We start from the raw sequence: 1,153,433 nt of genomic DNA on the forward strand, positions 1-1,153,433 counted from the left end.
GGCTCTGTATTTTCGCGCTCGCATATGTTCCCATGCCAAGAACGCGTACAGCTTCAGTCACCAGCGGAGGGAACAGCGGGGCCCCGCGCTCCCCAGCACAGCAGACACCGACAGCGTCACTGCGGCGCCCCTCACTGCTCGGGCCTCTCCTAAGCCCCTTTTGTGCCGCCAGCTCCCGCCCCGCCTCCTCACAGCCCAACGGCGGGAACCGAACCGCGGCGCCTCAGAGCGCAACGTCCCTTCCGGAGCTGCCCGGGCCCGCGGGCCCCGCCTGCCGGCACCGCGCCGCGGCCCGCCCTGACCACGCGGCCGGCCCGGCGGGAGGCGGGCGGTGCAGCGGGCGCCGCGGTCCCGCCCGCCCAGCCGGCGCCTGCGCGGCAGCGGCGGCCGGGCCCTGTCACCGCGCCCGGGGCTGCTCGCGCTGCTCACGCCCCGGCCGTGGCCGGCGAGCGCCTGCGGTGGGCGGGCTGCGGACGGCAGCGGAGCGCTTCGCTATCGCCGGTGAGTCCCCCCGGGCCTTAGCTAGCCGGGCGCTGCCGCCCTCGGGCCCCGCGGGGCGGACGGGAAAGTGGCCGGGGCCGCGCGCGGGCCGCGGGGCCCCACGGCGGGACGCGGCTGCGGGAGCGGGGCGGGCCGGGCCGGGCGGCGGGGCAGGTGCGGGCCGGGGCGGTTGGGACCAGGCCGGGCGTCGCCGCTGGGCAGCCGCGGGGCACGGAGGGCTCCGGCCGCCGCCCCTCCGCCGCCGGGCCGCGCCCGCCGCTCCCTCCGCCCCTCAGCGCGGCGGGCCCGGGGAGCCGAGCCCCGCCGGGGGAGCACGGGGCGGCGGCGAGCGCTGGGGCGGGCGGGGTGTCCTCACGGGCACGGCCTGAGCGCGCGGCAGTGCCCCGGCAGCGGCCACAGCCCGCGCCAAGCGTCCGGGCGCTTCTGCCCAGCCGGCCCGGCGGCACCGGGGGCACCGGGCAGTGCGGAGCTGCCCCCGGGCCGGGCTGCCCTGCCTGGCGGTACCGGGCAGAGCGGAGCTGCCCCCGGGCCGGGCTGCCCTGCCTGGCGGTACCGGGCAGAGCGGAGCTGCCCCCGGGCCGGGCTGCCCTGCCTGGCGGTACCGGGCAGTGCGGAGCTGCCCCCGGGCTGCCCTGCCTGGCGGTACCGGGCAGAGCGGAGCTGCCCCCGGGCCGGGCTGCCCTGCCTGGCGGTACCGGGCAGAGCGGAGCTGCCCCCGGGCTGCCCTGCCTGGCGGTACCGGGCAGAGCGGAGCTGCCCCCGGGCCGGGCTGCCCTGCCTGGCGGTACCGGGCCGCGCTCCACGTCACCCGCGGGAGTACCCAGCAGCTGACGGCGCGAGTTGGCTCTCATGACCACGCACAGGGGTGAAAGAGTGCCGTGATTTCAGATCAAAGTACAGCGCTTTGGCTGCTGGCTCTTAGATGATACAAAACAAAACAACCTCCGTGGAAATACATACATAGTTCAGTAGAAAGGAGGAGTTTCCGAATTCTTTTTTCCCTGCTGGAGATGGAGATAAATCTTGACTATAGAAATCTCGAAGAACTGTGATCATACATCTTTTCTAATTTCTTGTGTTGCAGGTTGAAGCAAGTCACTGCTCCAGATGTGTGACATGTGCCGTTGCGTGGCTGTGTCTTAACTGAAGACATCTTCGTTTCGATGTCCCCTTCTGAATGTGGTAGGATATAGCTAGGGAAATATTTGATCATGCCTCACCTCCTGAGATAGGTAAACAATGCAATGTATTTTGAGCTGTTTGGCTGTTTTGGTTCGGTGTTGCTTTTGGATTTCTTATGCGGTCACAAAAATAAGTGTCTTGTTTACTGCGTTTTGACTTTTGCAGAGGAAAATAGTTTATCCTGTTGTGCTGGCAAGAACTCTGCCCTTTGGTGTATGGAACACTTAGATGTTAAGTGTTGGCTTGCTTCTTTGAGCAGTTTGAGATTTAGGTAGTTTATACATGTTATCACCCTGCAGAATGTCTTCTAAATAATGGTCACAGATGAAAATTTATAGTAATTTCCCGTTAGATTACATTGACTTTTAAATTGCTCTGAAAATCCAGGGAAACCTACTATCATGGAGATGTGGTGTAAATAGTGAAAACATTGTCACGAATTCTCTGTCATATGCACTACTGCAAATGAAAGAGAAGGGCAGCTTTGAATCCTTTCCAAAAAGGTACAGAGTCTGTCAGCACAAATCCTGGTAATTGTAATTTAGGGATTAGGAGTGTGGGCTTGCTTGGGGCAGCTGGTAACTGAAGCTGTAGCTGGTGTTGATTGCAGTGCAAGACTGGGGACTCGAGTTTCAGCTATTTATTTTCTTTTCAATCGTAAGTTCAGTTGTTTAGATGTAGTGACGGTATTGCATAACTGGATTGATCAGAGCTAACCAATTTTTTCCAAGCTATGAGTCAAGTGTTGTTTTTGGTGATGATCTTGAGGCCCTACACGGTGCTTGATGAAGTCATGCAAGTAAAGAAAGTAGCATGTACTGTCTCCTTGGAAGATGTTTGAGGTCATTTCCACTGTCTGGAGTTGGTTGCTACGGCAAGTTTGTATAAATTTGGATTAGGGATTAAAGAAGTTTTACGAAGAATGATATTTTGAGTTTCTGAAACCAAGTTATGTAAAACCACTGACCTGCACATCTTGAAAGTTGTAACTGAAATGGGAAAGAAAGCATTTTACTGCAGAGTTAATGCAAATCCTGTCCAAGAAAGCAAGTCACACTCCTAAAAATTGTTCAGGGTCTTAATACATTGGTATAGAGAAAGTGAGCTCATGGATTACATGCTGTATAGAAGGTAATGTAAATGTTGGGGACAATACTGAAAAGCGTACATTTTCCTTTTTTCTTGACAGCTGCACAGAAGGAATATTCTAGAAAAGTGAAGTTGGAAGATCTCTGATACAAAGAAGTGTAAACATGTTGTGCTGGGGCAATGCATCTTTTGGACAGCTTGGATTGGGTGGAATTGATGAAGAGATTGTTTTAGAACCCAGAAAAAGTGACTTTTTCCTCAACAAAAGGGTCAGAGATGTAGGATGTGGACTGAGACATACTGTTTTTGTCCTGGATGATGGGACTGTTTATACATGTGGATGCAATGATCTAGGACAACTAGGGCATGAAAAAGCCAGGAAAAGACCCGGTAAGTCTAGAAGTGATGAATTGTGGAGATTCTGTATGGTGGTGTGTGTGGTTTTTGTTCTATTGTGCTTCATCAAAGCCAAGATTGCCAGTGTCTGTGCATGTGGCAAATTCACGTGCAGCAGTTCTTCCAAGAGTGGACACATTTTTAACTGGAAAAGCATTGCTTTGCTGGGATGGGTTCTTGTCACAGTTGGAAACAAACAGCAATGAAACATGGCAGTCCCCCCATATCTTTGCATGCTCTGCAGCTGGACACTGCCACTGTTTTTTATTTCAAGCATTGCCTGGGAGACTGGGTGACTTTTTAATCTCAAGGGGAGCTGACCTGCTGCAATACAGGGGTTGGTATTGTGCTTCATGTATGGGTTTGGCTGGTGGAATATGGTGGAAGGGAGTATTTGGCATATCACAGCAGAGAAACATGCAGTATGTTTTTAGTTGTCTAATACGTGATGCACAGCAGGTCTGATTAGAGCAATGTTCTCTTTTTTTAAGAGCTAAAAATAAAACTTTTGATAAAAGACTTATCAGCATATGCAGCACTACGGGGAGAGGATTTGGAAAAGCTTAAAGGATGCTGTGTAACACTTCTTTGGGCTTCTTTCCTTCCCACCTATGTTCTGTGTGTGTTTCTGCTCCCTCCTAGTGCAGTTCTGGAGCAGAAGTGGGTAAACATCTCGCAGGGACTGCAGAGGAGTGTGCACATGGGCTCCCTTCAGAGCCTGCCTGTGAGTCATAGCTGGTGCTGGGAGCCAGGGAACAGTGCTGCTCACTCTGCCTACAGCACAGCGTAACAAACTGGAAAGGCTTACTGAGACTTCATCCTCATCACTCCTAGAGCACTTTCACAACTTGCTTGGCTCAGTATTTGCCACAAATTTTTCAAGTGGAAACGTGGTGTCATGAGGTATTTTAGTAGTTCTCCTTTATGGAGAGCTTCGGGTTTGGTGCCAGTTAGATTTTGGTTGGTTGGTTTTACTTTTGCTTTTGCTTTTTGCTTTGTTTTTGAGATGTAACTTTTTTAAAGGAATGTGGACTTTTATTGGGAAACAGTATGTGGATATGAAAACTGATAAATTTTAATTCTGTGCAAACATCTGCTTCATGAAGATGAAGAAAAACTCAGTGTGTGAAACTTACCCTGACCACTTTGAAAATTATGCTGAATTGTATTTTAAATCCAAAGGTTACAACAAAAATATCTGACTTTTAAATTGTACAACCTTCCATATGTAATGGACCTGCTATAATTTTTTTTAACATGCTCAGACACTTCAGGATTGTAATGTCCTCCCTAATTTTCCTTTCACCCAGAGGTTACTGATAATACTGCTGAGTGTTGTATGAAGTCAGAGCTTTGGGGTAACTTCAGTTGCACAGTCCAAAGAGGCTTGGTATCTTTACAGAAGGGTGGATTCTCTCTTTTGAATGTGTTTCTGCTAACTGGAGATAATTTGTTGCTGACTGTGTGTCTGTGCTACCTCCTTGTCCTCACTGCCGTTCCCCTTTCCTCCTCCTAGAGCTCTACTTGCCATGGGGACTGCGTGCCTGCTCCTTAATCCATTTTAGGCAGAGTGAGGCTGGCTGGTTCAGCAGCTGGGGGAGATCCTGAGCTAATCTGTGTTCTGCTGCCCGAGCTGGAGAGTGCTTCCACGACCTCTCCCACTGGCAGAGCTGTGGGAGGAGGCTCTGATGGGTGAATTGGGGTGGCAACCTCTTTAGTCAGACCAGCTGGATGTAATAAAAAGAACTTATATCTGCTGCCTGTGTTAGTTTATTTTGGAAGCTGAGTGCCTGTCATGCTGCAGATAATGTGAGCTACTGTTTTGAAGTTGACTTGGGCTGTGCTAGGCTGTGTTCAGAGTGCCTGTAACACTGATGATACACAGGCTTTTTCAGCAGTGTGCCGTTCTTAGGCTAGACTAGAATTTGTGTTTGAAACCTGGGAGTAAAATGCCCGAGCAGTCCCTTATTTAAGGGAGCTGTTAAAAAGTCTAGCCTTAATGACAGCCCTGATGATATTTCTCCGCTTTACTTATTGCTAAAGTGGAAATGTTAGACTTCTGATCACAAATCATAAGCCCAAAACCAAGCTCTGAGTGTTTCCAAATGCATTGGTGCAGGCTACTGGAAAAAAAATCACAGATGTTTTAGTGTGTGCTTTTCAGAGGCATGCAGTGTATGTCTAGAAAAATTACTCTTTAGGATCTGTTTCCACAGTATTTTGCATTATAAAGAAGACATTGTGTAGCTCATTGCAAAATCAGTAGCTTTAGTCTGTAATTTGCCCTGCCTTGTTTTGCAGGCTCTTTCTTAATCATGAATAGGTGAATTAATTTGCTGGGGTGGAATGTTTTCCTCTTACATAATGTCTACACATGTAGTCATTTGACAATAATCTATTTGACCTTACTGTTAATTGAGTTTCTGCACTCATTTTCAGGTGGCCTCAAGAGTAGAGGGAGCCGTTAAGATCAAGCTGCAGGTTTCATGCACTCTGTGTATTGTTTCAGAAGCAGTCATTATTTGGTTACTTTGGGGTGTCAGATTTAACTTAGTTCTCCTAGAATCTCATGTTTATCATTTTAAATCCGGGGTGTTTCGGCAGAACTTACGGGCTTAGTTGAATGTCACGCCAGTTGATGTCTTAGTACTGTGTAAGCTGTTTGGAACAAGCCTAGCTTGTCAGTAGGTTTTTGGGGTTTTTTTTAACCAACTGATTTTATTTATTTCTTTTTTTAGAGCATGTTGGTGCACTGGATGCCCAAAATATTGTAGCTGTGTCATGTGGAGAAGCCCACACTCTTGCATTAAATGACAAAGGTCAGGTATATGCTTGGGGCCTGGCTACTGATGGACAGCTTGGCTTGCCAGGAACAGAGGAATGCGTCAGAGTGCCCAGGTTAAAAATAGTGCATAATAAGTTGCCTTTTTTTAATATAATGTACTTAAATCACATTGGTTAAGCTATTCTGCTGTTACAGGTAAAGCCATATAAATATAGAAAATGTGTATTAGCTGTGATGCTTGAATGGCGTGTGTGGACAGTTTCCTGTCTCAAAAAGTCATGTGAGAAATGTGTCACAGGTGTGCTTGGTTTGGTTTGGTGCTTTTTGGGGTGTTTTTGTTTGTTGATTTTTTAATAGTCCTCCACTAACAATGAGACTTATATTGGAAAAGTAGGATGGGTATTTTAAGAGTATGAATGCCATTAAAGAGAAGTAAGGTGTTAAACTTTCAATTTGAAGAAGGTGCATTTGCTGTCCCATCTTTGTACTTCAGGTTTCACCCCAAAGCTTCTCAGCTGTACTTGAATAATACACCTTCTAGTTAAAAAAATTCATCTTGGCCAGGGTCACGGGCTTGTTTTCAGAATGCCATAAGCTTTCCAGCTACCTGAAACCCACACATAAAAGTAACAATTCCTTGGAACCTTAGTAATTCATGACTGTAATAATAATCTGCATGAAATTTCAAAGCCCACAGGCCCTTTAGAAACTTTTTCTTGTCCAAAGTTGAAAGCATTATTAGTTTTAGTGCACATGTGGGTGTATTTGCAACTGCTTTATAATACTGTGCAATATGTATTAGCACTGTAAACTGAAGTTTTGGAAATTAGAAAGTAAGAATGAGTTTCTTCTTGTATTCTGTATTCATTCCTCCATTCAGCTGTGTGAGATTGCCTTCCCAGCACATGAACCTCCCTAATTCTTCATTGTGGACTTTTACAGACTTTATCTATTTGAAAATAAGACAGAACCTGACCTTAAAAGGTTTAGAAAAGACACAATTTTGACTTCAGATTTTACTAAATGGTGACTAATTAAAGTTGGGATATTTAATGTACTTCTAGAAAAGGATTCGCATTTTTTATATTACCCTTTATTTCATACCATGATCTGGTAGCTTAATTCTTTCTCTGTTTTCTTACCTCAATAGAAATATTAAAAGCTTGTCAGAGATCCAGATTGTTCAAGTTGCTTGTGGTTATTATCACTCTCTAGCACTCTCAAAAGGTAAGCCAAATTCTCCTGAAGTTTTGTGTCATTTCCTACCAGGGAATTCAAAAGTTTTCAATTTTTATTTTATCTTTTTGGGTTTTTTTTAAGGAAATGTGTTTATTAAACTTGCTACCACTTAGCACAGATGGGATTTCAGATTGGTAGGGGCTGTGTAAGTTACTGAGGCTTGCAGGAGTGACTTCCTTGTGTGCTTTATTATGGCAAAGCCTCTCGGTTTTGGTGCTTCTGTAGTTAAAATGCTACATCACATACAAGCCACCTTTTGAAACTTTAAATACCTGTCTTCAAATTTTTGCTGGGGCTGTGAGCACTTATTTAGTTGGCCTCACTTGTACCACATGTCTGGTTAGTGCAGCTCTCCAGAAATGGAAATTAATTTCAATTTTTGTTGCTGATCTCATCATGACATAGGAAAATTGTGGCCAAAACTTCCACTTGGAAGAAGTGGCTGCTGAAGAGGGTTAATGGCAATTTACCAGTCAAAACAAAATTGCAGAAAGATTGTAGTTTGTCAGTATTTCTTAACAACGTGTATTTAAAATATGAACCAAATTAACTGTGGGGAGGCAGGTGTTCATTGTATGCTGAATGATTTTTTTTTCTTTAAATGCAGTAGTTCTGAATATGAGTTTTCCTCGTATTGAGCATTTCCTGTGCCATTATGTATTCCCAGGTGCAATTATCATGCTAAGCCAAAGAGATGCCTTTGTTTTCAGGGCAGGCAGAGCTTTAGGAGTAACCCTTTGCCTGAGTGAGGATCCGCAGTAGAAGGCAGGGAGTAGCAGAGTTGTGTTGTTAAGTGTTCTGTTGGTCAGAGATGCAAGAATGTCACCGGAATTTGTGATTTAAAATTTCCTCAGTGTTTAAATAGTTACAGGCTTCAAGTACAGCATCACTATTTTATTGCCAGTTCGAGGATTTGCAGCTCTGTTTCTGTTGCTGAAGTGCACTGTAGGGTTTTCTGGGTTTAATTGTTAATATAAATAAATAAAATCTGAGAAACCAGTACTCCAGGGGATGGTTTCATTGTTTCCCCATCTGGATAAAACTGTTACTGGAAAGGTGGAGATGGGAGAGACATAGGGATCATTTTGAAGGTTGCATTGCTCTTGAAAACATTCACCTCAGCAAAAGTAAATTATTTTGTGTCTGGGTGTTAATGTTTAGGATAGTAAATACCTTGGCAAAACATTGGTTGTTCAAGGCAACAATTTATTTTAGAAGCAGTCTTAACATAAATACATCTTTGATTGTCATTCTTCAAAATATTTTTTTCTTTGTAAGGTATCAGATGGCATTATAAACCTTGTGCTTCATTGATTGTATAATGAAGAAAATATTTTAAAATATACGGCTCTGAAATCGTTTGTGAAAATTTAAGTAGCTTACGTTAGAAAACCTTAAATGAGACTTTTGATTGGAAATCAGAAAATTTTCCACGTCCAGGGTGCAGCTTTAGCAGATCTGAGCAGTAGTGAAACTTGCCATGGAGCAGTGTCTTGCTTCATAATAACCAAACTAGGTTGATCTGGCACTGATGAAACAGGAATGTTAAGAGCCGTTTTGAGGGTTTGAATGCGATTTAAATACTTCCAGTCTGATTAAATGCTGGAGTTGAATGCCTGCAAATTACACAAGAGTGCTTAGCTTCAGAGGTCAGTAATTTGTATGCGTTTTCAAACTCAAAAATATTTGAAGAGTGACAGTCTAACTTTTAGCTTTTCTTACAGTGGATAAACACTGTGTTATTAAACTGTATTAATTGTATTTCTTGGTTGTTTATTTTTTTCCTTCAAACAGGAAGTGAAGTGTTTTCCTGGGGACAAAACAAATATGGCCAGCTGGGCTTAGGTTATGAGTATAAAAAACAAACCTCACCACAAATGATTAAATCTCTGCTGGGAATCCCTTTTGCACAGATTGCAGCAGGAGGAGCTCACAGTTTTGTACTAACTCTTTCTGGAGCCATCTTTGGATGGGGACGCAACAAATTTGGGCAGCTGGGTGTTAATGATGATAATGGTGAGTAAGCATTGCTTCAGGGGAGTCCATGCTGGGGGGTTTGGGTTGTGAATTCAAAGAGAGCAGTGTTCCTAAGAAAGGAGCAGACCACAAACCTTGGTCAGTGTTGGCAGAGTGTGCCAATGCCAATTGAGATTCCATGAAGATGACACAGAGGAGTTTTCTCCTTGGCTGTTTTGTAGTGAGAATGGTAGTGTTACGTTGAAATTCTTGCCTGCTTCACTTGTATTCTTCCCCTGTTCTGCCTCTTCCCGTGACTTAATGGGATTGAATTAAAATACTGTGCAGTAGTTACAGTTTGAATTGAGTTTTATGTGGATGAAATTGCTTGGCAAAAGCAGTAATCTGTCAAAACTAATTGGTTGTCCTTAGGAGTCACATTTAGGCAGTCTTCATTTTTTACTGCCATTTACTTTTTCTTTCCTTTCTCAAGCCGCTTTTGATAATCATTCACAGTCTTTGGCTAACCATTTCCAAAATTTACTCTGCTAGGTGAATGACACTTAATGAGTTTTAGCAAATGGTTAGGTTAAACAAAAATTTGTTTCTTTGTTTATTGTATTGTGTTACATGCACAGTGTCTGCTCACAGGGCTCCAGGATGGCAGTGTTTGCTGTCAGGGTCCTGTAATACACAATTTAGTCATGGATAATCAACCTATAGGTTGTTTCATGAGTTCACATTTTCTTACTGGTTCATTATTGTCAACACCATTCAAAATAGGAAAAATGGTCTGTAAATGAAATGCCCATCTGAATGCCTTAAAAATTGTCACATTCATGTAGTAAGAAAATTACAGTTATTTTTCAGAAATCATGGGAGACTTGCTTCTACATACCCTTTGGAATGTGTGTAACCCCAGATTTTTATGTAGCATCACTTCTCAATAAAATCCCTTTAGAATGTCTTCATAGGGTTTCTTGCAGACATGTTAGCATGCCTGACAGGTTTGAAGACAGTAACATTTTAAAAAAGTGCCTCTGTGCAAAGTTGCCTTGTCCTAGCGATGGAGGGAAGTTGGGTTTGCTTCCTGTTTGCTCAGTGCTCCATTCTGTCATGCAGTTAGTAACATTAAACTGTGTGTGTAAATACACTTCCCAAAGAAGCCAAACCGATGCTGATGCTAGGATGGTTTTTTTGCCTCTTCTTTTATATACCTTTTACATACCTGTTATGTATCCTCAGTACTCTTAGTGTGCATACTTGTAATTCCTTAAGGCCGATAATTTAGCATAATCCTGGCATTCTCTTAGGCCAGAGACCAGACATCCTGGGGACTGGAAAACCCTACATTATCTTGGAAAGCAGGGAGCATGTGGACCATATCCTGTAAACTAGAGATTTGGCTCATCCAGGAGGGAATCCCACAGGATGGGAGGATGTCACCCTGTTCCTTCAAGCCTCTCATTGGGGCATCTTTGTTAGAAATGCTCATTTGTAAGGTCTGTACAGTTGTGTGTGTGCATTGTGGCACATTCACCCTGTTCCTTCAAGCCTCTCATTGGGGCATCTTTGTTAGAAATGCTCATTTGTAAGGTCTGTACAGTTGTGTGTGTGCATTGTGGCACATTCCACCTCGGTGAAGTAGTGCACCGTAAGGATCCTCACTAAATACTGAGTAAAAACCCTTTTATCCCTTAACTGTCTGGCCCTTAGTTTTTAGGACCAAGGAAAAGGCATCAATACCAGCTTACAGGAACATTTTAAAGACATGAAACACATGAACAATTCAAAACAAGGGTCATTTCTTTTCCTTTCTCATGGCCAGTGCCAGGTCTAGTGTAATGTTCCATATTTAGTGGTCTGTGTATTTACATATGATCCTGTGCTAGTGAAAATGAGAGCGTGGGCTACAAACTTTTTCAGAGTAGTAGTTCCTGTTTTTTTCTGTAGCAACACTTCCATCCCCAAGATGCACTAACTCAGTCACAGTGATTGCATTACACCAACAAGTTGAAAGTGCTTGCTTGATTAGGACCAGATTAGAATAAGTGAGCAAAACTATTTGGGGTTTGATTTGTATCATCAAAGTAAGTGACCTCTGTTTATTAAATCTTTCAGACAGGTATGTTCCTACACTGCTGAAGTCCCTGAGAAGTCAGAAGGTTGTTCATATATGTTGTGGAGAAGATCATACTGCTGCCCTTACGAAGGTACAGAACTTAAAGATACAGTTTAATGCTCCAATTTTTTTGATGTTTCCAGGAGAAGATGCTGGACAGGAAATAATAAACTAATTTCTGAATAATGTTTCTTCTAAATTCATGGGATTAAGTTGAGGAAAGATTGGAAGAATGGTTAAATATTTGAAAAAAATTACCGAATACAAGAAGTCCTGCATTCTATATGCTCGTTTTCCTTTTTCATGCATAGAAGTGAACTTCAAACTTGCTTTAAAAGCTGATGGGCTGGGTTGAGATACTGAATGTCCTGTGAATATTTGTAGTTTGTCACCCAGGTGTATGGCTCTGTTATTGCCTGCAGAGGCAGGGGTTGGTACACCTTTTGTAGGCAGTACTGTGTGTCTTTGTGAGCATTCTCCAAGGCCTTGTGAAGTTCAGAAAAACCTGGCACTGTTTGCTGTCCTGACCCAGTGACTGAGGCTGTTGGGTGTTCTCAGTGGATGCTGCAGTTTTGGTGATGGTTTCCAGCCGAGGGCCTGGCTGGTGCAGAGTGGAGTTGAAAGAAACAGATTTACAATTTCAAAGCATTTGAAAATGGCAAGTTTCAAAGTTGTTGTGAGGTAAGATGCACAGCCTCTGAAAATGTTTCTGGTTTAAACATTGAAGGTGTTGGTTAATTTCTTGATTAATCAAAAACATTTTAAAAATCACATGCCTTTCAACAACGTTGAAATTTTTGGTTTCTTATGCTTTCAAATAACGAGGCTGTTTCATAGTGTGTCATACATGTATCATCTGCTGAGCAGGGCAGCTTCCTGTTTGCTAATGACTTCAAAATTTGTATTCAGAGTTTCAAGGGCAAAGTATACTTTTTAATAGTGTGAGTTTGTAGATGGATGAAGTTCATCAAGAAAACTGGAAAAGAGGAAAAATGAGGATTAGGATCTATAAATGACAAGTTAATGGCAGGAGTGTTGTATGATAATAAGGAAATTAGATGAGTGTCATTGACACAAGTAAGGTTATAGTTCATAGCTGTGCCACGTTTTCATAACTCCAATTAACTTGTGACTCTTTGTCTGAGGACCTTGTTGTGCCCTGTATATTTTCTGTCCTTTCCCTGCAATGCCAAGATCATCAGGCAAGATTTATTAAACCCCTGTTTCTGTGAAGTTTCTTGTTCTGAGGTATATGATCATCTTAATGTCAAAATTTTATTTGTTTAGGAAGGTGGGGTTTTTACATTTGGAGCTGGAGGCTATGGTCAGTTGGGTCATAACTCCACCAGCCATGAGATAAATCCAAGGAAAGTTTTTGAGCTTATGGGGAGCGTTGTCACACAAATCACCTGTGGCAGGTAAGGTCTATTCTGTGCTAGCCCTATGTATCTTACAGATAACTTGTTTTGTAGAAAACTTTATATCTGTTGCAATATGAAGTGGATGGTTTTTTACCCTTTATAGTCAGGGGAGACAAAATGACCCCTAACAAAAGAAATTTAGGGCTGTTTTGGGGATTCTAAAAGCATTCATAGAAGAGCTAAAGGAAGTTTTTATTTGAGAGGCTGTGATTTACTAAACTGGCAGTGTGAGCAATAGTGTGAGGTATGAAAGTATTTGTTGCTGTCCCTTCATTTCCTCTTGAAGAACAAGCGTGTTTGGGAAAGTACAAAATAGTTTACACGAATTCCCAACTGGTTCTTCACAGGCTGTGATAGGAGAGGGGGCATCTGGAGTTGAGCAGGTTGGGAAGGGAAAGGAGATGCAGGCAGTCTCTGGACATCCATTTCTGATACGCTCCAGAGGTCAGACAGGGGCTAAGCACTGGCAGCTCCATTCTGGGAACCTTTCCATAGAAAAGGAGGATTGCATTGGAGTATAAATGGAATGTTGCCAGTGGCGGGGCATTGCAGGAGAGCAGTGGAGTGTTGGATATGGCAGGACCTTTAACACACAATTCCTGGCCAGGCCTGCACAAAACATGTTCCAGTGCTTAGGTGTGTGTTACTGAATTCTCTTTGCCCTAGGCAGCACACCACTGCATTCGTCCCTTCTTCTGGAAGAATTTACTCCTTTGGACTCGGAGGCAATGGGCAGTTAGGTACAGGGACCACCAGTAACAGGAAAAGTCCCTTCACAGTGAAAGGAAGCTGGATCCCCTATAGTACCCAGAGCCCCATGAGCACAGGTAAGCACCAGCTGATGGAGTTACTTCTTGATTACCTGTTCCTTTATAGTGGCTTAAGATTTAAATGAAATATAGGCTGTCATGATTTTTTCCAAACAGTTTGATTCTGCTGTGCTCTCTGTTCCTGCTGTAGGAATTACATGCCTCTGTCTGGTGCATGAGGTCCTCTGGTAGCACCAGACCTGGAATTTACCTCAAGGAAAGATGGTCTTAACTATTGTATCAGTGAGGTTCTACCACAAGGGAACCTTTGGAACCGAGTGTGGATTGCAGCATCTTAATCATTTTCAATCTCACGTTTTCACAGTGGCCTGTTTTTTATTCCTATTGCAGACAGTGAGGAGTGCTACTGTGTAAAGAGAATTTTCTCCGGCGGGGACCAAAGTTTTGCACACTACTTTTATCCACAGGTAACAGATTAAGGTTAATTTGCTTCCAAAGCTTGTGAAAGTTGGATTTTAGGGTTTTTTTAACCATTTTAAAGGATTTTGATGTTGAAGGTGCATGTGACTATATTGTAAAGTTTGTTAGAGCAGTGTGGAAGCAAAAGGCTCTAAGTCATGGTAGCAGCTGGAGGACTCGGATCCAGTGTCAGCTGTCAGGAAGCTCTTGAGACTTTTTGGCAGAAGTTTTCGTCTTGATGAATGAATGCACTTCTTTTCATATCATAAGGGAAGAATTGATTGAATATTTGAGCTCTTTGCTCCTTGCCCAGTCCTCCTCATAGCTCCTGACAGCAGCGGCTTGGGTGTCCTCTGCTCTGCAGCCATTTTAAAGTACCACAGTGGTAAGGAAACAAATGGAGCTTTTTGCCAAAAATTACTTGTGGTGACGTAGTTTATGTCACAGTTTTATCATAAAGCTTAAGTTCTAAAGTACACAAGAATTGATCTGTTTAAATTCTAGTACGTATAAGAGTCTAGAAGGACTTTACAGTAAAAACGACAGTGTGGAAGTGTGATGGAAAGAAAATGCCATTGGAGGGTGAGTTGGGAGATAAAATAAAAACAAGGTGAAGATTGATGGGACTGTTTCCAGTACAGCCCAGCTGATAGTAGACCATGGGGATTGATGAAGCATCAAGAGTTGAGTATGTAGGATGAAAACTAATTTGGGCACAAGGGAAAATGGATTTTAGTGGGGAAGCATATTTGTGAGGAAAACTGAGTACACGTCAGACTTGCAGCAGTGCTTTGTGCTCAGAGCCTGTTCTGGTTCTACAGAGTCAGCAGTTTTGCTAGGATTGATTTGTTGGATTCTTTTTCTAAGTTCAAATCATTGCCATATTTGAAAGAAACTTGCTTAGCAGGTGTAAAGTGGAAAATTGCTTATAACAGACTCAAAACTTGTCTATTAAAACTTCCTTAAAAACTTTATCTGCAATTTTCATAATTACTGGAGTACTTTCTAACTGACTAAATTGAGGTGAACTGGAGACTGTATGAATGCAGTTATTGTGACTTGTTCTGTACAAAAAGTATTAGCAATAGATGAACTTTGATGCTGCAGAAGTATCCCTTTTAGTACTCTTTAGTTTGGTAATTTGTGTTGAATTCTTCCAAAGTTCTGTGTGTGCTGTACCCCTGGGGGTTGTGTGTCCCTGCCAGTTAAGGGGACCTAGCCAAAATCAGTTTTCTCAAATCAGTTTTTGGGCAGCTCAGTTCCCTGAGCTGTTTTCTTTGGCTGGACAGAAGGGAAATGGCAGAACTGTTCCTTGCCCTGATGCTGCAGGATGGGATCAGAAGTGCTGACTTGTGGCAGCAGATAGTCACTGTCACACTCACTCAGCTCAGTGTTGTCAGATGGCACCCTCAGGAGGAATGTTTGCTCTTGATAGTTTCATCTCATTTTCGGTGCTATTTGCCATCTGTTTTTGAACCAATGCTCCTGCTGAAAACAATGACCTTGCTTCTTCTCCTCCTCTTTACTATTACAGCTCTTAGTGGAATTCATTTGATATGAGCAGCACTTCCAAATGCAGCTCCTGTGATAATGCAGGGCATGCTCACGGAAGCATGGTTCATTCCCAGAGGAGCCTGATGGAAGTGGGGTGGAAGAACATCTGTGTGAGAAATGGACTGGCTCCTTTTCTGTGTGCTCACAGCTTGGCAGGGAGCTCAGGGCTCCTGGTGGCTGCAGGGGAGATGCTTGCTGCTCACATCTAGAGCTGGGTTAGTTCATCACACAGACTAGCGATGTTTAGGAAGTTGGCCATTAAGCAAGGTGTGTGAATTAACACCTAATTGAGATGGGTTTAGTGTATGCTCTGCAAGAATGCAGAACTGTTAAACACAGAGTATTTCACAGCGGTAGTCTGGGTACAGGAATTGTCAGCTAACTCAGCTCAGCCAGAGGGCTGATTTTTCTGGAAACGAATTTTGTGTGCCTGATTCTTTATGCTTTCTTTAAACTTTGTTTAGAACATGGTGCCGCCAGATGATTTTAGGTATCCTGACCTTTTGAAGCAGATCTGGACTGTGAATGAAACGTTTATTCAAAGATTGCTGAGTTTCCCATCTGGAAGACTTCCTGTAGAGATAGCTGAGTAAGTGATGTCAGGGGAAGGAGGAGTCTTTGGTGATTGTGCTCCTGAGCATGAGTGGGGCTTTGGGCACGAACAGCAGAGCCATCTTTAGTCACTGATTTTGTGACGTGCAGAGCTCTTGCTGTGCTTTCACTGACATGCTTGGTGAGTAGTTTAGAACCTTGAGACTGTGTCATCTCTGCTCCACTTCAGATGAGTGTCCAAGATGAAATTAAGTGTCTAATTGCACACTGGAAAAAAGCAATACATGTAAAGGGCTGTGAGAACAACTCAAAGATTATTGCTTCTATTTTAATAAAAGAGTATGCAAAGCAATTAAATTGCAAGGCTGGCTGTGATTTGAGCTGTCTTAAGTGTTGAGTCTTGAATGGAGGTTTTATCTAGTATTGTTTTGTCACATTTCAGTCAGAGTCCCATCCTTTGCACAATGTAATTTATCAGGGATTAAATACAGGCTTTTTTATTGCAAGTGCTGACTTTTAAAAGGAAAACCAAACGTAACATTTCATGTGACCAATTTCAGTGAAATTGATGGAACGTTCTCCTCTGCTGGGTGCCTGAACGGGAGCTTTCTGGCATTGAGGTAAGTGGGTGGGTTTTGAACAAGTGCTCCTGTGGACAGCGTTAGTGGTGGCTGCCTTCCCAGTGTCCCTTGTGTCACCTGGGACCCCTTCCCAGGGTTTCCTCGCCTCACTGGTGCTCTGGTACCCTCAGCTGAAACTCCTGCCCCTTCCCTGCCCTGTGTTCTGGCAGCTGCCCCAGTGAGAACGGCTCCTGCCTGTCTTGGCTGCTGCCATGTGAGCCAGCAAAGTTCATCGCATTTGTCAACCACAGGTTGTTTGTAATTCAGGGGGAGTTCATTGTGTGAGCTGTTTTACATCCTAGTCTTTTTGCATGATTTTCTTGAAGTTAGAGAAGCTTTTTTTCAGTTGTTTCTAAGGTAATGTAAAAAATGGAAGTCTGATATATTTTAAATCCGTAGTCAGTAGGTCTGAAATTCAAGGAGGAAAAATCTTGAGTTGCTGAGAACACAGGATTCAGTCTTTGTTTTTTCTTTTTTTTCCTTCCTGCAGCAATGATGATCATTACAAAACCAGCACTAGATTCTCAGGGGTTGATATGAATGCTGCTAGATTACTCTTTCACAAACTCATACAGCCTGAGCATACTCACATATCCCAACAGGTTTGTGCTGGGTATTCTCCTTACATTTGGGATTGTCTTTCTGGGTTACAGCTCTCCAGAAATACTAGTTATGCTTGGTGCAACCCTGTAAATAGATTTATTTACTCAATAATATATTGACTGCAAATATGTAAAACTGTATTTTGTTGTGACAATTAGGTGACACATCAGCATATTCTATTTTCATATTTACTGTCATTTTCTAAGTGTATAATAGTTTTCACTGAAGCTCTTAATTACTGTTTTCTAGATTAGATACACATGGGCATTTGTTTTAAATCTCAATTATCTTAAAATAAACAGAATTTTCTGATGTGCTGTAGGTGGCAGCTAGTTTGGAAAAGAACCTTATTCCCAAACTGACCAGCTCCTTACCAGATGTTGAAGCTTTGAGGCTGTATCTCACTCTGCCAGAGTGCCCACTGATGAGTGATGAAAACAATTTCACAACATTAGCTATTCCTTTTGGAGCAGCTATTCTGAACCTAGAAAAAGCTCCTCTGAAAGTTCTTGGTAAGAAACTGAATTTTTACTCTTAAAACTAAGGATCTGCAGATGAAAATGTACAAAAATTCCATCTGTGAAGCCCTGGCCTTGGCAGCACCTGCTGTGTATTTACAGCTCTGTACAATTCCCCAGTGAGAAAGTTAAGGCTCAGCATTGCTTGGTGTAAGAAAACACTTATTCTGTTGCTTCAGGGTGAGTTAACAGGCCATCCCTGTGAAATCATCTGGCATTGTAGTTCTTGGATTGATGCCATTGGGGAGGAATTAAACCGTGCAGTTCAGTGTAATTGATACGTGTCTTTGCTCTTTAAAGTGAAAATTATGTGGTCAGACAGCTAACAAGCTCTAAGCAATTTACAGAAGTGTTGCAGAGCAGATGTTAAATTGTCTTGGTTGTGACTACAGCACCTGTTCTGAGCTTCTGAGGCAGTAGATCTTTTCTCACTAGTGCCAGGATGTAGTCTTCAGATGTGCAGCTGAGAATGACTATGGCTTTTTAACTCTGCTTCTTTACACTTTTTTGTTGTGACTCCTGTCAGCTGAAATTCAGCTGAAAGAATTGTTTTCAGAATATTTTGCTTTTAATTGGTTTATTTTTGTGAGGCTACTTTCATTTTCCTCAGTTATGCTTTGCTTTGAATCTCTCTGTGGTTTTTTCAGTAGTTTTTGGTGAGAGTGAAGAAAAGCAAACTGATCATTTTTTGAACTCTAGACCCTTTTCCATCATTTTCTATTGCTCTCACTACTGTTTACTTAAAGATTTCAGGTTTTGAGCCGTCTGTTTTTATTAAATGTTACACTGTGATACTGTTGTTTGTCTGGATGAACAGACTTGGAAGGACTTAGATTTGATGTGTAACAATAGAGCATTTGTTGTGTTACACCTTATTTTTCAGAGTCTGTAGTAAGTGGTGCTTATGCTTTCTAGCCAAACACGTTTCTTAGTAAAAGGATGACATGACAGTGTGGCAGTGACAAGCACTAAATTTACATGTTCACCATGTGTTGACAGAAAATTGGTGGTCTGTACTTGAACCTCCCTTGTTCCTCAAGATAGTGGAACTCTACAAGGATGTCGTAGTGCACCTTTTGAAGCTGTGCAAGATGGGCCTTCCACCTTCTGACAGAAGAATACTCACCAATTTCCTACACACAGCCTTCAGAGTTCTGGAAATACTGCACAGAGTACGTTTGGGGCATTTCTAAGCAGTTCCTGGCTGCCTGGCTGTGTCAGCATCTCTGTGCTGGGGAGCTGGTAGAAGCTAAGTCACTGATCAGTTTGAAAGATCAGAATTGCATCTGCAGAAATACTTGTAGTTGTTCCATCCAGACCTATGAATCATTTGGGTTCTGGGTTCCAGTCTGACACGATGATTGAATTAACTGCTTTTGGGGAACACAGAGTGACCCAGTCATGTGCATCTGTGAGGGTATGGGTTACAGTGAGAGGGGAAAAATGGGGTGACAGCTCTGGGGTATTTCACAGATTGAGTATCTGGTCGTTTGGAGGGGGTGTGGGAGTTATTTGTGAAAAATAGGCTTAGATTATCTGGTTATAAAGGCAGGGTCTTTAGAACTATCTCGGTGCTTTGCCAGTCAGCAGGGCTTAGCAGTCCTTGGGAAAAGAAGTGTGTATTAGGAAAATGTGGATACTTCTGGATTAAAATTATACTGTAGAGACAAGCCTGTGTATAAAGTTACTTTTCCCACATCTCTCTTTTTTTTAAGCTTGATGTTTTTAAATGGAAACTGTTCCTCTGCTCACAGGTAATAGTGTTCATACTATAGCTGAGACTAGAGTTATTGAATCATAGCTCCTAAATCTGTGCAAATACAGGAACAAGTATTTATTCCACCATGTACATGAATATGTGTATTATCACTGTTCCTGTGAGGTCATATGATGTTTCAAAGTGGCAGTCCTGTAATGCAATACTGTATGCAGTTAACTGTATTTTCCTTCACTCTTTGATGGGATTTTGAATAGTCCATGTACCCATGTCTGTAACGTTGTTTTTTGCTTTCTTGTAGGCACTGTTGTTTTTCTAGAGTTTTTTTAGTAGCTGGGTATCTGTGGCTGACGTATCAGATGCTTGAAAAACGTGGAAAATATCCCTTTGAAAGCTAATAAAAAAAATAAATTGCACTTCCTTAGGTAAATGAAAGAGGACAAGTTATACAGTATGACAGATTTTACATTCATGAGATACAAGATTTGATAGATATCAGAAATGACTATGCCAACTGGTTCCAGCAGCAGGTATTGGGAATGGTAAGTCATGTTGATTTTTATTTGGGTTTTTATGGGTGTTTTCCTCCCGTGTATTGTTTGTTTCATCCCTTTAAAGAAATCCATAGATCCTCTGAGTCTGGGCTCTTTTTTTCCCAAAAATACCCTCACAGGTGGCCAGTGCTGAACAGCCTCGTGTCAGGTACTGGCTGAGCAAGAGTTGTTAAGAGGGTGTGTTTCTTCTAGGGTGTCATTTTAGGACTGACACTGCTCAATATTTGAATCTGTCTGTTAAAGAATGATTTAGAATGCTGTCACTGGAGACTTGCCATGTCAAAAAAGTTGGGAATGTGATAATCCACAACAGGAGATAACCTGAATAAATAGAATAACCTGAGTTGCTGCATTAGCTAGGTTGCATTTAGTCAATGCAGAGGCTGCAGCTGCCTTGGGTAATGAGGCAGGAAGTGCAGCAGGGAGCTGCTGGTGGGGTTTTCTGCTTGGAGTTTAGCAGCCACAGAGATAATGAATTCCTGCATCTGTAATCAGAAGAGTGATAAGTGGGAGTAAATTAAGGACTGTGCAGAGCATTAGTGACTTGGAGAGGTTTTTGCCACTGTTCCTTGACCTTAGCTTTGAAAGAATATTGTAAGTCATTTAAGAAGTTTTCTCTAGCAACCCATATTTTATTCTTTTGCAACAGTACCAGCAGATGTCATTAATTAATGTGTGGAAGTGAACATTTTAAGTGTGTAATTTTTTGCATCCAAGCAAACATGATACTTTAGCAGCCCTGTTTTAAAGACTGATAAACAGGGTGTTGAAAGACAAGCTTGTATTTAATAAATGAATTAGAATGTTTATGGTTAATGTTTATTTCTCAGTAAACATTCTCTTGGGGGGAAGCAGTAAATAAATATTTTTTAAATTCTACATCAGAGATGAGTAATTAATGCAGACACTAATGCTGCTTTTTCATCTTAATTGTTGCTACCTTTGTGCAAATGCTGTCATAGGATGTCAACCATGGATTAACTGAGGTAAGATTGGTTGCAATCTGATTTCTTTTGAAGAATGTAAGGAAATCAGAAATGTGAATGTCAAGGATTGTCTGCTGTGTTCTGTTGGGAGTAAAGCTTCAAATCATCCATGGCTGTAGTCTGAAAAAAAACCCCCTTTGTGGTGCAAAAATATGTAATTGTCTGTATTGCAAATTCGGAACACCAGTTGGAAAAAAAGGGCTACTTTTATCCCCACTAGCTGCAATAAGAGTTCTGAAATGAAAATGTGCTAAGTGAGAGTGTTGTTTGTGTCTGGCTTGATTTGGTTTGGCTTGATTGAGTTTTGATGGGGTTTTCTTGTTTGTTTTTGGCTGAAGTACTAAACAATTAAAAATCTACTTAATGTTCCTAAGATGCTTTGGTTCTGCATTGATAATAAATCAAGGTTGAGTTCTCTTACCAGTAAAATAAATATATTAAATGAGTGCTGCTGCAAAGGCTTTTTTAACCGCAACTGTGGCTTTTGAATAAGCTGAGCTATGACACGGTTCTTTTCATTCCAGTTAACAGATATTCCTGTTATAATTTGCACGTACCCATTTGTATTTGATGCCCAGGCAAAGACAACTCTCTTGCAAACAGATGCAATCATACAGATGCAGGTAGGAGGCTCAGTTTTCAATGTTACAAATTCAGTATTTTTTTCTCTGGTTGGGGACCTTGGGGGTTCCTGTTGTTTTTTGTTGTTGTTTGGCTGGTTGGTTTATTTTGCTTTTTTGTTTGCTTGATTGTTTGGGGTTTCAACTCTGTGTAATCTCTCCTCCATAAAAATCAAGGATCCAGAGTTAATCTCAGGGTTATGTACATAGTAGAGGGTAGTGGGTTTGAGTTCACATTGAAATGAGACTGTTTTGTAATTGCATACATTTCCAAGGAACTTCTTTTTCTTTCCTCAGTACTGAGGTGGCTTCATTATGTGTTAACAACCCAGAGTACAGGTACAAAAACCAAAACAAATAGCAATAAAGAACCCCAAACCCCAACCCAGACAAACAAACATAAATCCCACAACCAAAGAATAACCCCACCTCCCAAATGAGCAGACTTGGAGTTTTACCTAGGTCATTGATCTGAGTCTGCAGATAACCAGATGTTGTAATCCATGCTCAAGTAATGGGCTCGTGCAGGAAAATACCACCTTCTTCTTGTGATTAATAATAAATGTCATTTCATGTGCCTTTAAAAATGTACAGGCACAGTCAATACCAACATTTGATGGATCCAGGGAAATGTTCACATTAAATGTTTCTATTAACAACGTTAAATTGTATTAAAACACACAAACTCCCAAGAGTTCTCTGCCATATTCAGAACATTTGCAACAGCATTTTCTTTTTCAAACAATTTTAATACAGAAGTTAGCATGCAAGTTAAATAAATGACTTTTCATGCTGTGAATTAGTTTTTAACGTATGTTTGTGTTCATGCCTGATTTATATTAAACAACTTAGTCTTCATTAGATAAAATGCAGGATCTTTTTGCTTCCTTTTGTTATCCAAGGTATTTTGACTGGAATGTCAAAACTTGGGTTCTTATACTTCCCTGAGCATTAGCATTGGTGAGAGCAACGGGTAAAGGAACAATATTCCCTGGAATCAAATACTTGCTGAGATAAAAGGAATACAAAGAAAACTTGGGCAAATTCACTAGCTCTTGTAGAAGTTATTCCCACCTGCACTTTTGCAGACGAGGCTGCTGACAGTGACTGCTGGCAGGGGTTTTTGGTGCCTCCTGACACTCTCACCCTGTTTTCCTGCAGATGGCTGTGGATCAGGCCCACAGGCAGAATCTGTCTTCCCTCTTCCTGCCCGTGTTTGAGTCTGTCAACCCCTGCCTGATCCTGATGGTCCGGAGGGACAACATTGTAGGGGATGCTGTGGAGGTGCTCAGGAAAACGAAGAATGTGGACTACAAGAAGCCACTGAAGGTATTGGAGCACAGCCTGCTCCGGTGATGGAGGGTGGGTTTGGAGCAGGCCTGCTGTGCAGTGTCTGTGCAGCTCAGCTCACTGAGTTGTGTGTTTCAGGTCATTTTTGTAGGGGAGGAGGCTGTCGATGCTGGAGGCGTTCGCAAAGAATTTTTTTTGCTCATCATGAGGGAGTTGCTAGATCCCAAATATGGAATGTTTAGATATTATGAGGAGTCCAGGCTGATCTGGTTCTCTGATAAGGTAGGCTGTGATCTGTGATCTATATTCTATATTCGATATTTCAATTTACAGTATTTATATTAATATATATGAACATTGTAGTTTGTGGTTGTTTCATTTCAAGAGTAGGAGCTGAAGCAGGTATTCTCAAAACAAGATTTTTTTGTCATTGTTAGGTCAAAACTTGCCCCCATTCCTGACTGTTTCACTTTTGATTTCCCCATTCCTTGTTTACTCCTTACTGGTTGACCCCAAGCCAGCCAGGATTTTTAAGAAGTAGCCAGAACAAACTGATTCCAAGGTCAGGATCAGGAAATCAAGGTGGCAGAGACAAATTGTGGAAGTGGCCTGCTGAACAGGTCTGTGTGCAGCTGCATTTGTGGGTGATAGGTGATCAGGGAGTTGTACCTTCTCGGGAGGTTCGATCCCTGACTTTTCAGCCTCCTTCAGAGAACACTGACTGGGGTGGCTGGATCCCAAGTACCTGAATATTTACATTGCCACAGGTGTGCTTAAAGCCTTGGTGATTAATTCTGAGGGTGTCAATAGTGAACTCTTCCCTCTTCCTCCCTAAAATAATTTATCATTATTAATTATTTATTAATTATATATTAATTAGTTATTATAATATAATAAATATTATCATATTTAAATATAATTTAAAATCTGACATCTTTAATCACTGACTAGTGCAATAGGTAGTCACTGACAGAACCAGAATCCTAGGGCAGTATGAACCGCCTGTAACACAGAATCTGTTGCAGCTCAGCCTTTTCTAATTTTAAATAGAAAGGATTCTGTTCCCTTGGATTTCAGTCTCAGCTGGTTAAACTTCATCCTGTTTTCCTTGGTACTTACAGATACATATGTATTTAAAGAAAATATTAATTAAATTCACTCAGATTATACTGTAATGTACACTTCTTCCTGGACTCTGCAAGGTTAAAATAACTTCTTTATTTTAAACCATCTTGTCTGTTTTCTGTTCTTAGACCTTTGAAGACAGTGACTTGTTTCATTTGATTGGTGTTGTCTGTGGGCTAGCAATATATAATTTTACTATTGTAGACCTTCATTTTCCTCTGGCTTTGTACAAAAAGCTATTGAATAAGAAACCATCCCTGGATGACTTAAAAGAGTTGATGCCAGATGTTGGCAGGTAAGCAAGAAAGAAAAGTGGGTGTTGCTAGAAATTAATTTTGAAATCCACATTTTCCTCTAAGAACATAACATTTCTTTTGCACAGTATCTGAGTAAACAGCTCAGTGTCATTTGATACTTTTGACACTTACTGTTGTTACCTGCATCTCAGTGCTTGGTGTTAGTAATGATTGTCCCTTCTGTTTCATGATCCTACAAGAATTTTAGGGGGAAATAAAACTTGAAATTCAAACCCCTTGGGTTTTAGCCATTATTTTTATAACCCTAAATGTGAACATAGTTTCAGTTCTGAATTAAATCCATCAAGAAAATATTTTTGTTTATTTCAGGAACAAATACATAAATATTTACTTTTGACTAGGGATTTGAATAGTACAAGCAGCAGGTGGGAGGCTCAAATGAGCAGAAAAGGATGCCTGATTGCCTCAGTGTTGTGGATGCCAAAGTTTTCATGGATTGAAGGAGAAATCAGATGTTAATAATGGAAGAGCCAGTCAGTGGTTTCTAAGTACCAACTGCCTCTGCTTTGGGAACTCCTTAGCTGAAGTCTTAAGATAAAGAGTGTTCTCTCTTCACCCCATGAGATAATCAAAAGGAAATGATTGCTTGGGATTTCCCAGCACTACCCAAGGTGCAAGTCAATAAGATAATAAATGAAATAGCACTAGAAAGATACTTCTTAAATTTGCATTATCAAAGCATAAAGAATACTTCAGGAAAATGAATTCATCTTTCTTTCCCCTGGTGCAAATATTTTGTAACTTATTTTGCAGGGGAATGCAACAACTACTGGACTATCCAGAGGATGACATAGAAGAAGCATTTTGTCTTAATTTTACTGTAAGTTTTATGTAGTGTTTGAAGTATGTCTTGCCAAGCTCACGCCATCTGTTTTAATTGCCTCTGATGGAGTGTTTGAACAAAAGCATCAGCAGCTGATTCCCAGGAGTTTTAGCTCCTGTCTCTCCATTCATGTTGCTGTTAACTAAGTGGTGGGAAGAAGTACTTTATGCAATAAATAAGATGTATACTGTTTTTGTTTGTTTCAAATAGATCACTGTGGAAAATTTTGGTACAACAGAAATTAAGGAGCTTGTTCCTAAAGGTGCTGACATTCCTGTAGTCAAACAAAATAGGTGAGTTCTGTGGGTTCCAGGGTAGCTCGGTGTTGCTGTCTGCCTTGGGAGTGTTGCTGGGCTGCTGTAAATACCCGTTGCCAGGCTCTGACAGTGCTGTTGGAGGCAGAACTACTTTGGCTGTTTTCCCAAGCTCTTCTCACACGTGCTGTTAAAATAGCTGCCTTGTATTGACACAGACAAGCTGTGGCTGCCCCATCCCTGGCAGTGCTCAGGGCTGGGTTGGACACGGCTTGGAGCAGCCTGGTCTGGTTGAAGATGTGGCAGGAGGTTGGAGTAGATCTTCAGAGGTCCCCTCCAACCCCAGTCATAAGTGTTTTATAAGATTAAAAACGTTTAATCTTACAAAAACATCTGTAAGATTAAAAACATTCTGCTGATGCCTTAGAGTGGCTACCTAGGACAGAGCTAGACAAAATTAAGAGAATAATGTGAGTATTTATTAAAGGCCTTCAATAGATACACCCTGGGCACCCAAAAGCCTCCCAGAGGCTACGCCCAGGAGGGACAGTGATGACAGTTGTTCAGACAGATAAAAGTTTGGTCTGTTTGCATATCAGTGGTTAATATTAGCTCGAATTACAGCTTCAGATAATGAAGTCATTTGCCCCCAGTTTGCTCCCCCCCCCCCCGATTCACTGCTGTTTATACTTCTCAGGGCCTGAGGCTGTAGGGTGTCCTTGGATCTCAGGATTTGGATCCCAGAGGGATTGTTTTATCTAACTCAAATGTGAAGAGAGTTAACTAAAACTTTATGTGGAGTTTAGAGCTATGCACTAATGCAGTATAGGATTTGAAAAATACAAAAGCCAAAGTCTGAAGGCATCACTGCAGGAAGGGACATATCATTGAAATTCAGTGAGTAATGATAAGAACTTGAACTTTAGGGCTATTCTTACAACTACTCATTCATACATGAATGTCATTTCAGTGAAGTCTTCCCTTTGTAGAGTGGATACCATTAGATAAATGAATCCAGTGTTAATGTCAGAAGAGTGTGACGGGAGGGTTTTTTTCCTCAGTCAAGGATTCTGTAACTTTTATTTACAAAACCAGCCTTTCCTGCCCTTGGTTCCCTTTCTGCTCCTGGAGGATAGGCAGAACCATACCTGATGGTGCTTTTGTCCCCTTTGCAGAATTTTCCAGTCTGTTCTTTAATCTTTATGAATTCTCTGTGCTTGTACTCTCCCAGGGTAAAGGGAGAATTGAATGGAAAGAGCCCACTCTGTGAGAACTGAATGCACATGGAAAACACTGTAGCTTTGCAGTTCTCTGGTGTAGGTTTGATGTTCTGTCACTTAGTGACTGTAAAATTGGAGTTGAACTATGGGGAAAGTTTCAAGGTGCCTATGGAATGGCTGCTGCATTGTTACCACACGTTGTCTTGCAGCAATGCAGAGTTCCTCTTTCTCAAGCTCTGAATATTCCATGATGCTTCAATTAATTTTTTAATATGGATTAATCACTGTGACTTCTCCCTGGAGCAGCCTTGCAGTGTTAGTGTTACACAAGCTGCCTGCCCCTCTGTAATTACACAGCGTGGATAAGAGGGAGATCTCACGGAGTGCTGAAGAGGAGGAGTGTGGATCACCCCTTTGGTCATCTCCAGCACTTTCAGTGCAACAGCTTTAATAAATGTATCATCTGAATGTGTGGATAGGATTCTGTCAGTTACTGGTGATTTACTCAGGGGCTGGGGGTGGTGTTGGAATGCATCCTCTCTTTCCAGCGACCATGGATAGCTGTAATGTACAGCTGAGGTCACTGCCAGTGCAGAACCTAAATAGTGTTCAGTGGGATTGATTTCAGAAAAATTATCATAAATACTGTATCACATCAAGAAATTTTAGATCTCCCTTAAGTGCTGCCAAAGATGTTTCCAGCAGGATCCAAGAACTCCTTGTACCACAGCACAGATAACAGGCCATCTGTTTCTCTGTGTCCCAGCTCCTTGGCACTGGTTTTTTTACTGTGTAAGACTCAAATGTCCTTCTGAAGTTGATTTTTAGTGCAAATATGGTAATCTTTTTAATGAAATAAGTTTGATTAGTGGCTTTCAAGACACTCCCTGGAATTCAGGCCTTTCAGCTCGTTGCCAGTGAGTCCAGTTTGGTGCAATGCACAAAGAAGGGAGATGTTTGTAGTGCCTGGAGTATGTAACATTAAATGTTCCTGCTTTTCTGTTGCAGGCTCTGCCTTCAGGGTGTGGTGGGGAGATACATTGATGTGCCATTTTATCTTCACTATGCTTGTAACATAAAGCAGACAATACAGTATATTAGGCTCCTTGTTGCTTCATTTTCTATGCTCTGTTCTATACAAAAATAGCTGCTGGTTTATTGGTAGAAGGATGACAAGTGCTGCTTCCTCTTTATTACCTCAACAGAATTCTTTCTTTCTCTTTGTACAGGCAAGATTTTGTAGATGCATATGTGGATTACATCTTCAATAGATCTGTGGCTTCCTTATACAGTGCATTCCATGAGGGCTTCCACAAAGTATGTGGAGGTAAAGTTCTTCAGCTCTTCCAGCCCAGCGAGTTGCAGGCAATGGTGATTGGGAACACAAATTATGACTGGAAAGAGCTGGAGAAGGTAAGAGCCATAGTTAACTATTGCTTCTATATAATTCTAATTTCAGACTGCAAAAGCAACTAGGTGTCCTCTTGAGCTCTGTTTTAATAAATGTGATACCTGTTATTTATTGACATCTTAAAACATCAGTGAATGAAGATCCTAAAATACTGTTTACCTTCCTGCTTTAACTCTTTCCATCTAATTTCTGAAGGAAATGAGGCTTAAAAGAGAGGCAGAAAAATCCACGGAACTCAGAGGCAGCTATACAATCTTCCATGTTAGACATGAGGAAGTGATTGCATGCAGTTATTAAAAGTAAATCTTCTCGATTGCCAGAGCTCAGTGAGACTTGGTTGGGATTGGAAATGCTTAGTAGAGGCCTCTGTGCCTGTGTTGAATTCAGACTGAACAGCTGAAGAAAATGGAGTGAGGAAAGTGTTAGTGTGTCACTTGCTGTGTCCCTTGACACAGACTGCATCCATTCTGCTGCAGTGTCAGCTTATCCAACTGTTCTGTGAGCAAGCAATAACTCCATCTCCTGCTGCTTTTAGAATACAGAGTACAAAGGAGAATACTGGGCAGACCATCCTACAATTAAAATATTCTGGGAGGTTTTTCACGAGTTGTCTTTGGAGAAGAAAAAGCAGTTTTTGTGTAAGTATTTGAAATTATTTCACAGCAGTTTCTAACTGAACAGGATCACTGGGATTTCAGGCTCTTGCTGTAAGAGGGCAGATGTAAGTATTTGTCTGTAATGGTGTGATTAACTACTTGGGGAAAAAAAGTCATAGTAAGAAATGGATTGTAAGCTTGATTTTCTTGGGGTGTCCTGAGTCGTTCTGGGGGATGGGTGGTTACAAATCACAGTAGCTCAGAGCAGTATTAAAAAAAAAAGAAAAGCCAACCCCCCCAAAACACCAACAACCTAATCTGCTGGTGACCTTTATTTGGTAACTAGGTGGGTTTTTTTCCTGTGCTGTAACATATAATCATATGCTCCAGGTTTTTCACTGCACAGAGATAGAAATTTGGAGTTGTAACTGATTGTAAATATGCCAAGGTACTGATAGAAGTGGAAAGGTACAGATGATAATGTAATCAATGCCTGCTGTGAGTGAGGATTTGCTCAGAATAGATCACAGATTAGTTTCCAGTTCAGATAAATTACTTATTGAACAAACTGATTCTGTTTTTACAAGATTCCTAGAAATGCTAGTGAAGATACAGCCAATAGATTTTAAGTTAGAAGGTTCTGTTGCACGAAAAACTTCATAGTATTTTTTTAAGGACTGTTTGGTTTCATATGCTAAAATGAAATACTTTCCTTTATGGATCCCTTGTTGTATTACAGTCATGAGCTCACATGTGGAAGGTAGAGACTGGGTTAAGTCATTATTCCCTGTTCTCCAAACTTCACAGAACTTCAGTGTGAGAAGCTGCTCATTGCTGGAACGATTAAAAAAGGCCAGCAGTGATCAAAACTGCGTTATGTGGCACAGTGTTAGCCTTCAGTAAGTTACAGGCCTTTGTTTTTTCTTTCCAGTGTTTCTGACAGGCAGTGATCGGATCCCAATCCTTGGGATGAAGTGTCTGAAGCTGGTCATCCAGCCCACAGGAGGAGGAGAGGATTACCTGCCCGTAGCTCACACTTGCTTTAATCTTCTTGATCTTCCAAAATACACAGATAAAGAAACCCTGAAATCTAAGTTGATCCAGGCTATAGACCACTATGAAGGTTTCAGTTTAGTATAAGTTGAGAAATGAAAGTTCTGTGTAACGTGGGATCATTGAGTTTTTGTGTCTTTTTGTGGTGGTACATTCAGTGGATTAAGTGATGCAGTTGATAATATAACTGATTATTTGCAAAAAATGTTCAGTGGTATGGATATTCATGGGAGCCAAAAAAACCATTTCCAAACCTGAGGAACTGTCTTAATTCATACCTTCCTGTACAGAGCCATGTGGATTTTGCCATCTTACAATAAAAACGAGAGTATTGTGAATGGGAGTCAAGTTTCACTAACAAGAATTAACATTTCACCTTATGCAGACAATTTGGCGTGTGAGTGCATGAGAGACTTGCTTCAGTTTTTCAAACCACTTAGTAAGAACATTTAACTTTTTCCCTGATGAATACACTTGGTAACTTTTCATTTTGTAAATAATAAATTTTTTGTGATAAAATAGTTCTGTTCCAATAGCAGTATGGTTTCTATTGCTTGTAATTGAATATGAGCTTATTTTATGGCTTTTAACAAAAGAAGTGACTACTCTGATTTCTGAAGATATCTATTTTTCTGGTTTGTTTTAAGAACCTTAATAATGGAAGTGATTGTTTCAGAGACATTCATCCTCACCATGTACAATCCATGAAGCAGTCACTTAGTGCCGATACAAAACCGCATCCAATGGCATTTTTAATGTGTGGATGGACGAGCCGACTTAAGACACTGCTTTATTTTAAAGGACTGATTCTGTAATTAGGTGGACACAGTTACAAAAGAGGTTAATTTATCATTTGAAACCTCAGCAGTCATGTGTCGAGAACACAGCTGAAAAGAAAAAGATGCACCAGCCAGTTGTTGCTGTCAAGAGGTTAAACATTTATTTTTAAATGCTGAAAGCGTAGTTTATGGTTTCTAATAGAATTTTCACTTTTTTCCAGATAAATGCATTTGAAATAACCTTTAACACCCCTCTCCCTTTTTCTTAAGATTTTATTTTTAGTATAATTGCCCTGAGACGATTGTGCTTAGCTGGACACTTTCGGATTTGACTTTTCCTTCTCTGGTTAAATTCCAGATTTTGTGGTGTTAATGCATATGTGACTTGCAGCTGTGAAACAAATATTTATTTTTTTTAGATTTTTAAATGCAGTGAAAAAATTCAAGCTATAATAAAAGACTTGAATGAAAACCTTTGTTGGTTGATGTGTACAGATGCTTGCAGCATGCAGAGTTCTTCAAGTGGAGAGCAACTTTCAGTGCATTAAACTGGAGAGTACAACTAGGAAAAGCAGGGAAATGCAGTCATTGGAATAAAGCATATAATGTCCACTTTCTGTGCTGGCAGTACATATTAATATAGTACAAAAATAAAAAGGCCAGTACAGTTAAAATCAGCCTTTTCCCTTAGCACTGTTTTTACAGCTTTCTCACGCAGTGTAACCCGTTAGTAATTTCTTTGGATGCAGCCCATATTCCATCTTTTCCAACATTTGTTTCCTGGCTCAGAAATTCTCCCTCTTGCGAAAAACAAGAAACCAACAAATACTAAAGCAGCTTAATCTTATTGTATGTGGAAGAAAGAAAAGGAGAAAAGAAAAAGGGGAAAAAAGGTATTATGCAGTCATTTTACCAGGTAATAATAAGCACCATTTTTAATTATGAAACACCAAGATTGCAAAGGTAGATATTCAAAAATTAGGAAGTGGCTAATGTGAAACTATTTTCTTCCTTCTTCCCTTGTGCATTATTGCATGTCCAAGTGCTGGCTCTTTTCCCATGGGAGTCTTGTTTCATTTGATGCACACAGTTGGTATTTAGTGAATAAGAGGGGCTTTATTGCAGTTGTGCAGAGCCAGGTGTGGTTTAGTGCATATCATCCAAATCCAGTGGTACATGTGTGTATTTCATTTCCCTGTGAGATGCTCTCTGGTTGTTGCTGTGTTGGATTTTTAGTCCGTGTCAATATTAACCTGAAGGGTGACTAAGGAGCCTCATTCTGTGGATGAGGGCTCAGAGGCAGAGTTCAAACCATAATTCACTTGCCCATTTTTGGTGCCCAATTTAGGATGCAGTAGAGGTGATAGATGTCCATTTTTGAACTGCAGTTCTTGCTGACTAAACTGCTGTGGCAAGTGCTTCATTGGTGCAGCAGTTCCTCCAGCACTAGGCAGACACATTTCATCCTCTCTTGGAACATGAGTGGACATGGATAAGCATTGGGAGGAGGCTGGTGGTGCTGAGGGTTGGTTTAACGTCACCTTAAGGGCCCACTGGCAGAGCAGGGCTGGAGCCACTCCTCAGGACAGCATTCACCGGAGAATTCTCTCTGCAGCTCTGGCCTTGGTTTTACTCACTTCTTCAGGAAATGGGTCCTGCAGTGCTGAATGCTCCTCATTATCTTACAGGTAACCGCTGTACCTAACAAGGTAAAGGACTGCTTTGTAGTACCAGAACAATTAATAGTCGTGGCAATACTCGTGTCAAGCAGTTCAAGGCTTTCTGCAGTGCTTGTGTTGCCCTTAGTTCATCTGACAGTCACAAGAGCTCTGGGAAGCAGCTTTGCTGAAGTTGTGCCCTTAAGCTGCCTCGCCTGGAAAAGGTGAGCAGCAGGAAAGGAAGTGCTTTCTCTTGCTTGGGTCAAGTATCATTTTGCATACAATATTTGATGCTGTGCAGCATGTAAGAAATGGGGGAAAAAAACCATTTTATGTGTAGCTGAAATAGCCATGGTATTAGTGAAGAAAGCCTAGAGGCTGCTTTTTCCTCAAACCTTGGGGTATTCAGGAAAGCTTGGATACCACTGTTTAAAAGGATAATGAACACAACTGGAGAATGGCAGTACTTTGAGCTTCAGTGGGAGCATCTTACAATAATTAGTTAAGTATATGTGTTTGCTAATTAGATTAGCATTTGATAAAGCTTCAGAATTCTCACTGGAAGAGACCAGTTGCATGTCACACTTGTATCTGTGTCTCCATCGTGACTCCTGGAGGAGACTTGCTGTTGCCAGAGCAGTGAGTCCTGGACTGTAGTCGTGGGTTAGTTGCACGTGTCACCTTAGTGCAGGGGTGAAGGTGGAATTTGCATGGCAGAACTGCCCAGGCCTCCTGAGCTGCAGCAGATGTTTGTCCCTCATGTTCCAGGGCAAAGCGAAGAACACGGTGTAGAACTGTTAAAGCAGTGAGCCCTGCTTGAGCATGGTTTGCCTCCTTTGGCACTTCGTGGGAGTTGCTGTTAGTGAGGTTGTTACTCATCATAGTTAGAGCTTCAAGCCATGGTATTCCCTTTAAGAATGTTTATAAACTACTCTGAAGAGGGTTTTAATTCATAGCTGCTCTCTTCTGCAGTAAACTTGATTTATCAGTAATAAATGAAGCTTAATGTAATCAAATGTAAATAACTATAAAAGAATGCTCCTTAAAGGCACGTGAAGTTCTGCAGTTAAGATAAATGCAGATAGAAGCTCTCATTTAATAGTAGTTTTCAGCACTGGTAGAGTGTTGAACCTCTCAAGAGTGGCTGTGTTGACTTCCTGTGTGCAACCAGAACTGTGTACTTGTATGAACTATGAGGAATTGCCTTACTCAGTTTTTGAAGGGGAGGAAAAATGAAGAGGAAAAACGAAGTATTTGCTTTCCCTGACAAGTGACAGGGTCCCATTGCTTACCAAGAGGATATTTCTAACTTGCCAGGTCAGAGTGGGGTTTGGGTGCACCAATTATCACCCTACTGTTTTGGACCTTCAGTCTTGCAGTTCGTGTTTGTGTTGGTCCAGTCTACAGCAATGGCTTCAAAAACCTTAGCTAGGCCTTGAGAGGTGCAGAGCATCTCCTGTCACCTGCCATCACCAGGTAAACACAGCACCCCAGAGCCCCAGGAAATGCCCTTGGCTGTTTGCCTGCTCTGTGTGCACAATTGATCAGTGCAGTAACTCCACCAGCCATCAGTTCTGTACACTTGAGTTCCCTGAGCGTGTCACTGAGTCCTCAGGCTTTTTATTTCCTTGGGGAAGGGAGCCTGTTTGTGCCTAGACACAGAATTTTCTCTGTGCTGCTGCCTCTTACTCTGATTTCCTTTCTGTGAGTGTGCTAAGACTTTGCAACTGTAAGACTTTGCAACTGTGAGCCTTTGCCTGCCCATTTCTGCAGAAGTGGTGAATGAGAAAGATTTGTTACCACATAACCACAAGGCAGCTGGGGTGGGGGAGGAAGCACCTAATCTGGCACTAACAGCACACTAGAACTGTGCTGAAATACCCTGTCTACAGCCCTGCTGGTCTGAACAGTCTGAGTTCCTGCACATCCCCTGGGTTTGAACTATTTGCTTTACAAAACAACAGAATAAGGTGTGGCAGGTGCCATGAGTGTCAGCTGTGTCCTTACATTAGCTAGGACAGCACTTGGCATTGTTATTTTTCTCCAGCCAAAGGCACATCTGCTTCAGATTAGGAAAATGAGGTTTGGGACTCACGTTGTGCATAGGAACCACCCTGTTAGTAATTTCAGCATCGCTGGTGTGTACAGTGCTGGTGGGGATCTTTATCTCACCAGTGCTCCAGGCTGCTCTTACCAGCAGGTCGTGAATCCTCACCTGTGCAGTCAATGTCTGCAGGTGTTCCCTGCTGCCTTCCCTGTGCCTGTTTACATGAGGAAACAAAAGATTAATGTTACACAAAGACTTCAGTTTGAGTGGAGTGCAGAATCAAGTTTCCTTCTCTTTTTCGAGCAAACCCAGCAGCGTGTCTGGGAGAAGGAACAGAGTTGGCAGACTGGAGCCGAACACCAGCTTCCCCTGGAGATTGTATCTGCCGTGTCTTTGAAGAATTTCAAAGGTAAAGCCAATGTCATTTTCTGTGGCCTGATCCTGCACAAAGGCTCTGTGGGTGCACCTGTAGCAGCAGTGTTCCACTGCTCCGGGGTGCAGCATCTCCAGGAGTCCGAAGCTGTCCCTGGCAAGGTATCCAAACGAGGTGCCAGGGTTACCTTAGGAGCAAGCAAAGGGGGAGGGAAATTGAGATAAGGAACATCAGCAGGATCTTTAGATGAGGAAGCAGCTGGAATAGCCCGACAGGCTGAGGCGTTAATGCAGAGGCGGGGCCCTGCAGGGATTTCTGTCAGTGCCCAGTAGGGATGCTCAGAGTTCTGGAGTGTGGAGCAGGAGGGTGGTGATGCTCCACAGGGACTGAGGCCAATCCTCCCCTGCATTCAGCATTACTGGGGTGGTCTCTGTGGACCCCAGTGTCAGGAGCTTCTGTGGGATCCAGGGCTCCCTGTGAGGCACCCACCTGCTGGGAGATGGAGGATCCCCCTCAGCTAAGGCTTGGACTTGGGAGCAGGGCTCTGCCATCGGAAAGGGTATTGAGTATAATTGTACAGAGTTAAAAACCCATGGCCAAACAACAAAATGCCACTGAAAGGTGCTTGTGTTGTGTTTCTAAGGACTTCCAGTTTGTGTTTCTTTGTGGGTTTCAAAATAACTGAATTTGTAGTTTGTTTGCTTTGTCCGGGGTGCCCGTTCTGGGTGATCCTGCTGCAGGAGCTGCTCACAGGGAGCCTGGGCTGTCACTCCAGGGCACGTGGGAGTGGGGTTTGCAGGAAAACAAGAGTTTCTCTTACTCTGTGAGAGTAGAAATAACAGTCCCATGGTGAGAGCACTTGGGGTTGTGTCCCTTAAGAAACAGTCCTTTGAAGACCTGTGGTGCTGTACCTGCTTGCACCATCCCCAGGGCAGGACAGAGGCTCTGGGTGTGCCTGGCTGGAGTTTCTGGGCTGTTCTTTCCAGGGTTGCTGTGAACAGAGACAGCTCAGCTCCTGGAGCTGCTCTGACTGCGCTGCACCTGAGAACTGCTGGGCTGCCTTCATCTGAGGCACAAACCACCCATAGCTAGCCCAGGTGCTTCCAGAAGGGAATGAGAGGGAGATGGGCCTCCAGGAGCCTGGGAGCCCTGTCCCACCTGACTTTGCCCAGCTCCCCTCCAAGGTCCCATGGCAGAGCTGCACAGTCGGTGAGTGGTGCTTCACTTCAGTGCCTCTGCTTTTCTGAGCCTTGGGCCTCATGCTGGGGGAATAAGCAACAACTCTTTTCCCTTGGTGCACCATTATTGGGATTATTGTTGCTATTATTTTCCTACTGAGTCCTAACAGTCTGTGTCTTCTTGAAAGTGCCTAGCAAAGAGTAACTCGGGGTGCAACTCCATGACTTCTCAAGGATTTATAGCTAGCTTACAACCCATTGTTACCTAGACATGGCCAGTTGTTTTACTCTGAAATTCAGCATTTTGCACTGGGTTTATTCTCAGTCACTTTGTAGATAAGTCTGTCATGCAAACAAATGCAATTGCTTTTCAATTTGATTGTTCTGGTTCAGTATTTAAGCATAGATTATTACTGAGCTTGAGGTACTCCCTGTGTACCTTTTCTCCCTTTTTGAGTTTGATTCTGAATGCTGATTTCATTAGAGTTTTGTGCTCCTATAGCCCTCCTAACTGGATATTGTCTGTCCCTTTGTTGTCGTGCATTTAAAAATATAATTTTCCATAATCAGAAACACTAATTAAAAACGTACTGAACTCAAGCCAGATCCATAGAAAATGGATGGCCATTAAGAAGAAATTATAACAAGATGTTTAAATATGTGCTTCTTTAAATACTCTTGCAAGGTCATTATTGTGGCTAGTGTACCAGAATAGGCTGGAAGGTGGCTGGGGAATGGCAAACAAATGCTTGTATTTTGCTCTTTTGTTCAGTGCATCTATTCAATATAAATACTGAGGGCTAAGATATTTTCATAGGGTAGTTATGTAAATTATCAGAAAAATAAGTGATCTCCTTTTTTGAGATTGTACAAATTACAGCTGGACCTGAACATGCTCTGCCTTACTTCCAGACAAATTTCATGCGAGGTGCTGAGTACTTTGGAATAACAAAAAACTGTGATAGCAAAGGTTTCCTCATGCCCATCATTTGCTTCATCATTGTGCTAAATACTCTTGAAAGTGGGGAAAGGGCAGTGTGTGAAATGGAGAAGCAAGAGAGTTTGGGGTTCTTCTGTTCAAATAATATCAAAGACACAAGAAAGAACAAAATGCTGAACTTCTTCATCTGAGTGCAGAAGAAGGTGCAGCTGTTCTGTTCAAGAGGAAGAGTGTTTTCAGGTGATTCAAAGTAATAGACAGGAAAACATCTGTGTGTGTTGAGTCTGTTTTCAATGCTTTGTGCCTCGAGCCGTGAGTTTTCCCATCTCTTTTTTTCTCTTCCAATACAAATCAATCCCTGTTTGAGAGGTGGTGGTTCAGGAGTGCAGTGGAAGGTGTTCCCTACTGGGAACACATTAAACTGGGCCCTGGCCCTTGAGGGCCACAGGAGGGATTTGCTGCAGCCTGGGCTGGGCTCAGCAGAGCTGCAGCCCCCAGGGAGCCACGGGAGAAGCCCAGAACAATCCGGGGCAGCTTCACTCAGGCTTTGCCAGGGGCAGGTGCAAAAGAGCCATTTCCTATGCAATGCCTTCCATTAGCCAGGGTAGTCCTTGACTTTATGGGGCATCTTTGGCAAGTTTGTAAGGTACAGCTAGAAATTAACAGAAACCGGAAATCAAATGACAGTTTTAATAGACTTTAGAACAGAGTGTACGAGTATAAAACACTGGTTTTGTATTTCAAAAGTTGCAGGAAGATAGCCAGTCATTTTAAACAGTCTTCTACAAAACATATGCCAGTAGATTACATAAAAGACACTATATACAATATAAAAGAGCAGAAAACAATCCTCACTGTAAAAATAATTTAAAACAAAGTATTTCAATTTAAAATATCTCCTATAGCACAAACTAATACATTGTGACATGCAAGTGAAAACTAAACATATTGCATTCTTTAATGTAGCCAAATAAGAGCTGTATTAAATTTGGACAATGAGACAACATGCCAACATTTCCCGATGAATACAGGAGGCTGTTCTTAAATATTTTTTAACTGCTGTATTATGTTCAAAAAACAGCTACTATACATCTTCCAAAATGTAATAAATATTAAAGCAAAGTATATGAATAATCTACATCGTAGAGTTCATTTGGGCCAATGTTGAAAAAGTGGTTTATAGAAAAATGCTGTTTCACTGACTACTGCACTGTGCAATTGTACAAAATAGTTCTAAAGGCTTGGAAACAATCTGCACTTGAGCATTTGCAACATCCAGATTTAAGGCAGCCTAGCGCTTGGGACGGCAGGGTGGGAGGAGCCGCTTTGCTTTTGGTGTCCAAGGTGGAGCTGGCAGCTGGAGGAGCTTTCCCAGCTGAGGGAGGAGCTCAGGGCAGCAGGTCCCTGATCTGCAGTCAGAGGCTCCCAGCTCTGGAGTCAGTCTCTCGTGGGCTTGGTGCATCAGTGAGCACAAAGGAAGAGCTTCATTGCTGCGTGGGGGGAACATTCTTCTGACTCTGCTTCCACACTGGAGCCTTGGCCATTCCTCAAACGCCAGTGACAAAGCAAGCTGCTCTAGATGTGACTGCTGGATACGGCGTGACAGACTCCCACTGGGGGAACTTTCCTGTTTCAAATGGACTCTTAACTGCTAAGGAGCCAATGCCAACAGCGCTTCATGTCCACTCAGTCATACACTCAGCAACCTAAGCATTTTCACAGCACTTCCTGATCAAGCTAAAAACCATTGGATTCCTCAAGTGCCGCTGTCTTGTTTCCACCTCGCTATCTGCTCGCAATTATGTATGTCTCAAACATACAAAGGAACTGTTAAAGCAAAAAAAATTAGCTGCCACAGTAGGTCTTAGAAAATGCCAGTGTTTAATGACAGACTAGGTGTGAATGAAAGGTTTAGCAGAAGCTTAATATTTAAATCAACCAAAATGTTACAAAGCAAGAGGTGTGAAAATACCATTCTTTGGTCTAAATTAGCTGTTCCCTTTATATTAGTTTAACATTCCAATGGCTTTTTCAAAACTGTTTAAAAATAATATAAGCTGAGATTTATTAAGCAAAAATATGTATTATATACATGGACGCCTGATCAGACAGATGAACTTAAAAGTGAACATAGTGACAGTTGTTGAGATAATCCTAGTACCTTAAAAAAAAAAGATGAGTTAGTGTTGAGTGCGCAGTAATAGATTTTTATTGAAAAAGGTAAAAAACTAAGCATGAAAATCTGTTTTAGTTATTTATAAACACTACGTCCATATGGTTTCGTTGCTCTAACTTCAGACGTAAACATTCCTCCTGACACGCCAAAGCTCCTGATGCTGGTGGAAGTTCCTGTCAGCAGTCAGCCCTCACTTCACAGCGCGGCGCTCGGGTGCTCCGGCCCTGCAGCCTCGTTGGTCTCCACTTCCTCAGCTGCCAGCTCCTCCTGTTCGTCTCCATCCGCCCCGAAGGCGGGCTCCTCCTCCCGCTCGGGAGCATCCTCGTCCTCTATGCCATTGTAAAACTCCTCCATCTCGCTCTCGTCCTCCACATCTAAGCTGTGGCTGCGGCACGAGCCGCTCTCGCTGCTGCTGCAGGAGCTGGAAGATAGGATATCGTCTTCAGAGTCCGAGTACACCTCGGCCCCGTGGAAGATGTAGCGATTGGGCGGCACAAACAGATACTGAGTACCTGCAACAGAATTCAACAGTCAGGACGTGCTGCAGGAGGGCACTGAGGCAACATCTGGCAGGCTCGGGGTTGGAAGGTACCTGCGGAGATCTGTTCAGCAGGGACTCTTCACTGACAAATCAGATTACATGAAAATGCATTTATGTCCATGTGTGTGCATTTATTGTGAAGGACAGAAGAAGTGCTTCACTGGAAAGCTCAGTGTTCCTCCGCCCCCTCCCTCTGACACCCAAGAGAATTTATGCTGATTGCTCAGCAGTTTTGTGGGAACACATTCCCAGCTAGATTTCCTCTACCTGTGACAGAATGGGAGCCCCTGCATGGAGTATCAGACAAAGTCTAAACCCAGCCTTTCCTTTGGAAAACTGCACTTTCATTCCTGACTCCTTACAAGACTGCACACTGGAGGGCTTCCTTGGAAAGTCTAAGCTTTCCTTAAAAACATGCCTCAATCCTCACAAATCTCACAGCTGTGAGATATTTAAGACTTTTAAGTCCTGTCATGACTTTGTTTTCCAGCTCTGCTGCAATACCAAATCATGCTCTACTGTGACCAGCTTCTGAACACCTCAGGATCAAACGAGCTTTTCGGAAAATTCATTTGAAAATGTTACAAAGGGATTTATTTTTTGATACCTACCTTCAGCCTCCTAAACTTTGATCTTTTAGGTGAGGATGTAATCACTGATTTTAAAACCTATTACAAAATACAAAAAATATTTTCTACTGGCTTCTCCAAAAGAAGTAAATTGTTCAAGGAGAATTATGTGGAGACTTGCCTGAACAAAAATAGCCACTGAAACCCACTCAATGCCTCAAGAGTAACTTATTTATCACTTTGAAGTAAGTCTAGCATAAATGTACCAGCCAAAAGAAAGCAAAATACTGAAAAGCATGAACACTTACCATCCAGCCTTTTGCTAATCTGTTCTTTTGCAGATCTGTTTACCCAACACTTCTTCAGTATTTCACTCTTTTCTTTATATTCTCCATCGTTAGATCCATTTTCCTTCATTGTTTCAGAGTTCATTAGCTCACTAGCAGGATTTTCAGCGTTTTCTGATGACCCCTGTGTGTCCTGGGGTGTCTCCTCTGAGCAGGTCCCTTTAGTTTCTGGGGCAGGCTCACAGTTTTCTCCCTTACATTCAGGTGGGTGTTGTGACACCAGCGCAGGCTCAGGGGGGCTCATCCTTTCTGGTGAACTGGAGCCTTCTGAAATGTTCAGAGGGGTTGGTGGGAGCTCAGCCGAGAGCACTTCGAGCTCCTTGTGCGGCCGTGGAGGCTTCTCTGTGATCTCGGAAAGTTTTACCGGGTTGGAGCAAAGTTTTGTGTATTCACTGCCCAACCTCTGGCATAATTCATTGATGATAACATCACAGTCTCCGAGAAGCTCCACGTCAAAGTGTAGATGAGGCAAAGGTTCCCTATTAATTAAGATCTGAGGCACTTCATGGGGGATGGAACCTGGAGATGGAAAAGAGAATCCAAAGGTAATCCAAAACTTGGGTTTTACTTCCAGCAGAGACCTACTCAGAAAGCTCAGGCTTCTCTTCACTTGCAACAAGACAAAAGCAGCCAGGTCAGGAGGAAGGCAAGCCAGTCCCAAATTTACCAATGGCAGTTTGAGGTGCTGTGCCTACTGTAGCCTGGTTAGATGGGCTTTTACCATCATTTTTTCATTAAAAACTTTCCTCAATCACTGAGAAACACACGCACAAAGATACTGGCTACAGTAATATTAAAAAGATAAAAATTAGTACTATAATCTCTTCAAATTATGTTGATTTTGTGCATTTGTTTTATGTGCTTAAGTGCACATGAGGAATATACTGCTTTTGAGATGTTTCCTTTATAAGCATATTGCAAGTAGGGAGAGAAATTAATCTTAGAATAAAGTCATTCAGGTTTTAAGAGTAGTTTTGCAGATAATCATTTAATTACCTTGAGATCTACCTGGAATGTAGAAGGAGCACTTAGAATTTGTTACTTTCTCGATTTTGCATTTCAGCTTTACATAGGCAAGCAGCTTTCATCTTAAAAAAGGTGGTGCTCACTGACTTGAGCCAAGGGTGATTCTAAGAGCTCGAGTTTCTTAACTGAGAATTGCACTTCTGGTCCAAATTTTTAAAAGAAAGTATTACCAGAGACAGTCACTTACTTGGGATCAATGCTACTGGTCTTACTTTGAGCGAAGACCCAATGACGATGAGGAGATCCACCTCGTTCTTGTCGTACTTCATGGCGCGGTGGAACTGCTCGGGCAGGTTCTCCCCGAAGAACACGATGTCCGGCTTCATGATGGCCAGCGGCTCCTCGGGGGGACAGCGGGGACAGCGCGGCACCACCTGCACACAGCACACGCTGTCACCCCTGCACAAAACACTGCAGGCTCACTGGCACCTCTTCTGCACACACACGGACGCCTCTGGGACATTTCCTCACTGCACTGGTCTGTGGATGTACCAACAACTACACTTCCTACTCCTGCCTGCAGCAGCTGCTGGGGAGGTAAAGCTGCAGCAGGAATAAAGAGGGAGAAACCAGGCAGGTCTACACCACAAGCCAAAGCCCAGCAGTCATGCTCAACACCAACGGAGCACGCCTCCCATCTGACAGGAATGGATTCTTAGTTTAATTGAGTAAATATTCAGATTTCACCGTCAGGTTCCCATTGAGGATCTGATACAAACCCTGTCCTATCCAAGAGTCTTTTGTAGAGTTTTGCCTGGAGTTTCTCCTCTCCTCCAAAAAGTTCCATGTGTTACACACACAAAGATACAGGGCACTGTGGCAGGCAGCTGGCTAAGAGATACAGGACTAGAACAGAGGCCAGAACTTGCTTGGTCTCCATTTTAAACTTTCCTAATTCCTCCAGAAATAGAGGAGAATGGAGACCAAGCAAGTTCTGGCCTCTGTTCTTGTCCTGTTTGTAGAGAAGTAGATTCCCTTTTCTCCTGAGCCAGGGAGTTTTCTGATCTTTGGGAAAGATCTTTCAACTCTTTCCTATCTAAAGACTTTTTAAGAGAGAACAAAAGCAAGAAGATGAGTGATCGAATTACAGACAATACTGACCAATTTCCTTCTCATAGTTCAAATGTTTTTGGCTAGTGTTAAAATATAACACTTCACAATAAATCCAAGGAGCTGCCATCATACAGAAACCATCACAAGCTACAAATTAGAGCTGTAAAGGTGTGAAGATATGTATATTACCTATTGCAATAGAAAAATACCTGAAAACTGACATTTAAATGCATAACAAGTCCCTACTATACAGAGAACAGCTGCAGAAAAAAATAATATAGCATGTTGAAAGTTTAAATGAAAGAATTAGTTTTGTAGATGCCTGCAGTGGGACAGAAGACACTCTCCAAATTAGAAAATATCACAAGTAGAAGGCCTTCCTCTAGTGTCAAATGATCTTTCCCAAAAATTAAAGTCTTTGAACAAAGAAAAACCTTGTGGGATGGATGCCTTGTGGGATAAGAAGCAATCTGGCACAAGAGCTAGGAGCTGCTGTGGTGGAAACCTTCACCCTGCTCCGGAGCAAGAGAGAACCCAATAATCCCACAGCCAAAAGAAACCAACCAAAGGATTCCCCAAAAAGGAGCAGATGGCTAAAATGAATCTTGAACTTCTTCCTCAGATCTTTATGTATTAGAAAGAGAAAATCTAACTCCAGCCAGCTGGCTCTGGAGCTAAAGGAACAAAAAATATCTGTAGGATGTTCTTAAAACTAATATTCTTAAGCGCAAAGTAAACCAAATTTCACATTCAGTATTTCAGTGTTACAAGGCTTCAGGCTTGTGAGATTCACATTTCTTAAAGCTTTAACTCAAACATCTCTTCTGAAAGGCTTTCACTGACTTCACTGCCGGAAGGATTTCCATCCCTTCCATGTTTCTCACCTAAAGCTGCAACTGTGGACTCTGAAGCATTTTTAAAAAATCCCAAGGAGCATGCAGAGAGTCCCCTTTCATTTGCATAAACAAGATCTTTTTGATCACAGAACCATCACCCCTGTTCCTTCAAAAGAAGGGGAAGAAGGGCACAGGCAGAGAGGGTCTCTCCAAGTCAAAGGTGGATCTGCTCTGACAGAGCAGAACCAGCTCCTGCCATGGTCCCGGGTCACTTGACACCCAGACATGGAGAGTTTGGAACATGGAATAGCTCAGGAGTCCTGGGAAGCAACACCAACACCCCATTTGATCTTGCTCAGAGCCTGGCTAGCAATTCCTCCATGTATCAGCTGCTGTTTGAAACACATTTTTAATACAGGTAAATACTCAAAGAGCAGCCAATGCTATAGAAGGCTAAGAATGCTTTCTCAGTGTGACTCTAAATTCAGATTATTAAATTATTCAGATTATTAAATTCAGATTTCCACTTACCATTTAAACTCTACTTTTTATCAGAGGAGCCAATAAAAAGTGACTCTTAAGGTTTTGGTCTGATTTTTGCCATTACCTAATTTTCGCAGTGCAGTATTTGAGTATACTTTTAAATACCAGAGGAAATGCTAAAATACAGAGAGGCACTTTTATGAAACACATGCAGAGATACGGAGGCTCTGAAAAGCAGATCTTATAAGCAATCCCAGTCTGATGGTTCAGGGTTTGGTTATTAGAAAGCTGCAATGAGTCAAAGCAGATTTTTTACCTGATTGAAAATATCTCCTCGAACAACTTCACAATCAACTTTGTATTTACAGATCAGGCAGGAAGCTGTTGCAAAAGAACCTGAGGGGAAAAACCCACATGGTAGCATCAGGATTTTCAGTCATTCAGATTTGATCTTATGCCCAAGCTGTGTTGACAAAAAGGCTGTTAGGTTATAGTGCTACAGAAATCAGGCATTAAAAAAGGCAATGTAAAATTAAGAAGAGATCCTGTAATACTAGAAGTTGTAGTTCTTCTGGGTGTTAGTGAGCAGAAATCTTGTTTTAGGAGTAGCCATATACCACATGCATGTCAACAGGAATGGTTCTGTGTCCTGTCATTCCCCTGACCTGTGCAAGCACAGACAAGGAGCAGAGAACAGGAACTGCCCTTCTCATTGCACAGCTGGTGCTGCAAACAGCAGCAGGAGCACACAGCAACTCCAAAACTGTAGCACAGAACTAAGAAAATGCTTTAGTAAAGACAATATGCTTTCAGGGTATTGTATCTGGGTAAGACAAAGAGTGAAAGCACAGAAAAACCTGGAGCACATCATTTGTGAGCAACTGGCAGCTCAGGCCTGCTGGTCACTGCAGGCCTGCAAACTGCACAGCTTCTGAAACCCTGCTCAGCACTGCAATCCCCCAGCAGAACCCCCAGAGGGATTCCAAGGCCTGTGGGGGGTATGACAGTTATTTGCTCATTGTGATTAGCTGATAGTAATAACTGAGAGCTCCATAGAGCACCTTAAGGACACGTCTGTCAGGCACCTGCTGCTACCTCCCTGCAGCCCCATTCTGTGAATTATTTTTCACCATCAGAAGTTTGGTGCCCGTGCAAGAGCCATGGCCACAGCCTCTGCTCACTCAGCTCCAGCAGTGGCAAGGAGTACAGTCTGACTCCAGATGCACTGGCTGAATGCAAGAGCCATTTTAAATACAGCAGAGTGCATCTCAGACACTGCAGTTTTCACAGGAGGAACTCTACTGCAGGTCTGCAGTGACAGATGGGTCTGAAGGTTCACATAAGAACTCCCCCAATCACTGCAAGGTTCTTTGTTAACTGCTCATGATTAACGTGCCATTTGCCCCAGCCAGAGGAAAAAGTAGAATAAATACATCAGTGTGAACGGAAGAACTCTTCAGAACTCTTCAGCCACCACCATTAGGCAACAACCATCTGGTAAAGAGCAGTAGCTGTAGGCCAGACAAAACTTAATGTGCTCAAAACCACCTTTGCTAATTTCCAAAGGCCTCAAAATCTCCAGGTGCATGTTTTTACAGAATCTGTTTCATTCAGAATCACCTTGTACACGACATACACTAAAGATGATCCCATCCCTGGAGTGCAGCTGGAAAAATGGGGAGCTGGAGCACAGCAGTGACGTGCAAAGAGCCAGCCACGTAAGAGGTTTGTGATAAATGCCTCATCTGGAATGCCAAATGAAAGAAAATGTGACACACTAGGCACAGACAGAAACCAGCCCTGGGGCTGGGGAGCTGACAGGAGATGCTGCTGGTGCTGCTTGGGCCCCATTCACAGCACTGTGCTTGCTGTGCCTGGAGCATCAAACCTCACAGATCTGGCACTGAGCTAAGCTTTGAAGGTGTGGAGACCATGGGAGCTGGGCCCCTGGCAAAGGTGCAATTAGATGGAGGGGCCTTACAAACATGCCAGTGCTGCTTTCAGATGATTTATTTGCCTGAAGTTTACTAAATGATCCAAACATGCATTTAAGAACTAATTTTCCACATGCTTCTCTTGAAAATTAATCCTTGGACTCTCAGCTTGACATATGCAAGTCCTTGGAAATGGAAAGCATTTCAAGCAATTCCACTTAATTAGGCCTCATAATTACAGAATGTGTATGACACTGAAGGTGTAACAAGACGATCTTCAGTTCAACTGAACTGGTGATTAATCCTCAATGTTTTATACATGAGGTGAAATCACTGAAGTGTCAGGGTATTTTAAGATTTCAGTGGAATATGACCTAAATAAAGAGTCAGATAGCACGCAGACTCCCATTCCATTGATGGGCAGTGAGAAGGACCCATGGCAAGACTGATTTCCATGTTATGTTCTCACACAGATCAAGAAGCACCAAATGCATTTTAAAGTTACAGTCTAAGCTTGTGCCAACAGGGTGTGGATCTTCACTGATACACTCCATCAAGCTCAATTGCTGAAAGGAGTTATTTCTACTTGAAACACTTCTGATTTAAATATGTACCTGTCTAAAACAAAATGTCGACATTTAAAAATCAGAATATTCATTGGCAAGAGACAGGAATTCAAGCAAAGAAAACCTAATTCCAACAGCAATTACCTTGTCACATGCACCAGTAAGAATTCCCCAGGGAAAATAAGTGAAACCAAACCCCCTTACCATGACACTGTATTATCCTCTGGATTCCTGCAACCTGTTCCAGTGTGTCTATGTTCTGAGTGTAGTTGCGAAGCAGTTTTCCCTCTCTGTCCATCAAAGCAATGAACTTGTGACACAGAGATGGCTGGAACTGTCCCGGGTAGATTTCCTACGGAATTCAGAAGCGCGTCAGGCGGTGGCAGTGGATGCAGAGCCCTCACCTGGGCTGGCCACTGTCCCCAGCCATCCTGGAGCCTGTCCCCAGCCATCCCACAGCCTGTCCCCAGCCACCCCTGAGCCTGTCCCCAGCCATCCCACAGCCTGTCCCCAGCCATCCCCCAGCCTGTCCCCAGCCATCCCACAGCCTGTCCCCAGCCATCCCAGCGCCTGTCCCCAGCCATCCTGGAGCCTGTCCCCAGCCATCCCACAGCCTGTCCCCAGCCACCCCTGAGCCTGTCCCCAGCCATCCCACAGCCTGTCCCCAGCCATCCCACAGCCTGTCCCCAGCCATCCCAGAGCCTGTCCCCAGCCATCCCACAGCCTGTCCCCAGCCATCCCACAGCCTGTCCCCAGCCATCCCAGTGCCTGTCCCCAGCCATCCCAGCGCCTGTCCCCAGCCATCCCACAGCCTGTCCCCAGCCATCCCAGAGCCTGTCCCCAGCCATCCCAGTGCCTGTCCCCAGCCATCACGGAGCCTGTCCCCAGCCATCCCACAGCCTGTCCCCAGCCATCCCCCAGCCTGTCCCCAGCCATCCCTCCCTGTGCCCCACGCTCCCCTCCCTGCTGGCAGCAGCAGCGGTTTGTCCTGCGCACAGCACAGAGCAATGCCTACATCTCCTCTGGTCTTGAGAACTAGGAAAGCTTTCCTAGAGAACTAGGAAAGCTTTCCCTCCTTTGTAAGTGTCAAGTGACCTCAGTATTTGTTACCAGAAACATGTATTCAGATGGACAGAAAAGAAGGAGGAGGAGTGAAAACGCAAAAAATTAAGAAGTATCAGCTAAATTGGATTTGGACTTTTCTGGTAAAACCTGTGTATAGACAGGCTGCAACTAAGTTCATTTTTTTGTTTGCTTGCTGTGGTGGTTTTTGGTTTGGGGTGGGTTTTTGTTTGTGGGGGGTGGTTTTTTTTAATATTAAAACCCAAAGGAACCGAGTATACTAACAACCATCAAAATCTGTTAGTATCGGGACAGGAGGCATTCAGAGAAAGCCAAGGAGAAAAAGAATGTGTTGGGTTTTCTTCTCCAATCTGTGTAACATGACAGACCAGGAGTATGAATTGTGAGCAAATGGGAGAAAGAATGAGCACAACCACTGGTGACTGATTTTTACAAGTCCTTACTGGTCCTGTAGAAATTCTTATGTCTTGGGTTTGATTTGTTTTTGGTCCCAAGGAAACTGAAGACTAAATGCAGCTGGGTTTTTTGTTTGTTTGTTTCTCCACGTGTCTACAGTTTACAATTCCCTCTTGTCTAAGAGATGTAATCACTGCTTTTGAAACTGTTTAATATCACTGAGATCTTTTCAGCCATGTGAAATGGTTTTGCCTATCATGAACTTACAACAAGAACAGTAAAATAAGTCTTAAAAAGAGTCAGAATGTTGTGGAACATTTCTGGGTTTTATCTGAGTTATGCATTTTAATATAGTCATCTGTCTTTACTGACCAAGACAAGAACTGTTGGAAAACCATACCTTTGAAAACTTAAAAAACGGCCTGGGATCCTTTCTGAAGTATTCTATATCAAACATTGCTTGAGGATCTGGAAGGTCTGGGAAGTCTATGGCAAGGCGTGCATAGATGCCATCTCTGGATCTAAAGTCAGGTATTCCACAAGACACTGACACCTGAAATACATTTTTGCAATCTGAAATAAGAGGAACTACATATTGGACTATAAAGCATTGCTCTTGGAAACCACATTTCTGTATCCTCAGTGTTCAGAAACATTACGAACAAAACCAGTCTGGGTTCTCTGCATTTCTTTTTTCTTTTCTTTCTTTCTCTCTCTCTCTTTTTTTTTTTTTTTTTTTTTTTTTTTTTGGGTCCAATATAACAATTCCCAAATTCCATCAGGAGAAATGGCACAGAAACAAAATTTGACAAGTGGACAAAAACCCCTTTAGTACAGCGTGCACAGGTAGACTGTACAGGATACCAGAACTTGCTTTTACCACTGGAAGTTTTGTCAAATGTGAACAAAAATTTACAGCATTATTGCGTTAAATTTAATTAATAAGTGTTCACTGATCTGCCAACTCAGGCTTAGATACGGTGGTTGATATTTTAAATGTTTTTGACATGCTAACACAGTAACAGTATAGTCTTGCTTTTGAAAAACACATTCTTACTTTTGAAGAATAAAGCCCTTTTGATAAAAGTTGTTTATTGATAAACATTCCTTACCAAAGCATTGTAGTAGTCAATAAGGACTGAAATAATTGTCTCAGACTACCCCAAAATAGCATGGGAAGAGAAGGAGAAACAGGTGTATTGGAAGTATGGAGAGAGCAAGATTGGAGTAGCAGTGCTCTTCCAAAAGCTCGTTAGAATTACTCATCTGCTCTGAATTGTGTCACACCATCTGTGTGTGAACCACAGAAGCAAGAAATGATCTGGTGCACAGGTACAGAGCTGCCAATGTGCAGCAGTTCAGAAATGTCCCTCAGTAAAACAGTGAGTAGCTTTATCACCATCACAGAGCAGTAACATTCAGTCTGCTGAAATCTGATCAAACTGTCCTTATGATAATTCTCCTCCTCTGTCCCCCAACTCTTTTCAAATCCTATTCCTCTAGTCCCTCAAGCTCCATCTGGGATTTTAAGAGATCCACTGAGATTTTGTTTAAAAAATCTCCTTTGTCTGAAGACTAGGACAGAAAATGTTCTGGACAGGTGATGTGTTCTTATTCCATAAGTATTTTGCATGAAAGCAGCTGTTTACAAGTTTCTGTGTCTAAGAATACTTTGTTCTGAGGAGAGAGATGGTGTAATTTCCAAAGGGAGCTGCAGTCCTTGCAGTGGACTGGACTCTTCCCCCAGCACAGTGAGCTGCCCCCGTCCCTGCATGCTGTCCTGAAGTACTGAACCAGCCTGTCTCCACATTTGCACACTGTCCCTGCAGCAGTACCTACCCCGGCTCCAGTCAGGACCATGATCTTCTTGCATTCCTGCAGAAGTTTCACAGCATCATCAATGGTGTTAATATCTTTCCTCTTCTTCCTTTTTGGTGGCTCTGAAAGGATGTTTATCACGATTTGCCACAGGGTCATGTCATCCAGTTCAGGTGGGGGGATCGTTTCTGGCAGCAGGTCCTTCAGGATCGTCCGTGGGTCTGTGCCTAACATGAGGTGCTGCTGAACAAAAGTGTAGGGACCTAAGGAAATTTAAAAACAGATATTTAAACCAGAGTCAGGTACTGCAGATGATCATGGTCATTGTTCCATTTATTAATGCTTGCTAGGACAGTTTCATGAACCCAGTTTAATGCTCAGTTCATCAAATCCCCTGTATTTTGGTCTAAACTCTGAAGTGAGTGCTGGGCATTTATTTATTTATCATTATTTTATGTTAAACCATGAAGGATTTCATAGAAAGTCAGTCAAGTAGAAATCCCACTTCACAGCAAACTTAAACTCTTTAAGAGGTGCAACAGGATTTTCACAATGTGTCTCCATCATTTAGTATTTACGGGAATAAGCTGAAAAGACAACAAACACATATACTTTCCAGAGGTATTATAAACCATCACTCTAAACAGACACAAAGAGCCCAGCAATCCACGGATTTCTGTTGTCTTTTTGGTCATCTAACATGAATTATTTCAGACACGACATCCTCAGGCCATTAAATCAGCCTTTCCAGAAACACTCGAGATGAGGGCTCCCTGCCCTAAAATCAGGGCAGGGATCATCTTGTTCCTTTAAGAGTTAACACTAAGTAGGCAGGCTATAGAAATATGCCATAAACTAATTTAATTTTGTGAGTCTCTGTGTATGCTTTTAACAGGGATCATGGCAGGATTTCTATTCAAGAAAAAAAGAAGACATTGACAATTTTAATCAAAATACAGCAAGTTTCAAGGGGCTCCTTTTTTTAAACTCCTTAAATAACATACACAATAGAGCCAACACCTCTGAGCTGTTCAGAAGCACTAATTGCCAATATTTTTGCAACAGGAAGAATGATTTGAATACTGGGGAGGATTAAGTGACAGTTCAAAGGCAAAGAGCATCTAAGAACAAGCTCCAGGCTTCTACCTATTCGTGGTCTTGGGGTCCAGTCACTGGAACTCGCATGTGAGGCTCTGTCCTCTTCGTCACTGTCACAGGAGTGAAAGCCATTGGCTATGATCTCATCGCTGAGGAGGAAGTTATCTGCAAGACAGCATGACCAGGGGTTACACTCCAGCCCACGGGCACAGCACACTTCAAACAGAGCACAAAAACCAAAATCACGTGCTCAATGCGCAGTTTTGTCACTTAGGCACAGAACACGTCTATTTTTCTTCCCATTTAAAGATACGCTTTCAAGCTGCCGGTAGATTTACTGCAGGGTTTGCTGCCTTCATGCTGGGCTCCAGGGGGCTGGATTCTGACCTTGGTGAAACCTCATTCTCTGAAGTGCTGGGCATTATGGATACTTCACCACAGGAAAAAATCCAAATGTTTTAAACGTACAACTAAAAATGTCTTTCCCTTACAATTCTCACTGCATTCACCTCATTAAAAATCTGGGTAAAATGACAACACGTCACCATTGCAGACAGATTTCTGACTAGGTTTTAAGAGCAGTTTTACAGCATTTTGAAAGAAACCCTCAAGTGCACGTTTGCTGCAACAAATTCACAGGCTTTTGTCAGGGTGCTACCTTGCAGCTGAGTTAGTGTTGCTGACCACATACACAATTTGATATTTCAGCTGTGACACAGAACAAGCTCCCTTGGCCCACCTTCACTAAGCTTCTCTCGTCCATGTGCCCCTGCAGCTGGGCTCGGCTCAGAGTGCCAGAGTCACCTTGGCTCAGGCCGTGCCCTTCAGCCGGGGTAACTCGATCTCACTTCACCTCGCTGAACGAGCCCAGGGCACGGCAAGGCACCGGTGTTACTGAGCTCACACCGAAGGGGAAATCCAAATTCCAACCTGAGCACCTTCTCAGAACTATTCAGCTTTCTAAATTGGCTTTATTAGAGATAGCCTCAGCACCTGTAGCTTAATTTGTTGAAAACCTAAGATATGATCAAAGAACAAATCTCAGCCCTGTTCGCTAAAGCAAAAAATCATTACAGGAGTTCTTAGTCCCTGTCTGAAGAACTGAAGAACCCCCTGCACTATTTTAGCAGTTATTCCACTTGATTCTCAAACAAAGACCACCACAAAACACCATAATTTTTTATTCAGAGGTTGTGTTGTCCTTTTCCTTGTTGACACAAATACTTTATTTTTGATTAGAACAGAAAGAGGTCAGTGACAGGAATCTGTTGTTGGTTCTTGCTATCTTGTTCTTCTGAAGCCACAGGTGCTCATGGACATCGCTATTTCCTACTATCTACATATTTACAGCATTTCAGCTCCACCTCATTGTGCATGAAGTCAGTGAACAGACTGAGAATTTTGGAGAAGGGAATTAATAAGGATCAGCAACTGAGGTGCAGGTTTAACTTCAGTGACCTTTATGGCTTCTGTATCAAGAACCAAAGCTTACATTGTGAAAGACTCCTCACATACCGGTCACAGTGCCCAGGATTTAAGAAACAGCGACAGATACAACAGGATAAAGTAACAGTTTAAACTGGAACACTCCCTGTGTGTTCCTCAAAGGACCAGAGGGGGTAATGCTGGGCAGAAGGAAGCCAGCCACTGCAAAACACGCCTGAGGCTCGGACGGATCTGAGCAAAAGGCTCCGTGTAAGGCACTGGTAAGAGTTCATCAGCTTCGCTCTGAGCTGTTCCAATGGAGTTTTTAAATTCCGAGGCTGTTCCAGGTTTATCATATACCTCTGTTCCTTTCGCGTTGCTTTTGCAGACAGAATTTTTCTGCAGGGTTTTACTATAGAGTTAATGACAAAAGATCTTTAACTGCATCCCAGGATAAAATGTAAAGACTGTACTGGCAGAATGTAGTGTCTGACACATTTCAATAAATCTTTCCAAAGCACTGCTTTAAAAAATGGCCAAAATTAACAACTCTTTCTGAAAGAAACTTTTTAGAAAGATTATAGTTTAGTTTTGTGCTGCGGTCACTGAAACCTTAGCCAAGACCGTCACTTGCAGTTCTTTAAGGAACTGGTCAAAACTCCTGCTCCTGAGCTTATGTGCAAGTTTCTAAGGATCAGAAATAAAATAATTAACACGGCAGAGATTACGAAAAGGAAACTGGGGTTATGATTTTTTCATTTTTAATAACTTGTTGCCAGCAACACAGCAGAATAAATGTTTTCAGGGCTGAGAGCGGAGCCGCCGACCCTGCGCGGCGCCCGGCGCAAGAGGCCTTGACCGGGCGGGCTCGGGGCTGCCCGGGCCGGCGGGGCCGCCCCGGATCGCGGCCGCAGCGCCCGGGGCTCGCTCGCTGGGCGGGGCCGTGGGGGCGCAGCGCCGCTCAGCGCGGCCGGGCCGTGCCCCGCGCCCCGTGCGACACCCGGGGCCGGCGCCGCGCGGGGAGGAGGGACCGCGGGAAGGGGAGGGAGGGGAGAAGGGAGGGGTCGGTCCTCACCGGGGTGCGGGGCCGGCGCCGCGGCCGCCCCGTTCGAACACTGCGCCCGCCCGCAGCCCGGGGCCGCCTCCGCCGCGTCTTCGCCGGGCGCCGCCTCCGCGCCCTCCCCCTGGTCCCGCCGCGGAGGCGGCTCCGCCCGGGGCAGGCCCCGCAGCCCGGCCCCGGCGTCCGCGCCGCTCCGCGCCGCCGCCGCCTGGCCGCCGTCCTCCCGCTCCGCCCGGCCGCCATCGGCCGCCGCGGCCGCCGCCTCCCCCGGCTGCTCCGCGGGCGCGGCGGCGGCGGGCGCGGGCGGCGGCGCCGCGGCGCGGTCGGGGCGCGGCGCGGGCGCGGCGCTCCCCGATCCGCGGCGGTGCCGCTTGGCCGCGGGCTCGGCGCCGTCGCTGCCGGGGCCGGCGGGGCCGCGCGGGCGGAGCGGCGCAGCGTCCCCGTCCGCCATCTTGGCGCCGCCGCAGCCACCGCCCCCCTCGCGCCCGGCCCCCCCGCCCGCCGCCGGCAGCGCCGCCGCACGTGACCGCGGCACGTGACCGCGGCACAACAAACCGGGACACGTGACCGCGGGCGCTGCGGCCCGAGATCAGGTCACGTGGCGCTCGTGCCGCCTCGCGCCCCCTCCCTCAGCCGGCCCTGCCATGGCGGCGCCAAGAGCCTGAGGGAGCGCCGAGGGACGTGACCGGCCCGGCCCCCAGTGCCCTCCCTTCCCTGCCCGTCCCTGCCCGTCCCTGCCGTGTGGTGCTCACAGCCCGCCCGCTGCCCAGCACTGACCGCGCCGTTCCTCTGCCCTCCCCGGTCGGCGGCTCCCGGCAAATGGCGGCTCCGCTGTTCGCTCCTCGCCAGCCGCGTGAGAAACCCTCAGGGCTCGCTCTCCGTCAGGGTATCGCACAGACAGTGCCCCTTGCCCGGAGCGAGCTCCCCGCCGCAGAGCCCTTTGCTGGGCTGTGCGGCGCCCGGCCAGGGGGAACGGCCCCGCCAGGGCTGCTCCTGAGGCCGTTCCCAGGCGCAGAGCGGGGCCGGGCTCGGAGCGTTCTCTGTGAGCACACTGAACTCAGGGTGAGCGTGGTCACAGGGCACGGCCCAGCCTGCCCGCTAAGGGAGCGCACCGGCACCGCGGGCTCTTGGCAGGGATGCTGTAAGGTATTGCCCCTTATCCTCTGGGATAACACCCTCGCCCCACCTGGGATTCTGCAGCGCGGTGCTTGAGCTCCCGGGATGCAGGAGCTTTTTTGAGAGGGTCAGCACCTGTGTAAACCACTGCTGCTTTAGGAATGGAGCCTGCCGGTGTAGGAGAGACATGATGGTAAGCGGCGAGAGCTGGGATTTGTCCGAATGACGGCCCCGAATTCACTGTGTGTCCCGTGCTCTGCAGGGTGTGCGCGGTTGGCCTCCCTGCTTCTCTCGCTGTGTGGAGTGTGGCAGCAGTCCTTAGCGCCTCACCCGGGCGCTGCAGCGGGACCATCCCTGCACAGCCAGTAGCCACGCACGGACTTTCCCTGGCGTAGTTTCTTTCCAGAAAGTTTGGACTGGATAGATCTAGGCCTTTTTCCCAGGACTGCCACCAACAAAGAATTTTGATCCAAACTTCGTGGATAGAAATCTAAATAGTGGTTTGTTGTTACTATTCAACATCACGAGCTATTTGCAGAATAGTAGTAGTGGATTTAATACAACAGAATTCCTAAATTCAGTGGCAAGACCCAAGTTAGACAGGTAGAATTTCCATCTTGCAGGCCTTGATAGCGAACAGCTTTAAAAAAAACCTTGGGGTTAAAATTTTTGATACATATGGCTTCAAAAGGGATTACTTTATGGATAATCAACTTTATAGGTGGTCTTTGTAGGGGGAGCAAGGTTTGGGCTTTTTTTTCTGGTTCATTCCAGAATTAACAATCCTGAAAAATATGTACATACTGTTTTTCACACTGCCTGCTTCTCAAAACAAGCTGCAGAGCTGCAGAGATCAGGGATTTTTTATTATTCTGTGCAACTTTTTATGCAAGCATTCTTTTTCCTTCTTGCCTCTGGAAGCTGAGGCAAGATTCGTGTTTCTTGAAAAGCACATGCAAGGGGCTTTTGTCAGCATATAAAGGGGAGGGGGAGCTTTAAGATTGGTGATTATTTATGTGAACACAGTTCTGAGGAAGAAATAATCCAAGTGATGCAGGTGTAGGATCTGAGCCTTTCCGTGAAGGTATCGGTGAGGGAGTGGCTCAGGTATCCTCACGCCTCCTCTGATACCACAGACATTTCTCCACGTTAGCAGTGGCACTGCAGGAGTTACCCTTCCTGTGGGAATCAGTTTGGCAGTGCTTGGGTCCTCCTCTGTGTCTGCAGCTCTGAGCTCGTGTGAGGACAAGGATGGAGCACACCATGCAAAACTCTGAGGAGTTATAGTGAGCCTTGGACTTCTCATAAATGTGCTCGCTGTCCTCAGGAAGCAAAACCCCTGAAGTCAGTTGAGAAGAACTGGTCCTGGAAGATTTGATGTATTTTACAGGAATAAATTCAAATAGAGATTGCCAGACCTTACTGTTTTATTTAAAGGGCTATTTACAGCTTTTACAAGTTGTTGGTAAATAAATGTTACACTGAAGCAGAGCTTAGATTTGCTCTGGGCTCTGAACAAACAGAATTGTCAATGTGTGTTGGGACTGAGAGACACCTTTTGTTGGTGCCTGGGTACAGGGAACAAATAAGAGATTTCCTCACCTCCAGAACAGGCTGTACATCCTGAGCAGCACTCACCACGGCACATGTAGGTAATAGTCTGTGCCATTCCCTTTTACGTGAACTTTGTGTCCTGGGACCGATTTTTGTAATTTTTTTGTGTAATACGTATGGCTGCTCTTGCTCTCCTTTTTGCCGATGCCTTGGGAGTTGCCCCTCAGGAGTCACTAGGAGCGGTAAAAGGTGAGGCATTGTTCAGTGTATTTTGTGTTCTCCAGAGTTGCTCCTCAGCAGTCACTAGGAGCGGTAAAAGGTGAGGCATTGTTCAGTGTATTTTGTGTTCTCCAGAGTTGCTCCTCAGCAGTCACTAGGAGCAGTAAAAGGTGAGGCATTGTTCAGTGTATTTTGTGTTCTCCAGACACCAGGCTGCAGCTATGCTGTGGCACCTTTGTGCCCCAAGCACCGGGTTTGGAGGGGCAGGGGCAGAGTGCAGGCACTGCTGCGCTGTGGGTCAGAGCCCGGGGTGTGCCTGGCCACAGGAGCACAGCAGGGGCTGAGGCTGTGGGGAGCACATTCCCTGGGGACACAGCTCCCAGCTTTGTCCCTGGAGCGCAGCCTGTGGGCCTGCAGCTGCTGGCAGCACAAACAGCCCCTGAAAGCTGGGGGGGAAGAGGGTTAAAGAGCTTCCCTTTCACCCTACGCAAATACGCAAGGAATACTTGGAAAAGAAAGGAACATCAGGAATGCTGTTGGGAGGAGGGACAGCTGTTTGTTTTTTGTCCTCCCACAGAGTACAACCTATTTAAATATTTACATGTTCTGTTATTAAAATACTTTCCTTTCTTTCCTGTACTTTTCTGGTTATTAAGTTATGAATGGTAGAGATGGGAAGATTTGTAATTGCTAGTTCTTGCACTTGTAGTGACATTGAAAAGAAATTTCCATTATTTTATTTACTCTGGGAAATATGTTGGTAGAGCTTTCTAGCAGATTTAAATGCTTTCACCAAGGATTATGTTTTTTCTTTTAATATTATTGCTTTTAGTTGCTTTGTATATTTTATAATCTTAGTAGGCTGTCTGAATATGCAGTAAAAGTAGAAAATTTCAGACAAGGCAACTTTGAAGAGAAAATGGTGGAAGATTCGTATTAAATGTCATTGCAGAACATTATTAATGCAGATATTAAAGCACTTGTGGATGCAAAAGTTATTTATTTAATTAATTATTCATAAATAGCTCTGAATGATCACTGGGTCCTTCATTGATTCACACATGGCCTGTTCCAGCCTTGGTCACATCCTGGGGGTCTGTTCTCCTACAAGGTCACTGCATCTAGGACTGTATAACTACTCACAGCATCTACTTGTGAGTGTTAAGGGAACATCAGGGTTTAATGACATTAAACATCTTGGGTTGCAGAGCTCTTGCAGGGGTGGGAAGTATAAAACCAGAACTCCTAAGGCTCCAGGGCAAAGACTTCAGCATGTGGTTATATTACACTTAGGAAGTGATCTTGTGAAATCAACAGATCGTGGGTGACACCAAAGGTGTCCAGAGTCTCTGTTGGGCTGAGGCCTTGGTCATTAATCATACTTTAAAATTAAGGTATTTCACCTCATTGTAAAATGAGTTTCACAAGGAACACGTTTTGCACACAGTGCAGACCTTCAATGCACAGTCTGAAGGTAATTCAGCACGAGAAAGAGTATTTCATTCACTAGTGGACAGTGAGTGTTTCATGTGCTCGGGTAGCTTTAATTTGTTGGACACAGGACTGATGTACAGCTGCTGTTTGTTTTGAGGAGTAGTGTCTGTACCCAAGGAAGCCTTCAGAGAATGCGGGTTGCCCCCTTCTTGTTGAGCTGGCTGGCAGACCTCTGACAGCCTTGGCAAGGCTGGTGCTTTGTTCTCCAAAGTTTGCACCCTGTAATTGTTGTTTTGGAGTAATCCTCACTCTTTTCTATAATTACACATCTAGTCATCTGGTCAAAGATGGTGGCAAAAGGTGCAAATAGAAACTGAACAGAAGATGGCTCGGGTCCGGGGCAGCCTCTCGGTGCGTGCCTGGTTTGCAGTGGCTGCACAGGTGATGGCAGGAGAGGAACTCTGCCGGTTTGAGTGTCCAGAACCCTGCGGGCTGGACGGGAGGCGCAGTTTGAGGCTGGAGTGACGCCGGCACTACAAATCCCAGGGAGCAGTGCCGAGAGCGGCTCGGTGCGGGCGGGCTGGCAGCGTGCGGGGCCAATGGCAGCGGGGAGCTCGGCAGCCCGTGCGTGTCAGCTGGCGGCGTTCGAAAGCGCCCGGCGGAGCGCCCTCCGCACTGGGAGCTGCCTGTCGCCCTGGGCTCTGCCTGGCTCCTGCCTGGGCTCTGACTCCACGCTCTGGTCCGCAGCCTCCGTGCCGCTGGAAAAAGCCCGTCGGACCAGTGCCGATGGATGCGATCCTGAACTGCAACCCGGAGGAGCTGGAGGACTACTACAACTTGCTGGGATGCGATGAGCTATCCACGGTAAGAGCCTCTTCCGTCCTCGCCAGCTTATTCACAGTTTGAACGTGCTCGGTGTCTGCAGGGAATGCGCAGCTGTGTCTCTGCGGGCAGGAATATTTGAAATGCCTTGTGCACCTTCTTTCTTGCCACTTGTAGCATCTCCCTTGGAAAGCTCAATTTTCTCTCCTGTGTTTTCTCTGACAATAGGAGCCTGGAGTAAGGCTTGGGTTGAAAAGAGAGCTTGGGTTGCTGTGTAGAGCAGGACTGGATTATGGAGAGAGCCAGCTGCATGTGTTTGACAGCATCTAAAAATAATAGTTCAGAATATATCTTATTGGTTTTGAGCACTGAAAAGGAGCTATTTGTGTACAAGTAATACAATGAAAGTTTGTTGCTTTAGTGCACCAATAATGCTGCTGAGTTTCTCGGGCTTTATACATATTACAATATTTTTCAAATTGTATTCACCAGTTAAGATGAAAACAAAATCTCTATCTTTTACCATATTAATGTTTTTAAGTGCTGTTTTTAATTACATTCAAATACTTGTTCTACTAAATTGTTTTGGTAGCAGATACGTGCTTTATAATGATATTTAGCTAAGCTATTTTTTAATGATTTGCTGCTACATAAAGTGTGCATCGTGTTAAAGGTGTCCATACAACTTTTGTTTTGCTAGTCTACTATGGGTTTGTTGTTTTTGGGGTTTTTTTTTGTTTGTTTGTTTGTTTGTTTTTTTAATAAATGTAGCTGTTATATGAACTGGAATTGTGTTTCTGATTTGGAGATTTGGAAAAGGAGTTTCGATTACTCTGCTGTAATGAGGGATGCATTCAGTGGAGATAAAAGCTGTCTTTTGCTCAGTACAATTAGTCGGATGCTCTCACCTGTGCAGGTTGGTGTGAGGTATAAAGATGAGGAGGGACCCTCCTCGGTGTGCAGAGGGAGCTTAAAGCTTTCCCTGCGGACACTCCTGGCGCTGGTCCCAGCAGAGGGCAGTGCTCGGCTCTCCAGCAGCCCTGTTACGCACATGCGGTTTCTCGGTTTCTACCTCACGCTGATTCCTCAAGGGCTTAGCAATTAATGAACACTTCAGGCACATGTGATAATGATTTTTCATTTTGGGTAAAAATGAAATTTAAAAGCTGGAATAAATGCTAATGGGTCCTGAAAAACCAGCTGTCAGGTACTATTTGTTGGGAGAAGCAGCAGATGTTGCCGCACTGTTTTTGACACGGGAGAAAGGACTTGGAGATCCCAGGCTGACGGAGCCCCAGGGTGGCCTCCCCTGAGGGCCGTGCACAGCTCCTCTGGGGGCTCACAGAAATTCGGAGCACTACAGGGATTTTTGAGTCCCACAGCTCTGTGCAGGAGTCAAGCATTTGGCACAGGCTGCTGTGGGCACACACAGCACAGTCCCAGCTGCGGCACTGTCATCTGAGCTGCTGAATATCCTGTCTTGGTGGACCTGGTTACAGTTAAGCTGAAACGCTCTCAGTTTCTACAGATTTTTTGTTCTATTCAAGTCAACACAAACCAAGTTCACTCTTGGCTTCTGGTAGACTTGAGCTCACAATCACCTCCTCCATCTTCAGATGTGACAGGAAGAGGGGAGATTTAATCTCCATCCTTCAAGAACAATGCTATTTGTGTATAATGGGTATTGGATATCTTTCTTGGTAAAACACCTCATATGTATTTTATATTAATTTCATGCGTGTTGTATAAATTTCCTATAAACTTTTCTTTCTACTGCTTTTTTTTAAGCCGGAGGCTTCCATGCTACCCTTCTGCTACATTTTAACCACCTGTACACATTTTACTGTAGAGTTCCCCTTTAAGTAACTATGTTTTTGAGATGGTAGCTGGCTATACAGTAACCAGTCTCACCAAATTCTCTGTACACTGTATGTGGTATAAAGTATCTTTCTGACTGCAGATACACTGTATTACATCTGTCTCCCTGGAACGAGCTACCCAGCAGAGTGAAAAGTGTAGAATTCTTAAGATACCACCATAGACCACATTTTTTCCCAGAATATGCCAGCAAGATTTGTCCAGCTACTTGAGTGAACTGTAATTTTATATTTAATTAAAAAATGTTATGAGACCTAATTTTGAAGTAAATAATTTAAATTGTATGTGGCTGTCATGGTTTTACAAATGAGGAATATGTGTAAACAGCCTTTGTAGTATGGGAAAGAATGGTAATTATTTAATGCCTTAGGGCAAATTGTGAAAGCTTAAGCTGAACTGGAATGATATAAAAAAGTTTTGGTTTTTGAATTATAAGAACCAGCAGGATACTTGGAAAAGCACTAAACATTTGAAAATCTAAGCTGATGCCCACTCCAGTGGCTTCCTGTGGTATTGTAACTGTTAACATGTCTTAGTTTTTCCAGTGGTTGTAATACTATCTGGTACAGCAAACTGTGGGAATTTGAAATTAACTGATAAATGAATACATGCCAATATTCTAATGATGATTACAAATCTATTCTACTCCAAGCCAACCTTTTTGCATGGGAAGTTGACTTGAAGAAAGAATGTGAACTCCTGGTTATCGAGCAGGTTACCTTGGGGTATCCAGGGTGGGAACCTCATGGGGTGCTGGCTGGATTTCCTATGAAGAGGATGTGGAGGAAGCCACCCAAACCCACAAATTGATCTTCAGCAATCCAGAGAGCCTTTGATTCCTGCTATGAGAAAGTTAGAGTTCCTGCTGTGCTGAAAGTTAGAGGTGATCAAACAAAACAAGGAGCAACTGAAGTGATGCATTTTGTCTCGGGTCAAATGTCTGCACATTTTTCAAGAGCCATATTGGATGACTGAGCCTCACAAAAACAAGACTAGGGATGAGTGCACGAAAATGAGATTAAATGAGCAGTGTCACAGGCAGATGGTTGTTGTTGCCTACTTTACTTGCACTAAAGCTTGTAAAATTGAATAGGACAAAGTCTTTCAGCATTGTTTGTTCTTCCTCCCAGCCTCTTTCAAAGAGAAAATTTGCATATCTTTTCTGTTTTTACTCACTTTGTCTCAATATTTTGTTTAGGTTGAACAGATTCTTGCCGAATATAAGATTAAAGCCCTTGAATGTCATCCTGACAAGCATCCTGGAAACCCCAAAGCAGGTACAATCTATTTTTTTCTTCTATTGGCATGGCCAAGATACTACATTCAGCCTTAAAACTTTATTTCCTCTCAATATATTTTAATTATCATGTGCATTGAGCACATTCTATTTAAATAGCAAGCTTGTGATATTCTTTTCAAGACTTGCACACTCCTTCGTGATAGAGCAGGAAGACACTTTTTTGATTTCTAGGACCTTGATTTTTTTTTCTTTCTAGAGCAGATAATTTTTTAATACAGAATTTATTTCTGGAGTGTGTCCCCTCCCAGACCTATGGATTTGGTGCAGTTCCACACACAGTGGCCTTCAAGTGCCACACATGTGTCAATCAGTAATTCACTGCCAGGAACGAGCCCGTGAGGAACACACAGAAGGTGCTTTAATGGTTTCTTTTAATGGAGTTCAGTGGCTGGGAGTGCAGAGAAGGCAGCCCGAGAGGAGCCTCTGTTTGCAGAACAGCAGCTGAGGTGGTGTGTGGATGGCAGGGGCAGCTCCTCAGAGCTGGAGCCATTTGGAGCCAATCTTCACCCATTTATAACCACAGACAGCCCTGGGCAGGGATCACCAAGACTGAGCTATGAAAAGGAGCAGCCAAGCGCCAAATATCAGAGCAGCTTTCCTTATCACAAAAAAATGCTGTATTCTCTCTTTACCTGAACATACCTTATTTACTTTAAATACCTTTTTACAGTACCAGGGAGAGTTTACCTTATGGTTTTTGTTTCATCAGCTTAAAGCTTAATAAAGAGTAATGAAAGTAGACCTTTAATTGTTGAAAACTAGTAACACTAGAATAAGAAAACCTAGTGCAATTGTTGTCTCTTGTTTGATTTATAGTTACCAAATTTGATTGGTGTTTGGGTGCTGTGTATTTCAAAAGAACTCTCTCTAATTTGTAAACTGGAATAAATGAATAATAATAATAATAGATCACTGTAACATAGGTGAGTCATAGATAAAGTCTAAATCTTTATAACCCTTCCACAAATAGTAACATGCAGCTGCATCCTTAGTAACCATTCCATGAAAAATTACCCTGTAGGGAAAAATGAGAGTTCTCATTCATGCATGTTTGCATATGTAGAAAATTCACCTAATAAAATGCACAAGTTAATTAATCTGAACTATGTTTAGATTATTGTTCTTGTTTGTCAGTTCCTGCTCATCTTTTTTCTCTCTGCTCATGGTTCTTGTTGCTGTGCTCTGCTCTGACTGCTGTGCTGCTGTAGGATCTCAGTGTTTTCCTTCTAAGCAGCGTTGCTGGAATTTCTCTTTTTAAGACGGTCTGCAGGGGCTGTACTCTGTAAGTTTCTTTCAGCTGAAGTTTAGGAGCTGTTGAAGCTGGTAGACAAAGGAACATTTCAGTCTTGGTTTGCAAGGGTGTCAGTCCACCCAAGGTGCCGTGACCCTAAAGCCAGCCAGAACTGTGCAAGGTGGAGCCTGAGCCACATCCCTTGGCCACCTGCTTCTCCTGCCTCCTTCTCCGCTGTGCTCTGGGCCGTTGCTGGCAGGTCCCCTTGTGCATCTGAACTCATTTCTGCCAGCAAACGTTGTCTTTCGTGTCCTTTTGGTCCGTGTCCTAGTGGAGAATTTCCAGAGGCTGCAGCAAGCCAAGGAGACTCTGACGAACGAGGAGAGCCGTGCGCGTTACGATCACTGGCGCCGGAGCAAGGTCACTGTCCCGTTCCGGCAGTGGGAGGCGCTGAGCAGCTCGGTGAGAACGGTCCGTGGTGCTGGGGCTGCGGAGCGGGGGAGTGGGGCCGGCCCCACACAAACTGCAGTGGGGGCAGGACCTACACTTGGGAGTTCTGCTGCAGTGCCAGGGTCTGCGGGTGGGAATAAGGCACAGGGACTGCTGCACTATTGCTAAGGAAATTCCGGAAAAATTGGAGGGCTTCACAAGCCCATCCACAGAAGGGCGTTAGGCCAGTAGTTTTAGAGTGAATTTATCGAGCTGCTGCTTTTATAGGCAGTTTGAATCACTTAAGGGCTGTTTTCAAATGCTTCAGCTCACTTTGCTTTTGTAGGAAACTTTTATTTATTTTCAAAGTTAAGTTAAAGCTGGGACCTTTTTATAATATATTCTCCTCTTGGTCTATTGCTTATCAGATAGGTTTTCATGCTGTTTGATTAAATAAAGATCTCATTGAAAAAATCCAGAAGATAGTTCCTTCGAACCCTGGGCTTCCCACAGAGCTTTGGAGGGGCCCTGCTAGGCTGCTGGGGTGACCTGGGACAGAGGCAGGAGTTTATTGGGTGATTTCCCTCCTGATTTTGCTATTGAAAAGGTTTGGTAGCGTGCCCCTAGCAGAGCTCAATTCCATAATCTTGGATTATTTTTTTCCTGCCTTATTAGAGCGAATGATAGTTAAAGAGCTGCGTGGTTGTATTTTAAGGCAGGTGAATAAAAGTTTCCTATGTCAATTCTGCCCATCTCAATTCTGCTTCGGAGAGAAGTTTGAGACACTCCAACTACAGCATTATGGCTGAGCTTGAATGTTTGCTGGAAGTATCCAATTAAGCTTAGTTCAGTTACAAACAGATGTTATTCCACAGACTTTAATATTAAATCTTTTCAAACGGCCTTGCCTTCAAAGGGTACTTTGAAGTAAAAGACAGCTTTGAAAATGAACATTTTTGAAGTCACTCAAGCCCTCTTAAAAAATGTCCAATTCATGAGAGAAGCAACTGGAAAAAAGGCCCTTAAAATTCTGTTCTACTTGTACATTTTGTTCTTCACCCCCACCTGACATAAAGTGCCCTCTCCAATGCTGTTTGTGATATGTAACCATGTAACATGTAACATGTTGTGACATGTGACATGTAACCATGCTTTCCCCTACCCTGTTGACCTGCAGGCTTCTCAATGTGCTTTGTTTAACCATATAACTTTGTTATATGGTTATATACATATATGGTGACATATTTAACCAAAAAACTTTGTTAATTTATTACACCAATATAAGAAAGAAAAAGTAATTAAAAGCCCATCACAGTCTAGGGCTTAGTTCTTTGTTGTGTTTGCATTCCTTTAGTCAATGCACTGGGCTGTCCAAGGTAAGAAGGACCAAATGCTGGAAGCTCCTGACTTTGGGAATATCAACAACACAACTAAGGAGATGTGGATGGGAAACAATGGAGATGGGCCGTTGGAAGGGAGCAGGGAGCAAGAAGATGTTGCAATTCCAGATGTGAAACCACAGTCTGCAGAGGATCCAGACTCCCCAAGTAAGTGAAAACAGCAGTTACAGAAATTGGCAGTATCCAGGGATTGACCTGAAATGGGGGGCTTTCAGTCAGGAGCAAGCCTTCCCCAGAACAGTGTGTTTAACTTGTAGCTTTCTAAATGTGGTTTTGGGTTGGGATTTTGCTTTGGGTTTTATGCTTTTGATTATTTATTTCATTTGAAGTTTTCAGATGCTCCTTCCTCCCTATCCCAATTTTCCTGCTTTGTGTGCTAGTAAAACCAGAAACTGGAGAGGAAGAAGAAGGAGAAAAAAGCTTCAACCAAAATGTGGGTTTTTTTCTCATGGATGAAATTGCAAAGTAAAAAGAGAAGGCAGTTATTTTCAGTGACTTTTTTAAAAATAAATTTTAAAACTGTTAAGTATAATATTTAGGTTTGGGGTTTTTTTATTCATTATGCAGTACTTTTGCACAGTTTGCATCCGATGAGTTAATGAGGTCTAAAATTTGAGACTTGAAGGCTTCTTTTGTGTTCAAACAGGTTTGTTTTTTTCTAGATAGTGTATGCACTTGTGGAATACAGAAAATAGATAAGAAAATTCTACAGAGAAATGTATGCCAGGCCCAACTGAAAACTTGTTTTGAAAAGTTATGCTCTGTAACTTCACACTATTTGCTCTTTTTTTTTCCCTTGGTAATTAAATCATCACTGTATCCTTTGTAGAACAGTAAAATTTTGAAGTAATGTAATGGTGAATTGTCTTTTCAGGCATCTTCTTTGTCTATTTTTTCTTTTGAGTTTTAATTTAATTTCCAGATATCTGAATGGGAAAAACATCAAACTCATCAGGTGCCTACTTCATTTATCCAGTGGCGTATGTTTACATTAATGAATGCTAATATTACAATACATTTGACAGGCCATGTATGCACTTCAGTGTTTATACCTGATGTTAGGATGTTGATAATGGTTTTGTTTTGGTCCAGCAAAAATTTATATCTTGGGTTCCACTTTGGAACTGTGGCATTGTCTGTTCCTGTCTGCTGGCCTGGATGAATGCTGGACTGCCACCTACATGGGTATTTCAGCTCAAACACAAGATTTGAACACTAATTCTGCTCATAGGATTCACTTTGCTGTAAAAGAAGTTGGCATTTGAGTGTTCAAAGGCCCCAGATCACGTACTTGCAGATTTATCACATCACCATCTCCATCCCCTTCCTTAGACCAAGCCCCTGCAGTTTGTTCAGTTTTCCTTTGTGAGTCCTCTTTAGGGACTGCCAGGGTCCTGCCAGGGTCCTGCCAGGGTCCTGCCAGGGTCCTGCCAGGGTCCTGCCAGGGTCCTGCCTGTTCTCCTTGCTCCCTTCCCGGCTGATCCTGCTCTGGGGGTTGGTGTTGGAGTTCTTGTTCCAATGTGCCAGGAGCTCAGTGCTCCTATTTGTCAGTGCTAGTCAAGAGCACTGGAAGGGACCACTCTTCTGCTTACTTTTTTTTTGGAGGAAGACTATCAAGTATTATTTCAGAGAATTTAATTTTATGCATGTTTATAATAATGTAGTTGTCTTTCTCTTGTTTTTTTCCTTCAGGATTTTCAGAGGGGAATTACTGGCACTTGCGTTTCCGCTGGTCAGGCGATGCTCCATCAGACCTTCTGAGGAAATTCAGAAACTATGAGATCTAAAATGAGAAACACACAGGAGCATGAGATCTTCTGTTCAACAGTTCAGTTGGGTTTTTTTGCCAGCAGTTATAAGTTATTGGTGTTTTGTATTCTTTGATTGTAATGTGTTATTCCAGTCGATGTCCAAATACTGATTTATCACACATGCTGTGAGTGTTACAGATGGAGGTTTTTCTGTTCAATAAGCAAAGCCCTTTTCAGTATTAACATAAAGTGATTTTGTGAAGTTATCCAACATCTTATACATAGTTTCTTGTATTCTCAAATATTGTGTAGTGATTAAGATTTCTCTCAATAGTGTGATGTTATCAAAACCATACTCCCAGTAGAACCCTGGGCTCCAGGGTGTCGTACTCAGCGAGGATCTTCCAAAAGCTCTGAGACAATGAACTGTAAACAGAACTGTGCTTGTCTCTCACCTCTGTGCTCTGCTTCACTTCTCCTTTGCACTCTACTCACTGCAGTGATTGTCATGTACTCATTACAACTTAGCTTGTAGGAGATCTTGTTATAGATGAAAGAAGAAGGTTCTTGTTATCCAAGGTCTCTGACGGATCAAACACTCCTAAAAATCACTGGTCTGCTACCTTAACAAGAACACTTTTTGCACCAGCTATTTGTTTTGGAAGGCAGTTCCAGAACTTTACTTCTCCAGATAGCAATTTTTGTCTGAAGATGTATTGGTGGAAAACTGATCCCCTGAGTGTGTGTGCCAGCATTGTCCAGTGGCTTCACAGCAATTGCCCTCCCTGCTCAGGTGTGCTAGACATGGTTTCATCAGGGCTTTGTACAGCAAGGCATGAAAAATCAGACTAGTCAGCACTCGTGTACAAAATCTCACATGAAAAGTTTTTGGTACTTTGGGCAACTTTTCAAATTCTACGTTGTTGTTTATTTATTTTGTTTGTTTTCTTCACAAACATGGCTAACATGTTGATGTGGTTTTGTGCAGGCAGATAATTCCATCGGCATCAAATAAAACTTCATGCATACACAAATGGGGTTGCTTTAATGTTTTTAATTAAATCCTCCACCCACCACAGAGATTCCTTTCGAATTCCTTGTTATTCATCATCTCAGTGGGTAAAAGCTTAGAGAGTCCAGTCCTGAACCCTGGGCAGTGCAATGGAAAATGTAACCTGGCAAGTCCAGTGTTGTCCCTGCGTGGGAACAGCGTTGTGTCTGTCTCTCCCTGGAGCGAGCAGTGTGGCTGGGCCCTGCTGTGCTGCCTCAGTTCCTGTGCCCTCCTGGCTGGGGCCTGTTTGCCACAGACTGACCCCAGTGCTGTTACTGGAGCCCAGCCACGGGTGTGTCTTACTGACCTCGTGGGCATCTGTACCCCGAGCCAGCCTGCTCCCCTGGAGCTGTGCTGGTGCAGTTTGTGAAAGCTCACAGGGGCTGCTGTCACTGGTGCTGCTGTGCTGGTCCCAGTCTGTGAAAGCTCACAGGGGCTGCTGTCACTGGTGATGCTGTGCTGGTGCAGTCTGTGAAAGCTCACAGGGGCTGCTGTCACTGGTGATGCTGTGCTGGTCCCAGTCTGTGAAAGCTCACAGGGGCTGCTGTCACTGGTGCTGCTGTGCTGGTCCCAGTCTGTGAAAGCTCACAGGGGCTGCTGTCACTGGTGATGCTGTGCTGGTGCAGTCTGTGAAAGCTCACAGGGGCTGCTGTCACTGGTGATGCTGTGCTGGTCCCAGTCTGTGAAAGCTCACAGGGGCTGCTGTCACTGGTGCTGCTGTGCTGGTCCCAGTCTGTGAAAGCTCACAGGGGCTGCTGTCACTGGTGCTGCTGTGCTGGTGCAGTTTGTGAAAGCTCTCAGGGGCTGCTGTCACTGGTGATGCTGTGCTGGTCCCAGTCTGTGAAAGCTCAGAGCACTGGTGGTGTGCTGATACAGCCACGCTGACCCTAGAGTGGATGGCATTGGTACCAAGAGCCAGTTTTATAGCACATCATCTTTCATTTTACTTGCTTTTCCCTGGCATATTTTGCGGCTGAAAACATTATAGAGGTGAGATTCATAATTCTCTGTAACATTTGGTCAATGTGACCAGTTTGGTTTTTTCTAGTGCATTTGCTGCTTTACTTCATACAAAGGTATTTGCTCAAGACCATTTCCATTTTACATAGAGGGACTGTAAACAATATCAAACAGTAGTAAGAGAAGAAACTCTTTCTGTATGTGAAGGAATCTAAATAATAGGGAACAATATTCCCTCTAAGGAAAGGGTGGGAATGCAGCCAGCTGGAGCACTTTGGATCGGACAGCAGCCCAGATTCTCCTCTGCCCATTCCCCTTGCCGGTACAGGTGAAAGGGGGTATTTGGATGGATGATTTAGCACCTAATGAGCTGGTTTCCCTTGAGAAGTGAACATACAATAGACCTTTGAACAGCAAACTAATAGTTTGTGTCATTACAACTGATGTCATTATTAGCCAATTATTGCGTGGTTGGTTTTGGCAAAGAACCTTTGGATGTTTGTTCTGGATGAATAATTGCAGTTATTTGGAAGGCTCTTAGCCCAGCAAAAGCTATGGCAAAACTTGTGTTTTGCAACAACCTGCTCAAGATCAGTCCTGTCATTTGTATTTGCCCTCACGAAGAGGGCAGGTTCTGACTGGTGCTCCAGTACACCAATGCCACCAATACAGACTTTATTTTCCTATTTCTGTGCATGTTAAACTTGAAATGGTCCATTTTTCTGTATTGCTGAGTTAAATTATTCTGTGCCTAGCAGAGCAAGCCCAGATGTATTGGAAAACAAGAGGAGCCTGTGCAGCCTTGTTCTGCTTCTTATTCCCCCAAACCAGGTGGGACCTGACCTGCTGGCCAGGAACAACAGTGAACTGGAATGAGTGGGCAGCCCAGTTCTCCCTCATGTTAGAAAGTAAAGGAACAAGCACCTGGGAAATCATTCAGGGTCCACACCCCAAGCATAAGCTGCTTCTCTGTTTCTTTAAATATATAGTACTTTTAGAAGTCTTTTGCTAGTAGCATGAAAGATCCAGTGAATGTCCCACCTGACATTCCATCAGCAATAACGCAGTGCTTTGGCCCCTGCACTGGTGAGCACCAGACATAATTCACATTATCTCAGGCTCTATGAAGGTGTGATTAAAGCAACAGAGCCAGGCATTTGTGGTTTTCAGGGGCCCACTGAGATTTTTAATTCTCTTTGCAAAGTGGAAACAGCGGCAAAGGGTTGTCTGTGAGGGTGTGGAACAACAGCAGCAAACCCAGACACTATTTATTAGATTAGGGCCTGGGAGATTCAGGGTGGAGGAGGGCAGCTCTCTACAAGACATGGTAAGCTCCTATTTTCCTCTTTAGCTCCCCTCATGAGTTGTTTGGATGGGCAGTAAAGGGTCTGGAATGTTTTGGGTACATGAGGCCTGATTTATTGTGCTGTGTTATAGCTCTGAATGATTTGGTATGAAAATAAACGGAGTTGTGAGGTGAGCCCAGACCCTCTGGAGTCCAGTCCAAAGCGTTGATAGAACCTGGCCATTACTGGAGTTGTGAAGGCTGAGGAGTTTTCATCTGGAAGTTACGAGACAGCAGATGGGCTGCAGGTGTGTGCTGGTAGTGATGACAAAATACAGAGAATAGGGCACGCTGTTCAATGCTGTGTTTCGAGGTCTTTGAAACTATTTCAAACAGAAATTAAGCAACTGTTTAGCCAGTTATTTACAGCGAAACTGAACAGCATGGGGCATTCTGGAATTATATATATTATTTTGTCTTTATTTGCTGCTGTTGTACCTGTGCAAGTGCAGAATATATAAGATTGCCAAGAACTAAAACATTCTCAGCCTTTTTGTTTTACCAGTATTTGCCAAGTTGCTTTGCCAAGATTTGCCAAGTGACAACGTAAGAGTTAGTTAGGATGATGATGAATACTGACAGTATATGACTTAAAATCTCAGGCTGAGTAATGCTGAGTGATAGGTAAGGTCATTTCTTGATTATTTGTTTTCCTCTTTAAATGAGATTTTTTTAAAAGGCAGTTTATATGTTCTACTGTAGAAGCAAGTATCCTGATTATTAAAAGAGATACTGAGTATCTTTAATTTCCTGAGCACGAACATTGCTATCCTACCTTCCCAGCAGGCTCATCTCTCATTTCAGGATATGAAAGTGTAAGCAGTGAGGCTGTTGTAAAGCTGATGAAATTACTCAGCACAAGATAAAGGCCCTCGGTCGGCTGTTGGGCTGTGTCACTGTCGATGGGCAGACGATTATCAGTTTGTTCATGCCGGGTGTTTTTCTTGCAGCCCGGTGCACACCCCCCCGCTGTTGGCAGAGGTGCCAGGTGCCCTCCCCGCCGTGCTGGCGGGCACAGGGTGTGTTTGTGCTTTTCCCTTTGCCGGATCAATCTCATCTCCCTCTCCTGTTAATGAAGGTTGGGCTCTGCAAGTGCTCTGTCTGTCCCAGCTCTGAAGGGCCTGGCTGAGTCACTGCAGCGGTGCACTGGTTAAACTGGGAGCTCTTTATGGCTGTGAGCTGCCACACCCGATGGATGCTGGAGAAAATGAATTTTCTTTCCTCCATTCCATCTTCACAGTGGCCTGCTCTCTCTCCTTCCTTCTGGCAGAGCACTAAAGGGAGAGGGGTTCCTTCTAGAAAATGAAGTTTGCTGACAACACTCAAAAACTTTCCAGTCTTGACATGTGTTCTCAACATTTTCAGCAAAACGATTTGCTTGCTGCTTTGTCAAAAGTGCTTCTCTTGGCACCAAGGACGGACCGCTCTTCTAAGGAGATGCACTTTGACTCCGGGCATCAGTCCTTACACAGATGTTTGTGTTGGCTTCGTTAGGATGGTCAGAGCTGCTCATTTGCTAGCTGAGAATTTCTACAGAGCCCTCAGATTTTTGCTGGGTAGAGGACTGTGAGCTCCTCCTCCTCCTCACAGATTTTGTGTGATTGATATCCATGGGCAGAGGAGGGCAGGAGGATGAGCAGGAATGGCCAGAGGAGTAAGAGCTGGTTGGGTCTGAGTGCCTTTGGTGCCTTCTGCTGCTCGAGGTCCTCACTTCCAAGGGATCTGAGCCTCCCCCAGGACCCCCACGTCCATCCTTGGCCATGCCAAGGTACTTGCCTGTGCCCTAGCAGAAACAAACACCCAAGCCTGAAATCCCTGGGAGCCTCGCTAGGGAGCACTTTGAAATGTTCATGTGGCTGCCAGCTTAAATAACTTCTGTTTGTTCCCTCTTTCTTTATTGCTCCTCTTCTTTCCCTGCCTCTGTTTCTTGATTAAATTAAGTTGCACTAGCAAAATATGCTAGAGGAAATGGGTTTGCATATATTTATGTTGGGTTTTTCTGTTGTCTTTAAGAGAGAGAGGAGTGAAAACTGTTCATGCTCTGGCCACTGTTTTGGAAAACAGTGTCTGTGGAAATGGCTTTTTTCATATTTCCAGCTTCTTGTTTCTTGGCTTTGCACATTTTTCAGCCCTTTACCAGTGCTGGGGCCAGGCATAGGAGAAGACTCACACATCTGAGTGGTGAAGGCTTGGTTTAAGTCAATCAGAGACAATTGGGGAATGCTGCCTTGTTTTGTTTTTCCTGGTTATTAATGGTGTAATAACTTCTGTGAGATTTTCCCCCTCATCACCATATTCTGTGTGTATGTGCATCATGCATGTGCAGAAGCTCATAAAAGGCGGGAAAAGAGAAGGGGTTCTCCCCACTGGAGGTCCAGGAGGAATTAGACCAGCTTCCTTCAGGAACGGCAAAGTTTGATGGAGCAAGTCTATTCCTTACAGAGAAGCCTTCTGCTGCTAAGATTTAATTCATTTTGTATTGGCTGTAGGAGGTGGAGGCAGAACAGTAGACCTTTGGGTGGATCAGGGCACTGTTTGTGTGTAAGCTGTTGGAGGAATCCTGAGCTCTGGAGCTGGACACTGCCTGTCCTGTCTGCAGGGCCTGCAAGGTGAGCTGTGGACAGAGCAGCAAACCCCAGGTGCCTTCTGTCTCTGCTTGTAGACGCAATGCCAGAAACCTGCCCTGGCACCCGCTGCAGCTTTGGTCCCACTGCTCTTTCTGCCAGGGCTAGGGCAGGAGCAGGCAGGCACGGCCTGATGAGCTGCAGTAGGATAAATATCACAGGGCAACAAAGACGATGGAGGGACTGGATTGTCTCTTGTGAGGAAAGGCTGAGGAAGCGGGGTCTGTCCAATGTCACAAAGAGATGGCTGAGGGCACCTCTTTAATGAGTATAAATATCCAAAGGGGGTGTCAAGAGGGTGGAACCAGGCTCTGCCGGTGGTGCCCAGCAATGGGACAAGAGGCAGTGGCCAGACACTGCTGCACAGGAACCTCCACCTGAACATGAGGAGCTGCTCCCCTGTGCAGTGCCCGAGCACCGGAACGGCTCCGCAGGGAGGCTGTGGAGGGGTGGGTACTGCAGAGCCGGCCGGATGGGGCAGTGCCGTGTGCTCCGGGATCAGGCACCCCGCACAAGGGGACAACCCGCCGTGTCCCGCCCAGCCTGCCCCGCCGTGCGCCAGCCCCGACAACCGCTCCGCTTGTGCAGCGGTCTTCAGGCGAGAGAGGCCGCGGGGAGTAAAACTTCCACACCGGGAGCAGGAGAGGGACGGCAAAGAACAAAAAAAACGCAAGCCCGTCCGGGCCGCAGCGAGCAGGGTTCGAACCTGCGCGGGGAGACCCCATTGGATTTCAAGTCCAACGCCTTAACCACTCGGCCATCGCTGCTGATGCTGCTCATTCTCCCCGGCTGCAGCCTTATAGGGCGTTCCGCCCGCCGCCGGCCCCGCCCCGAGCCCGCTCAGCCAATGGGTGTCCCCAGCTTCGGCCCCGCCCCCGCAGCAATGGCGGCCGCGGCTCCGCAGGAGAAATAATCCGAGCTCCGGTTTGGGAGATTGTCAGCCTGAAACAAACACAGAGACACCCGAAACACCCGAAACACCCGAGTCTGACAGGGAGGAGGCAGCCAGGAACTGCTACGGCACACAGCAGCCATTAGGTGTTGCATTAGCTTTCAGTGGAGTGGCATGAACATTTTTCCTGGTTTTACTATTTCTTTCAATTCTTACAAAATGTTTCTATCAGAGGACCTTCATATGTAATTTAATTCCCTGTAGATAATTTATTTTTATGCTAGCAACAGTTAATTGTGCCAGCAGTAGTACAATGGAAGTTAAATTTCGCATGACTTTCTAACTGTGTTGCAATGGGTAAAAATAACAATTTTACCTGATTTTTCATTCCTGTAGTCAGAGCTTTTGTTCTATTATTTTACGGAGCTGGAGTGATATTGGTGACTGTGCTTCCCATCCTCCTTGTTTTTGCTTTTTTTTTGTACGAGTTATTGATCAAGAAGCATTCTTAATAACTGTTTTACCTTGCCTCAGCACCGAAGATATTGCTGGATTAGTGTTGGGTTTGATGTAGGCTTACGAGAATCAGCAGTTCGGACAGTCTGTGCGCCCTGCCCGGGGGCTGTAGAGGCCCGCAGGCGTTGCAGAGCCGCGGGTGTTCGCTGCTCTCGGCGCTGTAGCCGGGGCTGTGGAGGCCGGCGGGGCGGGCGGGCCGAGGGATCTGCCCGGGGCGCTCCGCAGCCCGTCCTGCGGACACAGTGCCGTGAGGAGCCCCGGCCCCGGGGCGCTCCGCAGCCCGTCCTGCGGACACAGTGCCGTGAGCAGCCCCGGCCCGGGGGCGCTCCGCAGCCCGTTCTGCGGACACAGTGCCGTGAGCAGCCCCGACCCCGGGGCGCTCCGCGGCCCGTCCTGCGGACACAGTTCTGTGTGGAGCCCCGGCCCCGGGACCCGTCGGACCTGCCCGCCTGGGTACCCCGCACGGCTGGCATCTCCCCGGAGCAGCCCCTCCGCTGGCACCGCGCGGGGCTGGCATCTGCAGCCCGGGGGAGCGCTCCAGCCCGGCTTTGTCCATCGGACCTTGCCCGAAGGTGAAAGCTGAGAGCCCAACCATTCCAGTCCCAGCCGTTCCAGCTTGTGCCAGGCTGCAGTGAGCACATAGGAACCACACACGCAACATCCTGAGCGCTGAAGCCTGGAAACAGACTCAGTGCCCCTTCTGTCTCACAATTTGCAGTGTCTGATTTCAATGGTCTGAATTTATTTCCTAGCAGAACGAGGGAAAAGACATACTTGGTTTTTATGGGTTTGTTTTTGTTTTTGTTTTTTTGTTTGTTTTGTTTAAACAACCACTGCTTTGTGTCCCCGTACAGCACTCGAGGTGAAATGTGCAATTCCAGTAAAACACAGGTGCCGAGGCGGCTGAGAGCGGTTCAGGCACACGGTGAGTGGTGTTTATCCAGCTCCGCCGGCCGGCGGGAAGGGAAGCTCGCTGTGTCCCTGCACCGAGCGCGGCTGCAGCGGTGCTGGGGGGACCTCCAGTGTTCCCAGCGCAAGCTGCAGGCGCGGAGCCGGGAGCGCGCAGGGACAGCGCCTTTCAGCTCTGCGGTGCCCATCCCTGCCCGGGAGCAGCGGCTGAAGGGCGGAGGGACTCATGCAGAGGGCCACCGGAATAAGCGTAGTTTGAAAATGAGTTTATCTCCCAAAGGAATCTCAGAAGTTTCACTTCTTAATCACTTAAAAGTAACAAGATCTTGACATTGGAACAGGTAACAGATAAAAAGTCTGGATTAGGGCTGTTATATAAAATAATGGTGCTAGGATAGAATTGCCTCTATTTTTAAATGATTTTAATTTCTTCAAGTAAAGAGGACAGATACTGAAAAATATTCAACAGCACATGGACAGATTAATCAACCAGTATAAAAAATGCACGAGTGATTTCTTTAGAAATACAGGGACTGAGCCCCAAGCACTTCAATCCTTCAGGTTCTTGTCTTTGACCTTAAGTGCAATGTCAACTTTGTAATGCTTGTTCCACCCCTTCTCTACCATCTGCTCGGTGGCCTTTTATTTAATTAATCTCTATCAGCTTTACAAATTCAATAGTTTGATAATTTCTTCCTATTAGAAATCTATGATGCCTGCAACAGAAAAAATAGATTCTCCCTAAGCTAACAAGTATTTACAGCAATGCCGGCAGAACAGCAACTTTGTGCTTATGTGTAACTTTGAATATTCAAGAGTAAATTTTACATCTGCCTTGAAGAATGTGAGCGAAGTAATGACTCCAACATAAATTGTTTTACAACAGATAATGCTTGCACCACAAGACTGCAGAATTTTGTTTTCTCCCTGAAGAAACTAATAACAATAGGAAAATTAATACTGCACACTGAAGAATATTTCTCCTGTATTCCTTCTGCTCTGTTAGCATTGTAGATCACTTAACAAAGCTGAAACCATACAGACAACAAAAATAAGAATTTACCGTGGAAAATTCTATATGGCTAAAATTTCACATCCTGTGAATGCCTAAAAATGGATCTGGGGACAAGTTTCAGGTAGAGAATAAAAAGTGGCTTCGTTCCTTTACTTAGGACATGTGAAACCTTTCCGTGTTTGTTTTGATGACAAAATTTGTTGTGATATGATGGCTGCTGGGCAGCTTCCATGGAATTGGTTGCTATCCCATGGTATTTTTTATAAAGGTTATCTAGAAGAACAATGAAAAATTTCTGCTAATTAGGTAAACCAAAGTGTTCTGCTGCTGGTCCTTTCTGCTCAGATTTGAGGCAAGGCTCAGATTTGAGAAAGTGCTGATGCTTCTGGCTGGCGTGTTCAGTAAAGGCAAAGTGAGCTGCAGCTTCCTCTGCATGTCTGGCTCTGCTTGCAGATGCTTAATCACCTTACTTACAGCAACATTTTAAATGAAGGCAGCATGACATCTGTCACTGCAAGTGTGTGAATAAACATGGACAGTTTGCTAACCCTGCTTATGCAGCTAAATATTAATTAAGGTGTCAAAACATCCATGCGTATGCAAAAAGAGGCGTACAGTTTTATCCTAAAGCTTTCATTTTACTACGGAAAATGTGGCTCTTAAAGTTGACAGACTGTGGAATCTGCTTTTGCTTCTAATCCTCTCTTATGTTCAGTAACAGATTGTTTTTGGAAAAATGCTATTAGTTCTACTTAAATTTTAATGAAATTACAGGCTCAGTGTTACAAGATTATCAAATTATATCACTGAACGTTGTTGTAGGTGTCAATGCTGCCAGATGTTTTGTCGCATTCTTATTTTTAACAAATAATCTTAGCAAATTTGGGCATGTGTGTGCAACTTTTTGGAACCTTTTTCCTTAATACATCTTTACCAGATTTACTGGGTTTTAAACAAAAAGCATGTTCCTATTTGCAACTGGTTTATCCATACATTTCCTACATTTTTATGAAAACAGGTAACTGGATATGCTTTCAAAATCTGACTGTTCTGAATATCATAGGAAAATGCCACTCTGGGGCAACAACACCCTCATGGTAGGTTTATTAATGAGACTTGGCTTTCATGATGCCTCTGCAGCACCATAAAGAGTAACATTCTTCCCACCTGTGTGGAAGTGAAATAGGTTTCTGGCTCCCATTCTGTATGGCTTCACTTCTGTCCCCATTTTGAGCACAGATGTTGGTATGGAGACACTGATCTACTCACCTTTGTATGCTTCAAATCTTAAAACACATGACTTTTTGCTTATTTTTTGTTTAATCATTATTTTCCAGTTGGTTGGAGGTTTTTTCCCCCATAAAAACAACATCTGCAGTCTGTTTTAAATAGTTGTGATTAAACCCTGTTATTTTGCTGAGTTTTACAGGCTCTGTTTTACATTTTCACCACAGTGAGGGATTATGATAGTGGGTGGTACCAGCAGGTGCACCTTGTGTTGGTACCTCCAGCTTAGCAGGAGCTTTAGAAACAAAATCAGATAGTGGTCAGTTATGAAAAACCCCTTCATCAGAAAATCTTCCTCTCGGTTAGTGCTTGGCTTAACCATGTTTGTGCCTAAAATTTAAACCTGTTTGTAGTATTGGCTGCTTCCAGCTATCCTGGGTAAATGAGCACTTTAATTCCTATTATGTCTCAGAGACAGATCACAGCAATAAACCTTCCCAATTCTTCAAAATCAAATACTTTGTACATTTTGAATTGCAAGACCTTGAATGAAGGAAAGCTAAAACTCAGTAACAAATGGAATAAAACCAACTTTAATTATGCTTTAGAGGCAATTTACTGTGGATCCTTCAGCTCAATGTCCCATTTTTTCAAATCAAGCTACTACAGATAGGTTATTTTACCCTACTAAAGATGTACTAATTACACCCCTCCTGTTAGCCTTGTACTTGTGCAGAAAAATGTGGTGTACAGTATTAGCACCCATGGTTGAAAGTTTGATTTTTATAGGTCTATATTGCTGCATGTGGAGAAATACAGTGATAATGTGCTTTTGCTGAGTTGTCTGAGAACCTTGGGATCTTCACGAAGAATACTTTTTAGTCTTTGTGTATTCTCACCTGACTAGCCTACATTTCCTACGCAAGAAAAATATTCCTGGTGAAAATTCCAAAAGATAGTTTGAAGAAACAAAACTTGAGCAGTGGAGGTCAGGAATTTCAGTCATTGCTATTTGATTTCTGATACTTAACAGTGATGTGATTAATTTTGCAATTTAAACTCTCAAATTTCATACTGCATGGTTTCTCAGTGGGAATGGGAATTAGTGCCTTGTAAGCAGGCTGTTTTTCAAGAGTCATCTCTTTAGATAGTATTATTTATTGTTTGTATAAGATTATGTGTTAGGGATTCAACATCATTCTGACAAGGTTGATTAAATAGTAATGTACAAATATGAATTATATTAACTCAATGCTTCCATTAGAAGTAAATAGGTGCATAAACAACTGAAAATAGAAAGAAATTACTAACTACTGGACTGACAGATAATAGCTGAAGGCAAATGGAGAGTCAGAATACTGGAATGTGCTCTCTCTAAAAAAATATATTTATTTCTGAACTGTTTCAAGTGACACCTAACATCAAAAGTTACTGCAGGACTGTGAAATTCTGTTAAAGAATCTGATTATAAAATTGTCTTTGGCCTAGCTGAATCTAAATAATTTTAGAACATAAGATGACATCTATACTGGTGGGCACAGGGTTGTGTCTGGTCAGACAGTCTGTGTGTGTCCTGCTGCCATTCTGGGGGTACATTTAGCCACTCAGCAGTGAGAAATTTTTAATTTGCCTTCTGTGGGAATGAAGTCCGGGTACAGGAGATGCAGAAACGTGAATCAGCCAGCTTCCTTACCTGGATTATCACTTGCCAAGACTGGGATTTTCTTTTCTTCAGTGCACATACAAACACTATATTTGATTTAAAAATAGCTTTGTTTTCATGGGTTCCTTATAGGATTAAGTTTTCAACGTGTTTGCTAGAAGAGCAATGTCTCGATAAGTCTAGCTCTCATTCACAGCTGTGAAATCCTACCCAGAGTCTTAGAGAAGATGAAAAAGCAGAACCTTGTCTGGTGAATCAAACTGGAGCTGGAATCATAGGAGACTAAACAACCTGAAAAAATAGCGTGTGTCAGAAGGGAGGATACGTGAGCACTGACATAAAATGATTTCAAATCAACCCCAACAAATATGCTTAGTGCACAGGTTCCCTCTGTGAACTAACTACCTACCTGTCACGGGGTGAAGGAAGAGCGGTGGGACCGTGCCCGGGACGTGGGGCAGGAGCAGGAGAAGGGGCAGGGGCAGGGACAGGGCAGGAGAAGGGGCAGGGACAGGAGAAGGGGCAGGGGCAGAAACAGGAGTAGAGGCAGGAACAGGACAAGGGGCAGGGGCAGGAGCAGGAGCAGGAGAAAGGGCAGGGGCAGGGCAGGAGAAGGGGCAGGAACAGAAACAGGAGTAGGGGCAGGAACAGAAACAGGAGTAGGGGCAGGAACAGGAGAAGGGGCAGGGGCAGGGGCAGGAGAAGGGGCAGGAGCAGGAGAAAGAGCAGAGGCAGGGGCAGGGGCAGGGGCAGGAACAGGAGCAGGAGCAGGGGCAGGAACAGGGGCAGCGGCAGGAGCAGGGGCAGGGGCAGGAACAGGAGCAGGAGCAGGGGCAGGAACAGGGGCAGCGGCAGGAGCAGGGGCAGGGCAGGAGCAGGGGCAGGGCAGGAGCAGGAGGTGGCCCCTCAGATCCGAGCCCTCCCGTCGAGTCAGATCCCCTGTAGTTCTCTCGGGCTCCCCGCTCCGTTCGCGCCCTCAGCCTGGGGTCAAACGCTCCCCCCGGGTTCGCGCCCTTTTCCCCTCAGGGCGGCCCCTGGCCCGGGTGTGTTGCCGCGCCCGCCTGGAGGAGCGAGGGAAGAGCGAGCACCTGTGTCCTGTGGGAGAAGGGGCAAAGGGAACTGGAAACACGGAGCTGGGCATGTTGGAAAGCAGGTGCAAGTGTCTTCTGGAGGCTGATGAGGCAGACGGCCCCTTGAAAGAAAAAAAAAAAACCAAAAAAAACAACCCCCCCAAAACTGGGGAAGATTTCGGGCCAAAAAAGCATATGAATGTCCCCCCTTACTGAGGAGAGAATGCGGCTCAGAGAGGTGTTTCTGGATATTGTGGTGTATCCTGGACCTGGTTGCCTTATGCTCAGAGCTTTGAGCATTTCGGACTGACTTCTGTGGCATGAATGGTATGAGCATGCAAGTAGGCAAAATATATTTTATACAGAGGTTTGGGGAGGTCTCTTTCAGGATAGTGGCTTCTGCTTTGTCCATCTTGCCGGGCAAATGAATACAGTTGCCCGTGCTGCCCCATTTTTGGCATATTAGTACAAACACTCCTCTCAGCCTTGCTGGCAGCTGCCTCAGCAATATTTGAAAATGCTTTCAGGGTCTTTTGTAAGAAGGCACTTATTCTTATTGGTCTGGGATGGCAAGAACCTTGTCCAAACCCTGCCAATTCTGACTGCTGCCCTGAAGTTACCACAGCTTTTGAAGTAATCCCTCTTAATAAGCAGCAGGAATTGAAAACAGTTCCCTCTCTGGTTGTGAGAGGTGTCTGAATGTAGGTGTCTAGCACCATTTTACACACTTTTGGCCTTTTGAAGCATCCCCACATCCAGCCCTGGCAGATGTGGTTGAAGTCTGTGGGAAACCTGGGGTGTCCAAGAAGCTTTTCTGATAGATCCTGCAGTATCTAAAATGGTTCTAGGTGCTTGCCTTTAGAACCTGAGTCCCATTCCTCATTTAATAACTCAAAATGATGGGTCAAAAAACTTCAAATAAAATGAACATTTTTTCATACCTCTCATTTTTGATTCTATCAAAATAAAGAGGGTTGCTGTTCACCTCTAGAGTAATTTGCTTCATAAATAAGATACTGAGGCAGTTACAAAGATATAATGATTTAAAAAGTGTAATAGGGATCATTTACATGAATACACTTGTCTATATTGACCTTTGCAGTGAAGTGAATTGCATTTTTGTTCCTAACCTTTAAATAACATTCATGAGGTAAATGAGAGAACTTAAGAAATGCTGAGAAATACTAACTGCAGGTGGTGAGATTTATTCTTGAATTGCATGATATAGTTCTAATACAGTACTCAGAAAATTAAATCTTACTCCAGCAGCTCTCTTATCTGTTGTTGTTCATGTCTTCTAAATTCATGAGTTGCAGGTGAGAAAAGAATGATTTTTTTCATGGTTTAAGCTTCAAATATGAACTTGAGAAGACTGTATTATGAATAAAATTGTAAACTTAATGTGGCAATACCAAGTACATTTCCCCGTAATGAATTATTATATAATCTAGGAAAGTCTGCTTAGTTTATCTGAATAATATTTGATGCTTTTGCATCCATAATCCTTTTTGCTGCATTCCTTCTATGCATCTCTAAGTGCAGAAGACATTTTTGAAATCAGCTGGCCATTGCATGGCAGAGCTTAAATGTGATTGATTTTTTTTCCTTCGGTTCCTTGCAACCGTTTCAGTACTGTCTCCTATGTATGTCCAAGTCATCTTTTTTTTTTTTTTTTTTTTTTTCCCTCCTTCTCTCTTCTGTGGAGTCACAATATGTGCTCCTTCTTTAGGTAGCGTCAGGTTACTCAACCTTGAGGCTGTCTGTGCCCTTTTTACCTCCAAATCAACTAAAAATAGCCAAACTGCTCTGGTTGAAATTTTCCAAAATGAAAATTCAGCCTGACACGTGGACCTAGTACAAATTTTCAGACTGAATAATTCAAGACCTCCAGTGTCTAGCAAAATAGATGCAAATATTAAAATACTGAGCAGCTGCTACCTTTGGGGTTTTAAGGAGGGTTTTCTTGATCTATGTGTATTGTAAACTGCACTTCAGGATACTCTTAATTTGCTATGTTAGCAGATTAGCAAAACTTCACTCATATCCACTTTTTAAATGGCTGCCTTGGTGGAAAATCTTACAAATGGGGGATTATAATCTGGAAGTGTGTTTTGAGGGTTTTGTGAAGGTGAATGAAGGAGATGTACATTGCACCTGTATTTGATTGTGGATTTACAGTAATGGCCTTTGCTTTCCTTCTTTCCCTTTCCCTTCCCATGTTCAGCCTAAACCTCCTGGATTTTTGAGGGGGCTTTGCCACTGCCTTCCCCGGTGTGTGATTAAGGTTGTAGAAGCCCTGTGTCAAAGCCGGTTCCCAAGGCCAGGAGTGAGTTGGGTGTCTCCGGGTGGTGTTTCCAGAGCGGGCTGTCGGGCAGTCAGGCGCTGCCATTTCGGGAGGAGCTCCAGCGGAGTGCGGCCCTCCCATTTTGTGTCTTAGGAGCTGGCAGCGCCCATTTGCAGCCCCGCCGTCGGTGCCCGTGGGGTCCAGCTGCGCCGAGGTCTGCACAGAGCTGCTTCTAGGAGCTCCTTTCCTTGCAGTCTTGATTCCAAAGGTACGATTGAGGAAGAATGTAGGCAATGTTCCTCTTCGTGGAAGGGCATGAAGCTATAAATGGAACTATAGCTGCCTAATAAAATAATCACTACAAAAGTTTAAAAAAGTTAGAAGGCTGGATTTCTTAGCCAGCTTTCTAAAAAATAAACTTTTTAACAGGATTAAAAAATCCTGAATATTAAAAGAAATTCCGAATATTCTAAATATTTTAATGGTCATGGTCTTACCACTTCAAGCCAGTGGCTGAAGTTGTGCAGAGTGTTTGCATATTTTCCAAATACTAGAAGCCATTTTGCAATGTTGGAAAAGGAAGAATAAAATGTTGTATGGATGCTATTTAAAAAAGTTTCACTTGCCTCCTGGTATTTTGCTAGATGTTGCACCTAATTGAAGGAAGGTTTGTGTAAGTGTATGTTTATCACACTTCAGTGTGAAAATAATGACTTACTGCGCAATTTTATACCGTTTTTTAAAAAATTCAAAGTCTAAAAAAGCACTTATTATAATAGAGGGTTAAAGGAGGGCTGTTATATTCAGTGTGACATTGTGCATATTTCAAAACCCTTACGTGCACACTTTTCTGTTAGGTAAAATTGAAGACAGGAGCTGTGTTCAGACCTAGTGGAGCTCCAGAGAGATCCAACAGCAAAGAATTAGGCCTCGTCGTGACAGGCATTTAAGAAGAAAGCATCATGAATTCTTACTGTTTCTCCTAGTTTAAATCCGTTGATCAATATTGGGAAGTTAATTTACCTTGGAAGGAAGTTTGGTTGTTTTTTTCCTTTATGGCTCCTCTGCAGCCAGATGGTTTTGAGTTGAACTGTGGGCAGAGGTCAGAAGGGGCTGGAATGTCCTTGGGCTTTATTTCTGAAGCTGTTTCACCTGAAGTGCTCTATCAGCTTTGTAGAGGTTTTCTGCTGAGCCCTGGTATGATTTGAAACTGGTTGAAAGAGATGATAAAGGAAATAGGGTTCTGTGCAGCAGTTGGAACCCACCCCATGGAAAGAGTTAATCTGCATGTTGAGGTCTGTCCATGTTTGCAGGCCTGGCATGGAGGGATTGTGGCTTTGCATAAATGCTGTTTTCTGTCCCTTTTCATTAGACTCTGCGTTTGTAGGTACTAGGGAGCTGCTTGCAGGCATCCGAAGTGAGGAGGTTTGTAAGAAAAATTTCACTCTTATTTTTATGCGTATCTCAGAGTCAATATGTGTTATATATATATATATATATATAAAGTATCCATCACGTTTCCTACCATTCATTTTGGGGTTATTTTGGGCATGTCTGTAAGCAGTGGGGGAAAATAATACAATTCTAGAATACTAAAACACTACTTTGGTCACTGGGCAAAATAAAAAATGCAAACCTTTTTATCAGTTAGAAAATGATTACATAAAATGGTACGTGATGGTGAAGTATCCTGGGGTAGGAAACAACCAAATCTGCTGGCAAAATCAGTAGCAGCTGTACAAAGAGAAGAAATCCTGTTTTTTTACCTCTTTGCAGTTGAGACACATTTTTTAAGCAAAACAGCAGAGTGTAATGTTGTAACAGATAACTGACAGCAAATAGCAATAAGGGGAAATGGGGAATTGTATTTAAAATAAACAAAAGTTGAAACCTTTTAGTAGTACCTCATGGAATTTCTATTGTCTATTATTTTAATGAGTTGAACAATATCCTATTTTTAGTGGAAGGTCCACTTGAACTTTATTTGAACAGGGTATCTGGCTCTGAACACAGATAGGAACACTTTAAATGTGATAACAAAAGGGAGGGCTTGGAGCCAGACCTCCTTAACCTATCGTTAGGAGCTCAGATAGCCATCCATGCAAGAGCTGTGTGCCACTTAAATAGACAGGAGTCCTTGTTCTGGGCTCAAACTGCAGGCAGTGAAAATAGCTCTGAGACTCATGTGGAAGGATTTAAGAATTTAAAATAGGTCCAAAAATATTATTGATTTTTTTAATGAAATGCTGCCATCTGATGTCACACCAGCTTCTTTTGTGTGGTTTGTTTTGAGTAAATGCTTTTTCAGTTCCTTAAATATTAGAACTCTAGTTTTCAGACCAAAACCACCAGTACCTGTAAAAATGTGCATGGAAGAAATGTTACAAACATTAGATAATGAAAGTATTTCTAGCCTTAGCAGTATTATTTAATTCTTCTGTCACCAACAGTGGTGCATATCCAGTGGAACTTCACTGATGAGTGAAATTATTTAGTTTACTGGTAGGGAGTTACTGTCAGGTTCCCAAGTTTCCATGTATACTTCACTGGGAATGTTTTTCTTGCAGTGGCTGTAGGCTCAGGGCAGTAACACACTTTTGGATCGCTGTTGGTTGAGAAGCAGTGCAGAGTGCCAGTCCAGAGCCAAAGGCTGTGGAGCTGCTCAGGCTGCAGGATTCACACTTGTGCTGGAACATCTCCTGGAATTTGCTGGTGTCGCAGCTGGCTGAAGTGCATGCATTCACCAGAGAAAGGATTCTGAGAGGATGTTTAAGGGAGAGGAGTTCTGACCTTCCTGGGAATAAGCAGTACTGGTATCAGGGTAACCTTAACATAGGAGTGTGGAAGAGAGATTCTATAGATTTACAGTGTAAATTGTTTCTGAACATGTTTTACTCTCCTCAGCCTGCTTTTAGGCCTCAATGAAAGAAAGTGTGGGTAAGGTGCTTCAGTGTTACTATGGTTTTATTCCAGTACTCTGCCACTGGCGTTCTCTCTGATCTTGAGTAAATAATTTCTCCTCTGTGATTCCGTTTCCTTATGTGGTACAGGAACACAACCTCTGCTTGAAACAGTGCTTTGATAGAAAGCACTGTAGGAAAAGTAAACGTGATTACTAAACAAGGAGAAGAGAGCTTGTTCTAAATGTTATAAACCTGAGAAAAATCTTAAATGTTTATCTCAGTAGATATAAGAAAGTTTTCATGAGATAAGATCATTGAGGTGTGATGCTTTATCCCACCTCAAAAGTTGTTTGTTTTGTTTTTTTTATAAACCTTAATTAAATCTTTTAATGCCCCTAGGTCAATCATGAATCATTGCTTGCCATGGGGATTCTCCAATGTCCATAAAGAACTAGGCTTAGGCTGTGTTCTTTTCCTTGGTAGATTGATTGTAAGGTATGATGTATCACATTATATTCATTTATGCTGAGAACTGTGTTGAAGAACTTGGTGGAAATCTTATGTTCTTGTGAATTTTAAGTGCTCCTCAGATGTGGACTGAAAAAGTGCTCTAGGGAGAAAGTAAACATAGAATTGAAAGGAAATGTAAAAAGAGCTGCTGTGGATATTTTGTTTTAATTTTTTGGGGCTAAGATTAAAAAAATCTTCCAGTTTCGTCATTGCCAGCCGACACATAAATGCAAAGCCTGTTTGAATACAGTAGCAATAAATGTTTTTAATGAATCTTGCCACCCTCTCTTGCTCTCCTTTTTGGTGTCTGTAGACATGTTTCTTGTTGCTAGTGGTAAGAAATGATTGAAGGCTGAGATGGTTAGAGAGTAGCCTGACAGGTTGTCTGGAAATTTAAATAATTTAGCAGGTGCTTTATGTGGTGCTAAATGGGACAGATCCTTCCCAGGTGTTGGAGATACAGCTCCATTGCAGAGTATGGTCTGGCCTATGGAGTACAAGAGATCCTCTCTTTGCAATAGGGTGGGCTTTCTTTGCCCAAACTAGAAGATTTTAGCATCCTGGATAAGTTGCTTCATGTGTCAGCTAGAGGATTAAAGGTAAATGCAGTAAACGTTTTTGTGGCTTCTATAGTCTGATTTGAACTTGCTGTACTGACTGTAGCAAAAAGGCTAGCAAGTTTCATTCCCAGAGTACTGTTGGTAACAATTAATAAAGCTATACAGGAAATACCGAAATTAAAATCAACTAGAAAAAATTTCTGTTATGTATTCTCAGCAATGTTTCATATCTTGGAAATCCTCAGGTGCCCTGTCCATTACCTTATCTTGGTAAAAAATACAAATCCTGACTACTTTGTTTTTACTTTTCTTCATTTTTGAGATGGCAATAGGCCTTTGTATTTTCTGAAATTGCTAGGATAATATATTGTGTGTCATGGTAGAGTACCATACAATAGAAAAAAACAACAGAGAAAACAAATTTGGTGCCAAGTTCCTGGCTGAGAGCTTTATGAATCCCTTTGTGTCCAGTTCAGGAGTCTGAGAGTGAGTCATTGCCTCCAGACTGAAGTTGGCATACAGTCAGAATGCATGGCAGAACACTTGCTGTGCTGAAAATTCCGGGAATAATCACTGGACGTGTAAGTAATTTCATGCTTTGTGTTGTCTAATTGTCAAAACCTTTTCAACTCTAGGCTTTTTTGCCTTGCTTCTGCTCTACTGTGTATCTTTAAGGATCCCATCCCCCTGCCAGGCCTGGAGCAGCCGCTGTGTCCCGTCACTCATCCTGAAATACACTGGGAGCCTGTCAGGCAGTCCCCTGCAGATGCCTCGGCAGCCCAATAGTGACCGAGGCAGTGGCACTGAGGTTCCCAACACAAGGAAATCACATAGACAGTTGCTTTAGTGCTGAATATGGACCATGTGTTTTCTAGGATAGGTGAGTGATACACTGTTGGCTTTCTAACAATCTAGCAGCAAATGGATTCTAAAGTAGAGGTTTTCGAATTTATGCAGAATGTCTTTGGCTCTGCTTTCTGACACTTATTAGTTTATGTCTGTATAAAGTGTACTTAGAGATTCTAAAAAAAAGCTGCAGGTGCTGTGTTCACGTTGCATTGCAGATGGATATAGACTTTGGCTGGTTTTCCAGTGTCTTTTTCTTCTTACACCAAAAGACTCAATAGTTTTGACATCTGATGAGAAGACAAAATTTTCATTGTCTTGAGGTTGGTAGCACTTGGTAGGAGCGTGCAGGTGGTTGCCTTTCTGGCTGTTCTGGGACACAACTGTGTCCTGTAACACATGCTTAACATCCTAAGTGTTGTAAGAACTGCTGGTGTACAGGGCTGAGATTGACTCCTGTAAAGGTTAATCTGAGTGTGAGGTTATACAGCCTTTTACCGAAATATCTTGCAGTTAAGGCCCCTGCTGTAGTTAGGGGAATGTTATATTGGAGTAGACAAATGCATTTAAAAATGGAAGGTGGAATGTTGGTTTTCATTTTTTTCCTGAGGCAAACATCAGATTTGGTCATCTTAATGAATACAATCTGAAGGGACAGAGTTCACTTAGTAAGTGGAAATGCCAGAGAAAATCCCAGATGATCTTTACTGGTTGTGTATTTTTCTTTCTATCTCATCTTATCCTTGCCTTAATTAAAAAAAAAATTAAACAGTCCAATTTAAATACTGATTAGCTGGTATGGTATATAAAGTAAGGAGAGTCTGGTAAGCTAAAAATATGTAGTCAGATTATCAAAATAATTTAAGATCTTGTAGTTTTTGCTGCATTGGCTTGCAAAGCTGTTTATATCTTTCTGCTTTAAGGAACTTTCAGGAAGCATTTGGATTGTACTTAAAAAATATTGCTGGAATCAGCAAGTGAGCCCTTAAGTGAGTTATTTATATTTTAGAATATAATTGAAATTTTCAGAGACAATAGTTTTTGCAATTGACTTTCAGTTGATGATTTGTTATGGGTCTGAGTCAAGGCTAAAAGCTTTTATTGGCTTAACTGGCTTTTGAACTCAGGGCTCAAGCAAAGAATAAAAATGCTGATGTTAGACAGTATGCTAAGGGTAAGAAACAAACAAACAAGCAAAAACCAGACAACAACCCAGAAAAGGCATAGTCACGATGCATGGATTCACATTTTTTCTGACCTGCAAAAATGGGGTTGGATTTGTAATACTTCCCAAGTTTGAGAGTGCTCTGTGGTGGGATTCTGGAGCCCAGTGATCTCTAGTAACAGGAATTGACTTTAATTACAGCTACGTTTATCTGCCAAAATTTAGAAAAGACCTGATTATTGCAGATGACATGTAGCAGAGGAGATTGTGCCATGAGGATGGAGAGCAAGCAGCAAAAAGGTTTAATTTCTCCATTTTGAGTAAAGCAGGTGCTGATACCCTTCTGTCAGGGAATTGCAGGGAAGCCACTGCAGGGTTGAAGCATGAGTGTACCTGAAGGAAAATAACCCGAGTCAGCTCGTGGTTCCTTTAGGTCTCAGTAGAAGCACGAGGTGCCGTCCCCATCCCGTTAACCTGTCCCCTTGTACCTGAGGTACCTGAGGTACGTTTGAACAGAATAAAACTCACAGCGAGTCGATACCGTCTGTTTGCAGTTGTTGTGATGGATTTCAAGAAGTGCCCGTATTTTGGTGAAAATATCCAAGATAGGGGTTGGTAACCAGCACCATCATAAAGAGTTATATTTTTCTAATGTGACTAAAAAGCACACTCACAGAAATATTGGCCAAAGATTTAGAAAACCAGTGAATTGCAGATGGCCAAACAGGACCTATCTATGTGGTTTGGTGCAATTCCAGTGAAGCTGGAGGGCAGCATCTTGTTGAATTGAAAGGCTTTTTGAATCAGGGGTGGGCACCACAAGAGCAGGAGCCTCCTTGCCGGTGTTCGGGGCTGCAGGGGAGGGCACAGCCGGAGGCTGTCAGACAGCAGCGCTGCGGGACTGCGGCTCAGGGGGACAGGCACTGGTGGCATTCAGAGAAACGTATTGGTATTGGACAGAAAGAGAGCCTCAGGCAATCCCAACTTTGGGAGTCTCAAATTTTATGTCCTTGGTGCTTGTTAAAAGTGTATAAATGTTATACGTGTGAAATATGGGCAGATAATTTGCTTTGATATTTCAAGAGTTCTCTTTCCATTTGGATCTGTGCAAGGAAAAGTGGTTTTTTTTTCTGATCTCAGGTTTCTTTTTTCTTTGTCTTTTGGCCCTGAATTAAAACTGAAAAATCAGTTCATTCTGTATGCTGTCACCTGGCTGGATGCAGCTGAACTTGTGGGAACTTAGGTCTGCCACTATAGTATAGTTTGTAATAAAAGAAAAATACCACTTTTGTTACCTTTAGTAGGAATGGCAAAACCCTAAATTGCTTTATAGCTTAATTCTTTAATTATTGCTCATATTGTCTTTGCTTGTAAGTGAAATGTGGCTAACTCTGCAGATCCATTTCTACACCACTTGCTATAGAAACTCTGAACCTACTGTGTTGTATTAAATCAGAGCTAGGTTCATGGGAAGGTGACAATTTATCTCTTCAGCCTGCACAGTGGCAGTACCTTATTACTTTATTATATGGCAGACGTGGTTGTAATAAGTCTTGCTTAAAAAGGACAGATATCCATTATTTGTGTATTTGAAGTCTTTATTGGCTAAAAAGGCTGTGTTTTATGGAAGTTAAGTTACTGCAGAATTTAAAATGTCTTTTATTTTGGGACAATAATCGGTTGCAATCCAGCTAAAGCAGTTATAATTCTTTGTTGACACACACACATTTCAGGCTAATGGCCTGAGCCATGGCCCAGTGAACTTGGTGAAAACTATTAATTCACATCAGTAGATTCTGCATTAAGTTCCTAATGAATGATTTATTCCCTTTAAAGACCTTACTTAGCTTTACTTCCATCTTATTGACTTCAGTAATAGGCTTTCTCAACTTAATCTGTCTTGACACTTAAAAAATATTTGTTATTGCAGGGTATAAAATAACAAAATGCTTCACTTTTTCCCACTGTTAATTTCCAGAGATTTTGAGGCTGCTGTATATGCTTTTTGTTCTTAAAGTGTTATTATAACCCCTGTAATTTGGCACATGGAAGAAGATGCAGATATTGTGCACATAGCATTAATGTTTTTGTTTTTTGATAAATTCAGCAATGGAATTTAATATTTCTGGTTTAAAGCTCATTTTTAGACTAGTAGAGGACTTTTATTCAATGGTATTCTAATTCAATTGCCTTGTATTTTTTTAACATGTGGTCAATGTAGAAATCTGTGAGTGAATATAAGGAGTTCTATGTACTTTAAGTCTATGACTTTACAGTTTATGTAAGCATCAGCATTTTTTTTCACAATTTAGAAATGGGGAATTGGAAAAATAGATTGTATTTCTCGAAATCCTAAATCTGTTATGAAACAAGTTCATATTCACATAAGAAGTCTCTGGTCTCTGACAGAAGGCAGTGAGGCTTGTAGTCATGGTCAGTATTGGCTCATTGCACTTCTCTTGTTTTGTACCCAGGTGAAATGTCAACAAAAGTGCCAAACATTAAACTGAAAATTGATCCTCGGAATCTGCAGATCCAGACGTTTACAGTGGAGAAATTACTGGAACCCCTGATAATTCAGGTATTTTGGAGTTGCAGAAAGTAAGCTGGATAACCATAGAGGGAAGGGAGTAAGGCTGAGGAACTCGGCCTAAGGACATTATTCTGACAGTCACACCCACAGCTCTTCTGCACTTGCACTTCACTGTGGCTCAGGAGCTCTCCAGGGGTCTGCCTTGCACATTTGGTCACTCTTTTGGTCACTTCCAACTTTGCCACCCAGTCTGTCATAGTGAACGCTGCATGTTCTAGCTGGTCTCCTGCACAGTGTTACCTAGGAGATGCTTAAATGTAAAATACACAGCAAATGGATTTCCAATGCATGAAACAAGTAATTCTTTAAAAATAAAGTTGTATTTTCCCCATTTGAAGCTTTGCTTCTTCCCATCTCATCCAATTTGTTTTCTTTTGTTAATTATTCATTGTCATATTTGATTTTTTTTTCTTTGGTCTTTTCCTCCCTTACTCATTTTTCCCTTCTGGAGATTTACTTTCCTCAGAAAGTAACCTTTTATTTTCTATCATGAGTTCATTTCCAGCTACTATTAACTGAGCTGTCTCTCTCATTTTGTCTGCCTTTGTTTATTTATTTTTGCCTGGATGTGATTGACGGTGTAAAAACTCTCCGTTAACAGGTCAGGGGTTTGTGGAAGTAGTCAAGGACATGTGTATGGGTTATAGAATTAGTTTCAAAGTAGTAAGAATAGAGGTCTTGATAGACTGAATTAAAAAACTTCTTGTAGACCAGGAGGTCAGACTGTGCTCAGGCAGCTGCAACACTGCATGTTTTTAGAGGAGGTAAAGGAAAGCAAAGTTTGATTTGTGTTTTGCAGGATCAAAGAAACCTAACAAAACAAAGAAAGCGCAGTTCCAGAATAAAACAAAGAAACCATCTAAGTTTTGGGTTTTTTTTCCTCCCAGCACTTCTCCACCATTGAAAATCTTGAGGCTGTTCAAATTGGAAATGCTTTGGTTCTAAGAGAATATTTTGACTGTCTTTTCCCTCTCTTAAGTTCAATACTTTGCTTGTTTCAGACCTGTGGAAGGAAAAGTTATGTTTTGAGTGGATTCTTTGAAAGAAAATGTTAAAAGTATGAAAATAAGGATTAAAGCTCATACTCAATGTAGGGTGATTGAGAGGCTGGAAAGATAAAAAATGAAAATAAATCTGTGATTAGAAAGAGAATCAGACCAGTCACAGATAAAAATTATGTTCTTGCCAGATTCACTTTAGCAACTGCTGCTTGGAACAGAATTTAACTTTATTTTGAGATTTCTGTTGTAATTTATTTATTTAGCAGTCCTGTAATGCTGTGGCAGGAAAGAAACAATGGAAGTGCTTGAGGTTCTCTGAAGTCTGTCCTAACCAGTTATGTGAAGTGTTAGGGCAGTCATTAGATTACAGCATCAATATAGGAAAAAATCGAGGCAAAACCAGCCTGGGAAGTAACTGGGAAGTATTTGTGGAAATAGCTGCAAATCACTTGCTGAATTGACTCTCTTCCCTGCAATTTGCAATTGGTAGTGGTGATTACTATGAAACTCTGAAAATAGAATAGCAACTGTTTTGTGTAAAACCCTCTGTGAGTTGGCAGCTTCTCCATCCTTGGAATAAGACAATGTGCCTAATTGCCCTGGGGGTTTCTCTCTGTCTGTGGTCTTTATTTTATTCCAGGTGATTTGATATGTTAGTTTTGAAAGGAAGGCTTCTCGGTCTAGTTCTCAATCAATGCATCTGGCATACTAAAAAAGATGGTTGTCAAAGTTAGCATGGCTCAGCTGACAAAATGTGTACAAAAATCGCTGTGTGTTGGAGTCCCTTGGATCACTGATGAAAACCAGGCGGGTTGAAAGGCTTTATTCCCACCTGTCATGCACCCCACAGATGTTTGCTCACAGGGAAAACACACACTGTTGGTTTTAGTTCTAGATATGGTGAGCTGACCTTGAGCTCACTGGGTGGGATAAGTCAGTGTTTATTTGTATGGGCAATACTTTGGATTTGAAACCATGGCCAGGGGTTCTGCTGGTGTCATTAGGTCACTGAGTTATGTCCTGTTTTTCTTAAATGTCTAGGGACTGACACCTACTTACACTGAACTACGTTGTCACAAAAAAGGATGTTTTGTGATTGATGCTTAAAAATACTTTTTATATTAAGATAAAGGTGAACCAAATATTATGATACTCCAGGTGTGAGGACATTGCTTCCTGAACCACTGCAGTATTAAGATGAAGTGCTGCCAGTAACTGAATATAACACTGGAAGAACTGCTTCAGAGTTTCCTAGAAACTTGGTATTTGGCATGACCGTGACCCCACAAGAAACCCCAGTCCTTCAGCCTAATAAGAAATGGCAATAACAGGCAACAGTGGTGTGATTCAGCTTTGTAAATGTGGTGGCACATGGCTGTAGTTGGGAGCAGATAAAGATCGGGGACTAGAGAAACGAGGGTCCAGCCAACATGGTTATATCACACGTTCTCCTCTTTATTCCTTGAGAAGGCGGGTTAAATACAGACAGAATAGTTTACAAGAACAGGTGCATTCTGATAGGCAGTGAGAGTAAAGAAATAGGCAAACAATCTGGAGTTAAGGCAGCTACAGAGTTTCAGTGTAATTACTCTATTCTGTGGATAGATATACCTTAACACAATTCCCAGTGCAAAACAACCTTATCTATTTCTACGTAGGGCAAACGTCCGAGGCCTAGCAGGCCCAGGTCTAAGGCCTAGTCTGAGGCCCAGTTTGGGATAGCTCTACAAGTCATCTTGCTCCTGCTATACGTGGCCTAGAGAATGACTTAAACCCCTTTGTGCTTTTAGCACAACTGTGTTGCTCCTACCAGAGCTGGGCTGGGGGACTTCCCCTGTGCATGGCAACAAGAAGGTGTTCATAATGGGGAAATCCATGAGCAGGGTTAATGGGGATATGTTTTTCTTTTCTCTTATAATGATAGCAGTGACTGTGTGTTCTGCCACTGCAGTACAGGCACTGTTGACAACAGCACGCTCTGGTAGTCTGTGGTTCAGTTCTTCCTGTGCAGGATTGTATAAAGTTGTTACATTCCTCACCACGGTTCTGTGTTAGAGAATTCAGAGTAGTTTTTCTATTTTCCATCATCTCCATGAGCAAAGAGCTATCTAACAAATTTTGACTTATATATGAGATCAGCTGCTGCCTCCAATATTTCCTGACAGTGATGCTGAAGATGCAGGGTCTTACATTCAAGAGTTTTCACACACAGGAATGTTTATTTTTTTAATACTTTTTCATTTCTTTTATTTCCTTTCCTCCTCAACATATCAATGAACATTAGATAGAATGATATTTTACATAAAAAAAAATACAGTGAAAACCTGTGAAGGAGAATACCTTATTTTCTAGTGAAATAGTTATTAAGTACCTAAAATTTTAAAAAATACCTTTTATTTGATAGTTTTTTTGGGCTGGTTCTCCTTTTTGATGGTGTTTTCTAATTGGAAATATCAGCCTGTAATCTCTAACTCATTCTTAAAGATGCGGTCATTGAGAATGCCTTAAATGTTCTAAAACCGACATTAGAGGGTTTGTAAAAATAAAAGATTTTTATTCCTGGTGCATTCTCTACCAGCTGGCTGATTTATGTGCAATAAATAATTCCATTTTCTTCCTTTGAGCAACAGTCAGAAAAATACCCAAGCCTTCTTCAGCAGTCTGAGCCAGAGTTATTTGTGTTGTCTCTCCCTTGTGACATGCCAAAGCAGTTGGTGTCAGGTGGATGGTCCTTTTCCCCCCCAGACTGCACATGAATGGTACAGGGGTCAGGGCTTTATGTTCATAGATGTGTTTATAGAAGTGTTACCCCGAGGCTGTTGGGCAGTTGTGTTCAGAAGTCACAATTCATGAAAAACACTCAAGTGCATTAATTGATGGACAAGATCTGAAGGTGAGCTAAGGCACTGTACTGGCCATGTTCTGGCAGAGAGAACAGGATAAAAAATTAAAAAGCATCAGTGAACTTCATGAAAATAAGGTGTGCTTTAAAATATCTGTATAACACTTAAGAAGAAGTGTTATACAGTGTTTGGGAGTCTTTCCTTAGTGTTACAGCTCAAGCCAATGCCTTAGAGAATAGTCTTTCAGAAACATTCTGTTGGAGTGTGGAGGCTGTATTCAGATGATGAGGAATGTGGAGTGGGCTGGTCTATAAAAACAAGTTCTTTATGAATGTTGAAGTGCATTGCTAAAAATACAATTTGGACTAAGATGCAGTAAATCTCAATTCTGGGCCAATTGATGTGCAATTTTAATGTTGAGAGCACCCTGAAGAATTGGAGGTGCTGAGCTCTGGCCACTGGGATACCCTTTTGGTAAGAAGAGAAGGCATTTTGAAAGGTGTCTGTAGTTTTGGGTGTTTGTTCTGGGGTACCTTGCAAGTCTTATGCTGGAAGCATGGGAAGACCCAGCACTTCTAGGGAGAAGGAACCCGGGGGTGCTGGCTGACAGCAGCTGAACACGAACCAGCGCGTGCCTGGGTGGCTGAGAAGGCCAGAGGGAGCCTGGCTTGGATCACGAGTGGTGTGGGCAGCAGGAGCAGGACAGTGATTGTGCAGTGGTGATGCCACACCCTGAACACACACCCTGTTCACTTTTGGGCCCCTCATGACAAGAAGGACATTGAGGTGCTGCAGCCTGTCTAGAGAAGGGCAGAGGAGCTGGGGAAAGGCCTGGAGCACACGTCTTAGGAGAGGGAGCTGAGGGAGCTCAGCCTGGAGAAAAGGAGGCTCCAGGGGTACCTTCTCACTCTGTACAGCTCCCTGACAGGAGCCTGTGCCCGGGTGGGGTCGGTCTCTTCTCCCAGGTAACACATGCTGGAAGAAGAGGAAATGGCTGCAAGTTGCACCAAGGAAAGTTTAGATTGGATATTAAGAAAAATTCTTTCCCTGAAAGGAGTGTCAGGCATTGGAATGGACTGCCAAGGGCCACTGTGGAGTCACTCTCCTTGGAAGCATTCAAAATGCACACGCATGTGGTGATTTTAGGGACATGGTTTAGTGGTGCACTTGGCAGTGTTAGCTTGACAGCTGGACTTGCTATTTGGAGGTATTTTCCTACCTTAATGGTTCCATGATTCTTGCCTTGCTGAAACTTCCTCAGATAGCACTGAGGTATATTTTTATTTTATTATGAGCAGGTTTTAAAACAAGCAGTGTCAGGAGTTGGCATCAGGGTTAATAGAACAATGACATTTCTGTTGACTTTGATCCTACAGAGGGAAGAACACAGAGATGATACATATTGAGTAAAATTGTGTCAGATTGAATTCACTACTTTTGCCCATTCTTGATGTTTGTGCTGATCTTCCCTGTCTGTCTCTAAAGCAGAGGGAATCTCTTTACTTATTCCTAATTGTATTTTTTTTTAGTTTTAAGAACTGTATAAATTCACTTGTAGAACTTAAGCCACTATTGTCTCTTTTGTTTCTTTTAAATGTAGGTTACCACATTAGTGAACTGTCCACAGAATCCTTCCAGTAAGAAAAAGGGCCGTTCCAAAAGAGCTCGTGTCTTGCTTGCTTCTGTGGAAGAAGCCACTTGGAATCTGTTGGACAAGGGAGAAAAAATTGCTAAGGAAGCAGTTGTGTTTCAAGAGGAACTTCATGCAGCTCTTGCTGATGTGCGGAAAGAGAGTAAGTACATAGCAAACAATTCAGGCACCACGAGGGATTGGTTTAACCGTGCCTGGTGTCAAAGTGAAGCTGGGATATCTCTGAGAAATGTTGTGATGTGCAAATGTCTGAATTTGGAGTTGTCTAATTGTAGATTCTGGGATACCACCTATAGGGAGGTAAAGTGTGCAAGCTGGGCCCCATTGGGAACAAATACATATATCAGTTTTGCTGTTTGGAATGTGTTTTTTTTTCTTTTCATGAGGACAGGATGTCTCTTGATCATGTTAGTGGCTGTTAAGCATGACTAAAAGTTAATGTATATTTTAACTTCTGGAATAGACCTGTTTACCTGAATCCCAGATTAAGGCCTCTTAGTTAAAATTTTAAAACATAAAATCTTCCCTTTTAGATTAGAAATGATTTAATTTGGGAAGGTATAATAGTCCAGGGTGAAGGTATGTTTTGAGAGTAGGAGGAAGATGGATCCTTTAACCTACCAAGAGAATTATATCCTCCTGATAGAACAGCTCTTTTCAGGTGTCATATTCTGTGCACTCCTGACTTAATCTCTCAGTTTTGAACCTGATTCCCAGAACTGGGTAGTTTTTGTGACCTGCAGAGAATGTTGTAGCCATTCTCTTTCAAGCTCTTTCTTGTTTTCTGGAGTTTTACTTTTCCCCATGGAAACTGGGAATATTTGGGTGAGCACGAAGGCCATGAGCCACATGAGCAACATCCTAAAAGTGTTCCAGCCAAACACTTAATCACAAGTTAAAGTTCATGTATGTTTTAATTATATCATCTTGCCCTTACTACAGATGGAACCTTATCAGTTTTTTCTTGACATTTAAATTTATTTTATTTTATTTGAGTGTCTTGCACATGCAGCTGGGCTGGTTTCTGACTCTCTGCTGTTGTTCAGGGCAGTGATTACTTGCTTTTGGCTTCCTCTGAACCCAGAGATGGCTGTGGTTTAGAGTTTGATCTATGCATGTGGTGTCTGAGATACCTTAAGGTCCTTTGTGATTAAAAGCATTATGACCAGCAAGTATCACTGTTATCTGTCACACTGAGCAGCTGAGGTTCTCGCAAAATCATTCATTTTGGAGTACTCTTAAAATGTTAGCCCATCCATTACAGACTGATAACACAAGGTAAGAATAAAATATATAGCTTTACATTGATTTTTATACATAGAGAAATTGAAAAAGTGAAATATTTTTATATTACTTATTGATTCTCAGCCAAGACCAGAGGTAACTACAAAAATAAATAATACATAAAGTAGATTATATATACCTCATACATTTTAAAAGGGAGTTAAGTCCATGTTATCAGCTATCATTATTCAATGATGAAGTGAGTGGTTGCCCCATCTCCCTTCAAGGATTTGCCAAACTGCACAGAGCTTTAAGAAACTGCTGAAACAATTGTAAAAAGGTAGCAGTTTCTTAATTTTGCAGATACTTTTACCTTTGAAGCTGTGTGCTTTGTTTAATTTGTGGTATGCCACATCTATGTAACTTTATTGCCTGTTATTCAGGCCACATTCTGCTGCTGTTAAATGTCTCTTGTTATTTACTTGAAGCTCTTTGAAGGGATGTGGCTCAGCAGCCATGGTTGCATGCAGTCACCTGCCATGCATGTCATAGCATGCAGTATTTAATTTTCTGTGGTGACTGGCAGGTACTTCTGTTAATACAATCTTAAATTAATTAGGAAGCTTTGCGCATGGCTACAGTTTGTATTTCCTAGATAATGGAATTTTGAAGAAATGCTTTAGATAATTTCACTCACACCAACCAAACTCAGATTTGCCCACTGAGATCTGGAAAGAATAAACACTATCTCACCTCCTCCTGTGTTTTACCTTGTGTCACATGCTGAACTTGCTCAGTTGGGGATGCAACAGGAGCATTAAACACTCACTCCTTTTGAATGTTAATTACCAGTGTGAAAATGCTCCTTTGTTACCTTTGTTACTTTTGGAGCTCATTCATTTGGTACTCCTTTTAAAGGAGTGATAGACTATTTCAGTCTGCCTCTGATAATCCTATTCATAATAATTTTGGAGAATAGAGCAAATGAATGGGATAAAAATGAAGAGTGGGGGTAATGTTTGGTGCATTTAATTAATCTGGGTGTGATTCATGGTCTTCAGAAATCACAACATGGGTATGGCTTCACTGACTAGAGCTTGCTTTGGCACTGTCAGTACATGAGAGTTTGGAGTCTCAAATTCAGTTGAATTCTGTCAGTGACCTCTGAAAAAGGTGTTGCTATAATGGATGACAGACATGTTACCTGGATAAATACAGTGTCTGCTTCCTTTGACATCTGCAAAGTTTTACCAAAGATTTATAAGCTTGGAGCTAATCATTTTAATAGAGGTTCTCTGCACTTTTCTTTGTTTCCTCTCAAGAAAGTACTTTTTAAGGCCTGCCTGCATCTTGATAACATCTTCTGGAACTCTGCTAAATGGGTCAGCAGGAAGGTGTGTGGGTGGTGGACTGTATGCATCATCCAGGAATCCACTGGCCTAGAACTGAAGAACTACCATGATTTCCTGTTGATCTGATTTGGTGAAGCTTTGTTAGAGGTTACTTATGTCCACAGATTTATTCTAAAATAGTGTAGTAAACCCCAAAGTAAGCATATTGAAAATCTCTCACTGAGATTTTGTGTGCATGCAGCATTTCAAAAGATTGTCTTCTAATTCAGTGTTCTGTGGAATAGCTTACCCCTGTGCAAAGGGTGTAAAGAGCATTGTTCAACCCTGAATGCTTCTGACACTGAATATCAGCTGAAAGTTATGTCCTGATTCTGAGATATAATCAATTTTAAGGCAAAGCAGTGATGCTGTTCATGTGGTGAAATGTTGTTGTAGAAATCTGAAGTCTAACGCTATCCTTAGGATGATGAGTTTTTGCATTTATGTCAAGATGTGATGGCTTACAGTTCTCAAACAGTTGCACAGGCATAACTGAAATGTTTGGTATTTACTGCCATTGCTGACTGACTATATATAGTCAGAAACACAACAGTTGTTGTCTGCCTTGTTTCTATCTATTGCACTGTCTGTGTTTCTTTTGTTTAGCTGTTATCATGCTCAAGTGTGTTCCCAGATAAGCTTGTCATCACACAGAGCAGTGAATGGAAAGTGAGTTCCTTGCTGGAGTTACATTTTGAGCCTTACATTACTCTTTAAAAGGAAATCCTAACAAATACTTTGATGTTTTGAATGGCCATATTTAATGTCTTTTGATATTAAACAGAGGAGGCAAGAGTTTGATGGCATGGAAAACACTACCATTTACTGGCAAGAAATAGAGAGCTTACTTAAAAGGGAATTTACTAAAGGAAGGATGTAGGGATCTTCTGTATTCTTATTCTGTGTTCTTATTTGTCCCTCCCCTCATCTTAAAAGTAAACTTAAATTTCTCATCCTACATGAAGAGGTACATGTGTGTATTCTGCATCTAAGGGACTTCCATTCTGGGAGGCAGAACTTAAATGGCTTTAAATAATCTGTGCTGTACACTCCTTTCATCAAACCAAGAAGAGATCTCCTGGAGAATAGCTTTTGACATCAGCAGCACTGGATCAGGGCCCCTGAGTGGGAAAGGGAGAATGAAGAGGTGGGCGTGAGGCATGATGGGGATGTGTAGTGGCTCTGATTACACAGTAGGAAGAACGGGATGAGATGTGGAAGTGGAACTTCCTGATAGGCAGTGGTGAAATAGTTGCAATGCAACAGAATCCAGTGGTATCTGAGTAAGAGGCTGTGTGGCAGGAGAGAAATGTCCTGTAACAGCTCCAGAAAGCTATTGTGAGAGTCTGAGTTATCACAGTGTTGAATATTAGGAACATGCAGGAGGTATTGATCTGCTGTGCCCTGACACTGATAGTGTCACTTCAGCTGGCTGGCTGAAGCAGAATCCTTTTATTTGCTGTAGCAGATGGAGATGGAATTTGTAGGAACAGAACAGGTGATGGTACTGGTGGCTTGTATTGTTTAATCTGGTCTTTAGAAAGGGTAGGTGGTTCTGTGCTGCAATGTGACCTTGACTCCCAACCTGCTCTGGTACTTACTCTGCTTAATGTGTTAGTTCATGCCTGCAGGATTCGAGGCTGCATATGCTGTAGTGTAAGTAAGAGCTAGTAAGTGTTCTGTCATTGGTGAGACTCCATGTGGAATACTGTATTCAGCTCTGGGGCCCTCAGCATGAGAGGGACGTGGACCTGTGGAGCCAGTGCAGAGGAGGCCTCAAAGGTGATCACTGGAATTGAGCTGTTAAGACAGGTTGAGAGAGCTGGGCTTGTTCAGCCTGCGGAGAAGGCTCTGGGGAGACATCACCAGAGCCTCTCAGAACCCAAGGGGGTCCTACAAGGGGTCTGGAGAGGGACTTTCTACAAGTGGGAAAGGCTTTAAGCTGACGGAGGGTGTTTTAGATTAGATACGAGGAAGAAATTCTTCACTGTGAAAATGCTGAGGCACTGGCACAGGGTGCACAGAGGAGCCGTGGCTGCCCCATCCCTGGAAGTGTCCAAGGCCAGGTTGGATGGGCTTGGAGCAACCTGGGATAGTGTAAAGTGTCCCTGCCCATGGCAGAGGGATTGGAACTACAGGATTTTGAGGTCCCTTCCAACCCAAAGCATTCTAGGATTCTGTATTATAAACCATTGTGTTTTTTTTCTTGTTTGTTTGTATTTCTGTTCTCTCAAGTCTGAGACTGAAATGTTGGAAATTCTTTCTACTCTACTTTGGTATGTCTGTCCCCCTTTATGTCAACTGTGTTTCTCTGGAACTGTAAAGCCATCAGCTCTAATAGTGCAGTTCAGGAGTGGGTGACAGAACTTTCTTGGCAACAGTACCTCCTTGTGGGAAGGACACAAGAATGGCATAAAATTCACTGCATTCCATGTGCATTTCACACTGCTGCAGTTAAAATGAAAAAATGAGAGGAGAAAGCCAGCTGTGAAAACAAATACAAGAGAGAAAAATGTGATGCTTGGATGGGATTTCAAAAGGAGAAGGAAAATCTGTTCAAAGAAATAGAAGGAGGAAGCATAATTTTGTTGGTCTTTCCTAAACCAGTGCAGAGCATTTGGCTGTCAGTGTTACGCTGAGTGCTGTCTCTGAGGGGCGCTCACTGCCTGTGGTTGCTGGCCCTGTTGCAGCCTCTGTACAGACACAGCCTGGCACGAGCTGTCAGCTGATCACCAACAGGCTCACAGTTCCCTTGTTTTTAAAGGGATTTTCATGTAACTTTTTGGTGGTGGATAAAGTGTAAGAATCTTCTAACTTTTTAAAAAATTACTTGTGGCTGGACAGTGTTTTTACATTTCCCTGTGCCTGAGCAGATTTTTGTAGGCACATACAAGTAACAGTCATTTGACAAGGCAGTAGCTGTCAGTAGGTGATCAGCTGATGGTAGTGCCACATTTACTTTGGGAGTCATCTATCTGGGTGTGTTGAACAGAGTCTTGGGAATATCTGCCTGACTGTAATTGTGTAGTTATGATAGATCCTGGCTCTGGTTCTTTGAATTGCTTTTTGTTTGATTGTCTAAAATAACTGAAATACTACGAATGCTGCTGTCTGTCTGAATTCTTACTTGTGCCACTTAAAGGGCATATTTTGTGTTTCATTGTTTGTGACAAATGTAATTATGGAGAATACCCACTTGATGGGAATTAAAATAAAAATAGATTAAATTGCATCAGACTGTCATGCTGTCTACTGCAATTTAAGAAAGATTTAACATCATGTTGTTGGAGCTGTCATTTTCTGCTGTTTATACTTGTAGCTCCTATCTGTCTAGCCTGCATCTCATGGCTCTATTTTAGGGTTATGATTTTATGTGTTCATCTGGCCATCCCAGCTTATGCTACACTCATTTCTAAGGGCTTGGTCATATTCTGACATATTCAGACCCTTCTGACTTGTGTTTGCTCACAGAATTGCAGAATGTGGAGGGGTGCAAGGGACCTCTGAGGGTTGTCTGGTCCAATGCCTCAAGTGAGGCAGGGCCAGCGGTCTGCCCAGGACCATGTGCAGTCAGGCGTTTAACATCTCCTGGATGGAGGTTCCACAGCCTTCCTGGCTGGCCTGTGCCACTGCTGAGTCTCTCTGGCAGTGAGAAAACATCTTCTGATGCTTACGTGGAATCTCCTGTGTGTCACTTTGTGCCTGTTGCTTCTCCCTCTGTTGCTGGGCCCCACTGAGAACAGTCTGGCTCTATCTCCTTTCCCCCCGCTTCAGGTATTTATGGCGTTGGTGACTGTTGTCTGTTTTGTTGAATTTCATTTACCAAACTTCACATTGGAGAGCAGTGTATTGTTGTCTGCTGGCAGTCACTACCTCCGTGGCACAGATTTCACTTTATGTCAGTCAGATGTTTGAGTGTATGAGGTTTTTATTCCATTAACTTATATTTGTAGTGAGAAGAGCAATATTTGGTTCCCTTCTGTGACCAGGAATTATTTAATAGCAAGGACACCAAAGTACATAGTAATAATATAGTAAGCAGCAGCTAGAAAAATTTAACAAAGCCCCTGGCTTTGTTGTGTGCAGTTAAGAGTAACAGTGTGAAGGCCAAGGAAATGATTTCAGACCTAAATGATGCTGTAGAACAGAAAGGGAACATCATGGAAGATGTGGAACATTACCCTGCACGATGTGTAATAATTGACCTTCATTTCAAGGTGTGAGGGCAACAAAAGAGATGCCAGATTTATTGGCAGTACTCGTGACTTGGCAAACAGCTGACGGAACTTCAGTGGCTTCCTTTCCTGTGGGCGTTGCGGTCCAGCCTGAGGACACTGGTGTTTCTTTTGCAGGTGAGGCCTTGCGGGTGTCGGCAGAGGCGTTCACCAGTGACCCCTGCTCGCTGCCCAGGCGGCAGGCTGTTGTCCCCGCCGCGCGCTCGCTGCTGGCCGCCGTCACCAGGCTGCTCGTGCTGGCCGACGTGGTGGACGTGGCGTGTCTGCTGCAGCACCTGGCCGTGGTGAGTAACGCCCTGCCCGCCCTGGGCTCCTGTTAGCCACTCCGGGTCTGCTCAGGGCTCCTGGCCACGGGCAGCTTTCTGTGCTCGAGCCTTGCTGCTGTCCTGCCCGTAACACCTGGGCAGCTGGGGCAGCTGTAGATTCTAGGTGAGATTTGTAAAGGACCAAAGAAACTCGTCTGCTTGCAGCTCAGCATACTTGCACTATTTTTGGTTCCTTTTTTTCTCACCAATACTTTCGGTAATTTAAAAGAGACTGATAAAAACACGAATTTCTGTTGACTTCCTAATATTTCGGGGCAGAGGTGAGTAATCAGTGCTACCTCTCATAATGCTTCATGCCACAAGAGAACACAGTGACTTGGAGGACCATGTTGAAGCAAGTTCAGTTTAGTGAGGCTGAGAATGAAAAGTTGGCCCCAGTTCAGAGTAGAAAAGTATTTCATAATAAAACAATGTTGTGTGGGTTTCAATACTGGGCTTGAAAGATCTGCCACTGACAACTGCCAGAGATGCACCACAGGCTAAATTAACACTGACTTGCAGAAGCTTCTCTGTTATTCTATATGTTTAAATTTGTCAGCTGTGATAGGAATGGCCTATGTATTTTGTACTCTTCATGGAAAATTTTCTTAAATTATGATATTTATCGTGGTAATCTATTACATTTCTAATATTTGTTTTCATAATCCTAGATGCTCTCTTCTGAGATGTATTGAGTATGTTTTACGTGAGAGAACTAAAATTAGGTGGTTTTCTTTGCTAGAGTTTCAGTACTTCTGAGCATCTGTCTAAATGACTTCATGTTTTCCTTCTGAAAATGAAAACAAAAAAAACCCCCTGAAAACAATGAAGGAGTACAATGTCATTCAGGAAAAGCTCCAGCACTGAAAAGAGTGCCATTAAATTGTCATTCTCTTCTATACTTCCTCTTAATAGGAGGGAGAGAGGGAGAGCTGAATTTGTAAATGACCCCTCAGAATAAATGAGTGTGGTATAACACTCTCAGCAATGCCAGTGCAAAAGGACTCACCGTGGTTCTTAGAGGAGAGTGTTACATTTCGCATATTTATTTAGTCTCTGCCCTGGCTGTTGAACTTGCCAACAGTGGTATTAGCTGTAATGGTGTCTTTTAATGTTGACATCCAATTAGGAAATCGACCTAATGTAATTTCAACATATGCTATTGAACATCCCTCAGTTTCTAACAACTTTTGGTCACAGCTAACTGAGCCAGATTTAAATGCAATTAAATATTTTAATTAATTTCAACTTGGCTCTATTCTAAGTGTTTAACTGAAATCATTATACTTAAAAACTCCTTTAGGAATTCAGTTTTTCTTCAACATGGACTTGCTCCCACAAAAAGACATTGTATTCACATAGTGTCAAAATAGACCTTGTCTTTGCTGTATCAGCTCTAATATTCTTGGGTTTTGCATGTTCATATGCCTTGATAATCAACTCCTTAAAAGTCATTAGCTATTTTTCTTTGCACTAGTTCTAAAACCTTAATACTTCTACCATATTATCCTCTTCTTCAGGCATGGGTATTACAGCTGTTATCATTTAAGAGAGGGGAAATTTCATTGCTCTTTATTTCCATGTCTCTGGGCACTATCATTTTCATGGGGTAGAATGAAGACATTAGAAAGGACTAAGCCAAAATTAATTTGAAAAATTAAAAAAGTAATAGTAGAATAAAAGACATAAAAATTCTAATCAAGGACCTTTATTTGCATGTGTAAAATGGAGGAAGTTGTTTCAGCATCGTCAAAGAACTCTGTACAGTATTAGTGAGATCTTGCTCAATATAGAAGTACTTAATGGGGAATTACCTATTCAAATATCTAACATTTTTCAAACTCATTTAGCAAAGAGTGCTGCAAGTTTTTAGTCTTGATTACTGACTGAAATTAGTGAATTCCAACACTGACATTTAAAACTATACCTTTTTCTACTGACAGAATACAGTCTGGAGGTTTAAACTTTAATTGCCTCAGTAGCCTGGGAATGAAAAAGAAAACAAAGAGAATGTGTTTGGGTGTCATAGAAAGCCTCATCCACGGTTACCTGTCACATCTGCCTGTGGATGTGTATCTAGGAAAAAAAGGGTGAACCTCAGCTATCTCCTTCCAGTTTATGTAGTCTCGAACAATATTGTTTTCTCTACATTTTGCTTAGGCTTAGGAGAGTTTTTGAATTCTGTATAATGAAGTCTTTGTATTAAACAGTGTGTAATGCTGAAAATACTGAATATTTTTTGTCTCAAAAATACTGAAATACGATTTTCAAAAGTAGAAATAACAGGTTGAGTTTGAAAGGATTTGATAATCCTCTCAGGAATTTCAAACCAAATGTTCAAAAAACCTAGCTTTGGGAACAGGAAATCAGCTTTTTTAGAAGTTTTGCTAATCAAGTGGAGAGAATTTTGGCTGTTTAATGAATTCTATCAGATCTTCACCAAGCAAAGAGTGAATAAATGTGTGTGTAAATAATAAGGCATACTAGATGCCGGTACAAACTCTCTGTGACTGATCACATTCTGGCACAGTACGCTTCTGGCCACTTATGGAATTCACAGTCCTGTAAGACTGTGAGGGTGCAGTCTAAACAAGAAGATCCTTTTAGAGTTCACTGAAAAAATAAAGTACATCACACCAAAAAGACAGGTTTTCCTTCTTTAAATAACTTTTTTTTTTTTCCAGTGAAGAGTTTAAATAAGTAGCTATCTCTGTCTGAGTTTCCATGCTTAAAGAGTTTGAAGTCTCTAAAGAAACAATTGAGTTCTGGAAAAGTGTGGCCAGACAAAGGGCTGTCTTGTGTATTGCACTCTCTGATTCAGACCTTGGTTAGCAGCTCATCCATTATGGTTAGTAATGCTCGATATTGTTTAATTAAGTGAATTAACAGACTAATGGAATTGCTTAAATTTATTGATCACAAGAGACCAGCAGGAAAGTAACAGGTTTGGAGAATTCCATTCAAAGAGCATTGGCAGTCTGTCTTTCTCACATCGGTTTCAGATCATGCTGAGCCAACATGTTTTATCTGCCTTTTTCCCCTCCCTGTCATGCTTGTAGATTTACTGTGTAAGTCTTCATATTTTTCATGAATGCTGCAGACAGCATGATCTTTACAAAATGCTTGCTTAGAGTTATTTAAAACTCCTGCCAGAGTGAAAAAAAGAGACTGGCTAGAGATAAGAAGCAACTTGTGGATTTGCGCCCTTTGAGCGTAGTGCTACTGCCTATTCCTCCCTTTCCTGCAGAGTATTCATCAGCATTAAAAATGCAGGAAATCAGTAGGGTTACATGGAATGAAAGAGCAAAGTATCTTGGGATGCCCTGTGCTTCAGATTTAGGGGCTTGGTTGAACTCCCAGGACTGGGCGTAATTGATCCAGATCCCTGTGTGGAGCCTTCGGACCCTCCAGGAAATCACTCTGGCACGTGGACCTGTGTGAGTCTTAGATGGTGTAGCTGGTCACTAAACATTTCATTTTGGCAATGGGGGGGGTTCATTCTGCTCCCCCTTCCTGTGCCAAACTTCAGAGCATTGGGTACCTGGAAGACAGCTGGTCCTGCTACTAAAGACCGAGACAGAGAAGTACCTCAGACTTGTCCTCTTTGTTTGTCACTGTTTTTTCCTCTGCATCCAGTAAAGGATGGAGATTGTCCTTAGCCCTCCATTTGTTCCTAATGTGTTCATAGAGACCTTGTTTCTTACAGCAGTAGCCAGATTGAATTTGAGCTTCTTGCCACTTTCCTTGCTTGGGTGTGAGTCACTCCCATGGCAGGGGAACTTCTGGAGCATAAGGAGTATTAGGAAGGTGACAGGAGTCTTCGAGAGAAGATTTGGCTTCTCCTTTGGTTCATACTCCTGTTTATTTTCTCATCAGAGATTCCTGCTACCAGTGCGAGATTTGTCTGTGCTATGTGGGATGCAGTTGTTTGGAATCAGGGCTACTGTGTTTGTCATCACACTCTGCAATTTCTGTGGCACTCTGTGATGTGCAGTAAATAACAGAGGAAAAGCAGCTTCCAAAGAATTGCTTTTAAGAGCTGTCTTTTTCAAAGTGAGCGTCCTTATGAATGCAGCAGGAATCTGGACCCATTTCTGTGCTTGCTAGAGGAGCCTCTTGACTGCTCCTTTGTAACTTGTAAAAATAAATAATTATCAAGCTGTGAGTTGATAAATTCTGACTGGAATGTTAAGTTGTAAACATAAAGCTTGGGGAGATTTGTAACATAAAGGTGGCTTGTAGCAGAGGTTCATACAATGATTGAAGTCCTCAGAAGTACAACTGAGTGAGAAATCCATATTGTGTCTGGTGATGAAGTTGGGAGGTGGGATGTTAGAGAAGCAGAGGCCTGTTTGAAATAATTGTTTGGAGTGTGCAGATGTCTGCATGCTCCAGTCAGTGACCAGGGCTCCGTTGCAGTCGACTCTCGTGGAACCTGTCAGGGAAAGAACATTGCTAAAGGCTTCCCTTGGGAGTGTCTGGTCCTGTGTTTGGCCTCTACAGCAGCACACACCACTGAAGTGCTGTGCTTATAGGGAGTAATATGGAAGTGATGATCTGAAATTTCCTTCTCTAGAGTGCTAATGTGGGAAGGCAAATCCTAGGTTGGGAAAATAATCTTGGGAATTTATCTTCTCCTGGCACATTATTTATTGGTAGTGTAGTAACAAAGTTGGTGTAATGTAGAATGGCTTGTCTAATCAACAGTTCAAGTGTGCAGAGATCATTCTGATCTAGAGAAATTTGTTTTGTAACTCATTTATGCTTTCAGAGGCAGGAGGAAATGCATGCAAAACAAACAGTCTCTACTTTATCATCAGAGTGTATGTCTTCAGACCTTCTTAAAATCTCAGCAAAATCATCTGATATTTTCTGAATGAAAAAGCTGTGAGCTGCTCTCTGTAAACGTCTCCAAAGGAGGCACATTGCCCATTCAATTACAGCAAAATATGAGAAGAGCAGCTTTTTTCTCATAAGTATGTGTGTTCAGTAATTGGAATTTAAGAGAGGTTGTCAATGGTTTTCTTCCAACCATATCTCTGGGTAATTTAAATAGTATATTTAGTATAATTTAGGCTTTTAAAGAACCAGTACCTTGTCAAAACAGGAAGATATATTTTTTCAATGGACAGCTTCCTTATGTCAAAATGAAGTTAAATTTGCTTCTTGTCCTTAATTCAACTCATACTAATCTATATGAAAATAAAGAGAAATATTTCACCAATGGAAAAAATAGTTCAGTGCTATTCTACTGCCCTGTGCAGTGGAAGATGATAATATTGATACTCTGAAATACAATTACTCCTGGACTTGAGAAGCTCTAGACTAACAAAGAGCCATTTCTCCTAATCCCTGAATACCAGAGTGGCTTTTTGCAGCACTGGCCCTAAATCTGGACCAGATGTGTAGAAGGAAACTGTGTAAAGGAAGTGCAGCAGGCCCTTTGATTACATCCTCCTGGTAGAGCTGGACTCTCAGGCCAGTGACATTACCAGGAATATAGCTTTGTACTCTCTGTTTGATGATGTCGCTTCCCACCTTTCTGAATTAGAAGCAATGAAGTACTTTGCACTGCATGTTTATAATCTCATAATTTTGTGTCCTGGCCTCCTCTTTAGCTGGTAAGCCTTTAATTTTCATGGCTCTTGTTGAAGATGAAATGTAATAAATTTTGGCTTAAGCAGTATCAAAATTTTAGTATGATTAGTTAGTTTAATATGATTTCCTTTTGAAATGTGCAGCCACTCTGTCTCAGCCTCTTTTCTTTGATCTCATTGCCTCATTTTCATTACATGTGACAGCAGAGCAGAATTTCCAAAGTTCCTGAATGCAGGTAGAAGGATAGTGGAGAAAACCCTCAAAAATGCTGTGTCAGGAACTCATAAAGACAGCAGAGGATTCTCAGCTGTTAATCTGCTTTACTGTGGGAGAAACTTCAGTCACCGCTCACCTTTCATCTTTGACATTGCGGTGTATAAGATGTGGGAGCACAGGACTTTCAGTCCTGATGCTTACAGTCATACTAATTAGATAAACCGTGGTCAGTGTCTGAGAGGAGACTGCAGGACATTACCTTACACTAATCAGGAACATCATACTTCCAGGCAGGCTGTGTTGTAACACTCTTCTGGCCCGTCCACATTTGTGATGGTCATCCCTTTCAGAGTTCTGATGGTATTTATTGCTTTGTGATAGCTGGAGTGGGACAGTGAGAGTTGCTTCGCTGGGTTGAAGCGTTCACTGTGTGCTGGTTTCCAGTGAGATGAGCACGGAGCCTTCATTCGGCCGTGTGTCGATGGTGCCTGCTGGGGACCTGGGGGCTGCTGGGTTATCCACCTTGCATTGTAGGGCACTGGCCTCTGGGGCTGCATTTGGTGGGTCTGGGGTTCCTGTGGAAGGAATGCTGTGGTGTTGGTGAGTATAAGGTCATGCTCTTCTCTTTAAGGTACGAGGTTGTCTGTGCACTGTCTGTGCTGTGGAGATATCTGTGGTAACTTGGCAAACAGAAGCAGCTCTGATAAAATCGTAGATACACAATTTCATCATGGAGGGAAAATCAGTCCAGGTAGCTACCTAGTAGTGCCACTGAGAGCAAAATAGGAAAGGAATGCTACTTCTCAGCTTCCAGAAACCAATCAAAGCACTTTGAAAATGTGACAGGCGGAAAAGAGCCTCTGTGAATCTCTTATGATTATTTATATTTGGTTATTGGTAAGAGCAAAAACAGGAATTCTAATATTTCTTTTTACTTCTAGACAGAAGAGATGAGAGAGGTTTTCTACCATTCACCCCCAAATGCTGGTTCACGCTGATAGAAGTATGATGCTGAAAGATCCAGATATAGTTTTAACACATATGCTGATAACCTTTGTATGTCCAAGGCACAGTTTTCTGATTTCCTGCTGATGGCAGTGGAAAGAACATATCCATGTTTTCTTAAAATTGTTTGGTTGATTTTTTATTTACTTCTGAGTTAAATTTTTAAAAAGTGTTTCTCCCTTGCATCTAAAGACAGATGGGGATGTTCTGGCAGTTACCCATCAATTTTGTTGAAGCATGTTGCCCTTATACATTTGGTTTGTATTTCCTCATGCTCTCATGCTGCTTCTTATATCTCTCTCCAGAGAGCCAAATGCATTATTAATGTTCTGGTTGCTGCAGGACATGAGGAAGTGAGTGATCTTGCTAGCAGAGCTCCTGCTAATGAAGAATTGAAGCTGTGGGATTAAGTACATCCTTAAAAGGATGACAATGATACAACTGTATTGTAGTTTAACATGTTGATGATTATCTAAAAGAAAAATGACACCTCAAGGAAAGACTGTACCTTATGTTTATTTAGCGAGTTTGGGAATCAGTGGAAATCTTATTCCTGTGTTATTCAATCCTACAACAGAGTGCAACAGCTTTGGGCTAAATTCTGGAGAAATATGTCATGGTTTGAAGCAGAAGGTGCATGATGAACTTGCCCTTATGTGCTGTTTCTCACACACTTGAGAAAAAGCAAGGACTATGGAGTGCTTTTGGTCACCTTATCAACTTGTTTGCAAATGTTGTAATTAAGTTGCTTCCAGCTTAGGAGTTAGCCAGGAGTGGGAATTCATGAAAGCAAACGTTGCAAATGGAAGGCTTTCAGAGCAGCTCTGGAGCAGAGATAAAATCTGAAAACAACAAATTATACAAAAATTGGAAGATAATGAAATCAAACAGAAAAGAATACAGAGTATTGCAGTTTTGTCTTAGCATGTGTATTCTGTCAGCCATCTCAGCCATTCTGAGTACAGAATTCAGGAACATATACTTTGGGTAAGAAAGTTTTATTTTATTTTTTGGTAGTAAACACTTTAAATGCAGCTAGAAAGTCTCCAGTTAACCTCTGATAGTGCTGAATGAGGTAGAGTAAGATAAATTAGAAACAGATAAAAACACTGCCTTAACTTGCCTGTTGGTTCGGAGAGCAGTGAGACTGAAATAAAGGCTGGAGAGGGGCAAACAAGAGGTGCTAACTTGCCTGGAGATTCCAGGGAACTTGTAAATTGCCAGTGGAAATCCACTGCAGCTGCTTATTATCCCTAAGGAGAAGTACCTGGGGCTGTTCAGCATCAGGTACAGTATGCTCAGGACTGAGGGGCTCTGGAGCACTCCACATCCATGATCAGCACTGGCTGTCAGTTATGTTGCCAGCTTCTTAAAGGACAGAAGATGAGTGGAGGTTTGGCTTTGGTTTTTTTTCCCCTTTATGCTCCTGTGGTTTATAATTTCGATTGAGTGGCTGTAGTTTAAGCAAAGGTATAGAGAAATGTGGGCTGTAGTGACTACAGAAGTGCTTGATTTTCCAGACCTGACTGGAATGCAGTCCCTTGCCTCATCCCCTAGGCACAGGTAGCAAGGTGAGCATCACCCACAGGCCCTGAACTGCAGTAGGCTCAGTCAATATTTTGGAAGGATTTACAAGTGTGTAGTTGCTCCTGATTATATCAGTGTAAATACAGGTTTACACACTTGCTTCTGATGGTAATCACAGTGATAACAAAATACTACTGAGCTACCTGCAGCTTTGCAGCTGTCACATGCTCTTGAGGTGAGGAAGAGTATTTCCAGCTGGGAAAACACCAAGTCAGAGGAGAAGGCTCATGATTTCCTGAGGGTAGCAAGGAAGCTGGACCTCCAGTTCTCCTCTGACACAAACCTTCATCTTTCTGTTACAGTTCCTACAGCTGGGCTGGTGTTGTGCATCTCTGAAAAATACCAGTCCTATTTTTAATAATAGTGTATGCATGAAAGAAGTTTTAAATTTAAAAGGAAGGTCTGTAATGAAGTATAATGGGAGTTGTCACAGTTTTCATGCAGAATGTGAGCACATTGCCCACATTATGCAGTCTTAAATTACTCTTAAGTAAATTAACTTGATAAGAAGCACCCTGTGGTTTCTAAGTTCTACTGTTAATGCTTGATAGAATGAGTTCATGGCCTGTATAAAGTTGCATACACTTTTCTTAGTGGAAAAGAAAGTATTTAAATGTAAGTGAATGTATTACTTCCTGGAACTTGGCATAGGAAAAGAACTCACCTTTAGAGATTGGTTGTTTGTGTTTTATCTAACCTATGGAGTTAGATGATTTCATTTAATTGAGGAGGGCATATGTGCAATGCTTTGAATTCTGTGATTGGTTTCAAAACAAAACTGTGGAAGGTTAGATGTGGCAAAGCTCAATAGCCTTAGCATGTAGTAGAAAATAACTGTGATACAGAGTGAAACACAGCAACTGTATGAATGTTAATTTTTTCTTGGTTTTGTTTTGTTTTTGTTTTTTTTTTTTTTGTTTTCCCTCACAGTTTCAAAGAACATTTGAATCTTTAAGAAATGTATCCAGTAAGTCTGACTTACAGAAAACCTACCAAAAGTTTCAGAAAGATCTGGAAAAGCTTGATTACTTGGCATACAAACGTCAGCAGGTAAGACCATGGAAGCGTGTGAGACTGCTGGGCACAAACAGGGTGGGTGGTGAAAAGGCTGTGTCTGATGGAGGGACTGCTCTGTCAGTTTTGTGCTTTGTGCAGTGTCAGGTGAGGCAGCACGAGGGGGCCAAGTCTACTTAATGCATATGGTGCTGCACTGCCTGGGCTTTGGCTTCTCTACACAGGGGATCACAGGCAAAACAAGTAAGTGAGACTTAGCAGACATTAAAAGTTGCGTTAACGTGTAATTTTCTAAATGGAAGTGCATGGAAGTAGTATTTGCAATCTTTTATGTGAAAAATTAACCAAATTCACATAAGTTAATGGAATCCAATACTTCCTGTGCATGCAAACTACTAATTTTTTCTTCTTTAGAAATTAATCTATGAGGTTATTATACATCAAACTTTGAAGTGTACATGGTCTTTGACTTGTGCTTGCAAGATCAAAGTTAAATTGAATTGTTAACATGTGCTTAATGTTGGATATTCTGTCAGTTATACATAGCTTATGCGAAAATACCAGCTCTCATTATGGGTACTCACTAATTTTTTCCCTTGGTGATAAAATATGACTTTACCTCTTCCAGAGCATAAAGGTAAAAGCTGTAACATTTCTGTGTGGGTGTCGTGGTTTGTGTTTTTCTGAATTCTGTCACTTGGTGTCAGTGTTGTCAAACAGTTCCTGCACTTGGGGCAGATCACTTGCAGCTATTTATATCAGGTAATTGATTAGATTACCTGTGTCTTAGTTAATTTGCATTGTTTATCTCAGCAGTAGTTACGTGGCTATGGTGAGGAGTGTTTTATCTGCTTGTTGATGCTGAGATTTTCGTTTCAATAGAACCTGCTGGACAATCTGCAGTGAGGGATTTGAAAAGTGCATGTATGTATGTATTTAGTGTAGAAGATGCTTTGAATTTTGTCCTCCATAAAAAGAAAGTAGTCATTTTGTGAAAAGATAGAGAATTTGTTGTATTAATGTGCAAAAATCACTGACCTGGTTTGGGACTGAGGCTGTTGTGAGTTTGGGACATGTTTGTGGAGTGTTCACTTTTAACTGATAACAATTTATATGCACTTGTATTATGTTAAAGGTATATTCATAGTCCCTCTGGCAAAGTGCAGTGTAACTGCATCTTTTTGGAGACAAACGTTTGGATATGATCTGAGTGTGAATCCATTGGTGGTAAAACAAGTGGCTTATATGCTGAAAGCAATGAGTGTTGCTTTTGAAAGAAATGCACTCATCTGCTTCTATACCTTTTCTTCAGACATGAGCCATGAAGTGTGATACAGCAAGGTACTTCCTCAGTGGGAAATCAAAGCTGTGCTTTTTAAAGGATGTTCAAAATGTCCCACATCGACTCTGATTAATAAATATAGATCAAACTTCTATGAGTGGTAGCAGTGTACAAGTGGCAGACTTGTTTGGGGTGATGGTTGGGCTGCATCCACTAGAGAAATCCCTTTGGGTTGAGAATATCTGTTTATAGCCAGGCTGCTGTTTTGAAATGTGCCAGGAGATACCTGTGTCTGAGAAATGCAGATTTTCTTTCTTGTCCAGGAGAGACTCTGGCAATCCTTTGAATTAAAACAAGCTTTTGATTTCCTTGATACTGAAATTACAGAGTCTCATCTCTGAAATTTGACTAAAAAGAACAGCTACATGCCACAATGAGTACTAGAACTTGTTCTCTTGTTCTGTGACTTCCTGGAATGTTTCCAATAAAAACTAAGTAAAGCTTACATTGGTTTGCATCAACCTAAATATTAACACCTTTGCAATATGAATGTTTTCAGGGGAAATGAGAGAACAAAATGGTAAAGCACTTGGGGATAAGATGGGAGTCAGTGACAGGTCCCAGCTGTGCCCTTGGGATGCTGCAGTAGGTGCATGCTTCCTTTTCTCTTACATGGGTCTTTGTTGCTGTTGAGGGGAAGTTGTCCATATATCCTTCTGCTGGAATGGCACTAGTTTAAGGCTGTGTATTATAAATATCTTGCTGTAAGGTCACAGAAGGAGTGTTGGGCAATGGCTGCAATAAAAATGGACTTATAATGAAGTTCAGTGGTATTTAGCACCTGTCAAGCTGAAAAATTGCCACCGCTGCTGCTGATCTTAGAGCTAACAGTGCCTTTAGGATGCCCGTAGCAGTGCTGGCTGTAATCCAAAGACACTCAGGTTCTGACTAGAAGCCTCCAGCCATCATCTTACAGTTGACAGCAGGACTTCAGTATGTGCACCCACACAAAAGCAGTATCCTGTTGTAAAGTATTCTGATTTAAGGTTTGCTTGTTTGCTGTTGATTGTATGCCCTCGAGGAAATTGTGTAGTAAAAGACTGAATCTATGAGAAATAATTTTGGTTAATCCATTAAATTTTTCTTTTTTTACAATTTTTTTCTAATGTTTGCTATGTTTAGAAATGTTTTTAGAAGTTGTATTGGAAACTGAAGGAGTTAAGGGCTGTATCAAAGATATTTAAGGAGCACACAGTATTTTACTTAGCTCCTGGGAAATAGTTCTTCCAGAAGGTGGAGCAGAGCCATTTGCTGTTCTGTTTCACACAGTCCCTTGTTAACACTGCTGCAGCTGGCTTTATGATCATACAGGTCAAATTTACATTTTGAAAGTTTTAATTTTGAATGAAGACTTGCTTCTTCTGCAAATGGTACTTCTTTTTGTTAAAATGGATTAAATGTGCTTTTATTCTTCACCTTTGATTGTTCACTTTGGCAGGAGGGAATCAGAAGAGTGAAAGTGAGAACTTGAGGGTTGATAAAGTAATTTCAACAGCTAAAGGAAAGCTGTGCACACAAGGAAAGCAGAACAAGGAGCTGATTCCCCACTACCCATGGTTGGGTGGATGTTGATCCATCCCCAGGAGAGCAGGGCCCCGTCATGTGTGACAGTGACTTGGGAAGACAAACTCCATCACCCTGACTGTTCTCCTGCCCCAGCTCTGTGTGCTGGGCATGGCCCCACATGGTCTGGGACATCCCGTGGGTCACTTGGGCTCAGCTGTCCTGGCTGTGTCCCCCCCAGCCCCTCGCTGGTGAGGGCCAGAGGAGGCCTTGGCTCTGTGTGAGCTCTGCTCAGCACCGACCAAAACATCCCCGTGTTGGCAGCACGGCTTCAGCACAAATCCAAAGCACAGCCCAGCCTGAAGAAAATCAGCTGTACCCCAGCAAAAATCAGCACAGTATGAGACTTGTTCACTGAAGTGCTCCACTCCAGCAGCAGGAGACAAGTTTTTGAAAGAGATTCTCACTTATCAAGTGGCAGGTTTATTTTGTGGCAAACCCTATAAAAGTATGCTGGAAATTGGAGGGAGTTCAGGATGAATTACTTGCTATCAAGAAAACAAGCATGGTGATAGACCGCTGCATGACTGAGCTCCTTAAGTTATCTGGAAAAGGTTATGGCTTAGAAATGTCAGGAATAGAGGTACTTAACTAAATCTTTATTCTAGTACACAGAGATATCAGAAGAGCCAATGGATGGAAGTCAGGCAAGTTCAAACCAGAAAACAAACAATCATTTTTGACAATCAACTACTGAGAGGGCTTACTTAGGAGGTGCAGTACATCAATCACTGCTTGTAGCCTTTCTATCCATTATCCATGCCTTCTGAAAAGATGTGAAATAACTGAGATGCAAATTAAAGGGCAGGAGTTATGGATCTTTTTATGGCTCGTGCTATTGAATGAATGTGAATGAAAATTCACTTCTTTTTTCCTCCAGACTTATGAATGACAGTACATTTGGTTGTTTGTTGAAGGATAAAGATAGAATTATGTCTTTGGAATTGCCATCCTGATTAATAAATGGGTGAATTTGTTCACTTTAGTATTTACCACTCTACCACTGTCTCATCTGTTAGATTTTATGGTTGGATATGTTGAGATCTTGTTTAGGAATTTTCCAGGAAGCCTTGTACTTTACTCCAAAGTAATTTAAAGGACATATAGGCATTTGATTCCCATTAGATTTCTGAAAAAGCCTTCTTTTGTTTTCTCCTTTAATATGTAGTCACACTGTATTGATTATAAAATGAGACTATAGGTAATATTTCCAGTATTCTAGCTGCTTATCTCCCCTTGACATAAGAACAACATCTGTCATGTTGTTGTGTAATTAAAATAGTTGATTTATGAATTCATTTTTAAAAAAAGCCAACAACAAATTAGTCTTGGTAGCTAAGAGAATGAAAAATTATGCCAATGCTGTTCTCAGCACCAGACTTGTTTTAGTAATTCCGTCATTATAGCTCTGTCATTTGGTCCTTGCTTCTGTCTGTCCTGTGTATCTCTATGGCCTGCTTAAGGGCTGAAGAGGTTTACCTTTGCCCTGCTCACCTGAAAGTGCTCATACTCCCTGTGCTTACATTTTTTTATATCTGTTCAGAGTGGTAGGGGGAAGACTTTCATATCCCCCATCAGCATTGCCCAGCCTTTCCCATAGTTTGAACAGCTCCCTTGTTCAGTTGGATTTGTGTCTGTCAGTTCCAGGCTTGAATGATTTTAATTTGTCTCTCCATGTGTGTGATTTTCATCTTTGCATGGCTGCTAAACCTCTGAGCAAAAAAGTAATGCCTCCCCTTATCTTTCCAAGGCTCACACTATTGCTGTTTCTGTGCAACTGAGTTAGTTTTGGCTGTGCCCAAGATGTCTTCAGTTTGGATAAAAGATTCCAGTCTAGTCTTGTCTCTGATAAATGTAGCTGAAATGTCTTGGGAGCCAAGGATGGATGATGCTTTATGTTCAAGAAGTCCCCAGGTAATTTAACAACAAACAAACAATACAAAATTGAGTGTTACAGTGGGAAGGAAATGAGATCTTCAGCAAGAAATTAAATTACAGAGACAACGAAGTAATGTTAAAAGGGCATGACTTTAAAAGCTGTAGAGAATTTTAGTGCTTCCCCTGGGGGACTTGGAAACACCACTGATTTTGTACATGAACATTTGCTGTGGTACCATGTATGTCTCCTATATGAAATTTGATGTGTTGGGTGGTTTATCTCAGTGGTAAGTAGTGGCTAAGATTAGAACTCTCTTCTTTCAGTAGACTGGAAACCAATTTATTTTTTTCCTCCTAATGAAATAGAATGATAGTTCAGGTGATATGCTAATATGGAATAAAACCAGAATTTGGGGGTTGTAAATGGGGTCAGAGTCTAAGGAGAATGATTCTTAATGAAACAGTGATAGCTGATTTTACGACAATTGCGGTATTGTGTTAGGCAGCAGTGTCTCAAGGGAAAAAACAAAGCTGCAGTTTTATACAGCAGGAGTGAGGTGAACCTTTTCACCTTCCTGTGAAGTGTTGCCTATTTGGTTGTTTCTAATCATACCTTGTGCAGCTGACTGCTCCTGCCTACATGTGATGAGTTGTGTTTATCCTCAGTGTCTCCTGTCTGAGGGCAGCACACCTACTTAGGAACACTGCTGTGAGTTCAAATCCTGCCCTACTGTGCAGTAATGGTTCCTTGTCCTCTCTGCCTCTCAGGAAATCCCTTCCTCTTCTCTTTTCTTGTCCAAGTTACGCTCCATAGTGGGGCAACCAAAACAGACCCCTGCAGAAAATGATTTCATGCATTTCTGCAGTTGCAGAGAATCGCTGGTAACTGTTCTGAAGAGATCTCCATTGATTCCAGAGAAATTGAATCAATTTTTTCCCATTTATTTATGCAAAAGTCCTGTAACGCTGGTAGAATCTAGTCATATTCTGAGATACTTGCTGCTAATCCTGTGACTAAAAATCCAGACTAATTTGACAAGACTTGATTTGGACAAAGCTGTGGTGGCTATTGCACATTCCTGGGCTTACTTCTAGATGGTTAAAACAGTTTCTTTCATTGTTTGCTGTAGTTGTTTTCCTCGGGAATGTGAGTGTAGCTGACTGAACTAATTGCTTGGTTTCTGGCTTTGGAACAGGGCTAGTCAGGTTTGCTTCCTTTCAGGCCCCTGTTGTCATGCAGGTGTCTGTTCTGTCATGTTGGCTCTTCGGTAGCAAGGAGTGTTCAGCAGCTTTGTCATCGGCCCCTGAGTTCTCTGTCATCACGGGATGAGTTCATTCAGCCCACTCCATGTGAAACACATTGCTGTTTATTTGGCAGGTTTTTGTCACGCCTCTCCAAGAGAGCCAAGTTAAACTGCAGTGGCTTTCAGAATTTGACATAGTTCCTCCTCCTTTGTTCAAATCCAATCTTACAAATGTTATAAAACGTAACACTTCCATAATTCTGCGTGAGAAGCAATATTTATGTTGGGACGAGGTCTAAGTGCTGTCTTCATATCTCTGGAAATAATTAAGGAATGTTATTTTCAAAGACTGCTGAGTTCTTTGTCCCTCGCCTAGATCTACAGCTTTGTATGTTTTTATAGGTTGAAGTCATCACCTAGTAAAGTGATATATGATTCTTAGCAGTAATTGAAGAAGAAGATACATTCCCTAATTTTCTGGGAAGTAACGTATCTGCATATTCTACAGAAAAAGCAAGATTGAGAGAGGATTCTTCCTTTGTTGAGCACTATAAAAATGATGTATGTGCTATTTTGATTTGACATTCTTTTCTTTCCTTTTTTAGAAAATTAAATGGCTTGGAGCAGTAGGGAGGGGTGACTACAAAAAAAAAACCAACCAAACAAACAAAACAGCTGAATTGTAAAGGAAAAGAAGAGAAGTGGGAGATACATATATAAATGTCTTGTAAACATTTTCAAATTTGCTTTCTCACAGCTATCTTGTGTGACCTTGAGCAAGCCTCTTAGTACCAGATCTACTGGAGGACATCACTAAAAGCCTGCATCTGAGAGTTAAAGATTTATAGGTGTGTAAGGACTTGCCAGTAAGGTTCTGTGGATATTTGAAGTTCCTTTTGTCAGGCTATGACAGATTTATGTCAGACTGGGTAAAAAGTTCAGTCTGAGCACAACTGACATTTTTACAGGCTCAGAAGCAGTATGTAGCTTATAGTCTGAGCTACCATTTTTGTCAGGGGAGGGTTTTTTTTGTGCAATTTTTTTTCTTAGTATGAGAAAAACTACTATTTAGATGCTGAAAGGATGCAAGTTAGAAGTGCAATAACAGTTTGGAATGCAGAACTCTGATTACTAAAGAGTGGCTAATGAATGATGTTATGTCCTGGTGAAAATGACAGTAATAGTAGTTTGTGAAAGAGTTATCTGAGGAGATTGTTGCATTGTATTGATCCCAGGCTGATAGACATACACCAGCTTCTCACAGAAAAATAAATTCTCATATAAAATGTTTCTCTGCTTTGGCGCTGTAAAAATCAGATGAGATGAACTGCAAAGCCTTGCAAAATGAGTGAGCTGTGAATGGAAAATGGTTTGAGAACATAATGCTTGGGCATGATGGCCAAATCCTGCAGGAGCACCGTTCCTGACGAGTTTGCTGCAGGAGCTCGTAGCAGAAAGCAGCCAAAGCAGACCCTGCTGGCAGCAGTTGTGTCTTGCTGGCTTTGTCTGAAGGCTGAGCCTGTGGTGCTTTACTGTGGCCATAGTACTTGGGCATTCTTCAGTGCTTTAGTAGACAGAGCATTAACATAAGAAATAAAAAAATTGAATTCTGTACAGGGTGTAGGAGGTTTTTTCCTCATGTAGCAGCAGGTTAGGAGGTAGAGATGGGGATTCTGTATCTCCTGTGAAACTCAAGTTGTATAACCAGTCAGGATTATGTACCAGGAGAGCTTCTTAGCTTTTCCCTGCCTCACAACCTTGTTTCGGGGGAAGAACTTGTTAGCTCTGTTTATGAGGGTTGTGACCCTTGGGAATCATTCAGCCTTTGGATTCCAGCTGTTCAGCTAAGCTGGAACAGTGCTACACAGGGCTGAAAAAAAAACCTAAAGAGAGAAAGCTCTTTTACATACCCTGGCAAATTATTTATTACTGTCTCAAGTCTGAGTCAGTATTCCTACTTTGTAGTCTGTGTGACCTTGTCAAGTTGGCCACTGAGTCCTTCTTTTTGTGTTGTCTCTCCTGTACACATCCCTGCCCCTTGTCCTGCATCAGGTTGCATTCTGTATTTTGCATTTGCATAATCCCATGTGCGGTTTCCCTCTAAAACTCACTCTAGTCATTTAGCACTTACCTTTTTTTCTGTCATGCCACAATTTCTTATCCAGTCACTCCACATCACTTTTTGCTGACTTTGTCTCCTTCTTCCTCCGAGTTTTTGTCATCTGTCATCCACACCTCGTTTCTGTTGGTGCAGTGTAGAGGTATTGACTCATTCATTTTGCTCACAGAAAGGTGCTCACCACGTTAGATTCAAACAAACATAACAATCCCACCCCACAGACGCTGTGTCCTGTTTTCCTGTCTGTCCTGTCTGTCTCCAAATCCTGTGCTCTTGAGGACATGTTCACGTAGGGTCTGCGGGATCACCAGGGAGAGCCGGAGCGTGTGCGTGTGTGGACAGACAGGTCACAGGGACATGTGTGCGTGCAGGAGGGAGGGCAGAGGATGGGTCATGACAGAGGGCACTTATGACCTTCCTGACCTTGACTGCCTCCTTTCCATCCCTCTGGAATTCCAGGTCGTTGTCACAGCCCAGCCCAGCCCAAATGCACCTGATTGTCTGTGATATATAGGCCTGTCATCACTGGCTCTTTTTCTCATCAGGGACTCGGGAGAGCAGTCAGACCCTGGCCTTGCTTGATGGGGCTCACCAGGCCCTAATATTTTCCTTCATTTGCGATCTAGCTTTTGTTAGAACATGAGCCTGTATTGCAAGTTCTTCATGGTTTGAGAGTGCTACAGCTGGTTACTTTTCAGCTATCAGTTGGCTATTACTCAGCTGATCTATCTTGAAGTTTGCCTTCCTGTGATTTAGAGAAGTTGGGTCTTTATAGATGGTCATTATGGAACAAGATTTTCTTTGTAGGTAAGATTCTGACACTTGTAACAGTGCTTTTATAGCTCATAACAATAAATTCTGCTGGGGGTGGGATAGTGAAAGCTTTCCTACGTCCAATTTAAATTAGTTTATTTCCTTGAGTAAAAATGTTTGGGTTTTTTTCCTGCATTAATTTAACTATGGATCTAACTTTGTTAGAACAAGAGTTCGTATGTAATAAAACCTTACTTCAGTCACGATTTATATATGAAGTAACAATTATATTAATTTTAGCTGTAACTTGGTTGGTTAGCACTGGAGGAAAGATGATCCTTTTTGATTTGTGGGAGAGAGAAGTACAAACTGTACCACAGGACAATTTCATGTAGTTTATTTTAGCTAGATCACAAACAGTTGCAAAAAACCAAAAAGTGCATTTATCAACTTAGGTTATGTGCAGTTATGAAATTCAGCACTGGATTCACTAAGGAGGAAAAGGTTAAGGGACCACATATCAAAGAGTACAGTTAGGTATCTTTTCAGGTAAAGAGAACTGGAGGCTCTGATCTCTTAGTGATGATTCCTTCTTTTGTGTCTGGGGGCTTGGAAGGAGGTGTCTGAGCAGTTCCTGCAGAAGATACGTTTGAAGTGCAGAGTCTTCTTGATTGTCTTCAGAAAATACTGCAGCATTTCGCCTCTTCTGCTGCGTTCATAGAGGTCAATAAATTATTTCAGGATCTGAAAAGGTTGTGCAGCCTAATGTTAAAATTTCTTACAGATTATTAATTCGTAGACAAATAACAGATTTGCCTGGTCTCTGGGTAAAATTCCTGGCAAAAGTGACATTTTCACTAAAAGCCAGCATTCTTAGAGCAGTACTTTGTATGTCAAGGATCTGAACTTAAATGGAGAGCTAAATAGCCTGTAACTAAAATTTGGTTGCAGACCAAAATCTTGGAGATGCTGCTGATATTTTACTGCTAAATTAATAGAGATTAGAGAGCATAGGTACAGAGACAATACAAGGAGTGATACTACTGCTCTATTTCCTGCCCTCCCAATTTTACAGCTAGGTTGTATTTTTTAAAGACAAGTAAAATGCTAGCTGAGTGTCCTCCTCCATTGGAGCCTTTCCCCTGTGGGCTCCCTGAGTGTCTGTGGGAGAAGTGAACTGCGTTTCATCGTGGAGGGGTGGGCGTGTTCCCTGCTGTGCTGAGAACAGCTGGACCTGCATGGTCAGGGAAGGGAGTTAGTGAGAACAAAAACTGAAGGCATGCTAAAGAGCCCCTGACCCTGGCCTTGGCCACCTTCTTGACTTGGTGAAAATGAAACGGGAAGGTTTTTATTTGCTTTGGAAAATGGTTCATTAGAATTGCAAAGAGCTAGGTGAGAAGCTGTTAAGGATCTTGAAAAGGTTAGAACAAATGAAGATGAATTTAAAGGAGTGAGTGTACCTGTGCCTGCTTGCTGTATGAATCTTACCTAATCTTTTTCCATCACTTATTGTCAGTAATAAGGATAGTCTAGAAAGGCAATGTGCTCCTATCCTAATAGTTTAGGAGGAGAAATGACAGATGCTTCTGACATAGTTACAAAATTAAAACAGTTATCAAGGGAGGGAGAAAGGAAAACATTTTTGAAAATAAAAGATAGAAAGTAATAATGTAAAAAAAGATGTCAGCAATACTGGAGTCCTCTGAAGAAGATGCAGAAGAGAAGTATGTTAAGATAATTTAACGTAACTTGAATAAATTCTCTCTATATCCTTCATTCAGTGCCTTTAGTAGCTAATTTCTTTACTGCTTTTAGTAGTGTCGGTAGAACAGCTCCTAAAGTCTTTGTAAGTAGAGATAAGCCTTAATCCATCTTACAGAAGCCTTGCAAGGGGTGTGACTAGGAATGAGGTTCTAAAAATGTTGCTAGAGATGGCACTTGAAGCATTTCTGCAGGGAGAAATGTCACCTTTCCATGGAGTGCTGGTACCCCTTGCTCCCTGCGGGAGGCAGGGCCCGTGGAGGAGGCAGAGCTGGGGCCACCAATGCCCGCAGAGCTGTGCAGTGTGTGGTGCTGGTGAGGCAGTGTGCAGTGACCTGCAGGGTACTGCTCACACACCTGCTCCTGCAGCCTGGATCACAGATTCCCCAAGTTCTGCAGCAGCAGATACTCCCAGACCCCGTGCAGAAAGCCTGACCCTGGTGCATTCGTCACTACTCGTGGGCAGCTGTGACTGGCCTAGTCCTGCTCACGTGTGAGAGAATGGTCAGGGAATCACCGAAGGCTTTGCCTTGGAAGGGATCTGTAAAGGCCGCCCAGTCCAACTCCCCTGCAGTGAGCAGGGACATCTTCAGCTACATCAGCTTGCTCAGAGCCCTGGCCAACCTTACCGTGAGTGTTTCCAGGGATTGCCATCTGCTGCCTCTCTGGGCAACCTGTGCTGGTGTTTCACCCTCTTTGGACAAAATGTCATCTTTCTATCTACTCCTAAATTTAGCCTCTTTTAGTTTAAAACCATTACCCATTGCGTTATTAACAGGCCCTGCTAAAATGTTGATCTTTCTTGTTGGGCCTTTAAGTGTTCCATCCTTCAAAGATGCTTTATATCCATTTGGTCTCATCCATATAGGTTATTCTTTTCTTTTTCATTTATGGATATTGCATTGTGCATGTGTCCTGTGAAACTGAAGTACTCTGCCAAGATCTTGTTGTTTCCAGTCTTTTCTGATACAGATTTGACAGATGTAGGAAATCTATGTGCAAACATGACTGTGTGCTCTCAAAAAGCTGCATTGGGGATGGAACTGACCCATATTCTGCATGGTCAGGTGTAAAAACACTTACGACATCTCACACCATTTAATAAAACAAAAACAGAATCAAAATCAAAAACCCAAACCACAAAAATCATACAACAAAATACCCCTCTTCTCTGGGTCTAGGTGAATTGAGGTTAGTTTTAAATTAAACAAGGTTTCAGGTGATTGCAGCACGTTTGCTGTTCTGGTAGTAAAATTAGAGTGATGAACATAAGGAGCAAAATGAAAAGTGCTCCTAGTCAAAGAATGTAGTTTGTCTTGGAGCTTCCTTTGAGATTGAAAATGTGAGTTCTGTAGAGGCAGTGCTAGCACTGGTGGGAATTGTACTGTAAAATTCTCTGGCATATACAAAATTTATTTAGTTGGAAAATCAAAGTTAAAAGCTGAAGCATGTCCATCACTTAAATAATAAAATGCATAGTTGCCTCTTTCAAGATGTACTTAATTGTAATACGTAATCCTCTTTTTTGGAAAGAAGTAATGCTAATAAAACATAACTAGTTAAATCTTATAAAAGTTTTAAATTAGAATTTTTACCATGCACATAAATTTTACTGTGTTTATGGATACTATAAGAATGGTTTATGGACCTTCGTATAGACTTTATACCCTTGCATAATAATTTTGCTGCAATATTATTTTATATGCCACAAAAATGTCACAATGATTTATTTATGACTATCAGTTCCTTTTCTTCCTCTCTGTAATTAGAGAATTACAGAATAATTTCATTTGGAAGAGACCTCTTAAGGTTCTTGGTGCAACCTCCTGCTCAGCTTGGATCAGCTCAGGGGTCAGATGAGGTTACTCACGGCTTTATCCAGGCATGCCTTGAAATTTTCTGAGGATCAGACTGTTCAGCCCCTCTGGGCAACCTGCTCCCAAAGTGGTTGGGGTGTCCTTTCAGGGAAAAAGAATTAGCTTTTATCTCACCTGTAGCTTTCTTTTTCATTTTATGCCTGTTGTGTCTTGTTCTGCTACTGTGCAGTGCAGGCCTTGACTCTGTCTTACTGCACATTTGTTGTGTGCAAATGCTTTTAAATAAAGCACAGTGCATAGACTTTATACATTCTATTTTCTATAGGTGGTTATGGTTCAGGGCTTGTTGAAGGCAGTCTCTTCAACAAGAGTCAGTCATAAAGCTGCTTTTTGTGTTTTTTTTACCACAAAGAAGAAACTTTCTCCTGCAACCCTGTTCATTGCTTCCTTTTTGTAACGTGCAGCAGTGACAAACCAATTGACTTAAAATTCAGTAGTTTGGTAGAATCAGTTGTCAGTCCAGCCCGTACTGAGTGGAATACAGGCTTGTACTCCTGTGCTGAGTGGAAAAGGCTTTAGTCTTATTTAACAATTGCTTTGCAATTGTCTTGGAAGATGAATTATCTTCCAATATGTCTAATCCATAGGTTTTTTGAATATAGAGTAGATTAGCATAGTTTGAAAGAACTGTAGAACTCCTAGCTATGTAGTTGCAGATCTGTTCACACTGCACTAATAAATACCTTGTGGAAATGATGGAGTTGTCATAAGACAGAATTTCTGCTACCTCCACTATTAAATCTTTCAGTAGATGGTGGGTAGTGACTTGGAGAAGTTTTTTAATTGACAGGTTTTACCTGTATGGTATAATTCATTTAGACATTGATGTGAATTTCTATATGGCACAGTGGAAAAGTTATTTTTGTAATAGAAAATGTAAAATTATATTTTCATATCATGACCATTCAGCGCAATGCTGTCATGACAGGAACAGACAAATGTGGCTGCTGCACTGTAACAGAAGAGTGAATGGCAATAATCTCCCTGCTACAGAGAATCATTCACTGTTCTTATTTTAGTACAGTTTCTAAAGAAGAAATCAGGAATTTTAGGTGTGGTTTATGAACAGGATTTTGGGACTGTTCTAGCAGTCATCTCGCTTATTTTCCGTAAGCTTTGTACTCCATAAACTGAACAGTGGCTTAGTGAAATGACATTTGGGTCCATTTTTACAATTACTTCTTTGTGTGAAACAGATGCTGTGTGATATACACATGCTGTTAATTCTGAATTTACAGACAGACACAATGCAAAGAAATGCATACCTTTTCTGTTTTATCTTACACTGCCTGTCGTGTATATTTCCTATTAGATTTGGTTCTGTGCTATTGAATAGTTCTGGTCCCATAGAAAGGTCTCTTCAAATGCAAACTGTTAAAAAAAGGCTGTGTAACTGTAACTGAACCAAGTTAAGACTCTAATCTGAGGATTCCAGCCTAGCACTGGGTTGCTTCTATGAGCAGAATGCTCGTACTTGGAATCAGGTGGCCTAGGGGAGCAAGGCCCATCTTTGTCAGTCCTCCTTATGGTGAAATTGTCACTCCTGTGTTTGCTTTCATGCCTGATTCTGTTGATCTGGATATTGGTCATGCTGAGGTGGAGCTGTGTGAGTGAGTCCTGGGCCCAGCTGTTTCCAGAGGGGCTGAGGAGGCTGCAGGACCGAGGGGGGCACTCCCCTTTTCCATCAGACCAGACTTTCCTGGCTGTCTCACTCCAGCAGCCTCACTTTGCTCTTTTAATGTTGCTGAAGCGTAAAGGCTGGAAGTACAAGGGGGAGCAGTAAACCTGGTTACATTTCCTGCAGAGCCTGGTGTTTCAAAGCTCGTTGCATATACTGGGTGTCACTGTTGAAAACCAGCGTGCATATCCCCTCCCCAGCCCTACAAAAGCATTACATTGTGGTAACTTGTTGTCGAATACTGTCCATAGTTGTGATTAGATTTAGTGATACTGCATAAATACTAAGCATATACTGATCCTTTAATTTTTCATCTATTTGCCTTGTGGCACACAATATTTTAACTGTTTGCCTCTAGGGCTTTTTCCTTAACATTAGGGTCTTTCTTCACTGTGAATAGTTAGAAAATACTTAATTTTCATAGCAAACTCCTAAGCCAGATATCAGCTTTACTGAAGATAGAATGCTGTTACAAACACATTTCTATCTGGAAAAAACAAATTTTTTGTCTGGAATAATTTGAATAGGATAAACTTGGTTCAAGTGACCTTTTTATAACTTGTATTTGTTTACAATACTGGTGAAACTCATCAGAATTTACTGTGACTATTTAGCGTGTTACAAATTCTTGTAATCATATTTTAATGGTTTATATGTTCTTGGGAATTTAATTATATAGTTGGTGCTGTTGTAAGACATTCAGAAAGGAATTAAAAGATAGTGGCAGAATAAATCTCAGATGGGATGTGTGCTGTATTTTCAGATTATGTCCTCTCCATCTGGGAAAGAAGTTGTTTCAGTGGCCCCTAATTGCATTAAACAATAAAGAAAACCCCAGTGTCTCAAGGGGATGAAGTGAGCAGTTTTTCAGGTACTACAAAATCTACCATTTAAAAAAAGTTTGAGTGGCTTACAATTTTTCATCATTTGATTCTACAAAGAGTCTATTAAGGAGTTGTGGGAGAAATCAAAATGTGAAGAATCAGTACATTTTGAAGGTAAATTATGAGCAGATGCTCTGGGCAATAGGGGAGCTGCATGAGGCAGTCTGCAGGTGTACAGAGCAGCAGGAGATTTGCACAAGTCAACATTCATCTTCATTCTGAGAAATTCAGTGATGAAAACTGAAGAACTGCTCTGTTTTAACAGGGCAGTCATATTAGCACTGAGTTACAGTGCACTGGGGAAGGCTGCTGTAGTAGTGAGCTGTGGGGCTTTTAGAAAGTGGGGATGTAAATGATTTAGACTTATTTATGACAGATGTAAGATGGCCAGCTTAGAAACATGAACTGTTACTTCCATTTCTGTCTGTCTGTGGAGCCTGTGGGCTGTTAATGGTTTGCTAATTAGAGCATTACTCACACAAGCAGTCTTGCTGGGGTCCCACCTCAGCATCGTGGAGCCCTGACCTCCAAACTGACTACTTGAAGCAAGAGGTTCTTTTCATGTCCCTGTCCAAATTTGTTGGTGTTGAGTTGGAGTTTGATGGTCCTTGTGGGTCCCTTCCCACACGGGACATTCTGTTATTCCATGATAGCAAACACAAACCAAACTGGTGTAAGTACATTATAGATTGATATTGTAAATTGTTTAACCATTCTTAACAGTTGTTACTATTGCACTGAAGTCCAGTGCTTTGCTTCAGGAACGTTTGTGAAAGAACAGGCTTTGTGCTTTTACAGAGTCAGCTTGTGCTTTTGGGCACAAATATTTCTTTAGGGTCATATCCCGTGACTATGAAATTCACCCTTATGAGAGTAAAAAGACAATATTCTTATGGTTCTGTAATCCAAGCCAAAAGGCCATATGGCTTTGGTTCTGCAGTTTTTTAGTGGATAAATATCCTGTTGAGTCAAATGAGACTTCTGTGTACAGAGACTTAAAGCATCAGTCCTCATTGCCATAATCCAATAAAGCTGTTTAAATATGTAAGTAGATTCACATGCATGGAGTGGTGCAGGAGCTCTAGAAGTTTGACTTGTTCTTACCTTGAAGAAAAAACAGGAAAACAAATTTGTTTTAAAATGTATGTTTTCATTTGAAAGTAGCTTGCACAACGTTATTTTAATTTTGTTAGTCTCTGAGAAACTTTGTAAAGGGGAAAAAAAAAAGTGGGGGGGAGGAGAAGGGAAGAATTTCACCAGGTAGAATTGCTGCATTTTGATGCTTGTTGTCAAGGTAATGTTAATCAACTGCAGCAAGTTTGAAAGTTCTGTTCAGCACAGCTTACTGAACAAGACCACAGTCAGCTGTTCAAAACAAGATTCCTTCCCAAGTCCTTCCTGACAGTCACTGGGGTGCTGTGATCTTAAGTGCTCTTGATTTTTTTTTTTTTTTTTTTAGTTTATGCACTAGAAGCAGATATAGACTTACGTGGACTTCTGGATTCTCTGGGTCACTTGTGATCTGTCTTGATACATCTGCTTTGAACCAAAGGTGAACAGAAAGAATGGAGATTGTGGCACTTAAATACATGATAAATAATAAAATCACAATAATAAAAAGTAAATGCTAACAACCACGTTGACTGATCAAAAAGATAATTAGTCTGTAACATGAAAACAAGTCTAACTAACCCTTCCAAAGGTAGCAACAATTTGTTGAAGTCAGGTTCACCACACAGCTTCAGATTCTAGACCTGTTTTATTAGAACATAAAGCATTTTGGACCTTCATTTTCAACAGTGTTTTTGTTTAAAGCATCCTAATTCTTTGAGTAAAGATTAGCAGTAGAAGAAAACAGAAAAATTTCTGAATTATTTCTAGGGGATAGGACAAGAAAGAGATTTTTGAAATGCATTGCAAAAAGATATTTCTTCTTCCATGATACTTCTGGCAACAAGGAATAGTGACACAGATGATATTGTTGCATCCTCTGCCTTTTATGTGCTCTGCTCAAAGCATTTTCCTCCTCTATTAATGTCCAGCAAGTGACAAATAAACAAAATAGTGTGCCTCTTATCCCCATGTACCTGTCACTTGACAGCTGAAACCTGCTGCAAAGTTCTTCCAGTGACCCTGCCTCAAAAGACCCATCAAAGTATCTTAATTATATGGTCCTAAAGAATTCCTGTAAGACCAGTAAGTTCAGTAGGAAATTATTACTGCCACTACACGTGGCTGCACAAAATGACAACTGAGAAAATTCTTTTTAACTCTTATAATCTTCCGTTATAGGAAACAGGGAAGTATTGTGCACTTCTGTGTTTAGTCAGACAAGCAAAACCCTGGGTTGCACTTGGTTAGATGGAGTAAATAGAGGTTACAACAGCTGTTAGATCTGCTAGACTTGCTTCTACCAAATGAAAGGATGTGAGGTTGCAAGTGATAGAAATGCACCGATACTGTTAGCATTCTTTATTGTTAAAGCAAACCACTGTAGCACTAGTTCATAGTGTGTAGTGCTTGTAGGTTTTGTGCATGGTTTCTCTTTGGTGGGTTTTTTTAAGTCCATAAACTGTGACAAGTCCCTGATGTTGTTCTTTAGTGCATTTGTGGGGTTTTATCACAGGATGCCACTTTGATCTGAGCTGTCAAGCTACTCTGGAAGGGAGCTAAATTATACAGTGTGGTTCTATGAAAAATTGCTTAATTACAATGGAACAGTACACGTGTGCATTTGTCTATGGCTTCTGCATTGAGTATTCTTGCTGCAGAAGTAGAAAATTCACCAAAATAATCTCTAGTCTTAGAACTGGCATTTGGTTGGAACTTGGTCCTTTAGATGTTCACACAGTAATAAATTGCACCATAGTGCAACAGACCAGTTTAATCTGTAGGAGTTGCAGATCATTATAAAGCCAATGAATAATGAGTCAGTCAGCAGAAAAACCAAACCCCTCCAAACTTCTATCTCAAGAACCAGATTGGTTTTGTTTTGGTACCTGTAACTGTACCATGAATATGCTGAGGAGAACAACTCCCACAGAGGTGTTGGTTCTTTCTGTTTGCCTTCCTGCTCTGCTGCAAAGGGCTCTGAAAAGCCTTTGGGGACAGCGTTGATTGGGTTCAGAGGAATTCCAGAAGGTGCAGTTCTGGTCATTGGCTAGAGTCCAGCTCTGAAGTTGAGGGCTGTCTCTGAGAGAACTCTTCTTGCAAGAGGAGGTGGTCAGGGAAAGGCATTTTTTAGAAACAGAGGTGTTCCCTCCAGGCAGGGCTGCAGCAGAGGCTGTGCTCAGCACTGAACTCTGGCTGGTGTCTGAAATGGTTTTTGAAGATACAAGGTCACAGTAAAGATCTGTGTTTGATAAAATCTGTCCATGCAGTTAGTTACGTATAAATTTTTATAAGGACCAAGTGGGTTAGCACTTGTCAGTGAAAACAATGGAGCATATAGTTTACTTAAAATGCACATTGAAATTAAACATATTCCACCTTTTTTAAAATCTTCTCTTCCTGCAGATCATTCCTGAAAGTGCCTGAGCAGAAAGAGTTTCTACCATGTTTTTGGTTTTGATGTATATATTGTGCTTGTGTTTTATTTACCACCAGCAGTGACACTGAAAACATATTTAAAGAAAATACAGGAAAATTTACATAGGTTACTGTATATACTGACTTTGTAGTTGAGAAACTAAGCTTTAATTAGTCTTGGTTGGAAGGTTTTGGTTCATTTAATTGCAACATTGGAATGGGAGATAGTAATCCTAAAATGGTATAAAAAGGTTTTAACTAAATAGATAAATTATACTCTAGTTTTTTCAGTTTATTTCCTCATACAGAGTGAGCTTTCAGGCTAGAATCTTTAGAATGGAAAGTATGAGAGAAAGATTTCCTGGTCTTTTCTGGGGGTTGTTAAAAGAAAGTGCAAAACAGACAAGGATGTAACTCATTATAATTCTCTGTGGGGAGAAAAAAGCTACCTATGGGCTATTAATAATAGTTCTATAAATAAATTCAGTAATAACTGTACATATTTTTCCTTATTGCATGCAGTTTATCTAAAAGAGGTGAATTAATGTGTCCTTGATACAATTACTTAAACAAAAATATTCTATTTTCCAAAATGAGTGGCTTTTCAAGAGAATTTATTTTCAGCCACTATTTTTAGCAAGGAAAGAGCAAATTGCAGTAGTAGTAGGAGATATTTCTCCTTCAAAGCTTGCTGGTTCAAAACGCCAGTCCGTGGTCTGAGTTGAAACACTATTTTTCTTCTGGCGTTCTATTTTATATGCTCAGAGCTTTCAAAATATTCATCCTTAAGGCTGAAATTTTTCATGGATGACCTATTCTCAAAGGTGAACTTATTTTTGAATGCAGAGAAAACCACTGCCTAGTCTCTTTATTCATAAAGTGGTGGGGAAGACAGAAATTTACCCAGTCGGTGAGACTGTTAGCTTTGAGTGTGTCTCACTCAGTATGGAGTCCTGATACGTGCTTTGCTGCTTTTGGATTAAAGTTTCTTTTTAAAATGGCAGACAGTGCATACCTTACTCGGTCTGATACGATTGTAACCAATCCCTGAATTCATAAGGAACCATAACATCCCCATTCAGGCATAAATTAAGGTAACTTTTTTAAAGAATTGCCTGCTCCGATTTTTCCCTCTTGACTGATTCATGTACTGCCGGTGTTTTTATCACAGCAGCTGCTGCAGACAGGCAGATACAGTTTCCCTTTTAAATAAACTTTCCCAAAGCTCAAAAAGGGCTCATTATTTATCTTTACAACGCAGAAATGTGGAGACTCTAGTAAATGTTTGTTTGTTTTTTGAAACTGCTGGAGTCCTGAATGAGCCTATCACCTGGGTAAGTTTTTAACCACAGACAGGAATTCCAGCTGATTCCCAAATCAGGTCCTTCCCAGCTTTGCTGTTGTACACCATGTCTGCTCAAAGGAGCAGAGGGCAGGATGTGCAGAAGGAGCACAACCTGTTTTTTTTTCCTCCCCTTTCCACAGAACTGAAAGGGTGATGAAGTAAGGAGCAAAAAATCAGTGGTAGAAGAAGAACATAGCATACAGAACTTACAGCTGTGCTATGGAAGGTGGGGTTTTTTTGGAGTGGCTTTTAAAAAGCAGTGCCGAGTGATATCTGCATGGAGATAACTGTTGTAAGGAGTTATCCACGGTGCTGATTGTAATGCTTTGCTGCACGAGTTTGCAATAGGATGACTTTTCATCCTTGGGGACCTATTGTGCAGCCCTTTCTTGTGCGGAGCAGCAGCGCTGATGCTGACACCGACACGTCGTGTAGCTGGTCCGCCTACTTTTGATGTGCTGGCCTACTTGCAATTACTGAAAAATTACGGCAAGGAATCTGGATGTTTCAAATAGATGTAAATTTAAAACAGCCTGCAGGCTATAAAATCAAAAGCTTTGATTTTACATGGTTCTTTAGTTTCTGGCTTGTTAGGGAAATCAGCAGAAACTTTATTAGCAATGTTAAAGCTGCAGCAAAATGCAGTAAGTTTTGACTGACAATGAGTCTTGTGAACTGAATTTATATTTTTAATAGAGAGGGTGTTTCCTTCTGTAGAATAAAATCCAAGCATTGACTAACCATTTCTGGTTTAGACAAAAGACCATCATTCAAGTTTCAGCTTTAGCCCCTTGTGGCACTGAAAAGATACTATTCTGCAGGTCCATTGCTGTGTAGCTGTGCCAGCTTGGGTCTTGCAGTGTGCAGAAACAATTAGCTGAGACAGAGGTTTTTTTCCCTTAGATCTTACTTCTTCCATTACTTGAGTATTTCTGCCATCCAGGAGTGCAGATACTGCAGCAGCTCTCTTTAATACTGCATCACACACAACCCTCATCACTGCTGCCTGATCCTGACCTGCTACTCAGGTACCTGCTACACCAGAATCACTTCTCACCATGGTGGGGGAGGATAAGACAGCACTGAGTAGTTGTGACATTGTCCATCTGCCACTCTTTCCCAGGAGTGGTGTGGAAACAAAATGAGTGCTCACATACAAGTGAAAGAGAATTACTGAATGATCTTCCTGCAGAAGATTGTGTAGTGCCTATCTAGAGTAACTTTGTGTCTGAAAATAGCTAACAGCAGACATGGGAGAGCAGACAAGCCGCTGCAGATTCTACTTCATCACTCCCAATTAAAGAATAAACAATCAGGCGGAAATAATGCAGCTCTCCTCTGTCAGTAACTCCCTTTCCATCAACAAAATCACATCTAAATATTCCTTCAGGTGTTGTGTAACCCAAAGCTTTTGGAACAGCACACGAAATGTAAGAAGTAATCCAGAGATTTTATCTACAGATATGTTTGAAACATATGAATAAATATTTCTTTTACTTGTTACATTTTACTCAGGTAAAACTGAATGTGTTTGGTGACTTCTCTAATTATAGTAGTTTATGATTCCTAGTCTAAGTGATCATTGTCCCTTGCCACACACATTATGCTGTTCTCATTCTCCTGGATTTTTTGTTTCCTGAAACAGTAGCCAGAAGAGAATATATATGACATTTTGGTTAGCAGCCCTCCGGGGCCTTGCTAAGTCAGTATTACTGGAACAAATTTTAGAGCCACTGCCTCTGTGTGACCTCGAGACATCCAGATCTTGTGCTTCCCTGCAGCAATTGAAGCTTTCTGGGTCTGTGCTTCAGGCAGAGAGGTTTCAGCCATCCCAGTAACTACATGAGGTGTTTGTCTGATCTCTCACTGTCGGAGGAGCTGGACAGGGTTTTGCTGCAGCTCCACTCTGTAGGGTGTTCGTGTGTTCTCTGTAGGGTGAACGTGCCTCTCCTTGAAGCCTTAATTGTCTTCTTTTGTTGGTGATAGCCATTGAAGACATGAAGGCAGAAAGCTTGGCTTTCTCTAGATAAAATAGATAGAGGAGTTTAAATAATGATACTTCCACTTCACTTTTGTACTCAAAGTGTTTTATCTAGGAAAGTACTTTCGATTGAGAATCAGAGCAGCGTTCTTTCAGTGACATTTTATGTAAGTATATTTCTAAATCTGCATAAATTCTCTTCATTGTTTTTGCAACATTTCTCCAAGGGTAGGTCCTCAGCTAATGATCACAGAATCTTTGGATCACACACTGGTTTGTGTTGGAAGGGATCTTTTGCATTTAAAACAGATGTGACAGCTGGGGTCAGATTGAAATAAGATCCTAGATCTAGGAACACAGCTTCTGTTCAGTGCTAGCACTAATTGTTTTAATGGTTTGAAAGGTGTGCTGGCTTGTGACAACAGTTTTGAAGAAGAAATTGAAACTGTTCTTGCTTACAAAGGTATTTCAGAACTTCACAGGAGTTTACTCAGGAATTGTGGTAGTGCCTAGCACCCATTAATAAAGGTAAACCTGTTTGGAATAACAGAGTGTAGAAGAAGTGTGGAAAAGGGCAGGCATCTGTGATGAAAAATTTATAGCCACCTTTAGACTTCTTAAGAAAGGATTTGAATGCTTTTGGTGGTCACGTGATGATGAAAAATGAAGGGGATGGCATATCCTGGCAAGAATTCAGGAATCAGTGAAAGGAGAGTTCAGTATGGTGCTGTATTTGTTTTGGTTTAGGGCAAATTCTGGGAGGAAATTTTTGAAGTGGGTTTTTTAGAAAGCAAATTCAAGCACCCCTCCACTAACTAGTTTGGGAGGTAATTTTTTTTTTTTTTGAGAAAAGTGGAAAAAACCTGCTTATTTAACAAGCAAAGTATTCACAAGCATAAAAAATGAATAAGATTAAACAATGGAACTTTTCATTGTTCTGAAGGATGGCAAATTTAGGGAGAAAGTCCTTTTTGTGGGGTGTAGCTTGGCTCACCGAGTCTCTTATCAGTCCCTCTTGCACTGGAAAATGCCATCCTGGGCCCCAGTGGAACACAGGCCTGAGCTCCGGCTCTTTTTCTGGATTTTCAGAGCAGCCAGAGCAGGCTGATCAGTTCCAAGAAGAAGAAAAGTCATAGTTGGGGGAGCTTCTCTGCCTCAGCTAGCTGAAAACTAACTAAAAGTAAAGGAGAGCTCTCCCCTGCTGTCTGTGCTGCACATAACAGTCCATGGGAGAGAGCGAGAGCTGAGGCTCTTATCTCTGTGTTTTTGAATCCAGCAGCCTCAGACATTCCACTGCTTCCCCTCCTCCCCTCCTTTGCTCTCAGATCTAGTTTAAAACCACAGGAATCCATATCCAGCATAAGCAGAACAGACATTGGGGATTCAAGCATCATAGTCACCCTAGGAGAGATGCCAAATGCTGTAGTTACATGGTTGTCTTCTGCAAGGAGAAGAGATTCGGGAGATTTATAAACATTAATACCTTTGACCTTCCCTGAAAAACCCATTTACTGTTAAATGACTGCACGTTAAATGATGGGCTTGATAAATGCAAAAATAGGGGCACCTCTGTAACCATGGGCCTAACGCAGAATTTGAGGCTCTTAGAGAAGGCTCTGCCTGTTGGGGTTTGGATCCAACTGGGTTTAACAGGAAGTTGCAGTGTTCCTGTTTGTACTGGCCTAAATCCTCATGGACAGCATTTCAGAAGCTTGTGAAAAGAAGAGTAGGAGCATAACCCGTTCTTTCCAAAGCATTCTCAAAAAGTAAATGAAAGCCATTCAATCAATACCGATGTGCACTGGGTATAAATCTTGCAGAGCTTCAGGTGAAATCCAGGGTGAAAAAATCTGAGAGTTGAGCCACGCAGTGTCTGATTTTATGTGATGGAAATCTGACTGTTCCTGGGTGCCATGGGATGTGGCTGTCCTCCATTTTGTTACAGAGAAATTGTGTTGGCTTTCACAGTGTCTAATTTTTAAATGAATAAATTTTATCAAAATGAAACTGCTTCAGTATTGTTGCAGTAATACAGAAGTCAGTAGATTTCTGTTCATTCTAGGGTGTCAGAGAAAATGTAAGATTTTTAACATTACCCAGCTCCCTGGTGCATGAGAGGTGTTCCCTTCTAGCTCGTGACCTATTTAAAAGTGAGCTGTGTGATGTGCTTTACATATCCCTTCTGGTACAACCCCAATTAATCTTATTTTTTTTTCAATTTCAACATTTGCTGCAATAATTTTCACATGGTTGATCGTAGCAGCCATTAGGGAGGTAAGGTTATAGGATCTGGGAACAAAAAGCTAGTGAGACAACATTATACCAGGTTGTTTTCAATGGCAAACTGAAAATAAAAAGGATGATGAGCAGTGATGTTTTGAGTGTTAACGTCTTTGACCTGCAGATTCAGGTGAAGTCTAAACACTGGAAGAACAGAGCATGCTTAAAATTTTTGTTCCAAATTTATTATGTAGCTTAGTGTTTGTAGTGTTGAGGTGTATTTATAGATCTCTTTTGAGGTCACACATTTTTGCAGTTTCAGAATAATTTTCAATATCATAGATGATTTTATGAATCAAATGGAAACATGGATTTAAATTCTTGTGAATAACCTCTCAGGTTTTTCCTTGGCTTGGTGAAATAACACAAGCTCTTTTAGTGTGTTGTTGTATACATTTCTATTTCTTTTGTTAAATTAGTATGACCGTAAAAGATAATACACACTGCTGAAACCTTTTTCTGTCCTTTTTGTGTGCATAATTTATTCAGAAAAAGCAGCGCAGCTGTGCCTTTCCTAGAGTTTCTTTTACATAAGTAAATTTGGAATTTATTTATGTAAATACATAAACATTTGACTCTTAAATGCCTGATTATTTCTTCCTCTGGGACAGGAGGGGTGGGTGTCACATAGGCATCCTCCCTGGGTGCTGGTGGGCAGGGTGTGCTGACCCCGCTGCCTCCCTTCATGCTGCCTGCAGGATGCAGCCTGGGGAGCTGGGCTTAGGGGATGTGTGAACCTTCCCTTCTTCCTGTGCAGCTCTCAGCGTGACTGGAAATGAAATTGGAGGCTACAGGGCTTTGTGTGCCCTGCAGCCCCCATTCCTTTTCCAGTCCTTGGTGCAGTAGGTGGGAGATGGTGCCCGATACCTTTGGTGACTGTGGAGAGAAGGCTCAGTTGTCGTTCAGGTGAGGTTGCTGAGAGGCTCCTGGAGTTTCCCAGCTGTCACCACTGGGACTGCCAGCACTGTTCTTTGGTCCTGCAGGTGAATCTCCCCATCTCACACCAGACAAGGCAGATGCTTCCCTTTTTTCCTCCCCCTTAGAGTTGCTGAATGGTCCAGTGAGGGTAGAGGAGGAGAAAGCAGGGCTCCGGGAGAAGAAGATGGCACCTGTGCTGCACCATGCAGAAACTGTTCAGTGTGTAGGAATGGCTCTCAGGTCTCTGGGAGCATGGATCCCCAGAGAATTCTGGCATGTGTGATTTAAGGTGTTTGTAAAGGTGTAAATTCCAGAGCTGGAGTCTGCACTCCTCTTCAGCCTTCTAACTACTTCCTGAAGAATGGACATATGTGCTGATGGGGGGTGTGTTTCTGACAGAGCACTTCAGGAAGAATCCCTTCGGCAATAGTTATTTTCTTTCACTCACTGGATTTCATAAGTACTTGCTTGTCTGGATATTCAATAAGACATATTTTAACCTTAATAGTTTTATAATTGCTTAATAAAATAAAATTGCTTAGCTTTGCAGCTTATCAAAGAATGTGTATTTATTAAATAGGCCTTTCTGAACATAAATATTTATCGTAATCACCAAGTTTTCAAGGAATTAGTTTACATTTAGTAAATTAATTAGTAGGTACATTTTCCATTATTTACTGAAAGTTTTCCAAAACAACATCAGAAACCTTCTATTTCTTTTCCTCATTCTTGATCTTAGCACTCATGTTGGAATGTAGCATTTTTTCTGCTGCTGTAACATACAGATTGAAGTTTGAGGTGTATTATCAAAGTAAGGCTGTTTGAAGGACTTGAAATTGTCTTGTGTCATAATTGTAGGGTTTGGACTGAAACTGTGTGTGGGTTAACAGGAATCATTATTTTCTAGAGAGTCTTTTGATTTTATAATATTTGTAGGAGTAATTTTTAAAATTGAAATGGCAGCTCAATAGTGCTGCAGATATTTCTGCTTTTTGTTTAACTGGGCAGGCTTCACAAACGCTGGAATTTCTTTCTTGTGGGCAGGCAGAAGAAAGTGATGTTGGCCTTTTTTTTTCTTTTGCAAAATGTCCTTGTGATCAATAAGTATTTTCTTTAATAAATGACATTTGAGGTGCATTTTTTATTTAAGTCAGTGCTGAAGCTCTGATGGGGCCATGGTGCCAGCACAAGTATTTTAAATGTCTTCCTTTAAAGCTGTTCCTTATCTCTGCAGGGAGGTGTTAAGGAAATTAAAGAAATAATTTTTTTAATAATTAAAAAAAATGAAGTAAGACTGCAAGTGACAGACGGCTGAGCAGTGACTGTTGTTTATGAAATATGTAGAAATGTGTGAAGGTTTGTTCTTTCTCAGCTCAAAATCTGTATCAATTTTCACAATTACAACAATAACTTCTTTGAAGCTTTAATTTTAGGATTTTCAGCTCTCAATCTTGAGGTCATAAGGATAGAGACTATAAAAACCAAATGCATGTTGAAAATGGTTTTGGTATTGCAGCCAGTCTTGCCTTTTCTGATAAGTTCTTTCCTAATTTCTGGTAAGCTGTGGGTTGTGTGCCAAAGTGAGGAGAACTTCAGGGGCTTTATGTGACCCCTGATTTCTGTGTGGAAGGCAGGGCTGGGGTATTGAGGGCTGGGTGTTCATCAGGGCTGGGTTTGGTGTCTCTGTCTCCACAGAAGGTTTGGTAGGTGCCGCAGTGGGGCGGAGGGACACCGCAGTGAAACGTGACTGTGCCCCATGGGCAGCCACTGAGCCCGTCTCATGTGAGCTCAGGGCACATCTGCCGTGCTGCACTGGAGAGGGGAAGCTGAGAAGACAGGATTCAAATGGATGGAGAGAGGCTGTGCCGTGGAAATCTGAGCCTGGGGGGCTGCCTCCCAAACTGGGAAGGGCTATTTGAAAATACATTCGGGAATCTGAGATGTTCAAATTCAGAGCACAGCTTTTCGCATTTACCATAGGATTTATAAAATCAATTTCTGTACAACCAAATAAGGAGAAAAAGAGCAGAACAACTATTCAGATCTTAGTGCAAAAATTATGTTAGTATTTTTGTCAATTTAGTAATCTACCCAGAGTTTTCAAGAAATGGAAATGAACGGTGACTCATTCACTGTAAACATGAAATTGAAAACAAAATATATTTAGTGCTATGAGTGTTAGCCCTCTATCCTTCCACATGTAATTTTGAAAAAGCAGTAATTTTTATATTCTTATGCTGATTTATTCAGACACATCGTGACGAAATGCGTGTTAAGTGATTTAACATGCTCCCTTTTGTCTTATTTCAACCTGCTGTGATGATAGAAAATAGGAGACATACAGATTCATATGGCTTTATGGATGGTTGTGAAACTGGGGAACAGGAAGGTGCTTGAAAAATGTTGTATTTGAGTATTAGAAGGTGTCATGAATTATGACTAGGGGTATGCAAAAACTGGTTTTAAACTAAAACTGCTATAGACTGAGGTGAGTTGTTCTGTAGAGCAAAGCATGAGTCTCCAGTTCCCTTGTGTGCTGGAGTGTGAATGGAGGGAGTTGCTTTTGTGAGGGATGCTCTTTCCCTCCTCAGCCGTGAGCACTGACTGCTGGACTTGCCTGGGCTGTGCCCTGGAGGCACAGAGCTCCTGAGGTCACTCACCCTCACGGCAGGCCCTGCTCAGAGCTGCTGGCTACCAGAGGCTGAGTTTGGGTGGCTCATCAGTGTCACTAAGGCAGTTCCTGGGCCTAAACCCACATTCAGTGACTCTGCAGAAAGTAATTGTGAGAGGTCTCACAATCACTAAAAGCAAAGCTGCCCTGGGTATGATCTAAATGTGCTGTGAGAGCAGATATTTCGCGATGATTACTGGTTTGATGTTGCTAAAAAAGACCCAGGGTGGTGTAAACAGATAATAACAGATGATTGTAAACATTGTGTGTTCGAGGCTTGCAGGGAGAGAGAGGGCTGTGAGACCTGTGTTGCCCTTAGAACAGATTAGTGCAATGTCTGTAATTTGCCTGCTCACTCACAAGACCAATAAAGCAAGCAAGAAAGGGCTCTTAGATGAGGAAATTGGAGAGGAGGGATCCTGGCAGGTGATGATGGCAGAGGCTCATCAGAGGCACATCATTTTAATCAGTGAGGGAGAAAAGGCACCACTTGATGGGGATGGATGCCTGTTGAATTCTATGCAGCCTTTAACATTTAACAAAATCATTTCCCTGCTGATGTTTAACCAGGTCTCTCTGCTGCTTTTCAGTTTGTGTAGCACTAATTACAGCACTCTTGTGATGTGTAAAGATGCTGTGGATTAGTGATGTGCAAAGCTGTGCCAGGATATGCACCTAAATCGTGGAACAGTTGGAAGCAGTGTTTTCCAAGAGATTTTTCAGTTATAAGTTTTGAGATGTGTTCAGGAGTGTTTGAGAAGCTCTTAAACCTGGTAGAGTGGAGCTGAGCTTGAGAATTGTAATATTACAGATTCCAGAATATGAGTAATAGTTTTTGAACAGGTTATGTGAGAGGTTGGAAGATACATCACTAAATTATTACTATTAATAATAAAATGAATATTACTATGAGTCATGAATTATTTTTCACAGGTTCTGTGAAAAAAGAGAAATATATCTCTCAGCAAACACTGCTGCATATATTTTGGTAAAAATTCTGGAATTCATATTTCAGGGATACTAAGTGTATGGAATGGTTTTCACATGTAGGGATGAAATCAGAGATTTAACTACAATTAAACAAAGAAAGTGGTTGGCACACGCCCCAAGAGAGTGATGATTCAAGCTGTGGTCTGTGTGTAAGGTGTACAGAGGTGGTCAAGAACCCCAAAGTTGTCCAGCTGCATCAGCACTAGGCTAGCACAACTGGATTTGCTTTCCCTGCCCTGCTGATCTCGGTAAGAGCCCAGAGTGTGAATGCTCTGTGTCCACAGGGGTTGTTGTGGGCCAGCCCCTGGCACGGCACAGCGCTGTGCTCAGTGAGCTGTGGGGGATTCCTCTGCACAGAGTGTCCTTTCCCTGCCTGTGTCTGTGCTGTGGAGCTGCACTTCCCTGGGCCAGTGCCACTGCAGACACCTCTGCACTGCTGCACTGCACAGCAGGAGTGTTCAGGCTTCTCAGTAACACCTCCCAGCTGCAGTCAGAATCATTTCAGGGCTCTGTGCAATCAATTCCCATCTACTTGGTAAACAGATCTGGGATGTGAGCACCTCTGAAATGAGGATACCTAAAGCCTGGAACCAAAACACAGCACTACAATCTGTGTTACTTTGTACTGCAGTTTAGGAGCTTGCTCAGGCACAGAGAATGAAAAGAACAGGTATGTTTAGTAAGTGGTTGTTCTTAATGTCTTCTTTTTAGATTATTGTACTTCACCTGCGGTTTACTCATTAGATTAGCTAAAATTGCTGTGCTTTGTAGCATTTGATTTAGTGCTGTGTAGGTTGCTGCATTGAGCAAAACTCACCTGTGGAGTCTTGTTTAGCCCCCAAACTGTCTGTGTGTCTGCACAGCAGAGCAGAAGCACAAAGCACAGACCACGTGTGCTTCGGCTTGTTCTGACAGCATGCCTGATATTTTTACACGAGTCTGTACAAGACAGTTATTTTGGTCATGACCAAAATAACCGAGATCAGTTTACTGACCCATAATGAAAACCTCTTTATAACCTTTGTAACTCTCTTCTCTTAGTCAGACACATTTCCTTCTGTACTGGTTGTGACATCTCTCTTTGCTTCATCTGGTGAAGAGTTGTGATATTATCGTCAAAGTGTGTGTTCATAGAATCAGAAAAGTTAGGTGTGAAAGAAGCACAGGAAGTCTTCCAGAATCCATGCATCTCAAACCAGAACTAAATATATAAGAGAACAATTCCAACAGTTGGGTTTTTTCTTGTAGAATGTCTATCCCTATGTGTGCTGCAGCCTCTCAGTGCAATCTGTATTGGTATTTCACTATCCTTCTTGTTAAATAATTTCCCCTTTGTTTGTTTTTCTTCCTTTCTCCCTGCCATTTAAATATTTGTGTTTTTTATTTTCTCCTGTCCTCAGAGAACAGATGATTCAATTCTTTTTTATATACTTGAAAATGACCCGCAATTTTTGTAATTTTTTTCTTCGCAGCCTCAGTTTCCTGATTTCTCTAAATCCAGGTGCTCTTTTTTGTTGGTTCTTGTGCATGTCCAGTGCTCTCCTCCCCACTTGTTTTCGAAAGAGTTTTTGAGGGGGGCAGAGAGCAGGGTTTGTAGTGCCACGACTGCTCCACATCACTTCAGCTGTGGATTTATCATGGTTAAAGATGATGAAAGGGAACCAGATGTTTCTACAGGCTACAATCTATTAATTCACTTCTCTTCAACATTGTTTGTTTCAGGCAGAATTGGAGATGGATTTACAACAGGGCAGCTTGTTTCCATTGCATTAAGAATTCCCTGTTGTGATTCTTTTTTTGTAGGACTGCAATATAGCTGGCAGTTTGTTTCTTCCAGTTTGAGTATAGACATTTGTGTATGTTGAAATGTGTGTTTTTAAATTGCTTTTAGGTGGAGGTCTGCTTATGCTGGTTATTGAGACTATTTCAGTTTTCATCTTGCCCTTTGTAATCTTTGTTTTCTCTTTCAGCTTTCTCTCTTTTACATAACCTTGGCTGAGAATATTTAGGGTTTTTTTCAGTTGCAGAAAAAAGTTCTGATGAGCCTTAATTTAATACATACTTCTATTTGATTGTGGTTCTTCATTACCTATTCTAGGATGTTTTCGCTGATGATGTTTTTGTATAGTCCTTACACTAATTTCTTTTAGAGCATGTTCTTTAAACCTGCTTCCTGAACCTCATTTGTCAGGGGGTTGAAAGCCATGCTATAGAAATGGCATACATTATTGCCACCTCCTTTTAGTCCAACCCCCTGCTCCTGTTAGAGAAAGGAGTTTGCTTCAGCCAGCCCAAATTGGGATAACTTACTTTCAGTTTTCTTTTTCTGTGATTGCAGTGGATTTTTCTTTTAAGAGTTATAGTTAGACTTCTGTTCCATTATTCTTGTTTTCCTCTTTTTGTGGAATCCTCACTTTAGGGATGTATTATTTTTCCCTAATTACCCTCATCCAGCAGGGTCTCAGGTGAATCATTTATGGCTCTCAGGCTTGATCAGGGTAAGATGGAATGAAACTAAATAGGTTTAGGCAATTTGAAAGACACCAGGTTGTCTTAAGTATTCTTCAATGTGTTCTTTTCCAGTATTAATCTGAAATCTTGCATTCTTTTTTGTTTTTAAGTTATGATTGCAAGTGATCTTTAAAGTAATGTCTGGAAATAAAAACCAATAAACTTCTTATCTTTCAAAGAAGAATCAGACTTTAGAGATTTCACTTTAGTGCTCCAGCATTTAGTTCAACTTCCTCCTACTCTATCAATGTTTCCAGAACTTTTCTTGCAGTGTTTGGTATCCTTGGCTAATTCAGTATTTTTTTAATGTTTTGCTAGTGTTGATTTTTGTCCTTTCTGGGTTTGACTTAATCTCTTATATTTAATTTTACTGTCTGATAGAGTTTCTGTTTTGAATAGGCTACCTTCATTCTCCTGCGAAGGGAAGGAAATTTTTGATGATTAATCCGTTTGGCCTTTCTCTCAATTTCCCCTGGTGTGACTGTTTGTCATAGGTCACTCTGTGTTTGTCCAAGTCATCTTGCTTTAAGGCTATCCTTTTTATTTTGCTGAAGAAGATAACTAACCAAAACTGTACCATGGCAGAGTGAAATGTGTGAGTCCAAGGGCATCCTGTGTGCTTGTGGTGTTGCAACCTGGATGCAGAAGGCAGCAGCAGCTGTAACCCACAGGCTTTTTTGCTCCCCTGGGGCAGCTGCTAGAGTAGAATGGGGCTGCAGGAGGAGCAGCAGGCCTAGTAGGAGAAGCAGGGCTTGTCCTTTGGGGAGTGCAGACTGACCTCTCCTTGAATAGAACAGGACATATGCCTTTATTAATATTCAACTCTTTATTAAAGGGATCAGCTCATTATTTAAGTCATCAGCTGGACAGCAGCATCCGGCAGGAGTTTTCCAATTCCACGCTGCTGCAGCCATCCGAAGGAGCAGGCGCTGTCCCAGTTCATTGTTCCACTGCAAACATTCGAGGTTGAGTCCTTGTTCACATAGGAACAGCTAGGAGTTCTCTCTGGTCAACCATCAGGAGGCAGAGCGGGGAGGGGTCTGTCACTGGAGTGCAGAGTCAGCTCTTTACCCTCAGGGAAAAACCTTTGAGAGTTCCCCGTTGTCTGTCTCAGTCACTTCAGCTGGCTGGTTCCCATTCCATTCAGACTCCTCATAGGTCATGGTGAGTCTTCAAACCAGGCCAGGGGTGCGTCCACTCCTTTCTCGGCCAGGGCACCATCTAATTCTCCTCTGATGCATCTAGCTTCCCATCTTGGGGTGCAGTTCCTCTCCAAAAAGCCCTCCCAGGATTCACAGGGTCGGTTTTATTTGCATATACAAATGTATATGCATTTGTCCTGGTCATGCAGAGGTATCCCTGCTGAAAAAAGGTAGTTACAGCCAACAATGACAGGGCTATCTAGGCAGGAGCTGCTCCTTTTCACATTTTAATGAGGTAGGAGAATGCCACAGGGCAGCCTCTTCAAGGAACAGCAGCCTCACCCCAGCTGTGGAGTTTCTCTGCAAAAGAGAAAACCCCCCATTTTGCTAAAAGGCTGGGTGATGGCACAAATTGGGAGGGAGGGGGGGTTGCATTCTGAGTCCTCAGAGCTCTTTTAATATGCTAATGGGTGCTCCCTCTTTTCCTCTGGGGGGATGGTGCGGCTGTCTCGGCTGTCTCGCTATGGGGCTAGGACAGGGATAGCCCAGCCCCCTCCTGACCAGGAAACGCTGGGGGTTCCAGTGCTCCCCCCATCCACTCTGCCCAGAGCCCGGCCGTGGCTCCCCCGGCAGCGGCTGCGCCTGTCAGGGCCGCACGGCGCGGCCGTGGCTGCCCGGCGGCTGGTGCTCCAGAGACACAGCCCTGCCCCCTCCCAGGGCCACAGCAGCCAACACGGGCAGCTTCCCAAGCCCTCACACCCACTGGAAATCTGTCCATAACATCCTGATCTGCCTCTGCAGAGAGGTGGGAACGTGCTCTGGTTTGTCTGGAGGTGTTCTGGAGGTTTCACTGCAGATATCCAATGTGCAACACTCGTGCTGAGCTGAGGTGGCCCTGCAGCATTCCTGGCGGGGTTGGTTAGTGCAGACTGAACAGCTCCGAGGTGCAGCACATGCAGCTCTCGCTCTGACTGGCAGCAGGTGATGTGCATCCACTGAGAATCATTGCATGCATGCTGCATGCTGCATGCAGCTCCTCCTCGCAGCAGGGAGCAGCTCTGGGGCGTGTGCTGCTTCTGCTGCCCGGCAGCCAGCTTGTGCTTTTCAGTGCAATCCCAACACTGAACATCAGCAGCAGCATGGGAGAGTGGCAGTCTTTGTGTAACCAGGTGTTGATGTCTCCTGCATGTAGCAGCTCCATTATTTGTACTTGGCCTAACTTAAAATGGCTCTCCTCCTCCGCCCACTTAACCTGCTTCTTCATTCATGTGTGGTTTTGCTTGGCACTGAAGCTGCTGCAACAAATGAAATATTTTTGCTGACTGTGCTTAGCAAATATTTTTGGTAATGAAACTGAGAAAACAGAACTGTTCAGAAATTCTCTGGCTTAAAATGAAGATGAAATGAGTTACTGAATCTTTTTTTCAGCTTATTACCCTTTGGAGTATTTCTGAGTATAGTAAGGCTTTTTTTTTTTCTTTAATGATTTAAATATTGTGAGTAATTCATTACAACATGACTGTGCATAAAACTTCTTAATGAAGCAGTAGCATAATGTAATTTAGTCAACTATAGCTTCTCCGTCTGACCTTTACTGTGATAAAAAACTGCAAATGCAAAAGTGTAATATTCTTCAAAGCACACATCCATGTGATTTAGACTACTGCGCATGACATAGAGAAGTAGTTATGTATAGCTATTATTCTAACACTTTTATCCTCCTTTAACTGGATGTTTCACCAAGGAACTGCAAGCAAAGAGGTTTCAGAAAGGTTTACAGAGTTGGAGTGGAGTAGTGAGTCCTACAGAAGTTAATCTATTGGTGCAAATATATACAACTGTAATCCTGACAAAAAAGGTATCCCTGGCTGTAAGAACTGGAGATCCAGAGCACCCCTGTGGAAAGTGGAAAATAAGGGAGTTTAATTTTGACTATTTCTGGGTTTTTTTTATATATACAAGACAGCTGCTTTGATTTGTTTGCTGTGTTAACTACACCATATTGTGATCATCTAGTTCTTGGCTTTCTCATAACTGATATCATGAATTGTGTACTATGAAAAGTTAATGCCTTCTATTCATTTCAGCTAAATATCTGTTTTTCTTTATTGACTGGACAACAGAAAGATGATAAACTCTTACCTGTGGTATTTCTCATGAGCTGTTTGCTTTGTGGTTTGTGCAAACTATCAGTTTGAAGCCTTGCATTCCTTTAAAAAATTAAATCTTTAACAGTTTCTAAAATAGAAGAATCTGGAAAATTCTGAGAAATCCTTCTAAGTGATAGAATGAATTTTGTTTTAGGATTCATTACTGACCAGGAAGACTTTATTAGAGTATTTGATTTTTGACCTGTGGTATTTGATGAACCGTACAGTCCAAGGATTTGATGCCAGCCTATGGGGCCTTCGTTTGAAGTCCAGAGGTTCAAATTTTGCTTTTTTTGTGATGATTAGAGATGACACATAACAGTTGTTCTCTGTCCTGCTGACAGTTTGTCCATTTATTAGTCCACCAACTCCCACATCATCATTATTTTGAATTAAATGAGGTATGTCTCTAGTCCCGTGGAGCCTGGTGGTGTCACTCGTTTTCAGAGACACTTCTGCGGGCCTTTGCTGAATCAGAGCCTGAGTAAGAGAATGATCTCAGTGAGTAGGCGCAAAGCACCTCATGAATCAGGGCCCTTTGTTATCTTAAAGAAGTTACTTCTAAAAAATGCTCCTTGCAGAAAAAAAGAACAAGTTTTAATAGTTTTTGAAGAGTTTTCCCCAGTCTTAGTGGATGGATAAATAGATAGTCTGGGGGAAAATTCTGTACCTTTCTCTGGAGAGGAACTGCCAGATAAATGATTACCTAACCTAATGGTAAAGTTTGGGTCAGTTCTTTGAAGGTAAGTTAATCCTCATTTGAAGGTCATGCTGTGGCTGGTACTGTTTCCAGCTCTGTGATCAAAAGCTCAGTCACCCCTGCAGTTTCTCCTGGATTGGTGCCCTGTGTGTGGGAGCTGAGTCTGAGCCTGACAGGGACCAGCAGGCCAGGACACTGGGCTGTGTATTGATAAGGAGCTCTTACAAAGAGCAGTCACATTCATCTTTTGGGTTTGCTCTCTTTAGGAAGTGAATGACTGCATTTTTGAAGCAGGTTGGGGGGTTTTTTCACATAAAAACTAGCTAAATCTTATTTTACTGATTTATCCTCTGAAGTTCTCATTTTTTCCTGTTCTGTAACAGTGAAGAACATTGAGAAGTGGAAGCTCAGGGTAACATGGAGCTAGGCAGGCATTGTTTCTGTTCATCCTGGGCCCTCTTCTAATCAAAAAAGAAAAGATTTCAAGTGTTGGAGGTCAGAGCTCTCGCTGGTTCTCCAGCATTAACCTCATCCATGTCCCCTTGGAGCAAGCTGGAGTTCAGGGAGCTTTCATTCCATTTTCCTCGGGGGGTGGGCGAGCAACAGGAGTGTTTTAGACAGAATACAGGGCTGTTTGGAGCTGCAAGGCCTTCCAGAAGCCTCTAATCAGCCCATGGAGCTTTCACTGAGGTGCTGAGTAAGAAGGTTGCTAGCAAGGTTTTGCAACCTGTGGTGCTCTGGGGGAAGGAGGAGGAAATCTGCAATCTGGGTTGGGGAAGTTAAGCAGCCTCGTTTGGGAGTCACGATAATTGGCCCATTATTTGCCGAGGGCAGTAGGGAGTGTTGCAGTTCTTCCAAGATGACAGCAAGACTGAAGTGTCCTGCACAACCAGTGTGACCCAGAGGCTTCTCTCGCGGGGTCGCTTCCCCCAGGCAGTCTGCAGAGCCCCACACTCGTGCAGCAGTGCAGTCCATGCAGCAGTGCAGTCCATGCAGCAGTGCAGTCCATGCAGCAGCCAGTGGGGGGAAAGTGCCGAGACCCTTCAGTTGGACAGATAATAAGCTTTGTTCCCCTTATCATATAATATGTTGCTAGTTTGCTGTGTAGTTTTCTCGTGCTTATTGCCTTTTCTCTGGCATGTGGATCCACTTACACCATTCTTTTAACTTAGTGAAACTGCAAGTTTAGCCAGGTCAGATAAAACATGTATTTTGGTTTTGCTGCTTATTGTGTAATTACTGTAAGTGGTCATGAATGATCAGGAGGTTTCCTTGCAACGTAGCACCCATTGAATGCAACATCCAAGTGCTATATGGAAATAATTATGTTAGAAAAAATCATCTTGCAGAGATTGTGAATTGCTCTTTACTTGATTATCTTAGAAGACTGTAATTACCAAAATTGTTTTCCTGGGCAACTGTTATTATGTGGTTGGCTTTTTGGCAGTTTCCTATTACTGTGGCATTAACGGGCTGAATCAGCAGCCGATGTGAAAACACTTCAGTGACTTTCACAAACCTGAGTATTCAGGGCTAGCTGTTTAGTACACTGCTCAATAGAATTTCAAATGTTTTGAATTTGGGGCATTTTTCTGTGCTGAAGTGATTGATGAGACTAATTTTAAATCTAGAAGTTGTCATTCTGTGACTGCTTAACAAGGACAAATTATTTTTGTCTAAGTTGGAAGAAGAGTGTCTAAAAAGCAGAAAAGATAGTTAATAACAGACATGCCACAGCTGCTGTGTGGGTGTTGTAAGATGAGTAAGTATACAGAATGCAGGTGTATACACTCGTTAAATAGCTTTTTTGAGTGTTTTTTTTTTCTTGTTGTTGCTGTTAGTATATGACTACCAGTTTAACAGGAGAATGTTTTCCATGCTATACTTTCCTAATAAAGTTTCCAATTTGGTCATAGTTCTGTAGAGAGAACGTGTGATGAAGAACATTAAAATGTTGAAGACTCGGGCAATTTTGGAACGGAGTTCTTTGGTTTCAGAGAATGGTTCCTAAAAAACCCAAGCAACCCGACCCAAAATGACAGAAAAGCCTCAAGTAGAACAAAAAACTCTCTAAAAAAAAAAACCAGTCCAGAAAGAACCCCCAAACCCAGGAAGCATGTAGAGCCTAGAATGAGATAGGAGGAGTTTTTACTGATGTTTGCTTAGTGTGAGAAATGCTAGGAGAGAAGGATTATTTATCTTGGCAGGAGGGTGGTTGCCAGGCTGTTGTGGCAGTCTGTGTGCAGCCCCTTCCCCATGGTGTATCCCAGGCTGTGGGGTGAGCGCTCAGTGCCCCTGGGGAGCCTCCAGACAGGAGCCCAGCTGGCTGCTGTTCTCTCTGGGACACTGCTCCTTCCTGCTCCTTTAGGTGGTCCTGTGCCAGGTGCTGTTCCTCCATTTCTGTAATCCTTCCAAGGAGTGACATTTCTTTTCCTGTTACCATTACTGACATCCCGAGAATGTCACGTGTGCTTAGCAAGCCCTCCAAGGATTGCTGCAGTCCCAGCTGCTTCCTGCTTCCTCCTGGTCCATCCCTTTCTGATGGGACCTGATGGATGGTGAGCAGAGAAGGTGAACATGTGGCTGGAATGGTTCCCTCTGCTCCCATGTGTGCTCCCTCCCCCGTTTCCTTACCCGAGAAGGAAGGAGCTGATGCTGGCAGCCCGTGTCCCTGCTGCTGGGTCCCAGGGCTGTGTGCTGAGGCTCTGGTCTTGCTGCTGCTCTCAGTCCCAGCTGGAGGAGGAACATCCTCTGCCTCTGCTCTGACTCTGCAACATCAGCTCTGAGTGGGCCACAAACTTCACATCCTCTGTGGGAGGACATCCAGGAAGCTGACTTTAAAATATACAGATACACAATTCATCTCACATTCCTGCCGTAAGAAATTTGTATTAGAAGTGTTGGAACTTTCTCCCTGAACAAGAATAATGTCTTCAATACTGTGCAAAAATTGTCTATTATAATGAAATACAAAAGATTTGTTCCCTTTCAGGTGGCAGTTATGCTTCTTAGTTTTGAAGATCAGGTCTCTGAAGGATTACACTTTTTAAAAATTCTGTTCACTTTTCAGAAACGATGTTCTAATAATAATCTAAAAAGTAAATTGATTAGATAGTCATTGAGTGTGATTTATCATTTTAACAGTGAGGTATTGTCTTATGAAAAAAGTTTTACTGCTGCATTAATATGTCACAAGAATGATCTAGAAGGAAGGAAACATTTCAGAAAGGTTATTTTTATGTTAAATAAACTTTCCAAGACAAGAGAACTCTACTGCAGTTTTTGTATAAATGGAACTCACAGTCCTGAAACTATAAGATGATATGTCTCAGCAACCCAGGAAATTACAACACTCATCCAGAATTGTAAGTGAGAAGCACTACGGATACTTGTAAGCCTTGGAATTTGTGAGTGTGCTGCAAACAAAAGACTTGATCCTATTATGAGAGAAAAGTATTACATTTAAACTAACTGGGCAATACTTAGCTAGTCAATGAAAGAAATGTCTAATTCTGTTCTTAAAAGAGAGATCCAGAAATATAAAAGAAGACTCTGTTGATATTTATGTAGTGGTCATTTATTCACATTTTTTGCGAAGGCTTATGTAGTACTTCCCACTTGGTTTGAGAAGATTTTTGATCTAATCTGCATTTAATCAAATTGCAAAGGACACTGGAAAACTGTGGGGTCATTGATAATGTGGCATTCATCTCAGGAATGGCTGCCCTTGAGAAGCTCACAGCAGCACAAAGTCCTGATGCTTGAGCATCCAGCCCTTGCTGGACACATGAAACTAAGTTTCTGTGTGAAATATGGAAAAAAAGTATTTAAGTCCTGCATGTGAGAAATTATTTGGTCTTGGGAAATCTGGTACTGCACAGACTTTTTCTTAGCCTCATTTTGCTAATGGGGCCTTCCTGGATGAAATCTAAACCACAAGTTATTCTCTGGCAGTAGTTTCAGTGCTGGATGCTGACCTCTGTTCCCTCTACTGAAAGTTATTTTCTTTGACACACAGCTGGAGAGACAAAAAGAGCAGAGGGAGATGTGACAGAGGAACTGAGCTCTCTCTCTGTGTTCTGCCTTTCTCCTCCTGGTCAGGAGGGGCTGCTGTGCCTGTCAAATCCCATGCTCTGGGAAGATCTCAGAGCAAGTTAGAGAAACTTCATATTCCCTGCAACTTGGTTTGGGTGCATCTTAGGCTGTGGGAGGCTGCCATTGAATTGCTTGATTCAGCTTGTCTTAGGTGTGGGGTTTTTTAATTAGAAAAATGGAAGTACATGATTTTAAGTATTTGTAAGTATTAAAAAGAGTTACACTGTACCTGGAGTTTGACAGAAGAATGAGGACAAAGGCCATGAAGATTTGTTGCGTGTATAATGTGTGAGGAAAGAGCAAGTGGACAGACACGATGGCTGTGTGTTCTGCTCTGCCATACCTGCAGTTCCTTCTGCTTGGTGCCTTCAAGGAATCCCCTACCTTCCCTTCATTCAGCATTCCTGCTCTGTAACTTCTCATCTGTGTTCTCTTCCTCCATAGTCTCTTCTCTACAAGTATTTTCCCCTCAGTTTTTGCTTCCTCTGATGTGGTTGTGATGCAAGGTCTGACAGTCCACTCAAGAGCATGTGGAGAGGCTGTGAGGGCTGCAGAAAATCCCTTTTTTCGGCAGTGTCTGGTGAGGGTGAGGAAGCTGGTGCTGTGTGAGGTGCCCCTGTCGGTGTGAGCCTGTTCTCAGCCCAGCTCAGCAGGGAGGTGCAGTGCACGGGAGCTGCCCTGGGCTGCAGGAGGGAGCAGCTCTTGGCAGGCAGCTGATGCAGCACACCACAGCACTGGCCAGCGTTCTGCCAGAAGACTGCAAAGCATCAGGTGAGGGCTGAGAAATGTGCCTGCTGATGGTGACAGGGCTTTGGTGGATGCAGACAGAAAAAATAAAAGAGCCTACAGACAGCAAACCATCAGGCCTCCAAAGACTTAACACAGCAATTACAGAGAATTGCTTTCATTCTGTACAATTTTGCTTTAATTCTGTGTGAAATAGTCAAGCTTTGCATCGAGTGACTAATTGGAAGAATAGTATGTGATTGCTTCAATACCATGGCTTATAATTAGTAGGGAGGAATAACTTTCTTAAAGAAGAGTTTTTAAAACCAATTTAGAGAAAATTGCTTTTTCACATTGCTTTTGTGACACAGAGTTAAAGTTAAAAAGTATTCTCAGTTGGACAAAACCAATGGCGAAGAGCTGAGGATACTGTTTCTGCTCCTTCCCCTTGTGCACCCTGTCAGAGCAGTCCCCTAGGACTGTGGGTCCTGAGTTTCCTTCTCTCTGACCATTATTCTGTAGCATTTTGTGCTTTATATTTATTTTTCATATTTATATGTTTATATTTCAACTTTACGTGATATTAAAGGAAGTGATCTTAAATCAGTTGTTCCAAAAAACCTGCAAATAGTGTATTTTCTTCAGAAAATACTGCTCAGGCTTTATTAACATGGGGAAAATGCTTTCCTTGGCTTTTAACCTGAAAGAACCCATATCTTCAGTGAACAAGAAACCCCATCAAATAAGGAAAAATCAACAGCCTTCTTCAAAGATCTAATGTGAGAAGTTTTAGCCCAACCTATTAATTTGTCAAAATAAGGAACAGGTGAAAGCAAGGGTTTTATAATGGAAAATGTTATACAAGCCAGTGCAAAGTAAGCCAGGGTTTTTTTCACACTTAATTTCTCACCTGTGTTTTTTTTCTTTATGAAGTTTCTCCAAACTTAACTGGAATTTGAAGTTCTGTGTGGAGAGGGGAAGGAGGAGAGATCTATTAAAGTAATGCTATGTGAGGTAATACTTAGGAACAGGCTTCCTGGTTTGTTTTTGGTGTTGTGTGTCTGACAAAGGGGTAGGGCTGAGTTCTGACCAGTTTGAATGGCTTTCGTGTGACTGCACCTCTGATAGAGCATTCAGTTTAGGAAAATGGAAATTATTTATTAAAACTTCCGACTTTCTGCAGCAAAACTTGTAATGAAATGCTTTATTTCAGACCAGTTTACTTCAGCTGGATTTCTTCATGGGACTTAACACCTTATTTCTTACCTATTTAGAGATCAAGAAAGCAGCATTTACCAGCTTTAATACTACATAAAAAATGCACTTTGGAGAGACCTGAAAGTCATTGAGTCAATTAAACTTTAAAAGTTGGGTCAGTTCAACTATAAAATTTAAACTGGAGGCTTAAACCTCTGTTAACAGACAGTAGTCTCCCAAGGCAATAAATGTACCAGGCAATGCAGTCCCATACTGATCTCAGTGCTGGAGCTGCATGTAATGTCTTCAGCAAAACAGAATCCTTGTGGCTCCATGGATTTTGAGATTACCTGTGTTAATAAGGATGGTAGTAGAGATTGTGGGGTGTGTGTGTGTTTGTTTGCTTTAATAAAAATAGCTGTTACAGTGTCTGTTGTCTGGAAAAAGGCAGAAGTTTTTCCCCTTTGCTGATTTGCATCTGCAAGCTGATGGAAGGCACTTCTTCCTTAGGGAGAAATTCAGATGTGGTTCATCCCTTAGCAATCCCTTGTCTGGTCTCCACAAATTAGCAACCATTTATAGCTCTTGAGTGGACATGTGAATTTGGGACCCAAAACCTTGAAACGTTTCCATGAAATGAATGACATTGTGCAGTTTGTGGATTCTGGTTACAGTTTATCCCGTTTTTATAGCTACTGTTATGTATTTACAATATATTGGTCAAAGTGGGGCTGGTCACAGTGTGCTGTGAGGGAGTGTGGGACATGCTGGCTGTCAGCACTGCTGGCAGCGATGCAGCCTGGGAAAAGTCCAGCTCTTCAAACCTTGCCCCTAAGATTTGCTGCTGTGGATTTGTGTGGCACAATCCTGCTGTGTAGTATTAATTATGTCATCAGAGTACTGCCCTTCCCTCATCTTCTCAAAGCACTTGCTATGTAAAACAAGCTAATCCTTAGCTTCTTACAGGTTTATTTTATCAAACTCTTTTGCTGTTTATGCTTTTTGAATTTAGTTTAACAGTGGTAAGAATTAAATGGTGTTCTACACTGATGTGCCACCAGGGAAGATTAATCAAATTTCTAATCTAAATGGAATTTATATAAGGATAATTTCTAATTTTAATAGGAATGTTAAAAGGAAGAAATCAAGTTCTGTATTTGCAGCATTTCTTGACAGATACTGATGCTATAAATTATACAGTTGTTCTTCCTCTGTATGGATTTTTGTAGTACTCACAGCAATTTATAGGTCTAGGGTACAGCTGCTGGAAGTCATTTATTCTCAGTTCTATATTAAATCTATCACATATAATGCATTAACATTCAGTTCAGAACTCAAGGGCTTATGGCTTCTTTCTTGCTCTGAGTTTCTATCCTGGAAGTGTTTGCAAGGTATGCAGAAAACAGAATTTAAAAACCTAAATTGATATACAGGAAAAAAAAAAAGTAATTGTCTATGATAAATACTTGAAACCAGCTCATTTTGCAGTTTCAGCTGAGCAGTGAAAACAAACCCTGCTGTTAGCTTTGCTGAAATTGGTAATGCTAATAAGCTTGTTTTGATGGATTAGCACTTCAGGCCTGTTTGCTTGAGTGACGCTCTTCACACGCATCAGTCGGACGTGTCTGCAAGTTAGAGAAACGCAGTAGTCCCTGCAATCTGGTTTGGGTGCATCTTAGGCTGTAGGAGGCTGCCACTGATTTACTTGATTCAGCTTGTCTCAGGGTTAATTAGAAAAAACGGAAGTACATGATTTTAAATATTTCAGAAGTATTTATAATTAATATTAAAAAGAGTTAAACTGTACATGGAGTTTGACAGAAGAACAGGGGCAAAGGCCGTGGAAATTTGAGTATATAATCTGTGAGGAAAGAGCAGCTGGAACAGACTGCCTGATACCTGTTTATTGTTTATGTTTACTTGTTTATTGTTGATGATTTCCTCTCTTTCATAATAAGGTAATAAATCTAGGAAAACTGAACTATGTTCTGCTTGAAATGAGGAAAAACTTGTACCTGGGGGAACTTGAGCTGATTTGTTGGAGAAGAGATCCTGAACTCTTGTGGCAGATGTAATATATTCTGGCATGATCAATTCTGTGAAAACATGACTTGAACAGGCTAAATGTGAAAGAGTTTGTTGTCTGTTAAACTGTATCAGTGAAAGTGCTTGTGGATCCTGTAGGAGGTGATCTGCCAGCACTAATAATTTACTTAGGCTGTTTGTAAATAGCCTACTACTACTAATGCAGAGAATGAAACAAGTTTTCAATCCAATAAACATCCCAAATCCCTTCTAATTTTAAAACCTCAGAAAAGAAGCCAGTAAAATAATCACGTGGTACTGTGAGAGTTTAATAAAACGGTGGGCAAAAAGTAGTTATGGATGAATGCCATTCTGCTGCATTTTTCAGTGAGTCATCTTCCAGTGAAAACAGTCCAGGCCAGGACATTTCCTGAAACCTTTAACAGCTTAGTTAAAGCTTCCAGATGTGCTAAGACCTTCTGGAGGTTCCTACCTTCTGAGCCCTCTCCTTGATGAACAGTTCCTGCTCTAGTTCTAGGCATGCTCATCGGTGACAAATGTGACTGTAACTCTACTAGGTGAAAACCTTTGTGAGCTAATATATTAATTCTTACAGGGAAAAATGCTTTGCTACCTTTCCCCATCAGCTACTTCATCTAGGAGACTGCAAGTTAACAGCAGCAGGGTATTGGAGTGCAGGGACCAGATCCTGAAATAGCAGATAGAGAAATGACACCCAGGATTGCTCCATCATCAATAACTGGGCTAGAAGTTGCCGGAGCATGGGGGAGACAGAATATTGTGCAGTAGCTGGAATCTGACGCAACCAAATCATCAAAAGAAACTGCCTCCTTCCCTGTCTGAACACCAAATTCCTGGAAAACATTAGTAAATTGCAAGAGCAGGCGTGTTAACCGGTTGTGGCTTTGTGTGAGATAAGTTTGCTGCTCTGTGCTATTATATACCACCCCTGTGTGATGAATGGTGGATAGGAATCGACAGAGAGCAGCTTCAGGGGGAGCCTCAGTCCTGTGCATCCCTTCCCTGCTTGCTCTCAGTTACGGTTTTACAAGGACTGCTGAGTGCCCTAGAGACGGAGGCTATTGCTGGAGGCTGAGGCTTATGGTGACATTGACATGCATCTGTTCTGCAACACTTGATACTTTGTGTATTCATGCACGTGATGCAAACAACTCTACCTTCAGTTTTGGCCATACAGAGTCTGTATTTGTGTGTGCATGTGGTGTTTCTGTGCTCTATACGTGCTGTAGTACAGTGATACCAGGAGACACTGAGAACTGCTGATGATTTCTCAGGTCAGAAAAAGTGGGTCTAGAGGCCAGGTAAGACTTTTTTTATTAGAAAGTTCGCTTGGAATTCCTCACATACTATGCTCATGCTTGCTAAGGATAGGCTGAGTGGTTAACTCGCTGTGAATGCATATAAGGGGACCTTTGGTGGTCAGTGCAGCACAGCTCTATCATCTAGCGGTGTTCCATCTGTGCTAACAAAGCCTTTATCCTGCCTGCTGTTTTTATTTATTTGTGTCTCTTTTTTGTGTGGTTACAATGACTTGTCATGGGTTCAGATGTAGTTAAAAGCCTTACGTGGAGGAAAGAACCCACCAGGTCATGCTGTTTGCAACTGGGCAAATCGAGTATTTTTTACAGCAGGGAGGGTCATTTTTATGGTGGAGCTGATACCAGGTGGTCCCTGCTGATGGTAAATGCTTATCTGCAAAAGGTGCTGTGGGGTGCAGCCAGGGCTCCCTGCGGCACGACGTAGGCAGCAGCCGGGCGTGCCAGCTGTGCCAGGCTCAGGAGGGATTGTGGTGGTGAGGCAGCTCCGACGACAAGCTGTGGTCAGTCCTGGACCAGGGGAGAGCCCCGTGGTGTCTCAGAAGGGCCGTGGGGACGGGGCTGGATGGAGCTCAGGAGGTCAGACAGGCAGGGGCAGCTGTGGCTGAGCTGCAGCCTGGCACCCCTGTGGCACCCCTGTGGCACCCCTGTGGCACCCCTGTGGCACCCCTGTGGCACCCCTGTGGCACGCCTTGCAGAGGGACTGGAGGTCCCAGGCCGAGTGGAGCTGGGGCTGCAGGGCCTGGGTGAGTGTGGGTGCAGCCCCCAGCTGAGGCCAGGCAGAGCCTGAGGGGTGTCAGCTCTAACACCCGTGTGAACAGCGGTCCCGTGGCAGAACCGACTCAGCTGAGGGAGACCTGTCAGTGTCACCCCGGATCTTTTCACTTGCTTCTGTCGTGAGATACTTTCTTCCACTGAAAAGAATGACATGATACTTAAAAATACGCCATCTGGAGCCTTGCCCAGATGAGCAGTGCATGAATGCACTTGGAAGAGTTTGAGCTTTATTATGGTATTTGAGTCAGCAGCTACGCACGATTTGGCAGTCTCTTCTGACTGAAACCTGAATGCAAAAGCCCAGGCTTTAGCTGTGATAAAAATGAGTGCTTTTGTCCCCTATTTCTATAGTAGCATGAAGTCGTGGAGATTTGCATGCCTGTGTTTTTCCTGGTTACAGGACTCGGTTCAGTCACATCTGTCTCTGCAGAGGGCAGGCCGGGTACTGCAGTGCACTTTGAAGCCACAGCTGGTGCAAAATACAGCAGCGTGATTTGTAGCCACAGTGATCCCAGCCCCCGTGAGCTGTGCTGATGGGAAGGCTCAGTGAGCAGGAGCTGCCTTCCTGGTGTATTGAGCTGTCAAACCTTAGATGTATTATGTGGGATAAAGAACAGATTTTTTTTTCTCCTCCTTTCTTTCTCCTTATTGAAGTAGTGCAATCAAAGCTCAACAATGAAGGTAGTTCTCAAGGTCTTAAAAGTCTTCTTGTCCATTCACTGAATTTATTAGGAACAATCCAGAGCTGGGAATCTCTGATTATCCATTGGTTTTCCATTCTTGTCATGGACAACCAGATATAAGCAGACACAGCAGTATGTCCTGGAAGGACTGGGACAGCAGCCTGGGGAATTGTTACTGTAGTGGGTCACTTGGGTTGGCAGTGGTTGGAGACTGGATTATCTTTAATCTCAGCTGGTCTCACATGACATAGCTAATTTTGTGTGGAAAAGTAACATGCTAGAAGAAGAAAAAAGGCTGGAAAAAGAAGTGAGTGCTAAACCATGAAGAAAAAATTATATATCCTGAAGTGCAGTAAAGTAGCTGGGTGAACTGCAGATATTTGTAGAGACTAACTCCCTCCTTCAAAGAACTAGTTCATTATTCTGATAATCCACATATGCAGAGCTCTGATAACAAATTCCCTCAATCTTTGGGGATTTTTTTGGTTCATTTACACAAAAGATCAGACGAAGATTATCAGATGTTTCTTGTTTTTTCACACAAAAAATCTCAAGGACTAAATTCTTCCTCAATATGGGAAGGAATAATGGTTCTATGGCTTTTTTGGGGGCTCTCCAAGCTCACAGCTAAACAACAAAATAGTGATGAATTTCTAGGGTCTGAGCTTTTTTTTTTTTTTCATTTTAACATTTTACTGAACAAAACTGGGGCTCTTTGTAGGAGAATTTATCAATGCCACGACTCTGAATTTCTCTACAGTATTGAGTGAAACAAAAACCTTGACTTACTGAACCTTTCCAGATGTTGTTACTGACTGCTGTTACTGGCTTTGTGCTGCTGGCTTACTAGTTTTGGTTTTCTTATGAACATCCCAGTCCTGGTTAGACAGCACTGTTTTAGAGGGGAAAAGTAATTTTTAAAGGCTTTGGGGTTTGGTTGTTGGTGTATGATGTGGCAAAGAAATGGGTAATGATGGAAGCCAGTTAGGCTGAAGTGTTGCATTGACTTTCCATTGTATCTGTAAGTCTGTGGCTTCCCTGTAGCACAGCAGAAAAGAGGGCAGTCTGCTGTCTTGTAATAACTGCAGCAAAGATAGATTTGCTAATTAGAGCCAGAGTGAGTGTTTAAATAACACTTCTCTTCTGAACAAGTCCAGTGCACTGGACAAATTGTAGCTGCCTTACTGAGGTTGGAGATGCAGTAGTATTTGGATTTGAATAGTGGGCAGTAAAATCATTCTTACATGGTGGAGATTCATTTATATATTTTATTAAAAATTTAAGAATACTTTATATGTTAATACACTCAAGAAAACACAGTTTTCTGATTCAGATAATCAGCTGGTTAAACTAATGTCTACTCCTGCTTAAGACTACATCTGTTTCATTTTGTTTACTTTTGGGTTTTTTTGTAACTACATCCCCCAGACTTCCAAGTTAGCCTGAGGAAGTAAGATGCAATCCCATGCCCACTGCATGTCTTGAAGTAAATGAGATTTTAAAAATATAGGACTGGTTCATTTAATATCAAATGCTCTTCAGCCATAAACTTAAAAACTTCATGCAGTGAGAAGTGGGTACTGTGATGCTTTTGTAAATAATGCATGTAGAGCCTGATGCAATGCAAAGGAAAATAATTAGACTTCAGATTGCCTGTGGGCATGCTGTGAGAAGTTTTGTATGCATTTACTTGTTCATTCTTCATTGTGCCTCTTCTCATGATTTGAATCTGGTGCCACAGGCTTAGATGTGCTATTTTCCCTTTTTTATTTTCCCTCTGAATTTAACTGTCTCCTTCACCCAAGCCATTTCACAAATATCTATTAATTTTCTTTTCAAAGGGTCATGATGCAGAAGAAGCAGGGGAAAATGTTTATAATAAAACAGGATGAGGCAGGAGGCTCCGTACAGCCCGATGTCAACTGTGTGGTTGTTCCAAAGTCTGTAACTTCCAGCTGTCCAAATAACAGTGCCCACAGTTGATTCCTGGAACCAGTTCAATTGGACTGGAGGGTTCTGCCAAGCTGGGTGTCCCTGGTTTCTGCTGGTGGGAGGCTGTGGGGTGTCAAAGGGGTCTGGGTGGAGATGGGTGTTGTAAGATCCCTGGATGCTTTAAGTGTGTACACAGCAGGGACAGAGGGGAAGCAGGCAGTGGCACCTCGAGGTGGCTTCTCTCAAGCGTGCTTTCCACACCTTCCATGCTCCCCTTTCCCAGGAGTGCAGGATTGATATCCCTGACCTGCTGTTCCTTTCTGCAGTGTGCTCGAGACAGAGGCTGCTGGGGCAGGGAGGCAAACACAGGAAATTTGTTCAGATGCAACAATTACAGAATGCCTTAACTCTGTGGGCACCTCTGTCCTTCTTGATTGCCACTGAAGAAAGACGTGGCTAGGAGGAAAGACAGCTAATTTCCAGGGCAGTTTTCTCAGAGGAAAACTGGTGCTGGTTGTAAGACACAAGAAAAATTGTGGTTGTTTTACACATACTTTGTGCATTTCTCATGAGGTAATGATGGTTGGATTGTAACTGTTGTTACAGTCCATTTTCACAAACTTTGATGAATTTAACTTGATGTTTCCTTAAGCAGAGTAGAGATAGAAATGAAAAAATGTTTATACGTGTCAGTTTTGGAATGCTTTTGGAAATAAACAGCATGGTTTTTTTCTGACAGGATTTGAAATCTAGCGATCAGCGAGATGAAATTGCTGCAGCACGTGCATCCCTGAAGGAAAATTCTGCTTTCCTACATTCAATATGTTCAGCTTGTTTGGAACATTCAGATGTTGCATCCCTTACAGCCAGCAAGGATTCAATTTGCAATGAAATACAGAATGCTCTCAATGTAATTTCTAATGCTTCCCAAGGAGTTGGAAATAAAATGGAGCAACCTGCATCTCGCACAGCCACTCTTGGAAGTGCACTTGATGAGCTTGAGGTACGTGTAAACGTGTGAGATTACAATATTTTTGGAAAAAAGGTTTATTTATTTTTTGAATAACCATTGGTATCATAAATGATGAGCCTAAAAGCATTAAAGATTGTTGCTCTGCTTAGTCCTCGTTTAAATAATATCACTTGAAATGATTTCATCGAGAGGGGTCACTTTCTCCAGAGGAGTTTGGAAGGAGGGCTCTGTGTGTGTTCAGTGCTGGAGCAGAGGGCAGAGTTAGCTGCAGTTGTGTCACTGCTGCTGGGGACAGACACGTCCTGCAGTGAGGGGGCAGGGCCAGGATTGTGTTTGCTCACAGGTGATTCTCAGCTGGCAGTGCCCACTGCTGCCCTGGCTGCAGCTGAGCTGCTGCCTGCAAGCTGAGGTCCCTGTCTCCAGAATGTGTCACTGGGATCATTCTGTAATTGGTATAATCGAGCAATCCAGAAACCTCATTATATTTGCTGCTTATCATTAAATAAAGTGACATAGCCAATATGCTTTCACCTCTGCATTTCTGCTTCAATTACTGAAGCAAATACGTGGGGGAGGGCAGCACTTGCTCTATTCCTGACCTCACCCGAAGCTTTCCTGTGGAGTTTTTCCTTTTTATCATGGCTGCTCTGGCTGTCACCAGTGTCATTTTCCATTGTCCAGCCACAAATGGTAAAAGATCTCTGGTAGGTTAAGACTACAGGCCGTGATCCTCATGGGGTGTAACTGATAGAGACCCAGATTAACAAAAGGAAGGAATGTTTCTGAACACATTTGCAAATATGGGTGGTTTTGGTTGTGAATTCTTGGACTTAGCAGATCTCAGCATCCCAGTGCTAAGACTGCGATACATTTTCAGGAAAATTGATAGGACTGATGGTGGTAGATTTTTATCTAAAATTTTTAGTGAAAAATTGAAGAAATGCATTGAAATATGACACAAATTTTGTAGTGGCAGTTTAGTGATCAAAACAGACCTCTCAGTCATGCTCAAAGTCAAAATAAGACAGGTTTTTCCCCCCAAAGGAACAGGCTACAATTGCACGTTATGTACCATCCATTCTTGATTCTCACAGTGGGTTTTAAAATTACAGTTCCTAATCTATTTTCCTAATAAATGGAAGGAAAAAGAAACAGGTAAGACTAATACGTAACTTGTTACAGTGTAACTGTGAATGACAAATGAGATCCCTTATAGGAGCCCCACTATTTACCAGGATTACTTAAAAAAATTTTAAAAAAGAGATGTCAAAAGGGTTGCATTTTTTTACTGCAGGCAAATTCATCTTGACTCTATGTGGGCAGTACTGTTTAAAAATACAATAGCATTGTATTTATTATTATTGTTTATTGTTTTAAAATTTGAAATTTGTGATAATCACAAAATGGAAAAACTTGTATTTTGGATTGAATTTATTCGTTTTTACTTGGAAATGTAAGAACATAGAAGTATGACGGTTGTAAAAAGCCATTTGTTTATCAAGTTGTAAATATATTTTACCTAGGTAGCACAAATGGGAATTGAAGCTGTGTGAGTTAGATAAAGCACAATTTATAGAGCATTTAACTTCTGAAATGATTCTATGTATTAGATAGTTACACTTTTTTCACTTTACAGAAAGTTCTATTGGCTAAGGACCTGAAATAACCTTTGCTCTATCTTCTTGTTGCAAATACAGTGCCATGAAATAGATCGATGCAGTAAATAGTCTGGTGGGAACAAATCTCATTAAATGTTTATAGTGTGGAAATGTATCTCGGAGCTTACCCAACAAGCTAGTACCTAGATGTTTCTCAATATCATTCTTCCTTTGCCAGTGCTGGCACTGTAGAAGTTATTAAGGATTTATAGGTGAGGAAACCACCAGTAAAATTAAAGCAGCTAGCTCTTAAATCAGTTAATCTTAAAATTCTCAACAATTCCTCTTAAAGGCTCCCTATAAGTACCGTGTCATTTGTAAATAAACACAAAATCGTAACTTTAAAATTTAATTGCGTATTAATATCTGTGAAAAGAGTGTTTGGTTGCAGGTTATCTAATGCCTTTCCCTGGTCTTTCATCTTGTGAGTATGAAGAGATTTCTCACAGAATGATCCAGGCCCCGCATGCGTGAGTCTCTGTTGGCATGTTCAGCTGCTCTCTGGTCCTTGAGTGACCGTGGCCATCCAGCTGAGCACTTAAATCTGGGATGCCAAAAGGCTGTGAGTCACTCCAGAACCTGACCAAATACAACCAAGTTTCTGCATCCCCATGGGTCCTCTTTCTTTCCTGGATCAGACCAGTGAGGGACAAAACAAGGGTCTAATCACTCCTCTTAAATGCTCCCTCATGCTTGAGTCATTAAGCTGCTTAAGAGTAGCTGACCGTGGATTAGCCTGTTAAATCAAAGCCACCAGAGACTGCTTCTTGTGTGTCTGGTGTCTGCTCATTGACTCTTTCCTGCACAGATGTACTGATTGTGAATAAGTGGTGAAATTATTGGAAGAATTTTATCTGTGAGGTAGAGTCTGAACTCATATTTTCCTGGCTGTTACTACCTCGATTTTTTAAAAGATGAACCATAGTAGCTTTTTGGCTAGTGCTATTGGTCCATCTTGGTGTAAACTTTCTCCAAACTGTCTCCCAGAAGAGGACATTTCTGTTTGGGGTCAGCTGAGACTTGAAGGCAGTCATTTTTCCAGCTAATTGGATAATTAGCTGGAAAACTTGGCTGTGGCTGCCAAGTGTGTCTTATTCTTCCCCAGTCAATGAAGTCATGCAGCAGCACTTCAGTGTTCTGCCTGCCGGGTGTGTTTTGCATTACCGTGTGTACAGCTTGGCACTGAGGGGGCTGCTGGAGATACGGAAGCTGGAAGGGAAGCTGCTGCTGCAGTGAATAGTGGCCCTGTGGCACAGCTTGAGCAGATGGGAGGTACCCCAGAACACCTTGATTTTAAGGGCCTGTCTTGGTTTGAAAGACAGGTATCTGCTAGGAAGGGGGCAGGACCTCCCTAGAGATGGAGGATTCAAATCCCTTCTCTCCAAATTATTCTAATTTAGAAAATTAAAGGGGCTTTCAGGCAGAGGTATGGGGGGATAGGAATAACAGTTCTTTACTAGTATATATGACAAAACAACAAACAAGCAACAATTACAGCATTAATAATAAACAGAACCAGGAACCTTGAGTGCTTTCTTTCACAAGAAAGCCCAGAGCAGTTTGATCTCGGTGCCCCTGCAGGACTCTGAGAGGCTGAGCTGGAAGGGAGGAAAGTCCCGGGCCGGTGGATGAGATGAGGAGCTCTGCGCTGGTAGCTGGAGCAGCAGGGGTGTCCCGGCAGGGCTGGGCAGTGCAGGGCTACAGAGTAGCAGGGGAACCTCAAAGCTCTGAAGAAGCAGCGGCGGTGGGGGGGAAAGGCTTAAGAAATCGAGGTCAGGATTCCCGGGTACACAAGCAGATGAGGGTAGATTTCCCAGGACGAGGCAGAGGCAGAGTGATGGCTGTGAACTCTCCCTGCACCAAGGGGCAGCTTGACTGTCTCCCTCGATGCCGAAAAGCAAGAGTGAGCAACTGCCCCCCCCAGCTCTGACCTTCCCCAAAGCTCGTTATCTCTCCCCTCTGAGGGACACTCCCAGAGACTCAAAAACAATAGGTGTAGCCTTGTGCTGCGGTGTCCTTCAACTACTCCCTTTTCTTCTGGTTAAGTACTGTCATTAAGTTTTCCTAGCAACTTATGGGAAAAAATCCTGTAAGTGAAAAAGAAGCAAATCTAACCCTCAACAGGACCCTAACAGAAATGAGGCAGGCAGAGCTTCCAATCTCTAACACTTGTGGCTCAAGTCTCCTTGCCTCACTGTTAAAGCGTTCATCTTGCGGTGTTCTAATACAACGTTTTCATTTCTAGCTTAAGATAGACAGTCCCTATTAAGTGTAAATTGAAAAAAGTAATTAAAAACCTCCAGTTTGCAATTAGTCTGGCCCATACTGCATAAGTGCAGATGAGTTCTGATTTACCTAAATTCCACGTCAGGGTATCTGGCATAGCTTTCTTGTTTAATATTTCTTCTGAAAGTTGGAAACCATCTACGGATGTGATGTAAGCAGTGAAAGGGTGTATGTGGAATGTAGGTTTGGAGATCAGGACTGTAATGACAGGGTTTCAGATGTTCAGTTACATTAATAACTACTGGTTTGAATTTTTTCAAAAGCTGAAGCTCAAATATACTTACTTTCACATTTCAAGAAAATCTCATATTCTTCTTTTGTTTCTCTTTAGAATATTTGCTTGCCACACAAACGTAATTAATTGTATCATGCCAAAAGTGTTGTCTGCTTTTGTTTACCCTACCTATTGAAAAGCAAAAGGACAGTTATATTTGTGCCCTTTGGAAAAATAATCGTTAAACAAAAGCTGCAGTTTTATCTTTGCCCATATTAAGCCTGTTGAAAGGCTGAACAGTGACCTTCTGCCACAGTTCAATGAGATTAGATTGGGATTGATTAGACTGAAAGTCAGCAGAATTAGACTGCTCATGTAATCTGACTTAACTTTCTCAGCTGTGAGCTAGCACTGCTGGCTCTGAGATAAATCCAGAGGTTCTCCTGAGCTCTAAAAGGCTAACGTTTGTAGGTGTTGAACCCCTCTTTCAAACAAAGCTTAAGCTCTGGTCTGAGATTCTGAATGGCAGAGAGAACCTGGACTTGTCTGTAAATGACCTCAGTGTCTAGCCCACCAAGGAAAAGGCCATCTGCTTTGGTCAAAAGTATTTTGGATGCTTCCAGAGGAAAGGGCTAGCAGCACACCTGGGAAGCACAATGTCTCTGCAGTTCCTGCTAGTAAAATGTAAAGCAGCAGCTTCACTGAACTGACGTTTGTTACCTGCCTCCTCATTTTTTCCAGAATTTAATAGTCCTGGATCCTGTGGCAGTGAACGAAGAGAAGGCGAGGCCGTCCCTGGAGCAGCGGCTGGAGGCGATCATCAGCGGGGCGGCGCTGCTGGCCGACTCCTCGTGCACGCGGGACTCGCACCGCGAGCGCATCATCGCCGAGTGCAGCGCCATCCGCCAGGCCCTGCAGGACCTGCTGGCCGAGTACCTGCGCTCCGTGAGTAACGGGGGTCACCGAGTAACGCGCGGGGACTGAGTGAGTAACACGGGGGGCTGAGTAACACAGGGTATCTGAGTAACGCAGGCTCGCCGAGTAACGCGGGGCGGCTGAGTGAGTAACGCAGGGGATCTGAGTGAGTAACACAGGGTATCTGAGTAACGCAGGCTCGCCGAGTAACACAGGGGGACTGAGTGAGTAACATGCGGGGCTGAGTAACACAGGGTATCTGAGTAACTCGGGCTCACTGAGTAACGCGGGTAACTGAGTGAGTAACACAGGGTATCTGAGTAACTCAGGCTCACCGAGTAACACAGGGGGCTGAGTGAGTAATGCCAGGGTAACTGAGTGAGTAATGTGGGGTGACTGAGTGAGTAACACAGGGGGACTGACTGAGTAACACGGGGTCACTGAGTAACATGGGGTGACTGAGAGAGTAACACAGGGGGACTGAGTGAGTAACACAGGGGAACTGAGTAATGCGGGGCCACAGAGTAACACAGGGGAACTGAGTGAGTAACGTGGGGTGACTGAGTAACATGGGGTGACTGAGTAACGTGGGGTGACTGAGTAACAGGGGAACTGAGTGAGTAACACAGGGTAACTGAGTGATGTGGGGCCACTGAGTAACACGGGGTAACTGAGTGCTTAACACAGGGTCACTGAGTAACGTGGGGCCACTGAGTGAGTAACATGGAGCCACTGAGTAACGCGAGGCAACGGTAACGCAGGGCCCCAGGGCTGCCTTAGCGCCTCCTGCTCGGGAAGCTTAGTGTTCAACCAAGAATTAAAGTACAGTTTAACCTGCATTTCACAACGTGGGCTGTAAAAGGTTGAAAGAGAAGTTTTTCTCCAGAAACCTGAGCAAAACCTAAATACACATCCCCAGAATGAGTATGAATTGTATTACATCATGTATATAAAGTCTCTGGAAAATGCCGTACCACAGATAAAATGTACATTTTTAGGTTATTTTATGCTTGTTGCAAACTGTCACTGGTTCACAGCAGACAGTCCTTCATATGCCAGAAACAAGAATTTCTTTGTAATGCCAATTCCTAAACTTGAGTTTGAAAATGTAATCTATGTCCTGTAGAATGCAACAATATAAATAATAATTCCTTAAAAGGTAAGCAGTCTGCTAGTGATGTTTTGAAGTAGGATGTTGACACCAGAAGAAGACAACAGCACCAATTTACAAGTGTTAGAATGACTAAATTGCTGTACTGAGAAGACAGGAGTGTTGGGTAAATCCAGAAATCTGGTTGTCTGACATGCTCGTAGCTGTGAATTGTTAGAAAAGGATTGTCATTTGTGTTTTAAAAGTGATTTTTCTTTTAGATTTGAAGAATGGGTTTGACACTTGTTACATGTGGCAGGTAAATGTCTAAACAGTGGAGATTCAATACTGTTAATATGGGTACACAATGTTAATCTCATGCTTTTCATCTGTAAACATTTTCTGTAGGCATAATGTTCTTTTCTAAAGATACCTCAGGATGATTCATCAAGCACATTGAGAGAACAATTGTGTGATACAGATATTTGTTTTCTTTTTGGGAAGCCGAAATTCCTTTCTGTTCTGTAAGCCATAGCAGTTAACACAGTCTAAAGCTATTCTAATGAGACTGCTTTGTCTTCTTTTATTGTCCTTAGGATAATGTAGTGTAGGGACTAAAATAATCTATGCATACCAGATTTTTTTCATCTCACAGATATTGTACTTTTGGTTATTTCTCTTTATTTATTGGGAGTTTACAGATGCTTTATTAAAGTCAAATTGTGCTTTCAGGCCTTATACCAGAGAAAGGTACTATAAAGTTTTTACTCAAAATGCTGTTGAATGCAGCCTTGAACCTTTCTGGAAGTGCTTTATACATGGGTTAGATCATGGGATTTCTTCAGCTCTGGTTAGCTTGGAATGTAGATCTTGTTTTAGCAGATTTTTCTTGCAGTGTCTATTCTAGGATAGGTCAGGGCTTGCTGTTAAGTGGCTGAAAGTTTTTTATGGGAAGGCATCTACCTTTAGTGGTTGGACTTGGTGATCTCGATGGGCTTTTCCAGCATAAATGATTCTGTGATTCTGTCCAGAACATGTGGCAGGATGCAGATGTGGTGAACAACATCCTGTATTAGTCCAAAAGATTGGTGTGGGTTTGTCCCAAGAGTGCTTTCCTATGTATCTCTGGTGGGATATGACAAGATTTTAAATCAAATGGTCTTAAAATCTTAAACTCTAGAAACAAAATCGTGATGATCTTTTCTGCTTCAGAAATAATCATGAAGGGGTACATAATGTACAACAGGTGGAAAAGAATAATACATAACCCACCTCACTGACTTGAGAAAGTCAGAAAGCAGCTATTGAAATATGACAGTAAGGGAAAATGTCATATAATTTGCTGCAGAACAGAGTGACTGCTCAAGGTGGCAAAAACAAGGAAGCAGAAAGGAAAAAACACAAGATTTAAAGGTACGAGGTTACATAACAGGAGGGATTGAAAAGTTTTTAGTTTCTTTTAGAGCTCTTGATCTTCTTATACAATTATTACTGAATGGAAACACTCTCACTGAGAATAGTTTATGGCTATTACTGAGACTGTGATAAATAAGTTTTTCAAAGAGAAGATTATCAGATGTCAATTACTTTATTTCGCAGCTCTAACTCACCGAAGAAGAGATGATAGATCCAGGAAACAGTGCTGATTTATCAGTGTCTGTTTGGCTCTTCTATTAGTAGTTTCAGTAAGCCAGGCCTGGGAATTGAATGAGCTGTAAAGATGATGACAGCCATTTGTTACCATAGCACAGTTTGAGGTTGTGACTCCCTTGCTCTCCTTGGGAACACTGTTGTACTCCATGGGCAAGTGCTGTGTCTGTGGAATTCCTCACGGGTGTTTGTGTGCGTGCCCTCCTGGCTTGTGCCCTGTGCTGAGTGAGCCCCAGAGCCTCTGTGCCACGCTTGTACGTGGGAGTGGAACCTTCTCCTCGCCCGCGATCCGCACGGGCGCGCTTCGCTCCGGCTCTGTGCTCCCGGTGTGTGCCTCCCTGGCACGGCCTCCCCGCTGCCATTTCAGCCCTCTGCTCTCCCTCTGCGGGCTGTGCTAGTCAGCTGCTCCCAGGACTTTGTTTTTCTGGAGATGGGTCTCCTATTTCTTGCTGGCACATTGGCTTAAGGCTCACTTGCTTTAAGGCTTGTTCCTGCCAGTGGGAGCTGCGTTGTCTCAGAATCTCACGCAGTCAGTGCCGCCTGCACAGACCCTCCGGCAGTTGCTTTGCCACGAGGCTGCACTGGTGACACCCAGGGTCTCTCTGGCTCTGGTGCTGGTGGTGGATGTGCTCTGCCCAGTGAATGCTGAGCTTGAACAGGGCCATTGCCAAGGCCTCGGGTGCCTGAGTTCTGTGCAGGTTCTGCACTGTCTGTTCTGAAACGGCCTCAGCGCTTGAACTTGAAGGGAATGAGGGGATTGTCTTTACAAACAAACTGTGGGTCTGCCAGGAGGTAAAACTAGCACTGAGAGATGAAAGAAACAATGGGAAGGATTCCACTGATCGATAAATGGAATGAGAGATTTGTCTTTACAAACAAACTGTAGGTCTGCTGATAAATAAAATGGGATACTGAGAGATGAAGGAAACAATGGGAAGAGCCAGAAATTCTATAGGAATTCCACTGATTGACACAAGTAAAAGAAAAAGGGGGGTTATACATTAGAAGGGGGTCTTCAGGTATTAGACATTTTGGGAAGTCTGTACCTCTCAAGTACCTCAGCCAGTGGGGAAGAGAGGGGACAGGTGGCTGGGAAATGAGGATAAAAAGGAGACTGCATCCTCCAAAATTTTGAGAGACCCCAGGGGAAATGCTCTGTGGCCTCTCCCTTCATTCGAATAAAGTTACAGGACTCCTCTGTCTCCTTTGTGGACATAAACCCCTGGTGTTTGTGGATTAATTTTCCTGACAAACTGTACAGGAACTTAGGATTTATTAGCCCTAGCATTTGAAACAGTATAAGGAGTATAGCTTTTGTGGATTCCTAATTTTTTTTTAAATTTTCTTCAATTATTTAAAGTATCTAATAAGCCTCAAGGGCTTAAGATTGAAGATAAAGAGCCTGTTGGTCAGTGATAAATTTTTAAAAACCTTTTTTTTTTTTTTAAGAGTTTTTAATGCAAGCTGGGAGAAACATCTTTTCAGAAGATACTTGCTTTTATGTGAGTGTCTGTTTTTCACAGAGGTTTTATCACTGTGAATGGTACAATGCAAAGTGAAGCGAAATGCTCTCCACAAGAACCTCTCAAGTGTTTCTGTTCACAGAGTAATTCAGGCACATAAGAAATTGCAAATACTTTCATAATTCTTCTGAAAGACAGCAGTTTTTCTTCTGAACTGTTTCAAAAACTCTTTGAAATAATTTGTGTACTGTTGTTATCCTTTCTGTACTTTACTCATAGACATACATTGTTAGGGGATATACTTGTGTTTTACGAGATCCAATGACAGGAATTACTACTGTGGGTTTGGATATCTTACCAATGGAAGAATCATCTTGTAGCATGGATAATAATGGAATGACATCCACTGCAGCAATCTTACTGTTCTAGTAATAAGCACTTGCTTTTTACCGATGACAAGCTCTTGTCTCCTCATCTTTACAGTGAGAAGTTCCTGAACTCAGTGGACTGCAGCAATAGGAACTCCACGTTTCCTGAGCTGTGCTTTTACTCACAGTGCGGACATTCCCTTCCCTGGGGGTCAGAAGGAATAATGGAGCTGTGATTGAGCGTGAGAGGCAGTGGCTGTTGTGAGCAGCACTAAGTGCCTGCAGGTGCTGTGTCTCTGCCATCACTAAATTGGGAGGTGTGCCTGGACAGTTACTCCGCATCCTCCTCTGGCTCTCAGTAAAGATCACTCCTAAGGCCTGGTAAAGAAAGGTCAGATACACTGATAATGTGAGAGCTACTTTCTTGGACTGAAATCCCCTTCCTGTTTGAATGTTGTTTTGTGATACTTGAGCTTCGTTAGTTTGAGTTCACAGTTTCTCAGTTATTATGGCTGTAGGTTGGAGATACGTGTGTGTGTATATATATGGGGGTCAGTGTATTTTTCTGATCAGTTCTGATTTCACTTCCTTCTTGTGTATTCCAGAAATGTTTGTTTCTTAGCTGGGCTTTTATGTTATGATTACCTAAATGTTTGGGTCAGACATGGGTAATTGAGCCTGGACGTGCCTGTGGCTCTTGTGCCACAGGTGGTGGCAGCTGCTGTGTCCTGCTGTCCCACAGCTGTGCTGTGTGTGGCAGGGAGCAGAGCCAAACCAGCCCTTCTCACAGCAAGGGTGCTTCCATCTAAAAAGTGTGAGGAGAGTAAAGATACTTTGTACCTTGAGGCAGATCAGGAACAGATCAGGAAGGGAACCGAAGTTGCCCACCTTGTACCTATTTATATTCCTGCTAATCAAACCCTGGCCATCCTACAGCCTAAGGGCAGGCCAGCTGAGGCTGAGCAGGAATGTCTGTGCTCTGTGGCAGAGCTCAGGAATGATCAGGTGTGCCCTGTGTTGCATGTAGGGCATACCCGAACCTTGCTGGGAGTGCAGATCCTGGAGCTTTATGAAACTGGCTTCCCTCTGAAGCCCCATCCTTCTCCACCGACTGTATCCTCAGCTTGTGGGTATGAGACCTGTTTGGATCTGAGTGCATCAGCGAAGTGCTGGGAGGATGAGACGAGGAGCTGGGATCCCTGGGGGCAGAGGGGTAACTGGGACAGGGAGTGAGCTGGACTGGGTCAGCCCTTAAGGAAAAGGTGGGCAGTGCTGAGCCTACTGCAGCCACAGGAAAGGTCCAGTTTGGGAAAGGGGACACAGTGGATAGCTGGGACTTGGGCTGTTGGGTCTCTCTAGATTCCAGACCCTGACCGTTCACTTACTGGAACCTGAGAATTGCAGATTCAAAACCAGAAAATGGGTGGAAAACCAGGAGGTTTTATTTATTGGTGGTGTGGTTCTGGGCCTTGCTCTTTGTCTCAGCTCTGAAATTTCATTGCTGTGGAGTGCTACTGCCTTGCTCTAGCTCTGTATTGAGTACTCTTCAACAGCAGCTTAGGGTCTGACCCACTGTCTGGATGTGGAGACTGTTATCAGTAATGTTTTTTGTGGTATTTTATTGCTATTCTTACTCTTGGAGAGTGGAGGGATGCACAGATGCCTCAAGCATACTGATACCTCAGCTTGATGTTACTTGTATCTCTGTTTCCTGATGAAGACAAAATTTTAACACTTTCCTGGGTTGCCAGTGACACTTGAGGAGGTAAAAATAGGGGACTCTTTGACTTGTCCTTTGTGGTTACTTCCACTTTGTTTCACAAATAGGTAACTTGAAAAGCTCTGTGTAGCTGCTCTTTGAAGCAATGAGCCCAGACTTGGCAGACTTGACTAAGTTTGAAGAAATCCCTTGTTGAAATCTTCAAGAACAGAATGGCTGTTGGTTACTCATGGAAGGGGTTGAAAGAACTGATTTCTTGAAATCCTTGGGTTTAATTCCTTTTTTATTTCTGAACAAATAGAAACCACTTGTGTTTGTGCCTTTTTACAGAAAGAGTGGATTAGTTCTTACTTTACTGTCCTCTTCATACTTAAACATCTTAATAACACTGGTGTTCCAGAGAAGTTTGAAATTGAGGTATGTCAAAATGTAAACTAGAAGAATTTTGATGTGTAGGTGGGAAGTGTCACTCAGTTCTTTTCTTATTCATGGCTTTTTTTAGTGATTTAATAGAGTATTATGTTTTTCAAAAAAGGATGTAGTCCAGTAAAATTGGTATGCCCATATTGTATATTATGCTGGCATTTATGCAAGAAAAGATGTAGTTTCCATGATTCTGTTTTTCACGTTGCCTGAGTAGTTGATTGAGTTGACTTTGAACACTCCTACAGAGGAATTTCTTCCATTTTGTATACAACATGTGTAATTGAAAACTATTTTTCTAAATGTTAACTTTCAGTGAACATTTTGTTTTATGGGGAAATTAGATACGAATTGTTAAGGAGGAGGATCTTAAGTGTACTTAAAAGACAGAAGTAGTCTGGTGAGTCCCCCAAATAGATTTACAGCTGAAAAATAAGCTGCAGTGAAATGTACCTGATTATAGATGCTCTTACAGACTTTGCAGTAATCTGGGATCTCTGCATGTGAGCTGGAGAAGGATAATGAAAGCTTTTCTCTCCTTAAGCCTGCTTTTCATTGAGCAGTTCTGAGCTGAGCTATCTCAGGATTAATCCGATCTGGACGTGAGGCTTGCCCTGGAGTAACGTGAGGAGTGACTCGTGGCTCTGTGGAGGATGATTCACTCCAAGAGTCAGTAATTTGTATTTAGTACACCTGGCAGCACTGAAAATGTATTGGGTTGCTGAAGACTAATTTTTTTCAAGAAACCTTCAATAAAACAGCATTTGCTCTCCCCAAGATGAAATAAATCTTTGATTATGGTAATAAACGAGCATTAAAATAAGTATTTGTTAACTCAGCATCTACCTAGCTGTTCAGTTCACAAGAATTTTCCTATATTTAGAGTTTATTGAAAATGGTTTTCGATACATTAGATTATTCTCAACCAGTTTCCTGTTTCTTAAGAGGCTGTTAGACTGGTCATTTTCTCAAGTGTCAGGGTGCCATTTTGGGAAATGCTACTGAAGTCTGCTGCTTCAGATGCATTTGTCTTGGGTTTTATCCTCTGGTATAATGCAGCTGATTCTCGTGGTCCAAATACATGCCTAAATTTCATTCTGTTTCAGGTTGAAAGTTTCTTTTTGTTTATGTAACAGTTGTAATTAAAAAGATCAATCATAATTGGATGGTTCAGGGAACTCTTCGTAGAATGTGGGTGTTGTGGGCCCAAACCAGCCTGGCTGGAGTTGACTCTGCTTTAAGCAGAGTTGGACTGGATAATGTCCAACTGAACAAATTCCAATGTTTGTGCAATGTCCTGGATAACCCTGCCAGCTCCTTTTAATACACAGTAAATCCCATTATTTACTAATGGAAGATTGAAAGATATTCAGGTAATGAAGCCAGGACAAGAAATTACATAAAATAGTAAAAGGAAAGTTTCTTTCATTTGAATAATCTCTGATATCTTTCAGATGATGAAAGAAGAGTTAAATTCTGTTGTAATGGATCCCTTCTATAAAAAAAATACCTTGTAGAAGTCATTTGGGAAGTAGTTGATTAAAAGCTCTCCCTAAGAATTTCATCACATGACTGTGAGGTCTACTGCATGGCTAAAACCAAATGCTTTTCTGATAGTTACTTGGATTGAGGATATCGTACACCAGCAACCTATGAGATGCTGCACTTAATTTATAGTACCAGAAGTGACTTGTCTTTGGTAGAAATGGAGATCCCTGCATAGCTGTCAGCTGACTTTTGGACTTAATTTCTTGCCTAGCTTCTCTTGATCTTTTTTTAATGAAGAATGAACAATGGGGTTTTATGTGAAATAGCTTATGGTCACTTTTCATGAAGTCAGTACTGTATCATATTGCAGAAAAATTGTAATTCTTGGTCTTAATTGTTCAGCCAGATCTTAAAACAGTGACTTAAAGGAGATTGAGAACTTGATAAATCCCAGTTCCACATTTCTATCTTCTTTCTGAAAAGAAAACCAAAACAAGTCTTTGAAGCCAAAACAATATCTTTGTCGTTGGTCACAAGCAGCATTTATGGGCATTTCCCTTTTATTTTAACTTTCCTTTTAGTGGATTCATTTCCAGTTGTTGTTTGTTGTTTCTGTCTGACGTGCTACTCTTCTTTCGTTAATTAAGTAAAATAAAAAGGAAGAATATAATTTTGTATAATTGCATTTGTGACCAGTGTGTATGATCAGAAGGCTGGCAAGGTAAACAACTGAACAATTCCCCCCCATCATATTAATAAAAAAGATGTGCTTTAGTCCTTTCAAGATCAGCTCTTCTCAAGAACTGCTTCTTGTGGTTGTCTCCTAAGCCTGTGTTGCCAATTGGTACATTCTCTTTCTCTTTGAGTATGCAAAGAAAATTAATGCCTTGCATCAGACAGCTGTGGTGCTTAGTAGAATACATTAAATAAATGATTCTAATTGCTATATTTGCTGGAAAATCCTTGCTATCTTAGGTTATTCTAATTGTCTTTGACCATTGTTTCATTATCAGGAGAAAAAACAAAGGAAATTTATACAGAGATGGAAAGAAATGATAAGTCAGCTACTTGACTGGGAGCTTTACTCAGGAATAATCTAGGATTATCTTTTCTATCAAGGAGCAATGCTTCTAATTTTTTCTAAACCCTAATATTGTACAGAAGGAATTATCAGCCTGTAAAAGAAGATAAGTGGTGAAGGAATCCCTCCTTTCATTATCTTGAATATATTTAGCTCTTTCCAGGAGAAATGAAGACTAATAATCAATTTTTATTCCATGTAAATAAGAGAAAATAAGAAATATAATAATTACATACACCCTGGCAGCAGTTAATGGAAAAAAACTGGAGCCCAAGGTAAATCTCTTCTCTGGGAACTTGATCAGTGCTTTTTTTCTGCTTAATACAGCAGAAGAGCACTGCATTGTAAACGTGCCTTTACTGACTGTGTACGTGCACATGTGGCCAGTGCACACAGGAGAGAGCTGATGCACACAGGCCACAACCATTGTGGGTTTATAATGCTATTTCCAGTCTACTGCTGGGTAAGGAAGTGAAAGAGGGGAAAACTTTGCAGCGTTCCTTAGAAAGTGTGAACTAAAGGAGTCCAAACAGGGAATAGGTAAAGGAAACATGGAATGCCGTGTGACAGCTCGTAGCTGTTTGCCAAGGAGGTAAGGTCATGGTGGCATTTGTGATGTGTCCTACGCTTGGCAAGCAAGAGGAGGTTTTATTGCTTAGCTTTCAAGTAATCACAAAAACTTGTTTCTAATTTGAAAAACAAGAGGCCTGATGATCTTTTGGATTCTGTCAGGCACCTCCTGTGTTCAGCTGTGCAGCTGTACATTCCAGCAAGGCTCTGAAATGAAATGCACTGGGATGTCGTAGGTGATGCTGACAGGCACTGCCAGGGCTGTTGGCAGTTCCTACCTGTCCTCTCCTGAGCAGCTGGGGAACAGCTGACCAGATTGTTGAGGGGATGAATTATCCTGGATCCCGGTGGGAAAGCAGAGGGCTGTTGCATATGAGTGAGCATGCAAAGTCTGAGCAAGGCTGCCAGGTCCTGAGGCTGTTTGGCTCCTCGTTTGTTGTGGTCCTTGGAACACTGCCTCTCTCAGCTGTAAGAATGGAATTTTTGTTGAGCAAGACTGCTCAGGGACTGGTTCCTCCAAGTACTTCCCAGAAAGACTGGGAACAACAGATCTGAAACTTTCAGAGTTTGGTCCCAAGGCTGTCTCACAGAGCTGGCAGGGCATACGCCTGTGTTTTGTCAGCAGATCTGTTGTGCTTTCTCTGTTTCCATGGAAGATTCTGGTTTTGATAAATTGGCAAAATTTAATAGAAGAAAGATTCCTCTGGAGAATCTCCAGCTGTATTCCTGATTTCTGATGTTGTGCTTCAGTACTTGCTCTGTTTTCCAGTTAGTCTGTAGTGTTGCCAACGCCATTTTAAATGTAATTCTGATAGAATTAGAAGAAAATAGTAAGCCATCTTTTTCTCATTCCATGTCTGGATGAAATGTGATTGGCAAAGGTCAGATATTAAAATTACTTGCTTGGTATTTATTGAGATCTAGATCTGGTAATTTAGGTATTACGGACCTAATAGCTGTTACAATTTAAGTAAATTAGGGAGGCTGAAAAAATGACCAGGAGGAATGGGTTTAGATTTCTGTTTTGACCACTAATTAAGGAAGAAAGTTGTGGGGGTTTTTTGTCCTCTAGCTTATTCTTGTAGTGAAGAATCTGAGTATATCTGTGATCTGCCTGTAAATCTGGCATCATCCATTGCTGGCAAACAGCTGGATTATGACCCTGTCCTCCTCTTCCCTGTGGCTGAGGAAGTGAATGAGGTAGAGTAAATGAGCAGTGTCCCGGGATTGCCCTGTGTCCCGGGCGCTCCTGTGGAACTCCTGGGGAACCACTGCTGGGAATGCCTTCCCCTCAGGCCTGTGGGGCCTGGCTGCTGCACAGACACAGATTTTTTAGATGCTTTCTAGTCCAGAATGGCTCTTGGCTCCTTTGCACAAATAAGGGGTTTGTGGCTTAACAGTGGTACTGCTCACAGCTCCCAGTGCCATACGAAAACCAGAAATGAAAGGGATTAGGAAATTTTGGGCATCACAGCTTAACAAGGACTGATAAGATAACAAAATGAAGCAAGGATTTCAGATCTTATAAGTAGGAAGCAGCTGACTTAACTGAGTCTGTGTAACTCAGGAAGAGGTGGAGGAGAAGGGCAACATGCTTTTTGTATATGGGAGAGGTTTCTTTAAGGTTTATGCTGTCAAGTTACTCTCTGCATCCATTCCGAGAAAGACAAATGTAATTGGCAAAATGCAGAATTTGTGCAGTATTGGGTAAAAAACCCCAGCCATGTGTCTGAGTAAGCACTGGAGCAGTTCCTTGGGAGGCCATGGAGCACTGGCCATGCACACAGGCGAGACTGGCTGGGCTGCCCAGCACCAGGAGCGTGTGGGCTGTTTGGGAGTGCTGGGGATGCACAAGGGGCCATGAGCTCCCTCTCAACCCCACTGATTATTGGTTTACAGTTTTATAAAAGTAATATTCCCAGTCTTCATACTGCATTTTCTTACTGTGGATTGCTTTTTTCCACGGATTAGCGCAGGTTTGTAACAGTGAATGCTTTTTCTATGCAGTGATCAAAACTAGAGTGAGATTTGGTGGGGCTTTTACATTTCCAGGCCATCTACAGATAATAATTTGTCCTTTCAACAATTTTGTGTTCAAGCATCTGGGGAAGGCTGGTTAATAAAAAAACCTATTAATAGTTGTAGGTGTACTAGGAGTTTATTTTTTCATGAGCTATTTGCATGAAAATAGTACATTTAACAATGATTCAGCTTCTCCTATCAGCAGGAATTTTTGTATCCAGACAAATTTATAACTGCATTTGAAAGATGTATCTAAATTTAATATTTCAGGATCTACCTAACCATTTTGCATCCTATAATCTGTTCATAGACTGGAACTTAAGTACAAGAAATAGAAAATAGGGATTTTGCTCTACAAGATTAAAACTTCAGCAACCAAATTGCATTTGTGTAGTGTAATATGTGAGCTTTTCTCTTGCAGTAACATGTTTTTGTGAGGAGAATGAATATGCACTATAAAAACAAACCCAACCAACCAAGTCTTTCTATGATTTGGTTGTATGGCAGAAATCCCCAGTACTTTCCTGGTGTTAGAATAAAATCAGGCAAGGAAGCTGCCTGTGCTGGTTTGAAAGCGAAACCAGTGAGACTCCAAGTCAGAAATACAATTTAATAGAGCGAGAACAAACAACAAGAAAGATAAAAATAAAATAAGACAAATGCAACAGTACAAAGGAGCACTGACAGAGTCAGAATGCAAACCTGACACCCTGCTGGTCAGGGTGTTGGAAGCAGCCCGCAGTGAGTCCTCCCACAGTGACAGATGTGGCTCTGTTGGAGCAGAGATGATCCTCGAGAAAGGGTCCAGTCATCCTCTGGGAATCCAGTGGAAACAGCTCCCTTGGTGTTTGGGATTGCTGTTTTATCCCATGGAAAGGCTTTGGCTGCTCCCCCTGGGTGGAGCATCTCCCAATGGGATGAGGTGATGTTATCAGTCATGTGAGAGCCTTCAATGGCCCATTCACAGGGGATGTCCCTCAGAGGAGGATGGGTGCAGGAAGAGATAAGGAGGCTCTGCCTTATCTGGTGTTATCAGGTGTCCCATTAACAGAAGGCATCTGCCCTCTTCCCCCCCTAGAGTTACAAGAGATAAAGAACAATATCTCCCAACCAGCTTCAACAGATGAAAATAGAACACACATTTTTGGTTACATTTCTCAACCCAAGACACTGCCCCAGCATGCTGTGGCCAGGGAACACCTGGGAGGCAGGAGGCTGCCCCAGGCTGGTGTGTCCGTGGGGAGTGGGCCTTGCTAAAACTTGAAGGGAGGAAATTTTCTCAGGGTTCTGGAGGAGGCTCTCCAGGACTGATGCAAACCTGGGTGCTGCTGCAAGGTGTTGCATTGGAAGGCAAGTAACCTGCTCAGGTCAGGATAGAGATGAGGGGAATGCAGTCATTGGAGTCACTTGACCATCTGAGTTTTCTTTCTCAGAAAGTTACGTGTTCCATAATCTCCCTGTTTGAATAACGCAGCAAACCCAGCCTTAGGGATGGAGGATGCCTCTGCTGCAGATACCCGCAGGAAAAATCTGGTGCTGCGCCTCCCCAGGACCCTGTCACACCGTGTCCCAGCACAGAAATGTGCCAGTGGTGAGGGGTTTTATCACTGATTGCATTGCTCTGCTCCTCAGGAGCCTCTGCCAAACAGCAGGGAGAGCTCTTGTAGGAGAGCTCTTCACAGACGTGTGTCTGCAAAAACCAGCACCAGGCAAACTGAGCAGGGCACGGTGTGAAGCTGTGTCCCCTGACAGGGCCTTTGGCACTCATGGGTTGGTTTCACTGGCTGGAATACAAGAGCAGCCCAAAATGTGTCTTTGTAAATAGAAGACACAAGACAGCTTTGCAGTTCTTCCAGAATTTTTACTGGTGCTTTAGGTAAAAAAAATGATGGATTTGTTCTGGAATAGGTGGTAGGTTTTTTGCCTGATATAGATGAAGCAGCTTTTTTTCCTCCCTACAGTTGGGTTTGGTGGTTATAAAGGAAGAATTACTTCATTATGTATTGAATTGACTTTTTCACAATAAACTTGAGAATTTAAAAGCATACTGTCAAATGTCACTGTTTTATGTGATGTATTTCACAGTTTAAAACACAATTTTTTTCCAGAGTTGAAATTAGAATTGTTGACATTAAGGAAATGAAAATGATTGATGGAGTGGTTTTACTTGACCAGCTGCTAATGATTTCTCACTCAATATCTCGTTAGCTTGTGCTGAAGTCATACGTATGGCACCCTAGAAAATAGCCTGAAGTTCCTGAGACTACAGAGAAGAAAAATATAAGTTATTCTGGTGCTTTTGATCTATGAACTGTGATATAAAATGTGACTTTTGATGTTCTGGGATGGTGTGATCGATAGCATAATTTTTGTTATTAAATTGCTTACTCTTTACTGAATGTTACAGTGCATTATATTTTGGCTCAGAGGCAGGGAGAAAGGTCACTTAATTTCCTTGTTGCCCGCTGCAGCCCTTGCTCAGGTGGTTTTTGGGAGGAAGGGAGAAGGCATTTTCATTGGGAACAGCTGAAAATGCTTGTCTGAGAGAAACTTCTGGAGCTTCCTAAGCTGGACTGGTCTCTCTTGGAGGAGACTGAGGAGAAAGGGGAATATTTCTGTGGCTCCTGAGGGAGTTTTATAAAGTTATGGTGTCTCAGAAGCCTTGCTGAGAATTCTTAGCCTGAGAAGAGGTTTGTTGGGAAGGAAGGGTCCATGATGAGCAAGAGAGGGGTTGGCTGACCAACACTTTGGTTTTCAGTTTCTCTGTCCATCAGGACAGCTGTGTCCCTCTCAGAATTGTGTTCCAATAAAGCACAGCTCTGATTCAGTGGCCTTTTGATTCTCTCAGGGACAAGGTGGAGGAGGCTGTGGTCAAGAGGGGAGCAGTCTCTGGGGGGCTCCCAGTAGCCACTTCCCAGTGACACAGAATCTAAATCCCTAAATCACTCCATGGATGGGTTGGTTTCCTCATTGAGAGAAGGAAGGAGGAACCCTCTAATCAAATACTCTGAGTGTACAGGGAATACCTCAGAAAGCTGCAGGTGAGCATTTAATTACGAGAGCTGCCAGTGTGTTGTGGCTATTGCCTGTGTCCAGCTGTGCTGCATAAAGCTCTCATTCTTATCTCCAGTGCTGACTCCTAATTATCTCCTGTGCAAGTACAAAATTCCTAATACTTGAAAATAACAAATCCTCTAAAGCCAGTGGTGGAACTGCATCTGGCTTCCATGGAGCCAGAGCATCACCTAGTTTCAAGGAGTTAAGCTCAACTCTTGGGGCTCTTACTACGTTTTTAAAGAGTGTGATCTGTATTGAATATTTTATGCTGTTCTTTTTTTGGTTTTGTCTATATTGCCTGACACTGGTTTATTGTAGTGTCTTACAAACTTCATTTGAAAAATATGCTCAGTATTTTTGTTAAAATACAGTCCTGGTTATATCTCCCCTTTATTTTCTTTCTTTAAATGGTGCTGTGGTTTTGATGTTTCTGCTGGCATTTATGATGCAAAATGAAAGAATTTCTGCAAAGCAGGAAGAAGAAATCAAAAACATTGACCTAGTGTTGAAGCTGAGCAAATTAGCAAAAGAAAAACCGTTGATAACCAGTGAGAACTCATCTGTTTTCCCCACACATTTTTTACAAGTGTTTTGTGGCAGCTGAAATTTCTGACCAGGACTAGACTCTGTCTCTTTTGGTCTCAGACTGCATGTAATTATTCAGAGTATGCCATTTCTCCTTATAGGAAGCATTATTACCCACAGGCAGATGTGATCTATCATCTTTTCCTTCAACAATTCCCCTTTTCCCTCTACCCTGAAAGAAATCAGAAAAGATTTATAATATTCTGCAGCCCATAAAACCTGCTTCATTATCCTTAAATCACACATATCTGATTGCAAAGCTCTTACTTTTACAGAAATTTTGGGAGCAGAATATTTTGTGGAGTTTGGTGTGCTTTTACTGGAGGCAAAAAAATGCATTTTTTAAACCTAGTTTTTTGCAAGTTTTTGCTGCAAATTAAAAGCTCTTTTAGACAGAAGGAAAAGAATGGATCTCCCTTGAGATGTCCAAACAGAAGGAATATTCAAGCTGAAGTGATAACATCAGTTGGGACGGTGCTGTCCCGATGTATCAAACACCACCTTGTACAGCCCTGGCAGGTGAGGTGGGCAGCTCCTTGCATCAGATGTTTGTTCCCTCCCCTGCCCCGGGGGATTCCATTTTTCAGTCCAACCCTTGAGAAGCAGCAGCTGGATCTATGCCCTCCCGTTTTCATTCCTCCCTTTCCTTCCCTTAATCCGTTACCTTGATGAACATTTACAGTTCTGTCAAGTCTTTCTGCACTGAGTCGTTGGGATCTTCCTGTTCCATCAGCATCACCGTGGTTTTCCCACCCTTCTTTCCATTTTACACATCTATCCTGTCTCCTGCTTAGATAGAATGAATTTGTTTTCCTTCCTGGGTGTTTTTCCTAGGGATGTTTTTCAGTGAAATGCTGATTTATTGTGGGCAGCTCTAAAGGAGATTCTGGCTTTGGGTGAGAAGTAACTGTGAGGTTCCCAAGGGTTGTTACCAGGAGTTCCCCTTTTCCCCTCATGCTTCACTGCCGACGTGTTTAACGCCTTCAGCTTAGTTAATCAATGATGCTGCAGTATGTGGAATAAAGGCACCGTATTTATAATGCTTTCTTATTTTTAAAAATGATTTCCCAGTGTTACCTTTATTAGCTGATAGTCCAGAAAACTGTGATGTTAATGGAAAAATGCACCACTGAAGCAGACCAGTGATCACCCCATGATGCACAGCATTGTGTGTCTTTACTGCCCTAATTGAATTAATATTCATATGAGCAATACTTTGGTGTCTTTACATACATTATTATTTATTAATAATTCTGCCTTTGATTTACTTTTCCACTTCCCTTGGTTTCTCTGAAGTCCTCCTAGGTGAAAGAGGCCATTAGCAATGTTATTTTTAACATAAAAGCACTCGAGTGAGGGTCTAATATAGATCTGTTAGAGCTTCATTATAGTAATTTGCCTCCCTGAGCAGTTTTGCAGATCTGGGTCCTTTTTTTTTTTTTCCCCTGGGGTCAGTTACTTCTTTTAATTCATGTGTGTAAGGCCAACTTTTTTTATCCCTGTTACTGATTCACATTCAGATACTATCCTACTGATTACTGACATGTACAGGACATCCTTGGTACTAAAGAAAATGGAAATGGTTTTCACGTTGGGAAAGGTGGATCCCATTCTCAAGTGGTTTGCCTGTGTAGATCCTGTCCAGACTTAAATTTAATCCTTCTCAGCTCTGTTTCATATTGTGCCTTATTAGCCTGTACCTCCTTTTAGAAACCAGCCTTAAATACCTTCTCTTCAAGGTTCATATAAATTTTGAAAATATATATTTTTTTTTGTTCCTGCAGCATAACTTGGTTGCATCAATGGTATTTATAGCTCCTTTCTTTACATCCTCTCTCAGGAGTAATACTGAATTATTTCTACATTTAAATCTTCAAGTTTTAGCTAGCAATGTGAGTCTTTTTGGTTTTTTGTAACTATTGTATTTCTGTGGCATTAACAATGCCCCTGCATAAATTCCCCTCCTCTCTCCTCATTTTGTAAAAGAAAAACTTAGACACAAACTCTCAAAACAGGTCATTAAGGCTTATTTCTGGGAAGCAAAAAAAACCCCCTAACTTTTTTCAAAGAACAATTGTGGTTTATAATAAGATACTTGCATATTACAGGAAGAATCTTAGAATGTAATTTAACAGTATAAATTACCTGAAATCAATTCTTTATTTCAGTGGGCAATTTAATTTCTTTGCTAGCAGAGGTGGCGTCTCACAATTGCTGAGGCAGAGCAGGAGGGAAGGAGTGAAGGAGCGTGTGGGAGGGCAGGCCGGCAGCTCCTGGCCCTCGGACCGCGAGCAGAGCACGGGCACAGCGTTCTGCCCCCTGCACCCAGGGGTCTCCCGTGACACTGCAGAGCCAGGGACGTACTCAGAGGAATAAAGAAGTGGAGGAGGGTAGTATTGAAGTGACTGTTTAAGCCAGGCAGGAGACAGAATTACAAAGCAGATTTTATCACGAAATCCATTCCATTGCTGCAGATACTCCTCAGAGATTGAAGAGGTTGTAAGAAGTTAGAGAAGCACCTTGAGAGGGCCCAATCTAGTTTTTATTTATGCCTCAACATCTGTAAGACATGCGGTGAAGATTCCTGTAAAGGCTGTGCTGGTGTCTCTGTCCCCAGAGAGACTCCACGGGACAGAGGAGCCTCATCGGGCTGGAGTGCCCTGCCGGGAATGCAGCAGTGCGAGGAGCTTCAGCTACCTGCGACACGGCGGGGCCTGTCGAAGCTGCCTGCTTCGGCTAGCGTACAGGGAGCGGGGCTTTTCTTCCCGTGGCACCGCTTCCCTGCCCGCTCCTGCGGGCCGCCTCCCCGCCGCCACCGCCGCCTGCTCCGCTGCCTCTGCGGCCGAGCGGGCACCGCTGCGGCCGGACCTGCCCGGCCGTGCTTCCCGGGCCGGCCGTGCCCAGCCGTGCTTCCCGGGCCAGCCGTGCCCAGCCGTGCTGCCCGGGCCAGCCGTGCCCAGCCGTGCTGCCCGGGCCAGCCGTGCCCAGCCGTGCCCAGCCGTGCCCAGCCGTGCCCAGCCGTGCTTCCCGGGCCGGCCGTGCCCAGCCGTGCCCAGCCGTGCTGCCTGGGCTGGCCGTGCCCAGCCGTGCCCAGCCGTGCTTCCCGGGCCAGCCAGGGCCAGCCGTGCCCAGCCGTGCTGCCCGTGCCCGGCCGCGGTCCGCAGAGCTCGCTGGCCTGGCCGCAGCCGCCGCTGTGTTGGGTGCGCTGCCGCGCCGTGCCGGGGCAGTGGCCGTGGCCGCGTGTCCCGGCCCTGAGCACACGAGCTGCCCCAGGAGTGCCCGCGGCCAGGGCAGCCTGTTCCCGGCGGAAGGAGCCCGCAGCCTGCTGCTGTTCGGGAAGCGCGGCCGGCCCGCCACGGGGACACGCAGACGCACCGCGGTTCGCAGCATGCGTGCTCAGCCCGCTAGGCTGGTGCTGACAGAGCCGGCGTTCTGGTGATAACGCTGTCCCCGTCTTCTGTTTCCTTCCCACTCTCTCTTTTTCCTCTCTCTGCGCCTTTTCCTATCCCCCTTTACTAGGAACACCTACCTTTTTTATTCATAAACAGTTCTCAGATATAATATCGCCGCATTTACACTTTATTGTTGGCCGAGAAATCTATCAAGAGAGTCCTCCCCAAGTGCCACTTTTACAGTGGAACAGGACACAGTTGTTTCTGCTTTCAGATGGGGAGGGCATCATGTTCATCCCTTCCAGAAAATTATAAAGTTTCTGTTATAATCACTTGATGGAAGTGGGATTAGGGCAGTTCATACTGACATTTGTTAATCATGTCTCTTCACGGCTTTAGCATGCAAACAGATTATAAAACCACCAAAACTTTACATCACCTTGTGCAGTGGTAGAATGGAAAAAAAAAAAAAGGTTGATTTTCATTAGCATATTCTAGCATTATTATGTTTATGAATCTATATTTGCAAGAGCTAGTGACGAAGAAGAGGAGTCAGACAAGCTTCAGCATGTGTTGGTTGGCAGCAAAGATGCTCAGCTCTGGAGGTGGATACCTGAGAGGCATTTCCTCCAGGATCTCAGTCTGAGTAGTTCTGTTTCACTGCTGGCAGTCTCAGTTGTGACAGCTAAACTGGGCAGAAAGAGCTGGGCTGCAGAAGGCAAGGAGAAGGATGAACTGTGTAGGTAATGCTGAAGCAGAAGAAAAAATAAATCTTGTTCACGAATCCTATTTGCATATTTGGATACACCATTGATCGCTGTATTTTTTCCTTTCCTGACAATGAGAATAAGGCTTTTGGGCAGTGGAGGCTGGACTAATTGTGCAAGTTTACAGGTTCTTTAAAAATAAAGTTACCAACAGCAAGACATAAAAGGGAGGTGCATCATTATTACTAGAAAAATAAATCACTTTCATTATTTCTTCTGAAAGCATAAATTACAACAAACTATTCAATATGAATTGTTTAGTTAATGGCTTTCCATGCCTCATTTGTGGCACACTCTTGTATAAAACTACTGAAATTATTGAAGTGCACAGTGCTGCAGAGACACATCATTTTTTTTAATGAGCATTCTCAGCAAAAGTTGATGAGGTTTTGTTCACTAAGAAACACAGAATTAGTGTATAACAATGTTTAAATTATTGGGCTTTGAAATGTTTCATTGAAGCACTTTATGATTCAGTTGTAGATAGAACTATTGCTGAAGTGCATCTACCTTAAGAGTCTGTTTCTTAGGGAATACAAAGTGGGAAGTACTCTCTGTGAAAGCTGGAGAAAACATACCCGTGTATAACTGCACGCTGAATTCTTCTGGTGTTTATAAGGAGACCATCCATCCTGTTCATGTGCGCTGACCTAAGGCAGTTAATAAGGCAATCATCACACATTACTGTTAATCCAAAGCAATGCTGTACTAATGCAGCACTAATTAATGCTCATTTGTGTATTATTAGTGTTACGTCTTTCATGCTGTGATTTTGTAGTGTCCCCTGTCGGGAATCACACAATCACAGAATCACTGGGTTGGAAGAAACCTCCAAGATCATCGAGTCCAACCCAGCCCTAACACCTCAACTAAACCATGGCACCGAGTGCCACATCCAGTCTTTGTTCAAACACATCCAGGGATGGTGGCTCCACCACCTCCCAGGCAGGCCATTCCAGGGCTTTATCAATCTCTCTGTGAAAAACTGTTTGCAAATTTCCTGATGAAAGACTCAGTCCCCTCATCCATGTCACCAGTGAAAACAGTGAACAGAGCTGGCCCCAGCACAGAGCCCTGAGGAACAGCCCTGGTGCCTGGCTGCCAGCTGCATGCAGCACCTTCAGCACCACGCTCTGGGCCCGGCCATGCAGGCAGTTCTGAACCCAGCACAGAGCGCTCCTGTCCCAGCCGTGGGCTGCCAGCTTTTCCAGGAGTGTGCTGGGGGAGACAGTGTCCAAGGCCTTGCTGAAGTGCAAACAGACAACAGGCACAGCCTTGCCTGCATCCACCAGGCGGCTCAGCTGGGCATCAACTAGAGCAGGTTGGTCAAACACAACCAACTCCCTTTACCCCTCCTAAACCCACGCTGGCTGGGTCTGATAGCCTGGCCATCCTGTAGGTGCTGCATGATGACACTCAGTATAAACTGCTCCATTCCCTTACTGGGTACTGGGGTCAGGCTGACTGGTCTATAATTACCAGGATCCTCCTTCCCACCCTTCTTGTGAATGGGAGTCACATTGGCCAGCTTCCAGTCCTCTGGAACCTCACAGTGAGGCAGGACTGTTGGTAAATGATGGAGAGAGGCTTTGCAAACTCATCTGCCAGCACTCTCATCACTCTGGGGTGGATCCCATCTGGGCACAGAGATTTATGGATATCCAAGGGGCTCAGCAGTTCTTTGACTGCCTCCTCCTGGATAACAGGGGGACCATTCTGCTCCCTGACACCATCAACCAAGCCAAGAGGACAGTTCTCCTGAGGACAAGCCAGGTTCCCACTAAAAACTGAGGCAAAGAAGGTGTTAAGCACCTCTGCCTTCTCCTCATCTGCAGTTACTGAGTTCCCTGCTGCATGTAATAAAGAACAAAGGTTGCTCTTACCCCTCCTTTTATCATTAATATATTTGTAAAAACATTTTTTATTATCCTTTACAAAATTGACAATTTAAGTTCTAACTGAGCTTATTATTCCCTTATTTTTTTCCTACACGCCCTTGCAGCCCCCTGAAATACTTCCTGTGAGACCTGACCCTCCTTCCAAAGACAACACATCCTCTTTTTATTTCTAAGTTCCTTCAAAACCTCCATGCCCATCCAGGCTGGACGTTTGCCTTGTCAGCTCATCTTTCAGCACACAGGGACAGTCTGTTCCTGTGCCCTCAGGATCTCTCCTTTGAAGCGTATCCACTTTTCCTGAACTCCTTTGTTTTTAAGGGCTGCTTCCCAAGGAACTCTCTGAATATGTCTCCTAAACAGGCCAAAGTCTGCCCTCTGGAAGTCCAGTGTAAAAATGTTACTGATGTTCCTCCTGACTTCACCAAGAAGTTACCAAGAACTCTACAATTTCATGATCCCTGTGCCCCAAGAGGCCTCCAACCACCCCATCTCCACCAGCCCACCTCTATTTACAAACAGCAGGTCTAACATAGTCCCTCCCCTGGTGGGCTCACCCACCAGCTGTGACTAAAAGTTGTCCTCCACACACTCTAAAAACATCCTGGACTGCCTCTTTTCTGCTGTATAAGTTCCCAGCAGATGTCTGGCATGTTGAAGTCACCTGCAAGAACAAGGGCTGATGATCCTGAAACATTTTCCAGCTGCCTATAGAATAAGGTGCCCACCTCTTCTTCCTGCTTGGGTGGATGACAGCAGGCTCCCAGCAGGATGTCAGCCTTGTTGGCCTTCCCCTTAATTCCTACCCACAGGCCCTCAACTCCATCATCTGACATTAGTTCCAGTACCTGTGGCACCAGAACCCTCTCTGATGGAAAGGGGCGCCCTCCACCTCCTGTCCCTTTGCTGTCTCTTTGCAGAGCCTGCAGCCCTCCAGTGCAGCGCTCCAGCCGTGTGAGTCACCCCCGTTTCTGTGATGGGGACACATCACAGCTCTGCTGCTGCCCCACGGCCTCCAGCTCTCCCTGTTTGCCACCCACGCTGCATGCATTGGTGCACATGCACCTCTGCTAGGCTGCTGACTTCACCCAGCTCAGGCTCACCACCCTTGGGCTGCTTCCAGACAGCCCAGGGCAACCCCTTCCCCTTCAAACCTGGTTTAAAGGCCTCTCAAGGAGTTCTGCCAGTTCCTGAGCTGAAATTCCTCTGCCCCTGACAGAGATGAGCCCGTCCAGTTCCAGCAGGCCAGGTGCTGTGAGAGCTGCCCCATGGTCAAAGAACCCGAAACTCTGCTGGTGACACCGACCCTTGAGCCACTGGTTGATCATGTGGGCTCTCCTACTCCTTCCAGTGTTTATTTCTGCCACCAGAGGGACTGAGGAAAAGACCACCTGCCCTGTCAGCCGCTTGCCTCAGTGCCCTGAAGTCCCTTTTAATTGCCCTGGCACTGCTCTTTTCAGTCCCGTTCCTGCCAGCCTGGAGTACCAGCAGTGGGCAATAATCAGAGGGCTGGATCAGCCCAGGGAGTCTCTCAGGGATGTCCCACACCCGGGCCCAGGGGAGCAGCAGAGCTCCTGTGGGATGGATCTGGTGACACACGGGGCCCTCTGTTCCCTCAGAAGGGAGGCACCCACCACCACTGCCCTTCTTTTCCTCTGATGTTAGGGGTGGTGATCTGCCCTACACACAGGTGTAATTGGGAGCCCCACTGGGCAGATCATTTTCTTCTGAATCATCTGGCTGACTCTCTAGGTCCAGGAGCTCATGCCTATTCTGAAGTGACACCTGGCTAGGGGATGGAGATGGGGAGGAATTTTTATTATTTCCTCTGTGAGCAGGGCCCATTCCCACTCCCCTTCACCCACCAGATTCCTCCCATTGCCTGGCAGTGGAGGCACAGAGTCTCTGACTCCTGGTGGGCCTCCCTCAGGGATGGGAGGGCTGAGCTCCACCAATCCATTTCCCTTTCCCTGATACTCCTTAGTCTTTGAACTTCCTCCCTAAGCTCGGCCACCAGTGAAAGGAGATCACTCACCTGTTCACAGCACAGGCAGGCTTCCTCCTCAACACCCCCCGAGAACACCGAGAAGCTCAAACTCCCTGCACAGCAATGGGTCTGCACAGACCATGTATGGGAGTGTATAGGAGTTGCCAGAGGGCTGCGGGTGCTGAGCTGTGTGGCACTGGCTCGTTTGCTGTCCCCCAGCAGGCTCCTCTGTGGCTGCCATCAAGCGAGGCAGCTCTCAGAGGGGGTCATTTACATACCAAAATGATGGTGATGAAGTGGAATGGAAGCTCCGTGCCATGTGGGATTTTCACACTTGTACACACTGCACTTCAGCTTACATAAAAATTCTTGGCAAAGTTCTAGCAGTAAAATGTGTTTTCTTGGGGGATCATTAGAATAACATTAATCATGAACTCTGATTATGTTCACCTTATTCTGAAACTTTACAACTGAAATTAATCAGGTTCTGTAATTAGGTAGAACAATAAAATGGAACCTGCCCTTGTTATTTTATAACAGCTATTAATTCACTCAAATGTTAGATTTTTTTTTTGAGGAATTTAAGGAACATCTGCTTTTATGCATGGATCATTATAGTCAAATCTGTACTTATTAGAGCTTCGTAAGTATCTTTCTGTGTTGAAAAATGTTTGACAAGCGGGTTTATTGTTTGTTTACTGTTATGATGGACTTGAGAAACCTGGGAAAAAGCATTTCTCCTTTCAGGTTAGCTGAATTGTGATCATAAGATACACAGTCCTCCACTCTCCCTGAAATTTGGGGGTTTCAGGTGAAGGGTGCCCTCCACGAGAGGGTTAATGATGCTCCCTGGAAGCTGGCAGTGTGCTGTTATCAATTACGCGATAGTCGTATTTCTGTGTCGAAAATGGGAATCACTCATCACTTCCAGAGCAAGGAGAGGCAGCTTTTGTGTCAGAGCAGATGTCCTTGCTGCAGCAGTGGTGGATGTTACCGACTGCTGTGCCTTCAGAGCAGCCGTGTGCACGTTCAGAGGGGGACTGGTGTGAGGCTCGGGAGGTCCCTGACCGACAGAGAGGTGGGATCTGTGGGGGCTTCCCAGGGAAACACAGCTGTGTGCTTGCCCCAGCCTTTGGTCTTTGGTTTCATCTCTCAGCTGCTGTGCAGGGCAGATTGGCAAGGCTGGGTGTACCTCTGGAGTGAACAAGTAAGCCATTATTATACTCAGGCTTTACAGCTTAATCTGCCTTTAGGAGGCCCAGGCCCCTGAGACCTGTGCAAAACCATGGAGGTGAAAGACCTTTCCCTCAGGAGAGGAGGCTCAGGCTGCAGGACATGAGTTAAGCTGGACTTTTTCACCTGTTCAGCAGACCATTTTTGCTACCCCAGCTGGGAACTGAGTCCAGCTGCTTGTGTGTGACATTGAATGTGATCATGTCATTAATTACATTCATTATCTTTGAGGACCTTCATTGCTAGTACAGCAATATCCAGAATTTATTATAGTTCAGATTATGGTGTTGCCCTTGCTCTTCTATTTTGTTTTTTAAGCCTTCATGTTATGGGTTTTGCACAATTTCTGTTCTTGTGTCCAGTCTGAGGATTGGAAATAATAAGAGATAAAACATGCCTTGAGAGAGAAAGAGAAAGAGAGAAATGGAGGGACTCTGAGTGGAGCAAGCCTAGTACACAGCTTCTGAGGCTGGTATTTTCCATTTGTGTGTGCTGCCAAAAGAAGTCCAATATTTATGGTGTATGTCTGAAAACTGTGTATGTTTTGGGGGTTTTTATGTTATTGGTAGTTTTCAGACCCCTTGAGAATAGTTTGTACTGCAAATTTTTATAACTTTTTAACTGAAGCAGTCATTTGCTTTCTTATATAGATGGTGTTCGTTATTTTTTTATTTACCTTCTTGAGACACATGCAGGAATTTGTGAAATTGGTCATTAATCTATCTGTACACCCTCTTCCCTCGACAGGACCTCCAGTCAGATGCTTGGGCTTGCTTTGCTAATGGGTGTTTCAGCCCTGTGCTTTGCTGTACAGGCATGATCCACTGGTGGATGATGGTGGGAATTGTTGCTTGGAGCTAGATTTATTTTTAAAATTGTCTGGGGTTTTCTACTGCTAGAGGTTGTATTGTTTTCAGTCTGTATTTTGCAGGCACAGTGACTTCCCTTGCCTTTTCTTGGTAAGAGGACCTGCCAGGGTGTGGTGGTGTCACTGAACTGACACAGAGCTGGATGCCCTTGGCTGCTCCTGGTCCTGGTGTGTGGCTCTTACTGCAGAGGGAAATAATCCATGGAAGTGACCCCCCTTTAATACATATTTGAACCCCCAGACTCCCTTCTTGCTGGCTTAGCTGGGAGGCTGGGGCTTTACTGGGGATACTGTTGTGTTTAGTGCACAGAATGAAAGCGTTTCCTGTTCCTGTGCAGCCAGAATCACAGCACAGGGGGCAAGTCTGTGGGCCAGCAGGTGTACACAGGCTGATGTCAGAATCCAGGAGCGAGCCTTTTTCTGGGTTAGCCTAACCTGGCATGAGGATCTTTTAGAGAAGGTACCTACCTGCCATCTAGCTTTCCTGAAGACATCCATCTTCCTGGGAATAACAAGCTTCAGGCTGATGTAGTCCATTGGAAGAAAAGGGTATTCAGGGAATTTTTATAGGAAGGTGTGTTTTAATAGTCTGGGGTTGGGGTGAGCAGCACCCCGTGCTGCTCTGGGCCCTGATGCTGGATCCCTTCTGCAGAGCACTGGGGTGGCCTGCAGGGCTTACAGAGCGCCTGTGCCTGGGAAGTGATTGTGAGAGCATGAGGAACCCGGGAGGGGCTAATTCTGTGACTCTGCCGTTTATCCTGTGACATGTGGGTCTGGAACTGGGATCTGTGACTCATGACTGAGGAAGTGAGAAATATTGGTGTGTATGTGAATATCAACCCAGCTGTGCCTCTTCAAACAGATACGTCAAAAACCCGTTGTGTCTCTGCATAAGAAAAGATTTTCTCGTGTTCCCCAGTCTGAACTCACTAGTGTCCAACACTGGGAATGCTCAGGGTATACAGTTCTCCATAAATAGGAAATATGTGGAACCTTTAAACATCTGGGCATTTTGAGTAGCTCCATTAGTGCCAGCACCTTGTTCACACTCCATAAATACTTGAGGGCAGTGGGCTGAAGTGCAGCATAGGAAGGACTGGGTGAGAACAACCCAAACAACCTTTCAGGGGGCGGTATTTGCTCCTTCCAGCTGAGGCCTGCTCCGGTGGCCAGAATGCCAAAGCACTGAACTCCAGAGCAGCTGTGGAGGGGTTCAGGTGCTCCTTCCTGCAGCCCGCCGGGCAGGGCTCCGGAGCCACGCCTGCGTGCTTGGTGGCATGGGCAGTCAGCAAAACGCATTTCCAAACCACGGGTAGGAGAATTCCAGCACTGTGTGAGGTGACCGCGAGTTCCAGAACCAGTGTAGTGAAGAGATACGGAACTGGAGCGTGCAGGTTTAAGAGGTATCTAAGACAATTAATGTTTTGAAGAGGAAATCATTTATGCAAATTATGTTACAAAATCTAAGTGCTAATAAATAAGCAGTACAATGTATTCTCTTTTGACACTTGTTTCCACTTAACAGGTGCTGAATGCAGATTGATTTGTTACCAATTTTTGAAGCTAATTTTTATTCTATTCACCTTGTCTTCTACAAACAGTTGCCCTGTAATTTTAAAACTCAGTCTTCTGCTTTGAAGCTACATGAAAATATGGTGGGATAAAGATCCAGAAAAATAGATTTGTGGTTATATAATTTCTCTTTATTATAAAAAAGTTGTTTCACCATATGAAACTTTGTTTTCCTATATTTTGGAAGGCTCGTGTTCCCATTTTGTTTTTCACAGAGTCAGCATGATATAATGTCTTCCTAATTTCTGTAATCTTTTCTGATTACAGGGTAGTGGGTAGTGGTATAAAAAGTTATTCTCTTACAGTGTTGAGAAGTCTTGAAGATTTAAAACCAAAGAATGGGATATAAGAATGGTTCAATCCAGATATTAAATGATAGACAAATAAGCAATGTAGTAATTGTTAAAGACTTAATACTACATTAATTTTTTTTCTTTAAAAGTTTTGGGTTTTTTTCTTTGTTTGCTTTATGTTAAAGGACTGTAAGCTTTGATCATTTGTTCTGAAGTACTCCACTTTTCAGCAACTTCTGAAGGTAGTTGAAGGATGTTTCTTTTGAGTAACGTCTTACATTCTAGGAGTAGTGTAAGGGCTTGTTTCTGTTGCCACTTCTGTCAGCAGCTGCCTGTGACAGAAGTAGGTTTTGGACCCCTTTGTCTTTAAGCAGAAATACAAATGCCTGATTAGGCAGACTCTCCCAGCAGATTTTGTAGCTGCCTGTGGAAGTCTCCTGTGTTGTCTTGCAGAGCAGTGAGACTTATTAAAATATTATCAGCCTTGGCGAACAGTTGCATAACCAAGCTTTGTTGTTAAAAATCAGGCTGTATTTCAAGGCAACAGGTAAGTTTGAGGAGATTTTTTTTTTTTTAATTTTCATTTCTAGGAAAACTTGGTGATATTTTTCAGGAATTTCTTAAAAGTTTGAATAGTTAAACCCTCCCTCTGGAACCAGTAGATAAAATTCTACACGTTAAACACAGTAAAAATGGTGCATATTCTGCAAAGGACAGAATTTTAGATTAAAGTTGTCTGGGCACAAAAGCAGTAACAAAATGATCCCTACAAAACAGAGTAACTTAATAACACAAGAAGTAACTTTTGTTAATTTGAAGCTTTAGAAACGGAAGTTTGTAAAGTAAGATGTAATTAAATTATGGTACTGTACATACCAGTTGTTCTTGGTAATTGAAACTTTACAATATGAAAAATACATTACATCTGTACAGTTTATACAGGTAGGTAGGATGAGTTTTGAAAAAGATTCACTTCAAGGGTCATACTCTGAAGTCAAAAAAATACTGCACAACTGAACTAATTACAAATCGTAGACTGGAAGCAATTAATCTTTGTGATTCACTTTTAATTGGCACAGGGATCCCAGACTCCACAGAATTGTCCTCTCACTCGTGTCCCCAGCGTTACATAGGGTGGGGCCAGGCTGTGCACGAGGCCCCGGCCGGCAGCCCTAGGGCAGGTGCTGGCCGTGCTCGGTGCTCCGTGCCGAGGTGGTGATTGTGCTCAGGTCCAGCTCGGCCTCCAGGGCTGTGCCCGCCGCCTCCTCCTGCCTGCTGCCCTCCAAGGCCTTGTGCGCCAGCAGCTCGTGGTGCACCCCGCAGTAGCTCAGCGTGGGCTGGTCGTAGGCCAGGAACGTGGACACGTTCATGGACAGCGGGATCTGGAGACAAAGGGGAGGAGCAGCCAGTTACCAAACGACCTGACCAAACGGTGCTTGCCTGGTGAAAAACCAGTGTCTGCTCTCCGTGTCCCTCTGCCCACTCCTTCCACCCTAACCCTGCTCTTCACCGGGATGTTTGAACCCTGACCTCCACACCTTGGATCTTGAGCCCCAGGGCTACATTTGTGTTTGAATGTGTTTGAGAGGATTGAGATGTGATTCAAGTTAAATGATCTTTAGAATGTAATTAACCTCAGCTATAATCACTCAGTCAGGAAATACTGCAAATGAAATGTAAATGCTTTTTCAAGTGAGCGGTTTGAATTTGTCAGTGAGCGTGGTTCCTTTGATCTACTTGGAAATACAGATGAGAGGGTTCCTACTATTGAAGTGCTTGGGGAAGGAGACCTCAACCCTCCTGGCATTGTAACTAAACAGGGAACATTCCTATTTGTATCTCCTCCTTTGCAGCTTTCCTTCCTGTCTTCATTCCTTGTGGGATGTGTCTCAATAAAATTTCCAGTTATGAAGAACCTCCTGTTCTGTGAAATTAATAAATAATCTAATAACACCATAGCAATTGTAGTGGTTAGTTCTCATCTCTGACAGCCATTCTGGAGTAAAACCCACTGCAAAGTTTAATTACCAGTGATCTGTGAGCTTCATGTTGTTTGGAGTTCAGGTTCAGATGAGCATCAGAATGCCCCGGCTTATCTTAGATTTACAGTTCAGAAGCCTTAAAATTGCAGTTTCTATTCAAGGAGGCATCTGTTCTGCAAGCTGAGTTTCATTGCATGGTATTAAATTTCTGTGCACTGAGGGGGAAGTTTCAGCAACCCTCTATCTTTTCATTCAGGAAGTGTAAAGCTCTAGACTTACTGTACATAGAAAGTGCAGCTGAAAGTTCGTACTTACAAAACTGTATGGCAAACCGGAAATTTTAAAAAAATAGTTCTGTTCAGCCCTGAAAAGAATGTAGTCCAAGGTTTGGAATGTTGATTTTTTTTTTTTTTATGCATTTCTCTTTTGATCATCACTGGCAGTTGAAAAGTTACCACAGACTAAAAAGAAGGTGCCTTTTTTTTTCCTTAAAAAAAAAAGAGGCAGCTAGTTTGGGTCTGGTCTCTCTGTAGCAGTTACAGGGATCTGCAGGAAATGGGTTGTTTTCTCCAGCCTGCAGAAGTGTATTTACTTCTAACCAGACGTGAACTGGCTGGGGAGGGAAGGCTCGTAGCTCCAGGTGAATATCTTGGCAGTCAGCAAAGGTGGGAAAGATTCTTGCAAAGGCCTTACAGCATTTATTAAGCTTCTGCTGGTTGTGCCTGTGTTCTTATCTGGTTGCTTGACCTCGGCTGCGCCTTCATGAGGCACAAAATTGCATATTTTTCTGAATGTGTTGTATGTAGAATTAGAGGCAATATTTTCAGCCTAAGCATTTTGTTATTTTGTTGAATTAAATGGACTTGGGGTGTTCAGACCTCTTGGGGTGATTTCAAGACTCAGCCACAGAATCTTGAGAATGAAAACTTGGAAAATAAGGGCATAAGGGGGCAGCCACAGATCTGGAGTGGCTTGAGAATGTTATCATGGGAAATTACGGTAGGGCAATGGAATATTTTCCATGAAGATGACAGAAATAGAGCAGAAAAGCAGATGATCATGAGGGATGAAAATAAGTAAGGGGAGGGATGACATAAGTAAACCCCACTGAAACAGGAAAATAAAATGAGCTGAAGGATGAAAGCAATGGAAGTGATGGAACTGTGATGTGTCATTCTGAAAATGTGCAGAATTACAGTGTAATGACAATGTCATATACAGAATAGGCATGGGAATGTGGATATTAGCATATGGCCAACATTTGAGAATTTCATCTATTTCAGATGCAAATTTCGCAGTTACCTTCAATTAAAAACAGGAGCAGGCCCTTGTAATACATACCAGGGAACTATACAGCTTTTATGGGCTCAAATCAAAATGCAATACTTTATTTGTGGCCATGGGAAGATTCTTGTTGTTTCAGATGAACCTCAAAACAAACCTGTGCCTTCACCATCCATCAATTTGTCTCTCTTTTTTTCTTAAGGAGTCTTAGGACAGGACTATAATGTTTTGTATCTACATTTACATTTCCGGCCTCTGTCCCCCTGTGTTTAAGTTCTCCCTGTGATTTAGGCGGGTCTTGCATGTAAGAAGTCCCTTAATTTCTCTCTAGAATGCCCTAGAGCTGTCTGATAGCCAGTTATGAAAAGAAAATACCTATCTGATTATCATCTTGTCCCTTTTCTTTCATTATCTGCTTCTTCAAGCACTTATTTACTTAAAACTGCTTGCTGTGAAGCAAGGGAGATACTTAAACTTCTGTTAAAGGAACAGATAAATCTGTTACAGCAAATTTGTGATGGTCATGGTTTAGAGTTCAGATCCTTCTGGCTCCCCTACCAAGAAGAAATTCAGCTGTGGGGGTAAAGTTACCAGAAGTTACTTTTTGTGGTAATTTGCATACACTGTGAGGAGGCCACACTGTAAGGCAGTGAATGCCTGGGGTTAAATTGTTGTCCTTTGAAAGTGCTGTAAAAAGGTGGCTGCAGAAATCTCTAGTTGTTTGTAAAAACCTCCATTTTCCTTCAAACTTTTCAGTTCTTAGGTGGTTCTCTCATGTTTACATATCTCGACCTTTCCAAGCCCAAATTCTGAAGGCCTGGTGAAGGGCAGTGTGTTGTTGGATCAGCTGGTGAGAGCTTCAGCAGGAGAGTCCTGAGGACAGGTGGGGACTCAGCCAGTTTTCCTTGGCAGTGGCACGGAGGAGTTGAATGCAAAGGGAAAGATTCTTTCAGGCTTTTTCCTGCTTCACTCAAATTCATTTCCTACCAAGTTCAGGCTATAATTAAAAACCTACCAAAGTATAAGCTGCAAGAATAGCTTTCACTGAACAGCAAAATTGCTCTTCGCACAAATGTTAATGCCCTCTTGGTGAGGGAGAACTGCGCTTTCTTTTCAAAGGGCACACCTGTCCAGATGCTGGATGAATTTTCAACACTGAGGAACTCTTGCTTTTTTTCTGCTACACAGTCGTGGAATGTTTTGTGTGTCCTACCTGGCTTTGGCAATTTTTCTATTCTAACATGTTCATCTGTGGTTGACTTGGGGTCCCACGTTGTGAGAAACAATGCAGCTGAACCCAAGCAGGTGTTTTGTGCCCAACCTTCACTGCTGGGGCAGACTAAAATGCACATTCGTGGCAGAGTGAGGAAGCAAAGGGCAGGTGAGGAACCTGAAATCCTTTAAACTCTTTTAAACCATCGCTTGAGTCACTCTCAAGGGGAGGATCCATTGTCTCCATGGCAATATAAACAAAATAACCTCTTACTGAATAGCTGCTGTCTCTAGACTTCAGTGGCTGAATGCCCTAGGCTTATATTGATGCTACAGAAATCTTTACTAAATGCATGATTAGAATTATAGACCCTCTGTAATAGTAACCTTTCCTGTTCAGTGTTCAACACGACTTTTTAGTAATTTATTATGCAGCACATTCCCTGGGAAAGGGAGGATAGCGGTAAAAGAGTAAAAATCACCCTGACAAAGACCAGAACTTCTGAAGCATTGCTTTGAATGTTGGACACTTGAACAGTAACCTGCTGTTTTCTGAGGGTTGGAAGAGAGCATTCAACCACTGATAGATTCAGTGGGAAAACCAGGCCTTTGTTTGTTTGTTTGTTTTTGTTATGCCAATGTAGATTTGATATCTTAAAGCAGAAGGAACTGAAAATTTTTTTTCAGCAATTTGCACATACAAATTTTGACAGTTACTTTTACCAGTCTTTGAAATTCCAGAGTGAAGAGCTGCTAACAGCTGCTAAGCCCTTTCTTCTTTATTTTGAGAAGATGGTGAGGAGAAAGCAGAAGGAAAAGGCTTTGTATTTCACTGGTTCAGTTCACTGGGGTTCAGGATAAGACATAATGAGCTGTGGTTTCCTAGCTGCTGGCCATTTTGTCTTGCATGTTGTTAATTTTCCTAAAATTTGAACAGGGTGATATTTACCTAAGATCTTTCCTTCCTGCAAAGAATGTGACATTTATGAGATAAGAACAACTTGTGTCTTGATTAGCTCTAATTGCATGCTTGACTCGGAAAGAAGTGTGTTACATTTTTTCAGTTAGACACTTATGCTTGCTAATAATGTTAGAAAAATGAACAAGTTACAAATACTCTTCTGCCTGATGAAGGAAATATCTCTTTGCCTTTTTTTTTTAATTGGTCTATGTGGATTCCTTTGGTTGTGTCAGTTTTTATTTGTTGGTTGGTTTTGGTTTGTTTTGTTTTGAATTTGAACAACCTGCAGTTTTGGATTTTTGTTTCTTTTTAATAACGGTCCTTCAAGTTCCAATGTAGTAAAGAAAATTAAGGAAGAAGGTATGAGAGCATGTGACTAAATAATAATTAATCCATTGCTTGAAATATGGTTCATAATATTTAATAGAGGTGTACATTATCCTACAGTAACTCTGAAATGTTATTACAATTAGATCCGTATCTAACTGAGTGCTAACCTTTTTAGGCTTCTCATTTGTTTTTAATTTGTATGCAAAACTTGGTGTTTATTAGATAGGCTCTGAAGGCATAATTACTGAGGTGTCATTTAAAAACAGCAGCGCTGAACTTTGTGGGACTAAAAGTGATTCAACACAGATAAAGCTTTTACTTTAGACGCTGGATAAATGATGGACTCAAATCAAAGTATTGCCTAGCCAGCTTTTGTTGCACGTAGGAAAAGGGAGCTGTCTTTTGTCTCAGTAAGGTTTGTTGCAGCTTGGAGAACCTGAGTATCATACCGTATCTTAGTTAGCATTCTCTATTTAGCAGTCAATAGATGATCTGAAAATATGAGGGAATTGTATGAATAAGAGCACATTTAAAAAGACACCTGTGAATTTGAAGGGATGTCTCAGAGAAATGTGTGTTTACACTACACATGTAGGTAATGTGTGTATATTGTAAATGGACACTTGGTAAATCATGTGGACAGGCCCTGGAAGAGGTCAGTGCACCCCCTTCCCTTCTCCTGGTAAAGTTCTAGAATGCCAAGAAGAAAACCAGTGAAATTATTTGGATTTACATTATAGATTTGTTTTGTGGTTAGGGGAGGTCTGTTTCCCTTACATCAAACCCTCCTGTCTCACAAAGCAGAACACACAGTGAGTTAAAGTTCCTCTGAGCTTGTCCAGGCCCGGCTCTGTTGAACACCAGGGTGCCTCGTTCAGTTCAGAGCCGGGGGCTGCTCGTGCAGCTCCTCTTCCCCAAAGCCAGGGGCACAAAACTCTGCTTTGGACAGCAAGGTCTGTGCATGTACCCAGGGGGATTTCTACAGTGAGCAAAACCCACTGGAGGCTGCCAGCTGCAATATCCAATCACCTACTACACCCACTGCAGTTACCTTCACAGGTTTTTATTGATGGTTCCTGTTCTGGCTGATAGTTGAGCTTTTTGGGCTGTGGGTGGGCTCTAAGTAGAATTTTTGGTATTCCTCAGAGGTTGGGTTCGCATACCTTAGGTAGGCTTCTGTAGAGTGCGATTAATATTATCTTATTTTCTTCTCTAATTATTTTAATGTAATAGGCAATTTTCATATCCCCTAAGTACTGTAACAGGCAATCTCATTACTTTTCATCAGGCTTGTTTACAGAGAAATAAAACAGCAGCAGAATAAACAACACTGAACGAACCAGAAGTTGAAGTATTACCTACTCTGAGTGTTCAGAACCACAACTCAAACTCCACAGATCATTAGTTTACCTTAAGAAAAGGAAGATATTTTTATTGATACAATCTTTAGCTGGTTCTTTACTTTTCAGTGTGTGAACAGTTGGGAAATTGTATATATATTGTGTGTCTAATTATGAAGGCTAATTTTTAAATTTAGTGAAAGCTGAAGTTATTAAAACCCCAGTAAGAGGAGGTGTAGAAATGCTAAGAAACTTGAAAGAGTGATGATGTCAACATCTTCCTTTATGCTTTGCCCTTTCTCTCTCTTACCCTCCAACTCTTAACCTTTCTTCCCTGCTTTGTTTTATACTTTTCCCTCTATTTCTGTCTTAGGGAGGAAGAATCCTTCTTGTTACTGACCATATTAATAATTTGTGTAAGCTCTCCATTTTCCAGTTAAGTTGATGTTAGCTGCCATTAGTCTATTATCTCATTGACCTTTGCTCTTCTTTGCAATCTATGCTGTCTCCTTGGCTGCTTCTGACTGAGATGCCCTAATGCTCTCCTCCCTTAAGTGCTATATCCCAAAATAGGCTTTCAGACACTGGAGAGTCTGGTGCTGCTGAGACAAGCAGTGAAACGACACTCTGTGGTTCTGAATTTTGAGTGTTACTTGTCAGCCCTTGACCCAGTTGTGCTGCTGCCTGGCCTGTGATTGTGGTTCTGAGCTGTCCAAAGGCTGATCCTGCCAAGTGCTGCGTGAGCCTAATGGGATGAGCTGATGTGTTTGGATACACACGTGCATGTGTTTGGATAAAGAGGGCTTCCCTGGGATAGCATAAGCCAGGGCCACAAGATTGATAGATCTGAAGGGAAGAGGGGCTTGTATCGTGTCTGAGAGAAAGGAGGAGGCCTTATTTACTCTGCCAGCTTGATTTTCCCAAAATTTAGCGTGTAGAAACTGAGTTGAATACAAACTGTGTATTTCATTTGTGTCCTGTATTCTAGGTATCTTGAGATTAAAATGGGGTACCAATTAAAAAACCCACAAAAACGAACCAAAAGTTGATGTTTTTGCTGCTTTTGTCCTGGTATTTCTGGAGGACAGATTTTCCTGTCACGTCTGCAGCAGACAGAGTCCTGTCCACAGTGTTCTGGTAGCTGAGCCCCGACACTGCCTGAGCAGAGGTGTGCTGGCAGAGCCCTCCTGCAGATGCAGCCGTGGGTAATTCTGTTTGCTGGGTGTGTGTCAGGCAGGACGTTCCTCAGCTGGTGCAGGGGGCTGCAGTCACATCCTTCTGCTGCCAGTACAGCACTCCCGGCTGACTGCCAGGGGATTGGAGGCATTCAGGGGCCAGTGATACAGCACCAGGGATATTCCCATGTAAATCCCAAGTCCCAGAGCCTTGGGAAGTGTGTAAGGAGGGTTTAAAACCACACACAATCCCCCCCAATGCCCCAGTTCCCCTCTGTGGTACCTCTGTGTGCTGAGCCAAAGCACACCTCGAGCTGTGCACATCATTTCAAGGCATAACATCAAAGTGCCTCTGTGGGCACAGGAAGCTTCTCCTGAACAATGAGGATGTCAGTCATGGGCTTTCAGTCCCAGGCATGTTGCAGCAGAAATTCCTCTTTACATTTCAAACAATTTGTTTCTGTGGAGTGGGGTTGCTTTGTGCACAGCATTCTGAAATTATTTAAAAATATAACATCCACAGCCTGCACCAGCTTAAAATATGAGTAATATTAGTCCAGTGACTAATCCAGGCACACCTGCCAGAGATGGAAAGCCTGTACTGAGACTGCTTTAATCCATTTGCTGATTTTTATAGTCTCAAAGTCCCTTGAAGTACCTGACTCAAATCCAGATGTGCCCCACATGCTGAGTTTTGCATGTAAATCTTTAAATTACTTGAAGGACACAGACAGATTCCCTAGGGATTTAATAATTTACTAAAACTAAAATGGCTTGTTTATTGCAGGAAGTGTTTTCTATTTCAGGTCTATTTTGCACTGTGCAATGCAGCTGTTCTCATTGAAAATGTACTACATGCTGCACAGAATCCCAGGTTTTCTTCTTGCATCCTTCCTTCCTTTGTTCTCTGAGGTGAGTTTGTGTTGCTCAGAGAGTAGTGGATGATAATCTCTTCAAAGAATAACTAAAGTCGGGAAAAAAACAATTTTCCATCTAGCTACCATTGCACTTTGGTGGAATAACTAGCATATTGATATTTTCTAATTGTTAGAACAAGAGCATTTTCATACATCTTAAAAAACCCTTTGGATGATGCCAAACTGCTACTGCAGTTTTGGCAGAGGCTCTCCTGGCATCGAGTCCTTGTTCTTTGTTAGTGGTAGGAGAAATGAGATGTTCACCCAGAGAGAAGAGACTTCCTAATGGATTTTGGGAGAAACAGCTCAAAACACAGAAGAATTTAACACAAAACTTTCTAACTGAAAATTAAAAAACTTACAGAGAAGAATATATATAAAAGAAAAGTGAAATTTACATTTAATGTTTAAATAAAATACTGCTTTATCAGACTCACTTCTTGGACTTTACCATGAAATGAGCAGTGTTTGTTTTGTTTATTTCTGCAGAATAGTGTAATTTCATAAAGCTCTCTGAGTGAAGTATTTCCGATTACATTATTGAATAGACTGTGTAATTATTTAAGTAAATTAAAGAAAGATGTTGGTTAAAAATTGAATGATATTACAACAGAAGACTAATACCAGACACAGCCTGAAAAGCAAGAGCAGGGCTTAACATAATTTATAAATTCCATGGATGGGGAGCATGGGATATATTGATCATTCAGTTCTCAGTAAAGGTTCTTAATAAGGTTACTGTAGATACCCGACTGATAAAAAATTGCTATTTTTTTATGCTACAGAAGTAATAATAGATTGTTTATTTTCCTTAGCTGTCACATCCTGTACATACATTGTTTGATATCTATGCTAATAAAAAAATTATTCTTTCTTGACTTATTTCCCTCTTTGAGTGGCCTTCATATTATATTTTCTCACTGTGTAATTCTGGAGGGAAAAAGCTCTTTTATATTCCCAAGCAGTGTATCAGTATATGCTAGATTTTTTTATTTCTAAGATGTATTACTGTTTGCACTTGTTAAAATATTCCTATGGTGCATATTAGTTGCACTGCTGCTGTGCCATTTGCGTGGCACTCGGGCTGGCTGTTTGTGTATTGAATTGCTCAAAACGAAACAATTCCTCACTTCAGGACTACAGATTTTTCAGGGCAGGCCAGCATTGCTTGGCCAATGTAATATTAACTCCTCTAAAATCCAGGCCAGGCGTTCCAAATATGAAGTGACAGTTTCCTGGTAGCCGGGCTGTCCTTCCCACTCCTAAGTGCTGTGCTAATTAGTTACTGTGGCAGAGTTTCAGGAAAGTGATGGTAAGCAGGGGGCACAGGCAATGCAGGGTGTCAGAGGTGTGCAGGCAGGGCAGCGAGGCTGAGCAGAGATGTGTACAGCTAAAGTGCATTTCCTTTTCAGCGAAATCCTCAAGCAGTGAGGGAAGGGCAGGCTGGTTGGGGTATTTCTGTAGAGCCAGCCAGTTACACCCAGTCCCTCTGATCTTTGCTACAAGATCATACACATATGTTTATTTCCTTACTTAGCTGTGAAGAGAGCAGTCTGCTGCCCTTGCTGCGTGCTCAGCATGTTTCCTGCGGGTCAGAATGGGGCCGTGCTGCTGTGTGATAAAAGCAGCTGCTTGCAGTATCTTTGGTGCTGTGAGTAGGCAGAGATGGTTCTCTTCATGCAGCCTGAAATGTTAAACAGTATTTAACCCCCTTGTCTAGCAGGAGCTCCCAGGATTTGGGGAACACACAAAACGGGTGTGGAGCAACACTGCCAGTGCTCGCAGCTCTAGTCTGTAGAAGAGGAACGGAGTCTGACTACTTCTGAAACAAGTGATAGGAGTACAGACAGTGTGGTAAATACCTTTGGTTTGTGTCATTCTGTAGGGAAGCTTCCACAGAACTGACAAGAAGGATGTGTTTCTGTTCAGAGGGCTTATTTGCTCCTTGAAGGAGGGAGGGAGTTCTGTGGAAAGCAGGGCAGCCTCGGAGGGCTCCGGAGCGGGGCCCAGCTGTGTGCAGGGACAAAGAGGTGCAGGTGCCCTGGGTGTTCCTCAGGGTGCATGGCCCGGGCTGGTATTGCAGGGGCAAGATGGGGCAAACGGTGCTGGGAATAAAGAACTGCCCTCTGTGCTTGAGAAGGGTGAGATTATGTGTGAGCCACCCGTGTTAATGGGTCTGTGCATGTTAAAGATAATAAAACAGCGCTGCTTTGCAAAATGAGGAGCAATTTACACTCTGAGGCCTCATGCTCCACCTTCACTAGCTCTAGGCAGGTCCTGATGATGGAACATGAACTTCTTAGATGGAAATTCAAGAATCTGAGACATGTTGGTGTGAATTAGAATGAAAAAGTAAATAAGGACTTTTAACATTTTTGACATATTTTCGTTTTGAATTAGAATATTTTGTTCTAACTGGTTTTTGTCACATGCTGTCTTAGTAATTAAACCTTCAATAATATGGATTATCAAAATTGATTTTTGAAATGTTGATTAAAACTGTAAAGGGGCAATAGTGTATTAAAATCATGAGAACATTGTCCAAATGTTCCAGACTTTTTAGTGAGATATTGTGTATATATTTTTCTTTTTCTTTTTAAAATTAATTTTGTTAATTGCAATTTTCTGTTGGAAAAAATCTGTCCGTGTGTTTTTGACCAGTTCTGAGTACCTTGAGAATAGTTTGAGGGATTGGTTCCTTTGCTAAGGCCAGACCATGTCATTAGTAGGATTGTAGTCACCAAGTACCATCACATCTCATCTGAGACTTATAACACAGACAAAAAAGGACATCTAGCAACAATAGATGGAGTTACTAACAGTGCCAGTGCAGTACTTGGTGGCTGTTACTAATTAAATGACTTAATTAAGTTGTCAGGACAGAATGTAGATAATCCCTGTGTCAGTTGTTTGTTTTCATCTGGCTGCTTGGGCAGGTCAGTGTCTGGTGTGTGCCATGCATCAGGATGTGGCGTGGACCCCTTTTTTTTCCTATCAATTTCCTTAGGCATTTCTGCATTCTATCTGATTATAGCAGTCAAAAAACAGGTGCAGACTGTGACTTGTCCTGTTTGTAGGGCTCTGATGGCAGCTGTAGAGGGTCAGGAGTTTCAAGGCAAAGAAGTTGTCGTGGTTGCGGGGGAGGTGAATTTTTCCAGGGGGATGTGGGCAGTCCAATCAGTGATCAGCTTTTCTGCTGGCACCTGGATTAGTCACTCAGAGGTTTGGACACGCCTCTGAGGACACAAAGAGTTAAAAGCAGGAGTCTGGGGGATTCAGCCTCTTTTGGGTTCCGGTTTCAGCAGTGGAAACATCTGCTCTCCCCTGCTCAGCTCTGGGCTGAGTGGGGGAGGGGGAAGCCACGTGGCCAGGCTCAGGACAACCACGCGGTGGAACTAAAGTAAGCTGGGGCCCGGGGGAGAGAAGAGAATGGACAGGACTGGAACTGAGCTGCCCCGTCCAGGATGGAGGGGTGGAAAACTCTGGAAGTGCCTTCTGTGTGTGCTCACCCCCCTCCCCCCCCGGGAGAAGGTGCCCAGCCACGTGGGATTTGCCCAGCCTGGGAGTGCCTGAGCCTGCAGCCCTGCTGAGAGCTAGAGACTGTTAACCCTTGCTTGGCAGAAAGAAACGTTTCTTAGACATTGATTCTCATGACTGGTGATTTTGGAAAAAAGAGAAGGAAGCGGCCTGGGACCGAGGTGATAAAGCACGATTGAAAGGAACCTGATGGGCAAAGAATGAGAGGAGTAGCCTTCGGAGCTGGACTTTTCTTGCATAATGTCAGCCATGGACTGAACTTGGGTCTCTTTTGAACATAAACAGCATTTTTGGGTGGATACAGCTGCCCTTGCTTTTGCTACAGTGACTAGCACTTGAAGTGAGTAGCGAGCAGAGAAGAGAGGGGGAGGGTGAGGTGGCGCCCTCTGCCCTCAGGGCAGACCTGCTCCTGGAACCCCGGCCCCTGGGTAAAAAGGGGAGAGCTCGGCATGCAAGTATCCTTAAAAGAGCCCTGTATGTAGTTTTCATCCTTTGGACAGCGGTGAGAGCGCTGGACATAAGAAAAAGAGAGTGTCACCCTAGCAGACTTCTCCGGGCGGTGCTATAAGTGACATAGAAACACATAAGGGGTGGACCCGTGTTTTCTGAAGAACAGTCTGTAGTGCGAGAGAGACTCCTCTCTCCCTTGCTGAATTGAAGATTAGTTTGTTTTTGAGTAGTGATTGTTTGATCTAAAACCCAAAGGTTTGGTCTGTGAAGAGTGATGTGTGGGGAGGTAGAAACTGGGAGAAGAAATGTTCTAAGAAGTTTTTATTTCTGTCTGTGTGTGTGTCTAAGAGCATTTCTGTCCCTGTTCTTATGTAATGTAATAAAGTTTTGGTGTTTTTTTTTGTTTTCAAGATTTAAGCCTGCTCTGCTCTGTTCCTGATCACATCCCACAGTAGCTGTTAGGGAAAAAACATATATTCATGGGTGCATTAACATCTAGCCAGTGCCAACCCATGACAGAAGTGCCTCTGAGCAGTGTGGCTGTGCAGCCGTAAATGCTGTTTCAGTGTCTGGGAGCCATAAAGCACTAAAGGCCAGCCCGTGTCCCTGTGGGGAATGCTGTCCCTGCACAGGAGTGCTGCAAAGGAGCACTGACAGCCTGCTCACACATTGCTGCACCGGCATTCCCAGCTCCGGGGCTTCTGCTGAGGGCACAGCTGGATTTCCCTGTGCGGCAGGGCCAGCACAGCTGAGGGGAGCCCGGGGCTTTGGGGCACCACATCTGTGTGTGTGACTGCACTGAGAGCCAGGGGCTTTGGGGCACCACATCTGTGTGTGTGACTGCACTGAGAGCCAGGGGCTTTGGGGCACCACATCTCTGTGTGTGACTGCACTGAGAGCCAGGGGCTTTGGGGCACCACATCTCTGTGTGTGACTGCACTGAGAGCCAGGGGCTTTGGGGCACCACATCTCTGAGTGATTCCACTGAGAGCCAGGGCTTTGGGGCACCACATCTCTGTGTGTGACTGCACTGAGAGCCAGGGGCTTTGGGGCACCACATCTGTGTGACTGCACTGAGAGCCAGGGGATTTGGGGCACCACATCTCTGTGTGTGACTGCACTGAGAGCCAGGGGATTTGGGGCACCACATCTCTGTGTGTGACTGCACTGAGAGCCAGGGGATTTGGGGCACCACATCTCTGTGTGTGACTGCACTGAGAGCCAGGGGATTTGGGGCACCACATCTCTGTGTGTGACTGCACTGAGAGCCAGGGGATTTGGGGCACCACATCTCTGTGTGTGACTGCACTGAGAGCCAGGGGCTTTGGGGCACCACATCTCTGAGTGATTGCACTGAGAGCCAGGGGCTTTGGGGCACCACATCTCTGAGTGATTGCACTGAGAGCTGACTCAGGTAACCTCACCTGTCACAAACCCTTCTCCAGAGCTGTTTGCTTTGAAAACCTTTGTTCAAAACTTTGACTACAACAATTTGCATGAGAATGACTAAAGTAAAATTAATTGCTAGTACTGCTTTTCCAAAATCTGCTTCTGTTTGGTTTAATATGCACAGCAGATGGGCTGAAAACCTGACCAAATGTCACAATCAGATGTCTAACAGAGGTCACATCCAATTTACAAACCTATCTGTTAAATATTTGGGCAGAAATTCTTTAGTGGGATTCTAGAATAAGAGATAAATATTTGAGAGAATTTTATGTCACAGAGATGTTTTCTGCCTTTTTAAGGAATAGTTTACTATTTATAATTTTGTTCCTTTTGGTAATGTGCTTTGCATAGTAAAAATAGATGAACAGAGAACTATTCAGCTGAGCTACCCAAAGATGTAGGTGGCTGGTGCAGAAATCCACCAGTCTCAAATTTATATTGGAAAATTCCCGATGAAAGACTTTTTACCCCAAAGCTGGTGAAGTTAACTGGAATGAGTCATGTTTGTTTTCTAGCAATGGATTTTACAGTTGAACAGAAAAAATTTCTCCAAACTTGTGAACATTAGCAACGCATTTTGTAACTCCTACTTGGTTTTACAAGCACAAGGGTTTATAAAAGGGAGGCTTATGAAGATTCTGGTGCTGCTCACCTCTCCCATTAGGCACTGAGTCTGTGGCACTGCTCCTGAGTCAGGCAGCTGCCTTGGGGGACCCAGGAGTTTATCAGGAGACTGGGCCTCCACAGGGCTTTGTGTCCCAGCCACACAGGCTGGGCCTCACTTGGAATTCGCTTCCACAAAGTTTTTGATTGTATCTGCACTCTGCATCTGGCACTGATAGAAAATGAGTCTGGGGAAGGCCAAGAGCTGCCCAGAAAAGATTGCTTTCTCCTGGGATTATTTGAGGACTCGGTGGAAACGAGGGATTTGGCAGTGTGTTGGAAGAGAAAGGTGATAAAATAATTATTTGAGTATCATGATTTAGGAAAGATACAGCCAAATTACTCATTGTTGAAGCACTTACTTCACTTCTATGAATTTCTGTAGTAAGCGAAGGCTGGCATGAGAAGGAGGCTACTTTAAAGCAAATTGGCATGCAGATTGATGAATGCTGCAGTGGCTGCCTCAGAAAATGCTCTTGCTTCACGGTCAGCACAAAGCAGTCCTTTGTAGTTCTCCTGCCAGTTCAGCTCATGCCTTGCATTTTCTCTGGCGTTGTTTTTGCTGTTCCTGAGGTGTCAGAGACAGCAAAGGGCAAAGGTCCCGTGTGAAGGTGGTGTTGTGGCAGTGTCAGCACAGGTGGGCTCTGGGTGTCTGAGGACACTGCAAAGGCAGTCACTCCTGGCGCCTGCAGGGCAGGGCAGGGGCTCGGAGGGAGTTCCTGCTGCCTCACATCCCACTGCCCACACAGGGGCTGTGTGCAGGGCTGGCACTGCCACCCCACTGCCTCTGCATTCTCTGTTTCTGCTGTGCACAGTCTGTCAAACCTCATTGTTTAAAGATAGGTTAAAGTTGGATTATGTGGAAATAATAACTGATGGTTTAAAAGAAAGTGAAATTATGAAGAATGCTATGTTTGAAGGTAACCCTTGTCTTGATGTTACTGAGAAAAGGGATGAGAAGAATTGTCTTACGAACGACTCCAGAGATAAGGTGGCAGCTTGAGAAGACTCCAGCAAGGAAAGGAGGAATAATTAATTTTAAACTTGGGTTGTATCTGTAAGATAAACCACTAAGCATCCTAGATAGCCTAGCTTTTTGAGTACATGCCATCATTCACTTTCTGGAGTAAATGGAAAAATTGCAGTAGAGCTTTTCAAAACACTCTAATAAATTCATTTTCTGAGAAGTAGTTATGTGCTTTGAATAAATAACACACTTTGTCCTTTTTTTGTTGTTGTTGTTTGTTCAAAAAGAAAAGCTTTAAAGAGCAAAAACAAAGAGAGTAAAAGTTGTTTGCCATTCAGAGAAGCTAATGCAATTGCTTGGGCTGATGACTTGCATTGAATTGTTGATATATTCATTTCTTCCTCATTAACAAATTATCCTTTATTCTTTAAGAGCAGTACATACATCCTAATGGATTTTCAGTTTCCAAGATTCTTTATTTTCTGGTTTTTATTCAGTTAGTATGTGATGTTTTCACATATGTTGTTTGACTAAAGGAAAGTGAGGACAGACAAACAAACAAATCCTGAAAGCATTCTAGGCTCAATCCCTATTCTACCTGTCCTTTCTGTTCCTTTCCGCTCTGGAGAGATTTGACCAGCGTGTGCTGCTGTTCCCTGTCGCCTCTTGGCCTCCCTGCAGGGGTCAGAGTCTCTGGTCTGGAGGGTTTTGCTGGCCTGAGCAGCCAGCTGGGTCTTTGTGCTGCGTGGCCGTGCCTCTGAGCTGCCCCCGGCCCGGGGGGCACTGCTGGTGCCCACAGCCCAGAGCAAAGCCCCTGAGCCGAGCAGGGAGCTCCGGGCCAGGGCAGGGCAATCTCCTGCAGCTTCTTCGGGCACGTGAAGGAGGGTGAGGAAAGAGCAGCTCAGCCAAGAGATGAGAGGCGTGATGATTGCTGGGACAGGAGCTCCACTGAAAAGCAACACAAGTGCACGTGTGTAAGAAGGTTTATAAAGCTTGTCTAGGTGTCTGATTGGAAAAAACTAACGCAGTGAGAGCAGGAGTGTTTGGGAGCCTCAATGCTCGCTGTCAGAGTTGTGGGAATCTTTGCTCAAGTGTTGTTCCCATAGGCCTGGGCTCCTTTTTAATCTGCTGGTGTTGTAACCCACTGGGCTCTGTGTGCTTTTTCACTTCCTTGTCCTTTACCTGGGGTAGCCCAGCCCTGCTGCTGACGTAGGTGTGAGTGTTGATGGCTGTCTACATGTGTGTGTCAGCTCAGCACCTGCTCCTGAGAGCTCTGTTGTGCGGATGTGGTAGAATGAGGATAGACAGAGTCTTTATCTGTTTTCATTTTGTTCTGTAATCAGGAATGTGCTTGCTCAGTGGATTTTCTAACACTTAAAACACATTCAGTTCTACACTGATTTTGTGGAATCTTCTGCTTTGATGGATATAACTGTATATTGTTTTAATTTTTTTTTTTACTTCAATGTCAGGGAATTATCAATACTTCTCAGCTTAGTTTCTAAATGCTTTTCCTCAATCAGAGCCAAATCTAACTTGATGGAACAGGTGGTTGCTTAAACAGCAAATTGTTTAACGTAAAGCCCTAGCCAGGACATAGCTTCTTTTAATTAAACAACTCACAGTGCCCCTGCCAGCCGTCTTTTCCCTTGCTCAGCATTGCTCCATTGCTTTGGACAGAGGGTGCAACAGTAAAATAAAGCACATCTCCAATGTTAACCCTGTTTCATCTGGATAAACCCAAACTTTTCTTGTATGTATTGTGATGATGAGGTGCCAAAGCCTGGATGGGACCTGCTTTTCCTGGTTTTCCTACATTTCTTTTGATGATACCAGTCCCTTCTTTTCTGAGGTGGAAAAACCCCAACTCAAGCGTGTGGTTCCACCTTTCCATTTCAAAACACTGTCACTGGGGACTTCAAAGCCAGGGCATGAGGGGCTGCTTGGCTTGCACGCTCCTGAAACACCAAGTGAGGAGGTGCTGAGAGGGGCACGAGGAGAGAGGCTCTTTGTGCTGTCCCCCTTGCCTCATGTCCTGACTCCTCAAACACTGGCCGTGGAGTGGGAATGGGAATGGTCATCTGCAGGGGCAAGAGGCCCAGTGTGCACATAAAGTCCATTTTTTCCCCCAGTAATTTAGGGTGTATTGAGAACCTCTAGGATATTTCCTTCTGGCAAGTACTTGTCAAACCAGCCAGCCCAGTGGCTAATTTTTAGGAAGTTTTTGACCTGTAAGCCATTTTTGGGCTCCTGGATACTGACTGATAGTCAGTATTAGTTGCCAGTGAAGCAGGTGGACTCCTCCACCCCCTGAGCAGACAGTGCTCCAGTGCCCGGGTGATCGCCCTGTTAATCGTGCAGATGTCATAGCTACAGCTCTGGAAACTTGCTCTGTAGGCTGTATTGAAATCTCTGGTTTTGGCTCTTTCGTATTTGCAGAAGTATTTGCTGCAAGTCTAAGGTAGATGTGCCAAGAGGCACAACTGGAAGGACGGGGTCCTAGTTTTCAGGTTTGAGAAATATATAATTTCAAGTGGTTTTGGTGACCCACTTTAAAAAATGCCATACTGCTATTACCATACTGTTTATGTAGATATGACAAATCTAAAAGAAGTCTGATACGTTTATATGATAAAATACCAGCTCTGTTTTTCTGGGCAAAGTACTTTTCTTATGTATCAGTTAATAGAGTATGCAAAGAGGTTTTTCACCAGGTGTCTGAAAAGGGATCCCAAAGTGCTTTATTCACAGCAAATCTAATGTTGATTGCCACCAAAGGGGAATTGGGTCCTCCAGTAGAGTTCAGCCTTTGTAGCCTCAACTAAGGAAGTGGCAGCTTGTTGACAGATAAATCTGGACTGAATAACAGAAATTCCATTTCGTTTATGTTATCTTCTTCTCTTTTTTTAAGTGAAAATCTTGTTGCAGAAAGATTTTAGCATAAAGGTTTTCCTGCTACACTTTTTTTTTTTGTTTTGTTTTTTGGCTGAAGTTTAAACAGTTGCTTGTGCTATCTGTAGGATACACAAGTAGACTTTGGACTGAAAAGACTGTTTAGACTAGAGAACTATATACATATTTATTCTTAATGTTACTGGCTGCTTTTTGCCAAATTATCTTGCTGAAAGTATAGGATGGGGATCTTTAAACTAGTCACTATAAAACATTCCTTTTTTCTTTTAATTGGTAGTATCTTAGCAGTTTCACAGATATTTCCCTTTTTTGTGGCACCTACTTAAATGTGATACATTCTTATATCTCTGTTCAAATACATGGTAAGAACTGAAGGTTGATGTCTCATCTCTATTGTGTCTGATCTGTTACTGGCCTTTAAAGCATTATGGATACTTTGATCAAATATTGTTTTCAACTGACTCTTCAGTTAATAGTGAGAGACTGACAGATACATTCACTCTCATTGACAAAGATACTCTTAGTCCTTGGATATTCCTACAAACCCAGGCTTTGGATCATCACTCATTTATTATAAACCAGGGTGAGAAGATTTACTAAATCAAGACTGCAGAGTATTGGAAATGTATATAATGTGGTGTCCTCTCAGCGATCTCCCAATTAATTGTGACATCGGGGCTCAGCATGTGGTAGTGGGGTACCAAGTACAAAAGCTCAGTTTGATACACAGCTTTAACTGGGTTATTGTCAGGGCATTTTTAAGAGCCATGGTCAGGTTGTACCCTGCCTGTCATTTCTAACATCCATGCACAGCTGCATTTGACTCTCAGCTGCAAGTACAGCTCCTCAAGAGTGTGGTGAGTGTCTGTGGTTTGGTGTGTGTAACAGCCTGCCTGTGAAGCCATCGTTAATCAGTGGTGATGGTGTTACAAAAACATCTGCTCCTGGCATAACTGATGGCCCTTTTCGTCAAGATCAGCACTTTAGGCTGAGTCAGACATTAATTAATATAGGAATTGGTTCAGTTGTGAAAAACTTTTCCTCTGGAAAAAGTCCATTTGGCCAGGATAGCAGTACTAATGGAGATTTCAGACCTGTCCAAGTGAAAGGGCCTTACGCTTTTTCTGATTTTCAAGGAAATCCTTGGTGTTTCTGGACCTGTGGCTCAGTTCTTTTGGGATCTGCTGTTTTTCCAGGTGGGGAGTGAAACAGAAGTCTCTCTAATCCTGCCCCTGAAGAGGTGCTGTGCTGTTGCACTCTGCCATGGCAGTTCTTTAAGTCTCTTCATTGTGCATATGTATATTTTAATTTTTCGCTTCAATACACACATATGATATGACATACTTCTATTTGCTTTGGGAGCTTTAATTTCCTATTTTCTTATTTGCTTTTAAAATCAAAGTGTTTCGTTAATGCCTCTTTCTTCTGATAAGCTGGGTGTATTTTATTCTCAGCCCAGAGCTAGGACTGGTTAAAGCAATTTTCACAGCAGCTGTAGACAAATGCATGGTAAGTAAATTAGCTTTTATTATAATCACAGTGGCGCTTCTTTTCTCTTTGATTTCTGCATGTTCTTGTGTGAATCCTCAAACTTAAGTGTATTGAAATGGGAGTGAGATGATTTGAAGGGTGCCTGCATGAGCATTTCCTGCGAGGTGCCTCTGTGCTCTGAGCTGCACCCAAGAGCAGCAGGGCACAGGGAGTGCAGGGCCCTGCCCCACAGAGCCCCAGGTGTGGAGCAGAGCGTGGGGCACACTGACTGGGAACTCTGCCCGGGGCGTGTGCCACAGCACCACAGCACCCTGCTGCTTCAGGCTGCTGGTGGCACTGGTGGCACACGGGGGCAGCATCACGGCTCTCCACCTGCTAGAAGCTACAAACACCGTGGAAGAAATCTGGATGCCTGTTTTGTGTGGTTTGGAGTGTGTTTAGAAAGCAGGGGTTTGATGTGTTTGTAACACTGGCTGTCTTTGTAGCCGCTGTGTAGACCTAAATTGAAAAAGCAGTGATAAAATGGGTACTGTCCATAGACCTGTTCATGTGTGCTGATGTGGCTGCAGGACAAGGTGGCAGTGGAAGAGAGCGTGGCAGGGAGTGTGACTGGATGTTGAACTTGCTGTGTGCTGAGGTGTGGCTGGGGGCACGGGGAGGCTTTGGCAGCTGAGCTGTGTGGTTTCACTCTCAGGTTTCACTCTCAGGGAGAGCAGCCTGCAGAAACCTCTCCAAGGTGGGTGGGTCATAAGGCAGCACCTGAGTGAGCTGAGGATTGAAATTGCAGGAGGAGTCTTTGGGCATTTTGTAGGACAGAGCTAGACTTCAGATTGGCAACTGGGAGAGGTGATTTGCAAATTTGGGGTGCCTGGTTCTGCCCTCACATGGGGCTGGTCAGCTGTGCCCCCATGGTGGGGACACAGCTGGGTAAGGGGCAACTCAGCAGAGTCTGTGTAAGCACCATCAGCATGCTGATACAAAATAGATGGGGCACATGGGGTACTTCAGTGCCAGGGCATGTCTTGGAATTGTTTTACTCTGGCCAGCACTGGAGAGGTCTTGGCTGGAGAGGAATAATATCCACTATGGAGCTGTGTCATTAAAGCTGCAAAATAATTAGAGATTTCCTGAAGGACAGCATTGGGAGACATCAGAACCTAGAAGTGATGACTTAGAAGAATGGTTTGAAGTCTTCAGTCAAGACAGCATGAAGCAACATGTGATACCCTTTCAGATACCTACAGTTCTGCTGCAAAGAAGGGAAGATCTGTTCTCCATCATAGTGGTGGGTAAAACAAGAAGCAGATCTTAAATAGGATTAAATTGAATTAAACTTCTCCTATTAGGGATAATTAAGTACTGTAATAGCTGCCAGAGGAAATAGAGAAGTGTACTTCACAGGAAGCAAGCCAGAAACAGATTAGCCAGACTTCTGTCAAGAATGCACTGTGGCCATTGCTGCTGGGACAAGTGATGGAAAAGGTGATCTCCCCAACTCCTCTCAGCCTCTCTCTAAAATACAGTTTTCAAAGACACTTGGCATTGGAACCAAACTACTTCCATGATGTGTTTCTCAGATCTGATTTGGATTAAACATTTTCTCAGCTTCTAGATAGAAGGCTTTTTGTTGTTATAATTTAGCATTGACATTCCATGTCCTCTGCTCCCCAACCCTCCAAAAAAGAAAAACCCCACCTTTTAGTCTTTAAAAGTTCCTAGCTTAGTAAGTGATATTGATTGTTCCCAGAATTAGAAGGTGTAGATCAAAGAAATACACTTTTGAGAGAGGCTAGTCCTTGTAGGAGAAACAGAGCAACAAGTAGGTTAAAAGAGAATTTGGAGATATCTGTGTTTTGTGTGGGATCAGAGACATTCTTGCCAAAGTCCCATCTGTTCAGTTTTTCTTCAGCTCTGTTTTCTTCTCACCTCTCTGTTGTGCTTGCACTGTAAATGGAGACATTACTGTCTGACTGAAGTGCTGAAGTCGTGCAGTTGTCTCTCCAAATGTAGGGATCACAAAGAGCAGCTGAGTTTTAATTTTCAGAAACTGAGAGATTTCACTGGTGGTAAAATCATCAGGAATATTCTGATTCAGGAAAGCCTAAGAAACTGTCTTCAGCAAATGGGAAGCAAGTAAAGGAACGATGATGCTGTTCTGGACAGAGATAACAACCCCACTCCAGGGTTTTTGCAACTGACTGTGAAACTGTGTATTTGGGATTCTTGGCAAAGTCTGTCTGCCAGTGTGTGTTTTAATCACACCTCTGGTGTTCCTCTTTGAGTTAAACTGTGGGAAATCAGAGCTCCACCTCGACAGAGCTTAGGGGAAGAGATGAGCCTGAAAACTGAGGGCTGAATCTTCTGTTGCCAGCATGCAGCCTGCAGTGCATGGCACAGCTCTGGCAGAAGGAAACCCAGGGCAGCCTGGAGCCTGGGAATGTCTTCAGAGGCTGAGTGTGTGAGAGCTTGGAACTCTGGAAATTCTGCATTTGCACCTGACCCCAGCACCCTTGTGCGTGGCCCTGAGGAGAATTTCTGTGTATTGGTTGTTGGTGGGAGAATATTGCCTCTTGAGAGAGGCACTCCTAGTAGAAGAGGTTATTTCCCTTTTATCTTGAACTGGTTTGGATGGCAATATTTCGCTCAGAATAGATGTCTGCCATTTCTGTGTGCTCTCTGTAGAAGTTTTAATGGAGTTTCTCTCTTCCCCTATCCTTAAGAGAGAGGAGGAAAGTGGTAGCAGTAATTGGGAGAGACAGTCACATAGGATGGACAGCACAGGGGCTTGCTTTCATGGTTGAATTACAAAAGATTGGGGCTAGATGAAATCTTTTCCTCCTATCAAGCCACTTAGAATGCTATATATCACAGTTTATTTCTGGGAGAGTGGGTTAATGGATTTAATTATTCTCCAACTTTCAGTATCATAAATCAAAACTGATCTAACTGGGTTTATGCCAATAGCACAGTAGATGTAAAAGGAAATCAGGGGGTTAATCTGTTGATATATCTCATTGGGGCTTAATAACTTCACTGTAATTTCAAAGTAACTTTTGGGTAATTTGCAAAACTAAACGTGTGGCTCTAGGGCACTGAGTTGTTCCTTGGAAGCTGGGCCTCTCCTGGCTGGTGCATCTTTCAGAAACCTCAGTTCCTGCCCTGTGTTCTCGGCCAGGCCCTTTTTCTCCTGCAAGTGGCAGTGGACTCAGTGTGCTGCAGTGCTGGGGCAGGAGCAGTGCGGAGGCAGTGGAGAGCTGGCACAGGCTACTTGCTTAAGGACAAATGCAAAAAGGATTAAAAAGTTCTCGCTGTCAGATTTATTTGTAAAGAAAATGATTCGGTTGCTGGGGGATATCTGTAATTGCATATAAAGCAGTGGGGAGTGCCTGTAATTGCTGTCTATTCTGTGTACTTTCTCCTGAGAGCACAGGTCCATGCAATTGCGAAAATTCAGTTTGATATTCGGGAGCTGTTAATTGGCCTCGAGATTTATCTTCATCTCTCTGTAACGGTTTTGCCCAGGCTTTTAGAGAGCCAAGTTATTGGCAAAGACAGTGGAGTTTTATTGGGAAAGATTTATTGGTTTTTTGTAATCCAGCTAATGAAAGTAAGCAGATTCACAGTTTTGGCCTCATCAGTGTGGCTAAATGGCAGGGCACGGTGTGCAGTGAGGGTACAGCCTGTGTGCAGCACAGCCACCTTGAGCTGCCTCTCCAGGCACAAGATGTAGGAAGTTCCCATCTCTGCTTCTCTTATCAGCACCTCTCTTAGCTGAATCGGTCCTAACCTGATAGCAGTCCTGGGGACACCACACTGGGGCTTAAACGCTGGTTTGGGGGAAGGGGCATGCTTTCCTGGGCTCAGATTGCTGGGGCAAGCAGCAGCTTTGTTTGGTTTAATACTAACAGTACCAAAATGTTGGAGCAGTTTGTGTAGGGCAGGTGAGGATTTTCTATCAAGGAGACACCTTCTGGATATGCCAGAGGGATTAGGAGCAGTCTGAGGAACAGCCAGCCTCAGCTGAGGCTGAGGGCACACAGGGGACTGACAGCAGCGCCGTGTGCCGCAGCAGGAGGAGGGGTTTGCCATCTTGGCCTACGAGAGAAACAGCCCGGGGTGTGTGGTAGGGCTGTGGTTGTGTCAGGGGACAGACCTGCAGGAGTCATGCCTGTGTTCCCGGGCAGCAGCAGCAGCTCCCACAGCCCTGCAGGAGCTGTGCCCGTGTGCCTGGGCAGCAGCAGCAGCTCCCACAGCCCTGCAGGAGTCATGCCTGTGTGCCCAGGCAGCAGCAGCTCCCACAGCCCTGCAGGAGCTGTGCCTGTGTGCCCAGGCAGCAGCAGCTCCCACAGCCCTGCAGGAGCTGTGCCCGTGTGCCCGGGCAGCAGCAGCAGCTCCCACAGCCCTGCAGGAGCTGTGCCCGTGTGCCCGGGCAGCAGCAGCAGCTCCCACAGCCCTGCAGGAGCTGTGCCCGTGTGCCTGGGCAGCAGCAGCAGCTCCCACAGCCCTGCAGGAGCTGTGCCTGTGTGCCCGGGCAGCAGCAGCAGCTCCCACAGCCTGCCTGGGGCCACTCTGCCGTGCCCGTGTGCCTGCTGCCCTCAGGCACTGCCCAGCCATGTGTAGGAGTCCAGGACATCCCTCTGGCCACCCTGGAGGGTTTGGAGACCGGACAGGGGGGTCTGGGATCTGTACAAGGGGGTCAGCCAGCCTCACACAGAGCCCAGGAGGACACTGCCTCTGATCCCTGGCCATGGGAGTGAATGCCCACATTGTATGAACAATCACAAGCCAAGAGAGTTTGAAATAAGCAGTAGTTAGTTTACCATAGAGCATGAATGTAGAATCTCGGATTTTTAGTGTATGGGGTTGAAGAGGCAAGATGGAGGAATTGGGGAGTGGCCCCTGTGCTCCTTGTTCTCCTCCCCCATTTTCTGCCGAGTTGGATCACAAGGATTGGTTTAGAGTAGAAATGACAGGTTAGCATAGGTAGTAAGTATTGGTAAAATTCTGTAAATAAGAAGTTCGTTGTGGATGGTGGTTGGACCAGAAAAATGGTACAGAAGGTCTGGGACCCTCTGACCCGCCCAGTCTGCCACATGTCCTGCTCTGCTGGGGATGCCCTGCAGAGCTGAGACAGAACTGAGAGATAATGAAAGAATAAACAGCCTTGGAGGCACGGACTGGCAGACTCTGTCTTCTCTGGCTCTGGCGTGGGACCTTTCGGGCAAGAAAAGCTCGAAAACCCTCAACACCTCAGGGAACAGCAACCCTGAGAGCCATGGACTCAGCGCCCGTCCCAAGGAGCGTCCTCCCCCCACTGCCTGCCCGCGCTCTGCCATGTGAGGGGGCTTAACAAGGCTCTTCATTGCTGAGGCAGGTGATTTTCCCACAAGATCTCAGGGAGAACCAAACCGATTGTTGTACAAAACTTGGGAGATACATTGTCAGTTTTTCATATATGACAAGAATGGAGTTATTTAAAATGTTGAAATCATCTTTACTGGAGCAGAGACTACCAAAAGCTTTGTGAATAAATACTTCACTAACTCTAAACTCTATAACTTTCCCGGGGAAGCTGATCATACTTGACAAGGGAAATAGGATTCCACAGGAGGTTATATGAAATTATGAGATGTTGCAAATGGAAATATACTTTCTTAGGCAGAGGAGAGAGAACAACTTCTCCGTAATTGAGTTGCAGATAAAATTGAATTTAAAGGGTCCAGCAAGCTCGTTTGAAGTTCAAAGAAGCTGGTGCATAAATTTGGCCTGCCTGGAGTTACTGAATCTTTACACATATAGCTTGATCAAAAGAAAGGAAGAAATGGAGTAGTTCCAGAAATCCAGATTGATTAAGTCAATCTTTCTTGCCCAGTGATGGAATTCAGTAAAATATCATTTGGTCTTCTCTAAAGTATTATCCTCCTGGATCAAAGGATTTCTCTTCCAGCCTTTCTATACCAATCGTACAGTGAAAAAAATGAACATGTACAGCAAAAAGATTATGCACTTTATGATCTATTCAAGTTAGCAGTTCATGAAGGCTGCTGTCCTGCAGAGTAAGCTACAGAAATGCTAAGTCAGTAAAAATATTACTTAATGGCTTACATTTACCTTTGTGACCAACTTGGGGAAGGAAATAGTGAAATGTGGTGTGATCTGTAAAAGTCTCCCTGTTTCGTATTATGATTCGTTATTTTTTCTGTGAAGTGGAGGGCTACTATTTGTGGAACCTCTGGATGATCCTGCCAGCAGGAAGAGCTCAGGAGCAGCACAGTGTTTGTGGGCTGAGATCTGGGTACCCAAGACTGGGAGCTCTTGGTGCACAGTACAGCTGACAGGAATATAGATGCTTTTAATTAGCTAGTCTGAAAAATCTGGGTAGAGGCAAATGCCCTGGTACCATTCTTAGAATATATTGTTTCTGGAAGCCTTAATTCAAGGAATCAAGGCTTGAAAGTATAATTTAGGCCCCAGAATGGGACAGGGTTGGATGAAGATTGATGAGGATAGAGAAAATCTTTGGAACTGTGACCTTTAACGTAGCAAATCCTGTTCTGTGATCCTGATAATTTCACTGTCTTTTAAAACCTAACAGAAGCCAATGTAGGGGGAATAAGTACAAATGTTTTCCATGTATGAATTTCCATCCATGCCATATATATAGGAAGTGCAAACAAGGAAATTAGAAAATGTCCTATTTAATGAGTTTTCATCTGCTAGACACAGAGTAATTCTGGAGCGTAACTGCGTGAGAGAGGTCTCTGCAGGCCTGCTAATGTAGCAGTGGGAAGCTAATTGCAGTGTTAGAACCTGCCCTGCTTTGTGCACATGGAGCTTGCCTTCTGACCGTGCTGGTATTCAGAGCATTGCAGTGCCTCGGAAATACCCCCTGACAGCAGTTAAAATAAACATAAGGAATATATTTAGGTGAGGTAGTTTTAGTGTAACGAGTAATTTCTCCTTTCCCAGCAAGGTTTTATGCAGTTCCAAAGGCCTGGAAGAGCCTCGGAGGAAGCTGACTTTTATGGAATGTGGGAAGTGTCATAATTCATTTTAGGTATGTGTATAATAGTCCTACGTGCCCAGTACATTAAAAGCTGGCCTCTCTTTGAGGTGGCACAACTCCTTAATTCTGTTAGGCTGTTAGAAATAATACCAATCTGTTCAGGCACTGACAGCAGGTTTTTTATTGTGTGCTGATGTGGGATTATGAGTTATGAGGGAAGGTGACCTTGGTGCAGGTTTAAGTGCAGCACTTCTTGACACAGTGCAGAAGAGAACAGCACCAGTGTTAACTTGATTGTGTTGTTAAATGCACCAGGGCTGAATTGCGTGAAACAAATTAAACAAGTGGCGTTCTTATTTCATAAACAGCGTTTAATCTCATGCATGACTGTGTTTATGGTGGAGTCACAGCAATACAGTAGATTAAATATGAATAGAAGTCAAACCAGTATCTTCATAAGCAGATGTTTTGTATTTGAGCTAAAGCAGAAATAAGATAAATCTGAAGTCATTCAGGACAAGAAGATTGAAGTTTCATGCATTTTCTAAAAAAAGAAAGTAAACATTTGTTCCCTTCCTCAGTCTGAGGCACACAGAAGGCTGGCCATTGTGTCATGGAGTAAAACTACACTTCCCAGAATTTGCAATGGAATTTTGCAAAGAAATAAGTAGAGGTGATGGTGTAATCACCATCAAGGCTGCTGCCACTTACTCAGTATGGGTCTTGACATTTTGGCCACTTGCAGGAGTACAGATTGTCAGTGGTGGTAGTTGGAACACCTGATGCATAAATAAGTTGTAAATGTATGAAATTGCTACCTGTCAGTACATTTTTTTACTGTGCTTCCTGAAATCTCCCCTTAACCTTTTCTCAGCAATTCTAGCTGACTATGGGAACAGTTTGAAAAGCGAGGTTTGAGATAAGTTAGTATTGTTGATAGCCCCCCTCTTTCCCCACCTTCTTTTTTTTTTTTTTTTTTTAGTGTTTTGGGCCCCCCCTCTCCAAAAACAAAAAGGTAGATTTAAATTTTATTTGTCAAATAATTTTAGGAAATTTTTGTTACTTTTTGTGGTGAATAAGCTGTTTGGACAGAAAAATCATTTTGCTCTGCTCCTTAATAACCCTGGTGCAGAAATATACTCTTACAATATCGTAAAACTTTATGTACCCATTCACATGTGGGTGGAATTTGTAATTCAATAGTTTATCTAATGATTGCATTCCATTTTCTAGTGACAGTTTTCATTAAGACTCCATTTATTCAGAGAAAAACTAATCTAATAAGAGTAGCCTAGAGTTAAGGATTTATCACTGTCCTTTTTTAATATTTTCCATATTCTCAAATATGTATTATTCAGGCATAACAGAAAAGTTTGTTCTTCTTTAAATTGTGCCACATTTTTTCCATTTGTTAAATGTGCCTTACTTGGAGAATGTGCAGTAGGTATTTGAAAAATCACTTTTTTCAGATACTGAGGTAAGATTGAAATGATTGTAACAAAGGGAAAATAAGGGAAAGAAATAGTCAAAACTATAGTCACAAATTTAATTTGGAATTCATATGGACTTCTATAAGTTTACCTTCTGCATGGCATTTTTCATTTTTTTTTCTGTTTCAGTGTTAAAAGGAAGGTTTACATGAGGGGGGAATGGGGCTTTTCCAAGTTATTGGCTTAAACACACCATGGAAAATATTTGCTTTTATTATAAGTTAGTATTTAACGTAACTTTTTTATTGTGTCCAGCCTGGCCTCTGCTCTGGCCCTGCGCACAGGGCTGGGGCAGAGCTGGGAATGGGGTCTGAGACAAAGGCAGCAGCCCTGGCAGCAGGGGCATTTTCGTGCTGCAGCAGCCACAGTCCTCGTGCTTCCAGCAGCATCCCCTTCGTGCCCAGGAACATTTCCTCTAAGGGAGTCCTCCTTCATGTCATACAGATTTTATACAACTGCAGCTGCAAACTCATGGCTGTGGATTTCTGTTCTGAGTATGTGCACACATAAGCACAGGGTGTTAAAGATTTGGCCTTTCTGGGTTTTAAAGGACGCAAGAACCAACTCCGTGAAGTCTAACACAAAAATAAAACTGTAACAACATCTAGAAAAAACATCTTCAAATAATTACCAGATGAGATTTCAGGAGTGAAACAGGACATGCCTTTTGGGAGAAAGTGAGTTAGAAGGGCTCCAGCAGCATGAGTTATCACACATCCCTGGATAATACCTCACACCAAAATCCTGTTTGTCGAGGCTGTTGCTGTTGGCAGTTAATCTCAGGCAAGGACATGCTTACTGAGAAAGGTGAAATGGGAAAGCAGAGGGGCTGTCCATGCCTGCTCTCAGATCTGTTACAGCCTCACAGACATCCAGAGATTTCTCCTCTGTGCACTGTCTCTGTTTATGAAATCCTGTTTGGCACTTGCAAAACATCTTGGTGGTGTAGTGTTGTTAATTTCACAAATGCATAAACATTTACTTCATATTAGTATCACCAGAAGGGTTAGAAAACAAAATTTGTGCATTGTGTAAGTAAGAACAAGGTAAACCGTGACTTGAAGGGTTTTTGTATTAATTAATAATACTTTAGAAGGTAAATACAGCTGCCTAATTATCTCTTCTTTCTTTTCTTTCTTTCTTACTTCCCCTGCTCCCCATTAGATGGGTACCTGTATATTGTGGTTTCAGGAAATTCAAAGATTTAGTTAATATTAGTAGGAATAGACTTGATTTGGAAAATTTGCATCCGAATCTTAATATCTTATTTCTCAGAGTTCTGGGAGACATCATTTGTATTGTAGTTCTTAGGATCTGTATATGAGTTTGTAATTCACATGCCACCAAAAAATACGTGTTCTTGGGTTGTGCCTGTTTGTAATTGTGATGAATGCAGAATCTGTTGGTTGGGGAGATCTCTCCCAGCAGTTGTGTACCAAGTAATTTGCTCCTTCCCTTTCCCTTCTCACGCCTCATCTTCTTTGAAAGTTGCTATTTCTCATTTTGTGGCACTGGTGAGTAAGTGCTGCTGAGTCAATGCTTGATTAGTTTCCAGTGGGGCCTGTGTGAGTAATTTGCTGAGATGCCAAGCAATCCAATTAAATTTCCAGGGTGCTGTGACTTCCCTGTGACTGCGGCGTGGTGCTGTGGTCACGGTGCCGCCCCGCAGGCTGCGATGGCTGTGACTGCTCTGAGGTCACCTCCTCGGGCTGGCACTGATGCCGTGTGGCCCCAGGACAGCTCTCCCAATGGGCTCACATTGCCTTCTGCAGCAGCACCCCCATGCCTTCCACTGACACCAGCCTGCAACTATTTCCACAAGATACACTGCAGAGGGACTTTCTTCTCAGGAGCACATGAAAAGTTTCGTTTTACTGCAGGGGCAGTGTTTAAGAAAGAAAATGGCCAGTGAAATAATTCTTTTTGGAAATTTCTACAGTAGTGGTAGGTAGTCTGTGCATCTGCATATTGATGTATATTTAATTTTTGTTATAAAAAAGTCTGAAATCGATGTGACATGAAGGACAAAGCATTCCTTACTCTGTCAAAGGAAATTTTTGGAAATTGCAATTAGGTGTTATTTATGCATCTTTGTTGATGTTATGACTCAAATCATTTCATATGGTTGATTCAAGTGTCAAGTTTTACTGGAAGATTAATGTGGCCTGTTTTTTTAGTCTCTCATCCTGTGTAGTCATCACAGCTGTTGTGGAACAGGTTGAAGAATTGAAAATAGGAATGCTTATATGAAATGACCTATTGCGCACAGAGTAGTTTGAACATTTTGAGCTGTTTTGGAGGGACAGTGGCTCTGAGTTTTAGGATGGTGCCTTTTAGAGAAAACGACCTCTTTCTTTCTACTCTTTAATCTTGTTCTAGAGTCTCCTCTGCTTTACAGGAGCTTGTGATATGGTACCGGACTAAATTACTATTACTTCTATCTTTCATGAGGCAGAAGAAGATATGGCTAATTATATTATTGACTTCCCTTAGCTTCCAGTGTTCCAGATCTGCCAGAGCTACTGGGCCAGGTTCCCGGGCAGTGCTGGTGCTGCTGGGGGAGCTGTGGGGCACCGCTGGGCACTCGTGGCTTAGCCCATGCAGGGCTGGGCTCTGCTGCCGAGGGGCACAGGAGCGTCCACAGCCTGCACCAGCCCTGCCTGCTCTTGGGAGGGAGCACTGCAAGCAGCTGATCCCCTCCTGCAGGACATCCTCTGCTCCACTTGGCTGCAGAGGGAACGTCCCCTAGGCAAAGCCAGCCCAGCAGTGGAAAACTCCTGAAGTGCCTGACCTCTGGGACATGTCTATGTTCACATGGGTGAGGTGGCAGTTCCCCACCATTTACATTCTGGATTTTGTCAAGCATACTAAAATTCTTTTTCCTCAACCGGTCCAGCAGTCCACAGCCACAGTTGATGGACAATACCTCTTCGCAGGGGTAGGGTCAGCACAGATGAGAGGTGGTAGGGACAGTGTTGTTGGTAATGAATAAAGTCCATGATTCCTGTGGCTCCTGGATGGCCATTGCAGTTTTCATACGCAAGTACTTTAAGTGCCTTGAGCAATTACTATGATCTGTCTGAAGGCTAAAACACCTTCTGTAAACAAGAGAGTTTAAGTCAGTGAATTCAGGAAAGTCATCATCTTCCCTGCTTTCAGGTTTCTGTTATAATCCTGGAGTTCTCTGGAGAAGTACCAAAGCATTACAGAGTGGGATATTTGGCATTCATGTTGCTTCAGGAATATTTAAGGGCTAAGGCTTGGTATTCATCATTTCAAATCCCTGAGAATAAAACCAGATTTGATAATAGTATAACTTCTGGGACAACACAGTCAAGAAAGCCCCTGGGGCAAATTTCACCTTTAAGGGGTTCGGTAAATGAATGAAGCAGTGCCATCAAAACCTATTCTCACTCTTCTCATAATTGAGGATTCACTGTAGAAACCATAATGGTGACCTTAAGCATTCTGTGTGCAAAAGTGAATGTATAACGCGTGTTAAAAGGTGCTGCCTCACAGGAGGACTGTAACAAGTTTTCCAGGCTCTGCAGTTAGCTCTGCTCCTTTTGGTGGAAGTCCTCATTTGTGTTTGAAGGGGACCTCTTAGGGACTAGAGAAAGGTCTGTGTATCTACCAAAGATCTGATTAACTCTTGTGATGCCAAAGAGCTCAAGTTGTGAAATCTTAGGAGAGACACCTTTAAATGAGCTCAGTAAGCGTTTTTTGTGCTGTCAAAGCCCAGTTTGACACAGCCTGTCAGAGCTTGGAGGTTCCCAGAGTGCAGAGCATGTAACCAGAGATGCTGCTTGGGGTGAACATCGAGTTAGTCAGGAGAACCTAGGGAAGTAGGTTAGCCTAAAATCCTCTGTGACTAATGCAAGTGCAAGATACTGTCAGACATAACCTGGGGGAAAATGCTTTATCTGAGGACAAAGACTTGTGGAATGTCACTTTGCTGATTGTGCTTTTGATTTCCATACAAGGGGCTCTAGAACTACTTCCTACCAGCTCCTGGACCTACAGTGATAATTTCTAGGGGTTCCTTCAGCCCAGCAGTGTGTTGGAATGAGTTGGCATTCCCGAGATGTCCTCCCCATCTGCTCCCCTGTATTCCCTGCACACCGAACAGCAGCAGGTGGTGACAGAGGAGTCCCACTCCTGCCATAACCCCCGGGCCTCTGTGCAGTCCTGGCGAGGCTGTGCTGATTCAGAGCCTGGGGCTTTGGGATAAACAGAACAGAGAGCTCCTCTTTTTTTGCTGCTTTAGCTCATTCTTGGAACTCCTGTTTCTTCCTTCCCCGTTCATTTGCTAATTTTGTTGTAGGACCTCACCTTCCTGCTTTAGAAGTTCATCAGTTTCTGATTACATTGTAAGAGGGTCAGTATAAAGACATTTCACTGGCTTCCAGTTTAAACTAACCTGTCTTTTCTCTGGGGTTAATTTACTGAGATATACAGAACTTTCTCATTTGTCCTTAATTTTTTTATGATAAAAATCCAAGCTGTTAATTTCCTTTCATCCATCCTAGTGATTGTCATAAAGGTTGTTCTCTCCATCAGAAATTCATTTTGAATCCCTTTCTCAACTACAGCTGAGCAGCCTGATGTATTATCCAGGAGAAATTACTTGTGCCTCTCATAATAATGTTAACACCTCTCTTTCTTTACTGAAAATTACTCAACTGATGTGTTTAGAACCAGGTTCACCTTTTTCCAAGCCATATTGCATTACTCCTTCATATTAAGGTTGGAGTTGATGAATACATTCATATTTTTCCCTGCTGTTATCTCTAGTGAATAAGCCCATTGTTTATGGGGAAAAAAACTGTCTCTAAATGCATGACTGTATTATTTCCCATCAATTTTAATATTTTCCTTTCTACTGCACTGTTCTGTGACATCTCCCTCTTTCAGCATAATAATTCAGTGCCCCTGTGGTAATGATACTGCATAATTTCGTGTATTATCAGATTTCATTAGTATGAATTCACTTGTTTTGTTAAATTACTTCACTCCATTAATGATCTTACAGTCTCTCACCAGGCCTTTACTTTTTAATTCAAACACTGAATTTTTGCTTTTTTTTAAACTTTAAAGTTTATCTGCCATAGAATTCTCATTGCTAATTGCCATATCTTCATCAAGACCAGCAGTGTTTTAGTTTCTTGGTTTTAAAGTGGTGCATCTTTGAGGGGAGGAAGTTTCAGAGCTGGAATGCAGAATCAATGAGTAGCAGTCCTTCACAGGGTCAGGAAATAGGAGTTTGATTGTGGCACATGACAAGGCAGCAGAGAGAGCTGATGACAAGGTCAGTTTGATAGACTCAGGTGGGATTTTAGAAGAAATTATTGATGGTTATTGTATGAGTTTGGGGCAAGGGCATAATACAGAGCCTTGAAAAGGGAGGCAGCTGACACACAGGGAAGGTACTTTGCATACAAAACTGATTTCCATTTTCTTTGATTGAGGGGCCAGCATTGCATCTTTAGATTAACTGATGAAGCTGGTGATGAGCACTGCTTTGGCAATTGTACTTTGTTAAATCCTTCACTCTTAACTGATACCTCCTGTAGGAAATCAAACTGGAAGTACATTATTTATCCGAAAGTGGCAGAATTCAGGAATCAGAGCTGCCTCTTTTCTTCAAAAACGCAATGAATTTGTTGCTGCTGACTGACTTACACTGCTCCCTTGTCTGATGCTGTATTGTTAAACCAGGTTGAAGTGTTGTAACTGTATTCACTGTGAAAATGATGACTCTCTGAGTATTCGAGTAATTAGAAGTAGTTGGATTATAGCTAATATAATCTATTATATATATAATATATATAATCTATTTTATATATATATATCATATAGATTATATAATCTATAATATATTATATTAACATAGCATCAAGAAGTGATGCATCTTTTTACCCTTGAAGCTGCCCTAGTCTGGAAGCTCATGCAGTCCTCAGTCAGATCACACCTGAGTGTGGCCCTGAGCTGAGCCTGCTGCTTTTTGTCTTCTGCTCTTCTCATTCTTGCACAGGTGGTGAGAAGCTTCCATGTTGGAGGTCTGAGCTTATTCCATAGCATTTATTACAAAAATGAGTGCATGAAGCTGTAAATCTGATTACATGTATTAAACAGAGCCAGTGCAGTTTAGATGTGAACAGGATAGTAAGAATCTGAAAGAAAATGACAAGTACTGTAATTTATCCTTTCAGAAGTTCACTTTAAATGAACTTCAGTGGGAACACAGACAAGCTGTATAACATTTTGACATATCAAACCCATCCTTCCTCTGTAACTATTGAGACATTAGTGGGAAATGTGTCATAAGGCTGAGCTTTTATCACATTGTCATGTGCTAAATGAACCCTGGCTGGCTTAGCCATTCCCTTGATCCCCTGGTTTCTGTGTCCCCCACAAAAAGCGTGACTTGCAGCAGCTGGAGGAGAAGGCAGTACGCTAAGAGTGCACGGAGGGGATGAGTAAAGTCAATTTTCAAATACTCCTGATGAGTTTCTTGGCTGTCAGCTATTTCCATTAGGCAGAAACCTGGCGAGTTCCAATTTGTGCCTCCAAAAAGTGCTGAAAAGTGTCTGCTGATGCATTATTGAATTTGTAGGGCCAAATTTTCTGCCAGTGTAAAAATTCCACTGATGGCATTTAGAGCATCCAAAGATTTGGCCCATTATTAGAGAGTTCATTAGGATTAATTCCTTGTATTGGCACTATAATTTATTTGGGAGACTAAGACACCCAATTAGAGTATTTTATGTTAAGAAAACGCTGATAGATACCTATTCAATCACAGAATTATTTTAAAATCACTGAAAACTAGTGATTGGTCTGTGAGAGAAGCATTGGCAGAGAAGACAGAGGAGTGACTGGTAAAATCCAGTCAGGAACACACCAATGCTTTCAGTTCTTGTCGTGTTCTCCATAAAGTCAACAGACCAGTGGGAATGTAAAGTACTAATGGACTACTGATCCAGACAGCTTCCTAAACACCTGAAATCGAGCAGTGCTAAAAATTGTGGCATGCTGGATAAAATGGATGACACTGAGAATGATGCTAGTTCTGTTTCCAGTGTAGCAGGTAAACTTTAGGCAGCAAAGACTTTCTGTCTTTTGAGCTTCCAGCATTTCTGCCTCACAGTTTTTGCATTTAGTGGGGTCACACTGCACTTGTGTTGCAGTGGGCAAGAACTGTTTTCGGAAGGGAAAAAGCCATTACAGAAAGTGTATTTTATTTTATCATCACTTAATCTTAGAGTTTGCTGCAAAGGCTTGCTTGGCTCTAGTCAAAGATGATTTACTGGAGAGCTGGGTTGTGGAATTATCAGGTAAAGGTAGGCAGCAGCACCTTTTTATCTGTCTCTTGCTACGTTAATAAATCTAACACCTTTTAAACCTGTGATTGTCAGCAAGGCATGACTGCTTTAACTGTAGGCAGACTGGGCTGAGACCAGTAGACTCTTCCCTTTAGTGAGTCTCCAAGTGTAAAGGTTGCTTCAGCTGTTGAAACATCCTCAATTTCAGCTGCTCTTTGGGAGGGAGAAGCAGCATTGTTGCCAGATGGTACTTTTGGACTAAATGAACAGAGGTTTAATGCTCCTGACATGCACATCCTCCTGTTGGCCCTGCTATTTACTGCCCTGGAAAGGTGCTAACAAAAGTCTGGCAGCTCTGCTGGGGCTGAAATAGTTTCCTGTCATTTTCTCCCATTTTAGCTTTCCCAGGCCGGCAGCAGTCTTAAGAAACATCCTGAATAGTAAGAGTTTATTCATGGATGGTGGAACATTTCAGATCCAGTGGAGAAGTGCTCTTGGAAAGCACATGCCACGACACCAGAGCCTGGGACTCCTGAGCATTCCCTGGGCTTTATGGGAGTGTGTGAACAGACCTGCCTGGCCTTGCTCATTAGTATCAGTGCTTGACTTTTGTAAAGAACATGTTTATATCCACACTTGCTCTGCACCACAGCTGTGCTTCTACTAGGGATAGGCTTCCAGTACTGACTCCTTTAAACTCTTACTTCAAAGGTGGCATTATTGCCAATAAGCTGGTTTTGTGGTTAGTGATTGATATGACATACAATGCTATACCTACATAATCCTGAAATTTAGCCATGAAAGCTCAACTAACCAAAGAAAGCAGCAGTACAGGTGACTATTTTTAGTTGGTTATCCTGAATAGTGAACAATCTGCTTGAATTGACACGTTTCCTTTCTAACAGCATTGCCTGGGTTTACAAAGGGTCAGTAAACCTGGGGATTTCTGAGTTTTGTGCAGTGCAGAGGGTGAGGGATGCAGGAAGCCTGGCTGCTGTCACTGCCTCTGCCAATGGTTTGCCATCTGTGGGATTTCCCTTTCTGGAGCTCAGGTCGCTCATGCCTCGATTACAGCTGCTAGCACTGACCTTTGGACAGGGCTCTTTGATCACTGATGGACTGGGGCTTGTTGTCAGCTGTTAGAGGTTCATGCCCAACCACATCTTGTGAAACTGCTCTGGAGCTTGGCACTGACAGGGCTTTTGGGCTGATGTGTTCTCATGCGCTGAGACCCCGAGGCTGATGTGTCCAGCACAGGGGAAGGGCCAGGGAGGAACGTGAACACTGCTGGGAAAGAGGCACAGCAGAAGTGCAGGACGTGCTGAGGTGCTTGTCCTGCTCCAGTAAAATAAGGAGCCAGCCGGAATGAGAGCAGTTGGAAAATACTGCAAGTGCAGGTGTATCTAAGGTGGGATGTGGGAGGGTGGTGCCTGGAACCAGGCTGCCAGTGGCCAGGTTAGTGCCTGCAGTGTTTGGGTTCTGCTGTTTGTGTGCAGCACAGAGCACGCCCTGGCAGGGCAGGCTGTGCATCCAGCAGGAGCTGTGCTACTCCCGTGACAAACACACAGAGTCTCTCTTCTGGCCAAACAAGCTGCATGGGAAGGAGGGCCTGGCAGCTTTAGCCTCCCTCTATCGTGTTTGAAGGGCTTGCACTGGATACACTGGGGAACATAAAAGGTGAACGGGTACTTCACCATTCCTTCAGCAACATTTTGCTTTTTTTTGTTGGTGGAAATAAAACTTATGCTTGTCTGTGACAGGTTGAGAATTAAGTGGTTCCTCACCTTTTTTGCAGTCTTTTTTATGCTGTGTTGCTGGTTGGTTTAGAAGATATTTGATTTTTCTCGCCTCTGGAAACAAGCACAACTGAAGAAAAAAGCTTGCTAGGAATAAATTGGCACCTCTTTCTATGCAGTGTTAAATAAGATGAATAGAAAGGTTTTCTTAACCTCATGCTCTTGAGAAGTGTTTTGCGCCTTTAAGTTCTACTGGCATGATTCCATGTGTCTCTACTTTCTTACATTACTTTTCTCATGTCACCCCTAAATATGTCAAGTCACAATCAGTGTTAAATGGAAGAATTGCATCTGCTGAAGACAGAACTTCACATGTCTTTTGTGCACAGTGAAAATAATTGTGGAAATTGCTTTCTCTGGCCTTAAACTATTTTTCATTTTTAGAGATCATGTGAAAGAACTTAATCCAAATGAGATTTTCAGCTTCAGTTTTTCCAGAGTATTCTTCCCAACATCAATCATGGTGTATAAAGCAGCCTAGCACACTTCTTAATGAGCCATGCATGACAGTATTCATTTTTCTTTGGAAACAGCAAATGCAAAGTGATGTTAAGAATCAAGTTATAAAATTCATAGTAGGGATTGAGTTACTTAGGATTTCCATTGGTCCAGTGCTGGGAGAACACCAGGTCTGCAGACATCTTGTTATTCTAAATGCAGCAGAGAAAAGAATTGTCAGGGATGCCTTTTGCTTTGATTCTTTCATGAAGCTCTGGCAGTTTTTCAGAAGTGGTCAAAAGTCATGAACAGGACAGTCCAAAATCAGGGTATAAGGCTTGGAAAATGGAGATGAGGAATTTTAAAGTACTTAAATATATTTAAAAGTTATTTTTATTTTTCACCTCAGTTTTGGAGTCTTTAGTGTCTACTCATTTCAAATTTACAGTATTTTTTCCCACAGCCAAGAGAGAAAAATTTGGATTATTTTTTATGTAGTAACACATAGTTCACTTTTCTCACCACTGTGTGCTGAGAAAATATGCACACAACAAAATCTCAGGAGAGGGAGGCTCATATCTATTTTTACAAAGGTAATAGATATTGCTGAAAAATTTATAATACTCCTGCTTAGAACAAGGGCAGTCTGGATACTCCTTAGTTATGAAAAGGAAATATATTGTGTTGGGTTTGGGCATCACTGTTAGGATGTCAACACACTGGAGAAATAAGAGGCCTAGATGATAATACATACGAGGAAGGATTGAAAGGCTTGGACCTGCTAAGTCCGGAAACAATAACATGAAAAGTGAAGAAAACAGTTTTTCAGTCCACAAAATACTGCTGAACTTGCTCAGTGCCTTCTGAGGATGATATATCCTAGCAGTTTAAATGTAACCCTTGAAGTCAAAGTGCCAGACTTAAAGTCTAAAACCAAAATCTGAGAGAGACACTTTGCAGCCTTACGAGGTGAGGTAAGAAAAAACATTCTGGATTTTGTAGTTTCCTTTTTAGTGTTCTGCTCTTGAGATGCATATGACCACATTTTGAGGTTGTGAATGACAGATCCTTTTAACTGAAGGTCCTTGGTCTTGATTGTCTCATGGTGGATTCCAGAGTAATGAATGGGAGTGTGGGCACACAGGCTGCGTGTCAGGATAGCTCAAGGATGCTGATGCAGTTTTGTGAACTTCAGTGAACCTGCTGCCACTGCTCCGTAGAATGTCACTCAATATCATTTCACTTCCACCAGATCAAACCCAAAGGGCTCAAGCATCCTGCTGTGCCTAGGACAGAACTAACAGAGGGAAGCTGCTTCCTGCAAAGACTAGCAGATCAAAAGATAAAGCTGTGAAAGAAATTTCAGTGGAGTTTAATCTACAGATACCTCAGGTGTTGCTTTAGTTATTTCTTAGAGTTGAAATCACTGATATTCATGCCCTGTTTAGCAGCAGCAGAGCTCCCCTAACATCAAGGAATCTTAATTCAAACTTGCTGAGAATATTTAAACCTGCTGTGAATTGTTGGAAGTAGTCAGAAATAGTTCTTATTCTAAAGTTGCTTTTGAAGTGTCTTTTGTCTGGGCAGTTCCCTACCTGATGTGTTATGGTTCCTTCAACATAAGTTGTGTTTCTTGACTGTTTTTTTTTCCCCACAAGAGCATGCAGAGGTAATGAATTTTTCCCATGGGGAAAAGGGAATGGAGAGATGCAGCAGCACAGTGTAACACGTCTGAATTTAGGTCTGGATCCAGCTTTGCTGGTGCTGCAGGTGGTGTAGTACATCAGCACAGCTTCTCTCTGATGTGATCTGAAATCCGTGTTTTGGCATGGGGACCCTGAAATACAGCCAGCAGCTGGGAAGTTCGCCCCAGGTGCTTTATGTGCTGGCACAGGTCATCTTCAGGAACAATTCCTCTCTCAAAACATCTCCAGGATCAGTTTCTGACAGTATGTGCTCAAGCCAATACAGTCCCACTGAGGGAAGAACTGTAATACTTTTAAGTGACTCATGCAAAGTAACTTAGAGGGTGGCTGCCTACAATTTCCAGGTGCCATCAATCTCCGTGGTAAGATAATTTCCTGCCTTCATATACACGGAGGAGGAAAGGATTATACCATGAATTTCTGATGATGGGGATGATACTTAGCCTTTAGACAGTGTTTTTAGCCTTCAAGCAGATTACAAGTGAGCCTTAATGTTCATCATGTCCTTCAAAGTCGTTAAATGTTAATATTCCCTTCTTAGAGAGGGGGAAGTTGAAGGAAAGAAGTTCACTAACTTCCTCCGAACTTTGGAAAGAGTCATGGGAGTCATTCCAAGCCTGTGCCTAGGTTACTGCTCCCTTCTTCCCCTCCAAGGCTCCTGTGTTTGTGCCTCTGAGTCCCCTGTGCTGGCCCTCGCCAGCCCTGGCAGGATGCAGTGTCACTTACAGTGAGCAAGTGACTGCTCTGGGACAGCGTTGGGAAATTTGTAAGCTAAGAATTTGAAAACTTATGAAAAATGTTCCTAATGATGCTTGATGAAAACATGAGCTATTGAAGTGGTTCTGGGTGGTGTCAGGTGGTTCTGAGAGACACAAAGTCTGCAAGAAGCTTTCAGCCACCAGCATGCAGTAATGTGAGCTCGTGGGTGGAATCCTACCTGATCCCTTGCTGTTGTTTTTCATTAACTTCAGTGAACTTAAATGAAAGTCTTGGAGGTAGCACTGGTACGTTTTTTATTTTAAAATACATATTTGTTTTATTTCTGTGTCTGCCATAGCTTCTACCTGCCATATAACCTGGAACAAAAACACAGCTGAAGGCTACAGATGCACGAGGTTTCTTTTGAAGCAGTGGGGAGTCTGCCAGGGAGACAGAAGTGGAAAACATTGATATTTGTTTAGAAAACCCTGGTGTCTATCAGAAATATGTTTTATTCATAGAAGAAAACTCATAAAAGGTCAAAAAATAGGAGAAAGCTTATTTACTCCATTCAGTTAAACGGAACATTGGCACTGTGGAATAGAAGTGCCATCTAATTACATGACTCTTTTTTAATATGTTGATTTAAAAGTTATATTTTAGTCAGCATATTTTCTTTAAAAAATATTTTCATTAACATCTTTTTTCAATGCAAAAAAAAATTATAAGAATGTTTTCAAAATTGGGAAATATTGAATCATATTTTAATTTTTTTCACTTTTGGCCTGCTTCTAGTTAGCTTCTGAAATTTTCAGGGATCTAAAAAGGGTGAAATTATTTTTGCAGCTCAATTTTTGATCTATTTAGTTTCATTTCTAAGTGCTTTAATGGCAAGCATTGTAAAAATTCAAAGTTTTAAAGTTTCATGTTCATTTGCCTATCCTGTAGAACTTACAGTTTTAATGAGATAAATTGTGCCACCTTCTTTCTTTCCAAAATAGAAATCAACTGAAAGACAGAGGTCAGGGTGGGCCAGAACAGGTCAGCTGGTTAAAAGTGGCAGGAAGGGAGACAAATGGACATGGAAGGATCACTACTGAAGTGTGTGTGGGAAAAAGCATTACCAGATATTTGGTTTATGGGAACATTCCTACAGGCACTCTCTCCTATTCTGTTCACAGAATTTGTAAGAATTCTGTATATTTAGGATTTTTTCCTTCCACTGAATTAGGCCACAATAGGCTAGTTGGCTAAAAACCAGTGAGAAAGGAGACAGATGGACATCTGCAGGTAGACATGCTTGGAAAAGCGTGATTTCCAAAGGAAATCAGGCTCAAGAGATGGACTACAAGTAGCAGTAGCCTTCAGAGCCCAAGCACAGCTCTGCCCCTCTAAAGGACCTCCCCTTCCCCCTCCTTTTTTGGAAGCATTATAGGAGATGTGATAAGTAAATACAAGCTTAATATAGCTGTTTACTAAAGCTCTTGGGGAAAGTCTAGCAAAATATGCTTTCATAAATAAACCAGAGCTAATTAAGAACCACTTGAAAAGCTAGCACAGGGGAAGGGTGGGAGAAAATTACCATGTAACGCCTGTGTGGTTAGCAGAAGCATAATTCCAGCTGGGACGAGACAGAAACCTGACTGGGAGCTGGATTTATCCATTCTTGCTCATGTTGGGTAGCATCCTATTAGACAAATCATGCCGTTAAACTTGATTGAGCTACTTCACAGTAATAATGGCAGCAGAATAAGACCTTCCCTGAGTAACCTGCAGCTAAAAATCTGATGAGTGTCTGATAAAGTTAGAAAGATGGCTGCTGTGCAGTGACACGGAAGATCAGTCTTAATGCCTGTGTTTATTTTTCAAGTGCAAAGCAATGAATTGTCTGTGAAATAGAAGGGGATGGAGGTTCCCTGCAGTGCACTGGGAAGTGTTGGCCCTTTCCTGGGCTGGGACTCCTGTGGCACGGCTGGTGAAGGAAAGCAGGCCTGTCTGCAGAGTTAGTGAGGGGTGTGCGCCCTGCGCCAGGGGTGGCTCCACAGCGGGGACAGCTGTGGGTGCTGCTCCCCTCTGCTGTGGGGTTGCCTCGGGGAGGGCAGCTGGGTTGGAATCAGTCCCCAGGAGTGGCACAGCCCCTGGGGGAGGGGGTGGGCACTGTGTGTGGGCACTGGTGTCCTTGGGCTGGGCATGGCATGTTGAGGCTCGGGGTAGATACACCTATCCCAGGAAGGAGGTTTCAATCTGCACTGAAATTCCATTTGGGAGGAAGAGAGCACCTTTGGAGGCTGTGTGAGGCTGTGTGAGGCTTTCAGCATTTACAAGGGTGTGTCAGACACGGGGGAAGGGTTCCCAGGACGTTGTGTCCTCTGGTGTCCTCTTTCTGCATGTGTTCCACGCGCACGGAACCTGCCAGAGGGACAGTGCTTGGCTTTCTGTAAAATCTGTGCTGTCCTGGGTTTGGATCTGCTCACAGAGGGGCTCAACATGTTCTCAGTGCTGCAGGACTGCATACCTGCCATACCTGTCTCTCTCACCTCTTGGGAGAGACCCTGGGAACAAATGGGAACAAATGGGAAGAGAAGAGCTGCAGATACTTGGTCTCTTGCAGAAGTCCTTTGTAGCCGCTGTGCTGTGTGAACACTCATTTCTCAGACCGCTTTGGCACAGTGGCACACAGCTATTCCATCCACTGGCACTAACAAATTACCTCATGATGGGGTGGCTTCCCCTCCCCGGGGGCGTGCATCCCTCTTCCCCAGTTTGCCTCCCTCTGAGCAGAGGGAGATCACAAAGCTTGCAGCATAGCTCTTAGGAGGACTGTCCAGCACTGAGACATTCCAAAGTTCGAGCTGCTGCTCAGGTCTAAGGTTTTGATCCAAGAGCTGCTCTGGCCTGCGTTTGGGTTTGCTGCTGCTGCTGCTGCTGCTTTAATGTGCAGTGTTTTATTCAGACATGTCCTGGCTGCTCTGTCAATTTGTGCTCTGGGTGGGAAGCCTGCACAGGCACAACACCCTTCTGTGGGACGTGAGCTTTCCAGTGGCAGCTTCTCCTGGAGATTGGGCAGTCTCAGCAGCAGCTGAGCTGGGATTAGCCAGGCCTACCCTTTTCTCCTGGTTTAGGTACAGGAGAGAGACCTGCAGGACTGATAAGGGTCAGTTTTCTACTGGTCTTTATTTTATTTTTCTCTCTTACATGAAACAGTGTTTGGTTGTAGCAAGAGCTATGGCTGTTGGCTTGTGAAGTGAGAATTTAGGTAAGGACCAAGAAGCAGAACTATTCAGTTGTTGTAAATAAGATATTTATAGCAGTTTTAGTGCCTCATTGTATGGGCAAGTGGAGAACTGGAGTTCTGTTTTGATACAGGAAAACCCCAAAGTACTTGCCCTGTTCGCCAAATTGTCCCGCGAGGAACAGCTATTAGGCACTGCAGGAGCTGCATACATGTACTGCAACAAAGGGTGTTCTTCTCAGAGCATTTCTTACACCTTTGGGCTGTGGAAGAGCAACGAGGAATGCTGGAGTGACCCAAGAACTGTCAAAGTCCCCTGGATGGGAAGGGCTGTCCTGCCCATGTGCTGCAGGGCCGTGTTTGATTCAGCCAAGTATTGTCTATTCACATTTCCTTTCATCAGACAGACTTGTGGAAGTCTCCTGTTCTTGGAACCCATCTGTATTTTCTTTCACAGTTTCAATATTTCTAATCGTATTTTATATTCATGTTCTGCAACTTTTGAATTCCAAAGGGCTGTCAAGTTCCATGATTTCACCAGGACTGCCTAGGTGGCATTTCCAACCAGCTGGTAGCAGACACAGCACATGGCACAAGGGAGGAAAACTAAACTCACATAATCTGCTGCCTTTACACAGTCCGCCTGCTGAATTAATTTCACTGGCTGGCAGCAGGTGGAAGGAAGGTGAGAACATCAGAAAGGTTTTGTTAAATGGCAGGTTCAACTCCATTTTCACTGTAAGGATCAGGTTTTCGATCTGCCCATTACTTCTGGAGCCTTCTGTACACTGGGGTATGAGAGGCAAGTCTGATTTGCTTTTGGGATTTGAGGGGCTGACATGCTAAAAAGGCAAGGTTATTGTAAGTGTTAGTCCCTTCATGCAAAGGTTGTTTTGTACCTCCAGCTCCCTGACGAGTTACCCAAATTTTTTGGTTGGTTTTTTTTCCCTTTCTCTTGAACACGTGAGCTGTCAAACTGGGCTCCACAACTAAGTGCCATACACATCACTTGTCCTAAATGTTATCCTTTTGTAGCCTCCAGAAGCTAAATACCTTCCAGCTATATGTATTTACATGTGATAAAAGGTCACAGTCAACTCTGAAAACTCTTTGTGCCTAAAATACTTGGACCTATGTTCACTCACTGCTGCCCAATTCCATGCCATTCCAGCAGCCTCCTCACTGAGCTGCCTGGAAATACACCACTGCCATTTCTATAGAGAAGGATGTGCCTTGAAAAGCTGAATTTATTCCCAGTTTCAGAGACATGTAAGGAATTGGGAATCTGTGTTATCCCTTCACCAGGTTTCTTTACCCTGCAGTGAGCACCTAGACTTGATTTATCCTGAAAGGTGCTTGAGCCTGGCCTGTTGTAATTAGCCTTAGGTAGATTTTAAATGAGCTCCATGACATCATATCTGGCTACTTCTGTTTTTCCTGTATTTCTGAGGCATCGTTATTACTCACTGTGCTGAAGCTGTGATTCGTAGTTTCTATATTTAGTTGTTTAGAATCTCTCTTTACTGGAATAAGTGTTGATTTCACTGTTTGATCCAGGGGAGAGAAACTTCTAGGACGTGCTGTCATTCCTTGGTCCTGGAGCCTCATTGTTCACCTCCTCTGCTGATCTGTTGGCAGTCCCCCACTTCCCCTGAGTGTGTCATTGGGACAGCAGACTGTTTGTGTCACGTGCAGCTCTGTGTGTGGGGTTAGCCCTGGTTTTCTGCTTGCTCTGACAAATCTGTAATCCACTGCTTTGCTTTAGCCTAAGACCACTCCTTATTTTTGAAGGGCTGATGTTGGAGGTAATGAAGTGGCACAGAGCCTCGGATGAATGGCAGGGTTTATCTGTGGCTTGTAAGAAGCTTATGTATTCTTTGCCAACATCTGGCAGCTCGGAAGCTTGGGTGGAACTGGAGGAAAGTTGCTCTGAGCTGCAGATTGTGTTTGCTGCAGTGCCCTGCAGTGTACACAGGGGTCTTCCTGCACACCAGCCGGTTTTCCCTGGGGAGGCACTAGAGGCTGTTCTGGGAGAGAAGGCTGAAGAGAAAACTGCAGATGGTGTTGGAAGAAATACTTTTTGTCACCCAGCCTAATCTTGATCGTAAAGAACTGGACTTTTTCCCTTGTTCCCCATCCATTTGTTATTGATAATGTTGATTATTACTCGTTTTGCCACAGATTTTTTGTCAGGTGGGGGATTGTGTGGATTTCTGTCAGTCTTTTCTAAATGCAACTGAGTCAAAAAATATTTCTTCTAATTCTTTTCTCTAGGTTATTTTACCTCTTTATGTTCTGTAAAATGTAATATCTGCAACTGAATGCAGTGTATCAGCTCACAACAGCTGAGTGAAATAATTCTGCTCGACCTCCTGTGCTTTATATAAAATATCCTGGAGCCAATATTAATTGCTTGTCCAATTTGAAGGTAGCTCCGGTCTCTGTTCTTTCCTCTTCCAATTCCATTTTTTATATAATCATTCCCATCAGCAGTATTTTCAGGTTTTCTTAAAAACTTTTTTTTCCTGTTGTATGTAAGTATGCCAGGCTAATTAGAATGGTGGGGCAGGATTTTAAAGATGCTCCCATTCATCCACAGTTCTACTGAAATGTAATTAAGTGACAAAGATTACAATGTCTCATGCATAAAAATTTTAATGACCCATATCCATAATAGTCATGCACCGTGGATTAGGTAGTTTTGATGTCTCTAACCCTTATTCTGACCTGTTCTCAAATATTTTTTTAGTTCTTCGGGGTGAATTATTAGTGGGGATCATAGAATTTCAGAGCTGTTTGTTCTGGGACTCAGCTTCTCAGCCGGGTGTTTCCTTGGGTGACCAGAATCACTCCCCCTTTGCCCTCTGCCTTCCCTGGTGCGTTGGGAAACTCACGGCTCTGCCAGTGAACCGAGGCTCAGGCACCCTCCAGTTCCCGAGGCAAAACACTGGCAAGTCTTTTATTAACTTCCATGGGAGTCACTTCCGAGTGAGACCAGTTTCTCAGTGAAACAGCAGGAAGATTCTTTCTCTAGACTTGCAGCTTGCACTATACCCTGTGTTAGATTTCATCCAGCATTCCCACTGATGTCAGTGGTATTTACTGTAGTGTTACCAGCTCGGGGATTTTTTTCTGGTGGACAGTTTTTTCTGGTTCATGGTTAATCGGCATATTACCAATAAATACCTCTTAACATTATTGAACTTGGTAAGATTTTAAAATGAAGAAGTCTCGTTTCTTTTTGTGTGAACCAAAGGCCTGTTGCACGCTGGAGCCAAAGCACCTTTCAGACGCGTTTCCGAGTTCGTTTAGCTTGGCCCTGTGCCGGGGGTGTGAGAGCAGTGTGCGCTGCGGGCAGGGTGAGCGTGTGCCCGCCCCCGCACGCCCGGGCGCTCCCTGCCCCTCCTCGGGGGGAGGCGGCAGCGCGGGGCTCTCCGGCAGGACAGCGGAGCTGTGAGAACTGTTCACAGCGGAGCTGTGAGATCTGTTCACAGCGGAGCTGTGAGAACTGCTCACAGCGGAACCGTGCCCGTGTCTGCCCTGGGCTGGGCTGCTCGGCCCAGCAGCAGCACGGCGGTCACAGCCTCCCGGGGCTGTGTATTTGCCCCGCCGAGAGCCCTGCTGGGGAATGCGCTGCTTACGGGCACTCCGGGGCTTCTCATCCAGCCTTCCACAGGCTCTGCGGGGCTGGGCAGCTATAGATTCATGAGAATCCCACCTAAGCTGCTTTTTGGCAGAGGTTAATGGAATTAGCTGTTCTGCTTTGTTTTTGTAAATCAGACCTGAATACATCCTCATTTGCAGAGCTGTTTCCCTACTTTCCTCTTCATTTCCCAGTGAGGAAAACAATGGCTTTGTCCTCAGGGAATGAATTTTTCACTCATTTTATTCCAGTTGTCTCTTTCAACTCAGTGACATTTTAAAAGTTCTGTTTTCTAGGAACGTACTTCTATGGTATTCCATGCTGCATGTTAACTTGGGTAATGAAATGTTGCAGGAAATATGTGCTAACTGTGGTTACATTACATAAAAACACCAGAAATAAATTATCTTTTCATTTTTCATCAAGTGCAGAAGACAGTCTGGGATAAACTGAGTTTCACATTGAAAAGGCAGAGAGTTCTAATTTTAATTCATGGCTAAGTAATCATGTTAAACCAAGATCAATCATCTCACTGCGAGCTACTTTTGAACAACACTTGTTTGTTGTAAATCACTTCTGTCTATACTGTCAAGCAGATACTTAAGACTTCACAAGGTCTAGGACACACCACTAGAAAATTCTACAGTAGTGTAGAAAACTTTTCCACTTACTTCTTCCAACCATGTTTCAAGGATTCAGTGGTACCAGCCATCATTTCAGACCTATGGAGGTCAATAATTTACAGCATTAGTTTTCTTCGAGTCACTAACTTCACCTTTATTTTAATAGGAAATGAAAAGGGGAAGGATATTTCCTGGTGGTTAAGAAACATGGGAAAATACTACTTTTTTCTTCTCTTGAGAGTAATCTGATTCCACTTTGCAGTAAAGCAGCTATGTTAGGGACTGTATGGTGTCAAGCTCAAAAACTGTTTTGTTAAATGATCTCCTATAACTTTTTTGTTTGTTCTCTGTGAAGCCCAAGAAGCTGGTTTAGATGAGATTGAGATGTGCTGTAATTACTTCTGTTATTCATCATCCTACAGAAAATTGTACTGGAATTCACAAAGTGAAAAATCATCTTTTATGCAAGCCTTGTTTATAAGTGTTCTATGCCTGCAGGACAAAGTGCTTTCTCTTGCCTTCTAATAAATTGTGACACTGCGGAGGAGCCCAAGCTAGATTGGAGTGTACCTGAATAGTGTGGTATATTCATGGCAACAGTGATCCAAGAAAATGCTGAAATGTTTTCAGCTATTTCAGTGTTCTTGGCAATACAGGTAAGGTAATAAGTTGTCAGAATTATGGCTCAGGAAATGATTAGATAAACTGTGCAAAATTTAACTTGATTTCCTCAACCTTTCTCTGCAGGGGTGAGCTCTCAGTGGCACATCCATAGGGACACCTCCCACTGTCCCAGGCTGCTCCCAGTGTCCAGCCTGGCCTTGGGCACTGCCAGGGATCCTCTGGGCACCCAGTGCCAGGGCCTCCCACCCTGCAGGGAAGGGTTTCCTCCCAAAGAAGCAGAGACTTCTGAGCAGCTGAGCAAGGACAAGGGCCTGGAGAATTGCCAAAAGGCAGTTTTGGAAACGATTCAGTGTCGTAGAGAAACACCAAAGAGAAGCTTCAAGGATGGCTTGTCTGAGCAGGTGGTGATAGTAACAGACAAGTGAAGATAACAATTCTGCTTATAAAGATATTCTTACTTAGCTTTGAAATGATTACCAATTGATTTGCAGAGCTGGAGCTGCTGCCATTTGATTCCTCTTTTCATTTATCACACAGATTAATTTCTGACCATTTGTATCTGTGAAGCATGTGGTCTTGTAGCCCAAAACCACAAAGACATCCATTTTAGATCTTAGGAGTATGGAGTCTGTTCTGAACATTCACATGGAACAATGAGATAAAGAACTGAAAATAGAAAAGTGACAGATTTCTAGAAGTTGAACAGCTTTTCTCAGATTGGCTATTTATGGAATACTGATAGCCAAATGTTCTTTGCTGACGTCTTGCTAGGCTGTGTCATGTTCCTGGGAGCCTGAGGGCTGTCATCACTGCACGATGATGGGCTGGAACTGCTCATTTGCAGTTGGGTGAGCACACAGTGCCTTTCTGTCTTGTGGCCTGCTGCTGTGGGACAAACCTGAGCAGGATGGAAGTGGGAAAGATGTGCTAATAGCCACGGGGAGTTGCTGTCAAGGTGGAGGCCTGCCCAGGAGAGAGGTGTCTGTGTCTCTCTAGGTGGAGCTGAGTTCTCTGGATGGGGTTTCATACCTTGTTTTATCTAATGTTCCCTTGAGGTGCTTGGGCTGAGCCAAAGGAAGGAACTAATCCAGCCTAGCAGTAACTTGTTAAGAATTTTAAACAGCAGAAAAATTACTTTTCTGTGAGTCATGGCCCTGCGTGAAACCCCAAATATTGCTTGCTCAGTGTGCTCAGTACCAGGTCTAGCAGGGGAGAGAGAGAAAATCCAGACAGTCGCCTTCAACAGTCTGTAATTAGGTCAGCTTAAAGTAACTGTGGAGCTGCAGTCTGGAGTGGAAAAGATCAGGAAATTCTCCTCCTTGCTAAGGGTTTCTGTCTCATTATCTACTCTGCTAATTTTCCTGAAGGCCTTGGAGCCAGTACATGGGCTTTTGATTGCCTTGTGTCAGCAGCAGGGTCTGGCTGAAGGCTCACTCCTTTTTCCCTGGAGCTTGCCCCATGCCCGGGGCCTCCTGGCACTGCTGCTCCCCACTTTCCTCCCTTCCTGACCTGCAGCTCCCCTGCTGCTCCTTGCATTTCTGCCTGTCTCGCTGCTGCTGCGGTTTGCAGCCAGAAGCGTTGCTGCCGTCAGGAACCTTGGAGAGCAGCTTGGCACTACAGTGCTTTTGAAAGCCCAGGTAGTTAAAACAAAAAAGGAAACCAAAAGCACAGAGAAATGCGGTTACTTTTTGTTATACTGAAATGAAACATTTCATCAGCTGGATGAAATGAACCAAGTTATTTGGAAAAGAGGGTGGGTAACTGGGTAATTGAGACACCGTGTTGGAACAGTGGTGAGAAACTAAATCATAGCTCTACCAGCTTTGAAAAGAACAGATTTAATAAAAAACACAGCACCAAAGCCACTCAACAGTTGGTCTCTCTCTAGTTGCCTATCTCAGGCACACCCCAGGGCTGAAGAGCTGATTTGCTAAAAAATGTTTCTAGAACAATGTCCCAGGCACATGGAAAACAGCTAAATGATCTGTCTCCATCTTTTCCTAGAACAAAAAGGGCATCAAAGCCTCGCTGGTGCTTTGTCAGACTGAGGACAGATTCCCTCTGGAGAAGGGAATCATTAGCAGGGCTCACAGGTACACGACAGACCTCAGAGTGGTACCTGAGAGGAGCCTTTTGAAGTGCCAAGTCCTTGTGCATCTCCTGGGGCTCTCTGCTGTCCCAGCACAGGGGCTGCTGGTTCCCCTCGCTGAAATGCTCCTCCTTAGACTGTGTTCTCCAGGCAGGAGAGGAGACTTCAATGTGCAGGAGCTTAGTTTGTCCTAAAAGGTTATTTTTTCCTATCCTATTCCCAGTCCTCTGTGTTCTCATACTCGGACAAAGCTGTCCTTAGCTCCTGTGGACACAAGTGCTCATAGGAGTTTAAGGAAACACCACTGGTTATCATTAGCCAATGAAAATGAAGGGATCACTGTCTGGCACTGAAGCTTTTTCTTCTTTATAAAAACTTACAACACATTTGAAGGTGACATGAGCCCTGACTAACTCTAGATGTGGGAAATTTCTTCACAACAAAAAATTTGCTCTGTACTGTAATTGCTGATCTTGCAATGTTGGGAGGGAGGGTGGATTCTAACACGAAATAAATAAAATCTTAATTTGTATTACTGTTTTCAGTATTGATGATCAGTAAAATAATTGCTCTGTCTTGATGTTTAATTCCAAATTAAAAAAAAAAAAAGGGATGTTATTACATTAGTGTTATCTGGGTGAGTCATGTGGGGGACTCAAGGTTTGTGACTGCCCAAGAAGATAGCCAGTTTGACTTGCATACAGATGTAAAATGTTTTAAAAGAATAAGCTTGTGACACAGGCCAGGAAAGCATTATCACTCCTAGCTGTATGGGAAGCTCAGAGAAGAGGGGTGGTAACAAGGAATCAATTCTAAGAGGCTGTTCTGGAAGATCTGCGTGATTTGGGCAATCCTAATTGTGACAAGAAAGTGCAGATTGTGCCTGTGTGCAGAGCTCCTGTGCACCAGGTTTGTTCCTGCAGCTCTGCAAGCAGGATGGATTTCTGTTGCACTCTTGACAGGGAACAGGTACTTTGAGCTAATCTTCGTATTATGCATCCTTAAATTTACATTTGTATAATGAGGGAATATAGATCTCGTAAGCATCTTTCTGAGCAAAATTCTGCCTCAGATTTTATTTTAACTTAATGGTTTGGCTTTCTCAGAGACTCTGGACATGGGGCCCTTTGTGTAGCTGACTAATGGAACTGTCATTATTCCTTTCTGCTTTAAAGGGAACGCTGCATCATTCCTTTTTGCATTCCAAGTAATTTTTAAAGCATGAAAAAGAGATGGGTTACAGTCATCCCTGTATTTTGAAAGGCTCTTGTTTTCACATAGAAATTGCTTCCTGTTCTACGCTTGCTTCTCTGAACAGCAATGTTGGGTCACTGAATGTGTGTTTGAAAGATCATCTGCTTCTGGTTAGGAACAAGTGTCATCTATTCCAGCCCTTCTGAAGCTGAAATTCGGAGCTGCTTCTGTTTTATTTCCCTGAAGCTGACTGGAGAATCCAGCCACAGCAAGGGAATGTTTTCCCTGTGCACCACTGATACAGCAACTGTAGCTGCACTAGAGTGCTTAGTGAAGGGAGGCACTGCTGGCTTACGGGCTGTGCATTAATGCAGATAGATTAAAAGCCTTCTGAAGATGTTGGCAGAATTCTCATATTGCTAAATGAAATACAAATGAAGTTTTAATTGCTAAATCCAGATCTCTTCTGCATTATAAAGCTTTTTCTTTGCTCTTGCTGTTAGAAGAGGAGTACTAGCATAGCAAATTAATGTTTCTTCTGGAAGTCACAGTGGTAGTTTGTAAGTAGAGCTGCTCAAAAACTGTCTCGTAGAAGTTAATAGAAGAGCACACCGTACGCCTTGGAGGCATTGGGGAGGAGCTTTGGAATCAGCCTAAATCAGATTGTTTCATTTCCCCTAAGGGTCTGTTTGAGGAAATCATGATTGAGGTGAATGTGGTGGCTGTGAAGGGTTGGTTTTGGAAAGAGTGAGTGTATGACTTGTTTTCTACACTCTTGGGTTTTAGCACAGATTTAAAGATCCATTTGTAATTTCTTTTTCCTTTGAAGTGTGTGCAGGACACACCATGCGCTTTTGTTTAGATTTATAAAACTGCAGGGCTTTAGTGAGTCTCTAAGGCCTCTGTGCCTGATCTTGATGAACGCAGTGCCCTTCCCAAGGAGAAACTGCTGCAGGGCAGGAGCAGAGAACAGGCACCACGGCTGTGTCAGTGCAGTATTTCACACTGCTGTGTTCAGCTGCACTCATCTGCCTCTTCTGACTCCCCTGTGTCTCCACAAGTGCTTGGATTCCCCCTCCTCATTATCCTGCTTCTCCACTTACTCCCTGCTCTCCCCACACTCTCAGCTTCATTCCTCCCTTCACTCCTGCCTTCAGAGCTGCCAGGGCTGTACAGAGCCAGAGGTTTGCTCTGGGGCCCTGGACCTCGTGTGGGCTGATGGGGAAGCGTTCAGGGGAGCAGGAGAAGAGCAGCCTCCCAAACGGGGCACAGGCAGCTGGGCTTGGAGGCAGAGGGGCACTGAGAAACAGAGGCAGAGCTTCCGAGGGGGCTTCGGAACACGGTGTCCCCCACCCACCTCCTTCCTCCCCTGGAGAGCTCCTGCCTCAGGGGTACAGCTCACGTCCAGGCTTCCCTTCGCCTGGAAAAGGGAGAGGTCACAGACCTTCCCTTCCCTGCCTGGAGACTTCCTTTCATGTTGTACACTCCAAAAGTGCATTTGTGAGAGGGGTCTGTCATGGTGTCAGCGCTCCAATACCCGTGGGACTGCCAGAAACCAGGGCTGGAGGGGTTTGAAGGTGGGAAACAGCGATGGCAAAAGAAAAACAATGGGCCTCTCTTAAGCTTGAATAGCAACTTGGATTTTTATAATTACAGTGTTCAAGCAGAAAAGTGACACCACTCCAGGAATCAACTCTACCTTGAAATAGCAAAGTGACTTGGAGGAAGTTCTTACTGGAGTGGCTGGGGCTAATTTTGTCACAGAACCACATCAGAAAATGTTCAATTCCAGTATGTAAAGAATTACCCACTGGTGCCCAGTTCTGTTAACCTTTGAAAATCCCAGGTGAGACAGGCAGGATTGAGAGTTCAGAAAGCTGGATTTTATTCTCTGTGTGTGCCAATATTGATTTTACATTTTACAAGTCAGTCTCTCCACGGATATAATTTTAATAGGTTTCTAGATCTTCTAATTAAGTACTAGTTGTAAAGTTCGCCCAGCTGTTATTCGAGTCCTGTATATAGTTTCAATAGCTTAGTGATGTAGGAATTTTCTTTAAAAACTCTCCCAAACCCTTTATCCAGTCTAATTGACACAGCGCTTGCCCATTTGCCTGTTACTCTGGTCCTTTATTACTGCTCCTACCTAGCAGTCCACATTAGATGGATGCTATCTGTGCTGGTCCTTGTGGTAAAGGGAGCTGCCATTTCTGCTGTCTTTTGTTCTTTGGATGCTGGTGAGATTTCAGAGTATCAGAATGTATATTGCAGTGGTTAGGTCATTATTTTATCTGTGAATTGTTTTTGAATTGCTGGGTGAATTATGGCTGGTCCTAGTGAGTTCTCCCAGTTTACTATTTCAATTTATTCTGCAGTAAAATGTCAGTTCATTTTTGGTCACATTTTCAGCTGCATCACCCTTTCATCTGTGGAAACCTCCCAGCGATTTTCTGTACTAAATGTGCAAAAGGATCCATCTGGTTTTTGTACAGTCACTGTGTTTTCTGTGGATAGTCCAGCTTGATCCCACGGAGCTTGGCAGCCATCCTGCTCCTGATGTAACGATGGAGGTGTGCTAAAGATTACTGTAATGCTGCAATTTTGTCCTTAAAGTCTTCTGTGGCCTGTCCTAGTGCGTTTTTTACAGCTAACCTGCCGTAGTTTATATTCCTTTCTGTTACGTGCATATGTAGCCTGTTTTGCTAGGTATGATAAAACCAGAATGTTTTGCTGCTGTTGTTTATGAAAGCCTCTCCTGACCTGTCTTTTCAACACAATGGCCATTTGCTGGGAGCCTTTCAGCAGGGTTCTTTCAGGTGAGGGTTACATGCACACCTTTTGTATGCTGTGCTTACATAACCAGCACATACTTGCCAATACTTAGCATTTGAAATTTTGTTTATTTTAACAAGCTTTCGCATTTAGTTACGCCATCTTTTTAAAATCGAGTGGATTTTTAAAAAAACTCTTGTCTACTTTGAAGATATTGAAGATATCCTTACTGCATCAGGATCTCTCTTACAGACTGCCTTTTTGGTGGTAATATTCTGGATGAGGACCTTGACACTGCTGTGACTGTGTCACAAGGTGGTTTTTTAGTGGGTCCCCTATCTAGTCACTGCCTGAAGTACAATCTACAGATCAGATTTGTCACACAGCATGTCTGAAATAACTAAATCCTACCATTACTGCTGTTTTCCTGTGCTAGCAATCATTTCAGTTTCTCTGGGCACAACAGGGTGGCTCTTCTCAAATGACAAAGATTAGATTGTCCTTAACAATGTATTTTTCCTGTAATAGTAAAAGTCCTGTATTTGAACATGGACTTAAGAGTTTTGTAGAGATTCTGTTTTACTTGTTGGTACATTCACCAAGCTCTGATATGATTCTAAGATATTTGAGATTCCATTTCTTGACATGATTCCTGTACTGACATGAGCTATTGCATTTTTTTATCCTTTCTCTAGATACTAAAGTACCAATAATTCCCTCTTTCCTCCAAGTGTTTGATATTATTCAGACCATACTTACTGGTAGCTGTTGAGTCTACCCATCTTTTTAACCTTAGCATTTGTATAGAAACACGTGCGTATTTGGTTAGGGTTTTTTTGTGTTCTGCCTCTTTTGGAAAACACAGCTTCACCTTTGACTTTGGCCGGGGCATTTTCTACCCTTGGGCCTGCAAACAGATGAGGAAAAGGAGACAAAGTCTCCCCACGTGTGTCTCTTCCTCTGGGGGTTCTCACCTTGTTTTGCAGGTGTTAATACTCAGATGAATTTTGCAGCCAGACTGGTGAGTGTCTGTGCTTTAGTATGGATTTATGTTTTGGGAGTGGGTGACTCAAATTAATGAGTTTCGCTCAGCAGCTTTAACCTGTTCTTGAGTCAGTATTAGTTAATTTTTTCTGTGATGGATTTTGAGCTTAGCTGCAGATGCTGAGGCTGAAGACTTGCACTGAAACTTGTGAAAGGCCTGGTCCTTGTGAGGAATGCTGTTTGTTGACAGCATTTGATAAATTTTGGTACTATTCTGGTTTCACTTTAGAGATACAAGGCAAGCGACACAAGGACATCTGGGAACTGCAGTATTTTTTGCAAGCAAAGAGAATGAAGGATAGTGAAGGATAAGCCCCAAACAATTAGGGTAAAATGTTTTTCCATGCTGCTTTACTCTGGAAGCTCGTCCAAATCACTTCCCAAAATGATGGTAACTCTTACTGTTGGTTATGTATCGTGGAGTGAATAATGCAAGCAAATCTTTCGCCTTGCTTTTGCAGTGGATGCCTAAAGCTGTATAATAAAATGGGATTTTGAGCAGCAGCAGATTTTGGACTCCTATGTCAATCACATCCCCTCCTTTCTCTCCACCAAATGCTGTTTTGCAAGTATGTAACATTTATGTGCAAGAAGAGCATAGCTGATTTATTACAGAAATGAAAGAATATTAAACCTTCCACAGGGCTGTAAGGATGGCCTTAGCAGAAATACACCTAATCCTGATCTGATAATAGCAGGTAATGAACTCACAATATTCCATATTACATTAAAATTTCTGTAACCTAGTTGCAAACAGTTTTTCATTTAAATTTTGTTTGCTTAAGTTTATTACAGAAAGTAAAAATAACCCCTGCTCTGATAGCACCTGCAAGATAGATATTGCTCTATTTCTTTGTAAATAAAGGCCTGCATTTTATTACTGTGAAAATTGCTGTATTTCTGCCTTTGCACATCAGGCAATTTTCTGAAGCTTCTCTCAACAGGTATGTTGTAATGGCTTTGTTTGCTGGAAGGGTATGCCTTGTCTAAATATACATCTGCAGGTAATGAAGTCCATTAAGAATGAACGCTGTATGGAACTGTGAAGGGAAAACAGATATGAACAGTGTTCAAACCAGAGCTAAACTTCTAAACCCCTGTTCCAGCCACCTAAAAGGAAATTGCCAGTGGACACCTGAAGCTTAAAAAAAATTCCATCTAAATTTTACCTCAAGAACATCCATCACCTCACTCAGCTTGAATGGAATGGAGAAGGGCTGTTGATGGCACTGGGATGATGCTGTGTCTCATTTGTGGATTTGTGTGAGTGGGTGACAGCAGAGCCTTCATCCTTTAGTGAGGAGTTTGTTCCCATGGGGTCCGTGTGGCTGCCAGTCCCTGTCCCCCTGTCCCCCTGTGCCTCTGGAACAGCAGTGCTGGTGCTCAGCACGGGGTTTGGCAGCCCAGCTGCTGAGCACACAGGCCCCTGTCTTTTTGTGTGGAGCAGCATTCCAAACAGGTTCTGCTTGGATTGTAGTGCCAGGAAAATATCTGGGGATACCGTTTAGTGGTATTTAGTTGTTGTGGTTAATAAGCAGTGGCTCCTGGGTTTATATGTGTAGGGTGGATAAGAATATGTGTACTTAGTGTATGTAAATCTTTGCTGTATTTATTTGTGGGATGAAGAGGCCATTTGTCTTTTTAGGGGAAAATAGCTCAGCTAAGACAGTATTAATTTTCATAAGATGGTGTTTTAATAAGATAAACAAAAATGTGACAGATTTCATATGTGTTTTATAACTGAATATTTTACATGTTATTTTTCTCTTTTTGGTATACTCTGGAGGAAGTCATGCATGGATTGCTAGAATAACAGAAATTACTTGAAGTAGCTCTGTCTTTATCTGAACATTTGCTATGCTTGTAAACTTGCATGCTGTTTGTGTCTAGTATTACATGCACTTCCATTTGCCAGCTGCAAACAAACAGATTTTAATTTTTGCAATTTACACACTTTTGCATTGTACATCAATAGCACCCTAATCAAATGTAATTCTACACCCGTTACTGGATGATAGTTTTTAGCATAATAAGTCTCAATTTCTCACATTCATGTCAGTGCTTTGTGAAGGGAAAGTGGAAGAGCTGCTGAGTGCGCTCTGCCTGCTCTGACAGCTTTGTGATAAACCCTGCGTGACTGAATCCAGCAGTGTGGCTGAGGAGAACAGCTGGACCTCCACACCTGCAGAGCCTCAGTGCTCTGCAGTGTGCCTGGGTTGACAGAAGCATGGCCTGTTACAAACTAGCACCAAGCACAGTTAAGTCGGGAAACAACTCAATTTAGGATAACATTGTGGGAACTGCCTGGACTGGCCATAGGGAGAAATCCCGAACTCCTGCTGGAAGTCCAGATGTGTTTCCTGGGAGATGGCACAGCAGATGCTTTGGCTGCTGCACAAAGCTGCTGTTTATCAGACTCCTAAATGGCATTTCAAGGGGCTGTGGTAAACGGAGGGTGGCAACTGCTGCTGTCTTAGGTGCTCTGAGGTAGCAGCAGCCCAGAGAATATTCTCTGTCTAGAGCAGCTCTATCACAACAGCTAATCCGTGCTGTCTGCCAGGGTGGAGGAGAGCACATGGACAGGATTTGATGGACTCGGACAGCCTTTGCTGGCGTTCATCGTAAGAGGCTATTTGGGAAGCTAAGCATTGCTGAAGTGAAAGGAGAGCCACTCTTCTGTGGTGGGAACTGTCTGGAGACAGAAAACAGGAGGAATCAGTGTCGATTTTCCACATGGCAAAAGGTTAACAGCAGGGAGCCCTCAGCTGTTCAGGTTAGATTCATGTACTGCAAGTTGAAGTCTCTGTGAAAGGGAAAATGGCAAAATGTGCAGGTAATATAAATTGTCAAATCTAGGAATGCGAGCAGGACCTTCCAGAACTCAGCAAAGCTATGAGCACGAGCACACCGAGCAGAATCAATTCACAAATGTGAAGTATTGCCTGTTGGCAGTGCTGGGAATGATTTTAACTGTAGACATCTGCTGTTAGTATTTAAGCAGGTCTTAGCAGTGAAAAAAGAGTATGTTGTGTCCTTCTGGACACAGTTCAAAAGGCTTGTTAAGAGTACATCAATAATGCCTTTGTGTAAATATTTTACCTTTTATTCTTGGGTCTGTGGTCAATTCTCATTACCTATTATCAAGGAAGATTAGTTGAAACAGAAATGGTTTGGAGTTTGGTGAGGAAAATGTTTAGGAGCATTTGATTCAAGGGACAGGGAACTGATTTTAAAATGTCTTAATAAAATATTTTTATTTACAGTCCATAATTCATCTGTAGAAATTGCTGCCAGACCTCAGTGATGGTAAGGTATTAGTGGAAATTCTGAATAAAAAGATTTCATTTCTAAGTGTATAATGAAGACACAGGTATTTTATTTGAAGTATAATACATGATCCACATTTCTGCATGGGTATGTTAAGGGCTAGGACAGGACATAGCTTTCTAACTATTATAAGCTGTCTTTTTGTTGTTGTTGTTGTTGTTGTTGTTGTTAAGTGTTTGTTTCTACTTGTTATACACAGGTTGCTCCCAGTTAGAAAGCCTGCTAGGCATGTCTGATATGACATTTCCTACTGTGATTGTGATATCCCTGGTTCAGGAGAAAGCACAAACAGTTCAGTGCCCTGTGTATGAATTCCTTCCTTTGAGGTGTTGCAGTTGTCTGTGTTTATGCAAATACATCCTTGCAGTCAAGGTAGGCTATTGTATCATGTATCATCATGATCTGAGCTTTTTAAAGAGAGACACAACAGAATGAAAACAAGTTTCCTCTTGGCATCTGTTCTGATTTGATTCTGAGTTCTTCCAGGGCCACCTCTCATTAGTATTCCAACTCCTTTGTGATGCTAATGGGGTCCCCAGAAGTTGGGTCAGAATTTTCAAGCTGTAGAACACAGTTTGTACTCCCTCCTCACTTCCCATCATGGGGAAAAGCAGCCTTTGGCAGTCTGACCCCATCTGGGAATGCAGGAGAACTCTCCCGAGCTGCTGCTGTGGAGGGTGTGGAGTTGAGCGTGGGCTGGCACATTCCTTGGTGTAGCCCAGCTTTGGGCACATCTTGCATTCCCACGTGTGTCATTGGTGGTGCAGTGTGGTGGTGATGTGGTCGTTACCAGGTGTCATTAATGATGTGGTCGTTACCAGGTGTCATTAGTGATGTGCTCATTACCAGGGATCATTAGCGGTGCAGTGTGGTGCTGATGTCATTACCAGGTGTCATTAGTGGTGCAGTGTGGTGCTGATGTTATTACCAGATATCATTAATGATGTGGTCATTACCAGGTATCATTAATGATGTGGTCATTACCAGGTGTCATTAGTGGTGCAGTGTGGTGCTGATGTTATTACCAGATATCATTAATGATGTGGTCATTACCAGGTATCATTAATGATGTGGTCATTACCAGGTGTCATTAGTGGTGCATGGTGGTGGTGATGTGGTTGTTACCAGGTGTCATTAATGATGTGGTCATTACCAGGCGTCATTAATGATGTGGTCATTACCAGGTGTCATTAATGATGTGGTTGTTACCAGGTGTCATTAGCAGTGCAGTGTGGTGATGTGGTCGTTACCAGGTGGGTCACTGCTTATTTTCATTTCAGCTGGATTTCCTCAGATTATCTAGACAGGCATGGTCAGTGCTGCCTGCTGGTGCTGGTACAAACACCGGGATAAAGGTGGGCTGTGTTTTAAGGTTGGGTTTTTTGAATGGTTAGCACATCAATATGCTTTTGCTGAGTCATCTTGGGAAGGGCAAATATGGTTAAGCAATGAAACCAAATTTTGTCTGGCACTGTGAATATGAAGTTATTTCCTCTGACATCAATTAAAAAGCTTATTAATAATAGATTGTTAAATGAGAAGTATAAAATCTTATTTTCATCCCTATCTCAATTTTCAGAAAGAATAGACATTCCCAATAATAATTTCCCAACCTTGTGACTGTATATAAATCTCTGAGCAATCAGCTTAGGAGCCACTTCAGAAAGAACAGCCATAATTCACCAAGTGGAACAAGTCTTTTAAAACTAGTAAGATGAAACCCACTGGTTATAATGGTGGTGATGATTGCTGCTATGAATCTTGTGAGAGTCCTGGCTTGTTGATTTTGTTGGAGGTGATGGGATGCTTTTCCGTGCAGTGTTGCTCTGCTGTCAGGCATTATGTTTCCCCAAAGTTCTGCAGGCCCATTGTCTGTTTTATATTTGACACTGGTGGAGGAGAGCCTGCCAAACCACAACAGGCTTTGTGGTGATTATAAGCACTGACTAATTGTATTTTATGGCTCGACAGGCTCTAGGTTTCAAGCAACATTTGTGAAAGTGTGCTGCTATGGGATTAAAGTTATATTTAAGTTTAGGAAATTCTAATCTCTTGGAGGTGTCTGGGGCTGCTCCCTTGCTGCTGCATGGTGCTGTGCTCTCACTTCACCTGACTCATGGCTCCCAGCCCCCACTTGCTTTGTGAGTAAGAAAACAATCAGTAAAATAATGGCTGTGGGAGGCTGTGTGTGCTCCCAGTGCTGCCATGGCCTCAAAGGACCCCACGTCAGGTGTCTGCTCTGTAGGAATGGCACTGATAATGTCTTGCAAAGTGTTTTGAGACTCTCTAAAGAAAGGTGCGTGAACATTTTTGATGTTAAGCTACTTTAAGGAGTGACATTTCTTTCTAATTAGAACTAGTTAATTCTACTGTTGAAGCAGTTGAGGAGAAATGTTATAATCTTTAATTGATAGATAACTGACTTGATGAGCTGTTTATTTTCAGTTTGGAATTACTGGAGAATTACTTTTTTTTTTTTTTTCCATATTTGATACTAAAACTCCAAATAAGGAAAATATTTTCCAGTTTGATGGCTTTGATCTCTGCATTCACCAAGCAGAGCAATGACAGAGAAGAGATGTAGAATTCCTTTAGGGGATATAATTTAGAAGAAATCTTTATGTCCCTATGTAGTAAGTTCCAAGAACATAAACAATTTGAAGGTTAGCAAAGTTCACAACAGATGTTTGACTTGACTTGGACCAGTGAATAGAATTTGGTGCTTTGGTTTGGCAGAAGTGGTGTGCAGGGCCCTGCCTCAGCAGCAGCACACTGCAGCCCGTGGCAGCAGTGCCTGCATCCCGTGCCAGGCCTGGAGCAGGGGGCACGGCAGTGCCTGGCGTCCACAGCTTACAGAATTCACCGCTGGAAGCCAGCAGCCTGCAGCGCTCAGGAAACCCAGCCCTTCTGACACTGTGTGCTGCCTCAAGACTCTTTTCCCTGAGGAGAATCTGGACAAGACACCAAGTGTAAGATTATCTGTCTTTCACCTGCAGGTCAGGATGGCCTGAACTCCCTGGCCCTGATTTGTAGGAGATGTAAAGAATCAATGCCACCTTCCATTCCACTGCACAGGGGCCTGCTGGCTCTCTCCTACAGCTTTGCTGTGCAATAGGAACCAATGGCTATTATTTAATCGGTCAAGCCTTTGAAAAATAGAATGCCAGAAGGGCTGTTTATGATGAAATCATCCTTCTCTGCAGTGCTGCCTCACCTTGCACCTCGTACAGCCTTTAAATTTTATACATCTTAAGCGAAATGATTCTGTAAGTTGAATAAGAGGCCCCTGTTTCAGGAGGAGTAATGCTGCACGTCTGCTCAGTGTAATGCTGTGTGGGGGGGTGTGAGGGGAGTGCAGCTGTGTGTGTCCCTGTGCAGCTCCTCAGCAGGGGCAGCGCTGCAGCTCCTGCAGCCGGGCCCTGGTGCCCTTAGGGCAGGGTGGCTGCTGTGGGACGGGCACTCAGCTGCCCGTGCTGGGAAGAGAGGGCTGAGCTGCAAAGCTCATGCTGGGGCAGTGGATTTGTTGCAGTCAACACAAGTCACGCTTGTTTAGTGAGGAAATGGTTGAATGCTAAGGCCTCTTGTCAGCTCGACACACTGTCCTACTTTCATGGCAGTGATTTACAAACTGCAGCGTGTGGAGGTCTGTGGAGTTCAGCTCACCTTTGGGAATGCTCTGCCTTATGAACGATGGATGAAGGGTAAACTGTCTGAAACACCCCCGTGACTTCATGGTAGCCATAACCCCAAAGTCCTTGAGCCAGTGGGTTCTCACTGAGCTTTGTCTTGGGATTTTGTGCCACATTTACCCTTTGGAAAACTCAACTGTTGTCTTGAGTTTCAGTGGACCAATCTGAGTCAAAGAAAAGGGGAGCATGAGGGTACAAGAGGGATTTCCTGCTTTTTAGTAGCAATAGGATTTTCTGCTGGATTTGTATGGATGGTAGAAACAAAGACATGAATGTGCTGTCCTAGCCATCCCTCCAGCCTTGATTCATCTTGTCCTGACAAGGAATTCAGGGTTTGAAAAACAGTCAGGTGTTGCCTACTCAGTGTGACTTCTTGGGAACTTACTGAAGTGGCCACTGTCAATCCGGGAATATTTCTTTGTTACAAAAACAGAAAGCATCTCTCGTGCATTGACTTCAACTCGAGACAAAAACTATTAAATCCCTTGAAATAAATTTTACATTAGGGGTGGGAGAGGTGGCGTGGGGACTCAGGGAAAGCTCTTTTAACTTATGCTAAACATTCGCTGCTTTGCTGTATTTTACTCCAGTCTCAACTCTGCAGCCCTGAAGGCTCCAAGCCTGAAACTAAAACTCCTGAAATTATAAAAGCATAAAATCAAGTGAAGGTTAATGGTCACTGTTTTTTCCCACAGGCTCTGCAAGCTTTGGTATGTGGAACACTGATAAAATAGGAAGGCATAGGGCAGTTATATATTGTTGCTCTTGCAGTCAGTGTTAGTACTGTCAAGCAAAACAACACTTCTGAAAAACATCATACCTGCTCTGACAGTTCTCCTGGGAAAGCTGCTCTTGGAGACCCTGGGACACTGCGTTCTCCATTACACACTCTTGGACAGAATGGAACCAGCAGAAGGGGCATGTGCTGTGATTCTACACGGCCCTGCGTTGCTTCAGGGGCACACAAAGAGTGGAGAGGTGTTTGCTGGGGTTATCAGGCTGCCCTCAACACCTTTCAGTAGGGTTCTGCCAGAACCCTTCTGCAAGCTGCAAGAGGAGCTCTGATGAACTTACCCATTGGAAAGGAAAATACGGCTTTAGACAACAACTTCTTTCCAGGCATTTTGGGAGGAGGCTCATTGGACAGGTAAATCTAAAGCAGGTGAGACCTGATGTGTCACCTTTTCCAGAAGGATGCAGGAGTTGCCAGCTCACTGGAGACTTCCAGTTGTGCTTGGGAAAGATGCACAGGCCAGCCTAGTGAAGGTGTTTGACTAGAGCTCCTGGGTTAGGGGTATGAATCAGAGAATGACAGAATGGGTTGTGTGGGAAAGACCATCTCTTTCCACCCATCTGCCATGAGCAGGGACACATTCCACTGAACCAGGCTGCTCACAGCCCTGCCCACCCTGGCCTTGGAACAGAGATCAATTCAGAGTACTGTCAGAAATTATCTGGGGGAATGACCAGCTGCTCCAGAAAGGGAAGGAACTGACTCAGACACAGTCAGAGCTGAGACTGGACTGAAGGTGATTAAGTTTCAGGTGTCTGTGCACATGTTCTGCCATTATTGGCTAAATGAGCTTTGTAACTATCACAGCAATTTTTATAATGCATAACAGAAATTGGGAGGGGCTGTGTTTTCAAGTAATTTTGACTGGTTGACTTTGAGGCATTCCTTTCTTGCAGGCTGTTTTCCAAAGAGTTGAATGCCCATAGATTTTCAGAGATTTGCAACCCCCCTCTTCCCCTCACTGGCATTAGCATGCAGCACCACTGCAGTGGTAGCAAATGCTACATAGCAGGTGGATTTCCACAGGATTTCAGCCCTGCTCCGTCTGCTGCCTGGCACAGGCTTCCATCAGCTCCTGCACTTCACTGGCCGCTGTTTCCCTTCCAAGCTGGTAATTCATTCAGTAAAGTTGGACTTACAGATTTATGCTGGAAAGAACATGTGACAGTCTCCGTGTTTTGTGTTGGGGATGCAGAGAAGTGGAAGAGGAAGCATTAAATGGTATAAAATGAGCATTAAATTGAAAGAAGGTGCAGGTAAGGGGCACAGGCTACAGATACTCTGAAAGAATCTCTAAGAAAATGAGTGTTTTATTTGAAACCTTTTAAAAAGGAGAAGACTCCTTGTTCCAGGGTGTAGACTGTAAATCTTTGATTAAATCCTGAAGCAGCCTATGAAGTAGGCACGAGGTGTTCTGTGGTGCTGAGCAAAGGGATCAGGGGTTATCCAGCTGCAGTTGTCAGAGGCTGATACAAGCGTGCATTCTAATGAGCCCAGCAGCCCAAGGAGTGCTGGCTGCGTGCTGCAGCATCCCTGCCTGCCTGCCTGCAAAACTGCCTGGCCATGCACAGAGCACCTCTGTTTGCACAGGCCTCTTGGAGGTCATTTTAACAATCCATTTGGGAGAGATTAATTAATAATTAAGCTAGTGTGGAATTAATCTTAGGCAAATCTGCTTTTGCAGTGTCAGGAAGTGTCTTGTCCGTTATGTCCATATAGTGACCCAATAAAGCACTGACACCAAAAATTCAGTTCTATGTAGCTAATCAGCATCCCGTTACAGCAGGGCCATTGAGATAGCTTTTGTTTTCTCATGCATGGTAATTTTTGAAGATTATGTTAATTTTCACTAAAAGTTGATGGGATAGGGTTCCTGCAGAGGGTACAAACATTCCAGACTGCTTTAATTTTTCTTTTTTTCATAGTGTTTGAGCATGAATCACTTCCCTGTACCTCATTTTATTTACTTGATCAATGAGTCTTCTCTACCGGGGGAAGCAATTTAAAACTATTGTGAAAATGTCTCTTTGTTCCTGGAAGCTCACTTGCTGTTGGAGCTGAAGTTGTAAACAAGGCTTTACAGGGGCACACCTTGGTAGAAATTCAAGGGCACCTGGTACATTTAAATGTGGCTCTTGTATTTTCTTTTCCTTTCTGTGAAATAGCTAATCAAGAGAGGAGAGGAGCTCAGAGTGAAGGAAAGAAAGGGACTAGACTGGGAGAGAGAAATCAAAGAAGGAAATTAAAATAATGGTTTTTTTTCCTTTCAGTGAGAACTAAGCCTGATCCAGGGGTTTTCTGCAGTTGGGAAGTTCCCTTAATAATGCTCCTAAAGATTATAGGCAGAGACAGAAAATCCTGTAGTCTGTGAAAATTAAATGAAATGAAAATTCATAAATCTTGATGTTACTAAATCGAAATTAAATTTGCAAGTTTTGGATAACAGGGATATATTCCTTTAGCTCTCATGTCCTCCCCCATCCATAGTCCTGTAAATCTCTTTCCAGTGCTCTTCTGAGCTCATTCTAATAGCGGATCTATCAAAATTCATTATAAAAATACATAAGCCCAGGCATGCTGTGCAGTCAGCCATTTGTGTTCATACTGTTTGATGAATTTGAATGCCAAAAAGTTAAGCTAAAATACCATTCTGACAGTGTTCCCTACCTCAGGCCTTTTCACCAGCACTTGTGGGAGCCTCTGGCTTAGGGAAGAAGGGCATCCATCTCTCTCGGATGGCCTGTCAAGCCACACTTACGTACACGAGCATTTACAAGCAAACAAGATTATTTTGGTATCTTCTCTGTTGATACTGGGGTGTTGACACGAATGTGGGACACTTTCAGAATATGCACTGGGTGGAAGTAATGAGTGCTTGTAATAAATTCTCACTACAGAGTCTGCAGGAGCATTTTCTTTTCATCATCTCATTAACGACTTAGAGCCATTAACAGCTTAAAGTGCTGAGTAAGGATTTACATTTAATTTAAGTCTTCTGTTCTTAGCTGACAAAATGTATCTCACACACTTGATGGATGTAATTAGCGTGATGAGGCTTTAAAAGAAATTGGCTTGGTTAAATTTAGAATTTGCCATGTCAGTTTGTACATGAAGCCAAAGCATACATATCAGTAGTTCTGTAGCTTTGGAAAAATGCATTGTATTAATGTTACTGATATATAGATATTTTTAATTTATGATACTGATAACAGTCCAAATCCAACATGCTTTCAGATTTAACAGTGTGGTCCATTATGTTAATATTTCAAATTCTTTTATACTGCTCTTGCACATCAGAGCTCACCATTATGTGCTATGGCTACAGACCAACTATCCTTTGGAGGACAAGAATTGTGCTTAACTGCCTGCGTTCCTGTGCTTTACTAAACTGTCATAAAAGCAGAGCTCCATGGAAACTGCTGGACTTGAGTCCATGCAAACCGAGGGCAGCTGCACTGCACTCGCCGTCCCTGCTCCCTGCAGTGCTGCTGCTTTCTGCTCAGCCTCACTCATGCTCAGAGGTCTCATGTGCAATGTTTTCCCTCAGATTTTCTGCAATTGTTACTTGCTCACTAGAAAAACAAGACACTTGTTAGTGCTACCAGCATCACAGGGGTGGGGAGAAGATTGTGCAGAACTGTGTGCTTGAAGTAAGTCTGTTCCTGAATGAAGGACGGGTTTCTGTCTGGTAACTGGAGCTTCCAAACTCGTGTGATAATATTGCTGGCTTCTGCTGCAGGCCTGCATTTTGTGTAAGTAATGGGACCTGGGAACTGTTGTTAAGATAAATTAAAGTAGGGACAAGTGAACACTCAGTGCCCAAAGCAGAGAGCCTGCTTGTGCCAGGCACAAGCAGACTCAGGAGGAATTCCAGAGACAGTTTTCCATCCCCCCAGGAGGGGTCCTGCGTTGGGAGGAGGAGTGAGGGTGTCACACTGTGAGTCACAGCCGTGAGAGCACACGGGGTGAATTTCCAGAGTGGGAATTGCTGCGATGTGTGCTGTGGATGTGTCTGGGTAGCTCAGGGAGTTTCAGGAGGAGCTGGGTGCTCTGGAGCAGGGTGGGATGGAGCTGCACTGCTCTGAGGATGTGACTCACACCGCAGATGGCTGCAGGCTCCTGCTGCCATCTGAAAGTGTCGGATTCCAAGGAGCAGGGCACTGCTACCAAACCCGTGTGCTGGAATGGTTGTTTGATGTTACTCTTTTTTGAAGTGGAAAGGATGATCCTTTCCTCATACTTTGACTAAGTGTTTTTATATAAGATCACTATGATTGTTATTAGCAAGGACTGTGGGGAATAAACTCTGGCTGAAAAACCCCCAGATTTGAGACTCTGCAGCTGTTTTTTCAAGTGAGCCATAGCTGATTATTTTCTGAGATGAGTTCAGTGTAAGTGCATGCCAGGAGTTGGTGTCAGTGCTTTCTGCAATAGGTCAGAGGGCAGTTCCCCAGGTAACACCCTTTTCCCACACGCAGCCCCTCCCGCTGTTACTGGGGCAGCTCTGCCCTGTCTGCACCTCTCTGCACAGCTGCTCCCTTTCCCTTGCAAGAGAATTTCCCAAAATCTCTGGGGAGGTCATTTTTTAGAGTAGCTTCATGGAGCTGGCCAGAGCACTTTGAGACCCTTGAGTCTTGTTCAAATGTCCAGTTCTGGGGAGAACTGGAGAGGAGATAATGTGTCATAACAAAGGTTAAGTGCTTGACTGGTGCAACAAATGGGTGAGATTTGGGTGTTTAAATTCCCATTTGCAGGTTTGCAAACCTTTGCTACAATCTTTGCTTTGTTTTAAAATAAACAGGATAATCTACAGGAGACTGAAAAAGAGTTACAGCACACTAATTAAGCTGAAGTCTGAAGTGTTTTTGTTTGACTCCAGTCTGGTTTTTGTAAACTGTGTTCCCTTTCTCTGCTTTTATCATCTGCAGCTTTAGCACAACTCAGCACAGGCCAAATAGATGCTTTTGCAATGTTAAACAATGCATTTTAACAAAGAAAAGCAAACGAGACTGTGTGCTAGAGCATACATCATGAAGTCTGTATTTTTGGCCCAAGGAATCCGTTTATGATGGCTGTGTTTTCAGTGGATTTGTATTACTAACGTATTGCTGTTGTTTATTATCTGCACTGGAGTGCTCATCTAGAGCTGTTTGTAGCCCCGAGGGCAGCAAAGGGAGCACTGCCGGGGCTCCTGGGCTGCCCAGCTTTCATTTGAGGTCCTGCCTTGCACCGTGGAGGGCTTGGTGCACCTTTTCTCCCCTGACTTGGGCTGAACCAGGAGGGGCATGGTAATCTCATTACATTATTTTGGAGTCTACTGTGGGTTTTGCAGCCTTTATGCAACTGGAAAATATAAATGCCCAAAAAATCAGAGCCATGAATTCTGCAGTGCTAACTACTGTAGATGCTAGGTAAAGAACAGGCATGCAAACATGCAGTAAGTTGTTCCTGGCCATAAAGGGCACATGTAGGAGCCAACTGCACAACCTAGGATTTGCCATGAAGCACAAAATAAATGCCAGGAGGATATGCTCAGTTAAAATAATGTACATGTTACCTGTTAGCAGTATCTTACCATTTCTACAGGTGTTGGAAATAATCACATAAGAAACAACAAAAGTAAGATGGAATTTGTTTAGATTTTTACCAAACCCAGCTCAGTCCCACAGCTTTGGAAAGAATGTCTTACATTATGGGAAAGTATTTTCTTCCCTTCATTTAGAGAAAGTTGTTTGTTTGATGTCTAAAGATGCCCAGAAACTGACACTAGCAACTCAAAAAAAAAAAAAAAAAAAAAAGGAAAAAAGTTTAAAATACTTCCCAAGAGATGCAGAAATGTTTATTTGACATTCCATTTTTATCTGTCTATCTGTCTGTCTGTCCGTCCATCCATCCGTCCATCCATCCATCCATCCATCCATCCATCCACCCTTTTGTATCTTTTAAATCCGTTCTTTAAGTTCTGGAAAAGCTGTGTGACCGTTCCTGACTTTCACTAATGCTGTAAGCCACATGCAGTCGTTTCCCTGAGTTTGTTTCTTTTTTCAGTCTCTCACTGTGATTATGGGCATGAACATGCAGTGCTTTGTCAGAGTCAGTCCCCCACACTGTGGGACACAGTGCCAGTGTAACCCTTGGCAGGTGTGGGGTCCTGCTGGGTTTCAGGTGAGGATAACTACTGAAGGCTGGGTTCATGGTGGCAGCTCCTGCAGGCTACCACTATCCCTGCAGTTGGGTTTTTCTTTTGGCATTAAGGAACTAGGCTCCTGAGAGACTGACCTAGCTAGTTAGGGGGTTTGCTAGTTTGGGGAGGAAAAGGATTTGCACACAGGACTGTGCAGGTGATCTCCTCTCAGTGGTGTAGTGAAACACTGAACTTGTGGTGCATTTCTGTCCTGCTTTGGTGGGTAAGTAGGTGAGTAATTAAAATATTTTGTTTGTCAAATGTCCTTGCAATGTATTAATGGGTTTTGGCCATCACCAAACACTGGGAAAATTAGCAAGGGTAAAGTGTAGTTATGAAGTCATACATGGTCTCAGTGCTGGTGCTGGAAAAAGGGAAATTCAGCCTTAGGGCAGGAGTGTAAACCGTGACACATGGGCAGTGTGTTGGTCATGGACACAGGAAGGGAATGGCTTCAGTGGTGAAGATGACACGTGAGGGGATTTTGGAGGACTTTTTTCAAGATTATACCTCCAGTCATTCAATTGCTTTTTGGCAAACAAAAGAGTTTGTGGGAAACAGTAAAAACCAGAAAGAATGAAATATTTTGTTTTGTTAAAGAGTTTAGTTGATTTTAGTGATCTTGTGATTTTTCACATGAATATCTAACATTTCCTGTAATAACAGCTCAAACAGTAGGTCATTAAGCTCATTAGGAAGAAATAATAAACAGCAATTAACTAGCCTTTTGTCCCTTCTCAGTAAGCAATGCTTATTCTTACATTAGAATGCCAGTGCTGTGGTCACTATAGCATAATGGCATGAACAAGACAAGACTTGCAGGGAGATGTGATTTCTGTGATGGATTGGTTGGATAAAGAGATACTGCCTACTTGCAAATCTTTTTTCACTCTTGCTTTTCTGATGTTTGTGCTCATTCCAAATGAGATGTGCAGGTTCTCTGGCAGGTAAAATGTTGGCCATCAGCTCACAGCCAGTTGTTCCAGAGGGTCTTGGATAAAACCCTTTCTGTTACGTTATGACCTCTTTGGTGACGTTCATGGCTGTTGAGCTCAGTCACACTTACTGCTTCTGTGCCCTGCTGTGTTGTGTTGGTGGATGCCAGGGCAGAGTTTGGCTGTAACCCTGAGAATCACTCACAATCCCTTTCTGTCCCACTGCAATGACACCCACTCTGAAAAGCCTCACTAGGAATGAAAAGCAAAGCACCAGAGCATGGACTGACCTCCCAATGCACCTGAAGACATCAAAAGTTAGAATTACAGCTGTATTTCCTCCAGTGTGGAGTGAAATGAGTTCCTGTGCACCTTCTTAGGGGCATAGACTGAATCTTGTCAACAGAGCTGTACTCCTGACTGCCTTGTCTTCTCTCCTTCACTGTGGTTTGGGATCATACCAGTAACATTGGCACAGAGCTACTGAGGCCAGTGTAGTTACAGCAAAACATTCCAGAGGTTTTGCCCAAGCAGATATGCTGCAGATTTATGTCATGTTTGCCCCTGGATGACTCTGCTATTGTTTGTGAATTTGATCCTGCATTGTTCGCTTCTTGTCTCTTTGGACATTGTGTGTTTTTGAGAGGAAGTTCTTACTTTTACCTGTTCCCAGGTATTGAGTTGCCCTTCCTTTAATGTCTAATAATACCTTTCTCTCATTATTATAAAAATAAATATAAAAAATTTTTTTTTACTCTTCTGTTGTTAGGAGGTTGAATGAGTTGTTTGTGGCCTGAGTTTATTTTCTAGTCTAGTAAAGAAGTGTTTTATAAATAATAAGTTTTAAACCAATGGCCACAAACTTACAAGAGCTCCTACCCTTGCTTACTTGTATCCTCCTTGCCTTTGCTGGCAGTAGTGACTTACACACTGAGTAGACCATTTCCTGCCAGCTTTCCTCTGCTCTTACTTTCTCCATGTATTCACTACATGTAGGTTATGGCTCCTGTGCACAGACCCAGTTGAGTACTCACTATGCTGCAAGGGTTTGATGCTTCTCCTGTGTGATACAGAAGGATGCTAAGGGAAAAGGCAAACACGTCTCTGTGAATTGATTTATGGAGATACCTGTGATTAAGCTCCCTACCCACTGGATGTCACTATTGTTCCACAGAAATTCATCCATGGACTATTTATCTAGCATTGAGGGCTGACAGCAAAGACCATTTGCTTGCAGCAAACTGGAAATTTCTAACTGTATTTGCAGGAATATTGCACATGTATGTTCATTTTGCAATTGAATTTTATATTAAGGTTCACCATTTCATAGTAATAAGAAAAGAGAGCCGTGCCAAACCTTCAGCTGTGATGACTCTGGAAGTGCAGATAGTGAGTCATGAACAAGCCAGCAGAGAAGCTTGCAGTCATTATACTCAAGCCACTTGTTCTCATTATTATTCTCTTACTCTGCAGTTGCTGGAGGTGATCTCAACACAGTGAATGAACATTACCAGTCTCCTCAAATTTGCTCAGTACATCAGTTATTTTCTTTTCCCAAAGACGTGCATTCTGTGTGATGTATCACTCTGAAAAGGCCCTTGAATATTCCAAGGCTGGGTCACTGAGAGCCCAAGCAATCCACTGGCAAGGAGGATGTCTGGGAAGGCCCTGGGTTACACTCCCAGTGCTCAGCTGCTGTGTGACCCAGCAAACTGCCTCAAACCTCTCTTGTCTGTTTGCCATCTCTCTGTGTCTCACAGAGAAAGTCCTGGCTGCCCTTAAAATTCTGGGGGTGCTACAAGAAAATGAAGCAGTCTGGTGATTCCATCTAACATTTGTCTCAACATTGTCTAAATACATGTAGATGCAAACCCAATGAAAATGACAATGGACATGAAAGAATTCTGCACTTCATCTTGCAGCTTGAAAAGCCCTGGTCCTCAGTGGTAGCCCCAGAACACCATACATGTCTCAGCAAAAGGAATAGTAAATTACTAAAATCCCAAAAATGTACAGAAAAACAAGGCAAAAAAATCAACAACAACCAAAAACCCCTCAACCAACCCAAACCCCCCCAAAACATCTTCCAAACCCATTCCTGCTCTCCTAAAATTGGGACATGTAGGTGGTATCATCTCCATTAAGGAGGAGCCAGGTCACTGGAGGCACTCAGTCACATCTCCTTCCTCAGCTCAGTGCCTAAAATGCTTGTGTGAAGGCTCACAGGTTTGTGAGAGGCATCATAGCTGCCGTGGCTCTGACTTTGACACCCTCTGAGGATTGCTTGGTGTCACCCAGCAAGGTTTTAACAGTTTTGTGAGAGACTGGCACCAGATTATCCACAAACCAAGACAAAGTGGGATCAAGATTTTAGCTCCTGGAGAGAAGCAAAGGAGAAATTTCTTTGCTGGAGCCTTTGAGGCTTCAGCACTTCATTTGTATTCAGGAGAGGGGCAGGCAGCCTTTCACAGGGACTGAAAATTGCTCAGCTAAGACCAAGTCATTCCCACCACATTATTAGAATTTGTGACTCTGGTGGCCTTGCCACCCAAAACAAGTCCCTTCTGGAGGGTTTCATTTGACAGTGGTGAGGCTCAGTTTAGCTGGGTTCATGCGGGTTTTGCCCATGGGAAAACATGGAGTTCCTAATGTGTTTTAAGGTGCTGTGGAGCTGGTTTAAAATGTTTTCTAAGCCATAGGCCCTGGAGTAGAATTTAAAACCTTGGCTCGGAGGCCTTGGGCTGTGCCGGAAGGTTTAGAGAGTTACAGCAGGTGTGTTTTTTGTGTGGTCAGACAGTGGCTGCATTAGCAGTGACAGTGGCAGCAGTTACACCCTGACCTGTGTGTGTTTGGAAATTCCTGCAGCTGGAAGTGAAGGAAGCCAGCAGGGAAGGAATGAGTTGATCTGAGCATATCTGTGTATGAATACAGATGCTGGATTTCTACTGTATTTTTGTTACCCATCCATGACTAATGGCAGACTGGCCTTATTTTCTTTTTCCTGCCTCTAATTGAGTATTTTTCAAAGGGAGCTAGCGATGATTTTACAGGCATCACCTTCTGAAGAAGGTTTTGGATTGATTCCTTCTGAGTAGTTATGTTTAAAATAAGGCATTAAAGAAACACAAAAGCATATAAAGTCCAACTCAATTACAGACAACTCTCACAATCACAGTCCACTAAGAAGTATTAGAGGATATGAATATTCTTGAATAACAAAAATTCTGAAGTAATAGTATGAAATTATTTTCTGATTGCAGTTAGCACTCCTAAAACTAAATATAAAATTTTAATTCTATTTTTATATATATTTATATTTGTACACAAACACACACGTGTGTCTGTCTGTATATATGAACATCCATATATTTTGGGGCAAATCTCTTGTGTTTTGGCTGTGCCTAATGTTAGTCACCACTGCAGAGATGAAAGCCTCTGAAGTACAGGGATGGTTCTTAACATGAAGTTTATAGCAAACTCTAATGCTTCAGTACAGAGATAACCAAGATGTGCTGGTACAAATCTGAATCCTACAGTAGCTAAGGTAATTAAACCTGTATTGACTTTTTAATAGCAACTTCCAAGGCACAGCTCAGGTAAGTGTCTCAAGCATTTGCACTGTTAATGGAGTGGGGTCCTTGTACTCAGAAATGGGGCCTCTCTTGCAGGGCTCAGTACAGGCTCAGGCTTCCACCCTCAGCTATTTCCTCACCACATTCTGTGGAAATAAGAATGGTTTCATTCTGTGGAAAAAACCCCAGGCCAAACCCCTTCAAGTGTATTAGCTGTTTTAAGAGATGTTCTAGCTTTGTTTTCATGTATCGAGCATGTTTCAAGGTGATAGGCTGTGACTGGGTTTTTTCCAGTAACAATTCAGGGGAACCTTCTGTTAAGGTTTTGCTTTTTCTAATCTGCTGCAGTGAAACTGCCTTATAAAAATACTCCCTCCCAAGTGATTGAAGATGCGCAGTTTACAAAGCCAAATCAAGTCACAAAATAGAGATAATTAAATTACTGACTTTATAAAGGTGCTGCTGTATTATTTCATACCCTCCCTTCCTGATAGTCAAAATGAGAAGTATGATTTATTTGCAAATATGGGGGATGTTATATTCTTCTGCAGGTATCAGAATACATGATTTTGGGAGAAGGAAGGCAGGGAATAGCTGGATTACAAAGCTATGTTTTGGCCAAAACCACTAGTGTATGACTAGACATTAAAACTGAGTGTCTATGAATTCTGTAATGTCATTAGGGTTTTGGTAAGAGAGCAAAATGATTTGTCACTGATTTATGTAAAAGGATTTTTGGATGTGCTCCTCTCACACCAGTGAGTAACCAGTTTTCTCTGAAAGCTCTTTGCAGCTGTAGTATGTCTAAAATGCACAGTGTTTGGCATTTTAAGTGGTGAAGCTTTATTTAGATATTAGAGAGACACTGTGCAAAACATAGCACACAACCTAGCAAGCCTAGCCCAGCAAAAAAACAGAAATAGAAGAAAATGATGGATTTTAATGGTTTCCTCAGCTACATTAATGCCTTTGACAGTCTTGAAAAGAGAATTCCTAATGAGAGCTGAAACAAATGTGTGCAGGAAGTGGTCTTGCTTTTGCTGCTGCACGTTTGAGTTCCTCTAATTGCATCAATAAGGAATTTCTGCTCCTCATCTAATGAATGCCTTTTGACTGCTTTCTGAAAGGCAACTGGATGCAGGGATAAACACTGGCACCTTTTGTATGAAGTCACATAAACAGGTTTCAATTGCTAGCTATCGGCCCTAGAAACAGTCTTACAATGCAGTACAGTAAATCCCACTGTACCTTTTTATTTTTAATTTTTTATTAAGCCTAGGTTTCCCTCTGCTTTACCTCTGGTGTGATACCTCATGCCCTAAGCACGCTTTTTAGTCTTTCTTGTGCTGGGCAGCAATCAGGCATTTTTTCAGAGCTATGCCTGCACCATCTCTCTCCTCAGACAACTCAGAATTCATATGATGCTACAGTACCTGGCTCTTTACTTCATTCTGGGCTCAAAAAGTGAATTTTACAGCAAGCACTGGGGTTGGGGAGGCAGAGGGGGACACCCTGAGTTTGATTTTTAATTTCATTGTTGTAATTTTTCTCCCTAAACAGAGGCACAGTCGATGCAGGTGCAGTGGATTACTTATGAAAGAAGTTTTCTATTTAAAAACAAGAGAGACTTTAATGAAGTCAGTAGAGGGTTTGTACAATGGGTATTGTATTAAACCAGAGCTCAGGCTTCACATTGATTGCGGTATTTAAATTTCAATGAGTTGATTATGTATGAGAGTAAAATGACCAGTATTATGAATGTACAAAAAAGGGACATGGAAGAGCTGTGCCAGAAAAGTGAGAAAAACGTTCCCTTTATAGTCCCTAGAGTTCAATAAAGCACCACTATTTCCCAGCTTTTAAAAGCTCTTTTATCACAATGGTTCATACCTCGCATTCCCTGGAGCCTGATTTGTTATACGTGCAGGGTCCTGTTCCGTTCAGCAGCATCTCACTGGTTTCAGTGTTGGTGGGTTTGTAATCTACATAGAATTCCTGTGTGCTTGGAGTCATCTGCTTCAGCGACTGTCTTTTCTTTTTCCTGTGCCTTCGCATGAGCGAGCGCTGCTGCAGCTGCTTCATGCTGGCAGGGTAGCGCTTCCATGACACATAGATCACCAGCAGGATCACCAGCACAGACAGGAAAAGAGCCACGCTGCCTGCTATGATCTTATGGAAGGAGATGTGTTCGGCGTCGTGCTCGGGCTCGGAGCTCGCTGCCGTGGCTCCGATGGTTGGGGGCAGAGGGGCCTTGCTGTCGTGTTTAGGCCTGGTGAGTTTTGGTTTAAACGTTGGCTTTGGGAGAGCTCGTGCTAGTTCAAACCTTTCCGTGGTGCTCTTGCCACAGATGCTGTAGTTTTTCACTGCATCAATAACGTTCACCCCTTGCAGCTCTTTGGGGCTGGCACAAATAATTGTATTTTCCCTCAGCCCTCTGAAACTTTTAAGCCAGTTTACCAGAGAGCAAATGTTTCTGCTGCATTCCCATATATTCCCGGCAAGGCTGATGTCATTGAGAGATATCCAAGAATCCAAAATTTCTTGACCAATAAATGTGAGCTTGTTTGAATCCAGGTTGAGGCGCTGTAAATTGGGCACACACTGAAAAACACTAGGTCCACTGAAAGCTTCTATTTCATTGCCAGATAAATCAAGTCTTTGTAATGAGCTCCAGGTCCAGGACATAGTTTGTCCTATCACACTGATTTTATTCCACTGTAAATAAAGGTTCTGAAGGCTGACTAGCCTTGGAAAAAGTGCCAGGTTGAGCTTAGAAAATTGATTGTGCTCCAGATGAAGCTCTTTCAGTCTGATCATACCTGCAAAGACATTCCTTGCTAAACTTCGGATGCGATTGTAACCCAGGTCCAACAGTTCAAGGTTCCTGCAATCTTGAAATATTCGAACAGGGATGGTTCTTAGGGAATTGGAGCGCAAATGTAAACTCAGCAGCTTCCTTAAGCCCCTGAACTGTTCAGATCCCAGAGACTGCAGCTGATTGTATGACAGATCCAAATTCCGGAGGTTTGTCACAGGTCTGAAGGTATTATTAAGAAAATAGGAGATTCTGTTGGAACTCAAGATCAACTCTTTTAGTCTGCGTATTCCACTGAAAGCATTTTCGTCAATATTGCTGATGTGGTTATGGTCTAAATAGAGCCAGGTGAGTTGATTAAGACCTTTAAATTGATTGTATTTTAGTTTTTGGAGGCTGTTATAGCGAAGGGACAAACCTAAACAACCAGCAGATATACTTGAGGGAATCTCCTGCAATTTCTGAGATTCACAATATACCATTTTGCCTTCACACCTACAGCCCTTAGGGCATCCTCGTTCAGCAGAAGAAAGCATTGTCAGTAATACAGTAGGGGCTATTACCAGAGCTACAGCTGATCCGCTCAGTAGCCTAATTACATTGAAACCTGGAAATAAAAACAACTTAGAAAAGTTATCCCCCCACACATCAGTCATTTCTTTAAATCATGCTAAAATCTTTTTACTTAACAATCATTTACAAAGCCCTAGCTCGACTCGACTACTTTTCACAGTGTTTTTTGCTTGGTTTTTTTTTTACTCAGCTTTTTTTTTTCTTTTAAGAATACCTTGAATAAAAGTACTGAAAAATAGTTGGGTAAAAGGTGTAATCCCTAAGCCATTTAAGTATAACAACAAATCACATCCAGGTAAGTCTATGGAGTAATTAAAGCACAGGCTATGCAGTAACTGTGAACTATAAATTAAAAAGATAACGTGAAAAACATACCCATCCTTTGTGTTGTTCAAAGGTCGTCCTTAGGTCTTTTGTTTTTTGCTTAGTGTGCCACAAGCATGGCAGCCCCTGTCAGCTGCACTGTAGTGAGTCAGGGCTCGCTGACACCCAGGAAGAAAAATTGCACCCCTTGGGAGATGGACCGATTTTGGAACATTATTCTTTGCCAGCCGTGCAGAACACTCCAAGAATAAATCAATCCCAACACAGCATTCGCAGCAAAATGTCAAATTCTTCCTAGGTGATGGGATCTTCATGGATATTACGGTTTTGCATCTCCCTAGTTCGGAGCCCGGCTGTTAGAAGGTGGCTTTGCCGGAGGGCATGTCGCCGGCGCTGCCCAGCTCAGCTGCGGGCGCGGCCGCCGCGCCCCTCGCGGTGCCCGCGGCTGGCGGGTGCGGGGAGCCCGGCCCGGGACGCGGCTCCGGCGCTGCCGCGCTCGCATGCCGAGAGCTCCGGCCGGCTGTGGCGGGCTGGCGCCGGGCGCAGCCTTATGTAAAGCTGCCCCCAGCGGCAGCAGCACCGCGGGCATGTGCAGTGCCTGCCTTCCCTTGCAAATGAGCCGGCTCTCCGGGGGAGCGGGCGCTGCTCGCCGCGCGGTGGTCAGCTCCGTGGTGCCGGGCTGCCCTGACCCTCACTGTGATTGAGAGCCGCCCTGCATCCCTGAGCTTACGAGCTCAGCGGCAGCTCCTGAGACTCCCGTCTCAAGGGCTGACGAGACGTTTATAGGACATAGATACAAATTTTTGGTCGGAAGGATTTTTTTTTCTTACTGCATTAGATGTGTTCACACAACCTTTTTGCAATCACCCACTGTTTTCCGGTGAAGTATCAGCCCCCTCGGTGTGTCTCTTATCAAGAGCTTTAGTGTGGACACTGTTTTTTTACAACATGAAAAATGTTTTTGGGGCTGACATTTTGCCTTTTGCTTTCTTCTTCTCTGTTAAAAGGCTCAGTGCCAGGAGGTTAGAAGAGAGTACTGTGCTCATTTATTTCCCAGCTTGCTGTCACTTTGTTCCACAGCACTAACGCTTCAACCACAGGCTTCCAGAACCTTTACAACATAGCGACTAAGCAGCTTGGTGTAGTACCTTAATGAGGTGAGTTGTCCTTACAGTCACTTAGGACATGGACAGGATTTTATGTGAAGGTACAGTAATGCTGAGCTTTTTATGTGTGTGATGCTCTACAGTCCTCATATACCACCAGGAGAGCCACCTTGTCTTTCCTTAGTTTTCCCTTCCTTGCATGCTGTAGGGAAAGAACACATCCTCTCATCCTGGCAGAGCAAGGGTAAGATGGTGTTACAGCAAACACACCACGCTGGCAGTCTTCCTTCACAGAGCAATTTGTGATCATAGATGATGGTGGTCAAATGGAAAATCCTGTCTCTTTGTCATCCAAGGATGGGCAGGAGGCTGAAGAGAGGTGTACTGCTCCTTAGAAGAGTGGAGTGCAGTCCTCAAATGCAGCCAGATAGTGCTGAGAACCATGCCTTTCTGGGAGTGGATCCTTACCCTTGGAATAATGGGCTGTGGCTTTTCCCTAATTATCCACTGCTGTGAGAATAGAATAACAGAACATGAGGTGAAATGTAAAATTTTCCAGGCATTAAAATGCCACCTTTGCTAGTACTTAGGCTGTGGGTGACCTCGAGTTTACAGTGATTCCGCTAGTACTAATGCACCAAACCAGAGTCCCCCAATGAGGAGCGCAGTCATTCCTGGCTAACAGCTACGGTTGTCTTTCATGTCAGAAACATGCTCCTGCGTCATGGCACACTCTGTGAGAGTTCTCTCTTTGGGACAGACTGGTGGAGAGGGAAAGGGTTAACTGCTCCATTAATCTCTGCGGTGTCATCTCCCACTCCCTGCCACGGCTGGTTTGGGGCTCTGCAGTGTGGTCTGCAGGGTTGAGGAGCGGGCGACAGGCTGCGGAGTGCGCGGGGAGCTGCGCTGTTCTGCTGCACCAGTGTCACGTGCCAGTCTGGTGTCCTGCTCCAGGCTTTCCGTCACTGGTCACTGCCCTGGGGTGTCTCTGCTCTTGATGGAGCAGGAACAAGACAGCTCAGACCTTTGGTGAGCCAAATTGTCTTTTGGAACTGCTGCTCTTCCTCTGTTGACAGTAGATGTCTGTGAGAGGTAAACTCTTTATTGAAATGACTCTTTCAGGTTTCTAAACTTAAATGGCCTGAAATTAGGTCAGACTTGTAGCCTGGTTCAAACACAGCATGTAAAACTTCCAATTACATCCAGATTCTTTCTCCTGGAGAATTGGTGCAACTTTGTGTACAGCTGGCACTCAGCCTTCTTCCCAAACTTTGCCTGTTCTCTGGCTTTTCATGTTTTGTGTTTCTCTCCCTCCTCCACCTTGTTTATGGAGTTAACAAGTAGCTTCTTGGCCACCATGAGTCAGCAGAGCTTCAGCAGCTTTCCTAGGGTTTTAATAATTGCCAATATACTGGACTAACAAGAGGGAACAGCCACTCCTTACCAAGAGTTATTTTCGTTTTTCTGAAAGGAGTGAGACATCGAGACATGAACAGAGAGAGCATCAAATCTATGTTAATGGATTGCCAAATTGAATTTTCTTTACTGAGATCCTTTTTGAATTACACAAGCAGGAAAAGTGCCAGAGTCTGATAAACAGTTTTTTAAAACTACATTTCTGTATCTTTATACAGCAAAATAAGTTCTTCTCTGTTTGTAGAAATAAAGCTCCCAGTATGAAACAAATCCCAGTATGAAACATTTCTTACAAAATTTCAGGCCGATCTGGCCATATAAATAATGATAAATAGAAAATTAAGTTAAAGCTGTGTTTTACATAAGAAAACCTATCTTTGCCTGGTATCAGCTACACCTTGTCTATCAGTGCACCCCCACGGGGTAACCTTTCAGCTCATGGAACTGGGAAACGAGACCTTGAGGCCCAGTGGTTGGCTTCTCTTATGGGTAAGTCATGGAGAGCTTGCAGTGGAACTGACCCCACAGCCCCCGGGGGTTTCCTGGCGCCTTGGTGTGAATTTAGCTTGTGCTCTCTGTGGGTTCCTGTGCCTTCATTCTGCAGGGCAGTTGCTGCAGGCACAGGGCACTGTGAGCTGAGCTCTGTATCTCTGCCAGGCAGCCCTGCCTCTGTCCTGTCCTGTCCTGGAGCAGCAGTTCCCAGTCAGGAGCAGGAGTGAGAAGGTGCAAGTGACCCAAGCCCCAGTGACTTCATGCTGGCTGAACATTAGTGCTCAGGAACAACATCATTCCATCTGCCTGAGAGAAAACGATTTTAGCCAATTCTGTAAAGAAAAACCTCTTAAGAAAAATAGTTTATTTATTTGTGTTGTCTTCAACACAAAGTTCAAGTCTGTGTTTTGGGGTTTCAGCCGTAAACATAAACTGAGATACCACAGAATCTGAGATGCTTGTAAGTTTTGAGTTTTATGACCCCATGATCACTCTAATTTTTTTCCTGGGCCTTTTTTTGAGGGGAGAACTGCCTAGATCAGGAAATACAGTGGCAAATGTGTTACTAGATATGTCTTAGCATCCATCCAGATGAGGAGAGGTGTGTTGGGCAGAGCCTGTGATGAACACATAGTTTTCTTCATCTACACGACAGAAATTCAAAGCTGTTATGACTATGCTAAGGTAGTTGTAGGTGTAGAAGAAAGAATCACAGGTGACCTGGCCCCTGATAAGTCACAGTTGTGCCAATTACCAGAGAAGAGGAACAGCCTTGCCCTTAATGGGTTGTAGCTGTGACTGATAAAGGTAAGTGTGATAAAAGGGGTGGGTTGGGTAGTCAGAAGAGGACTTTGAAGGAGGAAAAGGAACGATCCTGAGGGAGAAGATAGTGAAGTAATAATCCAGAAGGACTAGGCAAAACAGGAGAGAGAATCATTGCTGTGAGGTCAGTCTGGGGCTGCAGTCAGAGTCTGCAAGGGAAACCTTCAGTAGGAGCTTGCTGCAGCCAGAGTCAGTGAATAGCTGGAGTCAGGATGGGTGAATTTTAACAAGGAATAAACCAGGACCCTTTTCAGGCTGTGATAAACAAGAAGTCTGTGTCTCAACTCATTTCTACCCCTAACGAGAGGTCTGCTGCCGCAGTAGTGATAGACCAGATTTTTCTTTTGGAGGTAAACTTTCAGTAGGCTTTCTAGCTGCATATTGTTCTGGATTGATTTCACTGCTATCTGATTTTGCACTAATTTGTTTCAGTTTAATTTCATATTTGGTTTCGGGGTTTCTTACATGGTTAAATTGTAGTGTGTTTTTTCTTTTTCCATTAATTCTGGCTGAGTTCTCTGTACCTAAATGAGACTTCCCTATGGAAAGCTTAGTATGAACTACAGCCAAAATAGTAAATGGTGAAACAAAAGGTGGCATTCACTGTGAGAGCCTTTTCCTCTACAGAGCTGGTTTGGAATTGAAACTTTTCACAGAGGAAAGGGGAATCAGCAAATTGTGCATTTTTTTTGGGATTATAAGAAGGTACCTGTACTAGCCAGGTACATCTGTTTACTAAGTACATTTGAAAAGGAGGGGTGACAAAATTACCAGATGACAGTAGGATGGGGGTGAGGGGGCAGGGAAAGGATGTAAACTTCCCAGAGTGTAAGACACTGGGTACTAGTGGGATCCATGCAGATCAATCAAAAGCCTTCCCCTCTTCTGTCACATCGTTCACCTTAGCCTTCCTCAGGATATTCCATGCTTACTCTTTAAAATCCGTTTAATGATGATGTTACAGAGAAGAAAAAAATTAAAATATTTCTGTTACTCCCGTGAGAAGCACTTTCAGGAACGCAGCCTGAGCTTTTCTAGACACAGGGCATTATGTTCATAGTGCACAAAGTTTGGAATTCAGACAAGGCCAGAATACAGCATTTTTCTGCTCTTGGGTCTGGGAGTGCCTTTATGTGTAAATCACATTCCTTTGGGGACCTGTAGTTAGCAAGTGTCGCACTGTGTTCTTTTTGGGTTTATGAAGTGACACCGTGTGTTGTTCCCTTGACTTTATTCCCCTATAAAGAAGGCAGGAGTCAGCTGGGCTAGCAGTAGTAGCTTGCTCTAAATGGTACTGTAGTGTGCTATCACTGTATTATTAAGAGAGATAAGTCTAATAAAATGTGTCTGCAATTTTTGCGCCAGTGATTAAATGAACCTGCTGTTCCATGAGGATCAGATTAGAGCTGGGGGCGTGTAACTCCCAGTGTAAATATCAGAGCGTGGGACGGCAGAGGGAAACTCAGGATGCAGCATTTGCTGAAGGTACACATAAGGAGAGGGAAGTGTGAGAAAGCCAGGCTCAAGGAACATGCAGGCAAGGGAAATCAAGGCAACAGAAAATGTCCTGAAGAAATAGGGAAAGGTGATTGAGACTAGGGAGGCTCTTACCCCAGGAGTTGATCTGTGCTGCCCTCAAGGACACTGGTGGTCAGTGGTAGGTGAGGGAATGGATGAATTGAAATGCTTTCTTGCTCTTCTGTTAGGAACTGTTATTTTGAAGTCTGCCCCCAGCCCCTGTGGGGGTGAAGGATCCTGTGTTGCACACGGAGGAGCTGCAGGAGCCCCGCTCCACTCTGGAGTTGGTGCTCCTGTGAGGGGGCTGGCTGAGGGGCCGGGGCGCGTCTGTCCCCGTGTGTGTCCTCAGGGCTGGCACAGGGCTGCGCGGCGATCGCGTCCCTCACGCAGTTACAGAAGCTTTTCCAGCCGCGTGCCTCTGCTGGAGCCTCAGCGCTGTGGGCAGGGCACGGGGGCCTCTGCACTGCCCTGGGGAGGCACACAAACCTTTGTCCAGGCTATCCACTGCTAGGGTTTTTCCAGACCAAACGTGTCCTTTGGCCTTAATGAGGCATTGGACACTGGATAACTGCTCCCTGACTGGCTTCTTGTCCTATGATTTTGCAGCTGTTTGAGGGTGAAAGGAATGAGGGACTTGTCTTTGCAAACTGGGTCTGCCAGTAGATAAAACTAGCACTGAGAGATAAAAGAAACAATGGGAAGGATTCCACTGATCGATAAATGGAATGAGAGATTTGTCTTTACAAACAAACTGTAGGTCTGCTGATAAATAAAACGGGATACTGAGAGATGAAGGAAACAATGGGAAGAGCCAGAAATTCTATAGGAATTCCACTGATTGACACAAGTAAAAGAAAAAGGGGGGTTATACATTAGAAGGGGGTCTTCAGGTATTAGACATTTTGGGAAGTCTGTACCTCTCAAGTACCTCAGCCAGTGGGGAAGAGAGGGGACAGGTGGCTGGGAAATGAGGATAAAAAGGAGACTGCATCCTCCAAAATTTTGAGAGACCCCAGGGGAAATGCTCTGTGGCCTCTCCCTTCATTCGAATAAAGTTACAGGACTCCTCTGTCTCCTTTGTGGACATAAACCCCTGGTGTTTGTGGATTAATTTTCCTGACAAAGGCAAGCAGCCTGTGCTTCAGTCTCATCCTTTAGAGACAGGACATGAGATGCAAAGCTATCATTTTACTTACTCTCTGAAATTGATACGACCACTTCTGTTTCAGTGGATTTAGTGTTGATCCTTTCAGGCTTATGCTCCAGCATCTTCCTGAAAAGTTAATATGAGTAGAAGCAGCAGAAGGTACTGGAGGATGAAGGATCATCACGGAAGTAAAAATTAATTACATCTTCCACATAGCGCTTCAACCTGCAGAGCATGAATGATCCCCACTGTAAGTGCCCTGGAGATGTGTAGGGGTGATATGCAAGGCTGTGTTGGTGGCCTCTGCTTGTGATTGTGCCTTCAGTCTCTGTGAAGGTGCCAGAGAGATTGGGTTAGAATAAACCAGGCTTGTTGCAAATGCTTCCCACCCTCCAAGGGCCAGGATGCCATTGCTGGAGGAATGCTTGTTGTCTGATTGTCCAGACAGCTCTGCTGGGGTTTGTGTGGCCTGAGTAGTGAGAGATCCTTAGGTATCACCATGAAGGGTGCTGGTGTGGAAAGAATGATTTGTCTCCTCTAGGTTTAAAAGACAAATATCTGCCAAGGAAGGGAGAAAACTTCCTGAAATGGAAAGATGAACCCCCTTCCTTTGACAATTTCGGCGCTTCCAGGCAAAAGTATGGGAAAAAGGAATAACAGTTCTTTACTAGAATATATCTATATATATGTAAAAAGACACAACAGCCATAAAACCGATTAAAATAATAACTCCACAGAAACCCACCACCGCCTTTTCCCGGGCGTGAAGCTCTTTCCCCTCGGCCCCGCCGGCAGGGGGCGCCTCCCTCACGGCCTCGGGCCTGAGGGGGGAGCCCCGGGCTGAGGGGGGAGCCCCGGGCTGAGGGGGGAGCCCCGGGCTGAGGGGGGAGCCATGGGCTGAGGGGGGAGTCCCGGGCTGAGGGGGGAGTCCCGGGCTGAGGGGGGAGTCCCGGGCTGAGGGGGGAGCCCCGGGCTGAGGGGGGAGCCGTGGGCTGAGGGGGGAGCCGTGGGCTGAGGGGAGCCGTGGGCTGAGGGGGGGAGCCGTGGGCTGAGGGGGGGAGCCGTGGGCTGAGGGGGGAGCCGTGGGCTGAGGGGGGAGCCCTGGGCTGAGGGGGGACCCCCGGGCTGAGGGGGGACCCCCGGGCTGAGGGGGGAGCCCCGGGCTGAGGGGGGAGCCCCGGGCTGAGGGGGGAGTCCCGGGCTGAGGGGGGAGTCCCGGGCTGAGGGGGGACCCCCGGGCTGAGGGGGGAGCCGTGGGCTGAGGGGGGAGCCCCGGGCTGAGGGGAGCCGTGGGCTTCGCCCTCCCCAGCGCTCACGTGTACGGGGTGAGTATCCTAGCGGTGGCAGCCGCCGGGTTCCGCTCAGCATCTGGTAGGTGCTCTCTCCGGAGACACGGGCCCGTTTTCCCCTGCGGCACCCGCGGAGATGGTGAGGGTCTCCCGGCAGTGGCGGGCCTGGAAGGCGCCGGTCAGACGGCGGCTGCCTGCAGCGGGCTCACGGGCAGCGAGGAGAGCTCCGAACCCCTCAGCGGGACAAGCCCCGGGCCAGAAACCGCCCGAACTGCCCCGCTCTCCGCACAGCCTGCGTGTTCCCCCTCAGCTAAGCGAGTGCCCGACCTCCTTTTCCCCTCCCTGGAAGGTTTCAGTGGAATGCTAGAATCATCGGCCAGTTCTTTTGTATCGGAGTTGCCGACAATTCATCTCCCAGGTCAACTTCCTTTCCTCACAGCGTCTTTCTCTCAGGTAACAAATGGGAGAAGATTCACTGAAAAACCCAAAGCCACAACAGTGTCCTGAGGTGCCTGATCTGACTTGTGCTTTGCTAGGGATGGCAAAGGGAATGAGCTTCCCGCACAGCCAGATTTACGTAGAGATCTCATAGAAGAGTTTTGTTCATGGGGAGGTCTGCAAGGGCTGGGACGTCAGTGTAGAGACATTGCGTGACTGAATCCAAGCAGAGCTGCAGCCTGGTCCCAGGGAAAACCAGTGGTGCTGGCAGTGTCCAGTTCTGGCCAGAGGGAAAGGAGTGAGCTCTGAGTGTGTGCTGATGTGTGGTAAGAACAGGAAGAGAAATGTTTGACTAAAGATGAGGCTGTGGTAGTGCCAGCCATGTGGCCATTTGCACAATTTTGTCTTTTACCCAACTTCAGACCTTTTCAGTGTTCCATGTGTATGTGTAGTTAAAACCCTCAGGGCTGGCTTTGCCTCCTCAGCTGTTCCTTCTGCTCTCATGCCTGTGCCTGTAGCTGCTCCTTTTATACTCCTACCTTTTTGGTACCTCTCTGAGGGATTAGTGTTTGTCATTTGCACAGCATGGAGCACACATAGATGATGCATGTTCACACATTTCTTAGGAGTTTCAGACCTGTGCCCTGCCATGCATTTAACTCTGTGGGGCTCCAGATGAAGCTGCCTTGACATCTCGCTGTGTACTGAGGCTGTAGAATTAATTATTCTGTCAGGTCAGCCCTGGAATATCTGTTGGCTGCAGTGGCTTCTCCACTGCTGGAGGAAGGCAGCTGGCAAGAACTTTCATTATAGGAAACCCGTGACATCCACATCGTATCAGAAACCATTATAAACTCGTTTTCCAAACCTGAGCTTTTATCCTAATTTTTTGGGGTCTCAGTGTCTTCACTGATGAGAGAGCAATAGTGGCATGTAGTTCTATAAGCATAGCAGCCTAATAGATGATTTGCATGACTTTTTGTCTGACACTAGTTATATTCAAACATATACCTTTTCCATCAGTTAAGCTGCCTGTTCCTTTTTGGAATTCCAGCCTAGGTTATTCTGCATCTACTGTAACTTTTATTGTGTGTTATGGGTGTCATTTATTTTGATGCCTTTTTTTGAGCTTGAGTGGCCAAATAGAATTCCATGTGAGGATGGCGTAGTTGTTAAATATAGAAACACAGACTTCTGTTTAAAATGCAGAATTACCCTCTCTCTGTGGTCAATAAGTTTGGCAATGTCTGTTCACTTACAGAACCTTTCTACTGTTACAAGAGTACCATTTTGAAAATTACTTCAGTATTTGCTGAATATTACCTTTAATTTTCCATATAAAAATTGCAACTGATGCATTTTTAGCTTCTTGAAACAAAAGGTATATATGTGGCATTTCTTAGGCTCAGACCTGAATTAGTAGGTGTTTATTGGTGTTCTTCCTAGTCTTGCTGCTCTTCAGCATAAACAGGCATACGGGGGGCAGGAGGGCAGAGTAGAATGATTTCATTTGACATCTTGAAATATTCTAAAATAATTTCCAGTTGCTCCTTTCACATGCTTATGCATGAAAACCTCCACAAAGAAAAAAAGCATTCCAGCTTTCCTCTGTTAGGACTCCTGCTTGGACCTCAGTGTGGTGTTCTGAGGCTGTGTTCCAGCCTGAGACAGACAGTGGTGTGTTATTAGGCAGCATTAGTAACATTTTGAAGAGAAAACTGAACATGACAGTTGAGCAGATTTGCAACTGAAAGATGAAAACATGAACAAAGTTAAGAAGCATATAATTGTGCTCATTCCCACTGTGACTAGCACAGAAATGATTTATTCCAAGTGGCTGCAGTTGCATGCTTAGTCACTTCCTTCCCTGGCTTCAGCCTGATGCTGTTTTCTGCCATTTTCCTGCAAAAAGAAGTTTGTTTCCCTTTTCATCAAAAGTTTCAGATTGTTTAGCTTTTAGTAATTCAGTCAAGTCTTTTTCAATTAAGCAAGCTGTGGCAGCTTGTAGATATTCCAGCTTTGGTAGCCTGGTGTTCCTGAGAAGGCTCAGAATGTTAATTATGCTGACAGTCTTACTTAACCAGCCTGTAATCAGCTGCTGCTTAGGCAAGGGTCCCCCATCCATGCCAGTAATGGTGGGCTAGAACTTTATGGTTTAAAAGAAAATAAAATACCTGCAGGTATGTTTTGACTGTTCCATTCTGTGTTTGCCATCCTTCTTTGTCTTTTCCCGTTGGGGTGTCTGGCAGACAGAGCTCTGAAGAAACCACATCTTTAAATTTAACATGACCTATTAGCTCATCTTCTCACCTCTACCCAAGATAATTGTCTTAAATGAAATGTGATTAAATAAAAAATAACTGTACAACCAAACCCCAGCATGTTTGGGTGATTTAAAAGAAGCACAACAGACTCCCATATAATCAATTAATAAAAAAGAAAAAATTCTTCTGCATTCCTGCATTTTATATTCCTGCGTATTCAGACAACAAACTCTGAAGTTTATTAAAATTAAGTGTCTTTTACCCGATGGACAGGACTGCAAAAAAATGACAAGCCAACTCAAAGTGACTCCATACATGTGTAAAACAGTAAATATCTGCAGACTATTAATTGCTGATGGACACAGTGCTGAAGGGTAGAGGAGAGGAAGCTGACATGAAGAGAAGAAATGGAGTTTTCACTCTTTCTTCTCTTTCTTGCCAGAATATTAGGGTAGGTGTGTTGTATTTTTGTGTTTTTTAAATCCTTCTATCCAGCATTCTGTATCTGGTAAGAAGGTAAGAGGCTTAAAAGCCCCTTTTCCTCTTGCAGCTTGGTTGCATACAGTAGTGGTTAGAGAGCAAGAAATGCCGCAGCTGATAGGAGACTGTGGCCAGCCCATGTGGGGGAGACACAGGAGAGCTGGGCCTGAGGGAGTCAACAGCTTCATTTTGTGTCCCTGGGTGGTGGCAGGAACTGGGAGAAAACACAAACACAAACAATGACTCGGTTTTAAAACCACTTTGCCTCCAGGCAGACAAAGCAGGGCCACCTCCATCCACGTGCTCTTACAGGGAGCCTCTTTTGCCACAGATAGGAAGATCTGTGTGTGTCACAGGGAAATGGAGTGGTCTTCCAGCATATGCTTGTGCCATCATTTATTTGTGATTTAGGCAGATTGAGCAGGTTGAAATCCAGAGCAGACATGTGCCAGTATAATGAACACAACAAAAATGCTTCCTGTGACCATTTCTGCTGCTCTGGCTTCAGCAGTTTCCTGTGTTTCTTTGTAAGACTGTAAAATTCTAGGAAACAAATGTGCTTTATTCTATCATTGCAGGACTAAAAAGAACCCAAATCTTAAGATAACTGTATACAAATCTAAGGACAGCAGTAAATAGAGTCATGCTCCAGTGTTAATTAGTTTGAAATTCGTAAGAGAAGTAGGAAAGAAGAATTTTTCAGGGAAGGCCAAATATACCTCTGTTTTTTTTCTTTGCATTACCAGTATGTCTCATTTCAGCTGTATACTTTAGTTCACACTATGGTAATTGAACCCCACAATACAGTTCTTGAGGGCCTTCTAAGGTGATGTGTCCTGGTGCAGTTCAAGTGCATAAAGAGTTCACAGGGGGTATTTAGTAAAAGGTAAAAGACATAAAAGTCTTGTGTTTCAATGTAAAAGCCAGAAAGTAACTAAAGGCTTGTAGAAAAGAAAAAACCAAGGTACTGTATGGCCACGTTACTGAGTAAGAGCTGTCTCTCAGGAAGATCTTTGCAGTTTCCTTTAAAATACCCAGGACTTGCTGCTCCAAGACAGAAAGCTGGAAGAGATCCAGTGCTCTTATCTGACATAGCAATTTCAATGTTCTCAGTGTGATTTAAAGTCAAGTAGAGATACGCTGTTGGAATTGAGATATTTGTAAACGGATAAAAGTCTTGGAGTTGTATCAGAACAGCAGTGCCTCAGAGCATTTCCAAAAATAAAAGTATAAATGTCCTTGAATGCATTTGCACCTTACATAAATACCATGGTATTTGGAATTCTGTGTCAGATACTTGCTGATCAAAAGATCAACATTTTAAAGAAGACAGTAATTCATATGTTCATGTAAAGACCAAACATAGAAACATGAGAGAAACAGTGAGTGCCAGCCTCGCCTCTGTAACAGTTGAGCTGCAGACTCTTTAATTTTGATAAAGTTTTAGCCGAATCCAGCTTTAGAAAAGCTTTCCAATAACTGTTACTACTGGGGTTATTCGCAAAATCCAAATCTGCTTGTGATGCTTTTTGTACCTTCAGTGAGAACTGTAGCAGCCTCCTGGCATTGCCCATTCCTAATGTGGTGGGAATTGCCATAGTACTGATGAACTTCAAAATTGGATCTTCTGCTTGAAAAAGGTTGTTGAAAATTATATCAGGGATGCAGAGAATGAGAGATTGTAAGGGTTTTTTCAGTCAAAAGATTTAACTGCTGACAGAATTAATTATCGTGTGAGAGTGGTTAAGTTGCAGAGTTTCACAATGGGAGGGTATTTTCTGTTAGTGTATTTTTTTTCTTTTTGAATATTAAATCTCAGACCATATCATAAACTAATGCAATATGTTACATGCAAAGATCAAGGCCTGTAGAGTTGCTGATCTTCTTAAGTATGTCAGAATTAGCCTCTTAAATGTTCAGCATCTAATTTGATAGGTGTGCCAGCAACCTTTCTTTTGTTGCTGTTCTTTTTTGCAGCTGCTGGAAGTATTTTACGAGGATTTTTCCCCCCACAATGCATCTCTAGGACATTTGTATTCTTTGCTTAGGTTGCCACTTGCCTCGTATTTTTTACTTTAGGCCACTTGCAGCAAAAATGTATGAAACGCCTTATGTCCCACTGTGCCTGGAATGTGTTTGAAAAAGAGTAAATGTTTTTAGTGCTTCACAAGTTTGCAGCCTCTGCCACATTTTGCTGGTGTTTGTCTTTTGCTTTCTGCACAATTTGCTTGGCGCCGTGCGCTGCTGCCTTGTCAGGGGCTGGCTCCAAGTGTCGTGTGTGTGTCCGCGCTGCCTTATTTTACTTGCCACAGTTCAATGCAAAAGCAGCCAGCAGCTGCAGCAAAGGAATCTGCTCTGTTTCAGTTCCCATTCTTTCCATTGTTATCGTTCAGGAGAAGCAGTAACTATGTGGGAAAGCATTCATGAATTCATTAGAGAGTCTCCCATGTTCTCAAACACAAACAAATTTAAAAATTAAGAAGAGCTTTACACATCATTATATGGAGTGGTGCACTATTTCAGCACTGTCCAGGGGTGCTGATGAACAGGAGTGGCAGTGGGTTGGCTAGAGATGTGCATGGCAGAGCAGCAGTGTCCTCCTGCACCTTGCGTATGTCTGCCACAGGAACTCACGGATCAAGTTCCATGGTTTGACATAATGGTTACTGGGCTTGTGTTGTGCTGATTTTTGTTCCTTGTGGAATTAATTACTGTCTCTGCTTCTCTCTAATTTGTACTTAACATGATTAGAACAGAGGTCAGAGGTAAATCTTCCATGTAGTTGCTTTAGTCTGGGTAGGTTTACTCCTGATAATTCAGGGTGATTCATCTATCATATTTTATACTGATTCCATTCATGCTCTTATTATTATGCTCTTGAATTTGAGCATAATAATTCTCTAAGAGCTTGTGAGTATGCATTAGACATACTTGTGTGTGCTGTAGGTAGTGTCTTTAGAAGGCTGATAAAATCTGAAATGCTAATATTCTGTTTTCTTGGAGCCTAAGACTATAGGAATTGTTGTTGGCTTTGATACAAAATGAATAAATGGGAGCTCACTATGAAGTGCTGCTGCCTCTCCTGAGTTTTGCCATTACCTTTATTTAATGGAATGGTTTTGACATCCATCAGGCAGCTGCACTGGCTTCTCATTCTCTTTACTTCCCCACGAAAGGGAATTATTTTATGTGATGAAAAAGCAGTATGACTCTTCTGTTAAGTGCAGTCTGCCTGCTGAAGTCAAGAGCCATGAAAACTCCATACAGCTGAAATGTTCTTGGCTGTGGTACCACAAGGGGTGTATGCTGTTTGGTCTAAACATACTGGCATGAAAGATGTTCTTCTCTTGTAGGTGGCTATCCTTCATGCTGTTGAATGTCTTCACGTAGGGTTAGGGAGACAGGCTCTAACATTGTGTCTCCAATGTGCATCTCAATTAACTTGGAACTGAAGCAGGTAACTTGGGTGACACTCTGAAGGGCAGCCTTTGTGTCCCGTTACTCTGGATTGGTGCTCCATGGGGAAAGAGACTGATATAGCCAGGTTATCAGCACCTTGTGAAAGTCTCCCCCACAGTGGTAAAAACTCTTGTTTGAGAGGTTCATTTCTGCAGAGTAGATGAGAATGTAGGATGGTGTGTTTCACCTTTCCCAGCCCCTTCTAGTCCCCCTTACAGGTCAGTTTAAGTTGTGTGTATTCACACATCGCACTCGTTTGTGAGCAGTTCTGTGTGTGTATCACGTGCCAGTGCCAGCCCTCAGGTTCCTCACAGCTCCAGGCAGTGCTGTCCTGGGACTGAGGTGTTTTCTTTCTCCCTGCGATGTCTGTTAGTCAATACATAAATCCAAGCTGAATCACTTCCTAATGCACAAAGAAGTAATTAAACATCCACACGATCTTTAATGCAGGAGTTTTACTATAGCTGGCAAGGGACATGTTTTGATTTTTGGAAGGTTGTTGCAAAATGTTATTGCTCTGGAAAAAGATTACAAGGGAAGTGCAATAATTCTTTTATCCAGGTCCTTGACATTCCCATTTAGTTATAGCTGGAACAATAATGGATGCTTGTGACACCAGTCCAGGGGACAGATGGGACCCACGCAGGGGTGCTGAGGGAGCTGGCAGAGGTGCTGCCCACGGCCCTTTCCAGAATCTCCCAGCAGTGCTGGCTGACTGGGGAGGTCACAGTGACTGGAGCCTGGCCAGTGGGACGCCCTCTCCGAGAAGGGCTGAGAGGAGCATCCGGGGAGCCACAGGCCTGGCAGGTGTGAGCTCAACAAGACTGAGTGCCGGGTCCTGCCCTGGCACTACAAAACCCCGCTTCCGTACCCGGGATCTCCCAGAGTTTATAATTAGGCAAACGTGTTTGGAATGAACTGAGGGGAAAAAAAGATAATAGCTTTGATTTAAGGCAGTGAATGGTTAACCTTCCTTCTCTTATTTCTTCTCTGCCAGATAAAACTCCCACCACTTCAGTGTTGCCATGCAATAAATTTGTTTTGTTGGGTTTTTTTTCCCTCCCTTGACTTGATGATTCATTGAGATCAGACATTTGTTACACTGCACTTTTAAAATTTCTGTTTATTATTTTTCTATGCCTGATATTTCGAGGGCTGCTTGAAAAAAATAACTTTTTTTTTCCCCAGGCTAATCCTAACTCATATTTTCTACAATTGATTTTATTGAAAGAAATGCAAGTTTCAGAAATTTTTTTTGTTCATTTATTTTTTGGAAGACAGCAGCCAAAGGAATGTATTTGCTATTGAGCTTGCATGGATACTCAGGACATCTACCATGCAATGCTCCTCTTCTCAGGTTTTGGTGTTTTTTTTCTGGCTTGGGTAGAGTTTTTTTAAAGCTGTTGTTTCATTCTGCTTCTCTCCATGCCTGCACCCAGACAACCTCATCCTAAGAGCCTAATTAGCTTAGTCGGGGTGAGGAACAGGCACACAGCAGGGAAAGAACAACTGGACTGAGAAGGATCAAAGGAGGGTGGCTGGCTAAAGGAGTTCTGGATTGCAGGCATTGTGGATTTAGGGTAGAAGAACGTAAATTCAGATAGTACAAAGGCAAAAGCATAGGAGAAAGGAAAGAGAAAAGAGACTGCTGGATCTAGAAGAGTGTTTTTGGAAGAAAGCAAAAGCAGGACCTCTGATAATAAAAACAGAAACCCACTTCTTCAGCATGTCATGATTGCTTTAATTGTAATCAGCTTTAATGAAAAAGCTTGGTTCTTGTACATGAGAAACTGAGGCAGTTTAGGGCAGAAGATTAGGAGAGAACTCTGTCATACAGGGCTTGCAGTATGAGGGGAAAATTCTTGCATGGATTAGAATTGTAACAACTCTGGAATAGACACCTCCAGCAAAGGATGAGAGCTATAGAGAAGGTTGTGCCATTTAATCGAAGCAAAGAATTTGTACAAAATGAATGTGTTTGGGACAAGGGACAGATCTCAGAAAAATACTGTCTGGTCAGCTTACACTGAGACCCTGTTTTCAGGTAATGACACAACAGGCTCCAGGCCATTCCTCGTTCTCACTTTATGCATGTCCACAGGATCTCTGATATTTTAATAGCACTCTCCATTTATTAGACCAGTGCCAGGATCCAGCTGGTACAAAAGTGTCAGTGCCAGATGCTATCCTTGGGACACAGTGACCCCAGGCACCAGGACAGGCCGGGGCAGAGTGGCTGGAAAGCTGCCCGGGGGGAAGGCGTTTATCCTTTGGACCTCATCACCTCTGAGGAGTAAAGCATTTACAGGCTGATGGGGACAAATAGTCACAGTAATGTGCTTACCTCATTTATTGTGAGTTAAATGTGCACTTGGGGAAGTTGTCACCTCCCAGGGAATTGGTATATGGGAGTCCTTGGATGCATTTAGCTCAGGAAATGTTATTACATCTTTGCTAAAATGAGCTGGCAACGGCTGATGTTGCACTTCTGTGCAGTCCAAATCCAGCTGTGTTCTGCTGCCAGACATTTAACCAAATCTAAAAATCTGATAGTTTAATATTCTAGTCATAATTTCCTCTGACCACCACTGTTAGTATGATTGTTGTGTAATAATTGAGGTGGATATGTTTGGTATTCTCAGATACTCACTGGTTGTTGATTAGGGTTTTTATATAACACAGACTAGAGAATAGGTTCTGGTGGCCTTTCCCTGTTGGGAGGTCATGTAATCTTTCAGTTTAATGAAACCATTTAGGTATACTGAATAAGAGAAAATCAATTTTTGAGGTATTGATTGGAACAAAATTCAAAAGGTCAAGTGTAATGCTTGATCCTGGAGTCTCTGGCTTAATACTCTGTTCAGGTAGGTATTGAGTGTTAGACTTGGCTGCTCATCATGGATCAGGATCATGAAATAGAGAATGAAATGCTGTTTAAGGCAAGAGTAGCTTGCTCTCTGTATTTTGGACTACTGAATGGGGACTGTTCAGGGATGAAATGGTTCTGGCTTATCAATCTTCAACACTTGCAAACATACCTTCAAATTATAACACAAGTTCTCTTTAGGTCTTTAGTGTATAAATTTTTTAGCTGGAGCAGAGTCATTGGACAGTATACAGAAAGGGTTAATCGCAGCCCTGCAAGTTCATGGTATCACTGAAAAAAGACATGACAGATGTAATCAAAAGATAAAACATGAAGAGTTTTATGAAACATGAACAGATACAGTACTTCTTTTCAGAACTGCTCATAGACCGACCTTCTGTACAGCTTGAGGGTTTGACATCATTGATCCGTATTGATTTCATTGGGAAGTTCAGAATCGTTGCTGCCATTATTTAATTAGTGCTTTGAAGCTATTACAGCAGACAAAAAGCACAAACAGCAGCCTCAGTGCTGCTAGAATTGTAATGCTTCAGGGGAACCTGCCAGCTCTACATGAAGGTTGGCCTTAGCACAGGTAGGAGAAGAATATTTGACAGCAGACAGACAATTAGAGGAAGAGGAAAACCTGACTGCACTTTGGATCTCAGTTCTTGATATGTTTACATCTTTGATTCAAAATATTGTCCTACATTCTGTGATGATAGAGCTATGAGAGATTTCTTTGGAATCACCAAATATTTAGAAGTGTTTTACTACTGCTTCTCTTTTCAGAGCTGTAACTATATATGGAATGAAGCGAGCATTTCTCTGTCCATCTTCACTGTTTCACTTCATAACAGTACATAAGGATGTGTACTGATAAGTATTATTTCTTGTGTTGGTATGGAATGCTCACCTCTAGGAGTGCTCATCTCACAGGGTCCTACCCTGCATCTCAGGGGTTTCTTTGCCCCTGCTTGGGGTTATGGCAGCAGACAACTTGAGACACAGAAAGGCTTCAACAAGAGAAACCGGCTGCAGTGAAACACTGGATCCTGCATGAGGGGGTTAAACTTCCGTCCTGAATCTTTAAAGCTGTGTTTATCCTGCAGCGAGAAAGGGTTCTTCTCTTTAAGGGAAGTTAAAATTGTTCAGTAGGAATAAAACTTTTATGGCAGAAATTGTTCCCTGAGGAAGAATGGAATTATAAGAACACAGACCTGCCTGCCAGTCTGGTCTCTGTGGGAATGACACCTTGTATAAACAGCATTTGTTCCTTTCTGAGTGTGTATTAAAGTGATATCTTTGGACACTTGTGATAGAACTCTCAGACCACAGCCAAATTGCCTCCCACAGTGGCAGGTATTTGAATGGAAATAATTAGAAAAGTTCTGTTAGAAACATTTTAGTCACAGGGTTTTGCTATTGCAGCAAAAGACAATTCATGACTTGGGAGTATAGAAAGGTATTTATTTTAAAATCAGTTGGAAAACTGGATTTAACTAACACCTAATAAGCACAGAATTATAAAAACTAGTGCATATACAAAACAGTCTTAACTGATGACACACATTGCATTAGCACTTCTAGATGACATTGAATTTTAAAATGTGTAATGTTTGAATACATACATCCCCTGAGATTGCAAGAAGCTCAATATTATTGCAAAATAGGACACACTGGTAATAATAAAAGAAACCACCAATTTCATTGGTTTTTTTAGATTCCAAAAATCAGAGGTGAGGAACAAGATAACTGTGTTCTGAGTAAATTCCTTATGTGCCTTAGTGTGACTGGTTTAATAACAGCTAAGTGGTTTGATGCTGAAGTGAGGGAGGATGCTATAGAAGAGGTTCTGTACTGAGAAGTTTATTTTTCTTTCAAGGAAGATGGTATTAATATAAATCACATTAAGTTACTGATGATAAAAAATACAGCCGTAAATGCCACCAGTGCTGGCATAATTTTTCAGGTTGGTTATCTGAATATAAGTGGCAGCAATCACCCCAGCACAGTCGTGTCTGCTGAGGCCCAGTTGTTAATCCAGTGTGCCTGGGGGCTGGAGAAACTCTCTTTCCCTGAAGGTATGTTGCATTTTTGGGGTATTCAAAAAGTTAATTAGGAGAAGGAGGTAAGCTGAGCTTCATGCTTTCTCTGCTGTTGTAAAACCCCGGCTCCTCCTGCAGCTGGTAAACACCAGTGAAGTTCAGAGCTGTGAACAGACTGCTCTGTTCAACTAATACAAGGGGAGAACACCAAACTAATAACTAACAAGCTAACACCAACTAATACAAGGTATATGCTGCAGTCTTTAGGTAGGCTCTAAGGAAATTAAATAATTTATGGCTTCTTCTGCTGTAATAGAAATGCATTTTTGTTCTCTGGTTTGACAAGTTTAACAGTGAGTGAGTAACTAACCCACCTGATTGCCTCTAACAGCCAGAGAAATGAAACTTTGTATTTTGTATCTTCCACATAAGCGGAGATGCTGTGAGGAATCTGTGTCGCTTCAGTGAGCTGCTTTCCTTAGATCCTCCAGGGGACAGAGGGCATTCCTGTGATCCTTTGGTGGGCCAACACAGCTCTCCAGTGCTGATTCCCCACTCAGGGCCTAAGTCAGATTTTAGTAGAAATTGTTGAAGTTCTCTACAGTGTAGGAGAGCTTAATAAGGTTTAGGATGCCAGACTTCAAGTGTCCCTCCCTTAGCCACGTCCACAGATGTTGAAACTGTATCCAGCTCGATCATTGTGTAGTGTGGAAACTTTGTTCTAAAGCAGCCGGAGTGTGGTGTGTTGTGGGGTTTTTTTTATTTTTTTGTGCGTGTGTGGTTTTTTTTTTTTTTTTTTTTTTTTTTTTTTTTTTTTTATGTGTAAATCTTACCATAGGGGCTGGAAGCTAAATGATAGGGAAAAACCTCAAACATTTAATAGAAATAAGCTTGTAATTGCATTTTGTAAAGTATTTTAAATATTTGAAAATACTAGCTTTGGTGTTTAGCATTACTTTGATGGAAAACAAACAACCCCCACAAAGGCAAAAAAAATGAAACAAACAAGGCCTCCATCCCCCCAAAATATTGCAAGTCTTCCAAATTGCCATTCCAGGGTCAAAACCTGAAATCTAAGTTGCATGAATGTTACTAAAAGTTTGATATGAGATGTTGAACTTCAGAAATAGGCTGTAAGAGTATAAAATGCTCTTTGTAGGGAGGCTTAGATTTCTGCATTCAAAAATATTTAGCAATTCTTTGATTTTTTTTCCCAGTCAGACATAGGTTTGAGACCCTATATCTGTGTGATGACTAAAATTACCTTTGTAGACGTGCATGTTTTCAAGTGAAGTCAGAGTTTTGGAATACCTGTGAGAGGTAGAAACAAAAGCAAAAGCATTGATACTTCAAGATGCCCTTGGAGACCTGTGATACTACCTGAGAATCAGGTGTTTTGGAGTGAAAGGTCGGTACTTGGGCTTGTGGATTTGTGAGCTGGGAACCACAGAGGCATGAAGGCACAAGCAGGAGGGATCAAGCTCTGAGGAGGGAGATCTGAGGAGTGGATCTGTAAGGCAGGATGGGAGACAGTGGGGACATGGAAGTATTACTTGGAGAGGACGTGTCTGTGGCATTTGGAAAGGCTGGCACTGGAGGATGACTGGACAGCTGGGGTGTGCCCCTCCTCTGCTGTCTGCAGCACAGGGCTGCTGGGTGTGGCCCTCCCTTGCTGCTCAGGGCCCTCCCAGGGCTGCTCTCCACTCCCTCATAATTCCCACATCTCCACTTGATTATAGTGCAGAGTGTAAGGCCAATATTGGCTGCACTGAGATCTTTGTCAGGAAATGCACTAAGCAGGCATGGCAAACTGCACGTGCATCTCTTCATAGGCACATCCCCTGCTTGGGTGACAGAAACATTTGGATTCACAGTTAGGTATTTCAGTTATTAATAAAAAATACACCATTTTAAGGTGTTTGTTTACACACATTTTGTAGTTGCACTTGGAAGACCAAAGAAAATGTGTTTTTCAGAGTGCCTGGCGTAATGTGGTTGGTGTGATGGCAAAGTCTTTAGCACTGGTAGATTTTGTCCCCATTGCTGTTCAAAACTGAGGAATTCTGATGTGTGAGAGGTTTTGTTATTAAACTAAGACACTTAAGTGGCATCTAGAAACACGTGCTTTCTACTGGCACTCATGAATTCACATGGCAAGGTTTGAAAATAGTGGTGTGTACAGTGAATACTTCTACAGTGGCATATGCATTTTATGAACTGTGAAGAGGATAACCTACTAAGTTTATTTTGGTGGAAAAGATCCAGAAGAATGAAAATATCTATATAATTTCTTTAGTAATTGGCATGGCTGTTGGAGGTATGCTGTCTCTCTGGCTTAATTTACTATGGATTATTTTAGTTCAATACATATTTTAGTGTGCTATGTCATTGTTTAGTTTAAAAGATGAGACTTTTGTAGGAATCTTCAGTATTTCAATATGAAATTTTCAAAGTGGTGCAAGTGATTTAGAAACCTAATTTATGGACTGTGAGGACAATTCTGGTAACTAAGGCTTGTTATCATCACAGAGTTTATTGGATTAAGGGAATAGTATTGGATCAATCCCTCCTCCCTCTTGTATTTTAATCATCTAAGAGAATATGTGACACCCTCCAACAAACAAAACCAATAAAGGGCAGTTTTTATCTTTGTTTTGAGATGAAACATTGCCCTAGCTGACCTTTTCTGTCTGGAAGTGAGACCTGGAAGCAAGAGGCACAGGCTGAAAGCATGTCAGGCTGAGTGGTGTGATATCCTGAGACAGGTGTCTGATCTCTGCGTGAGGAGGGGAATTGGATGCACTCTTACTTTCTACCAATAACCTGTGGCAGTTGTTCTTCTTTGTATCATTTTCTGAATTGTCCGCTGAGAACTGGCTGTCTTCTCCCTATGGATTGATTATAGAGGGAATGCAGAGTGCTGTCTCTAGATGGCCTCCAGTTTTATGACTGAGAAATTCACATGGCTGCCTGGATCCAGCCTGAAATTTCCAGTACAGGAGGGGGTACTGTATGTAAGGATTAATTCAGTTTTGCCTCCACTCAGTACAGATTCTCAGTTTAAACCCTCTAGCTGTTCTGAAATTTAGTTTGAAAATGCTGCAGATTGAAGGGAATTAACAAGATGTCCATGGAATTTGGGACAGACATTCAGAAGGGGCTTCCACTGTTTGGTACGTGATCAGCATCAGTGTGAGCTATCGGCAGTGTGGTTTTCAGCAGTTTCTGCTAGTCTGCTTTTCTTTCAGATAGTAGCATTGAGATGTGATTGGGAATTCCAGGAGAGACACTTGTCACTGACATGTGTTTTTGCTTCTCCTGTTAGGTAGCATCTTGCACTGGAGGGAAGGGAAAGAGGGAAAAGAGAAGCATCTTTGAAGTAGTTACAGTTCATGGAAAAAGTGGAGCTGTGATCCTGGCTGATTTCTGTTTGCCTCGTGCTGGGGGAAGTAAAGGAGTCAGAAGAGACTGAGCTCAGGCAACCTTGCAGTCTCCATCCCTTCATTCCTGATGAGGCCTGAAGGGGTGAAGAGAAGGGGAGAACACCAAAAATTAGTACCTCTCCAAGCACGGGATTTGGCCAAACGTTTTGTCACAAACAAATTAATCTGCTCAAAGCAGCATTTGTTTGTGAATCGTTCACGAGCAAGCATTCTTCTTCACTTATATATTATTAATGTTGACATAGTTTGTGAACAAATGTTAGCCCTTGGGCAGAAAGTGTTTGCTTGAATTATTTGCAGTGTATTGCTGATGGCGTGCAGTTGCTCACCTGGGTCACAGAGTATTGTTTTCATTGGAGGTTCAGTGACTGAAGAGCAATGAATTCTGTGTAGGTAGCAGTGAGACACAGCTTCATGCACTGCAGCTGTGCATTTGTACTGAGAGGTGAATGCCAGCCCTGGCTCACCGAGGCCCAAGGTCAGCAAGTTGTGCTGCACATTGCCAATAGGTGGGAGCACATTATTTGGAAATTACCTGTGTGTATTTTTTCTGTCCTACATCCTTTTCATAACATATTTGGCTTATTATTCTCAGAGACAGAATCCTGAGCAGTGGGGACCTGTGGCCTGATTTCTTACACTTGTATTTGTATGAAATCCCAAACACTTGTGTATCTTTTTTGAGTGTGATTGGGTGTTACATAGTGCTGAATTAACTGGAGCCGATCTTGTGAAGGTCTGAAAAAGCATTGCATGTGAGCACAAGCATCATACATGGGGTCATTTTATGGTTTGCTTTTGTGTCAGGTGGATTGTTCTGCTGAATTATGGCAGAGATTACTTTTTGTTCACTTTACCATTGTAAACTAAGTGAATGGTTCTTTTTGGACCTGTATGGTAGGAGAGAGATAGTCATATGAAAATTCAGTTACTTGGAAGCTTGGGAAATAAGGAATAATAATAATTTGTATTTTTTAGTATCATCTGGAGTAGCTGAATAGAAAGAAAAAACTTAGGAGCAACAACATACTAAAGATATGGCATTTATTCATTTGAATCTTTCATGTTTATTCTTGAAGATAATCCTCCCTCTTGATAAGGGCTTCCTCACATCAGTCTATTTCTGCAGTCCATTATTAATGCAGGATGTGTGTATATATATATATATATATGTATAAAATGCAGTCCTGTACACAAGTGGTAAACTTCTTTGCATGACAGTGGATTTTCTATTACTGTTTAACACTGTAAGTAAAAAGAGAGGAAAATATAGTAAAAATACAATATTATTTTAATGGCACATTGAATTTGTTTATCTATTCATACGTGTTATAAGTAATTGTTATTTTTATATGCTACTATTTGCATTTTATAGTGCATTCTTGTAGGCAATACTATTAACACAACTCTAGCACTATTATTGAGCAATGTAAAACCATATTTTAGTGGTTATATCATCAATAAAAAAGCTTTTTCAAAACCAGTTTTTCTACATCTTGAAATTTTGTTTGAGCTTCAGATGAAAGTTATATGTCTATAGATTAGAATGAATGCTACAACAACACGGTATACATTGTTTTGGTTATAAAGTATCTGTATTTAAAAACAAAATCAAGGCAAACCTTCTGAAGACAAGGAGATGAGCACAAAATCAGTGCAGGAGCTCATTAGTTCTGTCCCGCTGGATTCCAATGCTGGCTTCACTTGCTGCTGGGAGAAGGTGAGGCCAGTGTGGGGAATCTTTTTGTTGGTGTGCAAAGTTTCACTGCACTCAAACCCCCTCTACCATGCTGCTGCTTATTTGATTGGACTTCTTCACACCTAAAATTGGAAACTTATTTGATGTGTTTTCCTGGCTTGAGGCTTTTACAAAATAATTGCTATTTAGCTTGGGTTCTTAGCAAAATGGAGCTTAAATGATTACATTGCTGACTGTGGACCCCCCTTTGTTGGAGTCTAGAACATCCCTCTGGCCACCCTGGAGGGCTTGGAGACCGGACAGGGGGGTCTGGGATCTGTACAAGGGGGTCAGCCAGCCTCACACAGAGCCCAGGAGGACACTGCCTCTGATCCCTGGCCATGGGAGTGAATGCCCACATTGTATGAACAATCAAGAGCTGGGAGAATTCAAAATAAGTAGTATTTAGTTTATCATAGAATGTAAATGTAGAATCTAGGATTCTCAGTATATGGGCTTGAAGAGGCAAGATGGAGGAATTGGGGAGTGGCCCCTGTGCTTGCTCTCGTCCCCCATTTTCTGCTGAGTTGGATCTCAAGGATTGGTTTAGAGTAGAAATGACATGTTAGCATAGGGAGTAGGTATTGGTAAAATCTTTTAAATAAAAAATATGTCTCGGACAGTGGTTGGGTCAAGGGTGCCGTACATAAGGTGCGGGGCTCTCTGACCCGCCCAGTCCCCCGCGTGTCCTGCTCTGCTGGAGATGCCTCACAGAGCTGAGAAAGAACTAAGATAAGGTTCCCTGCCAGGGAGGCCTGGCAGAGTTGAAAAAGGACTGAGATAGTGAAGAATAAACAACCTTGGAAATGTGCACTGGCGGACTCAGCTTGTCGTCTCTACCTCTGGTGTGTAACACTTAGGGCAAAGAGAAGAATGAAAACCTTATTATCTCTGGGAACAGCAACCCAGAGGAAACTCCCAGGGAACAGCAACCTTGGGGGAACCCTTATTACCTTGGGGAACAGCAACCCCAAGGAGAATCTCAGGGAATCAATAACCTTGAGACCCCTTGGTATACATCCCCAGCAAGTCCCTGTTGGCAGGCTCTACTCAGTTCTCAGAGGCCTGTACAGTCTTACACATCATTCTGAGAGTCAAGATCATGTGTACTAAATATGAGTTGGTTTTACTCTTGATAGGGTTTGAATTTCACATTGTGTTGTCTCCTGGGGCCTTGTTCATATCTTACTCTATAAAATGCTATAGTAAGAAAAAAACTTCTGGAAATAATGTGAGGAACATTCTTGTAATTCTCAATCTACTATGGGTGTTCATGGAGGATCAGTAGATGAGTCTGGAGGACATTCCAGAAACTTCACAGAATACCTGTGTTCTCCCAGTGTTCAGCACTGCTGTGGTGGTGAATTGGTTTGTCTGCAGTCTACATGGGACCCTTGTCCATTAGCTGCAGCCACGTCAGAGGGTTGTCAGAACAGCAGTCAGCCCAGTTGTAGTCCCAAAGGTCAGGGCATGGGTTGGAGAGCACGCTGCACCTGGAGGAGTGTGCTGCTCTGCTCCTTTCACCTGCTCTGAATCTCTTCCTGCCACCTGCAATCCAGTGAGCAGCAGTGACATGACAGGACTGTGGTGAGGCTTGGCCGTGTTCCTTCCACTGCAGGGCTACAGCTTTTGACTTTCAAGGGAGGGGAAGTGGGGCAAGGGAGGATGGGTGTTTTTGGAGTGCTGTCTGTTCCCTAACTTGGGTGGCTTTCATGGATACAGAACTAGTAAAGCCTGATAACCTAATTGATTCTCACCCTTAATGGCATTCCAGAGGTCCATCTGAGACCACAACAATGACAGTGATGCATCTAGAATGGCTTTGCAAGAGCAGAGTTTCTCACATACCCTGAAGAGGCATTTTGGGTGACACAAAACTACTTCTGGGTTCTCCCTGAAGTCACCAACAGCATCAGGATCCCCAGATTGGTAGGGCTCATTCAGCTCCTCCACAGAGGATATACAGGCACTGCTGCAGCTGCAGACATTGTAGAATGAGGGATGAAGGCAGGACAGTGAACTTCTGTTGTCCTTTTTCACATGTGACAATCTTAAGGCAGCAGAATGGCCACAAACTGTGCTCTGAGATCTTCTGCAGTTCCTGAGATGAAGCAGTGCAAATTCACATTTAGAGGGGTAAAACCTTACATGAAAGACCTCCAGCGTGGGCTCTGGCTCTTAAAAGATACAAAGTCTGTGAACAGGGGATTAGTAATCAGAGGAATTCAGGGACAAAGAAAGCTTAGGGAAGAAATGAAAAGAGAGAATTGTGATTTCATAGCAGAAGTAATGAAGGTAGCAAGAGAGAGGCCGTGCTAAATGTAATCAGGCATTGATTCCCTTTGGGGAATGACAGAAGCGGCAGCGCTGCCGGGGCTCGGTGCCAGTTCCATCCATCGCCAAAGTACCCATGCAGCTGTTGTTTGGAGATAGCATTTCTCTGGAATGTGCCATTTTCTTCTATTCCTGGGAGGGGGAAGTGATAGCTAGTTTATTTGAAATCCATCTATGTAAAATGTATTGCAAACAAAGGCTGCACATGCTATCATGGCACGCTTTCCCCCATTTTACAGTCCCTGCATAGATAGTATACCCTCCTTCAGATTCTTCAGTGGGGGGGCTGTGCATGAGTGACTTGTGGCATACACCAGCCTCTTGCTCTGAATAATAAGCAAAATTACTTAATTGTGTTGAAAAACATGTTTTTTATGCTGCTTAGTAGGAACCAGCTCAGGCCTTAAGGGAAATGTCCTGTTGTATCTTGTTGGCCATGAACAGCTGTGTGTGTGCTGGTGATTGCTTGGTGATTGCATTTCTGCCACGCCTGAGCTCTGTGTGTCTGTGTGTCTGTCTGTCTGCAGCTCTGGGGAAAAGCCTCCCACTCCCCTGTATCCTCACACCTGCTGCAGGGGGTGCAAGTGCAGCTTCCTCTGTGATGTGAGGCGAGTACTTGGGCAGTCAGGCCGTTCTCGTGTCTCTCATTGTATCTGAAACAGCTGAAGAGCCAAATCTAGGACAGGCAAAAGAAGTTTTAGACCAGGACTTTCAGAATATAGAACCAGGCTGATTCTGAACAGTAGGGTAAATAATTAGTCATAATGTGAAGATACATTTCAATTCCATGTTTTTAATTGTAGTGAGAATCCAAACTCTTCAGCTTGTTTTGCTGGGGCAAAAACAAAAATTAGGAGCAGTGGAAACTGGGAGATGAAAATTTGGATGTATTTGCAGACACAGAGACTCAGTTTCTGCCATTCAGTGGATCAGTTAGCTCTAATCATCTAGGCCAGCTGCTCTACATTAAGCTACACTAATTGGGGTAGTGTCTACTAAAATATTAGAAGATATATTGTAGAGAATTTAGCAATAACTGTAAAAGAGAATGAACATTGAATTAGGTCTTTGAATGAATTTAACCCCAAACTTCCCTCAGTATTTTTTTTTTGCACTAAAACAGCAAAATGTTCTTCAAATGCACGCATCTAATTGATAGCTGTACATTGCCAAAATTTCTAGTTTAGACTTGGTCCAGTGTATAACACGGGCTCTTCTTTGGCTAAACAAATGCTTTTGTCTCTAAACTAATGATATGCAATACCGGAGATTTAAAGCTAGTGCATTTATGATAGAAAATAAAATTAGAATTAGCTTTGTGAACAGAATTTAAGCATTAGATGAAGCATCAGCCTCTGTCCTGTTCACCCATCATTGTTTTTTTATCAGGTAAATGTTATTTTCTGTTCTCCCTGATCTAATATTTGCTTTCTGTTGGCCTGTTCTTTCTTGGCTGAGGTTACAGACTGTACCTGTGGTCGTGTTTCTTGCTGTGGAAAGCAACTGCACACAGGGCAGCGGTGGCTGCAGCAGTGCACACACGGCCCTTTGTTGTAGGTTTGTGACTGGGATGGAAGGGCTTTCCCCTTGGGAATGAGGAGAGCACATTCCGGTCTGTGTGAGTGAGCTGGGGCCAGCGGGGCTGGGGAGGAGGGCGTGCGGAGACGAGGAGCCAGCTCAGCACTGCCCGCGTTCTCTGCTTGTAGGGAGAGACTGTGAGCTGTAGTTGTCCTTACTGAATGCACTGGAAAGAAAGGAAATGTTGGGCTTTTTGAGTGCTAACTTCAAATAGAGCTCTCCATAGCATTGTAGTACGAGCAAATCTTCCTATTTGGCTTGAATATGTTGGTGTGACTTTTATATAGGGAAAACTCAATTGTGTTTTTGCTTTAGAAATCCTCTGGAGTTTTTGAAATGAAAAACATCTCAGCAGAATGTAGTTAATTTGAGTGTATAATTCCACAAAATACATATTTTTTGAAAATAGATGTTTTACTTTCCAGTAGTTCAAAGCTTTCTTGTGAAGAAAATATTCAGTTCTGCTTCCGTTTGGACAGGTGATGGTGTTACTGCTGCCTTCTGTGGACGTAGCATTGTTTTCTGTTTTCTATCAAATTGGTGAAATATTTTTGTATGGTCTGTGTGTTTTCATCCAGCTCTCTCAACAGCCAATTTCAGATGTTTTAATTTAGTGGCTAAAGAAATTGTAAAAATTTGCCTGACTCAGCAGGCATGCCTTTTAGGGTGATTTGTGGGCTTTTTCCTTTTTTTTTCTTAAAAAAAAAAAATCCCACAAAAACCAAAACAAACAACCACCACCAACAACAAAACAACAAAAACCCCCAAAACACCAAACCAGAAAATACCCAGGCATGTAATTTACAGTTCTGCAGTGAAAAAACTTTCATGGTGACATCATCAAACCCTTCTCAGAAGTGAGGGGGCCTGTGCTTTTTTCCACGCTGAGAGTGGAACTGGTGTCACTTGAGTTTCTGTATCTGCAGTGCAGGGGTCTCCACCCAGCCCAGCCGACGAGGGTCTGATCCCAGCGCTGGGGATGAGGCAGTGGGGCCGCAGCCTGACCAGCTGTAGAGGCCAAGTTCAGTCACAGAATGGCCTCAGCTGGAGCTGGCTCCACTGCCCGTGTTGGTTCTCTCTCCACTGGCACAGAACAGGCTCAGAGCAGCTCACTCCGGTTTGGGCATCAATAGTGGAGATACCAAAAGTCAGATGGTTTGAGGTGAATGAGAGGAGTGATTTTGCTGCATTCAATATGTGACTTCTCTCATTGTTGTGTAGCCAAGCGTTGACAAATCGATGGACCCAGATATTAAAAACAGAGACTTGAAATTTAAAGTGGCAAACATTTGATACACAAGGGATTCAGATATTGACTAATGGTAACTAGAAAATAGATCAGTACTTTCAATCTGTTAGTTTTCTACTGTTATAGATCAGAGAGCTTCATCAAAATACAAGAGGCTGGAACAGAATTCAGAGGATAATTAACCTTTAAGATCAGAAGCATAAATGCCTATACATTCCTTCCTCCTCTCCTCCAGCTGCCAGACATGTCTTGTCAACATAACGCAAACAGGAAATTCTGAGATCTCATAAACTAGCTGGGGAGTAGGTGTGAGTTGTTTGAGACTATCCTAAGCAATACAGGTTGTTTTAGAAAGCTGAATTTGCAGTTCTGAATGTGATGCGAGATGTCCAGCCAGCATGTATTCCCCTTCTCTTTTACATTCAATGCAGCTTTTAAGCTGTTCAGAGGGAATTGATATTTCCAAGATCTATGACTCTATCAGTGAGCTAGACCTATTTGGGTGTTAATCCAAACACTACACAAATCACTTTGAAGTAAAAAGAAAACAAATTTAAGTTTTGTGATGGTCAAGTGAGGACTTGGGAAAGCCTGGGGTTTCCTCCTTCATCCAAATAGAAATGACTCTGTGGAGGAAAATGAATACCTGGTTAGAAACAGAACAAATAAAAGAAATAAATAACACAATGCAGCACTGTAAGATCTTAAAGGCTGAGAAAATTAAAGGGAATTTGGCTATAATAAAGGTACTGTATCATAGTGAAGTGTAATGCAATTGTAATGTTGAGTCCATTTTGTGGGAACAATAAAAAAGACCCTAAAAAGGATTTTTTTAAAAAATCCCTATTCCATGGGATATTGCAAGTAAACTATACAAATATTTCTCATTCTTAATAATTATTTACTTTGAGCAATATTGTTATGTACTTGACATGCACACCAGTAAATTCCCACTAGGCTTACATCAGTACTGAATTGGTCCTGTACTTCCTGTCAATCTGTGCAGTTTGCTAGTACTTACTTTTATATTTTCATAGCTGCTGCTTCTGGAGCAATTGATTCTGGGTGTCAAAGAAGCTTTTTTTTTTTTTTTCCAGTGCTGAAGCTAGTCAAAATCTTACCCACAGATATTTCTCTCTATGTAGCAAATAACTGTGTTCCTGTAATGGTGATGAACAGTATTTCATGTGCATGTCTCATGTAAAGAATGCAGAGGCAAAATATGAATAGCACTGAGACTGTGCCTTTCCCATTATAGGAGGCGCTACATTACAGATCATTCTGCTGAGTTATTAACAAAGGCTTGGCTGGCCATTTCATAACTGCAAAGACACTTTGCAAACTGGCTAATACTAACAGACTTTTAGTCCAGAGTATTTATCATGGCTAAATGCAGTAAAAGTTGGCTTATTATCTCTGTGATTGGAGTCCTGTGTGGCAAAGCCACTCTGGAACAGTGGAGCTGGAGAGCCGTGGAATGGCATCCCTGTTGTCAGGCCTGTAGAGCAGCTCTGGCTGTTTCTTCTGCAGTCTTGAGGTGACAGCAGGTTAGACAGCCTGCGTGCTCAGCCTCTTCCCTGGAAAAGGAGGACATAGCAGGCTCTTGGCTCCACGTCTGCATCCCCATGGCCCCCGTGACCGCAGACATTCCCTAAGCCACTATACACTCGAGGTGCAAACCCCAGTTTGGATCCTGTTGTAATGGCTTTGTGCTTTCTTTTGTGCCAGGTCATCTGCAGCAGGAGAGGAGGTGTCATTATAGGGAATATTCCACCTGATGGAATGCTTTCAGTTAGGGAAGGGGTTGACAGTGCAGTTATTAGGGATTTTTTTACTGCTTTCTGGTAGATGCAGCTTGAATCTCGAGTCATTAGTGACCAAAAAACGCCTGCTGTGTGAAGGTTCAACAGGGGTCCATGTGCAGCAATGATCATAGTTTGAAGTTCATAAAACATTGATTTGTAATCTATCCAAATTGGCTCTTGTGAAAGGTAAAAGACATGCACAAGTGGCTGCTGTCTCAGTCTGGGCTGGGTGGTTCTGGCTCTCCCATCCTTCATCTTTTGACTTGATACGGTTTTATACTTAACGTGTCCTGCGTGACTCCTCATCAGTCACTCCGAGGTACAAAGTGCCTGAGTATTCCCTGTCAGCTGTTGTATTGATGGTGTGCTGTTGATTCCTAAACCTTCTGAGAGCAGAGAGTTTTAAAGCTCTATTGTTCTCTTTTCCCCAAGAGACTACTGGGAGACCTCTGTCCTCCAGCCACGCATTTGTTATCCGTGACTGCTGTGGGTGTCAGTCCTGCCTGCTCCTGCGGGGTGGAGGCTGCTGCTGGGGCAGCCTCCAGGGACAGGCCTGTGGGGATTGCCCACCGTGGCTGATCAACCTCCTTCCTCTGTGCCACTCCATGTGGGGAGAGCTCGCAGGCTCAGAGGAGTTTGTCCTTGGCTGCGCTCTGGGAAGCATCCTTTGTCCTTTTGGACAGAGAGACATCGGCACACATGCATTTTCACACTGGAGATCCAGCAGTGCTCTGTAGAGGCACCAGAACAACAGTACCTGAGAATGTCAGGGGTAAGGAAAAGGGCTTCTGTGGTTGTGCTCTATGTTCTTGAAAGGCAGGAGGCAAACTTAAACTTCGAAACAGGCAGTTGTGTTTGTTCTGCTGAAAAAGGTCTATCAACTGCAGTCAGAAGGGCAGTGCTTACTTTTATTTACTGGCATCTTTGTTTATTATCTTAACCCCAAAAGTAAGCACTGTGTGGACATGTAAAATGAATTAATTTCACTCTTGAGAGTTATTTCCTTATGTGAGAGAAGAAGAAATGATGAGTGATAGCTTGCTGTGCTCTGACCTGCCTTTTGACTGTAGTTTCTTAGCTAAACAAAGAACTGTTCATCCAAAACACTCTCAACTGTCACTTTAGAGAACATAAATAAGATTCATCCGTCCCTAAATCCATGGAACAAAACAATAAAGCAAAGTGCTTTTTACTGCTCTAATGATGACCAAGACAGAGGGATGACACTGCCTGTAAGGTTATATGATGTACACTGAAACCTCTTGCAGGGAGTCCTTTATCTTGGAAGTGATTAATTTAAGCTTTTTCTGTAATATTTAATTTGTGTCTTTGTAATGTGCATCAGGAGTCTGGCGAGCTCGGGTTCTTTCTATAGCCCCAACTCTGTAACATTTGCAGAAGAACTTTCTGGAATTTGTAGGGATTTATTTGGGAAAATACATATAATTTCTGTGCCCTTCTTGGGGTGTGTGCTTCACAGAGTAAGATCCAGGTTAAGCAGAATAAATGGATTCTAATTGTTCTACTTTGCATGACCTGCAGATGATTTTGTTCTTCAGCAAGTTAATTTTTATCACAGTTATCCTGATATTGTCTTTTTTTTTTCTTCAAAACTTATTATTGCTGTGAGGAAATACAATAGATTTGTACTGGTTATTGTCCTCTATTGATTTTTGCCTGGAAAAACCCAGGGAAGTTGGTATTCTCATTCCTCCTAACCTTGTCTTGGGCTGATGGCTAACTTTTCCCTTGCTCAGCAAGACAGACTAGCAAAAGTAGAAGATGGACCCATGTGTTGTTTGAAGGGGAAAAACGTTTAGCAGATGAAGACACAGCTTTGTAAACACAAAAGCAGGGAGACTGAAAGGTGAAGTGATTCAGCTGTTGGCAAATGGAGGCTGTCTATCCAGCTTGCCATGGCTGCCTTGGCAGTGTAGGATCGTTAGCTGTTAATGGCAGGTGTGGCACTGCATTTCCTCACCGCAGAGAGTTCCAGTGACAGCTGCTGTCTGTGGATACTGGCTTTGTGCTGTGAAATCCTGGCTGGCATTGGGAGCCTTGTCTCAGCAAACCCAGACTATTTGCTCTAGCTTGTTGCATTGGCTGTACCCTGTGTATGTGTTCAGTTCTGTTTTCACGTGTGACCCTGTTGAGTTAAATTGCCTTTTTTAGTCTTGTTTTCTATCTCTGGCTTTGCCATTGGCCTGAAGGTGGCAATGCATAACATCACCATTCTGTGCCTCGGTTTTCTCATGGGAAAGTCAGGGAAGAGTCCTTGCTTTCCTTGAAGAACACTTTGAGAAAAGCTGAGTGGAAGAGCTGACTTCTGCTGTTGTGTTTTACAGTTCTGCAGTGGTTCCCATTGCACTGTGGATGACAGGTGACATCAACTGATCCTACTGACATTATAACCAGGTACACACACCGATGGGTCAGTGTGTGCCCCTCAAGACACAGAACAGCTTCTGGCTGTAGATCCGATTCTTTTGCAGGAAGAGGAAATAAAACAATAAAGTAGTGGACGGGTGGCTGAGTGCCGGTGTCTCTCAGGAGTGTCTCTGCATTTTGTAAATCCTGAGCTGTGGGCTCTCCTGTGCTGGATTCACTGAGAAGTTCAGGGCACTGCTCACTTGGTCTGTAAAAAGGCAAGTGCTTAAAACTGTGTCAGTTCCATGCTTAAAGGATCAGATGACACAGTTGGAGAAAAGCTACTGTGGATCTCATGCTACTGAACACCTATATATAGTGTCATTATCCTCAAGTTGATTATTTGCTTTGGAGGAGCAGGAGCAAGGTAGATAATAGGATTTTATATTTTTTTGATGTTTACAGAGGTTTTAATGAGTGAGTTTTAATAGCAACATTAAAATGTTATGTGTCTCCCTGCTGTATTTCTGAGGTGGCGTGCTGTACATTTGAGCTTGCCTTTTGGTACAGACTTCATAGCCACAGTGATTTGCTGTTACATGAGACTAAGCTGCTTTAAATTTCAGTTTGCAGGGTTCTTACAGCTGGGCAGTCATGTAGCAAGTGGTACCTGTATGTTTTGTTTTCTCTGAACAAATGTTACATTGTGTGATTTGTATCTGTCTCAAAGAGAGGTTCGTCTTTGAATAATAACATACACTTACATCTTTAATTTGTTTTGTCCTTGTAAAGAATGGCCTAGTCAAAAATCAGAAAGTTCATAGAATTCTCTCTGAATCTCAAAGTACCCAAGATTTTTGCTTTTTGCCTTTAAAATATTTTTCCTTTTCATTAATGTAACAAAATTGTCTGTAACAGATATACTTGAAAAAGCCATCGATATCTTTAAATTGAAATTAGCAGTTGCTAATTGTAACATCTTTCTATGTGTGTATATTTTTTGTTAATTATAGGTTCAATGATCAGAAATCAGAAGCAATACTCATGTTAGAAAACTTCTAAATTAGCCACTGATTGACAATTTCAACAAACAAGCCACATGATAAAAGGCTGTGAGCAGAAGCTGAATTACTCCTTCATGAGCAGCTTCCATTGGCTTCCTTTAACACAGAGTTCTTTATTGAACCGTGAACATTTGGCAGGTGATTAACGTAGAAGTGCTACAATATGAATAAGTCCCAGGAACACTTACTTTGGAAAAACTAAAAAAGGAAAAGGAAATGGAAGAGAACAGCCAATTTCAGCTTCAACATGCACAGCACACACATTTTCCACAAAGACTGCAAAAATGAAGTGCCAGCGTGGACAGGTAGAGATGTAGTATGTGAGTTTACCAGCTTTTCAGAAACAGCAAAAGTAAAAACATCTGGGGTGCTAGTGCTTGATTTGAAACAGAGGAATTAAAATAAACAAGGGAAAGAAACTAAAAAAGTCAGTCACAATTGAACTCTTCAAGATGTGGAGAAGGTTTGAGGCCCAGAGCACTTTCATAGTACCTGTCAGAGAAGACTTTGAAATAGCCTCAGAAAGCTTAAGTCACTGAACAATAGTGTGAATGTGAATACAAAATAAAAAAGTTAAATCACAGGAACTTTAAACTAAGACATGCATAAGGGCTTGCAATAATTGCATATGAGGTGAGCCAGAAATGACAAATACTTTCAAGAGTGGTCACTGAGTGGAAATTCATCTGTGTTCATTAGGAAAGTAGTTGATAGGATTCTTGCTCCCACTTCTACAGTGGACAGCAGAGGTCATCCTCATGAAGCACAGGCAAGGAAATCACAGAAAAACTGACAACATGAAAAGCAATAAATCTTCAAAGCCCTGTAATCTTCCTTCCACTGAAGGTGATTGCCAGACTACAGCTAAGCTGTGCCTGTGTACTTGAGCGCTGCTGCTGCTGTCTGTTCGTGCGGCTGCCGTGTAAACTTCTAGTGCCAGGTGATAAACAGCATCGAGACAGTCGAGATGTTTATCTGGAGAGTGTTAGTGACAATCTTGTTCACTGGTAAACGAGGATGGGAGGCACAAAACTGGCAAGCTCAATCGTCTGCATAGTGCTTTATGTGATTAGACAGTTGGACTTTTTCATGTGATGTGGCTTCAAATCCCGTTTGCTCTTTTGCCCTCAGAGACTCATGTACTATCAATATTGTTGAGACCAAATCTATGAATGCATTTGTAGTTGTATCACAACGTTATCTGCTGTCACAGGAAGCTGCTGCTGCTGTTGTTGTTGCTGTTATTATTATTGCTGCTTTTATGATTGCCGCATTTTGTTCCTGTGTTCAACAATCTGGCCCACTGAGTTTTGGCAGCCTGTCTGCTCAGTCCAACATTACCCAGTCAAGTTTGCAAGGATGTAAAAGAGCTTGCTAAATACAGTTTGAATATATAAATGTTCTATCAGTTAGCATAAAGCCACTTGTAGTGTAGCCTGTGAAACCATTTCAATGTACGGTTATGAATAAATACCTGACTGTGATGTTGAAGTGTAAATATTTCAAAGTAAGCCTAGTACTCAGGGTACAGTCTTACTCATGTTATTACAGTGTATTTGATATGTCATTAAAGAACTGCTTTTTGAAGGTATTGCAAATTGTAGATGTGCTGTTTTCTAGTCTTCGCTGTTTTCAAGTATTATAATTCTTATTTTGCAACAGACTAAAGATGAACAGGTGAGAATCTCAGAGCATTAACCACTGTGATAAAGGCTGATTAGAAGGTTGGTACCAGTCTTCCATTACTGCAATGAGTATTGTCTTCAGTGCACTTACTTATTTCCAGCAGGGACCTCATCCTGGTGCACTGTGTGTAAGACGGTGAAAAAGGAGTTTATAGTGCACCCAGGTGAGCATTAGAGACATGGTGTCATGGCATGATTAATGTGACAGCTGATCCTGTCTGACCAAAACAGCGCCGGCTCTTTGTTGCATCGACTGCGCCTCTGCTCTATCATCAGCCTTGATAATGCTCTGCAGCAAAATTTGCTTGCCACAATAGCACAGAAGCTGCAGAAGGGATGTGGGTCCTGCAGATCAAAGCAGGCTGGTGATTGCACTTGTCTGTTCTATGTTTGCCTGTGTCAGCTCCAAATTACTTCCAGTCTTTCATCTGAATGGCATTTTTTTTGTGATTGTATCTGTGGACTGACCTTGCTTTTATTTCCTGGCAGACACATTTCCCTGCCCTAGAAGTAATATTCCTTGATATCAACTGTTTTCCACCCAAGGTGAACTTGTAAAAGTCCCTCTCCATACATTGTGTTTTTCATGTGAAGATATGCCCAGTTCATCTCTGCTGGTGAATAATGTACAGGGAATCACACTTTAAAATAATTTGTTATTTTCCTTTGAATTATAGAGATGAAAATATGCTTCCCTGTTTTCTAACTGGCCAGCACACTTTGTTCAATTTCCCTTTCAAAAGAGAAGTAGTGTTTTAATCTAATAGAAAATAATTTGCAAAAATACTTACTTTAAAAGGGACAGACATTTCATAACTTTTTGAGTGATATGACACTAAGGTCAGTGGGACACTTTTTGTACTGGGGCTCTCAAATATCCTTCTCCTTTATTTCATGTAAATAGAGAGTATATGATTGATTTCTTCCTTGCTCTTATCTCTTTTTGCTGTTGCAGCTTGTGTGCTTTAAATTTCCTGCCACATGAATATTCTTTATGCTAGCTTTTTTCTTAGCTTCTTTGTGAAGATTGTTTCCCTCTTTTGATGGATATAAAGAGTGTATTATTCATATTTGAAAGTAACTGTGGGACTTAAGTAAAGAGCCCATGTAGAGGTCAGAAAGCTCCAGGTAAAATCACCTCCAAATAGTCTGTGTTGCCAATACTGGATTATCCATCAGGAGTGCCTTCTCAGGGACGATGTCCAGCTGGATTGATGGCATGCTATATTCACTCACAGGAGACAAATCAGGGAGATTGCTGCTTTCTGTAGACATTCCTGATTCTCTGGTGAAGAACATTCTGGCACTACAGATTGGTTGTGGTAATTTTTTCCATCTATATGAAAAGAGGACAATCAGAGGATGAGGCCCAGCCTGGATTCATGAGAGGCAGGTCCTGCTTGATTAACCTGATCTTCTGTGCCCGGGTGACCACCGCAGTGCTGGAGGGAAAGGCGGTGTGCTGTGTGCCTGGAGTTTGGAAACGCCCTTGGCGCGGGTTCCCGGAGCGGTTTGGTGGTGGGAGCGGTTGCTCCCGCCTCGGCACTGTTTGCCGGGCTGGGAGCCGGCTGATGGCCCTGCCCTGGCAGTGCTGAGGGAGCTGCATCCAGCTGGGGCCAGCGCCAGGGCTGCTCCCCAGGGCTCGGTGTTCACTGTCTGCAGGGGTGATCTGGGCAGGGCATCGAGGGCACCCTCACGCCCTTGGCAGAAGGCACCAAGCGGGGTAGCAGTGTCAGTCTTCCGGAGGTCAGGAAGGCTCTGCCGAGGGATCTGCACAGGCTGCATCCAAGAACAAGGGTGTGGGGTTCAACCAGGCCTGCCCTTGGGCCACAGCAACGCCCTGCAGCTCCAGGCTGGGCAGAGGGGCTGGAAGGCACCCCGGGGTGCTGGTGGCAGAGGCTGAATATGAGCCCAGGTGTGCCCAGGGGGGCAACAAGGCCAAGGGCACCTGGGCTGTCACTGTCCCTGAAGGTGTTTAGAAGACATGTATATGTGGCACTTAGGGACATGGGTTAGTGGTAGGCTTGGTAGTGCTGGTTGAATGTTTGGAATTATGATCTTCAAGGTGTTTTCCATGCTAAACGTTTTGGTGGCTCTGTATTTCTCCTGTGTCAGGCTCTAGATCTGCTTGATGCTATCTGGAACTCTGCCAGCTGCAGTCTGAGCACACCGGTGGCCCTTCTCTGGCACTGCGTGGCTTGGAGGATTCCTGGTATTGCAGAGAGAGCCTGAGAAGGATCTGTTTGCAATTCTGTGTGGCAGGAGGCAGAGCAGAGTGATTTAAGTTGGGCTTTAACTCTTTAGATGACGGTTTAGTAGTGTTTGAAGCTGGAGTTCTGGCCGGGCTGTAACAACGTGACAAAACCTATTCACAAAGCTCTTCCCGGTAAAATTATTTGCAATGCCAGTATGTGTTTGTATGCTGCGTACTGTCTTTGCTCAGTGCGTGTTCTGTTTCTGGCAACAAGCACGTTGGGGAAAATGAGAAATGGCTGTAAACAAGGAAGGGGTTTGGAGCTCATGTCCCGCCGCTCCGATCGCTAGGGGTAGCTGTTCTTCGGCGTTCCATTGCCGAGAGCTGCCTCGGCATGGCACACATAACAGGCATCGCTGCACCGCTAGGGCCATGGCAGGCGGGATATGTGTTAACGAGAGACTCGCTAATTGATGACAAGGTGTTGTTTTCAAAAGCGTCCCACTTATCCAGGTTTTGTTTAAGGTATAAAGAATAAAAGGGACAGAATCAAAACATGGTCTTGAGTAGAATCTGCAAATGTTTATAGATTTTGTACTGTTAAACTAAAGGGGACTTAGGTATTCATTAGCACAGTGTTTTGTAGTCTCCAGATAGGAAATGTATTTAAAAGTCACTGATCTTGATTTGCAATTAAATCAAGTTGTCTTTATTGAGCCTTAGGTGAATGAGACTCTTGTTAGCAAAACAAAGTAAGAAAGGTTTGGATTTTCTGGCATGTGTCCAGAACCTGAAGAGCTTTTTAGAGTGTGTTAGCAATGTGGCAAATAGTCTCAAAACTTGTGGAGGTGAGTTCTTACTGAGGTCACAGATGGTACTTAGCATCCTTTGTAGGAACCACCAGCTTTTAGGGTTTCAGTCTGAGTCTTCTGTGCTGGCTCCTGTCACTTCACAGTATACAGTGCTAAGGAGAGGAGTTAAATTAGAAGCGTTTTTCTGTTTAGCAACATGTCCTATTAGTTTAAATACAAATTTCAGTAGTGGTACTAGTGTTGTTTTTGCTCTAAATAGGTACATGTTGTTCACACCTATAATTTAGGGTATTTTTTGGCTTATTAATCCGTGCATTGAAGCAGCAATTTGTCTCATTTAAGTGTGGATTAAAAATTGAATCAATCTTTTCTTAGCCTTTACGTGTTTCAGCAGTGTATATATCATTATGCAGCAAGGAGTATGACCCATACTTCGTGGAAGCTGTGGTGTAGTGGGTGGGAGCCACAGGACACTAGTAGCTAATGAGAGAGGACTAACTATTGCTAACTGTAGAGGATGCTTGCTGCTTCTCTAACAGCAGAAACATATTTTTAACAAAGATTCTGTTTTTTGAGCTTCACTTTTTCTTCCAAAATATGGGGGGGAAACTGCTTGATAAAGCCCTGCTTTGCAAGTCCACATTGGTCTCTAATAAGGCAGCAAGTAAACCCATTTACAATTACAGATGCTGTCTTCTGAGCTTCTGTCTGAGATGCCATTCTGCCACAGCTCATTCCTGCTCAGCTCTCGCTCTTCCATTGCTAAGCTTATTCCCGAGGTGGGAAGCTGTTTGTGCTCTGCCACAGCCTCAGTCGATCCGTACCTTCAATTTATGGCTGTGTCTCTTCATAGTAGGCTTGAAATGGACAAGGCACTTGCTTCTCAGTGATGATGTGGTTTTTAATTCTCATTAGTCCTTCCAAAGTTCAGAAATGGCAGTGTTGTATGAAGCAACCTCCAAAAATTTAAAGTTATCAAGAACCAGTGGTTCCTGTTGTTCTCTGCCCCATTTTGAATGTTCATGGATGCTGGAATTGAGTTGCTTGATTTTGTTGCATCACTGAATACCATCATATATCATTTAGAGCCCCTGAGTATGCTTCTCTTTGATATTTCAATTATATATGAAAATGAAAGCAAAGTGTTTGTGCTGTTTAGAAGCTTGTTCTTATTTCCTTTTTTTTAGCTTTATCAGCAAAGTTGTGTACGGTGTATTGAGGTTTACCAGCTCTTTCAACTAATGCATTGAACCTTTCAGTTTTGTTGTCTTGCTTTTATTTAGGCTCAGGTTACAGGTAAAATTTGAGTCTATTTATCTTTCAAAATGATATTGGATGGCATTAGGTTGGATCATATTTTAGTGGATGAAATTTGTTAAAAGCATAGCACTTACTTGTATATTGTACGTTTCCCAACCTTTTGATTGCTACCAAACTGCTTTTAAAACTGTTCAGAATGCAAAATTAAAAGTGCAACATTTTCAGTAAATGCCATACTTAATCTGTAGTGTGATAAGTACTTAAATATATTTTACATAACATGGGACCTTTATTTGCTTGTCTCATGAGGACTAAGTGGCTATTATAGTGTATTTCCTTCAGCCTATTTGATCTCCCCATGCTCATATTTCTGCTGGCACTCAGGTAGTGTTGGCTGCTTGCTGCAAGAACAGCCACAAAGTGAGCAGAGCTCAAAGCATCTTTTTTTGAGCTTCTGCAGAGTATGTATGCACCCATGTGTTCTAAACAAACCCTTCAGGTTTTTGCAGGCACTCCAGTGACTTTCCCTGTGAAAATTTCTTGAAACATGGATAAGAATACCCAGAGGCTCACAGTACCCATTGCCCGTGCGTGGTCAGGGACTCCTCAGAGCACTGCTGTTGTGCTGCTTATGGTAGATTTAACAGACATCTTTGAAAAGTTGGTTTGTCCTGCTCCCTGTGGCCTCTATCTCCCAGTATGGCTTAAAATTGCACTAATTTAAGAGAGACAGTGCTTTTCTTTGTTTTACATGTTTGCAAATGCTGTGGGATTACCATGATGGTTTAATGGGAGCACATTCTGTTAGACATCTGTCAGCTTTTGGGTTTGGACTTGGCCAGTGTGGGATACATGAAGTGATCCTGTTTGACTGTGTCATGTACAACACAAAATTCCTTTCTCCTTTTTCTCAGGGTGGTGTAAATTGGACATAGCTCCAGTGCCCTGCTGCTCTGTCTGATGCTCTCCTCTTCTGATCACTCAAGGCACAAGTAGTTGTGCTGAGAGATTTGATAGGATTCCCCCAAAGCCAGAGGATCTTTTATTTGGCACCTGCTCTGCCAACACAGGCTTATTGTCTTGAGGCGAGGAGAAGTACTGGGCAGGGATCATGGCATATCCAGTTATTGCCGTCTTCTGGCCTCGGTGCTGTGGCTCTCCCTGGCTTTGTTTAGCAGGCAGAGCCCAGCTGGAGCCGGGTGTTTCTGAGCCTGCCTTAGCAGGAGGGAAGCGCTGGGGCTCGGCTGTGCTCAGCGTGGCTGAGGGACGTGCCAGGGCGGGTGAGCCTTGCCCTTTGTGGCTGCTGGGCCTGGCGTCGCTTTGCTTTCCTCAGCTCGGTACCGAGGGTTTGGGGTAACGCCGCCGAGTGCCTGCAGCGCCTCTCACCTGTCAGTGCCCACCTGAGCTTTCCTGAGTGCAGCAAAAACGGGTGATATATTTTGTTTGCTGTTGTTATGGATGCGTGTAGAAGTGTAGCAGTAACCTTAAAAAAATCATGAGCTGGAGTGACAGTCTTAAGCAAGCAAAGCTAAGCCCTGGTTCTGCAAACTCATTTCAGTTCCAAGTATCCTCCTGTCTCATGCCTTCTGAATAGGAAACGACTCTTCCATAATTCATATTTTAATTTCTTTTTTGTAATTACAGAAGAAGCCTTGCCTGGAATATTTGCTTTGCCTTTTCTGCTTAGCTTTTCCATTCTCATTCTTTTATGATTGTGCTCTTATTAATGTTCTTTGCAGACACAGTGTCACATCAGCTTCGTGCTTTAGGTAATATGGTTTACTACAGCATCCATTTTCTCTTAGGCTATAAGCACAATCTGATACAAAGCCCTTCATGCACAGTTGCTCTTGTGGGTTTTTTTGGATCCCATTAATGTGGTTTTGTTCAATGATCACTTTTACTTGTTTTTTAATATATAATATTGTCATGTGATTGAACAGTTACTTTGTCTACTTTAGAAGATGTACTCTAACTAAAAATGAACATATGGCACCCTTGAATATCCCTGAAAAACAGGAGTTTCAATGTATACTTTCCATGTCAAAATTTTAGGAAGTTAACAAAGGAGGTTTCCAGCCTTTGTTTTTAGGCAGTGCTTGTTGTGGCACTCTGGAAGCATGGCCCTCTGAAGTCTCTCACATACAGCAAGTGCATGTGAAAGTGTCTTTGTTTACAAACAAAAGATGATGCCAAATTGAAGTTACACTTTCAGCACTGGGCCTTTTAATGGGTTTTAGACTTTTGTAAACTATTAATAGTTGAAGTGATTCCACTTCTTTCTCCCCCACAAACAGACATAAAATTCTCCTTGTGATTTTAGCATAGGGAGGTCAGGATATCTTTTGGTAGAACAGGAGGGGAGGGGATGGGTTATAGAAGAGGGCTTCCATTCTGCTATGCTGTTCTAGTGTGATAGCAGGTATTTTATTCATGAAAGTCTGAAGTAAAATAAATATATATGCTAAGTGTTACATTGTCTTCATTCTCAGAATTATACTTTTATTATAGTTTTACTATATGCTACTATTATTATAGTTTTACTATATGCTAAAGTCTCTTTGCATGGAACTTACTAACAGTATTTATGTGTCAAATTAATATAAATTTGGCTTTTTAATATCTGGAATGCTTAAACATGGCTCTCAAATATGGTAAATTGAGAGGTTTGTACACTTGCTGTTTTGAGCCTCTCATCAGTTTTGGCAGCCCTTTCAGTCCAAAGTAGGTTTATAGAGTAAGCTAAATACGGTCTGACATATTAATGTGTGTTTATTTTTGCGTGAGTGTGTGAGGGTTGCGCAGTGTTCGGGGAATGTCTGTGTCGATGAAGTGCGCGGGTGCCCGCGCAGGGCAGGTGAGGCTGTGCGGGCTGTCCCGGCGGCGCTGTCCCGCAGAGTCCCCGCACAGCGCCCCGCGTTCTCCCGCCGGCTGCCCCGGGCCGCTCGCAGCGTCCCACGGCTCCCCAGAGGGCTCCACGCGTGGGGCTGAGCCTGCTGAGCCGCAGGACAGCCCCTGCGCCGGCTACAGCCTGCTCCGGAGCGCTCCCTGCGTCTGGGACTGCAGCTCCGCATGGCTGCCGGGGACACCCGCAGCTCCACGGGCACTGCCCTGAGCGCCGCGGCCCCTGCGAAGAACCGGGAGGGGGCTGCTTTTGGCAGGGTGGCATTCATCAGTAATTGCGTGAGAAGCTTCAAAACTATCTGCCAGCCAGTAAATGGAGGTGGTAACTGGCTGCCCCGCCAGGACAAACACAAGCACTTGCACGGAGTAAAGCAGACTGCCTCAGCAGTGAGGTGTTGTGGAAGCGGCGGTGGGGCTGCGCTCTGCCCGGGCTGCCCCTCGCTCCTCCCGGTCAGGCACCCATCGGGGTGGGAGTCCCTGCAGTGGCGGTGCTGCTCTCACCTGCACCGGGGGCAGCAGGGAGTGACATCCCGGAGCAGACACCCGGTGGGCTCCTAAGGAAACCGTGCAGATCTCACACACCGGCGGTACAGTGTGCCCACTCCCAGGGTATGCAGACCTTTTAGCACCTTGATTACAGCTCCACACAGCCGGAGTATTTCTTTAACATAAGTAGCTCTTATATGCATTTATATAGAAATGCAAACTAGAAATGTTTGAATTTTCATGTGCATCACAACTGGGGAACCGTATTTATGAAGATCCTACTTAACCTTTTGCTTTTAATCTTCTGGCTGTATTTTTAACATTTCTTAACTTCACATGAAATTCAGTAGCACACATTTACAGCAAGAACAGGTCACTCATTAGATTTCAGCCAAGTATTTAATTTATTTCATTGAAAGTTGAAGGATTTAGTATAAATCTTAAAGGAAAAAAAGTCTTTGAGCTCTATAATATTTTTGTTTTACCCAACCTAATTCCTAATGACTTCTCTACTGATTCTCTTATAGTTATGTCTAGGAGTCTTATGTTTCTCCTTTCCTTTTTTTGCTGTATTCTTCCATGGAGCTGATGACAATTACATGAAAATTTAGGTTCATTTATAATAAATTAATTTCTTGGCTAATTGGAGATGTGAATAGTTAAAAAAATTTAACATGAAACTTTGCATTTTTAATTTGGACAAAAATTCTCTACAACATTTAAGGTAAAAGTCCTGCAGAAAATGAACTTTCAGCATGAAGTAAGATTGCTGTATTGGAATGTCAGAAATATTGCCTGCTGAGTTTGAATGTTTCCGCAGGTATATTTGGTTTGACTGCAGAGGAGTATGTTCTGAATAGCAGACTCTCCTGATCTCATGCGGGATTCTGCAGATCCCAGCCCTGCAGGAGACTCTAATTTTCAGTTGTCTTCCCCGCATGCCATCACATACAGCCTCCCTTGTTCCATTTGGCAGCTGCTACTTTTAACAAATTGGGGCTTTTTTCTCTCCTGTAGCACAGGAACCCAGGATCTCCAGGCTTGTAATCCAACGACCCAAGTAATGCACTGATTTCTCACTCTCCAAACCCATCTGCTGAGTAGATGGCTCTGCAAGGGCCCCTTTCTGGCAGTGTCGGTGTGAAAGCATCATGCAAGTGCTCTTCTACCAATCTCTTCTGTGTTCATTCCCCCACTAGTGCTAACAACAGAAACTTTCTGAGCTAGAGCAGATCTTCTCTAGCTAACAATAGTGAATTTTTAAATAACAGTTGAGTGTTGGGCACATTTAGTCATGAGCTTCTAGGAATGGCACCTTGGAGCCGTTTCCTTGTGTTGCTGTACATAGAGGGGTGTTCGGTTCAGGGGTGACTGAATTCCCCATGAAGTGGTGGCATCACCTGCCATTTGCTGTGATGATTCCCCAGGCCTCCTGTGCTCCTCCCTCTTACCTTACAGTCCTCTGCACAGACTGGGCAAGGATCAAAGCAATTCACACAGTTGGGACTCACTATCCACACGGGATGCTGGAGAGTGTTCAGCTGAAGTATTTGGAAATTTGAGAATATAACTTACTCCTCTCTGTGAAAGCTGGACTTCCATTCACTGCACATGCTGAAAGTGCCTCCCAGCCTCCTAGATTTGCATATTGCATCACAGCGTGGCGTTAAATTAAATTAATTACTCTGGATTAGAAAGGGATTAACTAATACAATGAATACGTAATTAAATGGAATTACATTTTTTGGTCTGTTTGGGGTTTCAGCATTTAACATATATTTAGAAGTACAGTTTTGAGCAGAGCCACAGCCATAGTGTGTGTGTTATTTGAAATTATCAAGCTCTGCCCGGTTCAGAGCTGGAGTCTTGGATAAGTGGCTTTTTTCTAAGGTCTCTCTCTGTAGGCCAAGTCCTGTCATGGGTCCACCTATACTTATCTCAAGCTGCTTCCTTGTGGGAAACTCCACAGAAATGGGAAAGTTACGTGGGAGTGAAAATCAGGGAAATCAAGCGTCATTACTCGTCCAGTGTGATACAAAAGTGTGCTTGGTTTCCTGTTAAAAGAAATCTCACAGCATGTCTATTCCAGGAGTGATCATGAACAGTATCACAGAGATTTGCCCAGACTAATGAGTGTGTCAACACAGCAAACTTCTTAATTTTCCTGTTCTACCTTCCTTATCTCTCCATGGTACTCGTTGATATGGTGGAATTACAAAGAGAAAGCGTGAGGGCACAGGATGGCATGGGGTGTCTATGAGGACTTGGAAGGGGTTTTTTAGAAATAGTTAATAGTTCTTTAGTTACCCTATATATTTTAAAATATATATTATATGTATTTGTAATGCTGGTTGATTTGAGTGCTGTTACACTCCTCTTAAGTCCGCAGGAATCTATTTGTGTACCACATTGTGCATTAAAATACCACCTCAAAAACCACAGTAAGCTTGTGTTTGATTACTTGAAGAATGCAGGATGTGCCTTTGCTGTGCCTTTGGAACCTGCACTAACTCAGTCTGTCCCTAGGTATGGCAGAATGTGAGTGGCTTGGTGCTGGACATTTTTCCCTATTTATGGCTGCTGTTTAAGACAATAACTTTCAGATTTAGAGTACAGCTAAGAGTTCTAAACAATCTGGATGAGAAGGACTGTCTCAGCAACTTTTATTTTGAATTTTCTTCTCCCTCCATCCCCTTCCTCTTTCTCATAGCAGCATATAATCTCCAAGCAATTTATATCATCGTTTATCATAGGAAAGTCTTATGCTGCTGCTGTAGAACGAGATTTTCTCCAGCTAATTTTCTATTTTCCTGCTGTAAAACTGCCAGAACACTTAGGTGAAAGGTAGATGGATATTCAATTAAAAACTTCCATACTAGAAACTTAGAAAATTGCTTCTTAGTAAAAGGCAGATTAACCTCAAGTATACTTCTTGCTGTCAGTTCAATAGTATTGCTCTATTTCTAGTTGTGTTTGCCTTTCCTTCCTGCATCATCCGTGAATGACAGTAACATCTGATTAAAAGAAATTTAATGTCGTTTTTACTCCCTGCTGCTTCCTCCGATAGGCCTGGAGTTGAAATACAAACCAGAATAAAGCGCTGCTGGCTGTAAGGTTTCTCTGTTGAGTTTTAAGGCTGTCATATTTCATATATGAAGTGCCTGTGGCGTTTGGTTTTTGCATTAGAAGTAGTAAGTGATGGTTGTATTTGCTCTGCAGCACACTGGTTACATGCACTTCCCGGGGCACTGCTCCCCATCTAAGAACTGGCAAGGTATGGCTGTTTTTTCAGGATCTCCTTGGAGTCATGCTGAACTTTTCTAATATTCCCAGTGTGAAAAAGTAGGAGAAAAACTGATACAAGGAGATATTTGTCCTACACACCAGAAAGAAACAATAAAAATTTAGAGTAATGTAGATTCCTCATCTTCTCTTATGACTGGATCCCAGTCACTTTCAAGAGAATTTGTTATCCCAGGGATAAAGATCCCAGCGCTTGAGGCAAGTCCTTTGAGTCCTTTGGGGCAGTGGGCCACACTCCACACCTTCAGCTCACTGACACCGCTGTTTCAGAGAGTGGATTAAAATGTGTAGTGTTCTGCATATTCCAACAACATAATTCTTTCTGAGATTTTAGGATTAATTGGGATCTGCAGATTTCAGTGTTTCAGTGTTTTTTCTGATAATTAAAGGGTTATGCATTCTGAATTCTGGGTTTTTTAGGATGAGTGATGTGTGCTTATCTAGAATGAAATTTGAAATTTCTTTTGCATTACAAACTATAAGTAACGGAATGCCAAAAAAGCGTTGTACTGAGAAGCTTTAACTTCTAGGCTGTTCCTGTATATTGATTGGAAAAGGGTGATTGACACAGGAAGGAGAGGCCCTAGTACTCCAGCTGTAGCAGTGGAGCTTGAGGTAATTAATTTCTTATGAGGTACTTCACATCTCACAGCATTAGATCCATAGGGAGTATTCCATGAGGGCTTCAAGAGGAGGAAAATGACAATCTCATATTGAAGCTGTTGAGGAGAAACCCCTCTCTGTAATGAGAAACAGTTCCACATGAAAGAGCCCTTATTTGCTCACTTGCATATGATTTTCCTTACCTTCTTTAAAAAGAATATGCTTCCCTGTTTATCAGAGAAATAGCTTTTCTTGAGCCAGGTGTCTTGAAAAAAAATCACACTGGGGTGGGTGTGTTAGAGTGAGGAATCTGTGTCACTGAGTGGAGGTAGGCATTTTCAACTTAAAGCACTTGTGGGTTGTTCATTTGTGTTTGCCATATTAAGAAAGAAAGGTAATAAATGTACTTCTGAATTAATTTCCCTTTCCAGGCTTTTGATGTACAGTAAAAATAGGCTTTGAAATGCTGTATGAAAAGGCCTGGAAGCTTTTACCTTTTCAAAGGAAAAATGTCAGAAATGTCAGGTTCTGCCTTAACTGCCTTGTCAGAGGATTGCTTGAATAACTTCTGAAATGTTCATGTTGAAGATTTCCCAGGCAGTGGATGCTGTGTAATTGTTCATGCATGTAAATGGTTCCATGTTTCAATGAGGTTGCTTGTGCTCCAGGAGTTATTCCTGTCCACCTCCAGGATGAGGAACCAAGAAGTCTTTCAAATACTTTGTTTGAAAGCATGGGGCATCCTTGAGAAGAAGAACTGTAAACAAGGGGTCATGTCTGAGTTGCAGCCTGACACGGACCTGTCCTCTGAGCTCTGCAGCTTTGGGGAAGGTCTTTGTTCTGCTCCCGTGTATTGAACCAGGCATGGCACCTCCAACCACTAATCTTGGTTTTTACTTGGACGCTGCACTTTGAGGAACAAGCTGAACATTTGAAGGGTAAAATAATATTTAAATGAATTCTGCATTTAAGGGACAAATCCCAGGGCCTGGTGGTATCCAGACTAATACAAAGGAATACAAGGAGGTTCTGCCCTACGCTTGGTATTTCTCACATAGCCAAACAGTCCCCTGGATTCTTTTTTCTCTCTGTGTGACCTTCAAGGTGACAAATCCTTTGTCCCCTCCTAGAAAAGAATGTAGGAAGTGCGATTAGTTTATTTAGTTACTGATGGCTTAAGCAGAGTGTTAACTGATTCTGGCAGCTGGGAACCAGCTGGGATAAATGAAGACTGCAACAGGATTGAACTGGATCTTCCCTTGTAAAGGCTTAGGGGGTTCTTTGGGGCTTTTTGGAGACAGATGCTTGTAGGGGGTCTTTACTTTGTTGAGTTCCACAACAGGATATGAAAGATCAGGGTTTCTATAAGCTGTGTATGGAAAAAAAATCTTGTCATTGCACAAAAAGTGAGGTGTGGAAATGTCCCAAGTAATGACAAAATTGTTTCCTCATGCAAAAAATTGTAAAATTTCTTTTTATACAATTTTCTTATAGTCGTATGGTTTTGATTGGAATTCACAGTGACTTTATAAATCAAAAGAAGAAGCATTTATAAATTCCATATGCAAAAAAAATCATTATATGTAATATGCTAAATTGTAATAACAGACATAAAATGCTTGATGTCTCTATAGAGGCTTTCACTTTGCTTTAATGACCTACCTAAGTTGTGTGAGCATTTGTTTCTTGGGTTTTTTAAATTAAAATGCAGTGTACAGGACCCTCTAATTGCTGAGCGTGCAGTTATTTTCAGTCAACACACAGGCTGAAACAGTCAGTCATTTAATTAGAGTGCTGACATTTATTAAGTTATTATAGTATTGATCGGTGTTTACCTTTTAGCTTGGCTTCTTTTTTTAATATTTCCATAGAGAACTGATTTAGATACATGTGCTAGTCTTTTTTTAACTAAAACTGTTCCTGGGTACATAGAACCATATCAGAAGCTGTTTATCACAGAGTTGTGGAGACAATTGACAGCAGGCAGGTTTAGATCAGATTCGGGGCAGGCATTGTTCCCTGTGAGGGTGGGCAGGCCCTGGCACAGGGTGCCCAGAGCAGCTGTGGCTGCCCCTGGATCCCTGGCAGTGCCCAAGGCCAGGCTGGACAGGGCTGGGAGCAGTGGGAGGGGTCCCTGCCCATGGCAGGGGCTTGCAGTGAGATGGGCTTTAAAATCTCTTCCAACCCAAACCCTTCTGTCCTTGTGGGACAAACAAAGAAAATCATGCTAGTAGATAGGATTTTTTTTCTATTTATTGCTCCTGAGGTTGTGCAATGACTATTTGGGAACAGACACATCCCAAGAAACAAAACATGTGCTTCATTTCTGGCCACAGACCTTTAAATACTGGAATATTAGCCTGAGTACTAGAAGAGGTTAGATGATTACTTAAGTGGTTCTCCCCATATCTTCTTTATAATCTACTAATCAGTGCAACTATCAGGTAAACATTCGTGGGCCTGAAATTAAGACCCTTCTCAGAGTATCTATACAGTCCTTTGTTTAAGGTCAACTTGACAAGGTGTGGAGCTTAGGGAGTTGCTGCAGCCTGTTGCCACTGGTAACTGTTGGCAGGTACCCCCGGAGGCTGGGCTGGAGATTGTTCTGACTCCTGCAGGGCTCTGCTGGTGTCGTGGTTTGCACCTCTTCACCTTGGGGGGCAGAAGGGTCTGGAGGGGCTGGGAGGGGCACAATCCCCTGCTGCTATAAACCAACTCCATCAAAACCAGTGTCTGAACTGAGAATCTGCCCAGACATGTGTCCTGGGTTAAATGGAAATCCAGCTTTTTTGGCAATTTTCTGCACATGTGGTTTTTGAGATAGTCAACGAATGTTGTTTGCCCGTGTGTGAAATAGATGGGCCTGTATTATTTGCAGTACCCAGAATTTTCTTCAGGATATCCAGTGTTAATTAAAAATACTTATTTTAACTCAGTGGAATATTAATAACACTATGACTTAGTGCTTGTAAAATGTTTCAAATGTTAAAAATGCGTTGAAATAGGAACGGAATATTGCTTTTAGGATCTTCACAAGGGAGCCATATAGCTGTTATTACATATATTTACAGGAAAAAACAGTAGGTGAGGGCAGGATAACTGAAAGGCTCAACTGCCTGATTTTTAAAATCCACATCCAGAATAATGTACATAGTTTTCCTAGCCCTTTTCCTAATTCAGTCTCTCTGTACAAGAAGGAACTGTTTCAGGGTAGGCTTGCTTGTTTTGAAGTGCAGCAGTCACCAGAATTCAGTTGCCAAGCAGATGCAGAGTATTTCAGCTCCAGACGTGTGGGTTCATCTCTGGGGAGGAGGCAGCTGCTCTCTGCTGCATGTGGAGGTGTTCAGGTCTCGTCTGGTTTCCTGTGCCAGCGTTTCAACAGACGCTTTTGAGACATTCCATCTGCTCCTCTTTGGTTATTCAGGCCCATAATGCTCCCGTGTAGCTCGGGCTGTTGTGCTGGGTGCGAGGTGGAGGGGAATACACACTGCAGGGGAACTTAGATCCCACCTGGGGCCCGTGGGCCTTACCTGACAGAAGCAGGAGAAGGCAACTTGAGGCCACTGATGTTTGAGAGCGTTCCCACTGGAGACTTTGCAGCCAGGTGTCCCCCTGACTGGAAGAGACTGCACAGGGTTTAGAAGTTCCTAAGTCTTTGTAAGCAGGATTTATCCAAACAGGGGTGTGGGGTTTTTCATGTTTAAATTCCTTTAGGGAAGAACGAGGCTCTGCAGGTTACCTGCAGTCTGGACTTGTCCATTTTCTACAGCCTGAAGCTGCATTTACAGTGCATTGGTAGTGTATTTAGTTCTTAGGGAAAGCATGAGGTGAAGAATAACTTCACTTACAGTTAGATGTACTTTGTAGACATTGACTATTATGTTAAGAATTTGAAAATAAAGTATTTTTAACTTGTTCACTGTTCAATATTTTATGCCACTTGCTGCCTGAGGTTATTTCATATTGGCTGCTTCAAAGATTCAGGTTAGCTTAGAGCCAGTTATATCATTAGTAGCCACCTTTGAAGTTACAGATTACCAGAGAATTTGAAAAATATTCCAATATTTTACAATGATTTTGTCTTTGCAGAAAAACAGGCTCTAAATATAAAGCCTTGAAAGGATGTGCCAGTGCATTTTCCTAGTCTGAAGATGCACAGGCGTAAGCTGAGTTGTATCCAGAGAGTTTTTCCTGGCCCTGTTTACCTGGCTGTTCAGAAGGGATCATTTTGTTGTCAAGGTTGACGAGAGCTTGCAAAGCATAACAGAGGAGTCGTTATTTACTTTGGTTCCTGTGCAAGCCTTGGTACAAGGAGTGATGGCATTGCTGTGGGACAAAAGTGAGAATCCACCTCCAGGGATTCCCTGAAGGTTTTAAGGTGAAGTTCAGACCTTTCTCCAAGAGCTGGTTTTGATCATCTCTTCCCTGCAAAGACTGCAGGCAGTTTCAGAGATAGAAGGTCAGAGGAGATTTTCTAAATCTCCCTGAAAATGCAAGCTCAATTCTTAAAGCAGTTTTTCCATTCAGTTGGTAGAGAATGTGCTAATAATTTCAAGGCATTTATGACATTGCACGTTCAATTTTAATGTAAGAGTTCTTTTCCTGCCACCTCTAGTCTTTGTTTTAATATTAAGCGTATTGTCCTGTGCACTGGTTCCTTTAGTAAGGAAATAACTGATTGAAGTATGATACATAGATAACAAACTTATACTCCTGGGTGCTTTCCAAGATATTACTACTTTCATATGAATTTTAATGTTATTTATAAAATGAGACAGTCATGTTCATAATAGAGACTTCCTGGTGTTTGGTAAATGAAGTCCAAATGCTGTGGTCAGTGTACACAGCTATTACTTAGCATTTATGAGAGTCTGGTTCTTCGTGCTGTAAATGTCATGTGTGCTGACTTTGTGTAAAGCACCACTATTTGTGGTTCTTTCCTTTAGACCAGGGCAGTGAGCAATGCCCCAAGGTACTGAGCAATGATTGCTTGCTTTAGGCAAACAAAGCTTGTCAGGCGTTTTGGATTTTCATATAGTTTCTGTACTAACAGGAAAAATTTCAAACCAGCTAGTAGGCACAGAAGTATTTTGGAGATATTGTAAGGAAAAAAGGCTGAGCAGTCCAGGGAGGTGTGAAGTACACTTTTCAAATAGGTAACAGTGATAGAAACACTTTGTTTATAGATGGAAATAAAAAATAAAATAGTTTAGAAAGTAAAACTGATTCTCTTGAGACCTTTCAAATATCTCAAGAACTCAGTCTTCTAGATGGTGAGGATGAATGTGATGTGGAATGAGGAGATTGCCATTTCATGGACAGTGTTTGCATTGCAGCATCTTGGACATTTTGAAACTCGCCCATTCTGTTTTACAGATGGAAAATAATGAACACTGCAGACAAAAGCATAACCAAACAGCATTGTGGGCACCTGAATTTATGCATTGTTTGTAGAGAGAGAACATTATTTTTCACATGAATAGGGTATTAATGGATTGCCATAAATATTATTGTTGTTGTTATTACTATTATTAATCATCAGCATCATCACCATCGTCACTATCATCGTAATTCTCTTGATATTGTTGATTACACTGGGAGTATTACAGCAATTCAGAAGTTAAGAAGTGTTTATTTTGTTCCTGTATACTGCTTTTAAAGCATATGTTTTGATTCAGCAAATTATGCTTAACATCACAAATTGGCATTCTGTGAATATTGTGGTACTGGCTCTTGGAATGCATGAAAAATTTGAAGAACCCTTCAGCATGTAGGATTTCCCAAATGCTGTGATGCACTGGGGACACAGAGATTGTGCTTGCTGAGGGATCCCAGACAGCCACTGACTGTTTCCTGTCCCGCTGATTGCAGACTGACAAGGCAGAGAGGAGCAATGCCTTGAATGTTGCCATAGATGGGATGTGCAAGAAGACCAGAGACCTCCGCAGACAGGTGAGCACCTGGGCAAATGAAAGGTAGGAAAAGGTCTTGAGGGATTCTTTTCCAATTTGCTATTTTCAGTTTATGCATTTTGAAAAAAAGATTTTTTTTTCCATAATAAAAATGTCTTGAAGACAATTGCACCATTCCACAGAATATTTACATACCAGTTTTCAAAACTCTGGGAGAAAACCCTGCCAAATGATATTGGCTGAATATATATCTGTACGTATGCATGTCTAAATATATTTGCTGTAGATGTAGCTCAGTAATCTCCTCTGACCATCAAGATTTGTTTAATTTTCAATAAGCTACAGTTATTCCTGTTGTTGGAACAGACACCTTGAAGGAGCTGCTGAGTCAGTGTGTGTGGGTCTTCACCGCTGTGAGAGCTCTTAGCACACAGGAGGGTCCTTGGAATGCCCAGTCCACTGTCTACCCCCATTTTACATCCCAGTGTCCTAAAACTGGTGTGAGACGTGGACCAGAATCCACAACTTCAGCGAAGGGCAGGATGTCAGCAGTAGACATCAGCTGTGTTACATCCTTTCTCTGCAATAAATATCTTTGAGAAAAACTGCAGATTATGCTGGAAGTGTGTCATGTGCCCTTTTAAGAAAGAAAACCCCTAGAAAGTCAGTAGTTCTTTCAGCCAGGCTGCCCCAACCAAGTGCATGAAAATTTACAGCTACACAGAACATGCCTCCAGCTCGGGCTGTTTATCAGCACCCTGGTGGAAGACTGTCCCTCCCAGCTTTGTGTTCAGTCTTGCAGGCCAGCCTGTGCTTCAAGATGAGGAGTAAATTCCTTCCTGCTCCCATAATCTGCCAGGGGAAGCCTTGGAAAAATAGAATATCACATAAATACAGTGTTTGCAACTAAGTAGCAATTCAGTTTCTGCTTACATTCTGTCCAAAATGTGTTCAGTGCAGAGACATGCATCACCAGCTCAGTGTGTATAGGAACCTTTCCATTCATTTCCTTCCATGAATTAATTAAACTCCAGCTTAAAACACTTTATTGACTCTGGCGGTGGTTAAAAGCTGTTAACTAATTCAATTTGTGTCTTTCTATAAACCTTTGGAAAATGTTCAAGCTGAATGTAATCATGCCCAATTTATAGTCAGTCTAGAACCAGTCATTTTCTCTTACCCAGAATTTGCTTCTTGACATTTTTTTTCCACTGAAAAGCATTTATGAGTAATATTTTATCAATTTCCTCCACTTCTGTGTTCATACATATGAATTGCATAAGAATTGTTTTAGGAGGAATGCTTACTGCATGCCTAATTCCTGACCTGGGAGACATGAATTGGAGTTTTGTGCCTGCAGATACTGCACTAGAGTCCTACTTGCTTTCACTTACGAACATTTGTTATTCTGTCTCCCAGCAATTTTACAAGAAACATGAAAATCGTAGTTTGCTCTACTCTTACAGTTTTATTATACTTTATTTTTGATGACACTGTGTACGTTTGCTGGCGTTGCGTCAGGCGCTCTCAGTGGATTCAGGGCTGTGGTGTGCAGTGTGCTCTGCTTGCAGTCATGACTGGGACTGCCTCTGCAGAACTGGGGTGAGACATGAAACCTTAGCAAGCTGTGGTTCTCAAATCTCTTCAGTAGTACCCAATAAACCAAGCCATCAGAGGTGCTGTCCCAGCAGCAGCCTGCCTGTGGGTTATGCCACGGGCCTCTTTGGAGCACCTTTGCACACCACAGCAAGGGGAGGGAAGAAGGCTTGTGTCTGGCAAGACTGAAGGCACAAGTAGCTGTCCCCAGAACAGGGTGTTCTAGGAGCTGTAAAGTCTCTCAGGCTTTTCAACGGAACTTACTTGCACTCATTTCAGGAGCTTGGCCAGTACTTCCAGAGATTTTAGATGTTCTACTTTGCTTTGATTTTTACTTCTATTGTGCTAGAGATGTGCATGTCATTTCTGTGTGTGCAGTTTTACCTGGATCACTGCCGAGGAGAGCTGTGCAAATATTTAGGAAGGAATTGCTTATTCATTCCAATTTGTAATTATGTGAAATTACCATACTCAGTTCTTGCCTCCCAGTTCTTTCCCAGTATAGCATGAATGGACTGCACAGATGTTTCTCCTGCGGTTGTTCTGCAGTTCTGGCTGGTTAATTGTCTTAATAAATGTTATTCCTGGTGATATTCTTATATTTCTGTGTCACTCCTTTGCCATGGGTAACTGTTTCTGGACACAAAAGAGATGGCCTCCCTTTGAAAGGGGAAAGGGAGATCCCTCACTAATAACTGCCCTGAGCTCTGTCCTGGGCTTCTGCCAGGGCAGTCTAGTAAGGCAAGAGGCAAGTGGAGGCAAAGAGTCTTCTGTGCTCATCAGTACTGATGTTGAATAGAGTTGCAAACAGCTGCCATCATTTTTTTCTCTACCCTTCACTGTTTTTGATAACCTTACGCCCAATGTTTGATGAACAGTGTGTTCCTGTGTTACTTTTTATTGCATTTTGATATCAAAACAAAAATTCTCCGTGCTTCTGTAACAGTCTGCTCAAAGGGTAAGACCTTGCATCTTAATTTGTCAGACATCATCCTCCCCCTCCTTTCCCTCTTCTGGTGGTGTCTCTTTCACTTAAAAATACGAGAAAAGGTTTAATTGTAGCACAATAACTTGCCTAGCATTGCGTGCTGGCACTACTGCTGCTGTCCTTTGTTCATACGCCTCCCTTCTGGCTACTTAGCTTTTAGCATTCTGCCCTTCGGGTGGCCAGAGTCAGAAACAGACTCCCTGAGTCATGGAAGAGATGCTTGTTGGGGTTATCATGAAAAGAAATAGATATTGCCTCCGATATTCCTTTTTCTTATGTCTTTTCCTTATTTTTCTGTGTTGTATTTCTTTGTTCTTTAATGCTACACAAGCCATCCTTTGCAACTCTCAGCTTCATGTATTCCTTTGCAGAGCTGCAACATGAACATAATTTCAAACTTGTTTGTTTTCAGCAAAGACATGCCATTATCTTGTTTTTTCGAAGAAGATGTGATTTGTTGCATAATTGCAGGACAGAGCATTTCTGAGAACGAAATAGTGATAATTTCTGTGTGGAAGGTTAAGCCAAGAAAACCAGTGAAAAGCTATAGCAAAGAGTTATGCAATGAGAGCTGAAATTAGGCTGCTGGTTTGAAATTGGGTATCTCAAGCTCACCACAAACGTGACTGAGGTAACTGTAGTGATACTTACCTAAGGCTGTGGAAGTCCTGCAGTCTGCGCTGTACAGAACTCCAGAATATTTCTGTTGGACATAATGGATCATCAATGGGCCATGGATATCATGGTTCCACAACTTTTGTTATTGTTTTTTGTAAACTGAAATCTTAATTTTTAAACGGTGACTCTTTAATGTACATTCATGGTCACATTCATGTACCTAATTTTAACCAGGCAAGAATATCCATTTTCTTTAACGGGGCCTTTACAGCAGAGAAATCTTAGCAGGTGACTTGGCAGGACTGGAGATTCGACGTGTTTTATTTCTAGTAGTGAAACTTTCTAATAATTTTTTTTTTTTTTTAAATTCCAGTCTGAATAAAGCTGAGAATGTAAGAAATCCAATTTTGTGCTGGAATCCGGCAGCCTGTGTGTTTGTAAATTCCTTTGCAGAACATACGGTGTATCCAGCCAGTATATCCTGGTGTGATAGGCTAGGGTAGGTTAGGAGACAAAGAAACCATTCCAAACATAAATTACCTGTGTTTGTTTGGAAGGTTTGTCTGTCCCTCTGTGAGGCGAGGAGAGCTGACTTTAGGCAGTGAGGCTATCCAAAAGCTAGTGGTGGAATTCCTACCCAGATCTTGTCGGATAATCAGCACATTTCTCCAATATTCTTTCTGCTGTGCATGGTCACTGCCCTACTTACAAACACAGCAGCATCAAAAAGATTGTGTTTTTTTCTGTTTTTCTTGTGGTAGGAGTATTTACTGCTACTGAGTTTTCACACAGATACATTGGAGCAAAACGCCAAGTGAAAACAGTGCTTTGGCAACAGTGTGATGAGCTAAAAAACATTTAGTGTCCTTTGCTGTTCCTATCAATATCTTTTCTGTATACTGTAAAATACTGGACTGAGAGTAGGGAATTCAGTGCATTTGATAATTAAGTTGTATTTCATGTTGCAGTTGGTATGTTTGTTGTAGTGCTGCATCATCTCAATGAACAGCTCTCATGTGTAGGTAACAAGTAAAATAACCTCTTAAGTGAAGTGATGTCCCAGTGATTGGTTACAAGCTTCTGTGAAGCCTAATTTAAGACAGGTAATTTATAGCAGAATGTTATACTTCTTTAATAATTTAAGTTAGAAGCTCAAGAACAATTAATTTAAGCCGAGAAAATTGAACTCCAGCCTCATTTATAGATCTTCTTGCTCTATTAATGTATTATCAGGTGGCACAATCAGTAATCTCATTGACATAATTACCATGAAGGCTGCCATTCTGCAAACCAGACCGTGTCGGTGGGTTTCCCAGAAAGAAAATACTTAGGTAATTCTGCAATTATGAAACCATGGGATGTAGCTGTTTTGTGAGTACAAATGTGATTAAATTAATATTTTCTTTGTAAAATTAAATAGCCTTCTCCCTTGGCATCTGAATTACAAGGGAGAATACCCAAGAGATAACGAGGTCTGGGCTAACTAATTTTTCACATGTGGAATCACTTAAGTAGCCTATTCATCAAGGAAGGGGAGTATTTGTTTAGCTCCCTTGATTTCTAGAGAACCTCTATATGTTGTAGTGTTTCCTGTATCTGTTCAAACACTTACAAACAGCCGTATTTACCTAGTGGCTTATTAAAGTTGTCCTTAAAATGAAATATATCTGTGTAATAGATAAATTGTAGTGTCATAGGTTTCAGAGCTGTGGTGCAAATAATGCAGGGATGCAGCTTGTGCGTGTTTATGTTATAAACAGGAATGGACAATAATTACAGCAGACTTTAATGAATACTCCAGTTTGCAGGTACTGATGTTCTGCTTTCTTTGCAGCTCCGGAAAGCCATTATAGATCACATCTCAGACTCCTTCTTAGACACCACTGTTCCACTGCTAGTGCTCATTGAAGCTGCTAAGAATGGAAGAGAGAAAGAAATAAAGGAATATGCTGCTATATTTCGGGAACATACCAGCAGGCTTGTGGAGGTATGTTTGATGGAATTGCACTTTTTCTGGAATATATGGTGTAAGTGACCTGCCACTGAACACTCCCTTGCTGGCAGATATCAAAAAATGTTTAAGGCTGCCATTTCAGGAAAGAACAAATAAGTGGCCTTGGGTAATAGTAAATGTAGTCCATTGTGCTATAATGGTATGAAGTAAGACAGAGGGCTTTGTGCTGGTGTAGCTTTTCATTGCATAGAAATGAGGTGGTGTGGAGCTGTAATTTGAGAAATCAGTGTAAGCCTTTCCATCAGGGTGTTCAAGGGAACTTGACTGTGTGTTTCTGGGAGCGTTAGCTCGCAGTGCTGGGGATGCTGCTGCCCAAAGTACAGCAGACCCCTGTTAGTGCCAGGTGTTTGCCAGCTTTCTTCCTCCCTTGGAGAGGCTGTGACTGTGCAGTGCTCTGCTGAAGGGGAGCTGGGGCTCTGACACAGAGCCAGGAGCCCACTGGCAGAATCATGGAATATTCCACAAGAGTCACCCGGCCCAGCTCCTGCCTGTATGCTAAATGAACCCCCTGCATATGCTGGAGAATCAGTACTCATTTCTAAAGGATGAACTTCCTTACTGCTTATAAATGATACTTCTTCAGCACTAGGAGATTTGCAGATGCAGCTGGGGGGAGATTTTCATGTCTTGGACGATCAGTCCTGCAAACGTGACCAAACATGCACTGACCTAAACTCACTTGAACTGGAGCTTGGAACACGGCTGGAATACTAAAGTCAGATATTCACAGCAATATTATCTCCAGTGCCTGGAAGGAATGCATTAATAATTTTTGTGGGGTTTTTTAGCTTTTGGTGCTTTTGTGTGTAGTGATGCAAAAACGGAGGAAAAATCAATGAATTCATTCTGCAGCTGAAAATTTACTTAGAAAGACTATTTGGCTCAGAATTAATAATTAATCTTAAGTGATCTAGAGATAATGAAAGAAAAATAGGTAAAGAGCTGAAGTAAAAGTAGGATATTGGATTTACGTTTCTCTTCATGGTCATGTGATTACAGAATAAGAATAGTTGTTATTCTTTGATTTGCAAGAGTATCTGATTTTGACCATGATGCAAAATCAAGTGACCAGCTGAAGCACGAACTCAGTTGCAAGCTTTTCTGATTTTTAATACTGAAGCTAAACCATCCTGAAGTGACTTCGTTTTTGGAAAGAACAGATGATCCCTGAAGATCAAATAACTTGAATATCTGAGTCCTGCTGAAATACCCAAATCATTATTCATTTTAGAAGACATAAGCCTAAATCCCAGTATTTGTTTCCTTCCGTGGGTTTGAATTTGTGTCCCATGGGTCCCAGTGCAAGGACTAGCTGGCCGTGAGTGTGGGTGTGTGGTTAGAGAGGCTGCTGGCTGCACAGATTCACTGCCTGGAAAATCCCCAGACTGATCCTGCTGTAAGTGTGAATACACAGTGTGTGTGTACATATTTAGATTTGTGCTGTGACTCAATGTGCTGCCTACAGTGAAGAAAACTTACTTCTAAAGAGAGACTGTACACAGTGCCACCCCCTATTGTTGAATTAGTTGTTCCAAATGTCACTTTACTGGGGATTATATCATGGGCTGCTCTCAAGGTTATTGTTTCCCTGAGATTCTCCTTGGGGTTGCTGATCCCCAAGGTAATAAGGGTTCCCCCAGGGTTGCTGTTCCCTGGGAGTCTCCCCTGGGTTGCTGTTCCCAGAGATAATAAGGTTTTCATTCTTCTCTTTGCCCTAAGTGTTTCACACCAGAGGTAGAGACGACACGTTGAGTCTGCCGGTGCACATTTCCAAGGTTGTTTATTCTTCATTATCTCAGTCCTTTTTCAGCTCTGCCAGGCCTCCCTGGCAGGGAACCTTATCTTAGTTCTTTCTCAGCTCTGTGAGGCATCTCCAGCAGAGCAGGACACGCGGCAGACTGGGGCGGGTCAGAGAGCCCCACACCTTATGTACGGTACCCTTGACCCAACCACTGTCCGAGATGTATTTTTTATTTAAAAGATTTTACCAATACCTACTACCTATACTAACATGTCAGTTCTACTCTAAGCCAATCTCTAAAACCCAATTCAGCACAAGATGGGGGACGAGAGCAAGAACAAGGAGCACAGGGGCCACTCCCCAATTCCTCCAGCTTGTCTCTTAAGCCCCATATGCTAAGAATCCTAATTTCTATATTTATATTCTATAATAAACCATCCACTACTTATTTTAAATTCTTAGGATTTGTGATTCTTCCTGCATGTGAGTGTTCACTCCCATGGACAGGAATCAGAGTCAGTGTCCTCCTGGGACCTGTGTGGGTCTAACTGACCCCCTGTACAGATCCCAGACCCCCCTGTCCGGTCTCCAAACCCTCCAGGGTGGCCAGAGGGATGTTCTAGACTCCGACAGGCTGCTATTGAAAATTAACTTCAATTTTACTTTATATTATCTTTTGGAGATACAGTAGAAATAAGTGTCTTATTTAAAAGTTGCTTATTTACTGGTAAGGTTTAATGCCCTTACCACATCTCTAAATAAGAGCTTAATTGATGGCTTTTTGATAAACTGTATTTATCAAATGCCAAACTCACCAGCAAATTAATTAGGTGGTAGTTGTACTACATCCATCAGCTGTGAGCCTATCTGAGGTAAAGCAGAAAAAAAATGAAAAAATATTAGCAGCTAAGCAAGTGACCACAAAGGGCCTTTGTGGAGATAAGCAGGTTTGTCTCATTTTTAAGAAAAATTCAGTCATTTCCAACAGCATCATGTAAGAGAGAAATATGGCAGCTGTTTTGTGGAGTGTTTAATACCAATTAAATTTATGTAAATGTAATAGCTTTAAAATATATTAGAGACTTACTATAGCAGTTCCAGCTGAAGCATATTTGGGTTTTAGTGGCCTAAACCATGTTCAGCTGAGAATATATGTATTTTTAAATTGATGTAGTGGAGCACTGCACTCTTGCTTTAATTTTTCAAGGAAAATAGTATAGATGGAGTCAGGTCTGACTAGCTATGGTTTTCAGAATCATATGTACTTAAACATGCACATACTTGAGACCTGAGATGTGGCAAATACGCTTGGAGCTTAGTTTCCAGCTGAACATGGGGCCATGGATAATGCATGTGCTGTAGAAATCAGGTCTGACTAAAAGTTCTAAAGCAGGGAACCTGATTCTGCCCGAAGGGCAGGACACATCAAAAGGACATGAGGTGCCTTTGGATCCTTGCTATTTCCATTATCCCTTTATTTATCATATAATATTTATGTATTTATGCTTCTTGGTGAAAATTCTAATGTATAAACATCACTTGCCCTTTGGGAAGGTGCTCAGCCTTTAGCCAGGGGAGTGTTCCATAGCGTGGTGTTGTCTGCTTTCTGTGAGATTTCGAGTTGATGACAGGTTAGTTCGAGATCTAATCCAGTAAAACATTCCCCTAACTTAAGAGAAAGTTCCCAAGCATTACTGTGTTTTATTAGGGGGTTCTTAAATGCGAGGTATGATCTGCAAGCTTGCAGGGGAGGCCTCATGCTCTTTCCTTTGTTGTTTATTTCCTGCACTGATAAAAGAGCTAACAAATTCCCTTACAAGTTAGAGGTTATGGAGTGCAGCTCCAGAAGCCAGTTGTGTGCTGTTGCAGAAATGGGCTTTGTCTCTGCTACTGAAAATAACTAAGTATTGAAATGCCAGATCATGGGTGGCATGTACCTGGCTATGGAATACTGAGACAATAGGTGTAGTTAACATATTTTAAAAGCTAAACAACGAAAAAAAGTTGCAAAAAAAGGCAGAGGACAGTAACTCCATGGTAGGGTGTTAGATTTCTTTCTTTTTCACATACAGGGTTTTTTCCCGTAAGTTGCTAGGACGCGAACTACTGGGTACTTACTGGTACTTGAGCAAAAACCCAAGGAAGTGGCCAGAGGAGAGGAGTGCAGCACCTGGCTGCGCTTCTTCTGTCTCTGCACTTTGTGTGGGCGGGGGAAGCTGCGGCGCGTTCTGGGCAGGTAAAGGACGGGGCTGGGGCAGCCGCTCCCGCTTCGCTCCGAGCACCGCAGGGAGCGGGGCCGAGCTGCTGCTGCTGCGGGCACAGCGCAGTCCTGGGGAGCCACCAGCGCCTGCCCGTGTGCCCGGAGCTCGGGAATTGCCTTCTCCTTCCTGCCCTGCGGGAGCGGGGCCGCCGCTGGCCCGGCCCCGCCGCCCCTCCGGCGCTGCTCGGGGTCTGTGCTGCGCTGGAGCCCCCACCCTGCCCTGCCAGGACCTCCCTCAGCTCCAGCTGCCACTGCAGAGCTGCTGGTACAGCCCATCCCCAGCCCGGGATTCCTGCCCATCCCTGCCCTTCCAGCTGCCACTGCAGAGCTGCTGGTACAGCCCATCCCCAGCCCGGGATTCCTGCTGCCACTGCCCTTCCAGCTGCCACTGCAGAGCTGCTGGTACAGCCCATCCCCAGCCCGGGATTCCTGCCCATCCCTGCCCTTCCAGCTGCCGCTGCAGAGCTGCTGGTACAGCCCATCCCCAGCCCGGGATTCCTGCTGCCACTGCCCTTCCAGCTGCCACTGCAGAGCTGCTGGTACAGCCCATCCCCAGCCCGGGATTCCTGCTGCCACTGCCCTTCCAGCTCCAGCTGCCACTGCAGAGCTGCTGGTACAGCCCATCCCCAGCCCGGGATTCCTGCCCATCCCTGCCCTTCCAGCTGCCACTGCAGAGCTGCTGGTACAGCCCATCCCCAGCCCGGGATTCCTGCCCATCCCTGCCCTTCCAGTTTGGTTCTCCTCAGAGCCCTGCAGGCACCAGGATCAGACTGCCCCGGGGTTTTGTGAAGCAAAGCCTCTCCTCCATCCCTTCCTGGTTCTCTTTATTATTAATGCTGTAGTTTTTGTTGTTTGTTTGCTTGTTGTACATACTAGTAAAGAACTGTTATTCCTATCCCCATCCCTTTGCCTGAGAGCCCCTGAATTTCAAATTTATAATAATTTGGAGGGTGGGAGTTTACATTCTCCTTCCAAGGGAGGCTCTGGCTTTCCCTGACAGACACCTGTCTTTCAAACCAAGACACTGTACCAGAGAAGGCTGGTGGTGAGGGAGATGAGACGTCAGGCTTTTGAAACACGACTGTGAAAGCAGTTTTATCATCTAGGTGTAGTTGTGACATCCAGGGAGTTAGGTGGCTTGTGGGCACCAGATAATGCAGCAAAGGCTGTGATGCAAGACTGCCCATATTGGTAAAAACACAATCCCTTGTTTAACAGATTTTAAAAGGATGTTTTTTTCTTTTGTCAGCTGCAAGTAGCCTTTGTGGGGCATATGGGGCATGAGACACAATGGAGCTGTTTCAAGCTCTGAGAGGTGAAAACCAGCTCAGATGCTGGCAATCCCCAGGTTTTGTCTAGGGGAACAAAAGCTAAGGAAAAAAGCCATTTGCATTCTCAGTGTGCTTTGTTTCTGATTGTAAAGCCCTCTACGTGTGGGTCTGAGCCAACTGTAAACCTTTGACATATGGAGCATCCTCTGGTAAAGACTTTCACACCCTGCCTATGTTTTGTGTACAGAAGCGTCTGTGAAACCCCCACATATGATCTTTTCTTTTGCTGTCTCTGAATTCTGGTGTCAGAAGAGAAAATAAACACCAGTCCCTGATTTCCTTCTGCCACTTAGTCTTTCTTTTATTGCTTTAAAAGTATTTCTGATGTTTTAAATTTTTCCTTATTTGGAAGCCACAGAAGGATCAGCTTACTCTGTTCCTTGTACCTTTTCCAGCACCTTGCAGACCATGAAGTGGGAGGGCAGAACTGTGTGTGCTAATCAATACAGTCAAGATATTTCATAGAATCACAGAAACTGTTGGTTATTTCCTCACAAAATGACTTTTATTCTCTCTAGACTGAATTTCATCTTTGTACTGTTTAGTCATCTAGTACCATGACATCCTTTTGCAAATCTTCATTTGTTATTTTATTTACTGCTCTAAATAACTTGTTAAAATACGTGTAAACAAAATTTTTATAAAGAGTTAATGCAGACACCACAACCACAAGGAAATTCCTGGCTCACAGCTTTCTCCCAGTTTCCAACTGATTTGTTCCTGAGGCTGAAACAAGTAAAGCTGATCTGTCTGAATCACCCGGGAATTTACTGGTTACTCAGCCACCCTCATTCTTGGAGGAGTGTGGCATCCCCATGCCTGGATCTCCTACACAGTACAATCAGTAGTCCACATCTTCCATTCTTCCATTGCTTTCCTGTATGAAAACAGGGATGTCCATTCCTGCTTATTATAACATTGCTCTTCTAACAGATATTTATAGCATAAGGAAGATTTATGACTATTTCCTTTTCATGTTATAAAGGTAACTTGTTGCACTTGAAGATAGATGCTGTGAAATCACCTGTGTAATGAATGGTGAAGTTTAATTCTCTCCAAATTAAGGAAAAAGTGTTTTTTAAAAATTGTACGTTTTCCTGGATCCAATCATGAGTTCAGCTTCAGTGAGTCTCCTCTTCCGAAAAGCATTGTCTCAGCTCTGTCTGTCAGCCAGTGTTCCAGCTGAACATGTTCCACACTCCTGTCAGGCTTCAGAGCAGTATTCAAACTGGGCTGGTGATGTTAGTGTTGCACCAAAGCTGAGTTTGGTAGTAGTAATTTGGAAGTGAAGGCAGAATAACATGTCAAAAGAGATGATACTGCATTCTCCAAACAATCAGTGAGCAATAATTCGAATCAGCACAGTGGTATTGCCTTCTCTCATATATCCTTTTTTAATGTTGTTCTGTGGCTCAGTTATAAATATGCTGTTGCCATATTGATTAAACCATCAGTGTTTAATTTTCCTGTCACAATATTTCACTTGATTGCAGGAATGTATGAAGCAAATTTCTGAATCTGGACCAGAAAGACCTGTGTGTTTGTGTAGCCAGATCTCCAGTCACATAAGAATGGATTTTATTATTGCAGCCAGCAAGTCCAGTGGTGATAGTAATAAAGTGATTTGATGTTACATACAGGACTAGGCTGTAAGTCCATTTTTAAGTAAAACAAGCCATTCATATTTGTGTTATTTCCAGTTTAAGCGTTTCCTTACGTGCTCTGTTTAAAACCTGTACTAATAATACAGGCCTGTATGGCCCATCCATCAGTACCACTCCTCTTGGTGTTTTGCTTGTTTTTGTCTCCTTTCAAAGTTAACAAATTCAAGCAGGTATTCTAAGATTTTATTGTGTTGGTCTTTTTCCAATTTAAAACCTTATTTACCTTATTGACTCTTAACCCAAGATAAAGATTTTCCAAAGATTTCTCTTGATTGCATAAAGTGCCTGTTACTTCTTTGACTAAATGATTAGTTTAGCGTGGATGCCTAATTTTTAGACAACAGAAGTGAGATGATTTGCACCTTGAGAGCTGTTGGTCTATTTTGAGACATGCATTATGTTGCATTTTTCTATGCTTTGTATAGCAGTTTTAATCAGGCATATCCTGTATTTGAGGGCAGTTCTTGTATCTGTCTTTGACAGACCAAGGATTCTTGAAGAGTAGATTATGGAATGTTTTGTATATAAACACAATAGATTGAATTGGATATTATAAAAACAAGTTTGTCTTCTCCCAAAGGTTAATCCACCAGTGAAATTGGTATGGAAATTAGAAGTACCGTTTAAAATATCAAGAGAGATTTTTTCTGGTTTCTGTTTTAATGTGAAGAATTCTCTAATAGAAACAAGTCTTGAGAAAGAAGATACTTTTTTCTCCTCTTTGAATAGGAAATGTTCATTGAGATAAACTAAATTACTGCTACACTGACTCACTGCTCACACTAATTTCAGAAACAAACAGTATCCTCATAGGCCAGTGGCCTTTGTAGATCAGCTTGAGCAGTGAGATCTCTTACAAATCTCCCTTCTGAATTAGCATTTGAAAGTTACAGACCTTCCTTCAAAACCTAAATTAAGACACAACAAAAGAATACAATTCAGAAGCATGTGTATAAATTCAGTGAGGTACAAAACATCAGTGAGGTGGAAAGCCTGAACACCATACCAGCTCTGGGGCAATAATATTTCCAGAGGTAGTAGTAACTAAATGTCTTCCTTCTTGTGTTCTTAGCTTTTCTCTCTGCTGAGTTTATTAATACTCTGTGCTCTTAGCCTGGAGGTTCTGCCTGCTGTTAGAAGGGCCACAGGCTGGGGGTGTCAGCCCAGGAGCACCAGCTGGGGCCCTGTGGCCAGCACTGGAAGGGCTCAGACAGCAGCAAAGGGTTTGAGGTACCGTGGTTAACATCTCCACACCAATAATGGCACACCAGAGTGCTCTGTTTTAAATGTGAATACTGGGTATTCAGGTATGTGGAGGAAGCAGAACAGTCCTAGTTACATCGTTAAAAAATCCTCAAGCCACATTCAACTGCCCACTTTGGCTATGATATTGGACACTTCCCACATATGAAATAAACACTGAGCTGCTGAAGTGTTTTGATGAGCACCAAGGGTCACGTTAAACATTCTTCTGATGGAGGTTATTTTAGGTTGCAGTGCCTTATATTCCTCATATACTGCATCAAATACTTGTAAGTCTGAATATTGGTTATGTAACATTGAAAAAACCCTAGAATATATTGCAGGATGAAAAAAGATCAGGTTTAAGACTCTCTCTGTAGTCTAAGTTTTGTTTATGAGCCTTGGCTAAAAAAAATTCTTCAAAGATTTGGCTTTTTAAGAAAATGCTTGTTATTCATGGGAATTCCATATTAAAATGCAGCAATTTTGAAAAAAATACATAAAAATATGAGAATTAAGTACTTTCAGATTTGACACATTCAGGTTTTGCTTTGAAATGCCTTTTCATTTTAAATGTTGCAATTAAATTGCAAATCTAGTTGAAATATTTGATTGTATGGAAACATTTTCAAAGAATCTTCTAGGACTTTTCAAAATTATCTGTGTATATAAACACTACTTTAAATTATGAAAATTAAGGCAAAATAATAATGCAAAGCTTTAAGGGATCCAGGTGTACTTTCTAGTCCCTTGTAAGACACCACATCTGTTTTTAATGACTGGAGTGTTCTGGCCTCGGGTTCACTTCTACCAAAGGCAAAAGCAAATTCTGCCATTGAGATATCAAGTATGTAACAGTGAACAAAACCCAGGTAACAAGAAGATGAAATGTCACAGCTACACGGGGAGAAAAGAAGCCCTGTGTAGCTGGCAGTTTCTTGTTTGGGGAAGCTGACAGACTGTTCTCCTGAGCTGATCCATCACGGGGATGTAATGCTTTCTGAGAGGAGGAGTGATAGGCTGCCTGAACTTGAGATTAAAAAAGGAATGTGAAGGGAGCACGGAAGAATCCTCTGATTATCTTCTCTTTTGGCACAGATGCAAATCTCCCACTGCGGTGTTTAAAGGTCAGCTAAAGCAGAGGCAGAGAGATTTAATAGAAGTGGAGGCGATGATGAAGTGAACTTTGTGCTCTTCATCCCTTCTCTCGGTACACGAATATACCTTTTTGTCTGTCATTTGATCTAATAATACTGACTTCAGATCTGCTGAGACATAAATTTGACACTTTGACCTTTGGCCTAATTCTTGCCAGTGTGTTTTTCAGTGTTGCCCGTGTTGCAACGTGACAGTGCTGGCTTCTGGGACTGCAAACAAGGGACAGTAACAAACAGCACGTACGTTTGAGTGCATTGGTGTTGTGTTGATACAGAGCAGCAGAGGCGTGCAGGACACAGAGCGTTGCTCAAAAAACAAGTTTGCAACTTAGTACAAAGATTTCCACTGCAGAAAATGTACATCTATTGATGGTGAATTCTCCTTAAGAGAGTATTTTAAAAAATAAATTATAAGCTATAAATGAGAAAAGCCCTTGGGTTATAAAAATGCATATTGTTTCTATTTCTATAAGGAAATTGAGGTTTTAGATATACATTGATGAAAAATGATCTTTTTGTTTAATGCTATTAGAATTACAATGCCATTTTGGCGAACAATATGAAAGAACTTACCTATGGTGAAATGTTTTCAGCATTTGCAGTTCATTTGCAAAATGTTTGCAAAACTGAGGACAGTGGGAATAATAGTATCTGGTAACTAAAAATAATATTGAGAATAAATTAATAAGCATGCTCAGGAAAACTCTTCCTTTCTTCCAAAAGGCAAAACACAGCCGTAGGCTTTTGAACTAAAGCTGTCTACCTCTTCCTCTTGTGGAAAACACTTCTGCCAAAAGTCTGTTTTAACATGGAACCTGCAAAATCTAATAGGTTGCTTACTATTTCCTAGTCAAAGAGTAAACATTTCCCTTTAAGTATAATGGGAAAACTCTCACACTTCAGTTACTTTTATTGGTGTACATTTAAAAGATGATAGCTCTTATTTGCCACCTTGTCGGATTTTGTATGTAATTTGCTACATCTGTGTCAAATTTAAATAGAGCCACTCAGAAAATTGGGTTGAGAGCAACTTTCTGTAGGTCTGGAAGATGCAACAGAAACATCCTAAACAAATCCTCTCACTCTGGTGCTTTCCTGAGTGTACAACAACCAACTTTCCAGCAGCCTGTGACTGCTTTTACTTTTACCTCTGAACATCCAGCACTGAAGGACCATGTTATTTACCCTTAATCAGCTTTTCCTTGGAGGTAAGGTCCATGGAAATAAAAGTACCTGAAGTCCGGAAACCAACAGCCCCCCTGGTTTGATATCCAGTATATACTTGCATAGTTTCCTGTCAGAAAGCAGCTTAATCTAAAATGGATTTAGCAATCCTTTAATTTTGCCTTTTGTATCAAAGTACTGCATGTACAAAGTGCTGTCAATTGGAAGACTCTGATTTCTTTCTACCACCTTCAAAGACAATTGGGAATTGAGTATTCTCAGCACTACTCCTATTTCTATCAGTTTTAATCCCAGACTGGTAAACACAAAATAAAAATAACATTTTAATCCTCCATTGCCTCTTTTTTAATATTGATTTTACTGAGCTATTGAAAAACAAAACTACTTCTGACAATGGCAAAACTTCAAAACTGCATGTGTAGAGGTCAAACTGACAGATGAAAGGAACATCTTTATTAACTTCCAGAATATCAGAAGAGAGCAGAATTGTTTATCATTCTCCTTTGGAGTGTAATCAGAAGACAAGAAGCATGAATCCTGTTATGTGGAAGTTTTTAGTGTCAGGCTGTTCAATGCTAAGGGTTTTCATCCCCAGGTGTAAGAGCCGAGTCAAAGGCTTGTCGGTTTTTTGCTGTTGTTTTTGCTCTTCCTATTCTTCTTTAACCCAACATATACTTTCAGGGTATGATCACATATGTCAAAAGCAGTTGAAGACTGTAAGCTGTAGAATATATCCTCATGCCTCTTTTTGTGGTGCAGTTTGTGTGTTATTACAGACGCGTGCACAGCAGCTGTCCTGAGGATACAGGGTCCCTTAGCACAACGGGATCTGCAGGCGCACAACTCCAGTGTGGCTTTCTGCTTCAGACAGCATCCAGCTGTGGAGCAGTTGGCATATGGAGCTGTGCATGCACAACAATGGTCAGCCGTGTGGGAATGAAATGTATCTGTCAGCAGATTAGGATGTCATTTCTGTAAATTAGATAAGCTCTTCTAAGCATGATCAATATTAATGAATGGGAAGTGGATTTTCATTACATTACTAACTAATTAACCCTCCTTTCTTATCACTTTTTTTTTTCTTTTTTTTTTTTTTTTCTTTTTTTACTCTTGGTTAGTAATGCTTTGTTTTTGAGAGGAAAACCACTTAATTTTAGTTTGCTGATTTGTGTGCATCCTCAGTTTGTGTGGTTTGGAATTCCCCTTCAGGGTCCTCTTGTTGCTGACTTTTTCACTTTCAGGAGAGACCTGCATGCCAGCTCCCATTCAGGCAGGCTTTAGGTAGTGGCACACTGGGGACATATGGCCGGAGGGGGTTCCTTTCTTGTCGCTTCTTCATTGTTCAGTTATGTCCAAAGGCCTTAGTGCACCCATTTGAGTAACTTCCCTAATTTTAGCGAGCCTGTGATTAGCCCATACTGATGTAACTACAAAATAATAATATAAAAGGCACTACCTTATTTTTCTTACAGATACTTTTGTTTTCCTGCAGCTATGTAAAAATCAAACTTTCGATGTCTGAAACACAAATGCGGTGCTGGTAAGCCCAAGAGCTGGGTGTAAACGCCAGCTTTGCCATGTCAGTGAGTTTGCAGAGGCCCTCAGCAAGCTGACCTGCCTGGCAGCAGGGGTGGGCGCCCTGGGGCAGCCTCTGCTGTTGCTGGAGTTGTGGGTGTTTGCAGAGAGCCTGTGACAGGTAAAGGTGGGTTACTTAATCATGGTAATGGTATTTGAAAGGGAGGGTTGTGTGGAATTACTTGTAAAATTACATGCAGCACAGGAATGGTGCACAAATTCTTTAAATGCAAAAAAATGTATTATGTTCTAAAAGAAGCAGTCTGGCACTAGTAGTTGAGAGGTGGCAGACAGAAGGAGACCTTTAAAGACAGGTGACTTGTTCCTGTGTGTTTTGGAACTGGTAGATGGGTGCTTAATAGAGAGCTAATATGATCAGGACAGGGAATTAAGAAAATTAATTCAATAAAATTCGGTTTAAGTCAGGCATGTACTTCTGATTGTATGTAAGCTTTAAGACTTTGAACCTTGCTGTTTAGGGGCTCACAGAGTTCTAGCATTTTGCAGCAAGTCCTGAATTAATAACGCAAGGATTTTTGTACCTCTGTATAATTAATCAAATAAAATCCAACTTTCCTATTACTGATTGAACTTCAGGTGATAAGTTGTGACATTTTCATTAATCCTCTTAATCACAGCCTTTATTGCGTAAGTGTGAAATAAAGGAACGGAAGACAAACAGCCCAAAGCTGGTTCAGGCTTTGTGTGTCTGTAGGGCATGTTTCAGTAGCTGGAAATGTCAGGCACTTCGTGCAGCACGCTGGGGGTTCGGAGGGAGCTGAGGCCCCAGCAGGAAACATCTGTGGTGATGCTGGACAGAGAGCTGACACAAGTGCATTGGCACTGACTTCTTTTATTACTGCACAAACCACATTTAGAACTTCCTCAGAATATTAGAAATAGCGATAATTGTGATTCCATTATATCCCCAGAAGTATCATCATTTCGATACATTGATATGTAATGAGCCAGTCAGCTGTAAGAGAGTAATTCCAAAGGTGCCAAAAAAGGCACTCATCATCAAAATATTAACTTGATTTTACTCAAGCTTGTGCTTTTCAAATACCAAACAAGAATCTCTGTTCATTTGTTAGGGTTTGCTGGCTTGTTTTTATTTTTTTTCATGGAATATGAGTGCTGTAATAATTCTTCAAGGAGCAGGTTTATTCTTCATAGTTTTAATCTGAAAGAAGGTTAGGTTTAGATTAAGTAGGAGGAAGAAATTCTTCCCTGTAAGGGGTGGTGAGGCCCTGGCACAGGTTTCCCAGAGAAGTTGCCCTGTCCCTAGAAGTGCTCAAGGCCAGGCTGGATGGGGTCTGGAGCACCCTGCTCTGGTGGGAGGTGTCCCTGCCCATGGCAGGGGGTGGGACTGGATGATCCCTTTCAACCCAAAGCATTCTATGATTTTAGGAGTATTTTCCAGACAACTGGGTGACAATTTGTCTTGCTCAATTTAACCACTTCTGTAGGAGTCTTTCTGGTTATTTTACCATTGACAAATGGCTTTTGAACCAGTATTTTTCTGCCACTGCCTGCGTGATGCTTTCTACAAGGCTACTTTATAACCTGAATTTCTATATACATTGAAATAACTGATAAACATTTTTGTTCTGAAATGCATTTGTACACAATACCTATAGGAGCTATGTCATACCTCGTATTTGAGACAAGAAAGCAAAAGTAGGGCAAATTTCTGTAATACAGATGTAACAGCATAAATGAAATTAAAAAAACAAGAAAAAAGAGAAAGACTGGGGGGAAGGAAAGTAAGGAAATTATCAAAAAACACTGTGGGAAGCATGGACTAGAATTTCTGATTACAAGGAAGGCAAATGATCATTGTTTATCAGGGAAGCTGGATATGTTTTTGTTTATGACAGCTTGTCTGAGACCAAAGGAACCTCCTGCTAGATATTTCCCTTTGGTTTTATTTGTCTTCTGCAGAAGTTTTTTTAATGAATCTGAACATCAAACCTAAACAATATGCAATAGTGTCAGTGTAATTACTTCCAAGGAATTCACTTGGCTAACATTTTTACATCATTGTATTAAGTAGCTTTTTAATAACTCTTAGCCAAGTATTCAAATATTGAGCCCATGGCAAATTTCTAAAACCTTCTGAAAAATGCAGGTTGCTCTTGCTAGGTGTGAGGCACCTCCTGGCTAGGCTCAGCAGGACAGAACTAACCTGTGCAGACATGCTTTCTCTGTATGAGCTGTGCTCAGGCGCACTGTCACAGTCATTTGCCCAGCTGAGGCCATGGGGGGACACAGGACACTGGCAGCCATACCCCAGGGAAGTTCAGATCAGCATATTCTGAGATTTAGCTTTATTAACTAGGAGTCATTTGTAAATTAAAATTCTAGACTTCCTTGCACAGAAATGTGTTTTCTTTGAAGTGTGACTCCTGCATATCTTTTTGTTGCTATTAGACAGGTGTCTGCTGTGCGTGAGGATCATTTCTCGTCAGGGTGTTGCTTTGCAGTGAATAACAGTCAGTTCATGTGCCTCTTTTCAAGGCAGTGCACTGTAAACAAGATAGGATCTCCTAGGAGTTTTTCAGTGAACTCAGTGTGATCACATTTCTGCAGTTTAAATTCTATGCACACGCATTTGGGTGAGCCCAGACTGATGCTTCAGACTGCACTGCAATCTGCAGTTTGCAGTCTGGACCATTTTATATGTGAGTGTTCCTTGCAAGGCTAAACATTTTTACATGTTTTCTTTGTGATCAGTTTCACATTTCCTAGATCACACAGCAAAAATTAGTTGAGAGTTTCGAGAGAGAGTCGAGAGTATAAAATATTTTATGAACCTTTAAACGCCATTAACAGAAACAGACTTCCATTGCCACAGAAACATTTAATGTTAACACAGTGTTGGTTCCATATAAACTATGGTAGCTATGAGGCCTGTATCAGCTCCACTGGCAATTGGAATTGGCTGTCTATACAAGGCTTTCATGGCACCATTTACAAAAAGGAGAATAAAAATGAATAAACCTGAAAAAATTACTGATTCATATAGGGGATAAAGGGAGGATGAATGAGAAGACTGATTATATTTTTACAGGATATTTGAAATGTAGGCTATACTGAATGCATAAGAATGTACTGTGTGTGCCTGGGGATGGGGAGGAGGGGGTCCTTGCAGGGCAGGGGAAGAAGCTGTGAGAGATGGGACCCACAAACACACACACACAGAGCTGTGAGAGATGGGACCCTCACACACACACACACAGAGCTGTGAGAGATGGGACCCACAAACACACACAGAGCTGTGAGAGATGGGACCCACAAACACACACAGAGCTGTGAGAGATGGGACCCACAAACACACACAGAGCTGTGAGAGATGGGACCCACAAACACACACAGAGCTGTGAGAGATGGGACCCACAAACACACACAGAGCTGTGAGAGATGGGACCCACAAACACACACACACACACACAGAGCTGTGAGAGATGGGACCCACAAACACACACAGAGCTGTGAGAGATGGGACCCTCACACACACACACACAGAGCTGTGAGAGATGGGACCCTCACACACACACACAGAGCTGTGAGAGATGGGACCCTGACACACACACACAGAGCTGTGAGAGATGGGACCCACAAACACACACACACAGAGCTGTGAGATGAGACCCACAAACACACACACAGAGCTGTGAGAGATGGGACCCACAAACACACACACACACAGAGCTGTGAGAGATGGGACTCTCATACACACACACAGAGCTGTGAGCGATGGGACCCACAAACACACACACACACACAGAGCTGTGAGAGATGGGACCCACAAACACACACACACACAGAGCTGTGAGAGATGGGACTCACAAACACACACACACAGAGCTGTGAGAGATGGGACCCTCACACACACACACACACAGAGCTGTGAGAGATGGGACCCACAAACACACACAGACTGTGAGAGATGGGACCCACAAACACACACACACACAGAGCTGTGAGAGATGGGACCCTCACACACACACACACAGAGCTGTGAGAGATGGGACCCACAAACACACACACACAGAGCTGTGAGAGATGGGACCCACAAACACACACAGAGCTGTGAGAGATGGGACCCTCACACACACACACACACAGAGCTGTGAGAGATGGGACCCTCATAGACCCCACACACACACACAGAGCTGTGAGAGATGGGACCCTCACACACACACACAGAGCTGTGAGAGATGGGACCCTCACACACACACACACACAGAGCTGTGAGAGATGGGACCCACAAACACACACAGAGCTGTGAGAGATGGGACCCACAAACACACACACACACACACAGAGCTGTGAGAGATGGGACCCACAAACACACACAGAGCTGTGAGAGATGGGACCCTCACACACACACACAGAGCTGTGAGAGATGGGACCCTCATACACACACACACAGAGCTGTGAGAGATGGGACCCTCATACACACACACACACAGAGCTGTGAGAGATGGGACCCTCACACACACACACACACAGAGCTGTGAGAGATGGGACCCACAAACACACACAGAGCTGTGAGAGATGGGACCCACAAACACACACACACACACACAGAGCTGTGAGAGATGGGACCCACAAACACACACAGAGCTGTGAGAGATGGGACCCTCACACACACACACAGAGCTGTGAGAGATGGGACCCTCATACACACACACACAGAGCTGTGAGAGATGGGACCCTCATACACACACACACACACAGAGCTGTGAGATATGGGACCCTGACACACACACACAGAGCTATGAGAGATGGGACTCTCATACACACACACAGAGAGCTGTGAGAGATGGGACCCACAAACACACACACACAGAGCTGTGAGAGATGGGACTCTCATACACACACACAGAGAGCTGTGAGAGATGGGACCCTCACACACACACACACAGCTGTGTTGGGACCCTGACACACACAGAGCTGTGACACATGGGACCCTCACACAGACACCCCGGTGTGCGGTCAGGTCCCATCTGCACCTGCTCCCCGCCCCGCCTACTTCTGGAAGGTTCGGAGCGGGCGGCGAGTGCGGGCGCGGGCGGCTTTGGCTGCGCATTTCCGCACGGTGCTTTCAAGCTGCGTGCTGCAGGTTTCGGGGTCTGGCGGTGGAATCTCGCAGTCCCTGCCGCTGGAATTCCGCCCTTTTGTCCATCGGAATTCCACCTTTTTGTCCGCCGGAGTGCCGCCGTGGCGGCCGCCGGCGCTGAGGGGAAGCGGCGCGGGCAGGGCGGCATCATCTAAAAGCACCTACAGCCCTGAGTTTTCTGCTTTGTCAGCTACAACGAGGTGTTCTTTCTCTTTTGAAACCGGGGGCCTTAGGTGGCCTTGCTGCTTTAAAGGCGAACTTCGTGCAATCTGTGAGGCAACAACAGAAAAGAATACGTTAGGAGGATTTTTTCTGGAGGTCCATAATTTCTAGTCTCAGTTCCTGGAGACAGAGTGGCGTCCACGGGGTGAAGGAGCGCGGCTCAGCGCGGCCCGTGTGGGGTGGTGTTTGCACCGCGCTTGGGATTAGTTTGGACACGTTGGCCTGGAGTTGAAAGCGGTCTGGGGATGGAGTGTTACAGTAATCCTCTGCTTATCCCTTTTTCAAGTCGTGTTGAGTGGAAGCAGGACAACAATAGACTAAAGGTCTTTTCCAAAGGTTGGGGGGAGCCACTTGGGTTGGAGAGAGATTCTAGGATTACTGAAAGAGAGATTTGACTCCTGATGAGCTTTGGAAACGGATTGGTTTTCTTTCTGAAAAGCTGCTACTTTAAGAGAATTCTCAGAATGCGCATGGTGTGAACTTGTGTGAAGTGGGAGGGCTTGGTAGTTCTACATCACATAAGCTGCCTTGGGCTCTGACTTGCTTTCTTCAGAAAATTTTTTCTTTTAAACTGGGACATGGACTTGCATTTGTTCTGGGAAGGCTTTCAGAGTGCTGGGTTTCAGATATTGCCACTGGCAGAATGTTGAAAGCTGGATGACGTTTTTTAAATTTTTTTTCCTTCTTTTGTGAAATATTTGACTATTGAGTAATGAGAAAACATAAGGATGTGTTCACACATGTGTTTGATCCTTGCCTGTGCTTTACACATGAAAAGGGCTGAAATTTTCAGTGTTCATTTGACGGCTTGCTGTTTGTGTTGTATTTTTCTCTTTATTACTAAAGTGCAGGAAATGGAGGTTTTTGTGCAATTTTGAGAACAACTCGATCCATCCTGATCCTTACTGAGTTCCACTGGTGATAGATGTTGATCAAATCTTGCCGCTGCCAGTTAGGGGCAGTTAATTAATCTGTTTGTCAGCACTTGTGCATGCCTTGTTCCTTCACGAGCTGTGTATTCTGGCAGGGGTTGTGATTACTCCTTCTCTTGGTTGTTTTAAGGAATTGGCTAATCCTGTGCATGACTGGTGTCCTCTTGCTCCATGGGTAACTGCAGTCTTATTTGCCATGTTTTGAGGCTGAGGTAAGGAAAAGGAGAAGGTTATGTGATTACAGAATAGGGATAGCCGCTTTATCCCTTTGCAAACCCTGCTTTCTTCTGGTGTCATACACAGCACACTTCTGGAAAGCCCCTGCTGCTAACACTGCAGTGAATGGTGCTGAGGGGGAGGTTTCATCGAGCAGCTCACCGGTGGAGCTTGCACTTGTGTTTTGTTCGGCCTGTGGAAGGAGCTTTCTTCAAGGATCAGAGGCCACTTCACGGTTAATGCAGTGCATTAAGTCTGGTGCTGGTGCAGATGGGACACTTTTTGGAGGGACCATTAGTGGGACACAGATCACAACTACAGGCAGTTTCTGTTTTTACTCGAGTCTTCAGCTGGCTTTCCAGAGCACGAATATAATACAAATACAGTATTTGTTCTTGGTGTTACCAGAGCTCAGAATCTAGAGAGGGAATCCTTACCTCAGTTCTTCAACTATAACTGTGACCTAAAGCAGTGAGAGAAAGCTTAGTGGGGCTCTGCATCAGGCCTGACACCTTTATTGAAAAGAAAATGGTGTCTGGAATTTTACTGGGCAGAATTCTCCCTTAAACATGTGCTGTGTTTGTCTCAAAGTGTGCGTATTACCCATTTTCATTTTGGTTGAGGCACAGTTCACCAAGGCAATTTCCTAGATGAACTTGTATGAGATAAGGCTTGTCTGAGCACATGGAACTGAAATAAACCAGTTGCAGTTACGCTGTTAGGAAAAAGCCCCACAACAAAACTCAACAAGCCAGTGCATGGGTATTTGTATATGCTTTATTAACGACACGAGCAGAATGTTGGACGTGCTTGGTAGGACACAGTTGAAGTTACATACTGCCCCTCAGTTTGAACCATCTTAACCAGGGTTAGTAACACCTGGAGGAGGAGGGTTAAGCCTCAGGTGTAGCAGCTTGAGCCAATTTTGTCAAGGCAGCAGTGGGCTTGGCAGTGATGTAGTACTGGGTAATTCAACTGCAGAAAATGGAAGGAGAGGGAGGCAGGCATAGTTAAGAGAAGTGTGAAGGAAACCAAAAGGTGAGTGAAGAAGCTTGCAGGTGTGTAGTCCCCTACTGTATTTAGCAGATTCAAGAGTCTTTCTGAAAGAGTGGAAGGTGAAAAGCTAAAAGAGGCAGGGAAAGCAGCATAATACATGTTAAATGCATGTTTGACTAGAGTTTGTAACTCTTTCACTGTGAAAGTAAAAACTAATAAAAGGTAAGAGTGTAACTTCTGACCTGAGGTATAACTACTTGACTTATCTGGAAAGAAATTAAGCTTTATGGTAGAAAATGGATTGGAAAACAAGCAACATTGGGATATTTATTGCCCACCAGAGGTAAGTTTTTAGTCCACAGGAATGTGTTTTTTCACTATAAACAAATCCTGTAGTCTATGTGAGTTTTATTAAGCCCATAAAAATGCACATAGTAATCATAAATGCATATAAAAATGCAGCAATGACTGGAAGACATACATACATCAGTGTAGCCTTTCCCTTGAAAAAGTATAGAGTCATTATTTAATGTTGACCTTCGTAGTTTTTTCATGGCTCTTTTTTGTATGAACAGTCATTTTCCTCTAAAGACTTCTTAAGGCATCATGAATAAAGCTAGTGGTAGAAACTGAGAACACATTAAAAACCTGGAGAAGATATTTCTGAAAACCACAAAATTAGAAGCAGAAAACACATGAGTATGTTTTTTCATTTATGGTTTGAAGAGAGCAGGCTAACAGTTGTAATCAGTTTGCACAGAGTATATAATTTATATTGAAAGCCATATTGAGTGCTGTAATGCTGGAATGTGGATGTTATTCCTTAGGTAAGTATTCAATTGCTCTACTACAAATGAAATGTCTGAACTGTGATTATTCAGGATTAACCTCTACCTCAGTGGATTACTGGTTTTTTTGTCCATTTGTGAACTATGCTCCTTGGGCCTTTTTAACTCCCTGACAGTGCTAAGGAGAATCCATATACATGTTGAAGTGACACTATATCTGGTTAGTGTTCCTTAGGGGTGTGTATAAAAAGTACTTTTGCTTGTGAAAAAAAAATACTTTTGTGGAAAACCAGTAGGTTTTTGTTCTGATATTTACTGTGTTTTAGAAAAGAGGCAAAATTATAGGATCAGTACTTTAAACTTCCTAAAGACTGTGGTTGAAATCTTGTGACACACAAGTTCATTTTTTGTGAAATTTGAAGCATGCCAGTTCTTATTTTAGTAACACTTTCCCAGTGTGGTACCAAGAATTTCTGTAGGGTTATCAGTGGGTGGGATTGGGTTGCCAGAGGATTCTTCACACAAGGCTAAAAAAATCTCCACAGAACAGACTTGAGGCTTACCCTGCAGTGTAGTGAAGGACCTGGGTAACTTTGGGTTGGGCAGACCTTTGGAAGGTCTTTCCTCAGTGAAACAGTTTCTTGACAGGAGGTATTTAATATGAAGAACAAGAAATCTTCACCAAGAAGAGGAAACAGAGACTTTCATGGAATTAATGACTTAGTTCTTCTTAGTGATTTACAGTATAAGTGAGTTGGGACTTTGGATAAAATAATGAAAAGAAACTGAGTTCCTGTTGGTGGAGCAAGAGGGATCGCATCTAGGGAACACGCTGCTTCATTTTGTACAATTTATAGAAGAGGAATTTAGCTAGTTAGCAGACAATCTGTTCCTGAGCAAATACTTATTTTGGGAGTTAATGAGTGAATTTGACTGAAAAAAATCTTTAGGGGTACGTTTAATTCTTGCTTTGCAGTGTGGACAATAGATCAGCAAAGCGGTTCTCAGCTGTGAATGAAACAGGTGGTGAGGCAGTGCAGTGTTTATTTACTCCTCTACTACTTAAAAATCTCACTTTGCATTTGACTTTGCATTTTGTTCTCACCCTGGAGTTAACTCTGAACCAGGATTCATTCCTGAACCACTGTATGGCATCCTTAAGTCATGGCTGGAATGCCTCTCCCAAGATTTCTCTTCCTTTCCCGCGGCATCAGCTTAAGACCCATCACAGGGAAGCGGCAGTCTCACTTTGCACGTGAACTCCACTTGCCCCGTGGCACTTAAGGGGTTGGAACACGTCCCTTTTGTCTCCAGAAAGGATATTGGGTTCTCTCTGTTATTTCCAGCAATAGGTGGCTTCAGGGAGGTGGCTGTTGAGAATTCTCACACCTTTCTGGAAATCCACGGGGAGCAGTTTGTGGCTCTCCAAGGTGTTTCACCTATATGGGTTTTTCCTGTTTTGTGTTAATACCCAGTAAAAGCTTTGGGAAATCTGAGGTTGAGTAAAGCTTAAACCTTTCAGAGAACAACTTAAAGTCTTCATCCTCTACTTGGGGAGAGAACATTAGGGGATCCACAGTGTGAATGCACTTGTGAGCATAGGCAAGGGAAAAAGCCTGTGCCAAGGAATTTTGGACAACAGAGAGAACCTGTTCATGTATGATACATCTCCCACAGCCTCTAAGTATGTCGTTCTTTGCTTTTAAATTATTTGGTAAAGAGTAGAAACTGAAAAAATCTGGACAGACGTTTCCAGTTGTGTTCTCTCCTAGATGCACTAGTCCCATGTAAGGTATAAATCAAGCAGAGGAATATGATTTGTTGAATTATTTTTTTTAACTGAAGATATCTGCCATACACAAAGCTTACTGTTCAGCAGTTTTTAGCTTGAAAAGTTGTTGGGTCATCAGATGCTAAAGAGAGGAATCCCCTCCCCAATACAGAAAGGTAAACCCTCACCCAATAGTAAAAACACCAGTTAAAGTGCTTGTAAGAAGCTTGTTTAATAACTGCAGGAATAAAAGAAATGCACGTTGGCATATCTTCTGTGTACGGGTAATGGGCATCAAAAAAATACACTCTGGTGTCTTTACAATCTAAAAATCCATCAGGTTAATGAAATATTTTATCTACTGCCAGTACTGCACTTACATGCTCAGTTCAAAGTCTTTCTTTCCCACTGCACCTTAATTAGTGTATTAATTGATGTTGCTAAACCTCATCAAGGATGGTTTGTTCTCTGTTTTCAAGGAAAAGCTGTGTAACTGCTTTCTTAGTATCTTAAAAATGCTTGGAGAAAATGATCATGACTTCTTTTGATTTCAGTCAGACCAGCCTAGGAGAAATATTTTTCTTTGTCCTGACAAACTCGCTCCTCAGAAGGACAATTATTTTCTGACTGAGAGGAATCTTGGGTTTTCATTTTGCAGTTTTGTTTGTTTTTGAAGTTGCAGCGTGCTTGGGTTTGAAGTCCCTCTAAGGGAAGCTAGTTTCTACCAGAGAATACAAAAGAAATGTCATGTATTTTGTGTAGTTTATGCTGCTTAGGGGAGAGATTGTGGTGTAACGAGGACTTCTCAGGTTGCAAAAATCTTTTGAGACGTGTATGCCATTGATGACAGTAAGGCATTACCTGAGTTAGGCTTTGATTTTTTTCTTATGGACTGTTGACATGTACTATTGCTGAAACAGCTTGTCCTCCTTATTAGCAATATTACAGTCTCAAAAGAGACTTCAGGATGTGACATGCCCTTCCTCCTGCTTGGAAAAAGGACACACAGGTGTTTGCCGCTTTCCATGTGGTTTATTTGACTTGTGGTTTGTATTTGTGCTAAGGAGATCTCTCCCGGAGCTGGCGAGGGAAGCACCAGCAGTGAGTGTGCTGATGGCTGAGACCATGTTAGTGACTTCCAGGGACCCTGCTGGTCTTTGGGTGGAATGGCTGTGAGCCTCATTACCTGCTGCTGGGACTGGGAGCCCTTTCACTCACGCATAAGGCATGTGTGGGCAAGTGCTGCTGCAATGCCAGGAGAAGAAAATTCCACCCATTTTCTCATGGAAACAGAGTGTGATAAACACCAATCACTCGCTTTTTGAAATTTATGAATATTTAATAAAGAATAAAAATTGGTTACAAAAATATTAATACAATAATAAAAGTTTAAAAAAGTTTTCAGAGACAGGACAAATAATGAGACAACAAGAGCAAAGAAGGTAGCCCAGGCTCTTTGTCCCCCCTCCCTCCCAGACAAAGGCTAGGAAGGAGAAGGGCCCAGAACAAAGAGAAGTCTTCTTTTTTAAGCCTTCAGTTTATGACTATTCATATCTTACGTAAAACAAAAGTAATTTCAGCTGTTTCTTGTCACAAAAGCTTTCCGTTAATTAAAAGAACGCATGAGAGCATACGTCCTTGAGAAAGTTAGGTTCTGTGGATAAGAGGCCATAAGTTCTTCTTCACTAGAAGATTTAGAGGCCTCTGTAAGGTTTAGGGGCCTCTGTGAATGTTATCTCTCTGCTCAGGAATTTTTCTTCTTGAGCAAAAAAATATAACACACATACACAGCTTCTATTGTACTATAACTTATTGTTAATTACAAAACTACATTCACTACATTATTCTAATGTTAATATAGTATAACTTTTCTATCTATCAGATTACATATAGTAAATATCTGCGTAGAGCCACACATACAATATGCCTTTTTCACAAGAGGTCTTACTAACATTGATCAAAATGCAAGGCAAAGGTCTAAATTCGCTGCCTAGCACTGTAGTATGAACTCCAAATACACATCCAAAATACAAGATGGATTTATTCCAAAGTAACCAATACTACTTTGTTTAACTTCATAGGTTTTTTTTTAAGGCACCTGATGTAAATAATACAAATCTCAGTTTGTTGTTGTAAATGGCCTAACATAAGTTCTGGTGCTTATACCCTTGGTTTGGTGCTTGTGCTTTGAGAATACTATTCTGAATTGGGCCATCACCAAGGAATGCTTAGAGCTGAAGGATCAGGAGGGGAAGCATAAGATCAGAAAGTTGTTCCTCTTTATATTAAAAACCCCCTTATTGCTGTTGACTTCAAATAAATGGGAATGCTTGTGGGTTAAGAGCTGCTTCCCAACCTGATCATGCTTTGTCAAAGAAGGGCCACACTTTTTTACCCCTTTGATCTCCCAAGTGGTCTGGTACAACACACAGAGAATTTGTCCCCAGATGCTGATCTGTTACATCGAGCCATCGGCACCAATTGTTTTCAAGTTCATTCTCGTATTTTGAACAGAGGGTTGGAGTATGTGGTCTCTGGAAACCTCTTTCATCCTAATTTATTATTCTGTGACTGTGACACAATTTACATCAAGGACTGCATTTGTACTGAAGTGCTGGAGCCAGTGTAACTAGGAAACAGGGTAAAAAGTTGCTGTAAACCATCTGTGTCTGCTTTGCTCATGAGGACAGGGACAAAACTGCTTAGAGCAGTACCTCACTGATAAACAGGAGCTCTGTATCACACACGTTTGTAATGGATTCCAGGAAATGAAAGTAAAGTTTTTCTGGGAATTGCCAAGTGAATTTGAAAAATTATGTCAAAGAGGAAAAAAACTGCTGAGAGTTTTTGTCCTGGTGGAATGGGTGGCATTGCCTTTTTGTTTTACCTTTGAAATGTCACTGCTTTAGGCATAGAAGACTTCTTGGAGTCAGTAATGTTTGCATCGATCTTGTAGAATGCTTCATTTTACATAGGGGGTGTAGGAACGAAGTGTGTGTGAGCACAGATTTCAATTAAGGATGCACAGGCACCTCAGTGACTGGGGCAAAGGAATTAAATATTGAAGCCAATATGAATTAATTGTTGGGACCACTAGTGAAAACTCCCAACCTTCAATCTAAAGAAGAGCAGCTGATTTTTTTTTTCTTGAGGGGAGGGAGTAACATCTTTTAAGGTTGTATTGTGATGATATCAAGTCATCTGTGGGTAGTTCAAGCTGAAGAGTCAGGAAGGAAAGCATAGAAGCAAACCCATTTTTTTCAGATACTGCATTAAAAAACCAACCCATGGCAGTTTAATTCAAATAAAAGAGAATACAGTGTCAATGCATTGATGAAAACTGGATTTTTTTAGTCTTAATCAGTGTTTTTTATGTGGAAAAGATAATACATTACATGGGTAGGGAACCAGTGAATTGTATTGGAATAGCAGGGAAAGCTGTATGAGGTTTTTTTGTGTAGGCACAGGTATACATGGAGGGCCCTGCCTTCTAAATCTCCTCCCTTTCAGAAAGTGTTTCTTAATCTCTTCTGAATTTTCAGTAGGGAAAGTAATTAATTTGTCTATGCACTGACTAACGTCTTGTAATTACTTATAGCAATTAAGTAAGAATAATAAAAGCCTTTAGTAGTAGATCATCATTGAAGTAGTAGTGGTGTCCTAAAATGTTGACAAAGGAAGGTTTGCTGCTATTTCCCAGCAGCTGAACTGTAGAAGTTGTGTGAATTTGGGGTGACTCCAGAATAGCTGTGGCTGGCTGTGTTCATGTTGGCAGCACTGCAGAGGTCTGGTCCTCGGGCAGTTTCTGCTCTGTATTGACATCACAGTGGTTGGAGGCAGTGCAGCTACTTCAGGGAAGGCAGTGGTGGCTAACAAGTGTGGAGTAGTTTACACAAGGACTTGATATTGCCCGGAAGGATAAAAAAAACTACTGGATCCCAGTATCCCAGCCTCTCTTGGACCTTTGTCTAACCTCTCCTTCAGCCTGATGATACTCAGTTGCAGTGAAACGCTTTTTCCTTCATCCACTTAAACTTGTACAGCATTGTGGAAAAGATGTTTGCTTTAAAGGAAGCTGTATCTCTATGGTGCAGGTTATAATAGAAAATGGGTTTGTTCTTTCACAGATTTCAAGTTTCCATATACATTGTCACTGTATATGTATATGCTATATAATATGATCATTTCAGTTGAAAACCATACCACTAATTAGAAGAATGATCTGTGGATAGCTCAGGGCTGAAATCACTTTGTGTTGAATTACTACAAGTCAAGATGAATGTTATTTGAGCTTTAATGTCTTAAAAGTAAATTTAAAGGAACAGTAGAAAAGCTGGTTATGGTGTGAAGGGCTCTGAAAAATTAAAGGGCAAGATCACAAGCAATCTGCTGAAACCTTAGACTCTTGCTTTGAAATTTCCTCCTATTTTCCAAATGCACTCTGCAGCTGTTACCCATTGAGCCTAAATTGGATGAGGTCAGAAGATTTCTCATCAGTCACCTCTTTCCACAGCTCTTTTTCCCTCCTGCAGTGTTTCCTCTTTCAAAACCATTCTTTGACAAAATATTTCTCCTCAAAATGAAGCCTTTCTGGCAGAGATGTTTTCTGCCAAGTTTGATGTCTGAGCAGAAATACTTGCTTACAAGGCTGTTTGCTTATTTGTGTATTTATTTTGTTTAAGGTTGCCAATCTGGCTTGTTCGTTGTCAACAAATGAGGATGGAACGAAGATTGTCCAAGTGGCAGCCGGTCACATCGAGACGTTGTGCCCACAGGTAGGGCTGGTTCCCTTTGTCCCCACTGCAGTGCGCTCACCGTGCACTGCGCTGTGGTCACACAGGGCAGGTGTTCAGTGGTGTTCCTTCAGTCTAAGTTCACCTTCCAGCTACACAGCTCAGCGGAGCACATGGAGACCAAGTGATACATGCAAATACTTAGGTGTTCCTCTCGTTTTCTCTGTGGTTAGCATAGAAATGGTTTATCGTCTGTATGGGTTGGGAGTCCTAAAAAGCTAGAAAAACTGCAATTTAAAAAATACTCTGCTCTCCTTCTGAAATCACACCTGATTGAATGAACATGGTGGTAATGTGAAAAAATTTGGAGTAACTAACTCTTAAAAAGTAGTGCCTATTTTGACCTTTAACTTGAATGACTCACCACTTGATTTGGTTTTTGTGTAAGTGAACAGCAAAGTATGAATTCTTCTGATTATCGCCAGTTTAAAAGCTTGAACTTTCATCTTAAGGAAATGAATGGAAAAAAACCCCACAGCTACAGATACACTTTTTCTAAGATATTAAGTACCAAAAATGTGTTCACTTTGTCATGTTCAGAGTTAGAGATATAAAAACTTGTGCAGTTAGATCTTTTAGAGCACAGATTTTACAGATTCCTGTGAATCTGATCTGTGTTTCAGCCTTGAGGCTGCATAATTTCAAGATCGTTAGTTCTTTGAAGGACACTGTAGTTTACAGTGGTATAAGCATTCTTACCCTTTTGTGGTAATGTAGTTGAAATAAAAGATGAAGAGCAAATACTAATGTGCTCAATAGCAAGCTTGCAAAGTCCATTTTATGCCTGTTGAGTTAATGCAAGTCTTGGGGAAAGAAATTTCTGTCAAGTAAGTGTGGTGCTCTGAAAATGTCACAAATCAATGTTTTCTCTTGAATAATTCAGTTTCAATGTCTGTTTTTAAAACTGGAAGAGTTCTGTGTTTCACATCACATCCTATGTGATTTAATGTGTTACTGGATTTGTAAGAAGGCTTCTGACAGTTCTTTGTTTCTCCTGGGGTCAGATGCACTTTTATAATGGATTATTGTGCATCTAGATGCAGCTTTTTAATTGAAATTGAAACCTCCATATCTGATACCAGAAACTCCTAAAATCTAATTCTGACTAAAATATTGATTTTTCTTCACAGCCATTTAAGTTTCTAGGCTTTTAATTTCCTATAGCAAAATAAAAGTTTCTTGGGTTTATTTCTTTCCTTTTTGTTTAACCTCAAGGTAAACTGGGGTAAATTAGTTGATGATTATAGATCTGACTAAAAAGAGAATGTGGAATGCACATAAGATTATATTACTACTGGTGGTGTGTTCATTGTGCAGGATGTGCTGCTTTCTTAGATAAGGACCGTGCCCTGTGAAAGCAATTGGCATTTTACCTAAGGAAGAAATAGCAGATTAAGGCTCCTGCATTTTTTCAGTACATCAGATTATGCCATATCATTTAAAAACATTCCATAGGGAAAATAATTATCTCTGAAGTTCCCTGTGAGGCATATCCATTAGAGTTCAGAATGGGGAAATTCACATGCAGAACTCCCCAGTGCTCTTAAATCTTCAGAGTGAAGAGAAAGGTATTTTATATGCTTTGCAAAATATTTCATGAAGGGAAGCATGTTATGGATTGAAATCTGGCATAACAGAAATAAAATAGAGCCTCCACACTCCAAATACCCTGAAAAGTACCAACCAAAAAACCCTCTAGCACTTGGAATCTTGTGAGTTTTGCAGATTTGACAGCAAAACTTCCTGTAGAGCACAGAGGAAAAGGCATCTACAGAGTTGGCAAACATTTGAGGAAAGCCTTTTGGCTTTTGTTACATTAATCATACTCTACTGTAGGTAAAACTTAAAGAGTTGGTTCTGAGCTCTTTTTTTTTTTTGTTTTCTCAAGTGAAATTATTATCAAATATTTTGACTGTTTAACAAATGAAATAAGATGGGTATTTATATTAGAGCCAGGGCAAAACACATAATGATCCTAGAATGTTATGAATGTTTCATGAGAAATTAATTTAGTGTTAGATCAGTAATAGTAAAACAAAAAAATGAAAAGCTGGTTGCATATGATTTGGTGAAGAATTGTTTCTATTCATGGTAGAGTTTTGGTTGGGAGGATTGGGTGTAGTCAGGTAAGTAAGATCTCCAGTGTCACTTGTACTGGGAATCCATTTTACTGGTGTGCCTGCAAAATCTTGATTTCAAATGAGTGCAAGGGAAAGAACCAACAGAGGCAAATGAGCTTTGGTTTATAAAAGCAAGGCTCTAAGCCTGTATAGCTGTTTTGCTTATGCCTGTTTTGAATTTGTTACCTTGTGCTTCAGTTCAGTGGTGTTTTTAGGGAAGACTCTGGCTGCTCTAACAGTCCTCTGGAATGCCTGGTGGATGGTAAACATCAAGAGGAGAATTACCCTGTGGGAAACCAGAGATTAGCAGATGAGAATCTGGTTTTGCTATCTAAAGTCTTCATAAGTTTTTACATTTTTATGTTCTAATCAGCTTTCAAATCCTAAGCTGCTCTTTTTGAGAGGAATGACCTTGAGCCTAAATCTGAAACAGTGTCAAAGTGGAGATCAGAGGTGGGTGGTCTTTAGAGCAACAGCTGAGATGATCTTCAGTGTGTCAGAGGGCTCTGCCTAGAGCCATTTTGTTAGCATAAAGATCCCTGAAGAGTTGTAAGGAACAGGGGATTTGGGATATTTTAGAAGAACTGTATCTGAAATAGTGAATTTTAGGCTCGCTTCCTTTGAAAAAGAGCTCTCACTAGAGCTTGCTGCTGGTTACCAGAGCAGTACAGGGTAATTACTGGAACATCACGAAAGGAAGGAAAATGCAAGAAAAACACATGAATGTTCATGGTTTAGCTTAATCTTCAGATGGAGATAAAATTTTTTTGAAAGTCATTTGATCCCATGGAATATTTTACCACATATTTTAAGGAAGAGGTGTAAGCACTGATATAAGCAGAACCTTGAATCTTAGTATTTTGGTGAGCTCTGTTTTTCTTTGAAGTATTGAGAGATAGATAGAAACCATCTGGTTATAAAGTGAGGTGAAAAGCAATTCTGTCTAACTAATGAAAAGTGTGTAACACTTAGCACATTTGTGAAGGATTAATCTTTTCTTGCTGCTTAGAACTTAATATACGGCTGGTAGTTTTTACCTCTGCCTGGTACGTGATAAACCAGTAAATATAGAAAGTGATTTTTTGGCTGTGGTGGTTTTGTAAATAAATCACTTTGATAGTTGAGGTAACATGGAGAGAGGTATTGTGGTAAAGAAGATGCTGAGCTGATCAGTGGGAATATATTAATACACATCATGTTTACAGGCACTGAAATACTGATCTGACAGCTGTCTTGAACATCCTGTATTTGGCTTATCCAGCATAATTCATCTGTTTCTTCAATGCCAACATGAGAGTCTGGAACTGACTGCTGTGTTATGGAGCTGTTTCTCTATTGACACACGTGTAGCTGCAGTGAGGAAGGGCAGAAACCACCAGGCCTTGCAAGAAACCAGCTTCTGCAGCCTTCCTGTCTGTGGATGTTAATGATTTCAGCACTGCTGTGGTGGTGCTTTCTTTCCTGTCTTGCTAGCAGACACTATTAAGCCCGTCAGTGTTTGTCAGTAAATTCAGAAATACCACAGAACCAGGAGCTGAGGGATTGAGGGGTTTTTCGGAGAGCGTGTGTGTGTCTGCAGCGGGGATCCATCCAGGCAGAGCATCTCCATTCCAGTCCAGCAGCCACTTGCGTTCTCTGCTCTTCCAAGTACAGTGGGCACCTCCAGTTTGGTGCAAAGTGTCATGGAAGCATTCAGCAGCCTGACAGTGACAGCACCGTGCCCCACACACACAAAAGTCCAGCTCGAGGAGCTCTGCTTCCCAAGCAGGGCTTGTGTGCTCTCTGCTTGCTTTCTTAGAAAATGATTGTGACTTCGTTATGCTTTACCAGTTTTGATCAAGCTTTCATGTGAATGTCCTATAATTTTTTTTCTCAAAATAAAACATTGTATTTATGTTTTTCTATTATGAATATGAATGGAGGAATTTAGCTCTTCCTTTGAGCTATATGTGGATTTACACTTAAATTGTCTAGCCCTTTTTTGTTGATGCAGGCAAATGGATATTATTTCGTTCTGTATAATTTTCTAGGAAGTAGGTAATAAGACTTGATAGCTAAAAATAAGACTTGATAGCTAATCAGTGGGCAGGATCTTTTGATGTGTTGCATTTTTCAGGTATTGGAGTTTAAGTATGTATTTGATGAGGCTGTGGATTTTTGAAGCTAGCAATTTGCATTTCCTATATATTTACTCTTTCCTGAGAGAAAAATCAATCATCCATTTTGTTATTTTCTCTGGCACATTAAATAGTGTGGGACACTGAAAAGTTTTTTTCTTAGCCTCATAAAAACTCTTCACCAACGTCACTTTAATAACCACAGTTTCATCCTCTTGCTTGAACCATCTATGTGGCATCTCCTTTTATTTGTGTTAATACTATTTCCTTCAAATACTGTGCAGAAGTAATGGGGGAGAACATGGGAAATCAGTGAGTTCTCCACCATTTGCTTTAAAAGATAGAAAACAGATGTTATTATTGATAATTGCAAGTATGTATTGTGCCTCAGTAATGCTGTTTTGAAAGGAAAGTTGCTCTGGTGAAGTGCTGGTTTCTGGTAGGTTTTCACTGTGTTGTGAGGTTTGCACAGTGCTGCTGAAGATGAGGATTTTGTCATTAACCTGGGTGTCTATACTAGACCTGTAGAGTACTCCTATTTCTGGCTCCTCATACATCCTGGTTCCACAGCCTGTTGGTCTGGTTTACAGCACCACTGCTGCTGCAGACTCCCCTCCCTCCCTGCTTGCAAGCCTCATGAGCAGCAGTCACACCAACAGTGTGGATGAGGAAACGGCTGTGAATCCTTCTGGGGAGCAGGGAGGTTCAGTTCTCCTTCAGGACAGCTGCCCAGCGTGGTTTGCTGTGTGGGTGCCTGAGCAGGCTCGCCTGGCTCAAGGGAAGGGAGTGAGGGCAGTCTGGAGGAGGGCAGTCACCGCCTTTGGTGGCACTGCAGACTCACTGGCCGATGCCAGCCCGAGCTGGCAGTGGCACAGCTTTGGTGAGAGGAAGCAGTGCCCAGATGGGTGGAGAGCTGTTGTACTGGGCACCAGGAGACTGTGTGTGAGGAGTTTCTAGTCCAGTCCTCAGCTGGCACACTGAGGTGTGCCCCTGTCTGGATGGATGGTGCTCCATCCATCCATCCATGAACACCAGAGCAGTGTTCATGTGAGGGCAACCTGCACTAAAGGGGCGTGTACAAAACTGGCTGCCTGACAAGGGGTACACGGAAAAAATCTTTCTTATATCCCCTGGCATAATGTTCTGACACTACTATTTGCAGGAAATTTGCTCAGTTTATGGAAGTTGAGGCTTGTCATTTTCAAAACCTCATAGCAAGCTTATGGGGATATTATGAATCCAGAAGCTGTTGAACACCAAAATGTGTTGGAAGGCACAGTGCTTTATGCTTCTGTAAAAATAGACTTAGATGTTTGCTTTGGCTTGAACTTCTCTAATAAACAGTTTGAAGAGAGGAAACCTCCCCCCACTGTTACTCTCAGGTTGCCCTGAAAGTCTCATGCTGGCTGTGACTGCTTGGCTCTTTTATGATAGTACTTGGAGAGAGAATAATTAACTACAAAATGCCTTGAGGTTTTCAGTCTTAACTTTCATCTTCCAGCATCTGTTGTGTTAGAATAGAATCCACAACAAATTCTCACTTTGTAGTATTAAGCGAAAATACAAGCCCTGAGTAGCCTCAGCTTCTGTAGCAATACAGAAGCTGTCCTGTGTTATCCCCTTCTTGCCTCACCTGCAGTCAGTGGGCATAAGATGTGAGACTGATTGAGACTTTTAAAGTTGCTGGAGGGCATTTACTATAGATTCCTATTGCACCAAATGTTATGAATGTTTTATAAACAATTTGGTTTTCCCTTTGCCTTTAAAACTTGAAAGTATTTCTGCTAGAAGGCTGTTTCTTTTTTTATCTCTTCAACTTCACCCTTTTTTTCTGAGTTTCTGTGTTTGAGATGCTCCATTTTGTTGGTGATAGTCCTGTAGCAAAATGTCAGGAAGGGAAAGAATGGCAATGAAGTACCATTATTGGAGACTTCTTGTGGTAAAAAACCTACTGGGTCTGGGGAGGAGGGCAGGAAAGCTTAGAGCAGTACAAGGCAGCAAAATAATACCACTGTTAAGAGATGGAGTTTTTATATGGTTTTCGGAAGAGAGGGATGGACAGCAATAAAGAGCTGGAAATGCAAATAGCTGCAGCATGCACTAATAGAGAGGTGTAAATAGCATAGGCTGACAAGGGAAGTCATTGCTCTTGTTGAAATGAGGAGCTAAAATCACTGATCCGTGGATCCAGCTGACATGGCTTAGTTCTGCTTGTGCATCTCTCTTAGCAGCTTTGCACCTAACCTGGAGATGGTTTGCAGCTGGAATACTGGCAGGGTGATGGGATTCTCGTGGGTGCTCAGCACCCTGCAGTCACCTGGGGATGTAGATGAGGAACAGAGGGAAGCACTTAGGCTGGGAAGCACTTGGGGAAGTGGGTGAGGTACAGGAGCCTGCTGTAGCTGCGGTGCTGACAGGATGGGCTGCGTGGTCCACGTTCTTGTCTGTGCCTCTGTGTCCCATGAGCTGCAGCTGAGGAACAAGCTTGGTGGAGATTTCTACTGCCTTCTGCATCAGCTTGGGAAGCAAAGGCACAACAATTTCTTTTTATTCCCTGCACACTATTTCTTTGCCCTTTGTGCAGGGTCAGACTTCAGTGATCTGGGGACATTCTGGCACAGCTCTGAGGAAGGATATTCCAGGAATCATGTGGATGTGGTGCTGGCTCTGGGTGGTCCTGCCTGGGCTGGTAGTTGGACCAGACTGTCTTTTCCAGTCCCTACCATTCCATCAGTGTTAAAATGTTGGTTGAGTCATGTCTCTGAGCTTCCAGGATTTTAAAAAGAGCTTTTAAATGGTTTTATAGCAGTAGAATCAAATTCAAGGCAATGGATGATTACCCTTCCTGTGTTTTCATGATTTCTGAGTGCAAACTACAATTCTCTACTGTCATTAAATACAGCAAGGAGAGGCAGCGTGATCTGCAGGGGGATTCTGTGTTCCATTTTGCATTCATACGTGCAAAAATACCTAGCAATTTGACTGCCTGCTTTACTCAATTCCTAATTAAAAGTAATTAGGAAATGTTGCAGCAGCTTTGAAAGTAATAGTAAAGGTAGCAAGTACAGCAGCAGTTTGTTACCTTCATGTATCTCTTGGATGATTGTGCGTTGTTGTTGACATGGACGCAGAGTCTTAATTTGCTATTCTGAGTTAGAAAAGCTTTGTTTTACTTCATAAAGCTTTTGCTACTGTTGCAAATGGAGTCATTTCAGGTGATGTTTACCAAGCTTATTTTTCCCCCAGCATATCTTTATGTGATGAATTGATGGGAATTAAATTTCAGTTTTCAGATAAGGTCATGCCATAATGTGTATCATGAGATTGTAGTACTTCCAAAGTTATTCTTAGGATTTTGTAGGCTACACAGGCAACTTGATGTGTACTTGTAGATAATTTTGGATTTGTTCAGAGCTCTGTGAAAACCTTTGGTGGTGTCTGTTTTCATGTTTTTATTTTTCACACGTGCTAGTATCGTCATCCTAGCAGGAAAAGATGCGGGCAATATGTTTGGCTAGGATGCCATAACCTTGCTCTGGATTTTACCTGTCCTCCCTTTCAGTAGCTTCCTCCATATTGAACTGTTATCCCGTGTAGCTTCTGATAGCAGGAACTGAAGTGGGGCCTGGCTAACAGGATGGTGGTGGTTGTCCTGCACAGTTTGCTCTGCTTGACCTCTGGCAGTAAGAGGATGTTCGGTACAGTGTTCTGACCACATGACTGTGAAAACAGCGTCAGAACAACCACACAAGGCTTTGTCTGTGAAACCAGTGATGGAGCCCTTTTTTCCTGGGCTTGCCTGAAGATAGGAATTCCTTGTTTTCCTGTATGCATGGCTTCAGGTGTGGTGCTTAATTACTGGCCAGGGTTAAACCACAAGCACTGAATGTTCTTGCTTAACCCAAGCAAGCTCTTTCCATTGCTGGTCCTGCTGTAAGTGAAGACAAACACGTGACCTGAGTGTTGTTCTGGCACTAGTCCTGCTAGAGGAAGAATCTGCTCTGCATGGGCTGTTGGCTTATTTGTCTGTTCACAGTTGTGTTGTGTTGAGCTGGGAGAAAAGAGCAGCCCAGGAAGCTGGGAGTGTTTGTAGGCTGCAGCAAGGGAAGCCTTGGCAAGATTCTTGAAGCCTGCAGTGGGTACCAGGAGCATGGAGTGAGGCCTCAGGAAGACAGCAAAAACCTCCAGGAAAAGGGTATGATAGTGTTTGCTGCTGCTTAGATCTTTGACTGTGGCAGAAACAGGTGAAAAATTGTGGTTTGACTGCATGAGTGAGGTGGAATAAACCTGAGTTACTTGAGCCTGTGAGTTCCACTTTTTCACCATACTGCTTCTATCTGTTCTTTCCAGAGGTACATGGATTTTCAGCCTCCAAGTCCCTGTGTCTGTGTAACTTTGCTAAAGCTTTCTGCTCTCTGTCAGTTCATAACTTGGTTTTGTGTGAGGTTAAAAGCTCACTGTTGGCTTCAGCTCTTCGTTTCTTCAGCTCAGACCATGCCATAGCTTATAGATATTACAGGAGATGAAGGGCATTGGCATTTAGATAATTACTAAATTACTTTTTGTTTTGTTTGTAATGGTGATGGTTTGTTAGAAATCCCAGGAGGGAATAAGGAACTAATTAATACTAGTTCAGTAGGTAATTTATATTTTCTTGTTGCTGTTTTGGTTGGGATTTTGTATAATATACTTAAAAATGTACATGAAGCGGTAGTTGTGTCATACATGTTGAGCTCTAATGATGTCCTTCCCCCCGTTTATAAATGTAATCCATATCTGTGTTCGTCTTGGCAAATATTCAAGGACTGTTACTGTAGTGTAGTTACACTGCCATTGTTCCAGTTCCATTACAGTTTTATTTCATCTCTCTAGAGTTTGGTACGTGAATGAATAGTCCATAAGGACCTTTCTGTTTTGTATGCATTACATTATAAATTGGACTAAAGATTTACTTGGATGTAAAATCCAATAAACAGAAGGTTAATGACATAAGCTTCAGTTTTATATTGTAATTTTAGTATGCAGCTAATTTGATTGATAATTGTGAGTGTTGTATTTAGACACAGGGGCTTTTTATGCGTAACACCTTTTGAGATCAGGTCTTTAGAGTGTGTAATTCCCTGGAGGGTGTTCTTTCTGCCTGCATGTGCTGGGAGCTGTACCAGAGCTGTGGGAGTGTGGTGTGTGCTCGTGGCTGCACGGCTTGTCCCAGTTTGATCAGCAAACCCAGCTGTCCCCTGCGGGAAGAAGTTTTATCCCAATGTAGTTGCTGCTGCTGCTCTGCTGTGCTGGAGCATTTACACAGCCTAAGAAAATGCAGAAAAAGTTTACATCTCTAAAAAGCTTTGCTGTGTTAAGAGACTTTGCAAAGGAACAGAAGGGTGAATATGTTTATAGTGAACTGCAGGTAGCTGAGAGCCAGATCTGGATGAGGCACTGTTGAAGATATGACTTCCACTATGTTTTGTTTTGTTATTTTATACTCAAAACCATCATAAGAAGAACTCAGAATATTTTTTTATTTCTTCTTCCATGTGTCAGTGAGTCTTGAGGATTATTTTAACCTTCCATTTTAAGAATATGCTTATCTTGAAATGAGAATTTTGAGAATGCGTTGCTCAAGGCTTGATAAACTTGGGTGAAATGTTCTGTGGCTTTCTGAGCAGAATCTAATTGCCCTCCATGTATACAAACTGTGGCTACAAGAAAGTAATTGATTAGTTATACCATTCAAACTGCAGCTAAAATGATTTGAAGTGATTGCCCAGTGTTCTGATTTGCTGGATGCTAGGGGAGATCCTGGGTAATGGATGTATAACTACAACAAAAAATACAGTTGGAAGAGCGGTGGTTTTTTGGTTGAGTCAAAAAATGCACTTTCAGTTCTTGAAATAAACTAGGGAATTTGTGCAACCCATCCTCCTACCTTTGACTGTCCTATCCAAAACATTCCCTGGGTCACTTACAGATACTGTATTCAAAAAGGCAGAAACAGAAATGTTTATTCTCCTTACCTGAGTTTCAGTAGTGCAGAATAAAGAGAGCAGAAGTAACTGAAATTATGGTTCCACTCAAATCAGACACCTGAAATCTGACCTGCAAAAAAAGCCCAGCATATTTTGGGATCTGCTGTTTGCTTCTCTTATCAGGTCAAGTGAGTAAGTTCTGGAAGGAAAGTGCTGTTGGATGCATTCAAGAATCAGTCTGTAACAGTGTTCAGCCTATTCTGTTGTCTGTCTCCAGAAAATGGGGACTATCCACCCAAATGTAAATACTGAATATTTAACTGCATTGTCAGTTCTTTGGTGCTTTTGTGACATTTTCAACTAAAATATGGAAATTATTGTTTTGTTAACGAAAACTGTCTGCCTTTTCTGTGAAAGGGTTCCAGATTGTTTCAGAAATGTGCGTGTAGTCCCTGTGTAGAGCCAAAAGAGATGTGTACAGGGATAGGCGGAGCTTGAGAGGATTACACGGTGTGTGGCTTTGGTTTGGTTTTCTTCCTGAGGAGTGCATCATGCCTCTCAGTAGTGCTAGACTATGTTGGAAGGTTTGCTTTTGAGTGAAATGACAATTTGTTTTACTAAAATACAGAAAACTTACGTAATGTAATGATAACGTATTTCTGTGTATCACTGGCAGACACTGCCCAGACACCTGGAGACAAAGCCGTGCAGAATTTTGTCTAATTTCTTGCCTGCTGTATCACATCATCAATGTTTGTAGAATTTCTGGGTTACCCCCTTGCCCACAGTTGGCTGTTCTTGAGGGATTGCTTTATCTGTGTGCTCTTAATATAGCCACAAGTTCCTTGGCCAGTAGCTTCTAATAACCATGTAGAAGTTTAATCTTCCTTTAATTGTTGGTATCCAGAAGGTTTTTGCTAGATTTTAAGGTGAAGTAATATAACTCTTTGTTCACGGATGTTTTTTGCAGCGCTTCAAGTTGCCTCATAATCACAGAACAAGTAAACTCCTATATAACTTCTCAAACTTATTAATCCACATGTCTTGAGTGAGATCTCTCCTTCCTGCTTTTTAAACTGTGGGAAAGGAGAAGGAGTCTTAGTAAGTGCTTTAAATACTAGTTCTGCCAAAGTAGAGATTGCAAATAGGACTTTGAAATTTTATCTAGCATCATAATTTGTCTTAATTGTTTTGGCCACTGCATTTAGTATTTTAGGGATTGCTGAGTTCTTACTGCATCATTCTTTCTTGTTGGATTTTTGAGTTTCTCTCTGAAGCAGTAGGTGTGTTAATCTTGGACATAGTGTGAACCTTTATGGTTGTGTACCACCTGTACACTTATCTCCTCATAACTATCAGGACTAGATAATGCTGCTGAGGTAGCATTTTCCAGCATGTTGTGAGGAGAGGAGTGGGCTGTGGATGGAAATTCTCCATCAGAAATGGATGAAAGTTTCTTGTGGAAGTGCCATCTTGCTTTGTCTTGATATGTCACTTTTGATACAACAATTAAACCATCTCCCTTCACTCTGCATCTGCTTTCAGCTGTTTCCAGTGGGGTTTAGAGTCTACCTTTTTGAATTTACAAAACAATTCAAGTCAGTTTTATTAACAAATATAGCCGGTAATTTTTTTACTCTTGGAATACTCTTAGCCCTTGGGTAGAATGTGTCTGTATTGTCTAGAGCTGTTATCAATATGACCTGAATTTTATTTATTTATATTGACTGAAATGCATTTTATGATTAAGTATGTTGTATACAAGATATGCAACTTTCAAAGCTTTGAAATTGTTACGGATTTTTCATACCTGGGTTACTGCAATCACTGTATAGGCCAGGTGCCAAAGCAACAGTGTCCCATATCCTTGCACCTTTTTACCATTACAGTTTTTTGCTTCCAAGTTTGTTTTTTGACTTAGTAAATAGATACTCTTTTTTTGCAGAGCTTGGGTATATCTGGATATTTAAACTCCCCCACTGTGTTAAGAGAAATACAAGGCACAGCTTGACAGAAATAAGTTCCCCATGATTTTGTGTTAAAAGAACAAAAATAGCAAAGTGCCAGCATGTTTCTGTGGTTTCTTTAGTAGAACCCTTGTGACCTAGGAAATCCTGTCATGGTGTAGTCGCATTCTTTACATTTCTATTACCTTTCCTAGATTACCCTGGGGTGGTGTGTCACTCTTGCCCCAGAAGGAATTGATGCCAGTGTTTATCATATAATCAGTCTGTAACTGCATTTTAGAACAACAGTGCTTCACGTTGGAAGGGACCTAAGGATGTCTACAGCTCACAGCTATTTGTTTCAATGCTCAATTTCAAACTGAACTCTCACCTTTCTCTAAACTTTGACTGGTCAAGTGTTGAAAATCCAAGGGCAGAGGCTGCACAAACAGTTTGGGCAACTTGTTCCACAGCTTGACTACCTTGGTATGAAATTGCTCCTGTGCCATCTCTCATCAGCTCCTCCCTCTGTCTGCTGTCAGAATACTCTTCCATCACGCATGGCCCTGAAGAGCCTGTGCTGTTTTTGTGATGTCCTGCGTGTTGAATGAGGTCCTTAGTTTACTAAAAATTCACCTTCTAAAAGCTCAGAAATCACTTCTCTGTGTTTTGTTGTGTTATCCATGCATGTACCTTGATTAATCTTGTTCAGGTATGCTTAGAAACTGGTCACATTACGTAAATTAATTGGGATCAGTGTTAGATGAACAAAATAGTTTTGATTTTAAACAAAGACCTGAATTCTGATCTCGAGAAGTGGCAGACTCAGATGACACATTGATGTACTGTTCACCTTGAATATGACCATCCTGTTATACTTCCTTTAGCAATTAAATATGGAGCTACAGAGTTTCACCTTACTGTAGCAAAACTCTGGTCAAGTTGTAAGTGGTGTTACCCTGGGGCAGCTCTTTCAGCTTTGCTGTAGTAGCTTCTAGGGCAGAGCTGATTCTTCTGTTCTTGGAGGTAAATTTCTCAAGCATTTTTGAGAAATACTTGACTGACCTTGGCTCTGCTGTTACTGTGACAAGTTAATGTATTTGCCCACCTAATTTTGTTGGAAATTAATCTGCTGGATGTGCAAGTGAATGTAAAGCTGGGTGGCTAACTCCAGTTATCCAAAAAGAAAGATAATCACCAAACAAAGCCCAAGCTATTCATTCAGGTATTTTTCTTGTTTTGGTTAGAGGGACTAGCAGGTTTTGGTTAGAGGGACTGGCAGTTTTTGGTATTCAGAATATCCTTATATTTAATTTCTAACAAATTTCTGGTTTTCTTCTGCCATAGTCACTGCCATAACAGACATTTGCCATTGCTTCTTTCCGTTCTTTTTTAAATTGGAACTGTAAAAGCGTTCTCTCGTAATGTTAATCCAACCCTGCGTATACATGTTTTACTCTTGGGCTGTCTCATTTGCCTGACCTTGTGCTGTGTGATTCATCCTTCTCTAGAGGCACCTTCTCACTGAGCACTTGTCCCTGCCTGGTGTGGTGGATGGATGTCAACTGTCCCCACGTTGTTACCTCTGCAATAAAGGAGTAACTGTGCCAGTGTCCAGCTGGCTGTGCCAGTGTCCAGCTGGCTGTGCCAGTGTCCAGCTGGCTGTGCCAGTGTCCAGCTGGCTGTGCCAGTGTCCAGCTGGCTGTGCCAGTGTCCAGCTGTGGGCGTGTGGGCCTGTCGTGGTCTCGGTGTTGTGTTTTTCTGCCCCCCACATGCCCTCTTCAGCCCACTGTGCACAGGAGTCCATCCCTGAAAGCTGCGTGTCCAGTGCGCCCTCAGGGCTCATTTGAACTTACTGTGTTTTGATGCAGCACCCAGCTGCTCAGAAGTTAGAAGAAGGTAGGATTATTGTACTGCTGTCGTCATTTTGCTGTCTCCTCAAGCTTCTCTCAGCTTGTGCAATCACTGCACTGTTAAACTGCAGAGACTGGTTTGCATTTGATGAACGTATAGAGTAGGATGTGTCCTGGACTTGGTGAGGGCACATGGATATTACTGCTGTGCAGCTAATAACAGCAACGCTGTCCTCACCTCGGTTCTGCTCACAGGTGCAAGGATTTATTTGCAAACTGGTAATTTAGCCCCTAGTGAAATGCCCCAGCAGTGAGCGGGAGTAGTAGCAGCATTCTGGTAAACTGAATTGTGATATTTGTGTGCAGAAATACAGATAGTGGAAAAGTAATAATGGAATTTTAACTGCCTAATATGCTGTAATAAGGGAGACTAGGGCTATATTTAATTAGCTAGTGACAAATGTTAACCTTAATTTAGATCAGGAAGAAATGGTGAAAAAGGGACTTCTGATGAGTTTTGCTCTCGTTGTTTCTTGAGGCCAATTCAGATGATAAATCTATACCATGAATGATAGTTGGAGTGAAGTAGAAAAGCTACTAAACTTCATGAAGCCTGAGAAAGTGGCATTTTTCATTTGGTGTCTTGTTGGTGAGTCTGGGTATGACCCAGTGAAGTTTTCTTCTCCTTTTTTGTTTTTTTTTCTTCTTTTTACAGGAGAAAAAGATTTAAAGTCTCCATTTTATTTCTGTAATAATGAATATCTTCACATTTTTAGGCCAGATTGGACTGAACCATGCACTTTGGGACATTCCAGACAGAGCAAAGCTCACAGTAGGTCTGTGCTTAGCCAAGCTGCAGCAGCCTTGCTTGGCTTGTAAGTCTCATACCTTGATGTGGTTCCCAGGCAGGACAGACATGGGGTCTGTAGTGTGCTCTGCAGTTTACATATGACAGGATTTGAATTTTGTTGTTATCAGACAGAATTGTTCTGTGGTGTTTTTCTGAGAGTTGTTTCCACACTTGTGAGGTCCATGTTTATCCAAAGTGGAATTAAGTCTTTTCTCAATAGGCTATTAAAGGTTAGAGCAATGTACCGGGGACACCATAAGGAGCAGTGTCACCTTTAGTGTTTAATTCAGGAGTAGCTGCCTTTGTGTGGGACGGACCTGACTTCACTTGTAGCTGCAAGTTTCCTGAGGGAAGCCTTAGGTGAGTGCTCTGGTTTGTGCTGCTGAGGTGTTGGAGGTGATGGAAGCAGCCTCAGCCCATCACACATGCCTGTGCAGTGTCTGTGCTGTTAGAGCAGGGTGCCCACCTGCCTGGGCTGTAGTCACTGCTGGCTTTGTGATTTTATTTCCAGAGAGATCTGGACTCATCAGAATGTCTAAATGCACCCATCTGATAAAATTGGCTGTATTCTCTAACAGTTTTGGTGATCTTCCCAAGCAGTTCACCTCTATATTGCGTGTGGCAAGACAAAAGTTGGTTCTTTTTGTCTTTGCCAAGATAAAAGATGCTGGTTCTGATACTGAAACAGCCTTTTGCAGAGTCTCATTGTTACTTTTGGCAGAGCTAACCTGGTAAATCTGCCAAAACAAAGAAGAAAATGCAGTAAGAAAAAACACTTTATTGTATTTGACCAGAAATAGAGTTTGACTTTCAGCTAATATCTAATTAGAGGCTTAAACAGAAAAGTTAGAAATTACGTCTTTGGTATTTCAGTCTTAATGCACACATTTTAAAACCTAAACTAGTCAGTGTGGTAAATCAAAACAGGACCAATGTGACCTAAGAATTATTGAGGTGAAATTTTGAGCCCCTGGCTTAGAAAATTGATCCTGTGAAATTGGATCAAGCGTGATAGAAATGAAAACAGTTAAAGCCTCATCTGCTACAAATTTCTTACTTTTAAAAGTGTTAGGGAAGCTGCTGTAGAGCCAAACAGAAATGGGCTTGTATATATTGCAGTGCATGTGGAAAGTTCTGTATCTTGGGTATTGCTATTGAAATAGAAAAACTGGAGGTGATACCTTGTATGCAACTGTACAGGGCTAGGCAGTGAATTGAGGTTTGGGGTGTGTTGTGCATCCTAACAAAATGTATGATTTGGACAGAAATACACGTGCTGACTGCTTGAAACCTGCTTTCCAACATTTTCAGGTGTTTAGAGTTAGAATTGGAAAAAATGTTAATTGCAGCTTGCATCCCCACTTTTATAAAAATGCCCCCCAGTCTGAAGATGTTGCCTGTCTGATGGCAGCCTTGGTGCTGTTTGCTCCTGGCAGTATCAGAGCTTTTGCCCTTTTCCTGTAATATAACTAATGTTTGTTACCATGTCAGGAACCCAGCTGACCAAAATGGGGAAGGCAGAAGTCTCATTGTTACTGCACCAGCATATTCTAGTAAAGTATCTTGCAAAGTCTTTTTATGACTCTTGCTAGGGCTAGTGTGCAATTTGAAGGGTTTCTTCCTTTTCAGAAAGCAAAAGAGAACTTCTCCTATATTTCATTTGGGATGTTGGTTTTTTTCTTCTTTTCCTGCTGCCTTTCCTGTGCTTTTTAATTCTGTCCCATGCTCAGCAGCAAGGGTATGTTGTTTTTATTCTCCCTATGTTTTGCTTGTTGTTTGGTTGTTTTAAAATCCTTCCCCACCCTTATAAATAAGCAGTATTCAGAAGGGAAAAAAGGGAAGTGCAAGGTTAATGTTCAGCTTTTACCTGGCATGTGTGTTAGTTTAGTTTAAAAATGTTTGTGTATATAACATCAAGAAACTTCCATATTAGGGAAAAATACTCTCTAGCTAATTGACTGAAGAAGTATCTATAGAAATAAACGATTAGGATCCAGTGTTTGCATCTTCAGTTAGTCTTTTCTGAAAGAGATGTAATCGACCCTCTTCATGTGGATATAGTTTCTGGTTTTAGTCTGAACTGATTCAGCACAGCCAGTGTGCTGCTTTTATCTAGGTGCAGTATGTGTTGTATCCCGTGCTTCTGATCCTAAAAGACACCTGTTGTTCTGGAAGAACCTCCCACTTCCACATGGCAGAGGCTGATTCTCTCTCTCTCAGTGGAGGTACTCCATAAGAAGCTCTTGATGTTAAAGAGCTTAAACTCAGAACTGAAATGATGTTTGCTGTTCTGATAAGTGTGTGCCTGAAGTGTGTATGAGTAAAAACCTCCTTGAATTTGATATCTTGTGAACTGGAACGGTGTGATTTTCCAGCTAAAACCAAAATGTTGGGATTTTGCTGTCCTCTTCCGTCAGCTTCTTTATTTATGAAGCTGAAATGGAAGTTGGCCTAAGCAACATCTGACTGATATTTCTGCTTGAGAACAGAACCAAAAGCTGAGCAAAGGTTTTGTTTGGCAAACGGGAATGCTGCTTTGCTATGTTAAGTAAAACATAAGATTTGATTTCTGAAAGAATAATTATTTATTTGTTTTTGTCTATTTTTGGCACAGGTTATTAATGCTGCTTTAGCTCTTGCTGCCAGACCAAAAAGTCAAGTTGTGAAAAACAACATGGAGATGTATAGGAGTACGTGGGAGAATCACATCCGTGTTCTTACTGAAGCTGTGGATGACATAACGAGTATTGATGATTTCCTTGCTGTCTCAGGTATGGTCATTTTCAGAATCCAGTTGCTCTTTTATATGCTTTGAAAAGTTTTCATCACTTCTCGACAGGAAACTAGTGAAAGATGAGGTTGTATGAGGATTTGTGAAACCATTGCTGCTGTTTGAAATGTCCCCACCCAGAGGATATTCCTGCTGTGCACAGTGTAGAGCTGGGCAGAAGTCCCTGGGGCTGACCAGCTGGGTGTTGCAGGGGAACATTCATCCATCCCACAGCTTCCTTTACCTCTGCAGTTTCAGCTCCTCTCTGCAGTTGTGAGAAGTCTCTGAGGAAAGGAAGTGCATATCCCTGTGCATGTATCTTGAACAGCAGGTTCTTGTGATAGCCTGTGTTCCAGTTACTGTGGAATGCACAGTAGAATTTCTGGAATTTTCTGGAATGTTCAGTGTCACAGATATTTGTCACACAGAGTGTACTTTTACAGATCTCTTCAGTGGAGAGGCCTTGGGTAGTAAACTATTTACTGAAGCACTGAGTGTCTTCAGCATTGAAAAAGAAGACAGAAAACAGTTGTTTCACTTTGTGCAGTTTAAAGATTGCGGTTCTGAAGAAAGGTTCTGCCCTCACTGAGGAAAAGTATTTAACAAAAGCCTTTTACTTGCACCATACCTGTTTTTTGTGTTGCTCCTGCTAAAGTGTATCGTCATATGCATAGTTAGACATCTTTGTATTGTGAAGCACATGTAAATTTCTATAATTCTATGTTTTTGATTTCTCTTAAAGTAGCATAACATGGAAAGGAAGGAAAGGTTTGTCTCATCTGCCTTAGATGTGGTTTAATTTCTGTGTGTCCATGGCCAGTGGCCCTCTGCTTGCCCATTTCTCTTTGGGCATGTCCTTTGGGCTTAGTTCCATTAGTTAGGACTGTTTGGTTTATGCAGCAGTATGAAACATGAGCTGTTCTGCACATGTAAGTAGTTTAAAACCCTTGTAAAAGTGAAGTCACAACTAAATTCACGTTCCCAAGTTCTGCTTTGCTCATTAAACATGAGGGTAGACTCTTGCTGAAAGGGAGCAGAGTTTGAGTTTTCATTGCTCTCAAGCTCCTTTGGTATGGCCACTGGCACTGGAAGCTGCTGGAGAGCAGTCCCAGTAACTGAGTGGTGTTTGTTTCTTGTGATCGGGGTGTGGCTATTACAGTGCAAACAGCATGAGCACAGATGGTTGTTCAGGCCCTTCGTGGCTCTGCTGATGTGGGATACAGAGGTTTCCTCAGGGCAGGGAGATTCTCCTTGCTTTACAAGGCCAGCTGGTGTACCTGGCAAGTGACTCAGGTCTGAGTGTAGAAGTGTGCCTTAGTTATTCATAGGAACTCTCCTGTGTGCATCTCAGCATCTTAGCATGGAGAAACACAACCTGAGAATTATTTTCTCCCTTGTAAGTTGGCCTTTGATGGAAGCACTTCGTGAACGTGCCTCTTGCTTGTAGTGCAAATCTTCCTTGTTTCTGAAATTTCCTGCAATTTATGCAGGTGTTGATAAAGCTGTTAATAAAGAGATGAAACAAGTCAATTGTTAATGAATAAAATACATGGATCTCTTTAAAACTCAGAAGATTTCACAATAGGTTAAAAATATTCTGTCAGATTCATTGAGCTAAGTGATTACTTTCATCTATACAGCTATGATTCATTGAAATGGCACATTTCAGTTTTTGGGTTTTTTCTCAAATTTTCTTGGACTTGAATAAAAAGAAGCATTCCAATAATAAGTGTGTAAAAGAAAAATCTGTCATTGGGCTGCTGCTCATTTCAGGGAAGGCTCCTGGCTTTTTGGTGTATTTACATTCTTTGGTTGAACACACTTGAATGATTGACAATAGTTCATAGTAAGCAAAAGCAGAAACTAATCCAGGTAGCACTGATGTGTAGGCCTACATGCCATGAAGTCCAAGAAAGGTGAACATTGCTGTATTTGCTTTAAACTGTGTGTAGAACATCTTCTGTCAGCTTTGGTAGAACCCTTTGGCAGATGTTAATTTAATTTGTTTAAACTTCAAGTGTCATGCTTGTTCTTAAGTGCTCTGTTGAAAAGATGTTTCTCTATGGCAGTGTCACCTTTTTGCTTTGGGAAGATTTTTTTTTCCTCGTTCACGCACAAAGAAGTAAATATTAGGAGTATTTGTGATGAACAGTGCATGTCACTCTTGGTTTACTCCGTAGGATATTAGCACCAATACTGTGTTCTGAGGAATTAAATCATTCATATATTGCTCTGTCTGAATAGAAAGGTTAGAAGTGTAATAGAAGATGGTATCTGCCCTTCTTTGGAAATTACTCTGTGATTAGGAAAGATAACGTGCTTGGAGGATTTTGCATGTTGTTTGAAAGGAAAGGAATTCCAGAACTGGTATTTAATGGCCCTGTTTTTTCTACAGAAATTAGTATTGTACCTCTCATGCCAACATGATCATTCTGGGAAAGAAATACCTTAAATAAGATTCTTTCAGTACAGGTTCTGTGCTGTGTCAGTCTGTGAGCTCCTCACGTGCGAGTTGGAGTTGCTGAGTTTGCAGGTGGTGAGGGAAATGATGAATCCTTGAGTGTCAGAATTGCATTCAGATTTACAGGACACTCTTTAGGAAATACAGTAAACACACCTTCCCTAGTGGTTCTGGTGCTTCAGAACTCTGCATCATGCAAGAGAATTGCCTACTTCAAAGTTGATTTAAAATTTCTTCTCTGACTGATTGAGAGGTCTGTTATTTCTGACAGTCCTGCCTGTCCCACTGGCACTCAGGAAAGGAGAATTGTAAGCAGTGGGAAGGTTGGTTGTTTTCTCTTTGTTTGATTTTTTGTTTTGGGTTTTTTTTGCTGTTTTTAATGTTCTCATAAATGACATATAATAATAAACAAAACAGTGTTCTTTTTCTAAGTGTATTGGTCTTTACTTTTCAGATTCATACATCTTCTTGAAATTGTGGGATTTTTGTTTCAGTTGTGTATTATTCTTGCTATTTATAGGTGATTCTGTATTCAAAGGAAAACAGCACTGCAGAAAAAAAGGATGAAATCAGGTCTTTACAACTGAAGAAGAGGTCTGATTGCAAAGAGTTGAAGTAGGGGTCTGTTCTGTATAAAGGAAAGCAAGAGTTAATGACTTGTGTAAAAGAAGTATTTGTAATTATGAAACATTATAAATGATGATGCTGTTGTTCATAGACTTGTTACATCTTGTAGGTACAGAGAATCAGTCTCAGCCTATTGGTTTTGGATAGTTAATTTATGCAAGGAGGAATGTGGGTGTTAATCTTTACAACCCACTGACATTAAGTTTAAAAATTACTGTCATCCGTTTATCATGATGTGAAGTCTACAGATTCATAAATTAAAGTGTGCTGTTGCATATGATGCATGAATTTCCAGGAAACCAGTTTTGTTGTGCTTGTAATGGCATTCATGTTGGTAAGCCTGAAGCTTTATGCTCAACTCTCTGCTCTTGTAAACTGACTCTTTAGTGTCTTCTCCTCATACAATTAGCCTGGAACAGAGTTGGAGGCTTGTTTCCTCATGTTGATTCTTCTGTGTTATTTTAATACTCTTGTATTCAAAATTGCCTTAGCAGACCTAGTGGGTGTAGGTGGAAAATCTGAAATGTCAGCATTTCCTTCCTTTTTATGTATGTTTTCTGCTCCTGATGATGGTGTGTCATTGCAATGCCAGACTAATTGCAATTAATAAGTATTTCAATTTTGTTGTGTTTTAGAAAACCAGTAACAAAATACTTGGATCCTTTAGTCCCAGAATTAGCTCAGCTTTTTCAAGGACCATATAGATAAGCTCTGAAGTGTGTTTATATATACAGAATTCTCAGCACCTGTGATTTTTTTTTCCCCTTTTTCTGTTGTCTTCTTGAAGAGCTTGCATGGTGATCCCTCCACTGCTTCTGTGTCCTTCTCTTAATGCCTTTACCCAAACTAAGATTATTTCATCAGCCCTCCCCTATGCTGTCTTGAGTTTTGCTCTGTCATATTTATAATATCACAATGCTCAAATTCCTTTAATAGTAGCTGCTCTTTTGCCAAAGTTTTCCTTCTGGTAGGGAAACAACAAACTGAACATCAGACAAAACCATCTCAGTGTCTAATGACTTATTACCCATTATTTGGAATGCATTTACCTTAAAAAAATTAATTAAAAGTGCTGATGCAATTACAAGGGATAGAATGCACTTTAGACAAAATGTATTTTAAGAAGGTGTATAAAAGGGTGGAGATCACAGACTTCATGTTACACAGAAAAGGCTCTGTGTCATTTGTGGACTGTACTTGAAGAACACAGATTTACTCATACATGAAGAGAATGAGAAAAGAGATGAACAAGGAAATGTTTTTATGAAAACATGGAAAAAGAGACTGCCCTCCCTAAAAGAACTGATGAAAAACTATTTTAGAGGTAATAAACTAACCTAAGTTCTAAATTTTGTCTCTTCATGTTGTCAGTGAGAAAGAGAAGAAGCTTGTTGGGGGGAGGAAAAGTATTTTGAAAGTTTTATTCTGATTCTTATTAACTTTCTCCCTCTTGTAGTTTTGTTAATAAAGCTTTCTTTATACCCTTTAAGTTTTGAGCCTGCTTTGCTCTTCTCCTAATCCTATCTCACAGCAGAAAAAGAGTAAATAATTCTAGTGGGTGCCCAGCCCACCACATTAATTGGTGCCTTGTCTGAGAAATGGAAATGTGGCGAGCCGAATCCACTGCAGTGTTCTTTGTAGGCTTGATGTTAATGTCTGTTTGTGACTGATGGCATAGAACACCTGCATGGAGTTCGTGCAGTTCTTGGCTCATGTTCCCCTGGGCTGGGGTGCCATGGAGTGCACTGAGCAGGGGTCAGTCTTACCAGACTTTATCCTGAAGAGACCGTAAGTCAGACAGTTGCAGGCTTTTCATATAATTGTCTCTGCGTTAGTATCAAGCCAGTGTTTGTTACAAATCACGACTTTTTAAAGAAAAGTAGTTCTTAAATAGGTGATTTTTTTTCAAGTCTGGTGAACTTTTCCTCCTCCATCTCCAGCTGAATACTTTTCTAAGCTTAGTCTTCTGTGTTTTTCTTCAGTACTCAGTAGACAGACAGGTTCATTTTGGGAGAGTCACTGCTTGTTCTGGATGATGCAGTCATTCTCTCCTAAATACAGAAAACACTTGCTGAGATTAGACTAATAGAAAATGTTATTAATTCTCCCCTTGATCTTCCAGTCTGATGTATTTCCTGTTGGTAGCTAGGTTTTTTTCAAATGTGTAGCAGATCTGTAGCATTATCCGATTCTGCACAATAGAGGCAGACCTTTCCTCTATTTCCTCGAAATTACTTTGCATCAGTCATTTAAAAAAGAAACCTCGTGTCCGTTCAGTTCCTCTGCCTTTTCACATCCCTAAATGCAATTACATGCAAGTACTCTTCCAGGTTTTATAATGTTCTCTGAATATTACACAGCCTTCCTTATCTCGACCCTGTGGTGGTTACTCTGCTGTTGAAGGGTTCTTCATTATCCAGTGTCACACTCTGTATAAAGGGGTTCTAAGAAATAACTTCCTTGGTGCTGCCTGTCCTGTTAATGGCATCATATTCATTTTTCCGTGATTGTGTCATAGTCTACCCAGTGCTGGGTGGTTTTTATTCCCTCAGATAATCTGAAAGGAATAATTTATAGTTGTCATAGGGGAGGGAGGCAGGCGGGATGGAAACAGGCCAAGATATGAAGAGGGTGTTAACATCTTTTTGTTACAATTGAAAGGAGGAGAAAGCTCTGGGGTTTTAGTATAAAACCCTTTTTTTTTTTGTTTGCAACAAAACCAGCAAACTTCAAGCTAAAAATAGCTTAATTTAACTTAATTTCTGGCGTTTTGAGAGAGGAGGGTGTAGAGCAGCAGAGGTGGTTAACATCTTCTCGTCTGTTCATTGTGTCTGCTAAGCAGTGGTCCTGCTTCTCTCAGGATCTGTGATGATTCCCATGAATAACACAGCAGCACACTGCATCCAAACTAAAGTGGTAGTTACTCTGGAAAAGTCTGTCGATCCCTACTAAATCTTCTCATATTCTATTGGAAGTTTTTGATGTGCTTAGAGATTTATTTAATGCCAACTGCTGAAATTCAGGTTAAAAGGTCTGAAAGGTTGTATCCAGCGTTGCAGCATTTTGAAGTCTAGAAACCATTTTGCAAGTGATTTCTCTTCATTTTATTCCTAAATTTGCTCGGTTCTTTAGTAGTGTGTGTTTCCATTGAAAATTTCTCATTTCCTCCTTCTCCCACCCCAAAATCTTCTCATTTCTTTCCTTTGAAGTTTATATTCTAAAGCTTCCAGTGTCCTTCCTTCCTCCTTTTATCATTAAAACCAAATGATAAAGCTTTCTGCAAGATGCTACATGTGGTACGTGTGGGTAAGGCTGTAAAACTTCAATGCTTTGTCTGCTAATTTCGGGGAGCCACTTGCAGACAGTGTGTGACATCTCTGCCTTTTTCTTGTGCTGTGGTTTTATTCAGTGATTCAAGAACACGTGTTAGCTCATCGTGCTCAGCAGCTGCACTGAGCCTGCATCGTGGAAGGTGGGAGTCTGAGGTTACTGCAGTTCTGCAGCTCTACTGGCACAGCTTTATGGGTTGTACTGGTCACTTCATTTTTGTCAAAATACACAGGTCTGCTCGAGTCAGGTACACAGTGTTGGGTGTAATGTGGGCTCATCCCATTAGATAATGTAATAATGCAGTAATTTTCATCTTTGTGGATACTGAAGTGCTCTTAGTCTGGACTCTGAGATGGGGAGATCTAAGGTGCTCCCCAGCAGGGCTTGTTCGTAGAGCCAAGATGACCCTTCTTTTAACTTTGTGACCTTGTTCCCTCTTTTATGGTGTTAAAGAGCCAGCACTTGACGAGGAGCACTTCTGTGTATGGTAAGGCCAGCTCTCAGCACGGAAGTATTACTAGCATTAAGTTTTAGATTTTGACCAGGCTCTGTTTCACGTCAGTTTGGACAGTTGTAGTCATGAAGATGGCAATCTAGACAGTTAAGCCACTCAAACTACAAAACACACTGTAAATACTTGGGCAGGGAGCAAGAGAATGATTCAGATTTCTGTCCTGCTTATCTCTCTTGATATAGTTCATTTTCTGTCAATGATTTTGAGTTCTGGTTCACTTTATTACCTCTTTTCCAGTCCATGTAGCATGTTTACAGATGAATACATCACAAAAATTGCCAATTACACATTTGCCCTCAGCAGAGCTATGGAGATGGTGAGGAAGAAGCTCAAACCAACAAGATGCTATTCAGAGACTTAAGATTAAATTTGATGTTTTCATGCTGGCCTTCCGGCACCTGCAATAGCAAAATACCATGTCTTGCTTTTTGTAGGAGAATAAACATAGGAATCTAAGTAGAGATGTATGCACTTCACTACAGGTCCAACAGGAAGCTAAATTACACTGTGGATTTCAATCACTTTTATGTCAAGTTTGTTCAGCCTGACTGTAATGTGCTCCAGGATAAATATGAATTGGCTAAACCTAAGATGGTCAAGCTCCCTCTTCATTGTTCTCACCTGGCTTGTAAGAAAATGGCCTTGAATTTTCCCTGTTTTATCAAGACTAAGAGCTGGATCTGTGTGTCACTGAGCATGCAAAGGTTGTTTCTCCTGATGCAGCTCTTAGCCATTAATGACCCACCTGGAAATTCTGTCAAAACCATCATACTGCTTTACCCTCACTGGGAATACCTTCCAATTTTCCCTACTCTTTCTTTTCAACTCTTCTTTCATAACATTATAATAGCTGTCGTTTCAACAATGTAGGGATGTGTCTTGTGGAGGAGTAGGAGGTTTAGTTGTGCTCCTTACTAAAATGGGTATTTTTAAGTGGAAATAAGGACAAGAACTATTTGCAGCATCTTAGATATGTCTTCACTACCAGGTATTCTTTGGAAAATAGCAGCATTATTTGCCTTTAATTACTGTTGAGCTAGTGTGCTTCCAGTGTTTTCTTGATTGACTTCAAAAGTTTCTGTGCTCAACCGTAGTGACCAATTTATAGGTCAATATTTTGTGTAGGCTTAGGGTTTTTTCACTACACATTTGAGTTCATTGACATTGAACTGGTTTGTTTAATTCACTGATCACTAGGTGCTGTGGTACCATCTTCAGTTCTTTGTTGTCAGCTTTGACTGGCAGGAATGAGAAAAGACAAGAAACATTTCCTCCTTTATTACTTCAATAGTTGCCTTTTACATTACTTTTGAAAGCATTGAGTTGCATTATTTCAGAGCCAAACCCTGTAGAAATGCTGGCTTACGGAGCTGTCTGCTTGTTTCTGCCCCTTGTTTTGTCTTTTGTAAGAAGTAGCACCAGTAAATCTGTCATTTATCCTGTGCCATCTCAGAGCTCTCCAGGAATAGCAGCTGAAAGCATTTTGGAAATCCAGTGTACAGTTACCAGCACTGGTGCCTTCACTTCGTGACACACAGCTTTCTACTCTGCAGAGCTACTTGGACTTTTCTTAATTATGTGGTATTTCTGTCTCTCTCTGTTCGCTTTTATACAGTAGTTTAAACCGCTTTGCCAGCAAAAGTACTACATACAGCTTTCTGATTGCCCTGATTCCTCCCAACTGCCTCAGAAATTGCCACCACAGTCATCCATTTTTCTTACTCTGTCATTAAGATAAATGGCACTTGATATGCTGCGTGTCACAGTAGTTCAAGGAGTCCTTTTCAGTTTTCTTTAGAGGAATGTCTTCTTCCTGGAGATTTGTTGATGTCATGGTATCCATTTTGTTTTAACTGGGAATCATACATCGACTCCTGCCTCTCTTGGATATCCATGTCCCGTATCCTTGCTTCAGAAGTAGCTTACAGTCCTGAGATACTGATTTAAGCACAAATTGCTCTTGCAACGCTCCTGGCTTAGACTCCAAGGCAGACATTCTAGTGTGTAACACCTGTTAAGGCAGTGGGTGTGTTTTTAGGGACTGCTTGGTTAGCTGTGCCATGGCCTGGACACTGCATCTGACCGTGCGTCACAGGCTGATCTTGGCCATTCTGGCAGGCACTGTCCTGTGAAAACCTGCTATTTGAAATCAGTATTTTCTAAATCAGGTTTTCTGCACTTGTTAGTGAGGTTATGGGAACATTTTAGTGGTGAACCTTTGGACAGCTGTAGAGGGTAAGAGTGAATGGATGCGTGAAGTCACTGAGCAAGTAGGCAGGACTAAGGACCTGGGTAGTGCAGTTCAGCACTGGACTTGGCATTTCGATGACTTGAGGTCTCCATTCAGAAATTGAAATTTCGTGTTGAATTCCTGCTCTGTTCTTACTGAATTTCAGGAAGTTGTTGCTGAGACTTTGTTAGCTGTGAGATTTGTTTCTCATCACAAGCTTTGCAAACAGTTGGCATCTTCCTCAGAAGTTTTGAAGACTGATGCATTTGGAATTCACTTTGTATGGGATTTGGCAGCCTTTGAAGCATGGTCTAAGATGCATGGGTGTGATGTAGATTTGGATTAATTTTTTGTGTGTTTATTTCCTAACAGGCTGCTTGCTAGTGGCTTTCCAGCTGCAGTTGTGGCAGTAGCTTTTAATGGTTTTGTGCAGCTTTGCAGGAATTGATTTATTTGGTTTTTGTAATGAGGCCTACTGGAAACATATACACGTGTTCCCAAAAACTGGTATGAAACTAAGCACAACTAAATGGTAAGGGAAGATTCTGGCCAATGGCATTAAGAGTTAAGGGTGACAGTACTACTGTGGTGCAGAATGTGGGACTCTGTTTCAAGGATAAGATACAAAATCTTTATCTGGGACAGCAGGTTCCAGTTGTGTTGTAGTCCTGAAACTGGAGTGTGCTTTTATTACTGAAAGCAGCATGTCAAATCTGTCTGTCCTTTCAAAATGACACATGAGAAAACAGACTTGCATATGAGCACAGGATGAGCAGAAGCTGATTGTGGAATGTGATATGTTCCCTGAGGTTCCCCTCTTGTGAACCTCTTATCAAGCACCTCTATACCAATGAGGTTTTCTTGATAATCCAAAGGCAGCCTGCCTTTGGCAGCTGCAGCAGCTGGGTAGGACATGTGCTTGTCTTCTACACAGCTGGGAGCCCTTAGCACTTGGGGGAGAAAAAAGGAGTGTGAAATTAGAGAGTCTCATTGAGTAAGCGGGATGCACAAAGCCTGACTTATGCCCTGACTTCTGTTGCCTGTAACTTTAGCAGATACCTCAGGTTTGGTCCCAGAAATTTGGTGGATGGTAGTGTAATAAAACTTCAAACCAAACACATCTCCCAAACTTAGGTCTTGCAAAACCCAAACAAGTTGAAAACCAACCAGCAGCACTCCTGTCTTCCACCAAGAGCAAAAACTGGTACCAGCTTAGATTCGGTGAAAAACTGATCTAATGAAGAGCAGCTTTTCTCTGCAAGTGAGAGGTAACTTTTTAACAGCAAACAACAATTAACAGCAGTTTGCACAGGAGTATCCACCAGGAAAACTGACAAGTTTTTCCCAGCTTAGAAGTTACCATTTCTGTCGGGAGACTTGGGAGTTTCTTACCTCAGTTGTCTCTTGGCAATGAAATGTTTTCTGTCTGTTAACACTTGCCCCTCCCTGCATTGGTTGTTGTGGCAGAAAGTGTTCCTAGATGTTGATCACATGCTTACTACAGCAGGTAGGAGGCTGTTACCATCAAGTCAGTATTTTCACCTGAGCAATCCTTGAAGAGTGGCAGATGGCTATTATCTTTTAACAATATGTTGTAGACCAATGAAATAGCCCCCATTTAACATGAGTCTGCTTTGTAACACAACACAGACTGTGAAACAGGTAACACAGAGCTCTCCAATTTTACACCCCTGATCTTGCAGAAGGAAATAGATATATTATCACATTTGTTAATTCTCCCCTCTCCCCACCTGAGGAAATGAAATCTTTTGAATGTGACAAATTGTCCAAACCTTCCAGCTGATGCAGAGAGACACTGAATATTCTCTAGTAATTGCAAATTTCATCTTCTGCTGATTGGTCCAAACTGGGAAGACTGCCAGCTCTTCATTCTGTGGCATCTGCCCTGAAATTATGAACTAGGTTATCAGCTGTGCATTGGTTTGTAAGATAGGTGCTATGAACTATTTCCACGTAATCTGGCTAGTTATTTCCCTGTTCCAAAAACTTCTCATTTACAGTGAGATAAGTCTCAGTGTAATTCCTGGCATAAACTAATTCCTTCAGATAATCCCTTACCCAGAGAACATTGCTTTTGCCATTTTAGACTTAAAGGTTTATGATTTATCAAGGCCTTTCTGAGTTTTTAAGAGAGATTTTCATGAAGTTAGGCAATATTTTAGCTAGATTTGGATTCTGAATGCAGAATTTAGAAAGCAACAATAAATTTTCCATTTCCCAGCCACAGAAGGGCAGAAAACAAATTTATTTATGCCCTGTTTAGGGCCAGCTCATATTTCACCTAGGGCAATAAAAGTGCAGACGTCAGTTCTTCTCTTTTGGCAGAGCAAATGATATGGAAAATTGAATCTCAACTTTCATAGCATTGAGAATACACCTTTGTTTTTCTTTTTTTTTTTGGTAGCTTCTATCTGCTTTAATTAGTGGGGTGTTTAAGCAACTCTGCATTGAAACCAGGCAGGCATGTGAGGCACAAAAGACCAAGCAGAGGCTTGTGGAGCATTTTTTATGGGACACAGCCCTCTGATTATATGAAGAGAATTCTCTCCTGTAGTTCAGCACTCTCCTGTAGACAGTTCCAGCAGGCTGCTGCAAAAATAATGGCAACGAAGAAACAAAGGAGCAAATTGCCAGGAAAAGTCTCTCTCCTTCTGTAGTTCATCTTCTGGAAAAAGAAGCCTCCCAGAATTTTTACCTGAGGTTTATAAAAGTGACAGAAAGGGAAAAACTGTCTTTTGTATTTTTTGAGAGGAAATGTTCTGAGGAGAATAATGAATGCTCTGGCTGTGCAGTGTGGAAATGAAGAGAACGGGCCCAGACTGGGTATAAAGAAAATGGTTATCCTGTGTAGTTTCTGAGCTGGCTGCCATATACTAAGGGAAAATGTGACAGGATTTTTTAAGGCAAATAATTCTCCATTTATCCAGGAGCTAAAATGAAGAGTGAAAAGTAATTACTATGTCTAAGATAAGAAGCTGAAAGGAAAAGTCTAAGTTACGGCTGCCTGTCTGTGGCAAATGTTCTGAACAATTGTATGTCAGAGTCTGTAAAAGGCCTTGCTGATGTGGAAGAGGCGTGTTCCAGTCATTTGGAGAGCCTGGTATGCCCATACTCCTTGGCTGCCAGCTGTTACTGTTCTTCCCTCTCTATCACATTGTGGTTGGAGGGGATGTGGAGGTCTAGTCCGTCCTGCTGCTCACAGCTGGCTCTGTGTTGCATTCAGACCGAGAACAGCCTCTTCGGAGTTCTTTGTTCTGGTGAATCCCATTATCCTTGCGGTGATTTCCTATCTCCTGCCCCAGTCCTCAGCAGCTTCATTGTGACTGCTACTGCTCATTTGGCAGCCTCCCCCTGAAGAAGTGAAAAAAGTCAATTAACCTGTTAATGCAGAATTAAGATTACATGGCAATGTTTGTCTACTATTCTGCGTTCACTAGAATTTAAATACCTAAAAAGCATTGTCAGAGGAGAAGGATGTCTGCTGATTGCCTCATGGCTTCTTGGATCTGTCTGGAAGCACTGTAAATTTTTATTTACACCTAACACAGTATTAGCTACTTTTGGGAGCAGTTTAGCAAAGCTGGGTGTATAAAGCAGGTTAGTTGAAGTAGAACTTGCTGTGGAAGAGGAAGTGGGGACTTTTTGTCAGTCCCCATATTTGTGAGCAGATTTAGGAGATCATGGAATTTTAGAGTGGTCTGCACTGGAAGGGACCTTGAAACCCATCTGGTTCCAGACCCCTGCCTCGGGCAGGGATGCCATCAGCTAGTCCAGGTTGCACATGTAGCATGAGGATTCTAATGTAAATAACTGCACATTGAAGTAGCAGTCTCCCTGCTGTAGTTGAGACAGAAAAAGGTTTCCTAGTCTAGTTTTGCTAGGAAAAGGTTTGCTGCTCATGTTGGCCAAATGGTGTTCTGGTCACTGTTGTCAGGGGTTCGTGTGGTCAGATTAAGGTTGAAGGGGTGTATTCCATTGTATTTCAAGAAGCTGAAGTTGCTGAATTTGTTAAGAAGATAAATTACCCTCTTGCAAGAAATTCACTGGTTTTGGTTATAACTACTTTGGTGAAGAGAATGTTCTTCTATGAGAGAATTGTTGTTAACATCATGATTACCTGGGTTATCAACATAACAATTACTGAGGTTCATAGCTGAGACATGGCTAATCTGAGTAAAATTTGCTGTGTTCATTTTGGAATTTAGTAGTAGTTGAAAAGGGGTGGGAGAGTATATTGCAAACACAGTTGGTGGTTACAGTGATTTCTAAGGATTAAACAGAATGCTCTATTTCACTTAGTCTCCATTGTCTCCTCTTTCCTGCTACCATTTCCAATTCCTTGTTTTCCCTTCTGGTCCTACAGACTCAGCAGCATGTTGCAGAAAATTAATACATTAAAAATTCTATGTTGCTTCTGTACATTGTCGAGGGGGAGTATGAACCATCTCCTGTAAGTTTAGAATAAAAACTGAGCTAAGCGTTCTTGGGTGATTGTGGCCAGAGAAGAGAAGTGGGTGCCTCTGGGGCCCAGGTCCTTGCAGATCTGTACAGGTATATGTGGAGGAGGAGGTGGATTGTCAGAATCAGTCATTTCTTCAGCCCACTAGAGCAGGGTATGGTTAAGGGGACTGGGCCGAGGGAAGGGGCTGGGGCACAGCTCCCTGAGTGCATCACCCTGGCAATGCTGCTGGGGGAAGGAAGGGCTTCCTTGGCCTTGCAGCCCAGGGGACAGCTGAAGGCTGGAGATGGAGAAGTGACCACTGGCCAGCTGGGTATGTGGGCATTTTTGCTTTTTGTGGCTTCCCTTTGTCTCTGTCCTATCCCAGTGTTCATGCTTGTAGCCTGCTTCTTGTCTGCCTGTGTTCTCTCCAGATCCTTACCTAGATCTAGGTTGGCTTGTGTACTTCTACAGGGAACTTCACTGATTTCAGGGCTCTCTGAGCTTGGCTTGTGTGAAGCTTTGGGAGAGGAGAGGCACTGAAACATGCTGAGAGCCTAAGCTGGTGCTTCCTTCATTTTCCCCGGGTCCTGGAATACATCTGGATGCCGAGTGGGGAAGCTGACAATCCCAAAACCTGTCTGTGGGTGGGATTTTGTGCTCACAAAATGGAGGGCAAGGATTGAAGCAGAAGCAGTTAGCATCTCAAACCAACCAAATCTTATTGTAAGCATGTTAAAAGGAATGAGGAAAAGAGATTAAACTCTGGAAAGGATTAATATTACTGTAAGATTCTCACTCATGCAGGGGGAGAAATTTTCTGTAATATGAAACCTCTATCAGTTAGTTAAACTGATAATTTTGGGCTGCCAACTCTGTAATTAGTAGATATTTATTTAAGACATAAGAAACTTTATGGCTGTTTCAGTGGTGATGTGGCAGAGAATTTTGGGTGGGCTTGGTTTTACTGTGAGGATTGGGTTGTTTTTGTTGATGTTTTTCTGTAGTGTTTTTGTTTGCGGTTTTTTTTTTTTTAGCTTTCATGAGTTTAGACACTGACATTTTAGATTCATTCATGCCTATATGAATGAAAATGAACCTTAAGGAGAAGCTGCCAACTCAATCAATGCTTTGTTCACCCTAAGGTAAAATTTGGAAGAAATACACACTTCAGTTAGTATTTTCTGGGAACAGAAGTGAAGCCAGTGTTTCAGAATACAGGTTGAAGTTTCTAAAGACAGGAAGTATTGTGTCTCTTTTCCCTGAAAGTAATCTGTAGGGACTTGCACAGATAATAGTAGATCCTGAAGAACATTGCCTAGGGGAGCACCTTTATGCTATTCCCTCTCTTCTCTCCTCACAGTCATCTTCCATCCTTTCTTTTCTGTTGTCTTCTAGCTTTTGGCTTGCAGCCTTCAGCTCCCTGTTAGAGAGAGGTACCATATATCTGTATCATGTCCTGTGGTACTGGATGATCCTGGATTTTACCCTTTTCCCAAGTTAACCTACTGTTTCCTGGACCACTCTGGCAAGTTCTGTAGATTTTTTCCTTCAGGAAAATCTGTCCCATCAACATGACGCATACATGTTAACTCAGGAGGCTTCTCACATATGTGCTTGATCTTTCTTGGTGTCACAATTCCCCTTTCAGGTGGAGGTTATAGTTAAACAGTGCTGAAAAAGTCTGCCACAAAGGGAATAATAAATTAATTTTCTGTAGCACCTAGGAACATCAGCATTTGCACCCACTTGTGTGCATCAGTTAATTTCTGGTCTTCACAGGCAATTCCTTCAAATGTTTCCCTCTGCTCTAATGGAGAGACAATTTTTTCCCTTATACCAAGTCCCAAGTTTCCTTGGTTTTCCTGCTGAGCAGTTGCCTGTTGGTGCATTTTTCCAGCTTGTCAGGTTGGTCTGGGTGCCAGCCCTGTCCTCTGCAGTATGAGCTGGCTGGGCTGCCCGGTCGCTGTCACCTCTGGAGCTGCTCAGGATGTGCTCTGTGTTCCTGTTAAACATTCCCAGCCTCCTCAGCCCCTTCCTGAGGAGCCCTGGCCAGCTTTGTCCCCCTGCCTGCTCCTCAGTCTGCCTGCAGGGCTGGCTCCTGCCTGTGGTGCTCACCTGCCCTCATTTCCCTGTGGGGAGCCTGGGGACACTGGCACCAGTGTCCTTCAGCTCAGGGATAAGCAGAGCACTTCCCCCATGCACAGAGCCAGTCCTTCATCACTCAAAGGAAGCAGTTTGTCCATGCTTGATTTGCCCCTTGTAATAAATCAGTGCTGTTTTTTTCCTAATAATCTTCTTGTCCTTCTGGTGCCTGGAAATGTTTTCCTTGAGGTCTGGCTCTATAATTTTTACAGGAGCTGAGGTGAAGCTTTAGCCCATTGCTTTCTGGATGCTCCTTGCCTTTTAAGCTGGACAGCAGCCACTTCGGTGCTTCTTGTGTTATGGCTCTGTGTCTAAAACCAGAGTATTTTGGAAGTGGGAATGCATTTGGCTAAATACCAGATAACTGGGAACTGTGACTGTCAGTACCACCCTTGGTCTGAGACAGAATGACAGTGTTGTCAGATGGATTAGCAACAAACAATATTAGAAATTACTTAGTTTCTTAGGTTTGGCAGATGAAGAATGTATAGCTAATACAATTAGAGAAGAAAGGATATGTATTTTCCTTGTTCTAAGCAATTATTTTTCTGCACTTTTCTATTAATTTAAAAATGTTTCTCTTGAAATTGCCATGAACTTCGGACATTAAGTGATTACCAGTGATTTTATTTCTGAGTAGTGACTAAGACACTGTCATGCTTGTAGAATATAGATACTTTATTAGAAGAGCTGCAAGTGCCAAGAAAATCTATTTCTTAAGATTGCTGATGGAGATTTAGCCTTGAGCATTATCTGAACTTCAGTATGTAGCAAAAAAGGTGGGAATTGGATTAACTTTTTTTTTCTGTCTAAATACAAGAAAGGTGGTAACAGGGAGTTGTATACTGGGACTTGCACTTTCTGCTTAGCTGCTTTGTTCTCTTAGCTTCAGCACTAACACTTGCTAAATCTAAGTATGGATGTTCTTACCATTTGTTTGCTCTCAGATGTCCTTCTGGAGTTCATCAAAGCATTATGAGTCTGTGAGAGCATGTCTTTTGCCATACCAGATAGTGCCATTATTGAAAAACTTGGACTCCTTTTCTGATGAGCACTCTAAGGTACCATGCCCAGGGGATAGGAGTTATCTCAAGGGAAGCAGCGTCTTGTACAAAATTTTTCTGTGCTTCCCATTTTATCATGCCAACAGATGGGAAAAGATAGAAATCATTTTTTGGCTAGACTATCACTGCATACATTCCTAATTTAATGATTTAGGGCTTGCAGAAAAGAATTTTATTTTCTGTCTTGTCTTCAGGAGACCAAGTTGAGTTTTATAATGCTTCTTCATGCATTACATTTTTAAAATTTCTAAATTTTTTTCTTTTCTTTTTCATAATGTCTGTATTTAGTTCACAATTCTATTTTTTTTTTTAGCTGAGCAGAGAAACTTTAATTAAAGTGCTTCAACTGGGGCCTTATCAGTGCCAAGTGGAATGGAAGGGCATCACCTGTCTTTTTCTTAGATGACATGCAGAGGAAGAGCTATTGATTTTGTCCGGGAGACAGTCTGAGTCATGGCTTTGGCAGATGACTTTATTAGCCATTGGTTAGCTCAGTTGAGATATAATTTTTGGCCATTTTTGACTAACACCAAGATCCCAGAGACAAATCAGAAGGTACAGTGCTCTGCCCGTGATAATTGCTGTGGCAACCATGGCAATCTGCCAATTCCTTAAACATCTATCAATCCACTGTTACAATTAACTCTTCTGCTAGACATTGACTCACGACAAAGAGATGGTCCATCATCCTAATCTTCCTTTTCTGCTTTGGAAAGTAAGATACTTGGCCGAAAATCAAAAGTTGACCTAATGCCTTTGGTATAGGAGGAGGAAGTATCTGTAAGAAAGACAGAGGCTAAAAGAGTCTCAGCTGGACTGTGAGCAGTGCTGTTTCTTTTCTTTCCTATTAGCTCTCCTCAGGCAAAATGTATAAGCTTACTTGTGCCTTGGGGAAATGAAGTTAAGCTAAGTTTTATTGATGGTGAAGTAGCTCATCTGGAAGAGCCTCCGAGCACGGTGAGAGGCTGCCTTGCTGGCTGTGGTTATTCAGCTGCTGGGCAGTGCCCGTGCTGGGCACAGGCTCACTGGTGATTTTTGTGCGTGCTGTGCTGCCAAGGGCTCGGGACTGTGGGACACACAGATGGCACTGGGCAGCTTCCCTGGGCGGATGGAGCAAGAAAAGCTGTTGCACTGCTCTTCTAGTATGAGGTGATGGACAACACAAAATTAATAGAGTCTGTATCCTTCTTGTTCATCTTTGAAACACAGGATCTGAGAGCATACATCAGTCTCATTTATATCCAGTTCTAAAAGGGTTTGGAAGTAGTCTTAGCAGTTAGGAAGGAAACTGCTGATGGGAATCTCAGGCTTACAACGTACAGGTCCAATTGCATTTCTGTTGAACATCCACTCTCAAGTTTGCTGTTCCATGAAAATGTTGTTTGTGACATCCCTTTGAAAATGGGAAGCTGGGAGCTTTCCACCATGTGTTCCATTCATACAGTATGTCCATGAGGCCAATGTGCAGTTGTATTTTTTTAGAGCCCCGAGATTCATGTCATATGAAATAAAGGTGACTGTTTTTCCATGATGGAGATTTTGCTTGGTAGGTCCCAGAAGAGCCCCGCCTTTCTCTTTAGACAGGATTAAGCCCTTTAATTGCTGTTTGCTGGACAGTAAAAAGCAGTGTATTCTTCATGGCAAGGCCTGTGAAGTGGTGGTGGTGCTGTCCATTCTGTCACTGTCTCTGCTTATGCATGGACAGTATTAAAACTAATACAGTGGTGGCCCATAGTGCTTCATTTTGGATGTAACTGTGGCAGCAAAAGTGGGGGTTTTTAGTCATTTCTCCTGCATGCTGTGCGTGTCAGACCTCTGTCTCCATCGTTGTGCACATTGACAAACTGGTTTGTTTGGAAGCCTCTCCCTGTGGAAGCACACAGGAAGAGATGCCTGGAAAAGGAAAGGTGAGCTACAAACCTGTACAGCACAGGTTAGAACCTGGAACATCTTTGTGCAGCTGCTTATTTGACCCCTTCTTTCCAGCTGGGTGTGTTGTGTTTGACACTGGAGGAACTGAGCTGGCTGCCCGTGCTCTGAGTGCTCTGTTTGCATGGAGCTGTCAGTCCCTGGGTGCAGCTACCAAATACGCCCATGCTGAATGTGAAAAACGAGGGTCACTTTGTAAAATTCAAAAGTTTAATAAAAAAATACAAATAGACAATCGGGAGACAATAAGAACAAAAGTATTCTTTTACAGGTGCCTGGGTACCCTCACATGGGATTTACTATGTGGGTACACTGCTTAACAAAAGAGTCATCCCTTAAAAACACTAGTGTGTTGAATATTCATACATTACATACGTGATTCAAACATTCCTTTCAAATCGTAGGTGTTCCTGTTTAATCTCAACTCCCCTCCCTTCTCCCTTCCATCTGTAAATCTGGCCTTCTTATGGCTCCATACAGTCATAGAGCTATGCCATAAATCTTTTCTCAGAGCCTTTTTAGAGTCATTGCTGCTATCTCTTATCAAGCTAGGATACTGTGAAAAATTCTTTGGTTATCTTCTCTGTTTCTCAAGCTAATTACAAAAGCATCTTTATATAACACAGTTTCTATTTTACTATTATTCTATAACCTAAAAGCTACGTTTACCATATTACTGAAAGAAACTATATGAATACAGCATAACTTCCCAACATAGCACGAGATATTCATTTTAATATGTGCAAAAAGCCAGTTATGCAATATGCGTTTATAACACTGAACACACAGTGCTGACAAAGTCAGCGTTGCTAAACTCCTCATTTTCTGCACACCATGGAGGTGGTGACATGGGTCTGAAAAGGATAAAGATGATTTATGTTTACAGAGACATTCTGCTATGCAGCCATTTCATAAACTGAAGCAGAATTCATAGGTTTTTGCATAGAATCCCAAGATAGTCATGCCAGACCCAGGTAGCAGTTTAGGATTACCTAATGGTGTGTTTTATCTGTACAAGTTACTGTGATTGTCTAATTTATTGGATAACATAAAACATAATTTAATACTCATGTACAGAATGACAGTCATGTGAATTAACAGGAAAGCTGTAAGCTCTGAATTAATTCATGGCTTAGTGCGAGGGAAGTTTCAGCGGTACTTCTGAAGATGGAGCAGATCTACTGCCTTCACTGCATATCTAATGTTCTTGTAGTATGCTCTCTTGAGAGACAAAGCAGATTGTAGATCTGTGTAGGAAAGGAAATTCAATACCAGCACTAGCAGGGAAGTTTTTACGAAGTATTTAGGCTTTAAAGCAGTGAACGTATTATAATTTAAAACTGTATTTTATGACACAATCTTTGTACCATAAGTTTAATTTTATATTTGCATTACTTTGCCTATAAAAAAAGGGAATGTATCCTTCAGTATTGCTTGTATAGATGGAAATATTAACACACCACATATCTATTCTCTCTGTAGTTCTTGACATTACTGCCTTCTAGCTTGATTTGAATCCTTACTTGTGCTTGTTACACTTCAGTTTAGGACCAGTCTTTAGTTCTGAGATTTTCACCTTTGTCCTTCCTGCTGATGTATTTTTCCCCATTTCTATGTATTTGGGCATCAAAGAATGGTTTGGTAAGCACAAGTACAACTTCACTATTGCCAGTTGAAAAATTTTTATCTAGAAGAACAGAGGGGTGGTGGTTTGCTCATTTAGCATGAGCATCCTACGGCATCGATGTAAAAGAAGTTAGTTTAGTTGTTGGGCAGTTGTTTGTCATTGGAGACGCATCTCATTGTAGACGATCTTGTCACAGTGGCTTAAGAAGGTTTCAACAGTAAAGTAGCAGCTTTAATAAACTTCTCTTTATTTTGCAGATATTTAGTTTGTACTTTGTAAGGTTTTGTGGTTTTCATACTTCTATGACACTTTGTGACTCAGTCTTTCATTGTTGCTCTTGCCTATAGGAGAGCATTACAGTGCCTTTGAATGGCAGGAACCAGTAAATTGTTAGGAGACCTTCGAGGCGGTTCGGTGTAGGTTTGCCACTGTGAGTTTCGCAGCCTGTGGAAGCAGTGTGTGAGTGCATGGGTGGGTGTTAAAGCGGTGCTGTTGTTCTTGCAGAGAGCCACATCCTGGAGGACGTGAACCGCTGCATCGTGGCGCTGCGGGAGCAGGACGCCGAGGGCCTGGACCGCGCGGCGGGCGCCGTGCGCGGCCGCGCCGCCAGGGTCGCACACGTGGTGGCGGGCGAGATGGACAGCTTCGAGCCGGGGCCGTACACCGAGGGCGTCATGGCCCACGTCCAGCACCTCACCGCGGCTGGTAAGGCTCAGCACCGCGGCTGGTGAGGCTCAGCACTGCGGCCTGATGGCCGCGCAGCTTCGCCTGCATTGCGAGTCCTGTGGGGCACCCATGTAATGCACGGCAGTGCCCTCAGGATTGGTTCCCTCAGAGGTCTCTACTCTCCTTTTAGCAGGCTGTGGAGTTAGCACGGGACCGTGCGGTTCTAAACTAACGCTTAAAATTTTATTTGAATTATGGGATCTCTGTACGGTTTCTTGAGTTACGGAGACTGTTCCTGGGGTCCTTAATGCGTGTAACATTGTTTGGAGACTTGTAACTAATGAAGTAGCAGCTTCCACTTCTTGCACTGGCCTCACCGCACCTCTCTAATCAGATGAAAGGCAGACTCAGAGAAGCAGGTGCACGATTTGTGTGTACTGCCACTTTAAAGGCTGTTAAGCAGTAATCAGATGTCACAAAAAGTCTTCAGTTCTGCAAAACAAATTTGAAATGCTCTACAATGTTGAGCAGTCTCCTTTACATTTCCACAATATTAAAAAAGAGGGCATCCTATGTTGGAAAATGCCTGTACTGGCCACAGGGGGTGTAATTGCACTGTTCCATAAATGGTTCCTGCGTTTTCCATGAGTGAATCTCTGGGTTTTCATAATGTATACTTAATTTAAAAAAAAAAAAAAAATCTGTGGAGTTCCCAGTATTTCCGTGTTTTAACTGGTTGCAAGTCTAACAGTTGGGCAGTTAAACTGCTAAGAGATTTTCTGGCAATCCCTGGAATATAGGATTTGGCTTCCTGAACTCAGAAGTCTAATTCCCAGCTCTGTCAGTCTAAACAAATGTCTAGTACCTTACATTTAACTGACATTTGCTTTATTTTACCACAAGAAAAGACAAGAATTTTGTTTGAGCTCTTTCTTAATAAGTTCAAATATGTCCAGGGCAGAACTGTCCTCATGTGAACAAGCGTAAACTGGCATTGCAGTGAAGTGGCAAAAGAGACAGAACAGTGGGAACTCTTTGAAATAGGCTTGCCTGTTTTTATCTTGTTTTCTGATATTTTGATGAGAAAATTGAAAAAATTTCACCATTGCACTCCTTTCTTCATGACTTCTGGAAGTACTGTGTCAAATACTGAGAGGGAAGCAGCACAGAAAAACGTAGTTTTGATTCTTGTGTGAAAGCTGAGCCCGTTTTTCTTGCAACTGATCTGTTTAAAGACATTAGGAGTTGACATTGATTTGTTCTGTTGCCTGCTTTGGCAGTAGTATATATAATACACCTAAACCTGTCTGTCTGCAGAAGCCACGGAGGTGAAAAAATGGTTGTGCTTGGAATGTGTGCTTGTTTCAAGGGACATCAAGCACGGTCACATCTCAAATGACTTTGCAGTACTTCAAAGAATTCACTGTCTTTATGTTGTTCAATAGGAGTGGAAAAAACCTACATATACTTCTCACTTTCACCTGTATATATATATGATCTGCAGTGAACAGATATTGAACTGTGTGAGGGCTGCTTGGTTTTATTTAACTTGTTCAGCTTACAGGTGAAATGCAGGTAGGTTGTAGCTTTAGGTGTAACTAAACCATTCTATCCCAGCTAGGTCTGTCAGGCCCAGCTGATTGCAAGGGGACACTTCATTAGGAGAGAACTCTGTATTTATGCTGCCATAACCTCTTCAGTTAACTTTCACAAATAAACTTGGGCAGTGAAGGGCTTTCTTTATGCCTAAGGAAGAGGTACAGTGTCACGGATGAGAAATTGTTGTAGGCAGAGTATAGAGTTCATGAAAATAAAATTACAGACATGGAGCATACATGGAAGTAGCAGAGAACTAAAAATGAAAACAGAATAGTAAATGGGAGAAGACATAGGAAGGATTCAGATTGGAGGTAACAGAAGGGAGAAAATTTGCATTACGAGGAGCAGCTATATTTACTGTTTGTTAAGACAAAGATAGAGGTTAAATTGTAGAGTATATGATGAGGTAATTTATAAGGAAGGAAAGATGTTTAATTCTCTGCACTGCAGTATGCAAGGAAAGGGCAGAAGATCACTAAATCTGTCCCTTCAGCTGGAAGACAACAGATGTATTTAAGATAACTTGAGCTATTCAACAGTAGTATCATAATACTGCCACAAAATGAGTGTCAAAAACTGGAGCCTAATTTCTTAGCTCAGGTGTAATCTGCTGTACATACGAGCTGTTGGCAGCCAAGTGCCTCTCTGCAGCACCATACAATAGAGTGTCTGCTCTCTCAGGTGTATTTATCCTGTTCCTGTTTCACCCCTTCCCTTTCCCTGAACAAGGAGGAAAACCCCAAGAAGACTCACAACCAGGCTCTGTAAAAGCCCCATCTGTGGTGTGGAGTTGAGCTTTTAGAATAAGCAGTACCAGAGCTGAAGTTGTCTTTGCAGCCGTGCTGTCCCTTGATTTGTCCTCTGTGTGTGCATGACGTGCATTAGGACACTGTGGTTATGTGCTCATACCAGCTGTGTGAGCAGACAGCCGCTTTAGCAGGTCACTGCACGGGCATATGCCAGGGTCACCCATTCCAGAAAGCTGCTGTCCACAGGCTCCATTTACAATTTAATGAAGCCTAGGGCTGTGGAGGAGAGTGCACGATCTCGTGTTGGCCACAGGTACAGAGGGCCTGGATGATCTTAGTCTTTCTGGACCGAAATGCTGCTGTGACTCTGTAGCTGCGCTGCCAGGGCCTTGCAGAGTGTGTGCTGACCCCCAGTGCTTGAGGCTGTGCTGGTGGGGTGCAGGGCTGCTCCTGCTGTGGAGGAGCGCTGTGCTGGCTGTGCCCCTGTCCCACACCAGTGACACCGGGCTGCTCTGTGTCCCCTGCTCTCAGGTGGTGTGGGAAGGGAAGAGCAGCAGAGCGTTCCTGCCAAGGCCCCAGTGCAGATGGGTGTCAGTCAGCACTGAGCGTCACGGCCCAGGTCTGTGTGCCACCCTGGGGACCCTGCAGAGGTGTTCAGCCGTGGGGCTGTGTGTGTTCACAGGGGGGCAGTGGGGTTAGCCCAGCAGCGTCTGTCGGACTGGACAGGGGTAAAGGAGTTGAGCTTGGGGCTGTGTTCTGCTGTGGGTAAGGCTGTAAAAATGTCACTGCTGGAGCCTCTGTCGTTCCTAGTGTCTGGCACTGTTTGTTAAATTGAAATACACAGGTTGGTGCATTTTGGTAGGGTTTGTGTACTGTTGTATCCAAGCAAGGCGAAACCTTTAGGAACTCTGTTTATAAAATCTGAAGGTATTTCTTCTTCAGAGCTGGAAGGGGGACCTTGTTCTGTACTTTTAAATACCAGTCTCCTCTGTTATTTTATTGCCTGCCAGTGTCTGCAGCAGTTAAATTTAAGTCAACAATTTATATTACGGCATATATCTGTTGATAGAGTAAAAAGTCTGTATTGTAAATTTGGTCTGCAGTTCTTCTTTAATGCCAAAGTATAATGATATACATATATATAAATATATTTATGTATATTATAAATATACATTTAATATAAATACATACATAAATTCTTTAGTTACTTAGATGTCTACAGGTCTTGTGAAAAAAACAGTGGAAAGGGTGAAGCATTTTAACTGCCTCAAGTCTGCAGTGGGCCAAAGACATTAAGCTTTTAGACCTCTTCTGGAGTGCTTGGGTATGTGTTCAGTGATTTTCTTTAAAACCTTCACAGGCCTCAGTTACTTTTTGGGCAGCATATTTTAACATGATATTATGTGCCAGTATGAATTAATTTATTTATTTATGCTAATGCATTTATTTATTTATTTATTGGTCCCAAGATTGCTGTTTTGGTCGCCTTCCAGTCTCCCCTTTCCCTTTATAGCCCTTTCAGTGTGGGCACTTGAACAGCCCTGGATTAATACTGATCTACTACACCTGAAACAAAGCTTTCCTGTACAGTAATTTATTAACTGAGTCTCCAGCATGGATTAAACCTACTATATTGCTTTCCTCTGGGAAAAGGTAATTTATCTTAGCCGTAAAAAGACAGTGGTGTTTTCATGATACAAGTTCCATCTTGGGCTTTTTATTCAGCTTTCCCATGTCTTGCAAGCCTGTGTGCACAAGCTATTGGTTTGTGTTTTCCTGGCTGCTTCACTTGCCTTTTTCAGTTCCAGTTTACAGGTTTGTCCCAGCAACTTATGTGAAATGACTTTCAGTTTCCTTTGTCCCTGCCTCGAGTCTTCTGCAGCAGGTGTCTGTTCTTCTTCAGAAATGTGACTCCTTCCTCCTGAGAGGAAATGCAAGAGGGGGCTGTTTCCTCCTGCCTGCTGTGACACTTAGTACTTATTTTGTCATCTTTTGGCAAAGCCAAAAGCCAGCAGGGGGAGAGAGGAGCACCTCCCGAGACTTCGCTGGCTTTTCCTAGGATGTGTCTTCAGATGGGATCCTTAGATGAGGTGAATGGGCTGTTTGAGGTCCTTACCTCTTGTAGAACAAAAAATACCAGTATGACCAACTTTATTCTAAATTATTTAGGGGTGGCTAAAATGAGGTGAATGAACCTTACTCATTCTGTGGGGCACACAAAAAAATAATAGGTTTTATTAATTTAGAAAGACAGTGAAAAACTATTTTTCACCAGTTGTTCATCACTGTCAGAGCGCGATCTAAAGAGAATACTTGCTGTTCAAGTCTGTTCAGTATTCAGTGATTTTTACCCTTGCTTATGAAACCCAAAGACTGCTGAAGAAGGGGATTGATTCTTGTCACTTCAAAATATACAAAAAAGTGAAAATCCCCAAAACCTTTGAAGAAGGAGAGGCCTGAGCACGCAAGCTTATGGAACTGGTGAACTTGTGAACTTGGTGCACAACCCAGACAAGGAACACCTTATAAGAAACTGTTGAACAGAATTATTTTAAAAGCTAAAAGGGAAGAAAAAGGGCCAAGAAAAATGCTGAGGGTATTTACATGACCTAGCCTAAAACATGCCTTTTTATAAGGTACATGATGATTTTAAGACTGTAACTCAAGCAATAACCATTCGTTCTTGTGGCTGGTACTCTATTACATCAATAACCTCCATTTCTGGAGTCTGCAGTGAGGCTTTTTTTTGTAGGGCTCTGTTCTGATCCTTCTGTGAAATTCTGTTAAATGTCTGTAAAATGTTGTCTTTAAACACTGGATTTTGATTCCAATATAAGAATGTTTTGGAAAACAGAAAGGAAATACCAACACTTTTTGTGTTTCAGGTAATCAAAAAATGACCCTGAACACTGTAAATTCTTTTTGCCAATCTCTTCTCCCTTTCCTGTAGCTCAAAAATATCTTTGCTTCGCTGTTAATAAGAGTGTCATGCTCATGTTGATTACGGGCACTGTGTTTCCAGGAACTCTCCTCCTCCTAAAGAGAAACTGCAGTGAGAGCACCATTTAAAATGCAGCATTGGTATGGAGTAAATACGTGTTTCTGAAGGTAAAACTCTGGTTTTGCAGGGTTCGGTTGAGTTCTGATGCTTTTTTGGCTGTTAGGTCATTTTCCTGGATTAGGATCGTAAATACCTTTCTGTGATCTGCCATGGATTTGGCACACATGGTCTTGCTCCATGGAAGTTAATGGGGAGAGGGTGGGAGGTGGGGGAAGGGTCTTGTGGCCTGGGTGACATTGGTGGAAGAACTGGGAAAGTGAGGATGTTGGGTGAATTCTAAGTCTTGTTCCCATGGTAATGAATTCGCCAGTTTGTTGAAGCCTGGTTTACCTACAGTCTAATTTTGGAGCAGAGGACACTTGGGGAAGCCTTCCTTAAAGTGAGAATGGCACTGAACACCAGTGATGTCTTTGTTCCTGCAATTTCCACAGACCCTACAGGGAAAGTGAGAATGGCAGTATACTAATGGACAGTAATGGCTTTTTTTTCTCACTCCAGTGTTTTGTGGACTTGGGATTTTGGTTGGTTGGTTGGTTTGTTGGATTTTTGCAAGTAGAATTGCCCTTCTGTAGTCATTGTATGTGACATTTTGTGATAAATCTTCCCTCGCTTTGAGCTACGTTAAGAAATAACTTGGGACTTGCCAATATCTGTATAACTTTATCCCTTTTAATATATCTCTCTCTTTTAGATCTCAAGGACCACTAGACTGGTTCAGTAGAGTCCTTTCACTAATGACAGCCCTTCCCTACGCTGATAAGAAGATCAGGGAATTCCTGCTGTTCCTTTTACTGTGTATTTTAAGCTGCACAAAGTTATCTCTATGCCCATATCAAAACCATTACCTTCATTTCAGCTGTGATTCTTGCACAACCCCTTAAGTGCCTTGACCTCTGTACTGTTAAGGACATTTCATTCACTCTCAGCTCAGTCAGTTTTGGAATGTGTTTTCCAGAGCCTCTGGGACACACTTTTATCTCATTGCTGTTGTCATAATGTGTATCTTGTGATCTTGCACCTACAAACCCCAATGCTATTGTTACTTGGCATTTTTGGGGCGTTATGAGCATGCTGTGTCTGTTGCACTTGTCCGTGGTTAACTTGCTATGTCTCAGGCACCAGCTGATTATTTATTTCCTTTGCCATTCCACATTCAAAAAGTCCTTTCATCCTGTTGTCTTTTAGAGCAGTGTAATATGTTGGGGATGGCATCTTTCTTACAGAAGCTGAAGATTTTGTCTGTTTTACAAGCTTTTTGCAGTTAGGAACATTTCAGTTCTTAAAGAGCAGCTTTGGGTTCATCTGATACCTGTCCTGGAGCCATCACATTTACTTGTCAGAGCGTGATTTGCCCCCTAAGCAGGATTGTGAACTGAGTAACTTGATTTCCTAAATCAGTACTTAAGAGTTCATTGTCTATTTCATTGTATCTATGAGGACTATTTTGGTTTAAAATGTGAATATGAATCCAGTCTCAGTAAGGATTTCCTTAGAACTGAAAAACTGCAGTATCTTTTTGTTCTTCAACTGTAGCTCACTCTTCAGTTCTTCATAGAGATGATTTCCAAACTGGAATTTACAAAAGGCACCTTTCACAGTTTTCATTTTTGCATGTAATACATGTTTGTTTTATAGTAAAATTCACGGTTTTGTGCCATGCTCTATCATAATCATAAAATTATATGATTGCCCCGCCTCCCTCCAATAATATTTCCAACTACATACATCTAACTCCACTCTGAGATTTTTTTTTAGTGATTCCTTTCTGGCAGCATGCCCTCGGCTCTTCGTGCTTCCTTCCTTATAAACCATGAACTTTTAGATGTTGAAATGATGCAGTTGCTCTTGATGGGGGGAGCATATGCATAATTCAGTAGGATTTATGTATGCCTGTGTATGTATGTTTGGATTATAAATCTGTTAACGTGGTGAAATTGATTCTTGCTGAAATCATAAATGATAAGCTTGTCTTCATTTTGTTCACCTTGTCTCAGTAAGTCTGTTACCACCATTCGTGGCACTGTTTGGAGAAGTGGCATTGAATGCATTATATGCCAAATAAATTGCTGTAAACAGGGCTTCTCCTCGATTTCTGGGGACTGCATTCTATTTTCTGCCAGAATTCCACTGCTGGGCGAGGTTGTCTGGGAAGCTGGTTTTGTTTGCTGCAGCCTTTGTTTTGTGGCACAGTCGATGAGAACTCTAGACCACATCTTCTGTTCACCCAGTGCTATTGAACAGCTGCAGTTGTTTGGAATAATTCAGGAGTAGCAGACAACGTGCAAGGAATGCATCCATCAGAATTGAAGCATTTGTCATGGAGTTCCATGCAGGAATGTACAACTGTCTGTCACTCACGCTGTTTTTTGATTGTTGTCAGGCATTAAAAATTCAATGGTAGACAGCTTCAGTAAGCAGATGGGAAGGTCTGTATCTTGAGTGTTGTGCAGAAAAGTTGTTGCAGAATTCCTCAGCCTTTCCAAGCACTGTAAAGTAGCAGCCATGCTTACATTAGTGTTTCCTAGGACCTTACTTTTGATGTTGAGAGAGGCTTATGATAATTACCTGAAACCGATTGCTTGTCTGAAGTCAGAAGTGTTTAGTGAGCAATTCTAGACGATATCAGCATACTGTTGGTTTAGATATGCTTCTTGTTTAGGAAGGGGAGGCTAGATTTCAGGAAATACTGTGAAGCAGATCTCTGAGGAAGCATTCATGGTAAAATAAACAATATTTAATGATAATATGCCAAGCATCAAAGTTGGTATGTGGATTATAGCAAGAGCACCAAAACAAGATGGGCAAGATCTAAGAGTGTGACCTTGGAAAGAGGATGGCACCCACTGTACACTTCCCAAAGTAGGCTTTGCCAAACTCAAGCTGGGGAAAAGCTTTCTGGAGAACGGGGGATACTGAGGATGGGCTGGGCCTTAGTGCAGGTCACTTGTGGGAAGGGGAGAGGCTGAGAGTTGAATGTGGGGAGGTGGCAGCCAAGGGACAATAGATAGAGAAACTGCAGCTTCCCAAGAGCATTGCAGTGACTCTGGTGCCACTCACTCTTGGCAGAGACAGGGCACAACTAAGGGCAGTGGCCACAAGCTGTGGCAGAGAAAATCAGGGAGCGTGTGAACAGAGCAGGGGGTTTATTCCCTACAGCGCAGCACTAGAACAGAGATGCAGTGACATTTCTGTCTCTGAAGGTTTTCAAGACTTAGCTGGACCAAGCTGTGACTGACCTGATGTTGTGTTGGTCTTGTTCTAACAGTGATATGCAGAATCCTTTTCAAATTATGTGTGTAGGATTTTTTCCCTGTGTTAGACACCAGCTGCATTCACGTAAGAACCATCTTTTTTGGGTAATGAAATGTTTTAACATGGGCATTCATACTCTGCTGTAGTAATCTCAAATTCTTTCAGAGGAGTTTTCTCTGCTTAGTGACTTCCTTATAAGAAATACATACTGTTACTATTGAGAAGGACTTGGGATGTAGAAGTGTTCGCATATGCTTCATTCAAAATCCAGATTTCTCCACAACACTATACAGACCTCCTATATGAGATATTGTGTATTAAATGGTGGTCAAGCATAGAAACAGTGCAGATGGATGCAATCCATCTGTGGTTTAGTGTGATGCATTTCCAAAAAGGCAAAGAAGCATTTAAAATCTGTAGGTGCTCTGTTTTTTAAAGTGTTTGTTTACTCTTCAGTGTGCTCTTTTCAAACCGTGGTAATTACTTTCTTTTCCTGAGAACTAATAGTAAAATTTTCAGCAGTGCTCCAGATTTCTTTCAAATAACAACGTAGTCCTCTTGTGTTTATTTTATTTGTTCACTTGTCTTGCGTCTCTTTTATTCTGTGAGAGATAGGTAAGGCAAGTAAAGAATCTGTACCTAAAAAAACCTTTAGAGTTTGTATCTTAATAGTGTTAGAAGCAATGCTAGTTTTATTCAGCATAGTTTTACTCAGTTTCTAACTGTTGTTTGTGAGCTGATAACTGAATTTCTTGAATCTTTAATAGTTTGCTGTTCTGTATCTTGGAGGAAAATCGTTATGTCTGCATTGCAGGTTGGGAGGAAGCTTTTCTTGTAGTCAGTCTTTGTAAACTCTAAACCTAAGTAAAGAACAAAAACATCTTGGGAACCTTTTCAGTCTTTCCATAGTCTCTCCACAGAATTGGATGTAGCAGGAAATGTAATTGGCAGTTCCCCTCTTGTCTGTCAGCAGTCTACTGCAGCTGGAGTTCTCCCTGAGTGTCTGTGCAGAACAGTCAGTACCTGTTACAAGGGATTCTCCAAGTGTTCCTTTACATTCTGGTACAGAACTTGCTGTAGCTGAAGAAGTTCTCCCTGCTGGTAGCAGTAGCATTGGCAGTAATAGCCATAAGTGTTGCTAATTTATTTAAACACTAGTTGACTGTGCTGGTTTGAAAGCAAAACCAGTGAAACTCCAAGTCAGAAATACAATTTAATAGAGAGAGAACAAACAACAAAAAAGATAAAAATAAAATAAAATAAGACAAATGCAACAGTACAAAGGAGCACTGACAGAGTCAGAATGCAAACCTGACACCCTGTTGGTCAGGGTGTTGGGAGCAGCCCACAGTGAGTCCTCCCACAGTGACAGATGTGGCTCTGTTGGAGTAGGGATGATTCTCGAGAAAGGGTCCAGTCATCCTCTGGGAATCCAGTGGGAACAGCTCCCTTGGTGTTTGGGATTGCTGTTTTATCCCGGTGGAAAGGCTTTGGCTGCTCCCCCTGGGTGGAGCATCTCCCAATGGAATGAGGTGATGTTATCAGTCCTGTGAGAGCCTTCAATGGCCCATTCACAGGGGATGTCCCTCAGAGGAGGATGGGTGGAGGAAGAGATAAGAAGGCACTGCCTTATCTGATGGTGTTATCAGGTGTCCCATTAACAGAAGGCATCTGCCCTCCTCCCCTCCTAGAGTTACAAGAGATAAAGAACTATATCTCCAAATGGACTTCAACAGATGAAAATAGAATACACATTTTTGGTAACATTTTCCAATCCAAGACATTGATGGAGAGATTTCAGGTAATACTGAAGAAGTTTCCCTGCGTAAGGAACTCATTAGAGACAGGTCACAGCATCCAAAAGAGTAGAAAGAGAATTTAAGTAATTTTTTGTGTTATTGGTAGGCAGTTGGTAAGACAAGGTTTCTGTGTAGGGCAGAGTGTGTAGTGCAGGGTGCAGTTGTGGTGGGCATAGAGTGCCAACAGCCCTTCAGGTTCCTGCTTTGAGCCCTTGGAGACCTCTTGAATTTGTCACCTTGGCCACAAACAAGCTGCCCATTGCTATTTCATCTTCTGCAACTAGCAGGTTTATTGCTCTCAAATGATTGTCTGCTACAATTGAACATTCTCATTAAATGTACCAGCATCCCTTTGTGACTCTCTGATTTTAATCCATCTCAGTATCCTGTGTTCTAATAACGAAAGCTTACATGGTGGGCTTCAGCAATTAGAACCTAATTTCAAATCCAACGATGCCACTGACTCCTCTGATTGTCATGCAGCTCCTGGGTTCCCATTCCTCCTGGCTGGTCCCAGTGTTTGTGATCCCTCTGAACAGGGTCCCACTGCTCTGAGGGGCTGCAGCAAAGGCAGAAGCACACACAGAGTTAGATTGTCACGAGTCACTGCTTTCTGAATCATTCTGAGGCTAGCTCTGAGTATTAAATTTAGAGACAGTATTTTTCTGGCGCCATTCAGAAAAATATCTTTTCTGCAGTTGACAGCATTTATTGGTATTTCTCTGTAATTAAGTATTTGAGGATTTTGGCTACCAAGCTGTATTTTTCTTGTGCTTACTTTTTAAATGTCAGCACTCTTTCATGAAAAAAATAATTCTTCTTGATTAAATTATTTCAGTTATTCCAAGTTACTGTTGTAGTAGACATAGAACTAAAATGGAGTGACCCTTTTCCCAAATACATTCTGTCCAAGGACATTTTGTCTTCTGTTTTTTTTTGTTTGCTAGCATATGTCAAAAACATGGTATCTGACTCTGCCTACAAAGCTGTATTAATTTTCTGATGTTTCCCAGTGGGATATATATTTTTTTCTGTCTTTGGGCCAAAAAAAGCTTGGAATCTTGTGCAGTTTTATTCTTTGTGGCTAATTCAGTTATTTTAAGGTTTTCTAGGTTGATGCTGCACCCACTGGGAACCAGATTTCTAAAAAGTCAATATTTCCAGTAATCTACCAAAATAGCTGGCTGCATTTCAAAATTAAATGTTTGAATTATTGTCTGCTGTTAATGTTTTAAACACCAATTCATTGTCAGCATAGTTATATTTGGGAAAATATGGCTCAGTCACATGTTCTGAGCTTCTGAAAGCACACTGGTGTCTCCTGAAATGAAGTTACTGTAGTACATAAAAGCAGCCAGTTCCAAGCACTCCCAAGTTCAGCACCACTGAAGGACTGGGGACCATGAACAAGTTGGTGTGTTGGTAATTGCTGTGCTCAGTTGTTCCTTCCCACCTTTCTCCCTCACAGGGTGACTGTAAGGTTTTTGTGAGCTAACCCCATTCTCTGCCTTAGGTGGTTTATAGCACAATGCCTCCACAACACAACCAAACAAGGTTCACAGAGAGGGGTTTGGGATGGCTGTCATTTTATTTTTATTAAACTCTCAGGACTTCTCTTTTCCACTTAAATTACTAAAAAGCTCTGCTTTCTGTTCAGATAGTCTCTCTTATGTAGAATGAAGTCACTCCCCTAGGACCTCCGTTTCCTCTTAATTTCCTTTTTATTTTCTGTGTCGTGCTCAGTCCATTTGGAAAATCCCGGTTTGGGAGTATTTGGTCAGCAGCCTGATTCGTTAATTGCAATTTCGTAGAAATTGCCTGATTCGTTAATTGCCTCCTTGCTCTTGCTGCCTGAGCTTTGGCTGTGTTTGGGTTTTTTTAGGTACAGACTTCGGGTATTTCCTAGCCTTAGCGTCTGTGTGTCTGTGTGCATTCCATGTAGTGCAGGTGCCTCTCAGTGAAACCCAGGGACTGCACTCGAAGGAAGGAAGGAAGGAAGGAAGCCCACAGTTCTGGTCTGTGAGCTGAATTGAGGAGTTGTGCTTGTCCCCACGGCTCGTGGATGCCCTGCTGTAGCGTGGGACTGATGAGACAAGACAGGCCCACATGGTCCACACTGTCTGCTGAGGAACGAGAAATGAATTCTGAAATTCCTCTCATCTGTCCTAGGGGCAGATGTTGTTCTCAGCTGGGATCTCATGGTCAGTATGTCCTTGAGCATGGCAGCAAAACGTGTTAGGTAGAGGCCTTCAAGAAAAGGAGTATTATGTAAATGATACAAATTGTCTTTCTGCTCTTCCGGATGCTGTGACTTGTCTCTAATGAGTTCCTTACACAGGGAAACTCATCTACTCCCTCAAAACCAAGCCCACAGAGAGGCCCTTTGAAGATCCCTGTGAGGGATTCCACCGAAGCCTTGAGCTGTGATGTTCAGATGCAAGGCACTGCTTTCATTCCCAGGTGCAGCATTCCCTGGGCTTTCCAGGCTGTGGAGAGGGCAAAGTCCAGGAATTCCAGAGTCCCAAGCAATCAATCCCCTGTGCCTGTAGGTTTTGGAGGACAGGGACTGGTGTGTACATCTAAACTGTCCTGGTGCACAGCAAAATAACTATGTGTTCCAGATAGGAAGCTGAATCACTGTCATGGGTGTGTTTAGGGGAGGAATAAATTAGGGCTGTTTCAAAATGAAAAGTGGCAATTTACTGGATTGTCACTCAATAATTACACACACTGCCAATAATTAAGTCTCACTCGCTATCAGTATTTTCTCATATTCGGGACAGTTAACTCCTAAAATGTTACCCTTGTTAGCTGTGAAGATCTAGCACCACAAAACTGTCACGTTCAGTGTAGTTTATGGATAAATGTCTGTAAACATACGCATACAAAAATATTCATGATGTCCATTTGCTTACAGCTAGGTAATTCTCTGTATACTTATATATTTATTATGTCTAAATGCTCAGCTGTGTGCTTGTGAGTCTGCCAGCTCTGCAAGCTGCAAAATGCCTCTGCACAGCTGCACTTGGCACAGGTCTGAGGCAGAGAGGCAGATACTGATTACAGCTTGCCTTCATTAGGAGACTTCATATGTGCATCAGCCTCTGCCTGGGCTACTTCACTGTGTCTTGCACGGTCATTATGCAGAAACTTTAGCTTGAAATACTGAATGCCATTAGGATAACTTACAGCTCTTTATTTATGCTCTATAGTCAAGGAGGGGACTGGGTGCAGTGAGGGATTCCGAGATTGTACCTCTCATATACTGGCCTAGGATTGATACTGCCAGAGGAATGGGAGCTGTTTCAGCTTAACTTGTGGCAAGTTCCACAAATAGTTAATCTCCTTTGCTGCATAAAGCCTATATGCTTGTTAACAAATAAGGTGATTGAATATGAATGCTAATATAAGGGGTATATCAAATATATATAGTCATAAAGCTCTTCTGCTTCTCTCATATATACATATATATATGTAAGTGTATCTCTTGGAAAGCCATTGGCTACAGTACCATAATCAAAAGTTACCAATTTGATGTTGTATCACAGAAATAGGGGCTTGAATTAAGGGTGTGTACCACAGTGCAATGAGCTTCAGAAGCAGCTTGATCTTCGTATTAGGATTGCATTATGTGTATTTTTAACAGTCACAAGTTGAAGTTTCAAAACCTGTTTGTGTTACTCAGCTCAGCCTTTTGCAGTGAGTGCACAGTACTCGTTTTTGCAGTAATTCTGTTATTATTTTAATGTATTTTGGAACACCTCTGATGAAGCTATCTCCATCAGTCACTGAAACAGTCTGTTCCATTCTGAATGTTGGGTGCTGTGACTCAGGCTGCTGCAGCAGATCCCTTTGATTTCACGTGGTGTCCCTTAGCCAGCACAGTCGCCTCAGCTTAGATGGATTTTATTTTTTAATTCTTTGTATTCATTCTGGATTGAAGTGACACTAAGAGTAGACATAATACTTAGCAGTAAAATTGGCTTACTGGAATGGGCAATGTTCTTACCATCTGAAATTCTTAGATACCCTTCCAGAAGAAGTTTACAAATGCTTATGTTTTAATCACAAGAAGTGCAAACTATTATTTGATCTCAAAGAGTGTAATTAAATAAGAAGTACTGAATAAAGGCAGTATGGCTATTTATGATATTTCTAACATTTTCTAGTATTACCTTGCATTTAAGAGATGGCTGTGTTTTTAATTTTTATGACCCTACTTTTGTTCACTTCCACGGAATTCTTGCAACTGGAAAACTGCTGAAATCTCTGGAAGCAACCTGTATATATACTCATCACCCTGACTTTCATGCTGGGGGATCAGGTTATGGGGGAATAATGAAATACTCGAGGTACACACCTCTTGTGTCAAGTCACTTCTGCTGCTGCCACCACCTGTGCCTTGGTTAGGTCTAGGTTGCACACACCCCTTTTAACTTGCCTGCCTGCACATCTGCTTTGTTTCAGTGCTCTGCTATCATGCTACTTTCATATGAAGCACATCCAGTAGCTTTCTAGGCCTTACTTGGCAATGTTTCTGTCTTCAGGTGGGTTTTTGGAACTTTCCTCCCTTTTAGAGTCCTAATTCATGACTAGTAACTTACCCTGATTTTCTTGTCTTCAGGAGGAAAACCATTTTTTCACTCCAAGGTGTCCAAATTTTTTTTTTAATTATCTCTTTTTAATGACTCTTGTTCAGGCTCAGAAGATGTCTGCAGGTGGCTGAATGCCCAGGAGAGCTGTCTCTTGTGTTGAAAGGCCTCTGGAGTTAAGCTGAAGCTGTGGCAGGGTTGCAGGGTGTGTAGCTGGGCTCTGAAGCTGTGACAGAGAGCTTCAGTCACTGCCTGTGCTCTCACTGCCGTTTCAAAGCTGCCTTTGAAGGAGCAGGTCTTCAGTCTTCATCCTAGTGGGAGCTCTCCAGCCTTTTTCCCACTCTGCTGGCACCACTGGGTATTTTTGGGAGGAAACTTCCAAAGGGGTCCCTCTAGAAAGAAAATTCAAGCAGCCCCTCCCCAAACTGGTCTGGGAAAGATTTCCATGAAGAAAAATGGGAACACAACTGTTTATTCAACAAGCAAAGTGTTCACAAGCATAAAATGAGTACATTAAACAGTGAAACTTCTCAGTGACAGCTATTAAACTACAGACTGGGTTCATTCATTAGTTGGTTTTGACTGAAGATGGCAAAATCAAGCAAAAATATTAGAGGACTAAGGAGACATGCGTACAAGGAAATATGAATAGCAGTATATAAAAAACCAGAGGAATTAGGGAACAGTTGATGAATTTTAAAACAAATTAGGTTAATTTCAAGAATGTGTTTTTGGTAGTGTGACTTAGAACACTGTGCTTATGAACATATTGGTATTTTCCAAGCATCCTCCTTTCTGCACCTTGTCCCTCAGGGAAAGCAGAAGTACAGATGCTTATATTGAAATCTGCTTTTAATTTTTATTGCAGGAGAAACAGAACTTAAAGAAAACAGAAATAAAATGTACAAATAAACAAATCCCCAGAAAAATTTAGTACTTCTCAGTTGCCTAACACTTGATATTTTTAATTTTACTTGTTTAATTTTTATTTTGAAAGACTGAAAAAATGGATCATTTCCACTTGTTTTCAGTTGCATTCACTTCTCCACTATATTTAGGCTGCCTAGAAAAATTAAGCCAAGTACAGGAAAGATACACGTTATTGGTGTAATTCAAGTCTGCTTAATGTAGTATTTCAGAGGGTTGCCTGACCCTTTGAGGTCTATGAAGTATTTTGGATGTCAGTTACCCATGGGTAAGAGCTCATACGTGCACCAAAATGCTCTTTTTTTTTTTTTCTTTTTTTTTTTTTTTTTTTTTTTTTTCTTTTTTTTTTAGTCATTGGTTGAGAGCTCAAAACTGAAATAAGTCCCAGTAGTCTTGGATTTGAGGGAGTTATCCTATCACTTCTAGGGGAAATGACCAGGAAATAGCGCCTGTTTGACAGCCCAAGTGTATTTTTACTCTTCCTTAGCAGGTTAGTGTGTGCATATTTTGGAATGACCATGTAGTCTCGTGTTTTAATTGTCTGTGTAAAAGTGCTGTGGCTGCAAAGCCCCGTCCGAAATGCTGCCAGAGGAAGGCCCTGAGGTGGTGGTTGTGTACCCAAGGGCAGCCTGTGTTCCTCCACTTGGAATTACTTTGATAGTCTAGGGGCCAAAATCTTTGTTGAACTGGATGAAAAGATGTTACGAAATGATGAAAAGTTCTCACTCTGTGGTAGTTCGTTGAATTTTTTTTTTAAACAGTAAATAGGCACGTGTTCTCCTTAATGATTTTATTTGGTTGTAAATGAAAAATGTACTTTGTCTTTTTTTGTATTGCACTGTGCTTTTTGAAGGTGAGACAATTCCAGTGATAATCTGAAGAGGGTAGCACTGATTTTAAATACCCTGTTTTTCAAATTATGTGGCAGCTGCTTGTTGGCTCAAAGGCTGTGAAGTTACTGTAATTTGAGAATGATTTCAGTGTCTCCAAGGGTTACATGGGTCTCCTCATTAAAGTAAGGGGGGAAAGCATTATTGGGGCACCTTTCCTACTATGTAAAGTGTTAAGTTGGCAGGTTTTCTAATTCAGAAATCCGTTTGTCTTCAGCTGAAGCCTTGTCTGCCTACAAATTTATTATATACTTCAAAATTTGCCTGGAATGTTCCACATTTATTGTATTAGTAGCATTGCTTTCGTGTGTTAAGAATTTGTGCATTGCACAGTGTGGAATTGTGGAATGCAGGGTGGAACACAAACAGTATTAGTGTTTGAAACCAACAGACTGCCAGAGAGCTTTAGTACCACGAGGTTTGCTGTTCATATCGAATATTACACAGGTTGAGTTTTATCCTTTTGCGTTGGTTTCTTCTGTGTCTTTGGACTCCACGTGACCAGAAATGAGTTTGATCTGGGCTTGTTTGAGGTCTTTCTGTGTGTGATGGATTTTCCATCTGCATTCCCTGCGTATTCTGTACTGGTTCCCTGCAGGTTGATGGGAAGGGTCAAGGGGACATACAGTGCTACCAGGTTACTATACAGAGTAAGGCTCTGGAGCATCAGGGGAAAATGCTCAGGCTGTTCTGGGCAAAGCACAGGTTAATACCAAACTGACTCAAAATGCACAGTTTGTTTGATTCAGTCAAACAAGATATATTGCCCTGGTAAATTCAGGTTGCTGTTGTGGGACTTCCTCAGGTGAAGAATAAGCATCAATCTTCTGCTGGTTACATATCCATTCAGACTGGAAGCAGATTCTGACACAGTGGAAGTCTGTTCAGCCGTGATTCCAACTTTAAGGCAGCTTATTCATCCTGATTCTTTCAGTAAAATTGCTACTGAAATCATGAACAGATTTTTACAACTGCTTCCCCATTCTTCTTTTAAAACTTCTTTCTTCTTTGTAGTACTCTGCAACCACCCACAGCCTATGTGCTCACCATGGGCATTTTTATAAATGATAAAAACTACAAATGCGTTCTCTATTAAAAGTAATTGCACTATTACTGTAATACTTTTTAGAAAATGAAGTTTTTTATCAGTCAGGTGTTTTGCCAAAAAGAAAAAATACTATGTGTTCTATCCTTTCTATGCTCACTAAATTTTGGTTTGTTGTTTTTTTTTCATAGTGATTCCTGAGTTTATTAGTCAAGTAAATATTGCATTGGAGAGCTTAAGCAAGAACACAGTGCATCTGTTTGATGACAACCAGTTTGTGGACATTTCCAAGAAGGTATACGATACGATTCATAGCATCAGGTGCTCGGTCATGATGATACGGGTAAGTTTGTGATTTGTTCTTTCTGTACTCATATCTGAAATGGGTCAGGATGTCAGGCATTTTCGACAGCATTCAGAACTGTGTGTGTCGTAAATGCCCCCAGGCTCATAGCCAGGTTGAACTAACCTGGAAATTTGGGATAGAGTGAAACGTGTAATTCTAATTCCAGAATTGCATTGAGTACCATATCAGAATGTTGCAAAAAATGTCTTTACTTCTTTAAAAATAGTAGTTATGTTTGGTTGGTAAAGATCTTTGTTCATTTCATTAATGACTAATGTGCAGCTACAAACCCAAATCTGCTTGCAGTTCTTCAGCTTTGACCTGTGGAATGTGGGAGAGAGAGTATTTCCACATGATTCTGATAATCCCATGTCAAGTCATTACAGCCTTACACCAGAACACTTAACCTGATTTCTTTCAGTATTAAACAATTATGATCACTGTGCTTACCCTTGCATTCTTCCTGAAGTTCAGAAATTGAATCAGAACAGCTTATTTTTAAAGTTCAAACCAGAATTTTGTCAGATGCAGAATTTCCCCCAAATATCTTCAGAAAAAATGGTAAATAACTGAGCTGCAATATCTGTATGTTCAGCAATTTTGTTTTAAAATAGATTGAACATCAATAATAATATAGATTTTTCAAAGGAAGTTTGTGTTCTGCATTGACTTTCCAGTTGACAACATGGTAAGAAACAGATTCCTGTCCTTATGAGTGCAAACCCAGTCCAGCCCAGCCCGATCTTCAGGTGCTGGGAGGTGGGTCTGCCCCTCTGCCCCATTTTGGTGAGACCCCACCTGCAGAGCTGCCTGCAGCTCTGGGGTCCAGCTCAGGAGGGACAGGGAGCGTTGGAGTGGGTGCAGAGGAGGCACAGAGGTGATCAGAGGGACGGAGCCCCTGTCCTACGGGGAATGGCTGAGCCAGCTGGGGCTGTTCAGGCTGGAGAAGCCTCTGTGGAGGCCGTACTGCAGCCCTCGGGTACCTACAGGGGCTTGCAAAGAGGAGAACAGACCTTTCAGTAGAGCCTCTTGTGGTAGGGCAAGGGGTAATGCTTTTAAACTGAATGAGGAGAGATTTAGCTACATAAAAGGAGGACATTTATTACAGTGTGAGTGGTGGAACTGGCACAGCTTGCCCAGAGAGGTGTTAGAGGCCCCATCCCTGGAAGCACTCAAGGCCGGGCTGCAGGGGGCTCTGAGCAAACTGATCTGCTCATGGCAGGGAGTTGGACTGGGAGGCCTTTAAAGGTCCCTTCCAACCAAAACCATTCTAATGTGAAACATACTAGTCTTAACATACTGTAGTGTGTGAGTTAAAGTAGGAATTCAAATGTGGAAAATGATTAAAATGTCTCATGCTTCTTACAGCTGTCAATTTGGAAGCTGCTTGTATACTGAAAAAAGACCCTGAAACGTCCAACATGTATCCCCATAGCAGTAAGGGTTTGTGAACTGGATGTAGTCCAAAACAAACAAACCAGATTGTGGCTGATGCTCTGTGAGGTCTTCAAACAGTTCCTGTGTCAGTGAATGCAGGCAAAGAAGTTTTCCTTAGGATATCTAATTTTTTTCTAGATGAGCTTCATTTTAATGCTTGTGTTGCTCATCCATCCCTTCCCTTGGGACTCAGGGGCTCTTGGGTCTTTCAAGGTTACAAAGTTGTTTCTGTTTCTCAGTGAGATCTGAGTCTTCTGTATGTCCAGTTCTCTTAGGCTTGAATTCTATGATATGACTGAGAATTTCTTTCTGGAGTTTTGCATTTTTGGGGAATTGGGAAATGCACTGAGGGGTGTAACATGGCTTCAGTCGGTTTGTGTGAAGAGGCAGAGGCAGCTCTGCAGGAAGCTGTGTTTTCTGAGAGTCCTCTGTGGTGGGTGTATGGATTTGGACAGTCGCTCAGAGAGGTGTTACGAGGGGAAAATGCTCGGGTGTGAAGAGACTGCAATGGGTGCGAGCCCCGGGCAGTGCCCGGCGTGCTGGGCACCCATCACAGCGGGGGTCACTGCACACACCTGAGTGCCAGCAGGAGTGGAACGGTTCTGGCAGGAATAGAACTCTTCTTCCTGCTCTTTGCACGTCCTGGCGAGAGCTCAGGAGAGTTTAAAAAACTGTTAGAAAGAATGTGAGCTTTCTGCTGAATGAATACCACTGTTCAGCCACGCCGTGGGAAGGTCTCCTTGAGGCTGGGTGAAGTGTTAGTCAGCTACTCCAGCCTCCCTTGGAGGTGGTGACTGCCAGCACAGAGTGCTGAGGAAACCCTGGCACTCACCTTCTGACTCAGCATGTATCTGCATTCCGAGGTGGATACATTCCAGACAGTGCCGGCTTCCTGGAAGAAGCGTTAGTAAATCTGATGGGTACTCAGACCTACAGTGTTAGCGTGGCAGCCAGGGTGAGGAAATGAAACGTTCTGTGGCCAGCGTGCTGATAGTGCCAGAGAACGGTGCCTCACTGATTACAGGGCATTGATTGCAAGGCTGAATCAGGGTGAGAACTCCTGATCAAAAAATAATGGAGAAATGTAAATGAACAAGGCCACTCGTTCACAGGGGGCAATTTTTCAACATGGCACGAAAGCAGAAACTCTCCAGATCAGTTTCTCAGAAAGCATTTCACACATGTAATTACACAGAGAAAATATTTTTAAAAATTGAGTTCCTAACTCTAAAATGTTGCCCAGTACTATTGTTAATGCAAATTATCATCAATGTATTTCAATGTCCAAGCTTAACCAGAGATAAATAAAACATTCCATGCGGTCCAGCAAGATATAATGTAACCCTTGAGAGCAGCTACCTGGTGGCAGGTGTGTTGTGCTGCTGAGGTGTCATAGAAATGCCTCTGGAGCATCAGGATGCTGCACCACCTCTGATGGTTTCATTGTTCACGTGCAAGCACTGCTTGATGTAGTGCAGCTGATTTGAAATAACTAGATAGTTGATCCAGGGTGTATCCACGTATTTCTCACTCATTTTTTGACTCTAAGCATCCCATTTTTATTTTGTTTTAGAGATTTCGTGGGCTTGATCTGGCATGGGAGCATTTGTGCATTATCTAGATAACATTTTAATCAAGATATTGATGTTACAGAAATAGGTTAGATTAGATTAGATTAGATAGTATAATTAAAGGCAATTCTGCCGTGTGAAATACGTAGAAAAGTCAAAGGAAGCAGGTTGGTGGTTTTTGAGGCAATACATATTAAATGCTGCTGAATGTTAGGATTAGTGGTTGAACTTTTTAAAAACTTCTGTATGAAGGTGTTTTTAGTTTTTAGAAAAATAGGAGACAGCTGGAGTGAAGCAACAGCTAGCAATACCCCATTAGAGTATAAACTCAGTGCAAAGGAATGACTTCAAAAGAATAGTAACTGCTGGTAGCTGGAGCACTAATAGTCATCTTAATAGTTACACCAGAACAGTGGAAACAAAGTCACCCAATCAAAAGTTTCACAGAATTCTTTGCTCTTTTTGGAGGATAAACAGGTGAGCCGCTGTCCAGGTTTTACAGAGATAATGAGGGCAAAAGCTTTGTATACTCTATGCAAAATGCTGTTCTTAGGGTCATGGAAGCAGTGAGTGAGGAAGCAGTGAGCAGTGAGTGTTCCCTAATTTAGTGAGAAGTGGAGAATGTGTGTTGAAATTGCTGTTCTTTGCACTTGAAAGCATTTATTGAAAATCCTTCCTGCTGAATGGATATTCTCTGTGCTGTTTCTTCAGGATTCTGGCATGGAGACTGTACGTTCCCTCAACAGTTTATGGTGTTAGGCTTTTTGAGTTTGTTTTGCACATTGTTCCTTGGTTTCCCTGTGGTATGATGTACGGGATATCCATCCCTCAGCCCCCATTGAAAACTGAACCAAAGCATTCGTTTTTCTTTTCTGTCTTACTAGATACTTCCATTTCAGCTAAATCCTCCCTGCATCTCCAATCAATTCCTAATATTCTTGTTTCTTTAGCTAATAGTCCTTTACTCTGTGTTTTAATTTCCTTTGGAAAGTCAAACTCAGTTTAGCTACATGTTTAAGAGTCTACTGCAGAAGTGCTTTTTCATATGTTTTGACTTTTTCAGAATGACCCACCCCTTGGGATGGGTTCCCTTTTATACTTCTTTTGTTGGTTGCAAATCTAGCATGGCTTTTCATTCTGTTATAAAAGAATGTAAGAATTCCTCCTTAACAGAACTTGTGAGTTCTTCAATACACTTGATTTCTCTCAGTAAGAGACATCACAGCAGAATTCATTATCTTACACCCAGCGGAGTTATGAGAATTTTTAGAACATGGACCTCTAGGACAGGAGGGTAGCAAGTGGTGCAAACCTTTCAGCCAGTTAATGAGTGTCTAGTTAAAATTCTACTGTGGCTTTTAGTAATAACAGAATTATCCGACACACGCAGGGTTTTCTGCCTGTTTTTACTTCTGTAGTCTGAGTGAGTTAGATCCTGTCCAATACAGGCAATGGCAGGCATGAGTTGAACCTCTGTTTAAAAGCAAAGAAAACAAAGCAAAGCAGGGAAACGTATGAGAAAGGCAGAGATTTGCTATAGTCCTATTGTTTGTTTTTGCAGGAGGGCCTTGAGATCTCATGGAACAGACAGACAAGGAACTGTTCATGCAGCTTTGTTAAACTTCATTGTTGTTGGTCTGAAATATAGGAGTGATAATAATCCATTACAAACTCATATTGAGAAGTTTGATCAAAACCTTTTTCTTCATCTTTTTCTGTCCTACACCAGCTGCACGAGTGGCAGAACCTTTGCAGCAGTAGTTAGCCACTTGGTCGTGCCCCTTCTCAGCACTTTCTGGTTTGTGACCTGGGTAGGTCGGGACCTTTCCTTCCTCAGCTCCGTGTCAGCTGCAGTCCTGTCACCCAAAGACTGGTATGTCTGGATGCACGTGACTGCAAAAGGATGTATTCATGGGATGTCTGCAGAAAAGGGTGCAGAGGGAATACCTGGTGTCTGGTAAGGTTGGTGAGACACCTCCTCCTTTTTCAGGTTTTTATCCTGAGTCACAGAACAGGAGAATCTTGGTTTGTGCTGTGGAACCTAGGTAAGAGGTGAGTTAAAGGTGTTTAGTGCCACGATAAACTGCACACCTGCAAGTAAAAGCTTCTGATACCTGCTTGTTCTTACCATATTACTTGGCTTTCAACATCTCAAGTCACCATCACCAACCTTGGAGTACAATTATGGGAAAACTTAAAGCACTGTCCCACACAGGTTATATTCCATGTCTTAATTCACTTACATATGTATTTCCTAAAAATGTCTATATTATTTACAGTATACCTGGGAATGTAAAAATACTTGTTATAATTTATATCACTATTAGCATCATAGAGTCAGTCATTATTATTATGATTCCACCTTGCAGATATCTTTTCAAAATGCTCTGTACTGAACAATTCTGGGACACAGCATACATTTCAATTTAACATGCAGACATTTTTAAAAATGCTGATCTCCATTTAGTACCAGGGGAATTTGTCTTCCCAAATAAATAAAGCAAATCCCTCTTTTCTGGTAAACAGCTATACATATCAATTTGCTTCTATTTCATGTTTATGTAGTATGTAACAAACTCTCAAAGGTCTCAGTTTCATTAGTTTAGAGCTTTTAATATCTTCAGCAAATCAGATGACTTCTGGTTCTCGGTGTAGTAGTGTTGCTGACTTTGTTGCTTTACAAAGCAAAAAGCTGCTCAGCAGTTTATCTGTAAATAATACCCAGGTTTTTTTTCCTTGGAAGTTGCATCCATTTGTCTTACGTGGGCAAGATGTTACCCTAAGAAATAGCTTTAGTTTGGAGTTGCCCCAGTTGCCATAACAAGCACCTGTTCTTAAAAGCTGAAGTGTTTCCACAAGGGAAAAAACCATATTAGTGAATAGAAATACAGATAGTTTATTGATTTTAAAAACAGGTAGTGTATTCACATATCAGGTGGAGGGGATGGAGACAGAAGAGGAAAAAAGCACATGCTTACCCTTCCCATGTTGGACACAGGAGTGGAAGCCAGAGCACAGATAAAATATTATTTTACTCAAGGATAGGTGTCCCCCCCTCCTCCTCCTTCTTCAGGTCCCCTTTGCTTAGACATTGAAGTAGAGCCCATCCGCAGGGTAGTTGGGAAATGGTGGATTTTTTTGTTGTTGTTAACAAAAGACAAGAGACATGACCTGCTTCTGCTTTTCTGCACTTTGAGATCAACAGGTTTCAACTATTTGGTTCTTTGTGTGTCTTTCTGACTGCTGCCCCATTCCCATGCTCCAGGCATTTGCTCAGGCTTTACAGGGAGATTCTTGATTTTAGGTTCTGGGTGCTTTTTTACATACAAAATGAAGAGTGACTAGAAAAATAAGCACCCCCTTTATCCTCCTGTGTGCAATTCCAAAATGGTCCTTTTGCATCCATGTGTTCTGTTATTTCTGTACAGAGAAATCATCCAGGGGTAGAGGAATGTCAAAAGCAGCTGCCCCCCTTGTGAGGAGCAGTATGCAGACTCCTGGGTTGTTTTATGTGTGTGCTGGAGGAGCACTCTCTCTAATTGCAGCTGCAACAACCTTGTGGGAAAGCACTTGGTGTTGTCAGGCCAGTGTTGCCTACAGGTCTGATGGGAAGATCTCTCCAAAGCAGCAGCTCACATGCAGCACCCTGGTGCCTCTGCAGACAGGTAAATGCAGGTGCGTGTTTAAAGCAGTACCAGAACAGGTAAATGGAGCTGGGTGTTTAAAGCAGTACTAGAACAGGTAAATGGAGCTGGGTGTTTAAAGCAGTACTAGAACAGGTAAATGGAGCTGGGTGTTTAAAGCAGTACCAGAACAGGTAAATGCAGGTGGATGTTTAAAGCAGTACCAGGAGCTCTCCACTTGGGTAGTGCCATGTTCAAACCTGTGGTTTCTCTGTGTTAACATGTGTTTGGTTTTTTTTCCCCATTGCTTTCAATTCGTTTAATACTACTTGGTTATTTTTCATTTTAAAATATTATGGTTAATGGAGCCTTCTTTTTAAGGCAGAAATACTGCAGTATCTTTTGAACCCCTTCTTACTTTTCACTACCACACATTTCACTTGTCTTTTCTCAATGAGGGGAAGGAGGAGAGAAGTGTGCACAGAGGCTCACAGAGGGAAAGGATCTCAGGAGATCAGCTGGTCCAACCTGCTGGTGAAAACAGAGGCCCTGTTATCCAGGGCCCCTGTCAAAACATGTCTGACTTCACTGCTTATTAATTTTATCTGTTAGAGTTAGAACAGTAATGGGGAATTGATGGGTCAAAGAAAGCACTAATGTGTGTTAAACTTACTTTCAAAGGGAAGCTGCTTGCTACACTGCATGTGCTGCTAGCCCATAATGCTTTTGCCATTGTTGGCTGTGTTTATGCCTCATTGTTTACACTCAGCACAGGAATGTATGACCTGCCTTTTCCAGCTAAAAGTGGAATTTTCTTTAGCCTGCCTTAGGTTTCCAGTTTAAGTGTCAGCTAATGGAAAGGATCTTGTGTTGTGTTTTGTTTAAGAAAAAAAAGAAAAAAGGGAAACCTTGATGTGTACACACAGACAAAAACAATAAATTGCTTAAGAAAGGCTGATACAGAGGTAGTGGTGGTGGTGTCAACTGCATACTGCATCCGTTGTAAAATCCATGTGCACTTATCCATCCTGGCAAATCTGTGTTCTCTTCTGCCCAAACCACCCAGCTGCAGGCAGCATACAGGGCTGTAAAATAAGAGCTCTTCAGCAGCAAATTGCTACACGGCTTCCCATGGAAATCTCCTAGTGCTGGGATTACTGGGTCACACACAGGAGTCAATATGCTTGTGGATGGCATAAACAGTTTTGACTTACATACTACTGTAAATGTCAGTCCTTCCCCGTGTAGGGATTAAATTATATTGCAGGTGTCACACATGATTATGCTTTTAATTGTTCACAAAATTACCCTTCTCTTTCAGAAAGACAGAACCTTTCAGAATTATTTGATAGCTCTGGTTTAGTGGCTCATTGGAAACTTGAACATATAACAGTATTTTTTTCTGGAACATTAAAATCTTTGCTGAGGGTTTTTTTCTTAGAGCAAGAAAAACTCATGTGGATTCCTTCCTTGCCATTTGGTGCTTACTGTCTAATATAAATTATATTCCCAGAGAAATGGAATGACTATTATGGTGTTAAGAAGGAAGGACTGAGTTACTGGAACCAAAACTGGGAAGCACAGTAAAAATGTTACAAATCATAGATACTCTATTAAAATGTGCCTCCTGCCACATGGCTCACTGGAGAAATGAGCAAGGCAAGCCCGGGGATGGAGCTGCAGCTCCAGCAGCACTGAGAGCTCAGGCTGTGGTTGTGGTGCTGCAGTCTGCCCCGCCAGTGCTGGTGCAGTTCTGCCACAGAGATCTTCATTGCTCAGGCTAGATCTGGCAGTGTTTCCCTTCACTGCTGATCACAGTGGTCTGTAAGCTCATGGCTCAGTTGAAATTTCTCAGCTGCCATTATCACTGTGGAACCTTCTATTGGGTAGAATGGATCCTTTTAGTGCAGTGCAGAAAAGCAGTGAGGTACATCACAAATGTGTTCAGAGTGTCACTGGACTTCAAAAACCAATGGTAATGATAGTGTTAGATTGTGATCTGAGTTCTGCTGGCACAAGAGTGGGGTGACAGTGCTGGGTCTGTATCGTTTCTGTTCTTGCCTGTTGGTGTAACAGTGTCACACCTGGACATGCTCTTGTCATGCATGTCCTTGCTGATAAAGCAGTGTGATCGTGGAAAAGCCTTGGGATTAAATGGTTCTTTATTGCTTCCCTGAGTTCCTTTGGTTTCTGTTTATTGAATTCCTTAGTATTCCATGGGTATATTTGAGTTGAGGTTCTGCTTTTAATGACAACTTCCTTCATTTTAGTTTGGGTTTTTTTTAATTAGCAGTGCTTGCCAACTTGAATCACACCAGGTTGTTTCCTTGAAAGTGTGCTCAGGGTTGCAGTGCAGTTGGTGAAGGGAGGTGGACATAAGGAGACATAGGGATAGCAGGGAAACTGACTCACAAAAAAAGAAACCTTGGAAAAAAGTTGTTTGGAGAATTGAAAAGAAAAATTAAAAATACCCTCCACTGAGCCTGACAAGTGGAAGGTGGTATTTGTGAGTCCTTTTTACCTGAAAAGATTCTGTAGAGGTTGACAAAACTGATGCTGCCTAATTTCCTGAGAAACACTGGAAAAATAGAGGCAGAGAAGTCCCTTCATTATATTATCAACAAAATCAGTGTATACAAGTACTGAAGGGAAGTGTGTTGCAGCAGGGGAGTGCTGTGCATATTCTAGCACATGGATTGGGTTGAAATTGCTGTTTTACTGCACCATTCCTCCAGTGTAGCCTAGCAAAAAGCAGCAGGGCCTCCAAAGTAATGGCTATACCAGGTACTTCAATTGTTAGGAAATTGGAGCAGTAATATTAATTTCAAATCAGGTTGTTACTGCAAGTGCCTTGTGATCCTTGTCTTCATGAAGTACTCTGCATAGAATTACAAAAATTAGAAGAAAACGTGATTATTTAGTAAGTGAACATAATTCTTTTGGAAAGTAGAAGCCTTCTTTTTGGCTGAACATGGTCCAGCATGAACTAGCACACGAGAAATTATCATATGGGCCAGTGTGAATTGCCTTTGGAATGTCCTGGAATCTGCCAAGTGTTAAATCCACCCACAGAAGGAGTCAGAATTGTATGTTAGGGTACAGCAGGACATGCCATGAGGGATAAAGAGCTGCTGGGAAGCATCCGGAGTGAGGCTGTGGCAGCCTGGGGATGCAGCTGTGTGTCCCTGAGAAAGGCTTTGTCACCTGCCCCTGCCTCAGGCAGCCCCTGCGGGCCGAGCGGCTGCGGCCCGGGCCACCCTCCCCTCCCTTCCCGCGGTCCGTGTGCCCTGTCCCAGCCCTCCCCTCCCTTCCCGCGGTCCGTGTGCCCTGTCCCAGCCCTCCCCTCCCTTCCCGCGGTCCCTGTCCCAGCCCTCCCCTCCCTTCCCGCGGTCCCTGTGCCCTGTCCCAGCCGTCCCCTCCCTTCCCGCGGTCCGTGTGCCCTGTCCCAGCCCTCTCCTCCCTTCCCGCGGTCCCTGTCCCAGCCCTCTCCTCCCTTCCCGCGGTCCCTGTCCCAGCCGTCCCCTCCCTTCCCGCGGTCCGTGTGCCCTGTCCCAGCCCTCTTCTCCCTTCCCGCGGTCCCTGTCCCAGCCCTCTTCTCCCTTCCCGCGGTCCGTGTGCCCTGTCCCAGCCCTCTCCTCCCCTCCCGCGGTCCCCGTGCCCTGTCCCAGCCCTCTTCTCCCTTCCCGCGGTCCGTGTGCCCTGTCCCAGCCCTCTTCTCCCTTCCCGCGGTCCCCGTGCCCTGTCCCAGCCCTCTTCTCCCTTCCCGCGGTCCCCGTGCCCTGTCCCAGCCCTCTCCTCCCTTCCCGCAGTCCGTGTCCCAGCCCTCTTCTCCCTTCCCGCGGTCCCTGTGCCCTGTCCCAGCCGTCCCCTCCCTTCCCGCGGTCCCCGTGCCCTGTCCCAGCCCTCCCCTCCCTTCCCGCGGTCCCCGTGCCCTGTCCCAGCCCTCTCCTCCCTTCCCGCGGTCCGTGTCCCAGCCCTCTTCTCCCTTCCCGCGGTCCCCGTGCCCTGGCAGCACCCTGCGGAGGATCCTCAGCGGTGCCCGGTGCTGCAGCTCGCTGCCTCCCTGGGCAGTCCTGCAGGGCAGGCACAGCTGTGGGCACAGCAGCCGGTGTCAGAGCTGCCTGTAGGACATCCGTGCTCCTTCCACCTGTGTGTGCTGTATGAATCACACCTCGGCCTGCCCTGACCCGTGTGTGGTTTGTGCCTGGAGGAGCTCAGATCGGCAGATGTCAGCTGTGTGTTGCTGATGTGTTCCCACAATGGGGGCTGGACCCTTCTGCCCTGGTGAGAAACCAGTCTGGCATCCCACCTGAGCAGGGCATGCCGTGCTTGGGAGCTTGGCTGTGTCAGATACACTCTGAAATGCTTGTCAGCTTGGGAAAGCTGCATTCCAAATGCATAAAGAAACAGGCATGAAACTTAATTAGCATTCAGCAAATGAAAAACAGACATGAATAGTTGTTTGCAGTTTTAGTGAGGGAACGCTAACCACAGCAAACAGAGGTAAAACCATCACAGGTAAAGCCACCGTAGTACCTGTTATGTGCTTGAGGGAATGCGAGGTCACACCGGTGCCCTGGATGTGTGGGAGCCCGGAGCTCGGTCTGGCTGCTCAGAGGGTGACCAGTAAAACATCTGCTTGTCACCTTGGTAAGTGGAGCCAGGAGCAGAACTTACCCAGGTTTTAGGCACAGTGACATCCGTGGAAATTGTGAATTAATTTACCAATGCTGGGGTGTGCAGTTAATCACTTACTGCTGAAATGCAGCCAGTCCCCAAGAGAGATGAAGCCTGAAATTGTGTCTGCCTAAAGTTAGGCTTTTCTTTCCACTTGGTGGTTCCATTCCATTAATACAGTCTTGTATCCTTGCATACACCTGCATCTTCCTTGCATCTTCCTTGCATCTTCCTTGCATCTTCCACCTTCCTCCATCTCGGTCTGGGCTGCTTGATTTGCTTGTGCAGTTTATAGGAAACTCACAGGTCAGAAAGCTGGTGACTCACTGTGGTTGTCCTTTAACTGCAGAAAGGGAGTTATTTTTTCCTGAATTAAAAGATCATCCAACATGATAGTGTTGCTGCTGTAGTGTTGGTCTGGTTTCCATGTTTGGGTTATTAAATTGTACCATGCATTTGTAGAACATACTGAATTTATAACTCACAGGACTGTTTTCTCCCTCTAAAATTCTCACATTTCTCACCTGGTAGAGTAAAACTGAGATGGAATTTTAGGTCGTGTTTAGTTCATCAGTAAAAAGCTTCTTTTTCTCCTGGTATTTCTCTTCCAGAAAGCTCAGCAGCAAGTATTACCTGCAGCCTGGCTCTTTAGAGATGGAATGGTTCAGTCCTGCTCAGCCTGTGGGATTGCCAGATAGCTCAGGGCTTTGGCAGGCAGCTTCTACCTGGCAGAGTTCGGGTTTAGGCTCTGATACATTTCCTCTCCTTTTTGTTTATTCTTGGGTTTGTTTATGAGCTCTGAGATTTATCTACTGCCGGGGGAAGAAAAAAAGGTTAAGCAGTATTAATTGCCAAAAAATACCATCCTCCACAAAGAGAAAGTAAGCGGAACCATTGAAATTCCTGTCAGGGGCCATGCAGTAACCCACACAAATAGCTTACCACCAAGATGAAGCACAGTGTTCTTTGGGGGCTCGTGCTGCTGCATCACAGGCACTGCTGTGCATTGTCCTGCCTCACACTGGGGTGTTTCTTTTATCTCTTCATTTCTTTTCCTTCCCCTCCTTTTTTCATTTCTTTTCTCTTTTCTCTCACCTTACAGTTTGTCTTATATGTTTATATGCAGATTCTCTTCTCATGCCTCTCACTAAGGTACTGTCAGAATTGTCCTTTGTGAAGCCTGAAAACCGGCCTCCCCACAGGGTGCCAGTCTCTTTGGAAAAGGGTAACCAATACATAAATTCTGATTTTTGTCTCACCTAAGGTACATGCAGCAATCAAAGATACTGAACTAACTCTATCAATGTTGTCTCCTGTACAGATCAAGATGAACTTCAAATAATCCCCTGTGTTCATTTGCCTGACCTATTTTTAGAACATCCACAGCTGGCAACTGGAGGGTCCCTTCAAGCAGTCAATCCCACTCCATTCCCCTTAGAAAGTTCTTCCCTGAATCCACTCCACACATCTCCTTATGGCATCTTAAAGCACTTCATGTCCATGCAGGATGGGTGATCTCCTCTGCTTGTTTCCTGTGCACCTGAAGTTTGGGGTTGTTTAGGTTTTTTCACGTCGTGCTGCCGCATATTGGATCCTGCTCTCCAGGGGTGTCCCCCTTTGGAAGTGCAGTGCCCAGCACTTGATGCAGCACTGCAGTGGAGGCTCAGCTCTCACTTGAAGGGAGGGTATATTTCAGATTTGCTGTCTTTGTGCCTGCAGACACTTAGAACAGTGTGGTTGTCTTTGTTTTCAGGAGTGTGATGCTGCTGCATCCTCTTTAGCCTGTGCTCCACTGTAATTCCTAGTGCCTTTCTAGCCAGTATGCATCATGAGTGTTTTTCTCTTGGCATTAAAAAAAAGGTCCCTGTATTCTGTTCTTGTAAGAAAGACTTTTTAAAATCTGTTGCCATGGGACAAAAATATTTCTGTCAGTGCCAGATACTGATTAAATTTAGGCTCCTTATGGTTAATTTGTGTTTAGATTCATTAGTTCTTGCTGTTCAATTACTGTTCAAGTCAGATAATATTGGAGATGTCTGAAAGACTAATTTCAGCCCATGCAACCAAGCAAGGTTTTACTGAGTTACGATTGGTCACCATTATTCAGCTTTGTAGGTACCTTAGTTAAAAATGAGAGAAATAGGAGTTTATGTCCCAACATGAGCAGTGAGAACCTCCAAAATGCCCTCATTGTTTAAGCAAGTGCACTCTGATTTATTGCAGCTACACTAGCCAGAGCATTAGAAATTGTGACCTGTGAGAAAAACACCAAATGTGTCGGTCCTAATTAGCCCAGGGAGCAGACGATCAAAGGGGAGAGAAGGGAAGATGAGATAGCTGTTTCCATTGATGTAAAATGCTGTTGCACAAGACTGGAGAAAATGTGTTACATATTCATAATAGGTTACAAAGAGGATAAACTCTGACTAGAAGGGGAAGATTCAGTTTGGACATGAAGAAAACCAAATTTCATACCTAAGATTTTGGTCAATTCTGATACATATTAAGGCTCCCGTGTTTGACTTTGTGTCAGTCTGTTAGCAGATGACAGAGTTGTGTTGAGTCTCTCCTGTTTCACTGGGCAGAGGAGGCTGTCAAGGCTGCATATTGTGAAAAAATGTGCAAAGCACTCATCTGAATAACTTTCTCATTTGATGTCTTAGAGGGGAATGTTCTGTACTGCCTTTCACGGAACTTGGTCACGAAACCTTCCCAGATGGAAGTATTCATTTCATGTACAAACAGGAATTTTATTATCTACAAAAATTCTTAGAAAATCTTATAATAAATAATTTTTTCAGCAGATAGACCTGAACTAGTGTTCTCTGAGGGGCAGTTGCAGGGGGTTGTGTGTGATTCCTCTTTGCTTGGAGAGCCTACTTGGTAATGAGAGCTCTCAGCCTCCCAAAGCAGAGTGAAATCAGTGGTTTGGGGCATGAGGGCTGGTTTGCACAGTGATGGCCTTAGTGGGTTCCTGAGTTCCACGACAGCTGGCACTGATCATTCTCTTGAACATCACTGCGTACTGAATGAGGGTGGGTGCATGTGTGTCCTGGGCATCTGAGGCCTCTTGATAATTAAAAGCAGGAGTGAAAGTGGTGGATTCATGGCTAGGGTGGTTTTATTTCCATTGTCTGAGTGTCTGGGAGGAGTAGCTGCTGAAGCAGAAATTGGTGCTTAACAATTGTCAAGTCCTGGGTGGGAATGTGTGGGAGGGATGGCAGCAGTGGTGCCTGTACTTTGGGAGGCAGGCTGTGCATTGCCGTGTGCATTTTTCAGTGAGGCAGGAGTTTGTGATGGACAGGCTTTACTCTGTGTGTCTTTCTAAAGATACCTGTTTTACTTGCAGCTCTGATAGTGCAGAGGGTCAGCTGAGACTGAAGAGTCTGGAGCCCGTGTTGAGGTTGTAGTTAATAATTTCATCTACTCCAGTTTAGGAAATGCACTTCTCATTGGCAGCCTTTTGCTGAGGAATATATTAATCTATCCAAGGGATTTTTTAGTGTGATCATTTAGCATAATTCATGTAACAGAACCAGATAGATTTGGCACGTTAGAAATCTTTGCTGAGGGGGCTACCATTGCTCAGGCTTTATTCATCTGATAAACCTACATTTCTTGTGGAATCCTGAATTGTCTCTTTTTGTCTCTTGTTTCTTGTCCTTTCTGGTCTGTGAAATGTTTTTAACACTGTCAAACTGAGATATTCACTGCACCTTTTTTACCTTTAATATATTGATTTATTCCAAAAGCAGTTTCTTCCTGCATTTCATCTGCCTGGAAACAATCGTCTTGTTTTGGCTTTGGGATATACTCTCCTCCACACAAAAGGGAGGTTTCTGGAGAGGAGAGGGAGATTCTGCAGGAAGGCAGACTCTCATTTCAGCCCTGGTTCTCAGCAGTGGATGTATCTGGCCACACCTCACCCTGGCGCTGCCATCCAGGTGGAACGGGCTGACAGGAGGCTTCTAAAATCCACTGAGGAAAATGCAATTCTGGCACCTAGGAAGCAGGAGCTGCAAACAAACCAAGCTGGGGCTGCCTGACTTGGGTGCAGAGCTGCTGAAAGGGACCTTGGGCTCTGGGCACAAAGAACACCGGGCAGGAGCCAGTCGTGTTCCTTGGCAGCAACACCCAGCGTCCTGGTGAGGTGTGTGAGGAGCTTTCCCAGGGACAGGCAGGCCCCAGGGACAGGCAGGCCATGGCACTCCAGGACTGACAGAGGGTGAGCAGCCTCTGCTTGGCCTTTATTAAAAATGGGCACCGTTACGAATTTTTGCAGAGGCAAAATGCAGAGCACCTCTCTGGTTGCCTTTGAGGTTAGCCTGGCCAACAGTAAGGATGTTTTGGGTTATCTGGAATAAATACAGTTAAGAGAGAGAAAACAAGGTCTGATCTCTTGTCGTTTTCAAATGGTGAGGTGATGTTTAGAAATCTGTTTCAAATACAGCTATAAGCTGCTCATATACAAGGCCACATATAATTTGCTTTATGAATATTACTACCAAAAGTACAATGGTTTAATTCATTTTTCACAATCCATTTTTTAACAGCTTAGCAAGTATTTTCATTATAAATGAAATGTCTTAATTAGCTTCCCACTAGATGGAGCAAATGTATGTCAACCCAGCAGAGGAAAGGGGGAATACTTTTTAAATAGCTGAAGAACAAATAGCTTGTATTAAAACCTACTGTTCTATTCTTGTTAATTATTAGTTTTCTGAGTTTAAAATGGAAGCTTATAAGCCATATGGTGATTTTTCCTACTTAATAAACATAAGCAAAGGCTGTGTTTGTTATGTTTTGCATAAAACTGTGTATCAGTTGTCATGGTTCTTGTGTAATCAGAGCAGGGGCTTGGGTTACAGCAGAGTTGTGTGATTGTAATACCTGCATTTGATCATATTTTGTTCTTAGGGATTTGAAATTCTCTTTTAAAAGTTATGCCCAAAAAAGTGCATCCTTGAGATAAAATAACTGCAGAAAAAGTAAGGAAACTTCCAGGTTCCTAAGTGAGTCCTCAGGTAATCTGGTGAAGGATTTGCACCCCTGAAATGTTAGCTTCTTTTCTGGTCATGCTGTTGGTTTCATAAAGCTGTTACCTTTTTTATAAATGTTACCCTGCTGGTATCATTGGACCCTTTCAGCTGCAATATCATTCCTAGATGGGATTTTCAGGCAGCTGAAATTCCCCCCAACTTTTTACAGTTCAAGATGTGTTCAGAGCTTTTATGCAGCATAACTAGGTCAGTATTTCCAGGAGTAAATCTCTCTCTGAATTGCTGTAGGCATTGTGTGAGTGTGGCATACATGCAAAGTATTGTCGGGGAAAGGAAAGAGGGAGTAATGAGAACAGGGCTGAAATGCATGTTCCCAGCACAAAAAGTGGAGCTCAGGATGGAAGAGAGGTGCTGAAACGCACTGTGCCAATTCACTTAGCTGTGCCAGCTCCATAGTTTTTCTTTAAAAGGGTTTTCAGAGGGCAGTGCTCAGTTTTTGCTTTAAGCTCCTCAGTCCAGGTCTCCCCTGTCTCCTGGCTGGTTGTTGAGAGGACTGTTATCCCAGTGTGTGCCCAGTGAGCCCTGGAGGCACAGGAATGGTCACCTGGAATCAGGCAATTGATCTGCCTTGCTGTCTCTAATGGTGATTAATTTTAACTCTTTTGGTCTTAATCTCCTGGAGCAGAATTTATAAAATGACTTGTGAAATGAGCAAACAAAACCTCCAAGGATCCAGTAACAGCAAGGCAATTTTTGCCCCAAACTGTAGGTTCACAGCATTTCTTACTCTGAATAGGCTTTGGAGTAAGAAAGTAGAGATTTAACACCTCTACTCTTTATCCTATAACAACTTTTATTATTGAAAATAGTTTCATCTTCCAGTGTCAAAGGTTATCCTTGTAATGAAATTCTTTGTTCTTCACCAAAGTTTATATTTTCATTGATCTTAACAGGAATTACAACTTTAATAGATAAAAAAGTACTTTGTCACTAACAGAATTTTCTCTGTTAGTGTGAAGAAATGTTTCATACCAGCATTTGAAAATGCAAATGTGTGCGGGCTATGGCAGGATAATGATTTTACTATTGTTTGATGACAAATTCCTTGCCAGTGCTTGGTGACAATACTGCTATCAGAGACAGAATTCTGCTCTCTGGCTTAATTAATCATTTGTTGTTTTTTGTTAACAATATCCCCAAAGACGTGGTATGCTGAAGATACCATTTTAAGGGAACTGCCAAGAATAGATTTCAAGAATAGACACGTGATCATCTTTAACTGAGGGGATGGTATTTGCCATTGAGATGTCACAATATTGACTGATTAAGAAAGCAGTATTTTAGTTTGACCTTTATGATGTGGGGTTTATTGTGCTCAACACTCAACTGCTTTTAGCAAAAACATAAGTACTTTAAATGACTAGATAGGAACAATTATGTGAGGCTCTTACTCAGCTAGGCAGAAAAGATAAACAATGCTTGCAGTTCCCTGTTCTCTTTCTAGTGCATCAAAACTCTTGCTTTGGCCGTGTGTCATCTGGCAGAATTAAGTGTGAGATACAATGGTGGTGTTGTGACTAATACACAAAAATATCACTCAGTGGCTAAATATTTGCAGAGCATGATATTTTGCATTTGTGAATTTGTGACACAGGTACCGTTGTTAGCGTAGGAAAACATATAACCACACAGAGGCGGTCATATGCGGTTCTTTATTCCAGCGCGCGGGACACAGGGGTGATGATACACCCAAATCTGATGTCCGAAGGATACAGAGTCGATTCGTGATTTTTATAGTTTAAATTATACACATGTTAACTAACCCCCACCCCTAGATACTGATTATCCTATTCCTTAGTTACTATCTTAAATCATACCTACGCTTCTACCCTGATCTACACTTGATTTGGTTAAAACAATAGCATGGAGCTGTTTACAGAAGCTGACGCTTGTTCCCAGCTAGCTGCGTCAAGTTCCAGTTGTACGTTCTCTACTTTCTTCCCCCTACACATTACTCAATCCAGAAATTATATTTTTTAACCCTCCACCAACACCGTGGTTTGTTACACTGAGTGACGTGCAGCCTGACAGGATGCAGGGTTCAAAATCTGGGTGCTAGGAAATGTCCACTGTAAAGCCATTGTGTGCTCACTGAAGGACATAATAGACAAACTCTGATCCTCCTGGAGGCATGCAGGCATTTCTGCTGCTGCTCTGGGATTTACATAGCACAAATAACTGCATTTGCAGCAGCAAAATAAAGACATCGCTCATCAGCCTAGCTCCTGTTGAGGTGTTAGTCTGCTCTGCATTTCAGTGTTGATCTCTGGAAAAGAATGACTGATGGGGCTGTTGAAACCAAGATAAGATAAAGCATAAGAGCATGATATAATGACAGTGTGCAGGTCAGCATTTAATTGAATGTTAGATAAGAGGAGATAGCTTCCTTTCACACCATGATGCCTGTTGTCCATTTACATTGTGTATCTTGAGATTTTGGACCTGGCTCTGCATTGTGTTCTAGCAGCTGAGACCCCTTATTGGCAGGATTGATGGTTCCATGGGTTGTATGTGACCTGTACAAGCAAATGATACAGATAAAGTTCTTTGGATAATCACTGCTGAGGAGGGTTTGCATAGAAAAACTGCGTTGCAGAAGATGCTGTGAGACTTAGTCAAACAACTTGTTCTGCAAAGCTTGGATTAAAAACCAGGTAAACCAAAAAGCCCATTTCCAACCAGTTCAGAAAAACTGGCAGAGCTCTAAAGACTAGGGCCAGACCTTGGTTTTATTAATTATTCTCTTTAAAATCCTTGTAGGAAAGCAAATTAAAAGGTTTGTCATCAGAGAGTGGTTTTCATTTCATAGATGAAAAGGTGATTCATATCCTGAAATCACCTGGGTGCAGTAGTAATGTCTTGCTGTTGTGGCCTGGAGTTTAGTACCAGCAAGGTGTCAAATTCATCAATATTAGGCTTTGCTATAAATACGCTTTGAGTCCTCAGCGTGAGTCTTCAGCAGCAAGCCCACTGGGGATGCAGATTTATTACAATCACTGAAATGTGAAAAGGAGTACCTGCTACTTGTGTAGGCTGTCAGGCACAGTAATGGAATCACAGCCCAGAATGGATGTGTAGGAATAGCCTGAGTGCCTTGTTGCCAGACCAGCCAGGGCTTTTCACACAGGAGCGGAGTTTCTCACGGCTGGAGCAGGCGTCCTGTGCGCCCCGTGCCTCGCTCCCCCTGCCAGCTGCTCCATCACCTTCCTGTGGTGTAAGCTGCTCAGGCTTCATCTTGGAATGAGTTTCTCCCCTCCTCCAGCACTTCTAGGGCAGAGTATTCAAGAGTTCTGCTCCGGTGGCTGCTGGACACCTTATTTTCCTCTGTTTGAATTTGTTTCTAAACTCTGTTTACCACTGTGTTACACACGAGTCTGTAGGTTATTGCTGACTGCAGCCTCGTGCTTCATTTTCCCGCTCAGCATTCTTCCTTAGATTTACTGGAAATTCCATCCTTTGTGTCTCACAGTGAATTTGCCATTTATGGCTTGTATTCATTGTGTCACCGACTGCAGTACTCAGATCTCTCCCTCTTGTGTCACTTGCAGTTCTAAGATGCCTGTTACGAGTCTTACACAGTTCCTTCAGCTTCCTTCCATGGCTCTCACCCCAGTCCTCCAGCTGTGCTGTGGGCACAGTTTCTGTTTATTGATGCTAGCACGAGGTTTTGTGTTGCAAGCCCTCATGTTCATCCCAGTTTCGTATCACTGGAATTCTACAAGTTTCTCTTGATGGCCCTAAAATAACCACTCTGTAAATTTATACAGTTTGTTGTGGGGTAACAATGGTATAAAGCTCTTAAACACTTTACCAGAAATTCACCAGCATATAACGTGACTGTCTTAAAGTTATTAACCATTCTACCGGGTCACAGCATTTTGAATTCCATGTTTTCTACAAGAAAGAAAGTGTGGGATTCCCAAGTACCTGCTCACCCATGGTGGATTCCCAAGTACCTGCTCACCCAGGAAGGAACGGTGCTCTGCTGCCATGAATCCAGCTTTATGATGACTGGGGAAATGAATTCCAAACTAATTTTATCGAAGCCTAAGAATTGCAATGTGGTTTTTAAAATTATATTAATAACCCCAGTATTGTTTAAAAGGAAAATTATTTCTTTTTTTCTGTAAACTTAATCAAGGCTCTTACCTGCCTGAGGGAGTCAGTGTAATCCTGAGAAGCTGAAGTTACTGTTCTAATATCATTTGTGTTATCGGTCCTCTAAGTTTCAATTAAAGTTACTTTGTGATAGTTTTTTTTATGGTGGGGATATCCACCACCACCAGAATTTCATTTTGCTTTCACGCTGCAGCTTTTTCCAAGAACTTTGTATGGTAACAGCCGTTGGCTACTGTGGAGTTCTTACTAGGTCTAATTCCAGTATTAAAACTGAGACTTCATCACAATATTAGTATTTGCCTGAAAATAAAATATTCTTTCCCCCCACTTTGGCAGTGTAGCATTATGCTTACCTTTGTCCCAAAAATTGTTTACCTGTTTTCTTGAGGAAATTTAGGTGTATTTATCGCCCCCAGCATTCTATTTCTGCCAACTTGTGCACCAACACTGAGTTCTTTGTTGCAGTGTTGTCTCATAGAAATGATGATTTCCTCATGAGTGAAATGGTGTGTGTGCTGCTGAAGCAGCAGTGCTGTTTGAGCCCTGTTTCAGGCTGCTGCTGAGCTCTGTGGTTTATGGCCACCCTCTGGCCAGGGAGGTTCTTTCTCAAAGGACACAAATGCACACAGGTGGGTATATGCAGGTTAATGCAGTGCCATTACCGTGCTGTGGACCCAGAAATAAAATGACAGAACCCTGCAGCGTCCCTCTCAACAGATCTTCTTTGTATGTGCCTTGACAGTAAAAACGTGAAGGTGAGAATATACAGCAATTCTGGATTAAAAACATTATATTTGACTTGATTGAAAATGGGGTAAAAGTAATGGCTGGGTTTCTTTCTGCTGTCTTCTACTGAGGTTATCTGATAGTCCCGGTCTTGTCCTGTTTCTCTTGGAATGTCGGGCTTTTGGGAGACTCAGAACATGAGGATTTCCGTCTAATTGGAACTCTAGATATCAAGGTGGTGGTAGATCTGTCATGAGCTTTGTACAGCTTGGTTCTATGTATTTTTGTTTCTTAAAAATGTGAATTTACTTGATAAAGGAAAATTTCTTGATATTGCCCTATTGCATTGGCAGAACCAGTATTATTTTTTAAGTGGTTCGTAATCCCTAAAACCTTGTATGCTTCGCTGTGCAGTGTTTTGCTGATAGAAGAAACTTGCTTTAAATGTTTTATTTAGTGTTCTTTATAAAGGATGTGTTCACTGTGGGTTTTTTGCTATGTTATTTATGATAAAATTCAGAACTTTTGCATGAAACCCCCTTTCTTTTAAAAATTTTTTGGCAAAAGGGAAGCGGTAAATAAATCTGAAGACCCGGATTGTATAGAAATTTCTTGTTGTGAATTTAACAGAATCACAAAACCAACTGGCAGTGGATGTGACTAAAAGGAGCAGACAGTGGCATATGAAATAATGCCATGTATAAAAATAGCAAATTAAGGACACTTATTTTTTCTGGTAGTGCAGGAACTCGTGCTGCTTAATGGCCCTGGTAAGTGACACATTCCCAATCCGTTCCTGTCGTGTGGAGGTTTCTCCTTAGCCCCTTTGCTGCAGCAGCAGCGCCCACCACAGCAGCTGACCACAGGGGTCAGGAACGGCTGGAGCCTTGTCAGACCTTCCCTTAGGCCAGCCAGGGTGTGTTTGGCATGAGCAGCCAGCTCCCCAGTGTGCAGGGAGTGACTCTTTGCTGCCTTTCCGCAGACGGCCGAGGAGCTGCAGGACGTGTCTGACCTGGAGGACGAGCACGACGCGCGCAGCCGCACCAGCGTGCACACCGAGGGGAGGACGGACCGGGTACGTGTGAGCGGGCACGCAGGAGCCGCGGGCACGCGGGAGCCGCGGGCACGCGGGAGCCGCGGGCACGCAGGAGCCGCGGGCACGCAGGAGCCGCGGGCACGCAGGAGCCGCGGGCACGCAGGAGCCGCGGGCACGCAGGAGCCGCGGGCACGGTTCTCTCTGGGGTCTCTCACTGCCAAAACTCCCGTAGCAGTCTGTAGGCACTTACTATCAAAATAGAGTAAGAAAAGATCCACTAAAGCTTTCAAAGATCACATTTTTGTGCATGGTCTTGTACTTCTCAGCTAAACCAGAGTACTTCTTTAAGGGAATGCTACTCTTTGGAAAGAAAGAAAACCATGAGTAGCACATACTTGAGAGGGCACAAACCAAGAAGTAGATGCTGAAGACAGTGGCAGGTAGGGAGCTGTCAGCAGAGGCACAGGTTGGTGCTGTGGGGAGATGTCCCTGGGGTGTGCTTCTCCTTGTGAGGTGGAAGGGACTATTACACACTGTGGTTAATACAGCCAAACCCCCCAGTGCTTTAACATTATAGTATGGACATTTCTTTTTCTTCCATTTCCCCTTAAAATAATACAGTTACTGTAAGTGCTCCTTTTTGTGGCATCTAGATAGAGGTCACGGCTTAAAGCCTGATTCTATAGTTTAGAAACAATTTTCCTAGATTTCAGGTCCTGCTATTGGGGCCATAAATGGCACATTACCCCCAACAGCAATAGAAAATGATAGCTTTGACTGAATTGTGTACGTATGCACTCAGCCTAAAGTACCATATTGACAGACACCTGCACATATTTTTTTAAAAGATATCTTAACAAATCTACCAGCCTCAAACAAGAGCAGTGATCTAAGGCCTCTTTGTTTGGAGTGCTGTTTGATATTGGTATTTGAAGATTTATACCCAGAAGCTGTTTGGCAATGTGAGGAGTCCAGGTAGGGCAGGTAGATGTTCAGGTTTGGGCAGTGTGTGGTTCTGTGTGGTGCAGCAGCTGTGTGTCCTGTTGGGAGGCTGTTGTGTGCAGTGTTGACACCAGGAATGACTGTTCCAGAAGTGCTTTGGCAAGATTGCAGAGCAGCCTTTTTTCCATCCTTGAGTTCTTTCTCTTGGGCATTTCAGCTGTAATAATTCAGTTTTATTTATACATGTCTGGCTCCATGTTCATGCTGCACAGGAACACTCTTGATTCCTCTTGCTTTGTCAAGAGTGTTGTAATTTCTTGGATGTCACATCTCTCACCGCTCCAGCGGGGAACTGCTGCCTTTTTTCTCCCTTTTTTTATCACAACATATAAAACCAGATGTGATGCTTGTAACAAAGGCTACATCTTAACTAGAAAATCCTGTTTCCCTTATGGATGGAAAAGTCATGTATTATTAATCACAACCTCAGACTTTATCTCCATAAAGAGAGAGAGTAGAGGTTAGTGGTGACATAGTAGGCCTGAGATTTGACCTCGTATTTATCTTCCTGACTCATCTTGAAAATGTTACTTCATTGATCTCTTCCCTCAGATAATTCCCTGTTTCTGAGATGAATATGATAGTGCCTCTGGCACCATCCCAGGCTGGGGGATACAGGTCAGCTTGGGCAATGTGCTGTGAGATCTCTGGGTATTTAAACTGTGTAAAAATACTGATGATTATTTGTAGGGTGATTTTACATCCTTGAAGAAGAAATTCCTTAGGATCAAACCCTTAGCTGCTATAAAAACAGGTACTGCTTGTGGATCCAAGGGCTAGTGCAGTTTTTCCCAGCTGAAAGTTGGCTCTTCCCCTGGTGGTTGTGTGTAATTTGTGGGGGTTTATCACAAACTAATTCCTGCTGTCATGAGCAGTGCAGTTCCACTGAGGGGGGCAGCGCCGTGTTACCGTGGCATTCCGTGTTGAGCAGCAGGGTGAGTAACATTTTGCCCAGTTCATTTTCAGCTTAGAAGACAGTGTACATGTTAATGATCAGGAAAAATTATTTTAAGTGTTTGACGTTACTAAATTAGTGATGAGAACATCTTAGCTTAATTTCAAAGTTGCTGCTGCAGGTTAAGGTCATCATATTGAGGGAGAGGCAGAATGTTTTACCTCACAGCTTAATCCACTTAGGGGTGCCAAGAGCAGAACTCCTTCAGGCAGCCACACACCCACATTTTTTTTTCTCAGAGTTCTCCAGACAGTGTTGTGGATGTGTGGACAAAACTGTGTGAGGTTAAGATCATTTTTTATACACTTCTGTTGCACACTGTGTTTGTGCAACAATTCTGGGCAGATAAAAAGTTGATTCAGTATGTTCCATGAATGAGAAAATCCAGGCAAAGTTATTTCACTGTTTTATTTGTATTGCAAAAATACAAATACAGTGATCAATTATATAGCTTTAAAAATCTAAGAATATATAGCTCTATCTTTAAGAAGAGAGTAAATAAAATCTCTAAGAAGAGAGTAAATAAAATAGTAAAGACCAAGAAGAACGGTTCATACTTGCATGAAAAAAGTAGTTAAAATGGAAGTTGGGTGTGCCATCAGATTAATTAGCGATTTTTATTCAAGTAGCAAATATTGTACATCTAAGTTCCTACATGAAATGAAATGCTGATGTAGATTAACAGGAAGCCTGTACTATTTTGTTAATAAGAAAGCCAATTTTGGAATATTTTTTACTTTAATTTTTATCAAAGCCCTACACAAGCATGAAATACTGATAAGAATTCAAGCATAATGAAAATAACTATTGTAATTTTGAGTAGGTTCTATGACACTTGATACATAGTAAAAGATTCCCTGTCGAGAGTGATGATCTGTCAAAAGCATTTCATTTTCTTGCCAATTTTTAACCCAATTTCCGTAAAGGGAGGAGATTAAGTTACTGAAATACTTCAGGTTACAGCAGTATATTACATACGTCTACAAAGCAGAGAACCTCAAGAGCTCAGCTAATCCAGCCGTTTGGCCCAGGGCAGAATAAATACGCTTCTGCTTGACACACACATTTGTATGAACAATTGTGTTGCTCTCTCTACCTAGCTCATTACTGGAATTGATGGTTTATTGCAAAGTTACTGTCCTTACACCTCGTATGTTAGCACTCATCTGCAGTGGACACAGAGCGTGTGAGGTTCCATTCTGTACGTATTTTTTTTTAATGTATTTGTACATCCTTTTTCCATGGCCTGTCTCTTTTGGAGACTGCAGGTTGAATAACTCCAATAACCTTGTTTTACTCTTCAAGGTAGCGTTTCCCTTTTAGTCTCTCTCCCCTCTGGGTGCTCTGCAGCTGGTTAATGAATTCTTGAATTTTGTGTCCAGACTCTGTATTGCCCAATGTGTGAAGCCAGCTGTGATGTCAGCAGCAGACATGTGAGGTTTGCACTATTTCCTGCTGTGTGCATGGTTCAGAGGGAGTTTCTGTATGAGGTGTGCCTTTCTGCCGAGAGCACAGCCTTGCATCAGCTGCAGATGCCCGCCCAGCCAGCTGCCATGGCTTCTGTGTCTCAGTCCTGGGGGTGTGCTGTGGTTTTCCCGAGGGTGAGCTGTCCTTGTCTCGGCTGTGGTACAGCCCGTGCTGTTTCCAAGTCAGCTCTAGGTTCACGTGGAGCTCTACACCAGCCTCTCCTTCCAGGTGAGTGTTGGTGTGTGCTCCTGTCAGCGAGGAAACACGGACTGATGCCAGCGCCAGGGCAGCCCCCTCACAGCTGCTCCTGACGGACCCTCGGCTTGGAGTGTGTTCTTGGGAAGGGCTCTGCAAGCAGTTTGCTAAGCAATATTACATCCCCCACTGGAGATTGCACCCAGACCTTATCTCTCCAGGTTATTTGTAAGGATGACACGAGAGCCAGGGGCAAAGCTCTGGTGAAGCCCAGATTTCGGACGTGATGCTTTTTTATCTATAGCCTAGGGCCTCAGGACAAAGAGAAATTACATTTAATATGCCACAGTTGCATCGTCTAAGCCGACCTTCTTAGTGAAGACTGATGCAAAAATGGCTTTGTTTGCCATCTCCCAATAGTTTTACCTCTTTATCCAGTTTATCCAATTACATTGTATCTAAAAATACAGCGGAACTGGCATGGCAGAACAAATGAGGCACTCTCTGAAGTTGTTTAAGGCATGCTGCACTTCAGCAGCCTTGCTGCAATTCTTGAAGCTGGGAGAAGGCAGCTGGTGACAGCAGGTAGTAAAGTATCGAAAAAAACACAGCTTCTGCCCACTGTCAGCATCACACACCACACAGTTCATCTCTGGGGGCCTTATTCACTCAGCTGTGAGTTCTAAATGCCCAGCATCATCCCCGTCACCTCCTTATCCAAACTCACAAAGTTCCCTCAGTAGGAAAAGTAGTAGTAAAAGGTAGTGGTCACGTCTTACTCATTTTAGCAGAATCCCTTTTGACTTGGTGGTGTCTCTGTGAATTCACTGATGAACATTCTGGCACTCAAACAGAGCCAGGCTCAGGGAATGATTTGGCTTGGAAGAGACCTCAAAGATCATCTAGTTCCATGGCAGGGATGCCACTCACTCATGCTCAGGGCACATAAAATACACATGTGTATTTTGTGACAGTGGTCTGCAAAGTTTGTTCAAGAAAAAAACAGGTAAAGGTCATGATTGGAACTGTTGTGAAACAGTGTAATTAAAATATATTTCTGTACCTGGAGTGGTTCGCAGGATCCTGTTCTTTATCACCAAATGTTCAGCTAACTGCAGGAGGAGAGCAGGAACAGACCAGAGGGCTGAGGCTGCTTAGGCTCTGGTGGAACGAAAACCTCAGCGCTCAAGACAAAGTAGGGACATGAATCCGTTCTGCTGGGATCTCTACCATTATCTTATAATTACACTGTGTGAGGAGCAGGTTCTTGCTTGTGTTCTTGCTTGTAAAAGCTCTCAGAAGTTTCTCGTGTGCTCATTTGGGAAACTGGGATTTGTTTCCTTGTAACCTACAAAATTGCAGAAAAACAGCATTTTCCTCTTTTCTTCTCTGTAGTTATGTGACATCTTGCAGCCTACAAAGCTGGAAGTGTTAAATAATTTTCAAGGGAGATTCTTTGATTTTTCTTTAACCTGTTGTGCTACTTTCTGTTGCCTTTCTTCCCTTCCTGGTCCCTGTAAGTGGTAAGAATGGTGCTGGTGTGGATCTGGCCAGTCATTTGGCTTTAGGGGTCAGGAAAGGAAAAAATGTATGTCAGACTGAGATTTTAAGAGCATAATCAAACTTTATGTGAAAGGCAAACCCTTGGAGAGCAGCTGGAGACAAAGGCCAAAGGGCCAGTTCTTAGGGTTGAGATGTCAGTGGCCAGGAATGTACCAGGGAGAGAGGAGTCACAACCTTCACCATTCAGTTACCCCCCCTGTGTCTATACATGGCCTTAAGAGTTCAGTTTCTTTGATGGAGAACTGAGTGAAACACGGAAAGGTAATGAAAGGAAACACCAGTCTCACAGGAAAGTCAGGTTGCAAATGGGACAATCTAAATAACACAAACTCCAGTGCTGGACACTCCAGCTACCAGGGACAAACAGCCTTCAGAAAAGTTAAGCCAGGGAAATTTAAGAAAAAAATCGATACCTTTTTTTTTTTTTGATAGAAGGAAGGAAATATCACAGATATAACTTCTTCTCTCACCTAGTCCTAACTCTGTTATCTGCTACTGCAATAATAACATTTCTGAGAAATACTGAAAAAAATAATTTTCTCCCACTGGGCAAAATAAACCTGCAGTCATGTAATAGTCATTCAATTTAGATCTTTATTTCACAATTACTGTTATGTTGCCTATTTCGGTACAAAGTTAAATCTGTCCTTAAAAGGCTCTGTATAGAATTGCTTTATTTTGCTGGACATGGTTTTAAAGCAGTATGAGGGAAAGGAAAAAAGACAAGGTCAGAATTACAATTTCCTTTGCCCTTTGTTCCAGTGGATAATGTCTCCTTCCACCTGAAGCTCATTATTGTTGGCAGATAGCAGGATGCTGTATGTCACAGTTCCCTCATTAAAATGTCATCTTTCTTGTGGTTTCAAGATCCAGGCCTGTGATCTTGAACTCAAAACAGTGTAGAAGCTGGGGGCTAGGAAATACCACAGACCTCCACCCATCAGCAGAAATGTATGAGATCCTGAAAGTTCTCTTCCCTCTGTAGACCACTTTGGGTTTTTTTAACAGCATGGGAGCAGTAGCCCCCGAATAGCTGCACTTTCTAATTCTGAGGCTGTAGGGTGATTCTGAGCACTCTAAGATGGTTCCTTCCACCCTTAACCATTCTGTGGTTCTGTGTGATTGTGTGACTGCAATTACAGGTACGTGCTGGGAAACCTGTAATTTTCAGTGATTCGTGTAAGTCAGAAAGCTAACCCTGTGACAGTGATTCCAGTGTAAATAAAATCTCTGAAAAGGCAGGCCTTGGAAAACATACACATTATGTATAGAACCAATTACTCATTTCATTAATTATAAACAATTCAGCCATGGCCTTAACTTCTCATTTTATTGGTGGTAGATAATGTTTTCCAAACAAGAATAAGTCACCAAGTGTTTGTTGTGTAATTACAGAGTAATGGCAGTGTGTTGATGCTTGCTGTGTGTGGTTGTGAGTTCCTGGTGGCCTGAAGGGAGGTGTGAGGTAAGAGCAGCACGGCAGCAGAGCCCCAGGGCCAGCGTGGGAGGGCAGGAGCTCGTGTGGCCGTGTGATGTTCCAGCAGTGGCTGCCTCCCGGCCTCCTTGTGGCACGGGAGGGGTCTCACGCAGGACTGCAGCAGGCTGCTCATGGTGCTCGTGAAGAACATTAGGCTAAAACATTTCTCTCACCACACTGCTTTTTCCGGAGCTTTTGATAATCTTACTCACATCCTGATTTTGTCTGACAGGTTCATCTATTTGTCTTCTGCAAAGACACAAGATGAGTATCTGAACAATTAAATCTTTTTCAGTTCCTAAAATGATAACATAGAACCTTCTCAGAAGAGAGAAGCATACCTGAGTGTTTCAGGACAATTAATCCTTCTCATTGATTATTTTGTACCTGCAGCACTACTGCATTTTGTAACTTTTACACGTATCATACTTAAAACTCCTTAGCCCTAAGAAACTGGAAAATTTATCAGTCATGTTTCATAAAGGCTCTTTGGAAAAATTTAATCTTCTTTCTCTCACTATGTTAAAATTAATGGTTTCAGGAACACCACTATCCCCATTACACTGAGATTATTTATTTGGCCCAACCCAGTGACAACATACAAATTTTGAAATTTAGAAGTGCTCAAACTTGAACATTTGGCTGAGGCTATAGTGTGTTTAAACTATGTCTTTATTAATGTGCAGTGGTTTTGTTTAAAAAAAAGAAAATACTCTTGACATAGGTGTTTTACAAATCAAATTATTCTGTTTTAGGCCAAGATGACTCAACTGCCAGAAGCGGAAAAGGAAAAGATAGCTGAGCAAGTGGCTGATTTCAAAAAAGTCAAGAGTAAGCTTGATGCAGAGATTGAAATCTGGGATGATACCAGCAATGACATAATTGTTCTGGCCAAGAGGATGTGTGTGATTATGATGGAGATGACTGACTTTACAAGGTAATTACATTAAAAAAAGTTATTTTGATACTTAGAAATGCTAGAAGCCATTGTCACACTGTTACAGCAGCAAATACAGAGTTTTTAATATCAGGTCAGGGTATCTGCAAAATGGAGTGGCTCAGCCAATGCAACACATCAGGTAGGAGCACTGAAGTGCTGGGGGATGTAATGTTTTGAGCTATGCTTATCCCAAGTTGTTTGCCTTTGTCCTCTCTTATTAACCTGTTGGTAGGGTTTTTGCACGTTTTAGCACTCTATTTCTGCTCTCAGTGAAAGGGAGAAAGTAACAATAACCTTGATTTTAAGCTGTAGATTGTCTCATCTGTTGTTCTGTGTACTGGTGTCATACTGTGCTGTCAAGCCTAACCCATGCTGTGCTGAGCCCACGTGTGGCAGTGCGCATTCAGACCCAGACATGTGTTATGTCCCATTATTGCTGCTGCTTCCATCAGAGCTCCTGTGCTGCTGGGTGTAGTGCAATAATGAAGAGAACCACAGCAGATAGCTCTCAAAGCTGGATTTCTTTCTGCTGCCAGGATGTGTTTGATGATGCTCTTAAAACAGGAAACAAGTTTAAGTGCAGGAGCTTTTTCTTGCATGCTCCAAATGAAACGTCGTGTAAATCTCCTCAAATTGATTATTACAAAGGGAGGTGGTGGTGGTGTCTGTCCTTCCTTTCCCTCCCTGCTCTAGTCAGCAGTAAAATAGCTGCTGACAGGTGAAGCCTTAACACACAGCCACTCTTGCAGGACACTTACTGCCTCATAAAATCAGTCCTTTGGTGCAAGACACAAAGAACAATCTCTTGTATCTTGTGGGTGTCAGTGAGCGGGGTTGCATCGAGCTGAACAAGCTGGGACAGGGCTGGGCTCTGGTGCAGGCTCTTTCTGGGAAAGGCAGCTGTTGCGTTTTGTCACACTGGCACTTTCCAAGTCCACCTGCGAGTGAGAGGGGGGTAAAGACCTGCATGGAGAAGTCTGTGATGTGTTATAAAGCTGGTTTTAAATATCTCCTTCAGTGAGAAGATTTGTTTCTTCTTTAATGATGCCACATGAAGTCTGGTAAAAGGAAGATTTGTATCTGAACAATAGGTGAACTCTCGTGGCTCTTCCTCTAATTGTTGCTTATCAAAGGTGTCAGATGTATGTGCTGAGAAACACAGCTAGCTCTGTGGAAATCTGGGAACAGATCATAGAATTGTTTAGGTTGGAAAAGATCCTTAAGGTCATTGAGTCCCTCCATTAACCCAGCAACACCATGTTCATTGACAAACTACATCCCAAAGGGCCATATCCACATGTTTTTGAACACTTCCAGGGATGGTAATTCCATCACTTCCCTGGACAGCCTGGTCCAGTGCTGGACTACCCTTTCCATGGAGAATTTTCCTTTATATCTAACACAAACCTCCCCTTGGTGTAACGTGAACCCATTCCCTCATCCTGTCCCTGTCCCCTGGGAGCAGAGCCGGACCCCCTGGCTGTCCCCTCCTGTCAGGAGCTGTGCAGAGCCAGAAGGTCCCTCCTGAGCCTCCTTTCCTCAAGGCTGAGCCCCTTTCCCAGCTCCCTGAGCTGCTCCAGATCCTTCCCAGCTCCTTTGCCCTTCTCTGGACACGCAGGGCAGGAATATTGCAGAATGCACAGCAAGCACCAGCTCACCTTAGGGTCTGAGCTCGCCACTCTGTAACTCCCAAGTTCTTGAACATGGAAGAAATAAAAGATACTGACATTTTGTATTTGTTACATCAGAAGCTACTCAGACAAATAGTAAATTTCTGTGTTTGAGTTGCTCGTTACATAAGCTGATTGCTGTTGTTCTCCATAAGGTATTACCTTGCATTCATTGTTTTTTAATCTCAATGAGTGGTTTTCAAAGTTTTGGCTTTTTTGCTCTGTCTTCTGTAGAAGTAATTAGCAAGAAATGGCCTAACTACTATAACAGTTTTAATAATATTTTAGTGGAAATACTCTAATTTCTCTCCCGATTGGCTAAAAATGTACAAGAAAGATCCCAGGGTTGTGTTTGGTTTGTTCTGGTTTTCCCCAAGCTTTATGTGTAAATGGAACACGATTTTTGTTTTCCATTGCAAAAGCAGACCTACAGTTAAAAAGATACTTGCCAATAAACATACCTAAGTCCCTTTTGCTCATGTAAGGGAATGTGTATCTAATTCAGGCAGTGCATTGGATCACAGCACTGGAACTTGTAATTCCCGTTGAGAGAGCAGCAAGGTCAATGGTTAAACATAAGGGGGCTCTGCTGTGAAGTTTTTGAGAATAGCTTTGCTGTTTGAGCCTTGAGCACCAGGGACAGTTCCTTCAGAGAACTGCAGGATGTCTCTGTGCAGGATTTTCACAACGCTTTGGTGATAGGAAGGATATCCCCAGGTAAGATGGGGACACCAGGCAGAGCTTGCTGCTGTGTCAGAGGTGATTCTGTAGATGCACACGGAGAGAGCAGTGCTGGTGATTGACCTGGTGGGTTGTTCCACAGCCCGTCCTGACGGCATGTATCCCATGGATTCGGGGTTCACAGAGCCTGTTGAAGGCTCTGGGACAGTCCCTCTCACTTTCCTGTGCTGTAAACTATAAATGAGAGTTACTAGGCTTTTACCCCTTACCCGTCTTGTTGGTTATTAGATTCCAAACGGGGCCATAGAAACACTTTCTTTATACAAAAGAGTGCAGTTCTCAGCAAACTGGTCAGAAAATGTCTCCTATTTGTTCTTTCTACTTGACATTTGTTCCTAAAATGGCATCAATATTAGAGTTAATAGAAATTTAGTGAAAAGAGCAAATCAAATCAACAAGACTAGAAAAGAATAAATCTAGCAAAAGCATCCTCCAAAAGCTGTCCCCCTTTATCCTTGTAGTGTGACTAAATGTAATTCTCTAGTACTTCAGGGACTGCAGCTCAGCTAAACTTTTCTCTCTGTGGTACTCCTGGTTATCTCCAAGGGCAGTTGCCTTGTGGAGCAGGGCTCCTCACCTGGTGACAGCCACAGTCCTCAGCCTTAATCCATCTGGGCTCCTACTCTTCACTTGGGAAAGCAAAAGGGAGATGGAAGTTCTGTAGTTCCTGGGCTCGAAGAGACGGTGAGACACAGATGACAGAGGAAGAGGACAGAAGAGGGTTCTATTCCTGGTCAAGTTCATTCATGAGTCTCCTCACCATAACTCATTATTTGATTTACTTTTCCTGGTGCCCCTTCCTACTTCAGTTACCCGTGATCCTCCCATTTCCCATCCAGCAGCCAGATGCTTTTGCAGTTCTGTGGAGCTTCTTCATTGCACCCTGAAATTTGATGCCTTCCTTGCCTTTCTGTGGCCCTTCTAGCCCTCAGATTTGTATTAGCTCCATCCAGCTCCTCTCACCCCTGTGGAAATCCCATGTCCCAGCTCTCCTGCTCAGTCTTGTCCCTGTCACCAGCCTGGTTTGTCAGTGCCACAAAAGGTCATGGTTTATTAAGACCCTGAAGGAAGTGTCATTGCAGTCACAGTTCAGCTTGAGATACATGTAGGCATTTCCCCTGTCCCTGCCTCCCTGCTCATCTCAGGGCATTCCTTGCTCAGCACTGCTCCATTGAGCACTCTGGGGTGCTTTTGAGAGTCCATTGCTGCTCCGTGTTTGCGTCATAAGCTGTATACAAGCAACTTCCACTCTAAATTATTCCATCAAAAATCACTTAAGATTGAAGGTTGTAAAAGCATTGTCAGCAGAGGTGCTTTCCAGCTGAGTTATCAGAAAGGACAGGTATTTTGGAGACAATGACTTCAGGCAAAGAAGGTGAACCTCTCCTTTGAGGTCTGCGTTAAGAGCAGTTTCTACTTGTGTTACTTCTGTGAAGACATCCTTTTGATTTGTTTCCTGAGCAAGACCGGTTCAGTTGTGTGTGCATACTTGCATGTGTTTTATTGTCCATGCCCTGTGGAACAGAGCCAGCAGGATTCCCTTCTTCCTGCGCAGCAGGTTAGGCAGGTGCATTTTGCTGCTGAGGGCAGCAGCAGAATCAGCTGTGGTGGTGTCAGTGCTGTCAAAGGGCTTGCAGTGCTTGGGGACCTGACTGTCCCGCCACAACTGCGTGTAGGCCTCGGGCAGTTGTTGCTCTCAGCTCTGTGAGGGACCCTTGAGGGGTGTCAAACCATGGAGCACAATCAGCTGATGCTGCTGCTTCTGCCTCAAGGTCACAGAGCTGCTAATACTCGCACAAATAAGTCAGGATCTGGGAGGCAGAAGTCCAGTATCTGTGTCCTGCCCGTCTCAAAAGCTTGTGACTGAGTCTGAATACACCACTACTGTGTCTTTATTAATGATACTTGCATAGAATGTGATATTTCATATGAAACTTTTGTGGATACTTCTACCACTATTACAGTAGAAATAATTCAAACTGATTCTTTAATATATACATCAGCAAGTATTTAATCTGATTTGGCAGTTGCTACTCAATATTAGTTGTAATAATTAAGTGCTAAATATTCATCCTTTGATAGTAAAATTAAAAAAAAAATCCAAATATATTAGTTATTTTATACAACCCTTATTCCAAAGGGAAAAATCACCTGGTGGAGTGAAGTCTTAGAACCAAAAGAGAAACATTTAAAGAAACAAAAATAATTTAACAGTTTGGCTCTGTGACAGTGTTACTGCAAGTATTTATATATCCAATTTGCCTGCAAGCTAAGTGGATTTATATCCCTGTAGTAAGCACAATTACAGTCAATAGTAGTATTACTAAACAAGCACAGTGGATCATGAATGCACGGTTGATTCAGATCCTTCTGATAGGGGCTGAGCAATCAGAATTCCCTGAGTGCCCCAGGTTCTGGTGGTGGCAGTGTGCAGCTGCAGAGGGTGTAGAGGGATCAGAGGCTCACGGACCCTTCACATGGTTGCTCTTTGCAGGTTAACAAAGCACAGTAAATACTTGTAAACCAATGCAGGGAACAGCTAATAGCCAAAATAACGAGCATGACACTTCTTCTTCTCCTCTGCAGCATCTCTGTGGCACAGGACAGCTGACTCATGTACAGCTGCAGTCAGGAAACAGGTTTGGCTGCTACTCATAGCTGGGGTAGGAATGCTAAAGGGAAAGGATAAACTGGAGCTGCCTGTCAGCATCACAGCGGGAAGAGGACGGGTGCATACACAGGCCTGTATGCATCAGCTTTGTTTCTGCAGCCTTCTGTCCTTTTGTGTCACCTGTTGTTCCTTAACCACAACCGTTCTAGGCACTTCTGTTCCCTGCCTTCACTGCCAAAGCCAAAACACATCTGCTCTCATCTCTGGGTACTGCTGCTGGCTGCAGGCAGCACATGACATCCACAAGGCTCTGGTACAGACAGGAGAAGCTTCTAAGTCCCTGAAATTGTTCTTGGAATTTCTGGGAAAATAAAAGCTCTTTAGCAAATGGGCAGAAGGCTGTTCTGTTATTATTTCTTCCTTCTGTCAGTGACATAATTACATTGTGAATATCTTTCTATATGATGAGCATGTGTAATTATTTCACAGTTTATATATTTCCTCTTCCCTTGGAAGGATCAGGCATTCACAGTTTGTTCTTTCTTTTAAAAACTATTTTTAACAAAGGTACTTTACTTGAGCAACTTCCATTTCCTTGGAACAGAAATGAAAGTGAACATAACACTGTTATTTTATTGAGCTTAACATCTACAGTCAGACTTTTGATAGAAAGATGACAAAAATTACTTTAGCTTGATATTTGACCTTTCTAGTTTCAACTTTTTATATTACCAATACTTGCAAACCATTTAAAAAAATTATTTTCCTGCAAGAAAACCAGATATTGATATAAGTAGCAGGGCTCAGAAGTTGAACTTTTTTATGAATGGAGCCTTTTTCATGTGGACATGAAAGTTAATTTTAGATAATGTTTTAATTGATTTTAAGCAAACAGTTATTTGCAGCTAGAATGGGAAATGACTCCTAAATTTCGTGTATACAGGTAGGAATCCAGACTCTCACAAAGAGAATCCTCCAAGTCTTGTGTAAAACACTTCAGCTTAAAAGTTCTGGTGGTGCTTTACTTGTGTGATGCGTTTAGTTGACTTACTACTGGAAGGGAAGCCACTTCTGAATCATTTCTTGCTTGCTGTAGGATGCCTTGTAGTCATGGAAGCTGTGAAGATTAATTCCTCTGATTAGAGAAGTTACATGCTCTACAGCCTAAAAGAATTTTATAAATTGAAGTCCAAGAAAACGTGTTCCATTTTAAATAGTAAGGCTCTTAATTGTGCTGTTTGTGTAAAAATCCTTGGTTTGTGCTGATGTGTTATTCATACCTCGTGTGTGGGTAAGCGAGCACAGGGCAAAGCAATAGTGACACAACCTCCCTGTCTGTGTCCAAGTGTGACTGGTGTTTACCTGAAGACAAGATCCTCAAAATAATCAGAGGGAACAGCTGTTGCTTGGGGCGTTTTCCTCTGTAGTCCTGTGTAAGATTTCAATAAATTCCTTGCATTCCTAGCAATATTACAATTAGTGTAACAGTTATTTCAAAGTATCTACTGCTACAACCCTTAACATAAAAGTTGAGGAAAAAAAGGAAGAGATTGAGATGAGCACAGAGGATCATGAGGATCTATTGTCCATGCCTCATATATATAATCAAAAACAAATTAATAAAATGGAGACATAATCAAATATTGCACAATCAGAAATAAGGCAGACAAACAGATCCGTGTAGCCTCTGGCAGAAATCCATGCAGGAAGCAAATCAGCTACAAATCCTAGTGAATATTGCAGCATGTAAAACCTATTTTTGTGACAAGCTGTATGTCTTGTGCCAGAAAGAGCCATCTTCTACCTTTGGTCTTTAGGGTCTGCTAGTCCAAAAGGGATTCCAGAACTCTCAGGTATCAGCTCCTGTTGGCAGAGGCATTCAGGCAGTAATTTGACATCTTGCAGGCCAGATTTCCTGGGCAGCTGGGAGGGCTGTGGTGGACGTGTCCTTCGGGCACAGCAGAGCCAGGCAGGGCAGTGCCCGTCTGAGCGGCCACAGGCAGGCAGGGCAGGGCAGTGCCCGTCTGAGCAGCCCCAGGCAGGGCAGTGCCCGTCTGAGCGGCCCCGGGCAGGGCAGTGCCCGTCTGAGCGGCCCCAGGCAGGGCAGTGCCCGTCTGAGCGGCCACAGGCAGGGCAGTGCCCGTCTGAGCGGCCACAGGCAGGGCAGTGCCCGTCTGAGCGGCCACAGGCAGGGCAGGGCAGGGCAGTGCCCGTCTGAGTGGCCCCAGGCAGGGCAGTGCCCATCTGAGCGGCCACAGGCAGGGCAGTGCCCGTCTGAGCGGTCCCAGGCAGGGCAGGGCAGTGCCCGTCTGAGCGGCCCCAGGCAGGGCAGTGCCCGTCTGAGCGGCCCCAGGCAGGGCAGGGCAGTGCCCGTCTGAGCGGCCACAGGCAGGGCAGTGCCCGTCTGAGCGGCCACAGGCAGGGCAGTGCCCGTCTGAGCGGCCCCAGGCAGGGCAGGGCAGGACAGTGCCCGTCTGAGCAGCCCCAGGCAGGGCAGTGCCCGTCTGAGCGGCCCCAGGCAGGGCAGGGCAGTGCCCGTCTGAGCGGCCCCAGGCAGGGCAGTGCCCATCTGAGCGGCCCCAGGCAGGGCAGTGCCCATCTGAGCGGCCCCAGGCAGGGCAGTGCCCGTAGAGCGGCCCCAGGCAGGGCAAGGCAGGAAAGTGCCCGTCTGAGCGGCCCCAGGCAGGGCAGGGCAGGACAGTGCCCGTCTGAGCGGCCCCAGGCAGGGCAGTGCCCGTCTGAGCGGCCACAGGCAGGCAGGGCAGGACAGTGCCCGTCTGAGCGGCCCCAGGCAGAGCAGTGCCCATCTGAGCGGCCCCAGGCAGGGCAGTGCCCATCTGAGCGGCCCCAGGCAGGACAGTGCCCGTCTGAGCGGCCCCAGGCAGGGCAGTGCCCGTCTGAGCGGCCCCAGGCAGAGCAGTGCCCATCTGAGCGGCCCCAGGCAGGGCAGTGCCCGTCTGAGCGGCCACAGGCAGGGCAGTGTCCGTCTGAGCGGCCGCAGGCAGGGCAGGACAGTGCCCGTCTGAGCGGCCCCAGGCAGGGCAGTGCCCGTCTGAGCGGCCCCGGGCAGGGCAGTGCCCGTCTGAGCGGCCCCAGGCAGGACAGTGTCCGTCTGAGCGGCCCCAGGCAGGGCAGTGCCCATCTGAGCGGCCCCAGGCAGGGCAGTGCCCGTCTGAGCGGCCCCGGGCAGGGCAGTGCCCGTCTGAGCGGCCCCAGGCAGGACAGTGCCCGTCTGAGCGGCCCCAGGCAGGGCAGTGCCCATCTGAGCGGCCCCAGGCTGGCAGGGCAGGACAGTGCCCGTCTGAGCGGCCCCAGGCAGGCAGGGCAGGGCAGTGCCCGTCTGAGCGGCCCCAGGCAGGGCAGTGCCCGTCTGAGCGGCCCCAGGCAGGGCAGGGCAGTGCCCGTCTGAGCGGCCCCAGGCTGGCAGGGCAGGGCAGTGCCCGTCTGAGCGGCCCGGCTGCGGCTGGGTGTGCTCAGCGTCTGTCGGGGGCAGGAGCGGGCACAGTCCCCAGCACGGGCAGCGGGAACCTCTGAGCTCTGCGCTGCTGTGGGGCGGCCACACTGACCGGGCTGCTGCCCTGCCCCTCAGCGCCTTCCTCCCTGTGCTGGGGCAGCGGGAGCGAGGCTGTGAGGGCACAGCCCAGCTGCCCCTGAGGGAGACCAGCTGGGGCCGGGGGTGATCCCAGTGCAGGCACGGCTGGCACCGAGCACCGCTCCCTGCAGTACCAGCGGGGTGTAGGGGCAGCGCAGGGTGCTGACACCCACGGGCAGTCCCAGCTGGGAGGAGCAGGGAGTGGCTCTGCGGCCCTTGAGGGGCACAGAGACAGGCTGTGGGTCCCTGAGCCTGTCCCGGAGAGAAGCTGCTGCCAAGGCAGGGCCAGCACCCGGCCAGAGCTGGAGGGCAGGGCTGGGGCAGCTCTACCTGTGAGCAGGCCTGGGCTGGGCTGCAGGGCAGAGACCACTGGGGCCTGTGCCAGGGGCCCAGGTGAGCCTGGGCAGCCATGGTGGGGTTTGGTGCCCTGGGGCTGTGGCACCGGGCTCAGCAGAGCCGGGGCTCAGGCCGTTCCTGGGGCACAGCAGAGCCGGGGCTCAGGCCTTTCCTGGGGCACAGCAGAACCAGGGCTCAGGCCGTTCCCGGGGCTCAGGCTGTTCCTGGGGCACAGCAGAGCTGGGCTCAGGCCGTTCCTGGGGCTCAGCAGAGGCAGGGCTCAGGCTGTTTCTGGGGCTCAGCAGAGCTGGGGCTCAGGCCATTCCCAGGGCTGAGCAGAGCTGGGGCTCAGGCTGTTCCCGGGGCTCAGGCCGTTCCTGGGGCTCAGGCCCCGAATGGGCAGCCAGGATCATGTGGGATACTGGATACGAGGTGGAGGTCAGTGATGGGTTGGAATCCTGCCATCATGGCAGTGTTCAGGGAAGTCGTGACAATGGCGGTTTTGCAGCATTCTCCAGAGACACGGCATGGAACCTGCCTTTTGAGCTTCGGTGTCTTGACACAAGTCTTGTTTTTATGTTTATTTTGCTCAAGCTGTTGTTGGGTGGGAGCACCCAGCAATGTCTCCTAGGAAGATAAAGAAGCAGTCATTAAAAAGGCAAAGCACCTCTGCCAGCTTTTTACCCTTTAAAATATAGGCCTATTTTTATGGGATTTATTTGCTATATTTTGTATATGCTATATATTTTTGACTATAACACCATATGTTCAGGTTCTTCCTGAATTAATTAGCAGAAGTTAGAAGCTTAAACCTTTGGAGGGCTTCCAAGAAATATGACTGGAAACTTTTGCAGTTATCAGCTCCTTCATTGGAAGGGTAGGCACAGCAGTGAATTAATTACGACCAGAAATTTGACATAAAATATTACTTTTTTTCCCTGTGACTTTAATGCTGATTCAAGTGGAAGTTTTGCTTATAAGAGTTCGGTAATGTTCAGAGTACGGTGTACACCCACATTTCTCTTGACAATTTATTGTCTACGAATGGATGTATGGCAATGTTGACCTGGCTGGTGAAACAGAAGTCTGGAGCTGTCACTTGTGCGGAGTTTGTGATCTTGGTAATACAGATAGCACCTAATGGGGGTACATAAAAGTGAGTAGCAGCTGCAGATAGTGAAATAGAAAGGTAACAGATCAGTGGGAATTGCTTTTGAGGCTGAACAGGCTTTGCAGAGCTGGTCACAACAATTTGCTGATACCCTCAGGGAGCCCCCTGAGGGGTGGGTTGTGGCTACCAGGATGAGATGACTGCAGCAAAGGGGTGGTGTTGTCTCCACTGCCACTCTGAGCTCCGTAGGGAGGCAAGGGAGGAGTGCAGAGAAGGGAATGAGCTACAGGGACTTCCCTGCCTTTTTCCTTTAGCAATGCTATCAACTTTGTATATCAAGGTTTCTCTATCAGAATATAAAACGGGGAAAAATTGACACCTTAAGTCATATTTTCCAAAGCGAAGATATTTTATAACACAAACTATTTTCTTTTACATTCACATGTACAGTAAGTTCATAAGCATAGGAGAAAAACCAGGTTTTGTCTCTTTGTGTTTTGTGCTGCTGTGTAGGAGGTGAAGGCACAGCATACCCTGAAAACCAGGTTGCTGTGGTGCCCAGCTGTACCCAAATCAGCTACAGGCTCCCCAGTCTGGCATTGGTTGTTTGGGATGTCAGAAGTACATTCTAGGCTGGGGAGAAGAAGGATAGTTAGAATTTCCTCTACTGATGTACATGATTTCAGTCATTCTAAATGATTATTTTATTATTGCTTTCCCCCCCTTCCTAGACTAACAACTGCAGCACTTGCTGTAGTTACCCTTTTGTGTGCAGATGAAGGCATGTTTTTTTTTCAGAGAGCTAAGGCTTTTTTTTTTCCAAAATCACTTCTCCTGTATTATTTCTCATCCATCCCTTCACCCTACCAAAGGTCTGACTTGCTTCTCTCTGAGTGATCAACCCACAGGAAATAATTTCCACAAGAAAGAACCTTTGGTTTCTTTATGGCCAAGAGTCAGGCTATGATAGAGTTGCCGTCTAGTAAAATACAACTGTTCCCAGAAGCTGCGGGGTTGCAAGCACTCTTACTGTATTTCTGATATAATTAATTTTATTTAGTAATGTTTTAGTTTAGTTTTCTTCCTGGCGTATGCATACTTCTGAGAAAAACTATGCACAAATGCTCACCTTGGGAGCACAGTGAACAACAGAAACAGTGCTGAACTGCTGTTTGCTGTTGAAATTATGACTGAAGTCTGCTCCAACCTTTTTTAATTAAACCAGGACCTTTCACGGTTTGCATAGCCTGCCAATGGTTTTCACACTTCCTTCTTCCAAAACTAAATGGCATTTTTTAACACACGTTTTTCAATTCAGTGCCTTTGGCAGCTGCTATTTTGGTACTTTTGGGAATCAAAACTCTGTCTTTCTCCTTAAGGTGGCACTGGCAGTGGCATTCAGCATCTCTCAGTACCCCTCAGACGTAGCTGGAGTGCTGCTGTTCATAAAGGTGAGCAAATAGGGGGTTTGCCTCTCCATCCTCCTGCCTTGTTGGCAGGTCGAGGCACAGGATTGGAGAGCAGAAAGAGGATGCCAATAGCGAGCCTCTAGCCCAACCCCTGTGCTGGTAAGAGGATGGCTAAAGGCAGGAGTGTAGAGGGATCTGCATGGCAGATTGCAAACACAAGGTGATCTTTCACAGTGTTTGCTCAAAGCTGTCTCGATCCTGCACTGTTAAGGTCATCCAAGAGCTACCCCTGCTCCTGGGAGGTAGTGAGTGACATAACCCCACTGTTTGGGGTTCTGTGTGGTGGCAGAGGGAAGGAGTGACACTGTTCAATGTGCCTGGGGTGGCTGAGAACTAATAGGAGGAGTTGAGAGTTCAGTAGGGGCACTTCATCTCATAGTAAACCCATTGAAAAGCTACTTTAGAGATCCCTGCTGCAGTCATATTTTTACCACACACCATTGAGATCATCCCTACACAGGCACCTCTATTGCTCCTTTAAAATAAGTAGCTGACACCGTCATTGGGGTCTTCTTCAGGCTGATGGAAAGGCCACAGGTCCTCAATACACCAAGAAGGAGCATAAGTAAAATACAACCAGAGCTGGAAGGAGGAAGGGAGAGGTGTTGTGGGCACTCTTCTTCCTGCAGGTCTGCCCCAGGGCTGAGTGCTCTTGTGGAGAAAGTGTGCTTCTGATCCGTGCATTGTCAGAGGAGGAGGAAACAGAAACATCGTTGCTGTTTTTCAGCATTCACATCAGTGTCCCACCTCCACCTGGATGACTTGATCACTAGTTCTGTTGCTGTCCTGATAGGGGTCTGACTCTCCTCCAGTTGAAGGCAAACTGGGAGAGCTAGGTGTAAAATTAAGAGAAGACTTGGCTATTTACATTAACAGCTCTGACTGACTTTTATCATTATGCAGTGGTTCATTTTCAATGTTCATTGGCATAGACTTCTTTTTCCTGTTGGCCGAATCATCTGTGCAGAGCAGCAGATTCAGTGGGTAATGGCTGAGGAGCTTCTTTGGTACGTTTGGGCCTCTGGTAATTGCTAGACATGTGGTAATTGCTAGACATATGGTAATGCTCTGCTCCTAAGTAACTTTTTTTGCTAAATAGTTATAAACAGATCATAGATCCCAGTTAATTTAGTGCTTCAAGGTTTTTGTACTGGAATATGCATGACTCTGCTTCTCTCTCTGGAATGTCTTCATTATTGCTTCCTGCTCTCTGTTGATACTGCTTTTCAAGTGGGCCAGTCAGAGGAAGCAGATGAGGATAATGTGAATATTCTAGAAGCGATTTCCTTAAAGAGTTCTCAGTGCTTGTACAGGAAGGCAGGAGCTGCAGACACCAGATGCTGGACATCTGTTAGCAGGAACTGCGAGAGCTCAGTGCTGTATTACACCAAGGGTTTGGCATGGTGGGAAACATAGGATATGGCAGGAAGAAGCTGCTGCCAAGGGAGTTACTGCTGCTGGAAGGGCCACTGCAAGCATCCAGTCAGTACTGCCTTTAAATTTTGCATTTATGCCCGAAATATGTTGTTTGCATTTTCAAGTATTCGGCACTATACACGGACAGGTCTTGTCCAGGTTAATCATTGCAGTTGACCCTTGTCAAGAACGTTCTGCTTTCCACACAGGGTTGCAGCTTTCCTCCGCACAACCCGTAATTTTGATTTGGTACAGCAGTTCAGTCTGGATTAATAAGAGAGTCAATGAGTCACTTCCCTTTCATTTCCTATTCCTTTCTAAACTAGCAGTGGGATTTTTTTTTTTCAGTTTTTTCCTCCAAGCGCACTTCCAGAGCCGTCCATCAGATTCTCTGCAAGAGCAGTTGCTGTCCACAGTGTGGCAGGCCCCAGGAGGGCAGAGCTCCCCGGTGCTGTGTGGCTGGTGTTTGTATATGTGTATGTATATATCAGCCCGTTGGGAGTGCACACCCCGCATTCCCAAGGGAGAGCCACTCAGACAAGGTCTCCCCCTGGCTTCTGACAGTGGGCAGACCAAACAGAGGGATGGTGGGAGGAGGAATGATGATAGGAGGTTGTAGAAGGAAGTTCTCACTAAGTTACTCAGGGCCATTCTTCACATCTTTGCCGTCTCAGCAGCAGAAACCCTCAAGATTTTGTCAGGATTTCAGTGAACAAGCAGCTGTTGTGCTGCATTCCTTGCCAAGGCAGTAACTTACTCCAGAAGTCCTCTTCAATTTCAAATCCCGTAGGCTTGAGGAAGCAAGCTGCTGCTATAATTTAGGCCTTAGAAAAAAGTGTGGTTTAATACTGATGGAAAAATCAGATGAAGTGGTGTTTTTGTTCAGGACTGCCACATTATTTTTTGGGCATGTTTTATTCAACTGAGAAAATCCCTTCCCCCTTTCCATCCTAGGAAATTTTACCTACCATGATACAAGAAAAAAAGTTTTATTCATTGGAGAACCTGTGCCAAACATATTTTCAAATGCTTTGTCTTGACACAGCAAAGTGACAGTGACACTGATGATGATGCCAAGTAACTTGCTTGGCTGGATTGTGTCAGTTGTGTTAATACAATTGTCTGCATAAACTGTGCGTCCCTTCAGAAATGGCTTCTGCCTTCTCCATTAAGAAAACCTCAAAGTACGTAATTAATGCAGTCAGGAATGGCCTGTCTTACTGAGGTTGCACCAGGCAGTCCAGAACAATAAGGAATGATCTCTATAAGCCCAAAATTCTAGAGTTTGCAGTCTCTTAACCAGGCCTTCCAGCAGCTGAGTTCTTGCATCACTGTGGGGAAGGAAATCCCTTCCTCACCCCAGTGTTCTGCACAGGAATGGTGGATGCTCTCTAGTCGCCAGTCTGCAGCAAATGCCTTGTTCTTAAAATGGTGGAGAGGAAAGCAAAGTGAGGTAAGCTTTGAACAGCACTGTGAGAGACAGGACTGCCTGCCAAAGGCTATTCTAGCAAACAGCACCCATGTTAATAATTTTTCTCAAATCTTTGCTCTGGGTTTTTTTGTTCTGGATTTGTTGAGGGTTTTTTTGCATCAGTTGTAGATTCCAGCCAGTGCCAATATTCTCCTGCCATATTCCTGCTTGTCTCTCACCACTGTGTGGCTGCAAGAGAGCTTCCTCACTGCCATTTGATAAGCAGACAGAAATTAAGACCTTACATGTTTTAATTGCTCTTTTTTTAGACTCATAATACATCAGTGCTTCTAACTCAGAATGTTATTAAAAATCTTTGTGCGTGTATTATTTCATGTCTTGGCACTGGAGATATGTTATTGTAGGAGAAACTCACCTACCCCCAGCATTTTTTAATTAAGTTTCATGGTTGCTGAGCAAATCCTGAAAATGGGACCCCTGAAGGCTTGGAAAAGAGAAAGTAAATACAAAGAACTACGGATGTACTGTTTCAATTGTTGTGGTGTTTATTCCAGTTCTGTGGTATTTTGGTATATCTGACTCATGATGTTTGAGTGCTTGGGGCTGACAATACAAATTTCATTCACACAGTCTCTATGTTACCCTGTGTTTACCCAAGCAGAGCAATGAGGAGAGCCCACATGAAAAATGGGGGAGATCTGGGAGGATGGGAGCATCACAACCCTTTTCCTTTGGTACTGCAGGGCTGTTGACAACTCTGAGTCAACCATATCAATGAGAATTTGTTTACTTAGTGTTCTTCCCAAAGTGCGAGCGAGGCTCATATCAAATTGATGAAGTACAAAGAAAATGCATTTTAGTCCAAGACTGTTCTTTGTCATTATGCAAAGTGGATACTTTTATTCTGAAAGTAGCTTCCTCTTAGCATTTTACAGCCAGGTACTTCTTTCTGTTTAGTGAACTTGCAGTGATGTAAACTTTACCTGTACCTTCATGAGGGCTTAGAGATTAGGAGAAGAATTGGTTAGAGAATAAGTCCACAGTGAAGGTGAGGACAAATGTGTAGTGGGCATCAGTAGTTAAGTGCTGGCATATTAGAAAAGGATATTATGATCTTCAGTTTAATAAACCATCATTATTTGTACAGTTTGATAAATTTTAAAACAGTGATGCTCAGCTGAAGCCCAATACTTGCATAATTAACTGCATTGTCTAATTGTCTAACTAAACTCTAACTACAAGCCAGTAATTCAGGTAAGGGCATGATCTGTAGTACGTGGCAATAAGAGGGGAGATTTTCTGATTCTGAGAGGTGGAAATTTTAAGTTGCCATATTAGAGGGGGTGTCTCAAAGTCTTTCATACAACATACCTCGTGTAAACATGACATGTTGTAACTATTGTACCCTGTTGTTGAAACCAAACTGCAAGTTAATGGTGCCTTTCACAGGCCATAGCAGTAAAGCAGGGGTTTTTGGAAATATTCTGGTAATTGGTTCTGCATATAATCAGAAACTTGTGTGGTATTTAGAAGATGGATTACTGAGCCATTAGCAATCTAGCAATATGATCAGTTATCCATATTAATAAACATCTGTCCCAGTGGCATAGCAGATGTACTAGGTGCATATATAACATAAAATGTACATTTTTTATGAGTACTTTGGTTTTTTTACTACAAAATGTTTTAATTACATTATAGATCATGCCATTAGTTTCAGTTTGCAATACTGAAAGTGCATTTTTTTAAAAAAACCAAATGGGATGAGGACAATTTTCTGAGAAATTCGAAAATATGACTCTGCTGGTGGTATGAACTAATTTTGAAAGGTGAATCTTACTGTCTTTCACTACCAGCTTTCAGTCTATCATTACAGCTTTGGGGCAGCATTTTGGTTCTGGTGGCCCTGGTTCGGTTCCTCTCAGGGTTCAGTAGCCCCCTTAATTCCAATTGCTGCTGAGTTTATAATGAATCCCCTTGGGAAATGTCTCAGCCTGGCAAAAATTGCCATTGTTTTCTGAAGGTGAAACTTGAAAACTTGATAAATGCAGATATATTAGTAGTATAAGATACAGTATTTTAACTATCAGAAAATTGATTCCCTAACTCCAAAAAACACTTCCATTCCCATGTTATACATCCTAAACTTCATCCAATTTAAAAAGCATTTATCATAATTTAAAAAATCTTCTATAATTGCATTTTTTTCTTTGCAAAACACAAGATGGGCACTCTGAAAGACAGCTTTGCCGTAATGTAATATCCCTTTAGCTAAATACATCCTTTGGAGCAAAAATGTTAGTGGTTTACTGGTAGCCCAGGTGAGTTTTTAAATCAGGCTTTAGTATTAACTTGTGTTTTTCTGGGGGGTTTTCCAGAGACTGATTCCTTTATTGTGACATTCTGGGTAGTTAAATTATAATTATACCACTGGGAGGTCTTATTCTTTGTTGAGAAGCTGTTAATGAACAGCTTGTGGGCACCAATTTGGGAAATGGGGTTGGTGAAGACCATGGTCAGGAGGAGCTGGGCTGTTCCAGGGGTTAAAGGCTTGGGGAAGAGCAGCCTGGGATGGTTCCAGGGCTGTGGCAAAGCCTGCAGGCAGGAGGGGCTGCCCTGAAGGAGGGAAGGGAGTGTGCTGTGAGCCAGCTCCGAGGATCCCAAGGATGCCAGAGGGCAGTGGAGAAGGGGCTTGCAGAGGCTCCCTGGCACAGCTTCAGGTGCCTGAGACAGGTGTGGCCATTCCCTGCTAGCCCCTGAGGCTGCTGCTCAGCAGTTCTGCCACTTCTCCCAGCATTCTGCTACATCTAGAATACATGTTTCTGTTTCCCTAAAATGACTGCTCCTGAAGACTGTGGGTAGAGAAGCCTGTCAGACCTCTGCTTCACTTGGGAAGATACTTGTTGTCGGTTCTTGTCCTCAATGACTGCAGTCAGGCAATTCAGTAACCTTGATTGGAAGGTAGAATGGTCTGGGGCTTTCATGATTAGAGGTTAAACGCCTGCAGACATCACCAGTGTGCAGTTTTGAGCCTCAAAAATACCCTCCCCCAATAACCCCAAGTCATCCAAACAGCACAACTTTTTGGGACAGTTTTGTGATTTTTGAGGTCTGGATGAAGTTTTTTTTAATTACTGTGGTTGAAGAGATAGTCAAGGGGAATGAGAAAATTTGATATAACCAGGATTCAGAGTTAAAACTGCTCTTAGCTTAGTTGTGTTAAAAGCCCTCTTGGCAGCAGCAGTGTTCACACTCCCAGCACTGTGCATGTGTCAGATTTCCCAGAGTTTCCAGTCTGCCCACCTGGTACTGAAGTGTAGACACAGGATCTTTACTTCTAGGGTGGTCTCCACGTACAGAGACCCTGCTCCACAGGGTGTGTTATTCTCTTGCCACAAAACAGATGTAGTGGTTAATGATGTGAACTCTGGCATCTGAGAGCAAACTGAAAACAATTCATCTGCTTCCACTTGCAGTTTCTCCTGTCACATGATCAGTGCGATTGTGGTCAGTTGGATTAGGGAAAAAAACAGATCAGAAGTGTAAACTGCAAAAACCAGGTTGGTCATAGAGCACATATAAATGCAGTTACAGCTTTTTGGGTGTATCCAACAGCTGGCACTGTGACCCTGCGTTACTGAAGCAGAGCTCTCCTGCTGTGGCTCTTGTTCATGGCAGTCTTTTTGTCTCTCTGGAGTTCATGAAAAGAGCTATCTGAACTCTGAGTTTGGGGTTTTCAGTGTTTATTTTTGGATAATCAGTTTACTGTCTTCTTTGTTAGCTGTTGAAAAATCTAAAAATCCTTTAGATGTCTGTTCTTCACAGTGTCTATGTTTTCTTTTGCTACCGTCCTTTTTTTTCCATGGGTAAGTGAAGTGCACCATTGTATTTTTATCTGGGTTTGTGATGATGTAATTAAGATTCTTTACAACTCCTTGTCCAGAGGGTAGCTGGCACCTTCAACCTCTAGCTTGGACTTTCTGAATTCAGATGTTTGTGTATCTGCCAGAGTACCTACTGGGCTTCAAGTAGCTTGTGTTTTTGAATGGCATGGATCTGTTTTGTATTAGTTGATTTTGTACATTCAGAAATGTTCTTGCCTGCGTGATGCTGGGGGAAATGCTCTCTGCTGATTCATACGTGCCATTAACCAGTGGGGTCAGATCCTACCCCATGCTCCGTCCCTGCCTTGCTCTCAGTGAGAGTTTGATGTGTCACAGAACTGCTGCTCCGTTCATTTGGTGGCAGGTGTTGTCCCTTGTGGCGGTGGCACCCACGAGGCGAGGACGGCCCTGGGACAGTGCCCGTAAGCGGAGGGGCAGAGCTGCCAGCCCCGCACAGCCCCGCGGCCTCTCTGCAGCGGAGATCTGTGAGCCTGGCTCTGAGCAGCACTGCAGGGGCTGTGTGGGACCAGGGGCCAGCTGAGGGACACAGGGATGGCCTGGGAGGTCTCACAGCCCGCCTGAGGGGGCTGCTGGGGGGCACTGGAGAGGCCAGAGAGTGCTTTGGAGAGGGGAGTTCCCCCAGCAGCACGGCCCTGCCAGGCTCCTGGAACTGCGCCTTGCCACTCGGTTCATCAGTGTCTGTGCTCTGATGGAAAATTTCAACGTCTGCCATTAACGTAGTTTTTTTTGAATGACGTAAGTGAGGAAAGAACACCCTAAAAAAAATGATAGTACAGCAGTCATAAAGCCATAAACTCTTAAGTTTTAGGGTTCACTGAGTTTAAGTAGCTGAACAGGCCTCACTGCAGGGCGTGCTCTGAAAGGATAAGGAAGTAGTCTGGGTGTAGATGTGGCTGGATTTTTTAAAAGAAGAGCCATTCATAGTGATTTTCAGGACAATCAGTTTGCTTCTTGTTATTGGAGAACTGAAAAGATACTCTTTTAAAAGCAAGGAGAATGTTTCATTTTTAAAGGTTACAGAATAGCCAGAGGATTGTAGAAGACAGTATTGACTGAGGTAAGAGGCATTGCTCTATTTTTGCCCTGTGCTGCTAAACACCTGTATTCTGTTTCATTAGTACCCCTCCTGTGGCATTTTTTTCTTCTTGCAGCCCTTAAGACTTGCTTTCTCTAGAGCACATTGTAACTCCTGTTGAAAATTCACCTGGTGGCCTACAGGAGTGGGAAGCAGCTGGGGCTCTCTGCAGAGGGATTCCTCAGAGCTGACTGGGCTGTGGTTCACCTGGTGCTTTGGGAGGCTGCAGCTGCAGTTGCAGACAGCCTGCACACACCCCTGGGTGCCTGCTGTGCCAGCGTTCCCAGGAGACAGCCGGGAGTGCCCCTGCAGCCAGGCTGGCAGTGCCCAGGGGACCACAGGCAGGCCCTGCCTTGCAAGGACCAGCCTTGGGTGTCCTTGGCACTGTCCCCTCCCTGCCCAGCGCAGAGTGCAGGGGAGCCCTCACGTCTGCCTGCCAGTTCAATGGGACTTGTTCAGAGCCCCGTCACTGCTGCTCACAGACAGAGTTCACAAATTCCTGAACACAGCCTCTGAGGCTCTTGGATGGTTTCCTGTATTACAGAGGTTAAAATCTCCAGATAATTTCTGTTCATGACAGGAAAAAGTGGGAGAAGGCAGATTGATGAGGCAAGTAACAGAGACTTTTCTGCAGTCACTGAAACAGTAACTGTGGGTATGTAACACCGTGATTAAAGTGACAGCCAAAATAAAGTCTATGACTGGTAGGGTCTGCTGACCATAGCAACTAGAAATGAAAGTGTCCTTTGAAAAACTGGGTCTGGAAGCCGAAGGAGATGGAGAAGCATCTGAGAGATAACGAGAGTAAGAAGAGGTGAGAGGCGTACACAGTTGATGCCTGGTTGAGATGGCAGAACTCCTGAGATGCTGTGGTGTTCCCTCACTTTGCACTAACGGTGTTTGTGTACAGCTGTGAGGAGTGGATCATGGGGAGTCTGGGGAGGCATTTCTGGTGCCACAGAAAAAAGGGCCTGGGAAATTGCAACTGGGGAAATCAGTTTTTTACAGCTGTAAATAATTCCCTCTGGAACTAAACTTGAGCCTCATGGACATCATCTGCCTACAACAGGCATAATCAGACTTACTCAAGTGCACTATCTTGTACAAACCACTGCTTTTATGATAATTTAATCTCTTTAACAAACTCGTACCAAACATAGAAGGATTTCTCTGTTTATATGCACTTACAGAGATGAAAATCCAAGACATGCCATACTTTGACTTGTGCACACAGATAGACACCCTTGGCAGTTGGGAATTCTCTTGCAGTCTTTGGTAAGGTGCATCATCAAAGTCCAGTTTATACCCAGCTGAGACCTGCTGCAGGACAGCAGCTTCCTCTCTTTCCACTTTTTTCATCACTACAGGCTGTTGACATTCCTTAATTTTTTCTTTTTAGTTCAGTGTAAAATCCACTGATTAATAGTTTAGCAACAGCAACGAGCTTTGTTGTTGGTCTGCATGAATGAAGCCGAGTTTATTGAACACTCTGCTGCTTTATAGACCTTTCAAGCACCAGCTAAAAACAACAACTTGCTTAAGCAAGATCTGTGTTTCTTAGTGACATTGCTTAACTCTGGGCTAGCACTGACTTGCACAGGCCTGCACTGTCTTGCAGAGCAAGCACACCTTCTCTCTTCCTCTTTCAGGGTCCTGCCGGGGCTTGTGGCCCTCTAGCACATCTGTCTCTGTAATGAGTTCAGCAGTACTCTGAGTCCTGCTTCCCAGCGGTATTCCCACAGAATTGTGTCAGGATTTCTCAGTTCCACAGGTATGATCAGGATGGTAAAGCAGTGCTCTGCTATATGGGACTACATTCTGAGGCAGGAATTCCTTTCTGGTTTTATGCTTTTTACCAGAAACACTTCTTAGTTGTTTTGCAGTGCAGCCAAGTTCTTAGTGCCTGGATTGCTCTAACAAAGTTTATTCAGCTGACAAAATAGAGTATGGGAGCTTGGAAATACACCTGTTTGTCCTTGCCATGGTCAAATAGCTTGATTGCCACTTCATTTATCCAAGCAGAGAGGAAGAAAACTCGGGGATCATCAGGAGAAGGTCCCTTCTGTGTTTATGTATCCTCAAATGCATTGTCCAAGCAGTGCTGCAGATGAAGGGCGTTGTGTTTGTCGTGCTGCAGTCCTGCTGCCTGTTCCAGCTCAGAGATGGCCAGCTCTGGGAGCAGAACTACTGAGGATGGACCTGAGGGCCCACAGACCCCTGCTAGTGGCACTGGAGATGAGCTACAAATGTACTACAGGGTCTTCCAGGTGCTTTGGGGAAATCACCACAGCACTCAGGTTTTCCTCAGAGACCACAACTGATCTTGGTTTTGGTGGGATTCAGGGAATTTTGGACATGGCCATCAGAATTGAAATTGATAATCACTGAAGGTCTTAGAAAAATCTGCTTCTGTATTGTATGAAGTGCTGAGAAAGATTTTGGTAGCTGTATTTTGATCTTGGATTTCACAATACAGCAAGTAAGAGCAACAAAAATAAATTACTCAATCCCTCACAGAGTGAGCAAAGCCTTCTAAATAGTAGCTTGGCTTTATTTAGTAGAGCTGATGAAAGCCCAGGGGACTTGGGGAGAGAAGGATGACCCAGATAGGAAAACTACCAATGTCAGATCAACAATGAGTATCTAGATAGCAGAGCAGAAAGAGACATAGGACTGTCAGAAAGTTGTATTGAGCTGAAAAAATTGCTGTAATAACAGTAATTTTCAATTCCCATTTCACTGCCACAGAGGTGTAAAGCCTTCAACTTATCCCATGGATTTTTGTACTGGCGTTCATTTTCATTATTTCTTCAGCCAGATTTGCATTTTCGTTCTGCCTTGGAGAAGGGGAGAGTATGGAAGTACAGCCCCCAGGAGCAGGGTGGCACTGGGACAGGACCTGGCAGTGGGTGGGATGTCACTGGGGCTGGACCTTGTTCTGTGTGAGTGCCACAGCTTCCCTGTGCACAGCACCGGCGGTTGGACAGGAGGAGCCTGAGTGCCTATTGCACTGCAATAAGCTGAAGCTTGGAAGCAAACCCAAACCTAATCCATTCTGTTGGCACTCAGTCTTCTCTTTCCTAAATGAAGTCTTACATCTTCCCAGGAATTTTCCTGGCACTCTACAGAGACCTCGGTACTGTAAAAAGAGCAGAAGTGTTTATTTCTCCCCTGCATTCATCACTTTCCCATTACCTCTTCTGCAGCATGCTGGTGCTGATTCCTGATGGATTTGTGGCCCACTAACACTCAGTGCCTCTCACTGTGCTGTTGTGTAGGGACTGACCCTCCATGTGTTTCTCTGTGTTTGATTTTCCTACCTGAGGGCACGTATCCTTTTTTTTGTTGCATCTGCTTTTTCTTCCAGCTTATCTCAGGCTAGGAGGCCAGGTTTGGAATTAAGAATTACCTATTTCCTTCTTCCACATCAGTATCAAATGTAAGTTCATTAAGCATTCTCTTTATTCCCTTCTTTCACGCCATGAATAAAGAACTGAGCAGCTCCAACACAAGGCAGATCCCAGAGAAACGAGGTTGCTTCTCTTCTGCCCTCCACTGTGGCAGCAGCCCTTTGATAACCAGTCCCTCTTGGAGCCTGCTCTTCCAAGTTTGGCATCTCCTTAGCAAGCAATCACTTCATCTATTTTCTACATATTGTTTAGGCAGATTATGAAAACACAACAGGAGAAGGTTTCAGACCCTGCCTGAAGATACGTGGTATTTACAGCTTCTAATCTTTCCAGAAGCCATAAAAGCTTATTTTCCATTAGTTGGACAGTATTGAAGCTTGAGAAATCATATGGGCTGTTACTCATCTCTGTTGGATTCTACCTGCTTCTTGTTTGTTTGATTACAAACTGATAGGATTTACCTGGTCTCAGCAGACACCATTTGGAACTGACAGACAATTGGGGCAGCTGCTTTGCTGTCATTGCTGCCAAGGGGTTTGGAAGGGCACCAGGGGCTGGCTTCTGCACAGTCCAAAAGGAACCGGCCCTGAACAGCCTTTACAAACACTCCTGTACAAAGTACACAGGTTGGGTTTGTGTGCATCACCTGCTCCTGCTGTACACAGCCCATGCTTCTGCACCTCCTCCCTCATTCCTCATGGAGGGAGATGCAGACCCCAGGTATTACCAGTGCAGGAGGGCAGCAGGGAAGGGAAACTCCTGCATTAAACCCATTTTCACTTTCAGAATTACCTAACAGCCAGGCAATATGCTGTGTTCACGTTGCCTGGAGCTCCACTGTCCTAGTCCTGGATCCACAGAATCCAGTATTTTTGTAAGTCTTAAATTCCTTTACTCACAAAAGGTATTTCTACATACAAAATACTATTTATTACAATGGGGTTATGGTTGTTTACTTCATGTCTTCTAATGTTTTTTTCACTCTGCCCTTTTCTCATCTGGCTGCACTTTCATTTATATTACATTAATTTTGTTAAGAAATAGACCTGCTTCAGCCATTGCACCTGTAAATGTCGAGTGGGGGTTTGGCCTTAATTCAGTTGATTAGTTCTGCTGCATTAAGAGTTCTTCTCTTGCAGTTTCCAAACCTGTACACCCAGACAGCAACAGAAAATGCATGCTATGAAAACCTTTCTTGCTCTTGTGTCTACAGCTGTAACAAACTGGCAGAGGATCAGCCCTGGGATCCACCTATACAATGTCCAATTACCTCTTCTCCATGTGGATTTCCTGAGGAGCTCTGCTGCCTCCTGTTTGTGTACGTGTAACTGATAGAGATGTGCAGCCAGACGTAATAAAAGGGATTTTTGCTTTTAGCCATGGTTCTAAAAAGCGTAGTTTCTCCTCCTTGAACACCAAGCCATTCACAGATTTCACCTAAAACTCTGCTTGTTCAGCTGGGAGGAGCAAGCAAAGTGATCTGCAGGAAAAAACTATTCACTCAGTAAGTTCAGAGCATTTGTAATGAGGGAGGTGTGAATCCTTCCTTATCCCTGCTCCCAGGACTGCACACAATCACTGGGTTAATAAAACAAAAAGCAAACTTCAGAAACGGCTTATGGAATAGAGATCAGAATGTGTGACTGGAATCCAGATTTCCTACCATGCAGAGCAGCAGTGGGGGCAGAAGAAAGGAGAAATACTGGGTGTGTTTGGGGACACAAACTGCAGGAGGTACCAGTGGTACCTTGGAATGAACAACTGAATTAACTGACCACAACAGTGTCTGTGAAAGGTAATCCTTATTTGTAGGAGTGTCTTTCTGTGGTAGGGTAATGGCTGTACCTTATAACGGCTGTACCTAACTGCACAGCAGTGTACATAATGCACTTTGCTCAGGACAAATAATGTAAACATAAATATACCTGAAGTAGCACTTTCAACCCCAGGATGGGAGCTCTGACCCTCCTCACCTCAGGAAATGTCCAGTCCACTCCCAGCTGCAAGGAGACCTTGCCAGCTCTCGGCCTCCTCCAGCCCTAGCAGATGGTCCAGACCGGGGTGCTCAGGTGACGCTGGCCTGGCGTTGGCCAGGATTGCCAGAGCTGATCTTTGCTGAGCTCAGGTTTGAACAGCAAGAAGGACATTGCTGGGCTAGGACTGGTTTGCAGTTGTGCCTCCTCTGCAGTGCCCCAGGCACACTTGCAGTTGGAGTGGGAGCTGTCAGGACCTGCTGAGTGGCAGAGCAGGCCTGGTGGCAGAATGGTCAGAGCCTGGAGCTCAGGGCCGCAGAGTGGCCGTGACCGGGGGCTGTGGGGAAGCTTTCAGCTCACACCCTGCAGTGCTGTGACTGTCCCTGTGCTGGGCTGGGAGCTGGGAGCTCCTCAGGCACTGCCCGCTGCAGCTCCCTCCGACTGCTTGTGCTGCAGGGCAAGAATGGAGCACAGTGTGTAGGGGAAGCCACCAGCTTTGCTTGCAGACAGAGTTTCTCTTCCTGGAAAAGGTGATGGCAAAGACGTTTTGGAGTTGAAGTGTAATTTTCCATTACTATAAGAATTAAGAGTATCACTGCTTTTCAGAGAGAAATTCCAGTGTGAAAGAAAACAGAAAATAATGCCCCATACCAGTGTCTGCAAATCACTGGTTAAGTTTAGGCAGACAGAGATGGAGTTGCTCTTGGTTTTCCTGGAGCAAAAATGATGAGATTTGAGAGGCTTCAGGCTTTCTTTCACAATTGCCCAAAACCCGTGATGGTGTACTTATTAACACAGTCCCAACTTTTTCTTCCTGTGATTTTGCCTTCCAAGAAACGCTGAGGTGAAGTTTTGGGATTTTTTCTCCTAGATCTCTGTGGAGATACTCCAAACTGCTTTCTTTTACATAACCCGTTTTCTTTCTTGTTAGACTTAGCTGGATGTCTCTGTATATATTATTTATGGCCTATTCCCAGTTTTGTTGTTGGATAGAGCAGTTGATTTGAGCTGTAGTAACAATCCATCACTACCTTGGGAAGATGTAATTGTTTGTAAATATAGTACTTCTTTGTACTTATTATTATTATTATTCTTGTTCTTATTATAGTATATATATAATATAGTAATTCTTTGTACTATATGTAACATAGTGTAACCCTGTAGCGTTACACTAATATAGTGTCTTGTCTTTGTTTTTCATCACCTTGAATGTGTTATCAGCTTGCTCAGCCTGTAAGGCTTTATGCTTGGAAATGGGGAGGTGTGAGGAAAACAGATGTATCAGATCTTCCACACAGTGAATCCAGAGTCTAGTGTTGCAGGTTATGAACTCAGTGAAGTCTCTGGGGACGAACTTCAGTAACTGAGTGTGTGAGGTGAAGTTTGGCCTTAAACATTAGAGACTGGGAGCAGGGAATAAACAGTAAGATTAAAGCTGACTTGAAAAAATTGTTTTTAAGTACTACACAGTTTCCATAGCAGAGAAATTAGAATTTCTTCAGGGAAAGAGGTGGAAAACTCCACAATGGAGAAATTTCTTGATGTTGTTGACCAGCAGATGGTACTTGGTAGAAAGGTTTTATACATTTGTTTCTTGAACAGCTGTAGGTGCATGAGTTATTGCATGCAGGTCTGCACTATCCACCATAATTTGCAATGCTTCAGCATGTGGTGGTAGAGGATCAGGGAGTAGAATTGTAGGAGGAAAGGGATGCTGTTAGAATGATACAGAGAAAGACCTTAAATATGTGGAAAGGCATTCCAGAGAGTGAGATGGATAGCTCAGGAAAACACTGCCTTTCAAGCAGTGTTTTTTCATACTTCAGACTTGCCCGAAAAAAAATGCAAGTACATATATAACTTGGTAGGAAGCTGTGCAGTGGCTGGGGAAACAACCTAGATGATTTAATAGACTTTATGTGTCTCTAACATCTGGATTCAGGGAGTTAATCTGAGTTAGGGGCCCTTCTGAATCCACTGATTTTGTGCTAAATCAGAAGTGGGAATTCGCAAAGTGCACAGCTGCACTGTGCACTTCGGTACCATTAGGTACCATTAGAAGGCAACGTGTTGAACCTTGTAGTTATTCACCAAAAGCCATGAAGCTCCTTTGTTGAATTTCAAATAAAATCACAGACTGCAGAGCCCTCAGCAGAGACTGGAATGATGCCACCCTCAGAACTGTGTGGTCTCCACTGGCAGTGGTGCCAGGGCCCTCCCTGAGCCTGCTCCTGCAGAAGCAAGCTCTGAACCTCCTCCCTGCCCAGCACAGCCCCGGGGCCCCTCGAAGGCTCTCTGTGTCCCACAGCCTCTCCTGCTCACGATTCCTCCCCTGCCCCACTCCAGACTTCCAGACTGTTGTGGTGTAAGCCCTTCTGTCTCTCCTCATGTTTACGACCTGTAATTGTGCTTTTTGCACAGCTTCCCACTGCGCCCAAGCTTCCGTCAGGGAAGCCTCACAGACCTGCAGCTGCAGTCTTACAAAGCCGGGAAAGGCACAGGAAAGCTTTGTGTGGGTTATTACCCGTGTGCGTACCTTGGTGTGCTGCTGCTGTTTCCACGGCAGCTCTGCCTCAGGGACTGCTGTTCGGACTGACGGCTGAAACAGCCCCTCTGGCTTTGTACAGAAATGCTACAGGGACTCTCTCTTCCTAGGCAGCAGATCACTCATGTCCAAATTTAGTGTTTGCAGTTGAACTAGCATCCTGGTTTGGGTTTTCTTGTTTTTTCTCTCCGTTTCTTCCATTTGGCCAGTGATTCAGCAGATCTGGTGTACTTTCCCAAGTATTCTTTTCAAAGTACTCAGAATTTCCCAACATCATAAACTGGGACTAATGGCTTATTGTGCCATACCCTAAGGCAGTTAAACCTCTGCTTCATGTCAGAGGCTCTGGATTTTACATGAAGGTAGAAAAAGGAGTACAGATAATTCTTGGTTGTGTAACAAAGGCGCTTTCTTTGTGCCTGTACCTTAATGTGCTGGGGTTTCAGCACTTTTTAACACAAGGCGAAAGCATTCCTAAATATTTAATATTTATTTCAAGACTGAGCGGTGGCTGACAGCTCAGAGGCATCGCACCCCACATTTCTTACTGGCTGTAGTGGAGAACTTCAGCCACTGGTGCAGTAGGTGCCATGTGGGGCAGAAGTCTCCAGAACAATCATTACTGAGTGTTCCTCTAGTGGCTCTGAGGGGGGCCATGTTTGTGGTGAAAAGTTCATTTCATTTTCATTTGTCTGAAGTAATTTTTTTGAGTGGAATTGTCTCATTCTCAATAGATCTCTGAGGGTACAAGAAAATCACTGGTTTAATTGGAGAACTTCACCCTCAAAATACTGAGCCAGGTTCAAACGTCAGCAAAGCTGCTGCAGATACGAGAATTACCTAAGCAGAAATGCCTTGAACTGTTCATGCCACCTCTCCTTTGCTGGCAGTTTCAGTCCTGGGTTGGACATTGCCAGGGGGGCACTGGGCTGCTGGTAGTTTGTGGAGCAGCTAAAGGATGTGCAGTGGATGCCTGACAAACCCCGGGCCTTTGGAACTGCTGCAGCGTAAATAACGATGAGCCAGTGGCCCGGAATGGAGGGAGGGGCCAGTGGGCACCCTGACAATTGGGTGTACAACTCAGGATTCAAAGGGAAAAGACCAGGAAAGGCAAATGAAGGATATGGGCGAGGGTTCAAGCACTTAATCCCTGATACAGGGGATCGCAGTTGCAAATTTACTGCCCACATACACTATAATTTTTTCATAAACTGATCAGTCTGCCAAGTAGGCTTGCCATAACAAGAAGGTGCCTTTCTGTAGAACAGGGATGTGTAAAACACTGGATTCTAGGTTGTTCCAAATGTGAGCTTCCAAAGCTGAGAATAAGGAACTGTTGTAAGTAAAGTGTGCTTTCCTCCAACGACTGAGGTCTTTGCTGAGCAATATGATTAATCAAGACGAGGTTAAACATTATCTGCTATGTTGTGTTGTCACCACTGTCATTTCCTGGCTGCAGTGTTTGTGCAGGTCCATACTATAATATTTTTAGGTTAAATGAGGTTTTTACTGGAGTGCTCTTTACGTGTGAAACCATACTGACTTTGAGGAAAATGGCTTCTCATTTGAACAAAGAGTTACAATAATTTTTTTCGTGCTGTCTATTTCCTTTGTCCAGTGCAGAACTTGTAAATTGATTTGGGGCCTTCAGAAATTAAATACACAGTAAACTAGAAGTATTCCTGTCAAAGATGTTGGAAGGCAAAGCAGAGTTCAGCAGCATTGCTCACTTTTATACATGCATGAAGTAAAATTAAGTGTTGATTTTAGTTTAGGTGAAGTGTTTCAGCATTAAAGAGGCTGACACTCAAGCAAATGTGAAGAGAAGGGTGGTCATACTTCCTGCCTTAAGTATTCACATTTTACTTCTTAGTTCTTAGAAACATTCTCCTGTAATTAAAGCAGCTTTTTGGGCTTGGGAGGGGGGCATAAAGAGGAAGATTCTAACTTTTTGGCAGACTGTTCACAAGAATTTGGCTGAAATTCTGAAGAAATTCTGTAATTGTTTGGGGAATATTTTTCCGCTATGCCACATGTGTGTTCTGAGTAGCGTGTGTAAGCTGATTTGCAGCCCTGTTCATACATCTCTTCTTGTGCTTCGGTGCACCAATTACATTTAAAAAACCCCAACCAAACCAACTCCAATATTTTTTGACCAGATATCGATGATGACTCTCAGAATGCACAGAACTTAACTTCCTTGGAACATACTACTAGAAAACTCATGGAAGGGAAAGGAACTTCATACAACTCTGGGAATAGCAAACTGCCCAAGAAATATCTTAAAAATCAGAATTTGGCATGGGTTGTACTTTCAATATGAAGAAACTGTGATATCTTTCTGGAACTTCTTCATCCCTTTGATGCCAAAGCAAATTTGTGGCACATGAAAACAGCTGGAGGGGGGATTTAATTACTGTCATTTGTGTCTGGATCAGTTGCTTTGTTTAATGGAGTAGCTGTGCCCCTGGTTTGCAGGCTGTGGTTTATTCTGGTGTCTGTGTCCTGTGCAGGGGGCGAGGCCCGCTGAAGCACACGTCCGATGTCATCAACGCCGCCAAAACGATCTCGGAGTCGGGCTCGCGCATGGACACGCTGGCGCGGCTCATCGCCGACCAGGTCAGTCCCCAGGGGCACGCAGAACCCTGCCCTGCCAGCCACGCAGCCCGACACCTCTGGGTGTGCTACAGGCGTGCCCTGGAGCCTTTGGAGCGCTTCTGGGGCACTGCTGGCACAGATCCTGTCTGAACTCCTGTGGACTCTCTTCTCCCTTCGGATCAGTGTCTGTTTGTGTACACTCTGAAATGGATCTGGGCACACACACTGATCTGCACTGCATTTGTACACGTGTGTGAACATCTGTGAGCTCCCTTAAGCTATGAATGCAACATTTCAGACACACTGTATATGGGAACATGTACATATACACACGCACTTACAATATATATATTCGTGGCTGCTTTAATATATATATATATAAAATCATTAACATATTAAGGTGTATGTTAATATATAAATAGTTGTATAAAAAGCTGTTGTCCTGGTTTAACCCCAGCTGGCAATTAAGTACAATGCAGCTGCTCGATCACCTACTTCTGGAATTGGAAAAAAAAGGAAACCTCATGGGTTTTTATAAAAAAGTTTAATAATTTAAAATATAGTAGTAGTAGTAGTAGTAGTAGTAGTAGTAGTAGTAGTAATATTGATGCTGAAAGAGAGGGGGAGAGAGGACTGAGACCAGAGAGAAAGAAGTGATGCCCAGCACAATTCCCCAGCATGTGCTCCGTGATGCCCATCCTGTCCCTGAACAGCAGTCACCCCCTTCCAGGTGAGTCCCCCATACTGGCCATGACACTCCATGGAGCTGGTGTGGAATAGCCTTTGGCCACTTGGGTCACCTGTGCTGGCCCCAGCGCTTGTGCACCGCTCACTGGCAGGAGGTGGGACACTGGAACGTCCTCGTGTACTGGCTTCCTTCCCGTACTGAATCCAGCACAGCACAGGGCCAGACACTGCGGAGAGCACGAGCGCTCTGCAGGCAAAGCCAGGCCAGCTGTGCAGGCACCACAGGCCCATCCTCCCTGGCTGACCTGGCTGGATCAGCCAGCAGCAGCGCCAGCTGCTCACGGTGAGATCTGTGAACACAGGATGGTGGCACTGGCACAGACCTCTGCTGCTCTGGGCAGGGGCTTGGTCTCAGCTTAGTAAGGACAGACTTGTCTGGCTCCAGAATGGTTTGTTCTCCACCCTCTGCAGAGTTACAGAATCCATGCTTTTGCTGTACCTTCCTTCTCTGCCCCCTACCCCTAACACTGGCTGTTTTGGCCTCTGCAAATTTGCAGCTTGAAGGTGATTTTTTGTTTTCCACTTAATTTTTATTTATGTTTATAGTTATTTTCAGTCACTGTTATGAGTTATTTATCACCATGAAATGCAAAGTGTGAGAGTTCGAAGGTGTGCTTTATTGCTGTTTGATTCCTATATCAGAAGGCTTGACCTCCTCTGAACACCCAGCAGGACAGGGTAACTGAGCAGCCTGCCCCGGGGAGCTGCAGGTGAGAGCACACCTGCACCTCCTCACTGGGCGGGCCGGCCCTCTTGAGGGCTGTAGGACACCAGCAGAGGGATGCAGGAAATGGCACTGTGCAGGTGTCTCTCCTGAAGTGATTCCTCCTTTGTGGCTGCCTTTCAGGTGCAGGGCAGCACAGGACAGTCACTGCTTTCACATGCTCACATGTTCACCTCTCTAGTCCCTTCACTCTTTTATTTTCATTTTCAGTGCTTGCTTTTCTACTGTCTAGGAAGCAACACCAGTCTGTTAGTGGTTGTCACGTGTCTCCCTGAATTCCAGATACCAAAGAATTCCCATTTTGCATCTATACAGTTGTGATCAGATTTGTGGAAAGAACTCCTGATCTTGACACACATTCTTCCAGCACTGACAACAGCTCCTTCCAAGATTTTACCTATCACAGGTTAAAATTCAAACCTGTCACTGATACACTGCAGAAAATGATGAGATAGCAAAGCCAAAGATGAGTAAGTATCACAAATTCCTGCTGGTTTTAGGACAGGAAATCCACTCTCACTGAAATATTTCTTTTAGGAAAGAAAGACTTCAGCTGTGTTACTACAGCAAGACTAGAAACATGAACAAATTAGTCTGAGGAAAAAGTATTCATGAACTATTAATGGTGGTAATTTGTGTGTCCCCTCAGAGCTGCTGGGAAATGTGATATCATTCAGGTTATTGTAACCCTTTTACTGAATTGACTCCAACTCTTTGCCTTTGTCCTGGCTCAGAGCTGACACCTGGGAGCCACCTGACCCCTGGATTTGTTCTGTGCATCTGAGGGACACTCCTTACTTACAGGCGTTGCTTGGATTTTAGATGCAGTTTTATATTACATTATATACAGTAAAACGAGAAAAACCCAAACACAGATCAAAAGCTGAACCAAGGCAGCCCTTCCAGTTATGGTGAACACAATTGCAAGTGTTGCTAGGTAGGTGTCAAACTTGGTAAAAAAGAGCATCTTGATTTATTTCTCCTATTACAGATACTCTTAGTACGATCCTCTCATTCCTTGCATGGCTAGAGGTCTTTTAACTTCTGTAATGTTTTTTGGCTGTGCCAAGTTATTCTTTAACTTAGAAAGCTCTTTTCTCATTGTGGTTTTTTTTTTTAATCTCAAAGGTATTTTCAAATTCCTTTTCTCAGCTGTTATTTTGCCAGGTTTCCTATGCCCTGCACTCCCGGGGTCTTAAAATAAAACAAACTTTACATTCCTCTGGGCTACCAGATAACTGTTCTCTGAATTTGTTCCAAACTGGCTAAGCCCATCAGGAATTTGGTGCCCAGAGAACATGAATGCCAGTAGTGCCTTCCTGAGCAGCATTCACACTTTCTAGTGGAGTATTTCACATGTTTTATTAACAACTAAATTATGTAGAATTTCTATGAGGTGGAAAAAAAGGATTTGTATGATTTTTATAGCTCCCTGTTGCTGTGTTTGAAGGGACAGGATACAGTGTGGTTGTCTTGATTTGGAAAGACAGGTGTCTGCTAAGGAAGGTAGGAGCCTTCCTGAAAATAGAACATATAAACCCTCTCGCTCTGAATTATAATTTTGAAATTAACAGGCTCTCAGGCAAAGATACGGGAATAGGAGTAACAGTTCTTTACTAGGAAAATTAAACTAAAAATGCAGTAGTGCAAAAAACACTGACAGAATCAGAATACAACCTGACATCCTGTTGGTCAGGGTGGTGGTAGCAGTCTAATTAGAATTGTGGATCCAGTCCTTCTGGAGTGGTTTTGATCTGATCACAATCGTATAGATGCAAAATAGGAATTCTTTGGTATCTGGAATTCAGGGAGACATGTGACAACCACTAACAGACTGGTGTTGCTACCTAGACAGGTAGAAAAGCAAGCACTGAATATGAAAATAGAAGAGTGAAGGGACTAGAGAGAGCATGTGAGGATGTGGTTCTGGGGAGGCAATGAAGGGTGTTGTTTTCCTCTGAAGGTCCAGTGGTGGTGAGATGGGTCCAGTCCTCCTTTGCAAAATCCAGTGCACACAGGCTGTGCTGGTGTTCTGAATCTCAGGTTTTATCCAGGTGGGAATGCTGGGCTCCTCCCTTGGGTGGAGCCTCTCCCAGTGGGATGATGTAGTTGTATCAGTCTTGTGGTGAGCCTTAAGGGCCCATGAAAAGCAGATATCCCCTGGAGGGAGGATGGGTGTGGAAGAGACAAGGAACACTGCCCCACCTGGTTCTAGCAGATGGTAATAATACATGCTTTTGGTTACATCTTGCATTGCGCCCTAAGACAGTGGTACAATTTGCAGAACTCAGCTGTACTTCAGTCCATAGTCACAAGCACTTCTAGGATGGCTCAGAGTAACAACGGTGAGAATAATCACAGTTACAGCATCAACAGCAACCTATGCACATAAGTCACAAGTGCATAGGTTCACTAGAAATTCATTATCAGGAAACGTTTCCTTTTGTCAGAAGATTTTTGTTCTTTGTTCCTTCTGTCAGAAGACTGCTATTTAATGTGACCTGGAAGCCCTAAGATAACAAAGGCAGTACATCACCCCAGTTTGATGAAATGTGCTCAAGAGTGAGGTCTGTATTAAGAGACTCCTTTGTGCTGCAGTTGGTTTGCACCTATTAGGATCCCAGTCAGGCCCTGGCTGGGGTCATTTAGACTGCTGTTTGTCAGAGCTAATTACGGTGGTCAGGAAAGCTCCATGTAAATAATCCCTTTTGGTGATGGGAGCCCCCCTGGTGGAAGAGCAAAGCTACCTCCTGTCTGTGCACAGCACACATTTATAGGAGGTGGTGGGTGATTATCCCCAGTATTGACCCCCTGAAGACAGATTTGGATTCTGTAGAGAAATGCTTTGGCCTTTGTTAGCAAACAGATGAAGTGAGAGCAGACCAAACCCAGAGTGGTCTGCAGTCAGAAGCTCCTGTGCATTGTTCATTAACACCCCCTGTGCAGCTGCGGTGTCAGTGGCTTTTTCACTTGGATGGTGAATGCTGGTTTCAGTCTGGTTTTAATCACTGCATCCTTTTAGTTTGTCAGATTGTTTGGATGTTCCGGTGGATATTCTGTTGGGTAAAATACCAGTGCATCTTTGGGATGCAGGTCAGTTCTGATGCTGTTCTTACAGAAAGCCCTTGTTAGCAACAGTCCCTGCCCGGAGGATGTGTGGGGAAAAACCTCTCAGAATCTGATGGGCTCTGCAGTTACTGATGTGCAGCAATAAACTGGTAACCGTCAGTTGCCTGTGGGATGATGAAACTCAGAATTTATTGATTGTCCTTCTGTTGCAGCCTAGTGTTGCTTTTGCTGGTGAGCAAGGGCTGCTTGTACCAGCTGTCTCTGAGCAGTAGTGGAAGATCCCTTATGCAGTGTCCTCCCCACCCACATTTGTTGCTCACACCTGCTGATGGCTGGTGGGACGTGCTCCAAGGTGTGAGGTTTGATGTTCTGCAGTGCAGTGCAGGCCATTCCCTGCACCGTGAGTGTGCAGGCGGGGCCCTGGCGGGCCTGCCCTTCGCTGCAGTGCTGTGGCCCTCCTCAGGCACAGATACTGTTCCCAGCTGCTGCCAGGAGTCAACACTGAACACTGGCACAGCTCGGGACATCACGGTGCCTCCAGCCTCCAGCAGCCCTGCCAGCATTTACATTACCAAACGTGTTTTTGATACATTTGGCATGTGAAATAGTCCTTGATATTCTTCCTTTCATTTCTCCAGTAACTTATTTTACCTATGTAAGATTGTAATAGAACCATTTTGTAACAAAGATTTTTGCAATTTAACAACCCAGTGTTAAAAACCATTTCCTTTGTTTTGCACTCTTGGGAGTCACTTTTAATGACCCCTTGGCTCTGTAATGGAAGAAGAATACCAGGATTTTTTACAATCTTCCTCCTTCCATCTGGACCTTGGTGTGGCCAGTGCAGGGGAAAGATGTGCTGTATCTGCTCGGGTGGTGAAGCTGTGGATATGCCACAGTTGCATAATTACATTTCAGAAGAATTTTCTTATCCAGTGCCCTGCATTTTCTCTTTTTGAATGCTGCTGGCACTGAAAGTGTTTCCAGAGAACCTCAAGGTCTTGTTCTTGAGTGCAGTTTTGTGGCCTTTGATGTGTATCATCTGTAGCGTTCCTAAAATGGTACACGTTTCTTCTGTAATGCTGTGTAGGGGAGACAGTACCTGTGACTAGCCTGACACTATTATTATATAAAAGAGCACTGTATAATAATCATTCTGGTCTCTGAACTTCTGTAATTGGTATTGTCATTGTTTGAAGGCATGAGGCACTGTACTGGCACCCTATACACCTTTCTCTTGAGTCTTTCTGGCCAGAGGGATAAAATCAAAGTGTAACTAAGGAAAGGAAAAAATTGAAGGGGGACGAATCTCATTCCACAAATACACACCATCTTGGTATTATGAGTTCTGGTGCTCTAAGGGATTGCATTGTATTGTACTTGAATTTTTTATTAACTAAATTAATTAGATAGTGAGTATTCCAGCTTTCTAAACACTGAAGTACCATTATATAAATACTGATTTGGGCAGTCCTTAAAGCAATGCCTAATAAGGGAGAAATAAAGACATACTTTAGGGCAGTTTTCCATAATGTGCTAGCATTTTGAAAACATCACACATAGAAAGAGAACATGTCAAAGAAGTGCTCTGGTTTTGTTGTAAATTGTGCCCAAATACAGGAATCAATAATGGATGTAGCAGAACATGAGGTAAGGACTGATGTTAAGTCCCAGTAATTAAAATTGTACACTCTGACCTTCCTTGCCTTCTGTTCCCTTTTGCTAAGTCTAATGCATGCACTTGCATACCCAAACATTGCACAGCCATGAAGAACAGCATTGTTGCACCAGCCCTTTGAACGCCTACTATTGCTTCAGCTAAGTCAGGAGCTGAAATATTTTGGAGTTAAGTACAATTGGTGCTTTTTCTGACTCCTGGTGAGTTTTAGATTTCAATCCATTGACCACAATTCAGTAAAACCCAGATGATTGTTGGCAATGTGCAGTTGGTGGGGCTGTATCTCTGCTTTTTTAGTATGCAAAGCTGAGCAGCGTTTCCTGTCGAAAGGAAGGGGTTGTATTTATCATGTAAGTACCACACCTGGGCCAAAACCACGTCTGCAAACCTGCATGCATCTCGTGCTGATTTATCACTCTTACTCCTTCCAGCTGTGGGAGCACTATAGGGGCTCACAGTTCCCCTTAAGATCCCTTTATTCTGCCAGAGCAATGAAAATCAGCCTTAGAACAAATTCATACCCAGCCTTTCGTGGCTGGCCTGGTACTCACAGAGCAACTCTGGGCTCCAAGTACTCCATGGATTTTGGGAAAAAATTAGGTTAGAAAGATTCTATTTTTATTTCTGTAATAGAAATCTGTTTAGTTAAAAATATTGAATTCAGTGAGTTTTCCATAAGACATTTTAATTTTGCTGTTCCTAATACTGGAGAAGATCTGCAGATTGGGTTCAATACCCTCTGGATGGAACACAAAAAAACCCCATAGATCATATTTCAAGATAAAACATAATATATAGGTGTTAATGTCTGTGCATGTGTGGTCACAAAATCTGTTTGGATTCCCCTGATCATTGTTAATGGAGGTATTGCCTTAGAGATCATCTTAGGAATTGAAGTAATTACTCCATACACTAAAGGATGTGTTTAGAAATCCTGCTAAGGCAAGCACAGCAATGTTAAATACAGATTGCTTATGGGGAATTTTAATCTTAATCTGGGCTTCCAAGTGTAGCATTAAAAAGCTTCCCAAGAGGAATGAAGCAGCCTGATACATTTGCAGTAAAAAGCCAGGCTCCAGTAGTCTGCAACTGGAATACTCCTCAGTGAAATTTAACGATTCCTGATACATCATTTGGAATCAGCAGTTACTGAAATGCTTTATTTATTGTTCTTTTCAGTGCCCAGACCAGTCGTGCAAACAGGATTTACTGGCGTACCTAGAACAGATCAAGCTATACTCCCATCAGCTCAAGATCTGCAGCCAGGTTAAAGCTGAAATCCAGAATCTCGGTGGGGAGCTCGTCATGTCTGCAGTAAGTGTAGAAATGGCATCAAGTACTCTGTTAGTCGAGACTACATGTTACATTTGAGTTGGGCTTTTCTCCTTGATACTTTTCAAGCCTGCAGCATGTTCCACTGTCACTCCAGATCCTGTTTTCTTTCCTAACACCCACTTAACAGCAAGAATCTGCAACAGTGAAGTGTAAGACTTCTGGCTTTAAAGGAATAACAATCACCTTTTCTTTTTAAATTCTCACATTGTGTTATCACTGTTATTCTGAAGTAGTTTGAAGAACTGTAACCCACTTGAAAATGCTGGTGCATTGGCTTACACACATGGAATATGCTCATCTGTGTGTCTGAACACAATAAAAACACTCCAGGGGTGGAGTTCTAGGCCAGGAGAAAATGCTGCAGGGCATTCGACAGGGCTGCAGAAATAAATGAGAGGAAGGGTAAGGGGATGCCTCCCACGATCCGTGTGCAGCAGTGGCCTGTTCTGATTCCCGCCATCACGTGTGATAATGCCCTGTATGTGGGGATGGTTGCAATTGGCATGGAGTAAAGACTCCTCTGTGTGCCCAGCCATGAATGCTGTGCTCCGTGTGCAGTACTGCTGCAAGTATGTGGGCATGTGGGCCGTGAGTGGTGCCAGCACCCACGAATGCCTCCCGTGTGGGGTACTGCCTGGGAATGCTTCCCGCATACGGTATAGGGCGCCCGGGAGCGCTCCCCGTGTGCGGTGCCAGCGCCCAGGAACGCTTCCCGCATACGGTATAGGGCGCCCAGGAACGCTTCCCGTGTGCGGTGCCAGCGCCCAGGAACGCTTCCCGCATACGGTATAGGGCGCCCAGGAACGCTTCCCGTGTGCGGTGCCAGCGCCCAGGAACGCTTCCCGTGTGCGGTGCCAGCGCCCAGGAACGCTTCCCGTGTGCGGTGCCAGCGCCCAGGAACGCTTCCCGTGTGCGGTACAGTGCGTCCAGGAACGCTTCCCGTGTGCGGTACAGTGCATCCAGGAGTGCCTCCCACATACGGTATAGGGCGTCCAGGAACGCTCCCCGTGTGCGGTATAGGGCGCCCGTACGTGGTCATGCTGCCTGCAATCCGTGTGCAGTAGTGCCTGTGTCTCTGTCTATACCTGTCCCTGGCTGTCTGTACTCATCTCTTTGTGTATCCTGCTCTATAGCTGTCTGTATGGTTCTCTACTTACCTATACCTGTCTCTCACCTCCCTACCTCTGTGTGTACCTATTTGTATTAATCTATACCTGTCTCTACCTTTATCCACCTACATCTGTCTCAGATTGCCCATCTCTGTCTATAGCTGTCTGTTCTTCTCTGTAGACCTGTCTCTGTCAATGCCATCTACAGCTCCCTATAGTTATCTCTATATGGCTCTAGCAAACCATACTGATCTCTGCCTGTCTGTCCCTGCTAATACTTACCTGTACCTGCCCATGCCTGTCAGTACCTATCCATACTGGTCAATATTTAGCTTTACCTCTCTAAACCTCTCTGTCTATAGATTCCTATCTACACCTCTCCCTCTATACACATCTTCACCTATATAGCTGTACCTATCACTGGTTATTTATACTTGTGTTTCTGTCCACCTACACTCACTCCACTTGTCAGTACTGATCACTCTCTGTCCTTGTATCTATATCTATCTATCTATCTATCTCCCTCTCTGTACCTGTTTATAGCTGACAAAATCTCTGTCGAAGATCTGTCTCCATCATTGCCAATATCTCTGTCAGAACCTGTCGGATTCGAAGAGAATTTGTCAAAATGTGTCAGAATCAGCTAAAATCTTACAGAGTCTGTCAGATTCTAACAGAATCTGTTGGAATCCAAGAGAATCTGTCAGGATCTGTCTGTACCTGTCTCTATATGTCAATATCTGTGTGTCCCTGTCAATACCTCTCCCTGTCAAAACTGTTTGTCTTTTACCTGTCAATATCTATCTCTACCTGTCAAAATCTGTCCCCTCTTCATCCATCCCTGCCAGTCTCTCTCTCTACCTGTCCATGTCTGTGTGTACCTATCCGCACCTGTCTCTACCTGTGTCAGCCTCCCTGTGCCTGCCTAGCCCTATCTCTGCACATATTTGTACGTATCCTTTCCTGCCTCTCTCTCAGCCTTCCTCTGCCTATTTATCTCTCACTAAAACTACAGTAATCAAAAACTACAGTAATCAAAAATGAAGCCTTTGTTGCTGAAGTGAGATTTGAAACACTCATTTCTGTAGGATACTTGTGCTGGCTATTCAAAAGGTAATTTAGACACCACGTTTGAAACTCTGGAACATACAATTAATTAATTTTAATTGAATGTATAATTTCTGAAACCAATGATTTTTGCTTGGGCTGCACATTAACAGTTTTCTTTTCCTTACCTGGTTTCTTTTCACAAGCAGTTCTGTGACCAGTATGCGTTATAGTAAAGCCAAATGTTGGAACCAAGTTTGGTTCTTGCTATTTCTGCCTCGTGCTGTAGAATACTCACATTGTTTTCTTTACCTTTTTTTTTTTGTGTGTCACTCCTGTCAACAGTGCATAATCCGCCTGGTGCAAAAAATTTAAGTTTTAAAAGTGAAACCCCAAATTTATCTTCATTGATAATCCTGAAGAGATGACTATAGCTCCTAACCCTCCTTCAATGAAGAAGGGTGAGAACTCATCCTGTGTGCATTGAGAAGCTTGAGAAAGACAACTGCTTATTCAGAGAAATGCTTCATTCTCTTCTAGTCCAATAAACACAGTTAGGCAGGTGCTTAGTTTGAGTCAGTGGAAATGAAGAACACGCTTAGAGGCCTGAATGCCTTTGGGGGTGTTCTGTGCAATCAACGTGAGATGCTGCAAGGTTGCTACTCTTAAATAGTCTTAGAAAATGCTCCAACAAGGACTGTGTCATTTTTAATAACAGGGTGCTACACAGAAAAGAGCCAAATTGCCAGCCAGTGTCAAGAAACCTGTGCCCTCACTCCAAGCCTTTTAAAGACAGTGGAGACGAGTTGGTTGGTGTCAGTGATTATGAAAAATTTCTAGAAAATTGAATAAAAGTCTCCTTGGTCTCTGTCTTGGCAAGGGGACGCCATTCGTGACTGACTGTGCTCAACTGACTCCATGCAGTTAAAATTTTGGTTATGTGAAACTGCAGCCCAAACAACCAGTGATGGCTTTTTGTATTAATTTAACTATTTATGTTTTAATTGCTTCAATTTTAGAAGAGTAGTGGTATTTATGTTGTACAGATAAATGACTCAGTCGGGAGGGAGAGAAATGCACTAGTGGTATAAAATGGCTGGTTATTGAATTGCTTTTTTTAAAAGCTGGAGCAAGTTCTAGCTTTGAAAGTGGATATTGGGGTTTTAGAAATTGATCCAATTCCTAGGTTAGCTGGGCCTGAAAAAAGTGACAAGTTCTGTGTGAGAGAGCAGAGGCGTTCTTCTCCCCCTTCCCACCTTCTCCCTCCCCACAAGACAGTATTAGAAGTCCATCAGAAAATACAAGAGCCAGAACTGTAGCTGAAATAGGATTATATTTTATATTCTCCCCCGTGCTGATAGTCCCTGAATGAGAATCAGAAAAGGAGACAGCAAGATGATTAAGAAAAAAAAAAAAAAAAAGGCCCTGCTCTTGCAGATAGTAAAGGTTCTATTGCGCTTTAAGTAAAAAACGCGTGAGTCTCCAAATACCTGCAACTGCACCCATCCTCTGGTTAGTGAAGACCTGCTACAGGAAAAGGAATGGACCAGAAAGAGCCTTAGGAAATAATCATCCTGCCAGTTTCCTCCACTGTTTGCTCCCACCTGCACCCAAGTACAGGTGTGTGCCAGAGTGACCTCCCTGGTCCTCGGGCATCCACCCCTCCCCTGGCTGGCACTGCCTCCTCACAGTCCCTTCCCTCTCCTTCAGGAGCTGGGACAGGCTGCCAACAGCAGCAGAAAAACTGAGGAGGGAGGCTCCTCTCCTGGGAGAAATGACACATTTCCACATTCAGATGGGTCAGGACCAACTTCCACAGTGACAAATGCACTTTGAGAAACAAAAGGAAAACAAAATGAGTACCAGCTGGTGAAATCCAGACATAAAAGCACTGTTTTGAGGTGGCCCTGACATCAACCCCACCCCTCTCTTCTCCAACTATTAAAACTGTGCACAAGGACCTTGGATTTAAATCACCTTCAAGGAAAAGCCCTTCTCACAAAGAGTAGTGGTTCATTAAAAAATAACCCAAACCAGCCTCTCTTAAAGCCTGAAAACCAATTGAGAGAAAGAGAGGGACGGAAAGCAGAGGATGTAATATTTGCAGATCTGCAAAAGAAAGAACTGTGTCCTTGAAACAGTGCAGCCACAGTCCCTGTCTTACCGGTTCTGGATGATGCTGTGGTGGAGCAACTGAAAGAATCCTGAACTGGCATTCCAGGTTAACCTTGGATGGCACCATGGAGCAGTGGGTGGCAGTGCCATGGCACAAGGGCATCTGTGTCTCTCAGCAGCAGAGTGTGTTCCCACCTACACGACGACCTGCACTGGAGGAGGTGCTGCTGGCTGCCAGCAAAGCTCACTTTGGCACTTGTTCTGTGACAATAAAGAGCATTATACATGTGAAAAACTCGGCTGAAATCCATAAAGCTCAATCCTCTTCAGCTGTTTTTGATCAGTGTGCCCTGTGTCAGCCCTGCAGCAGTGCTCAGCCCCTCACCCCGTTCTGGAAGGTTTCTTACCCCCAGTTCATCCCTGGCTGTAGCATTAGTGGAGGTGAATTAGCCACTGTCCCTGGGGCAGCTGGCAGCTTTGTGGACCTGCCAGCTGACAGCTCTTCTCACTGCTCCCCTTGTTTAGTGGCTTTTGGACTTCAGGCCACACACTCTTGTAGTCTGCCCTTCTCACTGTCCATCCCCAAGCTCCAGTGCCTTCTCTCTAGTCAGCCCCCCATTATGGAGGTTAGAGGAGGTCCTATACAGAAAAAGAGAGGAAGAGATGTGGATCATCACCTTCTCATTCTCCATTCACTGCAGTTTAGGTATTTTCATTCATTAAAAATTCCTTGCTCACTATTTGGTCTTTCACAGTCCAGTCCAATACTGTGAGTAATGCTGCTTGCATTGCCAGGCTCCAAGCTGCCCAAGTCCAAATGGTGAGGAGTCACTAAGTCTTAATTAGGAGTGATTAAACAGGAAACAGACATTTCCTTCTGTTAATTAAATTGGTGCCTCTTAAGGGACAAAATAATGGGGTAACATTTGCAGTGTGCAGAGTGACAGGAATTGCATTCACTTATGCAGATAAGCTGACACTTCACTTACATGCACGGCACAGCAAAAGGCTTGCACCTTACCTTGCCAGTTTGCTCTTGTTCCAACAATGGCTTCAGCTAGAGACAATTATATCACAGGGCAGAAAATGAACATATCTTACATATTAATATTGTGCTCTATGACTTTTGCCAGGCAATTCTGTTTTGTGCTATTTATAGTCATTATCTCTTTTTCTTCTGTATTGTACTTGGCAAGAGAATCAAAGCTTTTTTGCCTTAAAAAGCTTAAAAAGGAAGGGTCTGGAAGAGCAAATTCTCAAGAGTCCCAGTAACCCAGAATTTGCTAACTGGCACAGAACCCCTGCCCCCTTCAGTGTGGCCAGCCTCACCTGTGCACCAAGGGCTGTTTCCCTCTCCTGTTCCTCCAAATGTCTCATTTATCTTCAGCTCTTCCCCCAGGTATCTCAAGAGCCAGACTTTAACTTAACCACTGACGTCAGGCTGCTTCTGTGCCAAATGGAGGTGCTTTAATGTGTCTAACTTCATGCTCCAAGGCTGGACTGAAATATCTGTTTCCCTTTCTGAGTTCCCAGGCCCATCAATTCACAAGTTTCCAGCACAACACTGCAAGGGAAGTGTTCACAGGTGAAAATGCAGAGGCCAAGCTGTAAGCCAGAACTTACAGAAATGCAGGGAGGGTGTCTGTTGCCAGGCCTTTGCTGACACAGTCCCAATCCCTGGATGTGCATACCCCAGGAAAAGGCTGCCTTGGCACCGTGCGCTGCTGTGGCAGCTGGCAGCTGGCCCCACACCTTCACTGCACAGTGCAAGGGCTTCAGCTGCTGCTGGAGAGGAGCTGCTCCTCCAGCAGCACAGGAGAGGGGAGCAGTGCACTTCAGCTCCTTCTAGGCTCTGGCTGTGCTTTCCCCCTGGGAGAGGAGTGAGATGGGCAGAACAGCCTTGCTGGGGCCTCAGCAGGACTGGAAGGAGGGAACAAAGGGCTAAAGCAGCAAGCTGGGAATCCCAGTGGAACAGGGACTGCCCTGAGAGCTCACCTGAGTCACCACAAGTACCTGGTGCGTTCCTCTGCCTTCAGTGCTGCTGTCCTGCTCCCTGCTGTGTGCACTTTGGTGGAACAGCATCCCTTTGGCCATGCTTCCAACACAAGTGGCTGCTCTGACAAAGCCCCCGAGCACCAGGGCACAGCTCCTGCTCTGTGTCAGCCACTGCGCTTCGCCTGGCTGGCATTTCTGCTCGGCACTTCCTGAGAACTCCTACTTCAGCCTGTCTGAAGGAATGGCGGAGGTTACTTGTGGGGCCTCACGCCATGCAGAGAATGACTTATTTCAGTATTTGACTCTGAAAATACTGAACTGCTCAATTTCTAGAAGCTGACATTAACCCCCCAAGAGCTGACTCAAGTTTTCTTCTACTGAGAGTTGACAGAAATCTTTCACTCTGAGGCTTTTTATCTAGTACCACTGTAACTTTCTTGCTTTTGCCAAGTGTACAGTGGCAAGTGTGTGGATATAGAAATCCTGGCCTTTGGAAGCAAAGTAAGGGATAGATTTTCCCGTCCATCACTTACACAGAGCTCAGTTACTATTGCTTTCTAAACTACACCTACTGAGAAAAACTAATTTAAAGGAGTAGGAAGTATTTCTGGTAATGTACACTAAAGGACAGCTAACTTTTCCTAGTAATAGTTACTCTGGTAATTAGCAAAATCAAGATTTGTCTTACAGTTCTTAGCCTCAGTGTATGTCAAAGATTATTGCAACAAACACTTCATTTCTTCCTCAACAGCAAGGAAAGGATTTATATTAAGCCACTGTTCTCTTTTTCTCAAGGGCCTGTCTTTTAAAAAATAGATTCCTTTTTTAAAATCCTGCCTGGAAGTGAAAGCAGCAGTAGTGGGGAGGAACTGAGCTATCCGCCTGGCTAAGCATCTGCTCTATTATGGTGTTGCACAGGAACAATTTCACAGCCCTTAATGTAAGTTGTTTATCATTTAACTTGGACACAGGCCTGGGCTAATTATAGAACTCAGTTCCAGTTCTTTGAATCCTGCTTAGCCTGAAGCAGACTCTGGTAATGGTTAGTTTTTAGTCCATTAGATTCAATTTCCCCACCTGAAAAATGGGTAGAACATAGAACAAGCTCCAGACACCCCTGAGGTGTTTAATGCAATCACTGGATGGACACACAAACACAGATAACCAATGGAACAGCCACATTCTGAGGAAAACTCAGTTCCCTGAAAAGAAACGCAAGCAGTGAAGCTGATTTCCTGAGGCCATGTCCATGGGGATGAAATCTCTCCAGCATCCCAGAGGGAGAGCAAAGCAGAAGTGAGAACTGAGGAAACAATTTCCAGAGAAAAGAATCCCAATGGCAAGGCTCCCTTTGGCTCATTTGTGATCCAAGCTGTGCTGGGGTTGAATCTGGGACAGGTTCTGTGTGTCATCTGGCAGCTGCATGAGCACACACGGTTGGTAACCAAGTGCTTCCAGTTCCAGCTTTGCTGTGCTTTCCTGGACACCCAGCTTCTGCTGTCACTGTTAGACCGAGATCTCCATTTCCATTTCCAAAAGAAATTAACACTACCCTGAGTGTGGAAAAGGGGAGGCTCAGAAAACCAGGCAAGTAAGTGGTGTTGAAAATCCCAGCCAAGGCCCAGCAAAAACTTCAATGCCTTCAACAGTTGGGATTTCACAATAATTTCCCTGTTTGGATGGTTCCGCTCCTTTTGATCTTAAAGGATTAAATGACTATTTTATATAGCAACCTTGGTGAAAGAACCATAAAATAATTCCCAACAGCAAATAGCTACACTTAGTAAAAAAAGCACAATGTAGTAAGAATTCCTTACCTGAAGTGCAGCACTACTCAGACACTCACTGCTCTCCACAAAAATACAGAACTCATGTTATTTTCAGATGTAGCTGTCAAAGAAATAAAAATTCAGTCTTAGTTTCTCAGTATAGTGTACCAAAGGAAATCTGCTTCTTTAATGAACCTTGTGTTTCAATTAAAATCAATTTTTAATAATTGACCACGTTTGCTAAAGAATTCTAAGTTCAGATGTCAAACACTGATAAAAAACAGTATTTGATGTTCAGTTCTCAGCTTCCACCTGTATGAAAAACCTAAATCTGGCTGAACTGGAAACACGACTTGGGCTATAGTACACGGCCAAGTGATACAGGAGTTCTCAAAGAGCAGAACCTTGCAGTTGGGTGTGCAGAGCCCATGAGCAGCGCCAGCAGAGCGGTGTGCGTACCCGGCTGGGCTCAGCACGGTTCCACAGCGCTCTGGAGCGCTGCTGCGCAGCCCGCGCGGCCCCATCGCAGGCGGCACGGCGCGGCACTGCTGTGGCGCAGGGACAGCACCCGTGCAGCGCACCAACCGCGGCGCAGCCCGCCTCCACTGCAACCCCGCCTCCGCTGCAGCCCTCCTTCACTGCAGCCCTCCTTCACTGCAGCCCTGCCTCCGCTGCAGCCCTCCTTCACTGCAGCCCTGCCTCCTCTGCAGCTCTGCCTCCACTGCAACCCCGCCTCCGCTGCAGCCCTCCTTCACTGCAGCCCTGCCTCCTCTGCAGCCCTGCCTCCACTGCAACCCCGCCTCCGCTGCAGCCCTCCTTCACTGCAGCCCTGCCTCCACTGCAGCCCTGCCTCCACTGCAACCCCGCCTCCGCTGCAGCCCTCCTTCACTGCAGCCCTGCCTCCACTGCAACCCCGCCTCTGCTGCAGCCCTGCCTCCACTGCAACCCCGCCTCTGCTGCAGCCCTGCCTCCACTGCAACCCCGCCTCCGCTGCAGCCCTCCTTCACTGCAGCCCTCCTTCACTGCAGCCCTGCCTCCACTGCAGCCCTGCCTCCACTGCAGCCCTGCCTCCGCTGCAGCCCTGCCTCCACTGCAGCCCTGCCTCCACTGCAACCCCACCTCCGCTGCAGCCCTCCTTCACTGCAGCCCTGCCTCTGCTGCAGCCCGCCTCCACTGCAGCCCTGCCTCTAGTGCAGCCCTGCCTCTGCTGCAGCCCTGCCTCTGCTGCAGCCCTCCTTCACTGCAGCCCTGCCTCCGTTGCAGCCCTGCCTCCGCTGCAGCCCTGCCTCCGCTGCAGCCCTCCTTCACTGCAGCCCTGCCTCCACTGCAGCCCTGCCTCCGCTGCAGCCCTGCCTCTGCTGCAGCCATGCCGCCTCTGCAGCCCTGCAGCGAGCAGAGCTTGCACCGAGCTGCTGCACAGGCACAGCTGCTGCTGCACGGGACAACGCAGGCACTCCTTAGCGCACTGAGCAGAAAACACTCCCACATCAAAAAGTTCTCTTCGGTTTCTAAGTCATGATTATCTTTGTTATTCTGAGTATTAAAATAACTGCCTGTATCAGTTATTATACTATTCAACATCTCATAGCAATGGATTGCCACTACTGCCAAGACGTTACATTACTTTACAAAAATGAGAACAATACAGTACATGTAAAGAAACTGAAAAAAGTTTCAAAATTAATTTCTTGTCTAGCCTTTTCGTTCAGCTTTGTTGTTCAGTGGCTTGCTCTCAGGACTTCTGTTACAGAGGAGGAATAGAAGTGCTGGAGATGGAAGAGTGGATTTCAGCATGAGTGCTACCAGCCTGATTTGGGGTGGGATTTTTTTTCTTAAAAAATACTGTCATCGGCTCTGTATCTTGTGTGTTTCACCCCAGTGTGAAATGACAGTGGTCAGAATCATCCTGAATTCCTTTTGCAACTACAGCCAAGTACTAATGCTCACAGGACAGGTGAGGAGAAAAATGGCAAGGGACGTTCTTCCTAAAGCCTTTAATGAATTACTGTCTTGACTCACACAGGCAGACCTGTAAAATCTGGAGGCTGGGTCTTTGCATCTCCATGGAAAATGCTGAAAGAGCAAAAGTGGAGTTCGGCAAAAATGAAACAGCTTTAGTTTGGGGTTGGTTGGTTAGTTTGTTTTGCTAGTGAATCTTAATGTACCACTTGCTGTGCGCTGCAGAGTTTGCAGCTACATCTCTCTAAGTGAAATGAACTTAAATGCTCAATGAATATTTTATCAGTCTTTCATTTATGCCAAGTTTCATTTCTTCAGTTTTCTTGGATATGAGACCTTGAAGGGCCTGCTGAATATCTGAGATAAAAGCATCCAAGTGAAGACAGTTTTTGAGTACATTAGTTTTATAGAACAACAGATTTCTACCAAACTGTACATTGTTACTGGCATTGAGGTAGAAAACCAGCTGCTCTCCAAAGCCAAAAAAAGGAGATTAAATGTATAGCCTGATTGTCACCATCTGCAGTACACATCTCAGAACATGTAAAAGCTTCTCCAAAATCCTGAATGCAGTTAATGCCCCAACACAACCTTCCTCTTTAGAAGGCAAATATGAGATGCATCAGAAAGCTGAAAGGGCAGATGGACATGAGGACATCAGAGTTCTAGTGCTCACCCCAACATTCTCCCTGTTCCACAGGACACACACAAGCCACTGTAAAGAACAGCTGAAGTTTTGGAGCGTCCTGCCTGGATGCTACCAGTTTCTTCTAGAAACCTTTTCCCTGCCATGCAAACAGGAATTGATTTGCTGCCCAGCCTGCCACCCCTCCTCACATGCCTCTATCACCCAGCAGCTTTTAAAAGGTGGAGCAGTTACACATAGTGGAGTCACTGGGAAACTTCAGGGGAAAAACTTCCTCTGAAGCCCATTCACCATCTCCCAGAGAACCAAACCCATTTTTTCCTTTGTCCCTGCAGCTTCACAGTGGTGTTACCATTATGCCAGTGCTGGGAAAGGGAATGTTGGGTGGGGTGAGGGGAAAGATTATTCAAAGCTTTTAGGAAGCTGTCAGGATTATGGTGTTGTCAGCTGTTCTAGAGAACAGCAGATACTGGCATTGCAGGTGTGTGTGCATGCAGAGGTGTCTGTGTACATAACCAGTCCTCAGGTCAGCATGAAAGAAAGGAGTTCCTGTGAAGCTGTGTCTCCTCCTGCTCCAGTGCACACCGTGTGACAGCAGCCAGCAGTGAGGTGTGCCCAGGGCCTCCCTTCAGCTGCACCTCCCGGCAGCCTCCTGGGGAAAGGGCCAGAGGTGTTGGGAGTGTGGGGCAGGAACTCTGAGCCTTCCCCTCAGCCTGCAGCGCTGGGAAGTGATTTGTTTCAAATACGTTAGATATAGAAAGAAGTGTTTGACATCTGGGGGTCAGCACTTTGAAGTTCCCATCAAAGCGTGTGACAGAAGCTGCTGCAGGGCCAAGGCTGCTGAGGCGCTGGGCAGCCCGGCTCCCTCGTTTTCATACATCAGTCCCCAGCACAGCCACCACCAATGGCAGCAGTGCCCTGCACACACCATGTGCTGCTGCAGCCTGGCAGCCCTTTCTAGAAAGTGAACGTGCTGCAGCAGGCAGTGAACTTTAGAGGCCACCTGGCAGATTTGACACGTTTTCTCGGGGAACTGAGATAATTTCAGTTTGCCATCACACATATGTGTGCATTCAACCAGGCTTTTTTTTTTTTTTTTTCCCAGACAGCAGCAGTGTGTGTTGTATTAACTGGAAGATTTTTCTGCCAGTTCAGAGGCATTTCCAAATTGCAACTAAATCCAGCCTCTTGGCTGTATTTTTGATTTCTGCCTAATTTGCATTTGTGTTACACCATCGGAATGAAGATAGACAATAACAACACACCTCTCTCACCCAATCGGTTTGTGTGGCCTGGCACAGACCTCTAACCTTTCCCACTAACCCTGTCTGTAAATCTGTAGCTTGCCCAAGGCTCTGGGGTTTGGCTGGATGGCAAAGGACAGGATCACCCTGTGCTGGGTGTGGGGAAGGTGCCCGGAGGTGATGGGCTTTGCTTGTTCTGCATTCTGCCCTTGGGTGGCACTGCCCAAGCAGCTGGAGAGGCCACACAGGCACTGGGATTTCTGTGGGCTATCCCACTTTTAATATCCCACACAGATCTTAGCTGCTGAGAACAGCTTCAGCAGCTCTGACCGAGCCAGACACTTCAGAGTATCCCAGCGCTGCTCCCGAGCACCTGTGGGAGCCTGGAATGTGGCAGGAGCCTCTGGAGGCCCTACCTAGAGCTGAAACAAGGGAAGCAAGGGGTCACCTTTTCACAGCTCTTCTTTAATGGTTTCATTACCCAGCAGTAGTAACTGCAATAGGACCCTGCAGACAAGCATCATGAATCGCTATTAAAGAAAAAGCTCAAAACAATTAGCATTATCTCCCAAAGCATTATTTATTTATTATTATTTTATTCCACCAGCACTGTACAGAATTTCTGTACATCCTAATACATCTGAGCAGCAGAGCATGAGTACAGTGATCAAACACACAAAGGGAAAATATGGAAATTATGGTTTTGGCTCTGGTAGTCTTACTTTTTAACTGTTGTTTATTCCTGTGCCTACTGTGATTAAAATCCCACTGACTTCTAGGCTGGTGTTTCTGTTTCCTGTTACAGCTGGACAGTGTTACTTCACTAATTCAGGCCGCCAAAAATTTAATGAATTCTGTGGTGCAGACAGTGAAGATGTCCTACATTGCATCCACAAAGATTATCAAGATTCAGAGTCCTGCCGGCCCACGACATCCAGTCGTGATGTGGAGAATGAAGGCTCCAGAGAAGAAGCCCCTGATTAAAAGAGAGAAGCCAGAAGAAATCTATGCTGCTGTCAGAAAAGGTTCTGCAAAGAAGAGAATCCATCCTGTGCAAGTCATGAGTGAATTCAGAGGCAGAGAAATAGTCTAATATTTTGCCACTATGCCTTCCTATCTTGAATTTCCGAATATTTTTCATCTTTCCCCCCACTTATTCAATAACTGTGTATCTCAGTGTTTTGCTCTAAATCTGTAAGATACCACTTGCTTAAACTATTTGAAAATGCTGTTGGATTGATTGGGAGTTCATGGTTTAAAATAACACTGATTCTCCTGCAGTGACAAACTGGTGTCCCTGCACAGCTGGGGAGGAGCCATCGTGCACTCCCCAGGCATTGGAGCTCCTCAGCAGGGTGAGGGTGGCCCCTGCTGCAGTGGGTCTGGTTTGTGACACAGGATTTCAAACCGGTGCTGCTGGGCCACGGCCCCGATGGGCATCAGCACCGTGACCAGGCCAGCCGGGCTGCAAACCTGCTCCTCACTGCAGCACCCAGACCTGTCCTTGGCCAAGGCCACGCCTTGGAAATGTAAGCCTGAAAATGTTTGGTGGAACACACAAAGTGCTGCAACAATGTGGATGTAATAATGTAGTAAAAAAAGCACTGACTGCAAGCCAGCAGGGATGACAGCTCTTTGGAAGGCCTTTGGAAACATCAACAGAAATCTCTCTTCTGTGAGCCCCAATAAATCTGCTGACTGTTACATTTGGCAGTTCAGATAAATCAGACATTAACAATAAAAAACTTTCCTAATTGCTGCACGAAAGAACAAGTTTGAAATAAATCAAATTCAAGTTTGAAATAAATTATTCTGAGCCCTCTGTGTGAAAAACACATACCTTGAATATTAGGAGTGGAGAGAGTTTTCCAACACAACTGCAGGGGGTTACTTCTGACAGATGAGTCCTAAATGCAGGGCTCTGCTGCTGAGTGTTGAATGGCTGCACTCAAAAGTGTGTAATGAAGGTAAATCCTCCTACTCCACACCTCTGCAATGTAAAACTAGTTTTTTCTAAATGCTTTTGGATCTGAAATTGGCTTGCACTAATTTTTTTAGAAGGCTCTAACTTGCCTTTTTGCCATGTCATGAATTTTTCCCAGACTGCATTTGTTAGTCAAGATGTCTCTGCTTGGCCATTCAGCAGATCCTTTGGCATGGCCTTCTGCATTTCCTAAGGTGAAAGGGTCCCTCAAAAGCCAGAGTTTCCTGTGGGTCACTGCCTACCCTTATGGAATGGCTCCACACACTGGGCTGCTGCTCCAGGTCATTTATTACCATGTTTGCACAGCAGTGCCCGGCCCAGCCCAGTGTGGGCAGCAAGAACACCCTAAACTGTGCCTGTCCTCTTGGGGCTGCTCTCTTTGTAAGCTCAGGACACTAAGCAGGGTGATTTCTAGGCTGCCGGTTATGAAACTCTGTGAAAATATAGTGCTCATGGAATTAGAAATTCTACAGTTCATTTTTCCACACCTTCTCTAACATTTCAATCCTTAAATGGCACAAAAGGAAAAGTTTGGAAGAAGGCAACTCCGGTTCCCTCCAGCACGTTTGCATCAAGATCTTAGGAATGTCTCCTGGCTTTGCTGCTCCTCCGAGGGCTCCAGAGGCATCAGGGGAGCTGACACAGCCTTGTGACCTGCTCTGGGGTGTGCCTGTCCTGAAACCCTCCTGTGTCCAGGTTACACCTTGGATCCCGGTCCCCTCGACAGAAACATTTGTAACTAATGCCTGGTATCACATTTATTAATAAAGAAGCGTGTACACCCCTGAGGAGCTGCTGTCGGTGTTGTGGGATTTTCCCAGTGTGTGTGAAGGGCAAGGCCAAGGCCTGCCAGGTGTGCCCACAGCAGCCCAGCCTTCCTTCCAGCATGCTGCACGTGCCCCAGCAGCTGCTCTACAGGAGAGGTTTGCCAGCATCAGTATCACCAAAGCACACTTCACTGCTTCATTTCATGCTCCTTCCTGCACTGCCAGTCTCTGCTCTTACCCTGGCCATGCTCAGTAGCCAGTTTGATCTCAACACAGCAATTTGTTGATTTAGAGGGTTGTGAAAAACCACCCTTTAAATGAACAAGGAATTTAAAACCCACTGCGGGTTGTTGAGAAGAGCCAAAAGAACAATAACTAAATCTAGACTAAATTTATCTTCGGTCAAATTCAATCCCAAGTGAAGAAATTTGTTCCTGGCTAAGGAGGCAGAGATTAGAAGTGCTGGAGCTGTAAAAAGCCCAGCTCATTACCCCTCAGCCAGACTGGGAGGCAGGGAACCACCACTTCCCTGCCAGGAGGGAGAATTCTGAAGGAGGATGAACTGCTCAGTAAGTTTTATTCCAAGCAGCTCCTCATTCATCCCTCAATCTCCCCGTTCCCTGCTAAGCCCAGCTCTCAGAGCTTAACTTCTCCCCCAGTTTCTGTGTGCACATCCTCTCACACTGTGCCTCTGCTGCTCTCAGCCTGGCAGAGCTGCAGCTTTCTCACCTCAGCAGCTGATGATTCCATCAGCCTGCCGTGGCCTCTCCCCATTACCACATCAGGAGCAAAGTGTGATGGATGATTGAAGGCATTTTTACAGGAAAAATTTTCACTAGAGCACTAAAACGTGAGAGTCCCATTGCTGGAGCCCATTAGTTTGAGAGGACAGGTCTGCAGCACTTCTATGAATGCCAAAGCTGTTGAATTTTTATTTTTTTTAATAAACAGCTGATGTACTTTTTCTGCCAACATAGCCTGGTAGCACTAGGGAAGCTCTATAGCTGTGTCTCTACTAAGGAACACAACTCAGCAGCCCGACATCAGCTCCACTTCCTTTCCTCCTGCACAGATCCTCTGCAGCCCATGGAGCTGTGCCTGGTTACACACAGCAGGTAATGTCCCTGGGGGCTGGGAGGAGACACAACAGAACAAAAGCATCATCTGATATTGTCCAGTAGAGGCAACTTAGCATATGAGTAGTTAAAGAATAGTTAAAGATCAAGCAGATGATGCTACACACTTTTGTTAAAGGGAAGAAGATGCACTGGCGGTGTTAATTAGAAAGTAATGGATTTTGTGCTGTGCACTGGAAGTGGTGTTGCTGCACTGAAAATACTACCTTTCAAATAAAAATCCACAACTCACTGGAAACTTTCTTGGCATAAGGATAAACAAAATATATCCAAAGCAGAAATGGCAAACAAACCATGAAAATACTTTAAAGCCCCTGATGTCTCTCATTGACAGGAGGAATGTGCTGTTATGGTCCAAGGAACTGGAAGCTGAGGAACTAATTTTTGGCTCCAGCCAAAAAGCAATAGTTAAGATGAAAGCTTGCACTGCAAGAGGTGGATCTAAGAGTTTTATGTTTTTACAGGTTAGGAAATACTCACATTCTACTTCTTGATGGTGAAAATGGCTGTGTTAAAGCAGGCTGGAAACCACAGAGATGCCCTGTGCAGGACTGATTCGTGACCCTCAGATCTTTTATCAGCCTGGCCATTTTAGAGCCCTTGGCTTTTCTGCTGCAGTTCTCAGTTACTTTCACAGAAGGCAGCACGAGACTCAGGAGCTGCCAGCACCCCACAGCTCAGGAGCTGGGGGTCAGGCACTGCTCTTCCCAGGGGGTGGAGGGTTAAAGGAGCTGGTGCTCCCTGCTCCAGCAAGCCTCTGTGCCTTGGCTGCTCCATTCCCAGAGCTCCCTCACTGGATGGAAACAGGACAAGAAATTGCTCCCACACTTTGTACCATGCCCAACCAGCCACCATGGCTAAGAGAATGGGGAGAAAACTAACTTTCTTGGTGGGATTTTAACTTCTCTGGTGAAGGAAGAGTCATTTAAAGCAATGATTTCTCCAGGAAAGCAGAATCTGCCTAGAGTCAAGGCTTTCCAAAGATGACAAAACAGCAAAAGGCTGTTTTCTGTTTTCTGCCTTCCACTTCCTCTACAAACCCAGTCCAGTCCTCTCAGACATCACTGAGGGTTGGAGCTTTGCAGCTTGCTAGGGGTGTGGTCCTTAGAACCTCAAATGAAAATAAGTAAATAAAACAACCAGTGCACCTTGCTGTCAGGAAGATTTACATCAGTTTCACCAAGAGAACATCTGGGTGCATATTGCAAGATTTATATTTAGCCCATCTGCACTTGGGAGCAAGTTGAGGACAGAAAAGAGAGGACTAAAGCTCTGCTGCTTTACCTCTTGGGTACAAATTCATGGAAGGGCAATGTAGGTTAGGTATGGGGAAGGAATTCTTCACTGTGAGGGTGGGTTGGGGAGCCCTGGCACAGGGTGCCCAAGGAGGCTGTGTGCCCCTGGATCCCTGGAAGTGTCCAAGGCCAGGCTGGATGGGGGCTGGATGGGATAGTGGCAAGTGTTGGACAAGATGGTCTTCAAGGTCCACTCCAGGCCCTCAGCACTCTGTGCTTCTCTATGGATTATGCAGATGCCACAGACTTCATACAGAAATAGTAAACACAAAGAGAGGCAGGCTCCAAGCACACACTGCAAACCATCTGCCCTTAGTGTGGCTGCCTTAATGCCTGGCTGATCTTTGCCCTTGGCTGACAGGAAAATAACCCTCTCTTATTTACCTATTTATATAATTAACCTATTATGTCTTCTGTATCTATTACAACTGCAAAAGATATGACGACTATTATAACACATTCATAAAATGCATCTAACAGAAATTAATTATTTTTAATGTAATTAAATATACAGATATATTTATAGTTAAATGTATTTACATAATATTTAGTTACCAATAAACTAAAGTTGTTAGAATTCATATCAATTACACTGGAGTACACAAATGTTTCACTTTTAAAGATGCAGTATCTTACATAGTCAGCCTCAATTTTCTGTTTTTGAATTAATCTGACGGAAAAAAAATGGCTGCATCTCATGGCAAAAGTATAGCAACTGCATCTAGTCAGAAAGCAAACTGGAACTCAAGCCCCCAGCAATTAAAAATAAGCACAGAATAATTATGTCTGCAAACCTTTGAAGAGTTTGAATAGGATATTCATACTTATTATACTATAAAAAGAAAGGGAAATGAGACAACTTTTTGGCTCAGGATGAGATCTATTATCGCTGATATAATTTTTGTCTAGCTGCAAGCATTACACAAGCCAATATAATTTCAAGACAAGTAGTTGTTATGCTAACAAGAATGACTGAGATGCTTCACTTCCCCCAGCATCCTGTCCTTCAGCTACTCTTCCCTATTTCCCTCCCTGGAAGAACCTCTTGTTCTCAGGGCTCTGGAATGAACACAGCATATAAAGTGTACTAACATTTCAGTGACTGTATCCACGCCAGAGAGTCCATCTGAAGCAGTTACGGTGAAGTAAACCCATAATCTTGGCTATAAGTAAGGACTGCAGACACCCCTGTCATTGGGATGAAATTCGGGACTCAAACCTGCCCCACTATTCCGTGTTCACTCCTTTTGTCCCAGGCCTTCTCTGTTCTGTTTTGCTTCTCAGTTGGTGTGTAAGACACTGCCTGCACTGGATATTCCCAGATGCAGATCTCACAATAAAATGCGTTCAGCCTGTGATCAAAACACAAGTTTGGTTTGTTGGGAGTCCAGTCACAAGCCAAACTCTGTTTAGTTCCCTGGAGCTGGGTAACTAATGCAGGCACAGCTTTAAGGTGCCAGTCCTCTCCTCCCCGGTTCCAGCACCTCTGCCAATTCCAGCGTCCCAGTGCTCTGCTCACAGCAGTCTCCTCGGGATTCCCCAGGTGCCCCCTCCCTCTCTGCACCTTCCCCTGAGTGTGGAGCCTGTGGGCTGGCAGAACACTGAGTGCCAGCAGCCATCCTGCACTCTGCACTGCTGCTGGCAGTGCTTCTGCAGGACACAACGGGTACCCCTTTCTGAGCCCAGGGGAAAAGAGGGAGGAGAGGAAAAACATTTATAGAGCATGGAAAACTTCTGGTTTGTAACTCCATTGTTAGAGCAGCATTTCCCAAGGGGCAGAAATAAGTGCTGCTTTCCTCCAGAAATGAGGGGGGGGGTTCTTTGTATGTAGTTCCTCCTACATGTGCCCACCTTGTACTGAGCACTTTGAGGCCACCAGTTCATTGTCAGCATGCAGTAGGGATTCTGAAAGCCACCAACCACTTTCCTAAGGAAGCGCACTTTTAATTTTCGCTGCACTGCTCTCAAAAGATGGGATTCAAGGGACGTTTTGCTTGTCACCGAGGAAGGAGGTACCAGGACTGACACATCCCCAGGCACCGGGTAACAAACACCCTCATGGGCTAACCTGCTGGAAGCAGATGAGCTGGAACAGCACTCTGATCACTTTGCAATGCTTTTAATATTGCTATTATTTGTACATGTGCAGCATTTACTTGAATTCCATCCTTGCTTCTGGAATGAAAGGTTTTTATTTTTCCTGTGAAATCAGTATGATCCCAACCTGCTCATGTCCCCCTGCTTGTCTAACCTGAGGGACGAAAAGAGATAAACTCCCCATATTTTTCACATGTGTCTCTTTTTCCCCTGTAGACAGATTTTCCATTGTAGTTAGGTCTCCCTGAATGAATAAAAGATCCCCTGACCACCTTCAGCCCAGCAGTCCTCATTCCCACACTGCCTCCCTGGCAGCAAGACTCCAACCTTGCTTACTCAAGAGCCAAACTGTTTTGTCAAGCTGTGTGAATCGCCCACTGTGGTGCCTGAAGATCCTGATACCTAAAGGCAGGATAAAACAGGGATTAGTAGCAAAACACTGAAGAATTAAAGCAGCACATACAGAAGAGCTTACAAAGCACTCAAAACCTTAAGAGTGCCAACAGAGCAGGTTCCACCCACAAAGTCAACAACCTTAACTGCAGTGGCCAAAGGCTTCTCCCTCTGATCTGTGCTTTGGCAACAGCATTTCCTTGTTTAGAAAATGGTTATTTTTTCAAAATTCTCATCCTTAAATTTGTGTGCTCTGAGAACAGATGGCAAACCATGTGTCATAAAAGAAAACAAGACTTTGAGACAGAGATTAGAAAACAAGATTTCTCCTTCAAAACCAGGAATCACCCACTGGACTCCTGAAACCACTGCACTGCAATCTCTTGTTACAGGAGCCTCAAGGAAACCAGCTCCTCCTGAGACCTACAGTAACGAAGGAGATAATCAAAAGTATTTGAAAGACCTCAGCCACCTCTCTGTCACTGCTTACTGCTTCTGTAGTGCTGTCTCTGAGTTTTGGAGACATTGCTTTCAATACCCCGATCTCTGAAGGCGCAGCATGCGTTACTCCAACAAGGGAGCCACACTGGCAGCGTGTTAGACCTCTGTGAACTCCTAACATGCAGATTGCTGTGTTTGGGGGGATGAATTAGTCCGGTATCCATTTATAACAAGAACAGATCAGAATGACTTATTTGGATAAATCTTCTGTGCATGAGACTGTATCTGGACTAATAATATGAGCTTCTGTAATTTTGTTATATCTGACTGAAAAAACCCAGAAACATTTTAAGACTTAGATAAATTAATTATCTAATCCAGTTGAACTTTCTTCTTCCAATTATTTCCTATACTGAGAGAGTGGACTTTTATAATAGAATTGGATGTAATGAAGTTTGTAAAATGAGAAATTGAAATGAATTAAAACCATTGATTTTTCCTCTACAGATGGATTTTCTCTTGACATCCCTTTCACTTGTTTCACTATCATTGCAGGATCACTAAATACTACATTCAGAAGGCACCTAGCATCTCCAAAGCCAAAGAAATTGTTTTTTGTACTAACTTTGCAGTACACTGCAATGTTACTAACCCTAACCCAAACTAGCACTTTTATTCATCTATTGTGATGCACACTGTTGGAGGAGGGAGTCTGGACATAGACTGAGTGAATGAATCTGTCCGTATGTTCTGGCCACATCCACTTATTTTCATGTTAATTAGACTACAAAGAATAACCACATCTATGGTACATTTATGGTTAAAATATGGTATGACTTTACAGTTTTTAATATGCATGTTTTAACTATGTTTTATTCTGTACCAGAATTTTGCACTTGAAGCTGATTTGTTGTCCAGAGTATGAGGTACAATTTAAAACTCTTCTCTCAGCCTTTTACTGTATGATCTTGGCAAAGTCACTCGCTTGGCCTGAGACTTACTATAAAGCGACACGAGTGATGTAATTAAAAAATGTACGTAATTCACTTCTTGTAAAGCCATTCAAAATTGATGTAAAGGCTCAGGCAAAGCTGGTTTTACCACTGCAACCAGTTTTATTTTACTCCACGTGTCAGCACCTTCAAAGGCAAGTTTCATTTTTCCTGCCTCCATACAGGACGCTGTTTTGCTCTCCACAGTTCCTTGTGAGAGTTTGCATCCACCCCACCATTGCTGGGATGACTAAACTGTTCCCTACTGTAACTGAGCACCAGGAAATCTTATCATCACCATGCTTGTTTTTCTGACTCTCCCCATAATGAAATTTAGTCGGTACCCTGTTTCACACCCACACAAACAACAGAAGAGAAGAATGCCACAGAGAACTTATTTCAGCTGAAGAACGACAACAGACACCAAAACCCTTGGGTGAAATCCCTCACAAGATGACACACAGGCACAAAGAATGACTGACAGGGCTGCACACGGGTGATTCACTCATGGCTGGAGAACAAGGGAAACGCTCTTGCAGTTAAAAGTAAGTTCTGAGCAAGACAGGAGAATAAACTGCAATAAAAATATTGAACTCTGGCTGTTTTGAAGAAGGGAAAAGAGAGCAGAGGAAGATGGCAGGAAGTCAAAGTACTTAGTGTTTAGAAAGAGATTAACATTTCTTCAGTGTTTAACAAGTAAATGTTGTATTTGTTAAAGATTCCATACAATCAACACTCCAGTCAGTTACTTTTATTTCCTTTAGCTAAGTAAGGCACACAAAAAGCCAGGCTGTGCCACCTCTTGAAAAGCAAACCAGGACACAATACAGTGGAGTAAATTTTACAGGTAACCCGTGTCACTCGTGACACACTGCACCTGGCAGCCCCTATTCCAGGTCCAAGGCACCATTCTCTACCTGTCATTCCAACCTAAATTACAGGAGAAGCTGAGTAACATTCAGCAGGAGAAATAAATGACATTACTGGGAAAGTTGACAGTACAGCTACAGGAAGTACCTCAGGCAAAACTACCCCACCTGAACGTCACTGTGCACTGACACAATATTTTACCCTGTTCTAATACACGGTACTGATCAGCCCATAAACATTCAGGACCCAGAGAAGCACTAACAATAGCACTAAGACAGAATGTTAAGCTGATCATGCAGAGCAGCATAATCTGAAAAACCCACTGTCAGGGCTCTGCAGAGGGAGCATTCCACTGAGGGGGAATTCCACTGCGAGGGAACTCTCCTCTGGCAGAGAGCATGAATTACCCCTTCCACCCTCGACAGCTCCTGGCACTCCTGGAGCAACTGAAAGGTATTTGGTATGAATAAGAATCACAACCTGCATCTGATAGAGATTCTGCTAGGAAATCATGTTCTGCTGTCCTAGGTACTGGGACACACTATTTTCTCTTTTGCTGCTGCTGGGATGTCAGGACGGTCTAGCGTGAATATGAGACACACACTGGCTTCTTCATAGAAAAGAGGAACAAATTTAATTTTCTGCTTCAGAAAACAGAATTGCTGGTTTGGAAAGCCAGATAATACCTGTCTTCTCTATGGAGGGAAACACTGAAACAGCATCTTGTAAAGGAAAGCTCTCATATGCCAGCAGCCCTTAACAAGCTGAATTTGGGTGGTACACACAAGAGAAGGTAGAGAAAGTACTGAAAACAGATTTATAACTCTGTAGAAAGACTTTTACTTTTTTGCAGAAATATTTATGTATTTATTTATTCTGTTCTGCATTGATACAGTACTTGCAGCTGAGAACTCTTCCGCAGAAGTTTGACTGACTACAACAAATAATTAATAAAGCAATTTGTATGTTGACGCTATGATTAAAAAACCACAGACTATTACCATGTTTTGAATTATTATGAAACAAAAAAGATGTTTTCTTGCACTATTTCTCACACTCAAAGTGCAAGACAATTCCAAACTGTCTTTGTAAGCACAGAATTTTAATGAGAAATCTAATATAAACCAATAACCTAAGCAAGTACAGGAATCAACACTACAAATTCTGTTGGTGCCAGTCTAACAGAAAACAACAAGAAAAACCTGTGTTGTCTTTACCTCAGTGGGAACTGGAAAAGATGGCTGTGAAGCATACCAACTCCTCTTATCCAGTTTCCAAGCTCCAGGCAAGACCTGCCCACTGTAATACCAGGGGCTTTCACAGCCTTGAGACTGCAGAGTACCAGGCACAGCTCTCCTCTGCTGGTTTGCACTGACAACCACACCACTCTGTGTTCTCAAAGCTGTCCCACAGTGAGTGGAAACAAACAAACCAACACCATGACAAGGGATGACTTTTAATCTTTATGGAGTGTGCTCTTATTTAAATTCCTTTCCTCTGTGAGCCTGTAAATACATACATTTTACTGTGGAAAGTGGAGCAGCTTCCACAGATAAGCATATTAGATGGAAGGCGCAGCCAACGGAAGCATAGGTTGCAAGGATTATAAAATAGTGATTTTTGCAAGGCTTGTAAATGGACTATACTCAGGAACTTTGCATAAGAAAAGAGAAGTACTATTCTAGAACTACCCAACTACAGGCAACCTGTAACTACCCTCTACTAAAAGCCATGTCCTGGGCCCAGTATTTTTATGTTATTTATTGAATAAAGACTGAATATAGAAATAGCAGCACAAGCAGTCTGGCAAAATGAAAGGTGTTCTACAGATTTCAGGAGGTGACTTCAGACAGCAGAAGAAAAGACCCAACACTCAAGTGTCTGACACCCAGTGGGAACAGAACCCTAATGTAGCCTTGCACGTTTCCTGTGGATGAGTGCTTGAGTTGTCTTGTTGAGGTGACTCCTCACTCACCAGCATCTCTTCAGAAACATTCCAGGGAAAACAAGATTTTTTTATAACTTTTTGAATCAATTACCCTTTAATTTGAAGAAAGTCAGCAGGTCAAATAAGTGTCAACCTCACCTCTTTTTTAAGAAAGGAAATGGAATTAATTTGCTTCTGGTTACATACTTCCATGACTACAGCTCCTTATATACACACACCACTTATTTCCTTAATAAAACAAGTCTTAGCAGAGGCATTTTTTCCCCAGTACTCAGAGTGAAATACTCAGCACTACTGATGTTCTGCTGTGACCTTATGTAATTACAAATTGGAATGGCCAGCTATTCAGCTACATCAAACCAAGAGATTTCTGTGTTCTTTAGAAACAAAAGCAGATTGTCAAGATGTTGCTGAATTTTTACTGCACTCTGTAGTTAAGAACGAAATTTCATAACCGTAAGTGCAACTGAAATTTCTAAGGCGGTAAAGCAGCACAGAAATCAGAGCCTCTTACTGTATATTCAGATCAGCTCATTTGGGAAAACGTCCTTCTGAAACATTTAAACCTAAAGAAATCTAAAAGCCAAATTACTTGGAAAGCTTGTAGTGTTTGAGAACAGATTAATATAGCTCAGAACGAATACATTAGCAATGAAGTCACAGAATGCTTGCATCAGGTCTTCCTGCAACATTTCATGGTATATTAAATAATTGGTAGCACAGAGCAAAGCAGACACGTATTTGCAGAAAGCCAGAAATAATGCAAATAATAACATGTGCATTTTAAAAGTTCAATGGATTGTGGGAGCACCACCCTCTAAACACAGCACATTCAATGTACCTCAAACCCAGGAAATAAAAAACAGAAATCCAAGGCATGAAGTGAAAACCATGACTCATTAACCCCCAAGAGCAGCCTGTATGTTGTGAGTCCTCACAAAACTCAAGAGTTAGAAGGGAAGAAAACAAACAAAAGCCCCAAACACAACATCCCTCACCCCCTGGCAAACCACAAGGAACTCAAGAGCTGGACTGCACATAACAATGGAGGGAAGCTCTGCAGGGAATGGCTGGGCAGCTGCTGAGGAAGGCAGGAACATGCAAAGTAAGGCATGAAGCTGCAGGGAGAAGAGTGAAAAGGAACTGCAGGAAAAAAGAGCAGGCATTAGAAAGAGGACAGACAGACTTCTGGGCCATTGATTAAAGACCTAAATAGGAACATGAGTAACAGAGGATGAACATCAGTGACATGACTCAGGAAAAGAATTCCATTCCTTCTCATTCCATTAGAGAAAGCAGCCCTTCCAAAGAAAGACCAGAAGGAATTGAAAAGTTGAAATAAAACACTACTGTCTGGGATGAGAAGGAACAATTACTCAAGTGTTAGCCCTGAGCAGACTGCCCATCTAAAATTTCAGCCTGGTGGCTCTTGGTACACCTGAAGAATACTCCTGCAGTGGAACTCCCTGCAGTACCTGAGTGCTCCCTTCCCAGCGCCCCACCAAGCCCCAAGGAATGAGGTGGGTGCCAGTTCAAAGCCCTGGCAGTGCCGACCCCAGGCTGAGTAGCAGTCAATGGCAGGCCCTGCCAGGCGTCCCTGGCTCCTGCTCCTTCCCTCACCACTGGGAGCCCACTGCTCTCCCCTTGCAGCCCCCACAGAGGGGGAGGGTCCTTCTGGGCTGCCTCGGACACAGCACTGCATCAGCAACGATGCAGCGGAGCAGGGCAGCTCAGCTGAAGGGCAGCACCCCAAACAACGCTGGCAGTGGGTGGCAGATGTCATTTTGGAGAAGTGTTCTTGGGACTGTGTTCATCTTTCAGCTGGCAATAAAGGTCTCTCCTGCAGCCACCTTTGCTTTAAATGCTTCCTTGGTTCTGCCATTTAGCGTCCAGCCTGAGCATTCAATGCAACCACAAAATTTCACCTGAATTTGAACCCCCCACACACGCAGACACAGTGGTAGCTGTCACTCTGGCTTCCCAACAAAGGGTCCTAATTAATCATTTTGCCAGTATGAAATGCATTGCATAATTGCTCAGAAATCAAGCTTCATTAACACTGGCATTAACTATTGAAAATTGGCAGAAATACCGTTAGAAGATAAAGCATCATTTAAATTAAATGCTTCATTTGTCTTTTTTCCCATCAAAATTAATGCATAGGAAATGGGCATACCAGACTTCAGAAATAAAACTTCTTGTTGGTGAGGAAAAGAGTGAAAATGAATTTTCCACTGAATAAAACTCAAATTACATTTATTTTGTTACATGTAATTTTAGAAGCAGAAATACACACTTGACCCACTAGTTTCCAACATAAATGTAGGCACTTCTGAAAGACATTTCAGTTGTTCTCAAGATTAGACTAGATGTCTAACTTTGGATATATGTATTTGAAAAGCTCTACTTGCATTTATTATAGCATGATTCAATATTTAGAAAAGTATTTTGCTGTAACCTTGCCAAGTGACAGGTCCAAAATAAACAAAGTGAGGGGTTATTTTTCAGCATATATTGTTGGAACTCACTGCCTCAAATTGGAGTAGTAACAGAAAGTGTAAGTGGGTTAAAAAGGAGAAATTCTAATGGGGAATGGATCGTCTCACAGATTAAAAGGCTGGGTGTGCAAATTCCGCATTCAGAAGTAACTTCTTTCAGGGATATCTTCCCACTTTCCAGCAAAAAATCCCACTCCACGTGTCCTGCCCCTGCACAAATTCCCTGTGAATTTGCTGCTGCAAGTTTCACAAGCAGTGAGCCCCATAACCCTGTCTGAAGTCAGAGCTAAATGTGGAAGTTTGCAGGATTAAACAGCAATGTCCAGCAACGACAGTCAGGCTAAGCTGTGCTGGGAGAAGGCAAAGCCACTGGGAATTGCATCCCCCAAATCTTTGGACCCTCAAGAATCTTGTCTCATGCTCTTACAGGAGCGCAGCTGCTGGTGCTGTGTCCCCTGGGTGTCCCCAGGACACTGCTCAGGGTCAGCCAGGAACTGACATTTTGCTTTGCAGTTGCACAGGCTCCCCGGCTTGGTTTCGTGTGTTTTTTCCTACAGCAGGAGAAAGGGAGGGATTTGCTAGGAAATTACCTACAATATTCATAGGCAATGCATGTGAAACCAAGTAGATGCAATGTCAGTAAATGCTAATTATACTGGAGGCTCTTAAAATCTTCGTAAAAAAATCAGTATCCAAACCAAATAAATATCAAATTACTACATCAGTAAGTTCACCTCAGTGTTGTTTCAATTAAATGAAATTTATCCAATCAAAGGATTAATACCATGAGTAATCAAGCTTTTAAACACAAATGGTAACAATAAGCTAACTCTGTTGGCTGGTTATTTATTCAGCTAAAGAATTTGATTTGTCTTGGTCGTAACTCATCTTAGGAGCCTATTAAATATCCGAAAACTGAAGGAAAATCTAAGTCACAGTATCAAAAGCAGCTCCTCTCATGTAACATAGATTTCTCTCTGGCCCAACATTCTTCCTCTCCCAGCAGAAGACAAAAGGTATTAAAAGTAATCCCTAAAAAGCAAGATTGTTATAACCTTTGTGCCTTCTAATGGCAGGACATGCCTTGATGGGAACTTGTATGTTACTTCTCCACAGGCACTTTTCCCTCCGCAGTCTGAAGGCAGCTTTGAACTCTGGTGACTCCTGCATTTCCCTCACACTCAAGTGCTGGTGCTCACACACACGTGACCATGGACTCACAGCACACAGCTGGTAACCAAGAAAGGGCTGGACTCGCTCTGCCTGTTTGCATTTCTCACTTTAAACAAAATAACTATGAAATAGAAATGGCACAAAACCTCTTCCTGAACCACTGACCCCTCACAGGCTGCTGGCCTGGGAGCACAATCTGGGGTTATCAAACACACCCTCCTGGCAGAGAGCTTTCTGATCCAAGTGTTGGGGACACAGGTCAAATCCTCGGGAAGGAAATGCCTAAGCATCATCACTACTCCCACCTAAGGCTGCTGTGCTTTGAAAGACTATGAAGTTTATCACTGTCCCTTTAAGATGTTTTTCACAACTACAGAGGGCGACAGGGGAATTTTTGTGTTGTCAAAGCCAGCTTACTCTCAATGACACCACAGAACTTGTGTCCAGGCTGGCCATTGTGTTTCTCAGCTGTCTCCAAAGCACATTCATCAGTGTCTCTTTTTTCTTTATTGTTAATTTTTGGCCATTAAACAGAGGAAAGTGGATAGCTCATGCTGTTCAACTATCTGTTGAAAAAGCTATCAAAACAAAAATAACATGGAAAATACAACTAGTGCCTGAAAATATGCAACTTCCACCTTAGAATCTCTAGCCATTAGTAGAGACATCCATGAAAATTATTCCTGTCACGGCCACTTTAAAGCAAAATCCAAAACAATAAACTATTTTTAACAAGCTTCCCAAAAGGTCTGAATAGGTATGGTATAAAATGAGCATTTAAAAAAATCCTCTAACCATGTATTTATGTCATGGGAGCTACTCTGGTTTATGTCACATCAAATTAAAAAAGAAATACCAAATAATTAAAGTGGTTTCCTCTAGTGATATGAAGTTGGCAGCTCTGTGAATAGAAAAAACAACCATGGATCTCCTTTCTGTAGCACTAAAATACTGTCTGCAGTGTGTCTTGTAGGTTTCATATCAACAAAACCACTAACAATGGACTAATATTTGAATAATTACCTCCCTTCCTGCCTATTCAGAGGAAGGGGGAGCTTCTACATCAGCAACTTCAACATCAGCTTCACAGAAAGGCAAACTGTTCCTTGAGGCTCAGCCAAGCCCAAAGTATAACCCCATGGCTTTGTCTGTTTTTATAAAAATATACCATCAGTGAGAATAGAGGGAAAAAAAAAGAAAAGGCAATTTTGGAACTAACATCCAGTATTAAATACAAGCCATGGAAGCTCTGTTTCATCTGGTCTCTCTCACTGAGTTGAGTACAGGAAGTGTAAGATTGTAAGTCACTAATTCTTGGTGGATTTCAGGAGAGCACTTCAGAGTTCACAAGACAGAGCTGACTTCTCAAACTCAGTCACTGAGGCCTCCAGTCCCAGCTCCGAGTTCTGCAGACAGATGTGAACTACAGATCAATGACTGCCAAGTCCCAAAGGACACAAACCAGATGAGAAACATTCACAGAAAAAAGGTGAAACCATGAAGATGCATCTCCATGCCCTTAATACACCATAAATATCAGAACCGAAACCCAAAGTCTAATACACAGTCACATGGCAAAGGGATAAGTAAAAAATAACAGATACAGGACAGGAGGTGTGAAGTGGGAGTGACTGGTCAAGCAGATCTAGGAGGCTGGAATTCTGGAGGGTTTAAGACAGTTTAACAGTAAATATAAGGACACAGGTCTCCTCCTTCCCAGCAGTTCTGAACACTAAGGTACCCTGGATCCATCCACATTTCACCAACTGCTCTATCCAAGCAATGAGACATATTTGTAAGTAGGAAAGCATTCACTTGAAATTTGTTTGACAATGTGATCTGAACTTTCTCCGGAACACGCCAAGGACACTGGAACCATATGGTAACAAGCTGGCTGTGTACATCTGCTGACTTCTGTGTGTCAAGTGTTCCAAATAGTGTCTTTGTGTCTCATCATCATACACAAGATCAACGTAAACAAACAATTCAGCTGGTGTAACACCACCCGTCAGAGACCCAAAGCTGCCCAATGCAGAGTTGCTATATCGCTTCTGCTTTTCATTAAGTGTATCTCCACTGCAAGGACTCGTTTACATATTACTCTATAAATACATATGCAGTGTCTAATTTCATATAATTATCTTGCAGTCAGTTCGACATTGACACTGGTCAGTATGGGATAATAAACACAGGTTTGCAGATTCATATGCAGCCAGAGGCAAAGGACTTGCTGGCATAGTAAAGGTCACAGGCCAAACCAATCAGTTTTTTGAAAACTGCATAATAAAACAAGCCAAGAAGGAATCACCAAGCACAAAGAGATCTTTCACATATGTGGCTTAGCATCCAAAATGGAACAAGAATCTGTATTTCACAAGAAATGTTCCCATTCTTAGAGGGCAGCACACCGGTTACCAGCTGTAACTCACTAACGTCACTTACTGTCTAAACAATGACATCAGTTGCATGAGCCAGGAAGACTGGCTGCAAAACCACCTTAACATGGAAGGAGCTGGAGTTACAGGAATTCTTACTCACAGAGATGCTGATCTACACCAGGGGACGTCTTCATGCCCTGTCATCTTATGCATGTAAGAACTGAAGCTTCTTGAAGCAAGGAGCTGACAAAAAGGCAGGACCCTAAGTCAGCAACATTCATTTTTTGATATAAAGAGATTAAAACCATGCAGTTGTAAACATCCTGCAGGCCGCAAGAGACAAACCAATCTCCTTTTTGCAAACAGGGATTTTGGACGAAAACTGCTACCCCAAACATCAGTTTTTTCACATAAAAACATCTCCAATGTTTTCCCACTTTCTGTTCTTGCTAGAATGTGGAAAAACTATAAAAGTTCCTCTTGAGTTTTAGGACTTGAATGTTTCAGTGCTGAGCCTCCCATAGGACTCTCCCAAAAGCATTCCCTAAGATGGGAGCAGGCCAAGGCTCAGAGGATCTGAAGATGCTGGTGCTGCAGTTTCCCCGGAGGCCCTGTCCCAGCCTGGCGTGCCCTGCGTTCCAAGGCTGCAATGCTGGCCCTGGCAGAGGCAGCACGGCTGGCAGGGCACCCCCAGGGACACCCCCAGGGACACCCCCAGGGGCACAGTGCCTGAGCTCCGGCCAGCGCCACTGAGAGCCCCTGCGACTGCAGGCCTGCCCTCACACAGGAATAAACCCAGCAAACTTCAAATCATTCACCCTGAATGCAAAACCCAGCAACTGCCCTCAGCTGCAGGGAGAAACACAGCCCCGAACAAACCAACCCCCAGCTCACACAGCAGCTGAAATGAACGCGTGGGGCGTTCTCTGCCCGTCTGAGGATCACATGATGCACACGGGTGGAGGCTCAGAAGCGGTGCTGAGCATCCAGGTGAAATGAAAAACCATGGAATCAACAGTTCTGGCATGCACGTTCTGAAAGGATGACACACATACAAACAAGAACTTGAAAGAAAATTTCTGAGGACAATGGAAGTGATGGTGGGATGCCTCCAGGTTTAGCCCCAGGCTGACCGAAGGCAAATGCATGCTTCTCCCTCCAGACTGCAATGCTGCCTCAGAACTGCCATCATCATCCCTCTACTGCTAAAATTACATTTATTTGAACTTCAAAAGCTGGCGTGAATCCTGTCCCAGTTTGATTTCTGTTACAGACCAGAACCATGGGGTAGATAAAAAGCATCAGTTAGTGATACATAATTATTTAAGCACCACTTTTTCAACTTTCTAACTGAATATGGATTTCTTTTTCCTGTTGTAGGCAGAGCACATTCTGATGTACAATGAATTCTGCACAATGCACACAGCCTCCTCCTCAGCCAGAACAAGCATTCTTTGCTGAGTAATACGAATTTCGATCTTTAGATCCTGGTTATGTTAATTATTACACTGACATCAATGATTCTGCTAACACTTCTATCGTAAATACTCTCTAAAATTAAAACACACTGTTAAAGTAGTGGTTTAGTAAGAACAGTTTTCAGTTCTGTGGAAAGACTGCTGTATTAAAGCATTCAAAAGCCTTTACCAAAGACTTTGCACATATAGCAAAGAGGCATAAACATTTTTGTTGTATTTGACATTTCAAGGATATTCCCAAGATTTGTAATAACAGTAAACCAGGTGGAACAAATCTCTGAAGAGTATAAAACAGAATATCCAATCTTTTCTAATTACTTTCCAAAATCTTTATGTCTACTTCACATCTGCCTCCTCCCTGCAAGCGGAATTTCCCTCCGAGTAAACGCTGAAGCAATTGTTGCATCCTCTGACTGCTGAGGAATGTGACATCTGGATCCAGGGCAGGCAGATGGCAGCTCCTCACTGAGGACACATGGCTTCCCTTCTCCCCTGACCTGCTGCAGTCTGCGATGCCAGAAACAGGGAGAAGGGATGTTCTGCTCTTCTGTCCCTTTCAGGTCTCATTTCTGTCCTTATGCCTGAGGAAAGCCAAATCCTACACGACTTCTCTACTCCACACACAGGTCTGCTGCTCAAAACACTCATCAATTGTAACACAACAGTGGTGCCTCAGGAACAGAAAACCCGGGAAAGTAAGACCAGGCTTCTGGTACTTGAAACATTTCATCCCTCGCATTCACACAAGAAATAAGTATTTTTTAAGAGAAAATTATTATACTCACTAAAGAAGATTTTCTTTCAGAGAAACAGGACTAGCCATGACTGTAAGGCTGCAGAATGGTGTCTAGAAAAGATTGTGAACTCAACATGTATACACACCTATTTGCATACACATACTAATTCCAGCAAAGCTATCAATATGGCTTTAAAATATTTTCCATCATCTCATGTGCAACAAGTTGGTCTCAAAATAATTTCTCTTAATCTTTCCTGTACACAGCCCCAAACCAAAATATTTCTTCTCAGAATGCCTGAGGTTTAGTTCTGCTGGTTTAAAGAGATCTGACACTTTCAGAATGTATTTTCCATTTTCATATGCTAAGGGCAGCATTTCATTGCCACTGATGCCATTAGAAAAGCCACTGCTTAAAACTTCAGTATGTGTCATCTCCATGTAAAGTATTCTGGTGTTAAACTGAGAGAAAGAGCCAGAAGATAATGAAAGTATCACCACGCTGAACTTGTGCAGTAAGTTTTGGTAAGACCATCAGCACAATCCCTTATGACTTCATGGAGAGAACTGCATTCTTTCCAGTACTTACAACCCACCTTACTCCTAAAATCTGAAATAAACCCCAAACCTCCATCCCATTCTAGAGTACAACAGTGCTGGGTATATCCTCTTAATGGAGGAAAATGCTGCAAACCAAACAGACCCATGAATAGGAAAAGTAATTTCTGATTCCTCAGCAGAAACAGAAGCAAGGTCTTCACCTTTTCCAGTGTGAGAGCAATTCATTTTCTGTTAGCCCAGGCTGAACTACTTTACCTGATAGACTCAAGTAAGTGCAGAAATCACTGAGACTCCTCTCATTCCTCTCCTGCTCAAAGTTGGAATCAGTATGTTCATGAGGGAAGATAAGAGTTAAACTTTGAGAAACTGTTTTCATGATGCAGCAACCTGGCCAAATTCAGATATAGTGGCTACTGAGAGCAAAAATCAGAATCAACAAAATTTAAGGAAACACATTATGGGTGTAATTTCTAAGCATCTTGCACTGCAGTAACTGCAAATGAATTACAATAAAACCAGCAGATATGTTGGGAATTTTGGCCATGAATCACACCAAAATAATTTGAACACTTTAGCAAAGAACACAGTGGTCTTTTACACCACAGCAGGGAATCACAGTCTACATGGCTACTCCTGCATTAGGAATGAAGGAATGAGGGACTTCAACAGTTGTTCTCAAAGGGAGAGGCTCTTAGTATTTCCCCTTGATGACTTCCAAAGTTGGGAAAGATGAAGGAAAAAAAGTTATGAATAAAAGAAAACTAAAATGAAAGGCTAGTAACTAGGGCATTCCGTATGAGAAGTCTGTCCAAGCAAAACATGCACACCCTGACTTTGCCAAACCCGAGCTTGTGACTCCCTGGCTACACCTGAGAGTCAGAGGGCAGCAGAGGTTCTTGATATGCTGAGTTTCAACCTTGTGTAGATAACAGAGCACAGCCTGCGGACACTGAAACTTGTTTCCAAGCAGTGTTGACACTGAAAGCAAGATCCAAACAGGAAGTAGTAGAACCAATTTTAGGAAGACATATTACTAAACTTTCTTGAAAAACATGACATTGGAACATTACTAAGAAACAGGGCTGCCTCCTAGATAAGCTACTATGTGTTCCTTAGGATACAAAAATATATATAGTTAGAGAATAATTTGTACTAATTCAGCAAGAAATTGAAAAAAACTGCAACGAGGAGATCAAAAGGTGTACCAATAATGAGAAGTTGACATAACATTTGACTCAAGGTATTTTTGACAGTGTCACTGCAGTGTTAGTGAAAAGCTCCTATCACGAGTGCCCAATGTAAGGTGCCAGAATCTGGGGAGAAGACAGACAATGGCAGACAGAAAGGACATTGGCAGAGACTATGTAAGGGTGAGGAACAGATGGATGGTATCCCCTGAGCAGGGAACACAGAACCACCACTGTGACACTGCAAAGCAGCACAAGCTGCTGTAAAAATGAAGAGTGGAGTTCAAAGACAGGATGGTGCACCAGTGCAGCTTCCTGAACAGCGACAGAGGCAAAGTTGATTTTAGTGGTGATGGAGCTGTGAGAAACTGGAGGGCAGCCAGGTTCCTGGAAAAGATCGATGTACATTCCAGGACCTGAGAAAGAGTACTAAAAGAAACATGTAACTACAAATCAATCTCACTGATACTGCATGAAAGCAAGCATTATTCTGAAAAGGATGCAAAGATTAAAAAACAACTCAGAATATCAGTGTGGGTTGATATGACATACACTTGGACAAGGCACAAGGGATAAGCCTCAAGAGCTCCATCAGTCTTGATCAAATATTTCAGTAATCATCTTGTTTGTTGACTTCGCTAAAGCCTTTGACTCATGATTGGCTGACAATGCTTGAAATGGGTTTTCTATCACTCTTAGACAAGCTACGGTGTAGAACCCAATCAAAGTTGTAATGCTAGAAGGGAGAATAGCCTCAGAGTGGCCCTCCAAAAGAAAGGTGTGCAGGAAACGGGGAGATGGTGCATCCCATCCTCTGTGCTGGTGGGGACAGCACCCATCAGAGCACTAGAGGTCCAGGAGGACCTCACACATCCAGAGTGTGCAACACCAACACCCAGCCGGCCTGGGGACCCATGAACACATCACCATGGCACATGCACTGCGTGTGCACATTCCCAGAGCAGTGCACAGAAGGCTGGGGGAGCACAGGGAGCTGGGAGGGGACACAGCAGCACAGCTGACCCCAGCAGACCCATGGGATATTCCAGACTAGTCCATACTTCTTCATTACAAGTGGCACTTCCACTTGTAATGTCTTTAATTCATTACATCCATCTGTACCAGAATCATATGGGGCATTTAGAACAAGCACAGTTTCAACTGTTAGTGTTTATGGACAACCTTCTGTTAGAGTACTAATCTGGCTGAGTTTAATGATTCCCAGCATAGCCTTCCATTTACTTACACTGGACCAGTAAGTTCTAACCTCATTTCCATCAGCATCTGGCACAGCTCCAACGAAGCCAAATTAAACACCCTGTTCTATGTGCCAGTGTAACAATGGAGGCATAAGAGCACATCACATACAGCAAGAGTCCCAAACAAAGCTATAAAGCAATTAATAATGAGCTGTCACAATCACAGGTCTCAAGGTGAGAAGAAGCAACAATAAGTTAATTGCTTCTTAATGATCTATAACTATAGTCCTTTATTTGGTTAGGTATGCATCCAGAAATGTATTTAAGCAATTACCTAGATTCAAGTTGCTTAATAGCCTTGTTAAATTCTGTGGACCTCCTCTCTTACAGTCATTGAAACCTACTCCTGATTTGGGACTGGGGACAGGCAGAGGTGAAAAAGTCAGCAGAGAGAAGGTTATGAAACTGCAACACTTGAAGAATGCTTTTATGGTATGTTGAACACAAGACATTCAGCAATGTGTAAGTCAGAGATGCAGAGTGAAGCCCTGGCATGCCCCAGCTACATTCTATGAAGCACAGCTGTATCCAAGTCGTAACACAAAATATCTAAGAGAGGAAGTATTCTGCAAAGACATCTTTGCATTACAAAACAATTGTGTAATATAAACATGCACAACTTCCTTTCTCCCTCAACCACAAACTGATGCAATCTGCCAACTCCTGCAGGTAGAAGTCTCATTCTTTAAGTATCCTGTAGCAACAATCTGAGAAGCTGATCCGATAAGAAAGACAATAAAAAGAGCATCTTCAACCCCTAAAATTAAAATGAGCAAGTGTGACAAGGCAAGTGTAAGAAGAAAGAGTAAACATTAAGAGAAGTAAAAACTTTTATAAATAAAAAGCAATAAAATGAACAAAGAAAGAAGGATTTCATTACATTTTTAGAATGAATGGTGGGATAAATGTGTGATCATAACCCACTGCATGAATTGTATTTTTAACCTGATCTTCTAAAAATAAATTTGCCTTCCCCTCCCTTATTCGAACACGCCTACTTCTGAGGATGCAGAAATTTTATGTATTGTTTTGCAGGAAATGCTTAATCTGGTCTTGCAGTTCAGTGCAGCAGCCTCAGCTGGGTGGTTGTCCCACCCTGGAATAGAAGAGGTTGAGCCTGCCCCACAATGGCCTTGTCCTACAGAGATGGAAATGAAAAGCACCACCAAACACACTGGGATTCTATGACTTTTTGAGACTCAAATGGCACGAGGTTTAGGTATACAGTAAACTGAAGAGGTTTTTTAACTTGCATTGAGTGAGAGTTCAAGAAATCATCTGAGGATAGGAGAACAAGCAAAGATGAGATGCCTTGTTAAGATGTCCTTCAGCATCCCCTACCTACAGTGTCTGGGGAGAGTAAACTAGAGGGAATGCAAAGCATCTCTGCTTTCTCCTTCATAGGAGTAATTTTAAAATAGAAACAGGCACACAACAAATTTTGTTTGTTCTGGGTATTAGGAAACCTTGGTCCCTAGTGACTGATTTGGAGTATTTAACTGGAAACCAGCTTTTTTCATCAGAACAGATTTAGGTAAGTACTCACTGCATTCTGTAACATTTATGTAGACATGTAACACTTTGCAGTCACCCCGGGAACCAGCAGCTCCCAGCCCTGCCCTGTGTGACCTGTTTAACCCGTGTGTCCTCTGGCCCAGAACTTACAGCCAGGGCTCCTGTCCCCGCCTGGCTGTGCTGGGAGAGGGATTTCATCAGCCCCTAAGGGAGGCACTCCATTACCCTGGGGAGAGCCCGTGCTGCTCCTGACAGCCCCCTTGTGAAAGCAGGACACGCTCTGCTCAGCCACCAGGGACCTGAATGCTCACCCTCCACACCAGATATGCACAGACCACCAAAGCCTTCCAACTTCTAAGGCAAATTGTTTGCAAGACACAAACCAAACTCAGATCTGAGGAATAGCAGAGCACCTAGGAAGGACTTGCTGGTCTCATAAATTGATTATTTTACTCTCTTAAAAAAGGGGCTGAGGGGACAGAAAAAAAGCAGTGAAAGCAATGCCTAAAAAACCTACAGATTCTGAAGCATATTCTGGTGAACAATGTTCAGGTCATGAATGCAGTTTGACCTTTGCAGAAAAGGCTTAACACAGTACTGCAATTCTGAGCAATTTTTTCAGTATAAAACTACAGATTTCTAATTACCACTTCGTAAAAATACTGTGATCTGTCAAGACATTCCAAGTTCCTACAGTTCAATAAAAATTCAGTATTTTAACAGGTCAGTTGAGTGGGTAAGGCTGCAAGATGCCAACAAATCATGGTTAGAAAATAAGCAAGATCACAACATGCCGGGTTAAAAAAAACCATTATAGTGAGTTCCCTCTTTTTGGACTGGTACTTCAAGCCCTGAGACCCCTAAGCGAATTGCTTTTGTAATAAATCTTACATAAGCTGGGCTACAGAAGTGGCTCAAACTCCTCTGACAGTACAAGCTGCAAAATGAGAATAGAACCTTACCATCAGGAGAGCAGTACTCTATCAGATGAAGGTCACCCTGCCTCCAAGAGTGGCAATAAGCATTCCTTTGTCAGATTATACCTTTGTCTGACCCAGAGATGGGCCAATGACAGGTGTTTTAAAAACTTTTATTCTGTTTTCATGTAGTGGGAGCATGATGTGTTATGGAATGAAGTTTGAGCTATCCCAAACTGGGCCTCATTTTTGGGCCCATGTAGAAGTAGATTAAACTTGTGGTGCAGTTAGAATTTAAGCTAAGGTGTGTGCATGCTTTTGCTAGGACAGTTAGAGTAGAAACACGGTGGCTGCCTTAAACTAAGATTGTTTGCATTCTTTCTCATACTGAATGCCAATAGAAATGCACCTGCAACTGTAAACTATCTGACACTGTATAAAACCAGCCATTTCGGGAATAAAGGGGAGAACGTATGCTTTAACCACATTGGTCATATTGTACATTGCTCTGTTCCAGCCCCATATAGAGACCCTGGTTTCATTTTCAGTCTCACATGAAGGGTGAGACAATACAGATGTTACAGTAATTCACAGCATCACAATCAGAAGCCAGCTTATTTTAACTGTCCATTGTTTTTGGCCTAAGGACGTCATGACCTGGGTGGTATTTCTATAAATTTAGCTTCCCTTCCATTAACTCATTTCTCGGATTTCTCCAAACTTAGCATCCACACGTTCTCTGATGGGGGTTCCCTGCTCACTCCTGCTGCGTGGGAGACCCTGGGCACCTCTCTGTGCTGGAGTCTCCTCCTCCTGCGGTAAGGGCATGAGCACCCGGCCCCATCTCCCCCCTTGGTTCCCCCCTTGCAGCAGCACAACCCCTGGAGATCTCTCCATGCGTGGCCCTCGCCTGTGTGACCCAGGAACCCAAGGCAGGAACGCGTATGGGCCGTGGGATCCCCGGCAGGAGGCCGTGCTGTGCCGGTGCACATCTCCCCTGCCCCGCGCTACAGCCCGGCACAGCCCCGGCACAGCTCCGCCTCACCGCCCTCGGAGCGCCCTTCCTCCGCCAGGAGCCCTGAGCATTCAATGTGTTCACTTCTGACCCACTGCTCTGCTCATTCTGGCTTTCAGAGTGCTTTCTGACCCACGAAATACCAATACACCTGGGCTGCTTATCACAGAATCAACCATTTTTCTAATTATAAGACAGCTGTTAATCATGTATTTGAACAAGCTGCATATCCTTTGTGTACTTGGGATCTTTGATTTAAAGAGGCATTTAGACCAAACAAAGTCTTTTATCCTTTACTGGGGAAGCTGTGGACCCTCTCTATGCAAAATAACAAAATGCAATGAATTTTTGGTGCAGTTCTGTAACACAAACGGGACAAAGTTCCTCGAGTACTGATCAGAAAACTGCTTTTTAGGCTGTGTAAGACAAAGCTCTCATCCGTGTCAGCCACTGTCCCTAAGAGCATCAGAGAGACTGAGCTGCTGATGGGGAAAAAGGCTTCCCCTAAGGGCCACTCCCTGGAATTCCAAATATCAGTTATACCTATGCACTAAGTGGTTTTTTACCAGTACACATCAGTCGGTGATACTGTTCCTCACCGAGTCTAAAATATTTGGTTTGATTACAGTGAATTCTCCTATTCTGCAGGGTAACACACCCCGTAACTGAAAACTGAGATTAAAAAAAATTCAATAAAGACTGACATTGTATTTCCATTAAAGATGCTCTCCTAAATAATTCCCCAACAATAATCTGATGAATTCAGAACAAGATGATGTGAAAATTAGTTTTACATGCCCACTGGTGGCCTTGCAAGTACATGTAAGAGCTACTTATTTTTCATGTATACCATTCAAATGGTTACCAATCACTTAACTGCTTACTCAGAAAAGACAAGCCCTGTCCACCCACAGCACTTGCAAGCCAAATACATTTCATTATACAAGAGTGTAATTTTAACAGCTGGTGTTAATGGGGAGCAAGCAAAATAAATCTCCAAGTGGGCTGTGTAGCCACAGAAATAACCTCCCCCTGCAGTGTCTGTCTCTTCCTTAAGTTCACACCATGATTAACAACCAGCCTTTCACTTTCCAAGGAGGCTATTCATTGTCTTCCATTTGTAATTCCAGTGGCTGGTTTGTTGTTAAGCAGTAAGGGACCACGATCACAGGACCACAGCAGATAACATTATTGTTATCTGTAATTAAGAGAGAAGTACTGGTGACTGGAAATGAACACTTCATGAACAACTCACTCCAACATTGCCTGCTTTTCTCAACTGTCTGCTCATCACTGCAGCTACCACAACTCAACTTTCTCAGGACTTCTTGGCAGGAACCGTAGTGACAGGCCAGTATCTAAAAATTTCCTTCACTTCAGGACCCACAAGGAAGTCCCAGATTCCTACATGCCAAAAATGACTGAAAGAACACTGAAAACATTTGCTCACTCAAATGATCATCTGCTTGTCCCCAGCACTGTAACTGGACATGAAAATTGCCATGTGGCTAAACCTATGAAATAAATCAAATACACTATGAATACTTTCAAGCTTTCAAAGTTCAGCTTCAGGCCACCAGATTTTAGGAATACCTAAGGAAATGTATAAGAACAGAAAAGATGGGGAATAAAACTGAAATGATAGAGTGGTAGGTACAGTAAGGCTGTTTTAATACACCAGGTATTTTCTCTGCTAGGTCTAATTTAGCAGGAGCTGATAGAATCCTCCTGATTCGGGCCTGCAATTTTATATTAAATATAGGGGGGGGGGGGGAAGGATTTAATCAGTAATTTGGTAGCAGTGTGACAGGTGGTACTTATTCACCAGCTGAATACTTTTTGCCTGTTAGGGAGAAAGCGTCCCCTACTGTCTCCATCAAAGACTGGCCAGGGAAGGGGAGTCAGCACTCCAGCTATACACTGTCCAGCAGTCCTGCCACGTACCAAAGAAAGAACTGTGAAATGGCACCCTGGGCCAACTGCTATTATTTCATATTAATATGTTTGATCCTAACTATTGAAGTAGCTGAAGGCAACTTACATTACACTGAAGAATAGAATAAATCTGAAAATCTAGCATGTTCCAGCAATGACCAGTATTTTCAAAATTCTTACCTGAAACAGAACTTTTCCAACATTGTTCTAGAGAGTTGCATGGATACAATATCTATGTAGGCACTCTGCTACTGAAACAAATGTTTCTTTTTTTAAAAAAACATAAACCAATAATCTTTTACTCTACGATAAGACAACTGCATGCATTATTAACAAGTTATAAATTTCTGATGTCCTGTTGTCTCTGAAATTTACACAGATTGGTAAATCCTTTAATATATCTCTTACAGATGATGACAAAGAGGCTGAGGGTTTCTCCAAAATAAAATTACACAACACTTTATCTGTTGCAAGAGGTCTTGATTTAATCTGGCAATAGCAACAGAGGCAATGAAATAACTTTATAAAAAACATTAACTTACTGATTCTAAACTGTTAAGACTTTTAAACTCATTCCGCCCTCCCCCCCATCCTATTTATTCCCAGCCAAGACATTTTCTTGACTCTAATGCTTCAATTCTCAGCTGTCACCTTTAAGTTTTACTTTTATCGAGAAAAATATGAAAGCATTTCCCTGCTGGCTGGTTCGTTTCATAACTCTTCCTGAAGTAGCCTCTCTCCTCCCCAACCTTACTTGGTTTCAATGTAGGAAAATACTCCCTCTCCTGATGACTTCTTTCCCTCTTTCTCAGTGCCAGCATTATTAATTAGGTGCCTTGAAATTTTAGCAGTTGTCATACAGGCCACCTAAACAATGATAAATCTGTATTTCCAACAGCATTTGCTTTGCCTACCTGACTGATACACGTCAACAGTGACAGCAATAAGGAGCTATTGTGGATCATGCATTTATTTTTGAAGTGCAAGAGGCATTTTTATTGAGGTAACCTGTATGAAAATTACTCTGACCTGTACTGTGCCCATAATTAAGGTAATTTCAGTTAGCATTTGAGCTCTACACTAACTGCCAGTTCTAGAAACATAAAAATTTGGAACTAGCTATACTTAGAACATCAGAAAAACAAAGAAAGTACTAGAAAATTCAAAGTTCAAAAATATATGGGGAGTGGGTATATAAATACACAGAGCAGCAGCTTTTCCAGCAGAAATAGCTACTTCAAAGCCAAGACATGCTTCTGATTGTAGTATGACTCCAACACAGCTCTGACTTACCATTTCAACACAAACATTTTACAAAGTCTGATCGCTAATCCAGGAATCTGCTTTCATAGTTTTACCCATTCTTCTCAATTCAAGTCCCAAATGAGTCCTCACCTTTCCCCAAGAGGAGGTGGCTTTTGGGGAGCGAGCACAAGGCAGTCTAAGGGGGACATTTTCCACAGACAGAGAGGCACAGAGCTGATGGTGCTGCACTGACACAGGAGAAGCACTCAGAGAGCAAAGTCTTTCGAGAGGCAAATAGAATGCACAGCCCCCGCTAGAGAGGACACACCACCACTCACACATAACCATGCCCATACACGTTTTGTTCACAATCCAAGTGTCCTGAGCAGACACACCACATCCCCAGCTCCCTGCTGCAGGGTGAGTGCTCAGTGCAGCAGAAACGAGGCACTTCCACATCCTGGCTCTCCACGAGCTTACCCAAGGAGAGGGCAGGCCTCTTTGTCACCCTATGCCAGGTACCAACAGCTGCCAAAGCTGGGAGTTTGTGCTAGTCCGATCAGATGTGCAATGAGGCATGGTATGTACCTACCATAGCAGCACCAGCAAAAATCCTCACTGGATATAGTTACACTATCAAAACTGTTTCTACTGCTGTGACTACTGTGAGCTCATTTTGATCCTGGATAACCCTACACACGTGAAGAAGCACTAGAACTTTCCAACATGTCTTCACCAAAATTCAAGGAATGTTGTTCTACTTCATGCCCCTCTGCCCATCTGCTTACAGAATTTTATTTCTGGTTATTTTACCTTGTTTTCCCAAGGCTTGCAGCTGCTCTTCCAGGTTCCAGTTCAAGACTCCTGTATTTACAACAGGGGTTGCTCCTTCCTCTCTCTCACTGTGAGTGACTGCTACAGGCAGCCCATGCAGCACTTTGAAGCAGTGTTCTCACAGCTCTTCTCTAGAGCAGCCTTTCAAAGGCAGCACCTAACATAAAGCTTTACTTTATCCTCTTTCTTGGTGCTTTGTTCCCAGCCCAGGTGCTATGGCACTGCCAGCTGTGCCTGGGTGGGCTGTGCAGTTCCCCAGGTGGAGCCGGCTGCTGCTCAGGCCCAGGTGAGAGCGATGAGAAGGCCACACCAGGCTGAGGGGGAGGGAGCCTGCCCATCCTTCCTCGGGTGCCTCACATCAGCTGCTCCCCACAGTGGATCTCAGGAGCTGCAGGTTTTGCAATATGCACACAAATATCTGATATCTTAAGCAACGCTGTGTAGCCATTTGCCTTCAAAAATTCAGTGCTACATTAAATACTGTTGGCATATTTTTGTTTTGTTTCAATATTTATTTCCAATGTTCAGAAGCTTGATATGAAAGAACTGAGGAGCATTTCTTTGTGTCTGTAGATGAAGTGGAGGAGCTCCTGTTTAGTGTAAGTGGGCAAGCCCCAGGACTGGGAACCTGGGCAACTTCCCTTCTCTTACAGCCCCGGGAGCCGAGGCACAGTCAGATTCTGAGGCAAACCAGAGCAGCTTCAGCAAAGCCAGCCTGTTGTTACAGGCAGAGGATGTGACCTCCTGGATTCTCTGAAGAAGCCTTTGACTCTTTAGAGTTTGTTTATTGATGGTTCTTTGAGGAACACGTATGATGAGCTCTTGCATTGTTATGGAATACCAAGGAATTTCAATCCAGTAACTTTTCCTAGAAAAAGAGGAAGAAAAACATATCAGCTAGGAGCTAAAGAATTCTACATGATTCTACATCTTACTCTGAGCTGTTTGGCTATACTGTCATATGGCACAGTCCTCACCGAGGAGAGCACTGCAAAATTCTGGGTGTAGTAGTTTGCAAAGCACCACAATGTGGTTTAATCTAATTGTAGCACATAAATAATAACTATTTCAATTTCACAGCCATTTTCATGATGTGTAGCAAGTAACATCAAGTAAACCAGCCTGGCTTTCCACTGTTGTTCCTGGTAACTCAGTAACAAAGCCACCCTATGAAATAGAAGTTGGACTGCAGTGAGCAATCTCTACAGTTCTCAGTCCCCAGCCACACTTTACCATAAGGGCTTCCTTGTGGTAAAACAGTTTATTCACCTTCTCTCTTTGGCTGCTGAAATGCCCCTGGACATCCTTTGGTGAGGAACTAATGTGGGGGGGGCTGAAAGGTAGACTTGAGAAAGCTGTCTTCATTACCAAAAACTACAGCTTCTTACTAATTCCTATCCTCCACATGCATTTCTAACCTTTGAAATCTCATCTGCTTCTATTGCTGGTATTTCTCTCAAACTGCTACACTCAGCACTTTTTCTGCCAAACTTACATAGGTCAGGCTTTTACAACATTATCGACTTTAATTATTATTCAGACAAACTTCTAATGTCATAAATGCTTATGATGTCTCTGGTTCTAGTTCCCCTAGTTCTGCAAACTTCTACAGAGTATTTTAGATGTAAAGTATTTCTGTGACATGTCTTGATACAAGAGCACCACCAATACTAGACTGAACAGGAATGTTAAATCAGCTCTCTTCCATCCAACCTTGCCTAAGAGTCAGGATTTCTTGGAGCTGGGTCAGTGGGGAGGCACTGACATTGTAACCACGCTGGAGCAGACCTGCAGCACTCCTGACCCTGTGGGGGACCCACGCTGGAGCAGGCTGCTCCCCAGGGACTGCAGTCCTCGCAGGGACCCACGCTGGAGCAGGCTGCTCCCCAGGGACTGCACCCCTCACAGGGACCCACGCTGGAGCAGGCTGCTCCCCAGGGACTGCACCCCTGGAATGGACCCACGCTGGAGCAGGCTGCTCCCCAGGGACTGCAGCCCTGGAATGGACCCACGCTGGAGCAGGCTGCTCCCCAGGGACTGCAGTCCTCGCAGGGACCCACGCTGGAGCAGGCTGCTCCCCAGGGACTGCAGTCCTCGCAGGGACCCACGCTGGAGCAGGCTGCTCCCCAGGGACTGCACCCCTGGAATGGACCCACGCTGGAGCAGGCTGCTCCCCAGGGACTGCAGTCCTCGCAGGGACCCACGCTGGAGCAGGCTGCTCCCCAGGGACTGCAGCCCTGGAATGGACCCACGCTGGAGCAGGCTGCTCCCCAGGGACTGCAGCCCTGGAATGGACCCACGCTGGAGCAGGCTGCTCCCCAGGGACTGCAGCCCTGGAATGGACCCACGCTGGAGCAGGCTGCTCCCCAGGGACTGCAGCCCTGGAATGGACCCACGCTGGAGCAGGCTGCTCCCCAGGGACTGCAGCCCTGGAATGGACCCACGCTGGAGCAGGCTGCTCCCCAGGGACTGCACCCCTGGAATGGACCCACGCTGCAGCAGGCCGCTCCCCAGGGACTGCAGCCCTGGAATGGACCCACGCTGGAGCAGGCTGCTCCCCAGGGACTGCAGCCCTCACAGGGACCCACGCTGGAGCAGGGACAGAATGTGAGGAATCCTCCCCCAGAGCAGGAAGGAGCAGCAGAAACATTTGAAGAACTGACCACGTCTCCATTCCTGACCCCTAGTGCCACTGTGGGGAAGCAGGCAGAGAATTCAGAAGTGATGCTGAGCCTGGGAAGAAGGGTGAGGTGAAGGAAAGGTATTTTAAGACTTCATTTCACACTTGCCCCCACCTGAGTCTGTTTTGCACAGGATTGTAGCAGGAACCTTGGACTGCGTTTTCTTCTCCTGTCCAGCTGAGGAGGGCAATGACAGAGGAGTTCTGGGGGCACCTGGTGTCCAGGCTGGGTCAACCCCCCACAACTGGGTACACTGAGTTAGTGCATCCTAGAGGAAGGAAAGGCAAACGTATTGCTGCAATATAATGTAGGAAGCTTGCCAGAAGTCAAAACCTTTTTTATGTAATAGTTCCCTTCAATTGTAAGTCTGATTCAAGAAAAAAGCGAAAATCTATTTAAGGCCTCCAGCTACATAATGAAACACATCCTTCCACAGAAGTCATTAAAGAGAGATAAACATCAGAAAAATTAAGTTACTGTTTCATATGGCCAGAAAATAGTTTTCAGTTGGTTTAGAATCAAAGACTATTAAGCTTACTGATAACATACTGCAAACAAGGAGCAAGAAATACATCCTACTTATCAAATTAATAACCAATAAAGCCTTCAATATAGAGAAGGCTCCTTCAGTGGAGCCTTGACAGTGATTTACCAAATCTTTCTAATCAAAGTGTACTTCTGTATTGGTAATTAACACTGGAGGCAAACTCCATTTTTGCATACGCCTTATCTGTTCATTTCCCAGTCATAGTTTTCTCCCAGAGTGTTTTTTGTTCTGCTGCCTGGGCCGTGCTGCAGGGCTGTGGAGGTCTGTGCTAACAGAAGGGCAGCGTGGCAGCCCCACCTCTCCCAAGGTAACACTACACACACACACATCCTGCTACCCTGTCAGGCTGGGTTTAGTTCCTGCCCACATAAAACTTCATTAAACAGCATATTCTAAAAGCAAAGAACTGACTGTAAAAATCCAAAACCCTCCAACCCTTTGGAACTGTAGAATCCTGGAATACCTGTATCTTTGTGCTCCAACCATTCTGTACTCTTCCCAGCCTGGAGAAGGCACGTGCAGGAGCCACAGTGACATCAAGAGCTGCTGACTGTGAGTGCAACATGCCACACAGTGACTCCTCACAGGACAAACAAACATGAACTGCATGCAACCAAGCTGGAATTGCTATTTTAAGGTTGAAAAGCATGTTCAGCAGATGGCTACTAAAATTTTTCCAGGACAGTCCTAGTGTAAGGGATGAGAACAGTAATTATCACCTGGAAACAAGTTAAACAGCAGTAAAATATGTGACAATTCTTAGTAAGAAATAGAGCTGAGATGCTCTCAAATTTCAAAGTTTGCTGATTAATTATATACTTTGTGTAAAAGCAGTGAATTCAAGCAAAAATGCATACTTAGCATTAGCACAACACTGTATCTGTAATCCCAAATCCCAACAGCTGTTCTAATATTCCATGACCAAACTGGAAGCCAGATAGCAAGTCTGTGATAAACAGGAAAGCACTGGCACCTGTCTAAGTAACAACACAAACCAGCACAACAACACAAAGCTGTCCCAGCCCAAAAGAGTAAAGCTGGATGAGGCAGTTCCACAGCACACAACATAAGGCAGCCTGACACACAGACAACAAGGCTATTTATCACACTGCCTCACAGGTCTACTTACATTTAAACATCACTCCTTTGAATCTACTTTTTCCCATTTATAGATGTACCTGCAGCAAAATTAGAAGCACTAAAAATTAATTTCCAAGAGCATATTTTTAACTGTTTAATTATTTCCCTTCGAATTTTGATTTGAAGAGGTAAATTACAGAGTTCTCTAAGTGAAAACTAATCCAAAAAAACTTTTTATGAAACCCTTAAAAAGAAATCCTTAATGATTGCCCTTAGCCAGCTAACTCCTACTGCTGTGCTTTTAACCAGTCAGAAAAGGAACCGAGTTACATTTTGCAGTTCTTTTTTTTACACCTCCAAGGTACTGCATATAAAAAATGTATTTCTAGATGCTGATGTAGAAGAGATGCAGATCTTCTTCTGAAGGAGACACTTCCTCTGTAGAAGAGATACTCTTCTTCTGAAGGTAGAAGAGACATTAGACTCCACAGAGTGCAACCATGAAATAAATACTTTTGTGTAAAATATATAAGAAACATTTGAAAGGAGAAAGAAGAAAGGGGGAGAACTGTCAGTTAAATATTCAATGAAAATAGCTGAGTTTTTTTATGCTAGTATCAGCAGTGAGACAGTAACTGACAGAGATGCTGGAGCACTGCAGCAGTCCTGATGGTTACTGAACTTGCATCAGGTCTCTGCATCTGCTCCTGGATTTCACAAGATTTCCTGCAGCCCACCTGTGACTGCAGCGCAGCTCAAGCTGCAGTTCCTGAATTCCATGTATCATGAAACACCAGAAGGAAGTTTCATGGCATTTCTCTTTATCACCAAGCTTTGCTCCATGTGGTGACCGTCGCAAGCTGTGCACAGCCAGAGCTGATGTGACGTGAGGCGGTAGAAGACTAAAAAGCTCAGTAAAAAATTAGAACTTAGCTTGAAAGTTAGAAGCAGCTTATCTGCTGGTGAGGGGAAACTCTGTCAGAGCCACAAATAACAGTTACAGATCTGGCCTCAAAACTCCAGTGTTACCACCTGGAAGCCTTGCTCTGCACTGACAGACATGCCTGAAAATGTTATCCCTATGTTATATGCATATATAATTGCATGTACTCATTATTTTCTTTATCACTGCCTCTTTGCTACCATACCTCAAAAGCAAATTGTTTTCTTAACTCTAAATTACAATAAATTTTCTAATTTACTGCTACAGTGAACACACAGGGAGCATTAATGTAATTTTTAATTTTAGAAGCAAAGTGTTTAAGTAGCAACTTCCTGAACAAAACAAAAAAATCACTTTGAGATTGTTTTCTTCAACAATTCACCTCGAGCTTGCTTTCTGTATTCTTACATAATTGGAGGTCATTTCCTTAAAATTATTAATCCTATTTCATGTAATGGTGTATAAAAACCTCCTGTGTTTCTCATGACACCTCACTGAATTCTCGTTTCTTACTGAAATTCTGTATGTAGTGTACCAAACAATTTTCTCTTTTGGATATAAATCAAAGAATATTTCAGTGGAACAGATCAGGCCGTTACTAAGCAAAGTCCCTCCTAATGAACTTAGAGGGTCAGCCTAACACCGCTCAAGTACGTAATAATAATAAAATTACTATTTCATTGAAAACCACTCAAATCTAAGTAATATTAAAGGATTTTTAAAAATTATTTGAGAGGTTTGGTAATCTAAATTCCCATTGACTTTTTAATGGGGTTCAACATTCTTAAATGTGAAGATGTGTTGAGAAAGTATCTACTATAAACCACCAGTTATACTAGTTCTGGGGAAACATTTTATTCATATTTTAGTATGTTGTTGTGTAAAATGACCTTTTTTCTCAAGTGATAACAAGAATTAAATTGAAAACAGAGGTAGTGTGCTATGCATTATTGAACACAGAATAAAAGAATGGCCTTGATCTGAAAACTGTACCAAGCTTGTAGGGTAAAGTCAATGTTACACAGGGGAGACTGGGGTCTAGGTTCTAGTCCGTGGCCCTGGCAGCAAATTTTGTTAACACAATCCCAATTCTTCCTGAAATTGTTAGAAATTGAAAGGAGTAATTTCATAAATTTGATGAAATTCACACCTAGTGAAAACCTATTGAATAGATTTATTAATCAATATTAATTTGCCTAAAATATTCAGAAATTATCTTCACAACCAGATCCTTTACAATCACTTGTGAAATTGAATGGTATTCTGCTCCTCACTGAATAGTTTAGATAACAAGAGCAGTGGGAATTTTGATACACGTATTTTGTAGCTCACAGTCAGATCCTGCTCAGGCTACTGATGAGAATTCACATGAGAGAAGATAATTCCCCAGATACACATGAACAGTAAACACAGAATTATTTCAAAGCACTCCACATCAATTAGTTTAAATCCAAATGAATATTCAGAGCAATAAACGGAGTGATTTGCTCAATGCTTGGCTCCCAAAGATTTGCACACAGATAACTCTGATATCTCTGTGCACTGGCAGGAGGAAGTGCCTTTCTGCAGGGCCCGGGGGAGCTTGGCGGGCTGTGTCCTGTTCCCATCTTACACGACGCCTGCAGCTCTGATCCTCAGGAGTGCTCACTGGTGTTTGGTGGCAAAACTGCCTGAAGGACTTGGGGAGGCCTGGCAATGCCACTGCTCAGCGAGTACTGCTGTAAGTTACAGATACAGGGTAATTTCAGTGTACTGTGCAGAGCTCCAAGCATCCTCCCTTACCTACATGGTCCTGAGTCAGTGCAGAGGCAGAAGCACTGCCCTGTTCCTCAGCACCTGTGCAGATGAAGCAGGTCCTGTCTCACCCCATATCCAAGGTCGGCCTGCAGCACCAATGTTTAAAGGTGGGCTGCAGGAAACACCAACAGCAGGCCTTGGAACTGACTGAGACGGGTTCTTACCCGCTGAGAACTGACAAAGTGATCTGGTGCACATGGAAGTGTCTACATCCTACAGCCTGAGAAGTGAAAATTGCTGCCTTCTTCGGCAGAATACTGCCCAGAGAGGCACCATTCCAAATAAGAAGTTTTGGATCAAAAAATTCAAAACATTTTCTAGCCTTCATTCTTTTAAATGGGGAGAAGTTTCTGAAAAACTCATTTGCATCCCAGTGTATAGGAGATTCATTTTATAGCACCTGGATAAAATAATGATAGGATTTCAAGATCTTGTGATGGTTTCTTAGAAGGGGGATGAGGAAGGAGGAATAGATTGAATATTCCCAAGAATTAGAAAGTATTGCCATAGACTAGGATATTAAAAGCCTGTCTTGCAGAATTTATAGACTGCCGTTAGGACTTAAATCTGTCAGTCTATCCTTGAAAAGACATTTGACTGAAATTATGGGTAGTGGATCTGTGTGTAGGATTAAAAGCTTTCAGCTCTCTGGCAGCTCTGTCTCACTGCTGAGGTATTTGATGCTGAGGACTGATGACAGCAGACCATTATTTACTCAGTTACAATTTCTGGAGCTAAGAAGCTGCTAGGGCAGAAAAGCAGAATAGTTTGCAAGAAAGCAAAACTCTAGGGAGGCTTCTTCCCTGGAAATCTCTTGGATATTGCGAATGGTCTCCAGACATGTAGAGAATGCTCTGCAGAGTGCAGTGCTTCAAGCACTTGGGAAGAAAATGGGGGCTCCCCACCAAGGGGGGGGCACTGCTCCATCTGAAATGGGGACAGAAATTTGAGAGCAAAAGCACCCTCGGGAAGCAGGAGCTGTGGATCTTGCTGTGATTTCAGAGCCATACCCACTTTGAAGGGTAGCCCTCAATGTGTATGTTAAAGATGCTGGAGACTTCTCTTATACCTGCTGGAATTAGATTTGAATGGGTCTTTAATATTAAAAACATTGGTGGCCAGCATGAACATTAGTGATAAAGTGGGAAGTAGCAGAAGACAGTAAAGGATTTCACCAGGAAGTGACAAGAGAAGCTCCATGCTGCTCACAGTGCTTGGCTTCTTTCTGTAACAAAAGCTGACACTACTAAAGAAGTCAGGATAGCTGACGAAAAACTGTATACCCTCAGAAGCAGTAACTCCTATGAAAACTTTAACAGAAGGAGCCTCAAGATGCCATGTTTAATCAGAACATGCAAGCAGGCACAGGCTGGCAATACACAGCCATTAGAAATGAAAAGTTTTCAGAGGACATCCTCTGAGGTTACTAGTCTTTCTGTAATTATAGGAAGAATGTTCTGACAACACCCTCCTGCAGTCAAGGCAGCACACCTTGTCAGTGCTAAACAACACAGGCTGAAGGAGTGCCCTCTCAACAAACAGCAGCTGGGGATTTATGAGGAGAAAGAAGATGGAGTTTGTCTTCCGAAGTCACTGTCACACATGATGGGGCCTGCCCTCCTGGGGATGGATCAACATCTACCCAACCATGTTCTGCTTTCCTTGTGTGCATGGCTTTTGCTTTATCTGTCAAAATGACTTTATCAACCCACACATTTCTCCCTTCTGCCCTTCCGATTCTCCCCCTGGTCCCACTGGGGACAAGTGAGTGAGTGGCTGTGTGGGGATCTGCTGCCTGCTGCATTTTGCCTGTAAACTTGGAAAGCTCCCATCTTTGTGTACAAGGAGCTGCACACTGGCTTTTGTCCTCAATGCATTTGTGCATCTTACATGACTGAATGCAAACCTGTATTCTTGTGCTTCTACCAGGATTGAAATATTTACATCTTAAAAGCTGCAAATGGCTCAGGAGCTCAGAGACACACTCCTTGTCACTCCTGGTGTCACACACAGGGTACGCAGGCTGGGACTGCAGAGGACTTGCTGCCATTTTTGCCCCTCATATTCCAGATGCTACTGTCAGCTCTGTATTGACTTGAATGTAGCTCCAGGGGCCATGACTTCATCTACCATAGCTAATCACAAAAAGATGATGTGGCTGATTTCAAGGAAATACATTATGACGTAAGTGAGCAGAAAAACCAGGAAAAAACCTGAGTTTCCAAGATCTGAGCAGACAGTTCAAAAGGAAGACAGATATTTTTCTTTTCAATCTGTTGCTCTCCTTTTCACTGACCCTGCTCCTGCTGTCTCATCTGTAGGAAAATGACCTGGTTTTCAGTAGTAATCAGCATGTCACGATGACTTTGGAGATCCTCTGTGTATCACTGATAGCTTCTCAGAGTGCACCTCTCTGACACCTCACTCGTGCAAACTGACTTCCAGCAGACAGATTTTGATATACAACAGGTGACAGGTCACAGTTTCAAAGCAAACTAGGTCTTGTATGAAGATTCACAAGTATCTAAGTAGCTTGCTATGTGCATAAATACAGAGCCAAGGCAGGTTCAAATAAAAGTGGCCTGATGAAAGCCTTACTCAAAGTAAAATTGAATGAATCTTGTGCTTCCCCAAAACATCACAGATGCATGTGTCCAGGCTTAGCTTAAACCTCTCAATAATAAATGAAGCATTGACAAAAGGTGTCAACATCACCAATTATAGAAAGCACAGAAAGGGCCTAAGCCTCAAATCCTGAGGTAGATGGTTATCTTTGGGTTCAACATACTACTAGCTTTATTTCTTTTTCCTCTTTCTCTTCAGATACTTCAGGATACACTAGCTATATCCAGGCTAAGGTCACTGCAGAAGTACCTGAATGGGAAACTGAAATGATAGGTGCTCAGCAGTGCCAGTGGGTGACCCAGAGAAATTACCTGGCATGGAAGGCAAAAAGGTGCAGCTGCAGCTGGGGAGAGCTGGCTGCAGGCTGGAACACCAGAGGCACAAGGACTCCCTGTGACAGAGTCAAAGTTCCCTTGCTGCTGAGGTAAGGAAAACCCACAGCACAGTTTTGCAGAAATGCTGGAAAGCCATGCCCAGGGGCTGCCTTTGGGCACCAGATCTGCCTCTGGGGATGAAGCCAGGCTGGGCTGAGGTGCCTTGTGCCAGTGCTCCCTGCACTGGTGCTGCTCCAAGTGTTTGTGAGGAACCAGACGGTGATATCTTGGCATCTTGGCAGACTCTGTGTACAACCACTAATGCTGGCAGGACCCTGTCCAGTGAACTCTAAAAAACTATTTTAACACAAATACGCATTTGATTTGCCTCAAGGAGTACAATAAAAGCCCTCTGTCATATTACTGAAATTAGGTTCCCAGTGTTAGAGACTATTTTCAGACTACTAATCTATTTGAAGTTAGTTTGTCTAACAAGACATCTTTATTACATAAAATGTTTTTTAAAACTCAAATTCCCCTGTCCCCTTCTCCAGCCCACAAACTCACCCTTACCCGAGGCTGAACTGCTGCCTATTCAAACTGACAGCAAAACGGGAGCCAGATCTCTGTGATACAAAGCATTTATCCTCCATTAAGCTTAGAATAAATTATGACGGGCAGTTTTAGTTATTAATATCTCCTTTTAAATTAGGCTGTAATAGCATGTGCCATATTTCCTGGACGTGGAACAAATGTTTCTGTGTAATTTGTTTACACCACTGAAAGCCTGATATCAACAAGCTCCACTCCCTTAGATCAGTTCAGGCTGAAACATGAGTGCTGTGTAGGGAGCACAATAAAGTACCACACTGACTTTGCAAACCTCCAGGAAAATGAAATTACTATCAAATAAGCACTGATATCTGTATCACCCTCCTAAAACATCACCTTTTCATCTATTAACACCATCCTGCTCGTGTCATCCCAAAGGAACATGCAGAGCCAGAAGCTGAATGGACACATTCTCTCTGCTACAGCACAGCCAGGCCCCTTTCTCAGGGACTGTGAGCTGTGGGAACAGGCATCACCTCCCATCCTCTTCCCCAGTCTGACTTACATCGACACTCCTTCTCCCCCACAATGTCAGTCATTTGTTTCTGAACAATCCTTTCTCTTCCCTAAAGTTCTAGCTCTCCTATGTTTTACTGTTGTGAGAGCCTCACTGGTAAAAGTCTTGTCCGAAAGCTCCATGGAATTTTTCTACCTTTACTTTATTATGACTAATAGACTGTACATTCTGAACTTGAGGAGAATAAACGAAGATTAACTCCCTTTGTTTCCTTTTCCCTCACACACCACTTCTAAAGACTATCATTCCTCCTTGGATTATCATGAATTTCAGTGCTCCCCAAAGAGAGAGATTCAGACTGAAGCTGAGGGTTTTTTTAACAACTTGTTGGCAGCAGCTTTATTTAAACTCAGCACAGGTCACACCCCATGCATGACAACTTCCCCATCACACTAGATCTGCTAGATAAGCCACAGCACATCTGGTAGAGATGTACAGCCTGGACTCAAACACTGCAGCTGCAGGATTTTCCTCTTTTCTGGCTGTTTGGGCTCATTCTAACAGTGGAACTGTGTTTGGCACTGACATGCAAGAGAAGACAATGACCATGTTCAGCAACTGTCCTTTCCCATGGTCAAAATTCCCAAGCTTAGGAACGTTATTTATTTAATTTTACACGCAGAAATGATAACTCATCTACAGAAAAGGAGTGTGGCAGCGTAGTTTACCTCCAAATGGGAAGTGTTTGCTAGCAGCCGTGTCATTCTCATGAAGAATGATAATGCAGGCAGTGAAAAAGTATACAAAGTGATTTTTTATAATTCAAACTTTCTAATTAATCCTACATTGTGACTACTGACATCGTTTTATCAATGTCAATGCTGATTTTAGGTCTGCTGATGGTCATGTAGCAAACACAACGTTCTGAAGTGGTGGAAGGCCACCAGCATACAAACTGCTTGAATTTAAAAACTAGAAGAAAAATAAAATTACTCCTGATAATAACATAAATTTGGAAGTCTTATTTGATTAGTAAGAAGTGAGAGTTCCTTCCTGGAATACTAGTGTGTAAAATAAAAAAGAATGCCTTTGGAACAAAGACTGAGTGTAGGGAATTCCATGTTATTTCAGCCATGGAAACACACAGTAGAGAATCCATCTGTCCATCCATCATATAAAGGCCATATATACTATACTGTCAGGAAAGCATTTCCACAGTGCAAGCCTTATTTACTTTTAGGAAGTGTGGGGAGATACAAACTTCATCTGTTTCCTCAGATGACACTGCCAAGTTGATCAGAAACACCATCCTGTGTGGCTGCTGGAATGTATGTGCTCCTAGCATGGAGGTTTGGTCTACTGCAGCCACAGTAGGATAAATTACTCCTCCTCAACAAAAAACTGGCTTGCCCTGCATAGGAGATTTTATGAGCCAGAACTTCTCTTCCAAGGATTCATAGTACAGAAATTATTTGGCATATTGTCTGTCATAACAAACCTTGAGAGTGGCACACATTTTTTAAAGCCTTCAGCAGGTATTTGAATAATTTACTTTAACAGCCAGACTTTCTGCTTCCTGTCATTACACTTTGGTCAGAACCAGCCACTGTAATTCTTTCACCATTCCCTAGTTTTTCCACCTTTTTTCAACACAAAGCGAGTATGCACAAATCTAACATCCAAATACTGCTGCACTGTGTAGTAGGCATGGAGGCAGTTCTGACAGAGCACAGCTCTGCTCCAGAAGCCCAGCGCCTTTTTCTGGACAACGCCAGCTGCGTCCATGCGGAGCACGACCTGTCCAAGGCATGGGACTCTGACAGCCCTGCTCACGGCTGGGTGCAGCCTGCCAGGGACAGGGCTCACCGCACTGTGGGCTCAGAGCGTGACCGTGCCGTGACCCTGGGCAAGGCCGTGTCACCTCTCTGCACCTTCTCCTCCTGCCCTTCGCAAGGACAAAGCCCCAATACACATTCCAACAGGCTCGCTAAAAGCTGGCAGCAAAAACACTGCTGTGATTTCATTTCTTCATAAGCACCTATTACACTTAGAACACAGGAAAGCTCTATGAGAAGCACGTAAAATCATCCCACCAAAAGACAGGTTTGCTGCAACGGACTAAGTCTGAACAAGTTTAGGAAGAGAACTGTGAGGATTCACAGTACATATTTTTCCTCTACATAATGAGATTTTTTAATTGGCTGTTTATTTCTAAACACCCATAACTAAACAGCAAACATCTTTATTTCAATTAGTTTCTAAATAATATCTATAGTATTTTCCTCCTCTGGAATTATTATCTGGAATTTTCTTAGTAGAAATAAAGGATATACAAAACCAGGCCAACCCCACAGTCCTTTCTTCACCTGCATCCTCACCTTTGGAACAAATCACTCAGGTAAGGATGAACGATATGAATCAAAATGCACTTAGAATAAATTCACTTTGATTACACATTTGGAAGACCCCAGAAAGTACTATCATATTGATCAAATTGTTGGAGGCAATGACATAGAAATTCTTTTGGCACCCATGGTATTAGCAAAATCTTTAGAAAATGTAGTTAAGTTCTTAATAAAACTTCACGACCCAAGACAAAAAGACACTGAGAAAGAAAAAGATGAGAGGGAGACTATTTGCATTAATAACAGTATAAGGGTATTAACCTTCTTGAAGCGTTTCCTCCCCGTAAGAAACACCTTCATAAACACAAAGACATTCAGAAAGCACCTATCATTAAGCAGGTGTTAGGACAGACTTGAACTCGTTGGAATTTAGTGCTGGGTAAATCCTGTGACACAGTTAAACACAACTAAATCCGTAAGAAACTGCCCTTCAGTACCTTACATGAACGACACTAATAAACCACAAGCACCTTAGGTTAACTCAGAATTTAACAATTTTGAGTTATCTACATTTCATTGATTCATGGCCACATATCATACCCAAGGCAAAAATCTTAGGAAAGCATAAAAATGCAATACAGCACGAAAAACCCCAACTCCTAAAAACCCAGCTTGAGCAGTCACTTGACAAGTAACATAAACCACCATACAAGGCTTGAGATGGGAATGAAAGGTGAGGGAACATTACTGAGTTATGACAGGCAAACACGTGGAGCTGTGCGACCTGGAATCCAAACAGCACCATCTCCCTGCCTGCAAGAACCCAGGAAGGTCTAGAGGAAACTCCACAAAGGACAGGAATCCATGTACCGCTCTGCTTTTGCAAAATTTCTCTGAGTATTTCAAACAGTCAGCTTCCTTTAACAAAATAATGATATCCAGGACAGTCTAGGAAAATTCATCCATCCCCCAGTTTCTAATGCCCTTTCCACAACCAGTCCTTACAATTCTTACTGTACAGATAACAAACTAAATGAGACCTTTTCTGGTTTTATATGCAGACAGACTTAAAACATAATCTAATAAAACCAATTAAAAACAGAAACAAAAAGGGGAAATGTCTTCTAAACAATTGACTGCAACCCCCTTACAGCCTTCTCCCTGGACTCACACAATTTTTATTGCTGGGTCTAAGAAGGTGAAGGTTTAGAAACGCAGCAGGTACCAACCGAGCTGACAACACTGATTTAGGCACCCCTGTTTCTGACAAGAAGCAGCCACCAAACCCTCTGGGGACCTGTCAAAAGTTAGAGACTTTCTAGATTATGCACCACATATGTGTGTTTGGAAGTCTCAGTGATGGGCTTAGTAATTTTTACAGGATTGACTCTTCACTTATTTAAAGCTAAACTAATGACAAAATATCACTTAAGTTAGTTCAGGCTTAATCTTCAGGTATTTGCACAAGGAAATCTTTAAGAAGTACCATCAACAACAGTGAGACTTGTGTCTCATGCTGAACATCAGTCTGACACAGCATGCTTTGAAGTCAGTAAAAAACCCTGTGCTTTTGAAGGATCAGGAATTTTGCTTACTTTGTGGCTGCCTGAGTTTTCTGCCTGATTTTTCATCTCATTCCTCAACTGTGAACAACACAGAAAAAAGAAAAACATTAAACTTGCCTCATAGGTTCAGTTTCTCAGACCTGTGATTTATACAGGAGATGATGGATAGGAACCAAAGAGCAAACACAGAATGAAGTAAACATCCAGAATGCATTTGCTATGAGAAGAGGGGAGCTCTTCCCTTGCTGGATGCTGCCATTTAATGTAGCTTTAAATTAACTGCCTGTTATTTAAGTAACTTAAAGCTACAGGTAGATCCCTCCTATTATCTTTCTCCAAGGATTTAAAATACTAGAAGAAAGCTATTCCACAGTTTCTGAAGTTATAGAGAAAAGATGTACCTACTAGCAGAGGGAAGGTGACAGGGTGGTTTTATAACCTGGCTATGCCAGTACGATAGCAGTTAATTTCACTTAAAGCAGCTTTCTCATCTCTCCCTTCCCACTGTACCCCAATCCCTGCAGCACCAGAATCAGAGCAGTGAGTGACATGTGAAGCTCCCTCTGTCTGGCACCACGCCCTCGCTGACCCCAAACCACGAACAATGGGAAGCAGCAGATCCAGGTCACACCACAGAGGCCCCCACGTGAACTGACGAGAAACCTGAGGTAGCTGCCACCACGGTGAAGAAAACCATTCTGTGTTCTCAGACACACAGCCAGGCTGAACTGAGCACATCTGATGCTTGCTCTGCAGAACTCTCCACAGCCCACAGCTGCCTGCACCCAACGGAGGCAAGTTCTGCAGAGCCCTGGGGATGCTCAGGGCTGCAGCACGTGTCCTGTTGGGTTTGCTCTCCAGGAGAAGAGGGGACTGCAGCCTCCCAGCTCCTCCCAGCAGCCCTCCAGTTCCCAGCAAAGAGGGAAAACACCTGCAGGAACAGCAGTAGGAAGGGGCACGAAAATGTGGTGGACTGGACCTGAGCCTGGGGAGAGGGGAGGGAAAGTATTTCTCTACGGGATAAATTGCTTGGCTTTTTTTTTTTTTTTTTTTTTTCAATATATGGATCACTGATTAAGTTTGTGTTAGTTGCCATTAAATTAAGGAAAATTCCTAAGTCAAATCAGCTTTACCCCTGACAAATATTCTATCTGACAAACTACATGCTTATCCTTATATTAAATTCAGATTAATTTTACAAGAACTACTCCTGCATGAAAATAATTTCTCTCAATGCCAAGGTGCATTTCCTCCCTAGCAAGAAAAAAAGGGTATAATAGAAACCACAGCTGAGAGGTCTGAAGGTACCAACAAATTCCCTCATGCCAGTAAAATGATGAGAACTGATTCTTATAAACTACTAGCAAGCTCACACTTACAAGAAATGAAGCAACGCTCAGCCCTGTCAGACATAAGGTGACAGCCAGAAGGGTTTCAGTGATTCAGCCCTGCTGCGCCCGTTTCAGACAGCAACCAAGACAATGCCATGTCTCATTCTGATGGGTTTTGACAATTCCAGTTTCTGGCTTTTAGTAACAAAATTTGGGTTTCAGGTGGGCCCCCGCTGGGTTGATGTGGTATTTCTGATCACTTGTGCCAGGACCAAAGGCTTGGCACTCGTGTGACTGCTGTGAAATGAGCAGAACAGGCTCCAGCTCACGTGCAATCCCTGGGGTTGGACCTTTGTCCCTGGGAGGGGATTCCACAGCCTGCCAGGGAATCTGTCCATGTTTAGCTGTGCTTGCATGAGAGGCCTTATCTGGGCAGCTATGGCAGTACTTCTGTCTTCTCAGCACCAAATGGCCATTCCTGTTCAGGACACATTGATAATGCACAGCTCCCACTTGAGCCGCTTCTGAAAAATGGGGCATCTTTCAGTATGACTGACAAAAACCAAAAATCAATCCTTCCTGGTATCATATTTAGACACACTGCATATTCAGAAAAATGTCAAATCAGTGACATCTAACTGCAAAATGATGAGCGTTCCAGTTCAGACCAGGTCAATGTGGCTGCTGTACTACACAAGCTATAGCAAGGGGCAGGTACAGGCAAGGAGAGGCAAAGCCACTGACCATGCACACTCTGTTCCTCCGACGCTTTGCAATCAAGAATTAATTAAAAGTATCCACGCATGTTTATTAGCTGTTCTCCAGTTTATGGTTATTGACACGCTTTCCCTCAATAAGTACACTACAACTCTTAGGGCTTCTGAATTCAATTAAAAAGGAAAAAGAAAGAGGAAATATTTTCTAGAGAACTATCAGACATGTTGTTTAACCAACACTCTTTAATCATTGCCTTTGTTTAAAAACAGTGCTATAAAATCATTATTAACACAAGTACTGGTGATCTACATTCCATTAGTCCATAAAACTTGATAAACTATCAATAGCTCAACTGCCATCAGCATTTTTGACTGCTTTATGATACAGATAAATTGAGTAGGCTGAGCTTTAATTCCAGTTTTATAATAATGTTCCTGGTAAACTTGATCTGGCTTTCAAATCACTGCAGCAATGCAGATGAAAAAAAATTAAGACATATTTTACTGTGAAAGAGCATAAACAAATCATTTTCATTTCAAGCTACTAGCATTCATTTTATTTTTTTATGCAGGTACTCTTTCTCTATCTTTAAGTATTTCACTGATGAGTTGCCTGCTAGAAACCAGGAGTGGGTAGAAGGTCAGGTCAGAAATCACTGTCTGTGAACTTGCATAACTGACAGGCTAAGGACTGCCTGCATGCTAAGGACAAATCCATCTTTGTGTGCTTCTTATGGGGGGAGCTCTAAGCATCTTTCCTTTTTTTGGTTCTCCAAATTAACACCAATAAATATTCCCCTGAGAAAGTGCCCTCATTTCCCAGGGATGCTGGGGAAGGGGAAAGAGGTGGAATAATTCAGGAGACAATAAACTCAGCTGGGCAATAGCAGGTTGATTCACATATAGAATCCCTAAGTCTTGCCAGCTAACACAAGCTCCAACTCAAATAAAGTCCCAATGTAGTAGCTATGGGAAAGAGATCTTCACAATGACTAGAACAGTCACGAAAAAATGTCTAAAGAGGTTTATTAAAAATACATTGAACAGAATCACCTTCCTAACAATGAACAGCAAACCCAAGAGCTGAAGAAGTGAGCGGTAATTTGCTCATACCATCAGTACAACAGTAGCACTGAAGGATTTCCCACTGCTGAACAAGCAAACACAGGGGAGAGACTCAGAGCCTCAAATTCAGGCTCTATACCAAAGAGGAAACAAAAGGGCAAATGGAGAAAGGAAACGGAGGACTTCTTACCCGTATTTTAATGCTGCAGAACTGAGGCATGGGGCATCAGTGCAGTCCAAGGGTAATGCTTTAACACCACTATAAGCCATTAGAAATTCATAACTGAAGGCATTCCAGTAATAACTCTACACCATCAGGTAAATGTACTTATAATTTGCATTTTCAGACAATCTAAACTGCACCTATGTTGATGCAATATTGTGTCCAATGCTTCCTCTTTGTGCAGCTAGATCTTTTATTAAAACACATAAAAACCCCCCAAAACAATAAACCAAAAAAGCAGTCTTCTTTCTTTGATTTCAATTAAGAAAATCCCTTCAAAAATACCGCTCTAACTGGTAAGCGGGTGGTGACAGAAGGCTAATTTAACTAAGAACAATAATGTGAGACAACTATGTAAATGCAATGTCCATAAAATGCCTCTTCTTTATCATTTAAGTAAGAACTGAGTCTTACTTAAAAAACCTCCACTTTTCTCTGCAGAAAAAAAGGTTTATTGGAAGATCAGAAGCATATGCTTTTTTTTCTTTTCATCACTCCATTCCAGCACAGCATTATTAAAGACTTCATAAATTCAGATTAGAAATTGAGCAGGTCATTGAAGGTACTTAAGGTCAATTATTAATAATAACCTAAACTGCTCAAATATTACTGACATTAAAACTTAAGAAGTAATTTCAAAGTACACCATCAAGTTGCATTGAAAGAAATCATGATATTACAAGTTTTTTCCCTTTTTCGAACTTCTGCTGTTTGGCAGAGCAGACTAGAAACACAAATCATCATTCTAGTCCTCCAGGAAGTCTTTTATTCTAAGGATTTAAAATATTAATACCTGACTAAATGAAGTTCCTGAAAAGCCTGTCTGCTGTACCATTCTGAAGGGGAAAACACCGGAGTTAATTCAGATGTCTATCAGCGTTCATTTTAAATCACACAGCTCCACTGAGGACAATGGAATCACGGCACTGTAAAAGCAGAGTTAGCAGCAGGCAGCTCCTCAGGCCCAGCAGCACCAAACTCTGTCAGCACAATGATCACAGAGAAGCATCTTAATAAAACACTGACCTGGGAGCAACGGTGCCGACTGCAGCTCAGGCATCGTGTCCTGTGTGGAACTGGAGGCAGGGCCCCGCTCCACACCACACACAACACACTGAGAACACTACAGAAACACCTTCCTTCTACTTCATCTTACTCATGGCTTGGAAAACACACCACATCCCCTGGCTGTGTCAAAACCTGGGTGCCAAAACCTCAGAGAATCCCAGCGTGCATAAAATATTCCACTCCTGTGACAGACTGTGCACCCTCTTTAAACAGCACATCTCACTGCCAGCCTGTCTGAAGCTCTGCTGACTGCCATGGCCCCACCGCCTCGGCCCTTAGCCCTCAGGGTTTTAGAAAGGCAACTCTTCTGGCAAGCTGGTTAGGAGCAAAAACATTTTTAATAGAAAACTCAGATGACTACTTCCTAACAGATGCAATCATCGCATCAGTGACACCTTCTGGACTTCTCCCTTGACCAAAGTCCAACTCTTTAGATCAACTGTCTTCTCTTCTTAAATCTTAAATCTTAAAGGTGTCCAGTTCATTTTGTATCTGCCTTTCTTTGCAAACACTGTGAAAACACAATTCCCATCACAGAGTCTTATGAAAGTATTGACTGAAACTCATTAGTACAAAGAATACCAGTTTTCTTCATGCTAGTTCTCATACCTCGTTCATCAAAAGGAATTTTTAAAATATCTCTAACTTTTTATAGGGAGAAGCACACAGTTGGCTTCTCTAAGAAAGTACTAAAAATAAAAGCTACTAAAACCTGTTTCCTAAGACAGCAGTGTCACATCAGTGCTACAAAACAACTTTCACCATGACATTATTCCTGGGAGAAAAGGAGATTTCAACACACTGCTGGACTGTTTCTCTACAACATAACTGCAGACTGTAGCTTCCATCTCTTTCTATTACAGTTTTCCACAGCCAACAACCTACTGCCTGTGGGTGCAAAAACTTCTAATGCCCTGAAAATCTAGGAAATAAATTTGAATAAGCTGTTATTGGCATTTGGGTGAAAGAACTATGTGTGTTTAACCAGTGTTTCTCCTTCCTCCTCCTCCTCCCTCCCATTCTCCCAGCAACTCTTCATTTTCAGGTGCTAAAATGGAACACAGATTAATGGAAAGTAATTTGTTTTCCCTTTTCTTCACAGAATTATCTAACTGCAATGGCTACTCTTAATAAGCAATTAAAACTTAAATTGTGTACTCTAAGGACAGTCACATTAAAATGGAACAGAAAATAGTGCCTGGTTGCAAATCCTTTGTTTACAGCACAGCTAATCATCCTGCAGAGCTGGGATAAGAAGGGGCTGCATATTCTCCTGCAATGAGGAAATGAGTTCAAGAACAAAGAGGGCTGAGTACTCCGAGTTCTTGCTGACACCAAAGAAGTCTCATTCCAAGAGAATATTGGTCTGGGAGCAGGAGAATCAACTCTGAAGAATACAACCTCTCCTGTGCCACACTGTCAGACTGCAGACAAACGTGAGCGGCCCTGCAGATCCCTGTGGCCCTCACACAAGCGGTCTGAGTGCGAGCCTGAGCTAACTCCACCTACACAGTAAAGGACTTAGGGGGCTTTCATTGCTAGCCAAGCAAGAGAGCCATCTCTGGATGACTGTGATGCTGAGAAGATGGTGTCTTGAGGGATGTGTCCAAGAGCTCTCATGGCAATCCTGGAAGTCAAATTCCCTGAGACATTATTTTCATGCGCATTCCGTGGGCCTGGATGCATAAATGACTGACAGATGCTCCATGTAAAAATTACCTCTCATGTGGGAGGAAGAATTCCACAAGTGGAGATTAAAAATATTTCATAAGAATATACAAAAGTCATTGTACAAGAACAGGGGGATATTTATTCCAATTTACTTTCTCACAGGACCAGATGCTACAGGTGCAAAAATAGTCCTAGTTCTGGCATTTGGTATCTCTGCAAACATAATCCATTCCCTTGTGCTTGAGCTATAATCATCTTTCGTTACATAATCACAACTCTTTTTCCCGAAGAACTCCAGCCACAGTTATGGCTCAAAGTGGATGCTGGTCAATTAAGTACCCAGCAGGTATTATTTTGTTTAATTATTATTGCTCCTATAATGAACACTAACATGTCAAAGTATTTACCGCATGCCATTCAACCCTTAGTTTAAAAACAGATTAATGCTGGATAATCCACATCTCTCATCCTGAGGCCCTGGTTATGTCAGGAAAATGAAGTAAAAAATAATAAACTATACATGTGAGAAATTTTTCCTGGAAATCGGGAAGATTTTCTTTTATTATTTTGGCAAAATTTTAGTTTTCTCCTTGCCAGCTGGAGGAGAGACAGCCTGACCTCTGGTGCCAGAGCTTCTGGAGCTCGTGCAATGGTGGCATTGTTTGTTTTCTGTGCACACAGCGTGTCCCTACCTGACCTGCCTTCCTTTGAACCTGCTCCTGTCTCTGTCAGCCCAGCAATGCTCCCCTGGCCACAGAGCCCCAGCAGTCCCAGAGCTGGGAATCTGGGAACTCCTACCCCTTTGTGTGTGTGAAAACAACCTGCCTTCCTAGCAGGAGATCCACACCGGGCAATAAGGATTGCTGTATCCCATACACCGCTCCTGATCCTCTACAACAGCACCTCCCTCATCCCACGGCAAAATATCCCTTCAGCCTCCTCCTCATAGCCACTTCACTGAAGGTCATTCTCACACAGCCCAAGCACCACCAAGTTCAGCTCTAAACAAACAAAACCTGCTGCTGGTGAGCATCATGAAATGGAGACTGAAAGGACTTAGAAGCCAGTAATTTCCCAGTAAAGATTCTGTTTCATCACATTTGCAGGTTCTGAAATAAATGCAGTATTCCCATAAAACATACCTGATGTCTTCCCAGGTCTAGCTTTGGGCCCCTGCAATGATGCACTTGGATCTAGGAAAGGAATGTTTAAAAGCCAATTCCACAGGAGTGTGTCACAATGCTGCCTTCTCCCCTGGCAATCTCCATTATCCCATCAAGTTGTGCAGGCAACTCCTGCAGCACCTCTGCACTTTATATTAAAGCAGCTCCTTCTAGGAAGATATAATGATGCTCTATAAGCAAACACTGGATGAATTAAGCAACAAAAAACCCTACTCATTTAATTTCCACTACCCTTATGCATTTCACAAGATTCCTCCCCGATGGTCTCTATAAGCTCAAGGTAAGAAAAATTCCAATTCTTCCTGAATCTAAGAAATAATAAATGGTTCATGAGATTTATCGTAATACCTTTTATATAAAAAATACAAATTGCATGGTATTGGTAATTACAGGAGGCTTTACTTTACAAAGTTACAGTATTTTGCTAGTCCCCCATGGTACCTAGAGGACAGAAACAGCCAAAAGGCTGCTTCTGTGCATTTGTCTTGAAAAGATGCACAGAGGAACTGTCTTTCATTTACTGGCATTATGTCCTACAACTCCGTTTTGCTTTCCTTCTCTTTTAAAAAGAACAGATGAATTAAGAAACATTTGCTGTTCACATGAAGATTGATTCCTGCCTAAATTTGGTGTTTGGTTCATGACTCCGAGATAACGAGATCTTTATTTTGCAAGTCTTATGCCTTAAGATATTTTGTTCAAACTTAAAACAAGCAACAAAACAGGGAACCAATTTCAGAAGGATTTTTGTAGGGCAAGTGAGACCAGTTTACTGTTTCAGAGTATAAACCACAATTACATTCACAGTTCAGACTAGTCCCTGAGAGCTCCAAGTAAGGGAGACAAGAAAGAAAATGCACCCCTCTCCAATTCCTGCTGCCTGTAATCCCAGCTTTCCCCACAGCTCCTGCTGGCAGCAGTGCTGCACATACCTGGGCTAAGGTGACTCTCCTCTCCTGGGAACGGATGGAGGTGCCTGCCTGATGGACATGGAGCGCTGGGTCCCTCTGCAACCAGCAGCCACAGACCCCTGCAGGGAGAGCTTCAGACCTCCTGCTTCAGCTCCCAGTGTGCTTTTGAAGATGTCCTGAAATATCCATCAGAAATGCCCACTTCCCCTGCTAACAGGAAGGGAATTCTAATCCACAGCCTCAAACCTACACTGCAACTTTCACAGGGTTTACCTTATTATGTCACAGCTAAGTCCACAGTGAGGCATAAAAGAAAAAGGGCTTTGGGATTTGTTGTGCTCCCCCCCGACTGCACTAGGTCTAGAAACAGAAATAACATGGCACATAAGGAGCAAGGGGAGACAGCTGAGAAAGGAGCTTTCCAGATGGGCTGAGACCATGCTATTTTCAAGAATACCATAAAACACAATTTGATTTCAAACACGTTAAACCTCTGGCATAGAGGAAAATTAACTGGCAGGAAGATAACAGGGCAATACCTGTAAATAAACAAAAAATGAAGGGGGTGTCGAGGCCAGGAAATGTGTTGTGCAGACCAAGAAGAAAAGGCTGCCTTTAGGACAGTTTGTTTAGACTAAAGAGAATAAAAAACAAACCCAGCAGAAATCAAAGGGGAAAAAATGAAGTTTAGTGAGAGAAAACACGAAGATCTAGAAGAGAAAAGGTACTGCAGTGTCAGGTGGCTATTTAGTGAGATCTTACACTTTCTGTGGATCAAAGGTGGACTTCAGAGGAGAGTGCTTCTAAGGCAGATTGCAGAGCAGAACAGCACAAATGCCAGAGAATGGAGAACACAGTTTCACAGGGCAGAGAGGGAAAAGGAGCCCTTAAAACAAGGGCTCAAACAAACACAGGGAATTCTGGATGCAGCAGACAGTGCAAAGAGCTGGAAAACTCTTGCTAGTGCTGATCTAGATGGTGTCAATTTAATCTTCAGAAAACATGAGACAATCATGAGCTCTGGCTTAGGACTTCATTTGCTTGTTGTCTTTAAGAAGCAAGAGCTTTCCTGCACTCAGATCTCCCTCCACTTATCAAAATGCAAGCTGGGGTAGTGATGATGCCTCAGATATAAACACAGAGGATCACCCTTGTGATCCTGAGTGCCTCATTGTTCTCAGCTATACTTGTTGGTTTGATACAACTTACTATCTCCACAGTCAAATTTAAATTTGAGAATTGTTGCAGTGTTTCCACAAAGAGTAACTTGCAAATTTAAAACTTAAAAAAATGCAAATCCACACTACAAAGTGTATTTTCAGCTAGAATGATCAGTCATCAAAGGACAAGTAGATAAATTCCACTTCTAAGATCCCTTTCTACTACAACTGCATAACTGTTGCTAAGAACTGGGCCAAGCCAGTGTAACAGTAACTTGAAAAGTCATGTTCCACATGTACTTCCTCATTACCTCTTGCCACGTTTTAATTTTCACATTATAGTTGAAACTGTGACATTTTTTATAGTTCTAATTTGTAGCCTAAATCTTACATTCTTTCTACTAGCTCATGCTCAAATGCAGTAATACTCCATACCAGCCCTCTTCAAATTTGGTTTTCTTACGTTTTAGAATGATTACTTATTATGAGATTATTTATTATCACGTAATATTCTTTAGAATCACATTACATCAAGTACCACTGTTACTAGCCCTTTACAGCAGTCCTTAAATAAGCATCAACGTCTCTTTCATCAGCATTCAGTTTGAATGAAGACTTCTAATTATTTTTTTAAAATAACATGATACTGCAATTTATAAGATTACAGAAGAGAATTGTTTACATTTTTCTTCTCTTCAAGACACTTGCAGCCTTCTGCACTAAAACAGATTAAAGCCCAATAAACTAACAACTGAAGGCTTCAGACTGCAAGATATACATATATTTTGCATTATTATCGAGCAAATGATTTTTGAATCCAACCCAGTAGATGCATACTATAGGTGCAATTTGGGCTGGAAACAACTTGCACTTGTCAGCATGATCTTCTTACACTGCTTTTTCTAGACAAACTGCGCTTTGCTAAGATGTGCAAGTATAGAAACCTGTGTTTAAACGCTAATGAAGTGAGAAGAAAACCTGCAGATCACTAGAGCACAGTAATGCAGGAATTTCTGTAGAATGTCCTTGGAAGCGTGGTTCTGTTCTGTTCTCGAGCTGCAGAGAGCGGAGGCAATGCGGGCTCGCTGCAGGAGGCAGTGCCCCCCTGCTCTGTGTGCAGTCTCACTGGTGCCCTGTGCCTCTCAGGATGGCCAAAGCCCCCTTTAAAGACCCTGCAGGAACACAGAGCAGGAGCCAGCCCTGTCCAAGCTCTTCACAGCCAAGTGCGAGATGCATGTGAAGCAAACAGAGGACATGAAGTGAACTGTCCAGTGTCACATACCAGATCTCTCCCAAAACCAAGCATATAAACAAGGCCCTTTTTGCTGTTTTATTCCCATTCCTGTGACTCCTTCTCAGTGTTTCACTGAAGAGGTGTGGATTTGACTTCCCCTGAAGCCACTGGCGAGTCCACCAATACACGTCATGTTCTTCATGCCTAAGTGTCTTCAGCATGCTGTCTGTGGTTACAGACCTTCCCCTGTTGAATCATCATTAAATGAAAAGATCAAAATATCCCTCTTGTTATAAACTAAGCAAACTAATCTAGTGTACATATGAATTTTTTGTTGTTCCAAATCATGTATTCATGTATTTCCTGATCTCTTAGTATTTCTTGGTGATTCAATTTAAAACTATATGAATTACAGTTTAATGGAAGAAGCTGCTCTATCCATAGATGATACAGCCAAGGCCATGAGGAAAGAGTCCCTTTGTCCATCACAGTGTCTTTACAGCTAAATTCCCAGAGGGCAAATCTCACTATACAACATTAACTGTTCTTGTTTCACACCTCATCTACACTGAATTGCAAAGACCAGTGGAATAAGCAGTGGAATAAGATCCTTACAGCTTTGTTATAGAATAAAAGAAACCAAATTGTTATGTGTCTTGTCACACCCCTGCTCCCCCATTTGGCAAACATGTCAATGTCCCTTGTCCGTTTTCCTTTGCTCAGCTCAAACATTAAGAACTGGATACCCCTCAGAAGGAAATACACTTGCACAATTCCTGACAAGACATTTGCTCTGGACTGTGCTCTGGCACAAGTGCTGCCATCTTTGTCAGCTGTTCAAGAACTATCTGTTGTCTCTGAGAGACTCCTTTATCCCCCCTGTCTCCGATTCCAACATTCTGAAAAATCTTTCTTAATTTCCATGACCACAGCTGTTATCAGCAAGGGCAGTTACTTCTGATTTATCTGTCCCTTTTCTCCACAGCAGTTCTATCTAACATCAGCTGTTACCCCAGAAGCTTACCATGTGTCTGAGGGATGTGCAGGGAAAATATAACCCTACCTATTTTTCATTACTTTGGAAGAACCAAGAACTTCCAAATTCTTTTCAAGGTAATGAAACGAATCTCACCCTACAACAGCCTAGATAATGGTTCAAGTAGAACCGAATATGGTATTGCATACAGACATAATTTTAGAAGTAATTAAGTAAGAGAACAGCTTTGTTTCCTTTGAACACGAACATCACCAGCCTGCCACAGAACTCCCGTGCCACCTGTATTAGAGGTGCTAATAGGAGGGTTCAGTGAAACACACGACAGTCAGACAGGGCATGCCACAAACAGACAGCTGCACAGCAAGAGCAGCCCCTGCTTCCAACACAGCAATTGTTTATGTGCTGAAGAATTTTATAGACCTAGTTCATAATTCTTAAGATAAAATCGCATATGGCTTTGCATTATTAGACCAAAAGGGAGTAATATGAAAGTGCAATCCAGAATATACAAAAGCAGAGCAAATGTACAATGTGAAACTAATAGCCATAGCTTGCAGCAAGTTACAACCAGAAGCATTTGTCAAAAGCCATATAAAGTAGGATTCAGATGGCACCCAAGGAAATAAATCAACAGAATGCTAAAAAGAAAATTAAGCAAGGAAGCCTCAGAAAGATCTCTGCAAGAGACCATTTACAAAGCACAAATCAGATGAAAGTTGTTAGAAGTAGAAATAACTATAATAGAAGCAAAAACATCCAGCTTTTTCCTCCTTTGGATTCCAATTTATACAGCCCTCCATAACTGGCTTTATTTTAATTTAGTGGTAATGGAAAAGCTGATGATTAACCTAAGGAGAGCACAAAAACCTACGTCTTAAAAAAAGTTCTCTATTCCTTGTAGCATAAATAGCTTTCAGCTGCAAAGACTATGCACAAAAGGTCAGCTGCACACGGCAGAAGCACAGGGAAGCACTGGAAAACAGCTGCTGGACGAGTACTTGTTCGAGGATGCTCCTCAGGTGGAGGTTGAAAACTCAGTGGGGAGATGCAACAATAAACAGGGTACACAGAATAAAGCAGCAATTGTAACTGTTCTCTGCAGAAGAGGAGTAAGTGCTCTGCAGGCAGGACAAAGACAGAAAGGCTGTAAGGGACAATTCCTCTAACGCCATGAGGGAATGATCACAATTTCATCTACAAAGCCTTTTGAAAAGTCACTTCTGAAGAGAGAAAGATTTAATGGAGCAGGTCACTGTTGGTTTGAAGCAGTGACACAGCAGAAGATTTTCCCTAACAATTCTGATGATACTGCTTCAGCCAGAGAATGTTCTTTGAGAAAACTGATTCTTCTGAGTCCAAAGAAAGAGAAGTCCCCTTTCAGTTCTATCCCTGTATTTGCATTTTCGTAGCAGCATCATACTGCATGCTTATGTTCAATTTAGCACTCCCATGATCCTGCTTCTCTAATACTGTTTCTTTGTCAGCATTCCCATGTTCTATGTTTTTCATTGTTGGCTTTTACAGAGTGAGAACCTCTTTGTATTCATCTTGATTACATCTTATTCTGTTAACATCTGCCTCTCTGTTAACTGCTGTACTTCCTACAGCCTTTTACGTCCAACTTCACAAATGTTAGCAAGCCCTCCTAGATTCGTTTTTGTCAACAAATATGATTACTGCAGTCTTCCTCCCTTCTCCTTTTGCTTTCTTTTCTCCAGACAGTTTTCTTGCTGAATTTTTTAATGCATACCTTGTTTCAAAACCCTATGAAAGTAATGTAACCCACTAAATTTAATCTATTAAATGTCCCGTTTTCACTAATTTCTATGTGAAAACATTCAGATAAGCAGGGGTGCACAAAATCAGATTTAACTGAGTGAGCTCCATCACAATCAGAGTATACTCCAACACTGAGGCAGGTAAATGCTACGCAGCATGTCCTGAAATGTAATTTTGCATCTATTTTATCAGTAATTCGAGGTCTCTTTTTTTACCCCACTTTGAAAAAGGGAGAGCTTATTCACTACTTCTTTTACAAGCTGTTCACAGTTGTGACTGCAGAGTATCAAACTGGTCTGTTTGGCGCGTGCCCTCTTCCATTCTTCTACATTTCCGATGTTGTTTCTCAACACAGAAGTTGACTGCCAACAATTCTGCATTCCTTTTGCTAGCTCTTTATGAGTTTTGCCATCTCCTACTGCTGCCTTTACACATTGAAACTACAAAAGGCAGCGAAGCAACAAAGTCATACCCGCCTAAAGCAAGTCACTGACAAGACAGGCTCACTCTTGGACATTTAGCCAACACTTTGGAAAAGGTACTTATGTACGACAAGTCTCTTCTGCAAACTCTGCAAGCACGGTCTTCATGTAAGCAATTAAAAAAAAATTAAAAAGCAAAAGGTACTACAAAGATTGTCACATCAATCTGTGGGCTTCTGGAGGAAAGAAAAGTTGCATCTTTATGGAGGAAAGTGAATTATCAGAATTGAAGGAAAGAAAAGAGTAACATTTTTAATTTTTACTGTATCACCCTTTAGTATTTAAAAAAGATACCATGGACAAGAGAAACAAAAGGTTTAGGAAAAAGAAGCTACTAAAGACTGAGTTTAAGCTTCAGAAATTTTTACTGCCTTCTGTTGTGGATGAGGGTCCGTAGTGACACAGGATCCCCAGGCAGGTGCAAAGGAGAGTCACTTTATTGCAAAAACCAGGCCTTTTTAAGCAGTTATGCCTTTATCAGTAACATAGTTTTAAATCATAACAAATGTAATTCAACCAACCACCATTCACCACGATGTGAACACGTGATGGTTATGTCACTTGTTTTCCTACCCCTAATTTGGCTGAGTTGTTCTCACAGTCCTTTTCTACTCAGCCAAATTAGCAGGCCTGAGCCACGATTTTACAAAGCCTTCCTTTAGTAAAGTTTTACTTACCAGTAACATTCCCCCTCCTTAAAGAACTGTATTTTCCTCTTTTATCTAAGGGAAGCAATAGGAAGTGCCCTAGTGACAACTGGCTGGCCCAGAATCCACACAAGTGCAGACTGGGCTCTATGAAGCACTGGGCTGAAAACACTTCAAGGCTCTGCAGTAAAGAGCACTGCAATGTTCTCTGAGCCTTATCCTGCTGTCTGGGAAGTTAATAAACATTTCGATCAAAAATGCAGAGGCTGCTCTTTACTGTGGCAGTGAGGCAGGAAGGTGAAACGCTGCTGCCTTCTCGGAGCCTCTCCTTCAGAAGCCACCCAGAGCAGGCCCAGAGTGGCCATTTCGGGTCCATGCACACACAGAGCCCTCGGTGGGGAAGGACAGGAGGGGCCTCCAGCAGGATGGAGCTCCAGCAGGGTTTATTTCAGCTGGAACTGAGAGAAAGTGAAGGAGCTGATCCCTTCTGCCCAAGGGATCAGAGACAGGAGACAAAGGACCGTGTGCTCTGCACAGGGGCTCAGTGCGGGGTCCAGGAACCAAAGGTCTGGGGGCACAGGGGCAGGACAGGGGCAGGGCAGGGGGCAGCAAGGCCGGAGGGAGGGGTTGGAGGATGAACAATGGGGAGGGCAGGGTCAAGAGGCCAAGGGGGAAAAAATCCAGGAGAGACTGGCAGCAGCTCTGAGGGCACCATGGGGGAACAATCCAGGAGAGACTGGCAGCAGCTCTGAGGGCACCATGGGGGAACAGTCCAGGAGAGACTGGCAGCAGCTCTGAGGGCACCGTGGGGGAAGCAATCCAGGATGGACTGGCAGCAGCTCTGAGGGCACCATGGGGGAACAATCCAGGAGAGACTGGCAGCAGCTCTGAGGGCACCATGGGGGAAGCAATCCAGGAGAGACTGGCAGCAGTTCTGAGGGCACCATGGGGGAACAATCCAGGATGGACTGGCAGCAGCTCTGAGGGCACCATGGGGGAAGCCCTCTCTCAGCTTAGGCAAGGAAACTCTAGGGTACATTCTTCCAGGGCAAAGCCTGGCAGTTTCCCTGAGGGGATTTTCAGGGCTCCTACATTTTACTTCTACTGCATACTACCCAAGAGAATTAATTCCTGGTATACTCAACAATATCAAGCAGTCTCCCCAAACATTCACACCAAAAATATGAGCTATAATGTGCAGACTGATTATCTTCACTTTCACTGCCTGGATAAGTGTATATTTAACACAATTTGCACTATTTCCTTACAATGAATCATACCTAGTGTTCTTTTCACAAATCAATTCTTTCAAATGTTAGGAAAACTTTAAAAGTGCAAATTTAGATGCCTTACTTCCAGAAGCTTTTCTTTTCTCAGGTTCTTTTCCTTTGTCTAGTAGTTGGCTTTCCAAAGACATGAATCTGACTAGGATACTGAATTCTATTTTTAAAGCAATTTAAAATTTAAAAATCTCAATGCCTTTTGTATCAAACAGCTTTACACCCCCTAACAAAGGGGTTTAACATTAGACATGTGAAGCCCAAATGTTGATGTTCCCATATGGCTCAAAAATATAATGCATACCACACATTTTGAAAGTTGAGTTTGGGGAAAAACTCAAGAAAACAGAGCTCATAGGAAAAAATGGCCGAAATTGTTTTGTTCATTATTATTATCATTGTTGACTATATAAAACATTGGGCAATTTTACAGCATTTCTAGCATTTTAAGAATTGATAACCTTGTCATGCTAACTGTTCTTCTGACATCAGTCTACCTAGACCAGAAGAAATCATTCTTTTTCACTTCCACTTACATAACCAAACGGGGATGGGCAGGCCCTGGCACAGGGTGCCCAGAGCAACTGTGGCTGTCCCTGGATCCCTGGAAGTGTCCCAGGCCAGGCTGGACAGGGCTTGGAGCAGCTTGGGACAGTGGGAGGTGCCCCTGCAAGAAGATGGGACAAGATGACCTTTAACATCCCTTCCAAACCACACCACCCTGGGACTCTGTGCTCACTGGGCCACTGCAGTCAGGAGGCTCTGTGGAGTGAGGGGTGCAGGGGACAGGGCTGGGACAGACTGGCAGAGAGCCAGGACACAGAATGAGGAGCTCACTGGGCCACTGCAGAGTCAGGAGGTTCTGTGGAGTGAGGGGTGCCAGGGACAGGGCTGGGACAGACTGGCAGAGAGCCAGGATACAGAATGAGGAGCCCCTGAGTCAAGGCAGTGGCCGCTCACCTCTACAGGCTCACATCAGCCCGGTGGCTCCAGGCAATGCGCACAGCCAAAGGGAGCAGCTTTTCCTGAGTCCTGCTCCTGTGTCTGCACTCTGATCCGCCCAAGCCTCCAGCCCGCTCATCCTTCCTCTTGCAGGACTTGCGACAGACAAAATGCCTCGTATAACTGTGTCCCCACAGCACAGCAAGAACTCAAAACGCAGCAACGTGCTACAGTGACAGGGTCTTGAGACTCCTATTGATGGCAGTGGCACTTGTGTATGAATCATCACATCTCAACCTCTTGTAGCTTACAAATGTCAGTACAAATGTTACAAAGCACTTCCACTTCTAAGCACCGTGTTTCGGCTGGTTTGCTACTAAAGTCTCCTGCTACAGATAAGAACACCAGAAAGCAGTGGCTCAGCAAAATCAGAGAGAATCTTGAGCCTCTCTTGCTGTTATTTGCATTCTCAAAATGTTCCTATTTTTTTTCTTTTTGGACAAGAATGCAAAATGAAGAAAAATAACCAGAATCAAGCAGATCATGGGATTACTTATTAGGAAGCATGCCAGAAACATCCTTGAAAGTACAGACTTCCATGGTTGGGCTAGGGTGTTTACCAAATTGAAAAGTATTTAAAGTACAATGAAATTTCAAGACAGTTCTAGAGGTATACAGCTTTTACAGACTCTCTGACTTAACTTCTATTTAATTTGCACCATGATTTTCCCAGGGATATTTTCTAACACAAAAACAAGACTGATCTAAATTGCTTTGACTATAGTTTTTATCCATTTACTGATAAACTGAGTTTCACACAGGTTTACACAAAAGCCACAAAATAGTATCAAGTGAAACAAGTCTTTGAATTTTCTCAAACTGTTATAACAATTTGAAGTGTAACTGCCCAACAAAGAAACATTCACTCCAACAGTTAATGGAAGACTGAAATCAATATTTAGGGTAATTTTTCCTTTAGAAATCAGTGAAAGCCTGCAGCATCAATTACTTCTCGATGGCACAAGCTTTCAATGGGAATTGCAGCAGGTCTCACCAGGGCTGATTTCAATCCTACACAGGTGTGTACATTTAGAGCAGAGAAGCAGCAGCAAAGAACCTGTGCTCACACATGGCAGATGACAGGCAGTACCAGCAGGCAACCTGAAACACAGCTGATGCCAACAGCCTCCCTTACTAGAATTACCCTAACACCCTGTGCACATTTGTATCAAACTCCTTACCTTACACAGAATTAAGGATATGCCTAATCCTGTGCATTCCCTTCCTTAAAACACTGAAACCATTCTCCTTCACCCAGGAATCGCTTCCTCCTTTGACTGGTATCCCTTTCCTTCTCTCTCTGTTCCTATGCAAATCAGTGACAAAAGACATAGCATAGCTATCTTTTTCCAAATGTGGAATGAAGTAATTGCTGCATTAAATGAAAAAGTAAAGATGTGAAGGTTATCTCAGCATTCCATTGTTTGCAGTTCCTTAAAATAGCTTTTTCAACTTTGAACACAAATTAGGAATGTTTGAACATCAATGCCACTTGGCTGAGAAAAAGTGGCTATCACAGGTGTGATTTTATTTATGTATTTATATCATGCACTGCCTAAGTAAGACAACAGTGACAAACTAGCCCCCTGACCATGCAGAGCAAAATTTGGTGAGGCCATGGAGTGCCTAAATTAGTATTTATTTACTGTAAGATTGCCTCAGTTGTACTGTAAATCAAGGGCCCTCCTCTGCTGGCACTAAATGTTCTCAGACCTTTAAGCGCATTCCCTCAAATTTCTAAGCACCAGAAACAAAAACATATAGAATAAATATTATTCTATAAATAATATATATTATTTTTTTGACTTCTCTAAAACATGTAACATGTACAGTCTCACACATTTTTTCAGGACAATGGGAATGACACTGCAAAGCAAGTGCAGCAGGAATTTCCCAGAGCAGGCATGGCACCTGGCCTGGAGCAGCTGCAAAGTGTGAGAGAGACAGCACATGAGAGAAGATAGGAAGAGGCCATCCTGTGCCTTCCAGCTTCTGCTTTTCAGGAACTCTTTCACTTCTGCCTGGGCAAATTACATCATACAATTTGTACTACATTTTAATGTAATCCTTAAACTTGGCTCTTGAGAACAGGGGGGGGGAAAAGCTAACTAATAAGAAATAACATATAAAAATTCCATAGTCGTATCATTTATTGGCAGAAGAGGCATTTGAATTTGGAATTCCCACAATGTTAATAAATGCCACCACACAACAGCCTATGAATTAGTCTGAGACAGGCTTATCCCTATTTTTCCTGCTGGAGCTGTCCCACTGTGCAGTTTGAATAATAATTAGAGCAGAATTTGAGCAATGGTTTGCCAGCAGGGGAGCCCCAAATCACAACTTCTGAGTCCACCTCCATCCTTACCAGCTGAGAAACATTTCATGTCTAACAGCTGTATTCGTACACAATTGCCTAATGTTTAGTGAACCAGAATTCCTGATAAAGCCAGTTACACCCGAATTCCTGACCAGATCTGACACACAGCCTTTATTTCTCAAGGAACTGGAATACCCAGTACAATCTTTCCTGTGATCCCTAATACAGTTTCCAGGAGTTTGATTAAATGAGGCAGAAATTAGACACATGACTGATTTAAAGTGTACAGACTGCATTTCAGCAAGACCTCACAGAATTCTATTTTAAAAATCTAATGAATTTCCACTAAATAAGTTATTATAAAGATATGGGATTCTGAGGAGGAACTGTAGAAGAGCTTATTTTCAATACGCAAATGAGTAGATTATTGAGTAAAGGAATCAACTTACTATGACAGACCCATTATCAGGTAAGGGGAAGCTAGAAGTGGCTTAAAACCTGTTCTCTGCTGAATAAAAGAGTAACTTTTACTGAAAGTTGCTGTATGACAGTAGAGAACAGACAGATCGAAAAGCACTGTTGCTAGGGCCAATGCACATGGACTTTGTTTTCCCTCCCAACACACATTTCAATTCCTAGTTATTATGTCTCTGAATGTTTGGAGATGCTTATCATCCAAACACTCTAATTATATGATATTATAATAATACCTTATTAATGTGCTATATACTGTTGGTAATTAATTTATTACATATAACTTTATGAAATCTAAACATCCCTGTAAGTTTACAGCTGTTAATTAGAGCTAATTAAACACACTGGAAGATGCCCTTGAGTAGCCAGAGAACAATACAGCTCCTGCTTGATGCGAGATCAGTTGAGATAAAATGCTACATCTGTCTCTTTTCCTAAAGCCCAAGTAGGGAAAGGAAAAAGGGTGAAATCAAAGCAAAGCCATAAAAGCCTCTAGAAGAGGGAACACAAGGCTGAAAAAGTGTCACAGCAGTGATGCAGTCTCTGCTTTCAAGACATCTGGCCAGGAATCCCCGATCCTTGCACTATTAGGATCTCACACCCTGCTTTAGAACACTGGAGCTGTCCTTCCCTGGTCATCTCCAGCACAGAGCCACCAGCAGCTCTCTCTAGGGAAGGACACGCTCATACTGGGCTGGCGTTTCTGAGGGAGAGGAGGGCTGGACCATCTCACACATCCCTCGGTGGTTCCACACAAACACTGCAGTGCTGCAACCATGAGGTGCCCACACCCAGCACTGCAGGGGCACTGGAGCAGAGCTGGGCCATGGAGCAATCTGGTGATGGCAGCTTCTGCCTGCCACTGAGGGGACCCAGAGCACAAACTGGTAATTACTGAACATTTAATACCTGGCTGGCCTCAGTGACAGACACTGGAGACAGCCCTGTGCTGTCCTGCCATCAGATCTGCAGCCACTGAACATGGATTCTGCCTCTCATACAACCTGTCAGCAATCAGTTATGACAGGGCTCAGTATCACATCTGCTCTCCACACAATTCCCTTCCTCTCTTCATCTTGCTGACTCTCCTCTATCTTTTGTTTGTTTCTTTGAAGTGCTCTTGGGCATTTTTCTCTGATAGAAAAAAATAATTACCACATCTACCACAGTTTTTATTAGCAATTCTGCTTATTTAATCTTAACAGAGCTGTAGGGCTTCATAAAGTCTATCAGCTGTGGTCAAGTTCTTCAAAGGCAAAAAAAAAAAAGCCTTTAGAAATTAAACCATCATTTGAATATATGCCCTACCCTGTAATTAAAGATTTTCTGAATGCAGAAGAATAGCTGGGAGTCTGTGATCACAGCTGTCTCAGAATGCCTACGAAACACTGCTGGGAGAGTTCTCAGATCTTGCATCTCTGAATGCTTTCTTGTCGAGCTGGATATAAAAACTCCTGAGGTGAGTCCATGTGTCCATGAACACAGCCAATTCTTCCTGTGAACTTCTCCAGCTAGTTCAGTGCTCAGACCACTTTCTTTAGTTTGTCCAAGAGAGTAAAAATGAACTAATCCAAAAACCTCTATAAACTTGAACATTTCTTTCTGGATGGGCTCACGAAACTCTCTCTAGTTCAGTCAAATTAAAGACAACATTGTCTAACAATAGTTGCCAGTGGTGTCGATTTTTCAGAAAAAAGACACTGCCAAAGCAAAAAGGAGATACTTGAATTTGAAAACCACCTTTGTTTTATCAAACTATCCATCCTACGTGGACTAAGAATAAAACTGAGCTGTACCCTAATCACGCTACTTATTTTTGAGAACACAATCTGAATATTTGGACTGTTCATCCTAAAAATTCCACCTTTTTTCCAGTTTGATGTTTATGTGCAGAAACAATGAGGGAAAATTAATAAATTTTGGGAAGCTAAATGATATGTGCAGCTATTTTTCATTAAATGTCTTATTTTAGTCTTCAGTTTTCAGGAAAAAAATCTTTCAGAAACTGCTCCTTGATATGATTTTGAGATCTGAACCTGACCTATGGCTTAACACCAGACAGACAAGAAACATATTAGTAATACCAGCACAAGTAACATAGATACTAAGGTAAATATTTTATCTCAGGGTGATTATGATGGAAGCATCTTCTGGTATTTATTTATTTATTTTTTTAAACTAGTCTACAATGGAAATTGTAGTGATTTTCTTTTTTCCATATTCACACAGCTGTCTGTTACATCTGTTGATTTCCTTTTTTGTGTGTACGTTGGGGTTTCTCCCCCCTCACAGTTATCACCTGGTATTTTCCTCCATATATTTCATTTAAATTCTAAGAATTTGTTCTTTCTGCAGATTATTCATTAAAGTCTTTTTTCACTCTTACACATAATGTCTTAGAAGATAAACATCCTTATTACCTTTCATCTGATAGCTGGCATTTTGTCATTCAGTCTCAAATGAAGCCTGTGGGCTCAGTTGATTCCTCTGCTTCCACACTTCTGACATTGTTAGATGGGACTGTGAAGTGTGGGTACAGAATAATTCACTGAGACTTTCAGCTCACTTGTCCAAGTCAAAGGACATCAGCTGGAAAGCTCCTCTGGCTTGACACAGCCTGTTTTTCCTTAGGAGTATCAGGCTGTGTCATCTGAGCCACAATAAAGCTTCCACTAAAGATAAAATCCCTTAGTCTCCTTTGTATCGCCAAGACCTTGCCTTCTCTGCTTGTTCATTTAAACTGCAGCTACAGAAATTGGCTTTTTTGGCATGGCCATCCCTCAACAGTGATGGAAATAGAATTCTGAGGTTCTGTATTTGGGAAAACGCTGCTAAGTGGGTCTCACTGTACATTTCCTCCCTTCCTGTGTTTATTATCCTTCCTTTTTTATGTCATTTGGCTGCGGTACTATTGCATGACCCATGAGGTGAGCAAACTGCTGCTGCTATCAGTGTAAGCTCACCTTTGTATATTTAGGTTCTCTGACTACCTGATGCTCTACTGCAGCTGTTTGTTGATCCTCCATGGGTTTAGATGTCCTATCTGCTTGTTTTGCTTTATTGATACAACTTTAGGGCTAATTGTTTAATTCTCTCTTTTTTTCACAGTAGATTGTCATATTTGGTAGCTCTTGATCTAATGTCTGAACAAACTCTAGACAACCGTTGTTCTCAGTTTTTACCAGCTGTAAATCTGTTGTTTTACTACCTGCCCTGAGGTGACTTTGTGACTTGTACCCCAGCTGCCTGCTCTGGTTTTGTGGATATTGAGTTCCACACCTTTCAGACAGGTTCAGAAGGGGGGACAGAAGCGGAGCGGGGTTTGTGTGCAGGAGCTGAGCTCACCCTGCGCTCTGCCACTGGACTGTGCTGCCTGCAGCACTGACTGCAGGACACAGCTCTCCTTTGCTCTGGGTTAGTTTTGAGTTGGCTCAGGCTGACAAGTTCCCTGGACTGGTTTTTCTTGGCACTGCTCAAATCTGTCCTGGACTGCAAACCCATAAACTCCCGGAGCTCATGGCTGTGGCCCTCCGGGGCCCAGGACGGCATTTCCAGTGCCAGAGGGACCGGGGAGAGACTGGGGAGGGACTGGGGAGAGGGACCGAGGAGGGACCGGTGAGGGACTGGGGAGAGGGACCGGAGAGAGGGACCAGGGAGAGACTGGGGAGAGACCGGGGAGGGACCCGCGACAGACCGGGGAGGGACCAGTGAGGGACTGGGCCAGCCGAGCTACACCCCAGACAAGGACTGCCTCAATTTACCATCTCTCTTCAGGACGCTGAGAGGTTTTACTGTTTAATGTACTCATTTCTTATCAGTGTGAGTGCTTTGCTTGTTGAATAAACAGTTGTTTTCCCACTTTTCTCTAAGGAAATTCTTTCCCAGACCTGTTGAGGGAGGGGCTGCTTGAATTTGCTTTCCAGAGGTTTCCTGCCAAATTTGTCCTAAACCAGGACACCGCCTTGCCATATTTTCCCTAAAAATAACCTTCACTGTAAGTGCTTACAACCAGCATATCACTGTCGTGACAGGTAAAAGAATTATAAAAGAAAGGCTTCATAAAATCAGGCCTGCTCTGCTAAATTGTCAAAGTTAGCCTGTTACTTCTAAGTAATTTGCAAGTTCCCATGTGAAAACAATCTTGGTAAGAAAACTCATTAGCCTAACACCCTATTCTTGGGATGAAACACAAATGCACCTGCAATAACAAGGGATCTCTCCCATGAGAATCGGAAAATACGTAAACAATCCAAGAATAGAGAGATCTGATAGACAAGTAGAATACCTTTACTAACCAATAGAGTAATTAGCAAGAAAGCTATTAATCAATTAAAGTTGCTCACGAGGTCTCTAAAAACGGCATTAAATGAGTGTGATAATAAAGAACTGGTTTTTCCTGCATGAAGATAATGGAGTTACAGCTAACTTATTGCAATACCTCACTGTTAGAAATGGGCAAGGAGACCTTCTGCTCCCGTTAAAGCGCCTTTATTGATCAGCTCTTTTAGCGGGTAGGGGGTCGGGGGCTGCGCACACCGCCGCTGCTCCCACGGAGTCAAGGCCGCGAAGGAGGAGTCTCTCGGATCCGCTGCCTGGGCCGCAGAGCCGGGGCTTCGGTACTCGCGACAGTGCGCAGAAGCCTCCTGTAGCTTGCCTGGTCTAGGGGTGTCTCCTTGGTCGAGTGTAGTCCAAGTGAGGGCGAGGACGGAAGTGGCTCCTATCGGCAGCTGGGCGTTCTTCCTGGCTCGGTGGTGCTCCCTGCAGTCCTTACTCGGCCCTGGTCAACTGTCCAGGAGGCTCGTTCACCTCTACTGGACTCCGGCTCGAGCAGGGTCTTCTGGGAGCTGTCAAGTCTTTACATTCTGGGTGGAGCCAGCAGCTGCATGACAGTCTAGGAGGTGTAAAGTTGCCATGGGAACAGAGTATCAGCAGCGAGGGTGGAGTCTTCTTGGGGAGCAGCGGGGCAGCGCAGGAAGGGCACAGCAGGGAAACAGGAACTGGGGTCACAGAACTGGGATCTCAACTTGGGCTGTGAAAACAACAGCTTAGAACAGGCTGGTTATTACAGGTAAGTGAAATACAATCCTAACAATTTTAACCTTTATCTTTCTGTTAGAGGGAACATTCACTTCACTCACCACCTGTCCAGACAGTGGAAGGCAGAGGGAAATGCATGTCTGGTGCAGTTGTGCAGAGAGCACAAGATTGGCTTTGCCCCTTCATCTGAGAAGGGTTCTGACTGTGATTAACAGGCTAATCTTATGACTTGCTTTAATGTTTCACTAAGCAAATGGCTGCTTGTATTGTTTGGCTTAGTCCCTCAAAAACCCCCAGTGATTTGAACAGGAGATGGATTACTGTCAGGTCAGTTTTCAAGAAGCAATTTTGTGTTTATTGGTTCTGTCTGTCTGGGTCTTTTTAATTGTTTATCAATCCCAGCAAAGGTCCCACAGCCAATGAGGAGGATGACTGCTACTTTCTCATTGCCAAGAGATCTGGTGTTTCCAGAGTCAATGCCTAATTCCTCACTAACACAGGACGTTGAGTATGTGCTGTCCTGAAGCACTTACAAGCTGAACAAAATTGATTTGACCCACTGCTTGAGACCTGAAGGGCAATGCAATTTACTGAACTCAGGAGGCTATTTACAGAAAATGTGATAACTTCTCTTGCTGAACCCATACAAACTCCTGTAACTTAGGCCAGTGACCAAATGAGAATAGGCCTGTGTTTTTAGGCACTCTGGTGCCAAGGTAACGTCCCTGTAGACCTGATATCATTAGTGGCATAGTTTAGAGACTGTTAAATAAGTAAATAAACGTGTAAGGGAAATGAAGCAGCAGTGACAAACAGCTGACCTTTGTCCTTGTGAAGGCAAGCTAGACATGGAAACTACATTGCTCACAGGTCTCTGCATCCCCTAGGATGGGGGCCTGACACTCCTGTCACGGGCTTCTCCCGGATGCCAGTGACAGACATGGAGTCCATCTGTGGCTGGAGTGGGCCTCGGGGAGCGCTGCCCAGCTCTGCTGCTCGGCACGGCTCCAGCTCGGACACACTCTGGGACAGCACCTGGGGCAGAGAGAACGGCCCGCACGGGTTTCAGGTACACCACAACCTGAAGGCACGCACGCATGTATCACCGCAGGCCTAGCAGATAAGGACACGCTTGGAGACAGAGGTCTAGGTTCATCAGAGCATCAGGGCAGGAGAGCCACCCTTTGTTTATTCTTCCTATTATATACCTCTCACAAGGTGACCATGGATTGGAGAGTGGTTATTCCCACCTCTCACCGCATTGGTCAAGGGCACTGTCACACAGTCTTGTTTGTCCCAGCATGTAATGTAAAAACATGGCTATGTTTATAGAACATAGCTGGTGGTTACATGAAAAGAGCGTGAGAAGGTACGAACCTTCTACTTAATATGAAACGGTCAGCTAGCTAGGAAAACTCATGGCAACACGCGTGCATTTTCAGAGAGATCTTTTCAGACAGACCCACCAGCAACACCCTTTGCCACAAAGGATGACTGATATTCATGTGGAAGAATGGCTCTTTGTGAGTGACTTCATCTGGGCAAGAACAGCTCGTGTTATTCACAGACTGGTAGACTCATGTCCTGTTCTGCTATTTCTCTTCCTCTTTTTCCCCAATTACAAAGAAATAAACGCAGGGTGGGAGTTGGATGACGCATGTCATGTTGTGCTTTGAAATCAATAAGCACTACACTTTGAGCTGCTTCACGCTGCTTAGGCACGTCCTCTAGTATGGTTTCATGAAGAAATGGTGAATTTCATCCGTGCAGGAACTGTAATCCTTCCAAAACCCTTAATAGTCTCAAACTCCCATTTCATTTCAATGACAGGCATAATTCTATCTTTTCCCTGCCTCCTACAAGATACTGCAGGCATATTCAAAACCAAAACAGGAGCAAAAATCATGTTAACCAACATGTTGCCTACTTTAAATGCTGAATCAGTCTAACTGTCCACTCATCTCCAATTACTCTTCCAAAAGCCAGGAAGTGACTGGAGATGAGATTTGCTAGTTTGTGAGGTGATCTGGCATATTAAAAAACAACACCGAGAGCTTGACAAAGCCCCACACTTAAACCCTGGCAGGCCAAGGCTCGCTCTGTGAATCCTGGAATAAGAGTGGCAAAAAGCTGAGAAGGCCTCAGGAATATAAATCAGTAGGGAAGTGGAAATGCAAGATTGAGTATGAAAAAAGGCAAGAGAAGAGAAGTGAACTCAGGAGGTAAAAGGGCAAAGATTATCAGTGTATGTAATCTGAAGATTCTTATGTCTGCTCAAACCCACAACATCAAACAGTGCCTGGTGTGTGGCCACAGCTGCTGGTTTTCATTCCTTAAAAACAAATGTTTGTGTCTGACAAAGAATAAACCCCAATACAGATGAAAGCTGCTAACAACACTGGGTTTAGTATCAGGTTTTAAACTGATGAGCAGCAAAAACTCATATTCTTCAAAATATGTATGACACAAAGCTCTGCAGAATCTTTAGCATGCAAGGTCTCAAAGACTCCATCTGACAGAAAGTAAAGATTTTAGTGCTTCCATATTCTTTTCCAGCACTATGCTACATATAATCATTTCCAGAAAAAACAGTCCTTAAGCATGTGATGAAAGTGATGAAATCCCTCAACAGAAAAGCTAATCATATAAACATATGGGAAACATAATTAGTAAACAATCCACAAGATGAAGATTTTCCTCATTAAGCATTTGCAAAATAACTCAGGAGAACGAAACTGTAAAATTTGAAGTCTATTGTAAAACAGTTTGTAAACAAAATAAAAAGATAAACCAGTTCAGCAAATGGTTTGTAAGGAACTGTTTGTTCCAAAATATTTGCAAAATCAACCTCCTCCTTTACCCTTCTTCAAAGTTATTTCTGAGCAATATGTAAAAGTAACAATTTGTTCTCCCTATCAGAACTTGCTTTGAACACCTTTCCTAGGCTTCCGAAGGGCACGTGCCCTTCCTCAGTGACATAACATCTGTGCCTCTGGTTTTGTACCTCCCACAGAGGAAAGCAAACACACACTTACCAAACTCCACTGAAATCAGCCTAAGAACTTAAAGCATTTGTGCAATATGGACAGAATCCACGTTATCAAGGACTGCCATCTAAAGTCTTCTCATTACATCAACACTACCTACCAATCTACTAACTCTTGCAAAGACAATTTATGAAAACAAGCAATCAGCCAAATTTTTTCTACATGGGTTAACTTGGGGACACTCTTTGCTCTTTCATACATTTCATATTTGGAAGAAGAGGGTAGGTGATGTTAGCTTTTTTGTGTTTTGTCAAAAGTTCAAGCAGCTTTCTGAAAAGCATTCCCTGGAGATCTGCTCAAAGCTAGCCATGCACTGTAATTTCTCTCTTTTGCTGAAGCGTAATCAGCAGAGTTCAGCAAAGCATTTAAACACACACCTCTGTGAAAATGTGGGATATTGTGTATGTTGCCTGTACTACTCAGTGAAGACAGACTGTGGTCAGTAATTTGGGAAAAAAAGGTAAGATTCTGAAAGGAGAAGACAGGCTTATGAAAGGCGTGGAAGTAAATAAAAAGTGTAAGGAGCACGGTAGCAGCTGGAGTAGCTGACAAAGTAACTTGAGGGAGTTACACTTCAAGGAAGGAGGTGAGGACAGCAAAAATAACGAAATAAGAGAAGGTGGTGCAGGGTTATGAAAGAGAGAGTAGGAAGGGGTTAGTAAAGGCAAAGTTTGATCATCCACAAACCCTGAAAACATTAAATCAGGGCCACAAAAGTAATTGAAAATACCTTGGTTGTCTATTATGTGGAAGGAGTGGTGAGCTTGTGCAAACTGAGTGCCCTTCTCTGCTGTAATTTTGTGAACAAAAATCCAAAATCAAGACTCTACCAGTTAAAGGCTGACACCTCACTGGCCTCTAGCAAGGAGAGGGAAATAAAGCTGCTGTCCCCTGCCATACATGAAAGCAGTTCACCATTTCTAGGTGGGTTCAAGCCATGATGCATCTGTGCATTCATCCACAACCAACGGTGACCCACGACTTGTACCACTACCAAGTAAAAATATGATCACCACCTTTGATTTGTATGTAGTACAGCCACTGAAGGACTTTAAAAGTGATGACAGTGAGCTTTCACAGTGAATCAACTCATTACAAAAACAGCTTACCAAAGCATAACTCAGTGCAGTCCTCTCTTCTCTCCCTCCTTACTTCACACGGATACATGGACCACCAGAGCAGAAGAACAAAAGGCGATGACAAAAAGATTGGAAATACATTTCATAGCAGAACATTTCATTATTACATGAAGCATCACCCTCCAGACAAGGACAATTCTGAATCCTCCAAAAGATGAAACAGTTTCAGGAACATATAGAATTGTTTATCTTTAAAGTGTTATTTAAAACAAGGTAATTACATTTTTACAGGAGAGGTTCTTACTTCTGTTGAAAGACATTCTTTGAGATATGTGTATCCAGACCAGTTCAGTCACTTTCTAAAGCCACAATTTCTCATCCTTGACAAAACATCCAAGCTCCAGATCACTCACATCTAAGATATGAGACTTTATAGCCAGGCTCTTAGGAACACTGACCATGGCATAGCAGTGGATGTACAAGATGGAATTCTCAGCAGGAACATGCCTTGATCCAACTTTACAGTGAGCAGTCCAAGAGCTGAAGCGCGCACAGGGATTGTCGCGGGCCGCCTGCCTGCGGGTGCCCCAGCTCCGCAGGCCTGTGTCACACCCTGTGTACAGCCGTGATCAGTGCACGGAGGAGGAGGCACGGGCTCCTGTGTGCAAACCCGAGTGTCTGTCCATGCCAGGAGACACACAGGTAACTTCACTGCAGCGCACCCCGGGACAGGAACAGGAACAAACGCACAGCAATAGCATTTACATGGTGCCTCAAGGGCCGAGTTTTGGGTTGGGCTCCAACAGCGAGAGGAGCAAAGGGGTGGGCTGAAGGAAGGTAACCAACACTGATAACTGAGGCGGGGACATCGCAGTATCACCTTAACCAATGATAACTGGAGAAAGGGAGAACATTCTAGGTTAATCCCTTATTTGTAACGTGGGGCAGAGTGCCTTTTCTTGGGCCTACAGGGCTACGCCCCACATCTCCACCTCTTGGGGCGGGGGCACTCTGCACAGGATACTCCATGAACATCCTTTACTACCTTATTTAGTTTTATAGCACTGTGCTGGCTCCTTACCCATGCTCCAGCACCAGCAGGCTGTGTCTCATCAGGGCACTGTTAGAGTGCTTTGCTTACTGTACACTTCATCTTCAGGTGCTCCACAGAGAATAGGTATCTGTCTAGGTCTACCAGCTCAAACTATTTGGATGCCTCAATATACACCCAGGTGCCTTGCTAGGATTTCTAATGCACTTGGTTACAACTTCAGGTGAGTAACTACCCTCAAAAACTGTGATAATTTACGACAAGGGAGAGTGTTTTGTGCCTTGATGTATTCCTGTCACAGGCTCAGTTTCTGCTAATAGGAACCTGCCCTCTGGTTGTTCAAAGGCAGATGCTGTATTTTGACAGAGGCAAATAAAAAAAAAGGAAATAGGGATTTTTAAAGTAAGTATTTTTTTATCTAGTGAGCATCACACAAGATAAAACTTCTGAATATCGCTTAAGCACATGCATTACATAACAGCACACCTGATGGTTTTTGTTAGTTCCTCTGTGTTTTCTCTCCTAACAAAAAGAAAGGGAGAGGCTGTGGAATGGGTCACTCAGTGTGAGTGGCCCTCAGTACAAACCCCTAACACAGTTACCAAAAATCAGGTCTTTGCCTTTAGCTCTGTCAACAACTGCTACAACAGTTACATCTGCAGTGCTTCTCAGAACAAAGTGCACGATCTCTGTACACACCCATACTTTCAATCTCAGCTAGCAGGTATTTGTTTGAAATCAGTGAATTCTGGTTTTTCCAATAACGCCTTGTATCCAGCAGCATTTGTATTTCATTACAGGTTTATGGCACTTAGTAGTGATACTGTGCCAGTAGACCTCTCTTGAAAACAGCGACATCTAAATTAAGACATAAAGTAATAATTACTAAGGTTTAAAAAGAAGGAAACAAATTGAAGAAGGTAATATTGCTTATATTGTTTTTGCCACTTTACAGAAACAGAAATGGCTAAAGCAATAGAATGGCCTTTTGAAGTCATCTGGCTGGAAGTACTGGGCCCATGTGTTTGACATCTGTACTACACCAGAGCAGTGAAAAGCCAGAGCAGCAGCCTGGGAGCTTGGCATTCACCTGGTTCATTCATGAATCATTAAGCTGAACTTCTGAAATGTCCTCAATTAGAAATGCCTGTCCCTTGAGGCCATCTATGCATTTGGAGAAAATGAGTTATGATGATGAGTAGCACAGGGAAGAAAGAAGGGAAGAACACAGTAAGTTGAAACACAGGAAAAAACCAACACTGAGGAAAAAATATTAATATTGGAATGAACAACTTGAAGAAAAAAGAAATACTAAATGTGAAAAAACTTGTAAGCACCTCAAGAACAGAAGAAAGTAACACTGCTGTCAATTAACAGAGCTGTCCCAACAATGATTAACACAGAGTCTGTGGAAACACTGTTTCAGAATGAGGAACAGCCTCCAGGATACTTAACTAATCAAAAGGCAAAATCAAATGCACTGCATTAGACTCAGCTGTGCTGCACTTAGATCTTTAACTCAATGACTAATGTAAACACAGCTTTGAAATGTAAAATCTGCTCTAACAAAATCAGATATACTCCAGCTAATGTAGCACTCCTCAAGAACTCTTTAACTACAATTACCTCTTATTGTTGTTCTTAAGGAAAAGCATTTTCCATTTCAGCTAAATTTTCTTACCAATCTCATTCTAAGAGCAGAAGTCCTTTACAGTACACAAAAACATTCGAGAACAGGAGCAATATTTCTTTGGCGAGTTCTTTTCTCTTATAAACATCACACTATTGTCTGGTTTAATAGTTTGTTAGCATTCTTTATGTAGGACTTTTAAACATGCTGCATTTGAGTAGAGGCATTGTCAGATGAAGAACATGTTATCAGATCAAAGGAATTCTCTCCCTTCTTCTAAAAACTGCACTGCTAAATTTAGATTATGCTGTAGCAAAAATGAGGTATCTTAGAACTGAAATTCTGAAGTGACTAACCATTGCCATTCTTGCTTTATTGGCTTACTGTGGTACACCATTTTCTAAGCAAATTCAACTTAGAGCAAAATGAGAGACACCGCAAAAACTTACACCAGAAAAAAGCCCCCGACTATGCTGGATCTAAACCTTTTTGTGCCTATTGGTGCACCTAGCATGGGTTCCACTAAGTATGGATACACCATTGCCTTTAAAGTTTGTGTTTTAGGGTTATGTCTAGACTTCAAAACAGAAAATCCCTTCCAAAACAGGAGCTCAAAATATGTACTTTTAGGACTTAGAAGCAAAATTTTATTGTCAAACATTGTATTTGTTCTAATTTTTGTTCCTCTCTGTCAACATGCATTCCCTGAATATTCCTCTTGCTAGAATTTGTCCCTTGTCTGTGCTTATCAGCCTCCCTTGCTGTGTATAATTTCTGCACTGGACATGATGTGACTCTTCAAGGATCAGAGTATTTGTAAGTTCTTCATTCCTAATCCATCTTCCTGTCCCTTCACTTTTCTACGTCTGTACCTACTGTCTAGTATACTTGCTCTTTGCTGATTATAGAACAATGCAATTCTAAATTACCCTGTCTTACAAACTCAGTACTTGTAAGATTCACTTGGCTCAATATAAATTTTAATCACTTTAATAAAAGTGTTAATTTTTGTAATGGGCTTTTAAGGTTTCCAAACCCACTTTCTATTCACGTGATTTTACACTGCAATCACAAACTCACAAACTACCAAATATGCATTTAATTTTCTACAGCCAGATGGAGTTGCTTCCCATGTAGTTATTTAATGAATTTCACTCTTAATTAGAATAGTCAGCCAGTGGTGATCAATAAACATTTTGGATATTTACAGAGTAAGTATCATGAAGAACAGCCACAGACTAAAAGGACAGAGTGAGAGAAAAATCTATTAGATTTTATTTGTTGAATTAGTAATGGTGTCATAATCTTCACAGAACATGAGTATTCCTAGTACGTAGTAATTTACTGCCCCTCACCCCTCCCAGTAAGTACCTCGCTCTTGTAAGCAAAGATCATTTCAGCTAAAATCACAGTTAAAGAAGGTTTTAAAAAAATTTTTAGACCAGAGATGTGTATGGACTTGTGGTTTGGGAGGAGCTCAGAAACCAAATCGAAGTTAAAATCAAGCGTAAACACTACATCTGTGGTAAGAAACCTCTAAATACAAAAGGCTGCAGATGTAGCATGCGATCAGAAATCTGCCTGGGATCCAGATTTCGCGTTCTGTAATGTTTCCCTTTTTATGGAACAGTCAAAACTCAGGAGGAGCAGCGAGCCAGGGAGTGTAGAGGTGCCTGGATAAAGAGCATGGCAGGTGCAGGGGCTCCAGGAGCCCTGATGAGCTCAGGGAGGCACTTGGGGCACACAGGGCTGGAGGGCGCTGCACCGCACACGCCCTGCCCTGCACCCGTCCCTGCGGGCACACCTGGGACTGTCCTGGCTGCCGCTTCCACAGACTCCTGCCCAGCACAGCACAGCAGCCCTCGCTCTGGCCAGCAAACACCCAGGGTAAGCTCCTGGGTGGCACAAGGACAAGAGAAGCCCTCACTGTAGCTGTCTAAGAACTTTGGGTGTGTTTAAAACTACTGGTGTCAGTAACTGGTCCAATCCCTAATTCCTGATTGCTTAAGCACTTTATAGAAACAATCAGTCAGTTTATTACAGTTCTTTATCCAATGACTGAAGCCCCTGGACAAGTGTCATGCCTCTGACTGTGACAGAAACTTCAGGATTTGACACCACAAATCAATGTAATACCTACAAACATTCTGAACTGACATTGTCTGCACAGGCAGTGCTCAAGGCACAGGGCATATAATGAATAGGTCTGGTTTTGTCCTCTCAAAACACTGCAAAAACACTGACATTTCAGAGGAATTAAACAATAGGTGAATTCATAGAGGAAAAGTTACTTGATTTCTCCAGTCACTCCAAATAGTACATGTGGAGGTTTCTTCTCAGGAGTAGCTCAGGGAAACTGAGCTATCAACAACACGGAGACTTAATACTCTTAAAGTTATCACCCACAATTTAGAATCATGTCCTTATGCTCAATTAGCAATCTGCAATTCCTAAATAAAGATAAGCAATTTATGACATTCCCAGATTTTTATATCCATTCTGATTGATACTTCTTGTAAATGCTTTGTCCATAATTTCTACACTACATCCCCTTTAACCTGGCTGTTTATATGGTATTTCATATGAAAATAAATCATCAGTGTAATTAGCTATCTACTATCACAATGGCATTAAAATGACAAAAGAAATGAGAGACTCTGGGAAAGCAGGAGAAGAAAAGAAAGGAACATACTTCCACACTTTCTCCCTCTTCTCAAAGCTAACACGAAACTGCACTTTGAAAAGAAGCTACCACATGAAAGTTGTGAGTTCATTAAGTGTGGCATAATTGCTCATTCCTTCAATGCAATTTGTTGCCTGAAGCCCATTTCTTTGCAAAAAATGCAAGAAAATAATCACATTAATTCCAAGAAATCAGCAGAGAATTAGACACAGTGGTATTTTTGCAAATGAATTTCAGAGTCATGTCCAACAAGATGAAAGAAACAGATCTTTTAAGAAAAAATGGAATCAAGGGGTAACTTATAAATAATAATAGAATTAAGCCATCATGCAAACTACTTAGAAGAAAGGATTCTGTAGCTGAGGCTCTTCCCTCTCAAAGCTTTACCGTGGTTCTGGGCCGCTCACACCAGGCTGGGATTCCCCCCAGGTGTCCCGGTGAGCGCAGAGCAGTGCTGGAGGGGCTGGCAGTGCCCGCAGCTGGGGCCGCGGCACAGCCGCTGTGTGCGACACCCGGGAGCTTGCCAGGGCACAGCCGCTGTGTGCGACACCCGGGAGCTTGCCAGGGCACAGCCGCTGTGTGCGACACCCGGGAGCTTGCCAGCACAGGGGTAAAGCAGAGCTGGGAGCGGCTTTAGCTCCAGGAACACAGAGCTGATTGCCAAAGCACTGCTTCTACCAAGGGATTTCATGTTTCACTGCACAAAACCTTCAACCCAGCACTTAACTTTGTTCTTCCGGTAAACCTCAGTGTAGTGAAATTCAATCCATATGGACAATGCAAGCAGTTTTTAATCACTGTTGTAAATAATCAAAATCACTAGTTATTTCAATACACATTTTTAATCCAAATAGTTCTAATCTCTACTGTAACAATCTAAAACTGAGACAGCTGCATCAGCAGTTTGGTCATCCCACACTGCTCTGCGATAAGCCCTAGGCTCTATGGCAGCTCAAAGCTGTCAATCTGAGCTGTCCCTAGATCGCTACCAGCCCCGACACCTCACGTACTCAGTGGCGCTTGCTGTGCATTATCCCCTCGCAGCTGCACGGGAGGCACTCAGGAATGGGCAGCATTCATGAGCCCAATCCCTAACGAGATTTGTTACTCAACAACAGCCATTTCATTTAGCACTGGCACCACAATCACCTTTCATTTCAAAAAATAACTTGAATAACTTTTATAAATTAGAATATGAAGTGAAATAATGACTTTTTGAAAATGTCATGGCCTCTCAGAAATCAGGAAATGTACAGGGGCATACAAAACAGACTTGAAGGTGACTGTTCTTGGTAAATGAACAGAGATGAACAGCAAATACCACTGCAGTTATCTGGGCCATATTCCCACCTCTCGGTTACATTTAAAGAGGCAGCTGTGAAGATCTGAGAGTGTCACATTCATTGAAAACCAACCTAATTCTAGTAAGAATTATTAGGAGCAGGTAATAACAAAGGAGGTACTCATTCCAGTCTCAATTTGCAAGTATCATTTTGCAAATAGGTAAAAAAAAGCTGTCCCCTTCCCTTTTCATGCATTTGAAAGCTACAATTATTCAGCCCTTCTAAAGTTCCTTCTATAGTCACTTTAATTTCTCTAACTCAATTATCTTTAATTTCAGAAACTTGAATGTAATTTAATTATCATTAATAGTGTTTTCAAATTAACGTAATTCCTTTCCAATCCCAAGTAATCAGACACAGCTATTTCCTCCTAAGTCAGCTGTAATGGTGTCTGAAGTGTTCTTCATACCTTTCTTCCCTATCAGTATTAAAGGGGACCTTGCCATCTCTGTTCCTCAATGCTGCAATATCTCAAAACCCTATTTACAAGTAAAATTGTTAAAACTGGGATTTTGCCTTGCCAACCCTCCAAATGGGGTCTGTGATACCAAATAAGCATTGTAAATTTTCAGGATAATAACATAAAATAGAAGAACAATAATGTGTTTCCCACTTTCCACATAAAATTCACTTCCTCTAATCCGTCATTACCAAATAAATAATTTTTAATGGTCTACAACTCTTTTGGTTTATCCCAATATACCCCAAGTTTCACACTCTACATGACTATGAGTTTCCCAAGACCTTTCTTGGCAGTATCCCCTCTGCAGGACAACTTTCCCTTCTTCCAGTGAAGAATTCAAAAAACCTCATCAAAGTCAGATTAACATCCCCAAACCATCACACAGTTTAAAAACTACAGTCTTGTTTTGCTTTGCTTTCTAAAGTATTGTTTTCCTTAGACACCTTTTACCTCTATGACCCAAGTATCCTCCTTGGGTTTGTTTTCTTTTCCCCCAACTGTATGTAACACTATACAGCATTTTTCCTCAATTTACTGCAGAAACAGAACCTGCCTGCCTTGCTGGGTATGCTTGGGGTGTTTTCTGGAATGCACAAATCTTGAGCAGTTACAATGTGAGTGATGCTTCCCAGGAGCTCAATGTCTGACCACCCCATGGCACTCCATAAGCAGGTAAAATGACACAAATCTGAGGCTCCCTTTGAAAAGCACAGATCAGAGTACCTTTAATGAGATTATCATGACACAATCTATGTGAAAGCTTCCAGATCTTTCCTGTAGAAAGATCTGACAGTGGATAATGAAAAATCCTCTCTGACTTTCTGGGTTTCGTTCGGCTGCTGAGTTTTGCTGTTGGTTTTGTGGAGGTTTGTTTATTGTTGTGGTGGGTTGGCTTTATTTTAATTTTATGCCTCTTCCTGGAATTATTTTAAACACACTCAAAGTGACCCACTCACAGAGTGTGTCTAAATTTCTCAATCAGCTCCCAGAGTCTGCCCTTTGCAGAGTTCACACATCCTGTGATCATAGCAGGTCCTCATTTCACATTTGTTCACTTTTGTGCCAGTTTTGCAATAAGGCGCAGCCAGACATTAATTTCACATCATTATTTTACCTACTGCCTAGGGAGTGATGGTAACATTTTAGAACACATTCAAGTCTATTATCGTTAAGAGACAACACTCTCTAGTCAAGAGCAGAGTCAAGAGAATCCAGTTGAGAACTCCAAAATAACCGTGCAAAAGGTAAAATAATGTATTTCTAACTCAAACATAGGAAATAGTGTAAAAAATAAATATTATATGATCCATCAGAATTATCTGTAGTGATTACCAGGAAATTAAACAAATACTAAGTAATAGGAACTGGACTCGATGATCCTTCTGGTTCCCTTCCAACTCAGAATATTTTGAGGTTCTGTGATTCTGTAAACAAAAAGCTGCTGTTCTCTCCTTCACAACACACAGTATCTTACATATTAAAAATAAGTGGCATTTGTAAATTTAAAAGTTGAATCTACTTAAACTAACAGAAAAAGACAAGAAACTAATCCTTACAGCAGGAAATTTCCATAGAACACTCAGGGAAGCTTTAAAAATAGTTTTCAAATGACATCTGGGCCAAAGGGAAAAGAAAAGCAGTGAATCTTACTCCGAGGGTGAAGGCATGAAGAAGTAACTCTTAGCTAGGTACCTAAGCTCCTCTGCAGTTGTGGTTTAGTGCAGCACGGCAGAGGCAGAAAGCATGTCTGACAGAGCTGAGCTCCAGGTTTCTGTGATTACAGAGAGAACCGTGGCTGGATCAGAATTCCCAGCTGACAAACACTTCTCTGCTGCCTCTCTGCAGCACAGCACTGGAAGCTACGGATGGGGAGGCGAAGAACCCTTCAGAAGAGTCCACTGTTGCTGCTCCTATTCCCACTACCTTGAGGAGCATTAGCATTTAGCTAAAGAGCATCAGCACAGCTGAGTCAAGAACTTTAAATAACCCATCTATATGGGATACTCTTGGCACATTTTTGAAAGCACAGCTTCTGTTTGCCAAACACCTTCAGAGAAAAAACACTCCAGTTTATACTTCATGATGGCCCTCCACTGGTACAGAGCAGAATCCAGAACTGTTTTCAGCACAGTAGCAGTCTACTTAGACTTTGATAATTCCTCTTCAAAGATTTTCTTTTACAAAGCATGTCATGTAAACATAGACAGCCAGTACTCATTTCTCAAGCTGAGTAACTGCGAGCCGAGGTAAATCCCCCGGCAGAATGTCATTACAAGTTATTATGTTGTAGGTGCTTTATTTTTTGTGAGCTGTGCTTGACTGAAACAGAGCTGAAAGCAATCACGGATCCATATATTACAGTGCAGTCTGAAAGCCTCTTTGGGGCACCTGAGAGCTTGAAACAACCTTTGGCTCCTCTGACTCACATCCTACTTCAAGGGGCTCCAGGCAGTAACCAGGGAGCAGAAGATTTGGGGGAATATAGCATAGTGCTTCCTTCAGCACTGCACTACTGTGCAGGCATTATCACTTTGCACACAGTCAAGACTGCTTACGCATGTCAGAAATGATTCCCAGTTGAAAGGTTACCTGTGCCAAGCAGTCTTGGAATGGTGACAGTATTGCTTCCTAGAAGGATATACCCTGTAAACTCATTCACTACTTAACCTTTCTTTTCTTAAAAGGATTTTTCAAATTAGAGCAAAATAACTGGTCTTAATGCTCACACATTTATTCTGGCATAATACCCTCTTTCTTTTGTATTTCACTGAAACTAATAAAATTATGGGAAATAAAGCAAACTCTGCCAGACAGATCCAACCATGTTTTTGTCCATTTGAAATCCGCACTCCTCAAGGAGGCAGAACTAGAGCACCAGGCTGAGCACTGTTCCTTGCCATCATTAACAGTGGCAAAATAATTATGTCTCTATGTGTAAGGTCCTCCACTCTCAGAAGTGGAAGTAGACTTACCTAGACTTTGACATTTGTCTAAGAGATTTTTTGCATATAATGACTGGATGAGGTCCACAAGATTTAACACAAAGTTCCTCTGAAAAAGGAGATTTCACAACCCCATTATAACAGTTTGTCCTGGTTTAGGGCAAATTTGGGAGGAAACCTCCGAATGGGGTCCCTCTGGAAAACAAACCGAAACGGCCCCGCCCCCAACTGGTCCGGGAAAGAATCTCCTTAGAGAAACGTGGGAAAAGCTGTTTATTTAACAAAGTGCCCACAGGCATAAAACATGAATGATATGAAACAATGAAACCTCTCATTCTGAAGTGAGATGGCAGATTGAGGAAGTCCCTGCTGTGGGTGTAGCTCGGCTAGCAGTCTCTTATCAGTTCCTCTGGCCCTGGAGAAATGACCCGGGCCCCAGCGGGGTGCGGGCGAGAGCTCCTGGTGTCTCTCTGCGTTTTTCAGTCCAGGACAGGTTTAAATAGTGCCAACAAAAAGGCAAAAAAAAAAAAAAAACAAAAAAAAAACCAAAAAAAGGCAAAAAAAAAAAACAAAAAACAAAACAAAACAAAAAAAAACCACAAAAAACCAAAAAACAAAACAAAACAAAACAAAAAAACAAAACAAAAACAAAAACAAAAACAAAAACCAACAAAACAGTCCAGGGAGCTCCTCTGCCTCAGCCAGCTAAACTCACTAAAAGCAATGGAGATCTCTGTCCCGCAGTCTGTCTGTACTTCAGACAAACACCGTCCAGGAGCTGCAATGTGGAGGAGGGAGTGCTGTTTATCAAAGCAAACTCCACACTGCCTCTTTCTCCCCCTTCGCCCTCAGAACCAGTCTGAAAGGTACAGAACTCAATATCCAGAACAAACAGAACAGACCCTTGGGGATACAAACCTAGGACACAGTTCCTATCAACATTCTTAACCCTGTCCACGGTTGCTGTGATGTCGCTCTGCCCCTGGCTGCTACCTCACTGCTACGCTGTTCTGCAGAACACACTGCTTACCTGGACAGCTGACTCTTTTTGCGATGTTATCTTTGGCTATTCTGCACCTCCTGCTCATCAGCTGTGTCAGATTTGTCTGCCTTTGTGCTGTACCCCCCTATGAGCACACCTCAGGGTGACTGCTCTGCAGCACCTGGGCAGGTTTCTGTCTCCATGTGCTCTCATTTCCTTTGACATGAATTGCCCTGCTATTCATGAATTAGAATTCTACTAATTCTATTAATTAATAAGCCTACATTGGAATGAAAAACAATGCTCAACATTCATTTACCAGCTTCTAACATCTGAAAATTTGAGCACAGCAAGCAAATTTTTCTCTTGTTGAAGAGATTTGCATATACATTGTTTTCTGGAAGTCTACCTTTTTACAATTAAACTTCCAGCATAATTTGGATAACCGGTGTCATGTTTATAGAGCACAGACATATTCTGCTGTGGGGCTCCTAATCACTGTGTTTTCTTAACCCACCCAACCCAGTCGGGAAGGCAGTTGTCAAATGCACAGTTATATCACAACTAGCTTCTGATGGATTGATATGCATCACATATAACGCCTCCTTAATTTTTACCACTTCCATAAAATGTTCCAGACTCCTGTGCTCTTTTGAGGACCATTATCCAAAATGATTTATACCTCATCACCTGCATGGAAGGTTTATTTCATTCATTCATTAACAAAGGTGGAAACTGCATCATGTTTTCACCATTAATGAAACTGTTTTCTTGACTTCAGTACCTGCATACCAGTACTTGTTTCCAAATTCAAGTTCTCTCAAAAATTAATTTCTACTGTTCTATTAATGCTAGGCTTATTTGAAAAGGTTTAAACACTAGAAAAGGAGTGGCCATTAGTACCTAAGCAGAGCACTTGCTTTGAAATGACTTCTGTCAGTGCTATATAGGTCTTTACACTGCAGTCAACAGAATGAGAAACAGAAATCCTTGCAGCTCTCCCAAAGCTCAGACACTCCACACGTAGCAGATCTTTGAAGGTAACCCGACTGTCTCCATTCACTTGCATGTTCATAGGCACAAATTTTTCTCCATTAGAGCTTCCTTTTTGGCACTCGTGCTATTTCTGTGAAATGGATTTTGAGCCAGCTCAACAATCTCTACCCCTCTGTTCCCATCAGAAATAGGCCATTATAATTTCCCTAGCATAAGTTATGACAAGTAAGAAATGTGCTGAAGTGTAGCCACAACACACGGTTTTGTTATTCAGTCTGATGCCTGCCCTGCTCCTTTGGGTCACAGGCCATCATCTGACACAGGAGGAGGGTCACAATTCACTACTAGAACAGCCCTTTTGTGCAGAGCACTGGAGCCAGGTCTCCTGTGGTACTCAGGGATGTTATAAAAATGAACACTCACATACCAAGAAAGTCATTCTTGCTTCAAGGCACTTCAGATCCTGCAGACTTGAGGCAGTGCTCAAGTTTTAATTCCCAGCAGTGACTGCAGTTTAGCTAAGGCAACAGGCCCTTCTGCCAGAGATAGCACACACAGAAGGGCTGTTCTGGGAGAGCTGGCACGGGACAGAAATCACCAGCTCCCAGAGACTGAGCCACCAAAGGCACTTGTTACCACAGCTGCACCTAAACTAGAGTCTGCTGCCGGCATGCAGTTTGTTACAGGGATGTTACTATGGGAACTTTTGTAGTGGGAGTTCCTTATATCTGATGCATATTTCAGAAAGACAAAGCAAAGAAACTGAGGACAACCAGGAAACTATACCAGCACATTGTGTCCCCTTTACTGTCCTACTGAAGAATCCCGGTAGAGATGAGGCACTTCTTACAGGCAACAACCAGGCAAGATTAGCAGCACATCACTGACTTGATGTGTTTCATGCTCTTCACTATTTAACTACTGAACATTTTTTCCATTAAATAAAATATACTGGAGCTTTATCCAACTGCAGTGACATAAGACCAATGTCTGCTAGTCAAAACATCTCCAAATGCTTCTGAAACACAACTTAGATATACGTCTTTATACAGCTCTACATCTCACTCTCTCTCTAAAAGTTAATCAACAAAAATGTATATGTTTAGCCCAAAAGCCCACTGCCCTACCCCAAACACACAAGATCTACTGGCTTGCTACCAGAGAGAAGACAGAAGCAATAGTGACAGAGATTTGATTACCCTACAAAAACAGCCAGGTAACTAAATGGAGAAATGTGTGTAAAGCTTGACATGTACACTGACTGCTTCTGCTTTCACATACAACACAACATCTGTGTAGGCTATAATACAGTCTCCAAGTTTTCACAAAAATATTTTAATATAACAGTAGCTAGGAAAATTGACCCAGTTATGGAGTAGTCCTTGTCTGAAATGCAGCAGTGTTACTGGAATTGCCATTTGTCTCAGGGAAATTAAATGGTAGGAACTGACCGAAAACGCTTAGCATATGAGAAGTTGTAGTGAATATTAATTATTTTGCCATTACTAATGATGACAAGGAACAGTGCTCAGCCTCCCTTCCTCTCTAGTGTATTTCTGTTTCAATATACATATCAATATTAATCTCCCCTGCAGAGTTACTGTCATATCTAATGAGCAAACACATGCTATGTGACATGTCTTTTTATGGCCTTGATTTTCACATTAGCTCCAATTAATTCAGATAACTAATAATATATTTTAAAGTCATCACATTTAAAAAGATGTGCTGTAAGACCACACAATGTTAAAATAATGCACAAACTCACATACTGGATATATGTTCTTGATCCCTCCCACAAAAGAGTTTTCCTATTTTTCCTTTCAAATTTTGCTTTTAAAAACCCATCCAAGACTAAACACTGAAGCTTCACAAGGTGCTATTACAGTACTAGAAAGAATGCAAATACAGCCCAGCAATTTCACTCTAAACACAGTATTCAGTTCGTGGTGATAAGTTGGTTCTGCAGATCGGCATCCTAAAAATGTCATATTCTTCAAGACATGTATGCTTTAGACCAGTCAAGCATGCTGACAGTACCTCTGTAACAACAACACTGTACAAGAAAACCCATTTTTAAAGTTGGGATGAATCACAGTTTCAAATTTATTTCAAATATCTCTTTTCTTCTCAGAATTTTGATTTCCTATTGGAGCTCAACTGAAACACTCCTCATTTCTGTAAGCCATTGCATCAGACAACATATGTTTAGGAAGCTATTACCACTGCAATAAGTAGAGTGCCTTTTAAAACAAAGACCACACAGAACCACCCTGGATTCACTGCTCATGTCTGTATTTGCAAATCCTGTGGCCTAGCAGCAGCAGACTTACAAAACTGAACAGCAGCAGCCAGGACTTAATGTCCACGTTACATCCATTTGAGAGCGCCTTTATCTAGGTTAGCCCTTCTCTCCCCCCAGGTCTGACTGCTCCTTTGAGTGCGAGTTGTACTTCTGCAGTACATCCTGAGGCTCTGCTAATTCAACAGCAACTCAAGTTTGTCTCTACAAACACTTCAGATGTGAGCCAAAGCACACTAAGTGCTGCTGCTCTGCTTCAAAAGCACGCTTCTGAATCAAAGGAAAGCACAAAAGGAGATGCGGCCATTGAAGTCAATGGCACCTCTGCCATTCCTTTCAGTGAGATAAAACTTACTTGATCCTTCCCTCCTTTTGCCTTTTTTTTTTTCTCTGATCTTTCAATTTAGGTTAGTAAGAGGTGAAGAGTATAACAGAATTGATAAATACAGAGGAAGAATAGTGTGTTAAATAAAGGGGAATTTTGCTGGTGCGGTTATTCAGATTGCTCTCATTTACTCTGCCTTTTCTCATTCTCACAATCATGCACATAGAACCAAAGCAAAGGGTAAAGCTGGTGATACTTCCATGGCTGTGCTCAGAAATTCACTATAGGGTCACTGCTGTGGCCCGAGCTCACTACTCCTGGAGGCACTGGGGGGGTCTCTGGAGGCTGAAGAGCCAGCTCACACTCAGCTAATTCTGGACATTAAAGAAAACGTCTGTGATGGCAAAGGTAACATCTGTGAGCTCCTTAAGATCCTTTCGTCCCAAGCACTTTCCTCAAAAACGCCTCCCCTCACTCTTGCTGATATGGAGGGGAAATAAAAGTAAGTGCAGGTGAGGTACCATCACAGGTACTACAGGGCCCTAAATTAACAAAAAATCTAGTCATCATAGAAGGGGCTGGTTAAAAACATCACACCCAGAAATGAGGAGTTTTTATTTTGTATTATGCCTCTCCATAATCTCGTGTAGAAGAACTACCTTTATAATTTTGTATTTTTCATTAAACTGTTGAAGCCATTTATCTTGTGGTTTATCATTTATATAGAAATGATGAGGTGATTATGCATACTTATTGTCCATCACAGAGATAACACACCAAATCCAAACGTATTACGAAGATGGTGTGTATGACATCACACTGAGACACTCAGTAAGCCCTTAACACACCCATACAGCAAGCCACAAAATGCTGAGCACGACAAACACAAAGCCCATCTTTGAGCCTAGTGGTTCCTTACACATCTTTTCCGTGAGCAGATACCGCCTCACGCATACCAAGTCCGAGAACTTCCACCACTTCTTTCTAAGAGGAGGATGAATCCTGCATGTCTACCCTTTCTGAAAGCACACTCACTACAAACTGCACTCCAAGCCACTGCCAGGTATCAGAAAAAACCTGAAGTGAGATGCTTTTTTTTTTGCCCTGGTCTTTAATAAAGGTGTCATGACTTTATGATGTCTACAAAGGTTTGTTGTCAGTTTGGCTCTCAGGGATAAGGCAGCTGCAGCCTTGAAAATTAGGAAGATTTTGTTTTGAAGAAATAACAAACTTGTTTTCCAAGAGAGAGGAACCTCTAACAGTGTAAACACCATGCCTAACAAAGCTGAAAGTGTCAGAAATCTGTAATACTCAGCCAGCGAAGACTGATCACTGAAAATAGGTTACTGATGATTTACAAGGACATTTGGACAACTCTAATCCAGATTACACACCAGCTCTCAGCCAGCATGTGTTTCTGACAGCTTTTTTTAGACTGCCTGTGGCAGCTAGGAGTTTTTACATTTTCAACAAGTGGGGAAGAGTTAGCAGCACTCCTAAGACTATCAAGGACTCTCACACCTCAAGACTTTTAAGACACTCACGATTTCAAGAGCCCTTTGGGAGCAGTCACAAAGTCTTTGGTTTCCTTGCGATTTCCAGCAGTGCAGATGCAGAAATGCTGACAGGACCTGGCACTTGCAGACCATCCCTGTGTACCAGAAGGGCTTGGACAGCAGCTCAGGGCTCCCTCGGGTGTGATGTGGGCCAGCTTACACAGTACTGCCCAGCCCTGCCGTTTCGATCCACGTGTCACCGTCCTGGAGCAGACAGCCGGTGTACCCGACATCTGGAGTCATGTCTGCCTCTTCCTTCCTTACCCAGCAGCCCAAAGGGAGGCCCTTCTTTCACAGCTGCATGCTTGTAGGGCACACAGCACAGTAGTCCTGAGGGCAGAGCACTCACAATCAGCCTGCCTGAGGTAAAGATCAGCAGGAGGAACACAGGGCCTGTAAAGCCTCATGTGCATCCCTACTCAGTTTTGTTGGAAACAGCAGTGGGTGGCAGCAGTATTAAAGCTGTACAGAGCTGCAGAACTGCAGCACATCAGTGACAAACTGACCCTCTGAAAAGCAACAAGTACAGTATACAGCAAACAACACATTCCTGTTTTGAGACAAAGGAAATGTCATCCTACAATGAACACACTTTGAAACAAAACAAAAAATAAGGCACTGCCTATGAACTTCCGACATGAAAATTTTCAGCTGAAAACATAATGCTCCTAAACTGTTTTGTATTCATTATAGAACTTAGATATTCCTCTCTTTCAGAAAATTGAGCCAACCATAACCAACATTTTGCGGATAGCAACACATACATTCAGTAGAATCTGAGTCCAAACCATTTTAAATATTGCAATGCAGGGTGCTCGGGTGGGACTGGGGCAGTCATGGGGCACACATGATGCTGTGGAACACTGCAAGGAGCCAAGTTTTTAATTTCCTTGGCAGCTGCAAAGCCTGGATGCCAAGGCCAGCAGAGAAATCACAGTCCCTGTTTAGGTTTTTAACATATGAAGGGAATGACACAACTTTCAGCTGCTGGCTTGTGCTTCTCACTGTACCTAACAGAGCCCTGCCTACACACACTTAGTACCAAAATGTAACTAAAAGGGACTCTAACATTAATATGCTGTTGTGTCTTTCTTTTAAGACCACTGCATGGGTTAAATACACTAACCAACCTTCCAGATTCAAAATATGTGGAGCTAGCAACACCCAGAATACGACTGTTAAGAATTCACAAATACCTGTATCTATTTAAGCTCTTTAAGTGCTGGTATAAAACAGACCAGCTATTCCAATGTTACCTGTGGTAGCTGTAGGCTTTTTCTAACATAACTCTTTCCCATTTGAGATTTTAACCTAAAAAAGTCCCACAGGATTTAGGATTTAAACAGCTGATGATCTCTTTAGATGCCTCTCACCCTTTCTGTATGTGCCACACCCTCAGGCTCCTGACAGCTCTAGGCTATTACATGTTGCTATGGATAATGTACTGAACACATGACCAGCTGAGCTCACAACAAGGGCTCCTTCTGCACCTTAGAAGAACCAAGCAGAAAAATTTCACCATCCATCTTACTGTGTAGAGCATCTAATTACCCTGAAATGGTAAGCTGAGATAATGTTTGACCAAATAAAGATGATATAATCGCAAAGGAATGTGGAATTCTTAGTTGCTGGTAATTTTTGAGTACAAGTATCTGTAGAACAGCTAAAGGAAAAGACTGCAAAAGATTACTAAAATTTAATTCTTTCAGCTGGGAAAAAAAGAAAATCCCTAAGTAACTGAATGAGTAAGACAGTCAAAAAATGTAAGAGCTAAACTACCCTGCCAGCCTAGATCTACAAATCCCGAGAGCTGAGATTCTGGCCTCACTGAAACATTACAGCCCAGGACCTGCTGACTTGCAACAGGACACAGTTCCTCCTGTGAGGGACTGGCAGCACTTTCCATTTGCAGTTGGGAATACTGATACTCCTGCACGTTTACACGATGGGCGTTGGGAAGTGCCCCTGTAAGTATCTGTGGTGATGATGTTTGGATGCCCCACACACGTGTTCCACTTTCCATGGTAGCTCAGTAGGCACTGATTGCCTTGTCCCTGTGCCTGAACTCCTCTGACAGTGGCTCATCCATCTCACTCCTGCTACGCTCAACATGAAGCAGAGGTAATTACAGCAACAACTGGAATTATAAGGAAGACACTAATGCTACATATGGACTCTTCATTGTATTATCATGTCCAATTCCCTTCCCGTATTTCAAGCCCATCAAGCACATAATTAAACTAAAGGAAAATGGGCCAGACCCCCACAAGCATTTAGAAAGGATTTAAGGGTTTCTCTGATCAAACGCAGAAATTAACTGTCTCTTCCCCCTTCTCTCAAATCCAACGGAGCAACCTCATACATTCAGGATGCTCAAATTCAAATGCTGCCACTCCCTTTAAAGGCTGGTCTTGCATTAAAAGCTCCCTGTTGCAGTGTTTTATAGTATTGTGTTTGCTTGTGATTTCTTTTACTGGTCTGATCCAGTACACCCCTGTTGTTTCCCCTGTTATAGTTTCTCTCGGTTGGTAGTTGAAGTCTGGAAATCCCAAGTTCTCAATCCCCCTTACCTCTACCCCTTTCTCCAGAACCTTTGCTGCCATTCTTCTGTTCCTCGATGTAACATTTGTTTCTGTGTATTATTCCCCTCCCCTGGCTTTCCTGATAAGTCAGTAGAATGTTATCCCCGCCTTGGACTCCTCCCTAGACACACTCTTATTGGTTGTTTGTTTTGTACCGCTCCTTTATAAAACCCACTGTCTGTCCCTTGCCCAGGATCTTGGGCACCCGGTTATGGAAGCGGTAATACCCTCAATAAATCATCTCAGTTTACCCCAGACCGGTCTTGTTCTCTTTGCCATCTCTGCACCCCAAGAGCAACAGCTGAGAGGTGAGAGCCCCCGGGGGAAGTGTCGCTGCCCCGGTGCCCGGGACCATCCAGCGACACCACCGCGACAGCTCCCCGGACAATGCTGCTCTCACCCAAGCTCAGGAGTCTCAACACCCTGAGCGCTGAGCAGTTCCCACTGATTTTACGGATGACCGATAAGAGGTCGAAGGGTTTACACATTAGCAGACCCTGTAGCAAGGCACTGACCACCCCGTTGTTTCTATTTTCTAACAAGCTGAGAGGAATCCTGCACCATCTCAGGCTTTTACCCCAGCCAAACACAACTTAAATAAACAGATGTTTTCTTTGGCTTATGCAAAGTATGTAGGGACTTTTTCCTATTCCAAATCGGGTTTCATCTTAATGGTTCAAGCTTCCCTCAGCAGGTCCCTTGACATAATTTCCCACAGAGAAAGGAAATGCAAATGTCAGTTTTCACCCCTGCTATGACTAACAAAGCTGTATAAAAGGGAGTTCCATGCTAACTAATTCTACATCATCTACATTGTTCTGTTCTTTAAAAAGTGTGAGGAAGGGAATTTTGTTTACAGATCTCTGTGCTAGAAGATTCTCAGCCACATTTCTCTCTGTTGCCTGAGCTACTGCACTTCACAAGGAGGGTTAAACCCATCCCTGAGACCCAGGCACTCCCTGAACCTCAGATCCTGACATTTTGCGATGCCCGGGCAGCTCCATACTGAGCCTGCTTGCCCTGAGCAGCTTTTGTGCAGGTCCTGAGTCCTTGGAAGTTGTACTCTTGCCCAGAGAATCGAGATGTGCGCTGCAGATCCTGGGCTTTACACTGCAAGGACTAGGAGCCTCCAATGTGGGCATCACAGTACTCCAGACATTTTCAGAGGCTTTCTTATTCCACAAGAAAATGCCAGGTACCCCACACATCATGGGATTTCCATGCTCACCACAGGACAAAACCATGGAAGAAATTCCTTAAGGACAAAAGGTAAAGCAAGCACAAATGAAAGTTACTTTGGAAGACAGACTAAATGATCTTATGCATTTTCAACTCTGAACACACATTTATAGTGCTCTTTAGGACAAATTCAACCACATCAACAGAATACACTTTATATCTGTAAGAAAAATCAATCCAAACCATAAGTACATATTATTTCAGTTGTAATTTCTTGCTAGTTGTTTATACTATGGAGCCATCGTGATCCATCTTCAAATTTTATATCACATAAACTGTTAGACATTATTAAAAAATTATGATGTAGCCAACTGCTGCTGATCACTTTGGAATGCTTTAGCATGTGCCAAATACTGCTCTTTTTCTCTTAGTAGAGAAATAAACTCTGCTGTTCACAAAGTTTAGATATTCCTGTAAATTACAGGGAGAAGGAAGTGGGTATCATTTCCAGGTATCCTCTGTATAAGGAAAAATAATTTTGTAACACTAAGTAAACAACCAAGCCGCACATTAATAATGTGCTGAAGTGCCAAAAACCGTCAGTGTGCAAACAGCACAATAGAACTGAACAATGACAGCTTTGTGGGTTCCTGGGACACTTCCTAAAGGATGTGAGGATTAATATTTTAAAAGTGCTCAGTGAATCATCACCTCTGATTACATGAGATGAATCTGAAGACACATCTAAACAGACTGCATTACAATTTATAACTTACGCAGACTTTTTGTGATTTCCATCTTCAACACACTGAAAAGAAAACCTTTAAAACAAGGCAGTTCTGCGAAATCCCCAAATGCACAGTCTGTTTTGCTGCTGTGCCAAGCAGCTTGCTTGTCCTTCAGTACCAAAACCAGGAGCAGCACAGAGACCAGAGACAGGAAAGGCAGGATTTTTATCTAGTTCTGACTGTATGCTCATATGGTCTTCTGGTTAACAGTGGGAGGAGGCACAAGCAGAACCTACAACAGACTGAAGCACCTGCACAAGTATAACTTGTATAAGCACAACTTAGAAACCCCTTGATATTTAAGTATTATTATTATTATTAGACATTTCTTAGTCATCCTTTACTGTTGCTTTTTAAGTTCTGAATCTTTCCTAGACATCTAAACCAGAAATGATGCCCTTAAAATGAAACAGACAGTGGCATCAGGAAACAGTTCCAGAACCAGGGTCAGATCCTCAGCTGGAATAAACTAACATCTCTTACCTTTGCCAACACTACCTATGTATTTACATCTGCTGAGATGCTACTGTAGAACTCTCCCCTCATCCTTCCCTGCTGTGAAAATGTACAGTGCCTTCCTTGTGGCCACACTGGCAATTCCCACCTCCTCCTCTGCAGCCAGAAACCAGACGCTCATTAGTACTCTTGAAACCCACTCTTTCAGTTTGATCCAGGCTCCTGGCAGCAGAAACAGCAGCTGGATTGAACAACCAGGCAAGCTGGCAGCAGAGCGTGTGAGATTCAGGTCTCCAAGAAAGAGTGACGTCAATACAGGCTGAAGTGGGATGTACCAAAGTTCTGATATTCACTCAACAAGAACCTCTAGCCCATGTTCTTCCCTCTTCTGTTCCGGACTTGGCATAAAGAAATGTAAATGCTCACTATGATCATGAAGTAAGTGTACCAAGCACCGGGCTGAAAACCCAACTGTGTGTCTCAGTAATTGGCTGTGAGTTCTCTCCAGCCTCAAGAGTCTACTATATTTTAATTAATTTCTTAATATTACTTATACCTCCTCAAATCACTTCCTGTAATTTCTTCTGTCCATTTAATGATGATGTTTTTAATAGACATTGCACTGGTGTGCCATGTAGCAGACCTCCAGAACACAGAGATGTTTGCCAAGCTTCATTGCTTCTGCCCACGTGCTGAACTGCTGCTGCTCAGGCACGCTTTCCTCTGAAGCCTAACAGGAGCTTTTCCCACGTAAGACATTCTTAAACAGGCCATTTATGAATTAAAATGGCCAGTAGTAAACCTTTTCAGTTCCCACTTATTATAATTGCTTCTTGCTACTAGCCCAATTGAAATCAATACGATAATAACTTATTGAATTTGTATTGAAGTAGAAGCTGCCTTTCATTCACCTGTAATGAAAATATGGGGGGGAGGGCAGAGATGGGGGAAAGAGTTTTTTGAATAGATCACGTTTCTTTCCATTAAAATATTCCACCTCTGTTGTGACCACTAGCTGCATGATCATGTGATGAAAACCACTGCATTATTGCAGGGTCATTTGGCAGTCATTATGGCAGCCTTTGCACACAGAAAATAGTGTCCTAAAGTTCATGTGAAGTTACAGGCCAAAACTGCCCCAGAAGCACACTGAAGTAGGTGACAATGCCTCCCAAGGTCCTTCAAGGACATGCTGCAAAAGGGAGCTTCAAAGCAGGAAAGGAAAGTTCCTTCCAGGTAACAAAGGTCCCTCAAGTTCTCATGAACAGTCCTGACATACATTTTCATGAGAAAACACCACTTCCATTAATGTCATAAAGGCCTTTGCCAAACGTAGGCTGTATAATCAAACAATTTACATTCAAAGAACTGAAATGCTGATGATAATCTCAGCAGAACATCAAAACACCCTCAGGATGCTGCAGCCAGTGGAAACATAATTAGCAGTCTCCAAACACCATACAGTCTTTTCAAACATACAGCAGTTTCTTTACCACTTTGCTGGGTATGGAAAATGTTCCAGTTCTGAGAGGGGGAAAATTACCCACCAGATCACTTACAGTTGGTAGCAGCTTGCTTTCAAGAAACCCATACCAGAAGCCCACTTGTATTAATTGCTTTGAGGCACGCACATCAGTAACTGGAAATATCTGTATTTCAAATAACATGCAATAGATAATCTACTTTTCTTAGGCTGGCACTAGCAGCACTTATTTTTTCAGACTGAAATAACATTCTTGGAGTTATTTAAAGCACACGTTTTGGGGACAACCACAAACAGTTGCTAGGGAAACAGCAAGGCAAGAAAATTGATTGCTATTATGAGGCTAATAAGTCACATCCACAGTTATTTTCTTTCCTTTCTATCCCCACATGAAAATTGTGTTCCCATGTAGAGTTACAAACATGTGCTTTTAATAAACTTAAGTCTCTCAGAACTGCTGGGAAGCATCTTTAGGTTCTAAGGCATTATGAGGCGTCAAGAGAGAAGGTGGTGAGGAGATGGTTTGACTGAGAGCAGGCTGTGAATCTGAACTCTACAGCAAAGAAAATTACAGCTTAACTTGTTTATGGCGTATTTAAATTTACACCAACTGTACAAGAATGTTACAGAACAGCACCAGGAACTGAGATTTCCAATGGAGTAGGGCAGTTAAGTGAGTAAAAAGTGGATTTTGATTTTTGAAAAGGCCCACATTTCATTACCATTTTTTCAATTTATCTCTATTCTTGTTAATTACTGAGCGTCCTAAATTAATCTGTAAACTTGTAGTATTACTGAGGAATGGAATCAGCTCAGTAAAAATCTTGGAACTGCACAGAAATGCCCAATCACCTGCTGTGTTAATATTTGCCTATATTTCTGTACGTGAAACTAAAAAAATTACATTTATTCTACTTCTTCAGTGTCTTTACAGTTTTCAGTAACAAAGAGCAAGGGTTATGCCCTCACCAGCTGTCTCAATCTACTGAAGTCATTCTGGCACATCTGTATCTAATGTGTTCTTAAACATTTTGAACTCAATAGACAGCTTTTCTAGGCAACCTATTTTCATGACTTATGCTACAAATAGTTAATAATAAACCATTTTCCCCCCAGTGAAATTCAAGCTTATTTCTACTTACCTGTTAATCACGGACAAAGGAAATAGACTAAATTATATGAAATTATGCCACAGGTAATTTATCCCAGACCTTCTCTGGCACATATCTCTTTGTCATAACTTTTTGTCCTGTAATTTCAATGCTAAACTTTTTTTTTTTAACATTGCCTATTTTAACAGGACAATGTACAGCTTCAGATTCAAAACCACTCCTAAGCACTAATGGAAGAAAATGTCTTTTTGCTGTGTGTAAGGATAGATGTTTTACAGCAAAAGAGCATTAATGAGTAAATTAAAGTCTGTATGTAAGAACCAGAAACATGTCTGGAGAAGCTTGTGAGACATTCTTTCAAAGCAGCTGTGCTGTGATGCCATCCCTTCAAGGGGACTCTGTCCATCACGTGTCATACAGGTCACTGTCACCTCCCTCACTGGGGGTGAACACACCTCCAGGGAATGCAGCACTGGGCACACTGCAGACAGAACTGCACCTCACAGCACATTCTGCAACAGCACACAGACACATCTCATACTGACACTACTGTATCTCTGGTGTATCCTCAGCATTAAAAAAAAAAAGATATTTTTTATTATTTGGAATCTATTTAGCACTATTCAATGTTTCTCAAAAATGTAAGGATTCTGCATAAAGCCCAAGTCATTAATCTGTCCCAGACTGCCTTTTTTAAAACTCAGGCAGTATTACTGAGGTGTCTTATAAGATAGCTGAGGAAAGTAATTGCTGTCTCCACCCATGCATCTCAAATATAAAAAAAGTTGCTGACTGCATATGAAATTCCCTCTTATTCTTACCTTGTTGAAGATAGATCTGAAAGCAGCTTATCCTTTCTGCCACAGACATCTTTCTTCCCATCTTCTTCAATAGGACAGTGTCAACAAATCTCTGTTAGGACAGAAAAAAAGAGCAAAAATACAGCCTGGACAAAAACCTCAGAAAACTCTCTGTAGGCTACAGTTTAAAGGGCAGGAAGAGTAGAAGTGTCATTAAAAATCCTCAGTGGGACTGGCTTGCACAGTCCTCGTGAGGAAGAAGGGAATCATAAGAGGAGTCTGCCAAAAAGGATTCAGGTTTACCTGACGGTAAACAGGTCACAGACCTCTCAGGGGATCCAGTGTACGTTTGCCACACTTCTCATATCGTTTGTTACTACTCCTTCCCCATAAAATACCTTTTCTTTTTTCTCCGTTTCCACAGAGCTGATTGGCAGCATTTTCTTCATAATGTAGTTTTTGATTTTCTTAGGACAACTCCATACTTCGAAATTTTTCTTAGACTTGCAAGACTTGAGTTGTATTCAGTTCTGCTTTCTTTTCTTTGTGTTTTAAGTACTTCTGTGTTCTGTAAAGGAGCTGAGTATCGGTTTCTCAGTAGCCTCTGGTTTATGGTCATCAGGAAATTAATGGCCACCTATATAGATGCAACTGTTGGAAGTGTATTTCTTGAAATGGTTTACATTTAGGCTTTCATTTCTTAAAAAAAAACAACCCAAACAACCACCTATTGACTGGCCCCCACCAAAAAAGTCTCAGTTTTGGAAACCTACTATGCTCTAAAGTCTGATTTTCAAAGCCTTTATTTTTGGTAATGTTAAAACCGAAACAGAACAGAGGCTTACTGGCTTGATCCGAATCTCTTAAAATAGAGCATAAATACACTATATAGCTATATAACTATATTCTCCTGTGAATGAAGTAGAACAGATCTTTTGTGGATTGTAATCTTACTCCAAGATCTTGTTCCCATATCATAGCTAGTGTTCTTCTGAATTGTGTCTGCTTCCTTGTGTTGAAGCTTTGATTTATTTCCACTTCAACTTTGTGGAATAATAGAATTTCTCACTGGTGTTGCTTGTCTATAAATCTTTCTAACCCAGAAGCAGTAATGGATGGAGTTAGTGTTCACATTCATCCATACTCATTTTTGCAAACAGCAGGACAGTGTCAAAGAGCGTGTACTAACCTAGTACAGAGGGGGGGATTAAGGGATTTGCAGAATTGGACGTGTATGCTTTAAAGGATCACTAGTATTTAGAGCAGTGTGTTTTGACTGCCGAACACTCTTCTTCCAAATCTTCCTGCTGAGCCTCCCATAAAATTTGAACAAAGGAGCAATACAGTGAATTGCAGTAAAAACACTTCATACTGTACACTGGACGTGGATCACAGTTGATTGCAGTGGATAAAAGCTGATCTTTAAAGCCCAAGCAAATAATTCCAAACACTTGCTGCTTCTCTCTGGTAGTTCCAAACTTGTTTTCAGGCTTCCTAGTGTATGCAGCTGCTAATGAATATTCTAAGAATTAAGAGAGAAGCTTAGTGTAAAGACACAACTGATAATCCTTTGAATCAGTTTATTGGAATGGTGACAGAAGTGAATGCAGAACATGTTGGTGTGAAATGTAGCTAAAGCAACACCCTACTGAAGTAAACATTGGTCAAATCAGCCCCCTGTGGCAGCTGTTTTGTGACTGACACCAGAACTGGCAGCCACAGAAGGGGTTCTTGGAACACCATGGGCTTTGCTGACTTGCAGATTTCTTTCTCTCTGTCCCAGGTACCTTTCCTGTCTCTCCATATATTCAGAAGCTAGAAGCTTCCATAATTAGGATAAGGATTTCTGCCCTGCTCCATTTGCAGTGTGATCCCTTTCCGTCACGGCACATTATTTGTGCAGCAGGCAGGTGCCTCGTTCGGTGCTCAGGAGATCAGTGCTGGTGGCTGTGTGTGACACGTGGGACAGAGAGTGAGATATGCAGCCCTCAATAAATGTGCAATCTCACACTGCATAGATGAGACAGAAATTTTACAGGCAGCCTTGATCTTAACAGTCCATACTGGTTTAGCATTCAGTGTTACGACTGTAGTAACTTTTATTCAAATATTTGTTGGGTTTCTTAGAACTTTTTCAGAAAAAGCTGAAAAAATTCCACTACACCAGGGTAGGATTTTTCAGACCCCTGGGGTCCTGGCAGTGCCCAAGGTCAGAGTCTCCCTTACGGGCCTGTGCTTTCTGCATGCTGAGATGGTGGTGTTGGGGATCAGTCTTTACCTGCAGCAGTTCCAGGACTCCAGAGGACCCGTGACTCTGAGGTTTCACAGATAATTGCCGATAGAAGTTGGGTTAAATTACAAGCCAGGAAGAGAATTTGTACACTAATAAAAAATGCCTGTACCTTCAAGCTTTACATTTCTTCTGCACCATCCCCTTCCATCCTGCCTCACAGCTTTAGGGCTTGTTAGGATTTTTGACACTGCTCTGACACTCATGTTCAAGACCTGCCAATGTCCCAATATCCACTTCAATGGGCCTGAGGAGCCCACCACAGTGCAAGATTCCCATGCCGTTTATGAAAGAAGACTTCATTCACCTGTAGCCAGTCTCACATCCCGAGCCACACCCGGGCCTTTGATCAGCCACTGAAGATCACTGGGAACCCCAAACCCAGCTTGTAATGTTCACTACATACTGAGCAACAAGGGCAAAAGGAGAACTTCCCATTTCTCTCCAAAGAGGTCAGCCCCAAACAGCAACAAAGGGGCTGGAGGCTGCTCAGGACTCCAGAGCTCTCTCGAAACAGCCAGTGCCACTCACTTTTGCTATATAAAATAGCAGCAGCAGGCTTCAAGCCTCTTAAATGATTTCACATTCAGTTAAGAGCCTGGGAATTTTGATAATGTTTTAAAGATTACTAAAGGCTCCTCGTTTCCCTCCTCAGTGCCTCAGTTCTACAGACACAGAGTGGGTTCAGAATATTTAAGCATTTAATTATCTTAGGGTTTTCAAGAAAGAAATACTAATTAAAATACAGCTAACAAAGCTATCTCACATTTGGCTTTTAAGCAGGTCCACTTTCCAAAGTGTCATAAATCTGGCCTAAAAGCATGTTGGACACACAAAGCTTTGACTGTTCTGGCTTAATCAGAAAATGGACTTCTTATGGAGATACTGCTAAGTGCATCTGACATTTTAATTTCTGATTTTTCCTCCCTTCATTACCTTTAGACTGGTTTTGTATTTAAAAACCCCTTGCATAGCTTTAAAGAGTAAGGACAAATGTCCTGTAAAATTTCAAGACAACTGGTCAAGGGTCCTCAGATGTTAATGAACAATTTTTTTCCATTTTGAAATTGTTAGCCTATAATGGACTTGTCTATCTCCTTTATTGCAGAAAAGCTTTGATTCAGCATTGTGCTTGAACTGGAGCAAATGGGAGGAATCTTCACCATAAGAGGTAAATACAAAGGGACTCAAATCAAGGGTGTCAACACATTGACATGACACCCTAAACTCAGCTGATTACATGCCATGAAAGGCTTCTGCATAGGAAGCATGTCAGAAGGGATTTTCCTCCAGTGTATGTGCCCTTTTCACACATACCAGGATGATAGGCACAAAAGATGGATGGATGAAAACTTCTAGTGTTTATTTTCTTTCCTTCTCCAAAATGCTATTAAAAATACAAAGTTCCCCCTCCTTTTGTATGTATAGTCATGGGACATCAATTTAACAGTCTGTTAGCACACAAAGCTGGGAACTGTTGGAAAAAATAAAGCAGCACTACCATTCTGGACCTCTGCATGATATTCACACAGAAGGGTCAAAATAGTATAATTAAGAACAGAATTAAACATCCCATAAAACGTACAGTTCAATAATAATGTGTCTGGAATTTCTTTCATGGAATAGCACTTACTAGAAGCAAAAAAGAAGTACAACCTAAAACTGGATGCATACATAGAGAAAACTTTTCCAGTGCAAGCATTTTTAAATAAATATGTTTTCAACTGGATTTAATATCTAGACATAAGAAGTAGCAACATTCTTTGTGTGTTTCTTCTTTTCCCAGTGATCTTCAGTGGCTGATCAAAGAATTCATTGTGTTTGAATGCACCTTGATGCTTAGTTAGTGATAGGAAACAGTACAATACTCGTTCCGCCTGTCTACCATAGACACCAACTTCTTAGGTGTAAATGTTTTTCCAGAAAACCAAATTACTACAGAATGTTGCATTTTGTAAATTATCACATATTATCTTTTTATTTTCTTATCGTTTCACATGTTACTAGTACTAATCTTAAAAAAACAACTTTTGCTTCTTGGCTTATAATAATTTATTCTGATGCGTTTTCATTTCAACAGAAACATTGAAAAGTGAGATAGAAATCAAGTTTTCCTACTTAAAATGTTGTCTAGCTAGTCTTGAAAGAAAAAATTACTTGTCTATAAAACCTTTTAAAAATGATTTAGCTACCAGAAGCAGGTAGCTAACAAGTGCAAGAGAAACACACTTTGTTATAAATAATTTTATTTCAAAATGAAAATGGTCTGCTGTTTTGACTTACGATTTTTCTCCTGTAATTTCACCCAATACACCTCATCATTACTGCGTCTTTCACTTGTATTAATGAAGTAATTTCTCCCAGTAGTTCTATGACTATAATTATGTTTTATCCCCAGATAATGCTCACATAAGGAACGCAGCCTCCTTTAATAACCATTTCCAACAATTACGCCGTATGCTTTAAGAATCCTGAAACACACTCTTTGTTCCTGCTGAAATGAGTGGGATTGAGGGCTCATGAGAGGGCTGCTCTAAAGCACACACAGGCAGCCGGGGCACGCTGCTGGTGCAGGGGATGCCAGTGCCCCGGGTCCCAGGGTGAATGTCCCAGGAGCACAGCTCCCTGCAGCCCTACAGCTCCCTGCAGCCTTGCAGCTCCCTGCAGCCCTACAGCTCCCTGCAGCCTTGCAGCTCCCTGCAGCCCTACAGCTCCCTGCAGCCTTGCAGCTCCCTGCAGCCCTACAGCTCCCTGCAGCCTTGCAGCTCCCTGCAGCCCTACAGCTCCCTGCAGCCTTGCAGCTCCCTGCAGCCCTGCAGCTCCCTGCAGCTCCCTGCAGCTCCCTGCAGCCCTACAGCTCCCTGCAGCCTTGCAGCTCCCTGCAGCTCCCTGCAGCCTTGCAGCTCCCTGCAGCCCTGCAGCGCCCTGCAGCTCTCTGCAGCTCCCTGCAGCCCTGCAGCGCCCTGCAGCTCCCTGCAGCCCTGCAGCTCCCTGCAGCCCTGCAGCGCCCTGCAGCCTTGCAGCTCCCTGCAGCCTTGCAGCTCCCTGCAGCTCCCTGCAGCCCTGCACCTCCCTGCAGCCCTGCACCTCCCTGCAGCTCCCTGCAGCTCCCTGCAGCCCTGCAGCGCCCTGCAGCTCCCTGCAGCCTTGCAGTTCCCTGCAGCCTTGCAGTTCCCTGCAGCCCTGCAGCTCCCTGCAGCCCCAGCACCCCGGGATGTGCTGATCCCCAGAGTGCCTGTGCTCCCTGTGCCTCAGCCCAGCTCACCAAACCTGCTGACATTCCCTCACTACCTCCTGGGGAGAACGCTGCACAGAAACAGTTACACATTCACTAAAACAGCCCCAAGTAGCTGTTTCTTACTCTTTTTGTAGAAAGAGAGTAAAAAGGCAGATGTCTGAAGGACTTGGTATTTTACCTAAGAGGTCAGTTTTTCCAGTCCCATGTCAAGCATTAAAACCCAAACACAGAGCACAGGCTTACCAAGCACTACCACAGAAAGCACAGGTCTTCAAAAAAAGTAAGAGTTTCTGACCTTCCATTCGAGGAACAAGAATAAAAAGAAGCTACACCATCTGCTCCCATAACATGCTTCTTCTCTTTTAACAGAGTCAACATTAAACCTTTTTAGAGGAAATCTGTATTTAGTAGAATTACCATCACCCCAAATATGTTCACCATGAAATGTGAGCTGTTATGATCATAAATATATCACTTCTATGACTGTAGAAGAACCTTTTTACTTAAAGCAACAAAGAGCACTGGTGATCATGCTCTGAATATTCCTGTGGTCCCTGTCATTCCTGCAGTAAGAGGAGGGTGAGAGCCCACTGAAAACCTGTGTGAGTTGCAGCACAGTAATTCTGCCCACTGTTTCAATTCCTCTGCAGGGCACATACCTAGATGCATGCTAAAATGCTGAAAAATACTGATTGTTTTGGTGAACTGTCAAAATTCAGGATAAATTCCTATAAGATGTAGGACACACTAAGAACCTCTGTTCTTTTAATTCTTAACTGATACAAGCATTACTCTGTTTATGGGTTGTGGCCTGTTACCTACCCCAAAACCACAGGTCCATTAATGTATTTATTACTGTTCATTAAAGGTACAGAGGTGTTAAATGGAAGGAAAAACACCTCTGGACCATACGAAAATGAATACAGGTAGTCATAAGTCAGGAAGAGCTGGCATCTGCTTTCTAGATGCTGTCTGATTTGGTTACTGAACAGAGCACAGGAGATGGCTTTCTAGTGGCATCTCCCCTCTCAGCATAGCACCAACCAGTCTTTTTCTTAGGGATCAGTCAGAAAATGGAAAGTCTCTAGTCATGCCTACAGACTTGTTCTGTGTTTCCTGAGGTAGTTTTTTCTCAGTCCTCTGCTGCTTCTTGTCTGGCAGCTCTCCTAAAGCTTTGCAGACTTCTCAGTGAAGGCAAGCCTTCATAATTGTGTGCCCTCCTGCTACCAGTCCCCAAGGACACAGGTTTGGCTCCTCTGGCAGGTGCTCCCATGTGCAGGCAGCTCCTCCTGCAGCACCCTACCTGTTCTGGAAGAATATCCCATCTCTGGGATATTCCCCAACATGCTGAGCTACACAGCTCAGGATCACAGAGCAGCCTGGGCTGGAAGGAGCCACGACAAATTCCTTGGCAAAGGGCAGCCCAGATGGGGTTATCTAGCACCCAGACAGCCCTGCGGTCCTCAGTCCATCAGTCAGCACGAGTAGGACTGGCCCGACATGGATGCATCATTCATGTATCTAAGGTTAAACTCCACACGAGCTATCCCTGCCCAATACTGAGGGCTCCTGTCCCCATCATACCCCTACTACTAGCATACCCAGAGCTACTGGGTCTGTTCTGACTCAATCAGCATTTTTAAAGCTTTTCAGTCAATGAACATGTTCCCTGAACCTTTCATTAGGCCACAAATCAACCTCTCCTTTGCTGCCTGATGACAGCTGCTACTTCTGCTTTGTTTCCACTGAATTCCTATGGTACAGCACTTTGGCTTTACTTCAGGCCCACACTGCCTGGTTCTCATCACTTTCTGGATCAGGACACCTCCAGCTCACTGCCCCATCACCACAGCTCCTTACATCCCATACTTCTCCTTCCCAAGACAGCTGCTGTTCCAGTCTTCCTGTTAATGGCAGTTTTCTATCCTGGGGCTTCACATTCATTCACCTCTTGTTCAGCTCCTCATATAGGAGAGTCATAAAGTATCTTCTCAGTCCTTCTCAGCAGCTCACTGGGTGTTTTCCAAATCCTCCAGACCCCTTCCAGTTTAGGTGTGGAAAGGCGAGAAGTTCTGGAATGATGGTATCCCAGACTGTGCACGTCCTTCCCTCAGCCCTTTCTCCTCTTTGCCATCTTTTTTTCCTTTGCAGGAACAACTGAATGCTCCAGTATGCGTTGTGCCTGCAGTCCACTTCCAAGTGGGGTAAGATCATTTACCCCTGAATGCAACGGGAATTGCTTGGGGGATGTCTGAGTGTCACAGTGAGAGACACACAAGGGTTGACTCTCTGCCTACAAGTGAAGGTAAAAAGGCCTCACCAATAAGAGTTTATCTTCTTTTGCAGAACGGCTGAAGATTTTCAGTTGTGATATACCAGTCCATTGCAGGTAGTCTCCATCTCTGCAGGCTCTTAATAAATCATAAATTAATAATTAAGTTTCTCCCATTGCCCTTTCCGGAGCTGCAGTTTTATTGGGACAAAAACAGATCCTCCTATTTAGGGTCCCTGAGAACTCACATTCCCTCCTATTATTCTTCAACCTGGCCCTGAAATGTTTAGGCAGCCGTTTTGCAGATGATTACTCCACCTTTCTGACTCTTTTGTTATATACATGAATTGATATAAATGATGGCATTTCTCTCTGGATACTGAGATTTCTGGGACAATGGGCACATACTAATTCACAGACATGAACTCACTGCAAATCATACTCCTTTTATTTTTGCCAGTTGAGAAAATGACTTTATGTATTTGCAATTTGTCCAGTTTATCAACTATGATGTGTGTACTCACAAAGATAAAACTACTTCATTATTAGGTTATCAAGGTGACTTTCATGCAGGAAAATCTTTGCCTACACTTCAAAGCTAAGTAAAAGGAATACATACTTTGTTGAATATGTACAGTTTTGTTTTGGCTCAAATCTTGAAATGATTATGCAGTGAATGGATAATCCTCCTGTCATATGTGAAAGCTACACGAAATAAACTACATTAAATTACTGAAGTGCTTTAATTTGATACCTTGTCATATAATGGCTGCAAAACCCATTTTAAGAAGCTGCTGATTACACTAAGAAACATTACCTCCTGCACATCAGGAAACATCACTTATGTCCCACTGACATCTTCCCACACCAATCTGCTAATTACAAGAAAAACAGCAAAAATGAAGTATTTCACTACTATCTGAAAAATCCCCCACTGTAATCAACACAAGTACAAGACAGTGAAAGGCATCTAACAACCTTTAATACACCTCCCAGGCCACTGAGAGGCTTTCACATTAATAACCACTTAAACATTTGGAAACTGCTTCTGAAAACTCCCACCACTTTTCATCAATCAGTTACCGCTAAGCAGTGATCACTGTAGCTCTACGTAGCTAATTATCTTCTATTTGCACCTAAGACTAAACTTTCAAAAACACAATTTATTAGACAGATTATACGAGAGTGACCTTATTAATATTACCCAAATGGACATCTGTCCCCATTAATTCTACCACAGAAAACAAATAAGCAAGCAAAGCCCAAGTCTCTTCAAGCAGACAGACACGCTCATTAACTCTCACCTATTGCTGTGAGTGCAGCAGTTTCCTGCAGGGTGAGCAGTACAAGCAGCCCCACGTTGTTTCTGGTCAGGCAGGCAGCAGCCCTGCCTTGACACTGGCAGCCAAATGCAGCAGTTACCACAAGAACGGTAATGGGCATAAAATGCTACTAATGGCAAGAATAAGCCATCACAGCTTTTCCTTCTGATGAAAGGCAGAGTCTCCTGACTTTGTTCAAAGTGAAAAATAAAGATGGATCCCCAAAGTACAAAAGATTATTGGCACGGTTATTTACAAGGGGAAAAACAGTCAATTCTCCAGACAACAGATCCAGAACAGCTTTATAAACACCAAGTCCAAAAACTTTTCTATATAAGGACATACTGGAGATATATTTGAATAAAAGGTTCTCATAAAATGAAGACCTGAATCAAAGAAACGTGGGTTTCAGATGTTGGCAAAAGGAAGCATAAGACCACGCTACCTGTGAGAGGATCCTTTCAAAGATTTGTAACCATCTAGTGCTATGGTTGGTTATGACAGCAATGATTTCAGCAACAAATGCTGAAATCCATCAGCTGCAAACAAACACACAAATTGTGACTGGCAGAACTAGAATGCAGGATGAGGTCTGCAAAACATGAAGAAGAGATTTCTAACAGCAATTTTCTGGGCTTTTTTCCCAACAGCTGCAGTAAGCCCTGAGTTCCAGTTTGTTTTTTATTTACTATAGTAAAAAAGGCTTTTAAGATGTTACCAGAGGTGTGAGGGATAGAGAAAAAGGATCCCTTAACATAACACAGAAAGATTAATTTTAAATGCCTGTAAGAAAATTAGGTACCTGTAACAGACTTCAATTCTCAGGTCATTGACATTGACAGGACACCCCTGATGAACAACGCATCATGAAGATCACATTGATTTTTGCTAGGCATGCTACAGCAACAACAACTGCCGTAGCACTTGTGGAGCCTAGAGAGCAGAGCATAGGCTCCTTGCAAGAAAGGCTGGCTTTATGTGCAGGAACATTTAGTTCTTATCATTTCTCCTCTATCACTTGTAGTTAAAACAGGATTGAAATACAAAAGAACAGTGATTCTTGGTCCATAACAGCTGTATGAAACCAAAAATGCCATGTAATCCTGAGATATTATATGCAGACCCCAAAGTTACAAAGTCGGATTGATGTTCTCTGTGGCTGAAGGAATTACGGATTTGCAACGGCACATACGGCTGGAGAATGGTAAAGGAGAAAGCAACAGGATTTTCCAAAGATGCCCAAGCCTGTGAACATGGCCTGTGGCTCCCAACAGTCACTTCCTCCAGATCTCCTCTGGATATAGAGACTCTTCTCCACAAGGGTATGCATTTATGAACACTAAACCACATTTCTTCTGCTCCCAGAAAGGAGGGAGATTTTGCCCGAAATAGAAACAGACTGAGCAAATGGACTTTTACTATGCAACTGCAGTTTACAAGATAGATTTACAAGTTAGATTTAAAAGTCAGGATGTCTTTACAAGGCACCCCAAACCAGCTGAGTGTTGCTGGAAAGCTACTCAGTAGATCAACTACCTGTATTTGGAACAGTGTTATAATAGTTTGTGAAAAAAAATTATTGTTAAGAATTGACTGGAATAGAACTTTGATAAGTGCATCATATTTCTGTTTTTACCATGCAATACAACCTGACAGCGTAAGACTTTGTGTAGCTCAACAGGTGCCATTTTGACATTGCACTTACTACAAACTAAAATTCTGTTTTAAAGAGCAGACATTTATTGTGTTGTCTTCACAGGCTACTATGAAAATCCACAAACACCCTCGCTGTGCCAGAGTCTCAGATCGTCCTCTGAACACTGATTCAGAACAAGCACAGCCTTGTAGGGCAACACTGAGGAACAGCAAAGAAACTGCTCCAAGTGATCTAAGTGCTGTGTACTGAGGTAAGAACTGCATCAATTCAGCCCTGTTAAAATCACCAAATATTTAAGGATCCTCATATTAAACTGATTTCATCTAACTTCTTCTATGGATTATTGCTGGTTTCCAAGGCAAGCGTGGCATTACTCTTCCATAATTTAGACCTACAGGTCCAAGGAAAAACCCTTGTGACCTTTATAACTTTGTTCTAGTACCATAGCAGTTTTATTTCCAGCAGAAATTCTAGACCGAGATTGTCCTTCTTTTCAGGATGAATCTTCTCATTTTTTAAATTTTGTTTTTCTTTTCTAGAATATTTAAGGATATGCTGACAGTGCCTATACATTTCCCTAAAGGTTTGGTTTGAAACGTTTTGCAGTCCATCTCTACTGAAATGATTTACTGTCAAAATCAAAACAACCACAGCCCCAGTGTGGTGCAGCAGCCTAGTAATTCTTTCACACAGAAAATGTAATGTCTCTTTGCTTATATCCAATATGACACTCAAAATACTTTCAAGATGATTTATGTATGTAATATACATCGATATGTGGAATGTCTCTTTAAATTAATTTCTTGTGACACAATACTCTGTTCTAAATATTTTAATTCAGGGAACATGTTAGTTGGTTTAACAGAAGTCAAGGCACGGTTTGACACTGTCTGCATGTTTATCATGCAAACACTGCTGCCCTGATACATCCTGAACCTCTGCCTGCCTGGTACAACTCGGCTGACTGCAACGCCTTTCCTAGGGCGCCTGGGATCCAGCAGCTGTTGATGGACTACATTTGGACAGTTCTCACTGTATTATTTTAAGATGATTCAACTGTCAATTTTTAGACTGTCCCAGGGTTAAGCTTTATTGCATACTGTTAAAGAGAGTCTCTTCTAGCAGAGGGTATGGGGCTTTATAATTGTCTTGCCCTTTTACACAGTTTCACATTTATTTCCTAGTGCAATAATAATCCAAGCCATTTTTCATGTTGTTGTGATTAAAAATACTTTAAAGCAATGTTGACCTAAAGTGCTGTCAAATTACCAAGTTCACAGCTAGAATATAGATTGACTTTTCTAATGTGCTGTAGCTGATTCTCCATTACTTGATGAAATGCAAATAGAAGTAGGAAAAGAGGCAGCCAAGGCTTATTATTCCATGCTGAAATTTTTCTCAGCTCTGCAAAAATCAACAGAAACGCTGATATTGATTTCACTGGGACCAATATTTTTCTCCTATGAAGCAACTGTGAGGAATACTTGGGTATCTTGCACTCCTATTTTTCTCACTTTGCTATTTTACACTCCATAAAACCTCATTTAAGAACTCTCCATCCCTGCAGCAGTAATGAACCAGGAAAGGAAACCGTTTGAGGTCCCTTGCTCCTACCAGAGCCTCTGTGACCACAGCAGAGGCTGGGGACAACCTGCCGAGGCAGGAGTGCAGCAGTGCCCCTGAGCCCCGCCATGGACACACTTGGACTAAGGGCACAGGAGGGCACCCACAGGAGTGCACAGGGACAGAGCCATGCTCTGTGCCCTCTGAGGGACAGTGACCTGCCTGGGCAGTAACTCAGGGCACAGGAGGGCACCCACAGGGACAGAGCTATGCTCTGTGCCCTCTGAGGGACAGTGACCTGCCTGGGCAGTAACTCAGGGCACAGGAGGGCACCCAGAGAAAAGCACAGCACAGGGACAGGGGCACTGCTCTGTGCCCTCTGAGGGGCAATGACATTCCTGGGCAGTAACTGAGGGCACAGGATGGCACCCACAGGAGTGCACAGGGACAGAGCCATGCTCTGTGCCCTCTGAGGGACAGTGACATTCCTGGGCAATAACCGAGGGCACAGGAGGGCACTGACAGGGAGTGCACAGCACAGGGACAGAGGCACTGCTCTGTGCCCTCTGAGGGGCAATAACAGAACTAAGCAGGAGCGAGATGCTGCCATAGGTAATACAAGGAAAGGCAAGGTTATTTGACATAAAGGAACCATGGTGGTAGGATTTTTGCATAAATAGGAAGCACAGTAAGGAAGAAGCTTTACCTAACACCAACATATTCCTAAAATCGCAAGATTCTGGGAAGGAAAGCTCTGTAGCAGTGCCATTGGTTTAGATCAGAGAGCAGGAAGAAGCCTGCAGGTTGCTGTGGCTTGCACTCTGTTCTGAAAGTCCCCTTGCTGGCCAAAGTTCACACAGGCACACAAGGAATACCTTCTTTAGAATTCAGAATGCCACACTGGATTAAGGACAGGATACATCTTGCCAAATCCTTTGGAATGGTGGCAAGTAATGCCTTCTTATTAAACATCTCCTAATACAAGGACAATCACAGTGCATGGAAAAAATAAGTCATTGTTAGAAGTCAGTTCTAACTACATCAAAACTGTGTCATGTTAAATTAAAAAATTATATTTGTGATCAGCCTCAGAGTCTGTCAGAACATGATGCTGGCCAAAACACTACCTTGCAGGCCTCTAAAGACAGAAATTATCTATCATTTTTCTCCCATGTAATTTTTCTGTACTCTGGAAATCTCTCTCTCTAATTGGAGCATTTGTAACTAACATGATTCTCTAGGTCAAATATTTTCAAAATTAAAGCATACATATTTAAATCTGTATTACTAGATCAAAACAAAAATGCCTTAACTTCAAAAGGAGCTTAAAATGCAAACTTGTAGTTCCCTTTATTTCCAGAAATGGGTCTGCTTTTCTGTTTTACCTGAGATTTAGAATCTCAGGTTCAGGTACTTACAAGGCATAATTTGACACACTAGAGATTTCTTTTTTGAATATGAAGCCTGAAGTCCCAAATAAAACAGGCTAGTTACCCAAGAGATACACTACAGCTATTCTTCTCTTCTGATAAAATTAGAAGTATGTAACTTTTAGCAAAGTTAGAAAATATGGCATGAAAACAGTTCTTGCTACAGGCAAAAATAATTTTACTTTTGGCAGGTTTACAGCAAAGCAAGTCAGTTACATTTTCACCTCAGGTGGTTTGTGGTATCAAAAAGGCAGTTCTTGCAGATGGAAAACTGTCATTACATGAGGACAAGCTGTTTGCTGGGGGAAATGGAAATATTTTGCTCTCTGTCAAACCTGTGAATATTGGAGAGAAAATGTGTTTTCATGTAGGAATACTCAAACCAGAAGCTGATAGTTTAATGGAGTTCTACTTGACTGACAGAGCGGCTCACTGGACTGGAGGCTGTCCAGCTCGTGCTTCAGTTATTACACCAAGTTACCCTAAAATTTCAGCAAGGCATTGCACATATACACGAGAACAGCCGTGTGGGTTGAGAGATTGTTCCAGATTGCCTCAAACAGATCTGGTGAGGCCAGCACGGGGAGGTGCCTCTGGAAATGATGAGTCACCAAGTCAAGTCACTCACCCCCATCTCCTGCAGGAAACGCACCGGTTGTCCACTCGGGATGCTCGGAGGGACTTTGTTCCTGCTGCAAACTGTCCATCATTAACGCCCACTGATGCCACAAGAACTCTGAAGAGGGCACACAAACAGGTGGAAAGCTGCTGGAGAAGGTGCTACAGCTCAAAGCTTTCCCCAGGCTTTCCATGTGGCTGCAAAGCCACGGTGTGGGAGCACTGCCTGCTGCCACTGCACAATACCTATGTGTTCATTCAGCTGGAATTCAGCTGTGGGTGCAAAGCACCAGAAGCACAAAGTCTTCACAGGTGGATCCGGGAGCATCTTTGAGAGGATTCACTAATACTACCTTTAATAGGGCAGAGTCATCAGATCCAACATTTACACAAAGGCTGCGAAGACCACAGCTGTAGCACTGTTACATGAATCAGACAATTTTTCATGGGAAATTGATCCAACGTGGGAATCTTTATCTGTTTAGCAGAGACTCAGACTTTAAGCTCAAGAAAATGCAAGATGCGTAGCCTGGGAGTTAATATTCAAGTAAAAGGGATATATTTACATTTGACTGATTCAGTATTTATGATGTTACCAAAACTTGGGCATGCCTACTCTATTACTTAACTCAATCTCACTCTTTGCTCCCAGACTCTGGCCTTATCATCCACACCCCCGACAGTCCCTTGTGTGACAAAACTCACAGGGCAGTGAGTTACTGCAGGGGGGTGGTGGGATGAGCCTCTGTGCCCGCCATGCTGAACAACTCCCAAGCATTATCCAAATAATTCCTGTACTTCTCTATGTCCACACACATCTTCCTGCACCAGCAAGCAAAACATGTTGACAAAGCTATCAGACCACTTCAGCTGATGCACAGCAGCGCACTCATTATTGCACATGATGGGCAAGAGCATAAAAAAACAAATTAAATTGACCTCCCCACAAGGCACTAACGCAGGCCCACAGGATCTCACAGGAAGCCCAGACAAGACCAGTGCAGTCCCAACTCTACCTGCCTGGAGCAAGGCCAGCAACACTGTGGCCTCTCTGGGCCAGCACAGGCTACCCAGCTATGTCCAGTTGTGATTTATGAATCTCCAAGAGTGTTCCTTCAGGCACTCACTGCACAAAGATATGTGCTTTCACAATGTCCTGCTCACCAGATAGCTACAGCACCCTTTAGGGGAGAGGTGGGTATAAAGCAGTCTGGCATCCACCACAACTTCTTCATCTGCCTCTGCCTAGGAGGGGAAGAGGCAAGAAAAGAAAGGAAACAGCTGCTTCTGACGAGGTCTCTCCAAGAAACATTCACCATGGGAAACAAGACGAAATTCCAGCCTTCTGGTCAGGTTTTGGGCATCCTTGCTGCAAAGGAAGGGTGTGTGAAAGCCCATCTGTGCAAGTCAGAACACTGCCCTGCAGGGGCAGAGCACCTCCGTTACTGTCAGGCTCCCCCAGCCCCTCCTGTGTGGGAGCAGCAGTGCAGGGAGCAGCAATGCAGGAAACCCGTCTCCAAGGGCAGGCAGCCAGCTCACAGCTCACAGCCACCACTGCCTGCCCAGCACACACCTGCAGCGGGTGCACCAACCTCACAGCACACACTGCCCAGCAAGCTGCCCTTCTATTTCTGCCTTTCCAGGGTCAGAAAAATACTCAAAGCATGAGAAAATCACAAAGATGATGAATTGGAAGGTCTAGCCCTTATTGATAAGTACCAAGGTATTTCACAGAAAGAAATTTGATTGCAGAAATTTGATTTCAGCAATTTGATAATCAGGGAGACAAGGTAATACTAATTAAAAATGAAAGGAAAGACTGAATAGAATGTGATGGTTAAGAGAGCTTAGAATTTAAAATCAGCTATCCAGTGAATGAAGACTGTAAACCCCATATAAACCTACAGGCCCCCATCAGAATACTTTGGCTTTGGGTTTATTTTACTCACAGGCCATGCCAGATGGGGTGATTGATCATAACATGGGGATGGGAAGGTGACAGTGTTTAGTTGCCAGGAAAGATTGCTTTAAAACCCCCCAGTTTTTAAGGGAGCTCTGAAGAGACGACAGCCCCAAGTCGGGATGAAGGAGTCTGCAGGAGGTGAGTGCGAATCACACATAAGGAGCATGCAAGCAGTGTGAGCACTCCAAAGGCCAAGGGACCTACAGACCAGCCTGGCAGTGGAAGGCAAAGCCAGTCACCCATACAGAAACACTTCAGGAATTAGTGTACATCCCTCTTACTTTCTGAAAAAGGGGCAGAGCTGGCTCAAATAACCAGGTAGTTAACAAGCACTGCATCTGTGTTTACCTCTCTTCTATGAGCCAAGGAATCTCTCATAACTTAGAAAGTTTGGCAGCACATTCATTTCCTGCCTTTATGAGCCTCAGAAGCATTTTTTCATCACAATTAAAATCCATTTGCACAATCCCTTCCCCAAGTTGCCATCTCTCTCCAGAAAGGTCAATTCCCGTCACACCTGACACATTGGGGTCTATCTGAAGCTTCAGAGGAGCTGGACTCCAGAGTGGAATTTTGCTTTAGGTTCCATCTCTCACACCTGAGTATCTAAGGAATGAAGTCCATGCTCAAACTTTTATAGTTCAACATTCACTGTAGTGTCTGCTTTCCTCCAAATCTCAAAAATCTTTTCACTTGTATTAGTCAATTTTATGAACTATAAACTATTGTTATTCTAAATTTTCTTCAATAGCTAACGCTGTAATACATTTTTAAAACAAGTTTTCCACCACAACAAATACCTGTGCCTTCATAGAAGACATCTTCCTCTTCTTAATTGCTCTGCTGTGATTTTCATTCTGCTATGGGAGATTCCCAGTAGACTTTCAGAGGCACTTTGCATGATCTGCTGGCAATGCTCTAATGCTCTTTATCACAGAATTACAGTAGTTTTTATCATCTTTTTGGCAATTTATGAAATTCTACAAGCCTACTGTGTGACAATTTAAAATACTGTTCTACAAGATTAATCTACAAAAGTGTGAAAAGTACAGTATGTGCTTGGAAAAGGTCACAGAAAAGCGTTCCATAAGAAGGAATCAATATGATCACAAACAGGTTCTGAAGTCATATTACCATTTTAATTGGCTGGCACAGCCTTTTCACAATTCCACCTCAGTGGTAACATTAATTCCAAGCGTGACAGCACAAGGCTGTGCTAACACAAACAGGAAAATAATTATTATGCACTGACTGGCTATCTTTTGCTACTTCCCAAATGTATCCAAATCATTACATTAAACATCTACCAATGCTTTTTACTCAAGAGATTCATCTCCCTTGGAGTGATTTGGACTGTTCTTCAGAATATGATATTAAAAACATTAAACTCAAGCACTTCAAGCTGGAGTTAGGAAAATTTTTTAAAAATTTAAAGGGAAAAACCCAACCAAGCAACCTTTAAAGCCACAGTACTCAGCAGCATTAGGAGAGGCTAAAGGCTATGAACTGCTCTGCCAGGGGAAGAGCTGCCAGGCAGCTGCAGTCCTGTTCTGGTGGGCTCCAGAGGCTGCTCAGGGGGGAGGATCAGGAAGGCTGCTTGACCCCTGTCTCCTTTGTTGACTCCTGGTAAAAGGCAACCACATCCCTTCTACTCTGGCTTCCTCTGCCAATCATTTCTTTTGTACCTCCTGATCACAGTCCTTCTCCCAGACTCCTGTCCACATTGCTCTGTCTGCTCTCCTCTCTAGCCTCTACACATTTCTGACCAAGTGAAGGCTGTCTCTCACTGTCCTGCTCAACGTGTGTGCCTCCAGCTCTGTCCCTCCTCCTCCTTACCACATCCCAAGCTCCTCACACACAGAAAAAGCTCCACATCCTTGTCTGCCACTCCCAGATCTTCAGCTCAAAGAATATATACATGTGTACCATGCACACTGTGCTGTATCTTAATTTGAAATACTAATCTTCAGTATATTCTTGGGGGAGAGGAGGTATGGGATTTGCTTCTACAATGAAAAGGTTTAGTGATATTTAGTGATTATGTAAAATATATTTTTAAGCCTATGCATAGTTTCTTAATGTTAACTGATACTATGAACATAAACACAAACAGATTAAAGGTAGGATTTGGATAATATCTTGCATCTGGAGCTCTGTGCTGGAGACAGTCAAATATAAATAGGAAAAGGAACTGTGATACCTTAAAATCCATTTTAGAACTGAATCTGATGATCTACAGCTGACATTTGAGATAAAGCCTCATACAAAAGGAATCTTTTAAAGAATAACTCACTTTTGTAATGTGAAAAAAAAGTCAGCACGTTCTCTGAATGCCAAGAATAAGCAGACAAGGGCCATGTTCTAGCCCAGGGACGCTGTGACTCTCATCCCTGAGGAGACCTTTGGACGCTGTGAACGCAGCTCAAGGTTCTGCTGCAGCAAGGTGCCTCTGACACATGCAAATGCAGTTCAGTTGGCGGGTCAATTAGCAAGTGAGTTTTGCTATGCACTGATACTGCAATAAATATTTAGAAGCTTACTTTTCCAAGAGAAACTTATTTTTTCTCCCCCATGAAATACATTTGAATACATGTTTTACTTCAAGGATATTAATAACCTTTCCAGAAGGAATCTGGGCCCACCCAAGGCTCCACGCCAACCTGCTGCCACCAGCTGGGATTTGTTTTGGTGTAGGCAGATAAACAAATAAAGGACTGCCTGTGCTACTTGGGAATTGCACTGTGTTTTCCCTGCTGCGGGAGAAGGGCTGCCAAATCAGAACACTTATCTGCTTTGCAAACAAGGCCAGGCACCAGCACAATCAGGACATTTTAGGAAAAAAAAAAGATCAGGTATTTCTGTAGCTAAGCTGAACAAAATGCAGACAGCTGTACCTCCTCTCCCCAAGACACAGAACTCCACACGTCCAAGGCAGGAACCCAGGAGTCAAATTAGCCCCAGTTACACAGTCTTTCATGGTTAACCTAGCTCTGATCTGGGCTGTTTCTGGGAATACTCTCTCATTAACATGACTGGTATTCCACCATAGCCTGCAGTAGTGAGAAGATTTTTTTGTTTAACCATTACTCTTTATTTGAAATAAAACCCAATCAAGCAGATACACTGATTCACGCAGTTGACATTTTTAACGTGGACTAGGCAAAATTAATTTAACTTCAGCCAACACCTATTTCTATTTGAAAGGCCATTTTCTAAAAACTGGATTTTAAAGGCTAAACAAAAAATCTTCTTAGTGAATTAGTCACCAGAGCCAGTTACGTAGCTCAGAGCACATGGGAAAATACTGACATTGGCAGAAAAGCTAACCAGCTAATTAAAATTTACAGGGTGTTCAGAAAACCTCTCAAACGCCGAATGCATTGCTGAACATATCTAATATATCAAGACATTAAAAAAAAGAAGATATCCAAAAGGAAGGGAAAGTAATAGGAACAAAAATAACCACAATAAAATCAAACTGTATTTGCCTATCTTAAATTCTACATGCAAGTCACCCTTCCTTGGTTGGTTAGTTGGATTTTTTTTATAATCTTGCAATATTCTTAAACTATAAAACAAAATTTTGGCGCTTAAGGCTGACAGAGATAAAAATATCAGCACCAATATTACATGGAAGAGAAAAACTGCAAGGGAACATTGTGAATAAATATATCACAACTTCTGTAGAGATGGAACTTTCATCCACTCAGCTACATTCTTTCAGTGGTAGCCAAGTAAAATGAAGTTTTTCATTCACTACAGGCAGAGGAGAGCAGAACAGGAATCCCAGTAAATAGTAAATGAACCTAACTGAAGTGCATCCTAGTGCCTACATGGGACTTACAGAAGTCTTTGTCACCAGAATTCAAAGAGCATTATGTAATATACTATAAAGAAATTATTGCAGAACCATTAAAAACATTTCATTTTACAAAGGTATGGAGACCAATAGACTCGTAGTTTGCCTTTACTTAATGTGTGTATCATCTGCAGGGTGCCCTTACCAATTTATACACATCCTCAGAAGCCCCTCAAAAGTGTCTTTTTCCCTGTACCATGTTTACATTTATATTTCAGCATAAATTGGTTGCATAAGCATAGTTAAATCCAGTTTCATGTGGAAAAATTCCAGTTAATCTTAAAAGACTTCTCAGTTTTATGTCAAAATTTCAAGTTAATCTTAGAAGACTTCTATCTGATACAGGAAGCACTATCCAGGGCTGGGCTGATACTTCACCAGTCCAAGTTTCCTGAGAAACTCTGCAAAGTGTTTTTAGTGAAATTCTGTTTGCAAAGATCAGGTCATGCCTATAACCCAGAGGAAAACTCAGTTAAAAACAGAAGGTGCCATTCAGATTTCTCCTACTCAGTAGAGAGGAACTGAAGTTGGAACAGATGAGGTGAATGATCACCAGGATAATATGGGAAGTGAGAGCCTGTCTCATGAGACAGTCTAGTGTGCAGCAGAATAATGGATCACATGAATAAGCATTGTGGGGCTTTGCCCCAAGGAGAGAGAACAGCCCCCCCCTGAAAGGACTATCCACTGCTTATTCCAGGGAACATTCTGTATTTCATTCCTCCATCTCGTGAGTACATGAAAGGCTCTATCAATCAAACCTGTGCAGAGCTGTATTATTGATTAAACCTTGCTTCTAGTATTGAGCTTGTCCTGAAGAAACCAAATCTCCTAATGGGGTTCAGCCACATCCTGAAATGGAACACGCGCCCTTACTCTCCATGTTTGCTGTTTTAAGCAGCGCTGAGCTGCACACATGAAGAGCAGGACACACCTTGCTTGTCCCCAGGCTGTGCTGCAGCCCTGTGCCCGAGCCTGGCATGTCCTGCCTCAGACCCAGCGAGGGAGAGTGCACAGTGCTCACCATCAGTGGCAGTGCAGAGCGTGGAGGCAGCGTTCAGAGGGGTGCACACAGGGCTGCCTGCACACACTGCACAACACAAACCTCCTCAGGTCCGGGCGTTTCCAAACCTGGCCAGAACCTGTGAGAATGTCTCTACTGATGCAGCCCTCCACAAGGACAGCAAGACTCTGAAATGCTGCTCCAGCACACAGGCACAATCTGCTGAGAGCCAGGAAGAGCCTGCAGGACGAGGGCACGAGTCCTGTGAAGCTGGGGGAAGCCTCTGCTTGGACAGCTTGTACCAACAGGCTGCAGATGGAAGAACCTGACCAGAGGGAGGCAAACACCACTAAATGCCAGAAAGAAAAATGCAACGACTTATTCTCCGGGAATTTTGATGACTTGGTCTTCTCCAACCACCCTGCTGTCTGGAATTACTCCAACACTGAGGTAGCTCCATTTTACATTGAGAAAAATAGAAAAGAATTGGCTGAGAACACTTTCTTCTGTGGCCAGCCTTGCCCTGAACAAATACCAAAATGTTTCTGATACCTGTCCACTGCCATTCACATGGTGAAAGAAGAATAATCATCACCTTCATTGTGACTTCCAAAATAGAAACGAAGCTGCATGGAGAACATTTGGAAATAGATACAAAACACAAATATTTTTTAAAATATACATTAAACTAAAATGGTTTAAATTCTGATATGTATTCTTTTGTGTAATGCTACCTCCAAATACAGAAGATTCTTTTCTGCCAAGAAACAAGTAGAAAAGAAAATGAGTTTCTCCTTTCACCTAATTATACAGTTAATACAGTGCTAAAGAAACCTACAGCTGAGTCTTCATTTCATCTTCTGTAAAAACTTCTAGGTGAGCTTCCCAATTCTTCCAATAGTGTTTCAAAATTACAGAGATATTTTAAATGGGCTTCAAAGTCAATTACATGAAAATGTTAAGCAAGGTCCTCAAAAATGGTTCTCTCTGTATTTTTCAGTGGTAAATAAAAAATATTTTTTGCTATGAAAAATCAATCTTTTCCTCAATTGAGGACAGCTCAGTGTTTTAAAGTTCAGTGGGGACTGGAAGGGAATTAGGATGATGCAAAAATGCTTTTAGTGGCCGAATACTGAATCTATTTCTATCAGAGATCAAAAATCAGAAGAAATCAATGTAGTATATACTGAATTATAAGACATAAGCATTTGCTGTTGTGTCACTTGAGACCAATATTTGGTGTTTCAATTCTTCAGTGATAAATGTAATTCTTATAAATACAGAACTCAGCAAAGCAAAAAATGCAATCAGATTTAATTTGGTCATTACACCAGCTGTCCAATACCTGACAGAACTTTTTTTTTCCGTCAAGAAAAGTATTACTGTAATCTGGATTATTTAGTTTTTCTTTGAAAGGAAGAGAAATCTTGAAGAATAGCTAAGCATTAAGTAATTTGACTGATGCTTAGTTACAGGCTATTAATGTGAGAGACCATTTTCTCAGAGCCTCAACAAAGTATAGTTGCTCATGCATCTGGAAACAATTTGATATTCTGTCATTAAATTACTTTTCTCATAATGCTATGAAGTTGCTGCAAATTATTACCTTGAATGCAGTAACAGACAGGTTTTCTGTGTGACAGCAGATCTGCATAATCCAGAGGCATTTACCAGGCCCTGATTCAGTAAAGCTAAACTCCAAATGAACACTGATTTTATTAACACTGCATGTCTGAAGCATTTTATGAATGTTTTAAAAGAGATGCATTTCTTAGCTTGTGGAAGTTATCCCATTTGTCTGTCTCTCTAAAAAGGAAGGGGTCTTGATATTTATTCCTTTTAGTCTGATATTTCTATGAATTACAAATTTCAGCAACAGTTCCTACACAGTGATTTCCTACAATTATTTCAAAAGAAACTGATACTAATCCAATTGAAGTCAAAGGAATTATTTCCACAGACTCCCACTGACAGTCATCTGTGCCCTAAATTCTTAATAACCAATGAAGGAGTCTTTGTATAGCACTGTAGGAATAGATTCAAAGAGTAAAATAATCTGCTTTCAGTATTTATTATATTAACCACTTGGCTCTGGCTTTCCTCAGTGGATTAGTTTAAACACTAAAACTACAGCACACTAAACAGCCTTGAAACATGAGGGTATCATTTAATGAAGAATCTAGAAGAGATTACAGTTTAGGAGGCTTCCTCTCCTCAGACCGTTCTCTTAAGACTTTTTCATAAATGTCAATGCCTATCCATCAGGCCTATATTGTAAACATGCAGTCTAATTTAGATAAGCAAACTGAAGTTGCATTTTGCTCAGAAAGGGATCCCTGCAGTGGCTGGGCTGAGATTTTCTGCACTTTGTGTGAGCCACTGCTAGGGTAGCAACACTTCAACACTAAGACAGTGTTGCAGAGATGCAAAGAAAGCCGAAGAGATGATCACAGAGAGTAACCCTAACATATGTTCACAAAGAATAAAAAATCCCCAAGATACATTTAAAGATTTGGTGAGTGATCAAGGCAGTCAATGTTTTAATAACAGCACTGTATTTTTCAGGATGCTTTCCAACCTACTCATGACACCTTTGTATTAAGATGACTGTTGTGGGCACTCTGGCTAGAATAAGCAACCTTTCAGATGGGAATTACACGTAAGCCAGCTAAGAGGAATGCACACAACACAAGAAACACCAGTCCAGAAAAAAACCCCTCCTTCTTCTGTGGTAGATTAAAACTCTCCGCAGCTGAGGAGGGCAAAGGAGCAGGGCAGGTGCAGCAGGAGAAGCTGTTTAACTCTTAGGGCAGAACTGGACTGGCTCACACGTGGAAATGGCCCATGAAGAATCTAATGAAGACGAAGCAGGGAAAGAGGATGTTCTGCCCTAAGCACAGCTGGTACAGGTAAGAAGTGTGGATGGGGAAAGGAAAGGTTATCCTGTAAGTGTAAAAAGGGAAGGAAGTTTATCCCCTCTCTTAGCTCTGGTTCAAAAGGGAAGCTCTAAAGTCTCAGCTTGTCCTACCTCAGCAAGTGCTGCTTTTCCCTACAAACAAACCCACAAGTTGATGAATGAAACATGGTCATCATCAAATACACAGAGCCTGGAGCTGTCAGGGACCTTCAGAGGTGCTTCAGTCCCTCCCTGAGCAGAAAGGCAGGAACAACTGCTCCTGAGGGGCTTGTCTCGCCTGTTCCTCCAGGCTTCCACAGGACCCAGCCAACTCAGGGCAGATTACCCCAGTGCTCATTCATCCCTGCTGAACAGCCTAATCTCCCACTTAATGGAGAGTAGAACTGGTTTTACTCCATGAAAATCAATCTCATTTGCACATTATATGTTTGCATGAATTACTGGCTGGAGGGTGCTGTAGCAAAATTACAGAACTAGTGGCTGTGGATCGAGCAGAAGTTCCCATACATTGCTGGAGGGAAAGGATATGGTCAAAACAGGGAAATAAATGAGTGCATGAGGAATTTGAAGCAGGGCTGTGGAAATTGGGAAGAGGCCTACTCGCAAACAGCAGATGAGAAAGCCTGGCTTTTCACACCCCAGAAACTGGTGTCTAGTACACAGAAATAGCTACAAGGAAAAGTGGCTATCAACTTGCATGATGAAGATGACCTAGACAAAATTAATATAATCTCCTTCCAGACTTTCAGAGCTCAGTGCTGTATCAACTTTACTGATGGAAGGCACTTAAAATGCAAACACATTTGTCCCAACTTTCCCAGCTCAGCAGGCCTGAATAGAAATTCATCCAGTCCCAGAGCTAAAAAGCAAGAAAAGATTTTAATGGGCCTTTCAAATGAAACAGCTGCATATGCATCCTCATATAAAGAATCACCTTGAAGAAATGATCAAACACTTACATTGCTATAGAGTAATTCCACACAAAAGGTTTTGTTTCTTCTGATTAAAGTGTAATGCGTTAGCAATGCAGGCCAAAAAAAATGTTCTCCTAGAAGAAAGTGTTATTGTCTTAAGTTAATTACAAAAGATACAAAACACCAGCACAGATTTCAGAAGACACCCTTCATCTGTGCACTACTTGCACAGCAGCTTCTGCTAAGGTGGAGAAAGAAGAGACAGAAAACAGGAGAAAACTGTGTTCTCAGAAGAACAGTGGAGATAGCCCTGGACTTCTGAAGCACTTTGCTAGAATCTAGAGAGACAGTGGCACAGAGAGATGATGTCATGTCCCCATAAACAGTCCCAGAGCAAGGCCTTTTATCACCAGTCTACAAAAAAAAAAGTAGTTTGGGTAAAGCCAAAACACCCCTCTGCCTAGGAAAAAGAATATTTCGACCATCTGGATTTTTCAAATAATCTGACTTGCAAATTTCCCAGAAAAAATTCAAGCTGGAGTTTCAATTCCTAAATTAAATCCCACAGAACTGGTGTCTGGAATTGGGCTGGTTTTTCTCATTTGCATTCAGTTCTCCTGCCATAATGAAGCAGAGGACATAAAACAAAAAAACCAAGAACAAAAACTGGTTTCTGAAGCAATTCTGCTGAAGATTTTATTTTTCTATTCCCTCCTGAAATAATGTATGTGACATATGTAGAATTCTTGTAAAAGGCATTTTGGTCTGAAAAAGCTCAGCTGTTTTAAGAAGAGTAGCATTAAAATCAGTAAAAAATAGAAGACTCTACTAAGACAAGACAAGAAGCTGCCACCTTCATGGACAAAGGCTATACTCCAAAAATACATGTTCACAGTTAGGAAGTAAATGTTCTCTTTTAGAAGGTTAGGTATTGTTTTGCTTTTTGTTGTTGAGGGTGGAACAGTACAAGTAAGCAGCCAGCCTGACAAGTAATTTTCCTCCACACAGATGGGTTGATCAATCCCTGTCTGTGGCCTGCATGTGAGCAGTTCATATCAGGACGTATTTGGGGTTTAAACCTCAGACTTCCCTGTTAACCACTGAACCTGTGAACTGCATGATTTGCTAGGAAGAATTTCCACAGATTTTTTGTATGAATGGTCATATATTTCAAACCTGTTTCCAAGACCCTGTTCCAACATTTACACAGCTATGTCTGTTTCCAGGGACAGACAACCCTGGTGACCGACAGGCCTGAACCAGAATATTTAGGAACAGCTAATGCAGAAATGAGTCAGTGCAGCCTAGGACATGGTCTAATCCAAGTGAATATTCTTTGAAAACATGCTCAGCAGGATTGACCATGTCATAAAAGGCCCTGATCCTGCATGATTGAAGGTAATGGGATCTTTGTCACTGACTTTTAATAAGACCTGGAATGAGCCCCTAGGTTTCTGTTTTTCAGAAAGGGCAGCTGCTTAAAATTTTTATTGCTCTTTTATTTGAGAGCTATCAGAATAAAACATACAGTACATACATAGGCATACAGAGTTACAAAACTGCCCACACACAAGCGTTAATTTTTCTGAGGCTTTTGTAGCTGCAAACATCTACAAATTTCAACAGATTGTCTGGGAAGCACTGTCAGAATTTTACATTACCAACTAGTTGGCTTCAAGGAGAGTGGTTTTGCTGCTAGCAATGCAAAAGGCTGACAGTTTCACAGACTTGAATTAAGCCCCTGATATTTGCTTCACTACGCATTCACTCAGCAGCCCTGGAAGCTGCCTGACTCTCCTTTTAGTTCAGTACACCTGTGGATTTGCCTCTTCTTAATATCAAGAAACCTGAACCTGAGAGATCTGGCCCAAACGGGCCTTTCAGCTGGTTACTTTTGTCAGCACCTACTTTAATCCAGGCCACCCACTCAGGCTGAGAGCTGGGCTCTCAAGTGTGCGATTGCAGAAGGGAGCAATCCAACACCTCAAAGTTCTGGCTCCTCCAGAGACTCCACTTGCAAAGCAAGGAAGGACATCTGGGATCCCAGCTCAGCACCACAGGGGAAAGGTGAATGGATTTGAGCCTCTTTACAGGAGACTGCCTTAAGATTTACCACAGGAAACTTTGGTTAATGGAATGTTTGGTAATGGCCAATGGACACCGTGTTTTAAGTAGATGAGGAAAGAAGTGAAGGGGCAAGAGACAGGTATTCTTCTCACTCCGTTTCTTCCACTGTTTAGAATATGTTTAACCATCCTGTTCATTACCCAGCCCTAGCTACCTCTCAAGGATCAAACTAACAGCTTAGCTTTCCCTCCTATCCCACCAGTCACTCCTTCCACCTGAACTTTTTTGTTTGGTTAGTTTTTAGGCTCAGGCTCCCCAGTTCATTTCTTTTGTCCTTGAAAAAGTGAAATAAACAAGGATAGAGATACTTTTCTCTATGCTGATCGATGAAGTATTTTCAACAGTAAACCCATAGTTCTCATCCAGAAACTGGAGGATGGTGAAAACAGTATTCATAACTTAATGGCAGACTTAATTGGATGACTTGAACATTATATGAAATACTGGACTGTATTCAACAGTCAGCCTTGTTGTCCCCTTTGATATACCATATAGCAATATACTGCTACATTAATAATATCGTAATGTAGACTATTTAAAGACAGTCTTACTGTAAAACTCCTTTTGTTTTGATGCCTCTTGTATTCCGCTGTATTAACAGAACATTAGCTCTAGATTCCTTGCCAGGAAATTAGCAAAACCAGCCTGTTTTGGCACAAAAAGACTTATCACTAAAATTACAGGTACTATGTTTTTAAAGCATGCAGTTCTCCCTCTTTAAATCCCCTGACCTTTATAGCATTCTTTTCCGGTTTTGTTTATATTTCAAGGGATGAAGATATGCAGTTTTCCCAACCACTTCAGTTTACTGTTCCTCCCTTTTCCCATCTCATTCATTCTTTCTTCCATCAGATACCTGTTCATGGTATTTGCATTTATACTCATAACAACATCTTCTTCATTAAAACACATCCCCACAATTCTGCTGCCTTTGCCGACCCCTCAAACTCGCTGTTTTGGGATGGAAAGCAGCCCCTGTCTTTTCAAGTGTACGAATTAATACAGATGGTGGAGCTCTGGAAGGTGCTGACAGCTGCTGGAACTGTCCCACCCCCAGAAAATGCACCCACCCTCACTAGCCAAGGGAAGCCAGAGATACTCAGATTGCTGAGGGTCCTGCTTATGCAGGGTGATGATGAACACAAACTGCCCAGAAATTCATGCTTCTCTGATGGAATCTGACCAGAAAGAGACTATGCTATTTCTGAAATGTATTTTGAATGGGGATTTTTATTTCTGAGTGAGTAGGGGGTTGTGAACAATTTATGATGTACCTTTTTCTTATGAACAGCAAGAATATATTACCCAAAGCTTATCACTTCAAAATGTGGAACAGAGCTCTGTAATCATCCTCAGTCACTCTCCTTCATCCGTGAAGGATCCGCATTTGCATTAACTGTGCATTTTTATTTTGATTTTTAGATACACAGTTGTTTACCATTTGCATTACATTTTATTTCCAATATCCATTGATGGGGTCTTGATCGTAGTGTTGCATGAAATTTTGATTTACAAGCAATTTGGTATACATTTTCATGGTAGCAATTACAATTAAGTTTTTGAGGCTGTAAGAGTCGGTCTGAAAATCCGTCATCTGCCTCATGACTGTCAGAGGCTGAGACCCCCATGGACCCTGGGCCACAGCACAGGAAAGGTCCAAGTCTCTCCCTGCAGCTGCTGTCACTGGACCAAGACGCCCTCCTCACGGACCCGTGCAGGAACAATGGACACTGTCACGGTTCCTGGGCCGTGTTTGCAGAGGCCGTGTTTGCTTTGACTGACTGTGCTGTACCTGCTGCAGAGCCCAGACCTGCTTGTCCCAAACCTGCCTGATCTGAATGGTTGCACCTGATTCCCAGAGCAACAGGGCTCCTCACTCTTGGGTGCTCCCCCCCTGCTGGCCAGGTGTCCCCCACTTCTGCCTGCATTGGCCGGGTGCCCCCTGCTTCTGAAATGACTATAAAAGCTTCCCCCTGCGACTCACACTCTGAGGCCCTCCCCGGCGGACGACGGATCTATTGATGCATGCCACGAGGACTGCGAAGGTGGTCTATTGGTACCAGCGTCACGAGGACTCACGTCTGTTCAGTCGGTAGCTACACCCTTTCTCTCTCTCTCTCTCTCTCTCTTCTTTCTCCTTCTCTACTATCGCATAATTGTGTGTATCAATAAAGATACAATTGATTTTACTTGGATTAAGTTATCACTGCCTCTTTTTGCACTCTGAAATCAAAACGAACCATCACGACCATCCTTTGGCTTGTGACAGAGGCCGACATGTTTTTAGTGACTACTACTGAAGAAATGTCTCCTCCAAATATCTTCAAAGCAGATCCCTAGATCAATAGGAAAACTAAAACTAGTGGATTTCAGTACAGGCTTTCAGAGATAAGCTAATATATGTTTTATAACTGTTCTCAGTGAATTTTTCTTACATTAACTTATCCATATACTCTCTTAAATCTATATGTAATTTTGGCATCTGCAAGTATGTAAATAGTCTTATGGGCCTTGACCTTTCAAAAGAAAGGTATGTGTATCTGTATCTGTATGTGTATTTTAAAGCAACAATCCTAAAATCTTAGTGCTCAATACTACAAGGCCCATGTTATGCACACTGCTTCTTTCCTCTAGGTACTGGAGACTGTCATCTGCTGAGAATGATGACATAACTCCTCAGAACACAGGAAGAGGGCAGAAATAAGATGCTTGGAAAACACTATACAAATACAAACCATACTGAAAGGCAGAGTTACTGAAATGGCTCAAGGCTACATTTCATCAAAATCTCAATCTCTTATGTACTTTATATAGCTAGTGAACATTCATGTGAAAAATCCAGCATTTCTTGCTCTTCCTGTAGTCACCTGGTTGGCCTTGGTTGGATTTTATGCTAACTGCCCATCACAGATTATCTTCACAGATTATCTTGCCAAAACTACCTATCAGATCCTATTAACAAATTAATATGCAGCCTTGTGTTACAGAATCCAAGAAAAAGACGTATAAAAAACCCAACATCCATCATTTTTATACTTTAATAAAATCTCAGTTCTCAATTTAAGGGATTTAACTTCTTATTTTTATTTCTGAGGTTCATAACATCCCCAATAAATCTCTGAAGGATTTGACCTCCCATTGCACCGCTGTCTATGCCAGAGTCAGATGGATAAGCAGAAGAGCCATGGTTTTGCTAAAATTTAAGTATGTGTACAAAATCCAAGCCCAAATCTGTGCCTGTAGATAAGACTGTAAACAAAACTGCAAAACAAACTCCCATAGCAGGGGCAGAGATTGCATAGAGTAAGCAGAACACTGCCCCAGTTCAAGAGCCATGGGCACTGCTGGTGATCCCATTCTGAATGACAACTGCTGACTCCAAAGAGGGCTCCGCACTTGCCGCTGTGCCAAGGCTGTTGATACCCGCTGCCCACACATCCCGTGGGGATCTGCAAGCACTGCAGCTCCAGTACGAGGCACACAATGCTGCACAAGAACTCAGGATGTTATTTAAAGAGTAAAGAACTCATCCCTTCTCATCATTCTGTGAAACAGGGAAAATGGAAATAGACAGGTTGGCTCAGGTCTAACGTACCCATGCAGTCCAGAGCAAGGCTTGGGCTGGTGTCCCTGAAAGGCAGTGACAAAGGAGGAATGCTTTTCAGAGGACACAGCAGCAAGATAAACTATTGAAACTGCAGCAACGAGGATGAACTGCAGGGAATTCAGACACAGGAGGGAATGAGAAGCAACTAACTTGGCTACAGACAGATTACAAAAAGTGCGATGGGCTCTGTGCAGCTGCTCAGGAATGAATGGACTTCTCATGTGTTTGACCAGCAGCTCTCCAGCCCTGCCAATGTTCAAGTGTCCCTGCACAGCCTGCACCAGCATCCAACAGGAGAAACTGTGGTGGAATGCCCCTGTCAGCTCTGAAGCACAGATCCATTTAATCCAAATTTTGTCCTAAATCTGCTCTCATTCTTTGAATAATGACATCAATAAAAAGACTTTTTGCAGTAGGTGAACTATAATATAGATAACGAGCTGTGAAGTCTGGTATGCCAATTGCCAGCTTCAGTATCTTTTTCTTCTCTCTGGAATTTTGGAACTGAAAACCTAGTTAAAAATATTGAACTATGTTTTCACATTTGCCATCAATGAAAGAGCACAGAAAAGTTTCAACTTTCAGGATGTTAATTTTTTTTTTACATAAGATGTTCAGTGATAAACTTATGGTCATCTTTACAATTTTTATAGTAATTCAGACATTAGTCATAGACGAAGATTTGCCCAGGGAGGAAAAGCAGAGTATCCATCTGAGGATTTTATTTCTCCAGGGCAAATAGATTCTGCTTAGTGAAACTGTGCAAGGGTCCTGGGTGTAAAGGCAAGGAGTAAACAAAATTTTTAAAAATTGTTTTCAGAGCAAAGTCAAAACTGATAAATTGCTTCCTCTCAGATATTTTGCTTTACACAATTTTGAAGATTCTCCCAGTGCCCTAGTAGCTGACATTCAAAACAAAACCAAAGAAATCCATTTCTTGGCCTCTAGAGATTTCTAACAGCTCTGCCACCCTCACACCCCTTACCCCTGCCCTCTGCATTTAGGGAATAGTTGCTAATTTATCAGCTTACCCCCTTGGAAAGAGCACTCTCGGACTCTGCTGTAAGACTGCCCCTTTTTAGGGGTTCCTCAGTATTCTGGCTCCATACCTTCATGGGGTTAACAACCTCCTTTTCTTTAAAAAAGCATCTTCTGGCTACAATACGCCTTTGGTGGGATTTGCTCTGAGCACTCTCATCCTCTTCTTATCTTCAGTTTCATTTGCTGCAGCAAAGACCGTGCTGAAGCCTCACTCTCTTTCACCGAAGAATTTCATAGCTTTTATCCTAACCTACCATGACACTGAATTTTGGCATTTCTAAAACGTCCAGCTCCTCCAGAGGACATCCTTCTGAGGCTGGCTGCAGTGCATTACCCACGCTCTGAGGATGAGATGCCTCAAAGCCAATGAATCATGAGCTGTCTTCAGGCCGCAGGACTGAGCTGAGCTGAAGTGAGGCTGTGCCCAGCAGGATGCAGCCGGCCGGGAGCTGGAGCGGGGCAGCAGCGCAGTGACCACGCTGCTCCCCAGCTGTCACCAGCCACTGGAGCCGCTGCATGCAGCTCACTGGACACTGCCCAGGCTGATACTGGCCTTAGAGCAGCAGGAGCTGTTTTGGTAAGAGACGCGGAGAGCGATCTTTGAAGCCCACACAGAACCACACTTTACCTGTTGGGATGGTGCCCACATCAGTCTTTCTTACAGTTAAGTGATAAACTTACTGCTAGATTTTGTATTTTCTCGGTAAGTGTACAGAAAAGGCTTTAGTATGTTTTGAAACACTGGTGGCTTCTTAAGGGAGCACAGTATCTCCTTTAAGAAATTACATTAGGATTTTCTAAAGAGGATCTAGAAATACCCTGACAGTTGTCACCATCCACTACTGTGCTGAGAGGCAAAAAAATCATGCAGAAGATTGTAACTCTTGAGTAACTGATATATAACAAATCATGTTAAAACTGTTCCAGGGACTGATGTGCAATCTCACAGTTAATAAATGTATTTTCATTGATTTCAGCAGGTTGTACTTTGGGGCATTACTTCCTGGGAAACAATGTCAGCAGTAAATACTTAACAAATTAACTCATTCTACTTGGACTTTTGGTAGAAAGTAACCAGGTAAGTTTCAATACTTTCTGCTTTAAAACTGACAAGAGTATTCAAAGATGAGTATTTGCAGTGAGAATTTATTACTCTTTCAAGTCCTTACTCTCTTCTATCCATTTCCAGCTTTCTTAGCTCCAGTCTACATGTCCTCCACATCCTATCTGAACTAAGAACAAAGGATGGAGCAAAACCAATTCACTGTGTGCTACCTACAAATATGATATGTACATGTAATGCTTCTTGATTTAATTACATTCTTTACCATTTAACTGCACTCTGCATTCATTCTACATGAATGTTGGTCAAGAACTTCCCTTGTGCTGTCTTTGACGTAAAATTCATGTGTTTCATGACGTCCTCACAAAGAAAGGCTCACAGGCAACAGCTGAAGAAAGCACATTTTGCAAAATACCTGCTAACCACAAATCAGCTGGGAGCTCCTCAGCGCTAGGGAGTCCTCTGAAAGGTGCAGGTACAGGAAACCACTCTCCCGTGAGTGTACAGAGCCATGGCTTTGGGCAAAGCTGGCAGGCAGATCTGAGGGCAGTGCAGATGAAATGGTCCAGGTTTAAATGCACTGGGTGAACCCACATGCATGCACACATGCACCTACCAAGAGATACACTAGAGCAGACAGATTCCACCCTAGGAAAGCAGTGACAAGACCTCTGGAGAAGGGTACCATGGATCTCAGAACAGCAACTACTTTGGAAATGACATCATTTGTGCTACTACATGCTGACCAAAACCTTAAGATAAAAGCTGTTGAAGTTTTTTACAGTATTTTCTTGTTACTATGCTAATTGCTTCCTATGTGCAAAAGCATTTCCAAGTGCCACAGTATATAAAGAAAAAAAACCTTCAATTTGTCTACATTTTTGTATAATTCTCCAGCAATGATAAAAAAAATCTAAAAAATCTAAAAATCTAAAAAGAAATTTTGATATATAATTAGCTGAAAATGTAATTGCACTTTCAAAACCACTGTGGAAACTACCACTGCAATATAAGACACATAAAGCTCTATGAGTAAAAAAATATTAGAGCAAAACCAAAATGCAAGGTCCCAAAACAAACCAGCGAGGTCAGGAATCATTAGTGCAACTCATTAACTAAGCATCCTTTCCGTCAGAGGCCAGTCTTTTTAAAAAAGAGTGTACAAGCACATTGGCTGTGATGTCTTAATTTAAAACTCTTTCTTTTCTGAAAAATATAGGTATTTTTCATGATCGTGATATTCAGTGTGTAAATAAGGCTTTATTTCATTGTGAATCCACACAAATCACTGTAACAATATACTGATCTTACCTTTTAACTTCCACTCTGAACTGTCTGACCAGAAGAAGGAACGGGAGAAGTAACCTCTCTGCCAGCACAGTCAATCACTGCCTCCACTGCTAATCCAGTAGAAATTCCTTGTCATTAAAAAGCCAATATCCCAAGCATTTTAGGCTATTTTTTCTTAAAAACCACCTCAGGCAAACTAGTGCAAAAAACTAAAGAGGGATCTATTAAAAAATAACTCACCTAAAGATAAAAATCCTAACAATATTAATCAATAAATAATTTAAATTAGAAACAGTATTAGAAAGGAAAAAAGTACTGTCATGTTTCAAACAGCTTTACAGTTGTTTGGTATGTTACCAGTTCTTGTTTCACAATGTATTTTAAAGTTCTTTATGATGAATTTTTAACCAAGAAACACTTTTTCTGTAATTCAGCTCACAGACATTTGAATCACCGACTTGCACTAGCACATCTGCACAACACCAGCTCACCTCTCAAATTCATCTGCTTCACTGACTGCTCTCTTACCTGATGTTGGGGGTTAGATTTGTTTTTTTTTTTTTTCTCACAGAATTTTTTCCCATAAGTTTCCAAGAGGCCTTGATGACTACTTAGTCAGAACAAAAAGGAGTATTTGAGGGATATGGCAGCACAAGGCTACACCTATTGTTTTTGAGTCCCTGGGAGTGTCCCTCAGAGGGGAGAGATGATGAGCTTTGGGAAAGGCAAAAAGACAGAGCTGGGGGAGGGGAACTCACTCTTGCTCTCAGCGCCGAGGAGGACGGTCAGGCTGCCCCCCCTCCCCCCCCCCCCCCCCCCCCCACTACAAGAAGAGTTTGCGGCCCTCACTCTACCTCTGTCTCGTCCTGGGAAATCTACCCTCATCTGCTCCTGTACCCGGGAATCCTGAGCTCGTTTTCTCCAGCCTCCCCCCACCGCTGCTGCTTCTTCGGAGCTTTGAGGCTCTCCTGCTACTCTGTAGCCCTGCACTGCCCAGCCCTGCCGGGACACCCCTGCTGCTCCAGCTGCCAGCACAGAGCTCCTCATCTCATCCACCAGCCCGGGACTTTTTCCTTCCTTCCAGTTCGGCCTCTCGGAGTCCTGCAGGGGCACCGAGATCAAACTGCTCTGGGCTTTTGTAAAAGAAAGCCCTCAAGGTTCTTGGTTCTGTTTATTATTGATGCTATAGTTGTTTGTTTGTCGTTTTGTCATATATACTAGTAAAGGACTGTTATTCCTAGCCCCATACCTCTGTCTGAAAGCTCCTTTAATTTTTTTTTAATTGGAATAATTTGGAGGGAGGGGATTTGAATTCTCCATCTCTAGGGAGGTCCTGCCCCCTTCCTAGCAGATATCTGTCTTTCAAACCAAGACACCTGAGGTCACACGGCTCCGTTTGGGATGCAGTCACCTTTCTGCTGCTGGGGGCCACGCTCAAGGGCTTACAGGAACATATTCTCTCTCTGCAAGAGCCTCAGCTCATGGAGCGCTATGGAAAACTGATGGTGCAAAAGTGCTGTGAGAGAAAAACAAGAGTAGCACCATTAAGTGAGAAAAAATTCTGAAAAACAGTGCATATATATGTTAGGGCAAGACAAAAATAGGGAACAAAACACAGGAATTTTGTATATTGCATATTTATTTACATATTATAACAAAATACAGCTTTCCCTAATTCTCAACACAGTAGGAGACACCTCTTCTTACCTGAACCTTTTTTAAAATAAATTTTCACCATGTTTGTTTAATGTCTTTTACTATACTGGCATAAGACTGTCATCAACTGGGGTATATTGAGAATTTAGAAATTTTTAAATTATATAGATAATATCAACATATAATGACATCTGGTTGATTTTTTTTAAATCCATCTTTAAAAAATAATAGTATTTTGGCCTGGAAAAGGCCAAATACAAAATACAGGGTGCTTTTCTGCAATTTCTACTGATCCTACTATTGTTATTTACTCAATAGTTAAAAAAAAAGTTGTATTTTTAAACCATTACTTGGTTCATTTTTTTCAGAAGTCTCTTTCAGTGTAGAGAACTGTTTTGCAGAACTTTGGCTATACTGAGACTATTAATCATAAATCCAGACAATATGGACTCGACAAGTTTGTTTGTATGGACTAGCTTATCCTTACTAATAATTCTACTAAAAGACTCAGTTCGGCTTCCCCTCCAGTCAATGAAATAAGGTGTGAAGTGACTGCGGAAACACGAGACTGAAGAGGTGAGTAACTCCAGAAGGCAGGCAGGGGTGTTGTGAGAGCGCTCTGCTCTGCACAGGAGCTGCCCTGCCAAGCTGCACTCACGTCCAGAGCAGCGCCGACCCACGGCGCCTGTCACAGCCCCCTGAGCACAGACAGGATACAGAGACAATTGGAACAACGCCACGAACCCGCAAGTGTTCTTCCAATGCTCTACAAGCACAAGCAGCAGGAGCCTGAGAGGAACACAATGAGCATTGTTGGAGAAACAGAATCTCATGAGAACAAATACTAAATGACACAGTTCACCTCAGGGATTAATTAATTTGGGATATGCCAGAAGAACCCAAAGCAGTGGAGTGTATAGGCAGAGTAAATCAAGTGCTCTCTTGCAATACAGACAAGAGGCAGTTAATGAAATCACAAGGCTGCATATAAATACATTAAAAACTGATTAAGTGGATGTTTTACCCCAACATAAAATTAACCAGGACAATTCACTGGAAGAGTTAGAGATTAGAAAATGGATACATTTCTGTGACTGCACTCACACAAAGTGTGTGTGATCTCATGTTTGAGGAAGCAGTCAGCCACTGCTGAACACAAATGGGGATTTTGCCTCCTTCTCTCAGCTGTTCATTGACCTGCGAGCAGTAAGACCTAGTCCTTCTGGCAGGGGACAATCTAAAAAAATGGCCAGCACATTGTGCTGCAACAGGAGTCACCCTGTGTGAAGTGAGCTGTAACAACTGGTGTGTCTGCTCTTAGCACTCCCAAAGCACTCAGGCTTAGCTTGCTGCTCTTTCAGGGGGAAGGGCAATGACAATCACTAAAGAATGACTGAAAGGAACTGTTAAAATTGGTATTTTTTTTGAACAGCCAAAAATGCACGGATATAAGAAGTTGAACTTGCTTCCCTACACCTGATAACATGATGGTAACCTTGTGCTCAGAGACAAGTTAAGAAGTTACTTGAGCCACAGGACCAGCTTTGTCCAACATATGTCAACATATGAGAACTGCATATGGCAATTGTCCAGCCAGACCCTTGCATTTGTGAGTACACAGGTCCCTGCACTGACCCTGCCTATGGCTCCTGGGTAACAGGAACAGAGAGCGCTTTTGCTACTGCTGTAGCTCCTGGGCCTCATCTTCCCTGGTTTTCCAGGCAAAGCTGACAGGCAGTGAGAGGCAGCTAATGTCACAGGGCAAAGCAATTGTGAGGCACTAGGTCAAGAAACTCCAGAGAACAGTCCTACAAACCTCAGCATGGAGGCCTCTGCCCAAGATTAACGCCAAGTCAGCCGCAGGCAGCTAACACATGAGGAAACTGTGGTATTAGTCATTAAATAAATACATTTCGCCTGGCAAAACCAGGAGATACCCATGTCGAGATAGACAGACAATCAAAATGATGGTGTTCACACTGGATTTTTGAAATAAAGAAATGTACAGTGCCACTGCTCATCAGATGAAGCTCTACACAAAAGTCAGAAGGAGCTGCTTTTATAAACCAAACCTGGATTTCTCTAAATGCCTCTCAGAGCTCAGCTGAAGTGCATCCAAGAGTAAGTATCTGGTTTTATCTTCCTAATCTGACGGGTAAAGAAGTGCTAACATCAGGATACAGGAACCTTACTCCCACCAACCAGATTCACATCTGATATCCAGCCCAAGATAGGTAGATGATTATTCCCCATGACTCTACTCACACTTGCCAGACAAATCTTAGCCAGCCAACAGTGGGTTGAACATTCAAAAACAAAATTAAACAACAAACCAAACCAAACCAAAAAACCCAAACAAAAAAACAACCAAACAAAAAGTCACCACAAACAAGAATCTCAAACAAAACCAAACAACACCCCAAAACCAAACAAAAACCCCACCAAACTGTCATTTGAAAAAGGTTATGGTTATCTCTGGGGGTCTTTTTGTAGACACTCCTTTTCCCACTCAAAACTGTATAGAAATATTAACAGGAGCATTAAGAAGTTTCCCTTCAAGTTGCGATCGTCATAAGCAGTGAGAAATCATCTTCAGTCTACAGTGATTTATTTTAGCTTAAAGGAAGCAGAATAAAGGCAAGCTCACTGGGATGTGGCACAAAATATTGATGTCTTATTAACACCTCAGAAACTCAGAAAACAAAATGGCCGCAGTAGGAAGCAAAATGGCTGCTGCACCCCAGAGCTCTAATGAGAGAGGCCCTTCCCAGAACAGTCACATATACCACATTCCATCATCATATATGCCACAGAAAACCTAAGCTCTCTTGCATAATTTATAATAAAGAGTATATTCTGCACTATTCTGCATTTTCCTACCCTGTAATAACTTATAAACTTCCTGGGTTTGATTCTATCCCTCCCAGTGAGGCAATGCTGCTGCTACTGGCAACAGCTATGATACAGACCATCGAATCTATAGCTGAGCTTTCCAGTGCTCCACTACCAGTGCAGTTGACCTCTTTTTCTCTTAGAAACAATCTTTTGTCAACAGATTTGTCTTTTCTCTCTCCTTCTCTCTCTACCTGGAACTATTTGCTGTCACTGCTCTTCAACAAGGCCTCTGCATCATCAGGGTTAACACTGAGGCACCTGATTTTACCAGAGCTTTTCCCCAGGATCCTGCCAGAATGCTGGATCACTGGGGCCCAAAACCGGAAAAGGATTATTTATTCCCCCAAAAGATACAGAACAGACAGAAGAAGGATTAAAGAAAGAAAAAAATTACCTCAGCTAAATAGTAATCTTTTCCCACCACTGCTGGAAGTGCCTTCAGGCCACCCAGCCACAGCCTCTCTGACAGAAGCCCCTGAGCTACAGCCAGCAACTACTGGCACATTTTCTTTTCTCTTTTTGTTTTTGTGGCCTTCTTTAAGGCAGAGGTGTTGGGAATTTCCTCTGAATGTGTGTTTTCAGCTGAGGACACGCCCCTTGCCCTCCGAATGTCGGTGCCCGCCCTCAGTGCCGCCCCTCGCTTCCCGCCACTGCTCGCTCCCGCCTCGCTGCGGGCCCTCAGCCTCTGCGGAGGGAGCGCCTTCCACTCACACAAACAGGATAAACCCAGACCAGTTAAACTGAACTCAACCTTGATAAAGACAGTTTCTTTATTTTCAATAACACAGACTTTCCTTTGATTTCCATTTGGCTTCTTTGTTTCAAAATCTTTTTGTTGTTCTGGCTGCTAGAGTAAATTTTAGATTAAAAAAACCAACCATCTAATGCTATAGGGTTCTGAAATGTAGCACTTCTGTCAGAACGAGGACACACATCTCAAAAGTGACATTACACAACAAAAGCACTATTTTTCTCCCTTACCCAGTCAAATATGCTCTTTGGGTATGGACTGTCATTCTTTGAACTAGTATCTGAATATCTAAGGACATCTAAAACTCTGGCAATATAAAATATGCAACATACCAAAGAAAGACTTGCTTCTTATTAATTTTAATTAAAACATTTATTCACTACACTCAGATGTTAAGGGTTTACCTTATTCCACTGATGAATATAGATCTTCCTAGTTTTCTATGTTGTAATGGAATGCATCCAGTGATCAGTATGAAACAGGGAACAGTCTTAACATTTTTGGAAATAATTTTAATAGTGCAGGTGTTAATATAGCTATAATTTATTTCAATGCTCATACTGATTTGCTCTATTTTACATAGGGACTGAAACTTGCATTTCACCTTTTGTGAAAGTCATATGACCATTTAGAGCCTTCTTGTATTTTCCATTCTTGGAATAAATGGAGCTTTATGAATTTGTAATCAACAAACATGGTCTCCTTGCTATTAAAATGTTTCTGAGAGTTAATGTTATAGAAAGAACCAATGAACTTGTAATTAGGACAATACTCTCCTGTTTCTGAACTGCAATAACTTACCTGTAATTGTCCCTCAATTTAGCATGTTTCCTTCTGTTTCAAACTATTAAGAGATTAAGCTATTAAGCTAGAGAGCTTCTAGAGTACCATGATGAGGGCAAAATCAACAATAAGATAAGAATTGATATGGCAGACATGCACTAAAGAAAGGTAAAAGGGCTAAGAGTTGTCAAAACAAGGTGCATAACCTCTACAGTCTCATATTCTCAGATATGGTATTTCCTTATCTGTCTTCCATCTATAAAGTGAAACTCTGAACCCCTTGGCTTTGTTTTGACATAAATTAGGGATGAGCCTCATTATTATTTTTGAAATAGTTGAAGAAGATCCTAAGCTAAATTTGTAATGTAGATAGCATTTTCCTGCTGTTTGCCTCCTTTCTATTTTGGGGATGTAAAACCACAAACAGTTTGATGGACTTCAAGAGTCAAAGGCTATAGTGTAGTTTTGACCTTGCTGTTGCTAAAGAGAAAGATAACATCTGCTTCATGTTTCCCCTGTGCAAGCTTTGTAGTATCAGTACTGAAAACTACAGAAGTTCTATTATTAACTACTATACTTTATTTACCTGCTGGTTTCAAACACACTGGTGGGCCCACTTTCTAGTGGGCCAGAAAGAGTGGACAAAACAAAAAAGAATTGGTGCAAAGTATTTGAAAAAAATCAAACCAGCGCCATTTATAAAACGTGCTTGGAATGATTTCAGGAACTGGCACACTGAGAAAATGGTAAACTTTCATTTCCTCAGTTTTACCCATAACATGAACAAAAGATGCCTGTTAACTGCATCAGAAGTAACTAAGCAACACCTTGTTGTCGGGGTGCTCACTCAGAGCCGACAGGCTCTATCACTGGCCAGCCCAGATACCGTGACAGACGTCGGCAAGGGTCAGACCGTGAGCAGCGCAAGCAGTACTGACTCCTGTGGGTTCTTTTCCTAACAGGGGCTCGTGTGAGCGGTGGGAATTCGACAGGCAGTGGAACGAAAGGAGGAAACAATTCCAGACGAACAGAGGGTTTATTACAAACACCTCCCCAGCCCGGGATTGTTCGGGGGGAGGAGAGTGCAGTGGGTTTTTGTCCGGAGCGAGTTGGGGGGGGGGCAAAGGGAGTGGTCAGCCACTGATAGCCAACCAGGGCAAGTTGCTAGGGGACCCGGGGGTGGGAGAACATAACTTGAACTAATCAGGAGAGGGTAGGAGGGATTTCACCAAGGCGGGAAGAAATAACAGACAGCTAACCGTATGCCGCATAACAGGTGCAGGTGCAGACAGGAGTCATGTGAGTTAAACAAAGGAACCATCAGGGGGAAGGGTACAGAGAACCAAACAAGTACAAAAATATACAAAGCATAACCGATTAAATTAACACACTGCCACACCTTGTCCCCTTCACTGAATGGAACAAGGAACAAAGCAATCCCGTTCTTGAGGACAAAGTGGGACAGAAGTGTGTAAGCCAGCATAGTCCAATCTATAGGCATAACAAACATTTTCAAACAAACTGCTCTGGGAGCTCTGCTCATGAGAAAAAGGTTCAGAACTTCTGAAACTACTGGAAACTGCTGATGGTTCTTTCTGCCTGGACTATCCACGGGACTATGCGGCCTTGCCACCAGAGATTAAGGCCTTTATGCCTGTTTACAGGATCAGCTCCAAACACATAATCCAGCACAACTCCCTGCCTACCTTTGATCACTCTGCACTACAGTGTTCTCGAGTCACCAAATATATTCTTGGTATAAAAGACCCAAAACCTAACTTCTCAACATAAGGGAAGTCCATATTCAAGGCACAAATTCCCCTTAGACTCTAACACAGAAAGCCTGCCTTCCCTGCTTATTTCAGCAGCACAGCATTTTCATTTGTTGCCTCTTGCTTTCTAAAACTTGGCAATGTAAATTCTTCATGTAACACAACCTCTCTGTATCAATGAACACAGAAGATCAGATGAGAAAGATGAGAATTATAGGTTGAATATCCAATTGCAGGGGTTGCTGCTAACAAAACACAAACAGTTTCATCTTTGAGATGAAAGAGATTTAAGAAATTGCAAGTCCCTGAATAAACACATGCAGTACCACTGCCCTGGCACATTAAACTGCTTTATCAAACTCACATATTTCATTAAATCTTATAAAATATTTTTCTGCATCTTGCATAGATCTCTCCCTGCACATCTTCTACAGACCTTCCATGGCTGAGTCTACACATGGACTACTTCTTAGCTTGAGAGGATCTGTACACAAAGGCTTTAAGAGCACACCCTGGGTTTGGAGGTGTATATTCCTGGGTTAAAAAAATTGAAAATTCTGATATTAGAGGCTTTTCCTAAGCAACTTAAATTCCAAATAAATACTGACAAGCAGAATGCTGATAAAACTGCCAGCTCATTATAAAAGCCCAATTGAAACACAGTAAACATAAAAACCCCATGATGAACAGAAATCTGCTATGTCCTTTATTCCCTGCCTCTTTCAATCCTCCCAAGTGTTTTTCATCTTTCCAAGATACATTATCAGATTTCAAACTGGGATAACAAGCCTCTGAAAGGGTTTCATTTGCTGAATAATAATTCTTCCAAACATATTCAGCTGAGTTCTCTCACCAGGTATCTACTAAACAAACAGGATGTAGAAAATACTCTTCTCTGGCAAGCGGTCTCATTTTCTTTCAAAAAAGGCTCATGCCCTCTCTCAAACAGTTTTTCAGAAGATAATTTTCGACATGTGGGATTAATCATAGCCCAATGCTTGCTTCTGCCATGTGATTAACTATTTCTACCTGACTCAAAGGACACAGGCCTAAACATTCCAGCCTTGATGCTCTTCCCTCACACCCTGTACCTAAAGCTGTGCAGGATGGAAAAAGGAGAGGGACTGCATCATTCATACTTTATAAGCCAAAGGCCAAAATGTAGCATGAGAAGAATTTTTTTACAATCTGGTGACCTATTTTAAGAACTGTCCCAGAATTAAATTTCTCTGCATTTATCATGTCCCAAGGATGCAGTGCATCAGATGCTACTACAAGGTTGCTCACATCATAAACACGTGCATCTCAAACATGATATGCACCACTAACAATTTCACTTGATGAAAGCTATCCTTATGCCTTTTATCATTCAGGCATGTTAGTGTTTCTCCAAAAGATTACTGAGGAGTCTAATAGTCTAAAAACCTATTTCCACAATTCTTTTACAGTCTTTCAATGAAGCAATGTGAAATTCTGCACCTAAATGATCCGTCCCTTAATAACTCAGGAATAATCACACCCTCTTGCACTTGTGCTGGGCCACTAGGTATTTTACCAAATTAATGAATTTATAATTTCATGAGAAGCTGCACCAGGAGACAAATTATCCTTTGGAAAAAACACATCTACCTTGTATGAAAGATGTTTGCACTGAAGGCCTAGACCCTTTTCTTCCAACAAGGAGGTGTAAATGAAGAGATTAACCAAAAAAAATCAGTGTCGTTAGTGAGAAATACCACCAACCACTGTAATCAACTTCTCTTTGATCTTAAGGTCATTTTCTAACAAATTACCCAACATCAGTGGAAACATTCAGTTATTCATAGGATTTTCTTCCAGTTAGTTATTTGACTATGACTCTAAGCCTGTTAAGTTCTAGGAAATGAGCAGGTTTTACTCTACTACTTAGTGGAAAATGCTTAATGTCCAACCAGAATTCCTTTCCTCAAGACTCAGAGAGACAAAAGCCTCACACAGACATTCTGGACCTGCAAGCTGGGTGTGAAAAGCAGCTCCCCTGTCACAGACAGAGAACATAATTCAGTGGAACAGTGTTACCAAAAACTGCTCCCCAGCTCCTTCCTCAGGCCTCCCAATCACCACCATTGTGCTGCAGCATTCCCTGAGCTTTTCTGCTGAAGGTTTTGGAGGCTGCACGTGGATGGACAAGAACTGCAGGCAATGCCAGTGCACCCCCAAGGTGCCTGCAGAGCAGAACCCCTCCCGCAGAGCTTCCCAGGCAGAGCCCCTGCCCAGGGTGGCACCTGCCCTGCCCCTGCTTCTCAGCAGGCACCTGCCTCTCTTCCAGCACCGGTTTTGTGAAATACAAAGTTATGTTTCGTGTCAGGGAAATGAAGAAAATCTGTGTAATTGTAATTGTGGAACATGGCCATGGGACAGTTATAAAGATGAGTTCTCATAAACAACTGAGGAAAGCATGGAAGGAAGCTTTTGAATAAATCTTTTGCTTGCAATTACCTATTATAAGTCTCAAGCTATCCTGTAATAAGTGTCTTATAATTATAACTTTAGAAGCTTGCTTTGTATTAAAGAATTTTAAACCGTAGATTTAGAATGTAAAAAGGCTTTTAGACAAAAGAAGGAAGTAAGGAGGGGGCTCAGGCCTTCACAGAAGGTGGGAAAACATCCTGGACACGAAGACAAGACTTCAGCTCGCTGATTTATGGCTCCTGAAGAGGGAAACTGGACATCACTATCTCAGATTGATGGACCTGGGAATAGAGATGGGACCCCCACATCTGGAAGCCAGATCCTACCATCTGGGAAAACATATCCTGGATGTACATCCTGGAGTATTGAAATATCGAAATAGATCACAATGGTCTATAGAATTATACAGGACAATCTATAGATTTATGGCTGTTAGGTATTGAATTGTGACGTTAAAACTAGAAATGGAAACTGCTGAGAAAGCCTATGAATGTGTATGGAATATAGCAAATAAAATCCCAGCAAGCTCAGCAATGGGTGTGCAGTCGGAAGGGAAACCCCTTCCACCGTACCCAGCGCTGCCTTTGCTCACACTTTATCACATTAATTAATTAATTATTAAATTGAATTGCTGCTTGATATAGTGGCCGTGTCAAGCATCTCATTTCTAACAGTTTGCACCAGCACTACCCCATCTCCTTTCCTGACATGGCCGAGCACGGGTTCCACCTGAGACAGGGCATTTATTCACAGGAGGGAGTTCCTCAGGCCCGCCCTCCTGGCTTGTGGGACTGCGTGCAGTCTCGCACATTCCTTCGCTCCTCTTTCCAGGATAAACACACCGAGTCTGGAAAACTCTTTAATAAGGAGCTGTACTTTCCAAGCTGAATGGAGTTCTGCCTTTCTACTAGTTCGGTGGCTTTCCTCTCTTGCCTCAATGTATTAAGGAAGATTTAAGTGAAGAAAAATTACAGTAAATTACATTAAATTCTTAAACCTGAACTTTGTATTCCTAAACTATTTCTTCTTCTCCCTACCATGACTTCCATCAACTTCTTCTTTTAAATAACCAAATTATTTTCCTAAGAACAAAATGTTTAGCAATACCCACGTTCCTTTGCCCTTGTCTAGGCTGCCTCAGACTACTTTTTTGTTGTCACACTTCCTTTATTCAATAATATACCTTGCATTTCAAGTACTTCAGTACTCTTTTTGTGTTCTGCTTTAAAGATCAAACTACAAATTTGTTTTATCATATAAAGCAAGTTCTTGCCACAAACTCAATATTATATTTCCTTTCTCCAGTTACATTTCTAATTCTTTAGTTGTGTAATTTGCCCAAATCATTATCTTGTATTGACATAGTTGGCAAGCTGCACAATGCAAAAAACATTCTATTACTGCACAATATTCAATAAGCAAGCTTTGCTACATTGAATTTTACACAGTCTGCTTGAGCAAGGTCAAACCTGCATTTCCTGTTATTTCCTACATCAGTTGGTGTGATTAAATTGAAAATATAAATCACTGAGTTGTTCAGTCTTGAACTATAAATAAAGACACTAATAGGCCATTTTCTGTTAATTTTCCTCCACTATAGTGGGACTACTTGCCCAGGAACAGATTTGAAAAATACTGTCAAGATTTTAGATTCTTATAGAAGATTTTTCTGAGACTCACTAAAATGTTTTATTTCTAGATGACAACAATCTAGAAAGGATTCATATCCTAAGTTCTTTTTGCTTAGTTCTTTGAAACTCCCCAGTAATAAAAGTCCTTGCAAGCCCCCTGCAATCTGCCCCTTCTAGATGCCCCCATTAGAGATTTAAAGAGCCTTAGGAGAGAGGGGAACTACAACAGCCATTATCATTCCTACACTAATACACATCTCAGGTATTTCGTGTGTGATTATTGCCATTGGTATTGGAAATCTGAAAAGGAGACTTTCCAGTTCAATAACTAATGAAATGCAAAAAGAAATCAAATGAACATCATTATTTATACCTTTACCCAAAAAGACAAGACAAAAAGCCCACAGGTATTGGATGCTAAGCTGTGATCTAAAACCCAGGAAATCAAAAGCAAGGATACACACCACACTGCAGCTTTGAGACAGTCACCAGTGCTGCAGTGAATTTCCCTTCCAAAAGAAATGGCAGCAGCTTGCTCACTGCTGACAGTGTTTTTCAGTACTTTATTTCTGTATTTTGTCAGCTTCACAAGTCTTCATTTGTTTGTAAATGTATTTCCTTTTGGGAACCTTCGGGAGGTTTCTGCTGAGCCACTTCACCACCCCTGTGTTCCCCCAAGCGGCAGCACAGTCCTGCCCCTTGTGCCCCCTTGCCTTGGGTCATTCTGTGTCATTGTCCAGGTCATTAATGCAGGCACCCGGCAGCGCTGCCCCAGAATCCGGGTGTGCAGTCCATCTGATCCACTCTCTGCATGCTCACCCTCAGCACCCCAAGTTTAAATCGTCACCTGAGATGTCAGTGACACGCAGTAAAGAAAAATACAGCTCACACTGCTCTCTTGGATTTTACAGGATGCTGTGGCACAGGCTGGGATGATACACAGCCAGACCCCATCTCTCTGGGGCAGCTTTCTACTGCCTCAACCATGAAATGATACTTTTTATCTTCCTGAAACTCTCACCCTGCAGATTCAGCTGGAGTCCAGGCAGGAGGAGTGATAACATCCGTATTTCTTATCACATGACATTGATTCATCCCCAGTGCTCAATGGGACACAAAGCAAATGTAAAACATCATGAAAAATCATGCAATTTAAAATAATTTTATCACAATGAAAGCATTTCAGAGGGGTATTTATATCATTAAACAAAAAACTGCTGGGGAAGATAATTTCCTTTCAGCTGCATGAATTAAGCAACTGCAAGAAACGTGGATAACACACTAAGTGAAAGATTACTAAAACCAGCCTTCCCTCTAAACCAAAGTATTGTTTCACCTGGGGGTATTTAAACAGCCTACAAATCAGCTGTACAAGCTTTCTCCCAGCTCCAATGGTTAGATGGATTTTCTCAGAATATATGTTAAAATCTAAGGTAAGGAATCTCCCAGAATACTTCTCTTTCCCAAAGTCACCCCTAAAGCAGATTGAAGGATGACAGATCCACTCTATGGTAGTTTTAAAATTCTTCCAATCTGACTAGAGAGATATTTTAAAAAGCCTTCTCTGAAATGATAACAAAACCACAGATAGGAGACCCTCCATTTCTCTTTTAAGAGGCAGCTTCTGTGTATTTTTCCTCATGGTGGAAGTGTTAGCTTGGCATAAAAGCACTGTTAAGAGCCCAAGTCTTTGCAGTACAATATAGGAATTCTCCTTGCCTTTTCACCTTCTTACTTTTCCCCACTGTTCACAGAAAAAGAGGATAAAACCTGACCAAATCCAACGTCAACAAGTCTATTTCTGAAGTATTTTGACCTGTGATTACATAGCAATTTTTCATTTCTTTTATTTTGTTTTGAAGTGTTTGCACTCTCGCTATCTTTGGTCATCTAGTCTATGAGCTCCAGAATTGTTTACTGTGTCCTTTAAAATGAAAACTTTCCTAAATTTGTCCAGAATCATTCACTTTCCAAGTACACAGCCCTACTGTAAAATATCTCACAAGTACCTAAACTACCCTCAGTCAACAGGACTGTAGAATTTTTGTTGTCACTTTGACGCAGTTGCATGATGAGATGCTACACAATGAGATGATGACAGTCACTGAAGGGGAAAATAGTGTCTTACAAAAGATGAGATGAAGGAAGGATTTATTACCCAGGTGTTTCTGCAAGAAAGGCCAGCATGCTCAGTAAGGAGTTAAACAGACACTAATTTGTCTTGTGCTTTTCTATTCCTTTCAAATGAAGCAAGGCAGGAACACCTGTTGGGTTCATGTATGAAGAGATACAGACAGGTATTTTTCAACTGTCTCAAACTGGCAAACTTCCCCTCTAACTAATGTACATACATGAACACTACAGACACCTGGAGATCTGCAAGGCACAGATCCCACAAACATCCTGAGCTCTGCAACAATCTAAACATAAAGAACAAATCATTTGAGTAAATTCTTCAGGATTAAGTTTGTGCACCTCTGGGGAGTACTCTGCAAAGAACAAGACACAAATGCAGCTTCTTCAAAGCAAAGGAATGAGAAGAGAACATGTTCTTGTCGCCGAGCGATGCAAATAATGATGCCCTGGAATTAAATCTGGGCTGAACTTCCTCAATCTAAATTGATTCTTGTATGATCTGACATTCCATTGCTTTTAAGAAGTCAAATGTAAAATATTTATGAATCAGACAGATGTCTTCAATATTACAGTGCTGTCAGCAATCCTGCCTGATGTTTAATATTTCATACCATAACAGAGTATTTCCAGAGAGCCACTATGTGCTGAGAAACCTCCGAGGAGAGCTCTGATGTCAATGACCACTCATGCTGTGCTCCAAGGGAACACTGGAGTGGCCATTTTGTGTAACACTGGCTACAGAGGGCAAACAGGATTAAACAGAATTTGAAACACATTGACTTTTGATGGAGCTGGATCAAATCTCACTGTAAGAGCACTGAACCTTTTTCTCTTTCAAATGGGAAAATCCTTCTCCATCCAGACCAAAGGGAGTCCGGCACCTGCTTTGAAGGGATCACGCTGTCAACATCAAGAGGTGTCAAGTCAGCCTCATTTGTCTTTATGCAATATTGCCAAACAAAAGTTTGAACACTTGTGTTTAATTTCATGTTCCCCATAGATTAGCTGTTAATACATCAAAAAGGATTAGGCTGTGAATCAATAGTCAGATCTCAACCACTCTAATGCTATTACCTCAAAACAAACCCAAAAATCTAAGCCAACACTCGGTCAACCAAGCAAAACAGAAATCAATGACTGTGTTTACCTACAACGAGCTCTAAGGCAGATTCCTCCTCTCACAGCCTTGTTACTTGTCTGTGGATTGCCACAAAAGACAAGAATTAAGCTCTCGCTCCTCCTGGCACCATCAGACTTGATCACAGCATCAATAAAATTAAAACTCTTTTTGCTCAACTAATACCATCAAAAGAATACACTACAGAATGAAAAGGGAGAAAACCTGTTGAGCTGTAAAATTGCCTGACATAAACTGGTGTTGATCCAGTTATTGAAGTTTAATGTAGTTCTAGGCTAAACTAAACACATTGCAAGAAAAAAGAAACTTCCTATTGTGTAAATAAATTGTGACACAGCTGTAAATCTGATACACAAATCTGCCAAATGAGTATTCCAATACCTTTAGAGGAAGAAGTTCAAAGATACCTTAGGGGCTTATATCAGGTTAGGAATACAGCTGGTGAAATGAGGGAAGGCATAGAAATAATTTTAATGCCTACCCTGTAATTCAGGAAAATTGGTAAGTACCCTTTCAGCCTTCAAAGATAGTGAAACATTATTTCATCAGATCTGTATTGCAAATCAGGCTTCTTTTAGAGAGTTTTCTTCAATTTTACACAAACATGAAAGCTGTTCTGGTACAGCCCCTTTTGGCACACAACATTAATTATGCATTTATGCTGGCCGACCATTTATTGTTTGATTTGTTCCTACTGCAACACAACATAATGTCCATAACTTAATCTAAATGCTTCATCTGAGACCAATCCTAATTTTGTACACTTGTCACCATCAATATCCATTTTCTGTTTATAAGACTATTTATTAAATGCCTCTTGTTATTAATGCCCTGTATTATGTTGAACTTCACTATAGTGTATATATTTTATATGTACTTACACTCACACACACTACACTATGCTTTTTTTTTTCCTTTTTCCTACAAAAATATCTGTTACAGATCAGTTTATTTTCACATCTATGTGTCTTCACTATTCTTTTAAATCCTTGAAAGCTGCAGGCTTGTTAATAGATGTTACATGGATACTCATAGCAAGTGATACCAAAGCCACCAGGTCAAATGAATGCTGATAGCCCTGTTTGTCACCAACATAAAATGCCTTGTTAACCTTATATATAAAATCAATTGATTTTAATTTTCTGGTATCTGTTTCAGTTCTCTTCACTTATTAGCGACTAGCATTCATGGCTCTAAGAGAAAGTTACTGAAAAAAAATGTGCTTCATCTCCAGCTTGAGGTAAGCAGCTGGTAAAATTTCCAGAGGTGCAACAGTTGCTCAAACATTTGAAAGTTAGACAAATTCAGGTACAGCAGTGGAAATCCCAGTGACACATGAACGGTAGCATTTGCAGGATCCCATATGCTCCACATACACACTACAAAGTTCTAGCCCAAACTAAAGACCTGGAAACAGCCTCAGATTCTCTATCATAGCCACAAATACAGCAGAGATGTGCAGTTAAACCTTCTGAACTGCAGCACTGCAGTGTCAGAGCCTCCACAGAGCACAGGTTCACCCTACACTGATGTGGCACCTGCAATAGCCAGGATTCCTCTGGGCAGCTCTTCTGGAGCCACTGAGAAGTCCAGCCAGAACTCAAGTTCTGGAATAGCCTGAAGCAGAACAAATACGATGAGAAAGGTAAGTATGATATCCTGAAATGTAAGCTACATGAGCTTTAAAAAAATGTTACTTTATTTGTCCTGGGTCTCAGGGAGTGAGAGGCAGCTGGAAGCACAGGCAGCAGAAGACTGACTGTTGATGGTGCAAACAGGAACTCAGAGCAAGCACATTTTCAGCTGGTCACATGCAGACAGAGCAGCAGCCATGGAGGAGATGGCAAAAGACTCCTACAGCAAATTCCTGGGAGTCTCCAAGCTGAGGAACACATTCAGATTCCAGGGGGAGAGCAGTGGAAGGACTATCTCAGACGCTGTACTTAAAGAAGAATACATCTTTATAATTGCAGAAAAGAGGAACTCTTGCAGAAGGAATAGTGAATAAATATGGCAAAGATGGACAGTGGACCAAACGCCAGAGAAGTGATGTAAACCAGAGAACTACAACCTAGCTTGGACAGGATAGCAGCTACGGTGAAGTCTCAGTGGAAAAGGCAGACTGCCTTTGATAGATACTGAGGAAAACAAGGATGGAAATTCATGGTGATTCAGCAGGGCCCAACACAGCTGATAGTGAACAGATAATAAAGGCATGGATGAGGTAGTGGTTATCTGTGAAGATCCTCAGTAAATAAGGAAGCTGATTCTAATGACAATATCCCAGAAGATATTACAAGGATTTCAGAAATATCTTGCCTCTGCCAAAATGCTGTTTTTCTTGGGAAGATTCAGAATGTAGAAGGAGAATATTTCTATTCTGCTTCTTAAAGAGAGAGAAATGCTGTAAATAAATCCTGTGCCTGAGGCTAATCACAGACAACTCCAAGGCTGACAAGAAGGTTTTGTGATGACTTCTGCTCTTGGTGTCTGAGGACATGCCTAATTTCAGGAAACAATCAGGCTGGGATGCACTCTGGCCTTCCACAAGACTAACTCCACCAAAAAGCAATTCCAGAGAGGTGAAATGCCAGGCAATGGTGAGCTAACAAGCACTGCAGAACAGCTCCCCTCAGCAGTGAGGGACAGCCAGCATCACCCAGCACCCTCCTCAGGAGCAGGGCCTGCAGTAAGAGCCCCCTGCCGGGGGGCAATGGGGGGCAGCGAGCCACCCCCACTAGGACCATGAGCAACCGTGGAAGGACCTGAGGCTGGTGTAATCTCTCACAGGACACAAAACACTCAGGCTCCTCAACAGGAGTGTTTGCCATCGTTTTGACCAGGGTAACTGTAACAGCAGCCCCGATTCTCTGCAGGCCTTTGGCAAAAATCTGCTAGTCTTGGGAACAAGTTGCTTGTGGTGAACTGAGTGACCAGGTCAGAGGGAGATGACAAAATGTAACCACGGGAAAGACACTGTGACTCGGGAGAGGACCCTGCTGATCCAGCAGGTCAGACCCAGCTGGCCCCTGGCAGAATTCTGCTGCTCTCCTCTGGACAGGGGAGGTCTGCCAGAGGCACAGCAGAAGGGGCAGCTGCCTCCTAAGGAGCTCCACTCAGTCGGGCAGAGCCCCACCTGCGGTCACTGTGGCAGTGCAGCCCCTTCCTCAACTCCTGAACAGAAACACCAGCAGGACTGGAGACAAGGTCCTGACCTGGCCTGCCAGCAGTGCAAAACCTACATTAGGTACCTTTCCATCTGATACTGAAAAATGAAAATACACAACTGAAACTCCCCCGCCAGAGCATGTACAGAAAAGTACCTGTGGTAACCTCGAGTGTGTAAAGAAACGAATCATTTTTCACTATGTGCAACTTTAAATACTCTAAGTAAGCAGTAGTTACACTATCTATAATACTCCTTTGTATTTTCCTCTGGATTCTGAGCATAGGTGATGCCATGGAAAACATCTGAAAGCAGACTCCTCTTTTTGTAACAGCACAGAAATATTAAAGCTGAAAGAACAGACTAAGGAGGATGGCAGCATAAACAGTGAGTGCTAGGAAGAAGGGGAACTACCAAGTGGCTAACATTATATATACCGATTGGATTTTTCAAGAATAAATGACTTTCTCATTTCAAGTTTAGGGTTTGATTTATTTTTGGATGCACAGAGACTATAAAAGCGTAAAGTGATTTACAGAACACATATACCCAGAACGTAGAGAAATAAGAACATGTGATGAGTTACAGAGGTGTGCTTTGTGAAGACCACCATGAAGTCACAGCTTTCACACCAGCAGAGTGCTGTACTATCCAATTCAAACCTCCTATTTTATACAAACTTAACTCCTCGCTCCAGAGGCAAAGCTGAAGAGGGAGGAATGGTTTGCTGAAGGGGGCTGTTAGCTGGGAGTGCCACTCAGCAGGCCCCAGGAAGATGTGAGAAAAGGAAGAACAAGATAAGCGACCACCAAGGACCAGCCACGCCAATGGCATTCCTGACTAACAACTGCATGGTCAGGGAGATCCAGCAACAGGGAATATAAAGTTAACTGGGTCTTGGGAGGAGGAATTCTGGTGTTCCATTTGTTACTTAATGAAAAGCACTACTGGGGAGAGGGAATACCATTTTTGTTTATACACAAGTCATCCATTTTTTAAGTGTTGCTGTATCTACCATTTGGATTCTTTTATCTTCCAGTAAAATCATTATTATGATTGTTTACTACTTTCGATAAAGTGCGTTTTTATGCAAGACATTATAATTCATTTTAAAGCCATGTAGAGTTAAACGCTTCAGTTTCATTCAAAAAATATATATCTGATCATTAGCAAGATCAGCTTGATTTTAATCACCTTCTTCAAATGAATTTCTCTTCAATAATCACTAGAATATACACTCTGCAAGGGCCAAAGCTTCCCTGGCATCCATTTCAGAACCTTGGTGTAACCTGTGGGACTTTGGTTACAGCTACTGAAAAAGGCCTGGAACACATTTAAAATGAAATTACATATCCAGGCAGAGGCAAAGTGGATCCCCTGATCTAACAACTCCCTTCCACACAGATGCAGGAAAGAACAGTTACAAGGACAGAATTGATTTCAGACCGTATCATACCTCTCCAGTACATTTGTTTAAAGGCTCCTCAGTTCCTGACAGCTCAGTGTCTTACTGAGCTAAGCCTTTTTAAAGCTGCATTTAGATGAGAACCACTCTCTCAGCAGCTCAGAGAACCCTGAGTCCAGCTCTGCAACAGGGTTGGCTCTGTGACACACACCTAAGCCTAACCCCAGTGTTAAGGGGGTTATTTTATACTCCATTTTTTAAAAATTACAACTTTTTCAAGTAGATATTTCATTTTATAAAAACATGAGGCATTTTGTGTATGACAGATCCTTTTACATATGGAAGTTTATAAATATTCTTCTCAGATTTGCTGTTTTCTCTATAAATTTTACCCCATGAATTAAGAAGGATAAAGAAAGATATCAGTTAAAAATTGCCCACTGCAATCCCACTTCTTGGCTTAGAAGAAACAAACATTAAAGACTAATTTACCTGAATTAGGGAAAGATTCCCTTTATTAGGACAGTATCTGATGCATTGTAGACAATTAATTAGTACCAACTGTTGGAGTCCAGGATATTCCTCTGGCTGCCCTGGAGGGTTTGAAGACTGTACAGGGGGGGTCTGGGATCTGTACAGGGGGTCAGTTAGACCCACACAGATCCCAGGAGGACACTGCCTCTGATTCCTGTCCATGGGAGTGAACACTCACATGCAGGAAGAATCACAAATCCTAAGAATTTAAAATAAGTAGTGGATGGTTTATTATAGAATATAAATATAGAAATTAGGATTCTTAGCATATGGGGCTGAAGAGACAAGATGGAGGAATTGGGGAGTGGCCCCTGTCCTCCTTGTTCTTGCTCTCGTCCCCCATCTTGTGCTGAGTTGGGTTTTAGAGATTGGCTTAGAGTAGAACTGACATGTTAGTATAGGTAGTAGGTATTGGTAAAATTTTGTAAACAAAAAATACATCTCAGACAGTGGTTGGGTCAAGGGTGCCGTACATAAGGTGCAGGGCTCTCTGATCCGCCCCAGTCTGCCGCGTGTCCTGCTCTGCTGGAGATGCCTCACAGAGCTGAGAAAGAACTAAGATAAGGTTCCCTGCCAGGGAGGCCTGGCAGAGCTGAAAAAGGACTGAGATAATGAAGAATAAACAACCTTGGAAATGTGCACTGGCAGACTCAGCTTGTCGTCTCTACCTCTGGTGTGTAACACTTAAGGCAAAGAGAAGAATGAAAACCTTATTATCTCTGGGAACAGCAACCCAGGGGAGACTCCCAGGGAACAGCAACCTTGGGAGAACCCTTATTACCTTGGGGATCAGCAACCCCAAGAAGAATCTCAAGGAAACAGCAACCTTGAGAGAAACTACCCCAAAATTCTGTTATTTTGCATAAACATGGCATTCAACTGCAGGTTATGTGAGTTGCTTAATTTTTTGCTTTCGCTGCATCCCAAGTTTTGAATATGAACATCCGTTTAATGAACTATTTGGAATGAAAATAACAGAGAAGAGGCAGTGACTGAGCCAGCTGTTATGAAGGAAGTTTCAGATTGTTAATATGCTATACAGAAGACCAAAGCTGTCCAGAGCCTGCGGCAGCAATGAGATCCTTGCACACACATTGTGAGGGGTAGATCCTCTCCAGGAAAGAGAATCACCAGGACCCACTGTGAGGGGATTCTGCAGCTGTTGTGCACTATTCCATTCAGGGCTTGTACCATTCATTTCAGATTTATTGTTTTGGCTGCTTTGGAAGCAAGAGAATGCCTTACTGCAACAGAGAAAAGCCAGAGCTACCAACGAAGTAGCTCTAGATGGCAGAATTAGAACCCAACCGTGCAGGAAAGAGCTACGTGACAAATGCTGTCTAGGCCATGCTCTGCATTTAACATCAAGCTCTGATGAAGTATCCCCAAGTCACTCATAAGGTATCCAAAACTGCTCCCATAGTTATTGACAGTCAGGAGATGAGGGCAGAGACCTTCACATAAAAGCAGAGGAAGACACCAGAGGCCCCAGGGATATAATCACTAGTAGTTAATTACTGTCCCAGAAGGATTGTGACCACGAAACTGGCTTGAGAGACAGCAACCTGAACAAAGAGCACAAAGAGCTGTGCATGAGGTGAGCCTGCAAACCCACAAAGAAAGAAAAATACCGTGATCCTCATCATTCATGAACATTACAGAGTAGAAGCACTGCTCTGTTCCTTCTTTTTTTGCCTCCCTGAGAAAAGGAGGAAAAAAGGGCTAAGTATGAATGTCTATACATAACTTGAATTATTTAATTGTCTCTCTGACACCCTTCCAGTAAAACATCAGCTAGATTTTCTTGCATCCTCTCAGATATTTTATTTCTCAGACCAACTAAGCCTGAGACATGTTAAATTTAAATGTGAATTTTTTTGAATTAAGAATTAAGGGAACAAACTAATGCTGTTCAATAGAATTCAACAAACCAGCTGCCTAGACAGTAATTAAAGTTAAAGCAGTGATTTACAGTGGCTACCAGAGGAGATTTAGAATAAATATTTGTAATCAATATACAAACCAGGCCTTGAGAACAATGGCTTAAGCTGGCAGTACGTGCCCCTGAAGGCTACAAGATGTTTTTATTTGGGGTATCCATACCCCCTATCCCTATTCCCAGTACCCTCCCTGGCAGGTCCCAGGGCAATGCCCTATCTCAACAGCACAGGGGTGCCCAGCTCCCTGTGGCAGGCTCAGGCTGGAAGCTGCCACCCTTCACCAGCGTCACACTAGGCAAGAGGACAGACACTTGGTGATCAAGAAATGCAATGGAAAATTTAAAGCAGTGACAAACAATTGTTTCAGAAAAGCTCTCACTTCTATGATGACATCACTTTTCCAAGTCTCTTTCAGTTCCCGCTTATCTACACTGGATTTGGTAACTTTTACAGTTTTCTGAACACTCAATATTCCTTGTTTAACAAACCTTCACAGTTCATCTGTGTAGAAAAATATATCACTGCAACTGGCACTGGATCATCCCTGAATAAATGACCATTTCTTCTCATAAGAATTGCCCTTATTCCAGAGCCATTTTTATCAGCTATATTGCTGCAGATCCCATTCAAAAACGGAAAGAAAATCTGTCTGAATTCCTACACAATTAAGACAGATCAGGGAGAACATGGAAGTGTAACCCCTAAAAATGACATTTCCATTCCACTCTTCTACTCTAAATGGAGCCAAAAGCAAAGAGAAACAAAGCTTTTGAATAGTGAGGAGCTTCAGACACTCACGAACTCTGAGCTCATTTCTAACTGCTGAAGTTAATTCATGACGTGCGGGGAAACAATTTCTCCGCAGGACTGTTGTTTTCCCTTTTTTCCTAGGGCTGTTGGAGAGATAAAAACAGGAGGCTGTTCTCAGCCATGATTCACTGTCAGTAAGCAAGAATTCCAAATAACCCCTAAGTGTAACTTTTAGAGTAATCTATCTCCAGACAAAGAGTAGTGTAACTTTCAAAACCGGCTGGATTTGGCATCCTAAGAAAAAGCCGTTATCTCATAGTCACATGTCATACCTGAATAGATCTAATCTTCATTTAAGCAAAGAGACTGTTTCCAGTATGGAACCAACTGTGCAAACTCAAGTCATGTCTAATGCTTTTTTAGAAAATTTTGCACATCTTCATCGGTGAGTTTTTCTCTAGTTCTTAGCCAAGAGCAATTAGTTCGGGGAATTGCATTCAATAATCTACCAGAAGGACGACATTTTAATTTTACAGAAACAGTGCACATATGAGTTGCAAAAATCTAAGGCACACAGGAAGCCAAGGAGGACTGTACTAATTCTAGGACTGTGGTCATCATCTTGTCATGAAGAACCTCAACACTCACAGTGATCTGGTTGAAGACAGTCCTCTCTAAAGCAGTAAATATTATTTCCAGCCTGTAGAATCTGGACAGTTTTCTAGATTAAGGAAAAAATCTTGCATTGTTTTTATTTTATAGGCTCAGCTTCTTTTCATCATAAAAGATTAAACTTGACCATGACACGTACAAGTGCATTTTCATTGCTCCTTACATGCCCAAAAATCACGAAGGAGCATTAAATGTGGGTAACTGTTAAAACACACAGGCACACTGCTGGAGTACATACACAGAGAAAGATATACATTTATCAACAAGCAAATGTAAAAAAGGCTGAATTGATGACTACAAGATTAGACACAGTGGGGTCCTGGTAAAGTATCTGTCAAGTCATGTCACAAACCATAGACTGGATGCAGATTTCATGAACAGCTGCTCAGCTTATGGTACAAGATAATGATGTATATGAATGAGCATTAGTTTAATATTCAGCTAATATAACTTGACTTCCTGATGTTCAACACAGTATTTTTAGTCTAAGAAATACCTCTTCTTAGTTTACTGAAGCAGCACAGCTTCAGTTCAGAGAGAAGCACATAAATTTTAGCAGCATTAGGCTGTGGGACTTCTAGCTTTGGTCTTAAGTTTTAACTGTAACGGTGGGAAGCCCTAGCAGTGCAATATTTAACTTAACCAGTTCCCAAATGTTCATCAAGACTATCTCTGTTCAGTGGCAGCAGCACGCCTCCATAAAGCATACAGACACTTCTTTTTCATCAAAATCCCCCTTTATGTAACAGAACAAAAATTCCCCTATCCCCAGCTTGTAAAGATGACTCTGTTACACAGCCAGCAAAGCAGGGATCCAAACCTTTAGAGAGCAGGAAGGGGAGCTGCAACGTTACTATCAGAGGCCTCAAAATAAGAACCAAATTACCTTCCTGATGTAGAAGGGCTGCAGTTGTGAACTGCAACATTTTTTATTATCCTTTACAGCAGTTACCATTCTAAGTTCTAACTGAGCTTTGGCCTCCCTTATTTTTTTTCCTACACGCCCTTGCAGCCCCCTTAAATACTTCCTGTGAGACCTGACCCTCCTTCCAAAGACGACACATCCTCTTTTTATTTCTAAGTTCCTTCAAAACCTCCATGCCCATCCAGGCTGGACGTTTGCCTTGTCAGCTCATCTTTCAGCACACAGGGACAGTCTGTTCCTGTGCCCTCAGGATCTCTCCTTTGAAGCACGTCCACCTTTCCTGAACTCCTTTGTTTTTAAGGGCTGCTTCCCAAGGAACTCTCTGAATATGTCTCCTAAACAGGCCAAAGTCTGCCCTCTGGAAGTCCAGTGTAAAAGTGTTACTGATGTTCCTCCTGACTTCACCAAGAAGTTACCAAGAACTCTACAATTTCATGATCCCTGTGCCCCAAGAGGCCTCCAACCACCCCATCTCCACCAGCCCACCTCTATTTACAAACAGCAGGTCTAACATAGTCCCTCCCCTGGTGGGCTCACCCACCAGCTGTGACTAAAAGTTGTCCTCCACACACTCTAAAAACATCCTGGACTGCCTCTTTTCTGCTGTATAAGTTCCCAGCAGATGTCTGGCAGGTTGAAGTCACCTGCAAGAACAAGGGCTGATGATCCTGAAACATTTTCCAGCTGCCTATAGAATAAGGTGCCCACCTCTTCTTCCTGCTTGGGTGGATGACAGCAGGCTCCCAGCAGGATGTCAGCCTTGTTGGCCTTCCCCTTAATTCCTACCCACAGGCCCTCAACTCCATCATCTGACATTAGTTCCAGTACCTGTGGCACCAGAACCCTCCCTGATGGAAAGGGGTGCCCTCCACCTCCTGTCCCTTTGCTGTCTCTTTGCAGAGCCTGCAGCCCTCCAGTGCAGCGCTCCAGCCGTGTGAGTCACCCCCGTTTCTGTGATGGGGACACATCACAGCTCTGCTGCTGCCCCACGGCCTCCAGCTCTCCCTGTTTGCCACCCACGCTGCATGTATTGGTGCACATGCACCTCTGCTAGGCTGCTGACTTCACCCAGCTCAGGCTCACCACCCTTGGGCTGCTTCCAGACAGCCCAGGGCAACCCCTTCCCCTTCAAACCTGGTTTAAAGGCCTCTCAAGGAGTTCTGCCAGTTCCTGAGCTGAAATTCCTCTGCCCCTGACAGAGATGAGCCCGTCCAGTTCCAGCAGGCCAGGTGCTGTGAGAGCTGCCCCATGGTCAAAGAACCCGAAACTCTGCTGGTGACACCGACCCTTGAGCCACTGGTTGATCATGTGGGCTCTCCTACTCCTTCCAGTGTTTATTTCTGCCACCAGAGGGACTGAGGAAAAGACCACCTGCCCTGTCAGCCGCTTGCCTCAGTGCCCTGAAGTCCCTTTTAATTGCCCTGGCACTGCTCTTTTCAGTCCCGTTCCTGCCAGCCTGGAGTACCAGCAGTGGGCAATAATCAGAGGGCTGGATCAGCCCGGGGAGTCTCTCAGGGATGTCCCACACCCGGGCCCAGGGGAGCAGCAGAGCTCCTGTGGGATGGATCTGGTGACACACGGGGCCCTCTGTTCCCTCAGAAGGGAGGCACCCACCACCACTGCCCTTCTTTTCCTCTGATGTTAGGGGTGGTGATCTGCCCTACACACAGGTGTAATTGGGAGCCCCACTGGGCAGATCATTTTCTTCTGAATCATCTGGCTGACTCTCTAGGTCCAGGAGCTCATGCCTATTCTGAAGTGACACCTGGCTAGGGGATGGAGATGGGGAGGAATTTTTATTATTACCTCTGTGAGCAGGGCCCATTCCCACTCCCCTTCACCCACCAGATTCCTCCCATTGCCTGGCAGTGGAGGCACAGAGTCTCTGACTCCTGGTGGGCCTCCCTCAGGGATGGGAGGGCTGAGCTCCACCAATCCATTTCCCTTTCCCTGATACTCCTTAGTCTTTGAACTTCCTCCCTAAGCTCGGCCACCAGTGAAAGGAGATCACTCACCTGTTCACAGCACAGGCAGGCTTCCTCCTTAACACCCCCTGAGAACACCGAGAAGCTCAAACTCCCTGCACAGCAATGGCTCTGTACAGACACATCCTTTTTGGAGGGTTCTATTTGGTTACACACAGTTGTACTAACAACGATTTCTGATCGTGTAAAAACCATTACTAACAAAAACCCCCAAACCAACCAGCCAACAGGAACACAGCAAAAAAACTAACCCTGATAGCAGGAAAAACCTGCAACCCTGCCTGCCTGCCTGCCCTGCCTGCACGATCTGCTGCGCAAACTGCTGAGCCCCGCCCTCAGAGCCGTGCCTCACCCTCAGAGCCTGGCCACGCCCTCATACCCGTGCCCCGCCCTCAGAGCCTGGCCATGCCCTCAGAGCCTGGCCATGCCCTCAGAGCCTGGCCATGCCCTCAGAGCCGTGCCTCGCCCTCGCAGCCTGGCCACGCCCTCAGATCCTGGCCACGCCCTCGCAGCCGTGCCTCGCCCTCAGAGCCTGGCCACGCCCTCAGAGCCTGGCCACGCCCTCAGAGCCTGGCCACGCCCTCAGAGCCGTGCCACGCCCTCACAGCCGTGCCTTGCCCTCGGAGCCTGGCCACGCCCTCGGAACAGTGCCCTGCCCTCAGAGCTGTGCCCCGCCCCTGTTTGCCTGCCCCCATTTGCCCGCTCTGGGTCGCCGCGCTCCCAGGGGCCTCTTTCAAGCATCCCGCTCCTCATCGGCAGAGGAGCTCCACCCTTGCCTGTGGACTCACAGAGTCTTACAGTTTCTCCAGTTTTCCACTTTCCTGTGCCTGTGGTTTTATTAGGATTTAATGTGCCTGTCACAGGGGAATGTTTTAGAGAAGGAATATTAGCACTTTGCTCCCACTACCAGTTACAGTGTCCAAGATCTGAAGTAATACATTGATCACAGGGCATGTTTTCATGCTTGGATGTGGCTTTTTTAAAAAAGTGATACTATCATCGAAGAATAAAGGGAGCTTCTGGCTCCACCATACCCCAAGCTCCACTTCCAAAAGCAGTAACTTTCGGAAAAGCAATGCAATAAATTTTCCTCGGCCCAGAAGAGCCTTGTACCTCCCCTTATTACCAACCACAACAGCATCAGTTCAAACACTCCGAGTTGTACAGCTGGCCGTTTATGTGCAACACCAATAGAATAACAACGCTCTTTTACTGACAACCCTTCCCCAGTTGACAGAACAAAAATTTAAAGTAACATAATTTTCAATCAACAGAAGTACTGAAGAAAGTAAAAAAAAGGTTCTCCTTGTGCTGAAAAAACTGGTAATAAGAGGTATTAAGTAAAAATATTCTTACTAGAATAGATGTGACTGGATCGAAAGGAATATTTCACTTTGAGTAACTTTTTCTTTTAAGGAAAAAGTAGGCTAAAATCTATGCATGCCTAGAGAAAGAGAATAAAACCCCACAGCTGAACATCTACACATGGAAAGTTTTTGAAATTCCATCCCTGACAGAGCTGTGGAAGGGAACAAGTATAAATGTAGCCAACCTTGTGTTTCTCTCAAACAATGGCTGAACACGCCCCTGTGCTTACTTGTAACAACACTTTTTTCATTTTAGGGTCAGACTGAGCTATAGCTCCTCAATATTAAATTGGCATTATTCTTAAAAGCAGTAGTGTGGGAGTCAATATCAGCCTGATTTTCATTTCGAAGTCCAAAATATTTTGTGAACCTGTAACATTAGAGAGGTAATTCTGAGTCCATTCTGAGCTTGACATACTGCAGAGAAAGAATCTGGATAAATTCCTCAGCTGACACAGGTGCAGTGAAACACACAAAGCTTTGTGGATTTACCACGAAGGAGAGTTTGATCCGGAGACAGTTACGTGACTTGCCTACAGAAAGAAGTTCATCAGTGGCCATGACACAGATGTCAAAGTCTTCAAGGTCCCTTTCATCCCAAACCATTCCATAATGCCATGGTTAAGAGCATGCAGAGTTTTGATCCTCACATTTAAGTGAACTGCATTTAAGCATTAATGTGCAGTGGGAGACAGCTGGGGAAGAGAAAGGCACTGACAGCAGGGCACTCTATCCCAGAATCACAGAGTGCTCTGAGCTGGAAGGGACCCGCAAGGATCGAGTCCAACTCTTAAGTGAAAGGCCCACGGGGGGACTGAACCTGCAACTGTGGCATGTTTAGCACCATGCTCTGACTCACTGAGCTCATCTCAGTCCAGCTACTGTCTATCACCAGTTCTGCAAGAGTCGACTAAAGAGAAGAAAATATTTCTGCCCATAAACACTACAGCAAGCGTGAGGGAGGGAAAAGCACTTCTGCCTCAGGACCAGAGAACAGCTCAAAGGACAAATGGGTGTGAATTGATCATGCATACATTAGCGCTACACCAGCAGAGATGTTTTTAGCTATTCCATCATTACATTCCTGGGGCACGTTTTCAAGAGAGATGGTGGAACAGGAAATTTACTTTTATTTACAGTTGTGTAGAAAGCAACTGCACAATGTTGTCTCGATGAAACAGAGAATCATAATTAAACACACAGTATTTTCCAATCCCCTGTTCTTATTTTCTTCATGATATGGCTGCAGAGAACATAAGAATGAGAGAACTCATTAAAAAAAGCTAAGAATATATGGGTATCCTCACATCCACCACCAGAGTCCACTTACTGTTCATGCTATCATACAAACAAATCCCTCATTGCAATCCTGCATCAGCAACAGTACCATGCGGTTTTCCAGCCTCAGACACCATGAGAGATTTGGAGCTAGGGGTCTGACAGCAGTAACCTTCCCACTGATTTGGAGCTGCAGAGAATGGGAAGTGCAGCACAGACTGACACCTTGGTGTCCTCAGCATTTGTTACCATGCAGCACATTCAAATCTGCACGTGAGCAGTTCCCAATCTTAGTGTCTGTGTGCAACGAGAACACCGCTGCACCGGAGGTGGGAGACGTGAAACACATCCTGGGGGTGCAGAGCATTCGAGTTTCATTTGATGCTGTAGGCTGTATAATTTAAATTGTTTGTTATGCTGCACACCTTAAAATTTTACAGTTGCAGTTATTTATTCACCTAACTTCCAGGATATTTCTGATATAAACTACTACAGTTTTAAAGAAAGAGGTAATTTCAAATTTATGCTGTTATGAGCAGATACATAATTTTTATACTCAAAACTTTCTGTGAAAAGGAATATTTTAATATATATACACCTTAAAAAAGCAGCTTGTTCAACAGCATCTGGCTAGCATTTAGACAGATCTATGATGAATGATGTTTTGAGAATACCTGAAGATAGATGACTAGTTAAAACAACACTTGAAAAGCAAATATTTATTTAAACTGTAATAACTATGTGGGCTTTTGGGTGTATACTGAATATTCAAAGTCAGTCTTAATTAACATTTCCTGCAAAAGTTCTCTGCCCCTTCACAGTGGCACACTTCTCACATTTTCCCAAAGACAGAAACATTTTGCCACTAAAATTTGATTGTTTCACTTGAAAGTTATAAAGATTGATAGGGTGGTCCAGTAAGCATCACTAACACAGAGGTGTTGCTCTCAGGGACAAAACTGAGAAACTTTTAGATTTTTTTTTAAATTAGGAAAACATTTGCAGGGACCAGTTTTGTTTTGAGCCTTTGCTAAAACCCCTGGACCTGCCATTGCAATTGGTCTGCACAGGCAGCCCTTGCTTTGCAAGAATCCTGTGTACCGAAGAAAACAATGTCGAGCTGGGGTACATCAAAACTGCTGAATAACACAATCCCACAAAACACCTCAGAGGGTTTGGTCACTCCCTTCACACCTGGCTTAGACCAGGGACCTGATTCCAGAACCAGCTGATACTCTGATTTCCACGGAGTCATTAGGAACACTGCACTTCAAACACCAGACACCCTTCTGCACTCTGAGCAGCATTCCAGGAGCTCCCTCCGTCCAAACCCATGGAAAGCTGCTGCAGCTGCTACTCAGACTGGAGAAGTCTAAAGTCACAAGGGCCTTTCTAACTGTGCAGTGGTGCCAGGGCTGCTTCAGCTCTGCTGGGAGCTGGGCCCGCTGCTCCCCTCCAGTTAGAAAATCTAATATTCCCTGTCCAAGGGAAGCTTCTGACCTGGCCAGTGCTGGGTTTCTCTGGAGATGAGAACAGAACAGCCACACCAACTTCTCTTTCCAAACCTGGGTCACTGAGAACTGAACATGAGACAAGGACCATCAAGACAGCATTTAAGGAGGAGAGAAACCCTGGAGGAAGGCTGGCTTTGCCTTCCTAGCCTGGTATAGCTGTCAAGCTGCTGCAGGGCAAAGTTTTGCATATAAATCGATGCTGCAGGGTGATTTTCACAGAATAATTATGGCTTGTATCCAAATCTCATTTACCTTCTCCCCAAAGAGACAAGAAAAAAGACTGTATCTGGATATGGGGCGGGGCGGGGGGGAGGGTGTGGAAATAAAAGATACCAAATGCAGGATTTAAACAAAAGAAGATAAGCTGATAATAAGACTTGTAGAGTAAATTAACCTGCACTCCACTGGAATGTTGCCACCAGTGCCTGCTGACAGCACCTCAGGGGGATCCCCTGGGAATGCAGTCACTGTTGTTTGCTTCAGGTACTGCTTCATGTAGTCAAAATTTCCCAGTTGCTCGGAGCAACCGGGTGTAAAGAGATCACTTCTCTGTCCAAATTTGATAATGTGAATTTCTTAAGGAGGAAAACTAGTTTTCACATTGTGTCATTGGTTTTTTGTCAATTTTCCTAATGAATTACAAAGAGCAAGAACTGTGCTGAAAGCCAATTCTCACACAGTAAGGGTGAAGAAAAAAAAAAGTTCAGTAAAATCTGTTTTTCCTCATGATTGGCTCTTTCATATCCCAATAGTCCATTTCTGGAACACATTCTAATCTCAGGCACAGTGTGGGCATCCCGGCACACCTAGGAAAAATCTGTTACTGTGCATGATGTGTGATATTAGAATCTGCCCTTCCACTGTAGATGGAACATTTGCATAAAGTTCTTACAACTTTTTATAACGGCCATATTTTCTAATATTTGCAACCATGCACATTTTAGTCTGGACTGTCTTTCATTCCACAGATGGCAATTATGAAAAGCCCTCACATACAGCAACTACAAAAATGAATTTGTCTGAGGCTGCAAATGTACAAATTCCCCACAGCCCCCTGAACACGGTCCCTTTGCTGAGAACTTGGGCTGGCCTTAGGCCCGACGCCTGCAGTGAAGTCAACCAGCAACTCAGACCCAAGAAATGTCAATTTGTATGATTTTACCCTGATTTATTTCTGCAGCTTGAGAGTGAACAAACTTCTTGAATGTATTCAGGAAACCCTCTAGGCATATATTTACCTTCACACACAGAATTAGCCCTGGGGAGATCGTCCCATCTCTACTTGGACAGACATTTTGTTCAGATTTTCCTTTTCTCCCCCCAGCCAAGCCTGTCCTTGGGTTCATGAGGCACAGCACAGCCTGTACCCTGTGGCCCTTCTGGGCAACTTTCACTGCTCCCCCAGGAATGCTGAGGATGGGCCAAAGTTTGCCCTGTCCCTGAGCTGGCAGGCAAACACACACTGGGGATCTTAGGAGGGTGGATGCTCTTCACCAGAGGAGTTCCTTAAATGTCTTTAAAACAAATCTCAATAGCACAGTTACTTTTTCTTCAGAAAGACATAATCTGTAGTTTGCCAATTTATTCTCTTAAAACATTCCAGTCAACTCCACTGCAGCCTCAAACACCAATTACTTTGTTTTCCAAGGACTGCTCAACTTAACCTCTAAGTATGTGTCCTTTTTTATTAAACCCAGGTAGAAAGCACTCATTCTCTTACTTTTTTTGAAATTACCTATAATTCCTTAGTCACAGCCCTCCAGTCTAACACAAACTTGTTCAATAGCTACAGAAGCTCTAGAAATATGGCACGGTCTTTCTTTCCATGCATCTGAGATCAGTGCAACTTTCTCCAAGATTTAATGGACATAAATCTGGAAATGTTAAGTGCTTGATAAACGTATATTATTATTTTGCCTCACTGAGTCATTCAGAGCACTTTCATTTTGAATTTTCACCTGTCATTGACTAAACTGTCACCCAATACTGGCCTCAAGATTTACACTTATGTTTGCACAATAATTTTCAGAGCTTCAGATCAAGCTCCACACCATCTCTGATTTTTGACAGAAATCCAGCTCCAGGTTTTGTGGAGCCTGTTGTTCTTTTACTAATACAGTAATAACTTCATTTTTTTCATTTGCTGCATTTTCCTCCCAAATCTCTCTCAGAGGCAAAATATAAATAATTCTTACAAGGGCATTAATGTCCTGGTGTGTTTTCCAGACTTATCTTTCCAAGTCTGTTGTCTAACTACATACTATTTCTTTGACAAAAATACGTAGAGAAAGGGCTGAGCTCCAGACACGCACTGGTGTAACTGTGCACCATTTTCTTGGAAGCAGTGGCATTCTGCTGGTCTCAATTACATCTACAGCAGCTGCTTATTTGGCCTGAACGTGTTAACCCTCGTGCCTGCATTCAGCACACACCTACATAAAAAGAATAAAGCTGAAGTCTTCTCTAGTTTATCAGTAGATACTTGAACCCTTCAGGTAACCCTCAGCAAACTGCAGCCATCCCTCCTGTTTCTGGCTCTAGTAACTCCCACCTTGAGGAATGTCTCGTTTGCTTTCTGTCAGCCTCTGCAACAGGTTCTCAGTGCTGAGCTTTGGGACTGCACTATTTCTGTCCTGTCAGGGTTAACTCAGCATCCCTCGGCATCTCCAAATTCCCTCTAGTCCTGCTCAAGGCTAGCAGTCCCCTTTTCAGTCGCTGTTCTCACCAAGGACAGTAAAAGCCTTCAAACCTCAGACAAAAGTAACTTATCTCAATAACATGAGGACATAGCATTTGGTCTCATTTACAGCCACTGAAATCCCAGTAAGGTGCACAGGATGGAAATCAAGCACAGTGTAACCCACTGTCAAGTTTTCATAAAACGCGAATGTAACCAGCTTTTCCTCATTAACTAAATTCAGCAACTCTTTCCTTCTGATAGTGCTTATCTTTTCTTTAAGAAAAGTCTACAGATGTTCAGTTCCTCTAGCTCCTCAGCATTTTTCCTCTGAGAATAGCTTTTGTTTGTAACAATGATATTGCAAATCGGTGTTTCCCAGCATCCTTCTCAACTTCTTCCTCCTTATCTTTCCAATAATTTTCCTGCTATTGAAAGCCAACACTTTGTTTGCCATCCTGCCTTCTTGTGCTATTATACATCACAGCCTTTGCAACAGCTGCTTTGGTACACTGTACATCTAAGCCACTTTGCTCATTAAAGAAACAATAATTAAGAGCAGTTGGTTCATTTTAAAGTAAACAACAAATTCAACAATAAAAATTCCGAGAGGCTCATCTGGCTCTATCCATTTATCTCACCTGGCTTCCCTGAAACAAAATAATCCATATACAGCGTTTATACCCGCTGTATATAACCCATATAGACATTGCACTGGCTGTGCTTTAAGCACGGCAGGAGTTAACCAGGAGAGGGTGCTTAGTCAGAACGGCATTTCCTGCCTCCCCAGGGTTCTCAAAGCATCCAGGCAGCAGTTCCCAGCTCATGTGCATGGGGAGAACTCAGATCAGGAGCCCTTGCAGACATGTGCATGCACGGTGGCAGCAGCACTTTACAGCACTGCTCTGCACAATGCTCAAATCAGACTGAATGCTCACAGGGAGGCACCGTATTTTACTCTGGTCCTAAGTGACAGGTAAGGAACAATAGAGTTTTGATTCCACCTAGACTGGGTGTGTAGTGCAAATAACATTGATAAATGTTGTTCTAACTCTCTTGTTTAAAAACCTGTCTTCTGAAAGAGTGAAGATCTCCTGTGTAGACGGAAACTTTAATTTTTCTGTCTGGCCAGGAAACCAAATCATACAGCAGTGAAAATTACAAAACAGAAATGAGGGAAAAAGGCAGAGAGGAGAAGCAAACCTACTAATTTACTTTTTCCCAAGACTGGGGAAAGATAAAGATCTTTCAAAACACATTTAAAGCATCAAGCACAAAAAAACCTGTTGTAACCACAAGGCAGCATCTGTGTTTGTGCTCATCACTATCTGTATGTGTGAACCAAAATTAGACTCTTCCCCAGAATATCCACTTTTCCTCTCATGACCCTAGAAAAAGGAACTTTCAGGACAAGGTCGTTATATTCCTGCAAGCTGCAGGTCCATGAGCCCACTTCCCTGAAACACTTAATTCATCTATTTGTAATTAGGAGTGAGCTCACATTTATATTAGAGGAAGTGAATGACTGAAGAGTGACAAAAATGCATTTCTCATCAAGTGACCCACTGCAGTTGTTCCAGCAATGCTGGCAGTGTTGTTTGCACAGCTTTCTCTGCACCAGACTCCAGGCAAGAGGCTGTCCCAACTCATTCACATCATGGGCTGTCCTATTCGGATTCCTCAGCAGATTCCTCTGCCTTCAACACCTTTTGGGACTGTATAAAATAAATATTGCTAAAATGGTCCTGTCATCGTGCAGTTCTCAGCTGAAGTTGCCAGGACAGTGCACGGATATGGCACAACTCTTCCCTAAAGGATGTGTGCCGTGTGTGTAGCTTGCTGCTCATTTCACCTATCAGCAAAATGAGCAGAGTATTACAGAAGAGCACAGTTGAAACAAGGTCAGGAGGTCAGCTTTCTCCAGGATGCTGCAGTGAAATGGACTGTGAAAAGCTCCTGCTGTGTGTGAGAGCAGGAAGAAAGGATATTATAACAGCCATGCTCAACACAAGGCAGAACCAGACTTTTAAACAGAGACTGGTGGTTGCATTTCTCTATGGGAATTCACTATAACTGCAACTTAACACGTGTAGCAGATCAATTCCTAGAGCGTTTTTCCTGTCCTGTAAAGAGTGAATAGGTTGCCAAAGTCTCCCTCCAGAAGTCAAGATGAAGGTGTGCATATAAATGCAGCACTCTCAGAACTGCGAAGGGCTGAGCAGCTCACGGGGTGAAGGTGGCAGCAGTTCAGTCCCAGGATCCCTACGTCTCCATTCTGCAGTTGTGTGACGCCCTCTTAGTGCAATTTTATCCCAGAGTAGGATAGGCTGCTACTGCAGCCCTGCACTGCACTGGCACTTCTGCATGAACAGGGAAATTGCCCTCCCTCCTGCTCCTCCATTAACACACAACTGAGTCACACATTTCAGTGTCTGTGCAAAAGCCACCGCAGCAAAGAGTAAACATCCAGTACCTAGGGCAGCTGGGATGTGGGAGACAAGGACTAAGGACATCCTTCTGACTAATTAAGATGATCGATTTCTGGCCTCAGGTTTTTTTTTGAGGATGCTCTCATGCCAGCTAGCTCTCTATCTTTAAGTAGCACAGGAACAGATCATCCATCTCCAGCTCTGATATTACCCTTTAATTTAATGTCAGAGAGTTTGTCCCCTGCAAAAACTTGACCCTAAACAAAAAGTTCCAACAGGTTGGATGGTATTTTTGTGCTCAAAATAGATGATTTGGAAAAATTTCCCAACTAGGCCCCTTGCCTATCAACTAAGCTCTTGTTTTATTTGAGTGAAGGTATTTTTGTACACAGTGTAACAAAATTGTTCACAGTCCTTCCAAGACAGATCAGCATCTAATAGCTCCGGTCTGATAAGCAGCAATACGTGGCCAATAGATTAATCATTTGTCCTTTAGAAGTTCTGCTACAAAATTGGAATATTTGTTTCCTCTTTGAGTGGGAGGGGCAGATAGCAGACTTCCAGAGAAACAGGAAACATTTGCTCAAACCTTAGGTTTTTGTTCCCTCCTCATGACAGAGTACGCTCTCTCTTGGCTTTTCCAAGACTCCTCTGGCTGGCTGTGCTGGAATGAGCCCAGCTACAGTAGCACAACACTGAGAAGACAGAAATGATGGTATTTAGTCAGGGAGGGTGCTTCAAAAGCACTTCCATGACATCTCCATCTGTGTAGGACACCTGCAAGATGATCAGGATGAGGCAGAGCTCTGGACTCCAGCTGGACTCTTTGAGGCTATTGGATGTCCGAACAGGAAAATCTGTACAAACAGAAAATCCACTCAACACCTCAACAGCTGCACTTGCCTACAGCACTGGTGGTGGTACACTGTCTCTGGGAGCTGCAGCCACAAAGATGACGGATTAACACTTGGGAGTGAAGCCACAGCTGACTGAAGTAGTCCAATCGGTATTGGAAGCAGCAGCCCATCTGCTCACCAGCAGGAGCCATGGAAACACCTCCCTCTACACACCTCACTGCTCCCAGGGAAATCAGCAGCTCTGTCCCCAGCCAGCAGAGCCCCACAGCCTGCTGGAGAGCTTGGGGAAGGGAAGAGCACAACCAATGGCAGCAAGCTCACTGCAGCAGGGCCACCGAACAAAAACGTGCTCCATGGAGAAGAATAATTTTTTCACTTCCATTCCAGGCACAAAGGTCTCTGCTAGACAGCACAGCTTCTACAGAGGCAGAGGAGCTGGAGTGAGGGCAGGAGCTGTTTAGCCACACCATGCAGGCTGCCAAGCACAGGTCACACAGCTTTCCACAGCTCCCCACACTGAAGACAGGAGGGAGAATATTGCTCTGTACAGAGGTCTCCAGGGGAACCTGAACTGCTACTGAGTTCACAGGACACTGGGCTTTAGGGAAAGGCAGTGCAATAATCCTACACCTGCAAACGAGAAAAGTACGGCTCAAACGAGTCAGGCAGGTCAGAGCAGCACTGCTGCTCTTGTCACACAAACACTCCAGTTACTCCAGTACACTTTTACTCCAGTCAAAGGCTACAGCACAAATTCTGATTTTAATCTGTGTAGAGTAGGAGAGTTTGGGTTTTTTCAGTCACTGCTGTCATGTATGACTGACAACATAACTCTGCTGTCTTGGTCAGCCCAAACGTCCTGCAGCTCAGCACACAATTTCTGGCAACGACGGTTTAGGAGAATATAAAACCACTGCAAGGTTATTTCATCTTTCCTCTAGCAAACTCTTCAAACTACCACAGCCAGATGTGGTATCTTCATATTTTACAGCCTGTGGTGGTTTAGCACGGACGTGAGCTTTTTTTTGCCAAGTAAGTTATAGCAGATGACCACAGCTTGGTTGACGAATTAAAGGGTTAAGATACACCTCTGGAAAACACCCAGGTGTAAAATCAGAGGGTCCCAGGTGGCTCGCTCTCTCTCCCTTCCAGCTGGCACTAGGTAATGCCGTGGGCAGCAGAGGCGCGGTCCAGAACCGGCCGGGCCTCCGGGAGCCGCTCCCGCGGCGGGCGAGCCTGGCCCGGCCGGGCCCCTTGACCCGGCTGCAGGGGCAGAGGGAGGCTGCGCTCGGCAGCGCTGGCCGCAGCAGCGGCGCCGTGCTTGGCGGAGAGGGGCCGGCCCCAGCGGTGGCTGCCGGTGCTGCTGGCCCCGGGGAGGGTGGCATCTTTCCCCCGGGCCCCGGGAGCAGTTCCGAGGTTGGCTCCGCTTCAGATCGGACCGGGGGCTGGGGAGGGCGATCCATCAGCCACTCCTGAGCACGCCTCCCCCTCACCCTCATCACCAGCGCGGCTTTCAAATTCAACACCGTCAGTCCAGCCCGAGGAAGAGGAAATATAAATAAAGACATGACCCCCTTGTCTCCTCGATGGAAGGCAGAGTGATTTAAAGCTGAGGGAGACGGCATGAGAGAGCCAACGAAAGAACTGATAAAGACTACTGGAAGAAGGATTGAAGAAGGGGACATCTTTGGCTGGACTTCTTTGGTGTAAACCATGGAGAAATGCATTATTTCTTGTAATGTATCAATGCTGTTTGGGGGAATGCTGGTTCTAGTCACAAGTTGTGGACTGATATAATTGAGATTCAATTGGAAATTTTCAACAGAGCAAGCCTTTCGCTCCTAGGTAAAAAGGAGGTCTCTATTTCTTGTGAGACAGATGATTTCAGAGATAGAAGAAAAGAATCTTTCTTTTACACTAGAAGAAACATGCTCAAACGGTACCCAAACACTGAGAGGCCTGTGAGTGGCCAGGGCAAAGGCTGCACAATCTGCAGGAACTCTGGGCAGCTGCAGATTTATGACATTGGGAGCCACCAGACTGTTCCTTCTTGTGGCAAATGTCTCCGTGGGACTCTAGAGAGACTCCTCTCCCAAAGTGATGGAAGATAACGTTTAAATGGTGGAACTGACTGAAAATCACAGGTTGTGTCTCTGTGTTGTCTGTGGGAAAGTGAACAGTTTGTGGGGGGAAAAACAGGTGTTTTGAAAGTTCATTTTTTTTCCCCCTCCTTTTAGTGTGTGTTAATAAAATCTTAAGCTGGGTCTGTTTTGCCTTTTTCTCCTAATCCTATCTCACAGCAGGGTAAAAACTGAAACCACCACACAGCCTCTTATGGGATTTTCTTACATGAACCTGCCTTTATAATACTGTATTTAATCCAGCTACATTTTTGGTATCCACATTTTTGAGCAGCAGGTCACACAGTTTAATAATGGGTCTGGGGAAAAAAGACTATTTCTGTTTTAAAACCCAATTCCCAGTATTTTCCACACTACGAAAACCATTTCTAATCCTTCCCTTCTCACTGTCTACTTTCTACTTACTATTTTACAAGCTCTCTCTTTCATACCACTTCAGGTTTCCCTCCTCCAAGATGAAGACTTGTCCACTTTGTAATTTCTTATATGGAACGGCTTCAAAAAGGCAATAAGCCTTGTTGGGTTCCTCATCTATGTTTCTGAGAGGGGAGAGATGGCAGAACTGTACCTGAGATGTGGACACTGAGCACCGGAGTGAGGCAGTCACACAATTCTCCAAAACTGCCTGGAAGTCATAACCAGCACTTCAGTGCCCTTTGTGTTTTATGTGCAGATCAGCACTGGCTTTCAATGCACAGTAATTTCCATTTTCAACACTCAGCTTCATTTATCACTTGATCCCTTTATCAGCTGTTATTTCAAGTTCCCACTACACCTCTTCACAGCCCCTTTAACTTTTATTACCACAAATGATGTAATGAATTAAGCAAATACCTCCTCATTCCTGATACACTTGCCTGAGACTATGAGTAGGTGATAAGATCTCCCTGGGACATGCCAGTGATCTCTGTCCTCAGTGAAAGTTAACTATTTACTCTTTTTTTTTGTTGTTTAATATCTTTTATCAGACTTCAAGTCATGTTTTCTTTGTATCCTTTGACTTTTTTGTTTTTTTATAAGCTCTCAGTAAAGCAACCTCATTCGAACTTTGAGGAAATCCAAACACCATACCTTAAGGCATTTTCCAACATTTTGTGCATTTAGGCATCAAATTTTCTCTTATACAATCACACATTAGACTTTTATATAAGCTACAGGTTGAAAACACTGATTGTGGACATACTTTAAGGAAAGAAAATACTAACTTTCATCAATTACAACACTCTAATATGACACATTTACACAAGGTAGATAGAAAAAGAAATCAGCTACTTTCCTGGTCACCTTGAGAGAAAATACAGCTATTTTTATTGAAAAATAATCTGTAGTGTACCTTAATAATGTCAGGGGTTTGTCCTGGGCTGAGTTTTTGATGCTTGTATCCTCAATTGTCTGTTCTGTTTCTGGTGTATGTTAAGTTCTGTACCTTTCAGACTAAGTAACCCTTGATAAATAACAGCTGTGTTAATTAACCAACACAGCCTTGCCCCTGATGAGTAACAGCTATATCCGATAAGGATGAGTGAGATAAATGACGGGGTTAGCTGGTAAAGGGAGGAGCATCCTTGAGGAGCATCCTTGAGGAGCATGAAGCAGCGACTCACTCACGAAGCAGGGTCCTGGGGAGAGAGAATCAATGCTGTGAGAGCAGTTCCGAGAGCAAAGGGGGAGAAAGCAGATGTGTGGAGTTTGGTCTGAAAACAGCATTCACTGCTCTGCATTCCTGCTCCCAGACTGTGCCCGTCTGAGGTACGGACAAGCAGAGCCCTGTCCCGGACTGCAAAACCCAGAGAGACCCCTGGCTCTCTCACCTGTGTCCCCCAGGGCCCAGGACAGCATTTATCCAGCTCCAGAGGAATGATAAGAGACTGAGTGAGCCGAGCTACCCTCAGCAAGGACTTTCTGAATTAACTATCTCACTTCAGAACAACACAAAGTTTTATTGTTCCATATTATTCTTTCTTTATGCTTGTGGGCACTTTGCTTGTTAGATAAATAGTTTTTTCCACTTTTCCCTGAGGAAGTTCTTTTCCCGGACTGGTTGGGGAAAGGGGTCGTTTGGGTTTGCTTCCGAGAGGGACCCCATTCAGGGGTTTTCTCACAAATTTGCCCTAAACCAGGACAGGTTGCAACCTTTTTTTCAAATAGGAGCATGACTAGGTTTCCTCAGTGACATGTGTCTACCTGTAATGTCAATTAAGACCTGATGAGATTGTTGAACAGAAAATAACTTCCTTGAATGCTCACAGCAAAACCCTCCCTCCCTCAAGTAAGATCAGTTTTCCTTTGTTTTTTCCCTCCCTTACAACAAACATCCTGTTAAAACCTCCCACAACAGGAAAGACAACATAGAAATTAAATGGCAGCCATAGCTTCTGGGAACTCTTGAGGGAGTACCTTCTTTCACAAAAAAGGAAAATTACACAGAAAAATATGAGAAATATCCTCAAACTCTCTGGAAAAACAAAGTGTTTTTCACTTAAAAAGCAAGGGAGACAAAATAGGCACAGCCTCAAGAGAATGCAAAAAAACCTCCAGAGCAAAATATGTAAGACCTGGTAGTCTGCCAAGGAATCATGAGTGGACAGTAAGACAAGATGGAAATACTATCTAAAACGCTCCCATGGCCAGTGTGAGCCAGTTTCCAGACACAGATAAGAGAGCTGCAGTACAACTCTGGCAGCACTTCCCTGCTTTGTCATGCCAACAGTATAATGGAAAAGGAAACACTGATGGGTGGAACTGCACACAACTTGCCATGAGATATGAACACTATTACAGGATCCTGAACAGCTTCTCTGTAGCTCTGCTTTGTAACTAGCCTGAGTTTCATTTTGAACCACTCAGAGCTGTAGTGTGCAGATGGAAGTGGCTCTCACAGCTCTGCTTTGCTTTACTTTGTGCCTCAGACACTGCTGTGCTATGGCACAACGTGTATCCGGGGCACTGCAAACAAACCAGTGAAATTTCCATCAAATAAAGTCCACCTTCGGCTTTAGCTGTGTAAATGCAACATCCCACTCTGCACGGCAGTCCCCACAGGCAGGCAGATTTCACTGAGCTGGGCTCTCAGTGGAGCCAAGTCAGGGCCCAGCAAAGTAATGTAGGTCCTTACTCGGCCATCGGGACTGGTGTCCTCGAGTGTCCCCTGGAATTACAGGACAGTGCTCTCCCTGGACAAACACTGCAGTCACTTGGACACCTACTGCCAAGGTTGTGGAAGGCAGCAAGCAATGGCTGCTAAAATGCCCAGATCCTGAGAAGTGTGCAGAAAGTCACTGACTGTGTGTAACTTCCCTGGTATTAGCCAGGAGTACCAAGAGTTGGCAGATTCCAGTACATTTTTGATATTAAAGTGATGGGAAACTACTTAAATATCGATGCATTCATTACAAAAACATCTTTTTGGCATTTACTTCCAATTGACACTTGTGCCTTGGCACAGCCAGCATTCCTCATTATATTCAAACGTTATGGCTGTGTGAACGACCAAACATGATTATGGAAATGTGGGCTCCCATTGCCTGAGATGAGTATTTGTAAGGAGGCTGTCAATTGGAAATATTTGGAAATCTGTCAGGACTTTAAGCACATTTTAAAAGGCCATCTGTGTACAGAAGGTAATCACAGCGACAGTGTTCTCATGCTGGGCACGGCAGCAGAGGTGCAGTTGATGACACTGTGCTGCCATCAGAGCATCTCCCTCAGTGGTGCTGTGCCACTGCCAGGCCTCGCTGTGCAGGCAGCAAAGGCACAACCACAAACCAAAAGCTAAATCATGGGGCTGCATCACCGTCAGCTGCCTATCACGAAGGGAGTAATCTGCTTTCAGAAGCCAAAAGGCTAAACACAAGACCTGTTATTGAAGAGTGTTCACAGTACAACACCAAAGGCTTTCCTGGAACTGACACAACTGGAATCACAGCCATGTCCATCATCCAACTGGTTTGCTTTAGAAATGAGTTCCATAAATTTTCAAACAGCTGCACAGGACTTAGCTTCAAAAACCTATGAAGGCAAATAAAGTATGAACCCTGCCTGTCCCCTCATCTAGTTGGACTTCATTGTTTGAAGCCACCTGATAGCTGGATTTATTTGTACTGCTGGATTTGATTTTTAGGGTGAGGAATTATTCCCATTAAAGGGTGGGTTAGGAACATTTCACTGTAAGAGGCAGAAGGCTGGGCTGGAGCTTTCTGATACATTTCAGGCAGCGTTTCCATCCCTGCAGCCACTGTCCCACATGAGTGCCATGGGCCGAGGTGCCCGCGGTGCCTGCGGTGCCTGGGGCATTGGGCAGCAGAGCCCGTGTGCCACAGCAGAGCCCCGTGTGCCGCAGCAGAGCCCCGTGTGCCACAGCAGAGCCCCGTGTGCCCACAGCAGGCCCCCGTGTGCCACAGCAGAGCCCCATGTGCTCCGTGTGCCACAGCAGAGCCCCGTGTGCCGCAGCAGAGCCCCGTGTGCCACGGCAGAGCTCCGTGTGCCACGGCAGGGCTCCGTGTGCTGCAGCAGAGCTTTGTGTGCCGCAGCAGGGCCCCATGTGCCGCAGCAGGGCCCCGTGTGCCCCAGCAGAGCCCCGTGTGCCCACAGCAGGGCCCCGTGTGCCACAGCAGGTCCCCGTGTGCCACAGCAGGTCCCCGTGTGCCCCAGCAGAGCCCCGTGTGCCCCAGCAGAGCCCCGTGTGCCGCAGCAGAGCCCCGTGTACCACAGCAGGGCCCCATGTGCTCCGTGTGCCATGGCATGGCCTTGTGTGCCGCAGCAGGGCCCCGTGTGCCACGGCAGAGCTCCGTGTGCCACGGCAGGGCTCCGTGTGCTGCAGCAGAGCTTTGTGTGCTGCAGCAGGGCCCCGTGTGCCGCAGCAGGGCCCCGTGTGCCACAGCAGAGCCCCGTGTGCTCCGTGTGCCACAGCAGGGCTCTGTGTGCCCACAGCAGAGCCCTGTGGGCTGCAGCAGGGCTCCGTGTGCTGCAGCAGAGCCTCATGTGCCGCGGCAGGGCTCCGTGTTCTGCAGCAGAGGCCCGTGTGCTGCAGCAGAGCCCCGTGTGCTCCGTGTGCCACAGCAGGGCTCTGTGTGGTGTAGCAGCTCTGCCACGCTTGTGCGCGGGGCCGCAGCCGTGAGCCCACGGGCTGAGCTGTCCTCCTGTGCCACAGCGGGAGCACTTCCCTGCCACACCGCTCACTGCAGTGGGAACTCCTCGCTGCTCCAGCCACAGTAAATTCACACGTGCAATTAAACAGCGCTGGATAAAACCTGACACCTCAGCATTTGTGTTTTTCCTTATGGGATTTGTTCTGTGCTCAGCCTCTGGAGGAGCAATGTTGCCTGAAAGGCTATGAACAACAGCCACAAGAGAAAAACAAACAGGGAGAAAACAAACCTATTTTAGAGTTGGTTGAGTGCTTTTTTGGTAACTTTTTACAAGTTATTTGTAACTATCTTCAAAGTCTCTTTATTTACAACACAAAACAGCATTAGCTTGCAAAAATAATACCTGAAATCTGTCTCTAAAAGGTTAGAAGATTTGTGACTATAAGACAGTGAAAAATCCAACCGCTCAAACTTGAAAGCTATTTTTGCAATATTGAAAACTGCAACTATTTTTAACACTTATTTCAAACAGATCAAGTATTGCCATTTCAAAATGTGCAATTACTGCAGTCAAAACCAAAGCTAAAATCCAAGAAATACTCACAGGGCATGTTATAGGGTCTCAGTGCAGCCAGTTTGGTACACAATGGTTGATACTTTCCATTATTTCATAATAATTTTACATTGATAACTTAGTCTCAAATTTTAATGTCTGTGAGAGCACACACTTTTCTGAAATGCCTAAAGAAAGCATGAAAACATTTTAAATTCCAAAGAACAGAAGCAGGAAATCAGGCTGATTTGTATATCCAAACAACTGTAAGACTTCAACATGTGAGGGGAACAGAGGGATTCCTTCCAGGTGTTCATCGAGCAGATATTAATTTAGAAACATGTATACAGCTGTATGTGACTGTACGTGCCCTGGCCAGATGCTTCACACTTAACAAAATAAAGCAAACACAAAACTCCAATGTGGTTTAAGACAGATTGGTAGAAACAAGCAAGAGGCAACTGTACAAACACAGAGGCCATGTTTGTAAGAGCTCATTAATGCCAAATCAGAGTGAGGAACATGAGAAGGTCTGTACTTGTTCCAGGCAGCTACAAAAGTGAGGCTTTATCACCAAACGGTATTTTGTGTGAACACAACTGGTTTTTTTCCACTCACAAACTCCTACTGAACCAACCATCAGGCTGTTCTCAGGACATTTTTGGTTGACTGAGTGGCAGAAATGATTTTTTAATGGGACAGTGACTGATTATGAGAGGCAGATGTTCAACCTTGCATATTAAAATATGCGTCCCTGTAAGCTGTTTCCCAATGTACCTGTATGACCCACAAGCCACTCAGGCAAGCAGGGGGGCACACAGGTGGCAAACCTCACCAGTGATCCCAGACCGAACTGTATTTTAATGAACCATGTTCTGCAGGATTTCATTATTTCTCATCATGGCCAAAGTTACTTCTTCTGAAAATAGAAAATTGATGCTTTCTGTCTTGTTACAGAATTTCTTAGAGAATATGCACATGAGGTATTTTGGAATGAGAGCTGAGCTATCTCAAACGGGGCCCCAGGTTTGGGCCTGTGTAGAAGTAGATAAGCCTGTGGCGCAGTTAAAATTTAGATTAAGGTGTGTGTATGAATTAGATAGGATAGTTATAGTGAAATTATGGTAGCTACCTTAAACTGAGATTGCTTGCATTCTTTTTCACGCTGAATATCAATTAGAAAACACTTGTAAGTGTAAATTACCTGAAATTGTATTTAACCAGCCATTTCGGGAATAAAGAGGAGAATGTATGATTCCACCATATTGGTTGTGCTCTGCATTGCTCAGTCCAGCCTCCATATAATTAACAGAGGCCCTGGTTTCACTGTCTGATAGAGCAAACCTCCTGCTACCGACAGTGACTTTGGGACTCTGGAATTGGTGTCTGTTCCATGGTTTACTGCCAGCAGAGTGACCCTCAGTACAAATGTACCCAATGCAGGCAGCGAGCTCTGCTCAGCGCACCCAAGCACTGCTCTGTCACGTCAGATAGCCAGACCTAGAATCACATGGCTGATGTAACCTGAAGGCTTTTGCAAAGAAGCTGTTCAACAACACAACATACTTAAGGGAAGACATAGGAGAGCCACTTGCTGAGGTGTCCTTCTGTGTAAAAGGCAAATTACCAGAGACACTATGAATGTCAAGAACATATCGAACACATCAGTGTCAATGAAGAGGTCTGCCTGGGATTCTTTAGCCCCGATTCTGCCATAAAAATTAGCACTGTTTTGTGGAAAGTGAATCTAGCAAATACATGTTTTCAGCCTGCAAAGCAACTGCTAGAAATAGGGGGGGAAAGTTTGCTGCCGTGGTCAACCTGAGCTCCCACAAGGAAACAAGCAGCAGCCCACTAGCCAGCACCGACAGGGTGAATGGAGAAAGGCTGCCCATCTGGTGGGAAACTAAAAACTCCAAAGGGTGAAGAACATCCTGCACTGCTCAACAGATGCAGTAACAGCAGCTCCCTGGGGGCTGCCACTGTCAGCACAATGTCCAGCAGCCCCTCTTGGGCAGAAGGAGGGTCCTGACCCCCGCTGGAATCGCTGTCGATGAGAAATCCTCCCCACATGAGGGAACTACACTCTCGGGTCAGCTTACAACTTTTAGCCTACAGTGCTGGGTAATTCACCTCCCAGGAATGGGGCCAGCTTTGTGCAAAGCTGCTGAAACAGAGAAGTGGAAGAATGCTGATGGGTGCAGAAAAGCTCTCTGGGGAAGTCAAAACAATTTATATAAAAGATAGGGTGGAAGCTAGAAAGAATCAAATAGGAAACAGCAAAGAAAATCAACAGTTCTACATAAAAGAAAACAGCTCTGCAGAGATTAATAAGAACTTATCCATGTTTTTCTGCAGCCACATAAGCAGTAAGGTGGGGAACTCACCTGCCTGCCTTGCTGCCCTACACACTTTGAACTGACAATATGAAACACGGGAATAATAAACATAAGGATGCCTAGTGGAAAAGAAAACAATCAGAGCCCGTGGAACACAAAAATCAAAGACTGTATCAAAGGTGAAGTACGCTGTACCAAGCAGTAAGTGGAATCATATGTTCAAGAGTAGTTTTAAACTAACTGGCCAAAGCCTCTAGTCAGTTCAATAAGCTGTGATCCCATGAAACTGGCACTCTGGGCAAGAAGAAAAATACTATCACTGTCATATTTCAACTTGCAACAACACGGTGATGGCAGAGCTTCACTTATGCCCAGTGCAGACATACTGGGATATGCTGCATGGAACCAGAATTTCATGGACTACCAGGAAACTCAGAGAGGAGAAAGCAACTCTTGGCTTTGCTGGAAGCAGTGCCTGGACCAGGTTTTCCCTTTTTTGTTTTTAAACAAGTAGAATTCTTTAGGGCAGCAGGAAGAGTGTTCAGAGACAACTTTGTTCACTGTCGCGGTGCTCTGAAAGCCTGTCGCTTTCCGCCGGGCTAGCTCGTGCACCACGGCACAGTAAAGCAGGGTCAACCTGCAGCAGGCTGAGCAGAGTTGATCCCTGTGGGTTCTTGTGCCACCAAGAGAGGTCTCTCGTTCCTCTCCAAGGCTTCCCAAGCGTGCAGAAGCAAAGAAGGGAGGGTCCAGACGCAGTGAGAACAGGAACGGATTTATTAAGACAACCAAGAACCAGGCAATCTGAACCACGAACAAAGCTGTGCAGCAACTTTTAAGGGACTAGAATAGGGGCGGGGAAAGGGGTGTCTCCTTTCCTCTAGACAAATCAAATGCTATCTCTGGGGAGCACAGGGGAGGAGTTAGGGAACCGGGACCAGTCAGGAGGAGTTGGGAGGAGCAACTCAAGGCGGGAAAGGGGATTGACAGTTAACTGAGGTGCTAAACATAGAACAGGCTGTAAGTAACTCAGCAGGGAGTCTGAATATCAGTTAGGGAAGAGGGGGTACAGAGAAAAAGGGGGAATACAGAGAACTAAAACCCATACAAACGCAATATAATTAAACCTTAATAAAACCTTCCTAATGTCCTTTCCGTGCATTCCTATTCCACCCACAATAGCAATCCACTCCAAAATCCTTTTCTACTTCCCCTGCCTCAGTTTCTTCCCTCCTTAATCCTTCTGCCAGCGCCCTCAGCTACTGCTCCAAATAGCCTTTCCAGAGTCCTCTCCTTCGTCTGTCCACCATTCCTCCTGACACAAACCTTCCAGGTCACTTTACTAAGTCTTTCGAAAAGTCTCTATCTTAGCTTTCATTAAATAAGGGTTCACAAAAGGTCTAAACAAAGCTTATAATCACAAACGCACACCGCCACATCTCCCCCTTTCTTTTTAAATAAAATGCGACAGTTCTTTTATCTCCAGAGTCTGACATGCTGAGGATCCATCTGGTATTCGGATCTTGGGTAAGTTTCAGCGAACCAAGGCTGCTGAGTAGGCCATCTCTCTCTCGGCAAGCTTTGAACTTCTTCCACAGCAATTTCAAGTTCAGCTGCCAGGTCATCCTCATCTGCAGGGCCTTCTTCAGCATCCTCAAATTCTTCTGCTATCTCAACCCGGTGGACCTCAGTCTTTTTGGGAGACATGGAGGTGGAAATCAAATTTAACATCATCCTCTTGATGATCCCGAACCCTAATACTGAAACTAAGACAATGAACACGATTAAAAGAATGGTCTTAACAACGGAGGTAGCCCACCCAGACACACCCCAGCCCTTAAACAAGTTGCTGATCCAGTCTCCTGTCTCTTGACGGATCTGTCCCACCATGTCTTCTAAGCGCTTGATGGCCTCTCGTGTTCCCTTGGCTCTAGATGTTAAATTGAAGCAGCACAAGCCATTGAATTCCTCGCAAGAGTGTCCATGCAAAAGCAAGAGGTAGTCAATGGCTGCGCGATTTTGAAGAGTTGCCTGCCTTGTTATCTCCTCATCTCTCAGGAGGTTTGATAGGGCCCTGGAAGTCAAGCGGGATTGTTTTGCTACCCAACACTCTAAATGACCCAATTCCCCGAGGGCCTTTGCAATTGCGACCCACGGTGCAAAAACCGTGATTGCGACTCCTTTAGATCGACTCCAATGAATAATTTCTTCGTCACAATCGTCTGCCAATTTTTTAAGAGAGTAGTCTTCTCTCTTCTTTCTAGAATGTGCCAATAAGTGTGCACCATTTGTAGAATTTTGCTTAACCCAATCCAAAATTTGCGTTTTGTTGGGTGAGAACAACCCGAGGGTCCCAAAGGTGCACGGGCCTCCGGAGAGGTGAGAGGGGATACCTGCCCACGCGTGGTCCCCACAAATCAAAAATGTTCCCTTGGGAAGACGGAGGGGATAGGCAAAGACTTGGGCGGATTTCGGGGAAGGGACTGGAGGGTAACTAAAGGACACAGCGTTACACCAATGGGTATTAAAATGGGCTTTGGAAGAGACAAAGTGACGGTGGTGACGCTGGACGTGGTCATTACGGATATGAAAACAGGATTCAGCTTTAGCGGAGCCTAGAAGCTCAAGCTCCTGAGGCTCATTTTCTAATTTTGGAAGTCTCATAAAATAATTGTACCACGCGACTATATAATGGGCGTGCTTTAGGTTATGCTCCATTTTAGCAGCCTCTTGTCTGAGTTTTTGGGCATAACCTAAAAGCAACTTGGGCATTTCTCGGTCTTTGAACGGGATCCCCACAAGGCAGGACGCCAAGGGATTAGAGGCACTTGTTTGGCTTAGACAAATGTGGTCCTGGCCGAGTGACTTGGCCAGGACAGCCCACACGTTCTCCTGGGGTTGGGGGACAATCCAGGCTTGGATCAGCTCGAGGAGACTGGCAAGCATAATGGTCCCGGAGATGGCTCTCATGGCTGGGGTGGTTAGGTTGACCTGAAACAAACTTCACAAAAACAAATCATCAGTACAACAGAACTCAGACTGAAAGGGCGTTTCTTCCCACTGGAAGTTTTCTTCCTCATCTGGGTCACTGGGACTCCGCTGCTTTCGGCGGAGGGCCGCTGACGTGACTTGCGGCTTTTCATTGTCTCCTTTTTCTACTCTCTTTTCAATATATGGCTTTACCCACTTTGAGGGGATCCACTTTGGCCCAGCATCAGTCAGGACGCAGGCGTACCCGCGCCCCCACGTCAAAAGCCTCCGTGGCCCCTCTACTTTCCCGGTCTCTGGTGTCTTAACCGTAACCCAAGGGGTCCGTTCTTCGATGGTCCAGTCTTTACTGCCGTTGAAGTGCCTGACTACTGGCGGATTAGGGTGCTCAAACGAGCAATTTAAAAAATTTATCACATAAAGGGCTCTTGCCAATCTAACTGCCGGATTTTCCGCCTTGAGAACTGGCCTCTGCTGTGAGAGAACCCTCTTGATGTTTTGGTGGGTTCTCTCCACGATTGCCTGACCCGTGGGGGAGTAAGGGATGCCAGTTTTATGATTTACTCCCCATCGCTGCAGGAAAGCTCCAAATTCCTTGGAGGTATACGCTGGTCCATTGTCCGTTTTGACCTCCTTGGGGATGCCCATGAAAGAGAAGGCCTGGATAAGGTGTCGAATTACATGAGAGGCCTTCTCCCCTGCGTGGGCAGAGGCATAGGTCGCACCCGAGAAAGTATCTACTGACACGTGCACATACCGGAGCTTTCCAAATTGGGCTATGTGTGTAACGTCCGTCTGCCAAATCTCGCAGCTTCCCAAGCCACGAGGATTGACTCCGGCGTGCAGTGTCGGCACACAGTGGGACTGGCAGGAGGGACACACTGCCACAATCGCCTTCGCCTGTTGACGAGTAATGTGAAATCGCCGCACCAATCCTGGAGCATTTTGGTGAAAGAGGGCATGGCTGAGCTGTGCCTGATTAAATACATCCGGCAGTGGGGCTTCCGTCACTGGGGCAGCTAGAGCGTCTGCTCTCTTGTTGCCCTCAGCAACGAATCCCGGCAAATCGGTATGTGACCTCGTGTGCATCACATAATAAGGTTGCTCTCGGTGGGACACTAGTTTAATCAATTTCGAGAGCTGCTCATAGAGCTTCTCGTTAGAGACCTGCTGAAGAATTGCCTGATCTGCCCTGGACACTACCCCCGCGACATACGCGGAGTCGGTCACAATATTTATGGGTCCGGGGAACCTCTCGAATGCCCTGACGACAGCGGCCAACTCAGCAACCTGAGGTGATCCCTCAACGATCTCAATATCGGCGTCCCACTGCTGAGTTTCAGGGTCCTCCCAGGTCATTACTGACTTGTGGGAACCCCCGGACGCGTCCGTAAAAACGGTCAGAGCTTTAAGAGGAACCGGGCTCCGGACATTCTTCAGAGCCAATTTAAAATCTATATCCGAATTGAATAATTTGTGGGCCGGCTTATGAATCGAAATTTGGCCCGTAAAAGAATCCAAGGCGAACTGTAATGCCTCATTGGTCTGAAGCAGGTTCTCTAACATTGGTTTGGTCAGTTGGCCCGATGTCAATTTTATAGGAATGTGAATAAACACGAAGTCACAACCGGCCAATTCGCAGACGCGGGACCGCGCCTTACGAATCAACTCAGCCATTACCTCCTGCGGCTTCGTCAATCTCTTGGGCCGTTGATGGCTGAGAAAGACCCATTCTATGATGAGAAGTGGATCTCCTCTGCCCTGGCCCTTGGCGTGTGATGTGCTATATGAGTCCCACTGAAAAATGACCCCGTACAAGTGTGGTAACTTACCCAGGATGATAAACCGGAAAGGTAAGTTAGGGTCATAACGATGTGCCTGGCGCGATGTCAGCGCCTCTTGGACTTTCTCGAGTGCCTCCTTTGCCTCTGTGGTAAGCGCCCTGGGAGAACAAAGCTCCTCTCCCCCCTTCAATAAATTGAAAAGGGGTGCTAGGTCTTCTGTTGAGAGACCCAGCCAGGGCCTTATCCAATTTAATTCCCCGCAGAGACGATGGGCATCCGCAAGGGTCCGGACTGTTGTCCGGATTTCCAATTTTTGGGGGACAATTGTCCTTCTCCCGATCTCGAGGCCCAGGTATTTCCAAGGGGGCATCCGTTGAATCTTTTCTTCTTGAAGCTCGAACCCTGCAGTGACTAACAAATCTGTTACTTGGGTGAGCAATCGTTCAAGTTCATGGGTCGTCGGAGCGCAAATGAGGATATCATCCATGTAGTGATGGATGATACCCTCCTCCGCGGCTGCGCGCACTGGGTGCAGCAAGGAAGAGACATACAACTGGCACATCACTGGGGAGTTCTTCATCCCTTGGGGAAGAACCCTCCAGTGATATCTCTTCCTCGGGGCCTCTCTGTTGATCGTGGGAACAGAGAAGGCAAAACGCGGCGCGTCATCTGGATGGAGGGGAATTTGAAAAAAGCAGTCTTTGATGTCAATAACAGCCAATTGCCAATTTCGGGGGAGCATGGAAGGGGACGGCATTCCTGGTTGAAGAGACTCCATATCCTCAATGACTTCATTAATTTTGCGAAGGTCGTGGAGGAGGCGCCAACGTCTTTTGTCACTCTTTTGGATGACAAAGACGGGCGAGTTCCAGGGGGAGTTGGTTTCTACCAAGTTCCCCTTCTGGAGCTGCTCCGCCACGAGCTCCTCGAGCGCCTTTAATTTGTTCTTAGGTAGCGGCCACTGATCGATCCAAACTGGAGAATCAGTTTTCCAATTAAGCTTGAGGATCGGGCGCTCCTCAGTGACTGCCAGGCAAAAACCCTGTGGAGGGTCAGGAATGCTAATTGTGACCCCCCACTGTTGCATGAGGTCTCGTCCAAGCAGGGGCCGCTCATACTTACAAACAAAAGGGCGCACATAGGCCAATTGCCCTTTTGGCCCCGTAAATTTCACCATGCTCTTTGACCTTTTTGCCGATTGAAAACCCCCAACTCCAGAAATATTCGCGGGCGCGTCCTCCAAGGCCCAATGTGACGGCCATTCCCGAGTGGGAATGATCGTCACATCTGCACCCGTGTCGAATAGCAGTCCTTTATTCATTGACTCATCCCCCATCGACATTGTGCACTGTATAATGGGTTTCTGGGTTGTGACTCTGTGTACAGTGCATACAGTGACATTTCCCCTTTCTTCTGGGTAACCTTCATACAATTTGGGGTCTGTGATCTGAATGGCTTGTGCCACTACTTGCCCTGCTGGAAAAAATGTCGGGGGATGAGTCGATCGCAGCCATATCTTGATTCCCCTGAGATCAGCCTCGATGGTCCCGGGGAATATCTCGATCTCGTGCGGAGTCAGCTTACAGTCTCCGACTACCATGAACTTACCTTGTGATTCAAGTGGCCAATCTCTCAAGTCAGTCGGTTCAACGTCAGTAAAGTGCCAGACCTCGTCTGTCAGGTGGATCGCCTGGACCAATCGAAGCCTGAAAGGGTCGGAAAAAGAGACGGTTGTCACATCCGGTACATCCTCACCCTTTTCAGAGTGAGGGACAAGCCAGTTCGTATTTGTTATCAAATCCCAGTGACCCCTAAAAGCGGCTGCCGCCTGATGGTCTTGACCCGCCCCGTTGGGGTCATCGCGCCGGGCGGGCCCGCACTCCCCCGCTAGTTTTTTTGAATTGGCCCTGCAGCCCCTTGCTGATTCTTCGCTTGCGTCAGCGCATTATGTGGGCAGTCTTTGACGAAATGTCCTCTGTCACCGCAGATCAGACACCTCATTTCTCTGAATGATGGTTTTGGCGTCAGTGACTTTCTGAAAGGTGGTCGCTGTTGCGTGCCAGTCTCAGCTACGTGCACTTTCTTCTGCACTGGTTTGCTGATGCTAGGTGTTTGCTGCTGAAGAAACGGGACTTTCTGCTGGCAAACCTGCAGCATACTCTGGAGAGTCCTGGGTGGTTCTGGGGGGAGACTTAAAATCGCCTGACGGCACACGTTATTTGAGTTCACAAATACCATCTCCTCTAAAATTCTTCTCCTAGCTCCCCCATCTTTTACTTGGATCTCCAGAGCACGCGAGAGCTTGTCCACAAAATCTACAAAAGGCTCTTCCTCTCCTTGTTTGATATTAGTAAATGGTGGAAGAGGGGCACGCGGCTGGAGTGTAAAAAAGGCTTTGCATGCAAGCTCTTTTAATTTTGGGAGGACTGATTCCGGGATCAGGGCTGCTTGAATTTGTGGGGACTGGTAAGGCCCTTCTCCCCCCAGCAACTCGACAGAGAGGGGGTTTCCCTCCTCATCTATCGCTGGAAGTGGCAAATGAGGCAACTCTTCCTGCAGTGCTTGCTTGAATGCTGCAAGCCATAATTCAAATTCAGCATTGGTCATTAAACAGGAGAATATTTGTTTTAGGTCTGCAGGAATGGTTGTCGCATTGGCCAAATCCGCCTGGAGGAGACCGCGGAAATAGGGACTCTCCCTACCAAATTCGCTGTGCGCCTTGCATAGATCTCTAATCAAATTTTGATTAAATGGCTGCCAATTTGGTTTGGTGTCACCCCCGCGAGTCCTGCGGTAAGTGACCGGCGCAGCTGTTAAGCACATTTCCGCATTTTCCCCGCTATTGTCTTCCGGTCCTCCAGCGTGGGAACCGGAAGAGGTAGCGTGGGAAAATTTGCTAAAAGATGGCCTCCTTCCTGGGCGGGGAGAAGGGTCTGACTCCGCCCCCAAGGCGGGCCAGCCAGAGGGAGTGGGAGGGGCAGTTCCGTGGGAAGGGGGAGGAACGTAAGAAAATTCTGAGGGAGGAGACACAGGGTAAGTGGGAGGGATTTGGGGAGGAGTAGTGGGTGGTACCGGAGGAGGAGCAAAGGGGTTGTTCATGGGAGGGACCCAAGGGAAAAAGGGGTTGGACTGGTAAGAAGGGGCAGGATCAATAAAGGGGTTAAGCTTAGGGGGAGGGGGACGAGGAGGAGGGGTAGGGGAATGGCGCGAACTGCCGCCATTTTGTGATCTGCCAGCGCCATCTTGTGGCACCTCTGGCTCACACAAGCTGAATCTAACACGAGGTTTCAAACTGGGGGAATGGGGGATAGGACCGTGTCTGCGAGCTGCTTGTCCAGGGCAGCTCGCAGATTCCTCAGCAGTCCAGACAAGACTGCTGAGGCTGGGGGTTCGGGAGTTCTGAAGTGAGCCCGAGCTGGCAGACTTGAAGTCCGCGGCTCGCCTCAGAATTCCTTTTCTGGGGATAGAGGGACTGGGACTAGGGGGACGGGAAACTGGGGTCGAAGGGCGAGATGGCTTTTTCTGGGCTTCTAAGTTTTCTGCAATATTTTTAAATTTTACAATTAAAAACATAAAGGCTTGGGGGTCTTTTAACTCCGAATCCAGCGCTTTTCTTTCGACCGCAGCCCAAAAGCGTGGATTTTTTACCATCTCCTCTGAGGTGTTACTATATGTTAGAAAAAGCCACCTTACCAATCGCTTTAAAACTGCTTTTTTGAACGGAACCTTATTTTCAACCAGCAACTTAACACAAAAATAATAAACTCCCTTCTGTGTGGTAGAGAGCGCGGCACCCATTGCGCAGATTGAATTTACCACACCTTCCCAAGGTTCGAAAAACGAAAGACAACTGAAACGCAAACAACCGCGGCTTAAACGCTGCCCCCAATGCACTCTCTAATACCCCAAACCCGACAGCGCGCGGCTTCCGCCCCCAATACACACCTTTCCCCTGCCTGCCAGGGAACCTCTAAACCAAATAAACGCGAACAGAAAAAACTAAAGAACCACCTGAGCACGACCAAACAACTGAGGACCCGGACAAAAGCGTCCGTCCCTCAGCCCCCGCGCGGGTACCCAAGTGAGCCTCTCCCTGTGGTCCGGGGAGAAAGCAAAATCCGTGCCCCCGATGGCGAGCGCCTACCTTAAACCTTAGGGAAGCTTCTGCCCTCCGAAGACCTCACCGGGAGTGCGTCCGACGAGGCTGTCTCCGGATTCCACGAGGAGCGCTGCCCGAGGGCCTGCTCCAACTCGTGGCGAAGGGGCTGCCCAGGATCCTGTTCAAGACGTCCGCGCCTGGTGCGGATGCCTCCAATCCGAGCGCGGTCCAACAAGGAGGAGGTTGATGAACTCTGGGGAGTCCAAGAACCTCTCTTTGAATGGCTCACGTTTGGGCGCCACCCTATGTCGCGGTGCTCTGAAAGCCTGTCGCTTTCCGCCGGGCTAGCTCGTGCACCACGGCACAGTAAAGCAGGGTCAACCTGCAGCAGGCTGAGCAGAGTTGATCCCTGTGGGTTCTTGTGCCACCAAGAGAGGTCTCTCGTTCCTCTCCAAGGCTTCCCAAGCGTGCAGAAGCAAAGAAGGGAGGGTCCAGACGCAGTGAGAACAGGAACGGATTTATTAAGACAACCAAGAACCAGGCAATCTGAACCACGAACAAAGCTGTGCAGCAACTTTTAAGGGACTAGAATAGGGGCGGGGAAAGGGGTGTCTCCTTTCCTCTAGACAAATCAAATGCTATCTCTGGGGAGCACAGGGGAGGAGTTAGGGAACCGGGACCAGTCAGGAGGAGTTGGGAGGAGCAACTCAAGGCGGGAAAGGGGATTGACAGTTAACTGAGGTGCTAAACATAGAACAGGCTGTAAGTAACTCAGCAGGGAGTCTGAATATCAGTTAGGGAAGAGGGGGTACAGAGAAAAAGGGGGAATACAGAGAACTAAAACCCATACAAACGCAATATAATTAAACCTTAATAAAACCTTCCTAATGTCCTTTCCGTGCATTCCTATTCCACCCACAATAGCAATCCACTCCAAAATCCTTTTCTACTTCCCCTGCCTCAGTTTCTTCCCTCCTTAATCCTTCTGCCAGCGCCCTCAGCTACTGCTCCAAATAGCCTTTCCAGAGTCCTCTCCTTCGTCTGTCCACCATTCCTCCTGACACAAACCTTCCAGGTCACTTTACTAAGTCTTTCGAAAAGTCTCTATCTTAGCTTTCATTAAATAAGGGTTCACAAAAGGTCTAAACAAAGCTTATAATCACAAACGCACACCGCCACAGTTCACGAATAAATCTCGCCTACTAGAAACTGAGGAGAAGCCTGAAGAACTCAGTACTGCTGAACAGCAAAGTAAATGGTTCCATGTCCAGATGAATAAACCAGAACGGGCCATAAGCTCAGGCAGACACAACATAAATGACATATAAAAGCAGAAAACATTTGAGGAACAGCTTTCAAAAGGCACAAAAAATATAAATGAAAGAACTCTGATGAGAATCTGTAGAGTCATAAAATGATGAAGATATAGAAGAAGAACTAAATGACAGTAAAGGCATAGATGAAAAAAAATTCTGCGCACATTTTTGGTAGAGGAAAGTCTTTTTGGAAAGACTCCTACTCTGGAATCTCTTCTCTCTACAGCAGTATATAAGAAAGTCTATCTCAAATCAAATCTAGTGACAGAAGACACTCAAAAGAATTCTCTGATGAGCAAAGGAGCAGCAACAAGTCACCAGCACCATATGATAACTGCCTACAGCAGAAGAAACTGAAGACTTAACTACCAATGGTGCTGCTTAACTTCTGTTTAAATTTGCTTTGATCCCAAACTAGTTATGGGCAAACATGGGCCAGAAAGCCAAGTAAATTGGTGGAAACTGTTTTAAAGAAGAGTATGAGTCCCTTTATAGACAAATGTATTTATTGGCATTGACAGAAACAGATTTTGGGAAGGAAGATTTGCCTTATTATCTATTTAAATATTTTCTACAAGCATCAGTAGGCATACTGACAGCAGAAATCCAGGGTATATTTGTATATTCAAAGGCATCCGACAAATCCTCAGCCAAAAGAACTTTAAAAACACCTGGTATAGACCAAGAAAGTCTTCAAATGAATAAAGGAATGCTTAAAAGCAGTGAAGATAAGTACATCTTTAAAGAACAAAGAGGTGATAAGGCGACTGATGTGATTTATTAGGGAAAACATATGAGCAGAGAAACAGAGAGGGGTGTGGTTTGCTGTTTGCGATTTTTGTGTCCCAGCAGAGTGACCTGTGCACTGCCCTGTCCTCAGCCAGCACACAGGGTAGGAAATACGTACACCCATACAGATGGCTCCCCCAAACTGCCCAGGCAGAATCTGTTACATGGAAGATGGCATTTATCAAAGGAGTTTTCTGGAGAAAAAGTGAAGATTTAAATACCTGGTAGCTAGCGGCAAAAGAACCTTTGGAATTTTATTTTTTCACCATAAAGACTTGTCAGATATTCCTGTAAAAGATTTGGATGAAGAACGTGAAATACTAAAGAAAGAGTACGTTTATATTTCACTTCAACTGTGATATTAATTTTATCTTATGCACATTTACTAAAACCAAGTAAAATCAAGAGATGCACTCCATCCACAAAGAGATGTTCTCGATTTAGGCCTGAATGACCTTTCAGTCCTTCCACAGTTAATATTCACAGCAGCTTTTAGAGAAATTAAAGCAGGGAAAACCATCCCCTTTTGACTCCTCTCATTGACTGTGCACATCCTTCTCCACCCCAGCCAGCTTCTTCAGTGAGTTCATTCCTCTCACTACCCAAGCTGTGCTTCGTGCAGGTGCAGGTCTGAGCTGCCTGAGCTGCTGGAGCAGAGCTGCATTTCCCCATGGCCTGGCGCTGCTCTGAGTAGAGGCTGCAGGAGGGCACAGGCCGGGCCCTCGCTGCGCTCTGGCCTCTGCAGGAGCTGCCAGACTGAACATCCACCTTACCCCTTCAGCTGGAAGGCTTTGTGCTGCCAGTTCTGAAAACCTTCATGGACGTGCATCAAGTGCAGTGTGCCCTGCAAGGAGAACGGTGCTTCCCGGGGCCAAGCTGGGCAAGCAGCACTGCCCCAGCTCCCGGCGCTTTCCCTGCCCCGCTGAGCGCAGGAGCCTCACCAGAGAGGAGAGGAGCACAACTGCGGCACAGATCTGCCATCTCCCACTGGAACTTGGTGAAAAATGATCCACAGCAACAGGGGGAGCTCGTCACAAAAGGTAATATATTCTCTGTTACAAACTTAATAGGAAAACCCCCCAAAAATCTAGTTTATATGAAAAATGTTAAAAGACTTTAAATACTGAATACAGGACAGCAAAATTAACTAAGTTCAGTTCACTTTCAAAAAGAACTGTTATTCTGCATTAAAAAAGAGCTATATTCCCCCTCTGACTTTTCCTTGAAACACTGTGTGAAAACAAAAGAAAATATAATCCAACATTCTGAGAGCCAGTAGAGTGGGAACTACTGCTGTTTGTAGAGGTGTCCTAGGTATTCAGACCATTTCTTTCTATCATGTTCCTTGATCCTCAAAGTGTTAGTAATTTAGAAAATATGCTGAGAATGAAAAGCAGATGTGTCCCAGCCAACATTCCGTACACCTTATGGAATGTGCCTGCCTCAAGCTCTGCTCATGCAGGTCCATTGGTGGGTCCAACCCACCTGGCAAACATAAAGCTGCAGAAAGAAACTGAAATGCTCAGAACTGTTAGCAGGAAATTTGTTTTCCAAAATTACTCAGCAGATAGTGATGAACAATGAATAAATAAAATCTGTTCCAAGGAGAGTTTAGTGCAGTTCTCTATCTGTATGAAATGACAACAGAATTTAAAAAAAGAGAAAAACAGAATTCCAGGATTCCTGAATTGGTAAAGGAGTACCCGGATAAGGAAAAACCTAGCCTACAAACTAAGACAAGACACTGAATTTGCAGCGTGCATTTTTTCCAGTTCACACTTCAGGCCCATCAAACATTTGTTTCACACTAGCAGATTCTGTGAAACTCTTTCCCGTTTAAAACAGCACAAACCCATGTGTCTGGTCCTTCTTGCTATTCATACCACTTATGTTTTTACTGCTGTACAGTAAAACTTGGGTAAATATTATTTTTATTTGGCAGTGGCTGGGAAGATGCTTAGTGAACATTATCAAAAAGACAAAAAGAAATTAAACAAAAAATCAGAAGTAACTTTTAAAAATATAAGATAAGCTCTTCAGATTAGTATCGTGTTCTATCATTTTAGCATTAATATCAGTATGTTCCATCTAATCTCTTCAAGTTTGAAACATAGCAAGGTTAATTATGAGAAGAACTGTAACAAAGTAATTAGATCATCATGTAATTGTTTTTAGGGAAAATAAACCTTTATAAAACTCCTATAGGCTAAGCAATGCCTCAGGAGATGGGAGTGGAGCTGTTAGGAGGCCTTAACTATAATGTCAATTTATTTGCATCCAGCTGTGCTCATTGAACAATGATTAAAAAGGAAAGTTGCCTACCAGACATTTACTGGGTATGGGAATCAATACTCCTCACTACCAGGAAGCTGGCAGCCTGTTAGCCACAAACCAGCAGGTTGGAGGCATCCTGAACACGGTGGTGATGGGAACAGAGAGTTTCTGTTTTTAATGAGCTATTTCAGTACCCTGAGCACTGCACAGGTAACAGTCACGGGAATTCTCCAGGGGCAGGGAGGGAGGAAGTGCTGCACTCTACAACTGCCAGGAAGAAACTAAGAATTCTCCAGCTTTGACTAAAACTGAGTGAGAAGTGTAAAGACAGCAGACACCACCCTGGAAAGGAGATGGAAGAAAGGTCCTACTGGGATTTCAGTTATCTGAGTGCAGCAAGTGGCACCTGAAACAGAGGATGCCCCAGTTCCAGTGCTGAGGCCACTGGGAGTGTGCCATGCACGGGAGCCGTGCTCACAGCACTCTTTAAAAGCTTCACCTTGGCGTCCTTTGGGCTCTTCACCTGACTACAGAACTGCTTCAGTTTTCAAACAACCCTTATTTCTGTGACATCCCCTTTGGAAACCGGAGTTTGGAGTGGAGTTTGCCCTGCTGTGGAACTCCTCCAGCCTGGTAGAAGCCAGCACAAACCGCAGATGGCCAGAGGTGTCATTCCCATGCAGCTCACACTGACAGGAGGTCCTCCAGCAGCACTCAATTCACAGCCTCACAAGGCCTTTTCTGCAGTAGGTTCTTGTAGCAGGCCCCTGAAATAACGCAGCTCTAGGCTGCAGATAAGCAATGCAGGAGCCAGGCTGCTGCAATCTCCTCAGGGCTGCCCCATCCTGGGACACGAGCCGTGCAGCACGCTGCCCACAGCACTGCTGGCACATCCGAGAGGGACAGAGCCGTAAGGACAGCCACTCTCACTGACACACTGGGCTTCACTTGACTGAAAGCATTTCATGTGACAGTCCAGTCTGACTGAAGCAGATAATTAATTGAAGCTATTCATGATGTCACTTAAATCCGAGCTCTGAATGTAGGACCTTCATCTGTCTCAAGCTTGTCCAAACCTGGAGCATCCATTTTAGGCACCCATGCTTTCAAAGAGTCTGGAGAGGAAAAAAATGCTCTAAACTTTGCAAATCGGTGTGATATGTGTGGCTGGTTCACTCAGTGACAGCAATCAAGTTCTTTTTCTTTTTTCTTTTTTTTTTTCCCGCAATTCTCTTATGAGGAAGAAGAGGTGCTTTGGAGAAAAGCATTTGAAGATTCTAACTGCTGCAGTCTTAGTAAAGTTTAATTCAATCTAGTACTGTTAACACAATTGCCATGGACAAAGGAAAGTACACAGCTAAATACGCCATTTGGGAGCTGTATGCTGTGAAAGAAAAGTTTCAACTTGGCAAAGTGGAAAGGCTGATCTCAGAGGCCCTAAAAAGGCATAAGAGACACTCCAGAGGGAGTTAGGGATTAATAACAGTTCTGACAGTTTTTACCAGATCGCCAGAATTTTTGTCTGTTGCCAGCCACATCCTACTGGATGAATTTACTGAAGCTTATGAATTTCTCTACAGAATTAGCTAGAAATAATGACAACTGGGATAGCACTGCAACCCGGGCTTTTCCAAATGAAAGCACTGAATACGAAGAAACACTTTTTGCCTCATGAGACTATAAAAAATAGTGGAACCCCCAAATCTAGAAGTGTTTACAAACTGGTAATGGATGATAGCAACAATACCCACCTAAGCAGAAAACAAGCCAGGACATTAACAGATCATCTGCCAAAAGAAGGGGCACATGTACAAGTAGGTGCACTTTCTCTGAGGACTAAAGGAAGGGGTGTGTGGCTATGCAAACCAAAGCACAACACAGAAGCAGTACAATTTATATATTCTGTAGTAACAGTAATAACAGCTGTATCAATGGCTGAATTTTAGTTACTGCAGCTAAACTACTTCTGTCACTCTCAGTTAGGAAAATTCTGCAAGTCTTTTTAAATTGCCTGACCATTAATCTAACCTTCACTGCTGGGTTAAAATATCACAAAAAACAATCCTGAGCACAACTTTTTCATCCAAAGTTCTTAACACTGTAATTCCCACTTTGCAGCTGGAAGGAACAGAGGAGTTATTTGTCTATTCCTATTTAATAATCCAGGTATCAGCTACACTGAATTCAGCCTCCTAGAAGCCATTAAGGCGCTGCCCAGGTGAGCACTGGGCAGATTCCAAGGAAGGTGCCCTGCCCTGGGAGGGGATGGGTGCCTGTTCCCTTCTGCTGCCCCGGCAGGTGCTGTGGGCAGTGAGCACAGGCGCAGAGCAGAGCCAGCCACAGCCCCGCACTGCTGCACTCTGCACGGCTGCACTCTGCACGGCTGCACTCTGCACGGCTGCACTCTGCACTGCTGCCCCCTGCACTGCTGCACCCTGCACTGCTGCCCCCTGCACTGCTGCACCCTGCACTGCTGCCCCTTGCACTGCTGCACGTTGCACTGCTGCCCCCTGCACTGCTGCACCCTGCACCCTGCCTCCAGCACCTCTGCAGGTTGCCTGCTTTCCCCCTGCCCAGGCACTGCAGGGTGTGTAACAGAGCACTCAAGGGATGGAGGGCAGCATAGAGGGAAGCCTTGCACCGATGGTTCCTCGGAGAGAAGGCCAACAACCCCCAGCTGAACAGGTCCCATCGTGCGTGCCTCGTTTTCTGTTCCACAGGACTGCTCAGGGATTAAGAAGGAATTACCCTAACTCCGCTATTTCTTATAGTCATAATTCCACTGCTGGGCTTACACTATCTCTAAAATGTTTCAAATTTCTATAAAGATGATCAGTTTATGACTAAATGTTTTATATTTTGAGCCTGGTAAATTATTATTATTATTAGATGACATTCAAGTTTGAACTATCTTTTTGTGTAACTGAATGTGATTGCTCTCACTCACCAGCATGTTCACAGTATTTTATTTTTACTGGATAACTAAATTATTAATGTCTAAGACATACAGGATGCACCACATCCCCCACCATGCTAGAGAGATAGAGAAGGACAATGTAGAGCATGAGCACATGCTACTGCTATTCAAAAAAAATGCCATTTGCAGACACTAAATTAGGTTTTAAAAGATACATTAAGTGTTAGAGGAAGCAGATTTGGCAGTGTTCATTGGGTATTACTTTGATATCACAAGAAAAGTGGCTGACGCTAAGCAGTGTAACTGGCAGCTGCTAAGCCTTCAGGTCATTATGGAATTTCTTGGCACAAATGGATTATTTATGTGATGAAATTTCACTAAGACAGTTTTTTTCTCCAGAATTTATCATCATGTCACTCAGGAAAAAAATGCTGACATTAAGTAGTCTTTAGATAGTGTTCAAAAACTCATTGCTTCAGTGACAAACGCATTCCTTGTAGGAACATGAAAAAAAAAAGTTCAGTCTCTGACTCCAATATCAGCTGTCTGATGAGTATTCTACGTAGAAAGACTGCAAACTAAAAAAAGGCCCAAGCAATTAGTTGTTAAGTTCTAATTGCGTAAATAAGGCTAATTATACAGACGGGAAATCTTTTCAGTTCAGAAAATCAGATGCTAAACATTCCTCCCATTGACAGAAAAAGCCTTCATACAAGCAAACAAGTGCATGAAAACCAGTGAGCTAATCATGCTGATCCTTCTATAAAGAACTGCCTTGCTCTGCAAAGGAAGAAAAAACCCTAATTCTGTTTCTGTACTGGAGACCCACACAGATGCTACTACACTGAGGGCCTGTGCTTTGCAATGAAGGACGTGGCAGACGCAGAAAAGAGAGTAAATTGCGAACTGCTGTTGTGCTGAGGATGTTGCAGGCAGAGGCAGCAAAAACAAGCAGATGACGCCTCAGGTCATGCTGGCTGCATAAAGCAGGGTATTTCATGAGGACTGGGCAAGTTACTTCTACTGAAGGCCCCCAAATCCCAGAATGCTACAATGGTTTGGCTTAGCTTGGAAAGGACTTGAAGCTCATTTAGCTCCAATCGCCCTGCCATGGGCAGGGACACCTTCCACTATTGCTGGCTCCAAGCCTCAAGCCTCCTAGCCTGGCCCTAAAAACTTCAGGGGTGGGGCAGCCCCAGCTTCTCTGGGCAACCTGCACCAGGGCCTCAGCACCCTCACAGAGCTGTTTTTTCCTGTTTCTTTCTGTTATCTAAACTAAACCTGCCCTCTTTCAGTTTGGAGTCAGTACTCCTTGCCCTATCACTCAACGTCCTTGTGAAAAATCCCTCTCCAGCTCTCTGTCTCTCAGCCCCCTTTTAGTACTGCAAGTCTGATGAAGTAAAAATAAATGCAAGTTCCATTATACACAGGGTTACAGGCAAAATTCAGCCCTGAGCTCTTCAGTGACCGACTGCTCTCAGAAACAATTCCCCACAGCATGGCACCATTCCCAGGCAGCCAGCCTACCCTTGAGTACTGCCATGAACTCCAGCATAGAACTGAGAGAAAGAAAACCTGGCAGCCTCCCAGAGCCCTGCACCCCTCAGAGGCACAGCCAGCAGCGAGCTGAGACCCCCAGCCCTGACACAAACACATGGGAGGCCAGTTTCAGCCTGAGGGAAAAACAAAGGCACTAAAGTTAAACAGCACTTTGCAGCAGCATATCCAATATGTACCTTTCCTTTATTACCTGAATTGTGCATGTGTGTATAAACTCTAACATTCACTTTATTTCACTGGCTCTGACACCAGAACTGCATGAGTGCAGAGGAAATACTGGATAATTAGAGAAAGAGTTGAATAATACTATTCAACTATATAAAACTTTATTCAATATAAAAATAATACTATTCCAATAAGTACATTAGATTTCCACAAATGCTACCAAAACATGTAACACTTTAAAACCTCTTTCATGACATTTGTGCTCTAAGTGATAAGTGAAGGATACAGCCAGTATTTCTGCTATGTGATATATATTAAACTAGAAATGTTGGTAAAATTCTCGTAAGAGCATTGAAAAAAATTGTATTACTTAATTACCACATTTCTAGTATTTGCATTAAGTAAGAGAAGCAGACCACATCTCAGTACTGAGGGAACACTTCTTGGCTTTGAAAACTGCAATTCCAAAATTCCACCGAGTTTCAGGCTGGTTTCAGCTCGTACCTTCCGCCTTTGGCAGCGGTGCTGTAAGGTAATGCGAACGCCATCGGATTTCCAGGGAGGGCTGTTGGGACTCCTGAGGGCTGTGACTGAGCTGTGGCAAGCAGGGGGGCCACAGGAGGTTTACAGAGCCACACTGCAACGCAGAATTCCAGCATGGAAAACAGTAAGAGCTCTTATAAACAAAGGGCCATGAGCACAGTCCAGTCACTAACAAAATTCTGTTCTCATCAATCAGTCAAATGAACAGAGTACCCTGATTTTCTAGATTTCAGCAGCACATTGTCCCAAACACACTCTATGTGGACCAAATATTCCTACACACTTGGAGCTTCACCAGCTGGACTAAGGCAGATAAGAACCAGTATGTTTGTTTTCCATAACACTATTTCCTTGTCCGCAGTCTGACTGGTGACCAGATAGATTCCACAGGATGCATCATGCCTTGAAAATTGCTTTGAAAATGGATAGCTATTCCTGGATGCTTGTCTGACAATATAAACATGTACCTAAAATGACATATGACTGGCTATACAAGTGTCTGAGAGCAGGAATCTCTGAAAACAGCAACATGTTTTCTCCGAGTGCTGGTGAGCACAGCTGCTCCCAGTGTGCCATCCTGGCAAATCCTCCTTTCCTACTGCACCATGTGCCTCAGGAAGAGACCAGAACTATAATCCTCCATCCTCATCCCTTCTCATTATACATTTCATATCCCCTTTTCCTTCTCTAAGCAATTGCAGGCCTTGTACTTCAGTCAGGTCTTGTAACTCACAACAAAGAAAAAAGTATTATCTGCAGCTGCCAAACAACCTTTTTTTTTTTTTTTTCTGAGCCTGAAACACTCTGGTGAGATATCCTAAGGCTGCCCCTCAGAGACCGTCCTGGTTTAACCCCAGCCAGCAGCTCAGCCCAACACTGCCACTGACTCATTTGCCCCTGGTGGAATGGGAGACTTAGAATCTTAGAGTGAGAAAACTCAGGGGCTGAGATACAGACAGCTTCATAGGTAAAGCAACAGCTGCACGTACCGGGAACGCAGAACAAGGAATTCATTCCCTACTGCCCATGGGCTGGCAGGTGTCTCAATGCCCCCGTTTCCTTCTCCTGCCCCAGCTCTGTGTGCTGGGCATGGCCCCACATGGTCTGGGACATCCCGTGGGTCACTTGGGCTCAGCTGTCCTGGCTGTGTCCCCCCCAGCCCCTCGCTGGTGAGGGCCAGAGGAGGCCTTGGCTCTGTGTGAGCTCTGCTCAGCACCGACCAAAACATCCCCGTGTTGGCAGCACGGCTTCAGCACAAATCCAAAGCACAGCCCATAATAACTGCTGTGGAGAACACCGACCTTACCCCAGGCCAAACCAGCACAGAGACACAGCCTGAACATCAACAGCACAACAGTACCAACATCCCTTCACTGCCTGACCAAAATTAATGAGCAGATTTCCTCCCTCTGGCTCAAGTTTGGCAGAAATCACTGCCCCACCCTCTTGGGTAGGTTGAGATTTCCAGAGAAATTCACATAGAGTTAAGCACTGCTCAGTGTGACCACAAATGACCGAACTGTTACTGCTCTCTCTGTACACTCATCCCATTGTTTATGGAGCTGAAGAGAATAATGATAAAGGTTTATCCAGCACACAATAGTGAGGACTCATTTAGAAGACTTTCCGCTTGACATAGCAGCACTTATTCAAACTATTTTACCCAAGCAATGCCTGAAAACTAGAAATGAAACCAGCTTTAGACCTCCTGATTCAGGTGAAAAACATGGAAGACACTTCCCAAGTAAAAATACTGATTCAATATAAATTCACATGGTGATTCAAATGACTCTACTTTTTCTTTTCACTAAGAGTTACCTTTGTACCACAGCTCCTCTCAGTGCCTCATCCAACCTTGCCATTATGCTGGATCCAGCATCAGTTGCTGTTCTACATTTGATGTGAAAACTTAAAATTTGCTCCAGCACACAGTGGATGGTTTCAAAGAACTAGATCCTGTGCTGCATGTCAGATCAACTTGGTGTGTCAAGCTGCACGTGCCTAGGAAAATCGTGGAAGCAGAGGCTGCTTCCAGCTGCTCTTGCTGCATTTCTGCATTGGTTTGGTACTGGAAGAGAGGGCTGTGGGTTTAGTTACTGACACACCTCTGCTGGTTACATACAGAGCCTTGAACTTTTCTGTATTCTGCACCCCAGGGCTGAGAGCAACAGCTTTGCTTCACTGCACTCCGAATTTAGCAGGTGTATTGCAGAGGTTACTAATGATTTCTTGCAATCTGCTGATGCTTCCTTAGCCCCAAAATTAGCTCACCCAGCTGCTTTCAGAGAAAATGAGGGGATCCTTACTGGGCACCTGCGAGGAGCTGGCAGAATGTCTGTTCTGTTACATACTGTCCTTGAGCACCTTAATTTGTGGGGCTGGTTTAGCTCAGGGCCACTTCAGAGACACAGGAAGCTGTCAACAGCTTTTACCTGGGACTTTACAGGAACCTGCTTTCTCTTAGGACATTTGTTTTCTGTTGGTGACAATGACTTCCTCAGCCAAGCCTCTCTCTGCTACTTGCTTATGATGATGAATATTCACAAACCCGGGAACATGAAGAGACTGGGTTTTTATTAGATTGCAGCCTGCATACATAAACTATATCCATACGCATCTTTTTCTGCTGGCATCTCTGAGTGCACTTATTTTAACAGGTATGTAAACTCCTTCTTGATGACCAAGTAATTGACAGACCACAGGGAGGTATGCAATACATTATGCAAAAAAAGCCCACCAACAAAACCACCAAACAAAAACCCCGGACATTTTCAGAGCCTGTTGAAAAGAAAGATTTCTGCAGGTGAGTTTTACTTTAAAGTTTCTAAGAGGTTAACTGTCAGTGTAGGCTGTAAACTAGCAAAGTGAGAGAAAATGGTCATATAGACATCTGATTTATTTACAACAAATAAAGGAACATTTGGCTGAAATGTTCCTTCTTTGGTAAACTTAGCAAACATTTTCAAGAAGGCTGAGATTTGGGGTTAGGGGTTTGCTGTGGGCTTTTTGGAATGGCAACATTTGAAAACTGTTTTGGAAAAAAGAGATACCTGGTAGGAACAGCTGGTAGGGTGTCCTGGCAAGGCACTGAGACTACATCTGAGAGAACAGCCTGGCAGAACCTTGACTGTGCCTCTCCTCTTCCCATGAGAACCCTACAGCCCGTAAGGTGAAGCAGCTGCTGTGGGCTTTCAACTGCACACACACAGACCCTGTCCACTCTATACATCAATACTGCATGGTACAGATGAGCCAGCTTCCAAAACATGAACCTAATTATGCCACTGTGCCGGTCCCAGGAGGGGAAGGAAATGGGGGAGAGAAGTAAAGTTCAAATGTTTCCAGCACTCTTCAGTGAAAGGGGGTGTGTGCATGTGTGTAAATCTCAGCAGTACACACAGGTTTGCATTCACAACAAGCTGCTGCACCCAACATCTCCTCCGAACCCTGCACATCAGTGCAAAGCACCTGATCAAATGGGTCTGTTCTCTTGCAAGGCAACCAGGAAGGCTGAGTCTGTCCTCAGTAGCAAAAGTGGAAACAGCTATATGCTAACACTCTGTTCTCCTTCCTTTATTCCTCAGAAGAGCCCTCACAAGCTGAATCCCAGCACAACAACATTGGCAGGAAACAAATCTGTCTTGTGTGGTCTGCCAAAGGAGGGGAAGAAGAAATCTCTGCATGTGCAGCACCAGGCCAGGTGGTTCTGGCAAAGATGGCACGCAGGGCCCAGGCACTCAGAGGCTGCTGTGCACAGCCCCGTCACTGATCTGACACTGTCAAGAGAAAAGAGAGACAACTGTGGTGTGCTTTACAGCACAGAGCTGGATGAAGATTGGCCATCTGTTTGTGCTGGATATTCCCCACTGGTTTAGAGATGAGCTACTCCGTGGCAACATGTTCAGCAATTCCAGAATTCCCATAAATGCTCTTCCTTTATTCTTTATGAGTCTGCTGAAGAGAGCAAGCAGCACCATTTCCTTTCACTAGAAAAAGGACTGGGATGCTGATGGCAATGGTCAAACATTTTTGGATTCAAGGCTCCTACAGAACTTTTGCTGTTCCTCAGTGTAAGCAAAAGCACATGGGATGGTTCACTGGAGTCCCTGTACGTTAAACATCCAATGCCAAAACGTAAGACTAGAGGTACTGCATCTAGCATGGCACTTGTGAAGAAGGGAAATAATGCTGCCTCGTTAATCTAAAATAGTTTCAGCTCTCTGTGAGTCTTCTACCCTCCTGTAACTCTTGTACTACTGCTACAGAACAATGGTGGGACCAGAATAAATTGTGCTCTGTGCAGTATCTGTTCCACACAGCCAGCTGGTGCCACTGGCTGTAAAATACATAGTATTTTAAACTACACAGTGTAGTTTACTACAGGGATTACCTACCAGCAATTTGGCTTGGAATCTGCTTAACCCACTGGACATCCTGAACTTCGTTTTGTTTCAAGCTATGTTCTGTAACTTGCAGAGAACTTCTACAGTTTATGGAGCTGAAGCCTAACTTTTGTTCTGAATCTGTATGGTATCTACAACAGCAGGCTGAAGAGTTGCCTAAACAGTGATATACAAATAGCATCAGTCTCCATTTTCTGACAGCAAAGATGTGAGCATTGCCTACAAGGTGAGTTTCTACAGTAGGTCTTCATTTTCACTTGTAGCTCAAAAGAGGGGATTTGGGGTTGGATTTTGGGTCTATTCTACCCCATGATCAAAAGGGAAGTGAGAGCTTATTTAGGGTCCTTCTTCCTCAGTGAAACTGAACAGAATGTGCTGACTTCAGAAGTGCAGTTGTCCAAAAGTTAAATTCCTTTCTTATACATCAGCTTCTTAGGCAGAAATCAGATGTTAAAGGAGGCCAGTAAAAGCATCTCTTGAAAATTTTCACTGGAGACAATAAGAAAAAAGTTATAGCAAAGACTAGTGGTTTTTATTTCTAATGTTCCTATAGAAAGATTTTTTTCTGTCCGGTGGATATGCAATGCAAAGTTTGGAAAAGAAGTTCCATCCTCCTGCTCTTTTGAAGCAGCTTCTGACACCACACTTGAGACGTGGATGAGGATGTAAAAGGTGCATTTGATCAGCACTGTAACTGCTGCTATAACCTTATTTCATCAGAGAGTCTCTAGGGGTTTAAACTTCCTACAAACCCCACAAAGAGATTTCTGAAGCAGTGACATACTCATACATATCAAAACAAACATATCAAAAGAACTTGATGGGGAAAATAGTTAATGAAAAAGAGCTAAATCACAGTATTACCAGAGTAGTTGATCATTAAAGATGGAGATATGATACACATTCTGCAGAATCATGGCATACACTGAACGGGAAGGGACCGATCAAGACCCTTCAGTGCACCCCCAGACCTGCCCAGGGCACTCCAGGAATCCCAGCCTGTGCCTGGGAGCGCTGCCTGAACACTCCTGAGCTCTGGCAGGCCTGGGGAGCCTGTTCAGTGCCTGGCCACCCTCTGGGGGAAGGACGTTCTCCTGCTATCCAGCCTCAACTTCCCTGACACAGCTCCAAGGATGTTCCCCTGGCTCCTGTCACTTTTTCAGCTGTAGTTTATCAGGGGAAATAAGGGCTACTTCACCTTTTTTTGGAGGGAATAGGTGGCCTTGGCATTTTAAGTATCTTGATTACTTGTTTTTCCTTACATTATAGAAAGCTTTTTGGAGGCTCTGTTATTACCCTAGCTGGAATAGCCACCTACAAGTAGCAAGCTAGATCTTGAGCTGCGTAACAGGATTTCTTCTTATCATATAGTTTTGTTTAAACAAAAGCCATTGGCAAAACCCAAAAGGTGCAGACCTAATTACAGAAGGATTTTCTAATGCTCACCACCAAAACGAGACTTGAGTTTGCCTTGATTTTCCTAAATTTTTTTTCCTCAAACTTCCCTCTCCTGCATTTTTACAAACACTCTACACATGGAGCTAGCTGGAAATCCAGGTAAACACCGCTCCTCCTCATTGTGAGGATAAAATTTCCTTTAAAAGACTCAGCTGGAAGCTTTTGCTGGGCTTTCCAGAGAGCACTCAGGAGTGTTACTCTTCGGGAACAGCAGGATGAAGTGAAATGAGCGGAGCACTGGGTGTGTCCCCAATAAAGTATCTGTGGTGCTGCAGGGGACCCTTTGTCCCGCAGCAGCCATTCACTCCAACAGGAGGAGTGCCCAGGGCCCAGCTGGCACATCCAGCAGTCCCTGCTGCCCACCGGCCGCAGCTTCGGCACGGCCACCTCGGAACCTGCCTCTCGCTGGAACAGCTCACCCAGGGCAGCCAGTGCTGGAACAGCTCACCCCTAGTGCTGGAACAGCTCACCCAGGGCAGCCAGTGCTGGAACAGCTCACCCAGGGCAGCCAGTGCTGGAACAGCTCACCCCCAGTGCTGGAAAAGCTCACCCAGGGCAGCCAGTGCTGGAACAGCTCACCCAGGGCAGCCAGTGCTGAAACAGCTCACCCAGGGCAGCCAGGGCTAAAACAGCTCACCCAGGGCAGCCAGTGCTGGAAAACTCACCCCCAGTGCTGAAACAGCTCACCCCCAGTGCTGGAACAGCTCACCCCCAGTGCTGAAACAGCTCACCCCCAGTGCTGGAACAACTCACCCCCAGTGCTGAAACAGCTCACCCCCAGTGCTGGAACAACTCACCCCCAGTGCTGAAACAGCTCACCCCCAGTGCTGGAACAACTCACCCCCAGTGCTGGAACAGCTCACCCAGGGCAGCCAGTGCTGAAACAGCTCACCCCCAGTGCTCAGGTGTTGTCACAAGTACAGTGGGACCTCTTTGCAAACCCTCGTAGACCCCAGGGGTGCCTCTGGGGCATAGAAATAGAAAAAAATGTAGGCGATTAAAGGAGTTTCTATCTAAAGGCATTTTTAAACTGAACCAGATGCTCTGCAGTTTGTAATGCCAAATAACTTCAAGAAGAGTGTCACTTGAAAGATGTTCTTTTTTTCTATTATTTTTGCTATTCGGAAATACATATATTTGGATGGGTTATTTCAGTAAACCTCTCTTCTAAACTCTGTATCAAGAATTAACACATGCTCATTGCCAAGCTGTGTGCAGTTTATCTGGAGTACTAGAGATACTCAGGTCAATCTGATAGCATTACAATTAACAGGCATATTTTATCCAAAAATTTAGAATACCTCTTTACTACAGAAATCTGAGAGCTTTAATAATTTCCTTTTTTTTTCCCTCAAAGCACAGTCCAGAGTGGTCTCCAAAAAACATGGATTCATAGGCAACTGAATATGACTTGATAAGCTGGAGAGAGCTGCAGGTTTTTCATTTGTCTGTGAAAATGTTACTTGAACTTATGAACACATTTCACAGCATGTTCTTACAGCAGAAATAGAGACTCTTTAAAAGCACTATTTCCCTGAAGTTTGAGATGCTCTTTAATAGCATATTCATTCTTTTACAGTTCTGGTGTTTTTCTTCCTGAGCCTATCTCTGACCAAACATCCCTCCATCAAATGTGGGGGGTTTGGGTTGGATTTTTTGTATGTTTGTTGTTTTGGGTGTTTCGTTCACTTGGGGTTTTTTTGAGGGGGTTGTGTCTGGTTGGCTGTTATTATTCTTTGGGTTTTTTTTTTTTTGCGAAGATTTAGCATTAAACAGTAATGATCAGCTCTACACTATCTCAAGGTCCCCTTCAGACATTCTGCTCCTCCTCTTTTATTTTTCACCCTACCTCCTCAGAATGCTGCGAATTCAAACATTATACCATTTTTCAGCTTCATCACTAGTTCAAGTGTGTAATATCTTTTATGATCTGTGTCTGTTGTTTTATTATCTCATCTTTTTATGTTGGAAGCTTCATTTGAGGATCAAACTTCTACCTATCAATAGTTATTTGATGATTAGTGCTTATATATGTGTCTTAAACATTTCCATTATCTCTGAAAAGAATTTACAATACTACAAAACTTGTGCATTTTAAAAATCATATAGCTTATATTTTGTTCTACCTCTGAATTTTTCTATTTTTATAAAATATAAATGGATATTTACATGTAGTACATCCTTCTCAGGAAGAAATAGCTGGTTCTTCTAACATGTACTTTTATACCTATATACCTACTGCAACTCTCATCCAGTGTGCTGTTAGTTTTTAGCAACCCACAAACACAACAACACAGGAAAAAAAGCAATGCTGTTGATACTGAAACTCTGCATTTCCTATACTGGCAAGAGATTTCAGTTTGTTCTGCCTGTTTATCAACAGTTCTCCAATTGTCATGACTTGAAAGGTACATACTGGGATGAGTGGTTATATTTTATCATTTCTAACTATCCCTTTAAGTTATAAATTCTGGTAACACTTAAACATGCAGTTAAGTGCTGTATAAATTTGATACTGCACTTCTGCAATTAACTACAATGTTGCTGTTGACTTCAGTCAGCAAGATGTGAGGCTCCAGGGAGAAAGATCCCTGCTCATGAGCACTTCAAGCACAGCTACCACTCTGGAGTGTCTTCCCTTCAGTACAAAAGCTGATCATACCCCATGTCCATGGTTAAAATTACTGTCTTTACTGTCTGTAGGCAGTGCTTTAGAACAAGCACAGAAGTCTCCTTAATTACCATTTTCAACAACAATTACAGCTTTGCAGTTTAAAGCTCTTTACTGCCACCTAAGTGAACATTTTCATCCACAAAAACTGGAAAACATTGTCTAGTTAAGTTGCTCAATCATGGCTGGAAATGCATACTGGCTTTCACTTTGGCTGGGAAATTTTTTGCCCATGTCCCTCAGAACAAATTTTGAGGAAATGTAACAGAACACTAGAAACACAGCAAATTATAAACTGCCTTTCCTGGTTTTTGTTGGTGTGCCTCATCAAACGTCCTGCAGAGCAGCCGATGGAACACTCCCATTGCGCAGCCAGGAGAGATTCTGGTTTCTGTGTGCCCAGGAACAGGAAAGCTCCACCACAGCAGGCCCAGCTCTTGCCAACAAGCCACGATGGAAATTTTGTATCAGTCTTTGAATACTCAGGACCGAACACAGCTGAACTGAATTTCAGCATCTTTCCCTCTCTCAGATTCCATCATGTTCAGGTCCTGGTCTCACTTGTGTCTGAATCTTTTCATGGTGTTTTCCTGAAGGTTACAGACCAGTGCAGAGTTCCCACAGATACTACATTATTTATCCTCCCCACTGCATCATCTCTTCTGAGATGATTACTTACTGTTTGATTTCTGAAAGAATCGCCATGTATTGTTAATTTCTGGGATAAACCATCTGCTTCTATGAATCAATGCCGAAAAATAACCTTACAACCTTCATTTCAGGGCCATTCCCCCTGCAGAAAGATTTATCCCAGTGCCTGCAATATTTTTACCGTATGCCTGACATTTTACTGTATGCCTGACACATTGTGGAGGAAATAAGGATGTAGAAAAAGCGGACCAAAAAAACAAACAACACAAAACCACAAACAAACACACAAAAACAAAACCAAAAAACACCAGCCCCACAAAAAGAAAACCAAACAACCAAAAAAACCCCAAACCAAACCAAAAAACAACAACCAAAACTAACAACAAATCCAAACCCAATGTGAATTACGTTAAAACATCTGGGAATCTTGTGTGATAGTATTATTTAACTGCATACCTGTTGTCGAACCCTGGAAAGACTGGGGACTAGAGTAACGTGAGACTAACCAGTATGGTTTCCAGCACGTACTCTGCTTTATTCCGCGAGATGGCTGGTTAAGTACAGAGCAGATAGTTTACAGTTAGCAGGTGCACGGTGATAGGCGGTGAACATACAGAAGTATGTAAGCAATCTAGGATTAAGGTGGCTACGGAGATCTAGTGCTATTACCTCCATGCTGCGGGTGGCTATACCTTAACACATACCTAGTAGGAGATAAGGTTATCTGCTACTACGTATGCTGAACGTTTTGCGGCCTACTAGGCCCAGGCCTGAGGCCTAGTTTGGCCTAGTTTAGAATAGCTCAAATGGTATCTGTGAGCATATCATGCCCACGATACCTGAGAAACTCAGCCACACATACCTCTCTGCATTTAAAAAATATTTGTTATTGAGGTAGCCTAGTTCTTTATAATGAGCCAACTTCATTGCTGTGTTAGCACTTAGAAAAGGAGCATTGCCTCTGTTAGGCTTTTGGGTAGTTTACTTTACAGTCCATTTGACCATCAGTTAGAATTACACTGCCAGGGTGAATTTCTCTCTGTGGTAAAATGCCCCTTCAGAAGCTAACTCCAGTCTTCCTTGTAATTCTCAAATATGTACCTATAGAGAAAATCACTGGAGCGTTTGCAAATCGGATCATAGCCTGAAAATCTGAAAAGCAACACATGCTGCTGTCTACAAGGATAGAGAAACAGTAAAACTGATACAATTCCAGAATTAATTTTAATTTCTAGAATTAAATGAATCTAAGAGAACTAATTTATTTTTATATAACGATGAAGCTGAACAACAAAGGAAAAATGCTAAAAGGAAATGTGAAGTGGGATAGAGAAGGGACGAGTCAAACCCAGAAAGTTTTGCGTAACAACCACAGAAAGAGAGAACAAGGAAAACAGTAGATTTGATGGGGTTTTTTCATGTTCTTTTCTTTGACTCAGACATGAAGAAATCTTTTCTTCATGTGTAGTTTTTGTTAATAATATATTGAATGTTGTAAGAGAACATCTGATTCAAGTGAGCAAGGAAGCTACATCTCCTGAAAAGGATTAACTGGAAAATCGTAAGGAGAAAAAAGTGAGGAGAGATTCTCTGTCCTCTGTGAGACCTTGCATTTCTGTAGCTCAAAGCCAAGCCAGAGGGGCAGCACTGTACAGATCACCACCACGAGACACAGCAGCTCCAAGGAAGCTCCCTGAGATCCAGCCTTGCTCAAAAAAATCCCAACACAGCAGTAACCCTCACACAGAGTCAGGAAATGAAGAAATGTGTACAGCTCTCAACAGGTGGAAGTTCCACAGAAACTCTGGCTCAGATCCTTATCCTGAGTGAAATAAAAGCCCGGTAAGTCACGCAGTTTCCTCTGCCAGCAGATGAGGCTGCAGGCACTGGGACGCGATGCACGGGACACGTGAGGGCTGCTCTCAGTCCAGCTGCACCTCAGGCTGGGTAGCTGGTAACACTCCCACTGGCTCCAGTGACAGCTTAGCCCTAGTGAGACTGAGAAACGCCCGAGGGCTCGAGCACAGCTCTTAGCCCTTCACATACTCAGGGCAGCCCTGGCGGGAGGAGTGCAGGCACCCCTGAGGCACCATCTCCGAGCTGCCAACCCAGCTACCCAATCTCATTCTTTGCCACAGGCCGTGCACTGGCAGCTTCCAATATCTGCTCCAAAGCTGCAAGTGTGGGAGCAAATGTAAACATATTAAATGTACAAGAAAACCACCTGGGACTGAAGCCACGTGGATGTGCTGCCATATCACAACCAACAGAGGAGAATTGATGCCATGTCATTTTATTGAAACTGTAGAGCTACATAGTATTTGTTCTGTTGCAGATTTTAAGAACTTTAATTCCTCTTACTACAGATTAGCCATGACACTCCTGCCACTAATAACTCACAACTGGCTGTAGTTAGCAGAGGAGTACAGATCCAACCTCCTTTGTCATCATAGAAATATCAGAAATATTACTTCCAGCTCCAAATATCCCAGGCACTGTAAGCAGCAATCAAAAGCAATTAGCATTTCTTTATGAAGTAATCATAAAACATCACAACTGTTCTTTTCCTGATCCTAACAGAGATAGATCTCTTATGCCATGCAAAAACAACTGGCAGTAGCTCCCCCCAAGTTTAGAATGCAGCCGGGTAACACGTATCTCTCTTCCCCACAGCAACACAGCCCCTTTTATATTCAAAACTGAACACGTGCCTTGAACTATGGGGCACGGCTCTACATTCCCAGGTTAAATCCACTTTTAAGCCAAAAGAAAACCAAGAGCCTCCATCCCAGCCTGATGGGGGCAATGGGCACAGAAACCTGGCTGGTCTTGCACAGTTACATGTCTCCCCTCTCCTAGAGGCACATTCCAAGCTGCAAGGGTAAGATGTACACGTACAATAAATTAACAAGGGTAGGACATACACTTACTTAAATAAATTAACAGCCCTGCACCCTTTGTTCTCAGTCTCCAAGGTTACCTCTCATGCATTCATGAATAATACCGTTTACTTGCTTTCCTTCTTGTTTACTTGTTTAGAGCACAGAAAAATAGACACTAAAACCCCCTGCATTACAGACATGTGCCATTTCCAGATGAGGAGAGAATGTTAGGTGCTGGTGACAAATTTGCCAAGTATGTTCCATCTCAGCACAATCTGTGAAAAGGGCTCAGAGAAAGGTACCTAGTTTGGTGCAGCTGATGTTTATGGCTCTAATGCAGTCCTGGATCACAAAACCCTGCCTACGCCAGCTTCTCACACAAAACCTGGAGGAACAAGCAGCAAGAGATGTTTGGGGAATGCAGAAAGGGAAACAGAACTCCCATGCTTTGAAAAATGTAAGATCTGCAATTAAAACTGCCCTAAATAACATTTAGCTTCAAGTGAGCCTTATCTCTCTCTACAACTTCCTGAAAGGTGGCTGTGTCAGGTGGGGTTGGTCTCTTTCTCCAGGCACCAACTGACAGAAGGAGAGGACACAGCCTCAAGCTGTGTCAAGGGAAATACAAGTTGGATATTAGGACGAAGTTTTTCACAGAGAGAGTGATAAAGCCCTGGAATGGCCTGCCTGGGAGGTGGTGGAGCCACCATCCCTGGATGTGTTTGAACAAAGACTGGACGTGGCACTCGGTGCCATGGTTTAGTTGAGGTGTTAGGGCTGGGTTGGACTCAATGAGCTTGGAGGTCTCTTACAACCCAGTCATTCTGTGATTGTAGCTATATGTGTACATCAAAAAGAAGTAAACATTGCTGTAAGAACTTATAATATTATTAAAAATTTTTGTATTTACACTTAATATTAAGTGAGGCTTCCAAAACTTCCCTATTGCTGGAGAAAAATCCCATTCTGGAAACAAAAATCCATTAAATCCTTAAAATTCTTTTGCAGTAATGGCTTTAATATTTTCGAACCACAGGAGTAAATGCAGGAATATGCCTATACTCTGTATTTTGGGCCAAAAGTACAACTAATGAGATCTGAAATTCCATTGATTTTAACTGAACTATAGTTTTATTAACATACCTGCTGAGCTATTTGGTATGTGGAACCCAAACCACACAAGGGAGATGTGTTTCAAACCTCAAGATACATTCAAGCATTCTGGAGAGCTTGTTGTAAGACAGCACAAGCATTTGAAATATTTGAAGCTAGATTCAAAAGAGGTTGCCTTGCAAAAACACTATATAGATATCAAGTCTCCTGTCTATATTAATAATTTCTCATCTATCAGAACTATGAAGTGGAGAAACTGTGAACAAATGTTTCAACGGGTAAGTAAAACATACTTTATTATAACATATGACTCATAAAAATGGTATAAATACTCTTGAAAACATTGTGGTTTGAAGTGAAGATACTTCAGGAAGAAGAAAGGTATTAGTTAAGGAACAAAATTCGACTCAGAGGAGCCAGGTGGGAAAAGAGACTGGAAGGCAAAGGCAGGACTACAATCATCAGTTTTCCCCTGTGCATTGAGAAACAGAGAAGGCTCCCAAAGAGAAATCTCACCCTAACCCAGAGCTTGGTTTCCTCTTCTTTTTGCTAATACAAACTCCACCCCTCTGCCTTGCTGGAGCCCATCTGTTGTCATCCTTGGCAGAGCTCTCACAAAGAGAGCCATAAAGCACAGGGGCACATAACACCAGTAAAAATGTGCACGTACCCTGCAGGCCGCTGCCGCTCGGGCAGGCTGATGGGCTCCTGCAGTTCACATTTGTATTTCATCAGACTGCAGGGACACAAGGACTGGCACAGCCCAGGTGAGCTGTCCCTGCATGTAAGGCAGAACCGCTACAGGAAAAAGTACGGCCAGCAGGGAACAGCTTGACACCCCAATGACTCTGTCATACCCTGTGTAGTGGCAGGTCTCCAAAATCCCTCACAGACCTCCCATGATTTAAAGAAAGGAAGGCTGTTACCAAGATAAAAGTTCATATTCTTCATAACCCTCATATTGAAACTCATCAGGTAAATGTGGAAACTTCCCTTTACCTATCATATAGTATTTTTCAGAACTCCAGCCTGTAAGTTTTACATCTGCTATCAATTATATCAAGCACCAGGAAAAATGCTTTACACAAATGTGCGTGAGGGCAGGAAGTCTGACATGGCTATTCCTTAAAAAAAATAAAAATGACACATGAAGATGATGGAGAAATTCCATTCTTCTGAAAGTACAGGGAAAGACAGGCCCTAGGTGTAGTACCTTTCTTACACAGCACCAAAACCCATGTCTGAAAACACATGCAAAAGATACTATATCCATTGTCTATTTATATAAAACATATGTACAATACTGCTAAAGCCTCCTCTTAAAAATGTCTATCCCACTAAACTGATGACAATTAAGGTTTTTAGTTACATCAGTTATCCCAGACATTTGTTACCATAGTATTCAGGCTGTAGAAGTAACACTAAAACACCATCTGACAGTACTGGACCTAAACAAACAAACTGAAGTGGTTACCTTCTGTTGAGCTTTTACTAACTTTTATGTTATGTATTTTGTCATGATTTTATTCACAAGGATATCTAGGAAAACCAAAGGGTTTTCAAATCAACGTGCCCATGTAAACCAAATGTAAATGTATGATCCATTTTTTAAATGCTTGGGTCTGTCTCAGAAAGGCAAGAAAGCACATATGCTGCTCTGGACAGGCCCAAGTGGTTTTTGTTAACTGAAAAGATGCTTAGGAAATACAACTACAATGCACTCACTGGGAACTGGGGCTCAGCTTGATTTCAAAGGCAAAAAAAGGAATGTGTCATCTGTTCAGTGTGGAGGAAGGATAGAACATTCTAAGTTTAGTGAACAATTTTTTAGTTTTATAATTTGCAGTTCTAACTTGAATATAAAAGCAGCCTGCTTTTATAGGTCGAGAATGCCAGTAACTCTTTCTTCAGCTTTTTTACAGAAACAGTGGCTTTTCCAAGCTGCATTGGTGTTTCCCTCTCTCCCTCTCTGAACTCTCTCACACTACCATATGTACAGAGGTACTGAAGGCCTCCTCAACACCCAGAGGATACCCTGGCAGGGAGATGGAACAGCAGGCCTACAGAATATCTCTGTACTCCATCTGACAGTGCTTTCCAAAAATTCAGTTCTGGAAAATCAGATGAAAATCGAGGAAAAGCAAGCATTTGACCAGAATCCCTGAGAGGTACCTAATGTCTCTCACACTGATTTTATCATATTGTTTTAGCACTTTCTTTCATGTGCTCTGTGAATCTCAGACATGGACAGTATGGCCCCTTTACCTGAGAAGGTTTACAAAAAAGGACCAGCATGCTTGATGTCATTCTAGGAGGCAAAAATTATCATGAATATTTGTACAAAACACTTTCAGAGTGAAAACTGCTGTATTACAGGATATTTGATCATCACGAAAAGACAGAATAACCAGAGTTTTGTCTGACTTGTGCCTTGGTTCAGGAAAAGGATGCCCTGAGTTTTTTAGGATTCTCATCAACATGGTGGTGTCTATATCAGAAGTTACAAGAAATTCTCATAATTGCCTCCTTGTGGATTTCTCCCCTTCTAAAGGCAACCTCACTAACCCATGACTGACTCACTAAGATCTAACTGACCATAATTACTGGTATATCTACAATCTGATGTTACCAGAGGCTGAAAAAATAAGCTCTAATGGAATGATACCACAGAGCAGAATCTGTATTTCATGTTGTTGGCATGCTTAGAATCTAACAGGACATGGATCATTTCTTCTGTTTATCCATTTAGCCTGAATTCATGTTATGCTGAATGTAATGTCTACTTATCCTCAGCTGCACTCAGTACTGCACTGTTTGATTTAAAATTGCATGTTGTTACAAGAAGTGCATAGGATAAGTTACTTTCAGCCAGTATGCGTGACTTTCTTGCACACACTCTTAAAATTCCAGTTATCCAAAGCTTTACAGTATACTCTAAAAACTGTAGGGACAATTTTTTCACTCATAGGAAAGCCAATTTCAAATGAAAATCACAAATACAGAACAAATGATTCCGAAGAGCAAAATGTCCCCTTACATAAAGCAATGCTGTCTCACAGCATCCTCACTATGTTTAAATACCTGGAGATACTCATTTCACTTTATGATTCTTCCCTCAAAGGTGTTCATAATGCATGAGATTGACTTCACACAGGTTCACATGCACAGGAAGCCAATGCCTGTGTAAGTGACTTATCTTTGCAGAGTTTTTAAATAATTTAAGCCTTAACTTTTGCAGTCACACTCTTAATAATTTAGTCCAAAATTTTATGCATAAAAATTTCTTCTTCCTCCTAACTCAGCTCCAAACCAGTCTCCCTGCATGCCAGAACAGGCTCTTTACCACATCAGTCTGGGACACATTTACAACTGAGGGCAGTCAATCTTTCAATACAGGGAATGTGATCACTCATCACTTCCCCTACAGATCGTGGACATTTTAAAATGCAAGGGTAAGAAGGTTTCCCCAACTCACTGTGCCAAGCCTCAGACCCCCCCAAACACTAAAGGCTGGGCTTGCTTTCTCCCTTTTTTTTAATGCCATGAAATTACAGCTGCTAATGCTGGGTTTTCATACAGGTAATACCTGTAATTACCTAAAGCATGTTAGGAAGTAATTGCACAGAATTAAAGTAACACAGGATGAGAAAAACTGGAACTACTGTTTTCATTACATATAGAATTTCTTTCAAAACATATAAATAACCTTACTAAAATTTTAACTAGCACAGAGAAGATAATTTTTTCTTTTACAGTCCATGGCATAAATATATTAAATCTCTGAAACTACAGCAAAAAAAAGTTAATGTTAATGAACTAAATAATTCAGTGTCAGTAAACAGAGTAAAATTCAAAACCAAACATCAAACTAACTCTGAAAATCACATATCCATGCAAATTATAGATGGTTTAAGTTTTTGATAAAAATGAAAAAAAAAAAGTCAATGTTTTTGTTATCTCTTTTACGGAGAAAAACAAAACCTAATTGATTCTTTCTAAGCCATACAAAACATCTTGAGCAACAGGAGCTTTACAAGGCACAAACTGTCCCACAGCTCAAAGAAACAAACTTGTCACAGTTCATAATTCATTAACACAATTATAATTCATTTTTTTCAAATATTATACCCTTACAGTTCCATTATTTTTCATGTTTGTAAAGCCCTCACGTTTCAGTATTTGTATTGATGGTTAAAATTTTCATTTTGGTACAATTAACAATTCTGGATTGAACCAGCTGGAGGGGTTAATTCTGCAGGGGTCCATTGCTAATAGGATATCAGGACTCGCCTCCATTGCTTCACAGACTGAAGACATCAGGACTCCCAGTAAGCCCATGGCTCATTAGGAAGGGAGTACCATCCCTCATAATGAGGGGCTCAATTAGGTCAGTTCAGGCTGATGAGGCAGGTGACAAAGAGCAGACAAATGGAGTCAGCCATTCAACACCATCTTTGCCATGGCCTGCTCTAAAAATGCCTCTGTACTTGGTTTCGAGAGGTTCAGAGAGAAGCTGATTTACCAGTAACATACAAGAAACATTTGGGATTGATCCTTACAACTCATTGGACTCCAATAAGCCTCATTTGAGTGTACTGAGGAAACCGGGTGTGTCCCTTTAAGGACACTTGTCACTGTTAGAAACTGTCAGAGACCAGAAGAAACACAAACACTGGAGAAAGTGTCCTCAAAAATGTCAAAAGGCCTGTGTGGGAAACAGGCCAGACAACCCAAGAGACTCAGAAAATGGCATAAGCCCTCTTGGAACACGTTTTTAGGCATACAGTGGATAAGGTGACTGGGAACAGTCAGCATAGATTTATTGAGGATAAATCAAACCTAACCAACCTGATGATTTTCTGTGATAAAACAACCACATCTGTGGAGGAGGAAAGAGCATCAAATATCACTTCTCTTGACAAGGCTTTCAACACCATCTCCGACAATTCTTCTTAGGTCATTACAGGCTGGAAAGATGTCTTGAAAAGATCAGGATCTGAGGGTGCTGGTAATTAGGGTGCACTTTATCTCAATGCCTGTGACAAGTAAAGCACCGCACACATGGACCAATCCTGAGATTCGTCCTCCTTAACATCTCTGTCGATGCCATGGGAGATGTGACAGAACACACACTTTTCAAGTCTGCCAAACACCAAAATGAGGGCAGCTGCCAATGCACAGGAGGGCTGGGCTACCATCAGAAGAATTTGTGCAGGCTGGAGGCAGGCAGACAGAAGACCTTTCCCTCCCTGAGAAAGCCCAGAAGTGCACCAGGTTTCCCAGAGAGGTGGTTCTGCCTCCCTCCTCGCAGTTTCCAAGCTGTGACTGAATAAAACCTCGAGCAGCCTGGTCTGACCCCAGAGCCATCTGCCTCGAGCAAGGGGTTGGACTCCAGCTCTCCTGAGGTCTCTTCCAAGCCAAAACATGCTGGGATCCTATCCCTGCCTGCAACCTCCGCCTACCTGAAATGGTGAGAGTGTTTCAGCAGCTGCCTTCACACACACAGGAGAGAAAGCTTTAGGTAAGATTTAAATAAATGGTGTGGCTTTTGTAATCAACTGCATCAGGCATTTGTCTTTTACCAGTGTCCACAAATTTGTCTGTACCCAGCAAATTTGTCTGTACCCAGAGTTCTCTGGACTCTGTGTCTTGCTTTAGAAAAAAATCAACAGAATCTCAAATCAAAAGCATGTGCCGTCAACAAGCAACAACACCAACGATTCTAGATCCAGTGGCACTCACTGGATTTCCCTGCACATGGGGTACAGGGCAATACCCCTTTCTGTGTTGAAACAGAGCTTTAGTCTGGGGGGAAAAGAAAGCCCGAGCAAACCCCTAATTACATGAGAGCTATGTGAAACTGGAGGCTGTCATCTTTTCAAACTCAGATGAGCTAACGACCTTCTCCTTCCCCATAGAGATGTCCTTTGTCTGCCAGATCCTCTTTGTGACTTCACTGGCTCCTTACAGGGGATGTAAGTCACACAGCATAAATCAGCATATACAAAGCATATGCTTTTTTCTCTTACTCCATGGCAACATTCTCTTTTACCTAAACTTCCCATGCTCTAATAGTCTCTCTCACCACTCTTTATCTTCTGTTTCACTTCCCTTCCTCAAAGCTGTACATATAAGACACTTATTCTTCCCCAGTCTCTCTTCCCTTCTCTTTTAACAGCACGATGAGCCAAGAGACAATGTCACACAGCCTTCACATGACTACAATGTCCTGAATCTGGCTCTCTGCACACTGACATTTCCTGTGTAACAAAATGTTATTTGAAAGTTTGGTCCAGGTCTCTTTCGATTGATCAGAATGACGTAAAACTGATAAGAAAATCTTTTTTTTTCCCCTTTTTTTTGGTGCAGCGAAGAACAGACTCTTGCCTTTTCATCTGAGAAGTAAAAAGAGCTCATAACAAATCCTTGTGGGAAAGGAGACAGTAAATTGACAGTCACATCTAACAAGTGTCAAAATTTAGGCATAAAGCAATAAAAATAACTGAAGTAGTTCAATAATTTTCTGGTAAACTATGAAAACATGATATAAACTTGCAAAATTTTTATAGTACATAAATCTGTTTTCTAGCACTTATGATGAAGGGGACATGCTACAAAAGGGAAAGTAAGTAAAAACAGTCCAGCAAAGAAAAATAGTCAATGTTCATTTTTTTGGGTTTTGTTTGGTTGTTTTAGGGTTTTCTTCTGGAATTTGAATAATAGTTTGAGTAACGTCAGAAAAATGCTGCAAAGCAATTGAAAATGTATGAACTTCTGTGACAGAAGTACCCACAGTAAATTAATTAAACAACTGAAACCATCTACCGGTCATCAGACAACTTTTAAACCATCTAAAATCATGCTCCTTTACATTTGAAAAGAGTATTAAAATTGGGCAGCTTTAAAATGGAGAAAATGAGGACATCAAAACTTTATGCAAACTGTAGACAACCAATGATCCCACATTTCTGTCTCCCTTTTCAGAAGAAATAAAGCCAGTGCTGTGAACGGCGTGTGGTTAGTTCCAAGCTACCTGAGTACTTAAAATCACAAAGTCATTAAGGCTGGAAGAGCCCTCTAAGATGACCAAGTCCAACCACCAAGCCAGCACTATCCCCACATTCACCACTACCCATGACCTCAAGTGCCACAGGGACACACTTTTTGGTATTTCCGCTGATGGTGACTCTGCAGCTTCCCTGGCAGTCTGTTCCAGTGCTTGCCAGGCCTTTGCATGAAGAATTTTTTCCTGATCGCCAGTCTAAACCTGTGCTGGTGCGACCTGAGGCCATTTTGGCACATCCTGTCACTACTGACAGAAGGGACAGACCGACACTCACCTCACCCCAGCCTCCTCTGAAATACCTGACCATGGCTGGAGCCCACTGCTGCACTGTACTCCTTCACTGCCCCCCGAGAGCCCTTCGGGGTAAGGAATGCAGCTTCACTGAAGGGTGGCTGTGGCTTGAGGGGCTCTTGCTCTCACTTCAAGGACAGCACTGGAGCAAGGCCTTTGTGTATTTGTGAGTGGTGTCCAGGCGTAATTTGAATTTTTCTTCTGCCCCAGTGAAGGTCAGTGAACAACTCCTAATTACAGTCCTTGTTCTTTGTGCACTACACTTAGGCCTGCCTACTCAGAGGCTGAATAAAAGGACAGAAATTTTCTATGTCTCACATTTAAGAATGCCTCAGCACCATTTTAGCAAGTCTTTAAAATACAGGAATGATTTTTGAATCTTGAAATACTACTTATGTATCTGAAATGTAAACTTTTACAGCTATGTTAATTTGTTTGAGCTAACATTAACAACACACAGCCAGTAATACAACATCAGAGATCTACTTCCTTTCTATGGCACAAACCAGCAAAGCACTTCAGAAATATCTGAGTTTCAAACCCCAGCTATTTAATTTACTACTGAATTGAACAAAGTAAGTTTAAATGAAAACCAGAACGTTTGTCCTGAGAAGTTTAATGTCAGTTTTTAACTGACACCTTTCAGCAGCATCCCCAGCACCTCTGATCCTCCTCTGTGAAACAGCAAGCAGCAGACGAGCCAAAAGAACAACTACCAATGGATCAGTGGCTTGTGTAGGACCTGCAGGTGTTTGGAAGCTTTGGAAAAGAAGGAAAACTCAACTAAGGAGTACAAAGAGGGGGCAGTCAATGTTCTTTTACAGGCAAAGTATTTGCTCTCTTTCACTGAGAACTCCCTTACTGGAATTACTGCATAGAAGTGAATAAACTGAAGGCCCCAGGGAGATACAGGCTGTCTAGAAAAGGTCAAATGAAGAGAGATTGGAAGAACTGGAACAATTTAGTTCCAACAGGGATACAGCAAGATGAGACACAGCAAGATTTATATTGAAATACGGCTTTCTTACAAAAAGTTCATTTTTGAGCTTTATTGTATTTTACTGTCCTTTATTTAGGCATAAATACTGGAATAAAGAAAATTAAAAGTAGGTATTTTAAAATTTCTAATTGCATTATGAACATTTGTCCATAATTTATGGATGATTTGAGATCTGATGTGCTCCAAATATTATAATTCTGATTTACTGTAATTTCTTGAACCCTGAGTGACAGATTTTTATCCACTCTGTGCATCACCTTTATTCCTTTCCAAAAAAACTGCCTATGTATGGAGGCAGGAGAACAAGAAAATTATATTCCTCTTGCCCTGTACAATTCTGATTATTTTATAGTGGAAGAAGTGAATCTGTTTCCCTTTTTGCCATGTAAAACTTCCACTTTGACACTTCATGTTTTTGAACTAATTTTAATAAAGAACAAGAATTATATGAAGGAAAAAACGAAACCTCTCTGAAGCTGCATGCAGCTTATCTGACAGACAGAAAATGGGCAGTGACAACTCAATCAAGCAGTTACTGAAGTCATCATGAGCAGCCAAAGACTGGATTGTCCAATAAAAAGGTCTGTAAAGATACTGATTACATCTGGGACTGGAATATCTCCTTGGTGCAGCTCACTGCAAAAGTAACACACCAAAAGGAATGCCCGGGCCTAAGGAGCCACTGGACTGTGTAAGACTATGAAATTCCTTACTTGCTCAGCAGTACTTTTACATTTCAGGATTCATCAAAATATTTGCAGTTAATGAATGCATTGGTCTTCCTTCATTGATTCAGACACAACTATTTACTTCGAGCAAGTGAGTTATTTGAGACATCTGAGGGAAACACTCTAATTCAGAGCCTTTTCTTAGTGTTAAGTCTTCAGGATATAGTTCCAACTTTATAAATGTAGGAAAGCTAAGGTACCACTTCTACCACCCTGAGAGCAAGATGGCATCATCAGAAGAAAGAAGAGACTTGACCTGACCACCTGCTGTAGAAGATGGCATTAGTCACATCTGCATAAACACCTGATGAAATGGAAAAAACCCCAGTACTTAGTGTTGAAATACTTGAAACCTTCTTGTTTAATATTAATTACTTAACTGTAATTCACAGTTTAGTCTTTGAGTTATGGGTTTGCTAGAATACTGACAACATTAATATCTCATAAATTCAGACTTCTGTGCCAAAAGCATTCAATGGTTGGAAATACACAAACCGGGAAATGAAACCTATCCTGAACACCTCTGCAATGCCCATCCCTAGTAATAATAACCCTAGGGTTCGTTAATGTAGGAGCTACCCACCAAAGCAGGTTTCAGATTGATAAGCTTGCCTGTAAGTGCAGGACATGGCCTGAACTCTGGGATCCTCCTGGGGCAGAACGCGCCGCCTGTGAGCCGCCCGCGCCGGGCAGGCACACCGGGGCCCGCACTGCCACTGCCAAGGGACTGCCGGACCCACTAGGGCTCCCCCTGTGCCCGTTCAGCAGCACTGGCTCCTCTCCAAAGAACCCCCTGCCCTCAGGCTGGGGCTGCTCTGATGTTTCAGCACTCCAAGCTGGGGCTGGCTTTGCAGACACCCAGCACGAGGATTCTGGCATCCAGCAGCATGTCTGAGGTCAAACAGCAGAGCATTTCACACTGCACCTACTCTCACCGTCAGCTGAGATGATAACTCATAACTTCATGCCTCGCTGAGCAGGGAGCTTGAAGCTACAGAGTACATCACCATACACCTCTGGGTATCTGTGTACATCTCAGGAAAGGGGAAAGACACTTTGAAACCAATACATATGCTTCTGACTCAGGGATAAGCATTCAAATCAATACAATTCTGTGCTTTACTTTATTCTACACTATCCTGTATATTTCCTATAAACTTCAGGATACTTTGCGTGTACTGCATATTTCTATTTACAGAAACACTCCATCTATGAATCAATGTTGCATAGTTTCAAGCACCATCTTTAAAGTTTTATTTTACCATTGGTCAGAGCAAACCATAAAAACTACAACAAGTCTTAATACTCAGCACATCTAATTGTCTAGGAGAAAATTCAAAAGTCCAGATCAAACAAAACAGTTCCCAATACTCCTTGCACATCCATAAGGGTTACAGCATAATAATGCTCTATTCTTTTTCAAGGATTTCATTATTTCATTATAGGTAAGTCATGCGCTTTTAGGGACAGTAAATATAGTTTGCAAGCAAGTCAGTCCATATGACATCAGGAAACACTGGAATCAGATTTTGAAATCTAAAAGCACTGCCCTTTACATGTGGCTGTCCTCTGGACAACGAAGAGGAAAAACTATTCCCTTTTTCCCAAGCTGAACTGTTTCACTGGGTTACAGCCCACAGTGGCACAGCAACTGGGGTCTCAAATGAGACTCACCCCTGTCCTGGTGGGCACTAACAATCTTCTCATACACACATAGACTCCACTTTCTCTACTCCAGAAGTATTAAAATCCAGCTAGAATTCATTTTATCCCATTCAACATTCTGTTTGATAGTTTATACATGGTATCTAGTATAATCACCAGCCTTTGCAGATAACTCATGGTTGTCAAGTGGGCACACTGACACAACTGAATTCTCTCGTAGTGGAACAATAAAGCTCCCAGCTTCTCTGGAAATGTTTCTACCACAGGAATTCATCAGGTGCTGCAGAAGAGCAAGAGGGATCACATCCATACTCACTCTGCTTCATAGCGCCTGCCCCCTTCTCCAAACACGGCTATAACCAGACTGACATGGGCTTGAGTCTGCTACAACATCGTGCCACATTTTTAAGATAAACAGCACAGATCACGCCCAGTCCTCCTGGAATTTTCTGTACTCCTCTACATATAGAAAGATTTATGGGGGTAATAAGGCCAGTTCAACATAAATAGTAGGTAAAGGCAAGACCCAACACTGATACTGGTTTACTATAGTTATTCTAGTAATAACTTGGCAATGACATCTAATTTCATGCTTCCCAGATGGGATTCATAGATTTTTGTATGTTTTCAGCAGCCAAATAACCACAAGTACAGTTTGCCCAGGGCAGTTGCCTGTTCCATACAAATGTAGTATGTGGCAGAAGACAACTGCTCCTAAAAAAATTCCTAGTGCAAGTATGTTTCAGTTGCATGTGGTTTCAGTATTTACTATTACAGGTTTTTCATGCATGTCCATGTTTGTGTTCGTGACAGATCAGATGTCTGTGCCCACTGAAGGCCAGACTGCCTGACACTTGCTGGCTGGCATGCTGCCTTTGCTCAAATCATTTCTAGTGCCCCTACTGGGATGAGCACCCCGCCCAGCAGGTGCCATGCAAAGACTAAACCCTCCCATTAACAGCCAGTCTGTGCCCTGTGAATGGTGTGGGGCAGCAGGCAGGGACAGACCAACAGGGCAGCACAGTCTGACACTGATGTTCAGTGCTGAGACAACACCTCCAGACCTTCCACAGCCTCAGAATGGTCAGGTTGTTCTCGTGACTTTCATCAAGCAGAAAAGCAGAAGAGCAGCTCCTCCTGAGTGCAAGGAGTAACAGGGCAGAAGGAACAAAGGTGTGTCTTCAAAGCACAACACTTAGGTGGGGGCCTGGCTTGAAAGGATTTATCCCACTTGGGAATCACCATTTTGTATGTGAGAGAATGGTATCACCTAATGAGGCAAAATTGTTGAAGCACTAAACAGTCAGTCAGGCATCCAAAGAAATGGTCGGGAGATTTATTGTGTAACTGACACAAAACCCCCAAGAGAAGGCGTTTGACCAATGCAGATGGAAAAAATGAGCTAAGCAAGTAACCTACAAGGGCACAAGACAGACTGGTCCAGATTTGTTGAAGCCTTAGAGAGAAAGTCTAAAAAATTCTTTCCCTAACAGGAGCAGGAATTCAGCAGTGAAAACTCTGTCTATATGCACTGCACAGCTGGGATTTCTGCATGCCAGGATCCTGCTTTGGTACAAGGACATAAAAAGAATGACATGAACAGGTGACAGCTTCATTTTCTTCCCATGGAGGCAACATGAACTTGTTGGTTCAGGGTATCTCAGCTGCAGCCATGTTCTTCACTACTCCTCTTCAAGGAGAAGCCAAACAATACAAGTGGCACTTGTGCACTCCAAGCAAGTTCAAAAGGTCATTGCTTGCTTTAAATAACAGGGAAGTCAGGCTTTCATCTCCATTATGAAAAGAAAAAGCTTCACAGTGAGAAAGGAAAATTTGTATATTTTCCCCTAAACTTCATTTTCAACTTTAGTAGCCACAGGAAGGCAGAGCACAAAACCATTTTGTCCAGCTCTGTTGCTACTGGGCTGAACCTTTCTTTCCACTGCACAGAGAAGCAGGAGGATCAGACACACCAACACTCATGCTCTGAGGGGAAACCTGCCTCTTCCCCCTGTGGGACTTACAAACAAGACTGCATGAAATCAGGGATACTCTTGGGGAAACAGATGAGGCTTTGCTTGTGCAAATCAAATTTAATAGAACTTCGGTGTCCTCCAATCATTTGAAATTTCCATTTCTTTTAAGAAGAACTGGCACAGCTGCCCAAGGCTGACATTTCCTTAAGCCCACACTGCCATCTCACACCCTGCAGCAGTGCCTGGGACAGTACAGGGAGATGAAGGACTCATCCCAGGCACCCAAAGCACAACGATTTCCACTTTTGGTCATTTCTAAAGACGACCACATTTTGCAAGCGCCACAGGTATACAGATGTGTCCCCCTACTGATCATTTCAAGCAGCTAAAAAAGTTCATGAAAGTCTGGAGACATTTTTCACTTGTTCAGTCACTCTTAGACCACTGCTCCCCTCTTTCCACTTCTGACACTTCTCTACCTCCCCTTAGCCCATACCAGCACTTTGCAAAGCTCCCACTCAGTGGTAACATGGAACAGGGTGCCCAAGTTTCCTGCTCTCTCCCCTCCCTCAGTCTGCATTTGTAAGTACACTGTCTTCCAACAAGTTCAGGAATCACCTGAAGGACAGGTTTTCCCTGCTACATCTCAAACCACTCACCAGCTACAAAACAAAAGCTCTCCTCCAGGCTGAGGAGTCAAGTTAGTAATTGTCCATATGAATTATACTCCATCTTTGGTCATGCATGCTACTTCCAGCTGTACTGCCTCATTTCACTACATCTTTTTGACTGTGCATTTTTGGCCATGGATGTGTATCCTAAGTAAACAGAAGTACACAGTGACATCTTTTGTGTTTTCTATTCCCACCATAACAATCTTTAACATTCCACTTTATTGAGATCATTACTGAGCAAAACTCCAGAAATTTTCTGAACTGCAAATTTTAACTTTCTTCGTAGTGTTTGTGTTCAGAACCAAGCACTTATAAGGAATTCTTGTCATGTGTATTAACTTGCATTTTATTTACATTCAATTTCATTTGACATTTTGCCACTGTATCATGAGAGATTTCAGCTTATATTCACATCCAGCTCTGCTTCATGGTCTTCCTGAATAACTTTATCTCACATACAAGTTCAGTCATCACACTGGTTTATCTCCTGACTATTTCTCTGGATGCCTGACTGTTTAGTGCTCCAACAAATACAGTGTGGCTAAGTTTTTTTAAAATTACTGGAAAGGTACCCTGTCAAATGCCCTTTTTAAAGACTAAACTGATTTTATATCATCAGGCTTTATCTTACCTACCTACTTAGCTAGTCCTTCAGGGAACTGCCATGGATGTGTGGGGTTTGACTTGTCTTCTGAACTACACTGACTTTTCCCCAAAATACTGTATTCATCTCTGTGTCCATTCATTCTATTTCTTAGTATGATTTCTATCTCTTCCCCACAACAGACACTGGTGTTAATTTCTAACATCCTCACCTACCCTGTCACTTGGGAAGGCTGCCTTTCCTTCGATTTTCCTGAGGATTTTTTGTCTAGTGACAGACCCACTGCCCCCATACAGTGATTCGAGCTGTATGGGGCACATCCATGGAGAGCAGATTCTGACAGATTTTCCTCACACCAAGGAGCTCACGTATCTCAACCCACTGCCATTATTCCTGGGACTCCCCAGGTGGAACACCACATGCCTCTGATCTCTCCTTTGTGGACAGGGTGTTGCCTTTTGGCAGCACCACTGTTCTTCATTACTGTGTGTATCTGGCAAGTCAACCTTGCAAGCCTGCAGGGCCATCTGAGGGGCCTGAGTATTGAGTTTCTCAACAACAGACTACCACAACCCTGGACAATTCCTGCCACCTCTAGTCTCATATGCAGTTTTTCTTTTGTACACCCTTTATACTTCTACAGAACCCTGGCTAAGTTTCCAGCACTGTAGGTGTCCTACCTCTCCATCTTCTGCTAAATGAAATATTGTCTGATGAAAGGCTGCATTTCACTATCCTGTAATTAAGAAAGCTAAACATAGATCAGATACTGTTTCTCAAGGTTTTTTGTTCATTGGATGCTTCATTATTCTGACCTCGTTTTCCATTAGCATATTGAACAGAGTAATGGATATGTATTGCCACCTATTTAAATCCAAACTACCCTGCAATCTGCTTTAACTTAAGTTCATAGGTAAGTAATTGCTTTCGGATTTATAATCAATTCTACAGTCAATATGTTACTGAAAAATAACTCTTTTCTTGGAGGATGGCAGTATTTTCTGGTCAGCTTAGCATTTCTTCTGTGTTTCAAGCAGTGGTGTCCCCAACAGACAGAGACATAAGTCCTTGAAACTAGGACAAGAAAAGCATCTTCTAGTTCAGGATATTGATGTTTCATTTCTATGAGAAGCCGAAGCCTTTTAAGTCAGTTTGTATCATACCTGTGAGGGGGCTGTGGCAATGCCCATAATGAAGGGCAGGATAAAAACTTCAGTTTCATGGTAATTTCCTTGGTGACACAAGGACTTACACCACGTCAACCCTTCCCTTTTGAAAGCTTATTTTAAAAAAGGAAAAGATTTCCATGTTTATTTCACATTGATATTAAATGGCTTTGTGATACACCTTTCTGATACTAGAGCACTATGAAGAATCTGTACACTTCCTCCTCATGTAAACTCAGCATTACAAGCATTTTGTAACACTCCCAATGGAATCCAAAGAAAAATCCTTAGCAGCTCAAGAGGAAGCAAGATAATAAAGTTGTCCCTAATGCAAGCAATGATGTTCATTTTTAAATGGTTTGAGCTGGTGATTAAAAAATGTCTGCAAAAAACCTTTCATTTCACTACAGTGATGCAGTTTAGCAAACATTTCCTAGCATTACATAACATCCTTTGCTCTTCTGTCGTCTATATTATGTTCCAATACACTTCTCACCATGAGGCCTTGGGTCAGTATGTAGGGCCCACACTGACAGCGTGGGTCGCACTACACAGAGGTTACACACAGAGCCTGGCTCACACTGACAGTATGGCTCACACTGCACAGAGGTTACACACAGGGCCTGGCTCACACTGCACAGAGGTTACACACAGGGCCTGGCTCACACTGCACAGAGGTTACACACAGGGCCTGGCGCACACTGCACAGAGGTTACACACAGGGCCTGGCTCACACTGACAGTATGGCTCACACTGCACAGAGGTTACACACAGGGCCTGGCTCACACTGCACAGAGGTTACACACAGAGCCTGGCTCACACTGACAGTATGGCTCACACTGCACAGAGGTTACACACAGGGCCTGGCGCACACTGCACAGAGGTTACACACAGGGCCTGGCTCACACTGACAGTGTGGCTCACACTGCACAGAGGTTACACACAGGGCCTGGCTCACACTGACAGTGTGGCTCACACTGCACAGAGGTTACACACAGAGCCTGGCTCACACTGACAGTATGGCTCACACTGCACAGAGGTTACACACAGGGCCTGGCGCACACTGCACAGAGGTTACACACAGGGCCTGGCTCACACTGACAGTGTGGCTCACACTGCACAGAGGTTACACACAGAGCCTGGCTCACACTGACAGTATGGCTCACACTGCACAGAGGTTACACACAGGGCCTGGCGCACACTGCACAGAGGTTACACACAGGGCCTGGCTCACACTGACAGTGTGGCTCACACTGCACAGAGGTTACACACAGGGCCTGGCTCACACTGACAGTGTGGCTCACACTGCACAGAGGTTACACACAGAGCCTGGCTCACACTGACAGTATGGCTCACACTGCACAGAGGTTACACACAGGGCCTGGCTCACACTGCACAGAGGTTACACACAGGGCCTGGCTCACACTGACAGTGTGGCTCACACTGCACAGAGGTTACACACAGGGCCTGGCTCACACTGACAGTGTGGCTCACACTGCACAGAGGTTACACACAGAGCCTGGCTCACACTGACAGTATGGCTCACACTGCACAGAGGTTACACACAGGGCCTGGCGCACACTGCACAGAGGTTACACACAGGGCCTGGCTCACACTGCACAGAGGTTACACACAGGGCCTGGCTCACACTGACCGTGTGGCTCACACTGCACAGAGGTTACACACAGGGCCTGGCGCACACTGCACAGAGGTTACACACAGGGCCTGGCTCACACTGACAGTGTGGCTCACACTGCACAGAGGTTACACACAGGGCCTGGCGCACACTGCACAGAGGTTACACACAGGGCCTGGCTCACATTCACAGTGAGGTTACACACAGGGCCTGGCTCACACTCACAGTGATGCTCACACTGCACAGTTTAGCAGGCTGAGGCTTGCACACAGCTGTCAGGGTGTGCACACACACAGGACACACACACACTCTGAGGCTTTGTTAAAAAGTGCTAACAAACGATTCTGGTGAAGACATGCTCTCCTCATTCAAAAGCAGGGACAAGCACCTTCTCCCACCCAGCAATACGAGAGGGAGCCCTGGGCCAGCATGACAGAAACTGTTCCATCAAAGCTACTGGCTTAAGGGGGTTTTACTTATTTTCCTCTTTTTAGTCTCCCAGCAAGCACTAAAACCCACTGAAAACATCAGTGCAAATGGAAAAAGATGTCCTATACGAGCACAAGCCTCAGAATCTTAGCAGCTCCTGTTAAAAAGGCAGGAAAACCCCAGCTGCGCTGCTCCTGCAGCCTCCCGGAGCTGTGCCCCCCATGCAAAGCAGGGAGCAGGGCAGGGCCAGGCTGAGCCCAGAGCTCCCAGGCTCTCCTGGCCCACTCCCTTGCTTTTCTCTCTGGGAAACACAGGCTTTCCTGAAGGTCACTGTGAAAAGGATTCTGCCTTCGTGGGGCTGCCTTAATGACTAGTTTTCCTAATTCAAACTGCTCCATCAGCAAAATAGTATTTCATTTTCACTGGAAAAATAGTTCTTTGTAATTTTCCCAGCAAACCATAACGATTAAGAATATATTTCCATATAAAATAGGTAATTTTTCCCTGAAAGAAGTTGTTTCACTTTATTTAAAAAGTACTAAGCCTTTTAAACAGTTTTGAATACTTTTTTCGTAATATTCAAAATTAGCACTCTAAAACTGTAGAAGACTTGAGAAACTCTCCCACAAAGCAAACAGTAAAAATTTATTCTGAAGTTCTCAATTATGCATTTAATAACCAAACATTTTTTTAAAATGCCCTACACCTGTAGTAATAGATTCTCAAACATCTTCTGGTATATATCCTGCAATTGTTAGTAGAGAAACAGGAAAGACACAGAGTTTATTCAGAAGTTAGGAAGAGACTGTGGCTTTTAAAAACACAGGGGGAGTTGGGAATATGATTCTTTTTGTACAGGGTCTGATCCAGTGTTTGCAAAATGAAGAGGTAAAATAGGATATAATTTTTAAATTATGTGTATTTCAGTGTTATTTTATTCTTCTTCAACTTCTATTTTTACATATGCTTTAAACTATACATAATCATGAGCACAGTAGTACAGTAAATGCATAGATGTATTGAGGAAGTGTTCTTAAACATATTTTTAACGGGGGTGTGTAATCAAAAGCAGTTTGGAAAGCACTGATCTAAATGTGAAATTAAATCACTGAATCTGATCTCAGGATGATGGCTGCCCTCTGCATTACGCAGCTCCTCCAGAAAATACCAAATGAGTGAAGACCTGAAATGATGGAATATAAAGATGGAAGAACTTTGAGCTGTTTATGGTGTTCTTGCTCACACGGACAGCACAAAAGGCAGTGTACCCACAGCAGGAATACACAGCCACCATGTGCTGGCACCATGCCCTGCAGAAAATATCCTTTACAAAACACAGCAAGACCCATTCTTTTGTCCCTATAGGCACATTTTCCCAAGCAACAACTTGAGTGCTGCAATTTGACTTCTCTAAATGTCAAGAGTGATAATGGTGTATTTCCCCCACTAGCTGCCTTAGTGAATTGCTCCTAGGGTTACTGAAAGTGTGAAGGGAAGGAGCAGGGCTGAAGAGTAACACTCAACTCAGAGTGCAAATGTAAATCCACTGATGACTACTTTGCTCTTATCTTCCGTCATTGGTCTATATTCAATTTTTGCTCAGATTTTGCTGAAGACAGAAGAAATTCTATGCTTTACAGTGATTTCCTCGAACAAAACCTACAATTCTGACTCTTTTAATACTATAGACCTCAATATTCACTGGCTCCACAACAATTCTTTCAGCAAATCTTACATGTCAAAGTGAGAACACGGGCTGTTCTTCCTAGAAACAATAGTACAGTCAGCAAAGAACAAAGGTAAAACAGAATTTTAGCATTTCTAGTGGGGCTAATAAAAATTTCAGGTTATTCTCAAACACATCAGTCATGTCCAGCCACTTCCAGTTATGCTATTGAGTGCAGCAGCTGCTTGTCACAGCACATAAATGGCAACTTTTAAACACGGCAGAACATTTAATTGTTATCCTTGAAAGCACCCATAAAGAGGTTCTGGTAGCTGGTGCTGTACTGTCAACTAAAGACCATCTTGGGGAATCATTTTTGAACCTTAACCTCCCAGCCCAGTGGAGGATAAGGAGATGATAAAAATAGATTATAAAGCAAAGCTCTTCTCCTGTTGCCTTCTGTTTGTTTTAAACAGATGTATTTTATGTACACTGTCATTATACTCATTTTCTAAAGAGCAATTATAAAAATCCTTTTAAAGAAAATCAATTTCTTAGACTCCTGTACAAGTGCTGCTGATATCTGATGCAATTTGACTTTCTGTTTGTCACATGGTATAATTTCTCCCACTAGGCTCTTCAATAATTTTTTCTGGAGATCCCTTCAAGGTATAATTCGTATCATAGTACCTTCATCATTAGCTCCTGTTTCTAGAAAAAGCCTAGTAGGAGGCATTATGAAATTTATTCACAATAATGTAGTGTCCCATGCAGAAATTCATGTGAACAATCTGAATATACTGCTTGAGTGCAAACCCCTGATTTATGTTTTCATCATATAGAAATCAGCCTTTCAATTACTAAAAAAGGCTTCCGTCTATGTATCCCAGGACTGCTAAAATGTGTATAAACCTTCTAAGAGGCATTTTTGTCTGAAATCACATGAGGAACTGATTGACTCGATGGGACATTCCAGACTAATGGCCTATTACAGCAACCAGTAACTTCAGCAATTATCGAGCTGCTGGATCCACTCTGGACGTAGGAGGGCTGTAAACTCGTGGAAACGTGCTTTTGTCACACAGTCCTTAAACATGAGAAAGCCACCTGTAGCCTGAATTTGTAGAGAAGCAGCCGGAGGTATTTCTAAAATGGCACAGCTGGTTGCACACACAGCTGGGGAAATCCCCGCTGCTGATCCCTGCAGAGGAAGCAGTTTTTGACAAGGTCCATTTCTGTGTGCCCCGTAACCAGCACGCTGTGAGACACGGGCACTGGCCAGGGCACTGCCAGTCACCCTGAGACCTGCCACACCCCTCCCAACAGAGAAAAGTAAAGGTAACAACCCTTTCCTATTCAAACATTGGCTGACAAGAATTAAGTCCTTCCTTCTGTACTTCTCTCCCAAAGCATAACCTGCTTTACAGAAAGTGCCTAGAGCCAGCACAGCAACACAGGCATTTACAGATAACTTCCATTCTGAAAAATTCTAGTTTCCAGATGATTTTTCATTTGAATGTGGTATTATTAGCAGGTAGAAAGACAGCTTTTCCTTAGAACTACTGACCTAGTAAGGTCCTCATAAACAGAAAAATTATGGCTTCATGTCACATCCAGGTGGCAGTCCCATGCCTGAGTATGATCTAAAGAACAATGACCCTTAAAAACCGACTGCTGAAGATCCTCAGGAACTGGTACAGAGTAGGAGGAATATTGCAGCACCTTTAACACAGTCTACAGTCAAGAAAATGCTTGGTCCTTTGAGATGTCGTTTTTTGTCAGCTCTTGATCACAAAATAGTGTTTTCCTTGCCTTCTCCTCTGGTGGTATGTAAATCACATGCAAGAATAAGAGTCAGCATAAAGCTCCTGTGACCGGCTCTTACAAGGCCATTTTGGTTATAAAAAAGGGTGGTCCCCTAAGCCCACATCTTTCTTTGGCAGGAATTTATGAACTAGCTTTAAGCACCATTGACAGCCTGATACATGGGTCACTTGCAAATCAGTTTTTCTTGCTGAATTATTACACTATTAACTCTACAGCTTTCCGAGCTTTACAAAGTGTACTTCTGCAGTGTGTGTGAAGGATTAATAGCCTCAATAAATTCCACTACAGAAAGGAACAATGAGGAGAGCACATTGCTGACTTTAAGATAATGAAAGCAACGCTGGATTTCAGATTGTTTTGATGTGATTAACATTGTGTTCTCAGAGGTGAATGATTTTTAAGGTTTTCATTTTCTAGAAGCACATCTGAGAAGTGGATTCGGGAGATGAGACAGGATTTTATGATTAAGTATCCTAGGATTATTGTTCCAGGACCATCCCTATGAACCACCCAGCCAAAGGGCTCACAGTGTTTTCTATTTGGTGCGTGTGGAACAAGCTGCAAGATCCCCCTGCCCCTGAGAGCAGGAGGAGGGTCACAGCTCCAGACAAGACACTGGGAACCAAGGCACAAAGCCCATCTTTGCCAAACTTCAACCACTTGCCTGAGCCGCCACAAGACGTGGCAAGATCAAGAATTCTCTTAAGCCACATTCCTTGGCAGTTGCCTACTCCAGACTGCATGGGCCAATCTCAGACCTAGATAACATTAATGATACCCCAAATATTGACCATTTAAAAATCACTGCAGTGACATTCTCTAGAGATAGGTACAGGACTTCACAACAGGCGTGCAAGTTGCCAAATCACTGCTATCACACAGAGCCTGAATAAATAAATGCCTCAAAGAAGAGCCTTTCATTCCCCTAAATACCTACTTCACACTGCTTCTCGTAGTGTCAGTCAAATGTTAGGTGTCAACATTTACTGGTTAATAAAAAGTGTTGGGGAAAAAAAACCTGTCACCCTGGTTTTGAAGACCTTTTTAAGCCTTCTGTTATATTCTTCATATTGGAGTCAGAAATTTCACCTTATCACATTTTCTACTATAAACACTGACCATGTTTTGCTAACTGTCTTTTATTTTTTACATATTTCTAGGTAGGAGGAGAAATGTGATTGACAGTTAGCTCAACCAACGTGGATTGAGAGGTAGAATTCCATCCTCCAATCCACGGGCACCATGAGAAATGTATAAAACTGAGTTTTGTAAATAAACTCACCCCTTTTTCCTGCTTCGCTCACCAGCGTGTCCTCGTGTAGTTCTTCCCGTGTCCACTGTGACAAAAACCCACCTGAAATTATTGTTTATGAGCCTCAGTAGAAAATCCAGAAGAAACTCCTATCTGTAAGCCATACTGTGATAACCATTTTAAACCAACCTTTTCAACTTCAGATCTGTTCACAAGGAGCAGTGAGCTACAGCCATGGGAGCTGTTTTAACAGACATGAGCTGCTCCTCCTCTCTGATCAGCACAACCGAGACTCCTGATTTTTAACCACCTCTGTAATTGTCTCAGACACACGTGCCCTCAGCAGCACAGAGAGCCAAAACTCTCCAAAACCAAGCCAGATTTTTTTTTACAGGCTGTAATTTAAGAAACTTAGAACACAATATCTGGAAAACCTCAGGGACTATGTAACAGTGTTCAACCTGCAAAGTACCATAAGTGAAGAAAAATTAATTCCCCAAGGAAAAGGAACTTGAAATATATTAGCCATTTTCTTTGCAAACCTCAAGATCCGTCCTGTGATTAACTGGCTGTAATCATCATATGGGCATCTAAGCTAAATAAGAAAACAAGGACATAATGGCTTAGAAGAGACTTTAAGGTTTATCATGAAATAAGATAGTCAGTACCTAAGCATCTGACAGAAAAATGAAGAAACCCAGTATCTTTTCACTTATCTCTGCTAATAGCCAAAGGAGCTGCTCAAGCAGGGAGAGCAATGCTGGGTCAGTTTGTGGTGCTGCAGTTTCACATTGTCCTGTTCTCTCACTGTTGGATTCTCTGTTCAGCACACACTGTAACTGGATATTAAGTGTTAGGGAGAAACAAAAGTCATTTTAAGAGAAGAATGGGTTACTCTCCTCTCCACCCTCAGAGATTAATGGCCTCAGAGAATGGATCCGCTCACATCCACATTAAAAACTACCATCCATTTCCAGCAGAACCTAAAGAGAACAGGATGTTGAATTTTCAGTACTCATTCAAGCAGCCAACAGGCATGTAAGTATTTAATCTAAAGTACCATCTCTAGGAAAGCACATGGAAATTCACTTAGTTTTGTTTATCAACTTACTAAAATACCCCTTTGTTACACTGAAAGGCAATTAAGGATTATTCCCAGCAGAAAAAAGCAGATCCTCCCCTTTCTTCAGTGATCTTAACTTACTAAGTTGTACCTTATGTATAGATGCAACACTGAGATACCAGGCAATTACACACTCTTTTTTTTTGGAAAAAATCATCCTAAATGTTCCATTTCTAAGCATTTCATTTTACACAGGAATAAATCCTTTCAGTAAGCCTACCTGTAATGCTTCACTCATAATTACATGGAAGCAGTTCTACATCTGGACCTCCCAAGCACACTACCCTGTGGCAGAAGTATGTAAGAATTCCTGTCTCCTGTTGTGGCTCCCTGGAAGAACGCCTCTGGGACAGGACTCTACAGCCCCACGAGTTCCATCAGCAGCGAAGGGGGTTTCACACGCAGCGTCCTTCCTGGGCACAGGGCACACACCAAGAAAGCTCCCCTGACAGGAGCACGTTTGTGCAGAATTTGCTTCACACGGTGTTTTGGACAGCACTTAACACAGAGACAGTTAATTACAAATAGATGTTATTTAATATGGATAAAGAATAGTAATGATGTTTATCAAAGGAATGAGGCTTTCAGATGAAATACACTACATCAATGCAATTTATTACAAGAACTCAGTCTTTTCACTGGGCAAACTTGCAAGCCACCACTTAAGAAATCTGAAAGATGATGCAGCTCCTGCAGATGGAGTACATCTTGCTTTACCATGAAAGCATCCTATTATCTGAAAACATTAACAGCCATATGATAATTAGACTCCAACAAATATTCCTCAGAACTAAGCTTCTTAATCCATTTGGTATATGAATAGAAAAAAAATTGTTTGTGGAATATTTATGGTGATCCCCAAACTGGGCATAAATAGCACAGAAATTATTAACTCTTAGGAATACATCAAATTATGAGAAGGCAGCAGAATGCTTAGTAAAATACACAGTCAAATACTTTAAACTACATTAACACAGCTGCACATGACTCAACTTCAATACAAATCGATCAAAACTTTAAAGGAGGTCACGTTGTGTGGCGTGTTTGGTTTTTTATAATGCAAAACAAAGGGCATTTCCCTGCTTCCCTATCCCCCCCACCAGAAGTACTGTTTGGGGCTGATTAAATAACCAAGCCTAAAGTGATGTTTCTCTAGTCCTTCCTGAACTTCAGCAAGAGCATGCCATGGAGAAATTCCACCCACCTTCCATGTCCCAGACATTTCAAGCTCCACCTGCTGCAGAATGCGATACCCACCACTACCTGCCCTAACGGAGAATCAGGACGTGCGGCTGGAATGAAAGATCCCCTGTGATATCTGAAGCTCCTCTAACCCCTCCAGGAGAAGCAGCACCTGAGAGGGACTGGTGTACAGACCTCTTCTAAAATGCAGGCCCAGGAGAGGCTCCAATGGATTGTTTTGAAAGTGCTTGAATGGACGTTTAATGACTCTGCTTGGAATATATTTAGGGAGTACTGGTACAAAAGTGGGTAAGATTTTTTCTTCCTGTGAATATTTATAATGGACATTTAAGCACTTACCTTTTGTTCTATTTTAGATTGACTACTCATACAGTAATCTGACCTCTCTTGAATTTAATGCCCAAGAGCAAGTTTACTTATTTGAGACTACAGAATGCACAAGGCTGAGCTTTGTTGTTACAATTTTAGGCAATTAAATAAAACAGCTACAGGAAAATATAAAATAATGATCTCTAATTTCAATAAGAACTCCATTAATAAAAAAAAATTAAGAGCAATAAACAGTAAAAGTACATTACAGTCTTACGTAAAATATACAGAGAGCTGAGAAAACTATGAGCAGGAAATAGCAAGTTTTTCTATCAATACTATCAGGTATTACAGAATGACACAAAATCAGAGACGTGTTTTGTTTTCAGAGAAGATGATGAAGCTGCTCTAGAACAAAAAGAAGGCATTTTAATAGCATTTAGCAGACAGAAAAACTTCTCTGGTTTTGACAGGCTTTTGACAGAATTTGGTATTCAAATTGAGATACAGTCAAACAAAGTTGAAAACCCTGGATTTAAGTAACACAGAGACAATAGAATTAAGGCCCTTAAAAGATAAGGATATCTAAATACATCAGCTGTTTCAAAGGCAGCCAGCAATAGGATTTAAGTTGTGCATAACGTGCCCTTTTCAAAACCCACTAATATCAACTGAAAGACTCCCCCTGACAAAACAGATCAAATCAGCTAGCAATCATGGTACTTTACTCAGCATTAGCAACAAAATAACAGAGTAGCCCAACTGAGATAAAGACATAATAACTAAAAACTTCATTTTCAACTAAATCAAACATATTGAGGCACTGAAAGCAAACATCTAGTCAAAAAGAAGGGCTGATATTTGCAGTCTCATTCAAGACATCAAAACAAATCCCCTCCCTTGGTAAAGGAACAAAGAGGGCTTCCATCAGCCACCAAGAGTTTTCACACCCGGGTTAAGGTTTCATGCAGGGACAGTGAAAATCCACCAAACTTTTGTTTTCCCTCCCAGAGTGAAACTGATGGGGTTGGGATCAGTAGTGCTCCTCCAGCCTGGGGTACAGACCTGCCTAAAATCCTGCAGTCCCTTTAACCCCAGGTTGCTGAGACAGCAGTACCAACCCCTGACTCACCCAGAAGCACTGCACAGCCCCAATGCCACTGGGCTGGTGGCCGTGCCTGGTGCCATCCAAGCTGGTGATGCCTGGTGTGCCCTGCCCCAGGCACTGCCCCACTGCCACGGCTGGCTCGAGGCAGAGCTCTGCACACCCACAACAGCAAGCAGCCCTACCCTGCAAAGAGACCCTTCTGCAAGGGTGTCGTGCTGAGAGCTGCTTTTCCTGATATTATTAACGTGGTTTTTCCACAGCATATTAAGAGTACTAGATCTGCATCTCTGTTGTTCATGCTGTAAAAATAAAGTAGAACCAGCACAACAACAGTGAACCACTTACAACAGAAACACACAAATATCTGTACTGGAGACAAAATTAAGTCTCTTTTTCTCAAAGTGAAAAAGCACAGAACACCTGAAAAAACATCACAAGTTTATCAGTGCTGCCAGCAGTACAAGTCATTCAGTATCCACACAAAGAGGCTACCTAGACTGACTGCTATAAAAATAGAAAAAATAAGTACTCACCTGTTGCCATCAATTTTCCTGGTTTGCTGAGCATTCATATTAAAGGAGAAATGTGCAGTTTCTCACGCTGGTGAATTGTAAACACAGGACCATGTTTTGTAAATATTGGCAATGTCATGAATTCCTTCTCCAAGAGAAGGGGAGGTTGAATGACAGCCTCCTGGACCAATGTGGCAGGAGAGGTGGCGATACCCTTCTCCAATCCATGGTCACCTTGCCACAGATATATAATGGCAAAATAAACTAAGGGGCGGTCTTCTGCCCTGCTGCTCTGTTGCACCCAGATCTGTGTCCCCAGTCTGTTTTCTGGCTAGGCCTCCACGGTGATAAGTGGTGCCCACGTGGTCAAGTTGCAAGCTAGTGAGACAAGGAAAAAAGAAGAAAAAGACTGTCTTCCACAAGCTGTAAGAAACCCACGATGTTCTCAGAGGAACGACTGATGATGGAACTGCTCCACTCCTTTTTGTTGTCCCGTGATGCTGACCTGACCAGGAAACACGTGAGAGAACTGTTTAGCTGGGGAAAGAAACTTGGAATTTTTTATAGTGCTGAAAAAGCACTCTCAATCAACCCATGGAAAACCCTGGGGAAAAGCCTTTTCTCATCCGTTTTGAACGGAAATATGAGAGCTAGCGCTCTTTTAGGGGCATGGGCGAAAGTTTTTTTGCTTTTAAAAGAGGCTGGAGAGGACTTTGAAGTTGATTCTGGGTTTTCGACACAGAGCAGAACGCCCCCTGCGAGCTCCGTCGCTTCTGATGAGGATTGCTCTGATGCAGGGTTAGAGCCGATGCAGGAGACCGCCACCCCCATGTCGGGGGTTGGGCGTGGCCAGCGCGGGTCTTGGAAGGGTTGTGGGACTTTTGTGAGCCTTTTTGCTGGGCCACTGTGCCCGGGCAGTGCCACTGGCGCGCGCGCACCGCATCCGCCCGTGTCGCGCCGAGCCAGAGCGGTTCAACGCCACTCCCGCCGCGGCCGCCGCTCTGCCGGCCCTGCTCCCCACCCCTCACGGGCCCGGCATGCCGCGGCGACCCCCCCGCTGCCCGCCGCTGCTGCGGGGTCCGCCCTGCAGCTGCCGCGCGGAGCCGCGTGGCCTCGAGCCCCCTGCGGGGAGCCGGGGGGGCCGCCGTGCGCGCTGCCCCCGGCGCTGCCGGCGCCACCCCCTGCTGCCACCTCCCCGCCCCGCCCTGCCCTGCTCTGCGCAGGATTCAGCAGGTGAGCCCGGCGGGGATGGCCCCTCCTTGCCCCGTCCCCCCGCCGCACCAAATGCTGTGCGCGGGGTCGCCACCGGCGGCGGCCCGTGCGGCGCCCACAGCGGAGCCGCCACCGCCACCCACCGCCCCGCGCCCCGCCCCACGCGTCCGGTGCCGGTCCGGCGCTGCGGGGGGAGGGCTGGGCGCAACGCTGCCCACCGCTGCGGGGCCCCCCGTGCCGTGCGACCCCCTGCGCCGCCGCCCGGCGCGGCAGCGCGCCCCCTCCCTGCTGCTCGGGGAATGCCCCCCCACACTGAGCGGGAGGGGCTGTCGGCTGCCGCTGCTGCCGCCGACCCGCCCACCGACCCATCGGCCGATGGAACAGGAGCTGAAAGCTGTGGCCAATCGGCCACGCCCCCCTGCCCAGTACCCCCCCGCATAGAGCAGGGGCTGAGTGAGTCACTGTCCCCCGCCCGCCCCCCCTACAGGGCCGGGTTGGCTGTGGGAGATGATAACGGGACAAAAGCGTTCTCTGATGTGCACGCTTTTCCTGTTATGAAATCGGATGAGGTTTTTAGTCCTGCATCCCAGGTGAATCAGGCTGCTGACCTAACGGAGCTGCTGCCTGAAGATGCAGCTTTGCCCGAGCCAGTTCAGGGACCTGTGGGTTTGGTTCCACAGCATCATAGCCATGATGACCCATCATGGGCAGTCCCGTTTCCCTAATTAAAGGATGTGGCAAAAAATAATACAAGCTTCACTGAGGCAATTCAATGGATCAGTGCAGAATTTGAGAATTTGATCTTTCCTTATGAGATAAGAGGTTTTGCAACAGTGATGTTTGAACCTCAACAGGTTTTTACCTTTGAGAGAAGTTGGAAATCCCTAGCTGGACAAATGGCTGTCAGAAATAGCCACCTGCCTCGAGACTATCCCTTGTTCGGGGTCGGAGCTGACCTACTTATGGGGAGGAGTCAATATGCTTGCCCTGATGTGCAAACTGGTCTTTCTCACACTATCTTAGATTCGTGCAGATACATAGGGATATCTGCATTGATAAAAACCAAGTTATCTTTCTCCCCAAAGCAAGACTTCTCAGATATAGCACAGAAGCCAGGTGAACCTTTTCATCGACTTATAGTGCATCTGATGGATTTTTTAGAAATGAGAGTCCAGGATAGCACTTTAAGTATGATATTGCTGGAGCAATTAGCACGGAGCCATGCTAATTCTGCTTGCCAGAGGCTCCTGGAAACCATTCCAGAGACTTCTAATGTCCTGGAGATGGTCCAGACCTGTGCAGTTCTAAACACCTGTGATTCTATGGTGATTACCCCAACGGCTGCTTCACAGCTGGCTGATATGGGGCAGAATAATGGACATGAGACACAGGCTAGTGGAGAACAGGAAAAGGAGGCACAGAAAGTGACTCCCTTGTTTCTCTGCGCACAATGTGGGGGTCCAGACCATACTGCAGAAACTTTCAAAGCAGTGGGTCATGCCGAGCCCTTGCCAAGCCTGAAAAGTCAGAGGCGAAGAAGAAAAAGACGAAGACATCAGGGGGACGAAACAGTTTCCCAAGCTCTAGAACAAGAGCAAGATTCTCTGGCTGGTTTACAGCCATCATCTCAAGTGTAGGAAGTGTTGATGTTGCCACATAGCTATGGTCAGTTTTCCTTGGACCTTGCAGTGGGTTTCTACGTCCACATCCTATATATCATGCATTCTTTGAGAAAAAGTCAATTGCTTAATTTGTGTTTTCTAAGTTCTCTACCCTCAGGTTCTGTGATCCATGCTAAGAAGGCGGCCGCTGAAAGTCTGCTGAGCTGCCTCAGGTGCATTGGACTGATCCCGTTTAACCTTGTGCATCCTGTGCCACCCTAGTGCCACCCATCACAGAAGCCTCTTCGAGATCTGACTGACATGGACACGGACTGGCATCCTCTCTTTTCCTATATGGCCTCCATAGAGACTTTGGATCCTGTGGAGCTGCTGGACAAGGACTGATTGAAGCAGTGTGATGCTGAGATCCAACGGACTGTTAATCATGGACTCAGAGGAATTGTTTGCTATGGTTCAGTTTTATGTAATGTGGCCATTGTGACCTGTGTGGGGAAAGTGCACGTTGTTTGGGGGTTATGGTTTTGGGACAGAACTTTTGGGGTTCAGAATTTTGAATTGAGTAGAAAAATTTTCTTGGAATGCTCCTGCCTTTTGCAACGTATATTCCCCTGTATCTTATAAAAATTTAAAAATATGAGGGTGTTTGTTAAATTATGTTAGACTATGCTCTAGATATTTTGAGCAGGTTATGGCAAGGGATTCAGGGTGAAACCCTGGGTAGCAAAGGCAGAATCAGACCAACATGTAGCCCTCACACCGTTACCTAAATGAAGGTCGGTGAACTTTATACAGGGTTTTTTTTCTTTCTTTTTCCTGTCATAGAATTGTTTATTTTTCTTTTTTTGTTTTCTTTTTTAATATACTTAAAAGGGTGAGATGTTGCCATGAATTTTCCTGGTTTGCTGAGCATTCATATTAAAGGAGAAATGTGCAGTTTCTCACGCTGGTGAATTGTAAACACAGGACCATGTTTTGTAAATATTGGCAATGTTATGAATTCCTTCTCCAAGAGAAGGGGAGGTTGAATGACAGCCTCCTGGACCAATGTGGCAGGAGAGGTGGCGATACCCTTCTCCAATCCATGGTCACCTTGCCACAGATATATAATGGCAAAATAAACTAAGGGGCGGTCTTCTGCCCTGCATGCTTTGCTGCACCTAGATCTGTGTCCCCAGTCTGTTTTCTGGCCTCCACGGTGATACTCACCTTTGCCCTATTAGTGAAAAGAGAAAGATGAGGGAGTAAATTATGGATCATAGTGAAAACCATTGAACTCATTACACTAGCAAGTAACTTCCCTCACGCTTTGCCTAAGTGTAATGGGAGAGAGGAGCATTGTCCCAAATGACACAGAGAACAACACAGAGAAGCTTTCTGCAACTCTACCTGGTCCCACTGGCATTAGCTATACTGGAAGAAATGCAAAGATATTTCAAATATGGGAAGCAGGAGGATAGACGATGTCGTGATGAGCAGTTAAGCAGAGGAGGCCACATCTGTACTGGATAAGAGAGATGGTCAATCCTACAAACAAGAAAGGAGAGCGCAGAAGGTACGTTTTGTTTAATGTCATATGGGAAAGAGCACACTTAGAAAGAATGAACTTCAAAAACTGCTCTGAATGCAGAAGTAGAGACAGTCTGTTTCAAACAAGAGCAATACTGACTGTCCTGTTCCTGGCCACTGATGGAGCAAATGCCAATGATGGAGACAGAAATCTGACACCAAAGTCTTTAGTCATCCAACATCTGCCCTGAAAAACAAACTGTCACCCTAGGGAAGTACTCAGACTCTGGGGGCGTACATGGGAAGGTTCAGACAAGAATTGATTTCCAGCTTGCCAGCACTGGGCCAGGTTGTGCTGCAGCCCCCAGCCTTCTCAGGCTCTCAGTGGGCCACAGACGCAGAAACAAACTGCAGGATTATGGTGCAGTTTCTCGGATGCTCCCTGAAAGGAGGCTGCAGTAAGCTGGGAGGTTGGTTTCTTCTCCCTAGTAACAAGCAACAGGTCAAGAGGAAATGGGCTCAAGTTGCAAGAGGGGAGGTTCAGTTTAACATTGGAAAAAAAAGTTCCTAGATGGAAAGGGTGGCCCAGAGAAGGGCTGCATCACCATCCCTGGAGGTCTTTGTAAGACATGTAGGCATGGCTCTTAGGGACATGGCTTAGTGGTGCACTTGGCAGTGTTAGATTTATGGTTGCACTCTATCTTAAAGGTCTTTCCCAACCTAAATGAGTCTATGGTTCTAATCCCAAGCCTTGCTGATTTTTTCTTCCATTAAGCCTCAACCTACAGTTAAAGAACAAAGAGCTTTGTGCAGCACAACAGAAATTACAATGCTCTTGCACCTGACCTTAGAGCATCCTCAAAGGAGAAGAAAAGGCACAGGGGTTTTCCACAAATATTATGTACCATGGATAAAACCTGTGCTAGATGACTACACTTGTAATTTTCATGAGCAGTTATTTGAATGCAGCAAGACACAAGGCTGACTAAGTATGCTACTTTTGCCTCTTTTCCAAAAATTTTAAAACAAAGAAAAATGAAAAAAAACCCCACCACCATACACCTAACTATAGAAATGGTAGAGGGAAAAAGTTATTTAATTTTTCTAAAGGGTCTCGATCCCCACAATTTTCAGTTTGTTTATGACCTGTTGTTCTACCTTCATGAAAGCAAAGCCATTTGACTCAGCACATTACACTCCACTACAATCTTCAGTTCACCTAATCTGCTGGGACACAATTTGCAGTTCCGTTAGATGAAAGTGGAGTTCAGAAGAAAAAGGATGGAGTTGTTAGCAAAAACTGCTAAGCTAATTTTTGCCTGCAGCAATGTTCATAAATCTGCTGCAGGCAAAGTCTTAACTCTTTCACCTGCAAAACTAAGAAAACTGTTTTCCAATCCCATCCAAAACAGATTAATTATGTTCACTTTCAAGTTTCTTAGAAGTGCAGTTCATGAGAAATAAGTCTGCAACAGCAAATGAGATTTAACAAAGGTCATACGTAAACACACATCTCTGTACTTTTACCTAACATGACAGTGCTTCTGCAAAACGAAAGAGAAGGAGCTGTTAAAATGTAAAGTAACTTACAGTCAAATTACTTGCTTCTCTACTACACTGAACATGCTACATTTAATAAAAAGTAAAATGCTAAGTGAAAAGCAATTCAGTAGAAGTCTTGGTCTTTACTGATAGGCAGACAGCCTGTGGGTTGTTTGATCCGGTTCTTTTCATCCCACACAGAATCATATCAAGGCACAGCCTTTTTTCCAATGCTCATTCATTCCTAAAATCTGTTGCTTTGTTTCACTGTTCTTTTGGCTAAAAAGGAATTGGCAAGAACTGCCACATAACCACACATTCTGAAATAGTTGCAGTGAGGCCTTTCAGTCCTGCTTTTTGAGAAACGCTCTGTTTTGATTCTTGGCTCAAGCAATTCAGTGGTGATTACATATCAGTACCTGCTCAGAATCACTGTCAGGTAAGAAAATGTTGCTCTCCAGAAGACTGATAATATACAGGTTTGTATGGGTTTGATGGGTGCCACATCCTGAACAAAGGATCCCGTGGCTTTGATAAGCAGTTGATATTCTGGGGATGTTCCAGTTTAAAGGTAATATTTTTATAATCCTCAGAAAAATCTGGAATCTTGAGAAGGCAACCAGGCTTTGCTAAGATGATGAAGATTTTACTGGAGAGGCACTATGAAAGGAAAGCACTGCATCCCAGTTGTGTCTGTGTGACAGTACTGGGAACTGGCCGGTTTCTACACAGTTACTCCTCACTCTTGGAAGAGTAAAGGCCAAAGAGTAAAGCTCTTTAGAAGAACAGGAATTTCACCACAGATTTTCACACTTGGATCCATTTCCAGTTACCTTCATTATCTGAAGGAAAAGGAATATAAGAGAAACAACAACTTTATCAGAACAGCATCTTCGAAGGTGCTTCGACTGGCATGGAGGGACACACCCCAGTTCCTCCCTCCTGTTAAACAGCAGAGGGAACAACCAGAGGTGGTTGTGTTCTCACAGCTAATACAGACGCAATAAGCTACCAGGAGACAGCACTGTCTGATCAGGCTTCTGTGACAAGCTTCATGCACTTCCCTCTGTGCTTCTTGGAATCCTTAATTTTCAAAATAAGACTGTCAAAAACCCAGCAAGAGGAGACAAGCACTTCCTTCCTGGGAAGAACAGCGGAGCTCAACAGGAGGCACTGCAAGCCAGCACACCCTAGCCAAGCTGCAGATAAATTTTGTGTTTCTGTTCCCTAGTTACAACACTAAATGAATGTGTCTGGTTGTGGCTCACTGCTGAGACTAAGCCTTTGGCTGACTCAGTGCAGGTGGAGCAGCTCTGGGGATTGATGCAGACTGCAAAAAAACTACTACAAGAGAAAACACTGGCAGAAGTAGCACTGATCTGTGCATCTCTTTTGCTGGTTTTACTATGTTAAGCTGCAGCTGCCTCTGCAGAAACCACACAGCTCACTCAGCTGTTGCCACCTTGGCGTCAAAGTTGTCGCTTCTTTCTCCCAAGTTTTAAGCACATGTTCCAAGAAACGGCACCATCTTTGTGCATAGCCCCTTCAGGTTCTGGCAAAACCAACCCAAACTGAAGCTACAGCAAATCTCCTTTGATGCAAATGCAATACTGAAAAGGTTAGGGAAAGAAAAACCAGAACATTGAGACAGAAGCCTCAGAAACAGCATTGCTTGTACTATTTTGCTCCAAATATACAGGAGATTATTTAAGTTATGGAAAACTGAACTTTAAAGTCTTTCCCACTAACCTTTCTACCATCTGTTTCTTGATTCTTCCTGTGTTTTACACGTCACAAGCCTATTGGTTACTGTCATCCATGGCAGTCTGACTGCTCTAAACTGTCTGACTGTCAGAATCACACAGGGGATCCAAAACAAGTGCTTCCTCGAGGTACCCAGTACATTTCCCTCTAGTTCCCCCCTCTACAGTACTTCTTTCTGTATTCACCTGCACTGCCTCAGTTGCTAACACATGAGGATTTCAAACAGACTACAAAGAGCTCTCAAATTTTCCCTCATACAAATGTAGGAGAAAGATTATCATCTTCACAACAGTATGGGATTTCGTTTATACTTTGACAAAACACAAGCCTATCAAAATGAAGACTGACATTTTGAAGTTAACTTCACAAATTCTTTCTCAGTACACATTATTCTTCTGTGCCAACCTTTCTTCCTATGCCCTCCTCCTTGCCAAGTATGAAAGCTTTTTGGTCAGACTCTGCCACTTATCACCAAATCATCCTTTACTACCATCTGCTCAAGAAAGGTCTCAATAACTGTAAGTGGCCTCACACTATTGTAAAGAAGCTAAAATGTAGCTTGGAGTTTGAGTCTTGAATTTTCTTTTGTTTCCAGTTTTAAGTACAAAGACAAACTCCTTTTCTGTGACCTGCTGTGACAACCTGGGACATGAAAACTTTCCTTGATCCCCTCCTATGTTATGTTCTTCAAGGTGAGCAGCACTTGTAGAAGCTCTGCTGGTATGTGTTTTGTGAAGGAACAGGAGTATGCTGTGTTCCCGTGGTGGGTGGGTACTGAGGCAGCAGGGCCAGCAGCCCCCAGCCCCCAGGAGCACGGAGGAGCCGTGCTGCCCTTGCAGGCTGTCCTCGGGCACACAGCCACCAACCCAAATCCTGAACCGGCTGCCACCCCCATTCAGCCATTGGCCTCATGTCACTGAACTGCCTCTGGCCTGGCCACTCACTCCAAGGAAGGAACTCAGCTGCACTGGCTTTCTCGGCACTGAGCTGCTTTGTCAGGGAAGAAAAAATTTACTGCTTGTTCTGGGTGGCAAACACAAAATTCCTGAGGATTACACCTATTGTTTGAAGAGCAAAATTCATCTTATCAGTGTTTGCAGATTGAGTGGTTTGTAAGATTTTGATCTCTAGCGTAGTTTTAATTAATTACTTTATCTACCTCAAAGCTACTCAGGTAGTACAACTTTCAGGCTGGTTGGATAGAAGGAACTGTAATTACTGAATGTATCAAGATTTTTGATCCATTCTATTTCCAATTGTATTTTCATCCTCTAACTATAAATGAGGAGCATGTAAACAAACTGTTTTGAGTCTACAGCTGGTATTGATCCGTGCAGGTCAGATAGACTGCAATAGGAAACACCTAATTCCACTGATCTCAAAGGAAAGGCCCTCATTAACCTTCACGGGCTTTAACCAGCACTTGAAACAAATGCATTTAGATTAACTGGGCAATGTTTTCCTTTTCATTCCAGTCTAAATTATTCTTTTCATAAACTATAGATATAGTTTTGTGTTAAAAAATAAGGCAAGGCTGAAGGATAGGACATTTTACAGGAAAATCTAAACAAGGCTTACCCAGCTGTACCTTTGAAAGCACTTTTGCTGTGATTGCAGGTGACCATTACTCAGTGAAAATATGTCATCCAAGTCAGTTTCTATCTAGGTACCAAGGTCAGGATTCTGCACAAAGCGCTGGTAGGCATTTCTCCTCTTTCACTGAAATAAATTGGTACTGACACCTAAAAAAGCCTACCATCTGCTGGGAGCAGGTGAACCCCTATTATTCCTTACCTGAGATGAGCAGGCATTTAAAGTCCATTTTTCCCTGAACATTCTTCACGTTCCTTTGGTTAGCGAGCAAAGCAAAGCCCACATCACTGAGAGTCAAGAGTTGTCTAGTGAATATTCTTTAGTATTAGCAGAATAGTTGGGTCTAGAATATTATAAAAAGTCTGGCACAGACAAAAGAAAAAAGAAAAAAGGAAGGTTTAAGAAAATTTCACTCTTCTTTATCACCTGTGGAAGTAAGTCTCAAAGGTGTCAGAAATTACATAATTGAATACACCAAAAAGTCAGATTTTCAGCTTTCAATTTAGAGCTACCACTTGTCAGCAAACCAACTGTTTGGGCTGGGTCTTGATCTTCTTAATGAGCCCAAATCTACCAAAGAGATTTTTATCTGAAAATCTTTTCATGTCTATAGCTTCTGCCTTAGCAATGGTCAAGCAGATGTAGTCTCCATCAGCCTCCACTTCCTTATTCTGAATATCCTCAGTTCCCATCAATAATTCAGCTCCATCTGCTTTCGGTTCTCTGCCTTTTTTTAGGAGAGCAACACTGGTATTGTCTTACATAAGCTGTGTCCTGAGGAAATGTAATTTGTCATGAAGAAAAAAAAATCAATCGAGTATCGAAGCATCTCCAAAACTGCACTGAGCTGTGCTGCCTGTGCAGAAGCGACTCAGAGCAGGGCTGTATTGCTTTGCCACAGCACAGACTCCACGAGGCAGCACGCAGCTGGTGGGTGAGCAAGGGACCTGAAGGGGAAGCACTGCCAGAAGCACATGAGAGGGCCACAGAAATGTCTTCCCAGTTTTATTCAGAAAACACCAAAACATGGAACCTTTTTTAGGGGCTGCACGAAGGAGCCATATCAGAGTATTATTGTGAAGGGTTCGGTCCCTTCTGCAGTCATTGTTGAAAGCTGAAGTGTAGAGTGTTCTGTAAAAAATTTAGCAACATTCTGGGTTGCTGAGACCAGCTCCCTTAAAAATTAGGGACCCTGGCTGATCTGAAAATGCATGAGGAAGTCTTCCCATTTAGACAACCTGAATCAATCTTGCTGTAGGTAAAATCTTTCCCACGTTCTATTAAGGCAGGTAATATTTCCTAATTACTCTTGCTGATCTGAATAATTAGGACTTCATTGTTCTTATGAAAAGTTCTCTAACATGTGAGCAAAGTGAGCTAATTCCAATTAACCTGCCCTTGAAGTGCTCTGTTATCAAAGCACATACTTTCACCACACCATGAGATGCAGCCCCTGCCTTTGTCAGGTACTGACGTCAATGCCATGGAAAGGTTCCGTTCCACCAGAGAGGTGAATACTCTCTGAATGCTGTTCTGAACTCTGTTTGGGTTTCTTGTCTGTTACAGCGTCTCCCTGGTTTGTAAACCTCTCCAGGACGTTCTGCTTAACACACAGGTGAAAAGAATCTCTCCTCCTGAAGGTAATCGTTAGCTGTGGCACAGGTCCCCCCCCAATTCAGCCACATGCCTTAGGGTATCACTTCTACTGCAGCCCAGCGAGGCAAGAACAGACTTTATTAGCACATGGCAGCTCACCAGGCAGCACATCCGTGCTTGATTGCCAAGGGAGAATTGGTGCCAGGTCACCATCCGATACTCAAAATTTCTGGGAGGAGATACTATACAAAGCCTGGCAAGCATTTTTCATGAAAATAATACTTCATTTTCATTTTCCCATATATCTCTATCCAGAGTGAGAAAACACATGACTCTCCCAGCCCATCCTGAGCTCACCACAGCTAAAGGAGCCTGTGACAGAGTTCTGCTGAAGAGAGGGGTTCACTGTTCCTAGCAATGAAGCACCAGAAAGGAGAAGTACATGAAAAGAGATATGAGAGGCTATAAAGAAGTGCTACGGATTTCCAGAAGTTTTATTTTTCTGTGATGCAGATAATTCTATGCAAGGAATCCCAGTTTTTCACTAAATGCCAGCTTCACCTCTCTCAGGCTACACATAACACTAGAAATCCCCAGGAGCACTGCAACTTGAGGCCAAAAATCCTGTTCATCACACTAAGACAGCAAATGCCCCACATACATTTACCAGGCTCTGCCCTGCACCCTGTCCAGGAACTATCTGAATTACAGCCCCCAGAGCCAGCAGAGCCAGCTGCATGCTTATGTATTTTTCTCTTTTAAAAAATTACTTCTGATCAAACTGGTGCTCTCAAAATATTTCAGAAGAGACAAGACAAACATTTATGCCATTCTAAAGCCCCCAGTGCAGGATGCTGGCTGTAGATGACACTAGCAGGTGCTGAAAATGCTCTGCCAGTCTCTCCAGTTGTTCCTAGAGCTGCTCTGGATCATGTGCCATGTGCTGCCTCACACTGAATCCTCAGTTTTGATGTCCTGCCTAATTGCTCAATTCAGCACTCATTTGCTAGCAGAGTCTGCCCTTTGCCAGGCTACCATGTGTTTTTTCCATCATTCTGCTTCACTGGTAGAACTGGTTGAACAAACAACAATCCATAACTCATTCACATTGCTGCATCTAGAACGCCCGGATAAAAGATCCCATAATACTAATTTTTGGTACACGTTTATATTTGATTATATACTCTTAAATATCTTCTCTTGTGCACTTCTTTCAAAAAGTGCTGTTCTCTAATGATTTCCAGTGGTTCTATCCACACATGCAACACTGGGCATTGGAAGCTGAGTCTGAAACGGCTGTGGTCATGAAAGGTGCATTGATTTCAAGTGGAAATACACGCTTTTATTGAGAAAAATGCTCAGTTCATCACAAAGCCCTTCTTCCTGAAATTAGATAACCTGCACATAGCACCAAGTAGATACAGAAAAGGAGCTCTCGTATGCAGAGCAAGCAGTTCAAGAATGAGTGTCAGGGAAAGTTCTTTCCCTCAGGCTGAACCATGATGCCACAGATAGAAGCAATCTACAGTTCAGGTCGCAAACTAACCCTTCCTGCCCTCAATTCCAGAGCCCTTCCAAAAGAAAATCTGGATGTGTGCAGATGGAGAAAGCCAGGCCAGAAGTACCTACACACCAAGGCCAACCGAGGCACCACGACTCCAGAGAGCCATGCTCAGTGTCCCTCCCTGTAAGGTTTCAGTGAGCCTTAAAATAACATCTTCCACAGTTTTATTAATTATGTCAGCCTTGAACCAAGCCTCTTAAATTTGTCTTTCTTGGGATGCCTAACTCTAGAGAAACTGCTTCCAGAAAAAGCGTATTTGACCATTTACTACTGGTAATCAGGCAGAAAACTGTGAGAGAGAAAGCATGTACAAACTGATATATCTCAATTAACCTTGAGAATAATCACTCTCAATGAGTTTGCATATATTCATCCCTTCTCTTTGTATAGTGAAATGAATATAAATTTTCTCCTATATTGTTGGAAGACAGAAAGAATTCTTACCTAGGTAAGAACAGGTATTTACCCAGGTATTACCTAGGTATTTATCCAGTATCACTATGAACACCTTAATGCCTAAAATGCTATCTATTGTACTAAAAGAGCTACAGCAATCATGAAACATTAATTTACTATTATGTCAGAAAACCCAGCTCATTCACTTTACCACTGTTTGCTCCATTTTCCTTATGCCATAGTGATGAGGGAACTGGCTGAGATCAGATAAACATCACTCCTTTTTTCCAGGGCAAGAAGCAAGACCCAGGAGCTACAGGCTGACCTGCCTCACCTCACTCACAGGAAAGGCGGTGCAGCAAATAATCCTGAAAACCACTTCCAACAGACAAGACAAGAAAGTGATCGACAGGAGTTAGCATGGATTTACAGAAGGGGAATTACGTTTGAACAGAGTGACAAACTCCTGTGACAAGAAGGGTGCCTGGTGGACGAGGGGAGCCAGCAGACAGTGTAAGACATGGGAAAAGGCTCTCAGCACAGTGCCCTGTAACACCCTCATGATCAAAGCGAGCAGCTTCGGAGGGGATAACAGAGAACGTGCTGCATGGAGAGTCAGGCTCGGAGGGCTGTGACCAGTGGCAGAATGCCTAGAGGGATGCCAGTCCCTGACAGAGCACCCCAGAGTAAGGGAGTGGATGCTGGGACAGCCCTGCTGCTGCCTGCAGGTGTCACATGGGGAGGAACAGCCTATGGGCCAGATGGACCTTGAGGAGATGGGGCAATGGGAAAGCGCTGAAGTTCAACCAAGCTCCTTGGACCTGAGGAGGAAAACACCCAAGCCAGCACGGACCAGGGGGTCTGAACGGCTGCAAAGCAGCTATGCAGAAACCTGGGCAGAGCAGAAAGAGCCCATGAAAGTGCCACAATTACTATTAAGAATCTGGAACGCTGATCATATAAAAAGAGGTAAAGAGAGCTGGGATTGTTCAGTCCTGAGGAGAGAAAGAGGGACATTATCAACACCTGAGGAGAGAGAAAGAAGACGAAAGTAGATCCTTCTAAGGGACTAGGACAAGTGGTAATTTCCATTGAAATTTTCATTTAAAACATACAGAAAAGCTGCTTTATTTTAAGGGTGGTTGAACACTAGAACAGGTTGCCCAGGGATGGTTTTAGGGCCTGCCCTTAGAGATAATCAGAACCTAAGTGTCTTGGTTGAGCACAGTGGTGGGACATAAATCTCCAGAGGTCTCTTCTGGCTCCCACAACTCTGCGAGAAACAAGGCAATGGACAGCACATTCAGCTTTGTCCACTCAAAGAATGGCTAGTAAAGGAGACAGACCTAAACAGTAACAGGAAAGTGATTTATAAAATAACATTTGCTCTGGCTGACACATCAAGCCTGGCATAGCTGCGCTGCAGCCTCACCGTAGAAGCAGCAGCCAAACCTCCCTTTTTTCTGGCTGCTCTGTCAAAGGCAGGGAAGGTTCCAGCTAACTGAAAACGTATCAGTGAACTGAAGTTCTTCCCTTTCAAACACAGGTTGTTGTACAAAGAGGTGTTAAGTAAATATTTTATCTTTGTCAAACGTCTCCTTTACCTTTCAGTGAAATGTCCAATGAACAAGGAGTCTCAATATTATTCTCAGGGGCATCCTAAATCACAAACAACCAAGATTTTCAGTGTGCCTTCATGGTCAATTTGCCAGCAAAGTCTGACAACCCACATAAACTTTAGTGCTATTCAGCACTGATTTCTCAACCCATCCTTAATTCTTTGCACACACATGTCCACTATATAAACAAAAGACATCAAATAATAACAAACACAGCTGCCCCTCCACACAGCGCTGCCGGAGGTGAGGAGATTGATCCTTTCATAAAGCTCTACCAAGAGCACAATCTGCAGCCTAGGACAGGGACTGCAGACAGGGAAAAGTTCAGAGCAAGATTTTGAAACTTCTTATCAAATATTAAAACTGCCTAAAATCAAAGGCCTAATTACAGGATATAACATCAAATATTCAAATGACTCTGCACTATTACAATGAGAATGAGGAAGGTTAAAAATATTTTGTCATTTTCATCTATATTTGAAGAGGTTGGGATTTTCTCTCTTACAGATCAGCTAAAAGCCTGCCAGGAAGGCCAGGAAAGAGCAAGGTAAGGAGCAAATAAACTGAAGAAACAATTGAATTATGTCTGAAGAATATTTCAACTAAGGTAACGAGTTACTCTTTTGTTTATCGGTTGCCTTTTTTTCAAGTTCACTGCTTTTAAGTCCATTTCTTCATGTGATATCGAAATTGTGCAATCTCCAGATTTAGATTTCCACATTTTGCTTAAAAATTTCTGAAGCAGTAGGTTGCTGCAACTACTGTGAGTTTTCCAACCCAGATCAAGAATTTTGTGGATCTACCTAGTGACAAGTGACAGAGTTAGAATGACAAAGCAACTATTTTTCAGAAGAATTCATACATATGTGGCATGCCGTTGTATGACTATTCTGACAGATTTTTCTATATTGGCATGTCATTTGGGACCATCCCTCAAGGAGATTTATGCTCCTAAATCCTAACAGACAGAATTTTACATCTCACTTCTTTCCCACCAAAGTAAGTTTGGGTGAAGTGGCAACCCTTAATGAAATAGCCATCTTTTCAAAAGCCATCACAGAAATTAGTTGAATTCATAGCTGGCCCTGACTGAATCCTGACATTGTTAGCATGGCATTAAAATGAAGAGACCTATCTACATATGGGGCTTAACTCCAGCAGGCGAAAGTCAATGACACAATTGACTATGCACATGACAACAGGCAGTGCCCTGGGATCCATGTCAGGATGTCTCTGGAGACAGTCAGTGGGAGAAGACCTGTGATGGCTGAGAACTGAGAGCACACAGCAGCACCCAGTCACTCAGGTTATCCGAGGGTGGCAGTGGGGAGCAGCACTCCACCCCCAAAGGTGCTGAGTGGGACACAGCAGGGCTCACACCTCGTGCCTGCTCCAGAGACAACGCCCAGGTGCTGCTGCACATGCTGCTCCTGACTCTCCAGGGGACAGAAGCGCTGCTGCTCACACACGTCTGCTCCCGGGGCTGCCAGGGCTCCATGATGGAGCTAAGGACAGGCACAGCCCCAACAGCACAGCCCAGAGGCTACGAATATGACAGGGAATTGTGCACGGTGCACCTGCACGCCTGAGCTGGGACTACCCTGGGCAATAAGCCCTTATATGACTCATGCTAAAAGATTTAAAGCCCTGTACTGCTTTGGGTTTTTGCAGTTCATCAAAATGTGCTCATCTTCCCATATGTACACCACAGAACATCTCCAAAACCCAGAGAAGAAGGTGGCCTGGTCCTGGTGCAGGCACAGCTCTGCACAAATGCAGACATGAAACCAATGCCAAACTACACCTGACAAATTCAGCTGGTGTTCAGCTAATATGGTGAACATATGAAACTAAGATAGCTTAGTTCTTTATGTTTCCAGCTCCTGGAGTATACTAATGACACTGCCTAGCTCCAGTGAACGCAGCTTTAATTCAGACAGACTTCTCGGAGCAGGCTGCAATCCATGCACAAGTGAGGTAAATGCTTTCACCTGCTGGACGAGCAGAGGGCAGTCACTGCTGCTGGGTTGCTGCGGTGCACCGCAGTCAGCAGGCCCTGCCCAGCCCACCAACACTGCACTGCATCCCTCCCCTGCAGCAGGGCATCTGCACAGTCCACACAAACTGCTCACAAAGAGCTGCACGTTGAGTGCACTGCCCACAAGTACAGAGTGCTTCACACAGGCAGCACACGGAGACTTCAGTGCTGTCCCAGCTGAATCCTGACAAGCAGAGTTCCCTGCTCCTCTGCAGCACAGCCTAGGAACTGTAATACAGTTTCACAGTGTAACTCCTAAACACTGGGAGTGTCACAAGCCTGCACGCACAGTGTGGTACTGTGCTACAGCCGCAGAAATGGTCACTGCCAGGTGAAATGATGCACATACACCCTGCTGTGTTTTGTGGTTTTGTCTTTGTTACTCTGCCGGCCCTTGCCCTTGCTCTCCTGGCCATACAGTCACAGGCAGTGTCAGTAGCAGTGAGTGTTTTACACTGCTCCCACCGAGCTCCAGCACGTCCCACAACAGCAGTGCTGTCACTCCAAGGGTTGGTGTCCTCCTTCAGAGTTAACTATCATTGTGGAGCAGGAAAGCTCCCTGTACTTCTGACAAAAAACTGTATTTAGGATTGGCACTGGAAAGTGTAAACAGACATATTACAGAGGCTATCTATTAGGTAATAAATATTAGAAGTATAAAAACTAAAAACCTCAAGAAAAATCAGATTTTGACAGTTGTTTAAGCTACAAAAATGTTCTGGTAGAGAAGACTCACTGCCTACCCACTGAAGCATAAATGATTCCTTTTTTTAATATCTTGACAAAAATGGAATATAAAGATCATTATTTACATTAGGAGGCCTGATGCCTTATGCTTCATTGAATTTGAAGACTGAATTGCCCACTTGAATGATCTCTAGTAAAAAAAGATCACTATGAAACTTTCCAGTAGATTAATAATGCTAAAGAACTCTGTTAATTTTCCAGTACTATTCAAGAAAAATATATTGGGTTCAAATCAGAAATTGGAAAAGCAAATCCTGACACATGAAAGGGTGAGGGGAAGAAATGTAGGTCTGGAAAATTCAAACACACAGGACTCATTTTGCTCCTTTTAACAAAGATGACAAGGATGGAGAAGTTTCAGAAATTCCCTAGCCAAAAATGTGTGCCTTGAAAACCACAAAGCTATCAATCCTGCAACTTCTGTGAGCTGCTAAAGATACAGTCCAGGTAATACTCCTACTCACTGACATGCTTCTACAAAGCCATGAAAAAAATAAATTCAAGTCCACACATCTTCAACAAACCACACACTAGAATTAATCTCAAGTTTAATGGAGGACTTCAAACAGTGTGTTAAGCCAGCAACCCCACAGCAGCACCCTAACAGTCACAAGTCTCACATATTTGGCACAGTCCATTAAACATAAGGAACTCATTTATACAATACTGACCTTATGTTATGCAAGTAAACCAAGAGATAACAAATAGTTAAACTTTAAATAAAATTAGCCAGGAAATACAGATTTGAAACATAGATATGACAAGCACTAGTCATATTCTAAAAACATCTTTTTATTACTTGGAGAGTCCCACAGACAGTCACCCTTATTTTCCTGGAATAATGTTTAAAAGTGGGTTATCTCCTCAAATAGCTGAGGTATAATAACAAACAGCTGCTAACCCTGCCACCTGCATATGGAGAACAGGAAGGGCTCAGACACCTGAGAATGGCCCCCCGAGGGAATTTAGCCAAGTTCTCGCCTTGCTGCACACAAGCACCAGCCCTGCCCAGGGCAAAGGGGCTCTTCAGGGTCCCAACCATCGGCTTCACGCTGATCCAACGCAGTGACCTGAGACCCCAGAGAGCCTCAGAAACAACCTCAGAATGCAGTCACCACAAGCACTGCCATTTCATTTTTTTGGTTGGTTTCCAGAGGCTTTATTCCAAAAATGCCTAGTTGGAAGCATACAGGAAGCAGCACCTTAAAGCCAGCAAAAATAGCCTGATGGGCTGAAGAACCCTCTTTCCCCAGATGAGAACAGTTTCTTCAAAAGACACTACTGCATGTTTATAAACTTCCCTTCTCTAGCCCATTTCCCTGACCCCTGAAAGTCGTATTTAAACAAAAGAAAATTTTACTGGGATTTTTATGGTCTATGTTCCCATTATCATCAAATTCATTAGATTTTCTAGAATACTTTTTATTGCCACTGTGAGAAGGCAACCCAGCTCACATTATTGGGCCTTTTATAGCTCTCTGTTGGGAAAACACAAGATTTTAGATGAAACTACTGTACTTATTTATGCAGAAACTTGATATTTTGGGTAAGGCCCTTTTATCATATTAACACATACAGGCCTTGGAAAGTTAAATTTATATAGAAAACTATTTTATAATTTTAAAAAATCTGTCTCTGTTGATGCAGTTGTTTATCACTGTTGTTCACAAACTAATGAAAACCACTAAGTGCCCTGATTATAGATTTCTATGAATTACCCTATTTAGATGATGTGCAGAGACCTACCTTTAAAGCCATTCATAAGTTGCTACTATTTTCAAACATCTAAAAGTTTCGATAATGAGCTGAGAGATTAGTATAAACAAGCCAGAGAAGATACACAATAGAACAAATACCAATCAGAATTCTAAAGTATTTTGAAACTTAAAGAATTGAAAATACGCTGTATCCAGAAATGGGGTTTTTATGCTTTGATTCCTTTTAGATGGTTTTATATTGTCTCTTAATTTTTTTCTGGTATTCTCTAAAAATGAAATCAAGTCAAAAATAATAGTTGTATTTATCAGCTTCACTTTCTATAAGAGCTACAAGTTAAGGACTAAAGTTCATTATGAATTGAATGCAAAAGTGTAATTGTCATCCTTTTATTCAAATATTACACAGTACTGTGAAATTATACAGCCACTACAACTCTGATAGTGTGGCATCCCTTTCTCCCTGCAGCCCAAATCCGTGAAAGACATCCCCCTCCCCAGTTCAAAGGCAAGGCTGACAGCTGGGCCAGACCCCTTGAGAGGAGCACTCCTGCTGGATTTTTACTTCCTTTACTTGGCTCTCAATTCCCCCAGGCTTCCCGATCCTCTCCTTGATAACCCATGTGGGCAATTAGAACAACCTTAATTCAACACAGATAAAACACTTCCTGCCCTAGCAGTCACTCAGGCGCAAACATTTAATATACTCTGGATATATGAAGAACAATCCAGTGCTACAATCTCTACAGAGAATCTCTAGTGCTAAGTACCTCAGGATTCTAAAAGGGCCTGGTCAGATTGGCTGACCTCCAGCCCCCTCAATTAACTGTAAAAGGGAGTAGTGCATAGTGCAGTACTCAGGGAATGCACTGCAAGAAACCAGAGACAGAGAGTTGTTCCAGGAAATCTGAAAGAATTGAAAAGGCCAAGTTCAGTTTACACCAGTCAAAAGCCGACACTGAGCAACCTGATGTTTCCAAATGTTTTTTTTGGATGTTGTCTGTAGCACCTGTTCAAATGATTTTATATAAAGACCAAACTAACCAGCAACACACAGGTAACTCAGATACAGTATCTTATTATCAGTCTTATTGTAAATGCAAATGCTTGACACAAATCCTTGACACCTGCAAAGAAGTGCAGCCGTGATCTGGGAGGATTTGTGCATTCCCTGCAGCAGGCTGTCAGTCAGTGAGGTAATTACCCCATGTAAACTGGCATCGCAGAGGTTGCAGTCCCTCAGAATACATGTGACAATCCCAGAACATCTGTGCTCATGAATGCGATGCTATTTGGGATTTTACACCCCTTAAAGGTTTAAAGAGAAAATTTAAACAGAGAGGACATTATAGCTAATGATATGCTAAGGCAGACAGCCAGCATGAAGACTGTCAAGAGCCACAGTAAGTCACAAAAGCAGTCACAAGACAAAACCTCTTTCCAAGAACTAAGTGCTGTGAAATTCTCATACCATGACCATGGTCCTGTGATACTCGTGATACAACCAATCTGTGTTATATTAGCTACAGCATTTTCAAAGCCCACCCATGATGCCTAAAATGCCTAAGGAGGCAAATTGGATGCTTCTTAAAATCACAGAATAACCTCAAGTTTTCTCCAAAGCAGCTTGAGGAAACCAGGAGACAGCATATCAACTACATGGCCAGTGAAGGCTCTGCAAAGCTAAGTCTATTGTATCATAAAGGGGTCCATTCCCTCAATCAAATCATGCACATGGAGCATGGGGGTGACAAATGTCAGAAACTACTTTTTTTCTGGTTTTAAGTATACTTGAAAACCAGAAATAATGCTTTGATCTTCCTCTAAGCACAGTGCAAGCCCATGGACAGAAAGGTCCCACTGTGCCACTGTAAAAGACTCCCTGCCTTTCTGAACTCAAGTCCCCATGCTCTGAATCACTTAGGCTGGTACTGAAGAGCTCTACTCAATCAAGAGTACAGGAACTGTAACCTGATTTCTGAGCAACTCTCTCACAAAACCCACTGGCTAAGCCTGCATGAGGTACTGCGTGAGCATCACAAGCTCAGCACTTCCAGCACTCGAGCAGTCTCGCTCTACAGAATAACCCAACACTTCTGGTGGGAGAGTTTTTAACTACAGAAAATGACGAGGCTGCCCAGCTCGAGGAGTTTGCCTTCTCTTTATAACTGCCCTGAGTCAAAAACTTTCTGGGACACAAAAAAAGCCTTGGCACAGCTTCTGTCGCTCACAGGGGACCAGGGAAAGCTGATGGCAGAACCCATCTCCATGGTGCACCATGCACAAGGGCTGGTACAGTTCTACAGATTCCACGTGCTGTGTGCACTGCCTCCATTCCGGCCTGCAGCCTGCTGCACGGATGGACTAGGCCTTCTTTAGCAAGCAACACTTCATGTACGTATGCCCAGATATTTAACAGATACACACAGAAATCCATATAAAATATGAAGACACTGTTGTCCTTTTATCAATTTTCACAAATGCTTCCTTTTCAAGAAAAGCAGGGAGGATGTTACCAAATGTGGAGAACAGTTCAATTACTGCAGACACTGATGTGTCTACTTCAAAAAGAACAAACAGACGCTTGCTTTCTGACCTCTAGTCTCAATATAAATAAATAAGACATCATATGATTTGACATATATTTTCAAAATGTATTTGGGGATACAGAAATGACCCATCTGTACATGACATAGATTCCATCCATCTCATCATATAATCCATTTAATGTGGTGAACCAGTTCTGTACCAGAAAAGCCCTCACATTTTGATTTGTTAACATATAATGATTTTCACTATCAAGACTGCTCTTAACAAAGTAACTACCTGAATGATTATTCTACTAATTGCTCAGCTACTCAGTAGAAAGGGAAGTAATTACTCAAATAATTTAACCATCACCAAAGGAATGATGAACATGCAGAGGTTGAAAATACAAAACATAATTTGTAAAATGGTATGCTTAATTGAAGAATGAATATTTAAAATCTGTTTCAAAATTGATGCTATTTAGTTCCATCTAGAATGACTGCTTTCAAAAATGCAACAGCAGTTCCATCAGAAAGGAAAATCCGATATGCACAATTTAGCAGTGGGCGCTGGTATTTATTCCCACTGTAGGAAGTACCAGCAACTAGAAACCACAATGAATTTTTATGATGGAAATTAAGACAGATAAAGCACACTACTGAGGCCCTCTGCAGATCAGTCTATAACAGACAATCTAGAAAGACATACACAGCCAAGGAAAAAAGTATTACCGAGATTAAAAAAACCAAATAAACAAACCCCCAAACAAATAAAAAAAACCCTGGGTGTGACCAGTTCAATCTCTTTTCTCTTGATGAATACAAGAGAGCCTAAAAGAATGAAGAACAGAATTCACAATAACGTTCCACAGGGAACTGCTGTAACTGCAACTGATTTGCAGTAGTTTAAGGACTGGTTTTGCTTGTGGGGTTTTTTGTCAAGTTTTTAAATTAGTTTAATTAGTACTTCCCTAGCATTGACACTCTGGATTTTGGGTGAAGCAGACAAATTTGAAGACACTGTCTCAAGCCTGGAAAGCATGTGCGCTGTTTCTAAGGGCACCGTGGTGTAAACCCTCAGCAGCCCAGAGCAGCAGCTGTGGAGCTGCCCAGCTGTTTGAGCCCTGAGGGGCACACAGCAGCACCTCGGCAGCAGTCCCTGCAGGGCTGGGAGGCCTCTCTGCAGGCATTCCACTGACTGCCACCTTCCCAGCATCCAGGATTGGTGAAACCTGGCCCCACAGCCAAACCTCACCAAACCAGAGCCCTCTCCAAGGGCACAGCTTGCACCACAGCCTCTGTTACAGCAGGACCTGAAGAGGGCTCACACAGGGAGACAGGGAGCCTTTAGCTTGACAAGGCCTCCAAGCAGGAACATCACAATAAATAATAGCTTCAGTTTGAGTGAGCTGCAGAAGTCAGAAAACCAAGCTTCTCTGTTCTTCATCAATTCAAGCTGCCAGCAGTCAAAAACAGAAGCTAATGAGGCACTAAAATGCTCCCTAATTATTTCCTGGACCAAGGATGATCCTTTATATCCTCAGTTTCCCCGACAATCATTTAATATAATTAAAATAGGGAGTCTTTCCATTTTACGTCTTATTTAATGTCTTTTTCTCTTTTTTTTTTTTGTCACTTACCACATGCTAGGTTTCAGCTTGAGTGCAGAGATTTTTTAAAGCAATTTTTGACTCTTTTTTTTTCCTAGGACTTCATTTTTTCTAGGACTACATACACATTAGAAAAAATGAAAAGATGAGTAACTTTACCCAAGGACTCCCTCATTTAGTTCCGCACCATGTTTACACAAAAAAATCTTCCAGGAAGGTAGAGACAGAATACTTGGGGAGCTGCTCAGGGACAATGATTTTAAAGAGTTCCCTTCCTCCTCTTGACTTTCACTCTCTCTTTAAAAAGTTAGGGCAAATGTTGAGTCCTCAGTAGGACTTGTACAGCTGCCCCTCACTGTTAGGACTTTCACGGATGGCTCTGCTGTGGAGCTGCCAGGTTTTGAAGGGGCAACCTGGTCATCAAGGGAAAGATTTCCCACTAAGAGCTCCTCCAAACTCAGAGGCTGATTGCTTTCCTCCTCTGTGATGTCCTGAGGAGCATCATCAGAGAGTACTCACAAGGGATTATTGTCTGAGGAAAGCATACTGACTGAACTCCGTGTTCTATTGTGCCATCACCTGCAAATCCTTGTCCTCTGCCTCACCTTTTCCTGAAAAACAGGAAAGCCACTGAATCCAGAGTTCCATTTAACTATGAGTTGGTGAGATAAATCCTTGCTCACATGGCCAAATCAAGAAATTGAAATTAACTACATAAAACGAACAACTTAAACCAGTTCTTCATCAATGATTTTTGGCAAGTTCTAACAGAACAAAATAAATAACAGCACTTCTCTACAGCTGACAGAGGCAGTTACACAACTGTTATGCAGGAGATTTTATTTTCTGGTCTGCACTTTGTAAATGTAGATTTAAAGCAAGACCTGAAGGTTACATAGCATTCCCTCGATTTCCCATATTTCAGAAAAGGTACTTTAAAAACTAGGATACTCTCAAGCTTCCACATTTATCCCTCTTTAAATTGTTCTTTGATAATCATTTTTCATTCCAGCCAGGTGCTGCCCCTCATCCCTCCCTTCTTCCTCTCTTCCTCATTCAGCTGCAGCACCTCTGGGAGCAATCAATGATCCTCCATCCACTGGCACTTTCCCACCCTTCTCTCCAGACTGAGGCTTTCCTGCATCTCCTTGAGAATAGCTGGGCAGCCTCTCCACTCAGAGTGGCAAATCCTCAGCTCCTGCCCCTCTGTGCCAGGCTGTCCTCCCACCTCCTGAACACATCTGACACCACACCAGCCTTCCCGTGACCACAGGGGCAACGCCTGTGCTACAGCACAAAACCTCACGTGGAAATACAGGAGTAGGGAAGTGGCACTGTAGTCTCCAACAAACTGTGAAACACAAAATTATCTTTCATGTCAGGGAAATGAAGAAAATCTGTGTAATTGTAATTGTGGAACACGACCATAGGACAGTTATAAAGATGAGTTCTAATAAACAACTGAGGAAAGCATGGAAGGAAGCTTTTGAATAAATCTTTTGCTTGCAATTACCTATTATAAGTCTCAAACTATTCTGTAATAAGTGTCTTTAATTATAACCTTAGAAGCTTACCTTGTATTAAAGAATTTTAACTGTAGTTTTAGAATGTAAAAAGCCTTTTAGACAAAAGAAGGAAGTAAGAAGGGGCCCAGGCTTTTCACAGAATGCTGGAAAACATCCTGGACATGAAAACAAGACTTCAGCTCGCTGATTTATGGCTCCTAGAGAAGGAAACCGGACATCACTATCAAAGACTGATAGACCTGGAAAATAGAAGCTGGACCCCACATCAGGAAGCTGGACCCCACCACCTGGAATACATATCCTGGATGTACATCATAGAATATTGAAATTTAAAATAGACCACAATAGGTATTGAATAATGACATTATAAATTGGAAATAGAAACTGCTGAGGAAAACTTATGAATATGTATGAATATAGCCAATAAAATCCCAGCAAGTCCAGCAATCGGGGTGCAGTCGGAAGGGAAAATCCTTCCACTGAACCCAGCGCTGCCTTTGCTCACACTTTACCATGCTAATTAATTAATTATTAAATTGAATTGCTGCTTTATATATTGGCCGTGTCAAGCGTCTCATTTCTAACAAAATCAAGGTTTTCAACACAACCAAGGAGCTGCTTTATTTACAGACACAGCCACTATCCTGGAAACAGCAAACGTGTTTCCTAAGATGGCAAATTTGGACTACATGGCACTTCAGTGATCCTATCAGTTCACAGCAGCACATGATTCATTAATGGGTTCATCTCCATCTGCAAAATTCTAAGGCAGTTAGATAGGAATTGGTGTTTCTCCAGAGAGGCTTCTCCAGCTAAAAACAAAATACAAGTGCGACAGTGACTGGCATTATTTATATCAACAATTCTACTGCAATGATAATACAGCAGCTTTCACATGCAAATACACACACATTTAAATGATTTAGGATGGATTAAAATTAGGAGCTTAATAGATTTCCTTGCTTGTGCTCAATCTTTTCAGTTGATTAAGAATCTTACAAAAGCTGCCTCTCAAAGCAATTCTTTTGGACTGTGAAATGTCATCATACTACACTGAAAATATTCTTGTCACATATGAAAGAAACAGCAAGTGGTTATAAAGACACATAAATAGCTTGTTATGAAAAAGTTTACTCAAATCAGCATTCAACAACAGACTAAATCTAAAGGAATAACCAAGATGTTTGTTTGAATGTATAAACATCGCGGAGATACTAAAACTTTCAACAGAAGATAGAATCATTTCCACAAGATCTGTGCTTTATAGACAGACCTCATGAACAGATAGGAATCTAGAGTAACATGGTTCTTAGCACACTTAAAATAACAAAGCATCATGAAAATGGGCTGGGTCCCACTGCTGCTGTGGCAGTAATGGTTCCTGTCCAGGGTTAGACAAACAAAAATAAAGTCGTGTCTGGAAACTTCTATTTGTGTTTTCTATGTAGCGTTCATACATGGGAGGAATACTGCAATAAAGGTTAATTTACACTGGATTTTCAGAAGCATATTTTCTCTGCCAATTTTAACACCCTTTGGTAACTGTATGCTACACATACATTGTGTTGGTAACACAATGCTACAGAGAAACAAACACTAAATCAGAGTTCAAACACCAAGATTTAATTGCTTGAAGAACAATACCTTGTTTGCAAATTACCACAATACAGAGCTTTTCATATCATGATGTATAACTACAGAAATAGCACACATTTCTCTGAAGAGCCATACACACACGAGGTTTTCCCGCCTACTTTATGCTAAATTCTTTACCTTCACTTACCTCAGCATTACCAGTAACTAAACTACTGCACACACCTCAAATTTTTCTCTTTAAATTTCGGATCCTCATATTCCTATGATAAATATTGAATTAGCACAGACACTGAAGGGAGATTTCCATTCCAAAAGGCTAGAAAGGAAAACCAGAATGAACTCTAATATGCCTACATAGACATGAAAAACAAACAGATGTTAGTTTATAAAAGAGAAAACCTTCATGCCTACAGCCAGTAGTAATTTTTAACACTTCAGACCAGTAAGTGTAATCCAAAGTACAATTTTTAGTTTTATCTGTAGCGTTAGCACATTATTAATTAGCATTCTTTTTGAGGTCAAAATTTTGCCTGTTGTTACGCGGTCTCCATATGTCTGGGTGGACTTATTTTTATGAAATCCAATTTTGCTACAGTGTTTGTGCAGGGGACAGCATTTGTGTAGTCAAATGTAGAAACTTTTTTTTCTTCATGTTAAGATCTCAAATTTAATGACTTCCATTTGTAAGTTTATAGAAGAAAAATTTTAACAAACAGTTATCCGAGTAAACAGAATTTAAGTGTCTTGTGAGGTTTTTTAGTTCTGTCTTAAAAGGCTTACATAGGAGATTTCTTCACTGAGCAAAACTATCTTCAAAACTACGACTTTCTCCTGACTCGTTCGTCAGATTCTCCCTTTGCTCTCATGAACAATGTCTCTCCCTATATTTAACCTGTACCCAGCATTACAAAAGCACTTCTGTAAAATCACTGATAGTGTTTTTCAAGCTTTCCTGGGAAGAAGGTCACTAGTTCCAAACTGACCTTTAACCTGTTAAACACGGGCAGTGTTTCCTCCTGCTGGAGCACGGAGGGGCTGAGGCTCCACGGCGGAGCCGCTGGGGCACTGAGGGCTGCCTGGCTCTGCAGGAAGCCCAAAAGCTGAGGAGAGCTTCTCCAGAGCTCACTGCTGCTGCCACAGCATGCCTGCTTCACTACTGAGAGGCACATATGCCACCAATAAAAACAGACCATTTTCAGAGCAGCAAGAAAAAGGGGCTCTTCTGATCCCTACAAAGAGCATGGGCTGGAGTAACTACCTCATTAGCAAAGATAATCTGCTTCTAATTTCAACATATCATGGTACAAGAATTGGCAAATAATGCCGAGCTAGCCCCACTGGAATTGTCCCTCATATGTGAGAATAAATTGTGAAGACAAGAGTCATGTAATAAATGCCATAGGATAATTCGTGTTATAAGGTTATATGTATATAAAAAAATAAATGTAACAAGCAAGCCCGGGCTTGAAGCACTGAAACCTGCAAGCCCAGGCTTGTAGCGATTACGTTTCAGAAATCCAGGGTGGAGCTGGAGAAGCGAGAAGCAGCGCCATCAACCACTGGAAAGGAGGGTGGACCGACCCTCTCTGGGCAGGAAAGCTGTGAAATGCCCAGCCATCAAGAAGAGATACCTAGCTTGGCAGCAATATAGGAGAGGACACACCTCTGTTCATCATTTCGAATCCCTATTCAGACACACTGAAAACCCAAAATTATCATTCATCTCTCCCTGGAAAGTCTATTTAGCAGACGAGATGGCTGAACGAAAAGCTAAAATTATTATTCATCCTCCCCTAGAAAGCCTATTCAGGAGATGGGGCGGCTGAATAGAACAAAGAACTCTGGGTCTCCGGGCAAAATAAACTGTATTTAAGGAGACCCTGGAATGGGCTGAATTTGTGAACAGGGGAGGTCACAGTGCAATTGAGGCTGTGGCTAAGGCTCACCCAGTGCTGATCCCGGGTTATCGACACTGCACTTTCGATTGCCGCTTTACCTAAATTTTGTTCTGTAATTTCTTTCATTAATAAAAATTATTTTATTAATTGGAAATGGGCTGAACATTTATAACAAGTCAGAATCGACATCTGTTCTTTGGGAGGAAATATGAATAGCTATGGAACTCAATTTGCATGTTACCATATCAAAGAGATACGCATCACACATTAAAGACGTGAACCTGACCTCTCTCTTGTTTTCTTTCTCAGTTCACTCCCATACACTCTGTATATAGATTAGAATTCCCTTTTTGTGTCCAAATGCACGTGATGTCCCCAAACCTAGAAAAAAGTGTTGAATTCCATGCCCCCACAAACAAGGGATAAACTCTAAGCAGGTTTTCAAAAAGCTTGGCAAGTAGTCTATGGCATTTCCCTAATTTACAAACATTTTACACTGAAACAGAGCACCAGGGTTTTGCTTTGAAGGTTATCCAGGCAATGAAGACATGTGACCTGGATTAGCTCTGAAGAGTTCATTGCCACCAACGATGGCAGCCCAACAGGCCGGGATATTACTGTGCCTCTAAACCCAACATCACAGACAACACTCTGCCCTGAACGTTCCAGGTGTGTCATTTGAGATCTTTATTAAAAACCTGCCGAGTCCAATCAGATCTGGTTTACTACTGTCCAAAAATACATACCATATTCTGTATAGCAGATATTGAGAGTCTGACAAAATTTCATAAATCACTATCTAAATGTGGATGTACTTTAACTAACTGATTTCATTTACTTCAAGAGCACCTTATTATGTTTGTTTTACTCTGAGTAATAAACACAATCTCAAGTGATAAATTACAAGTATTCCAGGGAGACTAGTGTGAGTCTTTTCCACCTACATTTAAATTGTTAATGTGCCCTTGGCCAGAAGAGTCTATGATGCTTCCTGGAATTTTTTCCCTTGTGGAAAGAGTAATGATGTTGGGTCAGACCTGTATTTTATTTGCTTTATTCATCCACCTCTACCAGTGTTTTAATATCTCGCATTCCTTCCACAGCAAGTGTGAACTTCACCCCATCCCAGATACTTTTCCTTGCTGAACTATTTCTTGCTGTATTATTACATAGTAAGAAGTGAAGCTCAGCTTGGTCATAAGACCTGAAAAGCAACTTTTGTCCTGGACATGGTACACTGCTGTTTCATTTGTGTCAAAATAGATTTTGACAAAATGTACTGGGATTTTATCTTCCAAGTCTGTAGATTTTCTTTCAATATAACTTTTGTTTAAAAATAAAAATAAAAAAAAAAAAATCAGCTCTCTAATGAAATGGATCTTTTCACTAGAAAGAGTGAAAAAATTCTTCTCAATTATTTCCCGTTTCATACTTGAAGTAACTTAAAAATTGCACTCACACCCCCTCCCCATCTGGCTATAAATATGAATTAAGAAAGCAACAAAACAAACCCATATTTTGTTTTCCAAAAAAAGAGCAGTAGAGAGCAAGTCTGAAATCCAGGAGATGGCTGGATGCTCAGAGGGGAACAGCAGTCAAGCAGTTCTATCAGCCACTGTCACTGAGAAAGGAGACAGTAACTGCACACATGAAGAACAGGAAGGATGGTTTGGATATAAGAATAAACTGACTCTAGAAATTAGTAAATCTGTATAAGCTGTACAACAGTTTAAATGCAGAACATCTGAATGGTGAGCCAGACTAGATGCCATCTGTAGGTCCTTTTCAAACGATTTGTTTTTTAAATTCTTCAGAGGTTTCAGAACAGCCTATTCCCCAGACACTCTCCTCCATACCTTCGAACATTTAGTCCAAGTTTTAATTTCAAAGATCAGATACATTCTGGTTTTAAGCACTGGTATGAAACAAACAAATAACCCGCCCCAACAGAAATTCTTTTCGTTTAGGCCAAAAATATCCATTTTTTTTTTCTACAGTTCTTCAATCCAGTAGGTGTATCATCACACAACTATTAATAAAACTGTTTTACTGATTAGATTTCAAACTTCTGCATGAGAAGAGAAACCAAATTATTCTCATTATCAAAAATAAGATTTCTCCAAGAAAGCAGAGACAGTCAGTGGGAAACATGCAACAGACTTCGACTTCTGCTTGGGTCAGTACAGCAACATTTACAAGCACCCGAAATAAACGGCATAAAACTTGGTATCTACAAATACTTGCTAACAAATTTTAAGAAGTCAGCAGAAGCCTTTATGGGAATTTTTTGCTGTTAATAGATTCTGACAACTTGCAGTATATACTTCATCCATTTTCTGCTCAGACAAAATCCTGCTGGGCTTTCTAGGATGACGGAAGTGTTCGTTGCTGCATACATCTAGCTTTAACTATTCCAGTTAACTCTCTCCCCAAACTTACAAGGCTTCTAGCTGACAGTTCCATTGTACGAAGAACTGAAACATCAGCTTGGTTGAAGGGTGACTTTGAATGATGCCACTGCTCAGTGCCCTCAAGAAATCACATCATCAACACTCAGGTGGCCAGATTTGCAATACAAATGGAGTCATGTGGAAAGCTGCTCTTTTCAGTAATGAGGTATTCATTTCCCCTGAAAAGAACTGGAAAAATTGGATGGATACAAACCTGAATTCAGCGCCAAGTTCACAGACTCCCAGCTGTTCGGAATTTACAGCAGGGCTGGTTTTTCAAAACCTGTAACAGAGCACCTTGAGTTTGCCAGGGAGAGTTCATCCTTAAGACAGGTCTTTTAAATGGCAATAGACTGACCTCAGCTTACTGAAATGATCCTTAAAGATAACCTTACTAAGCTGTTGCAGAGCTTATTACCTAATATGGACGACACGGCTTTAAAAAACCCTCTATAGAAGGATAAAGCATAAAAGGAGTTGTAAATTCTGCAGTACTGGAAAGCAGAGAATGTACATCACAAACAACAGTATTTCAGCTCATTTTCACCATGCACTTAGGGAAAAAATACAGGTACCTTATAAAAATGCATGTGGGGAAACAGTTACTCTTCATTGCTGCTCTTAAAAAGATTAGAAATCCATGGTTATTTTGGACACTCAGTACAATATACTAAAGGCCAAGAACTAGGACAGTCCAAGCTTCCTTTTCTAGAGCTGGGAAGGTGACTGCAAACTTCAGGTTTAAGTAGCCCTGTAATGAAGAAAAGCACTCCAAAAGCCTCTGAAAGCTCCCAATAGTAAACAAAGCCCCAAGGCTTGGGGGACAGACAGAGCTGAACACAAGACCACATTCAGTGCAATCTCTGAATCCAGAGGGGCTATTTCCAGCTTTCTTTCAAAACCCACAACCTGCAGAGCCTGAGGTGAGGTAAACCCCTCCACTCTCTCCAGGTGCACCTTCCTGTCACAACAGTTTTGATTCCCAGAAAGGACCCCTTTCACTTCCTAAGGCTTCAATTTTGGTCCCTGCACACAGGGTCCCTTGCTTTGTTCAGGCATCTGCCAGCCAAACTGCAAGTTTCTTTTCAACACTGCCCCTCCCCAGACACACACAAAGGCTTCAAAGCTCAGAACACAAGGTGAAAAGAAGCCTTCCCTTCTGGGGCCCACCCAGTCAATCTCCTACTCAGAGCATCCAAACTACAGCTCTGGCATACTCAGTTCGGTGCACCTGAACCATCTGTTGCGCACATACTCTGGGTGAGACGCTGAGGACCGAAGTCAAGAGCCTAGGGACTCCTCTTCCCATGATCAGCTCATGCAGCTGCACCTGCATGCTGAACAGGGCAGTTCTCTGGCCCTACACACCCAAACCACGCTCAGCTGGGGCTGTCCTACTCCCTGCTGCAACCCAGTACAAACGGTAGAGGGCTGCAAGGCAACCCAAATTCCTCAGACCATCTGCCAGAAACTCCTGGGTGTTCTGACCACTGAAATGACCTGAGTGACTCTGCTGAGTCCCTACACATTGCTGGGAAGACCAAGCACAAGATCAGGACTCTGTGTTTCTGCTACAGCCCTAAGTCAGGCTAAATTTGATGCGAACATGTGCAGAGGTCCCCTCTGTACTGAAGGGAAATAAGGCTTCCAGAGACCCACTTAAAGCATTTCAGAAGTGGGATGACAACCCCTAATAATCTTTTTAGCTATTCAAAGTAATCTGACAGGAGGAAAACATCTCTAAGGGCTGTGATTCGTCTCATTTTGGTCAAATACACAGCCCTCAGGAAAGACCTATTTCTATTTATTGTCCAGAAGTAGGAGATGATGAGCTCACCTCCTCATTTCCATATTCTGAATGTCCAAAGATAGGTAGGATGATTTCTTACTGAAGATTTTTAACTGAATTCCAATAGGCTGAAAAAAGATAATGACTTACCTAAAAGGGAAGGATGCACAGAGGCAGTACAGCAGTTCCAGCTTCCTCTTCACTAAACTGAAATCCTCATTCTCAACTATCTCCCCCTACTTGTGTACTTGGGTTTATCAATCTTTCTACTTCACAGAAAGTTAACCACCATTATTACTGCATGGGAGACAAATATTGCTTAAATATCTGTATTTCTTAAAGAAACCTCTCTTATTAAAATACTTTTATTAAGGGGTAGGTAGGTGTTCTTAGGTAGGTGTTGCTATCTATAAATACTACCAGGCTGCTGTGAGCCAGCTGTGAATAAAAACTTCTAAACTGGCTTAATCTAGAGATAACGATCAATATTAGTTTATTCCAATGTTCCATACAGCTGATTCCAATAGGAATAGGCATGGAACCAAATCATTAAGATTTGGATTTTTCAAGCTTCCATCAGCCCAGTCACAGCCTTTGTTTAATTAGAAGGGTGCCAAACAATGATACGTGTCTGCAAACGGTGCAGGGTGGAGCCAAAGGCACTACTGTAAAGTGCCTCAGGGAGTGTGTGAGGGGTCTGAAGGCTGTGTGGCACATGAAGAGCTCCAATCGTTTAAAAGCAACAGTCCATGAACTAATTTTTAACATTCCACTATATTGCACAAGCACTTAGAGACACTCACAGAACCACAGAATGTCCTTGGAAGGGACTTGAAGACAGTCATCTGGTTTCACCACCCCTGCCATGGCAGGGACACCTTACACCATTCCAGGCTGCTCAGAGATCCAGGCTGGCCCTGAATGCTTCCAGGGATGGGGCAGCCACAGCTTCTCTTGTAACCTGTGCCAGTGCCTCCCAACCTCACAGGGAAGGATTCCTTCCTAATCTAAACCTACTCTGTCTCAGTCCAAATCCATTCCCCCTTGTCCTGTCACCACACGTCCCTGTGAAAAGTCTCTCTCCATCTCTTTGGAGGGCTTCCTTCAGTTACTGGAAGGCCACAATTAGGTCACCCCTAAGTCATCCCTTCTCCAGTCTAAACAAACCCAATTCTCTCAGCCTTTCTCACGGGAGAGTTGCTCCATCCCTCGCATCCTCTTAGTGGCCTGCCCTGTACGCTTGCTGTGTGTTGTGCAGTAAGAATACAGTATTGATAAACGTTCTGAACTAACACACTGAGCACCACCTCTGTCCCCTGGTAGTGATACATCAGTCTGGGGAGTTCTGCTGAGTTTTGCATTAATTGCTTGGGGTTTTTTAATAGCATGGCTAGACTACATGGAACCTTCAATGTACAAGAAATAATTGTCTGCAACAGAGAACTAACTCATTAAAAAAGATATAACATTGAAAGGTAGGCAGCTAGGAACCTTTCCAACCACAAAACCAAGTTAATCAGGACGTTCTAAGTGGAAACAGAAAGCAATAACCTTTCTGTTGGGCTGTGAGTTCTTTTCACACACCTGCTCAACCACTCAAGTTTCCAACAAAATGTTATTTGAAAATTAAATTTAATTTCAATATTTTAAAAAGTAGAAATTAAAATGCCACAGAAACTTCAGCAAAGTAAAACAAAGATCACTTTGAAACAGGAATTATTTTAAAAAATGTAATGAATTAAACCGAATGCAGTTTCTACTGCAAATGCCAAACACTAATTTTTTGGAGTTTTTGACTGGAAGTAAAGCCAGCAGGCCAAACGTGTCACTTAAAGCCTGAAGGATTCTAAACTAATGTGTCCCAGCCAGGCATGGAAGCGAGGACTGCCCAAGCAAGTGACCTTATCACTGTGTCTGTTCACAGCCAGCAGCTGTGGTGTCACCAACTAAAACCTGATCCGCAGTGCTCTCCAGCATTTTGACAACTTTTGCCTTAAATCTTCTGATTTAGTTGGCATCAGGAATCCTAATTGTTTGCACATAAAAACATTCTCCAGAGGATAACATGTTAAACATTCATTGAAACACAGAAAGGTAGTTTTTAATTAATACTCAACAGATCCTGACACATTTCTTTGCATAAGAGCCTGAATAATCAATCATATGTAGTAACAAATCATCCTTGCATTTGAAAATGACACAGATTTCACGTGGGAGAGAAAAATGGGTTATTTCACCAGCTGAATAATAATGAACTGTTCTATCTTGGGTATGTAAACTGTAAGCACTGAGTAACCACCTATTTTTTAACCAACCAGCAGCAGTTTACAGCAGCTCTCCAATGGCACTAGGCATGGACTCAAACCACAAGGTTAACTATTTAGTTAGCTACAAGCTTTCCTTTGCCCACCCACACTGCGGTTCAGCGCAGGACAGTCAGAGACGCAGATCCCGTGAACACAAATCCCTTCACTCTTCCACCAACAGAACTCCCTTCCACTGTGCAACATAAACCTTCAAATAATTGCATTATAAATAAGTGTCTTCCTTTGAAACAACTTCAGTGTGAAATCCAACAGCTGTTCTGTTTGCTGCTCTATTCTAAGGCTCAGTGAACTTTGGCTATGTCAGCTCTGGAAACAAAATCCATCAACAACAAAAACTGTGAACACAGCCTCTTCTTAACCTTCCTTCTGCTGCTGCAGTGACTGAAAGCTCTCACTGCATTCCTGTAAGCTTTGCCTTACCAATTTTGTTGTTCCATGCCACTGGTATGTGAGTCATGGAGAGAAACGCAGTCTTTCTACTGTGAAATCTGGATTCTGGAAATCAATGTAGTTTGACACAGCAAGCACTGCAGATAATTCCATATGTCTCTAAGGGGAAGGATGGGCAGCACCAACTTCCCCTGGTTAGTTTTGAGCATGAAACCAGAGTACCCAGTGAGGCATCCATCTCTCCTTGACTATTTTGAATGGGAGGTGTTGGAAGGGATGAAGCTACAGAGGATTTCTGTATCTTACAGAAAGATGGATGAATGGATGGAGCATTTATTCCATAACTGTGCACAGCAAAAACTTCCAAACTCAATAGATTGCTACTAAAAAGAGGAGTTTAACGTGCTGAAAAATAAGACAAATGAAAATGAAAAGATGGCAGGAAAGAAAATACTTTGCCCTGGGGATTATTTTAAGTTCTTAAATCTTCAAAAAGGCTATCCCATTCCCAGCCCCCAGAGCTTTTTTCTCTCAGTCACTCTGATTACAGAAAAATCTCTAGTAACACAGACTTCAAAATTCAGAATTCCTTCTAGCTCTCTATTGTCCAAAGACTATTATCAACAAATTTCAAATCTCTCTGATCAAAGAACCAGAAATTTACTTCCAACATCATGAGAATATAGGTGATTGCCTATCAGCACTAAGATGTGAAGAACAGATGCAATGTACTGAGGAAATTTTACTGCAGTAATCAGCAACAAAATCAAAATTTATGGAACCACATCAACAATAACCAAACTTGAAAATCTGACCAACCATGGGGGTTACCATAATTGCAAGCATGCAATTGTCAGATACCACCAGGTCTGAGTTTAGGAATTAACAGTCTAATACGGAATGCCAAAAAGTACGTATTTCTGATGATTATGAACTTGAGTGCAGGTCTTCATTATTCCATTTTGGTGTTTCTTACAGGAACTGAAAAGTGGTGCCAACACTCAGAGAAAACACCCCAAACTGCTGCCTGCATAGCTCTTGAACTGCTCTGTATCAAAGCAGCACTGAAAGCCTGGGGAAGGGAAGCAGCTCCGAATGCCAGGTTTGTGACTTTATGGGCCACAGGACACCCCTACCTACCCTCTGCCCAATAACCACAGCAGTGAGTGTCTCATGAATTCTGCAGAAATGCAGCCCTTGGTGATCTGGGGAGCAATGTCAAGAGAGATGCAAGCTGGGCTCTCTGAGTTTATGCTGAATGTCCAGTCAGCCTTTGCCAAAACCAGTCCGCAGCCCAGAAGAAGGACAAGATCAGGACACACTCTATTCTCATCCTTTTGCCTGAAGCCCAGTTGTTTGAGCACTGGAAATACACACAATCACTATGTACTTTTAACAAAATTAGACTGCGAGTTTTCAATTTACACCACCTTGATGGATGCCTTTGGCAACTACCATCATACAAGACTCTAAGGCTTTTCCTTTCAGAGTGCTGTTCTGCCTGTGCAGAGGAAAATCCAACCCCTCCGAGGGAGAAAAAAACAGTTGACACTACCAGAGAAAAATCCTCACCACTGGTCCTCTGCTGCATCACGTGTGAAGTACACTCAGATCAAAACCTAAATGCTGCTCACAGAAAACTCATCAGCATTTTCAAACTGCATCCTTCTTAGAAAGACTCATAACTACCCTAGGAGAATGCATCAGATCTGCTGCAGCACTTCAGAACCATCAGCTTGGCTTCACAGAAGAGAGGCTTAAAGGAAATCTCTCAAAATCCTCCAAAATTTAACAGCCTTCCATAATGACATCGTTTCTTATTTCTTGATATGGATTTACACAAATAGGTTTTTAGTCTGAAAGCTGATTGACGTGTTTCCAATCAACCTATTCAAGCTGAATACCTAAGTACAATGGATCCTCATGCACAGTCGTCTTAAGAAATTATTCAAACATCCTTTCAGGCTGATAGTCCTGTTTACTGACTCTATGCTAAAGGATGAAAAATTTCAAAATAAAGAACATGTTAAAAACCTCCAGTGCCAGACAAGTTGCTCTAAGTATTTTTGTAGCGATTGATCATTTTTCATATACTGATTTTTTTAACATTTGCCGTAAGACTCCTGCCAAATCAACAAAATTCCATGTTCAGTTTTGAGAAACTACAGGAGAAAGAGAAATTATGTGTGTATATTTAAAAAGTATGTATGTATGTATACATATATGCATATCCTAGAAGCTCTGAGGAGTCCTTTCAGTGTCAAGCATTCCTTGCAGGTTCTATCTGAGAAACACTCCCAGTAGAAAAAATACAACTAATCCAGGTCATTTCATTTCTTTGGAAACATACATTTTTTTATCACATAATCAGTTTATTGAATGCTTAGGGAGGAGCAAAATTCATAAACAAGCAGCTCCACAGTATGTTTCCTGTTTGTCCTCTGTCTCTTCAGTGCGACTCAGTGACAAATTAAAAAAAAATCATCCAAAGGAAAATCATAGTCTGTATTTTCATTCAGCTTTTAGCTTTTCTGCTAAAACTGATGACAGCTGGGGAAGTTGCTTCTCTTATGTGGAATTTTTTATCCACTGTATGCTACACAGCTAAGAAATAAATCTACACTGGCTCCTCTGGTCTGTCCAAATCAACCTGAGCTGCTGAGTAAGTTCTCAAGACAGCTGGAATTGAGACACCTTAATTAACTGTGTCAGCCCTCCAAGAGTTCATAGCTGCTAAAAATCTTGTTATTTGACTCCAGAACTACTTGGGAACTGGAGATATTAGGGTTTCATATACATAAAAAATGATCTCTGGTAAGGAAATCAGCTTAGTTATTAAAAGATGCAAATGAGAAGTCAGTGGCAGCTGCTTCCATTGATACCCCATGTGAATGATTTCTTTGTTTTAGTTTGTAGGAGTCATCTGAGAGCCCTGAGTGGAGGCAAAGAATCTTTTTATGGCAGAAGATTAATACTGGAACATTAAACCATTAAATCATATCATTAGGGGAAATAATTAGCACTTCACAGACATGACAAGCTAAATATCAAAAGACAGTTTATGAACTATTTTACAACATTTTGTTTGAATGAACAGGATGTACCAGAATAAAGACAGTAATCACATTTTATTTCCATGCTTAGGAAAAGTTTAAAAGGTCCATGAAATAAGGCTTCACTTAGGGTCTAACACTGGAGGATTTAGCCCTGCTTTATCCAGCACAAACAGTCTATTAAATGTTGCTGAAAAATGATCTGAAGTGGTTCGAGGATTCAACCAGTGGATTATTTTTTGGTGATGCAAATGTATTTCTAAACAGTCAAGAAACGTTACCATATCCAACACGGAGCAGTGAGCAGAGGGAGGAGTGCAGAGCTCTGTGCTCACGTGTCAAAGCCCTGAACAGAACAGGGAACGTTCACACAGACTCAGACACATGGCAGGAACAGGGGCAGTTCCTATTCCTGCCCTGGCATGCTGCCACACCAGCCCCAATGCAGCCTCCTTGACCAAGTCACAACCTTTAAATACATTTGTTACTCAAACCCTATAAGCCACACGAGGGATCAAATGTCCTAAATGGGCCACCAGACATAGGAAAGCCCGGAAATACCCTGCAGGACAGCCTGGCAATGTCCTTCCACTTGCACACCAAAATAGCTGGGCAATCCATATTTAAAATAACATCCAGATTGTGCCATTTTTCAAACTTGCACTCTGTAGACCCAATTTTAAGTCTACAATATCATACAAAATGAATATGTCCCTCCCCACAAATTTAGGCCTTACCTACCTTCAAGTATTGAAGAAACTCCCCCAAAAAATTAGCAGAGGCTTGCAATTTTCAAGCTTTTTTCTCAGTATTTGTAAACAATTGAAAAGACATTTACGACAACTTCTTCCTCAAACTTACACATTTGTCTTAGTTGCAATACCTTTCATTTATATTTTTCTTACTCTATTTTTGCTGTATTTTGTTATTCTGAGGGGGTTTATTATATTTTTGTGCATGGTAAGATCTTATCTCTTGGCTTCTTGCAATGCCTTTGTCAGAATTCTATGTTGCCACTCACCCAGCATCATTATATCTACCTAAGCTTTAATGAAAAATCAGGCCTGCTTGTAGGAAGTAATTTATCTTTATCCCTAAAGTTGTATTTGGCCATCATCTCCAGAAATTTCTGTGCAGCATTAAAAATAATGCAGTAGCATAGTAACAGGGAAATTACTTTTTCTAAATGCCTCATTACTGATATTGCTAGCATTGTGTATCTGCATCTGATACAAAAGGTATCTCAAGGATAGTTTTAGGAACACAAATGATAAATAATTTTGTCCTCATTTATCTAACAAGAAACTCATACAGATTTCCATATTCATAAGCCATTAAAAGTATTACCAAATGCCATATTCTTTGACTGCCTCATGATAGGACAGAAGTCATCATCAGAGGTGTCCAAAAACTTCCATTATCAGGCAGTAAGAATGCTTCCCATCCCCCCAGCCCCCTGAAGTGTTGCAGCAGCAGGTTTACATCCTGCACGGCAGGGCTGTGAGAGGGGAAGGAAATCCCCCCAGTTTCATTAAATGCACCAAAGGTTGCCTTTACTTAATAATCACTAAAATAATAATCAGCTAAACAATGAAGTGCTGGTAATACTTGTGTATCAGTAACAACAACGCTGTAAAGGGAAAGACTGGAGATTTAACCTTGATTTTCATGCCACACTTGCCTGTTTTCAGAACAAGAACTGATCCTCCCAGTGCACTGCTGATTCTCTGAGCCAGTAAAGCTGAGCAGTGTAACAGACTGACGACATTCACTCTGCTGTACTACTTTTACAAGCTATTCCCCAAATGCACAGCTACAGCCCTCAGCCTGCATTTGAACAGGACAGCTCTGACAGGGGATCACCCTGCTCAGGCACGTGCAGAGAGGTTTCTCTTCCATGGCTCTGCAGTGCAGTGCTCTGGCAACAGAAGATGGCAATACCCGCATCCGTCCTCTGCACTGCAGCCTGTGGCTCCTCGCAGATCTTGGGCCTCACAGTCCAGTTTAAACTCCTAGAACACACTTAACAGCAGTGAAGAAAACTCTTCTATGAAAAGCTTGAAAGACTAAAATTGGTATCACAGATTCTTTTAAACCAAGCAGTTAATGAAATCTGGGCACATCTGCAGGTTCTTCCAAGGGAGGCAGTCCTTTTTCACATATCACAGCCCTTTGCTCACATCGGATGTCCAGGACCATTATTCCTTTCTTAAAAGGCACCAAAATTGAATAACTGCTTAAGATACTTCAAAATTATCTATCCTACTCATGTACTCTATTGCAGATATACTACAGTGCAGCATAACCTACTGGAAAGTCCTATGCTTTTTGTTATTCCTTAGTATAGTAAAATCGTGACAAACACAAAAGGTGCACAGGTACATAAACGTGAATGAGTCTTGAGTAGTATATAACCATCATTTAAACATCACAGAGCAATCCTTTTCCTTTTAATAAAAACATCATTGTATTTCACCAAAACTTAAAGAGAATTTAGAACACTCCAAGGTAATGTACCCTAGCACTATATTTCTTTCAGAATTTCTATTGCACACTTAATAAACACATAAAAATCATATGTACACAAGAAACAATATATTTCCATTACAAAAAAGAAAAAAGAAGAAGGAACACAGAAAGGAAAGACTGAATGGGTATGCTAAAGCATGTGATAACTAATTTAAAAACTATCTGGATAATTTAACTACTTATTTCTCAAATTGAAAAAAGAGGCATGTACTCCCTTATAGGGGATGGACTTACAACTATATAATATTAAGAAAAACGCATACTTTGTAAGCATTAGCTAAACCTGGTATGTATTCAGTCAATGAATTCATCATTTTTCAGAGAAATCACCTCAACAGTTCTACGAAGTTTAAAAGCCTGACAAAACAGAAACCGGACTGGCCAACATGGACTGTACCTCATACTCAGAAGAGAGAGAACCTTTCAAATACTAGAAACTATTTGAATCCCACAAAGAGACCAATTTTTGAGAGTCCTCATACGAGGCAACCGAAGAAAGCTCTCACCAAAGCTGAACTGACAGCAGCGGTGGAGAAGGCCAAGGAAAGAGCAGAGCTCACGAGGCTTTCTCAGTATCTCATGCTGTGGCTGTGTTTCCTCCACATCACTGCTACTGCTGTATGTTATGGACCACAACAGAAACATAAAAATAAACCTCTTAATTGCCTATTCATTTCACAGTTGGCAGCTTGCACGCAGTCAATAGATGCCCTTAAAATTCTAAATTCAGCCAGTAAAACTCTTAGTTAAATATAGACTGTTAAAAAATAAGTTACAACTAAAACTAGGCTGGTAAATCTGCATATAGCTCTCAGAGTATGACATTCCCTAATTTACTAATGTGGAATGAGAGCAATGGGGTGCTGTCAATGGCAATTGCAAGTGCTCATTATTTCTCACAACACCTTTCTGAGGTATCTTAGGAGGCTCTCAGGGATGGCCCTTTCAGGTGCATTTCAGATTCTGTGCCTTTTCTCACTTCCACCTTAGTTGTTTTACAATAGAACAACAAAACTGGTTCTGTAAGTACTTTCTTTACTCTCTCCTTTAGTTAATTTTCCCCAACTCCACTCCAAGAAGCTGACCCTGTAAAACTTAACTTTTTCCCTCTTAAATCCTAATGCACTAGTATAAATGGATGATTAGAATGCAAGCTCTAGAAACAGCTTAAATTTCCAAGTTGAAGTTGCAATGCCTTGAATTCTGCTTCTTTATTCCATCAGGTAACATACCACAAGTCATAACCTATGATCACGAGAAGGTCTGTTAATATTTTTCCATGTCAGCTTCCAAGTACAAAAAAAACCAAAGACAATGTAAGATCAGCTTCAAAACATCTATGATGAGAAGTTTTTAACAATACAATGTGTTTTATTATTTAATTTAGAACCATTATTCTGCCCTTATTGACAAGAAAAGGCATAGTATATTTGAAACTTCCGAAAAAGTAGTATTATCCTTTAAAGAAGTATTTTATCATTATTGGTTCACCAGCTCTCAGGAGAACTGTATCACTGAAGCACTGGTGTTTTTCAGACATTCACTTGGTAAGGATGACTGACTCATACAAACATTTTCACATTTGTGCTTGGAAGTGGGGGAGAGAAAGCAGGATGCTGGGGAGGCACAGTGATTGTATGAGCAATACCACAGGCAAGGGACAACCCCAGTACTCACACCCCTTCCCTCCATTTGCCTTTGGTGCCACAGCTTTTGTTAAGCTTTACAGTTAAGGACCACACAAAAACAAAACTCCCTTCCACATACATCAAATAAATACACTGGATAATTTTTCAAATGATCTTTCTTACTTTTTTTGATGTATCTTGTCATTTTCTTAGGCACAAGGACTCACAGGAGTGTCAGCTTTTTAAAAGGAAGGGGGGTGGAAGGAAAATTTTGATTAGGAAAACTCCTAACATTGAACCTCACAAACAATATTTCATGACTCCATATTCCCACTCTGCCCTTGCAGCCGAGTCCTTGGAAAAATTCCATCTCCCATTATGAGTAACACTGTACATGCTTGCCATTTAACCTCCCAGCAGCCACTCCCTTGCCTGACCGACTCACTCTGAGCACCTTTTCCCGTGGTCCCTGCAGTGAGACCATCGACTGAGAACCTTTACCCTGAGCTCACACCACTCACCTCTCCAAACACGCCTGTGTGTCTATGACTACAACACGTGGTGAAGCCAGAGCCGAGAACCATCACAGCCAAACTGCTGGCAGAGTAATGGACTTTTGGAGCAAGATTTCTGTTAAGAAGGTTACTGAACTGGTTTTGCATACAAAAAAGGAAGAGAAAAACAACCTGAGGTTTTAATGTACATCCAAGAAGAAAGCTACCTTCATGGAAGACGTTCTATTGAAGTGTTTTGCTGTGAAGTAATAATGGCTATTGTGAAAACCTGGCTCTGGGAGGGCCCAGGGCAGAGCTGCAGAGCACCACTGAAGTGAGTTTTATGCCTGAATACTGATGCACATTATGGAGCCATCTGGCTGTCTGGAGTGTGTGGAAGAAGCAGGGTAAGCTGTTGGACACAAACATCAATGCAGTGTTGGAATGCTCTGCACAGAAAAATAGCTGGGAACGTAAGCACGTGATATTCAAGAGACTGCGCTCACATACAGGAGAAACAGGGAAGAACAAGTATGAGTCAATCTGTTAAGCTTCAAATTTGCTCCCCTTAAGGTAAAACAGCACCAAAACTATAATATAATCAATTACATAATAAATATTTATCCTGAACTATACTATTTACTATTTCAATCATCCATTTTTAAAAGCATTTTGACAACTAAAGCACACCAGATTCCTGCAATTCCAGTTTACTTTTAGCAAAAAGTGAATGATGCAAACAGCACTGTCACAGGCATGCACAATGCAGAGGACAAGATCTGAGGATGCCTAGTGCTTCTCCATTTTCCCAAAGATGATTCATACCTAACGTGGCCAGAGATTTCACACCATTTGGGCAGATATTCTGGCAGTCATCCCTACACAACACATTGCTGCAGCAGCACAACCCAGGTTATAAACGCTTCCTTTTGCAACTATTGCACTTGTCTGCTTTCCACCAGGAGCTCTCTGTGCTGGACTTTGGAAAAAACTCATTTACAGTAAAAGAAATGCATGAACTTTTTGATGTTGATGCAACAGTAATCTTCATACACACAAAACAAACAAACAAAAACCACACCACCACAAAACCGCCAGACTCTCAGTTGTTCTTCAGCCCCATATCTGAGAATATAGCATCACGGATGAGAAGCAAGGAAAAACAAGACGAACAGCTCTGTTTTAAGACAATATTCATATACTTTCTTAGTCACTCATTTACCACATAGAATGCTTAGATTTTCTGGACTGCTAGCAACCAAGCAAAACGAAATCTCTTGAATTTGTTTCTAAGCCCAGTGTTTACTTCACTTTTCGTTAATCTGTAACTCCATTTTGACTGCAATACTGTCTGTTAATGCAAATGCTGGGGTTTGGTCACCCAAAACATAAAACATTAAAAAAAAAAAAAAAAAAAAAAAAAAAAAAAAAAAAAAAAAAAAAGCTGGTTCTTAGGGTCATGCATGCAGAAGAAAGGGAAGATCGAATCTTGTCCAGCACACATGGAAACTATTTCCTGTTTCTTGAATGCACCAGTGTATCCAATTATGCACATATATCGATTACAAACATTTTTACTCTGCCCCAATGACAGTTCTTACCTTTAAGAAACCAAGCAACAGCCCTGGGAGAAAATCACAAATAAGGGCTTAGGGGGGCAATGAATTGTTAATTTTAAAAGAAAATTTTGGTACAGCTTGGACGTTGCTGAGAAATCCTAAGACCATTAAGAACATGTTTTTTCCACTGAGATGTTGTGATCTTACAGTTAACATTATGCAAACAAACTATCACTAACATAATAAAGCTCTGTCTGCATCAATTATTAAAATCAATGACAGCACTGTTACTCAATTAAATCACAACATGAATGAGAACAGAACACTGTTTTAAGAAAAACCCCACAGCTGACTCTCCACATCCTAGGTGAGACAGAATCACCCATCAAATGTCAAACACGTGTAGATTTTAGGAAAGTGGCAATCTATATCCAAATTTTCTAAATAATCATTTAGTCTTAAGAGAAATTTCACATACATTTGTGATACACTTCCAGAACTGCCACCTGCACCTTTAGCCCTCATATGCTGACATGATGAATAAAAGCTACTGAGCTGTATAGGAGAAAAACAGAAGCACCTGCACATGCTTTTGGTTTTCCTCTATAGCAGCAGGTTTTTCTGCTGCTCAATGAACTGCATTCCAAGCTGTCTATAAACTGAGATTCTCTACTTATTTGATATGCAAAGGCTGTAGGGAGAAGTGTATCAAATGCTTTTCTGACCCCCATTTGATTGCCCCGAATTACAGAATGTGTGCAGTCATGTTATGTAACAGGTTAAAAGAGAATTGGGAGTCAGTTCAAATTTAAAAAGCAGCATGGGAAAGCAAAGAGAATGTCATTTTAAAGGTTCCATGCTAGTCACAACTCAGTGAATGAAGTGTTTGTGTACCAAGGTACCCAGTGAGCCTCTCTGACTTGGGAGAGTGCCAGTCTGTATCTTCCTACGGCCATCCTCACCAACCAACATTTGGCTACCACACTTCAAGCCGGTTCCACAGATTTTCCGGAAATATCAGACAGACACAAACGGAAACTACAGTGATCCCTCATCTTGAACCGGTCTGAAAAGGAGCAAACATGCAGTTTTTACACAGTCCCTCCCAGTACCCGCCTGCACAACTTCCACAGTAACTGTTCTAGTCCCCAGCAGCTGAGATGGGAGGGAGCACACATCAGCGGTTTGGGGGAGAGAAATCCCAGTTGCTTCTTCCCCGACTCCTCAGAAGCAGCTACCACAGGCCCCTTGTCTTGTCTCCACTAGCACAACCACACACCTTTCCAGAACTCAGGGCTAGCAGACTCAGTCAAAGGTTCCCCCATAGCCCTGTGCACTGTGCAATAGAAAAACCTTTTCAAAACCAACACTACTAATTTTGTAGTTGAAGCAAAGCCTTCTCACGTAACTACAGACGGTTTTCTTTGAGATGAAGGATTGACTGCTGATGTTTTATTTCCTCAGGATATTACAGGCATGTCAAAAAATGCCTGTAGTCTACTGCAACTAGGAGAAACTCTCCAAAGCATTAAGGTTTGTTGTGTATCTTTGGGCATTTCCTTCTATTGGCATTATCTGTTAAAGAAACTCAAGTACTTACACTAAACATTATTTTCTCTCACCTTACTTTGTACCTAACTGGCAACATGAAGTAAACTAGGGCAGTACAGAATTTTACTGAATTATAGGATAGTTCCCAATACTTCAGTGTATTTCAAGATTTTCTGCTGAACAGGGCATAGAGTAAAGAACCTATGCACACAGAGGAGGTTACAAGAAAAACACTGTATCATATAAAGCAGTTTATATGATAAAACTGAAACATAACCCAGCAAATGAACATGCATGTACTAAAAAAGAGGAGTTTAACACCACATTATTACTCTGGATAGCTATTGTATTAGAGCAATCAGAGCCTTAAAAGCATTCACATGACAAATACACTCAGAGGCCTCTGATACCCTACACAATGATCAATTTTTAAAATTTTCAGTATAGCAAAGATTCCAATCATCTGTACTTGTGCTCCAAGTTAATTCTCTTGTGCAAACTGGAGTCTGAGGGGAAAGGAGAAGCTAATTAATATAAATTACAGAAGCAAGTGACAAGACTGTTGAGTTCTTCCCCCTGCTAGGGGACAGACATCCTGAACCAAAGTACGTCAAACACAAAAACCAATCTGAATTAATGGCTACTAACCCTGATGCAGATGCTTACTGAGTCAAAAAAAGAAGGACAAACTGATAGACTGGTGTATCCAGGCTCGTCTTTGTTTTGTGCTTTGTAAGCAGTTCCAAGCAAACCTTGTCAATGCTCCAAAAGTCAGGAGAACGTGTGTGTCCAAGGCAGGGTGAGAGTCTCCCCCAGGATGAACGGACCATGTCTCTCATGCAGTTTTGCACTGGGGACATTTGTTCAGTTACAGAAACAATCCTTCTTCACCTCAGAGCGGGGGGAATGAGCTCGTGTTTGTGCACACCCTACACCTGTGCACATGGCAGGACTGTGCAGGGAGGGAGGCCGCCAGCACAGGCGAGATGTTCACTGACTCAACACTCACCAGCTCCACACTGCTGGCTGCTGTGAATAAGGACCACACCTTGGGAAAGGTGCTTAATGAACTTTGTCATTACTCCCAAATTGTTCCAGAGCTCAAGATACTGACTACAGCTGTACCAAAGCTATTCATTGACTGCAAAGGGGCACAAGGTGACAGGCACCGTGGGAAAGCAGAATGATAAAGGCTACTGGTCCAGAAGCAGGAAATCCCCTAACAACCCAGTCAGCTCCTAAACATGACACCATCACTCAACGCTTTCACAGTATAAGAGACCAGCCACACTCTTGTGGAGTTACACTGATTAATTTAAACATTGTTGACATTTGAAAAAGTAAAGATCATTTCTTGCAGCAAGATCACTTCTCCTGAACCACCCAGGTCTCAATACAGTAATTCTGCAGTCTTTTCTAGGTATTGGCAACTATATGCCACTACAGAAAGCATTCTCCTTCTCATGCCTTATAATCCAAAAGTGAAAGGATATCTCAAAAGAGGAGGAAAATTAATATAAAATACTAATCAGAATGGTAAAGCTGGACTTTTGTTCAAAAAATTCTTCTTCCTCTTCTGGTCTGAACCTTTTAGATTAACAAATATTACCAATTTTCTTTTCATGCTTATTGAATATTCTTAAAACAGTCATACTTGAATTTCCATTAGCGATCAAATTATTTCTATTAAATACTTCAGCCACACACTGACATTATTATCCCCAATGCTATTTTTACACATTCACCCAAGAGTTCTGTTTGCTAAAATGTTGACAGCATGGTCCATACATGAGGATGCCTCCAAATCTTACTAAGGACCAGTGAGCCACGACGATGATCCCTGGAGCTCCCAAGTCCTGGTTCAGAGCAGCAGAATGCAGACTCCTGATGTCAGCAGCTCCCACGTGCTGGACACAGCACGGCACTGCTCCAACTCGCACTCCTGTTTGCAGGCTAGGTTGTGCCTTTCTACACAACCCATGGAATTGGGTCTGGAAAGCCTCCGGAGCAGTGGTGGAAAGCTCAGAAACATTTTGCCAAGTGCACTCCTTGAAGCCTGAATTAACCCCCTCAGCCCCTGCACCTTTGGCCTGCCGCAGCCCCACTCCAGCCTGGCGGCAGCACACACCTACAGCTCCTGCTGCAGCTCCGGTGAACGTCCCCGGCTCTGCTCAGCACGGAAGCAGAGACGAAGCTGTGAGGACCCCTCAAAGGGCAAGCAGGGACAGGAACTGCAGAGGAACACGTCATTTTCAGTAGAGCTACAGGACATTTTTCTTCCTCTTGTTGCTGTGCCAACTAATAAAAGCATGCTGATCTACCTTCACTCCAACTCATGCAATGGTTGACAGGCAAATTATTTTAAAGACAGCAGAGGCAAGCTTCACTTGAAAGAAGCAAAGCTGCTGTAGGAACCCTACAGACTGCAAGGAAGAAAAATCAATACCTCTCCAAAAAAAAAAAACCCCTCCAAAATCAAATCAAAAAAACCCATACCAGAAAAATAAAATAAAGTGTCTCACACACAACCAAACAAAGCAGTCCCCAGGTGAGTCAGATAACAATGCAGATGAACTATTCACAGGTTCAGTGTCAGCCACACCTGCCGTAAGTGCAGTACAGTAAATTCCCAGGGTCCCATTACTGCACTGTATTGCAGTGGTACAAAGTTCAGAGGATGCTGTATCAATCCAGAACTGCCACAGCATTATCGTAAAAAGTCTCTATATTTTCAGCTGGTAGTGGTCAATATCTTTCCAATTCACAATGCCACATTTTAATTAAATTATCTCACAGTAAATACACTAAAACCTCCATTACTTGATGGTATTTCAATTTCAGCTTTCAAATTCTCAGACTTGCTTGTAAAAGGTAAGCTTGGAAAACAGTGCCACCTAATGTTAAGGAGCATAAAAATAGCTTTAAAATAAAAACTAATAAATGTAAAAAATGTTGCAAATTTGTTTTACACTGATTTTCCACACCATTCTGTAATACTCAATAAGATGTTAAACAGAAGTTTAAAATGCATCTGCCAAATTACATAACAGATTTGGCAAACAGCACTGTTAGTTCAAAAACATCTTTTATGATAGCAGGAGCACCTTATTCAGGTGAGGGAGAACTACTTGTACTTAAAAAGCAAATTCTCAAATAACTGTGTTCGCTTCATATTGCTTGAGAGCACCAGGGAACCCGAGGATGCGTTCCAAACAAGATCTATTTCTGCCAGTAAAAAATAAATTATGAGCAATAAGATTACTTACAAATCGTGATACTGAATAGCTCCAAAGAAGATGCAAAACAGTGCGGTCATTAGCGCCAACTCATAGAAAAGATAATTTACAGTGAAAGAGTAAACATCATTCTGTGGTGTTCTTGGTCAGCTTTGTACTACATGTGCTTTTAAATTTTCTTTTGCCAAACTTTTGCTTCCAGGAGAAGCAAAATGAACAGCATCTTAATGTACAGGGAAAGAAACAAAATAAACATGCCTCTTCTAGAACAAGTCTCCAGACATCCAGCAGCTTCAAGCAGTCTGGAGTGAGGGCTTTCCCCTCAAAACATTCTGGCAAACAGCTTCCTGAGGTTGCCTCTTACACAGCAGTGAGGTCTGTGCACAACTGACAAGACTACATTTGCTCTCCATAATCTGAAGATGTATTTAGGAGCTGACAGGCAAACAAACATTACCCTGAATGAATCAAAGACAGAACAGCAAGAGATAACTACAAAGTTCATCACAAGTTTAATGAACACGGGAAACCAAGGAAAAACTGCCTCTTCATAGTTCAGGCAATCCATATACTAAAATCCAGCCCTGTCCATTAGAGAAATGCACATTGAACTGAATTCATGTATTAATGCTGCAATATATTCATTCAAATTACATGAACTAGCACTCCAACACAGAGCATCTGCATGAATTTTCAGCCGCTGGACTGAACTCATCCCATTACAGATTGGGAGGAAAAATCTCATTTCACTTAAATATACAAGCACTTTTCAAAATTACCTTGAAATAAAGCAGATGTAGTAGACAACTCTCCTGCCAAGAACATTAAAATTTTCATGTTGTCTCCAAAGATACCACAACTTTTGATTTTAATTCTTCAGTTCCTCATTGTATACAACAATACTCTTCTGCAAACTGATCTGCTGAGAGGCTACATCCGGGATTTTTCCCAGCCACCCTTCACTGAAATCCCAGAAACATAATTTCTGGGTTTTTTCAGTACTTATTACAGGACTAACCAAACATTTAAAAAGGAGGTATCTTGCCATGACCACAGCCACTGTATCCTAGCCCTGTTATGTTCAATGCTTTTACACCAGAAGGCCAACAGTTCCACACAACATTAATTTTATCTCAGTGGAGAATCAGTCCTGTAATCTTCAGCAGGCCTGCTAGAGTGGATCAGGAATGGATGTAGATCAGGAAGTTTCATTCATCATTTCTTTTAACTATCATAGAATACAGTGGTACATTATTGTGTGAGGCTTGAATGACACAGAGTTTCCTTACTGAGGCAAATACCAATCTGGATTTAATCATCTTCATGTTCTCTGTTCTGTTGGTATACTGTAAGTATCATGTTACACTAGACTATTATCATCACAACATCAAAGCTCTTTGCTTTGGTTCTAACACACTCTCATTTAATTCTCACACATGGACACAAAACCAGAAAGTACTTTTCAGTAAAAGAGAGCTGGCAAGGAACACTTCCAAAGGGGTGGTAGTGATAGGACAAGGGGGAAGGGCATTCAACTGAAGGAGGGACGATCTAGATTAGCTATGAACAAGAAATTGTTCCCTGTGAGGGCAGTGAGGCCCTGGCACAGGGTGCCCAGAGAAGCTGTGGCTGCCCCTGGATCCCTGGAAGTGTCCAAGGCCAGGCTGGGCAGGGCTTGGAGCACCCTGGTCTGGAGGAAGGTATCTCTGCCCATGGCAGCAGGAGTGGAACTGGAGTGGAACTTTAAAGTCCCTTCCAATCCAAACCATTTTATGAATAAAGACAGGCACTACTTTGGAGGCTCAAGGTAAATTCTTGCCCTCAAAACCAAACCAGCATTGTAAACATCACACAAAAAACACGTGGCTAAACAGTGGCTAAAATACCAACAAGAAGTCATCTCTAGGAAAACTAAAGGTTTGTCTAAAGGAAATACAAAGGATCATAAATACTAGCAAACTAGATGTCAGAATGTGGTCAAAGATACAAAACACAAAGTGGTTTAAGATCAGCTTACTAGTCATAAAACCTAGTAATACATCCTTCTTCAAAAGGAACAGAATACCTGTCTAGGAATCTGCAGAAACAGCTCAAGGTATAAAAGGAGTGCTCAGGGAACATGATGTTATTGCATTAAAAACACCCAGGTTTTGCTTAATTTTGAACTAATTTTTACAGTAAGACAGGTTATTTAAAGGTATTTCCTTACAGGACTCCCTTACAGTACAAAGCATATGATAGCATTTTTCCACCACCTTCCAATCAAAGGGCTGCCAGAAGACACTGTAGTAACAGATGAGAACTTTTACTCTGAACACTAAAAATTAAGAAGTCACTGGCACAGGTAGTACTCACCTGTGACCTCCTGGGCAAATCCACGGGGAAAGGACTGCACTGTCAACTATACTGGGAAAACCTCTGGCGTAAAAGTGCCCAAATACCAGAAGTGTGGTTTATACCTAAGGTTGAAAACCAGTTTCAGGACAGAGAGGCAAGAACACACCAACAGATCTGACACCTTAGATGGAGAACTGCCAGAAACTATTGTAATACTGCACAGAGCATTAGGCAATCTGTGAGCTCACAGACAGGTGTGATATACTGGGAAAGGTCAGCATGGCTCATGTACAAGCTGTACATGGCACCAGTCCACGGGAATTCTCTAGCAGCCATACAGTTAAGGACTACTCAGCTGACATAACATTTCAAAGAAGCTACAAGAAATTACATTGGCATAATTGAACGGAAGAACAGAAGGATGCATTTACATGACTAAATAACGAGTTTTCATTTATAAGCAGATGTAAGTAAAAAACCCAGAGTAAATAAGTTAAAAGGATCTTCAGTTTCCCCTTTTTTTCTTATGCAGCTTAGCAATTTACAAGCGAGTCTACACAGAATTCTTATCTTTCTGATTCCACTGCTGTAGCTATGTGGGTTTTCTTTGCTAAAATCTGATTCCTTCAGTGTGAACTTCCCTTACCTTCTTTCAACCATGCCATTCCTTCATGGTATCTGAAGATTTAATCCTCAAACCTACATACCTAATACTCATATAGGCTTCTAAGTAACTGCACCAAAGCTGGTGTTTGCAAAAGTACTTGTTGGTTTTTTGGGGTTTTTTTTGTGGGGAAAGATCTACCTCTGCCCATAGCTCTGAACAAAACTGTCCACATGCTATTTTTCGAGAACACAATTTCAACAGAAGCTGCTACAGAAGATGCAATTCTGCTCTAAGCTGCCTCAGTAGCCTGTTTACCTGGGTAGACACCAAAACATCTCTCTGCAAGTCAGCACAATTCACCCAGATTTTTCCTCACAAGACAATGAACTGGTCACAGGACAAGGATTTTCAGCAAATAATGTCACCACATTATTATTATCTTGTGAAACACAAGATAAAAGAGGGGAGAGGGAAACCTATCTAGTTCCTCTTTCAAGTGTTCTGTGATGGCATGGCTGCATAAATTAGTAACAGTGTTAATCGAAGTGTGTTTCTTTTCCTCTCTGTCATATACAAAGTGGATAACCACAGGTATAATGTTTGGTTTAGTTCCCATGCAGTATCTGCCTAAACGAATATGATGAAATGGTTTTAACAGTTCTGCAGCAAAAACAGCTTTACACTGCTCACCTCTGGTATAATGTGTACTTAACACATCAGTAGGCTTTGCAATATAAAAATACACATTATCATTGTGAACTTTGGTGTAAGTTCTATATATTAGAGAAGGTATGCAGGTTTGCTTTTCTTTCTACAGAAAAAAATAGTATGAATTATTCTGGTGGTTCACAGACATTTTAAAATGTAATACCTCTAATACACCATGTGCCATTATGAATCATCACAGGAAGAATGTTTTGATGATGTATGTCACAATTTACAGGCTCTCCTGATGAGGCAGATAATACACTAATGCATTCCACGGATTTAGCAGGGAAAAAAATCACTTTTGTTCTCTTTGGATGATTATACACAGACATATGCTATGCTCAATTCACCCCCATTGATATCAGAATTTATAAAAGCAGATATCCAACAATGTTGTGGTGTCAGGAAAGGATGAGGCCCATGTCTAGCAAATACATAACCAGCATGTTTAGCTGCCTTGCACCTCTCTGTGAGCTATGAATGATGAGAGCCTTGATTCCCACCATGTAGCAACAGTATGATTGTTAGGCTCAACGTGCACATGACACCAAACCCACTCATGTACTCCACCCTACAGCCACTCAAGGAGAGAACCAAGCAAATACAGCATTATGAAACTGCAACCTGAACCACAGGAAACCATAAACTTTAGTATCAACCTGCCTCTCTAACACTTCCTGTAAGATCTACTCTGAAGAGATCAAATTAACTTCAGGTACAAGGTGGGGGAAGGGAGGGGGGCAGCGGAAGATGGAATATTAGACTTTGCTCTATTGCCTTCCCAGCTAAAAGGAAGAGAGACTCTCAAAGTTTACTGCATTTCAACTTCCTGTTGCAAATCTCTTACAACCTGGTAAATACTTGAGTAAATATTGTTCCAGATAATTGTAATTGACATTACTCTGCAATCCAAAGTCAGGCTATAGCTCCTTGAGAACACAAAAGTTCTCTGTAAAGGATTTGAACAGCCCAACTTAGTTTGGTCTGATTAACAGCATGGTGTGACACAGTCACATGATATTTGGGACATCAATACATTTGCATTCCAGTCCTTGCAGTATTATTTCTTTGCTGCACCTTCATGCCCAACTTGAGACTTCTCTGGGAAACCACACTGCTTGTGTCACCCAGGGATGGCTGTCCCAAAGCTGTTCTAGATTTACAGTGGGCTCAGAATACTGATGCTTAAAAGCATTGAGGAGGATGCATCTCACTTGAAAAACACAAGTTTCCAACTGTCACGCCAGTGCTGCTGGTGTGACCAGGCCAAATCAGGCGCACACTGCACATGGGAGGCACAGGGGATGAGGGTCATTAGGCTGCATCTGCCACTGTGCCTCAACACCACACACGTTGCCAAAGGCAGCTGTCCAATCCCCTGACACAGGATATGGGATGCAGATGTTAGCCCTGCACACCAGGTCCCAGAGCAGACAGAAGCTGGAGCTCAGTGTGCAGCTGGGCAATGTGCAGCCTTCGCAGTGCTCCTCTGATCCCAGCGTGCCCACCATGCACACAGGTAGCGTCCCTGCCTCAGTGCGACGGCAGCCTCTGTCCTCAACTCTCTCCCAAGGCCACCAGACTCACCTTTGGAATTACATGAACGTTACCAGAAGCATAACCCTACAGAAGTTACATTTTGGTTCACAGTACACTTGATCATTCTGTTTTCAAATCCCTTTGTCTGGCATGGCCAGCTAAAGCACAAATACACATTTTGACAGCATGAGGCATTAAAAACAGATTCTTCTTTTTGACCATTACATTTAATCTTTTAAATTTGCATTATTATTAAGCAATAATAACACTACAGGCTTCTAAATACTCATCTAGTATATTGTTCTCGCTATATAATGCAGTTTTAAGTATAAACTAAAAATGGTCATTATAAATTCGTCATGGAGCAATTCACATGCTGCATTGACTTCCTACCCAGAGTATATAGCTTTTGAGAAGATAATTCTAATTTAAGTCTTGACAAGACTGCAATGTCTGCGAGAAGTGTAACAAAAAGCAGTTGCTGCGCTGTGCTCCCTTGTGCACAAAACCACCAAGAGAGCAGCACAGCTGCTGTTGATAACTAAGGGGAATTTTGACTCCAAAGCTAAATGGGAAAGCCTTTAGGACTACTTTGGGTTTCAGGCACCTACAAGGGAAAAACAAAATAAAAGCAAAATGCAACAGGGAGATGATCCCATAGTGTTCAGCTAAAACAATGCTTAGATTATGCATTTGTTATTCTACTCCAGTAAAACTACTTCCACGCCATTCTTCCTCTTTCCCTTCAGCTGAACAGAGATCCTACTGTAGGAACACACAAAGATCGCATGAACGACTCTATGGCAGCACATACCTATACTAAATCAACACCCAGACAATTGTCTTCCTAACATTAAGTAATTCAGAGGAATTCAGAGCCCTGCTATCGAGGCTGTACTGAGTTTGTGTTCAGCATCTCCACTGTCCTAACCCTGCTTAGGATGTCTTTCATTTTTGGGGAATGAAATCCCTATTCTTTGTAATGAGCTATATATCCAACCATGACAATCACTGCTTTGAGCACATTTTCAAAGGAAATTATTTCTAGGATCAACATGCCATCTTAGAGCTACCTCGCAGAGAGAGAAACATACTCTTGCTCATTTTACATACTGATTAGGTTGTATCTCAGATAATTTTATCACTAATGATTCACTTCTAGTCAGAGTGGCAGGAATTTCTACAGGGATTCAGATCAGTGTTAATAGAAAGAACCTGGTTTGAAATTTTTCATGCTTTAGGCCTCATTTATTTAGGCCTATTGATTTAAACCTGGATGTGTCTCACAGAAATAGGGAGAAGGGACAGACAGAAATAACTAACTCAGCTTCAAAGAACTACCTCCAGCTAACCCATGCTTCTTTCTCATGAGAATACTCATCAGAATCCATAAATGGAAGTTCATCTGCGAGGTAAATTTCTTCCATAGTAAATCTGCAGACAAAACGGAGTTTTGTTAGTATTGTCACTACCACAGTCTCATAAAATAAACTGCTCAGTGTAGTCACAGAGTCGGTTCCTCTTTCAAAGGATGCATTTATGCCTAAAACTCACGTCCATCACAACTGGCCAGCCTGCCAGTCTGAGCTATTCTCTGCACTCAGCCACAGTTTTATCTTGCACATTACACTCCTCTCAAAGGCTTATTTTTTTCTGTAGTCTCTACATCTCCAGTCTGTAGTTAGAGTTCTTTCCAATCCTATACTGATAGCAAAACCAATTTAGAGGAGTTTTTTCCCCTGCATCCTCATGTTGTTAGCCAGAGAACAAAACTTATCAATAGTGAAAATATTCCCCTATCTCCAAACTGAGACAGTTCACTGATTTCTAAGACACGCTCATAAATGTATGTGAACTTTCCAGAAGTGAAACAGGACAACTCCTGTTTTAACAGCTGCCTGCTTTGTGGTAGTGAGAACACCAAGCGAGCCCACACTGTACTGCTAGCATCCCCAGCCCCCCCAAAGTCAGAACAAACACGGCATTTCCAGGGTATGGACCCAGGATTACCTGCAAAAACAAGCAACAAGTTTAAGAGGGAAGTAGTTTATTATATCACACAGTACACTGGAGATGGAAAAAAGAGGTTAAGACTTCCCCCACACACACAGCCAGGTACTGCAACAGTTTACTCAGAGAAGTTCTGCAGTCTCCATACCACTTTCATAAGGCTGGACTACAGCCCACTGGAAATCCTTTCCAAAATGAGTTGTCCGACCTTATGATGCAACACAACAATTTCCTTCTTTATTTTGAAAAGTTTGCTCTCCATTCTTTATATGTTGAACAAAACTTCACTCAGCAGTAGTCATTGAGCCTTTGATTTTGTTGCCATAAATAAAACAAGCATTCACAGAAAAAGAAATGAAATCACAGAAGCTTGGAACACAGCTTATGGGGAGAAATATACTCACCTATAATAAGCAGGAAGAAACAGTCTGCCCAACAAAGTATTCTGAGAAATATAGCTGAAATCTAAATATCTATACCCAGTTGTCACACAGCATTTACAGACTGGCAGAAAGAGCAGCAGTCTTGATTTTTCACCAAAGTATTTTCTACACTGCCATTTGAGGAGGAGGGAGGGAGAATCTCAGATATATCTGATGGAAATATATGTGCAGGCTTCACACTGAACTGAGTCATTTTTTTTTTCCTGTAAACAACAGTAAAAGTGAAAAAGAGAGCAAGAGAATAGTTGCTTTTTCATTATTTGGACAGAAGCAGTTAAGAAAAGGAAGAAAGGAAGACAGGTCTTTACTCAATGTTTCCTCACTCTCAATTGCAAGAGGAATTAATGAAGGACAATCCTCCACGCAGACTTCTATTTTCCCTCCTCAATACCCCAATCTTTCTCCAGACTGGTATGCTGCTCTTGCCATTTTTAGGGCATGTTGTACAAGAAACTACTGCTTACTCAGAACAAAAGGCTCTCCACATTCCCTGAAAGGACATGACAAACCTCAAACTACAGGACAAGCAAGGCTGAAGAAGCACTCTGAGTACATTTTCAGCAAAGCCAGGAATGGGGCTGTGACAAGCAGTGAACAATATAACACCCTCCTTCAGATGCCACGAAGAAAATGACTAAGTAGTCTTACGTTAGAAGCAACCCTCTGCTAGTGCAAAGATAGATGTTTCTACTGCCTCAGGATGGAAAGGGGCTATGGTGGTTAGCCTGGAGTAAAACTCAGCGTAGGAACTGTTGTTGTTGCCTTGTTCCCTGTTAGCTCTCTTCAGTTCTGCGATTAGGGTGAGGTGTTCATTCATGCAGATCTCTAGATGGGGAGCACACAGCAAGGTGCCCTGATGCTGGATTTACCCCCAGCTCACAGCACCACACTGAGAGCAGCCGCTCCCTAACCAGGGACGGTCGGGGTAGTGGTGTAGGGCCTTGAGCTCCACAGCACAAGACAAAGCAAAGGCAAAGATGGGAGAGGTCTTCTGTATGGTGTCCAAAAGACTTTACCCCCCAGGAGGGTGCAAGGATGGAAGAGCAAGGATCTAAGAATGCGGGGACTTTTATATGGGGGAGGTTTCAAGAGTGGGTACAAATTTTCAGCCAGTAAGGCAAGAACAGGGGAGGCCCATAAGGCGGGGTTTACAATACATAAACCAAAGAGGAGGCACAGGGGGAAGGGAACAGTACAAACAAACCAACAGAGCTTCCAGGATTAGGGGATTTCCAGGGGGCTTCCAGAGGCAGGGGGCTGGCACAGTGCAGGATTGACAACTCAACAGGAGGAGGGACAGGGAACATTCTCGAACAAGGGGCAGGTCGTAGGGTATGACATGCAACTGGGTAGGAGGACACAACTTAGGTCAAACAAACAACATAGGGGGAACAGGATCAAACCATTAAGGAAAAACACACCACAGCAGAAAATAACTATTCCCATCTCAGACTTGGATTGGTCAAGCAGAGTTTTATGGCTAACTCACAGAGTCTGGACAAGAACTGTCAGAGGCTGTGACAGCTCAAAAGAAAAATTCTCTATATAGCAGTTAGTGGAGGTGCACTAACCTCTGTTTTCACTGGTATCACCACCTAAAGTGACCTAACATGCCCTCAGATCCTCTGCAAAAAGACTGCTTGCCTCGGGCAAAATCCCATTTGCTGCTTCTCCTGCTTTTGCTGCATTCAACCTACACAGCTACACTAGCACCAAGGTCTGCAAGGTCAAGAAAAAAATATCCAACTCAGCTGTTATTCTGGAAACACACATTTCAAAAGTTTCTTATGTCTCTTTGAAAGAGTCTACTTTGCTCCAGGTCTGTAAGCAGTCACAGTGTCAGGCAGATACTGAAGAAGAAAGACAGACCTGAAGGATGCCATCAGGAAACTACCCACCAAACCAAAAGGATGCTCAGGGCAATGAACATGGCTAAAAACACCTTTCAGGTGACAGTATTTTTTCAGTAAGCTCACTGAAACTGATACGTGTTCATCATTTAGAATCTTGATATAGGATTCAGGTTTATCATAATTTTTGAAAAAGATACTAATTGAAAAAACAATGGCAAATTATGTGGCTGGTTTTGTAAACTAGTTCTAGTAGCAACCGCACCAAAATATTTTGCTGCAGCGTATTTTATAACAGCTATAATAAACACAGGGAAGGTGTCTTGCCTAGAAGCATCACCTTTCACTAGCCCAACCAGCACTCCTGGAAAAGAAGGAGCAGTTCCCAAGGTACACGACTTGAGCAGCACTGATCAAAGTTCAATTATCAATTGAGTAAACCATTTTTTTAAAGAAAGGAGAATTTAGAACAAACAAACAAAAAATCCTAGCACAAATATAACTTAAGACTACTGAGAACTTAAATACAACCCTCCTGCAGGAGTATTTACTGAAGAGAAAAAAAACACAGACAAATGTAAGGAAATCCAGATTCAAGCACACACCAGGTTATCTTGCTGTTCAGCACAGGACAAAGGCGAATGTGTTCTCAGTAAAGAGCACATCGCATTTTCCTTTTGGAAGGAACAATATTTCCCAAACCTTTCCAAAATTCTGCATAAACAGTTCACCCTTGTACAACATTCGCAGCTACGGGTAATCAGAAAACTCATTCTAATTTGGGAAAAACATAATTTACATTTTTGTCTACTCCCAACAGATAAATGCACCAACTTTTTAGTTTGCCATTAAAACATTACTGGTTTTTAAGTTCTGCTTGAGAGCCTATGCTTTTCTCCTCATCTACATAAACTGCATTTAACATCTCTTTGCAAATCATGAGTTTGATACCGACAGAAACTCAGTGATGTAGGCTAGAATAGTCCCTGATTTATTCAAGAGAATAGATTTACAAAAGAGAAAGTAAGGTATATGTAGATTTTTTGCTTCATTATATAAGAATTAGTACAACTCTGTTTACAAAGTCTTGGCTGCATTAGGGAAATATCAACATCTTTCTATAATTTTAATGGTGTCACAGGGTCAGCTGAAGCTAATGGAGTTGCACTGTGGATTAATTCCGACCAATTAGGATGGTAAATTAATTGCAGATTTGTCACTCTTCACAACAACAACACAACCAAACCTTTGTGGAAATTGCAACTGCTGCTGCTCCACCTCTGTGCCCAAACTGGAGCTCTACAGCAGTGCTGGTTGAAGAAAACATGTGTGTGTGCCTGAGCTGCTGCTGAATGGCCTGAGAGCTGACAGGATCCTGAGGGAATTCAGGCTGGAATGCAACTCCCACCTCCAGTCACTGCAGGGGGAGCAGCACCCCCGTACACAAGGGTGCAGTAGCACAGCAGTTTAAGCCACAACCACCGGATCCATCAGGGCTGCCTGTGGACAGCTCCAGAGGGGTCACAAATCAGCGCAGGTGGATCCTGCCCTCCATTGCCTGTGACACAAGAGTGCTGCTGTGTAACAGCATCCCTTCCTCTCTGATCCCTGGACATCAGCTTTACACAGCTGAGCTAACTCACTGACACCAAGGAGACTTTGACACTGTAATGCTGATGGACTTGCACCCCTTTCCGTGTAACAGCATTTGGGATTTTATGTAGCTGGTCAGAGGTACTGCCCTAGTGCCTGGAACCCGCAGCATCGCAGGGTGTGTCCCCCACAGCCTCTGCTTCTCCCTGCACCTCACGGTTCTGATCAGGAGTGCGACACAACGGCGCCAGCCCTGCCCTGCCCGCTCTGCCTCAGAGATCCTTCGCACACCTGCGTGAAGCACGGCTGCCTCTGCACAAGCACAAACCAACCCACCCACCGTGGCACGCAGAACCTTGTCTCAATTCAGAGAAGTTTGGGCTGGTCTATAACTTCATGTCTTTTACCAAGAGACAAGGCTGTTCACACAGACAAAGAAGCTACAAAGTCAGATCAGAATGTCAAAACAGGCAGAATTTTAAAAGACTAATTTTGAAAAGCTGCAACACACTCACCCTTCATAACGACTGCTTTTAATTGAACGATTTCAAGTGAATTTTCACTGAATTCTAACTTTCATTACCAAATATTTATGACCCAGGATATTTTATGATTGGGTAAGAGTTTTCTGTTTTTCTTTCTTTTCCTCCTGATGGACACTGCCATGAGAACTACAGTGAAATGCATTCGTCTTATTCTGGTAATAAGGTATACATTCAAATTTAAATTATAGAAGGCAATGGTTTTTTTGGTGTTGTTACTTTTAGTAACACAATCAGCCCGGCTGGAGATGTTATTTCTACCCTGGAGAGTCTTGCGCTATGTTTTAAATTGTAAAGGGAAAGAAGTGATTCTGGCTTTTATGACAACACAATTCTCAGTGACTTCTCCTGGTATTATTTTTCTGGGAATTGCTGCACACTGCAGACTAACATAAACTTCTATGAGCACCTTGAGAGAAATATGCATTTAAAAGTTTATTTAGGCAAGGTAAAAGATTACACTGGAAAGACTGCATTAGCACACGCTAAGCAGAATAGAGCCTGATCTCCACTCTCCCTACATTTTCCTCATATGTAAGTGGACAATTTAGTTTAAAATTCCTGCTTCCACTTGGATGCAAAGTCCTAATCTTCACATTCCAGTCAAGCCAAACAGGTTCTTTTGTGAGAACAACTGGAAACAGTTCTTCCTAGGCGACCAGTGACAATCTAAATGATACAAGTGTAACTGGATTGTATAAAAGAGTTTCCAAAAGTAATTTAAGAATATTGATACTGAAGAATTTCTCAAGCCAAAAGGGAGTAAGCATCATGAGAAGTTCTGTGGCTTTATTCAGCATTAGCTCAGTTTAGATCCTGACATAGACAGTTTTCAGACAAACTCAAAACAAGCAACTACAATGCAGGTTGGTAAGCCTGAAGAAACAGTGCTGACCCCTTGCAGAATTCTTGTGTCCTATGGGCAGCTTTTTCATTCTAAATAGCTCCTGTAATACCACTCTGCCCACCTCCCACCTGACATGAAAACATAGCTCTCTCCTAAACAACTGTTTGCAGACAGTACCAGTTATAGTGATTTCCAAACCCACATGGAGATCAAATTGTCCCACCCCCTGACATCCACTCAGCAAACAGTTTTGAAAGGAAAACCACCAAGTTCCCTTTCTACTAATAAGCTTTAAAAACAGTTCTGTAGATACTAGTAGAGAGGGACAAGAGGAACAATTTGGAAACAGCACTCCATAGTAACAGGTGGCTGAACACAGAAATATATTCTGCTTTAGATTTTTAACAGGCTCTAGTTCTTTCTTCACACAATACATCCATCTTTTTAAGGTACCAAATTAATTCAAATGAACACTCTTGAACAAATGAAATTTGAAGTCAGTAGCATCTTATAAGGATGCTAAAAGCATAAAGCACACTTTTTCTACTTGGTTCACTTCTCTGGCTGTATTTCCCCAACACTGAAAATAACATTAACTGTATGGACAGACAGCTAAGATAAAGTTATCTTCTCACACAGCTGGCAAGAAGGACTGCACATAATGAATGTACTAGGACTTCATACCACTAGGAATTGGTATTTTGGTATTAAGTGTATATGAAAAAATTACACCAATAAATTTTCTTCACTCAGGAGAAATATCAGCCTAATAGTTATATAGAAATGGCAGGAAACTGCTGCAAAAGAAACTTGTTTCTGTGGGAAATATACAAAGAATTGGACTAGTGTGCTGTAGACACTTGGATTTATCCCTGTATCTGACTTGGATATTACATATTTAAATGTAAGATTTGTAGACAAAAGTAGTCAGCCTTCTCCCCAACATGTTTCTAACTCCACAAAAACATACACAAGAGCTAAGCTAACTGCTTTGACTGAAAATGAGGATTTTAGCTTTCTCACAAAATTACAGGGATTCCTCAGAAAAGCCTATGAACTGTATTTCCAGTTTGCTGGTTTTCTTACCCAGTCCAGTTCTTGGAAAAGTGTGTTCTCATGCACAGTGTCCTCTGTCGTAAAATGATGACTAATGATGCCGTCTTTCCCCTTGGGTGAAGTTCAGAATATGCAGTTCTAAAGAGTTCATGTGTATAAACACTTGCACCAACAAAAGCTACAACAGAAACACAGTAGGAGTTAAAGAGTTTGGGTCACAACATAGTCGGTGTGTTTTGTTACCCTCCCAAAAGGAGGGAAGAAGAGATCTACAGCCTAACCTGCTTCCAGTTTATATACCAAGAGCCAAGGTTAAAGCATCCATTAAAAGGCAGCTTTCCACATAAGGACAGAGATATTCTGAGGAGATACATCTGCTTAGTTTTGTTGGGTTTAGTTTGGTCAGGGTTTCATATATGACACAGATTTTAATAAGCTTTAGTTAATTGCTTCTGAAAGACTCTTGCTGGAACCAATCCGTATTCTGTAAGAACGTAACAAGCACAAGACTTTTAGTTGTTTTTCTGAATTAAACTATAAATTTGTAAATACAAAACACTTTATTCCCAACAACCGTTTAATGACTGCACTCTTCTGAGACACTGGAATGTGGAGAATACTGACAGAAATTAGGATGGGAGAGTTGTGCTGTGCAAAGGATTCAATAGGAAAGGTGCACAAGGAGTTCAAAGTTTTAACAGGACAATGTAGATGACATGCAAAAAGAAGGTGTAATAAAACTCTACATGGCAGAAAGAGAAAGGTGCAAATCTCAAAAGCCTGCAAAGAGCTTGGAAAAAGCAACCTCTCAGCACCCATTCCCTAATTTATTCTAGTCTAACACAATCGCAATGTCAGTCTTCTTGAAGCCATCAACAAGTTGATGCTCAGAACGAACATCAATCTGATCCTCAGAGCTAAATGGTGCTTTGTCAGGCTGCCAGATTGACTCTTGAAAAGAAATACATTATTACAATTTTAGGAAGTACATTAATGTCACAAGTACAACGGGCCTTTATTTTCCCATGTCAGTGTCAGGCATGTATATGTACTACTGGCAGGATGAAGGGCAAACGACTGCTGCAGCTATTCTATTTATTTCTTCTAGCTTCCAAACTGTGCTAGTTCTTCCCTGCTTTGCAGTCATACGCCAAAGCCTCAACCAAGATCAGGGCTCCTGCGGCAAGACACTATCACTGCCTGACAGAGATCACGGGGTAAGTAGCCAAGCCTAGCCACGGGTAGGAGAAATAAGGGAGGAAGCTGGAGGTAAAGTTACTTGCCCAGGGTCACACAGCAGGACACAAACACAACCCCTATCTAGACTTCCCCTCCTAATAGGTCACATTTTCACTCACCTTTGGCTGACCTTTGCTGCTTCTCCTCAGTTCTGAATAATTCATTCTCCAGCTCTTAGGGCAATATTTCTGTTCACATAGGATAATGTTAACCAGCCAAGAAATCTTATGCTGCCATATTAAAAGCACTGGCAAGATCAAAACTTTTCAGCCAAGAATTTTGCTGCTGGTTTCTTTATCTATATACATTTAGAATTGTTTCTTCTTTACTCATACTGGTGTAATTAATTTTATGTCTATCTGCCCATGGCAAGGACTTAATTTCTGTAATTCATAGCTCAAGACATGAAGAAATTCTGCATTCAGATTAGCTGCAGCGTTTCCTCTGCCCCATAAGTATTCTGATTTTGTAGAGTTTACTGCAAATATGGCAACAAAACTTGGTAGCATAAAGGCAAACTGTGAATTCTGCTACTAACAAAAATTTGTCACTTTTACATGCAAGACTGGATCATTCATCCAAATTGGAGCCAGAAAGAAATTCTAACTAGTAACTTGTTCTAGATAAACAAAATTGTTGTCTTGACATTAGCCAGGCAAAGTTACTGCATTGAATAAAGGTCACAGACATGATTTCTCTAAGTGCTAAATAAAGCTCCTATGGACCCTAACTGTGGTAATAAACGGACATTTTTAAAACTGGGATTGTCCATTGTTCAATTACCCTAAATCAGTTTGTCTAAGAGAGTGTCTTGTGGCTAGCTTCTATTAATTACAGCACAGCAACCAAGGCAGTTGTAAGTGAAGTGCCTTAAGCCTTTAAACAGAATGGTGGTCTCATCTCCTTCTGCAGTTCTCCTTGAACACCACTCTGTACCTTCCTGGTTATGTTTTCTTTGAGGGGTACAATACAAACTCCTGTGTAATTCTAGATCAGCCAGAAAAATAGAAGAAGACCATGTGATGATTACATGGGAAACTTGAAGTGTACAGTGAGGAGGAGTAACAGCAACAGCACACTTCTTTCAGTTGTCCAAACTGCCGGTGCACATCTCCCACAGTGCCCCTCTTAACTAGCCATCAGCTTCCAGAAAAACTGCAGGATATTGGGAGTCTTTACCTAAATGTCATGAAGTATTGTTTCAATTGAGGACAGAGTGAGTAAAAATATCTAGAACTATTTTCTAACCCTTACATAAACTGCATCACCTAACTTTAGATCCTGAAATACAGCATATCAAGTATTTAACAGTACACTTTATATAATAAAAATTCAATGGAGCATAAGGTGGTTGCTATAGCAGCTGGATGAAATAGCTCCAGGTGAACTAGACGAGAGTAAGAAAAATGCATGAGAAATCCTGGTAAGAAATCTGGATGCTGATGTCTGATTACAATGTACCAACTTAAAGACTGCTCTTCAAACTATGGGTGATGAAAGAGAAGGTGAACTCCAAACAAAGGGCTGGCTGTCCCATGGTCAGGATAGCACAGCTCTCCTTAGGCTGTGGTTGAGTATTGTGACAAAAGCTGGATGATAAATTCCTTGATTCCAAAAAAAGGGCAGATTTCCCTGACTGAGTAGTAATTCTTGTCCCCAAACAAGTTTATTTACAACAAATGGCACGTCAGAAAGTGAAGAGAAACACAGAAACAATGAAGCCACAAACCCAAAGAAATACCAGGCTTCAAGCTGAACAGTGACTTTACTGAGAAATGTTGTAAATTGGCTTGCTTGTGAGTGCAGAATTAGACACAATGACTTCTGGACATGCTTTAGAGTCTAGACACCATTCTGTGGTTCTGTTTAAGCTCAGTGTTTGGCCTCTCATTTCAAAGCTTGTCCTGCCCATAATTCAGGCCCACATACTGTTTCTCTTGAACAGAAAAGGAATGGAAAAGGGTTTTGAAGGCAGAAAACTCTCACCACTTACTCATGTCTAAATGAAGTGAATTTTCAAACAGGATGAAGGAATAGAATTGGATTTATGTTTTAGAACCATTTCTAAACAAGCTCCTGTCATTTTTTTGCAAAGAGAATTTCAGAAGTAGTAGTGGCTGCTTCAGTTCCAATCGAATAAATGCCTGAGACCTCAGGATTAGAAGCACTGAAGAGAGGATGCTCCTATGAGGGGAGAGAGGACGTGTGGTTAACTTAGTCACTGTTCACACATACCAGACATGGAATTTAAAAGGATAGAAAAAATCCACACAGCTGTAATTATGTATCCTTAATCTAGAAGCGTCACATTTTCTACCGTTTTCATTTAATTCAAAATATAAATGCTTTATTTTTGCAGTAGTTTTCCAGCTGTGGTGTCTTTTGAAATGCAGTAGCAGTGCAAGCATATAGTACATTAGTCTGTAGTCATTCAAAAGACAGGCTGAAAGATGGACTAGAAATAAAATAGAAACACAGAACCATATTGCTGTGGTAAGTATTTGAGCTAATACTATATATAATTGCACTCCTAATGCCAGCTTCAGCTTATAGAATCCGAGATGTAACACAAGTAATATCAGAAATCAGATAATAAAGAACAGGTGCCAAAGGTGACTTCAAACCTCTGGGAAGATAAAAGTTGTGCAAAAATCTTCTCAAAGGGAGAAATTGTGATACATGGTGTACTGCAACTTGTTCCTCACCATTTCCAGCACCGTGCCTCCACAGGATGCACTGGAGGATGTGCAGCAACCTTCTGTTGTGAGCCGATCCTGAGTCGTGAGTACAATTTAACAAGGAAAACCTAAGCAAAGCAGATCCCCAGCTGGAGGGGGAGGAGGAGAGATCTCAATGTCTCAGTGTTCCCTTCCACTGTTGGACATTAGTCTAAGTGGCCACAGTTATAATCAACACTGCTGGGAAATTGCCTTCTTGCAAACACGCAGCAGTGAAGAGACACAACCATTAAAACAGGAAAGACTATTTGAGTATGAACTGATACTACATTTCCTACTGAGAGATCTGCATTCACATCATTTTCTGACAAAGTACTATTCACATATTGGAAACAAATGGGACTCACCTTCCCTTTCCATTGACACAAAATCACAATGGCATCACACCTTTAGGTTCCTTAGAAATGTTCGAAGGAAACCAACGTGACATGGTTCAAACGTGACGCTGACCCATGAGCCTCCAAAAGACAGTTTTTCCTCAAAGCATTTTCAGGACCATCCAGGCTCTCTTTCCACTGACTTCATTTATGCCAACCAAGCAGATTCAAATCTTCCACTGGCTGAAAGCGGTAGACAAAATCTGGCTACCACCTTACACTGTTCGTTACTTCTCACTATGGTTCTCTACCTAATTTTTGATCCAAGCAGTGCTTTACACTCAAAAATTCAGTACAGTTTTAGCACACTGATTAATGTAAAGCTATGTCATATCAGAGTGTCTCAGGACAAATTAGGAAGAAAGGTCCTGGAAAGGGTGTCTCCTCTACAAGAAAGGCCCTCTTTGTTGAATACCACAGCCTGCAATCCCAGCTTGTTTTTGAACACAGGCCACTAGAAGAATTCCATCACATTCCCCCCACTTCCAGCTTCAAGGCACAGGACTCATGTCTGGGCATACAGGGGATGAGGGGGGATACAGCACCATAACATCACCTCAGGACACAGAGACATACAGAAAACCATTTCTTACTGGTTTTAGAGTAGGTAAGCAAAAACTCCCAAACACACATTTTTGGGCAGGGGAGGGGGCTTCAGGGGGACATTTGAACAAACACAACAGAGATTCTAGATAACCAGAAGCTATGTGCAAATTTTTAGCTCAATTTATTCAGTGCTGTAAGTGAGGATAAGTATCTGGGAATGTAGTTTATCTGTTTCAAAGCTGCTGTCAGAGAACTTGGGGAAAAAAAGTAAATATCTCTCAGTTTAGTACTACCACAAGGAAACCACACATACATTTTTATCCTAACATATCACATCTGGAGGACCAAAAAAGAAGGCGAGACAAGACTATCACCTCAGTCATAAGTGCCTGAATTCCAACAGCAGTCCGCAACTTCTGTGAGCAATTCTCCACCCCTGTAAGAACACAAAAATTTTTACTGTTCACAAAAAAAAAGCCCTGTTCATGCTCTTTGCCAATTCCAATCTCACATACCACTAAGTACTCTATGTCAAGTGTGACAGTGCTAGCACCTTAAGCAGTAGGACATTTGATTCAGTGACAGAAGATGCAAAAGAAGAAGAAAAAAACCTCCAAAAACAAAACAAAAAACCCAATGAAAATAACAAAAGAAACCAACAAAATACCCTTACCACAAATCTAAATCCGTTTGAAAACAGACTGAAAAATGAATTATTTCAAGAAATCTTAACTTTATTACTTTTCTACCCTATGAAGTATTTTACACAAATAAACTGCAATCTAGTTACATCTTGATAAACAAAGAATTAAAGTATGGTAGCATAATTAATGCCAACCAGGATGTATTTATGGGAAAAGCATCTCAACAAACTTGATGAGATTACAAGTTCATATTAAAAAGAAAATTGCTTGATGTAGTTAGAATTTTATGTGGATAAATTAGACCTGATACTTCCTGAAATGTTGACTGAGATCTTGAAATGAGAAAAACACATATCACACGCTAATCAAATTAAAAACTGATTAAGTGACAAATCTCAGTTAAAAGTTGTAGCAGAAAATTCTCATCAGGGAAGCAAGGCTTTTAATGGGATCCTGCAGGCTCTACAGGCTTTTAATAATTTACTTTTTACAATTAGCTACTTGATGGGAAAAACTAACAGTAAAATCTGGAGATGAGACAGAGGAAAAAACAAGAAATAGGGTATGCCATGAATGTACAAGGACAAATACCAGCCAGAGTAGCTTGCACTTTAATACTCCTAAGCATACACACTAGCGAACATTTTGGCACCTTAAGGCTGGGAGAGGCAATCCCTCTGAATCCCTGTGTCACAGGACAGCAGCAGGAGCCCCCAAGTGTTTCGGTCTTGCTTGTTCTCCTTCCAGAGGAAGTTCAGCTCTCTGATATTTTTGCCTTCAAACGGCTGCTCCGTGTGTGTCGGTGCACGTGTGGACTCATCCCAGCGCACACACGCAGCTCCAGAACAGCACCTTCCTTCCCTGCGGTGACAAAGAAGGGGAACGCCTTAGTGACACAGGAGGATTGACATGTTGCCATGGAGATAGGATACTTTTTTTGATGGATACAAGTGCCTCACTAAGGTGAGGGATGAAGTTAAACATCCCTGTGTCATTACACTCCAAACAATGTGCCAGAATCAGTGACAACCAGCAACTCCTTCTCTCCAACATGCTCCTGAGGACTGGGAAATTGATTTACTAAAAATTATAACAAAAACTCATTTGAAGGTAAGTAAAACTTCCTATAAGGCAAAATTCTGTTATTTCTCAAGCTATTACTGTAAGGCAGTATTACTTTTCTCTTTTACTATCAAATTTTTCTTTTAAAATCTCTAGTGTGAAGGTGGCCGTGGTCACCATTTTAAGCATCTCCAAAACAACCATTTGCAAACACACAATGTATGTGCAACCTTGAGACCAAGGGCCAGCAGAGTAACTGCACTGAATACAAAACCATTTGCACTCACAGTGATTTCCCTCATCAGGTTCAGAAATAATGCTGGCAAATTACTCTTAATTTACTCTTTTTTTTTAAGCATCCAATCCTCATAAATTCCCATCATACCATGATGATAAATCTGCAGAACCAAAAATCAGTTTCTCTTATGATCATCCAAAGTCTGGAATAAGAACTGCTCTGAAAGGTAATGACTGTCCTTTATTCAAACAGGACAGTTTCATAAATAATAAATATAATATTCACTGCCACAGGGTGCCCAGAGAGGCTGTGGGTGCCTCATCCCTGGCACAGTGTCCAAGGCCAGGCTGGGCAGGGCTTGGAGCAGCCGGGGACAGCAGGAGATGTCCCTGGCCATGGCAGGGGCTTGGAACTGGATGAGCTTACAGGGCCCTTCCAGCCTAAACCATTCTGTGATTCTATTGGTTTCACAGCATAACCCAGTATTTGCTTCACATGCACAGTTTCAAGGAATCAGTTTGTTCAGCTATACAGGTTAAATAAATGAAAGTGAGGGGTGCATCTCAAAAGTTAGTGACAGCTGTAAGTCACTCTTCAGAACTGAAACATGGTACAATTTCATGCTGGCCACAATCCTGTGCCCTTGCTAACTGGTCTCAGAAAAGCAGACTCTCACTCCTATCCTCTCCCCTCAAGCACTTGTTCTCAATCCACCCTGCTCTAGAGCACATGCTGATCTGAGAACAAAAGCAAACTTAAAAATCAGAACTACCCCCATCATCTTGCTATTCAAGGACACAATAAATTCCTATTTCTCAAGTAATTAAGGGATCCAAAGACCCATATATATGCATAACTGCCTTCCAGTTATTTGACACAGGCCTTGTTTGTCAAAAATCTACAATGTTCAAATGAATGATGGGATTCAAACTTGCTGTTAAATGGCACATATGCCTCAGATGTGACTACAGCTATTAGTGTTCACATCTAGTATTTCAGCATCTCCTGTGGTAAATTATTTCCTGTAACTGAGAAGTAATTATCACAAAGTTATTGGGTTATCAGACTTCTAATGATGTTATAATTGCTTTCATTATGCAATTGATTTGTCATAAAATGTTCATATTACAAATATTATTGACCTCCTGCCACTCCTATAATGTAATAAAATTTCCATGCTGCTGAAGACACTTCACAGAAGCCACAAGGTACCTGCAGTCACTCCACAGCTCAACAGCTGTATGAGAACCTGGCCAGATGTTATTTTGCCATCTATTCTCCAAATTCTTACTTTCTCCATACTTCACCTTGGTTTTAAAACACCTTGACTTTGCTTCCTTATTTCACCACGCTTCATTTATCCCCACTGCAGTATTTTTCTCTCCATGTACAGAACTTATTTCTTGTTCTGCTGTTTTCCTTTGGACACTCACTACATTTGCACCAAAACCAAATTAATTTCTGCTTCCCTTTGCCTGGTACTTTTCTTTTTGATAAAGTAATAGCCCAATTAATTCACTTCCTATTTTCTTCCAGAGTGTTCAACTTCCACCAATTATTTTTCTCATTCATTTCTTTCTGGAGATTTTGCTGAATCTCTCTCAAAGCCAAGAACAGACCAAAGGAAGTGCAAATACATCAGTTCATATTGTCTTGTTTTAGCAGCCCCTTCAATTCATGCCTGTTTACATAAATCTGCTATGGAATTCTTACCTTCCACAAGGATCTGAAATAATGAGAATTCTGTGAGTAACCTTTTGAAAATGAGAGCCCTGAAATCCAATACTGTTGACACCTTTATTCAAGATTCTACCTTCACACAAACCTAAGCAAGACCCAACTTTCCTTTGTTTTTCTTGCCTGGCAATTAAAGTTCGGCTGACGGAGGCTCACCAGCCTGCCAGCACCAGGGAGTTCATATACTTTGCATACCAACTTCTGCAAGTCTATGGGGTCATTAAACCATCCATCTGCTTACACATTTCTTCCTGCATCTCAGAGATGTCCACACTTTAAAAGCCATGGAGTATTAAAAACTTAACTGGGGGGGGTGGAAATCATGGTAAGTATTATTCTGTCCTCTAAAATCAAGTCAACATGATTAAGAATTAGGGAACTACATAAACATAGTACTATAAAAAAGATGTCCATAACAGTAGAAATTCTGCAGTGTGAGAGTTAAAGTATATAATTTAGATAGTAAGAAAGGAAGCTAATACCAAGAAATGAATACTGAAAAAGTCTAAAATACATGAATGATTAAAAATTTTGGAGAAAAATCTTTGTCACAAAAAGTAAAAAATAATATATATTTTAGGTGTTTTGGTATTGCTGGCATTTAAATTATTGCATTGCTAAATGAAAAGGAAGAAAAAAAAAAAAGCCAAAAGTTATGTAACACATATATGAATCACCACTATCTGCAGTGAGAAACAAATATCCAGTACCTCTTCTAAAATATCTACATTTAGACAAAATTCTTGCTTGTGCAAGAATCGGAACAGCCGTGTCAGAAGCAGGCTACCCTAACTCCAGGAGTAGAAAAACCACCTGATTTGCACTGAAGATACACCAGCGTAGATCAGGAGCAACTTCACTGAAGTGGAGGAACTGAGAACCAATCCGGCCCTTCATTCAGTAGCCACATATCCATTCTCTGATGGGCAGGAAGAACATTCAGCAGTAGAAATGTAGATGAATTGCAGAATCTGTTGCTCTCTAATGCCCTTTGCATTATGTCCCCATTTAAATGCTTGTGAGGATCTCCACAAACTCTGAATATAACATCCTAAGAACCTATGGCCAGCTGTGTGATTGTTTGTATCAGGAGGCGAGGTCTGCCAACAGGTGGGAATCAGCTCTCTCATTTAGCCCAAATACCTCTCATTTAGATCACAAAAAATATAGAAACAATACCAGAAACACCCTTGTGAAGCCTTGAGAAGAGTTACAATCTCTACCTTAAACCTGGCTTTATTAGTATGGACATTTGCATCTCCCAAAATAGCATTAATCTGCTTATGAGACCCACCAATGCCAGAATATATGTATTAGCCCTATGGACTTGGAAAGAACAGAAGTATCTCATATCACACAAGGCTTTTGCAGAAAACCTTCCAAACAGACCTGACTGCCATGCAGCTTCAGCTATGGAATTCACAACAAACAATACAGATTTGGAGGTAGGAGAGGCTGGCTAAAAAATACAACACTCTCACACAAAAAATAAAGTTTACATCACATAAATATTTCAAACTGCTACTGTGCTACCAGTTGCTTAGCAGTGTTCTCTAACAAAGGCTGTCTTTTGTTCCTAACAAGCTCTAACACCGGAGACAGCAGTCCTGGTGCTCAGGCGTTAAAGACGCGGTGGAGGACAGCGAGGCTGATGCTGAGCAATGACTGCACACCGAGCAGCTGCCTGCCCTGCTCACTGCTCTCTTCTTGCTGGGTGCCTGGCTCTGCAGTGCTGCCTCTTCCCATGCCCCCACGCTGCAGCTGCATCCCAGGGACACAGCTGCAAACTGCTCACCCCTCCACCCGTGCCACCCCTGCAGCTCAGGGAGCTGCAGCACTCTCTGAGGGGTCAGAGGGACACACAGGCAGAAGTGTGGAAGCAGTGAGAGATAATCTCTCACTTGGCACAAGCTGTTCTACCAGTTTAGACCATCTCCTCCAGTTTCCACCCTAGGGAAGCATGACTGGAAACCCAATTAAACTTTCTATTTAAAGCCAGAAATGTTTTCCTGTTACAATGGTGCAGGAGAAAGACAATATTGCTAGTTTACCAATGCTTAAGAGCTCTTTATAGGAATTTCATTCTTCTCAGAACAACTAATCTTTTGCATGCTGATGATGCTCCACGCAGAGAGGTGGAAGAGATCAGGCAGAGTCAAAGAAATCTATCAAGCGGTTTTTTGCCAGTCTGGAGGCAGACTTTGAAAAAAAGAACTTACTTTTCATATACTCCCTGCCATATTGTGTTCTGCCCATGAGTGCACAAATAAATTTGAACCCCCTTTCCAAACATTAAATCTCTCCAGCATGCTCCATTTAGACTTCAGGGAATACAGGGCTAAAGTAAGACGCACAAAGTCACAGCAGCAGGACCAAAATTAGAGACCTAGTTAAAAAATAGCCAGAGAAAATTTTTTTCAGAGCATTCATCATTCACATAGCAAGGCATGACCTGATGGTACAAATGTCCATTTGTGGTTTGTGGGTTTTTAAATGCAGAGCACAATACTGAAAATTATTTGTTTACTTCTTTTTCTAGAATCCTGAAATAGAGAAACATTTTCCCCCCAGAATCCCATGAAAATAACAGAAACAATTGCATTTTATGTAACAGTAATTGTGAATTATAGATGCCAAGACTTGAAACTAGTTGTCATTACGTATACCTTCCTCTGTTTAATCTGTGAGTTAAAGAATCTGATTATATTCTTAATTCTTTACGCTACTTTCAAAAAACAAAACAAAACAAAACAAAACCCAAGAATACAGATGATGACTGTAATTATTTTCCAGCTATTCTGAGCTCAAACTCAAAAAATGTCTTTTGGGAACACAGTCCTTATTTTCTGGCAAATGATGCAATTAACATTCTCCAGCATCATTAAGTAATAGTTAATTATACAATCAGTTGCTTCAGGACGTTTTTCACACAACAGTCACATACATGGATTCCTTTCCATTTCCACACATAATCTAATGACTACTGAAAAATACTGTGCATACTGTAAATCAATCATTTCAAAGAGGATGTACAGAGAAACTGACAATGCATTATTGAATTTTATTAGATGTAATTAATCACGCTGTCAAGTACAATTCCTTACTCCTGTGCTAAATTCAGGCTCAACTGACAATACCAGAATGACCAGACTCCCATCCAACTCTCCATGTGTCACTGAACCATCCATCAATACATTCTATAAACAATGTAAAGATGTATGAGAAAATTCGTGTTGGAGTACATGCTTCATACAAACAATCCTCTAAAATATCTGAAGAACAGTGCAGCAAACTGCAATGACTGCAGACCTTGTAATCCACAGAGGTTTTGTGTTCTTTCCCATGGCATCTTAGAACAGGTTCTGTGAAGTTCACCAGAGGATTGCCATCAGCAGCAGCCTAACGACACAGCAGGGGAAGGTGCCATCAGGGCAGCAGAGGTGGGTGTCCCACTGCAGCTCCCGGGCTATGCAAGCAGCATCCAGCCAGCCCTCAGGACAGCCAGCCTGGCAGTGTTACACTCACGTGGAGAGTGCCCTTTACAACACGCTCTAACTTCTGATCAGCCCCAAAGCACTCCAGCAGTGGGACTGGGGGATCACTGGAGGGGTACCAGTGAAAATCAGTCTGACAAGAGTCACCAGCAGCCCCTCAGAGAGGCCACAATACTCTGGCAGAGTAGGTAAAATCTCGGAGCCTTATGACACTACATATTATTAGTGCTGCTCAATCAGTTAGTGGCTCTATTCCTGAAATTTGAAGCCATTTAATTTGAAATGGAAAAGTCTCCCCTGGATCACCAGGAATACATGGCAGGTATTAGCAGCCCAGTACTGCAAAATGAAGAGGCAAATTGGGAAGTCTGCTGACATGGGACAGAATCAGGTCTAAGCATTTAAAAGACAAATATGAAATAACTGAATCATTTAAACAATTTATCCAGCCCTTGTACCAGACAGAAATGGGAAAAAAATAGTGAGAATTGAAATCTGAGTTTCTCTGGGAAGCTCATAAGCACAAACCATCCATGCACTTCAAACAAACACAATGAGCTCCAGGAAAGAAAGTCCTCAAGGCACTCTCAGGGCTTTATAATCTGAAATCCTCAGGAACTGCTAAAAGAAGGTGGGTGTTTTGATATACAGGATTTTGTACATTGGTATCTTGATTTAAATGACAGTCAAAACATTTCACAAAAAAGCAGATTACCAAGACAACTTTCTACACTTCAAAACAAGTTTAAAAGCACTGAAGTGCTGGTAATGCAACAGCAAGGTATCAGACCTGGATTTCAAATGCTAGGTTTCAACTGGACTGGAAATTATTTAGGAAAAATTTTTCTTATTAAAAAAATAAAAGATGCATAAATTTCAAAAAGCTAGAATACTTTGCCACAGATTGCTGTCAAATAGGTACTTCATCCTCCATCACTACCGATGAGCTTGTCTTTGTGCAATATCTGCTTCTATGGATTTCCCCCCATCCCCTCAGTAACCTATACGAAAGATCATCTCTGGCACATCACCAGTATCAAGTAAGAAACCCCACTCACGCAGCAAAAGGACAGGAGGAAATGAAAACTACTTTCAGTGAAGTCATGCACTGAGCTGATTCTCATCTTGAAATATTTTGACTTTATTTCAAATATGGGAATAAAAAAAATTTTGCAGGCAGGTTTACTTTAATAAGAACAAGATCTTTTAATGGAACAATTTTCCTTTGAAAAGATGTTTCAAAAGTAATCTTCTCTCCCAGACTGTAATTTACAAACTATTAGGTTTGTTCATGACAGACAAGAACACTTCTGGTGATGAATTCTATCAAAGGCACATTGGCCAAATAATGTTTTCCAGATGATTTCAGAGGTGAAGGCACGCACAAAGTTATCATCACCCTGCAGAAGGACTCAGTTTCCAAGCGGGTTTTACTTTCCTCCTTCTCTTTGCACACGCAGTTACTCTGCATAAGCCCGACCGCACAGGTCTCTCACAATGAGCACTACCACGAATTCATGGCAGCTTTCACCCAGTGCAAGACTGGGCAGCTGCTCGGGTCACTGCACAGAGACATGCAAGGTTGTATTTCCACTGCACAGCACTGCCTCCACCCAGACAAATGTGCCGCTTAGATCGCTGAGCAGTAACTCAACAGCTTCTAAATTATTGGTCTAAGCTTAATGGAAAAAAAAAAAACCCACACAAAATCCATTTTTCCCCATAAAATACTCTGGTGTTCATGATTTCCTTCTTGGAAAATCTAAACTGTCAAACCTAGATGAAAGACTTGAGAGCCTGAGGCAGAGCTGCATGGGCCAGGCCCTTGTAACCTGTGGCACTCAGCCCTTGATGGAGACTCACAGAGCCACAAACGTCACCGCTCTCTAGACACGGTGCTTATTACCACATCACAGCTTTGCCAATTCTGCAGCTGCAGAAGGAGAAACAGTAAGTTCCAGGGGAAAAAATGCTACGACTATCTCAGGAAAGAATATAAAGCAAACCAGGGGAAATGCCTTCACATTTTGACATAATTACTTTCAAAGTAACTAACTCTTCGTAATTTTGGTACTTGTCTTTGAGGTTCCAAAAGCACAAACAGGAATTACTCCAGCTCTAATTGCTCCTCAAAATACTTTTTTATCAGATTTCACGTTATCATGTATTTTAAAGCTTTAAAAGCATTACACACAGCTGTGCTATCTTACATTAAAAGGGATGAGTGACTATATCTGTCCCTAAATGTCACCTGCATTTGTTAAAGTCTTTCTTTTGTTCTCTTCAGTTTAGTAACTACCATCACTGCAGGAGGCTGCCATTTTTCTCCCTTCATACTTTGAAAATAAATCCTGCATGTTTTAAGACCATATTTAACTGCTATTTTCTTATTAATTAGTGGATTTCTGACTCTGACAACCACGACACAGGCACAGGCTCCATGCTTTGCAGCTGGCAGTAACTGTTCATCACCTCTCAGCTCCCTCCACCTTGCAGCTCACTCTCCCAGACACAGATTGTATACCCGGCGGGGCTGACAGTCCAGCATCACACAATTGAGAGACTTTTGAGGAATTCCCACTCCAACTAACAACGTGCATGGTAGCTGTACCTCATAGTACACACACTGGAGCATCTGTGTAGCTCTGCAATTTGTATTTTTCATATAGATCTAAAGGAATACTATCAACTAAATGCTCTATATGCTTTAAAATGGTAAGTATGAGCAATTAACTGAAACATACACATCTTCCACTGCTGAAAAAATGAGTCATGCATCTTCTAACTAATGGATGGCAAATGCTATAAAAACCTCAGGCTTACAGAAGTGTTTTCTCCCCAGCCCCTAGTGCCTTCCAGATAAATATCTAATTATTTTAAAGTATAATTTCAGTACATGAATAATCTCAGCAGAATACTCAAAGTAAATACTGATGTATTCCTACAATTACATCTTCACTGGCTCTAGAACCCATTTAGACATGTTATGCTTCTTGTTTATTTTAAATTTTTTAAAATCTGCTATCAAAGACTACATATGTTTCTAATATACAATTTTAAATCAATTAGAAATCAGTCTGGCATTGACATAAGGTCAGTAGAAGCTATGGGCGCCTGGCTTAGATACAAAAAATCCACCATAAATCTCATTTGAAAGCTTAAGAAAACACTTTCAGATTGAGCAGCGCTTTATTAAATAAGAGATATTGCTTATAAAAAATTTATATTTAGTAATGTCATTTAACAAAAACTACCAGCAACTGACAAAGAAGAAAGAGCATTAAAAAATCCTGAAATGAAAGATTAGTTGGTAACTTCTGTAATTTCCATCACCCTAGCATCTGATTCTTACATACCCCTGCATAAGAAAGGCTCTTCAGTTTTGAAAATTAAAAAAAAAGGTAAGCCTAAGAGAAGTCTGAGTCCACTGCATGAAAAAGGTTACAGTAACCTTTTTGGTTAGAAGCGAAAAATCAATTCTCTGTGTTCTAAATGATCTGTCTCTCCAAGGCAGCCCACTGGGATTGTTAAGAGTGTGTTTTGGTTAACAGTGAGATAAGCAAAAGAGGTCTGGGTAGAACGTACTCAGGCAAATGTCTAACGGTAAAAGCATTCCAAGCAAAAGGGGGATTTCTACTGCTACATGAAACTAAAATATCTATGTATTTAGAGACAAGAAGTATATTAAAAAGGTGTCTCAAGAATGCCTGAAGAAGGATCTCTTTGTTTGTCCCTTTGGCCCCACAGACTGTGCCAGGCTCCTGCTATAACCAGAAGGTGCTGCCACATTTCTGCTGAAATGAACCTGTGCTTTTCTCTAACAATTTTCAATGACATGTCAGAAGAAAACTCAGCAAAAGGCACAGAAAACTGGGCAGGTTGGTCTTAGTCTAATCTGACCGACAACCAAAAGGGATCCATTTTTATATGTGTGCAGTACACTGCACACTGCGAAAATCAGCATTTGCTTGACTACACCCTTTGATGCTGGAATTGTGCCCCATCTCTCCAGACTGACTGTTAAGACCTCCCACAGGATCCACTGGGAAGCATCCCTGAAATTATTTTATTAATGAATATGCTTGTGATCAGAATATGCTGAAGGATGTAAAATTAAATACAGCAGAAAGTGGTTCTAAAAGGAGAACTCACCAGTTTTAGAAATTATACCAACATCAGAGTTAAAAACTGGTAGCAACATGAAGCTTAGCTGCTGGACAAAATCAGAATTTAGTGCTGGTCAGTACATAATTGAACACAATGCACTGTGATAAAGGGAAGACTTAGCAATAAAGATGTTTAGTCCTGGGAACAGTTTTGCAAAGAGCTTTATCACCCTGAACATGTGGCTAGAACTCTGTATTTCCTTTCCCTAGACAAAGATTTAGGTTTTGAAACAAAAGGCAGCACTTCAGTCTACAGTGTTAGTGAAGAACCAGAGTACAACACTGTTTGCACACACACACACACACACACACACAAGATCACAGCCACTATGGAGAGATGCAAATTGGGAAGAAGTGTTTTGCTACACAAAGTGCTTGGTTAACGAGCTTATTTAAAAGAAGTAACAGCATAGCGATTTGTGCTCTTCCTTCTTGTCAGGCAGTGGCCAGCTATACAAGAACACTGCCAAGAGAGCCATCAGTTTGTAAAGCTGACATTACACTGACCCACTTTCAAAAGCAGTTACAACGGTTTGTCACTTCAGGAAACTTTTTATATAAAGTGTTTTACTTGCACAGTGAAGTGAGCCTAAAATCTAGCTTATTTTGGTTTTGCAAGGAAATATGATCAGCCTCAGAAGCAATCTGGAATATTTTACCAGTTATAACTTCTATGAAGTCTGACTTGATTTGGCATTACAGCTCCTACAGTTCTTCCAAACTAATTAGAGATAAACTAATTCTGACACTCACAAGAAATGCACTTCATGGATATGTTTTAATAAATACACCATGTCATTTTATTCAGCGCCTTCTTTCCCTATTGCATGTGACATACATCACATCAATTACTGGATTTTTGACTACATCTGCCACAGGTCAATATAAAGCAAAAAATAATTACTTACTGTATTTGTCATCATAAGATGCCTTATTTTAGAATAAGAATATTTCTACTGCATACCGAGCTGTAAGGTCAACAACTGCTTTCTGAAACTCATTAAAGTGTAGTTATGTGAGCAGAACATCCAGATTTGACTTCCACACAACTCTTCTAACAGTCAAACCTCCTAAGGGGGCAACAAAATTAGGCAAGAGGGAATGCCTGCTTTTCCAAACTAATACTACAAATGTTGGTGGTTACAACATAATGCTGACTGAAGTAAATGGGAAGCTTTCTACTGATTTCTTTCTTCTCATACAAGCTAATAATATCATCTGTGTTCCACATAAATAGCTCAGTTTAAAAAAAAAAAAAAAAAGAGAAGAAAAACCAAACAAGTTATTCAGAAGGGAACAGAAAAGGGATTCACTGAAGAGCTACAAGTGCAGAAGGAAAGGATCCTTCCAGAAAAAAATGTCATCTAGATCTGTACTGGAGGAGAGCATAATGCCAAATACTGCGAGACAGGGGCTATTCCATTTCACCCCCAGGGCAAGAAGGGCTAGGGGACACATACAAAAGGTCTCCAAGGCCCTGTGCCTTACTTTAGACAATCCTCCCAAATCTCAGAGACACAGCATGAGGAAATTTATTTATTACTACCCTAAGTTGAATTTCGTGTCAACAGAGTATTCACGTTATATAGAATTGTGTTCAATTCCGACTCAAATTTAGTTGAGGTTATTGGGTTGTTTGGGTGGGGAGGTTGTTCATTTGGCAGGTGTTTTGGTAAATTGGTTGTCTTTTGTGAGGGCAAGGGGTGTGAAGGAAGGTGCCTCATTACTTCATGTTACAGATCCAACAAAGTGAGAGAATGCACTTAGGGTTCCTCCAAAAGGGTGGCAGAACACACAGAAGATGACTCTGAAGACTTGAAACTGGTGAGATTGTGCACAACATGATACTCTACCATTGGCTTACTGATCTTGCAAAAGCAAAAAAAAGTTTTGACTTTGTGCTGGCAGGGAAGAGAGTGGGTAGGGTTAAGGCAGGCAAAACACTTGCTGTTCTGCTGGAAAAGAAGTTCAGAAGCAGAGTTCTCCATTTCAGAGGGGCAAGAGAAAGGCACTGAAATCACATCACCCACATCTTCCATATATACACACCTGGAAGGAAGAAGGAACAAAGATACCACAGAAAAACCTTCCAGTCTGTAGTAATTAGGCACAAACATAGACATCATTAGAACGAACACGTGGACGCTAAGAAAATTTGTACTTCTTAAAACAGCATGCAGGCACCATGAAGTGGATTCAGAACTCCAAAGGAATAGCTCCAGCCCCCTGTTAACAAACACGGACCACCGCTGAGACACATCATTTAGCTCTCTCTTTGAACAGTGCTACCTTGGGTGGTTAATTGGATAGTGCCATGATGTAATTGCACACAACTGTTCAGTGTAAAATCCTCAGTTACTGGAATCAAAAAGTTTGAGAAAAATAGAGAAAAACCCCAGTAATTGTTTTAAAGTAAGTTGACAAGATGTTTTTGCTGCTACTCCACTTAGCAGACTTCTTTCTTGTCTGCTATAAACTTACGCTACCAGCATATCAGTTCCATGACAAAAGACAACCTCAGCAATGCAACGAGACAGTATTAAATTCTAATTGCTGAAGTTTCAAACTATCTTTGCTGAGACTCAGTCACTGTCTCCTGTATCTATTTTAATAACCTCCAACTGCCTACCTAATTTCAAATTTTGAACTTCAAATTAGTCTAGTAGCTGTTAACACGGTTTTGCAGGATGGTTCCAATGAACCGACACCTCCCAAGAAGAAATACACTCAAAACACACATGCACTAAGTAGTTAACTGCTGAAGTAGATCTACAGCCACAGCAAACTGTGTTGGAGTGCAGAGAAGAACCTGAGTCAGAATGACTCAGATGGGACCCCCTTGGAACAAGTGCCCTTTGCTAGGCAGCAGCGAGGGGAGCACTCCAGACAACAGCACCGCCGTCCACTCAGCAGCTCTACTGCCCGGGGCTGTGCACATGCCCGCTTTCAATTAGATTTCAGAAAGCCAAACGCACAGAAAGCTGTGGAAATTGTCAAAAAACTGGAACAACTCTCCACCATCCCACCTTTAGGGCATATAATCCCCTCAACACCATAACGCACACTTAGCTCACTGCAATCTGTTAAATGCTTTTTGCTGCTGCTATTAACACCCCTAACAATCAGACACTGCCTAAGTGAATTGCTGCATCTCTCCACTGGAGTCAATCATGCTCCATTTAGCAGTTCTAGGATTTTTAGATCATAAAGATCACCAAATCAAAACAACATTTAATGGTGTTAAGGAAACACTTTAATAGATACATATACAGTTACGCTAAACAAAGGTGCCATTTTTCTGGTGATAAATCCACTCTCCCGAGCCTGGCCAGCTGAGAGAAAATTGCAATCTCTTAGAATCTTCCTACAGCTCCAAACCTCACTGGCATCCTGCTGTATTTCTTGTACACTTCTATTAAGTGGTGCAATCACATTAACCTCTTCCAACTAAGGCAATGGTTTACAACACCCAGCCATCACTTCTGGTATTAACAAAAGAAGTGTTGCAAAGACACAGTACAGTCAAAATACTGGGCACCTGTAAAGGCAAGACATGGGCATACACACTGGCAAGAGAATACATAACAAGAAACAAATAAAAGCAAATTAACTTGATGGATTATCAGGTCATTTCAAGAAAGAGTGACTTCAGAACGGCATTCCCTCTAAAATTTGGGCTATATTTTGGCCTGATTTGTTGGGAATTTCCATTCCTGTTAGAATGAGCCTGGTGCACTACACATGAATTGACACTCAGTGACCTTTGCCAATGTGATTGATATTGCTATATAACCTAAAAGGGAGTAAAGCACATGCAGTTCTCCATCTGTATTACAGTCATCATTGTTGGTTTACATTTGCTGGGATTTAAGCACAAAGATAGACTCGATTTCTGATACAGTAATTTCCCTTCCCCACTCCACCCTAAATATTCCTACACCATCTGATTTTATAGAGGAAGGGTTGGCAGCTACATCTGCAGTTGAAGCATAGAGTTAAAAATATGAATGCATTTATACTTAATTAGATATTCTATAGAGAGTCTTTTTTCATTAGCTAATTTATACACAGATTAGGGCTCGTTTATTATGCTATTACATATTTTAGATATGTATAAATATATTAAATCTGAAACAAGACAACTTTCAGTTTGTTGCCATGAGTTTTTCCTGGTTTGGCTGAGCGTTCATATTAAAGGAGAAGTCCGTACCTTCTCACGCTCTTTTAATGTAAACATCAACTATGTTCTATAAACATAGCCATTGTTTTTACATTCCCTGCTGGGACAAACAAGACTGTGTGACGGTCCCCTTAACCAATGTGGTGTGGAGGTGGGAATTCCTTCCTCCAATCCACAGGCCTAATAGAAAAAGTATAAAAGTAGGTTTTGGTAAATAAACCAGGTCTTCTGCCCTGCATGCTCTGTTGCACCCAGATCTGTGTCCCCAGTCTGTTTTCTGACTAGGCCTTCACGGTGATAGCAGTTAAAGGAAAAAAGTAATCTGATAAACTTCAAGTTATGTAAATAAATAAAAGCACAGTTTAAAAAATACCTCATGCCAGGATTATTAGCCAGCAGTGATCCTGCTACAGCAATGGTGGTAAAATGTTTCAGCAGTGTACTATACAGCCATGGAGTCCTGAGTGTTAGAAATGAGACGCTTGACACGGCCAATATATCAAGCAGCAATTTAATAATTAATTAATTAACATGGTAAAGTGTGAGCAAAGAGGCAGCGCTGGGTACAGTGGCAGGGGTTTTCCCTTCCAACTGCACACCCATTGCTGGTTTTGATGGTATTTTATACATATTCATAAGCTTTCTCAGCAGTTTCCATTTCTAGTTTTAACGTCACAATTCAATACCTAACAGCCATAAATCTATAGATTGTCCTGTATAATTCTATGGACCATTGTGATCTATTCTGATATTTCAATACTCCAGGATGTACTTCCAGGATATGTTTTTCCAGGTGGTGGGATCTGGCTTCCAGATGTGGGGGTCCCATCTCTATTTTCAAGTCCATCCATCTCCAAAGTTGATGTCCAGTTTTCCTCTCCAGGAGCCATAAATCAGTGAGCTGAAGTCATATCTTCATGTCCAGGATGTTTTCCCACCTTGTGTGAGGCTTGAGCCCCCTCCTTATTTCCTTCTTTTGTCTAAAAAAAAACCTTTTTGCACTCTAAAACTACAGTTTAAAATTCTTTAATACAAAGCAAGCTTCTAAAGTTATAATTAAAGAACACTAATTGCAGAATAGCTTGAGACTTATAATAGATAATTGCAAGCAAAAGATTTATTCAGAAACTTCCTTCCATGCTTTCCTCAGCTGTTTATTAGAACTCATCTTTTATAACTGTCCCATTGTTGTGTTCTACAACTACAATTACACAGATTTTCTTCATCTCCCTGACACGAAACATAACTTTGTATTTCACAGTCCCCACTCTGCTTGTATAAATTTTTATTTATCTTACTTATTCGTGTCTGGGTTTCGAATCTGGCCAAAACTTCAGAAACTTTTCCTTTTTTTGTCCTTTTTCTTCAATTTCATTATTTTGGATATTTTAGATGTTTTCTCAAAATGGCTAAATTCCCCTGTAGCTAGTTCAGGGTCTACAGGCATCACAGCGACCTGTATACCTTGAATTACAGAGTGGATAAGCTGAACAAAGCATGGAATTAAGCAAGGTAAAAACAACAGTCCAGTCAATGAACACAATATTATAAATACTATTTTCTTCCACCAAGCCCCTCTTCCAAACAACTGGTCTCACCATGGAGCTTGAAGGATAGAATTCTATTGCTGAACAGGCATTTGTTTGTTACTTAAATATCCTTCAGGGTTTTGTGGCTACCACTGATTTTAGAGAAATTTGTGGTATACATTTTCCTGCAAGGGGTTTCCCCTACCTTTGTCCCAAAAGCTTTCCCTTTCTTGGCTATGCATTCTTGGCCTATCACTATATTTGTCAATACCCATCCTTCTGTCCGTTCTTCAGGTTTTGTAATTCCTGTTCGCTTCTGCTTTAAAATTTGTGCTACTTCTAACCCTTCTCCTTTCTAAGGCTATTGCCCTGTCATTTGGGTCCCACCACAAATTCAGCACTTGGAAATATTTAATTCTATTACAATTCATTGCATTAAATCCATAAACAAATTCTCTAGAAGTGGAAAGGTCTAACTCTGGCAGCTGTTTCTTTAATCTCTCATACAAATTTGGGGAAGCAACTTTAGATTCAGAGTGGGTTTTCAACCCTTCTACTGCTTTCTGCACTAAATTCTCCCCATATTGAACTCCTCCCCCATCAGTGTATCTCCACATACCTGCTTTGGTAAAGCATATATATTCTTCTCCTCTTGGACATGTCTGGTAATTACAGCCAGCTCCTCCTCTTGCTCCTAAATTCCTTGCCATCCAAAATTCTCTTCCTTGCTCTTCACAAACCCTTAACTGACTTTCATCATAACCACCTTTGTTTATATGGGTGTGACCAACAAAGGATACTGTTGTGACTCCTCTCCATTTCACTGCCTGGTGACATGAGTGACATTTGTCAATTGCCATGGCAATATGCTTACACACATGATCAGGTATATAACGAGAGGTCCAGTATGACATGCCTTTCCACCCCTCCAACCTATTGGGTTGCTGCCAACAGTTGGGATTTTCATCTTCTTGGTGGCAAAGGCAGAGGTCAATCTGGTCTTGCCCTCTATTTATTCTTACCTGTGAATTGTTGCCAGGCCCACTGAAGCTTAGCTCTGTGCCACTCCCTTATTTCAATTTGGTATCCGTCTGGTATCCAATTGTTGTAATCACACTCAATTCTTTCCAATTTTGCTTTTGCTTCTTCCTGCAGATCGATCCCAGCCCGTGTCCCGTGCAACCAGGTCCCCACCAATCCTTATCACCTACTTTGATGTATCCTTTCTCTACTGCAGCCCTTAGTGTTCTATCTGTCTCTTTCTCTATCTCATCCCTACAACTCCAGCAAAGGGTACTAGGGATCCTTGCCCCCACCAAGTTTGTATACCACAATTTCTGACACTCAATGCACCTGAAACAACCCCAGGGAAAACATTTACAGTTTTGGGTAGGACATTTCACTTTCCTTGGAAGGTTTTGATTCTGAAACCTCAGGTACAAGAGTTTCTGAAACATGCATCAATCCTTTTTAAGTCTTATTTTCAGTTCTCTAGGAGCAGATGAGATTTTCCACTGAAGCTCGGCCGGTGCCTCTGTTGGTGGTCCCACTGGTCCTTTAATCGTGATGTGTGGGTCCAGCCTTTCTCTGCAGTCTGGATGGCTGTATCAGTGGTTAAGGGGTTAAATATGGGCCTTCCCATTTAGAAGATAAGGTATCCTCTTTGCAGCTTTTAACCAGCACTCAATCACTCGGTTTTATTTTATGTATGCCAAATCCTAGAGGGGTAGATTGAGCCAATATTCCTTTTTCTCTCAACTCTAATACATGTTGTCTAATTGTTTGGATATATTTTCTGAATAGTCATATCTTTAACTATTACTGATGTTTGGGGTATCTCCTGGGAATATGGCATGCCATAAAGCATTTCGTATGCTGATAGCCCAGTATCTGCATTAGGAAGTGTTCTTATATTAAGCAATGCTAAAGGTAAACATTTTACCCAGGACATTCTGGTTTCAATCATTAATTTGGTTAAATGCTGTTTTATAGTTTGGTCCTTCTTTTCTACCTTCACAGAGCTCTGAGGGTGCCAAGGGGGTATGGTATTCTCAGGAAATACCCATGGCTTGTGTTACCCCTTTGATGACACTAGAGGTAAAATGGGAGCCTTGATCAGAATCAATGGCTCGAATAACCCCAAATCGGGGAATAATTTGTTCTAGTAGTATTTTAATTACAAATTTGGCCGTGGCCCTTAAAGCTGGGTAAGCTTCTACCCAGCGAATTAGTTGATCTACTACTACTAACAGATACTTCCACTTACTGACTTTTGGAAGCTCAGCATAATCCACCTGAACTCTTTCAAGAGTTCTTACCGCCCCCCCCCCGCTGAAGTTTGCCTCATTACTTTTTTGTTGACTCTCTGACAAGTAACGCGCCTCTGTGTTACTTGCTTTGCTATTTCAAAAAAATCCCAATACACCCATCATATTTTTAAAAAATGATCACACAAGGCTCTGGTTCTTCAATGAGTATGCTGATGTAATTGGCTCAAAATCTTTTGTGCATAGGCTTTGGACAAAATTTCCCACCTATCTAAGAGTACTCCTTTTCTTTGTTCTTTCTTAGTATCTAATTTCTTTATAGCTTCTTGGGAGCTATAAAATTTTTTTGGACTTCTCTTTGAACTTTTGTTATAATATTCAACTGAATTGTTTCTTTCAATTCAAAAGCTGCCTCTTTTTGCAGCTTGGTCAGCTATGTTATTTCCTCTTGCTAAATAGCTTGTGTTTCTTTGGTGACCTTTTACATGTGTAACAGCTATTTTTTTCTGGTCTTTTTAATGATACAAGCACTTTAAGTATTAATTCTTGATAGATCAACCATTTTCTTTGGGTATTGATCAAACTTCTCTCTTTCCAAATCTTCCTAAAAGTATGTACAATTCTAAAAGTATACTTTGTATAAACAGTCTCCACTTTGTCTTTTAACAGTTCTAAAGCCTGGTATAACGCATATAACTCCCGGGCTTGTGCGGGCCAGCTGGAACGTAACCTTTTCTTTCTACTATCAACATGTTTCCTCCCTTTACAATTGCATATCCTGACCTCTGCTTCCTTTCTAATACTTTGGAGGAGCTATTGATGAAATATTTCTCCCCTTCAAATAATTTTTTTTTTTTTTTTTCAGTTAAATCTGGTCTTACTTTAGTTTGTAATTCAATTAACTCTACAAAATCATGAATCTGTTCTCCAGTTAACTTCTGATATAAAAATTTTGCTTTTTGACTATACTTTTTTTATCTACTGCCTACAATACTTTAATAGCCTTACCAGCTGTCTTATCTCTCCCTTTGTTCTGGGAGAAGGTAAGGCAAGTATGCCCGATACTCATTCAGGGTCCAGTTTCTTTGTTCTTTTACTTAACTAATGACCCAAATACTTCATTTCTGCTTCTACAATTGCAACTTGGACATTGAAGCTTTCAAACCCTTTTTCTCTAAGAAGTGTAATAGCTTAATTGTGGCTTCTCTTGGGCCCCAGGAACTGATCTAGTTTATCAGACATCCCCATTTCCTTTTTAAGGGCTCTCACATCCCCAGTGTTCAGTGGTACTAATACATATCTAATAGCTGTCCTCCCCTTCCCCCCTTGGTATCTTGCTATCAGTACCTTCCTTAATGGATCTAACTGGCCCCTTTTGCTCTCATCATCACTGTCCTTGCGCCTTTCTGCCCGAACTGTCTCCCTGCTTCTATGTGCAGGTGGTGAATCTGGAGGACGAGGCAGAGCCACAGGGGCTTGAGGTGCAAGCGGTGCCATAGGGGCTGGAGGTGCTGGGGGTGCTGGATTAGGCACCTCTGGTGGGGCAGCTAGTTGTGGTAGATAAGGAGGGAGGTTGTGTAAGTGGCCTCATGGATTCTTCTCCTTTTTTGGTTTTTAAAGCATACAGGGGAGAAGGCCAGGACTTCTGCTATAAAGCAGCATAATCGCTCTCTTGGTTAATTGGATCCTTTTTATTTACACAGGCATTCAGGGCCTGACAGATCCACTCCTCAGATGACCTGTACATTGGCCAGTACAAATTATCAGGTCGTGTCATTTCTTTAGTCCATTCCATCATACAGTATTTTATAATTTTCTCTTTACTTTTTCCTTTCCTGGATTTACATTCATCCTAAAATTTTAACATTAACCCCAGGGGACTGTCCTGTGGTAAAAAGCTCCCTCCTTTCCCAGTACCTTTAGTACTTCTATTTGCCTGTTGGTTTATACCAACCCCTGGGTCCTTGCCTTGGCATTGACCCACCCTAAGAAACGGGTATTCCCTCACTTGCCTCGACCACACTCTTTCTGACTTCAGTAATGAAAGGCCTTCCTATTTTCTCACTTGTCTAGGATTTCTTTAATAAAAAGTCCCTTCAACCAATACCGCTTCCCGCCTCTGATTTACTGTAAAGAAATCCCCCCCAGCTATTGCCGCATCCCGCCCCCGACCTTTTTATATGAAAGAATTCCCTTTACCAACACTCGCTTTGTTCCTTCACCTGCCGCTCCCCTCGCGGAGACACGGAACTGAGGTTAGAAGAACTCTACAATCACTTCGTGGTCAGACCACGTCTCACACACACACCACTCACACTCTCACACGTGTGTACCCGTTCTTAGCCCACCTAACCAAGCGATACTTACAGCCTCCTTTTCTCGCCTGGGTCTCTGTGCACGAGTTATTACAGGTGAATTTCACTGCAGCTTTATCCGGGAGCTCAAAATCCTTTGCTCACAATTTACCTCGAGGATCTCCTTCTCCCTGAAAGATTCCCCAGTCACTCAGGGCCACCTGAGGCAAAAGCCTGCAAGGTGGGGCGCCTCCCCGAGATCAGGGGCCTCCCTCAATGGATTGGAGGTGCCCGCATTCTCCACCAAATTGTTAGAAATGAGACGCTTGACACGGCCAATATATCAAGCAGCAATTTAATAATTAATTAATTAACATGGTAAAGTGTGAGCAAAGAGGCAGCGCTGGGTACAGTGGTAGGGGTTTTCCCTTCCAACTGCACACCCATTGCTGGTTTTGATGGTATTTTATACATATTCATAAGCTTTCTCAGCAGTTTCCATTTCTAGTTTTAACGTCACAATTCAATACCTAACAGCCATAAATCTATAGATTGTCCTGTATAATTCTATGGACCATTGTGATCTATTCTGATATTTCAATACTCCAGGATGTACTTCCAGGATATGTTTTTCCAGGTGGTGGGATCTGGCTTCCAGATGTGGGGGTCCCATCTCTATTTTCAAGTCCATCCATCTCCAAAGTTGATGTCCAGTTTTCCTCTCCAGGAGCCATAAATCAGTGAGCTGAAGTCATATCTTCATGTCCAGGATGTTTTCCCACCTTGTGTGAGGCTTGAGCCCCCTCCTTATTTCCTTCTTTTGTCTAAAAAAAAACCTTTTTGCACTCTAAAACTACAGTTTAAAATTCTTTAATACAAAGCAAGCTTCTAAAGTTATAATTAAAGAACACTAATTGCAGAATAGCTTGAGACTTATAATAGATAATTGCAAGCAAAAGATTTATTCAAAAACTTCCTTCCATGCTTTCCTCAGCTGTTTATTAGAACTCATCTTTTATAACTGTCCCATTGTTGTGTTCTACAACTACAATTACACAGATTTTCTTCATTTCCCTGACACGAAACATAACTTTGTATTTCACATGAGCGATTTTAGCTCTTACTTATCTGACTTAATCTTTTTTTTTCCTTTTTTTTTTTTTTTTAATTGTTTGTTTGTTTTTTTGGTTGGTTTTTTTTGTTAACTCTATGCACAGTCTTTTAATATATCTCAATGCTTTACATTACTGGATTCAGAGACAGCTTCCACCACATGTTAATGCACATTCTTGGGGAAAATCTGCTTATTACACAGACATTGAGAACATCTAAACTGTGCTCAACTTGAGAAGAAATCCCTTCTGTCGCATGATGTGTGCTCACTCGTAAAACATCCATCCCACATGCCTCCCCGTGGGGCATCCATCTTGTTTGGCAAAAAACCCGAATACTTTAAATTTTAACCACTTCTGCTGGCTGACACAGGAGTCCACTTCGAGCCCACGGGGAGCTCAAGGAAGGGGATTCCGCCTCACACGTCCACTGCCCCACAGGGACCCTCGCAGCACGGCTCCCGCCTCCTCCTCACTGCCCAGACCCACCTCTTCCCTGCCTCAACCTGTCCTGCTCCCGGTCCTCACCAAACGCGCTGCTCTCCTGGCTGCTCGGCACACGACGGAGCCGCGCTTCCCCTCAGCCCTCCACTTCGGCCATGCCACGGTGCCTCCCCACCGAGCTGTCCAGGGGCGCCCGGACCCCCTTCCAGTAATGGTGGATTCAGCGACCTGAGGCAAGCCGACACCATGGCTGGAAGGGCCCAAGTCCACAAACAACGAAACAGCAGAAGTAAACCCCTCCCTGCACACAGAGAACGGGCTGAGCAGAGGCGCTGCCGGCCTCCCTCTGCACGGCCAGCCCGCCCTAAGCTTCCCGTGCCCGCAGCCCCTCACGGCTGGAGGCGGCCCCCACGCAGCCTTCCAGAAGCTTCGCGCTCCGTGCCGCGGGCAGCGTGTGCCACATGTTCACAGCGCCCTTGGGACAGCACCACTCCCTCACGGAGACCAGGAAAACCTCACTTCACAGCCCCGTCTTCACAGGCAAGGCAGCTCCGATTTCATTCAGCCCTGCAGGCTCAGCACGCCTCAGGAAATACAGCTCCTAAACAAGACATGGCACAGTACACCAAAGGCAGTGGTTTGCTGCTTCACAGCAATTCTCTTCACGTTTTTCCTCTGCTGATGCCATTTTAATAATTAAAACTTGTCCTCTCTTTTTCTCTCTTAGAGTTGCAGGAGATTCGCATTCTAACAGCAGTAGACAGGCAGCCCGACACCCGAGCCCAGCCAAAGACTCTCCAGACACCCTGAAGAGGCGGCACCAAAGCTCACAACTCTGCTGATAGTCTTTCTGTCAACAAAAGGAAGTGTTCTGCAAGAAAAGGAATTGTCACTAGAAATATTAAAATACAGTCTCATCATAAGCTTTCTTCCTGAGTTTTCTTGAATAGGTACCTGGGAAAGTTACAGCACACGTATCTCTCTGCTCCATGAGACTTCTGATCTACTTATCACTGAAGTTTGCCCCTGATGCTGAGGGGGAATCTATTCCAAGCAAGAATGTCATTGAAAAAGATCCCAACACAACACAGCCTTTGATTTCCCAGGGGGAAAATAAAGCATGTTTGTTTGAACAGGAGGTAACAAATCCAGCAGGCAGAAAAGTTAACAGATGAAGATATCTGCTTTAAAAACTCTTACTTTATACCTCATATGTAGTTTTCCTACCACATAAATTAAAAGGGACAACAAAGCAAAAAGGGAAGAAAAAAACCACATCAACCCAATATACTCCAGGGCAAAGGGGTGCATCATCCTTACCCTCAAATACCTGACTGAAGCTTTTTATTTTAGTATTCAGAGGAGCAAGGAATGGTGAGAACAGAACCAGCAAAAGGCATTGAAACTAGTTAGTGCTGTGTGTATGTAACAGTTTTGCCAGTGTTATTCATTACTAGGATATAGTTCTGTTTGCAGCATTGATTCCCTCTGTTTTACCTGCAGTAAATGGATGTGGACTAATAAGGATTTTTTATTAGACTATGAAGGTTTCTATTACACTAGCAATAAATTATTTTATATATTAGGTGAGCTTTTTGTCAACAAGACTTGGGGCATAACAATGCAATCTGGACACTGGAGTTAAACTGAATCAAACATTCTACTTGAGATTTTTACCTCATTCCTTGCACACAGCAGGGCCAAGACACAAGAACATTCATAAGACTAAGTCTTCACACTTGCCTAAATTACCTGGTCAGCTTTCAAATACTGGAGTAAGAACTACTGGATGGACTCAAAATATAGCTTTTACTCCTTTCATGATACCTTGGGCTCTAATCAACATGAATAAGCTGGTTGTAACAAACTTGATATATTCCAGGAGTATATTATCTTTATCTCTGTACTTAGGTTTGAGGGTATTTTTCTGTCTGTCAGTTTGTCAGGTTTTTTGTTTGGTTGGTTTTTTTTTTTTTTGGGGGGGGGGGGGATGGGGTGGGTTGGTGTTTGGGGGGGTTGTTTGTTTGGTTTTGTTGTTTGGTTTGGTCTTTGTCTTTTATGTTCTGGTTTTTTGTTTCTCGTGAAGATCTTTATCTCTTAAGAAATTTTAATTATGTAACAAAATTGCAGCATCTTTGAAAACAGATTTCTCACCCTTAAGATTTTTCCCTCTAAGGCATATATTACCAGTAATAACAGCCTGAAAATATACAAGAGAATTTTTGAGTGAACTTCTTTGCTCTAATTATTTGAAATGTTTAAATCCCATGCCACTAACCTCAACACACATTTGGCAGTATGCCTGTACTCTATTACTGGCAATTACAAATATCATTGTGAACAGAACTTCTCCCAGTGTTGCTGCCATATAGAATTAAATAAGAGATTTTTCAGAAACAAAGCAAAAATATTTGTTTGGTCTATGAAAATGGAGAAGAGTAAATGAAAGAGCAAATGCTATCTGAGACTTATGGTTAAATATCGCTTTGTTATCTTCCATCTTTAGAAGCACATGAAAGCTGAATATTAATAAAAAGTGTAACAGAGTATATAACATAAGGCATGGCTTATTACATTTATGCTACAATTACAAAGGGACCTGATTTGAAGCATGTTGTAAGTCCTGCTCTAAATTCCCCTATTAACAGAGAGCCCCATTGTACCTCTCCCCCTACTGATCACACTTAATGAAACAGTAGTGAAAATCAGGAAGATCACAAGACAAAACCGAGAGCTCACCTAGTAATTACACCTCCTGGGACTCCTTTATGTTTTACCTTCAGAAACTACAGGTCATCACCATCACTTTTATTTGCCTTTTACTTGTTTGAGCAAACATTTCTGCCTGCCAATTTGCAAGCATAGTGATTCCCATAGTTACAGTTTTCTGTAAATGTAATGGCTAAAAATCAATAGTCACTATAATTCTTTTGAAGTTCATTATAAATTTCAGTGCAACCAGACCTAGTTAAGATCCCCTGGCTGCAATGACTCAATCACATGAATAAATCTACACAAATGAATAACTATTTTGGGGTCAATGCAATTTTTCACCAGTGAAAAGGAAGTTTCAAAGACCTTTTTATAAACCAAAGATTAGGAACAAGCCAAAAATCCTCCTGGGAGAATTAACACTTGTGTATATTCACTGCTGTAGTTTTGCTCTGACCCATTTTCTGGGAACAAATGTTTAGTCTTTCATAAATTTCTATAATATCCCCTGACTGCATGCTCAAGAATGCCTCCTATCCAGCACTTCTTTATTCAAAACTCTAACACTTAACATTCTAGTAGTATCTTTCCAGTTGCACTAAGGAGACTCAGTTACCCCCATTACACGGTAGAAATAGCGTGCACCTGTTTTACCTGAAAACATTACACTAAATGAAGTTGTTTTCCTTATCTCTAAAGCTTTGTTTTCAAACAGGGGCCATGGGGAATCCACTGCCCAGCTCACCACCAGCAGAGGGGAAGGGTAATACACCAATTCCTACAGCACAAATCCCAAAGGTTTTCCAAGCTCATGCCGTTCTTCTTAGATGTAAAATATCTCCCCATGCTGCAGTGCAGAATCTCTCAGGAAAGCAAGCATCCAGCACATATGAAGAAAATGGCTTGTGTTTCTGCTGCCTTTGACAGATCTACTGAGCAGCAGCAGAAAGCATTTGCCGGCACTAATCAGGTCCTGTTTGGAGCCCAGGAGCCAGCAGGGAAACTGGAGAGTTGTGTCAGCAGTGTGTCCAGAAACCAGCAGGCACTTCCGCTCAGTGACTCTGGCGCACACCAACATTTTCCTCCTGGCAACATTGCTCTCTTCCAGGACGCTGCCAATTCAATGATGGTTTTGTGGAAAAGCTGAAACAAGACCCAGTTCTTCAGAATGCTAAAGGCTTCCGAATCAGTGGATGCCCAACATGAAGGCTCCCAAAGCTTTGCATATCCCATGTCTGGCTGAGAACTCAGTAATACAATTGCTTTATTAGCAGATGTCAAGGAACAATTTTTATGCTGTGTAATTTTAATTTAGATGCCTTCTCAAACTCAGAGTTTAACATTACTATTTTTCATCTCAAATATTTTACTACATATTTTTTTTCTTTTACAGTTCACTAGCACAAATTGGGAAACATCAGCTATCACTCCTATCACAAATGACATTTACCATCCTTGCTTCCCTTTATTATCCTTTCAATTTAGACACAGCACATCATCTCAAAGTACTCATGTGTCCAGCCCAAAGCTGAGGTGGGTTACTGTGGCTATCATACTTTTGTAAGGTTCCACAAAACAGATCTTTCACAGGGAAGAGGGTAACATCCAAGCTACAACAGGAGATAACGTTAAATCTTTACCACTGGTAGATGATTTAAATTTCTAACGTTCTAGGTTGCAAGGCAGCATCAGTTTAACACAAGCCAGGATGAAAGCTCTCCTTTGCAAAGGTTTTCCATTATTCTCCATTTCGTGACTGTTGATTTCCCTTCAGAGGTCAAGTCCCACACAGCAAACCACCCAGACCTCCAGCCTGAGTTATGTTGCCCTGTCCCACACCACTGAACTCCAAGCAAACAAGAAAAGACTAAACAGACCAACTACCATGTAGGGTTGATTTTCTCCCCCCTCCAGCCCAGCAGCACTGATGGAGTTGCCCTAAATAGGCTAGCATGAAGCCACTTACATAACCTAATGGAAATTACCTGCACAGGAAAGCAGGGGCTCCTGAGCAATGGGAGCATCCCACGAGAGTCATGCAAACAAAGTACTTCACAGTAGCTCGATCCCTTTTCACTGCTTTGTAGTTGTATATCATCAATACAATACAATAATCACAAGGACTGAAAGCGTGGCTGCAAATGTCTTACAGGTGCTGTATACACCACTCTACACGTGTCACTGCAGACCCACGCTTTTAGATGGTCTCAGAATGTTGTTGTAAAGTTATTTTTCTGAGTCAGAAAAGAACATAATCTACAAAGAATTTTACAATAAAGACCTATCTGAAATAAGAATAAAAGCGTTTTAAGGCGGAGAGAATTAAAAAAAAAATTACAAGAAGCAATTCCAGTGTCAAGGTTTCTGTTTCAAAAAAGCAACAAGCATTTAAAATCCATGCCCCTATTGTCTTCAACCACACTTAAACTCTAAACTGCTTATCAGTTTTCAGATGGAAACCCCAGATTATAATTTTCAAAACTTCTGGTGAGCCCACTGAGGTAGATCATTATCTTTTAATGCAAGAAGCAATTTAATACTACCCCATTACACAGTGGCTGAAGGTCCAAAGATCCTCTGAGTTTTACCACAAGACAGGTGGATCACATCTCAGTGATCAGGACAATGTGATTCCCCCTCCCTCAATATTTTATGACATTTACTGTAGAAGACCTACTGCTATAGATACTTGGATAATATTGCTTCAGAAATTACCAATAAACCCATAAACCTTGCTTAAAGCTCAGTTTTACACTGACTCCTGCTGTGGTTTGTTGTTTATTTATAGCTCAGACAGTGGTATTAATGCAATGAGGCTCACTCTTACTGTCATGACAGTGAAAAAAAACTCTCTTGCACATGATTGAAGGAAAAATGAGACAGAAAGAAAGAACTTCAGACAAAACTGATGACAACCTTACAGCAAGATATATACCTTGTCTCTGACTACATGTTCTTGTATGGTGTTTTACCTTATATCCACTTGAAAGTCCTCAAAGTCAGTCTGATGTATTTTTCTTTGTAAACTCTTTTTTATAATAAATTAGTTGGTTCCCACCTGTATGCAATCCAAAATGATTGAGAAATTTAATAACAGAAACTATAAATTGTAGTACAGTTATTTCCTTATAATTAACTTTGCTATGCATTTTGACAGGCAGTCTTTAAGATTGAAACTATGACACTTATTAATATAATTTTAAATAAAGCTTATTCTTAATGATGAAAAATGGCTCCCTGTTGCATAGCCTTCAGTTCTCACTGTCAAAATAATATAAAACCTGCATGTTCTTCTGTCACAAATTCATCCTGCAGATTTCTTCAGTGTTTCTTTTGGTAAAACAACTTTTGGGTTTATACCCAATTCTGAAATCCTTGACATTACACAGAAGACTTTCACAGGGAAGCCTTTTTGCTCTCATAAAGATTTAACTATTTTCAGTGCTATGCTATTTCCACAAACTTAGGGTTAGTGATAGCAAAGGGCCTGCAGGCAAGAGCTAGAAGAGGCATCAAATCAAAATACTCTCTAAGAAATATGAAGTGCAAGAGCAGTGAAGTCTAAATTGCAGTGTCTTGTCTGGTCTCTTTGCAAGACAGCCTGAGCAGGCCCTGTCACCTGAGTGCCAGTGACACCATTCCTCCTCCACATCCCCGTGAGGAAGGCTGAAGGGAGCAGATTTACAGGAACCCTTCAGAGGCTTTGTAAAGCACCAGGGATGGCTCCACAGCAGCCGAGAGCATTTTAGCTTCCATGTCACACCTCAGACACTGCTTTGTGGTCTGGCACAGATCACACAAGTGAGAAACAAACCATCATCAGCTTCCCGTCGTGCAAAATAAAGCTGGTAGAAGCAGAGTGTAGAATGCAAACTTGAAGGCACATTGAGCTTCAGAAAGTTTATGTGCCTTTGACTTAGAGTCATAGCTGGGTGACAATGCCCCCTTTATTTCTCATATGTTGACAAGAAAGTCATATAGCTTCAGATATCTTAAGTTCTATTCAATATTTTTCAGTTTTCACCTCCATCAAGGCTACCATGTTAGAAATACCAGATACGAGTCTGTGGAAAGTTCAGTAGATTCGTTTAGGGATATTGTAATCCAACGATTTCAATGCTGTGACCATACTGAAGAGAGCTATAAAACAATCTCCTCTGTTGCCATCTTAGTGATGAGATGAGCCCTTCAATACCAAGATAAATCCCTTAGTGCTATGATGCCCAGACTGCCGTGCCTAAAACAGGGGCCACAGTACCAAACTCCACAACCCGATAGCGCTTTGAAGTGGTTCCTAATGCAGGGCCTCCAGTGCCCTTGGGGTGTCAGAGCCAGCAGCAGGACCCAGCTCTGTGCAGGGCCAGGCACAGCTCAGGAGGAGCTGGGCTTTCACACCTGCCAGAGTTACACACACAACTGTGAAATACAAAGTTATGTTTCATGTCAGGGAAATGAAGAAAATCTGTGTAATCATAGTGGTGGAACACAGCCATGGGACAGCTATAAAGATGAGTTCTAATAAACAGCTGAGGAAAGCATGGAAGGAAGCTTTTGAATAAATCTTTTGCTTGCAATTATCTGTTATAAGTCTCAAGCTATTCTGCAATTAGTGTCCTTTAATTATAACTTTAGAAGCTTGCTTTGTATTAAAGAATTTTAAACTGTAGTTTTAGAGTGCAAAAAGGTTTTCTTTTAGACAAAAGAAGGAAAAAGGAGGGGGCTCAGGCCTCACACAAGGTGGGAAAACATCCTGGACATGAAGATATGACTTCAGCTCACTGATTTATGACTCCTGGAGAGGGAAACGGGACATCAGCCTTGGAGATTGATGGACTTGAAAATAGAGATGGGACCCCCACATCTGGAAGCCAGATCCCACCACCTGGAAAAACATATCCTGGAAGTACATCCTGGAGTATTGAAATATCAGAATAGATCACAATGGTCCATAGAATTATACAGGACAATCTATAGATTTATGGCTGTTAGGTATTGAATTGTGACGTTAAAACTAGAAATGGAAACTGCTGAGAAAGCTTATGAATATGTATAAAATACCATCAAAACCAGCAATGGGTGTGCAGTTGGAAGGGAAAACCCCTACCACTGTACCCAGCGCTGCCTTTTTGCTCACACTTTACCATGTTAATTAATTAATTATTAAATTGCTGCTTGATATATTGGCCGTGTCAAGCGTCTTATTTTTAACACAACCTCCCTCACACAGCGAGCTGTGTGTGCTGCAAGGCACGTTCTCATGAGGGGGAAAGATAAAAGACCTCACACAAGAGCTAGGGGTAAATATGTTTAACGATATTTAATGAGATTCAAAGAACTGACTTACCATGGTGACATCAGTCTCCCCACACCAGGGACGCTTCAGACTGTGGCAGGCTGCTTCAGTCCAGCGAAGCAGAGCTAAGGTTGTGTAAAATGCTACCTTAGATTCTAGTCCAGCCTACAGAATTTGAATAGCTCAGAAGAGCAGTCTTACAAAGGTGCTGACATAGCATTTGGCTTTTAGGAAAGAAGTTTTAAAAAATTCCAAGCATCCTTCACATGCTGTGCTGAAGTCTTTTAAGCTCTCCCCAGCAAAGTCAATCAGCTTTGTTGATTTGCAGTAATAAACTTAATTCTTTGTTGGGGTGCATGTTTTTATCAGTTCTATGTGTGTTCATTTGTTCTATGTATAAGCCAGTTCTGTGTACCCCAATGGAGTTTTTCTACCCTCACCCACCTAATTAATATTCCTTTGTCTTCCCTCAGTCCCTCACAAGAGTCTATTTTTAGTCTTGGCAGTTATCTGTCAATCATTCTTCGCGCCAGTTCTGTTCTCCTCCCATATTATCCTGATAGGTCCAGGTTCTGTATCCACCCCTTTGCTTGCCCATAGTTACAAGTCTGGATTGGCTAGCTGCGTCTAGCCACCCCCATTTCTCCTCCCCTAGAGAGTCACATAAAACCCCTTGTCAGACCCTCCTTGGGGCTCTGTCTCTTCAGGGCTCAGGAGGTGTCAATAAACTTCTCCTGCTGCACCTGGACTGAGTCCTCCTTTTCTTCCTTCGTCTTCGCCATGGCTAACAACTGTCCTGCGGCCCTCACGATCCCCAGGGCCAAGAACCCACAGGGAGCAAGCCTGGTTCGTCTAGCTACCAGCTTGCCCCTTGACTGTAAAGTGGTGTCCGTGGTGCAGAGCCAGCCGGGGCACAGAGGCAGGCACCGCGGCAATTCTTCCTTCCACGATTGAATATTGTTTAGTGGCTTTGCTTATAACAGTAACCATTATGAACCACTCATGCTCTGTGGCACCTTGGCACAGCAATTCATTAAACAATAAACCATTTCAAAATAAAGAGTTGTCACAGGAATGTGATAATCTCTGGTCTAGCATTCTTTTGACTCCTAAACTTCAGATTTCCAGCTACAGTTCCCACTCCTGGAAGCTGCAAGGTTTGGGTTCCACTTGGTTCTCATCAGAAGGAACCTCAGATATTTTCCCCGAAGAACTAGAAAACAAGGAAGCAGGATCTCCGTGGTAGTTACATAGTAGCTGAAAACGGTGATAAGCAATAAGAATTTAACACTCAAAAACTATTTGCAATTAAGGTGTCTCAACAGCAACAATTACTTTTAAATGCAATCCTACTTTGAAATCTCTTGGCTACAATAACAAATATCTGAAAAGGCTACAATACAAAGTTTTAGACGCCACTCAAAACCAAGCACTTCGTGAATCTTTGTTAAATCATTTTGGTTTTATGATGTTCCCACCCAGATCAAGCCTGGCTGAGCTGCTTTTAAAAGTAGTTATAACTAGCTAGGAACTCACAGGTATTTTCATAAAGATATTTTACTTGAATCTCAAGAGATGCTACAACAACAATGAAATAAGAAAAAAGCAAAAAAATAAAAAGCAAGATTCAATGTTCCTGTTTACATGTGCAAACTAGACTAGATGAAATATGAAACACTTAGTCCTCAATGTAAACAACAATTTCATACAATTTTAATAAAGAAATGAGATCATCCAAGGAACTGCCCTTAGATAGAAAGGGAAAATTGGAAAGTGAAATGCACGACATTTCAAGCAAGTGACAATGCATTGACATTTTATTCAACGCTCTACCAAAATAAATAAGAAAAGCCCTCTCAATCTGCCAATTATTTGGGGTATTAAAGGGGGATGGTGGAAAGGCTAGTCTTTGGTTTGTACCGTATCAGTTCTACATAGAGAAGGCTCCATATGGAAGGTTTTATGCTGAGTCCAGCTTAACATCCATGTGAAAAATATAATGAGGGGGCCATTACACAAAATATTATACCATGGTCCTGGCCTGTTTGCCTTCCTCTTTTCTTGCCTACCTTCTCTCAGTACATAATAATTCTCGAAGTGAAACAAACTGCCCCACCAGCTCTGCTGTGCACAACCTGCTTCATAAAAATTCTATTTCTTCATGTCACACTTCTGGCTTATTTTCTTCTGAAAATGTACAATTTTATTAACACTGACTATGTGCAAGTATCTCTTATTAATATTACAATTACTTGTAGAAAGAGGCAATACTGCTGTGTTGTTTAATATATTCTGTTACATAAAATATTCAAGACTTGTCAGCTTCCTGTGCAAATGCATACATCTGCTACAAAATATTCACATGTTCAGATACTACCGCAATACAAATATCACAAGGTAATATCCCAGGTAATCTATAACACAATCCCCAGATACGGTATCAAAACAGGAGCCAATTTACATTTACAGCTCTGGAATTGTATTCCGGGTTTGATGAGCAGTCACAAAGGCTGTGAGACTACTCTGTTGTTGCAAGACATTTAAATTTCCTCTTTCGCTTGCTATTCAAACAGAAGTGAACATCCTGTGACACCAAAATTGCCTTGATCCCCTATTACTGGATTTTCACCAGTTTTGTTCCTATTTAAAAATGAAAAGCAGGTGCACATCACGATACCTTATCCACTGACATGTACAGACAGCCTTGCAATAGCGTGCTGTGTCCAGCAAGTCTCACGTGGCGGCTCCCTTCGCTCCAGGTGTTTCTGACCTGCACATGTCACAGCTGGCCCTTGCCAGCCTCGTTCCCCCAGGCCTCAGTACCAAGCCCCTGCCATCGGCCCCTCTGAGCCCCAGCAGTGTCCCCTCATCCTGCTGAGCGAGAGAGAAGCTTGCTCACTTCCTCAGCCCCTCCTTCATACCCAGGAGCCCAGAGAGGGCTCTTCCAAGCAGCCAGCTCCGCACTCCAGCGGCGCTGACACCTGTGTATGTTCTGCCAGAAGTGTCTGTGACACTGCCAGCAAGTCAGCTCCCCTGTGCTTTGTGTTGCTTCACAGGGACTTCCAGCAGTTCAACTCAGGTACCTTCGTCGTACAACCACAGTTGCTGCTGAAAGCCAGGAGATAACTTGAGATAACCAGAACTAGGCTAAAACTCAGAAAAGGCAGCTGTCTGTAGCCTGTGTTTTATCAAGATGGCAAATGAGACCAGTTCTTAAAGTCATCACCAGTGAAACTGTACCCGAGTCAGCTCCCTCCTGCTAATAGTTCTGCATTTTGTAACCATCTCAGGTGCCCAGCAGCTCCAGTGCTGTTTAAGTGTTCATACATGCACAGAAGACACACATACAGACATGCATGCACAAACAGAGAACGCACAAGAGGAACACGACAAACCCTTTATGAATACAGCATCATACCAGGTCCAGCCAAATCTTTTCCATTCCACTATCAACTTCCAAACCCCAGTTTCCACTGGAGCCACTAGAGCACAAAAGGAGAACTCAGAAGCTCTTATGAAAAAATCAACCCCACATCCTAATGAAAAATCACCCATATCTAAGAAAACAAGGACAGAAAACAAGGACTTCTGTGGAGAGAACTCAGCGTGGATACAAAATATGGTAATTTTCTAGACTCTTGAGGGTGCACCACAATTCCTGTTTCATAAGCATGCCTGGGATAAGAGACTGGAACCTTTAAACTTTCTCTACAGAGAAGTCCTTTACCTGACAGAAAACACCACCGAGCCCTCAGTGACTGAGCAGCCTTCCTGCCACTTGGTCACTGTCCTTAGATGTCACAAGCACTCCAGAACAGTGCAGGAAAAAGCAAGACGGAAGAACACCATCCATAATAGCAGGAGTTCACACTGGCAACAGCAGACAAGGTCAAAGCCTCAGCAAAGCTGGGTTTGTTTGAACGACACAAGGTTATTTTAACAAGGTTATTGTACCACTTAAAAATAACTGAACAATGTAATCCAATCCTAAAATCCAACTGCACAAATATAGAATCTCTAACCATTCTTTTCATTTAATGCATCAAAAACACCCGATTTCATTGCAATATTTTTTCATAAAAACTGCAAGCCATAAACTCTACAGCAAATGAAAACAAATTTAAAATTTAAATGAGAACTAAGTCAACAATTTGGTGGTATAATCATGTATTTTCAATTAGATATTCAGAGTCTGCAAGTGAATTTATTTAGGCCAATGTATCAGCATCATCAACAAAAGAATTCATCATAATTACCACTTTCATCTGGCAGAAATTAGTAGCAGATGTTACGGAACTTTTCCACGTTTATATTCATAGATGCTTGACATTCCCCATTGAGTCCAAAATACGAAAACACAATGAATAACAGCCCTATGTTTTGAATCATAATCTGCACTTAGTTTCAAGTCCCATCCTGGACTGCAGCGGCCACTGCTTTTCAGAGTCTTAGCAAGACAATCTGCTCCACAGAAAGGATATGAAACACTGAAATGGAACATCAGCTTGCAGGTCAATCACTCTAAATATTCCCTGGCCACTCTGACTTCTGTGGACACCGCACATTTATTTCACACCAACATTAAGAAGTGTCAATCCTACTCTGTAGCCCCCTGGTAACCAGAATATTAAATTTTACTTGTAGAGTTGGACAGGTCTCTAAACTATGTACAGCAAACTCTTCTACATTAGCCCAACCACACTTACAAATACGAACACTTACTGAGTGATAACATCTGTGAATCAGGGTTGAAAAAAACAAACTCAAAAAACAATGCATGCAGGAAAACAAACAAACACCACTACAAAAAAATCCACAATAACAACTCATTGGCTCTCCAAGCAAAATGACCCAGATTATCCCCTTCTTTCTGCTGGTTAGGAATCACATAGCTCTTAGTGGTGACAAAGGTTGGAAAGGGCAGGAAGGAAGCTTCTCTTATGTACCTGCACTGCAAACAGGGAAATCTAGGAAAATCATGAATCAGATGATGAAACTCAAATTTCTTAACATACCTACAGATTTCTTTTGCTTTCACATGACTACATCATCCAGAAACCAAGCGTATCAAAGGCAGCTCTTTTTTTTCCTTTTCTTCTTCAAAGGATTAATTTTTCAATAAATTGATTTACTGCACTAACATGAGTACTCAGGCAAGAGAAGTGGCAGGGACCTGTGGCAAGGAGCACACGGAGAGGAGACAGCTGCCTTTTTCTTGGATGATGCCCGTGTTTCCACTGCCTCCTGAGATACAGCAAGCAGGGATTAAAGTGCAAAGGACCCACCACATAAAGATGTAACAGATTTGTTGCCACATCTTTTTAAATCCCCTAGTTCTCCAGAGGACACGGATTCTCCCAGACTACCTTGCTGTGTTTTTCTGGTTTGCTGTGTTGCGCTCTGCTCCAGCATGGCCCCAGTGTGAGGACTCCCAGCACACCCACAGAAGAGGCCAGGGACTGCTCTGGAGGAAGGCAACAAGAGTAGGGGGGAGAAAACCAACCCCACATCCAAATATTTATTTTGCTGCTAATCAGACAGGTACACCTACCAGCACCCTACAAGATACCTCTGAGACAAAACCTGGAGAAGGTGGCAGGAAGGAAAAGAGGAGTTACAAGATCAACAGTGGCACTCTAGCAAGAAGTGAAAAGAAAGCCATGATGCCTTAGATAAGATACTAACAACTCTAGCCTGTAGCTAGCAAGGAACAGAAAAAGTTCTGATGTGCCCTTAATTCCTATTTTACAGTACACAACACAAGCAAAGAAGCAAAAGACTGCATTGTAGAAAAAATATACAGACCACATAAACTGGTAATAAACCTGAAATATTCATGCAATGTCACTCTGTCAAAGCATGTTTAGTCTACCAGCTAAAATACTAGCAGGAAAAAAATCCCACTGCACTGCAGCACTCCCATTTATGACTGAAAAAAAACAGAAATACAACTTTTGTCTCACTGAAAGCCTGTATTTCCTTAAAATGACAGATTATTATACTTTAATTAAATGTAGTGAGGAAAGTATATTAATTTGCATCTGATTACAATTACAAATAGTTAAAAATCTGTACTTGGAGTTAAATTTTCCTGCAAACAGGTGTACAATGTCACATCTATTGAACTAGACAAAGGGTATGTTCTTTGATGTTAATGTAATGGGATATCAAGATAGAAAAGGAAAAAAAATGCTGTATGTATACCTTTAAGCATGTTTGATGAGTTAAAGTGCAGCTACATTTATAATTTTGAGTTAATGGTGAATAGCAATATTTTTAACACAATATAAATTGTTACTGAGAACTGGGAACACATGGAGATTTGTGTTGTTGATTTCTTTGGGGGTCTTTGCTTCTTTTGGTTTTAATACAATTTAAAAAATAGCCCTTGCAAGCATCAGTAAGAAGAGAGACTGTGCTCCCATCCCAAACCACTCTTGTTATTTTCAAGATACAAATGCAAGAAAGCACTTCAAAACTGCACAGCATAGCCATAAGGCTTTTATCACAACTCTTGTAGGTCTCCTGTTTAATGAAATACCAGTAGGATTGGAAGGTAATTATAAACAGTAACCTGGAGGGCACGAGAGCAGGAACCAGTTGTACTGTTCCCAAAGTTGTCTCAGACAACTAAGAGAAAGATAAATCTGACAGTGTGAGCATTGTAATATTAACTATTAATGTATTTTAATCAATGTTTTCAACACTATTCTGGGGAATGCAATGTAGCAGGAGAAAGCAGCAAACACTCCCATACCCACTGAGTTCAACTTTACTTCTCATACAATACTCCCCAACATTTATCTATAAACAATAGTCTTTACAGACACAAAACTAAAAGTATCTCATGTATCAGCTGCAGCATCCACGGGATACCTCTGCTACCTCCAGAACTCATTCCTGATTCACAAGACAAGAATCTGTTCTTTCCTTAACTATGTTCATTCATTTTCCCTTTAGTCTTCTTGATATTTTCAAACCCTTAAGCTACCCACAGATAAACATACCCAGTAGAATGCAGGAAGATCCACAAGTTTTCAAATAAATTCTCTCTCCTTTCAATCAAACAATTTTCTTTTACAAGAAAAGAGTTTCTTCTTCTACCAAGTGAAATTTTGGATAAGTTCTTTGTTAGGAAGCTTGACACAGAAGAGATGCATGACTTGCCTGGCATCCCTAAAGACAAGCAGGACTATTACTTCATGACACATACGCCTGCCAGATGTTGAGAGGATGGGTTACCTTCCATGGATTTTGTGACTATGAAGTGCCAAGGACCAGATAAACAGAGGCTGTATATCAAATACAAGGACCGTGGCTGTTCCTCTCAAAGTCGGTGTTACAGAGCAATAGACGAACCAATCACACACTGGGACCATGTACTTCATACTGTATCAGGTCAGGGAACAGCACAACACAACCCCTGGGAAAATTAAAAACAGGAGGCACTTGTATCTTAGGGCCTGCCTTACACAAAATTGCAGTTCTCATTCTCTGAATTCCCATCTAAAAAAGGGGGACATGGGGAGAGTGGGATAAAAAAAACCTTCTCTTTTAACTTATCACCACTGAAGTACATGTTCACCTCATTTTTTGACAGCAGTTTCCTCTTGGAAGCAGCTATTCGCATTTCCAATGGTTTTGTCTTTCCTGCTAGACAGATCTTTAGGCAGTGTTAATCAGGGTGAGGATTTGCATAGTTCCACTCGTCTGAAGCTCAGCTGTTCAGCTTGCACAGGTACCTGCCCACACAAGCTGAGTAGGCAGAGTGTGGCTGAGTAGATCAGAAAACAAACATTCCACCCTCCCCAGAAAATCCAGGAGTGAGGGCCAGTGAACTCTGTGGACAAACTGCACATCTCATGTGTGAGGTCTACCCTTGACAACAATTCCAGGAAAAAAGGGGGACATAAACTTGCCCTAGGACGGGATTTTCCACTGTCACACACAGCACACAGCATGGGAAGATGACAGGGAGCCAAGGAAAGGTGTCTGTGTGAATGCAGGCTGCCCTGAGCAGATCCATCAGCCACTGGCGCAGAGCAAAAATGCCTGTCCTTGTCGAGTGGCACTATCCCACAGGACATCAGCACACAGCTGCCCAGGGACAGCACACGCTCACGCTGTGCTGTGCCACAACCCACCTGAGGGAAAGCTAAACAAAGCTTCCTGTGTTTGCCCGGGGAGCTCAGTGCCTGCAGGGACACTTCCTTGGGTTCTGGCTCCCGTGACTGTGCACAGTTATTGCTGATGTTACAGAAAGTTCAGAGATCCGTGGGCTTTCATTTCCCTGCTCAGAGCTCCACGTAATCCTTCAAAGAGTTTTCTCTGTGTTTCAGCATTCCATAATAAGTCTTTCCATATCGGAGTTTTCCCTTCACTGCTTGCAAACTGACATTGTTTAAAGTCAGCAAAGCAGAGAATGCAAAAGACTGAAGTAAATATAGCTAGAGCTAGACTGCCTGATTTGCCTTCTGAAAGGGGGTGGAGAGACAAAGAGAGCTGTGAAAATTACAGACATTAAAATGCTAATTAAGCCCTGTCTCTTCCATCTCATTAGAATATTTGAAGTTTTCTACAAACTGTAGCTTAATACCAACTTCAGAACAATCTGTCCCTTCCAAGCTTCTCAAATACCCAAGTATAGACTTCTAAGCCTAAATTTAGTCACCTGATTTGAAAATTTTTATCTTGAAAGGGATTCTGGAGTAAGCTTCTCAATTGTAAAATAGAATCTGGGTACATTTTCAGACTGAAGCGAAGGACATCATTCAGGAGCAGAACTTAGTTACTTTAAAACATCTGTACATCTGATCTGTGCCTCAAATCCCACATTCTCACATATTTTAAGAGGGATGTAAGATTTGGGACTGATGGGGTAAGAAATGCAGAGCACTGCATCTTGGAGAACTTCTCCCACATGAGAATAAAAAGATTGCACTGTTTGGTTTTGAAATGCTAGGAAGAAGGCACTCAAATCCCATAGAGAGAAGGTATCTTTAATTAAGCAGTACAAAGCCGTCTGTGACAGCCTGTTTGATAAATCACAGCAGAGTGACTGACTACAACTACAGCAGTAAAACAAAGGATGACTTAAGTAGCTGGATGTGATCAGCATTCAGAACTAGAAAAGAGCATCTTGCACATGTGAAAGAATGCCTCGGTTTTGCTGCTCTTTGGGACCAGAGCTGGTCAGGAAGAAACAACTGGGCTCTCACTAAACATTAGCAACAATCCATGCAACCTGTGAGCTGCATATTAAATAATACTGAAAGCTCACATTGGAACATAAACTATTTGGAGAAAATCATGGAAACTGTGCATGGACAGAGGCCAGAAAGGAATAGATTGCAAAAGAAATTATCTGAATCAATGAAACTGTAAATGGAACATAGTAAAAGGAGCCCCATGTTGCTGAAGCAAATTAATTTCCGCTGAGAAAACAAACCCCTACATTTAAAGTGATTTTCTACCTTTTCCTGAGTTTTGTAAGATCCTTCATTTTTAGAAGGATACCTTTTGCTAATTCAGCGTTGCCAGTGTAGTTGCTGGATTTGTGAAAAGCTCTAATCATGAGCAGAACAGAAGGTGCAAGCCCCAAGGAAGAGCTGAGGGCTGGCTGCTAAGTCAGGTCCTGTAGCTGGACACCTGAATGAAGTTCTCACTCCCGTTGTCACTGAACATGAGCAATGCTGAATGCTTGCACAGCAGGTGAGCCCTAAAACCCAGGTTGTTTATAAAAAACACTTTTATAAAACTTTGTTAGACTGAGGATGACTCAGTTTATGTGATTTTAGTAAACAACATTACACTCGTAACTGTTTTATTATTTTAAAATAACAGAAGTTTAGGACATTTTAAAACGTGAAGTGCATAGGAGTTTAAATTGAACATCAGGCATTTGAAACCTTTTTCTCACTTTCCAAGGCAAACAATTGGGCACCTACAGAACAGTTTTAGGATGTTCTTTAAATTATAGTCATATTTCATACGGTGTGTAAAGCTGTCAATTCCTGACCTCACAGATCAGACAGCCAGACAACCAACTAAGGCTTTTGCCTATAATGAATTGCAGAAGATGGATTTGTAAACAAAATTGTTTAGGCCTAGCTTTAAAATTAACTGAACTATGGTGTAACTTGCATTATAAAATGTGAATCGAATTATTTTGTGGGTTTCACAGCTTGTTTCAATATTCTTTCATCACAGTATGTTCAGACTGCTTTAATCAACATCCTGAAGGCCAGACAATATTCCCTCTTGCTGCCACATCCCTACTCATGACTCTGCGATGGGGAACACAGCAGCAGGAGAATTTAAGAGCATTGTGGTGGAGAATAACAAAACCTGGCTTCCAGCTTCCAAGTCACATGGATCATGAAGCACTGACAGAAACAAAAATCCTGAACAAACCAGCTTTTAGGGCCTGGCCCCTCAATCTTATCCACCCAAAGTCTCATATGCCTGTGGGACATTGTTCAAGTCCACGTCAGTCCTGTTGTACAGGGATTTGTGCTGACCAGGACAAGCCTTTGATCATCCAAGTTCACATTTTCTTCACATGAAAATCACAGAGTCAGTTTTCAGTGTCTGGGGGAATTGCAAGGGTTTGCTACAGCTAAAAGATCACCCAGCTGAGAAAGAAAAACTCGAAATGGAAAGAGCAGAATTAATTTGGTCTGCAGTGGAGTTCAGACCTGTTCCTCCCATCCCAATCACGTCAATATGAATAATAAATGCAAGCACAGAGTGGGGCAGGTGAGACGCTGTGGCCAGTGCCCAGCTCCCCCACACTCACACTGCCAGAAGGGAGAGGACACACACTAGACAGAGGTGCAGGGACACATACAAGAGACTGTCGCTACCCCTTGCACTCCTGAAGAAAGAGGATGAGGAGCTCACACCACTCTAATATAGACCAGGACCAAGATGTATTTAATGGTTACCAACTCGTTTAAAGCAGTAGCAAGTTGTTCGTGTACAGGACCCCATGGTCTGTTATTGCCCTTATGACAGGAACCCCCAAACAAGACAGGGCCCGTGACGATCCCTGTGTCAGGTTTATAATTACTGATGTGAATATACAGCCAGGGAACTCCAGGCAGGGCTGGAACAAGAACAACACTCTCAGCTGGTGCTGTTCCCCTGCCGGAAGTGAAATACATCTTCGTGATTGCAGACATAAGCACAGACCTTCAACTGGCCTGATAAATGGTATGGTGGTTTTCCAAATCTACTGGGACAAGTCAGGTGACAAATTATTTCCATTAGCTTCAGCAGAATGGAAACAAAACAGATCAATACAAATGATTTGCAACAAGTTCAGATCATAAATTTCCTTTTGCCCAGTTCCATCATTTTAAAATAGAAGCATTCTCCCCACACAATATGAAGAAAATGCAGTAGTGATCCAGAGACCTGATCTTTCCAGTTACAACAAACTGCTCATGACTTTAGCTCGGAGTGCTTTTTAATCAAGCATTAATTCTATTCAGTGATACATAATGGTATTGTTTTAAATTACGTCAATAAAAATTGTAACGACCGTATTATTTTTGGAAATGGAATTGGATCCTACTGTTATGTAAAGCCATAATAGTCCTAAATTTTACTTTTACTTTACTAAAATTACCTGTTAATTTTACTTTTCTCCTTCTTTTGTCTATAACCATTTCTGAACCCTGTTTGTGAAGGCTACTTTGGGAGGCACCAGTTCTTGTATCTTTGAGATCAAACAACAGATTATGAGCTTGCACTGAAAAGAACAGCTTGCACATAACTCCTTGTTCTTCATAGCTGGCTATACTAACTATTTAACAAGCTAGAATCCCAAAATATACTCATCCTCTGTACTGTAGAGGAGATACACTGATTTATGAATCCACTCTTATGAGTAAATCATCTGTACTAATGAAAAAGACATTCACAAACAAAAGAAACTCAGTGAGGCAGAAAAACCATTAATTTAGTGCACCCCACTTTCAGAGGTACATAATGCACTTCTACAGGAACCACTTTCTACAAGAACATGTTGTGGGGAAAATTGCCTTGTAAATAGTTGATGTAGTGACAAACAAATACAGGTGTCATATGCAGTCACATTCGCTTAATATTTCCATACAATTATCAATATCAGTGGTGTCTCCTTAACGAGCTCTGACCTTGGGTTCATTGTCATGCCATAGCTGGTTCCACAGGTCAATTCTTAGTCACAAAGGGAAAAAAAGTTTCCCATTGAATTAAGTAGTCTCCCTTTCGGATTCAAAGTATTGCCTTTACCTCTTCTATTAAAAAAAAAAAAAAAAAAAAAAAAAAAAAAAAAAAAAAAAAAAAAAAAAAAAGCCTTTTTTCTGTATTAATACATTAATAGAATACTTTCAAAAGGTTTCTCCTCTTGACACAAGGGAAGGAGGTGGCTGCAATTTTCTCCTCAGGACTGCTACACAACAGCCTGCATGGGGACACATCCCCACCTGCCTTGTCACAACACTTGTCCTCCCCTCTCACTTCTCTCTAGTCAGAAGTCACACAAATAGGCCACTGGGAGAAAAAAAATCTTTACTTGATATAAAACAATCTTTTCATTTTTTGTACTTGACAACATAAAACAAAGAATTGCTATAAATCACAAGTGGATTCAGTATAGTGGTGGTACCCTATCTAGAAACAAAGCTTAAGAAATCTGAATTGAATCAAAACAGCATCATGGATTAGAAGATATATCTCAAGTACTGTCATCTATTGGTGCATACTAAATATTTATCTGGAGGGAAAAAGTTCACCAAAATGTGTTTTTAGAATTCATTTAAATAAACTAGAGCAGCTGAAAGCTGTCTAATTATATGGAAGCTAATTAGAATCAAATTACCTCCCCTTCAAAAGGTAGAATAAAAGGCTAAGAAAATAATGTATTTTACTTAAGACAGAATTTCACCAGTATTGCTCAATGCTCTAAGTTATTTCAAATACAAAGCCCCATTAATCCATGCACACTAAGAAACCCGAATTCACAGATACAGCACCTAATGAATATCCACCAGCTGTTGCATTTCAAAACAGGATTTGAGAGGCATTACATGATTTTATTTCATGTGGAGAAAACAGACTGGATTTGAACACTAATTTCTTGTGTCATGAGATTTACCACTGGACTTGGATTTTACCTCCCTCTCTTTCCCTTTGCCCCCCAGGTTTCTTAGCAAAGCGGGATTTTTGCATGCACAGCTTTTCCCGTGTCTCAGCTGAACACAGAAGAGTAGGCTCTGTACCCTCATTTCAGAACAGGGTACACACACCCTGCTGCAGCCTACTGAACGCTGGAGCATGGCACTGCCTTCGTGTGATAAACCCTGTGACAGCTCTGCAGGGTGCTTTAAGGACATTTGCTGAGGAGTTTCCCTTAAGAGTCACCTTCTGGCCACTATCCCATCCAATACCTGCTAAGAAATCAAGCAACACAATGCAGACAGGTGGGTTTAATTTCACTTTTTCAGTCTGTCAGGAAGCCTGATCTACACTGGAGGGTGCTGAGCAATTATGTGCTGTCCATCAGTATTATCCTGGATCTCCTTCCCACCCACATTCACCCCTGGTGCCCTTCTTTGTTCCATCCAAGTCAAGTCATTTTACTGTTTTAAGTCAAAAGCTCAGATTTTTTAAATTCCTAAATTGATCTAGATCACAGAAATTAACATTTTCCCCCTCAGCAGATATGTAGTGAAAAGCAGTTAACTCAGTTCACAGTATATTTCATCAGTTGCTTTAACATTTGGGAAGAAGGTTTTAAAATCAGTTCTGCAAATGTCAGCTCACTGTAATGCACTGCATCAAGAAGACTGAGTAAAATGCAGCCATTTTGAGCATTTGAGAGGCAGTGATCAGGAACACAATAATGAACTGTAATTTGTATTCTTATGCCTGTATAGAGACAAATGCAATGCCTATACCAGTAATACTGATACTTCACAATTGAACTGTGGTACTTTTCAGCTTTGCGGGTGTAGGGGGCAGATATGACAAAAAAAACCACCAACAGCAAGGAGTGCAAGAGGCTGTCAGCTTTTCTAAAAGCAATTAGGCTTCCAGCTTCTCAGGAGGGAAAGAAGGGGAAAACAGAAAGAAGAGATGTGCCTCTAAAATGGTGAGCAAATGGTCACTTTAGGACTGCAGCTGTTTCTCCCTGCAGGAGGCACAGACAAGACACCAGAAGAATATTTGGCAAAGATGTTCAATACGTAGAGAAATACATAATATGTGATCTATGGTGCTATGCTTTCCCCTTAAACAAATCCCATTCCCAGATGGCCGGCAAGATATTAAACTATTGCTTATGTTTGTAGTTCCAGCTGGAGACAGAATAGAAACAAAACTCCTTCTGTAAGTCTCTCTGCAGTACAGTAGAATGTTTGTTCTTATTTTTAAATAAATCCATTGAACTGCATTAAATATAGATAAATATAAAATACATCAAATTTCAACACTAACTTATAACTTCACTGTAGTTATTAAAAAATAAAATAAAGCAAGGAAAACTTCCCTTGGTCCAGCCTACTAAAAAGAAAAATCAGGGGTTCTACTAGGTCCTAACTGCCCTCCAGGCTTTAGAAGGCTTCTCCAAACACCAATCCATGCATGAGAGCAGAAAAAAAGATTCAGTGAACCCAGGAAACTTTTCAATTTGAAACAATTTCATTGATAACTTCACTAAATATACCACAAATCATAAAGCTTTTGGTACTCTAATTGGTTGTATAATCTTTAATTGAACAGTTTCACCTAAAACAAAAATGATGTGGGAAAACCACTTTCTGCAAGAATCCCCTGGTACAACACACATTTGAAATTGTTGGGCTCCTAATTAAGTTTCCATTAACGTACCCAAGGGGGAAAAAAAGTGATGTCAGGAAACAATATTGAAAGCATAGAGTAGATGTAGAGATGGCCAAGAATTTTAGAAAAATTAAAAGACAGAAGAATGCTAAAAATGTCCTTGAGATAGCAAAAGCTATACTCAAAGAGTAGCAGCACAATGAGCTCTCCCATCAGGGGCCTGTCAGCGCCCAGTGACAGAGGCAGCTGGCCCAGCACTTGAGAGCACTCCGGAGAGGGAAACGGGTCAGGCCATGCAACTTCAGAGAAATCATTCTCCATGGCTTTGTTTAGGGGTGACACCTGATGACAAAAGGGAAGGTCCTTCCTCCCAAGGGGTCTGGAAAGCCAACCCTACTAAGCATAATGCATCTTCCCTGTTCTAATGTGTGTTAGTAAATTCAGCTGCATCCCTCAGGCCTCCCAGAAAGCAACATTAACATTTCTGTTTTGGGATCTTTGAAGGTCTTCTCCCTCCTGTAAACTTCTGATCCTGTTTTTTACTTTCTGCCTTTCTGAATTCTAGCATTCCCTCTGCTTGTTCTCTGCTGTTTTCTTTCATTTCTCCTCAGAGATCTCCAAATAAACGTCTACATCAAGGCATGCAATTTCACACACACAGTGCTTCCGTGCTCACTTGTTTATTGACAGGAGTTCAAAACCCATTCCAGAACATGGATTGTACATGGATGTTAATGACACATACGTGTGCAAATGATGGGCAGGAAAAGCCACACAATTGCTGCAGCAGCTACGAGACAGAACACATTCTATCAGCCTGGGCTTAGGGCATTCCTCGACACAGAAAGATATCAAGTGTTTGGCTAAGTTTTCCTCTATTTGTTCCCATCCCTTTCCACTGCTTTCCCCTCCTCCCCTTTTTTTGCTCCTGCAGGTTGGTGTCTAAAAGCTCTTAGAGCTCACAGCTCAGCCAACCCAGAGTTAGTTTTAGCTTTACAAACAGGAACTTTTTACATTTTTTTCTGATGCTAGCCTCTTCCTGCTCATTTTACTTATGCTGCTCAACAAATGAGTATAACAAATCACTATAGGTTTGGTAAATAGATAACAAAGCTTAAATAAATGCAGGGATTATTCTACACGTGTTTTGCTTAAAGCAGTAAATCAAATGAAGGCTTCCACCAACAGAGAAACCTCAACACTATGAACAGCATTTAGCAGAACAGATAGCATCCATCCACTTTCTTTACCCTTTTTGAGCAGAAAAGTGACTTTTAATTTACATGTGTAACAAGCATTAACATACTGACACGGCCCATGCTTCCATTTGTCTAAATCCAATTCTATGATATATTTACTGCCTGTGGATGTAAGTACCACTCCAGGCAACTGATTGTCTCCATTTTCCTTACACCTGTAATATGAAACTCTTCTAGCATTTGCTGCGCTGCTAAGATGATTGGGATCAAATACTCTAAAATCTAAGGCTCATTTTGCAAGAGCACTTTCAGCCGTTATTGAAAATGTTCTCATAACCTCATTGCTCTCAACAATACATTCCAAGTTCACTCTTTTATCCGGACTGAAGCATCTTTAGTTTCTTTGCCTGAGTCTGTACATCTCTCCTGACAGATGAGGTCTGATCTGCAGGCAGCCCAAGGTCTTCAAGAATCTGGGAAGAATGTGAAGCTTCATGCCTTGGTCTTCCTGGCAGCTCTAGTGCAAGACAACAAACTTCAGATGGACACTTAGAAAAACAACAAAAACAAACAAAACCACCAAACCCAACAGCCATCATCAAACAAACTGTGCAAAAAACCCAACCCTCACAATTAGCCTCTTAAAACAAAAGCCTTTGAAAATGCTGTTCATTAGCTTATGTCAACCTCCAAACTACAGGTTCTCCGTTTCAGGTTTCATTTGCAGACAGAACAAGTTTCAGTGCATGTTCTACCTCTTATTTCACTGCTGCAGCTTTAAATAAGCCCTAGGAAGCAGGAGGTGTTACCAGAGATGCCAGGATCCCTCCGTTGCCATTTTCCACAGGTTTGCACAGGTTAGTTGCCATTGTTCACTCACCACTCCTGGCTGCACCACAGGGTCTCACAGCTGGCAGAGAGCAAAAACCCTGACTCCATTCCCAGCTTCTTTAGGAAAAACCATTGCAATGACCTTTTCAAGTTTCACAGGGGTATGGGCCTTGCTGTGGAGTAAGCAGCTGCAGCAGGCACTTACCAGCAGCTAAAAGAAAACATGACCACAGCCCCATCCCAGCAGAACCCAAAGTAACAGGGAAGAGACAAAAACCAACAAATACCAGAAAAAGCCCACATAGAAAACCAACAGAGTAATAAAATACCCACAACCAACCTCAAAGCATAAATCCCCATAATGTTATGCCAAGCCTCAAGACAGTAACATTCCCACCAGAGAAGGCAACCCTCTCTTTCATAAGCCCTGGTGGTGCAATTGCCATTACAACGAGAGTTGCAAGGGATTCAACTCCTGCCCTCCCCTTACAGACCATCCCCACAACCTTCCCCAACATCTTTGCCTGTGAGCCCACATGTCCTTCTCTACCCAAACAGCTGAATTTCAGTCAGCATTCGAAACCCAGCCTGCTGGAATTTATTTATTTATCTCTCAATGACCTGAGCATCTCACAGCTGCTGTTCTCCTCCTTTTTCCCCCTCTAGCTTTATTGAAAAAACACTTTTAAATTCAGGTCTTTTAGCTGCATTGCCACTTTCTCTTTCCTAGGAAGCCAGTACCTTTTTGACCATCTATCCTAAACTAAAACAACCCCCCTGCAAATCAACCAAAAATGCCCAGCCAGCACAAAAACAGCTTTGCCTTGGTCTTCCCTAAACAAGGGATGTGTAACACTTGGATTAAACAAAAGCCTTTTGTTTTATTAACTATAAGAGCATTTCAGTTTAAGCCACCTCATTCTTCCAGAAGGAACCCATGTTACTATAATTCTGCTCCAAATCAATCCTGTTTGATTAACACAACAATTGGTTTTAAGGGGTAGAAAACAGCAGAATTAGTGGCTGAACATTTGCCGAAGTCAAAGCATCACAGGTAACATCCTACTGATCACAAATAGAGATGGAAAAGTGAAGCAGCTCTATTGATCTATGTGAGATCCTGCTGCCAGCAGAGTACTGCAATCACCTCACACTGCATTCCTAAACCCATGGCACACGTACACTTCAGCTGGTGTCAGCTGTGCCACCTGCACCAGCCCAAGTCATTCCCCTCAGCACACACCAACATCCAGAAATAACAGCAGCTGTGGAAGTCTGCTTTAACCTCCCCATGGATTTGGGGTTACTTAATTAGGATTAAGTACAAATTCTGCCTTTGACAGCCTATCAAATGATAACCAGCATAAAGCATGACAATAAGAAGATGGAGAAGGGCATGGGCCAAACTGCTGCTGCATTAAATTGGCTGGATTACCACACTGCACACACCTAGCATGAGCCACAACCTCTAAACCAGAGCTGCGAGCATTATTCCTAGCATAAAAAGCAGTCAGCCTGATCACTGAACACATATTGGTCATTTCAACAATGTGAAGCAGCAAAGTTGGGCGCTGAAGAATTCTTATCTGCAGAGCAGTATTAACTGAGCATGAATCTGCCATGAAGCCTTTGGCTGGGGATAAGGCTGCTGGAAAACACAGCCTATCCAACTGCACCACGAGCATCAGCAGCACTCCCTTCCCCACGGAGAACTCAAGGGCTTTCCCGCAGGGAGCTGCAGCTGCTCTCCCTTGGCCCCGCTGTCCCGGCAGGTCCCGGGCTGCCCGGGGCCCGTGCGGGGCCTGCTGAGCGCTGACCCTGCCGCGGCAGCGGCGCCGCGAGTGCTGGGCTCTGGCCGGGATGCGCAAGGTGCAGTCCTGCTGCTGGCAGCAAAGCTGTTCGAGCTGGGTCATTGCCTTTCTGGCTGTTCCATTCCCTGCACACGCAGTTCCATGAACAGCAACCCTCCTCAGTCAGCTTTGCCATCAGTGAGTGCAGCTGTGGAAATGGCACTGCTACCAGAGATGCTATCAGGATATTACGGCCTTTCAAAGCACAGCTGACAAAAGCTCTCCTGCTCCATTCTCCTCTCATTGGCATCATGAATGAGCAATAAAATTGGCATATGCCAGAGGACTGGTATTAAATTTAAAAACCAAAAAACTCACCATTCCCTGCCCTCTAAAAAGCACACAAACAGAAACACAAACTAAGACATCAGTTACAAATAAGTCGGTAAAAACACTCACATGAAAGCAGGCAATGGAAATACAGAACCACAAAAACTTATTTGAGGTTGAAGTAAAAATTATAATTTCTGGTCACTCCAGAAGTCTCCATCTAGCCACAAATAAATATTTTAAATATAAATGCTTGTGGAAGGTTCCCAAAATTTAGCTCACATTAGTATGCCTTTTGTTTGATGTTTGCCCTGTTGAGAGACTAACATCTTTTTAGAATGATAACTGTGATGTTATCTTTTTTTAATGCCTACTGAGAGTAAAGCAGCTAATACATGTAAACAGAACTAAATATATACTCATATTATAAATGGATTTGGAGTTTGAGTGCAAAGGAAAACAAACTCAAATATTCCCTCAACAAATAGATACTTGGTTAATTCCTAGCAAGACCTAATCTCCCCACCAACTCCCAGAGCTCTGTGGAAGAAACTGTGTAAAACCAAACAAGGCAAATTTAGTGGATTCCTTCCATTTTCGTCCACATAAAAAAGGAGAATGAGATACCGACTGCATCATATTATCCCATCCTCTTTAGAAAGTGAAGATAAAAATACACTAATCTGCATCCTGGGAGGAGCAGAGGGACTCATATTTGATCAGCTGCATTCTTTCATCAGGTAAGAACTATGAGAGCCTTACTTGGCTTTTTCCACTCCTGATTCTTCAGCACCAGGACTGAAGTCAGCCCTTGGTCCCGTGTCACTCTCAGCCACAGCCTGCAGCACAAAGAGACTGCTGGCACAAAAAGAACACCTGCATCTCCCTGCACTTGAGCTTGCTTTTCTAAGACAAGCATTGGCAATGTGTTCAACATTTTCCAGAGCATTCCAAGGTGTCAGATACAACTCCTAGAACTTATGTTTTTAAAAGTAACAGATCTCACTTGCCTTGCTATTTCACATTAGACAAATATCAGTCAAAAGTTTCCAGCACTTCAAACATACCAAATGTTTCTTAGCTTTGCACATTGATGTTTGCGCATATTTAGAAATATACAGCACTTCAAACAAACAATAAGGCAAAATTAAAACAGAGCCAAGTGCTTTGAGGAAAAAAAGTCTTTTTAACTTTCAATAAGATCCACAGATGAGAAATCAGTCTTTTTAAATACAGCTTCTTAGATAGCATTTTCATGTAATATCCCTAAAGTAGAAGCCAACTTCTCATTTTATTAGCAGAAGAAAAGCCAAAAAGCAGAGTATAGTCTACTGAAATTCTCATTTAGGTTCACATGATCAAACCAAAACACAACTCTACTAGGTCCTATTGTTTTTTCCTAAGACCACAGAAGTATAATAAAATATTGAATGTGTTGTATTGACGTTATTTTCTCATGTCAAGGAAAATACTTTTCCAAATTCACCCTGAGGAGCAGAAGGCAAGAACCATGGGGAAAACAATGTTCATGTGATGCTGCATCGAAAAACAATTTTTAAACCAGCATGTAGATGTGATTCTCTGAGCAACCCTGCCCTGCTGAGCCAGGCACAGGCTGAAGGGGTGGCCCTGCAGCCAGGGCTGCGTTGCACAGCACAGGGCCAGGGCACTCACCCATTACTGACAGCACAGAAAAGCCAAAATATTCCTGCACCCTTTCCCAGAAAACCCATCCTGTGGAGTGGCAGCTGGACACCCTACTCATGAGTTCATGCTCATTCCCACAGCAGCTCCCATGTCCTTAAGACCGAAATCCTAGATTCTGTTGTGGAAGAGCTCTAGTTAATTCATCAATCCACAAGCCAAGCTGGACTACAGGTCAGTTTAAGACTCCACACTCCAAAACTTTTTTTGTGAACTGTAGTTTCTGTGTAAAAGTCAGTTTGTGATACAATGAAAATTGTAAAGAAATGTTTAGTGGCAAGTAAGATGGTCCTTTGTCAGTTACATTCCTGACACTGCCTCCATACCTTATATACAAAGAACCCAAAACCACACAAAAAAAAGAGATGGGGGGGGGGGGGGGGGGGAGGGGGCGGGGAATTAAAAGGAGTGCCTGGGATTCCCCCTCGCAGAACACAAATGTTTCTTGAAGACTTGACTTATTCCTATCTTCCCTGTGAATATCTGGTCTCTTTCAAGGTGGCAATCACTAACATTTTGAGAAATAAATGTTATAGCATATTATGACACCACATTAATTATGACCACACACAGGGTCATAATTAAAATAGAAAATTCATCATTCTTGTCTATTAATAGTCAGAACCAAAATCCAATTCACAACATGCCTTCAAGTCTCAGTCTGCAGAACGCTGAACCTAATTTATTTGAGGTGCAGTAGTTAACTTCCTGTAGAATTGCTACAGATGCTTGAGGGTTAAACCAATAGAACTATAATTCATGGGATTTAGCACACAATCTCTAACTGATTGCTACAGAATTTGATAAGGCTCTTATCTGTCAAGCAAACCACACCATGGGATGTGCAAATCACAAGCTGCTACCATTTTAGTTTCCTCTTCCTCCAGGAGAAAGGCCAGAATGCCCACATTCAATATGGATGAGGGCAGTTCATGATGGATCCCCATTCCAAATTCCAGCTGCAGCAGATTCAACATGCAGTATGTTAAAACTGAAGGTGTGGAGGGTTGGGGCTTTTGTTTGTTTGTTTTTTCTCCTTAAATAGGGCCCTACTGTGGACAAACTGCCCATTTCCTCTGCGGGCAGAAAGCAGAGAGCAAACCCACTTCCTCCATTCCCAACACTCCCCAAAACCTATCCTCAAGGAGCACCAAGCCAGAATGGCTGGTTCATATCATATTTCAAGGCCCTTCAATTCCCTTCTTTTCTGCCAAAAAATCCAAGTGCAAGCTGTGCCCTGCCCAGCACGCCCTCCCTTCCCGCAGATGCCCCTTCACGCTCTGCAGGGCACAGCTCAGTGTCTAAGCCATGGGGCTGCACAGCATCTCTTGGACAGGCTCTGCGCTGAAAGAGTGCCCCCACTCGGGTACAACTACTCCCCCTCCACTGACTCCATCAGTTTGCAACAAAGTACTGAATTTTACAGAGTTTTACTCCTGCCTAAAGTAAGTTCCTCTTGTATATTGTTAACAGTATTTAGTACATTCACTGCTTTGTAATAGCATAATGACTAGAAACCATTTTCACAACTCTCAATGCCCTGGTCTCCATCCCTTGCCACTTGAAGAGTAAATCAAACATGTCTGGAATATTTCACAGTCTCTGTGGTGAGATAAATGACTGAGCACACAGAGCAAGAGAGATGCAATGCTAACATGCTTAGTGCACTCTTCTCTAAGAGCCTATCTGCTGTGTACACCCTACAGAAAACACACTTGTATTAAAGGAGACTGAATTTTGTTAGCCACCAAGACAAAATGCTAAACAAAAATGTAAAGATGCTTAAATACAAATTAATCAATCTGATTCTCTAAACTCACTCTAGTGACCTAAGAACAGAAAACTATTTCCTTTTAGCTGACTATGGGAATTTAATTTACCTCAGTAGCAACCTGCACCCAAAATGTTAATATTCTGCAATGTACAAATTCTTTCTTCCCTTCTCCACCTGTTTTTACAGGCCTTGCACAGGAAAAGCTCCTATACACCTCAGAGAGCATTAATCATGGCTACATTCCAGTAATGGATGCACCATGACCTTCCCAATTACACAGCAGGCAGCAACCATACCACAGTGCAGACAAGTAGCAAGTAAGTACAAATATTTACTTCATCAAAAAGCCTTTCTGTGTATCTATAAAATACATACACAGTGCTCCCAAATAGGTCTTCGGTGTTGTCCTTAAGTGTTCCTTTTATTTGTGCTTTACATGACTAGTAGTTTTTCACAATTAATATAAACCCCAGACACCCAGCAGGAGCGTTGTTATATTACAGCTCTTGAGATGATTCCATCTGTGATCCAATATAAACCTGCTGTAGCGCTGGGCCTCTCTTCATGAACCTGAAAGCTCTGCATTACAGAAGCATCTATCCCTTTGTTCTGGTCTGAATCTCACCTTTTCCAACCTTTTTCAATTTAGTGCTTCCTTTGCTCTACCGTTGTTTAAAGGAGATGGATCTGACACACCCAGCCCGCAATTCAGAGAGTGTGGGTCAGCTGGCATGGTGATCAAACAAGCACAGACCCGAGCACAACACAGGACACAAGCTCAGATCAGTCACAAAGCCATCAGAGCCTCGAGCCAAAGCTCCCGAGCCCTGTCCTGCCAGGTGCAGGAGCTCCGGAGCAGTGGCACTGTGCCAGCGGTATAGTGCTCTCCGCTCTGCAGCCAGCCTGGTGTCTGCCAGCTTGTACATCTCTGTCCAATACTCCAGGGCACAGTAAAAATATACGTACTGCTTTTGCTTAAATTCCAGAGCTTATGCTAAACTTTGGCTTATCAAAGTATCTGGAAGACAAGTAGTAATGTGGCTGACACACAGGGGGAGGAAAAAAATTATTTTGTCCTCTTTCTAATACAGATCTACCGCTAATGCTGCAGAATATTTCCTCCTGCAACTCAGCACCATCCCTCTTCTCCTCACCACCCTGTCACTGCCCCTACATCTACTCTTATAAAAGTACTTTATCATGGTTTGCTTTAAAGTTTTTTCCCCATGAAAAATCTCAGTGTAATGGGGCATTCCATCAAGAGGCCCACAGCACACAGCCAGGACTCTAAAAGGGGGTTTGGTGATAGATAAAGGTAATTATAGTGTAACATTTGCCATACCACCATTTAAGGCTATGTCAGCACTTTCCCCCGTTTAAGTGGCTTATAAGTCTGAAAGCCTCTGGCCTGAAACTTGATAAATACATCCAGTGAAAAATAATCTGAGTTGTAGAGTCAATGAGATGCCTTGAATTGAAAAGCAGTCACGCTAACAGTAGTCTTGAACTTGTAGTGGATGGAAGATTACATGAGAGTTGCAAAGAGATCTAAAAATAAATCACTTCATGCATATTTTGAAGAACTGCGAGTGGACAAAGTTTTTAGAATATATACTCTACATTTCCTGGTAAAATTATAACTAAGAATGAAAAGTATGCCTGAACACATGTTCCAGACCTCAGCAACTGCTGATCAAAAGTTTCAGCGAACCAACAAAGTATGTCCTTAGGGAACCCACAGGAAAGGTACAATACACATTCTTCTGTGAATACTCTGTACACGAGCCCTGAAATCAAAACTGCCCTTTACAGACAGCACTCAGGGCCTGGCCATGCAGCTGGGTACGGGCCAGGGGACAGAGACCTGATCCCCTCTGGCCTTCTACACAGCATTAGCCCAAGCCAGCTCTGGCTCAGGGGTGCTGTAGACACATTAGCTGGGTGATGCATCTGAGCCAGGACTTCATCACTGAATACCTCAGAGAGAGGGGAAAAATAAAAAGAAAAAATAAATAGGAAAAGCAAAAAAAGAGGAAAGAAAGGGTCGGGGGGAGAGACGACACAAACTCCCAACCCATACACATTAAAAATAAGCCACAGCCTTCTGCAGTTGTCACAGTCTAAAGATAATTCAGTTTGTGCCAATAAAGTTCAATACCGTTTAATTACAAATTCAGAAAGACTGGACTGGACTAGCTGTAATTTGGCTGCACACTCCCATAAACAGGCCCAAGTAGCTGAATTCAAGCATCCTGAGGCAGAGCTGTATCCAGGCTCCAACTCATTTGGCAAAGCGGCTTAGACAGTGCAAAGATACTGATTTGTCCCAGTTTCCACCAAAGCATGGGGCCTGCGATGTGGAATCAAAGTGGTACTTGAGCTGTGAAAGGACTCAACAGTGGCACCACAGACATTTTGGATCATGCCTTGCAAAGCGTCACAATGAGCTGCACTACATTTTTGAAGTTCCTGAATCCATTTGTTTTACCATCAAGCCTCTATCAATTCTACAGCATCTTCTGGAGCAGGACAGAAAACAGGAGCCATGACAGGCTCACCTTCCCCTCCCAGGCTGTAATTTCTGCATTGTGTTTTTATCATAACAGCAAAAAATGTCACTAGTTGTGTGTTCAATGCAAATAAGAAAAATTTCATGTAGCCATAAAACATTGCCTAAAGCTGCAATCTGTCCTCATTACATATGAAACAGAATCTCTCCTTTTCACAGGAATCATACACTGGGAAAAATACCACACAAGTCAGTAAAGTTACATTTCTTTGGATTTTTAAAAACTAAAGAAGAAAACCAGTATTCATCACTTTTGTCTTGGGTTGAAAAATGTAATCAAAAAATGTGTATTCTATTTTCACCTGTTGAAACTGTTTGGGAGATATTGTTCTTTATCTCTTGTAACTCTAGGGAGGGAGAAGAGGGTGGATGCCTTCTGACTACAGACCATCTGGGGCAGTGTTTCTTATCTCTTTCATGGACTTTGTCCAGCCTCAGGGGATATCTTCTGTTAATGGGCCATTGAGACTCACGAGTGACTGACACATTACATCATCCCATTGGGAGATGCTCCACCCAGTGGGGATGAGCCAACCATCCCCTACCTAGATAAAAATGGGGACACAGGGACCCCAGGGATCCTCTTTTCCACTGGATTCCCAGAGGAAGTCAGGACTCATCTCACCGCCACTACAGGATCATCTCTACTCCAACAGAACCACATCTGTCACTCCAGGAGGCCTTATTTGGACTGCTTCCAACACTCTGGTCAACAGGGTGTCAGGTCGTATTCCTGACTCCATCAGGGTTCTCTAGGACGTTTGTTTGTTTGCTTGCTTGGTTTGTGGGGGTTTTTGTTGTTGTTGTTGGTTTTTTGTGGTTTTTGTACTACTGCATTTGCATTTTTATTATTCCCAGTAAAGAACTATTACTCTTATTCCCATATTTTTGCCTGAAAGCTCCTAGTTGCAAAATTGTAATAATTTGGAGGGAGGGGGGGTTTTACATTCTCCACTCCAAGGGAGACTCCACTTTTCCCTGACAGATACCTGTCTTTCCAAATCAAGACAACTTCTTCTGAAAAATCACCCCAAACAGCAGTTACAGTTCCACATCACAACCAAACCCATAAAATAAAACACCAAAAAACTCCCCCATTGTGGTAATCCCATCACCACTTCAGAGCCAGTCCTCAAAGGAGCAGAGATCTGCCTCTTACTTAGCAGACAGTAGAAAAATACAACCTGGCATCAGCTGCATTAATAAAAATAATGTCAGTGGGCAGAACTCCCTCTTGAGTGGAAATCTGCTGGATACAGACAGAGCAGATAACTCTACATTATTCCTCTTAGAGTGAACTTTTGGAGAATGGTAACCTTAGATTAGGTGTAGTTCCAGGTATAGAGGCAAAGGAAAGAATGAACACACCACTAGTTCATGGCTGATAAAAACTCAAGCACAGTCAACACAGAGGTTGGGAACTTTGGCTGATCAGAGTGATCCTGGAGAGGTTTTATGAGCTGCCAAGGGCTTCGCTGCCATTCACACCACACACCTGAGGAAGCAGGGAGAATTGCTGCCTCAAGAGCAGCATATCCTCTCCTTTGGGAGAAGGAGGGCAATATGCACATCAAATTGTACTGGACTTGAAACACAGAGATTGCAAAGGAGAATCCACAGTGGCAGTGATCCCAGTAAGGCTTCTGGAAGAATGAGATACTTATCCAGCTCTGCAGATTCAGAGAGGATGGAACCAAAAGAACATGGGAATGTCACTAAGAGCATTTCAGAAGAGCTTTTTGATATGGGTGGTTGGAAAATGAAATACAAACTCATTCTGGCCACTGTCATTTCCAATCACAGGTTAAGAAAAGGATAAAGTGAAAAAACCTGTTTCTTTATAAGGAAACATGGACATAATTTTTTTTCTTATCTCCACATTCCATGAAAAGCCCATGAACAAGGTGATCTTACTAATACACTGCCTACATGAAAATGGTATTGTAGAGAAAGGTGACACCAAGTCATGAGTCACCAAAGGTGACTCATGCGTCAAGCAGGAGGAAAAAAAATTGAGGAAAATCTCAGACTGGACACAAGGACAATGTACAAAAATAAAGTAACAGTGAAAAAAGGAATATATTAACCAAGCTCATATATGAAACAAAAACGACAGAAAGTTTATTTTAAGTAAAAGTATGTGACAGTAGTAAGAATCAAGTTACTCTTCAATCCCCTTCTTTCTACTTTCTGTTTAAGATAGTCTACAAGTGGCCACAATAAGACTGGAGAGTGTAAAAGGCACCTGTTGACAGAAGGTCTTTTATTTTACTCTTACAGAGTTAAAAGAAGACAGCACTCAGTAGTTAAAGAAGGCCCAATTAAAATTCACAGAGCTATTGATCTTAGCCCTGCTCCAGTGAACCCTCTTTCTGATTCTAGCTCATAAACAAGATGACATAGAAAAGAACTATCGATTTTCATGTGATATCTTTTGGAGACATTTTCTTAGAATCTTAAAATTGCATCAAGTGTTCATAAAACAAATAGAGTTAATGTGGTCACGTCTGGCAGACAGCACAACCCATTTTCCAATTATTTTACATGGGGGGGATAAAACAGACAGATGGCTTCTACTTAACACAAACTCAAGTTTTCCACCTGGAAACCAACAGGCATCATCATTCTATATCCACTTGTCTTGTACATAACAGAGCAATAACTTTGTACTCCAAGTATAGGCTGATTAGAACAGCCCCAGCTGGCATTTCTTGCAACCCTGAGGAGGCTGAACCTCTCTGAACACACCCCAGAGACTGGAGCGTCTGTCCCTGGGGCACCTGCAAGGCTGCTGGGATAGCGCCTCACCTTCTTCATCACCAACTATAAATATAAACTTGCAATATAAACTATAAATTTGGGCCCCAACTTGCAACACTTTTAGGCAGCAAATTATGAAATAGCTGGGCTAAAGTTTTACATCTGAGTGAAAAAAAGGCAGTTAAACCACAAGCACCAGAGAAAACAGAAATGCTCTGCTAAAGAGCTTAGACAATAAGTGACTGTGCTCAGAGAGTTCTGGATGAGGCCAAAGCCCAGCCCGTTTCCCTGACATCATCTCCCAACACATTTTGGGTCACAGTGCCCACAGTGGTAAGCCCAGAAATTCTATTTGTCAGCATTAGAAGAAGTAGGCTCCCTCCTCAGCCCAGCAGCCTTTTCTGCCAGGCCAGGTCACAACGATACACTGATGTGCCATTCTTAAACCATAACCTCCAGGAGAGAAGCACACCTCTGTGGCATAAACATTATCCCACCTGGGATTATCATTTTCTCACCTGGCAGTGGGCAGGAGCTGAGGTTATTCAGATGGGAGGCACTAAAACTGCTGCTTTTACTACTGCCCTCTCAGTCAAGAAACTCATTAAATAAGGCATATAACTCATAATAACTCATAAATTAGGCAGCCAAAAATCTGTAATTGTGCGAAAACTTGGCTTCCTTATCTACTTATTTACAACCTGATGCAAAACTGATCATGCCTAGATACAAGAGTCACTCTATATACAAGCATGTCTTCAGGATATTTGATAAACTCAATTATGATTGACCTTTCATTGGACTAAATTTTGAATAAGGAACAACTGCTAATATTAAGCCTGAGAAAGCAACAAAGACCATTCAGGGTGTATAACTAATGTTCTACTTGCAGGAATAAAAAGTAAAAAAATAGTTCAAGAAGCCCTTCTATCTGTAAGTAGTTTTGTTCTTGTAAAACAGGAGGAAAAGACCCACTCCAGCAATGGCAGAATACTTGGACAGAATTATTTGTGATCTCCTGTTTTTAAGCAGAGACCACTTCAAAACATTAATTTGCTTCAGGGATTTGTTTAAAGCTGAGTGTGTTCCTACACAGTTTCTTTTCAAGACAGAGACTAAGTTGTGGACTGTTTCGATGCCCTTTCCAAGTCACCTAGTCACTCCATATAGTATAAATAATTACAGAACTTGCCTATAAACAAATAAAAAGGTTCCTAAGCCTTTGCTTTCTGTTGTACTAGTGATTTTCCTAGAAGACAGTATATAGCCCGATTCTTACCACCAACATTCAGTTAGAAGGGATGTTCTTACTGACAGGTTTTTATCTAGCCTTGAGCCAGCATCCTCCCAGGCATCCTATCCTTGGGGCTATCTTACTGCCAGGAAGTTCCCAGCCCCTACCTTACATCTTGGCAAAATATGACTTTTTAACTTTTTATTTGAGCCAGTACAGAGAGAGGGAAGAATACATGAGACCATTCAGTTTTCAGAATCCATTTTGGGCATTCTCTCCCCATCTAAACACTCTACCACCTTCAGGCTTCATTTCTGGACAGTTCACACTCACAACTCATATGTTCTACCACCCTATTGACTTGCCAGATGGGTTATTTACTGCTCTTCATGTAAAACTGTACTTAGCTGCAGTTATTTCATGAGTGTTTCCATTGCTGGTTCTGGGGAATCTTTTATGGGATATCAAAAGCTTTACTAAAATTACTGCCACTGTTTCTCCTGTAACAAAGTCCTATTTATCTCCTTAGAAAGAAGTCAAGCGTGTTTACCAAGGACAAATCCTGTCAGCGTGGGCTACTACTTCCTTGTCTTATCAGTGCTGACAAGAAGGTTAATTCTTAAGTTCTTTGGTTTCATTTATACTCATAGTTAGATTTGATATAATATACTTGTACTTGATCCCTCCATATCCCACTCAACCCAAGAGCAATAAGATGTAATGCCTGTGCATTGATAAAACAGTTTAATGACCTCAACTAAGATGGAAACCAAGAACCATAGACCTCACACTTGTACAACTTTCTGATTATAGAAGTTCATCAGCTGAAATCAGAAGAGCAGCTCCTAGCACAGGAACAGCTTAGGATGGCTGCATTTCCTGCAAGAAAACAACCAAAACCCTATAAGCCATTAAATCTTCAGGCCGAACAGTTCAATTCAGCATTAACTCCATTTATATTGCAAACCAGTGCCACCTGTCAGGACCCCACCTCGTGAACACCATCAAGAATGGTTATCCTTTCTCTCTACTACTCACATCTGAGGTCCTGATAGGGGACAGAGGGAGGGCAAGTTGTGAGAATATGGGAAAAGTGGAAAAATTATTTTTTATTGCCTGATAAAGGCCTAATTCTACAGAATGCCAGGTGCACCTAAGAAAGCAGAAAAGGTCTAATGGACACTATTAAATTCTGTCAGTTGAGAAGTACAGACTGTTTACAGAGACATCTTCCAATTTCACATTGCAACTTTTAGGCTCTATTTTGATTCATGGACTAATACTTTCTGCAGACTGAAACTTTGAAACATACTTAAGTTTAAAAAAATTGCACTGATCAGCAAACTCTCTAACAGAAAAATTATGTAACTCAATGGTCATTTTCTCAGTGTAGTTTTCACAGGTTTCTCTTATCAATATATAAGTAAAAACCATGTTTAATGAAACAAATGGAAGATTGCTTGATTTTTCAGACGAGAAAAAAGTAGCTTAACACAAATAAAAAAGGCAAAAATCTCAGCCCAGGAACTCAGAACCAGTCCCTGAGATTTCCACTCTCATTGTGATAGAGAAGATGTGGACTAAACCCTGCATGGGTAGGAATCCTGAATTGCAAAAAAACGTGTGAAGAAAGATCATATGCTATGTGAAGTCAACTGCTTTCCAACCTTGTCTTTCTTTCAGTAACTGAGGAATGTACGAAAGCATAGAGACCCTTAAATTCACCATTGCTTTATTCAAACCACAATGTAAGCAAAACCCCCCAACACCCTGAAGCAATGCTCACAGGTGGATTTGGAACTCAGTTAACTCTTCCTGAACTCAGACATGACCCCACTCATCTTGCTTTTGCTGGAGCCAGCAGGGCTTTGTCTGCCTGAAGAGGCACTGTGATGACAGCACCGTGGAAAACACAGCTCAGGGGTCAGAGCTGTGGGTGAGGTCCGTGGCTGCAGGTCCCGTGCCTCGCCTCTTTGTCAGTGCTGGGACATTTCCCAGCAGGAAGGTTTGCTCTGCAGCTTATGTGGTAGTATGGATGGTGGGCAAATTTCCTGCTGTCCTGTTTCTGTGTAACACTCATTATAGCTCCTGTGTCAGCTGCTGTGTGAGTCCCAGGACTAACACTGATATTCACAGACCAACTCACATCCACACAGTGCAACATCATTAAAGGACTTCGCCATTTCTGTGCCTGTTGTTCATAATCAACCCTTACCATCACTTCCATATCTGAAGGTCCTCTCTCTTCCCTCACAGTTTGTGCCCAAACAGCAAAGAATCACAGCACAGACTGCAAGAATTCAGCTCCAGAGCCAAGAAGTGTATTTTTCTATCCTTAATATTTGTTTAACAAAACAATTCAAATGGAATTCAGTACTTGATTCTGTCTTTCAAACACAGATTTCTCCAGCTGTTCCTCCTTAAAACAGAGAAACAGAATACTGTTAAGCTCCTTTGAACATACCAAAGTAAAGATTTCAGAAATATAAAGCAAAGCTCTATAACATCACCATAGAGCTAGTACCTGCTTCATTCAGGAATAAACTAGATACTAAAAACTACGCATGCAGGAAGATTCAGCAAAGACTGATAATATAAAGTACAAGTCTGATTTTAAGAACCAGAACAACAGCATGATCCAGTATGAGCTGGCACAGCTCAGCTGGCATCCAAACTACTCTACATTTTCACTGAAATGCAGTGAAATGCAACAGCATGACACAAATGCAGAAAATTATCATATTAGCAATGCTCAGATCCAGCCAAGGCTTATCTTTTCTACTCTCTTAGATACACATCTCACCTTCTTTAGGCATTCTCTCAAGATAAACATAAAAATATTACACTTTCCTCATTCCAACTATGTGGCTTGAAAGACAAAAAATGATGATGGCATGGAGTACAATGTGCATAAACTTGCTACATTTCACTGCATGATCCAGATTTGTCAGATGTGAAAGACCACTGCCACCATCTGGCGCCTTCCAAGTCTTGAATCTTTCTTTCCAGTCAAAAAGGAATTTTTATTTATCTGATTCACTACAGAAAAGAGGAAGTGGAAGAGAAGTGGTTCTGAACAATAGGTGAGGAGGCTTTAAAAAAGCCCTTCCAGCCCAGCTATTGCAAAGGAGGCCAATATTTTGATGGAGCAAAACACAAATAGTGGATGTGAAAAAGGATTAGAAAAATAAAATAAGCAAGGTCTCGTCAAAAAAAAAAGGGCTAAGATTTAGAAAAAACTATGATTCAATTCATATCCATAAACATCTAAGGAGTTATGAACTTTAAAAAATATTTTTCCAAGCATTGCTCACAAGAAGGTTGGGAATCATCCAAACAAAGCATTAGCTATTCTTATGACCTTCACACATGAGAAAAAAAAAAAAAATCACAATTCAGAAGTTCTTATTTTCCCTTCAATTACTCTCAGAAAACAAAATCAGTTCCTGGTGCTATACTCAATTGAAGAATTTTTGTTAAGAACCAGATAAGCATCTTGCTTTTAAAACTGTTTTATATGTCTTTCAATTGATTTTACATTGCATTTGAGGATGTTTGGGAACCCTCTGGGATAATCCCACACATACCATTCTTGAGATCAGGGAACATGGCAGCATTAATTAATATTTCCTCCCTCCTTTCTTTGAGCGGATCCTTAAAGCGGGAGCGACTTTATTTCTGGGGTCAGATGAGCCTTCTCCATCCCACTGGCAGCAAGAGCAGTCACAGCCCTGCTCGAGGTGCAGAGCCCGCTGCTGAAATCCCCCTGCTGCCCATTCCTGGACACCAATGTGCTGAGACAGCCCGGTGACCTACCTGTACTCCAGGAGACAGGGCACTTTGTGACACGTGGGAAACGAAAGCAAAGACAGGAGTTAAACAGGCAGCACGCAGCACCGAGCGGGTGCAGCCCAGGCAGTGTGAAAAATAGGAGATGTTAATTCGTGTTCTTATGGGTTATGACATGTTAGAAATTATAAAAACCACTGTATATACGTTATATGGAAATACAGTCTTAAATTTCAGTCTGCCTTGGAATTCACTGAGACAGAGGCAGGCACCACCCTGGAATTTCCATTTAGAAAGGAGACAAAGGATTTACGGGAAAACCCTGGCCTTCTCTTTGGCATCAGAAAGGACACATTAAGATAAACTATCAGTCCTTCCTCCATGGATGGCAGAGCCATTCATCGGAACACCATCATCAGAGCACCATCACTATTAAAATCTCCGGAGATGAACCCTTTCCATTCATAAACTTTGGTGTCTATTCACTCACGGGAAACCAAACATTGACAATTTAAAAAGGAGGAGGAAACTCTTTTCAGTTCAGCCAGAGACACTATCAATTCGAATAACCAGCATAAAAACAAAAGGACTATGAGGAAATTTTTGCCAGAGGCGGAATAAAGTGTATAAAATCTAAGCCCCAAACAAGGCCAATTCATGAACTCAGGGGGGACGGCAGTGTGCCGGATACTGCATCCCAGTTCACCCTTGACGATTCCCAGGGTCAATCGTCAATGTAACTCCACTGGAGAGATTTTGCTGAAATTCTGTAATTCGATCCTTTTTAATAAACCAAAAATTATATTTCTAATTGGACTACTGTATTGGCATTTATAACAGCAGGGTGTGCAGCACCCCACAGCAAGGGAGGCACGGTGGGCCGGCAGGCCCAGCCTCTGCTCGATCGGGCTCTGACACCGGGCTCCACGCTCACACTCAATACTTCTCAATAAAGCACTGGCCCGGCTTGTAACGTGGGTGTAACAAAACCCCGGCAGTAAAAGCAAAGGCCTGCGGTGTGGCCGTCGGTGACAGCGGTGCACAGCGAGCACCGTGCGCCCAGGAGCGGCTCTGCACAGCGCCAGCTCCACCCAGGCACAGGACGCACGCCCTCACTGTCCCTGTGCACAGCCACACTGGGGCACAGCACACAGCACACACACCCTCACCGCCCCCTTGCACAGCCACACTGGGGCACAGCACACAGCACACACGGCCTCACCGCCCCCTTGCACAGCCACACCGGGGCACAGCAGACACGGCCTCACCGCCCCTGTGCACAGCCACACCGTGGCACAGCACACAGCACACACGCCCTCACCGCCCCTGTGCACAGCCACACCGTGGCACAGCACACAGCACACACGCCCTCACCGCCCCTGTGCACAGCCACACCGTGGCACAGCACACACGCCCTCACCGCCCCTGTGCACAGCCACACAGGGGCACAGCAGACACGGCCTCACCACCCCTGTGCACAGCCACACCAGGGCACAGCACACAGCACACACGCCCTCACTGCCCCTGTGCACAGCCACACTGGGGCACAGCAGACACGGCCTCACCGTCCCTGTGCACAGCCACACTGGGGCACAGCACACACGGCCTCACTGCCCCTGTGCACAGCCACACTGGGGCACAGCAGACACGGCCTCACCGCCCCTGTGCACAGCCACACCAGGGCACAGCAGACACGCCCTCACTGCCCCTGTGCACAGCCACACTGAGGCACAGCACACAGCACACACGCCCTCACTGCCCCTGTGCACAGCCACACTGAGGCACAGCACACAGCACACACGGCCTCACCGCCCCTGTGCACAGCCACACCAGGGCACAGCACACAGCACACACGCCCTCACTGCCCCCATGCACAGCCACACTGGGGCACTTCAGGCTGCTTTCTGCCTGCTCCCGAGCCTGGACACGCTGCTTGGAACACACGCACAGATGCCCCAATTCCCTCTTACACAGATCCCGCATTTCCATCTCCAACATGTCCTTCTCCTCTCCTGCCTTCTGCTCACCCTGCTAAAACAGCAGTAAAGGGTACAGCAAGTACCCGGGGTTTTGCCCAGCTAACAACAGAAATACACTCTAATTCTTCGCAAGCGGGTAATGGAAGCTGTGAATCCAAATATTAGACATAGATGAAGTTAGCAGGCAAGGCAGACCTGAGAATAGGCATATACACAGCCGATTTTATTTGACCCTGGTTAATCAAAATCCAGGCACCTTACATTCAAAGCACAGACACATTCACTTTTCCGTCTTCCTGGAAGTGATAACTGCACAAACTTCACCTTCAGAGTCCCCAGCCGGACACACAACTTGTGCTACAGCAAAAGTCCTTGCAGCTTCCTGCTGCACCTCCCACCCAGTTAACCAGCAGTTCATTTGCAAAGCATCAGTCCACAAGACCTTCTTGTGGTTGTGGATTTTGTCATCCTGACTCTACTCTTCAGATTCCCTCCTGGAGGCAGCCTGATTCCCTCCTGGAGGCAGCCTGATTCCCTCCTGGAGGCAGCCTGAAACATTCTGTCACAAAGCTATAAGGATGAATTATTGGGTGGATGTTGCCAATATAGCTTTGCATTAATTATTCACGATCGTGGCAAAATATTTCCTATATTTATAACTTAGTAAATTACTAATTTAGGTGCATGTTAATCTGAAGATGATGATTCACACAGCAGCCCACATGATGTAGTGCCTAATCAGTCCTTGAAAGTTGACACCTGTCCCATGAAGTTTACAAGAGCGATACCTAAACTGCAACAAGTTTATAGCTAAGTAACACAATAAACTTGTATTCATATCAGAACAGTTGGATCCATCTTTGTTATTTCTGCCCAGCAGCATAATTTAATTGCTTTCCACCACTCACTTCTCATTGGCCCAGCTTCATTAAAAGAGTGGTTTATGTAAGCAGCTTATAAAAAACATTAACTTCTAAAAAGCCTAAAGTTGTAAAATGATAAATGGAGATTCACATATATCATACATGCTGTAATTGCTATGCCAGAGTCATGAAGTGGTATTTATTAATATGCTGATTTGAAAGGTAGAAATAAGCTGTATTTATTTACATCATCTGTTAGTAGGTATTGGTATTCTCAAAAACACCTGGTGAAAATCCAAACTACTGCTCAGGTAAATGGAAACAGTCTGGGTCTACCAAAGTAAGATCTGAAGCCTCAAGCAGTAACCTGTGGATACTTTCCCTCCCGATGCCATGTAAGGGTTTTGTTATATATTAGCTCCTAGGAAAGCTTGCTCTTTGAGCAAAACACAAATAATTCCATGACCTTACTATGCAAGATGCATTTTATAAAAGTCTGGTTTTCTTTTCCCCAAAACTAGAGAACACTGTCTTTCTTTTATAGATGACATTCAGGTTTTTGCTGTTTCAGAGGCAGGGTTAGGTAAGTCCTAGGTCTATAACACTACGGACTTACTTCGTGGTTTTCACAATAATATAAGAAACAAGTTTTTTGCAGTGTGAAAAATCATTCACACGAACAACCTCCCCATGGAGGTGGCAGAGACAGCATCACTGGCAGTTTTTAAGACATGACTGGACAAATGGCTACATAATCTCACCTAGGCTCCCTTTCCCACAAATCTGGGGCAGATGATCTCCAAGGTTTCTTCAAACTGGGGCTTTTCTATGATGATTCTATGACTTTTGGCCCAGTGTCCATGGCACAATCCAAGGGCCAAAACCTATTTTTTATAAAAAAGGGCTTATCACTAGCACACTTTCTCTGCTGTCTGGCTAAGTCCTTCATGCAGGAGCTCCGGCATGTTATTCCTTATCCCTAGACATGAGGAGGGGAGCAGATCATTACTTGCAGCTGCATAGCTCTCTCGCATCTGAGAGCTGATGTCTTCTCCAAACCTTCCTCTTTTGTTTTATATTTGCAAATCTATGCATACATAGTTTTTCCAAGATCATATTTGATGTATCTCTCACCACTTTTCTCTTTTCTCCGGGCTGCTTTTTCCTGGCTTATAACCTGCTGTTCAGAGCCTGAACTAACTGCCATGCTCCAGGCTACCCCTGGCAGCATGACAAGCACAGTGGGCAGATGACTCCGTTTCCTGCAGGAATATAAATCTCCCTCATACATCTTAGCAGTGTTAATGCTTTTCACAAAAGCTTGGCCTTGCTGGCATTGGGATTCGGGTGAGGTGAGGCACTCCCTTCTGATGGGTTATTCTGTACCCTGTGTCTGTTGCCATGAATTTTCCTGGTTTGCTGAGCGTTCATATTAAAGGAGAAACGTGCAGTTTCTCACGCTGGTGAATTGTAAACACAGGACCATGTTTTGTAAATATTGGCAATGTTATGAGTACTTTCTCCAAGACAAGGGGAGGTTGAATGACAGCCTCCTGGACCAATGTGACAGGAGAGGTGGCGATACCCTTCTCCAATCCATGGTCACCTTGCCACAGGTATATAATGGAAAAATAAACTAAGGGCAGGTCTTCTGCCCTGCTGCTCTTGTTGCACCCAGATCTGTGTCCCCAGTCTGTGTTCCTGGTTGGGCCTCCACGGTGATAACTGGCGCCTATACGTGGTCAAGTTGCAAGCTAGTGAGGAAAGAAAAAAGAAAAAAAAAAAATATTCTGCCTTCTACAGCTGCAAGAAGAAGAAACCCACGATGTTCTCAGAGGAGCGATTGATGATGGAACTGCTCCACTCCTTTTTGTTGTCCTGTGACGCTGACTTGACCAGGAAACACGTGAGAGAACTGCTTAGCTGGGGAAAGAAACTTGGAATTTTTTATACTGCTGAAAAGGCACTTTATATTGGCCCATGGAGAACCCTGGGAAAAAGCCTTTTCTCTGCCGTCCTTGACGGAAACTCTAAGGCAGGCACTCTTTTACGGGCATGGACAACAGTCTTCCCACTTTTAAAAGAGGCTGGGGAGGACTTTGAAGTTGATTCTGGGCTTTCGACAGGAAGCAGGACTGGCTCCCCTGTGAGCTCCGTCGCTTCTGACGAAGATTGCTCTGATGCAGGGTTAGAGCCGATGCAGGAGACCCCCACCCCCATGTCGGGGGTTGGGCGCGCCCAGCGGGGTTTTTGGAAGGGCGGGGAAGCTTTTTTCGGTCCGCTCCCCGCGCGGTTTGCCGGGCGGGGAGCTGGGGTGCCGAGGGGGCGGAGCGCTCGGCATCGGGTCTCACGCCGAGCGCGGGGGATCGCCCGCGCCGCCCCAGGCCGCCGTGCCGCGGCGCCCCCCCCGCTGCCCGCCACCGCTGCGGGGTCTGCCCTGCAGCTGCCGCGCGGAGCCGCCTGGCCTCGGGCCCCCTGCGGGGAGCCGGGGGGGCCGCCGTGCGCACCGCCCCTGGCGCTGCCGGCGCCGCCCCCTGCCACCGCCTCCCCGGCCCGCCCCGCCCCGCCGCGACCTGCTCCGCGCAGGATTCGGCAGGCGAGCCCGGCGGGGACGGCCCCTCCCTGCCCCGTCCCGCCGCCGCGCCAAATGCTGTGCGCGGGGTCGCCGCCGCCGGTGGTCCGTGCGGTGCCCGCAGCGGAGCCGCCGCCGCCCGCCGCGCCGCGCCCCGCCCCACGCGTCCGGTGCCGGTCCGGCGCCGCGGGGGGAGGGCTGGGCGCAACGCTGCCCGCCGCTGCAGGGCCCTCCGTGCCGTGCGACCCCCCCGCGCCGCCGCGCGGCACCGCCACGCGTCCCCTCCCTGCCGCTCGGGGAATGCCCCCCCGCTCCGAGCGGGAGGGGCTCTCGGCTGCCGCTGCTGCCGCCGACCTGGCCACCGACCCATCGGCTGGCCGGGCAGGAGCTGAAAGCTGTGGCCCGTCGGCCACGCCCCCCTGCCCAGCGCGACAATCGCCCCCCCGCTCAGAGAGGAGTCTGAGCGAGTCACTGTCCCCCGCCCACCCCCCCTACGGGACCGGGTCGGCTGTGGGAGATGATAACGGGGAAAAAGCGTTGTCTGATGTGCACGCTTTCCCTGTCGTGAAATCGGATGAGGCTTTTAGTCCGGCATCCCAGGTGAACCAGGCTGCTGACCTAAGAGAGCTGCTGCCTGAAGATGCAGCTTTGCCCGAGCCAGTTCAGGGAGCTGTGGACGTGGGTCCACAGCATCATAGCCATGATGACCCATCATGGGCAGTCCCGTTTCCCTTATCAAGGGATGTGGCAGAAGATAATACAAGCTTCACTGAGGCAATTCAATGGATCAGTGCAGAATTTGAGAATCTGATCTTTCCTTATGTAATAAGAGGTCTTGCAACAATGATGCTTGAACCTCAACAGGTTTTTACCTTTGAAAGAAATTGGAAATTCCTAGCTGGACAAATGGCTGTCGAAAATAGCCACCTGCCTCGAGACGATCCCTTGTTTGGGGTCGGAGCTGACCTACTTATGGGGAGGAGTCAATATGCTTGCCCTGATGTGCAAGCTGGCCTTTCTTTCATGGTTTTAGATTCGTGCAGATACATAGGGATATCTGCATTGATAAAAACCAAGTTATCCTTCTCCCCAAAGGAAGACTTCTTAGACATAGCACAGAAGCCAGAGGAAGCTTTTAATGAATTTATATCGCGTCTGATGCATTTTTTAAAGACGAGAGTCAAGGATATAACTTTGACAATGATAATTTTGGAGCAATTAGCAAGAAGCCATGCTAATTCTGCTTGCCAGAGGCTCCTGGAAACCATTCCAGAGACTTCTACTGTCCTGGAGATGGTCCAGACCTGTGCAGTTCTAAACACCTGTGATTCTATGGTGATGACCCCAACGGCTGCTTCACAGCCGGCTGAACAGAGGCAGAATGCTGGACACGAGACACAGGCAGATATTCAGCCTAGTGGAGAACAGGAAAAGGAGGCACAGAAAGTGACTCCCTTGTTTTTCTGCACACAAGGTGTGGGTCCAGACCATACTGCAGAAACTTGTAAAGCAGTGGGTCATGCTGAGCCCACGCCAAGCCCGAAAACTCGGAGGCGAAGAAAAAGACGAAGACGTCAGGGGGACGAAACAGTTTCCCAAGCTCTAGAACAAGAGCAAAATTCTCTGGCTGGTGTACAGCCATCATCTCAAGTGTAGGAAGTGTTGATGTTGCCACATAGCTATGGTCAGTTTTCCTTGGACCTTGCAGTGGTTTCTACGTCCACATCCTATGTTGCATGCATTCTTTGAGAAAAAGTCAATTGCTCAATTTGTGTTTTCTAAGTTCTCTATCCTCAGGTTCTGGGATCTTTGCCATGGAGGTGGCCGCTGAAAGTCTGCTGAGCTGCCTCAGGTGCATTGGACTGATCCTGTTTGATCCTGAAACCTTGTGCATCCTGTGCCACCCTAGTGCCACCCATCACAGAAGCCTCTTCGAGATCTGATTGACATGGACACGGACTGGCATCCTCTCTTTTCCTATATGGCCTCCATAGAGACTTTGGATCCTGTGGAGCTGCTGGACAAGGATTGACTGAAGCAGTGTGATGCTGAGAGCCAGCGGACTGTTAATCATGGACTCAGAGGAATTGTTTGCTACGGCTCAGTTTTATGTATGGTAGCCATTGTGACCTCTGTGGGGAAAGTGCACGTTGTTTGGGGGTTGTGGTTTTGGGACAGAACTTTTGGGGTTCAGAATTTTTGAGTGGTTAAATTTTTCTTGGAATGCTCCTGCCTTTTGCACTGTATATTCCCTTGTATCTTATAACAATTTAAAAATATGAGGGTGTTGGTTGAATTATGTTAGACTATGCTCGAGATATTTTGAGCAGGTTATTGCAAGGGGTTCAGGGTGAAACCCTGGGTAGCAAAGGCAGAATCAGACCAACATGTAGCCCTCACACCGTTACCTAAATGAAGGTCGATGAACTTTATACAGGTTTTTTTTCTTTCTTTTTTCCTGTCATAGAATTGTTCATTTTTCTTTTTTTGTTTTCTTTTTAATATACTTAAAAGGGTGAGATGTTGCCATGAATTTTCCTGGTTTGCTGAGCGTTCATATTAAAGGAGAAACGTGCAGTTTCTCACGCTGGTGAATTGTAAACACAGGACCATGTTTTGTAAATATTGGCAATGTTATGAGTACTTTCTCCAAGACAAGGGGAGGTTGAATGACAGCCTCCTGGACCAATGTGACAGGAGAGGTGGCGATACCCTTCTCCAATCCATGGTCACCTTGCCACAGGTATATAATGGAAAAATAAACTAAGGGCAGGTCTTCTGCCCTGCTGCTCTTGTTGCACCCAGATCTGTGTCCCCAGTCTGTGTTCCTGGTTGGGCCTCCACGGTGATACTGTGTCTGTGTGGATGCTGCTCTTATACTTCTCCCAGTCCAGCTGCTGACTCTGCTGTGCCAGTACAATTGGATGCTTTGGCAGGAGGACGTTCATTTGGAATTCTGTTCCTTCCAAGTTTCGCATTGTGCCAGTTTGTTAAGTGTACTCTCCATCCTTCCTTCCATTCATTCACAAGTAAAAGCCATACTGAGCAGTACCAGGCCCAGGCCAGCCTGCTGAGGAACGCCCATCCTCCTTCACTGCTACCACACACAGCTATTCCCCAAATGCAGTTCCCAGCCACTCATGCCCCACCAGGAGCTGTTCTCATAGACAGAGTCCCCTCCCAAACCCCAAACTACAGCAGAGAGTCTCCCATTTGTCTCTCTGCAGCAGCCAGAGGTGCCTCTATCTCAGCTGGCTCCAGCCCATGGCAGCGCAGTTTACCTGTGCAAGGGGAAGGGCTGCAGGAAGTGCGGCAGCCTGGGAAGAGCACACGCTGACTCCACCAGGCAGAACACTTTTACAGCTGCAGTAATTGATTGCCTTCGCAACAATCACACTCTGCCAGCTTCATTTTACAGGAAAAAACCATCAGATTGGAACAGATGGGGGCAGATCAAAACAGATTGCACACAACAGCCACAGTCTAATGGTGATCTGGGAATACTGAGCAAATATAAGAAGCCCAAATGCTTTGTGTCTGAATTGGAAACAGAGATCTTTCATTGCAGCTTTCAAGTGCTGGTATAAATGCTCCCCTATCTGTTCTGACAGCTAATGGCAAACTATCACATTTGCAATAGCTTTACTTGGGGCTCAAGGCTGCAGTTATGACCAGGATCACAGATCTGCACAAAGATGGGCACAGACCTCTCTTGCTCACAGAAGGCAAGAAGATGCAAGCACAGAGGGTGTAGTCAAGCCACAGCTGCTCCAGCAATCCACAGCTCATCCCACACCTGCTCACCAACACTGCATCCACAAAGTGAGCCGTGCTCAGCAATGACATTCCATCCACAACCATCTTTTTATGAACATGGAACCAATCATCACTTGGGAGACAATGATACAGAAAGTAGTTGTGGTAAAGAAAAAGTAAACTTTTTTAAATGAAGCTTTCCACATAAATGAAAATGTTTTCTGGTACAGTGAGGCAAAACAGGAATCCAGATAAAAATTAAGTATCCTGTCCATTCACAATCACTTCATTTCTGTTCTTTCCTCCACACAATTGTTAGATGCTGGCTCTATCCTCTTTGCCTTGTATTTCTAAGGTGTGATGAAAATTTCCATCTTAAGTCTTCATTCTTGGTTTAATTATATTGGTGGAGTATTGCAGTGAAATGAGTATCCATCAGATTGTATTTTCATTCTGAGTGATCCTAGTTAGGGTTAGAGCAGGGAGGGTTACACTCATAGCACTAAAGTTTTCTTTAGTGACTAAATCTAATCAATCAATCCTTTCTTTACATGGCAGGCTAAACATAGTGTTTTCAGCCAATTCTATACAGTTGAAAAAAATTATTAGCTTTTTGCAAAAAACCATTATCAGCTCTAGCATTTGGACCCACCTTTTTTAAAAAGGAATGCACCAAGGAGCTGGAATTTCATCACCAGATATACCAAAAGAGATTAAAAACTTCCAGGAATCCATGTGGGAAAAAAAATAAATTACAACAGCAGGCTATCACTGAATGCACCAAGCAGAAATAATTAACACTTGTTTCTCTTTGTGAATAATGCATAGCTGTAGTAAGAGCTTTGCTTTCAAGCAATCACTATGCCATGTAGCCAGGAGATACAGCCAGAAAGTAAAACACGCTACAAAAGTTGTGTTTTCTCATGCTCTTCCCAACACGACTGCTTTACACACTGAGGAGAACACGGACCTAGGGGGAGGGACAGCCTCTCCTCAGCCCTTCCAAGAGGTTTTTTACATACCTGTCTTCAGGCCAGTGCACAAAAATCCCACAAGTAGTACTTCATTATGAAAAGGAAGCTTCCACTCATTGGAAATTTTTTTTCATTGTCCTACTGACTTTTTGGGTTTTGGTGCTTTTCCTTGCGTTATGAATGCCCCTGCCAAGTATGCATTACAGCTTGCAAATGGAAAACTAGAGGATAAACCAAGCTCTGCTAAAATGGTTTTCCTCACACTGTTGCTGCTTCTATTCCAGCTTGTTGGTCAATGTTTCCAGTCACCACAATCACCTTCTGAGTAGGAACTCGAAAGAATATGCAATGCCATTTGGGAAGGGTGACCCTCACAGAAGGCCAGATGGCAATCCTTGGGTTACTTCTACTTTATTTAAACAAGAAGTCTGCCAGGCTAATTAGCCAGGACACTGCTGCTGCTCCAGCCCATCACTTGTGTCATTACCATGAGCAGTGAAAATGGCCATGGTATGGTGAAGGCAACCATTACCTACCCCAAGCCTACAGATGCTGTCACCTTTCACGGGCAGCAGGGACAGAGACCTCCCAGGCCCAGCACTCCGAGGCAAGCTCCAGCATCACTTTTCCTTGCCACCACAGGGGCAGATGCCAGGCTAGGATGCATCTCTGCCATGGGCAGAGGGTTTCCAGCACCAGAAAACCACCAGGTTTGCTTCCAGGATCGCTCATCTCCAAAGCTCTGTCCCCGCAGAGCCTAGAGGCAGCTGCACGTGCGTCCCACAGGCACAGTGTGCAGGGGGCAGAGCCAGCCCTGCTCTGTGGGCACTGGAGTCGAGCAGGCCCCGCAGCACCGCTGCTGCTGCGCCACAGCTGCAGAGACTGGGCTCATGTGGCACCACTCTGAGCTGTGCACAAGCACTGCCTGCCCCTCAGATACTTTTCTCTTTGAAGAACACAACTTTCATATAAAAAGGTATAAGAAAATCCTCAAAATTTGTTTTGCTTCCACGGCACACTATTTAAAAAAAATAGTACAGCAATAAATACCTCAAACCAAATATTTGAGTACAAACATCTTCAAAGAGCAAGGCTAACAGCACTCCATTTGTTCTTTTTTTGTTAAAATTGAACAAAATGGTTTGCTGCATACATGCTATTCACTTCAAAAGACCATTCTTAATCCATTAATAAATAGCAGCCTAGAAAGAATCGTACAAAAGTAAATTTTTAACACATTAGGCAAAACAGCAGCCAGCAGTGGGCAGGACTGAATTAAATGTGTGAAACCTTCTCACAGGTATCTTTGCTAAGTGGAAAATTAACAACAGGAAAGTACTATTAGAAGGAAGAAAGTTTTTTAGGGTTTTTTGTTTTCAACTAATGAAATAGGTTTCATTGCACTCCAGGTTAGGTGATATAAAACATGAATCTATTTTTAAAAGCACAACACAACAATACAATTCAAACCATATTTGTACCTATTAATTATATCCAAAGAGTAATGATGACATGAAAATGGTAATGAAAAGAAAGTAAAAAAACCCAATCTTGTCACATAATTGGTCCCTGGTTTCAGTGACTACTTCTGGCAGATTTGAACAAGACATGTTTGAGTATCACACCTTACAATAAACTGAAGAAAAATATCTGTATGAAGACTGGCTTAGCAGTCATGTTATGTTCATAAACATAATTAAATAGAAAAAAACAGTTTCCAGTTTTGGTAAAACTTCCTGACTCATCCTTGGCTCTGAGAGTTTTTTGCACTGCCTTGTCTCCGATCATCCATGCGATAGACAGCTGAAATCTGAGTTTAAAAGGAAGGTTCCCTCCAGTGGAAAGGATGAAGATTTCCTTGTCTGCAGGAGAATGTTACCCTTCTCCACACCTGAGCATGTTTATTTACAAGCAGCTCATTATCTTTCCAACACAGACCAACATCTATCCCAATCACTCACTTTCCACAAAGCCCTGGCAATCAATCGACAGCTGTCAAACCCCAGGCACACTCTGTAATCAGAACAGTTTTGGAAGGACTCCTCTCAACCCTTTTTGGAGGTACCAGCTCTTGAGCCGATCACCACTGAGTCTTTATCCTACTGGGAAGACATTCGAGCTGTGGCCCCTCATCCTCTGAATTTTGGGAGCTATGGCGACCTTCAGTGATTTTGATGTTTATCACAAAACCAAACAATTCCATTAGCCTTGTTTCTGTTATGGAAGTAGCACGCATCTGGAATATTTTATTTCACATGTTAGACTCCAATTTAAGGCCAAAAAAAAAGTTACCCTGGCTGGGTACATAATCCAATGAACAGCACTGTGCATATTCAAAAGGCTGGATACATCAGTTCATCTCTCACTTTTGCTCAAAAAAACCCAAAAAACTAAAGCAACAAAAACCGAAAGCAACAAAAATGGCAAACTTACTTAAATTAAATACAGAAGCTTGTGAGTTCAAAGAGAGAATGACACATATGAGCATGTCAGCACTCAGCTCAGCCTCCTCCCGAGTACTTTGTACAGATCCAGCCTCTCTGAGAAAAAGCATAGTGTGGATTTAGAAAGGTAGAGTGATTTAGAAAGGTAGGGTGATCAGAGCTCCTTCTGTGAAAGGAACAATTAGTCAGGTTAAGGCTCTGCCTCACAAGACTCGTGACTAAGCAGCACTGTCACCAGGTTCTGCCAACTCAGCAGTGAGATGGGAAGGTAAATAAGGAATGACCATTCACCATCTCACGTTAGATACAAGAAACAGGGGACATCAAATGCAGTTATCTGATACAGAGCCAAACCAAGGAAACACAAAGACTTCACAAAAGCGACTGGACTGGGGAACTCATTGCCCTAGTGGCTGCAATGAGAACATTTAAATGCGGTCAGTAAGCAGTAAGTTACATGAATAGATTTTTTAAAGCTTCATTTGGCCCTAAGTGCAAGACAGATTCCTTCTTTGTGCTAGAATGTTCCCTTTTCATGAATTTTTTTTTCTTCCCACAGTACGAAGATCTCCCTTATCCTTAAAGCCTTGAGATACAAAAATGATTTTCATTTGCAGCAGAGCAGTTTAGTTTGTGTTACACCACAAGGTGTGAGGAACTGGGTTTGTCTTTCCCTAGGAAAGGGTCACATACAAGCTGCGATGGCAGTGACCTACACCACACTGGGCTGGCAGGGGGAAGCACAACCACACCACAGACAGCTTCAAGTGACTCCGCCAATTCCACAGCAGAGGTGCCAAGAAGGTCCAGCTGCCAGGCTTGGCACAGAGGCAGGACAAGGAGTACTCCTACCCTGCACTGGGCAAACACTACTGGAGTGCTGCAGACACTGCTAAATGAAATGAATCTTGACACCAAAAATCCATCCTTTACACCCAGGAAAAGACTGCACCAAAGTTATGTCCCATTTCACTTGGAAAAGAGCAGCCACTTTCACCTTAATCCTTAAGGAGTTTTACTTTAGAAGGGGAATAGGAACCTTCCCCTTCTAATTGAATGTATTAATTGATTCGATTAATCAAGTTGGGTTTTCCCTTTTCCTTCGAGCAGACATGCGATGCCTGCCACATCGCTGTGGTGGACACCCCTCTCCCCTCAGGCAAAGCCTTCCCATGGCTCTTGCTTCCCTCCTGCTTGGCCTCAGGAGACTCTGGTGCACAGCTGCCACCTCTGCAGTGTTGCCATGCTCGGTCCCTCCCAGGCCAGGCCTGACAGAGCCGCCGCAGCTCCTCCTGCACTGGGACTGCAGCTGCTGGGACCCCTCTGCACTCTGCATGACAACACCCAGGCTGCTTCAGGCAGGTGACGCCTTCTGAGAAATTCCCCTCTCCACAGAATAATTAAAACGTTAAGCAAGCCCAAGTCTTGCAATACATACAGAAACTTTGACTGTCACTTTTTGTGTCTATTTCTCCTCCAACCCAATAAACAAAGGACTTGATCTCTTTTCTTTGTGATCATTATTTGAACTGCATTGTTCAATATAGCTTTAATATAATTTAAATTTTGCTTAGCTGTTTTTTATTCTATTATGTCTTGTTCTCTGGGCAAGTATATATTTGATCTTGAGAGTAAAATTTTTCTAATTAAATCTGTGTTTTTAAAGGTAATATGAATTAGAGGGTAGACCCGAAATACTACGTAACAGCTTGCATGGCTTTATACAGATGCAATCATAACTCACTTGTCTGAGCATCACACCAGGGCAGATTAGTTGTTACCCAAAGAAGTTTTGTTATTCAGATTTAGAACCCATTGAAATACTACATGATGGTTAAATACGTTACAAAAGCCTCTACAGAAACGCAGGTCTGTAATACAGATACGATTGGAAATGTCAGCCTTTCAACTCAAACTGAAGTTTTGAGCACTCCCAGCTTAAACCTCCAGGATGATGGCCAAGGTGCTGCCTAAGGCAGAGACAATCCTTTAGCCTCTTTTTACTTCACTGTGACACACAAGCTGAATAAACAAAAAAGATGGGTTCAAGGAAGGAAGAATGAAATCCCAATTGAATTACTACAACCCAAAATTTCCTGTGTTTTGTGTTTGGGACATCAGGTCTAAACAGCTTAAGTTTGGCCTGAAACCAAAAAGGCCACCTTTTACTCCAAAATCTGCACCAAAATTCAAGTACAATTATGTGAACATCTTTGCAGCGTCAGACTAACAAATGCACAGTAGATTCACTTGCCCTCTTTAATGCAAATGATATTTACGTTTTTAGTTCCTTTCCATATTCTTGACAAGCCAATGAGAATGAGGCGAGTGCAGGGGAGGCCTGGACTACTATGTCAGGCAGTTTAGCTTCTGAAATGCATAAATCTGGCACATGCAGATGTTTTTCACAAGTAAATATATGCCTCTAATTGGTACTTCACAATAAAATGTCTGAAGGAGACAAGGCTGCTCTGATACATGAGAAATGTTTGATTTAAATTAAGTTAGGGATCGATTTCCATTTCAAAAGTATTTTTGAAATTTAACAAGTGAAACACAACTACTGTTTTCAAAAAGGGACACAAAAGATGAGAATGAAAACTGTTTGGTCAGGCAGTTGATGTTTAGACAGCAGAAGTGTTACACATGAAAATGTTTTTTGTTGTGTTACTGTCCACTTGATTTAAGAGAACAGTAGGGTGGTAATTTTAACAACTCTTCTAGATGAGCACATACTGATAGATGAAGCTGAATTTTCTGCTACTTTATCTAGTTCTGATACTTACTTTATAACCTAGAACTGCATTCTTTCTAAAAATACAAGAAAAAGTCATAAGTTGTGGAATAAAGATCATAAGGTAGTTTTGTAACTGCTTAAAAGGACATCCTGTAATGACCAAGAGACCAAGAAATACTGTTACTCTGAAAATAAGAAGATGACATTTGTTGGCTTTGAAAGCCATTATGAAAGGCAGCCTCCCTTCTGAAGAGTTGTATAAATTGTATAAATTCTGTTTACACTTCCATAAACTGCACTGCACAACTGCTCTGCTCCCAAACTCAGCACAAGCATCAAACTGGATTTCTTATATTTTCAACCTCAGGTAGTTCCTAAAAAATACTTTAAAAAAAATTTAATCTAATGCTGCTGAGAATGAAAAGGCTTTAAAATGGAAAAGTGAAGGAAGATTTGGCCTATTTTTTTCTGTTGTGCTAGAATAAGAAGGAAAAAAGCAAGGTTATCTTTTTGAAGAAAATGCTTTACTGGTGAATGAAGCAGCTGCCTTCTGATTCTGCCTGCCATGGGCTTACAAGTACTGATCTTCGCTGGCCCCTCCATTCTTCTCAGGAAGATGTCATTTCTCCCCACTTATCCAATGTTGCTCTGAGCTGCTGCTGCTGCCTCCACCACTGCCTGTAACCCGAGCTCAGGAATTTCCCACTCTGGTGGAAGTCACAAAAGAGCAGAGGCGTGTTCGCTGGGGAAACAGCACACCAAGCCATGGGTGGATGTGTGACAGCGCCCACAGGCCTGGGCAGGAGCAAAGCCTCCCAGCAGAGACACACCTGGATTGAAAGATAGGGAGCAGGGAGGGAAGGAGGGACAGGCCTGCCCAGGATCAGATTTACTGAGACCAAAGGATAGCTGCTGTGACACAAAGCAAACAAATTCAATTTAATCAACATCCTGCCTACAAGGTATCATCTAGCAGTTTACAGAGAGATAAGAGACCAAGATAACGCTTTAGAAAATTGGATACTGTGACTCATAAAAGGAAAACCGGAAAATACACAAATAAAGTTGAAGCCATTCAGATAAAGGAAAACTGCTGAATTTAAAAGCATCTAGAATACAAGCATATGTTCTTACAGAAGAGACACAACTAAAGAAAAAATGAACCTCAAACTATTAAAGGCTCCTTTAGGCAGCTAAAGCCCCAGTGTTTATCAAAGCATTTCAGTACAAGAAGTATTAGGCTGATAGAAAACAATTTTAACCTGGTTGAACTAGAACCACACAAAAATCTCAACTTTTCAAGGCTTCCAACACCTCCCTGTGCCTTAGGCAAAACTTTAAACAGAGATTTAAAAATAATAATGGACAAGATTTTCTGAAACATAAAAACCCTTGACTTGGAATCAGACCAATGTGGATTACATCTCTTTTATGTAGACACAATGTCATAAATTCCATGTTGAAGTAAGGGAAAGAGAAATAAAAAAGGCATAATAAAAGCATGAATCAATCAAGAGCAACAAAAATAATGAGAGAGCTAAAAGCACAATAGATCCACAATTTCTGGATGAACAGAAGTAATAAAAGCCCTCTATTTACATGCAAAATTTAAGTGGAAAATTGTGACCACACCACATTTGTAATAATAACTTCAGAAAAAGGAACAGGCAGGTCACAAGGTCAAGCACCAGGGGCAGAGCTTGTGAGGACTCAATACAGAATCTGTCTGGGCAGCTCAAAAGCTTGGGAAGCAGCAGAGCTGCCAGTGCTGGGATGCTGCCCCTGGATGTACCAGTACAGAGCTGTAACACACCAGTACTGGGGGAGACTGTTCAGGAGGAAACCAGATGTCCCGAACACTGGGAATCACAAAAGTACCAGCACGAAGAGATGAAGGATGTTCTCACACACCACTTGCAAGGACAGACGGGCAACACTTCAGGGAAGGGCAGGAGAAACAACCAACACAGCCGTGACCACCTGCAGTTCCTGCTGCTGGGACAGCTGAGGGGAAAGAGTGGCAGGATCATAAAGGCAGGGGGAAATACTGATTCTTTCTTCTGGTGGGAGATTTTTTCCTAGAAAGAGAAAGTAGTAGAGTCACAGAGGCAGCAGTCTGGATTGACACATCAGTGACCACAAGGTACTAAGACAGTGACTGACAGCAGTGCAGAGGGTATCGCCTGAACAAGCTCCATTATCCCTTTCAGAACTAAACTTGTGAGAAGGGCCAAATGTGGCACAAGCCACTGCAATTCTGGAAACCAAATCACAAATGAAGGCTCCTAGAAGGTGGTGACAGGGCTGCTTCCATGCCCAAGTGAGAATGGTCACTAGCCTGTCCATATCCATGTCCCTCCCGGACACATAGGGCCCAGCCCTGCAGCTCCTTGCCAAGTGCCCACTTTTGACCCGCTTCAGGCACGTGGCAACCACTGCCCAGATTGTCACCTCTGCCTTGCACGAGGCCTCGCACTCATCCCTCCTCCCTCCTGGTGCACACCTATGTCAGAAACAGGCAGACTTCCTTCCAGGCTAGAGTGCCCATGGCTTCATTTTCCTGCCATGTTTATCTTACCTTAACACAGCACAGCAGTTAGCTCTGCTTTTCTCAACACGCAAGCTCTAGTGAACATCAACTACAGCCCCTGGAAAAGACCATCTCCTCTCGCTGAGCCACTCATCTGCCAGCAGGTATTCCTGGGCTCCTCCCCTTGGCACCTAAGTCCCTCAGCCTGACTGCATTGGAGCAAGAAGAGGTGCAGCTGCATGAGTCATGCCTTCCAAGCAATCACTGCCGTTTGGTTTTACCCTAGTTTGAGGAAGGAATCAATCTGAAAGCCGGGAACAGTTTAAAGGATCTTTCCAGGATGTTTTTCCCTGTGAGCACTGCACTGCAACATTCACCTCCTGAAGCAAAGGTCAGCATGCATGAGGTGCCTGATGGAGTAACACTACAGACAGTCCTTGCAAAACCATGACATTCAGCCAGTGTTTCCATCAAAAAGAAAATAACATAAAAATTAAGGTGTTTCAGTTCTCATAGACCTGCTACAGTACAAATTATTATCTCAACTATTCTTCTACGAGCACCTTCAGGAATAGTTTTTGCCACTGAATTGTGTAAAAACCCCACAGCTTAGGAGCAAATGTATGCATTGGATCTATTTTTCTTCCAAGAAGGATGAAAAATTTCTCAATTTTGCAAGCACAGTAGTCTCATGACACTAAACATACTTTGCATCAGCTCAAGCTGTTGTGTATACTAAAATGATCAATGTTGAAAGCTTCTGAAGTTATTTCCACAGCTAGATACTCCATTTCTTTTTCAAGCCTTAAAACAATTTCCTTCTGCATTTTTATAGATTGGGAACCAGCCATTAAGATAAACATGTTCAAAATACCAAGCGCCTTTCTGGCATTTTCATTTCTAGAGTATACAAAAATATTCTGAACATGCCAAAAGTCACACTTGCAAATAAATTCAAGTATCTAATTAGAGTCAAATAAACAGGAAATTTCCTATGATGTAGCACAATAATAATTTCAAACATTTGAGAGGTTAGATCATAGATTGAATTCATTTAGTATTTTATGAAAACACATAAGTTGACTATATTTACTGAGCAACAGCAACAGCTGTAAAACAATTTTAAGGTAGTGATTAACTCTGAAACTCCAGCTGAGTCCAATTTAGACCAAAAATGCACACAGCTGACCCACAGATAATGAGAACAGGTAACTGTTGCACTGCTCCAGCACCTCATCCCTATGATGACAAGTGTGAAAATGAGGTTGCTTTTACAACCTTTTTCTACTCCAGAAACAGAGAACTTGCCAAGGTAATTATTAATTGTGACAGACATGTCCTGGAAGTGAAAGAACTGCCATTACTTTCTACATAAATATACGTATTGCAAATTTCAGTTGTAAAGATGACAAATTAACTGTGCTGAAATAATACATTTCCTCAAAAGCTCCTGCTCTACAGTTGTGTTTGTACAGATCTGGGTTGCTCCCTTATGGATGTAAGCGTATGTAAAATTGAAAAATTATGAGTTAAACTGGGACTCATAAACATATTCTTGATGTGCTCTACGAGTTCACACAGGACAGTTGATTTTGGTGCAAGGTTTAACTGCATTTCTATTAAACTACTGCAGCCATTAGAGTTTTATGCCATTTAATTTACATTAAATGATGTTGGCTTGATCACTGATTAAAAACATTTTTTAAAAGCAGAAGCTACACTGCAGTATTCACTTTTCCAGCAATATGGTAAATAGTTATTCCTATTCTGTATATGGGGCAAAAGATAACCAGTCAATACTCAAGAATGGACTACTTAAGTGCCTTGAAAATTAAATTACATTGCAGCTCAATGTAATTTAAAACGTCAGAGACATCAGAGGCTCTCACAGATTTTAATTAAAGTAATCTCTATATCCAGACCTTGCCTTTTACCCACCCTGCTGTTACTATACCTTTAATATTTATTCACTGCACAAAACCATAAAAACCAAATTTATTTCATCTTATTTACAGTAGAATAGTTTTTAAATAAACAAGGACAACATTTCCCATCGTAAATAAAGAGCTGGTTTGGACAACGGCATTTCAGAAACCCAAGCACACTCATAGCATAATTTCATTGACAAGTTGCCATAGAAATAGCCAGCTCAAATGCATGCTAAATCTCAGTCACAGGAGAACAATAGTTCAATATTCTTTAACCAGTTTCAAGGGGGGCAGGAAGCCGATAGACACAGCAGCAGGTAAAAGTCACAGAAAAGAGGCTTTGCAGGGAAGCGATGGGGTCAGGAGACTGCGGCACGGAGGAACACTGCGGATGTAGGGTGACACAGGGCACCCCCAAACCCTCCCTGTCCCAGAGCAGCTCCCAAGGACCCTGCAGAGAGCACCTGCAGATGTGGGGTGACACAGGGCACCCCCAAATCCCCTCTGCCCCAGAGCAGCTCCCAGGGACCCTGCAGGGAACACACACACCTGTGGGGTGACACAGGGCACCCCCAAACCCTTCCTGCCCCAGAGCAGCTCCCAGGGACCCTGCAAGGATCAGCCGCAGCCTCGGCCCAGCCCTGAGGGCAGCACCAGGAGCGGAGTTCGGCTCCCTCTCCTACCAAGGGCTACGAGTCACCTTAGCAGGCAGCTACGTGGCTATCGAGGCACAAGAGGGATGGCGGCATGTGGCCAAGGGTGCCAGGAAAAGTAAAAAAAACCCCAAACAACTCCACCCAGTGGGTGCAAAGCACCAGAAGGGCTCTGCAGAGCTGTGCTGGGCCACGGAGCAGAGCAATCAAATCCTGAGATCTTCACAAAGCCCAACGACCTCCAGATTTATACAGCTCCCTCAAACACAGCGAAGCTACTCCCTGATGAAAAAGTAAACTCTCTTTATCAGCTTTCCCTTACCTTTCATCCCAGTAAGCCAGGCCAGGCCACACTGATGGTAAACATGAGGGCACTGGACACTGCCCACAGTGACATGGGGGCTGCCCTCAGGGCCATTAACCTCAGTCAGGAATCAGGGCAATTAACCTCAGTCATAAATCAGGGCAATTAACCTCAGTCAGGAATGGGGCATGTTGGCATAGGACACGAAATGAATCACACTGACTCTGAACCATCACAAGGCTAGAGAGAGAGATGTATTCAAAATAGGATTTCTTTATGTACTATTTACAGAGACTGATATGACTGGATGGCAAAGTTAACACCTCTTTAACCACATTTGTTAAACTAGAGGGCCATCAAGAAGTCCCTCCTCTAAAAGGAATTAATAACGTAGATATAGTTAACAAAACATGTGTTTTTGTTTACAGCAAATTGCCTGGGAAAGAAATTCCACAAACCAAAACATCTCAGACAGCAATCGTGGCTACAGGGGCAGGTACAGGCCCAGGGGCTGCCCTCAGGGCCATTAGCCTCAGTCAGGGCCCAAGCAGGAGCTTCCAGGGTTCTTTTCCCAGCCAACATTAGTTCCTCCATGACTGATAGTGCCAAAGGCGGCTCCCAAAAGCTGGAGTAGCCTGTGGTAAATCATTTTCTGTGACAAATTCTGAATTTCGTTCTATTTTTTTATATATTCAGAAATTAATTCGTTATTCAGAACTATTCTCCTGACCATTTCTAGGGGTTGTTTTTCTAACTTGTTTCAATTCCCCAGGTGAAACAGTCGTGATTGCAAACTTTGTATCTGCACTCTCCGAATATATTGAAATATGCATTTTAGCAGCTGTTCAAGAGACATTGGATACCAAGGAAGTCTGTCACCAGGAGCCTTATGGGGATCAAATTTAGCTCACAGTCAACAAAATTATAATAAATTGAATTAGGAATTCAATATTTTTCATAGTCTCCAGGACATTTAATGGTACATATAGCCAGCACCATTAACAGTTATTTGCAGAAAGTGCCCAATTGCACTGCTTCCTTAGGAAGTAACTGGATTTCTGCTACAGTGTATTTATCTTTTTTTACCTTGCTTGACGCATTTTGAATCCTTTAAAGTGAGGAGTAATCTATTTTCCTTCGTTGGTGAGGTTTTGCCGGTTACAGTTGGTTGAATGATAATAATTTTTTGCTGAGCAGAAGTTCTTAGGTTTTCAGCTTCTGACTGAGGCAACATATGCAACTAGGAACTATCGTGTGGCATAGCTTAATCAACCTCTCATTAATATTCTTATCATCATCATTTTACAAAAAAAGAATTCTTTTCATGTGGAATAATCTGAAGGGAAAAAAAATCAGTCTCAAGACTGCATTGCAGTGCTCTCCTCCTTTCACCCAGCATGTTAAGAGGAAAGTGTTACTAACTGTTGTAGTAACAAAAACCTTGTTACCAGCATTATTTACAGTTTTAAGCAGAACGCATCACAACCCTGAACTCATAACCACCTTTAAAACCTTTGATAATTTCTATTTTCATTCTGGATTACTCCTGTCATGAAGAAGATGGCACTGAATAGACTTCCTCCTTCACAAAGCCCTTTTTATTCTTTTTGGGCTGTGGAAAGAGGGGTCCCTACCCCTGTTGCTGTGTGGTATTCCCTTGCCTGTCTCCATGGCAATACTTCTGCTTCAGTAAGAGCAGGAAGACACAAAAGGTGCCTGAGCCTTCACCTGAGTCTCACTGCTCTGAAATATTCCCAGACAGCATTCCCAGCTCCAGAAGCCTGGAAACAGCCCCTGCATAACCAAGTGGCCTCCCCACTGCTCATCTCAGCACCAGGCTTGTGGGTGGGTTCAGTTTCAGCCCAGACTGTTCCCTTTTCCCCCAGCTCCCTTCCTCCTGCAGCCTCCCCTGCAAGCTCCAGCCCCTGCCATTTGACAGTCAGATGCAGCTCTGTCCCCTGGCACCTCTCCTGCTCAAAACAGAGGCTCATTTATATAAAGTCCTGAAGTGGACTAAAACTAAAGGAGTTTGGATAAACCCCCAACCTGCTCACCCATTTCAGCCTTTAAAAGGAGGGGCAGAGATCCAAGGGAAGGAGCCAAGTCCTTCTGCAGAGATAGCACCAGGAGTGCAAGAAAGAAAGGATGAAACAATGGGCACTGTGAAAAATAGGGTTATTTAATTCATGTTCTATAGATAATTATAAACTGGAAACTGTAATATATTGTATAAATGTATGATAGATTTGTACGTGCTCCACCCGCGTGCCTCACATATTCCCGTGGAGCACCTCTCCTGATCTTCCCGGTCCAGAAATAGAAGGTGAAAAAGACAAGGCGCAAACGCTGTCAGAAGAAGACAATTAACATCGCCAACCTACACCTTGACTACGTGCAGCAAGGACTTACTCTGGTCATTAGCCTACATGCGGCAAGCCATCACATGCTGCTGCGGCCGTTAGATTACCTCAAAGCAAGGACTTACTCTGGACATTAGCATTTGAATATGGACCGAGGAACTCTTTCAGGGCTTAATGTAAACACTCTTAATTGCCGGTGCTTAGCAGAAACAATGGGAAGAGTGCTGCCGAAGGGGAAATAAAGCGTATTTAAGCTGAGCCCCTAAGCAGGCGAATTCGTGTACCCAGCTAGAGACCAGACTGCCAGGCTCTGTGTCTAAGGGTCACCCTTGGCTATTTTTCCCGGGAGAAACTCTGTCAAGTATGTATCGCTGTTTGTGGGGGGGGGGTTTTGTTGTTGTTGTTGCTTAAAATTCTGTGATTTGATTCCAAATTGTGTGATTTGAATTTTTAATAAACCAAATTATTGAATTTGGAAATAAATTGTCCTGGCGTTTATAACAGGCACTGAGTCCTTCCTCCAAACATCTGTTGACCCTTGTAACATAAACAACTGGAACTGAATTGTGACCCCAGACCAAAGACCTGCACCTCCACCTGCACTACAAGTCCCTTACTCATGGATCTTCATGTATCAGCTAGTTTGAGTTTGGTTGTTTTGGGTTTTGTGGTTGGTTAGTTTGTTTGGTTTTGTTTGGTGTTTTTGGGGGGTTGTGAGTACAACAGGAGGTAAAAGGTTATATCATGTTTAAATGTGGGAAAGGAATTTGTTCACTCACAGCAACACTTTGGGGATTGGGAGAAAGGAAGGAAAACTCCTGAATCCTCATAAATAGTTCTACATAAGTGGCATGTTGCCCTCACATTTCAAAGTAATCTCATTTTCTTTTGTGATCCTGAAATATATCAGCTGATAATTCTTACTATTATGGACTTTAGTTTAGACCTATGTCTTTATTTAGGCAGTGGATAAGCCAGACACCTGTATTCTAGAAAATCATATGCCAGTATTGATTTTCTTACTGGTAATTGTTCACTACCAGTAGCAGCAGTAAAAAGCTGCTTTCATAATGGTGTTTCAACATTTGGGGACATTTTGCAATGAAAAATACAAAAACTACAGTCATACACTTACCTGCTTAAAGAGAAGACAAATTAGACTAAATTAGACTAATTAGACTAATTAGACTAAATTTCTCTAATATAGCTTTAGTTCTGAGAATACTACACTGGCACTTTGACTCAGATGTTCCTCTGCCAGGTGCAAAACGAAGAAAGCCACAATTTGAATAAGAGCGAGCAAAAATGTGACAAGGAACGCAAACTTCACTTGAATGTATGAGGCTGTGGCTCAAGTGAGAACACAGCTTGCTTCTGCAAAAACCACTGCTAAGAAGAGCTGGTTTATCAAAACAAAACATTTGATCTAGCACAGCCTCAAGCATGAGGCAGACTCAGGGCTGGAGTTCAAGTCTGGACTCAGCTCATGTTCAAATGCAGAAGAGCGCTGCAAACACCCTACAAATGTCACTGCCCTGTGTCATTTCTACACCTGCAGGCAGATCAATTCTCCAACAGCATCTGAGCCACTGTGTGACCTGGCTGGGGGCATGCAGGGGAACCTCCCAGGCCTGGGACATGGACCCCACCTTTCCTCTCTGTACAAGGCTGGACTGAGAACTTATCCTTGGCAAAAGCACTTGAGAAACAGCCCATGTTGGGCAAATAAGGTTTATAGACTAACTTAAACAGGGGTCCACTATGGTTTTAGTATATGGCTTCATATTTCAGTCCTAGAAAAAGTTCAGTTTGAATATTTACTGCAAATTACCATTTGTTTTTTCTTTTATAGGTTTTCCCAGAAGTTTCAGTGGATACTGTTTCCTTGAAAGATCATTTTCAAGGATGCACTAACAATTAGTATGTTTGCAAAAGAAGCACCTTCATGTCAGAGTGGTGTGTAGCAGTCTCTACTGACCCCTGCAAACAGACTACACTGCAATCCTACTATACAAGGAAAAAAACATATACATTAGTCCAAAATATTTCATTCCAGAAGCTGTGTGTTCCTTTACAACTCAGTAGTGAAGATGGGCAATAAAAAGTAGGGCTGGGAAAATGAGACTGGCAGTGAGAACAGCAGAGCTGAGGATGAAAGGAATGAGCTGTGGGAAAGGCAAGCACAAAATCAGTGGTATTAGTGTGAGGCAAACACAGAGGATGAAAGAATAGGGAAACATGAGAAGATGGGAAAAAGAAAATGTCTTTTGATACAGAACACAGTCAGAGTACACTGATGAATCTGACCAAAAAAAGAAAAAACTGCAACCATTATTTAATAATATAGCTTAATGCTTGTTTAGTTTTCATTGAAATTGTCTTATCTGACACTAACAAAGCCAGATCCCAGGAGTTTCCTGGCAGAAGCTGGCTGATGACAGGGATCTGGTTTGGAACTGTGCTGCCAGTGTGCCATAAAGTGCCTCACCTAACCTGACAATTACATCCAACTCAAATGTTAGATGCTGGATTTGAGCTTGGACTGAAATGAAGCCCATAGATAGTAAAAGTGGAAATGCACAATTAGGATGTGTATATATCCTTAATTACAGCATAAAGTGGCACAGTGGAGAGGAGGATTAAATTATCATCCAAGACAGATCTGTTTCTTTTTCTCTAGTGTGCAAACACAAATACTGAGATGCCTTAATTAGAGCCATATGGCCAGTGCATGGAGTCACTGCAGGGTATTGTTAATGCAGTTTGAATGCCCAAACTATGCTCATTCACTCGTTGTTGAATTACTCTGAATAGTTACAGATAATAGTAATCAACTTTGGAAATACTGTTTGCAAAGATCGTTGGTTTTTCAGTAATGGTAATGCTCCTGTGCTGTGTCTAACCACAAAATTCTAAGCACAGCCATTCCATACCATATAAAGATGCATCCACAGAGTGGCTCTGGTCTGGTTACCTCCACACAAACATGCCAATTTGGAAAGAAGCCCAGAAACCCCCCAGGTATAGGTTAAATTACTGATCCAGGCATGTGTCGTTGTGTCATAGTACCATTTGGAGATACTGCACAGGGGCACTGAGCATCTTATAAAATTAATCCCTTAGGTATTTTAGAAGAGTCACAGGTCAACAAACAATGAAGTATGCAGCACAATATATCCCAAAACAAATTAAGAAACTGCCAGAGTGGTTCAGTAGAGAGCCAATGCATGTAAACATTGATTTCAGATGCAAGGACAAATGAAAATAGTATAGAGGTAGCAGAACTTCATTTCTAGATGATATTCTAGTGGAAATCTTAAAACATAAAATACTTCAAATGTACTGAATGCTGCTTTGATTGTGTATTACCTCATCACTTGATGCTCCAGAAGACAGATGTTTCTTTAACTGGCCAGTAATGAGGAATAAAGGCAAACTTAACAAGATGCTCAACTGAAGGTAGGAGAAGTCCTGTGTTATAAGGCAGCACTTAATAATAAATAGTGGAAAAATGGCTAATAGACAAATAAAACCAGTCAGTAAATTACTTGTTCACTGTAAACCCATTGGTCATCTTTCCTCCTTCCACCTTATTCCATATTCATTAGTAGGACCTCAGGAGCACCAACACTTCCCACTGGAACCACTTGCATGTGGGTGAGGAGTGGTCATGCCCAGCCCAGGAGCTGCTATGGCTGTGCCAGCTGGGCTCTGCCTGCAGTCCTCACATGGACCAAACAGCAGTTGCTGCTAAGAGATTTGGGGAGTGGGGGGGAGGGGGGGGAATAGCACAAGTAGGACCATTTTGCTGTCTATAAAATAAAATAAAGGAAGGGAAAAAAAGAAATAAGGAGGAACACCTATCACAGAAAAAAACCAGGAACAATTTCTTTACAAAATGAGAAGACATGAAAAGATTTATAAAGGTCAAAGTGGTACCACAAGTGAAGAATTATGTGAAGAGTTTCCTTATTCCATCATCTAGGTTGTTAAAATATGGAGACAACATTGTAGATAGCAGAATTTTTTGGTTTGCATTAGCTTTCATTCAGATTTTAACTTAAGAAAGATTGAAAACCTTCAAGAGCAGTATTTTCTTTCCATGTTTACTACAAGACACCACAATAAATCAAACACAAGCTGTACCTTCAGACCCCCATTATTATCAAGAATTGTCTGTTATTTCTATCATTGTCCTTCTTTTTATTTCCCTTGTGTGTTTCTATCTCCCATTAACTAGAGGGAGTAAACAGCTGAGAAGGGAGACTGCAGGAATAATGAAAAGAATGCTTTCTGCTCTGTGGTTGCTTATAGACTGTGGTGGACTGGCCCTGCTCATATGCCTGCTGTTCCTGTAGCTGCTGTGCAAACTCACTTGGCAGAATATTAAGGAACTTCTTGTTTCTGCTTAAAAAAAAAAAAAAAATCAGAGAAACTGAAATACTGAAATCTCACCTAAAGGTCCTGCTCAGCAAAATGTTCTGATTTGCACTATTTTCTTATCCTTTTGAATAAATTCAATAAATTAAACAATCTTGTTAGCACACTTTGATGTACTCTGGAACAGTGAATATAGGGTCATTATGACACTGATAAAATGAATAGTGTATGAAGAAACACAGTGTTTCTGAAACCTGCCCCAAACCTCAGATATATTTGTAACAAGAATTCCTGATATAGTTCTCAATAACTCTATATCCATGAAGCAAACAATGTTTCTGTTCCACAGAATTTCTCCCTATATATTTTTTTAATATTATTTTTTCTACACATGCAAAGTAAACGTCTAGAAACAGCATTAGTTTAAAAGTTAATTTGAAAACAATGTTAAACTTGTTTTACAAGTTTTCAAATATTTTAAGTTTGCATTTCTTGACACCACTTACTTCTGTAATTAATACAAAAATTCAGCCTTGCTAGAAAGTTCTTATTAGTACAGGTATTTAAGAGCATTTCTCTTATCACAACATCTGGCAAACAAAGACCAGAAGACATGGCCTGGTCACCCATCCAGTTAGTACATTTGGAAGGCTATTACTCATTACCTAAAAAGGCCTCCCCCAAACCGCGTCACGGGAAGAGGGAGGGAATGGTTTGCAGTGTGGTTGCTACCTGCAATCCTGGCAGCAGGAGGGAATGTTTGCTAAAATGCTCCTGTGTAGGCAGTGATCTCTGCACTGTGCTGTGCAGGCCACCCCCGGCAGCAGCAGCCTCTCCTCTCCGAGGTAAAACCCAGCTGAATAAATCTGATGGCAGTTAAGTCACCCAAAGCCCTGCTGGATGCTCCAACAAAACATCCTGTCTGTTTTCTACTTAAGCTGCTCAGCTAAGTTACAAGCAATTTTCAAAGGATGATTTCTTCTAAACATTGAAAATATTTAAAGGAATCACTTGTAATTTAAAAAAAAATGTAATAAACTATAAATGAAGTATTTCAGTCCAGATAATTGTAATTCAGCATCCAGGAAAAGGGTTCCACTGGGAGTGTCACTGAGCTGTAATCTCCGTTAGAAGACAAAGTATCCCATAGTAAACATCACCAAGACCCAACTAACAGGCAGAAAGAGACTGAACCTTAGACTGCTTTCAGTGATGTGTTAGAGGCATTGCTAAAACAATTTAACTATCAACAAAACCTTGTTACATGCAAGTCTAACTAAATTATCTCTCTCAATTCTCATAGCATAGTAAATGCTGTTGAAGAAAAAATGGGATGGGAATGTGCACTCAATAGAAGTTTGTAATATGTACCAAAGAAATTTATATCAAAATTTCTTCCCAATGGATCTTTAAATCAATGTAAAAATTAATAAAGACTTTTTTTCCTGCTAGGATATAACTGGCTGTCTTGGTTTGAAAGACAGATATCTGCTAGGAAGGGGGCAGGACCTCCCTCCAAATTATTCCAATTAAAAAAAAAATATTAAAGGAGCTTTCAGACAGAGGTATGGGGGTAGGAATAACAGTTCTTTACTAGTATATATGACAAAACGACAAACAAACAACAACTACAGCATCAATAATAAACAGAACCAAGAACCTTGAGGGCTTTCTTTTACAAAAGCCCAGAGCAGTTTGATCTCGGTGCCCCTGTAGGACTCCGAGAGGCTGAACTGGAAGGAAGGAAAGTCCTAGGCTGGTGGATGAGATGAGGAGCTCTGCGCTGGCAGCTGGAGCGGCAGGGGTGTCCCGGCAGGGCTGGGCAGTGCAGGGCTACAGAGTAGCAGGAAAGCGTCAAAGCTCTGAAGAAGCAGCGGAGGTGGGGGGAGGCTGGAGAAAACGAGCTCAGGATTCCTGGGTACACAGCCGATGACAATAGATTTCCCAGGACGAGGCAGAGGCAGAGGGCAGCCTGACCGTCCTCCTCGGCGCTGAGAGCAAGAGTGAGTTCCCCTCCCCCAGCTCTGTCTTTTTGCCTTTCCCAAAGCTCATCATCTCTCCCCTCTGAGGGACACTCCCAGGGACTCAAAAACAATAGGTGTAGCCTCGTGCTGCCATGTCCCTCAAGTACTCCTTTTGTTCTGACTAAGTAGTCATCAAGGCCTCTTGGAAATTTATGGGAAAAAATTCTGTGAGAAGAAAAAAAAAACTCAAATCTAACCCCCAACATTATCCACCCCGAATTTTTCCCATACCAACCTATTACATTGAATTTAAACCTTTAAAATATATATATATATATACACATGCATGACCTAAATTATATACATCTATACATACAGATATGGGTACAGACACATGATGTGGGTAGTTCATCCTAAAACAAGGTCTCCTTGAGGTATGCATCGGGTCTCTCCATCCCTTTGCATCACCCACCAGGTGCATCCTGGTCCCTGAGCGAAGACAACCCCACGGATGGGATTGTCTTTGCTGGAGGCAGAATTAATCCAAACGGTTTTTCCCAGCATACCTCTCATGTGTACTACTGGAACCTTATCTCCATTTGTTGTTCTCAGGGGCTCAGATTGGGCAGGGCCTGCTCGGTTGGTGGAACCTCGAGTGTTCACTAACCATGTGGCCTTTGCTAAATTAATCTCCCAGTTCTTGAAAGTCCCCCCACCCAATGCCTTCAAGGTGGTTTTAAGCAGGCCATTGCACCGTTCAACTTTCCCGGCTGCTGGTGCGTGATAAGGAATATGGTACACCCACTCAACGCCATGTTCCCTAGCCCAGACTGCTATAAGGCTGTTCTTGAAATGGGTCCCATTGTCTGACTCGATTCTCTCAGGGGTGCCATGTCTCCACAGGACTTGCTTTTCCAGGCCCAGGATGGTGTTCCGGGCAGTAGCGTGAGGCACAGGGTAGGTTTCCAGCCATCCAGTTGTGGCTTCCACCATGGTCAGCACGTAGCGCTTGCCTTGGCGGGTTTGGGGAAGGGTGATGTAGTCAATCTGCCAGGCTTCCCCATACCTGTATTTGGACCACCGCCCGCCATACCATAGGGGCTTCACTCGCTTGGCCTGCTTGATTGCAGCACATGTCTCACAGTCATGGATAACCTGAGAAATGCTGTCCATGGTTAGATCCACCCCTCGGTCTCGTGCCCACTTATGGGTGGCATCTCTGCCCTGATGACCTGAGGCGTCATGGGCCCATCGAGCTAGGAACAGCTCTCCCTTGTGTTGCCAATCTAGGTCTATCTTTGACACTTCTATCTTGGCGGCTTGATCTACTTGCTCGTTGTTTCGGTGCTCCTCATTAGCCCGACTCTTGGGGACATGGGCATCTACATGGTGGACTTTTACAGGTAGCTTGACTACCCGAGCAGCAATGTCTTTCCACTCATCAGCAGCCCAGATTGGTTTCCCCCCACGCTGCCAGTTGGCCTTTTTCCACCTTTCCAGCTAACCCCACAGAGCATTGGCCACCATCCATGAATCAGTGTAGAGGTAGAGCTTTGGCCACTTCTCTCTCTCAGCAATGTCCAGGGCCAATTGAACAGCCTTGAGTTCTGCAAGTTGACTCGATCCACCTTCTCCTTCAGTGGCTTGTGCAACCTGTCGTGTGGGGCTCCATACGGCTGCTTTCCACTTCCGGCTCATCCCTACGATGCGACAGGAACTGTCAGTGAAAAGAGCGTAGCATGTTTCTTCTGCTGGCAGCTGATTATACGGCGGAGCTTCTTCGGCACGTGTCACTTGCTCTTGTTCCTCTTCATCAGTGAGACCCAAGTTTTCACTTTCTGGCCAGTTTGTGATTATCTCCAAAATCCCAGGGCGATTTGGGTTTCCGATACGGGCGCGCTGAGAGATGAGGGCAGTCCATTTGCTCCATGTGGCATCGGTGGCATGGTGGGTAGAGGGAACTTTCCTTTGAACATCCACCCCAGCACTGGTAGTCGGGGTGCCAGGAGGAGTTGGGCTTCTGTGCCAATCACCTCTGAAGCAGCTTGGACTCCTTCATAGGCAGCCAAGATTTCTTTCTCTGTTGGGGTGTAGTTGGCTTCAGACCCTCTGTAGCTCCGACTCCAGAATCCCAGTGGTCGACCCCGAGTCTCACCAGGCATCTTCTGCCAAAGGCTCCAGGACAGGCCATGGTTCCCGGCTGCAGAGTAGAGCACGTTCTTCACTTCTGGTCCTGTCCTGACTGGGCCAAGGGCCACTGCATGAGCGATCTCCTGCTTGATCTGGGCAAAGGCTTGTTGCTGTTCAGGGCCCCAGTGGAAATCGTTCTTCTTGCGGGTAACCAGGTAGAGAGGGCTCACAATCTGGCTGTACTCAGGAATGTGCATTCTTCAAAAGCCTATGGAGCCTAGGAAAGCTTGCGTTTCCTTCTTGTTGGTCGGTGGAGACATCGCAGTGCTCTTATTGATTTCCTCAATGGGAATCTGATGCCGCCCATCTTCCTACTTTACTCCCAGGAACTGGATCTCCTTGGCAGGTCCCTTGACTTTGGTCTTTTTGATGGCAAAACCAGCTTCCAGGAGAATCTGGATGATCTTCTTTCTCAAATACTTCCCTTGCTGTGTTCCCCCACACAATGATGTCATCAATGTACTGTAGGTGTTCCGGAGCCTCACCCTTTTCCAGTGCAGCCTGGATCAGTCCATGGCAGATGGTGGGACTGTGCTTCCACCCCTGGGGCAGTCAGTTCCAGGTGTACTGCATGCCCCTCCAGGTGAAAGCAAACTGAGGCCTGCATTCTGCAGCCAGAGGAATGGAGAAAAACGCATTAGCAATGTCGATTGTGGCATACCACTTTGCTGCCTTGGACTCCAGCTCGTACTGGAGTTCCAGCATGTCCGGCACAGCGGCGCTCAGCGGTGGAGTCACTTCATTCAAGCCATGATAGTCTACAGTCAGTCTCTATTCTCTGTCAGACTTGCGCACAGGCCAAATGGGGCTGTTGAAGGGTGAGTGGGTTTTGCCGACCACCCCTTGGCTCTCCAGCTCTCGGATCATCTTGTGGATAGGGATCACAGCATCTCGATTCGTTCGATACTGCCAGCGATGCACCGTCGAGGTGGCAACAGGTACTTGTTGCTCTTCTACCTTCAGGAGTCCTACTGCAGATGGGTTCTCTGACAGTCCAGGCAAGGTGTTCAATTTCTTAATGCCCTCTGCCTCCACAGCAGCTATTCCAAAAGCCCATCTGAACCCTTTAGGGTCTTTGTAATAGCCATTCCTGAGATAGTCCATGCCCAGAATACACGGAGCCTCTGGGCCAGTCACAATCGGATGTTTCTGCCACTCCTTCCCAGTCAGGCTCACCTTGGCTTCCAACAGAGTCAATTCTTGTGATCCCCCTGTCACACCGGCAATGGAAATAGGTTCCGTTCCCACATGTTCTGACGGCATTAGGGTACACTGAGAACCGGTATCAACCAAAGCTTTATATTTCTGTGGCTCTGATGAGCCAGGCCATAGAACCCACACAGTCCAAAAGACTCGGTTTTCCCGTGCCTCTTCCTGGCTAGAGGCAGGGCGCCTCTAACACCGGTTACTACTCTCTTCCTGTGCATACATAGTAGAGGTTCCTTCAAGGGGGTCTGACAGAGCATCCTCATTTCTGTAATACCTGACAGCCTGGTCATGGGAGGCTGAGGCTACCTTCATTCTAGTGGAATCCCCTCGGTTAATGTTTCTTTGAGCTCACGCACCCGTGCTGCTAGAACAGAAGTGGGTTTCCCATCCCACCTTCCCATGTCTTCCCCATGGTCACACAGGAAGGACCACAGGTCAGCTCTTGGGATGTACTCTCTCTCTCTAGCTGAGGGACGTTGGGTTCTGACTCTGGGGCCTGTGACTGGCACCGGTGCCACATGGGAACTGTTCCTCCTCATCTCCTCCCTCACCTCCCTTATCTCCTCTTGAAGTTCTTTAACCACGGCAGAGATCTGAGTCTGCATTGGGCAACTGATCATACTGTCAAAATTTCTAAGCTTGCTGGCTACAGAACCTACAGTCACTCGGCTGGTATCAGCATTAATCATTGACATGAATGTTTTGTATTCAGATGGCCCTTTAGTTGCTAGATTCCACAACATTTGCCCTGTGCACCTGACATTGTCGGAGTCATTGTTATGCTGTCCATCCCTCCCAAAAACTACCTCCAGTATTGCCACTTCTCTCAGCTGTTGGATCCCTTCCTCAACAGTCTTCCAGTGCATGCTAAGGTGGTGCTCCTGCATTCTGTCTCTGTGGACAAACCTCTCCCTTACACTCATTAAAAACCGGTCCCAAAGGTGAAGGGGTCCTTGCTCTTTTACAAATACCTGATTCACACCTGAGTCTTGGGTCAAGGGTCCCATATTCCTTGCCTCACCACCATCCAGTTGCACACCTCTACCCATAAGGTCCCAGACCCTAAGTAACCAGGCTGTATAAGGCTCATGTCCCCGTTGTGCAACATCTTTTTGCAGACTACAGAGATTTTCATATGACAGGGATTCAGTGATGATCTCAACTTCTGGCTCCCCTGTGGGTTGTGAGGGCCTTCTTTTTTTATCCTTATCACTTGGGTGCTCTGATTTCACCTTATATTTCTTTCTTTCCACAGGGGCAACTGCTGCTGGCTGTGACTGCCCCTGTGGTTCAGCTGGAACCTGGACAGTTGTAACGTCTGTGGGTTCCACTGCTGCACCTTCAGACTCTCCCTCTTCAGGGCAGGGGGAGGGTTTGCCACCAGCTGGGGCTAATGAGGCCAATGAGGCCACCACTGGGGAAAGGTGCTCCTTCAGCACCTGGCTTATCTCTTTCACTAGAACTCCAACCCAGTCTGGGTTGTTCATTTCTGAGGTGGGCTTTATGTCAGGGTCAGGTGGTGGGGCAGCATCCTTATTCTGTGGGGCAGTGTCAGGCTCCATGGCAGCATCCCCAGGCTCTAGGGCAGTGTCAGGCTCCATGGCAGCACCCTCAGTCTCTAGGGCAGTATCCTTATTCTCTGGGGTAGGTATCAGGGTGGTTATCCAGGCCAATCTCCCCTTATCTCGGAATATTAAATAGGATAGGCCTGTGAGCAATACTAGCCATTGTATGATATCATTAGCATTCAGAGAAGATTTAAACCCTTCAAAAACTGGAAGAATAGACCCAAACAGCTGAGTAAAGGGTTGGGAAAAAATTTCCCCCAGTGTCATTTCCTCACAATAGGTACCATTGTTAAAGTAACCCCACAAACAAACACTTAGAGTGTGATAGCCATGTATCCATGTGCCTGCCTTCCAGAGGAAGTTAAAAATCCATGAATTCCTCACCTTATTAACCCATAGTGCAAACTGGATAACAGCCACAGTAGCCTTAGTTATAGGGCCCATGTTTAAATAAGGGCCTGCAAATGGAGAAACACAGCCACAACCACATGCCACCCAAACCAAGGTAAGCTAGACCACATGATGCTATTTAGGGAGGTTTCTATACCCAGTGCACAAGGTCACTTAAGAACTGTTATTCCTTTTCCTCTCAATTCCCTCAAGCCCCACGTTGGGCACCAATAACCTGTCTTGGTTTGAAAGACAGATATCTGCTAGGAAGGGGGCAGGACCTCCCTCCAAATTATTCCAATTAAAAAAAAAATATTAAAGGAGCTTTCAGACAGAGGTATGGGGGTAGGAATAACAGTTCTTTACTAGTATATAGGACAAAACGACAAACAAACAACAACTACAGCATCAATAATAAACAGAACCAAGAACCTTGAGGGCTTTCTTTTACAAAAGCCCAGAGCAGTTTGATCTCGGTGCCCCTGTAGGACTCCGAGAGGCTGAGCTGGAAGGGAGGAAAGTCCCAGGCTGGTGGATGAGATGAGGAGCTCTGCTCTGGCAGCTGGAGCGGCAGGGGTGTCCCGGCAGGGCTGGGCAGTGCAGGGCTACAGAGTAGCAGGAAAGCGTCAAAGCTCTGAAGAAGCAGCGGAGGTGGGGGGAGGCTGGAGAAAACGAGCTCAGGATTCCTGGGTACACAGCCGATGACAATAGATTTCCCAGGACGAGGCAGAGGCAGAGGGCAGCCTGACCGTCCTCCTCGGCGCTGAGAGCAAGAGTGAGTTCCCCTCCCCCAGCTCTGTCTTTTTGCCTTTCCCAAAGCTCATCATCTCTCCCCTCTGAGGGACACTCCCAGGGACTCATAAACAATAGGTGTAGCCTTGCGCTGCCATGTCCCTCAAGTACTCCTTTTGTTCTGACTAAGTAGTCATCAAGGCCTCTTGGAAACTTATGGGAAAAAATTCTGTTAGAAGAAAAAAAAAAACAAATCTAACCCCCAACACTGGCCTTAGAAAAAATGTGCCACCTTCCCTTGAGAATGGCTCTTTGACAGTCTAGAAACAAGTTAAACAGTATTGCATAGGAAGTTATGCGGGGAAAAACCCTCATATGATCAAAATACTATTAATAAAATCCCCCTAGAACTGTGTAAGCACATTAGAAAAATGAAATCAGCTGTGATTATTATCATATGTCGAGAATCACAGGGAGGTCTCCCTGAAAGTACAGAAAGGGATGGGGCTCTGAGCCTAGTCTCATGGAAAGTGTCCCTGCTTGTGGCAGGGAGTTGGAATGAGATAGGCTTTGGGGCCCCTTCCAACCCAATCCCATTCTGAGATTCTGTGATCAGAGTATTTTACCTGCAATCTGCTTCTAGATCAAAGAAGCACAAACCCTCCAGCCCTCCAAACAGGGAACTGCCACGGAGCACTGTTCCCTCAGCTTAGAGAGGCTGCCTTGGCACGTGCTGGATCCCAAACAAAGCCCAGCTGCGGCTTTGGTGACACTCTGGGATGTAAATGTTCTTCCCCAAGCCATGCAGAGCCCTGCTCTAACACCTCTGTGTCTGCCATGAGGGTTGAATGGACATGCCACACACCGCAGGAAACAGAAGTGGTGTGGAGCAGGAAGAGCTCACAGGCACAGCCCAACACCCTGGTGTGCCTTGCCTGGGCACAGCCAGCCCAGCTGGGGGCTCATCCGTGGTTCAAATAACACTTGTGGTGGCAGGGTGAAATGGGAAGCTGCATAATTAATCTGGCAGAAAAATAAAATGCCATGCAGTATGTTGGATGTATTTTAGAAAACAAAACTGCTGTTAAACCAAATTGTTGGTCTTATGCCTCTCCTGAGAAAGTGCCCTATTATTCTGCCTTATATGGTTCTCTACATGATAAAACATTATAATTTGGCAAGTTAACATAAAAACATATAAATTACATATTAAAAGTGTACAAACCCAGTATCATACCTCAAAGTGTGATGTCAGTCTTCCAGTAGAAGTTCTAGACATTGGCCCTCCTCACTATGAGGATTGTCTTGACAGAAATCTCCTCTTGATCACATCATCGTTTTGCTACTAAAAGAAGATAATTATCAGTAGCACTAGTGTTAAGAATTGCCAAAGTGGGGCTAGACCCTGATATTTTAAAACCTTTGATGCCTTTGTTAATTGAGCAGGAGCATTACTCGTTCACCACATCTGTTGTGTTCTCCCACCTGCACACGGCTCATGGCTTTCACCGAGTCAAGCGATCCTGCCTCACAATCAAATATTACCTCAATAAACTCAATAACATTTGCACATACTTAAAACTGAGAATATCAGCCAGAAACTGGCTGTCAAAATTACTCTCTCCCTCTGGCAGCAGGGTGTTTTCTGGCAGTTATGAATTTTCAGGTGGCTCCATTCAGTGACACTGGTTATGTTAATTTAACCTTCACTCTCGTTAATTTATTCTCACTTCCTCTTTGCTCTCTTAATTGCAGGTCTTAGATTACCCATATCTGAAAACAAAAAGAAAAACAATAACAAGTCCAAAAAATGAAAGGAGGCATTGGCAATGTTTCTGTGTACTTACCCTTAATTCTCCTTCTTTGGAGAGATGAAACATCCTTCTTCACGAGCTGGCATCCATGTTAATTGTAGTTTTTAAAACCTAATTTCAAGATACCCAGAAATTAGTTATTCTCTCTGTGTATTCCAGACTGAAAGGATCCAAGCCCTGGGCCATTCCAGAGATTAAAGCTGATCTCCCACACTCTGCCAGGCTGGCAACATTTAAAGTCAGCAAGTAAAAGGCCTGGATGCAGCAACACTTCACATTTCAAAGTTTTATCACCTTTTGTAATTCTAATGAGATCCATTTAATTCACATGCAGTTTCCAACCAAAATATTTTAGGAGATTTATTTATTCAGACTGTTACATTTTTTACTTTGGAAATACAGAACTATCAATACTCGATTGCCTAACTCATGTCTACTTTCACTTGACCTATGGATTTGCCCTGATGGGACTTTTGACAGGAATATTTTAGTTTAGCATTGCTTAGTGTCTGCAGGAATTTTACTTCAATTAGCCTGTCTTAGTAACCTCTAAGTTCCAATTTCTTGATAATTTATATTAACTAAGCAAGCCATATTGTTAGAACAATAAATATATAAAAATCAAAAAATACAATTCAAGCATACAAAAAATAAAACCAATTTTATATCATTTAGGTACTTCAGATAGGATTATTTTTAATTATTTTCTATGAACAAAAGTAAAAAAATAGCAAATATCTCCCCTTTTAGAAAGACATGGATGGATTTATAAACACATAACACATATTGCTTAACTTTACGGTCTCAATGAACAGGCTCAGGGAAGAGAAACTGCACATTTACCATCAGCGCCCTGTGGTACAGAACAATATGCAAATACATATTGTTACAGGCTCTCCTTCTGAATGCACACCTTGGGCCTGGAACTCAACAGCTACACAGAGCCTCTGGCACAAACGGGAGAACAGGATGGAAACGGCTTTTCTGTATATTTTATTTTATTCCATATAATAATATGGAATAAAATATTCCATATTAAAATGGTATAAAATATAATATTTTATTCCATAAAATAAATCTATTCCATAGATTTATTTTATTTATTTATTTTACTCCATTTTATTCTCTTGGAAGTTTGGCAGCAGAAATTATTAGCTTTGTTCAGGGTTTGAAACTGGGAGTGGACAGGGCAGAGTCACTTTATGATTCAGCAACTGAATGAGGCAACTGAGCCACAGCAGGAAAACAATGTCCCAGTCAGATTCAGCCTGGATGAGGTGCTCAAGTCTGGGACAAAGAGTGAGAATGACGATACTGATTGTTATGTTCACTCCTGCTCAAAAAAGAAAACTTGGAGCTATTTTGGAGTTTGGATAGCACCTGTTTCAAACAGCCACCACAAACATTTGTTTGGCTCGCTCATGGGGGGACTGTGAGGAAACTTCCACTCCTCTCTTCTTAACAAACAAGTCTCTGTGTGAAAAAAACTCAGCAAGCAACATCTACAGCCCTGGGAACAGCACAGAACAAAGACTGATTCAGATGCTTTACAAAACTTTCAAGAGTTGGCTTTTCTCTTTCTGTTGTAATAAGACAAGGACATTTTTATGAGCCCTGGAATGAGAGAACAAACACAGATGCCACATTCCTCTCTTTGGGCTCCCTGCTGCTTTCTGTTAAGATATGAGCATTTTTTGTGAACTGGTGAAATTAAGGCCTGCTCTAAAGAACACAGGTGGCATTAGGGTACTTGATAATCTCAAGCGGATGGATACACTTCTTACAGTTCACAGGTCAGCTCAGTCCCATGCTATGTACCCACCAAATTCCTAAACAAAACTGCTGCTGCTTCAAAGGCCAAGCATTGCCCTGTAACACCACTACTTGGATTAGAACACAGGCAGAAGGAAGGAAACTCTTTTCAGCAGTTACTACCAGCATGTTCATATGACCACTGCTTAATTAGGTTGTGCCATGGTTCCAGTCTGACACTTCATTAACTGAGAAGGTTACCTGTTTTGTTGGGGTTTTTTTTGTTGGAAAGCTCGAAAAGCCTTCATGTCAGGAAAAAAAAAGAACTTTATCATTCTGCCTGGTTCATTTGTGCTCTCACTCAGCTCTTTGGTAGCTCAATGTCAGCAACCCCTGACACCGTGTGTAGCTGTGTGTAAATTCCTCCTTTACAGTTTTTGTATGCCTGCTAGTTCTGCAACTCAAATAGTCTTTTTGCAAGAGAAATACCGGCTTGTCACTTCCAGGAAAGCTACAGATCTCTTGCCCTGGATTTGTACCTGTATGCACTGACAGATGAGGGCTGGCCCCTGCTGAATGGCCAGTTCAGCAATCCATAAACAGTGACTGTGGTGTGTCCTCACTCTGAGAGTCCTTAATATTTCATCAGGGTTTCAAATTAACATAGAATTCAGACTGCAAGAGCTGCCCAAGGGAAACAAACACCCTCAATTTATGTTTTCAGGGCACTCTAAATCCTTCTGATAACTTTGAAAACCTTGGCCTTTGTAGTTGCTATTTCTTTGTACTTACAAAAACTGAGAGAAGAAATCTTGCTCTGAGTAAAAGTCAGTGCAAGTTTTGCTGTTGATTTCAATAACACCAAGAACTCACTCAAACCCTGGCTGACTTTTACCACAGGTTTGTAACCGTGGGGCAGCATTTCCTACACACACAGCAACCACTCAAGGCAGTTACACCCTGCCAGGGAGCTGTTCTTCAAGTTCTGCCCATCGAGACAGCTGCACTTGTCTGATTGCTTATGCCATGCTCAAATCCATTTTTATCTGCTTTGCAGACAGGGTCTGAATTGACCATTCCACAGGGACAGACACTATTACTTAACCCCAGATTACTGTGTTCTCTGTGGTGCTGTTCTGAAACTCCTTTGCAGGTTACTTCCCCCGTGGAGTCTATGGCACTCATACACAGTGTTCCAGATCCCACTCCAAATTTTGATGCCTCCTTCCCTAAATACCAAAATGCACCCAAATTTGCATACCTTTGCATATGTATCTTCATGCATATACTTTTAAGGGAAATAAAATACAGAAAACGCTGCAAATCTTGATTTTCCTGCTTCTTAAAAATACCAACAATTGCAAATACTCTTACTGTACCTTAGAATTGGTCAATTTACTTAGTATTTGTTAATAAAAAATACTAACAAGAGACAGGCATGGGTTTGAATCTACATTTGAAAAGGTAACAGGCCAAGAGCTTCTCAAATGATAAGAAATTACTGAACCATTTTAAACAAAATAAACCCTCCCTTGAGACAGTCCAGCCAAAACTTTCCTTTAAAATGTCTGGGAGTGCTCAGTACCCAGCAATTTCCAGCCAATTTGCCAGGAGGAATTAGCAGCTGTGCTTTCACTGTGCATCTCAAATGCATAAAATCCATCCATAATTGGGCATTAAGACAAGGAAAAACATTAAAAATTGCAGAAGGCAAAAAATCCCTTTAGAGGAAAGAAGTTCTACTATTTTAAGTAGTACTGAGAAAATCATAACTTTTAACAAACTAAATCTGATGCACTGGAAAAAATAATCAAAAGAAGCAATATATAGAAAATGTTTAGTACAGTTATCTTTCTGTCTTCCTGTGCTAAGAACGAGCACGAGGAGAGAGGACTGTGGGACATGAGGCATCAAGCACCTGCAGATAAAGACCCACTGCACCAGACCTTTGGTCCATTTATCAGGAGCACCTTGCACCGCCTGTAAACAACAAAGGCCAACATTTCTTGTGGCAAAAGCAACACAGCCAAAGAGGTATGAACAGCAAAGCTCATGGGTCCAAGATAAATGCAGCTTTAGGCTTGGCACGGAGTGAATCACTGTCAGAAATATCCCATCCTGAACAAAATGCCTAGTTAAGAGTTCAAACAGGTAAAACAGTCCTTGCTGTACTTCCACCATTAGATGAGATAGTTTCATCCTGTTTCCTCTTTTGAAAAGTGCCCATCCTCCACCCTTCTCTTGGCATTAATGAAAAACTTCTGATCTGCCACGTTAAGCCCATTTCCAGTGGTGCTGTCTTTAACCCCGTGCGTGCAGCTCAGCATACCTACCTGCCCATGCTGCTTTACTGCTTTCCTGTGGTTTTATAGGGCCTCACTGACACTTAAGAATGTCAGCTGCAATTTAAAATGCATGAAGATGTCATTCTTCATCAGAAACCTGTTTAGCCTTTACATTAAAGAAGAGGCTAAGCAAACTAAAAATATGTTTTCCATCCCGTACCTTGGGACAATTCCAGTTCACTGCTTTAACCTTTCTGAACTGCCTAGTGTATTCTTAAATGCATTTTATAGCAAAAAGAAAATTTCACAGACACTAGTGCACTTAAATATTTATTCAGGTCACACATCATGCTGCCATTCATTGAGCAGCAAGTAGCAATGAAAAACGCTGTTTATGTTATTCATTAGATGCAGGAAGGGGAGTGGAGCTCAGGAAATCTCACCCAGTGGTAATCTCTGCTTCAGGGAGTTATCAAGCTACTCGCAGCTGAGCAGGTTTTTCTGCTAACATGTGGTTGTATATCACACCTTCAAGTACCAAATGTCAGTCCTGAGGGCACACCAACACTCCAAATGAGGGCCCTAGTTTCCATAAGCAGTATTTCAAGCTTCCTCAAGTTCATAACTTAACTGGTTTATGCTACTTCTTAATCTTGGGGCTAAGCGGAAACTTGGGAGGGTTAATATAACTCACAACTTTGTTATGCAGGTGTTAGCCAAAAGCACTGCTTTTGGCCTGTGTACTCTGGGTCCACACAGCATGTATAGATCTTATTCTTAACCTTCAAGAATGGAAATTAGGAGGGAGGTACCTCTCTTAGAAGAATTACTAGAAATAATGTGTAGAAAACAGAAAATACCTCTAAGGAAGCACTGGGAAACACAATCAACCTGCAGTTTAATGAAGAGGGTCCCTTGAAAGTTCAGTGAACCTCAAAGCTCTAAGAAAGTTTTCCATTGCAGCAGTGAGATTACCCACCTTTCCCCTGGTCACCTTTAGCACTATGATACTGTGTTCACACAGCAACTTAGAGAAAGAGCAGGAGGAGGTGTGAACACAGATGTGAGGCAAATGTGCTACAGCAGTCATCTCCAGACAAGTCTGGTTCATGCTTTAGTGCTACAACTTTTAAGACAGAAACCTAGAATTATAGGAAGTATTTCTTGATCAATTACAAAAGACACATCCATTTGCTCTGAAAGACATTTGATTAACAGAACATTCCTCAGCATTCCAAAGGTTAAAACAACAAATTGAAGAGGCACAAGGTAATTGCTCTGGTGGAACAAGGGCTAGGGTTTTTTTTAATCTTTAAAGAGAGAAAAGAATTTCAAATCTCCATCATGTTTTTCTGCATTAGACTCCAGCTTCTCCCTTGCAATGCTGATAGATAATAAGATACAGTATTTAATGCTTCCAGAAGGATGAGAAGGCAAGTAAATTGTAATGGATCATTTGCCTTTTTGAAGCATCATCTGACAGAGACACAGTGAGGCATCTGCAGGATCAGGTTGACTTTCACCAAAGTCCCACCATGTGGAAGTGTCTCTTGCTCTGGACCAGCATGGTGTTTGTCACTATCAGAGAACAAGTCCAACTCCTTGCATTTATTTTTAAAAATGTTTCCAGTCAAAGGCTCTCACACTGTGAATGGCTGAGCTCTCCACTAGCAAAGCAGAATTACAAGAAGGAATTAGCAAGAAAGAGTTACATTCCTGATATTATATTGCTCTCCAAACAAACAAACAAAACCAAAGCCACTGCTGGCCAATGCCAGTGTTCCACCTGTGACTACATTTTCATTTTTGCTCTTTCTGCTCTTTGGAATGTCATTCTCCAAATGATGCCACTGGACCAGGGAAATCTCAACAGTAAGGTACAAATCCACAACAGCAAAAGGATTTGAATCTAATCTAATGTTACATATAGGTAAGACCTTATAAAAGAAAGGCCTTGTAAAATCAGGCCTCATTGCTTTGGCTAAGCTGGCAGCTAGCCCGATAAGTTCCTGTGAGAAAAGAACTATCGGAATGAGAATCAGTTTGCATAACAATCTATTCTTGTGAAAAGATAGCTTGCACCTGCAGGGAGGAAAATTCTAGTGTGAAACATTTACTTCCCAGGGGACAAAAAAAGTAAACATATCTGGAAAGAGAAAAGTTTGATAGACATGTCCACTGGCCCTTACCAACCAATGAACTGAGTTTCAATGATTTGCTGACCAATTAGTCTCAAACACAGTGCATTCAGGTAATCGTATAAATACGGGCTATGTGAATAAAGATTTGGCTATTCTGCATGGAGAAACAAGTGTCTTGTCCATCTCTATCATGACAATCCAACAGCTCCATAAACCATTTTCAAAGTTTTGGGCAGAGCTTTGCTAGATTGTTTTGTTTGCTTTTCTTAGACTAGTCTAAGAAGTGACAAATTAATTATTTGCATAACTGTTCCCGTAGAGCAGCCACGGTATTTTAGTTAACCTGACAAAAGGCACCATCTGGCCCAGAGGAATGATTTGTTTCATCACAAGTGTTATGAGAACAGTTGAGAGAAAATCCTAATTAATACACAAGGCAAGTCCAATTTTGAAATCACTTCTCTAGAATTTATCAGATATGAGTTTAAATTAAGAATAGCACACTTGGAGCAGGCACTTGAATACCAATAACCTATAATGTTTTTCCAGTTCAGAGGTACGACACAGCAGTGCCATATTCATTGAAATTAAGGAACAAGTTATACTAAAATGTTCAGACACAGTTATTTCCTGTGGGATTTTAATGTAATGTAATAGGAGATGCTATAAAAGGAAATGTTGTCTTAATGCCTTAGCTGTTATGTCACCTATGCTTCAAATGAGTACATTTTTTAGGTCTCACAACATCAGGCAAAAAATAAAGCCCAGAAAGAGAATGGTGCCAGAGCATGCCTGGCCAGGAGGCCATGAGCAGCATGCTTTCCTTGCTCAGCACCTCCCAAGTATTTCCACATAGCTGTCATACCCTAGCATGTGAGTATCCTAAACCCAATATCCTTTGCACTTCAGGGTAGCTCAGGAAGACCTGATCCATGGTGAGAGACTGCACAGCCTTGGAAGGTTGTGAGGTTGGTATGTTTATTCAGCGCTGGGCGCATGGGGGAATGGCTCCTCCTAAGGCACGGTGCCTTTCACAGTTCACATCTCTCCATTCACCTTCTAAAGCATTACCTGTGCCTTGGATTCCACAGTACACCTGTACCATGTTCATTACCTCGCCCTGCCCAGCCTCGCATCGCATCAAAATGAGCTGAAACGTCTGGGGCTGCGCAGCCCTCTCTGGTGGTCATGGGCAGGGGTCTTCTGAAGTGAGAAGTCTTCTGTCCCTCCAGGTGTTTGCTGTTCGACCCCTGCTTCTGGGCAGACGCAGTAATTCCCAGGTCAGTTTGTCCTGGCTGGAACCAGGAGCCTGGCTCTTGCTGGCTTCTCAAACCACAGGTTCTGCTTTATCGAGTTTTCACAACGCCCAAGTCCTGTTTGGCTGAGTTTCACCAACATCTATCTTACCCTTGTGATTTTTGCTTAGCAACCAAGCTTAGCAACTGAATTCCTATGTGTTCTGGTACAAGTTGTTTCTCTGCTTCTACAAAATCCTTCAATAATCTGCTTCAGAACTCTGAATTTTCATATACATAATGTCCCTCGTATCAGACCCTGGTCCCACCTTGGGTCAGATATGGCTTGACCAGGTTGCTCAGATCACACTGAGCTCTTAGTGCTTTCCACAGTAAAATCAGTATTGCAAACACACAAGTAGCCAGCTAGTTGGCACTTGTAACCTTTTGAATCCTTATTTTATTCTGAACAATGAGAAACCAGGCAGTCCTAAAGGAACAGGAGGATGAGAGGATTTCAGTTCCACAGCATACCAGCGAGTGAATAGTTTGGGTAGAGTTACTGAACATTGTTCTTGCCTTGTCTCAAGCTGCAACCAGCAGAACTATTGCTCAGTTTTCATTGTTGCTCTCAATCACTTGAAAGTGTGCACAACATGGAGACTTCAAAAAAAATGGACCTCCAGCACTTCACTTTCCCCTGCCAGTGGTTTTATTAAGCTAGTTGTAGATCTTATATGTTAGCTAGCACTGCATGCTAATAGATTTTCCCCTAAAATGATATCTCCCATTCCTTTCAGGATTCTTTAAAATTATTTTCAAATTGGCATCAATATTCCTTCCTGCTGCACAGTTCTGCTATTTCAAGTGAGATTTAAATTTTGTTCCTGGGATCAGTCTTCAGAAGGCAACACCTCTTAGAAGGTGTCACTATCAAATGTGAACTTAGTTTTGTTTCATATCACAGGCTTTTAAGATGTAGATACTGACCCTATAGTTCAGACTGAACCTTTTTGTCTCTAAGAAATTAGGACTTTCTAGTGGATATTTTTCACGTCTCTGCCTCATTCTTTCTTAATTTGTCTTGGTTCCACAGGGGCTTGGCCATTCCAGAAACAAGAGAGGTTTGGTTACAATATGAGACATTTCAACTACGTTCACTGTGTTCGACTCTGTTCACTATAGATAAAGCAAAAGAGGATGGCAAAACGCAGGCTCAGCGCTCAGAGGAAACTGTCCTGAGTTGGCTGAAGGATCATTTCAAGTTGTTTCTAATTTTACCTTCCCTTGCCTTCCACCAATGTAGCCTTAGCTCGTCTAATGATGAGGGAATGGTTGTCAGGAACGGCCCAGGTGACAGCCTGCTTTGAACACCTGCTTTTGGCAAGTCTCAGACATGCACTGAAGTCAGGGGCTTCAGTTTGGCAGGGCTTTCAAAACTTTGTGTGACAGCACACCCATTGTTTAAGTAGCAAGATTCTGGCTCTGCATGGAGGAATGGTATCACCTCTTAATTACTGATCCAAAACTGAATGAGCACATCAGAAATAGAGTACAATCCCCCAAAGATCCTGTTGCCAGATTCTGATCTATTTGAAACCACTGAATTTATCTGTAATTCCCAGACAGGTTGTTACATCCCTATGGGGTTATTTCATAGTTTATGCCTACACAGGAAAACAACCAAAAGCTGCTCTGAAACACCATCAAAATTCAGTCTGAAGTGGTTTCTTCTCTGTTTCAGATAATTCTGTATTTTAGAATTTGTCAAGGTTGTGCATCGGAAAGGACAGTACATCTGCAGAGGAGGAGGACAGGTCACTTAATTCAGTCTAATTTGAAACAAGTGATGTCAACTTGCATCATAAACAAATAAAAATAGAAAGATGAAGAGCTTAATCTGAAATTTCAAGTAAGAATCCTGCAAATAATGAAACACTCAATATCATAAAGAATTTTCTTTTTCATCTCTATAGATTACCATTTTTCAAAATTTATGACTTTTAAAGAAAGAAATAAACAGTCTTTTGTCAACAATATAACTACATGTTCTTAGCTAGTAAGATGAATAAGGCTGTAGTGATACCCAGGCAGCAGTATAGTCTCCCATGAACTTCAGACACCTCCCTGGCCCCACAAGGCACAGCACCTGCATTTTTCCATGAAGGGATGGGGCTCCAAGCATGCTCCCCTTGGCTGAGTGCAGAGAGTGTCTCATTAAACCTCAGCAACAGTCTCATGCAAGTTCTCAGCAGGACCAGAGCCAGACACACCAGCACATGGACCATCCTCCCCTCCCCAGCTCTTCTGTGACAAGCATTCAACTGTAACTAATCCTCAGATGAGGCAGAGTTTACCAGGTTGCAATTTTTTAAGTTGCCTCTAACAATGTCCACATCATCTGTCTCAATATCTAATTATGTTCCTTGGCACACACGTAGTCTGGTTGGTGTTTTCAGCAGCTGCACTGCAAATCCCTCTCAGGATTACAGACCACTCAAAAACAAACAAAACCTAACATTGTGAAACATTCCCAGTTAAAAAAAAATATTAACAAAAAATCTATTTTAGTTTAAAGGTAACTTGTAAAGATGAAAAATATGCTTGTGGGCTTTTGTGTCCTCCTTCCTATAAAACAAAGATTTAGATGCCTTTCCTTTTTCCCCACCTTCATTCAGTTTTAGGTTAACTGGTTTTGCTGATAGCATGGGGAAGGACAGTGGTTCTGGCACTGCCAGGGAAATAACCTGATTTTTGAACAATTGAGTAGTGAAGACATTGGAGACAGTCTGCCTGACATTCTTCAGTTTCAGTAAACCTCTATCATGGCCTGCCTTAGGAGAGAGGGGAAATCGTGGTTGTTCACTCAGTTCTGCAATTCTTCCCATAAGAGTGCTGCAGAGCTGACTGCAGGCAGAACAAAGCCAGCAGCCCCTGGGCTGAAATGGCCACAGAACCTCCTGTGCTGCCCCAACAGCAGAGCCCAAGGTACCCTGAGAGCTGCCAGGTGACAACTGTGCTCATCCCTCCCCCTGCCAGCCTGCTGTGACACCAACCACTGCAGAGCAGCATCTGGAAAATACCGTGTAGGGTGTGCCTAGGGAGACTGAGGGGACTCACCTCCCACCACGATGGCTTCCCTGTGTAGGCACATAAAACCTTTTTTGTCTAAGACCAGAGGGAAACAAGAATCGTGTTCATAAAAAGCACAAGGAGATAGAGGCTTAAGCCTCATTTTCCCTGGAAAAATGGGAGAAAAATGGCTTTCTTCCATAGCACCCTCAACAGAGACATTCATGCCCTGAGTGATTTGTCAATTAGATTCAATGAGACCCGCAGAACTGCACTGCCCCAGGCACATAAACACTGTTCTGTAATAAGCCACATCGTGATGGAATGTACACATATAGATCCCACCTCCTGTTTCTATAGGAGACAAAATTCCTGTCAGTTGATTTTTTCTGGTTTACCTACAGGAAAGATGAAGTGAAACCAGTCTCCCTCCCTGCTTCTCCTCTAAGGAGAAGGTGGCTGCCTCGGAGCACAACATTATCTCACTGGAATATCTGGTAGCTGATGCTATTAGCCTTTATAAAGTAACAAAATTGATTTTTCTGTGATCTAAAAGATGGGGATGGCTGCAATTCTCTGAAATTTTCACCTGGCATTCCTCTCTGATACTCCATCTCTGCTGGGTTTAGTATCAGTGTAGGGTTTCTTCCTTTGAAAGAAATACAGGTTATTAAAATGATGTAAGAGAGGCAAATTAATAAAATAAAAACGCTGAGTCACTAAAATGAGACGTGTGCTAATAGTCCTCAAGGTCCTGGGCCATGGTTGCCACATGCAAAGGGGAACACTGAAGTGAAAGGAAGTGCAATGACAGAAAATAAAGACATAACCTTTAGCTTCAATTTATGCTTTGAGAAAGGAAACCACAGAAATGCTGCACTTTAGAGAGCAAACATGCTACAACCCTCCTACTGACCTCTGCATGGAGCTGCTGAGAAATTCCATGCTTGAAAAGGATGTAATTACCAATAGAGATTAAGAATCATACAATAATTAGTACTTAAGAAAAGCGCTTGTTCTTGAGAGCTTTCAGTTAACAATGAGAAAAAGATCAGAGCAAAAATGATTCAAATCAGCAATGTGATACGTTGGAACAGAAATGGGATCTGCTTTTACCTGTGGAAAGTCAGGCATGTCCTAGGTTCTAACTGTAATTCCAGTATTGGAAAAGATAAGAGCAAAAGACAGAGGGCACAACTCAAGAATATTCCAGGCCAAGAAATAAATAAGTATTGACTGATATGCAAAATTCTGAGGAGAAAATATCTGTATAACATTTAGAAACATAATATAATGAGCTGTTAATTCTAACAAAACTTCTTTGCCACTGCAAGGTTTCCCCAAAGAGACCATATCACATTCCTAAGATCCTGCATCCAGGTGATCTAAGCTTCCTACCTCTGAACCCCCATACCCAAATCCTCACTCACTGACTTGGCTCTTGTGCTAGCAGGCACTGCTACAACTGTGGCTCACCAAAGTTAACACTCACCAATATCAGTCTCAAACAGAGGTCTCCATCTCTGTTTTTCATAAATCTAATCTCTTTCCCCTGGTCCCTATACTGACTTCTAATAGTTTTTCACAGACTCCTATCTGCAATTTATCTGTGTCTCTACTCTGTGCACTTTACTGTGCTGACTCCCAAGCCTTTCTGAGACTTCTCTTTTATTGCTTTATACCATATGCTATTGCTCCATGAAAGACTGAGAAGATCTTCTGAACAACTAATAAAGGCACAAGGCTGTTCATCTCCACACAGCCACTCTCTCAAGATGCCTTTTCCTATAAAACTGTAAGGCAAAAATCAGAGAACTGCAGGAAGGGAATCCATCATTAGCACTGCTAGGGGTATGAATCCACCCTATTTCATTTTACAAGCTATTGTGAAAACACAAGACTATCAAGACCACTGGATTTTGGTGCTTTTCTCCACAGATTTTTTATTAGTCCTCTCTGCAGTTAATGCACCCTGCAGGTCAAGACCCATGTGCTTGCCCAAGCATTGCCTGGCACCTTCAAAATCCACAGACCAAGGACAGTTTGGAGCACTTCATGACTGAAGTGATTTCTGGAGTGAATGTTTCACAAACTGTGCTGAAACTTTTTAATAAAACAGCCAGAGCATTCACATAATTAAGCCTAATGTCACTTCCAGGAGGTTTCCAAGTCAGAGAGATGCGTTTTATAGCAGGCACTCCCGCAGTGTTCCCAACCTCATTCTCCCTTATTCAGGATGTATGTTCATACCTGTCCAGAAACTCATTGCTTGCTTTTAACCTAAATGCATTTTTCTTCTTCACCATTTTCCAAGTCTGTAAATCTATTCACTACCTTATACAATTTATTGCCTTCCTTGAATACTGCATTGTTTAGCAGCTTTTCAGTACTATTTCTTATTTCAGACCTCTTTTTAACACTTCACCTCCTTCTCAGAGCTTCAGAGTCACTGCAGCCAAAAGACAGAAACTTCCTCTTCATCCAGGATGCATTGGCCCACACTTCAGTCATCTGTTTCAGAGATGACACTCCCTCCTGACCAACCATCTCCTTCCATGGCTGAAAACAGGCTCCACGGTTCCCATCCCAAGGGATTCATGCTTTCTCCTAGCTTTTACTTCCATCTTCAAAGAAAAAGGAGACAAGCCCTTCCCCTTGGCAGTGGTTTACCCAGCAGGCAGCTGAACAGCACATGGCTGCTCACTCACTCCCCAGCATGACAGGATGGGAGAGAACTGGGGAAAAAGCAAGCGCTCACCACCAGCCCCTGAGCAGCAGCTCCTGCTGGCTTTCCCCAGGTTTGCTGGCAGTATCATCCACCCTCAGCTGTAAAGTACCTCAGAAAACAGCGAGTCTGTTTGGCTGGCTCTAAGGAAACTCTGTGTGTTCCAGAAGATGAACTGCACTTGGCTTCAAAGGCTAGCACATGTGACTCTCCTCCTCTTTGACAGCACAGGCTGTTCTGCACATCACACTGCTCATCAGTGCCAGTCAGCAGTAATTTCCCTTGCATTTAGTTTTACACTGATTCACGTAACAGAATCAGACACATTGGCAAGATTTGTGCATAGATGGCTGAAGAAAACCTACATACCCCACTTTCTATTCAGTTTGTTGCTTATATAATACTACTCCATTTTTCTTGAGATGTGGGGACAAGGACACAGAAAAGAGAGACAAAGGAACCTCCTGACCACATTCACATCACTTACTATGCATAAAATAGAATAAATAAATTTAAAAATGTTACGTGGGTCATCAAAGGGCAAAATTTGTTACCTGTGTGACATAAACAGTATTGTCCTTTCTCCTGCCCTTATTTCCTAAGTTGCTCCCAGCGTGGCCATTGCCTGCGAGCAGCACCAGGGCGGTGCCTGCCCTGCCTCAGCCCCCCCTGCTGTGGGGCACACGCAGAGCAGGCCCAGCACAAAGAGAGGGCTGCCTGGCATGCACACAGTGCCTAAAGATATATTTCCATTTCCACTACATTCTCTGTTTCTTTCAATCAGCTTAGTATTTATGGGGTGGCTGGAAAAGAATCCCATACATTATTTATAAACATTGATTTTAAGCAAGTCATTCAATTCATAACCATGAATTACCTAAGAAAATAAGTGTTTATCTAATTTTTTCTCTCCAAAGAAAATTAAGTGTTAAATTATTGATGGGATTTTACTGTTGAATTCAGCAAACAGGTCCTTAAAAGTAAGAAAGGGGGACAGAAATAAACTACCCATTGTACAGTTAAGCAATGTCAATAATAATTACTGTATTTCTTAATGTAAGGAACCATTGGTGCTGATTGAGAAAGAAAGCTGCATCTAATAAAAGCCAAATAGTCCCTCATTCCAGTATTTTCTGTATGTACATCTGAAAAAGGCTGATTTTCACCAGAGGCCTTTATCTTCTGTCTAGAGCAGTTTTACTGTGCAGACCACTCATTATGGCAATTTTCCCTGAAAAATGCAGATCGATCCCTCAGTGGCGTTCACATACCAATATTGATGTTTGACTGACTGCCCCTGTGATTCCTTCTGGCACCAGGAAATGGTTACCCCCCTCCTGAAGGGCAGAGGGAAAGGGGATTCATGAAAATGAAATTACTTTGAGGTTTATAAAATCTCAATCTAACTTGAATGGAAAGTGGCCAATGAAATACTCAAAGAGCAAAACAGAATAAAACAGCACAGGCCCAGATCTTTGCTCTGATCATGCAACCCCGTGGTGAGATGATTTTGCACAGCATCTACCACATAAGCTAATGACCAGATAAAGAGCATCCAGGGATGCAACTCTGCCAAAGTACTGGCTTTTGCAATCTTTTAGATAATAATTTTTTTTTTCCTTCAATCTTGATCTCTTACAAATTCACACAGCCCCAGTTTCAATTCCTTGGATTTTTGGTAACCCCCAATTTTTGGTTATCCTTAACCTCTAAACATTGTTGTCTTTTTGTTGTATACAGCCAAGAGTATAAACAGCTGTTCTGCTAACACATTCTTCTGATGAATCTGTTGCTTTAGCAGTCCTTAAAATGTCAGCTTTTTCATAACTGCAATATTTTTGACTCCATTAAAAAAACTTACAGCTAACTATTAATTTTTTTATGGCTTATCAGTTACAATCCGTTTATATCGAGGAAAAGTGTAACAGTTTATAAAAGTCGTGTGTTGCATGGTATGTGACGGATGAGATGCTGTAACCTATTAGGCAAAAAATATTTCCCTTAGTCTGCTCTTCCGAAATTATTCTTACAGCTGAGAAAGTGTCACAGTCAGGCCAAAGCCTGACTGCCTACAACTGCATTGCTGCTTGTGTTTATTGCTCTGGCTAAGGAAGCCAGCAGCAAGGAGACAGAGCCTGCCACAAACAGGACAGCTGGTAGTCTTAACATCCCTGTCTCAGGGTTGCTATTCCCTGAGATTCTCCTTGGGGTTTCTGTTCCCTGAGGTCTGTAGGGTTTTCGAGCTTTTCTTGCCCAAAAGGTCCCACGCCAGAGCCAGAGAAGACAAGCTGAGTCCGCCAGTCCATGTTTCCAAGGTTGTTTATTCTTCATCATCTCTCAGTTCTTTCTCAGCTCTGCAGGGCGTCCCCAGCAGAGCAGGACACGTGGCAGGATTGGGCAGATCAGAGGGTCCCAGGCTTTCTGTATGGTCCCCTGACCCAACCACTGTCCACAATGAACTTTTTATTTACAAAATCTTACCAATTCTTACTACCTAGGTTAATATGTCATTTCTACTCTAAACCAATCCTTGTGATCCAACTCAGCAGAAAATGGGGGATGAGAACAAGAGCAAGGAGGACAGGACCTCTCCCCAATTCCTCTGTCTTGCCTCTTCAAGCCCATACACTAAAAATCTGAGATTCTACATTCATGTTCTATGGTAAACTAACTACTACTTATTTCAAACTCTCTTGGCTTGTGATTCTTCATACAATGTAGGCATTCACTCCCATGGACAGGGATCAGAGGCAGTGTCCTCCTGGGCTCTGTGTGAGGCTGGCTGACCCCCTTGTGCAGATCCCAGACCCCCTGTCCGGTCTCTAAATCCTCCAGGGTGGCCAGAGGGATGTCTTGGACTCTGACACCCCTGCTGACTTCCTAAGCCAAGGCAGCCAGGAAAACACACAGGGATCAAGGATCCTTGCAAGCCCCCAGGGTGAGCCCTGTGCAGCATCACACCCTGTGCCATCCTGCACCTCACAGCGCTGTACATCACTTGTTCACCAACACCACTGGAGCCAAAAGGAGTTCTCAGCTGTAGCCTTATCTGCTGTGCTTTTTAGCCTAGCCCTCTCTCACGTGCCTGCAAATCTGCTTTTCAAGAGCCAAATTCTGCAGCCCAACTTACACATGTAGTGTGGGAAGCATCATCACTGCAGCTCCCTCCTCAGGTCTGCTCGTGTCTGCTGTGCTTCCCTGCCTGCCCTTTTCCATGCCATGCCTGCCATGCAGCTCCAAGCCTCCTGAGCACACAGCACCCTCTCCACCAGCAGCCACCCCTCACAAACATCCCTAACATCGGCCTGCTTCCCCCCACAGCCCTGCTGTGACCCTCTGCTTGCCCTCAGGCTCTGTGCCTTCCCTGCAACGCTTGCCAGCACTGCACCCTTGCTGTCACTGAGACAGCAGAAGGCAAAGCCAGTGCCTGCTTTCTGAGCAGTTCACTTCCCATCTCCTGCCCTTATCTCCTCCCTCCTCTCCTCCCTCCTCTCTCATCTTCTGCCGTATCAAGGAGGCCACAGCTTTAAGTCCTGTGAAAAAAAAATTATCTCTATGAACTAAATGCTTTAAGAGTCAGTGTATTTAATTTTTTACAGCTGCCCCACAAGAATAAATACAGGCCCCAGAGGGACTGAAGTGCACCAGTGGGAAAGGTGTGTGTGTCACCCGCCACAGGGCTACTTGGAGCTGGCAGGACCGCTTTGCACAGGTAATTGTTCTGGAAAGGAGGGTTACATGCTGGTTTTGGAATGGCAGGTATGCAAGGGGGAAACGACAGTTAAATCCCAAAGGCAGACTGCAATGCAGAAAAAAACCTGGGCATTGCTTTGAAGCTTTTAATCCAGTCCTCTGGAGTTTTTAATTTGAATTAAGGGTGCTTCTAGAAGGACACAACCTAGGTCTGATTCCTTAGCTCAGGGAACACCAAGAACAGAAGATGTTCATGTATCTTAGGGACTCATGAGTGCTCCAGGATATAATCTAAAAAGCAAAATATCAAGAATTCTACCAAACTATTCAAGGTGGTAAAAATCCTCTTTGTGTTGGCTGGAGCCTGCTCTGACTTCTTCTCTGGTCCATTTCATGGTTTTGGCTCATCTGTGTCTTTGCAGCTCCGTAATTAGAAAAGGCTGACTTTCAACTGGCAAAAGATTCACACAGAAATCTTTCTTCTTGCTTCAAATTTTCTTTTGAAGCAAGCCCAAGACAATCCTAGGGCCCTTGGGTAAAGAAGCCTGTCCTTGCTGTCTCTGTCAATGAAACACAAACTCCAGAGCACAGGTGCCTCCATACGTTTGCATCAATAATGTTTTGAAATGATTTTTCTTTCTGTGAATGTCTTTTTACCTGCCACACTTTGACATACCTTCTGAAAGCTATTGCATTGCAAATACCCCAATGCATTCTTAACTAAATGAGAACAAAGATAGTAAAGTAATTCTGTTTGCTTTGTTTCCCATCCAGTTTCATCAATCATTATTACATATTACCTGTAACTCTGTTGCTTTCATAAAAGCCTTTTATTCATGACTTTGGGGATATATTTTGAGAAGTTACTAAATTCAGAAACTGTCTGCCCATGTAATTTTTTAACTTACCAAAAATTCTCTTTTGTTCACACAGAGAGGGAAAAATAGAAAAAAACCTCAATAGGTGTGGTATAACTCAACTCAAGCTATAATACCTGCAGATTTCAATATCCTACTCAGTCTTCTTTTTTTTTTATTATTTTCTTTTCCCTTTCAGTCTCTAGCAGAGGCAGGCCAGCAGCCCTTTCAGCATCTCAAAGTGCCTGTATGCCTCACAGAGCAACTGGGGAAGGATGCTGGTTTAAAAAGCACAGGATAACCCCAGGAACAGGTAATGTGCTCTTTACAATCCCTCCTCTCTTCTGCATCTAGGTACAACCATCTTGATTAGAGGCATGAAATCCATTTTAATATGACTATGAACTAGTTTTCTGTAATTTTAGGTTTTATATATTTCTAGAGCATAGATTTTCTTTCCAAGCTAAATAAAGAGGACCGTATAACACATGGGCAGATTTACTTAATAGTACTGTAGATATGGGTTCTAATATACCTTAAATATCACTAAAAATAGAACAGAGCAGTACACAAGTTGTTCTGCTTAAGCGTTGTTACATCTCGTGGGAACGTTGGAGAGGAGAAAGAAGTACAATATTCACACTTGGAATTCACAGCCAGTTCATCACACATTTCTAGAAATGTGATCCACATCCCTAATTAAAAAGAAAGTTGAACAAGTAGGAGGAACAAAAATGTTCTCAACTTCAATGACACTACTGGAAAATAATTATTTCCAAACTGCTTATATGTTAAAAAAAAAAAAAAAGCTGTGGATCTTGATTATTGTAAGCAATTTTATAACTGCTCTATACAGATAAATTTAACAAAGAAATTAATTTCAGTCTCATAATAAGTCTCATCTCATTACCCAAATGTCTGTACTGCAAGGGAGCCTTGTGCAAAGAACTGCTGGGATAGGATTTTGCCTGTAGACATTCAATAACTGTCTAGAAAACTTCCATCTCAGAAAGCTGTATGCCATTTAACACTTCCTTCTAAACATAATTCTTCCTAATTAAAAAATAATAAAAAAGTAAAATAGATAGTGAAATATTGTGAAATGAAGTGAAATTCTTCCCACTTTCGCTGGTGTTGGGCCCACAGGATTTGAGGCAAGGTCCCTGGCTGGGTGTGTTAACTGGAACACCCCACAGCTGGTACCAGCAGGTCCTGAAGTGCCTGGATGGGAGGGACGAGGCGCAGGTACGGAGGGAGATGACTGGGCACGGTGCCCTCCGTGATCTGCTGCTCGTCAGCAGAGGGGGTCTCGTGACTGACGTGTCCCTCTTGGCCACAGGGACCACAAGGCAATGGAGTTTAACCTCCCTGGCTGCAGGAGGGAAGTGCCACCAAGGCTCCAGCCTGTCGTGTGATGGGTGAGCACCTGGGCCCCAAGGGTTACAGTGCGAGGGTCACACCAGGCTGGTGACCTGTCACTGGGTGGGGTCTGCAGGGCTCCACCCTCGGCCCTGTGCTCCTCAGCATCCTTCTCAATGATGCAGGACTAGAAGGTCTTCAAAGTAAGTTTACCAATGCCTCCAGGCTGGGAGGAGCTGACTCCCTCAAAGGCAGGGGGGTCCTGCAGAGACACCTCAACAAATCAGAGCTGGGCAATCACCAAGTGCAGCGTGGGCAATTACAGCACACATGAGCACACAACAATTTTTGCAGGAGTGCCCAATTACTTCACTCATGAGTGCCCTTGTGGGTCCCTTCGAAGCCAGGATATTCAATGTTTACAAAAAAACACAGCCTCCTTCCTTTACACCACCATGCTGCCTTTTACTGTGACTCCTCTTCACCCAGAACATTTCTATTACTTCCCCAACTCCTCCAACAAGTCTTTGAAAACATAGAAAAATACAATATGACCAAGATCCAAAATTAAAACTTGACAGCAGATACAGCAACAAGCTCTGGAAGCTTTGAGCCAATTTATGGTCACTGTGCTTTGCAAAGAAAGGCACGAAACAATAACAGGGTGACTAGGAGCCCATCAATCCTGGCACAGCAGCACTCACGCTTGCAGCTCTCAGATGGCACTGCCTGAGCAGCAGCGTTATGAACAGCCTGGCTTTTTTCTTTTACTGTTCTTACCGGTTCTTGTTAGGGCACATCAACCAGGGTATTAAAAAATGAGCACTTGATATATCCTGATGAAAATCCTGCTATGGATTTCAGTTCTGCTAAGGCATAACTTGGCTGCACAGAATCTCATCTTTGGGAGCCACAATGCCATTTCCTGCTCCTAGACATCCCATCCAACAGAGCTGCAGAGAGCAGGTTTACTTGCACGGAAGGCACTTTTTCATGGGGTACTCCTCAACATTCGCTGCTGTACTTGACCATGCAAATCAATGTCTCTTCACAGAGCACACGCTTCAGGGATTTCTCTGGAATGAGGGGTAGGGATTTAGGGAAGATTGACATTAGGAAAATAATGTAACAGGTGTGTCCGGGGGGTGAATGACAACTGGACAAGGGAGGGGAAATCCTGGGGTAAAACCAACATTTTGGGGGGTAACAGGAACAAACCATCAGGAGAATAACTTAACAATAACTTAACAATAACTTAACAAAAACACACCACCATATAGGCTGTAGAAGGTAGTATTTCACAGGAAAACAGAGGCTAAAGCCATGAGCTACGTCCCTTTACACTATTATTGCTGTCCATTTCTTCCCTTTATTTGTTCTTGCTCCCCGTATATTTTATTAGATGTGCTAGAAATTACTCTGCAGATAGATAGATGCTTACATGTCTCTATACTGTAACTGCCAGAAGTGCATCAAAATAATGGAATAGCTCATTTAAAACAATGGAAAAATCATGTCAAGTTCTGGGCAACTGTTTCCAGCAGACATGAAAATAGACCTTTCTCCCACCTGAGACTGCCACTGATGTCAAGGACAAGAATGCTTAGGAGTTGTTGTATTTCATAAACTAATCCAGATGGACAAGGGGTTGTTTCTCTCTAAGCAAAACACAGTTGAAGTTCACAGGTACGTCATTTTCTGAGGCCAACAGATAACAAACCAAACTTCAGTTTGACTTCATTACAAGCACTATTAAATTTAATGTTCTGGTTCATATAAATAAATAATAAAGACAGGCAGTTTGCATCCCAACTGTTTCTGTACATTGTTTACACTTAATTTACCTCAGTTCTGGTAACAGATGTGGAGTGGAGAAAGGGACCATCCCTTGCACTGTGCATTTTACACCCTGTGACAAGTGGCTTCCAAACCTCATCTGAGCAGGAAAACACAACTGAGAGCATTAAGCTCCAATTCTAGCCCAGACTTTTACTAGTTGTAGCTTTTCTTCCTCACCTCCACCAAAAGCAAATGCAATGTTCAATGTCACTTTTGAATTTATTGAAAAACATATGCTTGAGCCTTCTCAAAATCATTCTCTTCATGGCCTGCTTTTTCCTGAACAGATTGTTAATGGGACCTGTTTGGGGTTTTCCTACCTTAGAGTCAAGTAATTTCTCAGTTTCTAGACCTCCTCATGTTTTATGCCACTTGCATCAAGGGGTAGATTTGCTATAGCAGCTGTTCCTTCAGTATTCAGTGGATTTCAAGCTTTTAAAATGATTACCTGTAAAACCAGAACAAACCCTAAGGACTGTTAATTTCCCCAGTTTGGAATGTACGAATAGCTATTTTAAAAGAACATATTCCTATACTACGTGGAAAACAAAAGTACAGCTAAATGAGAAGTTATCTTGAAAGATTTTTCTTTGCAAATACACCTTTTTACTGATGCCTGACCTTTTAGGAAAGTTACAATTTTAATTAAAAAAAACCCCAAAACTTCACCGACTCAGCTCCAAATTAAGTTTTCAACCCAAACTAGATAAAAAATTTGTGTGCACCCATTCAGAGCACACATTGACTCTCCATGCTATAACTCGACCAGGGAAGTGAGAGTTACAGCTTATGCCAGCTGTGATAGGAACCTGGCAGGAACAGAGCTTTAAGTGTTTGCAGGAGGCTCACGCTTCCAGCAAAGGTTCAGTCAGCTCTGCCTTTCTGGCTCACAGCAAAACACACATTTTTCTCCTGTGGCACTTAGGAAGTTTTTCTCTTCATCATCTCTGAGGTCTGGCTGGGTCTGCTCCCTGCTCACCTGAGCAGCTTCTCCGCTTCTCTGCCTGAGCTGCAAATTCTCAGAAGGTTGATACAAGCCTTTCCTTCCTGAACCTCATCTGCCTCTCACTCCAAGAACATGGAAAGCTTCCCTCCCCTAGCAGGGGCTGCATCCTAAAACATCTCTAGAGGCAGCCCAAGCTTTGCTTGAAGGAAAAGATCAATACATTGTTCTATGTCATTTTAAGCACTGGAGTGTGTGAGTATTGCAGAACCACATGGCTTTGCCAAGTGCAGAGTGGGAAATTGAATCTGGCTGTTACACACTGGCTGTTATAGAACCCTGGGGTGATTCTGTAACAGCCTGCTGAGGTGGGAGGGACCCATCAGGATCCCCAAGTCCAGCTCCCAGCCCCGTGCAGGACATCCCAAGTCACACCCTGAGCCTGGGAGTGCTGAGACAACTGCCAGAGACACCCTGAGCCCAGAGCAGCACAGATCAAAGCGCTGCTTCATGCCAAATCAGCTTCACAGCAGCGGAGCCAGGCAATCCTGCCTACAGCACACCTGGGCAGAACCCGTGCTGTGCTGCTGGGATTACTGCTTTGCCAAGGAACTTTCATTCTAGATTTAGTAGCTCCTGGAAATCAGGAATTGCCCACAATCATAAGTTTTCCTCTTTAATGACACAATTGGTGTTTCGGATTGTGGTCTGATCTTCAAAGTCATGAAGAGTTTGTGGAATTGGGATTTCTGTTTAGCAAGTCAAAATACTTGTGCAACTTTTCAAAATTATATAAGAAATATGGACAGGAGAAAACCTACTCCTGTCAGATACTGTAGATATTTTCTTTATCTTCATAATAGTAATACCTGTTTAAACACCTTTCATTTTAACTTCAAAGCTTATCTGCTTTTGAAAATTGAATTACAATACTTCAACTGAGTCCTAAGTAAATCTTCTGTCCATCAAAAATAAGGTACATGTAGACATTTTAGGTTGAATTTCTTGGTAACACCTTTTCCATATAACCTAATTTTAAAGAATTCTCCTGATTGAATTGTATTGCTGCTTTCTTCAGCTCAGGGATTATACTAGAGATAGGTAAACCATTTCTTTCAACTGTAACTTCCAAACTTTGGGATTAATTATAAAAATTGTAGCTTAATTGTGAGAGGAAAGTAGACAAGTAAGCTGCTAAAAGCAAATCAGGTGCTGAATAGTAACACAGTAATTTCCTTACAATCTGCCAATTCATTCTGAGAGAAATAGAAATCAGGTGCTAAGTAGTACTGTAGTAGTTTCACATTTGTTAATTCTGACTTTTCTCGGTCAGCACACCAAATTTGTGATGGTTTTTGTGCTTACTCTCTTTTTTTCTGTGAGATAGACTTTGGGAGGAAGAAGACAAAACAGGCCCAACCTAAAGGTTACAAAGATAGTTTTATTAACACACACTAAAGGAAGGAACAGAAATGAAAAAAATTATCTTTCAAAGCTTTTCTCTCCATCTCTACAAACCGTTCACTTTCCCAAAACCAACACAGAAAGACAAAACTATGATTTTCAGTCAGTTTCACCATTTAAACATAATCTTCCATCACTTTGGGAGAGGAGTCTCTCTTGATGTCTCATAGAATTTCCCCACTGACAACTTAAAACAGTTCTCTGGTAGGTTTTATCTGCCACAAAAAAAAGCCACCCAGTAAAAAACCCTGATTCTGTGACCCCTCCCATTAGCAGTTTCTCAAGCTGCTTATGGGTCATGGGTCTAGACTTTTGCAGGTGACTTTTGTCACCTTTTAAAGATGCTCACCTCAAAGGAACAAAGGATTCTTCTTCCCAGGGAACAGACACATCTTCTCACTTCTTCACCAGCACCATGGACTTATGTCTATCTCTGTTCAAGCACCTCATAAGATCAATATCACTTAGTCCATCACACATACTTTTGTTCAAAAACCACACACAAATTTGCACATCTCCCTAAAAGCATATTTTCTCATGATTTGAAGGGATATGTTAGTCCAGTTTCCATGGTTTACATCCAGAGAAGTCCAGTCAGAAATGTCCACTTCCTCAATCCCTCCTTCCAATAATCTTTATCAGTTTTTCACTTTATATCATGCTGTCTCTCTACATGTTCCTTCCTCTCTCTCTCAGGGAAAAGGTTGGAGTTCTGAAAGCTTCAGGTTGCCAAGGTTAAATCTGCTCAGGCCTGCGATGGTCGTGGCTCTCTGCCGGGCAGCAGCTCCTCCAGCTGCTGTCCTCAGAGCGACCGGGCTTCCCTCCCCTGCTTTTTCCCTCTCTGCCTGGGAATCCTCAGAGGAGAGGGAGAGAGAGCTCTGCCCACTCCTCGGTGGCAATCGGGGTGGGCTCATCCCAGCTCAATGTGACCTGTTCAAGTGGCTGAGAGGAAAGGGCTGACTTGTCCTCACCCAGAATTTTATATGGGCATTCCTCAAAGTCACATCCAGCTGCCTCAATGGTCCAACAACATGTCAGTATTCAAAAATGGACTCTGATAGGTGCCTGTCTCAAAACAATTCCAAGGTCCTGACAGGAAACTGTTTCCACTTTAACTAAAAACCAAACTGTGTCAACCTATAACAACTATCTACTTATTACAGCCCTCTTCAGCCTTCTGATGAGTGGGTGACTGGAGAGGCTCTGACCTCTGCCACTCTCCCTCAGAGGATGGATCTGAGACTCTCCCCCACAAAGGTTTGGCCTGTCTGCAGGCAGCCTACATCTCAGCACTTTGCACATCCTTTTTTTATTCTACACTTTCACTGGATTTAGTTCCAATGTTATGGCAGGCCTGCAGCAATTCAAGATACACACATCACAAAATTACAACTACAGCCAGTTCACTGGACTTCCTCAAGGAATCTTTGTGCCCAAGTTTTGGTGGTGTGTTCCTCTCTAATCAATGCCATTTGCTCCAAACTATTTCCTGAGAAATTCCTGTTTTACAAATTTAGTCAAAGCAGTTTCCACAGTATTGTAAGAAGCTTGGTCATAAACTTTGCAGTTCATTTAAGCCAGTGGTGCCTGAGGAGCTGAGCCTACAAAAGGCTGAGTAATAAAAGGTTTTTCACCAGCTCCATTAGGGCCAGTAGGTTTTTTAACTGTGTTCTCTCAGTGCCTTTTAGGAAATGCTCCAGAAACAGACAGAATTTCACCTGTAACTTGTTAGCAGCTACTGAGGAAGCAGCAAAGATCTTCTGCAGCCCATTTAGGACCAGAAGACATTTTTGAAAGGCATTGAACTCCAAAGGTTTGGACACTATAAAGCAGATTACAGGAGCTACATGTGCAAAAGTCCACATGCAGCTCACCTGGAGATTAACCTACACATTGTCAACCAGCTGTTTCTCTAATTAACACATTTACACAAACAGCTCAGTGCTCATTGATTTCCACTTAAACAGTCACTTTTTGAACATCCAAATTTTCAGAATAAGTCAAATTCTTTACCCCCAGCTGCACTGTCAGAGCAAGATTAAGCAAAACTTATCTGCTTTCTACATTGTTTACAAAGTGACTCAGCTGTTTGTATGCAGGGAACTTTTGTCAGACTTACTGACAAACTTTTGTCAGGCTCATCTGTTTTCCAGCTTAAGCTTTCAGTCTTATTTTAACATCAGATCTAGAAATAAGCTGAAGGTTCAATAAATTAGTCTTAAAACCATTATTGTCCTTCATTGGTGCCAGATCACATCAGTACAAGGCACTTAATTTGCTTTGGCTTTCAGTTTTAAATCAATCATTCCAAAAGTTCATACACATTATTCATGTAACTTTTTTAGTTAATAATGAAAGACACAAAGACAATTAGATCTAAAATAAAAAACCTTAAACATTCTAAAGCCATCTGATTTCATTATGCAAATTAGGTAACACGTTAATAACAACACATTCTATTTCAGTAATATGACTTGACTTTTTACTTCAGTAATTTCAGCTTCATTAATTGTGTAGAAGGTGGAAGAGTTAATTTAGGTCATGTCGGAGTCCATGTTTTCATGGATCCTCCACAGAGAGTGAAAAGTACAGAGATAGAATTAAAGCCTTTAGAAAAATTAGAATATATAAAAGCTTTAAATGCATAAAGTAGAAATCTAACCCTTAGCTTTAAGCTTTACATGCCCTAAGTCCTAGTTCAGTGTAGAAGGACACAGCTTCAGGCCTAGTGATAGAGTAAAGACATAACAAAAATAGGGTAGATTGTTGCTTGTAACTCGTATAAACTTAAAGACATAACAAAAATAGGGTAGATTGTTGCTTGTAACTCGTATAAACTTAAAGACATAACAAAAATAGGGTAGACTGCTGTTTGTAACTCGTATAGACTTTATGCAGAGAAGATAGAGTTTTTCATATATGATAGAATAGAGGTTTTTTACAATAACAAGATAGAGCTTGAGGCTAGCAAGATAGTGTTTTGCGTTAATAGATATGTTAAGTGCGTAGGTTCTGATACTGTTTTTCGTAATTTTACGAACTTTGGAATTGTACCTAGATTGGTTAGTGTGTAGATAAGAAATATGAATATGCATTTTGCAATTAGGGATAAAAGGCCTCAGGGTTGGAGGTAGAGGCATCGATTGATTGATCAATTCGATCCATCGATCCAACCTCCACTCTCTGCAACCTGAGGAACGATCCTTGACAGGGAGCCAAGATGGGATTTTAAGGTATTATACATTGCGGTCCCCGCTCCAAGGGACCTGGGCCCCGGGGTCCCCCCTTTTTCCCTGCAGCACTTGCTACCGGTGCGCTGGTTGGGACAGTCGGGGACTCTGTGTGGGGAGGGACCCCGGGGCCCCACTGCCCTCGCGATCCCGCGGACGGGAACCCTGCGCGGCTCGGACCCTCCATCTGCCCTCGCGGTCCCCCGGACGGGAACCCTGTTTGGCTCGGGCCCCCATTGCCCTCGGGAACCCTGCGTGGCTCGGGCCCCCACTGCCCTCGCGATCCCCCGGACGGGAGCTCTGTGCGGTTCGGGATTTCCCGTTGCGTTCGCGTCCCTGTGGCCGAGGGCTCTGTGTGGGTTTGGAATTTCGGGGTCCCTTTTGTTATTACGATCCCTGTGGCTGAGATCCCTGTCTGAAATTTGTGATCGATCCCTCTCTGTTAATGTGATCCCAGCGATTGAAAATGCAGACAGTAATAAGAGGTTGCTTTACCCTGAGGCTGTGAATTATATGCTCTGTCTATAGTTTTATTAGAGCTTTGTTTGTTAGGAATCTTGTGCTTTGTTTGCTGTCTCATTTGAGTTGTATGTGTTAAGATTTCTATGCTTTAGTTGTTGTCTTGTTCAGACTTTCTTTGCCTAGGTTTGTAACTGGTTGCAGAATAAGGCCGCTCTTAGAACTCTCTGCCTTCAGATATGTGCTTTTGTATAAATAAATTACTCTATTTAGAAATCAAGATGTGGTAAGATCTTTAGAGACTTTATACCCGTACCCAGCCTAGGCAAGGTCATAGTCAGGTAGCACACATATGGAAATACACCATAAGGAATAACTGTGTCTAGTGGTTTGAGTGCCCAGTAATATTATTCCCTCTTTTTCTGCTGTGAGATAGGATTACGAGAAAAAACAAAGCAGGCTCAAACTTGAATGGTATAAAGTCTATTAACAAAAAGTTTATTAGGTATAAAGTTTATTAACAAAACTACAAGAGAGAAAAAATTAGTAAGAATAAGAATAAAACCTTCAAAGCACCTCCCCTCATAACTTTTCTTTCCCTTCTCACTGCCAATGTATAGAGGCAAAACTTGGAAGTCAGGTCAGTTTACCACCTTTAAAATAGTCTTTCATCAGTTTTCTCAGAGAGAGGTCTCTTTTGGTCCACCATGGAAACTTCTCCACCAGAAAAACAGTTCTCTTGTGCCTTTAATTCTTACAAAAGCAGCTGCCTGTGAATCTGCCTTTGTGAAGTCACTCCCTTATCATGCAGCCTTCCCACAGCTGCTTTATGGGCCGTGTAAACTCATGGGGTACCATTTTAAAGATGAGTGGTTCAAAAGCAAAGGTTCTCTTCATATCTCTCTGAAATCATCTTTATCTCTAGGAACAGAGATCTTCTTATTTTCCTGGGGGCAGAGCTTCATCTTCATCTCATCTCTCTTCCTCTTCTTTCAAGCTCCTCATAAGATCACAGCTACTTCAACATTTATTTACTTTAACACAAGTATCTTTGTTCATATCTGCAATTTGAACAGCCTCATCTCCCCACTAAAATATTTTACGAATTGAAGGAGTATTCTAGGATATCACAGTCTATCACCATGGCTTTACAAAAGAATTTCAGACTAAAACCAAGGCATCTTCTCGTTCTCTTCCCATCTAGGGTGTGACTCCTCCTTCACTGACCTCAATGTCTTCATATTGTCTCTCTATGAGTTTTCACTCTGTCCTTTTCTCTCACTCAGAGAGGATTAGTGCTTTGCAAGTTTCATCTGTGCAAGGAAAGAGTAAATATTCTCACCCAAGGCCTGGAGAGGCCATGACAGTTCCTGCCAGGCAGTGCAGAGCTGCCCCTGGTCTCCAGCTGAAGGATCTCTCACGCAGCTGGAGCCACTCGCTCAGCAAGGTGCCTTGGTAGCGGCAGCTGGAGCTGTTTATATTGGCGTAGGAAAACATATAACCACACAAATGCAATCATATGCGGTTCTTTATTAGAGTGCGCGGGACACAGGGGCATGGAATGCCCAAATCTTGTGCCCGAGGATACAAAGTCATTTTGTGATTTTATAGCTTCAAGTCATACATACGTTAACTAACATCCACCCCTAGATACTGGCTCTCCTATTTCTTAGTTACTATCTCAAATCATACCTATACTTTACCTGAGTTATACTTGATTTGGTTAAGACAATGCTTCCCAATCATCTCCCAGGCTGGAGTCACACTTGATTCAGTTAAAACAGTAGTATGAGGCTGGTTGCAGTAAGCTGACGCTTGTGCCAAGGCCAGGCTGCGTCAGGTTTCAGGCCGTGCATCTTCTACCTTCCCCCCACCACCCACAGTTAGCCATACAGAAATTATTATTTTTTTAACCCTCCACTATAATTTACAGTAGAGAATTCTTTGGAAGCTGCACTGGGGGAAAGTGGCCAGGATCTCACAGCAGCAGGATCTCACAGCAGCCAGGATCTCACAGCGGCCAGGATCTCACAGCGGCCAGGATCTCACCGCAGCCAGGATCTCACAGCAGCAGGATCTCACCGCGGACAGGATCTCACAGCAGCAGGATCTCACCGCAGCCAGGATCTCACAGCAGCAGGATCTCACCGCGGACAGGATCTCACAGCAGCAGGATCTCACCGCGGACAGGATCTCACAGCAGCAGGATCTCACCGCGGACAGGATCTCACCGCGGACAGGATCTCACAGCAGCAGGATCTCACCGCAGCCAGGATCTCACAGCAGCACGCCCGCAGCTGGGTCTTCCTCCCTTCCTCTGCCCAGCAGCCACTGCGGCCTGGGGGAGGCCCGGCCCCGCCCTGCCAGGGCTCCTGGGCCGCCATGGGGAGACGGCTCACGGCAGGATGCCAGCAGCCACTGGAGGCCCGATCTGGCTGGGACAGGGTCCTCTCTCCTCCTCTGCCCTGCCCTGCCCAGCAGCTGCTGCACCCAGCCCTGACCTGGGGCCTGGCAGGCTTCCTTGGAAGGGGCCTGGCCCTGGGCAGGGCCTGCCTGCCAGGCCCCACGGTAACAGCCGGGCCCCACGGTAACAGCTGGGCCCCCCTGTTACCTCTTCCCAGGCTGGAAGGAAAGAGCTTCCCTGGATTTTTCCCGATTTTTTAACCTGTGTAGTCACAGAGGCACAGCCAGCTCTTTAACTGGTTTCACAGGTTGTCAATATTCAAAGCTAGTCATTGACTGGTTTTGCCACAGCTTTTCTTCAATCAATGCAAAACCAGCACACTGTGATAACAATCAAATAAAACCTTCAGTGTATTTATTAGTTGTCCTCTTAATTTTTAGTGTGAAGTGAAGGATGTACTTGCACCTTTATTGTCTGTGTCACTGTATGTGGTGGTGCATTTTTACTTTTGTTATTGACTAGTTCTTAAATGGTTTGTTCTGTTCTGCTCCCTGTTAAATGTTAAAATGGTTGTTCCCCAAAGTTATCCCTGCCCCCAGGGATTGTCAGTCACCCAAACCCCTTCCCCTTTTTTAGAGCCCTCCATGCCCATCTTCCCTTTAGCCAATCCCCTGTATCCCCTCCCAGTCACGGCATGGTCAGTCAGTGGCTCCGCGCTCCCCGAGTTCCAGAAGGTTCAGTTACGTCGGGTTCCCCACTGGACAGTTGGCACGGGGTCCGCCCCTAATGTTTTGTTACTGGTTGGTGACTGTGAAGTCATTCCCCTTGTCCCCTTCCTGGCTGTACCCTGAATGCTTTGTTGATTGTGACCTCCCCTTGTTCCACCCCCCTTTAAAAGAAGCAGACACAGGCTGCTCCTTGTCTTTTCCGTCCCTGTCCCGTCAGAGAATATACTCTCTTGCCATCACACGGAAGACCCCTCTTGTCTCTTTTACATGGACTCTTGACACATTTCCAGCCACTGCCAGCCACGACCCATTGCCCTGAGGCACCGCTACCCTGACCCAGGCTTCAAGTGGTCTGGGAGCGGGCACTCTTGTCTGCAACCAACCCAACCCCAAGCTGGCCGGTGAGGGGACGGGATCCGGAGCACGACTAGATCACCCATTTTTTTAAAAATCAGCCATCCTGGCCTCACAAGCTCTGCCAGGGCATTTGAGCTCCTGCACAAGGGAGCTGCTCCCTTCCAGCCAGACAGAGAGATGCAGCCTTTCTGTCCCACTCTCAGCTCAGCTCCCCAGCGTGCAGCAGCCAGGACACAGAGGAGAGGCTGATTTTTCACTAAGCACGCACCTGTCTGCCTGCCCAGAACTGCTGATGAGACAAACCAGGCTGGGACCAGGGCCAGCAGTCCTGGGACAGCGGGACTGTTCCTCTCTCAAGGGGCTGGAGCAGCTGAAGAGCGCCTTCTGTTCCTGTGGCGCTGCCCATCTGCCCTGCAGTGCCTCACATTTCCTCAGCACCCTCCACAGTCATAAGCACAACAAGCTAAACTCAAACCCAGACACTGGTCATACTGAGCCACAGGCAGCACAGCCACCTCAGGCTTCAGGCACAGCTTCATGGGGGCTGCTGCTCAGCTTGTTCAAAGAGTGGAACACCAACAATCAGGATAAGAATCCGGATGCAATTTTTCTAAAGGCTTCCTTGAAACAAGAATGCTTTCTGATGGGAAAGGGGAAAAAACGTATTTTAAGGAAAGAGGTTCTATGTTAGCATGTTTTTATACAAATCCAAAAATAGACATTCAAATCAAATTAGCATTTGAACTTTCACTTAAAATAAACTGCAAAAGCTTTTATAAACAAGGGCTCAAACTGAAAAGTGTCAATCAGTTTTGCAGTAATATAATTTTTGGGCTGAAATATAATAAAAATCTCATAAACTAGCAAAAAAATCAGTATAGATATAAGATTAAAGTGTTAAAATATGGGGCTAAAATTGACTTATAATACTTGACTATACATATGCAGCGTTACTGAAGGCCACACAGTTGTAAATCAGCTAAATTTTAGTTTTGATCTAATTTTTTGGGTAATATTTCTGCAAGATTTTGAAATTCAAAAAATAACGATGGAATGCACACAATGTACTCTGCTTTCAATGCACATGCACTTAATAGTGAGAAATAAAATCAATGGCTTCGATGATCAATGACTGTACACACCGGTCCTCTAAACCTTGTGTCAGCACAAACAATTATACCATCGGGTGTTTGCCCCGTCAAACTGGAGTCCCTAAAAGCACAGTGAGGTGCTGAGCACTGAGCGTGCGGGCTTAGGGGCCTTGCAGACAGCCTGGGCAGCACAGGGCAGCAGCACAGGCAGGCAGAGCACAGCCCCGCACGGGTGACAGCACACAAAGCTCAGGGGTCCCCATGGCGGGGGCACCTGTGCTGCGGCCAGAGCTCACCTGCACTCGTCCTGGCTGAGGGGAGCTCACCAGTGCTGGGGTCTCTCTGAAGGGGAACTAGGAAGGCACAACTCCCACGGAGCCAGGAACTGGACCTGAGCACACAGCTTGGCAGAGACTCCCTGGAGGTTTTACACTGACAAGGGCTGTAAAGGCCACAAGTCAGTCCTGAAAACAGCACTGCAACTAACACACACTGTTCACAGACAAGAGATGCTTCTGGGACCTCAACAACTCATTTGTTGTGTTGCACCTTTTAGGAGCCAATTAAAAAGTTATGTTGAATTACAATGAAAAGTGTATTTCAGTATCCACCAGCTTTATTTATCTTTTTGTAACATTCCTCTTACTACAACAATTTTGATGCTACCTCAGGAGATTTTCACTTTACTTCCCATCTTATTTAGCATTTGTGCTTTGGTGGAACGTAAAAGTCACAGGATTAGGCCTCGTTCCATGAAACACCACATGTGCTAATCCTTTTTTAGAGCTAGTTATTACTCAGCCTCTGTGGGAGGCAGCCCTTGGCAGGCTTTCCAAGGACAAAATACTTCCGACATGGAATTTATAACTGTAACATAGTTATTTCTTTTTCACATTGTAAGAATTATATGTTATAATTGTATACTCTGCATACACTTAATATGCATTCAGTCTTCACAGAAGTTCCCTTTTTTTGCAATAATTACAGATTCATGCTATGAACCAAATCGGAGCAGCTTCAGCTGAGACCAGTGTAAACATCTGCGACTGTTGAACTTTACTGTCATCAGCCAGCCAATGAAGGCTGGCAATAATTTATGGAGGACAATACCGGTATTGTTTCCGAGCACAAGGTGTAATGTGGATAGGACAAGAGCTCCTTTCCAAGTGAATTCAAATCCTGAGAAAAGGCTGTACCTGCTGCACTGAAAACAGGGCAGCAGTTGTGCAGAACAATGTGCAGGACTGTCCAACAGAGGGGCACAATCAAGAAATCGTGGCACTCTGCATATTGCATTTCCAAGCACATCCTGTTTACCAGGCAACAGCCTGGATTTTGCTTCTCCTGAATTATCTCATTGCTAGTCAGCTCAAAAGAAAATATCAAAACGTCACACTGAGCAATGCAAAGCTAACCTGAATTTTTAGTGTGAGGAAAAATAGCACCATCCACTAGGGTGAAAGCTGAGCAAAGAAATATCACATTTGCCAAAGCTTACAGTCAAGGCATATGAATGAACACAGCTTTTGTACCACAAAGCAAATACTGTGCTGTTTGACCAAAATACTTGCATAAAGATGATTAAATTGTAACTCAGTCACCATTAAGACTATCTCTCTCTCTAACCTTACTTTTCTTGCACAGTAAGAATTCCTGCTTGATGTCAGCACCTTACTCATCCTGCTTAAAGCTTCTGATGTGATTCAGTGCTCTGAATGAACCTAGGTTAATAGCATCAAAAATGTTTTTACAAATAGGAATATCTTTAACATTGCTATTAAAATCTACTCAATAATTCTTAGGTTTCACAGAGATGATGGTGCCTTTGCTATTGATTGTCAGAGAAAAAGAAATAAGGACACATTCTTTATAATGTTATATAATTTCTTAGTGGGACAGATCTGCAAAGGAAAAAAAAATTACGAGAGTAGGTGTCCATAAACTTCTTTCTCCTACATTACAGTGTTATCATATGGTTTGGTCATGGCACCTGAAATTCTTCATTTTCCTTCCCTCTTACTCTACATCTCAGAGTCTGAACTAACATTAGTAATTTCTCTACAAAGCCAAAGAAACTGGGAATACATATTTAGCAGTCAAAGGACCCAAAGACAACACCCTTAAAAGCTTTGGAATTTTGAGGAGGCTGACAGAACTGTTTGATGCCACTCCTTGAGTTCTTTCAAATCGCTGTGCAAGTCACTCATCTTTTAAAGGCCATGAACTCTTTACTATTGTTATTTGTGTAAGTCACATACACACATTCTGCTCCGTGCTTCCCATGCTGCAAACAACCGTGCCACCTCAAGAGACCTTTATTTCAACAACTACTTGACTGAGTCAGTGGAAAGAATAGCCAAAGGGACAAAAGAGTACCATTTCACATAAATTGTTAACAACAGAAAAGTAATATTCAAGGAGTCGTACCAATTGTTAGTAAATTTTACATGGCTGGAAAATTCCACAAGATTTACAGCTCCTCCTTTACAGAATGGGCATAATTCCTTTACAGCCTCGTGCCCTGTAGCCTTTCCCAAATTCATGACACTAATAACGCTTCAATACCTACTCTCCCATGTGCGTAATAATATCACGTATGTCCAAATATCTCTACAGAATACAGGCACTAGTTATGTCTGCTTTTACAGTCTGTGATCAAGGATATGCAATGCAGAGCAGCAGATCTGTGTTTCTGCTGTGGTTTAGCCCAGTCTCCCTGCTCCTGTCAGGAGTGCAGGCTCCCACGGTGTGCCTGCATTCCCTCGCTGCTTGGTGCTGTGCCTCAGTTCTACCACACTTGTTAGGATTCCCTTTGGTGCTTTGGATTTGCAACCTCTAGTAACAGCCTGGAGAAACATCTACCAGCAGCTGAAAAAAATCTCCCTTTTGGGAAGGAGTTGTCTGCTTCCTCAGAGAGGAATCCCTCCTGCTAACAGGTGTTCCTGACAGAGCCCAGCAAGCATACAGTTTTTCCTGGCTGTGAACTGCAATCAAACAGACAATTATGTGTTTGCTCATGTCCTTGATAAAAGCTCATTCAGCCACAGCATTAGGCTGATTGTTTTTTTCTGCCATCTTCTTACATACAATTTTAAGCTACACATTAGGTTTTTCCCTTCGTCTGCAACAAAATCCGTGCAATAACCAGGTTTCAGAGCACTTGGCAAGTTGGGCAGATTTGTAGAAGTAACAGTTCGGCAGAGGGATCTACTTGTTATCTGCTGCACCCAGTGAAGGTTGCAAGGCCCAGATAGGGTTCTGTAGTGGGAGAGGTGATTGTTATTCCACACTGCATGTATCTGCAGCACAGATATCCCCTGCAGGGAACCACCACAGGCCCAGCACCAGGCGCCCCCGCCCTCAGCAGCCGGCGCTGTTTGCCTCCGAGCAGCCCCAGCAGTGGCAGCACACGGGCCCTGCCCAGCCTACTGCTGGTGCCCAGAGACAGCTGCTGACCCTGGGCAAGGCACAGCTCCAGGACGCTTCCCACAGCCTCTCCCACATGCTGGGAGAGGCAGCACAGCTCCCTGCCAGAACCGGCCAGGAAAGATGTCCCCGTGCCTTTTTGAACAGAGACTTTATTATTATAAGGATTGTTACGGGTGGATGTTACTGGACATTTGGTGGATGTTTTGCAGGCCTCACAAATTGTCCAGGTTTGGCTGGGACAGAATTAATTTCCTTAGCATACGCTCAGTGTATAAACTGAGGGGGGAGCTACCTGGAAGGGGCTGACTGCTGTTCAGGGATGGGCTGGTCGTCAGGCAGCAAGCAGTGAGCAGCTGCATTGTGTATCAATGCTTTGGTTTTGGCAGGTTTTTTCCCCCGAGTTTTATTAATTTTTATTACTATTAGTTGGCAGCTTTATATGTTGTTATTATTTATAATTAATCATTAGTATTACTGTATTTTACTTTGTTTCAGTTACTAACTGCTCTTTTCTCAAAAGAGATGAGTTTTTTTCCTCCTTCCCTGGCCCTCCTTGCAGTCCCGCAGCAGCAGGGATGTGAGTGTGTAGCTGTATGGTTGCAACTCAGTTGCCCCCCCAGGTGGAATCACAACAGCCCTTCCTGGCAGCAGGTGTAGGGCTTGGAGGTTTGGTGTAAGGGCAGATGTGAGCAGAGCACGTTAAACCAGATTTGTTGTAAGCACCCATTGCATTGACTTAATAATCACTGGTACCACTGTTAATTTATTTGCTCTTCGAGCTGCTGTGCTTGGTGTCAGGGTTGTGTTCTGGCACACCTCGCTTGCAGTGGGTGTTCCCCGGGGTGATGTTTATCACCCTTGGGGCCTGCACTAAGGTTATCCTTTTGGGGTACATTGCAGCACTGTCTTCTGATCCGATAGAACCACTGCCCGTGACATAAAGGGGACAGGTGCCCTCAGCACGGCCATCCCCTCTGTGTTCCAGGAGCCATCTATTGGGAACTAACAACAATTACACTTGGGGCTTTTTCTCCTCAGAGACACAGCTTGTGAGGGAGCATCTTCCTGCACCTTCCTGTCTGCCTTTCAGAATCTTTATTCTCCTCCAGGCTGATTACTGTAGCACCTGAAAAACGTTAAACACTTTGAATACCCTAGAATCCAGCCTGTTCCTTTTTCTAGGAATCAGCTTGTTGCTGGATATGGTTCAGGTCTCATTTAAGGTAAACAACTGTTTAGGATGTCAGCAAAAGAGCTGTCTCGAGGCTGGGTAGTTACGAGTGTGTGGGATAATACAGGCAAGTGCCCAGGACTGTGCTGCTGCCAGCATCTCCTCCTTTCTCCTTCCTTTTCCCTGAGCTTCTCAAGCACCTGTCTTCCCTCCTGGGATGGTTCCTTTGGCTGTCCCCTGCTTCTGAGCTGTTGTTGCTGTCTGTTGCTAAATAATAGGAAATTGCAATCAACTCATCTTCCTTTCTGCCCTCCTGCCATGTCTCATTTTACTGTCATTTGAAACTTTGACAGAGGAAGCACTCAAATGACTCTGGCAGTGCCACATAGAATTTATCCAGTGGAGGCAGGAAAAGTGCACAAAGTACATTGTAGAGATGCACATGGTAAAAATCACTCTAGGATGCTAAACCATTATTCAAACAAAGCACATATTCTTGCACCTCCTTTACCATTGGGATCTAATGGTGACAGTAAGTAAAGAATTTCAAAAAAGGGGCATTATGAAACTTTCTTTGGTTGTGTTAAATGCTAGACTTGGAAAGAAATAACAGTAAGAATGTATGTTAGAAAAAAACAAACCTCAGGGCCCAGAGCCCATATGCAAACATCACTCAGCACTGAGAGTTGCATTGCTCAAACCTGTAAGTTCACTTTTCTTGCTGCCTATCTTGCCATATAGCAAATCCTCAGTGATTGTTCATAAATTGTGGAATGTTATGGCTGGAGAAAAAAGCTGGGAATGTGAAGTACTGATGTTTTCTGACTGAATCCTGTATTTTTACACCACTCCTTGAACATGGCCCAGCACTAATGACACAAAGGCAGTGCCACTTTAGGGAACCTCTCAAACACCACAGAAAAGCCCTGAACTCCTGATACTTGCAACAGATCCTCCAAAATGAACCTGAATTAAAACATTTCCTCCAAGACTTAACAAAGCTCATATGCCATGAGGGGACACAAAACCATCAGGACACAGTGTCATCTCACAAGTTACATCCAACCAAAACATCACAGCCCATCCCCAAAAGCCTCTGCTCCATCATCCCCAGTCCAGGGATGATGCACTGCAGATATTCACTGTATTCTATAGAGATATTCACTGTATCCTATAGCCATGCATCAGTTGGCATTCTACCCCGTCCTATCTACTCAGAAAGTCATGGTATATTGCATTTCTAGTCCTCCATAGTCAAAAAAATCCTTTCAGTTCTTGTTTATGGGCTGGCTTCAAACAATACAGAAGCTTTATTGCCACAAATAAGTTTTACTGTCATTTTCACTCAGTTCAAGTCGGGCAATCCACAGGCTGCATTATAATTATGTAGAAGTAGGGGGTTAAAAACTACAGTTCAGGGTAAAGACACTGCAGGTGTGCAGTTTAATGAGTTCTTAATTGAGTAGTGGGAGAGCATAAAAAGGAAGTGCAGAGGGTTATTACAGGGCTCTTTCTGCAAAGGGAGCAGTGCAAGCACTGAACTCTATAATCAAGAATAAAGAAAAACAAGTTCACCTCTAATTTTCTCTGTGCTACAGCCTTTGTTGTTCATGCTCAGAATGCAAGATTAAATCTTGTATCATCAAGTTAACAGACAAGATTAATCCTTTTTTGAGATGTACTTGTTTTAAGGCTAAGACAGAAAAACAACAACAACAAAAACCACAAACAAACAAACAAACAACAACAACAAAAAAAACCAAAAAACAAAACAAAGAAACTGCATTAAAAATAACTTAGATCTGAAAAATACATTGCCTTCACTCCTGTTTGCAAATCAGTCAGATTCCTCTCTGGCTCTGGTATTGAATCAACTTCACAGTGTAACTGCAGAGGGGAAAATGGAAAGAAACACCACATGGGAGGGAAAAGACAACTACTTGGGATTTATTTGGATCTCCTTCCTCTCTGCAAGAAGCAAACACCACAAAACCCCTGAAGCCTGTTCTCTCTGTTCAGGGAAGCCACCTATAGCATGCCATGCAGCAGTGCTACTGCTCTGACAGGCACTGCAGGAAGACACTCACACCTTTCAATAAATGCTCACCAGAAATGGCACACTGCACCTACCTGCAATCCTGGACATTGACTTCACTCCAACACACAAATCTGAGAAGTGCTCAGAGCCACTTCCACCTTCATTGTGGCAGAAGAGCCACTGAAAACCCAGTGCATTATCACCTAGCACAACTCTATTTATTTCTCAAAAAAAGATGACTAAAATAAGTAAGCAAAAAAGTTAAGCATCTTCACTAGCAGTTCACTGCAGTTCAAATGTTACCTGAAGCACAAGGGGGTTTTATTCAAATTTAGCATTTAGAACTCTGAAATTCATGAGAAAGCACAATCTGCCTCAACCTCTGAGGAAATAAATTTTTATACATAAAGGTTTCTTCACTATCACCTCAGTTTTATGAGAAAAGTTTTTATTTGTATAGCTACCTCCAGCTCCTGTAATCACTTTGTAGACTACCTGAACTTTCTTTTTTTAATCTAAGGATTTTTTCAAATTCTTTTACATCAGGCTTTAAGACTTCGAAGTTTTTGTTGTTGTTGTTATCGTTTTCTCCCACAAACAAACTCCTGACTGCACGTTGCTGGCAGGAAACACTCAACTACTCTTCACAAAGCCACAGCAGCCTCAAATTCACCAAGCTGGTTGCAGTTACTGATTTTTTTCCCAGTACTGTGGTCTCTGTTTCTGACTCTAAGATTCCTTTCCATGTTCTGTACAAGCAAACAAGAACATTTGTCCAAGAGCTGCCCATTGGCATCAGCACTTTACCAGCTTCTGAAATACCCCCACATAAATACTTTTTAAGTGAAGGTCTGGTTCTTTAATCTATTCTCTATCATCATAGCTTATTATCTCATGTGTAGAGCAACATGTGTTCTTTTAAAGTAATTTGCTGATAGTAAAATCTACAATGGAAATGTTAAACTGTTTATTTCAAAGGATCTTGTCACCCATATCAAGATTGCACTTTAACACTACAGAACAATGCTCAGATCACAGATCAGGGAAATTATTTTTATAACCCCCAACCAGATAAATTTAAAAAAGGCAGCTGACAGTAACTTCTCAGGGAGTGAAAGAAATGCATGAGACCATTTCATGTTGATTGTGCTTGCTGGGTTTTTTTCTTGATATTTCACAATTGTTTCAAATTCAGTTCTAGCAAGTGAATTCTTCCACCCTGGCAATGTTGATGGCAACTACCTTCCAAAACCATCAGAAGACAAGATCTCAAGGTTTGTGCCTCCCAAAAGGTATTTTCTTTAATAAATACTTCTTCATATCCTATCCCATCTCGGAAGCTTTATTGAGCAAGACCTAAAAAACTAGTACTATACACAGTCTCTTTAAACCATGGGTTTATATTTCATTATTAATTCAATATGAAGAGCTGATTTTTTTTTTCTTACATCTAATTAGTAGATTGTAAAATCCAGGTTTATGGAGTTCTAGTCTGAAAGAAAAAATAATCTGATATTATAGTTTATGGAACACTGAGAAAATTCATCCTGCCCTTCCTTCCAGCTAAATAAATACCCTCAGCCTGTATCTTTCCAAATTCAGAACTTCCTGCCAACTTTCCAAATCACTAATACATTGATTGCAAAAAGCATTGTTAACAATTGCTGAAATTACATTGGGTTGGAAATCTGCAACATTTAAAGACATCAAATCAAGCACATTCAGAGAAAACAGAGCGTGGAACAGTAACAGTTTTAGTATTTTGATGTGTTGAACAGGTCAAGGCCAAGGCAGGTTTAGGAGAATAAAGAAAACTTGCTGTGAGGATAATTCCAGGTGCTGGCCAGGTTGTGGATGGAGCAGCTGGCCTTCATCCAGGGATCCCATCGGGATCCACGGTGGTGGTTAACAGAAAGAAGCTGCTGTGAGGTGACCTTTGCTGCAGTTATTGCACCCACAGAACCAAACCCAAACAAGCACCAAACCGGAGATGAGCTCTGAAACACAAACCCCTGCTCAACAAAAGAGCCGTTCACAAGCTGAACCAAAGCAGTATCTAAGTGAATCTAAAAGTCTAACTGCCAAGTTGGCTCTCAAAACCAATTAAAACACTTAACAGAACAAAATCACTGATCTGCTGAATTCACAAGCATCACAGAAATTGTGTTTAGTTACACCTCTCAATTAAAAAAATTCAACAAATTTAATCTTTACTGTGACAATGTCTACATATTTGGAAAATTAGTTATTACCCGACAAATAAACCACAGCCTTGGAGTTAAATATGCCTTACACATCAGTTTGATGAGTCCCTCTTACACATCCTAACTTCTTTCTCTGGTGGTGTAACTTCATGCTGAAAAAAAAAATACTACAAAACACATCAGGTTTTAGATAGCGTCATCTCATTCTTGCCCTAAGATATTATCACTCCCTACTTCATTACATCATATCAATGGAGGTTCTATGTGGCTATGCCTGATGTGGGACACCATTTATAAGGTAAAATTACAAGTAAAGCCCTTCACATGTAATTTAAGCTTAATATCAGTAAAGCTCTATCGTCTGCTCTGGAATACAGACACACTTTTGGTTCTGCCTTTGTTTCGTTTTATCATCTCACTATGTACAGAGGTGTGTAAAGATAGACCAAGGGATATATTGATACACAGAAAAGAAAAATTTCTATCCTTTCACCTCTACTATAGCATAGCTGGGCAGAAAACAGCTTCTTAAAGCAAGTGTGAATTGATGTCCTGAAACTTGTTTTGAAAAGCCACCCAGTACCAGAGATTCCCAGAGATGGATACATCAGAGGTGGATATTTTTATCAAGCAATTGTTTTAAGAGGAGATAATCACGGGAAATATTAGTACTCAACTACCTTATTGCTGCACGGACTACGGCTGCCCACATTTCCATGAGTAACACAAATTCAACTGAGTAAATAGATTAGAAAAAATAAAATAAAATTAAATTAATGTGGTATAATGTGATATAATGAGATATAATAAAATGAAATGAAATGATATGATATATAAATAATATATATAATATAATATAATATTTATATAACTTCTTCCAAATTTTCCATATTAACTCCAGTTTACAGAAAGGTTATTTTACATGTAGTTTTATGCAGTTACAAAACAGTTTTTCTATTTATATCAATCAGGCATGATAATTAATTTCAGCCTTAGACAGTGGCACTTAAAATTTTGTATCACTGGGGTATATATCTATTTTTTCAGCATCCCATTCATATGAGAAAAATTGAAAAAAACAAAAATGTTGGAATGATAAAGGTTGCCAGGGTAACAAATTATGCACACAGGCAAAAGGATAAAACATAATTATGCAGATGGCAAAATAAAAGAAGGTAATTTACAACTGATGCAGAAAATTACTGGCATAATAAGCATATCCCATAAATCAGTTAGTTAACAACCTAATTTATAACTTTCTGAAAAAGTGCAAAGACAAAGTCGAGACTGGAAAGGAGTTTAAGTGCCTTGTGTCTTTCAGTAATGCATCTACTAAGGACAACATTAATAGACCAGCAGCTCATTAAGTAATTTGATGCCACATGACTACCCCACTCCCCTCTGCCCTAATGAGCAATTACTTCTCATGATGGTGTCTTCTTTTCAACAGGGAAAATAGGAAAAAAAAATTGCCATACAGAGATGGCAGAAATCCATAGGTGTGAGATTATCAGCTGAAAACCTATTCTTTTTTACAAACATCAGCAAACACCCCTCAGGTCAGAATGACTGAGGCCTTCAGTGCATTCTCACAAGTCCACTGGAAAGCACCATAGGAACGGAGACCTGTCTTCTCCCTGCAAACCAAGAGGCACATCTGAGGATACTTTTTTAAAAATATATACAAAATTACTGTTTTAATAATAAGATACATAGAGGGATTAAAAAATATCAAAATATCGGTAACTTGGAATAACTAAGATGACAGTGGTTTCTGAACCCCTAACTTTTCAAATTAATTCAGCACAACATAAAAGTTAAACATGTGTCCAAGTCCTACTGACTTAATGAAATTCAGCCACAGGTCTGAAGGGGAAAGGAAAAAGACAAAGATGATTTTTGAGCACAAGGATGTTTGAGGAGAGTATAGGTGTTAAATTCAAAAACAAAGGCAAGAACACATGGCATACACAAGGAGACTACCTGATAGCAAGGTGTTCAGGAAAGGTTTTAAATTTCCAGGGAAAAAAATGACCGTGTGTATGGATATCCATGGATGTGGATACTGATAATACAAAACAGCAGAGTGGCATAATGCAGGGGTAGGTGCAGGCAGGGATCCAACATGCAGCCCTGTCATGGGGGTGGCAGAGCTGCAGCGTTTGCTGCAAGGAGGGAAGCAGCAGCCTTTAGAGTCTGTACTACGGTATCAGAAACAGTCTTGGCAGAAATGAATAAGAGGTAACTGCAAGGGCATTTCATTTGTGACATCAAGTCATTAGACTGACTATGTGTCCATCTGCTCTGCTTTGCAAATTGGCCCTCTGTGCATTAGCAAGCATAAACCCAGATATGTTGTGACACAGGCTAGGAAATTCCTGTACAAACAGCCATGAGCAGGGCCCTGAGAGCATTGTAGCTACTGAGTGTCATAAACACTAATGACTGAATCATGCAATTAGCTGACTGCGAGTAAGCACCTTCAGAGCAATCAGAGTACAAGACCTACACCAAGGAAATAAAGGAATTTTCACTGTAAATATGCATAAAGGACTTCAGCCTACCAAAAACAGAGAGCTGTCAGTGAAGAGGGGGCTCAGCACTGTAACTGTTGATCACCACCACAACCTTGGCATCACTTTTCACTTGCACAGTGGATTTCATTACAGACAAAGTTCCCATCATTTGGCTCTGCTTCTCCCTCCCTTGGCGGGTCTTCACTGTGCGCAGCGAGATGTGGCAACACCGAAGCACAGCAGAGGTGCTCTGAGCCTGCCCTGGAGCAGGGGCTCCTCTGCTGCAGAGCCACCCCTCCACCCTCCCTTTGTTTGTGCAGATGCAAGTGTGCTGGCTACGCTGGCATCAGGGAGCCAAATCCACTCCTGCTGCAGGGATGAGCCCGGTGCAGGTGCTTAAGGTTCAAATGAAAACCATGTTCAAGGAGCTAGAACCCCTCTGGATTTCGAGGAAGGAGAACCTGTCCAAGAGCCATTTAATGGTTTGTACATTATGACTGCTAATAGATGAATTATTTACAGAGTGAGCACTTGTACTGTAACAGTATTTTTGTTAGCTATGTATTCATGTCAAGGGAAGCAAAAATAGTGCAGTTCTAATGGATACATTTCCATTCATACATTCTATGTTTTTCTCATTCTACCCTAAGGCCATCATTAGCTATGGTAACGAAAGAAATTAAAATTATTCCTGTTGCCTCTCTTCTTTATTAATCTTTAATGATTTTTAATTTGAAAGCTTTAATCCATCCTTTCATAAAAAGAATGAAGCACTAATTCTTAAAAGCCTTTTGCCTTTCCTTTTTTAGTCATTCCTTTATGCAACAAATTTCCAAAATCCTCACAGGAATTTTGTTTCAGGTGCATACTTGCCTGTTTTATTAATATTCAGAGAATGAACTATGGGCAGGACCCTGCACCCATCACCAGCACAAGAAGTGATTCAATACACCACACATGCATATTTCTCTATAAACAAATAATTATGTTGTTTCTTGTTCAACAAAGCATTAAAGTAAAAGCTGTTTACTATAAGCTGTGCTCACTGCCAGGAATAATCTTTTTGTTATTTAAATGAGACTAATAAAGGTAGAAAACATGCTGCCTAGGAGTGGTTTAGGAGGAGAACTCAAGCTTGAGGAGCTTTTCTTTGCATCCAGCCAAGAGACAAGGGGAGGCAAACACAAATTTTGGAATTCCATCCTCTGCAGCTGGCTCAGGAGCTAAGCCCAGGCAGAATTAATCCCTCAACCCAGAAATCCCTGCCTGCTGAGGGAGGTCACTGCTGGGTGCCAGAAGCAAAACTTTCCACAGTCTCTCTAGAGATGTGCTGTCACCATTCTGACCAAAAACTGCTCACCACCTCCATCCTTACCCAGGCTTTCACATTGTTCCTTCCACACTGGTCTTTGCGGTCAGCACAAGCATCTGCCTTGGTCGCTTCAGAGCCACATGGAAAACAAGTCAAGAACTGAAAAAATAAACCACTCCCCATCACCCCAGCTTAGGAGCTGAGGTAGTTCTGAACATTTCACCAATCTTGACTAAATACACTGCCCTGAAGCCCTCCTAGTACTGCCCAGACATGAACTGAAGTTAAGAGTGGTGCATATACTCTGACCTACTCTTCTCCTGGAAAGTGGCATTTGAATAACACATAGAGAACATTAGAGCATGAGAACCATTAGCTGTGCCTGGTCCTTCATGTACACTGCATTTCCTCATGACACTTACCATAGCACAGTTAGTCAATCTTTTGGTTTTTTTTTTTTTTTAAATATATTAAAATTTTTGCATCACGGGATAAGTTTGGGATGATTCTGCAAACTGCCCTCTCCCTGGATACACGAGCCATGAAGAGTGGAAGGCAGGTCTTTCTGAGTCCTAATCAGAGGGATCAGGGGGAGGACACACCATCTTCCAACTTCAGAGGAGAAGATATGTGTAACAGAGGCTGGTTTTAACAGTCAGGGCAACTGCCTCCAACAAATACATGTCAGGACATTTATTTGCAAAATTCAGATGTTCTGATTCAGCCACCTTTCTCACTGGAACTGTTCCATTGTGTATAAACACCCACATATTTGTTTATACACATATCTTCTGCAGACAAAGAGAAGAGGAGCTTTTTGAAATACAGGAAAGCTGAGTCAAGTCTGCAGTCTAAGAACAGCAGGATTTTGACCCACGCTGTGCTTTACCTGCCCACAGGTCACCCTGGACACTCAGCTGCTGCTATGCCAATACTGGCTGGAGTTACTTCTTTGAACAGAACAGCTAAGAAATACTTAAAGTTCAGTTAAATAGCTTCCATTTCATTTATCTATCTTGAACAAAAAAACCCCATTAAAAACCCTGACCCAATTATTTCATACATAAAAGGAGCCTTTGTAGCAGGTGTAATATTCCTAGGAGGTGGTTAATAAGAAATATACATCAGAGCTCAACTGGAATGAGGCTTTGATGTTGGCTGGATTGCCTTTTGTGCCTCTAAAGAAAAACATCTCAAAGGTGAGAGTGCGCAGGCATTGCATCTCTACTGGGGGATGCTACAATTGGATAGGGCACAGGCTCCTATGCTCCTTCATCCAACCCCACAGGCAAACCAGGACACCTACAACCCATGAGGTCAGGTTCCTCCAGCTCTGCACATAAAGGACTCACCTCCGGCTAACTGTGGGGAGCTTTGGCTCCAGGGGGTTTACTTCAGTATCAAACCCTGTCAGCTTAGAGTCCTTCAGAGAAACTAAACAACATTCATGGCTGAAGTGGAAATAAAACACTATTTAAAATGCCAGTGTCTGAAAAAATATAAAGTAGGTTTTCAGCTTATCCAGCACACTGAACTTATCTGAACCAAGAGGATGTAAACAGATTTCTAAGAAATGTAACCTTCAGAAGAGTTGCTTTGATCAGACAGTCTTTAAAAATGCACAGTGATAGGGGATATGTGTGTGATGGCCATTTGATCAGGTTCAGCACAGCACTACTGCACAAAATCATCATGGTTAACCAGAAGACCAACAAAAACTCCTCCTTTCCAAAAGCAGAGGGAACTTCTTTTGCCTTGGCCTCTCCAACTTGCTTAAACTTAACTTTGCCATCTTTCTTTCTCTTGCTTGACTGGCACAATGAGAGTTCTCCCACCTCGATTTATTGTAGATACAGGAAAGGGAGCAACTATAAATTCACATGTCTTTGTGAATATAGCAGTAACCACAACAGAAAAATCATCTGTTCAATAAAACCTTTCCAAATTCAAAATACAAAATGGTCACACCCTTCAAATGCAACGTCCTGGTAATGAAAGGGGGAACTGACTGAAAATTGTAACAGAAAAGAAACAGTACATCCTTTTTTTACCCATTTCATATGATTTGAAAAGTCTACAAAAAACACTCCAAAACACAGCTTCCTATCACTGTATCAGAATGAATATTTTTCAAATGCAACAGCATCTGAAAGGCTAAAAGTGTTTTCTTGTTTCAGGCAAATATGAAAGTGATTTTCATATTTGGGTATATTACTACTGCTTAACAAGGGAATAAAGGCATTTTCTGAGTGAACATCTAATTCCCTGTGTGACAGCAAGTAAAAATGAACTAAGCCACCAGCCTCCAGGAAAGCTGGTAGGGCTGCCGTGCTCCAAGACACGAGCACATCCCATAAATTACTAGCATTGTGCCATGCCTTTATGTAACTGCTGCAAAATGATTTAAATCTGCACATTATACCTATTTGTACTTGAACCTGGCTTAAGTTCAGGTGAGTTTGGGAGTGTTGTACTTGCCAAAAACATGAACAGAATATTAACATCCACAGGGCAGCTGAGATTTGAATCCTTAAATAAAAATTGTTGGCATGGGGGCAAGGGGCACGAAGGGAAAAAAAAAGAGGAGGACAAGGGAAAGGAATGAGCATTGTGCAGCAGAGCACTTTGAAAAACTTGCCACTGAAGCGTCAGCTTGAAACACCCACACCTGCCCTGTCAAACCCTGTTCAGGGACTGTACACAGAAGTGTCTGATTTTGTACTCATTCTGGACAGTGCTGTCCAAAATAAAGTGAAATATGTGTGTTGATTTTTCATTGTAACAGGAACTTTGTGCTTTGATCTGTTTCTCAGTGTATTTGAATGATTCTTTCATTGCATAGACGTCTCTTTCCTGTGGTGCAATGTATGAAAAAGCAGTTTGAAACAGAGAATACCAGAATTAAAATCTCCCTTTATGTGCATGGTTTCCAGCAGTACTGCAAACTTCCTACACAGTTCAAACCCAGTCTAGACACCAGTGCTCAGCAGAAGCAGGGAATGCCTGTACTGGTTTAAGCTTTGATCCTCCTGGCAAATTTGCTAACAAGAGAGTTGACTGCTGCCTGACTGCTTTTATGGATGTTTGTGAACCCCACTGGTTTGTCCAGCTTACGCAATAAGAAAGATTTCCAAATGCACCTTGCAAGGGACCACAGTGTTCTCACTGGAAGAGAAGTTTTCAGCTCAGAGCCCCACATGAAACAGAGCTTTAACAATTTTCCAGCCCTGGATACATCCAAGCCTAGAATAACACCTCTTCTGGGTAGCAGATGCATTTGCAGACTGTGTTGGCCAAGGAGGTAGGGGACAGATGACACTTCTTGAAGACTGAACTGAAATTTTAATGCCACTTTCATAAAAAGTAGCAACTTCATGATACAGTTTTTGTGAACTGTTTTAAAACATCTTAAAGGTTTTAAAGCCTTTAAAGCACATAAAGCCTTTTCAGGATCGAGAGAGAGAAAGACCAGGACTGAGATTACAGACACAGCACAGTCCAGTCCCCTAACACAGGTGATTTATGGTACAGTCTTGATCTTGTGTGACACAACTGGGCCATCTGAGTCTCCTTCATCCTTGACATCCTTTACAGAGATTAAACTGGATTCAACTAATGAGGAATCTAGTCAATTTTGTTTGTTTTGCTTACTAATTCTGTACATTTTAAATCCTGCTCTGGAAGTCTTAGTTTCTTCTGTGTGTTTTTCACAGTAGAATTGAAGACAACCATCCAAAATAATTTTTGCAAAAAGTACTCTTTAATGCAATTGGTGTTCACCAGCTTCAGTTCAAAGTCATATGAGTTAATTTGTGGCTCTTAAACATAAAGGCTATTTAATTTGACTTAGCTGACTTTGCAATGAAGCAGAAAAGATCACTACATGATCAATTCTGCAAGGATGAGATGACACAGCTTTTAACATACGGAAAACAAGAAGCTGATAAGAAAATGAGGGAAAAGGCGGCATTTTCTGAAGTACTGAAACTGTTCCTATAAATATATTCCATGCTAACTGCACTTCAGCTTTCTTTTCCAATTGCTCCTCAAATTTACTGTACCTTCATGACAGCAGTCTTGAGAACGGGGACAATCTGAGGCCCCTACAATCATTCCCCCATCTCTCCTCAGAGTATCTAGCATTAGAAACTCAGTGTTTTTAAAGCAAACATGGCTCTGGTTTGTACCACGGCTACAAGTGCCCAGAAAGTAAATGTGGTTTAGCAGAGGGGCTTATGAGAAATTTTGGGTTAAGTCAATGAACTCACCATTGCTGAGGAGCTCACCAGAGAAGGCCAGGCAGGGAGCCCATTTCCTTGTGCAGAATACAGCTGGCTGAGGGCACAGCTGCCCTGTCCTACACCTTCCCACGCACTATTCACCTTTCAGATTCTGCAAGAAACAAGGCAAACACCCTATTTCAAAATTAAATGATTTGACATACATTCTTTTTTCCTCCAGTAACAGGTCAGTGCTCTATACACCAAATAAACCATGCCTTATTTGGCAGCTGTAAAACTACTACAACCATATGCACTGTCTTAGTTTCCCCCTATTTACCTGTTCCTTTCCATCTGCCTTAAAAAGGGAAAATATAGTTTACAGAAATGGTTTAGTGGTACCATTTTCCATATTTTGATGTGCTTGACCACAGAACATTAAAGGTGATTCTTTTCATGCCTGTGTTCTTTATATTGTGTCCACTTACAATTACATGTTTAAAGCATTCACTGTTAGGATGTAGCTATTAATACATTATCTAGCTCCAAACATTTACAAATTACAACTCATATTTTCAGGCCATCTCTTTTAATAAACCAAAAAACTATTTTATGAGGCACAATTAAAAGTCACAACACCTGACAAATAAAATCTATAATCACAATCTTATAATTCAAACAGAAATGTTGACATGAAAAACTGGTATCCAACATACTTGATAATTTCTAATTAGTCCACTTGCAACAGCTTTTTATGGTTGCCTAGTAAAGCTTGCACTTCTGTTTAAAAATGAATTAATTTTGCAATGCACGCAATAAAATTGAAATTAAAAACCACACCCCAGGCAGGGACAAAAGGTGATTCAGTGAGTGCAAAGCCCCAGGCTACTGCCAGGCCAGTTTTTCTGAGGTGCTTTTGCAATGAGGGTCCTGCAGCTGCAGGGAGATGCTGCAGGAGCTCCTGGGATACCAAAGCTGGCACAGGAGGTGACCTGGGTGAGCACTCAGAGACAGGGAGCTGGCACAAATCATCTTGAAGAGCGAGCTGCATCACTAATTATGGCACTGTGCTTTTGGTCAGTAATTACAGGATGCAAATTTTTTCTTTTAGGATCATTTCAGTTGCAAAGCCAGGAAGGCCCCAGCACTGTTATACCTTTCCTCTGTTCATTGAGGTCATTCTGCTGCTGGGGCTCCTCACTGCACATTCTGGGTGGCATGTTAACAGAGCTAGGTGAGCAGCACTGACGAACTGCTAGTCACCAGGCATGCTGTCCAGGGGAACTGGGGATCCAGGCCCACATTCACCATAATTAGGGCACTACAAACAGCCAGCACAACTCATGGATCACACTGGAGATATTTGTTTTGATGTCCAACAGATCGTTGAGACAACAATGCAGCTTTCTTATCAGAGCGGTTTCCTGGTGGAATCATAGACAACACTTGTTTAGGGGAGATACACCTAAGTACATGAATTTCTCTTCTATAACCTTATTCTGTCAGGTAAAGATTCCAAGTGAAACTTCCACTGCAATGTATTTCCCCATGGCCACTGAAACAATTATTTGAGGATGTCCAAGTTAAATAAACAAATCCATTGAGGAGCACTTCAGTATGTTACGCGTGAACAGTGCAGATCAACTTAAAATGTATTTAGGATTTCTTCTGGAAGGAAATGGAGTTGCAATTGAAATTTTTTCATTCGCTGTCCTGAGAGAGGGAGTTAACTTTGTATGGATTATACTGCATACAACAGACTCCAGCTCACACACTGAGACACTATGTATCTATTTGGAAACTCAGATTGATTTTAAATGGGACTGTTACTTGGAGATGAATACTTTCAGTGGAAATTTATTGATTCACATACACCTTACCTGAGAATCTCCGTGACCAATACACAGGAACATGATCCTAAGGGATTGGGACCCATGCCAGAGTGTTTATTTGCGAGTTGCAATAAAGTCAACTCAATTCTAGTTTACATCTGCACACAGAGCCTTTATGCAGCCCCTTTTTTTCCCCTCTAGTAAGAAAAGTCTAATTTAAGATAATTTGAGTATGTTTCCTACCTATAAGGAAACATACTTGACATAAGTTCATTGCAACTTCCAATAAGGAAAGAATGACACAAGGTCTTGAGCAACAGGAGGAAGGAGACTCCAGTAGTTTACTGGAATAGCAATGTTCTAAGAAAGGAAAACTCCACTGTATACATAAGATAGCACCATCCGTTCAGACTTACCTGTTCAACAAAGAGTTATTGAGCAGTCTAGACATCTGTCTGAGGCAGTAATTTGCCTTCCTACTCCAGGAGACCTGCAGGAGTTCTTGAAGATTTTTATGGACATCTTGGTTCCTGTCACTCCTAGAAAATATATTTATCACTTTTCCTGTGCTGCTCTTCAGCTGCAACCTCAAATTTCCACAGGAACAAAGGAATCTGTAAGTAAGAGCTTTGAAGGCCTGAACAGTACATTTCAGCACCCACAGATGGAAACAGCAGGGCATCCAAAGCATCACCACAGCCATGGCACTCCAAAGGAAGAGCAATGGGAGCCCATGCAGCACCTCTTTCTCTCCTAGGGTCATATGAGACCACTCTGTCTCAGCAGTGCCCTTGGTCACTGTGTTACACCATCAAACCCAAAGCACAGTGTTACTCCAAAGAAATATACAGAAAATATAATACATAATACATATATAATATATATATATGTATTATGCATTTATCCTATATATATGTATATATGATAAAACTGTAGGGTAAAAATCAGGATCCCTGAACAAACAAGGAAACAATTTCTCAGGAGGAGAGACTAAAAGCTGGATGAAATGAGTGTTACAATGAGGAGGAACTGGTATCCATGTGGAAAAGAGAGCATGAAATAAAGTTTCCAGTGAGATGGCAAAAAGAGAAATATTTATGATGTGCAATTCATCATGCAGCGAGCCCATCTCAGAGGGTGGGAGCATATGAGGGGACCCAAAAAACACTGGCTGAGCCTTAAGGTAGCCAAGTAGCCCTGCAGAGTGGCTACAGCTCCCATGCTGACACCTTCCAAAGCAATTCTAAGAGCAGACAGCTCCTCACACCACCAGATTCCCTGCAGTGCCTTGCTGAAGCAATGGAGACATTCTCACATCGCCCTCATTTAAGCATCCACCTGCCAGAAAACCTGTGTCAGGTGAGAAACAGGCAGCAGCAGCTCATGCCCACAGTGATTTGTAACAAGCAGGACACAAACAGCCCCTGGCACAGACTGCAAGGCTCTTCATTAAAACTCTTCTAGTTGGATTTAGGGAAGGGTTCCCATCTGTTTCTGCACTACAAATCCTCATCAACTCTTGCTGAGCCAGGACACAGCAAATTCACCTCACAATGTCTGTAGGATTAAGGAGCAGGATTTATTTTAGGCAACCATGGGCTAGGAGAGGACCAGAAAAAACAGAAGAAAGATCCTTCATGCTCAAAAAAAGCCTTTTTCAAGATGTCAAGTGCACAGTGGGCTATTTTCCTCCATGTCCCTGCACAGAAGTGCCAAGGATAGCCTGTCTTTCCTAGGTGAGTTTAAGAGCTCACCTTGCAGTTTGATTTTCACAAGTGTTAAAACAGAAGACCAGCCCTGATGGTCACAGTGCTTTGGCATCTGCTCCTGTGTTGATCTTGGTGGCTTCTCAAAGACTTTGTTGAGTGCAAACCCTGCCTGAGGGTTTCCCCCAGCGTGAGGAAAGGAGCAGAGGTAACATTCTCAGCTGCTTCATCTCTTCTGCCTTGTAACAGCCAAGGAGAAAGAGACATCTGTGCAGACTTAGTAGGGGAAAGTCTTAATCTAAACTAAAGGTATCTCAAGGATAAGTGTGGAAGATTTGGGAACAGGGGAGTCATTTGTTCATCACAGACAATTATTGGCTATGAATCATTTACAAGGAGGATAATGAGACACTGGAGAGTGTGATACTGAATTAAAAATTATAGTCTTGATCTTTATCCTTTTCCATTTTCCACCCTAATAAAATTGCATGGGATTTTCCTAGATAGGAGAAGGCCTTGCTGCTAATTGAATTATCTTTAAACATTTGGAGGTAAGACTAAAACATTTGTAGAACTAACACACAGGAGGACAAGGCAGCAGAATAGCAAGCCTCTACCAAGGCACTATTAGTCCATGTTTTTGCAACTACCAAATTGATGCCTTCAGATTTTAGCTTGTGTATCTTTCATATATTTGTAATCCTGTAATTCCTTAGTGTATAACTCTAAACTCCATACACAGTGCTAGCTACTGTCTTCACAGTTTGGTCAGACACAACAATTCCTCTCCAGGTCTGGGAATCAAGGACACCTCACTGTCTCAGGCCCTGAGAACTGTAAACAAAAGTCAGTTGGGGGCAGCAAACCTGGGGTAAAGGACTTCATTACCTGAAGCTAAAACTGGAAGATTAACCCCCAATATGCAAATGGACCAAACTCATAAAAGTGTGAAAACTTGTGACCCGTGGTCCATTTTTGGGTGTAGCCCCTGAGGGGCTTCATCTGCCCTAAATGTACCTGAAGACACTTCAATAAATATACCTGCTTTTTATTCCCTTAATTTTGTCTGGCCTCTGTTTTTAGGTAGTCCCAAAAAGGCATAAAAATACATTTTTACATGAAAAATACAGCTTTAGGAAAATATTGGTTTTAATAATCTTTATGGGAAACCAACACCAAACTGTCATCTTTCAAGGAGTTTGAATCAAATCAAATTGCAAATTGGGTGGAATGCCAGGAAGAAATTCTGCTTTGAATTCAAGTGTGAACTGTTGCTTCTTTCAAGCTGCAGAATGTAATTGCCACGTCCTTCTGTCACATACACAGAACCAACTCCTAGAGCTGACCAAAAGCTTCCCATTGTGCTTCTTCCCTTACCTAGCCCTCAACTCTGTGTCACAGGAGATGGGATCACCCAACAAGCAGGGACTGAGTTCACCCACACTGCTGCTAGCAGAGCCGGCAGCTTGGCTGAAGGAGCTCGAATTTAGCCATAGGCACAGCCAAAGAAGTCAACATGTTCATTTTTTCCAAATCAGGTTTTTAAATATTTTAACTAATTGATACGTCTTAGCAAGGAAAAATGCTGAAATACCTCATTTTTCTACAAAAAAAACCCCAAAACAAACAAACAAAAAAACCCCAAGGTGTTGCACAGCTCTGGATTTTGCTGCCAATGGTTTGATTTACAAAGTAAAGCATGGTTCTCACCTCCGTCCACAGCTATCAGTACATGCTTGACCCAACATATTAATCTTCTGCTTTTAATTTTGCTATTCTTACTTGTTGCAATCCAGAATCTTCCAAAGTACTTATCTGTAAATGTATGCTGAATAGTTTTGGGGGTTTTTTTCCCCCTCTATTCTCCATACACTTTGAGCACTGCAGAGTCAAATCTTTACAAATTTTTGACATGAAGGCTGGTTTAACAAATACTTTCTTTCTTAAGAACTTGACTTTGCCCTACTTTCCATCAGCTCATTCTGGGGCCAGGATGACAAACACCTGCATACTTAAAACCTCTTCCCCAAAATGCCCCACTTCCAGTAAGTGACCAAGTCCTGGGCCCAGCATCAAGGTGATGACATCCGACACAGCTGCTGAACACTGCCAGGGGCTCTGCTTCAGGCCTTTACTGCCTGCCCACATGGAACACAGGGCACGAATGGGATCCTTACAAACAGACAGTAGAAAACAAACACCATTCCACTGACAGAAGGGGTGATATCAATCAGGTTTTCTCCCCAAAAACGCACTGTGCTTTTCATCATTTCCTTTTGCACTGCAGTAAGGCATGCTGCTGCACAGATGCTCTGAGGCACAGCTCACAGCAGGCATGGAGGTGATCAGTGGTGCTGAGCTAGTGAGCAAAGATGAGTCTGCAATGGATAACTCAGCTGCTTTTGGCTGACAGCAAGCATGACAACACACAACCCATAAAATCTTCATTTGTCTCTAACAGCTTTAGAAAAGATGAATAGATTTTTTTTCGGTTTTAACAGGAGTCCTGGTACACCACAGTTTAGAACATGTGCAGTAAGCCCCACCTAAGTGTGAATTGTTCTAGGAAGCCCAGAAAATATGGGTCAACTGCCTAAATGCTGACACAGTCATAAATGGAGAGAACATAACTGCTGTAATTTCTGGTACAATCCTATCAATACAGTCAGTAGATAAAGGTTGCCCCAGGAGTTTTATTTTTATTTTCATTCTCCTTTTCTCAGTAGGAATTCTTGTGGGTTCCTGTCATTTCCCTAGCTTTGTAAAACAGACCTACAAAATGCACCTCTTTGCTCACAGTGTGCTACTAAAACCAGGTGACAGCCATCAAGCCATCATGCAACCTGTGCTGCAGGCAGCTGGTACAGAACCCAAAATCATTGGCTAACACTTATTTCGAGGACAGCCTTGCACACAAGCTGAGATGAAATGAAAGAGTGAATTTATTAGAAATCGAAAGAAATGTCGAATGAGGAAAGATGCAGGAGAGTCTAGCTCAGTTACACATGCATGAGCTGCTAACACATCTGAAGTCTGATCTGATCCGACCCTTAACTGCAGCACACCAAAGTTGGCTGAAATATCTGAGAATATCAATTACTTTATCAAAAGTCCTATTAACTGGGGCAGTTAGGTTCCACATAGCTCACAGTTTGTGCATTCTTTCTTTGCCTGCCACTTCTGGAAGATGGAGATGAGGAGACACATTGCTTCTGGGAAGATTGCTAGCTGGCCACCTCGGGGCAGTGTCAGCACCACGAGCTGGCACTGCCCCTACACTGGAACACATCAGGGGCTATTTCTTCTGAGTCCCCAGACTCACCAAACTCCCACCCAACGAAGATAAGGCCACTTGGTTGCTAACAGTGCCCAAAACACTCTGCAATATAAGCCTCTAGCCACTCTGCAGCAGGCTGAGGCTGGGGGCTTTTTTCAGATAAGGAAGCAGAACTGAGACTGATAACCAGCAGGTAACGGGCAGGGACAAAAAGGCAGGCCAGGTTTCTCAAATGTATTTTCTGTTGGGCTACACTGTTTGCAGGTGAATGATGAACAATCTCATAATGCCAATTTTTTAAGCCAATGATGCCTTTTGTGTCTCTTAACCACAAGGGTTATTATCAGGCAAACGACATTTGTCATAACTGCTCCAGTCATTCTTGCATTCAGCTTTATGGCACACTAGAGCACTTCTGGTAAAGAAGAAAGATAATGTTCTTTGAAAGGGAGCAGTTCAAGAAAAATCCAGGTTTCAGTTACACCTGCTACTGTTATAAACCAGTTCTGTCAGTGACAGTTCAACTGCAGTTTCAGCTTTGTCCACTTTTTCTACAATATACTGCAACATAAAATGTCCATTACTGTCATTTTGATAGAGTAACCAGGTTCATTATCATTCAGCAATACAGAAAGCCATAAAAATTACCTGCAATTACCTCTCCATGATAAAAGCCAGTTAGTGGCCAGTGAAACCAAGTCTCAGCAGAGAGATGAAGACTTCCCAGAGGATGCAGCCCAGCACCCTTTGCTCTCACAGGGAACTTGCAGCAAGATTCCCAAAGAGTGGGTCTGAAGTGCTGCTTTTCCTAGGCTGAAGGACTTATTTTGAAACTTTCAAAGTTCCACAGACTTGTGTTCCAAAACACAGCATCCATTTCACCAAGGAGGAGCAGGTCCTGAGGAAATATTTCACTCGGAAAGATTGAATTTCATAGTTTCTAAAATGCTTTTTACTTCCTCTGCCCCAAAGGAGTTAAGAAACTTTCTGGCAGTGGTCCAGCTACAAAGCAACAAACCACAGCTCTGTGCATGTGTATTTATATATTCATCCCAACTAAATGCTCCAGGTTTCACTGGTTTATGTATGATGCCTGCTTCAAAAGCAGTAGTTTCTTCTGCCTTCATCTACTTTCACTGCCTAGTAAGAGGAAATTAGGCATCACATCACTCTGCCCTAAGCACTGAGTTTCAGAGAAGCTGCCAGTGTACCTGAGGCATTCCTTGCTAACTCCTAGGTTATGGACAGAGACTGAAATCAAAGCAGGACTGTGCCTGCACACATGCACAAGGCCCACCTGAGCTGATCAGTTCCTACACCACAAACAGCAGCAGCGGATGAGGATGATGTCAAGAAGGAGTCAAGACCAATCTAAGTTTTTTCTTTTACTTAAGCTTTAAAAAGAACACATCACCTGAAAGATCCCTCTAGCATTTCAAGTGCTGTGAGCTTCCCTCCCTTTTCTCTGCTTTACTTAGAATTCACATTTGTCTTGTGCTGTATTAACACCACACTTTGATGCAAATCAAATCAGCTTATCTATTGTGTAAGATGAATACATGCCCTGCAAACAGAAGTCTTTTGAACTGGTTATTGAGGGGATTTTTTGAGACCTCTCTTCATCTTCCTGCTCTTGACTAAGGTGGCATTTAGGAGCACTGATTGTGACTTATAAGTACCAAGCGATATTTAGCTTGCAATTACACTCAAGGCCTAATTTATGTATTTATTTATTTTTAACCTTGGAAACCTTTTCCCTTTGATTGCTCTCTGCAGCTGAGTGTCTGCCTGGCCTGTTAACTCTGATCCTAAACTGGTTCAGTTCCCACCATCCAGTGCTGCCAGACAAAATGACTACATTTTTCCTACTGCAAATATTAGCTTTCAGGGGTCAGATCAGTCTATGCAAAGCCACTGGTAGACCAAGCCTGAATTCTTTCCTCCATGGCTTCTACTTCAGATTTCACATCTATAAAGAGGAACTGATGATATCCACATCCCAAGGCCTAAAGTTTCCACAAATGGGGTCAAGTTATGCTGCTAGAACAATTCCTTATTCTTACACTTCCTGTCTTTTTTGGTATGTGTGGGGTAAATGAGCAGAATCATTAATTTTAATTTCTTCATTTTGGTGTAAACTCTGAAAATTGCTCATTTCTGTTTTCTTGCTTTCTTTCTGCCTCCTTTGAGGCTTTCTAAGTGATAAAAAATTGCAGTCTTGCCTCTCCTTACACCAGCTTTAGTCTGTTTTTTTCAATCAAGGTGATATCATTGCCGATTGTGCAGAGCACAAGTAACAAATCTAATTGAGAGCAACAATACTGTCCCATTAAAGTTTATGGACTTCTGACAAGGATGAGAGAAGGCATTCCAGGCTCACCTTAAGTGTGTATAGTCACTAAACTGATCCCGCTGAGGACCGTGTTCTTGTTATTCTTTTTGCTCAGAGGGCTGGCGTGCCCCTTACAATGGTTTTGCCAGCACTGTCATTTTGTAGCACATCCTCCTGCCTCCTGAGGCCTGTGGAGATGTGGCAGCCCCCCCTTCAATGTGCCATGTGTTTTCCATGCAGTCCACTTCACCTGAAGGTCTGTCCTTTGTTTTGTCTCCATGAGGAAGCTGTGCATCCTTCTGCACATAATTATTTTACTTGAGACTTCAGCCAGTTCAGGAGGAGGGAGAAGTGGCTGTGAGGAATAACCCAGCCAGTGCTAGAGATATTTTTGTACTATAGTTCCCTTCAAAGGGACTGGGACCACAGATACCCACATCCCTGGCACTGGTTACAGATGTGAGTGCCAAGGTTATGCTGCTGCTTTATCAAGCTGGTCCCTCTATCCCTCCACACTACCTGGCAAACACTCTATTCCCTGTGGGTCCTAATCTGCCAGCTTTGAGAATATCTAATCTTTCTGCAGTGGTTTCCCTCCAAGCACAGGTATTATCTTCCAGCTCCTTTATCCCCCACCTTCTGGCCTGCTGATCACTGTGTCTATACAGATTTTATTGATACTCCTTTTGGATCTCTTACCAGCTGAGACCATCACAGAAAAAGCATTACATACACACATACACACTGGTGCTGGTTTGGCCTGGGGTAAGGTCGGTGTTCTCCACAGCAGTTATTATGGGCTGTGCTTTGGATTTGTGCTGAAGCCGTGCTGCCAACACGGGGATGTTTTGGTCGGTGCTGAGCAGAGCTCACACAGAGCCAAGGCCTCCTCTGGCCCTCACCAGCGAGGGGCTGGGGGGGACACAGCCAGGACAGCTGAGCCCAAGTGACCCACGGGATGTCCCAGACCATGTGGGGCCATGCCCAGCACACAGAGCTGGGGCAGGAGAAGGAAATGGGGGCATTGAGACACCTGCCAGCCCATGGGCAGTAGGGAATGAACTCCTTGTACGTGCAGCTGTTGCTTTACCTATGAAACTGTCTGTCTTGGGTTATGTAACCAAAAAAAAAGTGTATTCTATTTCATCTGTTAAAAGCAGTTGGGAAGATGTTTATCTCTTGTAACTCCAGGGGGGAGGAGGGCTGGATGCCTTCTGATAATAGGCCAGCTGTTAAAACCATCTGGGGCAGGGTTTCTGATCTCTTTCATCAACTTTGTCCACCTTCCAGGGGATATCTTCTGTTAATGACCTATTAAGGGTCACCAATGACATGACACATGATATCATCCCATTGTGAGGTGCTCCACCCAGTGGGGAGGAGCCAACCATTCCTACCAAGATAAAAACTGAGATGTAGGACCACCAGGGAGCCTGTTTTTCCACTGGATTCCAAGAGGAAGACTGGACCCATCTCACGACCATCACTGGATGATTCTACAGGATCATCTCTACTCCAACAGAACCACACCTCTTTCACCAGGAGGAGTATTTGGATTGCTTCCTACACCCTGAACAGGGTGTCAGGTCATATTCTGACTCTGTCAGGGTTTCTAGGGTTTGGTTTGTTTGTTTGTTTTTGTACTACTTCATTTGTATTTTTAATATTCCTAGTAAAAAAACTGTTATTCCATTTCCCAAAACTTTGCCTGAAAACCTTTAACTGCAAAATTATAATAATTTGGAGGGAGGGGGTTTACATTCTCCATTCCAAGGGAAACTCCTGTTTTCCCTGGCAGACACCTGTCTTCTCAAACCAAGACACTGTCTGTATCTCAGCCCCTGAGTTTTCTCACTGTTACTCTTCCAGTTCTCTCATCCCAGAGGGGAGGAGTGAGCAAGCAGCCGTGTGGCCCTGGGCTGCTGGCTGGGGGTAAACCACAACCATCCCCCAGTCAGTGCTCCTGGGGCTCTCTGGGATCAAAGACTTTTGGGCCCAGTCACCTGCCCCTCTAGAAATAAAATGGACAACAAGGGGTGGTAAGTAGGGAGTCACCCTGGGCATCCTCCCTGCCTTTCCTGCTGGCTTTGCAAAATGCCTCATCCCCAAAGAGCTGCCCAGGTGCTGATGCTTCAGGGCCTGTGAGGAAACACAGCACATCCCCTGCTTGTCCTCCAGCAAGGCTGCACCTCTGGGAATGAGCACTTAGATCACAGCCCCATTTTTCACTACGTTTCTATGGGACCTAGACTACAAAAATTCTGTTATATGCCATCTTTGACTGCATGTTAGGGTCTTGTTTACACACAAGTAAAATGAAATTTTTACGGACATGTTATTCTGGTTTCAAATTAGCATACTTCATTCTATGACATCCTTTACGTGTTGTAAGAGGACCACTATTACCAAATCAGATATACCACATCATGGCTAATATCTAGCTCTCCAAAGCAACTTAAGATAATAGGATCATAAGAGAAAGAAAAAACATAAATAGCTTCTAAAAATCTGAAAAGAGAATCTATACTTACTTCATAAAACATGTATGAGGCAGTAAAACCCTTCTGTGCTTAAAAATTTTCAGGCCAAGACTTCTGTTCAAGTTCAAAACCCTTTGGTTTTTCATTATGCCTTCTCCTCTTCCTCCCCCTTCTTTCTTCTCTCCATCTATGAGGTTTGGCAATGCTATAATTTTGCTCAAATAAGTATTGGACATTAAGAATTATTTTCTAACCTAAGTTTATCAGCATTTTCCAACTTCTATTTACTGCTATTTGAGTAACCTTAAGTTTACTCAAATATAGTTGCAGATGAAATGCGATACAAAGCAAGGAAAAAAAATGGACAGAAATCTCCTAACAGTTCCTGGCCCTGAGCATAAAATATATTTCTGGACTGACAATAAATAGAGGACCTAAAGTAACTTATTCCCTTGTCAGAAAACAAAGAGGCAGTCAGAGAACAAGGAAAACCATTGGTGTCTCAGCTTGATTTTTAGAATGTCAAGTGACAGCTCTGGCAGCAGCCCCGCAGCCCCCCAGGCTCCCGAGCCTTGTCCCCAAGGCAATGCCAGGGGTGAGTCCCATGGGACAGGGGGTGACCAGGGACTGGCAGAGGCCACACTCCTGGCCTCCCTTCGTGCTTCAGGTTTCCTGCTAATGATGCTCACTGAGCCTGGTAAAATCAACTGTTTGGGCCGGCTCCCTCTTCTATTTTTTTGTTCCAATTAAATATATAATTTTGATTTGAACTGCACCGCAAATAACGAACAAGAAGAGTGAGAAAATACCATAAGGTCCTGTCTGTGGACAGTAGAGACTTCTTAATCAGCTGACCATACTGTCTGTAAACTCAGCTAAGACTTCCACGTGTTTTCTTATCACAGCCATGCAGACAGTTTGCCAAAGACCACTTTAATTTCAAATACAGAGCCACACGCTTCTGACATACTTAGGAGAAATATTCTTGTCATAATGCATCTCTAAATTTATATTTAGCATACCAAACTGTAGAAAAGAATTATTAAAAAAAAAATGCCTGTATTTCTGCTTGAAATCTAATCCCTGCAATGGAGATAGTTCCTTAGCAAGGCAAAGGAAGGGTGGGTGGATGTCTTTGATATTGTCTCCCTCCTATTTTTAGCTCTTTAGGATGGTTTTTTATGGGGTTGTGGTAGGGAAGATGTGGATACGACTCATACAGCAGATACTCTGTAGCTGAAAAATTAGTATGAAATAAAATTAGAGAATTTATGTAACAAGGAGAACTTGTATTCTGCTAAATATCTATTCCTGTTGAGAAGCCTAATGATCTCAATCTGTGTCATGGTAACTAGGAGTTCTGAGATTTTTTCCAACTTGTTTTATTTATATCTAGACTAACTGAATAGCACTACATCATGATAAACCTCAGACTCTCTGCCATGAGTGGATTAACCTTCCTAATTACTGATCAATTTTTCTTTCAGATCATTTCTCATTCCAGTACCCAGTGATTTCCCTAATTCAGACAATATGCCCTTTAAATGTCAGATCACAAGTACATGGAAAAAAAAGGGCATTTGATAAATCTGAAACCTATAGGTAAAAACACTGGGCAGAGTGCGGCTGACTCACTAAATTGCCCTCCTCCCCCTCAGCTGCAGGCATTGAGCTACATCCCACGTCCCAGACACACTTCTCAAGATAAAGTGACCCAAGAAAGAAAAATCAAAATGAGTCTCCTGACCATGTGGCTGATCATCACAGCCACTGAGGGGACAAGCTGGAGGGCACCACTTCATCTGAGCAGCTGTACAAGCTGGAGTCATCTCTGTGGCCAGAAATGACTAAAAAGAGAAATACTTTCCTTTTATTTCAGCTTTGGTTATATCCCAGTGATCTGATTTCAGAGTAGGAATAATTTAGTGCTCAAAAATGGGTGCCCTACAAACACAAGGCATTTATTCTTTCAATTTTGTGTGGACACAATCTTCTGCTGGGATAGCCAAGTGTGGCATCTTCTCCAGCAGCTTACTCTTCTGAACTGATTTATATAAACTGCCATGAAAGGAAGAAGAAAAAACAAAACAAAACCAAACCTCACACAAAACCCCCATCAACTCACAAAAGGAAATCCCCCAAACAAAGTCCCTCAGCATAAAGAATGCAGACAACTAGACTTTGTCACTGTTAAATTCAACATATAATACAGGCTTGCCTTAATACTTTAAAATAAATAAGTAAAGCAGCAGCACACAGCATATCTCTTGGCTCAAAAAATAAAGCACATATTGTCCATTTGAAACATAGCAATATGAAAGGCTACACTAAACACCAACTAACATTACCAAAAACCATTGTCCCAGAGGACTAAATTTTCAGTAGAAAAAACCTTCTATATTAGAAATATTTTAAACTTGCATTAGAGGGAAATGAGGTACTACATGTTGTCAGTTATTTCTCAAACATTTGCCAAGGTTTTTTGTCTGTATTCATTATATATCAGTTTACTCAAACTTGATTGTAACATTTCTCCTTTGTCAGTAGAAGTGTTCTTTTCATATTTGAGGATATTAAGGATCTCTGGGTGGCATTTATTCTGGAACTCTGATTTCCTCTGTGGTTTTTATGAGAAAAATTTCATTGTCATTTTCTGAGATATGTAAGGTTATTTTGACAGTTTGTGTTTTCCTGCCCTGCGGGGCAGGAACGCAGGACTCCACAGCTGGAAGGGCTGGGTACCTCTGTACAGCCAATGTTAAATATGTTACTGCAAAAAAATCAATACCTAGAGAGGTTAAAAGAAAGGATAGAAAATCACTGCTTAGAGCCACTAAGACATTAAGTCCAAACTCAATTTATTTTTGAAATTAGATTTCTCAAATGCAGCAGGTTGCATTTCAGCCAGCTCTTATACCCCGGCCTCCTCCTTCCACCTTGCAGAAGGCAGCCAACAAAAGCAGCAGACAGCAATGCTGCTACCTCAGTTTATAGGCACTAGTTGCCAATAATTCATTTATTGATCACAGAAGTGGTAAATGTTTGTCTATCCTTGAGAAGAGACAACAACACAGAAGTCCTCGCAAAATGATTAATGAGATAATACAGTCACCTAGCTAAGGCTGTAGAGCACAGAATATTTACATGCAATCTCACAAGATGAATGGACCCTTCTTTATGAGACTCTCGTAGCTTGGCTGTAAACACTATGACCTGTGAATCCCAGCTTTGATAAATTAACATCCAGATCACAATCTACAGCAAAAAGGATTTGAAACAGCCAGTATGGGCCAGGTACTGAACATAAATCAGCCCAGTTTCTTGGGAATCAGGAAGCAGGAGGTACTAGGAAGAAATCCTGCCATTATAAATTACTCTCTTGAGTTAAATATAGTGTAAGACATTGCCTGACACCCACGGAGCTGTTCACACATCTGGGTGAAGCACTACTATTGCCACTGTGCAGCACTTTACACACACCTTGCACGCATGAAACTCGAACTCTCAGGGCAGACAATGAAGAGAACAGTGATTTACAAAGTATGGATTTATCTTTTAGTATGGACAAAGCAGTCCAGGCAATATTTCCTCCTCAGTAGAAGAGTGGGGTAGTTTCACAGACACACAAAACAGACAGAAGAGACAAAGAGGCTTTTGAAGACAAACGGGCTAAGAGTTCTCCTTTCTCCAAAAGCAGCAGTGCAGAGGGAGGCACTGCCTCCTCAGCTCTGAGATACCTGCTGGAATCCTGAAAGGAGCTCCCACTTCCCATTTAAATGTTGAAGAAGTAAAAACTAGAATAAGGAACTTAGAGATGTAACATTACCGCTAAACAACACTTTGTTCTTCACAAATGAAACCTTTCCAAAATAGTCCCTCACTGTACCATATGGACCTTATATATTTGTTTGGGTCTCTTTTACCTATTTCTAATTACAGTCAAGCAGAATTACCTCCCAGGATTTGACATTTGTACTAAGAGATGGTTGGATTTTACTTACACTTCTTTAAAACAGTGTAAGTAAAATCCTACCATTTCTTGCTTCTGAAATACAAAATTGCATCCAGTACACACAGTGTCACATTGTTATCGGTAATTGTAAATTTTGCTACCTCAGCACCTCCAGTAAAAACATGTTCCCTAAATTGCATTTATATATATGAGTTATAGTGCAATGAAAGAGCAAAGTGTCTATGCTTTAAAAATTATCTTTAGAACTTTGTTGGAAAGAATACCCAGACTGTAACACTCCGCCATAGCTCTATGATTCAATAATGTAGCTGGGTCATAAATTAACTCTTAATGGTATTTTGCTAAATTGAAAAAAAGACAGTTCCATTTCTACAGACAATAACCTAAATCCACTGATACAAAATTATTTCCCATTCAGTTATACAGACTGAAAGACAATAGTTAAGCTTTAAAATGGAAATATATTTGGAAGACATCCCATTAAAACAGTAGCATTTATGGTGTTGAGAGGAATCAACTTGACAAACCTTTCCATATCCAGTGGCACCTGTATACATGGTCTCTGGAATTTTACTCATGGCAAATACTATTACATTTTGTACTTTAAAATATATTTGTACCAAGATATAAAGCACTGAAGAAACTAGATTAGCATAAGAGGGTTTCTCCATGTATATAATTTACTGGAATGAAAAGTGAGCAGATAAAATATATGAAAATGTGTGGTAAATTACCATGACCATTAATCTATCTGGTTTGCACCTTTTGCTGTTAGATATAAACATATTTCTTGAGGGATACAGGGCAGAGTAGGGAAACATCTCTAGAGACAGCAGCTGTGTCCCTCTTTTTGTGGCCTTTCTTGCCAGAAGCACAGCACTGACTGCTGAGAGCTAGTCACTAATGGGAAACTGCCAATATTTTTGACATGTCTATAGATTTTAGAGCCCATGACCTTTAGTCTGGTCAAAGGTTTAAAATTTCCATAGATCAATTAAAATCAAACACACTATTGTGAAAATTTAGAGAAGTAAACAAAACAAAACAAAACAAACAAACAAATATATATATATATATATATATAAAAATATAAAATTTGCACACTTTTGAAAACTTGAGTGCAAAGTCAGAGGACAAAAACCAAGCCCAAGTGTCAAATTCAAAGGGCAAATAACTATGAAGAGCTTTGAAGTTAATGAGGACACAGACAGCTTTTATGTTGATGCAGAAGCAGCACAATTTTTTTCAATGCACAATGAAAATATTTCATAACAAATGAACTTACTTTGAGTTGCTTAACAAAATGTCCAATTTAGTAAAGCTTCTCGTATCTTAAATATGAAATTGAGGAAATGTAACGTCTAGTGCTTGTTGGAGTCTAGAACATCCCTCTACCCACCCTGGAGGGTTTGGAGACCGGACAGGGGGTCTGGGATCTGTACAGGGGGGTCAGTTAGACCCACACAGATCCCAAGAGGACGCTGGCTCTGATTCCTGTCCATGGGAGTGAACACTCACATGCAGGAAGAATCACAAATCCTAAGAATTTAAAATAAGTAGTGGATGGTTTATTATAGAATATAAATATAGAAATTAGGATTCTTAGCATATGGGGCTGAAGAGACAAGATGAAACACCTGAAAACATCTGTACATATATAATATATATGTATACATATATAATAATTCAGCAAGGACCTTCAGAGTCTTTCATGTCATTCCCTGGTTGTCTCACCAAGACAATGAACAGGCAAGTGAACAATGAAATAGCAAAGCTACACCCGCTTCAACTCCTTGCGTTTGGAAATGCCAATGCAGAATGCAGATGCATCATCAGTGCAATGCCTGGTCGATCGTCTCAGGCAGAGATGGTGAGGGCAGAGATGGTGAAGGCAGAGATGGTAGAGGCATGCAGTGAAGTGGACACAACTCAGCACAGCACATCAGTGCAGGCAGGCATCTGAAGAAACCAGCTTGAAAGAATCCTCCAAGCCCGGGATGAAGGAATTCTCACAGCACTTCAACAAGTGACTCAACAGAACAGCATGTGAACATTGTAAGAAAAGATCAGAAGAAGAAAATACCATCATTTGTCCCTTTGTTGTGGAGCAATCCATCATTGTGTGAGAAACAAAATGTGGGAAAGGGACATCCTATCATGAAGAAGATGAAATAGGAGATGAAATGGAGATGAGCTTTTAGCCAGAGTTATTCATTGTGTGTTAATTTGAGTTATGTTTCCACATTTTACTGTTGTTGAAATTTTTGTGTGGTTTGGTTCAAGTTTGAGTTACCTATTGTTAAATATATAACTCTAAAGTTTATTTCAAGTTTGGGCCCTGATCAGTTTAAGTTAAGTTTATATTTAAGTTTCGTGAAGTTTAATTAGTAATTAATTTATATTTTATTGATATATTATATATGGATTTTATAAGGTTACTGCAAGTTGTAGATTTTTTATCAAGATTTATTTATGTTGAGTTCAAGTGTTGGTTGATTTAAAAAGTGATTTACAATTTATAGAAGGTATGTTTGTTTAATTTGCAAAGTTTAGTTATTTTTCTTCAACAAAGAAACAGTTTCAACTGAAATGATGATGATAGAACATTGATAAATAAGATTTGAGGAGAAGATACAATTTGTTAGATCCCTGATTTTATTGTTGGTTATGAATTGTTTCAGTCTTTTGTGTTTCATTTTAAATTAACAAGTGTGTGAGGGTTTTGAAATGCATTTTAACATGTTAAGTATTGATACATTGATTATATAGTATGAAAAATATATAAAAATTGATAGTACTTGTAAGTTGATATTACAGTTAAGTTTTTATGCTTTGTCATTTATTTATAGGGTTTTTCAAAAGGCATTTGTAATTTTGAATTTTTCCTATTTGTTTTTTAACCATTTAAGTATTTCGTAAATGCTGTTGTTGAAAAATGTAGTTGTATTATTAAGCGCAAGTCCGAATCTTTTCTTAAGTGTCATGTTAAGTATATAGTTTGTCTCTTTTGTAATCAATCTTGTATGTTTTATGCAATGTTTTAGCATGTCCTTTTGAAGTTTCATTTGATTCTTTTAACTGTGTTATGCATTTCGCTTGAAATGAGATTTTGAGCTTTTTTTGGTACCTCTTGTGTGAATAGAGACACTGCATTTCAGTTTGTTAAATCTTTAAGTGTTTTTCAGAAGGTCTTGGAGAGAGATACCTGAAGCATCACTGATGATTTTTCCATCAGCTGTTGATCCTGTGATTGTTCCAATTGGTACTCAACTGTTTTCAAGAAAAGTTCCAGAAAAGACGAGTTCCTGAGTGATCTGATCAATTTTTAATCTTAAATTTTAAATGTCTCTTTTATGTAAAAACATTATGACAGTTTGTTGTATTTGGGGCATTTTATGCTCATTGTTGTTAGAGGATTTATTTAAAGAATATACTAAAGAGCATCACTCCAACTTGAAGTTTGAGTCCTGGCCAAACTCCGATTTTAACTTGGACGGATGCTGTTTGCCAACAAAGCCCAGAGGTTTCTGCTCCAAAAATAATATGCAAGTTATTTTAACTTGGCAATTTGATCTTATTAATATAACAGCTGAATTAACTTTAACGTGAGACCTGATGTCTTGCCCGGGAAAGGATACAGGATCTGCACTGAAGGAAAGTGTTTCAGCAGTTTGCAGTCTCTGAGGTGATGGCAAAAATGATTTGATAATCACGTTTCATTTTCATTGGTATGCTGAATTTTTCCTTTGTGTTGAGCATTTCCTTATAGAAGTCTTTTGTCATGCTTTATAGTACTCATGTCATGTTTTATATCTCCAAAAAATTGAAATAACCTTCATGATGCAAAAGGAGAGGGGAGGAATGCTGAGTGTAAATTTAAGCAGAATGTTGAGGAAAAAATAGTACGTTTTAAACTTTTGATAAGTTCTTTTGTAGAGTCTACTTCACCGAGCAGCAAGTGGAACTGGAAGAGAAATGTGAAGAGAATCCTTTAGTCTTGAGCAGAAACCCAGAGACAGGATGGATTGGAAAATCATTTAAATTTAAGGTTTGGGGCAGGGATTGTGCTTGTGTTTTCACAGGAGCCAAAAATGAGCATCAGCAAGGCATGAGAACCTCTGCCAAAGTCAACGGCATCAGGCGTTGGTCCAGAAACGGAAAAGCAGGCACACAGACGTGGCTGTCAAGACTGCGGACATTTTTTGTTCAGAATGCAAAAGATTTTGGAACTTGGGATTTCTCTTGGGACTTGAGTGGTGTTGTATTTCAGAGATTCCCACAGAGAGTGAGGCCTTTGAACAAGCAGTTCAATCAAGTGTTATACTTGTGCCTTGTGTTCTCACCGATTGTCTTGGGCAGTGGGGTGGTTTTGCCCATGATTCAGTCAAGGAAGAATGGTTGGGAAACTCTGGCCAATGTATCAGAGCTGAGCATCTTTCATTTGATATACTCAAGATCAGGGAAATTCTTTTCATCATGTTTTATGAGTTTGTTAGTAGGCAGGTGATTGAACATGTCAAGTAGTCAATCCCAGAGAACATCCCTCCAGCAATTTCACAGTTCATTTTCAACCTAGTGGACAAATGGGATATTCAAACGAAATTCTTTTCTGTGGTTCTTTGTGAACCTCGGGAATGAAAACTTTTGGTTCAGCAAAAGAGAATTTTTGCCAAAAATTTGGTCTTTCCTGGAGTGACACAAAAAAGATAACATCATAGACATCACTCCAAATCATATAATTTGTAAAAGTGCATCACCTTGGTGTAACTACACTGAGATATCAGATAAACTAACAAGCCAGGTTTCAATGTTATTCCCGAAAGGAAACTTTTTCATTTGTGAAGACAGGATTCAGTCTGTGCTCCCTGCAGATGTCAAGGATGGTCCATGCAGCAACAAGAGATGTTCTTTGTTAACACCCAGCATGACATTGATAAAAGAGCAAGAGAGGAAAGATCTGTTGAACAATATGATCCAAGTTGTGATGGCATTGCAGACAGTATCAGGGATGATTTTAATACTATTGGATCAAAAGGGCTGTTGTCAGAACAAGTATGCCCATGCCACTTCTCTTACACTGAATGTTTTGTTTACTGATATTGACAGTGTGAGACGAAAACAGAACAGCAATTGAGTATTCATTGCTGATGCTGAGACATGAGTAGATAAGTTTGAAGAGATATCATGAGAACATAAGACAACTGGAAAAAGGCTGTGAACCAACTTATTATGAGAACTGAGCCTTGAATGGATGGAGTGTTCAATGTGTTTAACCTTTTATCATGGTAGAGGGAACTTTTGAGAGTATATGTGTATTTCCTGTTGAAGCTTGTGATTCTTCTGATGTATGTGCCGTGTTTGCTTCAATGCATACGGCGGGTCAAGAACAGAGTTGTCAGAGAAGCATTTTTACTGCAAAGAGGAGGGGGAGATGTTGGAGTCTAGAACATTCCTCTAGCCACCCTGGAGGGTTTGGAGACCGGACAGGGGGGTCTGGGATCTGTACAGGGGGGTCAGTTAGACCCACACAGATCCCAAGAGGACACTGACTCTCCTGTCCATGGGAGTGAACACTCACATGCAGGAAGAATCACAAATCCTAAGAATTTAAAATAAGTAGTGGATGGTTTATTATAGGATATAAATATAGAAATTAGGATTCTTAGCATATGGGGCTGAAGAGACAAGATGGAGGAATTGGGGAGTGGCCCCTGTCCTCCTTGTTCTTGCTCTCGTCCCCCATCTTGTGCTGAGTTGGGTTTTAGAGATTGGCTTAGAGTAGAACTGACATGTTAGTATAGGTAGTAGGTATTGGTAAAATTTTGTAAATAAAAAATACGTCTCGGACAGTGGTTGGGTCAAGGGTGCCGTACATAAGGTGCGGGGCTCTCTGATCCGCCCAGTCTGCCGCGTGTCCTGCTCTGCTGGAGATGCCTCACAGAGCTGAGAAAGAACTAAGATAAGGTTCCCTGCCAGGGAGGCCTGGCAGAGCTGAAAAAGGACTGAGATAATGAAGAATAAACAACCTTGGAAATGTGCACCGGCGGACTCAACTTGTCGTCTCTACCTCTGGTGTGAAACACTTAGGGCAAAGAGAAGACTGAAAACCTGATTACCTCTGGGAACAGCAACCCAGAGGAAACTCCCAGGGAACAGCAACCTTGGGGGAACCCTTAGTACCTTGGGGAACAGCAACCCCAAGGAGAATCTCAGGGAATCAATAACCTTGAGAGTGCTAAGTGAAGGCACTGACAAACAAAGTGTATGGAGAATTCAGGGAAAGGAAGACAGTAAGCAAGACATTTTATTAACATTAATAAAAAATAAATCATAAAAAGGGAAAAAACCAAACCTCCAAACACCCAAAACCAGAGAAGACAGGAAAATGAGTGAACTGTACTGCAATCTTGTATGCTAAGGAGTTGTAAGGGTGGAAACATCTCAGCAAGTACCACAGAATCCACAAGCCTTGCAATGTCTGGCCTAGAACAGCAACTAAGGATCGGGTCTCTGTTGCTCTTTAGCTGAACAGGGCAGCTACACTAACCACAGGACGCCAGGAGAGATCAGAAAGTGTGATAAAGAAATGGGGAGGCTTCTGTCACTACTCACAAACTGGGCAACATCATTTGTTCAGGTGCTCCAGTCATGGTGTGAAGCAGCTCCCTGGGAGCTCACGAGCAGGAGGCAAGACCCCAATCTGTCCTAAGTCAGGACTGGTCAATCAGAATCACACAACTAGAAAGGCTCACTGCAGAAGTGACCACACAGGAGCTGGAGGTATCTCATGCAAGAGTAACAATAAAAGAAATTAAAAAGAAAACAAATCCTTTGGTGACACTCAACTTCAGGAAGGCAGATAAGATAAAAATTAGGAAACTTACTAAAAATCAGCTAAAAATGTTTTAAAGAGTTGAGTGCTAAGAGACAGTGGTGAAGACTGCTAAAGGGCAGCTTGCTGGAGGCACTGGGCCAGTGAAGGCTGCTGTGGCAAGGAGCTGGAGAACGAGCAGGAGGCTAGAGCAGCTGATCAGCACAATGTGTGGTTTTCAGAAGCAAGATGACAAACTTGAAAAGCTGAAATTGCATTGAAATGAGGAAAACATTAAATGGTACATCAAATGCAAAACTATACCAAAAACTCAGCCAAGCAAAAAGGAACCAAAACTGAAATGAAATCCTTCTCCATTGGAAGCACCAAAGGCTCATTAGACACTCAGTATCCAGGGCACAAAGAGCACTCAAAAGACAGGGCTGCCACAGGCTGACCCATTTCTTCTCAGTATTGTTCACTGTGAAAGAAATTGGAGAGATACATCTGGAATTAAAGCAACCGCAGGATCAGATGTACAGTAAGTAGACAAAATGAACAACAAACCCACTAGCACTAAGCCCACTTCACCTGAGTAGTCAAGTGAAGTAGAAGATCTGATCTGCTGTGTAGGTAGCCACATGCTTTAATCACTCTGGTATGTACCGGAAGGTGGGAGCTGTTTATATTGTATATAAAAATAGAAACTGGGATAGAATCAAGGGTATTATGATCTTAGGATCTATCAAAAAATTTAGTAAAAACAGGTAGTGACACAGGTTAGAACCAAGGAGGTCTTGGCTGGGCACAACGCGCACAAAAAATGTGTCGCATGCTGAGAAAATAGTTGGTAGATGATAAAAGCTCACAAAGGCTCACATTTATGGAAAATACTCCTGTTATGAGTTAGCTAAGAGGCTGAAATCACATCCAGCTCAGGAGAGCCACACAGGTGAATGTCGCTGAAGGTGGGAAACAGGTCCTTGCTTGCTGTGCTTTCACTCTTCCTTGCATATCTAATTACAGACACTGTTGCCAGTGGAACATGCAGTAAAATCAATCTTGTTTTGGCCCATTAGGGATGAGCTTTTCTTCCAGCATTATAAGCACTGAGCTGGCAACGTACAAGTCCAAACCAGAAAGCACACCAGGTGCCCAGAATTTCCTTGAGGGATACTGATTGCTGGGTTCTCAGTTCTGTGCTGAGCCCTCATGGTCAGCATGGGACCAGCATCAGCCAGTCATCTTGCCAGCATCAGCCCTAAATCACAAAGGCCCTAAATCACACTGGGCTAAATTTAGACCAAGAAGGCATAAAAGTATCACAGCCTTGACACTGACACATAAATGAAGCTCTGAGTTTATTTCCTCCTCTCCTCCTGTTGAAATGTATTGAAGTTCATCAGAGAGCAGACCTCATATCCTTAGTGTACCAATCCAAATCCTGCAGTGGGGAAAGCACACTGGCATTAAATTTTTAAAATAAACTTTTGTTTTTAAAATGCAGAGTGTCAAAACCTTGCTACTTGTTAGAATGTAATTTCTATGTAAATAAGGAAAAGGGATATAATATCCCTAAACTAGGATTCACAATTAAAGCTGGGAACATAATTCCAATTGGAATACAAAGATCAGAAGCACAAGTAAACCATTTCTCTTTATTAGTAATCTTTTCTTGTTATTTAGAAGTCTGTATTATTAGAAATTAAAACAAGTAATAACAGAACACAGAGTTGGCCATAAAGCATAGAAACAAACTTAAAGCAGAAGAAATCAGCTCCCTGCTCCCATGACATTAATGAGAAAAGACACCTTCTCTCAGCAGATTGGGGCTTACACTGCCCGGACAGTGGGGAGAAGGTGGTGATTGTTTTGTAGGGTTTGTAGGGGCATGGAAGGGGTATGGGGCTGTGATCACATTTTCTACTTTTCTACATCAACGATAGGCAAGCAGCCTGTTTCAAAGTTAAAAGTTACTATTGAAAAAACTGGTTATGCCTTAAACCAGACTAGCCATTTGTACAACTAAATCACAGCTCAGCCAGGTCCCATTTTATGGAGGGTTTTTGCCTGTTTCAGGAAGACACTCTGTGGTTGCACTGAATGATCCTCACCATCTAACTTTTTCCATTTCCACATAAAATTCCTGCCAGTTCAGGATCAGCAAAGAGGTCTTATTCTCTGCTCTGGTGCAGAATAGAAAAGAGAATTCATATTCTGTTATGAATGAGGTGTGGTGATTGGCTCATGTAAATGAGGAGGAGCTGTTGAGTATGGTGGGGAGTTCTGTTGGGGTTTGAAGTTCTTTTGACATGTCCTTTGGGGTTTGAGTAGTTTATAACACTTCCTTGCCTTGAATTCTTCACTATTTACAGGAAGACAAGCTTTTTCTATTTCAAAGACATTATTAGCAAAAACAATCAAACACCACACAATTATTTGATGAATGAATTACACATAATTATATTTCAATTTCTCAGCAAAGTGCAGAGTCAAGCTCAAGGCCAAAGAAAAAGAACAAAACAAAAATCAGAAAGCTCAAAGGGAGAAACCATTACCTCCATCAAACTGTCATGTTCCACTTTTGCCCTGACGTCCTCTTCCAGGGCAACAAGACACAGTGGCACCATCACACCATAGAAACAATCACTCTTGCTTGTGGTGAAGGACTTGGTGATAGAGTCATCTAAAGCTTTTAATTGTCAGTGTTTCCTTATCAGCAAAGATCTTAGAGTTACCTGTGCTACATGTCTTTACCTTTCATTTCAAATGAGGCAGGAGAAGAAGCAACGAGTGCAGGTTCACATGGGAGGTGTTAAATTGCAGAGCCTAAAGAAAACACTGCAACCAAAGGGAGAAGTAGTTATATAATTGAAAGCAAGGTAGATTTTGAAAGAAAAGAAAAGAAAAAAAAAAAGGAAAAAAAAAAAAAAAAAAGGAAAGGAAAGAAGAATACATTGACAAGGATTGTTTTAAAAGCAGTAATAAATAAAAAATGTAGTAACAAAACAAACCCTTAGAAATCACTTACTTCCAGGGTTAGTATAGTTGATGCTATAAACCACAAAATAAACATAGATGTAAACACACACAGAGAGATATAAAGACAAACATATATACAAGGTTATCTAGGAAGATCTTCTCAAAATTAATCTTGATCTAAATAAAATACATTATCTCCTGCAAGAAGGCAGGAGATGAAACAACACATTTCTCTGTGTCAGAAAACAGGCACAAATATTTCTTTTTATTTCAAAACCCTTTGTAATAATTAATTAATTAAAAAATTATTTCATTTTCTATGAGCATCACCAGCAAATCTTTTGTGATGCTGCAGAAATCATCCGGGGATCTCTGGACACCCCGTAAAAAGGCGCAGCTGATGAAGCTCTCGTCACAGGCAGTAATGCAGGCTCTCTTGAACAGGTAAGGGCATTGATGGAGAAGGCAGCACAGGGCAGCCATGCTGTGCGAGTCCCCAGGTGACTTTAGACCCCCAGACTCTGGGGGCTGCCTGGCCTCTCAGGGGGCACAGGCACAGCCAGGGCAGCCCATGCTGGGAGCGGCCCCTTCCAGGGCACACGGATCCAGCTCCAGGGGCTGCTGTAGGCACAGACATGTCTTGCTGTGCCGTTTGGAACAGAACTTAAATATGTTTCAGATACTCTAACCCTTTTACTGGCTGTCTTGCCAAATGCATTGATGCTCCTGAAGTTCTAAGGGGGATTTTCTTCTTTTTAGTATAATGGGTATGAAAAAAACTGTTTTTTATCAGAAGCTCCATTAATATAGGGATTGACAAGGTGGCCCTACACAGAAACAATATTATGTCGCGGTGCTCACTAGAGTCCACCGACTCTGTCCCCGGCAAGCCCAGGCACGGCGACAGGCGTTCAGTGGGGTCAGCCTGCAAGCAGCGCAGGCAGGGCTGACTCCCTTGGGTTCTTATCCCTGAGGGGCTCTTGTGAGCAATGTTGAAGCGGCAGGCAGTGGAAAGAAAGGAGGAGACAGTCTTGAGCGAACAGAGGGTTTATTAAAAACACCTCCTCAGCCCAGAACTGGCCGAGGAAGGGAGGGTGCAGTGGGTTTTTGTTAGGGGCTAGCTGGGAGGAACAAGGGGAGTGGTTGGCTATCACTAGCCAACCGGGAACAGTTGCTGAGGGACCCAGGGGTGGGGAGACATAACGTGGACTAATCAGGAGAGGGTAGGAGGGGAGTTACAAAGGCGGGAAGGGTAACAGATACATCTAACAGATGTGAGCTAAAAATAACTCACTGTGAGGGAGAGTGAAGGAACAAAGGAATATTAATGAGGGGGGTGAGGGTACAGAGAACCGAACTATTACAGAGAACATATGCAATAAAACTAATTAAATTAAAACACTGCCACAATATTAGAGCTATCCTAATAACATATACTAAACTAACTAACTAACTTTACTAAATAAGTAAAGAAAATATTCTGGGGTACAGTCTAGAAAGAGCAAAACCCACATAAACTATATTACTAGCTACAGCCGTCTGTGCTTAGTAGCTGTGTATATTGATCCCATAAAAATAATCAGAGCATTATTTTGTTTTTCAGGAACAGGTGGTTTAAAACTGCCCTACCAAATGTAGTACATGATTGAAGAACTGTTTACTGCTTTCTTTACTTCCAGCTCCATATCAACAAACTTGATCTTTAATATTGTCCTACATAAATGAAAATGAACTCAAAATTAACATCAATGGCTTTTTAAAGTGCTTTAGAGAAACCATTTTGGTGAACTACTTTGCAGCTGCTAGAAGTGGTGTCAAAAATTAAAATATTACTTGTGGTTTTTTCTGTAGCTAGAACATTTAGATCCAGAAACATAATTTTGAAGACACTTGTACTCCATGTAACCTTGTCTTTGAGGCTTTACTGGCAGATAATTTTATGCCACCTAGCTAAGTCTTATATCATAATTATGCTGCCACATAGGATCTCAAATGAAATTAATGAAATATTATCAACCCAAGACAAGAGCTATGAGAATCAGCAAAATTTTCCCTGTGATCATTTGCTTTCGCTGTTATTTAGTTCCATCACTTAAACTCCTGTATCAGGTATCTAAAGAAATAAATAAAATCATGGAAATAAAATTCAATGTACAAATGCTTTGGTTAAATGCTGTCTTTTCTTTCAGATTTTTCACTGCAAGTTCATCACAGTATTCTGTAGCTAAGGAAGAAATTGAAACTGGTGAAGACAAAAAATAGAGAAGATAAATTAGGCTGGGAATTAACAAAAGCACAGTTCTATCTGCCTGAGTGGTCTCAGAGAAACAGGAGAAAGAAATAACTCAAGTGCAATGAAGTTCTTCCTCAAGACTTGCATAAATAAAAACTGTTAAATGTAATTATCTGTAGAAACATGATCACAGCAAATACTGATAATTTGGGTTAGGGTTAGAGTTAGGGTTAGGGTTGCTAGCAAGAGGAAGATGCAGGAACTGCAGAGCCTGGATGATGTTTTCAGGCCTCTGTCTCCATGAGTCAGAGATGTTATTAGGTGATTATTTTGTCTGCTTTTCTTCCCACTGTCCCCCACTCAGACACCCAAGTCCCAGTAGAAGAACTAACATCCCACAAGGTCTGCCTCACTGGGAAGCTCCTGCTGTATTTTCCTATATTTATTGAAAAAATAAATATGATGTAAATAATCTGAGCAGCAGAGCTATGAAAACCTTCCATGGAAACAAAATGGAATGCCCGTTTTGTGTGCCATTAGTTTTGAGCAAAGGGAAGAATTAAAATTTTTCCATCACCCATCACCACTGGATTCACTTAAGGCTCACTAATCACATCCACTCAGGTATAAGCATTAAAAGTGGTTCAAACCACAGTTTCTCAAGATGGAATCACTCCATCAAGCCACTACTGGCTGGCAGTGTATGGCAGCTCTTTACATGACCTATTTTCCCTGCTGTTTGAACCCATGCCTGATGGCTTAGAGGCAAGAGAGGCAAGCAGAGAGCACACATTCCTCCGTGCATGGATTCAAATACACGCTCAAGTTCACGCTCAGCTCAGCCAAGTCCCTTACGAGCAGCTGCAGGACTCATCCCAGCAGACGCAGCACACCACCCAGTCATGTCATGCAACAGAGTAACTTTGCAGCTGCCCCGTCACACCAGGATTCCATCTGTCTGGGGTAACAGTAAACAACAAAGGTGAAAGAAAAAGTGGAAAAGCTATCAAGCTGTTGCAGCCTTACTTGAGTTTAGGTGGCTGCTAAATCTCAGCAATTCAAGCCACTTCCCCTTGTAATGTTGCAGTCAGCATCTAAGGACCCTTAGGTGAGAAAGGAAATAATTCCCTTTAAATGCATGACCTGAAAAGTACTTGAAGAATAGCCGAAAAACATTTCCTGAAGGAAGTGTTTGTAAATTGTACCCTGTGCAAATGTTGGTAAATGTTTTAGCAAATGACTGTTCCAGGAAATGTAATTGTTCTCTAAAGAGTTGCCTAATTTTAAGATTAAATTAAAGCCACTGAAGTGTAAAATGCAGGAACTGTAGATTTAGCTCAAGGGTTGTAGCTCCATAGCATCTTCCCCATGGAAGAGATGCACAGTCACAGTGGCTCGACGTTCCCTAAGAAGAGAAAAGGAATAGCCCTATTAAGGGGGAGGAAATCATTGAGGCCACCGCTGAGGATCTCTCAAGGTCACCAGCCTCTCTCTGGTACAGATCAAGAGCCTTCCTCAGGCCTCTCCAGTTGTACCAGATGTTAAACACTGCTGGATCTTTGCTTTGAGAAGATCTGATTTGCAACACAGACTTTCCAGACATGAGCCATATCTGTCCATGATATAATTGCCAAGTGAAACAGATTAATTTCAACCAGTTAAATTTGACCAATTTAACAGCTGTCTACATAGAAACATACTATTGACTGTAACCATATCTGATGATGCTGGCTTGCAAAACCTGCTTGATTTTGAACATCACCTCTTACAGTGTGTCAGACATCACTGTTTCTGTGTCGGTTTTATAAACCTCAAACAGGAGTGCATTGCATTTTGTTCTTCAAAATGCTTCAAACGCTTTCAGAGTAGAACATTAACAATGTCTATGTATCTTTTTAGATACTTCCTCAACATTTATTGCATTCTGTTTCTGTGTGAAACAGGTATATCCAGACCATCCTAAGATTTGTTCCATAAGTTCACAAAAAAAAGGTTGCAGTGCAAGCTTCACTTTATAAATCTTGGTTTTAAAAATGTTATTTAGGGATGTTCTTACCACCACCCAGAGCAATCGCCCTGGCTTAGTCATTGTGCTCGCCAAGGAGCTGGGAGGGGACACAGCCAGGACAGCTGAGCCCAAGTGACCCAAGGGATGTCCCAGACCATGTGGGGCCATGCCCAGCACACAGAGCTGGGGCAGGAGAAGGAAATGGGGGCATTGAGACACCTGCCAGCCCATGGGCAGCAGGGAATGAACTCCTTGTACGTGCAGCTGTTGCTTTACCTATGAAGCTGTCTGTATCTCAGCCCCTGAGTTTTCTCACTGCTATGCCTCCAATTCTGTCCCCATCCCACTGGGAGGAAATTAATGAGCAGCCACAAGAGGCTGATCTGCAGGCTAGGCTGAAACCAGGACAAGAACTGGTTGTTTTTAAACCTGAAGATGTTAGTTTAGATAATACTTACTGATGTCAACTTCCTGTATCCTAGCAGTTTGCATGAAGATTACACATTCATTTCTGCTAGACCTGTGGCTCCTTAGATGTAAGTATAAATATATAACATAACAGGAAGACCACATTTTCTATACTGCAATGGTTTCTTCTGTATTTTGAAGATAGAGTTAATTTTATTTGTTTAATCTAATGAGATCTGGAAAATGTAGTGGGAAGTGAAAGTTTACTTGTGTAGTTGCTAAGCAACGGGCTCATACATGAGCTAACAGATCATTCCACATAGGACTTTTCCTATCAGCAAATTACCTAGCTTAAGGTAAAAGCCCTCTTGGTTTCCTTTTCCAGTTTTGCAACTAAAATTATTTAACAATATTTAGAATACATGAGACATTCCAAAGAGTTTTGTTTTTTCTGCTCTAGCTATTTAAAACAATCTGGCACCTTTCCCAAGCAGCAGCATCCATTTCAGACTGCAGGGCACATCCCCAGGCACCATCTAATAACAGAGCTCTTCTGAAGCCACTGATCTAGATTAAACAGACACTCCCAAGTAACTCCTGAGGAAATAATACAATAAACATTGCCTGGCCTCCAAAGCAGTGATTCACCCTAGGGCACAACTGTGTCTACAGTAGTTAAAGCAAAGATTTTGTTTTCAAACCTAAGACCCTTCACAATCCCAGGACTATCAACAGTGTGCAGGGCTTCCAGTCAGCCACATAATCACCTCTAGAAGATAAAGCTCCTCTAACTTCAGAGATATTCAAGAGGGATAGTTAAAATGCTATGCTAGATCAGGGATAAAGACATTCAGCCATGGAAGACCAGGGTCTGATTAGTTTGCTTTACTCACCTGCACAAGAAGAATCAATTGAAGAATATGTGGCTAAGTCAGATTTGTCCAAATCACCAGATGGTCCTTCTCTAAGTGACTGTACATCACATAAAATGCTAAATGAAACTTCCTCTGAATCTCTGATGCCCTAACTTCACTACCCCAACCCCAAATGAAATAAAATAAGTAAATTGAACTTTCTGGAGTATTTTGAATTTGCAGGCATTTGCACAATGCTTTAAAGCAGCTACAAATAAGCAGCCATATAACACCAAATCAGTCTTACTCTTCTTCACGAAGCAGTTCTCAGTTTTGTGGTACCTAGACAGAAGAACCCCTCTCCTCTCTGCTCGTCAGTGTTATCCCAATATTATGTTCTCATAAATGCAAAGGGACATTACCAATGTCACCATAAGAATGCGGCTGCACACACCCAGCTGGAAGCCTACCCTCTGCAAGTGTTAATCAAATGCATCTGCACCCAGTGCTAATTAATATTTCCAATGGTGATTTGTACAAATACAGGCATTTGGTGGAAAACATAACCAGAAAGGAGTTGCAAGTATCTGGAATACAGTAATAAAGGGAGCAAAAAGCTTTCAAGAATAATAAAATGTGAAAACAGAAAAGAACTAAACAAAAGGCATGGCATGGATTAATTCAGTAAATTTCTTTCCACAATTAGTCAGTACACAGAAAAGAAGCCTCATTTCATTTCTAGATAGAGACTTGGCTATGCAAGGCAGGAGTCCCAACTCTGTATCTAAATATTGCAGTTAATATCAATTGTTTTTGGAAGCCAGGAAAAGGATAACTAACATGAGATTGGAATCAACATTCTGTAGCCCTCTTCTGGCTGAAATCAGTCCATGACTTAAAACCCCAATCTTCTCCAAATAGTCTAATTTTGCAAGGATAATTGCATTTTTTTGTTTACACTAATGATCAATTTCTGATTCCCAAGATAATTTTCTTCATAAACTGCAATAGAAGACACTACATAAAAGCAATAGAATGTGCATAGTTTGCCCACTAGAAAAGCCATAAATATCAGACTACTCACTGCAATATTACTGATGTGCTGCTGTGATTGGAGAGTGAAAGAGAGCTTTCTTTGATGTTTTAAGGAAAAGGTAAATAAATCCAAGCAAACTGTCTTCCATTTCACCCAGTTTAAGGACAATTGGGTATTTTTATCAGCTTACTTTTTTATTCTCCTACAGACCATTTTGTCTCATCATCTTGTGCTGGATTTCAGCACTCCTAATTTCTTTGAGGAAAGTCAACAGTCTGACACAAGACTCACCTTTCTTCTCATTATATATAATGAAAAGACATTATGAATCCTTTCTCTTTTACCTCCAAGTAGCTGCAGGTAATAGGCAAGTCATCAGTGCAACATTATTATGTCAAACAAATGACATCTGGCCACACTGCACTGTAATTGTTGACATTTTTCTACAATATTAAATCTAGAAGCCTCACTCAAACTACTATTCACTTACTTGAACCAGATAAATATATTGCACAGTATTATACAGTAATGCTAGATCATTGCAAAAAAGTTTACCCACTAATGCTCACTGCTGTAAATATTCCTCCTAAGATACTCAGATGATAACAAGGAACTGGCAAAACAACACAGTGAGGTCCTAATAGTGTTTTCCACACCAGCTACTATTAAACAAACACTTAGTAAAACAACATTTGAATATTTACTTAGGCACAGTAAATACAGAGTATTGTAAAGCTTTGAGTTGCATGGTCATCATCCAGTTTTTGGGGGGCTTTTATTGGCAGTGCTACACTGGAAAAGGAAACCTAATTGCTTAGGATATGTGGGTGTCATGGCTCAATTGTCAACATGCAAGATGGACTGGAAGAGCTACAGGAATATAAGAAGTCACTTTTCTTGCTAGAAATTAGAGTTAAAAGCTTAGGACAAAATCCTAGCTTGAGTACAGCAACAGCAGGAAAAATAAATCACATCTAAATAGAAACTTGGCACTTTCCGATTCAGGTCAAATCACTTCTAGAAAACAGTTTCCTTTCATCTATGAAAATGAACACACAAACAGAGGGCAGCACACACAATCCCCTCAACACTACTCAGGTTTTACATGCTGTGACTCATTTCAAAGCCACTGAAAAGAACTGCAGAAAAATGTGACTTTCATGAAAGCTTGCAGGAGTTATAGGGATTTATCCAGGTGCCAGCAGGTGAATGGTGCAGGTGTACCTCCAAATTGCAGCTTCAGGAAGGAAGGATCAGGGATCTGACAGGGGAGCACAGATTTGCTCCAAATTCAATTTGCCCATTTTCACAGTCTGTATCAGCAAAGATCAAGGGTTAATCATACCACTGTATTTACTCCAAAGTCTTTATGTGTTATTTATTTACTGTCTGCATTATTTATACTGGCTTAGTAGATGCAGAACATTTCCACTGCCTAAGAGGCACAAGGAGCAGTACAACCATGTTCATTAATTCTGTCCAAAATCCCACTCAGATCATGCTTTGTGTCCCTGTGTAAAGCATACAAATAAAGCTGGAGACTGGAAAAAGCAAGTACAGAAGCCTGACAGGGAGCCAAAATCATCCCCTGCAACCCAAATTTTTATGTGTTTAATTTACTCTTATGAATAAATCAGGTACAATCCAGAGTCCATTTGGTAGAGAGGAAGGGGAAGGAAAAAAACCCCCAAGAATTGAGAGCTCATATGTATAAAATAACTAAGATTTTTTTCATGCACTTATGTCTATATTATCCTCTAACTTCCAAGGACTGGTAGTTACTTCAATATAGGTGGTTTGACTTCAAAATTCTTTTCACAAAAATGATTATATACTGCTACTTTACTGTATTTAAATCCCTGTGAATTGAGTTAGGAACATCTCCAAAAAATTACAGCATTAAATTTTTATACTTCATATTTTAAGAAAATAAAGACAGTAGGTCCTAAGATCACTTGACTGTGACAAATTGTCTCTTTCTGCTCACTTGAAATTGGCCTGTGAGACTTATCAAATCCCCAGCTTTGTTACTGCTAGAAGAATTTATTTAAAAGTGCACACTGTCATTATATACTTACAGAGACGTATATTTTAGGATTATGCAAGTGCTTGATAGATAATTGGTTCTGTCTATTTGAAGCATCTTAAGTTTTCCGAGGAAACAGAAAGATTAAAATTGCACAAAAATCTGAGTAATCTTTATAAAACAACAGTAGAAGGAGTGAATACAACTTCTAATTAAATCAATGTGACCTTCTTAAAACTGTCAGTCAAAGATAATTTTCTGCAAAACACAACAGGAATGGTTTTTGAAATATCACTGGTTTCTATGGGTTTTTAAGGTTCACAATAAGCACTGTGGACCTTTGTCAGTAAATAGCTCAATCCCAAGTTTGGGATTTCACAGCAACAGTTGTTTTGGCTCTCACAAAACAACTACAAAACCACATCAGGACTAGCATGAGGCTCCCAAAAGGTATTACTGCCCTTGTACCCAAGGGGATGGCAATCAAGCACTCCCAGAGCATGCTGCCCTGGCAGCACTGAGGCTCCTTCCGAGAAGTGGCACTTCTCTGTTCTATGGCACAGATACATTCCTCAGATACAGCACTACAGCTCAGCCTAAAGCAAGGCACCAGATCAGAACTCTTCATCTCCTACAGGCACAGAACACTTGGGGAAGTCCCTCCCTGCCTACTCAGCAGAAATAGGACTCTCAGATTTTCAAGTCAAGTACAAAAACCCTGCCTAGAGCACTGGCCTGCTTCAGAGAACTTATCTCCTTCATTCCTTGTACAGCTTCTGCAAAAGTGAAGTCCACACCTCACAACAAGCTTTTAAAAGCAAGGAGTAAGTGTCCCTTCATGCAGGCAAGTGGCTGATCTGTGGGGATAGGGAGAAGTGTGCTAAAATCATCCCAGAACATCAGCTGGTCAGCTCCTGGTGAGTTTTTCTGAGTGTGCTATTTATGTGCAGCTTCCTACAGAGATGGAAAAAACCTCATTCCAGCCACTGAGTCCATCTCCACAAAGACACAGATATGCTATGGTACAAGAAGGGAATACAGGTGACCTCGTCCCTGATAAGTAACAGCTACATCCAATGAAGATAAGTGTGATAAAAGGGAGTGGGTTAGCATGTGAGGAGAGGATGATGAAGGAGAATAAACCTTGAGGAAGAGGGAACAAGGAGAATCATGAAGGATCCTGGGGAGAGTGAATCCCTGCTGTGAGGTCGGTCTGGGTGTGAAGTTAGAGCCTGTTGGAACCTGCAGTCACAGTCTGGCTGGGTAAAAGCTGCAGTCACAGCTGCACACTGATCCCTGCAGTCACAGTCTGGCCAGGTAAAAGCTGCAGTCACAGGCTGCACACCAATCCCTGCAGTCACAGGCTGCACGCTGATCCCTGCAGTCACAGCTGCACACCGATCCCTGCAGTCACAGCTGCACACTGATCCCTGCAGTCACAGTCTGGCTGGGTAAAAACTGCAGTCACAGCTGCACACTGATCCCTGCAGTCACAGTCTAGCTGGGTAAAGGCCTGTAGTCACAGGCTGCACACTGATCCCTGCAGTCACAGTCTAGCTGGGTAAAAGCCTGCAGTCAGAACCTGCACACCAATCCCTGCAGTCACAGCTGCACACTGATCCCTGCAGTCAGAGTTCAGCAGGAAATATGCAGCAGTCAGAGTCTGCAAGGGAAACCTACAGTAGGAGCTTGCTGCAGCCAGAATGAGTGAATAGTTTGAGTCAGGATGGCTGAGCTGTAAAGCAGAACAAACCAGAACCCTTTCCATGCTATGATAAACAAGAAGTCTGTGTCTCAGCTCATATCTGCCCTCTAACAAGAGGGCTGCTGCACCATGCTCTGATCTCCAGCTCAAACCTCCCCCAAATACGTATACTTATAGCTTTGATTGGTCTTGAAAGTATTGACTGTGCAAGTAGGCATGTTGACACTGTTAAAAAGGAGGAAATTTAAAATCTTGGGAAATAAAGTAATATTTGAAGGAGCTGTAAAAGATCTGTGTCTGAAAATTATTTTTGTCCAGAAAAAAATTCATCAAAAAATTGGTATCAAAAATTATAGTGACTGGATGATGTAATAAAAATACTTCTGTCAAAGTAACTTTTTTTTTAAGAGTACAAATTATTTACAAAAGATAGTTTTGAACAGAGATCTTGAAAAATTTCTCATTTCAAGAAAGGCTACCAGGATTAAGCTCAAGTTTGTAAGAGTCAATTTTACTGCACAGAAAGAACTACTTGAAACACTAGCAAACACTTTCAAATACCTCATAGGATGCAGAATCTCCTTACAATCTATAAATGGACTCTGTAAGGATTTAGCAAGAATGTAACATACCTAGATTGTGAAATATAGCAATCAAGATAGAGGAAAAAAATATTCTGGCATATTTAATACTCCTCATGTTACAGAATACAATTGCATTACGACTGGACTCCAAAGGGAATGTCAGAAGGATTGTGCACTCTAAAAATGGAGTAGAAAACAGTTTGCTTGGTAGTCTTAGTACTGTTCATAATAGCTTCCCAAGAGCTTCCATGTGCTGGAACAGCCATGCAAACTTGATAGATGTGCATTTCTTCTGCCTTACCCTGGGCATCCAACTCATCTTGGAGGGCAAGTAAGCCCTTTCACCTCTGCCCCACCCACTCTCCTGTCCTCACGAGCTGCACACACCAGCCTGGGAAATGGAAGCCTCAGCAGAAAGCAGTCATAAAGGGCAGTACAGAGATGGTGCTTGTCACAGGGGAGTCTGTCATCTTTAAAACACCAGAACTCACAGGCTGATAGAGAAGGTCTGGAGACCTTGGCAGCACAAGATTTCAAAGACAAGCACTGAGCTCTAGAATTAACTGCAATTAATTATAATATCATGTCTCAGAAATGTTTAAATAACTACTATAATTAAACATTTATTATGTATTTGGTTCTTGCCTTTAACCATTATCAACACACAGTAAACTGACATCCCTAATCAGCACTAGAGAGGAATCATGACCCACAGAGGAACATGGATCTGTAGTTTCTTTTTCCTGTATTTGATAGACAGCAGAGTAGTCATTTTCCGTGGCACTTCAGCTGCAACAACAATCTATGTGAAAAAACAGTGCAATGGAGTCTTCTTTATGCCAAAAGAGAGGGCAAACACAAAGTAACCAGGTTACTGTGATTTGACAGAAGCTGGCACGTTTGCTCGGTACTGTAAGGAAAGTGCTTACTAGCCCAGGCTGTGCTGCTACACAGAAACCTTTCTGCATGGAGGAGCGTAAGGATAACCCAATGCAAAGGAGTTTCTGTGAGAAGGAGGCCCAGAACAAAGAGCAAGCGACACCTGCTGGAGCTGAGATGCCCCTGTGTACTCTCCCACTTTCCTGCCTGAGGAATGTTGAGTTTTTTCTGCTGAGCTCCCAAGATATCTGACGCAAAGTAGACAGTGCATTGCCACATGTTTAAAACAATACCCATCAAGGTTAAAAAATTACAGAGACATATTGAATTTTGTAAATAAATACCCCAGCAGGTTCTCAAAGCTGCTGTGTCCAGCAGTGTATTGGTGCACACAAACATGCTTTTCTGGATTCTATTAAACTGCCATCTCCTGTACAAACTTCATGAAGTTTTACTCTTCTGTATCACCACCACCACTTCCTCTATAACATCCTCTTGAACATACTAAGATGCCACTGAGTTTTGTTATCACTTTGAGGGGTTTAAACACCATTTGTGAGCAATGAGTGTTGAATGATTGATACCCCCTGGCTACAGCAGTTGGCAGTGGTTCAAGTCAGACCAGAAGTTCAGAATCACCTCTTGACAGCTAGGGTGTTTTTTTGTTAGTCTGCGTACACATCTTTTTCCAATGGGAACAGCTGGAATCTCACCAGTTGCCAAGTAATGCTGCTCAGTTCCCACTGTGAAGGCAAAACTGCATTTGCAAGTGTTTGTTAACCTTTTTAACTCTCCTCCCTCTAACACAAGAGCCGGGCTAGTTAGTTGTGGTAACTTTTGCTTTGCTATTATTCTTGTTTGATATTTGGAGCACATGTTTTACCTGTTACAAATCAATTACAGTTTAGCAGGAGTGTGAATTACCCACTTAATACTCCTGGTGCAAAAGTCCATATAAAAAGTCTTCTTTTGAAGGAAGTCAATCCCCTCCAACATGATAACATTTTTAACAATCCCCTCACTCATCACCTAAGATGTTTTCCATGGTCAGTATATTTCCTAGCAAGCAAGTAATGAGTCATAAGAAATTTATTAACCTTCATTATGAAAATAACACAGAAAAGTCCAATATCATTACATCTGATTTGAGAAAAATGTCCTCCATTTCTGATCCATATAATAAAAGTTTCTGATGCTGCTCAGTTTTCATAGTTAACCCAACTATTTATGTCAGACTATTCTATTTTGGTTTTATTTTATTTCATTTTATTTTATGTCTTGTTCTTGAAGATTTTTCATTCTTTTCTTTTTTCTGTTGCCTCCCCTGCTCAAAGGAAAAGCAGACCTGAAATCTTCCTTCAGGATTACCCTCTGTCAAGTTCTAAACACAATACACTTCTAAAAAACCCCACTAAGCAATTCAAAGACAAAACCAAAAAGGCATTCACTGAAGAGAACGTATTAAGGAAATTCTCATGGAGGCAGTTTGTGTCAAGTAAATAGAGAGATGTGTTTTAGAATTACTGTTTCTGTTCCTCTGCAGCAAGATTTCCAAGAACTAGCATTTGCCAAGTGGATGTATTCCCTTTCCAAATCCTGAGCCAAGTGCCTTAAATTAGCATCAATTATAATCCATTTACAACAAACAGCAAGTGGGACAAGAGCAGAGGAGTGCACACACAGTGTCCCACGCCCAGACCCCTATTCCCTCTCATCATTTGTGGACCCAAACACACTCCCAAGGCCATTAATTCAATGGATACATCGATCTGGAGACGAGGAGAGCCTGCAGAGACAAAGGAGGAGTAGGGCTGTCATGGCCATAGTGGGAAGTGGGAGCAGGTGGAAATCACTGTCTGGCTTATGAAACACCTGCTGCACCATGAGGCAAGGTGTTGGCACTACAGCAACTGGACAGATTGGCTGAGAATACTGCTGTAAAATGTTTAGAGAAAAGTAACTGATAGAGATATAGCAGGGCCTTGTCCACATACCTTTAGAACCACTAAATTAAATTTCATTTCAGGAAAACTAATACTGAAAATTAGGATCAGAGGTAGTAAATACTATTGCCAGCAAAAACAAACAAAAAAAGCATAACTGTTGCATCCTTTTTTTTTTAATTTAAATGAGAAAATAGACTTTTCAATGTCTTTAAATCAGAAGTGACTCAGGTCAACCTCCCTCCCAAAATCAACTACTCACAGAGTACTGCCTCTTCCTCCAGCCAGCCCTCGTACCCAGACCTAGTGCTCCCTTATTTGTAGTACCTGTGCCCTAAGCTCAGACAGGAGGCTCTAATGCAGCACATACCCCTGTGATGGGTCTCCTCTCACACTAAAACAAGTGTTCGATTCCACGCACGCAGCTCTGGCAAGCAGGAGAAAGCAAAGGGAACTGCAATCACCAGAAGCCCCTTGGAATATTTCTGTTACCATGCTGCTCGTAACCCTGTAGTCACTGTGTGACCACACAGGCATGCAGAGAACTCTGGACAGCAATTCTTCCACATCTGTGGGAGGAAAACACAAGAAAAACACTTTTCCCACGAAGTGCAGGCTGTGCAGATATGGCTTAGGCTGTGCCTTGGAGCTTAGCAGGTCTCCCAGGAAGAGGAATATCTTGCCAGACTGATGTGACATCTAAACCTAGACACAGAAATTGATTTTCAAGTTAGTAATCTGACACTTTCAACAGGGTGAATATTTTCAGAGGCATGATAATAAAAATGGGCTGAGGAAGCAGTGTCTCCTCCTTTCATGGATTTGGTACCATGAAAGAAATTTAAATACATTAAAAATGCGTTTGTTACTGAGAGAGAGAATGAGCTGATCAACAGCAAAAAAATAAGATATTGCAGCAGAAACGTTCTCTATGCAGGGAGAAAAAAAGGAGGGGAAAACACTCAACATAGTATAAAGAACCTATTATTAACACAATAAGAGACTGACAGTGGGAGGGGGGGAATAAAAGCATATTTGGGACTCCAGCAGAAATAAAAATGTCCATAATGATAAATACTTTGGATACTTACTGTCCCTAATATTCCCACATTTATGTGTTTTGGCATAATGCAATGCAAGAAAAGCATAATTCAGCACCAAGATCTACACAGAAGGAGGAGATTAAAAAAAATAGACCAGACAGACAGTCAAGATGCCAAGGAAACAAAAGCACTGTTGGTGGGAAGAAATCTTAAAAAATTGCTTTTAAGAAAAGCAAAAATAACCCTTCCCCTCAAAACTGAAATCATGCTGTTTCTGTTGACACTGCAACAGCAACATTTCAATTATTCACAGAGGGAACCAGACTACCAGGATAAGGCTGAACTGCAGTCAGCATTAGAAATTTTGTCTCATCCCATGAGGATATATCAAAGTGATGTTATTACACATTATATGTTCTACATACCCTCATTCTTCCTTAAAAAAAAATACTTAGATGCTACTAGAAGCAAGCACTGATCATTAAATGAATCTATTTGGCATTTCCAACCAAAATTCTCAATGCACCAGCTGGCAACTTATGAACTGCTTTAAATTCCTAGCAGGGTGTTGCCTCCATGAGCTCGCCTGTAACCTAGTTTCTGTGATGGGCAATTTTTGCCACTCGGTTTTCTTAGGGTATCCACTATAGGATCAAATCACAGTTCTTCAGAGGAATTACTCATCAGATGTTGCAGTTGTGTTTTGTCCTAGCCACTGAAAAGCTACTTAGAGTACAGCTACTTAGAGTATCAAAGAAATAGCTGCAGAATTAAAGTTCTATTTATTCCATGCTAATTTCTCAGTGGATCACCAGTTGCAAACACAGTTCATAGAAAATAAAGCTCTTCTCCAAACTGTACTGAAACTTTAAAAGGACATAAATCGTGATTAAAAAAAAAAAAAAAAAAAAAAAAAAGAGGAACAGCAAACCTGAGCATGGTCAGATAAAATATTTTTCCAACATTTTATGAATACTCTTAGTCATAATTTACCCATCTCTTTAACAGCACAAAAGGACACTTGGGAATTCCTTAGACTAGATACAGATTCAGGCAGTCAGGCGATGTTCAGATGTTTATTCAAGTCCTACTGCATTTCATGAGGAAAATCAGTAATTTTTAAGGGTCACTGTACAGTTAAATTAGATTTGAAAAATTCTTCCCTCACAGTCCTATTTCCTACAATTAATGACAATTCTGATAAAAAGTGTTGTGCCTTTATTGGAAAAAATAATTTCAGTTTCAGTCAAAGCAAGGTGCATTACTAACCCAGCAAAACTAATTAATTTTGCTCCAAGCATTCTTTGCATAGATGCCTCTTTTGAGCAATTTTCAGTTTAATGAACCAGTTTCAAGCAGGAGAAATTCAGCATTAGTGAAAGGAAAACTACTTGCTTTTTGGTTTGACAAGTTTTTGTTTTGGCCTTAAGTTGGGTTATTCAAAGTTCATTCAGTTCTAGTGGTTGTGCCTCTTGAGCAGTGAAGGCTGCAGCTAGGAGTGCCTACTTGGTTTCTCTCTTTCCCCCTGCAGGAAAGAGAAACCAGACATTCTGTTACCTTACAGCCCGTGAGACCATCTAATAAATAACTGTATTTATCAGCCCTGCAGACTAACATAATTGGGGAACACAAATAGAGCATGTAGGAGAAGATGCAAAAATAGGAAAAGGAAATAAGATATACAATCACTCTATCATATTGCTGCCTCTTCCCTACTACATTTTCAGTGAATTTCAACCCACTTGAGATACAGATAGAAGTTTGCATGGATTAACCCCCAACACCACCTGTGCAGCAGCATCTAGGGGGTTTTTTGCCTTTTGTTGTTGTTGTTTTGCTTGTTTGTTCTTTAGATTTGGCTTTTATTCTTTTCTTTAACTCCAGGAAATCACCCAATAGTTTCCTCATGTTCCTTTACACTGCTGCTGATGGTTGTCGTGGTTGCAGGGGGAGGTGAATTTTTCTAGGGGGATGTGGGCAAGCCAATCAGTAATCAGCTTTTCTGCTGGCACCTGGATTAGTCACTCAGAGGTTTGGACACGCCTCTGAGGACACAAAGAGTTAAAAGCAAGAGTCTGGGGGGGTCGGTCTCTTTTGGGTTCCGGTTTCAGCAGGGAAACATCTCCTCTCCCCTGCTCAGCTCTGGGCTGAGTGGGGGAGGGGGAAGCCACGTGGCCAGGCTCAGGACAACCACGCGGTGGAACTAAAGTAAGCTGGGGCCCGGGGGGAGAAGAGAATGGACAGGACTGGAACTGAGCTGCCCCATCCAGGATGGAGGGGTGGAAAACTGTGGAAGTGCCTTCCGTGTGTGCTCACCCCCCGCTCCCCCTCCGGGAGAAGGTGCCCAGCCACGTGGGACTTGCCCAGCCTGGGAGTGCCTGAGCCTGCAGCCCTGCCAAGAGCTAGAAACTGTTAACCCTTTCTTGGCAGAAAGAAACGTTTCTTAGACATTGATTCTCATGACTAGTAGTTTCAGAAGAGAGAGAGAAACAGCCTGGGACCGAGATGATAAAGCACGATTGGAAAGAACCCAATGGGCAGGGAATTGAAGAAGAGTGGCTTCTGAGCTAGACTTTTCTTGCATAATGTCAGCCATAGACTGAACTCAAGCCTCCTTTGAACATTAACTGCATCTGAGTGGATACAGCTGCCCCTGCTTTTGCACTGGCACTTTAAGAGTGGAGCAAGCAGAGAAGAGAGGGGGAGAGTGTGGTAGCACCCTCTGCCCTCAGGGGAGACCTGCTCTTAGAACCCTTGGCCCCTGGAGAAAAAGGGAGAGAGCTCGACATGCAAGTATCCTTAAAAGAGCCCTATATGCAGCTTCAGCCTATGGACAGCGGTGAGAGCACTAGACATAAGAAAAAAGAAGTGTCCCCTGGCAGACTTCTCCGGGCGGTGCCACAGGTGACATAGAAACACATAAGGGGTGGACCCGTGTTTTCTGAGGAACAGTCTGTGGTGCGAGAGAGACTCCTCTCTCCCTTGCTGAATTGAAGATTAGGGTTTTTTTTTTGAGTAGTGATTGTTTGATTTAAAACCCAAAGGTTTAGTCTATGGAGAGTAATGTGGGGGGGTAGAAACTGGGGGAAAAGAAAAAATGTTCTGAGAAGTTTTTATTTCTGTCTCTGTGTGTTTAAGTTTTCTGTCTCTGTTCTTATGTAATGTAATAAGGTTTTGTTTTTTGTTGTTTTCAAGATTTAAGCCTGCTCTGCTCTGTCCCTAATCACATCCCACAGTAGTTGTTAGAGAAAAAACATATATTCATAAGTGCATTAACATCTAGCCAGTGTTAACCCATAACAATGGTAAAGGTAGCATTTGAGAAAACAAGTTGGGCAAGGGAGGAAACCCCTTATCTCACAAAACAGATCTTGCAGATGCCCAAGAGCTCAGAGCCCATCTCTGCTCACTGCACCCACACTGCAGGGTGGTATATCTCAGTGGTACAGAAACTGCCGGCAGAAGAACCCGTTCAATTTCTTATTGTTGCTCCAAACTAACACTGATTTAAAAGCAGTGCTGTTTAGCTTTTGCAGAAGAGGTAGTAGGGTACAGCCCCAGCCCATTACTGGCATAGGTAGGCAGCAGAGAGTGAGGGCAGAAGGGCAACTAAATGATGTAATTTATCCATGTCTGACCTGTCGATTTTCTGCGTGGTTGGTCTTACAGGTATGGCTACTAATCTCTCTCACAGCAAGTGCTCGGATCTGTACCCATCTAAATACTTAGCCTGATTTCACTTGAAAATCCTGAAGGGAACGGTCTGGAGTGGACTCACTACGTGGCCTTTTTCCAAGTCCTGTTTCATTCCTCTGCATGTTGCAAACAAAGCATAAGGCCACTTTCATCCATGCCTGTCCTGTAGATCCTTCAGCTCCCACTTCATGGCTGAATGAGCAGTTTAACACACTGGTCCCCAGCCCTCACTAAGGTTTGTGAAACTGCTTCTACTCTGATTCTTCTGATTTCTTCTAGAAGTTCTCTGTGATTATTGTTTAGCTTGCAGCAGCTAATACCAGTTTGGTGCTTTTGAAATTATGGACTCTGTTTATAGGTTACCAAAATTCCACTAGGAATACATACAACACTCTAGTTTTCAAAAAATCCTTCTCTACGTAAAAGTGTTTACTCAGGGAAGTTCAAGATCTCCCTTCAAAATACAACGAATGCCTGTTTCTGCAGAAATAAATTACTGTCTAATGATTTCATCATCCAGAATGCTACAACTAAATGAGTGGTTATATGTACTCTGAATTCAGATACTTTTCTATTTATAGAGCATTTATTTATGCCTGAGATACATTTAAATATAAATTGCAGTACCTAATGCCAAGTTTTATAACATGTCATTCACAATCCATTAAGTATTTTATTACATATATTGTAGAAGAAAGAAATTTATAGTCCCCATTTATAGTATTAATAAGGAAAGATGAAACCACACTAAAAATGTCTTGCTTTTTGGGTTATGAGGAGGTTTACTGCTAAAGCATAGTTACCAGTCATGTTTTACTGCTTTACTACAATAAAAGACATGATGTGAATGCTGTAATATGTGGAATTGCATTTTATGGAAATGGTTTGCTCTGGTTCACCCCTGGAAAATGTATGGTTTATCCCAAGTGTGTACCCTCCCTGCAGTATCGTGTATCTGTAACCTCATTGGCTGGAGAATGTTACCACGCCCACTTTGAACCTCTGTGTTAAGAGTGCAAACGCAGGGGGCTCGCTCTCTTTGCCCCTCTTCCCCCTGGAGGTCTTTGGACGCTCCCCTTCCCTCTCCCCCCCTTCCCCCTCTCCCCTTCCCTTCCCCCACTCCCGCAGGACCATGCTCCCTGCCTGGAGTGAGGCTCTGAATAAACCCTTATCTCATCAGCACCTCAGCAGCCGTCTGGAGTCTCTGTCTGCCAGCACGGGAACACCCACGACCCTAGGACCCGGGGGGCTCCCAGGGAACCCTCCCCAGGAACCCCCCCCAAAATTTAAACTACAATAAATGACGTACCAACATCAAGCAACAGCACCAACGACCCTGAGACAAGGATGGACCATGGTAACACCATTTTGGTGCCATCTCCGGCGGAGCAGCCATTCTGGGCCACCACGGCCCAGGGCGGCCCCTCCCACATCGCACAGAGACCTCCTGAGCCACCACGCTGCCGTCCCACCACCGCCGACCAGCCCAGCACGGGCCTGGGTCCCACAACAGTAATATATGTAAAATTAAAAAAAAAACCCTACAAAAATGACAGAGCTTTCCTATTCAGACACAAACAGTTACAAACAAGTACAGATATAGCCTATTCTTAGTTGCTTTCTAAGCTGTAGGAGCATGTGGAAACAAATTTTGCTTTATTGATTTCAAAGCATTTGCCAGGTGCTTCTTCATAGAAGATTTCCAAAACATACTTCACTTTGTTGAAAATGTGGGAAAAACACACGTACAAAAACTTTATTCCTTGCATTCATCTTCCTAGGTCATCCCTGACCAATTGTGTTTCTTTTCCCTTGCTTTCTGACAGTAAACAGTCAGGAATCAGTAAGGAAATAAAAAGTTCTCTCTTTTGGTGTTTTTTTGTTTTTGTTTTTGTGTGGTTGGGTTTTTTTTGTTTGGTTGGGTGGTTTTTTTTGTTTTTTGGTTTTTTGGGGGTTTTTTTGTTGGTTTGGTTTTGTTTTTTGTTTTGTTTGTTTGTTTTTTTTATCCTTACCTCTCAAAATTTCATTTCCTATTACGGTCTACAAAAAGATCTTATTTTTGGGAAAGATTTCTTGTGTTATGCTGTCCTCAGGAGATGCTATCTTGATGGTTCCTCAGTGTCTTGCCAAACAAGCAAAGAAGGGAAGACAATCTTCTTTGCACATATATGGGGGAAAAGCTCATTGTTTTAAAAGGAAAAAAAAATTTGAAAAGCAGCAAAGCAAATAAACAGTTTACCATGTGTTTTGATGATCTCTCCACTAAAACCAAAACTCTGTGCAAGACAGAGAGGCAAGAGAAGGTGAAAGGATATTATTTGATCAGTTCAGGTTTTGCTCTGTTTCCTAGTCTGTCTTGGCCTTTTCCAGAGGCTTTCACATTGCTAAGTCCTCAGTCAATCTGTGTTCAGCTGCTGTGATTTCAAACCGCAGGAGCCTGAGTGAAATTCAAGCAAAGCACACCTGAACAGGTCTCTATAGAAGTCTCTGACAGTAAGTCACTGTCTCAGCTGTTTGAATGTTTATGGAACTGGGAGTCAAACATCAAGTCATGGCATTATTTGCATCAGTTTTTCCCATTTTCTGTCCTTGGAATATTTGAGTGTCTCTCACTAGGACAGAAGTTTTGAAGACAGCATGATCCCAAAGACAAATGATCCCATAAAACAGAGGGAAAAGAGAGGCAGAAATGACTTGCACAGAGTAAACACTATCTCTGTGATAAAACACCAAGATAATGCTGATCTCTGGAGCACTGTTTTTTAACCAATGCACAGAAATCCAAAACTGCTTCCTTAGAGGCTTAAGAGGAAAGTACACAATCCTGAAAGATCATGAGGCATAAATCCTTGGCTTTCTAATGTTATGGGTTTAACAATCTTTAAAGGTAATAAAGCAATTTTCCTAATAGAAAACAGTTTGAAAGTATACTTCCAGCTAAAACAGACCTTTGTGACACAAAAACATCAGAAGTTAAAACACACCCCCCTGAATTTCATCATCTTTTTTGTTGCTTGGATTTGTTTTCTTTTTTTAAAGCATGAATCTCCTTTTCATTAAGTAAAGGTGGGTAAACAAAGGCTCAGAGAGACTAAGCAAGTACACCAGTCTTACAGGGACGTAAATAAAACCACAGAAACACCAAAGTCCTAGGAACAAGGAGGCTAAGAAGTAGGCTGCCTCCTAAATAACTTAGCATACAACATGAAAAAGCAATTACAAAAGAAGATAAACCCCAACATCCAAAAAAGCAAAAAAAAAAAAAAGCCAATAGCTTGGCTCAGTGGCTACGTCTCAACTTCCCATGTGCATTCTTCCAAACCTCGATGTTACAAAGCACTAGAATGAAAGCTGTGGAAGTAAACTGCTCTCCTCTCCAGGTCTATGCAAGGTGCATCATGCTCTGGCAGTGATTTATTTTCTCCCCTTCATTCTCCTCTGGCAGCAGAGAAGAGATCACACAGCCCACATCATCCCGAACAGCTGCAGCTTTGTTTGTGCTAGAGGCCAGTGCCTTTAATCACAAAGGCTTAATTAAACATCACCCCTGTGCACTTCAGTAAATTCATAAAATACAGTGTACTACCTACACGCCTCTGGTTAACAGCAGTTGGAAACAGTAATAACAAAAAGCGCATGTTAACCTCTTTGCCCTTGCTGATTTAGCAGTACTGTGCCTTTAAACATAGCCAAGTCAACCCTCCTTCCCTGTGAAAAGAAGACTGAAAAGCCTGAACTTCTTCCAAAAGACACCCACAGGAGTCAGTGGTGAAGACGTCTTGAGGCAATGTTTTTATCATCCTTTCGCAGCCAGAAAATGCCAGAAGATAAGCTATTGAAATTCACAGTACAAGTCCTACTTCATGAAGCCCGTTTCTTTCCTACCCTGAACAAATCATGTCAGGCACAAAAATCCAAAAGGATCCAAAGGACCAAGCCCTCCAGTGGCAATCCTACTTGAGTAAAAGCTCAACGGAGAGCCAGGCAGGAATGATTTCTCACACGGTGGGTATTAAACCTGCACAGCAACAATAGCATTGAATGAAGAGATCATTCGAGTACCAGGGTACAAGGGGTACAGTAAAGTATCTTTCTTCCACAGCTATTGACATGGTCCTGCTCAATGCTTTCTCTAGTTTAAAGGAGAGAAACAATCCGGGTTGTCAGGAATTACATTGGGGGGTGGGGGGGGGGGTGGGGTGCGGGGGAAGAGGGAACCAGATTTGAGGACAGAAAAACTCAGTAGAGGGAAATGACAGACCTTCTCTCTTGCCACACTCCCATACATAATCTTCATTCCAGTAGAATTATTATCAAGGTACAGAATAAAGTAAGAGTCAGTCAAAAAGTTCTTGTTGTTTTCACCACTGGTGTTAGGACAAGAGGCAAGTCTTGTGCAAATGGTAAATAGACCTATTGTACAAGACTCTCACTCTAACATTGCACAGGAGTTTTCATATTTTCCATTTGTAAAAGGAGAAAGCTTTCATTCATTGCTTTGGGTCTATTAGGACATAGAAGAAACTGTTCATTCTTTTCAAGAAGCTCAAAATCTTCTTTTATTCTAAATAAGAATTATGCTTCAAAATGTTACTCCTCTGGAATGCTCTAGGAGCACAAACTGTATTAGGGATAACAGAGAATACCCATATCCTATAGAGAACAACTCTGTAGCCTCTTAACCAATCCCACTGATTTAGACATGTAACAAGGGATAACTAAAAGAAAGGGAAAAGCTGAAGTAATAGCTGCTCTATAGCCATTTTCTGCCTTGGTGAGCCAGGGAAAACCAAGAATAAATAACTGCAGAGGGCAGTCTCACCAGCATTTCAGATGCAACATGTTCAGGGTTTTTGCTTGTAACCCTACAGGATTTTTGCATGTGACCAGTCTCATTACTGTGATTAGAAATGCAGACCTAGGCACCAGTCCCATTCCACAGGAAAGAAATTCACAGGACTAGTGTTAAGAGAGCTGGACACACAAGGCAATATCTGTTTTAATGACATTGATCTCACATGCATTATTTAAACTCTCCAAACATCCACCACAAGTAGTAGGAATAAGAACTTCATGGCTTTTCAGAGCATGTCAGACAGGAGAAGTACAAGGACAGATGTCTTGTGCTCCCTTTGGGAGTTGGCAGGAAGGAATTCCAAATCACCAGCTGGCCATTCTGCCAGCTAGAAGAGTGTCTTGGGTTGAAAAATGTAACCAAAAATGTGTGTTCTATTTTCATCTGTTGAAACTGGTTGGGAGATATTGTTCTTTATCTCTTGTAACTCTAGGGGGATGCAGAGGGCAGATGCCTTCTGGTAATGGGACACCTGCTAACACCAGATAAGGCAGAGCTTCCTTATCTCTTCCTCCACCCATCCTCCTCCCAGGGACATCCCCTGTGAATGGGCCATTGAAGGCCTCTGACATGACTGATAACATCACCTCATTCCATTGGGAGATGCTCCACCCAGCGGGAGGAGACAAAGCCTTTCCACCAGGATAAAACCTGCAATCCAAAACATCAATTCAGCTGTTTTTCTACTGAATTCTCAGAGGAAGACTGGACCCATCTCGCCAGCACTGGACCCTTTTTTCTACAGGATCATCTCTACTTCACAGAACCACATCTGTTACTTCAGGAAGACTTATTTGCACTACTTCCAGCACCCTGACAACAGGGTGTCAGGTCGTATCTCTGCCTCTGTCAGGGTTTTCTGGGACTTTTGTTTGTTTGCTTGTTTTTTTTGGTTTTTTTTTTTACTACTGCATTTGTATTTTTTAATGTTCCTAGAAAAGAACTGTTACTCCTCTTCCCATATTTTTGCCTGAAAGCTCCTAATTACAAAATTATTACAATTTGGAGGGAAGGGGTTTTTACATTCTCCATTCCAAGGGAAACTCCAGTTTTTCCTGACAGATACTTATCTTTCCAAACCAAGACAAAGAGACTCCCATTTTTACCCCTCTTCTGAATCATTTTAGTTCTATTTTCTCCAATTACCCTTTTTAATTTTGGGGTGGTGTTAATAAGATCCTTTCCTGAATATCTGCAGTTCTCTCAGATGTGTCCTATCCTTTAAATGTTCCCCTTGCAAAGCCATTACCCTCAGAGCTGCACATGAATGAGATCCCTCACACTTACAGAACCCTTCTTGCTCCATTGTGTGCAATTGGCCCAATTTCTGACTTGAAAAACCAAACAAAAATGAAATTATTTAACACCTAAGCCCAAACACAGCAAAATCTCCTGAGAGGAGAGTCACTCCTACACTAGGCAAGCTCCTCCAGTCCCTTCACGAGTCACGTAATCGGGGGTGTTGGTAAGTCATATGGGCAGTCCCAAAGTTAGGAACCACTTGTTGGTCACACCACCATTCATAATACTCAGCATTCCTGGGCCTTCTTTAAGCTCTTTCATTGATACACTTTAAAATACATAAGTACTTAAATACCACCCTCCTGATTCGCTAGTGTTGTTAACTCTTCAGAACAGACATCAAACTGGTTGGCCAGAAGCCTAGGCCCCTGAGAAAACCACATTAATAAATATTAAAAGTTGAAGGAGGAAGGAGAAAGGAGGAAAAGGAAAGAAAAAGACCAAACCAATCTCCCCCCCAAACAAAACAAAAAGCAAACCAAAAACCCCATTAACTTTTCTTTTCCTGGAAAGTTAAAAGTATTGGCTTATAACAAGGTTACCAAGGAACACCTAAAGGTCTCTCCAATACCTTTGTCCAAAAGAGATTTCAGCTTTGCACTTGCAGCAAGTATTTTCCATTCTGATCATTCTGCCTTTATTGATGAAAAAAGGACAGTCAACTATCAAAAAATTACTACTTGAAGTATATTACTCGTGTCACCAGAGACATGGCTCAGAGCTCTCTCTTATCTCCTGGTTTCATTGCTTTCTGGATGCATATTTAACCCTCTGCCCAAGTCAGACTACTGACACCGGTGTTATCTGTACTTTCTGAAGAGCTGTTGTGATATCTGTCCAGACTGCATTGATTAAGGGATGTCTGGACTTGAACATGATTACATTAAGGCAGATAATAGTCTTAATGAGGAACAGATTTTATTGCTCTGGACATTTCTCTCCCTTTCCCTATCTCCTTACTAACAAGCCAGGATGTGGATTGCATTTATTTTTTACTAAAAATATAACTACTTGATTTTGCAACTGAAATATGGTTTAAAGCCATAGAAAATGGTTAAATGGTTAAAAAGATCATTTGCTAAAACTAGATTATTGAGTCTACATTTGAAGTAACTCATAAGTAATATGGATATAACTGACGGATTAATTTTCTGCCTCTTCAAAAAGCAAACAAAGTGACAGAAAGTACATGACGAAATTAAGTAAATATGAACACTATCAAAATACTGATCTTTTAGTTGAAACAGTTTAGGAGCCTATGACACTCACATCTAAGGAGTACAGAAAATCACTGTTTCTAGAAAATTATCTGAAAAATTACCACTCAACAATCTATTAGCTATTTTGCTCTTTAATCTAGCATTATGCCCATTACCTTTTCTAAACATCATATGCATATCATATATTTACACTCAGAGATGGGAAAAACTGCATCTCCAATTTTAAAATGTAAGAACTTGTTCACTGGCCATGCAGAGTAGTCGTGGAAGGAAAGGGAAGAACCATGTAATTGCTTCTCAAGTTATATCTTCTAAATAATACAGAGTAAATCCCAAACCAATAGTGGATCAAACATGCAAGCCCAGGGCTTTTAAGCTCCCACTTTTTCTATATTTAGGGACAGCTGTGTGTCGATGTGCTCACAGAGAGCCAACGGGCTCTGTCGCCGTTGGCCCAGACACAGCGACAGGCGTCGTAGAGGGGTCAGTCTGCGAGCAACGCAGGCAGTACTGACCCTGTGGGTTCTTTGCCTGGCAGAGGCTTGTGCGAGCGATGGAGATTCGACAGGCAGTGGAAAGGAAGGAGGAAACAATTCCAGACGAACAGAGGGTTTATTGCAAACACCTCCTCAGCCCGGGACTGTTCGAGGGGAGAGGGGTGCAGGGGGTTTTTGTCCGAAGGATTCAGAGGGGGGGCAAAGGGGGTGGCCAGCCACTGCCAGCCAACCGGGGCAGGTTGCCAGGGGATATGGGTGTAGTAGAACATCACTTGGACCAATCAGGGGAAAATAGGAGGGACACTGCAAAGGTGGGAGAAATGACAGGCAGCTAACCGTGTGTCGCATAACAGGTGCAGGAGTCATGTGAGTTAAACAAAGGAACAATCGAGGGGTGGGGAACAGAGAACCCAACAAGTACAAAAGTATACAAAGCATAACCAATTAAATTAACACACTGCCATAGCTGTGCATGTGCATACAAAGTATGTTTCCAAAATAATATGTGCTGATCAAGTTCCTAATTACAGGACATTAAGAAATACTCTTATAAAACTTTCTCTTTAAATAAAGTAGAAAACATACTATTTAAACTTTATGGCCCATAAACAACAAAAAAACAACCCAAAACATACTTTTGCTTTCAGAGAACTGTTTCTTCATTGACAAGAAACTGAAAATGTCATGTATTTGCAAATTAATGTAACAATGTCCAGAGCTAAAGTACACCAAATAGAGGAAGAAAAATTGTCTTCTGTTTTGAACTGCAAAGGCATTGTACAATCTTTATCACAGCCAAATATTCCAAAGAAACAGTTTTAACAAAATAAATAGTTTCTTGAACTTGCCTAAGAAGCTATTAAGCTTCTCAGCTGCTGGTCATATGCAGCTATTTTCATACAACTTGGAGTTTCACATGTTGACTACTTCTGTTGAAGACAAAAAGAAGCATTCTAAGATCGTATAAAAGGAACTTTAGTTTGAAAATATTATTTTAAAGATTCTTCAGAACTTTTCTGCTACTTGTTTGGAGACCAGGATGATGTAGACTATTTTCGACAGCTCCAGCTGCAGATATCCTTGTTCAGATTCTGCTAAATACAACTACTGCGCATTTTGAAAAGATGACATTGAGGTTAGATGGGGTTAATCTCATGTATTACATGCCAAGCCACTGCACAGATATCCTGACCTGGAAGTAGAGAGCCAGTGTCTGACACTTGGAACAACTTCTCTATTAAAAGTCATCAAAAGCACTTTTCTTGACAGTCAAATGTTTGTTCTCTTGAAACTTATTAAAGTTAACAAATATGCCAACTTTTTGCCATTTAAGGCAGGGGAATGCTGTTAAGCTTATGGACTGGCTTGAATTTCTCCTGCACACACTGGTCTGACACAGCTGAGGATCAGCCCCACCACTGCAATCACGACAGTCACGAAAGTGGGATGCCGAGGGCTTTGCCAGCACAGGATCCATTAACCTGTGCAAGTTCTGGGAAAGCCTAATGGAGACCATGCAGAAGAAAGAAAAAGGAAACTGCAAACCCGTAATTAACCTTTCTGATTAGGCATTGAAAATTGTTTCTGCAGAAAGAAGTTGTACTATAAATAGTCACTTATTGTTATTTTTTCATCATTTTTCATAAAACCTCGAGTTCTAAGCTTTTCTGTTAGAGCAGGAAAACCTGTCCAGAACTGTGCACATAAGAATTTGCTGTATAGCTCTACAAGGTTTGATTTGGTTGTTTTTTTGTCACAAGTCTTATAATTTGTGAGACTTCACAAATATACCCAGAATTGGTCACTTGATTACTTAAACATCCCTTTTTTCTCCTTGCCAAGTTGAGAGCCACAACTTCAAGCCCTGCAGCTCAAGAATAGAGCTCAGTGCATGCAAATTAAGCTTTTTTGTCTTTACTCTGGTCAAATCATGCCACAGAAATCCCAAGTCTTCTGTAGATAGTGATTGTTCTTTTGTCAGGCAATGCCTCTTCCTGACCAGCTCTCAGCACACCAGAACAAACCAGCTGCTTCAAGTTATTAAAATTAAGGCACTCTCCTACCACTTCCACTACTACATGGTATCTCAAGTGCTCACTCCACACATCACACAACATTGGAACGTGCTTCTCTGCTGCGACATCTGTGAGCGACATCTTCAGCTTGGGGAAAACAGCTCAGCTTGCCAATCAGAACAACAAAGCTCAGGGAACGGTCTGAGCTTTGTTTTACACCAGCTGAGGGTTACTGTAGGGCAGTCAAATGTCTTTCTACTGCAATGTACTTCAAACACATTCTGAAAGTAGTACCAACCTGGAATTGTTATTTCATGTTTCCAAGATATACTTGTTTAATTAAACTTATTTTCTTCTACCTTACTAGATAATTGCAAAGATGTAAGCTCACATTGCATGTCTGATTTTTTTTAATAATTAACCAATACATATCACCTACAGCTCTGCAGTTTGTACTGACCAGCATTCCATGAGGTACATTTTATTCCTTGTCAGGCCTCAGCCAGGTTCCCTAGTAAATCTAAGAACTAGGTAATAGAAAGGAAGTAAATTCATACAGGAAGATTTCTGAACCACAACACAATACACAAAACACCAAACTCTCCCTTCTTTCACACTGTCCTACTTACTGACACCCCCTGTACACCCTCTTAAAGCAGTTCACTTGTATAAGTTTAGCCCAGATTTCAGATCCAGCTCCATCCCACACAAAATTACTAAGGAAAGATGTCTTGCAGGATTCCTTAGGACAATTAAATGGCCAACATTTATAGCACCGGCACCCAAATAATCCCACTGGGATCAAGAGAAACCATAACTGTTTGCAGCAAGGCACAAGTGCTTGAGCTTCTCAGTGGTTCATATCATGTACCTTCCCCCTGTTTCTCAACACAGTATTAAAGATCCTTCCACTGGAAGCTAGTCCTGCAGTGCAGAACCTGATAATCAGAGTAATTTTCAACAGACATTGGCTCATTCCTTTGAACTGTAGTTGTTCATGGCCCTCCAGGGCAGTTTGGAAACCAGCAATTAGTTCAGGCATATTTTTAAATCCTGACCCATGAGCAATCAACAAGGAGGATTACATCCTGTGAGCCTCTGCAGAGATCATCCGTTGTCTCTGTCTGGCAAGCCTGAAGGCAGTGGCGCACAGGACATCCAGTGTGTCTGAAACATCACACGGTTACTTCTCACTCTGAGCACACTTCCAGTAATTTCTTCCTGCACATACAAAAGGGCCATTTTTAGGGAAACCTGGAGGACTGCGATTGAGGCAATCACTGACCTAAACAACCCTGGCAGCACAGCTGTAAGCCTTTGTAAGCAGGTGGGTCTGGCAAAAGAAATCTGGTTCATACTTTCACCCACACCTACAGATTCCTAACATTTCATCCATGAATTCTGGAGCCTCTTCTCTACCCAGGAGGGAGACAGATTCTTACATATGTGTACATTTAGGACAATACATTTTTAAAACAAGACCACAAGACCACATTCCTTTACTGAGAAAAAAATACTCAGAAAAGACAACTATTTCGTCCCTTAAAATACTTAAAAAGAATATTTTCTCTTCCACCAGCTCAAATTCAAGTTTCAAGATATGACAAATGAAAAATGCACACAACCTTTTTTTAAATGAAGTACTGTTCACCAAGAAAAAAAGTCTTCAGTCACTGAAATATTGAATGACTGGCAAAAGAGCCTGAGTCAGCTTGATGTAATACTTCAGAAAACCTTTATTTTACATTTTAGCAAGAGTACTTAGAATTGTATAAGTAACTGGACAGTCAACAACAAAACAGTCACCATATGAGACTCACCTGAAACTCAGTCTACCTTCACATCTGTGAGCCCCTTCCCTCACTTCCAAAGGGAATGACAGGAATCATGACAGATGCAAACTATGGAAGCCTCACATGCTGGTGATGTGCCAAAAGCAAAAGGTACCTGAGCCATTCAGCCTCTTTGTGCGGAGCCCACGTGCATAACTACAGAAAACACAGGCTGTCTGCTGTTGCAGTCTGGTCCGGTGGTCAAGGTGCCGCAACCTCTTCTGTCAGAAGTATCTTTAAAAAGACATCCTGTGTGACGGGAGCACAGGCACTCTCAGGTGTTGAGAGATTCGCTCTTTTGTGAGGCTGCCTGAGTGACAGATCCACGCTTGCCACTTTGGGCAACGTGGGAATGAGGCAGCAAGACGGGGACTTCTTTCCTTCAAAAGTCTTCTTTATTCCAGGAGATCCAAAGGGGAAGAACCAAACAGCTCAGGGGGACAGGGATTATACAGGGGAGCCAGGGGAGGGGTTTTACAACTTGGCCAATGGGGGAAGGAATTGGGAACAGGAGCAATCAGGGAGAGGATCCAAAAAGAACCAATCAAAAGGGGTAAAAACCAGGAACTGGGGAACTAACCTCTAAGAAGTAACAAACATAACGTTGCAAAGGCTCATGGTTTTGACACACTTTGGTCACCATAAGCCAGAAGTCTCTCAGGGAGGCTTCCAAGGCGGCACTCACTACATCCTGAATCAGCCTGAAGGCTACACACTGTCCACAGGAGAGCAGTGTTCTCTGTGGATGGCCTAGGGTCCACCGCAGTCTGTGTCTATGGAGAACAAATAATTAACAGGCATGTCTTGAAAATGCTTCTGGGTTTCTGAGTAATTCTGTATCCTAGTGTGGAGCACAGGCATTGTTATAAATGCCAATCAGATATTCCAATTTTAAATAATAATTTGGTTTATTAATAACAAATCAAATCATAGAATTTCGATAACCCACCAACAGCGGAAAAACTTGACAGAGCTTTCCCGGGAAATGTCAAGGGTGAACCGTGAGATACAGGGTCTGGCAGCCTGCTATCTCCCCCAACGGTTCACAAATTCGCCCGGTTTGGGGCTTGGGTTTTATACACTTTATTTAGCCCGTGGCAATATTTCCCCAGATTCACCATGGTTTTCCCACTAACTAAGCAAAATTCGGGAGGCTCCCCGACCAAGCAGAAAAGAGTCCTTTCTTAGTTCAAATGTTAATGTCCAATTTCAATAGGTCCTTATAGTTGATGAGTGGTCGAGATATCGAGGATGTGACTTGATGGTCCGCGAAGCTGGCACCCAAGGTGTGAGTTGCTGGTGCCAGCTTATCTCCGGGGTCCCCTCCCTGGTACTTGGGCAGCTGCGGGCTTTCTGGGAAAACCCCTTTGTTCTCTTCTGAATGGAGGCACCGTCTGTCTCAGGCTGTCAGTTTCGCCGTCTGCTGCAAAGTTTCTTAAAACATAAACTTCTACCTGATATCACATTATATAAATTTCTAATTTATCATAAGAACATGAATTAACCATCTATGTTTATAACAGACATGAAGAAAACAATCCAGTACATCAGCGGGACTGTTCTTATCTGAACTGGTACAAGAACACAGAGACTCAACACAAAAACCTGATAAACTTGGGAACTGAAAATAAAAACAGCCCTCCAGCAGGTAACTAACAATACACTCTAAGCTTTGAAAACTGTAAAGAATTACTTGTTTACAGCATTCTTCTGTTTTAAAGCAAGTAGGACTGGGATGCAAGTCTGCCAGTGTGCCTTACAAGAACTCCAGATTCTGGCCTAAAGTCAGGTCTTTGGAGCATAGTTATAGCAAGTTACAATGCAGCTGTACCCTCATGATCCTGGTTTGAAAGAAATATGGCATCCTTTGCAGATAAAAGACAATGGGTAAATATTTCTCATTTGGGGATTGACCGTGCAGGTGAGCCTGAAAAGGCCAAAGGCACAGGTAAACCTTGAGCTCTGATCAGACTCATCCACCCTTCTGGTGCCAACAATGTTAGACATGAGTGTCATGCCTGGCACTGGGGAGCTGCTGATGGGCTGCTGTCAGACCTGAGCCCCCAAGCCCAGGTGCTTTGCCAGCAGCCACTCTGGGTACCTTTTTCCAGTCATTGAGGAGGGAGCAGGCAGCAGCCAAATAAACAGCAGCAGCCCCTCCAAGGCATCACAGCCACAGAGGGGATCCTTCCCATCACAGTGCTGCCCCAGCTAAAGGGGAGCAGGAAGGGTGCTCCTCTGGCACATGGATGAATGAGACAGCCTCATCAGGCAGAAAGATGAGGCACCACCAAGCTGTGGTATGGATTAAGTTCTCCAGTAGTGCCAATATATTTACCTGTGCTGGGTGATCCATAAGCACCCTATACAGTTTATTTTGCAATATTAGAAAATCCTTCAAACAGACATTGAAAACAGATTTTGATTAAGACAGATTTTTAAGGTTCTGGTGGCATTTGTCTTTTTATGATGTTTTACATTAGATCTGATTTCCATAATTACTCAGATATCTATTTTAAAATCAGCAGCTAAGCAAAAAAAAACCCCAAAAAAACAAAAACCAAAAACCATAACAAAACAACAAAACAAAACAAAAAACAAAACCACCACCACCACCAACAAAAAAACCCCAAAACAACCATGCACAAAGAACCAACAACAAAACTCCATAAAAAATCAACCTACCAACCAACCAAAAAAACCCTTACCACCAACCAATTTTTTTTTGTTGCAAATAATGAAATATTAGAGAGTCCTAATCTTGTTAGGCCTTCCACACATCAGCAAAGCCTGGTTCTGGAGACAAAGTGATCAGATTCCTGACCTGATCACCACCAGAGAGGCCCTGTTACTAACTTTAAGGATGGTCTAACAGGGAGGAGTACCACCTGCAGTTCTGGGAGCCAGCTGTGTGGGCAACCCAGAGAGACCAAAGTTTGCTGTTGACCAGAACTTCTGAGAAACAATGGAGTAGCCTTCCTCAACCAACACTCTGGCTCACCTTCAGCACAGCTGCACTGAACAGAGAGCACAGCCATCCTCAGTAGAATCAAAACATAGAGCAAGGTATAAATGATGGTGCTTTCCAAATAAATGTTACAATTTCTTTAAAATTCTCTTGTCCAATAGAGACAGTTGATGGCAGGCAAGCTTAGGCTTTCTCTCCATGTCATATAAAACTGTAACTGGCACCAGTCTCACCAAGTACCAAATAGCATGTGGACCTGAAATTGTGCACAGTGTTGCTGTGTACCTAGACAGCAATTCTTGCACCTGGCTCTTTTGACACCCATGGTATCCTGTTGCTATCAGCACAACATTCATGGAATAATAGGCAGATCACAAGCGATATTTTTCCTCCTACAGAACATTTTAAACAAAGAAATTCAAAGGAAGCCTTCCAAAAGACGTCCTGAAAAGCATCCAAAATCTGAGGCAATACTTCCACTAATCCTTGATTTATATTATTTAATCCCTTTCAGCAAGAAGAATAAATCGCAACAAAGTCATGCTTCAGTTATTTTCAGTACTAGTTGTTTAAGATTATTACAACAATAAGGCTATAAATATATACCTTATGAAGGTAAGCATCAGAAAGGAAGATGAGCAGATGTTTTTCTCTAAGGCTTACCAGTTGCTCAAATGCAAAAAATCAGTATTTTTTTTCCAAATTCCTAGGTAAGTGCATCTTTGGACACAGCATTTTATTGACAGAGAAAGCTTTGACAAAGACTGCACACTGAAGAGTACATAATTTTCAAACACTTACTGTTTTGCTCATCTCCATCAACCTAATGCTTCAGTATTAAAATTTCCATTTAAAGTGACAAATTTCAAGTCCTTTTGGTTGAAGGGAAGAAGAGAAAAATGCATTTTTTACTAAACAAACAGTGATTCTTATGCAAAACTCCTTTCACAGAATATTTATATATTTTCCATGCTTAAAAAAATGGAAATACTTAATTTACCATGTGGCAATCAGACTGAATGAATATCAGACTGCCAAAACATAGAGGACAAAAAGCCCATCATGGGTCAAAAGCTGTCAGATGGCTGATCTCTTTCCCCTGTATTTCCTGTTATTCTCTCTGCAGGGAAAATAAATAAAAGGACATGGTCCACATGTATTCTCTGAACTTCATCAATTCAGTCCAGTAGTAGTTTAAATTATACAAAGTTTGATTGCATCCCACATGGATGAAGTTCACCACCATCATCTTATTTCTTTACTGCTTTCCTCAGGTAGTAAACCTCCCAGGGGCTCCACATGCCTAATGCTCTGGCTGATACAGTCCTACTTCTAAAAGCTGTTGGCACTTACAAAGTACATCGAAGCAAGTGAAAAGCAACTGAAATGCTGTTGCCTTGATGATGTCCCTGATGATGTAGCTTTTGTCAAGAGCTACGACAAAATAAAAATGTATAAGTTGACCAACTTTTATCTCTTGCATCTCCAAAGATATTTTTGACAGCTGTAGCAGTTTCACATCCACCAATTTTAACTTTTCCTGGCCAATGCACCAAATTTGTGATGGTTTTTGTGATTACACTTTTTCTTTCTGTGAGATAGACTTTTGGGAGGAAAAAGGCAAAACAGGCCCAACTTAAAAGTTGCAAAGGTAGTTTTACTAATACACACTAAAGGAAGGAAAAAAAAGGAAAAAAATTGAAATTAAAAAAAAGAAAATTTGAACCTTTCAAAACTCTTCTCTCCCACAAACTGTTCACTTTCCTACAACCAACACAGAGAGACAAAACTATGATTTTGTCAGTCAGTTTCACCATTTAAATATAATCTTCCATCACTTTGGGACAGGAGTCTCTCTTGATATCCCCATGGAATTTTCCCACTCTTTTCTTGTGGGTTTTAACTGCCACAAAAAACAGCCACCTGGTAAAAAACCCTGGTTCTGTGACCCCTCCCATTAGCAGTTTCTCAAGCTGCTTATGGGTCATGGGTCTAGACTTTTGCATATTTTGCATATTGCATATATTAACCTTTTAAAGTTGCTCAACTCAAAGGAACAAAGGATTCTTCTTCCCAGGAAACAGACACATCTTCTCACTTCTTCACCAGTGCAATGGACTTATGTCTATCTCTGTTCAAGCACCTCATAAGATCAATATCACTTAGTCCATCACACACACTTTTGTTCAAAACCCACACACAAATTTGCACATCTCCCTAAATGCTTCTCTTCCCATGATTTGAAGGGATATGTTAGTCCAGTTTCCATGGTTTACATCCAGAGAAGTCCAGTCAGAAATGTTCACTTCCTCAATCCCTCCTTCCAATAATCTTTATCAGTTCTTTCGCTGACTTCATATCATGCTGTCTCTCTATGTGTTAAATCACTCTGTCTTTCCTCTCTCTCAGGGAAAAGATTGGAGTTCTGAAAGTTTCATCCTGCCAAGGAAGGGTTAAATCTGTTCAGATGTGCAATGGTCAATGTGATCTGCCCCGCCAGCCGGCCGGGCCCAGAGGGGCAGGGAGCAGCAGGGGCAGCAGGGCCGGGCCAGGCCGGGCCAGGCTGTCCTTAGAGAACAGCCTGGCTCGATGTTACCTGTTTGAGTAGTCGGGAGGAAAGGGCTGACTTGTCCTCACCCAGAACTTTATATGGGTATTCCTCAAAGTCGCATCCATCTTTGATGGTCCAACAATATGTCAGTATTCAAAAATGGACTCTGATAGGTGTCCGTCTCAAAGCAATTCTATGTTTCTGACAAGGAGCTGTTTCTACTTTAACTAAATACCAAACTGTGTCAACCTGTAACAAAGCACAATATATACACCATATTTTTTTGCAACTAAAAAAGAAAAATAGGCCAACACTTAAACTTGTCATGAGGTCATCACTCCTTCCTTTGAAAACCACTGAAACGCAGTGCTAGTTAAAACATAGTGTAGAACAGCAGCACAAACAACTTCTCAGTGAGGACAGGAGAAATTGTGTATGCTCCCAAAATTCAGAAACAGACCTTCAGGAAACAATGCTTAGCCTCAAAATCCAGTGTCTACCTCTTCACTCATCTGCTGTTCCTGAATGGGGTACTCCAGGCCCATGATCTAATGATGCCATCAGCCCCACTTGTCTGCCCTTCCAAAGAGCCCTTCTCAAGCACTCATGGGCCATGATGCCTAGGACCCAACTCCATGCTTTAGTGTGCAGTTCAGCTTGTCATTTTAGTGTATCCACAAGTACACTTGTAGAACAAAAATGCAACAGCAGAACCACAGCTTCAGACTCTGCAGCCATTAAATTTTACAAGAAGCAGTAATAGAGTGGGACATTTTCTCTAGTAGATTATGGACAAATTTAGACATTTATCACTGGAATAATTACAAGAAACATCTAAAAATTAATTACATCTGTATCCATCAGCATATTTATGCCAACATTATAACCATGTGGTATCTAAGCCTCTTACAGAATTTACGACCAGAAGAGAGCATTAGTATCATCTTGTCAGGCTTGCTGAATAATATAGGTCGTAAAACTATATGATAATTTCTACACTGAGCTTGATGCAACTGGAGTCTTGTCTTCCTATTAAAAAACTAACAGTTTAATAATGAACAAAGAACTGCTAAAAACATTCTTAAAATAGTTTTTTGCCTTAACTGAGAAAATACTTACACTATTATGTGCAAAATTCCATAGTTTCAGGATCCAGTGACAGATTATCATGAATGCAGTTCAAAAAAAACTTCCACTAAGTTCTGTATCTATATGTGCACTTGAAGACTAAGGTTGAGAAGCGAAGGGAGCATAATAACTGTACGGCATAATGAAGAACTTGGGAAGCTCAACATACATTTCTTTGGAAGAAACCAGGCCCCTTTGCAAGTTTTAGCACCAAAGGTAAACAACAAAAATTTCTCTTTTTTGTGGCAGCTGAGAAGCATAAAGCCAAACTACAGAAAAGCACAGGAGACCACAATGCCCCAGTGAGAACAGAAGATGAAGTGAAGATAAGGACCTGTCAGCTGTTACAGCTTTTAGTGCTGTGTTAAAGTGCCTCTAGATCTCGCCTTGCACACAAGGCACCTGGAGTCATATGAGAAAATGTATCTCAAAAGAGGCATCCTAAATTGTATGAGAGAACAAAATTTACTGCAGCTTTTGGCTAGGAATCCAAAATCAGAACTGGGATTTATATTTGTCACTGTGAAGTGATACATGCCAAGGTGAAACAAAAACTGAAACATACGCGCTATGTGTCTGGATCAATTTTTATACTGCCGAGGAAAGCTCTACTATACGGTAAGCAGAGGGCACACATCCCAGATCTCATTGGACCAGTAAGTACTATTATAAATTGTGGAACTTTCCACTAAAGAACATGCTGGATATGATTTACTAAGTCTATTAAATTAGGGTTGGAAGAAACTGCCTTAGTTACTGTTCTGAAAAGCAGAATCATTAGCACATCAGGTGTTGACTGCAGTGAGAAAAAGCAGAAACTTTTGCCTTCCCTGGTTACACAGAGGGCCTGAGCTGGATTTTCCCTCTCAAACACCTTCCTCCCAATTCCATATTTCTCATGCAGGGCAGAACTGACTGAACTCAAAAGAACTGCCCTCTGTACTTTGTCCTTTCCTTTCCTTTCACCAAGCATGTCAAGACCTCTGGATGTTGAAGAGCACTGCAGCTCCTGATTAGCGAGTTGCTTTTTCAACTGAACAGAAAAACAGACATTATTTGGGGCTTTTCCACACAATTAGACTTTGGTGAGGTAGGGAGCTGGGACTCATAAAATCATGGATGATTTTCAGCTTGCTCAGTGACTTTACCACTTTCAGTTCAAAATCACTATACCAAGATCATAAATTTAAGCTTCATCTGCTGCTTTTAATGATGCCCTTTGAAGACATCCATAACTGTCTGTACCTAACAGTAATTTCTGCTTCATACTAGTTGCGGTACCAATAATTTGACTCTTGAGAATGGTTTTATTCTCCTTATTGATTAATATTATAAGGTATTATTTTATCTCATTGAGAATATTCTCAACATGAGGTACTAAAGAATTACTGTTTAAATAAACAACATTATCCAAGAATAATTAGTTTTGTTATCAGATAATGGCAAAGCACTAAAAAATAAAGACATTTAAAATGTACTGTTCCTCTCCTTCAGAGTTACCTGAAAATTACCTTGTAAGCCAGAGTACTTTTTGTGGGGAGACGTGAGCGGCAGAAGATGGTAGTTCCCATCTACCAGTGTGTGCACTGACAGTTGTTGTTGAAGCACACAGAATCCCTGGTTTAGCAAGACCAGGCAGCTGCATTCCATTAGCTCCAAGGTACACTTCCCGGCTCAGTTTCCCAGCCCATGTTTCACTATTTGCACATGACACATGCTGAATACACACTGGATGATGGAAACAGGCTGAGTTGATGCCACCAATTTCAGCAGAAGAGCTGATGACATTTGTCCCCTTCAGCTACAGTGCACTTAGGACCATAAAGACAGCCCTGGGTTGTTTTTTTTCCATAAAGAGGAATGCATCACAAATTGTATCGATATTTAAGGTATTCTGCTAAATAGGGTAGAGCAGGACTAACTGAGAAAGGAGAGAATTCAAATCACTGAAATAGTCCTAGCCAACAAAAAATTAATTCGGGTGTTGTAAAATGGCGTAACCATGTCCTTCCTCACATCAGTAAAAGCAGTGATAACCGAAAACCAGGCAAACTGACATTACTACATTGGATGAATATTTCAGTGGCCATCTTGTGAAAAATCAATCCCCATGGAAAGACTTATTTTAAAAGACTATACTGCACTGTACTAATAAACAATCTAACTCAAGTATTGCTGCCCTGGAATAAGAGCAGGAAACACCAGCTCATTAACTATGCCAAGCAGAAGAAGTCTGCAATCCCTGGATACAAACCTTGGAAAAGCAGCTTTGCCCCCACCTGTGGTTATGTCCATATTACACCACTTGTCATCTCTAGGAGCACCAAGACTTGAGCTAAATTAGCAGCACTTTAGCACACAGCTTCTAACAGACACACACACAAACGTCAAGATAAGATCACAAGGAGCAATGTATGCAGGAACAGGACTCCATCTCACTTTATTTTGCAGAAGAAGAATTTGACTAGGACTGCACAACTGCTCCCCCCCAAACATTTATACTCAAACAATACTTTTTTATCCTACAACTGCCATGTGATTGTTTGATACAACTGTCTGGTGCCTTCTTAGTACTGACTTATTAACAGCAATTAGCCACATATTTGAAAAATATTTGCTAGCAAGTCTATTGCAGTTTCCAAACTAATTTTGTAATGCTGGAGCAATAATGTGCTGGGTCCTGCTACTTTTCCTATTAAACATTAAGAAGGAAAGCAGAAGCTCTAGTAAAATATGGTTGGGTGGCAATGTGGCACACACCATGTAAATATCCCTTCTCATTGCCTGAAGTGTCATGCTGATCTTCCTAAGAACACCTGCCCCAATAAAAGGTAGTCATTTATTACTCTCTGAAGTACAACAAATCAAACTTTTAGCAGGTATTAGAAGAACTTGCCCTGACAAAGTGTTTTACACTTCCCTTTTGAAAGGTCTAATACACAATCATCATACAGAAAGAACATTTTTGTTGCCATTAAAAAAAAACCAAACCAAAACAAAAACAACAAAAAACCCCCACAAACAAACAAACCACAAACAAACAAACAAACAAAAAAACTGTGGAACCCCATCATAAAGGGTTCCCCACTCTGCAGAAAGGCAAAAGAAGATGGTCTAAATCCCAGGATCAGGAGAGATGGATCATCAACCAGGGTTTGGCAGTGGCAGCCCTGAGCCATGCCTTGCCAGAGAGAAGCAGACTCCAGCAGAGCCATTCCCCATCCCCATGTCTGATTCCCCGGCACACCACACACAAAGGTGTGCAGCTGGACTGCAGCTGCTCATGCACGCCTGTGCTGAGGGCAGCAAGCCCACCCAGGCGTGCAGCTGGACTGCAGCTGCTCATGCACGCCTGTGCTGAGGGCAGCAAGCCCACCCAGGGCAGGCAGGACAAAGAGAAATGCTTTGGGCCACAGGGACATGGTTCATAGGAGAGTGAAAACTCTCACCTCCTCTACACTCCTGAAAGATTGATGGAAGGAGGGGTGGAGGGGTAGATCCATGGGATGGAGGGAGGGAGGGATGGATGGGTGGGTGGGTGGGTGGATGCAGGAGCCACTGGATGCAGGTTTTCTCTGTGTGCTGAAACAAAGCTCCTCTTTCCCTCTCTAGGAAGCTGCAATCACAGACTCACACCTGCCATACCCACTCTGTATCAGGATCTCTGAGGTAAAGGATCTCATACTGCCTTTTATATTCTTTCTGGTGAATTTATAGAAAAATAAATTTGTCAAAAGGTACTGTTAAACAGACTTAATAAGAAAAAACTCAATATAGAAAGTGAATTTAAATTCAAAATCTTTACTAGAGTGATTAATAAATTCAGAGGGTTTATTGAGCACTCAGATCCCTAACAGTTTTTTACAGCTCAGATAGGCTTTTGACGAACCACATTCTCATTCCATCTAAATCAGTTTGAGAGACACTACTAAATTTTAAATTTTAAGTAAAAACTTCCTTTAAAAACTCAGACTCTCTTGAAGAAAGGTTTTTATCATAGTATATTCATTTAAAATTCTCAGATATGGTAATAAATGCAACTCTAACACAAACAAATGCAGGTAAAAAAAATCTATTACCAACTATATTTGCATTGCAGTTTGAAGAGAAAATATATCCTGCAAAATACTTCATATATATATTGACTTGTTTCCACTCTCTGAAGTTTTGGAAAAGAAAATACTGTCTCCCCAATAGCCCCCCTTTTTGTCCTTTACTCATTGTATGGAAGAAGGTAAAGTAAAAATCACAGTATGTCAAACAAACAATTTCACATCTTGCATAGTAGAAAAAAGTTTATAATGGTCATCCTCAATTGCTTTATGTCAATTTTTCCCTTGGTGTTTTAGTTGGAAAAAAAAAAACAGAGAAAGTAGAATGCAAAATACAGGGACTTGCCCAGTTTAGCTGCTTGAACTGCAAGGGTTCAGTAACTACAGCTGAAAAGTGAGTATGTGAACTCCATTGTTCCTTTTTAAATTTCTGGAAACTCATATTGCACTATCCTTGGATATCAAGTCATACGGGGCTCTGGCTTCCCATGTAAAACAACTATTCTCTTACACAGGAAGTTCTCAGTGTCTTCAGCTACATAAAGAGCTGCTCACTATTACCTAAGTTTCTTGAATAAATATTCGTGCTCAGGTTTCCTTTCATGCCCACTTCCAAATGCAGCTAAGCTTTTGTTTTAAGTTCACAGAACAGCTGCTGAGCAAGGGATCAGTGCTTGGTATGAGGACACAGCATTTTTGAATCATCTGTGTAAAGAGAAGTTCATCCCTTGTTCACTGAGAGAACTGTAGCACCAGTCTGTATGAAAAACAGGAGGCTGGGTTAAGGGCTTGCCTGGGGGGGTGGGGGTGTCTTCAGGAAAATTAATTACACATTTGTACACTTGCAAAAAAAGTCAGCAGGTGGGACATAATGAGGAAGTTGGATGAAAAAATGCCAAGATTAAATACCAGTATTTTATTTTTTTTTCTTTCTTTGGAAAATTACAGTGTCTTCTTCCTCACTTCTGAAAGAGAACATCCATCCATTCCACAGAGAAATGCAGATGTCTTCCCAGTTCTGTGTGGATGCCTTGCTAGAGCCACTCCCACTGGGCTCCCAATTGAAGAGCTGGGTAAAACTGAACCACCCCCATGGGATTACAGAGCTTTGGAACTCAGAATAAACAACTCCCATGACTAAAACAAATTGCTTCTATGAAGAGGTATGGAATATAACAAGGCCAGAGCGAGCAAAGACATTTTTAAAACTTGACATCAAAAACCTTTGAAAAGTTGCTTTATTCTGCCAGGGGAGTTTTTCACCCATCATCAGCCTACACCAAAAATAAGGAGTTATACTGCCTTTCTCTTAACACAGGAAAAGCAAAGGGTATGGATTATGTGAGACATTAATTCTTCTCTATCAATAGAAAACTTCAGAGACAACAGTAAAAACATTTTCAATTCACAGGCTAAAGTGTTGAGTAATGTACAGAACATGAGAGGAAATGATTGTTCTCTGTTCCAAAACAAGAACCAAGAGTCATGTCAAATTTGCAGGAACAAACTTATTTCCAGAATATAGAGTTCCACTGTGGAAGTGCTTGTAGATGTACAGTGGCTCAAAAAGAACTGGAAAAATCCAGTGGGAAAAGTCAAAGACAGCACTTCAGAAAGGTCCTAAGCCCACAGTCTTGGGCTCAGAGTGTGCACCTAAGAAGATACCTGCCGATCCCTTCTAGCTGGTCACGACTACGAATGTCTGATTTGGAGAGGAAATTTTACTTTCATCCTTCAAAAACTTATTTCCAAGAAGTGAGAGCTTTCCTTCATAAAGAGCAGCAAGAATACATGGATCGCATCCAAACTGTTACTTCATATCATTTTGATTAAAAGTCATAGGAAAACAAGCTAAGAGCTAATGAAGGACTCACAGCTGAATCCGATGTACTGTCCTGCAGCCTGAATTCAAGCAGACCAAAGGATCACCAGATGGCCTCCTCACATCAACAGATGGTAAACAAGCACCACTCTCACCCTTCCAGACCTCTCTAAACCTTTTGACACCATTAATCAAGTTAATTCCCACTCTAAAAGGTTCACAAGAGTCAGGGGTGACTTCCTAGAACAGGTGTAAGTCCATCAATGGCCATTGGACAATTAATCCAACAAATGCCCCATAGGACCATATGTTAACAAGACACTTAACTGTATGGGCAAGTTTGCCTAAGAGAAGCTGAAATGAGGTGAAAAAAAGATGGCTTTATTAGATAACAGAAGATGGAATTCACTTCAGCAATGCATTCTGTTTCCATGACACAAATCCATTGAGAAAAGGAGCTCTTGGACTTAGTGTTAGGCTCTCACATTACAGTAACAAAACCAATATTGACAGTGCTGTTTGCACAAACTGGGAACATCCTCTTGGTGACCAACAGCTGTGACCTCTGGCATGAAACACTGCCAATTACAAAGAACAGAAAGAACATCTGTCCTCTAGGGCATGGTTTCCCTAGAGGTCGGTCCCAAATTGGAGCAAAAGACCAGTCCTTTTCAAAAAGGCTGAAAATACATTTATCTAAAAGGACAAAATATGAACTAATATGTCACCCTGTTCTTTTAGAATTTTCTTAGCCTTCTGATTGTTTACCTTCTTAGAGTTAGATTCTCATGCTTCTAATGGTCTCTTAATGTAAATATAGCTCTGTTTACCTAACAATTGTTTCTTGTTTACATTTCTTTCTGGAGGAGGAGAAAAACTGATTGACTGTCTTTTTGACCAGTGTGGTTGGAGGGGTTGTGATCCCCTCCTCCAATCCACAACTGGTGCCAAAAATGTACAAATATGAAAGAAAGTTCTGCCCTTCTTTCCTGCTGGGACATGTCAGTCCGCGTGGTTCTTGTGTGTCCGATTGCATCACTAATAAAACTCAAAACCTGACAAGACAGGGATTAGTTGCAATGAAGGTGAAACAACTTAGGCATAACATTTGATGCAAATCCCTCCCTGTCTCAGCATCCCTTTCTTTGAAGTGCAGTTTTCAAGCTTGAGTTGGAAGCATCAAGTGTAAGATATTGTAAGGAGAACACAAGGTCATAAGCAGAGGGGCAACCTTAGACCACTTGCATTATGTTCTTCAAATGGTACATTCCATGAGGGACGTTAAATCTACCACAAATTTTATTTTTACCACTTATTATCATCTCATCAACATAAGTACAAAATTTTCCAAGTTCAACCCTATATATACAGAAAGAACAATGAATTCACCTAAAAACTGTAGCTAGATTGCCTTGTTTTCCCTTATAAATGTTATGAATTAATTTAGATTATATTTTAATTGTTTTTTGTGTCAAATATTTTAATATCAGCTTTTACTGGCTGCTCTTGGCAGTGATGAGCAATTGAGCACTGAAGAAGTTCTGTTTGCCTGTAGATACCCAGTTTCTTTTTCCCTTGCTTATTACTGACTGCAGACTCATTTCTGCTGACATAACTTGCCATTAATCATGCACTTTGAGTATCCTCTGAGCTCAGCAGTCTCCCACAGATCAAGTTAGGAAGGACATAATTTTATGAACAAACTGAAAAGGACTGCAAAACAAAATTAAAAAGCTAGCAAAATAGTCTTTACTGTCATTTTCTCTAAAAGGTGAAGGAAAATGCCTGGGATTAGCAAGATGATGGGCATGAAGAAAACAAGACGATAGGAAGAGAGAAAGTTCTAAACCTGATTCTATTCTCAGTATTCAAGTGATCTGTGTCTATGATGATAACAGGAGCCATTAATTTTACAACAATTCTAAATTTTTTGGCTTATATTTTCTTGTTATAATATTGTAGCCTTTTCTGGAAGCATCCCAACAAACCCATGATTGTACAAGATACTACTTTCAGAAAGCACATAGATCTCAAAACTCCCATATTTTGTATCCTCAAGTCTTGCTGAACAGACTCAGTTCAGCCACGTCCACCTGCTCAGCATTAATGTGTTGATTAATACAACCCTCATTTTCACTGGCTAAAGAGTTCTGCCGTTGGCAGAGAACACACACACAGATCCTGGTTGCTTAAATCTCACAAAAAGGGAACCTCTGCTCGCTGCACGCACAATTCGCTTTTCTGAGCAATAGATTTTATCCTTTAATTACAGTCCTATTCACATGTAACCATTAAAAAATACTTTGCAACCTGTACACTTCTTCCGTCACAGTAATTCTATAGTCTGCAAGACAGCAAAGTTGTTCTTTAGTCCATAGCAGTTCATTAGAAATGTTAAAACACAAGCAATATCCATTAAGAGATTTTGCTCTGCACAAACGTTTCACAATGTCAGTCCAATCCAAGTTCCACTGATGCTATTTTGCAATTAAGTCTCTTTTACTTATTCGCCTTTCAACTCTTTAGTTAAGTGCTATGAAGTGCCTTTTCAGGTATCTGAAAGGAAGCATAAATTAGGTGCTTCCTATCCATGGATACACTGTCCTTGTGCTACAGCACTACAGCTTCAGAGAGCATCTGTCCCTCAGGACAGGCCCTATTCTTCTTTGATTCACACAAAGGTGTTGGCCAGCACATGAAGAAATAACCTTGCTTCTGAGTACTCTCTCCCAAAAATCTGCTCTTTTGTTGCAAGATTTTCTGCTTTTTGCAGTAGGTATCTACTGCATGCAGCTCCACACCTCAGACTGCTGCGTGTGGGAGCACAACTGCCAAGGACTTGCTCATGTCTCAAGAGGGATTACAGGTAGGAAAAACATGACAACAGAAAATGCAGGAGATAGTGGGGGGGAGTTTTTTGGAGAAAGAAGAGGTGGAGAGTGCTGGGTTTATACTACAAAGGAAGGCTAAAGATAGAATGATTCCCTTTTTTTATGCAGTATCCTTCTCCTAGCTCTGCTTTTTGCTGGTACCGTAACAAAAAGGGAGATGAATTTCACCCTGAGATATCTGACAGCACACTAATAGAGAAAGATCCAGGGCATGCCGGATTCAGATTCAGACACCAGAACTGTAATCAAAAGAAAGGACTGTTCTTGCTTCAGGCTCAGAATTAATTTCCCTTTTCTGTCACTTAAATTATTGGTGTTTTTCTTAAACTATGCATACACATGGGTATTAGCTAAAGCTTAACAAATAAGGACTGGCTCCCAAGGCCATTCATGCAAGATGCCTGTCAATTTCATATAAAGCATAAATTTATATAAATTTCATATAAATTCTGGTTGCCAATGACTCAAAAAATATCTACACCGAGGACAGGAAAAAAGGATAAATTACCTTAGACTTGAAAAACTAAGCAGCAGACTCTGACTCTTCCTCTTCAGACGCCTTACCTGACCTCTGTGGAAATCTGGCAAGATTGACCAGCAGTTTTAAGATCAAGTTTGGAAACCAGTATAGTCATTGACTTTTCTTACTAGGAAGCATAAAGTCCATTCCTGCAATTACTTTTCAAACTATATAGTTGTATATACACACACACACACACTGCATTTTACTTGGGTAGACTTTAAAATGTTGCCACTCCATTAATGTCAAATTTTATCAAGTGACCAAAGTCTTGTGCCTCTTGGTAACAACCTCTCTAAGTTGGAAAACATTATAATGAGGTAAAGCACATCACATCAAAATCCTACACAGTGCTAAATTTACATAATGTGATAAGACACAATGTGACATAACATCTTCATAAACTCAAACATGTCAGAAAATAAAATATCTTTCTATCAGGTTATTGTGAATCTAATCCATATTTAATCAGTCCAATCACTAGCCAGCAACTCTGAAAGTTTATTTAATACCACCATCACCAATTGTTTACAGTGTGCCAATTAGAACTTCAGAAACAAGGTTAACAAGACACAAGACAGAGAATGTATAGATCTTCAGTAGCTACCCATAAGTGAACTAAAATCCTGTTTTCAGGGTTTGTCATTATTTTATCATGAACAGAATTAATATTTTGGTGATCATTGTGTATACAAAAAGTTAAGCATATTTGGTTTTTATGAAAGACAGCTTTCCTCCATGTAGAACACAATGCAATACACAGAATCAACACGATAACAGAATTTACTAAAATCAGAAATACAGTAGGTCATGATTCCAGGAAACAAATAAAATTATCTGAACTCACTGAACATCCACGGTAAGGCCAAGATCTGAAAGATATTCCTACAAACTGTGACTTGAACATGCTTTTTGTCCAGTTGAAAACATTTTTGGCAAAATAACATCATTTATGGCATCTTAGCAATTTTAATCTAAACAAATGCGGGATAGCAGAAAGGCAACAGTTGAAAAACCCCAAGAAATATTTTGCCACTGGTTACAATCAATGCCTTTCCACAGATCTTCGGAAAAAAAAAAAAAAAAAAGGCATTTTTCTATTTGCAAACCACGGAGAGCAAAGCACATCTCCACCTAAATCCAGATACACATACATTCAAATACATTCACCCAGCTTTTGCTTCAAATGAATGTTCTTTCAGGTAAGACTCTCAAATTATTTCTTCACATCGTATGGCCCTTTTCTGAAACCCCAGGTCCTCAGCTATATTGAAGACTGCTGCCATAGTCTGCACAGTAACCAGCCAAGATCCTGTCAGAATTGACAGTGTGCCAATTCCAGTGTCAGTGCACCCACTATCTAAAATTCCATAAAGCAGCAACAGCCCGGAAGGGTGCGGTTCATTATTTGAGACAATAAACAGGATTAAAGAACCTTCAAATCCAATAAATTTCACTAATTAAATTGAGTGGCAGAGGTATTGTACCTTCATGACTGTGCTCATCTGCAGTGTTAGTAATAGTTTTTGTTTAACTAGTGTATTTTAAAGGGCTGTTTATCAAAGCACAGGAATCCCCGTAAAACAAGGGTTCTCCCTTTCAGGCATCTTTTCCATGTTTCTTAACCAGTATGTGGTCACTACTTCAATCTCTCTCAGATTTACAGATTAAATTAAAGAGAACAAATTGGTCCCAGCTCCATGAGGTTTAATTTATACATAACCTTGTTTAAAACGTGCTTAGAAATTAAGTATTGTTATTTGCAGGTGGAAGCTCTATTTGGAACAAAGCAGTTAACAGATCCTTCATTGTCATGTTCTGTTTTTTCACTGAGATGAGCAGAGCTTGCAGAAAAACAAATCTTCTTTTTTAATTTCAGAAACAATGAGATTCCCTTAGCTTTAGTGGATACTTGTAGGGAAATTGCAGGGAGATGAGGGCAAGACAACATGAGATTTTAAGTGAAACAAATTTATCTTTAAAAATTCAGAATTAAATACTGTATCAACTCTTCCTAGGGAGTAAAAAAATGGACAACTCAATTTCATCATAATATTTTAAATGACTTCTCAGTGAAAAAGTTTCGAATAAAAGTTTTGTAAGCATTAACTTACATGTTTCACCCAGAAAGATTTACCACCAGAGAACTTCAACTGAGGGGAAAGGAAGAGTCAAATCTATGATAAATCGTTTTGGCTCTGACAAACATTCTGTTGACAGAAGAACTTCGCTCTGCCTCCAGTAAGGAGGTAGAACTGGGGGTTAGATTAAAAGAATTTGGGTCCTCCCATTCCTTGATATGTGACAATTAAATTCTCAGGTTGCTGCACACCACTGCAGTATTTTTTTCTCTCCACTGACCTCTGCAATAGTGCAGTGAAACCCTTGGTACTGCAGGACTGACAGGTTAGAGAACATTAAATGACTTTTTTGGGTTTAGTCTCACAAATACTTTTGCCAAAGTTACACTGTGATCAAGTAGATTAATCTACACCATGCAGAATATGTTTGCATTATTCAAAATCATGCATTTTTTATTTATTAGGAATTTTGGCTCATGTCTTCATACTCCTGGACTATTTGTAAATGAGATAATAGAACCTGAGCAACACCCTTCAGAAACATAGGTAATATACAGAATTGAAGAGGTGATCAGAGATCAACTCCTGGGAGGAAGAAGGAAATGTCTGAAAGCAAGAAGATTTAAAAATCTAGAACATATGATCAGGTTTGAGAGCAAACCCCTAAATTGGATGGGAAAAGGACTCCAGGAAAGACCAATGGTAATTTTGATGAAGATGATATCAATGCCTCCTTCTATCTCTCTGGTGGTTCCTTCACCTCTCACCTAAGGCATTAGGATTTCCACCTTTTTCTGCAGATATAGAGGTTCTGCTGGGCTATGTCCCCCATCCGTCCAGGCAGCCAGCTGTCCCTAGCACTGGACAACCCCTATTCATGGCTCTGTGCTTCTTGGGGCAGGCAAGGATGTTCCATTTTACCTTCCCACTGCCAGGAGAGAACACATGCTCCAGACAAACTGCTCCTGCAAAGCTAGCTCCAGGACAGCTGCAGAGGATGCACAAAAATACCCCCAGACACGCAGGCCTCCTCACTGCTCTCCCAGGAGCAATGGCTGGGCAGGAGCCACGAGCAGCCTCCTCGGCCCAGCAGCCAGCCAGCCTCTGGCACAAACCAAGCTCCCTTCAGTCTGCCAGCTCAGGCAGCTGTTTGGCACCCAGATCCCTTGCAGTGAAGTTACTGACTAAGGGGAGGATGATACCATTCCTTTGACATACGGAACCTGCCTGAAGTGGGGTTTCAAAGAAAAAAGCAGAGACGTAAGTCCTCTGCTACTGGATAAACATTAATGCTGTACTAACTGAGTGGTAAATAAAGCACGTTTCTCTTCCCGATGCATCAGAATATCTTTGAACTGTAAAAACATAGGGATTACCAGGTTATGGCATTTCCTCTGCCTGTTCTAAGAGATGAGTGTGGTAATATCCTTCTGTTCTGAGACAAGCTGTAGCCATACAGCCTAACAGTCCTCACCCACAGCCTCCCTTGTCCCTCAGGTCACAGACTTGCTTTTGCTCCCCAAGCATGGCAGATTTGGTACAGTTTGCCGGGCACAAAGCTCACTGATACAGCAGATGACGTTCTAGTAACAACTAAGTTAACTGTTACTAGTACAAACACTGCTGGCCCAGCTTAAATCAGGATGGTCCACAACCAGCAGCATGAAAAGGTTCTCAAAACTGCTTTGCATTATCAGCTCCCCCAGTCTCTTAAGAAACTGATTTTCAGAATTTACATTTAGTAAATCTGTATGAAGTCTGTTACTTTGCTATGTCTTGTTATGTGTGGCAGTTTTCTACTGCATTCTTACAGACAAGGGGTACCTTGCTGACAGCTGAGGCACTGCTTGAGCAGAGAACCTGGGAAGTTTATATGGACAATGAGCTGCATGTTTCCCCTTGAGATTATTCTACACAGACTATTCTACAGGCACACCTAGAAAATGCTGTACTAGAGTTGGGCCAGGATTATTCAGTGAAGGCTCTGGCCTTCAAAACTTTTAAAACAAAAGTGAAAAATATTGTTTCAAAAAAGTCAAAAGATCACATTTGCAAATACAGTCCAGGAAAGGGGAAAGAAATAAAAAAAAATAATAAAAAAAAATAATAAAAAAGGAAAAACCCTCACATCAATTATTCTCTCATGCATTTCTCTCAATTCCATGCTTTCAAAGTCTTGAACTCACAAAAACTAAGGAACCCTTTGCCTGTTAAACGATCACCTTAGACTACTTCACTTCTGTCCAATAATTTCTGCTCTTAAATATCAGACCATGAATTCTCTTCAGATGGTTTCCTTTTACTTTGAAAGCTTTCAAGTAGAAAGAAATAATACCTATTTCTATTTCCTTTCTGTCTCCCAAGGAACATCACTTTTTTTTCCCAAATAAAGATTTATTTTTCCTAACAAACAAATAAGAGAAAATTTCTAAGCCAATAAAAAGGACAGTTTACCTAAAAAGATGGAAGAACCAAGAGTGAAATAAATGCAGAAAATTCAAAACAATTATTTCAAGTTTTTCATTTCCTGAGCTTGAAAGTTGTTTTCTTTCATACTGAACTGAATTATCTGTAGTTAATAATTTCTCAGATAGAGATTATGATATTTAATGGTCTTTTTTGCACCACAAAGCCTAAGTCTTAAACCGTGAAGTATGCAAGAGATTGCTTTCTAAAAAAGTACTTGATCCTGTGGCAGTTTTACCACTAAAATCATCTAGATAAGCAGTTGTTCAACAAGCATAAATATTTGGAAGGTCTAGGCCTGAACTAAAAACATAAATTCATATAAAAAGCATCCTTTAGAAAATCACTGCAGATGTAAGTAAAATAAAATTACTTCAATTGTTGTTTTATCAAGTATGTTGCTGGTTTTGCATCATATACAGGAAATTAATCATGACAACCTCCACCTACACATTTGCTCATTTCACATTTGCTTTTGATGCCAGAAATCTGACATTCCTGTTCATAACATGTGATATTCATGTGATGCAGTGGGAGTTTTGAGCAAATAATGACAATGTGGAGAACACCCAAAGTACAATGAAGCTGACAGCAATGCAGATATGCATTTGGAATGTGGAAGCTGTAATGCTTCTGAGATGAGGTTTTTGTCAGTGCTCCCTGAATTGCCTTGTACAAGCAAACACATTCCCAAAGGCATGGACAATAACCCAGTCTCAGAAATACAGCTTCCACATTCACCACCTGATGCTATAAGGATAAAGGTAATTCCCAGGAAATATCTTGTCAAAGATTGAATATACATAGTTCTTACTTCAATGTAGTTAGAGGAGACAATTGCTTGTATTTCTATATGAGATTTACCTCATGATGTTGAGAACTCTTTCTTTACCTCCACTGGGATTTAATATAGAGTAGATGTCTTTTAAAAACCAGAAAAAAATCACTCATCTTGGGCAAGAAAACTCATACAAAGATTGAATTTGAGGAATGGAAACCTATATTCTTCACAGAGGAGATGAATGATTCCTGACCACTACACAAAGGTTGTGTGGGTCAGATTTGTTAACCTGTGAGATCCTGGCTCTGTACAGGAATTATCTTTCCCACAGTCATTTCTCTCACTGGTTTTTTTTTATGTAAAAGTGCCTTAATTCTTTGCCATTTTTCCTCAAGGTTTCATAAGCGAGAGCCCTATCAATCCAGAGAGTACACTGTGATCTGACCTTTACTGTTGCTCTCTACAAGAAAAGAGGATCAGCTGTTATTTGCTCACCATTGAAGGACAAAGTGGCTCCTACATGTTACATGTCAACATGCACAGGCTTATCCATCTGGTAGCAGCTGTCATTAAGTAGGTTACTTCTACAGATAACCGCAAAGTTCCTCCAGAACAGGGTGGCCATGGGCACAACATTTCTCCAGTTCACAAGACAGGGCTTGGGCTGGACGTGCAGGGAGAATTGAGCTCTCTCCTCACCTGGAGAGAAGACAAACTGAGCAAATTCAGTCACATAACCAGCATTTCCTGAGCAAGGGGACTAAGTCCAGTCATGTACACCAGAGACAAAACCTGCAAGAGTCTCTAAGTCAGGCATGCTGTTATTCTGGAGGGAAGTAGGAGGACAGAGCTTCACAGACATACTGTAAAGACAATGACCACTATTTAAGAATTTAGGTTTCTTGCTGCAGTTCTTTACTCTGCATTTACTCCTTTGCAAACAAGGAAGATTTCACCATGTAAAATGTGTGGTTTGCATCTCCCACTCAGACAGACTCTGAGTCATGGTTTGTCACTTATAAGAGCTTTTTTAACCTGTTGCATCTTAATTCACTCGGAATTTAGAAAAGCTGCTCTGCTACACAAGCTTAAGAAGATTCTAATGTTCCATTGAATTAGCACTTGAAAGTACTATTGGCTCAACCTAGTTTTGAAACATTCCAAATAGCCTCGATTTAACCAAGTGCCAAAGCATTTACATGAAGTGGGTCTTGAAACTCTCTAACTGTGTCTTACATGTGCCTAAAACAGCACATTTAGTTGCCAGATCTCCAGAGCAACCCTGAACTTGATTTTATATCCCAGGATTTCAGTGGAAGAACCCAGAACAGGATCTGGAGAGCTACCACTGTGGGCATGGCAATATAACCCAAATCTCAGTACCTTATATGACTGCTTCAAAGCACTCACTGATCCTTGCTTACAGTCAAGAAGGAACACTAGCATTTCATCATCATTTTGTAAAAACCATTAAAGGTAATGGTTGGACTAAGTAGAGATTATACCATTGTATGAGATTTTTTTATTGTAGGTGGTATGAGTAGCAATATTTCATAAGATGTGCAAAATATGACTCAAAACCCTGAACACCAACTTAATTTAAAAGTGTCTAGATGAAAAATTCAACTGACAAGTGCCATTCATCCCAACCAAATATCTTCCACACTGTTAAACAAATGACAAGATAGTCAAGAAAAATTGAATTTAGTGTTTTTCCTAACCATTCCAGTGAAGCACAACATCTGAATCCCACTTCTGCTCTCTCAATGACTACTGCTAATACTCCATTGATCAGGCACTCCAAATAGATTTAATTTGTAGAAAGTAATTCATTTACATTTTTTCTTCTTGGTTGTTGTTTATTTGGTCTTCAATATTTTATACAATGTGAAACTGCCAAGATACTAAAGATATTATTTAACACCTACGCTACAGAGGGGCATGTTTGAAATAGAGAGCTTTTCAGAAGTGACTTCTTTTTGTGGACAAAAAAATGGTTGCAAGAAAATTGAATAGGGAAGGGAAAATGTTACAGAAGGATTTCAGATTAAGCATTTGTTTTACCTTTCAAGCCAAGTCCTCAGCATACAAATCACTGGAGTTCCATTTCAGTCAACAAAGACAGTGAAGAAATTGGCCTTTTCCTCTCTCCGAATACCACCTACAGCCTGCATCCATGTGTTTGATTTTTCCAGATCCTCTTCTTCAAATTCTGCCTCAAAAGTCAGGAAGTTCATTTGAATACAACTCATACTCGACGTATTATTGTGGATTTGCAATTGCATGCAGATTCTCAACCTTTAAAGCCCCATGGGTGGGGGAAAATAAGGCCGGGGAGAGGGAAAGGGGGGACAAAAAAACCCCCCTCCTTTCATAGAAACTCAGACACCAAAGAAACAAGCTCAAATTCTTTACACATAGTAACAGTTTTCCAGACAACCTGCTTTCATGCAAACCAAATACACTTTCTCCTCTTCTGGTACCAGAGGCTGAGCCCTCTGAGAGACTCTGCAGCCCGGCCCCACACGCCGGCAGCCGTCATTTTCCACACGGGAACACCAACCCAGCCCCACATACCAACAGCCACCATTTTCCTCATGGGAACACCAACCCAGCCCCACACACTGACAGCTGCCATTTTCCACATGGGAGCACCAACCCAGCCCCACACAACCAACAGCCGCCATTTTCCACATGGGAACACCAACCCAGCCCCACACACTGACAGCTGCCATTTTCCACATGGGAGCACCAACCCAGCCCCACACAACCAACAGCCGCCATTTTCCACATGGGAGCACCAACCCAGCCCCACACACTGGCAGCCACCATTTACCCATACGGGAACACCAACCCAGCCCCACACACCAACAGCCACCATTTACCCATACGGGAACACCAACCCAGCCCCACACACTGGCAGCTGCCATTTTCCTCATGGGAGCACCAACCCAGCCCCACACACTGGCAGCCACCATTTTCCACATGGGAGCACCAACCTGTTAGCGTAGGAAAACATATAACCACACGAAGGCGATCATATGCGGTTCTTTATTCAAGCGCGCGGGACACAGGGGTGATAATACACTCAAATCTTATGTCCGAAGGATACAGAGTCGATTCGTGATTTTTATAGTTTAAATTATACACATGTTAACTAACTCCCACCCCTAGATACTGATTATCCTATTCCTTAGTTACTATTTTAAATCATACCTACGCTTCTACCCTGATTTACACTTGATTTGGTTAAAACAATAGCATGGAGCTGTTTACAGAAGTTGACGCTTGTTCCCAGCTAGCTGCGTCAAGTTCTAGTTGTACGTTCTCTACTTTCCTCCCCCTACACATTACTCAATCTAGAAATTATATTTTTTAACCCTCTACCAACATTCCCCCCTTCGAAAGTATTTTCACTCTAATATACTAAGTGTAAATGCTTTCACTTAATACAGTCTATTAGGCTTCAGAGTTCATACTGGATGTTCATCTTCAAATCTTCTGTTGTCATAGGCTTTGTCCGGGATGTTGTTGCGGATTGAAGGTGCTGGGTTCCGTGCCAATGCCTTCATTATGGTCCTGTTCCAAGATGCCTTTTTCTGTATCTCTCTCTTCAGGATTCTGTAAACTAACTAAATTACTAAAAATATAATCAGTAAAATTATCAGATTTTCAAGGATAGACTTTATCTATGAACTCACATTCCATCTTAATCTTTTAAAGATTTTACCTAACTAGCTAGTAGCTAAATCCTTTTGTTCCTTTTGTGCCTCATGCTCTATTTGTTTTAACTGACTGATGTCATGTTCTACATCTGCAGTTACATTTGGGATGTGGATGCAGCAATGGTCGATTTGTTCCTTTAAATATCTACACACTCCGTGCTCTTTCAAAAGTAACATATCTAAAGCCAAACGATTCTGCAGGGTCATTTTGGTGGTGGCCTGTAATTGCACATTGAGTTCCCTAAATCTCTCTCGTGTGATTCTTGCTAATCTGTCTACCTGACCTGTGAGTCTATATAGCATTTCTCTATTTCGATAATTTGCAATGGGACTAAACAAGGATTCTAGGGCCCACCTAATCTTTACTCTACTAGAGGGTTCCTTCTAAGTGTCATCTGGGTTCTTGTCTTCTGAGACGTCTCGCTTTGCTTTTATTTGCAAGGCTTCACTGCTCCTGTTAAATGGGGATTTCTTCCAAATTGGACATAAAGTGGGAAGGCCCAGGGTGATTTCTCTTACCTCCTTGTCCATAGGCAAGTGTGTTGTCCATGTGCCATCACTCATTGCCTATACAAATGGTCCTGGACTTCGAATTGTACTCCTGCTACATCCTACTATAATCTTAGAATCTATTTTGCCTTGTTTGTGTTTAATTTTCCTGCAGGCACAACCAATTCGTAAGGCTATTGCTAATGGTGACCACTGTTTCATTTCTAGATTATCAGAGGTGCAATCATAAATTTTCTTACATACCCACCAACTTACCTTATTTGCCTCTTTCTGACTGCTAGTATCAGTATTTGTCACTGTGGGATCTGTCTCATTTTCAGAGCCTTTCTATTTAATGCACCAGGGTGTGCTTTCTATATATTGGAATTTCTGGAGGATGCTCACAGACCATGCACTGTCTCAAGGTTCTAGTCCTTTCTAATCTTTCTCTTCACATTTCTACACCACAACACTTTCTGTAGCGTTGTCCCTGATCTTTTGATAGAGTAGAAACTAACATTGCCATTTTGCAAGGTCTTGGTCTTTAACCCACCACTCTATGATTTGTCCTAATTTGCCATTACTAAGAATGCACTCTGACTTTCTCATGGGTTGCATATAGGAATCCTCTGTTATCTTCCAGTATTCTCTGACCACTACCCTTGACTCTGGTACTTGTTTACAGTTAATTGTTTTGTTCCCTCCTATTTCAGGTAATTTTGACGTTATTATTCCCCAGCTTACTGGGTCCCCTGCTGCTTTTGGTATTGGCAGACAGGCCGTTATTCTGCTGGTATTATGCATTTTGGCAAAGTCTCTGACCAATCTAATCATTACATTCTCAGCCTGAATTTCATTAGAAATTTCTATTACTTGTGTTTTTGCCTGTATCTCTCTCTTCATTCTAGAATGAAGAGTTGTTAGTTGACCCTTCTGTATCCCATATCCTAAAGTAACAGCAATCCCTACTGGTGACATTAGTATCTATGAAATTAACATTACCCACAGGAAGAGCATGAGCACAGTTACCAATACCATTTGAACAGTTACAGACGTTTCAGCCTCAGCTTTGTTGGTCCAAAAGTTTCTACAGCCTACGACTGGACTCCACGAGGGACCTTCTTCACACGTGTGTAGTGTATCTAGGGTTCTACTCTAGCCACTTTGACTGCTGTAAAGGTGGTTAGCAGTACCTGATGGGGACTAGTCCACTTCTCTTTTAGTGGTTCTTCGTTCCAGGTTTTGATGTATACCTCATCTCCTGGTTCGATATTGTGGACTGGATTCTCCAGGGCCAGTGGTCTGTTCCACACGAGAACACTTCGAAGTCGAGCTAGAGTTTTCCCGAGGGACAGAACATAATTATACACATCTTGTTTCCCTGTGACATGAACATTTGGATTGGGGTTAGGAGATTCATATGGTTTCCCATACAATATTTCATAAGGACTAACTGACATCCTACTCTTAGGCTTTATCCGAACCCTCAGCAATGCGATTGGCAAAGCCTGTGGCCACTGCAGTTTGGCTTCCTGGCATATTTTACTGATCTGCCTCTTCAGTGTCTGGTTCATTCTTTCTACTTGCCCACTTGACTGGGGTCTCCATGGTGTGTGGAGGTCCCAAGATATTCCCAATAACTTGCTTACCTCTTGTACCACCGTGGCTATGAAGTGTGGGCCTCTGTCTGATGATATCCCTAGGGGCACCCCAAACCTGGGAATGATCTCCTGTAATAACCACTTAACTGTTTCCTTTGCTTGGTTTGTGCGACAGGGAAGGGCTTCTGGCCATCCAGAAAACGTGTCAACCCCTACTAACAGGTATTTGTATCCCCGAGTTTTTGGCAGTTCTGCAAAATCTACTTGCCAATAGTCTCCTGGTTCTATTCTTATCTGAATTCTGCCTAACTGTGCCTGTCGTCTAGCTACGGGATTGTTTTTTAGACAGATTTCACATTTAGACATTACTGACTTGGCCATTGTTTGCATCCGTACTGAGATTAGGTATTGTCTTAGCCACTTTACCAACGCCTCTGCACCCCAGTGACACTCATTATGTTTTACCTGTAAAATTTCTCTCATTACTAAAGGAGGTACCACTATTTGCCCTTGTGCGGTTACATACTACCCTTCTGCGTTCTTCTGTGCCTTCAGCAGTTGTGCTAGTCTGTCATCTTTGATTGTATAGTTTGGCTTCGGAGGCAAATTAAATTGAGAGATATTAAGTCTTGATGGTATCAACGCTATTGTTTTCTGCACCTCTCGCGCTACCTGACGGGTTGCCCAATCTGCTTTTCGATTTCCTTCACAAATTTTGGAGTTGCCTGATTGATGTGCCTTGCAGTGCATGATTGCTACTTGTTCAGGTTTTTGTACTGCATCTATCAATTGTAGGACTGCATCTTGATGTTTAATGTTTGTTCCTTGGGAGGACAGCAGTCCTCTTTCTTTCTATAAAGCTCCGTGTACATGCACTACTCCAAAGGCATATTTGGAGTCAGTCCAAATATTCACTGTCTTCCCTTCACTCAGCTCGAGTGCTCTGGTTAATGCGATTAGTTCTGCCCTTTGTGCAGACGTGTTAGGTGGTAGTGATTTTGCCTCTATTACTACATCAATTGTAGTTACCGCATATCCCGCGTATCTGGCTCCGTTCTCCATGAAGCTGCTTCCATCTGTAAAGAGTTCCCACTCTGGTTGCTCCAGGGGGACATCCTTCAGATCTGTTCTTGCTGAATAAGTGTGCTCGATGACTTCTAGACAGTCATGCTCTAATGGACCTTCTTCAGCTGTGGCACCTAGAAATAGAGCTGGATTCAAGAGGTTAGTTGTTTTTAGTGCAACATCATCCTGCTCAGTCAGGGTTACCTGAAACTTCATCATCTGGCTTGGAGAGAGCCAATGGCCCCCCTTTTGTTCCAGGACTGTAGTTACTATGTGTGGCACATAGACATCTATGTGTCTTCCCATCGTGAGCTTCCTGGCTTCTTGTATCAGCAGCACGGTAGCTGCCACTGCCCGCAGACATGAAGGCCATCCGGCACTTACGTTGTCGAGTTGTTTGGAAAAGTAACCCACCGGCCTTTTCTAGCTTCCCAGTCGTTGGGTCAGGACTCCCAGTGCCAGTCGCTGCCTTTCATGCACGTACAGCTGAAAGTCTTTAGACAGGTCAGGTAACCCCAAAGCAGGAGCAGTTGTCAGTGCTTCTTTTAACTTCTGGAAGGCCTCTTTCTGTGGTTTGCCCCAGGTGAACGGCTGCGTCTTCTGAGCCTCGTACAAGGGTTTTGCAATCAGTCCATAGTCCATGATCCACAGGCGACACCACCCTGTCATTCCGAGGAAGATCCGCAGCTCGTGTAGATTCTGGGGCTCTGGAATAGCACAGATAGCTTGAATACGATTAGTACCCAGTTTTCTCTGCCCTTGTGAGATTTCACATCCCAGGTAAATCACAGTCTGTTGGGCAATTTGTGCTTTTTCTCTGGATACCTTATACCCTCCTATTCCTAATGAATTTAAGATCTCAATGGTTACCTTTATGCAGGTCATTTCTTCCTCTGTTGCAATCAAAATGTCATCTACATACTGGAGTAATAAATATTGGTCTCTTGGTACTTGCCCTTCTCTGGTCCAGATTTCCAGTTCTTTTGCCAGTTGACTTCCAAAGAGAGTGGGGGACCCCTTGTACCCCATCGGTAATCGAGTCCAGGTGAGCTGAGTTTTTCTTCCACTTTCTGGATGTTCCTACTCAAAGGCAAATAGTTTCCTACTTTCTTGGTCAAGGGGTATACAGAAGAAAGCATCTTTTAAGTCAATTACAGTAAACTATTTATATATCTCTTTTACGGATGCTAACAATGTATAGGGATTGGCAACCACTGGATGAATGTCTTTTGTTATTTCATTTATACTTCTTAAATCCTGTACAAGTCTATACTCACCATTGGGTTTCTTCACTGGGAAAATTGGGGTGTTGTATTCTGATTTACATTCTTCTAGAATTCGATATTTTAAAAATTTATCAATGGTCTTTGCTATTCTCTGTCGTGCTTCTGGTTTTATAGGGTATTGTTTAATTCGTACAGCCTTTGCTCCTTCTTTTAACTCTACATGTACCGGTTGTGCCAATTTAGATTTTCCAGGTACATCTGTTTCCCAGACAGAGGGAATTACTGCATCTTCTACTTCTTTAGGAATATTAGAAATTGGTTTTTCTTTTATCATCAAAATCTTTCCTGTCTTAGACTCCGGAATTTTCATTACGAGTTCACCATTCTCAAAAGTAATTACTGCCTCCAGTGCTGCCAGTAGATCGCGCCCTAAGAGCGGAGTTGGGCAGTCTGGCATGTATAAGAATTCATGGGTCAAGATCTTATCTTCAAAGCTCAATTCTAGGGGTTGCAAGAATGGCCGTACCTCCTCCTTCCCTGTGGCTCCAATGACTGCTGCTGACTTGTTCCCGATTTGCCCCTCAAGATAATTTAGTACAGAATGTGTGGCCTCCGTGTCAATGAGAAAATCTACGTCTTTTCTTTCTAAATGCAAAGTCACCATGGGCTCCCTTGATCCTGGCTCTCTCATGTAAAACTATGACTCTGGCTACACCATCTAGCTGATGCTCACTACTTTGATTAAGCATACTGTCTAACTGAGGCTGACCATTCTGGCTAAACCGGTTTGGACACTCCCTTTTCTAGTGTCTCTCCATCCGACAATATGCACACTGATTCAGACCTAATCTACCATGACCAGAACCTCTGCCAAAGCCACCTCTATTAACGCCACGACCACCTCTACCACGTCCCCGCCCCTGTCTCTGTAAGACTGCTAAAAGGCTTTGCCCCTGTTTCTTGACAATTTCTTTGTCCCTGTTATTATAAACTTTCTAGGTAACTTCTAGGAGTTTATCCAAGTTTCTTAACTCTTCACCTTCCAGTTTCTGTAGCTTTTTCCTAATATCTTCCTGTGCCTGACCCAGAAAAATAAAGGCAAGCTGAGTTCTTCCTTGCTCACTGTCTACTTGAAGATCAGTATATCTTCTAGCTGCTTCCTTAAGTCTTTCTAGAAAGGCTGTGGGAGATTCTTTCTTTTTCTGTCGAATTTCATACAACTTAGACTAGTTCATACTCTTAGGTATTGCCTGTTGAACACCAACTGAAATCCACTCCTGATATCTCTTTAGCCTTAACATATCTACTCCAGAGGGGTCATTAGCATCCCACTCTGGGTCTGCAGTGGGAAAATTATAATCCAGTGTCCCTGTCACCAAACTATTTCGTATGTCTTTTCTAGCTCTTTCTCTTGCTGCTCGAAGAACTATATCTCTCTCTGTCTCATCCATTAGAGTGTCTAATATGACATGAATATCTTCCCAATCAGGGTTCTGAGTTTTCATTATCATCTTAACCACATGAGCTACCTTATCTGGGTTTTCTCTATACGTTCCAGCTGATTGTTTCCATATAACTAAATCAGCAGGTGAAAAGGGTACCTTTACAAAGACGGGTCCATTAGTTCCCACCCCTTGCCTTAGTGGTGCAATAATCGTTCTCTTTTGTTTGCCTGATTTTAATATACCCTTTCCTGCCTGAGGCCACTCCAGGGCCAGTTTTCCTCGTGTTCGGTGAGCTACTGGGGCGTCTAGTTCATTTGCTTCACTGTCACTACTTTCCATTCTATCTGTCTTCTTCACACTCCCCCTTTGCTTCCGCCTCACAATCACATCTTGGATAGGTGAATCGGGGAGGGGGGGGTACAGGGGGGGCAGACGGGCCAGAAGCTGGTGAAGGAGGTGTAGGTGGGAGCGGAGGGTACCCTTGAGCTGGTGTTAGAGGGGGGATAAATCTTTCAGCGGGTGTAGGCGGGGGAGCAGGATAGCTTTGAGCAGGTGTATGTGGAGAGGGGGGGGTTCTCTGAGCAGGCGGAGGAGGGGCAAGCGGAGGAGCGGCTGGCACAGGCAGAGGAGGATAATTACCTTCAGCAGACAAAGGTGGGGGTGAAACATATTGTGCTGGCGCGAGCGAGGGGGGTGTAAGAGAATCAGGTGGGGTCAGGGTGAGCGGGGTAGAACTTGGTGTTGAGGGGGCCGTGGTGGTTCCGGGAGCCATGGGAGATACCAATAATTCCGATTCCAGTTCATCTCTTTTTCCCCCTAAAATTTCACTTAAAACTGCATGTTCTATACAATGCTTATTTTGGACGCAAGCCAGACACTTATTATTCTCAAGCTTCATTGCTTTCATTTTGTCAAGCCACAAAACCGGTTTCTCAAGCAAGCACAGAAATAAGTCAATATATGGTAATTGTTCTACCCTTCCATCTTGTGTACAAAGCGATCTAAGTTGCATAATAACCTTCACATCAAAAGACCCGTTTTTCGGCCACCTCTGATTTTCAGGCAAAGCGTATTTTGGCCAGTGAACATTACAATATTCAATCAACTTATCTTTTCGTAATTCCTGACCGAAATTCCCCTCTTTCCAATGTGCCAACAAACAACCCAACGGAGAAGAACTTCGTATAGAGGCATTATTGCGGCCCAAAACCTCTTTTAACCCTTTTAGTTTCTCTATATTACAGATACATAAAAACCACAGATGCCGAACCTGCAACGCTTTCGCGATGTCTGACGGACGGCTGCCTAGGCAATACCACCAGGAATTCCTTTTGCCCAACCAAGCGTAGCTTTCGCTGCGTCTTAATGGCAGGCCCCCAGACCAGAGAATAAAGAACCTTACCTCTCACCAGGGGTCGTTGTGAGCGGCGAGGGTCGCGGCTCCGATGGGCTCCCCGAGAAATCACCCGGTGCCGGCTGGAGCGTGATCGGGTCGCGGGGTCCTGGCTGCGCCCACAAGGTCCCATCTGGGTCGCCAAAAATGTTAGCGTAGGAAAACATATAACCACACGAAGGCGATCATATGCGGTTCTTTATTCAAGCGCGCGGGACACAGGGGTGATAATACACCCAAATCTTATGTCCGAAGGATACAGAGTCGATTCGTGATTTTTATAGTTTAAATTATACACATGTTAACTAACCCCCACCCCTAGATACTGATTATCCTATTCCTTAGTTACTATCTTAAATCATACCTACGCTTCTACCCTGATCTACACTTGATTTGGTTAAAACAATAGCATGGAGCTGTTTACAGAAGTTGACGCTTGTTCCCAGCTAGCTGCGTCAAGTTCCAGTTGTACGTTCTCTACTTTCCTCCCCCTACACATTACTCAATCTAGAAATTATATTTTTTAACCCTCCACCAACAAACCCAGCCCCACACACTGGCAGCCACCATTTTCCACATGGGAGCACCAACCCAGCCCCACACACCGGCAGCTGCCATTTTCCCACATGACCCCCAGCCCAGCCTAGCCCTCACCATCAAAAGCTGTTGCTAAACTCCTTCGTCTCAATCTTTTCACCTCAAACAAAGCCTTGCGGTTTGGTGGCAGAGACTGAACGCGGTCCCACTGGGAGTCCAAAGCCTGCCTTTGACCCACCACTTCCCTTCTCCAGGTTAAGTGAGGTGCAAACTGCATGGAAACTGTCTTTCACAAACAAAAGGAACTCTAGAATAGCCTGAAAACCCTGAGGTCTAGGGCCTGATTTGAATCTTCCCGGGTGTGGGAGGAAAAGGGCAGGTGTTTGCAGGGGGTGATAACCATAGATGCCTGTGAAACTTGACAAAATCAGTCCCATGAGGCTACTCCCTCGTTTTTTAGGACTTTGTCTCTAGTTCACACTTCAAGAAAGTGTCTGGAGCAGCCAACAGGGGCCCATTTAAGTCAGGGGAGCGTCTCTCCTCCAGGCACACCACAGCATAACCAGTATTGAAAGTATGATGGACCCCAAAAGTGGAAAGCAAAACTATCCCATTTGCTACACCAAAGTGCAGATGCACAGGTAGGCTGTTTCTTCACTCCAGCCCTCTTGGATGGCTGGGTTGGGATATTTTGACCCAATATCAACATGCAATGGCAAGTTTCGTCACCAACCATCCCACCCATGGACAACAAGGGGTTGGCTCCCACGTATCTGGTGATTCAAAGGAACCTACTCCACAGCAAGGTACCATAAAGTAAAGCACGCCTTTATTGGCCAGGCCGGGAGCACAAAGAGGTTAACACCTCCATATGTGTGTCCACCATGGTCATTTTACAGAGGTTTTTTAAGATGTTTGCAAGTTTGTCATTATACATTTACAAGTTCATCATTATACGTTTATAAGTTTGGCATGCACCCTTGTTTTGGTCACTTACCTAAAGTCACAGTCCTTAGGGGTCTTACATGACTAGCAGTTTCCTTATCTTAGGGTTACAAACACAGCACAGTATTCTTAATACACTTTCACCTCTATTTTGCTAATACACACTTAATTCTACTATTACACACTTTGTTACTATATCAGTTATACTTCATTTATAATTGTTTATTAAAATGGTAGTTAGCATGTGTCTTCCTCATGATTGCTTAGCCCATGGGGCTAGGCCCTTGCTCTGTAGACAAGTGGTTAGTCAAACCCATTAGCTCATATTCCATTCCCTTATCATCTAGTCCACTTGGGTTTGCTTTTTCAAGAGCAGTTAGTGTTAGGCATAGCATCTCCTATTCACTTATCATTATAGCCCCTTCCAGAGCTAAGCTTCTTGTCTTGCAAAAGCAGTTGTAGTCGAGCATAGCAACCAACATCTAACTTTTATTAGTCTATACTTTATACTAAGGCACTTATGTTAAAGGAGTTTTATGTTTCATATGTTAGAGTCCTGTGTTTAAAGGAGTCCTGTGTATCACTGGAAACACCAGCGATGGTATGATTAGGGAATGGATGTGGCTGAGAGGCTTTCATGACAGCCAAGGAGCTGACCAAAATGTAAAAATGTGTGGGTTATGCATGGAGGGGTATGCCTCATTTAAAAAACATGAGAAGCAGTAGCATCCCATCTCTTTGAATATATCTTACTCAGAAAGAGAATGGCTGGAATTGCTGTGTTCTCCAGTCATGTCAATCACACTGTTGTGTGTGCCCAGGATATGACTGATACGTCCTGACACAACATATCAAAATGTCAAAAAAATTTGAAACATAGTATTGTTTTTCTCACTGAAAATGTGACAAGATAGTGTTATTTTGAAGTGTCATGATCTTGGGAGGGGGGGAGGGTAGGAATGGTAGGAATTGTAACATTCAGAAGAACTCTTTTTAACTTATGAGCGTATAATTACGAAGTTGAACAACAGCATGAAAGCCACCATCTCTTCATCTGGTTACCCCACACCTCCAACACAGACCATGAACATGAAAATAAATCTTGACATAATTAATACCCTCATTTATATTTCAGAAAACAAACTAGGAAACCTGCCAGGGACCTGGGTACTAGGACAGTGGGATTGTTAGGGGAGAAAATGGTCTCATATAGCCAGAAAAAAAGCATGCAAACATCTAAGTTATCATTCAATGATAAATGATAGCATTTGGAGTTTCCTAGAGGGTTAATTTACCAGCACACAAACTGAGATTCTTGATCTGTATAAGCTACTTAAAAAATTACTCTTAAACACATTAACACCTTCAGTCTACAGAATACTCTGACAATGAAACAGTTTATCAATCATTTAAACATACACACTAATTTCAAAGACTGAGAAATCAGACTTCCAGAATGAATCCTCTGCCAGTAGCTTTGTTCCTCTAGCAGGTTGCTCAGCCTCCAACATTTATAATTGTAATTTTTATGATTCCTATTCATATAGAATAAAAATTATATGCTAGACAAACAAGCACCCTGGGTCCAATATCAACATCATTAATATCAGAAAACACCACTACAAAAGCCCACAAATAATGATGTAGTCACATTCTCCAAGGTACAGGTCCTCACGTGCCTTCTCCCCTAAATAAGCACCTTTAGTTCAAAATAACACCCATTCACAGCTTTGTTCTTTAGTAAGGGGACCCTCTTAGACTGCTCAAACTGAACTGCACGCAGCTGGTGACACTCTGGGAGCAACAGCATTTCCCAAATACTTGAGACAACCTCAACATGCCCTCCAGCCACTTAATCCCACATCCCATGCACCTGCTGTACTCTCAACCATGCCAGAACCCACTGCCATCCTCTGTGAGATGCACTACCCCTCTTCCAGAGCCACTAACACCACTTTGTGCTCCCACAGCAGGTCACGATGAGGCAGGAGGGGCTGCTGGGCACTGGATTTGCACCTATCACTGCATGAGGGTGCAGACCATTCGACATCCTGCAGAAGCTTTGCTTCAGTTGCTCTTCTGTGCCAGGGCTTCACCACAGGGAACTGACAGCAAATGGGCTTGTTTTAGCTTTGCAAGAATGGTTAGGAATAATCTGAATATCTCAGAATATTCACTGACTTTTCTTTTACACTAGGGAAGGCAGTGGAGTGTGTGCCCACATGGTCCCATCAGCAGGTTACAGACACTTCATGCCTGATTTGATCTAGCTGGTTTATGCTCCTGTGTGGAGGGAGGGGAGTGAACCATCCTTTTCTGCCTTAAACTTCGACAAATATCAGCTGTGTTTATGCATAATAAAAACTGAGCAAGCTGGCAAGTTTATAGCCAGGAATTTCTAAGGAGTCCCAGGTAACTAAGTCTCCATTTGCCACTAAATTTCAGTCAGATTTAGACACTTAACTCCCTTAGGTCTGTTTGAAAGTCCCAGTCCAAAACTAATATGACAATGAATGGCAACATAAAGTGTACAAGTAAGTTGAAATAAGTTCAACCTTAACTATCATATATCTAAAGTTTGCTGTAATAAAAATGTAGTTTAATCAAAGTGAGAGCATGCTTTTAGCATTGGTATTATTCCCAGTTTCCAATATAAAGCGCTGTCACTGTGGCTTAAAGCAACTGTGTAGAGATAACAAATTACATTCTGACAATTTTTCAAGTCACTTGGAATGCCAGACATACTCATAACTAAGTGAAAAAATACTCTTGAACTGTTTTTTATGTCTTGTGAAATGTTCATCTTTGTAATTGGTCTTCTTTTATAGGCATTATTCTAAAGCATAGAGTCATGTGATGTTCTGAGGATCTGCTGTAGTGTACAGTGATTATATTTACTTTCTTCTGCTGCAATAGTTAAAAAATAAATAAAGTTTACAATTTCTACCTTTTATATCACCTTCTTTAGTACCCATTTACTTTCATCATGCACAGGGTCACAATTTAAGATTGCTGGGGGAGAAACATGAACAGAGTTCTACAATTATCTAAAATAATAATTTTTTACATTGTTGCTCCCTTGCCAAAATACCTCTGCAGAAAATTTGATGCAATTATTTTCTTAATGGAGATATCAATGATACTCAGCATGACAGTCAAAACATAGCTTTTCTGATCTTTAGCCTTGCACTTACTACATAATGGCTAAATCGCTCTCTGTAACACTTTTCTTGTTCTTACAGTTAGCACTACAATGTGCAGTCTAGTAAAAGAGACAAACAGACAATTTTGTTAATGATATATGAAGCAAAATAAAATACATTGTAATTTTCTACAACTGCAATGTATTTGGTTTTGGAATGCTAGCTACTGTGAAAAAAATGGTTTTACAGTGAATTCTAGATTACTTCTGTTTAAACAAACTTCTACGCAAAATACCACATAACATGAAATAAATTATTCCTGGTTTTCCATTTTAAATAGCTGTGAGACATACTGTAAATTCCACAGCATTCAGGTTTGCCATTACATGATCAAATCTTAATAAGAATGTGTTTTTCACACAATATAGTCTATAAAGTTATGGTGGACATACAAAGTGGCTATAAGCACTTTGTCAAGTGTTTCAAATAGCCTATGAAGTAGAAAAAAGAGGGCTGATGGATAATATTTATTCTTTATATTGATCTAATAAGGTGAAAGGTTTTAGCGTTGCAAGTACTATTTTAAAAGTCTAAAAATCCTAAAATGAGATGCTTGAGAAGAAAATGATAAAGCCTTTTGAATTCCACATAAGAAAAAGAGCATGCTGTAATGAAATAGTTTGCACAGCTACAAGAAAGAGAGAGGGAAAGAGAGAGGGATCTTAAGAGAGAGGGAATTTCGTGGACTAGGTTTTCACTTTGGCTGAATATGCTCAGTTCCACTGAGGTCAATGTGGCTATGTCAGTATAAACAAGCTAAGGACAGCTGGACACTATAAGAAAAAATTGTAAGGAATTTAGTCTGGTCTGGATGCTTTCTTTTTGTCTACTTTCAGTCAAATGTAAGATAAGGAATACATGATTATATGAGCCTTGACATTTAAATAAATATGACAATCAAAATTATGCTAAATGGAAAAAATATTTATAGAAAATAGTGGGAGTTGATGTTCACCAATCATTTCTGTAAGGCTCAGTCTGTATGCCTTAAAAGTTGAAAATAATTTCAATTACTTGGCTAGGGAAGGAACATGCTATTTTCACAAAGCAATTCAACTAGAGAACAAGGGCTACATTCACAAAATGTCTTGGATGTTAAAAATGGAAGATTTCAAAGCTGCACTTCAAAGCATCAGTTCCCATGCAACTGTGAGTTAAAAAAATCCTTGGTGTATGGTGAATAAGCCAGTAAAATTCCAGTCTCCAACAAAGTTGCACTTTTTCCATGCACAGATCCCAAACCCTCAGAAGTACCCATTTATTTTTTGGAATAGCTTACTTAGAGAATGCTATTTTTTTAGTTCTTCTTTCTTTCCTTTTTCCTGAGAGTGATCTTTAAATCTACCTTTCTATATTTCATAGAACGGTTTGGTTTGAAAAGGACCTTAAAGATCATCCAGTTCCAATCCTCCTGCCATGGGCACAGACATCTTCCACTAAACCAAGGTGACTCCAAGCCCATCCAGCCTGCTCTTGAACACCTCCAAGAATGGGAGATCCACAGCTTCTCTGGGCAACCTGTGCCAGGGCCTCATCACCCTCACAGTAGGGAGTTTCTTCCCAATGTCTAACCTGAACTGCCCCTCTGGCACTTTAAAGCCATTCCCCTTGTCCTATCCCTATATATCCAAGTGCCAGGCTGGCTCAGCACTGGGTTACTTCCTTTTACTGTAGGTGTCATTCTCCTTTAATGCATCTTCTTTGACTTACTGTACTACTATTCTGTACCAAAACTACTTACTGATGAGGGATGGCAAGGTTTCCTTACATAACTAGAATTTTGCAAAATTTTCTTATAGGGAAGGCTCAGTTCTCTGGCTTTCTATTCATTTCAGCTCTTATGTTGACCCCCATCAGAGAGCCATTTGGAAACCCAGTTCTAATTTTAACAAAGCTAAAGTTAATTCAAAATAGCTTTTAGCTAGTGATCTAGCTCTTACAGTCTATCTTATTCCCCAGTCAGTTTTTGTCTAATATAAACCATCTATGGCAACCCAAGAGTTTCAGAAGTAACAAAACCTTGTTTTCTATTTACCTGGATTTCATAGTTCTTAGGCTGGTATGTAAGCCCTTTCTGAAGCTTTTCTAAGGTTTAGGTACTTTTACTTTGCAGTGTAACACAGAATGTGTTTGTGCTACATCTTCCCCCCCACTCCCAAAAACAAAGAGATTTTGCTCTCCTGCACTCATTCATCAACTCATGTTGATGAAACCTACAGGGATTGCAACTGTACACTGCTCAAGTAATTCAATAATTCTTACAGGGAGAGGGGATGTATGCACACACTGTATCTTTATACACCACTTCTCAATGGAAAACCAGACTAACAATAAACCTGTAAAAATATCCTGAAACAAAAATGCTTTGCAAGTCTCTTTTCCTTAGGCCTTTTGCAGGTGTCTGTTTCTTCTCTGGATAACCATTTGACCTTTTTTCCTACGTTTTCTGCATCTACTATTTTTCCCTGTATGTCTATTCTTCCCTCATTTCTACTTTGTCTCTTTTCCCTGGATCAAAGTGGAAGGAAGGACATTTGAGGATCATTAATTTGTGGACCTACAGGCATAGATCACACTGTGACAGATATCACAAAGAGCCAGCACTTCAGCTACTCCCCAGGACTGGCTGCTGGCACCAGCACCCAACAGACAAGTGCTGGAACTTCCAAAAGCATACTGTCCTGCTGAAGATGCTGACAGCCTGTCAAGCACAGCACATGGCACTGAAGCAATGCAGGTTATGCCAGTGCTGGAGAGGTCAAGAAAGTAGTTCAAACTTTCTACCCAAGTTTTTATTAGGTTTCTTTTTGGATCTATTGGGAAACTGAACAAAACTACAATAAATTAGTATCCTCTCTGATAGAAGACAAACTGTACTTGCTCAAAATGTAATTTAAAAATTCCTTGTTGCAAGTAATTTCAAAATAATTGTCACTCCAAAAAGAATTCCAAAATTCTTACTATCCTAATCCAAGCTTGGGGTTAATTTAATCAATTCAGCCTCCTATATTTGTAATATAAATCCCCAGCATTACCACTTTGTTTTTAGAGGGCCAGAGCTAGTAGCTTTTTGTATTTCAATTTTTCACATCTGTGTCATTTTCCTATAAAATCTGAAAATCTACAACACTCAGAATAAATCCACCTAATGAAGTCAATGGAGTTCTGCCAGGTGCAAAACAGTGCAAAATCTGTCTCCTTGTTCTCATGATGGAGTGCTCCATCAGCAAGAGAAATTGCTGTCCAGCTTTGGCAAGATCACTTGGATGTTCCTGCATATGTAATATTCCTTTTAAGATGACTGCAGTTCGAGAACCTTCAATGGAAGATTATGTTTTTAATTAACAAAACCACTGCGTAATAACTATAGCATATCCTCAAAAAGAAATTTCAGTTCAAGTCATTTGCTGAAAATAGGTTAAATGGAGGCTTTCCTGTAATTCAAATTTATGTAACTTGCCACGAGACCTTTCTTACAAGGAGAGAATGGCACCAGAAGGGCAAGTTTTGAGAATCTGTAGAATCAAAGAGTAGCTGACATCTGAAGGCACCTCGGGAAATTGGCAAATCCAGCTACCCTGCTCAAAGCAGGATGCTCAGGGCCATGGCCAGTCAAACTTTTAAACATCCACATGTACTTAGCAGGATGGGGCTTCAGGGTAAACTTGGTGACTCATATTCTGAAGTATTTTTTTAAACTTTGAAATGCTAGTGTGTCCCATAAAGATTAATCAGTGAATTTTGCTAGTGACGCTTCATATTTACATCCTAACTGAACCTCTATGACTTCAGTTTCTGATGATCTTTAGTGTAACTGTGAGCAAATAACATCCTTTATCTTAGTATAAAAGAGCAATTACATATTTTTGGAGGAGTGATTCATAGGTAAATGGGTTGAGTTTGTACATAAAATATCCTGATAAAAATCTCTATTCATCCTATTAAACTCTATTTGGAGAAATAAATCTAACTTTTTTTGAAAATAATAATAAATACATACATAAATTTTTCTCTGTAAAATAGAAGAACTTGACTTTTAACATTTCACAAAACAACTTTCACTGGTCAGAATCAAGAAAGATTGAAAAATTTTCTCTTGTTCTATAGATCTGTACATTACTTCACTCTGAACAATGCAAAAGGCTTAAGTGCTTCAAACAAAACACTTCCTGGGGCTGCTGCAGCCCCGTAAAGCACCAAGTTTCCAGTTCCAGTGGGTTATGACAAGTAGAGTCTGATATACTGAGTACCACCGGGGAAACCACTGCAGATCACTGCAATGACCAGAGCCGCAGAATTTAAGGTTACCTAAAAAGCTGGATGCATACCTTAAGTTGAAATATGATTTTATCTGCAGACATATAGCCCGGGAATACTTTTTTTATAGAGCCACAGATAAAATCAAGCCTGCTCAGTTTTGTCTGCTCCTACAGTCAGTGTTGTGCTGAGTGCTTTGGTTGTATGTGTGGAGCAAATAATTCTGCATAACTAGAGTGTGCAACCCAGATCTGATGGACACCACATTGTTCTGATTGCACATTGCACAAATGTCTTACAAGTATCATAAATAATGCACATTGCGTAAATGTCTGACAAGTATCATTAATAAATGAGAACACATTAATTGCTTTTCCAAGTCTCCTAGAATCCATGGAATTTATTCCTGAGTGGATGTGCTTCCTCAAGCCAGAAAGAAACAAACAGCAGCTAGGACTTCCCAGTAGCCATTTGCAGCCCCCCCAAGTTGCAAACATATGTGAGATCTAATTAGGAGTCCATAAAACTTGTGCTTCATTGTGTAAATAATGTTTGGGAAACTTTGTAAAAAACCTGCAAGCACTATGCACACTTTCTGAAAATGCACCTGGCAGAAAAACATAAATTAATACTTGAAAAGTCTTAAAAACACCTGGAAAGATTAAGCATTCAGGCTTGGGACCACGACAAGTACTACCCAAAAACAGGAGCACTTAAAATTCCCCAGTCAGAAACCCCAGAAATATTAGTACACAGTTTATACCTGTACATGCATGAAGAAATTATATTTGACAGCATCGTTGTTAGCAATACACTTCACTACCTCTTTCAGCTTTGCCTCTCTTACACAAGGGGGCATGGCCTCTTGTCACTACACTTGGGAGAAGCTTTCCACAAAAACTGGGTCTTGCCTGTGGAACAGCCATATCTCTGATGTGGTGATGTGCTCTAATCCAATACTGGCACTACAGGACTTACAGTGTAGAATTCATGCTCTTCATAAAGTACTTCTCATTAAATAACATCATTTCTTATAGTAGTGCAATGAAATAAGATATAGAAATCGAATATCATCCTTCTAAAATTTATTACAGCACTGATATTGGTTTATGATTAAAATTTAACATCATTCAATGTCTTGGCATTATTCATATTATTTTCCAGTCCAGAAATCACAGAAAGATTTTATGCAGACAGAAGATTTATAGCAGACAGTGGAGAACATTTGTTTAAAATGTCTTTTAAAATATTTCAGATGTGGTTATCCAACACAAAAGGCTTTAATTTTTTCTTCATCTGTTTCTTGATTCTTTCTAGATTAAGAAACTTAATCTTAGCTTTTAGAGACAACTCCATCTTAGCACTGTTCCAGAATGCTTTCCTTCCAAATCGCTAATATTCCTTCAGACCGAAAAGTCAGAATTCTTAGCATAATGCAGTGAAAAAAAACCTCAGTACTTTTGTTCCCCTCTCTACAAAGTCAGGTATCCAGTATAATGTAAATTTACAGTTCAGGTTAGTGATAATTGTTGGTACATGTTTTTGCCATGAGAGGTGCACTTCATCTTCTTGAGGTATTTAATCATTTTGTACAAATTGACTTTTTTTCATCTCCCTGGACTTCACAGTTCTGGCTTCTTCTACCCTAAAAATTCCTTTTTTAAACATATTTTTCTGTCACTCTGTGAAGAAATTTCACAATGTGATCTCACACGTGCCAAGCACTTCCTTCACCCTGACAGCTCTGCCGTGGCTCGTCCAGCCCGAGATGGTGCTGTCCTCCCATGCTGCCAGGGCACTCTGTGGGCTCAGGCCAGCCTGCTCCCTGCCAGGACCCCCAGGTCCCTTCAGCAGAACTTCTGTCTAGCCAGACAGCCCCAGCCTGCATCACTTGCTCCAGGACATCGCGTGTCTTTTGTTCTCCTGTGTGCCCTTGTGCTGCTCATTGGAAACCTGTCAGCCTGCACGCTGTGGGGTGCTCCAGGTGATTGACAGAGATGCTCCAAGGGACAGGGTCAGCAGGTGCCCCTGTGGCATCCTTGTCATGGGCCTCCAAGCAGAGTACAGCTCGCTAACAACCCGCTGAGCATGTCCCTGCAGTCAGTCCTCCACCCACTCTGGAACAGCCTAACTCACACTGAGCCATACTGGGGAGAGTGCTGGAAGCCTTGCTATTGCCTTTAGAAAATGAGTCTGTTTAGCAATTAATGCATTTGGAAAAACACAGCATGGAGAGAACCTTTTGTTTCACAGTTAACTCCACAAAATTATCTTTTTTACTCCTATATTTGCAATACTACCCTGTGTTTAGTGGGTTTGATAAACTGTAGACCTAATTTTGGTACCTGACCAGTTCTTCACCAGAGTAACACCAGTAACTCACAAAATCTCTTAAGATCTATGTTAATCTAAGTGATATCAATGTCAAGCTCTAACTCTTTCCCAGCTAGGTGTCTTAGGGTAGCAACACTTTATCATTGCTTTTTTCCAGGCTTGTGGACAGGATTGTGCAATTTATTTGTGGCAAAATCAAAATATTCTGAAGGGATTTGGGGCTGGGTGTGTGCACACTTCATAGAATTAGAGGTTTGGAGTCAGATGCCAGAATGCTTTTGATATGACATGTGCAGATCAGAGCAGATGACAGCTCTGATTGCTGAGCAGTCCTACGGCACTTGCCATTGTTCTGCTTGCTCGGTCTCCACACTGCCAGTGTAGTCAAACCCAATTGTCTCAATTAGCCCTTCGGAGTAAGCCATGTCAGTGTCTTGCATAAATACAGTGATCCCTACAGCAATATGCAAAATGTCTCTTTTGACATCTCCCAGCCTCTGTGCGGAGTTCTGCAGCATTGTAATTAAGTCTAAGGAGACTTGCAGAGTTACTCTAATGGTTACGTATAAGTACATGTCCCTCATAGCTATTTGTTCAAGGCATTCTTCATATCATTTAACTTGCTTCAATTATGCAGATTGTATTTTGCCTACTGATGTCTTTGCATGGTAATTTAATAAAAGTAAACGTGACCTACAGATTTTCAATATTAGTAACTTAAGATCTAAAGAGATTTGACATACAACTGAGTTTCTTTCTACTAATTTTTAAATTCAACTGCTATTACAGTTACTCCCTGCACTTAAAACTTAATTAATTAATACTTTAATTATACCAGAGTAGACACAGAAGATAGTGAGGAAATAGATGAACTTTAAACTTTCTTGTAATACGTTTTGATATAACTATAACCCAAAAGTTTCAAAAATAAAAGTTTTCAAATGGTCTTTATACAGAAATAAAATCATTATTAGACTAGATTTCTTTTTAGAATGAATTCATTAATACATTATTAGATATTAAAGCATATTTCTTGCCTTAGTCACACAAACTATTTTACAGACAATAGATTTACCAAATTGCCTGTCTTTGCTCTTCATGAATTCTACTTGTACAACATAAAATTGTTAGATGCAAGAAATGTTTAGTTGAAACTTGACAGGGTAGCTCAAAGGTATGTTTCTTGTTTGGTTTTGCTCAATTGGAACAGTACATTTTCCCCCATTCATCCAGCATTCATCTGTTAGATATAAACAAGATCTGAAAATAAAAAAAGCATTGCCCAAAACAACACCCAGATTTACAAATGTAAATTCTCATCTTCAGTCCCACCTCAGTGTCAGGAATATTAAATTTCCTTTGAGCTGGATTCAGCAAACCATTGAAAACAACTTTAATAAATTATATCTACTTGTTACTTACTGTACTCATGGATTTAGGACTTCCTGAGGATGCAAAACACATAAGTCTTCTATTGGCTGAGAGAAAGCATCTGCAACACCTCATTATGCCCCAAACTGCCCAAGGTGTTTGCAGTGAAGAAGGAGTTCAGTTATACTCCTATATTTTGATGTGTAAGAGACAAAATGCATGAGCAGCATGTGATTTTTAAGAAGCTCAGGATATATCTGGAAGCAGCATGTTGCTCAGGAGGGCTTGATTAAGAGATTAATAACTACATAGACCACAACAAAATTCAGGAGCTCAACACCTAGAGAGCTTCCAGACCAGAGGAGACAAAAGATGGACTACAGACTGCTGGGAGCACTGGTGGCACTGCAGGGGGATTCCCAGAGGCAGTACAAGGACAAAGGACTTTCTCTGGGGGAACACCATGCAGACATATGTGGCACATCTGAACACTTCCTTGTGCGGAAGTGCAGCACCACAATCAGCATGACAGCTGAGAGAAAGAGAGGGAAAAACGGCTGGCCAGAGCTCTGAGGCAGATCCATCTAGACCTCCTCCACAGGATACCCTCCCAAAAAGACTGAAGGTCTTTTAAACACAAAATAATCCTGAGACTAAGATTCCAGAGGGAACAGAGGAAGAGGTGACACTTAGACTTGCTGGACATTGCCTTGGTCTCTCAGGGCCCACACTCTCCATATCACTGACGTGGTGGAGACTAAAAAAAGACACAGACACTGACATTCTACCAAAGAGAAGCCAAACACTCACTAGAAAAATTCAGTCTCAAATGCCTAGGATATGTGTATATATACTAGTAAATATAAATATACATATAAGTAACCTGAAACAGGGGAAAAAGTGAAAATGAACTGAATTAAGAAACTTAAGATGCATAAAAAAATTGAAAGACACCAGTAGTAAAATGAAATAAAAGGTAGCAGAGGAGACAAAAAAACCCCACAAGAATTGTACTACAAGAAAATTAATTGTGACTTGTTTTTTAAGTGTTCAGGTTGCTTTGTGTAGACTTCAGAGGCAAACATTTACGCTCTTGAAGTACACAGAGGCAGGTTGCCTTTTTATAGCATTGTGAAGTATTTACAGAATCATTAAGAAACATAATTTTCTAAACTTACTTGATGACTACTTGAATGTACAACTCTGGATGACAGTTATGTAACTTCCTCAGGCTTATGTATAGCCAACAGTTTTCAAAGGATGCAAATAAGAAAGCTTTTTTTCTTAATCCAATCCTATGTGCCAATCATCTAGGAAATGTTTTATACCTTAAGGAGAACAGACACTAAAATCTACCACTCTTGATGTCTTCTGCTTTGTTTTGGTTTGTTTACTGCCTTTGCTTTTGGTGCCTTACAGATGTTATTGCTCATTTTGGTATTTTTGAAGCGTTCTTTTTAATATTTGGCATGTAACTGCCCTGCAGTGAATAGATGCAAGAAGCTGTCAGTCTGATAGGCTTGCTTAGAGATTGCTCTTTCTCTCTGCTGTCATTGTGTGTGAGATGTACAGAGCCACAATAAAATGATAGAAAAAGTCTCCTTAGTGATGGGGCAAGTCCCTGTATGCAATTATTACTCTTGTTTGTTGTGCTCCTGTGAAAGTCCATTCTACCGGGTACTGTGCAAACTCAGAACAAAAGTCTATTTCTGCTACAGAGCCAATATGGTGTAAATAATGAAATTAGCTTCACATCACAGATCCTGCAAGAGCACAGGAAATAATTTAGCAGGTGTGGGAGAAAGCTGAAAAGCCTGCCTCACTATTCAGCATTAGCTGCATATCAGGCAAAGTGCATGTTTTATAATGTAAACCTCAGGCCAGAGGCTGACTGCACAGAAATCCTACTGCAGGCATCTCTGGGTGACCAACATACCTCTCCAGGCAGCAGGGCAGGCAACAATCAACGGGAAAGCTGAATTACCTGCCCTTGTGCAGCTCTAATGACTGAGACCCCCAAATACATGCACATGTCCATCTTTTTCCACTAAAACAGAGCTGGCAGCACAGACTGAATCCTTCTCATCTTATGTAGTCCACAGTACTATAGACAGTACTGCTGGAACTGACCTCAGGAGCTCATGTCAGACATACTCCTGCCAAAAGGTAGGATTACGAATTCCTGAACCAATTTCTGATGATCCGTTCTGCTGACTCAGAAAAAACAACAAGCAGCAAAATCCTGCTTTGGCATTTATTAATTTCAGTCATTAGCAAGTTTTCCTGGCTTCTAATCCTGTATCTCACCTGCTACACCTCTTTTACTATATCCCCGTAGCAGAAGAGTTGTAGAAGATAGACTTTCTCTTTGCAGCTATCACACAGAGAGATGAAAACTAATTTAATGTCTCCCTTCCATTTTCTCCTTCTCTAGCTAATGCTCTGTTCCTCAACTCTGTCCCCCCAGGTCATGTTGTTGGTACCCTTGGTAGTTCTTGCTGCTGTCACCCTCACTGGGACACTTTCTTAATGACTGGATATTGTTGACTCACATTCAGTTTGTGAGCCATTTCGCCTTCAGATCAATGCAATAACAGCTATTTGTGCTATTAATTATTTTGATTTGAGGACTGAAACTTGTTTGAGTGCTTCCTATTGCAGCACAACCCATCTCTTTCACCTATTTCGCAAGTTCTCAGTTTTTCTTCACACACTTCCTCCACTCCTCTGTTACAGGTCATACTTCATGTCACAGCCCTGTGCAGGGAATGATGAACGTTCATCACTTTTGTGATAGCACTCAAATCCACTACTACAGGTCCTTAATTCACGCTTATCAGAGAGAGTCTGGAGTCCACATAGAGCACCAGAGCGCAGTAGCAATGCCCCACCCTTGCTATCCCCGCAGGCTCTCCTAGTGATCCCTGCTCTGGAGCAGCAGCCTCAGTGAAGTTGTCTTATTGAATACAACAGGAGTGCTACAGAGAGTGATTTATAACAACTTTAACACCGTGAGAAGGGATTTAAAATACAAATTGGGGTAGAGACTTCAGTGTCTCTAAAGCAATAGTCTGTAATTCTGAAGAGGTCTGAAGGGTGAGGTCTCAACAGAAATGCATTAAAAACTTGTCTTTGGCAAGAAAGTCAGGGATAGACATGCCTGACTAGAGAACATTGCACCAGAATAGGCACAAAAGGGTCCTGCAGACTGGCCTGACTCCCTTGATATTCAATTTTTATGTGGATTTCAGTGTCTTTCTAAGTGTATCTTTTAATATGAGAAACCAGTTTAAATAACAAAAATATTAGCACATTTACTGCTGCTCTTTGTGGTGTAATAATCGCTTTGTGACCTACGAAAATTAGTCTTTTAGGAGTTCTACAGAGCTGGGTAGATGTAAAGGTCAAGTTGCATTGCTCTGAACTTGCCCCTTTTCATGCTTTATTACTGAAATATTGTGACTTTTGGTAAGAACCTAGTCCTCTATAGAACCCACAAAGCTAAGAACACTAGATCATTCCTTCAGAATTAATTAATTTCCTAGAAACCAACTAATGCATTTTAGAAATAGCTGCAGGCAAGTGTTAATAACAGACTAATCTTTCATGCCTTTGAGAAATTTTTAGACAAAATGAAGATAGGTTCAACTTCCCTTGGCATTCCAAATGTGTGTAAGATAACTAGTTTACATGTTAACTTTTGCGATGAGACATATATCAAAATGGAAACAACTTTCACTCAGAGCAAAAAGATAATACCTTATTGTTAAGCTATTTAGCACCAGTAGAAAGATAAAGTTTCAGTAACAAAGGAAATTATAATTATTGTAACTGTCTCTGTAGGTGAGATTTTCAGAGAACAGTCAAATTTTCTTCTCTATCTGAGACTGGCTTTGATCTCAGAAGTTTAGAGGATAGTCCTTTGTATGCAAACTCAGTCACTTTTGATTAGTTTATAGCAATAAAGGAGTCCTATTCTCATTAAATTAATTTATGACACGCTTCATTTCCCTGGATGGAGGAAGAGGTAATTTCTTAGAAAGCTGACAGCTTTCTAAGGGTGCATAGGGTAAAAATCAGGAGGACAACTGGTAACACTAGCTCTGATAAAAATACCATTCACTCGTCAAGAAAAAATATTCTCCCCTAACTTGCCAAGTATAGGTATGGCTTAAAATGCACAATGTCTGTGTGATGACATGCTGTGAAACCTGTTTCATACATTGAGAGTTCTTTCCACAATGCTGGGGCACTGAAACCCCCCCCACCAGTTCTTGCATCGTAACTAAAACAATAATGCCTTGGCACTTTATGAAATACCTGAAGCTTCAGCATGTCACTGAGTGACTGAGTGTGGGAGATGCTGATGAAGTTGTCAAGCAAGATGGCTGCCTTTGCTTTATGACTAATTTATATGTGTGCATATGAGACGATGCATTATGAATACCAGCACTGCACCCTAAGGTTTAGCAATCATATTTCTCATTATTCTTGTCTCTTTACCAGCCTCATCACACTGCAGAAAAAGAAACATTTGCATTCAGTCTCCTCCAGAAATATGATCTCACAAACATCAACAATGATGCAGGTGTTTAGGATGCTGACATATCATATAAAAAAAAGGTTAAAATGATTTATCCATCAGAAGCAATAAACACAACTTTTTTGATTAGTGCAAGGTTGTGGATGCAACTCTCATGCTACTGTTCACATTCGGTTATTTCTATTCTGTGATTAATTGTTTACATGGTGTTCAGTGTTAAGCACTAGATAACACACTATTCTTATGCTATGACAATATTCCCTGTTGACATCTTTTAGCTGTCTACGCTTCTTGCAGCTGACTTGGCAAACATTTCTTGAATATCTAATGTTTGCTCACTCATTCTGAGTACAATGTTAAAAATTTAGCTGGGTGAGAGCTGTAGATCCCATTTCTGTGGCATACTTGCTAAGTCTTCTTGTAGAACCCTACATTATTAATTTCAGATTAATTTTATTCTCTGGCTGTACACATTTGATGGAAATCCTTGTACAAATACCTCAAGCAAAATGCTGTATTTACAGTACTTTTTAGACACATTTATCTACGTTGACAACAATCAAAAGAAAGCTATTGAAATTTATGCATTTGTCAGTGAAGCACTAGAACATCCTTAGAAAAAAAAAGGGAAGAGTCAAGTTTGCATATTGTATTTCTGTCATACAGCTCCCATTGCAGTGAATGCAGCCAGTTAGATTTGCTGCTTACCTAAAGCAGGATTGACTTGTCTGTCTGAAATATCACAACAAACCACCTACTTTTCCACTTATCTTTTAAGCATTTCCGCAGTGTGCAAGTACAATAGAACAAATACCACACTGAAAGCAAAAGCTGTTTTGACCTTTCTAGTGCCTCTGGGTTCTTTGCCCCTCTCTACTCAGAAGGTTTACATCAGAGGAACACAGGCTGTCTGGGCAGCTGCTTACACATTCCGTGGACACGTCACTGGCTCCCAGACTTTCTATAGATAAATAGTGATTATCCCTTTCTTCAAAGGAAAATAAAGCAGCCCAAGAAACTGTCATCCTGTCATTTGCTCTGCAATAACACAGCAAATGTGCAGGGCACAACCATTAAAGTCTGGGGTCCATGTGAGTACCTGGTGTAAACAGAAATGAGATATACTTTGATAAATTACAGCCAAGGACTGGGCTTCCAGCCCTTTTGTCATAAGAGCTGACAATTTTTTCAGGTTATCTGTTTGACAGGAAAAGAATATCTGCCATCTGTTAACATGGTACCTACATCAATCTGGTGGTCAGATGTAATGGCAAAGGAGGGGAAGGGGCTAACTGTTGTGCTTGAGGGCAGCTCCTCATGCTGTGTGCTAAAATGCAGCACACAAAGGACAAAGCAGCCAAGACAGAAGCTATTCAAGACTAACTCTCTCACCACATGGAGGAGTGGGCTCAAATCCTCACTGTGATAGCAGGATACTGCAGAAGGAGAGATACCACTAGTGGGTGACAGGAAAACAGTCATAAGACTGTCAATAGAATCACAACGTTTTCAGACTTTAAAGACATATAAAACAGTACAGTTACCCTGGAGTTTACATGGGGCCTTGTGAAACAAAGAACAAAAGGAGATGGGCATCACCATACCCTCTAAGTACAAATCGGGCCCAAGTTCCTACAAAGGAAAGTATACATTTGCAAAAGGAGCAGGGATTCTTCAGAGACAGAAGAAAATATTGGAGTCAGCAGAGAAGACGCAGACATCATGTACATGTTCTCCAAGAACATCCAGTTTCCTCAGGGATATCAGCAATAAGCTAATAGGGCACTGAAAACAGCTGCCCTATGGCAGGTTAATATTAATTAGACAATCCTCTAGTTAAATATTTAAACAGAAAAACTTGAGGAAAATGTATACTTAATTATAATTGTCCAGCAGCAGATGATAAGGTAGCCAATATTTTATTTTTATAGAAGGGAAAGATTGCACTCCTTTCAGCTCAAGCAGCTATAAAGTGTGGCAGGAGTCCACCTGCAGAGCAAAAATTCATGTATTGTATGAACAACTTTGGCTGAAAGGATTTTTTTTCTAGATCCCTGATATACAGATGGAGAAGAAATTGGCACCTCTCAATTTTCAGAGGCAGCTAAAAGGCTACTCGGGTAATGCTGGATTCCAGAAAAGGACACAGAAGCAATTTGTGAGTGACTGCAGTAAAAGGGAAATAGTAAATATCTGATAGAGTCTTGTCTTTCCTCTGTTCTCCAAATAACTGTTCACTGGACACAGTTTGCCTTGGTATGCCCTGAAACATCTCCAAGGGAACCTGTTTTGATCAAGGAAGCAATTTTATGAAAGTAAAACATTTCAGTTACAATTGCCATAAAGAATGTGGATGACATGCAAAGGCCAAGTTAAAAAAGAAGTAAGGATGTCACTATATGCAAGTAGCCTTATTAGGTAAGGAGAAATAAAAACAGTTATTGGGGCAATTTTGCTTTTGTAGGACACTGAAAAATTCCACTGATTACAAAACATACAAGATAATCTCACAGATTCTGCCATTTATGAATGAGGAAACTGGCTGAGTATTTCCTCTTGACTGTAATACTGCTAATAAATAATATACTAAATAATAATAATAGATATATACTAAATAATAAATAATAGACCTAATTTCATAACACTAAATAAAATTACAAAGATTTAACATTCAGAAAGATTTCTATAAATCAACAGATTTAGTTCTCTGTCCATTTTCTGTTCAGGAACAGTTCTTCCCCAGCTCGTATGGAGTTTGCATTCCCCAAGTCAGGAGACAGTAGAGAAAACCTGCTGGTCTTGTTCATACAAATCAACAAGCTCTGAGCTCTATCCTGCTGTTCCTGAGTAGGTAAATTAAACAACAACCACAGGATCTACAGATTGCCTTCACGGGTCAGATGCCCACACAATTTCTGAATTTCTGCCACTCACATAACATGTGAAAGTTACAGAAGAAGAGCTTGAAGAACAGAAGTACAAAGTAGGTGCTAAGCATTTCTATTTACAGAATATTTCAAGTGGTTTTCCACCTTAAACCAGTCTTCTAAATGGCTGGAAGACACTGCTGGGGAGCCTGAGACCACTGCCATATGGACAGTAATGACAGTCTGGTCAGTGTCATCCTCCTACGGTACTCTGAAACACATGCAGGTTTTTATAACAAATTATTATCCGATCATGATCAGTTAGATAGTATACATGCCTCATAAGTGACAGAAAAATCAGTATCCTTTATCCATTATTTTGCTTCTCTTTTGAATATTGCAAGGTTCTTATCAATAAGTACAACTCTGTGGCTATTTTTCTTTTCTAACAGGGAAATACAAAAGGGTTTATTTTCCTCCACACAGAAGCAGATTTCAAGAGCTGTGAATTTCATGCTTTTCTTTGCCAGAAAATTGTTGTGATCTGAATACATTTTAAGAAAAATCACCATGCTAGCAAGTGATTAAGAAAGATAACATCATGTATTGGCAACAAACAAATGAAAAACAAATAATATAGATGGATAGAAAAGCACCTTAAAGAAGAATTCTAATCCTGTTCTAAATTAAATAATTAAAAAAAGAAAATACCTAGGGGGAGAAAAAGTGAAATGTAATCTGTTCTGGCCTCTTGCCCCTACCCATAATTCAATTTACTGCCTTGAAGTTACTTGTGACTTACCAAGGTGCAAACAAGAGTAGCATGAATCTCTGAGCGTGTGCCTCAGGGAGAACTCTGAGGCTGAGAGTGTGGACAGGAGTTGCTGCAGTCCTCTATGCACCCTCTGCATCCTAGCACTGCCTAAAGCATTCATGAACCCATCATAACCTACAGGTTAGGGTGGTTCATGGCTGCATTGCATTGCCAGAGCTTTGGAAGAGAACTAGAGTGTATTTTGGCTGAAGTGTCCCTCTGTGCAAAGGTGAGAAGACCACAGTAGCACAGTAACACAAGAGACCCCATAGCAATTTCAAGAAGAAAAAACCCCAAAATTAAAGTGAGAGAAGCCATGTCAGTAGAAGCTTGGGAGTGAAGATGGAACTAGAAGGTGACTTGTAGGTCCTAATGAAGAAATCTGGCTTGTAGTCTTGCTTTAGGTCACTTGCCATGCCAGACAAGCTCACATCACCAGCAGAACCTGAGTCGCAATAAACCTCTTTTCCCAGAGACTGTGCCACTGCTCCCAGTCTTGCTGAGTCTGTAGAGACACAGGGAGCTGCAAGAACCAATTTAAGATCCTGGACTGCACTATTTGGAGTGCACAGTGTGGACACATGAGTACAAGATAGATGGACCTTGCTTTGAAGTTGTCCCTGCTTTGATCTTTGATAGTCAGACCAGATGATGTCACTTCCAACACAAATTACTCTGTGACTTTGTCAGCGGTATTTTCCTGGGTGGCTTTATTGTCTCCTCACATTCACTCCACATGCTTGAATGCTGCTAACGTCTTTTATCACTTCAACATTGCAATCCCATTCTTAATTTTCCTATAAAAACAGCAATAGCTACAGCCACCACATCTCACTGGCTCCTCTTCCAGCTTTTCTCATTGACCTCACAGCCACTGCCATACCCTGTCTGGTAGAGAAATCTCTGGCAGGACACACACTGTGTCAAACAGGAAAGGTTTTGGACCACAGAGCTGAGATCATGCTGACAAACAAAACATTTTCTGAGTCATAAACGCTCCCATTTGTCTCCCTGATAGAATAGCCAATTTGAATCATATTTCTTGTAAACCTTTTTTACAAGGAACGGTTTAAATGGACAAAACACTTAGTTTTGAAAGGAGTTTTTGTAAAAGTTCATGATAATTTTTAGAGTGTTGGAACTCTTTTCAAAGACAGTTTTTTTTGCACAGATGCACCAGTTTCTACAATTTCTTGTGTCACCTGTACAAAGTAGTGATTGATGAGGAGAAAAGAGATCTAAGAGGCAGGAGATCCAATTAAGAGTCTCTGCTCTGTCAGACCATACTGCAAAGGTCAGCCTCAAAAGCTGAGGTGCCAGTCCAGCAGCCAGATAGCAAAATTCATCCTGGAGTCCATTTTTGAACAAAACTAGACATTTTCCTTTTCAAAGCTGTGGGTTTTGTATGTGCACACACATTTGGGACTGCACGTGTACACTCAAACTCATAATTGTGAAGGACACAAGACAGATCTGTTACACAACCAGCAGTTTCACTCTGTTTCAGAATTATACCTCTCAGCCACACCATCACCCAGTATGTATCCCAACTGGAATGTTAATAACCATGGAGCTTGGTCTAGCTTATAATCAGTGCAGCACAATCAAATTTAGCCTGATTGCAGAAATGAGAGAGGGGCACTTATAGAGGTGTCTTGGTTTGAAAAAACAGTACCTGTCAGGGAAAACTGGAGTTTCCCTTGGAATGGAGAATGTAAAAAACCCCTCCCTCCACATTACTACAATTTTGCAACTAGGATCTTTCAGACAAAAAAATGGGAATAGAAATAACAGTTGTTTACTAGGAATAGTAAAAAAAGAAAAATACAAATGCAGTAGTACAAAAAAAACCAAACAAGCAAACAAACAAAAGTCCTGGAAAACCCTGGCAGAGTCAGAGATACAACCTGACACCCAGTTGTCAGGGTGTTGGGAGCAGTCCAAATAAATCTTCCTGGAGTGACAGATGTGGTTCTGTGGAGTAGAGATGATCCTGTAGAAAAAAAAAAAGGGTCCAGTGCTGGTGAGATGGGTCTAGTCTTCCTCTGAGAATTCAGCAAAAACTGGCTGAATTAGTGTTTGGGATTGCTGGTTTTATGCTGGTGGAAAGGCTTTGGCTCCTCCCACTGGGTGGAGCATCTCCCAATGGAATGAGGTGATGTTATCAGTCATGTCAGAGGCCTTCAATGGCCCATTCACAGGTGATGTCCCTCAGAGGAGGATGGGTGGAGGAAGAGATAAGAAGGCCCTGCCTTATCTGGTGTTATCAGGTGTCCCATTACCAGAAGGCATCTGCCCTCTGCATCCCCCTAGAGTTACAAGAGATAAAGAACAATATCTCCCAACCAGCTTCAACAGATGAAAATAGAACACACACTTTTGGTTACATTTTCCAAGACAAGAGGTGATTTCCCTGGAATCTGGGTCTGTAACTACAAAACTTGGGCTACACCTTGTAGTGTTATCATCTTCCAGAAACAATTATTCTAGAAAACACTGTCAAAATGTCAGTCAATTGAGAAGCCTACTCAGAGGCTGAGGATGAAGCAAGAGGGAGGTAAGCTGAAGGCACAAAGTACTTCTTTAACAGCTGGAAATTAATTTATTAAAGCATAGGTTTGAGGGTGACTAGCAAAAGCTCTCATGGAAGGACCACTGTCTCTCCTGTGAAAGAGCTGTAGCAGTTTGGAGCTCCTTAGCAGGTTCAGGAAAACACCAAATGAATATTCCTGGCTGAAAGGCTCAGACTTTGAAGGGAAAAACCTCCTGAGAGGCTTTCCCAGGATTGCATTTCCATAGCTCACTCACAACCCTCTGCACTGACAGAAATCCCTTCAGGTATATATGTAATATTCAGTCACACACTGCAAAACATATCCAGCTCAGAAAGAACATTTCCATCTTCCTTTTACCACAAGTGACCCCAAAAATAATCTAGAGGGAAAATAGCCTTTTATTTTCAGTTGATCAGCTGATTTTATTGTGGCATTCAACTATTTGTTCCCTATTGATCAAATACTTCCCTGAAGAGACGTTTGCTTAAGCACTGACTTTCCTAATTCACGAAATATGGAGTAGGTGGATGTGGTAAACATATTGCGCCAAAAAAGCCACAAGGTCCTTGGATCACTTCTTCTCTCTTTTCCTGGTAGGAACTGGAATTTCCATTTTACAAGAATAGTTCTCATTATGAAAAGATTTTTAATACCAATGATGTAAACATAAAATTTCACGCAGAACAGAAATACATTAACAATCTTCATCACTGCGCAGGGAGACAAGGGGAATTGTAAGAGCCCAGGCAAGGAAGGAACCAGAAAGCAAATTTGCCAAATTGGGATTTTCCTACTTGTGTCCAGAAAGCTTAAAACACCTCCTGGGACACCGAAAATCTTACAGCTGCTTGTGGAAGTCCCAAGCAGGCTGATTACCTTCCAGGCTGCCACTGGACAAGAACCTGCTTAGGTAAATCTGCTTCTCACCTGTGCTCAGTCAAAAGTGTCAATAGCATTCACACAATTTAGTTTAGTCAGATCACCATTTTCTAATCTGCATGGAAAATTCCTAACCAGGGCTTCTTACCTGCTTGGAATTGTTAGTCTGCAGCTCATGGAGTAGCAAACTCACAATTAGATCATTTTAAAAAATATTTTGCAAAGAAGGAGCACTCCCTTTTCTTAGTAGCATGTAATTCCTAAGAATCCAGTTTCATTATCTCAGGCCAGGTACGTATAAGGGGAACTGTGAACTCCCCTAAACTTGACTTTTTAAATTACTTTTTACTCCATTTTCTTTCCAATATTCTAGCGATGAGCTTATTATTTAAATGGAGTACCTTATTACACTGCCTAGAACAGAAATAACATTAAGATGATATAAAGGTGAAATATAAGATGATAATCCACCCTAAGAAAGCTGCTGCGAGTCATTTAAAGTAGGTGATGTTTTACTTTTTTAATTAATTCAAAAAATATTACTTTTACAGCACTAAGTTTTCACTGCAAGTCAAAATGATGGTACAGAAGAACAGGAATGTGTTTACTAATCAGAGCTAAGGCTAAAATCTACCATCCTCACAGGCAAAACAGCTTGTACACCCAAGAAGCAATGTCTCCCTGTGGAAACAAGCATACCAATTTGGGCTGAAACCGATTTTTAAACTACACATGGAGAAGTAGCCTGTGAAAAAACTATCCAGGAGGGCCACAGGATTAAAAGAAATTATTTGAAGAATATTTTAATAGACCTATTCCACTCATCCACAAAACATATTTCTATTTCTCCCTAAAATAATAGTGATAATTTCATGGCACTTTGGAAACAAAAAGTTACAGTACAGTTTTCCACTTTCCCAGTAACAAAAAAAGACTGTTGCTTGGGTGATGCCATTTTTAAAACTTTTCATTCACTTTTATGTTGCAGAGCTGCAATTCAAACTTATATTCCTGGTTTCATTCTCCACAGACATGAACAAATACCTTCCTGGAAAAGGAATGGAGACTTGTCATAGTGTGTATTTCAAAATGATGAATCAAGAAGGAGCTAGGCCATTCCTCTAAGGATTTGGGCATGACACAAGTCAGGTGTGAACTTAGATCTGTTTGTCTCCAGTTGGGTGGCGTCCAGGAGATAAGTAACTGAGATCCAGCTATGGAAGTTGCTTTTCTTCTGTGGATTCACAGGCCTCCAAGTTATTCTAATGCTGACTCTAAAAGAAATGCATTAAAAACCAGGATGTTCCACAATAGCTGAAAGGTGCTGTGCTTGTTTTCAGCACCTGTTCAGATGCCTGATGTAGCACCATGGGTACTTACCCACATCCATCCCTACTGGAAGTGGTGACCCATGTGGATCAACAGAAAAACCTGTTCTGAGCCACTTGTCAGAAGAGTAAAAGAACAACAGTGGATGAGAACACTTCCTGTAAAAAAATAGCTTATTCTATGAAATACAAGCATCTAATTAATGTTTAAACCACTGAGCAGGAGAGGAAAAATGGCTGAGAGGGATAACTTCTGCATTAAGTTTTGTTGTTGCACCTTTCATCTTTCTATCTATAAACAATCTTTTGGCATATTTATTATTTCCCAGTTCTTTACTATTGACACCCAATGGAACATTTATCTCCATTTCCAATAGCCAAATCAGCTACACATTATTTTCTCTAGACTGCAGGTCTGAACTGCTCTGTTTTAGTTGCAACACTTGGGTAGAAGGGATGGTGGCAAAGCAATGAGGTAGTGCTATTCTCTCAGTGTGAATGATACTACTTGATTGTGGAAATGCATTTTATGGAAATGGTTTGCTCTAGCTCACACCTGGAAATTGTATGGTTTATCCCAAGTCTATACCCTCCCTGCAGTATCACGTTATCTGTAACCTCATTGGCTGGAGAATGTTACCGTGCCCCTTTGAACCTCGGTGTTAAGAATGCCGAGGCAGAAGGCTCTGCCTCTTTGCCCCTCTTCCCCTGGAGGCCTCCGGACGCTCCCCTTCCCTTTCCCCCCTTCCCCTTTCCCCCTTCCCTTCCCCTCTCCCTCAGTGAATAAACCCTCACCTCATCAGCACCCCACCGGCGTCTGAGTCTCTTTGCCTGCCAGCACGGGAACACCCACGACCCTAGGACCCGGGGGTCTCCCGGGGACCCCCCCGGAGACCCCCCAAAATTTAAACAACAACACTTGATTAGCTAGCAGGCAGCGTTCATTGTCCATTTATTTGGCAGTACAGACTTCCAGTCCTAATTCAGCACTATGGTCTGACCAGTGTATGATTGATAGCGCCTCACAAAGAGCTGTGTTGAGCTTTGTTGGAGGTAAGGAATTATGCAACAAGTTGTCTGCTGATTCTAGACACCACAAAACTGGAAAGAGGAAAGCAAGCATGGTTGTCAGCACAAAGGCCATTTTACAACTGTTTCCTGCTTTTCAAACACCCCTCAAGCATTTTATCCCTATGAGTTTATTCTTTAAGCTTTGGCATTCTAGCCTCAGTATAGCAAAGGATTTGTAATTCAGTACACATTAAACAGTAACATAGTCTCACCCATAGTTTTATCTTCTTCATGATTACTTTCATTTTCATAGTTATTTTCTCTATATATTATTATTATTCCAATGGAAATAAAAGTTTAAGTTTTTCATTTTATAGCAGCAGCTAAGGACTTTGGGTGGGTCTAGTTTGGAGAAGAAGAGGCTGAGGGGCAACTTCATTGCTCTCTGCAGCTTCCTGATGAGAGCATGTGAAAAGTGCTGAGCTCTTCTCTCTGGCATGCATGGGATGCATGGGAATGGACAGAAGCTGTGCCAGGGGAGAATCAGACTGGACACCAGGAAACATTTCCTTACAGGGAGGGTGGTCAGACACTGGCACAGGCTTCCCTGAGAAGCTGTCAATGCCTCAAGCCCAGAAGTGATAATCATTTGGACAGAGTCCTTAGCAAGGTGCTTTAATGTTGGGTCAGCCCCAAAGTGCTCCCGCAGCTGGAGTGGGGGATCACTGTAGGTCCCTTCCAACTGCAAAGGTCTATTCTGTTCTCATTTATCTGTAGTTAGGGGTTGACAGTAATTAGGAGCTCTGCTTTGAAAGCCAGGGGGATTTAATTTAGCCCTTCAGGCTGTTTCCATTATGCATTTTTCACATACCAAAGAATAAACTAACCCTACATGAGACTCTAAAAAGTCACATACAGAGCCAAAGATGAAACCTGGAGAGCTTTCTAAAATATAGGCCAGAAAATACTTTGAAGTATAAAAATTAAAAAAATAACTTTGTCATATAAAATAAGTGGATTGTCAGAAAGCAAGATATTACAACACCCCCCCCACAATTTGTCAGAATTCAAAAGTAAATGTTAATTCCACCTTATACGTTCATACTACCAATGCATATTTGTGCTTATTTGTTTCCAGATTCATAGATAAGGTAAATACAGTCAATAAAAGCAAAAATCTACTAATAGATTTTTCATAGTTCACTTAGCTCATAAATTTCAGAATTCATAACAACTGTAGTCCTTATGCCCCAGACAATATATTCAGAAAAAGGATAAACAAAATAAATATCCTGAACATCGCAATATTTTATCAGGTGTCCCAAAAATAACCAGAACAGCAGCACCTCTTGCAAACAGGTTTTTTTGATCAGTCATCTGTTGATCTAGTATCAAAAAAAAAAAAAGCATGGAATATCCATTTTTCCTCTGACATTTCAAAATTATACTAATGAGATAATCTATCAACAGGAAACTGATTTAAAAGAATTATTTTGTCAAGATGCCAAATCCCCTTCAACTCATGTTCATTGTGAAGATCACTGCCAACATGACCACAACTGTTTTTCTGAAAATTATTTACTCTTTGGAAAAGAACTTATTAAAAGAAAACAAACCTTTCCCTAGAGGCAGGTGGTAGAGTAGGGAAAGCATGTTAAAAATCAAACTTTGCATGGGAAAAAAGACCAGGTCCACAAAGGACCTTGTTTGTGGAGAACAGGTGTTCATCTTTCCCCATAAGACTCGTTCAGCCTGGCAAGAAAAAGTGGTGCTCTGTGAGACGTGCTGAAAGAACCAGGTTTAACAAATATCCAAACCCAGACCAAGACGGTTACCATTAACCCTAGACTGGGAAGTAACACCTCTACTAGCCCTTCTATAGATTCCCTAGAGCAAATTCTGAGACAACTGAGACCTGTCACACTAATCCTCCAAACAGAGCTAGGCAAAAATACCGAGCAGATTTGAAAGCAGATACTGCAAATGGATTGATTTGTATATGCAAATATCTCTAACTCAACACCTGAAGCGGCAGCAGGATCTATCCAGTTCCAACAGCCAACATCTGTTCCCCTGTAGCAGATCATTCTATATGCAGAATGTGCAAGATGGCAAACACAGTAACAATGAAACTCAGTGGCTTATGGACTAATTCATGTTGCAGCAACTTTCTTTTGCCATAAAGCACCTTTGCATAATGAATTGGCAGAAATAACTCTGAGTGCACAAATAACCTGGGGGGCTATAACTACTGTAATAGCAAACATTAGGCAATATTTTCCAGAATTAGGCCGTGGTTTTTACTTTTTGACTAAACTGTTTCTTCACCATCTGTTTTTAATGATCCTCACAGGTGACTGGTTTACTTGTATCTCCTCTGCATTTTGTAATAGATACTTTTAAAAGGTTTTATCTTAATTATTTTTTTAAAGTAGGTTATAGTAATTATCCACAGGAAAGGAAGACAATCTCCATCAGACATCCTAGCAACAGTTTCATAACAAGACATAAAAATAGGCTATATGTAATGTTTGACATCAATACTAACTTAGGTGCAAAAAAAACTTCCTATATGCTTGTAATTGGTGATGCCCTGAGACCCAGGTGAACAACTGGCAGGGCTCAGACAGTTTTTTTGTTTATAACAACCTGCTAAATAAGTCCACAAAGCAATGGGGAGTTGCAATCTGATGAACACTTGTATTTTGTGACTCCTTTTAAGTTGGTTTGTGAGCATTTATTGCCAGTGGCAGGCAGTATCCTGGATCAGCAGACACATGGGGCACTCACAACTGAGCCTTTCCAGAGCCGGGAGATTCAGGGAAAAGAAACTTTCAAAATTGGAAAGAGATGGGAAGGAAAACTCATCTCTTTGATTACAGCAGCTGGCTAAATAGCGAAGTTCCTTGCTATCAGAACGTGCTTTGTCTCAGTGAAGAGGAGGTACCATCTCTTGTGACACAAAACCTGCCAGCTTCTCTGCACTGGGAGCAGGAGGTGCAGCGTCACTGGCCCTGCCATGGCTGCAGGCAACTCATGCAGCTGGTACAAGGAGCATGCTTTCCTACTTTGGAGGAGCAAAAGAACATCACATACAGAAAACCACAAAGCTCATAAACCCACATCAAATCTTTTCCTTCTGCTTAAAAGTTCCAGGAAACCTTTGGTAAAAGATTAGGGAAAAGAGTGGCCAGTTTATACACAGAATTCAGACAAAAGAAGACATCCAAATTGAACCTATGGAAAGTTTCAGCTGAACCATTTGGCAGCAGCTGCTGAAACTCCCCCCTATCCAAACAACGCTGGGTCCAGGGAAAGTTCTGAAAAGCACTCAGCTTGCCCCTCACCAGATACAAACAAGCAATGATTCTGTATAGCTTTGAGAGCCTGCAGTACACTAAATATAGAAAATAACAGACTACATCCTGGAAGTTTGGAGATGAAAAGAAATACATTTGGTTATTTGTCATCTTGACAAAACAACATTTCTATCCCCCATATATTTTGCAGTCTTTTTAAATTCCTGAAGATTGGTACTTCCATGCCTTTCAAAGGTTTTCTCAGCACAGTTTCATTGCAGATGCCAGGTGATGTTTGGCTTAAGTGTACACTTCTTCATCTCAGCCATTTTCTGCTACAGCTCATGGCAGAAAAAGATTTATTCCAGCTCAGTACCACTGACATCAGGGATGTGCAGGGGATAGATTCTGGCATCTTGAAGACTTTTGTAATCGTGTGACAAGTACACAGCTTTTTAGGGGGAACTGCTCTTCCCCAGAGTGTGAAGCATCCTGAGAGAACTTCTCAACCCTCTATAGCCACCCAGTGACTTCTTGTTACAGAGAGCAGCGTGCTGAGGAAACCTGAGGAGGAAAATCTGCCAAAGCTGTCTCCTAATTTCCATGCCCTGCATGCTAAACAGATTTTCCCCCTCCTTTTTTAACTAGTAACACAAGGCTCATGTACTTGCTATTCTATAGTACTCAGCACTGCCCTGATGGATGGAGTTCCATGAAGGTTGCAAGACAGTGGCTTATACTTTTAGTACAGAAGCAGAAAAAGAGAAACACATCATGCATGATCTAAAAAGACAAGCAGCTGCTTGCTTATACCAAGATCTGGGGTTAAGTCAATAAATCATACATTCATTGTGGGGTTTTGTTATGTTTTTTCTTGTTTTAAAATTATTAATCAAAAGCAAACAAAACTGTTCATTTATGCATAGCCCTGTGGAAAGCTTTGAACACTATTAAGTCCTACCCTGCAAACACTACCTTACATGATTCCTTGCTACTAATTTCCTCTAGGTCAAGGACAAACAGCGTGATTTGACTTGAGTAGCCATCCTCACCTGGCCTGAATTCTAAATACATACTTAGATTCACTCTAGCTCTATGATGAAATTAGGTATATTAAGCTTAACATAACTTAATAACTTAAGCTTAACCCTGTATTTAGCATTTGGCTTCCTGAAGCCCTACAAGGTTCAAAAGCCCTCAGAAGACTGCCAGAGCAAAAACAACAGGGAGATGACAGAGGAGATACAACTGACACCAAGGAAGGCTTCAAGCATCAGCACTTTATTGTTCCTTAGTACCACCTTTTATACTATTCCTCTTACATGTGTTACGCCTGAGTGCCCTCTCTACCCTTTTATGATTGTCAGTACACTTCAGCACTCCATCTTTCATTGCCTTCAGTACTGGTCCCCTGTCCTACACGGCTGTAGGCCATTAGCGATGAGGCTCGGCCGCCTCAGGGTTGTTTTTCCCTGAGATTCTCCTCAGGGTCGCTGTTCCCTGAGGTATGTAGGGTTTTCAAGCTTTTCTTGCCTGAAAGGTCCCACGCCAGAGTCAGAGAAGAAAAACAGTGTCTGCCAGTGCATGTTTCCAAGTATCACTGCGGGGCCTGACCAGTAAGAGAGAGACTCGGGACACAGTTTTAGGTTCCGCAGAGCAGGGCAGGAAGGGACAAGGTTTATTTACAAAACCACTTCTATACATTTCCTATGATACCTGTGGATTGGAGGATGGAATTCCCACCTCCCCACAACACTGGCCAAGCCAACTGTCAATCACCTTCCTCCTCCCAACTAGAAATATGTAAACAATGAAAGACAGTTAGCAAAACATGGCCAGTGTTTACATTAACAAGCACGAGAGACTGCACGTCTCTGCTTCAACATCAACGCTTGGCACACTAAGAAAAAACCTCATGGCAACATCCAAGGTTGTTTATTCTTTCGTTATCTCTCAGTTCCTTCCCAGAAGAGCAGGACACACGGCAGACTGGGCAGATCAGAGGGTCCTGGACTTCATGTACCGTCCCCTGACCCAACCACCGTCCACAACAAACTTTTTATTTACAAAATCTTACCAATTCTTACTACCTTACATGTCATTTCTACTCTAAACCAATCCTTGTGATCCAACTCAGCAGAAAATGGGGGATGAGAACAAGAGCAAGGAGGACAGGACCACTCCCCAAGTCCTCCATCTTGCATCTTCAAGCCCATACACTAAAAATCCGAGATTCTACATTCACACTCTGTGATAAACTAACTACTACTTATTTTGAATTTTCTTGGCTTGTAATTCTTCATACAATGTGGGCATTATCTCCCATGGCCAGGGATTAAAAGCAGTGTCCTCCTGGGCTCTGTGTGAGGCTGGCTGACCCCCTTGTACAGATCCCAGACCCCCTGTCTGGTCTCCAAACCCTCCTGCCCAGGTCTCAGACCCTTCAGGGCGATCACAGGGATGTCCTGGACTCTGACATGGCCGTAGCCCCATTCCCAGTCACCACAAACCGTGTGCCTACAGGGAGCTACCATCTACTCTAGCTAAACCCCAGGTGTCCTTGAGAGGAATGGAGGCAGTTCAAAATCAACAACCTTTCCAGGCAGGCAAAGTCTTATAAACCCATATAATTTGAGCCACTACTCACTTGATCCTATGTCCACTCAGTGCGTTTTGCTGAAACAGGCATTTTGTGCCAGTGCTTTATGCTCTCAGCTTCACTTTCATCCTATTACCTCTCCCTAGGTACATAAAGAGCTGGTCTTGTGTTTCCCAGCACTAAGTGCCACCTCACATATATGAGGCCTCACAGCCTCAGTGCTGAGGGTCAGGAAGTAGACAATGTCAGTATGTAAGAATCCTTCTATATCAGTACTGAATTTCTCTGATACATGTCTGTTTGGAATTCAGGTCAAGAGAGGAGCACTGATACATGTTTTTCTTACAGTCCTGCTGAAATGCTGCCAGGTATTGTGCCCCTAAACTTGCTGAACTCTGAGGTGCAGTTGCATTTAAAGCTTGCAGAAAATTCACTCATTAATAAGAATCTTGCCATGACCTGGTGTCCTCTGCAGAGGTGAGGAATCTGTCTGACATTCTTCACTGCCTTAAAAAGGCCACCACTATTCATTCTTTACTTTTCTGCAAAAGCTGTTTGTTTTAACCTCCTGCCAAGTACATAGCCAAATATTTTGCACATTCAAGTGACAGTTAAGAACTAGATCCTACTGCTTACTCATTTCATACATCACTTGCATTATTTACTTAGCCTGATAAAACTGATTTTCAAGCTCAAGTGAAGGTAGCAGAAGAAGACTCTGCTAAAGAAGGCTTTAGTGCAGTCCTGAAGCAAAGCAGAACATACCAAGAAGTGGCAGCTAGGAGAGAACTGTGGTGCAGAAAACCCTGAGTTAGTCTGACATGAGCCAGGGAGTTCATTCAAGCCAAGTGCAACCACATCAGCTCAGCATGAATGCAACAGGACAACCCTGAATCCTCTCTGGCTCCCCATTTATCACTTGCAGGAGGCAAATACAAGAGTCAGGGAGTTTGGAGGCGAGCCTTGGCCAGACTGAGCCCAGGTGGTGCTGCAGCATTACTGCAGACTGTTGTGAGACACTATCACTCGTGGCCAGGGCAGCTGCTGCAGTTTCAGGTTCGCAAAGCAAAACCAAGCTAGTTTCTGCCATGCCCCACCAATCAAATGAAAATGATCACTACATGAACATTTGCCCAGAGTTCAAAGCTGGAGTAAGAGATGCCACTATTATTTGCTAGATGGAAAGCTGTGACTCTCTATTATCCTAATATGCCTGACATGTTTCATTTCTCTGGCCCCTAAGGGACACAGAAATTGCAGACAAGAACACAAAAAAAGGCCAAGCAAATGTATGTCTTGATGACTTGATGTTGCCTTTTGCCTAAAGCAATCTGACATAATTAGCCATCTCACAAGTAAAACCTTTATGTTTTATTCTTTTACCAATTTAAAATAAACACTGTACATTAGCATGGGTAGCTTGTCATTTTAATACACTTTGATGTTTGCAAGCTTTGAAATATCATGCTCAAATTTGTATGCAAATTTGTGTTTCCAATTACATACTCATTAGTTCTTCTGGAACTTCTTCCTAATATTCACAAAATGTTTATAGCTTCCTCTTTTATTTTCCTGAATTACTTTAGAATGAATCCTGACAAATAAAAGACAAATGAAGAAGTCCATTAGCACTTAGGAACTTTCTTAAACATCACATTTAATTTCTAAGGATGTCATAATTTGCCACTTCAAAAAAGTTCCAAGTGTCCGTGCAGACCCCATCTGATAGCACATTAAAAATCTGAGGCAAATAGTTTTGTGCCTATAGCAGTGTCAGCCTCCAGAAATGCCCACCTCCCTTACCCACTCATCAGAAAACCCAGCCTTTATTGATGCCTTGAGAGGCTACCTAGAACAGAATTAGACAGAGCTAAAGGAATAAAGTAGTATTTAGTATTAAGTATTTTTAAAAAAGGTCTTCAAAGGATACACCTTGGGCAGTACAAGAGCCTGGCTATGGCTTCACCCAAGATGGACGGTGAGTCATGGGTTTTTACACTTTTATAAGTTTTGGGCCTTTTACATATTTTGGTTAATTTTCCAATTACAGCTTCAGGTTATGAAGTCTAATCCTCCCAGATTGCTCTCCTTATTTTGCTGTTGTTTATACTTTTTAGACGTGACACTGCAGCAGTGTCCTTGGTCCTCAGGTGGAAAAGGATTGTTTTGTCCAAATAAATTGTGAGGAGAACCTGCTAACGCTTTATATGGAATTCAGAGCTATTTACTAATGCAGTACAGAATCTGGAAAATATGGAAGCTAAAACTTAACGGCATCATTCCCCCCCTTTAGAGACTTGACAAGGCCTCTACCTTGTTGAATCTCTATTCTACATATCTACTAATAATAGGCATTTAATAATAGATAAATATCTAACAACAGTAAATATCTAAAAATAGTAAATATCTAACAGTGGTTATGTTTTGCACAGTCGGCTATCATAGAAAGAATAATGATTAATATGAACTGTTCTCTAGGCACAGAAGAGGAATCTTTTAAAACCTGTTTTCATCTGCATCAGTCTCAGTTTTTACAGTTGTTTCAGGAGCAGAACCTTTCTTAACTCTGGAGTAGTGAATCCAGGGTCCTTTGCCACCAACTTTGACTGTGGTGAGGGTGGTCAGCAGAACTTGGAATGGTCCTCACCACTTGCCTTGTAGAAGATCACTGTCCTACCACTTAACATAGAGCCAGTCTCCAGGTCGGAAGGGATGTGCAGGTGTGTCCAGTTCTATGGGTCTGGATAGCACAATGTAATTCTGGAGCTTCTGCAAAGTGAAACCTAAAGCCATCAGATATCTCTGTAAATCAAGTTTTCCCTCCATGTGAATTTCACCTGGAATAAGTGGAATCTGATATGACCTGCCATGCAGTATTCTGTAGGGACTGATGTCATCCCTCCACCTTGGTTGTATGCAGATTCCCAGTAAAGCTATAGGCAAGGCCTGAACCTATGTCATGGATGTTTCCTGACAAATTTTGCTAATTTGTGTTTTGAAGGTTCCATTCATATGTTCAACTTTACTACTCATCATTATCACTGTCTTTAATGAATGTTTTGGTGCATATGAAATACTAGTTCATATCTTTAAGAGCAGTGAAATTGGAATTACTGTCTAGATTTCAGTGGAACAAAGCAAATTTACAGCAATTAGGAATGTGATTAATTTTTTCTTTAGTTATCCACCTCCATTAAAAAGATGGGTAGTGTTTTAAATTAAACTGAAGTAAAAGCCACAATGTTAAAAATAAATACACAAACACCACTGCCAGAAAATTCAACTTTTGGATGAAACCTGAAACTAATTAGTACACAAAATGCATAACATAGTACGAGAGGAAAGAAGAGCTGGAAGGGAGCATTAGGTCATCTGGTAGCTGTCACCACCCTGCCCAGGAGGGATGGCATGGAAATGCTCCCACATAGATGCTGGTCTAACCTGTTCCCAGAGATATCCCTTCTTGGAGACTTTACAGTTCCCCCAAGCTATCTGTCACCAACAGATTTTTCCTAATGTCTATTTATGCGCACTACTGCTCTATAAGCTATGTCAGAGCCTGGAAAACGAAACAAACAAAGCTAAACAAAACACAGGAAATCCCCAGCTGATAACGTGGCACTATCCTGATTAAGAGGAAAAAAAATGGAAAGCAGCCACTATAAATAATGAACAATTAATACTGAAACTGTGCTGTACTTGTGTATGCAGGAGTAACTTGGCAATACAAGCCTGAGAGGCAGCACTTTCCCTGGTTCTATTCAAAGTGAATACGGTCCCACTGGGCTCCATAAAATGCCAACTTTCTCAGCCTTTCTTCCCCTCTCTCCATTTTGGATAAAACTTGCAGTCATTAAAACGGCAAAGAAACAGCAAAGATTGAGGCCAACTCAAAATAAAAGCTGGCCAAGTTTCATATCTGTTACACATTTTTGATATCACAGAAGCAAACATAACAAAGGTTCACACGTCACTATTCATGTTTGCAGGCTTGAGCGTGAAACAAGCTTTTTAGTATTAATAAGCCTCCCACGATATGTTGTGGGAGTTTTAATGACTTTAAATTAACACAGGTCTTCTTAATTAAACTTTTTTTGTGCATGAACCAGATCAATTTATTCCAGCATGCCAGTAGCCCTCAAGTTGGGTATTACAGAAACACTAGTAATGCAGCTCTGCATCGTGCTCCAACAGGGCTGGATCTCTTCCTACAGGCACACCACAGTAATCCCTCTTCAGAGAGTGGGAGTAACTCAGACAATGTTTGTAGCATTCTCTCACAGTTTGACATTTGAAATGTAACAGGCTCAGCAGAAATCTAAGAGTTAATTTTGCAGGTATTTAAAAATAAGATACTGGATTTTTTCCTTTTCTTTACAGCAGCATAGTGAGGCATGTAATTACCTAGAGGAGTGGGAACACAGTGACAGTCCATAGCACTACTTTCTGAAGTCATAACCAGAAATCTTTATCAGTGGCAACACTTAAAAGGAAGCTATAAAATTATTTTGAAGTCTTTCTGGATTTTTCTTCAACTTTAGGTTTGTTTCATCCGTGCTCCATATTTCTTTAGGGCTGGGAGACGAGGCAGCTTACTGGGCCACATTTCATTACTGGAGCTGGCTCTCAAGGGAGCAGTTTGGACAGGCAGAGGAAGCATGCTCTGAATTCACTCTAAATACAGACAAATGCCTGCACAGCAAAAACATTCCTGGAGCTGGTTCAAAGATGCCCACTTCTCCTGGTGTGGTGTAGAGGCTGGGAGATGCCCCTCCCCCAGCCCATGCTATTGGACTCTAATTTATTTCAGCCAGAATTTTTCACCACCTAAAGCTCCTTCTTAAAACAGGAAATGTATGTAACTTGTCTTAATAAAGATGTTTTGATATTCGAAGGCACAGTCTGAATAATTTTGAAGTCTGAACAATATCCAAGCCAGCCTTCTACTGGGGTTATAAAGCCAATTATTTTATTAGAAGACATATGCTTGTTACTAATAATAGTCTGGTTACTTTACTGGAAATACGAGCCAAATGATCACACAGATTACTTCTTGTGCCAACAGCATTTTATATTGCAACTTCCTCAAAAATTGGCCTTGGAAATGGAAAGGTCATTTAACAAGTAGGCAGAGCATTCTGTAGTTTGGAGTGCTCCCACACATCCTGGGCAACTACAAGCAAGCAATTTTGGACAAGGTCCTCCAAGGCTGTGTGCACCTCAAGATTTGATGTCCTGCTTTTGAAAATCCAGTCAAGTTCTCATCTACAACTTTATTTACCAAATCATATGAAATGAAATGAAATTAAAGGAGACCTCGGTATCAAAGCAATGTTTTTAGCTGTTTACAAGATCATCTAATAGAGATGATCTATTAAACAGCTTTAAAAAAATCTTGGAGAAAAGAAGGAACTTTTGTGTGTGTTTGACTATACTAACACAGGATACACAGAGACTCAAAAGGCATAGAGATGGCAACTATTGTATAAAGTCAGAAGAAAGGGAAGACCCTTTAATAAATTTTCATTAAAAAAAGAAAGACTTATGGACCAATGTCAATACACAACACCAAAAAAGAATTGGAGTGCATCTGTAATAATGATGGTGCTAATTGTTCAACTGTACAGCAAGCAACAAATGTTAAATTTTAATTCAAATTTACTGGTCATCCTAAGTGATTTTCCTAAATTTGCAAATCTTAGAATTGTGTACAGGTGCAATAGTGCTCCATTTCAAAAAAAGACAATTTATAAATAACTCATTTTTAGGATAAATGGAGTATGTTAGATGTCTACCATCTCAGGGGGAAAATCTGACAGATTGTCAAGTGCTTTAAGTACATCCCATGAATGATGAATAACCTGTCCACAGTTATCAAGCAGTGGGAGCAATACACCTCAAGAAATTAGGTTAGAGCTCTCTTGGCTAGTAGCACAATTATTACAGCAATAGGACTACTCACAGATAAAAAGTTGCTCCTGTCAGGGTATGCCCCCTGTGATCACCAAGAATTTCATCAGAGATCCTTTTGGAGAGGAAGCAACTGAGTGGGTTATTTGAGAAGCACAGGACTCTATCTCCTCTGACCTCACTCTGATTCGAAAAGCACAAGTTTTATGGGTTAAAGAGAGGATTTTTCTGATTATATCTAAGTCACAGGCTTGAAGAGACAATCCCCGGTCTCGCAGCCTCTCCTCATCTGATCAGTGCTCCAAACCCTTAATCATCTTTGTACTCATTTGTTGGATTCTTTCCAGGACAGCAAGGAGTCTCTTGTATTGGGGAGCTCAGTAGGATGCAGCACTCCAATTCAGAGCTCACCAAGGCTGAGGAGAGGGGACGGATCCCCTCCCTCAGGCTGGTGCTGCTGTTTTCCCAATGCAGTCCAGGAGGCTGCTTGGCCTCTTTGCTGAAAAGGCCCACTGCTGCTCATGATCAGCGTGGTGTCCCTCATGACCCACAGGTCCTTTTCTGCAAACCCATTTCCCTGACCTTTTGCCTTTGCTGAACTTGAGGAGGCTTGTGTCAGGTAAAACTGCACCCCAATCTACATGAAGAGGTAACCAAGGAGCAAAACACCAATGTGGCACTTGTGGTGGAGATGGCATCTCTTAGGTCAGGAAGAAACAGAGGAAATAAATTACCACCTTAAAGCAGCAGTCACCTGGGACTAGAACTGTGGCTGCCAACACGGCACCTGTTTTTCTGATACGTCTGAATTCCCATAATCCAGCAGTGTCTGATTTTCTTATCTTGGAGTTATTTGCTAACTTTATGCATATTCTGCTAAATGAAGCAAGTTCATCTGTTCACTACCGATTAATGCAGAGAAAACCCAATGTCTTATTCCTGAAGTATTATCCAATATGTACATGGTTCAGATGAGAATATGTTTTGACAGTGCAGCATCTATATATTTCTTCCTTACTGAAAAGAAATTGGTCAGTAGAGTTAAAATAGCACCTGGTTGTATAATCTGTCCCACAGGACAGTATTACTCAGAATTCTCTGTTACACTCTTTAGCTCTAAATACATCCAGGGCATCCAAAACAGTGTGCCAGGTCTAGAAGAGAATACTCAACCAAGACATGAGTGGCATCCCCTACTAAGGACTTCAAAAACCCTTGTTGCTCTCTAATGTTTATGTTCTCACTCATGCATAGGTGTTATATCATCATAACCTTCTGGAAGATTTGGTTATCTCTCCTGCTGAAAGTTGCTTACTTGTCACAATCTTGGCAGATCATCTGCTACTAACCTTGTCTGAAAAGTTATTCACATACAGAGTTGCATTTTTTTACACTAAAATTACAAAGAGTAGGGAGGTACATCCTGCTGCAGATATGAGATGAGTGATACACTTATTCACAAAACAATTCAAACAAAGGAATAATACTGCCAAATTTCCATCAAAACATCAACCCCAAGGTCAAAATACTCTGAAAGTTATCTAATAACATATATCATGTCTCTTCTCCTAAGTGCCTTTAACTGGTTCACAGTGATTTGAGACTACTTCCCAAACTCAGTGAATTCTCCCAGCTGAATCTCAAATTCTTTCTCTGAGCATGCTGTGGGTTTCCTTTGGATTTTGGTGTCAGAGAAATGGCATAATGACAGAATGTGTGAGTGAACCCTACAGCAATGAGGTTACTAGAGCTATTTCCCTATGCCTGATTGGTCTTTTCTCAGTTCCATTAAGGGTATTTCTCTTTTTTTGTAAATTATCTGCAGACTACAGCCTCTCCTGGATCTCAGCAGACATCCACAGCCATTCCTGCTTTCTGCAGCACTGATTTATGAAGCCCTTATTGGGACAGACTTAATCTATCACAGGAATTGTTTTTCCTCTCAGCACCCAGAACAGCAGAAGTGATGAAGCACCTGTATAAGCGGCTTTCTCTGCCGCCACCGCCGGAGGATGTGGTTACCACACTGTGTGTGAAGTATGGCTCACATTTGGAGCTAAAGAAAGCCTGGGCAGGGAGAATGAATTACAAAAGAGAATTGTGGCGATGACAAACACACAGAACAAAGTGGCTCAGACTCTGGCTGAAAAGAAATTAATTGTTTTTTGACAGCAGAAAGCAGAAGATAAAGCTCATGTTAGAGTGTCCAAAGCAAGTAACCCAGTACAGTTAAACACTGAGGCAGAGACCAGGTGCCTCTTCATAAAGACTGGCTTGTAATTATTATTTCCTTTTTTACCTTATCAGGTAGGTCTGAGAGTACTTGCTTCTAGGTTTGTCCAGATGCATTCCTTCTCCAAGTCACTTTGCCAATGAGACACTATCAACCTGCTTATGTGAAAATTCAAGGACAAAATTTGCCCCTGCATTAGACATTGTATTGTTTGGCCAAAGACTAAATGTGTGCCACTTGAAATATTTTCAGTTGCTCCCCAAATATTTTAATATTCCAAGATTCAATAGCAAACTATTTTTTTCAGCATTCAATTGCCAACATAAATTTAGCATCAATAAACGGTTTACACATTGTTTCCATCAATTTGCCTTCATGCTGTACTCTTGGTAAGTAGAGTTCTTATTCAGGAACATGTGTCTCTTTGATGTGAAAAGGCAGAGACACACGAGAAGTTAATTTGTTGTTAGTTCATCAACTTAATTAACCTGAAATACTTGATCATTGAGATATAACCTACTTCTCTATGAAGTGCTGCTTCTAGTACAGGAGTTACAGAACAATCTTTCAACAGTAACATATTAAATACCGTAATTGGCTTGTGATGTTTTCAGTTTTACAATTTATAAATAAGATGGCATTAATTTGAAAATCTGCCTCCAAAGAAGAACTCTTTTGAAAAGATGTAAAATACATTTGAGAATGCCTCTTCTTCCTATCAAGAGAGAACTGTAGAGTTCTGGAGTTAAAGAAGCATTACTTAGTGTTTGAGAGCTTTCAGTCAGCCACAAAGAAACGAAAATCAAGATCCAACAGTTTGAAATGTGGCTGAGTGGGCAATGGGAAATAAACTGTTACCAATTCATCTGAAATGACACATCATAATGAATCAAATCCAGACTGTGTGGGGGAGAGGGAAGTTTGCATTTACTACCTTCCTCCTACACCTTTAGCCCTGTATCAATTCAGGCAATAGTAACAACTTTCATTCATTTAGAAGAATACCACAGATGTCAGCTTCTTCCTCTAGTTCTTCATCCGTTCAACTCAATTCCTATCAAATGAGATCCAGTAGTTTTGAAATCAAATACAGCCTGAAAAAAGGGCACCTTTTGCAATTTTATGCAATGTATTTAGCATCTCTACCCATAATGATTTCACTGAAAACTTAAGAATCTGCAGAAGATTTCCTATTTACTACAACCCTCTCATTAATGATTATATAAATTGATACAAAACTATGTAATCTTTCCTGTGTGGCCCAAAGCAATGAAAACGTGGTCAGAGCAGTAAATAAACATTATACCTTTGGTGTGTTGTAGAGAAATAACCAAAGGGAGGTGGATTTGGTAGCTAAAAGCTGAGGGCAAAGTCAGATCCATTAATAGCTTCAGTTCATTTGTTTGCAAGGAATGTAATTGGCTTGAATGTAATTCAAATATATCTGATCTTTTTCTTACTCATTAATAAAAAAAACCCAGATGAGCTTAATTGGTGATTTACACATGATTTCACGCCTTATCACACTCAAGGTATAACAGGCTTTCTAAAAGCTTAAAACCTCAATTCAGCTAATTAGTTTTCCAAATACATACGTTATTTTTAAGAAGCTGCTGCTAAGACAAGTAGCTTTAGAACAAGCTTTCCGAAGTACCAAAGTGAGTGCCTGGACATGACATCACTGGTGGTGGATCCTTTTCTGGTTTTATTTTGGAATATCCTGAACTTTATTTGGTGTACTTTGTAGTCCTGCTATTGCTCAGTGTTTTGGCATGGTTGAGCACAGGACACATAGCAATGATGTATGTTCTAGCTGGTTCTTTCTTGAGATAGAACTGTTTCCCTCCACTGACAGATCTCTAAATCAATACAGGACTTTTCCTTTAAGATGGAAGAGAAAGGACAAGAAAATCTTCTAGCATCTGTGCTAGGTTATACGGATTTATCAAAAGAAATACGATGTGCCAGGAAGGAAAGAGGAGAAAGTAGCATAAAAAAAACCCCAAAAAACAAACCACAAACCCAACAGAAAACTAAACCCCCATAATTCTTTGCATTTTCAACCCATCTCTGCAAGCACCACAAGAAATGCCCATTATACTTCACAAGTAAAATCTATTTTTTTTCATATGATTATAATTTTTTTTGCTCAGAGCGTTTAAAAGAATTTAAGAATCTGCATCAGCTCGCTGAAAATACACAAAAAGGGAGGCAATGCCTTTCAAAATAAAAACTCCATCAAATTACCCACACCTTTGAAGCTCCTCCTCTGCCCAAGGTGTTCAAAGCCTTGGTAGTGGGGAAAAGGATTTATTGGTAGGAAGGTCTATGTATCACCATAACAGAACAGAACATTAGATTAAATAAAAACCTGACCTTTGAGAACAAGAAAGAAGACTTTGGCTCTTTGAGGAAACAAAGTGAACCCTGGCTTAGCCAGAGAGGAGAGTGTTTGTAATCAGTTAGGCCTGACAGACCTGAAAGGGAAATATAAAGACTGAGTCTTGGGGGAAGGTGTGTCCCTATTTGCTTTTAGCTTTCCTCCCTGCATGCTACCTCTGTACAAATAATTAACTAACACAGTCTTTTGAGGACAACATTTGATAAGTTCTTTCATTTGCCTGGATGCAGCTCCTAGAGCAAAGTCTCTTACAGCAAACTACAACACAAAGGTTCTTCTGGAGAAAAACACAATAAACTCCCTATCTGAGAATTGTAAATTATGCTCTGAAGTCTGTGGAGCAGATGCCCTTTTTGCAGGGGGATTCTTGAGAAAGGCTGAAAAGAGCTGCTTTAGCTAAACCTGCTGCCATGTCGCTGTTAAAATACATGGAATTTTTCCTTTCACTGTTGCTTAAATCTGGCCTAGATAGCAGAGTAAGGCTTTCCAAAAAAAAAATACAAGTATACATGCTTAGGTTTCACAGTTCAACTTCAGAAGCAACAGAAACTAAGTCGTATCTTAAATGGGGAAGTTATTCTATGTATGCCTGCCCTCTGCATGTATGGGCTGGGTGACCTTATGGACAAAGCACCATAAAGAACTTTGGACACTCTCCATCACATTAGTACTCTGGCATTTCACGACACACAAAACCAAGCAGGCTGCCAATCTACACTCAGTTGCTCACTGACCTACTCAACAGAAAGGTCATTCATCCTCCTCAAATCATCTTCATTTATACATCTGGATCACTCTGATATTTATCAGGATTTAATCATGTACAAGCAGCTGAGTTATCATCCATGAATTATAGCAGCACTTCATGAGTTTTGTGACTTTGATTCCTAACTTCTGCAAACTTTCCAAAGCATCTGTGATTTTTCCTACCCATTTTTTAATACTTTGGAAGATAACTTGGATTTGAAAGTATCTAATAAAAATGTTTCATGGAAACATACATCTTAATTTTCTGTAATGGACTTTTCAAATAAAAAACACCTTTCTACCTTAAAAAATCTAGCACTTTGTGTACAGATCCTCCACATTCATTGCTCTACTCCACTTTAGCCTTTTTAGGCTATACTGTACTAGTGGTCCTCCTTGCAGAGATTTGCAAAAGTACACCATGATCCTAAATTTGATTATTTCATTTCATTACTTCACTCTTAAGCACTCCTTTGTGTCCGCTAATATTTATTCTTTTTATGTAGTTGTAGATTCAACTTAGATTTTTAATTTCTTCTGTAAATGTTCGTATTTCTTTACCCAATCACAAAGACTTCTAAAACTTCTCTAAAAATATTGCCAATTGAAAGTTTATGCTATAAGCATGATTTTCAACACATTTTATCTAGCACTGTCTTACTATCTGAAAAAGCCATTTTATCTGCCAGAAATGTCTTGATGTCTCTGTAAAATAAAACAGTGTTTCCAATGATATCCTTTACTCCTTGTATAAGCAGCTAGAATTCAACTAGATAAAAATGTATGCATTCACCTTTCTAAAATCTTCCAAACAACCCAACCTATCTTTAAAATGTTTAAAAGTGCAGACTGGAATATGCATAAAAGCATATATACTGTCATTCAGAAACATAAAATCCAAGTTTTCCTCATACTCACAAGAAAATAATCATGTTCTTTAAGTGAAGAAAAATGATTTCATGATAGCAACATCTGCATCAAGCAGCGCCCAGTCTTGAGCTGAGTCCCCTAAATAATTACATGGAAATGACCATTATTATTAGCCTTGGTTGATTTGCCTTTGCAGATCTGGTTACACTTATACCATACAAAATCAACACTTCCAATTTTATATTTAATGTTCTCTTTGCCTCCAAATGTTTTCCATAGGTTTTTGTTTTCTTATGAATGGAGTATTTTTGTTCCACTTAAGCACTTAAAATATCTTCACAGACTATGTATTTATTTATCTGAAGGTGAATTTTCTTCTGTGACTGCTTTGCTTTTCTGAATAGATAATTTTCTCTGGTTTTTTATAAAGTAGAACAGTATTAATCCAGACAAGAGAATCAATTCCTTTAGTACCACAGAAGTGTTGCTGTTATAAAAGAGGCAATAAAGTTTGCTGTGGTGTCTAAATGCATTTCACATTCCATTTAATAGACACAAGCTATGGGCATACAATTTAAGAGAGTGCTACTATGGTCTAAACTGAACCTGAAAGCCAGCCTCAAAGTGTTCAGCAAGCTAAACCCAAAACCAATTTCAGGTTTCATTGACTGTCTTTATTGAAACCACCTTCCCTGCATAAAGTATATCATATGAAGATATCTATTTGGTTACTTATTGTCAATACACACCACAATAATTTCCCAGATCAAAGCATTTCAAAAAGCCTTTTAAAAACCCTTCAGTGTACATTGTAATTGGCCTAACAGAACCAAACTGGTCAAATCATATGGCAGAAGGCTCAGCATGGATCTTTTTGCAGGATCCAGATTACACAAAATAACATACACCCTCACAAAAGGCTCATGTGCCCTCAAACAATCTGGCTCTTTCACAGAAACACTTGGAAGAGCTGTAAGTAGGACAAAAATAGATAGACATTGATGTTATAACTATCACTTCCTTCTAAAGTTCTCTGAAATTATCTTCCCACACACACCAATCCTAAAAAGTGTGATTAATGTATTCCATCAATTATTATCTGACTGTAAAAACACCCTTTTGCCTCAGCAGCAAGCTAGACTCGCCTCAGTAAAGCTTGAGTTCAGCCCCACGGGGTTGAACATGTCATGGACAATGGTGGTATTGAATCATCATAAATCATTTTAGCCACATTACTATAGTAAAAAGTGAACAGAAGATATTTTGTGATGCCTCATGCTTATTTCCTGTTGTGTTTGTTGCTGTTTGATTTGAAATGTTTGGTAATTCATAATTAGTCTTCCAGTCTCAGAGAGATTTTACCCTCCAAAAGGGTGAGCAATGAGCAATGTAAATGGCACAAAAATAAATACTACAGCAGAAAGACATAAAAGCAGGCCTTGTGATATGACTGCTGGAAGGGGTTATCTTACTAGATTGGGCTTTTCTTACTTAGTGTTTTTCATGAGTTACTTTAGAGTCTGTTCTCAAAGTTTGTTTACTGTAGCCAGTCTGTCATAAATAGATGTATGCATATCCTTTAAACTTTCAAGAGTTTAGGTTTATGATAATATGCACAACAGAAAATTCTAATGTAGGTAGATGTAGCTGTAAACCATTAATGTCTCACAGATCTGTCAGCCCCAAATATTTAACAGCAATGCCTGTCAGAAACTATAGTTTTATACAAGCAATTAGTATTTGTACAATGGTATTACACACAAACATGAAAATACTTCTCAGAAGTTTCTGTGAATGGTTATGAATTACCATTGGTTATGAATAACCAATGGTTATGAAAACATAACACTGCTCAAATACAGGAAGCAAGTTCAATTGCAAAACATTCCTGCAGCATATCTTTACAAGGTAGGAATTTAAAATAGAAAAATAATCCAGACATCTTTTTATGATTCAATCTCCTTCCACTAAAAGCCTGAAAAGAGAGCTGTCCCACTCTCTTAAATCAGTTAAGAAAACTGGGGTTTCCATGCTGACAAGTCTTGATTTCAACTATTGTCTTGGGATGCAATATGTAACCAAAAATGTGTATTCTATTTCCCATCTGTTGAAACCAGCTGGGGAGGTGTTTTTTTATCTCTTGTATAACCCATTCCTGATAACTCCAGGGAGGAGGCAAGTGTGTTCTGTTAAACCAGATGGAGCAATGTTCCTTTTCTCTTCCATGACCCATCCTCCCTCCAGGAGGAGATCTCCTGTTAATGGGCCATTAAGGCTCACCACATGACTGATAAAGTTACATCATCCCATTTTGAGAATGCTCCAGCCAGAGAGGAGCCGACCATTCCTACCTGGATAAAACCTGGGTCAGAGACACCAGGTAGCCTGTTTTCCACTGGATTCCACAGGAAGACTGGACCCATCTTGCCACCACTGGATCCTTCTACAGGATAATCTCTACTCCAACAGAACCACATCTGTTACTCCAGGAGGATTTATTTGGACTGTTTCCAACATCCTGACCAACAGGGTATCAGGTTGTATCTCTGACTCTGTCAGGGTTTTCTAGGGCTTTTTTTGTTTGTTTGTTTTTAGCATTTTTTTACTACTACATTTGTATTTTTAATATTCCTAGTAAAGAACTATTATTCCTATTCCCATATTTTAGCCTGAAAGCCCATAATTGCAAAATTATAATAATTTGGAGGGAGAGGGTTTTACATTCTCCATTCCAAAGGAAGCCCCAGCTTTCCCTGGCAGACACCTGTCTTTCTAAACCAAGACAACTGTCCTGGGTTGAGAAATGTAACCAAAAATGTGTGTTCTATTTTCATCTGTTGAAGCCGGTTGGGAGATATTATTCTTTATGTCATGTAACTCTAGGGGGGAAAGAGGGCGGATGCCTTCTGTTAATGGGACAACTGATAACACCAGATAAGGCAGGGCCTTCTTATCTCTTCCTCCACCCATCCTCCTCCCAGGGACATCACTTGTGAATGGGCCATTGAAGGCCTCTCACATGACTGATAGCATCACCTCATTCCATTGGGAGATGCTCCACCCAGGGGGAGCAGCCAAAGCCTTTCCACTGGGATAAAACCTGCAATCCCAAACACCAAGGGAGCCGTTTCCACTGGATTCCCAGAGGACAACTGGACCCTTTCTTGAGGATCATCTCTACTCCAACAGAGCCACATCTGTCACTCTGGGAGGACTTACTTCGGGCTGCTTCCAACACCCTCACCAACAGGGTGTCAGGTTTGCAGTCTGACTCTGTCAGTGGTCCTTTGTACTATTGCATTTATCTTATTTTATTTTTATCTTTCTTGTTGTTTGTTCTCTCTCTATTAAATTGTATTTCTGACTAGAAGTCTCACTGGTTTTGCTTTCAAACCAGTACAACAACTACAATTACACATATTACTTGCAATAGCAGCACTGAACTTCTGGTAACAATCCAGGTCTCCTTGGAGTCCTTGTTGATGAATATACTGCCAAGAAAGACCTAGGTATCCCTAACAGAGAAAGCCCAAAAAGAACTCCCCAAAGAGAGGGCATACTGATTTTCAAACAAAGAAGTCCCCAGATCGCATTTCATTTCCATAACTCTTCAGCATTTTCAGTGTATACACTTGCTTTTCACATTTTCATTGTCAAAAGGAAAATGTTTTCTGTAATTTTTTTTTAAATAGTCAAGTCAAATTAATTTAGAGTCCTACACATCAGTATTTTATGAACAAAATGCTCATGATAGAAACTCTTAAACTGCTGTTTTGTTAGGGTTTTTAAAGAAAGAGAATATCATCAGGTTTTCACTCAATACATATGAGAGAAGACTTTTGTGAATCAGGACTGAATAATACCTCCCCATCTGACCACCCCCAGCAATAAATACTCTACAGCAAATGCTGCTGAGGTCTGGCCTGAGATCTACTGTGAGCAAATAACCAGGTGATGCTTGTATGTAAGTGAGGCCCAGCACACACAGCTCTTTGCAAGATGAGCTTTTATGTTAACATGACAGTTCCTGCAATTCCTTGTCTTGACTGGCACATCCAAAGATGATTTATTACTAAAATTAAAAAATGCACAGGTGTAGTCTCAAGAATCTCTACTTCAAGAGAATTTGAGTTCAAATACTGGAAACAGTTCTCCAGTCTAATACTCAGACCATTTTCTCTTCACCCTTTAGTTTTTCCCCTCAACTATTTTTTTGCAGATTTCCAGAAGAGCAGCAAGAAGCTGCAGCAGTTCAGACATATTTCCTTACAAAAGTCTGATTTAGCTATTTGATGTTGCAATGTACTCTGAGTTGAATTTCTGGTGCTGCTTACCTTATTTAAATGTATCACCAGAACTGTTTCTCATCTGTATTTATAAAGCAACAGAAAATAATGGTGTAGCTCTCCCACTGAATAAACTAAATAATAGCAAGGATAAAAATATAGATGGCAGATGAATTAGAGACAGTATGAACCCCTTCATTCTAACTGAATATCTGCCTGAGTCACACCACTTCCTTCCAAGGAAAACCCCACAAGGGAGAACAACAGACAAAGACATCATGAAAACAGATACTGCCCTTGGCAGACATTTCTCTCCACTCTTCTTTCTCTGGAATGGGAATGCAACAGCTGTGAATTTTAGATGATTTAGAAATTTCCACTTTGAAATTTTTTTCTAACAATTCAGGTAAATCATCTTTGCTCAAGTGAATAACAAGTAATTTCTTTTAGGTTTTTTTTTCTGTACCCATTTAAGTATTTGCAGTTCTGGTGTGCCACTCTTGTTCCTTCTTTCTCTGTTCTCTTATTTCTCTCCTAAACCCTATTTTTTCTCCTTTGGCATAACAAAATATGGAACAATTCATCATCAATTCAGTAATATTTTCTTAAATGAATATTATGGCTTAATATTAAAATATTCATTTAAATAATTTGCAGATTTTACAGAATAGTAATAGAGGATCTAAAGACTTAAAATCACAAGGTTAATACTGAGCTCTACTGTACAGTTCCCTTGAAGCTTTTTAACCACAGGCTCTGAGGGAGCCAGCATTTGCTTGAATATTTATGGAAGGCTTTTGTTCAGACCTATTGGATGCCCTATTTAAAACAGTTATCTCCTGGTCTGTGCTCTGCTAACATCTGCATTAAAACAGAAAATTACAAATAGCTCCCCCCACACAGGAATTTGCTGGAACAAATTCTGAATCACCTCTGAATTATTCTCAGGTAAACTAGGTGCATGTCACGAAAACTCTCTATATTCTAGAATAAATTTTGGCAGGTGTGTTTGACATCATCCTGAATTACAGAGCTAAACTACAGGAGGAAAAAAAAAAGTGGACATTTATTACATGAGAATATCTTGCTGATTTAAAAACAAAGTTTTATCACATTCTACACAGATGGAAGCCTACCAGTGAATCCTGCTAGCTTCTGTAAATAACTCTGATTATGCAGGATTCTCACTTTACCTGTCATTCTAACCCTCGACTTGTTATTGAGAAATGCTGTCACAATGCTGCCTGCTGCTGTGAGGACCAGCTATGGTATACAGGATACTAATCCCTTCTGTCTGCCATTTATTATCTCTAGATTTAAATCCTGAGTGGAGTCATTGTTTCAGAAAGGCACTCTTCTTACACGTAACAGCTGCAGAACTTCAGGACAGCTACAGCTTAGCCTTGGAGTCCCTGAGGGGCAGCCTGAAGCACCTCCCTGTCCCTCTCTACACCCATGCTGCCATTGCAGGGCCTGAAGAGAAGCCGTGATGCTCCCTTCAATGACCTGCCATCCCTTAGGGAGACTGCTTTGGCCATTTGGTCTCACTGGGTGACAAAGACCCAGCAATAAGGCACTGGCTGAATATTGTGTTCTGTGACATGAGACATTTTGTAGTGGCTCACACCTCTGCTATGGGGGTGTGTCCTTCTTACATCTTTCAAGTTTAGAAAACTCCTTACTTTTACCTTTAAAAATAAATGAGTATTTGTCTTGGTTTGGAAAGACAGGTGTCTGCTAGGGAGGGCAGGAGCCTACTTTGGAATGGAGAATGCAAAAAACCCCTCCCTCTGAATTTTTATAATTTTGAAATGAAGGGACTTTTGGGCAGAGGTATGGGGATAGGAAGAACAGTTATTTATTAGTATGTATAACAAGGCAAACAAACAACATCAAGCCCAGCATTAATAACAAACAGAAGCAGAACCTAGGAACACTGCCCTGAGCGTGGCCCTTTCCCCTTTGGTGCAGTTCCGGGCACAGCCGGCAGGGGCGCTGGTGGCTCCCGGTGGGCGGGGCAGGGGCGATGATCCCCCCGCGGCTGCAGGGGGCGCTGTGGGGCGGGCTCGGGGAGCAGGTGGGGATGACGGCTTTGTCCGAGAGGGGAAGGGATGGAAGGGATGGCTCAGGAACTGCAGAGCTGTGCGGGAAGGGATGGCTCAGGAACTGCGGAGCTGTGCGGGAAGGGATGGATCAGGAACTGCTGAGTTGTGGCAGAAGGGATGGATCAAGAACTGAGGAGCTTTGGCGGAAGGGATGGATCAGGAACTGTGGAGCTGTGGGGGAAGGGATGGAAGGGATGGATCAGGAACTGCAGAGCTGTGGCTGAAGGGATGGAAGGGATGGATCAGAAACGCTGGAGCTGTGGCTGAAGGGATGAAAGGGATGGATCAGGAACTGTGGAGCTGTGGGGGAAGGGATGGAAGGGATGGATCAGGAACTGCAGAGCTGTGGCTGAAGGGATGGAAGGGATGGATCAGAAACGCTGGAGCTGTGGCTGAAGGGATGAAAGGGATGGATCAGGAACTGTGGAGCTGTGGGGGAAGGGATGGAAAGGATGGATCAGAATCTCCAGAGCTGTGGCTGAAGGGATGGAAGGGATGGATCAGAATCTCCAGAGCTGTGGCTGAAGGGATGGAAGGGATGGATCAGGAATTGCGGAGCTGTGGCTGAAGGGATGGAAGGGATGGATCAGGAACTGCGGAGCTGTGGGGGAAGGGATGGAAGGGATGGATCAGAATCTCCAGAGCTGTGGCTGAAGGGATGGAAGGGATGGATCAGGAATTGCGGAGCTGTGGCTGAAGGGATGGATCAGAATCTCCAGAGCTGTGGCTGAAGGGATGGAAGGGATGGATCAGGAATTGCGGAGCTGTGGCTGAAGGGATGGAAGGGATGGATCAGAATCTCCAGAGCTGTGGCTGAAGGGATGGAAGGGATGGATCAGGAATTGTGGAGCTGTGGGGGAAGGGATGGAAGGGATGGATCAGAATCTCCAGAGTTGTGGCTGAAGACGGGAAGGGATGGAAGAGATGTATCAGGAACTCCGGAGCTGAGGCTGAAGACAGGGGAGGTCTTGGCAGGCAGGGGGTGCGGGCTACAGAGTACCAAAGATATTCAGAGCAGCGCCGAAGAAGCAGCGGGGGTGGCACAGCAGCAACCCGGCTCCCAGCAAGGCAAAGGGCAGGCCCAGGATCCCCAGACACCCAAGAAAACAGTGACAAGTCCCTCTTTAATGAGGCAGGTGATACCAAGGTCCCAGTTCAGTGGCTGCTCCTGGGAGCGAGCCAAGGGTCACCTCACAGCAGAAGAAGCAGGACCGAGCTGGGCTCCCGTGGCAGCTGTGAGTCCCCTTCCCCAAGCAGCAGCTCCATGTCTCTCGAGAGAGTTCTCCCTCCCCACTGCCTCTCTAGCACCCAGCCATCAGTGCTTCCCAGCAACTCAGTGGGAAAAAAATCCCCAGGTAGCAAGGAAAGAAAAGGAAAGAAAAAACCCAACCCCCAATAGTAATAATGAAAAGAGAAAAACAAAGAAAACTGTTTTCAAAAAGCTCATGCTTGGAATTGTATTTTCTTTCCCAAATACAAAACACCACAATCTGGGAATTAAAATTAAGCCATCAGGCTCAACTGAATGGCACAATTGCATTTGAAGTGCACAGATACTTAACTTCATTCATGTTCCTTTGACCATTTAGATGCACAGTGCAAGTGAACAAATGACAGGAATTCTTTATAGAACTAATCAGTGGTGCTGCATAATCTTTGATTCAGTTGAGATAACTCATCCTTCCATTTCCTCCCCTTCTATTGCAGATACCTACTCACAGTTTGTTTTGGAGGGTTTTTTCTCAAACCTTTTGAGCAAAAGCCTCACATCAAATGGGCTTTCTCAAGTTCTGAGGAGTTCTACCTATTACTGAAAATCCAGAATTCAAAATTGCTCATCCAAGTGTTAACCAAATTCCCTGATCAACGTTCTCTTTTTTCTCAGAATCACTCATTTATTATTATTTTTTCTATCAGAATTCCATTATTGTTCAAAGCGATGTGAAAGCAGAGCTCGTGCAATCTCTCTCATGCCTTTACAGCAGAACTGCAGATGGCTCTGATTCAGCCCCTGCTAAAATAATAAAAGGTGTATTGCAACATCCACATAACTCCACATGAGCAGAAAAAGGCAGTTTTGTTTGCTTCATCTACAAACCTGCTGGTATAATTTCATATGCCCACTGTTAATTAGGTAATCCTTTTGGTTTACATCTTTCATAACTCTTCATTGATTCATCATTTTCACTAAAAACAGCTGGTAATCACCACCAATGAAAATGGTATTTGTTTTATTATTATTATTTTCTGTCCAAGAGGCTTGTTAAGATATGATGTGAATCATTTTAAAGACCTGTATAAGCCAAATATATTGACATTAAAATAAAAGCAAGACCTTTTGCTTGCAGATAGTAAGGTAAAGTATCAAATATTAGTTGATTTACTGAAAGGGCTTAGCATATATGACAGCCCAAATCAGCTAGGATAATGAAAACAAAGTGTATTATATTGTTTGTGAGGAGAGCTAACAGAGTTAAAAACACTTTTACGTGATGGCTGTTTATAAAAAATAGATTAAAGAAGATTTGGTCAAATAATGTCTGTAGCCTTTGGGGTCTTGATTTAGTAGAGACACAAATGTAAGGGCAAACAGGGAAGGCCAGAATAAGGGAATGCATTTAGTGGACAGTGGACACCACTGGCCAGGGGAAGAAGTAAGCCCTTACCGTGATTAAACCCTCTTAGACTGCTGTTGCTGGTGCCATGACGGACCAAGAATGAAAATTTACATTAAAAATACACTATTTTACTTCTTAATGATATGCACTCCTACATGTAACTCATAAGGCAGATTCTACACTTTTATGCCAAAGTTTGTATTTAAATTCAGAACGCTACACTTTTATCATACCCAAGTCCTAAACTACCTACTGGCAGAGAGCTTAAAGGGATGTTATAAAAGGTTATCCAAACTGAACACACATATATTATATATATATATATATATATATATATATATATGTAGTTATGCACACAGTCCAGATGTAAAATTCTGCCTCCCAATTAATAACCATGACACTATTTGAAGGTTTTAACCCCAGGAAGATGTGCGATGTCTGCTGGGAGCTGGCATTCAAAGAGGATGCACATGCCCATGGGGCTACCTGCAGCTAAAGCATGTGGAGGGAGAGGGATTCTAAGGGACAGGTGAGCTCCTGGCATCACTCCTTATCTCAATCACTACCTAATGAGGAAGGGAATGGTTTGCACAATGCTACAGAGAATTTCTTCTGAAGAGTGTGACTGAGCACTCCAGGGAGCTGACTGATCCACCTTCACCACCCCTCTCTCCTAGGAATGAGGGTAGAGGCAGCTGCACTGAAATCACTCAGGAGGCACAGCAAAGGATGGCCTTTTACAAGCGGGTATGAGGGCCCATCAGTGTCACTGTGGCTGTTATACTGAGACTCTGAATCAGAATAGTTAATTTGCATTAAATAATAAACTCACTGTATTTGCTCCTCCTCACAGTCACTGCTTTATAAGCTTTACTCAGATGTTAATTGAAGACAGACTCTAAGTGTAGGAGTAGAATGTGATGGTAAGGGAGTTTCTCACTGGGAGCTGCTCTCAGCAGGTACAAGTAGGAGCACCAGACACAGGCACCAGAATCAGACCCATGTGCTTTGCATACCTATTTCTGGCCTGTCCTATGAAGAATATTAACATAATTTTTTTCTTTCTGAGGAGTGACAATACCAGTTCTTTTGGAGCTTTCTTTTGTCTTATCAATCACATTATTATTCCAGGCCAGCGTCTTCTGATATGGATGCTTAAAAATCTTGGCATTACAGTTCCACAGAAGAATATAAACCTGCTTATGAGATAAAATATACCTAAGGATTCTGTATACTTGCTTTCTTCCCTGCTTAATCGATGATTCTTTTTGTTGTATTCCCCAACGAGATCTCAATACAACATATTTGAAAGTAGTATTTTTGCTCTGTTCATACCAGCTAAAAAGTAAATGCATGTCTCTATGACTTTTGTTCAGTGTCCTCCTTCCACTAAGACGTGCTGTAAAAAATACTATTTTTTGTTAGTGCTCCTAGAATCTCACTCCCTAGATATGTAAGGGGGAGCCACAATGAATACAGCTTAAGTGCAAAGAACTTGGTGTATAAAAATGCCATGTTTCTGCTAGATATGACCTCACAGTAAAACTCCTCTGGCACAAGGCTCGTACAGGAGCCCTACTTTATCCCCTCCAGATCTCTGGGCAGGAACAGCAAGTTCCATGGGTAGATGATCTATTTTCCAACTTTCTGAGTCTCTAGCTCAAAATGCAGTTTGTGAGCAAACTCTTCTATTTCTAGGATCTTATGGAATCACAGGGGTGAAAAATGCCAGTTCCCATTTTTTTAGGTAGTCTGCCACCATGGAAACATGTAACACCCTAGAATTACTGAGTCATGACCTATGTGTTGGGTAAACTTCCAACAGGCAGTTGTTTGGTTTTTTCCAGTTTATCTTCTTTCACTGTTCAGCTGAACACTGTTTGCTTTCTCTCTTTTCCGCTTTGTCAAAACATACAAAAACCTTTTGGGGGGTTCACGGTTAATAAAACCCACCAGTGGTCCCAAATCAGACATAAGCACATCTCCTACTCCTCTTGCATACCTAAACTCAGCATACATTTTCGATTGATCAGGTCTAACCAGCTGTTTCTGAGGGACCTCAGCAGTCCTCTCCCACCTCAGCATTTGCCTGGGCACCTTCACACATTGTCAGCACTGGTGCTGGGCTGCACAGGAACCCATTGCTCTCCTCTGATCAGGGAAAAGGCTCAAAAATTGGGACACAGCACAGAGAGTAGCAGGAAGCAGGGAAGATCACCCACAAGCAATGGTGTTTAGATGATTAGCTTGAAATTTCATTGGTTTATCTTCTTTACAGTTTCAGACTACATCCACCATATACTACAAAAGGCTTTAATTACTTTGGTATAAGGGACACTCTTGTTGCTCTTTCTCTGGGGTGAAGAAGGGGAGGGATAGTTATCTTTTCAGCAATACTGCTTATCTCACAGATATATTAAACTACTAACTGTGAAATCACTTGAAAAAATGTATGTTGTTGTGTCACTTAGGAATCGTCCTTCTGGTGTGAAGGAAAAGAGAAGAGATGTGAAGGGTGCTGGAGATGCCATCTCTAGAAAACTACACAATGCGTTTTCTTTACCAGAGGTGAGGACTACAAGAACTTTGTTCTGCAAAAATCTGCCTGAAGCAGAATTTCTGTTTTACAGGAAGGTCACAAAAGTAGACATGGATAGCCAGTAAAAGACAGGTTTTGCAGGAAGAGAGGGAGATGCCACATCCAGAATGGCATTGTTGCTTAGTTTGACAGGTGAAATCCAACCTTCCTGCACTGTCCTTAAGAAGAGGCTGGCTGTGTTTCAAGCTCCTCTTCAGAGTATCTAATGCCTAAATCACATCTACTCCAACCTGCCCTGGCCCTTTGCAAAGATTTTTAAGGGTCTCCATGCCTAAAAAGTTAAGGGAAGGGAAGAGAAGAGAAGGGACAGGGCATGGTGCTGGACACAAGGAATGATAGCAGCAGAGAGAGAAGAGGGTATAATATTTGGTCCCTGGTTTTCAAATGGCCATAGACCTGTCTGGGCCTTTCTGGGTGTCTTGGTTTGAAAGACAGATATCTGCTAGGAAGGGGCAGGACCTCCCTAGAGATGGAGAATTCAAATCCCCTCCCTCCAAATTATTCCAATTAAAAGGAAAATTAAAGGAGCTTTCAGGCAGAGGTATGGGGGTAGGAATAACAGTTCTTTACTAGTATATATGACAAAACGACAAACAAACAACAACTACAGCATCAATAATAAACAGAACCAAGAACCTTGAGGGCTTTCTTTTACAAAAGCCCAGAGCAGTTTGATCTGGGTGCCCCTGCAGGACTCCGAGAGGCCGAACTGGAAGGAAGGAAAAAAAAAGTCCCGGGCTGGTGGATGAGATGAGGTCTGCGCTGGCAGCTGGAACAGCAGGGGTGTCCCGGTAGGGCTAGGCAGTGCAGGGCTACAGAGTAGCAGGAGAGCCTCAAAGGTCCGAAGAAGCAGCGGCGGTGGTGGGAGAGGCTGGAGAAAACGAGTTCAGGATTCCCGGGTACACAGCAGATGACGATAGATTTTCCCAGGACGAGGCAGAGGCAGAGGGCAGCCTGACCGTCCTCCTCGGCGCTGAAAGCAAGAGTGCCTCCCCCTCCCCCAGATCTGTCTTTTTGCCTTTCCCCAAAGCTCATCATCTCTCCCCTCTGAGGGACACTCCCAGGGACTCATAAACAATAGGTGTAGCTTCGTGCTGCCATATCCCTCAAGCACTCTTTTTGTCCTGACTAAGTAGTCATTAAAGCTTCTTGGAAACTTATGGGAAAAAATTCTGTGAGAAGAGAAAAAAAAAAACAAAACCAAATCTAACCCCCAACACTGGGGAAAAAAAATGCTTGCAGAGGGAAAAATTTTAAGTGGATTACTTTGCCTCCAAAATCAATCCAGATTTCAGCAAGTTTTCAGATTTTCAGTACTTTGTCCTTCCATTAGATGCAAAAAAGCCAAGCTATAGTGTTATCCCTATAACAAGTAGCAAGATGGGGACATCATCTGTTTCTCCTTTTCTCCTGTAAATACCCATTCACAGTAATTTCTAAATTCTGAAAAACTTTATAACAGCAATGGTACCGTATAAATTTATATGCAGACAAAAACACACATTGTGTGTGGGTAGAGAGACCATGTAAGCATCCGATGTTCATCTCACAGCTGAAAACTAGAATACCATAAAACTAATATTATTAAGATGCCAGACACTTTCTTCTACTGCACTATATCATGAGAAAGGAAAAAAAGCTCTGGTGGAAGGAGCCAGACACTAAAGAAGCCAGGAGAAGAGAAGAACAACTGTGCTCCTTCCTGTTCTGACAGCCCAATGACACGGTGCCAGGCTCTGGTGGCTCACGGCCCAGGACTGTTTGAGAACAGATGCAATATAGCATGTTCCTTTCTGGAATTAAGGAAAGTAAGGGAAAAGGAAAGCAAAAGGAAATGAAGCTCGGATTAGTACTTCCTGACCTGCACTTTCTCCACAGTGCTTGGTCTTTGAAGTCTACAGAGCTCTACTGATTTCAAAAGGATTTGATTCAGAGCTTAAGGAGAAGGAAAAAATGTGTGGCACAGTGCAGAGCTCACTGGCATCACAGCTCTGTGGGAAGGCACAGAGCATTGCCCGTAGCTACATGTGCTTATCAAATGTTCTCCTTCCTTGGAATGCCCTTGAGACATATTCTATCCAGTAGGACCCATGAAAAGATTTAAAATATGGTTTAATTTACATATATTTGACAGGGAACGTAAATGTTTTTCCAGAAGATTTGTGTGTCAAGAAGTGCTTTTCCTCCCCCTATCTGGAATAAAAGAATATTTCCTTTTTTTCCTGGGAAAATGTTCCTGCAAGAGCATTTTATTAACTCTGCATATTACTTGAAAATTTTGTGCTGTCTTTTTTGCTTTATAAACACAGTTATTACAATCAAGATTTCTTTCTTTTTTAAGACTGGTCTTCCTGTGCAAAAATCATTCCCAATATCTCTACAACCCACATTCATTTCACTGTTTCATAGCTGGAAAGCATTTAATTTTTCCTTCTAATAGCAATTTTTTTTGATATTCGAAATCTCTGCAAATAAAGTTATTATGAAGTTCCCAATATTTGTGGGGCTTGATACCAAAAGAATTTTCACCAAAAAAAAAAAAAAAAAAAAAAAAAAAAAAAAAAAAAAAAAAAAAAATCATCTCATTCAAGGTACCTCTTAGGTACCTCTTAGTCCAGCTTTATATTTATCATATGGTTAGAATAGCTCTCTGGAGCTTCATACATCATTCTGTCTGGAAAATAACCCAGCAATACTCCCTTTCCTCCCTCTCCCAGAATAACTGCACAATCTTTGTGAAATACACTGAAATAATAAATTATGCATAGAACCTATTCAGTATTCAAATACCCCAAATACCTCCATGAGCAAGGTTGTAAGGGTGATGTGTTGTGTGCATCTAGCTTGCGAGCCTTCCAGAGGGCTCCATGCTGCCTGCCTGGTCTAACAAAATACAAGGTCAAGGCCAAGAAACGAGGAGAATTTACAGGTTCAGGATGCATTTAAGTATTTACAATGAAAGCTGTAGTAAGGTACTAAAATTTGCAACTTTCAGTTTGACAAAACCAGTAGAGAAGGTTTTTGCAGTTGTCAGAAATTCCTCCACTGCCTAATCTGAACACCATGTGTTCAAAGCTGCAGAATTATGTACAACAACACAATCAATGGATCAACAGCAGGGCAAACAGCATGGCCCACTTGGCATTCCTGCATGAACTAGCATTTGAAATGGCAGATAGGCAGGCAGCATGGGCTTTGGAAGGGTCCAGTAGGCTAAAGAAGAAATTAAAAGGCCGTATTTTACAAACGTGACAAACAAAAATGCTTGATCAAACCTACTGGTATGGCCTGGTTACAGATGAAGTTTAGGCTAAGGGAAATCAAACACCTCCAAGGCTACCAGTGAAGCAAAAAATTACATTAGCTGTACAGCCTGAAGCATATTTGTTAGTATTTAACTAATTATGTGCTTCATTTAAATACCATTGCTAGTAGCCAAATAAATTAAAATCACCTCATTAGGCTTTACATCAGTTAAAGAATTAAAAGAGGCTTTTCTTACCTTCTGTCTAGGTGTCTTCCTGCTTGTTCAGTCAGTGCCAGCAGGGACCTGTGTCACAGAGGCCTTTTTCCATATCATTTGTCTCTAGGCATCCTGAATCTAAATGCACGCAAGGCACTCACAAGATTTCAGAACAGTGCCATGATTTCATATTCAAAATTATGATCACTGTAACGTCTGAAATGGAACTGACTGAAGCACTTGCAGCTCTCAGGCCCACATGCTCTACTCTGATAAGAAATAGGCACAAGCAAACCCCCAGAACTGATTGTATTTCACGAGCAAGCTGCAACAAATACAAGTAAAGCCCTGCATGGGGGAAAACAGGGAGAGGCCTGGACAACCCTTCTGCTCCTCACTTCTCCACATCTCTTATGGCATGTTTTTGGGAAAGTTGTTTCATTATGTATACTGTAACCACTTTGTTGGTAACATGGAGATAAAGACATTCTAGGCCTGGATTCAGATAGTCCAATTTTCCCCTAAATTCCACCTCAAGGTATTTTTCCTGATACACATTTCTGAAGATCTGTGGCCATTCACAGATGCATAAAAACTGAAGCAGAAAATAGGCTACTTGAACTTCAGCCTTTAGTGTCTTTGATTCTTCAATTTATGAAATCTTTGATTTATGGAAAAGAAAAACACAGTACAAGTCACCTGTTACTGTAAGTTCATATGACCCGAGTTAGGACGTCATATGTCTCTCCCTAAAGGATAGTCCTTTTCCATCAGGATAGATAGAAAATAAAGACACTTCATAAGTACTTGCAACATTTGACCAATTCAGTTGAAGAAATAATGGAAAATCGAGGAAAGATAAATTCTTTTTTTCTTGTAAACAGTTCATTCTCTCTGTAAGGCAATTTGGAGAAACTAAGACCTTTGAAACTTGCATTGTGCAATAGGCATATCAGAAAAAAAAAAAGACATTTTCTAAGTGAAGCACTTCAATTTCTAATTTAAACTGTTACTTTAGAATCAGGTTTACCTCATTCAATTAAAAAATACTTAATGATGAATAAAAAATTTTATTCAATCAAAAAATCTTTATTTGCTAACTTCTTAGTATTTGTGTTTTAGCATGGAAACAGAAACATTTTCAATTCAGGTCACACAGTGGCAGCTTCTGTAGAATGGTTTGCAAAGGTCTGCTTAGGAAATATTTGAAAATTTGCAGAAAAATTCTCCAACTGCATTGCAGGAAAAAAAAAAAAAGAAGGCTGCATAACTCATCATATATAACTTCTACCAATATGTCTCAACATTTAGAAAATATTTAAGATTTTCTATTCCTAAGTGCTGATTTCTTGTTGAAGCTAAAAGGACCATTTGCATACTTCTGATCAAATGTCTTCCTAAAGGCTTTGCCAAGTCAAGGTACATGAAGTAAATGATAATGAGAGAAAGCTGGTGAATAACTTGACAGTTATCAAGAACTTCTCTGAATAAATTACATGAACACTTTTACCTGTTAATACCCTTTTGGCATGAAAGTCTTTATTTAAAATAGTTCCTTCTCTGTAATGAATTTGACTTGTACTGGTGATTGATATCTCCTGTCCTTGCATTTTAGCCTTCCTCTGAAGTGGCGATAACAACTTACAAGGTTCTGATCAGTCTGACACCAAGCCAGTGGTGAGGAATAAGGAACACAGACTTCCACCCATCAGCAGCAAAAGCAGTCAGGTAAAACTACATGCAAAAGATGCTCTGCAGTAACAAAAAGGAGTAGGAATGAATTAGCCAGCTATATCCTCAGTGATTCCAAGCAAGGTAAGGCACCAGTGTTAACTCCTTGCTAGTTTACTGGTCCAGGTGCATGCAGTTATTCCTCAGTAATGGAAGAGCCAGCTGCTGGTCAGAGTGTTGGTGCTCTGCTTATTCCACTGTGGAAACCTGCTGTAAACAGAAGGCTGCCAAATGTATCAACATTTTCATACCACTGTGATGTAGGATTAAATTCATTATGGCTTGAATTAGACAGTTTCTAAAATGCCATTCTGGGGTTACCAATAACATGTTATAGATCACTCTCTTTTACACTTTACTTCAGACATTTGAAGTGTAACTGTGATGTTGAAACAGTCACATGTCTATTAAATGTAACATCTCCCACAGTATGTTTAATTTTCAATTGGAATCCTCTACCTTAGCTGCTATTTGATGAGTCTAAACTGTCCCTATCCAAAGTACTGCGGCAGTGAGGCAGGAAGGTGAAACGCTGCCGCCTCCTCGGAGCCTCTCCTTCAGAAGCCGCCCAGAGCAGGCCCAGAGTGGCCATTTCGGGTCCATGCACACACAGAGCCCTCGGTGGGGAAGGACAGGAGGGGCCTCCAGCAGGATGGAGCTCCAGCAGGGTTTATTTCAGCTGGAACTGAGAGAAAGTGAAGGAGCTGATCCCTTCTGCCCAAGGGATCAGAGACAGGAGACAAAGGACCGTGTGCTCTGCACAGGGGCTCAGTGCGGGGTCCAGGAACCAAAGGTCTGGGGGCACAGGGGCAGGACAGGGGCAGGGCAGGGGGCAGCAAGGCCAGAGGGAGGGGTTGGAGGATAAACAATGGGGAGGGCAGGGTCAAGAGGCCAAGGGGGAAGCAATCCAGGAGAGACTGGCAGCAGCTCTGAGGGCACCATGGGGGAACAATCCAGGAGAGACTGGCAGCAGCTCTGAGGGCACCATGGGGGAACAGTCCAGGAGAGACTGGCAGCAGCTCTGAGGGCACCGTGGGGAAACAATCCAGGAGAGGCTGGCAGCAGCTCTGAGGGCACCATGGGGGAACAATCCAGGAGAGACTGGCAGCAGCTCTGCAGGGCACCATGGGGGAAGCAATCCAGGAGAGACTGGCAGCAGCTCTGAGGGCACCATGGGGGAACAATCCAGGAGAGACTGGCAGCAGTTCTGAGGGCACCATGGGGGAAGCAATCCAGGAGAGATTGGCAGCAGCTCTGAGGGCACCATGGGGGAACAATCCAGGAGAGACTGGCAGCAGCTCTGAGGGCACCATGGGGGAACAATCCAGGAGAGACTGGCAGCAGCTCTGAGGGCACCATGGGGGAACAATCCAGGAGAGACTGGCAGCAGCTCTGAGGGCACCATGGGGGAACAATCCAGGAGAGACTGGCAGCAGCTCTGAGGGCACCATGGGGGAACAATCCAGGAGAGACTGGCAGCAGCTCTGCAGGGCACCATGGGGGAAGCAATCCAGGAGAGACTGGCAGCAGCTCTGAGGGCACCATGGGGGAAGCAATCCAGGAGAGATTGGCAGCAGCTCTGAGGGCACCATGGGGGAACAATCCAGGAGAGACTGGCAGCAGCTCTGAGGGCACCATGGGGGAACAATCCAGGAGAGACTGGCAGCAGTTCTGAGGGCACCATGGGGGAACAATCCAGGAGAGACTGGCAGCAGCTCTGAGGGCACCATGGGGGAACAATCCAGGAGAGACTGGCAGCAGCTCTGCAGGGCACCATGGGGGAACAATCCAGGAGAGACTGGCAGCAGTTCTGAGGGCACCATGGGGGAACAATCCAGGAGAGACTGGCAGCAGCTCTGAGGGCACCATGGGGGAACAATCCAGGAGAGACTGGCAGCAGCTCTGCAGGGCACCATGGGGGAAGCAATCCAGGAGAGACTGGCAGCAGCTCTGAGGGCACCATGGGGGAACAATCCAGGAGAGACTGGCAGCAGTTCTGAGGGCACCATGGGGGAACAATCCAGGAGAGACTGGCAGCAGTTCTGAGGGCACCATGGGGGAAGCCCTCTCTCAGCTTAGGCAAGGAAACTAATGCACATTCTTTCAAGGCAAAGCCTGGAAGTTTCCCTAAGGGAATTTTTAGGGTTCCCACAAGTACCTATTCAGCCACTACATTTCAGCAAAATTCCATCGGTATGTTATACAAATATTATACAAATATTATACAAATATTATACAAATATTATACAAATATTATACAAATATTGATTTTGGAAACATTATTGACGTTAATCAGTTCTTCAGAATATTGAATTCACAACTGAGCATGTACGAAAAACTAAGCACATAGTATCAGTGGATGCTGTGAAATTACTCTCATACTAAAGCAAATACTGGTGCTAAGTCAATGACAAAATCAAAACAAATTCTAAGATTCCCACTGCTTCTAAGGCAAAAGGGGAAAAGCCATGGAAGAAGCACTCCAGATGCACAGTTTGGTTGGAACTAACTCATCCCCACATTCTTCAAGGAGTGACAGCCAAGCTGTCAGGAAGCGATAACCCTCTCATGAAACTGTTTTAAGCTGCAGCTCAGAGCACATGCCCTCTTTTTACCCACCACTCCCACCCTGACCTAGTGACCTGCAGAACTTTGCAACCATGTGTCCAAAAGCCACAAGTCCTCACCCTTCCCTTGCCAAGGCAATGTTGGAAAAACATCACAGATTCTGGTGCATTCAGGCAGCATATGTGGGATAGAATAAATCAGAGTAGTTCCCTCTACATTCACATTGGCAGCACTCCCTTCCCACCTGGAGGGAAATGGCCATTACCCCAGCTGTTACCCTGGTTTGGGGCAAGACTGGGATTGCAGGAGCATTGATAACCCTAAGAGATGCTCCAGGCCCGTCTTTTATCTGTCACCACAAAAAAAATGCAATTAAGGAACATCATCATCATTTTCCTACAGCAGTACAAGTCCTTCCTAAATTCATTCTCTCACTTTCCTGCAGTCACTGCTCATTTGGTGAAAAGAGCTTCTCACTCTGTACACAGCAACAAAGCAAGGTGTCAAAGAGGAAAAGGTGAGTCCCTAGTGTATATGACAAGAGAAAAAAGAATTTAATCTGAATCACACACTCTTTGCTTAGCTTTACACACACAGACAGAAATGAAATGAAGGATTCTGGATGGTTTTAGTATCCAGAACTTATGAATGTTATCATAAATAGGTTCAGGGTAGGGGATTTTGGATCTGCATTGCTCCAATCTGCACTCAGAATCACAATCATTATCGCTACCAAGAAAAATCATTATCTCTACCAAGACCTGGGAGCAGAGCTTTGAGCCAGGGTCTGCAGGGTGACTTCAAGCAGATTGCCCACCTACAGCCTTGTGCAGGACCTGGAGCACCACCAGAGCCGTGGCAGCTGCCCCAGCCTCCTCTTCTCCATCCATTGGCCACTGGCTGTACTCCCACATTCATGCCAGGATTCAGAAAAACCTTCCAGGGTCTCCACAGCAGACTACCTGATCCCCACCTGGCCAAAGACTGTGCACTACTTCCAGAAACCACAGTGATGAGAAAAAAGAAAAAGGGTAAAAAAGGTAAAAAAAGGTAGAAAATAGGAAAGGAAAAAAAAGATATAAATAAGAAATAAAAAATTAAACAAGCAAAGAGATAAGAGAAAATAAAGGGAAAACAGAAGAAAAAAGCAAATCAAGGAAAAAAGATAAATGAATAGGAAAAAAGAAAGGAAGCAAGAGAAATAGCAATAAAGAAAGGGCGACATCCTTTTAAACACAGGGATCAAAAGGTTAACTCTGGAGATCAGAAGGTGGGACTAGAATGAAAAAGAAAAATTTGAAATGAAAATGCAGTTTATTTCTAGTAGCATATGCAAAACAAACACCATTTTTCATGCTCCTAAAAAGAGAGATAAAGCCATCCCCAGTGGCTGCTGGAGTGAAAGAAGGGCAGCTGGACCACAGGGTTACTATAGCCATTAACATTTTTGCCAGTTGATGAGAAAGCATTTCATACCCAAACGTGTATGGTCAGCAGAAAACAAGCATTAAATTATTGCCTGTCTGATTTTCATCTTTTGTTCTAGTGTGCTGAATTACTAATGTCATCCTAGTCACTAGCTAAACTTTTTTTAAGTCTCTATATAATATTGTTACATAATCTAAAAACATTCAGGGCTCTGATGCAGCAACCCTCCTAAGGAGGCTTATGAAAACAGGCTACCTCGAGTGCAAAATAAACTTTTACCACAGGCAGTTTCCATTGAGCACCAGCAGCACTGCAGACCCATCCCTGCAGGAAGACAAACAGCATAGGCTCTGCAATGCCTTGAGGCAAAACCCGTGCTCTAGGAAGTGTGGAAAGAGGGAAGTGTGACATACCGAGGGCAGTGGGTGGATCCAGTCTCCTCACAGAAAGCTGAGGTGCAGATGGAGGCAGTTGTCTCTTCAGAGTGTTATAAATGCCAATCTAAAAGTCCAATTGCAAATATGATTTGGTTTATTGAAAAACCAAATTACAGAATTTTGGTAAAAACCAAAATTCTGCGGAGTTATGTTGACGATGATCTGGGAAATCGTCAAAGGGTGAACTGGGACACAGTATCTGGCACACTGCCACTCCCCACAGAGTTCACAAATTTGCCTCGTTTGGGACTCAGGTTTTATACACTTTATTTTGCCTCTGGCACAAGATTTCCCCACAGTCTCTTTGTTCCTGGGACTTGTTTTTCGAATTCATCATCGTTGATCTGTTGAAAAGATTTTTCTCCGGTAGGGAGGGGCACCAATTTCGGGCTTCCCGTGGGTGAATGGAAACCGTGGTTTGTGAATGGAGAGGGTTCTTCTCCAGAGATGCCAGCGATGATGGTGCTCTGATGGCTCTGCTGCTCACGGGAGGAAGGACTGATTGCTTACCTTAATGTGTCCTCCTTTTTGATGCCAACGACGGACCCCGGGTTTCCCGACAATTCTTTGTCTTTTCCTAAATGGTAATTCTAGGGTGGTGCCTGCCTCAGGATCAGTGAATTCCAAGGCAGGCTGGAACTAAGGTTACATTTTCATATAACATATTTACAGTGGTTACTTATGATTTTTAAAATACCATAACCCATAAGAACACGAACTAACATTCCATGTTTTTTACAAGAGGAACCTCCCTTCAAAGCCATGGGTTTGCACAGCAGAGCCAGGCCAAGGCTGTGTGGCAGGCACAGCCCAGGGCTGAGCAGCAGGGCGCCTGCAGCTTGGCTCGCTGTGCTGGGGGCACTGCAACTGCACCTCTGCTGCCAGCCCGCCGGCCTGCGACATGGCACGCGTCCCTTTGAGGCTGCAAGTGATCCCTGCTGACTTTGCAAATGCCTTTCACGCAACCACTCCTGAAAATTTGGCCAAAGGGGCAGGAGAAGCCCTTGCAGGGACAGAAGCTGATCAAGCAGTTGCAATCCATGATCTTTATCCATTACAGAGTACAGTAAGGAATTTACTTTAGGGAGCAAAGACACATGGCTGGGAAGAGAGGAAGCTTAAGCTGTATGCAGAGGGCTACTGTTGCCATGTCAACACAAAAAAAAAAAAAAAACAAAAAAAAAAAAAAAAAAAAAAATTGTTTATCCCAGGCACTGCTTAAAAGGTTTGAAAATATTCAGTGCTGAATAGGACTACCTCTTTATTTATTTATTTGTTTTACAGATTAGCACAATGCAAACCAAATATGTAAATTTCATTCCAGATGAAAAAATATTACATGCCTAGAGGGAAAGAATCAAATGAATGTGTTTACCTTTACTTGGCAATTTGAAAAAGCAAACTTGAAAAGAATGATTAAAAGCACATGAAATGGGAAATGTGCCCTTTAAATACCAACTTCTAATTGCAGTGATGTGAATATGTAAATCTAATTATGCACGTTTAAGGATAAGGTATTTTATTAAAACTGCTTTGATTTAAATTGCACAATCAGTCCTTTCATTAAGACTGTTCATCAATTTTCATTCTGGTATTTGTTAATAAGAACTGACAAAATACCAGAGACTTACCATGTCTAAAGCCATTGCTGCAGTGCTTCTACAGTACGGCTGGATGAATACCCTGGTGCTTGGCTCCAGCATACAATAACACATGACAGGACTAAAGGAAAACTTAATTTTAGCTGCACAGAATAATATTTCTTAGAGTCTTAAGTGCCAGATATAATTCCACTATACAGTATTTTCAAAAATGTTGCCTTTCTTTCTAAACTGGTGGGCAGATCTCTCTGTAATTTGTTAATTAGAGCCCACTGTCCCACTGGCCAAGCTGAGAGCCCCTGTGACAGCTGCCAAGAGCAGCACTGGGGGTTTTGCCTGCACTGCACTCACAGCCCCCAGGCACTGGGCACACAGGTAACCTGCACCCACTGCCCTCCCGGCTCACAGGACAGCTCTTCTGCCACTTCAAGCAGCTGTCTCATGCAGAGCTCACCACTTATGCTTCAGCTGCTGGAAAGGCAACCAGGCTTCAGTGGACAGAGCAAGTATTCCTCCAGCCTGGTGCTGGTTTGTCCCAGGGCCTAGTGTGACAGACTGTAACATGCTTGTCTAATTTATTCTCTGAACTTGACTTCAGCACCCAGCACCTTCCTCGTAAGATCAAACCACCTTTTAATGTTTACTATTCCCTTCCCTGAAAACATTGATGCACAGAACAGGCAGAGCAAAGGAGATACCATTTCATTTCAGACAATCAATGCCCATTATTTTGCCTTACAGAAAAGAAGTTCAAAGTATCTGGATTAGAATGTGCCCGTTACTTCTCATTCCCAACTACTGAAGTGCAAGAGTTCCAAGAAATAGGTAAACAAACTGTTTCTTCCTTAGCACCATGTCTCTCCATATTTAAAAGTATTTGAAAACAAATATTTTCCCTCAGTTTTCTCTGTGACTTCTTCTTTTTGTTTTCCAGAACAAGACAAACTGCATTTCTCTAACGAGATCACAACTGTCACATGCATGCAGACCCAGATAGACGGTACATTTTTGTAGACTACTGGCAGCATTGTAAGCTTTTGCAACTTAAAAGGAATATTTAGTATACTGAAATGCATGATAAAGCCCCAGTACAAGAGTTAGGAGATTGCACGAGAATTTGAGCTTTTACTACAAATTACATGGGGAGAACCTATGCATGCCAGAAGAAACATACTCTAAAGTAACAAAGGAAATGGCAGGGAACATAAATGTGCTTTTTATTGTACATAAAATTTCAATTTGTAGGGCCTGCTACCATCAGTCACGATTGGCTTTTGAATTCTCAGCATTTTCTGTTTGGCAATACTGAAAAAAAGGTAAATTATTCAAACTGAAAAAACATCTTATGTGAGACCAAGACTAACACATACTATAATGAGGGGGGAGGAAACATAACAGCAAGGTAAAAGCTAGACTGTGTTTATGTCATGTTTGGAAGGAAAAATCAGGTGCATCTTCATTCAGTCTAAAGCATTTTGCCTCTCTCAGAAGAAAAGGATTAAGCGCAACCTTTCTGAAAGTTAAAAGAAAAAAGATTTCACAGACTGTTAAATTTCATCCTCTGAATATCTTTTCCAGAAGACTACACCAGTAGTGCTGAAATCTTCATCTTGATCTTTCACTGAATTAATTACTAGTCATATTTCAAGCATCCACGCACAGTACTTTGAATCAAAGGTGCTCAATACAAATCCACAATCATTTACATGAACAATTCATCTTTTGCAGTCACACTCAATTTTATAGAAAGGTACTCATTCTTACTCTTTTATTTAACTACCAGACCCACATGGAAACAGTAGAGAAAACCTGAAATAAACCTTATTGTTGACTATTTTTCACAGTTAATGCACAGATGCAGTTACAATGTACTGGGGAAAATGGTAGTAAGATTAGGCTCTAAAACTCTTGGTGTCAGGTTTTCTCTTCACACCACAGGAACAAAGGGTGATTAAGAGAAATGGAGAAGAGACCAGAATCAAGACTGGAAACATGAAACACACAGGGTCCTAGTTTCCACATAAACCCAGGCTTTACTTCTCAAACTTGAGGAACTCTAGCACTTGGAAACCTATGGGACAGCAAAAGAAAAACACCATGTGGAATGAGATGAAGCTGGGAGCAGATAAAGATCGGGGACTAAAGAACGGGGTCTGAGCCAATGTGGGTATATCACACGTTTTCCGCTTTATTCCTTGAGATGGCGGGTTAAATACAGACAGAATAGTTTACAAGAACAGGTGCATTCTGATAGTGAGAGTAAAGAAATATGCAAACAATCTAGAGTTAAGGCAGCTACGGAGTTTCAGTGTAATTACTTTATTCTGTAAATCTCCACACCTTTACACATTCCTAGTACCAGATAAGTTTATCTGGTACTACGTATGTTGGACGTTTGAGGCCTACTAAGCCCAGGCCTGAAGCCTAGTTCGGCCTAGTTTGGAATAGCTCAAATCCCATCCCCCAGCATATCATGCCCACAACTTCTGAGAAACTTGGTTACAATGTGAGACACACATCCATCCCAAAAAATTGCACACCCTTTGAAGGGTTTCGGAGCCTTTGGCTCAAATCTGGCTATGGATAAAGGAGCAGTCAATGCCTGTAAGACTGCCCCTCACACTGGCTCCAGTTCTAAGTCAAGGACAGGAAAGCTGTTTATATCTCTGTATTATCTTGAAGCCTTTGGAAATTTCCTGGCACAACGAATAGGGGCATTTGCAAGTCTCCTCTCCTGATATGGCTTCTGCTCCATTCCTGTGCCTGTGCATGAGTGTCCATGCCAGGTGATCTGCTGCTTAAGAGGGTTGTGATGTCTTATCCCCATGGACACTGATAGCTACAGGGATAACAGTCCATGGGAGCAAAATTTCCTTTAAGATCATCTGTTATACAGGAATTCCAAGGTTAAGGCAGAACATGACAAGATTTTGTAAGGAGATCATTATTTGGAGGTTTTAGTACTCTGTCTCCAACCATACTAGAAGAGATCAAGAGTTTGGTTCTTTCTGGTCCTCTTCACAACCCAACAGTTCAGGAAAAAAAAAGAAAACTGGAAATTACAGATGTCAGGTCAGGAGTGGAAAATTATTCTAACTAGGCCAGATTGCCAGATCAGAAATAGTATGCTAGTTTATCAGTTGAAATACCTGGGGTAAAAAAAACCTTCAACCAACAGCCCAGTTATCTCACACTTTATTTTTAAAACACTGTATTGACCAAATTCCTTCCTGAATCATACAGAGGGCAGGAACTATCCTATAAATTACTGCAGCACCAAAGAAGTCAGTTCATATTGATTGGACATATCATTTTTGCCTGCATATGAGCCCACTGCTCGGCCCACTAAGTTTGCATCTTATACCTTCCAAAGACACATGGGCAAAGCTTTGGGCTTTGCTTGCTCCTGTAGTCCCATTGCAAGATGGTCTATTTGAATCAGGTGGTGGATGAGAACTCTGCAGCTCTGCTCCCTCATTCCTGTTCATGATACTCAGGCCTCTCTGAGACAAAGCTCCCTCTTATCAGCAACAGAGATTTTGTTTGAAAAGGTGTGGACAGTTTAAACTGGGACAAAAAACCAGGAACTTAGGTCTACAGTAAGATCTGAAACACGAACTGTACTTAGTGGTTCACCAGCAATCTTGATTGCAAAAAACACTGTTTGAGTGGAGAAGAGTCTCCACTGTTTTGTTTCAAAGAGAACTGTACGAGAGACTTGGGTGGAAGGTGTTTTAGGTGCCTCATGTAGCCCTTGTCCACAGCGGCACCAGAAGAGGTGTTATAAATTGGGCCAGGAGACAGTTCTCCTTCTTGAAAGGCCTTTATTGAACAGACAGCTTTGGGTTGGGGGCCCGAGGGGTTGCATGCACCACCACTGCTCCCAGGTCCGATGCCGAGGAGGAGGAATTCAGCTCTGTCATAGTCCATGGCAGATCCGGGGCTTCTGTCCTAGTGGGAGTCTTTAGGGAGACCTCAACAAAGGCTCGTGGTCTTGGGGTTCCTCTCCTAGTCCAGTTCTTGATTGGTCAGGATGACATTTGCAAACCACCCTTAAGAGACGGCGCTTTGTTTTCTTAGTCCAGAAATATTATTCATGTCTCTTTATTATTTTCTGGCTTGTTGATCTAGGGCCTTATTTCTCTTAATGGTGTCCCGTAGCGCTAATCTGCATATTCTGTAACTGCGGGTGCCATTTTGAGAAACTACGGGTAGCCGGCAGCGCCAATCGGTGGTGCCATTTCAGGGAGCAGCGGAGGCGGTTTCCCAACAGAAGGGATGTCAGGAAGGGGGTGAGTTCCACAGGGTAAAAGGGAAGGGGGAGATTCTACAAAGGGTACAACATGTGATGAACTCTATAACAAGGAAACAACAGATTAACAGCTAAGACCAGGTAAACCCCATAACCAGGGAACAACTAATCAACCATTCGTAACCAACAAAAGAGTAATAAGAACCATTCTGGCTACCAGAAGCAAAAGGTGTGTCTGTACTTGAGGGTTAGGGCTAGGGCCAGCACTCACTCATCCCATTTCCTGCAGCTCCTCTTGCCTTTCTCCTTGACCTTCAGACCAGGCACAGCCACCATGTTGTCACAGTTCTAATTCAAATTTTTACCCAAACTGATCAGGATATTCTCAATTCACTGCCCTTGAATGCAGCTGAATTAAGACACTAGGGTAATAAATGGGCCACCATATTAACAGTGACGTTCCACAGAGGCGACATCAGAGTAATTTTCATGTGGAATCATACTGTCACTAGACTTCACTGCCATTAAGAACCAGTTAAACATTAATTAAAAGGCATTTAAACTTGCTAGGACATATTTAGTGAAAAATTCTCCATTGGCAGTATAGTAATTGGCTTTCTAAATTTCACAAATCTCTTTAAAATTATTTTTTCTGTCTGCATGGCCCTTGCTCCACAATTTCAATGTACAGTTCTTTTGGTAATCATGTACAGACAGACAGACAACTAATCTGATTCTTGTGACGCTTTGTTTTAAAGTTCCATTTAATGTGATCACTTCCTAAGAAAACGAAGAATTTAGCAGGAGAAAAAATGTAAATGAAAGCATTTATCATGCTTAAAAGAAATTGTTAATATTCAGAAACTCACTGACATTCCAGTAGTAATAGTAATTTTCAAGTCCTCTCTCCAGGAGTGAAAACATAATGGAAAATTTAAGTCTGCTGTTCTCTGCTTCATGCTACTGTATCTCCTTATTTTAAAAAATCAGTACAGGCTATTAATCATTTCACCCCATGTCCAAAGATTGTGAATACCTTAAAAGGTGAGCTGGAAAGGTCTGGGGAAAAAAAAAACAAAGAGAGAGAGAAAGAAAAAAATCAAGCCCACCATTGATTAGCAGACAGACATTTCAAACTGATATCTAAATTATACACTGTTTCCCACCTTCTTTTTTCACATCTCAGCCTCTCCACTCAGTTAAAATACACAGCCACAAACAAGTATGATTATTTTTGCACCCTTACTGACCAGCCCAGAAGCAAAGAAAGAAAGACAGGATTTTTTTCAGCAATCCAGAGCTCTTCCTTGTCTTTTTTATCTTAGCTTTTTTTCCTCTTAGCTCTTATATACAAGATATATAAGTAAACAGAATCATAAACCACTAAATAAAGTCAGCTTCTTTTTGCTGTCTTGCAGACTCCTTTTTCCAGGCTCACTCAGTCAAGATACAAATGTGGCATGTCAGTACCCCTGAGTTTGGTGCAGAGCTGACCAGAGGTGGATGAACAGCTTCAAAATCCAGGACAAGAAATGCCATTCTGCAAAGGCTGCAAATGCCAAAGGCTGCTGATCTCAGTTACTGCTGAGCCCTTGTGCATCTCACACACAGTCTGGGACACCTGGCTGATGCCCACAGCAGATCACAGTACATCCTCAGTAAAGGCAGACTGTAGCAACTCCTCTGAGCACAGTGCATTTATATCATTTTAGACTACAGTGATATTTTCATTACAAACATCAATAACTGAAGATTTTTTTTTAATCCTGCTGGCCATCAGTCACTGTAAGTGCAGCTATAGAAACACTAACCTGGACCTTGTGGGATTAGATAATGTTATTTCACCTCAGAAGTTTTCATCACCAACTGAGACCAGACTCAGTGACCAATACCACTGCTAATGGGACCATCAGAGAGCTCCCAACAAATTTTTTACAAATGCTTTTATGAAAGAGCAATGTGTGCTCTTAAAATTTTGTATTCTCTGAAACTGCACCAGGTTCAACCAGAAACCTTAAAATAACTTCATTTCTAGGGCTGACCTTTACTAATTTTCAACACAGAACCTAGTTAATATCAATGGGAAAGAAAAGGCCACACTATCAAAAAGGTGACTTGCATATTTACAGAGACACCATGACCTCATCAGAGTAGCATCTTTAATTTAATTTAATGTTGCTTTTACTGCACATGTAACACCAGCAAATTGAAACCTTCACATTTTAAACAACTATCGATTTGTCTAATCTATGAGTACAAAGAAAGCTAAGTAGTCAAAATGCTATTTGGACTGACTGAATTTGGTCTTTAGCTGGAAATGCTTCTACCCAATACAGGCAAAGCCTGCCCTCTAGAGCACTCAGCCACTCGTTGTCGAAACCCATCTGTATCAACTGGCTTGTACTCGGTATCTAGCACAGAAAAGTGAACTTCTGTGATTGCTTTAGCTCTTTCTCAGATTAAAGTGAGAGATTTTTCAGTTGATTCTTTGAGATAGAAAAAAGTTTTCAGTTCAAGGTTAAATCACAACAAATCCCCAGGTGTGTGGGAGGGGACATGAGCAAAATCCAGTGCACGAACCCAAACATGTTGCTTTAGCACCACTGGAGCTACCTATGCAACAGAACAAAAGGAACTTCCTTTCTGAGACTCATCAGAGCTGCCATCCACTCTCCAGCAGGCAGACATGCAAAGAAAGCATAAAACTCCCACAGATATAAAACCTATATACATTCCCAGCTGAACACCACTGGCACAGTCTCAGTGACAGCACTTGCTGTGCTGCACGCCTGTAATAATGGCTCTGGTTGTTACACTGACAGTGCAGAGCAATGGCACTCAGCCCCACCTGGAGCTGCTGGCTCCACTGGAGAAGCACTTCCCTGGCTCTTGGACACAATGGCCTTGCACCCAAGTAAATCTGACAGAGCATACAAGAAGGGAGGGACAGACAGGGGAAGAAAGGGGTCCTTGCTATGTCCTTACCCCACTTCATTGTCCTTCATCAGAGTAGCAAATTCAGTTATGTCCACATGCTACGAGCAGCTCATGGTGAACAACAGCATAAAGAAAATCTTTCATTCCTTTAATTATATGTGTAGTGATACACAATGTACCTGCTTGGCTAAAGGCACAGTCTGACCCAAGAATGTACCACAGGAGACAGGAGTACACAGATGAAGCTCATTGTCTGAGTTCCTGTTCTCTTTGGGGTGGTTTCAGATACCCTTTGTGGATTCTAAGTGGAATACTTTACAAAAAAGTACAGGGCATGAAGTACTTCACAAAAAATGACAGGCCAGATTCTCAGGTCACTTCAGAAAACTGTATTAGATTTGCCAAGAGGAGCCTCCTGGCCACAGTTCAACCCACCTGGATACTGCTACTTTCTGCACTGGTCCACTCCTACACTTTTCTACACCTCTCAAGAAATGCCACCGAAAAATATATCATGAATGTGGTGAAAGAAGGGTTTTCTTCAAGTGATTCATATTAACCAACCTTAGAATTTCCACACCTCACTATAAAACTATGGAAAAATCTTGGGTATGGAAAAAGAGCAAAATCTTAAGCTTTATTCTGGGATAGCCCGTGTATTAGAAGCAGGAACCAGAGTGCTGCCCAAGGTGACTTTCTTTCTCTGCTTGGACTCAATTCCTCACCCTCACTGGCAGAGCAGGGAACTAAGCTACAGACTAGTGTGGGAGGGAGCAGTGGTTTGGGGTTTCCTTACAGAGGGAGCCTGCAGTTCATCATGATGTGCCAGAACATGGGAAGAGCAAGTATCTGGCAGAAGGTGAAGGAAAACTATTTGTGGTAAATGACAGTGAAGGTTCAGGGCTGGGCAGACAGACGGAGGTTTGCATCAGTGAGAATAGGCAGAAAATGAGAGCATCTTAGTGGCATATTTAATTTCTGTAAGCTTGTTCTTTTAGGCAACAACCTGAGCAGCTGCATTCATTTCATGCACAGACATCTCTAAGGATCCTCTCATATATGGAAATCACTGAAATCACAAATGAAATACATCTGTCTCCCTGATGCATTGCAAGAGCCTTCTCACTAGGCACAGCTACTCAGAGTGCAGCAGACTCAGATAAAAAATAAGCAACAACGCACAGAAAAAATGTTCAGTTGTGTTCCTCTGAGGCTCTAGGAAACCATAACTAATTACCATTATTTAGAGAGGAAATGTAATTAAACTACTTGGGGTGGACAGAGCTCTGATCTGATGGGAGGAGGGCTGTGCAGCCACAGCAAAGTGTGGTAGTTGCAAAACAGCTGTTAGATATTTTCTCTACCCACTTCCCCCTTGTTGGGTGAACCCTGAAACTTGCCCCAAATGCCATCATCACTTTCTGTTAATCCTCTCAAAGGTGTAAGAGTATCTTCTCATGACCAAAGGCAGTAAAAATCTCACTCCTATTTTGTGTTCAGTGGACAGCACAGCTGAAGGATGCCCCCCTTCCTGCCATCAGGAACTAGGCGAGGGAGGCAGCACATCCCACATGGCCAGCACCCCCTGCTCCGATGTGCTTGCACATTCCAGCTGACCAAAAACAAGACAGCATATAGTGCTAGACAATACAGATGCAGCTCACCTGCTTTTTTACTGTACTTGCACAGACAGCAATATTAGCTTTTCTGGTTTTATTCCTTGTAACAATTCTTTTTCTGTCTGTTTTGGGAGCTGGAAGATTTCAACTGCATTGATATGTTTCAGTCCTCAGTCCCATCAGAAAATGTTTGTTCCTTGGACAGAATATGAATCATTGTAATGGACTAACTTAGCTTCCGCTTTTGCATACTAATGTGAGAATTAATGCATAAAGTACCAACAATCTGAAATGAACTGTTATGTTTGGACAAAAAGAGAATGACATATACAAAGTATTTGCCTTCCTTAAAGTGCTTCTGCACTTCTGGGAGCTTTGTTGATGTTATTTCATGACATTTCCCTTGCTGCTGGAAAGGCTGCCTTGAAAGTTACAATGATGCTGGACTTTGAAGATCTGAACCATAAGACAGTGACAGAAAAAAAAAGACATATTGTGTTTATCTAATCCTTGCACTTCCCATACTACTTGGATTTGGAAATTTAGGCATTTAGCAGCAGAGGATGACAGTTCTGCAGAAGTGAATGTGCATTCAGTTTATGGTTTACTTAGTAAGGTCTAAGCTTCATTAATGTTTGGACTTTCTTTTCCTTTTTTCCTTCTTGACTAACTTGAATGTCTAAGAACATTTCCATACTAATAACAATTGTATGGCATTTTTGAAAATGTTCATAAGGTGAACTGCTAAAATAGTTGAGTGATGAAACCTGAGAAGATTCTCACTTGATGATTTCAAATGAACTGTCACTTTTGTTTTCATTGCTGAACATTTTATATGCTGTTGCACTACTTAAAGGGTTAAGAAATTACTAGATGTACATGAAACTGGTAAAATGTGATGGCTGATTTTTCCTGAATGTTTTCAGTGACCTGTCATTAGCAAGGAATTTCAGGAATCAGCTTCCAAAAATTAACTTATAACATACAGATTTTCTATGAAAATTTTCCATTGCAGTACGAGTTGCTTCTTGAAACTGGCTTTCTAGAGCAGCTGTTAATATTTCTTACACATACTAACTAATTAAGAGACCTTGTCCAGCAGGTATGGGACAGTGGCAGACTTGGAAGGCAGAAAATTCTCTGTGCTCTTCAACACTACTCTGTTACTCTTTATCTTCTACTGTGAAAATAGCCTTTTACTTGAGAACCTGGAGTGATGAGGCAGGCACAAATCACCTTTCATGCACCCTATTTGCATCTGCTGCCATCAAATCAATAACACTAACAAAATAGTGATAAGCCAACACAGAGCCACATCCTCAAGGAAAATTAATTTAAATGGTTTTTCTTTACTCATCTGAGCCCATATCACACTCTAGGGAACACAGTGAGATATATGCGAATCAAGAAGTTTAAAAAGTTCAACTGTGTGCATATTAACAAATATGCTAAATTTAAATTCTGAAGTATTATTTTCAATTGAGTAGTCTTTTCTGAATTTAAAGTGTGAAACTCAAAATTTCAGCAGGAATATTTTTCAAGTTAGATCTTCTGTATGAAATAACAATAGAAAACATATGGCATGAAGCTCAGTTTAATGAAATTAGGTGTAAGTCTGAAAGCAGACATACATTCTTCCAACAGTGACTCTTGCATGCAAATCTAGAGAAAAGAATCTCAGTAACTTTCCCAGCTAACATAGAGCTAAAACTCAGTCATTACATTCACTTTATTAAACTGATATTTCACCCTAATTATGCATGGATGACTTAAGTGGAGGAATCACAAGCTCTGTTTCAGCACTATGAGTGCAGAGTTCTGTAGAAAACCAGTAGCAATGGAAGTTGACTGGAAGGGGATATTTCAAAATTAATGTCATTCTGCATGTATTGTTGGCCATAACATTACTTCTGCTGTTGCTGAAGTTGAAGATGTGTTCTTATCAAAAATCCATATTTTACGTGATATTTGTAATTAAAACAAATATTTTCCCTGAGACAGAATACTAACTTGCCAGCTATGTTCTGCCTCTATGTCACACCTCTACAGTACAAACACAAGTTTAACTCATAAAAAGAAATTGGCTTGGTTAGTAGCTGAGAAATATTTGACAACATTAAGAAAACACATTTGGCCATTTCTTGTGGTAATAAGCCCGAGAGTACCAAAAATTGAGACATTTAAAGCACTTTGTAATGAACCTTTTGCTCAAAAGCCAAATCTCAGAACACAACACAAAAGATACTGCCTGCTCATTGGCATTTTAAGAAGCCTTACATTTTGAATGCACTTTCATCCAGTAGCTTTTTCTCTCGCCGAGCCAGGGAAGGCAGAAGAAAAGCTGACAATCAGGTCAACAACCCCTCAAACCCAGAGCTCACCCCCAAGGGACTCTTTCTTACCACCAAAATGGAAGGAAGAAGGAAGTTAGGACAAAGAAACTGCCAAAGCCTCCAGTGGTATACAAATCTTCTTGGGTTTTCATCTGATGCAGCTGGAGTAAACAAAAGGAAAGGCTAATGGATATTAGCCCATACAGCAATGCTGCCACTACCTGCACTTACCCTGTACTTCCCTATCTTTCCTTGTCTTCCAATCCCAGTGAAGGAAGATCAGATCTGGGATGTAATCCTGGGGTAGGATGAACAGTGGAGACACTGGTTGCTTTTGTAGTATTTGCCAATTTATTCCTTTTATAAGATGTAACAACAAAAAGAGCACATGATCAGTCATCAATTTATTAGCAGGGGAAGTGAGCTGTCTCCAGAAAAACCTGGAGAAAGGAAGAAAAGTCCGGTCCTTGTTATCAACCTTTGGTCTCATACACCGTGTAAGACCTAAAAATTCAGGGAGTACATAACAGTCCAATTATCAACTCTAAAGCTGATAAAGCTGTGTCTTTTTGCAAAAAAGGAATTTAGGGCCATTGACTTAAAAAGACACCCAGCTACATGAAAAAGGAGATTTCTTTCAGAAAGCTCTGTTGCCTTTGAATAAACTATTTTTTCCCACAGAAACTAACATAGGAAGCATGGAGAAGTTAGAGCTGTGCAGGCATATTCATAGTCATGTAAACTTGAGGGGAGCAGCTTCAGAACCTCAGCCAACCTAGCAGAGTTTTTCCAAACCAAAGTCAGCCGCTCTATCCTTGTTCAGGGGATGACTGGACAGAAGGAAGAGGAGATTGGGGAGGTGTTGACTTCAAGGCTGTTGCATGAGAGGTCTAAGAAAAGAGATTCAGACAAAGGACTGTGCACTTTCCCACAAACCTAAAACTTTCCTGGACTCTGTGAGGGAAAAAAAGTGAGTGTGAAGAACACAAAGAAATAAAAAAATCTTTGCTAAGTTTCCATTTCAGTGTTTGACATCCCATAGTGTATGAGACAAAAACAGAGCTTATGCAAGTTGGTAGTGAAGGAATCTAAGAAGCTGTTCCTTGAGCCAATGAATCCAAAGTCACAGAATCATAGAATATCCTGAGCTGGATGGCACCCACAGGGATCATCAAAGTCCAACTCCTGGCCCAGCTTTCACAGCTGAAAGGGAGCCAGATGCAGGACATGACCTGGGGACTGGCCACATGACCAGTCCCTACCCAGTTAAGTGGTACTTAGCAGAGCAAGACACCAGTGGCAGAACCTTCTTACAACGGGCCAGACCGCAAAATTGATTCACGTTTTGACAATAAAATACAGCTTATCTGTTCTGTGACTGCAGTGGATAATGCAGGTGGCATTTCACCTCCACTCCTGTGGTAACAGTAACATAATGGAAATTCATTCCGAACAGAATCCTTTCTGCAGGAATACAAAGATATCTTAATTACACAGTGGTACTGCATTTGGATTCTAGCTATCCTAAATGGTATTTTTAGGTCTATTTCATGTCCTGTTCATGTAAAATGAGAACACAGTCTTTTGAAGGCACTGTAATTACATCTGGTCAAATTGCTACAACAAGAAAATCAAGCGATTATGAGTACAGGCTGGGGTAGACACTCAGCAAGCACATACCAGAGCAGATTCATTGCCTGCTGTATTTACAAAATAGCAGAGATTATGTTGTTAAATTCAAGTGAAGCTGATCCAGAATAATTTAGTTAGGAGGTCATATGCTATGCTGGTGCCATTGTCTAGGGGATGAAACTGCAATTGTAAAAATTATTTTTCCCATTCCAAATCTTTGAGGTAAGATTGGAAGGGCAGAATAAGCATCAACATGTCTTCATGCATACCATGTATGACATTCCAGAGCTGCTATTATGCTAACAAAATTATGGTATATGTATTCCAGGAACAAACATTACATGAATTGTACTATGGCATAATGAAAAATAAAGAGGGTCAGGGATGTTACTGAAAAGTATTAAAGCTTCCTTCCAAGTACAAATCTATGGACCTACAGATCTTTCATGTTTTATAGACTCTAGATGTGATTATCTTCCTGAGAATGACATTACATGCCAGAAATTAGGTAACAGTTATTCCTTTCTCATATGAAAAAGAAGGCAGGGTTTGGACACTTGAGCGAATGCTACAGGATCCTCTGATCCTCTCAAAGAGCTCACCTGAAGCATTAGGACAACAAACCATCCCCACTTCATGCTATGTGTGGGTGCAAAGGTTTGTTCTTACTGTGTGAGTCCCTGTGTATCCCATCCCAAAAAGGACACTTCACAGGCTTCCATTTTAGTGAACTGCTTTTAAAGCACTCCCATAACAGAACTGTTACTGATTTTAATCATTACACTTGGGTGGGTTTTTTAAACAGGAAAAGGGGAGTGCTTTTTCTATATGTTTCCATTAAGAAAGTGTTGGGGGTTAGATTTGGTTTTTTTTCTTCTCACAGAATTTTTTCCCATAAGTTTCCAAGAAGCCTTGATGACTACTTAGTCAGAACAAAAGGAGTACTTGAGGGATATGGCAGCACGAAGCTACACCTATTGTTTATGAGTCCCTGGGAGTGTCCCTCAGAGGGGAGAGATGATGAGCTTTGGGAAAGGCAAGAAGACAGAGCTGGGGGAGGGGGAGGCACTCTTGCTCTCAGCGCCGAGGAGGACGGTCAGGCTGCCCTCTGCCTCTGTCTCGTCCTGGGAAATCTATCGTCATCTGCTGTGTACCCGGGAATCCTGAGCTTGCTTTCTCCAGCCTCCCCCCACCGCCGCTGCTTCTTCGGACCTTTGAGGCTCTCCTGCTACTCTGTAGCCCTGCACTGCCCAGCCCTGCCGGGACACCCCTGCCGCTCCAGCTGCCAGCGCAGACCTCATCTCATCCACCGGTCCAGGACTTTTCCTTCCTTCCAGTTCGGCCTCTCGGAGCCCTGCAGGGGCACCGAGATCAAACTGCTCTGGGCTTTTGTAAAAGAAAGCCCTCAAGGTTCTTGGTTCTGTTTATTATTGATGCTATAGTTGTTGTTCGTTTGTTGTTTTGTCATATATACTAGTAAAGAACTGTTATTCCTACCCCCATACCTCTGTCTGAAAGCTCCTTTAATTTTTTTTAATTGGAATAATTTGGAGGGAGGGGATTTGAATTCTCCATCTCTAGGGAGGTCCTGCCCCTTCCTAGCAGATATCTGTCTTTCAAACCAAGACAGAAAGAAAAGATCCTTTTGCTCTTGTTCTCTTCAGCTACTCAGAATGAGCTTGGTCACAGGGATTAAAAATGCACAGTATCTAGGGAGATGCTTTTTAGGCAAAGACAAATAATGAACAAGCAAAAATTAAACTGTCACATTCAAGGCTGAGGTTTATTTAAAAATGCAGACTTCTCTTTTTATAGAAACAGATCAGTTTCTGTAGCCAAATGGCACAAATTTCATCACTACAAATAGTAAAGGAGAGGGAGAAGGAGGGCTGTCTGAGCCTCTAAAGGATCCTGCCTGCCCAAATTCCTATTTGTTTGGGACACCACTGGTGCTTTGTGTGCTCCAGCAAGCCAGTGAAAGTGGCAGAACACCAGCTTCAAATGAATAGGACTCTATAGGCCAAGCTTTCTGCATGAACGAGAGCTCTCCATGGATATTCTGGTAATGGAAGCCTTCAGATCTAAAAATACTCATAGAAGGCACAAACAAACTCAAAAGAGGACAAAACTGATTGGAAGGTTTTGTATTCTATTTTAAACCATCCTTTAAACTGGAAGTGACACTTTGTCAGAAAGCCAGCTTTGCAATTCCTTTTTTTGTGACAAAACCCAGCAGCACATCTTTTGCAACTCTCCCTTATTTATTAACTCCATGAATAAAACATTTTTCTGGTGACTAACTCACTCTGACTATTTGGCCACCAATCCTGCCCTTTTTATTCCTTTAGGGAATGGATTTCCTTGCAAATTTAAATGGCAGGCCTGAAGAACATTTTAATGATGGCACTATACACAAGTGGTACCATTCTTTCTTGAGGAGCTGATTTACCTGCCTCAAGAAAAAACCCAGTGCTTCAATTAAGGAATTTAAATTATTCATTAAGAGAAAAAAATTCTGTGTCTTGGTCAAATATTGTCTGCCCATTTCCTTAAATGATGCACATAGGCACAATAAAACAATACCATTTTTTAAACCAGTTAGCACTGAAGATGAGAAGAATCACGAGTCACAGCAAACCTGGAGCAAGCACTACAGAAGTCTTTACAGAACTTGGACAAAAGGCAATTGCTTAGCTTGAAACTAATACACCTTGTATCACCCTAAGACAGGAAGGGACATCTTTCTATAGATCTCAGCACTCTGAGTTACTTTAATCACATCAAACTTTGTTTCTCATTTTAATAATGTAACTATGCCAAGTACCCCATTGCAAAATGAAGAAATCATGTCCCCAGTGAAGTCAATGACAAGCCACACATTCAAGAGATCCAAGATCTCAACCCCAGTTTATTATTCTAAATTGGGTAATCAACTTTTCACATACTGTTACTCCATAACAATGCAGAATTCAATTCAAACACCTCTAGCCAAGAGCAGCCACTGCTCTTCAGATTAGTGCTCAACCCTACAACAGATAATTGTGGAACAACCTGACCATGTGAAAGTTATTTAAAATCCAGCACTTTCATCTGCATTAAATAAGCTCTAGAATGAGTTATTATCTATTCTCAAAAGTCACAGGAACTGATGCCAGAAAACTCAAGCATAAACCATTTTTTTGTGCAATAAAATTGAAGTAAGTTTATCACCTTCATCCTCAACTGAAAGTCAATGGACTCTCGGAGTCTTGTTTAAAAACACATTCCCTCCTTGCTGGGCAAGAGAAAGACCCCGGAATTGCTGCCTGAGCAAATAAAGAGAACAGTTAAACCTGAATCCCAGAGCTGCTGGCACTCCCTATTGAACTCACCGTCAGGGGGGATTTCTGACAGTGGATCTGCATGCAGCTGGTTCATAACTGCTCTAAGCAGCCTCTCAGATCAGCTTTCTCCAAGTCTGCTCTACAAAGAGTGGGGTTAGCTCTGAAGCAGGTGCACATTGATGGAGTAGGGAAAGAGGAAAAGGAGTGAGAGTTCTGGCACTAAGCTTTCATCAATACGCATTTTTTTGTACAGTGATGTGTTAAATTTGTGCATTACACAAAATCCAAGCATTAAAACAAAGTAAAAAATGTGAATTTCATAAGTGGTCTTTGTCCTAAAGTAAATGGTACAGCCACTAGAGAAAGAAGTCAAACTAAAAAGAGGAAAACACACTCTAACAATGGTCACTGGATTGAAAATGAAACACGTAACTCTGTCATATCCATCCCTATGAGACATGCTAGCAAGCTCACAGCTTCCATTGTGTCTGCACCATCAGAAAATGACAAGTTTGTACTTTATTTCTTTCATTTTACTGGTTCAGAGAGAGAACTGAAGCAATCTTAAACATGATTCTGTGCAGTAACAGAATTGGAGGGATGCTGTCTGTGCATACGGCAGAAACCAAAGCCAAAAAAAGACCTTTTAGACTTCAGCCTTGACATGTTGCATTTACACTTGGAACCACAAAGTAATGAATGTGTGTGTTAACAGCAATAGAAATGAGAGATGTAATTCCCTATAACCTCTGCTGGTGCATGGTGGAAGGCTTAGGTGAGATCCGGGTGAATGCAGCACTTGTTTTAATCAACAGTGGCACCAATCCATCTCCTCTTCAAAAACACTCAGAGATCCTCAGAATGCCACATTCCTTCAATATGGTTCCTTCATGAATGTGTCTCTGCCACACTCAAGCGCCTCCCAAAACAGCACATGGGAAGAGCACAGATGACTCCAAGAACACAGGACACCAAGAAATATGGCCAAGAAAAGAACAAGTTACACTATTTCAGACTTCTTTTCGTAGAATCATGGGATCAATTATGTTGGAAAAGACACTGAGGATTATTGAGTTCCACTGTAATCTACCACTAAACCACATCCCTAAGTGACACATTTACACGTCTTTAAAATTCCCCCAGGGATGGTGACTCCACTGCTTTCCTGGGCAGCCTATTCCAGTGTTTGACAACCCTTGTGGTGAAGAAATTTTTCCTAATATCCAATCTAAATCTCCACTGGTGCTGTTCTTGTGACTTTATCTTTCTCTGTATCTTAAAGCCAGAATCTCGTGGTCCTATACATACAGAAGGCAGGAGCAAGAGTCTGATTTTCACAAGTAGTGAAATTCAGGATTTGATGGTTAACATCAATTCGAGGCTCAGTTTTCACTAATCTAGTGGCACCTGTGACTCTAGACAGGAGGTTGGGACAGTCCTTTCACAGGAAGGAACTGGTACCTTTTGACTTCAGGTGTACTTTTGCACTGCTATAGAAGGCAGATCTAACACTGTCAGCTGTGGAGGGGGTATTTTAACTCCAGGTAGCTAAGTGAAAGATACAGCACCACATTTGTTATATCTTGGTTTTACACATGCTACTACAGGAACCTTTGTAACTACGACGAAGTCCAAAATCAAGTGAATGTGAGATAAATATTCATTGAGAGCACAGCTAATAGGGTTTCATAGGGATTAAGTCAGGAAATTAGAAAAGAACATGAGAGAATATATTACTAAACTATGCATCTTTCAGCTTATAAATAATATAGACTGAAATGAATAAACAAAACTCTAGGTACCACCAGCACTATGGAAAAAAAAAAAATTGTAACCTGCACAATCCTTTGGTTAAAGATGGTAAAGACATCTTCAATGTTTTAATTTTGATTTACCTATTGTGTAATCCGTAGGTGGAAAAAAAATTATTAAATTGGACCCTAGAAACACTCCCAGAAGATGTATCAGCTTAATTTAAAGGATCAGAATTGAAAATTAACATTTAGTTTTCTATTATCAGAGCTTTGATGGCTTTAGATGAATAAATGTCAGACATTGCAAGAGCATACACTAGTTACCATGGATATCCTTACTGGCCCAATCATCAAGTTGCTCCTTGTAACAAGGATTAACCTCTGTTCCCATGCTTCTAAAGGCACAGGCCAGAAGTGGGTGGAAGTATGAAACACCATATCTATAAATCTTACATCAGGGGTAACTTTTCTTCCAGAGATTAACTGATGCATAACAAGATAATGAAAAATTAAGTCCTCCAATGTAATGTGAATTCAAAAAAAGCTTCTAATAATCTCTCTATCACCTGTAATTAAAAATCATTGACTATTTGCAGTCCTTATTCCCCTGTTCTCATGCTAACTCTACAGATTTATGATCAGATGACTTTCAGTGGGCCCACAGGGCACATTTTGAACAGTAAGTGTGAAAGAAATGAGTAAGTGCTAATGGGATTTTTAGAATAATTTTCAAGCAGGAGTTACATCCAACAAGATTCTGATAAAACTCACTTAGCACCTATCTGGAGCGTTAACTTCTTAAATTTTAAAAAGACCTGCATGAACAGATTTTATATGATACCTGTGACATACTTAACACATGTATAAATTCCATTGGAATCCACAAGAATCAGACTATGTATTACTGATTAATTACAAAAGCCAGTGAACTGTGAGCACAGGGCCAATCTGGAAAGGTATCACATGAAAAAGGCTTGTGTATTTCTTTGCTCAGCAATGGTATTTTAGGCACAACCAACAGAAGACAGGACAGCCCTGATTAAAGGACTTTCATCCTGCTATGGCAAATTGATTTTAGGGGTTCAATTTTCACTTTTATGGTATTAAAACAAATTTTTGCAGATTTAGCAATGATTCTATAATTGAGCTCAGAGTAGCTGTTTCATAATCACAGATTGTGACTCAAAGCAATGACAAAGCCATCTGCTACGTCATTTCTGGCATTCAGCACCTCCTTAGTTGAAAGGTTTTCTGTGAGATCCAGGTCTCTTCATAAGCATTTATTTTGCTGCTACTGACAAAGGAAGTATACAGTAATGTTTTAAGGGAAGATTATCAGTTTACAGTTTTAACTGTTTGCCTTTAAAACAAACACTTAAGAAGAGCAAAAGCACTGCTAGATTATTAGCAAACTTCTGACTAAAAAAAATGTAGCCCCTTGGTGAACCCAAGAGAGCATCAGCTTCAGGTGAGAGCTCAGAGTTCAACAGGAACTATTCCTGCCTCTCTATCCCTCTTTTGTGTCTTTTATTAGCAACATCATAAAGCTTTGCCTTCAGCCTGGATGCCTACCATCTCTGTTATTCTTACCTTATTTAGCCACTGAAACCACTTCAGAAACACTGCAGTTGTCTGGATAGGGGCTAAAGTGATGTAAGGAAAAAGGGGTCAAGATGGGATTATATAAGAAAAGTATGTAGTAAAGTAATTCCTAAGTCTTTTCACATCTCTTTTATGCTGCTCTTGCAGCCTCAAGCAGCTCCTGCCCTCTTTAAAGTTACTCTGTGCTATTAGGCTGTTGAAAAGGAATCTGTACTAGACATCATTAATTGAGATCTACCATTTTCCTTGTTCCTCAAAATAGGCATGATGGTAACTGTATTCTCCATTACAGCACTTCAGCAGGAAATAAAGTAATAACTGCAGCACACCTAAGGGTAATACACTTGTAACTCCCACTTCTAAAATAAGGGCAAACATAGATTTATCTACTCAGGAAGAGGAGTTTCAGTTCTGCAAATTATTTCACAGACCACCCACCTGCCTTGTGACACAGTGACCAGTGGCAGCACAAGCCAACCTTGAGAACTGGGCAATAGCAGAAAGTCAAAGCACTTAGAAACCACCAATGGCTTTATAGATCTTTGTGATATAAATGTTTCCAATATTGTGCTGGTTTTGCACGGAAGTGATTTTTCCAAGGAAGTTGTAGCAAAACCAATCAGTGCCTGGGTTTCAATATTGAAATCTGGTGAAGCCACTAGAAAGGTGACCCGCCTGTGAACACACAACTTAAAATCAGAGAAATCCTGGGAAAAATTCTCTTTCCTTCCAGCCTGGGAAGAGGTAACAGGTGGGCCTGGCTCCCTCCTTGCTGATAAAAACAGGGCAGAGAGACCACCCCCTTCTAACGTCTTTATTGAGATCAGCTTGGGGTGGGGGCCCAATGGGTCACGCACATGCCGCTGCTGCGCTGAGGAGCGACTCGGAAAAGGAGGTAGAGCAGCTTTGTCTGCTGGAGAGCAGGCAGAGCCAGGATTTCCATCCTCACAGGAGCACCAGAAGACAATGTTGGCTTGAAAGTCCAGGGGTCTCATCTTGGATACTATCCCTGAAGGTCACTGTGAAAGGCACAGCTGATTTAGGGAGGGGATAGTCTTACTTGTGCACTGTCCATCTATGTCCTTTTGGCCACTCAATTCAGCAGGATTTCTTGGCTTTGGGCAGATTTCTTCCCAATTTTCCTCCCACCATACCCTGGCTCTCTTCATTTGCATAGCCACCATATTCTTCTTCCCTCAAGTCCCGGTCACCATGTCAGGGAATCAGTGAGGCTCAGCAATGACCCATTAAGAAATAACAAATTAAAGAATCAACAATAACTGGGTGAGGCACTAAACTTAGAACATCCATTAACAAGGGAAATGAACAGTTAAATTAATAATGGCCCTAATTAAAAATGGTTCTCTCAACTTGGGGCTAACTTGTTCACTTCACTTGCCATGGGGCCTGGCCCTGGGAATCCTGCCAGGCCCCAGGTCAGGGCTGGGTGCAGCAGCTGCTGGGCAGGGCAGGGCAGAGGAGGAGAGAGGACCCTGTCCCGGCCAGATCGGGCCTCCAGTGGCTGCTGGCATCCTGCCGTGAGCCGTCTCCCCATGGCGGCCCAGGAGCCCTGGCAGGGCGGGGCCGGGCCTCCCCCAGCCCGCAGTGGCTGCCGGGCAGAGGAAGGGAGGAAGACCCAGCTGCGGGCGTGCTGCTGTGAGATCCTGGCTGCTGTGAGATCCTGGCCGCTGTGAGATCCTGCTGCTGTGAGATCCTGGCTGCTGTGAGATCCTGGCTGCTGTGAGATCCTGCTGCTGTGAGATCCTGGCTGCTTCCCCCCAGCATGCTCCTCCAGCCACTGCTACCAAGACCCTTTGCTGAGGGAGGGGCCCAACTGCCCCTCCCAGCTGTGAGAGATCATGACCAAGGGCAGCTCTGCAGCCATGCAGAGAGGCCCGCAGTTAGACCACCCTCAGCCACTGGCCAGAAAAAACCATCATGCCTTCTGCAGACGTGGGAGATTTAATTCTTTCCTTACACAGATGAAACCTGCAAAACATTACATCCTGTCTGAGTGAGAGAAAAGGATAGAGGGAGGAGATGTAGAGAGACAATATGAAGATATCAAAGTCGGTGAAGGAGGTGTTGAATCTTAGACTGAAAGGAAACGAGAAGATGCCTTGTCTTAGGCTGAAATTCTTTGGTAAAGCCATGATAATGAACTGTAATGTACTAGAATATCCCTGCAAATCATGGAAAATATGAATTGGGAAGATGGGAGTATTCAAATTGTAGATTTTAGCAAAGGTATTTGTGGTGGACTAAGCAAATATTGAAGCAGCTGTGATTTTATAGGAAGTTTGAACAGAGAAAGAGAGATGAGATGAAGATGAAGCTCTGCCCCCAGGAAGAAGGTTTCTGTTCCTAGAGATAAATGATCTCAGAAGTGCTCTCAGAGAGAGATGAAGAGAACCTTTGCTTTTGAACCACTCATCTTTAAAGCGGAATCCTATGAATTTACGTGGCCCATAAAGCAGCTGTGGGAAGGCTGCATGATAAGGGAGGGACTTCACAAATGCAGATTCATGGGTGGCTGCTTTTGTGAGAATTAAAAGCCACAAGAGAACTGTCTATCTTGTGAGAAGTTTCCATGGCAGACCAAAAGAGACTTCCCTCTCTAAATGAACTGATGAAAAACTATTTTATAGGAACTCGGCCTAGAGTTCAAAATTTTATCTATATACATTGTCTATATACATTGTGAAGGGAAAGTTGTGAGGGAGGGGAAGTGTTTTAAAGGTTTTATTCCCATTCTTATTTTTTTCTCTCTTGTAGTTTTGTTAATAAACCTGTCTTTATACCCCTTTAAGTTCTGAGCCTGCTTTGCTTTTCTCCTAATCCTGTCTCACAACAGAAAAAGAGTAAATAACTCTAGTAGGCACTCAAACCACTACACTAATCTCAGGAAACAGACGTCGGTGAACTGAAACCACTACACAAATTGGTGTTTCTGCCCTGTTTTGACCTGAAACTGTCACAAATATCCACACAGGGAAGGAAATAAAATTAAAATGCAAAAAATAGCAAAGAGAGTACTGGGGGCAAGACAGCACCAGAAGACTCAGGAGAGCTCTAAGATGCACCAGAGAGGCAGTAAGAGTTCACTTTTCAGCACTTGGCCTGTGCACTACAGGGTTTAAACAGCACAAGTGTTTTTATGGGATCTCTGCACTCATTTGAGCCATCTCCTCCATGACATGGGTTAACAGTTGTAGGGTTATGTTTACAGGAAAATGGACATGTACTAAATGAACCAGGCCAACCTTCTGGAACTAAAGAATGAGGTCATCTTTGTGACTAAAAAAGCTGATGCTCCAAGAAGAAAAGAAGAAGCAGAAAAGTTGCTGACACACATAGGGGTGTCAACCCAAGTAAAATGATGCTTACAGTATCAACCAATTATGTGAAGAAGATGCATGCTTGCCTCATGGACAAGGTAGAGCTACCAATCAAGAGATGTGCGGACAAAGCAAAGCTACCAAATACTGCGTGAATGTGTAAACCAAGATAAGAAGTAAACATAAACAATGTTTAGAAGCACAATAAATTACTTTTGCTAGATTCATATGAAATCGTGCAGAGTCCTTTATCTTCTTACCTCAAACAGTGTTCTGAAAAACATTCTGTACCACTATGGTAGCAGGGCAAGGGTGACCTCTGCAACACTAATTTCAGAGGCAGCAGTAAGACACTCATATCCATGTTTTGTTCAGAAGAGCACCTGCAATATGCTTTGGCAGTATTCCGAAGCAACAAAAACAACAAAGTTCTCATTTTTCACTCCTAAGAAAGCAGATGTAAGCACCACAGAAGGGTCTTACCAGTTTTCTTGGGCACTTGGAGGAATAAAGAAATGGTACATTGCCTCTTGTTGCACAAACACCAGTCAGATTTTGACAGCGTCAGTGCAGCTTCCAGCTCTCTAAGCAAGAAGAGGCTTTGTTATCTGAAGCATGAAGAGGATGTCAGGATTCTGCTCATGACTAATGACTTCATGCTGTAATACTTCAGGACTACACCTTGAGTTAAACAACCTCAGAAAAGTAACTGAAGAATTACTCAAGCAAGAAGAGAGTGAAAGGCTTCAGGATTGCATCGTGCACTTCTAGATGGAGATCAATATATGCCTCAATGTCTCCTTCAGCTTGTAGCCCTAGTGATGTGAGATGTGGACATGGGAGGAGGGAGGGGAAAAAAAAAAAGGGGGGGGGGGGAAAAAGGAAAGAGAACAACCTGAAAAGAGAGATAAGTAACTGGGGAAATGACAAAGCTGGCTTGCACAGTAAAAAGTTCAGTATATAGAATCGATTGAAGCTTTCAATGCAAGGGAACAAGGGTCTAATTTCAGCTGCTGATCAGTTTAGATTCACAGCCAGAATAGAAAAGGCTATGTTCCATGGCTTCGACTCCTGATTATTAAGAACAGTTTCTACTCATGAGTCTTTGTTTCCTTAAGATAGAGTCCCACTTAGTGATTTCTCACCTGATGAGCACTATTCAGAAAAAGTTCACAATCAGAGCTTGTAATAGCTTTCACATATTAGTAGACCTTAATGTCAACAATCCCCATAGCTCACAAAACCTAATCCATCCAGGAAAACTTTTCAAAAGCATGTGGCCTTGAAAACAAGTCTAACAGAAGAAAACTCCCAACCGAAAAAAAAAAGAAAAGGAAAGTTTAAGGAAAGATCTATAGTTACAAGCATGCACAGTTTACAAAACTAAAAGGAATATAAGCAAGTAGAAAGAACAGCAAGTGCTGGCGTTGCCAGAACTGCAGCTTATCCATAACTGCCCTAACTCACCAAAAAGCCAAGAGTTGCCCATCTCTGATCCCTGGATACCATCAACAGCTGACACTGAAGCATAGCATTACCAGACTGCCTGTGTCAGGATAGCTGTCTCTCATTTATCTTTTCTGCCATCAGGAACTTGTTGGTGCAGATCCCAAAAGAAAGTCTGGCAGAGAAACTGAAGCAGAATTGAAATAGCCAGAGGACTAATTTTTTCCCCTTTCTTTTGGACAAAAGCAGGCAGTGATTAACTGCTGAATTTTTAGGTAATAAAGGGAAGTTATGTGTACAATCTCCTTCATTCAAAACCCAAGGATTAATTTCAGTTGCTCTTAAGCAAGAACACAAAATGTGCAAATGCAAAATCTGTGTAGTAAGAATCTATGCTGAAAAGTGTTTAAATGGGCAGTAAGTATTTTCCTTAAACTCCATATGGCCAGCCTATTGTATCAGATCCTCATCTGATTTAAACTGCAGCGTTGATGACATGGAGATTAGGAGCAGCAGCACAACATATCTTCCCACATGCTCCTTCCCCAACACATATGGCTTCCTTATTTACATGGAGGAAGCAGAAAAAAATGCTGCAGGCATGTGGTTTTCCAACAGTTAATTACTGAAAGGAGAATTTGTACTCTTTGGGTTGCAGAAATCACAGTAGCTGTTGATGGTGGGACCAACATGGACATTCTCTGCTGTAGCCATGAAGGAAGCAAAAGTAAATTCTCCTGTACATGGCTTCCGCATGGCAGTAAATGAACACCAGCACTATGCTGCTGCCAGCCACTGAAGCTAAAAAGCTGGCCACCAGGCCTGACAAAATCTTTACAGCTCTATGATCAATGCGTGCATGACTCAGTTGCTTCCTTTTGCTTTGCACTGTTTATAAAGGGGCAATGATGGACTAAATGCTTTGCTTGAGCTCAGAGCTTAGTGCTAGTGTGGTGTGTGATAAACCATAAAGCATTGGAATGTATGGTGGTCCTTCATGCTTAGAAAAGATCTTATGGTCTGCCATGATCAGTCAACCCACGCTCCTTCCCCTTCTCTCCTGGAAAAAGGAACAATGACACATGCAAAGCATATGCTGTATTTAAGGATGAAAACAAGAGGATGGATTTCAGCTGCAAAAATGCTGCATTGTGGTCTCTTCTCTCAAGGCATGTGCAAAGAGTCCTGAACACTGACCAAAGACACACCCCTTTTATCACCAAACAGCCAATATAGGCTGGCCTATTCATTGAGAAAAATTACTCATCTAGCTGCAGGTTCCCTGTTGTGACCCTGGAGTCTCCCTAAGGGTAAGAGAAACTCAGAGTTGATTTAGTCCTTTCTGGTGAAGCCCTGAGAGCAGACAATGGTGAAACAGCAGAATATCTAGCAGGGTGATCAAAAGAACTGGCCCTGACAGCAGAAGAGGGTAATTCACCTTCCAGCAAAAGCCACATGAGGCCAGATCTGTGGGTCTTATTTAAAGAGACTTTGGGGGCAGAACTCTGATCAAGAAGTTGCAGAAAAAATTTAACATCCCTACTCATCTTTGCACTCAGACTACATTTAAACAGTGCAAATTCTTCCTGCACAACACCTCTTAAAATATCAACTTGCAAGATCATGTAGTCCCAATCTCCAACCAAGCTCGCATTCAGCATTCAGCAGCATACTGGAGACATCCCCTTCCTTGTCTGATACATGCAAAGCCTTGTCCTCACCTGTCATTGACTCTCATCACACTGTTTTTCTACTTGTTCCCACTTCTCTAGCACAGATGTATGCTACTTGTTTTCACTGTCAAGGCCTTGGCAAACAAGCTTGCCATCAGCTCTTACACAAACACCCCAGGCTGCAACCAGCTCTTCAACCCCTCTTCAGCAGCCTGGGAGCACAAAACACCCTGGTCCAACGGGCCAAGGCTGGGACACCCCCACAACCACAGCACTGACAATATCAGCTGCTTTTAATGCCCCAAAAGGTCATTGGGTGATGACTTGCAAATGGAGTGAGAAAGTATCAGCTCTGTCTTTGCCCTGACAACTCTCCAGTTGTATTCCACAGTGGCCATTACAGCCCAAGGCAGAGTTCTTGCTGTGCAGGACTACTAATAAAATCTCTTTTGCTTTGTCTGTAGCATTCCCTCAAGTTCTCATCCAATGCAGTCATAAATCCATCTGATATTCCTCCCTGGGTAAGATGTTAATTGCCATGGCATTCTTCCATAATTGACCTTGTTTCTTTGAGTTTGCAGCAACAGACCATAGAGAAAATTCAGGTCTCACTTCACTGTAGTATACAGACCAAATGGTATGCAATAATATGCAGCTGTCAACTAACAACTCAAGTGAGGCAAATGAATTCAGCAATTCTGTATTTTACCTCTGAGGCAAAGAGAATGGGAGGGATGGCAAGGTTCCTTCCAGTCAGAAAAAATAACATTTAATAATGCTATAACATTCAAGTCAGATGTAAAATTCTAGGAAAAGTCATGGGTAACAGCAAGGCTGAAGTGTTATTTGAGGCAGCAAAGCAAAGAGTTAGACTCCGTAATGATCTGCAATGATCAGATGATGCAAATCCCATCATGTGCCATCAGAGCCAGGCAGCCAGCACAGGGAGTCTGGGCATTCCCCTCTGCCTCCCCAGACTACATCCCCATCTGCTGTCAATTGGCCACGAGCAGCAGCCTCTCCAGGCACAGACCCATGTGAAACAAATGCTCACAGATCACAGATTTTATTTCCGGCACCTACTTTTCCTTTTGTATGTTGTTCAGGTGCCAGGCAGAAAGGCTGGAGACAAATGTTGACAAGTGAGCCTGGGGCAGATTACCAACTCTGAAATGCTCAAAGATGTGTAGGTTATGTACAATTCTCCATTAAAGTGTACAGGAAAACTGCTGACTTCAAATACAATCACTTGTAAGGATAAAATGAATTCAAAAAAAAAAGTAAAACTGCCAAGTCACTGTCTTTGTTAACGTTTGCCATTACAACGCAAACAAGCAACTGGTATAAATGAGGTTTTCTGTAAAGTTTGGGAGTCTAACATTCCTAGACAGGAAGCTGATCTTGACCTGGGGCAAAAGAGTTTTTGAGTAATCATTTACTTGGGAGCAACAATCATATCTGGCAAAAGGCAAAATAATTTTTTTTAAATTGTGTTCATTCTCTCACTTGTATCAATGGCCTGAGACAGCATCCTAATTTTCAAATTCATCCCAAAATATCAACTTCTGTAACATACATCTACACAACTATCGAACTTTTACATTAAACTCAATGAAGCTTTTAAAAAGACATTAACTATTCCTCATTCAAAAAAGTAATAAAAGTAATATCATTTCAATTCTATTCTTCCCTTAATCCAGGACAGAAAGTTTGAAAGGCTTACCATCAATAAAAAAATAAATGCTGTGTAGTTCTTTTACCTCAAATAATCTGTGCAGTCTGATCCCAGTGCTGTACTTGCCAATATCTCTATAGCAGTTTAGTATGAGCAGTGATCACAGCTAAGGCCTGAATGTTGGTTTTCTGGCAAGTTTCTGTTTCAATGCAGAAAATGCAGAGGGCTCAAACAAAGAACAACTACTACACTTGGTGAGGATATGCTGTTCATATTCTAACATTTTGATTTTATAGTTTTAATAGATGTTTTTACAGCTTTCGTAGATGACATAATAACTACATAGCTTTGTAGCAGTCCAGACCCACACACCAGTCATAGTACGATGATCTAAAATTTGTTTCACGTGCTGTAACAAGAGAAGGATTAGGCTCTTTTTCTAAAATTAGGAAAACCAAAACCGCTTAACAACTTACATTAAGTTCCTGGAGTGGGAATTGCTGCAGTAAAACTTAACAGTGGGAAAAGAATTCTATGAGACTCAACAAGAGAGAATGATTTTGTTTGAAATAGCTGGATAAATCTGTCTTTATATTTCATAGCAAGATAATGAATGAGGAACAAAGCACATTTGTCTGGGTTTCCTAGCATGACGAATGTCTCGGTGAGCAGTTGTATTACTGACAGCACTAGAAAATTACGCATTTCAAAATGAAATGTGTCTTACTATCACAGAGTGGATACCACAGCAGTTAAGACATTATCTCAACTGTACTGAAATCACAGATTTTACGATATCCTACTCAGTCTCATCTATGAGCTGAACACACAACAAAGTTTCTGAAAACCAAATAGCAATTCCAGCTCATCACACTGTTCAACAGTTGCAAACTAGGAGTTTATGGGCACTTGTGTTGCTTTTCCACTGAGCTGAGGAGAGTCTAAAAGGCAACAAGTCATGGTGTTTCACAAGAAAAGCAGGAAATTCTGATCTGATTCCCAGGAGAAAGCTGTCAGGTGTGGTGGTAAAGGGCAATGAAGACAAGCATTTCTGTGGCATAAAAGTTCTCAGAGCTTAGTGCAGAAAGCTCCAGTGACAGAAAAATGCAAAGTTGCTTTGGGCCTAGCAGTTATGCCCAAAAGTGGTACAACAGCCTAATTAACTGTATTTGAAATATATCCAGTCTAGAGGTTTGAAAAGTCAGGTCAAATCTCACAGGACCCAGAGGGAAGGACTGTGCCAGTGTTCACTGAATAACCTTTCTATTTTCCAGCAGGTTAATAGCCACACCAGTGCTGCTCACACCTTTTCCACAGCTTGTGTTTTCAGGCCAAGAGCAGATTTTATCCCCCTTTGCAAGGCAGTCACTTGCAGTCTCTGCAATGTTCCTTGTGAACATGTTTCTCCACCAATCCAACAGCAGAAAGGGCACTCAAATTTGTCTGGGGACAGATGGGAGCAGATGTGGGTATTAGTGCCCTTAGAGAGCTGATAGCACTGCTCTGACTCCGTATCACATGAGATGCTGAGGGTAGACAGCAGGAGTTTCTGTATGTGTGCTACACGCAAAAGCAGCTGCATTAACATTCTCTTTTTATCACTTGATTGAATTCAGTGACTCACAGAAGAACAGAGGAATTGACATGTTCCCTTTTGTTCAGAAAGGGAATGTTTTAATGTCTTCTCTGAGACACAGTGCACACAGGGTAATGTCTGTGGTGTAACCCAGAGTGGAGAGCAAGTATAAACCACATTTTTTGTGAGCTGTGTAACAACTTGGCATCCTCACCACAACCAATAAACCTGGCTAAAAAGTAGTACAGCAGCTCAGATGAAGGAAAAGATATAAGTAGAGGGGTGTCAGACTCTTTTGTTGGACTGCTCTGAATTTCACTCTGTCCAGACTCCCCCAGTGTTATTTTGGGCTAGAGAAAAGGAAGCTTCATGTGCTCAAACCTTTCTGTTTGGTAGCACTATGCTCTGGCCAGTGCTTCCACATTTCTTAGATACTCTCATGCCCCAGAACAGTACAGCAAAATACAGGACACTTGCAATGCAGATGTATCTGGCTGTCACAAAATCCTATTTGTCCTCAACACTGCAAGAAAACTTGTGCCACACTGGAGTTCCACAGCAACACTAGACTGAGGTTTGCTTTTCTACAGACAATTTGTTTCACCACATACTGCTTCTGTGGCCCTGTACAGTATTTGCAATGTCTACAGCAAATCAAGCAGCAAGACGATGCACCACTGCACTGGGAGAGAAACTCAGGATCCATGCAGACATTCCATAACTTCTCCCTACTGCTCTACCGGCACTACAAAGCAGGTGACGGTCTGGGTCATTCCTGCTAAAAAGCACAGGATGACAATGTTTAGGCATTTACAAATGAATTACAAACCTAAAGTAAAATGCTGCTGCTTACTTCTATGACTCCAGACAGTTCCAGCAGACATCTGTTAACGCTCTCAGCAATTGTTCTATGCTGCAATAAACAGCCACGAGGACCAAAAATTAAATCTTACGGGGATATCATCACGATGGACTGCCACAAAAGAGTATGTGCAAAAATCAAAATATTAGGAAGTCCTACAACAAACCAAAACCAGATGGCATGTCATTTTATATGTGACTAATTATGAGACTTGATATCAACACTGTGATCTAAGAGAAGACTTTCTTCAAGGCCTCTAATATTTTCACATATGACTATTCATAAATTTCTGCATAATTCCACTCTATGCTATGCAATCTGCTGTAGAAAACATGATTTTTGTACTATCTTGCTTTTAGCATTGCCAAAATCTGTGTTCTGTTCCACTACTCCATATGAAGATCAAAACAAAGGTAACATTTACAGAAATAATAGAAGGGTTGGTTTGTTGGCTGGTTTTCAGTAAATTACAGATAATTTCTGTTGTCTCAGTCTTCTACGAAAAGATAAAGGAATTAATTGTAATGAAGAATTGAGGAAGAAAGTAAAACAATAAAACAACCCCCTACGTGCTCTAATCCACCTGTCTGGCCTTGCAACATGCTCGGCTGTGTTATGCAGGAAACCATTCTGAGTTTCCAGAATTATTGGGTCTTCAAAGAGAATTATAGTTCTAAAGAAATACATGTATAAACAAGCTTCTTTTTAATTTCTCAAACACAAACCAATCTGCCCAAACACAAGGGAAATACGCAGGACATAGAAGAGTTCAACATTTTTAGGTGAAAATCAGGCCTTTTAATATTAGAGATACTCGTGTCTTTCACACTGCAGTTGTCTGCAGACATTGCTCTTTTCTGGTTATTCATTAAGTTGTTAAAGCTGCCACTTGCAGTCAGTACAAAGGAATGTCTAAAAAAGGAGATTAGTACAAATACTGTGAAACACTGGTGTCTAGTTACCACTGCCTAGGCAAACTAAGGAGCAAAGGGTGGTTGTCTACCTCCCACAGCTAAAACTTAAGTACAACATTTCAGAAGCAATTTTAAAATCTCAGTAACTATCTCCACTTCAAAAGCTTTAGTTAAAAGTATTTTTCTCATAGCACATCTTGTTGAAACAGGAATATTTACATCATGAAATCTGGCAGGAGTGTAGCATGAATTGGTATGAGCTTAGATTTGAGTCACCTCTTGGAGACGTAATTTCATTGATTTCAACTAAATTACTTCTGAATTGTGCTATTACAAGAAAGAGAAAAGAGAAAAAGGAAGACTTTTCATCTTGATTTTGCACCAAAGGACTCAATAGCATTTACGCCTTTGATTGCAGTGAGTGCCAGATTCAACTCAGCACCTGAAGAACATAATTTTTAGAAGATGTAGTAAATTCTATTGCACCTCCCTGGGAGCAAACACCCCAATGATCAATTCCTCCTACATGTTTTTGCTGTCCTCCACTTGGTCTGAAAACATTAATAATGAAGGGTGAGTTTTAAAAAAGAAAAAAGTTATTTTGGAAATGTCTCTTCCACTGAGCACACGTGGAGTGGAAGTGCTGATGTGGTTCCTTTACAAGGCATTAAGGCCTGCATGGGGGATTTGATCCTGAAAACACCACATGGTAGTTTTGCTTTTGTTGCCTAATAGGAGAGTAATTTCCTAAGTGAGAGTGACTTGACTAAGTACCAGTGATGAACCCTAGAATCCATGTGGTGAAAAGTAGGGACTTTAGGTAATAGTGCCAGAAACAGTTACTAGGCTTGTTCCCAGATATGACTGTGGCTGAAACAAGGGCCTACTCTTCATTTGGCTGCTTACTATGAAACTATTAAATCTTGAACTATTTAGCATGTAGAATATCCATTTTTCCCCAATAAATAGAGGAAAAAGCAGCATGTAAATAATCATAAAACAAATTAAATGACTCAGCCCAGTGTGTTTTCTGGATTCTTAACAATTTACTATGGCTCATGGTCCTTGCTTTCACCTCATACCATTAATTTTGGAAGTTATCATTAATCTCCAAGAAAAGCATTGAGCTTTGATTATTACTGCTTAATTACACGGAAAAAGACAGACTGTCAATATTAATTTGCTTTACAACAGCCCAACTAAGTTATCTTCAATTCTTAGCACATTCTACAGCTGTCATTTTATGCCAGGTAATGATCAATAAAATTATTGATTTAAACAAAGCTTTTTACTAGAGAGATAGAAAATCCTTATTTGAGCTCACGAACACTCGTATTTTACTACCCAACTCCTACTGTATTTTGTTTACCATATGTGAGCCCCCAAGGTAAAGCCATTGCAAGCTTTACTCTGACATTTCCATGTAAATTGCTTGAAGTTACACATAGAAATCTCCTAAGACAGGTTCTTCCAGGGAAATAGGAGAATGTTCTAAACACTCAAAGGACAAATTTAAAATCAAGGTCATGAGAGTAAAGGTGGACTTATATATTTCAATCAGAGAAGTTTAATTTCTCAGACAAGTGGGAAACTCTTTACATCTTTATGCATTTGTTTGGAAGTCTCTGCTACCCCCTTAGACCTTAGTTTTCCACAAGCCTTCAGGGTAGAGCTTAGTGAAAGTGTCCCGTTTTTTAATCAGAAAAAAAATATTATTACTTTCCACAGCTAGTCACTGAACCACTAAGGGGCAAAAATTTCAGAATGATGAGAATAAAAGTCAGTTTTTGCATGTACTTGTCAGCCAAAGCATAGTAAATTTAGTTTGTGTGTCATATCTGCAATAAGGTTTTCTTTTGCTCCTTTATCACTTTGAACAGGGAAGATGTGAGGCTTGAAATACTCAAAATCTCTATATTTAAAGAACTCTCCTGCCTAATCACATGAAGTGGAAAAGGAAGGGGGAAACACCATACTCAACTGCATTGAGGTGGAATTCATCTACAGTAGCAGTAGCAAAGCTCTCAATAAAGATAAGCATGGGCACTCATACAGTGGAGGGAGAGCAGGAAGGCATTAAATCAAAGTCCTCACAGAGGTCAGAACTGGTTTTTATACCATTTATATTTTCCCACCATTTGTGTTTTACCTATAATCTGAATCATAGAAAAGCCTGCTGAAAATTACTTCTGGAGACTCCATCATTGATTCAGTATCAAATAAGTTGACATCACCAGAATCTTGTGATGTCAACTTATTTCATGCTGAATCACCATGTTCCTAAAACCCCTAAGGGCTCATACAACTTCCCCAGATAACCTTACACCCTTTTAAATCTACCCCTGAAATGAGGGCATTTTGCTATTTCCTAACTGAAACAAACTGAGCAGCACCACAAGGGCTGCCTTGCTCCTCAGCCTAGCAGTAACACAGCAAATTCTGTCTCCAACAACCATTTAAATATCGATAAGCTGCCCCCTCAATCCCCTTCATCTCCTTCTCTTTAGCAGAAACCAACTCCATTCATTTATCCTTCACAGGTCATGTTCTCTAAAATTCTTGTTTCCCAGCTGTCGTTCCATTTCAACCATCTCTCAATATGTCAGGATTGATTTGTCAGCCTTAGTGAAGGCTGTGAGACTGTCCTGGTGAGACACCATGAACATGCTGACCAACACATTGCTGCTCTGGGCATCAATCTTCCAAGAGAAGCAATTGAATAACATTCTCCTCAAAGCCAGGCAGTCTTTATATGTGAGTGGCTGACACAACAACTCATTTTAACATATAATAATATTATTAGTTTATTATATGGTAATTCTTGCTGAGAAAAGCAAGCACTGCTCTGCAGTGGAAGATGACAGACTAAGATTATAAATGACTTTAATGAAAACATTCCTCTTATTTCTTTGAGGTTTGTTTCTTCAAATGGGGAGAAATGGCTCTTTCCTGCAATTGCTTTTTGTTGTCATATGAAGTACACTTTCCTCCCTCTCACTACTGAAAAGCACATCCAGTTGTATTTCCATTTTAACTTCTTTCAGAGGATAAAAGACAACAACAGCAACCAAAAAGAAAATACTACATCAAACCAGAAGCCAGCCGATTTAATTCAGCTCAGGAACATAGGAGATTTGAAGTGAACAATTTTTGTGACACAGGGAGTAATGAAAAGTTGACAACATGAAATGGAATTCTTCTACCATTACAAGCAAGTGACAAGTTTTTGGGTCACATCCTATGATTTAGATTGACTTTTAGAGGCAGAAACCCAAATCTTTGTCACTGAGGAAGAAAGGGTATACTTCACCTTCAACCAAGTTCCCCAGCAGAAAAAACAACATGATAGTTAAGCATTCTTTGGTAAGATCTCCAAACCCAATCCCACCTACTGTTTTTCACTGGATAACTTCTAAATTGTTAATATATTACAGTAAAATTCAAGATTTAAGTGTTTTAACAGCATCACATTTTAATATATATTACACGTGGCAAGTGAGTAATTTCTTCAGTTATAACATATAAAGCAAAGAGTCTCAAGGGAAAGTCAAAATCATACTGAGATCATAATGATGTATTAGTATTTTATGAGGAAAAGTGAGAAAGGAGAGAGACTTTCCTCTCTTCTTTAAGCTTACTCATGTATCATACCAAAATAACAAGCACCAAATTTACTTATTCTAAGGACAGAAAATTAGGTTACATGCACACATCAGACTGTCAGTGGAGTAGTATTTTGTAATTCTCCCCAGTATCTCCAGTGCTAGATACTCCTTTCTTTTCTTTTCTCTATCACTAACCTGCACCTCCCAATTCTCAAAGCCTTACCACTCCTCTAAAGAAGCTATTTATCTGTTCTCAGAGCCACAGAATTTTCCTGTTTAAATGGCAGAATTTGTTTATCAAATGATTCTAAAATAACTATTTCTTTCTCCTGATTAAAATCATCCACCTCTAATAACTATGTTTCAGCCAGTCAAATAGTGACAAGAGCTAGAGATTGTGAATACAGTTTAAAAGACAAGAGAGTTAGCAGGGGGAGACGACCCAGTTTTGAACCCATCTCTGTTACAAGAGCCTTGGTGATGCATATGAGCACTGTCAGGGGCACATGTCCCTTTGCTGAATTGCTGCTATCCAGTGCTCCGCTCCTGTTTGCTCCATCAGCCTGCTGCCCTCTGTTAGCCCCCAGCCCCAGGTGGCAGAAGGAACACTCCCAGTCCAGGGCTCACCCAGAAGTACCAGGTTGCAGAACCAGAGCTGGCAAGCTGGGGACAAAATTTAAATCCCTAACAGAGTATAATCCTGCATTTACAATCAACTACTTTCAAGACTTCTATGCACGACTTAAAAGCCACAGCAGATTTGCCCACTGCTGTCAACCCATTTGTTCCTGTTCCATTTCACTGCAGCATTTTTTTCATGCTTCTACTAAGATATTGTTAGTCTCAAGCACAAGGGCAGAGGTAGCTCTGTCCATTAGGTCAACAATGACCATACCAAACTTCCTCAAGGTTCTGCCCCTTCACAGATCTCTGTCACACATCTCGATGCACAAATCAAAGTGTAATTCTCATTTACTCCATGCTCCAGCAATGGTAATAAATGATTCTTCTTCTTAACCAGCAGCTGCCTGCAAAGGACTAAACAAGCTCTTCAAATTCTTTAACTGAAAAAAATCAGCTAGAGTGGTAAAAATAACAAGCACTGTCCACGTCTAAAAGGAAGCTGAAAAACCTCAAGTGGCAAAGTAACACATACATTTGCAGAGGCAGGAGAGACTCCCAATCAACCTCCTCCTTGTTTCATTGGCCAGTGCTCCTCAGCAAATGCTTCACTTCCTGAAGACCACTGGAAAAAGCTAAAAGAAAAAGAAAATAGAGCCTGATTTTTTATACCATTTTTTCTGTTATTTATTTCCTGAGATTGGTCACTTTCTCCTGATCCTTTCAGCATTGCTATGTGAAGTACAAGAACTTTTAATGATTCAGGTGATGCAAAACAAAGAACCAAATAGGCAGACATGGTAGGCCTTCTGCAAACTCCAAACCTAGGAAGCAGTAAAACCACAGAGACCAAAATCAAACTTTTTTTTTCCACTAGAGTGGCTCATTTTACTACCCTGGACACCTTCAGGGAAGATATTTCCATCTAGATCCTTTCCAGATTGCAGGCAATACAGCAGAAAGTAAGAGCCCGAAGTGAAAGCATCTGTGATAGTCTGGAGAAAAAAGTAGCTTTTGACACTATACTCTAAGCTTGCCTGAAGAGCAGCAGGACCTCATAAGCTACATGTGGCCCCAGAGAGGGGCCTGACCTTGCACACAGTGCTCATGATGCTCTCTCTGCACAACCCAGACCACCAGAGCTGTCAAGTCAGCCCACCCTGGCACAGCTCTGGGCAACACTGCTTTCACCCATCTGGGGCTCCTTTATTCTCCCTGTGTAGTACATCACAACTCCTTCAGACAGAGCTGAATGTCACCCACTGCAAAAATGCTGTAAGTTATAGAATTCTTTAGCTCTCCTTTCCAATGAAAAAACTGTGATGAAAATGAAAGAAGTAAGAAAATATAACACTTACAACACTGGTTTTTGACAATTTGGGTGAATTCTTTTCATGGTGCTGCTTACAAAATAGATCAAAAGTATATGCTCAGTTTTGATCCTAACAACATAAACCCCATTATACTAAATCATTTCCCCCTGAAAGATTTCAATATATATGAAACTGTCAAAAATGTCCATTATACACATAAAGGGTACTATGTTATTTATAAAAAATAAAGTAAAAAAATATAGTAATATAAAACCTACAGAGAAGTGAGAAAGATAAATTAACATCTACTACAAGGCTGGAAAATTTCTAAATGCCAAAGGGTCAGGAAAAAAAATCTTCAGGTTATTTTGTGAGCATTTCTATTATCTTTGTGACTTAGTAGAGGATGGGGACTGCTATCAATAAATGTCCATATGTGTTTTGTTGCTTGGCTCACTACCAGCCTATTTCAGTTTTCACTGACTTGTTGGAGGGGAAAAAAAAAAACAAAACAAAAAAAAACAAACAAAAAAAAAAAAAAAAAAAAAAAAAAACAAAAAAAAAAAAACAAACAAAAAAAAACCAATCTGCCCAAAAAGCAAGCATATCAACCACACAGGATGAGTCTCCTAAACAATGCTCTATACTTTACCTTCAAAACCACAGAATTTAAACCTTCTGAATTGTATATGCACAGAAGTACTACTACTTTCTTTCATGAACTAATAAAGAAACCTTAAGGAAACATAAACCATATGGTAAGTTAAGCACATGCTGGGACATGAGTCGTGACTTTGTGTTTCTTCTTAGAATTGCTTTAAAATATTCATGTCATAAAATCATAAAACATCTTGAATTTTAAAGAAGTTGACAGGAAAAACAACTGATCCTAAAGAGTAAGCTCCCATTTTCCAAGTACAAGCCTGGATCCATGGTGGTCTGTATACTTTTGGTAGATCCAGTGGTCTTAGGCTGATTTGACTGCAATGGTTTCACTGAACAAGCACCAAGAGAACATAATTCACAGCGTGTTCTGGTCTCTTTACTCCCTTTCCTCCACCTTAATTAATCTTACCTGAAATAATGTATTTATTACAGGGGTCAAAAAAAGCCTTTGAACTTTTGGCTCAAAACATTTCCAAATTTCAGCCTATAACATTTCACGAACCTTCCCCTTACAAAAAGCAATACAAGGATCACCTATGACCGTGGATCTCTTTTACACTGATAATAATCAGCATTATAAAACATTGTTGTTGTAATCTCTGATACAGCTAGAAAATACACTGACAAATGGTCCATTCCACAAACCCCATAGTAATTCCTTTGTCTACACCTTGAAAGCTTTTATTGCTTCACTTCCTGAGGACATTTCTCAAACTCCATGGCCCACTAATAACATAGATATTTGTCTTATGTTACCAGCTTTTCTTCTTGCTCATCTCTTACTAAACAGGACTGAAAGCAGGAGGATCAAACCATTTCCATAGGCAGCAGTGGACCTTAAACCAGTGAAAATGGTGAATTTACTTCTGTATTTTTCTGGGTCTCTCCCATCCAAGATGTTTTCCACACAGTTTTCAATGGCAACCATTTAGGAAAGTATATTCTCACATCTGCCCTGCCTCTGATTTTTGGTTACCCACTAATACTGATAAAGCAGTCAATAAATAAATCTTTATGGAAAAAGCCATAGGCATTAAAAGGAAGAGCTATATTTTGCACATTTTTGGACTATTCCAAAACACTGCAGTAAGTTGCATTCTTTTACTAATTCCACCATAGAAATTTTGAATTTTAGTATTATTTTGTGGTAAACATTTGCCTTCTGTGCCATTCTTTAGACTAAGAGTCATTTCCACAACACTTATCCTTGTCAAGTGCAATTCTTCCATAGTCTGACCCAGCAGAGCTTCACAAAGCAGCAGTTAATTGCAGAGTCTCATTAGAGCTGAGGAAGATGCAGACCTGGGCATGGAAGTGGTTTCAGTTAGACTCCTTCCAGCTGTGTGACAGGAGAGGCAAGAGTCTCCAATACAACAGTCAAGATAGCAACTTGTGACCCAACTACAATGGTCATTATTTGGGCTAATTTTTCCACAACTCATTCTGCATAATAGGAAGACCAGCTCTTCCTTCTCCCTGTTTGCAACACTGCTCTATGCACTGCACCACTGCATGGTGAAAAGGAAATCACTACAGAAAGATACCTTGAGGTAATTACACCCAGCATCTGGCCAGCTTACACTCCTCAGGCCCCCCTTTTATCTCAGGGGATATATATGCAGCAGGGCTCTGAGTGAGCTTCCCTGGCCAGCAGAAGCCATGCCAGGTAATCACTCAGACACAACTGTACCTGCAGTGTTGTCAAAAAGTGCACAGCTGGATTATAATAAAATACATTAAAAAATCCAGTGGGTGCAGGCAGGTTTTAGTGTTAACATACACATTAAAGATTTCGCTAGTGCTCCTCTCTGCCTGGGAAGTCAGTGCAACAATACACAGGGGAAAATATTACTTTTCTTTACGAAAGAAAACCGTCATCTTTTTTGTTTTTAATCCAATGAAACATATACATAAAAATAGAAACCCTTGAGACAGAGCAAAGTTTACATTGTAATAGCTAAATTTAAAAGCAATTTAAGAAAAATGCACAAAAAGAAAGATAGGCTTGATAATGCAAAGTTACAAGCCTTCCATCCTTGCACTAACAAACCATTTCTGTCTCTTCTAGGTCTTTAAATTAATGAGTATTCCTTATAGATCCCTGCAGAACTAGGTAAATGCTTGGAGGCATGTATGTGCTTAAGTGTTGTGCTGGGTAGGAATTATAGCAGTTTGAGCTCTGCAGAATCAAGGATTATGCTTGAATTTTCTGTGTCTGATTTTATGGCAAAGTACTAGTGTTTACCTGAATGTTTTATTCTTCTCTCATTCATTTCTGATAAATCCAAAATGCATATAATTATATTTAAGCCTAAATAGTTGGTCTTATGTATCACAATTAGAGACTTCATGATAAACGAGAAAGAGCCTTTTATAGGGCTTGCAAGTGCACACATCTTGACCTGATTTCTAGTATTAAAAGCTGAAAACATTTTGCCTCTGATAGAATTAGTGCACAATCCCTCTATGATTTTATTCTTTTAGCAGAAGACTTTTATAAAGCAGGAGGAAAAATGATTCAATTTCTAAACATGAATTGGGATCAACTCATATTCTAATTCCTTTTCCCACTTTTACTTTGTTTCATGCTTTACTGATGCTGAAGCTGTAGCGTGCCCATGAAATACCTAATTTCCACAAAAGTCATCCATGTGAAAAGAAATGAAAATAGATGTTTTCCTCTGCACAGCAAGGATGGATCAGAGGGTTGTTTGATAGCTACACAGCTGAAGCACATTTTCAACTCCGAAGGAAGTATTCCTTTCAGGAAAGGCAACAAAACTACTGACAGCAGCACTCTAGCTACTTACCAGTGCACAGACAAACAAAACATATGCAGACAAACAAAACATATGCAAGCAAGGAAAAAGCCACAACCAATAAACAAATCACAGTCAATGAATCACATCAACAAAAATGGGCAAAGGAAGCTACAAAGTCATTACTACTCTGACATAGCTCTTGTACTGTCTCAACATACTCACTTTTCATACATGGCTTTCTTGTGAGGCCTTAAGTCTCTGCTAATTGCTGAGGTAGGGAGATTTAGAAAGAATTCATGCTATTTTACCTTAACATCAAATAAACATGCAGGCAAGAGAAAACCGAGCTTACGACAGCGCTGTCAGCCTCCAACACAAATTCATTTATGTTGCAAAATACAGGAATAGGGGCTTTTTGGGGAGATACATAAGTTCATATATGTGAACTTATAACAAACAACTAGTTAACTTGTTTCATAGGAAAGGCTCTCAATTTTTTTAATACCTGTAAAGATTTAGACTTACAAGACTAAAAAAACCCAAGAAAGTAAAATGCAAATTCAGGTCAGTTTGAGCCTTCAGGTGCTTAATGGGTAAAAAAACCAATATTTACACAGAAAAAAAAAATCACTCTATGTTCTAATTTTTTAGCATCATGAGGAATGAACAGCAAAGCACTCAAATAGTATCCATTTTGTTAAAAATGCAATCTTGTCACATTTTTGCCTCGGGATGGGGAAAATCAATTTACCAAAAGTAGGTCAAGCTGGTACCAGAATCCACTCTTAAGCATAAGGTTTGAATAAAAATTTGAGCAAAAGGCCCAGATGTGTGAAGCTGACCAAAATGTCATGCAAATTTCCATAAACTACGTGCACACTTAGAAAAGATGCCAACATTAACCTGCATAGATATCTGAAAACACTAAAGGACTGAAAAAGAGTAAAGCCTTTTTTATTTACAGTATTCCGCAATATTTTAATTGTCAAGCAAAACAGCTGTTCAAAATGTCTCTGTAGCCTATTTTCCATGAGCAGTTCCTGCAGAGCCAAAGATGCTTCATTCTTTGATGGGATTACAAGTTTGGCTGATAAAGACAAGAGCAGAAATGCTCAGACTTTTGTAAGGTTTTTAAGGTCCTGATTTGGATTTATGGATTTTGGATTTAGGGATTTAATTTAATGGATTAAAAACTGACTACATTACCTAAGTGCTGAAAATAAGAAGAAAAGAAATACTAAAAACATTTGTTAGACATAATCATGACAAAGTAGAAATCAGCCCACTGATGATATAGCACTTACAGTTTGGAGGTAAATATTGCACTCATGCAAATACAACTAAAAGCAAACACAATAAGAACCTTAAACAACAAACAGGAGAGGGTATTCAATCAGAATGGACCCACATGGCTGATAAACTGAGCCTACACAAAATAAACCCCCAGAAGTTGTAACGCACCCCAATGCAAAGTTACAAAGCTATGAATAAAGGTTGTCATCCACAGCTACAGAGTAGGGGCTCCTGCCTTGCACAGCAGCAACTCTAAAATCAGTGCTCAGTTCCAGTGTGATGCTTGGCTGCACAGCAGAGAAGCAACAAGAGATCAGGAAAGGATCTCAAGCGCTGTTGAGACCCATAATAAAATAATGCGCATGGGACTTCTGATGTTTTAAGGTCACTGGAAAATTGAGAAAGACACATGGAACAGGTTTTTGAATCAAATCAAAAGACAAAATAGAAACCTAAAAAGCTGCCTTGATTACAATTTTTTAAAGGAGAAAATACCTGTAATCATGGCTCTTAAATCCTGCAGAGTCAGTCTAACGAGACCCAATGACAAAAACAAAAAAAAAAGCCCCAAAGTGAGGCAAATTGAAATTACATAGTGCCTTTAATAGTAAGGATGATAAACTGCTGAAATAAGAAAAGAAACAGAATGTTCCCTGTTTCTAATATCTTCAAATGATTGGATGACTTTCTGTTAATGATGACAGATCACTAGGTGAAACCATACCCTGTATTACAAGGAGGCTGGAAAATTGATCTGTGGACCTTGACACGAGAAGCAATTTCAGCAGTTTACAGCCAGCATCATGAACTTTCTTGTTTATGTCATCTCTACAATTGATCCTGTGGGCAGTTAGAAAAACCGCCACCCAAAACTCGGGTTTGAACTAAGTAAAATCTGCTCTGTCTCCTTAACTCCACTGTAACAGTTTCTCAGTGCTCTCCAGACCATCAATCCACAGCTAGATCAGAATAGTTATCTATTCTGATAGATAGAAATACATTAAACTTCTTCAAACTAAGCACTGCAGATGAAGTCTAAAATTTAAAATTCAAATAGAAAATTCAAAATTTGTAGAACAGGTGAAATCTATGAGGAAAATAATCATATTATTTATTACAATATACTCAGACTTATACCATGAAGGGGTCTCCCCATGCTCCATTTTCTTTAATCACAAACAAGAGTCCAATTTTGCATACTCCTACTCCAAATATTCCCTTTTATGATAGCCAAGACCAAAGCTGTCTCAATCCAGTCAACCATCACAGAATTCTTATTGTTCTGCCTTGCTTTTTCGCCATGAATGCACACCAATAAGCCAGACCTAATACTAATAACAACCTGGATAACAGAACTTGACTTGAGAGCTTATTGTAGAGAAAGAAATGCCTCTTTTCAATACAGTATTTGTAACAACTACTGTAAAAAAAAAAGTTCAATCGTATGATTGTGGATATCATGATTTAAAAGGATTTCTTCTCACTCCTGGAGGCATCCACCAGTTTAGGTAAATCCAGAGAAAAAATTGCTTTGACACAAAGAAAAAGTGTCTGACTAAGGAGTTTTTCTGAAAATCTCATCTGACGTCAGATGACACTCCCCAGGTATTAGACAAGACTATATGTCTCAGAGTAAAGATGAGTTTACTTTCTGCCTGGTTTTCAGCTCACATTATTTATTGACATTCTGCATGCAGTGATTGCACTTCAGACTTCTCCAGGGGAGATGAAAGAAGCAGGTGCTCTGCTCTCCCAGAGCAAGTGACAGAGCACTCCAAGTATCACCGTGGAGGCCTAACCAGGAAAAACAGGCTGGGGACACAGATCTGGGTGCAACAACAGCAGCAGGGCAGAAGACCCGGTTTATTTACAAAAACCTACTTTTATACTTTTACTATGAGGCCTGTGGATTGGAGGAAGGAATTCCCATGTCCACATCACATTGGTGAAGGGGACTGTCACACAGTCTTGTTTGTCCCGGCAAGAAATGTAAAAACAATGGCTATGTTTATAGAACATAGCTGATGTTTACATTAAAAGAGCGTGAGAAGGTACGAACTTCTCCTTTAATATGAGCGCTCAGCAAAACCGGGAAAAACTCATGGCAACACTCCAAGCAAAGAACATTAAAGTATTCCCTAGGGAGCAGCAGGGCACCATCTTCCCCATCCCACTGGGAGTTTTGCCATCTCTTCCTCTTGGAAAATGGTAGTGAGGCAGCACTTGCACTGCAAAAGCTCTCAGATTCACAGATGTTTACAAACTAAACCTTATTCCAGGCAAGGAATAGAATGTTACATTGTCCAAAGAGGTGTTATTCGTTCATAAGGAATAAATGCAGCTTTAGCACACAGCCTTTCAAAAGCAGTACTTTCAAATACCTGTGAGGCAGAATAAGCGAGCAACCAGGCACCATTAGGTTTTTCACCTGTTTGGGAAAAGTCTTCAAGGGCAGTCCCACATACAAGCAAATCCAGACTAGGCTAGTCACAAGCAGACAAACCCTACAAGACATCAATTATAAATATGGTGCCAAGTAAAGAAGTGAAAGCACTGTGGTTGACACGGCACTTGGCTTTTTGGGAGTATTCAAGACACCCATGTTCATCTCCCACACACCACAAAGAGTTTGACTCTCCCATGACAATGCTACACCCAGTACCATTCCTCATCTGACATTTTCTTCCCTCATTTCTTTTCTGCTCATTGTGTCTCTTCTTATGCTGTTATCCATTCCCATTTTCTTCCTGACTTCCAACAGCCTCCTGAACTTGTGCCTTTCCTCTTCCTCTCTCTGCATTGTTACTGAAGCATCGTACTTTGTTCTCTCTACTCTTAGAGGTTTCTTCCTCCTTGCACATTCAAAGGGTTTTCATGCTGCTGAATCAGAGCTCTTAAGAAAATAAGGATGCAGTTATTTGTTTACAACTTTTTTGTGTGTGATTAAAATTTGGATTAAAACATGGACTAATGATACAGCACCTTCATTCAACTAAGTGCCTGTTTATCTTCATAGATCTAGAACCACAAGATCGATTTGTAAAAAGCAGTATTTTCAAACCATAGTCCAGTGTTTTTTCCAAAGCTATGTTTACTTTGGTGTATTTTATTCTCAATGGCTTTACTTTCCATTCCTTTCTAATAGATGTCATTATTTTACTATTATGAAGTGATCCTCTGGTAATCCTCTTGATTCTCTACTAACTTGTGAAATTAAGCCCAAGCCTGTTAGAAAACCAGAACAAAGATTTAGAGTATGTATTTTCCCTTACAGCATTCAGTAGCTTCGGTGACTACTATTTGTGGTGGAACTGGAAGAAAATAATGTTGAGCTTTTGGCAGAAATAGACCTCAAGGTACAGGAAGTAGAGCCACCAACACAGCACTCCCTATGGAGCTTCATGATTTCCCAAGATCAGTCACTCCAGGTCAGTGTTTCCCTATGGATGTTCCTCAAGGGCTGCATATACAATGGGTCAGGGACCAGCACAGAGCTGCTTCTTGCTGTCCTTGTCGTCTCTTGGCTGTCACCAATTTCCTGCTCTCAGATGCTGGCAGACCTGTTTCCCTGTCACTGTGCCCAGGTCACAGCCTGCTGGACACACTGTCCCCTCAGGGATGAAACCAGCACTTCAGCTACCTCCAGAAAATGGCCACCACACATGAGGAATCTTGGGGAAACAGCTGCTTGGGGCAAATGGCCACCATATGTAGGGAGCCTCAGCAAACATCTGCCTCAGGTCAATGGCCATCCCACATGGGGCACCACCAGCAAATGGCTGCCTCAAGCAAACAGCCGCCACTTAAGGGGCACCACCTGCAAATGGCTGCCTCAGCCAAATGGCACACTCCTATCTTTGCCTATGGGCCTTGCAGTACATAGGGCTGCAGGGGACACTGAGAGCAGCCAGCCCAAAAGCGACAAATTTTCCTTTCACACCTCTAAAGCAGGACTTGGGGTCCTAGGCTGGGGCAGCTGGACCCAGGGAACTGCCGTCTTTCCCCCACTGCAGGCCCACAATGACTCCCAGGCCAGCTCTGGGCTCACTGCCCTGTGTGATCTCTTCACAGCTGCTTTGTGCACTGGGGTTTATTCGAGCCAAAAGGGTAACATGGTTCCTCATGCGCTGGCTCTCTACCATGTTCCCAGTTAAGGGCACAGCACATTTCCTCGCCTTCCTCACAACCCTCCTGACGCATCCATCACCACCAAGCTCATGGCAAACCACCCCTGTCTGGGAACTGCATCCAGGAGGTTTGCAGTGTGAAATTGGAAATGGAGAAATAAATCGTGGCAGTAAACACTGCTTCTAGAGGGTAAAGCCCATTGCCACAGCAATCATGGAGAAGTGCAGCCCATATCTGAAAGGGGAAAGGGGAGTTGTTCTGCAGAGTCTCACACTGCTCAGTAGAACTTGCTGTGGGCAGCACATCTACTGGGCTGGGGGACTGGGGGAAGGAAAGGAAATCACATTCCCTTCTCGGGCCATTTTAGTTAACACTTACTGTGACCATATGCTTGCTCATAAAAACAATCTCTTCATCAAATATTAAAGCTTTGCCAGGGAAATGTCTAAGTCCTGTACTTAAAGGCACTCAATCTTTTTTGTTCATTCCACCAGTCCTTATTAAATAATTAGTAAAATCTTTCAAATGTATACAGTTCCTACTACTGTTAAAAGAGCAGCTGTATCTGATGCCTGCCACACAGACCCAACCGAAGTACAGTGGCAATTTACAATTTATGTTTAAATTTTGAGTTAAAGGGCAATTCTTTTCCCTTGAGTACAACACAAACTTTCCACCTGAGCATGCTTTTAAGGGACTCCACCCCAGGGACCAGCTCCTGGATACCCGTGGACATCTCAGCTGCCCTCAGCCCTCTGGTGTGAGGCACAGCTGTCTCCTGAGGCTTCACCACATGGACTTTCGTACCGTTGGCAGCTGTGCATATCTACCCAGGCCCAGACAGCTCTTGGCTCCTGGGAAGAGACACCTCGCTGGCCCCCTGCACTGAAATTGGACCTTGCACTGCTGCGAGCACAGCTTGAGTACCTCAGACATCACTGTATAGCACTGCAAACAGCTCCTAACTTATGTTTACAGAGTAGCCCAAAATGTAGTCAAGAGTGATAGATATAGCCATGAAAAGAGACCAGAATCGCTGTGGTTCCCCAGTTTGCCAGTGCTCAGCTGTTAACATTCAGAGCGCTCTACTTAATATAATAACACTGAATTAAAATGGGTCATTCTACCCCAATTAAGCAGAAGAGATTTCCAAAAGGAAAAGGAAATGCTAACTGAGATACGCCATTAAAAATCAGCCCCTTAAATCTTCATTTTGACTTCATATGCATTTGATGTTGCTGGTGGTGAGTTTTGTAAAATGTACTTGTACTTAAATTTGGTTACAGAAGTTAATATGAAGAAATAAACCTGTATTTTTCAGCATAAGTATAAATAACTTTTTTCATTTCTTGATTAGAATGTCACAGAATTGAAGAAAATGTTATTTTCAAGAAAATTATGCTAATACTGTGCTCCAAGCAGAATTATACATAATGCAATAGGAAAGATGGTGAGAAGTAATTCATGTATCCATTACAATTCACTGATGGGTGCTTTTTTTAACCAATATAGTATCTAATGGGCACAATAACTGGAATATGAACAAAAAGCCATTTTCACATCAAATACACTTTACAGTAATGCTTTTGAAATTTAAGTCTCATTCTTAATCCATTTTCAGAGGCCTTTACCTTAATGCAACAAAATGAAAGTGACCTCAGGGACATTATCTCCTCTCCACCAGAAAATACAGGCATGCTACATGAACTCCAAAATATGTAGATTTTTGCTCTGAAAAGGGACTATCTCAGTGACAGCACAGAGGCACTTTACAGCTACTGAGGCTTAACTATATATTTACTTTCCCAGCAGTTAATTTGCTACACTGTGATTGGTGCTGCAACCATAGTTTAGAAAATCATACTACAACTATTCAATGTAGTTCAATTTTCAAAATCCTGTCTGGCAATTGGCTGATAGTGATTGACTCAATCCAAACAAAGCACTGTCAGTACTAATTTCATTGTATTTTCTTTCAATTACTTCACAGTTAAGTACAGATTTCTTATCTCTGAACTTGCTTAAAAGTGATCACCTTTGCCAGTTAGAAAATAACATTAGGTTTTCATTCTCTTACAGTGAAACATAGCAATTTCCGATGTGACATAATAAGAAAAAATCTAATAGGCATTTAAATGGAAGACACTGTCAATAGGAAGTAGTTTTTATAATTTTCATCTAACAACTGTCATTGAAAAGCAATCTTATATTCTATCATGCAAGAAAAAATTCAAACCTGTTTGCTTTTCTTCAATTAAAACTACATACAGTCATACAAAAGAACACATGAGTTTTTCAAGCTATTTCACTCACAGAAAAAAAAAACTATAGCAAAAAGAGAAAGTAGAAATAAAAATCAAAAGTATTATCAATAATTTCAGAAACATACTTCAATTTTTGCTTTATATAAATGTTGCATAACTGCTGTAAAACTGAAATAAACTGCATCTTATCAAAAATTATATATTTTCTCCTTTCTTAATTAGTAGAAAAATCAAAAGCATCTGTTACAGATAGAACCCTC

The 1,153,433-nt window shown here is 42.5% G+C and overlaps 6 protein-coding genes, 4 long non-coding RNA genes and 1 other non-coding gene across 23 annotated transcripts; 3 read left to right on the plus strand and 8 right to left on the minus strand.

Annotated features, from left to right (window-relative positions):
• Positions 1 to 354: 354 nt before the first annotated feature.
• HERC4 (HECT and RLD domain containing E3 ubiquitin protein ligase 4) lies at positions 355 to 30,071 on the plus strand. Of its 3 annotated transcripts, none has more exons than XM_063406385.1 (26): positions 355 to 501; positions 1,586 to 1,733; positions 2,873 to 3,162; positions 5,907 to 6,066; positions 7,104 to 7,180; positions 8,987 to 9,208; positions 11,270 to 11,361; positions 12,558 to 12,688; positions 13,358 to 13,518; positions 13,852 to 13,928; positions 15,939 to 16,063; positions 16,587 to 16,646; positions 17,137 to 17,248; positions 17,572 to 17,761; positions 18,767 to 18,939; positions 19,910 to 20,026; positions 21,001 to 21,024; positions 21,549 to 21,647; positions 22,806 to 22,973; positions 23,073 to 23,216; positions 24,188 to 24,354; positions 25,130 to 25,196; positions 25,410 to 25,492; positions 27,903 to 28,086; positions 28,620 to 28,722; positions 29,612 to 30,071. In XM_063406385.1, exons 3-26 carry the CDS (start codon positions 2,937 to 2,939, stop codon positions 29,818 to 29,820), a joined length of 3,171 nt encoding a protein of 1,056 aa, XP_063262455.1. In that variant the 5' UTR covers positions 355 to 501; positions 1,586 to 1,733; positions 2,873 to 2,936; the 3' UTR covers positions 29,821 to 30,071. The 3 variants fall into 3 exon arrangements, with proteins under 3 accessions (XP_063262455.1, XP_063262454.1, XP_063262456.1); XM_063406384.1 differs by having other exon boundaries at positions 1,586 to 1,683; XM_063406386.1 differs by lacking the exon at positions 21,001 to 21,024 and having other exon boundaries at positions 1,586 to 1,683.
• A 7,313-nt stretch (positions 30,072 to 37,384) lies between these two features.
• On the minus strand, positions 37,385 to 53,585 carry SIRT1 (sirtuin 1). The gene is made up of 9 exons (XM_063406391.1): positions 53,135 to 53,585; positions 50,683 to 50,799; positions 49,558 to 49,799; positions 48,119 to 48,271; positions 46,444 to 46,591; positions 44,056 to 44,135; positions 41,555 to 41,741; positions 40,303 to 40,860; positions 37,385 to 39,396 (listed from the first exon to the last, which is right to left on the minus strand). Exons 1-9 carry the CDS (start codon positions 53,568 to 53,570, stop codon positions 39,080 to 39,082), a joined length of 2,238 nt encoding a protein of 745 aa, XP_063262461.1. The 5' UTR covers positions 53,571 to 53,585; the 3' UTR covers positions 37,385 to 39,079.
• A 118-nt stretch (positions 53,586 to 53,703) lies between these two features.
• Positions 53,704 to 67,300, plus strand: DNAJC12 (DnaJ heat shock protein family (Hsp40) member C12). 5 transcript variants are annotated; one of them, XM_063406408.1, is made up of 6 exons: positions 53,704 to 54,265; positions 58,190 to 58,306; positions 61,341 to 61,419; positions 63,005 to 63,144; positions 64,457 to 64,649; positions 66,195 to 67,300. In XM_063406408.1, exons 1-6 carry the CDS (start codon positions 53,939 to 53,941, stop codon positions 66,287 to 66,289), a joined length of 951 nt encoding a protein of 316 aa, XP_063262478.1. In that variant the 5' UTR covers positions 53,704 to 53,938; the 3' UTR covers positions 66,290 to 67,300. The 5 variants fall into 5 exon arrangements, with proteins under 5 accessions (XP_063262478.1, XP_063262479.1, XP_063262480.1 ...); XM_063406409.1 differs by having other exon boundaries at positions 63,005 to 63,093; XM_063406410.1 differs by having other exon boundaries at positions 53,704 to 54,181.
• A 5,618-nt stretch (positions 67,301 to 72,918) lies between these two features.
• TRNAS-UGA (transfer RNA serine (anticodon UGA)) lies at positions 72,919 to 73,000 on the minus strand. Its single transcript has one exon. It is a non-coding gene; the product is annotated as a tRNA-Ser (tRNA).
• A 7,863-nt stretch (positions 73,001 to 80,863) lies between these two features.
• Positions 80,864 to 500,712, plus strand: CTNNA3 (catenin alpha 3). Of its 2 annotated transcripts, XM_063406388.1 has the most exons (18): positions 80,864 to 82,077; positions 90,268 to 90,374; positions 95,831 to 96,023; positions 102,849 to 103,015; positions 112,373 to 112,492; positions 161,304 to 161,567; positions 166,437 to 166,640; positions 326,740 to 326,820; positions 331,817 to 331,969; positions 358,887 to 358,979; positions 376,464 to 376,620; positions 397,510 to 397,710; positions 415,777 to 415,928; positions 438,127 to 438,219; positions 445,595 to 445,776; positions 475,579 to 475,684; positions 483,061 to 483,195; positions 495,906 to 500,712. In XM_063406388.1, the coding sequence occupies exons 2-18, from the start codon at positions 90,273 to 90,275 to the stop codon at positions 496,191 to 496,193; spliced, it is 2,691 nt and encodes an 896-aa protein (XP_063262458.1). In that variant the 5' UTR covers positions 80,864 to 82,077; positions 90,268 to 90,272; the 3' UTR covers positions 496,194 to 500,712. The 2 variants fall into 2 exon arrangements, with proteins under 2 accessions (XP_063262458.1, XP_063262460.1); XM_063406390.1 differs by lacking the exons at positions 80,864 to 82,077; positions 90,268 to 90,374; positions 95,831 to 96,023; ... (5 more) ...; positions 331,817 to 331,969; positions 358,887 to 358,979 and adding an exon at positions 367,292 to 367,429.
• Positions 194,058 to 273,217, minus strand: LRRTM3 (leucine rich repeat transmembrane neuronal 3). Of its 3 annotated transcripts, XM_063406398.1 has the most exons (4): positions 272,750 to 273,217; positions 270,877 to 272,408; positions 242,812 to 242,862; positions 195,388 to 195,516 (listed from the first exon to the last, which is right to left on the minus strand). In XM_063406398.1, exons 1-3 carry the CDS (start codon positions 272,751 to 272,753, stop codon positions 242,857 to 242,859), a joined length of 1,542 nt encoding a protein of 513 aa, XP_063262468.1. In that variant the 5' UTR covers positions 272,754 to 273,217; the 3' UTR covers positions 195,388 to 195,516; positions 242,812 to 242,856. The 3 variants fall into 3 exon arrangements, with proteins under 3 accessions (XP_063262466.1, XP_063262467.1, XP_063262468.1); XM_063406397.1 differs by lacking the exon at positions 242,812 to 242,862 and having other exon boundaries at positions 194,059 to 195,516; XM_063406396.1 differs by lacking the exons at positions 242,812 to 242,862; positions 272,750 to 273,217 and having other exon boundaries at positions 194,058 to 195,516; positions 270,877 to 272,619.
• On the minus strand, positions 484,851 to 595,212 carry LOC134555061 (uncharacterized). The gene is made up of 8 exons (XR_010081365.1): positions 594,122 to 595,212; positions 528,550 to 528,703; positions 525,734 to 526,622; positions 491,300 to 491,372; positions 489,179 to 489,711; positions 488,817 to 489,051; positions 487,895 to 488,126; positions 484,851 to 487,748 (listed from the first exon to the last, which is right to left on the minus strand). It is a non-coding gene; the product is annotated as an uncharacterized LOC134555061 (long non-coding RNA).
• Positions 564,611 to 575,377, minus strand: LOC134555060 (uncharacterized). The gene is made up of 3 exons (XR_010081363.1): positions 575,179 to 575,377; positions 569,458 to 569,499; positions 564,611 to 566,336 (listed from the first exon to the last, which is right to left on the minus strand). It is a non-coding gene; the product is annotated as an uncharacterized LOC134555060 (long non-coding RNA).
• A 200,387-nt stretch (positions 595,213 to 795,599) lies between the features above and the next one.
• Positions 795,600 to 802,142, minus strand: LOC134555148 (uncharacterized). The gene is made up of 3 exons (XR_010081378.1): positions 801,758 to 802,142; positions 800,836 to 800,897; positions 795,600 to 795,739 (listed from the first exon to the last, which is right to left on the minus strand). It is a non-coding gene; the product is annotated as an uncharacterized LOC134555148 (long non-coding RNA).
• A 99,079-nt stretch (positions 802,143 to 901,221) lies between these two features.
• LOC134555064 (uncharacterized) lies at positions 901,222 to 915,640 on the minus strand. Its single transcript, XR_010081367.1, has 3 exons — positions 915,554 to 915,640; positions 901,823 to 901,900; positions 901,222 to 901,320 (listed from the first exon to the last, which is right to left on the minus strand). It is a non-coding gene; the product is annotated as an uncharacterized LOC134555064 (long non-coding RNA).
• A 114,748-nt stretch (positions 915,641 to 1,030,388) lies between these two features.
• Positions 1,030,389 to 1,038,456, minus strand: LOC134555062 (uncharacterized). 4 transcript variants are annotated; one of them, XM_063406419.1, is made up of 3 exons: positions 1,038,056 to 1,038,456; positions 1,032,510 to 1,032,649; positions 1,030,389 to 1,030,730 (listed from the first exon to the last, which is right to left on the minus strand). In XM_063406419.1, exons 1-3 carry the CDS (start codon positions 1,038,177 to 1,038,179, stop codon positions 1,030,716 to 1,030,718), a joined length of 279 nt encoding a protein of 92 aa, XP_063262489.1. In that variant the 5' UTR covers positions 1,038,180 to 1,038,456; the 3' UTR covers positions 1,030,389 to 1,030,715. The 4 variants fall into 4 exon arrangements, with proteins under 4 accessions (XP_063262489.1, XP_063262488.1, XP_063262486.1 ...); XM_063406418.1 differs by having other exon boundaries at positions 1,032,510 to 1,032,697; XM_063406416.1 differs by lacking the exons at positions 1,030,389 to 1,030,730; positions 1,032,510 to 1,032,649 and adding an exon at positions 1,033,800 to 1,035,062.
• Positions 1,038,457 to 1,153,433: the final 114,977 nt, after the last annotated feature.

This window comes from Prinia subflava, chromosome 9, assembly GCF_021018805.1.
Source record: "Prinia subflava isolate CZ2003 ecotype Zambia chromosome 9, Cam_Psub_1.2, whole genome shotgun sequence".
NCBI classification, from domain to species: domain Eukaryota; kingdom Metazoa; phylum Chordata; class Aves; order Passeriformes; family Cisticolidae; genus Prinia; species Prinia subflava.

Bases quoted from the DNA above. Each gene is read 5' to 3' on its own strand.
- HERC4 (XM_063406385.1), top strand. From the start codon at position 2,937: ATGTTGTGCTGGGGCAATGCATCTTTTGGACAGCTTGGATTGGGTGGA. The intron at 13,929-15,938 runs GTAACAGATTAA...AACTTTGTTTAG, and splicing joins CACACTACTTTTATCCACAG to AACATGGTGCCGCCAGATGA. The intron at 16,064-16,586 runs GTAAGTGATGTC...GACCAATTTCAG, and splicing joins CTTCCTGTAGAGATAGCTGA to TGAAATTGATGGAACGTTCT.
- SIRT1 (XM_063406391.1), bottom strand. From the start codon at position 53,570: ATGGCGGACGGGGACGCTGCGCCGCTCCGCCCGCGCGGCCCCGCCGGC. The intron at 48,272-49,557 runs GTAGGTACTGCT...AATGTATTTCAG, and splicing joins TGGTCCTGACTGGAGCCGGG to GTGTCAGTGTCTTGTGGAAT. The intron at 46,592-48,118 runs GTATGGTTTTCC...TGAATTCCGTAG, and splicing joins CGTTTTTTAAGTTTTCAAAG to GAAATCTACCCGGGACAGTT.
- DNAJC12 (XM_063406408.1), top strand. From the start codon at position 53,939: ATGGCGGCTCCGCTGTTCGCTCCTCGCCAGCCGCGTGAGAAACCCTCA. The intron at 54,266-58,189 runs GTATTGCCCCTT...TCTGGTCCGCAG, and splicing joins CTTGGCAGGGATGCTGTAAG to CCTCCGTGCCGCTGGAAAAA. The intron at 61,420-63,004 runs GTACAATCTATT...TCCGTGTCCTAG, and splicing joins TCCTGGAAACCCCAAAGCAG to TGGAGAATTTCCAGAGGCTG.
- CTNNA3 (XM_063406388.1), top strand. From the start codon at position 90,273: ATGTCAACAAAAGTGCCAAACATTAAACTGAAAATTGATCCTCGGAAT. The intron at 112,493-161,303 runs GTAAGACCATGG...TTTTTCTGACAG, and splicing joins TGGCATACAAACGTCAGCAG to GATTTGAAATCTAGCGATCA. The intron at 438,220-445,594 runs GTACGTGTGAGC...ATTCTGTTTTAG, and splicing joins CCGAGGGGAGGACGGACCGG to GCCAAGATGACTCAACTGCC.
- LRRTM3 (XM_063406396.1), bottom strand. From the start codon at position 272,457: ATGACTGATGTGTGGGGGGATAACTTTTCTAAGTTGTTTTTATTTCCA. The intron at 195,517-270,876 runs GTATGAACCATT...CTTTGTCTCCAG, and splicing joins CAGGCTCCAGGGAATGCGAG to ATCCCGCTGTCCATGAACGT.
- LOC134555062 (XM_063406416.1), bottom strand. From the start codon at position 1,035,011: ATGGGGTACAAGGGGTCCCCCACTCTCTTTGGAAGTCAACTGGCAAAA.